At 46.8% G+C, this 883784-nt stretch overlaps 1 protein-coding gene across 1 annotated transcript; it reads left to right on the forward strand.

Moving 5' to 3' along the window:
• The first annotated feature begins 798 nt into the window (after nucleotides 1–798).
• LOC146812815 (alpha-2-macroglobulin-like protein 1) lies at nucleotides 799–821665 on the forward strand. The gene is made up of 36 exons (XM_085615206.1): nucleotides 799–890; nucleotides 63931–64123; nucleotides 79490–79652; nucleotides 125931–125983; nucleotides 149027–149047; nucleotides 150340–150499; nucleotides 163708–163792; nucleotides 193497–193608; nucleotides 200017–200134; nucleotides 201556–201665; nucleotides 217093–217260; nucleotides 222415–222645; nucleotides 251212–251275; nucleotides 257907–258052; nucleotides 262267–262416; nucleotides 302011–302181; nucleotides 310198–310294; nucleotides 411188–411305; nucleotides 469528–469753; nucleotides 472094–472220; nucleotides 472329–472441; nucleotides 475144–475195; nucleotides 488678–488761; nucleotides 519435–519611; nucleotides 520400–520481; nucleotides 569157–569316; nucleotides 628388–628462; nucleotides 652321–652483; nucleotides 657637–657851; nucleotides 658481–658696; nucleotides 721002–721126; nucleotides 737964–738054; nucleotides 747349–747417; nucleotides 797412–797514; nucleotides 818904–818946; nucleotides 820316–821665. Exons 1-36 carry the CDS (start codon nucleotides 799–801, stop codon nucleotides 820323–820325), a joined length of 4383 nt encoding a protein of 1460 aa, XP_085471332.1. The 3' UTR covers nucleotides 820326–821665.
• The last annotated feature ends 62119 nt before the right edge of the window (nucleotides 821666–883784 follow it).

An 883784-nucleotide genomic window follows, 5' to 3' on the forward strand; every position in this document is an offset into this window, starting at 1 on the left:
TTCTCACCCCATTACAGTCAATCGAGTTCCTGGGTTTCTTGGTAAAGTCAGTCGAGGCATCCCTCAGCCTTCCCCTGCGCAAACTGGCCAAGAAACACCATGGGTTACGGAGAACCATCTCCAAATCTCACATATCCCTCCATCATCTGGCGTGGATAGTGGGTCTTCATTCATCCTCCATACAAGCGATTTTTCCTGGCCGCCTCCATTACAGGGCCCTCCAGCGTTTGAAGATCGAACATCTCAGGAAGGGACTCTTGTACTCGCAGACAGTCCCGTTGTCCTCCGAAGCAGTCGAGGAGATGAACTGGTGGCCGGCCCACATTCAGGCATGGAGCGCAAGCGCAATTTTTGGCTCGCAACCCGACTTGGTGATCGAGTCAGTGACTGCGGATGGGGCGCGCGATGTGGAGAGTTCTCCTCTGCTGGAAAATGGCCCTCCACTGAACAGTCTCTGCACATAAATTGTCTGGAGCTTATGGCAGGGTTGTTCGCTATCCGATGCTGGACCAAAGAGAAGGTGAACTGCTAGGTTCTCCTCAAAATGGACAACGTGGCTGCAGTGCGCTACGTCAATCATCTCGGGGGGAAGGCGTTTTCAGATCTGGACCAGACCCAACCAAGTGGCAGATAGGCTGGAATCTCTCCAGTGGCGAGAGTGCAAATGGAAACTAAATCCTCAGGTCTTTTGGCTGATCCAGGACAGGTGGGGCCCTTTTTTCATGGATCTCTGCATCCCGGTTGGATTTCCAGCTTGACAGGTATTGCAGTTGGAAGCCGGACCCTCATGCGACAGCTATGGATGCCTTCCTCCAGGATTGGAGCAAGGAACGGTCCTACGCCTTTCCCTCGTTCGCAATGATCACAAGGCTAACTGCTCAAGTGCACAGGTAGGGCGCAGATGTAGTGGTGATCACACCAATTAGGAGATCTCAAGCTTGGTTTCCAGCGATGATGGAACTTTCTTGGGATTTTCCAATTCCTCTACCCCTGTTTCCCTATCTCCTCAGGGATCACCAGAGCAATCCTCACCCGATGGTTCTAGTGGGATCTCTCCACCTCATGGCCTGGAGGGTTACAGGAGTCGTTGGAAAGTCCTAGGCCTTCCAGCACAGGCTTCCTCCTTACTTGTGAAGGCCTGGGCAGACAATACCAATAAGCGGTATGGCTCCCCCTGGCCCGGATGGCTGGGTTGGTGTCTCCAACTCCAAATTGATCCCTTGGGGGCGGACATTGTCCAGGTGGTGAATTTTCTGGCAGCCCTGACATCCAAGGGTTTCTGGTATCGGTCCATTAACACATACAGGTCAGCGATCTCGGTGGGCCACCTCCCGATGGATGGACATGAAGTAGGGGATCACCCATGGGTCAGAAAACTGATGAAAGGTATCAGGCTCTCAGTTCCTCCAGAACCCAGATACACGTCCCTTTGGGACGTTAACAAGGTTCTTCTCCTCTTCCAATCTTGGCCCTCTAATCAATATATTTCCAGAAAACAACAAATATCGGCAAAGATGGCGATATTGCTGTGTTTGTTATCCTGTCGACGTGTTTCGGATGTCAGATCTCTGGACATAACAGGTAGAATCTTCACCCCGGAGGGGGTAAAATTTCACATTTCTCGTAGAACGAAGACTGGTTCTACACTGGTTTCCTACCCATCGTTGAGGCAGTCCTCTAAATTGTGTGTGGTTCCCACTATTAAGGCATATGAATGAATGACTGACAAACTCTGTCCTCATAGAGAAAATCGTTGATTGCTCTCACAAAGCCCTTTCGTCCCCTATGATTGCCAGATGGGTCAGGTGGTTCATGCAAGAAGCTGGAATTGACACCTCCAAATTTGGAGCCCACTCAGTGAGAGGGGCTATGGCTTCTAAAGCTTTCTGTCTTGGGGCTCGCCTAGAGGATATTCTCAAGGCAGTCGATTGGTCAAATGATTCCACCTTTAAGACCTTCTATTTTAAACCGGTTCCCTCTCTGGCAAGAGTTGTGTTGGGTAAGCTTTGAACTAGCCTAATCCTCACCTCCGTTTCCTGCCGTAGAATGAGATATTTCCTAGCTATCGTAAAGGAAAGTTTCCAATTCTATTAAGGACATAGAGGCGAGGATTAGCCCCCCCCCTCATCCCCCAGGAACTGTTTGCCTCAAAATGTTTTCTTCCCTCCCATTGCAAAGATGTGGTTTTGGTGAGGTTCATAGATACCAATGATTGGTACTCAGATCGGTGTATTTATGCTAAAGTATTCTTATAATACCAATTATGCTCCTTTTACTGTTTTCAATGCTCTGATATTGATTGTTTTGTACTCAATGATACATTGTCCGGTTCAGTGGCAATAACATGTCAATTTTGTCCCCATGGGAGGAATCCAATAAACAGGAATGATCATATTGGAGGACGACAGCAGTCGCAGGAAGAAAAAGGAGGCTAGATAGGCTTCACAGGACATTATACGGCTGGCTGATGCCTGATTGGTGGACTTGTTATTGTTTCTTTTCCCTATGGTTCATGGGAAATTTAGTTTTTTGTTCATAGTTGGCCTTAGGATCTAGCTGCTGGAGCTTAATTATTGTAATAAAAGCGAAGGAAGAAAAGTCTAATTCTCGCCCCTGTGTCCTTCATAGAATTGGAAACTTTCCTTTATGATAGCTAGGAAATGTCTCATTAGTAACAACAGTTCCATGACGTTAGTTAATGTTCCAATCTTTTTGTGAAACCGGTTTGGTTAACAGGTTTTATGGTCTTTGTGGTTGCTCAGTCCATCAGATGTTCCAGTAGTACACCAGCATAGTACTTTGCCTGGTTGTCGCTGAGGGCAACTAGCCTGTTGTTCTCTGGACTGGCTTGGTCTTTGAAGATTGGTGATATAATGGAGCATTTCCAGGGCGATGGAACTCCATTTTCTATAAGGGCATACTTAAATAGGGGGACCATGTGATTTGCCCATTGTGTTGCATCTTCTTTATAGATGACTGGCGAAATGCCGTTTGGGCCCGGGGCCCCTGCGACCATTATTGATCTGCCTTTGGATGGAATTAGCACAGATATTTGGTATATCCTTAAATAAATTATGGGAGTTTTCTACAACTTATTGTGCAATTGTTGTGCTGTCTTCAGGCTTGGCGGAGTTCTCCCTGACTAGGTTGGATAGTCGCTTTGAGTTAGAGTTCTCTGGGATACTGACACAGTCTGTATTGAAGTGAGTGAGTAGAAGGTAGGACCAGGTTTGCTCGGAGAGGTTGGAGACTAGCCAGCATTTCAAGGGTTTATGTTGTTTACCATTCTCCAGAATGAGTTTGAATTGTGATACTTAACATCCCAGATTAGTTTGGCCCAGAAAGCATTTCTGGCTTTGTTTCCTTCCTCCAAGTGTATGTCATTTTTGCTCTCTCTAGGTCTAGTATTAGAAATTAGTTATTAGGGACTTTTCTCACAGCCCTCAGGGCCTTGTTGACTTTAAATGTAAGTTTCTGACTGACCCACTGGGCGACAGTTGCAAGTGTTTGCACCTGCCCAGCATTTCCCCTGAACTACACTTACTCTGCCTCTATCGTGAGACCTTGTCTTAACCTCCTTACTACTCTTCCCTTGACTTGTGGGTGAGCAGTTTGAACTGGCAAATATGAGTTTCCATCTCATGCATCTGATGAAAGACAATCACTTCCGTATGCAATGTAATAGTTCTATGCGCTTTCCTTGGGACTGTAAAAACAAGCTTGCCCAAAATATGTTCTGTCTGTAAAGAAATAAAACGCAATTTATTTGATATTGAGAAATCGTGCAGTCTAAAAATACTGATAAAAAAGAATGCAACTATTACTAATTGATCCTGAAATTTGTGAGCGTGTGAGATAAAAACCAATCATTTCCGCATGCCATGTAGCTGTTGTGTGTGCATGTCAAAACGTCTTTGCAAAACAAAGAAAATGTTGTTGTTTGCAAACAAAAAAACACTATGGGGTATATGTACAAGAACTGCTGCTAACTAACGCTAACGCTAATTAGCGCCAGTTTTCTTAACAAGGCCTATCACCAAAAACTATCGCCCTGTTAGCGATATATTTACAATACGCCACTACATGGCGATAGTAACAGCTAGACACAGTGAAAATAGCCTCTAACACTAGCTCAAGGCGATAAACATTTTGATGTTAGTGAGAGAAAAGTGACGAAAGGCCCAATACCTGGAAAAAAACTCACGTTAGTCAGCCCAACGTAAGTTTTTTTGCCTCTAGAAGCAAAATTTGCCTATAAGTCCACCTCCAATTGAAAATAGAAAATAAAACCAATGGGATGCAGAACGGAGCATCCAGGGCCAAGTGCAGCACAGATCAACAACCCCCCAAAAAACCCCAATAGCCAGGATGACCAGCCAGAGTCCCTAGGGAAGGAGAAATGCAGATTCAGGGCTACAGTTATGAAACAAGGCGCATGTCTTGGAAAAACCAGTAATGCATGAATTGTCATAGCAACCTCCTTGCAACACCATGGCAGCCAAAACCTTGAAAGTGGGGACAGTCCCCGGGGCCCAGAGACCTCACTGGGCCTATGTCAGTGACCCAGAGTGGGAGGCAGACGTGCTGGGGAGTTGCTGGGCCGTGGTGGTAGACATTGAGGCATTGGAGATCACCCTTACCTGGTGGTGAAGTCTGGCAGGTCGCATGGAGAAACGTTGCTGACCTGTGTGAGAAGACCACCTGGCACACCTTGGAGCTGTGAATGGTAGATGCACCAATGTAGGGAGGTCTGCATTGCATACCAGGAGGCCCGGGGGCGAGTCGGGCTCAGGTTTAGCACCTGTGGGTGATGCACACCACGCCCTGAGCAATCCCTGCGGTGCAGCTGACCTACATCACCGAGGGCACCGCATAAGACTGGTGGGGGACCTTACTAACTGGCTCAAGTTGCTGGGATCGGCCATTGTTGACAGTGAGTGCCAGGGGCATCGGCTGGTTCTGGCCCAGGCCCTTGGGTACGTAGCTTAATCTGCCGTTAGTCACTGAGGAACACGGAATCTGTTCGCCACTGTTAGATCGGAAGAGGCAACTGGGTGGTGCTGCCTTTCCTTGCCCTCTGTTAGTATGCCTTTGTGTGCACTAGGGACTAACCCTTAGTGGACTTCCTCTTCCCACAGTGCTGCACCGTCTGGTTGCTGCTGCTGCTGTCCCCATCTGCTGCTGCTGGTTCCTCTGACCCAGAGGTCAAATGTTTGAGAACCCTCTTCCACCCCCCGGCTCCTGCCTTCGCATCATCCCCAGTGGTTCAGTTATAGGGCTTCACTGCTCTGCAGCTTGACTGCCCTCCAGCCCCTCTTTTCTGCTGTTCCTATTAATCTTTCTACTCTTCTTCATTGCTTTTCTACCTTCGTCTTTTTTTATTTTTGCTTTGTTTGGCTTTGTTTTTCCTGTGCTTTTTTTACAGTTACTTTTTCCCTATCATCTCCCTCGTTGCCACAGCATCCCCCACATCCCCGCTCCCTCCAGTGTCCTTTCCCGTGTTTCTCACTTCCCAGCTTCCCAGCCCCCCTACAGCACTACCTAATGGCAGATGTTGTGTGGCCATGCACATCAGGCATGCCACTGGTGCGCCGAAGGCAAGCCTGTTTGCGTCTGTCTGTCCCTGCACCGCGCCCAGCACCAGGGACCCTGACTCTAGGACACTCCACCACTACGACGCCAGCACCCTCCTTGACCTCCACCCTGGACGCCATGCCGTCAGCCTTCTAGCATCACAGAAGAATACCTTTGCACCCAGTGCCTGCCAAAAGTGCAAACGCACCTCCTGCCACATCAGCACACTAGCGCCTCTTGCCGGCCAGCCGACCAACAGCACACCTGACCGGCTCAACTGCATAATCCTCACCGTGCGGTCCCTCCACAAATACACCACAGAAATCTGCAACCTCCTTGACGCCACCTCTTCAGACATCGCCTTCTTCACGTAAACCTGGACCAACCTCTCCTCCGGACAAATATCGTCATCGCCATCCCCGACGGCTACAAAATCACCCACAAGGATCACCCCGACCATCCAGGAGGAAGCATTGCCATCATCTACAAGGGCACACTCTGACTGACCATGCACTCTAATGACCCAACGGCAAGAATGGAACACCTCCACTACCAGATCCGGACCAACACCACCCTCCGCGGCACCCTCGTCTACAGGCACCCTGGTTCATGAACCCCCATTCACTGATGCCATTGTAAACCTCATCGCACCCCAGTCTCCCCCATCCACTGACTACATCCTACTTGGTGACCTCAAGTTCCACCTGGACAACCCCAGTGATCAGAACACCACCCCCCTCCTGGTGAACCTCGCCAACACCACGCCTTCACTACGCCCACCATACACCACTGCCATCATCACCCCCCCTTGCAGCTGGATCAAGGCCACCGAAGAACTTCTCGTCAACTCCACAGTACCACCACTCCGCCAACACTTACAGATGCCAACATCGAGGCGCGCAACCTCCACACATGGATCTCCAACTGCCCCGACACCCTGGTACCCTTCAAGAAAAGATCAGGCAAACAACACTTCAAGAAGGCCAACTGGTTCACTCCTGCCCTCCAATAGTCCAGAAGCACCTGCAGACGTCTCGAGTAGAGAGGGAGCCACAACATCAATCAACTCCGCAACACAGTCACCCTTGCACCATGGTGCAAGGGTGCCTGTGTTGGCACGTGGCAACGTGGCAGCCATTGTGCATCATCGTAGGGAAAAAAAGACAGGTAGGCTTAATCCTGAGCTGATTCTAGAAGTTTAAGTCCACTGGTGCGTTATTTTCTTGAGGTACTTGCAGTGTGAATCTTGCACCACATTGCGCCGTATTTACAAAGTGACGCATCTAAGCACATGCGTGAACTTGTGAAACCCTGCATCTGGTATGATGTACGCAGGGTGGGCGTTTCCACACAACAAAACCTTGTAGGATTGGAGCAGTGAGGTCTCTCAGATTTCACAGGGACAATTATAGGACACCACTGCGTCAAAACCTTGTACCTGCCTCATGGCAGGTGTAAGGGTGAAGCAGTGCCATAGGGATATGCTGGCCCCATGCATTGCTGGAGTTGCATCATGCTTGCAACCCAACTGTAGCAATGGGTGACTTTAGCGCTGCCAGATATATCAGGATTCCAGACGTATCTATCATTGATTGCGACATGGAGCGCCGTACATTGAATACAGTGCATCCATGGTGTTGCAAGGATGGCGCAGTTAAAATTGTCGCAACACTGTTTTGTCGCAGCGATGCAACACTTTTCATGAAGGAGGCCTAGGAATTTGCCTTATCATATTGATAGGGCACATCCCGGACCTTTTGTTTTGGAGCAGGGCAGCGCAGCAATGTTCCTTGCAATGCTGTCCAGCACCCAAACATCTAATATGTGGTCCCAAGTCTTTGCACCACTTTTAAGACCAGCTATTTTCTAGTCTTAAAAAACTGCCTCTAACTGGACTTAGCCGCAGTTTCGGGGGATTATCGCCATATGGGAATTTCATTGTAAATATCGCGAAGTGGGGTTAGCAGCAGTTTTTGCACAGAAACGCCCCCGTGGCATCTCATTTTCGTAAGTCACACTAACAGAAGTGGTGATCTTAAAAATTCACGTTTAAGCCAGAAAAGTGTTGCTAATTGCAGTTAGGGGCAACTTACAGCGATAAAAAAAAGCCACCGTAACGTCAAAGAATTGAGGCTACGGCAGCGTTAAGTTCTTGTACATTTGCCCCAATATATTTTATATTCATAAATCGTGCCAGCAAAAAAAGAAATAAATAAATAAACCAAGCAACTTTAAACACACGCTTGCAAAAAATACGCTCTGTCTGTAAAGATATGAAAAGCAATGCATTTTACATTGAGAAATTGTGCAGGCTAAAAATACAGTTAAATAAAGAATCTAACTGCTAATAAGCAATCTTTAAATTTGCGAGTGTGTGAGGTGAAAATCTATTAAATTTGTATACAATTTAACAGTTACATGCACGCTCCTTGTGACTGTCAAAAAACATCCTTGCACACAAAAAATCAATGGCTGTGTTTTACAAAAGGCAGATGTACAAAATAATCCAATATTAAAGTTTGTATGTTAATAATGCATAAAAGTTAATTTAGAAACAAGGGGACAAATATCCTGAAAGGCAATGTGTTTGTACGTGTTGTTTGCCGGACTGTCAAACCATGTGTGGGAAAATTGAACCTCCATGCGAAAATACTTTTTTCGCCCAAAGTAAACATAGACACAAAGGCAGCAGTTCATAGTGCATGTGAAATTTTCAAATTCACCAAAAGCAGCAATATTAAATGAGTAGTAGTTCATATGTTTTTTTTAAGAAAACATTTCTAATTTATCTATAATCATCTATTAGTTATTATTGTAGAACTTTGAGCAGAGGTCGCCTACCAATTTTTGTAAAATGAGAACTGAGCCAAGCATGTACTTGGCACAAACTATCAGAAAACTGAACCGTGTGCTTTGGACATCAAAGTGAAAATGTCCAAACTGTTGGGACTGTGTTAAAGGCTGAACTGCCTCTTTCCTGTGAAGAAATCTTATCATTTGCGTCAACAAATTCTGGGCAGTAAACAGTGTGAAGTGCCCAAGATGACCGTAAGTTGAGATAACGCTGAGACTCAAATGTGGGTTTTGTACTTAGAAATCTTCCCACTTCAATCAATCAATCAGGCATTTGTAGAGAACGCTACTCACCCGTGAGGGTCTCAAGATGCTGGGGGAGGGAGACGGTGTAGGTTCCGGTCCATCGGGGTGGGGGGGGGTTCGCCGAAGAGCCAGGTCTTGAGGTCAGCGTAGGAGAGCTGGGCTGATCGTAGGGTTATTTTGGGTGCGTGGAAATTGAGTCGGCTCTTCGGTATGATGGTCTGGTATCATGGAGGGACTTGTGTACGTGGGTGAGCATCTTGAAGGTGACTCTTGCCTCGATGGGGAGCCAGTTTAGTGTGCGCAGTGACTTGGAAGGTTGGGGATCAGTCTTGCGGCAGCGTTCTGGATGTTCTGTAGTTTGCAGGTGAAGTTTTTGCTGATTCCGGCGTAGAGTGCGTTGCCATAGTCGAGTCTGCTGGGGATCAGGGCGTGAGTGACAGTTTTTCTGTGTTTGAGGGGGATCCATTTGAAGGTCTTATGTAGGGGGCGGAGGGTGTGGAAGCAGGTGGACGAGACGGCATTGATCTAGCGGTCCATTTTGAGCTCGGAGTCCAGGATGATTCCCAGGTTGTGAGCGTGGTCCGTGGGGGTGGGTGGGTTTCCGTGGGTGGGGGGTCACCAGGTGTCGTTCCAAACATCGGGGTTTGGTCCCATTATGAGTACTTCTGTCTTGTTGGTGTTTAGTTGTAGGCAGCTGTTTTTCATCCATTTGGCGACGGCTTCCATGCCTTCCCGAAAGTTGTGTCTGGCGGTGTTGGGTTCATTGGATAGGGAGAGGATAAGTTGGGTGTTGTGTGCGTATGACACAATGTTGAGTCCAAAGGTTCTGACGATGCGGCGAGTGGAGCCATGTAGATGTTGAAGAGCGTGGGGCTGAGGGAGGACCCCTGAGGGACTCAGCAGGTGGTTGGTTTAGGGTCCGAGAGGAAAGGGGGGGGAGTCTGATCCACTGTGTTCTGCGGGAGAGGAAGGAGCGCATCCAGTCGAGGGCTTTGTTCTGTTGTGTTTCGATTTCGATGCCCGTATATAGGTTTCCCTGAATCATGTCCTTATATAGGTACAATTCACATTGCCCTTATTTAGGCATAGAATCCCAGTCCTTAATTAGGCATTAGCCATGCAATCCAAATACAGGCATGGTCACCTACATCCGTCCATCCCACGTCACAAAGAGTTCTTAGAAACCAGACCCTTAAGCCGTATGGACTTTCCCTAGCTAGGATTATTGATTTCTCCAAGAACTCATCTATTATGCATGAACTACTATTCCTTAGGGGTTCATCCATGATGTTTTCCTCTGCCTGACTTTACATCAATGCTAGCATTCCTAAGCACCTTCCAGGTATAAATATGCCTTCCCTTACCATGGCAAACCACGGCACGGCACGACTTGACTGCATGGTTCGCCACGGCAAGTTTGGAAGAGACCATATCCCGGTCTGACGCACTGACCAGACACTGTCATCCCTGCTCGCAGAGACTCCAGCTTCCGGTTTTCTGACTCCTTTCACGGGGTGTTAGAGTTTGAGACCCGGAAAGAGATTCCCACCTCTCTCATTCTAAAGGTATGGAGATGACTAGAACCTAGGGGGGACTCTTGGCATATAAACTTAGTATATACCATACTATAGAAAACAGCACCTACTTCTTACCTCGCACTACACTTAGATTAGGTACACTGGGGTAGAACAATTTAGAAGCATCAGACGAGTATTCACTTTTTTAGCCTGTGTTATTTATGTATGTATATATAAATATATGTCATAGAAAAAGACAATGCTATTACAGTATTATTTCTTGTTACTGCTTACGCTGTGCACATTATATCTTGCTTACTGTCTAATGATTGTAACAGCTCATATCTCTTACACGAGAAACAAGACTGTTCAATAAATCCTTTTATTGAAACGCCCATCTATCTATTTCTATGTAACTCTGGAGAAATTAAGCATGCACGATTGACTGAGTGAAACTGTTATCTATTGTATCCCCGATTCTGAGACATGTTCCGATTCTAAGGGAAACAAAGTTCTCATGTTTATTCGGTTGTCAGAAACTAAACCCTTCTTGTTTATTCGAGAAGTTTCTAGTGACCTCTGAGTTAGCTTTCACACAAAGTAATTAAGTTTAATGTACTTGATAAGAGCATACTGACCTTAGTCCTATGCAAAAACTATAGTGTATATTATTCCAATGCGCAGAGCCTATAAGGGAAATAGGAACTACACTACAGTCCTGGATCCCTGCTTCGTGGAGTCTGCATATTAGTGTGCGGTGGGAAACTGTATCGAATGCCGCTGAGAGGTCAAGGAGGATGAGGGCTACTGTTTCTTCTTTGTCCAGTAGGGTGCAGATGTCATCTGTTGTGGTGAGGAGGGCAGTTTCCGTGCTATGTTTTTTTCTGAAGCCGGATTGAGAGGAGTCGAGGCTGATGTGCTCTTCGATGAAAGTGGCGTGTTGGCTGTTGACGGCTTTCTCGATGACGTTCGCTGGGAGCAGGGAGAGGGGTCTGTAGTTTTTGAGGTCGGTGGGGTGAGCCGAGGGTTTCTTTAGGAGATGGTTGATCTCAGCGTGTTTCCAGTCATCAGGGAACGAGGCGTTCGCCAGATAGCGGTTAATGGTGTGGTGGAGCATGGGTGCGATAGAGTCGGCGGCTCTGTTGAAGAAGTGGTGGGGGCAGGGATCCGTGGGGTCCCCGGAGTTGATTGACTTCATAGTCTTCAGTGTGTCTTTGGTGGTGAGGGCTGTCCAGTTGTCCATCACTGGTTTCAGTTTGTCTGGGGTGGTTGGTGAGGAGGGTTCCGTGTGTTAGTTATCTTCAACGAAGTTGTCGTAGATGCTTTGGATTTTGTGGTGAAAGAAGGTGCTCAGTCTGTCGCAGAGGTCTTGGGAGGGAGGAATGTCAGTTGCCTCTCTGGTGGGTGGTGCAAACTCCTTCATGATGTTGAAGAGTTCTTTGCTATTGTGTGCGTGCGTGGAGATTCTGTCTTCGATTGCTTTTTATCTAGTTTTTCTGATGAGTTGATGGTGGGCGTTGGTAGCGGCTTTGCAGTTGTCGTGTGTTTCCTTGGATTTGGTGTTCCTCCAGGTCTTTTAGAGGCGGTGACAAGTGCGTCTGGACTCTCGAAGTTCGGTGGTGAACCACCTGGCTTTCTTGTCGTGGGTGTTGTTGTTTTTCTTGAGGGGGGCTATGGTGTTAGCGTTGTCGGAGATCCATCTGTGCAGGGTTTGGGCTCCGGTGTAGGGGTCATTGTTTTTGGCGCTGGTTGAGGTGATGAGTGAAGAGGTGAGCTGGTCGTCGGTGATTCTGGACTAGTTTCTACGTGGGAGCAGGTGCTAGTCTTTGTGGATGGTTGGTGTTCTGATGGTGAAGTGGACACAACCGTGGTCGGTCCATGGGAGTTCGTGGTGTGACTGCAGGTGATGGAGTTTCCTGTTGTGAAGAGGGGATCGAGGGTGTGTCCTGCTGAGTGCGTGGGTTCGGTTATGATTTGGCAGAGTCAAACATTGAGGAGGTTGTCGAGGAGGGGTGTGGTGTTGGGGTCCAGCTGGTTGTCGAGGTGGAAGTTGAGGTCTCCAGGCAGTGTGCACTTGGTGGATGCGATGGCGTGCATGGAGATGATGTCTGTGATGGAGTTGGTGAAAGGTCCGCGTGGTCCAGGGGGTCGGTAAATGAGGGTTCCTCAGAGGGTGGTGAAAGGGCTGGCCTGTATCTTGAAGTGCAGGTGCGCCATCAGGTCTGTGGGTTTGTCAGGGAGCGTGCTCAGGCGGAGGAGAGTGTATTTGTAGATGATGGCAATTCCTCCTCCCGGGCAGGTGTGGCAGGCCTTCCTGGTGATCTTGTACCCTTGTGCAATGGTGATGGCGATGCCCGGGCCCGAGGTGGTGTTGGTCCAGGTTTTGATGAAGAACACTACGTCCGGGGTGGTGCTGTTGAGTATGTCCCAGATTTCGGTGGCGTGGTTGTGGAGGGATCAGACGTTGAGGAGGATGCATTGCAGGGTCTTTGGTTTGGGTGTGTTTTTGCGGGTGGGTTGTACTGGGTCCATATTCCTTGCGGTGCTGTGGGTTTGTCTGCAGCGGGGGCAGCTGAAGGGTCCATGATTGTCGGCCGGAGAAGCTAGCTTGCAGTTGTTGTTGCGGCCCGGGTTGAGTTTGTGGAGTGCTTCTGGGTCGCAACATTGGTGGTGCGGAGGTCCAGGGTCCCTGGCGCTGGTCGCGGTCGGGTCATGGATGGGCAGAGACGGGCTTGCCTTTAGCGCGCCAGTGGTGTGTTTGCTGCACGGCCACGCAGCGGCAGGCATTTTATGGGGGAGGTGGGAGGGAGGTTCAGCTGGGTGACGGTAGCGGGAGACAGGCGGAGGGGAGGGGCTGCAGGGGCAGCAGCAGTGGGTGGCCACTGGAGTGCATGTAATGCATGTGAAAGGAGAAGGTCCAAAATATTTAAACGTGTAATGAGAGAAACATTAGTTGCATATACAAATAAAGGTTTACAATTTCAACAGGCACAGTGCTTAGTTAAATGAGTCAATTTTTTTCTTCTATCGAAAGTCTCCTGCTGGATGCATTGAGACACAGTGGCAGTGGTGGCTGGGAAATGGGTGGGGCGTGTGTAACTGCATTCATTTAACTTCTACTTATTAAATAAAGATTCAATATATACTTAAGCATATTGTATACTTATTCAATAAAGAAAAGAAATAGGCACTTACCTTCCTGCTTCCGCGCTCTGGTTTTCTTCTCTGTTCTGTCTCCAGCTCGGTACCCTCAACAACTCCCCTAACCAATCCTGGCGCTGCTTTCATGCTGTAAACAAGCATGAGAGGAGCATCACAATTGGAGGGAGTGGCCTCTCCCAGGGCTCTCAAGACCACTGGAGGCCTGTGCTTTCTCTTACTTAACTGTCTAAGACAGCTGGGTTAGAGAAGTTTGAAATGCGCATGTCTGGCTGGCTGTCGCAAGACAGCTGGCCAGACATACCCACTTTAAACTATGCACAGACAGGCCACCACTCCTCCCTGCAGGTACTGGGAGACAGCAGACCCTGCCCTGTCCTAACGCTCTGGACGAGTTGACAAAAAAATAAAATAATAATGAATTAGCTTCATTACCATTTTATTTTTTGTCTCTGGGGCATTTTTAGTGGGGCGACACTCCTCTGCTATTTTTGGAGGTTGGTTTAGGGTCCGAGAGGAAAGGGGGGGAGTCTGATCCACTGTGTTCTGCGGGAGAGGAAGGAGCGCATCCAGTCGAGGGCTTTGTTCTGTTGTGTTTCGATTTCGATGCCCGTATATAGGTTTCCCTGAATCATGTCCTTATATAGGTACAATTCACATTGCCCTTATTTAGGCATAGAATCCCAGTCCTTAATTAGGCATTAGCCATGCAATCCAAATACAGGCATGGTCACCTACATCCGTCCATCCCACGTCACAAAGAGTTCTTAGAAACCAGACCCTTAAGCCGTATGGACTTTCCCTAGCTAGGATTATTGATTTCTCCAAGAACTCATCTATTATGCATGAACTACTATTCCTTAGGGGTTCATCCATGATGTTTTCCTCTGCCTGACTTTACATCAATGCTAGCATTCCTAAGCACCTTCCAGGTATAAATATGCCTTCCCTTACCATGGCAAACCACGGCACGGCACGACTTGACTGCATGGTTCGCCACGGCAAGTTTGGAAGAGACCATATCCCGGTCTGACGCACTGACCAGACACTGTCATCCCTGCTCGCAGAGACTCCAGCTTCCGGTTTTCTGACTCCTTTCACGGGGTGTTAGAGTTTGAGACCCGGAAAGAGATTCCCACCTCTCTCATTCTAAAGGTATGGAGATGACTAGAACCTAGGGGGGACTCTTGGCATATAAACTTAGTATATACCATACTATAGAAAACAGCACCTACTTCTTACCTCGCACTACACTTAGATTAGGTACACTGGGGTAGAACAATTTAGAAGCATCAGACGAGTATTCACTTTTTTAGCCTGTGTTATTTATGTATGTATATATAAATATATGTCATAGAAAAAGACAATGCTATTACAGTATTATTTCTTGTTACTGCTTACGCTGTGCACATTATATCTTGCTTACTGTCTAATGATTGTAACAGCTCATATCTCTTACACGAGAAACAAGACTGTTCAATAAATCCTTTTATTGAAACGCCCATCTATCTATTTCTATGTAACTCTGGAGAAATTAAGCATGCACGATTGACTGAGTGAAACTGTTATCTATTGTATCCCCGATTCTGAGACATGTTCCGATTCTAAGGGAAACAAAGTTCTCATGTTTATTCGGTTGTCAGAAACTAAACCCTTCTTGTTTATTCGAGAAGTTTCTAGTGACCTCTGAGTTAGCTTTCACACAAAGTAATTAAGTTTAATGTACTTGATAAGAGCATACTGACCTTAGTCCTATGCAAAAACTATAGTGTATATTATTCCAATGCGCAGAGCCTATAAGGGAAATAGGAACTACACTACAGTCCTGGATCCCTGCTTCGTGGAGTCTGCATATTAGTGTGCGGTGGGAAACTGTATCGAATGCCGCTGAGAGGTCAAGGAGGATGAGGGCTACTGTTTCTTCTTTGTCCAGTAGGGTGCAGATGTCATCTGTTGTGGTGAGGAGGGCAGTTTCCGTGCTATGTTTTTTTCTGAAGCCGGATTGAGAGGAGTCGAGGCTGATGTGCTCTTCGATGAAAGTGGCGTGTTGGCTGTTGACGGCTTTCTCGATGACGTTCGCTGGGAGCAGGGAGAGGGGTCTGTAGTTTTTGAGGTCGGTGGGGTGAGCCGAGGGTTTCTTTAGGAGATGGTTGATCTCAGCGTGTTTCCAGTCATCAGGGAACGAGGCGTTCGCCAGATAGCGGTTAATGGTGTGGTGGAGCATGGGTGCGATAGAGTCGGCGGCTCTGTTGAAGAAGTGGTGGGGGCAGGGATCCGTGGGGTCCCCGGAGTTGATTGACTTCATAGTCTTCAGTGTGTCTTTGGTGGTGAGGGCTGTCCAGTTGTCCATCACTGGTTTCAGTTTGTCTGGGGTGGTTGGTGAGGAGGGTTCCGTGTGTTAGTTATCTTCAACGAAGTTGTCGTAGATGCTTTGGATTTTGTGGTGAAAGAAGGTGCTCAGTCTGTCGCAGAGGTCTTGGGAGGGAGGAATGTCAGTTGCCTCTCTGGTGGGTGGTGCAAACTCCTTCATGATGTTGAAGAGTTCTTTGCTATTGTGTGCGTGCGTGGAGATTCTGTCTTCGATTGCTTTTTATCTAGTTTTTCTGATGAGTTGATGGTGGGCGTTGGTAGCGGCTTTGCAGTTGTCGTGTGTTTCCTTGGATTTGGTGTTCCTCCAGGTCTTTTAGAGGCGGTGACAAGTGCGTCTGGACTCTCGAAGTTCGGTGGTGAACCACCTGGCTTTCTTGGCGTGGGTGTTGTTGTTTTTCTTGAGGGGGGCTATGGTGTTAGCGTTGTCGGAGATCCATCTGTGCAGGGTTTGGGCTCCGGTGTAGGGGTCATTGTTTTTGGCGCTGGTTGAGGTGATGAGTGAAGAGGTGAGCTGGTCGTCGGTGATTCTGGACTAGTTTCTACGTGGGAGCAGGTGCTAGTCTTTGTGGATGGTTGGTGTTCTGATGGTGAAGTGGACACAACCGTGGTCGGTCCATGGGAGTTCGTGGTGTGACTGCAGGTGATGGAGTTTCCTGTTGTGAAGAGGGGATCGAGGGTGTGTCCTGCTGAGTGCGTGGGTTCGGTTATGATTTGGCAGAGTCAAACATTGAGGAGGTTGTCGAGGAGGGGTGTGGTGTTGGGGTCCAGCTGGTTGTCGAGGTGGAAGTTGAGGTCTCCAGGCAGTGTGCACTTGGTGGATGCGATGGCGTGCATGGAGATGATGTCTGTGATGGAGTTGGTGAAAGGTCCGCGTGGTCCAGGGGGTCGGTAAATGAGGGTTCCTCAGAGGGTGGTGAAAGGGCTGGCCTGTATCTTGAAGTGCAGGTGCGCCATCAGGTCTGTGGGTTTGTCAGGGAGCGTGCTCAGGCGGAGGAGAGTGTATTTGTAGATGATGGCAATTCCTCCTCCCGGGCAGGTGTGGCAGGCCTTCCTGGTGATCTTGTACCCTTGTGCAATGGCGATGGCGATGCCCGGGCCCGAGGTGGTGTTGGTCCAGGTTTTGATGAAGAACACTACGTCCGGGGTGGTGCTGTTGAGTATGTCCCAGATTTCGGTGGCGTGGTTGTGGAGGGATCAGACGTTGAGGAGGATGCATTGCAGGGTCTTTGGTTTGGGTGTGTTTTTGCGGGTGGGTTGTACTGGGTCCATATTCCTTGCGGTGCTGTGGGTTTGTCTGCAGCGGTGGCAGCTGAAGGGTCCATGATTGTCGGCCGGAGAAGCTAGCTTGCAGTTGTTGTTGCGGCCCGGGTTGAGTTTGTGGAGTGCTTCTGGGTCGCAACATTGGTGGTGCGGAGGTCCAGGGTCCCTGGCGCTGGTCGCGGTCGGGTCATGGATGGGCAGAGACGGGCTTGCCTTTAGCGCGCCAGTGGTGTGTTTGCTGCACGGCCACGCAGCGGCAGGCATTTTATGGGGGAGGTGGGAGGGAGGTTCAGCTGGGTGACGGTAGCGGGAGACAGGCGGAGGGGAGGGGCTGCAGGGGCAGCAGCAGTGGGTGGCCACTGGAGTGCATGTAATGCATGTGAAAGGAGAAGGTCCAAAATATTTAAACGTGTAATGAGAGAAACATTAGTTGCATATACAAATAAAGGTTTACAATTTCAACAGGCACAGTGCTTAGTTAAATGAGTCAATTTTTTTCTTCTATCGAAAGTCTCCTGCTGGATGCATTGAGACACAGTGGCAGTGGTGGCTGGGAAATGGGTGGGGCGTGTGTAACTGCATTCATTTAACTTCTACTTATTAAATAAAGATTCAATATATACTTAAGCATATTGTATACTTATTCAATAAAGAAAAGAAATAGGCACTTACCTTCCTGCTTCCGCGCTCTGGTTTTCTTCTCTGTTCTGCCTCCAGCTCGGTACCCTCAACAACTCCCCTAACCAATCCTGGCGCTGCTTTCATGCTGTAAACAAGCATGAGAGGAGCATCACAATTGGAGGGAGTGGCCTCTCCCAGGGCTCTCAAGACCACTGGAGGCCTGTGCTTTCTCTTACTTAACTGTCTAAGACAGCTGGGTTAGAGAAGTTTGAAATGCGCATGTCTGGCTGGCTGTCGCAAGACAGCTGGCCAGACATACCCACTTTAAACTATGCACAGACAGGCCACCACTCCTCCCTGCAGGTACTGGGAGACAGCAGACCCTGCCCTGTCCTAACGCTCTGGACGAGTTGACAAAAAAATAAAATAATAATGAATTAGCTTCATTACCATTTTATTTTTTGTCTCTGGGGCATTTTTAGTGGGGCGACACTCCTCTGCTATTTTTGGAGGAGCCGCTCCTACGCAGTAGACAGTGGCAGCAGGTGCAGGTAAGAGCGGTGAGGAGTGGCGGGGTGGTCGACAGATGACAACCAGGGAAAATAATTTTAATTTTTTTTAAAGCCATTTACCTTGCACTCACTGCATCGCTGGTTTGGCGATGCGGTGAGTGCAAGGTAAGTGGTTTCTTTTTTTTACTTTTATTTTCCCTCGTTGTCATCTGTACACTTCCCCGCCCCACAGTTCTTACCTGCATTGGCAGTGACTGGCAGTAGATGTGTAAAATCAATAAATCAACTGTTAGTTATGTTTAAAATGAGTAATACAGAAGACAAATGTCTCAGTTTCAAAATGATTGGCACAACACATTTCCATGTACTCTATTTTAACATGTGAACTTCTGCTTGCAACTTCTGATATAAAGAATACATTTTTTGTTTCACAGATGTGTTTTTTGGATCCAAATGTTTTCATCATTTAGCTCAGAATTGTACTTAATTAGCAACATCACAGTACTTGTTTGTGCTCACGCAAACGCTTTAAACCTAAGTTCATAAATTTAAAGACAATTGATTATGTGTGCTATCTCATACTTAATTTAGTGGCGCACGTTTTAGAATACTCAAATTCAATGCCGTATAAAAGTCAGTTACTACAATGGGGTGCTTGGTTCACAGTAAATAAAAATTTACCACCTGTTTCCGCAGAACTCGCATCCAGTACAAAAACACAAATTTCTTACCTTTATTGCATAAATTACATTAACCTTTACCATTATCCGCAAAACATGTTGTTCAGCAGCATGGGCTGCAATAAAATTTTGCTAAAATCCATTAACAAAGCCAACAACTGTCACATAGGCAAAACCCAGTGTCTCAACTCTGTCCTCAAAGTGGTTTGTGTCTAGCATTTGACCTTTCAAGCTTGTGCAGATTATTGGCTCATTTGTACAACTGTACAATGCCAGCTGCAAAGCAAGCCTGCTTTCACCATGCAATACCTTCATCACCTGTGGCTGGGAAACAGCATTAACAACCAGCGGCGGATGCTCTGCAATGGCGGAGGAGCGTCGTCCCACTGGCTCAGAGCCAGTAGCTGAAAAAATAAAATGATATTTTATTATTGTTTTATTTTTCAGTTGCTGGCTGACCAAGCATGTGTGTGAGGCCTGGCCATGGAAGGAGGAGGGTTAGGTTCACTTTTAAGTGCGCATGTCAGTTTGGCCAGCCATCTTAGGCCGGCCAAACTAACATGTGCACTTAGGTTTCTTCAGTCCGGCTGTATTGCACAGCTGGTTTGGAGAAACAGCACAGACTTCCGGTGCCTGAGCGAGCGTTAATCCAGTCTGCTCAGGCCAATCCCAGCGCTGCTCTCATACTTGAGAGCAGCGCACAGATTGGATGGGGAGTCCGTGATGCCAGGAACTGGAAGCAGAGGAGCATGAGGTAGGCCGACAGCACCAGGTTAGTCTTTTGTATTTTATTATTGAACCCCCTTCGCACCTTCCCCCGTGCCCCCTCCACCCGCCCCACCACTTTTAACTGTTAACAACACATTCTAAACTATGCATGCTGGTACAACGCAAGCGTTACCACGTTTGCCTTTACCGCGCATATACTTTTACCATGCATATTCCTTTACCACGCATGCCTTTACAAAAGTTTTCATTTCAAAGGTGGTAAAGGTGTATGCATGGTAAAGGCCGTCAGCGCTCTCGATTTGGAGCAAATGGGTGTGGAGTGGCAGGTGTTGGGGACTTGGAGGGACTTTCTGCCTGGACAAGAATTGAAGGAACTGCTAAGTGAGTAGATTTCTCTGTTTTTGGGGCTGGGGTCGTGGTACTTTTCAGGGCTGGGCTTTAGTGCTCAGGGCGGGGCATCACGGTAGTTTTTAGGGCTGTGGGCTGGTTTTAGAGCTCAGGGTGGGGGGCTGGGGTGTTTTGAGGGCTGGTGTTGTGTTGTTTGTAGAGCTGGGGGCTGGATAATAGGGCTCAGAGCAGGGGGGTGAGGTAGTTTTTAAGGTCGGGGGTAGTTTTAGGGCCAGGACGGGGGCTGGTGTGTTTTTAGGGCTGCGGTCTGGTAGTTTTTAGGGCTGGGTTTTAGGGCTCAGGGCAGGGTGTCAGCGTAGTTTTTAGGTCTGAGGTGATTGCTGATCTGGGGCCGGGTTTTGGGGCTCAGGGTGGAAGCTGGGGTGTAACCGTCACTACGCATATCCCTTTACCAATCATACCTTTGCAACAAAATTTGTTGTAAAGGCATGCCTGATAAAGACATGCATGGTAAAGACGCTGTTGTGCTAAAGACCGCATTGTTAAGGGATGCGAAGTATGTGTGGTTCCATCATACAACCCCTGTGGCTTAACATCGAGCATTGGCACATTTTATGAGTGTGTATCTACCCTTTTAGGTCGAGTCTAGCACAGTCGAGTCTAGCACAGCGCGCATGCGCTGCTCTAAGAGATTACCTTTAGAAATTGGTCTACACTTTTCAAGCACTCGTGCTTGTGGCGGCATGCACCTTTTTAGAGCGAAAACAGTCGGCGCGCAGGGTCCATCTGTTTTCAATTAGCATGGTCGCGCGCGCTTGTTTACATTTGTCTGCTCACGCTCGCTTTCACTTTCTTGCCGGTTCTTCACTTTTCTTTAGCTTTTTTTCCTTTTTTTCTTGTTTTTTTTAAAGGGTTGGCTTGCACCACACTTTCATTCACTTTACTAACTCCACGATAAGTTTTGCCTTGTCGTTTATTTAATAATTGTATTTCCTTTCAAAGATTTTCGTTGGCCTGTGACCTGCTTGCTAGTAAGGAGGGGTCATTCGCTCCAATGCCGTTATTACTGCTGCTCGCGTTCCACTGCAGTAAGTGGTGAAGCCCTAAGACCCTTCACAGGCTGGAAACTTCTGTCCGAGGGCTGGGACAACGAAGTCTCATTTATGGCAAGTTCCAGCTGATGCCTTCGAATCCATGATCTCGCACTAATTTGGATCGAGCTAATGATTTGGCAGTTGACTGGGAGTCCGAGGCTCGTGAATGTCTGCTTTCAAATGGAACGCTTTCTCGGCTGTGAAGCTTCCTTCTTTGTAGCAGTATGGCGTATGCACAAAGGCATTACTTAGATTGTTTGTTTGCAGACGGTAGAGGAGGCTGCACAAAACAATGGCCACATTCTTATCCAGTAACATTTCATGTTGCCCCGGCCAGGAAGGAAGCTGGTTTTCTTCGAAAAGTTACAAAGAGAATACCAAGCTGGAATATGGAGCTGGGCTGGTCTTCGGTTGATTTCTATGGAAAGGCCCTTTGTGAGGCTCTCACTGAGGTTCAAACCTACTGCTCTCAGAACAGTGTCTATACTTTTGTTTAAAACTTATTTTGATCATAACGCGCTTTCTGAGTGTTTATAGTAACGTGTTCTCGAAAGGTATCTTGCAAAATCACGCTTCAGGCATTTCTTTTTCTCAAATTTTAAGCAACACGTCTGTTTATAACTGCTGATTCTCATTTCCCCCTTTAAAGTTGACTTGATTGAGTCCCACTTCTGTTTTGTCCATATCTCCCAGGCTCCCATATCTCCTGTGTGGCATATTTTAAGAAGGATTTACAGAGAGTGGCTTGTGCGTTTTGTCTGCGTGAACATCCACTGATTCTTAAAGGGTGGCCGCCTTTTCATCATCACTTTGCAGGTCATGTCGTGCACGCAGCAGAATTTGACTCGCTACGAGTCTCTCGGGCCTCTTCAGAGCTTCGGTCTGTAACATGCTCCTTCTAAATCAAACGCGTAGTTATGTCCTCTGCAAGAAAATGCCCATGACCATATAGGAATTTTTATTCCTATAGCATCATTTACAGGAATATTCTTTTTTAGAGTACGAATCTCTGCGCTTCTGAAAGTCCTATTCCAAGAGTGATGCGAAGCTTTCACAAAATCGTAAGCGGATCTCTACAGTTGTTCAACCCTAGTGTATCTTGGTCCATGATCTGCTTTTGTAAAATAATGTACTATTCTTTGCTTTGCGCTTCAGTTTTACTTATAATATTCACGTTGCGCAATCATTTCAGTGATAGGATTATTTTATTTTTTATTTTCAGGTTGTGCAATGAACCAATTCTTACCTCAAAGGCTTTCATCGCCATATAGCGGTGTTCCATTCATTTACTTCCCAAGGGAATAATCCTAATCTACCATCTTGTCTTCAGGGTGGCTTTATGAGGTGCTGGCACGGTGCACAAGTTACGACGCTGGGTCAGCTTCTTAGAAACGGGGTACTCTTGACATAGGAGACAAGCATTGGCATAGCCATTAGGTCTTGCTTTTGGGACCTTATAAGTATTTAGTTACGCAGCACAATATCCTTTTTTTTTTTTTGAAAACCTTTATTAACAGTTCAATAAGAACAAGTATGGGCCTACAACCCCCCAGGGCCGGCCGCTAAGCAATCAGATCAATAGCGACAAGTACAAACACAGGCAGCACTTCGGGGAGCAAAATCGTACTACTAATACTGTGAACAGCGTAGGTAGGGCACCAGGAGAAAAAGGTTTTCATTTTATGATGAGACAAGGCAATAGGATCAGGTGACAATCAATTTTAAAACAACGATCACGGAGCTGCAGAGTAATGAACGTTAGCGATTTACAGCAATCTATTAGGTCGATGGCGCAAACACAAGAGCATCAGGATGGGGAAGAACATAATATACAGTTGCGCCCGCAGTCCCCCGCCAAAACTCCCCAAGAACACCTCGGAAGTTGTGAACACATGGAATGGCAACGAGGCATAGCAAAAGGGAGTGTATCACGCTGATCCCAGAAAAAGAAAGAACAGAAAGAATCAGAGAAGAAAAAGGAGGCCATGGAAAAAGAGATGAAAGAATACAGAATCCCCTCCCCCAACCCCCCACCCTGCACCTCTGCAAATGAGTACGGCCCCCCCCCCCAGCAGTGTGCCTGTCGCCCTGGAACCAGACCCGAAATATAGAAGAGTAGGGAAAAAGAAGTAGGAAAAGACCCCCACCAGGCGGGGGGTAGAGAAAGTATTTATAAACTGGAGGAGGGCCTACATAACCGACCCCCGGCGTTCTCCCTCCCGCACGGTAAGGTTCCCCTAAAGTGAACAAGGAACAGCACAAAGACAATCTTCTCAAACCACGATGGGGAGCATTATGCACCTATTGTGCCAGTAGCCATGTCAGGAGAGCACGCCACCTCTATGCCCGCCCGTCCATTAGGCGACCACCCCCGAGGGGCCAGCCTCATCCCTGACCACTCTTTGGAATTCTGCCCATGCCAACCCCTCGACCCAGCACCATACCCAATGTTCCTAGGCAGAGAAATGTCCAACAACGACAGAGAAGCGACGCACACAAGTGGGGCGGAAATCTCTGAACATCAACACAGTCCGCCGCGTAAGGAAACAGGCTTCCCAGTGCTGCCCTAGGATCTGCACTGCATGCAAGGTTCAGGGAGGCAGAAGCAGCCAAAGCAGACATTAGTTGCTGGAGTTGTCCCTGGGTCGTAGGAGGGCATGTACGGGATGAGGCCACCACATCACACTCAAGTCCAACGCCTCCGGGACAGATCAGGCCCTCAGAAGGTCGAACACACTGTAGCATACTGGCCGGGGCGTCCAGTCGTGCACTAACCTCAGGGGTGGCCGCCACAGCATCCTCCTGCGCGCAGTGTGGGTAGTCTCTGTATCCGTGCGGACAGGCGGGCCGCCACTGCCCCAACTCCGACGCCACACCATCGAGCCTACTCCCCAAGATCACGAAACCATGAACCAAGGAGGAGCGAAGAGTATCAAGAGCCTCGAGGAGGTCGCCGTACCCCAGCTCAGCTCTCTGCGATCTCGCCGCCATACTCCCAGAAGTCGTACGCTCACAGGCCCGCCGCGGCCCAGCGGACAGGATGGTAGGCTTCATCGCCCAAAGATGGCCGCCAAGTATGCCCGACCCTCACCGGGGCCGGGACAAGCGTCGCGATGTCCACGTCGCGGGTGACCGGGTTCCGGGGGCAGGCAAAAAACTATCCGTGGTCACGGGCAACAGTCGTCCCCACCACGGACCAGCCCCCGTGGAAATCCGGGGGCGGCCCGCAGCGATCGGGGCAGGATACGGACGGCGGCCGGGCAGCTCACCAGCAAGGCAGGGGCAGTCACCGGAGGATCTAAGATTTGCACCCCCGGTCATGCACTCGGTCCGCTACGCTGGGCAGTAGAAGTGACCATGCCGAAATGTAGGCCGAGTTTGGCACCGCTCCGGTGGGCCGACTCCACCCAGTCACCACTGGCCGCTGTTGTCGCACTGCCACCCGGCCACGGCGTCCACTCGATGTCCCGGCTCCAGGGCCGCACAGGCCGCAAAGTTCAGATGCAGTTTTCTCCGGTAATACCGCAGCTAGAAACCTCGGAGTCAGACAGTCGGGAGCCCCTCTCCTTCAGAAACACGACCACGTAGCACAGGTTAAGGATCTCAGGCAGGATATCCGTGCGGGATGCAGAGGTTCACGGAGCCGGGAGTCTACGCTGCCATCCCGGTCGCCATCTTGGCTCCTCTCCAGCACAATATCCTTGGTGCAACAACATCAACTGTTGCATGGCTAACACTTATAAGGTCCCAAAGGCGAGACCTACTGGCTATGCCAATGCTTGTTTGCATTGCTGTTAGCGAACACAAATGTGAATCTATCGCACCTCTCTTCGATTCACTCCATTCTTCAGCGCAGCAACAGTTTCCCCAACTCTTCTCACATAGAACACTCTCCTCTAGACATGCACAACAGACTTGAATGCAGGGCTTTAAGTGTGCCGGGTCCTGCCGGTGCTCAGGGCCAGTGGTTCTAAAAAGCAGGTTCTGAGACAGGTCCCTATCAGACTCTCCATTTTTGCCTTCACCCTCAGGTTGAAAAAAATACATTTTAACTCTACAGCTGTTCCCACCCTTCACTGCTCTTGATGTAACTTCAAAGAGACTCGTTATATTTCTTTCACAGTCTCATCATTTTAGAACTGCGGCATTTTCAATATGTTGTTAAGGAAGCCATAGTGGTACTAGTCCTGGCTTGTTTTTAGGTGTAATGTTACATGTTGTATTAGATGTCTGGGTGCAATGACAGAAGCAGCAAAAAACAGCTTCTGCGTTTTTAAGCGCAGCCATTAATTACATCGGCCACACCCGTTTGAGAGACCCCTTCCGTTTTTTTCTCCCACTGAAAGCCCTGCTCTAATATCCAGAAGTGCTTTGAAGCCCGACCAGTGGTATGAGGCGCTTTCACTGAAGCCACATACTCACTTTAAGCATCACATTATATAATAGAGGGAGTCTGACTTCGAGATCTTGCTGATATGTGACGTAGTTGTTCACTGGCACTACAATCCCGCGAGTTTCCACACGTGTCCTATTCTTCTCCTAGTGTACGTAAAGGCCAGGCCCCGGGCCCGGTGGTAAATCGCAGAGGCCGATGTCCAGGTATTGTTTTATGAGTTCCTCTGACTGGGTCACCCTGACACTGCTCGGCCAGGGGAGGAATAGAAGTGGGTGGCGGGGGGTGGCTTACCTTTGTGTTTGGCTGGAGGTGGGAGGGGGCTGCAGAGAGCAGCCATTGTCCAGCGCGCCATCACAGCTGGCAGCCGAAGACACCGTGCCAAGCCAGTGCCGCCATCCCACACCTCAGAGCGGGCTGGGGGCGTGGCTGTGTGCGGGTGTGTGAAGAGTGAAGGTGCGTCGATAAAAGCGCAGCAAGTAGAGACTGATGGACCTTTGAGGGGGCAGTGGCAGGCGAGTAGAAGCGGGTAGTAGGCGACTCGGAGCAACTTCCAGCCCTGCCGCTCCCAGAGACAGCAAGTCCATCGCCAGAGAAGAGGCGCCCTCCGGGCACCATGCGGACACTCTCTGCTGTCGGCGTTCTCCTGCTGGCTTCGGCAGTCTCGGCTACACAGATGTGAGACATAGTACTGGCGCCTTTACTGTATTGGGTACTGCTTCTGCCTAAGGGAAGGAGGGTGTCGTGGGTAGGCATCACCAGAGAGGGCATGGGTTCCATCTGCCTCCTGAGCCAGGGACACTCCCGCCCCTGTGTAGTTGCTGGCATTAATGACCCTGACCCACCCTCAGTCAGAGGGACCCCGCACCTGCGTAGGAGCTGGCATTGCCCAGTGTCCCCTGATGCCGTGGCCTCCCTCACCTGTGTAGGAGCTGGCATGAATGACCCTGTGCCCATGATGCTGCGACAACATCCCCCACCTGTGTAAGAGCTGGCCATAATTACCATGTGACGTCCTGCACCTGTGTGAGGTGGTTACGTCTCGTGCACCCCGGGGCAGTTATATCCCAGGAGATGGCATTGCCCAGTGCCCCCTGATGCTATGGCGTCCCTTACCTGCGTAGGAGCGGTCAGTACGCAGAACCCCCTGAGGATGAGACATTTTGTACAAAGTCTCCTCCTACTGCTATGACCCCCCCAAAAAAATCAAAATCCTTTACTCTCCTATCCCTCCACTATCCTTTTCAATCAAAACAACAGACTAACATGTTCACTTCTCAAATTTCATATTCCACTATACTAATTCACCACTAATCCTGTATGGGTCCCAGAATAGCGTGCTACTCGCCAAAAAAGCGCTTCAACACCTCATCAGAGGTAAGCAAGCATTATTTGAATGCAAACCTTTTCCCCTCTTCTATCCCTCCGCTACCTTTCTCTATCCAACTGAATAACACATCGACAACTCAAACTACTTTCATATTTCACTATACTAATTTTCAACACTAATCCTTTATGGGTTCCGGAGTAGCGTGCTACTCGCCAATAAAACGCTTCAACACCCCATCAGGGTTACAAGCGCTATAGAAATGCAAACCTTTTTCCCTTTCTACCCCTCCCCAACCCTTCTCAACCCAAATAACTGGCATATCCACCACTCAAATTACTTTCATATTTCACTATACTAATTCAACACTAATCCTTATGGGTTCCAGAGTAGCGTGCTACTGACCCAAATAAACAAAAGGGCTTCAAACCACATTAGGGGTAGCAAGCGCTATATAAATAAAAACCTCTTTCCCTCTTCTATCCTGCCGCTACCCATCTCTATCCAAATAACTGAATACCATATCCACCACTCAAATTACTTCATATTTCACTATACTAATTTTCAACACTAACCCTTTTATGGGTTCCGGAGTAGCGTGCTACTCATCAGAAAAGCGTTTCAACTCCCTTTCAGGGGTAACGAGCGCTATATGAATGCAAACCTTTCTCCCCTTCTATCTTTCCGCTATCCTTCTCACTCCAAATAACTGACTAATATCCACCACTCAAATTACTTTCATATTTCACCATACTAATTAACCACTAATCCTTTATGGGTCCCGGAGAAGCGTGCTACTCGCCGAAAAAGCGCTTCGAAACCTCATCAGGGGTAGTACGCGCTATATAAATGCAATTACAATACAATACAATACTTGTTTAGCAGCTGTCTTTGTGCAGTGTCCTCCAGTGACATCCCGTGCATGGGCACGAGCTGACAATTTCTCCTTGTTCTGCCCCCCCGAGGTGAGGTAGCCCGTACCTGTGACCCCCGAGGCAGCATGCATCTGCGCCCGTATAGGACCCGACATTCCCTGTCACTCTTAGTTCCTCTGTCTTCCGGTCTACCCAGAGCACCCCTTCCTCTGTCACCGCCTCCCTGTTAGCCAGTCGCACTCTTTTTATTCCGGTGACAATCCTGTCAGTGGCGTAGCAAGGCTGGCATCGGCCCTAATGCATGGAGGCAAAATGGGCCCCATCGTTGCTTACGCACAGAAATATACCCGTAATAGGAATGTACTGGTTCACTTAGGACACTGGGCCCCAGTGCCACTGCACCTGTTGCACTATTGTTGGCTACCCCCTTGTCTGTCACTGTCACATCATCCTTCACAGTACCCTTTGTCACTCAACTCTTTTTTCTGCCACCCCCTCCTCAGCTCCCCTTCTCAAGACATGTCACTTGTGCCTCCTCTCCTGGTGGGCCCTAAGCTGAATGCCTCAGTGAACCTCTCTTCCCTCTTACAATAAACATCTATATGCGAAGTGACTTCTGGGAGAGAAAATCCTACACCACCTAACCCACCAGTGCTGACAAGCTACTGCCCACCTTTCATGCGCCACATAACTCGCACCATCACCTCACAGAAATTACAAAAAGATATACTTCTTCACAAACATAAAATGGTCCATTAATTTCTACTGCCATTGTGAAGCAAAGACATTTCCCTGTCGCACATTGAATAGCCGCCTCACATAATCCTGTGTGAACAGTCAGTGGCTTAATATGTCGATATGTTGCACTGCATTCTGGTACTTGTAGTTTTGCATTTCCATAGTAAATGCACAGGAAATCTTCTGTGCTTAAAGCACATTAAACATTTAAGGGCATAATTATGAAGCTATTGTCTCATTTGCGTTGCACCACGCAAAGAGGTACATGCGTGACGCAAGCCTCTAAGTCAGATTTATGTAGCCGCTCAAAGCCACTTTGCCTGGCGTTGAATGGCTTTAAAAATTTGGAGTAAGCCAACTCAGCGCAAATTGCTGTGTTACCTTACGCTGCACAAGGGTGGCATTGCGGTGGGTGTTCCCACACAACTCCCATATTTTTTTACGCATTCTCTGGTGTACAAGGACTCTAAACCTGGGAATGCGCCAAAATCTTACGTCTCCCCAGGTGAGGCGTAACAAGGAGAAATATCTTTATTTGTCCTCTTTTTTTCCTCTTTCATCTGCAGCACATATAGAAAGAGAAAAAAGCCTCTCAGGATTGTTTTTGTGCAGGAAGGTTCCCCTTCCTGTGCAAAAGCAATCTTGCATGCAACGGAGGTACCCTTGCAACATGACACAAGGGTGCCTGCGTTGTCGTTATTCACCAGTGTAAGGGGAAAGGGCAGGAATGCACCATATTGGATAAATCTAAATTATTCCTGACCTTTCTCCTTGTTACACCTTACCTGGGGACGCATAAGATTTTGGGACATTCCCAGATCTATAAGTGCTTGTACATTTGGGAATGCATCAAGAGCCATGGAAGTTGAGTGGGGACATCCACTGCATCGCCCATTAAATTAACGCCTCCCTTGCGCAGAGTAAGGCAACGCAGCGATTTGCACTGCATTGCCTTATTCCAGATTTTTTAAAGTCATTCAAAGGCACGTAAAGTGGCTTTTTGCATGGCTTTCTAAATCGCCCTTAGAGGTGAATCAGGTCTCTCCTGAATATGCCCCTTAGTTAGGGGACGTGAAAGTCAGGGTCTGCTCAACCGTAAAATTAGATTTACTGCTGTGCCTCCAGCAGGCGGCGCCAGATTGCACCTTGAAGCTACAAAAGCAATCTTGTTGCAGGGAGGGAGGTGGCATGTAATAGGCAAACCAATATTTTGCCCAATGCCCCTGCTTGAACTGGGATAGGTAAGTGAAGTGAGCCTCAGCGCTATGGCAAACCCTTTACCAATGTTGCAGGGATAATATGGGCAAAGTAAAAAAAATGTGTTTCAAAGGCATAGGACATAAGGAAAGGTATTTCAATTCAGAAACACAAATGCAAAAACAAATATCTGACGTGACAGCTTGAGATTTATGCTGTATTTAAGGGACTAAGGGGGATTTAACAGGCATTGACAAATGCAGCAGGACTGGCTTTTGTACTTTGGGAGATGTGTGAATTATGTAAAATGTTTTTTGCTTTTGTATATGATGTATTTTGTGACACCAATACCCAATTGCAGTAGGAAATGCACAGGTCAAAATACAGATATTGTGGGCATATTTAAAAAAAAAAGTTTTTTGTATTTATTCTTGCTACAGCACCATCTTGTGCCCTGTGGTCTTTTCACCTATATATTTAATCAGCATTACAGTATGCAGACGATATGTAATTCTGGAATACACATCAGCCGGCCTTTCTTGCTCTCCAGTTTGTCTTCATAGTTATATTGACCTAAAGCGAAACACATCAAAAACACAAAATCTTTTTTTTGGAGCACATATACGGTGGCACGGGTGGACAATCGATGGGGATAGAGTTGAAGTCAACACGTGCCAGTACCTAGGAGTCTGGCAAGATGGAAACATGACCCATAGACAGGGACTCTGGAAGTATGCGATTCTGCCACGATCCCCATAATTATGTATTTGCTATGTAATCCATCATGCATAAACTGCAGATTTTAATAATAAAAGATTTTTTTCTAGCTCAAATGTACACCGGAACCCTTATCCCAAAGTTTGACTAGTCATCTTTCAGTTGCTTACTTCTGCATTTGGATGTTAAATTGTTACTAAAAGGGTGACACTATTACCAGGTGTAAAAATGACAAAATATGGAAGTACTACAATCACAAAATGTGCCACATAATGCCGCATAATTTGCTTTTTTGTGTCGCATAATTTTTACAACCCTAACGCAAAATTTGGTCAACCTCTGCCACATAATTCCAGTGGCCCTACCTATAGAATGCGGCATAGAGCCACGCTAAACAGAGCTGTTTTAATTGCCATACCAACTCTGCCAACTCTATGTAGAGCTCAGGCGAGAACAGACTGGAAGTTCTAAAATATAAGTTCTTCTCGGCTGTCTTGAATGTCTCATCCTCTTATGGCAACAAAGTGGACAAAGATCTGGAGATTATATCGTCAAATGTTATCGGATCCATCTTGGGTCTCCCAAACTGAACTCCGGTCTGCCAAAAAAGCCAAGAATTTGGCATCAATTACGAGGGAGGTAGCTTGGTCCGTAAGTTGTGGGGGAGATGGTGGTGGGGCAATCACGCTGACATATGTCAATCATTATATGAGAAGCAGCGCATGAATGGGCTTAAGGGCGAGTGGAAAGGGAAAAAGTGCGGATTGTGAGGGGTTCTTAAAACACAGTGTTTTGTACAGTAACCATGTTGTAAGACCTACAAAACCGAGACAAGCGTGTGTGCGTGTTTTTGTCTGAGTGAGTATTTAAAAATCCCAGGTAAAATCAGAGATTCAACTTACCATACTGGACTGAAAGCTCCTGTACCCAACTATTTATTAAATAGTACATTTATTAGGGGGGTGTAACACCCCCAAAGCTATGCCCCTGTCAATCACTGTGTCAGGCTGAAGGCTGACCTACTTCTTATCTAATTTTGCTTTAGCCTGAAAAGTGCTGCAGCAGGCACTCTTAAAATGACCTTTGCAGAGATCTGGGCCACCAACCAGAACATTTACTCCTCAAAAGGCATTTAGAATCTCATGGGAAATCTGGATGAGTGGAACCTTCAGAAGCTCTGGGACCTCGCTCTGAACAATAACTCTTTCAAGAAACTAGCCCATTCAAAGGATATAATTCATGGAGAACTTGGAAGACAGCTTGCAATTTATTCTGTATTTAAGTGGCAAAGAGACTTTTAACAGGCACTGACAAAGGCAATAGGCCTGTCCTTGTATCTTGGGAGATGTGTGAATGTTGTAAATGATTTTTGCTAGACTGAAGTTGTATTGTCTGAACGTTCTTTAAAGGCGCTGCAGGATTGGCAACAAAAGGATTAATGCATAATGGTAGTCTTCGGTCTTGAAATTAAATCTGCTGCTTTCCTCCCACAACTCACCTAAAGCGCAGAACTATGTAACAATGAATCTGAAAATAGAGCCAAGTACACCACCTATGCAGTTCAGATTCCAACTCGTAGCGCTAGGTGACTTAAGAGTGAATTGGAAAACTGAACGGGGGGTGCTCTGCAAATGCCGCAGAGGGTGTAACTATAAGAGCAAATCCTTTTCTCATATACTGTGTGTGTGCCCCAATAAGGTCCAAGGACTCGTCTCCTTAAGTCTTGTTTTTTGAGACTGATTGTTCTGACAACCAGGGAGGGAACTACTGCCCGGATCATGGGCCACGACGTGCATCCTATTTGCAGAGTATCTACATCTCTCATAGTGGCACGAGAGCCTTGGAAAAAGCTACTGTTCAGTCCCACGGTAAAGACTGCAAGAAAGGCAGATTGAAGGAGCCCGACAACCCGAAGCCCACCAAGATTCTCGAGCGGACCATGGGTCTCAGTGAAGACCTGGTCTCCTAGGGCTGCGCATCAAATATAACAACCGCAGACTAACGTAGCACCTTTGTAGAACCCACACTGGGGGCTGAGTGGACGGAAAATCTTACATACAACCAGAATTATATGCAGTACTTTTGTAGTATATAGAATCTTCCTTTTTGTGGAATTTGTAGCCTACTATATGTTCCCAACTTGCATGAAAAAAATAATTATTTTTAACAATGCAGGGCCCCCAATGCTACAATTGGTTTGTCTCTAGGCGTTAAATCCATGATTCTATACGTTTGTTAGTACTACTTTACACTGTGTTTTTTAATCTGGTCCTCGGTCTTTGTATTGTTGATGATTTTAATTATTCAAGACAATAAACAATGAATTTACTTACTTATTAAGCTCATCTTTGCTGCAGACATTTTTCATAAATTCCCTGCATCATGTGGCAAGACCTCGAGCTCAGCACAGTATGCTGATCCGTATAAAACATGTATTCAGTTGTTAACTGAGGTACAAATACCAATTTTAGAGGGGCCGCAGAAGCAGGCCTTATAACAGATTATAATCAAGGGGGTTGTTTAGAGTTTGGCAGATGCCCTTTACACCCTATTCAGTGGGCATCTAAGCAAAATGCGGAGGCGTTGGATCTAGGTCTTGCAGCATGAATCTTTTCTGGATTCACATGCTGTGCATTATTTAGCTTACTGGACCCCTCTGTTCTTGGTAACTACACTTGAGACAATAATTTCTCTACAACCTTTAGTTAGTCCGACCATCATACAAGGAGATGTGATCGCCTGATGGCCTATGCCTTCTGAGCCTACTGGGGAAATTGCAGAAGGCTCCCAATTTAGGATTTCTACCTCATTCTCCTTGAGATTCTTTCTCAGTAAATATGGCGAAGAATGGGTGTTCTTTTTCTCTGTTTCATCCTGATGAAGACCCTGCTTTAAAAGAAGAGTCGAAACACTTTAGACTTCATAAACAATTAGACAGGAAAATTGTGTCTGGAATAGATTGATTGGGCACCTTTGTAAATCAGTTGTTGTTCTCCATTCCCATGATTTTTCTCTTTTCCTATAGGTGTTTACCACTTTGTTTTTCACTTTTCACCATGTGATCACATTTGAGCGCTCAGCACCATTTTGCTTGTTTATGCTAAATAATCAATGCAAATTAAATATGTTTTTCTTTTGTTCAAAATCTGTTGTCTGGTCCATGTGACATTTAATTGGTGAATTTTTGATCTGGAAAATTCATGAATCACATAATTTTGAAGACTATGACCTTCTGCATAATTATTATTGAAATTATTCCACGGCGGACCATTGTTTTTTTTTTTTTTTTTTTTTTTTTTTTTGAAACCGTTTATTGCAGTTTGAAAAGTTACAGGTATGGGCCTACAACCACACGGCCGGCCGCTAGAGCATCAAAAACATATTACATGCATACAGCAAAAAGTCTCACAGCGGTGCAAAGTAGGAAAACAGGAGTAATCAATGGTGCAGGCCTCACGGCTCCAGGCCCACAGTACGGTTCCATTTTCTTAAAGCAAAACAACATAAACAAACCACAACCGCAAGGCAACCCTCGATCCAAAGTGACAACACGTGCTCCACAAGTGGGGGATCCAAACCAGCAGCAAAACTCTGAAGAGGGGGACGGGAGTAGATCGGGGACTGGGGGACCGCGCGCCCGCGGCCAAGGGAGGGGGGCCATCTAGGGAGACGGAGCCGGCGAGGCAGTCGGTAGCAGCGGCGGCTCACAAATACCCCCGCGGTAGGCGTTCCAGGGGCCCCAGAGTTTCATCCACGCCCCAGGCTTACCCCTCGCCACATACACCACCTTTTCACGAAACATACACCAATCCATATGCTCTTTCCAGGCCGACACCGCAGGGGGCCTCTGGGATCCCCACAATTGAGCAATATCACGCTTAGCTATCATGTATCCCAGAGTCACCCACCGCGTCTGCGGTACCGAGTAGTCATTAGGTTCCCAGACATTCAGCAAGCATCTCCTCGCTTCAGGCAGTAGCGTGACACGCGTAACCACTCGCAGAACCCCATGCACACCACGCCAGAATCGCTCCACCTTCGGGCACTCCCACAGTATATGCATGAAAGTCGCCAACGCGCCACAGCCACGCTTACACATTCCGTCACCGGCAAAACCCATACGAAGAAGCCTTGGCCCCGTCACGTAGACCCGGTGAAGGATCTTGAGCTGGACGAAACGAAGGCGAGCCGGGATGGCCACCTCTTTCGGAGAGGCCACCGCGGAAATCCAATCCTCGTCGTCCAGCTCCAGCCCGTCGGCAACCCAGGCCTCGCGGAGACTAGTCAGCAGGCACGATCTATCGTTAATCAATTTTTTGTATATGAGGGAGATCGTGCTGTCCGGGACATGGCCATCTAGCACTCTGTCCTCCAGGGGGGAAGACTCCGGAATGGATGCAACATCCGGGAAGACGGAGCCCAGCGCATGGCGGACCTGTAGGTACCGAAAGTACTCACTGCCCTGCAGCTGAAACTCCGCCTGCAGCGTCTCAAAAGTTTTGAATCCCCCCCTCGTCCAGAGATCTCCCACCGTGCTGATTCCGATCGTGTCCCACTTCTCGAAGCCCTTCGACGTCCACAGGGAGCCCAACCTCTCAGATGCATACAGCGGAGACGCCCGGGTCAAACGGTCCTTCCACCCCATAGCTGCATTAGCCGCGTGCCAGACACGCACCATGACACGCGTCGGTCCCGTCAGACGGGAGTCGGGCGCGCCAGAGTAGAGCGCGCGATTGTAATCGCCACCGGGTAGGAGCATCTTGTCCATCTCAAATGCCGGATTCAGGGCGGGCCCGTAAAGGCCATGATTAATTGCAGCTAGTTGGGAGGCCCAGTAATACCGTTTAATGTCCGGAAGGGCGACCCCTCCATCGTACCACGGGAGCGTCAGTTTAGCCAGAGCAATACGCGGCCTCCCGTCCCAGAACAGGCGCCGCTGGAGGCCCTCCACCTCATGAAAGTAACGTGCCGGGACCAAGTCCATGGTATTCTGGAGGGCGTAGAGGAAGCGCGGTAGGGACATCATTTTAAATAAGGCCGCTCGGCCGAGCGGCGAGAGCGGCAGACGCCGCCAGCGCACCACGTCCACCCTCAAACGCTGGAGGGGGGGCAGCAAGTTCCGCTCATAGCGGGCCTCCGGTTCAAGAGTAATATATATACCCAGGTACCGGAAACCCTGGGAGGCAATCTGGATCGGACAGTCCCGTGACACGGCGGACCATTGTTGCCGTTCTCAACATTCTAAATTGGGTGTTTCCACTAGTCTTTGGAAATTGAAGGCTTCAATGACTAACAATTCCGCTTTATTTTTTGATTCCTATCTCTTTAGGAGGCTGGTATAAAAAATGTTTTTGCCTTGGCTAGTTGGTGCAATGGTTAATTTCTTTTCATTTGTCCTTCCAAGCTTATGCTAAAAACCAGCAGCAGAGAAATAAACAAAGTATTCCCCCTTCCCCAAAGCTATATGCTTTTAAGAAAGAAGTTTACATGTAAAAATAAAAGAAATATTGCATATAATTTTAATTAAACATTATGGATACGTAGGAGTCCTATACGATCTCTTCGTGATAGATTTCGGGACTCAGACACACAGCCTTGCTAAACCCGAGGATAATGCTATTTGTGTGGCCTTTATTGTAACGCCACAGAGTGATAGTTGGCGAAACCGAAACTCGATTGACCAGGAGTGGGGAGTGGGCGGGCTAGGGAGGGAGGGGATGGTTTAATGAAGTTCGCTTGTTGCTTGGAATGTAATTGTCTCCTACTGTCGATTTATATTGCCAGATCACTTACTTTGATGTTAACGACGCTATTGGGGATCATTGCCTTCGATTTTATCGTTTACGAAATGCCGCACATAGCCACTATAAGCCATATGTGTAATGTTCTCCATACAAAGTAAAAGACTGTCACTGTAAACTGACAGATACATTTCAAATTTGCTAAAGTCAACAATAAAGTTTGTTCAAAAAAAAAAAAAAAAAACATTATAGATACGTCCTAACAAGTTGATTCAGGTTTATTTATTTAACATATATGGTTAAATAAAACCGTTTTTGTAAAAACAAAAATGTCATTAAAATTAATAGTGCGAAAAAGAAGACCTCCAGTGTATGATAAATTACCTATCAGAGTATGTTTAGCAAAAAATATTTCTAGCAATTGTGAAGAATATGATTATATAAAACACTGTTTGAGTAAGGTAATGTTGCTCGCTAACGCTATTAGTAGACTATAAAAAGATTGCGGGAAAAAAAACTTTCACATGTATTGTCAGTCTTTAGAGTAAAAAATCCTCCTTCCCTAAGCTGTTCTTGTGAGGTATTGGATATGAGATATTGGAATTTCTTGATGTAATCGAAAGACATGTTTTCCTTCAGATTTGCAGTCTGAGCTCCAAGGCATCCCGTATGTCTTACGTCTGGAGTTTGGACTCGTGGCAACTTCCCTTACAGCCCTAGCATCCGTTTTGAGGTGGGGGAATTGCCGGCTAAGTGGAGAAGTTGGGTCACTACATGCCGCTTTGCTGCATGAAATCTTTACCTCAAGAAAAGAAAATAGTGTATTAATGTGTTCCTTTCTATAAGCTAGGGAATTTATTGGGTTGAATCACAGTGGTAGGAGAGAAATTTGTTTATAAACGAAAGCTGTCTGTGGAAAAACATGGAACCTTATCTTATGTGGACTACCCCACATGGAGTACAGAGAATGATTTTATTATTGAGATTATTTTGTTGCCTCTGCAGGTAATAATAAGCACTTGGGACACTCTCCTGAGTAGGGAGAGAGTTTGTGATTTATGTAATCTCCATGTACAAGACAAGAGTTTTACCAACTTTGCGCTCCGCTGGGAACGGGAAGTTGTGGCAAAATTCCGACTCCGTGGTGGAGCGGAGTACGTCCCTCAGCCCGAGTCAGCCCCCTTCAAAACAATAACAAAAACACTTACCTTCTCTTCTGCCATCTGCGGGCCGCCGTCCTCCTCGACGCTGTGTCTTTTTTCTTGCCGTCGTCCACTTCCTTGCATCCCCCTACGTATTACGTCTTGTAAGTGGGTATTTTTTAAAAATGTTTTGTGGTGCTGTGTGTGGAGCGGAGTTCCATGGAGGTTTTTTTTAACTCTGTGGAACTACGCGGAGCACCACTGCACCTAGGGTTAATCATTTTTGCATGCCCTATCTTGCACTTTGCACGTCATCACTTTTTAAGACCAGTGTTTTAAAAATATTATGTACAACCAGTAGAAGAAGCATATCAATGTGTGCCCTCCCACCCAATAAAATGGTAGGTGCTAAACTGTTTACAATTTTTCAATGTTTCCTAAATTTGTACTGATGATTGTTTGCAATTGTCTTAGCGTAATTTTCTAGGTTGGATTTAATGACTGCTTTTTGCTCGCCGTCACTTTATTTCTCTACTTTTATTGATACGATGTAGGTTGAATTTATAATAGCTCTTTGCATGATGTCACTTTTTCCCTATCAATGAGTGGGAATGTGTGACAAGTTTTATTTTTTCCAGACACTTTTAAATCTGTATTGATGATTTACTTGCTATTAATCTGCTGATAACATGTATTTTGAATCTATGATAGTTTGCACGACGTTACTATTTCCCTCTGAATGTAAAGGAACTTCTCTAAAGTTTCACCTTTTCAAATCCTGTATGCTGGAATATTTGATTGTTCCTTTGTTATGTCGACCTCCATCGGAGTTCCGTATCATAAAATAAAATTGAGCTGAATTAAATTGGGTACATTTGATGGATTAAGCTTTTATGATAACCTGCAATTAATAGTAAAAGTTACAATTAATAAAACTGTTTTAATATACAGGATTATGATGAAAGTATTACTTAAAACACTTGATACATTGTAATGATTGTGCAAACATGCAACGATCTAAAGTGACAGATTGTGCTTGTAAGAGCTGTTAAAAGGAGGTCTGTGTTCGATGGTTGTGCAAACATGCTGTTCACGACTGAGCCTCTAGTTCACGCTGGTGGAACTCATTGGGGGGTTAGTCAGTCAGTGCTTGCCTCCATGAAGGAGTCCTGGGTTCATCTTCGCACAAAAAGAGCCTCTAGGTACCGGCTCAATAATGCGTGAGTAAAGGGTTGTACAGTTGTGCTAAAAAGAAATGTGGCTGCCCCTGTTGTTAACGTTGTCTGGATTCACGGGAGGCTTGTGCTGTGGTTTTCCTTATTTGCAGTTGATCAGTGCTGGCTTGATACTGTTCTGTTTTAGTGCAACTGATGTGTACTCTCAATTTGTTTTTCGAACGGCGTCAAAAACTTGACAAACCCAATATTTAAAGCATTCAGGTATTCCATGGCTGCCTTCCTGCCTGCGCATAATCCTAGGTGGCTGTCTTCCTGCATGCACGTACCCCCAGGTGGCTGTCTTCCTGCATGTACGTACCCCCAGGTGGCTGCCTTCCTGCCTGTGCGTACCCCCAGGTGGCTGGCTTCATGCATGTACACACCTCCAGGTGGCTGCCTTCTTCATGTACGTACCCCCACGTGGCTTACTTCCTGCATGTACATACCTCGTGGTGGCTGCCTTCCTGCATGCATGTACCCCTAGGTGGTTGTCTCCCTGCATATATGTACCCCAGATTGTTCAGCGGCTTCCTTAGATGGTGTCTGAGTTCAGTTTAAAGTTCTGGGCAGATACATATTACGTGAATTGATGTCTCTTTCATTTTGCCACATAATCTACACATGGCAATATCTGCCGATGTGATCTTTGTGGGTAAAGTGTCTAGAGTGGGCACAGTGTCAGAGTGGTACCCCACGAATTTGCTTTTTAAACTAAGTGAATAGCACAATTTTTAACATTATTGCGGTCTGCAAGAAGTGTTACTGGTTATGGTTTGCCATGAGCGTGCTCGTTTTGGCATTTTTATCCTCCAGCATTGAGAACCTTCTAATGACTTTGAGTGAAAATGTTTTTGAATTCCTTACTTGAGAGTGATAAGACTCACAGGTCTGTTGCTTGGAGTGTGGGTGAGGAGGCTTCTTAATATTTCCTATACAAGGATGCTTGGCTGGTGGTGCCTTTTTCTTGCCAGATAAACTGGTCCAATGTACCTGGATGAGCGGCTTTTAGCCATTAGCATAACCTTAAAAAGGAGACATGCCTGGCCAGGTTTTGTTTTAAAAGGCAGAATATTTTGGGAGGCAGAAGGTTGTTTGATATGTTGATGCTATTAATCGGTCTAAAAGTTCTGACCCTTTCACTCATTATTTCACTCCCGTAGGCTAAGGTGGGACTCAATTTTGTGCCAGAATGGGACGTGTCCTAGAGGTTTATTCCTATCCATGGCCATGGTTCCATGACTTTCACACGTCCACGTTGGCACATCACAGATGAACGCTTGTGGTTTCTGCCCAGGTGCTATAATTCTGTCCGCTGTTGCGCCTAGGTCAGCGTGTCCTAGAACAGCACCCAGGTACAAGCCTGGTCTACAATGGAGCTCCCGCCACGCCCGGCTCCAAGCAATGGGATAACAAAGGGAGCACTCTTGGAACAGTGGTTCTTGGCATCTTAAACAGCGGATCCTCTGGCACTAGATTGATGGAGTTATTTGGCCACAGGTCTGCTGTGTAGGTTGCCTGTTCAGTTCCCTGTCCGGGATGTGAACTCGTCCCTCAACAAGGCCTTCCCTTTCCTAAAGGATATCTTGTATTTCTTTCAGGGACACAGTCAGGAGTCGACTGGCCATTACCTCATCAGACAAATGATCAGTAGTTGTCGAGCTGTATAAGAGTCTCCAGAGCTACTCCCTGCTAGTTATTACAATTTTTATCTATTCTCTTCCAGCAAACAAAAGGGAAAAGTGTTGCTAAGCCCAGTTGGAGATGACGCCTACTGATCACCTGCACCTCTCACCTACAGTTATCCATGACTTCAGGTCTAAACGTAGACTTCATCACTAAGTTTATCTTTGTGAATCAGGGCCTTGGACTTCAGGTCTAAACTTAGAATTCAGGTCTAAACTTAGACTTCAGGTCTAAGGTTACCATTTGAGAATTGGGCCCTCTGTGTTCTGTGATGTTGACATCTTTAGTCTCTTCACCAATACTATTTTGTAGTGTATTCTCCCAAGTACGCAGTCCCCTTCTTGTGCTCTCTAAAGCAAGGCCCCGTTAGAAAGGGTTTGGTGGTGAAATGAAAACATTGCTTTGAAAGGTTGAGAGCTAGGACCTCTTTAAGGGATGAGGAACCTGAGATGAGACCAAAATGGACAGACTTCTTGGTTGCTTGAGAGATAAGAGTGTTCTGAGCTTAGATTTTTATCCAGGGTTTGCAACAGCGTGGACTGGAGAAGGGCCGGTGCCGAAGGTTCTGCCCAGAAGAGAGGTGTTCAGAGATTGTATGAGAAACTGGCAGATGCCATCTAAGATTTTATCTTGTCAGAATTTTTTCAGAATTTCTGTTGATTTCTAGAAGTCCAGACGCCGGTGTGAAGCCATCACTGGGAGGCGGGGAGGGAAGATGTAAATTACACATATATCATGGTTGTATACCAAGGTTGGAACAGGCATACTCAGGATGAGTTAGTTCAAAAGTAGTGACAAATGGCCTATGTGTAAGCACTATACTTTAGTCAAGGTGCTGTCAAACTTAATGCCTAATTTAGAGAGGGTTGTACATTTTTTACAACATTAGGCAAATAGTATAATACTACTTAAAGGTTTCTCAAATATTTATTTATAAATGTCTCCTTTGGAATCCTTCAGATATAATATTCCTTTGAACAATTGCATGCATAAAATAAGTACTGTTGAGACACAATAAACTGCAGATTTCTGTGAAGTTTCAGATTCGTGAATGTGTGGCTCTTTCATATCACAGCAGGAAGCATATGATGCTTGCATGGACTATGTAACTCCATCGCTTTCTCTTTTGTTGTGCTATTGGTTTCACGCGGTCTGGTGCACATTTTTAAATTCTGTTCACCCTGCTCGGTTTGAGCAACACAATTAATTTACTGCTCAGGTCTTCACTGATGTGGTCGTTTGTACCACCCCTGGAGCTTGGATGCCCAATTTTATCTTTCCCAATCAAACCCATACAGGTTTGAATTACAGAAGGAATATCTTGTCATCTCTTTACTTTTTAGGTCTCACCTGATCCAGCGCATGCGCTGGTCTGTCCGAGACATTTACTGTACGAGTTTTGAAAGTGCTGCCACACGGCCTAGCGCTTGCAGTCACACGAGCGTGCACGCGCGGAGCCGGCAGCTTTCAGCGCCCAAGGCGCCATCTGGAGCTTTCACTTTTTCCGCGCGAGGTCAATGCTTGTTTTCCAAGCTATGGCCGCGCGTGCACACAACTCCCGCTTCTCCCCCTCCCCCACCACATATGGCATCTTGCACGCCTCTGTTATTTCAGTCATACAGTCTTATTTGTCCTATTCCCCTTCTCCTGTCTTATCAGGGAATTGTTTTAATTTTTTCTTCCTCTGTTTTGCGTCAGCCACATTGTTCTCCCTTGTAAATCACAGCGTCCTCGGACCAGTCTCTGCAAATGTTAGGGGACAGTAGCACAGGTTTTTGATAGGAAGGTGTTTGGTGTGGGAAACATAAAGCTGACTGAGCACACATGGTTAATCTGTGTGACTACCAACCCTGGGCGTAGTGTGCGTAGTGAGGCTACTTGAAGCATTACGGAGTGGGGGCAAATCTACGCCCACCCGCACACTTCGCGTAGCCCCACTACGCGCCGCCCGCCTCCCTCCCACCCTCATTTTACAATTACTATAATCATTAGATAAAGAAAAAATTACTTACCTGAGCTGCCGCGTCCCGGGGCTCCATCCTGATGTTTCCTGGATAGCTTCTTCCTCACGAATGCGCATGCGCGGACGCCCGCGCATGCGCATTTCTCGGGAGAAATGCGCATGTGCGGGCGTCTGCGCATTCGTGAGGAGGAAGCTATCCAGGAAACATCAGATGGAGCCCCGGGACGCGGCAGCTCAGGTAAGTAATTTTTTCTTTATCTAATGATTATAGTAATTGTAAAATGAGGGCGGGAGGGAGGCGGGTGGCGGGCAACTCTGCTCCACCGCGGGGTGTGCGTAGTCTGCCCCTGCTATGCCTACTTGTGCAGCGTGAAGTGGGCAGTACTACGCACACTCCGTGGACGGAGCGGAGCAATGCGCCCACCCTTAGTGACTACCCAATGTGGTGTTCTTCTGTAAACAAAATCTCTGAGTAATTAAAGGATGTTAGTAGCAAAACTAGGAAAACTAGCCTGACTTGGACATTATCCACATAGGAACTTGTGCAGCAAATAGGGCTTCAGTGTTATAGTGCGGGCTAATAGAATTTTTTCTTCGATGTAGTATTTATAGGCCCCAACACTTTGTAGGGAGTGCATGCAGGGTTCAGGTACAATCTGAATATAACTCTGAAGAGAGAAATATGAAAACTGCCTTTCCCAGACATGGCTTCGAGTGTGGTGACATGCTTCAGGGTGGATCCACGCGACCTCTCAGTGCCAGCTCGAGCCTCGATCTGAAAACTGCTGTTTGCTGGCTCAGCAGCTTCGCACGCGGCTGCTGCCGTTTAAAGCGGGGATGGTAACAGCCACACTTACTCTGTATTCGTATTTCTCATCGCCATCTGCTCCGAAGTGACGCAGGACATTATTTCTCGGAAGTGAGAGGCAAAACTGTCAAACACAGCTGCAGAACGAGTGACTCAAGATGAATTACTGTCAACTTAGCTGCTATGATCTTCAGTAGTTTTCTAGTTTTAATACCTTTTCCAATACTTAACAAGCATTGGCATAGCCAATAGGTCTCGCCTTTGGGACCTTATAAGTGTTTAGCCATGCAATAGTTAGTGCTGTTGCACCAAGGATATTGTGCTGCATAACTAAATACTTATAAGGTCCCAAAAGCGAGACCTATTGGCTATGCCAGTGCTTGTTTTCCATTACATTAGCTTCATGTTTGTGCCTCCAATCTCTGTTTTGTAACACGATTGTTAACAGTACAAGCTAACAGAGCTTTCCTTAAACTAGGGCAGCTTCTTTGTAATGCCAGCCAAGTGTAAAGGCCAGTAATTATACAGAATGCGATTAATACACTTAAAGTGCTGTTTTTAGAAATCAAGCACGATTATATATAATTTTATATATAACTTGACTATAACAGGCTCTCTCTTAAAACAAAATTTAAGATTGAAAGCCCTGGCATTTCAGTACCCACTTTGCCACAGCCGCAAATCAGCTACAGCCAGGTACGCCTCTGCCACATCCTTGCCAAGTCCCTTACCAACTTCAGTGTGGAATAGCAATATAGAAACAGATTAAGTTGGGAAGAAAGGACATGTTGAGTGTGTTATGATACTAAGGGAATTTGAAAAGTAGCATCCACAAGGACTTTGTCAGCCACTTACTTTTTAAAAATAATCTAGCCATCTCATTCAGAAGACAAGCGTATCAGTCTACTGTTAATGAGAGTGATCAGATTTTCATATACAGGTAAGTTTATCTCTCCATGAAAAGTGTAATGATGGTCAGCGAGCCAGGAAAACAAGTGTTTTGCTTCTGAAGTACTACATTTTTCATTTGTTTTCTGGTCATTTGGTGCCACTTATGAGTGCAGTGGACCAGAATCTGCTTCCTTAAACCACTAGCAATTCAATAAGTGTCAATCAATCACGCAGGATATTTAAAGCGCGACTAATGACCCCCAAGGGTACCCAGGCACTGACAGCCAAGCTGCTCGGGTGGCATCAGTTCAATAGTCAGGTCTTGAGTCTCCTGAATTCCTAAAGTGAGGGTGAGGTCCACAGATGGCGGGGGAGGCAGTTCCAGGACTTTGTGGCGAGGTAGGAGAAGGAGCGTCCTCCACTGTTGTACGGCACATGCAGGGGTGTGAGAGAGGGAGAGGGAGGTGGAGCCCAGGAGTCTGGAGGGTAGTTGTAACTTTGCTTGACTCTGTTTTGTGCCACTAGCAGCTGCCCTTAAAATGATTACATTCCACTTTTATAATGTGTTGAATCTGATGATCAAGATTAAAGCCATTCACATTCAGATAAGGTGACAATACCTAGCATTACCTCTGTGTTCAATGACATGAAATAATGTAACAATGCTCAGAATAAAAGCTGCAGAAAAAACAGCACCATAGACACAGTGAGAATGCAAAGCTTAAGTCTCAATCTGGTTCAATTACTATTGCAGACTCTGTCATGACCTTTGCATAACATCTGTTCTGCTTGTTACACACATGGCGGCTGACACATCACAATCTCCCAGAGGGAATGCAGAGCACACAAAAAAAACATATCCGCAGGCGAGAAGATCTTGCAAGTGCCAGTTACCCACCTGCTGCTTTTAAGTTAATTGTATGTGCGTTTCAAGACTTTTAATTTCACATTTAACATTGCATGTGTGACCTTAAATAAATACTAGCGTGCAAGGTGCTTTTGAGGAAAAAAATCAGGACTGGCTGAAGGTGTCACACCGGGATTGTTGCCACTTGCTAGCAGAAATGTGCCTCGTAAAGGTATTTTATGTGTGTGGTTTTGGATTCTAGTCCAATAGATTCTGGACGTCAATGAAAGAATGTAAGATAAAAAAAGAATGAAAGAAGGCCTGATGTCCACCTCCAGAATGCACTTATAAATAATTAATGTGCTCTGGGAGGCCCGGAGACTGCCCCTACTCAGTGGGCCCTTAAATGATCCCAATCAGCCCACAGAGACTGCTGGCATGCCCTAATGAGACCTGAGCCTATCTTCACTCACTCTCAGTTGTTCCTAAAACTCCCCCAGCTAGCCTTTAGACACCACTGTGAATCCTCGGACACCTTCAGCTGCCCAGCAAAAGACCCTTGTTTAACCCACAGAGAACCTCAGTCGAACCTTAGAGCTCACCTCCAAAAACCCAAAAAACAAGCCACCCTTCTGACAGCATCATCTATTTTTCAGAAAACCTCCTGTGGTCCATTTTCAAGAGTTCAGTTGGCCCTCGTCCTCCCCCAGAAATTCAACCATCAACTGGTCAAAATCTTCCTAGTCTTCAGTGATGGAGGTGGGTGGCAGGTTTTTTGCCGTCCTTGCCTGCAGTTACTCCCCCATCAAGATGTTGATAAACCAGTTGTTAATATCTGTCAGTTTGTTGCACGGATTGCAAATAGTTTTAGGGAGGCTTTTAAGGGTGTCCTCTGAGGACGTTAAAAGTTAGATGCCAGTAGATTGGATGCTGGTGGTCAGATAGTGCAGATAGTTGAAGAGTAAATCCACATTTGAAGAATTTAGCATTGTGTGGTAGCTAAGAGATAGTGCTCTTAATGCCCAGAGCTGAGGGATGTAGAGATAGCTTTTTCAATAAAGGGGCCACAGCTGCTTGCCTTAAAGCCTGGGGTATCATGCCAGTGCTGAGTGATACATTAGGCACCTAGAAATCGGGATTTGTATGGCAGACAGACCTGTGAATATGGTTGACAATCTGTTGCTTCAGCCAGAGACTGCTTACACCTGGCTACGTTGGGGAGAGAGCTGGACCGGACTCAAGGTAGCAACCCCAGGTGACAAGGTGAAGGAGAGATATCTCCAGGGGTGCTGGGCTGGAGTGTGTCCCAGCACCCGACTCGCCAATCAGATCAGAGAGCATTAGTGCAGTTAAAACTGTATAATGTGAAGCCTGTATATGTTTATTTCTTCCCTCATTGGCTGCTCTAAGTAAATATGAAAATGTCTTCAGGGTGGGAGATGGTGGATCCAGCCAGGTTGGGTGGGTCGTCTGGAGAGATTGGCTGGACTCAGGGGATGTGAATATAATCTCCACTACAGAGTGAGTGGGCTATAGAAACAGCACGGAGAAAGGGAAGGTATGCAGGAGTGCCATGGCCTTGGCACAGACTGTATAAGGATGAATGTATGTGCAGCAGCAGCTTACTGTTGCAGCTGCCCTGGCATTTCTGCAAGCTGCATGCCCGAGACTTGATATTTTCCAAAAGAAAGAGGGCTAGTGGGCCAGAGAACAGTTGGAGCCTTCTAGTCCTCTTTTTCCTTCTACCCTGACTTCTCCATGGATTAGCTGCAACATGAAACTGGCAGACCCCTTCTTAGTTCGTGAGAGTGAGTGCCTGATAGAGGAAGAACGGATGCCCAAATATCTCAATACGGAGAGCCACTAGTAAAAACAACTCCCGCTAATGCAATGTTCCACCAGTATGGAAAAAAGCAAATACAGATTTTTGAAATAGTGGGTGGCACTCACTATGGAGAGTCCTTTCCAGAGGAAGGTACCTTGGATCTAGAATTCTTAAACAACACAAAGGGTGTAGGAGAGTAGGATCTGCTTCACATGGGTACCCCCACTTTTTGCTGGTGTTTCACTGTTTTTCGACATTAGTCTTGCTGTGGTCCTGCTAATCAGGACCCCAGCCTAGCTACATCTCTGATTGGTTCTGGAGTGCCCTTATAAGTCCCTAGTATATGGTATACTATGTACCAAGGGCATAGGTACCCCAGAGGCCTACCAGGGGCTGATGCATGTATTGTGCCACCCCTGGGAAGCCCTCCAAAATGACACCACACGTCTGCTACTGCAGCCAGGGTAAGGTGGTGCAAGCACCCCTTACTGTGGTATAGGCTACCTATATCACTGCCAAGGCACACACATATAAAACCTATAAGTCACTCCTATGGCAGGCCTTAACAATCCTGAAGGCAGCGTGCTTGGTTTTATGTGAGAGGGTGCCTTGCATGAGCAGGGCCCCTCTGCAGCATTCGGAGATAATCCTCTGATGTGGTGCAGCCTGGCCATATACTCTTAAGTGCATTATAACCTCGCGGTAAATGGTAACTTTAGAATGGCTGCACAGAAACATGTCGTGTTTGGTGTCAAACACCTTGGAATCATACCTCCCCACCTATAACTGTCGGGGGAGGTATGATTCATCCCTTCTAGAGGGAGAGACATGACTTTACCGGTACACCCGGTACCAGCTTGACTGATCCCTGGCATCACAAAATGGATGCTGCTGCCACAGACACGGGTCTGACCTCCTGCTGCTGAACGAAACTCCAGCAGGGGAGGCCTGGACAATAGGTTTCCTGTCACAGGGAGGTGTAACCACCTCCCCAGACAGGATAGTGGGTATTGGGGCTGGGCGGGAGCACTCTCGGGTGCTTTGAAGTCCTGCACTGGGGGCACATTTAGTGTCCCTATGCATAGTCCAGCTCAAACCAGTTGCAGGGGCTACCAGCCCCTGCTCTGGCGCGAAACTGGACAAAGGAAATGGGTGTAACCTCCCCTCTTTCCAAATCCTCCCATAAGTGGGTCCCTAGAGTATGTCCAACCCCCAAACTTAGCATAAGTATGGGAACCCAGTCCTTGAGAATTTAGATTACCCTGGACGAAACTCTGCAACATATATCCTGGACCTTCGACTTTCTATTTCGACTAGAAGACTGAAGAAATCTCCCTTGGGGTCAAGGAGTGACTCCCCTGCTTGGCAGGCACCAAAGAAGCAACTGTCCAGTCTGCAACTCTGAAGCTCCCGCCGGACGCCAAAGAGTTTGCATCACCGAGGTGGATTTCCAGACTTTCCCGAGGCTACCCTGAGTCCACAGCAAAGCTGAGGCCCGTGGGTATCATGGGTGATGTGGAACCTTGACACCTGGACACTGTGAACTTTTGCCGATCCATCATCTTCCTGGTCTTCCTCGAAGTTGTGCTTTGGGCTCCGAGTAGCCCCAGCCTTGAGCACCTCCTGCACTGAAGATCTCTGGCCTCCACTCCACAAGTGACCCGCGGCCAGTTTCAAGTGCGACCGCTTGAGGCTCCTTCGCGATCGCTAGCCCATTAGCTAGTGGGTCCCCACGAAGGCGACTCCTCTTCTGATTGGGATTTCCTGATTGCTCCAGATGTGCCCCGACTTACCCTCGCTGGGTGAGTCTCCCAGACCTTGCTGGTCTGCACTGACGTCTTTCTTCTGTTTCCCCTTGACTTGCCGTTGCCAAGGCTTGTTGGGTCCATCCTGGTTACCGTTACTGCAGCACTTGACAGACTTCATGGGACAGCTCGAATCACGCTCCTGGTTGTCGTCGACGCCTCCTGGACCTCGTGGCTTAAGAGTCAAGACACCAGTCAACTCACCTGAAGCACCTGACATATGTGGGCATTGGACTATCGTGCCCCTGGTCACTGGTAAGTGACCCAGACTCTGTCCCCTCTGCTTTCAGGTTCCTTCCATCCTCGATCTAGGCTTGGATCTCTCCGGACACTTCTCCTCTTCACGGCAGCAGCACTTCTTTGCCAGCTTCCATTGAAAACAGCGATGCGACCCGACACCAAAAGACACCTATGCACCCGGCTTCCCTGGGTGAGGTAACTCGAGTACTCCGGTGCTCCCGTGGGTTTTGGCCCTTGACACCTCTAAGTCCACAAGGGTTCGCTCGTAGTCATCCTCTAAGTGTCCTTAAACTCTTAATTTCCAACCCCGACTTTCCCCATTAAAGTTAACGCCGATTTGCGGCTGTGTTCTCACACTGCACGTGCTCCCTGTGGGTCCCCTGTGTCACTACCTTGGGTGGTTCCTTGTGGTCCAAGCACTTCTACAGGCTCTAGGCCTTGTGTCTCAATCGTGGTTCTTATACCACTTTATTGGTATATGGTTTGGTACGCCCCTAGGGCCCGAACGTGTATTTGTGCTTTTACTGTTGAATCCCGAACGTGTATTTGTGCTTTTACTGTTGAATACTGACTTGTAACTTAAGTACTTCGAACTCCAGCCTCATAAAGAGACTAGAGGGGTGTGTTTTATCTTAAATACATATATTTTAAATATATACCTGGTGTGGTTGTCCTTTAATTTGGTCATTCAAGAGATTATAGACTGGTAAAACAAGCTGCTTTACATTCCTTCAAGACTTCAAGCCTGAAAGCTGCTCTCCATAGCTACCACTAGTATAGCTTTCAATAAAGTTTGTCTTTAACCTATCACCATAAGGGGTTGTTTGGACTGGTACAGGGTGCCCACTTTAATTAGTGGACAGCATATACCAGGCCAACTTCTCACATTGGTGTGCAGTGTGTGGGATTCCAACTTGCTATTGCTTTACCAGATAATCTCAATTGAATTGATTAACTGAAAAACACTAAAGGTACCTTAGGTACATATAATATCAAGCTTAGTATACAGTAAGTTCTACTGAACTTAGAGTTGTGTGTCAAGGGCTTAGCACACCCTTTCTACAACTCAAGAGAGTTTAGTAGGCCACACTAGTGTAGGTAGTGCAAAACACCACACCCCACTAGTAATGTCTAATCAGCCAGGAACCAGTGGGTCCCTGCCAGAAGCCAGTGGGCTTCTCCCCTGTAAATATGAGGATCTCACTTTTGCTCAGCTTAGGGCCTTATGTTCCATTAGGAAGCTGAAGACAGGCAAAAGCCCAACTACCCAGCATCTCTTGCAGATACTCAGGCTGGATGATCTCTCCGGGCCTAGTGGTCCTGAAGGGGTAGGCAGAGTGGGTGGGGCAGCAGTTGAGGGTGGATCTGGGGGTGGAACTCCCCCTGGCCCAAACTCTGCTGCTGACCAGACTGATGACACTCCAGCTCCACTGGATGAGGATGACGAGGATGAGCACAATGCTCCCCTCTCTGTCCCCCCAGGGAGAGTTGAAAGTAGGGTTAGAAGGGATAGATCGCTCTCAAGGGAGTCTGTCCAGTCTACCTCATCTGTAGGGACCTCTGTTTTTTCTCACAGAGGGAGGGAAACTTCCCAGGAGAGGAGAGAGAGACTGCTGAAGTATGAGCAAGCTCAGTGTAACCTCAGAAAGCAGCAGATGACACTAGATAGGGAAGCCCTAGAGCTCCACAGAGCTAGAAAAAATGAGGGACTAGAGTCCCTTGGTGGCAGCAATTTCCCTAGAGATAGGGAGAGGTATTATGACCATAGAAACCTAAGTAAGATTGTCCTTCACCACCAACCAGAGTGGGGATGACATACACAAATGGATAACTGCCTTGGAGAGGGCCTGTAAAATACAGAGGGTCCCCCAAGGGCAGTGGGCAGCAATCTTATGGCTCGCCTTTGCAGACAAAGGTAGAGACAAGCTCCTCACTGTAAGACAAGAGGATGCTGATGATTACCAGGTCTTGAAAAGTGCACTGATAGAAGGGTTTGGCCTAACCACTGAACAATACAGGTTAAAGTTCAGGGACAACCAAAAGGCACAAAATCAAGTCTGGGTGGACTTTGTTGACTGTTCTGCTAAGGCTCTGGAAGGTTGGTTATTGGGCAGTAAAGTGTGTGACTTCATAGGATTGTACAATCTGATATTGAGGGAGCATATTCTTAATAACTGTCAAAATCAGCTGTTGCTCCAGTACCTGGTAGACTCTGATCTGACCTCTCCCCAAGAATTGGGAAAGAAGGCAGACAAATGGGTCAGAACCAGGGTGAGGCAGAAGGTACAGAACCAAGGTGGTGACCCAAAGAAGCAAGATTCTAAGAACTCTGACAAGGGTGGGGAGAAGGGTAAAGACCAGAAGTCTTCACAAGGTCCCCAAAAATCTTCTTCAGTTGGGGATTCACAGTCCAACAAAGGGAAAGGCCAAAAGAAACCATGGTGCAAAGTCTGTAAGCAAAAGACACACTGGACCAGTGATTGCACCAAGTCCAAAGAGAATACTGCAGCTCCACCAATGCCCCTAAGGCACCTGCTCCCCCTAGTGCAGTTACAATTGGTGGTAGGAATACACAAGCCAAGGGTATAGTAGGATTGACCCTGGGTACTGAGTTGGGCTCTGGCCTAGTCAGAGAAACCACTCAGGCTGTTCTTTGCTGTGATGGGGGCATGGATATGACCCCCTCTGTGAGTTCCAGTAACTTGGGCAAGTACCGGCTACAGCCTTTGATCAATGGAGTACAGGCTTTGGCATACAGGGACACAGGAGCAAGTGTCACTATGGTGACAAAAGATCTTGTGGTTCCTGGGCAGATCATACTTGGTGAAATGTACCAAGTGACCAATGCTAGCAATGTCAGAACAGACCATTCTCTTTCAGTTGTTAACTTCTCCTGGGGAGGGGTAACTGGCCTTAAGAAGGTAGTGGTGAGTTTAGACCTACCAGTCGAATGCTTGCTTGGCAATGATGTAGAGACTTCAGCTTGAGCAGTAGAGCTCAGGACTCATGCAGAAATGCTGGGCATCCCTGCAGATGTGTTTGCTGTGACCAGGTCACGGGCCAAAATGTCTGAAACTGAACAGCGATTTGGATTCTGGAATAATGGACCAAGTGCCATCCAAGAGGAGGAGCAGAAGGGTTAAGGCAGAGCCTTCCCCCCTGACTCAGAAAGAGGATATCTCTTGAGGGAGATGATCACAGTCCTGAAGAAGGAACTGTCCCAGAGGAGCTTGAGCCTGATCAGGTGGAGTTCTTGGGGACAGGGGGCCCTTCCAGGGCAGATCTGAGCTAGGAGCAGCAGAGCTGCCCCTCTCTTGAACCCCTCAGACAGCAAGCTGCTGCTGAGGCTGCTGGGAGTGCTAGTGGTACCCCTAAAGTGTATTGGGATGATGGACTCCTGTATTCAGAGTGTAGAGACCCCAAGCCTGGTGCCACCAGGAGGTTGGTCATATCTATGAAGTTCAGGGGCTTCCTATTGACCCTAGCCCATAATATTCCCTTAGCAGGTCACCTGGGCCAGAACAAGACTTGGGACAGGCTTGTCCCTCACTTTCACTGGCCCCACATGTCTGAAGACACAAAGGAGTTGTATCGCTTCTGTGTAACCTGCCAAGCCAGTGGCAAAGCAGGTGGCACCACAAAGGCCCCCCTGATACAACTACCTGTGGTGGGGGTTCCCTTTGAAAGGGTGGGGATTGACATTGTTGGTCCCATGGATCCCCAAACAGCATCTGGGTACAGATTTATCCTGGTGGTAGTGGATCATGCTACCAGGTACCCAGAAGCTATTCCACTTAGGACCACTATAGCACCTGCGGTGGCTAGAGCCCTGTTGGGAATTTTCTGAAGAGTGGGTTTTCCTAAGGAGGTAGTATCAGACAGAGCCCCAAACTTTATGTCTGGTTACTTGAAATCAATGTGGAAGGAGTGTGGAGTGACTTATAAGTTCACCACACCCTATCACCCACAATGCAATAGTTTGGTTGAAAGGTTCAACAAAACCTTAAAGGGCATGATTAAAGGGCTTACAGAAAAGCTTAGGCGAAGATGGGACATACTCTTGCCCTGCCTTTTGTTTGCATACAGGGAAGTGCCACAAAAGGGGGTTGGCTACAGCCCCTTTGAACTTGTATTTGGTCACCCTGTCAGGGGTCCATTGTGTCTGGTGAAGGAACGATGGGAGTTATCGCTCAAGCCCCCAAAGCAGGACATTGTGGACTACGTACTTGGTCTCTGCTCCAGGATGGCTGAGTACATGAAAAAGGCAAAAAAAAAAACTTGAGGCTGGCCAGGAACTGCAAAAAGCCTGGCATGACCAAACGGCTGTACTGACTGTTTACCAGCCAGGACAGAAAGTGTGGGTGTTGGAGCCGGTGGCCCCAGCAGCTCTCCAAGACAAGTGGAGTGGACACCACACTATTGTTGAACAGAAGACAGAGGTCACTTACTTAGTAGACCTAGGAACTCCCAGGAGTCCCCACAGGGTTCTCCATGTCAACAGGCTAAAGCCATATGTAGACAGGGCTGACATGGGCTTGCTCATGGCAACTGATGAGGGACAGGAGGAAGAGAGTGACCCACTCCCTGACCTCCTCTCACAGAACCCTGATGATGGGTCAGTTGATGGTGTGGCCTTGGCAGGCAGCCTAACTGCCCAGCAGCAGACTGATTGCAGACAGGTGCTCAATCAGTTCAGAAACATGTTTTCTCTGACTCCAAGTCAGACTACCTGGTGCACTCATGAAGTGGACACTGGGGACAGTCTGCCTATTAAACATACGATTTACAGGCAACCTGACCATGTCAGGGTCTGTATCAGGACAGAAGTTCAGAAAATGTTGGATGTGGGAGTTATTGAACCCTCAGATAGCTCTTGGGCTAGTCCAGTGGTCCTTGTGCCAATACCTCACACGAGTGGTGGGAAAAGAGAGATGAGGTTTTGTGTGGACTACAGGGGTCTCAATGCAGTCACTAGGACTGATGCCCATTCAATTCCAACGGCAGATGAGCTTAAAGATACTTTGGCTTCAGCCAAGTACCTTAGCACATTTGACTTGACTGCTGGCTACTGGCAGATCAGACTAGCTGACGATGAAAAGCCAAAAACAGCATTTTTGACCCCAAGTGGGCATTACCAATTTGTGGTGATGCCCTTTGGTTTGAAGAATGCACCTGACACTTTCCAAAGGTTGGTGAATACAGTTCTCACAGGTTTGGAAGCCTACAGTGCAGCTTATCTAGATGATATTGCTGTCTTTAGCTCCACCTGGGAGGATCACCTGGTTCACCTAAGGAATGTTTTGGAGGCCCTGCAAAGGGCAGGCCTCACTATCAAGGCCACCAAGTGCCAGATAGGGCAGAGTCAGGTTGTGTACCTGGGCCACCTTGTAGGTCGAGGCCAGGTTCAACCATCACAGAGCAAGATCCAGACCATAATGGACTGGGTTGCTCCAACTACCCAGACTCAGGTGAGAGCCTTCTTAGGCCTGACTTGGTACTATAGGAGATTTGCCAAGGGGTATGGATCAATAGTAACACGCCTGAATGACTTAACTTCTAAGAAAATGCCCAAAAAGGTTCAGTGGACAGCTAGCTGTCAAAATGCATTTGATGACCTGAAGCAGGCCATGTGCACTGCTCCCATTCTACAGAGTCCTGATTACTCCAAAAATTTCATTGTCCAAACAGATGCATCTGAATTGGGGGTAGGGGCTGTACTGTCACAATTGAATGATGAAGGTCAGGATCAGCCAGTAGCTTTCATAAGCAGAAGGCTGACCCCTAGAGAGAAACGTTGGTCAGCCATTGAGAGGGAGGCCTTTGCTGTGGTTTTGGCTCTGAAGAAGTTGAGGCCCTACTTGTTTGGTACTCACTTCCTTGTTCAGACAGACCATAAGCCCCTCTTATTGCTAAAACAAATGAAGGGTGAAAACCCCAAACTGCTTAGGTGGTCCATTTCCCTACAGGGGATTGACTTTACAGTGGAACATAGACCTGGGAGTAACCCTGCCAATGCAGATGGACTCTCTAGGTATTTCCACTTAGAACATGAAGACTCAACTGGTCAAGGTTAGTTTAATGTCCCTTCGTTTGGGGGGGGGGGGTTGTGTAGGAGAGTAGGATCTGCTTTACATGGGTACCCCCACTTTTTGCTGGTGTGTCACTGTTTTTCGACCTTAGTCTGGCTGTGGCCCTGCTAATCAGGACCCCAGCCTAGCTGCTTCCTCTCTAAAATGGTTTGCATGTACATTAGGTACATCTCTGATTGGTTCTGGAGTGCCCTTATAAGTCCCTAGTATATGGTATACTATGTACCAAGGGCATAGGTACCCCAGAGGCCTACCAGGGGCTGAAGCATGTATTGTGCCACCCCTGGGAAGCCCTCCAAAATGACACCACAGGTCTGCTACTGCAGCCTGGGTAAGGTGGTGCAAGCGTGGTATAGGCTACCTATATCACTACCAAGGCACACACATATAAAACCTATAAGTCACTACTATGGCAGGCCTTAACAATCCTGAAGGCAGCGTGCTTGGTTTTTATGTGAGAGGGTGCCCTTGCATGAGCAGGGCCCCTCTGCAGCATTCGGAGATAATCCTCTGGTGCTGTTTGTGGTGCAGCCTGACCATATACTCTTAAGTGCATTATAACCTTGCGGTAAATGCTAACATTAGAATGGCTGCACAGAAACATGTCGTGTTTGGTGTCAAACACCTTGGAATCATACTTCCCGGCCAGCAACTGGCGGGGGAGGTATGATTCCTCCCTTCCAGAGGGAGAGACATGACTTTACCGGTACACCCGGTACCAGCTTGACTGAGCCCTTGCATCACAAAATGGATGCCGCTGCCACAGACACGGGTCTGGCCTCCTGCTGCTGACCGAAACTTCGGCAGGGGAGGCCTGAACAATAGGTTTCCTGTCACAGGGAGGTGTAACGACCTCCCCAGACAGGATAGTGTGTATTGGGGCTGGGCGGGAGCACTCTCGGGTGCTTTGAAGTCCTGCACTGGGGGCACATTTGGTGTCCCTGTGCATAGTCCAGCTCAAACCAGTTACAGGGGCTACCAGCCCCTGCTCTGACATGAAACTGAACAAAGGAAATGGGTGTAACCACCCCTCTTTCCAAACCCTCCCATAGGTGGGTCCCTAGAGTATGTCCAACCTCCAAACTTAGTATAAGTATGGGGACCCAGTCCTTGAGACTTTAGATTACCCTGGAAGAAACTCTGCAACATATATCCTGGACCTTCGACTTTCTATTTCGAGTTGAAGACTGAAGAAATCTCCCTTGGAGTCAAGGAGTGACTGCCCTGCTTGGAAGGCACCAAAGAAGCAACTGTCTTTACATCATCAGAGGTGGATTTCCAGACTTCCCGAGGCTACCCTGAGTCCACAGCAAAGCTGAGGCCCGTGGCTATCATGGGTGACGTGTAACCGTGACCCCTGGACACTGTGAACTTTTGCCGATCCATCATCTTCCTGGTCTTTCTCAAAGTTGTGCTTTGGGCTCCGAGTAGCCCCAGCCTTGAGCACCTCTTGCACCGAAGATCTCTGGCCTCCACTCCACAAGTGAACCGTGGGCCAGTTTCAAGTGCGACCACTCGAGGCTCCTTCGCGATCGCTAGCCCATTGGCTAGTGGGTCCCCATGAAGGTGACTCCTCTTCTGATTGGGCTTTCCTGGTTGCTCCAGATGTGCCCCGACTTACCTTCCCTGGGTGAGTCCCCCAGACCTTGCTGGTCTGCACCGATGTCTTTCTCCTGTTTCCCCTTGACTTGCAGTTGCCAAGGCTTGTTGGGTCCATCCTGGTCCCCATCACCGCAGCACTCAACAGACTTTTGGGGCAGCTTGCATCCAGCTCCTGGTCATCGTCGACACCTCCTGGACCTCATGGCTGAAGAGTCAAGACACCCGTCAACTCACCTGAAGCACCCGACATCTGTGGGCATTGAACTATCGTGCCCCTGGTCACTGGTAAGTGACCCAGACTCTGTCCCCTCTGCTTTCAGGTTCCTTCCATCCTCAATCCAGGCTTGGATCTCTCCGGACACTTCTCCTCTTCAGAGCAACAGCACTTCTTTGCCAGCTTCCATTGAAAACAGCGACGCGGCCCGACACCAAAAGACACCTATGTCCCCGGCTTCCCTGGGTGAGGTAACTCGAGTACTCCGGTGCTCCCATGGGTGTTTGCTCTAGACACCTCTAAGTCCACAAGGGTTCGCTCGTAGTCATCCTCTAAGTGTCCTTAAACTCTTAATTTCCAAAAGCGTCTTTCCCCATAGAAGTTAACGGCGATTCGCGGCTGTGTTCTCACACTGCACGCGTCCCCCGTGGGTCCCCTGTGTCACTACCTTGGGTGGTTCCTTGTGGTCCAAGCACTTCTACAGGCTCTAGGCCTTGTGTCTAGCTCAGTCGTGGTTCTTATACCACTTTATTGGTATAGGGTTTGGTACGCCCCTAGGGCCCAAACGTGTATTTGTGCTGTTACTGTTGAATACTGACTTGTAACTTAAGTACTTCGAATTCCAGCCTCATAAAGAGACTAGAGGGGTGTTTTATCTTAAATACATATAGTTTAAATATATACCTGGTGTGGTTGTCCTTTCATTTGGCCATTCAAGAGATTATAGACTGGTGAAACAAGCTGCTTTACATTCCTTCAAGACTTAGCCTGAAGGCTGCTCTCCAAAACTACCACTAGGATAGATTTCAATAAAGGTTGTCTTTAACCTATCACCATAAGGGGTTGTTTGGACTGATACAAGGTGCCCACTTTAACTACTGGACAGCATATATCAGGCCAACTTCTCACAAAGGGAAAGTTGAAGGATCATAGAAATAAGAAAAAACATCTGTAGAATTAAACAGACCCATGAGGATTCAATTCCCAAATTAGCCACTCTAAGGACAATGTGAGGGCTTGTGCTCCTACTGCCCCACTGCCCTACGTCTTCCTTATTTACTTATTTTCCCCGAATTCCCACTGATCTGGACCTGTAGAAGGAAAGTAAGGGGATGTAGTAGATGCTTAAGTTTGCTCATGCCAGTTGGTAATGCTGGGGGTACTCCAACCGGCGCATCTGCAAATGAGGCAACTCTGACTGCACAGCTGGGACCAAGGGCAAAAGGATGCAATGTACAAGCAGGCGCCGCAGGATCAGTAACTGATAGCACGACTGATGATGAAGATTTAGAGGATGGGGGCGCACTTGATTAGAGACTTAATCGACAACACAATCCCTATCCAGGCTCTGTGTCGAATTAGTCCATGCTAAGCTCCAAGCAAACCAGTCCTGCCATTATCAGGGATAGACTGAGGTGCTCTGTGAACCAACGAGCTAGTGAATCACTACAAATTGCCTATGAGGGTCCACACGCATCATCCTCTAGTGATGTCAATGAAGGTGAACCCTGAGACAAATCCCCCCTTCCTCTAAGAGATCACCCAGGTCTTGGAGAGAGAATGACCATCCATGTCCCCTTGCAGAGATAAACAGTTCTCCAGTATCCATGAATACCCATTCAGATACAGTGAGGTGTTGGAGGCTGTGTTCGAATGTCTTTGTAGGATACAGTGAGCGAGACATCCTCCTCCGTTCTTTACCTGATTCAGAACCAAGCTTCTCATTCTGGTTAAACTCAGGACTCCAGTGTTATCACAATCAAACCAATGAATAGTCCAGTACTATGTCTGAGGAAACTAGCCTATGCCTGGCTGCCAGCGACTGGCCAGGAACATTGTCCCTGTCATGTGACACACTGCAGATAGACTTTGTCATTGTAAAAGACTCCCTGGAGCTATCTCAGGAACTGTCCGGTTTTGTTTTACATCCTGTTCCCGATATATGAGATTGGACTGATCATCTATGAAGTTCAGCCCATCGCTAAGGTTTGGGGGTAGTAGTAAATTCCACTGCTCTTACTTTAAGACTTATATCAGATCAGTTGGAGACCCTGAGGACTATCATATTGCAGACTGGAATGGATCTAGCTTTCGCCTTTGCTGCCAAGGGTGTGGTGTGCGCTAACATTTGTGCAGAGGGTTACGTCTTTATTTGTAATAACTCCCTCAACATCCATGAACAAAGAATCATAGTGGAGACAGTGTGAAGGAACGCTATAAAATAAACAGTGGGTTTTATTTAGATGGCCCTAGTGTCTCTTCTTGGCTGGAAGGTATTTTTGGAGGATGAGCAATAAAGATTCTTGAAATGTACTTGTTGTTTTCATCCTTCCGATTCTTATTTGCATTTTTCTCCAAGCCCGAGCACGCACACAATATCATTCATTAGTTTAGGCAAAGCAATATAACGCACAAGACAGTATACAATTGTTTGTATTTTAATTCTCTTTCTTCCGTTGGTCCAGCCAACACGTAGTTCGTCGCCCGGGAGTAACCCACGACTTCCTCAGGGCTTTGGACTGGTTATAACTCCGTCCCGGCCAAAAAGGCAGGGAAAATAGGTATCTCAGTTCACGTCCAATTATTGTCTCTTCAGTGAATGCTATATCAGCTTGCGTAGCTGTAATAATCGGTCTGAATATTTTCCCTGCTTTCTTGGCCGGGACGGAATTATAACCGGTCCAAAGCCCTGAGGAAGTCGTGGGTTACTCCCGGGTAACGAAACACGTGTTGGCTGGACCAACGGAAGAAAGAAAATACAAACGATTGTTTACCGTCTTGTGCATTACATTGCTTTGCCTAAACTAATGAATGATATTGTGTGTGTGCTCGGGCTTGTAGAAATAGTTGTGTGATCCCCTTGGGTTGCAAATGTTGAGGGGTGGATGACTCCTCTTCCCTTGAGCACCAACAGATAGATACACCAAATAAACTTTATACTGGAATTAGTGAGCGCCACAACCACACGGGGGCATTTCATCCTACATAGTTATTAACCCTATTTGCATTTTTATATACATCTGCTTGTGTGTTATTCATTGTCTCCCCAATAATGAAGGCTCTGCACCTTCTTTTCCCTTGACTATTCCCAAAAATTAGGATAGCCTTGATAGCAATTCCGAATTTAAGATCAAAAGTTGCCATGATGATGAGTTGAATAATGAAGTAAATAGATTGCTGCCCATCAATTTGATATAGGTATTGCACTAGATGGTGCAAAATGGTGGGATTGTGAAATTCCAGGAAATTGCTTTAAAACACGGTAACAGCTGACGCTATGTTGATTCTTTTACAACTATTGTGTTTGGCCATGTTGTATATAGTCTTCGTTGTTTTCTTGCCTTTGACATACTTAGCCTCACTCTTGTGCTTGGCACTGCTAAATGAGAATTCACAAACGACAAGCACAGCATGTGGAAGTTCTTCCCATGAGAAAGGTGTGCACCGGTTAATCTGAGATTCGGGCCAAATTCACAAAGACAAACCGAGATGGGATTCTAACTTTACGACTTTCGGTATTCACAAAGGGCATTTATGAGTATTAAAGGTAGACTTTTGGCTCAGTTTAACTTAAGTTTTGGTCTCAGTTAGACTTAAGACCAAAACGTAAGTTTAACTGAGACAAAAGTCTAACCTTGCAACTCGTAAATGCCCTTTGTGAATGCCGAAAGTCGTAAAATTAGACTTTCATCTCAATTTGCCTTTCTGAATGGTCCCTCAGTGTCTGGTATGTGTACTCTCACTTGAACTATTTATGAAGAAAACCTACACAAATCAGGTAAATAAATTGGGAAGGGTTTAGTATTTGATGCCGACAGATAATTAAGTGGAAATGTTGCCACTTTACATAGCGATATCGCAAGTTGCTTGTTTTACTTAATAAACTTGTGGCGACGCGGCCAGGGCGACTGACGTTGGAATCTGGGGCTCACAGTTCGATCCCCCGTGGCAGGTCATCCCAGCACCATGTGACTCTGAGCAATAGCTTGCTTAATCTTCCCGACGGCCCCCAGCGCCGGGATGCCTTTGGGTAGATGTTCGCGCTTTACAAATACTGAATTTACATTTACATTTTACTTGTTCATACTCCAATTAGGCACACACGTAGTCCCTCTTATCTGTGACACAATGGAGGAAGGTGAAGTTCCATTGTCCTATCGTTACCAGGGGCAAATGAAGAGCCAGCACCAGCAGAATCCCCGGTTGATGAGGGATTCGTGCAAGTGGCCCTGGATGGCAAGAAAGGTCATATTGCAAACTTGGTAATAATGCCACCTCAAGCCTTCCATGTGATGACCAAGACACCCATGACCTTCAAATAGCGGGTACTATTGAGGGTGAACGGGCACACTGCTGAAGGTGGCTGAGTCTTTGATATTGCTCCGAATCTGCCAGTGACTAGGATAGACATGGGGCTGATGAAACTGAAATGGCAAGTAATTGAACTTTGTTTTACGAGGAGACTTCTTTAATTGATTGCAGGTCACTGTTTCTAAGTTAGTTGCGGTGTGTACTTTTAACGCATCTACCCTTCATCGCACCTCAATGGGATTATATCATGGTGATCAAAATATCCCTGAGACCTCTTCTCTGTCAAGGTCATACACTTATATAATAACTAAAAAATATATAATTGATTTCAGCATTAATTAAGTGTTGTTGCTCATTGCCTGAGCCCAGGGGGAGGGTGCATAAAGGAAGAATGACGACAACTAGCATCTCTCTGGAGCTTCATTTTCCCTTTACTCATCTTTTCCAGCCTACCCAGTTCCCCTTGCTGAGACCACACATCTGTCTGTTTCCCCTAATAGTGTCCCCTTCTGAAGGCCTACAAAGTCATGCAAGGATGCACTCTCTCACATCAAGACTAAGGACTAACTGAGCGTCACTGGTTGCCCCTCGGTCAAAATTGCCTTGTCCTCTCTGTGAACTATTGACCATCTCTATCCTTCTGAACAAAAGAAAACTCCTCACTCTATTTGCAGACCAACTCTGGGCTTCACCCTAATGTTCACAGAGACCAACAGACCAAGTCTCAGCTTCACACTGTTGTGCATGGAGAACAACAGACCACCTCTGGGCTTCACCTTGATGTACATGGAGACACACAAACCAACTCTGAGCTTCACCCTAATGTTCACGAAGACCAACAAAAATGGTTGGATGCCAATCTAACCTGAAAAGGAGCAAGGTTCCCTCAAATCCTACCGAGAATTACCTACTACATTGAGCATCTGCACCAGGCCCTCCCACTAAATAGAAATGACTGGAGAGAGACATTAGTTATCTGTTGAAGCAGTACAGTTTCTAGGGCAACTTAATATTTCAGTCTGAGCATGAACCAGTGCTGCTTCCTCTACAGAGCATGCTCAGACATTAACTGTAGAGAAGATAACTCTGCGAGTAGGGAGAGTAGGCACTAACTATGAGCATTTGGTGGATATTTTCTGGGTGTTGGGACAGTCCCTATCAGCTGCAGTCATGCACCCACCACCACTGGTTCTGGTGTTGCAGTACCAACAGACCATCACCTTGGTAAGTGGCAGTTGGTAGGAGGTGCTGGCAGTGAACTTTTGCAAGCTGAAGCCTGGAAGTCTTATTTAGTTTACCTTCATGGTGATGGTGGTTTACATGATAGAGCCATGTGGATACGAGAATGGTAATGATGCTTTATATACTCAAACATATGTGTCTACTGCAATGGGAAGGGTGCTTTATATATCAAAACGTTTATGGATACTTGAATGGCAATAGTGTTTCACATACTGACAGGCCACGTGGATGCTGGGATGGCAGCAGTGCTTATATTCTTGGTCCAATGAAATGACAACAATGCTTTACACACTGGAAGTATTGTTGATAGTAGGTACAATGTTCATGATGCTTTACATACTGCTAAACCATATGGGGCCTTAACTTCTGGGGATTTTGTGGATAGCCGAATGACAATGGAGATTTACAAGCTGGGTCAGTGCTTGTTAATGACATGGCAATTTCACTTTGAAGGCCGAGGACTGTGGGTAGTGCAGAAAATGAGTTGGCAGTTGTTCCTTACATGCAAGACTATTAGGAGCAATGTGAATTACTGACTGGCAACCGTGCTTTACATATTGGGGCAATGCAGATGTCTGTGTTTGCACTGGTACTTAATACTTTAGATCAGCTTCAACTATTGGCATGAGAATGATACTTTATGTGCTTGGGGCAGTGCAAACCCTGGCAACATACTCCACATACTAATGATAATGTAGGCTGTCATCCTGGAAGTATCTATTGCATGATACATAATTCTACTGCAGAGGCCACATTCAGAGGATCAGTGATCTAAGTGCAATAAATAACCATCTGCAGTCTGAACAGTGCCCCATACAACACAAACAGCCCATATCACCATCAGCAATCACTCTTCACAGTCTGGCACACTGAGGGGATTGATAACTTTTGAGCATCAGGCAAGCCTGTCGAATGGTTTAATATTAGCATAACCCTGAATATATGTGTAATACTCACACACATTGGAGGTGCACTGTTGGGTAGGTAGTGCTTCTCCTTTTGCATAAATATTTACTTGCTGTCCATCCAAGAATATTTTCTAGTGTACTGTAAAGGATCTGAAAAGGGGTCTTTAGAAGCTTGCTTACCTGAACAGAAGAAGCTGGCAGCCCACCATAATACTCCACAGGTGCATTGAACTGACAGCCACATAATGCTTGGCAGGTGTTCGGTTTGGCAGGCTTGTTGGTATGTGACTGCACACACAGCTGCCATCTTGCAATGCTTTAAGAAAAAATATTCCAAGACTGCCCCTACACATGTTCGCTTCAGGAATGGACTAAGATCCATATATAGATGGTCGCCTGTGGATACAGTGGTGAGTGGTGGTGACATGTATGGGGGCTGTTAGGCAAGTTGGGGGCTGATAAATGTTAAAGAGAGTGGAGGCTTACATGAGTGTGAAGAGCAGGGAGACGTACAAAATAGTCCCTCATTCAGTGCAATGCACAGTTACGAGCAGTGGAAGGATACAACTCATCCAATCAAAAAGTGTGAGACCAAAATGCTCTTTAGGCGAGATAGGCGCAAGAAAAGCAAACAATTAATAAAATAAAAGAGCACCTAGATTTTGTAAAAGAGAGGTGTTTCCATTGCTAGATATACTGACTATACCAGTGTCACACACACATAGTTTTTAACCGTGGGAGTACTTCAATGTTATAAAAGCTGATAAAAGAGAGTGTTCCAGTGTTTGATAAATTCAATGTGTACAATATGCCACTGTGAAGTATTCAAGTGTTCGGTGTAATGTTTATGGACCATAGTCAAGACTGATTTGCATATGCCTGGGTCCACGCTTAGGCGGCATTGTGGGCCAAAGAATGATGGGTTGGAATGATGGGTTGAAATGATGGGTTGGAATGATGGGTTGGAATGCTGCCTCAATCGTTTGCCAGACAAATTGCAAACATGTGTTTGAGGAACTGTTTTGTGTTAACAGAGAGAATAATAACATATTCCATGTACTATCTTTGCAACAGCGATGGTGGTTGAGTGTTAGATCCATTATGTATCTGCGTGAGAGTGCTTTATGGTTTAGTGTAGTTACTGTTTAATGGTGAATTTGTCTCCATTCAGCCACCTCTTTCTTCTTCACAGACAATACGTGGTTACACTACCAGCCGAGCTCCACTACCCATCCTCAGAGAAAGTTTGCTTCCACCTTGAAGGCAGCTTCGCCTCCTTGCGCTATGTGAAACTTGCCATCTCCCTGGAGTGCCAGGGACCCACCCTCAACCTTTACGATGAGGCTGTGGCGCCAGGTGAACCTTTCAAGTGTGTCCAAATCACGGTGAGTATCCAACACCTCTGTCAGAACCCCAATCAGGGGGTGACGGGCAAGCAGGAGTTACTGGGCCCAACCTTGGGGGTTGAGATCTTCTACTCCTGACCGACCTACTGTGAATCCTGAGCAACTGGGCCAAGCACCCCTTCAGAGCTTGACTCTCAGTGGTAGCGCTGGAGGCACAGTCCGAGGCTCTTGTCAGGGAGGTAGACACGGGGGGATGAAAACAGGCTCACAACTCAAAATACACACAGCAGCAGCAATAAATGATTACCCAGTCAAATACTTTTATGAATAAAGGAGTATTTAAATACGACCACAAAGTAAAATATGACATTCACAAACAATACACAAAGTCCCCGGAGGTCATAACTCTAGTTTTTGACAGGCGGGTCCCAGAGTCCTACTCCCCTTTAGCTAGTTTTAGTGGTTATTTTCCATTCACAATCGTCTACATTCAGGTTAAGCCCCACTAGTATTCCGAGTCTCAGAAGTCCCACTCTGATTCTCGATTAAAGTCAAAAGTGTTCCAGTGCTGCAGCGCTATCTGACAAACAAGTTCCCTGAGTCCGTCTGGCCTGAAAATCAGTCTTATGCATACTAGCAGGATCCAAGCGACCAGACTCTCCGAGTGCGTCGCTTTTGTAGATGTTGAAGCTGCAGCGACTGCCTCGGATACGTCTTTAATACGTGGCCCAGAACAGCTGCTGTCTGGTGTCCTTGGTTTCCTCACACGCGGTCTTTCAGTGGCCGTGGGGGTTCTTGGTGCTCTTCCGATGCCTAGGAAGTTTGCGACGATCCGGGTTCTGGGTCTAATTCTCGGCTAGGGCCCGCTCAGGTCACCACAGTCAACTCCTTCTTCTGCAGACGGTCTCGACCAGACCACGCTTCTTCCTTTGTCCTGGTGCCCCCACCCCAGCATATGGGGTCACCTTTCCTCCTGTGCACACAATTTACAATTTTTGAGGACTCAAGCTCCCCTTCTTATAGTTCATTTCCAGACATCAATGTGGTTTAGTGTCTGAGTCTTTGAAGGTTATGTTGGGAGTCTGCTTGTTTTGAAGTTCCCTTCCCTCTGTTTTCTCTTCCTGCAGAAAACAGTCTGTCAATGTAGGAGCGACTCCAAAGCTGATAGCATCACAACATAGGCCATATGAGTGATTAGAGGCTCACACCTGGATGTCAGCCACAGTGATATGTGTATCAACGATTACCTCAGGGCCTCATTCTTGGTTCTCTTATCAGCCCCATTCCCTTCTGCGATGTGCCCATGCCCCTTCCCAGTCACCTCTCTCTGAATCAAAGAGCACCCTTTGAAGTGTAGAAAGAGCCTGGCTCTCCCTTCTGACAATGTGTCCCACCCAGCTTACAAGAATGCAGCAATACACAAATTTGTCAGGAGGAATTCCTGTACCTGCTCACCTCATGCTCATCCAGTCTGCACTGGTTCTCCCAAAATGGGACCCAGAGACTTCCATGTAGTGTACCATTGACAGGCCCATATCCACCCAGCACATGCATATAGCATACACGCGTTGCACAGTACTACATCCTCTATGTATTGTATCATTGCCAGCCCATGCATATAATATACATCCACTGCACAGCACTGCATTATCCCTGTATTGTACCATTCACAGGCAAATATACACCCAGCCCATGTATATCACACATGCACTGTTCAGCACTACACATCAAACCAATGTAGGCAAAGGGTGAGTTAGGAACACAGTAGTGGAGCTTTAAAAAAGACCTGATCACTCCTACTGATCATTATACAGTGTGCTGCCACCACCGCACTCCTGCTGCTTAACTCTTGGCAAAGGCAATGGTGCTTTGGGTGCCCTGCCCAATAAAACCACAAATCGAGAGACAGACCTATTTTAAGGCGTACACTCATGATTCATGTATGGCTATGACAAAAAAAAACAGCATTAGGGATCCAGACATAAGTACAGTTGGGGCACTCAAAGCAGGAATGCATGCCATCACCATGCAAAGGATTTTTCCTTCCCAACAGACCCCCTTCCTAGATCAGAACACCTGGAACCAAATCTGAACCTGGAGAGGTTGGGAGGTCAAATTGGTTATCTTCCCTAGATACCCCAGGGGTGGGGGGTCAGAAATGTATAAGGTACACCCTTATAAAATACGTTTTTATATTTATTTATTTAAGCAATTTATTGAGCGCGCAAATACCCGGAGGTGTCTCGGCGCTATAGGACTAGCTTAAACGGACAAAAAGGAGAGGAGGGATGTGTTTATTGAAATAGCCATGTTTTTATATTCTTCCGGAAAGATAACAATGTGGGGGAACTTTTGATGTGTAGCGGAAGTTTGTTCCAGAGTTTGGATGTAGCCACAATAAATCTTTTGTCACCCCACGTGACTTTCTTGGTTCTAGGAACCATTAGCAGCTGATCGAAGCTAGATCGCAAGGTCCTGTTAGGTCTGTAAAGGCAAAAGCTTTTCTTAAGGAATTCGGGACCTGAGTTGTGAATTGCTTTACAGGCTATACACAATGCCTTAAATTTAGTCCTGCTTTTGATGGGTAGCCAATGAAGCTGTCGTATGACTCCTGAGATGGGTTTAAATTTGGGAGTGCCTGAGAGGATCCTAGCTGCGGCATTCTGTACCATTTGCAATTTTTGCAGGACTCTTTCTTGTGCATTGATAAGTAGACCATTACAGTAGTCTATTTTAGTCATGACAAGGGTACTAATGAGAGTTTTACCTGCGCTAGGAGAAAGAAAGGGTAGGAGCTTCTTTATCATTCTGATAGTGTAGAATGAGGAAGAGGTGACATAATTGGTGTGTGACATGAATGATAACTTATCATCAAATAAGATTCCAAGGTTTCTAACCTTAGTGACCGGAACCGGGGGGGGGGCCTACTTCTTCTGGCCACCAAGAGGTAGACCAACTGGGGTGTAGCTTTCCAAAAATCATCACCTCCGTTTTGTCAGAGTTTATTTTCAGACAGTTATTTGTCATCCATGTGCTGATAGTGGACATTCCTTTTTTAAAGTTATTTGCGACTGAATTTCCATTCTCGTGTATTTCTATTACAATCTGGGTGTCGTCAGCGTAGGACGTGAGTCGCAAGTCGTAAGCTTTTATGATTTTGGCAAGGTCTGCAACATAAAGATTGAACAATGTGGGGCTTAATGAGGAACCTTGAGGGACACCACATGGTTGGGAAAAGGGGGGGGGGGAGAGAAAACTACCCAACTTTACCTGTTGTGATCGATTGGCCAGAAAGGAAGCTAGTAGGGCCTTGGCTCTGTCTTTGATCCCTATGGCTGAGATACGGTTGATTAGGATAGAGTGGTCCACCGTATCAAATGCTGCTGAGAGATCCAGCAGCACTAAGACTGCGGTGCCACCCTTGTCCATGGTTGTTCGTATTTCATCGACTGTTTTAATGAGAGCTGTCTCTGTCCCATGCCCTTTTCTGAATCCAAATTGGGTGTCATCTAAGCAATTGTTGTTTTCGATGTAGTCGGCCAACTGGGTGTTCATCACTTTTTCTATGATTTTAGCGGGAAGAGGGAGACCTGCTATGGGTCTATAATTGCAACATTCTGAAGGGTTAAGGTTGTGTTTTTTGAGAAGAGGTCTGATTACTGTTTCTTTCCAGATGGAGGGATATATTCCTGTTTCGAACATAGAGTTGCAGATTTTGGCCAATTCTGGAGCTATAATTTCTGGAATAATTTTTATTATGTTAGGTGGGCAAGGGTCATTGGGGGATCCGGATTTGGACTTGGAAATAAGATCGGTTATGTGTTCTATTGTGGTTATTTTAAATTCTGAGAAGGAGGGAAGGGCGTCCTGTTTATTACTTTGTGATGTTGCACAATTGTATAAAGAGGAGTCAGTGTTGAACGTAGTGGATTGTGCAGAGAAACTGGAGTAAATATTCATGACTTTATTTTGAAAAAAGCTGGCAAGATTATCACAGAGGGTTTGTGTCGGTGCTATTGACGGGGAAGTGTCTGGTCCTGATAGTTTGGTAACGACTTTGTATAGTTGTTTCATGGAGTCTTGGGAGGATTCGATTTGATTAATGTAAAATGTACTTTTTTCAGTTATTAATAAGTTTTTGTAATTGGAAAGTGCTTCCTTGTACCGAGTTTTAGTTGTATTGTCGTAATTTCGGTGCCAGTGACGCTCCTGATTTCGGCATTTCTGCCTTTCTAGTCTTAGTTTCTCTGAAAACCAGGGGGCAGATGGAGTTTTTCTGTTTTTGGAAGTATTTTTTATTGGGACAAGTGTGTCGAATGCTAAGCGAAGCCATTGTGTGTAACGCATAGCTGCGTGTTCAGGATTGTCTGGGAGGTCTTGATGAGTAGCTTTCAGATGTGTTTTTATATTTTTGGGGAGAATGCTGTTCCAAGCTTTGAAGTTGGCGGGCGACGGGATAGTGATCTGATTATGTAAGTTATGTTCCGTGTTAATGTTAAAAAGGATTGCGGAATGGTCGGTCCATGTTAAAGGAAGGATATTTCCTAATGAAATGCGTTTATTGTTGGTGAATAATCCGTCGAGAGTATGGCCAGCTATGTGAGTCGGTTTGTTTATGAGTTGAGAGAGTTCTATGGAGTCAAGTTCAGAAAGTAGAGCAGATGTGTTTTCATCGTTATTGGATTCTAGGTGAAAGTTGAAGTCACCTAGAATGGTGAAATTGGCTTCTCCTGCAGAAGGCTCTGCAAGGGAGGATAGAGAAGAGAGAAAGTCTGTCCGAGATCCGGGAGGGCGATATAATAATATACCTTTAAATGTATGTGATTTGGTGAGTGATATGGAAAAAGAGAAAGCTTTGCAGCCTTTGATGAGAATAGGATCTATTTTGACATTGTAATTATCACGGTGAATAAGAGCTAGACCTCCGCCTCTTTTGTTATTTCTGTCCAGTCTTTTCACAGAGAAATCATTTGGAGTTACAACGGCAAAGTCAGGCCCTGATGATGGGTCAGCCCAAGTCTCAGTAAGAAATAAAAGATCAAGATTGTGGTTCTCAAGAAAAGCGAGTATTTCATATTTGTGCTTAGGTAAAGAACGAACATTGATGAGTGCGGCTGTGACAGTGTGATTTTTTTATTGGAATAGTAGAGAGACCTATAAAGGTGGAGGGCGGTTTATTGGAGCTGGGTGTGCAGTTGTTGCATGGCGTTAAAACATGAGGTGGTATAGTAGCACAGCAAGGACATGCTTGTGACTCCTTAGAAATTGTCCTGATATTTAGTAGCTGTCTCCTAGTGTAGATTTGAGAGGTAGGTAGCCGAGCTGGCTTACGTGGGTCAGGGGGGGTGTCCTTGGCACGGTCCAGGCGCGGACGGGCGCAGACGGGCTTGCCTTCGGCGCGCGTTGCGCTTTGCATCTGGCTTTGAGTCTGTTTTGCCAGCAGCTGATTGGATGGCTAACCGGAAGTGCCGGGCCCTTCCTGTTGCACGTGATCCCTCCACTCAAACCGAATAATCGGTGGTGGACCGGGGATTATGTGCTGTTGAATCGGTGAGTGCACGGCGCAAAGTATATTTAAAAAACACAATTGAGTCAGTGCGTGATTTTAAAACTTTCACAATAACAGCGATTTATAGTGAGAAACAGCGTGATTTGGGAGCCCTTTACCAGGCGCTCCTTAAGGTGATCAGAGTAAGCAGATGGGCAGGAACCCTTTTCCAGGCGCTCCTTTAGAATACAATACAATTCTCAGCATCACCTTTCTTAGTTTAAGCGCGACCTGGGTAAAGTGAAATTTCACATTTCACTCCCCACATTGGGGTAAAGTGCTGCTCAAATTCAACTTTGATGCTAGGAGCTTATATATTTTTCACAGTAGGATTATTAGACATTATAAAGATCATAAAAAAGAAAAAACGATTTTAGTGCAATTATTGTTAATAATTTTTTTATGTAGTCCTTTTAAAAAACAATAATGATCACTAACTCTTTAATGTTTCCACATATGGAAAGCAAGCCTCATTCATTTCCTTTTACCTTTAAATGCATGTATTTATAACACTAAGCACCGAAGCTGTACTGAAACATAAAATAGTTTGTGTCACTTTTTAAAGGGCAGTAATTATTTACCGTCAGAACCACAGATGTGCTTATGTAAAAAAGCAACAAGAAAGAAAGTCCCTACTATGAATCATTTCTCTTTTATCCAAAATAATGAAATTGTATTTTTAACTTTTAAAATCAGTAATTGTTAACGCCCGTGCCTTCATACCATGCAGTACTAGTTTAAAACCTAGTTCCCACAGCCTGATCTGTAGCTTGTGGCCGTGCATTGCCATGTGTTGTTTACTCAGCTGCGCTGTACGACCAGCAGGCCTCAACTTCTACATCTTTTTCAGGAGAAAAACCCTTTGCTGTATTGTAATGTCCTGAAAAAGTTTGATCTCAGTCTGTTTTGACAGACAGCTTCCTCTCAGTCAGACAGCGCTAAACAGCTGCTTAAAAGCTCTTTTTCTGGTGCTGAAATTTGAGCACGGTGCAGTCTATTTAAAACACAGGCATTCCAAGCCAGCACAAATCTATTGTCTTGTTATGTGGAAAAAGAAGCTGTTATTTCAGCAGCAACCAATTACTCAAATGATGTGAATGCTCTTTAATATTAATATCTAAGGATAATACTGTAACATTTTGTATTCAGTCCTATTTATGCAAAGCACACACATTAGCTTTTTTTTTCTCTTTCTATGCGGCCTATATATTTTTTTCCCATTGAGTGTTAATTTTTCTTTAGCATTGTGGCAATTGGCACACATCTATAGGTTGTTACTGTTTTACTGCTAATGGTAGCGTGCAGCTATTTAGCATATGTTACATAATTTATTCCTTGTATTTTAAAATGTAGTTCTTTCAATGACATTTGCATAACAGAATGACGACAACAACCCAAATTGAGCTCATTCCAGACATTTTCAAGAAGGGGATCATACGCTCAGAACACACAACACACAACACTGCTTGTTAAAGCAAGCCATTCTCACACAAAAAACATAGTCACTACTTACTGAAACAAATGAACTTTGGGACGCATTTCTTCACCGGGCTTAGCTCCGTGGCTGTAGCTCTCCCTGAGGCCGGGCTTGCTCCGCACTGTCTCCCGCCCACGTGATTTTACCCGGACTGGGACCGGCCGGGCCTGGCTCCGCCGGTCTCCTGTTGTTGAACCACAAGCCCCAGCATTCCAGTGGGCAGGTCGCCCTCACCTCTGCGCGCCAGGAGGCGCATAAAGCTGCACCTGGTCCCTCCTCCCACGAGGAAGCGCGCGGGAAGCACCGGGAGAAGCCCGGGACAAGGGCAGGGCCGTCTGTGGCCGTCAGGGGCCAAAGGAGGCCGGGCTGGGCCACGTCCCTTTCATTGTTACTGGAGTACTGTCATTCTGGAAGGATTCCTGGGCACTCATATGGACATCAAGACTCCTGCGTTCCGTCCCGCTACTCAAGTCATACCATAATAAGTTGCACGTGTGATTCCCATTGCTGAAAGTATTCTTTACTGGGGTTGATGTGACCAAAAGCGGCACGTGTGTGGAAATTTTGACTATCAGGCACCCTAACTCTTCACCCTTGATTTAATATAAAAGGGTGGGGTAGTACCGCACACCCCGATCATGGTTAAGTCAAAGAACTCTCAGCTTAGGGCGGAGGGAGGGGTAAAGGGTACCCTTGATGCCTTTATCATACGAGCTAGCACATGAGATTCAGCTGACGGAGCAGAGACTTTCATTGGACTTCCTAATAGCTAAGAAACGGTCTTCCCTGGGCAATATAGCTCTTTGTCCCACGCCCTGTGGAGGAGCACATTTAACTCAAGCTAATCAAGTCCACTCAATCCAGCCTGACCCTACTGACGTATTCACGTCGGTCGAGACTAGCTCACAGGGGGACCCAGAGGTAGTAGACTTAACCGGGCTGGTCTCTACTAATCAAAATACATCAAAGCGAATGCCCAGTACTGTTGACACCCAGCTGGGTATTCAACATAAAACATCGGAAGGGGAAGACTCGAGGGGGGGGCCTAGTGCTCAACCAGCAGTGATGGACGTAGATCCCACACGGACTCCCATTAGGGAAGTAGTCACACGCTCTAAAAGATCCCTAATGTTGGTGGGGCCTCCAGACCTAGGTGGGTTGCACTCATCAACTTGTGCTAGCAAGCCTAGTCGTAGAGGGCCCACAAAGCCCAAGAAAGGAGCTAGCAAGAACCCCGAAAGTATAGTATGTCCAACCTGCCAAATTGCAAGTGGGGCGGAAGGGCTTCATGAAATCACCTCAGCACTTGAGAAAAAAATGGAACAGCTTTTACTTCATTACTTAGGTCCAGTAATGACTGCAATTTCCAACCTGGAAGGGAAAATAAGTAGTCTGGTAGACCTTGACAGGGGACAGCTACCCGGGAACATCCTACAGAGGAGGGAGGAGGGGTCAGCAGTGGTTGATCACGGGAGAAAGGATGTTATTAATATTGATCCCGAGCCTAGAGAGCACAGAGAGACAATCTTGGACCCAGTAAATACTGGTAACAGGACTCTGCGCAGTAAGGTCCAGGGCAATACGCGGACTCTCTCTGACCCTATGGATAATTACCTGGGACTAAAGGAGCCTGAGAAGGCTTTTAAGAACAATAGCACTGACTGTGCCCAGAGCACCCTAGGTCTTCAGACATTGGATTTACCCCCTGCATCCTGCCCCTACTCGGTAGTGCTAGTAGGCGTGCCTGGCCTTAATAAAGACAGTGAAGAATCGACCAGCACAATGATAAATAAGGCCTCGCATTGGTTACTCAATAACACAACTGCATGGAGACTCCAGCACAGGCACATCCTTATGGCCAGGAGGGTGGCTTGGATTGGGAGAAGTGAGAAAAAATTTGCAGGCGACTGTGTCATTGTAAACTTTAGGCATCCTGAGTTAGTAAGAGACCTGCTTGATAACCGCCATGGGGAGGGCGCAAGTGGGTCCTGCATAAGGATGTTACCCCTGTATTTCTTTTACAGGGATAGTGCCCCAGAGTTCTGGCAGAGATGGCAGGGACCCCGGGTCATTAAGAAATATAGGGAGGATGTTCCTGGCCATGCAATGAATAGATTTGCCCCTCTCTCTAGTATTTCTGCCCTGGACGAACAAGATTGACTGATGAGAATAGGGTGCTGGGCGACTGAGAGAGAACAATATAACCACTGTAAAGCTGGAGATATAAGCCTATTAGAGGCACACGATTTGGAATTAGCAGCCGGCACCTTAGTAGGGCACGTGAGGGATGTGGAAGTTATGTCACCAACAGTAATTTGCTCAAAAACGTGCCCCCCCTCAAGAAAGTTGACCGGAGCGACTAGTGGCCTTGACTTAACCCCCAAGGAGTTGAGGATGACCTCCTGGAACATTGCAGGACTCGCAGCCAAGATTCACAACATAGAATGGCTAGACTTTATTAAAAAAATCCATGTCATTTGCCTCCAGGAAACATGGGAAATTATCAATAGCGTGTCATTTCTGGAGGGATATAAAATGTTTTTTGTCCCGGCCCGGAAATCATCAATGGGCCGTGCTAAGGGTGGCTTAATTATGTATGTGGCATTGACGTTACAGGGGAGTTGGTAAGATCTGGGGTGGGATTCAGGCTGTCTTCAGGGTATAAGATACTCTAAGAAGGGCCTAAAGCTCATTTTTATAAATTTTTACAATGCGGGACAATCCTTGTTAAATTTGGCCGAGCTGGAGGAGAGATTGGCCAGCTTACATGACATAGGGGATTTAGGTACCCAGTTGATTCTTATGGGGGATTTTAACTGCCATCAGTGCCCTTATTTGAAATGGGAAGGAGGTAACTGGGATGCATGTCCCTCCACCAAGGGATGGCACCCTGAGCATTCTAGAGAGGGCATGGCATTAAGTACAATTTTGGGCAAGTTTGCCTTAACCCACACGATGGATCTGATCGATTGTGGGTTGCCCAACACATTAACTCCCTCCTTTAAGGGAAGGGGAAACGACTCAATTATTGATTACATTTTTATATCTAACGTATTAAAAGGCAGGGTTAGCCATTTTAAGATAATGCCCAGTGTGTTTTGTGACCATAATCCCCTGGTACTGCCACTGAGGGATACTAACTTTAGCACTAAAGTGGATAAAAGGAATACTGTGGGCAATTATAAGGCAAAGGACCAGGGTAGGAGAATCAGATGGAGTAACATTGACGGGGTAGAACTCCACAGAGAGCTCCTCACCAATACTGACAACCATACCTGGAGGTGCCTAGACCCCACTGTAGAGGGGAATGATTTGATTGCAGCGTTTGAGGGCACCGCTCAGCATATAGATAGCCTCCTAAGGAGTAAATCAAAGATGCAGGCCGATTTTTGCCTTAGATGGTTTGATAAGGACTGCTCAAGGGCCCATAGGGACCTGAAGTTGGCACTTAAAACAGTCCCAAAGGATAAAGGAAAGATCGTTGCCTGCAGGACTCAGTACAAAAAGGCCACCAAGTCCAGGAAAACTTCCCTACAATTCGAGGCTTGGGAGTCACTGAGAGAGGCTGCAGAGCGTCGCAATATGAATAGCTTCTGGAGGGTAATAAACGACCCGTGCTTCCAACTCCCAAATAAACCTCAAGTGGCGTCTCACATTTTGCCAGAAGCATGGGCGGCGCACTTCATAAGTTTATATAATCGAGGTGAATCAGAGGAGCAGCCAACTCTAGTCACAGGACTCCCTGTCTGTGACTGGACGCTTATCACGGTAGCCGAGGTCAAATTAGGAATAGATGGCCTGGTAATGAGAAAGGCGCCATAGCCTGATGGGATTCCCCCCGATCTTTTCAAAAGCCAGGCAGACCTTTGGGCTCCCATATTGACTAGGGTATTTAATACAGCCATCGAAGTAGGCATGCCCACATCTTGGTCCACGGCCGTTATTGTGCCAATATTCAAAAAGGGTAACAGAAACGAACCACATTGTTATCGCCCAATAACCCTTATAGATGTTACGGCGAAAGTCTTGGGGAGAGTCATTTTAAGCCGTTTAATGGTCTGGGCGGATGAAAACAATATTATCACAGATGTTCAGTATGGGTTCCGAAATGGGCGCTCTACGACTGACCAATGCCTCAACCTCTATCACTTGGTGGCAAAGTATACCATGGCCAGGGAAGGCACTGTTTACCTGGCATTCATGGATCTCTCAGCAGCATTCGACTGTGTTAATGGAAGAAAGCTGTGGGAAATCTTGGGAGCCATGGGTGTGGACCCAGGATTGATCCATGTTTTACGAATGCTCCATCAAAACACCACGGCACGGGTCAGATTTACTGATGAGGGGGACCTCACGGAAGATTTTCGGTGTCGGGGTGGGGTGAGACAAGGTTGTACCTCCCGCCTTTTCTGTTTACGCTTTATATAAACGGGCTAGATAAGGCGGTTGGAGCCTTGGAGGCAGACTGTATCTGCATTGGGAGGAGAAGTATACCCGTCCTCTTATATGCAGATGATGCGGTCCTTCTGGCGCGCACTGGAAGGAGTCTGCAGGCTCTCATTAGTGGATTTGTTAGATTTATGGCCGATTTGGATTTAGTGCCCAACCTCTCAAAGTCATATATCATGGAGGTGGGTAAAACGCCTTCTAATAACTGTAGCTTCACTATAGGAGCACACAAACTCGAACATTTTGTAACTATCTGGGGATTTTATTCGATAAGGATCTCAATTTTAAACCTCTAGTAAGACACAAATGTAGCCAACACCCCAGTACGGTGGGGTCGATTATGAATTATGCGACTAGACTCGGCCGCTGGTCACCTAATGAAATATCACAACTATATAGCTCGGTATGTTGTGCTAAGACTTTGTACGGGAGTGAGGTGTGGGGTTTTATAGATGGAGAAAAAATCCAACTAGAGGAAAATAAGTTTTTAAGAAGACTTTTGCAAGTGCCTCAAAGTACCCCTTCCTTTATTGTCCACGAGGAGTTGGGCATTACCTATTTTAGCTAGAGGGCTTGCCTTAAACCCATTATCTGTTGGATCAATATCTGGACAAATCCAGAGGCAAGTCTAAGCAGACAAATTCTGGAGGAACGTATGAGGGGGATAAGGGGTCTCAAATTCCTTGGCTCAAACACGTAAGGGAAGTCTTGAGTGGATTGGGCCACGTAAACTTTTTTAATGAACCTTTTACATTAGTCAGCAGACACAAGGGTGCTATAAAGGCAGATTTTCTGAGGTATTCAGCCAGGGTCAGAGAGGATAGAGAAGGGCGGAAAAGTACAGTAAGACAATATCAGCTCACAAAATCATGCTTGGGCATGGAATTCTATCTCTCTAATATGTACAAAAGACAGGACAGATTTCTGATGACCAGATTCAGGTGAAACCTCTTGCACCACATCCTGTCAGTCCCAGCTGGTTTTGTAAGTGACGCAAGTATTAAAGGGTGTTGCGGCTGCGATCTAAGATCTCCACAAGATACCCTTCACTTCGTCCTAATTTTCCCCTTCTATGCACATCCAAGGTCTCTGTTTCTAAAAACCATCCTAAAACGCTCCAAAATCAGACAGGCTAAAGTGGCTCTTTTATTTCTTAAACTCTCCCCTGACCCCTTTGTTTTATTTAGCACGGTGCACTTTTTGAGATTGGCTGTAAAACTAAGAAATACTAGAGGAGAGGACTAACTGTGTTGGTCTTATTAAACCCTTGCAGGATTTAAATATTTTTATTTAGATTTGGCTTGTAATCCCTATTGCAAGAAAGGTGTATTATACAGGGTCTCTCCTATGTTATCGGGGAAACCCTATATGGTCGAACGAGCTGAATATTGCACATGATCGTCCCGTTTTAATTTATATGTATTTTTTGGGCTTTTATTATTATTGTATTTATGTGTAATGTGTATATTGATTCAAATTTTTAATGGAAGTAGGACTGTTTTATGATATGTATCTTTTATGGATATTTTTAATACCCGAATAAAGATCATTTGATTGATTATTGAAACAAATACAAGCATCACCACCTGTGTCAGTCCACAACCACATAGACACTCAAAAAACACAAGTAACCCACAAATCACCACTTACGACAAAAACAAGAGACAGCCCAGAGACTGTTCTCAAACCAAACCATTTGTAAATACCAATTGTAAGTCATATTTACAAACTAAAGGACTCTCAAAAAAAGGTACAGAGATTACACCAAGACAAATAGACAGCCGAAAGACTGCCATGTTAAAAAAACAGGCTCAAGCCTCAGACCTTTTTCAAAAGTACACCAAATTACTAGTTGGGCTGACAGAACACTCAAAAGCGCTCCGCATCACCACTTATGAATTTTACTAAGTGCGCAGATCACGATCCTTTTTATATATATATATATTTATTCCATAGTGTACTATACATAATGGAAGAAATACCATTTTTAATATTCCTAAACCTATTTAGGTATCCCCTCTAGGGGAATCAGCTGAGTACTTTCTGAATCCATATTGGTACCACCAAGACAGCAACACTTTCTACGAAGTGTGCTGGAAGCAGGCATGCCAAAAATATTATAGCATGTATAATGTTATATCCAAATGCGACTTAACACAATTTTTGCCGTTCAAGACTTCAAAAATCAGAGAAACATCTCCTCATTACCTGCCTTCATTTGTTGCAGAAAACAAACAAACAAACCAAAATCTTGGCCAAGTCATTCCAAACAAAAATTGTTGCTACAGCAATCTTACCAAACCAAAGTCTCCAGCTTCCAACTGCCAAGTTCTGAGTGACCTAAAGGTCGTTTTGAAATACTCACGCCAAAGAAGATCTCAGTCAGGAGCGGCCAACACCTGGAGGGTCAGATCGGGAAAACCAGAAAACATGTTGGTCTGCAAAGACAAAGAGTCTCCTTGTGCAGGGTACCTCCTCAGTAGATTCCTGTCTTCCGTCAAGACCACTCCCTTGAATAGCCGCGTCTCCGATGAGGTCCATGTTCGGGCGCCAATTTGTAGGAAAAAAAAACCTTTTTAGAGGTTCACTGATGCACCGGTCCTTAAACCAACAAAGAAGAGATTGACACGGAAGCTGGAATATCAAAATAACAAGTTTATTAACCTCACATGAGGGAGACTGCGTCAATACGGTACCCTCAGACCACTGTAATGAGGCAGTCCAAGGAGTACAGAGATCATGGGTCTTTTATACTATATTTACCGCTGAGCATGCAAGGAAACTCAAAAAGAGGCAGTACAAGTTTGCACATGAATAGCTAGTTACATATAAGGATACATAAGAATCGCTTAGTCAACAGAGTGGGAGGGGTTACAATATTGCTGACATTAGTTAAAATAGCCTGACAGTTCTCTAAGAGCAGGTGCATTCTGGCAGCTACAGGTCTTTCTGAGCATGTGCAGTGCTCTGGCTCAGGGCTGAAGGAGTTAACTAACTGATGACACAAGCAGAATACAAGGGCATGCAATAGTGAAGAGAGAGAAAGCACATGGCGAGCACATGGCTAACTAAAATGGCTGCCAAAAACAAAATGGCTTCAGCTGATGCTAACAGCCATTGCAGCTAGTTTCCACAGCACCTTTATTAAATATCAGAGGGTCATGATTACTCATCAGGGCAGCTTGTCGAGAATTCTCTCTCCTGCATCCCCCTTCCAACCTCTTTGCTTGTCATCACTCCACAGCCCTCTCTGGCACCATTACTGCATGAAAGGATGCAGTAGTTCTTTGCAACTGTGATTTACCATAGGGACCTCTGTAGTTACACTACTTGCTCCTGCACTCATTTTCGTGTTTTAGGGTCCATGCTACGCTCATCATTTCCTGTGCGAAGAGCCCAGGGAACGCAACACCCAGCAGCGAAGCCTGTGCCTGGTGCCAGGTGGGGTATAGTGACACAGCCTAAACATCCTGCAGGGCAACTGAGAGATCTCCAAAGACTAAATTAGGTTCATCAGGAGCACCACCGTTAATCATTTCCAAAACCTTCCCTCCAAAAAACTGTGTTTCCCATTATCTCATCTTTACTACCAAACAGATCATTGGAATGGGAGCTGCGCAGAAGCTCCAGGCAATACCAATACACTTGGTGACCAGAATGCTCCATAGCCCTTTTTGGGGCTTTCTGTTCACAAGCATCTTTGTCTGGTACAACGGTAGGTCCACCTGAAGGGATCCATGAGACTTAAATGATTATTTAGGAAAGGCACAGAATGTATCCTGTAGCATGGATTTTCTGGTAATACTATCTGTGCCCTGCTAGTGAAATCTCAGCCTCCTTTTTATGTGTGCTGTTGACTAGACCACATTTTAGGGATGATATTATTCTTGTGGACGTTTCTCATACCACCCTCTGCTTTCTTGCCATACAGGTCCCTGCTCCACAAGGGGGCATCCAGGAAGTGGCCACAATCAAGGTATCTATTCTAGGGCCTGACGTCAACTTCACTGAGAGCAAGAATGTCTTGATCCGGCAAATTAACAATGGGATTTTGGTGCAGACAGACAAACCTATCTACCGACCAGGGCAGAACGGTAAGACTTTAACCCGCTTCCTCCAACATGGACATTGCCCTGAGTATGTTTTTTTACTTACGCTAGAACAGGGATGTTTAAATTTGATGATTACACACATCCATGTTACAGAGTCTTCCATAATAGCCCTGAATAGCCTTAAATTGATTAGACCATCGGAAAAACATTCATTCACTAATAACATTCACTCTATTTGAGAATTTGGCATTAAACCTTTATTAAAAAAATGTCTTAGATGGGATGGCTTCTGTATTATCCTTTTTATTTGCACCTTGGCTAAGAGCATGAAGTTACAAAGATCAGGTGGTTTCAAAAGTCCTATTCAAAATCCAGTAGGATTTTTTTCCTGACCACTAAATTAAAGACAGCTGATAGGATTGACTGAAAACACTTGCCATGAACTTGGGCCAGAATAGATCCTGTTTGTGAGCTTGGTGTAGATCTGTTTAGTGAAAATTAAGGGGCCTATTAGGATTGCGGTCGGTAAATCTCCCCGACCACCATGGTAGCGGGAAAAGACTGCCCGCAAGGACCGCGGCATAACCGCCGGTCCAATTAGGATGCTCCGCAGTCGAAATTCAACCGCGGCGGTCAGATTCTGGCGATTATCATTGCGGTGGTAGCTGCTGCCAGCAGCACCGCTGCGGTGTGAAAAGGAGCATGCCATGCATGTCACTGCACTGCGTGTCAGGCACTGCACAGTGCCTGCCAACTGGTACAGGGACATGTAGGGGGGCACCATGGGTACCCCCCCAGTGGACCCACCCCCCCAACACATTGGGGGCCTGCAATGGGCCCCGGAGATATTCTCCGCATGCCTTTCCATGACGGTTCCACCGCCGTGGATATCATAATCATGCCGGTGGAGCCTGGCCCTGAACCGGCATCGTTGTGGCAGCCCAGTTCTGCCTGCTAGGCATGCGTGCGGACTGGTACCAGAGGAAAAGTGGAGGGCGAAAATTCTCACCGCCGCAGTCGTCACCGCCATGCTAATGCGACAGGCAGTTTTCCGGGTTGAAATCGCTGGCGGATGTCTGCTGCCGGTCTGGCATTTACCACCGCCGGCCCAGCGGCAGCCATCCACCCACCATCCTAATAGACGCCTAAATGTTTACAAATGGCTAAAAGACTTTTATAAGGGTTTGTTTTATTGAAACCTAGACTCTTAAGTTTGCAAACTACATTTAATTTCCAACAAAAACCCAAATGTTATTGGCTTTGAAACTACTTTTCTGATCTGTGTGTTCAGGGTTTGTAAACTGGGCCAAGCAGTTCTTGAAACGCAAAAAGCTGAATCGCTACCAAACTTAAACAACTTTATTCCAGCTGCCAGTACATTATGCAAGTGGTTTGAAAACCGCAAGTCATAAACTTCCAATACAAAAAGTATTATGGGAAGCCTGTGGGTGTAAAACCCTAAACTCGGGAGATGGGAGGAATACGAGGAGAAAAATCAAAGGGATGGAATATTCCCCTAATTAATATGGCTATATCCACCTACTGCAAGGCCAATAATCTAAAGATCAGCGGCACAAAAAAGAAGGTGGTGATTAATATCCGTAGACTCATAAACAGAGGGAAGGAGTTTAACCAGGGGAGTGTGATTAAAGACGTGGACACCTACAAATACCTTCGGGGTTTGGTTGGACAGCAGGGGGCGCACTGCTCCGCATTTTCTTGCCCACCAGGCGGTGGAAAATGTGGATTTTTTAAATAAACATGAAGGAAAGTCCGAATTTTATTAAAGACATGGAGGTGAGTGTGAGAAGGTGGCCTGATATATGCTGTCCACTAGTTCTAGTGGGCACCTTGTATCAGTCCAAACAACCCCTTATGGTGAATGGTTAAAGACAACCTTATGTGAAAGCTATCCTAGTGGTAGCTATGGAGAGCAGCCTTCAGGCTAAGTCTTGAAGGAATGTAAAGCAGCTTGTTTTACCAGTCTATAATCTTTTGAATGATCAAATGAAAAGACAACCACACCAGGTATATATTTAAAATATATGTATTTAGGTTAACACACACCCCTCTAGTCTCTTTATGAGACTGGAGTTTGAAGTACTTAAGTTAAAAGTGTTTAAGCATCAGTAAAAGCACAAATACACGTTTAAGCCCTAGGGCCGTACCAAACCATATACCAAAAAAGTGGCATAAGAACCACGACTGAAATAGGCACTATGCCTATTGCCTCTAGAATCGCTGGGACCCCAAGGTACCACCCAAGGTAGTGACACAGGGGACCGATGGGAGCCGTATGCAGTGTGAAAACACAACCGCAGGTTCCTATTATCTTCTATGGGGAATGTCGCGGTTGGATTTTTAAAGATTAGGGACACTTCTAATCGAGTCAGAACCAAACCCTTTTGGACTTAGGTTGTTCTAGGGCTAGCACCTATGAGAGCACCGGAGTACTCGAGTTACCTCACCCGAGGAAGCCGGGTGCATAGGTGTCTTTTGGTGTCGGGTCGCGTCGTCGATTCCAATGGAAGCCTGCAAAGAACTGCTGCTGCCGAGAAGAAGAGAAGTGTCCGGAGAGATCCAAGCCTGGATCTAGGATGTAAGGAACCTGAAAGCAGAGGGGACAGAGTCTGGGTCACTTGCCAGTGACCTAGGGCAGGATGGACCATTGCCCACAGATGTCGGGTGCTTCAGGTGAGTTGTCGAGTGCCTTGACTCTTCAGCCACGGGGTCCAGGAGCCCTCGACGAAGTCCATGAGCCGGATTTGAGCTGTCCCACGAAGTCTGTCGAGTGCTACGGTGTCGGCGTCCAGAATGGACCCAACAAGCCTTGGCAACGGCAAGTCAGAGAAATGCAGAGAAAGGACTGCGGTGCAGACCAGCAAGGTCTGAGGGACTCACCTAGCGAAGGTAAGTCAGGGCACGTCTGGCGCAACCAGGAACGCCCAATTAGAAAAGGATTACAACAAACAAATGATGGACGGAATGCTGACAATGCATATATTCTCCCCCAGTCAAGAGATCTGGGTTAAATCCATCGTTCTTTTGCCCACTACACCACCCCAGTTCAGACATGGCCATATGCAAATCAGTCTTGACCCTGTGCCTCATGGGAACAGTCCAGCCCGAACTGCCAAGCCATGTCTTCCTTGGACAGGAATCAAGCATCCTAGGACCGGTTTCTGGCTATCAGCCGTCATCAGCCAGGATAGCTTGACTCCAGTGGCGTAGTGAGCACGGGTCCCACGTCTGGGAATACCCATCCCACTTAGGGCGAAAAGCGTTACAACAAACAAATGATGGACGGAATGCTGACAATGCATACATTCTCCCCCAGTCAAGAGATCTGGGTTAAATCCATCGTTCTTTTGCCCACTACACCACCCCAGTTCAGACATGGCCATATGCAAATCAGTCTTGACCCTGTGCCTCATGGGAACAGTCCAGCCCGAACTGCCAAGCCATGTCTTCCTTGGACAGGAATCAAGCATCCTAGGACCGGTTTCTGGCTATCAGCCGTCATCAGCCAGGATAGCTTGACTCCAGTGGCGTAGTGAGCACGGGTCCCACGTCTGGGAATACCCATCCCACTTAGGGCGAAAAGCGTTACAACAAACAAATGATGGACGGAATGCTGACAATGCATACATTCTCCCCCAGTCAAGAGATCTGGGTTAAATCCATCGTTCTTTTGCCCACTACACCACCCCAGTTCAGACATGGCCATATGCAAATCAGTCTTGACCCTGTGCCTCATGGGAACAGTCCAGCCCGAACTGCCAAGCCATGTCTTCCCTGGACAGGAATCAAGCATCCTAGGACCGGTTTCTGGCTATCAGCCGTCATCAGCCAGGATAGCTTGACTCCAGTGGCGTAGTGAGCACGGGTCCCACGTCTGGGAATACCCATCCCACTTAGGGCGAAAAGCGTTACAACAAACAAATGATGGACGGAATGCTGACAATGCATACATTCTCCCCCAGTCAAGAGATCTGGGTTAAATCCATCGTTCTTTTGCCCACTACACCACCCCAGTTCAGACATGGCCATATGCAAATCAGTCTTGACCCTGTGCCTCATGGGAACAGTCCAGCCCGAACTGCCAAGCCATGTCTTCCCTGGACAGGAATCAAGCATCCTAGGACCGGTTTCTGGCTATCAGCCGTCATCAGCCCGGATAGCTTGACTCCAGTGGCGTAGTGAGCACGGGTCCCACGTCTGGGAATACCCATCCCACTTAGGGCGAAAAGCGTTACAACAAACAAATGATGGACGGAATGCTGACAATGCATACATTCTCCCCCAGTCAAGAGATCTGGGTTAAATCCATCGTTCTTTTGCCCACTACACCACCCCAGTTCAGACATAGCCATATGCAAATCAGTCTTGACCCTGTGCCTCATGGGAACAGTCCAGCCTGAACTGCCAAGCCACGTCTTCCCTGGACAGGAATCAAGCATCCTAGGACCGGTTTCTGGCTATCAGCCGTCATCAGCCAGGATAGCTTGACTCCAGTGGCGTAGTGAGCACGGGTCCCACGTCTGGGAATACCCATCCCACTTAGGGCGAAAAGCGTTACAACAAACAAACGATGGACGGAATGCTGACAATGCATACATTCTGCCCCAGTCAAGAGATCTGGGTTAAATCCATCGTTCTTTTGCCCACTACACCACCCCAGTTCAGACATGGCCATATGCAAATCAGTCTTGACCCTGTGCCTCATGGGAACAGTCCAGCCCGAACTGCCAAGCCATGTCTTCCCTGGACAGGAATCAAGCATCCTAGGACCGGTTTCTGGCTATCAGCCGTCATCAGCCAGGATAGCTTGACTCCAGTGGCGTAGTGAGCACGGGTCCCACGTCTGGGAATACCCATCCCACTTAGGGCGAAAAGCGTTACAACAAACAAATGATGGACGGAATGCTGACAATGCATACATTCTCCCCCAGTCAAGAGATCTGGGTTAAATCCATCGTTCTTTTGCCCACTACACCACCCCAGTTCAGACATGGCCATATGCAAATCAGTCTTGACCCTGTGCCTCATGGGAACAGTCCAGCCCGAACTGCCAAGCCATGTCTTCCCTGGACAGGAATCAAGCATCCTAGGACCGGTTTCTGGCTATCAGCCGTCATCAGCCAGGATAGCTTGACTCCAGTGGCGTAGTGAGCACGGGTCCCACGTCTGGGAATACCCATCCCACTTAGGGCGAAAAGCGTTGCAACAAACAAATGATGGACGGAATGCTGACAATGCATACATTCTCCCCCAGTCAAGAGATCTGGGTTAAATCCATCGTTCTTTTGCCCACTACACCACCCCAGTTCAGACATGGCCATATGCAAATCAGTCTTGACCCTGTGCCTCATGGGAACAGTCCAGCCCGAACTGCCAAGCCATGTCTTCCCTGGACAGGAATCAAGCATCCTAGGACCGGTTTCTGGCTATCAGCCGTCATCAGCCAGGATAGCTTGACTCCAGTGACGTAGTGAGCACGGGTCCCACGTCTGGGAATACCCATCCCACTTAGGGCGAAAAGCGTTACAACAAACAAATGATGGACGGAATGCTGACAATGCATACATTCTCCCCCAGTCAAGAGATCTGGTTCCCATGAGGCACAGGGTCAGACTGATTTGCATATGGCCATGTCTGAACTGGGGTGGCAGAGTGGGCTAAAGAACGGTGATGGATCAGACCCAGATCTGTTGACTGGGTGTGAGTGTTTGATTGGTTCTGATGCTCCGCCCATCACCACCCCCTTTTGTACCGCTTTGTTCGCCACAAGTTGGCAGGGTATGCTCAGACGTGAGTCCCTTGCTCACGTTGCCACTGGATTCAAGCAAGCCTGGCTGAAGACGGCTTAAATGCCAGAAACCGGTCCTAGGAAGCTTGTTTCCAGTCCAGGGAAGACATGGCTTGGCAGTTCGGGCTGGACTGTTCCCATGAGGCACAGGGTCAGACTGATTTGTATATGGCCATGTCTGAAATGGGGTGGCAGAGTGGGCTAAAGAACGGTGATGGATCAGACCCAGATCTGTTGACTGGGTGTGAGTGTTTGATTGGTTCTGATGCTCCGTCCATCACCACCCCCTTTTGTACCGCTTTGTTCACCACAAGTTGGCAGGGTATGCTCAGACGTGAGTCCCTTGCTCACTTTGCCACTGGATTCAAGCAAGCCTGGCTGAAGACGGCTGAAATGCCAGAAACCGGTCCTAGGAAGCTTGTTTCCAGTCCAGGGAAGACATGGCTTGGCAGTTCGGGCTGGACTGTTCCCATGAGGCACAGGGTCAGACTGATTTGCATATGGCCATGTCTGAACTGGGGTGGCAGAGTGGGCTAAAGAACGGTGATGGATCAGACTCAGATCTGTTGACTGGGTGTGAGTGTTTGATTGGTTCTGATGCTCCGTCCATCACCACCCCCTTTTGTACCGCTTTGTTCGCCACAAGTTGGCAGGGTATGCTCAGACGTGAGTCCCTTGCTCACTTTGCCACTGGATTCAAGCAAGCCTGGCTGAAGACGGCTGAAAGGCCAGAAACCGGTCCTAGGAAGCTTGTTTCGAGTCCAGGGAAGACATGGCTTGGCAGTTCGGGCTGGACTGTTCCCATGAGGCACAGGGTCAGACTGATTTGCATATGGCCATGTCTGAACTGGGGTGGCAGAGTGGGCTAAAGAACGGTGATGGATCAGACCCAGATCTGTTGACTGGGTGTGAGTGTTTGATTGGTTCTGATGCTCCGTCCATCACCACCCCCTTTTGTACCGCTTTGTTCGCCACAAGTTGGCAGGGTATGCTCAGACGTGAGTCCCTTGCTCACTTTGCCACTGGATTCAAGCAAGCCTGGCTGAAGACGGCTGAAATGCCAGAAACCGGTCCTAGGAAGCTTGTTTCCAGTCCAGGGAAGACATGGCTTGGCAGTTCGGGCTGGACTGTTCCCATGAGGCACAGGGTCAGACTGATTTGCATATGGCCATGTCTGAACTGGGGTGGCAGAGTGGGCTAAAGAACGGTGATGGATCAGACCCAGATCTGTTGACTGGGTGTGAGTGTTTGATTGGTTCTGATGCTCCGTCCATCACCACCCCCTTTTGTACCGGTATGTTCGCCACAAGTTGGCAGGGTATGCTCAGACGTGAGTCCCTTGCTCACTTTGCCACTGGATTCAAGCAAGCCTGGCTGAAGACGGCTGAAATGCCGGAAACCGGTCCTAGGAAGCTTGTTTCCAGTCCAGGGAAGACATGGCTTGGCAGTTCGGGCTGGACTGTTCCCATGAGGCACAGGGTCAGACTGATTTGCATATGGCCATGTCTGAACTGGGGTGGCAGAGTGGGCTAAAGAACGGTGATGGATCAGACCCAGATCTGTTGACTGGGTGTGAGTGTTTGATTGGTTCTGATGCTCCGTCCATCACCACCCCCTTTTGTACCGCTTTGTTCGCCACAAGTTGGCAGGGTATGCTCAGACGTGAGTCCCTTGCTCACTTTGCCACTGGATTCAAGCAAGCCTGGCTGAAGACGGCTGAAATGCCAGAAACCGGTCCTAGGAAGCTTGTTTCCAGTCCAGGGAAGACATGGCTTGGCAGTTCGGGCTGGACTGTTCCCATGAGGCACAGGGTCAGACTGATTTGCATATGGCCATGTCTGAACTGGGGTGGCAGAGTGGGCTAAAGAACGGTGATGGATCAGACCCAGATCTGTTGACTGGGTGTGAGTGTTTGATTGGTTCTGATGCTCCGTCCATCACCACCCCCTTTTGTACCAATTAGAAAAGGAGTCACCTTCGTGGGGACCTGCTAGCCAACAGGCTAGTGATAGCGAAGGAACCACGAGCGGTCGCATTTGAAGTTGGCCCACGGGTCACTCGTGGAGTGGAGGCCAACAATCTATGGTGCAGGAGGTGCTCAAGGCAGGGGCTACTCGGAGCCCAAAGCACAACTTGGAGGATGACCAGGAAGATAGTGTTGCTGCAAAGGTTCATGGTGTCCAGGGGTCTCGGTTCCACATCACCCACGATAGCCACGGGCCTCAGCTTTGCTGTGGACTCAAAGTAGCCTCGGGGAAGTCTGGAAATCCACCTCTGGGGATGCAGAGACTTCAGCGTCCGGCGGGAGCTTCAGAATTGCAGACCGGTCAGTTGCTTCTTTGGTGCCTGCCAAGCAGGGGAGTCACTCCTTGACCCCAAGGGAGATTTCTTCCGTCTTCTAGTCGTGATAGAAAGACAAAGGTCCAGGATATATGTTGCAGAGGTTCGTCCAGGGTAATCTAAAGTCCTAGGGACTGGATTCCTATGCTTATACTAAGTTTAGGGGATGAACTAAATCTAAGGCCCCACCTATGGGTGGACCTGGGATGGGGGTGGTTACACCCCTTCCCCTTTGTTCAGTTTCACGCCCGAGCAGGGGCTGAGTGCCCTTGCAACCGGTTTGAACTGGGCTATGCACAGGGACACCTTGTGTGCCCCAGGAAGTGTCTCAAAAGCATTCTCTGAATGCACCCACCCTGCCCCAATACACATCTGCCTGTCTGGGGAGGTGGTTACACCTCCCTGTGACAGGAAACCTATTGTCCAGGCCTCCCCTGCCAGAGTTTCCCTCAGCAGCAGGAGGCCAGACCCGTGTCTGTGGCTGTGGCATCCATTTTGTGATGCCAGGGCTTTGGAAAGTTTTAACAGGGCTTAGCCAGTGTGAACATGTCTCTCCCTCTAGAAGGGTGGAATGCTACCCTCGCCACCAGGACTGGCGGGGGTAGTATTCCAAAGCGTTTGACACCAAACACGACATGTTTTGATGCAGCCATTCCAAAGTTAGCATTTACGGCGAGGTTATTTGCACTTAAGAGTATATGGTATGGCTGTATCACAGAACAACCATAAGGAAGTATTTCCGAATGCTGCAGAGGGGCTCAGCTCATGCTTGGGCACCCTCTCACATAAAACCAAGCACTCTGCCTTCAGGATTGTCAAGGCCTGCCATAGGAGTGGCTTATAGGTTTATATGTGTCTGTATAGGGTAGTGATATAGGTAGCCTATACCACAGTAAGGGGTGCAAGCACACCCTTACCTAGGCTGCAGTAGCAGACCTGTGGTGTCATTTTGGAGTGCTTCCCAGGGGTGGCATAATATGTGCTGTAGCCCCTGGTAGGCCTCTGAGGTACCTATGCCCTAGGTACATAGTATACCATATACTAGGGGCTTATAAGGCACTTCAGAATCCAATTAGATATGTACCTAATGTACATTGAAACCATTTTAGAGAGGAAGCAGCTAGGCTGTGGTCCTGATTAGCCGGGCTACAGCCAGACTAAGGTCGAAAAACAGTGAAACGCCAGCAAAAAGTGGGGGTACCTATGTGAAAAACACAAAATTGTTGTAGCCATGTTCTTTTTTCATGTAAACAAGTTCAATTGTCATGTGTGAACAATTCACCTATTAATGTAATTATTTCTTGCTGATTCAACAATCAAAGGAATATAAACATTGTTAACTAGCACGAGTTCTGTTGCATTTGGTTTCTATCTCACCTAACAAATGTGTATGTTTATAATAATAATTTTGCTGAGTGCTGTGCATCCAGAACACGGGTGGTAATCCACCTGTCTCTTCTTTTGTATTCCAGGTTGGCTACCTTTTATCTGGTTTGCACGCCATCCTTTGTACAACAAGCTTAAGCAACTGAATCCTTTTGGTCTAATGTTTGATGCTTTTCGTTTAAAAGTTTGAGTGCTGTGACTAGTTCAACATTTATTTGTCTTGTTAGCCTACTTTTTAGTCAGCAGCACCCCTTTTTTTCTATGATTAAATGTCTTTTGAAAGTATTTCAAATCTTACTGATAACAGAGCAGACACCCTCACATATTCATCCACCCAAGTCAATGATATATATGCTCTAATCCAAGATGCACCATCTTTCAATGCCCAGAGTGGTTCAATTTCATAACAGATTCATCAACTTGAATTTATTGCACGCAGGGCTATAAGACAGCGGCTACGCGCTTCCACTTTAATTCAATATCATAAGGTTCAACGTATTCCTTGTGGTTTGCGTCTACCCATCAAACCTCTTTTGTATAAATTTCAACTTAATAAGGCATTTATGGAGAAATGGCAGATGGATTTAAACAAATGCTCACTTGATTTGATTCTTTTACTGATAGAAGAATTGTTGCAAACTATCAGGGAATTAGAGGAAGAAATAGATGCCATTAAATCAGATTTGTCAATTCGTTGCGAGTCTGACTATTGGAAACTCACTTTAGATGATCTCAACAACAAACTTGAAATCTACGGCAAAGAGATTCAGGAAAGAAAACTCCGCAAATTTCGTCATGACACCATAGAATACAAGCTCAATGAAGTGTACACATGGGCAGAGGTCTATGCTCTCAGGCGACCCTACCATAAACCAAACACTTCATCCCAAGAGTCAGTAGTTTCTGATCGTGAATTAGATCCTGCTCGCGTGCCACTTACAACGCAATCAGAATCAGTTAGTTCCACCTTGCAGACAGTGTCAACAGTTACATTTCCTCAGTCTCAACCTCAACCTTTTTTAGCCAGCTGCCTAATCTCAGGCCGACCACCAGAACCAAAACAATCAGGCGGAGCAAAAGAAAATAAATCAGAAGCCCGCAGTCTGAGAAGCAAGGGCAGGGTCTTGTAATTAACATTTCCTCAGTAACATTGTCTCCAGCTCAACAACAGGTTCTCAATAAGGGCACATCTTTTGTACCGGTGTATCACACTAATGCCTTTGAGTTGGAAATTGCTATCTTTAAATTTATGAGGAACTTGCGGTTAAAACACTTTTTTTCTAATGTGGTTCCTGGTCAAGAAACAGAAGTTTCAACACACAGTGATCCTCAGTCTGAATTGAGCAGTTTCAAACCGAAAAGTGTGTTCATGTCACCAGTTTCACACAAAACTTTAGACATTTTTTAAACATTGATACGTAATGATTTGACTAAACTCAAATTACACACATCCACTCATACCAATTTAAAAAAACATGAGGCTGCAATTATTAGGCAACTTGCAAGTGATGACAGGCTCACATTTCAACTAGCTGACAAGGGTGGAGCCCTTGTCATCATGGACAGAACTTTTTTATGAACATAAAGTGTCCTCATATTTACAAGACACTACCACGTACATTAAACTAGAACAGGATCCAACCTCCATGATAACAGTAACACTTCGCAGATTTTGGAGCATGCTGAAGAAATGGCATGGATTACTTCCAAAATTTGCAGCTTTTTACTGGTGTCTCATCCCAGAAGACCCAGATTATATATGCTGCCTAAAGTTCATAAAAATTTGCAAGATCCTCCTTTTCGGCCAATAGTGTCAGGCTGTGACTCTATCTTCACTCCATTAGGTCAATTCACAGATCATTTTCTACAGAAATTTGTATAGACATGGAGGAGTTACGTTAAGGATACTACTAATTTTTTTAATCTTTTGAACAATGCCATTGGCCAATTCTCTTCCTCATGGTTACTTTGCACCATAGATGTCACATCGCTATATACATCTATACTGTTGAAAGAAGGCATAGAGGCATGTGAATGGGCCTTGTTGCAACTATCAGAAATCGGTGTCGATAAAGTGTTTATCTTAGAACTACTGACATTCTGTTTGCAGCATAGTTATTTCCAGTGGCAAGAAGATTTTTACTTACAAATAAGCGGCACCTCCATGTGTTTTTCCAGGACTCGGGTTTATGCTAATACGTTCATGTCCAAGTTTGAGTATGATTACATTTTCACTGACAACCAGTGGAGCACGAATCTGGCATTCTATGTCAGATTCATTGATTTCTCATCTGGAAAAGTTCACAGCCATTACTTGAAACATGCATTAATGAGTTGAATTCCAAAAATGCTTGCATTAAGTTTACACACAATATCAGTGAAGAGTCTTTGTCATTTTTGGATGTACTAATAACTAAAAACCAATCATTCTTTAAAGACTTCTGTGTATTCCAAACCAACTGACAGTAACAATTTATTGCTGTATTCCAGTTTTCATTCTCCATCATTGTTACGAAATTTGCCTTATTCCCAGTTGCTACGGACTAAAAGGATAGTATCAGATCAACAACAGTTAGATAAAGCTTTGTCTGAGCAGTGTGACAAATTCAGGGAGCGTGAATATCCGGAACATGTGTTAGATTCAGCTTTGGCAAAAACAAGCAAAAAAGAACGCACCAAATTACTTTCCCCTCAACTGAAAACTAGTCAAAACCACCAAGTCTTTGTCTCTAAATTTTCCACCACCTCGGTTAATATCAGAAAAATTATTAGATCTAGGTGGGAACTTTTACAACACAAACCTGATTTTAATGGTTGATTTGCTAAGGAACCACTTTTCACGTAGACACGCAGTAAAAACATCAAGGATCTATTGAAACAAACCCATACAGCAAATCAGAAACAATTCACTGGTATGCGTAAATGTTTCAACTGCGTCAATTGCCATAATGCAATATCTGGCAATATAATTAACCATCCCCATTCAGGGAAAGCAATTTCACTTATATACAATGGGGATTGCAATAGCAATAATGTAATTTATACCATCAAATGCCCATGCGGATTATTGTACGTTGGTAAAACATCACGTAAACTTAAGATTAGAATTTCTGAACATAAAAGTTCTATTCGCACAAAGAGTTTCAAGCCACATTTTGTGACGCACAGGTTACAACACCAACACTTCATTGCTCAGCTCAAATTCATGATACTTGAAATAATTACACCACAACCCGGAATGGACATTACTAAGACATTAGCCCAGAGAGTGGTTTGGTGGACGAAATATCTTCATACGCTATTGCCCGCGGGGCTCAATGACAAACTTGAAATGCAATGTTTTCTGTAATTTATTTAGATTGTAAGTATGTCTGTTCCCAGACAATTATTTACATCACGTTCAAATTTTTATTTTATTTTATTCTATTCACAGTCTCTGTCTTCATTAGTAGTATTATTTATTACACATTTAACAGACACTGTTCACTGCTTTCTTTTCACTCCTTATAGAGTTCAAGTGTGCCCCATGTACTGTTAAACAGTATTTGTGTTTTATTTTTCTTTCACTTTTTCAATTCGCGTCAGTTGCAATTGTCCTTCATAGGTTAGTTTGATTTTGGTTCCAACGACACATTCATTTTGAATTTGGCACCTACAGAGTGGAAGTTTACCGTATATTTTATTTAGATGTTGCGCTGGCACGTATTGGCACTGATATTGTTGTTCATTTATTTTCGGTTTCCCATTTTTGTGCTATGTAGAGGCTTTCAGAAGGAATATGATGCACAGGCTCAGTTTCATTAAATTTTTTGGGAGTTTGCATCTTCGAGCATGAATCGTGGCCCTTACTTAAGATGGCGCCCACACTTTATCTCCGATTCAGTCCTTCTTCTTTGTTCAGTGTTGTTCATAATGTTGTCGCGTGTCATACGTAGCAGGCAGCGCTTATAAGCTACCGGTGTTACCTTTAGTTTCTTGCTAGCACATTTTCATAGAGACCGTGTTTTCATGCGCAACGACGTCAATCATCTCTTTGAGCAGAAGTGGTAAGTAGGACTGAATTATTTGCATATCAACTGGGTTCTAACAGGTTTCTTCATGCAGGTCTATCACTGTGTTATTCACTAGCGCGTTGTCTTTCTCTCGTAGGTTTTTGTGTTTTTATTAAACACCATTGTTTGAGTGTTATTACACAATTGTTTGTTCTTAACCTCATCGTTGAACTAAGTCTATCACAAGCGGCTGATTACAACACTCAGGTATTTAATTGATACTTGTCTCTCTTTTTTTTTAGAGTACTTTAACCAATTTGAGTTTTATAATTCCTTCGTTTGCTTTGGCAGTTTGGTTGTTGACGCTACATGTAGTTTCACTTGAAGCTCTCTTGTTCGCAATTCACTGTGAGTATACTAAGAACACAGTGTTGTTTTTCTTTCTCCACCGCAGTAGTCACTTTATAATTTTAGTTTCCTTTAACGTTTCCAGAATTACTGTCGATATACAAGTCTTTGATTTTGTTGTTGAATAATCTCCCATCAGCAACATCACTGAAGATTTTGGTTTATAAGTAAGCGCTGCACCATCAGCACCCAGGAGCATATATTCCTAGGGCACCTTATATTCTCATTTTGGTTTGGGGCAAGTGTTCTTATCTATACAGCATGCTCATTATTTCCTCTGCCTGTTCTATTATACACTTGGTCAGTTAGAGGTTATTATGCACTGATTTCTTTTACATTCTCTTCACTTGGGAAGATAATTGTCTGAGTTACACATGTACAGGAATGATTTCACCATTTTGGCCATGTACGTTGCATCTGCTTTGTTACATTTAACTTACTAAACTACAGCGTGTCAACATAAGTTGTTATTTTTTTTATTTTTTCTACAGACGCCCCTGAAGAAGGGATTCTTGGCAATCCCGAAATTCATTGGGCAGGATTTGTTACAGTGATAATAATTTTCATTATTTATGTTTGTTGCGATGCTTTCTGTGAAAAACACAAAATTGCTGTAGCCATGTTCTTTTTTCATGTAAACAAGTTCAATTCTCATGTTCGAACAATTCACCTATTAATTTCATTATTTCTTGATGATTCAACAATCAAAGAAATATAAACATTGTTAACTAGTACGAGCTCTGTTGCATTTGTTTTCTATCTCACCTAACAAATGTGTATGTTTATAATAATAATTTTGCTGAGTGCTGTGCATCCAGAACACGGGTAGTAATCCACCTGTCTCTTCTTTTGTTCTGTGATACAGCCATACCATATACTCTTAAGTGCATTATAACCTCGCGCTAAATGCTAACTTTGGAATGGCTGCATCAAAACATGTTGTGTTTGGTGTCAAACGCTTTGGAATGCTACCCCCCCCCGCCAGTCCTGGCGGCGGGGGTAGCATTCCACCCTTCTAGAGGGAGAGACATGTTCACACTGGCTAAACCCGGTAAACTTTCCTGAGCCTTGGCATCACAAAATGTATGCCTCTGCCACAGACACAGGTCTGGCCTCCTGCTGCTGACCGAAACTCCAGCAGGGGAGGCCTGGACAATAGGTTTCCTGTCGAAGGGAGGTGTGACCACCTCCCCAGACAGGCTGATGTGTATTGGGGCTGGGCGGGAGAACACTCTAGTGCTTTGAAGTCCTGCACTGGGGGCACACTTGGTGTCCCTGTGCATACTCCAGTTCAAACAGGTTGCAGGGGCACTCAGCCCCTGCTCTGGCGTGAAACTGGACAAAGGGGAAGGGGTGTAACCACCCCCACCCCAGGCCCACCCATAGGTGGGGCCTTACAGCTAGTCCATCCCCTAAACTTAGTATAAGTATAGGAATCCAGTCCCTAGGACTTTAGATTACCCTGGATAAACCTCTGCAACATATATCCTGGACCTTCAACTTTCTATCACGACTAGAAGGCTGAAGAGATCTCCCTTGGGGTCAAGGAGTGACTCCCCTGCTTGGCAGGCACCAAAGAAGCAACTAACCAGTCTGCAATTCTGAAGCTCCCACTAGACGCTGAAGTCTCTGCATCCCCAGAGGTCGATTTCCTGACCTGAGGCCACAGCAAAGCTGAGACCCGTGGCTGTCGTAGGTGACGTGGAACCGTGACCCCTGGACACCGTGAACTTTTGCAGCAACACTACCTTCCTTGTCATCCTCGAAGTTGTGCTTTGGGCTCCGAGTAGCCCCAGCCTAGAGCACATCCTGCACCGAAGATTGTTGGCCTCCACTCCACGAGTGACCCGTGGGCCAGCTTCAAGTGCGACCGCTTGAGGCTCCTTCGTGATCACTTGCCCGTTGGCTAGCAGGTCCCCACGAAGGCAACTCCTCTTCTGCTTGGGCGTTTCTGGTTGCTCCAGATGTGACCTTACTTACCCTTGCTGGGTGAGTCCATCAGACCTTGCTGGTCTGCACCGCAGTCCTTTCTCTGCATTCCTGTGACTTGATGTTGCCAAGGCTTGTTGGGTCCTTTCTGGTCGCCGACACTGAAGCACTCGACAGATTTTGTGGGACAGATCGAATCCGGCTCATGGACTTTGTCGACGCCTCCTGGACCTCATGGCTGAAGAGTCAAGACACCCGTCAACTCACCTGAAGCACCCGACATCTGTGGGCATTGGTCCATCCTGCCCTAGGTCACTGGCAAGTGACCCAGACTCTGTCCCCTCTGCTTTCAGGTTCCTTACATCCTAGATCCAGGCTTGGATCTCTCCAGACACTTCACCTCTTCACGGCAGCAGCAGTTCTTTGCAGGCTTCCATTGAAATTGATGACACGACCTGACACCAAAAGACACCTATGCACCCGGCTTCCCTGGGTGAGGTAACTCGAGTACTCTGGTGCTCTCGTGGGTGCTAGCCCTAGAACTGCCCAAGTCCAAAAGGGTTTGGTCCTGACTCGATTAGAAGTGTCCCTAATCTTTAAAATTCCAACCGCGACATTCCCCATAGAAGATAATAGGAACCTGCGGTTGTGTTTTCACACTGCATACGGCTCCTGTGGGTCCCCTGTGTCACTACCTTGGGTGGTTCCTTGGGGTCCCAGTGATTCTAGAGGCAATAGGTCTAGTGCCTATTACAGTCGTGGTTCTTATACCACTTTTTTAGTATATGGTTTGTTACGCCCCTAGGACCCAAACGTGTATTTGTGCTTTTACTGATGCTTAAACACTTGTAACTAAAGTACTTCGAACTCCAGTCTCATAAAGAGACTAGAGGGGTGTGTGTTAACCTAAATACATATATTTTAAATATATACCTGGTGTGGTTGTCTTTTCATTTGATCATTCAAAAGATTATAGACTGGTAAAACAAGCTGCTTTACATTCCTTCAAGACTTAGCCTGAAGGCTGCTCTCCATAGCTGCCACTAGGATAGCTTTCATATAAGGTTGTCTTTAACCTATCACCATAATGGGTTGTTTGGACTGATACAAGGTGCCCACTAGAACTAGTGCACAGCATATATCAGGCCACCTTCTCACATTGGTGTGCAGCATGTGGGATTCCAGCTTGCTATTGTTTTACCAAATAATCTCAATTGAATTGATCAACTGAAAACCACTAAAGGTACCTGAGGTACATATAATATCAAGTTTAGCTAAAGTAAGTTCTACTGAACTTAGAGTTGTGTGTTAAGGGATAGCACACCCTTTCTACAACTCAAGAGAGTTTAGTAGGCCACACTAGTGTAAGTAGTGCAATACACCACACCACATTAGTAATGTCTAACCAGCCAGGAACCACTGAGTCCCTACCTGGAACCAGTGAGCTCCTTCCCTATAAGTATGAGGATCTCACCTTTGGTCAACTTAGGTCCTTATGTACCCTTAGGAAGCTGAAGACAGGCAAAAACCCATCCACCCAGCATCTCATAAAGATACTGAAACTGGATGATATTACAAGTCCTAGTGGGCCTGTAGATGGAGACATTGTGGGTGGGACAGCACCTGAGGGTGGGTCCAGGGGTGGAAACTCCCCTGACCCTAACTCTAATGCTGACCAAACTGGTGACAATGACCAGACTCTGGTGGACACAGACCATCAGGATGAGGATGAGGATGATGACAATCATGCCACTTCCTTCATTCCTTCTGGTAGGCCTGAACACAGGGCTAGAAGGGATAGATCTCTGTCAAGGGGATCTATTCAGTCTAACTCCTCTATTGGAACCTCTGTTTCTTCTCACAGAGGGAGGGAAACCTCCCAGGAGAGGAGAGAAAGACTGCTGAAGTATGAGCAAGACAAGTTCAACTTCAGAAAGCAGCAAATGGCCTTAGATAGGGAAGCCCTGGAGCTCTACAGAGCTAGTAAAAAGGAGGGACTAGAGTTCCTTGGTGGCAGCAATTTCCCTAGAGATAGGGAGAGGTCTTATGACCATAGAAACCTAAGTAAGATTGTCCCTCGCTACCAGAGTGGGGATGACATCCACAAATGGATAACTGCCTTGGAGAGGGCCTGTAAAGTACAGAAGGTCCCTCAAGGTCAGTGGGCAGCAATCTTATGGCTCTCCTTTGCAGACAAAGGTAGAAGCAAGCTCCTCACTGTAAGAGAAGAGGATGCTGATGATTACAAAGTCTTGAAAGGTGCTCTGATAGATGGGTTTGGCCTAACCACTGAACAATACAGGTTAGAGTTCAGAGATACCCAAAAGGCACAAAATCAGGACTGGGTTGACATTGTTGACTGTGCTGCTAAGGCTCTGGAAGGTTGGTTATTGGGCAGTAAAGTGTGTGACTTCATAGAATTGTACAATCTGATAATGAGGGAGCAGATTCTTAAAACCTGTCAAAATCAGCTGTTGCACCAGTACCTGGTAGACTCTGATCTGACCTCTCCCCAAGAATTGGGAAAGAAGGCAGACAAATGGGTCAGAACCAGGGTGAGGCAGAAAGTACACAACCAAGGTGGTGACCCTAAGAAACAAAATTCTAAAAACTCTGATAAGGGTGGGGACAAGGGTAAAGACCAGAAGTCTTCACAAGGGCCCCAAAAATCTTCTACAGGGGGGATTCCCAGTCAGGAAAGGGTAAAGGCCAAAAGAAGCCCTGGTGCAAAATCTGTAAGCAGAAAACTCACTGGACTAGTGACTGCACCAAGGCCAAAGAAAATACTCCAACCACCACCAATGCCCCTAAGGCACCTGTTCCCCCTAGTACAGTTACAATTGGTGGTGTGAATACACAGAATAAGGGTGTAGTAGGGTCGACCCTGGGTTCTGAGATGGACTCTGGCCTAGTCAGAGTACCAACTCAGTCTGTGCTTGTCAGTGATGGGGGCATGGATATGTCCCCCTTTGTGAGCCCCAGTAACCTCGACAAAAACAGACAGCAGCCTTCAATTAATGGAGTAGAAGCGTGGGCATTCAGGGACACAGGAGCAAGTGTCACAATGGTGACAAAAGATCTTGTAGATCCTGGGCAGATTATACTTGGTGAAATGTACCAAATGACCAATGCTAGCAATGTCAGAACAGATCATTCTCTGGCAGTTGTTAACTTCTCCTGGGGAGGGGTAACTGGCCTTAAGAAGGTTGTGGTAAGTGGTGGACCTTCCAGTACAGTGCTTGCTTGGCAATGATCTGGAAACTTCAGCTTGGGCTGAAGTGGAGCTCAGGACACATGCAGAAATGATAGGGATCCCTGCACATGTCTTTGCTGTGACCAGGTCACAGGCAAACATGTCAAAAGCTGGACAGGCCCTGGATTCTGGAATAATGGACCAGGCGCCTTACAAGAGGAGGAGCAGTAGGGTTAAGGCAGAGCCTTCCCACCTGTCTCAGGATGTTGATCAGTCTCCTCAGGGAGATGATCTTGAGGCTGCAGAAGGAACTGTCCCAGAGGAGCTTGAACCTGACCAGGTTGAGTTCTTGGGGACAGGGGGTCCTTCCAGGTCTGACCAGAGCCAGGAGCAGAACACCTGCCCCTCTCTTGAAACCCTCAGAAAGCAAGCTGCTGATGAGGCTGCTGAGAATGCTAGTGGCACCCATAAAGTTTATTGGGATGATGGACTCCTATACCCAGAGGGTAGATACCCCAAGCCTGGTGCATCCAGGAGGTTGGTTATACCTCTGAAGTTTAGGGGTTTCCTATTGACACTAGCCCATGATATTCCCCTAGCAGGACTCTTAGGCCAGAACAAGACTTGGGACAGAATTGTTCCTCACTTTCACTGCCCACACATGTCTGAAGACACAAAGGAGTTTTGTCGCTCTTGTGTAACCTGCCAAGTCAGAGGCAACGCAGGTGGCACTACAAATAGGCTCCCCTGATACCACTACCTGTGGTGGGGTTCCCTTTGAGAGGGTTGGGATTGACATTGTTGGTCCCATGGATCCTCAAACAGCATCTGGGCACAGGTTTATACGGGTGGTAGTGGATCATGCTACCAGGTATCCAGAAGCTATTCCCCAAAGGACCACTACAGCACCTGTAGTGGCAAGAGCTCTCTTGAGTGTGTTCTCAAGAGTAGGTTTTCCGAAGGAGGTAGTAGCTGACAGAGGCGCAAACTTTATGTCAAGTTACTTAACTGCAATGTGGATGGGGTGTGGAGTGAATTACAAATTCACCACACCCTATCACCCACAATGCAATGGTTTAGTTGAAAGGTTCAACAAAACCTTAAAGGGCATGATCAAAGGACTCCCAGAAAAGCTTAGGCGAAAATGGGACCTTCTCTTGCCCTGCCTTTTATTTGCATACAGGGAGGTGCCTCAGAAGGGGGTTGGCTACAGCCCATTTGAACTTCTGTTTGGTCACCTGGTCAGGGGTCCATTGTGTTTGGTGAAGGAAGGATGGGAGCTACCTCTCAAGCCCCTAAAGCAAGACATAGTGGACTATGTACTTGGTCTCTGCTCCCGGATGGCTGAGTATATGAAAAAGGCAAACAAAAACCTTGAGGCTACCCAGGAACTGTAAAAAGCCTGGCATGACCAAAAGGCTGTACTGACTGTTTGTCAGCCAGGACAGAAAGTGTGGGTGTTGGAGCCAGTAGCCCCAGCAGCTCTCCAGGACAAGTGGAGTGGACCCCACACTATTGTTGAACAGAAATGGGAGGTTACCTACCTGGTAGACCTTGGAACCCCTAGGAGTCCCCATAGGGTTCTCCATGTCAACAGGCTAAAGCCATATCTGGACAGGGCTGACATGGGCTTGCTCATGGCAACTGATGAGGGACAGGAGGAAGAGAGTGACCCACTCAATGACCTCCTCTCACAGAACCCTGATGATGGGTCAGTTGATGGTGTAGCCTTGGCAGGCAGCTTCACTGATTGCCCAGTAGCAAACTGATTGCATACAGGTTCTAAATCAGTTCAGACACATGTTCTCACTGACTCCAAGTCAGACTACCTGGTGCACTCATGAAGTGGACACTGGGGACAGTCTGCCTATTAAAAATAAGATTTATAGGCAACCTGACCATGTCAGGGACTGTATCAGGACAGAAGTCCAGAAAATGTTGGTGTGAGAAGGTGGCCTGATATATGCTGTCCACTAGTTCTCGTGGGCACCTTGTATCAGTCCAAACAACCCCTTATGGTGAATGGTTAAAGACAACCTTATATGAAAGCTGTCCTAGTGGTAGCTATGGAGAGCAGCCTTCAGGCTAAATCTTGAAGGAATGTAAAGCAGCTTGTTTTACCAATCTATCATCTCTTGAATGATCAAATGAAAAGACAACCACACCAGGTATATATTTAAAATATATGTATTTAAGATAACACACCCCCCTCTAGTCTCTTTATGAGACTGGAGTTCGAAGTACTTAAGTTACAAGTGTTTAAGCATCAGTAAAAGCACAAATACACGTTTTGGGCCCTAGGGGCGTACCAAACCATATACCAAAAAAGTGGTATAAGAACCACGACTGAAATAGGCACTATGCCTATTGCCTCTAGAATCGCTGGGACCCCAAGGAAGCACCCAAGATAGTGACAAAGGGGACCCACGGGAGCCGTATGCAGTGTGAAAACACAACCGCGCGTTTCTATTATCTTCTATGGGGAATGTCGCGGTTGGAATTTTAAAGATTAGGGACACTTCTAATCGAGTCAGGACCAAACCCTTTTGGACTTAGGTAGTCCACAAGAGCACTGGAGTACTCAAGTTACCTCACCCAGGGAAGCCGAGTGCATAGGTGTCTTTTGGTGTCGGGTCGCGTCGTCGATTCCAATGGAAGCCTGCAAAGAACTGCTGCTGCCGTGAAGAGGAGAAGTGTCCGAAGAGATCCAAGCCTGGATTTAGGATGTAAGGAACCTGAAAGCAGAGGGGACAGAGTCTGGGTCACTAGCCAGTGACCTAGGGCAGGATGGACCAATGCCCACAGATGTCGGGTGCTTCAGGTGAGTTGATGGGTGTCTTGACTCTTCAGCCACGAGGTCCAGGAGGAATCGACGAAGTCCACGAGCTGGATTCGAGCTGTCCCACGAAGTCTGTCGAGTGCTGCGGTCACATCGACCAGAATGGACCCAACAAGCCTTGGCAACGGCAAGTCACAGGAATGCAGAGAAAGGACTGCGGTGCAGACCAGCAAGGTCTGAGGGACTCACCCAGCGAGGTTAAGTCAGGGCACGTCTGGAGCAACCAGGAACGCCCAATTAAAAAAGGATTCACCTTCGTGGGGACCTGCTAGCGAAGGAGCCTTGAGCGGTCACACTTGAAGCTGGCCCACGGGTCACTCTTGGAGTGGAGGCCAACAATCTTCAGTGCAGGAGGTGCTCAAGACTGGGGCTACTCAAAGCCAAAAGCACAATTTCAAGGATGACCAGGAAGATAGTGTTACTTCAAAAGTTCACCGTGTCCAGGGTTCACGGTTCCACGTCATCCACGATAGCCACGGGCCTCAGCTTTGCTGTGGACTCAGAGTAGCCTTGGTGAAGTCTGGAAATCCACCTCTGGGGATGCAGAGACTTCGGCGTCCGGCGGGAGCTTCAGAATTGCAGACCGGTCAGTTGCTTCTTTGGTGCCTGCCAAGCAGGAGAGTCACTCCTTGACCCCAAGGGAGATTTCTTCTGTCTTCTAGTCGTGATAGAAAGTCGAAAGTCCAGGATATATGTTGCAGAGGTTTGTCCCGGGTAATCTAAAGTACTAGGGACTGGATTCCTATACTTATACTAAGTTTAGGGGATGGACTAACTCTAAGGCCCCACCTATGGGTGGACCTGGGTGGGGGTGGTTACACCCCTTCCCCTTTGTCCAGTTTCGCTCCAGAGCAAGGGCTGAGTGCCCCTGCAACCGGTTTGAACTGGGCTATGCACAGGGACACCTTGTGTGCCCCAGGCAGTGTCTCAAAAGCATTCTCTGAATGCACCCACCCTGCCCCAATACACATCTGCCTGTCTGGGGAGGTGGTTACACCTCCCTGTGACAGGAAACCTATTGTTCAGGCCTCCCCTGCCGGAGTTTCCCTCAGCAGCAGGAGGCCAGACCCGTGTCTGTGGCAGTGGCATCCATTTTGTGATGCCAGGGCTTTGGAAAGTTTTAACCGAGTTTAGCCAGTGTGAACATGTCTTTCCCTCTAGAAGGGTGGAAAGCTACCCCCGCTGCCAGGACTGGCGGGGGGGGGGGGTAGTATTCCAAAGTGTTTGACACCAAACACAACATGTTTTGATGCAGCCATTCCAAAGTTAGCATTTACCGCGAAGTTATAATGCACTTAAGAGTATATGGTATGGCTGTATCACAGAACAGCCATAAGGAAGTATTTCCGAATGCTGCAGAGGGGCTCAGCTCATGCTTGGGCACCCTCTCACATAAAACCAAGCACTCTGCCTTCAGGATTGTCAAGGCCTGCCATAGGAGTGGCTTATAGGTTTTATATGTGTCTGTATATATATGTGGATATAGGTAGCCTATACCATAGTAAGGGGTGCAGGCACACCCTTACCCAGGCTGCAGTAGCAGACCTGTGGTGTCATTTTGGAGTGCTTCCCAGGGGTGGCATAATATATGCTGCAGCCCCTGGTAGGCCTCTGATGTACCTATTCCCTAGGTACATAGTATACCATATACTAGGGGCTTATATAAGGCACTCCAGAATCCAATTAGATATGCACCTAATGTATATGGAAACCATTTTAAAGAGGAAGCAGCTAGGATGTGGTCCTGCTTAGCAGGGCCACAGCCAGACTAAGGTAAAAAACAGTGAAACACCAGAAAAAAGTGGGGGTACCCATGTGAAGCAGATCCTACTCTCCTACAGCGAGTATTATGCTTTTCTTTCTTGCCTTTAATTCAATAGCAGCCAGGTAATTAAATGGTTAACAGAAAGAAAAGAAAAGTATATCATAGTCATATTATTTTTATTTGTTTCAAGGAAAAGAATCATACAAGTATGCAGTACATTAATAGAACAAAAAATATTAATCACAATTTAAAAACAGATACCATAAAAACAGACAGGGATCAACATATTTTAATTAATGTTTTTCTTCTAATAATCACAGCTCTCAGATACCTTGCTCATACAACACATATAAACAGATTTGGGAGAAGTTGTAGAAATAAGTACGCCGGTCTGCACTGTCTAAAATTTTGAGATTTCAATAGGGGCTTAATAAAAGTGATTCTTCATTCAGTGTAAAATTTGCAAAAAAACAAAACATGGATGGTCGATTGGTTGGACATCTTACCACAAGGGCAACTTATTAATTGACGTGACCAATTGCTAAAATTGGGAAAGCTTGTCAAGTGATGAAAGATATCCAGCCTAAAACGCGTCAAAACAAACCTGTGTTGAGCATTTAAAACGTTAATGGTTGCATCGAAAAACTGGTCAAAATAATTTGATTGTGCTGTACAGTTGGCTTGACCAGTTCCACCAACAATCTTGCTTCCTCTAAGTTATTTAAACATTCTTTTTTTAAAACATTCCTCATAATATGCTTCAAGGATTCAGGGTTGTCATAGAATTCTGGGTGGTCAATGTCCATCATAAAGTTCTTAATGTATTTTAGCCACTGTGTTTTCAAAGCATGCTCAGAACCACAACAATCCTGTACAATTGCGCAATTGAAGTTCATAAAGTCCGATGTCCATAACTTCTGCCAGAGAAGAACTGGCTGTACCCCTAACAGATCTGCTACATAGCTTACTCCTAATTCCGCATGGCACACAAAATTAGAACTACTGTTTGGGAGCCCAAGAAGATTTTTTAAAAACCCATTTCCTAACGACTGCAATAAATCCACATTTACATGTCCCCACAGGTCAGAGACATACTTCGCAGTTGACATACATTTGGCATTATAAATGGTCAACATTTCTTTGGGATGTTTACAACCAAGTTTTCTTGAGAAGTTACACAGGCCCGTAATTGATCCATGAAACTGTATCCTTCTCGATTTGACTGCACTTCTCCAATTCCCTTGCCCATCAAATAAAATTCCTAAGTATGAAAAGGTGTCTGTTTGTGGTAAAACCGTGACTCCTATAAAAATCTTGCACCCTTATACGACTTTCGACCTGCATTCAAAACGTACGCTTTGCTTATATTAATTAATAACCCCAAATCCTCCATAAAATGAACAAAATTATCTAAAAGGTGCTGCAGGGCCATGGGAGTGCGGGCCATAAGCACCGCATCATCTGCGTATAGCAGAACTGGTATTGGTTGATGCCCAATTTGAGGCAGATCGATACATTTGTCTACAAGGGTGCTACCCAGGCTATTAATATATAGGATAAATAAAAATGGAGCAAGTACGCATCCTTGTCGTACTCCTTTTTTGATATCAACAGGTTTCAAACATTCACCTCTTGTACCATAACGAATCTTAGCAGAGCTTATTGAGTATAAATATCTTAAAAAATAATAATGGCTCTGTCAACACCCAACAAAGTCATTATAGACCAGAGTTTGTCGTGGACAACACAATCGAATGCGGAGGTCAAATCCACAAACACCAAAAACAAGTTGCCCCCCTTAATGTGTGTATATTTGCTCATCAATAGGTTCAGGTTAATGGCCTGCTCGGTAGTCCCAATTCCCTGGCGAAAACCATATTGAAGGTCAGACAAGATGTTATTACAGTCTGCCCAGTCCTGTAATCTACTTAAAAGAATACGGCCCACCACCTTAACTAGAGAATTCAGCAAAGCGATGGGTCGATAATGTGCTGGACAGTTTCGGTCGCCCTTTTTAAATATTGGCACATTATGGGATTCAGATCAGGAGCTTGAGAATCCAGCACTCCGGCAGGACCTAAAAACCAAAGTCATATGCGGCCCCTAAAGATCAACAATATATTTAACAATGTCAATCGGGATCCCGTCCGGACCTGGTGCTTTACCTCCCTTACTCAAACCCAGAGCCCAGTTGACCTCTTCCAATGTAAAATTAAACTCTAAATATTTCGGCAGGAATGTGGACCCACCAGGGGCATCTTCTGACCCTGGCCCTAAACTTATTTGATAGTTTTCAGTTGTGCCTGTATACAATTTGGCAAAGTGGGCTACCCAGTTATCTTCCGTTATTGCAATCTCAAGTCTGGGCTTATCATCATCGCTAAAAAACTGAGATTTTATAACATGTCAAAATGCTGTGGAGTCTTTAATAAGGCTGGCCTCATGAAGATTGTCCCACGCCTCTTCTGTTAGGCTTTTTTTGCGATTTTTTTATGCTAGCCTGTAGGCCCGCCTGCAGTTTAGTATTTCTATGGTGTTCCTAGCTGTCTCTTTCAATGCCCCCTTTAGTTTTTTATGGGCCTGAGTACAGGTGTAATCAAACCAGCCTTGGGTTTTCTTAACCCCTCTCTTCTGGTTGGTAATCAGCCCTACCTGAATTCCTTTACTAATTTGTTTAAAAGCCTCGATGACCATATCAGGTTCTGCTGACTCATCCAGACAAACCTCGAAAGCCTTTCTCTGCTGACTAACTAATTGTTCGACGAAGCTAGACGGATCAAACATGGACCATCGCAGGCTAAAGCCATTCAAACGGGAGAGACTATGTTCTCCGCAGCCAAAGTGGTATTCCCTACCCTTTGCTTAATTAAGGAGCTGGTATCTAGTATTATACTCAGGGGGAAATGATCGCTCATTGCGGTATTATGTAGTAATTCTTTTTTTACTAAGGTACAATAACGTTTAGGAAAGAGTAGAAAATCGATAACACTCTTACCCATACTACCGTCAAATGTACAAGAAACCTCCACCGAATTTTCTCCAAATTCGTTACAAAACTTACGTCATATTTAAACAGTAAGTCATTAAATTTCTCTCTATACTCTGAATGGAAGAAGTGAGTGACCCCATCACCAGTTGGAGAAATCATGTCACACACTGTCTTAACTAACAGTTGACAGGGTTGGGTGTTAAAATCACCCCACCCCCCCATCAGGATTTTCTCATTTACTCCCTTGTCCATTATTGCTTCCAACTCCTTGTCAAACCGGCATAAGATATCCAATATATCTGATTTGCATGTGTTGTTTGGCTAGGACTATGGGAGAGGAAGCTGGAAAGTCAACCTGAACAATTTGGTAAAAAGGATTAAACGTGTAAGCTGTTACGTTAATGGAGGTTAATTTATTAGACATATATATATAAAGGCCACCCTTAGATCTCCCGTGTATGCATGGAACTTCTGGTGAGTGGAAAGTCTTAAAGTCGTTGCGATGGATTGGCTCAGTGGCCCATGTTTCCTGTAACAACATAAAACTAAAGCCTGTCATAAATTCAAGCCATTCTGGTATATTTTGCTTACTCCGAAGCCCCGTTACATTCCAACATACAATTGTAATATAGTTCCCAGAGGTCATAATAGAGTTCATACTACTCTCAATGCTCAAGGGGGCCTGCTCCACAGGTAATTGCTGGTTCGATAGATCCTCATCCATCTGATGATCTCTATCACTTTCAATTGATGTTATAATTTCCTTCCTTGCCATGGGTACTAGTGGGATGTGCCTCACATCTTGAGAAGAGTTCACTAGTTCTGCTACTTCCACTTGGCAATTGTCAGATGACAAAGATGTAATTACAGTGACAGATTTATCATAATTTGCCCCCAGTCAGTCTATCCCAGTGAGGTCAGAAATACAGTCAAATCTATTAGACAGGGCTATAGGATGCAGATAGGGGCGGGCATAGTCTGCATTACAAACTATCAGTTGAGGAAAAGATTGTAAGTGAGAAAAGGGTTGTATGGAATCAATCGGATGGATATGAGATCAGAAAGATGGTTGGTAAAAGAATCCCAAAGGTAACACTGAATTTGATTTGGGTTCAACCACTCTGGACTAAACTTACTAATTAAGTCTTTTACCAGAAGTGGAGTTTTGAAGGAGAGTACCACACAGTCCCCATTCAGTTTTTTTGGGCCTCTACCGACTCACCCAATTCTTCTGGCCATTTTGAAACCTCCAAAGAGTACCCCGCCCAACCCAACTTTAGTGTTTAGCCAGTGAAGTGATTTATTTCTTAACGAGACCCAGGATTCTTCAGTAGATGGACCTAAGGTCGGAACATTTGCTAAAATTACCACATACAGAGTTGCGGTGGGCAGGAGATCAAGTCTGTTATAATTAATTCTAATAGGAGCAGAACCAGCTATTATATCCTGATTGTTAAGCGGTTTCCTATGAACGGCCCTATTCTCGGGCAACCTATCTTCTATTGTTTTTTGGGAAATAACCTCTGGATTGGATATTACACAAATAGTTGCATTCTGGACCTCTAAAGCAGGATTTTGTAAAGTACGATTGTTTGTTGCCACACTACTTGTGGTTTGACCGTTAGTAGTGTGCATAAATGAATTACCCAAAGTAACAGAACCCAAACGTTCTACACAGTTTAACACAGCAGACTCAATGGCCTTAAGTCTATCCGCTATAGAACAGAAAGTAGAATTCACAAGATGAGTTAGAGCTTGTACAGATTCGACCATAGAAGTATAATTCAAAAGTGAGACTGGCAGAGGAAATTCCCCGGCTTGGGCTGACTTGGTCTGTTTGCCTCCGTGCAGGGACTTTCTTTTTTATCTTATTTGGCCCTTCGGATAAGGTCCCAAAATCATCCGCACTGTGTTTCTTCAGAGTTTTAGCCCGTTTAGGGGTGGGGACGACTCAAGGAGACTAAGATTCTCATCTTTGTTCAATAGCGCCAGATCACTATTTTGTAGATTGCCAGGTTGAACTACCCTAGGTTTCATAGTTACTTGGGCAGAACACAAACCCGATGGACCAGGGCCAGTGCTCACACCTTCCTCCACACATGTAGTTAAGCTTAGGAATTCTTCCACATTTTAGATCTGTTTCTCAATGGTCCCCATGGCCCCTGTGATGTAGTTCATGATTGACTGATGTGATCTTGGAGGGGGCTTAGTTAATGCAGAGCTGGCGTGTTTTCTTTTCCCCATAGTTTATAAGACTCAAACTCCCGAACAATCAAGTAAAAAAGTCAAATCACTTACAGACTCGTCAAACTTTGTTAATCACCAGGAACCAGAGTCAAGGGGGTGGGTCCTGCCCTGCCTCTTCCTGCCGCTGACGGGCACAGACATGCCTGCCCTTGGCCCGGGCTTTGCCCGGGCACGCACGCACACGTCCCACGCTGCGGGAGCCTGGTTCCGCTTTTGAGCGCCACCTGACACGAGTCCTGATGACATGGGCGGGTTCTGCCACCGGGCGATATGGGCTTCAGAGTCCTTGGGCGCAGTAAAGTGCTGTGTGCTTTGCCGGTCAATGAGCAGGGGCTCCGGTGCTGCGGGAACCCGGTTCCGCTTTTGAGTGCTGCCTGGCACGAGTCCTGATGACGTGGGCGGGTCCTGCCGCCGGGCGATATGGGCTTCAGAGTCCTTGGGCACGGTAAAGTGCTGTTTGCTTTGCTGGTTAATGAGCAGGGGCTCCCACGCTGTGGGAGCCCGGTTCCGCTTTTGAGCACCGCCTGGCATGAGTCCTGATGATGTGGGCGGCTCCTGCCGCCAGACGATATGGGCTTCAGAGTCCTTGGGCGCAGTAAAGTGTTGTATACTTTGCCGGTTAATGAGCAGGGGCAGTATATATCCTATCAGGCTTAGGTGATGGTCTACAGATGGCGGCTACATATGTGTTACATTAGATTCTCTATAGGCAGTCCCTTTAATCGGTGTCCTTCTTCTTTCTTGCTGCTAGCAGTCAGTCGTTTAAGTTCTTTACGCTGTCATTACATCCACAAACTCCTCTGGGTCTTGACTAGAAAAAATCCTCCCCACATTATTCAAATTTCTCAATCAGGTTTCAGGAAAATATGCTTTTGATAATATCACACTGTTTGCTCATGTCCATGCAATTGAGCACCTTGCAGCTTTTGGTCACTGATAGAAGCTGAAAGGCTGTACCGTTGCAAGGCTCTTTGGCAATTTGCGAAAAATAAACATTAGAAAGATACATTGATAAAAAAAAAAATCTGTGTTCTTTAAGAAATAGATAGACTATGATTTAAAAAACATTTTGGGATGTTTATGAAAACATATTTTTGTTGTGATTCCATCACCACCTAATTGCCACTTATGTTGGTGATTGTGTCCCCCTTAGTCCACCCACCCCTGTTTGTAGAAATAGAAAGACATCTAAACCTCTAGTCTTTATAAACAGACTCACTACATTATACTTAAGGGTCCCACACTCACTCAATACTCTAACAAGCATTGGCAATGCCAGGAAGTCTGGCTTATGAATGACACAGTCTTTAGTGTCACTGATGGGTGTAGGCACTCAAAAAGTCACCATACACACATTCTGTCACTCAAATTTGCACTTGTGCATCCATGTATCAATCCTCCAACTCATCCATCCATCCAAACTCTGATTCAAACCTCAATAAAACACACTCAAACTCAACAACATGTGCAAGATAAATTAAAAGAAAACAATTGGAAACAAGAGAACATGCCGCCTTCTAAATATGACTGGTATATGTTTAGAATAACAAACCTAAACATAGCAGCAGATGTTTGTCTTGCAAAGGTATTGTAAATAGTCTACTGTTTAAAAGTGCAAGCATGGTTGCCACCATGTTGGCCATCTTGCAATGGCAAAACAGTTATACACTATGGACAACAGCATTCCACAATGATCACCTGCTATAGAGGAAGTGGCCACGTGGAATGAGGTCCCCTGCAGATCAAATGAGTGGCAAACAATCAACCCATTAGCACCGCCTGGAAAGCTATACCATCCTCTTCAGAAGCAATCAAATAAAATAATTTGCTGTCCAACCAGCCATGATACTGAAGCTCATTCATCCTCAGGCGGCTATACATACGTGATCAGAAAATTCATAACTCAAAGGCCAAAGAAGCCAATGACTGCTGCTGAACCATTACCCAATGCAGTTTGCTGTAATGGATGGAAGCAGAGTGTAGATGACACTCATACAGGCCAATGGCAGAACACAGTGACCTAAAGGCCCTCTGCTGTATCTATAAGGTATATATTTATATACATGCATTTATGCATTTTTTATGTTTTTTTGTTACAAGCAAGATCCTGACAGGCATCTAAGAAGAGATTCTACAAGAATGATTACAGTGTAAATCTTCTCCCCCTAGGTTTTGTCAGGGGCTGTAACTAACACCAAAATCATTCCCTACAAAGCAATTTGACATTGTGTGTAACAAAATACAAACCTATGGGCTTTAATACAGATAAATAACATCCACTCTCCAATGCCTATTGATTTTAACATATGAATTTGGCAATCAACATGTCAAGCTTAATGTATTTATCACACATTTTCATAAATAACATGTTAGACCTATGGCAACAGAAAAAGTTTTTCTAGTAAATCAAACATTTAACTGTCATTAATGGATCACCACTGTAAGCAACTGAGACCTTCTAAACTGAACATAAGCTTACCCACAAGGAACCCATCAGGAAAACAGGCAATACAATTACAATAGTGTACGGAATTACAGTTGGCAAAGCAAAATGTTTTCCTTTTTAAGGAGGGCTAACAAGAATTTTAACAGTACATGTCTTCTATACCTTTTTAGAGGAGGTAATCAGCACCAAATTGCTTGCCTACTATGAAAATCTGTGAGAGTCCACGTAACAAAATACCTATCTGTAGGCTTTAATACAAAGTAATAACAATCTACCCTTAAATTCCCACTGACTTTAACATATGCTTTTAACAATCAATATGTCAGGCTTACTTCCTTTATTGTAATGTTTAATTATAAACATTAAGCCTATAACCTTCATTGGCTTGTCACCATAAGCAACTCAGACCTACTGTGTTGGTTCATAAGATTTCCCACCAGGCATCCATCAGGTACACCATATTAAAATTACAAATATATAGAGAAAATACAGTTGGCAAAGCAATACAATAATTCCTGCTAATAGAGCCTTTTGAGGATTATCATACTGCAAATCATTTATTCTCATGGTTTGTTCAGATGGAACACCGGCATCAAAACCCTTGCTTACTACAGTAATCTGCGAGATTCCACCTAACAAAATGTCTGCCTACAGGCTTTAACAAAGTCTACTAACAATCCACTCATAAAAGCTATTTGCCTTTAAGACATACTTTTCACAAAAAGTAAGTAAGGCCTACTTGTTTTGTCCTAACTTTTTATTGTAAATGGACCACACCTAAGGAATGTCACATAACTTTTCCCAGTAATCTGATAAGACCTCTATCCTATACCAATGACTTGACAGTATATATACAACCCAGGCCTACCGAAGTGCACAGAAGCTAGCAACTGTCATGCATACATATAAAAATAAAAAATACGTACAAAGTTACATTTGGCAAAACAATATACAACCCCTCTCAATAAGGCCAAACAAGAATCATCACAGTTACATTCTACTGCCAGGGTTTGTCAGAGTGGGGAACCACATCATTCCTCTAGCCTATGATGGTAATCTGTGACTTTACACATGACCAAATACCTTCCTACGGCCTGTAACATAAAATGTAAAACTTTCCACTGTTTGAGCCCCACCTGCTTTCCCCTATGCTTTTGAATAAATAAGCCAGACCTGCTGCCTTTGTAATAACCTTTCATCATAATAAACAGCCCAGACCTATGGCATCATGAATATCATTTCCCTGCACACCAAGCAATCCTATAGCTGTTATCATTGGCTTGTCACCATAGCCAACTCGGTCCTACTGCACTGTGCATAAGCTTTCCCACAAGGTAACCATCGGGCATACAGTTATAAAATGTCAAAATGTATTTGAAATTACAGTTGGCAAAACAAAAAAGATTATTTTCTGACAGGGCTTGACAAGAACTCTAACAGTGCAAATTCATGGTTTGTCAGGCGGGTAACCAACCCGCAATCCTTGCCTACTAAGGTTATCAATGAGAATCCATATAGCTTTTATAACTGGATTGTCACTGTAACCAACTTAAGCCTTTTATACTGATCGTAAGCTTTCCATCAGGCAACCTTACCGTATACAGTCATAAAAGTACAAATGTATGCAAAATTACAGTTGGCAACGCAAAATACTCGTTCTCCTAAGAGAGCCAAATAAGGATAATTATAGTGCGGATCGTCAATGCGCATGGTTGGTTTAAATAGGCCACCAGCACCAAAACACTTAGCTACGACAGAAATTTGTGAAATTCCATATAACAAAGTATTTGCCTACAGGCTTTAGCACAGAATAATAACCCATCCTTAAAATCCTATTGTCTTTAACCCATGCTTTTCACAATAAGTAAATCAGTCCTACTCGCTTTGTCGTAACATTTCATAATAAACAGACGAAACCTGTGAAATCTGCCGTGCTTTTCCCAATGAACTGGTGAAGCCTTTACTCTTTAACATTGGGTTTACATTTTATCCAACACCGGCCCGTTCAAGTGCACATAGACTGGCAACCATCATACATGCAGTTATAAATGTACAAATGTGTGGAAAAATACAGCTTACAAAGCAATATACAACCCGTTCAACAGGGCCTAACTGGAATCAAGGAGCCAGTATCAAAACCCTCGCCTACTCCCGTAATCTGTGAGATATCTGTCTGCGGCTCCTCCATTTGAGAGGAGGAGCTTCGCCCCACAAACCCAAGAGCTGAAATATAGAATAGTAACTACATTTTATTATTACCATTTTATTTTTCAGCAAACCGTCCAAACTAAGTGTCAGGACATGGTGCGACCAGCGCTACTGAGTGGCAGCAGCAGGGAGCTGTGAGCTTTAAAATGCACATGTCTGTTTGGCCAGCCATCTTGGGACGGCCAGCCAGACATGAACATTTTAAAGTTTTCTGACGTAGCTGTTTTCAGACAGCTGGATTAGAGAAAGTTCAGGCCTCCAGTGTACTTAGGAGCATTGGGAGAGCCCGCTCTATCCAATCCAGGCACTGCTTTCATGCTGTGAACGCAACACCAGGATTGGGTAGTGCAGTTTCCTACATCAGGAGCTTCCTGAAACACACCTGAGGGAGGAGGATGCTGCACTGCGGAGGTAAGTGAATATTTTTCTTTTTTTTACTCCCTGCATCACCGCCCTTGGTACAAGCCATCAGCCACTGCTTATTATGCAGCGAGTTAACATATTGTAGCAAAGTTCTCCTCATATCACAGCTCAGACAATTCAGACTCGGATCCTAACCAGACTTTTACTATGCTAGGGTCCGGATTGTATGTAAAAAAGAGAGAGAGACCCCTTGTTGTAGCCAAGGGAGTAAAACAAATATTCCCTTGGGTTACGAAAGGAACAGGATACAAGGTTCAACTCACAATTAGGTCATACCTCACAAGGCGCACAATAATACAATTTTCAAGGAAAATTTCACCTAATATTTGAATCAATTGCTAAATAGCACTGAAGTTTTACAAAAATCTTTTATTATTAAAAAACTGGTTACAATGTTAAAATTTCAATACACTCCCTATCTATCACAGTTTTATACAAAACAATTGATAAAAACAATTCATAAAAACAATAAATGTAAAATGCTCAATCACAATCAGTTTACACAATATACTATGACATAAAAAGAGAATGGGAAAGGATATCAGAAGTCATTAGAGGGTCCAAGATGGAAGTGGATTTTGCAAAACGAAAAAGAAAAATAAGTACAAGCAGCGATGGCGAGGAGGTCCATAGCGCAATATTGGGGGGCGCAGGCAACCCCCTCGCACGGGAGATGGGCCCGCGACATAGATAGTGCTATGACAGCGGAAAGGGTGGTGTGTGCGAACAGGGGCTGTCCCAGGCGCTGGCAACGAATTTGGGGAAAATGGAACACGTTTAGAGGCAATATCTGTGAACCCCCGGTGGCGGACTCAGAGTCCGAGCTGAGTGACTGAGGCTGAAGTCGTACCATTCTCGCGGCCTGAGGAGGATGTGGGATGGATGGGAGGGCGGGGGGAGACGGGGGGTGGCTATCACAGGTGGGGGGTGCAGGGATACTGATTTTTGTGGATTGTCTGGAAAGGACACTATGTTAAAGGTGATACTGTGTTGGAATATGATGTAATGAGGCAAGGTGCATTTATGTTTTTGTATGTGTTAATAAAGTGTTTTTAAAAAACAAAAAGTAAGTACAAGCCCACATAAAAGGACAGATGACTAGTTTCTGTGACAAGCTCCAGTTGTCAACTCGATGATCAAAAGAGCAATTTTACAGACTTCTAGAAGCTTGAATTGAAAAGGATGCAGACTCACATCACACAAACCCCAGGATCTCAACCCTGCCCTTCCAACTTCCAACTTTCAGCCATCAGCTTGAGTCTTATTAGTGAGACGGTATAGAGAGTTAGAAAGACTGTAAGTGAAGGCGCTACTGGAATAGCCATTCCTGATCCATCCTCATCACTACCAGCAGCTCAAACTAGAACAAGCATGGCCAGGCTGTGGAAATCATAATTACACAAGCCTCTTCAAGTGCTGCATCAAAGTAAATGGAGGAAAGGTGTACAGGAGTTGTAGCGATGATAGACCACCAGGTAAGTTCAAGTGCTTTATTTATGAACTACTTCGAAGGACATAGGTATAAGCATATCCATACAAGTCCTATCCCTGCTCTCCAAGTGATGCAACATTTCAACACCACACTATAAATACAAGAACATACCTAACATTTTACAATCTAAATTCCCATTACACTCTTAACATACCTAAACTAAAACCAATACTACAGAGATCTTTTGAACATAGACAAGAAAGAGTATCTGTGGCTCAGGCATTGGTGTCCCTTGTCCATGAATAAAAGTGGGGTGGGAGAGAGTTGAGATAGGTTACAAACAGATCTACAATCATTCACCCCCACCTCTGGCAAATATAATGAAAAAAGAGGAAAGAAAGACAGAATTTTTGGGAGAAGGGAATCTCTCTGCTCAACCTGTCTGCCTGTATTTTTTAATTCTGCTGAATATATACAGCTCACATGGAGAATATCCTGGATTAAGCATATAGAAAGGTCTGATCCAAGATACCCAAAAGAGAAAGAGCCTTTGTAACCTCGTAATGGTAGACATAGGCCTTTGCTGTCATATTGTCTGTCCTCTTGATTACAACAGCTATCTGCAACAGAATGTGGAAAAATGCCTGAAGAGCCAGCCTGATAGCCTCAATCTCCCTCCAGTTATAGGACCACACCTCTGAGGGAGTGACTACAGACACCTGGATTTGATGTGATCATGCCCATGTTCCCCAACCCTTCTCACATCCATAGTAAGAATTCTGGGAAATCAATGAAACTATTCAGGAGATTTGCTGGATCTAGCCGCCATCCAGTTTCTACCTCTCTCCTCTGACAGAATCCTTATAGACATGTTGTGAGATATAGGAGACCAAGGGAGGAGAATGTATCACATTAGTTTGCTCAAATGGAACCTTGACCAAGTTGCCAGGAACAGAGTTGCTGCCATCTCCCCTGGACTCTCTTCCACTCCGCCATTATGAAATGAGGAGTTTCCATTAGCTCTAAATTTTCAACACCTTCCTCTTTGGTAGAGTAACCAATCCTTGGTCTGTACGGAATGTGGCTCCTATAAAAGACAGATCTTGGTCTTGGACAAACTGAGACTTCTTGTTATTCATGATAAATCTACGACTTGTCAGCATATTCAGAACCTTGGGCACATGCATTAGATGCAGAGATTTTGGTAGGACCAGACAATTGTCTAAATAAGGTTGGACAAATATCCACTGATGGTGAAGTAATGCCATCAACAGTGCCAACATCTTTGTGAACACCTTTGTGATCACACAAGGGGAAAACTTTATCTCAAACTGTAGGAATCTGAAATGGAAGTGTGAGTCTTTTACAGCAAATCCCAGAAATGTTTGTTGAGCCGGATGGGAATGCACATGCAAGTAAGCATCCTGTAAATCGACTGCAGCCAGAAAGTCTTTGTTTGATTACAGAGGACTGATCTCCTGCAAAGTGAGCATTAAAAATGTATAATCCTTACTCAGTAGTTAACCCTCTTCAGATCTAATACTGGTCTGAACTCCCCCGAAACCTTCTTGACCAGAAAGAAAATAGACGATTCACCTTGACTCCTCTCCTCCTAGGGCGGAGGAATGGCTGTCCTTGCTGGTATTTCTGAATTTTTTTTTAACTAAAAGGCCTCCCTCCTGTGTGGATCTTTGGGACAGGAGTAGGGATGCACCCTGTATTGAGAGGCACTAAGTCATACTACATAACATAACTGTTGTTGATCAGATTCCAAGTCCGTCAGATAGAATTCACAGCCATGCTTTATCGTGTGCCTCTTTTATGAATATAAAATCTATTTTGTGAAGCATATTCATAAGTAGCCACAAGGTTGCCCATTCTCTTTTTAGGAGGTCTCTGCTATGCACTTCTAATGGTCCTAAATCCTCTGGCACTGCTTTGTAAATGATAGAAACCTCTGGGGGACTAGAGCTAGACGTTGGTTTGAAGTTGGTTTACTTCTTCAAACCTTTCTCATTGGAAGGATTTGCTTGTAGCCCCGGCACGTCAAAGAAGAAGCATCATCTTATTTTCCTGAAGTAATAGCGTGTATCAGTTCTCAGATGGTAGTGGTCATATCCTTAGCTAATGACGAGTAATCTTGAGTTGCTGTATCATGCTGGAGAGGTAGACAACTAAAGGTCTGATTAAGAGGCTGGCAGAAAGGCATCGCAGTTGCTTTTTCATCGGGCTACCCGCCTGCTGTCTTGGCGGTCCAACTGCCCAATTATGATACTGGCTGGAACTCGGCTACAAGACCGCTGCTGGACTGCCTCCAGTCCAGCTGAGATTCCTGCTACCTCATCAACATTGGTAAAGCCAGAGGTGTGTCTTGGTGGCGATCCCGATAAGCTTCCTGCCTCCCAGATTAAGATCAGCCTTTCCGCTGAGCCGTTCTTGGCAGGGACACCACCATGTGAAAGTCAGCCAAAAGGATGGAAGAGAGGTGAAAAGTCACTTTTTTCGGAGCCCCACTTCAGAATCTGTGTCGCACACCATTGTCCTGGTCCCTCTTGTGCTGTTGCCACCAGAACATGTGTTTCATATATACACATGTCATAGTTACCTATCTTTACAGCAGCGAAACGCCACTCCGTCAGGACACTGCCGCCAAGAGCTCACGAGCCCAGCGGGAACATCGTAATGCAGTGAGCGACAGACAGGAACGGCTTCCCACACCCTTTTGCTTGGCAGGGGTAGAATGTGTGTTCTCTAGGGATGCCACCCCTGCCCTCCTCTCAGGTTTCCCTGGCCAAGGAGCTGTGCGCAGCAATGAAAGGGCTTTTATCGTGTGCATACCTGCCAACGTTTTAGAAAAGGAAAGTGGGAGATTTTGAAACAAAAGGCAGAGAATTGTATTTTCCCTATTGAGTATTGAATTGTATTGAAGCAGATGCAATTTTAGATGGGAGACAGCTAAAATAAAGATATTTTTAGCTTAAAAAATTATGAGTATCTGGTCTGGATCGGGTCTGTTCGCATGTATGCTAGTGCTTAAAACCAGGACAGCCATTTTGAGAGGTGAGCCTTAAAATGAAACTGTTATATGTTGAATTACATAGGACTTCATTAATGTACCCATGTCAATGTAATTAAGCATGGCTGTTTTGTATGGTATTCCATTCATATGACATATTACTTTCCCCATGTGGAATTGCCTTTCCTGTTCCTCCACCCGCCTTCTTGTGTTTGGCCCTTCAAACCTTCTGGCTGGGGATTTCAAATGACACTTGGTATGCTTCTGAGGGGATGCTAATGCCATGAGATGTTTGCTTGGATTATGTCTTAAATTTAACTGCAAATTTATATATTACCAGCATATCTTTGTTATCACAGTGGTGGCGGCTATTACAGGTACACATCATTGTTTCTCACAGTTGTAATCCCACAATCATCAGCGCCTGGATATCCTCACAGGCAGCAAGCAGCACTCTACAGATCCACCTTACATCACATCTGCCGCATCAAGGTGCACTGTGGTATGATTTTATCAGAACTGTGCCATCGCAGTGTTATCATCTACTTATGGGGTTTCCAAATGGCCAGTTTCATAACAGCATGACAGGCAGTTTAATATCTTGTCTGATACAAAAATTAGGAAAATCATTTAAAGCCAGTTTTTTCCCCCTTTTCAGTACATACTTTAAACAGTAAATGTAAGAAGGAAAACACCTAAAATATGTTCTACATCTCCCTTAATGATCCCTGACTGATAATTAAAGTAAACAAAGCCAGAAAGCCCATGTTAAAAATGGATACAGAAAACTTCATATACAGTTCAACTTACGAATCATGTTTGGATCTTTGCAGAATGTTCAAGAGTGAACAGATGGCGAGAATTTTTCTTTAGAAAATTAGACAATCCTATCTTCTAAATATATCATAATAATAATATGATATATACATCTGTTTCCAGGTATTGTAACTCCTTCCTCAAGTATTGGGATTGTAACTACTTTTACCTCGTGATATTATCCTGGTGCCCCGCGTTAGCTCTACCGTTCATCGGGCGTCGTCTTATTCTGTTGAGTTTATCTCGTATTTATCCAGTGAAAACTAAGGGATTGATTACGTGTTTGGTGGTAAAAACCATCAAACTTCTTCATAGGATTAATACCAATTCCACGTGCGAGTCCTATGCGAGTTCTATTGCATTGCAAATGCTTGTTACAGTGGGTGTCAAAGGGCATTGTTCACTGTTCTTCACAGCCGGGTAAACCGTCGGTAAGGGACAATGAAAAAGTTTAAATTACCCCCATACCATAGGAGACAATTCCTATGGTTTGGGGATCAATAGTTTTTGATTTCTCAAAAACAAACTCCTGCTTTGGGAGGTTGTTTTTGTAAAACCAAAATCATTAAAAGTTTGACAAATATCGAGTACCATCTGTCAAACTTTTAACACATTGGCAGGGCTGGAATTGGAGGTTCCTGTCAATGACTAGAGATGTCTGCAGGGCCAGGGATAGCTCTAAATGCAGAGGAGGGACACTCTTTGAAGGCAATGAAGTAGCAACTGCACTACACACTTTAAATCAAGCCCTATGTTTGAGGCACCAAGTTTGTTGGTAGCAAACCCTTATTTGGTATCTTGTCCCCGCTGCCAGAATTGCTTGGTTGAGTTGCAAACTAAAAGAGTACAACTTCAAAATAAAACTTTGTCTCAGGAAAAAGAAATGTCACAGCAGACTGTTTATCTTGCCTTCTTGTGGCAGACAACTCTCCAAGAGGTCAGAACAAAGAAAACATTGGTGTTATCTCTGCCAAACAAGAAGTAGGTGATATCACAGATTTGGGTGTGTCAGAAGCGGAATGGATGGAGGCTGCTCTCAATAACAATGGTCCAAAAATATAATAATAAAAAAGTTAATCTTCCCAAAACTGATTGCTCAGATCCATGAATACCTATGCCCATGTTGCACAAGAGATTTGCCTGGAAAGAAATCTATTAAAGCGGAATGGTAGATATGTTCCCCCAGTGGAAATAAGGCAAACAATTCTGAAGCATGGTCACCTGAGTTTTGATGCATTACAAAAATGTACTGAGGATGCACCTTTGGTGCCCTGGCATGGACTCGGACTCGGAAACTGACAAGTGAGGGAATTCTGCATGAATTCCGACAAGAATCCAAAAACTGTGTTTTTGTCTATGGCACCTGTTGAACAGCCATCTTTTCCATGCCAGAAAGTAGTTCTGCATATTTGAAACTCGTTCTTGACCATGCAATCTTATATGCAATTTGTTTTAGTATTAATTGACTACCATTTTAAATGACTGGAAATTGAACAAGGGATGTTGTCAAACATCCATTCACCGTGTGCCAGGCACCATGTGGTGCCTGGCACACGGTGCATGGATAATTGAGGGGCACCACATGTGCCCCCTTGGCCCCATAACGAAGGCCTACTGGGACAGGATCCTGCTTGGGGCCCCCATGGGTGCTGGAACCACTATGTAAAGGCTGAGAGAAAGAGACATCCTAATCTCTATGGCGGTTCCTCCGCAGGCACCGCCCCCTTTGTAGGGATTAAGCTCCGACCGTTGCTCTGATGGGCTCCTTGAGCCAGTCGAAGATGGCGGGGTTTCCCCCAGACCAAATAACTCCGACTTCCGGCATTATAATCCTCTGAATGTCAGACAGACCGCCACTGATGGCTTGTCGGCCCGACATCCTAATCGGGCACATAGTCACTGGCACATATCCTGTTGCTATGCTCAAGGAAAGGATTTCAGCTTCAGAGGTTTATCCTTGGGGGATAAATAAAGTTAATAACTTGAGGAAGTTCAGAGATCATGTCTATTCGAAACAACTAAGGTCGAAAGAGCTCTAAGGTATCAAGATCAAATTACATCCGGAAACCATGAAAGTAGGAGATTATTGAATTGAATTGAAATGAGATTTGTAGAGCGCGATGGCTACCCGTAGGCCTCCCAGCGCTGAGGACACAGAGCAGAGTAACAGAGGCAGACGAAGGCTAGAACAACCAGGTTTTCAAGAGCCTACGAAAGGATAGGAGGTTGGGTTCTTTACGCAGTTGAAGAGGGAGGGCATTCCATCCCATGGCACCATTATAGGAAAAAGAGCGAACACCGCATCTGGTCTTTCTTATCCTAGGTTTGAGTGCAAGAAAGGAATCGGATGCCTGAAGATCTCTATTTGGGTGGTAGGGGGTGATGAGTGATTGAAGAATGACCGGACCCTTCCTCCAGAAGGCCTTGTGGGAAAGACACATAGCCTTAAACTGGATCCTTTGCTTAATCGGTAACCAGTGCAGGCTTTCTATTGCTTGTTTAGCAGATTTCCAACGCGGAATCTGGAGAAGTCTGCGAGCCGCGCAATTCTGTATTACCTGCAGTCTATTAATGGTATACTGAGGTGCTCCCAAATAAAGTGCATTACCATAGTCCAAGCGGGAAAGTATCAGTGCTTGCACCATAACTGGCGCAGATAAGGCTGATATACACAAACCAGGTGTGGTACCAATCAATCAATCAATCAATCAGTGACACTTATAGAGCGCGCTACATACCCGTAGGGTCTCAAGGCGCTGGGGGGGGGGGGTGCCGCTACTGCTCGAACAGCCAGGTCTTCAGCTTCTTCCTGAAGGAGAGGTGGTCTTGGGTTAGGCGCAGGTCGGTCGGGAGGGAGTTCCAGGTCTTGGCGGCCAGGTAGGAGAAGGACCTTCCTCCTGTAGTCGCTCTTCGGATGCGGGGGACGGCGGCGAGGGCGTGGTTGGCTGATCGGAGGTGGCGTTTGGGAGCGTAGAAGTTGATCCGGCTGTTGAGGTAGCTCGGGCCTTGGTCGTGTAGGGCTTTGTGTGCGTGGGTGAGGAGGCGGAAGGTGATTCTTTTGTTGACGGGGAGCCAGTGAAGGTCTCTCAGGTGTCCGGTGATGTGGCTGGTTCGTGGGATGTCGAGGATGAGTCTGGCCGAGGCGTTCTGGATCCGCTGGAGTCTCTTCTGGAGCTTGGCGGTGGTACCGGCGTAGAGGGCGTTGCCGTAGTCCAGTCGGCTGGTGACGAGGGCCTGGGTGACGGTCTTCCTGGTCTCGGTGGGGATCCACCGGAAGATCTTCCGTAGCATGCGTAGGATGTTGAAGCACGCCGAGGAGACGTTGTTGACTTGCCTGGTCATGGAGAGGGAGGAGTCCAGGATGAAGCCCAGGTTGCGTGCATGGTCTGTTGGTTTGGGTGCGGTGCCCAGGGCTGGAGGCCACCAGGAGTCGTCCCAGGCGGAGGGGGAAGAACCCAGGATGAGGACCTCCGTCTTGTCAGAGTTCAGTTTCAGGCGGCTGGTCGTCATCCACTCGGCTACCTCTTTCATCCCTTCATGCAGGTTGGCTCTGGCGGAGGCGGGGTCGTTGGTCAGGGAGAGGATCAGCTGGGTGTCGTCGGCGTAGGAGATAATGCTGAGGTTGTGTTTGCGTACGATGGCCGCGAGGGGGCTCATGTAGACGTTGAAGAGGGTGGGGCTCAGAGATGATCCTTGAGGGACGCCGCAGATGACTTCGGAGGCTTCTGATTTGTATGGTGGTAGGCGGACTCTCTGTGTCCTTCCGTCAAGGAAGGAGATGATCCATTCCAGCGCCTTGTCCTGGATTCCGATGTTACTGAGGCGCTGTACTAGGGTGCGGTGGCAGACCGTGTCGAATGCCGCGGAGAGGTCTAGGAGGATGAGGGCCGCTGTTTCTCCATTGTCCATCAGGGCTCGGATGTCATCGGTGGCGGCGATGAGGGCGGTCTCGGTGCTGTGATTGGCTCGGAAGCCGGACTGTGAGGGGTCGAGGGATCCGTTCGTCTCGAGGAAGGCGGCCATCTGCTTGTTGACGGTCTTCTCGATGACTTTGGCTGGAAACGGGAGGAGCGAGATGGGGCGGTAGTTCTTGAGTTCGGTGGGGTCCGCTGTTGGTTTCTTGAGTAAGGCGCTGAGTTCGGCGTGTTTCCAGCTCTCAGGGAAGGTGGCGGTGCTGAATGATGTGTTGATGATGTCTCGCAGGTGGGGTGCGATGACAGCGTCGGCCTTGTTGAAAACGTGGTGAGGGCAGGGGTCGGTCGGTGATCCGGAGTGGATGGAGTTCATCGTGCGGATGGTGTCTTCGGTGCTGATCGGGGTCCAGGCGTGGAGGGTGGTGGTGGGGGGTGATTGTTCGGTCATGGTGTGCGTTGGTTGGTTGTTGAAGCTGTTGTGTATGTCCGTGATCTTGTTGTGGAAGTATGAAGCGAGGGAGTTGCAGAGGTCTTGTGATGGGGTGATGTCGTTGTTTCCTGCGCTGGGGTTGGAGAGCTCTTTCACGATGTTGAAGAGTTCCTTGCAGTTGTGTGCGTTGTTGTCCAACCGTTCCTTGAATGCTGTTTTCTTGGCGGCGCGGATAAGCTGGTGGTGCTTCCGGGTGGCAAGCTTGAAGGAGGTCCTGTTGTCCGGTGTAGGTTCCCTTCTCCAGACTTTCTCGAGGGCTCGGCAGTTCTTCTTGGAGCTCTTGAGTTCGTCGGTGAACCATGGGGCTTTCTTGCTTCCGGGTCTGCTGGGCGGGGTCCTCAGCGGGGCGAGCTCGTCCGCGCAGATGCTGATCCACTTCGTGAGGTTGACGGCGGCCTGGCTGGGGTTCGCTGAGCTGGCAGGAGGGTGCTGGCTCAGGGAGGTGGCGAGCTGGTCTGCTGTGATCTTGTTCCAGCTTCTGCGGGCGGCCTGTTGCTGGTGGTGGTGGGTCGTCGTTCTCTTGAAGGTGAAGTGGATGCAGCTGTGGTCCGTCCATTGGAGCTCTGTGGCGTGGCTGAAGTCGATGTCTGTGCTGGAAGAGAAGACTGCGTCGAGAGTGTGTCCGGCGAGGTGGGTGGGGGTGGACACCAGTTGCTTGAGTCCCAGGTTGGCGAGGTTGTCCAGCAGGGTGCTGGTGTTGCGGTCGTTGTTCTTCTCCAGGTGGAAGTTGAGGTCCCCCAGGAGGATGTAGTCAGCGGAGGGGAGGGCATGCGGGCTGACGAAGTCGGCGATGTCCTCGCTGAATTGCGTGCGTGGTCCAGGGGGTCGGTAGATCAGGGTGCCTCTGAGGGTGGTGTTCGGGTTGGTGTGGATCTGGAAATGCAGGTGTTCGGCAGTGGTCAGGGTGTTCTCGGTGCTGGTCGTGAGACGGATGGTGTTCTTGTGGATGATGGCGATGCCTCCTCCCATCTGGTTGGCGTTGCGGTCCCTCCGGACGATCTTGTAGCCCTCTGGGATAGCGATGGCGATGTCGGGAGCTGATGAGGCGTTCATCCAGGTCTCTGTGAGGAAGGCAACGTCAGGGGCTGTGGCGTCTAGGAGGTTCCAGAGTTCGATGGCGTGTCTGTGGACGGAGCGGGTGTTGAGCAGGATGCACTTGAGGTGGGTGCTGCTGCTGTTCGACTTGGCGGGGGCTGGTGTGCGGCAGGTCCGGATGCAGGTGAATTTGCAGGCGTGGCAGCTGAAAGGTCCGTGGGTGCGTCGTGGTGTGGCTTGATGGCATTCTGGGAGTCGGCCAGAGTTGAGAGCGATGAGGGTGGCGGCGGAGTACGTCAGGCGGGTCGGTCGGCGGCATCGGGGGCCAGGGGTCCTGGCGCTGGTCGCGATCCGGTCGCGGACGGGCGCAGACGGGCTTACCTTTGGCGCGCCTTCGGCGCACAATCGGCGCGCCCGCTGCGCGTGACCGCTGCGCGTTCGCACGGTCGCCATATAAAGGCGAAGTGCGCGGGTGGGCGGAGCAGCTGGGAGGCGGGAGCGGGGCGGGAACAGAATGAAAAAAGGGGCGGGGCTTGCGGTGGTGGCGGGAAGCGGGGAGCGGGGAGGGAAGGCGGCGATGTAGGCGGGCTAACAGGAAGGACACAAGCTGGACAGATAAACAGGCAAATATACTTTATTAAGCACAAGTGGCGAACAAAACAAGGAAAAAAGAAACTCAAACACGGGCAGGGAATACAGATGACAAGCACAAATGGCGAGAGAAACAAAGGCAAAACAAACGGCAACGGAGTCAGCCGGCGGCGAGGCAGGCAGCGCGGCAGGGACAAGGCTGAGGGGCACACGCAGCAGCTGGTGGCCGTGCGGCGCGGGGGTGTCCCACAAGTGGGACATTACTAATTTTGTCCGTCTGAGGAAAGTTGTGAAGTCAAAAAGGGTAGCGTAATACCTTCAGATGGAAGCTGTTGAAACATGAGCAGAGTGGGAGAACAATGTGGCAATGAAAATTCCTACATTAAAAATGACAGCACCGAGAAAGGGACTGAGGAGGATCACAGTAACTTCTTGATCAGGTTGAGACAGTTTAAAAGGGCGTGGTTTAACCAATGAATATGTTTATTATTCGCTGTTTCAAGTTATTTCTCCACAAACCTCAGGTATCAGCAGCCCAATTTCCAAAGCATGGACGACGGTGATTCTGTGGCATCCAGGAGCGATAGCCATGCCTGACTTCGCAAACCAAATCCGAGATTTGTCGAAGTTTTTTTTGCATCGGGGGAAAGATGTATTATATATTGAATTCTGTAAGACTATACTAATGTATCTATGTAATTGCTCACAGCTGCTCTGTATTGTACTGCCTTCATATTACATGTAACTTTTTCCATGTGGAATTTCCGTTTCCTGTCCCCCCTCTCCCTTGTAGTGTTGGTGTGCTCCGAACCTTCTGCCCTGGGGATTCCAAATGACAGTTTGTCTGCTCCTGAGGGGGTGCTGATGCCATGAGGTGTTTGCTTGGGCTCTCTCTTACGTTAAACCGCAAATTTAGATATGACCAGTGCAGTATCTTTGGTTATTATAGAAACCCATACCATGAGAATAAGAAATAGTTGAAGGACTCTGTAGCTCAGATAGGAAATGCAGTAGGATTTGACTGATTTCCTTATCTTTTTTGTGTTTTCCAGTGAAGTTCCGAATAGTTGCTCTGAAAGAAGATTTTGTCCCCTCGTATGAGAAGGTAAGTGCCGCAGTCTGGCCAAGTGACAAATTGCAATTATTGGCATTGGAGCACGTGACCCTCGCAGGCTTCAGCCAGACTATGACCCCTGTAAACTTTCTAATCGTCACTGCTTGGGGTAACCAGCTGAGTTCATATGGTATGAATGTATGACAAATCAAATCAAATCAAATTTATTTATTATGTTTTGGCTCTCAAAGAGGGCCACATAAACATGTACAAACAAAACAACACAGTCATCAGAAATACAAAAATTATAAAAACATAGTATTCAAACCGTAATAGGTACACTGCAAACCAACAGTCCCACATGGCCAGGCCGACACAATCTTCCAGAGAATTTAATAAATAGCTAAAAATCCTTTAAAAAAGTTAAAAACATAAGCACAAAACATTTCATTTGGTGGGCAATAAAGTGCATGAAGAAAATCTTGTAAAGTGACAATGCTAAGGCGAAGACAAATTACTTTAAGCCATCTCTTGCGCAAGCTTCGTAACATAGGACAAATCAAAAGTACATGCATACAGTCCTGATTATTTAATTTACATAGATTGCACAACGGTGAAGTGCCATGCCATTTAGACAACAACACGTTAAGAGGGATTAAGTCATAACGTAATAAAAACCAAAACCTACGAATCCCATGTGGCAGGTTCCACTGGGCATACGGTTGGGGCTGTTTCAACCTATAGGAGGAGACCAGCAGCTCCACATTCCTTTTATCTCCAACTGTTTTTTTGTCGGATTGAAAACAGTACTCCCACGAGGCCTCCCTGAGGACCTGCTTTAACTGCGTGGGAGAATAGGAGAAAAGAGCGCTTTCATCCAATCTAAGGATTTTCACAGCCCTTCTAAAATTGGTAACAAGTTTAGAGAACTCCTTAAAATTGCCCAAAAGTTCATTTTTGAGTAAAACTCGCAGGGTTCCTTCTCTCGCTCTGGCTAAGTTGGCTACCCACCTTATTAAGGCGCACAGCCCCTGAACCCAGGCACTCCTGAGTCCGAAATCCAGCCTACAAGCAGCCAGTGAACAGGCATTATTAAAATTCGAGAGGGATCTTAGGAGTTTTCCCTCAGTCTTATGGCAAAAGTCCCAATATTTTATCTCAATTATTTCTATACCGTACAAGATGGTTGCGGGGATTTTAGCTCTAAATACTTCTAGAAGACTAGAGAAATGTCTTTTCCCCGTTGCCAGGTATAGGGACTTTAACCCATTACCTTGGGCAAGAGCTTTGCAGGAGCAATGCTCTATATGAGAATTCTCGCTCATATTGGCTGAGAATATTTTCCCTAAAAACGTATAACAAGTTACGACCTCCAATCTAAGCCCTCCGATGGCCCAACCAAAATTTGTAGAGCGACATTTCTTCCTACCGGCAATACACATCACTTTACTTTTATTAATATTGATCTTCATATAATGCTCCCCAGCAAAGTCCTGAAGAGCCTGAAGCCTATTAGCCAGACCCACGGGAGTTAAATCGAGCAATAACACATCATCGGCATACATCAGACAGGCTATTGGCACCCCTCCTAGCAACGGTGCAATCCCCTCACTACGGGACACAGCTGCCGGGAGGTCAGTTGTGTATAGGGAGAACAACAGGGGCGCCAATAAGCAGCCCTGTTTAAGGCCATTCTGAGATGGTATTTTAGCCGACAGCCCCCTTTCACCCCCCATTAAGACCCTGCACCAGGTCTCAGTGTGCAGAGCCCGTACCAATTCCAGTAGGGGAGTAGGGACACCCATCCCCATCAATTTTCTCCACAGCGTACCCCGATCCACTTTATCGAACGCTGTGGAGAAGTCAATGAAAGCGGCGTATACAACACCCCCTCTAACCTGGACATATTTATCAGTAATAACCTGAAGGGCTGTTAGGTTGTCCAGAGTGCCATGTTCCCTACGGAAGCCAGTCTGTTCCAACGGCAAAATGTTGCGCTCCTCGACCCAATCAGAAAGAGATCTCAGGAGGCATTTCGCAAAGACCTTTCCGATGGAGTCGAGGAGCGCAATCATGCGATAGTTACTGGGACTGTCCCTTACTCCCTTTTTGAAAATAGGGACCAGAATGCTTCCCCTCCACGATGCAGGGACACATTTAGAAAGATGGCATGCCCTAAACAGGGGGTACAAGATTTTACTCCAGGTTGAAGGGTCTTGTTTTAGGACCGTCATCGGAAGCTCATCCGGTCCCATAGCCCCAGAGGATCTCATATTTTTTATAGCCAACTCGATTTCCTTCTCAGAGGGAGAGAAGACCGAGTCCTCATGGGCGACATGCATGAAGTTATCCACACCTATGGTCCCAATCCCTGCATATAATTCTCGGATGTGAGAGGACCATAGATCTTCTGATATAGCTATGGGAATAGGGGAGTGGCGAGTACCACATCCTTTCCCAATTATTGCCCAAAAATCTTTAATGTTGCCATAAGCAGCAGATTCCCTTAATTTAATCCATACTTCATCCTCCCTGTCCCTTTTAATTTTTAGCTTGAGTCTGCTTCTCTTTCTTTTTAACCTAGCGATATCTTTCCCACGTTCCAATACCCTTTCGACGTACTGTGCCCGGATTAGTTTGTTTAATTCCCTATTCAGATTACGGAGAGTGAGAGAAACTACCTCTCCTTTTTTCCTAAGGGGAACAGTTTTTTTAGCATTCAATAAAATCTTTGCCATGAATTCCTCAAAACAAACTATTTCATTTCCGTTCCACTCTTCTAATTCCCTAAGGGTATCGGTCAGTAACTCCTGGACCCCATTAATGGCAGCATTATTCCAGAAGCATCTTCCAGATGTCGAATGGAAGGTAGCCTCCCTGCCATTTAGCGACCAGGATGCCGTATTCATAGAGTTTAATGAAATTAATAGTGACAATATACTATGGTCGCTCAGCGTCGTGGGTATAATCTTTAAGTCAAGAATCTGGGGAAACAGACTATAGCTGGCGATAGCATAGTCCAAAATTGATGACCCAAAGGGGGATTTATGGGTATGACTTGCGGGGGCGTCGGATGGAAATCTACCATTTAAGATAATGCCATCCCCGATCACTAATTCTTTTAACAAAATCTTCCCCCTTTTATTTGTCTTTAAGTTTTCAGGGAAGAGCGTCTGGGGGATGCAGTATGCTTCCTCCTTAGCTTTATCCCTGAAGAGATTTAGACTAGCGTTTGAAACTTTACAATTCAAGTCACCGATAAGCAAAGTTACAGGAAAAGGAGGCAAATTTTTTATCTTATCCATATACTGGAGAACCCGCTGCAAATTATCATTAAAACATTCCTCAGGCGGAATATACACATTAAAAATTACCATGGAATATTTTATATTGTCATGGAACATATTTTCTAATGTTATTGTGTGGAAGAGTCTACTGGGATCAATATAATGTGAAAATCTCCATTGGAACTTATTTGACAGTAAACAGGCGAGCCCCCCCCTAGCATGCCCTTTCTTAGAGGACGCAGCCGGAACTTCCAAAACATAAAAATCTTTTAAAGGCGTTAACCTATCTATGCACCATGTTTCCTGAATGCACAGTATATCCGCCTCCAGAGTGGATAAAAAAGTCATTTTCTCCGGGCTGCTATGGAATCCGGCCGCATTCCAGGAAATTATATTTAAGGCTGGGTTAAAGATGGTGGAACAATTTGGGGTTATCCTTATTTTTTGTTGAGAGTGCACTATGTAGCCAATTCCACCGGTTATTATCATCATTGAGTATAGAATTCTCAATTAGTGGAAGAGGCTTCACGTGCGATACTATACGTTTTCCCCTGGATACCCAAATTTTCAGGTCTCTCAGAGGAGGAGAGGTTACCCCGTTTTGTTCACCACCCCTCAACCCCTGCTTATCGAGATAATTTGGCTTGCCTGGGGTAGAGATAGGTAGTATATCAATACCTAAGCGTTGAAAATTTTCGGCCTGTTCTAGTATCAGATTTGTTATAATGGGGGAGTAAAATTTCACCCGAGTACTCAAAACCCGACTACTACCCAACAAAGTTACCAGTTCAATGTCTCTAGACTGAATGTGATAGAGACATTCAATCTCACTAAAACACTTGAGAAGCCAGGCTCTATTTAATAAGAGGTCAGTATCAAATAATGGGACAAAATCTAATACACGCACATCCACAGGAGCCTTTGACGTACTTACAGGCCGGGCCGGAGGGCGAGTCATTTCAGAGTCAATTGTTACCACAAAGGGGGGGGCCAAAGGGTTTAAAAACCCAGATAAATTAGGAGTTGGACCTCCACAAGCACTCCGAAAAGGAGAGCCTGGGAGAGAGCCCCCAATTAGTGGTAAATCCTCCGGGGGAGGCCGGCTGCCTTGTTCAATTTCCTCCTCCACCAAAGCTGAAGAGGATAAATTCACACCAATGTCCACTTTTAAAGCAGTAGAAAAGGATTCCCCATTCCTTATTTCATTCTCCCTTGTCTCTGTGCTTTTTTGGAAAATGATCCTCCGTTGCTTCTTCTTTCTATACTTTCGAGTGGGTTTCCTCTTACTAGCTTTGGTACTTTTTTGTTTACCATATGTTCTCTTTTCTTTGTTGACCTCGGATTTATCGGCCAAGAAGTCTTTTCCGCCATCCGAGACAAAGATTGGAAATAGTTCCTGAACCGGTTTGGGTCCTGGTAAAACTTCATCCTCCTCCTCTATCTCCAGGACTAGATTCTTGATACAGTTAGAGGCTGCAGTATAAGGCAACTCCTTATGAGGGACCATAGAAGACTCTTCATTATTCCTAGTTAATTCGCTTCTAATGGCTTTAAATTTCCTCTCAGATGCAGCTTGTTCAGACTTGGGGGGAGCGACCTTACTCGCATCCGGCACTTTCTGCAGCAATACCTTTAAAATCTGGGTAACTGATTCAAGGATACAGTCCGAGCTGCCAACAAATTTCCCTAGAAGCAGCAAGATTGAAGCAAGGAGTTGTTCAAGCGCGATCATGGACTCAGAGATCGGCTTTTCTCGTGCTTCTGCAGTACGGATATTATCCAGGAGATTGAGGTCGGGGCTCTTGGAAGAGTTTAACAAGTCAGAAATCTCATGACTATTTAGCAACGGGGTGCTACTATACAACATTAACCCTGATGGGGTGGCTCCCCCCTGAACTTTAAATTGCTCCAGGGATTCCACTTTTGCCGGGCTTACGTAGCGTCCCCAAAGTTCCAAATCAATGGATAGTGCAGACAGGTCATCCCCCGGCCTGTCATTCATTAAGAACTGAGGGGTCGATGGTATGTGCACTGGGTCACTTATATTCATCAACTTCCCATCTGTAGAGTCCCGCACGGGAGACCCTTCTGCCAAAATTTGTGGGGCCCCCTGCTGGACCTGGGGAGATCGAGGCACAGAGGTAGTTGGTACATATGCTTCCAAGACTTTAGTATCAGGATTATGTAGAGTTGCACATTTAGGCTCTTTTATACCAGATGGGATCCAAAGTTCAGATAACAAACATTGTCTTTTTAAAGGTGGGATGGTTACAGCCTTGTCTCTTGTATGGAAGGTAGTTAAAGTCTGGGCAGGATTTTCTCCCACTACCCTTCCTGAACGTAAAGTTTTAGACATTTTCCACAGTAATTGGTAAGAAATGTAACGATATAAAATGAATAAAATCAGGAGTTGAGTCAGTCACTGGCACAGCAGGAAGGGTGCAGTATAGCTATCACAATGTTTGCATCACATTTCCCTACTACTCTAATGGGCACGAATGCAAACAAATACTTACAGTGAAAAGAAAGATAAATATGGAAAATAAGGGACCGGGCCCAGCCCGGCCTACCTCGGTCACTGAGGGCCACAGAGGGCCCGCCCTTTGCCCGGGCTTAGCCCGGCGCCGCCCGCGCGCGTCCCGCGATGCGGAGGGAGCCTCCTTCTCTTAAGCGCCTCCGTGCGCGAAGATTAAATTAAGCTGGTGAGCGCTATGCCCTCTGGGAGCTGTAGTCTCCCCCTGCGATGGCCGTGCGATGGCAGGTAGCGGCAGCAGGGGAGACACACAGCGTCAGGGACCCAAGGGCAAGATATCAGGTAGGAGAAAATGCTTGTGATTCCTTCGATATCAGGACAGCGTCTGAGTATTCACCCGCTCCACCGAGGGAGCCTCCTTCTCTTAAGCGCCTCCGTGCGCGAAGATTCAATTCAGCTGGTGAGCGCTATGCCCTCTGGGAGCTGTAGTCTCCCCCTGCGATGGCCGTGCGATGGCAGGTAGCGGCAGCAGGGGAGACACACAGCGTCAGGGACCCAAGGGCAAGATATCAGGTAGGAGAAAATGCTTGTGATTCCTTCGATATCAGGACAGCGTCTGAGTATTCACCCGCTCCACCGAGGGAGCCTCCTTCTCTTAAGCGCCTCCGTGCGCGAAGATTCAATTCAGCTGGTGAGCGCTATGCCCTCTGGGAGCTGTAGTCTCCCCCTGCGATGGCCGTGCGATGGCAGGTAGCGGCAGCAGGGGAGACACACAGCGTCAGGGACCCAAGGGCAAGATATCAGGTAGGAGAAAATGCTTGTGATTCCTTCGATATCAGGACAGCGTCTGAGTATTCACCCGCTCCACCGAGGGAGCCTCCTTCTCTTAAGCGCCTCCGTGCGCGAAGATTCAATTCAGCTGGTGAGCGCTATGCCCTCTGGGAGCTGTAGTCTCCCCCTGCGATGGCCGTGCGATGGCAGGTAGCGGCAGCAGGGGAGACACACAGCGTCAGGGACCCAAGGGCAAGATATCAGGTAGGAGAAAATGCTTGTGATTCCTTCGATATCAGGACAGCGTCTGAGTATGACAGTACAATGTGTACTAATACCGCGCATGCCATAACAAGGCGGGTATCACTACGCAAATGCCATTACAATGAACTACCATTACAACGCAAACTTTAACCACGCATATGCCTTTATCATGCATGCCATTACAATGCAAATCATGTGTGGTAAAGGCATACATGTGGTAAAAATGTTTATGATAGGTAAAAATAAATATATAGTTGCGTGTGTATATATGTATGTTTATATACACTCACATTTGTATATGTATACATATATATATATTTTTATAAATTTATTTTTTAACCCCCATACCCCCTTAAACCCTAAAACGACCCTTCCCACCCAAAAAACGAAACCCATCCTAAACCCTAAAATCACCCTTCCCACCCAAAAATCCCCATACCCCCTTAAACCCTAAAATGACCCTTCTCACCCAAAAACCCAAACCCACCCTGAACCATAACATACAGGCGCACTTCTATTTCTCCAACCCAGCTGTATTCACATCCCGGTTCGAGAAAAGCCACAAGCCACACAGCAGTGTTTGAGCGGCAGAGCAGGATGCTCAGACCAATCCTGGTGCTGCTCTCCCAGTTATTCTTTAACTTAGGAATGTTATTGATTACCTGAGGCTGACATGACTTACAAAGCTGTCTATACACCAGGTTTAAAAAGAGTAGGAATTGGTCACAGTACAGCAAATCTTTATTAAGATATGGGACTGCCCAAGTTAATGTTCCATTGTAAACAGTGCAGGAGCTGTGAATCTAGACGTGCAGTGGCCTCAGGTGCAGGCGCAGCTAGGCATGATGGGAGCTCACTATGTGAGTGACAGATTGAGTAAATTGATTGTTTTGTAAAAAAAAAATCCAATTCACTGATGTTTTATGTTCTTCTTTTACTTCACAAAGACAGTCACATGTATAGAAATCCAAAACACTGCAGCCGACACGTGTTTCGTCCCCCTGGACTTTTTCAAGGCTGCAAAAGCATATTACATAGGCATTATACATGTTGTTAAGATAGTGAGAGGATACCCACATGGGTATCTATCAAAAACCCTCACATTGTGATAAAGCCAACAGCATACTAGTGGAAATTTGTGAAGGGCAAAGGAACTGATGAGGCTCCACATTTAAGAAATGTAAACTTTGTGAGTGAAAATCCAATGCAGACCAAAAGAGTGCAAGGAGAAGGGAAGAAGACAGTACCCGCATGAGAATGATGACACCATATTTTATATTGTATTTTATATAATCTTCTCACGCATATAAATTATGGTGCCATCAGTCTCACGCTGGTACCGTCTTCTTCGCTTCTCTTCAACAAAAGACAGCATCTATCCCCTGCAACAGAGCCTATGGGCCCTACAACAGAACCTATGGTCCACATCTGGTGTGTTTCTCTTTTTCTGTGTACTTTATTTCATAGAAAAATTCAAACATTTAGATTGAAATGAAGAGACTTAATGGAATTATAATTCAGTTATTCGTTTGACTATTGTTTCAAAATGTTTGACAACAGTGCCACCAAGTGGTGAGATAGGAAAACTGGGCAATTAAAAAAATATTGAGCAAGAAAGACACAGTGGGCGTATCCACTCAATGCGTTTTATTGTAGTTGTACAGACTACAGCACTTCTTTTCATGTACTACAATGTTATTCGCAAACCTACAGATGGGGACCACTGTCCCCGCTCTACCTATCTATTTTGTGGGTAAATCTCCTCCAATGTCTAGGTGTAAATTAGGCATGGGTGAAATTTAAATGATGCTGGCGTAAATCGCATAATGTTGGGAAGTTTCACGTTAGGTGGCGTGAGCGGCTGTTGTTCGTGCCATCTTTGTTTTAATGCATCTTCATGGCAAAAATTGATGCAATGACGCAGTTCGCACTAAAATACAGCACAAAATGACAGATTTGCATTTTGATCAATTATGCATAATTTCGCAAAATGTTGCTGTAATTTTACAACATATGCAAATTTCAAACACCATTAACTTTTAATTAAATTTACCAAATATTAATTGAAAATAAAATGCTAGTGAGGGTGGGATTTCTGTATTTTCTTACAATACACCGTTCTAAATCATGTCATTATTTAATATTTATTTTTCAGAGTTAATGTGCTAAAATATTTTTGATTAGTCTAGTTTAAAAATAATTTTTGTACTTTTTTTATATTAATATTTTACAATAAAATAGGTGCTTTTTTAAATTAATAAACTTAAATACTTTTCCATAAGGAGTTCTCTGGTCCAGTGGCAGAGATCTCCACAACATGTGAAAAGTTATTAGTAGCACCATTACGATACTTAACTCAGTTTTAAATAACTCCACCCCCTGAACTGAAAGGTGGATACATGTAAGTCTACACTTAAGTGCCAATCTACACTTGGAAATGGTGAAGAGCAGGAACGTGTACACTTACACCAAGGTGTAATTGTAAATATACACTTCTATATTTACCTTTGTGAATAGGTTCGATTGTGCTTGGGGAAAGTGCCCTTACTCACACAGAAGGGAGTCAGTAGCTGAGGTTGCTGCCCCACTGCTCCATGCAGTAAGCCGTGGTGGTCAGAACAGAACGTTAATGACATTTAAATAGACCCGTGGATGAAGAGGTCTGACCGAAAGTGGCTGTGTATGTGTATGCATCTTGAAAGATCTTTTTAGGGAGAGCGAAAGGCTTTGGTAAAGCCAAAACAGAAATATGGGACAAAGAGAGGAAACAGGAGGGAAAGGACAGGTTGCAGGATGATGAGGAGAAAGGGAGTTCAAGATAAGGAAGGAGAGCCGGGCACTGGGTGTAGTGGAAGGGCTGGTGGTGAGAAGATGACTGATGGTCAAACAAGAAATGGCAAAGACTATAGGTATGGCATTGGCTGTAAGCAAACAATCTTCTTTACTTGGATATTCTTGTGCAAAACATTGTGCTTAATCAAATATCTTGCTTAGACTTGGTAGCCACATCAAAGGATTGTCTGGCTTTATTTAAGATGAGTTTTAAGTGGAGCTGCACACCTTTTATTGTTGCATGAACAAGGGCCAGAGGGGCTGCTGTGGAAGGCATAGAGTAGCTGTCCAGAACTTCCTGCAAAGCTGGGACCAGGCAATGCTTGTCCCACCTCACTGGGGCAGAGGCAGTAGCTTATGTAGGGGTGTTGAAGTGTTGGGTGGCTGTCGGGCTTAGCTGCACCTCATTGGGGAAGAGCGAGCAGCAGCTCACAGAGGGACTGCAGAACAGGGACAATATGCAATGTGGCTTTGCGTGCCTTCGTAAATCTGACTCAGAACCGTGCTTCATGCATGTTCCACTTTGCCTGGTGCAAATGTGACACAAGGCTCGCAGAAATCTACCCCCAAGTGTGTGTGGTGCTAGCTATCCTTAAATTGGAAATAAGGCTCAGCTCTTCCCCAACACAATCTAGTGCAGCAATGTTCATTGGGCTGTTTCTTTTGTAAATCTGGCCCCTAGTCTCACCTACAATATTTCCTGAGTAAACCACTACTGAAAAGAGCACATCCTACAGAAACCAATATAGAAAAGTAAGGAGTCCCGGAGCCTCCAATCCCTTGCAATCCCAAGTATTTTCTCCCTTGTAGATTCACTACACAATTATGAACTTCTTATCTGCAGCACCAGTGCTTAATTTCTAAACAAATAATTTCCAGGGCCCTGACTTGGAGGCCACTGCAGCTTGTACCACCCATCGCCCCTGTAATCACTGCCAAAACAGCTTCTACCATCTCACCCCTTGCAAGTGCCACAGTCATATTATTCCAGGTCCCCAAAGCTAAATGAATGGCTGGGAAGGCAGGTATTAGTAATTTGTAATATAAATTGTAATCATAATAACCATTTTGCTGCTCATCTCTAAATGTGATGAACAGCGCCACCATGTGGCAGATTGTCATAAATGCGGTGTTTACAATTACGTGCCGGTGCAGAGCACCGGAAACCACCGGCTCAAATTAAGCACTAGCACTTGTCCACCCTTCTAGTGCACCGATGGACTCATTTTAATATGCAGGAGCCATTGGTTATGCTGTAGTCATTGCCTGCCTATGCACTCCTGAAATGTGTAACTTTAAATGCAGAATCACCTCCCAAAGTTTCCCACTTAAGGTAGTTGTCGATGCCCCTTCGAATCCACCCCGAAATGGAAGTTGTTGGGATCTGTCCCTTGCAAAACAGCTCAGGTATCTGGACAGAACTGGTATTATTATTTTTTAACAACTTAATTTTACAAATTGTACAGGTAGTTCGCAGTACTGTGCTAAATCTTGAATATTTCATCGCATGACTTTAATTGTGACTACAATATATTCTGTTGTGTTCTTTTGCCGAGCAACATTGAAAAAATATACAAATATTGAAACTGAAAAACTATGTTTATCATTTCCCAGCAACAGATCATTTATTTTTCACAGGAATAAATTACATTAAAAAAATCCACCCTTCTTAAAACGAGCTCATATTTAGAATTGTGAATAAAATCTGTGAAACCCTCAAAAACTAATTTATGACTATGCATTCTATTAGAAACCTTAATGTGCTCAAGGTGAAGAAATGTCCCAGTCTAATCCTAAAAAAGAAAGCAACAGATTTGTTTTACGTAACCTTCCGCCAATATAGTCCCATGAGAAAACCATTACTTAACAAATAGTTTTGTGAATGGCACCTCAAATATTCAAGTGTCTGGTTTACAATACAAATATCATCCAAGGAGGAGGCCCTTTAGGTAGTTTGAGCAGAGTTGAGAAGGGCCCTCGGCCCCCCCCCAGGCCCTCTGATTTCATCCGGCCAGGCACTAGCTGAGGGCACCCCACCCCTTGGATGATGTTGCTGAAGGAGCATGAAATTAAATGCCAGAGTATCTGATGTTTGAACTAATACTTATTTTCCTTTTTTTTCTTTCTTTCTTTCTTTCTTTCTTTCTTTCTTGCTTTCTTTCTTTCTTTCTATCTTTCTTTCTTTCTTTCTTTCTTTCATTTTTCTTCCATTTAAGTTCTTAATTTATTCTAATTTTTTCCTCCTCCCACCTTATCGCTCTTCTGCCTTTCCTTTCTTGCTTCATATTACACACCCTCACCAGGAAAATAAAGTACTCCTCGTCCATCCACAGAAAGGACACTGTGGGGCATATTTACAAGTGAATGGCAAAGCGTGGTGTTAAGCAAAAATTGCTAACTTCGGCTCCGGCATGCTGAAAACTAAGGGATGTGCCATATTTACAATGATTTGTGCAACCCTGCATTTCCCCTAGTGATGGTGTTACATTAAATTAAGCTGCCTAGTGCCAACGCAGGCATCCTTGCACCATAGTACAAGGGTGTGTTGAGGGAATGATTGCTCCTGTGCAGGAAGGTGTCCCTTCCTGCACATAAACAATCCAGAATGGTGATTTGTAACTCCCTTGTGTGCTGCAGGCACACATAGAAGTTGCAAATCGTCATTTTTTAAATGATTATTTATGTGCAGGAAGGGACACCTTCCTGCACATAAACAATCATTCGTGACAATTTGCTCTTTCTGTGTGTGCTGCACAATGTATCACACATAGAAACAGCAAAAACAAGGATAAATTAATAATTTCTCTTCCTTTTGACATGTTAAGACCAGTTTTTTTTTAGGTCGTAATCAGCCGCGGCCCGTACAGGTAAGAGCAGCGATGCGGTGGTGCCCGGTGAGGGGGGATTTTTACAGACGATGAACGGGGAAAGTTAAATAAATAATTAACCTGCCCTGGTCATTGTCCATCGAAATCCCCCTCACCCGGCCCCACCACCCTTACCTGTATGGGCCTCTGCTGGTATTAATTTTGGCGCTGCCCCATATTTGGCTAAATAGGGGACAGCATCAAAAATCAATGGGTGTTGCGGCGGAATGCCCAACACAACACCCATTGTCCAAACCTTTCATGCTAAGTATAGCATGAAAGAGGGCCTAATTTACAAGGCTGCGTTAAGCCACTTTAAATGGCTTAATGCTGCCTTGTAAATAAGGCAAAGGGATTATCGCCACAGGAACGTTGCAAAAAGTGACGTTCCTGTGCCAATAAGGGATAGTACATATGCTCCTTTTTTTATTGTTCTTACATGAACAAAACGTTCACAGGTGAGTTGATGCACGTAAACAACCAACAGGCGTTGCCATTTTTAACTGCCAGCATCTGCAGAGCGCAGAAAGCATTATGGGGATATGTACGATAGAAGTGGCGGAGTGAGGCGTTAGCCGTCATGGCTTAATAATAATAAGTCCACATTTGTAAAGCGCAAACAATCACCCGTAAGGGTCTCTAGGCACTGGGGGCCGTCAGGAAGATTAAGCAAGCTATTGCCCAGAATCACATGGTGCTAGGCCAATCTGCCGCCGGCGCCGGGGATCGAACCGTGATCCCCAGATTCCGGCGTCAGTCGCCCTGGCCGCGGCGCCACACCTCTTCCTTAGTCCGCCACTTCTGAAATTCAGGGCTGCAACATATTTACAACAATATGGTGCAGCCTTGCGTTTCTCCCTGCAATGGCGCTACACTTAGCTGTGAAGTGCCAACGCAGGCACCCTTGCACAATAGTGCAAGGTGTCTGCTTCCAGGGGAGGATTGTTTATGTGTAGAAAGGTGTCCCTTCCTGCACATAAACAATCCTGAAATTATATTTTGTCACTTTCATGTATGTCGCTTAATGCAGGACACATGAAAGTCACAAAATGGCATTTTTTTAAAGATTGTTTATGTACAGGAAGGGGAACCTTCCTGTACATAAACAATCCATGACATTTTTCTTTTTCCATGTGTGCTGCACAAAGCAGCACACATGGAAAATGCAAAAACGAGGAGAAATAATGCATTTCTTCTCATTTCGCCAACTTAACACCAGATTTTACCTGGTCTTAATTTTGGCATTGCCCCCTATGTACGCTGCCCTTGTACATAGGGTGAAGAGGTAATATGCCAACAAGGGATTTTATTCCAAACAAATTCTATAGTTATTGATTTTGAAAAGCTAATTTAGCGGGTGAGTTCAAGAAAAATACCGACCCATATGTCAATTGACTGAACCAATCATCGAAAATATAGAATACACACACGGGAAATCTTTTTGTGAAATAATCACAAATCTTTTTATATGTCAATTCAATTAAAAAGGAGTACAGGTAGACAATTGAATGAGCAATGAATCATGAAAAAGGAAAACTTAAATCTTATCCACATTTCATGAAAGAACATCTATTCCAATAGAAAACACAGAGATCTATCTCATACTGAGAGAATAATAATCAACTGTACATAATTAATGTTTTGGAAATAGATGATGGAGTCGACGTTTCGGTCTTAGATGGCATCAGTCCGTCAGCCCATCTTCAGGACAGTAGGCATTGCATAAAAAAGGAGGACCCCTATATGAACATAATATAAATTAGTTACATCAATGTGAACATAATTGTTCTCTTTTTATTTAATACAGAGATAATCAAGATAGCCCGTGTGTGAAAAGCACTTATTTTAACTTTTCATCGTGAATAGCTGCCCCATAGCACCAACATTGTGTACAATATTCAACTATTTGGATTTTCGAGGTGAAAGAATAAAGGCATGCTGAAGTGTAAATCAAACGTATATTAAAGCGTCAAGTTGGTTTGCTTACTTTGATGTTTGTGCTTAACACGAAAATATTTATCGTAACCTAGTGGTTCACGCTGTTTCTGTAAATTAATAAAGAATCACAGCATGTAATGGACTGAATAGTCTCAATGTCATCTTTTATTGTGACTTATTTATAGATTAATTTACAAGACCTACCAAATCCTGGTCAAGTTACTGGCTGCAAATTCATGTAGAGGGGATAATCCTTCCTCTTTTATTTTCGGAACAATGTAGCGACACTGCGAGGCAACACCATGAATATGGCACTCTTATATGTCGAAAAGGAGGAGACAATCCTTCCTCGTTTATTTTTCTTTTTTCTGAACTATGCGGCGACACTGCAAGGCAACATCATAGATATGTCATTCATATACGTTGCTGCCTTTTTAAAAAAGGCTGAAAACCATGAGCACACGTTTGTTTTCCTTCGTGTGGACTGACGTTAGCTTTCTTCACTCTCGGCGAAAAATGTAAGTAGGGCCTGGCCTTTTAGAATCAATGTCATACTTTACTTTGTCCAATAGGACTAGTGGCTTTGAGTGATCGTGTGGCATGCTAGCTCCCTGGTAAGAGATACCTTTATTGACATCAAGCTGTGCGTTTGGCCTTATACATGAATTTTTGCATCGTTCATTTTCATTACTTGGAATGATTCATTATTTTTAATGAGTACGTTTTGAGGTTTTGAACCAGATTTCCAAGTATTTCGATCATTAATGAGGCTAAGTAATGTTCTGCTTTTTAAGTAATCACAATAGCAAAACTGGCCATGAGTTGCCTCTATTGATCGTAAACATTTAAATGGTCTCCCATAGTTTAGGACCGTTATAAATACATCTATGTCACAATAAGAAATAACGTGAAATCAGCCATATTCTGACATTATGAGAATAATTTATTACTCCTCCCCCCCCTTTACAACGTATATGAATGACATATCTATGATGTTGCCTTGCAGTGTCGCCGCATAGTTCAGAAAAAGAAAAATAAACGAGGAAGGATTGTCTCCTCCTTTTCGACATATAAGAGTGCCATATTCATGGTGTTGCCTCGCAGTGTCGCTACGTTGTTCCGAAAATAAAAGAGGAAGGATTATCCCCTTTACCTGAATTTGCAGCCAGTAACTTGACCAGGATTTGGTAGGTCTTGTAAATTAATCTATAAATAAGTCACAATAAAAGATGACATTGAGACTATTCAGTCCATTACATGCTGTGATTCTTTATTAATTTACAGAAACAGCGTGAACCACTAGGTTACGATAAATATTTTCGCGTTAAGCACAAACATCAAAGTAAGCAAACCAGGGGGGAGGAGCCTAGCGCGCAACCAAGATGGCCGCGTAGGTGCGAGGCTCCCGAGGACCTCCGCGACCTCCTGAATAAATCCTGGAAATATCCTGTCCTTGTTAAGGGGACTGTGTCGGGGAACCCGAGCTGAGGCACTACCCGTTTTTTGGGCTCGAATCGGACCCCGAACACCGGTGGGAACATCGACTGAAGGTTGCGGCCTTCTCCTCGCCGGCCCCCCGGATTGGAGTAGTGGCGCGATCCGGGGACAAGGTGAATAACAGCGGCGAGCGGGGCTGGGCGACTCGCGCACCCCGCACTTTCACTTTCGCTTTTGCGCCCTCCTTGCTCTCTGGCGAGGTCGGGCTGCGGAGCGGGGTGCGGTGGTGTGGCCTTGTCCAGGTACCCAGCTGGCCCGCCGGCGGTGGGTCGACCCGCGGCTCTGTGGTCGCCCCCTTGACACCCGTGATCTGGTGTGACGGCCCGTTTGGAGATCTTGGCGCGACGGTGGAAGGGCCAGCATGGCCACCAAACAAGATGGCGACCGGGCGAAGGTGAAGACGACCCGCCGTGGCACGGCGCACCAGGCCAATAGTATGGACCGCTACACGCTCCAAAAGGGTTCTCCGGAGACAACGCGGTCATCCCCGGTGGGACCGACGGAGACACCTGCCCATCCAGTGGATCTAACCCTCCGGGACGTCATGGGCGCCATCGCTGAACTGAAGGCCTCAGTGGACCAGCGTTTTGATACCTTGTCGCAAAAAATTGACTCGGTCCTGGTGGATGTGGGCCTTGTGAGGGCGGACTTGTCAAAGACGAACGACCGAGTCGATTCCCTGACCCACACCACAACGAGCCTCACGACTGACGTGGTGGCCCTCCAGAAGGAGGTGCGCCGGCTTGGCCAGGCGAGCGCCCTGATGGACCGGCGACTGGAGGATTCCGAGGGTCGCGCCCGGAGGAATAATATCCGCATTATTGGTGTGCCGGAGGGACGTGAGGCGGAGGCGGCGGATCTCTTCGTGGAAGACTTGATCCTGACCCATCTCCAGCCCCGGGGGCTGAGTAAGTTTTTTGCGGTGGAACGTGCCCACCGGGTCCCCGGGGGCCGCCCTAAGACCGGTGCCCCGCCGCGGCCCCTTATTGCCCGAATCTTTAATTTTCGGGACCGAGATGCCATCCTCCAGACCTCCAGGCAACAGGGACCGGTCAGGTTGGACAACATGGACGTAAACTTCTACCCAGACTTTACCCCGGCAGTCCAGAAGCAGCGGCAGAGCTTTATTGGCATCAAACGTCGTTTAAGGGACCTAAATCTTAAGTACTCAATGCTCTTCCCGGCTAAGCTGCGGGTGGAGGTGGATGGTCGCACGCACTTCTTCGACCGGCCCGAGGCGGCTGGGGACTGGTTGGACACCTTGCCTGGGGATCGGGGCCGGGGGGGTGGGGGGAGCGCAGCTGGCGAGGAGGGCCCGCTGGTTCAGAATTGAGGGGTGACTGTATTGCCTTACTCGGGACATTGTTCCTTCACCACATACTGCTTCTGTAGGTTCCCCTCCCATGGAGGTCATGTGGGGTCTGCTGGGGGCTTCCCTCCTCCTCTGGGGGACTAATTAGTATTTAGCTATGGGGCGACAGGCACACTGCACTTTGGGGGGGCTGTCTGGGCTCATGCAGGGGTGCAGGGAGGGGGGAGTTTTGTTGGGACCGGGGGGTGGGGGGGGTGTGTTGTTTGTTCGTACCGCAAGGCAATCCTGCGACTGTTTTGTTGTCTTTAGACTGCTCGGTGGGGGACGACCGATTGTTTCGACGTATGATGGGGGGTAGGGACTTGACTGTGTTGTCATGGAATGTTAACGGCCTGGGGGATAGGATTAAGCGTGGTGTGGTCCTGCAGTATTTAAAACGTATTTCCCCAGATGTTGTCTTTCTGCAAGAGACGCACCTTATAGGTAACACCTTTCATGCAATGAATCGGAGGGGATATCGTTTGGCGGCCCACTCTGGCTTCACCTCAGGCTCGCGGGGGGTGGGTATTATGGTTAGGAACTCGCTCCCGTTGGAGATTGATGAGGTGCACCACGATGAGAGGGGACGTTACACTGCTCTGGCGGGACGTATGGAGGGTAGAGTGTTCAGTTTTGTGTCGGTGTACGTCCCGCCTGGGCTACAGGCCACTACATTTGCGGACCTGGGGCGCCTCCTTCTGGAACTTCCGAGTGGCCTATTGGTGGTTGGAGGGGACTTTAATGCGGTTGTTTCTGGATCTATGGATCGCCATCCCCCTAGGGACCTCCCCCGGGCACAGGCGTGGCTGCCTGGCCTTTTAGACACACTGGGCCTGGTGGATTGTTGGCGCTTAAAGCATCCCGTATTGCAACAATACACCTTCCACTCGGGGGCCCATGGTAGTCTTTCGCGGCTTGATTACATCCTTGTCCCAGCGGCCCATGCGGGGAGGGTGGGAGAGGTGCGCCATCTGGCACGGGGTATTTCAGACCACTCCCCATTGTTGTTGCATTTCGATGTCTTCCCGAGGGGGGATGGCAGGGTGGCCCCGATTAACGCCTGGTATCTGCGCGACCCCACCATTCGTGCCGACTTGATCACATCCTTGCAGCGCTATTTTGAGGAGAATGTGGGGTCGGTCCCATCTGCCATCTCCCTATGGGAGGCTTTCAAAGTGGTTCTTAGAGGGGAGGCCCTCTCCTTTATTGCCAGTGCCCGGCGGCGTGAGCGGGAGGAGGTGACCCGGGTGGAGGCCGAGATTGCGGAATTGGAGGGTGACCTGGGGAACGGGGTAACAGACGCCAAGTTACATGTTCTGCAGTTAAAGCAGGCGGCCTACCGGGCCCTCGTCACGGAGGCGGCCAGGGGCCTTGGTAGAGAGCAGCAGGGGCGCTTGTATGATGTGGGTGATAAGGCCGGTAAATTGATTGCGTGGTTGGATAAGAGAGAGAGAGCGAGCCGAGTGGTGCCTTTGATTGAGAGTGTGGATGGTGCGTGTGCCACGGAGCCGGAAGCCATTGTCTCCTGTTTCGCGGATTATTTCCGCGGAGTCTACTCCCCTGCTTCTCCCTGTTCGGAGGCGGACTCCCGTGCCCTGCTTCGGGATATTGCACTCCCCTCCCTTACGGCGGAAGACAGAGATTCGCTGGACGTCCCTCCCTCCTCGGACGAAATTGCCTCGGCTATTCGCTCGATTTCATCCGGCAAGGCCATGGGCCCCAATGGCATTCCCATTGAGCTATATAAGTTACGCCCGGATGTGCTGGCACCCCACCTGCGAGCGATGTTCCTCGCGGCCCACTCGCAGGGCTCCCTCCCGCCGGACCAGCGTCTGGCCACAATTGTGGTAATCCACAAGGAGGGGAAGCCCCGTGAACGGGTCACATCCTATCGGCCGATTTCGCTTTTGAACGCGGAGCCCAAAATCCTCGCCAAGGTGTTGGCTAACCGGTTGGTTGGCGTGGTGGGCGATTTGGTCCATCAAGACCAATCGGGCTTTATCCCACACCGCAATACGGCTCTTAATCTACGGCGCTTGCACGGCGTGCTCGCGCGTGTCCCATTTGTGCGGGAGCCAGCCATCTTGGCGTCCTTGGACGCCACCATGGCGTTTGATACGCTCGAATGGCCATATCTCTGGGCGATGCTCGCGAAGTTTGGGTTCGGCCCGGGTTTCATCAGCTGGGTCAAATTACTATATTCGGGCCCGATGGCGCAGGTGGTGGTGAACGGGCGTGTGTCGACCCCGTTCGCGCTGGGGCGGGGCACGCGACAGGGTTGTCCCCTGTCGCCTCTTCTGTTCGCCCTGGCCCTGGAGCCCCTGGCGGAGTGGCTGCGGTGGCACCCTTCCATCCGTGGTCTCCGCTGGACCCCCGAGCACGAGGACCGCGTGTCCCTCTACGCGGACGATATCCTTTTGTATCTCGCCTCCCCGCGCAAGTCCCTGATCGTCCTAGTTGATGTTCTGCGCTCCTTCGGTCGCAACCCAGGCCTAGTCATTAACTGGGCGAAATCCTGCGTCTACGTGCTTTCCGGGGAGGCTCCGGTCCTGCCGCGGGACTGCCCGATCCAGATTGCCTCCCAGGGTTTCCGGTACTTGGGTATATATATCACTCTTGACCCGGAGGCCCGCTATGAGCGGAATCTGCTGCCCCCTCTCCAGCGTTTGAAGGAGGATGTGGTGCGCTGGCGGCGTCTCCCGCTCTCGCCGCTCGGTCGAGCGGCCTTGTTTAAAATGATGTCCTTGCCGCGCTTCCTCTACGCCCTCCAGAACACTATGGATATGGTCCCGGCACGCTACTTTCGTGAGGTGGAGGGCCTTCAGCGGCGCCTGTTCTGGGACGGGAGGCCGCGTATTGCTCTGGCTAAACTGACGCTCCCGTGGTACGATGGAGGGGTCGCCCTCCCGGACATTAAACGGTATTACTGGGCCTCCCAGCTAGCTGCAATTAATCATGGCCTTTACGGGCCCGCCCTGAACCCGGCATTCGAGATGGACAAGATGCTCCTGCCCGGTGGCGATTACAATCGAGCGCTGTACTCTGGTGCGCCTGACTCCCGTCTGACGGGACCGACGCGTGTAATGGTGCGGGTTTGGCACGCGGCTAATGCAGCTATGGGGTGGAAGGACCGTTTGACCCGGGCGTCTCCACTGTATGCCTCTGAGAGACTGGGCTCCCTGTGGACATCGAAGGGCTTCGAGAAGTGGGACACGATCGGAATCAGCACAGTGGGGGATCTTTGGACGAGGGGGGGATTCAAAACTTTTGAGACGCTGCAGGCGGAGTTCCAGCTGCAGGGCAGTGAGTACTTTCGGTACCTGCAGGTCCGCCATGCGCTGGGCTCCGTCTTCCCGGATGTTGCATCCATTCCGGAGTCTTCCCCCCTGGAGGACAGAGTGCTGGATGGCCATGTCCCGGACAGCACGATCTCCCTCATATACAAGAAGCTGATTAATGATAGATCGTGCCTGTTAACTAGTCTACGCGAGGCTTGGGTGGCCGACGGGCTGGAGCTGGACGACGAGGATTGGATGTCCGCGGTGGCCTCTCCGAAAGAGGTGGCCATCCCGGCTCGCCTTCGTTTCGTCCAGCTCAAGATTCTTCACCGGGTCTACGTGACGGGGCCGAGGCTTCTACGTATGGGTTTTGCCATGGACGGACTGTGTAAGCGTGGATGTGGTGCGTTGGCGACTTTTATGCATATACTGTGGGAGTGCCCGAAGGTGGAGCGATTCTGGCGTGGTGTGCATGAGGTCCTGCGTGTGGTCACGCGTGTAGCGCTGCTGCCCGAAGCGAGGAGGTGCTTGTTGAATGTATGGGAACCGAATGACTACTCGGTTCCGCAGACGCGGTGGGTGACTCTGGGATACATGATAGCGAAACGTGATATTGCTCAATTGTGGGGATCCCAGAGGCCCCCTGCGGTGTCGGCCTGGAAAGAGCACATGGATTGGTGTATGTTCCGTGAAAGGGTGGTGTATGTGGCGAGGGGTAAGCCTGGGGCGTGGGTGAAAATCTGGGGCCCCTGGAACGCCTACCGTGGGGGCATTTGTGAGCCACCACAGCTGCCGGCTGCCTCGCCTGCTCCGTCTCCCTAGCTGGACCCTCTTGCTCGGCCGCGGGCACGCGGCCCCCCAGTCCTTGATCTCCTCCCATCCCCCTCTTCAGATCTTTCCTGCCAGTCTGGATCCCCCACTATGGAGCAAGTGTTGTCATCTTGAATCTCGGGTTGCCTTGCGGTTGTGGTTTTTTTGTTGATGTTGTTAGTCCTTAAAATGAAACCGTACTCTGTGGCAGGACGCCGTGAGGCCTGCACCGTTGATTACTCCTGTGTTTCTACTGTACACCGCTGAGAGACCTTTACTGTCTGTATGTACTATATTTGTGATGCTTTAGCGGCCGGCCGTGCGGTTGTAGGCCCATACCTGTAACCTTTTTATGGATGCAATAAACGGTTTCAAAAAAAAAAAAAAAAAAAAAAAAGTAAGCAAACCAACTTGACGCTATAATATATGTTTGATTTACACTTCAGCATGCCTTTATTCTTTCACCTCGAATACACAAATAGTTGAATATTGTACACAATGTTGGTGCTATGGGGCAGCTATTCACGATGAAAAGTTAAAATGAGTGCTCTTCACACACGGGCTATCTTGAATATCTCTGTATTAAATAAAAAGAGAACAATTATCTTCACATTGATGTAACTAATTTATATTATGTTCATATAGGGGTCCTCCTTTTTTATGCAATGCCTACTGTCCTGAAGATGGTCTGACGGACTGATGCCATCTAAGACCGAAACATCGACTCCATCATCTATTTCCAAAACATTAATTATGTACAGTTGATTATTATTCTCTCAGTAAGAGATACATCTCTGTGTTTTCTATTGGAATAGATGTTCTTTCATGAAATGTGGATAAGATTTAAGTTTTCCTTTTTCATGATTCATTGCTCATTCAATTGTCTACCTGTACTCCTTTTTAATTGAATTGACATATAAAAAGATTTGTGAATATTTCACAAAAAGATTTCCCGTGTGTGTATTCTATATTTTCGATGATTGGTTCAGTCAATTGACATATGTGTCGGTATTTTTCTTGAACTCACCCGCTAAATTAGCTTTTCAAAATCAATAACTATAGAATTTGTTTGGAATAAAATCCCTTGTTGACATATTACCTCTTCATTTAATCTGCCCAAGCCCACAAGGGTATATTAGGTTTGTTCCCCTACGGTTATCTTGTACATAGGGGGCAGCATCCAAATCAATGGGTGTTGCGGTGAAACGTCCACCGCAACACCCACTGCACGCCCCTTTCACGCTCACCATAGCGTGAAATGGGGCCTTATTTACAAGGCAGCGTTAAGCCACGTTAATGTATTTTTCATTTTATCTTACTTCACTTAATATCTCTTTTGATATTCTTTCTTTTCTATATTTCCATCGTATATTTTCTTTCATCTCGCTTTTCAGTTTGCTTTTTTTCTGCTTTCAGACTCCTGTATCAACAATCTCCCTTCAGTGCTTTTTTCCGTTCTATATTAATTTCTTTATTCTTCTTACCTCGCCTGTCTTTGTTTGGTTCGTTTCCATTTCTTTGTTTCTCTTTTATTGTCACTTTGCTTAATGTTCTACCTCTCGTCCTGTGCCCACTTTCTTATTACACGTTTTCCCTCCACAGCCGCTTCCTCTTTATTTCCTCTGTCACCTTTTTTTAATTTTCATTTTGTATGCTTTTAAACATGAAAAACAATTCTGCGCCAATCCTTGTTAACATTTTTTCTCTCATTTCTCCCCATGTTAAGTATTCTATCATCGAACTCAAGGTAAGAGTCATTAATGTACGTGTGTGCTGTATTGTTGCCTCCCCTTCCGGTGAGACAGCTAGTTGGATAGAAAGTCAGAGTGAAAATATTTGGTGTCAGTAAGTCAGAAGGTGCAAGGACGGAGGGATACTGGTGTCTCTACCGGGGATACTCTCTCAGGCGAGGAGCACAACTGAAACACATTTAAACATGATCCTTAAAGTCCGATATTGTAGAATTCGAAAGAACCTATCAAGAGGTAAACATCACAAAATTGTTTATCTCTTATGAAACTTTGTTTAAAAAAAATGGATCAGTAATTAAAAAGGAATTCTCTTCAGATAAACTCACGTTGTGACCCTTAGTTCAGATGTTACAAGGGTACTTGTCTTTGCTCTGACGAAATTTGGCTAAGGAAGATTGCAGGGGTTGCGGTGTTTGTCGGAAAACTCACAGTTTCGGCATATGCTGTAACATGAGGCACAACACAGTTTGTAAATTCACAGGCCCTTGGTTCTGAGGGCCACAAAGATAATTTGGCATGTGTTAAAGTTTAGTAGAACATTCCACTGTAAACAGTATTCCAACTATTTTTGAGGCCGGAACGTTGTTTTCGAACAGACAAAAAAATATACAAAAGGATCCGGAGTGGGTCACAATCCGACCTACCTCATTAACAGTTACTGGCTAGGTTGTAAATAGCGAATCACTCTGACAAAAGCACAGGGATGGTGGCCTGGTAGGGTCAGTGGACCACCATGCCTGTGATTGACTTTAAATAAAGTACATTTAAAAAAAATCCAATTTCCTTAAAGGCAGCAATGCTGCTTTAAAAAAACAAAAACAAATTTAAAGTTCCTTTTGAGAGTTGTGAGTGGTCCCATCGAACACTGCCTCCTCACATGGAAAGAATGGGTTATCACCTCCTTTGAGGAGTCAGTAGCTTTTGAGTAGTTTTACAACTGGAGCTAAGGTTGCAAATGATGGATACATATGGTACTAAGTCATTATTTGGTAAGAGACATCCACAACACACCCCTTCCAAACAGCTATTCATTAACCATTTCTAAACTCATTTAAGGAATCTCAAATACTTTTAGTTTCGGTAAAGGGGTTTCGGTAAAACTTTTAAGCGGTTGCAAACCACAACTTTAGCGAATCGCAGGGTTTGTGACTGGTACAAACTTTAGTACATCTGGCCCTTGTACCTTGTTACAGCCCTGTGAGTGTAGTAGGCCTTCACCATTAGCTGAGGAGAGGGGTGCGTGGCATTAACTATTCACTCTTCATGTTCCTTTCCCACCTTGGCACAGGACCCTAACAAAAACCGTCTGGCCCAGTGGCTTCAGGTGACACCCAACCAAGGCATTGTGGATCTCTCGTACCAGCTTTCGGATGAGCCAGCTCTAGGCACCTATGTCATCGAAATCGAGAACGGCAAGGGCGTGAAGACCTTCGATGTGTCGAAGTACGGTAGGTGTTGCTGCAAGAAGAGGCTACAGAAATCTCCTGGGGCTTTGTCCTCCCCAGAGTCCATGGCTGTACACCAGCTGTAACCTTTCATTTATTGGTAGCTACATTTGGAATGGGAAATCACATACATGCGCGCACTCACACGCATGCGCGCACACACACACACACACACACACACACGCACACACACACACATTTTAACATGGACCAAACCAGCCTAAACATCATAGTTGACTCTGACCCAAACAGTGACTGTATTAGATCATGTTAAAATATTAATTTCATATATATAATATGTGACTATGTATTATGGTCTTCTGGGACCATCTTGTGGATCTGGTAGCATTCAGGAAGAAAAGAGTCTCTGATGAGGCACACAAAACGAAACCAGTTACTTTCCTCTAGTTCTTTATCTCATGCAGTCACTGCTGTGACTGAGCAGCTGGTCAATACCCTTTTTAATGTATATACTTAATTTCCTATGCCGGGCCTGGGAGAGCTGCAGCAGATGGCAGCCTGGCCTGATTCCCAAAGATTCTGCATCCTATTTCTAATGTTCCTCTGATTCAGGGATGCAGCTGGGGATTTGATGGAACCCTCTAAAATATATATTTTTTTTCCCCCTGTTTACGGGTTTTATTTGTTGTTAATTCTGGTAGGTGTTTTCAGTGTTTTCTAAATTCAGAAAAATCAATGGGTATCAGTTTTTATATTTTTGTGCCATAATAAATCATGGGAAGTATGTTTTTCCAGTGCTGCCTTTTGCTTTAATAGCCCTCCTTCTCTCCTTCATTGCTATCATCAGTTCTTGCTTCCTTCTTCTTCTCATCCCTTCTTACTACCTTTTCCTGAACTTGAACTTTCAGGAATCTTTTTATTTTTCCCCATATATTTCTGCTAACTTGCTATCCAGCATTCAAACTTCTCTTCCTAGCAGGCCAGTCCCACCACATACCAAAACTTTACATTTCAAGATATGTATCTACTTATATGAAATTCTTATATAGCAGATACAAGGCCCAAGTGCACCCGAGCGCTTCACATAGAACAGGTTTGTGAAAACTAAGACAGGGGCTTTACCTAGAACAAATATGTGTAAGTAGAAATTGATACCCACTGCAAACATTCCAGAGAAGCAATCAGCAAAGAACAATAGTATCAGGGTATTAAAAAGCATGCATGTCTCCTTGTAACCTCCATAAAGGCAAATAGGTACTAATTGACTGGATCCTGATGACAAGAACAGAAAAGATTCCCTTTTCTGGATCCTGACGAACCATCAGGTTGCATAAGGATCCCACAGCACGAGCTAGGCAGAGTGTAGAAGATCCCAACATATCAATCAGCGGCAGCTTCTCCGCTATGGTGGAGGAGCGTTGCCCCACTTGCCAGCACCCAAAAAAATGAAAAATAAAATCATTGTTTATTATCGCTTTATTTTTGCAGAGCCGAAGTTGGGGGGAAGGCGGGGGGATGACAGGCTGGTGGAGGAGTGGTTGCACTGCTATTCAGTGCGCATGGCGGTCTGGCCGGCCATCTCAGGATGGCCAAATCATCCTGCCCACCGAAGCTGTCTCCAACCCAAGCTGCGTTGCTGGGTTGGAGAGAGCAGGCAGAGGCTCCCACTCTAACTGGGAGCACAAATCATCGGCGCTCAGGCCAAGCCAGATGCTGCTTTCAGTAGCATGAAGACAGCTTCAGGATTGGCTGCAATGGACTCTGGGAACCTGTGCTTGCAGTGGAGAGGAGTTTTTTTAATTTTCTATTTGGTTCATCATCTGTCCCTCCTTCCCCCCCCCGCCCGCCACTCTAGCAACAGGCCTGCTGCTGCTGCTAATATCAAGTCCTGTGAATAGGAGCAGTGTGTTGCAGATGACAGTCACTGTTGTTCGAGATCAGACTTTAGACTAGAGTCCAGGAAATGGAAAACAGGGCTTGCGTAGAAAGAGTTTTAGGTTAACTCTATTCTGGCAGGGAGAATGTGGTACAGATGACTGGAGGAAGAGAGTATCAGACCTTTGGTGTTCATTCTGAGAAAGAATGGCTGTAGGTGCATTTGATGTTGACAGGCGATATTTCAAGGAGTAGTGATAACATCCATTCTTATGGCTACCTGACCTTTTTTGATGGCAGCAAACTCTGCTGCTGTATAGAAGAAAAACTACAGTAGTAAAGAAAGTTCATAACCTACAGAGACCTTTGGTCATTTGACTGTTAGGGGCACAATCTGAATGAAGTCAACCAGTGTGATATAGGAGGTAAATCTCTGAAGGCTGGAAGACCACCAAACAAGAACTGCCTAATATTGTGAAGTTTTTCTTTCCTTCTCCTCTTGCTTACTTTTTTGGACCATGCCTACCAGATATTCTGTTCATTGAGATGTTAGCACAAGGACTGCTAAACGTTTATCTTTGCATCCTGTGCAGTTATCAGTGCTTAATTTGAGCAGGTGGCTTCAGGTGCTCTGCACCTGCATCTAATTGTCAACACCAGCACTTATGACAGCGCTGTTTGTGCAATTTAGAGATGAGGAGAACAACGATTGTATATTATTCAAAATGCATTAAAACAACTTATAGCTGCCACCCAAGTCATTCTTATAGCTGTGGGGGCCTCAAACAGTTTAATTTGTCACCCTTGTAGCAGTTGTGTTGGTACCTACTGTCATTGGCAGTGCTGTAAGTGGCAATGGGTGGTGCAAGCTGCAGTGGACTCCTGACAAGGGCCCTGACACTTATGTTTTTTACAAATTAAGCACTGGAAGTACTTGTCCCACATGCACTGTTCTGCTGTTTACCTTCGTATGAGGAAACATCCAGTTGAATCCAGATAAGGTGAGCCAGACTCAAAATGGCAGGGACAAGGAGTTTCAAGCAGGTCCTGGGAGCCCAGGGACACTGGAGATAATCACAAGGACATGCTGGGCGTGGTTGTTATGAGCATCCTTCATAAAGAAGTGCTTTTTGACGCGGGCTAAATCTACAGAAAAAGTTGCAGAGAAGTTTCAGAACAATTCAATGTTTCATGGTTTCCAGTGAAAGGTAAAAACTTGCTTCAGTGGGGTTTTATTGGTTATAACTAAGTTTAACTGAAAACCATAATATGTGCATATAATACTTAAGCCAGTCTCTCCTGAAAGAGACCCCTATCCTTTATTAGTATGGCATAACATTGAGAGCCAAATCTTTTGCATACTTGGCAATTCCATATAAGTGAATGTACAGTTTTAGCACAGGTCAACTTTGTATAGAGGATGTCAACCTATTCTAAACGCAGTTTTGGTGAAACGGAAAAAGCCAAAAATGTGTGATTTCAGGATGCTCATTTTGTAACCTTGTCCTCCAATTTGTGAATATGTAATAAATTAAATAGGGTGTGCACCTTGAATATGGAAACCGGAATATCGATTACACAGAATGTAGAAGACAAAGGGGCCAATTTACAAGCCCCTTGCGCCTCTTTGCACCGCCATTTCGTCACTTTTTTGACGCAACGGCGGTGCAAACAATGCGGCCAAATTACAATGTGGCGCATCTAGGGAGATGCGTCACGTTGTAAAGCCCTGCGTCATATTATACCTGCGCCAGGTATAACGTATGCAGGCTAGGCGTTCCCACGCATAAAGCCATGTAGAACTGACGCAGTGAAATTTACATTTGTTAGAAGTGGGGGTCTCTAGTTAGCAGAGTAGTCCAAGTAGGGACCCTTCTTCCTAATCAGGGTAAGAGGGATACACTTCTAAAATAACCCCTGCTCACCCCCTTGGTAGCTTGGCATGAGCAGACAGGCTTATATCAGAGACAGTGTGTAAAGCATTTGTGAACACATACAGTAATACAATGAAAACACTACAAATGGACACCACACCAGTTTAGAAAAATAAGTCATTTTTATCTAAACCAAAACAAGACCAAACAACAAAAATCCACAATACAGTAATACAAATTTGACTTTCAAATGGTAGAAATAGTTCAGTTCAAAGCAAATTGCAGATGCAACACTTTTCACACAAAGTACCTATGATGCGTCACACAAAAAAATAAAAAGGGCCGCAAGGAAGGTGATGCTTCAATTTCGTGCTCCGGGGGAGGTGATACGTTGGTTCCCTACTGCTGCGCAGGAAGGGTGATGCGTCAGTTCCTTACCAGAGAGGAGGTGATGCGTTTGTTTCTTACTGCGTGGGGAGATGATGCATCGGCTTTTTACTGCGTCTCCACACGAAGTGACAAACTTGGCGCCTCGATCTGATGCGATGATCCAGAACGATGCGTGGATTCTTGCAGCTGCACAGCTGGTCTTACGTCAAAATTGGTGCAGTGATCTCGGACTTCAGAGTTCGATCCACTCGATGCGGCGATTTCTCAAGCTGCGGGCAGGCGCTACAATGATTTCTTCAGTGATGAGTCAGAAACAGGTGCAGATGCGTCTCACTTCTTAAAGTTGCTTTACTTTTCCCAGATCCCAGCGGAAAACTACCTCCAGAGGTCTAAAACAACAACAGGCACCTCTTAGCAGGTCAGAACTTCCAGCAAGGAAGTTTAGGGGAGCTGATGCTGAAGTCTTTGTGTCCCTGAGACTTCAGAACAGGAGGCAAGCTCAATTCAAGCCCTTGGGGATCTTTCTCAAGCAGGTGACACAGCAAACAGCAAAGTCCTTTTTTCCTCTCCTTGGCAGCAAGGAGCCACTGCAGGCCAACCCCAGACAGCACACAGCACATGGCAAAGGTTCTTCTTGATTCCCAGAAGTGATCTGATCTGATTTAAAAGTCTGGGGTCTGGGCCCTTCTTTTTATACAGTAAGCGTCTAAGTCCAAGCATACTAAACTTTATTTTCCTATCTGGTTCTCAGGGGCAGTTATGCTTATAAGATGTTATAAGCAAATTCCCCATTCTATCCTATGAGAAGGATAGCCTTACAATAGTGAAAAACGAAATTGGCAGTATTTCACTATCAGGACATGGCAGACACATCATGGCATGTCCTACCTATCACATACACTGCACCCTGCCCACAGGGGTACCCTAGGCCTACCTTAGGGGTGACTAATATGTAAGAAAAGGGAAGGTTAGGGCCTGGCAGGTGGGTGCGCTTGCCAAGTCAACGTGGCAGCCCTAGACTGCCCACAGGCTCTGCAATGACAGGCCCGAGTTACATTTACAGGCTGCTTATGTGGGTGGCACAGTCAGTGCTGCAAGCCCACTAGCAGCATTTAATTTACAGGCCCTGGGCACACACAGTGCACTGTATAAGGGACTGACTAGTAAATCACATCAGTTGATCATGGAAACACCAATCCATAACAACACTTTATAAAGGGAGCCCTTGCACTGTGGCACTGAACAGCAGTGGCAAAGTGCCCAAAGCATCTAGGCCAGCAAAACGAAATCGGACATACAGCAAAAACACAGGAGGCAAAGGCAAAAAATGCAACGGAGACCCACTCCATTGGTGCCAGGTCAAACAACATTCCACTATATCACTCTAGTCTATGCCTTCACTACATTAAAATCCCTATGCCTGCTCAGACCAGGCAGAAGGAATGATGCAGGGCTTTTTGTATGGGACTCGCCTATCTGTTGTGGTACGTTGCTGGAGTTACATAACGTTCATGAGCAAATCAGGTGATGTGTCACTTTTGTGCCAACAGATGCGTCAGTATTTCTGACCCATCTGTTAATCCTTGCGCCATGGAGCACTGTATTGTAAATACAGCACATCCATGGTGGCACAAGGACATTTGGCACTGGCGCAAGCAAACTGCCACATCTATGCAGATGCGTCAGTTCCTTGTAAATCTGCCCCAGAATATCGAAATTTTGACAGGTGAGTAAATATTTTCTATGCCCAACTCCACATATATGTACCTTGGGGCTATATAAATATCTTCAAAGAATATAGATGTGGAGTAAATTTATACTTCCCAGTATGCACTTACATTTCGATATTTTATTCCTTGATATTCTGTCTTCAATATTCTTGTACCACGAAATGTTATGGGTCGATATTCAAAGTACATCCATTAAAAGGCATACATTACACTCTTCCTAGTACATTTGCTTGTATAATTTGGTTTTGATCGGACCACACACAAACAGCCTGTGGCATAGTGTGGGCGGGCCCACAGGGGAAGTTGCCCCAGGTGCAAAATTCTTAGGGGTGGAAAATTTAAAAAAACTCTTAAAATCTGATAGATGTACTTGAGGGTAAGGGTCTCAGTACTGGACTGGAGGAAGGGACTCAGGAAGTGCTAATTGTTCGCCCCGGGTGCTGGCAACCCACACTATGCCACTACAAACAGCATTCTGTTTATTGGAGTGCACCGTAAAAGTGAGATGTTTGTTCTGCTATGAAATGTTCCACTACTGACTCAAGTTTGGATCAAGGGAGATCAAGGGAGCTACCTTTCCTAATTTAAAGGGCAATGTCACTCTGAAGCACACTTTCGGATGACTTCTGTTTGCCAGGTTTTATGTGCTAGGCTGACAGTTACTGCTATCATAGAATTTATCTGTATGCCACCTCTTAGCTGCTTTATCTTTTATAAAGATTAGACAATGCAAGCCTGCTTTGTTTATGGGATACAGTGAAAATACATCATCTGCATGAATATGGATTTGCTTCACTTCACTCATAGTCTCTAAACTGCTGCATAATTTGCAGATTTTTGCAAAAAACATGTTCTTAGTTCAGTTGGATCACAGGTTATTTGTTATGAATGCTGATCTGGAGAAAAAACAATCAAAACACTATTCGAAGTTAATAGATCAACTTACAGCTGTTGAGTGATCTAGTCATTCATTTGAGCAGTGGCGGCTCTTCCACTAAGGCGAAGGAGCATCGGCCCACTGCTCTGTGAGCAGCAGTTAAAGAAAACTAAAATGATAATGACTGGTGTTATTATCATTTCCGTTTTCCTTTCCTGGTGCAGGGAGGGGCGGGACTGCACTGCCAGAGCAGGGCAGGGGAAGAGTGGGTTGCCCATCCCAAGTGCGCAGTGACGCTTTGACTGGCCCTCTGAGGCTGGCCAAACCGTCATGCGGACTTTGCATGTTCTGCTCCCAGGCTGCATTACAGCCTGGGTCCAGAACAGGCCTCAGGCTCCTATTCCATGCCTGAGCGCCGATCCATGGCATACAGGCCAATCAAAGCACTGCATTGCAGCTCTGTGATTGGCTAGGGGAGTCAGGAGCCTGGGTGCTTCCTGTTCCTGCTTCCAGGAGCGAAAGGCAGAGGCGAGTGGACTGAGAGGCGGCGGAGAGCCGGGTGTCCGGCCTGAAGGTAAGTGTTTTTTTTTTCCTTTAAAACCATCTCCATCCCCCCGCCCTCCACCCACTGTAAATAGAGCCGCCACTGCATTTGAGGAGGTGAAACTTTTGCTGAGATGCTGCGAACAACCCAAGTTCATGGTCTGGCAGAAGGGCTTGTGTCTTCACCAGGAAATTGCTTGCTTAAAATTAGTGTAAACAAGATGGACTGAATGAGCCCTTGTTTGCTACATTCTATAAGCAGCCGGGAGCACATTAACCATCTCCCCCTGGGTTCTTTTTGCCTTTTTACATTCTTCAGTAATACTGAGTAACAGCACAAGGAAAAAAAATAACTCATCTGCTAATAAAGTAACTTCCCTTTATATTATGTGTGGGCTTGTTTTGCAGATATGCAACCACAGTGAGCCGGCTAGGTAAACAACTGCAGGCTTTTTAGTAACCACAAATGTTGAGTTCAGAAATTAAGCACACCAATTGTGCTCCTGGTGGAGTTTGTTAACACAATCCCAGGACTGGTACAGGTAAATAATGACATTCACCCATCTGTGATTGACGGACACCTGATTCTAAGCCTGCCGAGGTCTGATATCCCATCCTTCTGGCAACATTTGAACCTCCTGGAGTACCACAGGGATCCAAAATATAATACATCTTTCTCTTTTAGGAAGAGGTCAATCTGCCGGTGCTTGGGAGCATTGCGTCCCACTTGATTCCTTCTTTACACCCCTCTTCTTCACTTCACTGACTAGTGCAGCTTTGCATCCACCTTGATTTCTCCTTCGTAACTCTTTACCTCGCTGTCTAGTGCAGCATTGCGTCCACCATGAGTCCTCAATTACATCTCTGTTATTTGTCTCACTGTCTAGTGCAGTGCTGCATCCATCTTGATTCCTCCTTCACTTCTCTCTTCTTTGCCTCATTGTCTAGTGCAGCTGTGCGTCTACATTGATTGCTTCTTCACACCTCTCTTCTTTGCACCGTTTAGTGCAGCTTTGCGTCCACCTTGATTCCTCCTTACACCTATCTTCCTTGTCGTGTCATCTAATGTAGCTTGGCGTCCACCTTGATTCCTCCTTAGCATTTATCTTCTTTGCCTTGCTGTCTAGTGCAGAATTACATCCATCTTAATTCCACCCTCCCAACTCTCCGTGCTTCACTGTTGGAACCGGCACTGTTCTAGGGGATGCCTCAGCCAGGCAGAAGGCACTGTTCCCGTCAATCCGTGCTAACCCTTGAGTAGCTTGGCACTGAGCAGTCGAAACAAAAGAGAGACTTCACACTTGACGTTGAGAAATGCTGTTTATATTCAACAAACACATTAAACAATGCGACATAAAGATCATGAAATCTTGGGTATGAATCACACTTGGTAATGTGCTAGCAGTACTAGCCCCAGCTCGTGTTGATCAGATCTCAATAATATGCACAAATGGGAAAAGCCCGATTCCAATCCCTCACACACACAACACCCTTATGTGGTGCAACATGTTGTCAGCCCCAGCCCACCTGCACAAGCCTAATAATGCGATACTACACTGCCGTAGGGTGCACCCTGGGCTACAACAATAGCAGTAATATGTACATTCACAGAATTATAATACTTTTAGCAGCACAGCGGGATGAGGCTATGTGGGTAAACCCAACATTGAGAGGTATAGTGCTTTTTCCACTGATACCAAGCAGGTCAGTAGGTAACACTCCACAGACCCAGGGGCTCCAAACCTCCCGCCACCCTCTCATTCACCCTCACTATACCAGCCCCTCCTTTCTGGACTTAAACCACTCATGGCTGATGTCACACCTCCTCCGGGTCCCCGGAAAGCAGGTGGGGATAGACAGTAAGAGTAAGACATGAACAAATGGGGTTCTTGGCACCTCTCAGGAAGTTCACCACCAAGCTGCGAAGCAGAAACGATCTAAGAGCAACAATTTGTTACAAACAGGGGTCCACCAGGCCCTTCTGGCACCAGCCCAGTTCTGTGAAGCACAGGGGGGTCACACAGTCTCTTGACCTGCTCTCAAACCTTCTCAGAAACATACCTCTGGCCTAGTCAAATCCTCTCAGTCCTAACTGGTGCCACAAAGTCTTCAGAAAGGCCAGGAGGTTGGAGGGCAGTTGGTCCACTGTGACGGGGGCCAGTGAGGGATCAAGTAGTAAATGGGAACAGCATAGAGGGGAGCCTCTTGGCTTGAGGAGGCTCCCCGTTGGGAACACGTTGATCCTTGCTCTACCCCGACAGTCTGGGCACAGGGCCTGGCACAAGAATAAATGAGTTGCACTAGATACTTCAGGTTACACAACGTAGAGCTGCAATTCCATACCTCTCTGGAAATGAGGCGCCAGGTCCGGCACACCTTGATGTCGGTTGCACTAGATGTTTTCGGTAGCACACACAGGCACAAGTTCCTCAATGTCTCACGAGGTAGAAGGAGACTCTGCAATGGTTGCTTCCCCCCTGCTCCTAGGGTTGTAACCAGTGAATCAGATACCGAACGCAATGAGTATGCAGTCGGCATGGCGCACAAGAGAAATGTGGCACAGTCGACGAAGCAGGCCATGTTGGATCCCACAACCCGAGAATCTGCTCTCCACCAACAAGACGCTTATGCATGCTGAAGTCCCTGTAGTAGAGGAACCAATTCGCCGTTGATACAGGCAACTTCTTGAGCTCCGCACTAGACACTCCAGACTCGATTCTGTAGTTCCAAGCACACAGCGCTGTCCAGCTTTCAGCAGGCGATGTGGGCATTTAAACAGCACAACTCTCCAGATGACACCAGTATATGGTGTGGCCCTTCATTGGAGATCTTTGATATATTCCTGAGACTCGGAGAGAACAGGACACCAGCCGACTACTCCTTGGGAGCCCACTTCAGGGTGTCACATGTCAGCAAGTCGTTATCCCAGGTCAGCCACTATTCAGGAGGGCCGGGGACTGTTCCTTTGGCAGGTATCCTCTATGAGCACAACAGAGTCCTCTTGGCAATGTGCACCACTCAGACCAGGTTCTGCGGTCCTGCATCCCGCAAGTGGATCTTTCCTGATGGTTGGGTGGCACTGGGCCTTTGAAGTTGGGGAAAAGTTCAAAGGGTATTTGTTTGAACCACAGAATCACAAGGTCTCGGGAATGTGAGGCTCACGGGGGCATTCACTCCTCCAGTGGTCCACTGAAACCAAAACTCTCAAGTGTTGGCGTGGCCGATCACTTCAATTAATAATCAAAGATGGGTACTGCTCCGTACGGCGGTCTGCTGCATTCACGGTCAGCATCAGTTTTTGATTATTAAATGAAATGATTGAAGCCGATACTTGAAAGTTCAGGTTTCAGTGGACCAGTGGAGGAGTGAATGCCCCCTTGAGCCTCACATTCCTGAGGCCTTGTGATTAGTTCTGTGTCACCACCAGCTACTCAACAGCTGTGATTTCGACCTTGAACACGTTTGTTAAGGATTGAACTACATCAATCACTATAAGCTCTGATTGCAGCCTTTTTAAGGTAATTCAACATATGAATTTACAGCCATGAAGATGGTCTAGTAGATGCCTTCACTATACAGACAGAAACATCTACATTTATGCCTATTTCCTCTGTGCATTTTTGTGTTTTCTGTATAATCGGTCACAATTATCCTTTTGTACATATTGTTTGGAATACGCGACCACATTAGTGACCAAGAGACAACTATACCAACAAAAAATCTTTAAATCTTAATCAGTTTGTTTTGATATATGTTTATATATAGAGAATTTTTGTACCCTTTAATATTGTTGCAATATAAAGTTATGTTATAAGAAGCATACACCCGTTTAAAGTATTTTTTTGCAGATCTGTTCACATTGAAACAAGTAATTCAGCTTTGTAAAAAGCTTTCTGTAAGCTACTCTGTAGAGCTTACCACTGATGATTGCTTAAAACATGACAATAAGTAGAGAAAAAAATCCCTTGTAGGCATGTTTACCTGTTTATACATTATTTGCCCAAGCCTCCAAGGGTCTATTGGGTTTCCCACTTTTTCCTTTACCACTTTCCATAAGTGGCATTCCCACGCAAGATATGCCAAGGCCACGGTTACCACTGGAATGGGTTTGGCCTAGCGAATCCATTGATAGAAAACATCATGAAACCGCGCAGCTGTATTCTCTTATTGCAGCTTGGTATACCAGTGACCCCTTCTCCATGTTAACTTAAGGGAAGAGTCAGTCTCCTTGGTAGGGGAACCCTCCTAGGTCTTCATACCTGGGCAGCGAACCCCGTAGGTGCCTGCCCAACCCTTTACCATCCATCCTCGTGGAGACAAAAGGGCCCCCCTGGATGGACCGTGCTTGCTACGGGCCAACTGGAGTACGCATGCACAGGCGCTCTCACAGGCTTTCTATGGCAGGTCAGACACATGTTTGAAACACACAGTCTGTGCGAGTGCGCGCACTGGCCTGCCTGATCAGGTCAAACTCATAGGTCAACTACACCAGAGATGTAAGTGTGCACCCAGGACGCAATGGCAGGCCTGGCCTACATTTACAAACATCTAGTCCACACCACTTCCTAACATGTGCGGGAAGGCTGCATGCACTTTCACACTACAAGTACAGTAGGAAAGGTCTCAAAGCCTTAAGACTCCACACAAGAACCAATACGCACACCGGCTTGCCATGGCGGTCTGGCGGCCTGGGTCTCGAGGACATCAGTAGGGTCCGTGCACAATCTGGTGGCCAACTAGCAGTCAAGACTAATGCATTGCACTTCTGTGGTGCCACTGCGCACACCTGTCCGTTATGGCAGGCTGGTGTCTAAAAAATGTCCCTAGTGCATGGGCTTAGGCCGGACAAGGGCCCAGCACACGATCCGTCTCACCCCCTCAGCTAAGCACCACTTCCTACAGGGCCTAGGAAGGGTGCGCGTCCTTCCACACTGCAGCCACAGAGGGGAAAGGCTCTGGCACTATGGCCACAAAGGGGTCTCTGCAACCTCGGAAGGTGTCCAATCAAGGGGGACTGACTTCAGGGTAGGGGGACTCCACCTAGGGATTCTCCCTGTTTAAGCAGTGATCCCACTCAGGTCCCCACCTGGCCACTCGTCCACCCCAGGCTACACCCCTGGGGACATGCCCTAGGGCCACTCCAGTGGTAGAGGAGGCCCCTCCGAGTTTGGCTCACTAGTGACAGCACCATTCTGAGTAGGAGACATAATGGGCCAGCGAGTCCCGCAGGGCATGACCAGAGCCATGTCCCCCATCTCGCCCACACAATACCTGCCATGGGTATATGGTTTACCCTTTCATTGGGCACCCAGGGGATGAGACCTAACCCTATTGTGCGAGCACCCCTCTCCTACCCCGTATGGGGAGGGCACTCTTACCTTTCCACTGCAGTACAGTGAGAACAGATTACGGGTTCTAGGGTCATGAACAGAGAGAAGGCGAAAACTAGGAGGTTGAAAGAGCCATGTCCAGCACTCACTGTGTAGAGAAGCTGTGGGTCCACCATGATTCCTCCCTCATAACTCTCTTTGCCTCAATGTTTAGTGCAGCTGTGCATACACCTTGATTGCTCCCTGACACCTTACTTCTTTGCACCATTTAGTTCTGCTTTGTGTCTGCCATGATTCCTCCATTACATCTCTCTTCTTTGTCTTGCTGCCTAGTGCAGGCTTGCGTCCACTTTGATTCCTCCCTATACCTCTCTTCTTCGCCTCATCATCTAGTGCTGCTTTGCCTCGACTATGATCCCACCTTTGCATCTATGTTATTTGTTTCACTGTCTAGTGCAGCTGTGCGTTCACGATGAGTTCTTCCTCATACCTCCCTTACACCTCACCATCAAGTGCAGATTTCCATCTACCTTGATTGCACCCTCACAAATCTCTTGTTTGACCGTTTCCTGCCTCTGTCCGTTCACCTTGATTCCTCTTTCACACTTCTCTTCTTTGTCTCAATGTTTAGTGCTCCCGAAGTTTGAAGTCACTTTTGTGGGACCATTCACGTTCTCTGCCTTGGCGACGACATTTCAGCTAAAGGTCTGTGGCAGGTGAGTGGAAGCATGCCTTTGTCCTTGGGGGGGAGCAATCCAGCAGTTCAGTTTATTGGTTTGCTTCGGTTAATAAAAACCATCACAAATTACAAAATCAATCATTATAAAACCTAATAGAATGAAAAACTTTTATGGGTCAACATATTCAGCTTAAATCATAAAAACAATCAATTAAACATCATTATCATAAGTATATTGTAAAAAAACTTACTGCAGTATAAAAGAGTGTAAAGTATATGCAAATTCTTCCGGATGTCCTCCTCTCATCGACTACCAATATGAAATTGTGTAAAGTGTATGCAAGTTCATCTGTATGTCCACATCATTTATCCCTATGCACTCCAAAATGTATATCTGTGGTTGAGTGATTAGTAAACCTTTTCAGGCGTACAGCGGGGTTTCGCTTTCCGATCAAAAAAGCGTGTGTGAAGTTTTCAAGAAGTAGCGGTCCCCCAGTCCTAGGGGAGCGTCCCCCCGGATTCACTGCTGGATCCCCAGGGGGATAGTACTCAAATGGTGCTAGTTCAAAAACAATGACACTCCAGTTGATTTTTGTTGAATTTTTTTTCACTTGTACATTTCTTAATTTTTTTGTATGATCAATCATGAAATTGTGGCATCCCATATTAAGGTGATCAATAAATCAGCTCATTAGACAATTCCTGTAGTTAGAAAGATCCCAATGCATGGCGGAAGTTGTCCATCAGGGGATATAAATTTGTGTTTAATCCCGTTGGGTCAATAGCACCGCGTCCCCGCCATAACGCTGTCGTAAAATATTAAAAAATGAGGAAACACATAGAATATATGCTTGACCAAATTGTGCACACAAATTCAATGCAGTGGCATCCTAGCAGACATATATTCCAAACATTTAAAAGAATTGCACGCGAGATTGTGGGTGCTTCTCACTTTGGCATTTAATCAAGGCTGCTCTACATGTCCTTATTTGTAATGATTAAAGGGCTTGCGTAAATAGTGGTGGCATGCATCAATCAAATATGGGCGAATTTGGGATCACCAAACTGTGAACATGAATAATTCGATTGACTGTCAATAAAAATTAATGCAGCGCACACATATTCCATGAATTTTACAAAATTACACGAAAGTGGCGGGTGCTTCCCACTTAGAAATTAAGTCAGGGCTGCCCTACATGCTCTTATCTGTAAAGTGTAAAATTGCTTGCGTAAAAAGTGTCTACGTGCATCCATCAAATTCGAGCAAACATATAAAATGTGAATTACAGATTCTTTTTTATATCCACATAAGCGAGAAGATTGTGTTGTTCAAGTGCACTACAAATGTGTAATCAATGCTTTTATGGGACGATCACCAATTCCTTAACCTTAAGCACTTTAACTTCATGTAATAAGAATATGAGGTGCTCAAGTAAGAATGTGGGTGTTTGCAGACATAAGAATTTATAAGAATCCATGCAAGAACTTTCTAAGGGAATTGATCTTTATCCTCAAGCTGTGAAACAACTCTAACTGACCTGTCAATCACTTGCTTAAGCGGAGAACCTGAGTCAGCAGAGTCCCATAGCAAAGCAAGCCCCAAGGAGCTCAATGCAGAGGATAGATACTCTCCCCATGAGGTATTTTTCCCAGTTCCAATGTCTGCCCAGATGAGAGAGGCCAAGGAAGGTTCAGGCGCTCGTTCAATCTTTTGCAGAATTTATTAAATACGCCTGGGCGCAAGAAAGTTTGGCATACTAAGCAAAATTCCAGGCGAATCTGCAAATGAGAAGTATTGGGTTGCAGTCTGAAAAGACGCCAGTTGATATTCACTGTTGATATTCACTTGAAGTGCCTCTAAAATCTTTGGGGCATTTATGGGAATCGTGGATCAGGGCAGCGAAGCATGTTACCTAGCTGCGCTGCCCTGCGTCTCAGGAAAAGGGTAGTAATGCACCGTATTTGTCGAATACGGTGCATTCCTGTCCTTTCCCCTTGTGCTAGCGCCATTTCGGCAGTCTAGCACCAATGCAAGTACCCTTGAACCATGGTGCAAGAGTGTCTGTATCGTAGGCAGGATTGTTTTTAAAACAATCCATAGGGGTGTTGGAATTGGTGAATATGATGTCAATGAATGTCATGATATGTGGAGGCCCGACAATGGCAATTCAGAAAATACAATGTGAACCTATAGCACAGCCTGTGCACACATAACCTTGACAATGCCGATGCAATGTCATTGTATACCGTAACTTGTGCCCGCACAGCAGCTCCAACATCAGCAATAATTATACCAATGCATGTCATGATCCATGCTTGTATGATAATATATATATATATATATATATATATATATATATATATATATATTATCTACTGGCGGTCGCCAGTAGATAGTTATAGTTAGGACCGTGTTTCCATAGGAAATCCGCAACATTCTATTTTGAATAACTTTGGCGCCGGTTGACGAATCCTCGCAAAATTTTCAAAATTAATGGGGCGCTACGCTCCGCTCCTACCCTGAAAGTCTTGGGGGGATTCGTCAAGCGGGGGCTGAGAAAAAGGGGGGGTCCCAAAACGCGTTTTCCCCATGCATTTTCCCATAGGACCTTTAGTCCGAGCTACAGCCCGAACGGCTGAACAGAATTACTTGTAATTTGGCAGAGAGGTAGTCTGCAGGTCAAGGATGTGCCTTTTGTAGGTCTGGTGTAAATCTGTTCAGTAGTTCCTGAGAAAATAGCATTTAAATCAATATATATACCTGTAAGCGCGCTCCGTGCGCTTACGGTAAGCTTACCGTACGCGTACGGTGGCGTGCGCGAGCTCAAATCTGATTGGTTGTCACATGACTGTAAACATTCGAATCGGACGAAATCAGAAAGTGTCGGCCGCCATTTTCTGACTCTCGCACTGAAAAACAAAGGAAGATAACGTAAAAAGGGGGCAACGAAGAGAGTTGCAGACCCCCTAGCGTTTGTCAGGGGGTCCACGAAGGACCAAAAAGTACGAAAAATATATTTAATAAATTTAAAAAAAAATCGCGGAGTGCGCGTATGGTAAGCTTACCGTACGCGCACGAAAAAAAAAAAAAAAAAAAAAAAAAACGAAATAACAATCACATGTATTAAATAAATTGAAGGGAGAAAAAAAAATTGTTACTGTGTACAAAAAGGCGAAGCGCGCACGGCATGAACTGCGCAAGGTGGGCGCTCGGTGCCCACAGCGCGCGCACGGTGTGCGAAGCGCTCCGTGCGCGCAGGGTGTGCGCACGGTGAAAAACCAGAAAAAAAAATTAAAAATAAATACATAACTTAGCATTTAAAAAACCGTACAAATTCACTGAAAAAACCATAGGTTTCACACACGTTATAGTTAGGAATTAGCATTTAAAAAACCTTGCTAATTCACTTAAAAAACCATAGGTTTCACACATGTTATAGTTAGCTGTACATTTCACTCGTAAAAAACTAATGAAATTCCACGTTATAGTTAGATCAGGTAACTATAACTTGCGCGACCGCAATCCACAATGTGTCATTTCAGATGTCATCATTGATGTGATGAGTGATGTCACTGACCATGTCATGAGTGATGTAATATGTGACGTCATCACCAGTTTATTGTGGGCGCGCAAGTTATAGTTACCTGATCTAACTATAACGTGGAATTTCATTGTTTTTTTACGAGTGAAATGTACAGCTAACTATAACATGTGTGAAACCTATGGTTTTTTAAGTGAATTTGCAAGGTTTTTTAAATGCTAATTCCTAACTATAACGTGTGTGAAACCTATGGTTTTTTCAGTGAATATATATATATATATATATTTTTCTTTTATTATTTTTTTTTATTGGCAGTATGCATGTGAGAATCAATGTACAGACATCATATTACAAGCATCAATGCAGTATATTGTTGCCCAGTTGTAAACAGCAGCTTTGCGCCGTTCCAAGCTCATGAAACGCTACCTTTAGGAGGCGTCATAAAGGAGTTTGTTTTACAATGTAACCTAGGCCATAATGCTGGTAACATTTTCTAGGGACCTTTAATATCCCACTATCACAATAGTTAATTTCTAATTGCTTCCTGTAATCACATTACTACTTTTTTGATTTGCGTCTTTCTAAAACGGAGACAAAACAAAACAAACAAACTTCTATCGCTATTTGACAGCTCCTGGCGGAATGGGTGACCCTCCCCGGATTGAAGTAGTGTGTCTTTCTTCAGTATTTAGGCAAGGTTCTAGTGTGGTGCAGTATCTCATGTCTCTGACCTCTATACACAGTAGTGGGTACCTCTGACTGGGGATCGGGGGGGATGTGCGGGGGGGGTACAGTCCTAAGGTGGACTGGCAGTGAGGGCCTAGCTTATGTGTGGGGCCATCCAGGCAGGAGCCCGGGGGCCTATTGGATCAGGGCGTGGGCGTATATGTGTCGCTTGGGTACCGCCCTACGTGGGTGAAGTCCAGGTGCTATTGCCACTATAAGCCTACAGGGAGGGGGGGAGGTGGGGGCCCAAGCAGGGAGTGGGGGGTCTCTAGCACGAAGCCATGTCACGTGGGTGGCCTTGAATCATCCCCAGAGGAGTTAACGCTGGTCCCATATTTGTGATTTGCCCCCTGCCCGAGGTCCATCATGATACTCCAGATCGCCAAGTCCCTGTATGCGTTCACGTTCGAATGAACCGATCTGAGTCGACGCTCCTCTGCTACCCCTCACTCCCGCAAGTCCGCCTTCCATTTCTCCGGGGGAGGGGGTCGTATCTGCCTTCCAATGAATAGCTATGCGGCGTTTCGCTAATACCAGCCCAAGCATAGCAAATTTATGCTGCATACGAGTTGTGGCCTTGGGGGTCAGGAGTACTCCCAAGAGGCATCGCTTAATTGAGGCTTCAATAGAGAGGTTTGTTGCTCTTCACAGAGCTTCCGGCACTATGCTCCAGTAAGAGCCGAGCCTGGGGCAGTCCCAGGTCACAGTAATAAAGTGAGCCGGAGAGAAGCCACACCTTGAGCCCTTTGGTGCATGCGTTGGGTCAAACCTCATCGGGGGTGCAGGAGTCAGGTAAGAGTGGTGCAGATAATTGAGCTGCGTAAGCTTGAACCGGGCATTGCTCAAAACATCTTGAGCTAGCGCCAAAGTGGGTTTCCACTCCCCATCCGTTAAGGGGTTGGGCAGGTCTTCCTCCCACCTCCTCAGTGTCGGGGCCATGTCTAGCCTGCGGTCTGTTTTTAGGGCCTTGTACAGCCTGGATATTAATTCTCGAAAGGAGCCTGGGTCCAAGATTGTGCACAGCGTGCTTGATTCCTCCGGCTCCATTGGGAATGTAGTCCATATTACCTGAAACGTGTGGGTTATCTTTGCATTTTGGAGGAAATGGCCCTCTGGGACCCTGCAGTGCTCCCTGACATCCTGAAAAGACATGAATGAGTCGTTGAGATGTGATTTCTAGCCATTGTGCAGCCTCCTGCATTCCAGCTGGCCACATCCATTACTGATTGTATCTGGTGGTATCCCGGAAGCCATTCCAGTGGGGGAGCGCGCACATAGGGGGCTTTTCGCAGCACCAGAGTCACCGCCCGTTCCCAGGCCCAGGCAACTTGTTTCACTATGAATGGGCACTTCAGGGGAGTCCTGGCTCCCATCATCAGTTACTTAGGTAGCTCTGCTTCCGGACACCAACTGGCATACAGTCTTTTTTCAGTGTTTGAGCCCTCCATGCAAGACTGTACTGCATATTGTAGGAGTCCCACAATGTAATATAAACGCAAGTCAGGGAGCGCCAGGCCACCCTGATCCATGTCCAGCTTGAGGAGGTCAAGTTTAACTCTGCTCCACTTGCCCACCCAAACCAGCAGTACCAGTAGGCTATTCAGAGTGGTGAAGGTATTGTTCGGGATGCTGCTGGACCATCTTTGCCATTGCTACCCGCCCCATGACGGACAGCGGCAACCGGTTCCAAAAAAGTATGGACTCCCTCAGGTTGTTGAGGATTCTCCCTGTGTTCAGGGCATATTAGACTTCGGGGGACTGAGCTATCTGCATCCCCAGATAGCGAAAATGGTCACTCTTCCACGTTAGCACTATCAGTGGGAGTGCAGTCGCTTCAAGCCCCGCCAGAACCGCCAGTGGGAACGCGATCGATTTTGCAGGGTTAATTACCAGTCCGGATACTACACCGAAATCTTCCCGGACGGTTAGTAGGTCCGGGATAGTCTCTGCAGGCTGACGCATGTACACCAGCACGTCATCCGCATATAGGGACACAACACGGGTCTGTCCGTCTATCTCCAGGCCCTAGCACTCCATGTCTCTTCGAGGACGAATGGCGAGTGGCTCCATAGCGATTACAATTAGGAGCAGGGATAGGGAGCTCCCCTGTCTCGTACCTCGTTCGATGGTGATTGATTCAGAGACCAGCCCGCCTGTACGCACCCTAGCAGTGGGTCTCTGTTACATAAGTCGCACCCATGCCACGAATTCCTCACCCAATCCCATTCTAAGCAGAACTTTACACAGATAATCCCATTGCAGGGTGTCGAAGGCTTTTTCGGTATCCAGTGAAATTACTGCTGCTGGTGTCTCTGAAACCGCGACGGAGTGCATCATGTGCGCTAGCCTTCACAGGTTCATGTGGGTGCCTCTGCCTGGCATGTACCCGCACTGGTCCTCGTGGACCAGGTGGGTCACCACCCCATTTATCCTAGAAGCCAGCACCTTAGCTAGAATTTTGATGTCCACTCCGAGCATAGAGAGGGGGCGGTAGGGACCAGGCAAGGTGGGGTCCCTATCTGGTTTAGGGAGCAATACTATTTGAGCTTCTCTCATGGAATTTGGGAGTATCCCTGTCTGCCTAGCTCTCCGCAGTGTCTCCAGCAGTCCCGGAAGGAGTTCATCCGCGTCTTGCTGTAGTACTCTACAGTAAAACCATCCGGTCCTGGGGCTTTCCCCCCTGCCATGTCCCGTATGGCCTCCTGGAGGTCCTCGAGGTTGATCTCTGCCCCCAGCATCTCACATTGCTTGTCAGTGAGCTGCGGCAGGGGTATACTGTCGAGGAATTGCGCTATTGCCGCGTCTCCAGCCCTTAGTATCCTGCCATACAGGTCTACTTAGTGGGCCCGAAGCTGTAGGTTCAATCAATCAATCAATTATTTGTAGAGCGCACTACTCACCCATGAGGGTCTCAAGACGCTGAGGGGGGGTGTTACTGCTCAAACAACCAGGTTTTGAGAAGTCTCCTGAAGGTCAGCAGGTCCTGGGTCTGTCGCAGGTGGATGGGGACGGTGTTCCATGTCTTGGCGGCAAGGTGGGAGAAGGATATGCCGCCGGTGGTTGTTCGGTGGACGCGTGGAATGGTGGCGAGGGCGAGGTTATTCGGTGAATGCGTGGAATGGTGGCGAGGGCAAGGTCAGCGGAGGAAAGCTGGTGGTTGTGAGTGTAGAAGGTGAGTCGTTTGTTGAGGTATGCTGGTCCGGCGTCGTGGAGTGATTTGTGAGCGTGGGTGAGGAGCTTGAAGGTGATCCTCTTGTTGATGAGGAGCCAGTGCAGGTCCCTCGGGTGGGCAGTGATGTAGCGGGGGATGTCGAGGATGAGGCGTGCGGAGGCGTTCTGTATGCGTTGGAGTCTCTTCTGAAGTTTGGCCATGGTTCCAGCGTAGAGGGTGTTGCCGTAGTCCAGCCTGCTGGTAACAAGTGCCTGGGTGACCGTCCTTCTGGTTCCAGTGGGGATCCACCTGTAGATCTTGCGAAGCATGCAGAGGGTGTTGAAGCAGGAGGAGGAGACGTCGTTGACTTGCTGGGTCATTGACAATGATGAGTCCAAGATGAACCCCAGGTTGTGTGCGTGGTTGGTGGGTGTTGGTGCAGCTCTCAGCGAGGCCGGCCACCAGGAGTCATCCCAGGCGGAGGTGGTGGATCCAAGAATGAGGACCTCCGTCTTGTCTGAGTTCAGTTTCAGGCGACTGTTCTTCATCCATTTGGTGACGGCCTTCATTCCTTCGTGGAAGTTGGTTTTGGCGGTGGTGGGGTCTTTGGTGAGGGAGAGGATCAGCTGGGTGTTGTCGGCGTATGAGACGATGTTGAGGTTGTGCGATCGGACGATGTTGGCGAGTGGGCCATGTAGACATTGAAGAGGGTTGGGCTGAGGGATGATCCCTGGGGTACGCCGCAGATGATCTTGGTGGCTTCGGATCGGAATGGAGGGAGGTGGACTCTCTGGGTTCTGTCGGTGAGGAAGGAGGTGATCCAGTCCAGGGCCTTGTCGCGGATCCCTGTGGTGTGGAGGCATGTGCGTAGGGTGTGGTGGCAGATGGTGTCGAAGGTGGCCACGAGGTCTAGGAGGATGAGGGCCGCTGTTTTGCCATTGTCCAGCAGGATCCTGATGTCATCGGTGGTGGCGATGAGGGCGGATTCGGTGCTTCGGTGCTGTGGTTGCTGTGGAATCCAGACTGGGATGAGTCCAGGGTGTTGTTCTTTTGAGGAATCGAGTCAGTTGTCTGTTGACGATCTTCCCAATGACTTTCACTGGGAATGGTGGCAGAGAGATGGGCCGGGCGTTCTTGAGGTCCTTAGGATCTGCTTTGGGTTTCTTGAGTAGGACGTTGATCTCTGAGTGTTACCAGCTTTCCGGGAAGGTGGCGGTCTCGAATGAGCTGTTGAGGACCTTTTGAATTTGGGGTGCGATGATGGAGCTCGCTTTGTTGAAGATGTGGTGGGGGCAGAGGTCTGATGGTGTACATGGTTTTGAGAGTGTCTTCGTCGTTGACGTGGTTCCCGGAGGTCAGGCGGCCGCTAACAAAATGAGGCCAAAAGATGCAAGGAGTGCCTGGGGAGAATCACAAAAGGGGAGAAAACGATAACTGAATGTCCTAAAACACAAGGGATAAAGGGAAAATAGGAGCTCCAATCGCCTACCTTATCGGAGCTTGACACAATGTCAATGTGAGACTTGAAATTGAAAGGGGTAGAATCCCCGAGGGAGTGTGAGACGCTGGAAGGAGGGAGAAGGTATAATTAAACAAATGAAAAGCACGATAAACGGAGAAATGACCCTGCTCCGTGTACAAGGGTCTTACTCTTGGGAGAGGTGTGTGCTTCTAGAAACCAGGTGAAGGAGGAGGCAAATGGGCGGGTGTGCCGTATTGGGTGAGCAAGACGCTGAAAGTAAAAAGGGGGGAAAATATTAGCCGTTGGTCGGGGAAAGTAAGATAGACAGCGGGAGACTGACCATGCACAACTGGATAGTGATCTTACCCAGAAGGGACAGTGTCCAGGAAGTCCAGGGTCTGGAGTGTTAGAGGCCACCCCACACACAGGAATACCAACGTGGACCGCACTTTCTACTGGACCCCCTGGCCGGTTTTTGATCCCCCACCGGCCTCGTGGTGAACTATTCATCCTTGATCTTCTTTGAGTCCACTTCCAGTTGAGGTGGGCCCTTTCACCCCATGCACCCTCATAGTCCTTTCATTCTGTCCTTTTCTCTCTCCCTTTCCTCGATCAATCCACACCGCCACATAGGTATTGTCTCCTACCCTCTCATACCCTTATCATTCCAGCGTCAGCTGTTCCAGTGAACGTTGTTCACAGACTTACTTTTATCAACGGCCACTTGGCTTTCTCCCTCGCTTGTGCCTATTTTGGTTTTGTTTTTCAATTCAGCCCTTGGACTCTTTTCTCACCGTGTCTCACCTGTATGCCAATTTTAGACATCACCCAACATGGCTGGTTAGCAGCCGTGGACAATTCCTGACACACCCACCAGACGTTGATAATGCTTGTACTTAAGATTTGGAGTTATGATGTGTTTAGACTATTGATGAACAGGTTATGTGATTTAGCAAAGTCACAACTTTGAGGCCACAATTAGTCAGGGTGTGCTCTTTCATCAACAGATTATGTAGCCCTTATAAGTGTCCAACCTATTACCTTTTACTCAGCCCTCCAGTGCCTTGACTGAGGAGTCAATAAAGTCTACCCAAGTTTGGTTTTGGCCTTTTTGGGTCTCTCTTATGTCGACTCTGTACTCCTCTTTGATGAGTCCAAACCCTTCCATGACTGTCTCTTTCATGAGAAGATGAGACTCAGGCACATTCTCATTAAGGGTCAGAAGTCTATTTTTGACTTTTACTGAGACTAACTCCCAAAGTAGAGAGCCCCAGTGTTGAAAAACTACTCTTCTCTATTCGCAAGCTCTCTCAAAAGCTGCAAACCATTTATCGATGCCATCTCCATCACTTTTCTTGGGGACAATCCCTTTGGGGATCTTAGGGTACAAATACTCCTCCTTTTCCCTATTTACATTTCTTCCACTAACTTTGGGAACTAGGCCCAACTTAGCCCTTCTTACCTCACTTGCAGGGCTAGTCTCCTCCCCTCTAGTTCAAGTTTTCTCTCCTCCGAGGAGATCTTGGCAAGCCTGTCCCCGAGGTATCCTACCACCGTTCCAGTAGGGGGGATACTAGAGTGACTTCTGTCACTTCCTACAGGTGAGGGGTTCTGGGGAAGGATGCAGAGTTTTGGTCTTCACTTTTTCCCCTATTGTCTGTTTGGGCTGGGAGGTCATTCTATTCTTCTATCTTAACCTCAGAGGTAGGACTCTCCCTGTCCTGCTCTTCATTGAAGGCACTGAATGCCTTCTCGAGGTCCTCCTTTTTGGCAGTAGATCTAACTTTGCAAAGTGCTCTCAGATCATTCATCTTGAGAGTCAAGAAGATGGGAGTGTCCAGATTCTGTCCATCCTCCATTGTGCTTACATTATCTTGAAGTGTATTTTTATACCCATTTAGACACCAGAATGAAGTATGTACAGTTTGTATAACCGGAGTTGTAGAATTTACAGTGTTATAAAATCAATACTTTGCACATCTGTCAAACTTGATCATTGCAGTCAATGGAGAGAACCTTGTGACTCTCGATCAATTGCGGGGTGAGTTCAACTGAACCCACTTGGAGTTAAGGACTTGCAGGTCCACAGAGCAAGCCTCGACAATCAGAACATTTTACCCCGCCCAGGAAGTCCGTGTGCAGAGGTGACTTGGCTGTCCTTTGTGCTGGATGGGGAGTTGTCAAAAACAGTACTTGACAAAACGGGAGACATCCTTTACATCGCATGCAATACATCGCATGCCATTACAATGCAGTCATTACAACGACCGCGTTGTTACATTGAAAACCATTACAATGCAAGTTGTTTCAACGACTTGCTGTAGGGGGCAGAAAGTGTTGGATTTAAAATGCAACACCTTCCCTACTGTTGACTGGAGTTGGAATAGTAAATTATACTATTCCAACATCCAGCGTCCCCTATAGCAAGTAGTTGTAACGACTTGCTTTGTAATGGTATGCGATGTAACAACGCGGTAGTTGTAACAACCACATTGTAATGGCATGCGTTGTATCGCATGCATTGTAACATTGCAGATTCGAAGAAACAATACTTGCTGGTTGTTTTCAGAGTTGCCCCTTATAGGAAAAGCTCGGAGGGGCCCCTGAACCAGGAATCACAGGGTAGAACAGCTCTGCATAGCTCAGGAGTCTCGGGTGCAGACGTGTGCGTGGCTATCCATGGTGCTGAACGAGACTGCATGCACTAGCTTTACCAGGCATGCCAACAAAGCCTTCTTTGGGATGCAAGAATTCGACAACTGTACCACAGAGGTGGAGGGGGGGGGATGATGCAAAAGGTTCCCTCCGTGTTGGGGTGTCAAGTGAATCAGTTTGTAGTCAGCCAGACCACCAGCAAGCCTTGGTCCTGGCAAAGGTCACAGCTGGGTCAATCTTCTTCCAGAGGTCCTGGGAACACTGCAGAAGGCTGGGACGCACTGAGGTTCAGAAATATGATTTGCAAACAGTACCTGGTTGGTTACTTTTGGGTTGGTCCACAACAGAGCCCGGTGGTCAGTCCTTCTTTGGATTGTGGAAGTGCGGTTTGTGCCTGCCGACTGCAGGGGACTAGTATCTCTAGCCCTAGGGAGTCCTGGTGAAGTCTTTGGCTCGCAGATGTGTTCACCTTCCTTTTGGAACCAGTCTTGGTCCTGGACTAGTTGTAGTCCGGCGGGTGGAGAGGGGCTGCCAAAGGCACCGACCTTTGCGCCTTCTCATTGTGGAGTACTGCCTTGTGCTGACACAGGCCTCGTCTTTGTCCTTTATCTTCACCAGAGCAGATCTGGAGTTCTGGTGCCAGGGGTGCCTCCTAAATCCTGGATTTAAGGGGTGTTTAGGGTGTGATGGCTAGTAGCCAATAGGCTACTAGTCCTGCGGCTAATCCACCCCCAGGTGACAACATCCGATGGGTGTACGTCACTAAACTACCCAAAGCCCACTATTTTAGGATCTTTTAGGGCAATCCTCAACTGTACAGACCGACTAGCCGCCCCAGAATTGTGGATAGCCTTTGGGGTGTGTGTACGTCTCCTGAATATCTAATTTACCGCCTGCTTGCAAACATGATGGCCTGATGGGGGAGCCTTTGTCTCCACTGGGAGACAAGTCACTTCTATAACAGAGGCGGTGAATCCTTTGAGGCTCACTGCCCTGATGGGTCTTTCACTAGCAATCCTTATCAGGCGGAGGTGTGACCTCCTTCCTGCCCAGGCCTTTTGCTCATGAACAATCACTAATGGTGATTTGCTCTTTCTATAAAAACAGCAAAAACGAGGAAAAATTCATAATTTTTCCTCGTCGCGCCAGTTTTTGGCGCTGCCCCTTATTCATGCCAGCCTTGAAAATAGGGGAAGGCATCAAAAAGCAATGGGTGTTACGGCGGAAGGCCCATTGCCTGCCTCTTTCACCGTAAGAGCTGCGTGAATAGGGGCATTATTTACAAGGCGGTATTTAAGTGGCTTTAAACAGCCTTGTAAATTAGGCGAAGGGGTTATCGCCACCAAAACATCAAAAAGAGTGACGTTCTGGTGGTGAAAACCCCTTGTAAATATGTCCCAGAATGTGTTTGAATGAGTGTGAAAGGCGAATTTAAATGTGGTAACGCTTGTGTTTGAGTGAGTGTGGGTGTGAACGATGGATGCTGTATTTTGATATATGTGACTGTTTACAGCACACATGTTAACAGTCTATCTCTTCCATTTCCACACCAGCCAAGTTACAGTCTTTAGTTTCTCGACTAAAGTAATGACCTTGGCAGTGTAGATTAGAAATGTGATCCCCAATTTACTAAAAAGTCACATGACGCAGCAAGGGAACATGCCACACCGTGTGACCGGGCGAGAGGAGAAATGAGCCATTGACGCATTTCTGCAGTCTCCCTGCACTGGCAAAATATGTGCTGCCTAGCACCAATTGCACCCACCCTTGAGACATGGTGCAGCGTTGCCTGTGTTACGAGGTATACCTTCCTTCACAAACACAATCTCTAAAGACATATTCTTCTTTCTATGTGTGCTGCAGAATGACAGGAATGAAGAAGTAACAAGGAGAAACAAAAATATTTCCCCTGGTTACGCTTGGTTATGTAATGCGCACCATTTTGGCGCAATCCCAGGTTTGCTGGCGAAAGCAAATATGGGATTGCGTCAAAATCAATGGCTGGATGCATGGGAAACCCCATACTCACCCCATGGAACACCTCCTTAGCGCAGGGCAATGCAAGGCAGCGCTATTTGTTACTCTGGATTTGCTGAACCATGCACAGCCACTCAAGGTGTCTTTGCGTGGCTTAGTAAATCGCAATTAAGGGCTTATGTTGCCTGGCGTCACCTTGCGTGATGCAGCGACAATGCAAACCCTTAGTAAATCTGGGCATAGCTGTTTGCAGAAGCACTTCATATTCCAGAAACCTCAAAGCATGAATTGCTTTTTTTCTTTTCTTGGTGAGAAATTTCAATTGTTTTTTGAGGAATTGTTGAAATTTTATGTAAATTTCATTAACAAAATATCATCAGCTTTGTGAGTGAATTATGGAGCAGCCTTACCTAGATGGAGTCATATGTATTTAAAAAAGAGGCACTTGAGAGGCCATCCCTGTGGGAGAGTAGGATCTGCTTCACATGCTTCCCCCCACTTTATGCTGGTGTTTCACTGTTTTTCGACTTTAGTCTCGCTGAGACTCTGCTAATCAAGGCCCCAGCCTAGCTGCTTCCGCTCTAAAATGATTCCATGTACATTAGGTACAGTTCAGATTGGAACTGAGGTGCTCTTGTAAGACCCTAGTATATGGTATACTATGTACCCAGGGCATAGGTACCCCAGAGGCCTACCAGGGGCTGAAGCATGTATTATGCCACCCCTGGAAAGCCACCCAAAATGACACCACAGGTCTGCTACTGCAGCCTGGGTAACGTAGTGCACGCACCCCTTACTGAGATATAGGTTCACTATATCTCACCATATACACACATATAAACCTATCAGTCACTCCTATGGCAGGCCTTATCAATCCTGAAGGCAGAGTGCTTGGTTCTTATGTGAGAGGGTGCCTGCGGAAAAAGGAAATCAAAGACGTAGACTGCCTCACAGAGCAGAGACGTCAGGGCCTTCTGGGAGGCAGTCAACGCACCCTTTTTTATCAAGAAGGAGGCAGAAAGGTTGGACATCGCTATTGATGAAAAAACTTGGATTGATTTCTTCTCAAAGGTATATAAAAATGTCGAGGGGTCTCCCATGAAAGAGGACAAATTGATAGGGTGTTCAGTGAGAGGGAGTGATTTTTACCCCATTAATATGGGGATTACCCTACAGGAAGTAGAGCTGGCACTACAAGCTAGTAAAAGTAATAAAGCCCCGGGACCGGATGGGATCCCTAATGATATTTATAAATTAAATATAGATTTGTGGGCACCACTTTGTACCCGGGTCCTACAGGCTTGTTGTGCCATAGGTTTTATTGGTACCTGGTCGGAATCGGTTATAATACCGATATACAAAAAGGGGGACAGGGACTGCCCATCTAATTATAGACCTATTTCTTTATTAGACTCCCTCATGAAAATGGCGCGGAGGGTGGTCTTAAATAAATTGCAACTGTGGGCTGAGGAACATGATATTTTGAGCCCTGTACAGTATGGCTTTCGTGAAGGGATGGGCACGGTAGAGCAGGTCCTAAATTTTGTTTTGTTACAAGCCAAATACACTCAGGCTAAGGAAGGACAATTATACGCCATTTTTGTTGACCTCTCTGCCGCCTTTGATTGCGTGATACATGCGAAGATGTGGCAAATTCTTGAGGAAATGGAAGTCGATCCTGCCACTGTACTCTTTCTAAGGCAACTTTATTCAGGGGCAACGGCCAAAGTTAGATTTGGGCTGAGAGGGGAGTGCACTGGGCCCTTCAGGATAGAAAAAGGGGTAAGACAAGGGTGTGTATTGGCCCCCTTTCTTTTTACCCTTTATACGAATAAACTTGAGGAGGAACTGGGCGCTTGTAAAATAGACTCCCCAAAGTACGGCAACAAGTCAATTGTGTCGCTTCTGCACGCGGACGACGCAGTACTAATGGCGAGAACGAAGGTCGGAGCAAAGAAAGCCCTTATAAAATATCTTGAATTTATGGAAGAAAGGGGCCTTATGATAAATGCTAAAAAACCATATGTGATGCAGTGTGGTAAGGCTCGTCCAAGCTGTAAAAATCTTAGAGCGTTGGGGCTTGTAATAGAGCATATTAACACTTTTCCATACCTCGGGGTTATAATTGAGGGTTCCGGCTCCTGGGGCCCTGAGGTCAAGAATAGGACCCTATCTTTTAAATGCACCATAGGAGCATTAAAGAACTTTGCCGCTAAGCTTGGCAAGAGACCCCCTGAGATCATGCTAAAGATTTATAAATCTAAATACAGAAGTGTTGCGTTATATGGGGCAGGGATCTGGGGGTACCAGGATACATCGGCGATACAAGTTGAAGAAAATAACTTTTTCAGATACTTATTGGCTCTACCGAAAGGTACCTCAGTCTTTAATTGCCATCAGGAATTGGGGATGGATTATATATCCGACCTGATTAAATTGCAACCTGTCCTACTCTGGCGCAGAGTATGGGTCTCAGTGGCCCTTGGCCTAAATCAGGAAATAATAAAAGATGTCATGGGCCTAGCTAACGCCAAGAGTATACCCTGGCTTGAGTATATCAGGAAAATATTTACTGATATCCAAAGGCCGGAGTTTTTCAGCATCCCAGCTTCAATTTTGAATATTTCAAAATTAGAATTAAAGAGGTTATGTATGGCTCATTTTTTTTTTTTTTTTTTTTTAAACCGTTTATTGCAGTTTGAAAAAGTTACAGGTATGGGCCTACAACCACTCGGCCGGCCGCTAGAGTGACAAAAGCATATTGCATACATCCAGCAAGAGTCTCTTGGCGGTGCAGATTAGCAAAGCAGGAGAAATCAATGTTGCAGGCCGCATAGCTCCATGCCCACAATACGGTTCCCTTTTATCAAAACAAAACAACACACAGAACCACACCCGCAAGGCAACCCGCGATCCAAAGTGACAGCACGTGCTCCATAAGTGGGGGATCCCAACCAGCAGCAGAACTCTGAAGAGGGGAATGGGAGTAGATCAGGGACTGGGGAACCGCGTGCCCATGGCTGAGGGAGGGGGGCCATCTAGGGAGACGGAGCTGGCGAGGCAGCCGGCAGCAGTGGCGGCTCACAAATACCCCCGCGGTAGGCGTTCCAGGGGCCCCAGATTTTCACCCATGCCCCAGGCTTACCCCTCGCCACATACACCACCTTTTCACGAAACATACACCAATCCATATGTTCTTTCCAGGCCAACACCGCCGGGGGCCTCTGGGATCCCCACAATTGGGCAATGTCACGCTTGGCTATCATGTATCCCAGAGTCACCCACCGCGTCTGCGGGACCGAATAGTCATTTGGTTCCCACACATTCAGCAAGCATCTCCTCGCTTCAGGCAACAGCGCGACACGCGTAACCACACGCAGGACCTCATGCACACCACGCCAGAATCGCTCCACCTTAGGGCACTCCCACAGTATATGCATGAAAGTTGCCAGGGCACCACAGCCACGCTTACACAATCCGTCACCAGCAAAGCCCATACGTAGAAGCCTTGGCCCCGTCACGTAAACCCGGTGAAGGATCTTAAGCTGGACGAAACGAAGGCGAGCCGGGATGGCCACCTCTTTCGGAGAGGCCACCGCGGAAATCCAATCCTCGTCGTCCAGCTCCAGCCCGTCGGCAACCCAGGCCTCGCGGAGACTAGTCAGCAGGCACGATCTGTCGTTGATCAGTTTTTTATATATGAGGGAGATTGTGCTGTCTGGGACATGGCCATCCAGCACTCTGTCCTCCAGGGGGGAAGACTCCGGGATGGACGCGACATCCGGGAAGACGGAGCCCAGCGCATGGCGGACTTGTAGGTACCGAAAGTACTCACTGCCCTGCAGCTGAAACTCCGTCTGCAGCGTCGCAAAAGTCTTGAATCCCCCCCTCGTCCAGAGATCTCCCACAGTGCTGATTCCGATCGTGTCCCACTTCTCAAAGCCCTTCGATGTCCACAGGGAGCCCAACCTCTCAGACGCATATAGCGGTGACGCCCGGGTCAAACGGTCCTTCCACCCCATAGCTGCATTAGCCGCGTGCCAGACACGCACCATGACACGCGTCGGTCCCGTCAGACGGGAGTCGGGCGCGCCAGAGTAGAGCGCTCGATTATAGTCGCCACCGGGCAGGAGCATCTTGTCCATCTCAAATGCCGGGTTCAAGGCGGGCCCGTAAAGGCCATGATTAATTGCAGCTAGTTGGGAGGCCCAGTAATACCGTTTAATGTCCGGGAGGGCGACCCCCCCATCGTACCACGGGAGCGTCAATTTAGCCAGAGCAGAGGAGGAGCCAAGCATGGGCTGAAGATGGCCGCGTTGTGAGGGAGCTCCGCCGTCCATCCTCGCCCGCGACTATCCTGACCACTGATCCGCTTCATCCCTCGACAGATCCCGTGACCGGAATACCGACGGACCCCATCCCGCCGGTTCCGGTGTTCGTAGCTCGCCCAACCGCGGAGAAATCGTCCCCGGAAGCCTCGTCCTTCGCCAGGGCCTGAAGCCGGGACGCACAGTGACGAGCCCAGCCGGGCCGTTGGACACCCGGCGGTGGCGCCGCAACTTGTGGGGCCGGCGAGGGGATCCTTGTCCCGAGCGGCCTGGGCGGCGACTGGGCGGACACACGGCAGCAGCAGCGCTGAGGATTGGGGAGCCGAGACTGGGCTCCGGAGCGGCACCGAAACGCTCTGACCGGGGTGAGGCGGGGCGAGCCGGCCGCGAGGGGGAAGATGGCGGCGGCTCGTCCCTAACAAAGGATTACTCCTGTTGTCCCCGCTTCACCGGGACCACTGCTTGCCCTCAGAATTGCCTGGACCTGCACCGGGGCATCCGATCTACGCCCCCACCTGACTGTGGCCCCTGGTGAGACGCCCTTGGCCGGCTTCCCTTTTTCACGGCGGTGGCGCGATAGCACGGCGCACCGCCGTGCTCTATTGTCGCGGCCGCTTTGGCCGCGGGGACCTTCTTGCGAGCCCGGCTCGAGGGCCATTGACCTGCTGGCGGTGTCCGCTCCCCCCTGCCCCGGCCTTTGTCATCCTGAGCTAACGGAGCGGGGAGACTCGGCAGGTTGGTGCGGCTCAGTGCAGCCTGAAACGCTCGGTCCCATACCGTTAGCAGAGACTGTTGTGCTGCCTGCGCCGACTAACTGAATAGGAGGCCCACTCATTTGGGGGGGAGCTCGGCGGAGGGTGTGGAGCTCGTGCTGGATCCCTTCTGGCTTGTTGGTGTCTGACGGTGCCCGGGAAGAACCGCACAGGTACCTGAGCTCGCCCCATTCCTAACGTGGCCTATAACAACACTGAAATTTGACGCAGTTTGGGGCATAGCTTTACGGCCCCCGCCGCACGAGTCGCCAGGGAGTGGGTGTCTAAAGCGTAGCTGAACGCGTGTGTGCCCGAGGTGGCACTTCAAGACTCTCTGGTGATTTTCGCGGGCCGCTCCCGGATTTTCGCGGGCGCTGGTCCGTGGTGGGGGCGACTGTGGCCCAGGACCACACACCGGACACCCTGTTTGTCTGCCTTCGGAATCTGCCACCAGTGCCATGGAACCCGAGGCGCCTGTGTCTGAGTCCCGGTCCCGATCTGGGATGGACCTACCCTGTGGCTATTTTGGTGCGACAGAGTCCAACATCCTGTACACCGGGTCTCAGCAGGATTGGGAGGGTGCGACTCTGAGGAACGTAGCGGAGCGGGAGCCGGGAGCTGCGTTGGGGTACGGGGACCTCCTCGAGGCTCTCGGTGCCCTACACGCCACCTTGATTCACGGAGCCTGGGTGTTGGGGAGCAAGCTCGATGGAGTGACATCGGCGTCGGAGCAGCTGCCACCTGCCTATCCCCAGGTACGCTGGGACTTCTCATGCCGCGCACGGGGGGACAACGTCGTGATCGCCCCGGTGAATAGTGCACGCCTGGACTCTCCGGACAGAATGTCAACGTGCGATCAGCTGGCGGTGGATCTGGTCGGTACCGATGGTCTTTGGCCTGAGTGGGGGGGGGTGGCCTCGACCCGTGCGTGGCCTCCGATGACCCGGGCAGCCTCCGGGCTATGGTCGCCCGCTCTGGCTGATTCCGCCTTCCTGGGCCTGGTGTGTAGTGTAAACCCTGGATCGGCATTGGGAAAGACGATCTTCCATGGAACTGACTGTATCGATCTTCTGAGCCCTCTACCCTACCGGTGTGTGTTGCTTCCTGAGTTTTATTGGACGCCTCTTTCCCTGGTGACATTGGACAGGGCTCTGGGACGTGGGGTAGGCATGGGTGGGTTTTCAAAGAGTGGCCAAGGATGATGCTGACCCTCCAGAGGTGGTCACCTACTAGGCGGGCGGGCTCGGGAGTTGTGTGTTCACACGGTATAATTGTTGATGTACTAAGTATGCACTGCTCCTTTCTCCTTTCTCGACGGGGTCGATTTGGGGTTCTTTATTGCTTGCTTTATGGGACAACGTATGGTGCAAGAGGGAGAAGTCGGGGGCGTGTTCTGTAGGCCCTCCTCCAGTTTATTAATATTCTCTCAACCCCCCCCGTCTGGTAGGGGCTCTTTTTCTACTCCCTTTCTCTGTTTCTTCTATATTTCGGGTCTGGTTCCGGGGCGACAGGCACGCTGCTGGGGGGAGGGGCCGTACTCATCTGCAGAGGTGCAGGGTGGGGGGTTGGGGGGGGGATTCTTTAGTCTTTCGTCTCCTTTTTCCATGGCCTCTTTTTCTTCTCTTATTCTTTCCTGTCCTTTTCCTGGGATCAGTAGGATAGTACTCCGTTGTTGTCAATCGCTACTGTTTCCGGAGTGCCATAATTTCCGTGGAGTCTCCTGGGTCTTGGGGCAGGGGGTTGCAGACGCAATGGCCGTGTCCTTTCTCTACATCCTTAATTTCCTGTTTCAAGTGCCATTGCTAAGATAGATTGCTGTATATTGTCGACATTTATCGCTCTGCCTGCCATTTTTCGTTATCTGGGAAACTGTTTGGCACCTGATCCTTTCATCCTTTCATCATAAAATGTAAACCTTTATTATCCTGATCTCCTACCTGGGCTGCTCAAGATTGGGAGTCTGCTAGCGACGAGGTTTTGCTCCCCGAGGTACTGACTGTGATAGCCTTGCTTGCTGTGATTTTCGTGTCTAGCGGCCGGCCCCGGGGGTTGTAGGCCCATATGTGTAATTGATTACGATGTCAATAAAGGTTTCAAAAAAAAAAAAAAAAAAAAATTTAGCCAGAGCAATGCGCGGCATCCCGTCCCAGAACAGGCGCCGCTGGAGGCCCTCCACCTCACGGAAGTAGCGTGCCGGAACCAAGTCCATAGTATTCTGGAGGGCGTAGAGGAAGCGCGGCAAGGACATCATTTTAAACAAGGCCGCTCGGCCGAGCGGCGAAAGCGGCAGACGCCGCCAGCGCATCACGTCCTCCTTCAAGCGCTGGAGGGGGGGTTGCAAATTCCGCTCATAGCGGGCCTCCGGGTCAAGAGTGATATATATACCCAGGTACCGAAACCCCTGGGAGGCAATCTGGATCGGACAGTCCCGTGGTAGGACCGGAGCCTCCCCGGAAAGCACATAAACGCAGGATTTCGCCCAGTTGATGACAAGGCCTGAATTGCGACCGAATGAGCGCAAAACATCAACCAGGACGATCAGTGATTTCCGCGGGGAGGCAAGATACAGGAGGATATCGTCAGCATAGAGGGACACGCGGTCCTCATGCTCGGGGGTCCAGCGGAGACCACGGATGGAAGGGTGCCACCGCAGCCACTCCGCCAGGGGCTCCAGGGCCAGTGCAAACAGGAGAGGTGACAGGGGGCAACCCTGTCGCGTGCCCCGCCCCAGCGCAAATGGGGCCGAGACTCGCCCATTCACCACCACCTGCGCCAATGGGCCCGAGTACAACAATTTGACCCAGCTAATAAACCTCGGTCCAAATCCAAATTTCGCCAGCATCGCCCAGATGTATGGCCATTCAAGCGTGTCGAACGCCATGGTGGCGTCCAAGGACGCCAAGATGGCCGGCTCCCGCACAAATGGGACCCGTGCGAGCACCCCGTGCAGGCGCCGCAGATTGAGCGCCGTGTTGCGGTGTGGTATAAAGCCAGACTGGTCTTGGTGGACCAAATCGCCCACCACACCAACCAATCGGTTGGCCAACACCTTGGCGAGGATTTTGGGCTCCGCGTTCAAGAGCGAGATCGGCCTATAGGAAGTGACCCGCTCACGGGGCTTCCCCTCCTTGTGGATCACCACGATTGTGGCCAGACGCTGGTCCGGCGGGAGGGAACCCTGCGAGTGGGCTGCCAGGAACATCGCGCGCAGGTGGGGCGCCAGTACATCCGGGCGTAGCTTGTATAGCTCGATGGGAATACCATTGGGGCCCATGGCCTTGCCGGATGCAACCGAGCGAATAGCCAAGGCAATTTCGTCCGAGGTGGGAGGAGCGTCCAGCGAATCCCTGTCCTCCACCGTAAGGGAGGGCAGTGCGATGTCCCGAAGCAGGGCATGGGAATCTTCCTCCGAGCAGGGGGAAACCGGGGAGTAGACCTCGCGGAAATAATCCGCAAAGCAGGAGACAATGGCTTCCGGCTCGGTGACACACGCACCATCCACACTCTCAATCAAAGGAACCACGCGACTCGCTCTCTCCCTCTTATCCAACCACGCAATCAATTTGCCAGCCTTATCACCCACATCATACAATCGCCCCTGCTGCTCTCTACTGAGGCCCCTGGCCGCCTCCGTGACGAGGGCCCGATAGGCCGCCTGCTTTAGGTGTAGAACATGCAGCTTGGCAGCCGTTACCCCGCTCCCCAGGTCACCCTCCAGTTCCGCAATCTCGGCCTCTACCCGGGTCACCTCCTCCCGCTCGCGCCGCCGGGCATGGGAGATAAAGGAGAGGGCCTCCCCTCTAAGAACCACCTTAAAAGCCTCCCACAGGGAGATGGCCGAAGGGACCGACCCCACATTCTCGTCGAAATATCGCTGTAAGGATTTGATCAAATCGGCACGAATGGTGGGGTCGCGCAAATACCATGCATTGATTGGAGCCACCCTGCCATCCCCCCTCGGGAAGACATCGAAATGTAACAGCAATGAGGAGTGGTCTGAGATACCCCGCGCCAGATGGCACACCTCCCCCACCCTCCCTGCATGGGCCGCCGGGACAAGGATGTAGTCAAGCCGCGAGAGGCTACCATGGGCACCCGAGTGGAAGGTGTATTGCCGCTGCGCGGGATGCTTTAGTCGCCAGCAATCCACCAGGCCCAGCGTGTCTAAAAGGCCGGACAGCCACGCCTGTGCCCGGCGAAGGTCCCTAGGGGGATGGCGATCCATAGACCCAGAAACTACCGCATTAAAGTCCCCTCCAACCACCAGCAGGCCACTCGGAAGGTCCAGAAGGAGGTGCCCCAGGTCCGCAAATGTGGTGGCTTGTAACCCAGGCGGGACGTACACTGAAATAAAAATAAACACTCTACCCTCCATTCTTCCCACCAGGACAGTGTAGCGTCCCCTCTCATCATGGCGCACCTCATCAATCTCCAACGGGAGCGAGTTCTTGATCATAATACCCACCCCCCGCGAGCCCGAGGTGAAGCCAGAATGGGCCGCCAAACGATAGCCCCGCCGATTCATTGCATGAAAGGAGTTACCTATAAGGTGTGTCTCCTGCAGGAAGACAACATCTGGTGAAATACGTTTCAAGTACTGCAGGACCACACCACGCTTAATCCTATCCCCCAGGCCGTTAACATTCCATGACAACACAGTAAAATCCCTACCCCCCATCATACGTCGAAACAATCGGTCGTCCCCCACAGAGCATCTTAAAAGCAACAATACAGTAGCGGGTTTGCCTTGCGGTGCAAACAAACAACACACCCCCCCCACCCCCCCTTCCCAACAGAACTCCCCCCTCCCTGCACCCCTGCATGAGCCCAGATAGCCCACCCAAAGTGCAGTGTGCCTGTCGCCCCATAGCTAAAAACTAACTAGTCCCCCAGAGGAGGAAGGAAGCCCCCAACAGACCCCGCACGACCTCCATAGGAGGGGAACATATGCAATCAATAAATGGTGAAGGAACATCGTCCAGAGCAAGGCCTATTTATTCACCCCTCAGTTCTGATCCGGCGGGCCCTCCTCGCCAGCCGCGCCCCCCCCGCCCCCCCGGCCCCGATCTCCAGGCAGAGTGTCCAACCAGTCCCCAGCCGCCTCGGGCCGGTCAAAGAAGTGCGTGCGACCATCCACCTCCACCCTCAGCTTGGCTGGAAAAAGCATTGAGTACTTAAGGTTCAGGTCCCGTAGGCGACGTTTAACACCAAGAAAACTCTGTCTCTGCTTCTGAACCGCCGGAGTAAAGTCTGGGTAGAAATGCACATCCATGTTATCAAGCTTGACCGGTCCCTGTTGCCTGGAGGTCTGGAGGATAGCGTCTCTGTCCCGAAAGTTAAAAATCCGGGCAATGAGAGGCCGCGGCGGGGCACCGGTCTTAGGTCTGCCCCCAGGGACCCGGTGAGCACGCTCCACCGCAAAAAGCTTACTCAGCCCCCGGGGCTGGAGATGGGTAAGGATCAATTCTTCCACAAAAAGATCTGCCGCCTCCGCCTCTCGTCCCTCCGGCACCCCCACAATACGAACATTATTCCTCCGGGCCCGACCCTCGGAATCCTCCAGTCGCCGGTCCATCAGGGCGCTCGCCTGGCCAAGCCGGCGCACCTCCTTTTGGAGGGCCACCACGTCCGTCGTGAGGCTCGTTGCGGTGTGGGCCAGGGAATCGACCCGGTCGTTCGTTTTGGACAAGTCAGCCCTCACAAGGCTCACATCCACCAGGACCGAGTCTATTTTTTGCGCTAGGGTGTCGAAGCGCTGGTCCACCGAGGCCTTCATCTCTGCGATGGCGCCCATGACGTCCCGGAGGGTCAGATCCACCGGCTGAGCAGATGCCTCCGTCGGGCCCGCCGGGGATGTGCGCGATGTCTCCGGAGAACCCTTCTGGAGAGTGTAGCGGTCCATACTGTTAGATTGGTGCGCCGGGCCACGGCGGGTCGTCTTCACCTTCGCCCGGTCGCCATCTTGTTTGGTGGACATGCTTGCTCTCCCACCGTCGTGCCAATCTCCTCGAACGGGCCGCTATACCAATTCACGGGTTCCGGGGGGGGGGAGGGCGACCACCGAACCGCAGGACAACCCACTGCCGGCGGGCCAGCCGGGCACCCGGACAAGACCACACCAACCCCACCTCGCTTGAGGGCAAGGAGGGCGCAAAAGCGAAAGTGAAAGTGCGGGGTACGCGAGTCGCCCAGCCTTGCCCGCCGCTGTTGTTCACTTTGTCCCCGGATCGCCCCACTACTCCAATCCGGGGGGCCGGCGCGGAGAAGGCCGCAACCTTCAATCGGTGCTCCCACCGGTGTCCGGGGTCCGATTCGAGCCCGAAAAACGGGTGGCGCCTCAGCTCGGGTTCCCCGACACAGTCCCCTCAACAAGGACAGGATGTCGCCAGGATTAATTCAGGAGGTCGCGGAGGTCCTCGGGAGCCTCGCACCTACGCGGCCATCTTGGTTGCGCGCTAGGCTCCTCCTCCGTATGGCTCATTTTGAACTTCTCAGGTGTGTAGGAGAAATAACAAAGAAAACCGTGAGTGAACATCAATTGTCACTGACCAACTACACAATCCAGCCATATCTAAGCATGTGTAATTTGGGCTTCGACCGATTCATTTTGACAAGATTTAGGTTTAACCTATTTCATCGGTTAGTTACATATCCAACCAAAAATGACTGGTCTAGAGCCCTGGCTCCTTGCCCTTGTGATAGTATTTCTGCACAATCCACCTTCCATGTAGTATTGTTTTGTAAATTATATGGGAGTGAGCGTAATAGGTGGATCAAACAGTACTTGAGGCAAGGTGCTTGTCGGCAATGTCGTCCTGCGTTCCTTAGTCTGCAGCAATTTTTTATTTTTTTTTGTTTTTGTTTTTGGAAGACCTTTATTTTGCACAGCTGTGTCATCTTACAGTATACATTCGCCATCCATGGTGGCTAATCAAGGAGACATTAAGCAGATGCTTCCAGACATTATGACACAGCCATTCAGCCGGTAACCCGGGGGTCCGGCGGCGTTGTACATGGTGGTATCGTTACAGTCATTAGGTAAGTACCTTGATAAATTACAGGTCTATGTTTTTTTCCTCATTCTTAGTGTCGGTAACAGAGATGACGCAGTATTCCAGCCTGCATTGTGGCCATTGCGGTCGTCACCCAGGCCCTTATTGAGAATTGCCCTAATTGTCGTGGTTAATCTTAAACGTGGGGGTCCCCGGGCAGCACAGTGTCAGCGTCGTGTTCGCAATGCTGGCCGGAGCATGGCAGTAGTGTTTCGGTATAGCTCACTGAGGCATGAAAGCTAACGCTTAAGTTCAGCGAGTCTAGCCTACAGCTTCGTAGTTAGGGTCCATCCGCGGGGTGTATGGCGCGCATCTGTCCCCCCAGCGCTGCGCCCCTGAGGCCGCTGGGTATCGGGGTTATGTCCAGTATTCAACTCAATGTGCCCTTGTCAAGATCTCACTGAGAGCTCTGGACGTAACCATCCTTGGTGGGGTGCGTATGTCATCGCATCTCTGCTGCCAGAGAGCGGTGTGTGCTTAATAGGGTATCGCTCCGGGGATACCGGACGACGCGTCCATCCTCTGTTATCCGCGATAAGATAGGAATCCGGTCAGGGAACATGACCAGTAAACAAACTGTTCCCTACGCTTGTGTGGCGATAGGGGGAGTAGGGGTTAGGGTTGTAAATTTAGGTGGGGTCAAGGGGAGGGGGGGGGGAGATCATCGTGTGCTGTAGCGGGGGGGTTGGCAGCTGTCCAGTGGGGCACAGCGGGGCTGTGCACTGTGCGCAGGAAGCAGCGGACGGGAGGGGGGGGAGGAGCCCCCAGGCAGGTTGTGAACCCAAAGCTTCGACGCCCACACTTATTTTCTTGGTGCGCAGGGTGCTCTGCTGCGTTGGGGGGAGAAGGGCAAAGTTTGGCGAGGTGGTTATGCCTTCTCGTCTGTGTTCCCAGCCAGGTGTTGTGTGTGCAGCTTCGAATCTTGGTCCTTAGTCTGCAGCAATTGGGAAATGCTACCTGTACTATGGTTATGTCTGTTTTTTTAAAAAGTGTTCTTAGAAAACGGAACTTGGAGATTAGCGAACTCGTTTGAATTGATTTAATACCGTTTTAATTAAATGTTATTTATTGCAATGATTTGTATTGATATGTATATATATGAATTGTCGCTTTTATAATTTTATGTAACAAAAATCGAATAAAGCTAATCTAATCTAATCTAATCTAATGTGAGAGGGTGCCCCTGCATGAGCAGAGCCCCTCTGCAGCATTCAGAGACCCTTCTCTGATGCTGTTTGTAGTGCAGCATGACCATATACTCTTAAGTGCATTATAACCAAACGGTAAATGCTAACTTTGGACTGGCTGCACGGAAACATGTTGTGTTTGCTGTCAAACACCTTGGAATCATACCCCCACACCAGTAACTGGTGTGGGAGTATGATCCCTAGAGGGAGAGACATGACTGTACTGGTCTACCCAGTAGAAACCTAGTAGAGCCCTGGCATCACAAAATGGATGCTGCAGCCACAGACACGGGTCTGGCTTCCTGCTGCTGACCAAAACTCCGGCAGGGGAGGCCTGGACAATAGGTTTCCTGTCACAGGGAGGTGTAACCCCCTCCCAGACAGGATTATGTGTATTGGGGCTGGGTGGGAGCACTCTCTAGGTGCTTTGAAGTCCTGCACTGGGGGCACATTTGGTGTACCTGTGCATAGTCCAGCTCAAACCGTTTCAGGGCCTTCCAGCCCCTGCTCTGGTGCGAAACTCGACGAAGGAAATGGGTGTAGCCACCCCTCTTTCCAAACCCTCCCATAGGTGGGTCCCCAGAGTATGTCCAACCCACTACCTTAGTATAAGTATGGGACCCCTGTCCTTAGGACTTTAGATTACCCTGGATGAAACTCTGAAGCTGAATCCTGGACTTTCGACGCTCTGCTCAAGACCAGAGGACTGAAGAAATCTCCCTTGGGTTCAAGCAGTGACTCCCCTGCTTGGCAGGCACCAACAAAGCAATTTGCCGGTCTGCATCATCGAAGCTCCCGCCGGACTCCAAAGTATTTGCAGCCCAGGAAGAGGATTTCCAGACATCTCAGAGGCCAACGGAGTCCCCAGCAAAGCTGAGACCCGCAGCCCTTGTGAGTAGCGTGGAACCGGAATTCCTGGTCACCGTGCATTTCTGCAAGAGCATTGACTTCCTGACGTCTCTCGAAGTCGTGCTTGGGCTGACTTGTAGCCCCCACCTCGAGCACTGAATCCATTGAAGATTGTTGGCCTGGTCATTCCAAGTGACCCGTGGGTCTCCATTTTGTGTTTTGTCTTGAGGTCCCTTTGCGATCCCTGGTCCGTTGACTGGTGGGGCCCTGAGGGGGTAACTTTACATTTCCTTGGGCTTTTCTGGTTGCTTCAGACGTGCCCTGAGTCCCAACCATGTGGGGAGTCCCACAGACCTTGCTGGTCTGCACCGAAGCATCTTTCTCGTTTCTGCGTGGGTTGCTGTTGCCAAGGCTTGTTGTATCCAATCCGGGCACCAACACTGCAGCACTTGACATCCTTCATGGGACAGCTCGAATCCAGCTCCTGGTTGTCCTCAACACCTCCTGGTCCTCGTAGCTGAAGAGTCAAGCTTCACCTCTTTCACCTGAAATCACCCGACATCGGTGGGCATCTACTCATCGCCTTGCTGGTCACTGGTAAGTGACCCAGACTCTGTCCCCTCTGCTTTCAGGTTCTTCTCCTCCTCGATCCAGGCTTGGATTTCTTCGGACACTTCGCATCTTCACGGCAGCAGCACTTCTTCGCCAGCTCCCATATTTACAAGAAATTGGCACAGGGCAGCACCACAAGGCTTTATGTTGTGCCACCCTACACCAATTTGTAAGTACAGGAATACACTATATTTACAAGATACGGTTCATTCCTGTCCTTATAGCCAATGCCAGTGCACATTTTGTAGCCATGTGCCAAAGCAGGCCCCTTTGCACCATGGTGCAAAGGTGTCTGTGTTGTTGGCAGGATTGTTTTTGTGCAAGAATGGGCACCTTCTTGCACAAAAACAATACTGAGAGGTGTTTTCCTCTTAGTATGCCTGCTGCAGAATGCTGCACTCATAGAAAGGACAAAAGAGGAGAAATGAAAACATTTCTCCCCTTTATGCCTGCTCTGGGGAGGCGTAAGGTGCTGATGCATTCCCAGATTTGTGCCATGTTGTAAATCTGGGAATGCGAACACCCACCGCAACACCCATTAAACACCTGTGACTCAGAATAAGACAAGGGAGCGACTTGAGCTGGTTTGCCTTACTCCATATCTACGAGGAAATGCAAAGCCACGCAGGGTGGCTTTGCTTGACTTTGTAGATATGGGTCTTCATACTGCGCTTCTGGAGCATCATAAATGTGGTGCTCCAGAGGTGCAATTGTGCCGCAAGGGGCTTATAAATATGCCCCTAAGTGTTGACAGCAGAAGGTGGGCAGAGTCATGAAGTGCAGGAGCAGAATCTGTCAGTAAACGTATAAATTCATTTTTTATAAAGCTCTGCTTCAAAAGGACTGACAACAAGGACAAATGAGATATTAAGCATTCATTGGGACCTTGTCATTTATTAATTTGTTAAACATTTGGTGGCTCTCTCAAATTCTAGCAACATTATGTGATTGTCAAATTGCTTTCTGATTGTTTTAGTTAAAGTTGGCAGCCACAAGGACCCCAGATATTGACTTTGTGTGTGTCTGAACACAGGAACATATGGAGTTACCCATATCTTTTGCCTGGTAAAATTGCTAAATTATTCTCTCTTGTCCATTTCTCATCTGACATTCTTGCAATGCATACAAATGTCTTGCATATAAAGCCTGAAAAAGTAAAAAACCTAACCTGTCCCCTGTTCTGTCCTTATCCCAGCCCCAAACCCCACACCTAGGTCACTGCTCCATCTGGTGAGTGCCTGCACTTATGTTTTTTTCTTTTGAAAATATTGCCTTTCAAGTGAGCCAGGGTCATGTAAATATAGGTTGGGGGACCCCAGCACTGCAAATTAATGCTATTTACGACCTCCACTGGAGCTTTTTGTTGTGTTCCCTCTGATAATGGCGGTATATACCACTTACCGTGTGCCTTTCTTAACTGACAGCCTTTTTCTTTTCTTCTTGAACAGATACACATATGGAAAGATGGTGTTCGGACTAATGACAGTTGTTTTAGAACGCAAAAGTTACTTTTTTTATGGACAGGACCAGGAGAGTGTCAGCAAACTCTACACAGGCCAGGTAAGCCCACTATGGGAACAGTATGTAATGGAATTTCTGAGGAGAGTAACAGTGAAGAACAAGAAATAGAAGGACTGTTGCAAGTTGTCCTTCCTAGGAAAGCAAAGGGTTCTGCCAGATGGGTTGCAGGTGACATGAAAAAATAGATTCTCCTGTATAAATTTTGAATAAAACAGGAGTGCTTCTTAGACAGAAATCCTGGCAGGCAAGACACTTTTTTGGAAGTCTCCAATTTCAGCTTTGCCAGAATTTCATGGGTAAATCTGGAATTGTTGTAAACTACCCCCACATCGGAAATAGGCAGATGTGCAGAATTGTTTCTCGAAGAGTGCTATAACCTCAGGCATGTTTTTTAAAATCTGTTTTGAAAACCTCTACATTTTAAGTGTTTGCCACATGTCTGATGGTTATTTAAAAAATACACCCTCTTTTTAGGTCTCACCTGGCGAACGCAGCGCAAAGCGCTACTGTCGCCAGCGAGATCTATTGTTGCTGACTTGCCTCGGAAGTGGGACAGGAGATGGGCACGCGCAAGGCTTTTGGCGGATTTGAGCCGGTGTACGCGCACGTGAACACGCACATCCACACACGCGATGTGCACACCTCCTGTCCCCCTTCCGACCACATGTCAGCCCTGTTGGAGCGGCCCGCTGCAAGACGGGGCCGCTCAGCATGCCAAAAGGACGCTGTGCCTTGGTCAGGCACCAACAATAGCCCACACGGAGCCCCCAGCCCTTCTTCACTCACTGGGCTGCTCTTCTGGGGGGGTTCCTCCTCACGGCGGCAGCACTTCTCTTGCAGGGCTTCCCTGCACTCTTGGGAGCCCCGCGCTGCTGTGGGCAGCCTTGGCCACCGCACTCTTCACCCGGGCCCCCTCCTGGGACCCTGGGCTTCTCTCCACTCCGGCCGCCACCACGGGGCTCTCCCTTCAGCATGGGAGCCCCGCGTTAGCACGGCACGCCGGTTTCTCTTCCTGTCAGAGCAGGCCCCGTCCATGTCCCGGGCAAGGGCGCCTGACTTCCGGCTTGTTCTGAGTATGTTTTTTAATTAGTATTTCATGTGTGCCTCAAGTGGTCGGTGAGCGTGAATATAATTTTTTGTTGTCAATACTATAACAATAGAGCACCTATCGCAAACAATGCATGGGGTGAAAAAGTCATGTGGTACAATATTTAACTCTTTTGCTTTCTTTTTCATCCTCGTTTGCTTCTACTGACACCAACTTCCACAAACTCTTAGCACTGTTACTGGCCTTTGCAATACACTCTACTGAAAGGTGTCTCGGCAGTCTCCTCCCCCACTCCATTGATGTTTAATGAATGGCGCGGAATTCACACAGGCTCTGGTTGCAACATTTCTTGGTCAGAGCGGGGAGTAAAGGGTTAGATGCCTTGAGACCCTCATGGTCGAGTAGTCGTGCTTTATAACAATCCTGATTGATTGAGAAGTCCAGCCACTGCCTGCCATTTCCTGAGCACGCCGACCATAACCCCGCCTCCGTAATAATGTTATAATATGAAGAAAAATTGTGCAAATCCATTTGAATCCTCAGTTCTCAAAAACAGAATGAAGCAAGACATTGCAGTGTTTTAGGGTCTTAAAAAGCAATGACTCGTGTCGCGACAAATATTACTTTTCCGTCTTTTTGACAGCCTAGTACCTTACGTTTTGTTGTGGATAAGATGTGAAAGTTTAATTATTTTAACACAAAACACTGGCATAATTTGCTCATGAAAAAAATAAAAACTGCCGTCGGATCGGCGTCGCAGCTTTGTGCAAAAGACTCGTGGGAAATGTTTAATCCGTGTGCGCATCCCCCTCCCCTTGCAAATCTCACCTCCTGTAAAATCTCACCCTTTGCAATTTTCGCTGTGTGCATCAGAGCGCCGCACCATCTCCCTCATCAGTCTGTCTCTAGGCATCACCTCTGCGTCTTCCCCAGTCTACAGCACACTGAGGACACCCTCCAGATCTTCTCCAAACGCTATTTCTGGTCCCTTAGTTTGACCTCTTTTATCCACCCCTGCATACCCCACCCCTCCTCCACCTCACCCTGAACCCCTGCACGGGTTCACAGTCCACCCTCACAGCCTCTCTCCCTGCAGCACCTCTCGCCTCACCGTAACCTGAGCCTCGCAGTGTGGTCTCTCCCTCTCTCACCTCACATGCAGTCATCCCTCGATCACCTCGCACTCTCACAGTCCCTCCCCTCCGACATCTTGCACCCTCACCCCTCCATCACCTCCACCCCTCCGTCACCGCGCACCCTCACAGCCCCACCCCCTGCATTAAACTACAGCTTTCACTCGGCTTTCACTCTGCGGCGTATCTTCCTCCTCTCTCACTCTCTTACTCTCTCAGCCCACCCTCACAGTGTCACCCCTGCATCACCACGAACCGTCTCGCCCACCAACACTCCCTCCCTGCAGTTCTACAGCCTCACATCCTTACCGTGTGCAGCCTTTCCCCACCTCACAACTCCAACTCCTCCGTCACCCACCTCCGTCACCCACCCTCTGTCTCACACACCAGCTATCTCACCCCTACCTCTCATACCTATCAGTCATATCCCTCACCTGTCACCACCTGCATGCTCTCAACCTCCCTCTCACTTCCTTCCCATTGCATCTCTCACCCCTGCATCACCTCCTCCCCTGCCTCACCCCACCCTCACACCCCTGCCTCACCCCACTCTCATTTCACCACCCTCGCAGTGTCACTCTGCATTTTTCCCCCCGCATATTTATATAGCGCAAACTCGACCCGAAGGTATTGGAGCACTTTGCATGAGCACTGTACTTACATTACACATTCATGCATCCTTCCTGCCCATCCTGTCTCTCCCTTCCTTCATCCCTCCCTGTGTCTCAACCCCCTCACACCCTGCATCACCCCCCCGCACACTCCTAACGCCTGACCCCATTCACGCTGTAAGCTAGCAGTGTTTGCTGCATGTTGTGATTGACCCCTTCGAGCCCTCGCCCTGCCTGTCGGTGCTGCTGGGAGCCATGACTGCCCTCCTTCGGAGCGGATTCCTCACTCTGCCTTAAACATCTACCTTTGGGACTGCCCTTGTACTCAGCACCACTGCCCTCACCTTCCCATGGGGGGCAGGAGCACCCTGATGTCCTCGGAGCCCTCGGGAGGGTAAATTGACCAGAGAGGAACTTTTCATTTGAGGAGGGAGGGGAGTTTAAAGGGCTGAGGATGACGTCCCACGGGAAGTTGCGGAAGGAGCGAGGGATGCTGGCGGAGTACAAGTGCCAAGTCAAAGGTGAGTGCCCCCCCTCACCCTGGGGGTAGGTGTGTGTGTGTGTGTGTTTGAGGCCTGGGGAAGGGGGGGAGCTGTGGTGTCCATGAGCAGGAAGAGGTACAGACATCCCTATGCTGTGAGGTCTACAACAGTCTCTCAGTGCATCTCAACCTCCTGCTGCCAGAGACGGAGGTCTAAACAGCTGTCAGTGCATCTCCTGCACCCTGCTGCAAGAGAGAGAACTGTGGCCTATACAGCTCTGTTAGTGCATCTCAAGCACTCTACGGTCAGAGACTGAGGTCTACACACCTCTCTCAGTGCATCTCACCCCTGCTGCCAGAGACTGAGGCCTTATCATACACCTCTCTGTGCATTACAACCCCCCTGCTGCCAGAGAACTGAGGCCTACACATCTCTCTTAGTGCTTTTCAAGTTGCAACACCTATTCCATTGTAATGCGTGTACTAAGGTGTGCATATTAATGCACATCTTGTAGGTTTTATAAACACATAAAGTTAAAGCATTGTAATACAATGAAAATAGCTCTCAACATCTTGGAAAAGTAAATATCGCATTTACATACGTTTATGCTATTGCATTAGAAATCCATTATATTTATGTTAAACAAAAAAAAAATCACATTAATAAAAGCCATTACCATTTCCAATGCCAATAGCTCACACTCGTGTAAATGCGATGCAGTAGATTTTGCATTTACAAAACTTTTAGCTATTAGCATTTTAAATTACAATGCCTTTTATTGATGTTTTACAAAACAAAAACAAATGTCATTTACAAGGCCATTTACCCAAAACAATGTCACTGCGAGACCTATTGCATTGTAAATGCTTGCTGAGGATACCATTTGAAACAATAATTCATTATGAAACCTTTGCCCAATCCTATTTCAGTGATCCAGTGTGAGACATTGTCAAAAATACAGAATTACATCTGAAACCTTGGTTTACAGTGAATGGTAATGTGGGTAATACCCTTAAATGTGAATGTTTGGTGATCAGGGCTGATGAACAAGAGATCTTTATATCACATGACATTTTATGTGAGGAATTTTGGGTAATTCTGGGAAAAGTGGATTGGTAACTGCTAGGAAATTGTGGGTAATGCATACATTTGATGTATTCATGAATATAGTACATTGTAGGTGATGCCAAACATAATTTTGAGTGCAAAAGGCCTAGCTAGAAGAGTTATGGGTAATGCAGAAACACATGGCCATGAAAAATGTTGGTGATAAAATTGAGTGCCTAAGAATGAAGCATTCTGTGATATATGGTTCCTACAAATATAGCAGGACTGTGCCTTAGGCCATCGCGAACTTCATAGTATAGAAACAAAGGGGCATATCAACAACAACCGGCGATAATTATCGCTCAGCGCTCTTAGCGTGAGGATAATTATCGCCGGCTAGCGTGAATTTTTATCGCTGAGATAGCGTGCTATTAGCAACGCTTATCTCAATAGCGATAAAAATCTACACGCTAACAGGCTAACGTGAGATTATCGCTGGAAACCCAGCGATAATCACACGTTACCTTGTGTTGATAGGGACAGGCAAACTTAGCCATGATATCCTCCTTCCATAGGATATCATGGCTAAGTCTGAAAATTAGCAGACGTAAAAAAGCAGCGTTAACCGCGGTTAGCGCTGCTTTTTTTGTCTCTAACGGGGTTAGCGACATTCTTGATAATAGGAGAAATGTCGCTTAGCGACATTTCTCCTATTACTTTACTCTGGAACGCCCCCTTTGCATCTCATTAGAGATGCAAGGGGAAGCGTAGAGTAAAAGGGTGCTAACATGCAAATTTGCGTGTTAGCACCCTGTTGTTGATAGGGAGCTAGTTTTATCTCTGCTTTTTTGGCTTTTAAAGCCAAAAAAGCAGAGTTAAAGCCCTTGTTGATATGCCCCTTAGTCTACAAAAACCATCCAAGAGTGTTGGTGGGTTTCAGCTAGCTCACAGTACTAAACCCTAAACCAAAGAGGGTAACGGATGTTGATGGCAAACTCAAACATGACACTCTGATTCTCAAGGAATCTGCGGAAACAGATCCAACCCTTTGGTTTGTCACTCTTGCACATCCAAGGTAAACACAAGAAAGATATGACAATGTATTTTCAAATATTTGTTGAAATGATCATGTTCTTGCATAAAAAGCATGAGCTAGTATTATTAGAAAGATGAGACATATTACTTTAATCAGCATTGTTAGAATGGTAAACAGGATTAACAATTCAATCAAGTTAATTGTTGCTAATGTTTGCCTACACCTATCTGTTCCTACACTATACTAAAGAGAGCATAGCAATAGCTTTATTCTGCCAGATCAATTGGACTAGCCTAACAGCCTTACCTTGGTCGTAGGTGTCAGGAAGTTGGTTGCAGTGCACAGGTTATCTTCCTTAGCAGGATGGAGGTCAGAGTCAGTAGTGCTGCAGCGGTTCTGTGATAATCCCCAGCATGGAAATGCTCTTCTCAAAAAGCCGTGGACCAGAAACTATTTATTTAATAAAATCTGTTCTTATCAACTGTGTCAGAGGGGCATAGCAGCTCATTTGGTTTTGTTTAGCTGAAATGAAGTGTCTCCTAATGAACACAGAAAGAAAGAAAACAGTGGCATTGTGTTCATCATGTACGACCCTGGAACAAACTGTACAGACCGCAGGTCATTATTGTCTATTGCAAATACACATTCACGCAATTGCGGAAAAGTTGAAAAATAGAAAAGTCTGTTAAAGGGCACAATGAGAAAGAGATGTCTGCTTAAGGAGTCGAATATAAAATGGAGAATACATGCAAGCCACGCCGTATCTGGGTAACACAGAAAAGCATGGTGGTGGGCGGTAGTGACTTTCGGCCTTGTATAAAGTTTGGGGATAGGGTACTCTGTCAAAACATTATGGCTATCCTGTCCACTGTATTACAAGTGCCAAAGGCTATAATGCACTTGTATTATTGTGGGTGGGACATTTGCCACGTTTTTGATGGAATATCCCATCCGCCAACTTCCAAATAGGGCCCTATGTCTTATCTAATTTGAAAAGGGTAGATTGTGGATCAGATCTCAAAATATGTCTTGTTAAGGACAAAGTTGACAGTCCTGGAGCCCCATTCACATAATGTGTTTTTACCTGCAGACGGATGAGAATGGCTGCTTCACACAACAGGTTGACACTAACGACTTCAACATTACCTCCCCTGGGTACTACAGCAACCAGATAGAAGCAACGGCAGACCTGCTAGAGGATGGCACAGGTATGTGGCAAACAAATTTGAGGATCACTGAAATTCCCATAGCCGACACCTGTTTATGAGAACAGATGTTTGGCTAACTTTCGTGCTCTAACCTATTCAATCCCAGACTCCCTGTTAGTCAACAGCACTATCACCACCTATAGATACTAGGGGTTTATTGACAAAAGGTTTGCACTAGCACTCGGGTGATCCAACACACAGCAAAACATCAGGAGTGGCTCCTACTAAATAGTGGATGGGCCCAGCCACACCACCCTTTTGAAAAGCATGAAAAGTATCTGCCAGGCTGAGCAAAGCTTGGCCTGCCAGAAACATCTCTTGTTAGGGTCAGGCAGCCAGTCGCTGTACATGTGCTAAATGCGCAGGCATCTGGCAGCCTAAGCCAAATTTGTCGGGCTGAAGTTTTCACAGCCCTAAGGGTATGACTTCCTCAGCCCGGCAAATCCCTGTGAGTTTCTCCACCTCATGACTAGGAGGGTGTGTCACCAATAGACTCAGACCTGGGTTATTCAACTTTAAGCCTAGAAGTGCCCAGGGCTGACTATCAATCAGTAATGCCTTGCCACACTCTCACCAGCGAGTGAAGGTCCTCCTCTCATTGTTTGACCTATAGTAAGGTCAGCCAATGGGAGTCGTTGGCAGGATCTTCTCATTTTCCTCCCTGAAGTGTCCAGCTCCTTCTGGTGCCTTCTGCATCCCCTCCCGTTGGACCTACCATCCCCACAGTGGCCCGGTAAGTACCTTTTTTAATGTTTGGATGCTTGCATGCGTGCAGGCATGTATGAATTTATGTATATTTGCGAGCGCGTGTTGTGAATGAGTGCGTACATGTGTATGTGCCTGTGAATGCTGGGTGCATGAGCTTGTGATTTGATGGGTATGAGCGAGAATGCATGTGGATGGGTAAGTGTGAGTTTATGTGGGCATGTGTGGCCCATCTCACTACTTAGCCGCGATACTAGTCATTAAAAAAGACTGCAAGTGCATCACAAAATTGTGTTGTGCTGTGTGATCACCCTCCAAAAGGTTAGTAAATATATTTTGAGGTATCGAGGTTGTGCCAGAGTTGGTCTGATACCTCTAGGATTCAACTAAGGCGATTATCTTACTGGCCACTGAATGTCACTCTTGCACCGATATCTGTCTGCTCCCTTCAGGACATCAACCAATGGTATACGAACACTGTCCACTGGGTGTCCCTTAGGTACCTTTATCAGTGTTCTCACTCAAGGGCTCCAGCCAGCTCCATATTTGGATTGGCAATCAGGTGTTACCGCTGCACCGACCTTTGTCCTCCACCATCCACACAAGGGTTTTGCAGCAACCCCTGTTCCATCTCCAAAGGTTCCTACAGGTGGGGAAGATGAATGTAAATACTTGCCATTACTTGATCTTCACGTTATGCTGTTGTTTCTTTTTAGGGGTCACGCTGTCAGGAACCCAAATATATGATATATCATATGTAGCTTCGAAAGTGACATTCCAGAACGTGATCCCCTACTATCGCACAGGACAACCTTATCGTGGCACGGTGAGTCTAAGCCCAGTGAGAAGCAGCACCTCTCTCTCATTTCAGCCTAACCCTGTCTTTACCTTTATTATGAGTGGCCTGGAGATTGGTGTGATATTTAATGCACCTGGGACCCTATTTATTAGGTGAGAGAAACAGTATCTATTAAAAGGGAATAACATATGGATTTTGGTGTTTACTCAGTTCCGTCTTAACGCATGGGCACGCTGGGGGGCCCCATGAGCATAGGGGCTCCACGCAGACCAGAATTTAACTCTAATTTTCTGTTAAACATGTTTATTCCTGTGAGTGGTTGTGTAGGCAGGGCCCAGTGCACTGCTTTGTCCGGGGGCCTATATTCCAGCAGGCTTTACCTGCTAAAATCGGACTCGCGGATGTTGGACTTTATCACACCTGTTTATCACCTGGTAATTATAATTTGTGACCCCTGCAGCCACTGTCGTGCCAGGCCACTATATCCACTTGCAATGAGGGAGTAAGTGTGAAAGGTCTAGATAGCTCAGACCCTAAGGGCTTTAATGCTTATGGGATGCATGTGGTTGTAACCTGGCAATGGTCCTTCCTACATATCTTCAATTGGCCCCACTCAGGAGCCTCCATCTGCTGCTGATGCCTCTGATAGGGGCAGGCTGGGGTTGAACATATTTGACTTCACTGGGTTTTTAAAATGCAGGATCTATATGGTTGAGCTGCAGAAACCAAGGACCAACTTTTCCAATAGGAGTTTCCTTGGAACACATAGCACATGAAAAGCTTTCTTGAATTTTAAATGCCAATGGAAGTCTCTGCCCAGTTCAGCAGAAGTTCAGGATTCTAAGATGGTTTTTTAATTAAGAATTAGAATGGCAAGCACACAGTTGGCTTGCATTGTTTTGGGCCCTTTTTGACAGATTCAATCCAATGGTCTGGGAGGACAACTGAAGCGTTAGGGGAAATTATTTATTCTGGTCCCAGAAATTGATACAATTGACAAGATTAAAAAGGTACCATTAAAAAATATACCTTTGCTTTTGTTCAATGCAGAGTTATGTTGTCAATAAGATTGTTTTAATACTTCAAATAATCAGGGTCTCGTGTATGTTAGAAAAACAGTAGATCTCACTTAGTGTGATGAAATAGTGACATTAAAGTTCTGCTCTGTTCAACCCTTTAGTACTATATGAAGTCAATGACTTTTAGTTACACGTCACACAAAATACCATAGTTTCGGAAAAAAGGCAGAAAATGCACATTTCTTTGTTTAAAATGCAGAATTAATGTAATACAATATTACAAAGTATAACAGAATACAGTTCAACTAGTAGAATGTCTTGTTTCTGTTGGACATTCTAACTTGCAAGTGATGTATTGGGACCCTTTTCATAGAACCTACATACAGGGAAGTCATCAATTCCAACCCTTTTATAATTTTCAAAGAGTGCATGTGGTTTACAGAGCCCACAACATAAAATGCCAACAAAGTACAAAGCACATCGTTTCTGGATTAAAACGTTTCAATGCTGTAGCTATAGCAAAAATGTCATTTATGTTTAGTTTTTAGGTCTCGCCTGAGCCAGCGCATGCGCTACTCTGCGAGACATTTAGTTAGGGCTTGTAAAAGTGCTGCCACACGGGCTAGCGCTTGCGTTCACGCTAGCGTGCACGCGCGCAGCCGGCAGCTTTCAGTGCCCGAGGCGCCATCTGAAGCTTTTACTTTTGCCGCTGCTGCGCGTGCACCACTCGCGTGTTTGCCGTCGCGCGCGCACCCCAGCTTTCACTTTTGCCGTCTTGTTCCTTTGAGGGGCACTGTTTACACTTATCCCGTTTTTTTCCTTCTGTGGCATGGTCCCATAGCCACTCGCCCAGCCACACCCCCCCATACAAATAGACTCCCAACTCGCTTATCAGTGCGTATAATTTTTTCTAATAATAAGGCGGACCTATTGCCCTTTCTGGTTGTTCGATGTTTTCATGTGCATTTTCAGGTCTCACCTACAGATTGCATTTACCTGGTCGTTGTCTGACCGATCGTGGGCGATACTATGGTTACAGTGGGCTTTGGGCCAGCCTATCGTCTGGCTTCCTTGTCCCTCATTTGCATGTCTCTCATTCTACTCTGTCTTCATCCTTTGATTTTGTCCTTTCCCTGAGCACCGTTTCCTTACCATCATTTTGATTCAGGGACTTGTATTCTTCCAGTGCTCACATTCAGGTAACCACTTTTTATTTTGCCTTTAGCACACGTCATCAACAAAAAGCAGTTTTGTTCCTTTTGCCAATTCTGGCTAGAATTGATAAAAAAGCATTGGCAAAATCAATAAATCTGTATTGACAGCCGAAACGCGACAGCTATGCTTGTATAATCTTTAATTGTTGTGGGCCTGTTTGTGTTTGCACAGGTTGTACTACACAGCTCATTGGTCCAAGTTCCTGTTGCAGATTTCACCCGTGTGCAGCATTTACAACTGACTTCTGAATCTTCGCTGGTCTGCAACATTGTGTTTTACCAAGTTTAACCATGTGATGAGTCCTACCTTTCATTTACAGTTCTTCACAGCCTTTTGCGGTTCACCTCATTGTTAAGAAGGGCAACTAATGCATTTTCTCCTTTGTTGAGCATACGTGCATGCATTGCGAGTCTTTCTTGGCGCTAAGCGGACCTAGGAACAGATGCCATTTTCCCCAAATAACACAGCGCTGGCAGTCCTAGCGCTTTCTTCCTAAAACCAAACAATTTCTCAGTCACACTGTACTGCTGGTTGCTGCTTCTTGCATCAGCACCTCTAACTTGAACCCCGGCATTAAAATGATTCTAGCAACGCATCGAGGGCTCTGCACCTAGCATCAACTCTTGGTTTCGAGAAGATTCCATAACCATTTTGCAGTTTGCTTGCAGCCTGTCAGTCATCAGCATCTGAGGTTTCAGCCTCGTACAAGATCAGCGGTTCGAGTTTGACTTTAAATGCTCTTCAGGGCATATTCTACGGAGCGCACGCGAGATGTGACATCTCAAGCTCTGACTGTTAAAGTACCTTTTGTTCATCCCAGTGAACAGTGTTGCAGGTTTTTAGTGTCCGATTTTGCACGAACCCTTCAGAATATTTTTGTAAACTGATCCCAGAGCTGGGAGGCAAGCCTGCAGCCTCTGCGAAGACCTTTTGCATCAGCATCGATGAGCTGCGTTCATTACCTTGAATTCAAAGCGCTGCTTCACAGGCAGCAAAGTTAGATCGTGCAGTTGGCGAAAAATTGGTCCAACTTCCAGATATCTAATGGCAGCAGCAGCGCTGTGAGCAGCTGTGGCTGGGACTGCAGATGGTGGGATGATTCCAAGTGAAGGTCACTTCCCTAATCTAAGCGAGGTGTGACGGCAGCAGTCACCGCTGGTGCACGTGGCAGCTTAGAAAGGCCATAAAGATTAGCACTGGCAATGACATCGGAGCCGGTTTCATCGCATCTTCGGCAATTAAAACAAGCATTGGCATAGCCAATAGGTCTCGCTTTTGGGACCTTATAAGTATTTAGTTATGCAGCTTGGGACCTTATAAGTGTTTAGCCCTGCAACAGTTGATGGTGTTGCACCAAGGATATGGAGCTGCATAACAAAATACTTATAAGGTCCCAAAAGCGAGACCTATTGGCTATGCCAATGCTTGTTTTAGAGAGTTCCTGTTCCAGTCAAGCAATTCTGGACGTAACCAGAGTATATATCATGTTTTCTACATCAAATTTACATAGTAAACGTTTAATTAATTTCTGCAGTAAATGCAGCCCCCACTCCACCATGCCCAGACCATCATCAGCCAATTCACCATCACAAATACATGTGTAATTACCACATCTCTACTCAAGACTAGGCAAACCCATTACCAGTCACGTTGCTCATCATCTCTCCCCATCATTGTCCAGAAGATCTAAGGAATAGTAGGTAAGCCAAACACCACAAATCTTTTGAAACTTGCAGTGGCAGCCCCTACTGACACAGGGAACCTTTTCCACCACCATATACATGCCCATGCCTCTTTTGCATTCCTGCAGGGTTTGGGCATTCCCTGGCACCCCAATGCCAAGCCATACCCCTTTTTTGCAACATCCATTCCTAGATTACAAAATAAGAGTTTAGATCTAGGAAGATCGACATCATTGGGTATCCCAAGGATAATTAATTTCAGTTTAAGCATTGTGATTTTGGTATTGAGCACTGTGGTTCGGTGCTCAGATAGGGACTGGGAGTCTGTGCATGTTCTCCACCCAGGCTGTACAATACAGCCTGGTGGAGACTGTTTGCCCGGCACCAGACAGCTGGCCAATCTGTCATGCCTGCTTAAGAGAGAGCTCACCACTCCTCCCCCTGCTCCTCTGTGACGGCCCAGCCCCACCCTACCTCAAACCAGCTGAGCTACAGCGGAAAAAACAATAATAACAATGCGTTATTATCATTTTATTTTCCCCTTCTTGACCTGCTCACAGAGGAGTGGGGCGATGCTCCTCCCCCTTAGCGGAGCAGCCACCCCTGTGTTTTATGTCAGGGAGACAGCACCTCTACCAAGCTCCCCCGTGAGGAGTCGACCATCTAATGAGGGGTGTCATCTCCTGGCAGTCCTTCGGCCCGCCAGGCATTCCGGAGCTGCACATTCTTCCAGAATTGATTATTGTGTAACTCGTATTCATGCTGCAGCTCTGAGAATGATTTTATGACCCCCATTACTCAACAGGTCCCCTACCTAGGAGGTACCGATTAGATCCCAGGTCCCAAATCCCTTTAGTTTCTGTAGCTCAGGGAGCCAAGTTTCTCCCATAAAGGTGTTTCCTGAGTAAATCTGTGGTGCCAACGAAAACACCTCATTGCCCTGCCCCAGAGCGCCAGGCCCTCATGAGCGGCAGGGAGGAGGCCTTGCGCTCCTTAGTCTCCATAAAGGTTTTGGTAGCATAATTTTTCTCCCCATTGTATTCATTTCAACCTGAACGTAGAGTAGTCTCATGGGGCAAAGATCCAGTCATTAATTTTAGTTTGATGAGCTGCCCAGTAATAGGCCTTTAAATCGGGGAGGGCCAATCCCCAGTTGTAGGGGTTTTGCTGAAGCATTTTTAGGGCTATTCTAGGGTATTTCCTGTCCCATAGGAAAGTGCACAAGTTGCCCTCCAATCCGGCATATACCTCCACGGGGACCCTATAAAATGAGTTTTGTAGCACATATAACAATTTCAGGAGTGATATCATTTTAAATGAGACTGGGTGACCCATTAATGTGATGGGGAGGCTCCTCTACCGCTCCCAGTCCCCTCGGCAGGCCCTGTCAATCCATCCCAGATTACTCATAAAATAGAGTTCCAGTTTCAAAATGTTATAAACATCCCCAGGTATTGAAAGCCAGCCATCAAGCTCAGTAGTAGACGGGGGAGTAGGATTCAGTCCATCTCACCTCTTTGGAGATAGAGCACTGACTTACTTAAGTTAATCTTATAGCTTTAGTAACTCCTCACAGAGTTGTAAAGCAATGGGAGGGACTGGAATGGCTTTGTGAAATAGAGGAGGATATCATCCGCATAAGGCGAGATTTTGTCCTCGACCACCTCCAGTTTTGTAAGGCAAAGCTGCAAATCTCCAGGTGCGCTCACACCATGCAGGCCAAAGATTCTATGGAAGGGGCAAACAGGAGAGGGGACAAGAGGCATCCCTGGAATGTACCCCTTCCAATGCGAAAGTCTGTAGACAGCGTCCCATTGACCCTGACAGCCACCACTGGGTTGTGATACAGGAGACCTACCCATTTCCGAAACTTGAGACTGATTCCAAAGCGCACCAGACTTTGCTCCAGACGCCTTCTCCATTTCTAATGCTAGAAGGACATGAGTCTCTGACCGGGTCATGGCCTCATTCATTCAGTTGTGTGTTCTCCATAGGTTATACCGAGATGATCTCCCAGGCATAAAACTAGTCTGGTCTCTATGAATCAAGGGGGTAATCACATGCAGGAGCCTGGAGGAAAGTATAGTGGCCAGCATCTTCACTTCGATATTTAAGAGGGAGGTGGGACGCTGTGAGTCACATTTATCTCTGGGTTTGCCTTCTTTATAGATCACAACTAATATCGCCGGGCGGAGGTCCAGCGGAAGAGTGTCCTGCTTTCCTGCCTCTTGGAGCATGCCTAGGATGTGAGTTTCTAGCAGGAGACCATAGCAGTTAAAAGCTTCTGCGGGTGATCCATTGGGCCTTGGGGTCTTATTGTGTTTGGACTTCGCTGTAGCGGCCTGTACTTGCTCCAAAGTAATATCAGTGTCTAGCATTTCACGCACATCACCGTCCAGCACTAGGACAGCAACCAATGCTAAAAATTGGATAAAATGTGTAATGTCTTGGAGCGGCCATGCTCTATAGATACCTTCATAATACCGAGCAAAGGCCTCATCAATGGCATGTTCTGTGTTGTAGTTGTCCCCTTTCAGCCCCACGATCTGATGCACCCACCTGGCCTCCGCCTCCTTCCTACTTTGCCATGCTAGAAGCTTATCGGCTTTATCCCCGGTCTCATATAATCTATGGAGCGTGGCGAGCATTTGTTTCTTAGCTCCTGCACGTGCCCGGGTGCAGTAATCCTCTCTCAGGAATTCTTATTGACGGAGCTCGAGGGAGCCTGGGTTTGGGCCCAGGGCCTCCTCTCTAGTTGCTCGAGAGATCCATACACGCTTCGGTTTTTCTTTGCAACTAGGTTTTGTGCAGAGCCTCGGATGACTGCCTTATAAGTCTCCCAACTTCACCTTTGCGGGAATGGAGCCTTAGTTCTCCTGAAAATATTGTTATATGTTTACCCTTACTCCAAAAACCACCCCACGGTCTTGCAGGTCACATGCATTGAGTCTCCCTTGGGCGTCATCCTTGCGGCCCCTCCCGCCCAATTTTCCTAACAGTCGGGAGTGGCTCGAGAGCCCTTGGGCGAGATATTCCACCTGTTGTATGGTGCCCACTTCACCAGCAGGGGCAAATACATAGTCTAATCGAGAGAATACTCTATGGGCCCCTGAGGATATGCATACCGCCAGGGTTTGAGAGTCCAAGAGCGGACACGAACCGTGAAAGTGGGGTGACTGGTGATGTTGTATAAGCCTGGGCAAAGCACTACACTACGCTGGCTAGTTTGCGAAGTTCGCGCTACTTCGCACTACGCGAATTGCACGTAGCACAGTGCGAACACGCGTAGCGTAGTGTTGCGTAGTGCTGCGGTCATTTTTTGCTTGCCCGCGGTCCTCAACGTCAAGTTGGCGACCGCGAGCAAGCAAAATAACATCCCGGCGAGACCTTTTCCTTGTTCGCGATCAGCAACATCAAGTTGGCGATCGCGAGCATGGAAAATAAACCTCCCGGCGAGATTCCCAACGCGAGGAGGTCAGGTTTCTCATTGCAAGTGGTCGCGTTTGCTCGCAACCGCTCGCGATTAGAAACTACCAGTTCGCGTTGAGAAAGCTGCCGCTCGAGTAAAAATCTACTCGAGCAGCAGAAAACTACAGCTCGCACTGTGCAAGATGCCATTTTCAATGATTGCACAGTGGCGGTTGCTTGTCCGCACTGTGCAATCATTGAAAACGACATCTGGCACAGTGCGAGCAAGGTACTACGCAGTTCGCGAAGTGCTACGCGTAGCTCGCGTAGTGCGAACTGCACTTTGCGTAGCTTCGCGAAGTGCTACTTCGCGAACTACGCCCAGGGTTAATGTTGTACCGCTTGTCCCGGATCAGTAAAGCTCTACTGGCATAACATTGTTAAAGTCCCTCACTAATGTATGCAGTGAGGAGTTAGCCTCCTACTGGATTTCAGAATGTTTTGCTATTGTAGGGGCCTGAAAGCTGGGGGCAAATAGACACAAATAGGGGTAGTGCCTGTTCTACCCAAAAGGACCCTTACTCACACATATTTCCCGGATGGATCTAACCATTGCTGTATCAGCTGAAATGGAGGATTCTTTTTTGCCAATATAGCCACCCCTCTGATTCCTGATTGTGTCCCGCATGTGTGTGTCTCCAGAAGATGTGTTTCTTGTGAAAGAATGACATCAGACTGCAACTATTTGATGTATTGGGTTTCCAGGCCTCTTTTAACTTTGTCCCTCAGGCCATTGACATTCCAGGATACTATGGGCAGGTTTCTGGTGTCTATAGATTAGTTAGGTGCCATAACTCTGTCAGTGGATGTTGAGTATGTGCAAGTCATCTATACCACAGTGCCTCGGCTAAAATGTCTGTGGATCCCCTGTTTAAACCAATGAACTGTTCAATACCTTGTGAACTCAACAATCCTACCACCCCCCACCACACCCCACATGAAGCCCCTCAAGTGAAGGCCCTAATTACACAACCAAAACAACTCATCAGGAAAACATAGAGGTCTGTAGCCACTCACTCTCACCCCCTGTACTCAGTTCCTTAAGTCCAAGAACCTGATCCCGGAACAGCCACCCCTAAGAGCGATGTCCCCAGACAAATTGCGATAGGAGCCAATGGTTAGTGAGGCAGTAATGTGGATGAAGAGTCTTACTCCTGAGACGATTCTGGCTGCTGCTGGCTTTCATAGGAGCTGTTAGACCTGACATCCTTGGCGTGGTATTTCCCCAAATGTTTCGCCTTAACCCTCCCTGTTTTGCTGAACTTGTTTCTGTTGTATTAAGACTCTGTGCTTGTTATCATTGAGAACCAGTGCTAAAGTGCTCTCTCCTTCAAACATGGTAAAATTGTGCTACACCTAATTGGCACATTTAATTTACTTATAAGTCCCTAGTAAATGGTATTCCATGTACGTAGAGCCTGCAGCACTCATTGTGTCAACCATTAAAGTAACACTTCAAAACATGCCTTAGACCTGCCACTGCTGCCTGTAGTGTAATTTAAAACTGGCATTTTGATCTGTCAAAACAAATCATTTGCCAGGCCTAAACCTTCCTTTTTAATACTTATAAGTCACCCCTATGGTAGGCCCTAAAGGCTCACGGGAACAAATGCATTGTATTTAGATAATAGGACATGTATGTTTAAGTTTTATATGTTCCTGACAGTGAAAAACTTCTTAAATAATGTTTTACCGTTTTATGACCTTTCCCTCCCTTTGACTTACACTGTGGTGCCTTATTATATTTAATAGGTGCTAACTTTGAACTGGGAGCAGATGGGGATGTGATGTTTACACTCAAATTAATTGGATATAAAATCCTCTTCAATGGTAAAGTCAAATTTAGGTCACAATTCTGAAGTTGCCACTTTTAGAAAGTTGGCCTTTTCTTGTCTCAGCCATTTGTGTCTTCTGCCAGTGTACTTGGCCACACAATGGCGAAGAGCTCTGTTGTTGGGGTTTGTGAGTTGCTTCCAGATAATAACACAGAGGGGACATAGGTGTGGAGAGGATAGGTCATCTTGGTAGGACACCAGGCCTGCCACACTTTTTGTTACCACCAGACAGTTTGGAGCCTTTACAGGGAAAGGGAAAGAGCTTTCCAGAACCAGATGTGGGGGTAGGACAGAGAGTCCCCCACACAAACAGTGGCACCAGTTATAAACATTGCCTCTCCAGAGCTACTAATCAGAACACTCCTGGACCTGTAGAGCTTACAGAAGGAGGACTGCTCTGCTGCTTCAAGGACTGCTTTGCTGTTTGAGAATGAAGATTGGACCTGCTTTCCTTCATCCAAGGTTACCCAGAGTGACTCCATGAGTCAGTTAGCTGACCTCCTGTGTGAGGTACAGGGACACAACAAGCTTCAGAGGCCTCCCTGAAACTGCCCAGCTGACCTACAACAAATGGACCTACCTGAGCTTTGCTGCTAGCCTCTGCTGGAATGAGTTCCAGAACCCCAAAACGTGTCCACCAGGTCCTGGACTCTTGGAAGAGGGTGTACTCCTCCTAAAGAGAAGGTGAAAATCCTACAATTTGGGCTCTGTTCGACTGCAAACAAGCCCGTTTGCACCAACACTCTGCCGTCCGCAATGTTCTGATGAACCCCGCTATACACGCTGAGGATAGTCTGTGATGACAGACAACATGACCTGAACTTCGCACTCCTGCAACGAGTGCCCGCAATGACCACCAGTTGGAAGCTGGAGCAACAACTGTCCACAAATGCTTGACTGGCTCTTCACAATACAGTGATAACCATCCGCGACTCTCAAACTGCTCATCGTGCTACAGCAATTACCATCCATGATGCTAAGCCTGCTCTGCACGGGCTCCTCCAGTGGGAACGGAACTCTTTGCACGAAACTTGGAAGGTAACTTTTCAGCGGAACTAACCTTGTCCCTGTGTCCGACCCACGCTGCATTGTGGTTGGCCTCAACTGACTTTGCGCTTTTTTTTTTTTTTTTTTTTTTTTAAACCGTTTATTACAAATCTCAAGAATATACAATTATGGGCCCACAACCTTCCGGCCGGCCGCTAGGAATGGCAGAAACATATGGCATACGTTCAGAGAACACTTGGCATTACAAAGGAGCATAAGAAGGAGTCATCAACATCATGGGCCACAGCCATAATACGTCACAGTACGGTTTCATTTTATACTAACAACAAAAAAACGAACACCCACAAGGCTACCCTACAGTCGAAAGTGACAGCACGTGCTCCCCAAAGGGGAACCCCAACTATTAGAGGAGTCCAAAGAGGGGAAGGGAAACAGAGCGAGGACTGGGGGGACCTGTGCCCGGGGCTAGGGGAAGGGGTCAGCTAAGGGGACGGGGCTGGTGAGGCAGCAGGCAGCAACGGTGGCGCGCAAATACTCCCACGGTAGGCGTTCCAGGGGCCCCACACTTTCACCCATGTCGCAGGCTTACCTCTCGCCACATACACCACCTTTTCTCGAAACATGCACCAATCCATGTGCTCTTTCCAGGCCGACACCGTCGGGGGGTTCTGGGATCCCCACAGTTGCGCAATGTCACGCTTGGCAATCATATATCCCAGAGTCACCCACCACGTTTGCGGAGCCGAGTAGTCAGTTGGTTCCCACACATTCAACAGGCATCTCCTCGCTTCCGGCAGCAGCGCAACACGCGTAACCACTCGCAGGACCTCGTGCACACCGCGCCAGAATCGCTCCACCTTCGGGCATTCCCATAAAATGTGCAGGAAGGTCGCCACGGCACCACAACCACGCTTGCACAAACCATCTACAGTGTAGCCCATGCGCTGAAGCCTCGGCCCCGTCATGTAGACCCGGTGGAGTATTTTGAGCTGGACGAAGCGAAGGCGAGCCGGTATAGCCACCTCCTTCGGAGAGGCCACCGCGGAGATCCAGTCCTCATCGTCCAATTCCAGACCGTCGGCAACCCAAGCCTCGCGAAGGCCAATCAGCAAGCCCGATCGATCATTAATCAGTTTTTTATAAATAAGGGAGATCGTACTATCTGGAACGTGGCCATCTAGCACTCTATCCTCCAGGGGGGAAGACTCCGGGATGGAGGCGACGTCTGGGAAGACGGAGCCCAGTGCATGTCGGATCTGCAGGTATCGAAAGTATTCACTACCCTGCAACTGAAACTCCGTCTGCAGCATCTCGAATGTTTTAAATCCTCCCCTCGACCAGAGATCCCCCACTTTACTGATGCCTATCATGTCCCATTTCGCGAAGCCCTTCGAGGTCCAGAGAGAGCCCAGCTTCTCAGACGCATACAGCGGTGACGCCCGGGTCAAACGGTCCTTCCACCCCATAGCTGCATTAGCCGCATGCCATACTCTGACCATGACACGCGTAGGTCCCGTCAAGCGAGCATCGGGCGCGCCAGAGTAGAGCGCTCGATGACTTTGCGCTTTTAAGTGCTATTTTAGTTTGAAACTTTACAATGGAATATTTCTTGTTCTACTTATTGAATTTTTTTTAAATCATTTTATTTATTGCATTTTACTCTATTTTTCCAAAGGGTTTTGGGATTTTCCTTGTGTTGTGTTTTCATTTTATTACTGTTTGTGTGCTGCAGAAATACTTTACATATTGCTTCTAAGCTAAGCCTGACTGCTTTTGTTCCAAGCTACCAGTGGGTTAAGCTTAGGTTATTTTAGTGCCTTTTGTGGTTCAACTTAACAAGGATTCTTGTTGTTGCATGAGTGGGGCTTTCACTAATAACTCACTTTGTTAGAGGAGCCCGGTAGGTTCTCTGAGAGCCAGTGAGAGTTGGGTTTCCATTGTCACGTCTAGATATGCCAAGAGTTTGTGCCACATTTTTGGGGTCATTATTGGGGATGAAAGGTTCAACCTTTTTGAGGAGCTTAAGGTTATGTAAGGCTTTTCTGGCAGTGGCGGTAATATGGATGATCATGTTCAGGATCTTGCCCAGCGTGATTCCAAGCAATTTGGTTCAGTCAACATTTTTGGTAGTGCAGTTAAAGGGCACCAAGGCAGCTGATCGAGTCTTTCATTGAAGGAGAGCTGCATAGGGGTGAGATTAGGAGTAATTCTGTCTCCACTGGTTTGAGCTTTGCATTGGTTTTGAGACAGCCAAGATTGAACGCTTTTAAGGTTTAATTCAAACGAAGAACATTGTTGAGAGAGACTTTTAAGTAGAGTTGAGTGCCATCTGCATATAGTAAGAGATTCCATGTAGAGACTGAAGAGATTTGCAGACAGAATGGAGCCCTTGGGAACTCCTTGGTTGAGATAGTTTGGGTTTGAAAGGCAGTCTTTTAGTTTGATTAGTTGTAAGCGGGTGTTGAGATGTGAAGAGAACCAGTTCAGAACTGTGCACCTAATCCCCATATGTCATCTTAGGGTGTTTAGAAGAATATGGTAAGTTACTGCATTGAAGGTCAAGGAGAAGGTATAGGCATGATCCCACATTGTCCTGCATCATAAAATTCTCATCGATGACATTAAGGATGGCTGTTCTCGTACATCAGCCAGCCCTGAAACCTGACTAAATGAGGTCAAGCAAGTGGTAGTCGTCAATATGTTTTTTTTCCTATTGATTTTTCTCTTCATATATATGTTTTCGTCCCATACCTTTTGACAAAACGATACCGTCTGCATTCCCTTGTTCTTCCCTACCAAGCGCACTCCTCTGTTTCCACTGAGTGTTGCCCCTCCTTACCCCCTCCTTCATTTCCCTAACGAATGTTTTCCTGCCCGTACCTTCTTTATTGTGTTTCTCTGATGTTCTTTCGCTTCTCCTTACTTTTTTTCTCTAAATCTTTTCCCTAAACCTCTTTTCCACCTGTTTTTCCACCTCCCCCCTGTCACTACCACATCATTTTCCATTTCTTTTCACTTTTCGTGTAAAAAGATAATATGAAATTTCCTAAACTACCTCATCCCAGATGAAAACCTTGTCAATTCACACATATGTGATGTTGCAGTTCTGTAATTATGTTTGTATTAATGACACCGCATTACTATGTATGTTGTGTTGAATGTATAGCCTGAGAAAGCCCCAGTCCGATCCGGCCAATGTAGGGGGCGAAACACGATTTGGCTGTTTAATTTTTTTGTCGCTTCTGGATCTATGATCCACCTCTGCTCTGTGTGACTCTGAACCTTAACAGAGTCAAGCATCAAATCTAATATTACGAAAGCAATAAAACTGAAATATTTCCACCTCAAAGAATAATTGTTTTCACTTGTTCCGGCGCTCTCTGAATCTCTGTACCAAAAATGGGGAAGGGGTCTCCCATTGCCAAGGAGAAGTGACCCATAAATGATTTGCTCTATTACCGCTGGATTGCTAAAGATCCAGATCCTTTACCCCCTTCCTTTTGGATCACGTAGTCCTCAATATGTTAAGTTGGGAGAGCACACATTGTTAAGGACTTTGGTCAGGAAATAGAGGATGGTCACCGGTCAGGAGTTGTTCGTGTCCAAAGTGTCCGCTCCTAGTTTCTTAGGGAGCAGGGGGATCTGGCCTAACTTCAGGCAGTCTGGGGCTTCACCTTGTGACAGTGAGGCATTGATTAGTTTGATCCTGAGGAGGGAGATGAGGTGGGTAATTTCCCTGATTAGGGAGGAGGGGAGAGGACTGAAGATGTGGATAGTCAAATCATGTTAGATTTGATTTTGTTGAGTTTGTTTTCTCTGAGTGCCCTGAATTTGTTCCAGGAGGCGCTATTCTTCAGGATCATCGATAGTGGATGGACAGCTGAATCACGGATTTTGGCAAGGGATAGTGTGTGGGGGAGGGACATTGGAGAAAAGTTGACATCAGGAAAGTTAACTAGGGAGTGTTCTATCTTCACAATCTTGTCTGTGAAGAAATTAGAGAATTACTTGCATCTCTTGGATAACCAGATTATGTGGGGGGTAATGTTTGTTGCCTCATGATAGTGACGAGTTTATTTAGGAGGTGTCTAGCCTTGTCTTTTTGAGATCCAAAGTGGAGGAGAGGGTAGTTGATAAACAGTCTATTTCCCTAATTAGTTGTGTAATTTGTTTTTACCATTAAGGAGGATAGGGGAAAGTAGAGAGGGGAGGGGAGGCCGGGGTGAGTGGGTCTTTGAATAGCGCCATGGGGTGGAACAGATATGGAACAGTTAGTGTGGAATAGGTGAAACAGGGTGGTGGAGGACAAGGGGTACATGGTATAGAAGGATGTTGATTGGGCTTAGCAGGTTGAGTTCGGGAGAGCAGTGAGATAGTGGCATGAGTTCAGGGAAGGTTCTCAAAGGGATCAGGGAGTTGGAAAGAAAGCCTAGGTTGTAAATTTGCCTAGGTATCCAGAAGTGTAGAGAAGAGGCAATACAAGATTTTGAAGTTATACTCAGCAGCTTGGGCGAGGATGTTGCCGTGTTTATACATAGATGTACCTCTGAAGTTCAGTGAAGGTGAGATACTGAGCTGCAGGCCTTGTGGTCTTTTGACTGATTATTCCCTGTTGTTCCCTCTCAGCATCCTAAGCCTCCTCTCTGGACCACAACACGGTGGGTGTGGCTGTGGAGGGGACTGCTTTCATGCAGTTGCGTTAGCCTTAACATTGCTTTTTATTGTGGGATATGTACAGTGCATTAAATAAGCATTTCCTGGTTGAAGTATAGGTGAGGGACCCAAAAGGTTACATACTTAATTAAACATGAGTATTTAATTGGCTTTAGTGGTGCAATTCAGCATCTCCATTATCCAGGTGCCGAACTCTGCCTAAGCGGTTTCTCCATGTGCCACAGTCTGCTGCCAAGCATTCGCTGCGGAGTACCTTAGTCCAGAAATTTTTGCACAAACTGCATCATGGACCAATTTATGAAGCCAGGAAAAAAGTAATACTCCTCTAAATATGCTGAGTAGTAAGCAAGTGAGTTTTGTGGGAAAGCTGATAAAGGTTCAAAAGTAAAATTGTGAAGTTGTGAGTTGCTTACTTTTTGCACAACCCTACTTATGACTTTGTATTCCTACAGGAGAAAGGCTCTTAGCAGCAGTCATGGCTCAGTTCACTCTCCCTGCTTTCACACTGATTGTCACCATGTCTTTTCTTCCCCTCTGCCTTGCATGGGCGCAGATGAAAATGGAGGGCCCCAGCGGCGAACCAAGGATGCACTCCACAATCTACTTGGAAATCAAGTATGGTAAAACCAGTATCAACAAAAAGTACACAACAGACAACCTGGGCAGGGTATCCTTCGCGCTTGAAACCTCCCTCTGGAATGACAGCGCAGTAGAATTGTGGGTAAGAAGCATCTCTCTCATACCTCCCACTTCCTTTCCCTTAGTGCTGTTCTCGCCTCCATCTCACTCCTCCCACTGTCTCTCATTCACTCGCCCCCCCCTTTCTTGCCTTCTCTCTTTTACGCTAGTTAAATGTGGTTTATTGTGAATTATGGGATAAACAATTAATGACATGGAGCAACATTAGATGGCAAAAAAAATTAGGTACACATACAATTCAATAGTCGAGATAATAAACAAATTAAGATCCATAGTACATCATACAAAGTTGATTTTAAATTGTTTTTGGAGGAACAAAGGGATATGAAAACATCTATTGAGTTGCCAGTGGCTTTTATGGCAGAGTGCCCCCTGCCTTTGCTCTCTGCTAAGAGACCGGGGGGGATATTTACAAGTGGATATCACCACCTGAACGTCACTTTTAGAGACGCTCTGGTGGCGATATGCCCTACTCCATATTTGCAAAGGGCCGTTAAGCCAATTTCTGTGGCTTAACGCCGCCTTGTAAGTAAGGCCCCATTACATGCATCACTTAGCGCGAAAGGGACGTGCACTGGATGTTGCTGTGGGCATTCCACTGCAACATACATTGCTTTTGACATTGTCCCAGATTTCTAAGGATGTGTAAATCTGACCCTGCGCGAAAGACAAACGCCATGCATTATATTGGCAAAACAAGGAGAAATGCCTTTATTTCTCCTATTTTTTGCTGCAGCACACATAGAAAGAGCAGAATGCAATTAATTATTGTTTATGTGCAGGAAAGTGTCCCTTCCTGCACACGAACAATCATTAAATAATGAAGATTTGCTACTTCTATGTGTGCTGCATTCTGCAGCACACATAGAAGTAACAAATCACCATTAGTGATTGTGTATGTGCAGGATGGGACACCTTCCTGCACATCAACTATCATTCCCTGCAATGCAGGCACCCTTGCACTATGGTGCAAGGGTGCCTGCTTTGGCTCTAAGCAGATAAATTTTGCGCCAGCACTAGGGAAAACACAGGGGTGCACCGTATTCTTGTGAATACGGCACATCCCTGCATTTTGAAAATGGTGGGAGTGCGGGACTGCCAAATTTGGCGCAGCTCCGTGCTCCAACATTTTTCCGTAAATATCCCCCATGGCTTCTTCAAACATTGCGGTTGCCTTTATGTGCTAAGGAAAGTACTATTATAGTCTCCTTTACTAACCGAATGCCCCTTTCTTTCAGTACCTTAACCTCACTTTGAGAGGGCTATAATAACATGTATTGGCAGGACCATATATTTGACTTTTTGTATATCTCAAGTATTAAGAGGCATGTACTGTATGGGCACACACACACATCGCGCATAAACACAGAAGTCATCAACAGCCACCCATTTTTACATAGAGGTCCCTGTAACCCATATCAACAGACATCAATACACAAAATAGTCATACAAAACCTATGTGGTGTATTAGGTGGCAGTGTGATGTGCATAAAGGAGGCACAGGGCGAGGTGCAGAAGAGAAGCACAGGGTGAGGTGCAGAAAAGGAGCTCAGGGTGAAGTGCAGAAGAGGTGCTCAGGGTGATGTACAGAAGAGGAGCTCAGGGAGTTGTGCATAAGAGGAGCTCAGGGTGATGTGCGGAAGAGGATCTCAGGCTGATGTGCGGAAGAGGAGCACAGGGTGACGTGCAGAAGAGGAGCTCAGGGTGAGGTGCAGAAGAGAAGCTCAGGGTCAGGTGCAGAAGAGAAGCTTAGGGCAATGTGCTGAAGAGGAGCACAGGGTGATGTGCAGAAGAGGAGCTCAGGGCGATGTGCAGAAGATGAGCACAGGGCGATGTACAGAAGAAAAGGTCAGGGCGATGTGCAGAAGAGCAGCTCAGGGCGATATGCAGAAGAGTAGCACAGGGCGATGTGCGGAAGAGAAGCTCAGGGTGATGTGCAGAAGAGGAGCACAGGGTGAGGTGCAGAACAGGAGCTCAGAACGAGGTGCAGAAGAGGAGAACAGGGTGAGGTGCAGAAAAGGAGCACAGGGTGAATTGCAGAAGAGGTGCTCAGGGCGATGTACAGAAGAGGAGCTCAGGACGATGTGCAGAAGAGGAGCACAGGCCGAGGTGCAGAAGAGGGGCACAGGGTGATGTGCAGACGAGGAGGACAGGGAGATGTGCAGAAGAGGAGCTCAGGGTGATGTGCAGAAGAGGGGCACAGGGTGATGTGCAGACGAGGAGCACAGGGTGAGGTGCAGAAGAGGAGCTCAGGGCGATGTAAAAAAGAGGAGCTCAGGGCAATGTGCAGAAGAGGAGCACAGGGCGAGGTGCAGAAGAGGAGCACAGGGAGAGGTGCAGAAGAGGAGCACAGGGCGATGTACAGAAGAGGAGCTCAGGGCGATGTGCAGAAGAGGAGCACAGGGCGATGTGCAGAAGAGGAGCTCAGGGTGAGGTGCAGAAGAGGCGCTCAGGGCGATGTGCAGAAGAGGAGCTCAGGGCGATGTGCAGAAGAGAAGCACAGGGTTATGTGCACGAAGGAGCTAAGAGTGATGTACAGAAGAGGAGCACAGGATGAAGTGCACCAGAGGAGCGAAGAGTGATGTATAGAAGAGGAGCACAGGGCGAGGTGCAGAAGAGGAGCACAAGGCGATGTGTAGAAGAGGAGCAAAAGGCGATGTGCAGAAGAGGAGCTCAGGGTGAGGTGCAGAAGAGGAGCACAGGGCGAGATGCAGAAGAGGAGAACAGAGCAAGGTGCAGAAGAGGAGCTCAGGGCGATGTGCACCAGAGGATCCAAGAGTGATGTGCATAAGAGGAGCTCAGGGTGATGTGCACCAGAGGATCCAAGAGTGATGTGCAGAGGAGGAGCTCAGGGTGATGTGCAGAAGAGGAGCACAGGGCGATGTGCAGAAAAGGACCACAGGGCGATCTGCAGAAGAGGAGCTCAGGGTGATGTGCAGAAGATAAGCACAGGTTGGGGTGCAGAAGAGGAGCAGAGGGTGAGGTGCAAAGAGGAGCTCAGGGCGAGGTGTGGAAGAGAAGCAAAGGGTGATATGCGGAAGAGGAGCTGAGGGTGATGTGCAGGAGAGGAGCTCAGGGCGAGGTGCAGAAGAGGAGCTCAGCTTGATGCGTAGAAGAGGCGCACAGGGCGATGTGCCGAAGAGGAGCTCAGGATGATGTGCAGAAGAGGTGCACAGGGTGATGTGCACCAGAGGAGCTAAGAGTGATGTACACTGGGAAGCACACAGCAGGGGAGCACAGGTTTATGCACCTCACAAGAGCACTAGCTGTTGTACAATTTGTCAGAGAAATAATTTGTTGCCCCATGTCAGATGGCAGCTGCTAATTTTGTCATCTTTTTTAGCTTTGCATGTGGGGATCTGTAACATTTTCCCATTATATAAATCCTGGCTTCAAGTACCAAAATGCGAAGAAAAATATATCGGAATCAGTTGCGCTACTTAATGACATTTTGGAAGTCAAATAACATTTTTAGCCTTTCTTGTTGAGCGAGCAGGATGCTATTGTGGAAAGGTGCCATATTCAGAATGGAATTTTTTGTTCAGCTCTTCAGATACTCACATGAGCACACAGGTGGATACAGTTCTATTTAGAAAATAACATACATATACATTTTAGGTTGAAAATGTGACTTGTTTTTACATTGACGCCTTGAAGTGTCCTGTGCTTTTCTGTGTCCCTATTCTGTTTAAAACGTGTATCTTAAGTAACATTTTCATCTATTTGGATCTTCTGTACTCCTCTCCAACTTTTTATAGTATCTCATGCAACAATCCATTGCAATGGGATGTGTGAAAGACATACACACAAAGATTATTCCACCTAGTTGCACTGTAATTTTAGGCACTATTCTCTTTAAAAAGGTGTGTCGTTGTGTCAATTGCATGCTTGGAGGCAATACCTTTTTGTTAGATAACCCTCACACTCTAGAAGTGTCATGCTTCATCATCGGGATCACCCTGACTCCTAAAGGTCAAGGTGGGCTCTACCGTATTTCAGGGAGCATTTAAAAGAATAGGCCAGGGGGTTAAAGATTACAAATCCTCTGGAGACTCCAGGTATCCCTTTATTGTCAGAGTTTCAGGGAATATTAAAAATAAAGCGGATATGGGGTCGCAAAGATTTAATGGTCCTATGACCCTTACACAGTTGATGCCTTGAAGTGTCCCCTGCTTTTTCTGTGTCCATATTCTGTATAAAAAGTGTATCTTAAATAATATTTTCTTCTATTTGGATTTGTTGAACTCCTCTCCAACTCTTTTATAGTGTCTCATGCAACAATCTATTGCAATGGGATGTGTGAAAGACAACAAACTTAGGAAACCTTTTTGCTGCCCGGCAATTCATTGTCGGCTCTCTCTGGGCATATTGAAACACGAACAGCAAGCTTTTCAATTAATTTGTGGTCACATTTCTAACTCTGCGGCTCCTCTGATACCTGAACATCGATGGAGTGAGCCTGGGGATGACCAGCATGGAAGGGTGGTCAGTGGATATCCCTTGCTAGCAAATAAAGTGATCTGCAAGAAAAATGTCCAGGGATACTCTAGACAAGGAACCAGGATTTCTTTTGGCGAGTAGAGAAAGTGCTCAAATGTGCTGAAAAGCATCTGTGGCTGAAAGAGATAGTATTAAAACACTAACTCCTAATGATGTCTGTATGCAGTCAGCTCCAAAATTAAATTTTGCCCTCAAGAATATCTTGTTCTACGAATCGAATAAATGATAACTGCAAAGTCAGGATTTATTTTCTAACACTCTCCCCACTAAAAACATCAGATTCTTTCTTTCTTTCTTTCTTTCTTTCTTTCTTTCTTTCTTTCTTTCTTTCTTTCTTTCTTTCTTTCTTTTTTCTTTCTTTCTTTCTTTCTTTCTTTCTTTCTTTCTTTCTTTCTTTCTTTCTCTTTCTTATTTTCTTTCTTCCTTTCTTTTCTTTCTTTCTTTTGTTCTTTGCTTTCTTTCTTCCTCCCTTCCTCCTTCCTTCCTTTTCTTCTTTCTTTTTTTCCAAGCTGCCCAAGCAATCTATCCCAATCATTCCTCATCTTTCCTTTCTTGCCTCATTTGGGCACCTGCCTAATCCTGGCCTCACCTTTCTCATAGATTCTGTTCCCTTCCCATGATCCCCAGACTGTGTGTTCCATCTTTAATCCCTATCCGTTTTGGTTTCCTTTACTAGGGCAAAACAAATCTTGTGGATCCCGCGTTGGATTATAGCAAAAACAACGTTTACTTCATTAATGATGTGCAAGTCATCCAGCCTTTGCAGTCTAAGGTCCAGAGCTTCCTGCAGATCCAGCCGCTGCAGTCAGTCCAACCTTGCAATGTGCCGCTCAACATCCAGGTGAATTACAAGCTGAATAGGGCAGAGGCCCCGCCCAACGCCAAGAGCATCAACTTCTTCTACATCGTGAGTGACCATAATGGAGACCATAACCGCTATGTGTTATTCTTTGAAACCTTAACTCTCATCTAAGCCTCAACATTACCCTTACCCTAATACTAAATGTTCTCTTTTCTAACTCTCTATCCCTTTACCACAATTCTGGACACACCCCTCAGCTGGATCCCAAATGCTACCCGTACCTCCCTCCTACCCTAACTCCTTCTGTAACCACATGCCCTCATTTGCTCCTCTGTTGCCATAACCACCAGACCCTATCTTCACACTAGCCTCTCCTTTAACTGCAAACATTGACCTATCCTTGACCCCCTCACTAGCTAACCATAACCTTTAATTCTTCATGATACAATAGGTGGTCAAAAAAACAGAACTCTGTGCTCAGACTGATGTGCTCAGACTGATTTTATTTTATAGATCACGTCAGTTGATTTGTTTTTTTCTAAAGCAGTTTCATTAAATCATAACTTTTGAATTGCAAACAGGACATGTGAGGAACTGGGACTATTATATAATATAGCTGTGAGACCTTATCATGGAATACATTCACAAGACCTTTTTTTGAGTCCAGTCACGCTCATTTGTAAACCTTGAGCTCACCCCTGGGTAGCTGCGGCTGCGAGCAGCACGGCTTAGACAAAAGAACTTAGTGTAAAGCATGTAACATCAAACAACGAAATAAGAAAGTCACACAACAAGAAAGAGACACAACACCAATTTATAAAAATAGAGCATATTTGTATGATTTTTTTAGAATCCCTGATCATCAAAACCTATGCGAGGGTTCCATAAATATTGATTTTTAAACCAACAAATAACTTTTAATTTAACCACAAACAAGCACTGGTCAACAAAAACTTTGCAAAGCTTACAAGAGTTTGAAACAGTTAGTCTAGTGACTCCGGCCCGACTTGGGTAACCAAATCTGACAGGACAGCAGTCTAGGAGTCCAGGAGGGTTACTTTAGACAGTTATTTGGCCACCAGAGCCTTTTCTAGTCCAGTTCCAGCCTTTAGAAGAAGACTGCCATAGACGACAATGGAGTGGTCCTGATGCTGGGGATGCAGGATAAAAAGATTTACAAAGATGCTCCTGGAGCTGTGCGATCCACAGGGGTGAGTTGCGGGCTGTTTATCGATAAACAGGTGAGGTGGGGCAACTATGACCACTGCACACAGGGTTCCATGACATCCTGTTTGTGACAGTAGAAGGCCAGCTGCAGCTGGGCTACTGTTCTGGAGACACAGTGGTCACAGCGAATATCCTTGATGGAAGCTAGTGAATCTTGACTGGGATTGCGCCCCCGGGTACAGCAAACTCAGGTGCAACTTTTGGCTAGCTCAGATTCATCTCTAGGTGCGCCCTGTGGCAGTCAGTAGTGATTCCTCAAATGTGGCTACCTCTTTGCCGGTTTGGCATTCTCAGCTTTAATGTCCCTGGTGATGTCCCAAGGGACACTGCTTCGATCTGGGGCCAGGGGATCAACTTTTGCCCAAACCAGGAACCACAGGCACGCCCAATCTTTACTCGCCCAAAGTGCAGCAGGTGCAGTCCTTCCAACAAAGCAGCCTCTCTTCATGCAGTTTCGAGGGCAGCAGGGCCATCCTTCTTCAGTCCTTTCTCCAAATCCAATGTGTACTGAGGTTCAGGGTGTCAGGGGGTGCCCAATTTATCCCACAAAAGTGCACCACGGGGACAATATGGCCACTAGCCAATGGGCCAGTAGGCCCCTTTCTCTTTGGTGACAAAGTTCTTGGCAATCCCAGAGTGCAATATTCTTGCCACTCTCAAGATGTACAACCCTTCCCTCGACTGTAAGGAGCTTGGCATCCCACTCCAGAGGTGTGGCTACCTAAGGGCTACACGCCCACGTGAAAGCCGGTTTGGGGATGGGGTTTCCCTCTCCTGACCTGTCTCCAACTTTTCTACATGAATAAAAGGCAGCCTGCTCGGAAGTGTTAGGAGCACCACAGAATTGTGTATTTAGCAAGAGCATTTGCAGGGAGGCAGTTGAAGGTCCAGTCTTAGCGTCCTAATACCCTACCTTAAATGCCTTAAATGCTCAGGTCACAAGGACAGTCTATGAGAGCCTGCAGTTTTGTTAAGGTCATTCAACTGCTGTAAAGTGCAAATACCTGGCAGTGATTCAGATCACAGTTCACACTGCAAGGAATATGTATTACCTACTGGCGGTCACCAATAGGTAGTCATAGTTAGGACCATGTTTTCATAGGAAAACCGTTTTTTCACTTGCCTGTTTCTTTAGCGCCGTTTGACAAATCTTCCCGAAACCTTCCAAAAATAAGTGCCCCGTTGATCCTTGTTGCCAGCCAGGACTGCTAGACGAAATTACATGATAATTTGGCAGAAAGGTAGCTCTTGGTCCAGAAAGAACCCTTTTTTTATTTGGCGTAAATCTGTTCATTAGTTTTTGTGAAATAAAAAACAAAAACAAATAAGGATATATAAGGACGCAGATCATCCAAGGATCCGACAGTCCCCATGCTGAAATGTGATTGGCTGCCAACACTTCAACCAGGAAGTGTTGGCAGCCATCTTGGGAGACGGCTTCAGCCGATTCCCTCAAAAAATAAATTAAAAAGAGAAGGGGGCAGAAAAAGAATACTCTGACCGCCTTAGCCTCGTGGGGGGTAGGTGGGTGGTCTCTCATAGGAATGCCTCAGGGGAAAAAAATCATTTAATAAAAACATTTTGGCTGGAGCTGCGCTGGATCTACGGCTCCCGCCAAAACATAAAAGAAGCCCATGCTTCTGTAATGTCCCAGAGGCATGAGGAATTATGAAAAGGAGGGGGGCACGTGAGGCCCTCCTTCTAGGGCTCATGAAAGCCCAGGGGACCTCCACCTTCCTGGGGCACTGCTTTTAACGTGTGTGGGGGTACCTGTGTGGCACCCCCACACCCTGTGGTCTGCCACCTCCTCAGGGCAAATCTCTATAAATAAATGCGGGTGGCACGTGTGGCCCCCCACAGCCCTGGGGACCGCCACCTCACTGGGGCATTTCGCATTAAACTAATTTGGGGCCCAGCGCGGCACCCTTCAACCCCGGGAACCACCACCTCCCCAGGGCAAACCATTTACTATAAATGTGGGGGGGCAGTATGGCCTCACCTGCATCCCTGGGGACTGCCACATCCCTTGGGCAATTCACTCAAATTAAGGGGAGGGCGCGTGGCCAACCAGCAGCCCCAGGGTCCACTACCTCCCCGGGCCTAAGCACTAAAAGAGAGGACAGCCTTGCAGCCCCCTCGTGGAGCCAAGGATTGCCCTGGAGACCGCCACCCCCCAGGGTCTACTCTTGCTTCCTCTCGAGGTGCCCACCCTCAGAAGGTAGCTGTTTGCTTTTGCTTGGTGGGAGCTAACAGTAACTGGATGGCTGATAACTGCCTCAAATTAAATTCTACTAAAACCGAAAGTCTTGCTGTTCGGGTCCAGCGATAATTTCTGGTCCCCACGTTGGTGGCCCGAGGAAATGGGCACTCCTCCAGCTCCGCTCCCAAAGGTCAAAAACCTGGGTGTACTTATGGACAACTCTCTGTCCTTTAAGCCCCAAATTAATGCACTCTCCTCAGCAACTCACTTTGTCCTAAAAACCATTCGGAAAGTCTTGACGTTTCTTGCAGATGAGCATAAGAAGACCGTGGTCACAGGGCTGGTGATGTCTCGGCTGGACTATTGTAACAGCCTTCTGCTGAACGCCCAACAGGGGCTCCTCAACAAACTCCAGATTCTGCAGAATGCTGCAGCCCGACTAATCACAGGCACACCTAAATTCGCCTCTGTATCTCGGGACCTGGCCAAGCTACACTGGCTACCAGTTCGCAAAAGAATTATTTTTAAATCACTTTGCGTAACTTTCAAGGCCTTGCATGGCCTAGGCCCCCACTGTATTTCCCAACTCTTTCAGTGGCATAGACCAACAAGACTTCTGAGATCAGCTGAGCAGAGTCTGGTAGTCATCCCCAGAGTTAGGAAAGCCCGCTGGGGAGGCAGGAGCTTCTCTCTAGGGGCAGCAAAGGCATGGAATGCGTTACCGCTAAACCTCAGACAACTACCGGACCTCTTGTCTTTTAGGAAAGCTTTAAAGACCTGGCTTTTCACACAGTAACCCCCTGCTTATACACACTCTCTCAACTAGCGCCAGGACACCTCTGGGTAACAGTGCGCTCTATAAATGTGAAAAATAAATAAATAAATAAATAAATATACACAGGCTAATTTAGGTGGAAGGCAGAGACAGCACAAGCAGCGAAACCAAAGAAGACAAAGTGAAGCGCGGTGGGTTCCACTCCCTCCTCCTCACACGCAGATCACCCGCCTGACTAATCTTCTTTGATATGCCTCCATAGCTCTACATTTCTCGAAAGGCAACGTTTCAGGAAAGCTGTTTGTTGAACCACATGGCGAAAACTGTTAGTTGTATGCATCTTCAGGCAATAATGTTTAATTTGCGCTTAGGCTTTGGAGCACAACTCTGACAGCTCTGCGGGCTTAGCCACTGATGCGGTCCGGCTCAGGGAGCTTTCTGTTGCTGCCACCTCCGTTCATCTCTCGTGTGCTTGCCCTGGCAGCCACAACTCGCCCTCCGTCCGGGACTCAGTTCCCCTCTGAGGCTGTTTTATCGGAAGCTGCGCGCGATTCCGCTCTGTGACAGCCGCTCCACTTCCTTGTACAAATGGAAATGTATGCCCAAGGTGGTCGTGGCTGGCCCCGCCCGGTACCATCATGGCAATTCTGACAGAGAGTAAGTGTCAATCATTGCGCTAACGCAGGTCTCAGGCAGCTGCGTGCTTTCTCCTGCAGCTCCGGAATGTGCTTTTCTCAGTAGGTACTGTACAATGAACAGTTTTAATAATAGTAAACGCGCAAAGTAAGGCTTTTTTTTGTTCTGCATCTAGCTGGTCAGCTTGTGATTTGGAATTACTCTATGAATCTAGCTTGAGATTCTAACCGAGGAAGGAGTAATACACTGTACTCTGCTTACAATCTGCAAAGCGTAATGAAGACAGGCTTCTTTTAATATTCAAATATGCTGGGTCACTCCAGGACTGCTCTCACATATAGTGTTATTTCATAGCTAGGAGCATACAAACATCAGACCCAAGTTTTGCAAATGATGCACCCCGGTTGCCAAGGAGGCATGCGAGATGCAGATGGTAGGTAGAAATCTATGGCGCAGCACTAAGGGCATGACTGCTAGCGGTTGAGGTTGCGCTGACCACTGAGGATTTCGATTTTGCAAAACAGGAGCCCAGGACACCACATATGCCCCATATGCCCCTTACACATCTCGCCCCATATCTGAAATGCAGCATGGAGCTACAAAATGGTGCCGTACTACAGCGGCTATTCGACATAAGACTTCGGGACAAAAAGCAACAAGCATTGGCATAGCCAATAGGTCTCGCTTTTGGAACCTTCTAAGTATTTAGTTTTGCAGCACAACATCCTTGGTGCAACCACATCAACTGATGCGTGGCTAAACACTTATTAGGTCCCAAAGGCGAGACCTATTGGCTATGCCAATGCTTGGCGTGGTTGTGTGTGTGGTTGTGTGTGGTTGTGTGTGTGTGGTTGTGTGTGTGTGTGTGTGCGGTTGTGTGTGTGTGTTTGGGTGTGTGTGTGTGGTTGTGTGTGTGGTTGTGTGTGTGGTTGTGGATGCAGTTGTGGGTGTGTGTGGATGTGTGGTTGTGTGTGGTTATGTGTGTGGTTGTGTGTGTGGTTGTGTGTGTGTGGTTATGTGTGTGTGTGGTTGTGTGTGGTTATGTGTGTGTGTGGTTGTGTATGTGGTTGTGTGTGTGGCTGTGTGTGTGTGTGTGGTTGTGGGTGTAGTTGTGTGTGTGGTTGTATGTGTGGTTGTGGTTGTGTGTGTGGTTGTGTGTGTGGTTGTGGGTGTGGGTATGGTTGTTTGTGTGGTTGTGTGTGTGTGGTTGTGGTTGTATGGTTGTTGTGTGTGTGGTTGTGTGTGTGTGGTTGTGTGTGTGTGTGTGTGTGTGCGTGAGTGTGTGTGTGTGGTTGTGTGTGTGGTTGTATGTGTGGTTGTGTGTATGTGTGGTTGTGTGTGTGGTTGTGTGTGTATTTGTGCGTGTGGTTGTGTATGTGGTTGTGTGTGTGGTTGTATGTGTGGTTGTGGTTGTGTGTGTGACAGTAATACTAAAAGCATCTAAAAATAAAGGAACACAAACATCGAGTTTTTGGAAAGAGAAAGCACGTTGTAAGTCAAACGGGCGCAGCAAAGCATTGACACAACAACGAAACAAGATCACTTAGCGAAGACTGAGTGCTGATAATGAATACACACAGCTCATCATCTTAAGAGTTCGATTGCAGCCAATGTGCACTCAAAACTGCCCCCTCCTTGTGAGTTGCACCCCATATTTCATGAGTTATAACTGCTGCACCCACCACAGTGCTTTGAGATCTAAAGCGCTACATAGGTCTAATCGACTAACCAGTCGCCAACATGCTGTGCTTTTAAAGAGAATGTGCCAAAAGTTTCCATCTTCCTCATCATGTCCTCATGAAAGTACCAACGAAAGGACTCCCTGAATGGTGCAACGGACATGAAGCAGCCGCTGCGATCAGAAATAAACACTGTGAACTTGTTGTCCAGTTTCACTGTAACATTTCCTTAATGTTCCTTAAGTCAAGTCACAAAACAGTAATACTAAAAGCTTCTCAAAATAAAGGAACACAAACATCGAGTTTGTGGAAAGGGAAAGCACATTGTAAGTCAAATGGGTGCAGCACAGCATTAACACAACAACATGTTCTTTGAAGTTTGATGTTCTTTTGAAAGTGTGTGTGGTTGTGTGTGTGTGTGTGTGGTTGTGGGTGTGGTTGTGTGTGTGTGGTCGTGTGTGTGTGTGGTTGTGGTTGTGTGTGTGGTTGTGTGTGTGGTTGTGTGTGTGTGGTTGTGTGTGGTTGTGGTTGTATGTGTGAGTGGTTGCAGGTGTGGTTGTTTGTGTGTTGTTATGTGTGTGTTTGTGGTTGTGTGTGTGGTTGTGTGGTTGGGTGTGTTTGTGTGTGTGTGGTTGTGTGTGTGGTTGTGTGTGGTGTGTGTGCGTGGTTGTGTGTTTGGTTGTATGTGGGGCTCTGTGTGTGGTTGTGTGTGTGTGGTTGTTGTGTGTGTGGTTATGGGTGTGGTTGTGTGTGTGTGGTTGTGTGTGTAGTTGTGTGTGTGGTTGTGTGTGGTTGTGTGTGTGTGGTTGTATGTGTGGTTGTGTGTGTGGTTGTGCATGTGGTTGTGGTGTGTGTGGTTGTGGTTGTGGCTGTGTGTGTGGTTGTGTATATGGTTGTGTGTGTGTGTGTGTGACAGTAATACTAAAAGCATCTCAAAATAAAGGAACACAAACATCGAGTTTGTGGAAAGAGAAAGCACGTTGTAAGTCAAACGGGCGCGGCAAAGCATTAACACAACATGTTCTTTGATGTTTGATGTTCTTTGAACAAGAACATCAAAGGGGCGCCGCGAAAGTGATTGCGGGCGAAAGTGAAAGTGATTGCGGGCGCTTAATGAGCATGACGAGGTTTGCCAGCCTCTGCTCCTAAGCGCGCGCCCGCCCGGCCACATGCACTGTAGCTCTAGGCTGGCCATGGTAGCACTTTTTTGAGCCCTCACAAAAAGTCTCGCCAGGGCAGTGCATGTGCTGGGTCAGGCGAGACCTAAAAAGCACACTGATCTACAGCAGCATTTTCATGTTTAGTATATCTACTCTATTATTTAATTTTGGTATCCTGAATTCAGAGGGCCCGACTAAGAGTTTCATTCAGCATTCCCAGAGCCAACAAAGCTGAAAGAGGCTGTAAGGGAAGTACCATGCTGGCATAATTTATGTTCAAGTTGGTCGCAACCATGCTTTATTACTTACCGTGTATCATGTGTACTTGCGAGCATCATCATCCTCCATCTGTACATGGAACTTGCTCTTAAATGTTCCTCGCGCCGTGTGTGAAGCACGCGGACTCAATGTCTGACCCTGAGCAAATGCTTCATTACACCCCGTGACTGGGCTCCGCGGGGGTTGTCGTGGATGGTGTTTTAGGGTTTCAGACACTTTCTTCTCATGCTTAACTTTGCTCCAGGCGAGGCCCACGGCTGCGGTATTCGGTTAAACGGCACCTGCTGAGCATGACGCAAGTGTTGAAAAGTCCTTTACAGCTGTAAAGACAACCTTACACCTGCGGAGTCTGAGCCTTGAGAGAGTCCGTTTTGCGTCTAACTGAGAAGGGGGTTTGTTTTGTTATTTACGTTTTGCTAAGGTGGCCGGGCCTGACTGAAGGCTGCTGACAGCTTGCACCTGCCAGGGAGCCTCGGGTTCTGTTCTGTGGTGGGCAACAGGTTTGTTTGTTATGTGCATTAAAGATATTCAGTTATATATCGCTTAGAGGGAAAGTACTTTATGGCTACTTGGTAAACCACACCCTCTTTTCTAAGAAAGTGTATTTCATTTGTTAACTTTTATAAAAATTCGAGAAGGACTTTTTGTTTCTTTACCTAACCTCTGGCAGTGAACACTGACTATAATCTGAACTTTGTTCTGTGCACGTAGATATTTGTACTGCCTCAAATTATTTCACCCCTATACCTCTAGAGCTTCTACCTTCCCTACTCTTGTCCCGCTACCCCCACCAGACAGAGTAAGACTCTCAGAGTATTTCCCCACATACACTTACGGCACCTCCCAGGCCACTATGAAGGGGTTACGACGCCAGCACAGTAACATCACCTGCTGTAGTCCTTGATGTAATGTTGGTGCCTCAGATGCCGCCATATTGCCGGTATCTACCTGTACCCTTGACGGGCCCACCGTGCAGGTGTATGCATGCCAACACTTGTAGAAATCTGTAGTTGAATCCCATTACTGTCTACAGTATTTCGTTTTGCTGTGCTATCAAAGGACGTCTCTTTTTTTTAGCCAATAATTTGGCTGGGCAGTACTCTTTTATGCCTGATGCTCGACTGCTGAGTTCTGGATTTGTCATCTATCTCTCTGAGGTGCCGTTGAATCCTCTTCCCCAGTACCCGGAGAGTCGGTTGTGGAAAAGATGCACTTGGCCCTATTGAGCTGCATGAGGGACTACTTTACAATCTCTGAGTCCTAGTGGTTTGTTACAGCATAATTGGTACAAATCTAATTAGTACGAATCTGCTTTATTGTGCGGTTTTCAGGACCAATGTTAATGGCCGGGGGGTAAAGTAAACACCTAACTGCAGAATTACAGAAATAACTGGCTTGGAGAAATAGTGTCCTTTTATTATACCTTGCATTCACGTTTGTTCCCCAGGGTGCTTGTTTACCAGGTGTATTGCTTTCTGATGAGGAACTCTAGATAATCACTTTAGCATTCTCTAGATTCCAATCCATAGAACTTCTCTTCCATAAGCACCCGTAAACAATAATATTTTTTTTAAATCATGTATTTTCAGTGATATAACCACCAAAGTCCCTGATATTATATTAAAAACAGAGCTTTGGACTATACGATTTCCTGCTAAAAGACAATATTTCTCTCCATGTGTTCCCATACCTGGCATCAACAAAAAATATGTGGTCAGATTCTTCATGTGCTGTGTCCAAAATAATCTGGTTTTGGTGAAGTGCATAACTCTATTACATACAAACATTGTCAAACTCATACATTTCAGTGTCCATTTCAGGAATGGGCAATTTGGTTAATTTAAGTTGCACCTTAATGAGACATTCTCAGCAGCTAAAATCCCCTGCTCATTCCAAATGAGGCTACTTGTCATGTATTGAGCCCGGATCATGAGTATTTCAATTGATTGTGGGAACAATGAGGGATGACCCATCACAATGCCTTCACTCTGCTGTATGCTCAAACTAACAGCAATAATGGCTTTCAGGCAGCTGGGAAGCAGGGTGACCATTGGTTCAAGTGTAGCTCAAAAGTGTGCCACCAGCCACTTTACCTCCCTCTGAGTCTGTGCCAACACAGACAGTTTGCGTCCATCATGTTTGTGACAATACAAGGTGAACTCCTTGTTGCATTCTGTCATTCCTAGAGCATGTGCACTGCGAAGTGAATTGCTGGGCTCTAGGAAGGCTAAGAAGCAATCTTTGTCATATGCTACCAGGTCATTGATGTTGTGTGTGAGTATCGGCAGGAGCTTCGCCAAGATGGGAAAAGTTGGAAATCCACTGGTGACAGTAGCCCCATTCCCAAAAACATTCCCACCTCTCTCTGTGTGGAAGGGTGTTTAATTTTTAAGATTGTGGAAATGTGCTCATGCAACACTCTCCTCAATCCCTTTTCAATGTTGTGTCCTAGGTAACCCAACTTCCCTTTGACAGTACTGCAATTTACTGGGGGAATGGGCCCATTCTCAGCAAAATGGTTATGCAGGGCAATTGTGTCTGTTGGCATACCTCCTGGGTCATAGATGCCAGAATAGATCACTGATGTATCGTTCCATTGTGACAACAACTGTGGAATGTCTAGATTTTTCTTCAGTATCTGATTAAATAATTAGACTTTACACCGCACAAGAGTCTTATCTTGGAATCTGAACGTGAAAAGGTATTGGCCGTCCTCATGTGGAGGAATGGAAAAGAATGCCTGGCACAAACCAAAGACTGCAAATCACCCAGCATCTGGGGGAATCAGGAAAAAGATTACAGCAGGGTTCGGTACCACTAGACAGCATGGAACATAAAGTTTCTTAATTTTACTCAGGTCCTACACTATCCTTCACTTTTTATTTGATGTCTCTAGAGCCATTATCGGAGTGTTACATGGACTTCCGATTACCTCCGGTAAAAATGCTCTGTTCTAACATGCTTTCAATGATTGCTGTAATTTAAGCTGCTGCTTCTGGTGAGAGCTTATATTGGGGCGTTTGTGGAAAGACTGTGTCTTGCCTCAATGCAATTTATAAGGGTTTTGCATTTCTGATCAATCCAATTTTTTTCCCTGTAAAATCCAACACTTCTCCCTTCACTGTTTCTTTTAGATCAAGGGGTAGATCTTCCTTTGTGATCACTCGATATAAGTTGACGACTGATTTTTGGGACGTTATTTTAAATTCTACATCAGCTGCCTGAGTTTCCATTTTCCACACCTTCCAGCTTGCAGTAAGTCACACAATTTAGTTTGTCAAGCATATCCTTTCCTAGTAGGTGCACAGGATTTGAATTGCAAATCACAAATCGGTAATTGTCTCTGATTCAACCTATTTTTACCAGGACGAGGGCTGAAACTTTGTGCACTGCTAATTTGTGATACCTACAACTTTGATCTCTTTTCGAAAGAGGGCCAAGTGTGGGGCCTCAATCATTCTAATAGTTGAACAGTCAATTAGGAAAGATTTGGGGTGGCTATTCACCTCTCCATCTACATATGGCCTTCTCTGGTCCACCTCTAGAATTGGGCCAAGCACACAATCCTCCTGTCCGTCTCAGGCACCATCGTAGCGACTGCTCAAGTCTGATGGGACTCCTAAACATCATGGGGACCTGGAAAGTATGATCATTAATCATAAACAAATGTTACCTAACTCTGGGACTGTTCTGGAAATCTGACCCTCCATTCTGCATTTGCAGTTGGACCATGAAGGCTTGTGGTACGTTCGGCCTTATGTATCTCTGATTCTTCAAGTTGTGCATAAGGGCCTTTGATAGCAGTGTTTCTACCTGCATCACCCCCTATTGTGTCAAGACATTCTGTACGTGAGCTTCAAATTGCGATGTGTCAGCATTAAATCACCATTCTTTCTTCCAGTGTGTGACCTTATTGCAGAAGTGGCAAGGGATAACCTTCTTCAAAGTGCTAATATTGGTACCACCACCACTTCCTCTACCTCTTTCCTGGGAGATCACATTCCCTCCTGAAGCCTACTGAATAGTGGCTCTCTGTATATTCACATTCACACCAAAAGCAGGCTCAAGAACCAAATCCATTACCGCAACACCTCTCGGACCACTGTTCAGTGCCAACTTTGTCTGTGTTATCATGAACTTCTCCTTCAATCTCCTTTGCTTAGCATCTTGTGTATCACTACAGTATTTTGCATCCTGAAGGATCACGTCAAGAGAGTTTGTTTGCCAACAAATCACATTTTGCTGTATCTGAGCGCTAATCTTCGGGCACAAACCAAGAACAAAAGTTAAAACAAAACAGCTCAAATTGACCTCAGTTAGGTCCTCAATGTCACTATGCTCCCAGTAAATCTACATTAACCACTCAAAGAAAGCATTTACTGATTCTTTCAGGCTCTGCATCAACCTCAGAATTTTAAGTCAATTCACCTCTTTCTGTGGTGCCTTTATTTTCAAATGTGCAATCACAAGGAAAGTTAGTTCTTAGAAGAACTTTTTTTTTTTTCTATATTTTTGGGGGTTTTTTTTCAACGATTTTGTGATTTCTTTTGTTTGTTTTTTTTAAACAAAAAAAGGGAACATGAAAAACAAAAAAGGGAACTTTAGGAGAAAAGAAAAAAAAATTAATAGTGATGGTTTCTCTGCACCCTGCAGATAAGCTCAACGGACTGCTCACCGTAACACAGCAGTTTGTTGCATTTATTGCAACTAATTTTAAGTTGTCCAAATTCGGGACATATGTCCGGGTAAACAACAGTTGGCGGTGCTGTAGATGTACTTGCCACTGCTGGCGGAGGGTTGTGATGCATTCTTCTGCATTCTTCCCTTGCCAGGTTGATGGGGTGGAGTTTCCTGAGGTGTTTCATCATGCTTGTGGTCCCGCAAGAGTATTTTTTAGTTGGATCTCCTTTTGATAGGACTCTCTGGCAAATTTTGCACGTCACCTTAGTTGCATTTGTCTTTGTTTCTCCATCAGGAAAGGTAAAACATTTCCATACCACTGAACTATATCGTTAAGGGCGACGAGCTTCTGGAAGAAACCCATCATCTGAAGAATGTTCTGAATCAGATGCTGCTTGCTGTCCAGAAGCCATTTTCTTTAGAATGAAAAGAATGGCAGTTGTGGAAATCTCCCCAAAAAAGTTCTTCTCTGCAGAGAGATGCTCCTTCAAAGAAGGTCAAAGAAGAATGATTGAAATGGGTGGGGTCTTGCAATAGTTAGAATATAAAGTGTAGTGAACCAATGAAATCTCTTTTTTTCAGGTCACATGGGATCCGCGCACCGTGCGCATACCCAGCACGTACCCAGCATGCATCCATGAAATTGAATTAAAAAAAATATAGGATTAGAAGAAAAAATATATTACTTTTATGAGTAGTTTAGAGTTTGTCTTCAATTAACATTCACATGAAATACATATATATATGTTTTTTTAAATGTAAAATATTTAGCGGGATTCGCGCACCCACCGCGTCATACACGCATATGACGTATCACGGAAGCGCACAAGCACCGCGTAACGTGCATCGTACGTGTCGCGTATAGGCGTGGAGTCGCGTACCGGTCGCATTGCAATCGCGCACTAAACACGTACCCAACGCATAGCGTACGCGGATGGTTTCGCGCAGGGATCGAGAAAGGTGTGCATATGGTGCGCGAATCCCCAAAAAATGGAGAAAAATAATAATAAAGTATTGAAAATATAGTTTCAAAAATATTTCAAAAATATTTTACTTTTATTTTTTTATTAATTTTTTTTTACAAAAATCATTAAAAACAAATAATATTTTTTAATTTTTAAAAGAATTAATTGTTAAAATAAGTTTAAAAAATGGTGATAAAAAAGTATTTAAAAAAAATTTAATTTAAGGAATTGACACACTGAATTAGAAAAATGTAGAAATCCAATGAAAATCATTAAACATCATAGCTTTAGAGATACGTTATAGATAGGAATTAGCATTTAAAAAACCTTTGAAATTCACTGAAAAAACCATAGGTTTCATGCACCTTATAGTTAGGAATTGGCATTTAAAAAAACCTTAGAAATTCACTGAAAAAACCATAGGTTTCAGGGGCGTTATAGTTATCTGGACATTTCCCTCATACAAAACCCTAGAAATTCCCCCGTTATAGTTAGTTCAGTTAACTATAACTCGCGCCCCTGCAGTACACTGCTGATGACGTCACATATTACATCACTCATGAAATGGTCAGTGACATCACTGATGACATCATTGATGACATCTCAAATGACATCACTGATGACATCACTGATGATGTCATCCATGTGATAAATTAGTGCATCTTCTCATACCCTAATATAACCTTTGATACACCCACTCAAAATTTCAAACGGCCATTCTCAAAACCATAGATACTCCAAGACCAATAACTACATACCCAATCATTGACTCTTAGGTCTACACACACATGCACTCACTCACCTGTACAGTCACTCATACTTACAGTCACTCAGTACAGGACTATCATATGCATGTATACACCTATATAGATATACTCACACACCGCCAATCATCCATAGAGGTACTCACACACCTAGTCAGCCATGCAAATAATGAATGACACTCCCATTTACTCACCTATACAGTTATGCACACACAAGTTCACTTACTCATAAAAATACTACCACATTCTTACGCTCTTATACAATTACTGATACAAGCACACACTCATCCATACAGCCACTGTTACAATCACACACTCTCACATATAGCCAGTTATATACTCTTACACATATATATTCTGCCTTTCACATATGTAGTTACTCACACATGTACCACTGAGATATACATTCAATCACTAACACACCCATACATACACTCACCCAACCATACAGTCCATCACAGATGCACTCTTAAAACCATGCACCCATAGAATCACCCACTCACACATCTATGCACAGAGTCACACGCATCTTACCCACACAAACACTCAGGCAACCATACAGATACTCAGACAACCAATCAATAACCCATATAGACACTCATATAGCTATTCACAAAACCATGCAGCCACTTATACACCAACAGACAGACAGATACAGACATTCACACAGTTTAGTCACTAGTCTGCAGTACAAAATCATCCATTCACACACTTATACACCCACTCAATATTCCATAGGCCGGGGGAGGAGCCTAGCCGGCAACAGAGATGGCCGCCTGAGCCCTCGGCTCCGCCGACTCGTCCGCTTCCCTCCCGTACCGCTTCCTCTCCTGATTGCTGAATCGTGCCTGTTGTGCGGTAACGGGTCGGGGAGGCGACGCTGCATCCGATGGTGGGCTCCCCGTCGTCCCTCCTGCACCGGGGGTGAAGAAACGCCCTGAATTCCCGCAGACGCCTACGGAGTGGGTCCGGTCCTTTGTTCTCGGCGGCGTCCGGCTGGAGGGCAACAACAGCGGCCATTACAGGAGAATCTGAAACCGCCGGCGAGACGCGACAGGCCACCGAGATCCCCAGAAGTAGCGCAACAGTTTCTTTTGGAGTCTCGCCGCTACGCTGCTTTACCACCACCGATGCAACAAATGTATCCCCCCTGTTGGAAGTTCCTCTTTGATCTCTCGCTACGAAGTGTAATGGAAGGGGCCATCTGTATTGAGTGATCGGCGCTTATACACGGCGCCTGGTTGGACCGTCACTGTGCTGTCCCTGTGCGTGGCGCTGGGCTGGAGGTTGCTGCCCTGTCCCTGTGGTTTGGCGCTGCCTCTCTGGGAGCTGACCTACTAAACGACGCCTGGATATGTATGCTAAAGACTGGGCTCGAGGGTCGCCACACGCTTGCGGATTCCGGGGACAGGGAGCTGGCATCTCTTCCTCTCACGCTATGCCCGTGAGTATCGGCGACGTCCTGGAAGCAATGGCTGCTATGCGAGCTGCTTTTTGTTCCAACGCCCGTGACCTGGAGCGCCGGCTGGACGACGCTGTGCCCGTTCTCTCCTTGGCTGACCGGACGGGCGGTTGTGCGCGGAGCGGATCGCCGAGCCCAGGACTCGGCAGTCGTGTGCAGCCTCTCCGGGGAGACGTAGAGGAACTGATTGTGTGCTTTCTTTTTTGTTTTTCCTTTTTGTTCTATGGGCCTTCTATTCTTTGTCCTTTTTCCTTCCCTGGGGTTCAGACGTTCCTTTCTGGGTGCCACGCAGCGACTCTGGTGTTTTCTACTGCTATAAGATTATCTATCCTGATTGTTTAACACCAGTATTGACTTGTTGTGCTACGATATCCTGCTTATGTCTATCCTACAAGGAAAACTTTTAAAACTAGACCTCAGTCCTTCTGTAATGTATCCTCTGTGTTTTCAGTAAGTTGTAATGTACCGTATGTGTGAGCCCCCCCGGGCTCCTTGTTGACTTGTATTTGCCCTTTTTCTATCAATAAAGGTCTTCAAAAAAAAAAAAAAAAAATATTCCATAGGCCTTTCCCTATATATATTAAACATATTTAAACTTTACAGAAACACAGACTCACTGGATGACGTTATCAGTGATGTCATCAGTGATGTCATTAGAGATGTCATCAGTGATGTCATCAGTGATGTCACTGACCATGTCATGAGTGATGTAATATGTGACATCATCAGCAGTGCATTGCAGGGGCGCGAGTTATAGTTAGCTAAGCTAACTAAAACGGGGACATTTCTAGGCTTTTGTACGAGGGAAATGTCCAGCTAACTATAACGCCCCTTAAACCTATGGTTCTTTCAGTGAATTTCTAAGGTTTTTTTCAGTGAATATATATATATATATATATATATATATATATATATATATATATATATATATATATATATATATATATATTTATTTATATTTATATATATATAATCTCTGTGGCCTTGAGCGGGCCCCTACTCCGATCCCTGCCGTCTCCCCGGGGGGGGGGGGGGGGGGGGGGGCTGAAATCCAACATAGGCTTTTCAGGCCCCCTACACCTTCGCACTGCAATCTGTGTGTGGGGGGCTAATAAACCACCGTACAGACCTGGGGTAAGTAGCGAGAGGGCAAGGGTGAAATACAAACCACAAAAATTAAAACTGTGCCACGTGGACACAGTGTGCCTGGGCTGTGGTGGGCAGTGTGCCCACGACTAAAGGAATAAAAAAAAGAGCCGGGAAAGGTGCCATTCAAAAAGCACAACGGTTTATCCAGAGAAACAGAACAGGTACTGGAAGGGGGTGGGGCGGTACAGTGAAATAAAAACACCACATACCGGGCATTTCACAGGGCCTTGGACACCGCTGACCTTCGCTCAGGCCTGTGCCAGCCCCGTCGGACTGCGAGGCGTGGGTGTGTGGAGGGATTCAATAGGGACGCGGGCAGGGTATGAAGGAAGGGTTGGGTAGCAGAAACATAGGTGAAAACATGCAGTATATTTTAAAAGAACGCACTGCCCCTAAAAAGACACGTTCCCCCTACGCACTGTATGTACACTTCCAGTGCCAACTCTGAACAGTGGCAGACAGGGCGTGGGGGTTGTGTGTGGCAAGAAGCATTGCTTTTTTGTTCAATAGAAAATCACACATAGAACCACATATATATTCTGGCGCTGTGGACAAACCAGGCGCTAAAGAACCCACATGGGGAGAGTTTGAGCAGGGTGGAAAGTAACTAGCACATGGCATACTGAAGACAACTTCTCTAAACACGTAGCATCGCTTCCCCCCAAAAAATTAAACACCGAGAAATACTAAAAGAAGAGACGGGGCGGCGTCATATAGTGTGGTGAGTGCGTTTCAGAAGCTTGTGCGGGCATGGCACTTCATACACCTACTTTCTCAAACCACCCCATCCCTTTTACGAAAATATAATATCGGCCCAAACAAGCAAGTGCCATGTGGTACCAGTCTCTCTGCAGGATTCGGTGCCCATAGGCAGAGGGTTACTGTAGACAGAGTGCGCGAGAAAGAAACACCAGCCGCCATACAGGGAGTGGGCACAGTTTCAGCAAATAACCCACTGTGTACCCTCAAACACCCGCACCACCACTTGTGTTAAAGATCAGGTGGCAGCGGTGCCAACTGACTGGCAGAATTCACTGCCAAGGGCACAGTGTGTGACCACAGAGCGACGCCTCAAAAATCGAAACCATCAGCTCCACACAACACCCCGAGGCCTGTTGAATGGCGGACGGAGGTGGGCAGTGCCCAGGAAATAAATAAACTGCGGAGACTGGCAGTGCCCAGAGCGTTATACACTTCACAATGCATAGGAAAGGAGTGCGGGCAACGAGGGCCGCAAAATTTAAAAAAGAAACGCTCCTAAACAACAGTATTCCTAAATAAAAAGCTCAAAATACAAGTGCAGCCACGGTGACAAGGGGCATGGCAGTGTTATGGCCAATGGTCCGAGGGTGAGAACACATAAAACAGAACGCCCTAAATCTGGACTAAACTCCCCCAAAATATATTTTTCTGAAATCAAGTGATTAAAAGGTTTGGTTGGCACTGCCAGGCTGCAGCGGAGGCCGCGAAGGGGAGGGGTGACTAGCCGGCGGGCACAGATGAGCCAGACAGACAGTGCCCGCGTACTGCGCACAAAGTGCGCACGCACATTTCCCAAAATGCCGTGGCACTGCCAACCTGAACGGACCTGCCCTGCAGACCAAAAGAGATGGCTGAAACACGCGTGCCAGACAAGCACCCACATTCTGGAAGTATTACCCCTCAGCAGCATCCCAAATCAGGCAGACACATGTGGAGTCAGTCTGCAAAGGCTGTGCCCACACCACGAGGGACAGTGCGCATTGGCAGTGCCACCCTAAATATGTAGAATGAGGAGGCAAGGGGCAAGCTTTCTAGAGACAAAGGAAAGACAACTTTGAGAAAAAGGGGTCCACCTTGGCAGTAGCGCGTGATGTGCCCACGAACATCACAAAAGTGCCCAAAGAGTGACACCCAGTGTCTCATTCAAAGCCACGCGAAGGAGAGATATGCCAGGCTGGCGCATAAAACAGCAAAAAGCATGTTCTGAAAAGTATAGCTCCCACCCCCGCGATAGACAAGCGATAAGGCGCACTGGCCGTGCCGACCTGTGGTCCCTGAGCAGCGCCCTGGCAGGGAGACTGTGCCATGTTATAAACACGTCTCTGCAGCACCCCGCGTGTGTCAGAGGGCAGTGCCAACCCTGATGGCTTCTGTAGAGCCCATGTGCGGCCAGACGCTTCCCTATCACAACATGTATGTGCACAGTGTTACCTAGCACCTCACTGGCGCACACGTGCCTTCGCAGCGCTCCTACTCAGGGAAGTAGACAAACAGACACATATATATATATTTATTCTACCAGACGCACCACACCGGCAAATTCACCCCTTAGTAAGGGCACTATCACAGGAATCCGGGCACTCCCAATTGCTCCCTTATGCCAGCCCAGGGCAGACGGGTGTACCAGTCTGGCGCGTCATAAAACAGAAAGAAAGACTACTTTTTGACAATAATGCCAGCCATTTATAATCGCATCTGCCCCTTTCACGAACGTACAGAAACACAAGAAAAGTTCCCTGCCACTGCCAACTTTTTGCCCTATTTTTTGATCCCCAAAGGAATCATTTACATCCACATGAAAAACATATAGATGAAATATCGCTCCCGTCTGTCTCCCTGCGCACTATACATTCAATGAAAACGAATGGTGCGCGCGCCACAGCGAGCGATCTGTTATCAATTATCGCGCCCGTGTCTGGGCACGATAATTGAAAACAGATGTGGCCTGTGCGGGTAACCGACACCAATAGGCCGTGGGCGGAGCAAAGGTGGGACATGCACCTGCCTTTGCCCAATTGCGTGCTGTCTTTATTTGAAAGACACACGCAAAGCCCATTAGCATGTAAGAAAGAAAAAAAAACACATGCACGAGCGTGTAGTGAGCTTGGGCAGCTTTCTGAAGCCCCTTACTAAAAGTCGAGCAAGCAGCACATGCGCGCTGCTCTAGGCTCGACCTAAAACACACTTTTCATGGTTCTATACTAAGGATTTCATACATTTAGTACATTTAGTACAGTTATACATGATTCTCACACATTAGGCCAATCAGAATTAAGCAGAGTAAAATAGTTGCAAGAGAAAATATTTAGAAAATCTCTCATAATTCTACAACATGGGGTGTAGCAAATGGACTAGATGGTGGTCACTCAACTCTGAGCTCCGCTCTGAGTCCCGTGCAATCTGTCATGATCTGGCATTCTGGATGACCTGACATCACCTCAGGGGGTTGAGAATGGTGGGGAGCTGTCTGCTGCCTCCCCCGGGTGTAAGCGATTTTCTGAAGGCCCCCAGCTCAAGGAGTTCTGAGTGACTTGTGAGGTTCAGTCCTTTTGCAGGCCCAAGGAGAGAGCAGGAAGCTGTGTCCTGCTAGGAACACCCTGACTGCTTCCAGGGGGCCCCTGCAATGCTGCATCACTGATAGCTTCCCCACACTCTGGCCCCCACTGCCTTTTACCTGGGCCACTGTGAAATGTTTTGCCATGCGGACAGAGACCCATGTGGGCTTCTGGCGAGGAGGGCATGTGGCATTCTTCGCATCATTGGTGCAGAGATCAGATGGCTGGTGGAAAGAATCCGCAACTGGCCTCATAGACTAGTGGAGACCGGGCCGATGCTATTCCTTGGGGCGCCCGAAGGTGAGCTTTCCCCAAGGATACATACAGTGAGAGAGGCGGGCATCCCACACTTGCTATTCTGTCGCTGCCACATTGTGGAGACCAAAGAGTGCAAACCTCATGCCCTTGTCCACCTGAATTGTGGACTCCCTACCTCATCCCTCTGTGTGGTGGTCCTTACCAGTATCGAGGGTTGAGCAGCGGGGGCTCCCAGTGGAGAGACTGCAGCAGCATGATGACACTCTTGGGTCTCCATGTACCATTGTGGCCTCCCAATTTCTTTGAGTCCTGCACACCTTCCCCCCCAGGGCTGGCTGGGCTGGCTTGTGATTGCTGCAGCAAGGTGAGTACCGACTTCGAAAGGAGCTATGGACAAGGAAAGAAAAACCGTTCAGAACCAGGTCAAAGCCAATAAATTGGCTTGGTCTGCCACCACGGTGGAATAACAGGAGGGGAGATACTCCTACAGGTTCCACTGCCTCCATCCTCCAAGCAGTACAGGATGTTACTGTCGGGGAAGATTGGGGAACTGAGCATCAAACTGTCACTGCTCTATCAAGAACTCTGAAACACAGTTGACAGGGTGACCAGGGATTTGGGGCGACTCTCAGAAGTGGTGGACTACACTAGCGCCTTCCAGGCCATAATGACAGCCCTCAAAAGTAGATCGTGACAATTTGAGGCCAGGGCGGGAGATGTTAAGGGAAGGCCGAGGTTGAACATTATCCAAATTGGTAGGGTTCTTGAGGGGAGGGAAGGTCCCACCCACCAGATTTATTACGGAGTGGATTAAGTCTTGGTTCCCTGCAGGGTAGGTATCTTTCTGCTTTGTAATGGAATAGTGGTATAGGTTGCTTGCCTCTAGGCCCCCTCCTGGACCTTCTCTGAGACCAATTATTGTGAGAATCTTGAACTTTCAGGACAGAGATGTCATCCAGCGAGAAGCCCATAAACTGGGTAAATTACACTGTGAGGGAGTCTTTGTTATGCTCTTTCCATCAATCAATCAATCAATCAATCATTGACACTTATAAAGCGCGCTACATACCCGTAGGGTCTCAAGGCGCTGGGGGGGGGGGGGTGCCGCTACTGCTCGAACAGCCAGGTCTTCAGCTTCCTGAAGGAGAGGTGGTCTTGGGTCAGGCGCAGGTCGGTCGGGAGGGAGTTCCAGGTCTTGGCGGCCAGGTAGGAGAAGGACCTTCCTCCTGTAGTCGCTCTTCGGATGCGGGGGACGGTGGCGAGGGCGTGGTTGGCTGATCGGAGGTGGCGTTTGGGAGCGTAGAAGTTGACTCGGCTGTTGAGGTAGCTCGGGCCTTGGTCGTGTAGGGCTTTGTGTGCGTGGGTGAGGAGGCGGAAGGTGATTCTTTTGTTGACGGGGAGCCAGTGAAGGTCTTTCAGATGTCCGGAGATGTGACTGGTTCGTGGGATGTCGAGGATGAGTCTGGCTGAGGCGTTCTGGATCCGCTGGAGTCTCTTCTGGAGCTTGGCGGTGGTACCGGCGTAGAGGGCGTTGCCGTAGTCCAGTCGGCTGGTGACGAGGGCCTGGGTGACGGTCTTCCTGGTCTCGGTGGGGATCCACCAGAAGATCTTCCGTAGCATGCGAAGGATGTTGAAGCACGCCGAGGAGACGTTGTTGACTTGCCTGGTCATGGAGAGGGAGGAGTCCAGGATGACGCCCAGGTTTCGTGCATGGTCTGTCGGTTTGGGTGCGGTGCCCAGGGCGGGAGGCCACCAGGAGTCGTCCCAGGCGGAGGGTGAGGAGCCCAGGATGAGGACCTCCGTCTTGTCCGAGTTCAGTTTCAGGCGGCTGGTCGTCATCCACTCGGCTACCTCTTTCATCCCTTCGTGCAGGTTGGCTCTGGCGGCGGCGGGGTCGTTGGTCAGGGAGAGGATCAGCTGGGTGTCGTCGGCGTAGGAGATTATGCTGAGGTTGTGTTTGCGTACGATGGCCGCGAGGGGGCTCATGTAGACGTTGAAGAGGGTGGGGCTCAGAGATGATCCTTGGGGGACGCCGCAGATGACTTCGGAGGCCTCTGACTTGTACGGTGGTAGGCGGACTCTCTGTGTTCTTCCGTCGAGGAAGGAGATGATCCATTCCAGCGCCTTGTCCTGGATGCCGATGTTGCTGAGGCGCCGTACTAGGGTGCGGTGGCAGACCGTGTCGAATGCCGCGGAGAGGTCTAGGAGGATGAGGGCCGCTGTTTCTCCATTGTCCATCAGGGCTCGGATGTCATCGGTGGCGGCGATGAGGGCGGTCTCGGTGCTGTGGTTGGCTCGGAAGCCGGACTGTGAGGGGTCGAGGGATCCGTTCGTCTCGAGGAAGGCGGCCATCTGCTTGTTGACGGTCTTCTCGATGACTTTGGCTGGAAACGGGAGGAGCGAGATGGGGCGGTAATTCTTGAGTTCGGTGGGGTCCGCTGTGGGTTTCTTGAGAAGAGCGCTGAGTTCGGCGTGCTTCCAGCTCTCGGGGAAGGTGGCGGTGTCGAAGGATGTGTTGATGATGTCTCGCAGGTGGGGTGCGATGACAGCGTCGGCCTTGTTGAAGACGTGGTGAGGGCAGGGGTCGGTCGGTGATCCGGAGTGGATGGAGTTCATCGTGCGGATGGTGTCTTCGGTGCTGATCGGGGTCCAGGCGTGGAGGGTGGTGGTGGGGGGTGGTTGTTCGGTCATGGTGTGCGTTGGTTGGTTGTTGAAGCTGTTGTGTATGTCGGCGATCTTGTTGTGGAAGTATGAAGCGAGGGAGTTGCAGAGGTCTTGCGATGGGGTGATGTCGTTGTTTCCTGCGCTGGGGTTGGAAAGCTCTTTCACGATGTTGAAGAGTTCCTTGCAGTTGTGTGCGTTGTTGTCCAACCGGTCCTTGAAAGCTGTTTTCTTGGCGGCGCGGATCAGCTGGTGGTGTTTCCGGGTGGCAAGTTTGAAGGAGGTCCTGTTGTCCGGTGTCGGTTCCCTTCTCCAGACTTTCTCGAGGGCTCAGCAGTACTTCTTGGAGCTCTTGAGTTCGTCGGTGAACCATGGGGCCTTCTTGCTGCCGGGTCTGCTGGGCGGGGTCCTCAGTGGGGCGAGTTCGTCCGCGCAGTTGTTGATCCACTTCGTGAGGTTGTCTGCGGCCTGGCTGGGGTTCGCTGAGCTGGCAGGAGGGTGCTGGCTCAGGGAGGTGGCGAGCTGGTCTGCTGTGATCTTGTTCCAGCTTCTGCGGGCGGCCTGTTTCTGGTGGTGGTGGGACGTCGTTCTCTTGAAGGTGAAGTGGACGCAGCTGTGGTCCGTCCATTGAAGCTCTGTGGCGTGGCTGAAGTTGATGTCTGTGCTGGAAGAGAAGACTGCGTCGAGTGTGTGTCCGGCGAGGTGGGTGGGGGTGGACACCAGTTGCTTGAGTCCCAGGTTGGCGAGGTTGTCGAGCAGGGTGCTGGTGTTGCGGTCGTTGTTGTTCTCCAGATGGAAGTTGAGGTCTCCCAGGAGGATGTAGTCGGCGGAGGGGAGGGCATGCGGGCTGACGAAGTCGGCGATGTCCTCGCTGAATTGCGTGCGTGGTCCAGGGGGTCGGTAGATCAGGGTGCCTCTGAGGGTGGTGTTCGGGTTGGTGTGGATCTGGAAATGCAGGTGTTCGGCGCTGGTCAGGGTGTTGTCGGTGCTGGTCGTGAGACGGATGGTGCTCCTGTGGACGATGGCGATGCCTCCTCCCATCTGGTTGGCGTTTCGGTCCCTCCGGACGATCTTGTAGCCCTCTGGGATAGCGATGGCGATGTCGGGAGCTGAAGAGACGTTCATCCAGGTCTCCGTGAGGAAGGCAACGTCAGGGGCTGTTGCGTCTAGGAGGTTCCAGAGTTCGATGGCGTGTCTGTGGACGGAGCGGGTGTTGAGCAGGATGCACTTGAGGTGGGTGCTGCTGGTGTTCGTCTTGGCGGGTGCTGGTGTGAGGCTGGTCCGGATGCAGGAGAACTTGCAGGCGTGGCAGCTGAAAGGTCCGTGGGTACCTCGTGGAGCGGCTAGGTGGCATTCTGGGAGTCGGCCGGTGTTGAGTGCGGTGAGGGTGGCGGCGGAGTACGTCAGGCGGGTCGGTCGGGCTCTTCGGGGGCCAGGGGTCCTGGCACTGGGCGCGGTCCAGGCGCGGACGGGCGTAGACGGGCTTACCTTTGGCGCACCTTCGGCGCTCAGGCGGCGCGCCCGCTGTGCGAGACCGCTGCGCGTTCGCACGGTCGCCATTTAAGGCGAAGTGCGCGGGTGGGCGGAGCAGCTGGGAGGCGGGAGCAGGGAGGGTACAGAAGAAAAAGGGGCGGGGCTAATGGCGGTGGCGGGAAGCGGGAGCGGGGAGGGAGAGCGGAGGGCGGCGAGGTAGGCGGGCAAGCAGGAAGGAGACAGGCACAATGGAGGTCAAAAACACGAAGAGAAAACGGCACAGAAAAAACAGGCAACAATTCAGGTCAAAACACGAAGAGAAAAACGGCACAGAAAAAAACAGGCAACAATTCAGGTCAAAACGGGGGAAAAACAGTAGGAAAACGATCTTGGGCACAGAAAGAGAACAAGCACAAATTTCAGACAAAAACGGGCTAAAACCAAAAGGGGAGCGCTCAAGGCGGCAGCGAAGTTGGCGCTGAGGCAGAGGCAGGCACTGGGGGCACACGCAGCAGCTGGTGGCCGTGCGGCGCGGGGGTGTCCCAACAACAGCATTGCTCCTTCCAGGCAGTCAAGGAGAAAGTCAAGGCCATGCAAATTCAATACATGCTGCACTACCTGCTCACATCAACATTATCTACAATGACAAATCAATGTTATGCCACAGACCCGAGAGCGCCTATTCATTGATGGAGGAACACCCTATTCATTGATGGAGGAATGCCCGGTCCTCAAGCGTGGCAAGGCAAAGGGTGGGGGGGGGGCTCTTCACACATTTGTGGCACAACTAGAGAAAAGAAGGGTGAGTTATTGATGAGGAGGTTATCCGTCATGTCCGGGTAGTGTTGACCTCTCCTACACCATTGGCGCTGCAACAGTTTGAGCTGGCCTGACTGGCTCTTAAACAGAAACTCCTCGACACGGTGCACCGGGTTTACTTCCATTCACAGGGGGTAGGGGCATAAAGTGGATCAGTTGATTTATTGGCTCGCGACTGCAGGCCAACCATCTAGTGTGGTGGCGAGCTGTGGACATCAACAGAGGGGACAATTCAGGTGGTGGATCTCATGGTGGCAGAGTTTTCTTTCTACTGCTGTGTACTATATGCCCGCCAGCAGCACCCCTCTCCTCGAGAGGTGAAAACCCATCGTCCAATATTTGCCCTCCTGTAGGTGGAGCAGGATGAACTAGACCTCCCCCTTACCATCGTAGAGATTCAACAGATTATTACATAAATGCCCTCTGGGAAAACCCCGGCCACCAGTGGATTCCTTTTAGAGTCTCTCACATATTGGCCCTGTATGAGGGTGCCTTTGACAAAGGATAGTTGCCCAGCAACGTACGGAGTGCAACTATCACTGTTATCCTCAAACAAGCACAAGACCCTCAAGGAGTATGCCTTTTATCGTCCCATTTCCCCAATCAACCTTAAAGTAAGAAATTCATGCCAAAGTACTGGGCACTCCTCTGGTCAAGGTGGTGTGCTCCATAGTACACGCAGACCAAAATGGATTCATGCTCAGCAGGAACACTAGGCATTGCCTTCGTCATTGAAGCTAAGGGGTCATTATGATGGCGTGCGGATCACCACCGCCCGACCGGTGGTGTAGATCCGCACGCCATAAGTCCCCGCCCGACCGCCAATTGCCCCCTGCCATATTACCATGGCGAGGGGTACCGCGGCGGACATAAAGTCTGTCCGCGACTTTTCTGCTGGCAGGCAATAGTCACGATTGCCTGCCGGGCGGAAAAGGCCCACAATATGATGGCGGTGCCATCCATATAATGATGTGTGCGGTGGGCAGGCCTTTCCATGGAGGAGACTCCGCCATGGAAAGGCATGCGGAGATTGACTTTGGAGGCCCGTTGGGGGCCCTCGGTGGGGGTGGGGGGTGGGTGACTGCACTGGGGGCTACCTGTGGTACCCCCCTTCATCGCCATACAGAAGGTGGCAGGCACAACATGCACCTTTAACATTGCGGCGGGTGCTGTTTACAGCACTGCCCGCCGCAATGTTATAGGCAAGAATGCGCACGCCGCACTGGCGGGCGCATCCTAATTTGCCTCGTGGGACCGCCGCACCTCTGGTGGTCAGTCCCATTTCCCGTTACGGTGGCGGCGGGCATTCGCAATGGTGCCATAAGTGTTAGCTTGCGCGCATGAGCTTTCAGATGACGACGCGCTTCTCGTGGATATCGAGCATGCCTTTGACACGGTACACTGATTTTCCTGCTATGAGTCCTAGGGTGATATGCATTTTGAGCCCTGATTCCTGCATTGGATTTCTACCCTTTACACAGATCTGTGGGCTCTGGGTTGGGTGGTGGGGAACCACCTGGACTTAGACCCCAAGATAGTCATACTGGGAATCAAGGACACTTTAACGGAGACACTCACATCTTGCACACTCATAGCTATAGGCTGCTTGGTAATGAAGAGAGATCTGGTGAGGCACTGTCAGGAGAATGGATCATTATGCAGCAATGGCGAAGCTGGGCTACAAAGCACATGGGGTGTGACAGAAATATGTCAAAATCTGGTCTCCCTGGAGCCAGGGTAATTGGCCCTGGACTATTGGTGGGAAGTACTCTATGACAAGGTACCTGTAGGAGATAGAAGTGCATACTATGCGAGGTGTTTGAGGTTGCAGTGCAGTTGGAAGCAATGATCAGTCGCCTTACAACACATGTAGGAGCGACTCATATCTTACATTTTATTCACTGGCATATGGTTGTACTTTATTTTTAGTTTGCAAAAATAAATAAAAAGAGTTATAAAAACAATTATTCTACAACATGGAGCTTCACATGGATACTACCTGTACTAGAACAAATATTGTTACAATATGTGTGATTCTAATCATACAGCTAGGTGCAACTGTGAACAGGGGGAGTTGTACCAAACCAACAGTTTAATATGAAAGTCGTTGCCTTACCTGTCAAAAGTACATTTGAGCATTATTCTGCAGGGACATGAAAATACAAGTTTAGAGATGTAGATCACTTGGCATTAAATATCACACACAAGATGGAGTATGAAACCTAAAACCCCTATGTTAGCCAGAGTTTGTGTTTCATTAGTACCATGCATTAAAGTTCAGAAAAACAACTATATCAGTTCAAACTGAATCAAAAACTACTTACCTTGCTCTCAGTGCATCGCCGACGTCGCGATGCAGCGAGTGTAAGGTAAGTGGTTTAATTTATTTTTTATTTCAGTTTATCCTGTCGTATGTTGTCTTCCTCCCAGCACGACCCTCCTCTGCCCCGCCTCACCGCTCTTACCTGTGCCGGTCGCTCCTGCAGCTAGTAGAGCATTTGTTGGTTGATAGTATGTCAAGGGCTGCAAACAGATTAAATTAATTCAGGGACCATGAACGCCACTGCCCACTATCATGCACAATTCATCCATTATGGGAGTCACTACTAATTCTGGCTCTGGTTGAAAGCCTTCCTCCCAAGGATCCAAGATAACCTGAAAATCAAAACAATCTGCAGTTATTTCCCTGCTGCCTGCTCAAATAATGTTGAGGGGTATTGTAATGGTGAGATCAGGCAAATGTTAGCCATGTCTGCTGGGTCTATTCATGGTTTCTTTAAAGCGGGGTGAACTGTACCTGTTTTGAGATAGAAAGGCTCTCTTGTTTCATAGTAGAGCACAATGGTCAAAAAAGCAAGACATGCAATGAGTGAAATTTATTTTATAGCATGAGACTCATGCTAAATAGGTGAATTTTACTAAACTACACACAGGCCTGCCCCATCCCACCCTCTTAGACCACCTTTCACTGTATTTTCAATTGCCATCCAGTTCTGCTCTCTGATCTTCTGACCAGCTACTGCAGCTTCTGCATCCGGCAGACTACTGCTTCTGGACACAGGACTTTAGAGCACCAGAAACTGATGCAGTGCCAGAATCTTAACATAAATATGAATGATAATAATTATTTTGATGGTTATATTAACATGTACGCTTTTAATCTACAGATAACAGGCAAAGGTGGGATTGTTCAGAATGGCCAACAAAATATCGATATCACCAGAAACAGTGGTGAGTGTGCAAGTTATTTTTCTTTCTTTCAGTTTTCTTTGGGGGTGGGTTACAAGAAGCAAAGTAATCCCCAAAGGGCAGTGGAGAACTGTACATGCAGTAGGATATGTAACCAACTTATGGGAGTATAGAGATATGCGGATACTTGTAGACTGTGAACTGAGGACAACTAGGCCTACATATTCTAAAGTTCTCCAGTATTGGATTTTTCATATATTCACATGCTAACTCGTTCCCCATTGTCAGGTTGGAAATCATGGCACATGTAGGTCCCAATCTTACAAGGGACCTTTCAATCGGTATGAGGGTCAAGGCTGACCACATTACTCCCCACAACAAAACGGGTTTGATCAGAAATACACATCCTAGTAGAGCCTTAAGCAGGGTTAGGGTAGATTGTCCAGATGAAAGAGGAGCGCTTCTCAAGTGCACTCCTGCGACAAAAAAGAACTTCCAGCAGGTGCTCCTCTGCCCACTGTCCCAATCTGAGCAAATGTGGAGGAGAATTTCCCTTAGGAGTCCATAACATTGACCAGAACCAATGGGTGCTACAGATTTTACACTCAAGATATACTTTGGAGCTTCTGCAGAAACCACATGCTAAAAAAAAACTAATTTTTACTTTCATAGATTGAGGAAAGATGAATTGACATTAAGGAAAGATAAATGTAGGTTTGGTGTATGTGAAGATTATTATTAAGGTCACCACATTTCAGGGAAGGGAGTATCTCCCAAAAAATAGTTTGTTGATACAATTCAAAAACTAAAGACGCTAGACAAAAAGGAATAAATAGGATAATTTCTGGGAATGGTTGAGTACTATTGCAAGTCTATTTCAAAATAGTCTGACAAAACAGAACATCTGCGGATGCTATTAGGAAAAAAGTGTGGGTTTGTCTGGGACGAGAATTGTCAGAAGCTGTTTGAATCTGGAAAAACGGGTCTTGAAAATCTACCATTTTTACAAGGTTTTGTTCCTGGAGAGGAAACATGTGTGGTAACAAATGCTAGCACTAACATGCATGGTGCGGTGCTGATTCAGAAGAGGGGAGAAGAAGAACATTTGTTTGCCTGTGTATCTCGGTGCCTCAAGGATGCAGAGGTAAACAATTCAGTTATTGAAAAACCGACATTGGCCATATTTTGAGCCCTTAACAAATTCAGAAATATTATTTGGGGTATGAAATTCAAAGAGTTGCCCAACCATAAACCTTTGAGAGAAGTGTTTCGGAAGAAGGGATTGGATGTGGTTTGCTCTCGTATAAGGAGGAGCTGGGGGGCATTACACTACAGGAATATGACTTCGCTGTGGGATATATTCCTGGAGTGAACAACGGGTCAGCAGATTATTTATCAAGATTGGTGGAAGTGGAAGACATTGAGGAGAGGTCAGAAACATTTGTGGATGAAGGGGTGAGTGTATGTGAAGTCACTATGGGAACCATAAAAGATGAGGAGTGGAGAACTGAGGTAGATGAAGATCAATCAATTTCCAAAATAATTGAGGAAGTGGTAGCTAGTCACAGCAAATCATTAGGTAAGCCATGGTCCATGATCCCACATGAGTTATGAGTTACAAATGTCATACTTATTTGTGGGACAAAGTGAGTACCACCATTGGGTTTAGGTGCCAGATGTCTGAAATCTGCACAGGAAGGACTAAGATTGCACTTCTGATGGCCAGGGATGGACATGGAAGTAGAGCAGATGGCAGAGTCTTTATGCAGTGCAAAGTAATTGACAAAGCATTGGTGTGTAGATAAATGCCCATGGAATGTAGGAAGCTTCCAAAATGTCCTTGGGATGGAATAGCTATAGACATTATGGGACCTTACCATAGGGGAACATCTCATTCCTTAACTTATATTTGTCATAGATCCATACTCTAGGTAGATAGAGTTTACCTGTGTAAGAGTTGTAACATCTGCTAATGTGATGACATTTTTAGATCAGATTTTTAAAAGAGAATGTTATCCCAATTCTATGCTGTCAGATAACAGTCTTCAATTCTGCTTTAAAGAAATAGAGAAGTATTTAATGAACTGTGCTATAACTCACAAAAGATGTTCTGTGTATCACCCAGAGACAAATGGTGCAATTGAGAGGGTGAATAAGAAATTAAAATAGAGCATACAGTTAGCAATAGCTAATATTTTGAATTGGAAACAAGTACTTAATCAGGTCTTTGGCATCCTAGACAATCAATACTTTAAATTCCTACAGATCAAACATATTCTTATCACACGGAAGCCAAAGATCAAGATGGAGGAGGTTCTGCTCTTAGAAACAGCATCCAGGGAAACGAGTAGAATCAGGGATTACTATAAAATACTTATTGATAAAAGCCCGGACGACTTGGAAAAACCCGAAGCAGCTTGGGCAACTAACCTCAGTAACCCCGATGTGGATATTTATATGACCCTGTCTCTAACAGCTGGAACTTTCTTAACATCAAATCTAAAAGCCCAAATCTATAAAACGGTATTTAATCTTTACTTTACCCCTGCTAAACTACATCAATGGGGTATGAGGGCCGATGATAAATGTCCTAGATGTGGGTCCGGTCCGGCAACCCTGGTCCACATGTTTTATGGTTGTGACAAACTGGCTTTACTCAAAGATGGCCTTTTGGGCTTTTGGGAATTATTGTTTGGTTTTAGACCAGCTGTAACTCCAACCCTGTTGATCCTGGGCCACAAATATGGTATGTTCCTCGGGGCGGCGGTCTATAGGTTACTTTTGGCCACAAGATGAAAAGATCAGGATCCACCAACCTTTCAGATGTGGCTTGCTAGGCTCCTCGGGATATATAAACAAGAGATGTCTATATATGCCTGTAGAGGCAGACTGGCAAGAGCTAGGGGCTTGAAGATCTGGGCGCTCGTCGCCAAATGGAGTAGAGATGTGAGGACGAATTAACATGTCCCTGTACGCAATGTATTTATTACTGTATGTACTACTACATGTTCTTTTTTTTTGTAAAATGTTATCTTCTTGGTGTAAGCTTATGTTTGTACTTGTATTTAAATTTTTCTGGATATGCATTCAAGAAAAAAAAAAAAAAAAAAAAGGAAACAAGTACTTCAAGACAGGATAACAGCTTATCGAATGTTTCAACATGCAACTACTGGTAAAACACCTTCTGAGTTGTTTAAAAGGAGGGCAGTGAATACTAAGTTAAGTCCAAGATGGATGGTTTGGGGCAAAAGTTTGAAGAACAGCAGAATTGGAGAATGGAGAAATAAAGAGCTGCAGCAGCAAGAGCGAAGCAAGAAATACTTTCACCAGAGAAAATGTGTAACAAGTTAAGAATTTGCTTAAGCAGGTATAGTAAATATAAAAGTACCTGTAGGTTGTCAACCAGGGTCAAAATCCACAAGAGAGAAAAAGGTTGTGAAGTTGTTAAAGACAGATGATGGAAGAATTTGGAACAAAAGTCATGCTGCAACTCTTTGGCCTCAGAATAATACAAGAGAAAAGTACAACTATGTAGGGAAGGTGACTACATTCTCTCAATAGTACTTGCATACTGCCGTCTCTCATGAAGACATGCATCCTGATGTTTAGAGAGAAAGTACAAATTATGTTGTCCAGCGATCTATACGGTGAACCAATTTAAGATGTTGTCAGTGATACCTATGTATTAATGGAAAGCTTCACATAAGTCCAGGTGATCAGTAGCATAGACCTTTGTCAAGTGGGTCACCATATTGGTTCACCAATATCAGTGGTTGGTAGATCATCATTTCCTATATGGAAAGTTACATTCTCTGAGCTACAGTTGGGGTGAAACCCTGATTGGTAGAGTTGGACAAGGCTTTGGAGATCAAGGTGCTTTCACAGCTAGATATCTTTTGTTCTCTCAAAAGCTTTCCCTTAGGAAAAGAGTATGTGTGAAGGGACAGTAAATAGACAGCTCCTTTAGGTCAAGGTTGGATTTTTGAAGAGGCAGCTCATTTGACACATTTTCAGGGATGAGAGGAAAATACCCACGAGGAGAGAGGTGTTGATACAGGGTAGGTTTAAGGGCCTCGAGATGCCACAGTTTAATGAAAGATGGTGGAAGGAGACCGCGACTATAGTAGGGTGATATTATAATAGAGTGTTGGATGGTGTTCCAGGATTGCTTTGACAAATGTTTGATGGGATACTAGGTCATGCAGTGCTCCGGGATTGAATGTACATTGCTGTTACATGGGTAGTGGAATTGTCAATGTGACAATGATTGCTTTGGTTTGATTAATAAAACGTTCATTAACGTCCATTGATTTCTGTAGGGCATGACAAGGACCAGTGTCTGAACAATTTGAATAATACTTTATTTTCATTGTTAGACTCATGAAGTAGTTAGCCTTGGTGGTAGCAATGCACTCTTCACTTTGAATTATGTTATTTTGAGTATTGTGATATTTGCAGTGGATTTGGAGTCATGCCATGGCTTTTCAAGTTTGCCAACGCTTCTTTTGTCGCATTTCTGTTCCTTAATATACCATGCGGCAAACAGGTTTGCTTTCAGTTCTTTAGGCACCTCCTTTCTGCAGAGCACTAGTGGGTATTACTCAGCATGGAGAGAATCATGTCTCAATCAGAGGTGGTGGCAGGACTGAGTAGGATCTGTATTTGCCCAACAGTATCTGATGGGTCATTCTTAATCGAATATGTGGTTGTAACAGATGGTTTGGTTGCCAATTTAAAGGGGCCTAAGGTAGGCAATGCAAATAAGAAATGATCAGTTTAAAAGGTTGGGATATTTGCAAGTTTGGGTGGGTAGGACAGAGAATACAAGCTCAAGGGTGTTTCCTTTGGAATGTGTTGAAGCTGTAATATGGGATGTCAGTTGAATGAGGCAATGATGTTGCATTTTCGCATCATTCATTCTGATCCCCTGGAAGATTAAACTCTCCAGGTTCCATGTTGTTTCATTAAAAAACTAAGTTTCAGGAGATGAAATCAAAGAAATAATAAATGAAGTCTTTGCTGTACACAGATGGGTGTTTGATGAGATGTTAAATGGCAGAGATGTTTGGTGTGAGAGTTCGCCTGTCAGGAGGATGTCCAAAAGAGACACAGGGAGAAAAACCTGTTCAAGATGGTGATGCCTCCTACAGGTTTGTTTGTGTGTGGTTAGTGGATGATTGTACGTCTCTCAGAAATGAGGTCCTTCACTGTGACATCTGTTGTGAAAGTGCACCAGGTCAGTGTAATGAAGACAATGTCTAAATATTTATGAATGATCGACTCAGTTGCATAACCATGTACTAAGCAAATGTTTAAAAGAATAAGGTTTTAAAGGCCAAATGTACAACCATTTTGTTTGGTCTCAAACGGGAAATTTGCCCGTTCGCGACTGCAAAATAGGTCTGCCCTATTTACAAACCCTACTTTGCAAGTCGGTAACCTATTACCGACTCGCAAAATAGGGTTTTCAACTTCCTATTAGGAAGGGGCGTGTCAAGGGCGTCCATTCCTAATAGCGACTAGCACTTCAATGTACGATTGTTTTGCTATTGCAATTGCGGCCGCAAAACCCTTGCAGTCTACCAACCATTTCAAATGGCTGGTAAGCTACTCGCAAACAGGATGGGATCCCCAGGGGACCCCTTACCCTTTGTGACTGGCATTGAAAATATTTTTTAAGAGAAGGCAGTGGTCCCCCTACTCTTACAAAATTAAACAGTAACGTTTCATTTTTCTTATTTAAATGCATCCCGTTTTCCTTTAAAGAAAATCTAAAAGGCAGTCACAGACATGGTGGCCTGCTGACCCCAGCAGGCCACCATCCCTGGGAGTGCTAGGTATTAACAATGGAGTCACAAATTGCACCTGCCTCATGAATATTAATGAGGCAGGCAATTTGCGACCCCATAAGGAATTGCAAACAGTGTCTAAAACACTGTTGTAAATTCCAATTTGCAAGTCGCAAAATGATGCAATTTGCAACTCGCAAATTGGAAGAGTCGTACCCTAAGATCATAAGAATGAGCCACGGTGAGTGTGGTGGTTTGATAAGAGGGCTATCTGTGTTTTGTGTGTATGATACTCCAACAAACTACTAGCCTGTTGTTGGGTTAAGGGCAACGTTGGTTTGCATGATGAGGAGAGGATGCATATAGATATTTTGAGGATAGAAAGACATGATGGCTATCTACTTTGTCAAGCAGAGAGAACAGAAGCAAGAACCCACACTCAACCAGTCCCAAAATGAAACAAACAGGGGAGTTGCTACTCGTGCTTACCTATAGATATTTGGACTTTCTCTTGGAAGTTCAGGGTTTATTACTGAAAAAGAGAGGAGAAAAGAGATAGGTTATCCAATGAATCATTTTATATGTGCCAGGGGCCGGTAAGACGTTGCCCACCTACTAGTCACTAGTCATTATCCAGACATAGTCCCTGGAGTCATGTGGAGCTACAGGGGCACTTCAAACGTAGTTGGTTTCAATTGTCTCGCAGGGTGACACTGAATTCAGTGTTGGTAAAATCTCCTTAGAACAGAATAAGGCAAAGCTCAGATGTCTCTGCTCCATCATCGTTAACATCCCATAATGAGGACTCTGACAGTTTTGGAATCATATCTTCTGGGTAGAGATGATTGATGAAACATAGGAATGCTGTTTGTTTTGTCTTGCAGGTTTGTGGAGTGTGTTCCCTCTCCGCGTGACCCTCAACTCTGACTTTTCACCCTTTGCCCGGATTTTGGGGTACATCGTGCTCAACAATGGGCAGATGGTGGCTGATATGACTGGGTTTGAAGTGGCTAAATGCTTCAAAAATAAGGTGAGTTGGTTAGGTGTGGGGACTGTTGTGTCGAAGAAAGAAGCAGTAGTCAAGAGTTGCAGACGGTCAATGGAGTTGTCTTCTTTAATGATACTAGAGGGATGAAAACAGTTATAGTTCATGTATCTTAACATCAGACTGAGGCTTCACTACTCATCTCACCAATGGCAGTAACACACTTTGGAGAGTGAGGCAGTTTGGAAGACTTTTGGCCCCTTTCAATACCTCAACTAGTGGCAAGCTATGTCTGACATCTATGTACCATTACTCATTTGCTGTTTGTCTTCTTATACCAGGACCTCTGTTAATAGCATACTTTCCACAAGAGGTCACAGCTGCATCATAGTCTGTCAGAGCTCTTCCACAGAGACAAAGGACATAATGGCTACACTCAGGTTGCAAAATCAGACCAGAAATTCAATTGTAAGGGAGATTAAACCCCTGTTCCCACTCCTTAGAGGTGTCTTTTTTATGAAGCACATGAAGGCTGAATTCACTTGTCTTCATCCATAAGCTATCCTTTCAGGAAAAGATGGAGGCAAAAGATATAGCCACTTGATTACTCCCTTTTTAGGTCTCGCAAGGCAGCGCGCATGCGCTGTCTCTCCGAGACTTCAAGTAATCTGTATCAGGGGTGAAACTCCGCCTCTTGCCGGGGAATTTCTCCTGCCACTTGCCATTCGTAAATTCTGGCATTGCTTTTCTTAGCGGTCTTATTATTTGCTGTAGATCCGATGTGTCACTTCCGTTATTTACGGAAGCAGCACCGCCCAACTACAGTTTTAGTCCGCTGGCATGGTTGATGTGTTGCTGAGGAGAACTCTTTTATACTATTGTTGGAGCCCAGCATGCTAATTGTTATGCGCGGTTTTGGTGTGAAGCCGCTGGGTCCTTCCGCTGCACCGACCTGATCCAAGCGTGCCATGACTCCGGCTGGAGCCGCAGATTTTCAGCTTTCAGTGATTTAGCTCCAGGCGCTGGGATGCTCGGGGCGAATTTGCATACTGCCAGACAGAGCTGCGTTCGGCGGGGCTAAAGCTACAGTAAATGGCAGCTGGAGGTTTATGCATACACATAGCAGTAGGCTCAATGTTACCCATTCAGAGCTGTCTTTAAAGCTTAGCAATTATTACGTGTTCAGGCGACAGTGTATTTACATGGTGGGGAAATGTACGTAACTGCTCCCTCGCGATGCTGGGCTATGGCTCGGTAGTCATTTAAAAATCAACGTTTTGTTGGAGAAACCGTGACCAGCACCTTCTGGGTTGGGCATCATTAAAAGTAGCAACTTTTGCTGTGCCCTCTCCCATGCGCTTCCCAGCGATGTTTTCGGCGCATTTTCTGCTCCAGTCCCCCCAGCACATTGCGTGCAAACACACACTGTAAGCAGCACTGCCGGCGCTGCTACTTTCCCTGTATTCGAGACTTGTGCTTTCTGTGTGTGAGGCAATATTCCGTCCCAGGCTTGCAGTGCACGAGCAGCTGCCACCCCTCCTCCACTGCTCTCCCACTATGCACGCATTTCTTTCCCACAGATTTAGAGATAACTGCAGCTACCTCACACCTCCCCCTCCCTAGCGAAAGCAACCTTTTTTTAATCTCTCCTCCCCGCCCCCTCCGCTCTTTCCGTGAATTATTTCCGTGTATTATTTTAATTCATTTCAGACGCTTAAGTTGGTTTGCCCTGTATAATATGCTTTCTGCACAGTACTCCACTGAGCAATGATAGTGCTTTAATACTTAATTTAATTGTTTATTTTAGCCCGTCGATGCGCCCTTCCACACAAACACTGCATTTCCTTGTTTGACGAGAGGTCGCTGCGTTCTCCATCGCTTTGGTATCCTGCTCTATTTTGAATAATAACTTCCGCTACATTCTCAGGGAATTCTGGATTGACAAACACGGTCGGAGAGCTTGCCTTTGTTTCTCCAGTGTGAATTCCTCGCACCGTGATGGCAGTATGTTTATGATTTGGCCCATCACTGGTCGTTTTGATTCCCCTTCTGCTTCATTATAAGCCCTCCACCCACCATCCGAGCGCACACAGCCCCTGCAGCAGTGGGTTTTTATTTGATTTATTTTAGCCCTTTGATGCGCCCTTCCACATAAACGCAGCATTTCCCTATTTGCAGAGAGGCCCCCAAACATGCTGCGTCACTTTGGTATCCTGCTCTATTTTGAATACCAGCTTCCACTACGTGCTCAAGGAATTCTTCTCAGCATCGCCAGTGACTGGCGTTGGCGTTTAAAGGATTGTGTTTTCCTCCACGTGTGCTGGCTCGAGATAAACCATGCCCACTACAGCGTGAAATATTTTGAAAGGTGCACAATTTCTTCAAAACATCAGCTGCATGCCTCAGCTTAATCTCCCGCTCCCTCTTTTGTGTGTAAAATGTATTTCCAGTTGATTTAAACTTCCGGTCTGTGGGCCTTTGTCTGTGCTTAAGAGATTGTTGTGCTCCTTGTAATAAAAGTCATGATATTTCCAAGTTCTAATTCAAAAGTAAGCCTGAAATATTATTTGCTTCTCCTTATTAGTTACTTAGATCTCATAATTTAACCCTAGGAATGCAAATGGCACTGATGGGAAAGGTCACACTAAAGATAGGTAAAGCAGAATAAACCATTTCACCCCTGACCTCCATCTTACATTTTTCTGTTTTCCCATATTCATGGCTGCATCACTCAAGACTCTTTCAGTGTTGTTAGTGATGAGCCATAATAAAGCTGTGCAATTATTTAAAAAGTGCTTGCATTCGTCTTCAGCTCCTAATGAGTTACTAGGTGTTAGTTCAAACATTCAAGGAAGAAACTTGCAAAGTCCCTTTTAGTGCAGCCATTAAAATTACCTGTCATCAATCTTGGAATAGACAAGTGGCAGGAAACTGGGCAAATGTGGATATGAAATCAAGAAACACAAATAGTTGTTAACATTTTAAACAGTACACCTGTCTGGAAAGCTTTACAAGCAGTATGCTGAAACTGTCCGCATTCCTATAATGGATCAGATGGTGCATAGTGGAACATTAGGAGGGCAGGCAATTACATCTGACATCCGTGGTCTGGTATTTCCCAAAGTGTTTTGCCTTCATACTGTCAGTTTTGGTGAATTTGTTTTTTGTTGGCTTTAGGACTGTGCACACTTTACCAATGCGAACCACTACTAAAGGCTTATGCTCTTTCCTTCAAACATGGTAACATTGCCTTACACCGAATTAGCAAATGTAATTACTTGTAAGACAGACTGATACTACTTTTACCCATGCCCTGCAGCACTCATTGTACCACCCACAAACGTAGCTATCACCGAGGCCTGCTGCTGCAGCATTTATTGCAGTTTTAAACTGCCATTTCAACCTGACAAACTAAACCTTTTGCCAGCCCTAAACCTATCCTTTTTAATGCAAATTAGTCACCCTAATGCATGCTCTATAGTCACATAAGGCAGGTTGCATAGCATTTAACAAGCATTTTCAATGCAATAGGTCTTTATTTGTGTTTTCAAAACCTGCAAGTGGTGCGCAAACACACACTTTGTACTTAGTCGTTGCTTATGAGAAGCAAAGTTGTCCTTTTTGACTGTTACCCTTGCTTCTCGAAAGCAAGGACTATAAGTACAAAGTGCGTGTTTACGCACCGCTTGCAACTTTTCAAAACATATTAAAAAAGCATTATCATTTACAATGCCAAAAGCTCAAACTCTCGAAAATGCGAGACCTATTGCATTGCAAATGCTTGTTATATTTCCTAGCAATAACCCCAAAGGCCAAATTTAAGGAACAGCTAATTCAGGCACTAAATAATGAAGAAAAGCATGAACTATGCATGTGACTCCATTTACCTTTTTAAGCACCTAATTAACAACATGCAGTAATTGTGGCAAAGCTCTGCTCATGGCCTAAAATCCTATGTATTTATTTATATATTTTATTTTTAGTTTACTTGTAAAGCACAAACGATTACCCCTGAAGTGGTTCCCTAGCGCTGGACTGGGAGCTAACCAATTACACAAAAAGACGTTTTTAGGTCCCAATACAAATTTGCCTGGTTGGCCTTAGATAGGAGGAAGTAGGGGAGCAGGTTGAACAACTTAAGAACTCAGGAATCCTATGACACCAACAGTGAAGTCTGTTTTCTACAATGTGGTTGGAAGTGTCTCTCTGAAAATCACTCTTGGCTTTGTTGTTGATTCAGTTCTCTTGTTTCTCACAAGGTCACTCTTGGGTTCTCAAAGCAGCAGGATCTCCCAGGTGCTAAGATTCAACTCCAGCTTAGCGCAGCTCCTCTCTCCCTTTGTTCTGTGAGGGCCGTTGACCTCAGTGTCCTTCTACTGAAGCCTGAACAGGAGATCACCGCAGATAATGTAAGTAGTAAGCCCCGAAAAGTCTGTCACTAGAAACAAAACCTGGTAGTCTTAATGTCTGGACCATTCCACACTTATGATAACGCATTCATAGAGCTTTAATACATACTCATACTCACGCTAAGGAAGCTAAATGGGTTTCATGATGAGTTTTCATGGAGGTATATTGAAGCCTTGCTTATATGTTGTGCTTCAATAGGGCAAAGATTGCAGCAGTCCAAAATGGACATAGTGTTTTGGTGGGTTTCCATATAGATGTATGGATGACTAGCCTCTATGCTGTAGAAGGTGATGATGGAATGACATAGTTTCCACTGATGTGCAAAGATTGTTCTGCTCTAGATGGAATTGGTCCTGTGGTGTTAGGTGGGTTTCCATGGAGATGTATTGACGCTTACCTTCTATATAAGATTTCTATGAAGTATAAGATTGCATCAGTCAGAATGGACATAGGGCCTGAGTATGAGACAGCTGTTTTTTCAACCCCTGTCCAAACCCCTGTTTGTGCACAGATCGAAATACGAGTTGAGTTATATTTAACACATCGGCTGCATAAAGTACTTACACCTTGGTTACATTTTGGCAGGCCAAACCTGCCGAAAATGTAACAGGGGAAAACCATACAGTAATTACCCTGTCATGCAGGTTTTGGTGTGCTAAACTCTGCATGTTATTCCCCACAAGCTCATAGTAGATGCTATTTATCACACCCGATAAATAACAAACCCAGTGGTATCATTATTTCCCAGTTGTGATATATAGAACCTATACTTGTAATGAGGCCATTAGTTTTTCGTAGCCTTTCCATAAAGATATATGAATGACTAACTTCTATGCTGTAGAAGGTGCTGGAGGAATTACATGGTTTCCATTGAAGTAAAAAGACTGTAACACTCCAAAATGGTAGTGGTACTATGGTGTTAGGATGAATTTTGCTGAAGATATACAATATGTCCATGAGAGGCAGGGTGTGGGTGTTGTACTGGAGCATCTGTGGATATGTGGTATTGATTATTGTGTGTTCTGAAGAAGATCCAGATGTTAATGTCTATAGTAATCACAGGTCTCCAACTCAAGAATGTACTGTAGAAGTAGTGTGGGTCTCATTGGCACTGTAAGAAGGATTTACATCCATTTTGGAGAAGGTGCTGAATAGCTGAGATGAAGAAGACATACAGTTGTATTAAGTAAACCGTTGCACAGGTGCATAGCTTGCTGAGTGGTGGATACTTCACAATGTATTTGTGGTATCAATGCTAAAGAAAAGGATTTCATCCATGCCATGAATAAAAGTTGCCAATGTTATGGGAGATCTTGAAATGGTAAGAAAGGGTTCAGGAACACGTATAGAATTCTAATCATATAGTTTTATTGATAGGTGTCAAGTTAGTGGACAGTCAATCTAATACTTTCTCAAATCTTAAAATAGCAACCATCAGCCATCACATTCTACATGGCAGAACTGAACAAGGTATCGCATTATCTGCTGCATTCTCAATAAAAAATTGGAAACATACTCCTTCGAAATACAACACCCCAGTTTGTTCCAATAGGAAACATCAACCGGATCTCAAACCACTCTTATCTTTCCAACATTCTTTAATTGTCTATAGTAGATCAGTTCTAACAAAAGGACCTGGACAAGTGCTACTGCATTGAAACTACCACTGTGAAGGTTGTCTTTGATTTTTCATTCCTCATATGTGAGGGCACCTTTCAGATTGGGGCACTTGTGGACCCGCTGCATGGTAGAACACATCAAGTTCCGGCCATGTCATGTCATGCTCTGTAGCTGTTAAATCATGATATTGTAGCATTGCAAATAAATACTACAATTATCCTTCTAGTCACCCATCTCATATGGCATGCTTTACATCGCCGTGGTAACAAATCCAGAAGCTTGTGATGCTTGATGAGGATGGCACCCAAATGTATCTGAGTGATGAGCAAAAGGGACTCAGATCCCCATATTAATCACTCAGACACTAATGCAAGAGTTGAAAAAGGTTTCCTTACATTAAAAAGGGCCAGATCCGACCTTTTGTACCATGTGCTTGTTTTGCAATCCAAAGAAACAGTCACTGCTAAATTAGGCGTAGTCTTTTCTAGAAGTGTTGATACCTTTGTTTTATCCATGACAATGTTTTGGTAGATTGACCTAATTTGTACATGAAAACTGCATTTTTGGAAACTAGCCTATAGTCAGTGTTACAGGACCCACCATAGCTGCTCCAACACTTCCTCCAATCAACCCTGATCTAGCTCTTGCTCTGCATAGCTCTACATGGACTACTCCACCCCCTCCATTTATTGCTTTAATAAAAATGCATATGCTCTGATCCTCCATTGCCCTCACTTCTTGCACTATTGCTACCTCTGTTTTGAAGCACACTGTTTGTTCATAGCCCGCTTTGTGCTTTATAAGTCTGCCCACAAAGAACTAGAACTTCTTTAACGTGCTGTTAATGTTCCTCCCCCTTTTTTTTTTTTTTTTTTTTTAAAAACCTTTATTCTTTTAAGTCAGGGACACAGCTATTCAGCCGACAACCCGGAGGTACGGCAGCTTTAGAAACACAACACAAACGAGCGTCCACATTTCACTGATAGGAGAATCAAAAGGTTCTATTTTAAATAAACACAAACCCAAACCCAAACACAAGCAAGGCGATAAGTACTTAAAGCACAGAAAGGGTTCCCATCAGGGGGGGCGAGCCCCATTTCGTCCATCAGACACAGGTCTATAGTAAGGGAAAGGAGGGGAAGGCAGAGACTCAAGAAGGCAAACACATTCCAGCAAAGACTACAAAGCCGGAAAGAGTGCTAAGGGGAGAGCTGCTCCTCAGGCGGGTCCGGGTCTGGGGGCAGGCATATGCCCCCTCTATACTGGTTCCATCGCCCCCATATGGTGTGCCATTTCCGGGGGCGCCCTCGAGCACAATATACTGTCTTCTCCCTAAACATGCTCCAATCCATGTTTTCCATCCACGCTGTCAATGTAGGAGGCCTAGTAGAGCCCCACAGGCGAGCGATGTCGCGCTTAGCTACCATGTTCCCTAGGGTCACCCACTGAGTCTGTGCCGCGTCGTGGTCAGTAGGACCCCAAACATTCAGGAGACAACACCGCGCCTCCGGCTGCATGACGATGCCCGTCACCTCCTCCATCACATCGTGGATTCGCTTCCAGAACTCCATGATCGCACCGCATTCCCAAATAATATGCCCACCATACCACAGCCTCTCTTACATAGGCCCTCCTCAGAGAAACCCATATGGACCAGCCTAGGCCCTGTCACGTAAACTCTATGGAGTATTTTAAGCTGCACCAGCCGCAGGCGCGCAGGGATCGCGACCTCTTTGGGAGAAGAAACTGCATACTGCCAATCCTCATCATCTAATTCGAGGCCATCCCTAGTCCATTGATCGCGCAACCCTAGAAGAAGATCTGCCTGAACATTAATTAATTTCTTATAAATGAGAGAGATCGTACTCTCTGGCATATGGGCATCCAGGATCCGGTCCTCTAACGGAGAGGACTCAGGCACCGTCTCCCCCTCCACAAGGACTGACCGCAAGGCGTGACACACTTGAGCGTATCGGAAGAACTCTGTGTTCCCCAGTTCATATTCCTTCTGTAGCTCCTGAAATGACTTCACCCTACCCTTAACCAAAAGGTCTCCAACCCTGGATATACCGATCAGGTCCCATTTCTCAAACCCTTTTGTATGCCAAAGCTTTCCCAGAATATCGGAGTCAAACAACGGGGTGGCAAGGGTAAGCTTACCCTTCCAGCCCAGTGAATCTGTCGCCACCTTCCACACGTGCACGGCCACCTTGGTGGGCCCCGTAAGGGTTAAGTCCAACGACTTCGAGTACAACGCTCTGTGGTAATTACCCCCGCGCAGCAACCACCGGTCCATGGCGTAGCCGGGGCTCAGCGCCGGACCATAGACACCATGGTTAATCGCGCTCAACTGAGTGGCCCAATAATAACGTCGAATGTCTGGAAGCGCGATACCCCCGTCGTACCACGGAAGCGTCAACTTAGCAATCGCTATGCGCGGTCGCCCTTCCCACAATAGCGCGCGCTGGAAGCTTTCGACCTCTCGGAAATAACTGGCCGGGACCAATTCAAGGGTATTCTGTAAGGCAAAGAGGAAATGGGGAAGAGACATCATTTTAAACAGGGCGGCGCGACCAAGGAGGGAAAGCGGCAACCGCCGCCAGCCCGCCACGTCCCGCCGCAAACGTGCCAAGGGAGGGAGCAAGTTTTTCTCGTATCGTAAAGTGGGGTCAGTGGAAATATAGATCCCTAAGTACAAAAAGCGGGACAGGCGGGACATCACCACACAGGACATACAAGTATGACTTTCCCCAATTAATAACAAGACCAGAGTTCCTACCGAAAGAAGTCAAGACGTCACAAACCACTATGAGAGATTTCTTAGGCGAGGTGAGGTATAACAGAATATCGTCGGCGTAAAGCGAAATACGGTCTTCGTGGTCAGGCGACCATCGAATCCCACGTATATCCGGGTGCCATCGTATCCACGCCGCCAGCGGTTCAAGAGCAAGGGCGAACAACAACAGCGACAGGGGACAGCCCTGCCGGGTGCCCCTCCCGAGCTCGAACGGTGTCGACGCCCGCCCGTTCACCACGACGCTAGCAAGGGGCCCCTCATAAAGCAACCTCACCCAGCCTACAAAGCCAGGCCCGAAGCCGAACTTGGCTAGCACAGCCCACAGGTATGCCCACTCCACCGTGTCGAAAGCCATCGTGGCATCGAGGGCCGCCACAATGGCCGGCTCTCGCATCGTGCCCGTCCTAGCAATCACTCCATGAAGGCGTCTAAGATTCAGTGCAGTGTTACGGTGCGGGATAAAGCCCGACTGGTCCGGGTGGATCAAATCTCCAAGCACCCGGACCAGGCGGTTAGCAAGGATCTTGGCAAGGATTTTCGGCTTGGCGTTAAGAAGTGATATCGGCCGATAGGAACCACACTTATCCCGGGGCTTACCGTCTTTGTGTATTACCACAATCGTCGCCAGTCGTTGATCGAGCGGAAGAAACCCATTCACCCGCGCCTCCACGAACATGGCGCGCAGGTGAGGAGCCAACTTATCCGGACGAAGCTTATACAACTCAATCGGCAAACCATTTGGGCCCGAGGCCTTACCCGAGCGCAACGCACGGATAGCACACGCCACTTCGTCAACAGTTATATCTCCATCGAGGTCATCCCTATCTATGGCAGAAAGGCAGGGCAGAGCAATATCACGCAGAAGGTCGCACGAGTCCTCAGTCGGCCTATCCGAAACCGAGGTGTATGCCGTACGAAAATAGTCCGAGAAACACTGGACTATACCGTCGGGATCAGTGACAACCTCTCCCCCATCCATCGACAACTCCGGCACCACTCGATTAACACGCTCTTTTTTATCCAACCACGCCAACAGTTTCTCGGCCTTATCACCGACATCATACAATCGACCCTGCTGCTCCCTACTGAGGGTCTTGGCAGCGTTCGTCACCAGATCCCTGTATTCCAATTGCTTCAAGCTCAAATTATGCAGTGTGGCCGCCGCAACGACCTCCTCCAAGGCCACGTCTAAAGCCGCAACCTCGTCCTCAACTTGAGTCACCTCGGCGTCTCTCCGCCGCTTGGCTGCCACTACCAAGGAAAGGGCCACCCCTCTCAATACGGTCTTAAACGCTTCCCACAAGGACACCGCAGATTCAACTTAACCCTGATTATCCTGAAAATAGTGATCAACTGCCTTCAGCAACGCACTGCGCAGCTTGGGGTCACGAAAGTACCAGGGGTTAATGGGAGCCACCCTGCCCCCCACTACCCGGCCAATATCCAGACAGGCCCACACCGGCGAGTGATCGGATATACCCCGTGCCATGTGCCTAGCCTCAGATACCAATGAGGCGTGCGCAGCCAGAGTGAGCAAGTAATCAATCCGAGAGAGACTACCGTGGGCCCCGGAGTGAAAGGTATATTGTCTCTGAGTGGGGTGCCGTAGCCTCCAACAGTCTACCAGGCCAAAAGTATCTATAAAGTCAGGAAGCAACTTCTGAGCCCCCCCGGTGTCCCTGGGCGGGTACCTATCGAACAATCCAGATCCAACCGCATTGAAGTCTCCACCCACCACCAGCAGCCCTTCAGGGAGTTCCAACAAGGCCTTGCCCAGATCAGCAAACGTGGAGGCCTGCAAGGCAGGAGGGACATAAACAGAAACCAATACCAACGTTCTGCCCTCCCACCTCCCCGCCACAGCCACAAAGCGCCCCCTATCATCAGCAATGGTGGAATCAACCTCGAATGGTAGGGAAGCTCTAACAAGTATGCCCGCACCCCTGGAGCCCGAGGAGAACCCCGAGTGAGCAATGAATTTATAACCCTTTCTATTAAGTGCATAACACGTATTCCCTATAAGGTGGGTCTCCTGCAAGAGGACCACATCTGGCGAGGTCCGTTTCAAGAATTGTAGGACTATCCCCCATTTAATACGATCCCCTAAGCCATTAACATTCCAGCTAATTATGTTTAAGCCCCTACCCCCCATCCCCGAACACAAAGAGACCTCCACCCCCCCCGGAGAACCACAATCGGACAATACTGACAACAACTACTACGCCTTGCAAGAAAAAAAACCCCAACAACAACCCCAACATCCCAAATCCCCCCCCCTCCCTGCACCCCTGCGTCAGCTTGCAAAGCCCCCCCAACTTGCAGTGTGCCTGTCGCCCTATCAAAAACAAATCTACAAAAAGTACCCCAAGGGAGGAAAGAGCTCCTATCTTCCCCCCGCCGCCCTCCCATTACTGCAGTAGGGTGCTAGTCACTGTCTGGGGCTGAGTCAAAACAGACCGACACCGGAGGTGTCACTCCTGTCCATCCCGGTCGCCTTCCGCTCCAACCACATGGTCCCCGCCGGGCTGTCGTCGAGGGAGCGCATCCAACCAGTCCCCTGCCATGTCCGGCGATTCGAAAAAGAAAGTCCGATCCTCATACACCACACGTAGCCTGGCGGGGAAAAGCATGGCATATTTCAGGTCCATCTCCCTAAGCCGCCTCTTCACCCCCAGGAAACTCTGCCTTTGCTTCTGCACCATCTGGGTGAAGTCAGGATAAAAGCTCACAGAGGCATTCTGAAAAGGCACCGGGCCTTTCACCCTTGATGCTTGCAGGATAGCGTCTCGGTCTCGAAAGTGAAAGATCCGGGCGACAATCGGTCGCGGGGGGGCTCCCACCTTAGGCCTTCCGCCAGGCACTCGGGGAGCCCGCTCAACCGCAAAAAACTTGCCGAGGCCCTTAGGCGCAAGATGGTTCACCACCAAGTCCTTGACGAGTAAATCCACGGAGAGCTCCTCCGAAGTTTCCGGGACCCCAATAAGGCGCACAATGTTGCGCCGGGCCCGACCTTCAAAGTCTTCGAGCCGGCGGGCGGAGAGGTAATTCGCGGTCCGTAACTTGCGAACCTCAACCTGGAGTTCCGAGACATCATCCGCGAGGCCAGTGGTCTTGAGATCCAGGGACTTGACCCGCTCATTGGTTTTGCCCAGGTCTGCGCGAATCAAGTTGACATCAACCAAAATCATGTCCACCTTGTGCGCCAGGGTCTCGAACTGTCGCCCAATCGATGATTGCATCCCCTCAATCGTCCCCTTGATATCCTGCAATGATAACTCCGAGGCTGGGGATGGATCGGCCTTCTGTACTTCCAGCGACTGTCCCGATCCACCAGGCGACCCCTTCTGCTGGGCATAGCGATCCATATTGTTGGATTGGGTATAGCCTCCCCGCCTGGTAGCCTTAGACTTCAGCTTGTTAACCTCCGGTTTGGCCGACATCTCGAACAGCAGGGCGGTCAGTTACAAAAAGACGTCCCTTGCTCAGCCAGAGGAAACAGGGTCAACCAGAACTTCAACAGCTAGCCAGGGTCGAGTGTAGGTCCTCCAGATATCAGGGGATCGGTATGAAGCACTCCCGGGCCAGAGCAAGCAAAGGGCGAGAAAGCGAAAGTGCAGCGGCACCCGTCCGCCAGTTCACACCTCCCAAGGCCGCTGTTGTTCAATTAGTGGCCGGGCATCCTGCCAACGCGAGCCCCTGGCATCCTTTGGGGGTAGGCCGCAATCTTCCGCCATGCACAACTTCGGTTCCCGGTGGGCGTTCTTAGCCCGGACAACGTCAATCGCCCTAGCCGTGACTCATCTGCAGGATTCCGTGCATGAAAAACAGGATTTAGGACAGGATAATTGCAGGAGGGCGCGAGGGTCGCGGGAGCTCAAGGCTCACGTGGCCATCTTGGTCAAGCGCTAGGCTCCTCCCCTCCTCCCCCTTTTTAAACTCTGATAAATGTTTCTTCTGTTGAATCCTGAGGGTTGAAAGGCTAACCAAGACAAGATAAAATGATTCTAAAGTTTATGATATTGATTACGTTAAACTGAATTACTCTTAATGTGAACATCGATTTCCATTTCCTATACACTTGTGTGGTGAGATATTCAAGCCTATGTTAGTTTAGAACTGCAGCTAGTCTCACTCACTACTTCAGCATTTTTTTGCCTACTCATCAATTATTTTACTATTCCAGCTATAGGTCCTCAATGACCCAGAGCCAATACTTTCCAAACTGGAGTTAATTCACTTAGTTGACCTTCAATGAAAGTGTTCACCTGGATTAAGAACACTGAGGGGCACTCTGAGTCAACAAATGACCACACACATTTTATTGTTGATTGTGATGGTGTCGCTTGTGGATTATACATCTGATAATGGTTTTCATCAGTATTATCACGTTGGTCAACAATGCAAATGAAATCAAGGACGTGGAGATAAGCCCCACTTTACCGACTCATAGGGCATTTTGACTTGGACCACACCATAATACTACTTCATTTGGAAGGTCTTGAAAGACTTTTTACCAATGATTAGCAAGCCTGGAAAAGTTCAAAAGGCAATAAGTGGAAACTGGAAACACGTTTCAGCCATGCAGATAAAAGATGCATAAGAAAGTATGATGGCATGGAATCTAATGTGTTGTATGACTGAGTACATTAAAGACACATAAGTAGGCATTAAGTGATGGGATTAGCTGTATAATACACAACCAACAGTCGTGAAACTAAAGAGTGGTGGTTGACATTTAATGCTTCCTCAGTGCATTAGAACTCCTGCGAATGTCCTCACCAGCTGTGTATTTTTCTAAAGTAACACAAGACACATTTTTAGCTTTCTCCAGAGCCTTTAGAAGTGAAAGGGTACTCAATCAACCTAATAGATCACTTTTGTTGAAAACTGTTTAACTGTAACTAAGATATTTTTATCCTGATCACTTAAAATATCATGAAAAAACTGGAATTTAAGAGTCTTCCTACCAGTGCACCTTTGCTATGAATTCCTTAAAGAGTGGCACTAATCAATCACATGTCATATTCCCTATTTCGTTGTAATTGAACTCAGTCTGATAGGAGTAGAGTTTTCTGTATTGATATTGTACTGGTCTTCGTCTTAAAGCCCTCACCATATTGGTCTCTCATTCTGAATAATGAGTGTGACTCAGACTATTGCACCTACACCGAGACTAAAAATATTCTCTCTCAGGGGATCTCCACTGATAACAACAAGCACTGAATAGTCCTACCCATGTGCATGGACCCCGGAGCAGTTCTTTCAAAGTCACATCCACTTTGCCTTACTTTGGAAAACCCAGTAGACATATGCAGCAGACTTGCAACCTTAAAACAGGTTATATATCCAATCTTAAAGAATTACTTTAAAAGTTAGAAGGAAAAACGGGTAATACCCTTAAAAGTCACTTAAGTAAAATGAAAAGTGACCTTTTAAAAAAGGCCTTTACGAACGCTCTTTACTTGTTTTTAAAGTAAGAGATGGGGCAATACATAGTAATGTAGCTGTAAAGGCTGCAGCATTGTGAACAGTGAGCATCAGTGCCCCATCATGCCCAACAGATAGCAGTTTGCTCAATTATTTTTCCAGCTCCTGCTGACAGGATCCTGGAGCAGACCTCTACCTTTTTTTTAAGGTTGTTCACCAAAGTTTTTCCTCTGTAGCTTCTAAGTGTAGCTTGTTAGTGTATTGTGGGTTAACGCAGAGAGCCTGAAGCTCAGTCACTCGCTGCACTGATGTTATGGTGACAAGGAACACCATCCTGAGGCTGAAAAGCCACAAGGGATAGCTGTGAACTGGTTCAAAGGGAGAACACATCAAGTAACTGAGGACCAAGTTAAGGTCCCACTATGACATGACAAAGGGAGATGGAGCAAACATATTTTATCGGCCTTTCAAAGAGGGCATAACAACAGGTGATTTGAATAATGAGAGATGATCAGCAAACCGCAAAAAGCTGAAAGAGACGAAAGGAACCCTGTAACTGTGCCTGGACTATAGCCTTGCTGGGCAGAGAACAAAGCATCATTTACCTTTCCCTGGAGGGGATACCATCTGCTGTGTGCCGCACCGAGTTACAAAGTTGTCCCAACAACAGGCGTATACAGATTTTTTTAAAGGACATATGGTTGCCAAGATGCCATTAACCACCTTTGGAGGGATATTGAAGGTGTTCAGCTGTTGCAGCTCAGTTTCCAAGCATGAAGGACACTGCACTGTTGCTGTGACAGCAGATCCTCCTCGAGGGGCAGCCTGTTTGGAGAACAGATGCTCATGCCCAGGAGTTCTGGCTATCACACTTTCTGTGCCCAGTCCAGGGCTACCAGGATGACTTGGTTCTGTCCTGATCTTCATCAGAAGAGGTATTGGTATTGGTGGAAAGGCATACAGGAGTCTAGAGTTCCACCCTAGTGAAACATGTCTCCTAGTAAGAACCACCTTGAAAACTCCAGTGCACAGAAGTTCTGTCACTGCATGTTCTCAGCAGTGAGAATAGATTGAGAAAAGTTCTCAACATTTGTGGAAGAGACATTGTGCCACTTGCGGATGGAATTGCCATTTGTGATCTGCTGGGCATCCGTGGCTGTGCTCGGGCACCATGCCTTTCAAGGATCTTGCCAGGTGGTTCACCACCAGCAAACTCCTGTGATAGTCCAGCCATTTACAGAGGTGCAGTGTCTATTGGCACAGGCCCCATGATCCCAACCTGCCCTGTTTATTGCAATACCACATGGTGATGGTGTTGTCCATAAGCACCAGTACTAGCCTAACCTTGATGGATAGAAGGAAGGTCTTCAACGACAAGTGAATGGCCCTCAGCTCCTGAAGGTTGATCTGGAGCATGGACTCTGGCAGAGACCAATGACCAGAGACCTCTGATCTCCACCTCTCCCAGGCGGCTTTTCCAACGTAGCTGGGATGCATCAGTCACCAATTTCAGCTTTGGTTGGGGAGGTCTGCTGCTGACCTATTCATGGTCCAGTAACCACCACTGTAGATTAAATGTATATGGGGTTGGCAAGGTCCCCTTGATGTTGGGCCCAATGAGACTTCAAATGCCACTGCAGAACCTGCGTATGCCAACAGGCATGCTGAACAGACAGGATGCCGGAGGTCATCAGTCCCAGCACCTCAAGAGTCCACCTCACTGAGATCCATGGCCGAGGCTGAACGATGGGGATCATAGCCTGAATGTCTTTGACTCTGCTTTCTGGGGGAGAGAATTGAACCGTGTCCAAAACGCTCCAATGAAGGGAATCATCTGAGAAGGAGTTTGGTGCGACTTTGGCATGTTTTTTTTTTTTTTTTGAAAAACCTTTATTCAAGGAGTCAAGGTACACAGCAGAGAGCCTACAACCCTTATGGGCCGGCCGCGGTAAATATCTCACATTTGGCTCGAATCACACAGCCCTATGCCGTCAACCCGGAGGTACGGCGGCGTTGAAGGATGCAGGTGTACCAAGGTAAAACCAGAATGTGGCAGGTCTAGTGTCCTTCAGAACAACCACAGAGATATGGGCAGAGCGCCCCAATTTGCATAATGTGCCAAACAATCAAACTCCCCCTCCCTCCCACCCCTTAACTACGGTCAACACTACGCTCATCTCACGTGTCCAAGGCTGGGGGCTGCAGCCGCCGCCCCCTTCCCTGCACCCTAACCGCATCATCAGGATACTAGACATCTCCAGGGTCTTCCTGCGCGGTGGCAGGGGGTTCGCAAATGCCGCCCCTGAAATCGTTCCACTTGGTCCATACCTCAACCCATTTGCGAGGGCACCCTCTCGCCACATACACAGTTCTTTCTTGCAGCATGCACCAGTCCATATCGTTGGTCCAATCTGATAGTTTTGGTGGAACAGCGCTTCCCCAGAGCCTAGCAATGTTCCGCTTAGCAACCATATGACCAAGCGTGACCCAGAGCCTCCCTTTTGGCGGCAGGTCGGTTGGTTCCCATATATTGAGGATGCACTTTTTAGCCTCCGGGCGAATCTCCACTTCCCACACCTCCTCCATACATCTCACCACTCTTTTCCAATACCTCTGAATCTTCGGGCAGCCCCACAATATGTGAAAAAAGGTTCCCGTGTCCCCACAACCCCTCCTGCAGCGCGCTGTGTCCGCCCTCCCCATCACTTGTAGTCTCGTGCAAGAGATATAGACTCTGTGGAGAATCTTCAGTTGAACGAGCCGCAATCTGGCCGATATCGCGACTTCACGGGGGGAAGCCAGGGCATACAGCCACTCCTCATCATCTATCTCCAACCCTTCCGCGACCCACTTTTCTTTTAGGGGGAGAAGCACATCTGGGGGGTTATTGATCAGTTTTTTGTAGGTGAGGGAGATGGCGTGCTCCGCGAGATGTCCGTCCAGCAGCCTGTCTTCGAGGGGGGAGGCAGGCGGCAGCTTGGCCTCCGGTGGGATGTTGGCCTGCAGGGAGTGACTTATCTGCAAGTACCTAAAGTATTCAGTATCAGCTAGCTCGTAGGTTTCTCGCATTTGGGCGAACGTACGGAGCCCGCCAGACCCCCAGATGTCTTTGATCTGGGAGATGCCAATCAGGTCCCAGTTACGGAACCCCTTGGTGCGTCTGAGATTGCCCAGTGCCTCGGAGGCCCAAAGTGGCGTGGCCATCGTGAGGACGCCCGACCAGCCGAGTTTCTTCTGGGCGATATGCCATATCTGCACCGAGTGGAGCGTCGGACCGGTGAGTCCGCGCGCCCCTCTTTTAGAATAGAGTGCTACTTCATAATTCCCACCGGGAAGCAACCATCTATCCATGCCATATGCTGGGTCGTTCCCGTCCCCGTACGTCCCTTGGTTAATCGCGGACAGGTGGGCCGCCCAGTAGTATTTACGGATGTCGGGGAGAGCAATTCCTCCATCGTACCACCCCAGCGTGAGCTTAGTCAACGAGATACGGGGCATCCCGGCCCAGAGGAGGGCGCGTAGCGCGGTCTCGATCGCCAGGAAATAACTGTTCGGAACCAGGTCAGGGTAGTTTTGCAGCGCGTAGAGGAATCGCGGGAGCGATAACATCTTAAATAGCGCTGCTCGGCCCAGCAAGGACAATGGGAGGTTCTGCCAGGACTTCGCCTCCCTCTGAATCCGGAGCAGCGGCGGTTTGAGGTTGTGCTCGTACATCAGGGCCTTATTAGCGGTGATATACACTCCGAGATACTTAAACCCGTCCTTAGCCACCCGAATAGGACAAGTGGCAGGGAGTCTGGGAGGGTCCCCGTGTAGGACGTAGAGATGCGATTTAGCCCAGTTGACTCGGAACCCAGAGTTGCGCCCAAAACTGGCCAGTATGTCCAGTGCCGCGATCAGGGATCCACGCGGCTTAGAGAGGTAAAGAAGTATGTCATCAGCATACAGCGATACTTTATCCTCCCACCCCTCCGCCCATACTATGCCCTGCACGGTGGCAACCTGTCTTATCCAGGCCGCAAGCGGCTCCAGGGAGAGGGCGAAAAGAAGTGGCGAAAGGGGGCAGCCCTGTCGAGTCCCTCTGGCCAGCGTGAAGACTTCAGACACCTTGTTGTTTAACAGCACCTGCGCCAGGGGTTCTGCGTACATTAAGCGCACCCACTCGATGAAGCGAGGTCCAAAGCCCAACTTGCGTAAGACTGCGAACATATACGGCCATTCCAAGGTGTCGAAGGCCATGGTGGCATCCAATGAGACCTCCACCGCGTCCTCCTGCAGCCTATGGCATTGCCCTAGCACCCCGTGGAGTCTTCTGATATTGAGGGCCGTGTTGCGGTGAGGCATGAACCCCGATTGGTCGGGGTGTATTAATGAGGCTAGCACCGGCTTAAGCCTATTAGCCAACGTTTTCGCCAGTATTTTGGGTTCCGCGTTTAGGAGCGAGATGGGCCTGTAGGAGGCACATAGGTCTTTAGGTTTCCCCTCTTTCGGGAGTGCTACAATGGTGGCTATGCGCTGATCCCGGGGCAGCAGCCCCACCTCCCTGCTACGGTCAAACATAGGTTTAAGGTGTTTACTAGTGACGTCTGGCTGGAGCTTGTAGAGCTCTATGGGAATTCCGTTTGGACCGAGCGCCTTACCCGGGCGGAGGTCCCCAATCGCCCGCTGTAGCTCCGCCTCAGTGAGTGGGCTATCCAAAGCTTCCCGGTCTGTGTCCGAGAGTGTGGGCATGCGTATGTCGGCAAGGAGGTCCGTAGAGTCCTCCTCTGGCCGGTCTGATTCCCGCCTATAGACCTGCTGATAGTGATCCGCAAAGTGCTGTACTATTTCCCGCGGCTCTGTAAGCACTCTCCCGTCTCCAGTGCGCAGCTCTGGCACCACCCGACCGGCACGTTGTTTCCGCTCAAGCCAAGCAATAAGTTTCCCGGCTTTATCACCCTGGTCGTAGATCCTGCCGATTTTGTGGCGCGCCACCTCGTGGGTCGCCAGCGCTCTATATTCCGCAGCCTTAAGCTGCATCCTGTGCCTCACCTCCCGGTCCCCGCTAGCCGTCGCCTCCCTTTCCAGTTCTTCCAGTTGCGCCTCAAGGGTCGTGACCTGCTGGGTTCGGTCACGCCGTCTGGCCGCTATGGCCGACAGTGCCTCACCCCGCACCACGGGTTTGAACGCCTCCCACAGGGTGACCGGGGAGTCCACCGACCCCTCATTCTCGGTAAAGTACCGCGATATGGAGGTGGAAATGTGTTTTCTAGTAACCTCATGTTTCAGTTGCCAGGCCTGTATTGGTGCAGTGCAGCCCTCTCGTCTACTCCCAAATACAATATGTGTAAGGACCGGTGAATGGTCAGAGATGCCGCGAGGGAGGAGTACCGCCTCCAGTACCTCCATATCAAGCTGCAGCGGAGTAAGGATGTGGTCAAGCCGCGAGAAGGAGTGATGTGCCCTGGAGAAGAAACTAAATTGACTGTCGGTGGGGTGGAGCAAGCGCCATAGGTCAGTAAGCCCGAAGGACTCTAGAAAGTTCGCCATCCACCTCTGCCCCTGTGGCAATTCTCTGGGTGGCTGCCTGTCGTGCGATCCCGACACTACTGCATTAAAGTCCCCTCCAAGCACCAGCTGCCCCTCAGGAAGCGAAAGGAGAAAGGAGCCCAGGTCACCAAAGGCCCCGGGCTGGAGGCCCGGGGGGACATAGACTGAGAGTAGATTGAGCGTCCGGCCCTCCCAACGCCCCGATACCGCCGTGAAGCGTCCCTGCGGGTCAGTCTTAGTGAGATCTATGTGAAGAGGCAGCGAGCGACGCAGGAGGACCCCCACTCCCCTCGACCCCGTGGTGAAACCTGAGTGCGCCGCTAGCGTGAAGCCATATCTGTTTAAAGCCTGACAAACATTCCCCAGCAAATGTGTTTCCTGCAATAGCACCACATCTGGCTTGTGCCGTTTGAGAAACTGTAACACTATAATACGTTTTAATCTGTCCCCTAATCCATTGACATTCCAGCTAAGGATCTTCAAACTTTTTTCCCATCTCCTAGCCATTGCATTGTCTCATCAGGGTGCCTAGTCCCACCACCCCGGACTCACATGTGTCGACAAGATTCGTGTGACCGTACCAATTCCCCAACTCCCCCCCCCTCCCTGGGTCCCCCCCCACCATGTCTGGACAGATAGTGCAAAACAAAGCTCATAAACCAGTCAGGCCACCCCCTCCCTCCCGTGTCTAACCCCAACATCCCTACCCCTTCCTGCAAAAACAAACCCCCCCTCCCTGCCCCCTGCTCCGTGGGTTCCAAACTACCCACCACCCCAATTAGCAGAGCGCCTGTCGCCCAACCCTGCCCCGGTGAACCCACCGTGAAACTGTACTTGGGAAGTTCGTGGGCCAGCCCCCTCCTGGCCGCCCGTCCGTGGTGTCCCAATTCGTTCAGACCCCATGCCTGGTGCCAAACGGAGACCAGAGCCAGCCCCCAAAGGACTTGCAACCATGGCGCCCCAGGGCCACCCAGTCACAGAGTAACGGCACTTGTGGTATACATTACTGTTCGATGCCTTCATGGTGTCAGCTCTCGTGGCTTCGGCGCGGTGTTCCGTCTCCCGGCGAGTCCCAACGGGGACTGTTCGACCTGGAGCGCCAGGATCGCTGACTCAGCTCACCCCCCTCTGGGCGTCCTGCCGCCGACTCTCTCTCCGTGGCGGGAGGGCCCGTGCCTCGCCACCGCTCATTGTCCCGCCGGGAACCCTGAGCCGCGTCTCCGGCATCCAGCCACTCCTGAACAGCCTCCGGCGAGTTGAAGAAAAGGGAGCGGCCACCAGCTATAATTTTCAGTTTGGCGGGGAAGAACATCATGTATTTGATCCCACGCTCTCGCAACGCTGCCTTGACCCCCTGGAAGGAGCGCCTTTCCCGCTGGACCTGGAGCGTGAAGTCAGGAAAGAATCGGACCGTCACCCCTTCGTACTGTAGATCACCCTGTTGTCGCGCCGCCTGGAGGATTGCGTCCCGGTCACGAAAGTTCAGGATTTTCGCTATGATCGTCCACGGCATCGCCCCAGGTTTGGGTCGCGGGATGGGGGCTCTATGCACCCTCTCGATCGTGAAGAACTTAGAGAGACGCTTGGGTTTCAGGTGTCTGAGGATCAGGTCCTCTAGAAAGAGCTCCATACAGTCCCCTTCAAGCCCTTCCGCCACACCAACGACGCGGATGTTACTTCTTCGGGCCCTGCCTTCCTGATCGTCCAACCGCAAGGCCATCAGGCGGTGCTGGTGCACTAGCTCGTTCACCCGACCCTCGAGCCGCTTCTCCGAGTCCTGCAGTGCCTTGATATCAACTTCATTGGCTTTGGAGCGGTCCGCTGTTTTCCCGAGGTCGGCTCGGAGCAGGTTCACTTCAATTGTGATTTTGTCCATCTTAGTTTCAAGGGTTGTGCCCAGGGTTTGAATCGCGGCCAGTATGGACTGCAAGGACGGTTCCGCCGGGCCTGCAGCCTCCTTCGCAGCCCCATCTGTCTGGGGCGGCGCCCTGGTCACTGTATATTGGTCGAGCTTATTGGCCTGGGTCGCGGCGCCGCCCTTGGGCCTCATGGTGGTCCGGGTGCCCCGGGGGCCGAGAGCCCCTCCGCCGTCCCTGGCCCTCTCAAGGCCCAATATGGAAGGAGACCTCCGGCGCCCTCAGACTGGCACACGATCTGGCGCGGGCCGCGACGCCCCACTCCCGGCTCCTTGGCGGCAGGCTGTCCCCAGCCGCGGGCGGCGGTCCCCACCTGTCGTCGGTGTTGGGTAGTCCTCGGCTAACAGCCCCGGCCGGACCTCGTCACCTGGCTCCTGCGGCTGAGATGGCGCCCTCTCCCGGCCAGGGAGTCACTCCGCACTTGCCTCGATCGCTGCGTCGCGGCCCTCCCTCGGGGTCAGGTGGTCGCTGGCCTTGGCGACAGGTGCCCGGGTCCAGGGCGATCCAGAGCCGCACTCGTGACCGCGTCCCTCCGGGCCGATGCTCCTCCGCGCAGGCCACAAGCCGGGGCCTCGAGCAGCGCCCGCAGCCGTCTCGGAGCTCCGGGGCCGAGGCGCCCCGCTGCCGCCGCCCGCCGCGTCCTGTCCCCCGGGCGGTGCGGGTCTCCCCGGAGGTCGCCAAGCAGCTCTCTGGGGCACCAGGTCGGGGGGTTCCGGGGGGAAGCTCAGGTCGCTCCCCTCCGTGCGGATTATGGCCGGATTGCAAGGAACACCAACGGCCCCGGCGGAGCTCCGGGATCAAGCGGCCATTTCCCAAGGCGCCTGGCCACGCCCCCGACTTTGGCATATTGATAGTGAACCTCAGAGATGATGGGAAGTTCTCCTTATTCTGGAGGCTGCTGATGACTGCCTTGGGCAAGCCGCTCTCAATAGCCAGTCGTCTACAATGGGAGAGACTGGGACCCCTGACAACTGAATATGTGCTGCTAACATAGCCATCACTTTTGTGAACACCTGAAGGGTGCTGGTGAGACTAAAGGGCATCACAGCAAACTGGAAATGTCTCTGTCCCCTACCACAAGTCTCAGGTACTGCCAATGGGCCTGCAGGATGGGTATATGGAAATAGGCATCCTACAGATCCAACCCCGCAATTCATTCTCCAGGATCAAGGGCAGATTCGACCTGGGCTAGTGTGAGCATCTTGAATGTGTTGAAGTTGTTGAGAGGGCAGAGGTCTAAAATAGGGCAAGGGCCTCTGTCTAGCCTTGCATCAGAAATTAGTGGGAATAAAAACCACAACCTACGTCTGGTGCAGGCACTCTCCCGAAATCCCCTTTGGCCAAAAAGGCTTGACTTACGGCCATAAGAAAGATAGATGTTCCTCTGTCAGTTGTTCCGGGGACAGTGGAAGTTGCAGTGACAGAAAATAAAGGGTAAGGTGTAATCCTTTTGGACTACCTGCAGGACGGACCTGTCTGATGTTATAGTCTGCAATTCCCAGCAAGAATCATTGGATCCTGCCTCTAACCGAGTAGCTGTGCTCCACTAACTTCACAATAAATGGGTTTGGCAGGTGGAGTTACTGGGGGACAGTGGGTTTAGCAGCACGGTGACCCTGTCTGTGGGGTCAGTGGCTGCCACGGGCTTGTCAGTGAAATGGCCGGTCACGTTAGTGAGGCTGAAGAGGCTGGCAATATGGGATACCTCTGCCAAAGCCGTGAAAGGAACAATAGGGCTGCTCCAAAGTGGAACCTGCCTTGTCCCCAAAGAAGCGACTCCTGTAAAAGGCATGTCCATAAGGGACAACTGACCATTGCCTGAGAACCTCGTTGATTGTAGCAGGCCTGGTGATGAATGGCAACACTGGTTCCAGTGGCTCTCTTGATGTATTCAGTGGTATACAAGCCACAATGAATTGTGAACTTGGAAGTGTCACAACAATCCAGTATGGCTTGAGTCAAAACAGGTTGGAGATCTTCCAGAGACACCTTGGAGAACTTCAGCCATCCAGTTTCAAAGAACATGGGAGTAGTGGCCATGGAAGCAACTGTCATTAGAGGACCTGAGGGATAAGCTGGTGGAGGAAGATCGGCTGTTCCTTAACGTCTACACTCATTGTACTCCCTATTGCGGGGAGTAGTCAGAAAGGTATTCTGGTTCATTCAACTGCACCACCAAGCTTTCAGGGGAAGGGTGCAGAGACAAAAATGCAGGGTCTACCAGGGAGGATGGAAGGGTCCCACAATTTGGTGATTGACTGGGGGAGCCAGAGCACCATTTGGCCCAGGCCCCTAAGAGAGCATCAGTAAGTATCTCACTGAATAGTAGTAAGGTAGGAAGCTGGGGGTCGCAAACTTCAGCTGGCCTACATATGGCCATTGTGCATGATACACTCTCCTCAGCGGCAGGCCCTGGTATTGAGAGGGTCTCTACTCAGGGGAAGTGACAAGGCCACTGGCTTCATGGAGATCACCATATCTATTTTGTTCGTAGTATGGTTGGCCTATCTCTTCACCCGCATCATAGGAACAATAGTTACTTACCTGTAATCTGTGGTTCTCCAGTATTGGTATCTGTCATAGATTCACATGCCTGAATCATTCCCCGTCGTTGGAGTGGGAGTCCCACGGTACATAAAAAAGCAATAATTATGCACATGATAACCATAACATAGGTAACCTAGAACCAGGAAGTAAAGTAGGGAGATGGGTGGGTTGCATGTGAATCTATGAAAGATACCAATACTGGAGAACCACAGATTACAGGTAAGTACCTATTGTTCTCCAGTATTGGGGTATCTTTCATAGATTCACATGCCTGAATCAGAATGGAAAGCAGTACGCCAATAATGCTCGTAAGACGCTATTTGTAACATAAACATATGTACAAAAGACATTATGCAATAACATAACTAGAATGCTATACTATGCATAAATACATGTATATATGGTTATACAGGGCAATGCTATGATATATAATAATCATATCTGAAATGCGTCTGAGAAATAGTACAGAGGAGGAGGGAAGAACAGAGGCTCACCTTATTTAAAAAGATTACGGAGAACCGCTTGACCCACGGACGTATCTGCATCACTGGCAGCCTCCAAACAGTAGTGCTTGGTAAAAGTGTGTCTGCTGGACCAAGTTGCAGCTCTGCAAATTTGATGAAGAGGCACACCCGCAAAGAGAGCAGTAGAAGAGGAGATGGCTCTTGTAGAATGTGCTCTCGGAGTTGTTTGCAATGGTCTTCCTGCTTGCTGATGGCAGAGGCAAATTGCGGCAGAAATCCAACGAGCTATAGTCTGCTTTGATACTAATGTCCCTGCCGCATCTTTCCGTAGGCTGCAAATAGCTGGTCAAATTTACGGATTGTAGAAGTCCGTTGTAAATTGGACTTGAGACATCTTCTAATGTCAAGGGAATGCAAAGTTTTTTCCGCATGTGATTGAGGATTGGGAAAGAAAGTTTTTAAAATGATAGGCTCGTTAAGATGGAAGTCCGAAGGCACTTTAGGCAGAAAACTGGGGTTAGTGTGTAGCACTACTGAGTTCGAGGTGAATTGAAGAAAAGGTGGATTAACAGTAAAAGCTTGAATGTCACTAACTCTCCTAGCTGATGTTAAGGCCAATAGCAGAGACACATTCCACGATAGAAACTTCAAATCCACTTTATGAATAGGCTCAAAGGGGTGCCGCATGAGTTGTGCAAGCACCACATTAACATGCCAGGACGGAGGTGGGCGTCGGATAGGAGGAAACATCCGAAACAATCCTTTCACGAACTGCTGAATGATTCTAGATGAATAGAGAGAATTGGAACCATCTTGCCTAAACCTTGAAATAGCTGCCAAAAATACTTTCAGAGTAGAATGGGACAGGCCTGATCTTCCTAAGTGTAAAAAGAACGGTAAAATCTGTTCCGGTTTTGCATGAATTGGGTGAATATTGGCAGATTGACACCATATGCAAAATCTCTTAAATTTAAGCCTGTACGTCTTAACAGTGGCAGGCACTCGAGCATTGGCTAACACTTCCTTACAATCCGTAGGAATGTTCAGATATGCGAATTCAAGGTGTTCAGGCGCCAAGCTGCTAATTTCAGAGAAGCAGGGTCCGGGTGGCAGATCTGTCCATTCTGGATGGATAGAAGGTTCGGTATTGGTTGAAACCGAATGGGATCGCATTCTGATAGAAGGAGAAGCTCGGTAAACCAGTACTGGCGAGGCCATGTGGGAGCGATGAGAATTAGGCGACAAGGTTCTCTCTTCATCTTCCGGAGAACTCTGGGAACCAACGGTATCGGAGGAAAGGCGTAAGCATATATCTGCGACCTATTCATCAAAAACGCATTCTCGCGTGACCCCTTGTAGGGAAGCCAACTTGCAAAGAATGGGAATTTGCAGTTCTGATTGGTCGCAAACAGTTCCAGGTCAGGACGACCCCACTCCTGAAAGACCCGATTCAATGTTGGCTGATGTAACTCCCACTCATGAATGGAAACTGTTGATCTGCTGAGGGAATCCGCTAGGACATTGGAGACCCCTGGAACATGGATCGCTGATAGGCTGATTCTGTGCCGTATTGCCCAGTCCCAGATTTCTTGGGCTTGGAGAGAGAAGGGGAGACCTTGTTCCTCCTTGTTTGTTCAAGTAGTGCATACTTGTAGTGTTGTCTGTCCGAATTAGTACTGAAGATCCCAGGATGATGGTTCGAAAGGATTTTAGGGCTAAAAAGATGGCTCTTAATTCTAGAAGGTTGCTATGGTACGTTCTTTGCTGGACGTTTCACTTGCCGTTGACCGTCATCCCTTGAAGATGTGCTCCCCATCCCTCGAGGGATGCATCTGTGGTGATGGTGAAATTTGGGGCTTCTACCAGGAATGCACACCCTTTTTCCACGTTCTTTATTAGAGTCCACGAGAGTAAGGCTTCTCCCATCCGAGGAGTGATGCAAATGATGTTGTCGAATGACCCCGAAATCTGTAACCATTGGTGGTTGAGCTCCTCTTGCAGGGGCCTCATTCTGAGACGGCAGTTGTGTATCAAAGGGATGCAGGAAGAGATCATCCCTAAAAAAGACTTGAACAGCCGGACTGAAACACACCTTTTTGATCGTAAAAGGTGGGCTAGCTTGCAGATTTTGTGTTGTCTTTCGTTTGAGACAAATGCCTGGGTAAGCTTAGTGTCTAACGTGGCTACCAAGAAGGTCTTTCTTCGTGATGGAACAAGATGAGACTTGTCGAGGTTGATGGATAGACCTAGAGATTGGAAAAGTGACAGACATATTTGAATGTGTGTGTTTGCGGTTGGAAAATAATTCGCCTTGATAAGGCAGTCGTCCAGGTATGGAAAGATTTGAATCCCTTCCAGATGAAGGTGTGCGGCCACTGGTGCCAGAACCTTGGTAAATACACGGGGTGCTGAACGTAGTCCGAAAGGAAGGACTTTGAACTGAAAGTCCCTGCCAGCCACTCTGAACTGCAAGAAGTTTCTGTGTCTGGGTAGAATTGGCACATGAAAGTAGGCGTCTTGGAGGTCGAGGGTGGCCATGTAATCACCTGTCGAGAGGAGCTGAAGGATTTCTTGAAGTGTCAACATTCGGAAGGATAATTTTTTCAGGTATTTGTTGAGGGAGCAAAGATCGAGGATGGGGCGCCATTCTCCTGACTTTTTCATTATCAGGAAAAATCTCGAATAATCGCTCCCTTTCGAATCATCAAATTTATTTGGGAAAAAAGCTCCTTGAGATGAGCAGGAGGTGGGCCTTTGGGAGGAGAATTTAGAGGAATCTTTATGAACTCTAGAACATGGCCTCTGGCCATGATGTCCAGGACCCACTTGTCAGATGTGATAGCGGACCAGTTCGAATAATATTGGGAGATTCTTCCTCCAACTCTTAAAGGGGTGGGCGGTAGAAGTGGTGGCAGGTGGCAGTTTTCATTGCTTTTTAGTTGAATCCCGTCCACGGTAGGAGGGCCTTCTTTTGTTTTGCGAATAGGAGGTATTTCGCTGTCCATATGACTGTTGTCTTTGGGACTGATATATCTGATTGATTTGAAAGGACTGGTATGACCTTTGTTGGTTGTAGCCTCCTCTATTGGAAAAGGCTCCGCGTCCCTTAGCACCCCGAAAGGGCGGCTTGCGAAATTGAAGAGTACCGAGAGATCTTCCTGTCTCTGTATGTTTTTTTTAATGGCCTGAAGGGCCTCTTCGACATGCTGGCCAAATAGTGATTCTCCATCAAACGGCAAATCTTTGCCTGAACCTCCTGGCAAAAAGATGTCGACTTTAGCCAGCCTTGCCTTCGCAGAACTGCGGCACCCGCTAGCTGCCGAAATCCTGTGGATGCAACATCCATGGCCGAATCTATTATCTCAGCAGATATACGCTCCCCTTCTTGCAAGATCTTTAAGGCCTCAGACTTTGATGGCTCTGGCAACATGTTGATGTAGGGAGAGATGTCCGACCACATCTGTCTATCATACCGCCCTAATATGGCCAGTGAATTAGCAGCACGGACAGTCGTCGCTACCATCCCAATAGCATCCAGTCATCTGCCGTCCCTGTCTGGAGGAGCTGTGATTGGAGAGGAGAGGTTTCTAGCTCGTCTTTGTGTCGCTTGGGCAATAACAGAGTCAGCTTTCGGCTGGCCTATGAGGCAAGCAGGTGAGTTATCTGGTGGCTTATACTTCTTGTCTAGCCAAGGCAAGACCATAGGAATAGAAGCAGGCGCTGTCATGACCTTCAGTCCTTCCTTCCAAATGAAATCAATAATGGGAATGGTCCGTATCTGTTTTCTTGGCTGATCCTTAAAATCGTAGAGGAAGCACTCATCCTTCTTTGTCTCCATCGGTAGAAGGAACCTTTGTGTTGCCCTTTCCATAAGGCGATGAAAGTCTCCGATATCGACTGAAGGAGAGTCAATGGGAGCTGGAGTTGAAGGGAACGGAGTTTGAATCTGGTAGTTGTCCCACTCCGTAAGAAGAGATCTATGTTCCACTTCTCCTTCTCCCTATCATCATCAGTGGTGTTAACATCTTGGGAATGGTGAGACTGTACTGGAGAAGGTGGTCTGGGAGACCTTAAAGAAGAGCCACAAGGTTGAGGCATAGGTGTCGATGGAATGGACTCCGCAGATTCAGATGGAGGAAAACGGCAATAATAATCGTCCAACATATATTGTAAATTGTTTAGCAGAGCTAGAGGCATCTGCGCTGTAGGTATCGTCTCCGGAGCTGGAGCTACAGGCTCCGGGAAAGGATCCTCCTCCTGGTCATCCTCTTGATATTTAATAAACAATTCCGGAGGGCTCCTGGCAGTGCGGAATCTGTCATCCTTTTCGGACTCCTCATCATCCTCCCCCGAGTCCAGTAATTGCTCTGGTACCTCAATAGGCACCTTGGTAGGGGAGATATGCAATGGAGAGAAAGCCTCCAATGAAGAACCACATCTCTGTAGCAAAGAAGATGCTGTCGTAGAAGGTGCAGAGGAGGCCGTGGCTGTAGATGCAGACCAAACTTGCAATTCTGTGCAAGAGGACAATTGAAGCATCGACGAGGGGGCCGTTGATGGTATCGTCGTCGATTGTGCTGTCGTCTAGAAAGTAACCGTCGACGAGGCAGTCGTCGACGACGCGGTAACCTTCACCGATGAGGCATTCTTTGCCGACGAGGCAATCTTCGTCGACGAAGCAGTCTTCGACGACGAGGTGACCGTCGACGAGGCAACCGTCGACGAGGCAATCGTCGATGAGCTCATTCTGGCCTTTGCCATCGACGGTGCGTCGGTGGTAGATATAATGTCCTTCGCCGATGAGATGGGCTTCACAGAGACAGAGACCAGAGTTGACGGAGATGAAGCTGATGACATGATCATTTTTGGTCTCGGCGACGAGAAGGTAACAGCCGACGTCGAAGTCGCGTCGATGATGATTTTCGTTGACGGAGGAGCCGTCGACGACAGGATTTTTCTCTGAGGTAAATCCTTCTCAGGAAGTCGTTTTGAAGCCAGAGATTTCACAGTCTTTCTAGGGGGCGTAGTAGGAAGAGGCCTACCCTTAGAAGGTGGAGGAGCCTTTTTTGAGGTGGAAGGCAAATTAGAATCCTTAGAGGGTTGCGTTTTTCTCGACACCTTAGCCCCAGGAGAAGACAGATCCTCCTCAGCCATCCTCTTCCTAGATGACATAGATGAGCCAGAGACAATACTTCCCACCTCAGATAAGGGGTTGTCTTGATCCTTAATCTTCTGTAGCCACAGAAGTAGTCGCCCTTCTCTATCTCTGAGGGTTTTCTGAGGGAAGGTCCTGCATATCTTACAATCTCTCACCTGGTGATCAGGATAAAGGCAATAAATGCACTTCTTGTGGGAATCTTCAGAAAACAGCCGGAGCTACCACAAGAGTCACAAGGTCTAAAGAGAGATTTCTTTGAAGATGACATCTTGAAAGAAGAAATTCCAGAAGAATAGAAGAGTACTGGGCAGAGCTCAGGGAGTTTCCCTTCACACGACATGCGGTAGAAAATCTGAGAGCCTCAACCTCTGAGGAGAGCATTCTAGAGGGTGCTGTCACCTGATTGGCTGCACTTTGGACTATATATAATGACTTGGACAAGTCGTAAATGTGCAATTTATTTCCTTGTAGTTTATGACTACTTTACTTCCTGGTTCTAGGTTACCTATGTTATGGTTATTATGTGCATAATTATTGCTGTTTTATGTACCGTGGGACTCCCACTCCGACGACGGGGAATGATTCAGGCATGTGAATCTATGAAAGATATATATCACACTAAGGGGTACGAATGGTGGAGAAAGATAAAGCATCAGACATCACTGACTCCAAATGAATGTATCTCACAAAAAGTGATGAAATGCTAATGTCCTAAGAAGGAGACATGTGTGTATGAGGAAGGGAGGCCAAGAAAATAATACTTTTAAAGACGAGAACCCTCACTCACCCGAGGGTGACATGCTTCATCATTGGGTCCCCTCTTGCACACTGTAACCGCAAGGTATACAGTGTGGGCTACAACTCTCAAACAAGGGACAAGAGAGGAGCGTGAGGTGTTTTGATGGGGGTATCCAAAGTGACAGGGGGAGTAAGGGGCAGAGTGTGAAATGAAACAGTGTGTAGGTAAGTAAAACTAGCTACAGGGTAACAAAATCAATTTTAATAGTAGTTCCCATCAGCTAGGATTAAAATGAAGTGATCTAGGATTTACAAAATATCCTAGTATTTGGTGGTCGACATGTTTCTGCCAGATGACTTAATTGTTCGCGGCATTCATCAGGACCTCTCAATATATCACTCTGCTCGTGTAATCAAAATAAATGAGTTACAGACCATACTCGTTGGTAGGTTATAAATGACAAAAGGACCAGCAGCAGTCCGGTACAGTGTCTCTAGGGGTAATATTAATTTACCTCTACCTTGCGACGAATGGTGCTAAAGAGCACAGATTGCGTCACATGCAAAAACTGGAATGCCAAGTTTTATAACATTTTGTAGAATTTGAGAGTTCACCGTTCCGGAGAATGAAGTTACAACAAGTAGTTACTTTCCGCTGAAGGACAAAACGGCCTTACTTTGTTCGGCAAATACATTTTGCCATTAGTGCTGTTGCAATAACAACAATCCACCAACTGGGAAAAAACTACGGCTGCTGCTCCAGCAAACTTTTCAGGTCTTGCAGTGGAATACTAATCACGGTACTTCCGGGATTAGTATTCCACTGCAAGACCTGAAAAGTTTGCTGGAGCAGCAGCCGTAGTTTTTTCCCAGTTGGTGGATTGTTGTTATTGCAACAGCACTAATGGCAAAATGTATTTGCCGAACAAAGTAAGGCCGTTTTGTCCTTCAGCGGAAAGTAACTACTTGTTGTAACTTCATTCTCCGGAACGGTGAACTCTCAAATTCTACAAAATGTTATAAAACTTGGCATTCCAGTTTTTGCATGTGACGCAATCTGTGCTCTTTAGCACCATTCGTCGCAAGGTAGAGGTAAATTAATATTACCCCTAGAGACACTGTACCGGACTGCTGCTGGTCCTTTTGTCATTTATAACCTACCAACGAGTATGGTCTGTAACTCATTTATTTTGATTACACGAGCAGAGTGATATATTGAGAGGTCCTGATGAATGCCGCGAACAATTAAGTCATCTGGCAGAAACATGTCGACCACCAAATACTAGGATATTTTGTAAATCCTAGATCACTTCATTTTAATCCTAGCTGATGGGAACTACTATTAAAATTGATTTTGTTACCCTGTAGCTAGTTTTACTTACCTACACACTGTTTCATTTCACACTCTGCCCCTTACTCCCCCTGTCACTTTGGATACCCCCATCAAAACACCTCACGCTCCTCTCTTGTCCCTTGTTTGAGAGTTGTAGCCCACACTGTATACCTTGCGGTTACAGTGTGCAAGAGGGGACCCAATGATGAAGCATGTCACCCTCGGGTGAGTGAGGGTTCTCGTCTTTAAAAGTATTATTTTCTTGGCCTCCCTTCCTCATACACACATGTCTCCTTCTTAGGACATTAGCATTTCATCACTTTTTGTGAGATACAATCTATGAAAGATACCCCAATACTGGAGAATCACTGTTCCAAATAAGGAATGTAATGTGCAGGTTCTTGCTTGTGGAGGTTGAATGTCATGCAGCAGAGGTTGCATGTCGATGGAAATCTAGCTCTGCCTCAGTCAAGGTCGCAGCAGCGCTGACTTGGAGTCAGAGACAACATTTGACACCTTGCCCACAGGCCTCGCTGCAGTTGAAATCAAAATTGAGGCTCCAGGAACTGGCATGGAGAGTGGCTCCAGGGGCAGAGTTGGTGCAGGAGCCTTGGAGTTCCAGTGGTGGATTTGAATTGTACAACTGGGCCGAGGGGGAATCAGCCAGGGGTATCGGAGATGGAGGGCCTTTTGGCTACTTGGGGCATGTAGGAGCACCAGAGGGAGTCGGTAAGGATCTTGAGAGTCAGAGCATGGCCTCGTCGAACTCTTCGATCTGCCTCAGTGTCAAAGATGGCCCTGGAAACTCAGGTTGTGCCAGGGCAAGTTGCGAGATAGGCTCCGATGTCAACCCACTTCGGGAATGAGATCGAGAGTAATGGCAACGACTGTGCGCCTTCTCTGGAGTTTATAAATGGAGGGAAGGGGCCGAGTCCAGCTTGGATGCTTATGTTTTTTCTTCCACTTATCCGAAGACCTAAAGAGTGACAATGACCATCTTTGGGATCAACTTCAGGACCAGGAATGGGACTGGGAATGATCCATTGGTTTGGACCAGTCTTGTTGCAGAGTCTTCCGATGCATGGCGACAAAGTTTCTCCTCGCAGTCTTGTGTGGTCTTTGGGTTCATTGATGCGGAGTCACTGCAGGCCGTAGAGTCATGTTACGACCCCAGGCAGCACAGGCAAATCTGATGAAGATCTGTCACCAACATTTGTTTGCAACCTGTCGTTTTGGGAGGCCACATTTCCCTTACACACAAAAAAATGTGAGGGGGAAGTTGTCTCCTAGAGACGAGAGGAAAATTCAGATCTACGTCTGGTGGCTCGAAAAGAAAGGAAGTGACATCTGCATGCGGGGTGGCACCTACATAAACTCATCTCATCATTTCCAAAGCTGAAGTTCGTCAGTGCAGAGCCGCACTGCACCACCTACTGGCACGCAGAGGTACTGCTGAAAAAGTTTCCGGATCCAGTGGGACGCCTGAGGAATATTCAAAAGGTGAGGATTCTTAGATTAGAAGTTTCTATTAGAAGATGCCATTTTTAAGATCACTGAAGGCAGCAGATGTATACAGAAAATACCAGTGCATCTCTGAAGCACATCAGTAATGTTGAAGGCCTAAACAGGAATGCTCAACAGAAATACATTAGGAAGGCTTGCATGAAATTAGCCAGACCTCCTCAGAGCAATTGACTCTTCCTCCTCGTTCAGTACCCATCATCATTGTTTCACTCTTTTTCTCTTGTCCGAAATACTGATACTGCTTACTATCGATTCTCTTCCATTTTGGTCTATTATGAAGCAATATAAAATCCAAGAGTGACCAATCTACACCAAGAGTCAGGGTACCGTAATCAGTAGAAAAATATAGCTACTCATGGAGAACTATGCATTTATATCAAGGTACTCACAACATACCACTCCACCAGTCTTAAGAGGTATGTTGTGAGTACCTTGGTATATATGTGTAGTTCTCCAAGAGTAGCTATATTTTTCTACTATTATGAAGCAAGCCTTCTCTTCTGTGAAACAGACCCTCGAGCTATGCCCATGAAACCAAGCATTGGCAAACTCAGTAGGTCTGGCACTGGCAAGCATTAATATTTCTGTTATGATGGTTTAAGGTTTTACTTATGTTTCTTTTGGGTTGTCACATGTTTACAATAACATTTTTGTTTAAAAAAAACATAGTGCTTATAAGTGTTAGAAACGGTGGGGTGTATGTACAAGCCCCTATCGCCACAGTTACATCACTTTTTAGGACTACACAAGTTGGGGAGCACAGTACCCTGAAATATAAAAATCCACGACTTGGAATTATATAATGCTCAAGCATATTTCATACATCTTTTATAGACACTTGTTTTATAAGTGAGACAGCAAAACCAGTACTTTCTATTTAAAATGAAAACTTTCCCGTCCTTGTTATTTCATTTTTTGTCTTTATTCAAACGTCTTCAAGTGACTAGACAAGACAGAACGACACATCAAAAAAAACAGCCTACAGGTTTCGTCCCTATTTACACGAAACTTCTTCAGAGCAAAATTGCAAACTGAGGTGATCCATACTACAAAAAACAGATAGGCTTAAATTCCTTAACAAAAGCGCCTACTCATGTATTCTCACTAAGATTTCCTCATATGTTAAAAACCGGCATAACCGTCTATGCTCTCTGCGTTCTCTTCTGAATTTTTCCCTCTCACACTGTTTTCACTATATCTCCATAAGCAGTCAGTCATTGTAATACACGTATTAGTGTCCATCAGGCCTTAAATTTGCAAGGATCCTTGCTGCGCAATTATGCGCTAAAGAAGGCGTACAATGCCCCCCATTCTCCATGAGAATAAGCTGTCTAAAGCGCAGCTGGTACTTTTTAGGAAGTATCTGTGGCGATAGAGGCTTTGCCTTATTTACAAGACAGCGTAAGCCACTTAACGTGGCTTAACTCTGCCTTGTAAATAAGGCCCCCTTTCAAGCTATGCTTAGTGTGAAAGGGGTGGGCAGTGGGTGTTGCAGTGGGTGTTCCACCGCAACACCTATTGATTTTGACGCTGCCCCCTATCTACATGGGTGGCATAAATAGGAGACAGCGCCAAAATTAAGGCCAGGGAAAACCTGGTCTTAACTTGGCAAAACGAGGAGAAAAGCTTTATTTCTCTTCGTTTGTTTATGTGTAGGTAGGTGTCCCTTCCTTCACATAAATAATCTTTAAAACAATTATTTTTTGTAACTTCCATGTGTGCTGCATTACGCAGCACACATAGAAGTGACAAAACAGCATTTAAAGATTGTTTATGTGCAGGAAAGGACACTTTCCTACATATAAACAATCTTCTCCTGCATGCAGACACCCTTGCACTATGAGGCAAGGATGACTTCGTTGTAGAGCCAGCGCAGAAGGAAATGCAGGGCTGCACCATATTCTTGTACATATGGTGCAGCCTTGTGTTTCAGAAGTGGAGGAGAGAGGCTCTAAGCCATGACGCCTAATGCCTCACTCCGCCCCTTCTTTGTACATATGCCCCGGTGTGTGACCAGGTCTACACATTTCCATAGTGATCAATAGTAATTCTCCATTGTCGTTTGTGCGTACTGCTTCCTTCCACCTTCATGCCAACATGCACAACTACCAGTCACTGTACCACCCTCCTTACTCTGAGATACAAAACGTGCTACATTTGTCTAAGCAGCATCTTAACGAAAGGACAGCACTAACTGGCTCCTCATGGCTCTGCCACTGAAACTCAGCATGGCAATCAACACTTTTCTAATGATAAATAACACTTTCCAATTATGGAACACATTGTGGCTAGCTGTGCTCTTGTGGAATCTTTGACTGTCCTGAATAATCGCTTCCTTAAGCAAACCATAACAACCCTTAATTTATTTATCATACTCCTGATCTCTTTCTCACACAGGTGTTGTAGTTTCCTTCATGTGCAGCTTTATTTTGCATCACTGGAAGCGTCAACTCTATTTGAATAAATACATATTTCAGTTTATTTGTTGTAATCAAAGTTTCAATCACAATTCCTTCCTTTCCTTCTATTTTTATCCTGGTATAACCTGCATTGAAGAAGAACTACCTATTTCACAATTGGCTGCTATCCTAAAAGCATCAGTGTGGTCCAAAATATCTCACAATATGGGGTATACCACCAACATCGGTTCAAAATATCACAGATGCCTAATAACACTCCTCAGCTATCCAGTCATATGTTTCCTTCATTAAGGTGAACAGAGGTGTGTGAAAATTAGAAATAATCATTGGAGAATTTTATAATAAAACATATGTGCCTATCTCTGTGGTTTGTTGTATGGGCTTCAAACTTATCTAGAGAGACAGACTCACAAAGCCTTTTGCACACTTACGTGTAAGTGGAACTTCGAGGTGCAAATTGCTTTATTTACACTTTTGATTATGTCATCCTTTCAACGAATGCACGGTTATGTGGACATGGAGAAACAACTCCATAAACATAAAATCGCAGGGTAGCTCTTCCTTCTTCTCAATGTTTACAGCAACGCTCCTGAATGTGGTCAATGCTTGGAAAGAAATATGTTAAGGCTTCCTAATAGCTTTTACAAAACTGAATGGGGCATATTCTCAAGCCCCTATCGCTGCGGGAACGTCACTTTTTTTGACATTCCCGTGGCGATAGGGCCAGCGCTCTATTCTCAAGGCGGCATTAACCCACTTAATGTAGCTTAAAGCCACGTTAAGTGGCCTAACGCTTCCTTGAAAATAGGGCCCCTTTAGCGTGAAAGGGGGCGTGCAGTGGGTGTTGCGGTGGGCGTACCACTGCAACACCCATTGAATTTGACGCTGCCACCTATTATCAAGGGCGGCGATAATAGGTGGCAGCGCCGAACTTAAGACCAGAAAAATCCTGGTCTTAAGGTGGCGAAGTGAGGAGAAATGCTTAATTTCTCCACGTTTTTGCTATTTCCATGTGTGCTGCCTTGTGCAGTACACATGGAAATAGCAAAAATGCCATGGTTTGTTCATGTACAGGAAGGTGTCCCTTCCTGTACATAAACAAACCTTTTAAAAAATGCTGTGCATGAAGCAGCAAATGTGCAAGTTACTAAAGGGCATTTTAGGTTTGTTTATGTGCAGGATAGGGCACCTTCCTGTACATAAACAAACCTCCCTGCTCGCAGACACCCTTGCAGTCTGGTGCAAGGGTGCCTGCGTTGGCGTTAAGTCGTGAAACTTAGCACCGTCGCAGGTGGAAACGCCAGGCTGCACCACATTCTTGAGAATAGTGGGGCATATTATCAAGCCAGGCGATAAAATTATCGCCGCTTTAGCGGCAGAAAACTGCCGCTAAAACGGCGATAATGGGCTTGATAATATGCTCTATGGAATTCCATCCATCCATGTTAGATGTCCTTCACATCTAACATGGGCTTCAATTGGAATTGGGGGCAAATGCCTTACCAATTGCCCCATACTATGTGCAGTGTTGGCGGAACTAAATGTTAATGACACTTGATGGAAAAAGAGTGTGGACCAGGAGCCCATCTAGGTATCTATATATGTATTTGTTTTTTATGAATTGTCTTAAAAACATGAGTCTGTAGAGGTAGCGAAAGCTGTCTCAAGACTGGACATAAAAAAGGCTTAGTATGGTGCACTAGTGACAAGAACAAACTCCAACCTCCATTTTAACAAGTGGAATAAGTGCACCGATGAAATGCACCTGGTTGATTAATATTATGGCATGGAGAAGGAACATTTCCCTTGACATGTTTTCTACTGAGGCATATTTGAAAATATTTCAGCAAGACAGAAAAGGCTTAATGAACCATATTCATATATAAAAGCAACACCGCACAATATGAACATTTAACAAATATAGCAGTACATGGATTGAAAGTTGGAAACAGAAGATGGATTCAAGAATTTAACTTACTATTGTGATTTGTACCTAACACCCACAGCAATTTCAATGTCAGACTAATTCGGTTCTAGGAAATTTCACTGTGGGAAAGTCACCACTCCACGGACTAGACAAGTAACCTTCCTGCAGTTTGTTCCCCACCTACTTGCCCCTGTGCCTCCATATTTTATGCCATTCATATCTGTTTTTAGGTCTCACCTGCCGACATCACAAGGGCTGTAGCTGCCAGGGTTATTGTTTACTGTAAAGGACTCAGACCCTGCCCATCACTTACCATTTATTGGCATCAATGTAACTCTTGTTTAGTTCCTTTCTTTTTGTAGAGCATGGACCAATCACACACTGATTCATAATAATTAGTGTCCGTCCGCTGCTTGTGCTGTACTATTTCTTCTTACCACTCCCACTCCTTCTCTATGGTGCTTCGTCCCCTGACACCCACCACTTCTCTGTGTTGCTTCTTCTCCTCCCACCCCAATGTCTAAGAGAGAGTCATCATAAACCTCCCCACTTTTCAACTCTGAAATATCTTTGGTTTAAATCTGCGGCAATCTGTTCTGTTTGCTTCTTTTCATAACAAAATGGTTGTTAATCTCTATCATTCTCTATCATGATTGAGTACTGAGCATGTCTGTTACTCCTGTTTGGAAAAAGGCTTAAAACATTTGTAGCTCCACAACAACTGCCAACATTTGGCTGCATCTCCTTTGACCCCATCTGGTATGATATATGCTGCTCCCTCGCCCACTAGACCATCCAGGTCTAAAACACATTCATTTGTAACCAAACCAGTTCACACAGAAGCATTGCACTTATTAACAAGCTCCGGCATCGGATCAAAGGCGTCAGATGTTTACGTAGATCATAGGTTGAGATAATTGGTAACATATTATATCATAATTGCATTTATATAGCACAGAGTACTATAGGTCAATTCATGGGCAACTCCGGCAACTTTTCATACCACCCAAAACCACTCCACTCCATCGAATGCCACTCCACACCACACAATGCCACTCCACACCATAACACTCCATTCCACACAATGCCACTTCACTCCACACAATGCCACTGCACACTACACAATGTCACTCCATGCCATTCAATGCCACTCGACTCCACTCAGTACCACTTCACTCTATTTCACCCAAATGCCTCTCCACTCCACTCAATGCCACTCCACTCAATGCACTCGTATTTACTCCATACAGTTCCACATCACTCCATGCCACTCCATTCCATACCACGCCACACAGTGCCACCTCACTACACACCCCACCCCACTCCACCCAGTGTGACTCCACTACATACAATGCCACTCCATGTCACACAGTGCCACCCAATGCAACTCCACTCCATGCCACACAATACCACTCCACCCCCCACCACACAGTGCCACTTCATTCCATGCCACACAATGCCACTGTACTCTACTCCACACAATGTCACTCCATGCCACACAATGCCACTCCATGCCACACAATGCCATTATACTCCGCACCACACAATGGCACACCACTTCATTAACTAATGCCACTCCGGGGGGAGGAGCCAAGATGGCGACCGAGACGGCAGCGTAGATTCCCGGCTCCGTGAGCCTCCGCACCCCGCACGGATATCCTGCAAGAGATCCTTATTCTGCACCACGAGAATGTGTTCGTAAGCGAAAGTGGCAACCGATCGTGTGACCCCGAGGTTTCTGACTGCCATACAACCGGAGAAATCAGCGATCGAACTTTGCGGCCCGTGCGGTCCCGAAGCCGGGACCTCGAGTGGGCACCTTGGCCGGGTGGCAGTTGAACAACAGCGGCCTGTGGTGACTGGGTGGAGTCGGTCCACCGGAGTGGAGCCCCCATCGGCCTGCATTTTGCCGTGGCCGCTCCCCCCTACTGAGCGCTGCGGACTGAGGACATGCCCGGGTGTACGATTTCCGGATTCTGTGGCGTTTGCCCCTGCCTTTGATGGTGAGCTGCCTGGGCGCCGTCCCTGGCCCGCCTTGATCCTTGCGGGCTGCTCCCGGCTTTTTGCGGGAGATGGTCCGTGGCGGAGACGACTGTTGCCTGTGACCGCGCAACGGCTGGATCTGTGCCTGTCCCGGGATCCCTGTCTTCAGCGACGTGGCCCTTGAGGCGTTGTTCCCTTGGTCCTGGCCCCTATACGAGTCGGGCCTTCCCAGCGGCCATTTTGCTATTATGCAGCCAGCCATCCTGTCCGCGGGGACGCAGCGGGACTGGGGGTGTGTGACTTTCGGGAGTGTGGCGGAGCGATCGGAGGGAGCCGCTCTGGGATATGGCGACCTCCTGGAGGCCCTGGGTGCCCTTCATTACTCCTTTGCTCATGGCGCCGGGGTCCTGGGGGGGAAGCTAGATGGTGTGGTAACAGCGTTGGGACAGTGGCGGCATGCTGGTCCACAGGTACGCAGTGGCTTTCCACACTGCACACAAGAGGAAGATGTGGCGGCCCCCCCGCGATTAGTGTACAGCCGGACACTTCGGACAATATGCTACCGTGTGGTCGGCCAACTGTGAACTTAATCTGTTCCGGAGGTATTGGACCTGCGCGGAAGATGGTGGCCTTGTCCCGTGCGCGGTCTCCGGCGGCCCGGGGACACTTCCAGCAACGTGTATCTCATTTGGCTGCTCCAGCCTATCTGGTCCTTGTGGGCAGTGCAGATCCTGGGGCAGCACTGGAAAAGACGCCCCTCCATGAAGCGGTCTGTGCGGATGCCCAGAGACTTCCACCCCACCTGTGTGCGGCGTTTCCCGACGGTTTTTGGACACTCCTGTACTTTGGGACATTGGACATGGTGCTGGGTCAAGGGGCAGGTATGGGTAGAATCGCAAAAAGCGGTCAAGGCTGAGGCTGATCCTTCGAGGGTGGTCACTTCATAGATAGGCGGACTCATGGTTGTGCGCTCCTGGGGTCATTCGAACATTTGGTGTGTAATGCTTCCCATTCCCCCCCCCCCTCCCCTATTTTTGTTGATATGATCGGCTTGGTACCGCTAATTGTTTGTTGGGGGGAGACCTCACCGTGCGGGAGGGCGAAGCCGGGGGTATGTTTTGATGGCCCTCCTCCAATTTATTATATTCTCTCCGCCCACCCGTCTGGGGGGGCCCTTTCTCACTCTCTTTTTCCCTGTCTCTTCTATATTTCGGGTCTAGTTCCAGGGCGACAGGCACACTGCTGGGGGGTGGGGCCATACTCATTCGCAGAGGTGCAGGGTGGGGGGATGGGGGAGGGGACTCTTTCGTCTTTATCTCCTTTTCTATGGCCTCCTTTTTCTCCACTGTTTCTTTTTGCTTTCTTTTTCTGGGATCAGTGCGATACACCACCCTGATTGTGAATCGTTTGCTCTTCATGTGTGCCACAGTCTCTGGGGGGTTCGCTGGGCTTTAGGTACGGGGACCAGTAGGCGCAACTATTTTTGATGTTTCTCCCCATCCGTACTTTCTCGCGCCTGCGCCATCGCCTTACTGTATTGCTGCTTATTGTTTGTCTCTTATCCTGACCCTTCTCGCTGTTGGCAAATTGTCTGGCACCTGATCCTATTCTTTCGTTTTATCATAAAATGAAAAACCCTCTCTCTCCTGGTGCCCTACCTGCGCGGCTTATTGGCCGGACTATATTGGACTGAAGACTTCGCTCTCCGAGGTGCCGCCTGTGTTGACATTTGCTTTTATTATCCTGATTATTTAGCGGCCGGCCCCGGGGGGTTGTAGGCCCATACGTGTAAATGATTGAAACATCAATAAAGGTTTTTCAAAAAAAAAAAAAAAAAAAAAAAAACTAATGCCACTCCACTCCATGCCACTCCACTCCACTCCATGCCACACAATTCTACTCCTCTCCATGCAATCCCACTCCACTCCATGTCACACAGTGGTGCTCCACTCCATGCCACACAATGCCACTCCACTCTCTACATGCCCACAATGCCACTCCACTCCACACAATGCCACTCCATGTCCCAAAATGCAACTCCACTCTATGGCATACAGTGATACTCAAGTCCATGCTGCACAATGCCACTGAGCTCCATGCCATACAAAGCCACTCCACACCAAACAATGCCTCTCGGGGGGTTAGTGTGCTATGGAAATCAACATAACGAAACACTACACTCCAATCCACACCACACAATGCAACTCCACTGAACGTGACTGCAAACAATGCCACCCCACTCCGCACAATTCAACTCCACACCACACAAGACCACTCCACTCCATTCCACTACATTCAATGCCACTCCACTCCCTGCCACACAGAGCCAGTCCACTCAGTATCATTCCTCCCTCTCCACTCAATGCCCCTCCATTACCACAGTGCCACTCCACTCCATTCCACTCCACTACACTTCATACCACACAATGTCACTCCACCACACTACACATAATGCCACTCCACTCCACACATTGCCACCCTTCACCACAAAATACCAATCCACTCCATGACTGCCACTCCACTCCATTCCACATAATGCCATTCCACTCTATGCCACACAAAGTCACTCCACTCCATGCCACACAGAGTCACTCCACCCCATGACACACAATGTCACTCTACTCCACACCACTCCAACACAACCAATAGTTCTCATATAGGCATAACCTATTGACTTTGCCAATCCTTATTTCCTCTCTGGTGTTTGCAGCACACTTCCATACCCTCTCCCTAGGGAAAGTGTAGGCAGGACGTGAGCCGGAGTTGTAGAGAGGCTTGGCTCTTCAAGTTGTTACTATGTTGCTTTGTGCCTAGTTGTATGGTCCTCTATCTGTATGTTTTTTCACTGAAAGACACTCCTAGTGTTTTTCCCCCCACCATCATCTGTAGGTGCAAAAAAGACTAAGTCAATGGTTGAGTGTTAACAAGCCCCCTCATTCAAATGCAGTGAATTGTTGCCACTTCTGTTTTCTTAAAGAAAATCTATAACCGGATCTCATCTGATCAGCAGAGGAACTTGTGAGAGGGAATTTCAGGGTGGCGAACAGTAAGGCATGTTGGGTGCAGAAGTGAGTAAGGAATGCTATAAGGATTAAGGGCCTTATTTATGAGGCCATGCAACAGTTTTGGGTCACCGTTGCATCACATGCCCCCTGTTTTCCCATATTTATAAAGTGACGCATCTAAGCAGATACGTCACTTTGTAAACCCCTGCCCTCCATTATACCTGCTTCAGGTATTTTGTATGCAGGGGGGCGTTCCCATGCAAGTAAGCCTCATAGAAGTGATGCAGTGAAATCTATGAGACTTCACTGTGCCACTTCTAGTACGCAAATGCGTCAAAACCATATGCCTGCCTCATGGCAGGCGTAAAAGTGACACAGTGCTATATTCATAGCCCTTCCCCTGCATTGCTGAAGTTGCATCACGCTTCCGACACAACTCCAGCAATGCGTCATTTTTTGCGCGACAGATATGTCAGTAAAACTGCAGTTTCTGTCATTCCCTGCGACATGATGCGTCATACAGTAAATATGACACCTCCATCATGTCGCAAGGTGGGCACAATGAAAAGTGACGCATCGCTGTCAGCGATGCATAATTTTGTCTTAAATAAGGCCCTAAGTATGGAATGATGTCAGGTTAACGAGGATAGTGCACAATGTCTGATATTTCTAACTTTACCTGCAACTACTTTCAATTTTATATAGTTGGACTACCTGCACATAAAGTCATTTTGATTATGGGTGGGGTACGCTGGTGTGGAGAAAGACAGAATGATCTTTCTTTCCGAAGTCCTTGGGCTCAATGGAAGTGGAGGATGCACTCTGATAAAGGTGATACTAACAACATTAAAGTGGTTTAGATAAAGATGCTGTATAGTGACTGTGTTTCAGATCTGCACTCTCTTCGTGGCTTTAGGTGGTAGTGTAGAGGCAAGGATGGTTTGCCAGGGGCTGAAGGTATGCAGCGGATTGGGCATTGCCAAGTCAATTTCAACATCAGAAAATCGTTGTCTGGTGGGTCAGACTGTAAAACGTTTACTATTACATGGAATGTGTGCAAACAGGCATATAACTGTGGGGACCATTCCCAGAGTCTTTAAGAGCTGAGCATGGCCTACATAAATGTATCTCTGGAACTCTTCCTATGCCCTCTGCCTAATATTCTCAGAGATAACAATGTTGTTTGCCTCCTGGCTGCATTCTAGGTGTACTCCATGTTCTCATTCACCGACCGGACAGGATACCCCAGAGAAGTGGACGAATTTGTGGTGGAAGATCCCTGCTGGACTCCTATTATTGGTCCCCTGCCAAGATCAGCCTTTCAGAACTGGATGCCTTACCGTCCTCCGGATATTGATGTCTTCTATCTCTTCAAGGTGCCTTCATACCACTTTTCATTCCTGCTTTACAGTCCTCATTGTAAATATTTTTGGGATTGGTCATTTCATTGCAGAGCAGGATGGTTTAAGCAGAGCAGTTAGAGGGGTACAGCTTCACTGGATTATAATTCAGTTTGAGTCTCAGTTTGAGAGACAGCAGTTTTACCACTAGGAAGTTAATAAATGTAGGGGATAATAATCACATGATAGGTCTAAACAAGAAGCACATTATACCTGGAGGGGTGTATTACATTGGAGAGAGGTAAAAACAGCTGTTAATGCCCAAACGTATGGGTGGAGTTAGCCTAATTTTTGCAGCTGCAATCTTGTGCAACAAATATAGGCACATACACCTAACGACTAATGTCCCTGTCTACTTTTTGGACCGGCTTCAACCTTTCACTGTACTTAGAATACAAATAAGCAACAATGGTAAATGCCAGAACATGCAGCATTCCTATTGGCTGAGCCAATCTCAGCATGCCATATAGAGTGATAATAAACACAGCTGCACCATAAACAGCAAAGTTAACACCTTGGGTTTTGTCAAAATAAGAACATCTAATAGTAAGCTGACATGGTGGTGCTTCCATAAAACAAAAGGATTCATTTAAGGGAAAGACAAAATGGGTTTTCCACCAAAAAAGCAGATGTTACTTATACATGCCGTTGGATTGACGAGAGACGTTATATTTCTATAACATTTGGATGGGACTTATCATGGTTCTTTTTTGAATTGCTTACGTCTGAAAACAACAAGAAGTTGCTATACAAATACGTCTGCGAGTAACGTAGTGTATGGACTGAAATTGTAGCATTGTTTGGATTTAAACACATCTATACTGATCTAACATTATACAAATATAATACAGGACGTGAATAGAGCCTTGAGGAAGCCCCTGTTGGGGCGAAACGCGCGTCGGCTGTTTGTTTTTGAAAAAGAAAATAATAAATTGGAAAATATCGACAACTTCTCTTGCTGCTCAGTGATGTGGATTCATCTGTGCTTTGTCCCAATACAATAAGAGGATGATAGTAATATGTATATGCTGTGCTCTGGTGTCATTGTTTTGTTTGTAACCTATATTACCTTGTGTATTTAGGATTTGATGTTCTGGGTGGATGAGCATCTGACACCAATGTTGCACCGATTATTTGTCTGATCTAATGGAATTTGAGTCAACCTAATATAATTATAAGGAGACACTATTGATGTGCAGATTGTTTCAAGCATATCCACTACACCTTAACCAATCAAAAAAGCAGATGTTAGAGGGAGGAGCCTAGCGCGCAACCAAGATGGCCGCGTAGGTGCGAGGCTCCCGAGGACCTCCGCGACCTCCTGCATAAATCCTGACCATATCCTGTCCTAGACGAGGGGACTGTGTTCGTGAGACCGAGCTGAGGTGCCACCCGTTTTCCGTTTCCAAATCGGACCTCGGACACCGGCGGGAGCATCGATTGAGGTTTGCGGCCTTCTCCACGCCGGCCCCCCGGATTGGAGTTGTGGGGCGATCCGGAGACAAAGTGAACAACAGCGGCGGGCGAGGCTGGGCGGCTCGCGTACCCCGCACTTTCACTTTCGCGCCCCCCTTGCTGCCAAGCGAGGTAGGGTCGCGGGGCGGCGTGCGGTGGTGTGGCTTCATCGGGGTGCCCTGCCGGCCTGCCAGCTGTGATCCGCCCTTCGGAGCTGTGGTCGCCCCCCCCCGGGGCCCGTGAACTGGTTTGTCAGCCCCTTTCAAGGAGTTTGGCACGATTTGGGGACTGGAGCCATGTCCACGAAGCAAGATGGCGACCGGGCAAAGGTGAAATCGACTCACCGTGGCGCAGCCCATCAATCCAACAGCATGGACCGCTACACCCTCCAGAAGGGATCTCCAGAGGCGCCGCGTAGGTCCCCTGTGGGCCCGACTGATGCTCCTGCTCTGCCCGCGGATCTGACCCTCCGAGACGTCATGGGCGCCATCGCCGAGATGAAGGCCTCGGTGGACCAGCGCTTTGACACTCTGGCGCAGAAGATTGACTCGGTCCTCGTGGATGTGGGCCTGGTGAGGGCCGATCTGTCCAAGACGAATGACCGGGTCGACTCTTTGGCCCACACCACCTCGGGCCTCACAACGGACGTGGCGGCCCTCCAAAAGGAGGTGCGCCGACTTGGCCAGGCGAGCGCCCTGATGGATCGTCGACTGGAGGATTCCGAGGGTCGGGCCCGGAGGAACAATGTCCGCATTGTCGGGGTGCCGGAGGGACGTGAGGAGGAGGCGGCGGATCTGTTTGTGGAGGACCTGGTCCTCACCCGTCTCCAGCCCCGGGGGCTGAGTAAACTCTTTGCGGTGGAACGTGCCCACAGGGTCCCCGGAGGAAGACCTAAGGCCGGAGCCCCTCCGAGGCCTCTCATTGCCCGGATCTTCAACTTTCGGGACAGAGACGCTATCCTGCAGACTTCTAGGCAACAAGGACCGGTCAGACTCGACAATGTGGACGTAAACTTCTATCCTGATTTTACTCCGGCGGTCCAGAAGCAGAGACTGAGTTTTCTCGGAGTCAAACGTCGCCTACGGGACCTGAACCTCAAGTATGCGATGCTTTTTCCAGCGAAGTTGAGGGTAGAGATGGATGGCCGCACGCACTTTTTTGATCGTCCCGAGGCGGCCGGGGACTGGTTGGACACTTTGCCCGGGGATCGGGGCCCGGGGGGTGGGGGGGGCGCGGTTGGTGGGGAGGGCTTGCCGGATCAGGACTGAGGGACTAATAGTAGGCCTTGCTCTGGACAACATTATTGTCATCATTGACTGATTGTGTAAGTTCCCCTCCCGTGGAGGTCGTGCGGGGTCCCTTGGGGGCTTTCCCTCCTCCTCTGGGGGACTAGTTAGTTTTCTCATCTATGGGGCGACAGGCACACTGCACTTTGGGGGGGCTGCTTGGGCTCATGCAGGGGTGCAGGGAGGGGGGAGTTCTGTTGGGACGGGTGGGTTGGGGTGGGGTGTTGTTCGTTTTTACCGCAAGGCAAACCCTTTACTGTATTGGTGTTTTTGAGGTGCTCTCGGGGGGACGAATGATGGCTTCTGTATGTGATGGGGGGTAGGGACTTGACTTTGTTGTCTTGGAACGTTAATGGACTGGGGGATAGGATTAAGCGAGGTGTGGTCCTGCAGTATCTGAAACGAATTTCGCTGTGGTCTTTTTGCAGGAGACACAACTTATTGGTAATTCCTTTTGTGCCATGAATCGGCGTGGCTATCGTTTGGTGGCCCACTCGGGCTTCACGTCTGGCTCGCGGGGGGTGGGCATCATGGTTAAGAACTCGCTCCCGCTGGAAATAGACGAGGTGCGTCATGATGAGAGGGGACGCTACACTGCCTTGGTGGGGAGAATGGAGGGCAAAGTGGTTGTCTTTGTTTCAGTGTACGTCCCACCGGGGCTACAGTCTACCACTTTCGCGGACCTGGGGCGCCTCCTTCTTGACCTTCCGGGGGGGCTTCTAGTGGTTGGGGGGGATTTCAATGCGGTGGTTTCTGGGACTATGGATCGTCACCCCCCTAGGGACCTCCCCCGGGCGCAGGCGTGGCTGTCCGGCCTCTTAGATACATTGGGATTGGTGGACTGCTGGCGCTTAAAACATCCCACGCAGCTGCAATACACCTTCCATTCGGGTGTCCATGGTAGCCTCTCGCGGCTTGATCATATCCTTGTCCCTGCGGCCTATGCTGGGAGGGTGGGAGAGGTGCGCCATCTCGCGCGGGGTATTTCAGATCACTCCCCGCTCCTGTTGCACTTTGGTGTCCTCCCGAGGGGGGAGGGCAGGGTAGCTCCAATCAATGCCTGGTACCTGCGCGACCCCACCATTCGTGCTGACTTGATTAAATCCTTGCAGCGGTATTTTGAGGAGAATGTGGGGTCTGTCCCTTCGGCTATCTCCCTGTGGGAGGCCTTCAATACAGTTCTCAGGGGGGAGGCCCTCTCCTTCATATCCCATGCCCGGAGGCGCGAGCAGGAGGAGGTGACCCGGGTGGAGGCCGAAATTACTGAATTAGAGGGTGATCTGGGGAGTGGGGTGACGGATGCTGCACTGCATGTTCTACACCTTAAGCAAGCGGCCTATAGGGCCCTCGTCACGGAGGCAGCCAGGGGCCTCAGTAGAGAGCAACAGGGGCGACTGTATGATGTGGGTGATAAGGCTGGTAAATTGATTGTGTGGTTGGATAAAAAGGAGAGAGCGAGTCGTGTGGTCCCGCTGATTGAGAGGATGGATGGTGTACGTGTCACCGAGCCAGAAGACATTGTCTCTTGCTTCGCGGATTATTTCCGCGAGGTGTATTCCCCGGTCTCTCCCTGCTCGGAGGCGGATTCCCATGCCCTGCTTCGAGATATCGCGCTGCCCTCCCTTTCGGTGGAGGACAGGGAGTCGTTGGATGCTGCTCCTACCTCGGACGAAATTGCCCTCGCCATACGCTCGGTCGCATCTGGCAAGGCCATGGGCCCGAACGGCATCCCTATCGAGTTGTATAAGCTGCGACCGGATGTACTGGCACCCCACCTCCGCGCGATGTTCCTGGCGGCCCACTCGCGGGGCTCCCTCCCGCCGGACCAACGTCTGGCTACAATCGTGGTGATCCACAAGGAGGGGAGACCCCGAGACCGGGTTACCTCCTATCGGCCTATCTCGCTCTTGAATGCGGAGCCCAAAATCCTTGCCAAGGTGCTCGCCAACCGGCTGGTCGGCGTGGTGGGCGATTTGGTCCACCAGGACCAGTCCGGCTTTATTCCCCATCGCAACACGGCCCTCAATCTGCGGCGCTTGCACGGGGTGCTCGCGCGTGTTCCGTTTGTGCGGGAGCCGGCCATCTTGGCGTCCTTAGACGCCACCATGGCATTTGACACGCTCGAATGGCCATACATTTGGGCGATGCTGGCGAAATTTGGATTTGGACCGGGATTCATCAGCTGGGTCAAATTGTTGTACTCGGGCCCATTAGCGCAGGTGGTAGTGAATGGACGAGTCTCGGCCCCATTCGCGCTGGGACGGGGCACGCGACAGGGTTGCCCCTTGTCGCCGCTCCTGTTTGCATTGGCCTTGGAACCCCTGGCGGAGTGGCTGCGGTGGCACCCTTCCATCCGTGGTCTCCGTTGGACCCCCGAGTATGAGGACCGCGTGTCCCTCTACGCTGACGATATCCTTTTGTACCTAGCCTCCCCGCGCAAATCACTGATTGTCCTGGTTGATGTCCTGCGCTCCTTTGGCCGTAACTCAGGCCTCGTCATCAACTGGGCTAAATCATGTGTCTATGTGCTTTCCGGGGAGGCTCCCGTCCTCCCGCGGGGCTGTCCGATCCAGATTGCCTCGCAGGGGTTTCGGTACCTGGGTGTCTATATCACGCTGGACCCGGAGGCCCGCTACGAGCGGAATTTGCTTCCCCCCCTCCAGCGCTTGAAGGAGGACGTCGCGCGCTGGCGGCGCCTGCCGCTTTCGCCGCTCGGCCGGGCAGCATTGTTTAAGATGATGTAGTTGCCGCGCCTCCTGTACGCTCTCCAGAACACTATGGACCTAGTCCCGGCGCGCTACTTTCGTGAGGTGGAGAGTCTACAGCGCCGCCTGTTCTGGGACGGGAGGCCGCGTATAGCCCTGGCGAAGTTGACGCTCCCGTGGTATGACGGGGGGATCGCCCTCCCGGACATTAAGCGGTATTACTGGGCCTCCCAGCTAGCTGCAATTAATCACGGCCTCTATGGGCCCGCCTTGAACCCGGCATTTGAAATGGACAAGATGCTCCTGCCCGGTGGCGACTACAATCGAGCGCTCTACTCTGGCGCGCCGGATCCCCGCTTGACAGGGCCCACGCGTGTCATGGTGCGGGTGTGGCACGCGGCCAATGCAGCTATGGGGTGGAAGGACCGTTTGACCCGGGCATCGCCGTTGTATGCGCCTCAGCGGTTGGGCTCCCTGTGGACCTCGAAGGGCTTCGAGAAGTGGGACACGATCGGCATCAGTAAAGTGGGGGACCTCTGGACGAGAGGGGGATTTAAAACATTCGAGACGCTGCAGACGGAGTTTCAGCTGCAGGGCAGTGAATACTTTCGGTACTTGCAGGTCCGTCACGCGCTGGGCTCCGTCTTCCCAGACGTCGCCTCCATCCCGGAGTCTTCCCCCCTGGAGGATAGAGTGCTGGATGGCCACGTTCCGGACAGCACGATCTCCCTCATTTACAAAAAATTGATTAATGACCGCTCGGGCCTGCTGACCGGCCTCCGTGAGGCTTGGGTTGCCGACGGGCTGGAGTTGGACGACGAGGACTGGAGTTCCGCGGTGGCCTCTCCGAAGGAGGTGGCCATACCGGCTCGCCTTCGCTTCGTCCAGCTTAAGATACTCCACCGGGTTTACATGACGGGGCCAAGGCTTCTGCGTATGGGTTATGCTGAGGATGGGTTGTGTAAGCGTGGGTGTGGTGCTTTGGCGACTTTTTTGCATATTTTGTGGGAATGCCCGAAGGTGGAGCGATTCTGGCGTGGTGTGCATGAGGTCCTGCGACTGGTTACGCGTGTCGCGCTGTTGCCTGAAGCGAGGAGATGCTTGCTGAATGTGTGGGAACCAACTGATTACTCGGTTCCGCAGACGCGATGGGTGACTCTGGGATATATGATAGCTAAGCGTGACATCGCTCAACTGTGGGGATCCCAGCGGCCCCCGGCGGTGTCGGCCTGGAAAGAACACATGGATTGGTGCATGTTCCGAGAAAAGGTGGTGTATGTGGCGAGGGGTAAGCCTGGGGCGTGGGTGAAAGTGTGGAGCCCCTGGAACGCCTACCGCGGGGGTATCTGCGAGCCACCACTGCTGCCTGCTGCCTCACCGGCCCCGTCCCCCTAGTTGACCCCCTCCCCCAGCCCCGGGCACAGAGTTCCCCCAGTCCTGGATCTGTTTCCCTTCCCCCTCTTTAGATTCCTGTGGATGGTCGGGGTCCCTCATTTGAGGAGCACGTGCGGTTACTTTCGATTGCGGGTTGCCTTGCGGGTGTGGTTTTTCTGTGTTGTTGTGCTTATATAAAATGAAACCGTATTGTGGGCTTAGAGTCATGTGGCCCACGTCATTGATACCTCCTGATTTACTTCTCTGCAACGCCAAGTGCCTTTTTGTACGTTTGTCAAGTGCTCCTGTCACTCTAGCGGCCGGCCGGAAGGTTGTAGGCCCATACTTGTATATACTTGAGATTGCAATAAACGGTTTCAAAAAAAAAAAAGAAAAAAAAAAAAAAAGCAGATGTTCTCTCCTCCCTTCGGTTGCCACTCCACTTAAATGGCCACTGAAGGTGGCATTCCGAATGGCAGAACCTCCTTCACCTTTGGGAACACTCATTTGGCAGACCCGGTGTCGCCGTCAGTGGCATCTGGCAAAGCTACCAATGCAGAGTGGCCCGTTAAACAATGTCCACTAGTGTATCTCCTGTCCAAGATTGGCATTGAAACCATGGTGCTCACATATGTTGGGGGACAACTTCAAGAGTGTGAGTGACACTTAATCTGTGTGTCCTGGAAATAGACACGCACTTTGATGACAGTTCTGCCATGACACCGTGGCTGGAAGGATCTGCAGCTAAGGTCTTTTTTCCCCTTAGGAGGCACCTGCCCTAACGACAGGAGCTGTTTCACAGAAACTATTCCCACAATAGGTGGTGTCCATATACCCAACACTGGTAATTAGCGGGTGGGTTCAGTGCACTGCTACATGGTTCAGTGATGGATTAATAGGTCTGAAATGAGTCATGAGATACTGTGACTGCAGTGAGTGACAGGATAAAGTTTCTTTACTGAACTTGAGGAGATAGGAGAAGATGGAGAGGGAAGTGAGGTTTCAAAGGAATGAGGGGAGGAAAGCAGTTATTTCTAGAATGAAACAGACACGCAGTCCTGTGCTGTTAATCATCAAAGTGAAGAGGAGTATGCTAGAGTGGGTTAGAACATCTTTTGTGGTAATTCTACTTCCTGCCTAATCACTAACTTGCTTATTCTTTTTTGGAACAGCAAAGCGGTCTAAAGATCTTGACAAACTGTGATATTAAGAAGCCTGTTGAGAAACTAACTGGCAAGCCACATCCTTGTCCACTTTTTGCTGAAAGAAGTAAGGAATACACCCCCTTTTTTGCTTTTCTTCCCCCCAAAAGGCTACTTTTCTGCTCTTCTCCTCCAAGCATGCTCTCCCGCTCCACTCTTTCTTTATGGCAAGATTATGTGATAGTAACTTGTTAGAATTTAATGTACATTGTGCTTTGGCAACACTTTGGTAAAATGCATTGCTAACAGCCATAGAGAGCACAGGTTAGACTAAGTCAGGTGCCTCCTTCTACCCACACCAAGGCAAAAATAGAGCCCACAGCAATGCTTATAATTGAAGGGCGCCTTGGTGAAAACACGCTGTAGCAAATCGTTTGATACTTATTTGTGCTCCTTGGTATTTAAGGGGGCATTGTCTCCTCCTGGAGGACCTCACACTCTAGCCTGTGCCTGAGAAATGCTTCAAGAGTGGATGATGCATCCATCAACCTATTTCGTCTAAAGTAGAGTGCTACTCCCTCTTGCACAGTATTCACACTCAGGCACCTGAACAGTGTTTGAGAAAATAATGTTCTCTTTTCAAGGGATCCTCATCAATAGTCATAATATATATTTATATATATATATATATATATATATATATATATATATATATATATATATATATAGATATATATATTTTTTTTTTTTCCCAACAGTCTTGTATTTTTACTTGCTTGCTGAACAGGTACAGACCACAAATTGCCATAAAAGTTTAACGTGCTTAATTTATTTCTCCACGGTCAGCATGACGCATTTTGGCTGTTGACAGTGACACACAGCCTTGATCACATGACCCCCCGGTGAAACACATGATTTATATACAGTGCGTGATTGGATGTTGTCAGTTACAACCGCGTTTTAAATGAAGATAGAGCTAAACAAAATACTTCAATTGCAGAAATACTTGTTAAAATCCATAAATATATAAATAACTTTAAAACCAAATATTTTCATAGTTAAATACATAATCAAAAATTGTATGATAAAATTCATAATATATAAAATAATATCACTGATAAGTAAGCTTAATAATAAAAAAAAAAGCCTACATTACGGGTACCTTTGATGCCATAGTGACACGATATGTTCCCTATTATATGAATTGCGCTCTATAAATACATTTTCAAAAACACGTCGTAGCTTACCATCATAAAGTGCAAGTGCTATAATTGTTGTCCCATATGTAGACATAGTGCAATGGTAATATCTATCACATACATAATGATGATAACTTCATATTACATCCTAAATCACGATAATAATAAGAAATAGTGCTTAAAAAGTGATAAAATGAAAAAATCACACATTTTCTCATGATGCTCTTGACTAACAGTTCCTAATTTGATGTACATGATCTATTCAATGGATTAAAATGATAATATTACATCCACTAAAAACTCTCATGATTACATACTATTTTCAACAAATCCTTATATACAACTAAGATCCCCCAGATCTAAAATTCTTGACATTAATGGGTATTGATGTTCCTATGAGCCTAAATCTAGTTATCCCTACATAGTCTACAGGTAAGTAAAAACATAAAAAGAGTAAAAAATCCTATTATGTACTAAAATACCTTATAAAAATTATTACATAAAAAGTTATGTAAGTCTTCTCCTGTATTTAATCCCTTCGGAATTCTGGTATCTAAGAGAAGAATATACTTAGATTCCAAATGTCTAAGTTGTTTCTCTCTATTGCCGCCTCTTATATTCTTTTTTACAGAGTCAATTACATAATAGCATAAATCATTCAAGTTCTTATTGTGGGCTAATTTGAAATGACGTGCTACTGGATAAGTATCATCAGAGTTGACTATTGCTCTTAAATGTTGCAGGATACGATTGAACACTTGTAACTTGGTGCTGCCCACATATTTCATTTTACAAGTACATTCCAAAACGTATACTGCATAGTCAGTGCGGCAAGTAAATAGACTTTGAATTTTAATAGGATTCTTCTCGAATACGCTTGTATATTCTGTAGTGTTAATGCCAAACTTACACGCCCTACATGAAATACATTTATGAAAACCAGATTTATTAGATAGCCAGTTGGTAGAATTAATCACTTCAGGGTTTGACCTAACTAATGCATCTCTCATTGAGGGCGCTCTTCTAAAAGTAATGAGAGGATTGGTGGGAAGAAGAGGGGCTAAAGTTATATCCGTTTTTAATAGAGGCCAATGTTTTACTATAATACCCCTTATTTTCTTTTCTTCTACATTGTATGTGGTTATAAGTCTAACTCCTCCTTGGCTATTTTGTTGATCCTCATCATTGTTTCTTAGGCTCTTTTTTTTAGATGTAGCAGTAGTGTTTAAACACCCCTCTCTAGTGTGGCTATTTGCCTTGTTCTTGGCCTGTATTAAATCTTTTAAGCAGTAGCCACGAGCCAAAAATCTTCCTAGGGCCTCTTCTTGGCATTTTTCTAAATCTGTATTAGAACTACAGATTCTGCGCATACGTAGAAATTCTCCGTAAGGTATACTCTTAATAAGATGACCTGGGTGAGCACTACTGGCGTGAAGGATTGAGTTCCCTGCCGTTGATTTCCTGTGTAACTTAGTCTGAATTTCATTATCCCTAATGTAGATTTCTACGTCCAAAAATTGGACAGAGGACTTATTGATATCAGCAGTAAACTTCAAATTCAAGTTATTGTGGTTAAGCACATTAATAAATGTTTCCACTGCTTCCGGGGTACCCTTCCATATCATGCAAATGTCGTCAATGAATCGCCAAAATCTAATTACATTGGTGTCATATATTGTTTTGTGGGTGCCTCTGAGGACATGTTCCTCCCACCATCCAACATGTAAGCAGGCATATGATGGGGAAAACCATGCCCCCATGGCAACTCCTCTCTGTTGCTGATAAATCTCTTTGTTAAACAGAAAGTAATTGTTTTCTAAACTGATCTGTATCATACGCAATATCATTCCATTATGCTGACAATAATTCATATTACGCTTGTCCAAAAAATATTTAACAGCATTGAGTCCATTAGCATGATGAATACTCGTATATAGGGTACAAATGTCCATAACCACTAACACATAATCATCTTCCCATTTTACTTCTTTCAATTTAGATAAAAAATGTCCTGTATCTTTTATAAAAGAAGGTAGATTCTCCACTGATTCATGTAAAAAATGATCCACATATTTAGATATAGGTTCCAGGAGACTTTTTTGAGCCGAAATAATCGGTCGTCCTGGTACCAGCACAACTTGTTTGTGAATTTTAGGGATAAAATAAAGAGTAGGTGTGACTGGGAATTCATTTTTGAGATAACCAAATTCCTGTTTGCTCAATAGGCCCTCTCTCTTCCATTGATTAAGTTCTTTGAAAACATTTTCTTTTAGATTTCTGATATCCATAACAGAGCCTTTTCTATAACATGAAATGTCATCCAAATGTCTTTTCGCTTCCTCCATGTAAAGTGTGCACGGCCAAATAACAATATTACCTCCTTTATCGGCCTTATTAATAATTAAATTAGAATTGCTCCTTAACTTTTTCATTAGTTTCGCATATATCCCATCCAACATCCATCCAACTCCTAAGAGAAAGTGGCACGTACTCATAATCGGTATGAATAGGGCTAATTTAATATGTTCGGGTCTCCCACGACCCCACAATGACAGAGAGACGCGTTACGCCTGCGCAGCAGGCTTTATAAATCTCATATATATATATATATTTATATTTATTTTTTCACCGAAAAAAACATAGGTTTCAGGGGCGTTATAGTTAGCTGGGCATGTCACTCGTACAAAACCATTGAAATTCTCCCATTATAGTTAGTTCAGCTAACTATAACTCGCGCGCCCGCAATGCACTGCTGATGACGTCACATATTACATCACTCATGACATGGTCAGTGACATCACTCATGACATCACTGATGACATCTCAAATGACATCACTGATGGCATCACTGATGACATCATCCAGTGAATGTGTGTTTTTCTGAAAATTAAATATGTTTTATATATGTATATCTCAAGGTCGATGGAAGAATAAATGGGTATAGAAGTGTTTAAATGGATGAATTGTTTTTGTAAAATTGATTGTCTAACGGATTGAGTAACTGTATCTTAGTGAATACATGGGTTAGTGAGTAATGTTTAAATATGTAAATATCTGAATCAGTCTCTCACTTTGTGTATAAGTGACTGCATATGTTGGTGAGTAGCTACATGAGTGTCTATATGGGTTATTACTTGGTTTTTAGTATCAGTATGAGTGTCTGTATGGTTCAGCGGGGGTATTACTCAGTGAATAGATGCATGAATGAGTGCGTCACTGTTTGTATGTGTTAAAGACAGTATGGTGCCGATCACGATCCGGTAAAAACCGGGTACGAACCGTCGGACGGAGCAAATTCTCCGTCCGACGCGTACCCGGTCGTCAATTTTTACAAACAAGGAATTACGATTCGCACGGGTACACCATTCCCGTACGAATCGTAAAAAAGCCCGACCGAACAAAAAAAACATACCAATGCGATCCGGGAAAGCGCCGACCTGACGTCGGGACGCTCGCAGCCAGCCATTCACGACCCAGGAATCACGATTCGCACCGACGTCATCCCGCACGGTGAATATTTTCCGGCTGCCAAAAACTGCCGGGAAATCAGGACGACGCGAACAAGGACTACCAGTACGCGACAGACAGACAGGACGACGCAAACAAGGAGGACCAGTACGCGACGGACACACAGGACGACGCGACCAAGGAGGACCAGTACGCGGCGGACACACAGGACGACGCGACCAAGGAGGACCCGTACGCGACAGGACGACGCGATCAAGGAGTACCAGTACGCGACGGACAGACATGGACCCGAACCTACGAGTCATCCCTGCCCTCATAGCAGTCCACCTCCTCTACAGGTTCCGACGCAGACGCCGCAGAAGGTCAGAATAACTAAGGGAGGGGGGAAAGTGGGGTGGGGTGGGGGTGGGGTGGGGGTGGCAGGACCAGGGCAGGCCACAAAACCCCCACCAAAGTCACACAGCACACATGGCCTGGACATACCTGACTCCCATGGCCTGGTCACTACGAGGGGGTGGGGGCGTGTCCAGCTAAGCCAGCGACCGCCACAACGGAAGTCCGTCACGACGCGAACCGGCAACACAACCAGACAGGTACGTCCCGTACCCACGCCTGAAGAGCGTGGGTACGAGACGTACCACGCCCACACACACGTCACCCCAACAATGGCGGGACGGATCGTACCCACGTGGCAAAGGCCTGGGTACGGGCCGCACAAGCATCACATAGCGTGGGGACGCATATGTACGGACCCTACCCCCACCCCGTATGCAAGGAGCGTACCCCCCACCCCAACAGTGTAAGTACGACCCCTACCCCCACCCGCGTATGCAAGGAGCATACCCCCCACCCCAACAGTGTAATATCGACCCGTACCCCCACCCGCGTATGCAAGGAGCGTACCCCCCATGCCAACAGTGTAAGTACGACCCCTACCCCCACCCGCGTATGCAAGGAGCGTACCCCCCATGCCAACAGTGTAAGTACGACCCCTACCCCCACCCGCGTATGCATGGAGCGTACCCCCCATGCCAACAGTGTAAGTACGACCCCTACCCCCACCCGCGCATGCATGGAGCGTACCCCCCACCCCAACAGTGTAAGTTCGACCCGTACCCTCACCCGCGGACGTACGGACCGTACCCCCACCACACCAGTGTGACTAGACTCGTACCCTCACCTCGAATGCATGGAGCGTACCCCCACTGTGTACGTTCCAAGCGTACATATCCAGAAATAGGAGGTGTGTGTGCAGAGTCCACCCAGCAGTGCCCTGAGACAGGAGGGGTGTGTGCCTATCACTAACAGCAGTGCCCAGAGACAGGAGGGGTGGGTGTGGAGTCCTCCCAGCAGTGCCCTGAGACAGGAGGGGTGGGGGCCTATCACTCCCAGCAGTGCCCTGAGACAGGAGGGGTGGGGGCCTATCACTCCCAGCAGTGCCCTGAGACAGGAGGGGTGTAACACATGTGTGTGAGGCTGGAATTACCTACATGCATACTGCCTACAAGGGATCATGTCCCCATGAACTCATGTTAACAGACTCCACACACAAGTACAGTGACCACCAAGGATGCCACGATTGTTGCAGGTGGAGACATGGCCCTGCATGCATGGCCAAAGTAGAAGGGCTCCGTCACACACACAGCTCATGTAGACACAGCTCTGCGCTAAACATTGGGAACACCCTGCAGGGAAGAAATCAGGGTACACAGAGGAAGGAATACACCCTGGGACAATTGCACCATGCAGTAACTGCTTACATGAACAAAGAAAGTTAGCCAACACCTTGTGATGGCACACAGATCCCAGGGCCCCCCAATGAGCAGCAGACTACTACATATCCCACACACCCAAACCCTTAAACACCACCCAAAACCATGTAGCAGCCCCACCAACACCAATACCAGCATAGCAGTAGTGTGAGAATGAAAACAAAATCAAGCTTTATTCAGCATGAGCACAATGTCCGTGGATCGCAGGCAGTTCAATATTCACAAAGCCCATAGGGCAGTCAATGATTCTCAGCTGGATGGGGGACATAGTGGGATGCGTGTCCCCTACCTTGCCTGCACAGTCACATGGCATCGTCTTCCACACTGGTGAGGGCATCATGGGGGGGGGAAGCAACAGGCACCGCAGGGACATCAGGGCAAAGGGGCGGCGTTGTGGGTGCAGGGATGGAGGACTCCACCACAGGGGGTGGGTCAGGGCCAAAGGTGGAGGCCAGGATGGCACTACACACCTTAGCAAGGTCCTCCAGGGAGTCCCCTGCACCCGAAGGATCCACAGGCCCCAAGGAGGGGGGGGTCAGAGGGATGGGTCGCAGCGCCACCGGGGGAGGGTGGAGACAGGGGGGGAGAATCAACCACCCTGACCGAGGACTTCCTTGACCGCTTGCGTGGTGGTGTAACTGTGGGGCTCAGGGACAGAGCGGCCATGAACGAGTCCTTGGGGGAGATGTGGCCAGGAGAGCTGAGGGGAGGGGATTTGGAGGCAGTGGACTGGGTGGAATGCGGACTCTCACTATGGCTGCGTGTCACACGTTTGCCCCCCGACCCAGTGGGTGTGCCTACCTCACCCTGTGTGTGCGTGTCAGGAGGAGTGCGGTGGACCTTCCCTGCTGGTGTGGTGCCTGTGTCTGTTGATGTGTGTGGATGCCGACGTCTGGGTGTACGTGGGACAGGCATGGGAGTGGGAAGTGTGGATGGGGCAGGGGTAGGTGGGGGGAGGTCGCGCTGCAGGAGACCCACTGCTGCAGTCAGTGTGGAGTCTATGGACCTCAGCAAGTTGCGTTGGTCAGCCTGCGATGAATGAATGCCCTCCAAGTATGCCTCGATGTTGGTGAGGGTTTTGCCGTGGGCATGGAGGACATTAAGGATCGCAGCCTGACCAACCTGCAGTTGCCGCTGGATGTCCACAGACTCAGCATTGGCGGCAGCAGTGGAGACAGGGGCAGGGGGTGCGGTGCCTGGCAGGAAGGAGACATGTGGGGACCGGGCACGCTGGGAAGGGACACAAGCACGTGGGAGGCGGCTGATGCCAATGGAGGGGGCGGTGCCAGATGTAGGGCTGCTGTCAGATGGTGGTGCAGCCACCGCCCACTCGGAGTGTTCACCCTCGGACCCGTCAGCTTCATAGTCTGTTGTGCCAGTCGACAGGTCCCCGGGGTCACTCTCCACCGCCTCTGTCCCACTCGAAATGCCAGCACTGATGTCACCGCTGGCACTGGTGCTCTGTCCCTCCGCGCCGTCTGTGTCCATGTCTCCCTCCGTGTCCCCCGACGATGCTGTGGACAGGGTGAAGAAACAGGAAGTTATCATACACCTGTATACATAAGTCACATTAGTCAAATCTACGTAGGTAACAGTGCAGAGCCTGAAACAAAGGAAGAGTTATATCTACATCACAAGGTACATATGTAGGGCATGCAAGACACAGTTTTCTGACCCACCATGCCATTGAAAATCCATGGAGAGCATCACACAATAGCAAATGAGATGATATGGAATTGTGACTGAGGAGCATGGCCCTGGGGACAATCCAGCACTGCATCTGCACCACACAGCGTGGCAGGAAATTGGGATGAGCAAGGACAAAATCCAGGAACTAGAGGCACATGCAGCATAGGTAATACTGAGAACATGGCCACCCTGACTGGCACACTGCACCTTGAGTGTATGTCCATGCAAACATCACACACTGGGCAGTCCTAGCAAGGAGTTATCAGGTCTTGACATGTCGGACATGCCCGCACCACCCACCTCCTACATGAGACAAATCAATGGAGACACAGGAAGCACGTACATCTCTTAGTCTGGGTGAAATACACATGGGATGCTAAACTTGTATATTGCACACAAACTACCCAAGGTGCAGCAGTGCAAATCATCATGTACAAATGGGCAGCATCAGATGATTGCAAGAAGACACAAAGGCAATGGCCACCGTGAGTATGTAATAGGAAAATCAGGTCAGGCTGTACAGTGGACACTTGTAATACATCTCACGTCAATAAACATGGTGCCAGGGGACAATGGCACAGAGCACAACCTATGCTGTAGACACAGAGATTGTCGACATATTAGGATTACACACATGATACCTAGGAAAATATGCCCCTGGGGACAGTAGTGGGCAGACAACTCCATGCTCCTGAATGGGAATGACTGCAACACACGCTAACATCCCTGCTGTCAAGAATTCCTGTCATGCGAGGGGAAGAAAACGGTAACCAGCGAAAACGGACCACATCTCCCAGGATGCTTAGCGGTTGAGAGGTTATGTAAACAGGAGAGCTGTTACATAACTCCAGGAAAACACGCCCTTATGTAAACAGGAGAGCTGTTACATAACTCCAGGAAAACACGCCCTTATGTAAACAGGAGAGCTGTTACATAACTCAAGGAAAACACGCCCTTATGTAAACAGGAGAGCTGTTACATAACTCAAGGAAAGCACGCCCTTATGTAAACAGGAGAGCTGTTACATAACTCAAGGAAAACACGCCCTATAAAGGGAGGAACCGGGAGGTACAACGCTGTCGGATATTGTGTTTACACCGACGTACCTGCTTCGTGAAGAGCAGCGTTCCGGAGTGGTGCTCCAGTAAGGCAAGAACGGAGGTAGGTCGAGTCGTTACTCCCTGGGCCGTGTCTTGCCCCATCGTCACCTGTGAAGGACCCGGAAGTTCTACCGGTCAACCATTGAGCTTCGCTTTTTGACTCGGCTGAGTCAAAGCGCAGTGGCGCTTTTGCTGGTTGGAGTCGTAACTCCCAGCCAGACCAGAGATACAGGGGCTGCCAGCTGTAACGCACACCAGGAGGTGTTTGCCGCGTTACAGACTCGGAAGTCCACAGGATCGATCGAGCGGCTGCTCTCGGTTCAGTCTTCTTGCTATTTGATTGGGGTATCGGTAACGCATCACCAGGAGGTGACTCCGCGTCCCGGTGCAGTCTGAGGAAGAGGTTGAGCGGCTGCTCCCTTCAGGTAGAGACCCCGGCTGGGTGTTTCCCTGACTCCTCGATTCTCCCCAACACTCTTCGTGCCCCTCACAGCCTACCGATTGGCATTGTCGGCCATTTCATTTCTGCCCTCTGTTGGCATACGCCGGGATCGGCGTATATGCAGAGGACGGTTAGGACCATCCGTGCGGTGGGCTGGTAACGTACTTAGCCTGGAGGATTCCAGTGACTATAACTTTTGTTTATCTTTGTATTATTTTTGCCTTCATTAAAATAACTAACCCTTCACAAGTGGTTGCGTCCTCATTATCGTGTCTGTTAAACGATCCTGAGGCGTTCAGGGCGTTACAAAATATCCGACCTTAATACACTAACTGTCTCCTGGTCGATAACAGACATGGCAACACTTGATGATGTGCTGGCTGCTTTAGCGACCGTGCAAGTTGAATTGGCTGCCTCTAGGCAAGAAACAGCCGATGTAAAAGCCAGACTGGATGCTATCCACTTGGACCCGCTCACGCCCAGCACCTCCCTCACGGACCAGACCCCTGCTGTAGTAGTGGAAATGCCGGTAGCCGTCCCCTTGGCAACACCGGAGAGGTACAGTGGGGATCCTAACACAGTGCAGGTATTCCTCACACAAGTGGCGCTACATTTATCGTGCAAACCAAAGGCGTTCCCCACGAGTCAGGCTCGTGTGGCTTTCCTTATTTCCTATTTGGCTGGAAACGCGGCACAATGGGCCGTACCTCTGGTGAGTAGGGACGACCCCATCTTATGTGATTGGGGTGCTTTTCGCGAGGAATTCCTGAAGGTATTCGACAGAAGGGCTGACTCGTACACGGCGGACCGTGAAATGCTTGAGTTGAGACAGGGATCCAATGACCTGGTGCAGTATCTCAACGCGTTCCGACGGCTGGTTGCGGAAACCAAGTGGCCTGTTGCTAAACAGACAGCGCTCTTCCATCACGGGCCGTGCGATGAGCTCAAAGACGCCGTGGCTCATATTGACCCTCAACCCAAGACATGTGAGGGCCTTATCAACCTGGTATTACGGCTGGAACATAGGCTAAGTGAAAGAAAAGGGGATCATGGGAGAAAAGGAAAATCCCTTCCATCCTATGTGACGGTGGGAAGTCCTGAAACTTCCACCGCATCCAAGGGAGAACCCATGGACATCGGCGCAATACGAGCGAGCCTCACAGCCACGGAGAAAGAGTCACGCCGTAAACAAGGATTGTGCCTATATTGTGGCAAAAAAGGCCACTACGTACGGGAATGCCCTGCCAAACCGAAGACGTCACGTTATCGGGCCAACCGGTCGGTAACAGCCGTGGTGGACATACCGGCGGAAAACTAGAGGACTCCCAGACCAAAGAAGGGGCATCTCGGAGTCACTCATCCATCGCTTCACTTTCCAACTCGGTCACTAAGGGACACCGACACCTGTTTCTCACGGTGCACGTGGGAGTGCATGACCAGTGGATACCCATTGTGGCCATGGTGGATTCCGGGGCCACTGGCATGTTTATGGACCACAACGAGGCATGCAGGCTAGGGCTAGTGCTTCTTCCCAAAGCTGTACCCGAAGACGTCTATGCTGTAGACGGAAGGCGATTGGTGACGGGGCCCATCGGGCAGCACACGGGGGTCCTTCCGATGAGATATGGGAGGAACCATTTGGAACAAATCGATTTTAACATCATCCGAGCGCCCCAATATGGCGTCATATTGGGATTGCCGTGGCTACAGAAACACAACCCCTCTGTGGATTGGTCAACACATCGCGTCGAAATGACGTCACCGTATTGCATCCTGCATTGTGGAAAAAGAACGGAATCCCTTGACGCAGATGAGAGCGGGAGTCAGACGGTGGCTACAGCGGCAGAAAAAGATGTGGCTCTCCCCCAGGCTTATCACAGTTTTGAGGATGTATTTGATGAGGTGAAGGCGGAAGTGCTACCACCACATAGACAGTTTGACTGCCAGATCGACCTGGTGCCAGGGGCCAGCGTTCCCAGCGGCAGGCTGTATGCCCTGACGGAGCCTGAAAACGTGCATCTCCGGGGGTACCTGGATAAACTCCTCAAGCTAGGATTCATCCGCCCGTCCAAGTCTCCGGCCGCCTCGCCACTCTTCTTCATCCCCAAAGCTAATGGGGAGCTGAGAGCCTGTGTGGACTTTAGGGCATTGAATGCGATAACCATAAAGAATCGGTACCCCTTGCCTCTCATCGGATGTATGACGTTACAACGCATACTATTACAACGCATACCTTTACAACGCATTTTTTACAACGCACAATCCATTACAACGCATGACATTACAACGCAGTACACTACAACGCATTTTTAAAAACTACCTTTACAACGCATATCCATTACAACGCATACTACCTTTACAACGCATACCATTACAACGCATAATATTAAATTGCATTTAAGGTAAGTATTAGATAGTATAGGGTTAAAAATTACTATTGTAACTCCAGGGGGTGCAACAGTAGGGTAACTGTTGGATAGTATAGGGGTAAAAATTACTATTCTAACTCCAGGGGGTGCAACAGTAGGGTAAGTGTTGGATAGTATAGGGGTAAAAATTACTATTCTAACTCCAGGGGGTGCAACAGTAGGGAAAGTGTTGGATAGTATAGGGGTAAAAATTACTATTCTAACTCCAGGGGGTGCAACAGTAGGGTAAGTGTTGGATAGTATAGGGGTAAAAATTACTATTCTAACTCCAGGGGGTGCAACAGTAGGGTAAGTGTTGGATAGTATAGGGGTAAAAATTACTATTCTAACTCCAGGGGGTGCAACAGTAGGGAAAGTGTTGGATAGTATAGGGGTAAAAATTACTATTCTAACTCCAGGGGGTGCAACAGTAGGGTAAGTGTTGGATAGTATAGGGGTAAAAATTACTATTCTAACTCCAGGGGGTGCAACAGTAGGGTAAGTGTTGGATAGTATAGGGGTAAAAATTACTATTCTAACTCCAGGGGGTGCAACAGTAGGGAAAGTGTTGGATAGTATAGGGGTAAAAATTACTATTCTAACTCCAGGGGGTGCAACAGTAGGGTAAGTGTTGGATAGTATAGGGGTAAAAATTACTATTCTAACTCCAGGGGGTGCAACAGTAGGGAAAGTGTTGGATAGTATAGGGGTAAAAATTACTATTCTAACTCCAGGGGGTGCAACAGTAGGGAAAGTGTTGGATAGTATAGGGGTAAAAATTACTATTCTAACTCCAGGGGGTGCAACAGTAGGGTAAGTGTTGGATAGTATAGGGGTAAAAATTACTATTCTAACTCCAGGGGGTGCAACAGTAGGGTAAGTGTTGGATAGTATATTACTATATTATGCGTTGTAATGGTATGCGTTGTAATGGTAGTATGCGTTGTAATGGAATGCGTTGTAAAGGTAGTATTTAGAAATGCGTTGTAGTGTCCTGCGTTGTAATGTCATGCGTTGTAATGGATTGTGCGTTGTAAAAAATGCGTTGTAAAGGTAGTGCGTTGTAAAAGTTGCGTTGTAAAGGTTGTTCCCCCTCTCATCAGTGTACTTCTGGAACAGGTCAAGAAAGCTCGTATCTACACCAAGTTGGATTTGAAAGGGGCATACCATCTGGTGCGCATGAGGGACGGAGACGAGTGGAAGACCGCCTTTAAGACCAGGTTCGGCCTTTTTGAGTACCTCGTCATGCCGTTCGGTCTGTGCAACGCCCCGGCAGCCTTTCAGTACTTTTTGAATGAGGTATTCAGAGAGGAGTTGGATATCTACGTGGTCGTATATATCGACGACATCCTCATCTACTCGTCCAGTGTGGAGGAGCACATACACCACGTCAAAGCTGTGCTCCAAAAGCTGAGGGAAAACAAGCTGTTTTGTAAACTCAGCAAGTGTGACTTCCACGTCACGTCCGTGGAATTCCTCGGAGTGATGCTGAGTCCAGAGGGACAGGAGATGGCAGAACGAAAGATCAAGGGGGTGAAAGAATGGCCGGTGCCCCAAAGCGTGAAGGACGTCCAAAGTTTCATTGGCTTCGCCAACTTTTACAGGCGGTTTATAGATGGATTTTCAGGATTGGTGGCCCCAATCACACAGCTACTGAGGAAGTCCAAGGAGTTTGTCTGGTCCCCTGAAGCGAACACAGCCTTTGAGGCCCTGAAAAGCGCCTTTGGTAAGGCGCCGGTGTTGGCTCACCCCGATCCGGATCTCCCCTACGTGGTGGAAGCGGACGCTTCGGATGTGGCGCTGGGGGCTATCTTGTCCCAACGCAACCACGACACAGGGGTGCTTCATCCCGTTGCGTACATGTCCCGCAAACTCAACGACGCCGAACGCAACTACCATATTGCGGAGAAGGAGCTTCTTGCAATCAAGGACGCCTTCACCGAATGGAGGCACTGGTTGATGGGGGCAAGACATGTGGTACCGGTGTACACGGACCATCGGAATCTACAGTTCATGACGGCCGCAAGACACCTTTCTCCCCGGCAGCTGCGGTGGATGATCTTCTTTGCGGGGTTCAACTTCCGCATCACATATCGGCCGGGGACGGAAAACCGGAAGGCGGACGCCCTGTCCCGTCAATCTGCAGTTAAGGAACCATTGCCTGCGACCGAGCGTTCCATCATTTCCCCGAGGATGGTATTGGGGGTTATCCAACCGGATACTTTCCTGAGGGGAATAAAGAGAGGGATCAGGTCGTTCGCATGGCGGAGGTGGCTCCTCAGTCACAGAGAATGGCAGCTGAAGGACGGGATACCCCTAACGGGCAGGTGCCTATTGATACCCACGCCTAGGCTAAGGAAACAAGCATTCACCTGGTGCCATGACTCTCCATGCGCAGGTCATTTGGGCTTTGAAAAAACGGTGGCTAGCATGGGACGGCATTTCTGGTGGCCAACCATGAGAGTGGATGTCAGGAGGTGGGGACAGGACTGTCCTACGTGTGCTACCATGAAGGCCGACCATGGCCGAACCCAAGGGCTCTTACATCCACTTCCGACCCCGGATAGACCATGGGATAGCATATCACTGGACTTCGTGGTGGGCCTACCGGTAGACCAGGGGATGACGGCAATACTGGTGGTGGTGGATTACTTGACGAAAATGGGGCACTTCATCCCCTGCAAGAGAGTCCCTACGGCCGGGGAATTGGCGTCACTACTTCTAAAGAACGTGGTACGACTGCATGGATTACCTGGGGTGATCGTGTCGGACCGGGGGTCGCAGTTTACTGCGCAATTCTGGAAGACTTGGTGCACTGCGCTGCATGTTAAGACTGCCCTGTCCACCAGCTACCACCCTCAAACGGACGGCCAAACCGAGCGCCTGAACCAAACGCTCAAACAGTATCTGCGATGTTTTGTGGACCAGGGCAGGGAAGAATGGGTCGACTTGCTATGGGTTGCAGAGATAGCCTATAACAACGCCACTCACAGCTCCACACAGTCATCTCCGTTCTATAGCAACTATGGCCAACATCCCAGGTTCTTGCCATTTCTACATCCGTTCAGAGAGGACAGGATTCCCGCCACAGCGGACAGGGTGGCACACATAAAAGACACGTTGATGCGCTCAAGGGCTGTCCTAATAGAGGCCAAGAGAAAATACAAGGCTGCGGCAGACAGGAAGAGAAGGCCCGGGCCACTGTACCGCACTGGAGACTACGTCTGGATATCCACAAGAAACATGAGGTTTCGAAAGAACAGTGTGTTCCATCCCAAGTACATGGGCCCCTATCGAATTGCCAAGTGTATGGGTCCCGTGAACGTGAAGGTGTGCTTGCCCCAGTCCTTGCGGATACACCCTGTCTTTCATGTATCATTGCTCAAACCTGCACCCTCCAAGCCGTCTGGGACACCTAGGCCGGTATGCGTGGAGTCGGAGGTGGAGTATGAAGTATCGGGCATACGGGCGTCCAAATGGCGCAGGGGGAAGCTGTGGTACCTGGTTGCGTGGAAAGGCTATGGCCCGGAGGAGCAATCATGGGAACCGGCTGAAGGGGTTCATGCTCCGCGCTTGGTCTCCTTGTTCCATCGGCGTTTTCCTGCCAGCGCTGGACCCGTGGGGAGCCGCTGAGAGGGAGGATGTACTGTCAAGAATTCCTGTCATGCGAGGGGAAGAAAACGGTAACCAGCGAAAACGGACCACATCTCCCAGGATGCTTAGCGGTTGAGAGGTTATGTAAACAGGAGAGCTGTTACATAACTCCAGGAAAACACGCCCTTATGTAAACAGGAGAGCTGTTACATAACTCCAGGAAAACACGCCCTTATGTAAACAGGAGAGCTGTTACATAACTCAAGGAAAACACGCCCTTATGTAAACAGGAGAGCTGTTACATAACTCAAGGAAAGCACGCCCTTATGTAAACAGGAGAGCTGTTACATAACTCAAGGAAAACACGCCCTATAAAGGGAGGAACCGGGAGGTACAACGCTGTCGGATATTGTGTTTACACCGACGTACCTGCTTCGTGAAGAGCAGTGTTCCGGAGTGGTGCTCCAGTAAGGCAAGAACGGAGGTAGGTCGAGTCGTTACTCCCTGGGCCGTGTCTTGCCCCATCGTCACCTGTGAAGGACCCGGAAGCTCTACCGGTCAACCATTGAGCTTCGCTTTTTGACTCGGCTGAGTCAAAGCGCAGTGGCGCTTTTGCTGGTTGGAGTCGTAACTCCCAGCCAGACCAGAGATACAGGGGCTGCCAGCTGTAACGCACACCAGGAGGTGTTTGCCGCGTTACAGACTCGGAAGTCCACAGGATCGATCGAGCGGCTGCTCTCGGTTCAGTCTTCTTGCTATTTGATTGGGGTATCGGTAACGCATCACCAGGAGGTGACTCCGCGTCCCGGTGCAGTCTGAGGAAGAGGTTGAGCGGTTGCTCCCTTTAGGTAGAGACCCCGGCTGGGTGTTTCCCTGACTCCTCGATTCTCCCCAACACTCTTCGTGCCCCTCACAGCCTACCGATTGGCATTGTCGGCCATTTCATTTCTGCCCTCTGTTGGCATACGCCGGGATCGGCGTATATGCAGAGGACGGTTAGGACCATCCGTGCGGTGGGCTGGTAACGTACTTAGCCTGGAGGATTCCAGTGACTATAAGTTTTGTTTATCTTTGTATTATTTTTGCCTTCATTAAAATAACTAACCCTTCACAAGTGGTTGCGTCCTCATTATCGTGTCTGTTAAACGATCCTGAGGCGTTCAGGGCGTTACACCTGCACAATGCGTAACGCACAATCATGCACATCATGTCACAGGCCACCACATGGGACATGCCTGCTGGAAGGCCTGCCACTCGAGGGATTAACTCCCATGTCTGGACTCAGCATTAGTGCCAACTGACATGGAACCCACAAGTCCAGAACTGGACAGGGCACATGCAAGGTCACTAAACCTGTTACACACCACCCCCACACATGATACTGCAGGCATTGTACACTTGGAGAAGGTGTCAGGCAACATAACCTTGTGATGGAGTGACTACACACAGACCATGGAACACATTGCAAGGAGGGGAAGGGAGGCAGGAGAACACTGCAATACTGAGGGGGACATGATCTGCACAGCACCATAAACCCTTGAAGTGTATCCATGGAACAGTGCACAGACAAATGCTGGTGAAACACAACAAACACACACATGTACCTACCCCTTTCCGGCTGCTGCATCTCCCGTAGACGCCTGTCCAAATCAGGAAAGACCACCGCCAGCACACGTTTCTGGATGTGGGAGAGACGGCGGCCCCCGCGGTTCTTGTGGCTCTCAGGTGAGTCCCCCAGCAGGAGCCGTGCGATCCTCCGCGTCCAGCACCGGATATCCTGCCAGCGTTTCCTCACCTGGGGCAGGCGCCGCTTCCGACCATCCGCACTCCTCACGGCGCTGACGGCGTCCAGCCATATCTTCTCCTTGGCAGAGGCGTCTACCTGTGAGGATGGACAAGTGACGCTACATCAATACACCTGGCACATGTCACAGGGACACAGATTAGAACACATTCACTGTTTACAACAAGGCCTTGTATGCATCCAACGCATTGCACCTTTGTCATAGGGACATGATCCTCTGGTGGAAGGCCAAAAGCAGTACGTGCCATTGAAAGGACACAGGTGGAATGAGGGCAACTACACAATCAATGATCCAGGCTCACACTGTGCATCACACCCACCCCTCCTGTCTCAGGGCACTGCTGGGAGTGATAGGCCCCCACCCCTCCTGTCTCAGGGCACTGATGGGAGTGATAGGCCCCCACCCCTCCTGTCTCTGGGCACTGCTGGGAGGACTCTGCACCCACCCCTCCTGTCTCTGGGCACTGCTGGGAGGACTCTGCACCCACCCCTCCTGTCTCAGGGCACTGCTGGGAGTGATAGACCCCCACCCCTCCTGTCTCAGGGCACTGCTGGGAGTGATAGGCCCCAACCCCTCCTGTCTCAGGGCACTGTTGGGAGTGATAGGCCCCCACCCCTCCTGTCTCAGGGCACTGCTGGGAGTGATAGGCCCCCACCCCTCCTGTCTCAGGGCACTGCTGGGAGGACTCTGCACCCACCCCTCCTGTCTCTGGGCACTGCTGGGAGGACTCTGCACCCACCCCTCCTGTGTCTGGGCACTGCTGGGAGACATCAGGCATTCCCACCCCTGGGACCCCCCTACAGTACATAGCATGTGGGTCACACCTGGACACAATGCCAGAAGTCACAGTCACGAAAAAGGGGCACAGTCTGTGCCAGTGGACACTGCACTCACCTGATAACCTGGTCGCCCATATAGCATGGGGTACTGTGGGAGGATCACATCCACCAAAGCCATGTTCTCCTCCAGGGAGAATGGCTGTGACCTCTCCATAGCCCTTGACATGGTTCCAGGGAATCAGTAGCAGCAGCTGGGTCGTGGAATACAGAGATGTGCAGGCAAGTGCTCCCTCATGGCCTGGCTGCCTTATATCTGCCTTGCTGGCCCATCTCATGCACAGGGGTACAGAGTGATTGGTCACTCACATTTGCATCCTATGTTTCCTCCAATCCCTTCAAACCTAGCAGTCTGTGGGTTCTCTATCGGTTTCATTCTCCTGCATGATGTCAGCCCCACACACACATTGCAACAAAGTAGAAGAATTCCAACTGACTTCTGCTGTGCACCTTCCAGAACAATTTCGCAATTTGAACTTGGTCTCCATGACAACCAGCATGCATGTAGGCCTTAATACTTGTCCCCTATGTAATTTTCGGCGTCACACACAGGTACGGTGCGTTTCGGGGCCCAAGGGCACCACAAATGCATTGCAACGGCCCCTACACGCGTGCCTACGTTCACTTCCACTATGGATGGCCTCGCGTATGCGTACTTGTCGTGGTACGGGCGGTACCCACGCCTGTACGCTCACTATCACTATGGATGGCCTTGCGTATGCGTACTCGTCGTGGTACGGGCCGTACCCACGCCTGTACGCTCACTATCACTATGGATGGCCTCGCGTATGCGTACTCGTCGTGGTACGGGCCATACCCACGCCTGTACGCTCACTATCACTATGGATGGCCTCGCGTATGCGTACTCGTCGTGGTACGGGCCGTACCCACGCCTGTACGCTCACTATCACCATGGATGGCCTCGCGTATGCGTACTCGTCGTGGTACGGGCCGTACCCACGCCTGTACGCTCACTATCACTATGGATGGCCTCGCGTATGCGTACTCGTCGTGGTACGGGCCGTACCCACGCCTGTACGCTCACTATCACTACGAGTACGCATACGCGAGGCCATCCATAGTGATAGTGAGCGTACAGGCGTGGGTACGGCCCGTACCACGACGAGTACGCATACGCGAGGCCATCCATAGTGATAGTGAGCGTACAGGCGTGGGTACGGCCCGTACCACGACGAGTACGCATACGCGAGGCCATCCATAGTGATAGTGAGCGTACAGGCGTGGGTACGGCCCTATCACTATGGGTGGCCTCGCGTATGCGTAGTCGTAGTGGTACGGGCCGTACACACGTCTGTACGCTCGGCATCACGATGGGTACACATACGGCAGCACTCCCATAGTGATATGGGAACATACACAGGCCCTCTTCGCAGCAGTACAGCGGTTTTCACACATCACAGTGGTGACAGGCGGCACACAGGTAGGGATAGGGCGGACATACTTGTCCATGGATGGACATATTTGTCCATTGATTGACATCAAGGTATCATCTGTGCATTCCTACATGTGTGGGGCACAGGTGTGACGGCCTGTGATGTGGCACATGACTCCAGAGTGGAGAAGGCACCAGATGCATGATGAGATGTGTACAGATGTACCGTGTGATGGTGCAATGTGTGCCAGGCATGGCCTTGACTCCTTTGACATGTGTGCATGTCGTACTGCACACTTGGGGTTAGCGTCACTGGCATGGCACGGACACCAACACACGGCAGTGTCCCCTGATGCCCGGTACAGGGGTTATGACACCTGACTTGTCACTACCCACGGTGCACAATGTGACTATGTCATGTATGTGTGGGGGCTTCCCATCAGGTTGATGTTGGAGCACCCTCAAAAGCTGCAGCTGTTGCAGCAACCAACATGTGTCTGTGTGTAGATTGTCATTGCACACTGTTCCGCACACCATGCCACATGTGGTATCGGATGTGAGGTGCACATGTATGCATGGGACACGGAGTAGCGTGACAAGGACATGTCAGCATCCTCACAAGGAATGTGTGGTGAGTCATTACATGTGCACCTTCATGGCAAGGTGTGTGGGCTGTCCTAGTGTAATGTCATGTGACCTGTGGCTCCAGTGTTCCGCTACCAGTCTCTGCAATCGGCATCCTATTTCTGCTGATGTGTGGGCGTATGTCACTCCAGTCTTGCGTCTGGCTGTTCACTAGCACTGGGACACAGCTATTCCCATGGCGTGGCATGGGGAGGTTCTCAATCTCCGTGTGTAGCTGGGACTTGGAAGGAGTGCCACCTTGCATCCATACGTGTCCTGGCCATGTTGCACATACCTGATTCCCTATGTAGCATGTGTGTATTGCCTGATTAACATGTGCTCAGTACACATGAGTTGTTGTCGTAGTGCACTCACTCTTCCTTGTCACTTCCTAATTACTGCAGAGCGCCGCCTCTTGCCCGGATAATTCCAGGCTTGGCTGCCATGCAGGAGAATGACAGCATCCGGCTCTACCGCTTCACCCAACCGTTGATCCTGGAGTTGACGGCGAGACTGGCACCACACCTGCAACCGCTGCACAGGTATCCCACGGCACTGACACCCCAGCTGAAGGTAATGGCTGCCCTACATTTTCTTGCCACGGGTACCTTTCAATATACCATAGCTCATGTTGGTGGCATATCCCAGAGCATGTTCAGCGGTGTGCTGCATGATTTCTTAGAGGCCATGTTGATTCACCTGGATGACTTCATCAAGTTCCCAACCCCTGAACAGATGACAGAGGTCAAGCGTGGATTCTATGCCCTGGGAGGGATGCCCCATGTCATTGGGTCCATAGATGGGACACATGTAGCTTTGGTACCACCACACGCACGGGAGGTGGCGTACCGCAATCAGAAGCACTACCACTCCATCAATGCCCTTGTGGTGTGTCTGTCCAACATGGTGATTTCACATGTCTGTGCTCGTTTTCCAGGATCAGCACACGATGCCTACATCATGAGGCGTAGCGGGATGCCTGATATGATGATGCAGCTGCGCAACGAACGTGCATGTGTTGTTGGTGGGTACAGTCTGTGTGTCCTGTATTCTGTATAGCCTACCAGCACGACCGCTTCACCACTTCTAACGATGACCATGTGCTTCCCATGTAGGGGACGCTGGCTATCCCAACATGCCTTGGCTGCTGACACCTCTCCGCAACCCCATCACGCCGGCCCAGCTCCGCTACAACACCGCCCATGGCCGGACAAGGCGAGTGATAGAGAGGACGTTTGGCATGCTGAAGAGCCGATTCCGGTGCCTCCACAAGACCGGCGGTGCACTCCCTTATGCCCCGGCGAAGGTCTGCAAGATCTTCATGGTCTGCTGCATGCTGCACAACATGGCAGTTGAAAGAGCTGTGCCACTCATCCTGGATCAACATGACGAGGACCATCCACCCGTGGAGGACGAAGGGCTTGGCAATGGGGCTAGTGATGTGGAGGATGTGGAGCCGCAAGAGGACATCCGGACTCGGCTCATACGCGACTTCTTTGCTTAGTGGTGAGTACCAGTGTCTGAGTGTCCACGCATTGGTCCCCGTGTGGCATGCGTTGTGATCTGTGTCTCCACCTGCATGTATGGCACGTGAGTCAGAGGTGTGTGTGGGTGTGTCACTGGAGTGATGGTGCCAGTGATGGTAGTATTTCCCCAGTCATAATTGTGACCTAGCATGTTGTCATCCATACATGTGTCGAGTAAATGCACATGCAAGTGGCTGTGTTTTTTGTGGCTGACTTCTTGTGTGTCTCTCTTCCCCAGGTACCTGCGCATGCCGTCTGCTGGTTGCATTGTTGTGGCACTGCTATTCCTCATGGACATGACATCGTGGGCTGACTCAGCGTTACAGGCACGGACACGTTTGGAAGTCTCCATGGGGTAAGGGATGCATCTGGGGTGTATTGGTTGTGGCAGTTGTTCACGATGTATGCACACTGCCCCTGTCGATGTGTTGTTCCTCTGCAGCCATGTCGCATCCCCATGGGACACGACATGCAGCTGTGTACACCTGAATAGATGGTCTGCCTGGTTGACAAACATCAGTGATGGGATAGGGGATTGTGATGATGGCATCAATGTGTGTGACACTGCCCTCGGACACATACGGTTAGCATTGGCTTGACATGGTGTGGGACTTCCACATCAGCGGATCTATGGTGTATGGCAGGCTCTCCGTGAGCAGCTGTGGGTGTTTAGCTGTTAGCCGACGCTTGTGTGCCAGTTCCATGGCTAACACGCATTTGTGCTGCAGAAGGGGGGTGCCAGTGTTGGACCCACATGTTACTCCACATGATGTGTTCATGTGTACTTCAAGTTGCCTCTGCAATCCCGAATACATGACTGATAAAGGTGTCCCTATGCCTCCAAGGTGCCTCTTCTCAGTCAATGCTGGTGTGTTGCCACGGTGCATCCTGCTTGTCTGGCATGGTATTCCCTGATTGTGGCTATGTGTCAATGTGTCGAGTGGCAAGATGCAAGCTGTGTGTGTGGGCTGAGACTGTGTATTGGGCATGATGTCCATGACTGTGTGGGTATTGTGACATGTGCCATCCCCATGCATCAAACGTTGGCCAGGCACCCATTCCCTGCATCCACCGGACTCAAGCTTGCAGGACATGTTTCTGTCACCTGTTTACACATACCTGGGTGCCCCCCAGGACACTGGACTGGATCCCTGACCTCTGCGCATGACTGTTGCTGTACTCAATGTGTGTGTCAGCAAGGTTGTTCGGTAACCCCCTCAGCTGGTTGGGCCCATCACGGGTGTGTATGGTGCTCCATGTCTGTCTTGCCTAATACACTGTGACCCATGTGTCCTGTGCCAGACTCAGGCCCCAGGGTGTGGATGGTTGAAGACAATAGATGACTCAGGCATGTTTAGACTTTACAAGACACATGTTAGGTAATTATGCAACCAGCAGGCATCTACTGTTCATAATGTGATTTATTATTGGGGGGGGGGGGGGGGGACAACAAAGTGAGTGTCTTTCCGTGAATTTGGAATCCAAAGTTCAGTAGGGGAGTTGGTGTCCTTGCCATTGGAAATCCTCCATGCCACAGTCTTTGTCAACATTGGTCAGCCAGTGACCAGCAGGGCCATGTGGCAGAGAATGTCTCTTGATGCTGTGATGCTGTTGCTCCAGTGGGCCAGGTGCCAGGCCAGGTGTCCTGGGAGATGGTGATGTAGCGCCGACCCTCACGGTCCTTTCCGTGGACGACCCGGCCTCCTGCGGGGAACCTCAGCAGCAGGCCGTGACGACGTCTGGGATGCTCCGTCGGATGTTTCCTCCTCCTCCTCCTGGACCCTCCCTGTGGGTGGTGATGTTCTCCGCCTTCTGGCACAGGGAGGGTCGGCCATGATGTCGGCCATCCGACGGAGTGTAGCGTGAATCCCCTCGAATGCCGTCACTTGCTCAGCCTGTCTGTCCTCCATCCTCCGTTGGTGTTCCAGTAGACAGGCATGTTGCTGGGCCTGCTGTGCCTTGATCCCCTCGAGGACGGACACAACCTGGGCCATGCCCGTGGTGTCCTCCCGGTATGTGTCCAGGATGTTACGGACATGGGACAATGCCGGATCCCCAGCCAACTGGTCAGGCTCGCGCCTCCGCCGTCCTCCACTCCCACCACCCCTGCCCACTTGCGCCTGGCCTGCCCTTGTGGGCACATGGGGTCTCCGGGACCCCTGAGGGGTGGCATTGGCATTGTCGCCTGCCTCCTCCTGGGTGCCCGGGACACCGTGTCCCTCCTGGCGAGCCTGGCTGCATTGTGGTGTTGGGGCAGGGATCCTGGGTGTCTCCTGGGATGTGGCAGGAGTGGGGGTGGTGGTTGGCACAGTTGTACCTGACGCAGGTGCTGCAGGTGGTTGGACACCAGAGGGGCCAGGTCGGTCGGGGTCGTCCGCAGAGTGGTGAGAGTGGTCGCTGCCGGTGGGATCGGGCTCCTGCAGATCCAGGTCCTGTGAGTGTTCCCCCCCAGTGTTGGGGGGTGCACCACGACGTTGACCTGTGTGTGAGAGAGACAATGTTAATTTTGGTCCATGCAACATCCATGTTTCATCATTTTCAAAGTTGACACATTTCCTCTTGGAATTAGGATCTGTCTTGCATTCCACTCACAGTGCACTTGTGCATGGGTGTGTCCCTTGGCCACCACTTTGGCCCCTTTAACTACGTGTGGCACAGTCTTACTTGCTGCGTCAAGTGTGACTGCAGTCAGCAGTGGAGTGTGCAGGTGTGGCGAGCCATGCATTTGCGCCTTCTGTGTAGCACTGTACATGTGCACATGGAGTGGATCCACACACTTATATGATCCAGGTAGCTGTCCTTGTGCTCGTGTACAGGTTGTGACATGGCCCTGTGTTTTGCCATTGGTAAGAGGGGGGGTTCTGGCACTGGCCACCCTTGTCTACATGCACGCAGTCTACCTGCTGATGAGCAGCCATTCGCACACGCCACATGGCTGATTTGCTCTCCCTGTGTCTCGCTCCCTCTCTGTCCCCCTCTCCCTCCCTCTCTGTCCCCCTCTCCCTCCCTCTGTGTCCCCCTCTCCCTCCCTCCGTGTGTCAGCCTCCTCCCTCTGTCCGTCTCCCTCCCTCTCTGTCCCCCTCTCCCTCCATCTCTGTCCCCCTCTCCCTCCATCTCTGTCCCCCTCTTCCTCCCTCTGTGTCCCCCTCTCCCTCCCTCCGTGTGTCAGCCTCCTCCCTCTGTCCGTCTCCCTCCCTCTCTGTCCCCCTCTCCCTCCATCTCTGTCCCCCTCTCCCTCCATCTCTGTCCCCCTCTCCCTCCCTCTGTGTCCCCCTCTCCCTCCCTCCGTGTGTCAGCCTCCTCCCTCTGTCCGTCTCCCTCCCTCTCTGTCCCCCTCTCCCTCCATCTCTGTCCCCCTCTCCCTCCCTCCGTGTGTCAGCCTCCTCCCTCTGTCCGTCTCCCTCCCTCTCTGTCCCCCTCTCCCTCCATCTCTGTCCCCCTCTCCCTCCCTCCGTATGTCACCCTCTGTCACCTTGGCCCAGCTTCCTGGGCACACACTGTTAGCAGATCTTTGAGTGGCCCTTGGCTTGTTGATGTGAGTTTGTTTCTGATCTCCAGGCACCCATTGGGTGTGATGTGTGTCTGTGCGCTGCTGCTGTGGTGGTGTGTGCTGCCACTCTTTCACAATGTTGGCTGTTCATTAGCTGCTGTCATGTGCAAAACAGTGCCTTCACCCCCATGTGTTGATGCAAGGCGTCCGCCATTTGCTGGCAAGTCATTCCTGTGTTGGGACACACTGTTTGTCTGGCTGTGACCTAGGCCATATGGGCAGAGGGCATTGTTGTCTGCTTTGGAGTCGCACTATGTAATTTTTGGTGCCCAGCCTCCCGCCATCCGGGTTACCGTGTCATGTGTTGTTGTCTTCTGTGGCCTGTGACTTGACATTGTCCAGCTGGGTGCATGGGGCATGGTGGCAGCAGTGGCATGTGCCTGCTCATGGAGTGTGGTTGAGTCATGCGATGGCTTGTGGTGGTTGCGTGCCTGTTAGTGATTTTGGTTGTGGTTGCAGTTCCCCCCATGTGAGGTGCGTTGTTTGTGTACTCACCCGGGTCTCGGAGTCCTTCTAATCCTTCGACTGCCTCCACCGGCAGTATGGCCATCACCCTCTCCTCCCAGGGATGGTACTGTACGGGTCTGCGGGAGGGCCCTCCTCCGGTGGCGTTGGCCTGGTCGTGTTCCTCCTGCCTCTTGGCTCTGACCCTCCTCCGCAGATCGTACCACCTGTTCTGGCATTCCTGCTTGGTCCTCCTGGTGTCCGCAACAGCATTCACAGCATCGACGATGGTCTGCCACATGGCTGTTTTGGCTGCCAGGCTGGTGCTTCTGACCAATGTTCCAAAGATCTGTGGCTCGACTCTGAGGATTTGATCAACAAGGACCTCCAACTCTCGGTTACTGAACTTTGGATTCTTGGTAGTGGGCATGGTGAGGGGTGTGGGTGGGGATGGTGGGGGGGTGTGGATGTTGGGGGGGGGTGTGGATGGTTGTGGGTGTGTGTGAATGTGATGAGAGGGTGTTTGTGAGGGTGGTCGTGTGAAGGTGTGCAAGTGTAAGGTGTGGTGTAGCTTGTTGTATGGTTCTGTGGTGTCTGGCAGCAGTGAGTCTGTTGAAAAGGCTCATGGTTTGTGTGTGTGGGCCCTTTTTATTGGTCCATTGGTGGGTGTGGCTGTGTTTGAAGTTTGGGTGGGTGTGTTATAAGGAGTGGTGGTGTATTGGGCCTCTGTTTGTTTTTGGCAGTTGCAGGTCAGTGAATGTGTTATTTTAGTGGTTGTTGGCCATGTTTAGTGGCTTAGTGCCATTCGAATGGTGTATTCTTGTGTTGTTTTGTTTTGTCCTGGTTGTGTACGTGCGTTTTGAGCGTGTGTACGGTGTGTACATGGGCCATTTGGTTGTACGGTGCTGTCCTTGTGTGTGGCTTGGTACGACTCGTACATGCGGTTGTGATGTTGGGGCATGGGGTGCGCTCCGTACTTAGGAGGTTGTGTTGGGGGTGCGCCTGGAACGTACTGGGGTGTACATAGACGGTGGTACGACACGTACAGGGGTGGGGGGGTGTACATAGACGGTGGTACGACACGTACAGGGGTGGGGGTTCGACTCGAACGTACTGGGGTGTACATTGACGGTGGTACGACACGTACAGGGGTGGGGGTAGGACTCGAACGTACTGGGGTGTACATAGACGGTGGTACGACACGTACAGGGGTGGGGGTTCGACTCGAACGTACTGGGGTGTACATAGACGGTGGTACGACACGTACAGGGGTGGGGGTTCGACTCGAACGTACTGGGGTGTACATAGACGGTGGTACGACACGTACAGGGGTGGGGGTTCGACTCAAACGTACTGGGGTGTACATAGACGGTGGTACGACACGTACAGGGGTGGGGGGGTGTACATAGACGGTGGTACGACACGTACAGGGGTGGGGGTTCGACTCAAACGTACTGGGGTGTACATTGACGGTGGTACGACACGTACAGGGGTGGGGGTACGACTCGAACGTACTGGGGTGTACATAGACGGTGGTGCGACACGTACAGGGGTGGGGGTTCGACTCGAACGTACTGGGGTGTACATAGACGGTGGTACGACACGTACAGGGGTGGGGGTTCGACTCGAACGTACTGGGGTGTACATTGACGGTGGTACGACACGTACAGGGGTGGGGGTACGACTCGAACGTACTGGGGTGTACATAGACGGTGGTGCGACACGTACAGGGGTGGGGGGGTGTACATAGACGGTGGTACGACACGTACAGGGGTGGGGGTAGGACTCGAACGTACTGGGGTGTACATAGACGGTGGTACGACACGTACAGGGGTGGGGGTTCGACTCGAACGTAATGGGGTGTACATAGACGGTGGTACGACACGTACAGGGGTGGGGGTTTGACTCGAACGTAATGGGGTGTACATAGACGGTGGTACGACACGTACAGGGGTGGGGGTGTGACTCGAACGTACTGGGGTGTACATAGACGGTGGTGCGACACGTACTGGGGTGGGGGTACGACTGGAACGTACTGGGGTGTAGGTACACGGGGGTATGACACGTACAGGGGTGGGGGTAGGACTCGAACGTACTGGGGTGTACATACACGGGTGGGGGTTCGACACGTACACAGGTGTACATAGGGGGGGGTGTACATTCACGGGGAGTACGACTCGAACGTATGGGTGCTGGGGGGAGTTTTGGGCGCGTATGCGGGCACATGTCTCCATGGTTGCAATGGGAGTTCGGTGCGGACGGTGTTTTTCCCATACGGTTGTGAGTTCGGACGCACGGGTGGGATCGTGATTCCTCGGTCGGACTTGACTTTTCACGTTTGTACGGTAAATCGTCCGAGGACGTGTCGGACACATTTTCCGACCCGAGGACGTGTGGGGAAATATTCCAAATGCGGTTCGTATGGACTTTTTACCATGCGAATCGTGATTGCCAGTTCGTACGGCACTTGTACGATTCGTACGGTAAAAAGACCGGATACAAGTCGCACGGGGTAATTTTTTACCGGTTCGTGATCGGCACCCAAGTGTGCAGGACTGTATGGGTGGATGAGTGTGTGTATGGGTGTGTTAGTGTGAGTGAAAGACTGTCTCAATAGTGTCTTTATAAGTAACTACATATATTATAAACTAGTATATGTGAGTACTGGTGTATATAAGTGAGTATATGTGAGAGTGAGAGATTGGAAGAGTTCCTGTATGAATAAGTATGTGTTTCTATAAATGATTGTTCAAAAGAGTAAGTATGTGTATGTTTCTGTAGAAGTAAGTGTGGTGATGTGTGTATAACTGTATATGCAAGTAAATGGATGTTTGATTCTTTATTAGCATGAGTGACTATATGTGTGAGTAACTCTATGGATGAGTGGTGGTGTGTAACAGGATGTATAGGTGTGTGAGTACATATGATGAGTGAGTACATGTATGAGTGACTTTATAGGACTGTTGGTGAATGCGTGGATGTGTATGTAGATCTTAGAATTACTGAATAGGTTGTTGTAACTGGTATTGGTATGGCCATTGATTTGAAAATCTTTGTTTCTATTTTTGTATGTGTGTATCAAAGGTTATATTAGGGTGAGAGGAATTCTGCTACTCTATCACAAGGATGATGTCATCAGTGATGTCATTTGAGATGTCATCAGTGATGTCATGAGTGTAGGAGAGTAGGGTCTGCTTTCTATGTTCACCCCCACTTTTTGCTTTTGCTTTACTGGTTTTTGACTTAGATGTGGCTGTGGGCCTGCTAATCAGACCCACAGCCCTGCTGCTCTCTCTCTAAATTGATACTATGTACTTTAGGTGCATAACCCATTTGGATAGGATCACCTTATTGGCCCCTGTACAGTGTACCCTAGGTACCCAGGGCATAGGTGTACCCTAGGCCTACCAGGGGCTGCAGCATGTATTATGCCACCCCTGGCCTGGCCTTCCATTATGACACAACTGGCTGATCACTCAGCTGGGGCAAGGTCGTGTAATCACTCCTTGCTTAGGTGTAGTATTCCTATACCTATCTTACGTATAGACACATGTGTACCTATCAGCCACTCCTATGGCAGGCCTTAACAATCCTGGAGGCAGAGTGCTTGGTAACATGTGAGATGGTGCTCTAGCATGAGCTGAGCCTGTCTGCAGCTTTCGGAACCATGTCCTTATAGCTGTTCTATGATATAGCCTACCATATACTCTTAAAGTGCCTTATAATCTTAAACGGTTATGGTAACTATGGTTTGGCTGTATCAAAACATGTCGTGTAAGGTGTCTAACACTTTGGAATAATACCCCCATCCCATTTCTGGGGATGAGGATATTATCCCTCCCTTCTAGAGGGAGAAGACATGTTGTAACCTACTTACCCGGTTAAAAGTTAACCAGAGCCCCAGCATCACAAAATGGATGCTGCTGCCACGACACAAGTCTGACCTCCTGCTGCTGGGAGTGATCCCGGCAAGGGAGGCTTGGACAATAGGTTTCCTGCCTTGGGAGGTGCGAGCACCACCCCAGACAGGCCTTAGTGTATTGGGGCAGGGAGGGATGAATGAAACGAGACACTGCCTGGGGCACACAAGGTGTCCCATGCATAGTCCAGTTCAAAACGGTGCTGGGGCACACCAGCCCCAGTCCTGGCGCGAAACTGGACAAAGGGAAGGGGGTGTAACCACTGCCCTCCCAGGTCCCACCCATAAGGCGTGACCTAGCAGGTAACCCAGCCCCCCAGATTTGGATAAGAGTGGTAGCTGGGCCCCAGGAGATTAGATTATCCTGAACCTGCAACTTGAACAGAAACTCTGGACCGTCGACATTCGACGAAAGAAGAAGACTGAAGAATCTCCCTTTTGGCCAAGGAGTGGCTACCCTGTGCAAACAGGCACCATCAAGAGACTACCCTTTGCTTTGCTGAAGTTCTACGAGGGACCGACTGCCGAGCCTGACCACAGCCTTGACTTCCAGACTTCTCCGACCCTGATCCACATCCACAGCCGAGCTGAGATCCGTGGAGGTGACGAGAGATGTGGGACCGGCTACCTGGGAAAAGTGGCGAGTATCTTCCAGCGCAGCTTCTGAGGCACCCTCGAAGTTGTGCACCGGGGATTGAGAAGCCCCAACCCCAAGCACCATCTGCACCGAAGATCAGCCCCCCACATTCCACGAGTCCTGCGTGGGGCCCTTCTGCATTTTCCTGCTTGCCGGATCTGTCCGGTTGCTTGCCCGTTGGCTAGCGGCCTCTGTGACGACACACCTTGAAATCTTCACTGCTGGTTTGGCTCCTCCAGACTGGCTCCCGCTTCCTTGCAAAAGAGAAGCACCCCAGACCTTCCTGGTCTGCACCAGAAGCAAGTCCTCCGTTCTTCGTGGGTTCCGCTTGCCAAGGCTTGGTGAGTCCTAGTTCGACCTCGACGCCGCCGACAGCAAGAGCCTTCGGGGGACAGCTCGCCTCCTGGTCGTCCTCGACGTCTCCTGGTACCCGTGACTGCAGCGACAAGCTTCACCCTTCACCTGCAATCTTCACGACATCGCCTGGTTCCTTCCTGGTTCCACGTGGTCACTGGCTAGTGACCTTGACTCTGTCCCTTCTGCTTGCAGGTACCCTTCCTTCTTGATCCCGGCCTTGGGATCCAACGGACACTCTGCACTGACCGCCTGTCAGCAACTTTCCTTCAGGCATCCATAGAAGTCCACAACGAAACCCGACGCAAGTTCACACCTATGCACCCGCATCCTGTGGGCTAGGTAACTTGGGTACTTCGGTGCTCACAAGGGTAGTGACTATCCTAGGATCTAGTTTCTGAGTCTCGACTCTCTAGCTGCTTCAGAAGTGTCCTTAAACTGTTTATTTCAGAACTGTACTATTTCTATCGACTATACGCATTACGCGTGAGTGTTTCCACTCTGCACCTGAATCCCGTGTGCCTCCCACTTCCTAACTGTTGGTAGTGTAGTGTAGCCCCAGCGATTCCCTAGGCCTAGGCCTATTCTATTTCTGTGACAGTGGTCCTTATACCGCTTCCTTAGTATATGGTTTGCGTGGCCCCTAGGGCCTAACTGTATTACTTACCTGTGTGACTTAATGTATGCTTAAATAAGACTGTGTTGTACTTACCTCGAATCTCATAAAGAGTGCTGAGGGTTTGACTAGAATAAATAAACTTTATTTTATATATATATCTGTTGTGGTGTCCTTTCATTTGGTATTCAAGGGATTATATATGGTATCACAGCTGGCTTCACATGCGATTTAGAGTTTAGCCTAAGACTGCTCTTGTCCATGCTACCACTAGGATAGCTGGTCTATAAGGTTGACTTTACAACCAATCACCATAAGGGTTGTTTGGACTGATATAGGGTGTACACTAGAACTAGTGACATCATACATCAGGCCAACTTCTCACATTGGTGGCAGCGGTGGGATCTGAGCTTGCTGTTGTATTACCATTGTAATCTTGAGATACTAAATTGAAAGATCACACAGATATTGTTTAGGTACATATAACATAGATTATAATACTTAAGTCCTACTGGACTTAGTTGTTGTAGGTTGAAGGGAGTAACACACCCTGACTACAACTACTAGAGAGGTTTAGTAGAAACAACTAGTGTAGGTAGGTGCACACACCACACCCTCACTAGATCATGTCTCTGGGAGGAGATCAAGGAGATGCTCTCTTAGGAGGGGCAGGTCTGAAAAAGACCCCCTCTAGATATGATACCCTAACTTTTCAGGAGATGAGACAATTGTGTACCTCCAGAAAGTTAAAACAGGGTGCAAACCCTACCCTCCTTCAGCTAGTGCAACTCCTAGAGGAGTATGATACTCTTAGGGCCTCACAGGCTAGTACCCTAGGTACAAAGGAGGGTCTACCCACCACAGATGAGTCAGATGGGACTTCAGATGAAGAGGTAGACAGCCAGGGCCAGGTAGGAAGACTTAGCCAGGCTAACCTAAGCTTACATGGGAGTTTGCATGGAGTCCCCCCATACAGACCCCCAAGTGGGCTTAACCAGAGAAGCAGGAGAGACAGATCCCCTTCAAGGGAATCCATCCACACCCATGTCTCTAGCATCTCTAATGCCTCTTCTCACAGGGGAATGACTTCCCCCGAGAGAAAGGAGCATGAAGCCAGAATGAGGGAAGCTAATCTGAGGATTGAGAGGGAAGAACTTGCCCTTGCCAAGGAGAAGCTTGCTCTGGCTAGAGAGCAAAAGTTAAGTGGGTCAGAACCCACTGGTGGCAGCAATATCCCTAAGGATAGAGACAGGCACTATGATAATAGAAACCTGAGCAAGATTGTCCCTCCCTACAAGTGTGGGGATGACATCCACAAATGGATAACTGCTTTGGAGAGAGCTTGCAAAGTACAGCAGGTACCCCAAAGTCAGTGGGCAGCTATCTTGTGGCTCTCCTTCTCTGAGAAAGGTAGAGACAAGCTCCTCACAGTTAGTGATGAGGATGCAGACAATTACACTGTCCTGAAGAGTGCTCTAATTGATGGGTTTGGCCTAACCACTGAACAATACAGGTTGTTGTTCAGGGATACCCAGAAGACACAGACTCAGGACTGGACTGACTTTGTAGATTGTGCCACTAAGGCTCTGGAAGGCTGGCTAGTGGGAAGTAAGGTTAAGGACTATACAGGATTGTATAATTTGATCATGAGAGAACAAATCCTTAACAACTTTCAGAACCAGCTACTGCATCAACACCTGATTGATTCTGATCTGACTTCTCCCCAAGAATTGGGAAAGAAGGCAGATAGATGGGTCAGGACTAGAGTTAAGCAGAAAAACCAGAACCAGGGCGGTGATCAGAAAAAGGCAGACCAGAAGGGTAATGATCAGAAACAAAAAGACCAGAAGTCTTCACCAGGCCCCCAAAAGGCTCAGGGGGAGGGTGGTCCCAAAAAGGATAAAAAGAAAGATGGCCAAAAGAAACCATGGTGCAACTATTGTAAGTCCAACTCACATTGGTTTAGTGAGTGCACCAAAAAGGATAAGCCCCCAGCCACCATTGCCCCTAAGGCAACTGTACTCCCTAGTTCAGCTGTAAGTGGTGGTTCCCAGCAAAAGGGTGTAGTAGGGTTAACCCTGGGAACTAAGGAGGATTCTGGCCTAGTCAGGATACCTACTCAGGCTGTTCTGATCTGTGATGGGGACTTAGCTTTGTCCTCTACTGTAGGCCCCAGTAACCTGGGCAAGTACAGACAGACTCCTTTTATTAACCAAAGAATGGCTCAGGCCTACAGGGACACTGGGGCTAGTGTCACAATGGTGACACCTGCCTTTGTGGACCCTGGACAGATCATACTAGGTGAGAATTACCTAGTTATCAACGCTAGCAATGCCACTACCTCCCATAGTGTGACTATTGTTAACTTCTCCTGGGGAGGGGTAACTGGCCTCAAGAAAGTTGTTGTTAGTTCAGACCTCCCTGTAGAGTGTTTACTGGGCAATGATCTTGAAACTTCAGTTTGGTCTGATGTGGAGTATAGGACCCATGCAGAAATGCTGGGGATAGATGCACATGTCCTTGCTGTGACCAGGTCACAGGCCAAAAAGTGCACCACTGAACAGGTGCTGGATCCTGAAACTATGGACCAGTCACAATCCAAGAGAAAGAGCAGTACGGTAAAGGCTGTGCCTTCCCCCCTGCCTCAGGCACTGGATCAGCCCTCACAGGAGGATGATTCTGAGAGCCCTGAAGGAACTTTCCTAGAAGAGCTGGAACCTGATCAGGTTGAGTTTCTTGGGACAGGGGGACCTTCAAGGGCAGATCTGAGGCAGGCTCAATTAGACTGCCCCTCTCTTGAACCCCTCAGACAGCAGGCTGCTGCTGAGGCTGCAGGGAATGCTCAAGGTACCCATAGAGTGTATTGGGATGAAGGGCTGCTGTATTCAGAGGCTAGAGACCCCAAGCCTGGTGCATCCAGGAGGTTGGTCATACCACTGAAGTTCAGAGGCTTCCTTCTTACCTTGGCCCATGATATTACCCTTGCAGGACACTTAGGCCAGAACAAGACTTGGGACAGGCTTGTCCCTCACTTTCACTGGCCCCATATGTCAGAAGATACCAAGGAGTTTTGTCGCTCCTGTGTCACCTGCCAAGCCAGTGGCAAATCAGGTGGCACCACAAAGGCCCCCCTCATACCACTACCTGTGGTGGAGGTCCCCTTTGAAAGAGTGGGCATAGATATTGTAGGACCAATGGACCCACAAACAGCATCTGGGCACAGATTTATACTGGTGATAGTGGACCATGCCACCAGGTATCCAGAAGCTATTCCCCTGAGGACCACAACAGCTTCTGTTGTGGCAAGGGCCCTGCCTGGAGTATTCTCCAGAGTGGGCTTTCCAAAGGAGGTCATTTCTGACAGAGGTGCCAACTTCATGTCAGGATACTTGACTGCAATGTGGAAGGAGTGTGGTGTGAACTACAAGTTCACCACACCCTATCACCCACAGTGCAATGGGCTTGTTGAGAGATTCAACAAGACCCTAAAGGGAATGATAAAAGGGTTACCAGACAAGCTTAGGCGAAGATGGGACATCCTTTTACCCTGCCTTCTGTTTGCTTACAGAGAGGTCCCACAAAAGGGGGTTGGCTACAGCCCTTTTGAGCTTTTGTTTGGGCATCCTGTAAGAGGACGCCTATGTTTAGTAAGGGAAGGATGGGAGATACCTCTCAGACAACCCAAACTTGATATAGTGGATTATGTACTTGGTCTCCGCTCCAGGATGGCAGAGTATATGAAGAAGGCTTCTAAAAACCTTGAGGCAAGCCAAGAACTCCAAAAAGCTTGGCATGACCAAAAGGCTGTGCTGACTGTGTACCAGCCAGGGCAGAAAGTGTGGGTGTTGGAGCCAGTGGCCCCAGCAGCACTCCAAGACAAATGGTCTGGACCCCACACTAGTGTTGAGAAAAAGGGAGAACTCATCTTCTTGGTGGACCTTGGGACTCCCAGAAGCCCCCACAGGGTGCTTCATGTCAACAGATTGAAGGCATATGTTGACAGGGCAGACATGGGGCTACTCAAGGCTACAGATGAGGGGCAGGAGGAAGAGAGTGACCCTCTCCCAGACCTGTTGACTCAGAACCCTGAGGATGGCTCAGTTGATGGTGTGGTCTTTTCTGACAGCCTCACTGTCCATCAGCAACAGGACTGCAGACAAGTTCTGGAATCCTACAGACATATGTTCTCTCTGACCCCAAGTCAGACAAACTGGTGCACCCATGAGGTGGACACTGGTGACAGTCTGCCTGTGAAGAGTAAAATCTACAGGCAACCTGACCATGTCAGGGACTGCATAAAAGTTGAGGTACAAAAGATGTTGGAGCTGGGAGTCATTGAACCTTCAGAGAGCCCTTGGGCTAGTCCTGTAGTCCTTGTGCCAAAGCCTCACACCCAAGATGGTAAGAGAGAGATGAGTTTTTGCGTGGATTACAGAGGTCTCAATGCTGTCACTAGGACAGATGCCCACCCAATACCTAGGGCAGATGAGCTCATTGACAGACTGGCAGCTGCTAAGTTTTTGAGCACATTTGACCTGACAGCAGGCTACTGGCAAATCAGACTAGCTGAGAATGCAAAGGCCAAAACTGCTTTCTCGACCCCAGGAGGACATTATCAATTTGTGGTAATGCCCTTTGGTTTGAAGAATGCACCTGCCACTTTCCAAAGGTTGGTGAATCAAGTCCTTACTGGGTTGGATGATTACTGTGCAGCTTATCTTGATGATATTGCTGTCTTTAGCTCCACCTGGGAGGATCACCTGGTCCACCTGAGGAATGTTTTAGAGGCCCTGCAAAAGGCAGGCCTCACTATCAAGGCCACTAAGTGCCAGATAGGGCAGAGCAAGGTTGTATACCTAGGCCACCTAGTTGGTGGGGGTCAAGTTCAACCACTGGAGAGCAAGATCCAGACCATTAAGGATTGGACTCCCCCAACTACCCAGACTCAGGACAGAGCTTTCTTGGGCCTGACTGGGTACTACAGAAAGTTTGTTAAGAACTATGGGTCCATTGTGACACCACTTAATGACTTGACCTCCAAGAAGATGCCAAAGAAAGTTCAGTGGACAGTAAGCTGTCAAAAAGCATTTGATGACCTGAAGCAGGCCATGTGCAGTGCACCTATTCTGAAAAGTCCAGACTACTCCAAATAGTTAATTGTCCAGACAGATGCTTCTGAGTTGGGTGTGGGAGCTTTTCTTTCACAACTTAATATAGATGGTCAAGACCAGCCCATTGCTTTTATAAGTAGAAGGCTGACCCCTAGAGAGAAACGTTGGTCAGCTATTGAGAGGGAGACCTTTGCTGTGGTTTGGGCCCTGAAGAAGCTGAGGCCATACTTGTTTGGCACTCACTTCAAGATTCAGACAGACCATAAGCCCCTCTTGTGGCTAAATCAGATGAAGGGTGAAAATCCCAAACTTCTTAGGTGGTCCATTTCCCTACAGGGGATGGACTTCACAGTGTAACATAGACCTGGGACTGACCATGCCAATGCAAATGGACTCTCCAGATATTTCCACTTAGAACATGAAGACTCAAGTGGTCAAGGTTAGTTTAATGTCCCTAAGTTTGGGGGGGGGGGGTTGTGTAGGAGAGTAGGGTCTGCTTTCTATGTTCACCCCCACTTTTTGCTTTTGCTTTACTGGTTTTCGACTTAGATGTGGCTGTGGGCCTGCTAATCAGACCCACAGCCCTGCTGCTCTCTCTCTAAATTGATACTATGTACTTTAGGTGCATAACCCATTTGGATAGGATCACCTTATTGGCCCCTGTACAGTGTACCCTAGGTACCCAGGGCATAGGTGTACCCTAGGCCTACCAGGGGCAGCAGCATGTATTATGCCACCCCTGGCCTGGCCTTCCATTATGACACAACTGGCTGATCACTCAGCTGGGGCAAGGTCGTGTAATCACTCCTTGCTTAGGTGTAGTATTCCTATACCTATCTTACATATAGACACATGTGTACCTATCAGCCACTCCTATGGCAGGCCTTAACAATCCTGGAGGCAGAGTGCTTGGTAACATGTGAGATGGTGCTCTAGCATGAGCTGAGCCTGTCTGCAGCTTTCGGAACCATGTCCTTATAGCTGTTCTATGATATAGCCTACCATATACTCTTAAAGTGCCTTATAATCTTAAACGGTTATGGTAACTATGGTTTGGTTGTATCAAAACATGTTGTGTAAGGTGTCTAACACTTTGGAATAATACCCCCATCCCATTTCTGGGGATGAGGATATTATCCCTCCCTTCTAGAGGGAGAAGACATGTTGTAACCTACTTACCCGGTTAAAAGTTAACCAGAGGCCCAGCATCACAAAATGGATGCTGCTGCCACGACACAAGTCTGACCTCCTGCTGCTGGGAGTGATCCTGGCAAGGGAGGTTTCCTGCCTTGGGAGGTGCGAGCACCACCCCAGACAGGCCTTAGTGTATTGGGGCAGGGAGGGATGAATGAAACGAGACACTGCCTGGGGCACACAAGGTGTCCCATGCATAGTCCAGTTGAAACCGGTGCTGGGGCACACCAGCCCCAGTCCTGGCGCGAAACTGGACAAAGGGAAGGGGGTGTAACCACTGCCCTCCCAGGTCCCACCCATAAGGCGTGACCTAGCAGGTAACCCAGCCCCCCAGATTTGGATAAGAGTGGTAGCTGGGCCCCAGGAGATTAGATTATCCTGAACCTGCAACTTGAACAGAAACTCTGGACCTTCGACATTCGACGAAAGAAGAAGACTGAAGAATCTCCCTTTTGGCCAAGGAGTGGCTACCCTGTGCAAACAGGCACCATCAAGAGACTACCCTTTGCTTTGCTGAAGTTCTACGAGGGACCGACTGCAGAGCCTGACCAGAGCCTTGACTTCCAGACTTCTCCGACCCTGATCCACATCCACAGCCGAGCTGAGATCCGTGGAGGCGACGAGAGACGTGGGACCGGCTACCTGGGAAAAGTGGCGAGTATCTTCCAGCGCAGCTTCTGAGGCACCCTCGAAGTTGTGCACCGGGGATTGAGAAGCCCCAACCCCAAGCACCATCTGCACCGAAGATCAGCCCCCCACACTCCACGAGTCCTGCGTGGGGCCCTTCTGCATTTTCCTGCTTGCCGCTTCTGTCCGGTTGCTTGCCCGTTGGCTAGCGGCCTCTGTGACGACACACCTTGAAATCTTCACTGCTGGTTTGGCTCCTCCAGACTGGCTCCCGCTTCCTTGCAAAAGAGAAGCACCCCAGACCTTCCTGGTCTGCACCAGAAGCAAGTCCTCCGTTCTTCGTGGGTTCCGCTTGCCAAGGCTTGGTGAGTCCTAGTTCGACTTCGACGCCGCCGACAGCAAGAGCCTTCGGGGGACAGCTCGCCTCCTGGTCCTGGTCGTCCTCGACGTCTCCTGGTACCCGTGGCTACAGCGACAAGCTTCACCCTTCACCTGCAATCTTCACATCGTCTGCTTCCTTCCTGGTTCCACGTGGTCACTGGCTAGTGACCTTGACTCTGTCCCTTCTGCTTGCAGGTACCCTTCCTTCTTGATCCCGGCCTTGGGATCCACCGGACACTCTGCAGTGACCGCCTGTCAGCAACTTTCCTTCAGGCATCCATAGAAGTCCACGACGAAACCCGACACAAGTTCACACCTATGCACCAGCAGCCTGTGGGCTAGGTAACTTGGGTACTTCGGTGCTCACAAGGGTAGTGACTATCCTAGGGTCTAGTTTCCGAGTCTCGACTCTCTAGCTGCTTCAGAAGTGTCCTTAAACTGTTTATTTCAGAACTGTACTATTTCTATCGACTATACGCATTACGCGTGAGTGTTTCCACTCTGCACCTGAATCCCGTGGGCCTCCCACTTCCTAACTGTTGGTAGTGTAGTGTAGCCCCAGCGATTCCCTAGGCCTAGGCCTATTCTATTTCCGTGACAGTGGTCCTTATACCACTTCCTTAGTATATGGTTTGCGTGGCCCCTAGGGCCTAACTGTATTACTTACCTGTGTGACTTAATGTATGCTTAAATAAGACTGTGTTGTACTTACCTCGAATCTCATAAAGAGTGCTGAGGGTTTGACTAGAATAAATACACTTATTTTATATATATATCTGTTGTGGTGTCCTTTCATTTGGTATTCAAGGGATTATATATGGTATCACAGCTGGCTTCACATGCCATTCAGAGTTTAGCCTAAGACTGCTCTTCTCCATGCTACCACTAGGATAGCTGGTCTATAAGGTTGACTTTACAACCAATCACCATAAGGGTTGTTTGGACTGATATAGGGTGTACACTAGAACTAGTGACATCATACATCAGGCCAACTTCTCACAATGAGTGATGTCACTGACCGTGTCATGAGTGATGTATTATGTGACGTCATCAGCAGTGCATTGCGGGCGCGCGAGTTATAGTTAGCATCGCTGTGAGGCCCCCCTTCTTTTCCTAATTAATTGGCCCTGGGGACCCCATCGCCCAGGGCATGTCCCCTAATTTTTTCTTTTTAAAAAAAAAACTTTGGCAGGGGGGCGCGTGGCCCCCCTCCCTAGGCCATAACCGGCCCCAGGGACCTCATCCCCCAGGGCATGGCCAATAGTTTTTTTATAATAGATTTGGAGGGGGGCTACGTTGCCCCCCTCCTCAGGCCACTTATGGCCCCGGGGACCCCATCCCCCGGGGCCGGCCTTTCCTTTATTTATTTAATTTAAAAAATATATATTTGGGGAGCTGGGCCGCGTGGCCCCCCTCCCAGTCCACTAATAGCCCTGGGGACCCCATCCCCTGGGGCTGGCCCTCTCTGTTGGGGACCGTGGGGGGTCCCAATCCTTCCACAGTCCCGCCGGCTCCCCGCGTCCTTCTGGAGCCGGAATTGCTTTTCCACATGGGGAGCTGCTAAGATGCAGCTCCCCATGTGGAAAAGCAATCGTCTTTGGTTTTTGGAAGAGAGAGCAGGTTTCCTGCTCTCTCTTTTCAAAAACCAAAGCAGTTTGCTATGGCAGGGCGGGAATCGCGAGGCTCCCACCCTGCCATAGCAACAGCAGTGTCCCGGGGGTGACCACCCCGGTACACTGCAGGAGGCAGTCCCCAGGGCCATCACAGGGCTCCAGGAGGGGGACCGTGCGGCCCCCCTCCCATCTTTTTCAAAGCCCCGGGTGGTGGTGGTCCCTGGGGCTTGGTGGTCCGTGACAGACCCCCAAATTTCAATACTTAGTGCCACGGGGAGGTGGCGGTCCCTGGGGCATGTGGGGGGCTCATTCCCCCCAAACAGGTTTATTTTTTTTTAAAAAGCCCCGGGGGTGGCGGTCCCCAGGGCTGAGGGGGCTGTGAGCCCCCCCATATATTTTGAAAAGCCCCGGAGGGTGGCGGTCCCAATTAAAACAATGCCCCCGGGATTTGGCCCACCCGGGGGCTAAATAGCAACGAAGCGCACGCACCCCACACGGATTTTGCCGATTTAAAAAATATATATTTTTGGGGGGGAACCCCCTAAGCAGGCCTAGGGGGTCAGGGTGTTTCTACCCTGCCCCCTTTTTGCGTTTCTTTTTCTGTTTTCTTGTGCCTCAGTTCTACCGAGGCACAAGATGGCTGCCAACACTTCCTGGTTTGGTGTGCTGACAGCCAATTAGCATAAAGCTCATGATCAGGAGGGTTCGTGGATCCTGCGCGGCCATAGATATATCTATGTTTTTAGTTTTGATTTTCTCAGCAACTACTGAACGGATTTACACCATTTAACAAAAGGGGTTCGTTCTGAACCAAGAACTACCTCTTTGCCAAATTTGGGGCCTCTGTTTGTGTGTCTCTGGCTGTCGCGCTAAAATATCACACAAAACCTCGTCACAAGAAAAGGCAGAGGCCACAGTAGGGGAAACCATGGAGGCATCTTTATTCCAAATATGTATCAGGGCGAATGCATTTCGGCTAGATTTAGCCTTCTTCAGAGCCAGGAATAGTCAGGAGGTGTGGACGCCACCGTGAATATAAGTGTCCTGCCTCAGTTCTACCGAGGCTCAAGATGGCTGCCAACACTTCCTGGTTTGGAGTGCTGACAGCCAATTAGCATAAAGCTTATGATCAGGAGGGTTTGCGGATCCTGCGCGGCCATAGATATATCTATGATGTTCTCAGCAACTACTGAACGGATTTACACCATTTAACAAAAGGGGTTCGTTCTGAACCAAGAACTACCTCTTTGCCAAATTTGGTGTCATTCCGTTCAGCAGTTCGGGCTGTAGCCCCGGCTAAAGTTTCCTATGGAAAATTGCATGGGGAAAACACGTTTTGGGACCCCCCTTTTTTCTCGGCCCCGCTTGCCGAATCACCCCGAAACTTTCAAGATAGGAGTGGACCGGAGCGGGCCATAAGTTTTAAAAATTGCACGAAGATTTGTCAATCGGTGGCAAAGTTATTGGGAATAGAATGTTGCAAATTTCCTATGGAGAATAGGTCCTAACTATAACTATCTACTGGCGACTGGCGACTGCTTGGCACGGGGGGAGCTGACTGAATGTTTATGATCTGCTGTCAGGTGGCGTTAGAAAAATTACCTTTCAATTATACTAAAATAGAACCTGTGACTCTAACCACCGGGAATTGCTCCGAGGCTCCGTGGCTCCTGTTGGTTCCTGTTTCCCCTCTGTGGCTGGGCTCTGCTCCGCTTCCTTGTGCTGCCCACGGGATCCTACCTGAACTGCGACCGACCGGGCTTGGCTCCGCCGGTCGCCTGCTGCAGACTACAAGCCCCAGGATTCCATTGGGCAGGTCGCCTCACCACAGCGCGCCAGGGGGCGCATAAAGCTTCGTCTGGGGCCGAGTCCTCTGCTGAACCTGTGACTCTAACCACCGGGAATTGCTCCGAGGCTCCGTGGCTCCTGTTGGTTCCTATTTCCCCTCTGTGGCTGGGCTCTGCTCCGCTTCCTTGTGCTGCCCACGTGATCCTACCTGAACTGCGACCGACCGGGCTTGGCTCCGCTAGTCGCCTGCTGCAGACTACAAGCCCCAGGATTCCATTGGACAGGTCGCCTCACCACAGCGCGCCAGGGGACGCATAAAGCTTCGTCTGGGGCCGAGTCCTCTGCTGAACCTGTGACTCTAACCACCGGGAATCGCTCCGAGGCTCCGTGGCTCCTGTTGGTTCCTGTTTCCCCTCTGTGGCTGGGGTCTGCTCCGCTTCCTTGTGCTGCCCACGTGATCCTACCTGAACTGCGACCGACTGGGCTTGGCTCCGCCGGTTGCCTGCTGCAGACTACAAGCCCCAGGATTCCATAGGGCAGGCCGCCTCACCACAGCGCGCCAGGGGGTGCATAAAGCTTCGTCTGGGGCCAAGTCCTCTGCTGAACCTGTGACTCTAACCACCGGGAATTGCTCCGAGGCTCCGTGGCTCCTGTTGGTTCCTGTTTCCCCTCTGTGGCTGGGCTCTGCTCCGCTTCCTTGTGCTGCCCACGTGATCCTACCTGAACTGCGACCGACCGGGCTTGGCTCCGCCGGTCGCCTGCTGCAGACTACAAGCCCCAGGATTCCATTGGGCAGGTCGCCTCACCATAGCACGCCAGGGGGCGCATAAAGCTTCGTCTGGGGCCGAGTCCTCTGCTGAACCTGTGACTCTAACCACCGGGAATTGCTCCGAGGCTCCGTGGCTCCTGTTGGTTCCTGTTTCCCCTCTGTGGCTGGGCTCTGCTCCGCTTCCTTGTGCTGCCCACGTGATCCTACCTGAACTGCGACCGACCGGGCTTGGCTCCGCCGGTCGCCTGCTGCAGACTACAGGCCCCAGGATTCCATTGGGCAGGTCGCCTCACCACAGCGCGCCAGGGGGCGCATAAAGCTCCGTCTGGGACCGAGTCCTCTGCTGAACCTGTGACTCTAACCACCGGGAATTGCTCCGAGGCTCCGTGGCTTCTGTTGGTTCCTGTTTCCCCTCTGTGGCTGGGCTCTGCTCCGCTTCCTTGTGCTGCCCACGTGATCCTACCTGAACTGCGACCGACCGGGCTTGGCTCCGCCAGTCGCCTGCTGCAGACTACAAGCCCCAGGATTCCATTGGGCAGGTCGCCTCACGACAGCTCGCCAGGGGACGCATAAAGCTTTGTCTGGGGCCGAGTCCTCTGCTGAACCTGTGACTCTAACCACCGGGAATTGCTCCGAGGCTCCGTGGCTCCTGTTGGTTCCTGTTTCCCCTCTGTGGCTGGGCTCTGCTCCGCTTCCTTGTGCTGCCCACGTGATCCTACCTGAACTGCGACCGACCGGGCTTGGCTCCGCCGGTCGCCTGCTGCAGACTACAAGCCCCAGGATTCCATTGGGCAGGTCACCTCACCACAGCGCACCAGGGGGCGCATAAAGCTTCGTCTGGGACCGAGTACTCTGCTGAACCTGTGACTCTAACCACCGGGAATTGCTCCGAGGCTCCGTGGCCCCTGTTGGTTCCTGTTTCCCCTCTGTGGCTGGGCTCTGCTCCGCTTCCTTGTGCTGCCCACGTGATCCTACCTGAACTGCGACCGACCGGGTTTGGCTCCGCCGGTTGCCTGCTGCAGACTACAAGCCCCAGGATTCCATTGGGCAGGTCGCCTCACCACAGCGCGCCAGGGGGCGCATAAAGCTTCGTCTGGGGCCGAGTCCTCTGCTGAACCTGTGACTCTAACCACCGGGAATTGCTCCGAGGCTCCGTGGCTCCTGTTGGTTCCTGTTTCCCCTCTGTGGCTGGGCTCTGCTCCGCTTCCTTGTGCTGCCCACGTGATCCTACCTGAACTGCGACCGACCGGGCTTGGCTTCACCGGTCGCCTGCTGCAGACTACAAGCCCCAGGATTCCATTGGGCAGGTCGCCTCACCACAGCGCGCCAGGGGGCGCATAAAGCTTCGTCTGGTCCCTCGTCCCGCGAGGACGCACGCGGGACGCGCCGGGAGAAGCCCAGGACAAGGGCGGGACCGTCTTTGGCCGTCGGGGGCCGGAGGAGGCTGGGCTGGGCCACCACCTTGAAAATGTGTTCATTCCGTCTCGTGGAACTGCCCACCTGCAAAGGTCTCGCTTGTGTATTTGGGGCAGAAGCATCAAGCTTGGTGTATGTGGGTCTTGTTAATTTAAATTCTGCACTGAGTAATAAGGGCAAAATGTCAAAGCCTGCCTCTTCTTGTCGTATTACCAGGCTCCAGGCTGCTACGGCACAACCTCTCCCAAGCCTTACTGCCTTACCAGCTTTGCCCACTCTTGACCTGCCGACGGAATCTTTACTGTTGGACCCGGCCTCGTGGCGTGGTCCTTAACCCCCTGGATTGTGCCCATTCCCCGCCCCGGCCTTCACGGGCCACCCGTCAGAACTGCACCAAGGCCCTTCACCCGGAGCTGCACGTGGTCGCATACTCCTCGTGGCTCCGCCATCTTGTTGGCATCCACGTCACACCGTGCACCAGCCGGCGCGACCCCGCTCAACCCGGCCTCGACCCCAGCGAAGCCCCGACATCGAGGCACCACGAACTAGCCAGGGGGGTGCCGCAGGAACCATTCATCGCCCCCGGCGGAGGACAGTATCGATGGGACCCCCAACTGTCCTCCCCTCTCGAGGTGTGATCGCCCTGCAACTCCCATGAGCCTGGCGCCTCTCCTGCTGGGCGTCTGGCCACCTCCACCCGGCCACTCCGCCCCCTCGGGCGCATAGGTCCGGACATCAAAGGGCTCCAGACCTATATCTGGGGCGACCCCACCACAGCTCGGCAGTTGTATCCCGGAGTCGAGAGCCCTGCTGATTGAATCGCGGCTGACCCTACGGAGAAGAACTCTTGTCGGAACCATCACGAGCCCTGCTGACTGCGTCGCGGCTCCTTCTTGTGAACCCTTTCTGAACCACCTGGAACATCGGAGCCCTGCTGACGCTGTCGCGGCCCAACCTCGCTGAAACCTTCCTCGGAGCCCTGCTGACGACGTCGCGGCTCGAGCTGAGCAGAAACCATCTTGAGAGCCCTGCTGATTGAATCGCGGCTCTCCACGAACTGTACGCCAGAGCCCTGCTGACGCCGTCGCGGCTCGACCCCTCCGAGATCCGGAGGTCCTCCAGCTTGAGGATAAGAACTGGGCCCCAGGTACCCTCGTACCGCATTCCTGCCAAAGACTGTCCCGCTACCCCGACCCTTCCAAAGAGACACTGAGACTTTTGGTGGATCCCTCGATCCCTTCGTGTAAATATTGACCTCGTAACCTTTTTTATTGCTGATAAAGAATTGCTTGTCACAAGACAACCTCCTTGAGTCCTGTGTGGTGGTGTTACTGTGCTAGTACGTGATAGGAGAAGGATCTCTCAGGAGACTTCTCGGCAGCGCTCGGCTACTTCATGCAGTGAGAGGGCCCCCCCCCTTGGTGGTCTCACCGACTCCTCGGGGTCCGCCTTCCAACATTTGGTGGCCAGCGACGGGATCCGAGCCGAACGCAATACGTACCAGCCAGTACCCACTAGCTACCCATCCAAACGAACGGCATCATGAGCAGCCAGGAAAACAACGCGACAATGGAGTTCCAGCCCGAACGGCTGGAAGAATATGCGCACAAAGAATTAAAACAGTTCTGCAAAGACAAAGGCATTGCAACCACCAGCCTAGGTACCAAAGAGGAGATGCAGAAAGCTCTGAGGGCATGGTTGGAGGCCGGGGCAGGCCCCTCCCAGGAAGAAGGGCCCTTGCCCCTGACTGAGACCACAGCAACCGCACTGACTCCGGCAACCGGAGGAAGAAAGAGCCTAGAAACCGGCCTCTCCGAAGAAGAAATACGAGAGCGGGAAAAGGTCCGGAGCCACGAGCTAGAGCTCGCCCGACTGCGGCTGGACGGCGAACTCCAGCTGGCAGAAAAGAAACTGGCCCTAGAGCAGCTACGCCTTCAAGAAGAGATAGAGGAGAAGAGACGACACCGGGAGTTGGAGGAAAAGAAACTAACTCTTGAGCACGAGCGCAGTCTCAAGGAACTCGAGATCAAGGCCAAGAACGGAGGGACCGACACCCCCGGTACTAGAGACACTCTACCGCCTTCCGAGGCCAAGGTACATATCCCGAAAGAGGTCGTCAAGGAGTATTACAAGAATGACGACATCCAACAATGGTTCAAGGCCTACGAGGTGGCCATGACCTCTCATCGGGTGCCCCGAAAAGACTGGGGCGCGGGCCTGTGGGGGCGGTTCCTGAGTGAAGGGCGGGACACGCTGCTCCAGCTACCGGAGGAGGTGATGACCTCCTACGATCACATGAAGGAGGCCCTGCTCACCCGCTACGGGCTAACAGCGGAAATGTACCGCCAGCGGTTCAGAGACTGCAAGAAAATCCCGGGTACCACATGGGTGGAATATGTGGACTTTTTCAGTCGGGCCCTAGAAGGGTGGATCAAAGGGAGCAAAGTAACCACCTACGGGCAGCTGGTCGACCTCATCGTGTGGGAACACCTTTCCAACAATTGCTTCGTGGAACTGAGACAGCACCTCCTCGACAGCAAAATGACCGACCCGCGAAAACTTGCCATCGAGGCCGATCGATGGGTCAACTCCCGGGTCCCCCGGAACTCAATGGGGGAGTACCAGAGGAACCCCAACGGACCCCCCCGCCAGCGCGGTGGGGGGGAGGGCCGAACAGGAACCGAGACCCTCCCGCCGGGGCCCCCAGGAGCCCCCCTCGAGGGCCACCGCCGCCACATCTCTCCCCGAGCCTAGCCCGAACGGTGGGCCCGGCCCGACCCGGACCACGGCCCCCAGTGACCTGCTACGGCTGCCAACAAACCGGACACTTTGCCAGCGATCCGGCCTGCCCTCTGAACCGAAGAAACGGGGCCGGCGGGCCCCCGCCCCGGCAGCTGACAGCCGCCGCCTTGGGGGGAGGAGAAGAGGAAGAGGAGGCCCTCGACCGAGAGAACACTGAGTGGGAGCCGGCAGCCATGTCCCTGGTCTGCCTGGGTAGCCGAGAGATGGTACCCTGCACCCCCATCCCAACCAACACCCAGAAGTACCGGCAGCAGGTCACGGTCAATGGACAACGGGCCGAAGCCCTTCGTGACACAGGCGCCAGTATCACCGCTGTCCGCTGCCACCTGGTGACCCGTGAACAGATTCTACCGAATGTGCTGTGCCCCGTACGGACGGCCGACAACAGTGAAAGCCTATGCCAGATGGCCCTGGTCCCCTTCGAGTGGGGAGGGGTGACGGGCCTGCTGAAGGTGACAGTGCGCGACGACGCCCCGGTCGACTGCCTCCTGGGGAACGACTTGGAAAGTTCCCCCTGGGCTCAAGTAGAGCGACGAGAGCACCTCCGAATGTTGGGACTGGCTGATTGGGCCTGCGCCATCACCCGGTCCATGACCGCCCAGGCCCCCCGCTTATCCTCGACCTCCGGGACCGCCCAACCCGAGGGGCTCCCACCCCCTCCCACCAGCAGCGAGGAGGAGGCGGACACCGACCCTGGACCCAGCGAATCCTCCCCCGAAGAGATGGCTTCTCCGAGCGCCCTACCAGAGCTGACACAATGGCGACACGAAGGGGGCCCCACCCGAGAGCAGTTCCAGCAAGAACAACAGTCCTGTCCCTCTCTCGAAGGGGTCCGACAACAGGCGACCGCGCAAGCCAACGGTGACCAGACCGGCACCCACTGGATCTACTGGGCCGAGGGCCTGTTGTACAGTGAACAGAAAGTAGCAGAACTCGGGGCCAGCCGCGTGTTGGTGGTCCCCCTCCGCTTCCGGGAGTTCCTTCTCAACCTGGCCCATGATGTGCCCCTCGCCGGACACTTGGGGCAAGACAAAACGTACAGTCGTCTGGTGACCCACTTCTACTGGCCCCGGATGCGGAGAGATGTGGACAACCACTGCCGGTCCTGCCAGACCTGCCAGGCCAGCGGAAAGACGGGGGGTCGGGTCAAGGCCCCCCTCCAGCCCTTTCCAGCCGTCAGCACCCCGTTCGAACGGGTCGGAATCGATATTGTGGGACCCCTGGACCCCCAAACCGCCCTGGGCCACCGCTTCATCCTGGTCCTCGTGGACCACGCCACCAGGTACCCGGAGGCGGTCCCGCTAAGAACTATAACGGCCCCTGTGGTAGGCCGGGCCTTGATGGGGATCTTCTCCCGAGTGGGATTCCCCAGCGAAGTGGTGAGCGACCGCGGCACAAACTTTATCTCCAGGTACATGCGGTCCCTGTGGCAACAGTGCGGGGTCACATACAAGTTCACGACCCCCTATCACCCTCAGGGGAACGGACTGGTTGAGCGGTTCAACCGAACATTAAAAGGGATGATCCGGGGCCTGGAAGAACCCCTCAGGCGGAAATGGGATGTCCTGCTGCCCTGCCTCCTGTTTGCCTATCGGGAGGTCCCGCAGAAGTCCCTGGGGTTCAGCCCGTTTGAACTATTGTATGGACACCCGGTCCGCGGACCGCTCAGCCTGGTCAAGGAGGGCTGGGAGATGAAGCCCCGAGGCGCCCCTCCTGACGTCTACCGATACCTCCTGACCCTCCGAAACCAGACCCGCAAGTTCCGAGCCATGGCCGAAGCCAACCTCGAGGCCAGCCAGGAGGACATGAAGCGGTGGTACGATCGCAACACCTCTACTATAGAATTCGAGCCAGGTCAGAAAGTATGGGTCATGGCCCCGGTCGAACCCGGCGCCCTCCAGGACAAATGGACCGGGCCCTTCAAGGTGGTGGAGAAGAACAGTCCCGTCACCTACCTGGTCGATCTGGAGTCCCCCCGGAACCCCCTCCGGGTCCTACATGCTAACAGGCTAAAACCCCACTTCGCCCGGACCGAACTGAGCCTGCTGCTGGCGACCGACGAGGGGGGCGAGGACGACTCCGAGCCCTTGCCCGACCTCTTGCAATCCGACATTCACGATGGATCGATCGAAGGGGTCCAACTCGCTTCGTCTCTGACCCCGGAACAGCGCAACGACTGCCAGCAATTACTGCGGGACTACGCAGCCCTCTTCTCTCTCACCCCGGGGGTGACCCACTGGTGCGTCCACGACGTCGACACCAGGGAGAGCCCCCCCATATGACACAGAGCCTACCGGGTGCCTGACCGAGTGCGGGCCTGCATCCAGGCCGAAGTAGCGAAGATGCTGGCCCTGGGGGTCATCGAGCCATCCGACAGCCCGTTGGCCAGCCCTGTCGTCCTGGTGCCCAAGGCCGCAGCTCCCGGTCACCCCCCGGAGTTGCGATTCTGCGTGGACTACCGAGCCCTGAATGCAGTAACCAAGACAGACGCACACCCGATACCCCGGGCCGACGAACTCATCGACCGCCTAGGGGCCGCTCGCTACTTGAGCACGTTGGACCTCACCGCCGGGTACTGGCAAATCCAGCTCACCCCCGGCGCCCAAGAAAGATCCGCCTTTTCGACTCCGGATGGGCATTACCACTTTCGGGTGATGCCCTTCGGAATGAAGAACGCCCCGGCCACCTTCCAAAGACTGGTGAACAAGGTTTTGGCCGGGCTTGAGGCCTTCAGCGCGGCCTACTTAGATGACATTGCCGTGTACAGCAACCACTGGGCCGAGCACCTCCTCCACCTGAAGGCCGTCCTGGCCGCCCTCCAGCAGGCCGGGCTCACAATCAAGGCCAGCAAATGTCAAATCGGCCACGGATCCGTGACCTACCTGGGCCATCAAGTGGGGAGCGGGCAGGTGGCCCCCCTCCAAGCGAAGATAGATGCCATCCAGACCTGGGAACCCCCCACTATCCAGACCGCTGTCCGGGCCTTACTGGGCCTCACCGGATACTACCGGCGGTTTATCCGGGACTATGGGAGCATTGTTGGCCCCCTCACAGAGTTAACGTCCAAAAAGCAGCCCAAGAAGGTACACTGGACACCCCGCTGCCAAACAGCCTTCGACACCCTAAAGACAGCCATGTGTACTGCTCCGGTGCTGCAGGCCCCGGACTACCAGAAGGAGTTTGTGGTACAGACGGACGCCTCCGAGTATGGGATCGGGGCCGTCCTATCCCAAGCCGACGAAAAGGGGCTCGACCGACCAGTGGCCTTCATCAGCCGACGACTACTGCCCCGAGAGCAACGCTGGAGCACTATTGAGCGCGAGGCCTTCGCTGTGGTGTGGGCCCTCAAGAAGCTCCGGCCCTACCTCTTTGGCACCCACTTCCGGGTCCAGACCGACCACCGGCCCTTGCAATGGTTAATGCAAATGCGGGGCGAGAACCCCAAGCTGCTGCGGTGGTCCATCTCGCTACAAGGGATGGACTTTGACGTCGAACACCGGCCCGGCAATGACCACGCCAACGCCGACGGCCTGTCCCGCTTCTTCCGCCTTGACGAGGAGAATCCCCAAGGAGATGGGTGACTCTCCATGCCTTCGGCTGGGGGGGACGCCTGTTGGACCCGGCCTCGTGGCGTGGTCCTTAACCCCCTGGATTGTGCCCATTCCCCGCCCCGGCCTTCACGGGCCACCCGTCAGAACTGCACCAAGGCCCTTCACCCGGAGCTGCACGTGGTCGCATACTCCTCGTGGCTCCGCCATCTTGTTGGCATCCACGTCACACCGTGCACCAGCCGGCGCGACCCCGCTCAACCCGGCCTCGACCCCAGCGAAGCCCCGACATCGAGGCACCACGAACTAGCCAGGGGGGTGCCGCAGGAACCATTCATCGCCCCCGGCGGAGGACAGTATCGATGGGACCCCCAACTGTCCTCCCCTCTCGAGGTGTGATCGCCCTGCAACTCCCATGAGCCTGGCGCCTCTCCTGCTGGGCGTCTGGCCACCTCCACCCGGCCACTCCGCCCCCTCGGGCGCATAGGTCCGGACATCAAAGGGCTCCAGACCTATATCTGGGGCGACCCCACCACAGCTCGGCAGTTGTATCCCGGAGTCGAGAGCCCTGCTGATTGAATCGCGGCTGACCCTACGGAGAAGAACTCTTGTCGGAACCATCACGAGCCCTGCTGACTGCGTCGCGGCTCCTTCTTGTGAACCCTTTCTGAACCACCTGGAACATCGGAGCCCTGCTGACGCTGTCGCGGCCCAACCTCGCTGAAACCTTCCTCGGAGCCCTGCTGACGACGTCGCGGCTCGAGCTGAGCAGAAACCATCTTGAGAGCCCTGCTGATTGAATCGCGGCTCTCCACAAACTGTACGCCAGAGCCCTGCTGACGCCGTCGCGGCTCGACCCCTCCGAGATCCGGAGGTCCTCCAGCTTGAGGATAAGAACTGGGCCCCAGGTACCCTCGTACCGCATTCCTGCCAAAGACTGTCCCGCTACCCCGACCCTTCCAAAGAGACACTGAGACTTTTGGTGGATCCCTCGATCCCTTCGTGTAAATATTGACCTCGTAACCTTTTTTATTGCTGATAAAGAATTGCTTGTCACAAGACAACCTCCTTGAGTCCTGTGTGGTGGTGTTACTGTGCTAGTACGTGATAGGAGAAGGATCTCTCAGGAGACTTCTCGGCAGCGCTCGGCTACTTCGTGCAGTGAGAGAGCCCCCCCCTTGGTGGTCTCACCGACTCCTCGGGGTCCGCCTTCCAACATTTACCATATGTTGTGGTCCTTGTGGGGGTTCCCTCTTTAAGTCAGGGGAAGAGTGGGATCACTTTGAATTAAAAAACAAATGTGTACAATGGCTTAATAAGAATAGGCCTCTTCCTCCCAACATTCCTGGTGAAATATTGGGTGTAAGAAGGGTAGATTGGATTGGGATTGGGCCTAAAACCATAATGGGAAACTGTGTAGTAATCAACTTTAGGGATACCAGGGCGGTAGAATACATTTGTAGTAGGTCGCTACCTTGGTCAAATACCCAACTCTTCCCCTTGCACCTATCATATTTCTATCCTACTCCCCACCAGAGTTCTGGGCAGGATTTAGTTAGCCGACAGGAGGAGAGCCAGAATATTTTGCCATTTAAAACCGATTAGGGTATTACACACCGGGAGATTTACCATCCATATTCCCCTTTACTTTCTTACTTTCCACTAAGAAACAGGTATAGCGGGTTGGAGCAGATCGAATGACGCCCGGTGTGGCAGAGCACCTTACCACAAGTAGGTAGTGCATGGAGTATGTCAACAGGGCAATCGGCGGGTATTGGAGGTAGTAACACCCTTCAGAAGCAAACAACGAATAGCTTAGAAAGTATAGAGCTAAACCCTTGTAGGAGGGATGGGATTATGGGAGTTACAACAGATGTTCCGGTATTGACCCAGAAGGAGGTACAACTGCTCTCTTGCAACATTGCTGGCTTACAAAAAAAGGTGAGCTTACCAGATTGGAACATCTTTATTGAGAAATTTGACATCTGTATGTTCCAAGAGACATGGAGTTTGCTCCCTGTATATAAATCAGGGTATTCAACCTTTTACACCCCCGCAATAAGTTCAGGGAAGGGTAGACCAGCAGGGGGACTCCATGTCTGGATCAAGATCGAACTAAATTGGGATATTACTGTCTATAAATCAGGGACCGAGGATATTTTACATCTTTCAATCCAAGGGCAAGATATGAATTGTAAGATAGACCTATACAATGTTTATGCAAGAGGGTCTCCAGGGGATCAAATGTCAAGTACAATAGCAGCCTTAAAGCTAAAAATAGCTGGCAGCTCCCCGTTCTCTAAAACTATCGTAGGAGGTGACTTTAATTGCACCTTTGAACCTTTAACCAGAGACGATTTCCTGGGAATAGAGGAGGAAGATTCCAGATAGTCTATTCCGGCCTTGACATTAGCACCAATCAGAAAATGGTCTCCGAGGGCAATCCAGATCAATGCCCTGACCCTGCAACATAACCTGAGAGCGTTAAATGGTAGAACAAGTTCAGATCCAGACGGGGCAATTACCTTTAATAGGCTTAATGGCCCGTCAAGAATAGACTATATTTTACTTGACGTCAACCTCTGGAGAGAACTAATCAATATGGAGGTAATACCATCCCAGGACAGTGATCATAACACCCTCTGCACAAAGTTAAGGTGGGGATTAAAAAAGGAAAATAGAAACAAAGCCCCACTAATGCAAACTAAGGAGGTTGTCCCGTACAATTCTAATCGCCGGTTGAAATGGGAGAGGGTCTCATCCCAGGAAGGGATCCTAGATAAGATTAGTGAGCAATTAGTAGAGATGACTGCAGACTTAGAGCAACTTGCAGCTGTAAAAGAAAATGTACAGGGCCTTTCATTCCCCCTAGTTTATAAAAACGTGATAGAGAAAGTGGTCCAATATTTTATTATACAGGGAGGTAGTGTTAGACAGAACCATACTCAGGTAAAAACAAGTAATCCCTGGTATACGGCTCAATGTAGGGGCAAAAGGAAGGCGTTAACCGCAGCCCTGCTCAAAAAGAATTCTTCACTAGTTAGAACGGCTAGGAGGGATTATGCGAGGTCACTAGTGATAGCAAAACGGGATTGGGAAGAACAACACTGGCAGAACCTTAAAATCGCTTGCCTGAGTAAGAACTCCCGCACATTCTGGGACTTAATTAACAAAGCCAGGAGAGGGAGATCGGAACCCATCGCTAACCATATAACAGAACAACAATGGTTCACACATTTCTATGACCTGTATTGTGGCGTAGACGAGTTCTCCATCTCTGATAATGGAAAGTGATGATAGTTTTTATGGTTCCCGAGGACCCCATCTCCATTAATGAGGTTAAAACGGCTATTAAACATCTGATCCCGGGAAAGGCGGCAGGTCCTGATGGGATACCTGGGGATCTCCTTCTAAATGACCCAGTAACCTGGGCTAAATTGATCTCCCTAATACTGAACCTGATTTTAAGAGGCCACCCAGTCCCGGACTCATGGAAGGGAGCTGAGGTGGTAACAGTGTTCAAAAAGGGGGCGAGGGATGACCCTGCCAACTACAGACCGATCAGCCTGTTAGACGTGGTCCAGAAGGTGGTTGGCAGGGTCATCATATCCAGGGTGGCGTCGTGAATAGAAGGAAAAAACATCCTCTCCCCCTTTCAAGCGGGTTTTAGGCAGAAGGTGGGAACGGTGGATCAGATCTTCCGTTTTTGTTGCTATTTACTGGAAGGTCGTGACCATTGGGAAGGGCAGCCTGTACTTGGCATTTATAGGTCTTAAAACAGCTTTCGATCTGGTCCCACGTTATAGATTATGGGATGTTCTACAAAAGATGGGCTTTCCTATTACCCTCCTTGAATTAATTAAGAAACTGCATGAGGGGAATTATGCAAGGATTAGATGGGGTACTCAGGGCCAGTTGACAGAGAGAGTGGCCGTGGGGAGAGGAGTCCGCCAGGGATGTGTAATGGCGCCGACTCTTTTCTCCCTTTTTGTGAACGGAGTGGTGGACCACTTGAGGGAGGACCCAGCCGACGCCCCGTCCCTGGCGGGGGAAAAAACACCTACCCTGCTCTTTGCGGATGACACCCTTCTGATCTTCAAAACCCCGACTGGCCTCCAAAAACTGCTGGATCGCTTTAGCTCGTTTTGTGAGGATAGAGGTCTTACTATCAACACTTCCAAAACAAAGCTTATGGCCATCCCGCCAGCAAAGAGATTTAAGAATAATGTCTCCCTTAATGGTACCCCATTGGAGTTGGTAGATTCATTTGACTATTTGGGTGTAAGGGTCAATAGTCGGATGAATTGGAAGGACCACTTGGCCAAAATGCTTTTAAATCATAAACGAGTATCTGGAGCATTTCTGCGGGAACAGCGAGAGTCCATGAGCAAACCTGTAGCCCCGGCTCTTTCTATGTATGAAAGACAAGTATTGCCTTCGGCACTTTATGGATCTGAGCTGTGGGGTTTTGAGGACATAACCAATTTGGTGAGCTCAGAAAACAAGTTTTTGAGAGAATTGGTGTCACTCCCCATCTCCACCCCGGTAAAACCACTATGTCAAGATATGGGTAGGCGTCTATTATTTTTTTTTTTTTTTTTTTTTTTTTAAAAACCTTTATTTCGGTAAATGCACAATACACAGCGTCTGCCTACAACCCCTCGGGGCCGGCCGCTATGACATATCAGAAAGAGATAAAAGAAAAATTAATAAAAACCAATTAGGCAGGGCGCCGTTAAAGCAATCTCTGAGTGAAAAGTATCGTGTAGAACATAGAACACTAATGTCAGGATAAGAAAAGGTTTAATTTTATGATTTTGTCGAGTACAATGTAGTAAACTTCGAAAAGAGTCGAAGCTGATCACTGACCAGGAGAGACATCACCGTTCACGGAGCACCCAGAAGGAGGCGTTATATAGGAAGGCATTTGTAAGGAAACAGATGGCCACCATCCAGGAACTAAGAGCAAACGCTATACCACAGAATGATAGAACACAATAAACTCCCTACTAACACTGAACCCCGACCCCGAAGAAACAAAGAAACATAGAAGAGAAAGAAACCGAAGAAGGAGAGAGAAAGAAAGAGAAAGAGGGCCATAGAGACAAAGAAAAGACATAGAACACATCCCATCCCCCCACCCTGCATACCAGCGGAAGGCCACGGCCCACCCCCCCCCAATAGGCATGCCTGTCGCCCCAAATGAACCCCAAGTGGGAAAGAGAGTCTGGAGAGTGGGAAAGAACATCCCAGTCTCCGACTCCCAGAGAAGGCAGGAGGAGGAAATTTTACATACTCCCGGTCACCACCAGCCCCATAAGCATCCCCCACCCTGAATATCGTCAGCACAACTGAAGTAGCAAGCAAAGCAGCGGGTGGGGAGACTCCATTCCAAATGCGCGAATAAATCAGATAATTAGCAATCCCATCCTAGTCCCCGCCCGCCAATACGTACAGCAAACTAAAGGAAATCGCCCAGCCCTGGCCCGATCCTAAGCGGCCCCACAGATCCACCCCCGCAATCAACAATAGCAAATTACACACATGCGGCACATCAGGTACATAGACAAATATTCTAGTCCGGGTCATGCCAGGCGGTCAGGCAGGATCATCAAGGGAGGCAACATCAGCCCTGGCCAGAACGCTGAAACCCCACCAAGCATGGCCACCGCTGGGAGTGTACCTCAGGCAGAACAAAGGAGCAAGATGGCCGCTCCCGGCATAGAAGACGCAGAGGAAGAGGAAACGAGAGTTCCCAATCATAGACCATCACCACAACGATAGCGACCAACACAGTTTTCCCCACAGAACGGCACACACTCCGGCGATGTTGAGGAAGCCGTGGCAACACTTGCAGAGGCAGAGTCTCAGCTTGTAAAGTGGAAGGGAGCTCTGTATCTGCAACTTTGTCATTAAAAGAACACTCGACACTGTAGCCAGGGAGAGGACTTTCCACAGTATCCCCCTGTCGCCACATTGTATCCGCCTCGAAGGGAATGAGAGGCATTGGGGGGTCAGACAACCGCAGTAGTTCCCTGGATAACATAGCGACATCGATCTTCCGCTCCAGTTCTCGAGTGTTTTGCCACCATGTCGCCCTCAAGTCCTCCAGGGCTAGAAGGATATCACCATAGGTCAGGTCTGCTCCCCGCTTCAGCATGTCGGCAGTATGCAAAGGCGCCACCGGGACACCCTCCAGCTCGTCAGTAGGCAGGGCAGCTTGCGTCAGGGATATGGAGGCTTCCGTCTTTCCGGCGAGGTAGACCGGCACCGCCACCATTTTTGCAGTCAGCCCACATCGGAGGGGTGAGGGCGACTCCATAGGACGGAGGAATAGCATTTAAGGCAAGAAGAGTTACTGCTCGCTATACGGGGCTCACACGATGTGAGAGCCCTCGGCTGTATAGCAATGCGGGTGGTGGGCGCTCTAAAACGGATACCGCCCTGACCGCTGGTAGCATGACAAAGGAAGGTTCGCCAGCCCGGACCCAATCATACAGGAATTCTCTCCGTCGCGAAGAAGGCTCCGCCAAGCCGCCCACTCCACAGCCGGTCACATTTCCCCAGGCGCCGGTCCGGCCCCAGGTCGTCGCACCGTACGTGATAAGCGGTGTCCGGTGGCGGTGGTCGGGCCAGAGTGCGTGGGCAAAGTCCAAAGTCGGCAAACTCTATGAATCCTCGACCAAAAAAGCCGGCGGGGACACCGGAGGAATGCAGAAAGTGTCAGCGCATTCGTGGTTACATTTGCTCGCGCCGTAGGCAGGATTAAAGATCAGGATGTCATGTAAACAGCAGACGGGCTGCGGAGCCGGGAGCTCAGACGTCCTATCCGTCCGCCATCTTGGCTCCTCCGGTAGGCGTCTATTAAAAGATATAGTCTGCCTGCGCCTGTTACTCTTCTGGGTTCGTCTTAGGAGGTCGCCAGAACTCTCAAACTACGCAGCTTTTTTGGATGAACTAATTTTACTCAACTCGGGCAATAAGATTAAGTGGCTAAGTAAACTTAGACAGCTGGTTTTGAAATTAGGGTTGAATGAAATATGGGTTAGCCAATCACCACCCTCCAAGCAAGTCATGAAGAAACTATATTGGGACTGGGTACAGGAGGAGGCTATATGTAGAGGTAAAGGGGGCACCCTTACAGAGTGGTTCTTAGAGTTTAAACCCAAAAGGAAACTCGAACCGTTTCTTGATTTCATACAAAAACCCCTGGAAAGATCACTCTATCTAAAACTAAGGTTCGGGACTCTCCCGGTGAATGAATTTACTGTTGGGTGGAACAATTCAAGCTCTATAGCTAAATCTTGCCCTGGGTGTGTAGCCCCTAAGGAGTCTGTGGCTCACTTCCTCTTTGCTTGTCCAGCTTATAGGGGTGCAAGAATGTTATGGCTTAAACCAATATGTAGGGAGTGGGGTCTAAGGTGTCACAAGATGGCCTTGCGGGCTTTTACTACTGATACGTCTTCCCTAGTCATGGTTTGTGGGGTAGCTACATTTTTGGGCAGCACCTGGCAGACCCGCATGCGTAGGATAAAACAAACTCCTCAATGATGTTTACATGAATTACGACGACGCTGCTTTTACGAGGTTATGCACTCTGTTTTTAATGCATATCTTATTTCAATGAATTTCGTAAATGTAATGTACTTTTTTTACGTATGATTGGATTGGTGTTTTGTTTTTAGTTGTATAAGATGTGTATACTTTTATGTTAAACATTTTTAACGAATAAAGTACTACTTGCTTGCTTGATATATATATATATATATATATATATATATATATTCACTGAAAAAACCAAAGGTTTCAGGGGCGTTATAGTTAGGAATTGGCATTTAAAAAACCTTAGAAATTCACTAAAAAAACTATAGGTTTCAGGGGCGTTATAGTTAGCTGGACATTTCCCTCGTGCAAAACCCTAGAAATTCCCCCGTTATAGTTAGTTCAACTAACTATAACTCGCGCCCCCGCAATGCACTGCTGATGACATCACATATTACATCACTCATGACATGGTCAGTGACATCACTGATGACATCACTGATGATATCTCAAATGACATCACTGATGACATCACTGATGACGTCATCCATGTGATAAATTAGTGTATCTTCTCACACCCTAATATAACCTTTGATACACCGACTCAAAATTTCAGACGGCCATTTTGAAAACCATAGATACTCCAATACCAATAACTACATACCCACTCATTGACTCTTAGGTCTACATACATCTCCACTCACTCACCTGTACAGTCACTCATACTTACAGTCACTCCATACAGGACTATCATATGCATTTATACACCTATATAGACACTCACACACCGCCAATTATCCATTGAGGTACTGACACGCCTAGTCAGTCATGCAAATAATTAATCACAGTCCTATTTTGATGTGACGTCATCAGCAGTGGATTGCGGTCGCGCGAGTTATATTTAGCTGAACTAACTATAACGGGGGAATTTCAATGGTTTTTTACGAGTGAAATGTCCAGCTAACTATAACATGTGTGAAACCTATGTTTTTTTCAGTGAATTTGCAAGGTTTTTTAAATGCTAATTTCTAACTATAACGTGTGTGAAACCTATGTTTTTTTTAGTGAATTTGTAAGGTTTTTAAATGCTAATTTATGTATGTATTAACATATTTTTTATATATTTATTTTACAATAAACTACCTATGTATATAGTTATAGATTGACTGTATCCTGTAATATGGAATGGCTCAGCTCTATTTTTTTTTTATTTGGATAAAGTTGAACAGCATAGTTAATATCTTCTATAAACTTATAAACAGTTAAAAATGTTTTTGTTTTTTTTAAGGGTTTTTCACGGTGCGCGCACCCCGCGATTTTTTGAAAAAAAATAAAATGTTTTTTTCACCCTTCGGGGTCCTTTAGGGACCCCCTGACAAAGGCTAGGGGGTCAGGAACTCTCTACCCTGCCCCCTTTTCACGTTCTCCACCTTTCTTTTTCTCACTGTCACACACAAAACGGCGTCCGACATTTCCTGATTTTGACCGATTGGAATGTTGACTGACATCTAACCACCAATCAGAATTACGCTTGCGGACATTTGGTGCGCGCACCGTGCGCGCACAGTGCGCGCATGTAGATATTTATGTACTTTTAACTGCAATTTTCTCAGGAACTACTGAACAGATTGACACCATATATGCAAAAGGCACATTCCTGACCCGAGGACTACCAAGAATTTCAAGTAATTCTGTTCAGCCGTTCGGACTGTACCTTCGACTAAAGGTCCTATGGGAAAATGCATGGGGAAAACGCGTTTTGGGACCCCCCTTTTTTCTCAGCCCCCGCTTGACGAATCACCCCGAGACTTTAAGGGTAGGAGCTGAGCGGAGCGCCCCATTAGTTTTGAAAATTTCACGAAGATAAGTCAACCGGCGCCAAGTTATTCAAAATAGAATTTTGAGATATCCTATGGGAACTCGGTCCTAACTATAACTATCTACTGGCGACCGCCAGTAGATTATACACATATATATATATATATATATATATATATATATATATATATATATATATATATATATATATATATATATATATATATATATCCACATCTCAAGGTTTCCCATTTAGGAGAGCCACAAACAGGTAGGTATTCATCCGTTTATTTGAACAAAAGTTGCAGCGCAGTAGATGGGAAAACACCAACAGTTCAAAAGCCTGACGCGTTTCATGCGTTCTCGCATTTCTTCAGAGGCTTGGATTCAGAACAGCGCATGTTTGCAAAAGGCACCACTTGATTTAAAGTCTCACCACCTGCCCCAGTGGGCGTTGGCTCTCCCAGAGCCTGCTGGTCTACGTAGTGCCTAAGTGTTACTTCAGTGAGCTGCTTTACATGCGGTGCACAATGTCGAACATAAAAAACCCCAGTGGGTCTGGAAGGAATTCCTCACATTACCAGGCTGCAAATTCCTCTTTTGTAAAAACGACCTCTCTGCCCTTCGCGCTGCGTGCCGGTTGACACCAGCAGGTCCACTTTTCCATGGCAGGGCTCCCCCCCGACCGGGGTCAGCCGTTTACAAATCCACATCTCAAGGTTTCCCATTTAGGAGAGCCACAAACAGGTAGGTATTCATCCGTTTATTTGAACAAAAGTTGCAGCGCAGTAGATGGGAAAACACCAACAGTTCAAAAGCCTGACGCGTTTCATGCGTTCTCGCATTTCTTCAGAGGCTTGGATTCAGAACAGCGCATGTTTGCAAAAGGCACCACTTGATTTAAAGTCTCACCACCTGCCCCAGTGGGCGTTGGCTCTCCCAGAGCCTGCTGGTCTACGTAGTGCCTAAGTGTTACTTCAGTGAGCTGCTTTACATGCGGTGCACAATGTCGAACATAAAAAGCCCCAGTGGGTCTGGAAGGAATTCCTCACATTACCAGGCTGCAAATTCCTCTTTTGTAAAAACGACCTCTCTGCCCTTCGCGCTGCGTGCCGGTTGACACCAGCAGGTCCACTTTTCCATGGCAGGGCTCCCCCCCGACCGGGGTCAGCCGTTTACAAATCCACATCTCAAGGTTTCCCATTTAGGAGAGCCACAAACAGGTAGGTATTCATCCGTTTATTTGAACAAAAGTTGCAGCGCAGTAGATGGGAAAACACCAACAGTTCAAAAGCCTGACGCGTTTCATGCGTTCTCGCATTTCTTCAGAGGCTTGGATTCAGAACAGCGCATGTTTGCAAAAGGCACCACTTGATTTAAAGTCTCACCACCTGCCCCAGTGGGCGTTGGCTCTCCCAGAGCCTGCTGGTCTACGTAGTGCCTAAGTGTTACTTCAGTGAGCTGCTTTACATGCGGTGCACAATGTCGAACATAAAAAGCCCCAGTGGGTCTGTGAAGTACTGGGTATTTTAGACCCAGCGGTGCAGGGGCACACACCCTATGACTTCTGGGTTCACCCTGTTCCGGACCTACAGAAACACAGAGTCTTCTGGGTGAAGTCAAAGAATCGTTTATTGGCTGCAGACCAATGACAGGTATCCTAGAAGTACAACAGCGTGTATGTTCTCAGGAGACTGCTGAAAATCATAGGAACGGACTTCTCCTTAAGTACAAAATATCATGCTCCAGGCACACATTCCTTGGTTTACGATATGGCCATATAAAGGTATACATTACAAACGAAAAAGCGGAGTCATGATGACCATCCCACATTCCAGTTCGGCCAGCCCACAATGATTTACACAGTAAGGTTCAGATCCCACATCGTATGTAAACAGACCCCCCAATAAACATGAGCATCTCCTGTTTTGGGAAACAAGTCATAAAGCGGGAACAAGCAGGTGTGGAAGAGATTAGCCAGGGGACTGTGTAGAATGAAAGGGTTTTATGACGGGTCAAGCCCTGATGCTAATCACAGGTGGACGGAGGAAGGGGAGCTCGTGAGACCGGTTTGACCCGGGGCAGCAGAGCCAGCTGCCCAGGTCACAGAGAAGTCAGAGGGAAAGCCCATGTACTGTGAGGCCCGTATTTACTCCATTATAGCCTATGTGAGGGCAATGACAAGATGGCCACTGCTTCCAAAATGGAACCCGCGTAGTGAAGCTGAATAACGTGTACACAGTGCATTCATAGCTAGAACGATATATAAAGCACTCGTACATGCCGCATTTACCATTTGCGGTTCGTTAATACCAAGATAGACAGGGGTAGGGCCCTGTCCCCTACGCGGTCCCGAATATTAAAGTACGACAGACCCTCCTTTTGCCCTTACATAGGCAATCACTATACTCATCTTAATCCGAGTCTAGGTCAATGTTCACGAAGTCATGGAGATGTTGCTGTAGCATCATCCTATTACTTAGTTCGTCCCTTGATACAGGTTTCCTTACACATAAGGTAGTACAGAGACCACATATCGCGGGAGCACACTGTATACACAGACAGAACAGGAAAAGAATGGCTAAGATCATTCCAATGACCATCAGAACTTTCCAACCCCAGGCAGATATCAATTCCCAGAACCACCCCACCAGTGACCAATCTCCCTTATCCACGTGTATGGATTCAGATATTTTATGGAGTTTGGAGATGGCTTGATACACTGTTGGAGCATTATCTGGTATGAAAATGCAGCAACTGGATTGGATGACCTTGCATACCCCACCGCGGTCTGCAAGAATAACGTCTAGAACCATGCGGTTCTGCAGAGTCATAAGGCGATCCGCTTGGAGCTCAGCTGTCAGATTACTAAGGGCACCAGCCGTTACATTGACAGTGGATTCAACCACACGTGTCAGCTGTCTCAGGTTCCTACTATTGACCATAGGTCCCCAAAACGGCAGGAAACCCAAGAAGAAGTCTCCCGCTTCCTGACCAGCAGTATCCTCCTTACTAATCACACCTCTCACAACTCTGGTCTTGTGATAGTCAGAGGCAGCAGTAAATGTCGGCGGTAGCAAGTTCGCAATATAACATGTGCCCGAGAAATCAGGGGGCAGCCATGTATATGCGCGGTCATGACAGATGAAATATGTGCCCTTGGCAGCCAAAAACGCAGGGGAAAACTGTGACGGGAAGGTGTACGTTTCAGTACAGTCACTTCTTCCCAGTTGAGCTCTAGGATTCTGACCATTACCCTGTAAGCAGAACCGACCCATGTGGGGTACGACCCAGATTGGAGATGAGATTTTTCGCTGTCTTTCACCCAGACTAATACTATACCCCGTCGCGTTCCATCCTACATAAGGTCTCAACTCTTCTTTGGGAATGGATGAGTATGCATCGATATCCCTACTCATATCGGCAACTCCTTTCATCAAAGCCTTATTATTGGTGACAGGTCTGATGGAACGCGGTTGGCGAGGGGAGTATGTATCTAGAGCATAGAGAAACATGGTTTGGAATGCCCATGACGATCCATTGTAACTGTACGGCAGCACCAGGTAGGGAATACCCTTGTTAATGGTATGTGGCATTAACCCACACACCCAGCAATTGGTCGTATTCATTACCAGTTGGTGCTGGTGCAAGAGCTGGATAAACGAGTTATTTACGAACTCTGATCGTCTGGTCTGTTCGTGCTCAGGCAAAGGGTGAAAAGAGTGAGAGGAGGCAGTAGGAAGAGGTATAGGCTGTTCAGTGGGTGCAATGGGCTTTTGAGCGGAGAAGAACACAAATCCTACAATAAACATTATTATACTACACAGTGTAAAAAGGCACAAAAAGACAAAACATTTACTTTTTACAATTCTACACATCCTTGTGTTAAAGTTCATTTCCTCAATTGGTCTCTCCATCTTAAAAAACTCCATCCTCTACTCGGGCCGCTCGCGGTGGATGAGTTTCTTCTGCTAAGGAGTACGCCTGTCAGTCCAGGGAAACGCCCTAGACCAACCAGAACCGTTGACCTAGCGTCTTCGGCCTGTACCCCAAAGTCTTGGCACCGCGACCCTGCGGCAGAACCCGGATGGTGGTTCGAAAAACAAAAATCAAGAAAGTCCTTCAGATGGGAGAGCAGAAATGTCAGAAAGGGGAAATAGTAAGGAAATCTTTATTTGTCCATGGGCCTAGGTCTCAAATTATAGCGGAGACGGCCAGGTGCTGTTTGGTCTTGAAACAAAAGTTCAGGCTCAGTGGTGTCCAGTCGACTTGATGGTGGCACAGCTTCCTGCAGAATATTGTCACTCTCTTGGTCTGAAACTGTGCCTTTTATGCGTGCGTCGCTGAATGGTACAAAATGAGGTACAATGTCTGTCTCTGAGTCGGCGATACCCTCCTTGACCCACTGGTCATATGGCAGAGGCAAGGGGACTACTTTGCAGTGAGTACCATGAATCCAGTGTTTCTTCCCTTTCACTTGCACTGCTGATCTTGTCGAAAGGAGAACAAGATGAGGGCCGATCCAGCGAGGCTCGTCGTTGCTCTTGCGCTGGAAATTTCGGACTAGCACCCACGTACCAGGGTTGATAGGGTGTCCAGGAGGTTCAGAGGCTTGGGGAAGAGTATAATGTACCTGTTGGTGCAAAACACGCAGTTTAACAGTCAAATCATACAGGTAATCGAGCAGTACTGGATGTTCTATCTCACTAAATTTCGCCGGTCTTGGCACGCCCCATACATTAGCCGGGCGGCCAAAGACGACCACATAAGGGCTAAGCCCCACTCGTGAGTGTATGGTCATTCTGGTGGACAGGAGTGCTAAAGGCAGAGCGTCAGGCCATTTAAGACCGGTGCTCGCCTGGATTTTGGCCAGCTTGAGCTTTAAGGCTCCATTGTAGCGTTCTACTAATCCAGCTGATTGGGGGTGATTTGCAGCATGGAATTTCTGTTTTATCCCTAGCCCTTCACATACATTCTTCATCACTTTACCCACAAACTCACTTCCGTTATCACACCACACCATTCTTGGCATCCCAAACCTAGGGAAGAACTCCTTCACAAGGGCTTTAGCTGTGGATAGGGCAGTGTTATCTTTCAGAGGATAAGCCTCTATCCATTTTGAGAAAGCACAAACAACCACCAGTACATATTTCAGGTTGTTGCATCTTTCCATGTGAATAAAGTCCAGCTGCAAAACTTCAAATGGACATGATGGGGGTGCAAAGTGACCAGCCGGAGTTGGGGTTCCCCTACCAGGGTTGTACTTCAAACATACTATGCAATTCTTGACCACATTCTCTGCACACTTGGGAATCCCAGCATTCTGCCATACTGGAGCCAACAACTTGCATATACCTTTCGTACTGATATGTGCCATTCCATGTGCCATAGTAACCACTGGAAGCACATATGCATCAGGCAACAACCATCGCCTATGTTCTGTCAGATCAATCCAACAACCATTCTCATCCAACTTACCCATACTTTCTCTCCACTTGCTTAACTCTTCCTCTGTGGCTTCAGCTTGAAGCGACTTCACACTCTCTATTGTGTTCTCACACATTCCCACATCATTAACCCATCTTGCGGGACCTGCAACATACATTCTAGTCTTCACATTCTGTGCTGTTTCTTTCGCGGTCTCATCAGCAAACGCATTCCCACGTCCAACATCATCTGTGACTTTCCTGTGCGCACTGCATTTCATGATCGCAACTTGCAACGGTAGGGTCAGTGACTCAAGGAGATCATTCACCAACTTGCCATTCTGAATTTTAGCTCCATGCGACGTCAGGAACCCACGCTCTTTCCACAAACGCCCAAAATTATGAGCCACGCCAAAGGCGTACTGGCTATCTGTGTATATATTCACTCTCATTCCTTCAGACAACACACATGCTCTCGTGAGGGCGATTAATTCTGCTGCTTGGGCCGAATTATGTGGCACTCGTGCAGTTTCCACGACCGTGTGCAAAGTCGTGATAGCATATGCAGCAGTCGTGTCACCATTAGGGAACTTGAAACATGACCCATCTACCCATAAAGTGCCATCACACTCAGTCAGGGGAGTATCTTTTAGATCTACTCTCCCTTTCGTCTCTTCTTCTGTTCTGAACAGACAGTCATGTTGCTCAATCTCATCTGAGTCTGCTGGAATTAGCAACAATGTGGCTGGATTCAGCGTATTGCATCTCTTTATGTGTATGTGATTAGCTAACAGTGTAAGTTCATAACCTGATAGCCGCGCACTAGTCAAGTGTTGTGTCTTGGTCCTATTTAATAATGTGTCTACAGCGTGTGGAACCATGACAATCAATGTGTTGTCCATTACCAAACCAGCAGATTGTCGGATAGACATCGCTGCAGCAGCTGTCGCTCTCAGACAGCTTGGCAATGCCCTCGCTACAGGGTCTAAGGTTGATGAAAAATATGCGCATGGGCGCGGTCTGTCGCCAAAAGGCTGTGTTAACACTGACAACGCACATCCATCTTTCTCGTGAACATACAATGTAAAAGGTTTGCTGTAGTCAGGAGTACCCAACACAGGTGCTGAACATAATGCATTACGCAATTCCACAAAACTTTTCTGGCACTCTTCAGACCATGGGATAGGATTCGGTGTGTCTTTGCATGTTAAGGCTAACAAAGGTTTTGCCAATAAAGAAAAACTAGGGATCCAATGCCTACAGTATGAAGTGATGCCCAGGAAAGCACGCACTTCTCTCTGTGTTTTTGGCACACTCAACTGTGCAATGGCTTGAATTCTTTCTGGGGTCAGTTTCCTTCCCTCCTTCGATAAGAGATGACCTAAGTAGGTCACTTCTTGTCGACAATATTGCAGCTTAGAGAGAGACACTTTGTGATGGAAAGCGGATAAATGGCGCAACAATGACAATGTGGCTTCTTTACAAATCTTTTCAGTATCCGCAGCGATCAGTAAATCGTCCACGTACTGAATCAGGATAGCGCCACTAGGTAAAACAAGTGCATCAAGCTGCGCTTTCAAAGCCTGACTGTATATGGATGGACTCTCACAGTAGCCCTGGGGAGCGCGTTTGAAGCGGAAGCTTCGGCCTCCCAGACTAAAACCAAAAATGTCCCTGCTCTCTTCTGCAATTGGGATACTAAAGAAAGCATTCTTTAAATCAATCACTGAAAACCATGCCGCAGAGGCTGGAATCATTGTTAACAAGGCAGTTATATCAGGGACAACCGGAAACTGTGGCACAACAATCTTATTAACATCTCTGAGATCAATCACAAATCTGTAAACAGGTGGCTGTGAAGGATCCGTTCGTTTTAAGACAGGTAAAATCGGACTATTGCAAACGTTGCCTCTTGTCTCTTCAATCACACCCTTATGAATCAAGTCGCTGACAATGTCTAACAATGCTTTCTGCCCTTCATTAGAGATCTTGTACTGGGGAATACGTGGCAGTCTGACATTAGCCTTTAGAGTCACCACATATGGCGGCATCTCCAAGAGGCCCACATCATTGGGACCAGGAGCCCAAAGGGCATCCGGAAGGGATGACAATTCAGGTGGCATCGTATTTTTAGACAAATACATTGGGGAAATCACTTTCTTGCCTAATGTAAGTTGTACTCCTGAAGGAGAACAATACAGTGTAGCGTGCAATCTTTTCAACAAATCTAATCCCAGCAAATTCTCACCACAACCTGTTGTCAGAATCAGGGGTGCTTTCAGCTCACAAGGTCCAACAGAAAGTGACATGGGACTAGAAATCGGGTTCCTAACTGGGGCGCCAGAAAAACCTACTGAAACATTTATATCGCCAGACAAAGGTGCGCCAGGGAGTTTTGAATGCATGATTGAACTCTTTGCAGCACCAGTGTCTAGCAGAAAAGGCTCCGTTACATTTGCTGTAGTCACCTCAACATACGGTCCACTCTGATCCACTGGCACTGAAACAACTCCCTCTCTCTGTCTATGGCTGTCCTAGTAATCATTATTCTCTGCATCACCGTCCTCTGCATAATAATCATTATTATAATACTGGGCCGTATTACTAATCGCGTTAGCTTGCTGATCAAAGCTATTGATGGTATTTTGAGGCGGCAGAGGACGCGCGTTCTGGGGAACACTTCCACGCCCTCTGCCTCTAGGAGCTTGCTGACCACCCCTACCTCTTGCGCTATACATATTGCCGTTACGCTGCATTAATTTAGGGCAACTATATTTAAAATGACCTTCCTCTTTACAGTATGAACATTGGTTGGGACCAATAGGGACACGTGGTTGATAATACCCGTTCATTTGCTGGTTGTTCTGAAACTGTTGGGGTTGGTGATAGACAACTTGGGGTTGCCTATAATTATTCTGACCTCCACGTGGCGGATAGGCCTGCTGTAAAAGAACCTTTGTCTTCAGTTCCTTCGTTTTCTTCTCTGTTCTATCTTTCTCGTCCTTATCTCTGTTTTCATAATACTGTGCAGTAGCCAGTATTTACGCTGAAGAAGAAACAGCCCAAGAACTTTCTGAATCTTTTAACTTTTTACACAGGTCAGGAAGTAAATTCTGCACAAACTTATCCACAAACAGCCGTTGGCCACCCTCAGTACTCATATCCTGCCCACTGTGGTCAATAAATGTTTCTTCAAACCTAGTAAAGAAGTCTGACACTGTCTCATCTTTCTTCTGCTTGCATGCAGATAACTTGTCCCAATTTACGCGCATCGCAGGCATTATTGTCTTCATGTACGTGATGATTCTACCAGGCAGTTCAGCTACTAAAGGTTCTGGTTTCGCACCACCAGTTTGTCTAGCATCAGCAGCAACAATGTTAGCCCATGTATCCCCTAGTTCTGCATTGTGATCTACATTACGAATTGATCCCCATAGAGGCTGTGGAACAACATTACCAAACAACATGTCTATGTCGGCCAGATTCATAATGCATGACCCTGCCGTCTGTGACAACTCTTTATAATAACCTGCTGGGTTTTTACGAGGATCAGGCAAGGATTGCTTAAGCGCTAACACCTCAGAGCGCTTCCATGGAACATGCACCCAAACACGCTGGAAATGCGCTGCCACAGCGGGGTTACCACCGACAGCTGCAACCGCTTCCTTCCATACCGGGGGAACTTCTCTCATAGGGTATTGGCGCGCTTTTGCCTTTTTCCCCACAAGGACCTCTTGTTCAAACAATGATTGTTGGCAATCATCATTCCTGAAGGACAATACAACCGCAACTGCTTTATCTACTTCGCGATCCACAATTATACCAGTTCCAAAATCGAACCTCACTCTACACAACTCCTGCGGGTTCGGATTTTTACCACTATCCTCCAATTCTTCACAGAGAATTTCGCACATTTTCTCGAACACATATCTCTGTTTCGGGGCATCCCATTGATGGAAAACGTTAACAACTGATTCCACATTATACAGTGAAGGAAAAACGATCCATCTACGCGCCATGTTATCTATTACCTTTTTCTCATCGGGGTTAGGCAATTGGCTGCGCAACTGCTTACGCTGTAAACCAGGAGTCGCACCAGATGACTCAAAGAGGGGCGACATTAATGTAGTAACCACATTAGCTAAGCGCTGTCGCGCCGAAGGAGAAGCTGAGGCGAGAACAGGGGGAAAAACAGAGGGAAGAAAAGAGGATGTAGAGACAGGTACTGGAGTGGTGGAAGGAAGAGTGTCAGGGGAGGCAGTTGCTGAATTAGGCAAAGTCGCAGGAAGTGCGGGGGCAGTTGGAAGCACAACTGGCGGTCCTTGAGAGGGCTGCGCTACAGGGATAGGAACTGGCTGCAAAGCAACTGGCGGTTGCGGCAAGGCTTGCAGTATATGCACTGGAGGCGGCATATTTACAAGCTGGGGAGGCGCCGTGGCAGTTTGAGCATACGGGGGTGGCGAACTCAACAAATGTGACATCAGGGGATCTTTCTCCTTTTCTTCGGACTCATTCTGCTTAGAATGTGGTAAAGCCGGGTAACATTTGTCAATCCCTAACTTATGCTGCCTGTGCAATTGCTCATTCATCTGCTCCTCTTCATTGTCTTTAAATTGTACAGCTGCTTGCATTACTGTCATACCTTTCTCTCTCTTATTCTTTTTCGCTAACTTAATTTCCTTTTGTTTGGCTTCCTTTCGCCATAAGTGGAAAGAGTCAAACATCGCCGGCCGGGCTTTCTTCTTAAACAATTTAATTTCTAAATTATCTAAAATATCGGTATCAAAACTACCATTTTGGGGCCATTTTAAAACACCATCTTTCCTGGTGTAGTGGATCCACACTTCGTTATATGCAATGGGGCCTACGCCATGTTTTACATAGAGCTCATAAGTTGGAGTTCCAACCGGAGGAACCGGACATGATTCCTCTAGCTGGAAATCTTTTCCACAACCCAAACAGAATATTCTACCAAATAGTCCAGAACCAGGCATCTTTGCTCACTAGTCTAGATCCAAACGTCAAAGGATTATCGAATACGATATTCTCGTGAATACACGAGTTCTCTGGTTTTGGCGTTTGCAAACTCCAAAGTACCAAATTACCAAATCAAACGATCCCGAAGGATACCAAAAACAAATGGGAGACGCTCCACTTATACTTAACTGAATATTGCTGATCGATGACGTCACCAGAAGACTCTCTCGATTGTTTCGCTCTCTCAAAACTCGTCAAGGGTCCAAAACAGGTCGATTAATCAGGGCAGCAGTCCTTCGTAGCCGTCGGGACGCGGAGAACCTCGCAGAAAAGACTTTCGGACCACGTCGACATGCAGGGGTCGATGAAGTGGCGGCCTTCCTCCGGAATTTCCACACGAAGCTCCTCACGAACCTCTGGCTTGGACTGGTACCGCTGAAATCGTCCCGAGTTGGGCGCCAAACTGAAGTACTGGGTATTTTAGACCCAGCGGTGCAGGGGCACACACCCTATGACTTCTGGGTTCACCCTGTTCCGGACCTACAGAAACACAGAGTCTTCTGGGTGAAGTCAAAGAATCGTTTATTGGCTGCAGACCAATGACAGGTATCCTAGAAGTACAACAGCGTGTATGTTCTCAGGAGACTGCTGAAAATCATAGGAACGGACTTCTCCTTAAGTACAAAATATCATGCTCCAGGCACACATTCCTTGGTTTACGATATGGCCATATAAAGGTATACATTACAAACGAAAAAGCGGAGTCATGATGACCATCCCACATTCCAGTTCGGCCAGCCCACAATGATTTACACAGTAAGGTTCAGATCCCACATCGTATGTAAACAGACCCCCCAATAAACATGAGCATCTCCTGTTTTGGGAAACAAGTCATAAAGCGGGAACAAGCAGGTGTGGAAGAGATTAGCCGGGGGACTGTGTAGAATGAAAGGGTTTTATGACGGGTCAAGCCCTGATGCTAATCACAGGTGGACGGAGGAAGGGGAGCTCGTGAGACCGGTTTGACCCGGGGCAGCAGAGCCAGCTGCCCAGGTCACAGAGAAGTCAGAGGGAAAGCCCATGTACTGTGAGGCCCGTATTTACTCCATTATAGCCTATGTGAGGGCAATGACAAGATGGCCACTGCTTCCAAAATGGAACCCGCGTAGTGAAGCTGAATAACGTGTACACAGTGCATTCATAGCTAGAACGATATATAAAGCACTCGTACATGCCGCATTTACCATTTGCGGTTCGTTAATACCAAGATAGACAGGGGTAGGGCCCTGTCCCCTACGCGGTCCCGAATATTAAAGTACGACATCTGGAAGGAATTCCTCACATTACCAGGCTGCAAATTCCTCTTTTGTAAAAACGACCTCTCTGCCCTTCGCGCTGCGTGCCGGTCGACACCAGCTGGTCCACTTTTCCATGAAACGCGTCAGGCTTTTGAACTGTTGGTGTTTTCCCATCTACTGCGCTGCAACTTTTGTTCAAATAATGAATACCTACCTGTTTGTGGCTCTCCTAAATGGGAAACCTTGAGATGTGGATTTGTAAACGGCTGACCCCGGTCGGGGGGGAGCCCTGCCATGGAAAAGTGGACCAGCTGGTGTCAACCGGCACGCAGCGCGAAGGGCAGAGAGGTCGTTTTTACAAAAGAGGAATTTGCAGCCTGGTAATGTGAGGAATTCCTTCCAGACCCACTGGGGTTTTTTATGTTCGACATTGTGCACCGCATGTAAAGCAGCTCACTGAAGTAACACTTAGGCACTACGTAGACCAGCAGGCTCTGGGAGAGCCAACGCCCACTGGGGCAGGTGGTGAGACTTTAAATCAAGTGGTGCCTTTTGCAAACATGCGCTGTTCTGAATCCAAGCCTCTGAAGAAATGCGAGAACGCATGAAACGCGTCAGGCTTTTGAACTGTTGGTGTTTTCCCATCTACTGCGCTGCAACTTTTGTTCAAATAAACGGATGAATACCTACCTGTTTGTGGCTCTCCTAAATGGGAAACCTTGAGAGGTGGATTTGTAAACGGCTGACCCCGGTCGGGGGGGAGCCCTGCCATGGAAAAGTGGACCAGCTGGTGTCAACCGGCACGCAGCGCGAAGGGCAGAGAGGTCGTTTTTACAAAAGAGGAATTTGCAGCCTGGTAATGTGAGGAATTCCTTCCAGACCCACTGGGGTTTTTTATGTTCGACATTGTGCACCGCATGTAAAGCAGCTCACTGAAGTAACACTTAGGCACTACGTAGACCAGCAGGCTCTGGGAGAGCCAACGCCCACTGGGGCAGGTGGTGAGACTTTAAATCAAGTGGTGCCTTTTGCAAACATGCGCTGTTCTGAATCCAAGCCTCTGAAGAAATGCGAGAACGCATGAAACGCGTCAGGCTTTTGAACTGTTGGTGTTTTCCCATCTACTGCGCTGCAACTTTTGTTCAAATAAATGGATGAATACCTACCTGTTTGTGGCTCTCCTAAATGGGAAACCTTGAGATGTGGATATATATATATTACCTACTGGCGGTCGCCAGTAGGTAGTTATAGTTAGGACCACGTTTCCATAGGAAAACCTCAACATTCTATTTTGAATAACTTTGGCGCCGGTCGACGAATCCTCGCGAATTTCTCAAAATAGGTGGGGCGCTACGCTCCGCTCCTACCCTGAAAGTCTCGGGGGGATCCGTCAAGCGGGGGCTGAGATAAAAGGGGGGTCCCAAAACGCGTTTTTCCCATGCATTTTTCCATAGGACCTTTAGAACGAGCTACAGCCCGAACGGCTGAACAGAATTACTCAAAATTTGGCAGAGAGGTAGTCCCTAGGTCAAGGAAGTGCCTTTTGTAGGTTTGGTGTAAATCTGTTCAGTAGATTCTGAGAAAATAGCCTTTAAATCAATATATATATCTGAGCCCGCTTACGGTACGCTTACCGTACGCTTACGGTAAGCGTACGGTGGCGTGCGCGAGCGCGATTCTGATTGGCTCTTAGATCTTAGTAAACATTCGAATCGGCCGAAACCAGGAAGCGGCGGCCGCCATTTTGTGTATTTCACTCTGAAAAAAAAGAGTGAAAACAAGGAAAGGGGGCAATGAGGAGAGTTACAGACCCCCTAACATTTGTAAGGGGGTCAAAGAAGGACAGAAAAGTACAAAAAAAACATTTATTGATTTTAAAAAAAATCACGGGGTACGCGTACGGTAAGCTTACGGTAAGCGTATGGTAAAAAAAATAAAAATAAATAAATGAAAAGCAGATTTAAGAGTTTAGAAATTAGGGAGCTCTAAAAAGAGCTGTTGTGTTTATGAAGTCATTTTTTTAGTGGTACCTACAAGTAAGTACCGATGCAGAGTCTAAGGTTCAAGAGGAAGACTCTGTTCCCTTCATCATTGAAGTGCACACCATCTCCTCTATAAATGTCTTGCATGTCATAACGCAAGTTGTTGTGGTAAATGGCACCCATACCATAGTCACGGAGGAAAGCAGAAACAGATTTGTTGACGTGCTTTCTTGCTTTGTCAATCTGTGGACAGAAATGATTGGACCAGTTCCATTTTTGCCTTTGGCATATGTTGGAAAACACAAAGGCAGTTTTAGGGAAAAGTGTAAACAGTTGTGCAAAGGTGTCCTTCATAAGCATTTCCAGACCTACCCCAGTCAAAGTGCCTAGGTCATTGCCACCACAGTGCACTATTATGAGGTCAGGGTGTTGGATTTGAATGAAGGATTTCACCAATGGCATCAATTGGTGCCACTTTAACCCTCTCTGACCAATCCATTTAATGTCTACATTTGGCAAAGCAAGGTCTCTCACCATACCTGTTTTCTCTGCAAACTTTTCACTCCAGAAGACATAGCTGTGCCCTACAATCCACACTGTGAACATCTTCAAAGGAGAACTGGATGCACTCAGGAGGTGTCTTTCAGTAGAATGGCAATATGAAAAGAAAGACAGTTTGGAAATGGAGGCATACATATTTTTTTCAAAACAAAAAGAACTGATTGGCTGTTTCATACCATTCTAGAATAAAAACTAGGCTGTATGTGTAAATTAATAGAAGCATGTTTTGTATTGGTAAAAAAAAATGTGTAACCAAAGAACAGTACTATGGATTTGCTGTTAGGTTTGAAAAGTCAAGCACTCTTGCTCTGTGGAATTGAAACATTGTTTGGCGAACTTCTGACCTAACTCAACACAGCAGTGTTCCATGAGCTGTTGCTATGGTAGCAGGCAGAAGTCAAGTTGGGGGAAGGGTACTAGGCAGAAGTCAAGTTGGGGGAAGGGTACTTTTGGAAAAGGGTTGGTTTTCAACCAATAGAAATGTGTGATTACATTTGAAAAAAAGGGGGAAGCACTGAGATTTGAAACTTACAAGTATATGTGTGGAAAAATAGAGGGAAAGTTTGCCATTATCTGGTTCTGCTGAGAGGAGAGAGGTGAACACAACAGAGATCCTAGCTCTGATAATCTGCTGTTTGAGTGTCACATTTCTTTCACAACTAACTAATTTTAAAGGTGAGTTTACAGTTTGAGAGGGGATGTATGTGGTAACTTAAGAAATGAATAATAGAAATGGAAATTGTTTTTGTTGTAGTTACACATGGTGGTTTCATAATGTGTCAGTCTGTAAAAGTGATTTTCACTTGCCCCGAAAAAAAAAAGAGCAGTAAGTGTGCTTTCAAATTGGCAAAGAAATTTCGTTTTGGGACTAATGTGAAAACATGACTCTGTATGCAGAGAGGAATTATAGGCAGAGATTTATTGCGTATTGCTCTGGTGATTTCACAGTTGCATTAGATGGAAAGGGGGAGCGAATTTTTGGGGGAAGAAGCAGAGTCTTAGCACACACCCATGTGCTTGCCATGTATAGTCATGCACAGTATTTACAAGCGAGTGGGGTTTTCAGGTTTCAGTCTGTAATGCAAATACATTCAGCATCACTAAGGCTGGTTGCCCTTGCTGGAGTGTAGGCAGTCACCGAGAATACACATGGTGGTGGTCTGAAAAAACAGTTTGGACATGTGCATTTAAATAAATCAAAAAAAGTGGTTTCATAATGTGTCAGTCTGTAAAAGTGATTTTCACTTGTAAAAAGTGATTTTCACTTGCCCCGAAAAAAAAAAGAGCAGTAAGTGTACTTTCAAATTGGCAAAGAAATTTCGTTTTGGGACTAATGTGAAATCATGACTCTGTGTGCAGAGAGGAATTATAGGCAGAGATTTATTGCGTATTGCTCTGGTGATTTCACAGTTACATTAGATGGAAAGGGGGAGCGAATTTTTGGGGGAAGAAGCAGAGTCTTAGCACACACCCATGTGCTTGCCATGTATAGTCATGCACAGTATTTACAAGCGAGTGGGGTTTTCAGGTTTCAGTCTGTAATGCAAATACATTCAGCATCACTAAGGCTGGTTGCCCTTGCTGGAGTGTAGGCAGTCACCGAGAATACACATGGTGGTGGTCTGAAAAAACAGTTTGGACATGTGCATTTAAATAAATCAAAAAAAGTGGTTTCATAATGTGTCAGTCTGTAAAAGTGATTTTCACTTGTAAAAAGTGATTTTCACTTGCCCCGAAAAAAAAAGAGCAGTAAGTGTGCTTTCAAATTGGCAAAGAAATTTAGTTTTGGGACTAATGTGAAAACATGACTCTGTGTGCAGAGAGGAATTATAGGCAGAGATTTATTGCGTATTGCTCTGGTGATTTCTTTTTTTTTTTTTTTTTTTTTTTAAGTTCCAAAACCTTTATTAGCGTCTGACACAGTCATACATTACACGCCTACAACCTCACGGGCCGGCTCCAGAGGACATTTCTCATTACGTTTCATCACCCTGTACACAGCCATGTGGCCGACAACCCGGAGGTCCGGCGGCAAATCCCTGTTGTTCCAACACACCATTAGTAGTATACAATGTACCATGGACCCTAGGCAAGCTGCGGAGCACCACAGCCGTCTGGCGTACCCCCTAGGTGCGCTACCTGGAAGTCCTAGGTGCAAACGTCCCGGAGCATAACCCCTTAGTGCACTCCACCACCATCACACTCAGTAAGGGCAATCACTCAGACTCCAACTAGGTAACCTCACCAGCTCCAAGTCCACCCTCAGCCGATACCTGGCTCTCTCCCTCCACTGAGGCAGTATACGCCGCCAAATACTCCTTAAACGGGTCCCAAATGTCCCTGGCTCTGCTAGTTAATGGTTGCGTCTCAGCGTAGATAGCACTCTGCTCCTGACAGTATAAAAGATCCCCTATCCATTCCTTAAATTTCGGTGCTCGCCCTCTGCCCCAGCGACATGCAACTCTCCGCTTCGCTAATAATAGAGCAATGTTCCCCAGTTTGCGCGTCAGCTTAGGTATTGATACCGTGTAGCCCAGCAGCATCACAAGCGGATCTAATTCCACCACATCTCCCAACATGACCGTCAGTGCCGAATGCACCTGCAGCCAGTAATCCGCCACTCTCGGACACAGCCATGCCAAGTGCATGAAGTCAGCCCTTTCCGCCTGACACCTCTCACATCTGTCACTGTCTGATAGACGAAATCTAAGCTTCTTAACTGGCGTGTAATACATACGCTGTAAAAACTTGTAATGGATAATGCGCAGTCTGCTACTGGAGGAGATCTGGGAGGTGAGCTCGCAACAATACGTCCATTGCTTCTCTGTGATATCTCTGCCTAGCTCAAGTCTCCATTGCTGGAGTGCCCTACAATCCATGCTGCCACTGTGTGCCCGAATACTGCTGTATAATTGGGAGACCAAATGCCTACCATCCGAAGACGTAAGCAGTATTTGTAAAGGCCTCACTACTTCTGGTTCCCCCGGGAAGCCTGGTAGTATCTTCCGCAGCCCCCGCCGCAGCCGGAGATAGTAAAAAACATCCAACGGGGTAGGCTGATAGCCCCCAAACAATTGTTCTTCCGTCTTGAACCGACCATTAGCGAAGAGGTCACCCCAGTGCCGTATTTTTATTCTGGCGCACAGCCCCTGAAACCCTCCTTCCTGCAATAACGACAAGTCCGGGTGATAAACCAGCGGCAGCGTCGGAGCATACATGAAACTGAGCGCCAAGCGACGTAGTATACGCTGCCACGCATCCACCGTGCACGGCACCGTAGTGAATGGTGTATCAAAGGCACGGCTTGAGCCCTGAAGGACCCCCATCAATGGCAGAGGCCGGGATAGCCAGTCCTCCACCGCCAGCTGCGGTAGGAATGGCGCAGGTGCAAACCAATGGTATGCAAATTGAGCCTGCGCACTCAGATAATACGCTAGAAAATCGGGAACATCAAACCCTCCTGATTCGTACGGCCGAGTGATAACCGACCATGCCAATCTAGGCTGCTTACCAGCCCAGAACAGCCGCAGTAATTCTGTACGCAATGTTCGAAAGAAGTACGCCCCCGGATAATACGGGATATTCTGGAAAAAATATAAAAAACGGGGTAATACCACCATCTTGATAAGCGAGGCCCTGCCCGCCATGGTAAGCGGAAGAGACACCCAGCGAGTCACATCCTCTGTCAGCCTAGTTATGGCTGTACCATAATTCAGCCTCAACGTCTCCTCTCGATCCTTCGAAATCTGGACCCCTAAATATCTGAGATCCGACTCACACCATTCTAGCGGGTAGTCCAGAGGAAAGCGACCCACTGCAGGCGTCAGGGGAAAAAATTGCGACTTCTTCCAGTTTATTTGAATGCCCGACAGACGCCCAAACACCAAAAATTCTCGGAGTAACGGATTAAGGTTAACCTGTGGATCTACCACGTACAACGTTAAGTCGTCAGCATAGAGAGAGACATCAATCTGCCGTTGGTAACATTTGAAAGCACTTTGTTTATGCAATTGCCGGATACGGCATGCCAGAGGCTCAATCGCGATAGCGAAGAGCAATGGGGAGAGCGGGCACCCCTGCCTGGTACCTCTAGTGAGCAGAAACGAATCGGACACTTCACCATTGATGAGCACTCTCGCTTTCGGGTCCGTATAGAGCAATTTGATCCATGCGACGAATATTTTGGGAAAGCCCATCCTGTACAGGATGGCAAACAAGTAATTCCACTCAACCGAATCAAATGCCTTGGTGGCATCAAGAAACACCGCCGCAACAGGCAGTGTCGGCGCTATCGTGTTTATCAAGGAGAAGAGCGTACGCAAGTTACAAGCAGTTGAGCGACCCGGGACAAACCCAGATTGATCTGGGAGTGCAATTTTTGTCATAAGCAGGGAAAGTCTAGTGGCCAGTACCTTCGCCAGTATCTTCGCATCACAATTAATTAGGGAGAGCGGCCTATATGAGTCACACTCTACCGGGTCTTTGCCTGGCTTCAACAGCGAGGTGATCAGTACCTCCCGCATTGTCCCAGGCAGCACACCCACCTCCAGTGACTCCTCATACACCTCCCGTAGCACCGGCGCCATGACATCTATATAGCTTTTATAGAATTCCGCCGGTAGGCCATCTATCCCCGCCGCCTTACCATTACTCAGAGACATAATCGCTTCCCGTATTTCATCAAGTTCAAATGGGGCCCCAAGGAATTCCCGATGGTCATCGCTTAACCAACATAACGCCACATCATCCAGAAAGTCCCCAAAGACCACCTCCCCACCGCTGCGGGCTTCATATAATTCCTCATAATGCGCAGTAAATTGAGCTAATATGCCCTTCGTATCTTGCTGTAAGATCCCACCCTGCCCTCTGATCTCTAAAACGTGCGTGGGTCCCCGGGCATGTCTAGTAATTTCCACTAAGGCGCGCCCTGGTCTTTCTCCTTCACAGTATCGACGGGCCTGCCAATATTTGCCCCTGAATTTGGACTCCCTATCCGCTTCCTGCTCGTACTGAGTAAGCCGTTCTCGGAATTCCTTATGGACCGGACCCATTGGTTCCTGGGCCATCCTAGTTTCCAGCTCCGCTAGTTCAGCCTCTAATTTGGAGAGCGAACCGCGTATTGTTTTCAGGACACCGAAGCTCTTAGATATGTAGTACCCCCGGACCGTCACCTTAAACGACTCCCAAATGGTCTCAACACTGTCCACTGACCCCTTATTGCGGGGAAAAAACTCCGCTATCTCGTCCCCTAATTCCGCCTGAAACACCGGATCCAATAATGCCGTGGGTTGCATACGCCACCTAGGTGCTGACCTACTGAACCCCGGGATCGCCACCTCAACCAGTACCGGACAGTGATCCGAATACGTCCGTGGTAAGTGAGCCACTCGACCTAGATCAACCGCCAAGCCTGTAGACAGAAAGCAGTAATCCAGCCTGGCCCAAGAGTTAGCGTATGTCGTGAAGTGTGTCCCTTCCCGGACCCCAGGATGCACAAACCTCCAACTGTCGATAAGTCTTCCTTCTGCAACTATACCTTCCATGACGTCCCTAGCTCCCTTATGGTATTGCGGGCTGCCACCCGAGCGGTCGAGCCCTGAGGTCATTGTGAGATTGAAATCCCCCCCCCATATGACATGCATGGAACCAGTGTTCAGTATTTTGCCCCAGAGCATGGTAAAGAAGGCAGGCGAATCCACATTTGGCCCATAGCAGTTCACAATTGTGACCGTATCCGTACCAAGTCTGCCCCACAACAGGACAAACCTCCCTTCCTTATCCGTAAGTTCGCCCAGCGTAACAAACGGCACCGCCTTCTTGATCAGTATCGCCGTACCCCTGGCATACCCTGAATACGAGGAGAAGCTCCGGACTGCAGCCCATTTGCTTGCAAAGGTGTAAGTGGCCCGGGGACTAAGATGCGTTTCCTGTAGCAATGCAATTTGCACCTTATGTTGTTCCAAATAAGCCACCATCCTCCTACATTTCCTGGCGTCGTTTAACCCCCGGACATTCCAGGAGGCGACAGTGACATGTGACTTACTCATCCTATCCGCCATGCGTCGTCAACCTCCCAATTACCAAAGCAGTCGTCAAGATCCTTCCGCCAATCACACCCCAGGTATGTGCCACCCAATATCAGCACCCCCTCCACCCCATCAGATCGAATATTCAAAAGTGGCCCGTTCCACAGTGTATCGGATTCCAGCTCATGCACTCCCCCATAAACCACCCACCCCTTCCTGGTCCTACGCGCTCTCACCCGTTTTGGAACTCCCAACATACAAACCATTGCAACACCCCTCGTGCCCACCCCCCTCCCACTGAAGCAAACCCCAACCTGCCAGTCCTGTACCCCCCCCTGCCCACCCACAATTGCCCCAAACAGCAAGGCAAGTACGTTCCCCAAACCCCCAACATATACTAGGGTATTTCCCGTTAGGAAACGAGTCTAGGTGGCACCACCAGTTCCTCCCCCAGAGACGCCAGCCCGACCACACAACGTGCAGTCCAGCGCGACGAAACGAGGAGGTGTCCGGCGCTAGTTCTTATGCCACCCGGGTCTTACAACAAGCAAATCCCTGCCTCCTTTAAAAGCAGCCAGTACTGTGTCACACCTTGTGTAATCTGTGGCGGATTCTCCTGCAGTGTGAGCGCCCCACACCCCAACAACATCCCTCCGTGCTCGCATCCATATGGCCCAACCATCCCCTATCGCATTGTCTCACAGCCAGCTACCCCAGCATCAGTTCACAGGGAACTCCCTCATCCGCTCATGTAGTCCAATATGCCATCTATAGGCACCCCACTCACGGTTCACCGTCCACCAGCTCCTCACGCACAGGGTCCTCGTCGTTCTCAGCTCCATCCTCCGATCTGCGGGAACGCTTGTACTGTTTGATGAAATCCTCCACCATCTGAGGATTCGTGAAGAACTTCTGCCTCCCCTGATACGTGACCCGCAGGCGCGCCGGGTAAAGCAGTGCATAGTCCAGTTGTAAGTCTCGTAATTTCGCTTTGACTGCCACAAATTTTCGACGTTCCTCTTGCACCATTGGTGTGAAGTCTGGATACAGCGTGAAGGAGTTGCCCTCGTAAGATAATGTACGCGTACCGCGTGCGGCTCTCAAAGCGGCGTCGCGGTCGCGATAATTGAGCATCCTGGCGATGATCGGCCTGGGCGCCGCTCCCGGCTTAGGTCTGGGGCCTAGGGCCCGATGTGCCCTCTCCACAATAAACTGGGGGGAAAAAATTTCCGAACCGATCGCCGCCACCAGCATCTTCTCCACGTATTCCTCCATTTTGCCCACATTCGTCGATTCAGGAATACCTACGATGCGTACGTTGTTACGCCTACTCCTCGCTTCCAAATCCTCATTCTTAGCAGCAATGAGGCGCAGCAGATTGTCCATTCTGGATAGCTGTGAGGTGTGCCGTGTCACAGTATCTTCAGTGTCCGATATACGCTGTTCCGCCCCCGTGATCCGTTCTTCTTGGGCGTCCAACTTCTGTACTACCGCATCCATTCGGGACGACATTCTGTCCACTTTGTCAGCAATCGTCGCAAACCCCTGACGCATTTCGCGCAAGACATCTTGTAAATTGGGCGCCGCATCTGCTGACCCTCCTGCTGTTACCGGCGGTCCACGTGTCTCCTCCACTGCCTTGGGCGGCTTCTTACTAGCCTCAAACGAAAGTTTGGGCTGTTTCGCATCCGTCCTGCCCATGCTGGCCTCCGGACCGTCCTACCTGACCGCAGCAGCAGACAACCCCCTCGGGCCAGAAGCAGCGTCAACACTCTCTTCGCACTTCCCAGGAGCTTCTATCTTTCTGCACTCCGCAATCCCAGGCTGACCATATATTCGAGCGCCTTATAGCAGGCCAGCAGACACCAGCTACACCCTCCACTTACTTCGATCAATCTTCACGGCCAGCCGGCAGCATACCAGAGACGCCGACTACGTGGGGACGAGGCCTCCGTCCAGTACTACACCCCCGATCTCCTCTACAGCCCCCGGTGAAGCAATTCGCCCTTCGCAGCTCCTCCTGGGTGCGCGGCTGCACTCAGGGAGCATCCAGGTCCCCCAGTCCCAGTGTCTCAGCCCGGTGCCTGCTCACTCCTTCACTCGCATTCTGGTCCGGATATACGCGTTGTCCCGGGGGGGGGGGGGGGCGCCTCCGCTCCAGTTCGGTCGCTATTCCCAAGGCAGAGGGGGCAGGAGGGGGGGGCAGGGGGGCCAACACCTCTCACCCCGATTGAGCCCCGATGTCACTTGGCTCCCCCGTAGCGCCTCGCCTCCAATCCCCTCCTGGGGACGCCGAAATCAGCGCTCTTCAAAAATTCGGGGGGGGGGGGGAGAGCACCCCCAGCGACGTCTTCAGCTGACAAATCCAACCTGCTCCGTAGCCACTGCCAAGTCTCTGCGTCCCTCAGGTGGTCAGGCCCGGTCCCGGCACCCACGGCCTGCAGCCGTTAATTCAGCCTCGGTGTCTCCTACCAGCGCGATCCGGCTGGGCGTCCCAGCTCCGCTACGCCACTCGCGCGCCGCTGCCAACGGCGCGTCGTTCTCCGGCGCCGGCCGCCCGTTCTCCGTCAGACTCGGCCAGTACTCGCTGGACACCTCGCTGCTGCCCCTCGCTCAGTTGCAGCCCCCGGGTGGGTCAATTAAGGATAATTAGACGGATAAGAAACGCCGTCCAGCGGGAGCCCTACTCGGCAGCCGCCATTCACCAGTGCGCCACCTAGCGTCTCATTGCTCTGGTGATTTCACAGTTGCATTAGATGGAAAGGGGGAGCGAATTTTTGGGGGAAGAAGTAGAGTCTTAGCACACACCCATGTGCTTGCCATGTATAGTCATGCACAGTATTTACAAGCGAGTGGGGTTTTCAGGTTTCAGTCTGTAATGCAAATACATTCAGCATCACTAAGGCTGGTTGCCCTTGCTGGAGTGTAGGCAGTCACCGAGAATACACATGGTGGTGGTCTGAAAAAACAGTTTGGACATGTGCATTTAAATAAATCAAAAAAAGTGGTTTCATAATGTGTCAGTCTGTAAAAGTGATTTTCACTTGCGCCGAAAAAAAAAAGAGCAGTAAGTGTGCTTTCAAATTGGCAAAGAAATTTCGTTTTGGGACTAATGTGAAAACATGACTCTGTGTGCAGAGAGGAATTATAGGCAGAGATTTATTGCGTCTTGCTCTGGTGATTTCACAGTTGCATTAGATGGAAAGGGGGAGCGAATTTTTGGGGGAAGAAGCAGAGTCTTAGCACACACCCATGTGCTTGCCATGTATAGTCATGCACAGTATTTACAAGCGAGTGGGGTTTTCAGGTTTCAGTCTGTAATGCAAATACATTCAGCATCACTAAGGCTGGTTGCCCTTGCTGTAGTGTAGCAGTCTGGACATGGGCTTTTTAAAAAATCTGAAAAGTGGTTTCATAATGTGACAGTTTGTAAAAGTGATTTTCACTTGCCCAAAAAAAAGAGCAGTTAGTGTGCATTCAAATTGGCATAGAAATTTCGTTTTGTGACTATTGTGAAAAGAAATGTAGTAATATATTTAAATACAATAAAGGAATTGTTACAGAGAATCGGTGAGATCTGTACAAATAAAACTTTAGAATTTTATTGGATTACCATTGGAAATTTAATCAAAAAAGAATTTTAAAATTACTATTTGGTCTAAAGGAAATGAAATCAGATGTATTTTGGAGTTATTTGAGATATAATATTGTGATTATACTTCTGAAACAAACATATCAGACGGTATTTTAAAGAAATAAGTATCGGTATTAGATGATATTTTTTTAGAATATTATGCATTTCTATAATGTTAAGTTTAAGTAAAAAAAGAATCAGGGCTTTTTTAATACAATCTTTGTGATTGTTATTTTTTTTTGCCCGCTGTAAAATGATGAATGCAATTGCTTTCACAATTTATAGTGAAATGCAATATATTCTGAAAACAGCAAAAATAAGGCAAAAATATTTTATGGAAAAAAATGTAAATATGTGTACTGTATTATAAAATGTTTTAAAAATATTAATACTTTTTTCTTTTTTTCCAGATAGATATAGAAAATTTTCGAAAACTACAAACATTTTTAAAACTATTTTTAAAAAAAACAAATGAATAAATATTTTTTCAGTGAGTATGGTAAGTCAATAATAATAATTGTAGTCTCTCAAGGACCTTGTAATGTGTTTATTGATTTTTAGTGTTTTTTAAAAAAAAAAAAAAAAAAAGTACGCGCACCGTACGCGTACGGTAAAAAAAAAATAAAAAAAAGTTTTTAAAAACATATGTAAAAAAAAGATGAAAGATAAGGTTGGCTCTTAAAAGAACCGTTGTGTTCATGCAGGGACAGAGGAAAGGAAGCATGGGAAAATTATTCAAAACGACAAATGTGCTGATCTATTTTGTTGTTCACTAGGGAAACACTGGTCTCCCTATAGCAAATTAGATCTTGACAAAATGTGCATCGAATATCAACCTTCCGAAATCGAGGGTTGATTTCCAGAGGGCCAGCAAAAGGAGATTCTCCCCCCACAGATGAAGGGCTCACCTGACCTGCAGAAGAAGGAGTCAGCCCTGCAGATGATGGTTCAGGCTGAGCTGCTGTGGATGTACTGGCTTGTCTTTCTGAAGAGTTACCTCCAAAAAGATGACCATGTGTCCTTCTGTGTACATCCTGGAGGTGTCTCTTCATGGTGTGATTCCCAAAGGAATACTTCCTGTTAGGATTACCTCTAGAAAGTACACGCTTACACAGCTTACAAGTCACTAAGGGTGCATTTACCTTTTGCTGGCCTTCAGGAAAAGTAAAATAATCCCATACATAAGAGGGCTTTTGTTTCCTCGATCTCTGCCTCAAGACAGTGCTGCTAGTGCTAGCCTCACTCTCAGAAGAGCTCTGCTGTTCTGCCATCGTATCCCAAAGACAAACCAGCTCCTTCTCCCAAGGGATCACAAGCAGAAATGAGGGGAATGGGTGTGGTGTAGGAGAGTTCTAGAACTGAAAGTAGTTTCAACCAATCAAAAGTTGTGTTTCATGATCACATGACCTACCGTACGCTTACGGTACGCTTACGGTACGCTTACGGCAAAAGTGCGCATGCGCGTAAAAAAGACACGCGCTTGCGCGCATGCGCATAACAGTCACTCCCGGCACTTCCGCGTAACGTGCGCGTGTAGCGTACACGCGTACGCGTCCCACGCGGAGTACGCGCGGCTACGCAAATTGCGTAACTATACGCAAGCAGCGTAGGAAAATTACGGACGCTGCGTAAACCGTACGCTTACCGTGAGCTTACGGTACGCGTACTAAAAATTTTTTGAAAAAAAGTACTGCAAATAAATTTTACATGTTTATTTTAAAAAATATATAAAAAAAAACATATTAAAGAATTTTAAAAATTTCATCATAGTCTTTATAAAAGGTAAGAAAATTAAAATAAAAATATGTTAGAAAAAATAGAAGAAAAAAAAAATTAGCATTTAAAAAACCTTGCAAATTCACTGAAAAAACCATGGGTTTCACACACGTTATAGTTAGGAATTAGCATTTAAAAAACCTTGCAAATTCACTGAAAAAACCATGGGTTTCACACACGTTATAGTTAGGAATTAGCATTTAAAAAACCTTAGAAATTCAGTGAAAAAACCATAGGTTTCACACACGTTATAGTTAGGAATTAGCATTTAAAAAACCTTAGAAATTCAGTGAAAAAACCATAGGTTTCACACATGTTATAGTTAGCTGGACATTTTACTCGTAAAAAACCAATGAAATTCCCCCGTTATAGTTAGTTCAGCTAACTATAACTCGCGCGCCCGCAATGAACTGCTGATGACGTCACATATTACATCACTCATGACATGGTCAGTGACATCACTCATGACATCACTGATGACATCTCAAATGACATCACTGATGACCTCACTGATTACATCATCCTTGTGATAGAGTGGCAGACCTCCTCTTCCCCTAATAAAACCTTTGATACACACATTCAAAAATAGAGACTAAAATTTACAAAACAATGGACATACCAATAACAGTTACAACCACCTCTTCAGTAATTCTAAGATCCACATACACATCCACTCATTCACCAACAGTCCAATACAGTCACTCATACATGTACTCACTTATCATATGTACTCATACACCTATACATCCTGTTACACAATGCCACTCATCCATAGAGCTACTCACACACATAGTCACTCATGCTAATAAAGAATCAAACATACATTTACTTGCATATACAGTTATACACACACCACCACACTTACTTCTACGGAAACTTACACATACTTAGTCTTTTAAACAATCACTTATAGAAATACATACTTATTCATACAGGAACTCTTTCAATCTCTCACTCTCACATATACTCACATATATAAACCAATAGTCACATATACTAGTTTTAAACATATGTAGTTACTCATAAAGACACTATTGAGACAGTCATTCACTCACTAACACACCCATACACACACTCATCCACCCATGCAGTCCTGCACACATGCTCTGTTCAACACATACAAACAGTGAGTCACTCATTCATGCACCTATGCACTACGTCATACCCCCACCGAACCATGCAGACACTCAGACTGATACTCAAAAAACCAACTAATAACCTATAGACACCCATGTAGCTACTCACCAACCCATGCAGCCACTTATACACAAAGTGAAAAAATGATACAGATATTTATATATTTAAACATTACTCACTAAGCCATGTATTCACTATGATACACTTAATCAGTCAGTTACATAATCAATTTTTCAAAAAGAAATCATCCATTTAGACAGTAATATACCCATTTATTCTTCCATCAACCTTGAGATATACATATATAAAACATATTTAATTTTCAGAAAAACACACATTCACTGGATGATGTCATCAGTGAGGTCATCAGTGATGTCATTTGAGATGTCATCAGTGATGTCATGAGTGATGTCACTGACCATGTCATGAGTGATGTAATATGTGACGTCATCAGCAGTTCATTGCGGGCGCGCGAGTTATAGTTAGCTGAACTAACTATAACGGGGGAATTTCATTGGTTTTTTACGAGTAAAATGTCCAGCTAACTATAACATGTGTGAAACCTATGGTTTTTTCACTGAATTTCTAAGGTTTTTTAAATGCTAATTCCTAACTATAACGTGTGTGAAACCTATGGTTTTTTCACTGAATATATATATATATATATATATATATATATATATATATATATATATATATATATATATGGCGTCTCTACAAGGGCAACCTTTTCGTGTTTGGAATCTTAACAGCGGCGCGCCTCGTCGCGGAGACGCCCCGCTGCTTTAACAAAGCGAACCTCGGCACTCGGACTCTTGGGTGCCTGCAAGATGATGGTAAATCCGGCATTTCTGGTGTGAAAGCAGCAGGTACTTTGGACAATTCTCCTCGTAACCCACTTGGGGAGTACAGACTTTAATTTTTCAGGCACACTAGCAGCAATCACTGTGAAGTATGAACGGACTTCCATACCCAGAAATCAATGTTAAATACGAAGTCCTAAATGGGCGGGGCGTATGGTTTATAGTCCACATGGCTGCCGTGAATGTTGTGGAAAACGCCAGTGAACAAGGACATGGAGCCCGAAATGCATATGGCAGTTCTTGGGGGAGAGTACGATGTGCCTGCAACCATGAATAAAGCAATGGAGTTACTTACCATCAGTGTTGGCATCTCTACAAGGGCAACCTTTTCGTGTTTGGAATCTTAATAGCAGCGCGCCTCGTCGCGGAGACGCCCCGCTGCTTTAACAAAGCGGTCCTCGGCACTCGGACTCTTGGGTGCCTGCAAGGTGATGGTAAATCCGGCATTTCTGGTGTGAAAGCAGCAGGTACTTTGGACAATTCTCCTCGTAACCCACTTGGGGAGTACAGACTTTAATTTTTCAGGCACACTAGCAGCAATCACTGTGAAGTATGAACGGACTTCCATACCCAGAAATCAATGTTAAATACGAAGTCCTAAATGGGCGGGGCGTATGGTTTATAGTCCACATGGCTGCCGTGAATGTTGTGGAAAACGCCAGTGAACAAGGGCATGGAGCCCGAAATGCATATGGCAGTTCTTGGGGGAGAGTACGATGTGCCTGCAACCATGAATAAAGCAATGGAGTTACTTACCATCAGTGTTGGCGTCTCTACAAGGGCAACCTTTTCGTGTTTGGAATCTTAATAGCGGCGCGCCTCGTCGCGGAGACGCCCCGCTGCTTTAACAAAGCGGACCTCGGCACTCAGACTCTTGGGTGCCTGCAAGGTGATGGTAAATCCGGCATTTCTGGTGTGAAAGCAGCAGGTACTTTGGACAATTCTCCTCGTAACCCACTTGGGGAGTACAGACTTTAATTTTTCAGGCACACTAGCAGCAATCCCTGTGAAGTATGAATGGACTTCCATACCCAGAAATCAATGTTAAATACGAAGTCCTAAATGGGCGGGGCGTATGGTTTATAGTCCACATGGCTGCCGTGAATGTTGTGGAAAACGCCAGTGAACAAGGGCATGGAGCCCGAAATGCATATGACAGTTCTTGGGGGAGAGTACGATGTGCCTGCAGCCATGAATAAAGCAATGGAGTTACTTACCATCAGTGTTGGCGACTCTACAAGGGCAACCTTTTTGTGTTTAGAATATATATATATATATATATATATATTATCGCTCCAAATTCTTTCAAATACAAAGAATGCAAGCACTCACGGGTGGCGTGGCAACAGGTCTTTATTTCCGGAACAGACGCGTTTCGGCGGTCTGCCTTCCTCGGTGTTAACGGCACACTGGGAAACGCCATATTTTTATACATAGTTATCTCCACGTGTCACAACATAGTAGACCTAGACAGAGGACAGCGTGCAGTGTCAGTGGAATTACTGGCGCCATCTTGTAATGTACCTATGTACATACATACAGTGTAATTTATACAATATATACAATATATACACACATTTATACAGTCAAATGCGGGCGGTCCCAGATTCGAATAATTAATCCTATCGCTTCAATATTTACTGGGAAAATTGCTACACCAATTTAGTGTATCACTAAAAGATGTCCGCCACACCACCACTGTTAATGATTAAGCCGTGTATCGGCGTTGCTCTTGATAATGCCGTGTATCGGCTTGCATTTGCTGTCAAAACTGATTAATTTCATGTACAATACAATGCATCTAGTCTCAACACAAATAGCAATGGGATAATCGAAGAAGCTTACAACAGCAGGTTGCTACAATCAGAAGACAAAGTTCATAAAGTCTCAATTGAGTATCCAGACAAGAAAATTAATTTCCCAAATGTACTGATAACTCTTCATTACTGTTTAAACCAGACGGAAACTTAGACTGAAGGTCGATAATGTAACGTGATTCTAACCTCCGCAATTTCTTTAGGCGGTCGCCGCCTCTAATACTCTCTGGGACAAAGTCTAGACCAAAAAACTGTAGAACATTCTTACAATTTGGATGCTTTTCTTCATAATGTCTCGCTACAGGGTATGAAGGATCCCCTTTCAATATCGCCCTCCTGTGTTCTAATATTCTGATTTTCAAGGAGTGAATCGTGCTGCCTATGTACAATAGGCCACACGGGCAAACGAGACAGTAGACTGCATAGGGGGTACTGCAGGTTAAAAACTTTTTAATGGGTTTGTTCAGATTCACATTGGGTATAGTGTAATTGAGAACTCTATGGCTGTTAGAACAAGCCTTACACTTACCGCACGGAAAGAAACCTTGCATGTGTTTCAAAGTGCCCTGCTGTGGTGATGGTTTCATCAAATGACTATTGACCAACCTATCCTTTAATGACCTCGCCTTTTTAAAGGTTATCATTGGATAATCTGGAATATCCTCCCCTATGATAGCATCACTTTTCAAAATATGCCAATTTTTATTAAGCATCTTTTTCAAAAAATTGGACTCTGCAGAGTATGTCGTGATCATTCTAAATTGACCTTCATGTGAATCGACGGAGTCTTTTCTTATGACCGTCTTCTCTTCTAGCAAGTGTTTTCTAGGTATACCCCTGACTTTATTGAGTGTTTTCTCCAATAATGCCTGTCCATATCCTCTGATACGAAATCTATTTACACATTCCCTAGCTGCCAATTCAAAATCACAAGTTCTGGAGCTATTGCGTTTTAATCGCAGAAGCTCCCCATATGGTATACTCTGTATTAGTTTTGGGGGATGATTGCTGGTAGCGAAAAGGATCGAATTCCCCGCTGTAGCCTTACGATACAAGGCTGTTTCTATTTTACCTTCAGAAATGAACACCTTTAGGTCCAGATAGTCCACTGCCACTGGACTAACTGTACCCGAAAAGTGTAGATTGAGGTTGTTTGTATTAAGATCCTCAATGTATCCTTCCGCTGATTCGGTAGTTCCCTCCCAAACAATGAACAGATCATCGATGTACCGATACCATGCTTTTACCTGTCCTGTCACTTCACCTCTTACATAGGTTCTGGACACCTGCTCCTCCCACCAGCCCACCAACAAGTTGGCGTAGCTAGGGGCGAAGCAGGTGCCCATCGCAGTCCCTGAAATTTGTTTGTAATATTGATCACCAAATACAAAAATATTATTGGAAAGGCAAAAGCTTGTAAATTCAATCAACATAGAGTTGTGTTCCGCATATCTCAATTGTCGTCTGTTGAGGAAAAATTGGACGGCTTTGATCCCATCCTCATGTTTTATACATGTATATAGGCTGGTGATGTCCAATACCATTAATACATAGTTGGAGTCCGAAATTAGGCTGTTCAATTTGCTCAAAAAGTCTTTCGTGTCTCTCACATATGATTTCAATTGTAGCACGAATGGGAATAAAAAATGGTCGATGAACATAGACATATGTTCTGTTAAACTCCCTTGCGAGGAGACTATGGGTCTGCCAGGTGGCTTTTCCTTATCCTTATGGATTTTAGGGATATGATAAAATGTTGCCACCAGAGGGGTGGTATTCCTCAAAAATAAATGTTCATCAGTCCCCAGCATGGATTTATCGTACCATTTTTTGATTAGCAACTCATAGCTCTGAACACTTGCTTGATAGAGTTCACGAGAGGATTTGGTGTAATTGTTATTGTCCGATAGTTGTCTCAGGGCTTCACCACAGTATTGCTCCCTAGTTTGTAGCACTACATTGCCGCCTTTATCTGAAGGCTTGATTATAATTGACGTGTCTTGCAATAAGCCATCTAGCGCTTGCTTCTCCTCTTTGGTCAAATTTTCACAAAAATTTCGTTTATGAGTTCTGCATCTGAATTTTAATAGATCCTTAACCATTATATCTGAGAATGTATCTATGGTGTCAAAAGGCATTTGTGGTACAAAAGTGGATTTTAATTTGAAAGGACTTACTTCCAATTCTTGTTCAATGCCCACCACTCTTGCCCTTTCAGCCATGTCTTCCGATGTACTTGGTTGAATGGGTGTACCAATTTGCAGATTCTGCAGAAGTTCCACACCAGATAGGTCATTGCAAGTCAATATGTCAGTAGCAGTGATCCTTACTCCTGCTGATGTAGATTTGGTCAGGTTTGGTCTCAATTTAAAGTACTTGTGTAACTTCAATTTGCGAACAAAAGTATACAGGTCAATCCTGGATTGCGTGAACTCCAATTTACTGCTGGGGCAAAAGGTCAATCCTAAGGTCAGCACCTTAATCTCACTGGCTGTTAGTTCCTTCAAAGTGAGATTGACCACTGTTAAGTTAGATTCTTCTATTGGCGTTTGTAGTTCCTCTTCTTGCGCGTCCAAGTGGGTTTTCCTCTTCCTCTGGCGGCCCCACCCTGATCGACGTGTTCTCCTGATTGATATTCGGGTGGTTTGTTCTTCCCGCCTCTCAGCCACGATTGCCTGATTATTTGGAACTCGTCGTTTATATATATATAAATGTATATATATAATCCAACAAACAAAGTTACCCTCATATGGAAGGAGCCACAACAAGGTAAATCATTGTCCCGTATTTATTCACAAAGGTTTGCAGACAGCATAACAAGGCAGCATCCTCAGTATCGCCAAACGCGTCTCAAGTCTTCACGACCATTCATCAATGGCAGTTGAAAGCACACTCGCAGACTGCCCATGAATGACTTATTACATACAAACACCTCCCAAGTGAGCGTGGCCTCTCATTTGGCCTTCAGGTATTTGAAGTCGCCAGTTGATTTTTTACTCAAGTGAGTCTGTCTGCAGCGCCTCATTTACTCAAACATAACGTCCCAGTGGAGTGTTGGCATGCAATAAGTCATTCGTGGCCAGTCTGCAAGTGTGCTTTCAACTGCCATTGATGAAGGGTCGTGAAGATTGAAACAAGCAAAAGCAACCCCTGACACAGTGTTTCGCTCTAATTAGAGGTCTTCAGTGAGGTATAGCTTTGTCCAGACACAAGGGAGCACAGGAATATTACTTTGCGGCAGTGGGGCATCTAGGGATTTGCACCCCGATATCATCTCATGTTTAAACACAAATCCGAAGAGATATATAGGGGTTTACTTCTCACCATTGATTTCGGAATTATATGATTTAAATTTTGTTTCATTATTACGAAAAGTTCAAGATCTGTTTACCCGATGCCATTCTCTCCCATTATCCATTCTAGGCAGGGTGGCTTTGATCAAAATGTCAGTGCTTCCACTTTTTAACTTTCTCTTTTCAGCAATTCTATGTGTTTTAGTTAATTCCTTTTTTATGAAGCTGGCCGGGCCCCGGGGATAGGGTCCAGGAGACCAAAATCGGCACAGGGAGGGGTGCTGCACAGCCTCCCTCTCCTTTACAAATAGAAATATATGAGCAGAAAGAGGCAAAATAAAACCATCTACGAGGAGAAAGAGGCAGAATACAAATAGAAATCAGAAATGAGCAGAAAGAGGCTGAATAAAGATCAGAAATGAGCAGAAAGAGGCAGAATAAAGGCAACAATGAGCAGAAAGAGGAAAAACAAAGGTGAGAAACAAGCAGAAAGAGGCAGAAAGAGGTTAGAAACAACCAGAAAGAGGCAAAATAAAGGTTGGAAACGAGCAGCAAGAGATAGAATAGAGGTCAAAAACAAGTAGAAAGAGGCAGAATAGAGGGCAGAAATGAGCAGAAGGAGGAAAAATGCAGAAAGAGGCAACATTGAGATAAGAAACTAGCAGAAAAGTCCAAATAAAGCTCAGAAACTAACAGAAAGATGCAAAATAACGCTCAGAAACAGGCAGAAAGAGGCAAAAATAAAGTCATAAACTAGAAGAAAGTGCCAAAAAAGGTCTGAACCGAGCAGAAAGAGGTAAAATAGAGGTCAGAAAGAGGCACAAATACAGGAGAGAAATTAGCAGAAAGTGGAAAAATAGAGACCAGATACAAGCAGAAAGAAGCAAAATAGAGATCAGAAACTAGCAGAAAAAGGCAAAATAAAAGTCAGAAATGAGCAGTATGAGGCAAAATAGAGGTCAGGAATGAGCAGAAAGAGGCAAAAAGAAGGTAAAAAATTAGCTGAAAGGCAAAATACAGGTGAGACACAAGCAGAAGGAGGAAAAATGAAGGTCAGAAGTGAACAGAAAGAGGAAAAATAAAGGTCAGAAGTGAGCAGAAAAGGCAGAAAACAAGGTGAAAATAATCAGAATACATTTAGGCACTCATGCACCCACTCACGGAACAATTCAGATACTCTTACAGCAATTCACATACCCATTCACTAATGCACCCACTCACAGACGAAATCAGACACCTACACCCTCTCACAGACTCAGTCAGGCACTCATGCACCTACTTACAGAATCACTCATACTCTCTCACCCACTCACAGATCTGCTCAGAGACTCATGCACTGGCTCACAGACCATCTCAGAGACTCACACACCCACTCACATTCCCACTCAGACACGCATATACCTACTTACAGCCCCAATCATACTCTTACACCCACTTACAAAGCTACCCAGACACTCATACACCCATTGAGAAACTCTTGCACTCACTCACAAACTCAGTGTCAAAGGTTAGTGGTTAATAACATTTAAAAAACCTTGGAAATTCACTGAAAAAAACAAAGGTTACAGGGACGTTATAGTTAGGCTCTAATTTCACTCATACAAACCTGTGAAATTCAGCAATTATAGTTATCTGAGCTAACTGTAGCTTATGCCCCGCAATGCACTGCTTATGACCTCACATATTACATCAGTCATGCCATGGTCTGGTACATCACTGATGACATCACTGATGACATCTCAAATGGCAGAACTGATAAAATCATCCAGTGATGGTGCATGTTTTCTAAAAGTTACTGAGAGTTAAACGTGTATACTAACATAAGTGGCTGTGGGAGTGCCTGTATGGGCTAGTGGGTGAGTGTGTAAGTGGGTAAAGAAGAGTGAGTAGGTATGTGAGAGACTGTGTACATGAGCATGTGAGTGTGAGTTTTTGCATGGGTGAGTGTGTAGGTGTGAAGGTGAGTGTAATGATGAATGAGATATTGAATGAGTAACTGTATGGGTGAATGTACAAGTGTGTCAGTGGCTGTAAATGGTGAATGAGAGGGTACATGAGTAGGTGTATGGGTGACTGAGCAGATACATAAGTGTCAGTATGGGTGAGTTAAAGTGTTCCTGACTGGCTGTACAGGTGCATGAATGGGTGTGCAAGGGAGTATAAGAGTAAGTAGGTGTGTCAGTGGCTGTATGGGTGAGTAAATGGATGTGTGCGTGGTTGTATGGTTGAGTGTGAGAGAGGTTCTATGGGAGAGTATGTGCTTGTCCCAGTGATTGTATAGGTGAGTGCATACATGTGCTACTATATGTACGAGTAAGTGAATGAGTACATGAGTTACATGATCGACTATAGGTGATCCATATGATAATACAAGGCAAAATATGTAACTATATGGACTGTGCTTGTTCGAAGCTTTATAGTGTATTCAGTTAGGTTTGTGACAATGACATTGAGTCCGTGTAGCTCCTAAGCCCATTGGAGGGTATGATAGTCTAAGAATTTGGAAAAATTGCAAATTGATTGTTCAAAAGGGATATTGTGATTCCAAGAACGTAAACATGATTGTTGAAATTTATAACCTACTAAGAGATAATTGTAAATCAAATGAGCATTTATAGATTATGTTTAATCAGAATCTTACAAGGATCATGTGAGCACCTAGGAACGTCAATATGGCCGACAGATCACCCGGTATAATTCTTGAATTATAATTGTAGTCCACTTTCGACGATTATGCTGCCTCAAGAAACCAATGTGATACTGTTTTGTTAAAAGATGAAATGTGAACATTGACAAACTGACAATGACAAAGCTGAGGAAGACGAAATGTATTTGTCAGTACTTTTTGTTGGTGAAAGCGATTAAATTATATTTGAAAAGCCCAGTGAGCGCATGGAATTCCTTTGTGTAGATTGGAGCATATTGATGCGTGAGTCCCTCGTCCTCCTGAGCTTTTTGCACCTAATTCCCAAACCATAAAGCTTTGGTGGGGAAGAACGAGTCACTCCAATTGCTGCAGTAAATTAATCCAAACATTTAATGGCAAAACACAGACGCGTTTCGACCTCTCGGGGTCTTGGTCACACACACACACACACACACACACACATATATATATATTCACTGAAAAAACCATAGGTTTCACACATGTTATAGTTAGCGGAAATTTTACTGATAAAAAACCAATGAAATTCCCCCGTTATAGTTAGTGCAGGCAACTATAACTCACGCGACCGCAATCCTCTGCTGATGCTAATACTGTATTTAGACACTTATTTGCCCATGTCTTCTTCCATACATTTTTAGCTATACATATATTACAAATATTTTTTTTTCATAAAGACACATATGTCATCAGCAGAAGATTGCGGTCGCGTGAGTTATAGTTGCCTGCACTAACTATAACGGGGAATTTCATTGTTTTTTTATCAGTAAAATTTCCGCTAACTATAACATGTGTGAAACCTATGGTTTTTTCAGTGAATTTGCAAGGTTTTTTAAATGCTATTTCCTAACTATAACGTGTGTGAAACCTATGGTTTTTTCAGTGAATTTGTACGGTTTTTTAAATGCTAAGTTACTTTACGCCATTCGTGGCGTGCGCGCCCACTTAACGCAGTTCGTTCCGCACATGGAGGACATATTATGCGCTTCCTTGTGATAGGTAATCTGTTGAAATTTTTTGGGGAAATGGAAGAGCTCCCTAATATCTAAACTCTTAAATCTGCATTTCATTTCTTTTTTAATTTATTTTTTCTTCCGTACGCTTACCGTAAGCTTACCGTACGCGTACCCCGTGATTTTTTTAAAAATCAATAAATGTTTTCTTTGTACTTTACAGTCCTTCTTTGACCCCCTCACAAATGTAAGGGGGTCTGTAACTCTCCTCCTTGCCCCCTTTTCTTGTTTTCACTCTTTTTTTTTCTGAGTGAAACACACAAAATGGCGGCCGCCGTTTCCTGGTTTCGGCCGATTCCAATGTTTACTAAGATCTAACAGCCAATCAGAATCGCGCTCGCGCACGCCATTTTTCTTTCGTACGCTTACCGTAAGCTTACCGTACGCGTACCCCGTGATTTTTTTAAAAATCAATAAATGTTTTCTTTGTACTTTACAGTCCTTCTTTGACCCCCTCACAAATGTAAGGGGGTCTGTAACTCTCCTCCTTGCCCCCTTTTCTTGTTTTCACTCTTTTTTTTCTGAGTGAAACACACGAAATGGCGGCCGCCGCTTCCTGGTTTCGGCCGATTCGAATGTTTACTAAGATCTAACAGCCAATCAGAATCGCGCTCGCGCACGCCACCGTACGCGTACGGTAAGCTTACGGTAAGCGTACCGTAAGCTGGCTCAGATATATATATTGATTTAAAGGCTATTTTCTCAGAATCTACTGAACAGATTTACACCAAACCTACAAAAGGCACTTCCTTGACCTAGGGACTACCTCTCTGCCAAATTTCTAGTAATTCTGTTCAGCCGTTCGGGCTGTAGCCCTGTCTAAAGGTCCTATGGAAAAATGCATGGGAAAAACGCGTTTTGGGACCCCCCTTTTATCTCAGCCCCCGCTTGACGAATCCCCCCGAGACTTTCAGGGTAGGAGCGGAGCGTAGCGCCCCACCTATTTTGAGAAATTCGCGAGGATTCATCGACCGGCGCCAAAGTTATTCAAAATAGAATGTTGCGGATTTCCTATGGAAAAGGGGTCCTAACTATAACTACCTACTGGCGACCGCCAGTAGGTAATATATATATATATATATATATACGTTTGCGAACTCCCCACAAGGGCCGCCGAACTCGTGATGGGTGCATCCATAGGGCCGGGGTAGGACCCGCCAGTTACACAACTACTACAAGAACGGTTGGAGCACTCACGGGGTAAAATAATCAGTTTTAATGGCCGCAGACGCATTTCAGCATTATTCCTTCTTCAGTGCGGTAAAGCAAATGTCAGATACACACGGTGCTGAATTCATTTAAATAATCCAGCTTTGTGATAGGTTGATCTCTGGCCAAACAGAGGTAAGCAGTCACTTCTGGCACGACGATGACGCGTCAGCATCCTCATCTCATTGCAAATCAATAATAGACATCAATGTCCAAATAACTTTCACATTTGATGTTCTTCATTGGATGCCTGCCCCCATTGTTCACACCAGTCTTCCTGATGGTAAGGTAATGTAAGTTAATGTACATTTTAGCTTAAAAATACTTTCAAACTGTAGAAATATAAACGGGATAAAGTGATTAGAAATATCTCTCCCAGACCTCTTTTTTTTTTTTTATGCAAAAAGCAGGAAATTCAGGTCAATTCTAACACATAGACTATGCATTTAGAGCATTAAATTGACATTCTGCGTTTAAGGTGTCACCCTTGGTCCAGTGTCACATCATGCACCAGGGGTGACAGGTGAGTTCATGTTTATGGTTTCTGCCATCAGGATCCTGGAGCTCCGGACACAGCCTTTTTGGCTTAATTTTTCAAAAATCTTAACCAGCCTCACTCAACATCCTTTTCGACTATGGAAGTTTTCCAACATTTCTGAAAGGAACTTGTCATGACAGAATGATTTCACTCTTTCTGAAGTGCCCTAATTGTGGCATGAAGCTGCATAGTATGTCTTCCAGAAGACCATTGTCCAGGACTTTGAAAACTGCTCATAGAAATGTCAAGGTGAACCCTGAGGGACAGGCTGAGCATCAGACTGCTTGGGCTACAAAAGAACCATCATGAGTCAGGGTTAGGAAGTAATTTACCACATACCTTAGTGCACTCTTCATGCTCTACTGACTACCCATGATGGATAGAAAGAGTGCAGAAAACCACACAGAAAACGTTATTGCTAAACAGCGCCGAAACCTATGAAATCAAATACAGGTACTGCAGCAACTTGCTGACATCGAGACAATGTTGTTCCCCATCAAGTACATCACTGGCACCATTGAGACAGCTACTATTGATGTTGAGACCACCATCATTGCCGTCACCCCTAAGAATATCGTCTCAATCTACCTTAAAAGCTCTATCTTCTGCTTCACCATCACAAGACACATCACAGACTGGCTCTGTCTCCTAAAGGAAGACCAGTATCGCATTCATGAGATTCTAAATATTCTTGAACGTATTGACCCACAAGGGATGTTACACAAGTAGTCAATTTATCTGCTACTGCTTCGCCAAGAAGATATGAGTCTCTGCAGTTTTCTCCAACTGACTCAGCTGCCCTCCTCGCACTCAGTCCAGGGAGGAACAACAACTGCCAGCTGTCCACTCCAAACACCACCCACGGCCAGTTCTCCTGCATCCACTGCCGCCTGAGCTTTGTGGTGTGGACACTTACACATGTAAAACAGGAGTTAGCAAAATCGCAGTTAGGAGTAAAACTAATGATGATAGGAATTTTGGCATACAGGATTGAGACGAGAGATTGAACTGTCTCTCTAGAGACTATCTACGGAACAAGGCTTGAGCTGAGGATAACAGGGGTCAGAAAACATACTTAGCTTTTTTTTAAATGACCTCTGTAAAAGGATATAGGGGCTTATTACGATGGTAGTCGGACGAGCGTCGAACCGCCATCGAAGCGGGACGGAGACCGGCCGACAAGGAGTTGGCAGTCCCACCCGCCATATTTTGATCAGACTGCCATGCATTGTCCCATTTGTGTTCCAATTAGGGTTTGCTGAAGGGACATCAAGTAGTTTTATGTTAGAGTGCAGATGAGACATGAGATGTGGCTGGTGCTAATGTGTGACTTTTGATGTATTTACTTTGCTGACACAATCACATTTTAATCAGTTCTTAATTTGTAAAAAAAATAAGTGGCAAGGCCCTAATCAGGAGGCTGCTTTAGCTTGCACCACCCATTGCGCCTGCCAGCACTACCAATGACTGTACCAACACAAACACTAACTATCACAGTACCTTCAAGCAGGACAATTCGGACTATTTCAGGTCCCCAAAGTTATAACAATGGCTTTGGTGACAGGAATTAATTATTTTTTGTGAATAATAAGGTAATAAACAACTTATGTTGTGCTAATTTGTAAATGAAACAAACAGTGCCACCTTGTGGCAGACTGTCATAAGTGCCGGTGTTGAAAATTAAGTGACGGTGCTCAGCACCGGAAACCACTGGCTCAAATTAAGCACTGATTTTAATTGCTGATTTATGGCTCTTTTTTTATTAAGAAAGTGCAAAATGTTTGGTTGCCTTTATTTGTCACAAAGATACTGTTTTATTTACCTATCACTTCTGCACATTCATTTCTTTTATTTTGTTTTAATGATAGCATGTTACATTTATGTTTTTTTATGAACAAAGTAAAGTGTGCAAGCACTTATGCTGTCTTTCAAAATACAGTCCCTTTGTCGGAAGTATCTACTATAGTATTCTTTTACTGTATATACTCTTCTTTGAGGGTACAGATTAACTCTGCCAATGCAGTTTGTTCAAAAAAGAGGCCCTGTTCCTGGCTCCATTCCTAAAATGTTGTTTCATTATTGGATTTCTTTGCAGAAGACAGCAGGTGACCTATTGTCTTTGCCATTGCTTGCTCTTGAATGGCATAGAAGACACTGCCGACAACTTATGTAATCATGCTTGGTACTGAGGAGTAAGCAGTGGCTGGCAAGAGACTAAGGGACAGTATAACCTATCCTGTATTCAAAAGAAAATAATGAAAAATGATCAGTGCTTAGGTGTCTATACTCTTTATGCCCCACTGCAAATCAAGATACCAAGTAGTATGCAAAGACTTGAAATTAATTTGAACTATTAGTGTATAGTGTGGTATCTCTCATGTTTCTGAGATCAAATTTTTTTCTAGCTTCAAGTTGTGTGCCATGATTTTACTGTACCTATTTATAATGTTTTTTTCCCTATATTCTATTGTAATTTTACTGATGTTTCGTTAGAATCTAAATAAATGTGTTAAACCCTCAGAAAAGTATAAATCTGCTCAAAATATCCTTGGGATTGCACCATGTCACTGTCAGGTTAGTTGTGTGCCTGTGCTGGATATGCGAATAAACAGATGAAGTCTGACCTCTTCCCCCACCCAGCCTTTGAAAATTATTAATGCTATAAAATGAATACCCTTAAACTGGGTAATAATATTTTTTATTAATCATCTCTCTGTCATTTTGTCAATATTAAGCACTTGTGGTCGTTGTAACGGTTTAGCGTAATTATTATATAAGGATCCTTGACAAGTGGGTTTGTTTTCTATATCTCCATTTTAGTCAAGGGTTTAAATGCCCCAGGTGGACCCGTGGAAATCGTGATGGACAGTGGCGCAGCTCCACAAAGTGTCCGCTCATTCTTCCCAGAGACATGGCTCTGGAGTTTGGTGCCAGTGGGGTAAGACCTAGCTTTCTGATCTTTTGCTATTTAATTTCTCACTGGCATGAAAACAGTGGTGTTGGCACACTTTTCTAAGTAGGGGTGCTGCAATCAATGCTACATTTTCCATTGGAATTCACCACTATATCTGCACAGATGTTCAGTGTTACTGATAAATCTATATAGAGCACAAACAATAATTAGAGGAAATTGGGTTTTGATGAATATTTGTCATTTGGACATCATCAAGGAAAGTGTCTTGATTTTATTTGATCCTACTAAAATGTTTGTTTCCATCATCCCACTTCAGAATTACAAAAAACCACTTCATTTGTGCTTTCCTGCTTTGTTGCGTGTTAGAAAATGCAACATCCTACAGTCTTTCTTTTCACGCCAGCAAGATTGCCTTAGAGATCAGTTTAAAAAATCTTCTCACTTTGCAGTCAGAGAAGGAAAGGTAAGCACCAATCCCTTTTGTAAAAGAATAAGCAGCAATATGTCAGAAGACTACCCTAACATTGGACACCTGTGCGACATGTGACCGGAAAAAAACAAGATTTTGAACCATCTTTAATGCTCATTCACGTTAGGAACTGCAGCATGGTTATTTTGAGGGTGCTGCAGCACACCATGGAGCCCTATATCCAGCCGGTATGCAAGAACAGTTATGTCAGGGCATCTCTAACTTTCCACTTATTTGGCCTAATTTTCCTTTCAAAAATACTGTTGGGCAGTGTTGGGACCCAGTTTCCTCCTCTATCCTAACATTAATACATTGGGCATGACTTATATTGGATGATCTCAGTCCATCAGGGGATCTCCTTCTACCGACATTACCAGACCTCAAAACATATACTCAGTAGGGCCTCAATCCTTGAGGGACAAGGAATAATTAAGATTGTTCCCAGGGGTCACAGACAGAGATGGACAGGGAATTCAAACTGGCTCTGGCAATTGAGTTGGACCAGCCGCGGGGGTGGGGAGGGGAGGGGCCTGAGAAACACTGCAGCTGCTTTTGGTACAGGGGGCTGGTATTCCAGCACTGCTGCAAAACCGCCCCCCTGTACCAAAAATGGCTCCCACTGGTTCCAAACCAGCCCCCACCCTCCCGGCCCACCAGGAAAACACCTGGTGCCCGCTACAGCTAGTCCTGCCCTCGTTACAGAATATTATTCAGAATTTGTGGACCACTTTTAGGAGCGTATGCAAGTAATGTGGACACAGAAGTTGGGTGAATATTTTGAGTAGACTCAGGAGTGTGATCATGGGTTTGGTGACATCAAACATGCTATTGTGAGAACCATGGCACTGAAGCCATTTCATCTAGAATACTCAGAGATGCAAAAATAAATTATTTACTCAATGAGAATGAGGCATGTGTGTTAGTCGAGGCAGGGTTGACACTTCTGCACTTATTTATGGGGAACAGCATTTGAAATTCATACTGACCACAAGCCATCATTTGGATTTTATCAACTGAAGAAGCTAGTAAAGCGACTCCATGCTTAGCGAAGTGAATTTATCATTTACAAGGGAAAAAACCTGAGAGTCCGGTATGTACCTGGGTTCCGACAACATTAATGCTAATTACTTATCTAGATTGCTAATCCAGGACACACAGGAGTCAATGGAGGATAAATGGGATGTGGCTAGTATGAAATTGAGTTGTGGAGAAGTGCTGAGCAATGAGAAATGGTTGATGAAAGCAGATGAAGATGAGGAACTACAGTAAATGAGAAAGTACATTTCAAAAGGATGGCTGAAGACTGCAGACAAATGTAGTAGCATCAGGAATTACAATTCAGCATGGTTGCAGTTGTCAGATTCTTGGGTATTGCGAAAAGATCACATAAACCGGTGGTCTCAGCTTCATTCAGAAGGAAGTTAGTACTGTTGTTGCATAAAGGTCACAGATGCAGGTCTGGGATGAATATAAGGGCTAAATTGAATTTTTGGTGACCAGGGATGGATAGAGACAGTCAAATGTTTGTGAGTGTGCATTACGTGTACTATGAGTGACGAAGCGCCAGTTGTTAGTGAAACTCCAGTTGTTCAACAATCATGGCAAATAATTTGTGTGGATATTATCGGCCTATATACCTGTCTGCGTGTAAGAGGAATATGCACACTCGTGTCAGTCTGTTGCTATTCAACTAGTGATCGAGGTGCAAGCAACAGAAGAGACTACATTTCTCGTAGAAGTGTTCATGAGGGTAGAAATATCCTGAGGAATTAGTGTCTGAAAATGGACCACAAGTCATGCCTAATGAGATTGAAGAATTTTTTTAAGATCATTGTATCAAACATCAAGCACTGTCTTTTATCATCAAGGAATAATGGGTTGATTGAAACATAAAACGAATGAAATGCTACAGCTAGTAGTACACTCATTTTGATGGAATGAAGCAACTCATTACTTTATTGTAGAGCAACAGGCATATGCCATATTCTTCTACAGTGAAATGCCCTTTTTGTTTGTTGAGAGATCATATGCCATGCTCTTAGATTTGTCCACTGTGGATGGGTAAGAGAAGGGTATCAACTGAGAAGGGCAGCAAAATCTTGTTACTTCAAAACTGGTGAATGGGTTTGAGGAAAAGATTTTTTCCATCCAGAAGAGAGTAGTTTGAGTGTATGGCAATTCGGTAGTCGTAGGTGGAGCAAAAGTATTGAATGTGAAAAGAGCATTCATGTGTAAGTTGAAAGAGGAGTTGTAGGATGCAAGAAAGAAGAGAAGGAGACATGAGCAATGGAGGCTCTGTCAGAGGAATGACCTGCATGGGCCAAAGACAAAGAAATATACCCAGAAGATATGTGGTTGATGCACAATTCTATGTGATAGTTGCTTATGCTGCAAAAATGTCTTGCTAATCATATGTATTTTTGTAAACAATGATTTTTGTTTTGTAATGGAGGATGATGTATTACATTCTGTTATTAGCATAACATGGCTAATGTATTCTACTAGGTTTTTGCATGGCTGTGGGAATGTAGGCGTCTAGAGGTTCTATTGGATTGTTCTAACGAAAAGGTCAGATATAGTGTTCTACGGGGAGTAAGTTGTCGCTCTGCCGTGGCTGTCCTGGATGTGTCTTGTAATGTTGGGTTTAAAAAACTTTTAATAACTTTGGATTCCACTGCTGCTCTTTTCATGATTTCGAGTTGATATCACCACAACCACCTTTCATTATAAAGATTCGTTCTCCCATCCTGTTCCACTATCTTCTAACTTGCCCTTTTCCTTGCTGGATTATCTGCTATGCTCCTTAACTACTACTCTGGTGGACCTGTGTTTGCTTCTGTTCACTTTCGGTCTCTCTCCTGACTACTCTTATCTATCCTGCAATGTCCTTTGCTCCTGGGCTAATTATTCTTTCCAAGAACTATTCATCTCACTTCTGGACTGTAACTATTACTTCTGGATTGCATATTCAAAAGAAAATGAAATGAAATCATGGATAGCCGTCTCCCCAAGACCCCATCATCTTGGATCCTGAATCATTCATCTTTCTCCTTGACCTACCTTCATCAATAATGGGCCATCTTGCTTTGACCTTACCTCCTTTTCCTCTACTGAACAGTCCACCTCACTGATCAGCTGTTCATCTCTCTTTTCTTGTCCTTCCACTTTTGAACTTTTCTTCTGTATCTTGTACCGTTCTTCTATCTCCAGAGCTAATCTTCTCACTACTGCACTGTCCTTCTCTCTCCGCAACCATTCTTCTCTTCGGATCGGTCTATGTCAGATCCCCAGTGCCCCTGAACTATCAATTGAATCTTAGTATACTATATATTGGTGGCTTTGAAGCCCTTCGGGACAAAAGGTCAATGCATAGCTGGAGTCAAAAAACCCAACACTGCTATTGGAGCTCTAAATAATAAATGATCTCTGTGCTCTCTAATGTTTACTCAATTATCTTAGTGACTGATGAATAACTGTTCCCATTGTGTGATTTTTATTAGTCATGCAGTGAGTTCTTTCAGTTTTGTACACTTTCCACCCAAGATGTCAGTGAACAATGTAATTGGTAATTTGTGTGCCACACAGAGGCAATCACAAAATGTGTAGACCCTGGGACTGATTTGGATTCGCCTGAGCCAAATATCTAAGAATAAACTTTAGAGTCTTGAACTGCTTTTTTAAAATATTGTATTTGTTTTTAATATAATATAATAGCAAGCATGATATCTAAAAATATGCTGGTAGTAATACTGATAAACTGGTATCAATGGTTTAAGGAGTACCATTGTATTAATGTTTCTACTACTTTTTCTTACACTACAAATCTCCCATATTAGTTGCGTCTGCGGCTTTTTTCTGTGCCCCGTTGTGAGTTTGGTGAACTGACGCTTGAAAATATCTCAAATTCTTTTCTGCAAATTCCCAAGTCAGGACCTTGTTCACTATTTCAGCTACTTGCTTTGCTCTGGAATTCCTTCAAGACCAAGAAAGAAAACCAAAGATCTATCCTATTTGGAAATACTTTGTCACATAGCTATGGATAAAAGCGTAATGCAGGTATCTGCAGACCAAATTTCACGTGCAAAACCAATTTATGCTGAAAGTTGACGATCAAGCTAAGTCCAAACCCCTTTACACCATCCCACAGTTATTGTATGTAAGGGAGTATGTGTAGAGCGGGCCAGCGTACAAAAAACATGGGTTTTGCCTCAAGTCAGATCTGCTCACTATTTAGCTTTGCTCCAAATCTTAACGTCAAGTGAAAGCAAGTGTACGCAAGAGGTCAAGCTTTATATTGGCTTATATACCTACATGTAGATGTGTGCTTTACTCCAAAGCACACTTCATACATGTCTGTCCTCTTTGCAGGGGTGTATCTCCAGTGCAAATCTTAAGCAAGATACTGTTGGCTCACCTAGCGCAAGGCACTGCATCGCTGATCACATCTAGATTTAGGGCCTCCTTACAATGAGGCTCGGAAAGCCTCTGAACGCATTGCGGTTTCAAAACCAGCAGCCTCATTACAATGGAAGCTGTCAGTTTTAAAACCAGACGGACATTCCGTGTGGCTTCTGACGGTCTTAAGGATCCTTTCTGCCAGTCAGAACTGGCACGTAATCCATATGCAACGCCGTGCAGGTATGAACACAAACTACTTTTTTGTGTATGGGAGCTTGTGCTGTGGCTGGTTTCCAACTGCAACACAAGCTCCCATACATAAAAGGGAGCCTGAGACCACAGCATGTTCAGTCGCATCACAATTCAGTCCTGTATCCACAACGGTGTTGGGCATACAAAAGTCCGCCCAACATCAAAATAAGGCTCATTGTGCAGGCACCACCAATAATTTTATGCGCAGGTGACTCTTACTAATTCTGGTGTCGCAGTATTTTCTGCCTCTCATGCAACACAGAAGCAACATTTATCACAAAGCACTTTATTGTGTGAAAGACAGCATGTTTGGGCCCAAAGTGTGCATGATAAGCCTTATTGTAAGAAGACCCACTAAAGCGTCACATTTATAATTTAGCCCTAATATAAGCCCTAATCTACATTTCGCATTCTAGATAGACAGCTAAGAAACAACAAAAAAACTCAAAGTGATGATCTGAGATTATGAATCAAGAAATGTGTGTAGTCTCACAACGTCTATGGAAAGACATCAACTAAAGAGTTCACTGTGAGCATTCCATTCACAGATAATAATACATTATCAATTTTAGCTATGAAATCTACTATCTTTATTTCAAAAGTGGAGTTTTGCAGAATGATTTTCTTCATGAATACACTTCAGAGGTTATGGCATATTATTTACCAGCATGTTTGATGCATGTGTGATATTTGCTACATCATATCAGTGGGAGATTCTGGCTACATCTCACTCAGAAAGAGAATACCAATCTTACACCACTATTCATAATAGCAATCTTTAAAAATTCTTTCATTTTTAAAGACCATATGTGTTGTTTGCCCACTAAAAGTATCTCTTTCCTAAGCAGTGGGTTTTAGTGACTTAATAAGGCTCTATTGAGTAAAACCTGAAAATACTCTAAAAGAATTGTCCAGTAAGGCATGGTGACAAAATTATCCAAATTATTTGCAGTTGGAAATGGATATCGAACATCTGTTAGAGCAAACTGGGCAAATGGTGCTGAAATTGGATCTTTACTAAGTCAAAAAAGGAGAGAAACATACTGGCCTGACTACGTCCACCAAAGCCAATGAAGACTTCTAATGAAGAGCCTAGAGAAAAGACAGAGAGTATTCAGACAGCTACTTTGCACAAAACAAGATTCAAATCATTTTACACCCCCACTGTCTCAAAAACATATTTTATCAAAAATGTATGACAATGAAAGAGGGATAGTTGAAACAGAAAAATATGCAAGTAAAAGCGGCACTTAGCGTTAATTTTTTAGTGCCCGCTATCGCTGGATAATATCACCTGGTTTTCTCGTTATTAACTACGCTAACCGCCTAGGCAATAAAAAATCCAGCGATAGCGGCATTTTGGGAGGTTATCGCTGGTAATGCAGCGATAAAACTACAAGGATAGGGATATCCTTGTTGATAGCCCATGGTGGATTTAGCCATGTAATCCACCTTCCATTGGATTACATGGCTAAATCTGAAAATAGCAGATGTAAAAAAGCAGCGTTAACCGTGGTTAGCGTTGCTTTTTTTGTCTCGAACAGGGTTAGCGTGAAGCTTGATAATAGGAGAAATGTCGCTTAGCGACATTTCTCCTATTATTTTGCTCTGTAGTGCCCACTTTGCATCTCATTAGAGATGCAAAGGGAAGCGTAGTGAAAAAGGGTGCTAACATGCGATTTTGCATGTTAGCACCCTGTTTTTGCCAAGGCGATATTTTTATCTCCGCTTCTTTGGCCTTCAAAGCCAAAAAAGTGGAGATAAAGCCCTTGTTAATATGCCCCAAAGTGAACAGTATTAAGTTGAGTGAAAACACTAAAGCACAGATTGGACTAGAATTGGACAGGATCAAATTGTCTGAGCCTGTCCACTTTTGCTCCAATCCTGGCTATCGGGATTGAAAATATGGTTAAATTAGCAGCTAAATGCTCAAAATACTATAGGTGCTTGGTCATTTGCATGATGTCTCTGGAATAGGGAATCTTGATAATGACCTGAGAAGGGGGGGTCACAACTTCTCCTGTGATTTATTGTATAAAAGTGGAATACTTGACTTTTAAACTTAAGATTGTTTATTGAAAGTGAACTAAAACCATTAATTTTAGAAAAACATAGGCGGACCTCAGCCACATAATCCAAAAGAAAGTTAGTGCTGGGCTTTTTCACACGATTATCAAGTTTTTACAGCTTTAGTTATCATTTTCTTTGTGCTTGCTTCTAAATCAGTTCTACAAATGCAACCATTCTCATGAACAAAATCCTTTATAAACATGACCATATAATAGCATTTCAGCAAACACAGTTTGGTGAACAATAATTCATGGCTTCATATTTTTGCTACAAAATCAGTTTTAAAAATCAGCTTCCACTGGCTTTGATTTTCTATGCAGTCAGCATTATGAATTTAACAATACTGCCTAAAAGAGGTCATCAGTACTATTAAAACGGGTGTTACTTTTCTGGTGTTCTGACAAAATAAAGTCAAAAAAATATTGTGAGACACAAATGATGTGCCTTAAATATCATGATGTGAAACAATATCATGGTTCAGCATATCATAGGTAAGATTATAATTTTTTAATATTGTGGTTAAATATGTTATTGTGTTTATTGTTGTAATGTAAGTTACTTTTTTAGTGTATTTTTTGTTTTAATATATTGTGTTTGCTTTTAAATTGTTTGTATTTTGGTGCAATATTTTGAAAAGGGAGATGTGTTCGTAGGGCAGGGAGTAAATAAAAAATAGTAATTTCCAAAGTTGGTTATGTTTCAAATTCTTGTGTTGATTTGTTTTTAATTTATAAACTGTTAATAAAAATGTTAATGAATTTATTTATATTTGTTATACTTTTTTAGTTATACTTTTTTTATTTATTTATAATTGAAAATGTTATTTGTTGTATGTATAAAGTATTAAAATAATTAATATTATTTAATTTTGTTTAGTATCGCAATATTTTCTAAGATTTTTTTTTTTTTTCAAGAAGAAACCTTTATTACACATTAAAGAGTTACAAACAAGGGCCTACAACCACAAGGGCCGGCCGCTAGAAAGCTCGGGAGCCAGCAAGGCAACTCCATACATTCAAATGAATCAGAAGCAAGAGCTCCCGAAAGTTCGAAAGCACATATAACAGGCCGCGGCCATAGTCCAAGAGCAATCGAAAAGGACGGTTTCATATTTTCTAAAAAAAAAAGGAAAAAAAACCAACAATAACACACAAACAAGGCAATGAGAGTCCGAAATAGCAGCGTGCGCTCCCCAGGACGGGGGAAGATCCACATTATCTAGAATAACTCTTGACAGGAGGTGGTAGTGGGGGGCGGCGGAGAAGAGGACAAAGCATGCACAATTACGTAGAATGTGATTTTCTAAGATTTCTAATCTAATTTTTGGTTTGTAATTAGATCAAACTGTTTTTGTTTTTTGCAATTTATCCTATATTTTTATTAAATATTTTGAATGTAATTAATCTTCATAGAAGGATTGCTTTTCAGTTTTTTAATTTCTTTATATTTAATTTAATATTTAACTTTTTTATTCAAAAATGTTTAACGTACTGTGGTTATTAATCTTATGTATGTAGTAAATCTTTGGTATCTATTTTGGTAGTTAGCCAAATGTCATTTTGTTTAGTGTGTTATTATTTGGAATAACTCAAATATATGTATTTCTTCTTTTTTTTAAAGTAGTGTCCATTAGAAATTTGTGGTTTTAGGGAATTTTTAAATTAAGTAGAGCATTTTCCTTAATGTCTTTATGTTTGGAGAGGGAATAGTAAATTGAAGCTGCTGAAGTCCAACACTTTCCCCAGTGTGGTTAAGTTTGGAGTGGGAATGGTAGATTCTGACCTCCCTCATCCCTACCCCTCTCCAAAGTTCAGCACTTTTCCTAATGTGGTTAGGTTTGGAGTCAGACTAGTAATTTTGAGCATCCTGAGCCAAACATATTCTTCAATATGGTTACATTTGGAGTTGCAATAATTAATTGGAACCACCCAAAGCCCAACACTTTCCCCACAGGAGTTAAGTGTGGAGTGGGAGTAGTAAATCTGGGACCCCCAACAACCAATACTTTCTCTAATATGTTTAGTTTAGATTTAGTGCCAGAATAGTAAATTGTATCTCCCCAAATCAAACATTTTCTACAATGTGGTTCAGTTTGGAGTGGGAATCGTAAATCTTAATTCACCAAAGTTCAACATTTTCCACAATGTGGTTAACTTTGTGGTGCAAATATTAACTCGTATCTCCAACACTTTCCCCAGTGTGGCGCAGACTGGAGTGGAGATAGAAAATCTGCACTCCCTAAGGTCCAACACTTTCCCCAAAGTGGTTAATTTCGGAGTGGCAATAGTAACTCTGAACTCCTCCAAAAGTTCAATAATTTCCTTAATGCAATTGTAATATCATTGATGTGGTGCTTATGCCAAGCAGGATGCTGCTCTGGGACTTAAGATAGTGATTAGGCCACTGCTATTAGTTATTTTTCGTTATTGGGATTAGGCTTGTGCACTCAAGCAAACCATTTCATGCATTCACTGCAATTTCTTTGAGGTAGATTAAAGTAATAGGAGTTAGGCATGAATATTAGTAGGTAAAGTAGGTTATCTGAGTTCATACAGATGTTTGGTGGGGCTAATACATGAGCTAGAGGAGGTTAGGTCATGTTAGGTTGCCAGAGTATCGCTTTCCCAAAAAAAAGAGAGGTTATGATGTTTGAAATGATTTGTTGGCAATTTGTAGAAATACATTAATCAAGATCAAGGCAAACATGCATGTCACTTCGAGAAGGGTTTCTAAACAGACGATGGAAATGAAGGCGAGAGACATCTATAGGGAAAGAGGAGAGGTGATCATCCTACGTTTTAAGTGGATATCAGTTTTTCATTTTGGATTTGAGGAAAATAGAGGACATTTATTGAGATAGCATGCAATCTGAGGATGCATGACAGTAGAAACAACATTATTTGCATGTGAAGATAGTGGTTATATTTGGAGTGTGAATAGTCAATCCGAAGCCCTTAATGTCCAACACTTTCCTCAATATGGTTAGGTTTTAAGTGAGAAAAGCCCATCTGAACTACTCAAAGTCCAACACTTTCCCCAATGTGGTTACATTTATAGTGAGAGTAGTACATTTGAATAACTCAAAGGCCAACACTTTTCCCAATATGATTAATTTTGGTGTGCGCATAGTAAATTTGACCCCCCTGCAAATTCCAACATTGTGGTTACATTTGGAGTGGGAATAGTAAATCTGAAACCATCCAAAGTCCAACACTTCCCCCCATGGTTAGGTTTGTAGTGTGGTAAAGTTTGGGAATAGTAAATCTGATCCTCACAAAGTCCCTCAGTGTGGTTAAACCTGGAGTAGGGATATTACATCTGAACCCCACCCCCAAAGGTCTAGAGGTAGAATAGTAAATTGTATTTCCCCAAAGTCAAACATTTTTCCCAATGTGGTTAAATTTTGGAGTCAGTTCAGTAAATCTGAACCCATCAAAATCCAACATGTTCCCTAATCAGGTTAACATTACAGTGTTATATACATTTTTGAAACACCTCTTTTGATATATTCCATTTTAATAACTACCACAAGTTGTTTGGATGTACATTTTACATAAAACAGTTTTGTTAGTTTTTTTAAACATAGGAAATGTTATGACATATTTAAATGCTATTCAGTAATATATAAACATTAATAAATAAAAACTAAGATTATTTTGCTTCGACAGTAAAATATTTATATTTTTATTTTTTCACCATTTTATTTACACTTCCTTTGAATTAGGGCCTGATTTAGATCTTGGCGGATGGGTTACTCTGTCACTACGGTGACGGATATCCTGTCCACCAAAATATAAATCCCACAGGATATAATGGAATTTATATTTTGGCGGACAGGATATCAGTTGCCATTGTGACCGAGAAACCCATTCACCAAGATCTAAATCAGGCCCTAAGGGACCGAGTACGAGTTTGACGGTGCGGCAGCGGGACAACAGCACCGCAAAACCTGCGTAAAAACCACCTGCCAAATAATGACTTTCCTTGTCATTGGCAGGCAATTCCTTTGGCGTTCCCACTGTGGTGCCTATAAAATAGGCACTACAATGGGAACGTCAAAAAACAGTTCCACCACGGCATAGACTTAAAAGTTCATGCTGTGTTGGAACTTCTGTGCATGCACACAGGGGGGCACTTGTTGTGACCCCCTGTGTGCGTCCTCAGGGTGTGAGGCACAAGGGTGCACTGTAGGCCCCCCTTTGTTTCTTCTCTGCCAGGGTTTTCATGGAGGAAGAAACGCCATGAAAAACCTGGCAGAGAGGAAACTCATAATATGCTTGGCAGTCCTGCCAAGCATATGGATGCCTCTGGACCACCACGCCACCGCCAAGGAACGGCGGTTCCCTGGCGGAGTCAGCACTCCCAATGTGGCCTCACCACTAGGGTCATAATGTGGCCGCCACCCCACCACGAGCCTGGTGGTCTGAGGACCACCAGACTCGTAGTTAGGACTCTGGTGGTCGTGGTTTCCTATTGCTGGTGTTTAATTCCAGTTAGACTATTTTAAACTCATTTTCTAAGAATTTAGTGGCAGTGGGAGTTGTTCAGAGTTAGTTTGGCTAGTATTTGTGATTGGATGTCATTTTAATGTATTTTTATTTACTAAACGTGTGTTTGTTTACGCTACTGCTATACACCTTATAGTATAAAATAATGTTTATTTGTATTCAGTATATGTGTTCTATGTGTTACGATTGATTTAATTATTTCTTTACTGTGCTTTGGTTTGTCCTGGGTATGTAAGTGTTTTTGGGTGGGTTTATTTTGTTTTTCCCTACAGTGTTTATTTTTTAACCTGGATGTGTTATAATTATCTGTTCAAGGAAAAAGACTTGATTATTACCCAAAGTTGTTTTTTACTTTTTCCATAATTTCTTGGGTTGTTAGTAAAGAGTCTTACTTTGAATGGTAGGAGTTCACGCATTAGTTTAGTTTGTTTCTTCTTGTTAACTTGGCTGACCAGTACTTTCTTTTTTAGAAAGCATGTTTTTGCTCAATTGAAGCTATCCTTGTAGTGAAGATTAAGGTGCCGATCACGATCCGGTAAAAAATGTCCCCGTACGACTCGTATCGGGTCTTTTTACCGTACGAATCGTACAAGTGCCGTACGAACTGGCAATCACGATTCGCATGGTAAAAAGTCCATACGAACCGCACTGGGAATATTTCCCCATACGTCCCCGGGTCGGAAAACGTGTCCGACACGTCCTCGGACGATTCACCGTACAAACGTGAAAGGTGAACTCCGACCGGGGAATCACGATCCATCCCGGGCGTCCGAATGTACAACCATATGGTGAAAAGACCGTCCGCACCGAACTCCCATAACAACCATGGAGACGTCCAAACAGGTGCCCGGTACGTGCCGTACCCCCCCAGCCCCCGTAGGTACGCGCCGACCCCCCCCCCCCAGCCCCCGTAGGTACGCGCCGACCCCCCCCCAGCCCCCGTAGGTACGCGCAGACCCCCCCCAGCCCCCGTAGGTACGCGCCGACCCCCCCCCAGCCCCCGTAGGTACGCGCAGACCCCCCCCCAGCCCCCGTAGGTACGCGCCGACCCCCCCCCAGCCCCCGTAGGTACGCGCCGACCCCCCCCCAGCCCCCGTAGGTACGCGCCGACCCCCCCTGTGTGTACACCCGTGTACGGTGCGTACCCCCCCGTGTACGCTCGAGTCGTACCCCCCCGTGTACGCTCGAGTCGAACCCCCCCGTGTACGCTCGAGTCGAACCCCCCCGTGTACGCTCGAGTCGAACCCCCCCCGTGTATGTACGGTGCGTACCCCCCCGTGTACGCTCGAGTCGTACCCCCACCCGTGTATGTACGGTGCGTACCCCCAGCGCGTAGCGCTGGGGGTACGCACCGTACATACACGGGTGGGGGTACGACTCGAGCGTACACGGGGGGGTTCGACTCGAGCGTACACGGGGGGTACGCACCGTACATACACGGGGGGGTTCGACTCGAGCGTACACGGGGGGGTACGCACCGTACATACACGGGGGGGGTTCGACTCGAGCGTACACGGGGGGTTCGACTCGAGCGTACACGGGGGGGTACGACTCGAGCGTACACGGGGGGGGTTCGACTCGAGCGTACACGGGGGGGTACGACTCGAGCGTACACGGGGGGGTTCGACTCGAGCGTACACGGGGGGGTTCGACTCGAGCGTACACGGGGGGGTTCGACTCGAGCGTACACGGGGGGGTTCGACTCGAGCGTACACGGGGGGGTACGACTCGAGCGTACACGGGGGGGGTTCGACTCGAGCGTACACGGGGGGGTACGACTCGAGCGTACACGGGGGGGGTTCGACTCGAGCGTACACGGGGGGGGTTCGACTCGAGCGTACACGGGGGGTATGCACCGTACACGGGTGTACACACAGGGGGGGTCGGCGCAAACCTACGGGGGCTGGGGGGGGGTCTGCGCGTACCTACGGGGGCTGGGGGGGGTCGGCGCGTACCTATGGGGGCTGGGGGGGGGGGGCGGCGCGTACCGGGCCACCTACTCTGGTCGATTCGCGCCGTACTTCGCTTTTGCGGCACTTTTTGGGTGCCGTGAAAATATTGCCGTCCGGACTGCTGTCGGTTCGAATCGTAATTCCTGGTTCGTGAAACGCTGCCTGAAAGCGTCCCGAGGTCACGTCGCAGCATTCCCGGATCACATTCGTATGTATATTTTCGTCGGTCGGTGTTTTTTACGATTCGTACGGAAATGGTGTTTCCGTGCGAATCGTAATTCCATGTTTGTAAAGTTTTACAACCGGGTACGAGTCGGACGGGGAATTCGCTCCGACCGACGGTTCGTACGCGGTTTTTAACGGATCGTGATCGGCACCTAATTATTTTAAAGGAGCAAAAAAATTAATACGGCACATATGTACAGTATTAATTTTTTTGCTCCTTTAAAATCATTAATCTTCAGCTCTCTAACCATAAGTGCTCTCCTTAGGATCACTTTATTATTGGACCTTTTGGCCACACCCGAACCATTGTTTTTTTACCGCATATTTCACCCCAGGTTCACGTATTGGGGTACCCTTGTTTTTCTTAAAACTTTGGGTTTCTAGGGCAGACACTATGGTGCCGATTCAGATCCGTGAAAAATATTCCCCGTACGACTCATATCCGGATTTTTTACCGTACGAATCGTACAAGTCCCGTACAAACTGGCAAGTACGATTCGTATGTCAAAAATCCATTTGAATCGCATTGGGAAAATTCCCCAACACGTCCTCGGGTCGGAAACAGTGTCCGACGCGTCCCCGGACGGTTTTACGAACGAATCGGGAAACTGAAGTCGAGCGCGCAAGTACGATCCGTCCTGTCCGTCCGAATTCACAACCGTATGGAAAAAACACCGTACGGACCGAACTCCCATACCAACCATGGAGACGTCCAAACATGTGCCCGCATATGCGCCGAACACTCCCCAGCCCACCCCCCCATGTCCGCACCGTACCCCCATGCCCCCCATGTCCGCACCGTACCCCCACCCCACCCCTGTAGGCACGGAGCGTACCCCCACCCCGTGTAGGTACGGAGCGTACCCACACCCCCGTAGGTACAGAGCGTACCCCCACCCCACCCCGGAGGTACAGAGCGTACCCACACCCCCGTAGGTACGGAGCGTGCCCCCACCCCACCCCGTAGGTACGGAGCGAACCCCCACCCCGTGTAGGTATGGAGCGTCCCCCACCCCACCCCGTAGGTACGGAGCGTACCCCCACTCCACCCCGTAAGTACGGAGCATACCCCCACCCCACCCCGTAGGTACGGAGCGTACCCCCACCCCATAGGTACGGTGCGGACCCCCACCCCGTTGGTGTGGAGCGTACCCCCACCCCCGTAGGTACGGTGCGGACCCCCAGCGCTACGGGCTTGGGTTTCGCACCGTACATACGGGGTGTGGGTACGCTCCGTACCTACGGGGTGGAGTGGGGGTACGCTCCATACCTACGGGGTGGGGTGGGGGTATGCTCCGTACCTACGGGGGTGTTGGTACGCTGCGCCGTACCCTCGTTTCCTGTATGTACGGCATGTACCCCCAGGCCCCTACACCCTGCCCATGCCTGTACGCACCCTACCCCAGGCCCCTACACCAGCACCCTCACCCAGCATTGCGCATGTACGAGTCGTACCAAGCCATAGCAAATGTGAGCACTGTACAACAACATGGCCGATGTACGCACCTTACAGACGCGACAAACACACGTACTGAACCAGGACACTGCAAAACACCACAAGGAGAGTCCATTCGAATCGCACAACACCACAAAACACATCCGTCAAGCCTAAAGACATCCAATACACTGACCTGCAACAGCCAAAAAGGTAAACAGAGGCCCAAACACAACCACTCCTTATAACACACCCACCCAAAGTTCAAACACAGCCACAACCACAAATGGACCAAAAAAAAGGGCCCACACACACAAACCATGAGCCTTTGCAACAGACCCACTGCTGCCAGACCCCACAGACAACCCACAGCACCATACTTGACCCTGACTACACCTTACACTTGCACACCTTCACACAACCACCTTCACAAACACCCCCTCATCACATTCACACACACACCTTCACAACCACACACCCACACCCACACCCCACACCATGCCCACAGACAAGAATCCAAAGTTCACAACAGTGGAGCTGACGATCCTTGTCGACAAAATCATCAGAGTCGAGCCACAGCTCTTTGGAACATTGGTCAGACAGACCAGCGTATCAGCAAAATCAGCCATGTGGCAGAGGATCGTCGAGAGGGTGAATGCTGTTGCGCCCATCAGAAGGACCAGGCATGAATGCCAAGCCAGGTGGTACGATCTGCAGAGGACGGTCAAGAGAAAAATGACAGATGAACATAACCAGGGGAACATCACTGGAGGTGGTCCGCCCCGCAGACCGGTACACTACCATCCCTGGGAGGAGAAGGTGATGCGCACGCTGCCGCCGGTGGGAGTACACGGAGTAGTAGGAGTCGCCGAGCCTGGTGAGTACACAAACAACTCACCTCACATGGGGGAACCGCATCAACAACCCAACTGCCAATAATGCACACAACTACCCCAAAGCCATCACCGGACACAACCATACTCCAAAAACATGCACATGCCACTAGCGGCTCCATGCCCCATGCACCAAGCAAGGCCATGCCAAGTCACAGGCCACACAAAACATCAACACAAGACAGGATGTACGTGATGCCGGGAGGGTGGGCCTCCAAAAATACATTGTGCAACTCAGGAGCAGACACCAATGCCCTCAGCCCATATGGCCTAGGGCACAGCTATACAAACAGTGTGTCCCGACACTGTACAGTGTCGCCTGAACATGGTGGCCGCGTCGCAGGATGACATGGGAATGAAGGCCCAATTTGCACATAACAGCAGCTAATGAAGAGGCATCACTGTGAAAGAGTGTCAGCACACACCGCCGCACCAGCGCCAGACTCAGAGACACTGTGCCCAATGGGGGCCGGGAGATACTAAACAAAGCCACATGAACAAGCCAATGGTCTTTGAAAGACCTGCAAAGTGTGTGTGCCCAGGAAGCTGGGCTGAGGTGACAGAGGGTGACAGACAGACGGAGGGAGAGGGAGAGAGAGGGAGAGCGACAGAGGGAGACAGACAGAGGGAGGAGGGTGACAGAGGGAGGGACAGAGGGAGACAGACAGAGGGAGGATGGTGACAGAGGGAGGGAGAGAGGGAGACAGAGGGAGACAAAATCACCCTTGGGTGGTGTGGCCATGTCCGCTCATCAGCAGGTGGACTGTGTGCATGTTGACAAGGTCTGGCAGTGCGTGAAACACCCCTTTTACTTTTGGAAATCACTGGGCCATGTGTCAAACTGTGCACGAGTAGATCCTTGCTGCAGGCACAAACCTAACCCTACACCCAGTATACCTACTCACTGTGTTTGTTAGAACCCAGTCACAAATGCATAACTTACCTACCTGCATTCTCCAATAGAAATAAAAAAGCACCATTTGGCCACGTACAGTGCAACACGTAAGCCTGTTCTGCATCGCTCGCTACGCACGCTCGCTACACTGCTCACTGCGTTAAAAAATGATGCAACAACAAAGAGTGTGTCACACAAAGGAAAAGTGTTGATAGCTGTGGCCAAGGGACATACCCATGCACCATGCACAATGCACAGGGACTTGCCAAGTACAGACAAGGTACATGACACTTGGCCCTGCTGTAGACAGCACAAGGCAATCCTGTGACCACTGTACACTCAAACACCCACTCCACATGCCACCTACCTACCACAGTAACTCACATTCACTGTCATGCCAGCATGCACCAGGAGGGGATAGACACATCACCTGGTAGGCGCAATGACAAATCACACCACACCCAACAGCATGCCCGGTCACCCCCCCTCCTCACACAAGCACACACGCCCGGGGCAGCCAACCCAAATTGGCACTCCCACAATGGATATGTGACACAACAAGACCAATCCATTGCCAAATAAGCATCCCAACACTCATTAGACAGGCCAAATAACCAGGAGTACATATCAATCTGTCCCCCGCAACATACCCATCCACAAGTGCACTGTGAGAGGAATGCTAGACATATCCAACTACCCAGAGGAACTGTGCCAACTTGAATATGTATGAAACATGGATGTCGCATGAAACATCATTAACATTGTCTCTCTCTCTCACACACAGGGCAACGTTGTCGATCTCCCCCCAACACTGCGGGGGAAGAGTCAAAGGACCAGGCTCGGCGTGACGATGATCCCACCGGCAGCGACGACTCTCACCACCCCGTGGACAACCCCGACCAACCTGGCCCCTCTGGTGCCCAAGAACCTCCAGCACCTGCGTCAGGTACAACTGTGCCAACCACCACCCCCATTCCTGCCACATCCCAGGAAACACACAGGAGCCCTGCTGGCACACAACGCAGCCAGTCTGCCCAGGAGGGACAAGGTACTCCAGGCACCCAGGAGGAGGCAGGCTTCCCCGCAAATGCCATCCCTCAGGGGTCCCGGAGACCCGATGTGCCCACAACGGCAGGCCAGGCTCAAGTGGGCAGTGGTGGCGGGAGTGGAGGGCGGCGGAGGCGTGAACCTGACCAGACAGCTGAGGAACCGGTTATGACACAGGTCCGCAACATCCTGGACACATACCGGCGTGACACCAGGGGCATCAGCCAGGTAGTGGAGACCCTCAATGAGATCAAGAACATGCAGGCCGAGCAATATGCCAGTCAACAGCAACACCAAGGACGGATGGAGGCAAGACAGGCTGAGCTCGTGGCGGTGCTAACGGACCTGAACCGTTCACTCCGTCGGATTGCCGACAACATGGGCAACCCTCCCTGTGACACCAGGCGAAGATCAGCAGCAGCCACAGGGAGGGATCAGGAGGAGGAGAATTCGTCCGACGGAGCATCACAGACATCGTCACGGCCTGCTTCTAAGGGTCCCCAGAGGAAGGTGGGTCGTCCACGCAAAAGACCGTGAGAGTCAGCGGACCATCACCATCTCCCAGGTCACCTGGCCTGGCACCTGGCCCTCTGGCGCAACAGCAGTACCTCGGACAATGACATTGTCTGCCACATGGAGTTGCTGGTCACAGTCTGACCAATGTTGACAAAGACTGTGGCATGGACTCTGATGACTTCCAATGGCAAGGATCCCATCTCCCCCTGTGAGCTTTGGATTCTATTCCCCCGGTAGAGCACCTAATTTCACCTACCAAGACACGTACCCCACCGCAAATAAATATATCTTTTTTGGTCATGAGACGTTGCTGTCATTTTGCATTATTCAACAACATATGTGTGTGGAAATGTCAAACTATGCCTGAGTGTTGAACTAACTCCAGCCATCCATACCCTGGGATCAGAGTATGGTACAGGACACACATGGGTCACAAGGTATCATCCAATACAGACATGGCGCACCATACTCACCCATGATGGGCCCAACCAGTTGAGGGGGTGCCTGCACAACTGTGCGGACAGACCTATTTCGAAGAGCAACAGTCATGCGCAGAGGTCAGGGATCATGTGGAGTGTCCTGGGGTGGGAGTCCCAGGTATGTGTAGCCAGGTGGGAGAACTATGTCCTGCAATCTGGATTCAGGTGGATGTGGAGAATGGTGGCCAGGCCAAGGTTGGATGCATGGAGATGGCACAATGGGGTCTTGGATGACAGTGCCACAAGGTTGTGTTGGGGTCGTGGTGGCGGCCTGCATCCTGAGTGTGGGCGTGGATTGTGAAGGTCATCCTGCAGCTGACAGTGATCCATTGCAGCTATCTCTGTTGGACGGCGATGTGGCTGGGTCGGCGGATGTTGAAGCAGAGCTGTGCAGATGCACCCTGGATGTGGAAAAGTATCATGGGAGTTGTAACGTACTTCTCCGTAGAGTGCAGGGTAGGGTTAGACACGGATGTTGTAGTTGACCTTGGGGATGGTCTGTCTTGCCTTGAGGTGGATCGAACTGTGGATCTTGTGCATGATGCAGAGTGTGCTGAAGCCTGAGGTACAGATGCTGGAGATCAGCATAGCACATGTGAGCAAGCAATCCATGATGCACACCAGCTTGTGTGCGTGGACACTGTCTGCCTGTGCAGGGCCCTTGCGGGTGGGACACAAGCAGTTGACCCAGCTGTAAGGGGACAATCCGCAGATGAACACCTCAGTCGTGTACAAGTCCAGCATCAGGTGGCCGATGTTCAGCCATCTGCCAATGGATACCATGCATTATTCAATATGAGAACTGGCAAGGACTGCGTCTTTGGGGAGGGTGAGGAGCACCTGGCTGGCAATGGGACACCAGATGATGATGAGATGCAGTGCGCATGTCATGGTGTAGAGGGGGATCCTGGACACATTGTAGACTGACACGCTGAGACATGATACCTGTGCCATGTGTCCCACAACGACACCACTCCCATGGCCTTGTTGGGGCACAGAGCCGGTGGGGAGTAGGAGGGACATGACCTGGTTGGTGTGACAGGGCCTGGAAGGCGTGCCAGCGATGTGTAGGCAGTTGGAGTTGCACACTCATTATGCAAAGGGGTTGTGTGGGCGATGAGTGCATGCCTGAGTGCATGCAACAGATGTATTGGATGGACATTGCTTGGTGGGTGGCCTCAACATCATGGTGTAGTGTGATGTGGCACATGCAAGGACATGAGGCACGTGCAATGTGCACGTAGCATGTGCAGACAGTCCAGCCTTTGCCACCGCATACTGTGTCACACACAAGCAGATTACACCAAAATGAATGGGTGGAGGGAGGAAGGGGGGTGCATCGTAGAGGCGTGTGTGTGAGGGCAAATATAGAAACTCTGTGTGCCCTTGCTGCAGGGCCTGCAGCAGCATGCGCCATGTCCTGAAAACCATGCCACAAGTTGCACACAAGCATGTCAGAAAGGACCACTGCAAAAGGTGTATGATAAGGAAGGAGTGTCTGGTTCAACATGGCACACACACAGACAATGGATGCACATGCAGAAAAGTGGCTGTTGTGGGGACTGAGATGCCAAACTACCTACACAACTATGTACATCATGCACAATACCTATCATAATCCCTGACAAACAGCTTGCATCTTGCTACTCTACACATAGACTCATATGCACAATCTGTGATAACTATGCCAGACATGCAGCATGCACAGTGGCAAGAGACCTGCATTGACAGAGACGAGGCACCTTGGAGGCTGAGGGACACCTTTATTAGTCATGCTTGCCGGAAGGCAAATGCATCTATATTAACAGATGCACAGGTCATGTGGATGAACATGTGGGACCTACACTGGCACCCCCCTTTGCACCACAGATGCAGGAAATCCATTGAACTGGCACACAAGTAATGGGTTTGAGGCAAACACCCCGTGCTGCTCACGGAGAGGCTGCTATTCACCATTGAGCCTCTAATGGGGATGTCCCACACTATGTCAACCCGGTGCATCCCGTATGTTTCCGAGGTCAGTGTTACACACATTGATGCCTTCATCACAATCCACAATCACATTACAGATGACTGTCACCAAGTGTGACTATCACTTCAGGTGAATCAAGCTCAATGTCATGTGCCCCATGGTGATTCTACATGTATGCAAAGTAACCAAACATGAACAGGAGCAGTGCACACACATTCCAAACAAATAGCACACCCAAAAAGCCTTGCTGCATCCCTTACCCTAAGGCGATTTTTCAACATGTCCGTGCATGTTACACTGCTTCAGCACACGTTGCTGTATTCATGAGGAATAGCAGGAGCACAAGAATGCCACCAGCAGACAGCATGCACAAATACCTGTGGATGAGAGACACACAAGAAGTGAGCCAAAAGAAGCACAACCGCATGCATGGCCATGTACTCGACACGTATAAGGTTGTCAACATGCTAGGTGAAAATAGTGTCTCATGAAAGACATTCTTTCATTACACCATCACTCGAGTGACACATCCAAACACACCTCTGACTCACTTGCCATACATGCAGATGGACCCACACATTGCAACACATGCCACACAAGGCTCAATGCGTGCACACTCAGACACTGCAACTCACCACTAAGCAAAGAAGTTGCGTATGAGCCGACTCCAGATGTCCTCTTCCTCCTCCTCCACAACATCACTAGCCTCGTGACCAAGCCCCTCATCCTCCACGGGTGGATCTTCCTGCTCATCCAGATCCAGGATGAGTGGCACAGCTTTCTCCACTGCCATGTTGTGCAGCATGCAGCACACGAGGACGATTTTGCAGACCTTCACCGGTGCATATGGGAGTGCACTGCCGGTCTTGTGGAGGCACCGGAATCGGCTCTTCAGGAGGCCAAAGGTCCTCTCTATCACTCGCCTGGTCTGCCCATGGGCGTTGTTGTACCGGTTCTGGGGTTGCGGAGAGGCGTGATCAGCCATGGCATGTTGGGATAGCCAGAGTACCCTACATGGAAACATCATGGACAGAAGTGGGTCAGGAGAAGCAGTAAGACAGAAAGATGACGCTAAATACAGGAGTAACAGAGTATACCCACCAACAAGACATGCTCGTTTGTTGCGCAGCTGCAGCATCATTTCAGGCACCCTGCTACGCCTCATGATGTAGGCATTGTGTGCTGATCCTGGAAAACGAGCACAGACATGGGAAATCACCATGTTAGCAAGACACACCACAAGGGCATTAATGGAGTGGTAATGTTTCTGGTTGCGAAAGGCTACCTCCTGTGCCTGTGGAGGTACCAAAGCCACATGTGTCCCATCAATAGACCCAATGACATGGGGCGTCCCTCCCAGGGCATAGAAGTCACCCTTGACAACTGTCAACTGCTCAGGAGTTGGGAAATGAATAAACTAATCCAGGTGAACCAACATGGCCTCTATAAAATCATGCAGGACACAGCTGAAGATGGTCTGGGACATGCCACCAACATGAGCTATGGTATGTTGAAACGTACCCGTGGCAAAGAAATGTAGGGCTGCCATCACCTTCATCATGGGTGTTAGTGCAGTAGGATACCTGTGTCGCGGTTGGAGGTGTGGTTCCAGCCGGGCGGTCAAGTTCTCAATCAACCGTTGGGTGAAGCGGTAGCGGCGTATACAGTCACGTTCCCTCAGGGCAGCCAAGTCTGGCATTGGTCGGGGGAGAGGCGGAGCCCTGCAGTAATTTGGAAGGGACAACGAAGAGTGAGAACAGTACAACAACAATGTCAATGTACTGAGCACATGTTAAACAGCCAATAGACATATGCTACATACAGAGTCAGGTCTGTGCAACATATCCTGGACACGTATGCCAGGCAGGTGACACTCCTACCAAGAGCCAGCTACAAACGTGGATTCACAAGCTCAACATGACATGGCATGAAACTAGCTGTGGGCCAGTGTAAGGCCAGTGTAAGTGAACAGGCAGACGCATTACAGGAGTGACAGACATCCGCATATGTGCAGAATAAGTATGTTCATCATACAGACAGGTTGCAGAACACTAGAGGCACAGGTTACTTGTCCGTGAAAAAAGGACAGAACACACACCTTGCCATGACGGGGTACATGTCAAGACAGATCACACATACATTGAGACTACGCAGATATGCCCTTGTCTCGCAAGTCCATGTTGGATGTATACATACACACGTTACGTCCACATGTGTCCTGGTGTGCATAATGGTGTGCCATGCCCATCTACACACAGACACATCTTGGATGCAGCAACTGCAGATGCATTTGACGGAACACCAACAGCAAGCTTATGGGAACACATGACACACACATGACATAGTCACATCGTGCCACGCCGGTAGTTACATGTCAGGTGTAATTATCCGTGTACATGGCATCAGGGGACAGTTGCGGGTGTTGTTGACTGTGCCATGCCAGTGATGCGTTGCTCAACAAGTCTGTACTACATGCACGCATGTCAAAGGTGTGAAGGGGATGTGTGGCACATAGTGCACCATCACACATGACATGTGTACACAGCTCATCACACATCTATTGGGTTCAAACATGAGGCGATATGTGACACATCACAGCCTGACACACCTAGTCCCGAGACATGTAGGACTGCACTGACAATGACTTGATGTCCAGCCTTGGCCAAGTATGACAGCTCAATTCCTTTCTGTGTGCCGCCTGTCACCAGTGTAAGCTGTGAAACGCAATGTACACACGCTCTGTGGGCGTGTGTAGGGTCCGTACCACTATGGTACTGTAGCCGTACGCGTACGCCACAGTGCTACGGTCCGAACACGCGTGTGTAGGGTCCGTACCACTGTGGTAGTGTAGCCGTACGCGTACGCCACAGTGATACGGTCCGTACACGCGTGTGTAGGGTCCGTACCACTATGGTAGTGTAGCCGTACGCGTACGCCACAGTGATACGGTCCGTACACGTGTGTGTAGGGTCCGTACCACTATGGTATTGTAGCCGTACACGTACGCCACAGTGATACGGTCCGTACACGCGTGTGTAGGGTCCGTACCACTGTGGTAGTGTAGCCATACGCATACGCCACAGTGATACGGTCCGTACACGTGTGTGTAGGGTCCGTATCACTGTGGCGTACATGTACCCATCTGATGTGAGCAGGGAGTAGTGCTGTGTGTCTGACGGGCTGGGCTAGCCCAACACCTGTGACACCCCCCAGTCAAGTGGCACATGTGCAGAGTGCGGTTTGTACCCGCAGTTGCCAATGGCAGGTGATTGTCCTGTGCCTGTGTGTGTCTGTGTACTCTGTTGATGTTGCGTCAGTGGCCTGGGGCATGTGACTGCTTTGAGGTGAGGCACATTATCCTGGTGTAGCTTGTGATGCACAGGGTGAGCCAGGATGATTGATTGTGTGGCACCCCTCATTCCACCTGTGTACTTTCAATGCCACGTAGTGCATTTGGCCTTCCCCAGAGGATAATGTCCCTATGACAAAGGTGCAATGAGTTGGCTGCATACTATGCCCTGTTCACAGCAGCAAAATTGTTCTAATGTGTGTCTCTGTGACATGTAGCAGGTGTATTGATGTTGTCTCACTTTGTCATCCTCACAGGTAGGCGCCTATGCCAAGGGGGAGATCTGGCAGGATGCCGTCAGGGCCGTGAGGTCGGTGGAGGGGCGAAAGCGGAGCCTGGCCCAGGTGAGGAAACGCTGGCAGGATATCCGGTGCTGGACCAGAAGGATCGCCCGGGTCCTGCTGGGGGACTCACCAGAGGGCCATAAGAACCATGGGCGCCGCCGCCTCACCCACATCATGAAGCGTGTCCTGGCGGTGGTCTTCCCAGAGATGGATAGGCGCTTACTAGAGAAGCAGCAGCAGGAAGGGGGTAGGTACATGTGTGTTTGTTGTGTGTCCCCAGCTATTGTAAGTGCCCAGTCGTATGGATACACTGCCAGGGTTTCTATGTGCAGTGCATATCCTGTTCCCCCAAGTCAACCCGTGCTGTTCATCCTCCCTTCCCCTCCTTGACATGTGTACCCTGGTCTGTGTGTAGTCACTCTTGCACAAGGTTATCTAGGCTGCCAGTTCATCCAAGTGCCCAATGCTTGTAGCATCATGTGTGGGGGTGGTGTGTAACATGTGTGGGGACCTTGCCTGTGCCCTGGCCAGTTCAGTCATTGTGGGGTCCATGTTAGTTGCCACTGATGCTGAGTCCCGACATGGGAGTGTGTCTTACATGTGTACTGCCTTACAGCATGCATGACCAATGTTGTGCCCTCAGACATGATGTGCATGAGTGGGAGATGTGCATAGTGCAGGGACGGTCACTTCTGTTGCAGTCATATCCATACAGGACCATGGAGGAGTGTGGCAACTACAGTCCCCTGGGGCACCTTTTCCTAGGTATCATGTGTGTCATCCAACAATGTGGACATTCTCTGTGTCTTCAGCATAGGTTGGGCTCTGTGGCATTGTACCCTGGCCTAATTTGTATTTACGTAAAGTGTGCTACATGTGTCCACTGTACAGGGTGACCCAATTTGGCTTGTGCATACTCACAGTGGCCAGTGCCTGTGTGTCTTGGTACAACTATCTGGTGATGGTTGCTCGTCAATTATATGTGTGGACAGGCGCACGAGGGGTACTTTGTGTACACTCAGGATTCATTGAAGGGCATGTTTGTAATCCCCGATTACGAGGTGTAAGTACTTGCTCTGTCTCAATCACATTGTCTCAGGTAGGGAGGGGTTTGTGCGGGAAAGGCCTACAGTCCAAACCTTATGTCTCCTTGCCAGGTCTGGCCTGTGTGTGATGATTGTCTGAACATACACTCAACATGCAGTGACCCAGTCATGTTGGGCATGGTTTAATGTATTTGCTAAGCAGCATGTGCCAAAAGTTAGGAGACATGGTTCCTGCTCATCCTTTTTTTTGCTACGGTGTGCTGTCCAGATGCTGTGCTCGACTGTCCCCAGGGACTGGCTCCTCTGTCTAATTTGATATCAAGTTATTTGCTGTTGTGTCATGCTCTCCATTGTTTCCCAGTGGCATGGTGGGTCAACCAACTGTGTGGTGCAGGGCCCACATATGTGCGTAGTATTGTAGATGTCACTAATGTTGTTTTTCATGCTATGCACTGTGACCTATGTAGATTTGAATCATGTGTCATATGTGATTTTTCCTGTCTCTTCACCTTGCCCACAGCATCGTCGGGGGAAACCGAGGGAGACACGGGCACGGACCTTGAGGAGGTATCCAGCACCGGTGCCACCAGTGCTGCCGAGTCTGGCGCAGCGAGTGGCACGGAGGCCGAGGGGAGTGAGGCGGAGGACCTGTCCGGTCACACCACCGACTATGACGCTGACTGGTCCGAGGCGGAGCTCCCAGAGGGGGCGGAGGCTGCTCCCAGAGCTGAAAGCAGCACTCCATCTCTCGCCGCCCCCTCCATTGACATCACCGGCCTCCCACTTGCTCGGGTCCCTTCCGTTCGTGCTAGGTGCCCACATGTCTCCTAAGTGCCAGGCACCGCACCCCCTGCCCCTGTCTCCCCTGCTGCCGTCAATGCCGAGTCTGTGGACATTCTGCGGCAGTTGCAGGTTGGTCAGAGATCGCAGCTGAATATCCTCCATGGCCACACAAAACAGCTGACACAGATGGTGTCGTTCATGGAGGGCATGTCAGCAGCGATGTCTGACCAATGGAGGTTGCTGAGGTCCATAGACTCGTCACTGACTGCAGCGGTGGGTCTCCTGCAGCGCTCTGTCCCCCCCTACCCCTGCACCATCCATACTTCCCACTCCCATGCCTGTCCCAAGCACACCCAGACGTCCCCATGCACGCACCCCACCAGACACAGGCAGCACACCACCAGGGAAGGGCAAGCGCACACCTCCTGTCACGCACACACAGGGGGAAGTAGGCACACCCACTGGGTCGGGGGGCAGACGGAAGACACACAGCCACAGTGGGAGTCCGCAGTCCTCACGACCCACTTCCTCCAAACCCACTCCCCTTAGCTCTCCTGCCCAACAGTCAGAGAAGGAATCCGTCACTGCCAGTGTGTCCCTCAGCCCCAGGGTGACACCACCCCGCAAGCGGTGGAGGCAGTACCCGGCCAGGGTAGTTGGGTCCCCCCCCTGTCCACACCCTCCCCAGTAGCGCTGCAACCCATCCCTCCGACCCCCCCCCCCCCGCTTGGAGCCTGTGGTTCCTTCTGGTGCAGGGGAGACGCTGGGAGAGCTTGCGTCCATGTGCAGCGCCATCCTGACCACCACCTTTGGAGCTGCCCCACCCCCTGTGGTGAAGTCGTCCGTCCCTGCACCCACAACACCTACCCTTGCCCCTCCTGTCCCTGCGGTGCCTGGTCCTTCCCCCCCACATGATGCCCCCCGCGTCCCAGTGTCCCCCCCCCCCCCGGAATTCAAATATGGACTGGCCTATGGGCCTTGTACATAGTGGACATTTCTAATCCAATCTTTTTTTATGCTGAATAAAGCATTTTGTTTTTCATTTGCACACAAATGCTTTTCTGGTATTGATGTTGGTGCTGCTGCTCCCTGAGTTGGGGTAGTGATGATGTGTTAGGTGTCTGGGAAATGTTGTAGTGTGCTGATCATGGGGTGGACCCTGCTATCTGCGTGCCATCACAAGGTCTCTGCAAATAGTCTTTGGTCATGTAAGGTCTTACTGTATGGTGACATTGTCCCAAGGTGTGTTCCTAACTCTGTGGACCCTGGCATCTTCCCTGCAGGGTGTTTCCCAATTGTTGTGCTGAGCTGTGTCTACATTTCCTGGGTGTGTGAGGGATCCCTTCTACTTTGGCCATGCAGGCTCAGCAATGTCTCCACCTGCATCATTTTTGGCATCCTTGGTGGTCACTGTACTTGTGTATGGAGTACATTGTCCTATGTCTGGGCACTGCTGGGAGTGTTAGGCACCCACCCCTCCTATGTCTGGCAACTGCTGGGAGGACTCTGCACCCACCCCTCATATGTCTGGGCACTGCTGGGAGTGTTAGGCACCCACCCCTCCTATGTCTGGGCACTGCTGGGAGGACTCTGCACCCACCCCTCATATGTCTGGGCACTGCTGGGAGTGTTAGGCACCCACCCCTCCTATGTCTGGGCACTGCTGGGTGGACTCTGCACCCACCCCTCATATGTCTGGGCACTTCTGGGAGTGTTAGGCACCCACCCCTCCTATGTCTGGGCACTGCTGGGAGGACTCTGCACCCACCCCTCCTATGTCTGGGGACTGCTGGGAGGACTCTGCACCCACTCCTCATATGTCTGGGCACTGCTGGGAGTGTTAGGCACCCACCCCTCCTATGTCTGGGCACTGCTGGGAGGACTCTGCACCCACTCCTCATATGTCTGGGCACTGCTGGGAGTGTTAGGCACCCACCCCTCATGTGTCTGGGCACTGCTGGGAGGACTCTGCACCCACCCCTCCTATGTCTGGGCACTGCTGGGAGGACTCTGCACCCACCCCTCCTAGGTCTGGGCACTGCTGGGAGTGTTAGGCACCCACCCCTCCTATGTCTGGGCACTGCTGGGAGTGATAGGCACCCACCCCTCCTATGTCTGGGCACTGCTGGGAGGACTCTGCACCCATCCCTCCTATGTCTGGGCACTGCTGGGAGGACTCTGCACCCACCCCTCATATGTCTGGGCACTGCTGGGAGTGATAGGCACCCACCCATCCTATGTCTTGGCACTGCTGGGGCTGATGGCCACACACCCCTATGTGTCTGTCCACTGGCGTGGTACGACCCGTACCCACGTCCTAATGGCATGGGTACGGTACATACCCCTACGGCACCCCAACAATGGCGGTACGGCCCGTACCCAGGCCTTTGGGACGTGGGTACAGGACATACCGCCATGGTAGTGGTGACTTAGGGGTACGTACCGTACCCATGCCATTAGGACGTGGGTACGGGTCGTACCACGCCTACCCCTATGGCACCCCAACAATGGCGGTACGGCCCGTACCCAGGCCTTTGGGACGTGGGTACGGGCCATACCGCCATTGTTGTGGTGACATAGGGGTACGTACCGTACCCATGCCATTAGGACGTGGGTACGGGTCGTACCACGCCCACCCCTACGTCACCCCAACAATGGCGGTACGGCCCGTACCCACGTCCCAAAGGCCTGGGTACGGGCCGTACCGCCATTGTTGGGGTGCCGTGGGGGTACATACCGTACCCATGCCATTAGGACGTGGGTACGGGCCGTATCGCCATTGTTGGGGTGCCGTAGGGGTACGTACTGTACCCATGCCATTAGGACGTGGGTACGGGTCGTACCACGCCTACCCCTACGGCACCCCAACAATGGCGGTACAACCCGTACCCACGTCCTAATGGCATGGGTACGGGCCGTACCGCCATTGTTGGGGTGACGTAGGGGTGGGCGTGGTACGACCCGTACCCACGCTCTTAAGGCGTGGGTACGGTGCGTACCACAATTTTTGTGTTGCCGGTTCGCGTCCATGTCGACTTCCGTTGTGGCGGACGCAGGCCTTGGTGGACACGCCCCCACCCCCGAGGTGACCAGGCCCTGGGGGTCAGGTATGTACAGGGCATGTATGATTTTGAACTAGGGTGGGGGTTATTTTTCCTGGCCCTGCCCCCCCCCTTGCCCCTGGGTGTTGTTCTGACCTTCTGCGGCGTCTGCGTCGGTTCCTGTACACCAGGTGGACTGCTATGAGGGCCGGGATGACACGTAGGTTGGGGTCCATGGCTGTCCGTCGCGTCCAGGTGCTCCTTCTGCGCGTCGTCCTGATTTCCCGGCAGTTTTTGGCTGCCGTAAAATATTGTCCGTGCGGAGTGACGTGGACACGAATCGTACTTGCTGGTTCGTGGAACGCTGCATGACTCCGTCCGGACGTCACGTCCGCGGTGTCCCAGATCAGAATTGTGGGTATTTTTTAGACGGTCGGTGGTTTTCACGAATCGTACTTGCTGGTTCGTGGAACGCTGCATGACTCCGTCCAGACGTCACGTCCGCGGTGTCCCAGATCAGAATTGTGGGTATTTTTTAGACGGTCGGTGGTTTTTACGAATCGTACGAAAATGGTGTTTCCGTACGAATCGTACCTGCATGTTTGTATGGTGTTTTTCAAGGGTTCGAGTCGGACGGAGAAAACGCTCCATCCGACGATTCGGACCCGGGTTTTCCAGGATCGGAATCGGCACCTATGTCTTCAATTTAGAGGTCAAACAACAGGGATGTAAGCATACATCCCTGTTTCAAGCCTCTACTTTGCATATCATTTTTGACAGGCATGTTGTACTCAGTTTTAATTTGCATCTTGACCTTTAAATAGGGCCTAGATTATAATAGAGTCAAAAGCAAACCACAGTTTTCATTCAGCCCCGTTCTCAATTCATCCAGCAGACGGGAAGCCGAAAATTATATTTCCACATGTATGAATCTGTAATTATTGAGGCTATCTTTGTGACTTACCATTGACGAGAGAATGTCCTGCGGAGATAGCTGATCTATTAGAATTGATCGATCTATAGCTAAGACCCCTTTCGAATTGTTCTACAAGGAAATTAACTATGTCAACGATAGGTGCCTCCACGGAATCCATCTTCCTTTCCAAGCACCAACGCACCCATCATTTCCAAAATGTTGTTATATCGGTAGTGTGTACCTGGAGCCCAAGATTCTCTGAGGAGAGTTGAAGCTGTTGACGAAAGGCCTGCGAGATCATTGGATCTCCTGACACTCTCCAGGCAAGAAGGTTCAAATTCCCTGAATGAAGTAGGGGGTGAATTTGTCCGTCTACGTCTGTAAGAAAATCTACTAGGGAAGGAATCAGGAAGGGGAGGTCATAAGCCAGTTCTAGGGTGGTGGGGAATCAAGCCTGAGATGGCCAGAAGGAAGTGACTAGGACAATTGAGCAACGTTGATGTCTCACTTTCTGAAGAACCCTCTGAATCATTGCAAAGGGGGCAGGGAGGCATAAGCGTTGCTCCCCATCGAGCACTGAAGAAAGGCGTTTACTGCTAGAGCACCCGGGTCTGGCATCCATCTGTAATAATTTTAGAGTTGGAAAGTTAGTCTGCTGGCAAAGAGATCTATTTCCAGGGGACCCCAAACATTTTGAGAGAATTGAAGACAGATACGTTGAGCTTCCAATCGCTGTGGTCCAAGAGGAACCTTGAGTTCCAATCGGCTGAAATGTTTGTTTTCCCTGGAAGATATTTGGCTTTTAGGGATATCTTGTGTTCCAGACAGAACATCCAAAGTTTTCTGGCTGGATTCGAGAGGTCTGCAGATTTTGTTCCACCCAGCCGATTTATATAGGCAACTGCGGACATATTGTCCATTTTCAGAATGACAGATCTGCTTTGAAGGGAGTGTTTGAAGCTCATCAGAGCATACAGCCTGGCGGTCAGTTCTAAGAAGTTTATGTGGTGTGAGGACTCCTCTTGAGACCAAACACCACCTGTGTTCTGATCTAGGAGACAGGCTCCCCATCCATGAAGGCTCGCATCGGATTCTAACACAAACTCTGGTGCTGAACCAAAAATTGCTTTTCCGTTCCAAGCATCTAAATTCTCCAACCACCAGGTCAGTTCTAGTCTTGCCTCCGGGTCCAGGGAAATGCGATCCCCGTTCCAAAGGCCCGAACAAAGGGCTCTTGCTTTTATTCTCTTAAGAGCACGATAATTTAGGTGGCCCGAAAAGATAGCTTGGATGGAGGAAGAAAGTAGGCCTAGTAACCTTGCTAGTTCCCTCAAGGATAAGTTCTCTTGTTTCAAGACGTGTCTTATCTCTTTCCTGATTTTGGATATTTTCTATTGAGGGAGCAGAAGAAGACATTTCGTCGTATCTACGGTAAATCCCAATAATTTCATGGTTCTGGAGGGGGATAGTATGGACTTCTCTCTGTTTATGATGAAGCCTAGTTTCTCTAGGAAGTTTATTACAGTCTCCAGGTCTTGGATGATCTGAGAGTGGTCTTGTAATAGAATAAGGATGTCGTCTAGATAAATGATCATGCGGATACCTTTTTCCCCTCAGGGAAGATGCGACTGATCTCATTAGTTTGGTGAAACACCATGGTGCTGAGGAGAGGCCGAAGGGGAAAGCTTGGAATTGGAAAAGGTGATTTTTCCACATAAATTGAGGAAAGGGTTGGTGAGCTTTGGCCATAGGGATGGTAAAATAGGCGTCCTTTAGGTCTAGTTTGACTAGCCAGTCTCTTTCTAGTAGTAAATCTCTCAGAAGATGGATGCCCTCCATCTTGAAGTGCCTCTAAACAAGATATTTGTTGAGATCCCTTAACTCCATGATGGGTCTCCAACCTTTGTCTTTTTTCTCGACGAGGAAGAGCGTGCTTATAAACCTTAGAGTCTCCATGGGAACCTGTATAATTGCCCCTTTCTGAAGCATGGAGGATCTCTCTTCCTCTATTATTAGTGAGAGGAATATCTGTGGGGAAAGAAGTTTGAGAAGGGGTGTCTATAAAGCCTTTCATAAATCCCCTTACTGTGTTCAGAACCCAAGGGTCTTGAGTAATCAATTTCCAATTGTGAAAAAATTATTTGAGTCTGCCTCCTACTTTCGAGGAAAAAGAAAGGGGGGGACAAGGTGAAATTGTACTCACTTTGAGGGATGGTGACATTGGATGCTCCACGTGATCTGAAGCTTCGTGAGCGAAATACTCTTCCTCTTTGGGGGTAGAACTCAGGGGTATTAGAGGGTTGGTAACCTCTTCCGCCGTATCGTCTGGACCTGGAGTAGGGCCTGTGATTGAAGCGGCCGGAAGAAAGGCCCCTTCTTCCGGCCCTACCAAAAAGATTCTTTGTGTTGAAAACCCTTTTCATGTTTTGATGGGCTTTGTCCAAAGCAGTAAAAGTAGACATATATTTGCCAAGTGTCTTGATAAGATCCTCACCAAAGAGGAGTCCTTTGGCGTTGAAAGAGGGCTCTTTGTCAGCAAAATCGCTCAATTTTGGAGTGATTTTAGTAAGAACTACTCTTCTCCTTTCCCAATTGAGGCTTGCATTGGCATGGCCCAAAAGAATCAAGGCTCTCTGACTGAGACTCCTAATACCTTCAGTGTTGAGGGGTGTTCCTCTTATATAGCTATGCTCGGCTGTATCAATGATCCTGGCCAGTGGGTCCAGGATATCAAGGACCCGGACTTGGCAGCTCTTAAGTGACTTCTCAATCCCTTTTCTCGGGTCTCTCCTGAGTTTAAAGAGAGATTTAATAAGTTCAGGGTTGTGGTTTGGAGTTTGGCAGACCTTCTCATCTATAGAAGGTCTGGAGCATTCAGCTCTTAGTAGGTTTCGAGTATCTCTCTCCAGAGGGTAGCTTATCCATTTTTTATGAATTTGCTGATGTGTTTGTGTGGAAACCACTCTGAACTCCAAGGATGTTTTATATTGAGGGGTGAAAACATCTCCTCACCTAGGGGATCTACGATATTATCTTTAGAAGAAGAAGGGAGCTCACTTTCATAAGGTTGAGAATAAAACTCCTGGTCATCTTCGTCCAGATCAGGATATATTCATCTGGAAGATCAGAGGCACTATCATCTTGAAAATCGTCTTCTCCAAACTGGAGATCAAAATCATGAGCACTTCGATATTTTGTGCCGCAAGGGATACCCTGATAGTTTGTGCCGCTGAGGACACCATTAAGAGTCGTGCCGCCAAGGACACCCAGTGTGTTTGAGGTGCAATGACCTCCCATAAAAGTTGAGGTGCTAGGACTTCTCGTGCTCTTGGGGGTTGTTTTAACAATATTCTTTTTTTTTTAAAAGTCTTTTCCCCCTTATTTCAATGAGATCGTCATTATCTGGGTTATGTTGGTTTTCAATAACCTCATCCTGTTCAGAGGAAAGTGATCTTTTAGAAGCAGCAACTTTGGACAATGTCTCCAACATACAGGATCTCATTTCTTTATGTATCAAACCTTTAAATGCCTCGTTATCCATATTAGGTATAGGGGCGCTAGCCTCATCAGAATCAATGTCAGACATAGTGAAATGTCTGTCAGACTTTATTATTATTTCTTTTATTTTTTTATTTTTTTATTTATATTTTAGGAAATATTTAAGTAGAAATGTTATGCTCCTCTTTTTTTAAAAAGTTTTAAGGATTGTAAAAAGAAGGGCTTAATGGGTGGGGTGGGCTTTAGCTTTAGACAGCCGGTAAAATATATATATAGCCACAGTCAATAAAAATTGTTATGGGGTACAACCTACTGTGTGTTTTGAGATCTTATAGAGGGCTATCAAAGCGCTTTAAAATTTGGCGAAGAACAGGCGAAATCAGCTGATCGGCGGTCGAGCAACTGTCAAAGTGATCGAGTGCCCGATTCAGCTAGATCTCGCCGTAGAAGAAGAGAGGAAAGCACCTTGGCAATGCGGGGACGCTACGACCGCGTTGCTTAGGTGTGCTCCTCTAAAGCGGCGCTCTCCGAAAGGACGGAGGTGTTGGGAAGCCTGCGTGAATCAGGGAGGAAGCGGAAAAGAATACCACATCAAAAATATACCAGACCCTAAATCCGATACAGGAGAGGGGGCGGGTGAGTGAAGCCGCGTAGGGGCGGAGGGGAGGGGGAGAGCTGCCGATCGGAGGCAGGGCTCTCCCCCCTAGTTTTAATATTGAGGAAAACGCGAAGGGAGAATGAGTAACGGGGGAGAGAGGCAATCTCCAGAAATTGGAGATTGTGTGAAACGATAGGAGAAAGGCAGAGGGGGGTGAAGGCCCAAATGGAGAAAAATAAAAGTGGGGATAAAGAAGAGCAGTAAAGTACAATACCAATAACAGATAAATGGAATAAAAAGCGGTAGGATACAGTTTTAGGCAATAAATAAGCAATATTACAGAATGACAGTAGGAGTAATATAAATGAACTTATCAGCTTGGAGCCGCATTTAATAATTTGCGATTCCTTAACATTACCCAATAGCGATTCAGAAATTGTGAATAGCTATTAGGTAATGTGACTCTATTCCTTCAGGCCCATAGGTATGAATGGTAATGTATTCACAAATGCGAATGCAATTCCAAGGGTGCCCGGGGTCCTACGGCCACCCTGAAGCACCACCCCAAAAATGTGCATTTTTGTGCATTTTTCAAAGCATGCTCAAATTACCATCAACTTGAAATTGATGGTAATTATCGTTTCCTAAATGCACAGTTTGCATTTAGGAAAGGCTACATGCATCGTCATTAGGGAATCGCAAATTGTGATGCCCTAAATGCATTCGCAACTTGGGTAATCTAAAAAAAGTGCGATTACCTACATTGAGAATGACAAAATGTACTGGCATTGGAAAATGCCTTATTCCATTCGCAAACGGGAGATTCTGCAAATTGGCCCGTTTGCAGCAGGAAAAAGGCTTGATGCATGTGCCCCATTGTGTTCTACATATTCTCTAACAGAACATTGCTCCAATGCAGTTAATAAAAGAAATTCTTCACTCAATAGGAACATATTTTATAAATTATATTTAATACACAATATTTCTGTCAGACATTATTTTTTTATAACGATATACTGACATACAATCAATACTTTGTCCACTTATTTTACTTAATGCCACAAATTTTGGGGGTATTTCCATCCTACTCACAGACGTTTGCCCTTGAACTGCACAGAAGTAACTCCTTGAACGAATCCATAGTTAGCATGTGCTTTTAGAAGGTTTGTCAATACCCAGAGATTTGTACATTTTGGAGTGGTCACTAACTTGGGCAGGCAACCTCGACCTCAACCTAAAACACCCACAAGCAGTCCTGCTCGCATATGTGTTCACACCTCTTATTACACCTTGCTGGTGAAATATGTCTGGTGAGTTAATTCATTTTTGAGAGTCCATGCTAGGTCACAAATAACCTTTAAAGGTCTGTTCTTGGGTGAGCACGGTATTGTGGAGGGCTGATTATAGGAAGGGCCCCCACCTTCATCAATAAATACTAAGGGAGTGTGAAATTGCCATAATTTGTAATTATGTCAAAATTATTCATAAATATCCGAAATGCAAGTCCATCATTTTGTGCTATACTTTAACACGAAATGCATGGTTGCTGTTGGACTTGGCCCTTTTTGCAGGGTCATCCCTAAACTTTTTGCCTTCCTCCTGTATTTTTTCTGACCTGGTGTTGGCTGTTTTATGACTCTGGGCACCTTACCACTGCTGACCAGTGCTAAGGTGCATATGCTCTCCCTATGGTAAAATGTATACATTGATTGGTGTCCATGTTTGGCTTATTTGGTTTACTATCAGCCCCTAGTAAAGTGCACCAGGAGTGCCAGAGCTTGTAAATACAAATGCTGCTGGTGGGCTTGCAGCACTGGTTGTGCCACCCACAGAAGCGGCCTAGTAAAATGTGTCTAGGGTCTGCCACTGCAGAACCTGCGCACGGTCTGGTACTGTCGCGCTGATTGCGCAAGTGCACCCACTTGCCAGTCCCTAAACCTTCCCTTATCTACATATTAGTCACCCCTCTGGTAGGCCCAAGGGCAGGGTGCATTGTAGGCATAAGGTAGGACAAGCCCTGAGTGTGTGGCATGTCCTAATAGTGAATTACAGCCATTTTCGTTTTTCACTATTGAAGGCTACCTGCTCTCCATAGGCCAGAATGGGCTGCTGGAATTACTACACCCTGTAATCCCAGTGGACTCATAGAGCATGGTAGAAAGTCATGTTTAGTATGCCTGAACTCAGAATAATAAAATACTTCTTTTAGTAAAGTTTATTTTAATATCCTGCGTTTGTAAATACTACTTTTAGAAAGCTAGTATTTACTGATCTGGCCATTCAGTCCGCCTCTGCGCTGTGTGTGTGTGTTCTGCCTAGCAACAGTAAGGAGCAGGGCTGGGGAATTCCAAGAGACAGGCTGGCTGCCAGGTGGTGGGTAGAGAGATTACACCAGAATGGGTGGGAGGAGTACACCTTGATTCTTGAATAGACCTGTGCTCTGCCACCACAAAGCCGGCTCCGCCCCCTGTGGAGCGGCTGATGTCTCTGCCCTGCTGCTGAAAGGAAAGAGCAGAGTCACCATAACAAAGTGCTCCAGAACTGGACTGAGCCAGGCCCAGGCCCCCTGGCGCTAAAGAACAAAAGAATCACTGTATAAAAGTAGGAGTCTGGCTCCTATGAAATTAGATCCTGTTTGCGCCAAGAAGAAACTCTGCCTGAAGGAGAAGGACCTGGAGAAGCTGAAGGAGGAATACTGTCTCTCTGCCTGAGAGACTGGCCTGCAGTGGGTGCCTGTCTGCTGGAAGGAGAGGGAAAGCCTGAAGAAAAAGACTTGAATTCAACTTGTGCTTTTACAAACAATCTCCAAGGGCTTGCGTGTGAACTTGCCCCCTGACCTGCGCCCCAGGAACAGTGGGCGCTACCACCCTGAAAGAAGAGGAGAAGTGCCGTGGATAATTCCGCAAGCTGACCCCTGTGAACCTGTGCATCCCCTGACCTCACTGAGCAACGCGACTTCTGCTGCTGGCGTGGCTGCAAACAAAGTAAAGGCCTGATAGCCCGAGCACCGTGAACAGCTGCCCCCTCGAGCCGTAGCTCGCAAAGTAAGGAGGAGAGTCCTGCGTCTGAGCGCCAAGCCCCTGTGACCCCGCCGGGTTGTGGAGGCTTTTGTGAGGACCTGAAACGTGCCCTGGTTCGCCGTACCGGGAAGCTGACAGCGCGCTGCGCTTGGAAATCACCCCCCGAGGCTGCTCTTCTGCTTCTGACCCCCCTTCGTGGCCACCTGCATCCTGCCCGAGCGCCCCACGAAGCTGCGCCGTCCCCTGGACACTTGGGACGCCAGCGCGACGTGGGACACCCCTGGACTGGACCGTGAGGCCGCCACGAACCTTCCCCGTGAAATCTGCAAGGTATTGTGCCAGCCCGTGAAAAGTACGGCCCGTACTTGCCTTCGTACGGACCGTACCTATAGTTACAGTGTTGAGATCTGGTTCGTTAGTTTGAAGCGTACTGCCTTGCCAGTTTGAACCGTACTTTCCTTTGGCTAAGTTCGAACCCTACTAAGCCTTGGTTTGAACTGTACTGCCAGCTGAAGTCATTGTGCTTTGAAGCGTACGTCCTTTTGGCTGAGTTCGAACCGTAACAGCCTTGGTTCGAACCGTACTTACACTGGGAGCAACCAGGTTCGAACCGTACCTACGTTTAGCCAAACCTCATTGAAACCTATTGCCGGTGCTCACGCGGGAAGCGTGAGACTCGGCAAGCGTAGTCGGGCTCACGCGAGAAGCGTGAGAAACGGTAAGGCACTTTAAAAACCTTGCCCAGAGCATGACAAAGGCGCTACGAAGTGCGCAGAAACCCTAAGAAACTGATTTTAACTAAAACTGTGCCATTTTAAAACCTGTGGACTACCCTTAAGTATTTGAAAGTAACTGGAACTTGAATTTACCAAGAGAACTGTATTTGTGCAACCTACCTGCAAGAGAGCTTATATATAAAGACTTATATTTTTGATAAATACAGCCTTGTGTCTTTGTGTGATGGGGAGGTGATTATTGTGTGGGACAACTTGAACGCTTAACCTATATGCCCTCTGGAAATTTAGCCTGACTGCTCGCGCCACGTTACCTAGAGGGTGAGCAGGGGTTATTTTTAAAGAGGTGATCCTTTGCCCTGACTTAGATGAAAAGGGTCCCTGCTTGTCGCAAGTGCATAGCTGCGCCAACCAGAGACCCCGGATTCTAACAGTTGCGTCAATTTTTGGCATGACGATTCATTTAGACAAGACCACCTCGAAGAACAGCTGCTTTCGTTTTGTTGTTCCCGTGCGTTCACTGTAAATGTTTATTGGAAACCGTGGCATTCGCTGTAAATTTTACAGCGAGTGACATGAAATTACGCAAAGGTGCATGATGTCATAAATATGGGAATTTCACGTAACAAGTGTAATGCAAAATTCTTGAAATTATGCCGGTTTAATTGAGATCTCGGCCAGGCCTAATAAATGTCTACTGCAGAAAAGCCTAATATGTTTATAATCCTATATTTGGAGATATTTTAGCAAGTTGACATGTATGTGCCAATGTATTTGGAGTAGATTTATCACCCCAAATGTTCCTTAAAATTAGTATGCCTTATGTAAAGTTATAAAAAAACAGCAAAAGCAGGAGTGAGATAAAATGATGGACTCAAAGTTTTCCGAGTGATCATCATTGGCTGACTTTATTTCAGGCATTCCTTTTATCACTTTGCTCTTTTTTTTCAGCGATTCCCTAAGTGCAACAAGTATGCCCAGAAGTAGGTCTTGTAGGTGCTGTGCCACAGAATAACAGCTGCATCTCACTGATGAGGCCCTCACTGATAGACGGATACCAGTCCAGGGTTGTTTGTTCACCTGTCTCAAGGTCACATGGCCTGGTTCATCAGATGGGACTATTTCTGTTGGAGCAGAACCAAGACTGATTTGCAAAAGGATATCCTCTGTCCAGAGTGGTCGGAAAGTAATGGACTGGAACGTGGCCCAAGCGATCACCAATGGTTGCAATTGATTCAGGCATTCTTTCTATCACTTTCTTGTTCATTGCAATAACAGTAATAATTCCATTAGTTTTCCCTGTCAATTCCATATTACAAACACTTTCGTACCACACTTCTGAAAGAGGCTGCAGCGGATCATGTTCAGATTCAAATTGAAACCTCTAGTCTGGTTTGCCCTAAGGGGTTAAACAAGCCATGAAATACAGTACATGTGATTTTTGTATTTATTTATTTAGTGAGTTTTTAATAGCACAATCATGAACCTTATGGGTATCAGAGCGCTGTATATCGAGAAGGCAAATAGAAAGCAAACTGAGAGTAGCTAGTGTGAGTGGGTTGATGTTTTCTTCAGTGGTAACTATCCTTTCAGATATGTGGAAGATAATGCAGTTGTGGTCTGTCCAGTCACAAGGTAGGATAGATTCACCAGAGGGTCGTTTGTGGCGTTCCAGTGGATATTGAAGTCACTTAGAAAAATCTGTATGATGTGTGAGCTGTTGGTAGATATAATCTCCATGATTTGTTCTAAAAATGTGTGTTTATTACCAGGGGGTGGTAGAACATGTGCAGCATATACAGTGTGTTGTCATTGGTTGAAATATTGATCCCCAGATATTCGCATGAGGACAAAGCTTGAGTGTGAGTTTGTTTTATCAGGAGATTGTTCCAGTGAATTCAGGCAGTACCCCTGCCCATATGGCCTGAATTATCCATACGGATAATGTCATAGCTGGTTGGGACTAGCAGGTCCAAAATGGGGCATGAGGAGTCATTAAGCCATGTTTAGGTGAGAAGTAGGAGATCCAGGTCATGAGTAATGATAAGGTCAGAAATGACGGCAGATATGTTGATATGGAGAAGGAAAGGAAGCTACCTATAGTAAAAACCAGAATTATTTTACCTTTATTAGATCAGGCAGAAAAACTCCTTCTTGCACATACCTGCTCCTTCCTATCCCCAGAGCCTCAGTTCAGGATGCAGTATTAAAAAGTCTTAAGACTCAGTCTTTTACCCCCCACATTCCCTCCCATCAAGTTTCAATACTTCCTCTTAATGCACTTTAATGATACGAGTATTATTATTGCAACATGGTAAAGCATTTTAAACATTGACGCATAATTAGGGTACTCTAGTGATAGAACCTGATTGATGGTCAGTCACAGTTAGTAGTGAACTTGTAATTGATTTTAAAACCCCATTCAGTAAAGATGATGTGAGAACTGTCTTCTGGGTGCCAGGGCAATCAGGGGTTACTGGGCTCCCATTATGACACTTAGAGCTGTTTAACTCTGGCACCCTGAGACAACAGTACCATTGGATTCAAATCAGGTTGGCCAAGAACCTCTCTTTAGCCATGTCAGGGAAAGGAAGGTAGTGTAGGGTTAGACACCCACGGGCTATTTGCAAAGGTAACTTACACTTGGGAGTAAATTACATGTGTTCACATTTTTAATAACTTTACTACTTTGGGCTACTATCAAAATCTGACTGTAAAGTTACTCAAAAGTGCAGACTTGTATGTCTCCACCCCCTAAATGACAGTGGAGCAAAATTTACGAGTCCAGCAACACAAATGTCCAACCACTGATACTGCGATGATCTCCCATGAAAACATAATGGAGGTAGGAACCTAAAGTTAAACTCCATAGCAAATAATGTTGAATTAAAATATTTAAAATAGTCAAAATTATAAATACATATAATTTTTAATGTTGAGAAATATATCAAATAAAACATTTATTATTTAATTATAAAATATTCTAACAAACCTTTTTAAATTTAAAGATTAAAGTAACATTACGTTTTAATGAAATATAATTACATTACTTTTAATTAATTCTGTACACCACTTTTATTAACTATTGATGCATAATAAAAAATATCTTTTGTACTTTAGCTCGGAATTTATTTTTTAATATAAAATTCAGAAAAATAATTGTATTTTAATTTTATATACTCATAATAATTAAAGGCTTCACTCAAAAGTACATTAATACTGTCAAATGACTTTTTCAGCCTCAATGACGAGTCAAGAAAGCAAGCAACAGCATATGTTGAACGTACGCCCGGAGGTAACTGTAAAACCATTAAGGCGAGCTTAACCTGGGCAAATGCAAGGATTTCAACAATGGCAATAAAAACAATCCTCAAGGGGTCTTATAAAAACTACAGAAGAAAATAATATGCAGGAGATCCCGCAGAGAAAAATTATCACAAGTGCAGGGACATAATTTCATGCTCCATGTGCCAGGTTTAGGGAATGCCAACAACATGTGATACTGATTGAATCTTATTCTGGTGAGGAGGAAACAATGGTGGACATTAAAAGTGCTAAGCAGATAAGGATCGATCGCGCACCCTGTTACAGTTGATGCATGTCCTTAGACCAGGGGTTTCTCCAACTCAATTGCCTCCTGTTTTCCTTCATAATAAGAAGTTATCCTGGGTCCATGCAATATCAGCTGTTATTATATATTAGGGCAACTCAAACAAAGAAGGCCTATCTAGTTTGACAAAGGTGTTCCTGATATACGTCAGCCATCAAAGTGACCTCCACCCAGAAAGCTCCAGGCAATTTTTGCTTATCTCTCTACCTAGGTGGTTTTCCGATTGCTCCCACATAGTAAGCCACCTATCAAGGGGTGGAGGGTGATGAGATCCGACAGATACGACAACCCTAATTCCTCATGAACCAAAGAAGCAGGGCCCGCTAATAAGCGCCTACAGAATCCATTTCAAACACTTGGAGCTCCCTTATGTTGACATAACTCCAGACGTCACTACCATAGGTTGCTACTGAGGCAGATTTGGCCTGGTAAATCTCAATCAGGGCACCAAGTGGCTTGCTACTGATTCTAGTAGAAAAAGAAAAGAGTGCTCCTATAGTTCTTGAAAGAGCTAATCTCTTTTATCTGGAGGCCCCATGTAGACCGGTCATTAAAAACAACCCCGAAATAGGTATAAATCTGGACAGCCTGTTGCTCTGAACATAAAAAGATCTCAGCTTGTTTTTTTTGGGACCCAGCCCCATTACCTGTGTTTACTGTTATTGATAAAGAGATCTAAACTATTCAAAGCCATCAAGTAATGTCATGTCTGAGACCCAGGGTTGTTCTTGCCAATAAAACAGTATCATCTGCATATAGCAATGCAGGGATTTGGCAGGAGGCAATTCGCGGGCAGATCATCGGCTTATCAAGCAACCTAGCCCCCAAGTCATTCACATACAATGTGAACAACAAAGGATCCATTTTACATCCCTGTCTAACTCTACTCCTCTCACTAAAGAAGCTAGTGCAAGACCTATCCGTATTATATTGAAAAACCACCCTCATGTCTCTATGTAATCCACTGAGAAAACCGATGATGGCTGTGTCCAAGTTCATGTCCTGCAACCTCTGCCACAGTTTAGATCTATTCACCTTATCAAAGGCGGAGGGTAAATCTACATATGCAATGAATAATGATACTGATTTTGCCACTGTGTTCTTGCTGATGAGCATGTAAAAATGTAAACACTGGTCACAGGTGTCCAAGCCCGGTCGGAAGCCATACTGCAAATCAGATAAAACGGACCTTCCTCAGCCCATAACATGGCCCTTCCTAGGATCACCCTGCCCATTATCTTAACAACCGAGTCTATCAGGGAAATGGGCCTGTATAAATAGGGAAGATCCTTAGGGCCCTTTTTATAGATTGTAATATTAATAGACTGGCACTCTGAATGTAGTAACCCTGTATGTATGCCCAGATAAAATAATTGGGTTAATATCTTGGATCTCATGGTAGGCATTAACAGAAAAGCAACCTCATCAAATGTGTCCCCCAAGCAGGAGTCAAATTCCTTACCCTTAGCAACTACTAGGCTCTTCAAGAAATCTTCAGGGATAATTTAAGACCATTTTAATCTTCTTACCTAATCAGTCACATCCAGCTGGGATATGTACTTTGTATGGGGACTTGAACGGACAATCTACTAATGTCGACAAAAAAGCAATAATGATGGCTAAAACCAGTGATGCTTGCATCAAAGGGACCAAACAAGTTGCGTAACGGCTCAGAAACAAACATAAAATCTAATGTTGAATTCACTCCATGCCCAATGGAAAGTAGAGGAAAAACTACCATCCAAATTTTGAAATGATTTAGTGATGACACATTCCAAATTGATCTCCACCAAACTATTATTCAAGCAGGCTCCCGCTTGACTTTGCTCAAGATGTCTTTACTATACCTATCATCACATGAGGTAAAAGAACATGGGCCTGGAAGTATTTTAAAGACTCCCGCTAAAATAAGACCTCCTCTTCAATCATCATTTAGCCAAAAATGTGTCACAAAAAGTGGGACCATTAGTTGAATTATAAAAATTCAGCAACATAAAACCACCATACCACTGTTGAGGAAAACTACATTGATTTGCAAATTAGGGGAAATTGTGACCACATTCTCCATCATCCAGTCTAATGAGAGAGAGACTAAGGTTAACAAACCGTCTTAAGGGCGTCCCCTCAGTGAGGGCATGCAGGGTTGAAAAACGGCTTATCTCCATCCAGGAAAAAGGATCCCTCTGTCTCCCAATTCTCCCGGAGACAGATTATGGTGAACATTTTGAGGTATGCGAGCCAGCCTAGATGGAATCTTTTACCATTTACTCCAGCCACATTCCAAGGTGCCAATCTGAGATCACTAGAAACAGTACTATTATTCAATGGTATATGGCTTCCTGTAATGGCAGTGGGAAAAATGATCTCATTCCCTCCAAGGGCATCCAACCCAACAGAAATATCATTGGGCATCATATTGGACCCAGATTCTGGGGTACCAGACAACAAAACCCCAGAATTTGACAGCTCAGATAACATACCATTTGAAAACAAACTCTGACCATGCCATGCTTGGGTTCATCACATCTGTGGGGCAAGGGAGTCAGTCCTATGCATCCGCACCCAGGGCTTCAAACCTATTTGATGTTTTCATAGTGAATGTATTAGCCTCAGGCTGCCTTATATTCCTATTATAATGATGTTTGGAACATACTCTAGACCATGATCATATTGGGCAAGGGGCAACATAATAAAAATAGACCAAGGGTAGGGACTGTATGATAGATGCACTGGCTATCAAGCTAGCAATGTTCAAAGCTGTGAGGACAGCACTCTGAAGGTCAAAGTTGATAACAACACAATACCCAACAGAAGTTTTAGGAGAGAACCCCACCTCATTCGACCCTCCTAGCCATAATGAGCCTATTAGCCAGGTTGTGGCCTTCAGTGTCCCAGAGGGACACACAGTGGGTCACTCTGTTCCTTAGGGTATAATAATCTTTCCAAGTACCGTGTTTTAATACGGGGACCGTTGTGAGTACCAAAACATAGAGAGCTGAGGCAGGTGGAAGATTAAGGGAAACATACAGGGTAAGTGGGCCATTGTTACTGTTTACCAGGCCCCCCTCTTGGAAGGGGACTCTCAGCATTCATACCTCTGGGGCCCTTCTGGAGAGCCGATATCTCAGAGTACCTGTGACTGCCACAGCTCGTGGTTTGATTAACTAAGGGATCCCGACAGCCCGCCCAGTTAGTAGAAAGCATTAAGGGGCTGCCTTTAGGTGGACTGTGTGTGAAAATGGGGCGTATTAGAAGCTCCCTTTCATTCTTTGAGTCTTTGGGACAGAACTCACAGTGTTCACAGTATGCCACAATGAAGACAAATTGCTTTTTACAAAACTGTATTAAACTTTTTAAAATAGTCTCAATTGATGAAAGTTACCCCAAGCATTCATCTAAACATTTAATAACCACAGCCTCAATCATACTCTGCAGCATGGGAGCAAACTCCTCACTAACATTAAAGTTAGTAATGCAGTCACTAGATGGTCTCTGGCTGTTACCCATCACAGGGGTCTGCAGTACCACTCTGCCCTTTGTTTTAGTCCCAGACCGTTCAATCTCTGTTTCTTCCTTTTTGCCTTTTTTGCATTTTGATGCTGGGGGACCACAGTCCACAGGGAATTTCCTGGACTAGACAGTTGCCACTGGTTGACGAACATCTGCAGTAGCAATCAAAGTAGCAGTTGTTTCAAATGTGTTGAAACCTCCTGCTACATCCTGGCTCACTGTGTTATGGCCCAACATAGGAATATCAGCAGGAGTAGCTATAAGGGTTGCTCTTAGATCAGTGGGTGCAGGATGAACACCAAACCTCTCCTCACAAGTACTGATTTCATCGTTGATTGCCCCGCCACCTAGGTAAGAAAGCATTGATGATTTAGAAAATCCATATGTGGCAGGATCCTTTAAAGCTTCCCCTGATTGTAAATTCCCTGCATCTGTGGGGATAGTTTTCAATTTGCCCAACTTGTCACAAAGATGAAAAAAGTAAGACCCAGAGAGAATGACTTGAATTGGGGCCTCCACCAGCTCTTCGTGTGGCAAATACACACCATCAAAGGCACCGCAAAGTGAGTGTTAAACACAAAGTCAGAAGATCTTGCCAGAGAACAAAGTACTGAGTCCAGTCTGTGAGATCAATAGCAGTGGCCCAGCCCAGCCTCTGCCGGCCATAGACAGGCCCGCACCCAGGCCCGCCCTTGGCCCGGGCTTTTCCCAGGTACGGCCTGGGCACTCCCTCACACATTCCATGGTGCAAGACTTGAGAGGCACTTTTGTGGCACTTAAGGGCCCATTAGCTGCAGGTGATCGACATTGCAGGGCTCCTCCTCCTGCCTTGATGCTGCCAAGGACAGGACTCCCCAGGAATGCGTGGATGAAGCAATTACTTGTCATGATACAGAGTCACCAGCTTAAGTGATGCAACAGAAGATGTCAAAGCCTCCTCTTCCTCTTTCATACTACTCTTTCTGAAATGTAACTTCTGACTGTGCCATGTATTTAAGTGCTTCATTATGCCAGAAGTGCCAAGGACAAAGTCTGAGCACCTCATCTATTCTGGCTGTTATTGTGTGCTGTCACCTGCTCCCCTTTGTCCCTGCCATGAGGCATCCCAAGGGCACTGTTTGAGCAGCTGTTCTACCCAGGTTACTCTTTTCTCTGGGTCTCTTTCTGTGCTGCCTCTGCTTCGCCCTTTTCCACTGTATTTACAGCTGCGACAACCGTACTCCTTTGGTGTGGGTGGGTGGATTTCAAGGCGATGAGGTGATGGTCAGCTGTGACCAAGAGGGGGCTCCTGCCCTTTTTTGGCCTCCTTGGCCTCCACGCCCTCCTTCCTCTGTTGGGCAGTTTATGATTTCAAAAGGAGCGCCCAATCATCGCGCATCTCTTTTAGCAGGCTTTTACCCGCAGTGCTTCTGGTGTTCCGGCTGCCGGTAGGAGTTTCCTGCGGGCCCCTATTAGGTCTGGCTTTGACTCCCTCACCCACGTCTTGCATAGAAGGTGAAGGATTCTGGTGCAGTCCTCAGATGTGCCTCCTGCACCAGAGGCTCACCAGCTGCCCTCTCCTCTCCTCCAGATGCCATGTTTTAATTTTGACGAGTATTCCATGGGAATGAGTGGGATGTGGAAACATCGGACAGCTGTGCATCCAAACAACATAGCTCATAATAAGGTGGAGAGGAGTCAAGAGGCAGAAGGAGAACAGACTACGCAAGTGGAAGTGCGACGTCAACAGCAAGAGAAGGATGATGACAAGATGCAGCATCTCGATACACTTTCCCGGCACTGCCTTAAAGGTATGCCCTCTGGAGCAGGATTCACGAGAGCACAACTTCAAGTAGTGACGCTCCTCTGCTCAGTGGCGTAACATTAGCCCCTGTGGTGTAGGGGGTGGTGCCCTACCTCCAGGGGAGCCCCTCAGGCACTGTGGGCCGCTGGCCTGAGAGCTCCTAACTGGGTCTGGAGAATGGGGGAGCGTCTCCATGTACTTTGCAGGAGGACCCCCTCAAGGTTCGTTACACCACTCCCTCTGCTCCCTCAACAATGGTAATAATATGAGCTTTTTTTATGTGTATTTGTTTTAACGAAAAATGTTTAGCCCAAAGCAGGATGCAAGAAGTTTGTGTAGTAAAATAAAACCACATGACTACTAGGAGAGTAGTTTTCCAGTGTAAAGTAATTGCTGCATGCAATCTGTGTGACAGAGAAGGTGTTTTTTTCATGTCAATGTTGTAATAAATTTGTGAATGTGCGTTTATTAGTAGAATTGTTATATATAACCTATGTTATTGTACACATTTATTTTCACTACATAAGTATACATCTCCAAGGTTCCTTAGATGTGGAATAGAGCACCCTGACAAGGTTGTGGGAATGCCTGACTGAATGTTACTGATTCTCTAACTAAGGAGTCTATGACATGGCAAAGCCAGAACCTTTTCCAGCATAATTTCATGTTCCAAAACATGAGGCATTCATCTGGTTAAAGCATTCATTTTATTATTTACCCTTCCAGAAAGGAAAGCAAGGAGAATAATATGGACACTGAAAATCAATGGGCCACTCAGTTGTGGGTTGTGAGAGGCTTTGCGGACTTTAAAAACTGAAATTGTCTTTACTCAGGTTAGATCACAACCACGTGCTCTGCAGCAGCAATGGGAATTTGTCTACTATTGGCTCCTATAACTTAATATTGTTTGCCTTATACATTTTTAGGTCTATATACCATGTGATCAGTTTCTGTGTGACACAGTGACAAGACCTATGCAAGACTGCTTTAAGAGTGGAAGTGGCAAAATAGGATATGAAAGACATATTTTCAGATCATATTAAAGTTTCTCTCCAAATTGCTTCCATTCCAAGCTGTTTACCGGGGTTAACGCTTTTTGAGAAGTTCAAAGAAGTGCTATATAGAATCACAAACAATCTAGACTTTGCATACAAAAATGTGCCTTGCCAGTCTGATTGTTCTGGCCTTGATTACTATTTTGGTTGAAAGAAATGCCACACGTGCACAATCGGCTAATACCGATTCCGAGGGGTTCAATAAATGCTACGGGCCTCATTTACAAGCCCCTTGCGCCACCCGTACGTCACTTTTCCTATGTTACTAATGATGCAAAAGCGGAGCAAGGGGCTTGTAAATTAGCCCCTACATGTATTAATTACCACAGATTACAAGGTTTTACCATGTACCACAGAACCTGTATTTACTGCATTTGTTAAATTCTGATGTGCACTACTTACCGCATGTGGTAAATACCACACCCAATAAATACCACATGCACAAAGTGTCAGGAAGTGCCCATTTTCAGGCACTGGAAGTTCGTGGAATGAGAATATGAATCCAGAGAGCGAAGAAGCAACCAGAGCAACACACAGAGGACCTCAGGACACCCCCAAATTACACTAACAACTCTTTCCCGTGAGGGAATCTGAAGGCATTCATTATGCATGCGCGTAGCACTTTAAAACAAGACAAACGAAGGGGCATATTAACAAGGAGTAAATGCCTTCAGAGAATCACTTTTTCTGACGTTCTGGTGGTGTTAAGTCTTTCGCCTTATTTACATGGTGACATTAAGCGACTTAATGTGGCTTAACAACGCCTTGTAAATAATGCCCCTATTTACGCAGCACTTAACTGGAAAGGGGTGTGCAATGTGTTGGTGTTCAGCTGCAACACCCATTGCTTTTTGATGCTGCCCCATATTTACAAGGTATGTGGCAGTGCCAAAAATATCATCTGGGAATATCTGGTCTTAAGCAGGAGTGCAAGAAGAAATTTTTCATTGCTCCTCATGTTTTTCTCTTTCCATGTGCTTCATTCTTCAGCACACATAGAAACAGCAAGCCGCCTAAAAAGATTGTTTATGTGCAGGAAGGAACATTGCAATATGGTGTAAAGGGCCTGCCCTGGCACTAGGCAGCTTCTTTAGTGCCAGCGCCAAGGGAATCACAGGGGTGAGCCTCATTCTTGTAAATATGGAGCATCCCTGCGTTTTGAAACTGGCGAAGCGTGGCATTACCAATTTTGGCTTAACACAGCGCCCGCCAGTTTTGAGTAAATATGCCCCAAAAGCTATTGTCATACTCTGATATCACTGAGCCATTACAACCAGAAACTTTTCACATCTTCAATCATGGGCCCAACAGGGAGAAGCAGTAGACTTTTGCAGAGCCAGAGCTGAGATCCTGGCAAAGGAGGTGGTAAGACCTCATGACCATCTAATGTGCCATCTCATGCTGCAGATACCAACAAAAAGGCACAAAGACATGCCTGTGGAAGGAGAAAATGGACAAAACCAATACAGTATCAACACATCCACATGATGTTAAGAACATTAAAATCAGGTTCCAAACCTTCAAATGCTAGGTACCTATATGAGTTTCCAAGCACAAACACCAAAGCATGGCAACTGATGGTAGCTCCCCACTTGAGCTGTACCTCAAGCCGTAGGAAGAAATAATTATGACCATTCTCAATATGTCTGGAGTAGAAGACATGATAGAAGGTATTGAGGTCAGAGGAAACCAAGGTAAGTACCATACGAGTTGTAATGGAAGTGTACATGGTTGTTAAAAAAACTTGATTTGGCCGAGAATCAATGTTATTGTGAAGAGTGACATCTTCACATTGATCCATTTATATGCTGCCACAGGGGCTAACGTCTCTCTAATGACCCTGCTGACATATATTGAGTTTGGATTACAACAATTATAATGCATTGTACTCTTGATAAGGAAGGGTTGATATGTCTTACCAGTACTTTGAAGGTGTTGTGCCACCAGTGGCATCATGAAATCTCCGCTTTAGCAGTTTAAGTGGGGGATACCACTAAAAGTCTCATTAAAAGTTGTTCATTTATACATTTGTTTCTTCAGTCTGCATGGCTGCAGACAAAAATGATCTCTTGGAATAGTAGGGCAGGACTGATAGTTCCGGATCAGGAGCTGGAATGTGGGCTAAGTTCATTAAAGCAGAAACAGAAAGAATTTATGCAAATGTGGACAAAACAGATAGAAGGAGCAGCAAATAGTGGGAGAAAGGCAAGCAGGAAATACGAAAAAATGGCAACAAATATATAATTGTAGTAGAAACGAGATCGGGGCAAGAGTTGGAGGAGGAAAAGGTGAAAGTAAGGAAAGATGGGAGGAAGGCAAAATGAAAAGAAGGAAGGAAAGGAGAAGGGTGAAATGGAAAGAAGGGTGGGTGAAAAGAAAAAACAAAGGAGGATGAATGCAAGGACTGATGGTTGAAAGGATGGAAAGATGGAAGGGTGAAAGGATCAATTGGTTAAAGGAAGGGGTAAAGAATTGATGGAGTAATGTAAAGACAGATGGAAGGATGGACAGAAAAGTGAAAGGATTAGGGGTTAGAAGAGTGAAAATATGAATCCATCTATGTGTGAAGAAAATTGTCAATATATGAACGGCTGGTGGATAGACAGATAGAAACATGGAAAGGTGAATGATGGAATAATGTGTGAACAGATGGACCAATGGAATCCCAATAGATGGTTATAATAACAAAAGGATGGAAAGACAAAAAGGATGATGAAAGGGTGAAAGGGTAGCAGGATGAATGGATAGATGTGTGAATTTAAGGGTGATGAGAAGTATTCTTGAAAGGGCTCACTTGCTTGGCAGCACTTGCAGGTTTGGTTCAAAGTGGGGGCTATTTTAGTTTTATGGCTACGCCCTTGTGTGTCACCACAGCACAACTAATGTTGATTCAGTAACACAGCAGTTCAGTATACATGTCTATATCACCCAGCATTTGCTGTTCTTGACTTTACGGTTGCAGCATACGTGCTCCTGTCTATGTGAGGCCACCAAGTGTATATTAGAGCAGTTCATTGACCCTAGGGTGTCAGGAAATTGTGCTGTGTAGCATAGATGTTTGTTTTGTTGGCACTGGCTATGTGGGTGTCCAAGGGGAACCATGCTGCCTACTCATTCTCTGCAAAGCATCCAATACTTAGCAGAGTATTTTGCTGAAGGTTGACTCAGAAATGCCTTGCACCAATCCTACTGTCTGCTATGTGGTGCCCGTTGGAAAGAATTCTAGTGCTGCTAACATTTTCAGGAAGGGGGCGTCTGGCAGTTCATCCCTACTTTGGGCTTCAGGGTATCCATAATGATGAAAATATGCTTTGTATGTTTCCCAAATCAAGCGTGTATGTCCTCTGGATCTCGAGCCGACTCAAGTGTATAGCTTCCAGCCTTATTCTGACACTCCTGGTGGCCTAGTTTCGATCCTCGTGCTGAATGATTCATTGTAGCAGGATTGAGCTGGCACAGAATGATAGAGTGGCCTAGCAGTGCTGCTTTCATGGTGGTGTCCTGTGGAGTGGAAGTGTGAGATGCTGCTGTTACCTCTGTGAGCTTCACATATCTAGGGCTGTTTATGTAGGTCTGGCCCTTTGTTCAGGGTATGTGTAGGGTGTTTTTGATTTGCATTATTGCGCAGGTTATATTTTTCTATATTGTTTTACAGCTTCTCTTTCATTCCTGACACTTTCTGCTTTTTTTTTGGGGGGGGGGGGGGGTTATTGAATATTGATACACATCGACAGATTTACAATTCAATAAAGGATATTCAGTGGCATACATTAGTAATAATCCAGGTACGGTTAGACATGGCATAGTTACACTATGATTCTGTCAACCCCATTCCTGACACTTTCAAGATTTTTTACCACCTCCTTTTGGCTGGTGATATTTTAAGGTGATATTTTCACTGGTTTTCAATGGCTTCTCATATTTGTAATTGGGTGTTATTACAACATGCATTATTTTTCACATGTGGCAAATATCACATGCAGTAAATAGCACTTGCGTTAAATAGCACATGTGGACCACATACCTGCGGTTTTTAACACGTGATAAATATCACATGCCGTCTTTAACTCATGATCAGACAAGTCGATAAATTCATGCACTAATTACCCGGCATGCAGTAATTACCACTATACCTCATTGATAATCAAGGCCATAGTGAGTTATTTTATATTGTGTCGGAGAGGATGATGCCTTGTTTCAGGTTTAAATCTGGTCTGTGCATGTGTTGCGCCCACCACTGTAGCTTTGCTGTGGTTACAGTTTAATTACTTTTCTGCATCGTAAGATTCTCATAAACGCAGAAGTAGTTCAGCCACCTCAGTGTTGATCAGTCCGGTGAAACCTCCATATGTCTGTGACAGGTCAGCTGTAACTGCATTTTTTTTCTGTTGATAAAAATGCAGATGTATAATTATAATATATTACCAGCTATATTGTAGAAATGTGGTATTTAATAAAATAGCCTAGATTATACCCCCACTATAACTGTGGTAAAAAAAAATTAAGCGATGGGATCTATCAGGTCAAAAGTGTATCAGCTGGACATTGCATACACTGTACCTTTAAGAGAGCCAGCAGCTTCCATTACCCTGCATGCACTGTACTGGCAATTCGCCTCACTGGCTCAATTCATTTTGAAAGGGAGACTATGACATCCCAAAGGTCATATTTGTACAGAATTGGATTATATTCACAGCCAGGCAGGAGGCTGGGCTGGTCATGATTTCAGTAAGAAGGATTAGAAGTAAGTAATACTGCATTCTGCATCATAGGATTATCACTGATAGTCATGAACATAAAGTATATCCCTACTAAGCAGCAGTTAAATTATATACAGATAAGACTTGCGAAAAGACAAGAGTATTGAGTGGGTTAATTGAATACATCGGAGTATTGCCTGACCCACCAGAGTATCGGCTTGAGACTCTTCATCTAGACAATAACGGCTAGAGATAGTATGAACTAATTTTGAAGTAGCTGCTTTACATATTTTTGCAACAGGGGCCTTTGTTGATCCATGTGGCTGATGTCACTTTTACTCTAGCGGCTTGTGCTCCTGGCTTACAATTAAAAATGTATTTGCCAACTGATAGCAACAGGTAAGGCAGGTTACTATCCAAAGCATCCTCCATGCTTATCCTGTTCAGAGAGTAGCACATAACAAATAGATGTGTTGTCTTTATAATGGATTGAGTTTTGTCTAAATAAAAGTTTAGGACTCCATATGTAGAGAATTAAGAGATCTCTCTGCTGCGGGAGGATGATTAGAAAAGAAGAGATGGAGAGAAATAGCTTGATTTACATGTTATGTTATCAGATTCGTAAAGCGCATGGCTGCCCCAGCAACAGGGCGTTCCAGTGCCGGTTCCGAATTTACCAGACAATGGAGGAGATCAGGACAGGTGGATTATTCAGGAAAGAGCCAGGTCTTTACTGCCTTCCGGACTGCCCCATGATTCTGAATGCTCCTAATAGTACCTGGAAGGGCGTTCCAGAGGGAAGAAGCTAAGACATGGAATGACAGACCTCCCCCTGTTCTTTTCAGACACGGGGAACAGGTGCCAGATGTTGTTCAGAGGAGCGCATGGCTAGGAACGTAAGGGATAAGAAGATTGGCTAGAATGGGGGTGGCTTGAGCATAAAGAATTTTGTGAGAAATACACAATGTTTTAAAACAGATTCTCTTCTCTACCAGAACCCAATGCAGCTTACGTTTATAGTTAGAGACTGAGCAGAATTTAGGGAGGGTGAATAAAGTGCAGGCCATGGCATTCTGCTCCCTCTGAAGATAACTAATCCTGGCTTTATTGGCACCAAGTACAGGGAATTACAATTAATCCAGTCTGGAGAGTATGGTAGACTAGATGATGGTCTGGTGTGTTTGAGCATCAAAGAACCCAAGTAGTGGCTTAAGTATGAGCACGAAACATACACCAGCCACTGATGTCGTCTCTGCCTGAAAGGTTAGAGTGCAGTCAACCCAGAAACCCAGATTTTTTTACATTCTCCTTAGACGGTGGGACTCCCAACGCAGCGGGCCACCAGCGATCCTTTCGTAAATGTGTGTCTCTTCCCAGAAGAATGTTGGATTTGTTAGCATTCAACTGCAAGCAGTTGTCCACCATCCAGTCTACGATGGCCATCATATCATCCTGGAACTTAACCATGTTTTGGTCCGAGTTGTTAGACTAAGAGATCACAAGCTTAGTATCATCAGCAAAATTAACCAGGAGAGGCCTCTACTTTTTGCAACCCCCCGCTAGGGGTTGTATGTATATATTAAATAGCATAGGGTTCAAAGCTAAACCCTACAGGATCCCAAAATGTATGGTGTGTACCTGAGAGCCATAGGGAGGGGAGATAGCTTGAAAGGATCTTTTTGATAGAAATGATGCGAACCAATTTAGAGCAGCACCTCCAGTGCCTATCTCCTGTAGGCGTCGCAGCAAAATCTTATGCGATACAGTGTTGAATGCCGCGCTAAGGTCGATAAGGATCAGAGCCAAGGTATTGCCCTCATCCAAGGAGCTCCGCAGGTGTTCGTTATCTGCCTGCAGGGCGGATTCGGTGCTGTGACTGGGTCTAAAGCCAATCTGCAAGTGGTCCAAAATTTCATTGGATTCAACAAATTCAGTTGCAGTAGTGTTGATGTAAGACTCGGTGAGTTTAGCCACAAAGGGAAGTAATGACATAGGGCGGAAATTTTCTGGCTTAGAGTCATCAAGGGTCAACTTTTTTAACTATGGAATGACCTTTGCGTGTTTCCATGAAGCAGTACGCTCTGAGACGCAGCTGGAGACGCTGTTGGATTTACGAGAAAAATAGATTGCCCATAAAAGAGGAGGACATGGCCTATGAACACATATAGAGATTCAACCCCCCATTTCTCATCTATAAATCCGAATAAGGGGCAGAATATCGGACTGCATGTACGTTGACTCACATTACATCTAAATAATCAATGCACAGATGGACAGATAACCGCCATCTTTCTTGAAACTAGTGCCATAGAAGTGAACTCAAGCTTTTTTACATACTAGAATTTGTATCCGCACCTTCATATAACGGAAACAGTGTGCTCAAAAGGCTTTGTTGATACCTGGCTAATGAGCATTGTATTCGACGCCAAATAGTACCCCTACTCTGTACAAATCTGATGACACTATACCCTAGCTGGGCGAGGTCCTGATGAAGGTGGTCCATGTTTTGTGTTAATCCACCGAAACGCACGTAGACCACGTGCGCCCTGACCTACTTAGCTCGTTGTCATCTATAACCAAATATTGGAGATGCCGTTATGTTCTGATGCTCCCTGTACCCATTAAGTATATGTGTTATGTATCAATGAGAGTGAGCCAGAGTTACAAGTGTGTCTGGGATTAGATTGTGTTGTGTTGAGTAGGGTGTTGTTTTATGTATAGATTTGCCCAAAATTGTTTTAAAAAAAATGTGTTTTCAAATAGCAAATGATTTGTATTGTCTTAGAAAATAATGTAGACTGATGCATAATGGTCATACAAGAATTACAGTTGAAAAATTGTTCAACAAAATAAAAGGAAGATTTTTATAAAAAATACAATGACTATGCATTATAAGGAGTGATCAACCCATGCTTAGATTAATTCTGGGGTAAAAGAAATATAGGTCTACGAGGAGATTTTCTTTATTGTGGTTGTTGTGTTCCCCTCTTACTCCTAGACCTTACATACTCTTAGAGGGGGTCCCTTTATTTACAAGGGTACTTCTGCTGATGCCAGAGACAGATTTATCAGCTCACAGAAAATAGGTAGAAGCTGGGGTAGAAAGTTCTGGAACTGATCCTGTTTAAGTGGGTCTGCTGGTGATCCTGATTTAATTTTGTTACAAAGGATACTCAATACTTTATGGGATAGTGCCGGGAAGGCAAGAAAGATGGTGCCAGAGAGGCTAAACAAGTCCTCCGGGCCTTCATTACTGGTAGTGGGGGGGGGGGGAGGGGATGGAGGTTTTTTAGATGTCCTCAACCTTCTTGACGAAAAAGGTGTCTAGAGCCTCGCACATGGAAGTCTGACACAACTTTAGGCAGTAAAAAGGTTGCGTCCCTCCCCATTTATAGTGTTTACCGCTGTATACACTCCCCCATAAAGAGGGTGGACAGGACAGTCACCAGTTTTTAGAGGATATCCTGCATCTGTCAGTAATAATAATTCCCTGACTCACCCATATGCCTCATCATGTAAATTCAATACCTCTGTGTTTTATGAAAAAAGTAATTTCAAAATATAGTATCCAAAATGGATAATTACTGTTGGTGTTTCACTACTAGTTGCCTTCACAGGTTCTCTATATCACTGCCTCCTATATGCAACCTCATTTTGCAGTGAAATATAATTCCTCTCAAGTCTTTCAGCATTAGAAGCAGAATACACTCTTTTTACCTTCTTCACTGCCATCTTTGTTCATATAAATCTTTCTTCTCGGCACTCACCATCTCAGCTGGCTTACTCAAATTGTCTATCCGTCCCTCTCCTTGTATTTCTTTCTCTCTTTTAGGCCTTCTTCTCTCTCCTTTACACTCTCTTCTCTCTGTGGGCACTGATTATTACTCTTGTACACAGATCCTCCCTTTCCTGGATCATTGTTTCTGCTGAACTTTGCTCTCTTGCAATAACCATTACTCTTCTGTACAATTCTTCTCTGTCCAGTATATTTCTCTCACCTGGAACATCTTCCTCTACCTCAACCCATCCTTCTCTTCCTTTTGTCATTTTCCTTTTGTCCTACATAAACATTTTCATTCTTAATCCATTCTTCTCTGTCCTGTACTCTCATCTTTCTTGATCCTTCCATCTCTCCTGGCTTGTATTCTCTCCTGAACTTGCCTTTACTAACTTTCACTGCCTTTCTTTGGTGTGCCATCATTCACTCACATGGGCTTTGATTCTTTCCTGGAAAGTCCTGCTAGTTTCTGTCTCTCCTGGGGCTTTCTTCTATACTAATGTATGGTCTCTGTAACCTGGGCCTTTTTTCTGTCTATTAGACTGTCCTTTCACTATGGCCATCCCTATTTCTTATGTATGACCTCCTCTATCCTGAGCTGTTCTCCTTTCTCTCCCTTCTGTACTGCATTTCTATAATAGTCTATGGCTTTCTGTTTTTAGTACTGTCTTTCACTCTGGTGGACAATCTTGCACCCCTGTTTCCTAATGAGTATCCTAGGACCTTTCTTCACTTTCCTGGCCAGTTTTCCTAACCTGAGCCCTACTTTTCTCTTCCCAACCATCCTTCTCTCTTACATATGACTATCCTCTTACTTGTATAACTGTCCTGGCTGGATAGCACGTGAAAAGCCTGCAGAAATATAAAATTGGTAAAAACAAACATTTTGTGCACAAAAGTCCAAACTGATAAAAGATTGGATGTAGATAAGACTAAATTTAGATCAGATTTCAAGGGATCATCTACTTTGATTGAATATAACATTCCAAGGGTCTCCCCTGGATGGATGCTTAAAAGATATAGAGTAAGGCTCTCTGCAGCTCCCTTGTCTCCAGAACAAATGATGCTTACTAAAATAGAACATGAACAAAGCTGGAAAGGAACAGAGAAAACCAGCTGTTCATGGTCACAGAAAGGGGGTGTCCCAGTGCAAGTAACTCAAACACATTTGGGCAATTCAGTAAAGACATTATTGCTGGGGTGAATTACCATGACATTCTCATGCTGAATAAACTTAAAACCTTTCAAAAAATGTCAGAGAGCAATCAAAGCATTTTTTAATAGTTCTGTCTTACCTCTACCAGTTTTAACTCTTACGATATGCAAAAAAACATTGTCTTATCTAAAGAAGTCTTATTTGACTCTCTAGTGCTTCTCCTTTGCTTCATGGTCTTTTTTTCTAATTGTGTGCCTCTGCTGATTTCATCCAGCCAATCAGGAATGACGAGCGTGGCGGTAACGCTGCCTGACACCATTACCCGGTGGGACTCCATGACATTCTGCACTGCCAGCATTGGTTTTGGCCTCTCCACTACAGTCTCAGTCACTGGCTTTAAGCCTTTCTTTGTGGACCTCACGCTACCCTACTCTGTGGTACGAGGGGAGAGCTTTACCCTCAAGGCCACAGTTTTCAACTACCTGAAGCAATGCATTACGGTATGGGGATTTTGTTCTATTTTTGCACACCATTTTATAGAATAACAATATATAAGATTTAAAATTTCTACATCATTTTTCATTTTCATTTATTTTCAGCTATTAAATATTCTCCATGTTTTCATATACTAATATGGCACATGAATTGGTTTGTAAACTTTCTGTAAATAATCTTTCTTAAGATTTGTTTTACTCATTTACGTATTTTGAATAATCTATTACATTTTTGTAAATAATGCTTAAATGGACTTTGCTATGGTTTGTATGTAACTTTTTTCAGTTAGTTTGATAACTTTATGTGCAAGTTTTGTAATTTGTGTTCTTTTTATTTTTTATAGCTGTTGATCATTGTTTCCAAATCTTTATTGTTTTAGTATATTTGCTTTGATCATCGATGCATATATCTTTCTCTAGTCTCAAGTCTGCATTGTCTATAATTTTCTATGACTTCAATATTTTGTAATAATTAATGGTCTGCATATATTTACTATATAATTACTATCTTGCAGTATTTGCATTACTAATGTATATTTCTATTTATTTTCCACGTTCAATATTGCACTTTTTATTGTTGAGATAATCTTATATTTTTAATGGTTTCCCTATGTTTTTTATTTCACTATGTATGTTGCATATTGTTAATCGCATTTAGCTATTTTTATATTCTTATGCTTGGCTCGGGGTTGTGTTATTCTTCTCATCTTGTTTATCATCCTAAAATATTTATAATTTTCAATTATTCTTGGATATGTGTTATTTGAAGACATTTTGTCACTTTAAGAATACTTTTAACTGTTTTCAAACAATTTGCTTTTTCAACTAGTTCTGGTCTTCTACTGTAACATTCCATTCTTATCCAACGGGTAATAAACTGATGCCTAAATTTGCTTGGTCTGTGGTTGACAATAACTATAAATAAATAAACCATTTGCTCTCCAACAACATCCATCTATGTTGAGGCAAGAGTTGTGAAGCACACGTCAGAGGCAGAATCACAAAATGTGAGTGTTCTTGCAACAATGCGATGGAGTAAAGTGAAGACAATGCAGCATCATTTGTAAAAGTAGACTGACTTACACTTGCAACTAAAAGACCAAGTTGAGTCAAACACTACTGTGGGTGATTGAGGTTTTGGCTTATGTCCCCTCAGACTAATGGAGACCAAACTAACTGATGCTCAAAATACCATTTTTTGATACTTCGTGACCTTCCAACAGCTTTCAACACCTTTGACCATTTTAAGTTGTTGGATCATTGGGAGATGGGGGGGGGGTGATCAGGTGCAATAATTTTGTATGAATTCTTTTGTAGCTGGTAGGAACATCAGAGTGGTAATTTGCAAAGACCATTGTGTGTGCTTTTCCTTTTCATTATTAATATCTGGCCTCTTCGCTAGCTTTTAGTCAATCTTTATGTTAATTTTCAAAATTATGCTGATGATACTAAGGTAGCATTTCTGTTACATAATTTTTTTCTCCCTGAAAGAGAGAACTGGATCAAGAACGAAGTCACTTACTCTTGATGTTTTTAAGTGGGGGAATTAGATATCCAGATTAAGGGTAAAGTGAAGATATTTGCCACTTTCCTTGAATAGAGAGTTGAGATGGGGCCTCGTGTGGATCAATGGCGCACTGACTTTTTGCAAATGGAATGAAATTTTGCAAATCATCTTAAGTACTAGTGGTTGGTTCATAAAATTCTAAATTGTATTGGGACATAATCCAAGATTCATGAGGTAGGTCACAAATTGTGACACACTCAAGTTGAATGTCATCAAGGGATGGTGGCCTGCTGGGGTCATATCTGTGATTGTGTTTTAAATAAAGTCAACTTTTTAAAAATACATCCTGTACATCCTGAAAACGGGGCTGCATTTAAACAGAAAGTGGTCCAACGGACCACTGCATACTTCCCAACAAACCTTTTTATTAACCTTTACCAAAGCAAAGAGGTCCCAATGGGACCCCTTCCTCTTTGTCAATGGGTTACTACCTCCTTTGAGCTATTGGTCAAATGTAAATGTTTTGCAATTTCAATTTAAGAATGTCAGACATTGATACATATATTAATTAATCCATGTTTAGAGGGACACCCTAAACATGCCCCTTCCAAATAGTGATTCAGTAATAGTGGATGCATCTATCACCATAGCAACTTTAGGAGCTTTAAGAATAAATATAACGTGGTCTCTTCTTCACTTGCAAATTGAAGTGCAGTAGGTTTTGCCTTCTCTTTTATGATAACAAAGAATATGTAGGGTTATTGTATAATGCAGGAATACAATCCCTTTTCATTATTCCTTCAAATCTGATATCCTATTTGTTTTTTATTCACCTCTAGGTCCAAATTACACTGGCGCCATCCACTGATTTTCAGATAAGCCAATGCAGCAACTGTAAGTACAGCAGCTGTATCTGCACCAACGTGGCCTTCACCTTCACCTGGAGTATCACCGCTACAACACTCGGTAAGGGTATGATGGTTGAACAGGCAGGGGTTGGTGATTGTTCAGAAGGTTTTAGAGACACAGAAATACTGGGTCTTAATCTTATACACCACTGTGCTTTTTCATCAGGTTTGGTGAATTTTCTAGTGACTACCACTGCTGACAAGATATGTGGTGGCGCAAACACTCCTCTACCTACGACAGGAATGACCGACTCCCTAAAAAAGCCACTTCTTGTCCAGGTTAGTACACTGGTCTCTGATCTTAGGCATTTCTTTCTTGGGCATGCTTTGCTGGTTCCTTGCCTGAAAACCCTTATCTATCTAATTTGTGAGATTCAATTACTGGGATATCTGCTGCAATCTAAGTTGAAATTTCAAATTGAAAAGTTTGAAATGTCAAAAAAGCAAGTGAAAAACACATAGTTTGAAAGTGAATGCAGTTTGTGAGATAGTTTTATGTCCTAAATATTTTTTTGACTATTTTTTTAATAATACATTATTTTGTTTTGGTACTTATCAGTGCTGTACAGTCATCCTAACCTCACCCCCTAACATAAATGCTAACCCTATAACTGTAAAAGGCTCTTTCCTTTGCAAACATCTGTAGATGTAACGCTAACCCAATCACCTATCACCAAATCTTACTATTGCCCTTAGTGACACACTAATCCATGTCCTAAATCTAACTCTGATTTTTACACTTATCCTTACGCATTGGTTACCCCTTTTTATATTTTCAAGCTTTTGTGAAAACATTTTGCAGAACATTTACTTTCCAACTATTGTTTTTTCAAATGTTACATCTCAAACCTTTGCATTTTAAAGTATAATTTGAAAGTTTACCTGATATCATATACCTTTATCAGCAACTCTCTAAACTCCTCTCTCCAGAGTTACTGTGTTGTCTCCAAAGTTCTGAGTTCTCAGAATATGGCCCTTAGGCCCTCATTACAAGTTTGGGGAATAGGGTGGAATATACCTGCAATTCTGAATTTGTAAAGGAGGCAAATGAGGCATAACATGCAGAACTGTTTTTTGACACAACAAATTCTGCATGTGTTGACCTTTTCTGGACTTTTCACACCAATTAATGTGATTAGGTTTGATCAAGGTTGTAATAGTTATCATGCCTCTTGTAATTCTGATCCTTGTGCAAATAAGAGTTTGCGCAAGGATTGGAATTTAGCTCTTTACTTGTTATGAGGGTCATAGCCTCAGGATATACTGTGTTAATCCCACATGAATGAACTATCAGGGCCTGTCCCATTGTTTCAGAAATTAATGTGCTTTCTCGAAGTCAATGAACTTTGTGGTTTGTTCCCTGTCTCAGGATTTTCTCTGCTAACCTGATACCCATAGATTTTTGCTATGCTATTTTCACACTGATGGAGGCTGAGGATTTGACTATACATTGCTGTGCTGTTGCTATATTCAGCAGAATTTTACCTCCATTCTTAGATGTTTCTATATTATCTGACCATAAGCCAAACCCCTTAAGGTTGTAAATATTGATCTGATAGTGACCAATTACAGAAAAACAGATTAATGTAGGCTGGGAGATTGTCAATTACTCACACACATTGCTGTGCACAATTATATCACTGTTGTGCACAAAAAGGTATTACATTGTTTTCTCCAAGAAAATCTCATAGCATGCATTTGTCACAGTTCAGGAACTTTGTAAACCATTTAGGAAGAGTAGCTAAATGTTCTACATCATACTTTTCTAATTAAGGTACGGCAATTTCCTTTTGCGACTCACAATTTCAGCGAATTGCAATTTGCAAGTCGCAAAAGGGAATGCACTAATGTGTTTCAGACACATTAGCGATTCCCAATTGGGTCGCAAATTATCTGCCTCATCAATATTCATGAGGCAGATTGCAATTTGCGACCCATTGGGAATGGGCAATAACGCAGGGATGGTGGCCTGCTGGGGACAGCAGACCCCATGTATGTGTTTGCTTTTTCAATAAAGCAACTTTTATTTTTTTTAATGCAGCCTTACACAGGGCCGTACTAGCCGTAGCGGGCACCGGGCAATCCCCGGATAGGGGTCGGTTTTGGGCCCATGGGGGCCGTTTTCGGTTCCCAGTCCGGCCCTGGCCTTACAGGAAAATGGGATGCATTTCAAAAATAAAAATGAAATGTTTCAGTTTCATTTTTTAAGAGAGGCAGTGACTACTGCCTGCTCTTAAAAAAACATTTTGCTTCTAATCACAAAGTTGAAGGGGTCCCATCGAGACCCCTTTCCGTTTGCCACTGACTTACCACCAGTTTGAAACTGGTGGTAAATGCGATTGTTTTACAACTGCACTTGTGGTTGCAAATCAATCTTACATCCCTCTGCAACTCGCTATTTAGAAAGGGACGTCCTTGGCATTCCTCTTCCTAAAGCAACTCGTAAAACCTATTTTATGAGCCAGTAATAGGATACAGACTCGCAAAATAGGTTTCGTTCATGCTACAATCCTTTTTAGTGGTCGCAAACAGCCCAATTTTCCGTTTGCGACCACAAAAATGGTCGAACATGTGGCCCAGAATCTGTATTTGTAACATTTCTTTACAAACTTAATTTGCTGCATAAAAGATTACAAAAACAATTATTTACATTACAAATAAGTACTTCTTATCACAGGCTATTAAAACAGGGTGATTTCTTGATGGTAGAGGAGAAGTTGGGCAGGAAAAGTGGAAAATATGCCTGTTTTTTATTTTACTGCATCTTCCAGCTTCTAAATGTCATCTTTTCCTGATATTGTGAAGAGGACGTTCACTGAGTTATACCTGCAGATACACATTCCAATGGTAATTAAAAGCAAAATATTGGATTTCACCTTACTCAATGAAATCTTAAGCTCAGCAGAAATGAATTATTGGTGTTACATTTTCTGTAGTATACATTTGTCTTTCCTATAATTTGACTATCTCCTTCTCCACAGCCTGAGGGCATCCCTGTGGAAAAGACACAGAGCACTCTTCTCTGCCCAAAAGGTAAGGCTTGCAAATGTCACAGAGAATCAGTCATGGACTGCTTAATGGAATTGTAAGGCTACATCTGATGGAGACTTCTAGCAGCAGTTTCCTTACCTTAGAATATATCCCCGGGGTCAGACTGGATGGAGAAACTTTTGAGCAATCCCCTTGTGTGCTGGTAGGTGGCATCTTGTGGTGGTGTGTGGCATCATTGGCATCCTCAGTGCCGGAAGTGACAACCAGCACCACCCCAGCGCGCTCCGTTCCCTTTTATCCGTGCCATTAGCATCTATCCGAATGAGCTCCCCCCAGTCACTTTTTAACTGGATTCTTTCGACTAGTGTGCCTTTTTTCCATTTTCTTGAGGCAAGGATGTCCCATAAAAAATCTTCTGGGTTCAATCCTTCTGCAGCCTCACCCAGCACCCCACCCCTGTAGGCCTGCTAGTCCAGATCTCAACCCACCCAGATCAATCCCGGGGTATTTTCTACCACATCAATGAATAGGGAATCCAAGAGGCTGGATACCTTTGGTAAGAGGATTTTCTCTTCAACCAGCCTGGCACTGCGGTCCATGAACACTGTGTGCTTATTAGGCCGTTATTCCCATACTGTGAGGAATACAGTTGCACAAGTGTTGGCTATGGTTCCAGATGAGGCCTGACCATACGCTCCCAAGCTACTGTTAGTGGACAGGATGCAGCGAAGTTCACAATCAGATCCAGGTTGAGCAGTCCAACTTCCTTGGTAGAACTATTGCTTCTTTGGTGGCACTCCAACTTCACACCTGGTTGAGAATTTCAGGGAATATCCAGGCATCCCTTATGGACATGCCCTTTGATGGGATGCACCTGTGACAAAACAGATTCTGAGATTCTGAGATTCAAGGACAGCAAGACCACCACTAGGTAGTCTGTGGCTCTACAACAGATGCATTCTGCCCCTTCTGTGGTTACGGTAGGGGCTATCAACTGCATCAATTTCCCCTTAGCCAGCTCGGCCAGCAGTCTCAGTCCATTGCTGGGGTGATGGCTCCCACAAGTCTCATGGGGCCCAAAGCCAGAGGTCCACCCAATGTTCCCCCCCCCCCCTTCCCCGGCGGCCACACAGTCAAAGCCTCTTTAGTTTTCCCTTGATCCAGACCAGCATAGGCATCCACTAGGTGGCAGGGTGTGACACCATCTCCCCAATGGTGGAAGATCACTACAGACAAATGGTTGCCCCAGATTGTGCAACATGGTTATGCCCTCCCCTTTAAATAGACCCTAATGCTACTACCCCGTCTCCCGAGTGGCTGATGGAGAATCACCTTGCGCTCTTGCGGCAGGAAGAATTGGCCTTTTTTTGCCAAAGGAGCCATCGAGAGGCTGCCAGCATTAAGTTGTGGTTGCTATTCCTGCTACTTTTTGGTGCCAAAGGAGAATTGAGTACTCCGCTCTATCCTAAACCTGCCCCTTCTTTATTACTTAAAAAAAAAAGAAAATTTCAGTATGCTCATCCTGGCTCAGGTTTTCTCTGCCCTCGGCCTAGAGACTGGGTGGTAGTGTTGGACTTGCAGGACATCTATTTTCACATTCCCATTCTGCCTGTCCACAGGCATTACCTGTGGTTCAGTGTGGGCCACTAGCATTAACAGTTTGCTGTGCTCCCTGTTGGCCTTACCAGTGCCCCACAGGTGTTTACTTCCTTGTGGAAATAACATCTGTTTGGAGTGTTAGTAAATGACAAGCACTTTCAGTCTTCCCAGGCAAGTTGATTCGTAGAGCAGAGCATCCTTTTCTCCAAAGATAGTCACACCTTTCCACATCTGGCAGAACGCCACCCTGCCTACCTTTCTCCCCTTACCAATTTAAATAAAGAAGAGGAGAGACTCCATTGCCTGGATCCAAAAAGAGTATTATTGTTCTACATTGATCGTACCAAAGATTTACCGGTGGACAATCAACTCTTTGTTGGCTTTGCACGGGCAAAGAAAAGGAAGGCAAATCAGAAGAAAATCCTCTCTTGATGGATCATCCTCTGCATTCAAATCTGCTATGCAGTGGCCAAGAAACAGCCACCTGAGGGCGTGAGAGGTCATTCCACCTGAGCTGAAGCTGCGACCACTGCATTAGCTAGAGGGGTCCTAGTCTGGGACATCTGCCAGGATGGTACATGGGCATAACTGCACACATTCATGAAACCCTACAGCCTCCATTGTCAGATCCAGTGAGATGGGCATTTTGCCAGTTTGGTTCTCTAGGACTTCTTAGTTTAAAACAGTTCACAGACCCACCTCCAGGGACAGATTGCTTTGCGATTTGGTCTCTAGAAGATGAATTAGTTACTTACCTTCAGTAACGCCTTATTTGGTAGAGATTTTAACTAACTATAGATTCCTTACTGACCCTCCCATTCTCCCCAATTTGCCCCTTGTCTTGACATATGAAAGAGATTATTCAGGACCCTACTTTGCCACACTAGTCATTCCTTCTCAGCTTGGCTCTGTGGTGCTGGTGTAGAAAAACAGTTAAGAACTGAGTTGACACCTATATTGGATGCCACTCGTGCCACTTCTGGCATGGACAACGCCAATGAGGCCAGGAGGAGCTGAACGGCGCCAGCTATCGGCACGCAAGAGGATTGTTAAAAAATCTCCAGATGCAGTCTGGTGCCTGGGGAATATTCTAAGGTAAGAAATCTGTGGTGAGATAGAGTCTCAAGCAATAAGGCATTACCAAAGGTAAGTAACTTGCTCAACAGTAAAATACTTCATGCCGTGCTGTTTTTATTCAGAAATGAGGGCTGCAGAATATGCAATCATAGATATACTCCATGTCCTATTGTTGTGATTCTTTGAGTTTAGGATTTGCACCTGTTGTGAGCATAGTACATATAATATATGCCTACTTTTAATTCTCAATTCACCACCAGCAATAAGCTGGTAATAAAGCACAGAGACAAATGGGTGCTGAAATGGGCACAGAATCATTTATAATTATTTCCCTCAAAACGTAAAAAGAAATGCAAGCTTGAGGACTCTTTTCCTATCATCGGCACAAGAAATGGCATCATTGGATTTCCTTCCTTTTATCTGCACAGGAAGGCACATCAGTGGATGTCCCATTAACCATCTGCACAGGAAGTGATATCACTGAATTCCAACCCAAACTATCTTCAAAAGAGGAAGCCAAGCAGGACAACTCACTTGCCATTATCCATCTGACAGGACGTGACATAGCTGGATTTTCCATCATCCATCAGCACAGAAAGCAACTCAACACACACCTGACCATCACTACACCACCACACTTCCTGTCTTGCATACTTCTCTACAGTAGCTCTCTCAGTAAACATGCCACTGATATTTGAGATTTGCTACATGACCGCTCGACGGACCAGCTTTTCCTGACTGAAAGCTGGCCAACTCCTTCGTCGGCCCCAGTCATCACAACAGCCACTCGTCCCAGATATAAGATCTCAAAGCAGGTCGGGACCAACCGACCCTGCCAGTGGAATCACTATGATTCATCTGGTGCTCCACACCTAGGACAGCACCACCTACAACATGAAACATGACCTTTTAGATCATCACCCCCAACTACACCCTTAGCAGTACCTTTGTCTTCCGCTTTCCGGGACCACGAACCAACTTCAGCTTCATCATCTCAGACTTTGTCACCCCTCCTAATCCTCATCTACAGCACCTTTATGCTCCTCAGTGACCTTTACTACCATCTGAGGACCTCACTGACCAGCCTGATGAATCTCCTCAAGGACCTGTCCAACCTCGGACTAAACTGGCAAGTGGAAGGCCGCACACAAGCCACAGTACTGCTACTGAAACCCATCTTCAACGGCTTCAGCAACATCATAGTAAACCATACCCACACCAATCACCTAGTCCGACCACATCCCCATCAATTTCAGCATGCCCATTGCACATCACTGCTTAAACACCATACACAAATCTTCACCACAGGACTAGAACAAGAAATCAGAATCATACTTGTCCTCCCAACTCCTATACCACCAGCCTCAAGAAAACAACAACCTCCACAAATCCATCCCACCTTCAGCACCTGGATCACTGCCTGCACGGATACCCTGGCTCCTCTCAAAGTAAATAAAGCAATGAGAAACAGACTGCAAGCAATCCGGTACACAAATGAGCTCGGTCTCACCAAATTTTACTGCAAGTACTTGAAAGCAGATAGAGACAAAGTCAGAATGACATCAACAAGAACACCTACAAATCTGCTCTCAGACTCTACCATCAGCAAATTAGAGGCATCAAATGCTCTACGCTCATTGACGGCATCTAAAGCACTGCATTGAAAGAAGCACCAACAACACCACGGAACTCTTCTCCATAGTGAAAGATTTCACCTCTCTGGCAGCCAGCTCCACCAGCGTAACCTCTTCTAGGACCTCTGCAACCAGCTGTCCCTATTCTTCAGCAACATGACCAACAAAATCTATGTCAACTTCTAGCCCAACGAGAACCTTCGACCCTTGCAGCTCTCGTGCTTATCTCAATCAACAACCAGGGACCACCCTGACCACCTGTCCCACCATCATCACAAGAAACTGCAACAACCATGAAGTCCATACACTCTGGAGCACCCTTGGACCCCTGTCCTCACTACATCTTCATTAAAGGACTGGAAATCATCAGCACAGCCCTCACCTCAATCTTGAATGATTCAATCATTACAGCCACCTACCCAGATGCCTAGAAACACACCACAGAACTCCCTCCTCAAGAAACCCTAAGCAGACCCAAAGATATTAGCTAACTAATGACCTATTTCCCTGCCACCCTATTGTGGAAAACATAACAAACAAATGCATAACCACCCACCTCAATGACAACCACCACCTCGACACCACTCAACGCTGATTCGGGCCCAAGACTTTGGCCGGCATTCTCAGGAAACCCTGGGCGAGTTATTACATTGCGGAACTTCACACATCCGAAAATGTGACGGTTGCAGGTCAGGAAGCAGTACAGGCCGAAATGATCTCATTCCTCTCTGTATGAGGACAAACAACTGCTGGCCCCTCCTGATCGTGATACTTTTTTGATTCAATATAGCTGCTCTGTCTTGGGGATTGGCACCGACGTGCTCTAGATGCGTCGTTTATGGAGGAGGATGTGATCCAGGCTATCAGACCTCTTCCGGGAGATAAAGCTCCCAGCCTGGATGAGCTTTTGGCTGCATTCTTTAAAAAACTTTGCGGCACTACTAAGCCTGCATCTCATAAATATGTATAGGAAGTCACTGGAAAGGGGGGAGCTGCCCCCATCATTTAGAGAAGTGCTCATCATCATGGTCCTAAAACCTGATAAGGATCCACAGAGCTGTGAATCCTACAGACTGCTGTCCATGATCAATCTGGACAACAACATTCTGGCCAAACTTATTGCCTCGTGACTCCTCCCTTTGCTGCCTCTCATAATGCAGCCAGATCAGTTGGGCTTTGTTCCGGGTAGGGTTGAATGTATAACTTACGCACCTTCTTTGCCACAAAGCAAGAGATTGATCAAATGCTGCAAGTGGCTGCTATCTTCTTAGACGCCACCGAGGCGTTTGACTCCCTTGAATGGCCGCATCTATTTGCGCTCTTGGCCTGCCTGGGGATCAGACCTAAATTCATTCAGATGGTTGCCCTCCTATATTCAAGACCCACCGCAAGGCTTTGGATTAATGGGGTGATAACTCCCCCGTTCCGGGTCTCTCAGGGGATGAGGCAGGGGTGCCCGCTCTCCCCAATCCACTTCGCCATGGAACATTTGCCGGCCCGCCTCAGATAGCACCATGCACACCGAGGTCTAGCTTTCATACCCCAAGTGATAATTGTCTCCTTGTGTGCGGATGATGTTACTCTATATGTGAAACGTCCGGCTGAGACCCTTGATCGTTTGATTAGAGAATTCATTAGATTCAGAGGGTTATCAGGCATATTCATTAACTGGGCAAAGTTGGTTATTTTCTAGTTAACAGAGACCACTGTGCAGTTTCGATCCGAGTTCCCCCTTTGCTATGGGGGGGATCCAGTGAAATACCTGGGAATATGGCTAAACCGAGATGTTGAGTTACTATGGTAATCCAACTATGGCTGGCTGATAGACTGGCTGGAGAGTCATCTGAAGCAGTGGACAGGAATACCACTGTCCTTGGTGGGCTGTCTGGCCATTGCTAAAATTATTATTCTTCTCAAATGTTTTTATCTATTCATTAATCTCCCACACCCTCTTAACAGCAATTTCAGGCATAGACTACCCTCGGACATGATCACATTGACATAGACGGGGAAACAACCCAGGGCCTCTTGGGAGACATTGACGTTTCCCTTCAAGCAGGGTGGACTCGGCGCGCTAGATATGGATATTTATTATAGCTGCACACAGTCCCAATTTAGATTCCACCGGGTGTACCCCACGCAATTCATGGCACACACTGCACCAGAACATGACCAAGTGGCACCATATCCATTACATACGGTCCTTTACAGGGCCCAATCTAGGCGGCGGACCAGTGTGGACACGGTCGGCTGCACTGTATGCGCCTGGTGTGAACTGTGCTGGAAAGCAGAGTTGAAGGTTTTATTCGCCCCCTCTGTACCTCTAATTAGACATTCTTTTTCTCGGGATGCAGGAGCCTGTGATAGATTGAGGAGACTTCAGCTTCCCACAATGGGAGATGAATTCCCAGAGGGAATATTTATTGCACCCCAACAAGCTCTGGAGAGAACAGAACTCAGTGTGTTGGGCAGATTTATCCATTATCAGCTCTGGGCTACCCTGAGTGCCGGCTTTGCTTCATATCCAATAGCGCCACCCAGACTTCGGGTACTGGGAAGATTCTTAAAGAATTCCTCTCCTAGCAAATTGATAATTACTACTGCTATATACTGAAATGTAACGTACAGTGCCGGTGTGTGTTCCTAGGGCGTGACAGGAATGGGAGATCCAGCTGGGTTCAACTGTATCGGAGGAACAGTGGTGATTCTGGTTTGCTCAGGCTAAAGAACTGTTCCCTAACTACAAGCTGCGCTTGATTCATTTAACATTTTTGCATAGATTATATAGGATGCCGGAATGGCTGCACAAGGTTGGTCTAACTGAGGATGCGCGATGCATCAGGTACATGGCTCCCTGCGTGACCTTCCTGTACCTTTCTTGGGACTGCCCCGACATTAGCTGTTACTCGGGGACTATCGTTGATGCTATAGAAGAAATGGTAGATTTGCATTTGGAGCACTTCCCTTTGACTGCACTGCTGGCATAAGTGGGAGCTTCCCTGTAGACAAAAGGAAATTCATTTCACTGCTCCTGCTGCTTGGTAAACAACGCATAGCGATGTGCTAGGGTTGGCCTCAAGCTCCTCGGTTAGAGGTTTGGCTTTGGGATGCAGTGTTCTGCCAGGGCCAACTGACAGCTTACTGGGACATTAGGCTTGCCCAGGCATGACCCTGAGATATTTGATGCCCTTTGCAGACCTACCTGCGGCTGCGAACGCAGGATGATAGCTGGTCTCCTCCCCAGTTCCCCCGCTGGCAAGCAGACCTGATGACAATGGAGCAGACTGATGGAAGTTGGCAATGCATTGCTTGCACAGAGTAAACTGAGGAGCTCAGTCCACTCCCCCCTCTTGCCCTTTTTGGCTGTTTTCTTTGTTATGAACCCTAAGTTTGACTTATACACGAGTGACATGGTGATATTGTGCTCTTATACTAGAAGATGCTGTTTGAAGGCTGTATGGAGCTCAGACTCTTCTCATAATACTAAAATGATGATGCTTTGCTGTATTTTCCTGATTGTACTGACTGATATCTTCAATAAACATAAGTTAAAAAAAAACACAAGGCACTCACAACATTCATCCGACATGAAGATAGAAAAGGGGGAAAAACCTTCTCAATTTAAGCCCCAATTTCAGAAAAAGAAGGTTGGGGCTATAACCACACAATATCCCACAAACACTGAGAACTCTCCTGCTGAACAGGAGGTGGGCGGTGACTCTCCTCGACAGCACGGTAGAGGTCACTATAGTGTACCGGAATCTACAGGAGTTTCTGGAAGCAATAGCAACTGACCAATCAATCAATCAGGAATTTATAAAGCGCGCTACTTACCCATGAGGGTCTCTAGGCGCTGGGGGAGAGGGGGGGCTGCAGCTCCGGTTCAGTCAAAAAGCCAGGTCTTGAGGTTCTTCCTGAAGGTGTGCAGGGTGGGGGCGCGTCTGATGCTGATTGGGAGCTCGTTCCGGCTTTGGCTGCAACGTAGGAGAAGGCTCTTCCGCCTGCTCTGGTTCTGCGAATGCATGGGTCTCTGCCAAGGTGAGGTCGGAGCGGAGGTTCCTTGTGGGTACGTGGAAGGAGACTGTCGTTGAGGTATTTGGGTCCGATGTTGGATGGTTTTGTAGGCGTGGGTGAGCAGCTTGAAGGTAACTTTCTTCTCAATGGGGAGCCAGTGGAGATTGCGTAGGTGTTGGGTCATGTGTTCGTGCCATGTGGTGCCGAGGACGAGCCTGACTGCGGTGTTCTGGATGGTCTGGAGCTGGTGTAGGAGAGTTCTGTTGATTCCGGCATAGACGGCGTTGCCGTAGTCCAGTCTACTGGTTACGAGTGCGTGGGTGACGGTTTTTCTGCATTCAGGGGTATCCATTTCAAGGTCTTACGGAGGATGCAAAGGCAGTTGAAACTGGTGGAGGCGATGAAGTTGATCTCGCGGGTCATGCTGAGGGAGGAGTCAAGGATGATGCCGAGGTTCCGTGCATGGTTTGTAGGTGTGGGTGAACTCCCGAGGGCGGAGGGCCACCAGGTATTGTCCCAAGAGGAGGTGGGTGGTCCGAGGATGAGGACCTCAGTCTTCTCCGAGTTGAGTTTCAGGCAGCTGTTTTTCATTCAGGTTGCAACGTCCTTCATTCCTTCCTGGAAACAGAGTCTGGTGTCTTTGGGGTTCTTGGTGAGGGAGAGGATGAGCTGGGTGTTGTCGGCGTAAGATACTATGCTGAGCCCATGCTGTCTGACGATAGTGGCGAGGGGGGCCATGTAGATGTTGAAGAGAGTGGGGCTGAGAGACGATCCCTGGGGTACTCCGCAGTTGATCTCTGTAGGTTCGGAGAGGAAGGGAGGGAGTCTGATCCTCTGGGTTCTTCCGGCAAGAAAGTATCAATCAATCAATCAATCAATCATTTGTAGAATGCGCTACTCACCCGTGAGGGTCTCAAGGCGCTGGGGGGGTGCTGCTACTGCTCGAATAGCCAGGTCTTGAGAAGTCTCCTGAAGGTCAGCAGGTCCTGATTCTGTCGCAGGCAGGTGGGGAGGGTGTTCCAAGTCTTGGCGGCGAGGTGGGAGAATAATCTGCTGCCGGCAGTCGTATGCCGGATCGGATCCAGTTGAGGGCGGATCCTTGTATCCCAGCGTCGTGAAGTCTGGCTGTGAGGGTGCGATGTGAGAAGTGTCAAAAGCTGCGGAGAGGTCTAGTAGGAACAGGGCCGCAGTGTGGCCCAGGTCGAGTAGCATGCAGATGTCATCGGTCGCGGCGAGGAGTGCGGTCTCAGTGCTTGGTTGCTGCGGAATCCAGACTGGGAGGAGTCTAGAATGGGGTTCTCTCTGATGAAGGTGGTCAGCTGAGCGTTTACGAGTCTTTCGTTGACTTTGGCAGCGAAGGGGAGGAGAGAGATCGAGCGGAAGTTTTTCAGGTCCGTCGGGTCGGCTTCTTGAGGATTGGCTTGACTTCGGCCTGCTTCCACACATCTGAGAAGATGCCAGATTCGAAGGAGGTGTTGATTGTCCGTCCTAGTTCAGATGCAATGGCGGCGGCAGCCCTGTTGTAGATGTGCGGCGGGCAGGGATCCGTGGGGGCTCCTGAGTGGGTGTTCTTCATGGTCGCGGTGGTGTGTTTGACCGTGGCAAGGTTCCAGGTTGTGATGGTCGACTCTTCGGTGGAAGGGGGGGGGGGGTTGTGTCTGGTGTTTCTTCGCTGAAGTTGTCGTAGAGGGCCTTGATTTTCATATGGAAGTAGGAGCTGAGCTTGTTGCAGAGTTCCTGGGATGGTGTGACGTCCGTGGCCTCGCTGGGGGGTTTGTTGAATTGCTGTATGACGTTGAAGAGGCGTTGGTTGCATTGGTGTGGATTTTGTTCTTGATGAAAGTCCGCTTGGTGTCTCTTATGAGCTGGTGGTATTCATCAAGGGCGTTCCTGTAGCTGTTCAGATCTTCTGTGGTTTTCTGGTTTCGCCCGGTTTTCTCGAGTCGTCTGCAGGAGCGCTTGGCTTCTTGGAGTTCGGTGGTGGACCAGGCGGCCTTTAGGGGGCGTTGTTTGGTGGGGTGTCGAAGGGGTGCGATCTTGTCGGCGCAACTGGAGATCCAGCGGTGCAGTTCCTTGGCTGCCGATTTGGCGTCGGTCTTGGCGCAAGGGGGGTCTAGGAGGAGGGTGGTGTTGAGGTGTTCTTCTTTGATCTTGCTCCAGTTCCTTCGAGGTAGGCACAGGGCGAGTTTTGGTGCAACGGTGGTGTTAAGGGCTTTGTTACATTTGAAATCCCAGACAGGTATGTAGTCCCTCCACACAGATGATATCATTTGGATATATAAATTCCTGTTTGAGCTACAGGCGACAACAAGCTTCCAGAGGCCTTTTATGGTTTCCAACTAACTGGTCACACCTAGACCTGACCTGGTTCCATCTGCTGGCCTCTAAGGGAGTGAGGCCTGACCCTGAAGTACTGTTCCCAAGGTCCTGGACCCTTGGCTTTGGTCAGAGTGTACTCCTCCCTGCCTAACTGAAAGCATGACAAGACTCAAAGCTGAGTATCAATGCCAACAACCGTTGTTGACAGCTTCACTAGATTTTACACTGGGCACCACCTGATAGACAGCTTCAATGGGCTCAGTGCCAAGCAGCCTCCAAACAACTTGAGACTTTGCTTAGTGTCATGTAATTTCCACCCTATGGTTGCAATGGCGCGTTTGTGGACAGCATAACTGTTGTGATGGTACCATACAGATTCTATGCACCCCTCAGGATATGTTGTCCGATAGCCGAGCTAGCTCACAGCGCCACGAGTACCCCTAAACCACTAAAGTCTGAAACCCCAGAGATCGTGGTAACAGGTTTAGAACCCATTTGCCCAGTCACTTGTGCCCTCTTCTTCTTTTCAGAGAAATATACAAGGAATACACAGTGGGACATTTTCAATGTTTATTGAACGAAAGTGATTCTTGCATAAAATATATATGCTGCAATGAGCAATAGACAGAAGCAAATGAAAGTGATTAGAAGTACCAAGACAGTGAACAGAATAAAAGGTTCCGCCATCATGCTAAGTAAATGTATATATGCAGGCATTATAACACAATATAGAAATCTGGCATTCTTCTACTATGCAGTCTCTAACCTAGGTGTCTAGGGAATGTATATGTGTTCTGCCAAGAATCGCGATTCTGGATGATCCAACCCTGGTTACCTGAAAGAAAGAATGTAAGTCCTCATCGTGGTCACAAGCTGGACACCCTTCACAAAGATATCAGCAAGCTACTGGGCCAAAGCTTCAGCGTGTAGAGACCTCGCCAATGTCAGAAGAGCAGTCCTCTGACTAACCCCGGAAATACTTGTCAAGTCAGCATTGTTATGATCTATAGATAGCCATGTTGCCTCGTTGATAAAAAATAGAACGACATTTGCACAGTGCGTGTTGAGACCTTGAACATAGTGTCCAAGGAGTCGCAAAAAGGCCTCTCGAAGTGGAATCTGTAAGTGATGCAGTTTCAGAGAAACTAATCCAGTGTTGTCACAAATGCAAATGTGTGTAAAAGGTTATTGTGTGAAATGAAAAAGCAATGTAAGAAATGTGCACATGGTGAAAAATGGCAGCGTTCCTTCATGGGTCTAACTAATATACAAGACTGGAGCAGCTTCCCGTCATCGTTGTGCCCTTCCTCAGATCCATTACAACAAACAAATGATGGACGGAATGCTGACAATGCATACATTCTCCCCCAGTCAAGAGATCTGGGTTAAATCCATCTTTCTTTTGCCCACTACACCACCCCAGTTTAGACATGGCCATATGCAAATCAGTCTTGACCCTGTGCCTCATGGGAACAGTCCAGCCCGAACTGCCAAGCCATGTCTTCCCTGGACCGGAATCAAGCATCCTAGGACCGGTTTCTGGCTATCAGCCGTCATCAGCCAGGATAGCTTGACTCCAGTGGCTCACTACGCCACTGGAGTCAAGCTATCCTGGCTGATGACGGCTGATAGCCAGAAACCGGTCCTAGGATGCTTGATTCCGGTCCAGGGAAGACATGGCTTGGCAGTTCGGGCTGGACTGTTCCCATGAGGCACAGGGTCAAGACTGATTTGCATATGGCCATGTCTAAACTGGGGTGGTGTAGTGGGCAAAAGAACGATGGATTTAACCCAGATCTCTTGACTGGGGGAGAATGTCTGCATTGTCAGCATTCCGTCCATCATTTGTTTGTTGTAAGGCTTTTCGCCCTAAGTGGGATGGGTATTCCCAGACGTGGGACCCGTGCTCACTACGCCACTGGAGTCAAGCTATCCTGGCTGATGACGGCTGATAGCCAGAAACCGGTCCTAGGATGCTTGATTCCGGTCCAGGGAAGACATGGCTTGGCAGTTCGGGCTGGACTGTTCCCATGAGGCACAGGGTCAAGACTGATTTGCATATGGCCATGTCTAAACTGGGGTGGTGTAGTGGGCAAAAGAACGATGGATTTAACCCAGATCTCTTGACTGGGGGAGAATGTCTGCATTGTCAGCATTCCGTCCATCATTTGTTTGTTGTAAGGCTTCCTCAGATCCAGTCGGCTTCATGGCCCCACTGAAGACTTTCTAATGCCATAAAAGTTTCTAGGATTAAAGGTAACTTTGTGACTAGGATGAATCTTGTCCTTCTATCTGTCCCAAGCTCCCTCTCAGTCTGCCTTAAACCTTACCCTTGTCCCCAACCTGCAAGACCAGTTGCCTGTGGTTGGCGCTTTGTGCTTTTTGGAGCTACTTTTAAATACACACTTTAAAAATTCATACATGTGATTTTACCCTTCGGATATTTGTTGTTTTGCTGGCATTTTATTTATTCAAATATTCAATGTTTATCTAAATTGGTTTGTTTTACTTCATTACTATTTGAGTACTGCATAAATACTTTACTTATTGCCACTAACTTAAGCCTGGCTTTTCTGTACCATCATTACCAGGGGGTCTAGCACGGGTTTATTTAGTGACTTTTGTGATTCACCCTGACAAAGATTGTGATTACCAATTGAGGTGGGCTCTCCACCCGCCCCTAATCCTCTAATTTCTTATAGATCCTCTGTAGGTTTTGAATAGACAACACATGCACTCAGGAACTGAATGAATGTTCTCCCTTCTTAGTGTTGGTTAAACCTCAATTGCACCCACATATATCCACAAACGCTTAATCTTTTGCCATTACAATGTGATTAAGTCCGATGATTTCTTCTTTTATCTTTTTTCTGTTTTTCAGGTTCTTCTGTTTCTTCTGGTTTCCCTCTCTTGCTCCCTCTAAACGTGATCGCGGGTTCTGCCCGAGCTGAGGTGGCAGTGCTGGGTAAGCACTTCTATGATAATTTTGGAAATTACACACCAACAATTTGCCGTTTAGAGGCAGTGGCAGCTTCAGTTTTAGAATGTCATTTATTTATATATCTTCCATGTCTATTTTCACTGCTGAATACAAATTGTCCCAATAGCATTCTTCCTGGAGGGCTCAGTTGTAGGGCAGAAAGTGTAGTGTTCCTACATGTCTATTGAGTCCTTGACATGGGTATGATTTGACTACCGACCATATTTGAAAAGCACACATTGCCATCTTGACACTTGCGTCACTCTGGTGTGGCTTTCCCTACAGAGGACCTCATTCTAAATCCTGTTTTAATCCTAACTGGGCTCAAAGTGGGGTTTTCAACAAAATTGAAATACTAGTTCTGCTTCAGGGAATCCTCATTGATAACCATACGTGAATAGTCCCACTCACGTGCGGGAATCCCAGAGCACTTTTTCCAAAGTCACAATTTGTGTAGTATCTTTGCCTTACTTTGGAAAGACCAAGATATACATGTGATACAAAATTATAATTTTGGAAACTAAATACAGGCTATATTGTCAATTTCATTAATTTGCTATAAGAAATGTCAGAAAAACATAAAACGGTCACTGAAAGAAAAGTGAGATTTAAAAAAAAATCTTCACAAAGCATTTTAGTTTTCTTGGAAAGTGAATGATAGGGAAAGATATGGCAATGTGACTGTATAGGCTGCTGCAATGTAAAAAAGACACTAGAACATTGTGCTTAGAGGGCAGTTGGCTTAGCTCTTTTTTCCATTTCCCGCTGACAGGATCTTGGAGCACTGAGCTTGCCCTTTTTAAGCCTTTTTAGGGCTATTTTCCTCTTAAAATCACTTTAGAACCTTTTTAAAAGTGGTTCACGGAACACTCTACATCTTTTATGGCATAGAGTATTTTTCTGCAATTTCTTGAGTGGAAATATTTTTTTGTTTGCTCAAAATGCCATCTCTTTTAACAAACTGCCAAGATTTTGGCAGAAAATGGCCAAAGAGTCAGCACAATTGCTTCCACGTTGACCTCTTATTAGCCAGAAAGTAATCGTTTGACTAGGCCACTGCGATAACCTCTCTATCTACAGTCGGGCTTTCTGCTTATCACGAGACAACAATTCAGTGCGTGTGCGCAGCACATATGACACACGTTTTACATCAGGGGACAGACCTCGTATTTTGATTACGTATATGCCTTAAATCTATGGACTTGCCATAACTCGACTCCCTAAATATATCCCCAAGATGGACATTCAATGCAACCCGCCATTTCCTTGACCCCAGATTCTACAATGGTCCACAGGAGATACCATTAACCCTTGACATTACTTTGATTAATCCTGTGGCTTCCTGATGAAGGCAACAGGCCGAAACGTGAATAGAACATCATAACATTTTCTATTTCTGTCCACAATAATGTACGCTATTTGTAATTATCAATATATTGTATACTTTCTGTTCCATTGCGTACTAAGGACAATTAAATATTGTGCATTTTCACTATATATTATTAATTAGAAGGGTGGGGAATGGATGCATGTACGTCTGAACATGAGTATGTCTGTTGATTGCAATGTAGGTCATTTATATTATTTTTATATTTGTATTGTTAATTATTGAGCTTATAAACACAGCGATACTGTTTTTCATTGATTAAATAGATTTCTTAATTTTTGCTATCAATAGATATTTTTGCTGTGTCATTTTTTGTGCCCTCAATTAGGATTTTTAAATGTATTTGCTTAAGTTACCTTTTGAAACTCATTGTTATTATCCCTGCTCTAAGCAAGTGATTTTGTTGCAGGGGCACCCTTCTTTTCTCAATTCAGAATATGTCCAAAACACATCCTCACCTGATCTCCAGCCTATGTTACCAGATTCTTATGACCCCCAGAAGATGTAGTCACTGCTACTCCTTCAGGTACACCCTGAGAGAGCGTGAGAAGATTAGCTGACACGGTCAATAAGAAATTAGAAAAAGCCATAAATCCCTGGCTGGAAAGACATCCAAAGGGCAAGGAGAGTCAAGTCCCTCTCTCAGTGCTCCCACCTTACCTCGGGGAACTCCCGTACTTTGAGATCTAAAACGACAAGGCAAAATGAGAAATGGCATCCCAGTTCAACATTGGGAACATCAATGTTGAGAATAGGTATAGCAGCACAAACTTTCTTGCCATCGAGAGCAGAGTTGACGTCCAGGGCGTCCTGGAGAAAGAGACCATCAATGTCAAGGGGTTTGTCAACTTCAAGACATGGTTTGATGAGGAGATGTTCTTTTTTTTACTGCTCTCTATTAACATTTTCCTGTTTCAGTATGCATTATATGACAGGAGCACATGAAGAAGATCTAAAGACAAATTTGACACATCGAACAGATGTAGCAGTTTGCCACTACCGGCTGTGATCAAAGTTGTCAAGACATTCCAATGCTGCAGAAAAGAGACAGCAGAGTATCTTTCGAGGATGAAGTGCACAGGTTCCATCTGAATCTGACTCAGAGTATTCCAGGCGTTACTCACTTTCCAATAGTCACTATAACGAACTCCTCCACCTCATCAGCCACCTGCACAGTTTCCTTCTCTGCCTCCACTGGTAATTCCTGTGAAATTTCCTCCAGCCATGCCTAATGGACCTGTGCTCCAATGACTCCACTGACACATCTACTAAGATGTGAGAAACCAGGGCTTTTTGCAGTGTCTCCCCACTTGTTGCCCCCATTTTGACTACTAAAAGCTGGTTTTCTGAATCTCATTGTACTCTGCGCTAAGTTAACCAGACCCAGTGCCCTGGGTAAAAGGAATATGGTAATTAGTTGTAATTACAATTGGTATGGCAACCTAGCAGTAAACCCCTAGTATATGGTAGGGCATGTAGGTTTAGAGACCCGACAGACTTAATGCACTGAAGTACGCACTGCTGTGCTACCTGCTGTCATTTTAAAGGCAGTCCTGCTTTGCATGCCAGCTTTTAAAATTACATTATATGCAAAATTGACTTTGGAATTAAAGGGACTTCCAAAGTCTTTAACTATTTTACTTGTACATATATGTCAACCCTAAGGACTCCCCTAGGTGCCCCAGGGATAAGGTGCCATGTAACTATAAGCAGGGACATTATAAAATATATTTTATATGCCGTAGTGATAGAAAAACTACATATTTCGCTTTTTACCGTTGTAGAACATTGGCTGTATAGGCTAACATAGGAATACTTACATAAAGTATAACTATTGATAGGAGTGAGCTTAAAGTATACTTCAAAATATTAAAAAGATAGATTAAATCCAACAACTTGCCAAGGTTAGATTTATTATAACTATCACAGAAAAGAAGGTATAGAACTTGCTTTTCAGATGAAACCAAACCCAGCCTTCCAGCAGCTGCTCCCGATTGGCCAGCCTTTGACAGGTTGAGCCAAACTGCTTTGATGAGGTGTGAAGTGACCTGCATAGAGACAAAGGACATCTGGTGAAAGGAGATCTGCAGCTGCAGAGCAAAAGGGATGCTGGGGGTGTGGTAGCCACACTAGTCTTCAAAGAGGGAATAACAGTTAAGACAGGACACAGGCTCACCCCTACATCCTGCACCCCCAGTCAGGCAGGATCCCCAGTAATTGACAGAGGGGCTGGAAGGAGAATGTTAGGGTAACTTAGCCATGCCAGTGGGTTGTCTTTGCCAGATATTAACCTCCAGAAGAAGGTTTCTCCATGTTGGTATTTAAAAGAACAGTGTTTTCTGGGACAAGAATATGCCACACTTTGGAGGAAGATGGCATACTTCAAGGTGGCACCCTGTACCCCATTTGTCAGGGGTGCCCCCTGCTCATCACCCAAGAACACTGGAAACATATTGGAGAGCTGTCCAGCAACTCAGATCACTGCCTGAAACTACAAAAAGGACTGTCCTGCTGTAACCTTCACCAGCACCAAGAGGATTGCACTCTGAATGACTTCTCTTGCTGCACACAGTGGAATTACAGCCCTAAGGACTTTGCCTGGCTTTGAAAAGTGAAGGAGTGGACTCCATAAAAGCAACAGGTTAAAACTCCACCTGCATTATCTCCAGCAAGAAGAAACCAAATAACCACCTTCAATTGGACTTTAAAGGATTTGGTCAGATGCATTGTGGATGACATTGTCCCAGAATCCCAAGGAGGACACTTTGAAACCCCAAAAGGACCTTTTGAAAAAAAGATCCACAATTTTGAGAGGGTCCGGAGAATTTTTGTCAAAAAACTCTATAAGGTGACTAGGGGTGGGCGGTGAACTCTGTTCCACTGACAGAGTTTGCAGAGTTTTGCTACTTTGCGCTCTGTTTGGAGTGCAGTAAAAACTCCGCCCTCCACAGCGTGGTAGGGTTTACTGTCGCCAACCCCTGGGATGGGTTGTGAGACAGTTACACAAGCATGCGTTACAAGCCTAGTTTCACACCCTGAGGAAATGTCCCGCCTCTTAAGTCTCTTATTGAAATCAGCCAAAGAGAGGGGTCACAGCATGGAAGTGAAGTTATAGAGGCTGGGTGAAAGAGTGTTTTGGAAGAGGTGAGTTAAAGGGCCCTGTCTGTGTCACCGTTGGGCTTATGATGTCCCAGCTTCCGGGGAATGCTGGGTCTCTTAAAAGGAAAGTGTGCCCTTGGACTACCCTACTGTCACTGTGTGTCATGCAAAAAATACTCCTCCTCACCCAAGACATCATCTGTGCAGCACAATATAGACACCCCCATCGTGCGACGTCGAGAGAAAAAGCTTTAAAAAAGTGACTAAATCAGAAAGTAAAAACTTGACCATGGGTCAAATTTGGGGTATCACTGTCACCAATACCATTCCAGGGGGAGACATCGTTTACATTGAATGCACTACAATGCATTCTATTACAAAGCGGTTGTTACAACGACCGTGTTGTTACAACATCAACCATTACATTGCAAGTCTTTACACCGACTTGCTGTAGGGGCAGAAGGTGTTGGATTCAAAATCCAATATCTTCCCTGCTGTTGCACAAACTGAAGTAGGAATAGTAAATTATACTATTCCTATGTCCTGCGCACCCCCTACAGCAAGTCGTTGTAACAACTTGCGATGTAACGACCGCATTGTTACAACATGAACCATTACATTGCAAGTCTTTACACCGACTTGCTGTAGGTGCAGAAGGTGTTGGATTTAAAATCCAATACCTTCCCTGCTGTTGCACAAACTGAAGTAGGAATAGTAAATTATACTATTCCTAAGTCCTGCGCACCCCCTACAGCAAGTCGTTGTAACAACTTGCGATGTAACAACCGCGTTGTGATGGAATGCGTTGTAGCGCATTCGATGTAAAGGGAAACATTCCATTCCAGGTCTCCCATGTGGTCTTCACAATACCACATCCACTGGCCATTACTCACCTACACATGCAGGTTCTTCTCCAGTGAGGATATCTGCTATGGATGACATCAATACCTTCCAGGAGGTCCTTATAAGAGATGCCAAGAAGTTGTCTTCATCTGTAATGTTTGAGACAATAAACAAACATACCGTCTCTAGGTCATGACTTCCTCTGGTCCCAGGCCTCATTGAATTGGCCATGGATCTTTTCTTGACACTGGGCTCTGTCAAGGTGGCTTCTTCTTGTCTACAGAAGTAATACAGACCACCTGAGCAGCATCCTTTGTTTGATCCTCAACCTGACTCTGTGATAGTGTTAGTTGCTCTCAAGCATCACCCCCACAGCACCATCAGACAATGAGAGTAAAAACCTGGTTCAGTAGGAAGGGAAGAATATGGCACATCTGCCGCTACTATGAAAGCAGTGAGCACTTCAGCACTTCTAGAGAGATGTGATAGGTCACTCTGGACTTACCACAATTCTTCATAGATGACATTCCAAGAGACAGACATGAAGGCTTCAAAGAGATCATAAATAAAGCAATGATAGTTTCCAACCAAGTCAGAAGTGCTGCAGCTGATACATCCCTTATAGCAGCCCATGGATACTGTCACGGTTTGGCTTTTAGTCATTACACTTCTTTCAGACTCACAGGACTTAAACCAGAGACAAAACACAGGTTTTGGATCTCCCCTTTTTGGAGAACACATTATTTGCATTACATTGTGACTACATGATGTCTCACATAAAAACAGAACTAGACACTTTATGTGCAGTTGGATTGGTAAAGAGAAAGAAATGCAGGACCCATTTCTTAAAACCCTACAACCACCGATATTAACCCCAGAGGGTTCAAACCTTTAAATGGCCTGAAATTCAACACCAACAATATCAGAGGCATCAACAGCATAGACATCAATCTCGAAGCAGAATAGGTCACCAACAGTCTGCCACTGAACCGGCCACAGGGGGCAAACAATGAGCTCCGATTTCCCCCTCTGCCATTGCCCCCTGCTGTGGGGGGAAGCATTACATCTTATCTGGTAGAGTGGAAAACCATAACCAGCGACAAATAGGCTCTGAATATTCAGCAAAATTGATACTGTCTTATATTCAAGCACCTTCCACCAACAGGTACACCAAAGAAATCATTACCTTTTCATTGGGAGCAACTTCAGCATGATGTCTTCATCCTCTTTCAAAAACAGGCTGTGAAAAAGATCCCAATTCCTAATGAATGAATAGAACTTGTTAGACCTGGCTTGTCCAGCGGGTTTATCCCTAGACTTTTTGGCCTCCTTTTTTTGACCCTGTTTTTGTTGGTTTTATGACTTCAGGTACTTTACCAATGCTGATCATTGCTAAAGTGCATATGCTTTCAGTGTTAATTGTTATATCAGATTGGAATGTCCACAATTGGCTTATTTGATTTACTGCAAAGCCCCTAGTACAGTGCACCATGGGTGCCTAAGGCCTGTAAACCAAATGCTGCTAGTGGGCTTGCAGCACAGATTGTGCCACCCACACAAGCAACCTTCCAAAAGGGTCTCAGGTCTGCCAGTGCATTGCCTGTGTGCAGTTCTTAGTGGCATGCCGACCTTGCAAGGTCACCTACTTGCCAGGCCCTATACTTCCCTTTTCTGACATGTGAGTCACCCTTAAGGTAGTCACAAGGTACCCCTGTTGGCAGGGTGCAGTGTTTGTGAAAGGCAGGACATGCCCTGATGTGTGTGGCATGTCCTGATTGTGAAATGCTGCCAAGTTCATTTTTCACTATTAAAAGGCTATCTGTCCCATAGGATAGAATGGGGAGTTTACTTATAACATCTTAGAAGTATAACCGCCCAGAGGAACAAGATGGGAAAATTGAGTTTAGAATGCCGTAACTCAGAATCTAAAGATGCACCTTTTAGTAAGGCTGATTTTTACATTCTGGGTTTGAAAATATCACTTTTAGAAAGTAGGTATTTTCTTGCTTAGCCATCCAGTGTGCCTCTGCTAGGTTTGTGTATTGACTGTCTAGCATTGGAGTGACAGCGGCTGGGGGTGTGCCTTCTGTTCAGACAGCCACTTGGGGGGTGAGGTGTGTCCTGCCTTTACAGGGTGAGTCAGGGCTGTGCTGAATAGACCTGGGCTGCATTCAGAGTAGTGGGAGGACATTTCATTCACACCTTAATTGGCCTGGTGTAACGCCCTGAACGTCTCAGGATCGTTTAACAGACACGATAATGAGGACGCAACCACTTGTGAAGGGTTAGTTATTTTAATGAAGGCAAAAATAATACAAAGAATAAACAAAAGTTATAGTCACTGGAATCCTCCAGGCTAAGTACGTTACCAGCCCACCGCACGGATGATCCTAACCGTCCTCTGCATATACGCCGATCCGGCGTATGCCAACAGAGGGCAGAAATGAAATGGCCGACAATGCCAATCGGTAGGCTGTGAGGGGCACGAAGAGTGTTGGGGAGAATCGAGGAGTCAGGGAAACACCCAGCCGGGGTCTCTACCTGGAGGGAGCAGCCGCTCAACCTCTTCCTCAGACTGCACCGGGACGCGGAGTCACCTCCTGGTGATGCGTCACCGATACCCCAATCAAAAGCAAGAAGCTTGACAGGAATTCTTGACACCTGGTCTGCCTCAATGCTGTATCCACCTCCTGCCAGGAAGCTGGGCCAACTGGTTTTGCTGAGCACAGACCCTCTCTGCCTCCAGAGAACAAAGGATTTTGTACTATAAAAAGGGGGTCCAGACCCCTGAATTTTAGATCACTTTTGGACTTCAAGAGGAACCTCTGACAAGGAGAAGAGCTGGAAGAAGCTGGAGGAGAAGTACTGCCCCTTTGCTGTGTGCTGTCTGGGGTTGGGCTGCAAAGACGTCACCATCCTTCTGGGCACCGTCTCTGGAACCTCTGATTTCAGTCACCGCTGAAGAAAAGACCAGCCGACTCTGCCATTAAGTCAGTCACTGGTTCCATGTCCTGAAGGCACCGCCACACGTCGCACCGCATCTTGGGTTTCACCTATGCCGCTGGGCGGCCGTCACCAAGCTGTTGCTTGCACTGCATCCTGTGGGCACCGCATGCCACACCGCCTCGCTTGACTCTGCCCGGATGTCACCGACATCGTAGCTGCCTGACCCGAACATTGACCGGCACCGTTGCCAGCACCGTGACCTGCCAGCACCACATCGAGCACCACTACACTCCGCATCGTAAGCATTGGTCTCACCAACGCCGTTGGATGACTGTCACGGAGCTGCTGCCAGCACCACGCCGTGAGGGCCCCACACGCTGCACCCTTCCACTTCACATCGCAACCATGACGGTCGCCCTGACTGACTCATACCAACAGGATCTACCACAACAAGAAAGGTACTGTCTACGAGTCTGACAACGCTTTAGCTGACCTGCACCAATGGGGTCGGCTGGAACTGTTAGACTTTGTTGTTTTCAGCATTGCAGTAGCCCAGGACGGAGCTACCAAAGCGGAAGAACTGTGTTTTCAAGTTAGGTTTGCAATTTGAAGGTTATCTTGCAAAGTACCTATTTTTACAGTATTGTATGTTGGATTTATGTCGTATTTGGTCTTGTTGGTTTAGAATAAGTTTTGCTTATTTTTTTTCTAAGCTGATGTGGTGTCTATTTGTAGTGTTTTCACTGTGTTACTGTATGCATGCACAAATGCTTTACACACTGCCTCTGAGATAAACCTGTCTGCTCGTGCCATGCTACCAAGGGGGTGAGCAGGGGTTACTTTAGAAGTGTATCCCCCTTACCCTGACTAGGAAGAAGGGTCCCTACTTGGACAAAGGTGCAAACCATTGCCAACTAGAGACCCCCTTTTCTAACAGAACTGTATTCCCAAACAACCAAAAACCAAGTTCAAACCCATTCTAGATCTGAAAAAATCGACCAAGTGAATTTGCAAAGAAAAGTTCTGAATGTTGGTGCTGCATCAGTTCTACCCCCAAATCCATCTGGGGGATTGGCTATGCTCTACAGAACTGCAACATGCCTCTTTCCATATACCGTTAGCCCAAAAACATAACTAGTTCCTGAGGTACAGTGGGAAGTGAGCATTACGAATACAATTCCTTCATTTCCATCTCAGGTCTGCGTATAAACCCTCTTCAAAATGCATGGTGGTCATTTTTTAAATGTATTTTTTATTGGAATTTCATTAACATACATTATTTACAAGGTCAGAACATATGAAAATGGTATATTAAGATACTTGCATCAAAGAACCTCATCATTCTGAATATTCAGCTTGTGTAACAGAATGAGGTAACATTACTTGTGTACAATCAGTATAGAGCAGTAGGATCCTTATTCAAAGTATAAAGATTCCATTGGGTCATTAGTAATGCAACAGTAAGAAAATGCCATATTTAAATCTATGAACAACAAGTCAATAACAAAAAGAATAATCCTCCATTGGCTCAAGCTGAAAGGAGGGCACAGCCTTTACAATCTAAAAGAAGAATTAGGGCTCCGATGAGGTGAGGCATAAGCGCGGAAGAGATATGGTGTGCAATTTACTATTCCAGCCCATTATTTTAGGATCAGTACCCAAGGGTTGTTGGCAAACCATACCACTTCTCAAGAAGGGGGCGGGTGTATCATTTTTTCTAGTCTCTGATACCTCTATACCCAATTCATTCCATTCCCTGGCAATAAGGTATTTACGGATGCCTTGGGGTTCTTCTCTATGTTAGGCTATACTTTCACTGGCTGTGAATGCATGGTAGTCATTGGAGCACATCTCATGAGTCTTAAGGTATTAGTCTACCTCTATGTGAATGATTGGCTATTCAAAGCTTCAACATATCAGCAAGTGTACCAATATTACCAGATAGCTGTTGTCATCCTCAGCCGATTGGGACTGCATGTAATTCATGAAAAATCCTCTTCCATCCCAGTGCAATCCCTTTCATTACCTGGAAGCTGTACAGGATACAATAAGCAAAAAAGTGTTTCTTTGGGAAGAGAGACGTTTATCAAGATACGGCAGGAAACGTTTATTTTGAATTGTAGTAATCTGAAGAGAACAGCCCAGCCAACAGAGAGGCAGATATTGTCTCTCCTTGGATCAGTGTCATCCTTCATTGTTCTGGTACCAGATGCATGCCTGAACATCAGACCTCTGCAGCAATGGCTGGGGAATCAGTGAGACCAGCTCTCAAAAAAATGGGATGAAGACAAACTTACCCTAAAGATGCACAGAGAGAAATCTCTCAGCTGGGGTGTCTTCCAGCAAATCTCTTCCGGGGTATGAGCTATCATCAAGAGATTTCAATACAGATTATAGTAATGGATGTATGCCTCCCTATCCAGTTGGGCTGCTCACATGGATCTCCTTCAGATGAAAAGCCCTTGATCTCCATAGGATCCGACATACCACTTCAACCTCATGGAGTTGAAAGTGGTCTAGCTCCGTAGGCTTTCCTTCCATCCTTCAAGACAAGCTCTCTCCTTGTTCAGACAGTCAAGAGAACAACCATGCATTATATGAATAGGCGGGGAGGGGTGTAATCCAGAATGCTGTCCCTGGAAGCTCAAACATTCTGGAAATGGCTAGTGTTCAGGAATCTCAGGATTACAGCTGTCCATCTGCCAGGCATCCAGAATGTGTAAGTGGACACTCTGAGCGGAACCATTCAACGTTTTCAAGCCATATTTTGCAATTGGGGTTTCCCTCAAATAGACTTCTTCCCAAAAGGAGTAAACAAAAAATGCCTAGACTTTGCCTCAAGTTTTTACCAGCTAAGCACTTTGGGAAATGCCCTATTGATTACATGGTAAGGCAAATTTTCTTTATGCCTTTCCTCTCATTTCCCTGCTCATCATCACACTAACTAATTTGAAGGCAAGAACAATTCTCATTGCCCGTAAGTGTCTGCACCAATAGTGGTTCACAAATCATCTCCACATCTCAGAACAGCCACACAGGAGGCTACCCTGTAGACTGAACCTTCTGTACAAGTTCAGAGGCCAGGTCTAGCACCCCAACATTTAGTCTTTGAACTTGGCAGCTTGGCTCCTGACTCATACAATATGACCATTTGAATCTTCCTCAGGAGTAGAAGGATACGTTGAGAGAAGCCTAAAGACCATCTATAAGGTTGTCCTAATCCTTTAATTGGAAGATATAATGCATCTGGTACAGAATAATTTTGATCCTATCACCTGCCAAGAAAAATCAGTACTTCCATAACTTTCTCATTTAGCCAAATCGAAGCTCCAATTCTCTTCAATTAAAGTCTACCATGCCTTTCTCACAGCCTACAAAAAATGTCCTTCATAAATTTCCTTTTCAAAATTCCCCTAGTTAAGGATTTCTTTGAAGGCATTACAAATGTTATCCTCCTATTGAGAGACTGTAACCTCTGCAGGAGTTGAATAGAGTCCTTTGATGTACCATCAGTTCTCCATTTGAGCCTAGACATAAGCCTTCCCTAAAACACTTATCATGGGAAGTTTCATTCCTAGTCGCTATATTCTTTGTATGCATGGATAGCAAAATCCAGGTTCTTTGTTCTCACAAACCTTAATCACTTTTTCACAGTAATACGGTAGTGATGAGAATTCCCCCCAAATTCCTCACTAAAGATGTATCCAACTTTCATGTCAACCAAGATACAACTTTATCTAAATTATTTCAGATTCCATCTTCTTAAGCAGTGAGATATCTCTACATTCTTGATGTGAGAACTGTGTTAAAGATTTATCTCTACCAAACAAAGGATTTGAGAAAGTTCGAACAATTGTTTGTAAACTATGGTCTATTGCAGAGTCAGGCATGGTTTGCCACACTGAAACAATATTTATCTAGATGGATAGTCTCTTGCATACTTCTGTGCTACCAGAAAGCTAATAAAAACTTACATGGAAAGAAAAGCCCATTCAACCAGAGGTAAAGTGGCTACTGCTGCTTTCCTGTGAAATATTCCAATCTTGGAATCTGCAAAACTGTAACCTGGTGATCTTGTTCACACCTTTACAAGAAACTATTGTCTTGATTCGGACTCTAGTCCAGATGCCCAAATAGGGCAAGCCTCTTTGAGAAATCTTTGTCTAGTTTTTTTTGCTATTGATATCTTCCTTCATAGCTTAGGTTATGTGCTAGTCAGTCTATTCAGTGCGTATGAATATCAATAGAGATCTGAAGGTGAAGGACGTTTTTTTACCTGTATTCCTAGATTTCCATCAGTGGAATATCTCTTTAAATTATAAGCAACCCTCCCCGTTGGAGGAGATAAATTTGGTTTATACTTCCATGTTAATTACTGCATCAAAAACAACTGTATAAACTACTATCTACAGAGCTTGATGGGGCACTGGAGGTCTGGGTGCCCATAAAGGCACAATGCTCTTTTGTCTTTCTCACATTGTCCTATATTTTCCTACAATTCACTTTAAACGAAAACATAAAGACTTTGTGAAGAATGTTTTCAAAATGTCACTCTTCTTTCATTTAGTGACATTTTTTAAAGCTTATGTATTATCATCCATCTTCCAAAGTAAATTAATGTAATTGGCAATAGAGCCTGTTTTAAGGCTGCTAATTTATTAATTTTGTCCTCATAGACTTCATGGCATTTCTGAAGTAAGGTGAGGATAATACACAAAATGCGGCTGTAGAAAAAGTGCTCCGGGATGCCCACACGTGACAAGGCTTTTCAGTGTTTATGATTTCAATACAGATTTGCCTGAAGGAGAACTAGGATTACAAGTATCAAACCATTCCTTGTGCCGGCCAAAATGCACATGTACACATTTTCGCAATTCAGGTTTCTTCTTCCCAAAAAATTGGCAATGGGGAAGACTGTACAAAAAGAGGCAAATATGTGGTAAGCAGTTCACAAAACTTTAAATCTAGTGTTCTGAGCTGGGAATTTTGGATGTTCGAGGGAATACAACACCCAGTAAATAATACAATCCTACAACTCTGCACTGTTTCCTGGATGTGGTATTGCCTCACCAATAAACATGAGGCTCATGATAACCCCTGTATGTTAGCAGCATTCACGAGGAAAAAACCCCATCACAGCTATAGTTTCCAAGCTTTTACATGTAAGATATGACATGTTGACTATTATAGCTTCCCATTGCAACTGCAAAGGGGTGTAACACAGGCTCCTGCAGCCCCTGCGGTGCATGGGTGACCCAAACCCGTTAGGGAGCCACCATCCAACCCAAGGCCAATGTATATCAAGGAAATGTGGGAGATTCTGGAGCCATTAGTCACATTCTGCATGGCGATCCTACCACCTTGCGTTATGCCTCTGCAACTGCATCTACTCCCAGTACAAGCTCAATGTGTTTAATCTACATTGAAACCTTCCAAGAAAGTGTAGAATTTGAAGGACAGGATTAATTTATGTTGAATAGGAGGAATGTCTAGAAAACAGAAAGACATCTTTGTAAATGTCACATGCCCTTCCAACTGCTGTGTAGTTCCCAACCTGCCCATTTCTGATAGAGACTTCTAGCCACAGTTTCCTCACCTTTTGAGTATTCCTCAGCCATCAGGCTGGATCCGGAAACTTTTCAGCAGTACCTCTGCACGCTGGAAGGTGCCACACTGATGTCATTCCGCTCCGGACGTTACTTGCGGGACCTATATAGGCGCCACTCTTGCACGCTGATGTCAGTTCCTTTCTTTCTACTTCTCAAGATGTGGATCGAGAGCTTCTCTCATTTTTCAGAGACTGCTTTTACGATCATTCTCACAAATTGTCAACTCTGTGCAAGGGATATCTCCCTCTACGATTACAGGTTTTAAGCCCTGTAAGGACTGTTGCAAACAGATATGTGTGACAGATCCCCACCAGGTTTGCATGTGATAACCGGGTTCAAGCAACGATTTCAAGACCGGCGGAGACTGTGCATCAGTGAACCCAAAGGCCATCAAGGAATGAAAGGCAAACCTTTATGTCATGAAGCTCAAGAAGATGCAGCACTGGGACGCTCCAAGTCCCATTCCAAGTCCAAAGCAGGTCCACGGTCCTGCTTTCATATTTGATGGAACCACTCTCGAGGCTGGTCTTCATTGTGCTCCAAATCCCCAGACAAGCACAAGAAACACAAGAGGTCGAAGTAGAGTTCCGCTCCTTTGCCCTCTCCAGATGAAGAGTGTGGGTGGTGCCAATGGTCCTGCTCCCACTTTCCAAATCGGCCCACTTCAGAAGCGATTATGCGGCTGATTCTGGCACAACTCAAGTTTCTGGGGCCTTCACCCATGCTGCGCCATATTTAAGAGTTTTGCAGAGATATGCTTTGGCTTTTTCGAAGTCTACCTACTCCCTCTGGCAGGTCTTTGGGCCCAAAGGAGCGGAGGGGGATAGAACCTGGATTAGTGCTGGCGTGTTCACTGTCTGCACCAGCTGGACCCTATGAGCCACTTCCACCCTTGACTCCTTACCAACACTGCCCCCGGAGCCCATACCCACTCTGGGCATGTCAACACCAATAACGGCTTCCCTGCCCAAAGAAAGGGCCCCAATTGTCCTTTATGATGCTGGCTCAACCCTGTTCCGAATTCCACCTAAGGGGTCTTTACCACCAGGCAAGGCAACAATCTTTACATTCCCTTTTTGGAACAGACTCTGATGATGCCATATGGTATGAGGACTTGCAAGATGATAGTGAGCTGGACGCTTCCCTAGAGTCAGCCCTTTTCTCCAATTCTGGCTTAGCCATGGAAGAATCTGCATCCTACTCCATGGTTATGTGTAGGGCGGCCAAAGTCCTTGACCTCCACCTCTCCACTATAGAGGGAAAAACAAATGGCCTGACAGAAGTCCTGCAGCCTGGCCAGACTGCTTCTGAGTGTCTCTGACTTTTTAATGTGACACTGAGAGAGACCCTGCTAGGGCAATATCGTTAAGCCTTGCACCGCCCCTCCTTTTAACTGGCAAATTGCCAGACGCCATCGCCCTGCTCCAGGTGACCCAGCCTTTTTGTCGCAGGCCCCACCCCAGACCACCCCCAACAATATTCCTACCATTTTCCCTGACAGGATATTGAAGCAAATAGAGACATTCAGAAAATGCCTCTTCTCATCTGCCAGTTTGGCCCGGCAGTCAGTTAACACATCCTGTTTGATGGGCCGCTATACTCATGCCCTTTGGGAGTCAGTGGTGCAAGTCCTCCAAGGTGTTCCAAAAGACCTTCGCCATGTGCTGTCAGGATGGTTGTGATGCGACCAAGTTCACAATTTCTTGTGGATTGGACACCACTGACTGAGTTAAATGAGTTATTGTCACCAGTGTTACCATTTCTGCCATGCGTGGCTACAATCAACTGGACATACCGTTTGATGTGACTCACTTGTTTAGGGACAAGGCTTATTCTGCTCTTGAACATTTCAAGAAGACTAGGGCCACCACTTGCTCTCTGGGCCTTTCTACCCAGCTTCACCAGCAGCACATTTAGCATTACTTTTGTAACTTTGGATGAGGCATTCCTTCGTGCAGCCTGCCCCTCCCCAGCAAAGAGCCCAATAGTTTTGCCAGGGAAACTGTGCTGCCGACCATCCCCACAACCAAGGTCAGCATGTCGCTCGTCCACACCCCGCCAAACCTATTTGGTGTACTGTGTCACAGCCAACCAGATGGAAGCAGAATCCACCAATTCTATGTGGGTTGGCAAGAGATCACATTGGACAGTGGGTACTGCACATTGTCCGTAAAAATTATGCCTTACCTTTACTTTCTTTCTCGCTGCGACTCCCACAATCATCACAGCAACTGACGGAGGACCATCTCTCCATATTGAGACAGAAAGTGCAAGCCTTTTTAGCCAAAGGGGCCATAGAGAGGGTGCTGATGCCAGAAGTAGGATACGGTGCTATTCCCCCTGCTTTCTGGTGCACAAGAAGGATGAAGCACAAGAAGGACGGAAACCTGAGCACTCTCAACACCTCCCTCTGTAAGAACTTTAAAATGTTCACCCTGGACCAGGTCTTATTTGCCCTCAACCCTGGTGACTGGATGGTGGTGTTGGTCATGCAGGACGCCTATTATGATATTTCGATCCTGCCAGCAAATCAGCACTTTGTGGTTGGACAGGAGCCTTTCCAGTTTGCTGTGCTCCCCTTTGGTCTCATCAGTGCCTCTCAGGTGTTCACAAAAGTGATGGCTGTGATGGTAGCTCATCTTCAAAGGTCTGGGGTTCTAGTTTTCTACTGCGTTGCCAAGTGGCTGTTGAAGGCAGGCTCACCCCAGGCAGTCATCAGGTGTCTCCAGACTATGACTAACCTCCTGTCATCTTTAGTAATCACCATCAACTTCCCGCGGGCACACCTAACTCCTTCTCGGAGGCTCCCCTTCATCAGAGTCATTCTCGACATGGTTAGATTTCGTGCCTTTCCCCCAGGAAACAAAGTCAAGGACACTCAGACTATCATCCTGATCTCTCAGCCTTGGCCCTAGATTACAGTGAATTTGACTCTGAGGCTGCTAGGACTGATGGCTGCCTGCATCCTCCTGGCCGAGCACACCAGTTGGCATATGCGGGTTGTGCAATGGGATCAAAAGATATGTGGGGTCCAACATCAAGAGGATCTCTTTGACCACACTCAGATTTGGGAGGAGACTGCAAAAGATCTGCCGTGGTGGTTGCAGGACCAAGATTAGGTCAGCGGTAGCCCCTCTCTCCTCTATACTCAGAGCTGATTCATGCATTGCTTCTAGGATGGGGTGGCTTTCTGGTATAGGTGGAGATCAGAAGCCTCTGGTCTCCGGTGGAGTAACAGCTTTACATTAACATTCTGCAGTTTAATAATTTTCCTGGTGGTGACCTACCTGGCAGGATCATCAAATGCCAGGCAAACAACTTCAGTCTTCGGCACATAGCGGATCACAAGTGTTGCACCGGAAGTGGTGCAAGGTCTCTTCCGCAAATGGGGAGAACCTTGGCTCGATCGGTTTGTCACTGCTGAGAATGAGCAATGTCAGCACTTCTAAACATTAGAGTTTCCAAAGCGTGACTTGCTCTAGGACGCGTTCTACCTCGAGTGGAGCTTGGACTCCTGCCTGCCTTTCTGTTGATAATAACTCCTGCCCTGAGTTCTCAAGAAGATCAAGACAGACCAGGCTCAAGTCATCCAAGTAGCTTCGGATTCAAGGTGGAGAGTATGGTTTCAGGAAATCCTGGGCTTGAGCTTATGTCCCCCTATCAGGCTGCCTCTTCTGGAGGACCTGCTGTCGCAGCAACAGGGAAGGGATCTGCACCCGGGCCTTTGCAATCTCCACCTTTGTGCGTGGAGACTGATGGGTGACAGCTGAAACTTTCCACCTTCCTCCAAGGGATGTTGATGTTATCCTGGCAGTCAGACGTCCCTTGATGAAAATTATATATGTCTGTCGGTGGTACAAATTTGTATTTTGGTGGGCCACATGCCAAATTGACCCACTTCGGTCCACAAATATTATGGTTTGCAGTTTGTTCTCTCTTCGCTCGGCTAGTCCTTGCTTTATGTACAGTTAAGGGTTACATTTTGACCCTTTTGGCCTTCCTGCGGTTCATAGATTAGCCCTCTCCATTTAAATCACCATTGTGAGCATTTTCTATTCAAGGACAACAACATATGTTTCCCCTTCTCCCCTTGTGACGCCGCAATTGGACCTTAATCCAGTCCTCACTTACCCAATGTGCAGTCTGTTCGATCTGCTTCACAGCTGCCCATTACTCCTTCTTACCATCAAAACTGTGTTCCTCCTCGCCATTACTTCAGCATAGCAAGTGATGGTTCTCTGTGTTATTCCACCTCACACTACCTTATTTCAAGAAAATTGGTGCTGCGGACTCATGCATCTTTGCAGGCAAACCATCATCCTGCCAGCATTCTATGCTCCGCCTCATCTCTCTAAGAAGGTGAAGAGACTTCCTCACTTGCGCTCCAGAGAGTGCTGAACTTTTGCATTTATCGTTACAAAGACCACCAGGACGACGATCAGCTCTTTGTGGGGTTCTCTGCAGCAAAAAAGGCACAGCTGCACAAATGACAAATATCTCCCCCACTGGATCATCTTTCAGAAGGTCTTCACACAGGGACAAAGCTGCTACCACTGCATTAGCATGCAGAGTCCGTGTCCTAGACATCTGCCATGTGATACGTGAGTGTCGCTCTGCACTATTGGCTGGACAGTAAGGTTCGCCAAGAGGGACATTTTGCCTGCTCAGTCCTGCAGGTCTATTTGGTTTCAGTCCTGTCACAGACCCACCCCCAAATAGGTAATACTTTGGTATCTATTCAAAAGGTGAGGACTTTGAGACTTGAAGAACAAGTTACTTACCTTCGGTAACGATGTATCTGTAAGAAACATTAGTTAGTTAGATTCCTCACCTTAGAATATCCCCAGGCGTCAGACTGGATCCGGAAGATTTTTCGTCAGCAATACCCCTTGCGCGTCGCTAGGCGTCGTCTGCGGCTCGGCGTCCGTCGTCGGCGTCGTGCGCCGGGATGACGTCGTCGGAGTACTTAGACGCCGCCCTCGCGCGCTGACGTCAGTTCTTGTACATAGCCTTCCGCGCCAGGAACGCAGAGCCATGCAAAGACCGACACTGGTGCCAAAAATAAAATCTAGGGGCCTGAAAGGACAACCTTAACCCTAGATGTCAGTTCGCAGAACGGGGAGGATGGGTGGGTCGGTGAGGAATCTAACTAACTAATGTTTCTTACAGATACATCGTTACCGAAGGTAAGTAACTTGTTCATCTGAAAGAAACACGTTAGTTAGATTCCTCACCTTAGAATAGATACCCAAGCAATACCATCCCCGGTGGTGGGTCTGCGAACCAAGATCACACCAGAAAGTCCTGGAGGACAGAACGGCCAAAGAAGCCATCCCTCCGGACTTGGCTGTCAAGGCAATAATGCCTGGCAAACGTGTGTAGCGAAGCCCACGTCGCCGCCTGACAGATGTCCTGCAATGGGACTCCCCGTCCCAAGGCAGTAGTAGCCGCCGTGGCCCGAGTAGAATGGGCGCGCAGCCCAGCAGGAGGGTCCTTTTTAGCCAAGGAATAGCAAATTTTGATGCACAAAACGACCCACCGAGAGATGGTCCGTTTGTGCACAGCTTTCCCCTTCTTAGCGCCCACGTACCCAACAAAAAGCTGGTCGTCCACCCGGAACTGTTTTGTGCGGTCCAGATAAAAGGAGAGCGCACGTTTTGGGTCCAGACGGTGGAGCCTCTCTTCCTCTTTGGAAGGATGCGGAGGCGGAAAGAAGGTGGGCAAGGTGACAGACTGCCCAAGGTGAAATGGAGTCACCACTTTAGGAAGAAAGGAGGGACGAGGCCGAAGGACAACCTTGTCCGGATGAACAGACAGAAAAGGAGGCTTTGAAGATAAAGCCTGGAGCTCACTCACCCGTCTAGCCGAGGTGATGGCTACCAGAAAAGCAGTCTTAAGAGTCAGAAGACGAAGAGGACAATTGTGAAGAGGCTCGAAGGGAGCGCACATCAAGAATGTCAAGACCAGATTCAAGTCCCACTGAGGCATTACAAAAGGGACCGGAGGGAACGTGTGTGTAATGCCTTTGAGAAAGCGTGTAACCACAGGGGACTTGAAAAGAGAAGGCTGATCAGGAAGCCGCAAGAAGGCGGAGATGGCAGCAAGATAACCTTTCAGGGTGCCCAGGGCAGACCCCTGCCGGGCCAGAGAAAGAAGGAAGAGGAGAACCTCAGAAAGAGGGGCGGAAAGGGGATCCACAGCCTTTGCTGTGCACCATGCCACAAATTTGTTCCACCGGCAGGCGTATACCGACTTTGTGGAGGGACGCCTGGCTGCCAGAATGATATCACAGACTTCAGGAGGCAAGTCAAATGGCATCAACTGCCGCCGCTCAATCTCCACGCATGGAGGTGGAGGCTGGACAGGTTCGGGTGGAGGACCGTCCCCTGCTGCTGCGACAGAAGATCCTCCCGAAGGGGCAGACGAATCGGGGGATCGGTCAACATACTGAGTAGCTCGGGATACCAGTATCTTCGTGCCCAATCCGGAGCCACCAAGATGACTCGGGCCCGGTCGTGCCTGATCTTCTTCAGCACTCTGGGCAGAAGTGGTATAGGCGGAAAGGCGTACAACAGACCGCAACTCCACTCGTGACGAAAAGCGTCGCCGAGCGAGTGCCGCCTTGGAAATTCCAACGCGCAGAACTGCTGACATTGCGCGTTCTCTTCGGTGGCGAATAGATCTAACCAAGGCTCTCCCCACTGCTGAAAGAGACCTTGCGCCACTTCGGAGTTCAGACGCCATTCGTGATCCATCATGCACCGGCGGCTGAGTTCGTCTGCTCTGGCGTTCAGAGAGCCCGCCAGATGTTGAACCACCAGGGTGACGCCCTGGTGTTCCAGCCATGTCCAGAGGCGCAGAGCCTCCTGACAAAGGGTCCACGACCCCACCCCGCCCTGTTTGTTGCAATACCACATGGCGGTGGTGTTGTCCGTGAACACCTGCACGACACTTCCCCTGACAGAGGGAAGGAAGGCTTTCAGTGCAAGCCGGATCGCTCTCAACTCCAACAGGTTGATGTGGAGACGAGACTCCGCCGGAGACCAGAGGCCTCTGATCTCCGCCTCTCCCATATGGCCACCCCATCCCAGGAGGGACGCATCCGTCACTACGACATGCTCCGGTTGGGGAAGGGAGAGGCTCTTGCCCTTGACCCACTCGCGGTCCGTGAGCCACCACTGCAACTGTTGTGCAGTGCCCTCCGAGATCAAGACATGGTCGGACAGGTTGCCGTGATGCTGGGCCCACTGAAACTTCAGGTCCCACTGCAGAGCCCGCATGCGCCGCCTGGCGTGATGCACTAGTAGGATGCAGGAGGCCATCAGCCCCAGAAGCCGCAACACTAGCCTGACCGAAACCCGGGATAGAGGCCGAAAGATGGGAATCAGGGCCTGTATATCCCGGACCCGCTGTTCCGGTGGATGGACCCGGAACTGCGCCGAATCGAGAACCGCTCCGATGAAGAGGAGCTTCTGAGAGAGACTCAGGTGTGACTTCGGCACGTTGATGGAAAACCCCAGCAAATGCAGGAGATCCGCCGTAGTCTGGAGGTGGGAGACGACTGCCTGGGGCGAGCCCGCCTTCAACAACCAGTCGTCGAGATAGGGGAAGACTGGAACCCCTGATCTGCGCAGATGAGCTGCGACCACCGCCATCACTTTCGTGAACACCCGAGGGGCACTGGTGAGGCCGAAGGGGAGCACGGTAAACTGAAAGTGCTCTTGGCCCACCGTGAACCGCAGGTAACGCCGGTGGGCCGGCAGGACGGGGATATGGAAATATGCGTCCTGCAAGTCCAACGCTACCATCCAGTCTCCAGGGTCTAGGGCAGCTAAAACCTGAGCCAACGTTAGCATCTTGAACCTTTCCTTTCGGAGGAAGGCATTGACGTTCCGGAGGTCCAAGATAGGGCGTAGGCCCCCCTTGCCCTTCTTGGGAACCAGAAAGTAGTGGGAATAACAACCACGACCTACTTCTGGACTCGGAACGCGCTTGACGGCCCCCTTGGCCAAGAGAGCCGAAACTACCTCGCGGAGAAGATTCAAATGATCCCCCGAGATACGGTGGTGCTGCGGTGGCATGGCTGGAGGGGTCGTCTCGAAGGGGAGGGAGTAGCCCCTTCGGACGATTTGCAGCACCCACCTGTCCGATGTCATGGACCGCCAGTGGAGCAGGTGATGGCGAACTCTGCCGCCCACTGGCGTGGTATGGGCCTGAAAGCTCGGACTAGGAGGGCTTTGAGGCGGATGCTGCCGGGGTGAAAGTGGGCTGACCACGTCGGCCTCCATTTCCGCCACGGCGGAAACCACGTCTGCGACCGCGCGCAGGTTGGTTCTGCGGCTGGTGGCTTTGCGGACGTGAGGAGGCGCCCCTTCCTTGGCCACGAAAGGGGCGAAAAGCGGAGGTGTGCGCCCGCGGAGCCGAGAGGCCCAAGGACTTGGCCGTAGCCCGGGAGTCCTTAAAGCGGTTCAGCGCACTGTCCGCCTTCTCACCAAACAGGCGAGTGCCATCAAAGGGCATGTCCATGAGGGTGTTCTGGACATCCCCGGAAAATGACGTGGACCGCATCCAGGCGTGGCGGCGGAGCGCCACCGTGGTGGAAATTGCCCTACCCAGCGAGTCCGTGGTGTCAAGCCCACATCGTATGGCGTGCCGTGCTGCATCCCTCCCATCGGCCAAAGCCTGGTTAAGACGCGTCCGGACCTCCTCCGGACACAGGGGCAGCACGTCCTCCACCGTATCCCACAGGGAATGGGAATAACGGTCCAAGAGACAGGCGGTATTCAAGGACCGCAGGCCCAAACTAAGGGACGAGAACAGTTTCTTGCCAAACTGCTCGAGTCTCTTGGAATCCCGGTCCGGCGGAGCGGTCGGGAAGGAGGATTGGGGGGTAGAGGCCTGGATAACCAGACTCTCGGGGGTGGGGTGTTGGGACAGGAAACTAGGGTCGCCCGGAGCAGGGCGGTGGCGCCTGGCAACGTTCCTATCCACAGGAGGAACTGTGGAGGGCTTGGACCAGGTGCCCTGCAGAACGTCAGTGAGGGCCTCATTGAACGGCAGCAGAGGCTCAGTGGAGCTTGCTGAGGTTTGAAGCACCTCAGTGAGGATGTTAGTCCTCACAGCCACGGCAGGCAACTCGAGCCCAAGGGCCTCGGCCGCCTTGCGCAGCACCACAGAAAATGCTGCACCCTCCTCCGAAGCCACGGTCGGAGGAGAAGTGAATCCAGTGTCTGGCGAGGTGTCCAGCCCACTGGCCTCCCCCAGTTCATCTGCCCAGTCCTGAGAAAGCTGTGACTGAACAGCCATAGGGTCCTCGAACCCCTCCCAGTCGCCCCCTTCTTCCGATTCCTGATAAACAGGAGAAACGATCGGAACCGGACTGTAGAGATGGTAGGACTCAAGCGGCGTCGGATGCGGCGTCGGTCGACGCCGGTGCGGCGCCGGGTCCGGAGGAGGGCTAAACTGGGGCGGTGTCGGCGCCAAAGGCGTCAGCGGCGCCGGAGGTGTAGGCGTGTGCGCCGGCGGCGCCGGTGGCGGCGTCGGTGGTTCATTCGCCGGCGCCGGTGGAGGAGTGACTAGGTCAACCGGCGTCGACTGGGGCCCAGGCATGGGCCCCGCGGGGACCTGCGGCGTCGAGACCGGAGTCGTCGATGGCGCCGGGGCCGGAGCCGCCGGCAGGCAAGGTCGCCCAGTCGAGTCCGCGGGGCCCGAAGGCGCGCCAGCGGGCGTCGACGGCGGGGCCAGGCTCCTCATGGCCGAGAGGAAGGCACTGATCTCCGCCGGCGCCGCGTCAGTCCCAGGGACCGAAAGGTATGGGGGCGGACGCGGCGCCTGCGGCTCCGCCGGAGCCGCGGGGGTGGAACCACCCTGACCCTCGGCCGAGTCGCGCGACCGGCGAGGGGAGTCCGAAGAGCGGTGTCGCCTCTTGGACTTCTTTGAGCGCTTGGACTTACCCGACGACTTGGAGCCGGACGATCGATGGCGTCGGCTAGGGCTCCGCGAGCGATCCTTGGACCTCCTCCTGGACCGCGATCGCGCACGACGCGGAGCCGAGTGGCGAAGCTCGAGAAGCTTGCGGGACCGCTCCCGCCTAGCCTTCGAAGTCAGGGCCTGGCAGTCGTTGCATGACTCCGCGTCGTGGTCGGGGCCTAAACAGTAGAGGCACCGGCGGTGGTGATCGGTCACCGACATCAGTCGATGGCAATCCTCGCAAGCAATAGGTCTCGCATTTGCGCGAGTTTAAGCTATTGGCATTGTAAATGACAATGCCTTTTATTTGTTTTAGAAACGAAAACAAAAACAAAAATAAAAGGCATTGTTATTTGCAATGTCAATAGCGGATACTCGCGTAATGCGAGACCTATTGCATTGCAAATGCTTGTTTTTCCCATTGCAGGTACCGGGGTGTATCGTTACGCATTGTATTATTTCTCCTTTGCCCAGCACAGGATTAAATTGTTACACAGTGCACTATTGTTTGTCTATTGCAACGTGTGTGATTCTATCATTGTAACCAGCCTAGCATGTTGAAAGCGGTGGTTGAGATTTGAACCTACCAGTCAGCCAGAAGAAATATTACCCTTTATTCTATTTTGGCTTATGTATCATGTGGTCTGGACGTATATATTTTTGTATAAAGTTTATACTTGTTTTTATCAAACTTGTGTGGAGTTCATTTGTGGTGTCACCAGGGGGCTGCTGTGGGCGTGGTTGCACATACTGAACACTATTGCCTTGGAGATAGGCCTGGCTGCTCTTGCCAAGCTACTAAGGGGGTGAGCAGGGCTATCTCAAACGGTGTCCTTACTTGGCCTAACGTTGAGTGGGGAGCCCCAGATCGCGCACTTAGTGACAGTAGTGCGGGACTGGGACTACGGCTTCCAACACACAGTGAATGGTGCATCTTCATAGGATGAAGAAAAGTGGAATCGCAACCTGTGGTAAGTTAATGTGGTAGAATGTGGGCTCTGTAATGGTCCTACATTTTTATCTCTTACATCATTGTATTTTTACCTGGTTTTCTCCCTTGGCTAAGATTGTTGATGTTTGTATTACATTCCATATTCTAAACGTTGTGTTGGGCAGTTGTAATCCTGCTGCAGAGGTGTTTGGATGCTCCAATAAATGAACACAACTTTTATCATAAATTTGTGTGCACAGCTTCTTTTGATCCATGACACTACCTCGACATAGGGATGGGCATTATAAGGAAAGGTGCCAAACCAATTGCTCCCATGCTCAATTTACAGGATAGGCAAGCCTGCTTTCCCAACGGCAGCATGTTCACGGTTTTATGAGTGAGCACCTCGGAAGATGATGGCAGACCAATTACCCAATTTAGGGTTACAAATTCACCAAAATTTCAATGATACATCCTCTTTGACAGGCCTCTGTGTAAACTATCGTAGTTCCTGTCAAGGAACTGCGCGGAAGTGTCTCTGTGCGGGTCTGTGGCTGACCACCCTCACCACATAAGGCAGACTGCTAATGTGGGTCTGTGAAAAACATATTAGTTCTGGAAACCTAAGATGGTGGTGGAGTGGCACAGCAACAGGAAGTGGACGGAGTGAAGAGGGTGCAGAGCAGTGATCGCTCCTCCGCTATGGCAGAGGAGTGTCGCCCCACTGCTTTTAAGCAGTGCATAGTTGAAACATAAAATGATAATAACTTTGCATCATTATCATTTTATGCTTTGTGCTGCTTTGCAGGCGGGTGAGTGGGCGGGGCTGCCCTGCTCTCGGAGCAGGGTGGGGTTGGAGTGGTTTGCCTACTCCTAAGTACGCAATGACTGTTTGGTCGGCTCTCTCGGGCCGCCAAACAAGTCATGCGCACTTTCCCCGTTCTCCACGCATGCTGCATTACAGACTGTGTGGAGGACATGCCCACCCTTCGAGCCCCTGGCTGAGCTCCATGTCACAAGCGCTCAAACCACTCACAATTCTGCATTGCAGCGTTGTGATTGGCTTAGGGAAAGCAGCCTGGCTGCCTGAGTCCTGTTCCTGGAGTCGGAGGGAGTAGAGCAGGAGCAGAGATGCAGGACACGGGACCCGGTGGCAAGGAAAGTTTATTTTTTTTATTCACCCCCATGTGACACCCCCACTGCACCCACCCCCGTGACCTCTACTGCGACACCCACCCCGTGACACCCCACAACCCCCCTCGCCGGCCGCCACTGGTGCAGAGGGGAGGAGTCATGGGAAAGAGTTGGAAGTGGTCAGGGCTAGGAGGCAGGAGAGAAACCTGAGTTTGGAGACAGGGTGTAACATGATGGGAAGGGAAGTGCCGACACAGATGTTTCATTGGCGGCGGCTCCCGCCATAAAGTAGGGTGAGACGTTGGTGGTGTTTCTTCCACCACACCATCATTTTGTTGGTGTATCCGTCAAACTCTAAATCAGCTCCCAAGTGTAGCTTTATCATGAATTGATGGAAAAAACACGATAATTTGTTGAACCAAATATGTTCATCCTTGAGGATTAAAAGTATAACTTGGGCTTTTAATGGTTTCATTACTTGGCAGGGCAGCCACTTGTCACCTCCACAATTTCATGTTCAAGTGAGGGGTCGTTTTATCCTTTCGTGTTTTCACTTTTTCTTTCATTTCAGTTAAGTTTTATGCAAAATGAGGCTTAGGAGATGAAAGCAAATTTGCTGCTCCTTCTGACACTTGAAAGCTCACAGCATGTGCTCATGGCAAACGAAGAAATAAACTAGCGATGAAAACAGAGCACTGGAATGCGTGTTTGTTCGAGTGTGATTGCCAGTGGTATGACCCTCGCAGGCTTTGAAGTAGATACTGGGTACTTTGTCATGAATTGCAGATAACTAGCAGACTCGGTAACGTCGTCCATGTTACTGTGGAGAGAAACTGTTTGCACTGGGAGTGCGCGCGCAGTAAAACTCCTTCTTTTCCCATGAAACTCACAGCGGCAACATTTCAGCAAAAGGGCAGTTAATGTTACATCAAATGCCCTTTGATCTTCATGACCCCACACGAGTGGCATCACACAACTTTTTTTCGGAGGTGAATATTGTACAATGCTCCTTGAAACGTCGATGACATTACATGTTAATAGCAGCGAGTGATTGATCCGGAGCTGTCAAACACGGTGACTAAAATAGATAAATGTTAGAGCACTTACAACATGCCTGGACTAGGTCACACAATTATTTTCTTTTTTAAACACGAGGAGATGGGAGTGATCTGACCAGAATCACAGGATGTTGAGCCTAAGCCCAGATTCAAAACCGGTGGCCAGAAGTACGACCGTTTTTTTGTGGCTACAAACAAGAAATCGGCCGGTTTGCAACCGCAACAAGCTTTCGCCACGCGGCCACGAAAGTGAAAGTGATCGCGATTGCGATCGCGTGCTGCCGAGGAAAGACACATGGCGCTGCGCGCGTGCACGTTCACGTGCACTGAAGCTTTAGGCCACGGCAGCACTTTGAAAATTCCAACTATAAAATGTCTCTCCGAGCCAGCGCAAGCGCTGGGGCTCAGCGAGACCTAAAAATGATCAAAAAGATGTAGTCAAAAAAGACTAAAAGGGGTAGCTCTCCCGGATCTGCGCTTACTGGCGCGGAAAAAAGAAGAACTGACGTCAGCGCGCGAGGGCGGCGTCTAAGTACTCCGACGACGTCATCCCGGCGCACGACGCCGACGACGGACGCGGAGCCGCAGACGACGCCTAGCGACGCGCAAGGGGTATTGCTGACGAAAAATCTTCCGGATCCAGTCTGACGCCTGGGGATATTCTAAGGTGAGGAATCTAACTAACGTGTTTCTTTCAGATGTCTATATCAGAAGATCAAGTTACTTACCTTTGGTAATACTCTTTCTAGTACACTCTAGCTAGCAGCAAATTCCTCACTGACCCTCCTATTCTGCTCCATCTGTGATTGGATTCTATCCATTAATAAGATCCCAAGTCCAGAATCTACCAGCTTGCTAGGAATTCTTAAAAGCAACTGACATCAGCTTCCAGGAGTGGTGTCTATATAGGCCCTGCATGTCATTCCCGGAGCGGAACGGCATCAGTGCGGAGCCGAAAGGCACCACCTTTTAACGCGCAGAGATACTGCTGAAAAGTTTCCAGATCTAGTCTGACACCTGGGAAATGTTCAAAAGGTGAAGAATCTGTGCCTAGAATGAGTCTGTACCAGAATAAGTGTTACTGAAGGTAAGTAACTTGTTCAGCTAGTCCAAACTAGTTAGGAGGAAGAAATTTCACAGCTGTTGAATTTCATCCGTTAAGCCTCTTTGGCAGATGATTGGTTAGACTTTTTACTTTTCTTCAGTGATTTTATAAAGTGCTTTGAGGGGATGGATAAGCAAAGGAAGAGGAGTAACAGTTAAACCATTATGGACTAAATGCTTAAAATAAAAGAGGTTTGGAAAACAGTGATGGGCGGTGCAGCACTATGTTGTGCTTCACTACCCAGAGCCGCTGAGCATGGGCCTAAAAAACAGCTACTCGGTTCAGTTTTTGACAGTCAGAGAGGGGCAGCAAGGGGCCTCTCTGCAGCTTTTTTTTAGCTCTTGACCAGCAGCTCTCTCATAAGCTGCAATGCCAGGGACAGACTCCTTTGCCAATCACCACTGCAAAATGTAAACATCCACAAAATGCCTTGGGCTCATCCAGAAGATGAAAGGCACTTTTTTCAAGCAATGGCTGAATTGGGCCAGACTCAAGGAACCTCATTGTGTATTTTTTGTTGTACGGGTGACAGTTGTTTTGCAATTTCTTTTCACCCCTTTTGAAGTGAAGAGGCATGGAAAATGATACCCAAAGGTAGGTGTTTTTTTTTTTTTTTTTTTTTTTTTTTTTACAAAAGTAGAGGCCTTGCCCCAAATTCTTTGTATCTCAGTGGTAGCAATGTGAGGCACACCTGCTAGGTGAAATGTATATAACTAAGCAGTAAACAATTTGGAATGTTCCTCCTTAATACTGCTATGTTGGCCGCGTGGACTAGGCAAATAATTTACATTCTACCCTGTATTTAATTGGCAGCCATTCAGGAGACTTCAAGACTGGTGTGATGTGCAAAATGTTGCACCTTTAATGGAGGATAATGATTCAGACTCCTATCAGACTCCCAGATTCCATAGCTTACTTGTGGGAGTGAGAAGTATACCCTTGGCTTGATGCCTCTCCAAAAGATGCTCCCTGGACCTCCGGTTCCGAGAGGCAAGATTTATTTTTAATGTCCATAAGTGCAGAGGCCACTTTGGACCACACGCTGATGTACTTGGGCAAGTCAGTCACTGACTGATCAGGGCCGGTTTGTTGGATGATAAAACCCACTTAGCTCGACAAAAGTCTGCGTTGAACATCTCGAAGACAACACTAATCTGCTAAAGCCTTTTTGGCCAAGATGTCAAAATCTTGTATCCTGTGATCGAGTTCTTGCCCTTCAACTTACATGTTGACAAATATATAGAAATGAAATAAACAAAAATAGGCAGTCATACTCCTTAAGGTATTCTGAAATCTCAAAGAGTTTATCTAGGTATTGGGTGCTGATGGGTATCTTCTCCTGGGCATGAGACGTTGAATCAATATCTTCTTTAAATGCGTTTTCCCATCAAGGTAGAAACGTCCCCACTCTGCACTCTCTTGGTGTTTTGGAAAAATATATAAAATCATAACCCTTCAGGCTACCAACTCAAATTTACAACATACTCAACGGACAGCTTCTTATGAGTGCCGCTGTATTTGGCTCAACAAGAAAATGATACCCTACAACTTGTAGGTATCTGTTTACAAAGGGGAACTCAAACCCACTATTCTGAGACCTAAAGTGGCTGAAGACAGTCCCAGAAGTAGACATTATATGTAGGGTTAGTATAATTAAAAGAGATGCTGCATACAATTCACATCCAAGACAAAAAATTCATGTCTTTAAAGTAGTACCTGGATGAGTAGTCTGTGTGTGCTTGACCAGCTTAAAATAGAAAATGTAGGCCATTTAAATAAAGTAGCTTTAAGCAGTGAACCTTTTCAGTGTTGGCACCTCAACAGTCATAGATAAGGGATATTGCTCCTAACAATACTTCGTGCCCCATTTGCTGCTAGTTGTGACTGAAGTCTCGGGATGGCTTTTGATTGCCTGGCTCTTCAAGAGGCTTCTTAATTGTCCTGTAAAATTGCAGTCAATTAAGTGAATTTCCAGTGCAATGTGAAACATAGCTGGGAAGAACATCTGAGGAGATGGGGATAAGGGCCACCAGTAGCTGGAACTGGCATCTGAGGTGTGATGACTCTCTACAGGATCACCACCCACATTGATTTGTGTCACTGTCAGAAGGACAAAGAGAAGGCTAGAGGTTCTACTGCATCTATGCCACAGACGCTGATGAAAAGAGGTACCAACTGTGAACTTCCTGGAGTCTCTTGGTGACTTCCCGTGCTGAGTCATGTGTGCCTTGACTGCTCTGTGTATGGAGCCTTTGGATTGTCCAAAGAGTAGGAAAATCTAGGGTGCAGTGTGTTGGTCTCTCTGAAGTCTACAAGTATATTTGTAAGAGGAACCTTGTCCAGTTGGCTCTCACGTGGAAACCCCAGAGAATAGGTATGTGTAGCAGGATTACAAGAGCAGAGTCGCTGGTTTGTACCCCTTTCAGTCTGAAGTAAGTGTTGCTTTGCTGTCATTGCACCATCCTCTTAAAAGTGAAAGACAAAAGATTTTGATTAATAGCTTTTTAATGCTGTTGATGAACCAATGACAGGTCTTTTGGGTGTTGCCACCTGACTCAGGATTCTTTTTCTCTAAAGGTGATATCATGGGGTCGACGTTGCAGAACCTTGGCAATCTGATTCAGATGCCATACGGCTGCGGGGAGCAGAACATGCTGACGTTTGCCCCCATTATCTACGTCTTGCAGTATCTGGAGAAAACGGGACAGCTGACGACAGCGATCAAGACCACGGCTGTGGGATACATGAGCAGCGGTAGGTGGATCATATGGAGCAAGGTACTTCAGAAGCAAATTAGCTCCAGGGAAAGTTAAAGCAGTAACCATGAGGGATAGATAGATCTACTGTGGGACAGAAGTCACCAAGAGTCAATGACATTCCAAGGAAATCAAATGAATGTTTTGTAAGTTGAAGGGCTCACCAGACTATGATCCAGCCATGAAAAGTGGTCAGGGTGAGCTGTGAGTGCTGCTTGGAAGACTTTAACTATGGCCAAACTGTTCATTTGTGCCTAATTTACTGGGGCTGTTGGTGGCAGGTCATCCAAAATGAGTGAAATTTTAAGATAGAGTTCTTAGGAATGTTAACATCAATGACTATAAACGGTTGTCAGTGTGGCTTCAAATATACTTGAGGAATATGGTATTTTCTGTCCCAGGAGTACCTCAGGATTATACGCCAATGTACATGTTGGCAATTGTCAATGTATATATTGTATAGCAACATAGATCTATTTGCTACCTATTCCCCCTGTTAAGATAGGGATTTTTGCTATGAAGAGATTGAGGTGCTCAGTCAGCTCTGGGGGTGAACAGACAATGTCTTTTTTTGCAGGTGGTAACCAAGTATGTCTTGTAGCAGTGTAGGAATTGAGCTGCACACCCTGTTTGAGTTGAAGAGCTGACCTCTCTGCAGTTAGTTAGAAACTAGTTTCTGACAAAATGATGGCCTTCTCTCCTGGCGGAGAAGCGCCTTGATGTGAAACCTCACAACACTGATCTTGCATCCGTCAACTACATTTCGGTTTTGTTTTATTTTTTCAGGGTATCAAAGACAACTCAACTACAAACACCAAGATGGTTCCTACAGTGCCTTTGGGGAGAGTGACGGAGATGGTAACACATGGTGAGTCTCAAGCAATAACGAACCCTGTGGAGTCACTGGCTACCTACACGGTTTTTAAAATAAGGGAACCCCAAATTAATTGACATTGTCTGATCTAAGAAGTAGGATTCAAGATGATGACATAAGTCAAAATGAAATTAATGACCCTGGTCTCAATGATGGAATCACAAGTAATCATATTACATGACATTGGATGCTGCTCATGTGAATATAAAAGGGAGGCTTAAAACACAAGTGACATCATGAGAAATAAATGATATGGCATGAATGAATAACTTTGGAGCACTATAGCTAGGGGAGTAACTTGGTCAATAAGATTGGGGGGGGTGAACTTCAGATTTTCTGACTATCATGCTGGCAAATAATGTTAAAATGCATACTTGTCATATCTAGGGTGTCTGAGAGGGACTAAAGGGGCAGTGGAAAGGAAAAGGAATGCAGATTTGTAGATGTAGTAAGTGAGAGAAATGCAATATTTTGTAAAATAACCAACATTTTGAGGACTTTCAAAAAAGAGATGAGACAGAATGTTCGGTTGATTTTGTCAGTGTGTGCATGCAAAAACCCCAGGTGAAATCTGACAGACTCCTCACCATCCCAGACTGAAAGCACCTGTACCCAACTATTCATGAGAAAGTACAATTACTAGGGGGGTGTAACGCCCCAAACACGCCCCTGAAGCTACGCTCCTGACTATAGCCAACCTTAACCTCACTACTCCATATTTGGGCAGCACACATCAGTTCATTGCAGTGTTGTCAGTCAGTTAATCTAACAGGTGCTGCAGGCATGTATTTTCAAGGTGCTGTCAGGGCCGGACAGGCCTTTTATTCCACCGGGCATTTCCCTCGCTCACATAATAAATAAATAAAGCGTCCTCTGCCACAATCTGTGTGAACAAGCCTATGAATAAGATGTGCATACATCGAAACGAGTCAGGCAACGATCATTACTTGTCGAGATGCCGAGGGGAGTGATGAGTGAAGGCCGGATGATTGGCTGGCAGCTGTGTGCTCTTCCAAAGCTTCAGGCATTTGTTGGATTATCTGTTTGCACGGCGGCCCGCGTCGTGAGGAAGGAGCACCATCTCGTGTAAAGTAAGAGAGGCTGTGGTTGGAAACAATTCCAGGACCGTATGGCACTGTCAGCCTTGTACAAATGGACTCTCCAAATCGTCTTGCTTCCTACAAAGGATGTGAAATGCTCTAAATATTGAATAGTGCGCTGAGACCCACTTAGGGAGGATTGTTGCTCGAGAAGGGACTACAGGTCCCATCATACCATTGAACATTCAAGCACTAAGTGAAAGTCTACATAGACTAATTAATGTAATTGAGCATGCGTGAACATAATAAATAAAGCGTCCTCTGCCACAATCTGTGTGAACAAGCCTATGAATAAGATGTGCATACATCGAAACGCGTCAGGCAACGATCATTACTTGTCGAGATGCCGAGGGGAGTGATGAGTGAAGGCCGGATGGTTGGCTGGCAGCTGTGTGCCCTTCCAAAGCTTCGGGCATCTGTTGGATTATATATATATATATTCGGGCATTTGATGGAAAATATATATATATATATATTGCAGCTCCCAATCTCCTGTAAATTTGAGCATTCTCACTGCAAGGGCAACCTTTTCTTTTCAAATTAAGCGGCCGGCCCCGGTCGCGAGAACGCTCTGCCGCGAGCAACAGTGGATCTGGTGCGTCTCGCGTGAGGCGCGATCGGAATGGGTAAGCCCGGATTGAAGGTCATAGTATGGTGAATGGAGCAGCAAACTGGGACTTTGAATCAACCCACTGGGGTATGTGATGTTTCAATTGATGTTCAAAGTTACGGACTTTGCAGAACTGCTGGTACCATAATGCACTTGCTTTACAAGCCCATGTGGGGCGGGACTGTCCAAGATCAAAAGCAGGTGTGCTGCAAGGTAGCTGTTACTTGATTGTGCCTGTGAACAAGGACGGGGAGTCCGAAACCGGTAAGGCTTTGATGAATTTTGATGCAAAGTTGAGTGCTGTTCCGTTTTTCTGACCTCAATAAAGAGAGGATTACATACCTATTTGAGCGTTCTCACTGCAAGGGCAACCTTTTCTTTTCAAATTAAGCGGCCGGCCCCGGTCGCGAGGATGCTCTGCCGCGAGCAACAGCGGATCTGGTGCGTCTCGTGTGAGGCGCGATCGGAATGGGTAAGCCCGGATTGAAGGTCATAGTATGGTGAATGGAGCAGCAAACTGGGACTTTGAATCAACCCACTGGGGTATGTGATGTTTCAATTGATGTTTAAAGTTACGGACTTTGCAGAACTGCTGGTACCATAATGCACTTGCTTTACAAGCCCATGTGGGGCGGGACTAATCAAGATCAAAAGCAGGTGTGCTGCAAGGTAGCTGTTACTTGATTGTGCCTGTGAACAAGGATGGGGAGTCCGAAACCGGTCAGGCTTTGATGAATTTTGATGCAAAGTCGAGTGCTGTTCCGTTTTTCTGACCTCTATAAAGAGAGGATTACTTACCTATTTGAGCGTTGTCACTGCAAGGGCAACCTTTTCTTTTCAAATTAAGCGGCCGGCCCCGGTCGCGAGTACGCTCTGCCGCGAGCAACAGCGGATCTGGTGCGTCTCGTGTGAGGCGCAATCGGAATGGGTAAGCCCGGATTGAAGGTCATAGTATGGTGAATGGAGCAGCAAACTGGGACTTTGAATCAACCCACTGGGGAATGTGATGTTTCAATTGATGTTTAAAGTTACGGACTTTGCAAAACTGCTGGTACCATAATGCACTTGCTTTACAAGCCCATGTGGGGCAGGACTGTTCAAGATCAAAAGCAGGTGTGCTGCAAGGTAGCTGTTACCTGATTGTGCCTGTGAACAAGGACGGGGAGTCCGAAACCGGTCAGGCTTTGATGAATTTTGATGCAAAGTCGAGTGCTGTTCCGTTTTTCTGACCTCAATAAAGAGAGGATTACTTACCTATTTGAGCGTTCTCACTGCAAGGGCAACCTTTTCTTTTTATATATATATATATATATATATATATATATATATATATATATATATATATATATATATATATATATAAATTCACTGAAAAAACCATAGGTTTCACACACGTTATAGTTAGGAATTAGCATTTAAAAAACCTTGCAGATTCACTTAAAAAACCATAGGTTTCACACATGTTATAGTTAGCTGTACATTTCACTCGTAAAAAACCAATGAAATTCCACGTTATAGTTAGATCAGGTAACTATAACTTGCGCGCCCACAATAAACTGCTGATGACGTCACATATTACATCACTCATGACATGGTCAGTGACATCACTCTTCACATCAATGATGACATCTGAAATGACACATTGTGGAATGCGGTCGCGCAAGTTATAGTTACCTGATCTAACTATAACGTGGAATTTCATTGTTTTTTTACGAGTGAAATGTACAGCTAACTATAACATGTGTGAAACCTATGGTTTTTTAAGTGAATATATATATATATATATATATATATATATATATATATCAGCTCCCAATCTCCTGTAAATTGCCAAGAAAATAGCATATCACTTGCAGGGGCAGACGCGTTTCGGCAACAGCCTTTATCGATATGTGCCGGTTCGCGCCATTATCACCATTTAAACACACGTTTACATTTCAATGACAAAATCAACAAGCATTTGCAATGCATTAGGTCTCGCATTTACGCGAGTTTGAGCTATTGACATTGCAAATAACAATGCCTATTGGCATTTACAATGCCAATAGCTTTAACTCGTGTAACTGCGAGACCTATTGCATTGCAAATGCTTGTTTTCTTAGCTGCTGGTTTCAAACGAGGTGGATATTGGAAAACCTTTTTTCCCCACAATTTTGAAGGGGGGACCATCAGGCTTCATTTTCAAGTAAAAAATCCACTTGTTAAGAACTTTGCACACTCCTACAAGAGAGGAGGTATTGTAATTATTCTTTAATTTGCACGATTTTCTAATCTTCTGTAAAGATTACCAGGTTGGTTTGCAAAAATGATGTACACAAAACTATACAGATATGCAAAGTGGTGTAGTCATAATCTAATGTTTGCTTTATGCTAAACACATCCTCTAAGTGGTACATTTGGCAAAATGCAAACATCAAATTACGCTTTAGATAACAGATAGCTATTACAATTAGTACATTTTTGGTGATACAAACTTAGGCTCACTACAAATCAGTGTAAAAATTACAGAAGGAGACATATACACTGCGATATATTGAATTTAATGCGGCCACCTGTTTATTTCAGGCAATGAGTCTACTCAAATTGGCAGTACCATCAGCAGTACCATCAGCACCAGTAACACTTAACCACAGATTATTAGAGCAAGATCACTGCTCAAAGTAGCTTCAGAAAAAAACAAGCAGCAGCACAGCAAACAGGCAGTCAGAATCAACAGCATGTGAAGCATCTTCAAAAATGGAACATGTGGAGGTTTCACGCCAAAAGTGTGAAAAGTCGACGCAGCGTGGGCAAAGAACACTAACACGTTTGCATATTTTCTGTCTAAGGAGTCAACCTGCAGAAGCCATCAGAGGGAGAGACAAGGACAATGGACACCTGGGCGGGAGATTTTATTTTGATTCTTATGTGGAGCCGAACGTGAAACAAGGAAATGTAATGCTCTTTTTAGGTCGAGGACTACCGGTCTGCCGAAGGCAGAACCGGAAGTTGGAGATTTAATGTTTTCTAGAGTGGCTATTTAGCCCGCCTCTCTTTTAGCTTCTCCTCCATTGGCTGGCTTCCTAAACGGAGGCCAGCCGTTGGAGGAGAGAGCCGTCCCTCCAAATAGGCTCCGTCTTTTTCAGATTCGGGGGCGTGTTCCTTGCTGTTCTTTCCACTTTTTAGCCACGCCCCCGAATCTGAAACCGCCGCTGCGTTTCTCCGAGGCATTTCTGCTTCGCCTCGGAGAAAGGCAGTGGTGTGCTAGGCAGTGGTGTGCTTGTTTAATGATTCAATCTCAGGGTAAAATGCAGACGCGAAGAGTTGACTTTTACTAGGCACTGTAACTTATCTTGGTCGTAAACCCGGCTGCTCGATCGCTGCTGAAATATAGCATATAGGAAAAGCTTCGATTCCGCACTGCCGGAGGGTTTTGCTAATAGCACGCGTCAGCAATTTCCTACTGAAACAGAAAAAAATGTACACCTTGTATTCAATTTCTTATCCAGCTGTGAAGGTTTGCTCTTAGGTTTGCTCTTAAGAGCCCCCGGCCTCTTTCACGGGGTGGAGGTCTCCTCCTTCTGCCCAGCCCAGCCCCCATCCACTCTCTTGTTTGCCCAGAGCGGAAGAAGCGGTGTGTGGTGCTGACTGGCCCGACCCCCGCCGGATCTCGGCTCCTCTCCCCTCAGCAGATCGGAGGCGCCGGCGGGAGATGTCTGCTCGGGGTTCGGATGAGGTAGGGTCACGTTCGTCACCTGTTTTTGTTTTCCCCGGGCACTGGAGGCAAGATAAACATGCGAAATGCGCTTATATATTAAATGCGGCGATACATTGCTGGGCCGGGAGTCTCCAGTCCCCGGAAGTTGTTGTATCTGAGAGCAGACTTTCCTTAGCAAAACTTAATTTTTCAACTCTATCAAAACTGCACCGATGGTGTCATATAAACATGCTGGTCATGGTTGTGCTCCGGTTTATACTGTGAAACGGCCTGGGCCAGTTATATGTTCGTTTTGACATGGGTAGAAAATGTCCAGTTTTACGGTAGAAAACCTGGCTAAAACGAGAAAGAAACGTGAGTTTTTGCATGCGGTGGCTCGGTGTCCTTTGTTTTGCATGGAGGAAGCTGCTGATTTTGCAAATGACCCGAGGCGCCCGGGCCCTCGGCATTGTCTAGTCCGCCCATGTTGCAGCCGATGGTTGCCTTCCTCAGTCACCACACCCCTTTCTGTCCTTTAGGTGTTTGTGCTCTGCGGGCTGCGGCCCCTGCCCACAAGTAACACCTGCAGGGCCGTATATCTTTGCAGGCGGGAAGCTGCTACCAATTAGGATCCTGCAAAACCAGCAGCGACTTCCCGACCTGCCCCCAAGAGTGTGCTGACCTGCCCTGGGGTTTCTGTGACCCAATCGTGGGTCAGATTATTTACTAGGTGCTGTGGTGGGCGCGTGACGCGTCAGGTACAGTACTGCCCCGCCCCATACCTTTGCCCTTTATCGTTGGGATCCCCCACCCCTCCTTTTCCACTTCCGAGCTGAGCCTGCGACTACGAGGGAGAGTGACCAGTACCACTGACCGGCCATCTTGATTACGACGGCGAGGCCTCTGCGTGGCTCCTCGTCTTCCGCCTTCGATTTGAAGCAGCCTCAGCCTGCCCTGCAGTCAGCTGTTCCTCCCGGCTCCAGCCCCTCCTCTCCTGTGAACTCTGCAGATTGCACCGGCGGCCGTCCCCAGCAAGTTTAAAGGTGAGGCAGGTGTATAATTTGAAATGCATGCGTGCCAGTGGTCGAAGTGGGCGGGATCAGGGCCGGCTTTAGGGCGGTGCGACCGGTGCCACCACACCGGGTGCTGGCTTCATGGCGGTGCCGTGTTTGCAAGTTTATTAAACTTTTGAAGCACCTGCTGCAGCGTTTCTTTCCGCCGGCATTTACCAGGCCTCACATAAATGTCGAAAAAACTTGTGTGATTAATTATCTTCTGGGAGAGCGAGCAGCATTTTGTATAGTTGAGGTTTTGACTCATATGAAGTTAGTGCAGAGGGTTAATAGAACGTGTACTAAGTAGATTACAGGGTGCATATGATGTAAACAGATTACTGCTTTCAAAAGAGACATCCTTCTGTTACTTACCATTTATAACTTAAACTTAAAGTCCTAATATAGAATGGTGAGCTATTATCTTTCATCCCAGAACTGCATATACACTGCAAAGTATACATTATTAGAACATTGATTAATGTTGCAAAAAGGGTTAATTTGGCTAGAAATCAATTCGTATTATTAAAGAGAACTCCCAACTATGCTGTTTCTTTTTCGACTCTGAGTTTGTGCTTCTCCACACCAAGCACTCCTAAACTATACTGCCTACCAGAATGGATGACATGTGACTCCTACACTTTCAGTCCTTTGGCTTAAGTAACATTTCCTATACACTGATTTACACACGTATGATTGATTGTCTCTGTGTAATGTGTGTGTGATGCAAAGTGCTCGGACACCCTACACTGGTATGAGTGGCGCTATATAACTAATTCAATGCATCTGAGAGTGTGGTTATGGTGACTCGGTGACTGTTAAAGGGTGCTAGTGAGGGAATCCGTGGCAGAGGTGGTCATTGGGGGGCGTCAACAAACATTGTCGCACAGGGCACCACCACTCTCTCACTACCTCACTCTCTCTCTGCTAATGCAATAGGTATCACATATGCAAAAAAAAAAGCTAATGCCAATAGAAATGACATTGCCATTTATTTAGGGATACAATAATGATAAAAAAAAAAATGAGCAATACCAATAGCTCTACCTATAATATTGCCGAGACCATTGCATTGTAAATGCTTGTTCACACTGTAAGTCGGTCTGTAAACACTCCCAACTTTGACAAGTGAGGAATCTAAGGAACAAAGCTGTGCAGATATTTTTCACGCGACCATAGAGTTTGATCTCGTTTCATGTTAACATGCGATTACAAGCCACGAGGGTGGGACACCAAATTCTAGCCAGAATATCCTTTGTTACAGCATTGTAATACCGACATTTGGTCCACTTGGTTCAATCAAGGTGACCTAATAAAACTCCCAGAATGCATTTTATTGCTAAATTGAAGTATAGGATTGAAACATGATGTTTTTAATGCAACATGTTATGCAGTAGTCTTAGCCGCATTAGGAAGTCACAATAATAGATCGGATGTAGTGGCTGTATCATCCACAACATTGAATATTAGTCCAACTAGATATAAAGAGTTATGCACAGAAGGAAGAGTACCATTATTCCACATTATTCGTTATGCTATGTAATAAATACTTCATTTTGTCCTTGAGTTATTAAAATTTCAAGAAGTGGCAAAGTGCCATATTTTTCTCTTACAGGATCATTCAGCTCCCCTAAATGCAAGTCATCAGTTTTGAAAGGAGGCAGAATATGCTTTCCGGCCCTGTGCTAATTAAATTGATAAGAGTTATGACAGTATCTAGTATCGTTAAATGGATTTTAAGGCCCACAATAAAATCCCTTTAAAGCGGTTTCCCCCACCAGCCACGCCATATGTCTTGATGGCATGAACACCTTTCAAGACACGCCTTGCAAGCTTTCATATGTATTCCTCGCGCGCCATCTTGAAAAGGCACGACGTCCAGAGTGAAGCAATGGCTGTGCTTGTGAGCTCAGCACACATCACTCAGCAGCAACTTGTTTCCAAACATTGCTAACTGAAGCGTTCGTTTTCTTTTTTTATCATCATCAATAACACCATTTATATAGCGAGAGGTGGGTGGGATCTACGAACAATACCCTGGAGCAGCAATGTCAAACCAGATGTGCATTCCTTCAGTGAAGCTGTTCCAGACAATACCTTGAGCTTAATGTTCCTGCTCACAAGATGCTTGGCAGTTCCACATGGGTTAAAAATACAAGCATTTGCAATGCAATAGGTCTCGCATTTACTAGAGTTTGAGCTATTGGCATTGTAAATGACAATGCCTTTTATTTACTTGTTGATTTTTAAAACATAAATAAAATGCATTGTTATTTACATTGCCAATAGCTTAAACTCTCACAAATGCGAGACCTATTGCATTGCAAATGCTTGTTTTTTACTGGTACCAAAAAATAGGGCAGTACCATTTTCAGCATTGTTGAGGCCTCTGCATTACAGAATGGAACACACCGTTTTTTTCCTCCACAGGGGAATTTATGTACCAGGCACCAGTGAAACAAGTAAACTGAACAAGCAGAGACTTTAAAACCAAGAAAAGAGTTGCAAAATACATTATATGCCATTCTCAAGAGAAACAAAAAAAGTTAGAAATTGAAAAATAAATAGCTACTGAAACTGGCTGTCGGTACGACCAGGAACGGATGAGAGTGTAAATAAGGAGACTGTATTGATTTGTCATGGAATAGCACCGGCGAAGCTGTCAGTGGCAGGAATCACACTGATTTAATGTACTAAATCCACTTTCCCACTACTTTGCGGCACTGAAGCTCAAAGCCAATGTAATACACAGCCTTGATTGCCTTTCTGAACTGCAGTCCAAGGTGTGAAAGGGATGCTGCCCAAGAAAACACACCCTTCCCTGCTTACTGCATGTGTTCACAGAAACAAGGCACATGGATGTGGATGGTTTGACACCGGGGGCACCAGAGAGTGCACAAAGAGCACGGGAGCCCTCAAGGCGGTCCCGGCTTGTGCCCTGAGGAAACGCGTGCACGCTCATTGTGTGCCTGCTTATATCAGTCTAATCTTGTATTTATAGTAGGATACGGTTTGAGGGCGCGGGAAAAGGACTATATATCATGCATAGCTGCCAAGGTTTGAGATTGCTATGTGTGATATTTGCATCATTTGAGTGTAATTATGAGTGGCATTTCAGCACCTATGAGTGACACTTTCTTCAGAGCAAAATCAAGCAATGAAGACGAGGGAAACCTATAAAAAATTAACACAAATTACACCCATTCGTGCAACGTGCGCCAGGAAAATCACATTTTAACCTAGCATAAGAGTCAGTGGAACAGTACGAGAGCTTGACTTACACCATGGCTGCCACGTTTACAGATTGGTTATGTTTATATTTCCATTGTTTCAATGCACTTCTGAGTGGCATTTAACTGCAAATGAGTGAAACTGAGAGTGACATCGAAAAAGCTAAATTAAGAAGAAACTGCAAACTATTGAGCAGTGAGAAGGGTTAAAAATTACTTGAAACTAATGCAAAACTCCTCAAAACCGCTTTCTAAGATGACCATTATATAAAGCAGTCGAAGCTCCATTGTTCATCTCGATTAAAACAGTAAGTAACTCGGCTGCATCAGCTAGTATAGACTTGCTGTGAAAACCGCACCACAGCGCTGAAGAAGACATTTTTGCATATGTCACACTGCCCAATTAAGCTTGCTGCAGGAATTATTTTTTAGCGGAAAAAAACATCAGTTTAACCTAGCACACCCACCTAGACCGACAGGCCCATAAACAGACACAAATAATTATCCCATATACTGACCTGCTATCTCGGACCGGGTGGCGGCAGAACAGCAACTGAAAGGAATGCTGCAACATCAGTGCCTCAGGGGTCAAATCACCAGGGTCTCAGATGTCTGCTGTACCCAGTGCGCGCCAACAATACCACGTGACACAAGGGCAGTAGTTTCAGCTTCATGGATGCTCCGGGCCGGCCCGCCCGTCCAGCGCCAAATTATCTCCTGACTCACTCACGGACCGGACATTAACGCTACCCACTGTCCAGGGCACAGGCTTCTCTACTGTGCAGTTCTGGGGTCAGGAGGGGTGAGCTGCAGCTCTCGGTACTTCAGCACCTCATGCAAGTCTGTACACAGAAGTACTGCACACACGGTAACCGCCCTGATGCACTGTATTATCTCACTGCACAGGAGTGACCCGTGCAGTGCAATTCAGTCATTTTCCTCTGTTACTATGTGTAGCCAATGTTATTCGCTAAAGGGCATCCGACTGTTAACGAACAAGAAAATATTTGGGAATTCGCGGATATTCACGGCCTAGACTACTTGACAAAAGTAACGTTGTGAATAAACGCAGAAATACATGCATGGCAATTTACTGTTATCACGGAAGCATGCAAAGATGACAGGGTGTACTCAAGGGAAAGTGAATGAGCGCCAGGCGCGCGTTGTATGCATGCCGTGAGCGTGCACATCGGCGTGGTCTGCGGCTCGTGCCCAGTGGCAGCGCCTGCGGACTTCGCCGTACTTACTTGAATAAGTGCTGCGCGGCTCAGGGAGGTAGACAGTAGAGAAAGTCCGGCGGGAGCCCACCTCGCCTTCGTGAATGCCGCATGGTGCTGCCAAAGCAGGAATTCAGACGGGCTCCTGAGAGCAAGAGGGAGCACCGCGTGTTGCTGCAGTGACCGGCTGAAGACGGAGACCAGCCGAGGAGCAGCGCAGAGTCCCCACAAGAGCCGGTAAGTGGCGTGAGGCATGCTGTACATGTAAAGCGCGCCGCGCTTGGAGCAATACAGAGGAGGTATATTGCAACAGCCCATAGCTAAAGCGAGCATGCATTTCTCGTGTGTTTGTTAATTAAAGAAGCACACATGGGGGTAATTAACGCGGCGCCAGCCGTACACGTGCAGATCTTATACATTTGATGCTAGCGCGTCTTCACAAGCGCGTTCACAACCTCCAATCGCCCTGCGCGTGCCAGCAGGTCTTCCGGAGAGGAGCACTCAACGCGCAAATGCTGTTCATGTGAAGCGCGTTCACAGACAACAATCACAACACTGACACTGCGCGTGCCCCAGTCTGTCTCCCTTGAGAGGCATCTCGACGACAATAGGTCTCGAAAGCGAGACCTAAAAAAGGACAATCCATATTAAAAGTCGCGTACTGCCGCCATCTTGGAACTATTTCCGGGTCCCATCAAACCCAGTAAGCGTTTACAAAAAGTATTACAACTTATACCGAGCTTGCACACATAAATGTTATATACAATTCATCAAAACCTGGATGGATAATATGTGCGAAAGCGGGCTGGTTCAAGCTACTTCATATGAAAATATATAAAAATTCATAATACATGAAATCATGTGAACCTACACCCGACTCTCGGGAAACGCTAACCATGGGATGGCCACCTCCTTAGTCACAATCGCGCCCTGGATGGGCAATATCACATAGACAGAGAGTCCCAGATGGAAAATATCTAGCCCTGAATGGGCACTTACATATTGAAATGTCTGACTAGGTCTCTATGACTAATAAATATAGTGATATGGTGGTTATAAGCAGCAAAATAAATCAAATTCAAAATTCATCAGTTGACTCTTCACCGCCGTGAAGAGCTCAGCATGCAAATCTCTTTACAGTTCATTCGGAGACGATACCCAATGCACCCATATGTCAAACATAAACATAAACACCTCTTATCATGTATCAAGATTGAAGAAGGAGGATCTAATCACCTAATTGTATGGCTAATTCCTCACTGCTATTGAGTCCCAGGGGGGCCTTTGTCTAAAGGTTAATAATATAACGGGATTCCAGCCGTTTAAGGATGCGAACCCTGTCTCCACCCTGTGGGTTGACCGGCACTTGATTCAAACAGTAATAGCTAAGAAGATCTCTATTACGTTGATGTTTCAGATTAAAATGGAGTGCCACCGGATATGTTTCATCCCCATTATTGATCGCCCGCATGTGTTCCAAAATCCTAATTTTGGTAGGATGGATAGTACTGCCTATATATTTTAGGCCGCAGGGACATGTTAGGCAGTACACAGTGTGGGGAGTCATGCAGGTGAGAAATTTCCTTATCTTTTTGGGACCATCCATAGCCGGTGTTTCATATGTAAGAACCCTCTTGCTGACTTTACAGGCCTTGCATTTTCCACAAGGAAAAAACACCCATTGAGTGGGCCTAGGATAGGTTTATTAGTCCTTTTCTTCTGATGGCTATGTACTAAGGTGTTCCTCAAAGACCTGCCCCTGCAAGTGCTATTTTCTTGGCGCATTTTACAGGAGATTGGGAGCAACAATATTATATATATATATATATATATATATATATATATATATATATATATATATATATATATTACCTACTGGCAGTCGCCAGTAGGTAGTTATAGTTAGGACCCCTTTTCCATAGGAAAACCTCAACATTCTATTTTGAATAACTTTGGCGCCGGTCGACGAATCCTCGCGAATTTTTCAAAATAGGTGGGGCGCTACGCTCCGCTCCTACCTTGAAAGTCTCGGGGGGATTCGTCAAGCGGGGGCTGAGATAAAAGGGGGGTCCCAAAACGCGTTTTTCCCATGCATTTTTCCATAGGACCTTTAGACACAGCTACAGCCCGAACGGCTGAACAGAATTACTTGAAATTTGGCAGAGAGGTAGTCCTCAGGTCAAGGAAGTGCCTTTTGTAGGTTTGGTGTAAATCTGTTCAGTAGATTCTGAGAAAATAGCATTTAAATCAATATATATATCTGTGGCAGCTTACCGTGCGCTTCCGGTGCGCTTACGGTAAGCTTACCGTACGCGTACGGTGCCGTGCGCGAGCGCGATTCTGATTGGCTGTTAGATCATAGTAAACATTCGAATCGGTCGAAACCAGGAAGCGGCGGCCGCCATTTTCTCACTCGCACTGTCAGGGGGGTGAATAAAAAAGGTGGATAATGTGAAAAGGGGGCAGGCTCGACAGTTCCTGACCCCCTAGCCTTGGTCAGGGGGTCCCAGAAGGACCCTCAAGGGCAAAAATGAATTTTTTTTTTTTTTCGAAAAATCGCCGTATGCGCGTAGCGTACGCGCACGGTGTAATCTGCGAAATTCCGCGAAATTCGCGGAATTACGCGTACCGTGCGCGCACGGCAAAAAAAAATTTGCAAAAAGGAAAGCTTAAAAAAAAATTAAAAAAATTGTGAGGTAAGGTTGGCTCTTATAAGAGCCGTTGGGTTCATACAGGGATAGAGGAAAGAAAGAATGGGAATATTATAAGCGTCTACAAACATGCTGGTCTATCTTACTGTTAATAAGGGGAAGACTGACCTCCCCAAAAACAATAAGACCACCACATTTTGTACACCCCATTTCAACACTCCCAAATCGAGGGTTGATGTCCAAAGGAAAAGAAGAAGGTGATGCTCCAACAACAGAGGAAGGGCTCAGCTGAGCTGCCGATGATGTACTCGGCTGAGCATCTGAGGCTGGGCTCTGGTGACTTACTGAAGAGTTTTCTCCAGTATATCGAGCAAAGGTCCTTGGGTGTCTGTCCTGGAGGTGTCTCTTCATAGAGTGATTTCCAAAGGAATATTTCCTCCTTGGATTTCCTCTTGATAAAACACGACCACAAAGTGTGCAAGTGACCAATTGAGCATTCACCTTTTTCTCCCCCTCTGGAAAAGTGAAATACTCCCATACAAAAGAAGTCTTTTGTTTCCTCCTTCTCTGGATCATGGTGGTGCTGCTGGCCTCACTCTCGGAAGAGGTCTGCTGTTCTGCCATTGTATCCCAATGTCAATCCAGCTCCTGCTCCTAGAGAATCACAAGCAGAAATGAGGGGAATGGGTGTGGTGTGGGAAGAATCTGGAACTGAAAGTAGTTTCAACCAATGAAAAGTGTTCTTTCAAGCAGTAATGAGGGGAATGGGTGTGGTGTGGGAAGTTTCTGGAAGTGAAAGTAATTTCAACCAATAAAAAGTGATCTTTGTAAGTCACATGACCTGCCGTGCGCGCACGTGACGCTTACGGTGCGCTTACGCAGCGCTTACGTCACTTTCGCGCATGCGCATTACACGCCCCTGCGTATCCGCGACGTTGCTTCCGGGTATACGCGTACGGCACGCACGTATCACGTATCGCGCATGCGCATTACACGCCCCTGCGTAACCGCGACGTTGCTTCCGGGTATACGCGTACGGCACGCACGTATCACGTATGGCGCATGCGCATTACACGCCCCTGCGTAACCGCGACGTTGCTTCCGGGTATACGCGTACGGCACGCACGTATCACGTAGGCGCGCTGCACTAATGACGTCCAGAGCGCGTAGCGTCAGCTTACCGTACGCGTATCCTACAAGCGCGTAGCGTCAGCTTACCGTACGCGCACGGAAAAAAATGCATAAAAAAAAAAACCTTTCCATAATGCAGGATATAGTACATAAATTATTATATAAAAAGGCTTACAAAAAATGACATTAAAAAAATTTGCATTTAAAAAACCATAAAAATTCACTGAATTTGGGAATCACACACATTATAGTTAGAAATTACCATTTTAAAAATCTTGCAAAGACACTGGAAAAACCATAGGTATCAAACATATTATAGTTAGGAATTAGCATTTAAAAAACCTTGCAAATTCACTGAAAAAACCATAGGTTTCACACACGTTATAGTTAGGAATTAGCATTTAAAAAACCTTGCAAATTCACTGAAAAAACCATAGGTTTCACACATGTTATAGTTAGCGGAAATTTTACTGATAAAAAACCAGTGAAATTGCCCCGTTATAGTTAGTGCTGGCAACTATAACTCACGCGACCGCAATCTTCTGCTGATGACATATGTGTCTTTATGAAAAAAAAATATTTGTAATATATGTATAGCTAAAAATGTATGGAAGAAGACATGGGCAAATAAGTGTCTAAATAAACTATTAGCATCGGCAGAGGATTGCGGTCGCGTGAGTTATAGTTGCCAGCACTAACTATAACGGGGCAATTTCACTGGTTTTTTATCAGTAAAATTTCCGCTAACTATAACATGTGTGAAACCTATGGTTTTTTCAGTGAATATATATATAGATATATATATATATATATATATATATATATATACACATTATCTACTGGCGGTCGCCAGTAGATAGTTATAGTTAGGACCGTGTTTCCATAGGAAATCCGCAACATTCTATTTCGAATAACTTTGGCGCCGGTTGACGAATCCTCGCGAAATTTTCAAAATAGGTGGGGCGCTCCGCTCCGCTCCTACCCTGAAAGTCTCGGGGGGATTCGTCAAGCGGGGGCTGAGAAAAAAGGGGGTCCCAAAACGTGTTTTCCCCATGCAATTTTCCATAGGGACCTTTAGTCCAAGGTACAGCCCGAACGGCTGAACAGAATTACTTGAAATTTGGCAGAGAGGTAGTCCTCAGGTCAGGGATGTGCCTTTTGCAGGTCTGGTGTCAATCTGTTCAGTAGTTCCTGAGAAAATCAAAAGTAAAATCATATATATATGTGGGCGGAGCCTAACCACACATCTCATCCTGAGATCTGATTGGCTGTCAGCACTTCATCCAAGAAGTGTTGGCAGCCATCTTGGGACCAATATACATGATAGCACCTCATTAAAAAGCATTGCAGTTAATAGAAGGTTTTAAGACTTTAGTTACATTATAAATCATTTGTTGATGGTACCATACTCATTTTAGGAATGGTGGTATGTTCTAAGGTGATTTCACCATGTGAAAAAGCCTTCTGCTTGGATATCATGATTGAGAGAAAAATATTTTCTCATGCTTTTCCCACAGAGGTTTGGAAGGTGATCTATAAGCTAAACTGAGAGCTTTTTTTCTGTAAATTCACATTATCTTTTTCAGTCATGTGAGAATGAAGTCTGACATTCTCAGTAAAACATGTACATCCAACAAGGGCAGAGACTGTCAGTTGATTCCTTTGTGTTCTACTGCATCTTCCCAGAGTGTTCCAAAGAACAACTAGAGCGCTAACAGTCCTACTTATGATAAACGTATGGCACACCTGAAGCCATCTTGCTTGGATTAAAGTGGTAACTCTTAAAACATTTAATTTAAAAAGGAACAAAATGAGGGGGTTCATTTTTCCATAAAAAGTATGATAAGTGCTGCAGAAAGAAAAATTAGGGCACATTTTGAGTGACTTCTCAAATCCTCTTCTATTTCATTAAAAAATTCTGACATGCAGACTGAAACATGCACTTTCAATACCAGCAGCAGTTTTCCCTGGTGAGCAGTAGCTTTACTACAGTGATCTAATGAGCAAAAAGAGTGCTAACATTCTGAATTTATGGCAAATGTGTGACACATCTGAATGCCTTTGGAATCAAAGTAAAAAACTGAAAGTATTTCCTACTGAGGAGACTGCAGTAAATGAGGAAATTAGGAAACTTCATAACAAATAAGTCTGCCAAGATGGCCACCAGAGACAAAAGAGCCCAAATGTAGCCCAAATATCACCCAGATGTAGCCCAAGTATAGCCCAATGACAGAATGTCCCAGAGTGTTGTTAAAAACAACTAGAGCGCTTACTGTCTTCATTATGACAAAAGTATGGCACACCTGAAGCCATCTTGATTGGAATAAACTGGTAACACTTAAAACATTTAATTTAAAAAGGAACACAATGAGGGGGTTCATTTTGCCATAGAAATTATGATTAATGCTGAAGAAAGCTGAAGAAAAAAAATGAGGGCACATTTTGAGTGACTTCTCAAATCCTCTTCTATTTCATTAAAAAATTCTGACATGCAGACTGAAACATGCACTTTTAATACCAGGAGCAGACTTCCATGGTGAACAGTAGTTTTACTACAGTGATCTAATGAGCAACTAGAGTGCTAACATTCAGAATTTATGGCAAATGTGTGACATATCTGAATACCTTCATTATGGAATCAAAGTAAAAAACTGAAAGTTTTTCCTACTGAGGAGACTGCAGTACATGAGGAAATTAGGAAACTTCATAACAAATAAATCTCCCAAGATGGCCACCGGAGACAAAAGAGCCCAAATGTAGCCCAAAATCACCCAGATGTAGCCCAGATATAGTCCAATGACAGAAGTGTGCAAAACACTTATTATTTTGTGTTTTTTCAGTGTTATATAGTGCAGACTTGTCAGGTATTGGAGTGCTTTACATGAGCATTGGTTACATCACACAAGAACAAATTCATTTTGGTTGTAGACATGGGGAGACAGTGATTTGACCAGAATCACAGAATGTCGAGCTGAAGCAGAAACTCCAACCTGGTTCCCCAGTTGCAAAGTCTGCAGTTCTGGAAGTAACACCACATCCTCTCCCCTAAGTGCAACATTTAATCAAGTGGTCAACTGGATAAAAAACATAAAGGTAACAAATAATTTAAAAGTGCTTTGTCGCTATTTGAAAACTCAGAACATATGTCCTTATTTTAGTCTTTTAGAGCACTAACCATAATTTTGATGCCAATAAGACCCTCTCATATATGTAATTTCTAAAGGAAATGCTCTAGGTATTACAATTTTGATTACATCAAGATGACGTCAGGCGTTCCACACTTTTGTAATAAATATAGAATGTTAGCAATCTAGTTGTTCATTAGGATACTGTTGAGAGGCAGAGGCCAGGGGCACGGACTCTGAAAATTGAAGGCAGGTAGGAGGGTGCAAAGGCAACAATTTAACCACACTGAGCAGGCAGGAAGGGCCGTTGCAGCACAACAGACTATGGAGGGCAGTGGAAAGGGGGCAGGGGCAACAAACCAACAATACAGGACTTGCAAGAGAGGCTGTGGCAATGTAATAGACCATTGTGGGCAGAAGGAAGAGGCAATGGTAGTACAACCATACATGCCAACAGAACCGATTCAGCCAGGAAACGTCCAATGTTTTTAAGCTCAAATGGGCTTTATTTTATCTGTCTCCTGTCTACAATCTCCTCTTTTTCAATGTAACTCAAAGGGGAAAATCAATACCCCAGTTTTTTTTCAAAATCTCCCTCTTACCAAGTTCAAAATGTTCGCAAGTATGGTACATTGGATCATGGAAGGAAATGGGGTAGGGACATGGACTTGGATAACAGAGGACAGGAGGGACACGGAGGAAAGGTGCACCAAACAGACCCTGCAGGGCAGGCATCAGGGTTTGCAGCAGCACAATACACCACACAGGGCATGCGGGACGGGAGTGCAGCACAACAATCCATAGAAAGCAAGAGGGAGGGGACAGGACCATGCACATGGACAAAAGAGAACAGAGGGGCAAGAGGCAGGACCATAATGGACAGACAGGAGAGAAAGCTGCAGCATAACAGACCATAAAGGGCAGGAGGGATGGATCAGGGGCATTACAATAGAACAGACAAGCCAGGAGGGAGGGAGTAGGGGTCTGCACATGTAAACAGAGGGCTGGGGGCAAGGGGGCAGGGCAGGAGCAGCAAGATAGCCATGGAGGTCAGGCAGGATGGGCACTAGAAGCAAGACACACCATGAAGAGCAACAGTGAGACTGTGATGGCATACACACAGACCATGGAGGGAAGGTGGGAGGGGTTCAGGGGCAGCTAACTGACCACACAGGGAAGGTGGGAGGGGCCATGGCAGCACAGAAGACCATGCATGGCAAGTGGGAGGGTTAGTGGTAGCACAATGGCTATGATGGGCAAGAAGGAGGGTGCAGGGGCATGCACAAAGGACGATGGAGGATAGAAGGGAGGGTCAGGACCTGTGCACAGACAAGAAAGTTCAGGGGAAGGGGCCTCACAACAGACCGCACGGGGCAGGCAGGAGGAGCAGTTGCAGCACAACAGACCAGGGAGGGCAGAAGGGTGTGGCAGTACAATGGACCATGTAGGACAGGAGGAAGAGGATAGGGGCATGGCATGTGGACAGGCAGGGTGGAGGTGGCAGGGACAGGTTACAGTCATCTGACAATGCTAGGCAGGTGGGAGGGGAGTGGCAGCTCAACAGAACACTCAGAGTAGATAGGAGTGGCAGGTCCATGGAACATGGTGGGCAAAAAGGATGGAGCAGGGGCATGCACAAAGACATCGGAGGGCAGGGGGAAGGAGAATAGGGGCAGCAAGCTAAGCACAGAGTTTAAGCAGGATGTCAATGATGGGGCATAGAATTGGGCAATGGAGGGCAGGAGGAGTGGACTGGTACATCATACTAAATTGAGGGCAGTGGCAGCACATCAGACCATGCATGGCAGGAGGGAGGAGGCTAGTCCATGGATTCACACAACAGAGGATAGGGAACAGGGGGATGGGGCAGCAAGCTAACTGTTCAGAGAAGGCGGGTATTAGGAACTTTATTGTTTTTAAAACGTGTGTCTGTGCGAACTACTTAAAATATGAACAAGTATGCAGCATAATCTCACTTTTATTCAGGAAGAAGAGGACGTTTGTGACTGTGACTCGGGGCTCACTTGGCAGAAACACCCCCTGACCCTCCACCCCCTATCGCAAAATGTAATGCCCGTGAAAAGGGTAGGTGAACACAGTGTTATATAGAACATAGTCCTGAGAGCACGATTGAAAATGAAAACTAGATATAGTGTATGGTATAAACTATGCACCAAAAAGTGTGATATAAGATGAACCGGGCGTGAAATATAATATGCAATACATTGTGCGCAATGACAGATTCATTGGAGAGCGCGAGATAGCACAGGCACTAGCGCGTGCTATGCGATATGCGCCTTGGAGTGTAATATGCACAGGGCAGTGTTGTGTAACCTAAATAGTCTCTAAAGTTGTAATATAAAATATGTGCTGGGGAGTATAACGTTGCATATGCACTGTGACAAAGATATGGATCCCAGATTGTAATATGTATGGCATAGCACTGTGCGTTATAACATAGGCATCGAGGAAGGCACGTAAGATGGGGCAATATAACCCGTGCGAAGACAAGTGTGGCATGACATATTCACGGGGTGGTGTTACAGTGCACATGGGCTAGAGAGTGTCATAGCATATGCACTAGCTAGTGGAATACAACACAGAGGTGTGTGGCACTCAGCAGGCAATGGTGGGTGTAACACAGCATTGGGCTCTGCCAGGAGCACGCTGTGACTCTCAAGTGATGTTCGTCCCCTTTTCAGAGAGTAAAATAAAAAGTATTACACATCCGGCAGTGGATGTGTGTTTTATTAACCGTGAGGGGGGTTTCTTGCATAGTTTTGGTCGAATTTTTGTCGAATCCCCTTTGAATGGCTTGGTGTGCATGTGTATTAAATGTGCCCGTCAATAGCTACCCATGTTTGTATAAATAAACGACAAGGGTGTCTACCGGGATTAGGCACGGTAGGGCATCAGACATGTCAGAGCTTCACTAGTGGTGTAAATACATTCCACGTGGATTCATTGTATGCATAGTCGCCTTTTAATGAATATCACGCAAATCGTCATGGTGATAGGTACGTACGGTTTGTCCAGCATGCCCTAGGTGTGTCTATAAATATATATTTTTTTAAAATAATAAGAAACAGTGGCCGGCCCTGGGGATTGGGGTAAAAAAAATATAATTAGGAGACAGGCCCTGGGGGATGGGGTCATCAGGGCCAATAAATTAGAATAAGAAGGGGAACCACACAGCCCCCATTCTTAAAAAATTAAAATAAATAAAAGACTGGCATCGTGCCGGAGGCCACGCCCCCTCCTTGCAGCATTCTGCAAACGCGCCCCCTGGCGAGTTGTAAGTTGGGGAATTAATTCCTCTTCAATACTGAGGGTCCCTGAGGGCCAACTAGCCCAACAGGCATCTCTAGTATGCACCAGGGAGCTGCGCTGCAGACAGGTGTTCTGAGGCCAAGCCCCTTTTTACACCTCTCTGCAACGCAGCTCTGTGGCGCTTACTGGAGGTACCTAGTGGTCTAGTTTGACCCTAGGGACCCTTAGGATTCAAGGGGACTTAATCTCTCAACTTAGAACAGCCACAGGGCTCGTTTACACAGTGGTGAAGGGAGGGGACGGGGCCTGAGGTGACGTGTGCAAACACGCACTATGGCACGTTTTAAATTGGGGATATAATTTTCCTTCAATACTGAGGGCCCCTGGGGGCTAACTAGCCCAAAAAGTGCTTCCAGTAAGCGCCACTGAGCTGCATTGCAGAGAGGTGGTCCAGGCCGTGCCACTTTTTACACCTCTCTGCAACGCAGCTCTGTGGCACTTACTGGAGGTACCTAGTGGGCTAGTTGGACCCTAGGGACCCTCAGGATTCAAATGAACTTAATCTCCCAACTAAAAACGGACACAGGGTGTGTTTACACAGTGGTGAAGGGAGGGGACGGGGCCTGAGTTAACGTGTGCAAAAACGCCCTGTGGCCTGTTTTAAGAGGTAGTTTTAATCCCCCTGCCCTATTATATACTAGGGGCTTACAGAGGAGGTCATGCTAATCACAGGGGGACCCCAACGCATAATGTTCCCTAGTGTATGTAGGTGTTTTCACTGTATTCTAAGTGTCTTTTAACATAGCACTGGCTTTAGGACTGGTTAGTCAGACTCAGTTACCACCAGTATCCGTCTGAAAAAGTTGAGGGTACAGGATGATTTTGCAACAAGGCTTCTTTCTGCTCTTCTTTTTGTTCTTTCTGCACGTTATCCTTCTTCCTGCACTTTTCTTCGTCTTTGAGGACTTCTGTTGCTTCTTTCTGCACTTCTTTTTTTTCTTTCTGTGCATTTTTTCTTCTTTCTTCACATGTCCTATCTCTGTAGGCATAGTTAGAAATTAGCATTTAAAAAACCTTTGAAATTCACAGAAAAAACCATACGTTTCAGGCACATTATAGTTAGGAATTAGCATTTAAAAAACCTCAGAAATTCACTGAAAAAACCATAGGTTTCAAGGGTGTTATAGTTAGCTGGACTTTTCACTTCTACAAAACCATTGAAATTCCCCCGTTATAGTTAGTTCAGCTAACTATAACTCGCGCGCCCGCAATGCACTGCTGATGACGTCACATATTACATCACTCATGACATGGTCAGTGACATCACTCATGACATCACTGATGACATCTCAAAAGACATCACTGATGACATCACTGATGACATCATCCTTGTGATAGAGTGGCAGACCTCCTCTCACCCTAATATAACCTTTGATACACACATTCAAAAATAGAGACTAAACTTTTCAAAACAATGGACATACCAATACCAGTTACAACAACCTCTTCAGTAATTCTAAGATCCACATACACATCCACTCATTCACCAACAGTCCTATACAGTCACTCATACATGTACTCACTCATCATATGTACTCATACACCTATACATCCTGTTACACAATGCCACTCATCCATAGAGTTACTCACACACATAGTCACTCATGCTAATAAAGAATCAAACATACATTTATTTGCATATACAGTTATACACACACCACCACACTTACTTCTACGGAAACTTACACATACTTAGTCTTTTAAACAATCACTTATAGAAACACATACTTATTCATACAGGAACTCTTTCAATCTCTCACCCTCACATATACTCACTTATATACACCAATAGTCACATATACTAGTTTAAAACATATGTAGTTACTCATAAAGACACTATTGAGACAGTCATTCACTCACTAACACACCCATACACACACTCATCCACCCATACAGTCCTGCACACATGCTGTCTTCAACACATACAAAGAGTGAGTCACTCATTCATGCACCTATGCACTACGTAATACCCCCCACCGAACCATGCAGACACTCAGACTGATACTCAAAAAACCAACTAATAACCTATATAGACACCCATGTAGCTACTCACCAACCCATGCAGCCACTTATACACAAAGTGAGAGACTGATACAGATATTTACATATTTAAACATTACTCACTAAGCCATGTATTCACTATGATACACTTAATCAGTCAGTTACACAATCAATTTTTCAAAAACAAATCATCCATTTAGACACTTATATACCCATTTATTCTTCCATCGACCTTGAGATATACATATATAAAACATATTTAATTTTCAGAAAAACACACATTCACTGGATGATGTCATCAGTGATGTCATTTGAGATGTCATCAGTGATGTCATGAGTGATGTCACTGACCATGTCATGAGTGATGTAATATGTGACGTCATCAGCAGTGCATTACGGGCGCGCGAGTTATAGTTAGCTGAACTAACTATAACGGGGGAATTTCAATGGTTTTGTAGAAGTGAAAAGTCCAGCTAACTATAACACCCCTGAAACCTATGGTTTTTTCAGTGAATTTCTGAAGTTTTTTAAATGCTAATTCCTAACTATAACGTGCCTGAAACCTATGGTTTTTTCTGTGAATATATATATATATATACATTTTCCACGAAGCTCCTTCTGGAATACTGGGACCCCAAGGAAGGTGGCGTACACTCCGGCGGAGCGTGCCGGTAATTAATATCCAACCAAAGCAAAAAGTTCGTATTTGTACGCTCTCAGGAAGAACCAGGCAACAATCCAGTATGGTGATCCAAATTTAATACTACACAACGCGTTTCGGCGACAGCCTTGTTCACGTGTAGAATTACAAAATGAAAGCAGGTACTGATAAAGTTTTAACAGATCCAAACATAGAGATAAAGATAGGACTACGTTTGCAGTTTTGCTATTGAACATGGCATCCATCTTGGAATGGTAAATTCCGACTTATGGATTCTCACTTTCAATTCTGAATCACAGAAGGTTAAGCACATATTGGCCAAAAATTGGGACATTTTGAAAGCAGATAATGTTCTAGGTACCAGTATCATGCAAAGACCCAGTACCTGCTTTCATTTTGTAATTCTACACGTGAACAAGGCTGTCGCCGAAACGCGTTGTGTAGTATTAAATGTGGATCACCATACTGAAATGTTGCCTGGTTCTTCCTGAGAGCATACAAATACGAACTTTTTGCTTTGGTTGGATATATATATATATATTGCACACAAATGACCCAGATTCCTGAAATCCGTGTCCCGTAGGCAGGTGGCGAGTTAATGCCGAGCAGGTCCCCTGGCAGTCAATATGCACACAGAAACTTCTAATAGAAGGACTCGCACTCGGAAAGATAAACTCAAAGTTTAATTAACACTCGTAACGCGTTTCGTCAGTGAAACTGACTTGATCACATATATATATATATATATATATATATATATATATATTGTCACTCCCCCAACTCCGGTAGAACTCAGGGCTGTCACGGGCGGTCCGAGTCAGGATACCGGAACTCCTCTTATACACTCCACATTGTACGATCAATTTTGTATTTAAACATGGCGTAGAGTTAACCATACGAGCGTGATAAAGCCGTATTGGTGAAACGCGTTGTTCTGCTTGCTGATTAAAGTATTCACCTTCTATGGAGTGTCCGAGTGTTTCCTTGGCGTGAAAAGGAACAGTGTGGAGTATATATATATATATATATATATATATATATATATATATATATATATATATATATATATATATATATATATATATATATATTCGCTCACTCCTTTTCACCATCCGGATTAAGGAAAGCACTCGCAGGGGTTATCTTTCGTATTCTTTATTTGGACCGCTTTAGAACATGACGCGTTTCGGCTTGCGCCTTAATCTGATGTTTTTAGATTTCGCGCCGAGAAACGAACAACTTTTTTAACAAAACGTAAAAGGTCACGTGATACATCCACGTATGGAGAGCAAAAAGGACCACCATAAGTCCATAAACAAGCGCCATATTGGAGTAGATCGACCCCCATTGGAACATCATAAAGCAACAATACCGCTGAATAATTAACAGCATACAGTATATATGTTTACCACAAATGTGTGCACCATATTATGTATAAAATAACATCAACTGTAACTTGTTGCTAATTAACATAATCATGCCGTGTATCGGCATAAATCCGAGGTGGTATTCTTATTACGCCGTGTATCGGCTTACATCGAATTCTCTCCACACATAATTCTGGACCAAACAACATTTAAAAAAAAGGAAGAAAGTTTACCTTACGGAGTACATAAAGCTGAATTCAACATGATTTTACAGAAACACAATAGTACCTAAAAGACTTCAAGAATGAGAAAAACTAATCTCCTAGATGCACTGCTAATTCTTCCCCTACATTCATCCCTTGGGGTATCTTCGTGCCTAGGTCTATAATGTATCTCGATTCCAGTCTGCGTAGCTGTTTAATCCTGTCCCCTCCCCTGATGTTTAAGGGGATCTGATCTAGCCCATAAAAACGCAGCAGCTCCCTGTTGCTTTCATGTTTATCAGTGAAATGTCTTGCCACAGAATAGGTGGCATCATTTTTCGCTATTGCTCTCATGTGCTCCAAGATTCGTACTTTAACTGGATGGATAGTGCTGCCGATATAACGCAGACCACATGGGCATTCCAGGCAATACACTACATAGGCGCTGCTACATGTCAGAAACTTAGTTATAACTTTAGGCTTCTTAAGGCCAATGACCCTATACGTGAGTGTTCTTCTACTATTCACACAAGCCTTACATTTCCCGCAAGGGAAAAAACCCCTAAGTTCCCTTAAGGTCCCCCCCCTTGGGAAGTTTCGGACAAAATTGGCTTTGGACAAGGCTGTCTTTTAAAGATCTAGCCTTTCTGAAAGTTAGTAAAGGGTTAGGTGGGATATCTGAGCCAATGACACTATCGGTTTTTAAAATGTGCCAATTTTTTCTCATGATTGTTCTTAATTCATTGGCATCCCTTGAAAAAGTAGTGATCATTCTGAATTTATTCAATCCTACTCCTTCCTTGCTAACTTTCTCTTTGGTAAAAAGGTCTTCTCTAGATACATGTCTAACCTTGTTAAGGGTTATATCCAGAAGATCCCTATTGTAACCTCTAATCAGGAATCTGGAGACACTGGCTTGTGCGGCTTTTTCAAAGTCCACTTCCCTAGTGCTATTCCGTTTCAGTCTTAAAAATTCCCCATAGGGGATACTCTTGACTAGTCCTGGTGGGTGGTTACTTGCCGCATGTAATAGGGAGTTCCCGGCCGTAGGTTTGCGATACAATGACATATTTATGTTGTTATTGTCAATGCTTACTTTAAGATCCAAAAAATTTATGGTTTTAGAGCTGATTTCCCCACTAAACTCCAAATTCACTGTGTTCCTATTTAAATCATCAATGAAGTCTTTGGCAGACTGCTCTGATCCATTCCAGATTATACAAAGATCGTCTATATAACGGTGCCAGGAGATCACCCTTTCCATATTGGTACCGTTGGGTCCTTTGGGCACCTGCTCCTCCCACCAGCCCACGAATAAATTCGCGTAGCTGGGAGCGAAGCAGGTGCCCATCGCCGTACCTGAGATCTGACGGTAGAAGTCCTCACCAAAGACAAAAATGTTATTTTTCAGACAAAACTCTGTGAATTGAAGAATCATTTCATTATGTGCTGTAAATTTTAATGGCTTCTTTTTCAAAAAGTGAGCTACTGCTTCAAGGCCATGTTCATGCTGGATCCGAGTATATAAGCTTGTTATATCTAATACAATTAATTTGTATTGTGGGTCCCATTGTTGTTTTTCCATGTGCATGAGGAATTCCTGTGAGTCTTTAATGTATGCAGGTAGTGTCTTTACCAAAGGAAAAAGGAAAAAATCAATAAAAGTTGACAAATGTTCCGTAAGTCCACCTTGTGAAGAAACGATAGGTCTTCCTGGTGGTTGTGTACTGTTTTTGTGTATCTTGGGGATGTGATAGAAGGTGGGTACCACTGGATTCAGACATCGGAGAAATAGGTATTCCTCCATGTCGAGCATAGATTTATCCAACCACATCTTGATCATATCGTGGTATCTTTGTATGCTGTCCAAGTATATTTCTTTGGAGACTTTCTGATAGCAGCTTAAATCAGATAGTTGCCTTACTGCTTCCATTTGATAGTTTTCTCTGGTTTGTAGGACTATATTGCCCCCTTTGTCCGAGGGTTTGCAGATGATCGTGCTATCCTCACTCAGACTCATAATAGCTTCTCGTTGTTCCTTGGTTACATTTTGAATGTTTTTCAAACCAGGTTGTTTGTTGCGTAACCGTATAAGGTCTTTGTTACCTGCCTCAGCGAAAACATCAATTGCATCCGGGGGTAGTTGTGGTAAAAATTGTGAGGTCGGTTTGAAGCCACTTGTGTCTTTTTCTTGGTCGAATCCTAGTTGTAATGTTCTCTGTAATTGATCACCTTTACCCAGAGTATTGTCGACTTGATTTTCTTCTCTCAGTGATTCCATAACCTCTAGAGCCGCTAAATCCTCCCCAGTCAATGCATCCGTTGTTCGTATTTTGGTTTGATGTCTTCTTTGTTTGAGAAAGTTCGGTTTGGATTTAAAGTATTTGTGAAGTTTCAACTTGCGAGTTAATTTAAATAGGTCTATACGGGTTTGGGCATATTCCCATCTACTGGTGGGGCAAAAGGTAAGACCCAATTTCAATACCTGTTGTTCCGTGTCCGTTAGGGTTTTGGGAGTCAAATTGATGATCGTTAAATTGTCTACATCCACTTCTTCCCCTTCCTGTTGCGGGTTGATCTGGTTGCAGCGTTTGAGCCTCCTGCTCCAGCCGCCCCTCCTTGTTTTTCTTTTTCGGCCTCTGGTGGCCTGCTTTTGCCCCCTCTCAGCCATGTTTGCCTCATAATTCGGAATTCCTCCTGAAAAGGAGTCTTCGCCATCATAGGATTATTTCCACCATCATCGGAGGATTCACCTCCAGTAACCTCAGACTCTGATGTGTCGATTCTTACTGTCGCGGGTGTGTTAGCATTTGCTCTCAATTCCTTGCGTGGGCCTTCAAATTTCTTTGCAAACGTGAGTACTCTTCCCTGGGCATAATCACGTTCGTCCCGTTCAAACTTCTCCAGCTTTCTTTGTTTGATTTTTGCTTCATACTTCACAAGTCTTTTCTTCATCTGTTCTTTTAGTTCTTCAATTTTCTTTTTATCCTCCTCTTTCTCAATTTCTGTCTCCATCTTCTCTATCTCCAGTAGTGTTTTGTCTCTGTCACTCCAGGCAAATTTAACTAGTATGAGCAACATCCCTTTACTCGACTCCGCTGTGTGAGCTGCCCATTCGTCCAGGAGTTTGGGGTCGGGGTTCTCATAGGCTGGGATGGTGTAAATGCGCAAACCTCTTGGTATCCTATTTACATCGATGTAACTTTGTAATGAGGTCGCTTCCCACCACTTTCTTTGTTCTCGCTCATACAGTCTCTCTAGTGCCAAGAATCTTGATGTTAAGTTCGTATTTGCCGGTGTTCCTTTACTACCCCCTTGTTGTGGGTCAGTCAATGTACTCCTCCTAAACATGCCTTCCGCCGCCTCGCGGCGCTCCGATACATTAAACATGGTTTAAAAGCGGGTCAACATTGAATCTTCATACAACCCCTTCGTCCTGCATCAATTGCGTTGTGAAACTGCGAGTTAAGTATTTGAACCCGCTTACCAGTCCTCGTCGCTCCGTCTCGGGCGTCCTCCGACACTCCGAATCCGCCGCTACTCCGGATCTGGCGTTTCCACAGGCGGTGCTGCTGGTAATAATGATAATAGCTCCAACTGCACCTGAGACCAGCGCACTCACGGACGGGTGCTTTGTAGCGCCGAGGTGCAACCGCGCTGAAATATTCGCTCACTCCTTTTCACCATCCGGATTAAGGAAAGCACTCGCAGGGGTTATCTTTCGTATTCTTTATTTGGACCGCTTTAGAACATGACGCGTTTCGGCTTGCGCCTTAATCTGATGTTTTTAGATTTCGCGCCGAGAAACGAACAACTTTTTTAACAAAACGTAAAAGGTCACGTGATACATCCACGTATGGAGAGCAAAAAAGGACCACCATAAGTCCATAAACAAGCGCCATATTGGAGTAGATCGACCCCCATTGGAACATCATAAAGCAACAATACCGCTGAATAATTAACAGCATACAGTATATATGTTTACCACAAATGTGTGCACCATATTATGTATAAAATAACATCAACTGTAACTTGTTGCTAATTAACATAATCATGCCGTGTATTTGCTCTCCATACGTGGATGTATCACGTGACCTTTTACGTTTTGTTAAAAAAGTTGTTCGTTTCTCGGCGCGAAATCTAAAAACATCAGATTAAGGCGCAAGCCGAAACGCGTCATGTTCTAAAGCGGTCCAAATAAAGAATACGAAAGATAACCCCTGCGAGTGCTTTCCTTAATCCGGATGGTGAAAAGGAGTGAGCGAATATTTCAGCGCGGTTGCACCTCGGCGCTACAAAGCACCCGTCCGTGAGTGCGCTGGTCTCAGGTGCAGTTGGAGCTATTATCATTATTACCAGCAGCACCGCCTGTGGAAACGCCAGATCCGGAGTAGCGGCGGATTCGGAGTGTCGGAGGACGCCCGAGACGGAGCGACGAGGACTGGTAAGCGGGTTCAAATACTTAACTCGCAGTTTCACAACGCAATTGATGCAGGACGAAGGGGTTGTATGAAGATTCAATGTTGACCCGCTTTTAAACCATGTTTAATGTATCGGAGCGCCGCGAGGCGGCGGAAGGCATGTTTAGGAGGAGTACATTGACTGACCCACAACAAGGGGGTAATAAAGGAACACCGGCAAATACGAACTTAACATCAAGATTCTTGGCACTAGAGAGACTGTATGAGCGAGAACAAAGAAAGTGGTGGGAAGCGACCTCATTACAAAGTTACATCGATGTAAATAGGATACCAAGAGGTTTGCGCATTTACACCATCCCAGCCTATGAGAACCCCGACCCCAAACTCCTGGACGAATGGGCAGCTCACACAGCGGAGTCGAGTAAAGGGATGTTGCTCATACTAGTTAAATTTGCCTGGAGTGACAGAGACAAAACACTACTGGAGATAGAGAAGATGGAGACAGAAATTGAGAAAGAGGAGGATAAAAAGAAAATTGAAGAACTAAAAGAACAGATGAAGAAAAGACTTGTGAAGTATAAAGCAAAAATCAAACAAAGAAAGCAGGAGAAGTTTGAACGGGACGAACGTGATTATGCCCAGGGAAGAGTACTCACGTTTGCAAAGAAATTTGAAGGCCCACGCAAGGAATTAAGAGCAAATGCTAACACACCCGCGACAGTAAGAATCGACACATCAGAGTCTGAGGTTACTGGAGGTGAATCCTCCGATGATGGTGGAAATAATCCTATGATGGCGAAGACTCCTTTTCAGGAGGAATTCCGAATTATGAGGCAAACGTGGCTGAGAGGGGGCAAAAGCAGGCCACCAGAGGCCGAAAAAGAAAAACAAGGAGGGGCGGCTGGAGCAGGAGGCTCAAACGCTGCAACCAGATCAACCCGCAACAGGAAGGGGAAGAAGTGGATGTAGACAATTTAACGATCATCAATTTGACTCCCAAAACCCTAACGGACACGGAACAACAGGTATTGAAATTGGGTCTTACCTTTTGCCCCACCAGTAGATGGGAATATGCCCAAACCCGTATAGACCTATTTAAATTAACTCGCAAGTTGAAACTTCACAAATACTTTAAATCCAAACCGAACTTTCTCAAACAAAGAAGACATCAAACCAAAATACGAACAACGGATGCATTGACTGGGGAGGATTTAGCGGCTCTAGAGGTTATGGAATCACTGAGAGAAGAAAATCAAGTCGACAATACTCTGGGTAAAGGTGATCAATTACAGAGAACATTACAACTAGGATTCGACCAAGAAAAAGACACAAGTGGCTTCAAACCGACCTCACAATTTTTACCACAACTACCCCCGGATGCAATTGATGTTTTCGCTGAGGCAGTTAACAAAGACCTTATACGGTTACGCAACAAACAACCTGGTTTGAAAAACATTCAAAATGTAACCAAGGAACAACGAGAAGCTATTATGAGTCTGAGTGAGGATAGCACGATCATCTGCAAACCCTCGGACAAAGGGGGCAATATAGTCCTACAAACCAGAGAAAACTATCAAATGGAAGCAGTAAGGCAACTATCTGATTTAAGCTGCTATCAGAAAGTCTCCAAAGAAATATACTTGGACAGCATACAAAGATACCACGATATGATCAAGATGTGGTTGGATAAATCTATGCTCGACATGGAGGAATACCTATTTCTCCGATGTCTGAATCCAGTGGTACCCACCTTCTATCACATCCCCAAGATACACAAAAACAGTACACAACCACCAGGAAGACCTATCGTTTCTTCACAAGGTGGACTTACGGAACATTTGTCAACTTTTATTGATTTTTTCCTTTTTCCTTTGGTAAAGACACTACCTGCATACATTAAAGACTCACAGGAATTCCTCATGCACATGGAAAAACAACAATGGGACCCACAATACAAATTAATTGTATTAGATATAACAAGCTTATATACTCGGATCCAGCATGAACATGGCCTTGAAGCAGTAGCTCACTTTTTGAAAAAGAAGCCATTAAAATTTACAGCACATAATGAAATGATTCTTCAATTCACAGAGTTTTGTCTGAAAAATAACATTTTTGTCTTTGGTGAGGACTTCTACCGTCAGATCTCAGGTACGGCGATGGGCACCTGCTTCGCTCCCAGCTACGCGAATTTATTCGTGGGCTGGTGGGAGGAGCAGGTGCCCAAAGGACCCAACGGTACCAATATGGAAAGGGTGATCTCCTGGCACCGTTATATAGACGATCTTTGTATAATCTGGAATGGATCAGAGCAGTCTGCCAAAGACTTCATTGATGATTTAAATAGGAACACAGTGAATTTGGAGTTTAGTGGGGAAATCAGCTCTAAAACCATAAATTTTTTGGATCTTAAAGTAAGCATTGACAATAACAACATAAATATGTCATTGTATCGCAAACCTACGGCCGGGAACTCCCTATTACATGCTGCAAGTAACCACCCACCAGGACTAGTCAAGAGTATCCCTTATGGGGAATTTTTAAGACTGAAACGGAATAGCACTAGGGAAGTGGACTTTGAAAAAGCCGCACAAGCCAGTGTCTCCAGATTCCTGATTAGAGGTTACAATAGGGATCTTCTGGATATAACCCTTAACAAGGTTAGACATGTATCTAGAGAAGACCTTTTTACCAAAGAGAAAGTTAGCAAGGAAGGAGTAGGATTGAATAAATTCAGAATGATCACTACTTTTTCAAGTGATGCCAATGAATTAAGAACAATCATGAGAAAAAATTGGCACATTTTAAAAACCGATAGTGTCATTGGCTCAGATATCCCACCTAACCCTTTACTAACTTTCAGAAAGGCTAGATCTTTAAAAGACAGCCTTGTCCAAAGCCAATTTTGTCCGAAACTTCCCAAGGGGGGGACCTTAAGGGAACTTAGGGGTTTTTTCCCTTGCGGGAAATGTAAGGCTTGTGTGAATAGTAGAAGAACACTCACGTATAGGGTCATTGGCCTTAAGAAGCCTAAAGTTATAACTAAGTTTCTGACATGTAGCAGCGCCTATGTAGTGTATTGCCTGGAATGCCCATGTGGTCTGCGTTATATCGGCAGCACTATCCATCCAGTTAAAGTACGAATCTTGGAGCACATGAGAGCAATAGCGAAAAATGATGCCACCTATTCTGTGGCAAGACATTTCACTGATAAACATGAAAGCAACAGGGAGCTGCTGCGTTTTTATGGGCTAGATCAGATCCCCTTAAACATAAGGGGAGGGGACAGGATTAAACAGCTACGCAGACTGGAATCGAGATACATTATAGACCTAGGCACGAAGATACCCCAAGGGATGAATGTAGGGGAAGAATTAGCAGTGCATCTAGGAGATTAGTTTTTCTCATTCTTGAAGTCTTTTAGGTACTATTGTGTTTCTGTAAAATCATGTTGAATTCAGCTTTATGTACTCCGTAAGGTAAACTTTCTTCCTTTTTTTTAAATGTTGTTTGGTCCAGAATTATGTGTGGAGAGAATTCGATGTAAGCCGATACACGGCGTAATAAGAATACCACCTCGGATTTATGCCGATACACGGCATGATTATGTTAATTAGCAACAAGTTACAGTTGATGTTATTTTATACATAATATGGTGCACACATTTGTGGTAAACATATATACTGTATGCTGTTAATTATTCAGCGGTATTGTTGCTTTATGATGTTCCAATGGGGGTCGATCTACTCCAATATGGCGCTTGTTTATGGACTTATGGTGGTCCTTTTTTGCTCTCCATACGTGGATGTATCACGTGACCTTTTACGTTTTGTTAAAAAAGTTGTTCGTTTCTCGGCGCGAAATCTAAAAACATCAGATTAAGGCGCAAGCCGAAACGCGTCATGTTCTAAAGCGGTCCAAATAAAGAATACGAAAGATAACCCCTGCGAGTGCTTTCCTTAATCCGGATGGTGAAAAGGAGTGAGCGAATATTTCAGCGCGGTTGCACCTCGGCGCTACAAAGCACCCGTCCGTGAGTGCGCTGGTCTCAGGTGCAGTTGGAGCTCTTATATATATATATATATATATATATACAAACGATTCAAAAAAGCATCAACTACGCTCTCAGGCAAACAGGACAATCTCTCCGTTACTATTCACAAAGGTTTATTCACAACGCGTTTCGCTTCCGCAAAACCTTGATCACGTGAATAATACAACAAATCAGGGCAGTGAAATAGGCAGCAAGTCAGTAAAAATGGAAACAGGACTGACGAATGTGAATGAACTGTACAAGGTTACGTTGTTCGCACGTTAATGTATGCACTAAAATAGATGTCCGAGCACAAAAATAATGCAGAGTCAAAGTAAACTTGCAAAGCAAGAAAAATTGGTGTACAATGGCGTAAGTACGATGGCCTAGTGAAATACAGAGTCACGTCGCTGTGTGCGCCAGCTCGGAAGCAAAGTCAAAACACTGCAGTAATGAACGTAAATTGATCCAAATAGCATGCACATTCATAATATCAATGAAAACAATTGTCATCACAGCATTCAAATAAAGTTGTGGGCAAAAGTAAAAAAACCACAGTCGTCAAGGGAACCAAAATGGCCTCTGACACACACCTAGCGCGCGTCGTGTTGCTAGGGAACCTGTCATACATTCCTTCGTGCTGTTTCCAAACATAGGAAATACGGACAACTTCAATTCACTTGATGCCAAATTTCAGCGTTTTATTTCATACTATTGTGCAGTCGGTCATGACGCGTTTCAGCCAACACAGTGGCCTTGGTCACATGATCGCGTTACGTGCCGGTAGATACTTATAAGGTGATTCAAATAAACATGTGACACCAATCACCGCATTTAAATAAACATAGAAAAAATACCATATGCACAAATACAAAAAATGAATGAACACTTATTTCAAATGTTCGTAAAAAAAACAAAAGTTTTGCTGATTACAATGATGATCACTCATATACATAGTCACGCAGAATAAAATCTACAAAACACCACTAAATAAATAATTAATATTGACTAAAATGCACCAATGCAAATATTCAAAATTGTCATAAAGTGGTGGATTGATGGACTACCAAAAACCTACATTTAGGGAAAAACAATATATGTATATGTATTTTTTTATGAGCATCCATCTAATCATTGTCAATGTCAATTGGTTTTAGGTGTAGAACAAAAGACAAATTTGTGCATAATATTGCTATAACATCAATTTTGCTTGGTTATGCAAATCAAATACCTACAGTTGAATATACATTCAATCATTGTAGCGTCACCTTGTGTTATAAATGCAGTGCTGGATTTATAAAGTGCAATACTTAGTGCAAATATGAAGGGTGTCTAAAGTGCATGTATAAAAATCATATATATATAAGGCTAGCAGTGGACTAAATTAATTTCAAGTATATAGAATCTCCATCTAGAATCAAATAGGAAATAGAAAGAGAAACTCTTTATATACAGTTTTAAATTGAATTAAATGTACTTAATTCCATATCTGACTCTAGAGATTTCTCATAATGAACCGCATGAACAATATCGGATCATGACATTGGAGTTCAGAGTAAAATGCCACGATTATAGCACCACACTTGGCTATGTTGGAAATGTTGCACATTTTTATACCTACAATTAGTTATGAAAATCCTTACATAAATTTAGACCCATCGGGGACTTAGTATCGAGCTCAACAATATATTTTTATAATTGTCTGAATTTCTTTTCTTGATAACCTCCCCGTTTGTTTGCTGGTACTGTATCAATTACAAAGTATTAGATACAATTAAGGTTGTTATTATGTTCCATCTTTATGTGTCGGGCCACAGGGTATGTAGGGTCCGAGTTTATGATGGCTCGGAGATGTTGTAATATGCGTGCATAAACTTGTAGCTTAGTGCTACCAACATGGTGTAGCCCGCAGTTACATTGTAACACATAAACCGCAAAATCAGATCAGCATGTGTAATGGCTCTTTAGTTGGACTGGCACATCTAAAAAGGCCGTGGAATATGTGGTCGTATTGATTCCAAATTTACAAGCATGACACGTGCTGCACTTGTAATAGCCTTTTTTAGGCGACAGCCACTTGGTAGCTTTATTACATTCCGGGCTGGTTTTAACGAAATCGTCACTCATGGAGTAGGCCTTCCGGAAAGTTAAGTTGGGTCTTTTGGGTAAGATATATTTGAGAGTGACATCTGTTAATACGATAGGCCATTGCGAATTTATAATGGCTTTGATAGCATTAGCTTGTTTGCTATATGTGGTGATAAGCCTACATTGGCAGTTTTCTGGTTCATTAATAATATCAACAAATGATGAACTACTTAATTCAGGAATTTCTGCAGTAGTCTCACAGTGCTTGGTGACCAGAAGTGTCTGCCTGTCTTTGGTGTTAACTTTAGTCAGAGCTCTTTCTAAGTCAATATGATTGTACCCTCTTTCCTGAAATCTCTGCTTGGCGGCCTCTTGATGAAAATCTAAGGCCTCTTGTGTACTGCATGCTCGTCGAATAGGTAGGAACTCACCACAGGGTATGCTAGTTATCGTATGCTTAGGATGGAAACTACTTGCATGCAATATAGTATTGCCTGCAGTAGGTTTTCTATATAATGATGTCTCTACCTTACCCTCTTTAATAGATACAGTGATATCAAGGAAATTGGCCGTACATGAGTCTATATGTGCAGTGAACTTCAAATTCATTTGATTACAATTGATGTCATCTACAAAGCTTTCAGCCCGAGTTTCAGATCCTTTCCAAATTATAAAAACATCGTCTATGTACCTCCACATATGAACTATGTTGTTTGTCCAAGCATCATGATGTTGTGATTTCAGGACATGCTCCTCCCACCAGCCAACGTGTAAACACGCGTAGCTGGGAAAGAAGCATGCCCCCAACGCAACTCCCTGTAATTGTTTGAAAAATTTACCATCAAATGTAAATACATTATTACATAAACACCACCTGATCATTTTTAAAAGCATAATGTTATGATTATATATCAGCTCCAACCTCGTCTCTGCAAGAAACAAGTACGACTGCACACAACTTTGGGGGAGATTCAGTTACCTTATTCCAACTGAGAACTCATAAAGGGGGACAGGACGCGTTTCGCCGTTGTGCCTTTTTCCACTTTAGATATATAAATACCCAATACATGCACAATTAAAAGAATTAATAATTTAATTAAAAATGAAAAAAAATAAACGACATAAAAAATGAAGATTTTTCTAAAAATATATTAGATATTAAAACATTAATAATTATAATTTTAAATACACAGAATCAGACTATGTGACGTTACAACGCATGAAATTATATCGCATGCCGTTGCAACGCAAAACTTTACCCCAACTTTCTGTCGGGGAGCGCTGGAAGTTAGAGTAGATTAATTTTCTATTCCAACTCCAGTGTGTGCAACAGTAGGGAAGGTGTTGGAGTTAAATCAACACCTTCGTCCCACTGCTGCACACCTTTTAAGTTGTAACGGCATGCATTGTAACGGTTGCCTGGAAAAGGCTGTTTCCCACAGAAACATAACAATAACAATATAAACAATAGAAACTAAACTATAAAATTCTACAAATAATACATATACTTTTCCCACTCCAATTTATACAAAAGTAGGGAAAGTGCTGGATTGTGGTGGGGTAAAATGTACAATTCCCACTCCAGTCAGTAGAACAGTAGTAAAAGTTTTGAATTGCGGAGGGCGAAAATGTACTATGTCAGTGGCAACAGTAGGGAAAGTGTTGTATTACGGAGGGGTAACATTTACTTTTCCCACTCCAATAAATTCAACAGTATGGAAAATGTTGGATTGCGGAGGGGTAAAATTACTATTCTCACTCCAGTCACTGCAGCAGTAGTGACAGTCTTAGATTGCGGAGGGGTAAAATGTACAATTCCCACTCCAGTCAGTGCAACAGTAGGGAAAGTGAAGGATCGCGGAGGGGTAACATTTACTATTCCGACTCCAGTCAGTGCAATAGTAGGGTAAGTATTGGATTATGAAGGGGTAAAATGTACTATTCCCACACCAGTCAGTGCAACAGTAGGTAAAGTGTTGGATTGCGGAGCGGTAAACTTTACTATTCCCACTCAGTCAGTGCAAGAGAAGGGAAAGTGTTAGATTGCAAAGGGGTAAAGTGTACTACTACTACACTCAGTGCAACATCAGAAACAGACACTTCAAGGAAATAAAATATTTTCAAAACTATACTAAATAACGAAAATCTAAATGTTTAAATATAAAATAGCTATATATAATATTTTTAAAAAAAACAAATTACATATTTATTACAATGTTTAAAAAATATAAATTAATAGAAATATTATTTCAATTGAAGTACCAAACTATAGTCTCAAAATAAGAACAACCAATAAATACATTGTTATTTACAATTAAAAAGCACAACACAATTAACACATACAATAATAAATAACATAATTATAAAAAGAATTACTATTTTTAAATGTGTTATTACTTAAATAACTTTCCACCCATATTATATCTCTAGAAAGTAGAAAACACACATCTAAAATGTATTCCTAAAATAATATTTACACATTCTACATAATTAAATATCTATAAAATATGATTAATAATTAAATACAAATATGTAATTACCTTCCAACACTTTAGCCATAGAAAACAAACAACCCATACCTAATATATAAATTTGAAAAATCTTACCAGCATAATATACATAAATATCGATTAAACATTTAATATGAATAATTAACTGAAAATAAATTAATTGTATTTAGTTAACTTACCAACCTTTACCCCTACAAATGAAATAACTCACACCTAATACATAACTTAAACAATATCTTATTCATATATTTTACATAATTAATAATCATTAAAATAATTATTAGAAATGTACATTATTTATTAATTATTGTAAATTCCTACACCCCCTTTACCCATACAACGCAAACACACTCCAAACAAATATATCACACAATTATCAATTAAGTTATTATTATTAATCAAAGAATAATTAATTTACTTCCCACCCTATACCCTTACAAAAACAACAACTCACACCTAAAACTTAACAAAAAGAATTATACAATTAACATAAATAATTATCAATTAAATAAATAATATTAATTAAAATTAAATATTAATTAATTATCATTTATTTACTTCCCACCCTATGCCCCTGCAAAACCCACAACCCACACCTGAAATGTAGCTATTAAAAAAATTAATGATATGATTAACATAACTAATAATCAATTAAATGATTAATATTAATTTAAACACAAATAATTAATTATTTAAAATGAATTTACTTCCCACCCTGTAACACTATAAACCCCACAACCCGCTACGGTACTAAAAAGCACAAAATATTATTACATTACATTTCAAAACTACTTAAACTTTTAAAACTATAATAAAAAAATTAATAATTACATAAACAATTTATAATGTATATAATTAAAATATATACTAAGATTCATAAAAATTGTTAAAAAACTATATTATTAACAACTATGGGCCCCTTTATGATGCCTGATTGACAAGGAGGCGGTGGTGCCTCTTCCCTAATTAGGATGCGACCGCCTTCACGGCAGTCAGAAACTGCATCTTTCCTATTGTGGCTTGTGCTGTGGGCTACGGCACATGCTGCAATATGAAATATGAACGTTTTAAACTTCTCTGCACCATGTGGCAGGCTCCATGCTCTACATGCCACACAATGCAGGGATGTTTGGGGGGAACCAGGGGTGTCCCCCAGACCCCATAGCAGAGGGCCAGGAAAGGGGGGGCCTAATGGGGGTACCAGAAATCACTTTCCACCTGCCTTTTCATGGCAGTCGGACCACCATGAAAGGGCAAGCTTAAAGAGAAATTGTAATCCCAATGGTGGAGCTGAGGCTAGCTCCGCTGCCATTTTGGTATTACTTTTCCGACTGTCGCCCCGATGGGCTCCGTGAGCCCGTCAGAAGCAGTGCGGAATTCCCCCGCGGGTTTCCCTCCGACAGCGTGTACGGCAACAAGGTGGTCGGACGGAAACCTGAGATGTCGGGCGGAAAGCCTCAGACGAGCTATCGGATGGCTTTCCGCCCGATATCATAATGAGGCCCTATATTTATGTAAATGATAAAAATGATTTAGATATTGTTAAAATCAATAATACTTAACTTAAAATCGATATTCTTGACAACAATTTTCTTGCCCACAATATTTCTGTATGACAATATTTCAAACTCAATATTTATGTCTGGGAAGGCGTGGCTTGCTAAGCCAAGATGGTGGACGCACTTTAAGAGTGCTCCGGGACCCCTCCGCCATCTGCCCGATATCCTTACCTGAATCGAGCCATCCAGCGGTGTAGTTTGCTGTGCACGCTGCGGACCAGCCCTGCCTGCATCCCTGGGACTTCCGAACCTTCGCTGAGCCGTCCCGCTGCCGACATTCGGGGCATCGTGCCTCGCTCGCAAAATGGCGGCATCCCTGCGGTGACTGCGGCGCTGGACGCCCCTGAGGTGCCCTCCCTGGATCCGAGAGTGCTGCTGTGGTGGGGAGTGCACCCTGACCGCGTGTCCTGCGGTGAAGCGGCTGCCGGCCCGACGGACCCTTTCCATCGCCGCCTGGTGTTTCTTGGTCGCTGCTGGCGGGGACGGACCTGCGGGGGAGGAGCCTCAGCGGCCCGGCTCTGACTTGCGGCTGGGGGCCCTCCCGGCTGCGCTGTGGCGGCATCGGCTGCCATATCGGGCGGCGCGGGGGCGAGTGTGAGGCCACGCTCCGACTCTGGCAGGGAGATCAGCGGAGGACTCCGGGGCTGCAGTTCCGGTGCCTGAGGAGCGGATTGCTCGCTCGCAGAATGGCGGGCCTTTGCGGCGCTGGATGCTCCTGAACGTGCTGCTGCGGTGAGGGGCACACCTTGGCTGCGTGTTCTGCGGAGAGGTGGCGGCTGGCCTGACGGGCTTTTCCCCTCACCGCCTGGTGCTCTATGGTCATTGATGGTGGGACTGGCCCTGTGAAGGAGCAGCCTCGGCGGCCTGGTTCTGAATCGCGACCGGAGGCCCTCCCGGCGGCGCTGCGGCGGACTCAGCTGCCATACGGGACAGCGTGGGCGCGAGAGAGAGAGGTTGCACTCCCACTTTGGCAGGGAGAACGGAGGAAGATTCCGGGGCCGCAGTTCCGGTGCCTGTTGAGTGGGTGAGCCCTAACGGGGGTTTGGGACGGCTCTTGGCGGCTGCATGCTGTGCCCACGGGACTCCTGAGCCCTGCAGAGACCCCGAGACAACGCCGATCCGAGGAGGGAGGCGCGCACCTGAGTGAGCGGCCCCGTGGGGCCGGGCCTGGATTCCTTCCCTGTGGTGGCCGAGAACTGGCGCAGACAACGTGTAGCACCCACAACAGGTACTGGCGTCGGCGGTTGGCGGCGGGGGCTCATCGCCACACGAGGGTCCGTGTGCTCCCCTCCCCCGTCGCCGCCTGGGCAGAGAAGGGACCCCTTTTTCCTCCCCCCTCCTTGGGGGGGGCTCAGTTGCAGATCGCAGCGGGGAGCGCCGCCGGTGGGTGCCCGGGAGGCCGCTGTGGGGGCTTAATTGGTCACGGGCCCTGTGCCTTTGATACCGGTGGGACTAGACCACGCTGGGTCACCTTTACGCGGGGCTGCGGCACCCCCGGTGGTCTCTTGGCCCATCGCAGCGGGAGGAGGGCACCGCTCCTGCCCCTCGAATCCGTACCAGCTGGCTGTTGGGACACTGGGACGGCGAGCCACACAGCGCCTGGGCACCGGTGCACGTGCCCCGAGGGCAGTCATGGGCAAGGAAAGGGGTGCCAAGTCCGCGGCCGCGCCCCACCAGACCAAGATTGATCGCTTCACGACCTCCGACCCCCCGGGTGTTGGGGGGGAGGCGGCGCCGACTCCCGGCACGGACCTTGCCGCCATTCTGCAGGCCATCACCGCCTCCCGCACGTCCTTGGAGGGGATGGTCGGGGAGGTGAAGGTGGACGTGGCGCTCCTTCGACAAAATCTCCGCAATGCCACGGCCCGCATCACCGAGACGGAGTCCCGAATTTCGACCGCGGAGGACGACATCCGGCAGCTCCAAGATCAGGTCCGGGAGCTCACGACCCATTCCAAGGAACTGCACCGGCGGGCGGAGGATGCCGAAAACCGGGCCCGCCGCAACAACCTCCGCCTGGTGGGCTTTCCGGAGGGGGTCGAATCTGGCCGCACCGACGACTTTCTAGAGAAGTGGTTTAAGTCCTGGATGCCGGCGGCCAGCTTGTCCACCTGGTTTGTAGTGGAAAGAGCGCACCGGTCGTTGGCCACCAAACCTCCGGTGGGGGCCCCACCGCGCCCCTTCATCCTGCGGATCCTCAATTTCAGAGACAGAGACGCTATTCTGAAGGAGGCGCGAGTGCAGTCTCCCCTGTCCTTCAATAACCACACCATCATGGTTTTCCCCGACTACACCCGGGAGGTTCAAGAGCAACGCCGCTCATACCTGGAGGTGAAACATAAGATGCGCTCCTTGGGTCTTCGATACCAACTTCAATTCCCGGCCCGCCTCCGCGTGGTCTTTCAGGATAAGACCCTGTTTTTCGACACTCCCCGGGCGGCCTGGACTTGGCTCACTGAGGAGCGACCCCTGCGCCAATCTGGGCGGGCGTCCCCGGCTCGGAGGCCTTCGGACCTGGATACAACCAGACCTCCTCGCCCAAGCCGCAGGAGACGCACACAGTCCCGGCGGCCCCGGGGGGGGGTTGGCAGCTGGGCCTCGCTCCACGAGCGTGTCAGGCAGGAGGCCGAGGGACTCGTCGGCCTCATCCGGGACATCCTCTCAGGCGGCTGGGGGCCTCCGGAGCCGGTCGCCGCGCCCGCCGGACCCGTCCCTGACCCCCCTCATCGCGCCTGTGGACCTTTCTGATCTCTCCCGCAGCCCGGCCATTTGACTCTGGGTGGTCTTCTGTCTTGGCAGCAGCTCTGGCGGCCCGGCCCCGCGGCTGAGGCCTCCGCCACGGTCCTGGACTCAGCGGATCTCCGCTCATGGGTAGTAGTCTAGGCCGGAACACTTGCATCCGTACTTCTGGAGGGGTCCACCACGCTCTTGACACCCGAGCGTTTCGCTTGGGGCTTTTGTAATAGTTGTTGGAGTTAGGGCGACAGATGCTTCAGTTCTCGAAGTGTAGGGTGGGGGGTTGGGGGTTGGGGGGTGGGTTTTTGTTGGATGTTTGTTGGATGTTCCTCCTAGGGAGGGTGGTCCTCTTCGTTTGTGTCTGGTTTTTCCTGGGTGCGCCGCATCGCTGCTTCCTGCGAACGTTACTGCAAAGCTCCGCGCTTGCTCACACACACGGCCTGCTGCTGCCCGCTCCCGTCTAGGCGCCCCTTGGCTTCCTCCCGCGGGCGTCATTGCAGCGCTCCGCGCTGGCTCACACACACGGTCTGCTGCCACCCGCTCCCAGCCTGGCACCCCTGGCCCCCTATTGCCTGTCCCCTGCTTTCCCCATGGGTCCTGGTCCCTGCGCGCCGGTGCGGCATGATGTCCTCCTGGCTCCCGTGGGGTGGCTCTGACCCTGCGGCGTCCCAGTGCGCCCGTTGTATCTATGGCTGACGTAGCCCCCAGGGCACAGCTGCGTATCCTGTCCTGGAATGTGAACGGCCTGCTGGATAGGCTTAAGCGCACGGCGGTCCTTAAGTATGCTCAGCGCGTTGGGGCCGACGTCCTCCTCCTTCAGGAGACCCATCTCCTTGGGGAAAAATGCCCTTTCTTGGCGCGTTACGGGTACGACCGGGTGTGGCACTCGGGGTTTTCCCGTGGTTCCCGCGGGGTGGCGGTCCTGCTGCGTCGTTCCTTCCCCTTCGTCCTTCAGAGGGTGGCCCGTGCGCCCCATGGAATCGGGATTGCTATTTGTGGTACAATGGAGGGTCGCCCGGTCAGCTTCCTTTCGCTCTATGTGCCCCCCTCGGGATTGTCGCAGGCTTTATCCCACGCTGCCTCGTTGCTGGACTCTCTCCCCGTGGGCGCTACCGTCCTTGGGGGCGACGTTAACGCGGTCCTGGCCCCACAGCTGGATTCGTCGGGACCGATTTCGGATTCCCGCGCCGCGCGGGCGAGACAGCTGGCGGGATGGGCGGAGGCCCAGGGCCTCTGCGACGCCTGGAGGCTCTGGCATCCTCACGATCGTCAATACACCCACACTTCAGCCGCTCACCACTCTCACGCCCGTATTGATGTGATTTTTGTCCCTCCCACCGAGTGCGGAAGCGTCCAGGATGCCCGCATCCTTCCCAGGGGCATTTCGGATCACTCACCAGTCCTCCTGAGTCTGAGCCCCCCGCCTCACGCGGCTAGGCCGGTGTGGAGGTTCAGCGCCTGGTTCCTCCAGGATAAGACATTGCATGAGGCGGTTGGCACTGAGCTTACTCATTATTACGGTGCCAATGAGGGCTCCGTTTCGTCGGCGGGCACCCTCTGGGAGGCTTGCAAGGCAACCATCAGGGGGGCGGCCAAGGCACATGTGTTGCGGCACCGCCAGACACAGCTGCGGCAGCTCACTGCTTGCGAAGCCCGGGCGCTGCGGCTGGAGCAGTCGCTCTCCGAGCACGACGACCCGGCGGTGGACCGTCAGTTGCGGCTCCTTCGTCAGGAGATTTGTCAGCGGTCCCTCGAGGCGGCCAAGCTTCTTTGGCAGTCCTCGGTAGCGAGGGTGTATGGCTGGGGGGACAAGAACGGCGCACTGTTGCACCGCCTGGCCACTTACCCCAGGGCGTCGCGCATCATTCCGGTGATTACCGACTCGTCGGGGGTGCTCCAGTCTTCCTCCGTGGCGATGGCAACGGCATTTGCCCAGTTCTATTCTCAGCTCTACCGAGCGCGTGCGCCGGACCTTTCTCTGGACGCCCTGCTCGCGCCCGGGACCGCCTGCCTGGCCCGGCTTCGGCCGGACGAAATGGAGAGCCTGGAGGCCCCCATCTCTGTCGAAGAAATCGGGGAAGCAATCGGGCGTATGTCAGCGGGGAAGACACCAGGCCCGGACGGCTTTCCTCAGGAATTCTTTGCGGCCTATAGGGACACCCTGGTCCCGCGGCTGAGAGCTCACTATGCGGAGGCGCTTGAGAGGGGTTCCTTCCCCCCGGAGTCTGACCTGGCCACGATTGTGGTTTTGCCCAAATCCACGCCGCCGTCCACCGATAGAGCTGCCTACCGCCCAATTTCGCTCATCAACACCGATGTGAAGCTCTATGCGGCGGTCTTGGCCCAGCGGCTTAGGCCCCTGTTGTCTACCTTGGTCCACCCAGATCAATGTGGCTTCATGCCCGCTCGGGGCACGCGCCACTGTCTGCGCCGTCTCCACGTGGCCTTGGCCCACCGCCATCGTCTGACCCCGTACCTCGCTCTACTCCTCGTCGACTTCGAAAAGGCTTTCGATTCGGTGGGGTGGGCCTACCTCTTCGACGTCCTGTCCCGCATGGGCTTTGGCCCTCGGTTCGTGGGGATGGTGCGAGTCCTCTATGCCCGGCCCCGTGCCAGAGTATTGGTTAATGGTGTGTTGTCAAGGCCCTTTCGGATCGGCCGGGGGACGAGGCAGGGTTGCCCACTGTCGCCCCTTCTCTTCGCTCTGGCGATGGAACCTCTGGCCGCCCTGATTAGATCTGACCCCCTCCTTCGGGGGTGGGAATGGCCTGGCCTGGAACCCGACAAAATCGCCCTCTATGCGGATGATGTCCTACTGTACCTTGGGGACCCAGCGCGCTCCGGACCGCGCGCACTATCCATTCTGAGCCGTTTCGGCCGGGCATCGGGTCTCTCCCTCAACCCGCGGAAGTCGATCCTGGTTCCGTTGCACCCCTCCAGGGAATGCTTTGACTGGCAGGAGACCATCCCTCTGCGCCGCCTATCATTTCAGTACCTGGGCATCTGGGTCTCCCTCCTCCCGGAGCTGAGCTGGGCGCTCAATGTCGCCCCCCTGGTCAAGAGAGCCAAGGTCGACCTGGCGCGATGGCAACAGCTGCCCCTTAACCCGCTAGGGAGGGTCGCCCTCTACAAAATGATGATCCTTCCCCGGTTTCTGTACGTATTGCAAAACGCCCCCCTCTCCTTTCCGCGACCGTGGTTCCGCGAACTAGACGGGATGGCGACGAGATTTCTCTGGGGCGAGGGGAGGCGGCGGCTGGTTCTGTCGACGTGCCGCATACCCACCTTTGACGGGGGCCTGGGCATGTCTGATCTTTACCTCTACTACATGGCCACCCGCCTCCTGGTCATTCACGACTGGTTTGGAGGGGGTTGGTCCGACCCGGCCTACAGGGTGGAACTTAACGGCTTGGGTTTCGCCGATATCCAAGATCGCCTTTACGGCGCCCCCATCCCTGCTTCTTGCCCGGACATCACCAGGGCTGTATTCCTGTCCTGGCGAGCGGTGCTCCGCCTCACCCGATGGACGGGACGGTTGACCCGGGTCACCCCCCTGTGGCACGGGACGTGGTTGCGGGAGGTCACAAAGCTGGAAGGCTTCAAATCATGGGACCTCATCGGCATTTCCCAACTGGGGGACGTCTGGCGGGGAGGGCGGATGTGTTCCTTTTCAGAGCTGCAGGCGCGTTTTTCCCTTCACTCCTCTCAATTTTATAGATACCTCCAGCTGCGCCACGCCATACGCACCTACACCCCACTGGACGTCCGGCTGCCAGACCACAGCCCCCCGGAGGCTCAGGTCCTGCTGGGCAACCTGGGGAGGGGGGGCATTTCCAGGATTTACCGCTCCCTCGTCAATTGCACCCCTACATCCCTTGCGGGTCTTAAGGAGCGCTGGGAGGGGTGGGTGGGTCCCCTGGATGAGGCCGACTGGCGGGACGCCCTTATGGCCCCCCGCTTGGTGACGGCCTCCGCTAAGCTACGACTCATCCAAATTTATTATCTCCATGTGGCATACCTCACACCGGCTCGCCTTCACCGTGCGGGCCTCTCCGGGGACGCGGCCTGCCCCCGCTGTGGTTCCGAGCCGGCGGACTTCCTGCATATGGTGTGGTCCTGCCCGGCCCTGGAGGGGTTCTGGAGAGGCATTGAAACCGAGCTTACGGAGGTCCTGGGGTGGGAGGTGCCACACGACCCCCGACACTCGCTGCTGGGCATCACAGATGGCTTAGATGGCACACGTTCAGAGCAGCTGTTTCTCATGACGGCCTTGATGGTGGCCAAGCGCGACATTGCAGCGGCATGGAAGCAGCCGTTGCCGCCAAGTGTGGCTAAATGGGGAGCTGGGGTGGACTGGTGCGCGGCGCAGGAGCGGACTCTCTATCGGGCACGAGGATGCCCCAAGAAATACCGGAAAGTTTGGGGGAAATGGCTAGGCAATATACTTTAGTAGGGCGGTTCGGGGGGTGGAGGGGGGCTTATGGGGGCGGGGGGGAACGGGGGGTGCTTCCTAATGTATTGCTGTGTGGTACTGCTTCGGAATACCAGACTGTTTCTGTTGTTGTACCGTTTAAAACAATAAAAACTTGTTTATCAAAAAAAAATATTTATGTCTGACGATATTTTAATTTCGATATTTTGTTTGAATACCCTCAGCAATTACTGCTCTTAGCAGGAACTGTCCTCTTGACCTATTGTGACGTCTTATGATGGCAGTTGATACCGCTGAGCTGAACACCTTGCGATGGTGTCTTCTGACAGTTTAGGCCACTAAGCAAATTAAGGCTTTTTGCTTAGTGGTGACTGACTCCATTCTTACTACGTTGGAAGTGGCAAGACAAGGTTCTTTGCCAAATGCCAAAAGTAATTGTTCAGTTACTATCTTAAATAAAGCTTACCTGGAAACTGTGTAGAGCAACTGTGGAAACTCTACACAACACTGGTCACCTCTGATTTTGCCCTCTGGGGGAAGTCAGCTTTCTCTTGATGACTATCAACCTGGAAACACAGTGATGTGCAAAATCGCTGTTCCTGGCTGGCATCAGTTTTTGGGAAAGAGTAATCAGAAACAGACAAGAGAGCAGGCCCTGGCTAGAAAGTTCCTAATCTTGAACAAAAGAAATCTAAGTCCCAATCCCCTCCCCTACCATCAACTCATTGGCAGTGCTCAGGAAGAATAATTAGCAGTTCTCTGCAAATGAAGACCTCATGAAATTTCTAAAGGTAGCCCTATCTCCATCCCCCTCACCTTAGTGTCTAAGTCTCCACCCTCCAGCCACACCAACGTAGGCACTCCCACTGTCTGGGTTAGCATATCATATCCTCCATCTTGTACCATGCTAAACCAGGGGCATCCATAAAAGGATTCCACTAGCCTCAGTACTCAGACTCACACACAGAGTCTTAACTACCATACATGCGCACTCAAGGTACACACGGAATTTGTTGGGTTTCACATAACAGCTGAACTTTACACACATGAGTCCAGTAGATCACGCTCTTCCTGACACAGAGAAAATGGTCTGGTCACACTATGGAGCCGCAAAGCAAAGTATGTAGCCACTATTGCTTTACATTATGTAGCCAGGGCATGGACAGTAATTCACTGCCTAATATAAGGGCATGTTTGCTGTGCCACTCCAGTCACAGTACAAGTCCTGGACCTCACTTTAAAAAGGACAGACCTAGACTCCTGTACAACTGCTAGGTTACCACGATGCCATGGACAACGTGAAACTCCAGTTTCACATACACTCAGGCATTCAGGGCAGAGGAGCACAACTGTTTAGCAAGCAGCGACATTCATTCACAATATAGATCTCTTCACTTTGATCTCACCTTTTATGACACTCAATAACTATTTCTCTTGAACTCTTTCACCTATCTATATCCCCTGATAGTTAGGTGTTTTGTTCTCCTGCCTTTTCTCAGTGATCATCTAATTATTAATCCTCTTTCTGCATTCTAGGCTAACAGCTTTTGTGGCTAAGTGCTTCAGCCAGGTCAAGGAGTACATCTTTGTCGATGACACAGTAATTAACGATGCTGTGAACTGGCTGCGCCTCCACCAGAACATAACAACAGGCTGCTTCCAGAGTGTGGGAAAGCTCTTCCATTCGTCCATGAAGGTATGGCACCATTACATTCAACCCATTCGTAGCAGGGGCGGCTCCTCCATTATGGCGGAGGAGAGTTGCCTCAAACTATTTTTTTATCATTTTCTTTCCTTACTGAGCCAATTGCCAGCCTTAGGGCGGGGGCACAGCCATCCTGATGGAGCGTCAATCAGCTGCAGAAAAGAGGAGTGATCGGGGGACTGTATGTGTGCATGTCGGTTTGGCCCGCCATCTTAGGACAGCCAAACCGACATGTGCACTTACATTTCTCCAACCCAGCTGTATTGTACAGTCGGGTGGAGAAATGGCCCAAGCTCACTGTGCCTGAGCAAGCGTCAAGTCAGCTCGCTTAGGACAATCATGGCGCTGCTCTCCTGCTGGTATTACCAGCAGAAGAGCAACGCCATGACTTGCTCCTGGAAGACTGTGCAGTGTGCCCAGCATCACTGAGAGGAGCACTAAGGTGGCGGCCGCAGCGGCAGGTAAGTTCTTTATTAATCCCCCCTCACCCAGCATTCATGTTGCCCACCACTTTGACATTAAAACAGCTGCCACTAATTCATTGTCTAATATCTCTTTATGATGAATCAGAATCAATTTCGGTAGGCTTCTGTGATGTTAGATTTTGGGAGTATTTTTCATTTCTCGCACTTGATGTCGAATGGCCTTGTAAGCTGAAGTGGAGGAAAGGGCTTAGGAGCTCCATTAGAGTGAGGCAGAACCAGGAACATTGGTGGATTCCCTGGTTGGCTCATTCTCATTTACCCTTCCTCATTATGAGTTTGTGAAATCCTCTGTTGCCAGGGGTGGAATCTCAGCTAGCTACGCCAGTAGGCTGGGCAGTAGTAATACGATAGCCCCATTTCAATGCCTTTTTAGGTCGAGCCTGCGAGAGCGCATGCGTTCTCGCTTGCAAGACGTATTGTTTACAATAAAGGCCTTGGGGGCCCACCCACTGCTTCCCATTTGTTGGCTTTATTGTCACTCTTCCTCCCTGACTCCTACTTAGCCATCCCATGCCAAACCTCACTTCTTTTCCTTTCTGTATAGTATGGATCAAGCGCAGATTGATTAAACTTTAACTAGTGCCCATCCGCTGCTTGTGCTGTGATTTGGTACTGTTTCTTTTTCCCACCCCCCTGCTTGAGCGTGGTGCTTCTTTCCCATCCCACCCTCACCTTCTCCGTGTTGCTGCACCTGTCTAGTGCTCTCTCCTCCGCACCTCCCTTGTGTTGTTTTTCTACCCCTCCCGTTGTTTCTGCTCCCGTCCTCCTCCCCAACATCTACCTGGTGTGGCTTTCTCCCTCTGCTGTTGATATGCTCTTATTCTCCACCACACCTCCCTGGTGTGGCTTGCCCCCAATATCACTTTTTATAAACATATTTCACAGCAGCGCGGTCTGGTGTGCAACATGGCTTAAAAACGAAAGGTGCTATGATGCAGTTAACACTGGCCACGTATCATGGTCCTTTTTTTTTCTTGACATTAAGCCATGTTGCAGAGCAGTACAAAAACATTGAGAATGCCAATAGATTTTTCATATAGGAGACCAATTGACTGCCATTACTTGTTTTCCTCTAGTGACTGCTTTGCAAGGCATGGTGGTCCTGAGCAGCAGTATATTGCAATGTCCCTGCTGGGCTGGGAGAAAATGCCCTGCAGGTTAGGGCCAATGCTTATTTGATTTTCAGAACCAACCAGGGGTAAGGGTTTGTTTCTAAAAGAGAGAAAAAGTCCCAACTGGCCAGCATGACATTAGGGGATGGTTGTCATTGCGTTTTTGCGGAACGTTCTCCTACTATGTTGGCTGGAGCACTGAAATGGTGTCACATAATCCAGCGTGTTTGAAGTAATGTGGTTCATTTAAGATGCAGGACTTCACCTTAGCCACCACTTGCCTATCCTACCAACGTTCCCACTCTCCGACCAACATGCCAACCATCACAGTCAACTCCCTGGAAAAAGATCCACAGAGGTGCCATCCAAGCAGTATACGGGTAGAGGCAAGTAGCATTCCACATTACATCACTTAGGAAATGCCGCAAGCACTTTCAGTGAAAAGTCCTTCGCAACATGGCAGAGTACTCTCACTCACCCAGGCGCCATAAGGTAGCATTAAGATCTTTCACAGCAGTTAAACACAGACACTTTGCCACTGCAATGACTCAGCTGTGGGTCCTTGTTGTAATCACAGTTACTGCCGCGTGCCATGACTGTGGCATGCGACAATAACCAAACTAGCTTTACGTAGTCATTCATACCTTCCCTCCCCATTGGTTTCCCCAACATTCCACATTCCATTGTACACCGTTAATGCAGTTATGTTAACGTTCACACTGACTGTTACATTAAAGCTTCATTCTACGAACCTCATCGGACTTACCTCGTTATTACAAGTGACAACGAGCGGACAGCCCCTCATGTCAACCACCAAGAATTCAATCTAGATTTATATGGAAGCAACAAACTCATCGGTCCGATGTGTGCAGCTCTGAAAAGGTGAACTTCACTTTATACTGGGAAGGCTGTAAGGGAGTATCGCACTCGTCGTCTCCTGTCAGCGGCAACCTGGGGAATTTCAACCCACGATCTGCTTGCCTTTCTACAGCACTTTGCGGTGAGATTTATGCTTGCCGGTTACCTGGGGAGACATGTGGAGACTTTACCAGCACGCATTGAAATTATGACGTATGGCAACATGCATCATCAGTGACGCGCTAAGAGGTGTAGCGCCACACAACGGGCTCCACTTTGCAAAGAAACCACGACGTAAACCAGCGTGAGGCGGTAATTTTATTCACACGGCTTGCGCTCACATTTTGTCTCTAGGCAAATGCTGTGTGTGCCCTTCTGGTGACACACACACCCCTTTAAGTTAGTAGCGAAAGATCATCAGTCTCAAAACCCTGTATGTTTCACCACATGCGATCTTCCAGTAGAGCGCACTCCTTTCATAGTGAAAGTTATGAAATCAATTTCATTTAAAGCTGCACCTGCCTTGTGCACATCTCTTACTGCGTGCACCATCCACTGATACGCACACCTTCTACAACGTTAAAGATACATTTTAACATCACTAAATAAATTAAACTTACTTTTCAGCTAAATTACAATCTTCACTTCTAAAAGCCTTAAGTATTTGAACAGATCCCTTGCACTTGGTATAACCAATTTCTCTTCAGTCTACAGTGCACATCTCATGGTGATGTGCACGCCTTGCTAGTAACTCGAATTTCACACAGTGATTGACAAATTTGCATATTTATTGCGTTGTTAAATACTTGGACAAACTTTTCATGAGTGAAGGGTTACCCAAGTGCATCCAGACCGACAACAGACCCCCAATTCTCATCTGAAGCATTCAAATGGTTCCTTGAGAGGAATTGCATAACTCACAATACCAGCTCGCTCTATCATCCTGAAGGGAATGGCCTTGTTGAATGCTTAAACAGGGTCATAAAAGGCAACATGCAATTGTCCAGAAACAGTAATCTTAATTGGGAAGAAGACATTTTTAAGCTCATATGGGCTTACAGAATTACACCCAGTACCTGTACTAATGAATCCCCTGTTGTTCTCATGAGGAGTAGACAACCGATCAACAGGGGTCTATTATGATGTAGGGCAGATCGCCACCGCCATGCCACATTCCATTGTACACTGTTAATGCCGTTATGTTAATGTTCACACTGACAGTTGCTTCCCAGCTGCGGTGCCACCCAGACGTGTATAGGGCTGTTACATCAAAGCTTCATTCTACAAACCTCATCGGATTTGCCTCGTTATTACAGTCCTGCATTGGACACACGTGGGGACATTTCGGAAGTTCAGTGAAGTCATTGCCCTGCACCTTGGATTCTGCTCAAAATGACGTGAATCATGCTTACCAAACACCATGGACAGGGGTACTTCCTACACCAAAGAGATGGTGACAAATTAAGGTCTATTTGTAAGGTTTATGACATCAATGGAGGGAGCTAGCCCTCTGGGTCATCTGTGGTTAGTAGTACGTATGTGCCCATCTCATGCAGTATGTTTTATAGATGTGTCTGCTTCGTAGTTGTGAGACAAGTGAATGTGTATTGTAGCCCGTTCACAGGGTCACTGCTGAAGACACAGAGGCCTTTCTGCAGGGACAGACAGAGGATATCTCATCGTGGTATGAAGAGATGCTAGAGTAGGACTGCCTCAGTATCCTCTGCCACAAAATGAGATTGCAGCCAATCATCTTGTGGCCGGACCAATGAGATAGAGGCATGAGATGAAAGCATGATTACACCCTTCAGTCCACCTTCCTCCACTCTCTATGTTGGAGTATATTTGGGAGACTTGGAAGAATTAGCCCTGCCCTTCTATTGATTTAAAGGGCTCGAGATAGGCGGGGTTTTAGGAGGATCCAATAGGTAACAGTTTCTCATTCCAGTCTGCTTCGGGAGAGTCACAGCTTCGGATTGGCTGAAAGGGGCCTGCAAACAAGGTGAGCTGGACAGGATTTACAGCTTGAATCTATTCCAGATTCTCATGGTGTGTGTTATTCAGAAATCGGTGATGTGATCCTGAATTGTTAGACATAAAGGATGTTTTTGCATGCATGATAAGAGGAGTCAGTGTGACTCGTAACGCCATCCATCTGCACACATAAAACCATCTTTAGCGTCTTTCTTGCCGCCATTGCTTTGGATGGTGATAAGTACTTTTTGATTGAGTCGAGAGACGAATACCATTACCCGAGAAAACTATTAGTTTGCTCTCTTTCAGGCATGGCTGGCTCCACATCTGTCCAACATGAGGGTACCCTTACTTTTATGCACATCCATTCTTTGTTGTTCATTGTCCTCATAGTCAGCATGTTATGACAGATATATTAAGATCACATTATGAATAAATGAAAGTTTTTTGTAATGAATAGGAGGTTGATACAGTATATTAATTAGGTGCTAATGATTTTGTACCATTCTTTGCATTTATTTTATCTTGTTAAGCGGGTATGTATGTAATGTTAAGAAGATATACATTGCTTAATAAAATATGGAGTAAGTTAACATATTGTTTATAATAACAGATTGAGCAATTTCTAGGGACTGATGGTGTCTAAATACTTTCTCATTGTTTTTTTTTCACTCTTTCACCATTTTCATATTACCACTCCATAGTCAGAACCTGCCATGAGGTGCTCATGTGCTCCCGAAAGTGCTGTTGACTGATTAATGATTGCTCTATTGTCATAAACTGCTACGCAGTATGTTTTCGTTTAGTCAATCAATCAAACAGCATTTATAAAGCTCAACACTGTCACCTCTAGGGGTATCTGGGCGATATGTCTCCTTCGAAGAGCAGGCCTTGAGTCACTTTCTGAAGTCTGCCACCGAGGGGGCTGTACAGAGCTGGAGGGGAAGGTCGTTCCAGGTCTTGGCAGCAATGTAGGAGAAGAAGCGGCCACTGCTGAGGCTGAGACGGATGCGAGGTGTGTGTGCGAGGGCGAGGGAAGAGGAGAAGAGAAGCACCGGTGTCTGGAGGGTTGGTGGAATTTTAGACGATGGTTGATGTAGGTAGGTCCGAGATCAGAGCCAAAGTTTCTCCCCAGTCGAGGGGTGTTCTGATGTCATCTGTGGCAGCAATCAGCATGGTCTCAGTTCCATGGTTGACACAGAATCTTGATTGTGAGGCGTCCAGTAGAGGGTTTTGTTCCAGGAATTCGGTGAGCTGCTGTTTGATGACTTTCTTGAATACTTTGGCCTGGTAGGGGCACAGGGAGATCGGCCGATATCTTATGTGATCGCTGGGGGTGGCCGAGGTTTTTAAGGAGGGGTCTGATGGCTACATGTTTGATTTGATTTGTGGATTAGGATAGCACTTGAATCACCCCCAGAGGGGTATCTCCGTGCTTGCGGACTCACAAAAGGAAGCTGTCACATAGAGGCAAGTCTAGAATAGGGCACTGTTCAGAGCCTTCCTAAACTTCAGATGGTCTGGGCACTGCCTTAATGCTTTGGGAAGTTGGCTTCAGAAGAAGGGCGCCAGATATCAGAAGGCTTTTCCCCCTGTCCTTGTTTTCTTGACCGTGGCTATCTTAAGAAGGGATTTTGAGCTGGGGGATATATTGATGAAGCCTCTCCATCAAATAGGTAGGTCCATTACCACACACTGCCTTGTGTGACAAACAGCAGATCTTAAATTTCACTCGTTTGCGCACAGGTAGCCAGTGGAGCTGTTGGAGAAGGGGAAGTGAGGATGTTCTGTATCTGGCATTTAGGGTTAAACGAGCTGCCGTGTTCTGTACTACCTGAAGGCGGTTCAGAGAGGACTCATTAGCCGCAATCAACAGGGCATTGCAGTAGTCCAGTCTGCTCAACACCAGAGTTTGAATGAAAGTCTTTCATAAGGAATCGCCATGAAAGGGAAAAACTATTTTCAGTAGGCCAAGCACATGGAAGCATGAGCCAACGGTATGTGTCACATGCTCTTTTATGTTTAAGGTCTGCTCAAGGCGCACCCCTAAGTTTTTTGCCGTTGTCTTCGGTGTTGAAGCCGTTCCAAGCTCTTTAGGCCACCATTCTGGTGTCCACAATAGTGGAGCCTCTCCAAAAAGCATGATTTCAGTCTTTCCGGCATTCAGCTGTAAAAAGTTGTTTCTCATCCAGTGTGAGATTGCCAGCATGCCGGAAAAGAAGGAGGTTTGGGCTGCCTGAGAGGCCTTATTGAAGGAAAAGGTGAGTTGGGTGTCATCTGCACAGAATATTGGGATGAACCCGTAGTTCCATAGTAGTGCGGCCGAGGGAGCAATGTAGATGTTAAACAAGGTGGAACTTAAACAGGAGCCTTGAGGCACTCCCTTGGTCAGTTATTTCGTTTTGGAACGGTATGGCCCCAGATTAACGGTCTGGGTATGGTTAGTAAGAAACTAGTCATCCACTGCAGTGCCACTCCACCAGTCCTGGATTCCTTCAGTCTCATGAGCAAAATCTGGTGGTCGACCGTATTGAATGTGGCGAGGGGGTCTAATAACACCAGGAGAGTAGATTTACCATTGTCTAGTGCTAACCTGATGTTATCAGTGACAGCCACGAGGGCTGTTTCCGTGCTACGTTTTGGCCGGAAGCCTGATTGGGATGTATCAAGGCAGCCGGACGATTCGATATGGTCCGACAGATGTTTATTAACGTGCTTTTCCAGCAATTTGCTCAGGAAAGGCAGGAGGGAGGTGTGGTGCAGATTTGAGAGATCTTCCATGGAGGCTTTAATGTTTTTCCAGATCGGAATGATCTGTGCCGCCTTCCATGCCAATGGTAGGTGGCCTTCCTTCAGTGATACATTCAGTAAAGAGCAGATTGAATGAGACAGCTGTTTAACAAGAGAGGCCGAGATTCTTGCAGGTAAAACGTCGCGCGGCGAGCCTGATTTTACCTTGCACATTAAGGTTTCTGCCTCTTCCTGGAATATAGGGGGGAAACTCAACAGTGAGTATGTCCTTGGGCTTGGTGAGGATACCCTTGCAGTGTCTGCCAACTGTGGACAGCTTGCAGCGGTAATTTTATTATAGATAGTGTCGATTTTCTGTATGAGAAAGTCAGCTGTTTTAACGCAAAGGGACTGAGAGAAGGCTTCCTCCAGATCACAAGCTTTGGGGTCAGTAAAGGCTTTCAGGATCTGGTACAGAGCTTTGGGAGTGTTCTCTACTTGGCTTATCTGTTGAGCAATATGGGTTTTTCGGGTCTTCTTTATGTTTTGGTGATAATGGGTAAGGGCTAACCTATATTTCTCTTTGTCCTCAGTAAGATGGGTCCGACGCCATCTTCTTTCCAAATTTTTGCATAGACTTTTCTCCTTATGAATCTCAGGTGTAAACCAGGCCACCTGTATTTGCCTGGATTTATTTGATCGTGTTCTGAGAGGGGCAATCTGTTCAATGGCGGCTAGGGCTGCGTCATTTAAATGGGCGAGGTTCCCCTCAATATTCTTCGGCGCGGTGACCATTTGGGTGAGGCCAATGTTGTTTAGATTCACCAGGAGGGTGGTGGATTTGGTGTTGTTTGGTGTCATAGATGTGGAAGTTGTGGTCGCCAAGTAGGACTTAGTGGTGAGAGTCGATTGCTAGGGGGACGTTGAGGTTGAAGATGGCATCTCAGAAGGTTGCTCGGGTCCCGGGAGTCTTTCGGTGAGGGTGCCTCTTATCGTGGTCTTCACGTCAGTTTGTAGTAGGAAGTTGAGGTGTTCCAAGAGACATTTGGGTTCGTCTTTGATGATGGTGCATCTGATGGTTTCCTTGAAGATGATGGCGATGCGTCCACCTTGTTTGTTGCCGCGATCTCGGTGTATCATCTTGTAGCCTTGGTGTATCATCTTGTAGCCTTTGAGGTTCGAGGAACGGTTGAGCCATGTTTTGGTGATGAAGGCAACGTCGTTGGTGAGGTTGGTGATGGAGTCCCTGATTTACTTGGTATGTTTGCAGAGTGAGCGGGCAATGAGCAAGATGCAATGGAGTGGTTTCATGGTGTTCTTGGTCTTGTGGGCAGGAGTGATGCAGGATCTTTCGATGGTTGTGTTACAGGAGTAGTGGCAGTTCTGGCAGGTGAAGGGTCCTTTGGTGGATCGTGGGGAGGAAACACAGCTCTTGCTTTGGAACTGGGATCCAGTTCCAGGAGTTCCTTGGCAGTGTACTGACGGGTGGCAGGAGGGCCAGGGATACTGGTACTCGGCGCATTTGTGGTGAGCGTCCGCTGCGTGGCCGTGCGGTGGCCTGCATTAAAGATCCTCGTAGGTGGTCCTGAGAGCTGGGCAAGGACCTGGACCGGGCAGTGAGGGACCGTGACAGCAGGCAGCTCAGTGACTGAGCGGGCGTAGCAGCAGGGTAGGGACAGCAGGCAGCGCAGGGGCAGCAGCAACAGCAGGCAGTGTAGGGACAACAGGCAGCACAGGGGCAGGGACAGCAGCAGCCCAGGGGCTTAGACAGCAGCCCATGCAGGGACAGGGACAGCAGGTGGTGCAGGTACAGCATGAAGTGCAGGGGCAGCGCAGGGGCAGGGACAGAAGGCACATTACCTTAGCTGGGGTCCAGCGAATGAGGGGTGGCCGAGCCCACCCTCTTCCAGGCCTTGACAGGCACGGATGGGCCCACCCTTGGCCTGGGCGCCATCCGTGTGCGTCCCGCGATGCAAGAGATGGCATGCGAATTTGAAGCCAGAACAGAACCAGCAGGAACCAGTCCGGGCTCTCCTTCCAACAGATGAGGCTCCTGGGAGCTGTAGTCAGGCAGTGGGTCTAGCTGGAAGTCCCGCGATGTGGGAGACGGCATGCAAATATGAAGCCGGAGGGGCAGGGGCAGAACTAGCAGCAACCAGTCCGGTCTCTCCTTCAGGCAGGGGAAGAGGAAGTGTGTACTCTTCTGATAGTCCTTCTTCTCTGTTCCTGGATTGGTTATTGTTGCCAGTATGTTGTGTACCTGATGCAGGTCAACAAAGTGTTCACTGGAGCAGGAAGACTTCTTTGCATTCACCTTACTGGATCCTAGCATTTCATCTAGGTCAGCCCCCTGTGTCCTGAGAACAAACACCGTGGCCAGCTTAAGGTCATTGCTATCAAATGGAAGAAAATGTGAAGACTATCTATCCCAGGTCCCATTGATCAGCTCTGCCAGAAGCCAACTTAGGCCTGGCAAGAGCCATTATCTGGCTGGCTAAGTCTCTGTCTGGAAACTATATACACATCTCACATAATAGGATTGCACTCTACCTAAAGGAATATATGTTAACATTGATTGGTTTCCTCCACAATTTCAAGTGCTGCCTAGATTATGGTTAGCTAGTTGGCCTGGATATAAGTTGACCTTTGAGCCAGAATATCTGTTCAGCTTTAGCTTCAAGCAGCATCCCTCTGCACCCTCCCAGATAAAGGACTGGAAGAGAAGAAGCTTGGCCAGGATCACACTCCACAACTGCAAAAGCAAGCCTGCTGTAGAAGGTGGATTGCCTTCCATTCTCAGAAGATACATGACTTCCCCCCAATAGCTCAGCTGATGTGAACCCCACCATGAGATCAGAGAGTTACAAAGCTGCTCCACACCGAGCCCAGAAGCCCTTCAACATTGGCGAGATTAACATCCTACCCTCCTCTGTTGCTTCCCCTACATCCTTGAAGCTGGATCACAAGACGAGAGGGGAGATCTCAAAAAGCTGAAGAGTGAACTGCTGAAATTAGCAGTTTGCCAGGGTGCTATCCACCCTTTAACATGTACTGCTTTGTCCATGTGTGCACAAGGCCTGTGGGATCCTCTTCACTTTTCTACACCTGGTTACCTGTCCGGACCACAGAGGTACTATCCTTTAGCTTGCCGCTGCCAATTCTGGTACCACCTGTGTGAGCATGTGCTCCTAGGATGCTAAGGGAACTTGCTAGCATCACCTCAAGCTCTCTTGGTACTGAGCCCAAACCTGTGTTGATCACTCCCCAAGGTAAGTGCCTGAATTGGAAAAAGTGCCACCGAGTGCCCCTAAAAAAAAATATAACACTCAAAGCAAACTACATTTAGAACAATCTGAGATATTTGGGAAAATAGACCCATGCAATTATTCCTCACCTTTGCACTTCCTCCTTCGATGAATCCATCCAGATTAATTCCCAACCAACTAGAATCGGTTAGAGCATTCCTGAATTTGGGTAGAACCATGAGTAGCTTTGCATCTAGTGCATATCATTAAGCTATTGAATATAATGGTGAAGTCTTAAAAACTGTTGTTAGTTGCACTGACAACACAATAACATTTGTGTACTTTTTTCCTGTTCTGAGTTTAAATCTTTAAACACTAATATACTCCACAGAAAGGTAAGCTGTCATTATCAGTTTAGAAAGATAACACCAAAAACACTCACAGAACTGAACTGAGAGAAAATGTCATTGTTGACTTAAGGCAGAGGCCAACTCAACACAAGGTTCACGTGCCAGTAAAAGTGGTCTAGTGTTAGACTGCGTTTTGGTGTTTAGGAATGTGCTTGCTTGGTTGGGGGGTTTATTGTTTACAAGCTTGTTTTGACATTTCTCCTAATTATTTTATTTCATGGTGGGGAATGATAAGAGATTCATGTTTGACCTCCTGGCAGTGTTTTTATTCTGACACTGATTGAACGAGCTCACACCTATCCTTGCTCAGACGTCAGTACCCACAGTAGAACCTGTACCACATGGCCCATGATTTAATGAGAGCATTGGAAAGACGTACATGTGGGGAGTATGTTGGCACAATATTCTTTGGAGAGTTTTGAAAGTATGGCACAGCACTTTCCACATTCTCCCATCCAGGCAATCCAGTTTCAGGTACAACACCCTCTGCCACATCAGACACAACTGCAGCACACTTCCTTGAAGGCATGTTCTGGGAGAAAATGTTCCTGCAGTTTAAACATATGTGTATCCATTCCATTAGTGCCTGACTGGATGTAAACCCAGTATCCTGACTTTTTGTTTTGGCCTGCAATCACGTTAATCCAGTGTGTGTGCAGAACCCTAGGCCACTCCATGGTACTGCGAAGTCCAGAACCTGTGGTGTGGCCTAGAGGGGAGCCCCTACTGTCCAGGCCTATGTGATGCCCTGAGGAAAACCAAAAAGTGGTGTATTAATTGCTTGAATTAATCTCAGCCACTGGTAATTATTCTGCACCACAATACAGTTGATTGTTTTTTTTCGACTGTGCAAACTCAGAAAGGAACCAGACATAGGCAGATCAGTCATGATATGGCCCGAAAGGAACAGTTCAGCCCAAACTGCCAGGCCAGGTCTCCTTTAAATCAACCCCGAACCCGTGTCATCTCATTTTGGCCTCTTAAGTAGGCTGCATATTGAGTTGCATGTCACAGTGAGCATGGGACCCATGTCTGGGTATACACATCACACAGAAAAACAAAAAAAGTGATGGGTGGATTGTATCAATCAATCACAGAGACTTGTTGTTAGACCTGTCAGCCCTTTGGGTGGTCCCTCCTCATCATTATTTATTTTGTCCCCCTTTTGCCTCAAACCCTGTTAGTATTTTTCCTTTTTGGGAACCACCAGACTTTTTAGTATTGATGCAGATTCAGGGAGCCATTTTATCTACCCCTGGAACTTCTGTCAGAGGGCCTGGAGCACAAAATAGTGGCCACCTGTGACATCATCGGAACCCACTGGAACCTACTAGAACCTTCTGCAACATTCTGGAACCCTGTGACAGTTGGAGGCGGTTTAGAATGTTGGGAAGCTAAGTCAGAGAGTTGGCAGTTGGAGCTGGCAGTTGGCACCTGACTGGTGAAGAGAGAGCAGCAGAAACCTGAAGGAGGAAGGAGTGAGGCAGCAGGGGTGGAAACTTGTGCCTGGAGTGGGGTCCATAAACCCACCCTTGATACTAGTCCCTACTGACTGAGCCCAGCCTGGAGCCCTGTGTGGGAGAAAGCAAGAAAAACCATCTTAAGGACATGCACAGCAGGAACAGGCCTTAAAAGCAAAGAACAGCAAGTTCCTGACCTGATTACTGGTAACTACCTGAAGTCCGACGTCGAGAAGCCTGGAGACCTGGAGCCCGAGGTGGAGAAGCGGCGCTGACTGGAAAGCAGACGTCGTACCCGGAGCCGCCAGAGGTCGAGAGAGGGCGCCGACGGAGGTCGTAGAGAGTACCAGAGGTCGAGGAGGAAGTCACCAGAGGTCGAGTGTGCGGCGTCGACGGGGGAGTGAAGTCCGCCCTCCGGAGTCGCCGGAGACCGAGGTGAAGCGTGCCGGAGGTCGGGAGTGGAGATCGCACTCCGGAGTCGCCGGAACCTGAAGAGAATCGTGCCGGAGGTCGGGAGTGGAGGTCGCACTCCGGAGTCGCCGGAACCTGAGGAAAGGAGCACCGGAGGTCGGGAGTGGAGATCGCACTCCGGAGCCGCCGGAAGTCGACATCGAGCCAAGGCCGGCCGACGTCATCGAACCTGAGGTCGACATCGAACCGGAACCGCCCGAAGTCGACATCGAGCCAAGACTGCCCGACGTCATCGAACCGGAGGTCGAGATCGAGCCGAGGCCGCCGACATCGAACCGGAACCGCCTACCGGCGTCGTCAAGAACTGACATTGCGCTGAGGCCGCCGACATCGAACCGGAACCGCCTCACGGCGTCGACACGACTCCAGCGGCGTCGGAGCTTCATAAAAAGGGCAGTAAGTGGAATAGAGGGCGCCTAAGGCCCTGTGGAGCCCTAAGAGACCATCCTAGGGGATAAAGAGGTGTTAGGACCAGCCTGGGAGTGCCAGGGGTGGACTGAGACTGATACAGTGACCTGTGTTAGGGGCTGTGTAGTTTGGGAGAGCCAGATTCCTAGATTACCCTTGATCTACCTCAGTTTTAGCCTCAGCCTTACCCAAGCTAGGTGAGACACCCTCAGGCCATCCACCTAACCACAAGCTGTGACTGGGCCAAATCAGCCCATAGTCTTTCAAATGTGATCTGATTTTAAAAGTGTCACTGTTGGCTTTTAATTATTTATTGAGAGCACTGTATCTATTGTATTTATCCTATTTATTGCTTCACCGTATTTATTGTTCCACAGTATTTATTGTCGCACAATATTTATTGTCTCGCAGTATTTATTGCCTCATAATATTTAATTGCCTGTTATGTAATGCACTTATATTTATGCCTTGATTATTTATGATCTACCTTATTTATTGAATCGTTAAGACAGTATTTATTTGACGTACCCTTCCACAGGAAAAGCCTTGTATACTGTGATTGTATTATTATTTATTTAATCAGCAACTAAGAGAAAAGAAGATAAAGAGATATATTTTCAGTATAATTTTTACGGTGTAGTGTCGTTGTTGGAACGGATGCACGCATGGTTATTATGTGGGTATAGAGTATGCTTAACACGGTGCCTTCCTTACCGCTCGAGCCAAGCTACCACAGCGTGTCTGGGAGAACACCACCACCACCCTGCCGGTGTGGGAGTGTGTTTTTCTAACATGATTGGTGTTCAGCGGTGGGATTGAGCTGTGCCTACGTATACTCGACAATAACTGTGGGTAGTCCATAGGCCTACACCGGGAGTTTTCTCAAAGCGGCCTTCCTAATTGTGAGTTTTTGTTTTTCCAAATTTACTCTGGTGGTGGGAGGAGGTATTATATAAGGTACCCCCCTGCATAGCTACTGCAAATAACTGTCCTCTGACCTGAGTGGGCAAGATGGAGTTTGTACTGGAGAATTTAGAAACGTACACTGTGGCCCAACTCAGGGAGTTTTGTCAGCGGGAGGGGGTGTATTGTCCCCCAGGAGCAAAGAAGGGTGCACTCCAAACCAGCTTAAGGGCTTGGGGGGAGGCACGACGTGAAAGCAAGGCTGAGGAGGAGGACAGGGATAGAGAGCCCGACAGTGAGGGAGCTGGTTTGTACCAACCTGAGGTGGGGAACCTGTCAGCGGGGCCCAGGACACTTTCCAGGAAGGGCAGCAGTGCCTCTAGCGGTGGCTTGTCTGAAGTGGAGTTAACAGACCGGAGGGAGAAAAGACAGCTCACATGGGACTTAGCAAGGCTGGAGAAAGAGAAGGAGGAACAGAGGATGGCTCATGAGTTAAGGCTGAAAGAGATAGATCTTCAGATCCTAAGAATCGGGGCACACCCTGTACCTAATGGTGGCAGCGAAGAAAGAGAGTTCACTAGGGAACCCAAACCCTACTTGCCGAAGGACATAGTAGCTAGCTATGGGGCGGGTGACGATATCGCCAAGTGGCTAGCGGCCTATGAGGTCTCGTTAAGGGCCCATGGGGTTCCAGAGAAGTACTGGGGAGGGGGATTGTACAAGTACATGCCTCCAGCTGGTAGGGATGCTTTATTGGCCCTAGAAGAGGATGAGCAGACCTACTACCCCACCATGAAAGTGGCGCTCAGAAGAAAGTTTGGACTAACACCCGAAAAGTACAGACAGAAGTTCCGGGGTAGTCACAAACTGGGCACGCAGAACTGGGTGGACTTCCTGGACTATGCAAAGAAGGCACTAGAGGGTTGGATTCAGGGCAGTGAAGTGAGGGACTACGAGGGGTTGTTTGATCTAGTACTGAAGGAACACCTGCTCGAGAAATGTTTCCCTGAACTGCGTCAACACCTGGTGGATAGCAAGCTGACCAGTCCCCGGAAGCTTGCTGAGGAGGCGGACATCTGGGCTAGTACCCGGGTGTCCACAAGGGGGACTGGAGGGGATACTCAAAAGGCCGGACAGGGCGCCCCCCAGAAGAAAGAGGGAGGGGAAAAGAAAAAGGAGTTCTCCAAAGGCCCCCAAAATAATTTCCAAGGAAATGGAACAGGATTCACCCCTAGGGCTAACCCACCCAGAAACCCTAATCCTGGCCAGAGTCAGCAGCCAAGGGTTGTCCATTGCTTCGAGTGCGGTGGCGTTGGACACTATAAGGGAGATCCGAAGTGCCCGAAACGACCACCCCATCCCATTGGAGGAAAGACCCCCGGAGTAGCTAGTGCAGTGCTCGGGGAGGAGATGCCCTTAATTAAGGGAAGGGAGTGGGCGGGTGTCACTTTAGTGTCCCTGGGAGAACGGGAGATGGTTCCTAAGATCCAGGTGCCCGCAAATACCGTAAAGTATGGGCAGTGGGTCACCATCAACGGCCAAAGAGGGGAGGCTCTGAGAGACACAGGAGCCAGTATGACTATGGTACGTAGCCAACTGGTGTCTCCAGAGCAGGTAATTCCCGATGTACTCCACCCAGCCGCGATGGCTGACAGCAGAACAGGCCACTATCCAGTGGCCGAGGTTCCCTTTGAATGGGAGGGGGTTGCAGGTTCACTTCGAGTTGCCGTAAGCCCTGCCGTGCCAGTCGATTGTCTACTGGGGAATGACATGGAGCACAATGCTTGGAAGGAGGTGGAATACCGGACTCATACTGAGATGCTGGGTACACCTGATTGGGCCTGTGTTAGCACAGGGTCCGCGACTACCCGGAGAGGGAGTTCGTTTCGGCTGGAGCCTGGAACAAAGGCCCAGCCAGCTGCCAATCAAGGGAAGAACCGAGGACAGGAGGAGCCTGCCTCGGCGTCCACACCCCGTAGGACGGATAGGCCACCGGAGGTGGTGGACCAGGAGTCTGCGGTGGGGGATGTTACCAAACTGGAGGACCTACCCATCCCGGCCGAGTGGCACGTGGAGGGAGGCCCGTCCAGGGAGGAATTCTGCCAGGGCCAGAGGGAGTGCCCTACCCTTGAGGGACTGAGGCGACAGGCCGCAGCCCAGGCAGCAGGGAACGTTGAAGGGAACTACAGTGTTTACTGGGAGGATGGCCTCCTCTACAGTGAACCCAAGGCACCCCTACATGGATCGTCACGAGCCTTGGTAGTCCCTCAACGTTATCGAGCCTTCCTTCTGGAGTTGGCTCACGAGATCCCATTGGCAGGACACCTGGGGCAAGACAAGACCTTCGCCCGTCTTGTCCCACACTTTTATTGGCCTCAAATGAAAGTGTCGTCCGATACCTACTGCCGGACATGTGTGTCTTGCCAAGCCAGTGGGAAAACAGGGGTGAAGCTGAAAGCTCACCTGGAACCACTTCCTGTCGTTAGCACCCCCTTTGAAAGGGTGGGCATCGACATTGTGGGTCCGTTAGATCCGCCAACGTCAGCTGGTCACAGGTTTATCCTGGTTCTGGTGGATCATGCCACACGGTACCCAGAGGCAATACCTCTGAGGACCATAACAGCACCTGTTGTGGCTAGGGCCCTGATGGGAATCTTTACCCGAGTGGGTTTTCCCAAGGAAGTTGTGTCCGACAGGGGGACCAACTTCATGTCAGCGTACATGCGGGCGATGTGGAAGGAGTGTGGAGTGACATACCGGTTCACCACTCCTTACCACCCCCAGACCAATGGTCTGGTGGAGAGGTTTAACAAAACCTTGAAAGGCATGATCAGAAGTCTGCCTGAAAGCCTGCGGAGGAAATGGGACGTCCTCCTACCCTGTCTATTGTTCTCCTACAGGGAAGTGCCACAGAAGGGAGTGGGCTTCAGCCCCTTCGAGCTTTTGTATGGGCACCCTGTACGTGGACCTCTCAACCTGGTGAGAGACGGATGGGAAAGAACTCCCAGGAAGCTTCCCCAGGATGTGGTGAACTACATGCTAGCCTTCCGGAGCCAAATGGCTAAGTTGTGGAAGCAAGCTTCTGACAACTTGGAAGCCAGCCAAGCAGTAATGAAGGCGTGGTATGACCACAACGCTCACCCGGTGGAGTTGGAGCCTGGCCAGAAGGTGTGGGTGATCGAACCGGGAGAGCTTAGCGCCCTCCAGGATCGCTGGTCAGGACCCTTTGAGGTGTTGGAGAAGAAGGGTACGGCTACCTACTTGGTGGACCTGAAGACCCCTCGTCAGCCCCTACGGGTGCTGCATGCCAACCGCCTCAAACCCCACCACGAGAGGCCCGAAGTCATCTTGATGATGGTGACTGACGGAGGAGAGGACGTGGAAAGCGAGCCTCTCCCCGATTTGTTTGCGTCTCAAGAGAAGGATGGGTCGGTGGAGGGAGTGATTCTCTCCCCATCTCTAACTCCTGAACAGCGGGAGGACTGCCGCCAGGTCCTGGGGCAGTACTCTTCGTTGTTCTCCCTTGTCCCGGGTAGGACTCACCTGTGCGTCCATGACGTGGACACAGGAGACAGCCCACCTGTGAAGTCCAAGATCTACCGGATGTGGGACAAGGTGAAGGCCAGCATTCACAGTGAAGTCACAAAGATGCTGGAGCTAGGAGTGATCGAACCTTCTAGCAGCCCCTGGTCCAGTCCGGTGGTGTTAGTACCAAAAGCCGCACCACCGGGTGGCCAACCAGAACTGAGGTTCTGTGTGGACTACCGGGGACTGAATTCAGTAACCAAAACTGATGCTCATCCGATCCCTAGGGCGGATGAATTGATTGACCGGCTGGGAGCTGCCCAATATCTAAGTACCTTTGACCTTACTTCTGGGTACTGGCAGATCTCTTTGACTGATGGAGCAAGGGAAAGGTCAGCCTTCTCCACGCCCAATGGCAACTACCAGTTCTGTGTGATGCCCTTTGGGCTCAAGAACGCACCTGCCACGTTTCAGCGCCTGGTAAACCAGATCCTCACTGGAATGGAGAGTTTCTCTGCTGCTTATCTGGATGACATAGCCGTCTTCAGTAACAGCTGGGAGGATCACTTGCGTCACCTGCAAGCTGTTCTCCAGGCCCTGAGACAAGCTGGATTGACGATCAAGGCCAGCAAGTGCCAGATCGGGCAGGGGTCGGTAGTGTACCTTGGACACTTGGTGGGTAGGGGAGCGGTGCAACCCCTCCAGGCGAAGATCGAGGCCATCATGGCCTGGGAACCCCCCAAGACACAGACTGAGGTCCGAGCTTTTCTGGGCCTCACGGGATATTACCGTCGCTTCGTGAAGGGGTACGGTACCATTGTAGCCCCCCTCACGCAGCTCACGTCCAAGAAACAACCTCGACGGGTAGTCTTGACGGAGGCTTGTCAGCAAGCCTTTGTGAGACTGAAGAAAGCCATGTGCGAGGCCCCGGTCCTAAGGGCCCCAGACTTTTCCAAGGAGTTCATTGTCCAGACGGATGCATCAGAACATGGCATTGGGGCAGTGTTATCGCAACTCAATGAAGAGGGTCTGGATCAACCCGTGGTCTTCCTATCCCGGAGACTACTTCCCAGGGAACAGAAGTGGAGTGCAATAGAGCGTGAAGCCTTTGCAGTGGTATGGGCTCTGAAGAAGTTGCGGCCATACCTGTTTGGCTCGCACTTCCTAGTTCAGACCGACCACAGACCCCTTCGTTGGCTGATGCAGATGAAGGGGGAGAATCCCAAGTTGTTGAGGTGGTCTATCTCCCTACAGGGAATGGACTTTCAGGTGGAACATCGGCCTGGAGTGGACCACGCCAATGCAGACGGTCTCTCAAGGTATTTCCGCCTTAGTGATGAGAACTCCCAAGGGGTTGGGTAGCTCTCCCCACTTTCAGCTGGGGGGGACGCGTGTTAGACCTGTCAGCCCTTTGGGTGGTCCCTCCTCATCATTATTTATTTTGTCCCCCTTTTGCCTCAAACCCTGTTAGTATTTTTCCTTTTTGGGAACCACCAGACTTTTTAGTATTGATGCAGATTCAGGGAGCCATTTTATCTACCCCTGGAACTTCTGTCAGAGGGCCTGGAGCACAAAATGGTGGCCACCTGTGACATCATCGGAACCCACTGGAACCTACTAGAACCTTCTGCAACATTCTGGAACCCTGTGACAGTTGGAGGCGGTTTAGAATGTTGGGAAGCTAAATCAGAGAGTTGGCAGTTGGAGCTGGCAGTTGGCACCTGACTGGTGAAGAGAGAGCAGCAGAAACCTGAAGGAGGAAGGAGTGAGGCAGCAGGGGTGGAAACTTGTGCCTGGAGTGGGGTCCATAAACCCACCCTTGATACTAGTCCCTACTGACTGAGCCCAGCCTGGAGCCCTGTGTGGGAGAAAGCAAGAAAAACCATCTTAAGGACCTGGACAGCAGGAACAGGCCTTAAAAGCAAAGAACAGCAAGTTCCTGACCTGATTACTGGTAACTACCTGAAGTCCGACGTCGAGAAGCCTGGAGACCTGGAGCCCGAGGTGGAGAAGCGGCGCTGACTGGAAAGCAGACGTCGTACCCGGAGCCGCCAGAGGTCGAGAGAGGGCGCCGACGGAGGTCGTAGAGAGTACCAGAGGTCGAGGAGGAAGTCACCAGAGGTCGAGTGTGCGGCGTCGACGGGGGAGTGAAGTCCGCCCTCCGGAGTCGCCGGAGACCGAGGTGAAGCGTGCCGGAGGTCGGGAGTGGAGATCGCACTCCGGAGTCGCCGGAACCTGAAGAGAATCGTGCCGGAGGTCGGGAGTGGAGGTCGCACTCCGGAGTCGCCGGAACCTGAGGAAAGGAGCACCGGAGGTCGGGAGTGGAGATCGCACTCCGGAGCCGCCGGAAGTCGACATCGAGCCAAGGCCGGCCGACGTCATCGAACCTGAGGTCGACATCGAACCGGAGCCGCCCGAAGTCGACATCGAGCCAAGACTGCCCGACGTCATCGAACCGGAGGTCGAGATCGAGCCGAGGCCGCCGACATCGAACCGGAACCGCCTACCGGCGTCGTCAAGAACTGACATTGCGCCGAGGCCGCCGACATCGAACCGGAACCGCCTCACGGCGTCGACACGACTCCAGCGGCGTCGGAGCTTCATAAAAAGGGCAGTAAGTGAAATAGAGGGCGCCTAAGGCCCTGTGGAGCCCTAAGAGACCATCCTAGGGGATAAAGAGGTGTTAGGACCAGCCTGGGAGTGCCAGGGGTGGACTGAGACTGATACAGTGACCTGTGTTAGGGGCTGTGTAGTTTGGGAGAGCCAGATTCCTAGATTACCCTTGATCTACCTCAGTTTTAGCCTCAGCCTTACCCAAGCTAGGTGAGACACCCTCAGGCCATCCACCTAACCACAAGCTGTGACTGGGCCAAATCAGCCCATAGTCTTTCAAATGTGATCTGATTTTATAAGTGTCACTGTTGGCTTTTAATTATTTATTGAGAGCACTGTATCTATTGTATTTATCCTATTTATTGCTTCACCGTATTTATTGTTCCACAGTATTTATTGTCGCACAATATTTATTGTCTCGCAGTATTTATTGCCTCATAATATTTAATTGCCTGTTATGTAATGCACTTATATTTATGCCTTGATTATTTATGATCTACCTTATTTATTGAATCGTTAAGACAGTATTTATTTGACGTACCCTTCCACAGGAAAAGCCTTGTGTACTGTGATTGTATTATTATTTATTTAATCAGCAACTAAGAGAAAAGAAGATAAAGAGATATATTTTCAGTATAATTTTTACGGTGTAGTGTCGTTTTTGGAACGGATGCACGCATGGTTATTGTGTGGGTATAGAGTATGCTTAACACGGTGCCTTCCTTACCGCTCGAGCCAAGCTACCACAGCGTGTCTGGGAGAACACCACCACCACCCTGCCGGTGTGGGAGTGTGTTTTTCTAACACTTGTAATTACTCTGAGGCTCAATCCAGTCAATCATGTTTTTGCTCACCATGACACCTTTGATAGGAATTAGCCATATGCAAATCACCCTGTTCCAATAGAAATAGTCCAGTACGAAATGCCAGCAGCGGCGGCTCCTCTGCTATGGCGGATGAGCGTTGCCTCACTGCTGAAATGCAGCAGGCGGCAGAAACAATGGCAATAAAACTATTTTATTTTTGACTTCCAATCCCTGAGTCCAGGATGGGATGTGTCCATGTTGCACAAGCAGCAAGGGGAGTAGGAGTGATAGGCACTGAAAGTGTGCATGTCGGTTTGGCCGGCTGTTCACAACATGTGCAATTGGATATCTCCAGGCTGCACCTTGGAGATATCTACAGTGCTCAGGGCACAGGCTCCCAGCCCCTGCTGGAGCGTGAAACCGGCCTGCTCCGCCCAATCCAAGATGGCCGGCTGATTTTATTTTATAATATGGATGCCAGGTCCCTAAGTGTCACTTTCTATCTCTTTAAAGAGGAGTCCACGCTGCCAGAACCTCCCCGCTTGGACCGCTTGGCCGCTCGGTATCAGCACGAGTTCACCATTGCGTGGTTTCTGCCTTATCAAAAACACTCATAGCAGTTCTTCTGTCCTTTGTTTAAGGTACAGAGGTCCCGTACGCAGATTGAACCCTTTTCCCACTTACTTTCAATCCTTCCTTGGCAAACTCACTTATGGTCCTCCCTCCAACTGAGCCCACCATTTCTTACCCTGGATTCTTGTGAACTGACTCTTAATCCTTGGAGATCTCTCTTGGTAAGCCCCCTTGGAGTACTCTATTTTTCTTTCCGAACTGGGCCTTCTTTTAATCTGCTTATCTGACATTACACTTTCGTTATTTATTTTTTTAATTTGTAGATTCACCTGCCTCCTTCAATTAGTGGATATTGTACATAAGACATGTGGTTGTGAGTAACAGAATGGCTATGTTGTTATGCCATCCTTTGTTATTTTATCTTATAGTTATGTTTTTTTTTCTCTGTGTATGTTCCTTTTAAGGTTTTACCCGCATAGCGCTTGCACTGTGCTTGTGAAATCCACTGTTTTTAATATAAACTTAAAAGGGCCTTACATTCCACCCCTCTCTTTCCTGGCTTTTCATTGGTTCCTGTGCTTGCCACTTACATTTCCCCTATTTCTATTGGCTGTAGCATATTTTCCTGCAGTTACCAATGCTTGTTCCTTATGAGCTTCTCTTATCAGTTTCCCGTAGCCAAAATACTGTTAACATCGGTGGAACTATTTTTTCATGAAGTTTTGCCTCTTTCTGCTTTTTTGTCTTGCAGCAGATTTATATAGAACAACATTTCACTGGGAGTGATTAAGTGATTTGCCCAGAATATTGCACAGCCGAGACTCAAACTGGGATCCCTAGCTCTTGAGTCAGCAGCTCTGGCCACTGCGCCTCATTCTCCCCACTCCTGTGACAGTTGTAAGGGAGCTGGTGCCTTCGTCCCAGACGGTGATTGATAAAAAACACCACTGGTTTTAGTTATGAAATTAAAGTTCAATCGCTTTCAATTCCATGGAGGCTGTGCACAGACCTGTTTTATTTTTGTATTGTCATACACACAAAAGTAAGCACCTGTGGTAGCAACAATAGTCCTTGTGTGTCTTCCTTTTTTCTGTTCCGGTATTTGTTGCAGAAGAATATTTGCAATGAAACTGTGATCTTTGGAACTTCCACTCTAGCCCGTCTTCTGTGTCTATCAGCGAGGGCACTGTCTTTCTAGCTACTGTGTTGACTCTGGCAACCAAACAGCAGCTTGTATGTGTACAGCCTCAGCAGCAGTCAGGAGTAGTCTCAGGGCGCGGGGCTGCACACAGTGGAAACGTGCATGCAACTCGAGCCCTCAACACTGCAGCAATATCTGAACAGAACTGCAAAAGGTAGGAGGCCTGCCGAACGTTCTTGCATTTTCCAGGTCATCCTTGGAGCTGCGGCTTGCAACCCGATAATCTTCTCCATCACAAGACTGTACACCTATTTAACAGCACAGCAAGGTAGGTGTCAGAGACCGTGCTCTGGCAGCTAAGCCATATCCTCTCCACTCCCGTGACATTCATCACATAGGCGAAACCGATGCACTACCAATGCTTATTAGTTTATTTGTCACTATCTCAGGCTAACTGTAACTCAAGTCCTGATGATGATCATGCATTAGTTGTGGATCGAAATGTCGCCAACTCAAGTGCACAGACCTGTTAAGATATGATTAATTGTGAAATAGAGGCTATAAATTGTGGTACATATATCACACAGTTCTTATCACTTTCATATGAGCACCGAGCATGTTTTGTACCCCACTATCACTTACCGTACATACACATTGTTCTGTAATTTCTTGATTATTAAAACATTGTTTTACAACAGATTTTCTCTCCATTAGTGATTGAATTCCTATGTTCTTAGGGTCCCTTGTTGATTTAAAATGTCCTCGGGGCACCAGGATGAATGACCTCAACCACCACAGTTGTGCCCAGTAGCCCATGCTCCCCCCAAATAGGGAGAAACTGGAGGAGAAGACTGAGGTTGGTACATTCGCTGACACTCACGGCCCATTCATCAAAACGGAAGATCTCGGATAGCTGTCTGGGATGCCACAGCCACCGCCCACGTAGATTTTAGATCCAAGTGGTAGTATTCATGCATTCCTGCTGATTGGAAATAGTGAACTCACTAAAGGCCTCGTCTGAACAATTAGTGGTACCCTGGGTAAAGGAGTTACTGTCCATTATATGTCCATCAAAACACACAAGATGATGGACGGAATGTTGCACATTGGCAAAACATTCACCCCCAGTCACAGATCTGGGTTTAATCCATCGTTATTTTGCTCATCACGACACCCCAGTTCAGACATGGCCATATGCAAATCAGTCTTGACCTTGTGCCTCATGGGAACAGTCCAGCCCGAACTGCCAAGCCATGTCTTCCCTGGACAGGAATCAAGGATCCTAGGACCGGTTTCGGGATTTCACCCCTCTTCAGCCAGGATAGTTTGACTCCAGTGGCGTAGTGAACACCGGACCCACGTCCATTACATGCCTCCACCCCCCAAAACAGTAGAGGAGATTGCTGAAAGCATACACAATTTCCAAGATAATTCAAATCTCTTTATTGAATCCACCACAGGGTCAGTATAGTCAGTCCAGCCATAACTCTCCTGTCTTCCTGTTGCCAAATGACCATCACATTCCATACTTGGTGATGTACCCAAAGCTCCATGGCATTTCATCAACTTAACGTGCCAGCTCCCACAGGTGAAAGCAGGCCATAACAGAGATCAGGCTCCTCTGGAAGAGAGAAGTAAGTGAATCAGACATGCATGTGCTTTTCTTATGTCTTCCCAAGAACCTCAGGACTGGTTGAGTAGAGGGTCCCCTCATTCCATCCTCAAGAATGAGAAGAAGAGGGAAGATGCTTCCTCCAGGAATCACCCACCAGCAGCTTGGGATGGGCAAGTACCTACTCCTCCAATGTTTGGCATTCTCTTTCAATCTTGTACCGCCATAGAGGGTTGTCCCAGACAGGGTCTTCCTCAGGGGGTCACCTGACGAAAGGTATTCTCTCACATTGTCTCTCTGAACCAGCATCCCTCAGTCTCCTAGAACATTTTGGGGCAGATAGGCTTTAGACACTTCCACTAAGCCATCTGGTGAATCACATGCTATAATATATCAGCCTGAAGACTGTACCGAACAAAGTCCATAAGAAATAGTTTATTCAACTTCTGTTTAACTGAGAAGTCTTGAGAAAGCCCTGGTCCTACTGACCACATAGGGCGAAACACATGTCGGTTGTTGTACCACTCACAGTAAATTGATTCGCTGGAATAAAAGGATGTAACCAATAAAGAACCTTCTTAAGACAACCTAAGACAACTGTCTTCCTAGAAAAATACTTCAGAATTACAAAGGATATCTTCAGAAATATCTCAATACTAGCAGTAACTCAGGAGGAGTACTTGCTCAATCTGTTGTTGTTTTGTCAAATAAGAAGGCTGGAAAGGTCCAGTGCCTCGAGCCAATCTCCTCCACCCACATTAAGTAGATAGAGGCAATACCATCCAGGACCAGGGTCCCTGGACCTTCAGTGTATTCATGGACACTGTTGCTAGGGGATACCTGGTGATTATTTCCACCTAGACTAGGCATTGCAAAAACTACCACCTAGAATGGTCTTTGGAAGAAAGATGCACCCAGTTGCATTCATCCTTTGATTACTACATAGATAAATGTGATCTGGTCACTGCTTCAGTTATTCATAATTCTGTAGGGAGAAACCCTATACTGGGTGGACATGAAAGGGAGTAGATCTGACACAGTGGTAAACAGAATATGACTACAGGGAGTTTTACAGGCCGTTTAAATCTGTGGGGCAGCAGGACTGGATTCTACAAGGACTTGAGATCTACAAATCGTAAGCGGCTACTTCTATTCCTGCATGGGCAGGGGCGTAACACAGTCCCCTGCAGCCCCTGCAGTGCAGGGGAGCCCCAACACCATCATCACATTCTGTGGGGTGGGAGCATCATCTTCGTTGTATGCCACTGTGGGGTTTTTACAATTGATTCCCCTTGATCTTTGTGATATCTTCCTATCTACGTGTTTTAAATCTCTTCCCTCCCCCCACCCTTCCCTACTAGTTAGTGATTTTGCCAGGGAACCTATTGTCATAGGGCTCTGATGATGTATTTGGAATGTTAGTGCCAGAGCATTCTAAATCAAGCTCCCCTGAGGCACTGAAGGGTGACAGCTGATGAACAGTGAGCTGTGGCTAAGGTGTATCCTGAAGTACCAGTGTGAAGCTGTTTACTTCATCCCTTTGGCTCCTGTGTACCTCAATACATTGATTTAACACTGGCGACAGAAAATGGGATCCTGAGCATACTAGAGGGAGACTAACAGAAGAGGAACACCTCAACACGTGCCCTGAAGTGTCTACTGAAAACACATGACTTCTGTGAGAAGTTGGCCTGATATGTAGTGCTCACTAATCTAGTGATCACTGTGTATCATTCCAAACGACCCTTATTGATGATTGGTTGTAAGTCAACCTTATAGACCAGCTATCCTAGTAGCATGGACACGAGCAGTCTTAGGCTAAACTCTAGAGGGCGTGTTAAGCCAGCTGTTTTACCACCACATTTACCCCTTGAACACCACGTGAAAGGACACCACACAAGTTGTTATGAAAATAAAGGATATTTATTTATAACAAGACTACCCTGGCTCTTTATGAGTCAGGGAGCTAAGCACACTACAAAACTCTTACGAAAATACTTCAAGTTGCACAATTCACACAAATGCCCGAGGGGCACGAGAAACCATCTACACTAACAGTGAAATGCGAATGGTTAGAGTCTGGAGTTACTGATTCCGGAGTGATCCGATCAGTGGGACTAAACGAAAAAAAAGGAGCTGGACACTTGTAGAGCGAACCTGCGATGGAGCACCGAAATGCTCGAGTTACCTAGCCCAGAGGCTGCGGCTGCGGGAGGTTCGGCAAGATGTCGGGAGTCCTCGTTGTATTCTCGGGAGCCTGAAAGAAGAAGTTGCTGGCAGGCGACCAGTGTCGATGTTCAGCGAGATCCAAGCCTGGATCGGTGATGAAGGAAACCTGAAAGCAGAGGGGACTCAGTTCTCAAACGCTAGCCAGCGATCGTGTGGGCACCAGGAGGGTACCGGCTGAAGTCACCTCGACCAGGTGAGTGGATGACGTCGGACTCGGCTGTTCCTCGGACCAGGAGGCGCGGCGGCGACCAGGATGGAGGGCGAGCTGTCCCACGAAGGTGTCTGCTATCGATGATGCTGGGCCCAGGAATGGGGCAGCAGGTCTTGGCAGTGGCAAGCCTACGCGGTGGAGTCAAGATGGCGTCTGGAGTGGACCAGGAGGGTCCGGGGTACTCCTCTGTCGAAGGGGAGCAAGAGCCAGTCTGGAGCAACCAGACCAGTGAGGAAATTATCGTGGTGCGTCATGAAGAGGGCCACAAGCCGGTCGGCGAGTGGCCGGACAACGCGGTGAACAGCAAGGAGCGGAAGGGCCCCCACGCAGATCTCATGGATGCTGGGGAGGCAGACTTCGGTGCTGGAGCTGCTCAGGGTTAGGGCTTCTCAAACCCTAGGTGCACTCACTCGAGGGTCCCTCGGTGGGCGTGCTAGATAAGCGTCGTGCAGGTTCTGAAGATAGCCGGTCCCGCAGGTCTCGTCACACCTACGACTCTCAGCTGGGCTGATGATGTAGGTAGAGGTCAGAGATGGCAGGGAACTCGGGTCTCGTCGAGCTGGGCAGTCTTGATCCGTAGGAGAGACGTACAGCAAACCGCAAGCGCTTAGGTGGTGCCTGCTGGTGCAGGGTGGCTACTCCTTAGCCACAAGGGAGAGTCTTCAGAAAAAGTTCCTTTCGTGGAAAGTAGTTCAAGATTCAGAATTATCCAATTTGGGAAGGGGACTCGCTCCTACCTTTATTCTAAGAAAAGGGGCTGGCCCGTGACTAGGTCCTACCTATGGGTGGGGCCAGGAGGGGGGTGGTTACACCCCTATCCTTTGTCCGGTTTCGCCCCAGCTCAGGGGCAGGGTTGCCCCCGGAACTGGTTTGAGCCGGGCTATGCACAGTGAGCACCGGGGTGCCACTTGCAATCACCTTCCTTTCAGCCCTGCCTACCTGGGATACACAAACCCTGTCTGGGATGGTGCTAACACCGCCCTCGACAGGAAACCCTTTGTCCAAGCTCCCTCCGCTGGAAGGTTTCCCAGCAGCAGGAGGTCAGACTTGTGTCTGGTGGCAGCATCCATTTTGTGATGCTGAGGCTTGAGTCAACTTTTAACCGGGGTTCAAGGTTACTTCCATGTCGTGCCCCTCTAAAAGGGGGGAATGCTAACCCCGTCGCCAGAATTGGCGAGGGGTTCGTATTCCAACTCGTATGACACCTTACTCGACATGTGTGGGTGATGCGATGCCAAAGTTAGCAAATAACCGCAAGGATTATAATGCATTTAAAAGTAGTTGGCCCGCCTCACCTTGGAACGGCTATTAGGACTTGGTTCCGCCAGCCGTCGACGGGCTCAGCTCGCGCCAGAGCACCGTCCCACATGATTCCCTGCACTCTGCCTTCAGGATTGATAAGGCCTGCCATAGGAGTGACTGATAGGAATCCATGTGTCCATTTTAGGGTTAGGGGTAGGAATACTACACCTACAGCAACGGGTGATTACACCACTTTGCCCCAGCTGTCGTGCAGCCAGTTGTGTCAGATTTGGGCGGCCATCCAGGGGTGGCATAATACATGCTGCAGCCCCTGGTAGGCCCTGGGTACACCGATGCCCTGGATACCTGTGGTATGCTGAGACAGGGACTGACAAGGCGGCCCCGTTCCAATTAGTGGATGCACCTAATGTGCATGTGTGTTAATTTCGAGAGAGAACAGCTAGGCTGTGGGTCTGATTGGCAGGCCCACAGCCAGGGAAAGTCGTAAACCAATGAAGCAAAAGCAAAAAAATCTGGGTGATCATAGGATTGCAGACCCTACTCTCCTACATGACCCCCCCCCCCAAAACTTTGGGACAATAAGCTAACCTTGACCAGGTGAGTCTTCTTGCTCTAAGTGGAAATACCTGGAGAGCCCATCTGCATTGCCATGATCAGTGCCAGGTCTATGCTCCACTGTGAAGTCCATCCCCTGTAGGGAAATGGACCACCTAAGTAGTTTGGGGTTTTCACCCTTCATTTGATTTAGCCACAAGAGGGGCTTATGGTCGGTCTGAATCTTGAAGTGAGTGCCAAACAAGTATGGCCTCAAATTCTTCAGGGCCCAAACCACAGCAAAGGCCTCCCTCTCAATAGCTGACCAATTCTTCTCTCTGGGGGTCAGCCTCCTGCTAATAAAAGCTATGGGCTGGTCATGACCATCAAAATTCAGTTGAGATAGATGAGGCTCCCACACCCAACTCCGAAGCGTCTGTTTGGACAATGAATGGTTTGGAGTAGTCTGGACTCTTTAGGATAGGTACTGTGCACATGGCCTGCTTTAGGTCATTGAATGCCTTCTGACAGCTTGCTGTCCACTGAACTTTTTTTGGCATCTTTTTACTTGTCAGGTCGTTTAGCGGGGTCACAATGGATCCATAATTTCTGACAAATTTCCGGTAATAACCAGGCAGGCCCAAGAAAGCTCGAACCTGAGTCTGGGTGGTTGGAGGAGCCCAGTCCTGGATGGCCTGTATTTTGCTCTCCAATGGCTGAACCTGGCCTCCACCTACAAGGTGGCCCATGTATACAACCTGTGTCTGCCCTATCTGGCACTTAGTGGCCTTGATAGTGAGGCCTGCCTTTTGCAGGGCCTCTAACACTTTCCTCAGGTGGACCAGGTGATCTTCCCAGGTGGCGCTAAAGACAGCGATATCGTCCAGATACGCCGCACAGAAGTCGTCCAACCCAGTGAGAACTCGATTCACCAGCCTTTGGAAGGTGGCAGGTGCATTTTTCAAACCAAAAGGCATTACCACAAACTGATAATGCCCACCCGGGGTAGAAAATGCTGTTTTGGGCTTGGCCTCCTCAGCTAACCTGATTTGCCAATATCCAGCTGTCAGGTCAAACGTACTTAAGTAGTTGGCCGAAGCCAACCGGTCGATAAGTTCGTCTGCTCTTGGTATCGGGTGGGCGTCAGTCTTAGTGACTGCATTGAGACCTCTGTAGTCCACGCAAAACCTCATCTCTTTCTTACCGCCCTGGGTGTGAGGTTTCGGCACGAGAACTACGGGACTAGCCCAGGGGCTGTCCGAGGGTTCAATGACCCCCAGCTCCAACATTTTCTGCACCTCTGTCTTGATGCAGTCTCTGACATGATCAGGCTGCCGATAGATTTTACTCTTTACGGGCAGACTGTCCCCAGTGTCGACCTCATGGGTACACCAATTGGTCTGACTGGGCGTCAGAGAGAACATATGTCGAAAGGATTGAAGAACCTGTTTACAATCCTTTTGTTGATGTCCAGAGAGGCTGCCACAAAAGACAACACCATCTACTGACCCATCGTCAGGGTTCTGAGAGAGTAGGTCCGGGAGAGGGTCACTCTCCTCCTCCTGTCCCTCATCTGTGGCCATGAGCAAGCCCATGCCCTCCCTGTCGACATATGCCTTGAGCCTGTTTACATGGAGCACCCTGTGGGGGCTCCGGGGAGTTCCCAGGTCTACCAGGTAGGTGACCTCTCCCTTTTGCTCAATGATCGTGTGGGGCCCAGACCATTTGTCTTTGAGTGCTGCTGGGGCCACTGGCTCCAGCACCCACACCTTCTGTCCAGGCTGGTACACAGTCAGGACAGCCTTTTGGTCGTGCCAAGCTTTTTGTAATTCTTGGCTCGCCTCAAGGTTTTTAGATGCCTTTTCCATGTACTCCGCCATCCGCGAGCGGAGACCGAGCACATAGTCCACAATGTTTGATGCCGGCTTTCTGAGAGGTCTCTCCCATCCTTCCTTTACCAAACAAAGGGGTCCCCTTACAGGATGTCCGAACAGAAGCTCAAAAGGGCTGTAGCCAACCCCCTTCTGCGGGACCTCTCTGTAGGCGAACAAGAGGCAGGGTATCAGGACATCCCATCTCCGCCGAAGCTTTTCAGGTTAGTCCGTGAATCATCCCTTTTAGGGTCCTGTTGAATCTCTCAACAAGCCCATTGCATTGTGGGTGATAGGGTGTGGTGAACTTGTAGTTGACACCACACTCCTTCCACATTGCAGTCAGATATCCCGACATAAAGTTTGCACCTCTGTCTGAGACAACCTCCTTAGGGAAGCCCACTCTGGAGAACACTCCAACTAGGGCCCGTGCCACCACAGGTGCTGTAGTGGTCCTAAGGGGAATAGCTTCAGGATACCTGGTGGCGTGGTCCACCACCACCAGTATAAACTTGTGCCCTGATGCTGTCTGGGGTTCCATTGGTCCGACAATGTCGATCCCCACTCGTTCAAAGGGTACCCCCACCACCGGTAGTGGTATGAGGGGGGCCTTTGTCGTGCCACCTGACTTACCACTGGCTTGGCAAGGGACACAGGAGCGGCAAAACTCCTTCGTATCTTCGGACATGTGGGGCCAGTGAAAGTGTGGAACAATTCTGTCCCAAGTCTTATTCTGGCCTAAGTGACCTGCAAGGGGAATCTCGTGGGCCATGGTAAGAAGGAAACCTCTCAGAGACAAGGGGATGACCAGCCTCCTGGTCGCGCCAGGTTTGGGGTCTCTTGCCTCGGAGTACAGGAGTCCATCGTCCCAGTACACTTTGTGGGTACCTGTGGCGTTCCCTGCAGCCTCAGCAGCAGCCTGCTGTCTGAGGGGTTCAAGTGAGGGGCAGTCTAACTGTGCCTTCCCCAGGTCTTCCCTGGAGGGTCCCCCTGAGCCCAGAAACTCAACCTGACCAGGTTCAAGCTCTTGCGGCTCAGTTTCCCTCAGTTCTTTAAGGTCAGCCTCCTCAGAGACTTGATCCACGACCTGGGGCAAGGGGGAAGGCAAAGCCTTACCCTTACTGCTCCTTTTCTTGGAAGGTGTCTGGTCCGTTCTTCCAGGATCCAGCACCTGTTCAGTGGGGCATCTTTTGGCCTGTGACCTGGTCACAGCAAGGACATGTGCTGGCAAGCCTAACATTTCTATGTGAGTCCTCTGCTCCACTTCTGACCATTGTGACGTTTCCAAATCATTGCCCAACAGACATTCTACGGGGAGGTCTGAACTAACCACAACCTTTTTCGGGCCACTTACCCCTCCCCAGGAGAAATCAACAACTGCCATACTGTGATTGGTAGTGACGTTGCTGGCATTGGTCACTAGGTAATCGGTACCTAGCATGATCTGTCCAGGGTCCACAAAGTTAGGCGTCACCATGGTGACACTGGCACAAGTGTCCCTGTAGGCCTGAGCCACTTTTCCATTGATCAAAGGTGTCTGTCTGTATTTGCCCAAAGTATTGGGACTGGCATCAGGGGACATATCCATATCCCCTGTACAGATAAGGACGGCCTGAGTGAGCGTGCTGACTACGTCGTCACTCCCCTCGGTTCCCAAGGTTAACCCAACTAATGCCTTGGGAGGCGCACTACCACTGCTGACTGTACTAGGGGGTGCAGGTGCCTTAGGGGCTGCAGTGGCAGGAGTTTGCCCTCCTTTCTTGGTGCACTCATTAAACCAGTGAGTCTTACTTTTACAGTATTGGCACCACCTTTTTGACTGGCCTTCCTGAGTCTTCTTCTTCTGTGAAGCCTGACCCCCACCCTCTTTGGTTTGTTGGGGACCTGTCGAAGACTTCTGGTCATTTTGTTCGTTCTTGTTACTACCCTTTTGGTCTGCTTTCTTCTGACCACCCTGGTTCTGGTTCTGGTTCTGCTTGACCCTTGTTCTGACCCATCTGTCTGCCTTCTTTCCCAATTCTTGGGGAGAGGTCAGATCCGAGTCGACAAGGTGCTGATGCAACAATTGGTTCTGACAGTTGTTTAAAATCTGTTCTCGCATGATAAGATTGTACAATCCTGTGTAATCAGTAACCTTGCTACCCAGCAACCAGCCTTCCAAAGCCTTAGTGGCACAATCGACAAAGTCAGTCCAATCCTGAGACTGAATTTTCTGGGTGTCCCTGAACAGCAACCTGTACTGTTCCGTGGTTAAGCCAAACCCATCAATCAGTGTGTTCTTCAGGACTTGGTAGTTGTTTGCATCCTCAGCTCTAGTAGTGAGGAGCTTGTCTCGCCCTTTACCTTCAAAGGAGAGCCACAGTATAGCTGCCCACTGACTTGGGGGGACGCACTGGACAGTGCAGGCCCTCTCCAAAGCAGTTATCCACTTGTGGATGTCGTCCCCTTGTTTAAAGGGGGGCACTATTTTACTCAGGTGTCTAGTGTCTATACCCCTGTCTTTCTCTCTAATGAGAATGCTGCCACCAGTGGGATCTAACCCACTTAATTTCTGCTCTCGGGCCAAGGCAAGTCTTTCTTTGGCGAGGGCAAGTTCTTCCCGCTCGATCCTCAGATTGACTTCCCTCATCTTCGCTTCATGCTCCCTTCTCTGAGGGGACGTCATTCCTCTCTGAGAAGATGCCTGAGAGACATGTGTATGAACAGATCTGTTAGAGCCTCTGGAGAGAGACCTAGCTCGTCCGTTCCCAAGGTTAGGCCTGCTTGAGCGTGGGCCCGGGTCTCCCCCAGTTCCATTCTCATGCCTGCTTAAGTTGGTCCTTGTAAGCCTGCTGACTACCACTGGACCTTTGTTTGCCTCGTCTCCTGATAACTCCTCCTTGTCCTCCTCCTCTGTATGGAGGTCGAGGTCTGGGTCACCGAGGGTTCCCTCTAAGGGAGGCATGTTCCCATCAGCATTGGGGGGACCTGTGTTAGAGGACCTCCTAGCATCGTAAGTCTCTAAGAGACCTATCAGAAATGTGATGGTAGGGTTAGAACCCTGGTTTAGCTTCCTGGAGGCACACAGTTGTCTCATCTCCTTGAAGCTAAGAGCTGCATATCGTGACACGACCTGTGGAGGGTCACTGACCACTAAGGGAGTCTCCGCAGACTCTCCGTGGACCGACATGCTTCTAGTGAGGTGTAAGTGATGCACCTACCTACACTATGTGTTTACCTACTGATCCCTTGCTAAGAGTTGTAGTCAGGGTGTGCTAAGCCCTGTTACACTACAACAGCTGGTTCAGTAGAACTCAGAGTATTCTAAGTTAAGTTATATGTACCTGGGTACTTATGTGATCTTTCACTTCGATATTCTTAGGATATGTGTGTGGTAAAACAACAGCAAGCTCAAATCCCAACCGCTGCTCACCAATGTGAGAAGTTGGCCTGATATGTAGTGCTCACTATTCTAGTGATCACTGTGTATCATTCCAAACGACCCTTATTGATGATTGGTTGTAAGTCAACCTTATAGACCAGCTATCCTAGTAGCATGGACACGAGCAGTCTTAGGCTAAACTCTAGAGGGCGTGTTAAGCCAGCTGTTTTACCACCACATTTACCCCTTGAACACCACGTGAAAGGACACCACACAAGTTGTTATGAAAATAAAGGATATTTATTTATAACAAGACTACCCTGGCTCTTTATGAGTCAGGGAGCTAAGCACACTACAAAACTCTTACGAAAATACTTCAAGTTGCACAATTCACACAAATGCCCGAGGGGCACGAGAAACCATCTACACTAACAGTGAAATGCGAATGGTTAGAGTCTGGAGTTACTGATTCCGGAGTGATCCGATCAGTGGGACTAAACGAAAAAAAAGGAGCTGGACACTTGTAGAGAGAACCTGCGATGGAGCACCGAAATGCTCGAGTTACCTAGCCCAGAGGCTGCGGGAGGTTCGGCAAGATGTCGGGAGTCCTCGTTGTAGTCTCGGGAGCCTGAAAGAAGAAGTTGCTGGCAGGCGACCAGTGTCGATGTTCAGCGAGATCCAAGCCTGGATCGGTGATGAAGGAAACCTGAAAGCAGAGGGGACTCAGTTCTCAAACGCTAGCCAGCGATCGTGTGGGCACCAGGAGGGTACCGGCTGAAGTCACCTCGACCAGGTGAGTGGATGACGTCGGACTCGGCTGTTCCTCGGACCAGGAGGCGCGGCGGCGACCAGGATGGAGGGCGAGCTGTCCCACGAAGGTGTCTGCTATCGATGATGCTGGGCCCAGGAATGGGGCAGCAGGTCTTGGCAGTGGCAAGCCTACGCGGTGGAGTCAAGATGGCGTCTGGAGTGGACCAGGAGGGTCCGGGGTACCCCTCTGTCGAAGGGGAGCAAGAGCCAGTCTGGAGCAACCAGACCAGTGAGGAAATTATCGTGGTGCGTCGTGAAGAGGGCCACAAGCCGGTCGGCGAGTGGCCGGACAACGCGGTGAACAGCAAGGAGCGGAAGGGCCCCCACGCAGATCTCGTGGATGCTGGGGAGGCAGACTTCGGTGCTGGAGCTGCTCAGGGTTAGGGCTTCTCAAACCCTAGGTGCACTCACTCGAGGGTCCCTCGGTGGGCATGCTAGATAAGCGTCGTGCAGGTTCTGAAGATAGCCGGTCCCGCAGGTCTCGTCACACCTACGACTCTCAGCTGGGCTGATGATGTAGGTAGAGGTCAGAGATGGCAGGGAACTCGGGTCTCGTCGAGCTGGGCAGTCTTGATCCGTAGGAGAGACGTACAGCAAACCGCAAGCGCTTAGGTGGTGCCTGCTGGTGCAGGGTGGCTACTCCTTAGCCACAAGGGAGAGTCTTCAGAAAAAGTCAAGAGTTCCTTTCGTGGAAAGTAGTTCAAGATTCAGAATTATCCAATTTGGGAAGGGGACTCGCTCCTACCTTTATTCTAAGAAAAGGGGCTGGCCCGTGACTAGGTCCTACCTATGGGTGGGGCCAGGAGGGGGGTGGTTACACCCCTATCCTTTGTCCGGTTTCGCCCCAGCTCAGGGGCAGGGTTGCCCCCGGAACTGGTTTGAGCCGGGCTATGCACAGTGAGCACCGGGGTGCCACTTGCAATCACCTTCCTTTCAGCCCTGCCTACCTGGGATACACAAACCCTGTCTGGGATGGTGCTAACACCGCCCTCGACAGGAAACCCTTTGTCCAAGCTCCCTCCGCTGGAAGGTCTCCCAGCAGCAGGAGGTCAGACTTGTGTCTGGTGGCAGCATCCATTTTGTGATGCTGAGGCTTGAGTCAACTTTTAACCGGGGTTCAAGGTTACTTCCATGTCGTGCCCCTCTAAAAGGGGGGAATGCTAACCCCGTCGCCAGAATTGGCGAGGGGTTCATATTCCAACTCGTATGACACCTTACTCGACATGTGTGGGTGATGCGATGCCAAAGTTAGCAAATAACCGCAAGGATTATAATGCATTTAAAAGTAGTTGGCCCGCGTCACCATGGACCGGCTATTAGGACTTGGTTCCGCCAGCCGTCGACGGGCTCAGCTCGCGCCAGAGCACCGTCCCACATGATTCCCTGCACTCTGCCTTCAGGATTGATAAGGCCTGCCATAGGAGTGACTGATAGGAATCCATGTGTCCATTTTAGGGTTAGGGGTAGGAATACTACACCTACAGCAACGGGTGATTACACCACTTTGCCCCAGCTGTCGTGCAGCCAGTTGTGTCAGATTTGGGCGGCCATCCAGGGGTGGCATAATACATGCTGCAGCCCCTGGTAGGCCCTGGGTACACCGATGCCCTGGATACCTGTGGTATGCTGAGACAGGGACTGACAAGGCGGCCCGTTCCAATTAGTGAATGCACCTAATGTACATGTGTGTTAATTTCGAGAGAGAACAGCTAGGCTGTGGGTCTGATTGGCAGGCGCACAGCCAGGGAAAGTCGTAAACCAATGAAGCAAAAGCAAAAAAATCTGGGTGATCATAGGATTGCAGACCCTACTCTCCTACAACTTCCACAGTTGTGGTCTACAAGAAGAAGGGAAACTATAGTGATCTTTCAAGAGGAACAATTACCCTGCCAAGCTTAGACAGCATTATTGTACTTTCAGAAGCCTAAATGTTTTTTGTCACTGTCAGTTGTTTCATCCTTCACTCCAGATCTAGTGCAGAGTAGAGAAGAAGAGTGTAGGGTGGGGGAAGGTACTGCTGTACCTGCTCCTGGTGTGCATTTGGTGGTAGTGGGAGTAAAATATTAGCCCTTACTAGTACCTCTTTCAGAGCACACGTGCTAGGAAGTAGAGCATCATAATCTTTTTCGATCATGTGCCTTTTTTGATCATGTGCACAGAAGGGTTTCCTCAGTTTCTCATCAAGAAGAGAAGGGGGTATTGTCCAACAGCTTGTGCCAAGCATCACATTAAACAAAAATAGAAACTGGCGTATTGTCCACGTATTTCAAAGTTCATACTAGATGCCCTACTTCAGGGCATTGTGGCAAATTACTGAGAGGAATGCCAGGCTGCAGCGCGTCCCCACTCTGATCTGAGGTGGGAAAGTCCTAATGCTCGTGATGTCCTCACCTGGCCAGCTCTCGGTGTGAGGCGCGACTACGTGCAAAGTAGTTCAAAATTAGACAAGGGTGTCTTACCAGAGCACTGGCAAGCAACTTCTTTTTTGCCTATCAGAGCAGTGTGTGGAGATCTTGAGTAGCAATTGGACTCTCGTGCAGCCTCCTCAGAAAGGTTCCTGCTGCGAAGACAAAGTAATCAGCCTGACACAATTTCCAAGAGATCGTCCCGGCAGCAATAGAGCACATTGCCTGTGGTGCAGCGCCACCTATTTAACCTCTTCATTATACTATTTTCTTACATGTTTAAAGATAACAAAATATCAGAATATTCTAACTATACTAACCTACTTTTCATTGCAGGTTGCGGACAGTAATTGTACTTCATTCAAATAAGTTTATATTCTTAAGTTTAAGGGTATTGAAGCCATTAGAAGTTATATAAAGTAGAACTTATATTGAAAAAAAAAAAGATTTGCACTCACTATGCAGAATACACCCCCATCCTTCATGCTGTCTTCCGGTGAACCACCATTAAAATGGAACAAGTGGAAGAAAGTGTTCCAAATCCATGCAGAAGTATGTGATCCAAATTTAGGGTTAGAAAGGAAGGCAGCTTTTCTACAGCACTATCTAGGAGCAGAGGGACAAGAGATATTGGAAAACGTACCTGGCCTGGTTGTTAATGAGGCAAGAGGTCTCAATGAATATGAAATTAGTGTGAAAAAAATTGGACACATATTTTTTACCCAAAATCAGCACCATAATGGAACGTTATCACTTTGGGAAGAGGGATCAGAAAGAAGGGGAGACAGTGGAAGAATGTGCATTAGATCTTAGAAAGTTGGCTGCTACATGCTAGAGCGCCTGGATACCCGTAGGGTTACAGTTTCTCCGCGCTATATAAATCTTTATACAATACAATACAATACATGCGCGTTTGGGGCAACATGTGAAGAGCGCATTAGAGATACATTTTTACTCACATACAAAATTGAGAAAATAAGAGAAGAATTGTGGTTAAAAGATGATCCACCACTAGGGGAGGTGTTAATAGTAGCCAAACAGGTTGAGCATATGATACATTGTGTGAAAGAAATAAAGAAGATAGTGAGGAAAAGACGAAAGTGAGTGAAATCCCAGAAAATGTGAATGAGGTACTTGCTACAGGTATGGAAAGGTAGGGCACATGGCCAACAACAAGGATTTTCCAGCATTAAAAGTAATGTGCACTAAGTGTTTGAAAAAATGCCATTTCAGGATTTGCTGCAGAAGTGATCAATATAGCAGAAAATATCCCAAAGATGGTGTAACACAAGTGTGTGATTAGATCATTCTACAGATTAAGAGAGGGGTTCCAAGTAATCCTAAATATATGATAAACATTGAGGGGCAAACTGTTGAATCTATGTTTGATTCATGTTCAAAGTTGACAATAATTGCTGAGAGTATGTTTTGTGAAAATGTTTACTGTTTCTTTCACATAAAGGGGACAATATCCTGGGATGGCCGGCACAAAAGGAGTATGGGATATACCTTGACCCAAACAAAGATCCCCAAATACTAATCCAGAGTAGAGACAAAACACTTTTGAGTGTAGAAAATGAATTCCCTGAGGTTTTTACAGTGCAGCTAGGATGTTTAAGACAATATGTTCATGAGATTAGGCTGAGGGAAACCGCTCGACCTGTATCAGCCAAGGTGAGAAGTTTACCCTTATCCATGCAGGAAGGAGTTAGAAAAGAATTGGAGAGACTGTGAAGCCTATGCATAAAACGTAGAGCATTGAACAAGAAGGTGGTGGTAGATAAGTTCCCATTACCCAACATCACAGTGATGATGACCAAGGTAGCAGGAACAAAGGTATTTTCAACGTTGGACCTAACATTGGCATACTACCAGGTCAGACTGCATACTGAGTCCCAAGAACTTACAGTGTTTGTAACTCCCATGGGGGTCTACAAGTTCAAATGAATGCCATTTAGACTTGTGTTGGTGGCCGCTGTGTTCCAAAGAATAATAAGCAGCATGCTCCAAGGGATGACAGGGGTATTCTGCTACCAGCACAATGAGTTAATATTTAGGAACAACAAGAGACAACATGACAACGGAATCAAACAAGTATTGAAGAGGTTCAGTAAACAGGGCCTTACCGTAAGAAGTGAGAAATGCAAAATTGGTTGCCAGGCAATAGACTGCTTGGGACACAAGATAACAGCGGGAGGAATAGTGCCCAAGGCTGAACTTAGCGACTTTATTGTGAAGCTAGCAACCCCTAAGACTGAAGAAGAAGTTAAGTCCGTTCTAGGAATGCTAGAATTATACAGCAAGTTTGTTCACAATTTTGCAAGACTGACACACCACATCTGTGCCTTATTAAAAAATGGGGTATAATTTGATTGGTGTGAGAAGTCTTAGGTAGACTTTGAGGACACCAAGGCCGCGTTTGCTTCAGCTTCCAATCTTTTTTTTGTTTTTGTTTTTTTTTTTTGAAACCGTTTATTACAAATCTCAAGAATATACAGGTATGGGCCTACAACCTTCCGGCCGGCCGCTAGGATGACAGGAGCATATGACATACGTTCATAAAACACTTGGTGTGCAGAGGAGCATAATCAGGAGGTATCAATGCCGTGGGCCATATCAGTCAGACCCCACAATACGGTTTCATTTTATACAAACAACAAGAAAAAACCACACCCACAAGGCAACCCGCAATCGACAGTAGCAGCACGTGCTCCCCGAATGGGGGACCCCAAGTAGACACAGGAGTCTAAAGAGGGGAAGGGGAACAGAGCAAGGACTGGGGGAACCCTGTGCCCGGGGCTGGGGGAAGGAGTCAGCTAAGGGGACGAGGCTGGTGAGGCAGCAGGCAGCAGTGGTGGCGCGCAGATACCCCCACGATAGGCGTTCCAGGGGCCCCATACTTTCACCCATGTCCCAGGCTTACCCCTCGCCACATACACCACCTTTTCTCGAAACATGCACCAGTCCATGTGTTCTTTCCAGGCCGACACCGCCGGGGGCTTCTGGGATCCCCACAGTTGAGCAATATCACGCTTAGCTACCATATATCCCAGAGTCACCCACCACATCTGCGGAGCCAAGTAGTCAGTTGGTTCCCACACATTCAACAGGCACCTCCTCGCTTCAGGCAGCAGCGCGACACGCGTAACCACTCGCCGGACCTCATGCACACCACGCCAAAATCGCTCCACCTTCGGACATTCCCACAAAATATGCAGAAAGGTCGCCAAAGCACCACACCCACGCTTACACAGCCCATCCTCAGCATAGCCCATACGCAGAAGCCTTGGCCCCGTCATGTAGACCCGGTGGAGTATCTTAAGCTGGACGAAGCGAAGGCGAGCCGGTATGGCCACCTCCTTGGGAGAGGCCACCGCGGAGGTCCAGTCCTCGTCGTCCAACTCCAGCCCATCGGCAACCCAGGCCTCTCGGAGGCCAGTTAGCAAGCCCGAGCGGTCATTGATCAGCTTTTTGTAAATAAGGGAGATCGTGCTGTCTGGGACATGGCCATCTAGCACTCTGTCCTCCAGGGGGGAAGACTCCGGGATGGAGGCAACGTCTGGGAAGACGGAGCCCAGTGCATGACGGACCTGCAGGTACCGAAAGTATTCACTGTCCTGCAGCTGAAACTCCGTCTGCAGCATCTCGAATGTTTTAAATCCCCCCCTCGTCCAGAGATCCCCGACTTTACTGATGCCTATCATGTCCCACTTCTCGAAGCCCTTCGAGGTCCACAGGGAGCCCAACCTCTCAGATGCGTACAGCGGTGACGCCCGGGTCAAACGGTCCTTCCACCCCATAGCTGCATTAGCCGCGTGCCATACTCGCACCATGACACGCGTAGGTCCCGTCAGGCGAGCGTCGGGCGCGCCAGAGTAGAGCGCTCGATTGTAGTCGCCACCGGGCAGTAGCATCTTGTCCATTTCAAATGCCGGGTGAAAGGCGGGCCCGTAGAGGCCATGGTTGATTGCAGCTAACTGGGAGGCCCAGTAATACCGTTTAATATCCGGGAGGGCAATCCCCCCGTCGTACCATGGGAGCGTCAACTTCGCCAGGGCAATACGCGGCCTCCCGTCCCAGAACAGGCGGCGCTGTAGACTCTCCACCTCACGGAAGTAGCGCGCCGGGACTAAGTCCATAGTGTTCTGGAGAGCGTACAGGAAGCGTGGCAACGACATCATTTTAAACAGCGCCGCCCGGCCGAGCGGCGAAAGCGGCAGGCGCCGCCAGCGCGCGACGTCCTCCCTCAAGCGCTGGAGGGGGGGAAGCAAGTTCCGCTCGTAGCGGGCCTCCGGGTCCAGAGTAATGTAGACACCCAGGTACCTAAACCCCTGAGCGGCAATCTGGATCGGACAGCCCCGCGGGAGGACGGGAGCCTCCCCGGAGAGCACATACACACATGATTTAGCCCAGTTGATGACAAGGCCTGAGTTGCGGCCAAATGAACGTAAAACATCAACCAGGACTATTAGTGATTTACGTGGGGAGGCTAGGTACAAAAGGATGTCGTCAGCGTATAGGGACACGCGGTCCTCGTACTCGGGGGTCCAACGGAGACCACGGATGGAAGGCTCCCACCGCAGCCACTCTGCCAGGGGCTCCAAGGCCAGCGCAAACAGGAGCGGCGACAAGGGACAGCCCTGCCGCGTGCCCCGGCCCAGCTCGAATGGGGCCGATACTCTTCCGTTTACCACCACCTGCGCCAATGGGCCCGAATACAACAATTTGACCCAACTGATGAAACCCGGGCCAAATCCAAACTTCGCCAGCATCGCCCAAATGTATGGCCACTCAAGCGTGTCAAACGCCATGGTGGCGTCTAAGGACGCCAGTATGGCCGGCTCCCGCACGAATGGAACACGTGCGAGCACCCCGTGCAAGCGCCGCAGATTAAGGGCTGTGTTGCGATGGGGAATAAAGCCGGACTGGTCTTGATGGACCAGATCGCCCACCACGCCGACCAGCCGATTGGCCAGCACCTTGGCAAGAATTTTGGGCTCCGCATTTAAGAGCGAGATAGGCCGATAGGATGTAACCCGGTCCCGAGGTCTCCCTTCCTTGTGGATCACCACGATTGTAGCCAGACGCTGGTCCAGCGGGAGGGAGCCCAGCGAGTGGGCCGCCAGGAACATCGCGCGAAGGTGGGGTGCCAATGCATCCGGTCGCAACTTATACAACTCGATAGGGATGCCATTCGGGCCCATGGCCTTGCCAGAGGCGACCGAGCGTATGGCGAGGGCAATTTCGTCGGAGGTGGGAGCGGCATCCAACGACACCCTGTCCTCCTCCGAAAGGGAAGGGAGCGCGATATCCCTAAGCAGGGCATGGGAATCCTCCTCCGAGCAGGGAGAAACCGGGGAATACATTTCACGGAAATAATCCGCGAAACAGGAGACAATTTCTTCTGGTTCGGTTACACTCACACCATCCATCCTCTCAATCAGCGGGACCACACGATTCGCTCTCTCCTTTTTATCCAACCACGCGAGCAGTTTACCAGCCTTATCACCCACATCATACAGTCGCCCCTGTTGCTCCCTACTGAGGCCCCTGGCCGCCTCCGTGACGAGGGCCCTGTAGGCCGCCTGCTTAAGCTGTAGGACATGTAGCGCAGCATCTGTCACCCCACCCTCTAGATCACCCTCCAATTCGACAATTTCGGCCTCCACCCGGGTCACCTCCTCCCACTCGCGCCTCCGGGCATGAGAAATAAGGGATAGGGCCTCCCCTCTGAGAACTGTCTTGAAGGCTTCCCACAGGGATATAGCTGAAGGGACGGACCCCACATTCTCATCGAAGTATCGCTGTAAGGATTTAATCAAGTCAGCGCGAATGATGGGGTCGCGCAAGTACCAAGCATTGATTGGAACTACCCTGCCCTCACCCCTCGGGCAGACATCAATGTGTAACAGGAGCGGGGAGTGATCTGAAATACCCCGCGCCAAATGGCGCACCTCTCCTACCCTCCCAACATAGGCCGCCGGGACAAGGACATAATCAAGCCGTGAGAGGCTACCATGGGCCCCCGAGTGGAAAGTGTACTGCAGCTGCGTGGGATGTTTTAAGCGCCAGCAGTCCACCAATCCCAGTGTATCCAAGAGGCCGGACAGCCACGCCTGTGCCCGGGGGAGGTCCCTAGGAGGGTGACGATCCACAGTCCCAGAAACCACCGCATTGAAGTCCCCCCCAACCACCAGAAGCCCCCCCGGAAGGCCAAGGAGGAGGCGCCCCAGGTCTGCAAAAGTGGTCGACTGTAGCCCCGGTGGGACGTATACTGATACAAAGACAACTACTTTGCCCTCTATTCTTCCCACCAAGACAGTGTAGCGTCCCCTATCATCATGGAGCACCTCATCAATTTCCAACGGGAGCGAGTTCTTCACCATGATGCCCACACCCCGTGAGCCCGACGTGAAGCCCGAGTGGGCCACTAAACGGTAGCCACGCCGATTCATGGCACAAAAAGAATTACCAATAAGGTGTGTCTCCTGCAGAAAGACTACATCGGGTGAGATTCGTTTCAAATATCAGCTTCCAATCTTAACGCGTTTGTATCAGGCAGACAATCTATAACAACAACAGATGCCAGTTCAAAGGGCCTTGGGGCGGTAATAGTACAAATAGGTCAGAAAGGTGAGGAGACTATTGCTTTTACATCTTTATCACTGAAACAAGCTGAAAATAACTGTTCAGTGATCAAGAAGGAGCCACTTGCTGTATACTGGGCAGTCAATAAATTCAGAAATCTCCTTTGGGGACAAGATTCTCTGTGAGGACTGACCACAGCCTCCCTCAGAAATATTTACTAATAAAGGGTTAGATTCCATCTCAAGTAGAATCAGGATGTGGGACTTCGCAAGGTCCCTCTTGCCACAGATTGGGGGGCTATGGTGTTAGAATTGCAGAAATCAGCTACACCCGCAGCAGACACGCAAGAGGAGGCAGAGGGTGCTTCAACGCTCTCCACAACCGCTAATGCGTATTTATAATGGAGACTGCCTTACACAATCCTTGCACGCCCCGTAGAAATACTGTATCTTCATGCGCTCCACAAGCAGTTATTTAGCCGTAGCTACATTTTCGGACCTTGGGTCACTGGTAGTTACCCCTTTCCCCTATTCAGGTTATTTTGTCCTCATTATGATGCATCCTCCACCCATCGTTCATTACTACTCATCATAATGCGTAGTATGGCATCACAATACACAGAGCTGTGGTTATACATTCAATCACACTTCTTCTCAAGGGTTCTGGCATTGTGGACAACCCAACTACACCACATCTGACACAGTGCACCCACGCTACTGCGGCTAATACCATGCCTTTGTTTTGCTGCAGTATTCTTACCGGGCAATTGTGGCCATTTGACTATTGTTGTGCTGTACTGTTAAAAGTATAAATATCAATAAAAAAATGTAAACAAAAAAAAGTATAATCAGGAGGTGGGTGATTAGCCTTTCAAATTATACGTTTGGGAGACGAGGAGCCAAGATGGCGGAGTGAGCAGACGTACTGCTCTCGAGCTCCCGCCGACGATCGACAAAGCACTGGCCTGCGGGCCGTTACAGGCACAAGCAGTGCATTCCAGGAAGCGGGAGAGGTCCCGGTGTCGGCAGAGACCATCTGGGGCGGAGGCGATGCCGGCGCATGCCGCTGCTTGATTGCGGACCTTGCGGCAAACGGCCGGTGCGCTGAGGTGACAGGGCCGCGCTGGGGTGCCGGAGCGCCGAGCGAAGCAGCGAGACCCTGAACTGCCAAAAGACGGGACCCTGTAATTCCCGAGACGGACGGCAGCCATGACGGAGCAGCCGGCACAGCGACAGCTGATGAAGCGGTGAGCGGATGGCTACAGGAATCCGACGCAGAGCCATGGGAGGAGGCGATCTGCCATTTTAGGAGAGCGCTGGGGCCTGTGAAATGGCGGCCGCGGGTCTGGTGAGTGGGCCTCGCACCCCCTTTCTTCTCCTCCCCCCCTCCTCACCGGGACATTCGTTGAAGAACCGGCGTTGCCCTCGGGGGGGTCTGGCTGTCTGGTGTGCGGGGAGACAGCAGCTGGACGCCCGACACAGCGGAGATTGGATTGGGACTCGCCTCCACCGGCACCGGTCAGAGCTTGCAGGGCAGCGGGGGCCCGGAGGGGACTGAGCTTCACCGTACCCAGGCGCAGGGAGACCATTAGCATGCGAGACCTGTTGCTGCCTCTGTTGGAGGTGAGGCTGCCGGCTGGTTGTCTGCAATGATTGGTGGGGAGGCCTGATCCCTGAACGGCTGCGGGACGGTGCAGGGGGCCAACACGGTGGTCCCCGTAGGGACACAACGACGGGGCTGGCTGTTAGCCCGGATTTCGAGACGCCAGTTTGAACAATGCCAGAGGCAGCCCCCGCCTGAGAGGGCAGAATTGATGCGCCGGCAGTGTCCTCGGGTAGATTACACGGCATGAAGAGCCGAGCCTAACACTTTGGGGGACGAAGTGGCTGGCACTGGACCTGCGCGTCGGGCGACTGTTCTGGCGGAGTAGCTGACGCCCTCTGGTGGTGGGACACTTGCGGGGGCCCCTTGGCGCGCCTGGTTTGGCAGGAGCCACGGCAGGAGTGCACAGGACTGTCGAGCTGCGGTGCAGTGGAGATAGGGGAGCAGCCACTAGACTCCTTTTCGCTGCCCCACCCTCGGGTCTGGTCGGGACAGCTGTTGCCCATGGGTGCCGTGGAGGAGCTCACCGCAGGAGGAGATATCTGAGGCCGTCGGAGACGGTGCTGGGTTGACACGGACCACATTCGCAGTGGTGGCACTCCCCCGAGGTGGAGACGGAAGTGTTGAAGAACTGCACAGGGAAAGGTGTTTCGGCATCGGCACAGAGGAACTGGCATTGTCATTGTCAGCGTAGTAAACCCCGGGAGGCACTAGCGGTACTGAGTTGCACAGTACAAAAACAACCTTCAGGCTCCCTCGGATGCCCTGCGTCCCTTGCCCTGAGCTGGTGGCACCGGTTGGCACTATCCTCTGACGAAGAGTTAGAGACGGCAACACTAAGACCCACGCACAGTTCCTTGGGCCCATTTGGGGAGGGCTATGTCCACCTCCAGGAAACGACAAGACAGGACCCTTTAGTACCTATTTGCCAAGGCGCTGGCTGGACAAATGGCTTCCGGTGCAGATGCAGGTGCCTCTGGGGGGGCGTTGGCGGGAGACGGGGATGCGGAGCCCATCACCAAGGCATTCCTCAAATCTATGTTTGTTGCGCTGAGGGAAGACATCCACACACTCAAGAAGGAGTTCAGCTCGGAGATAAAAGAGGTCCGGCGCGACATGGACTGCATTGGAGAACGGGTCGCTGATCTGGAGGGCAAGAGTGACGGGAGGGACATGGAGATTTTGGTGCTACAGCAAGAGATCCTCTGGCTCCATGATCAGCAAGTTGACCTTCAAACCCACCTTGAAGACTTGGAAAACCGCTCCCGTCACCATAATATCAGGATCAGAGGTGTAAAAGTGGATGACGCCTTGAAAGACCTTATCACCTACACAAGGGAGCTCTTTAATCACATTCTGGGCAGGCCACCGGAGGCAGAGTTACGTGTGGATCGTGTGCAGAGAGTGGGGGCCTCCTAGAGCGCTAACAGCTCCTCCATCGGACATTTTAGTTTGTGCCCAGGACTATCGCACCAAAGAAGCTATTCTCCAAAAAGCGCGTCAAATACATCCTCTGAAGTTTCGTGACCAGACGCCGGTGCTGTATCAGGACTTATCCGCTTTCACGCTGCAAAAAAGACAAATCTTCAAGCCTATCACTGTGCACCTCCAGCAGCACAATAGCCCCTACAGCTGGGGCCATCCATTTAGGTTGGTGTTTCGCAAAGATCACAAACTGTACCAACTATGCTCTTTGTCCAAAGCTTGCAAACTACTGGGTGTGGACCTCCAGGAGGAGGAGAGTGGAGGGGAAGATCCCAAGGCAGAGACTGATGACTCCAGGCCCCTCTGGCGCCAACAGTGCTGCAGGCGTCGCCCCAGGAAGCCCCCGGCTGCCGAAATCACGACAGGCCAGAGGTCGGCTCTGGAGGCTGTCTCCGCAGAACTACCTAGCTCCAACCCTGGTTGACTTTAGATGCTATTTGTAACCGATTGACTGTTTTACTAATGTCCAGATCGTTGGCGGGAGGGGGGCTTCTTTTTCACCGTTGGTGGACATACCCCAATGCCTTCTCACCGATCACTGACGAGTGATGGACTATGGGTTCTTAGTTATTGTTGTAGACTGTTCTTTATACTGTTTTTTTGGGGGGATGTTTTGGGGGGGAATTCGGTGCTCCACGTCCACTTTTCCTCTAGGATTAGAATAAACCCTTTCGCCCGCGCAAACCTTGGTCAGCTGACCACCATGCACGCTGGCGACGCCACACATGGCACCTCCTTGACGCACCAGATCCTACCAGATCACAAACATGCCTCCCACCACACTTAGAATCCTAACCCTTAACGTACGGGGTCTTAATAACCCAGTGATGCGCAGGGCAGTTTTGTCATGTCTAGAAAACTCACAAGCAGACCTCTGTGTTCTACAAGAAACCCACCTTCTGGCGAGAGATTGCCACCGTCTTCGGTCCCGAAAATTTCCCACTGAATTCTTCTCTTCTGGCCCCACTAAAACAGCTGGGGTGGCGATCTTGGTGGCTCAGAAGTTTCGGGGAGAGGTCCTGCAAATGGCTGAGATTAAGGGGAGGCTCTTAACATACCACTTCGCCTTGGGAGGACTGACATTCACTATTGGTTCCCTGTACGCCCTGAATGAAGGCCAGGAACGGTTCTTACACTCTGCTCTCGCCGAAGCCACTGTCACAACAGATCGCAATATCATTCTAGGGGGCGACCTGAACCTGGTCTTTGATAACAGTAAGGACAGATCCAGCCAACGCACTCACCAATCAGGGGCACTCTCAGTCGAGGGGCTTACGCGTTTACATGACCTGGGGCTGTGTGACCTCTGGCGTAGCTTTCATCCTCTTGACAGGGAATACTCATTTTACTCTAATGCACACAAGACTTACGCAAGACTGGACTATTTCTTAGCATCTGCTTCAGTGCGTGTACTCACGACAGCCTCACTGTCGAATCACGCTCCAGTACTCGCCACCCTCACCCTTCCACTCATATCGCGGCCGGCTAGGGTATGGCATCTTAGGGACACTCTTCTACACCGAGAGGACGTTGTTAAGCGCATACACCACTCCATTGGTGACTACCTTTCACATAACACAAACCTGGACACCACACTTGCTATGTAATGGGTGGTATTGAAAGCAGTCATTAGGGGGGAGTTCATTGCGGTCTCAGTGGCTGACAATAGGGAACGCGGGTGCAAAAGGGATGAGCACACACAACAGACCCGAGAGCTGGAGCAGATGCACCAGAGGACGGGAGCTCCGAGGGTGTGGCAACAGCTTAAAGCCGTGCGCCACCAACTAGTGGCGCTTGATCAAGATAGGGCGGAATTTGCGACGCTGCGACTGAAGCATGCATACTATTCCGGGGGGGACAGATGCAGGCGCCTCCTCGCTCATAAATTGAGGGAGGTCCGTCAACGACACGGGCTCAAGGAGCTCACCCGAGCGGATGGCACATGCGTGTCTGAAGATGGCGCTATAGTGGAAACATTTTGCGACAGAGACATTCAGACGGAGGAGGTCATAGCTGCTACTTCTGATGGATACATCTGCCAGTGGATTCCTCACCTTGTGAATATCCCCTGCGCCAGCAACATTCGGAAACTTTTGTAGCAGTCCACGCCGATGAGGTCGAAGACAACGTCACAAAGGCACGGCTCCGCTCGCGACTCTGCTGACGTCACCGGCTCCATAAGAAGACCTCGTCGGCGTGATGACGTCAGTTCCCTTTTTTCCGCGCCGTCGACGCCAACGGATTTCGGGAATCTCTACCTGTAGCTTCACTGTTACTTTGTGTTTCTACTGGATTTCTCTGTCCTTTTTTCGTGAAAATGTCGACAAAGAAATCGGGGTTCAAGCCCTGTCGTGAATGTGGAAAACATATGTCGATCACGGATCCACATGACGACTGTGTATGGTGTTTATCTTCAGACCATGATGTGGATGGATGCTCTTGCTGTCGCAAGATGAGCTCCAAAGCTCTCAAGGATCGCGAGGATGAAAAAAGAGAAGAGAGGAAGGAGGAAGTCGAGAACGAGGTCGAGGTCACGATCGAGGTCGAAGTCAGCGTCGAAGTCGACTTCGGGGCATGCTTCAAGATCTAAGAAGCACAAAAAGAAGAGGAGACATTCTTCTCGACGTCACTCTGACAAGAGTTCGGCTCCGAAGTCGAAGTCACCTACTCGACGCCGTAAGGAGTCTGTGTCTCCCTCACCCGTTCCGGATTCGCCTGCTGGTCCTTCTTCTCCAGTGACTTCACCGGCTCCGGCTACATCTCGGCTCCGGTTCCATCTCCGACGCCGGTTCCATTCCCGGCTCCGGCTTCGTCTCCGGCTCTGTCTCCGGTTGAGGAGCTTCAAGCACCGGGTGAGCCTTTGACGTCGCAAATTCCACCGTCGGCGCCGGTTGGCCGAGTCTGGTGATGCCAGATCAGTACCCTGCGTTCCCTCGACCAGGTCAGGACCCCACGCATTATTTAAATGCTATGTACGGGGTATTTTCAAGAGCCATGTACTCCACTGGTGCACCTTCGGGTCCGATGGGTCCTATGGCCTTCAGTTTGGGAGTGCCTCAGGCATATCCGCAGGCCCCCTTCATGCCATTTTACACGGCGGCGCCGTCTTGGCATTTGCCGGTGCCGAGGACATCGACGCCGCTTCCTTCTTCACCGGCGCCGACTCGACCTCGTTCGACGCCGGCTGCTCCTGTAGATCCACATTCGACACCGGCACCGGCGCCGTCGGATTCGATCACGGTGCCGCCGACGCCGGTTGTACAAATCCGGTCTAGGAGGGAAGCTCAAAGGGTGCTTGATGAGCGAAGGTACCTTTTGGAAGAGGCAGAAGAAGGAGAGCTTGTGGAGTCTGATGAAGTTTTTGAAGAACTTAAGTAGGCTAGTGGCTTGGATTTGTCTCCTGAGTGGGAAATTGCTCCACCTTCCGATGAACCCTCAAAGGATGTGGCTCCATATCATGCAGTCATTAGGAAGGCAGCTGAGCTGTTAGATCTTCAGTTGCCTACTACTGAATTCAAATCAAACATTCTAACAGAGGTACTGCATTCTCCTACTACGGTTTCAGAAACATTGTTGCCTTTTAAAGAGGACATTATAGATCCTGTGATGGAGGTGTGGCGTAAGCCTTTTCCTGCTCCCGCAGTTTCTAAGACAGTTGCCAGGAGGTATAGGCCAGCTCCAGGGGACCCTGAGTTTTTAACTTCACATCCATCGCCTGAGAGCCTGGTGGTTCAGGCTGCTTGTTCAGGGAAATCTAAAGGTGCTTTTCCCCAGGTTTCAAGTGACAGAGAGGCTAAAAAACTAGATCAGTCGGCCAAAAAGGTCTTTTCATCGGCCAGCATGGCCCTTAAATCGCCAAATGCCACTTGCCTTTTGGGACGCTACATTCATGCGCTCATGGATTCTGCGAAGAAACTGTCACCAAAACTATCTGAGGAGGATAGGGTTGGCTTTAATGAGGTCTTGAAGGATGAATAGGCAGCTGCACGTCAGGTGATACAAAGTGGACTGGACACGGCGGATTCAGTGGCAAGAGTCATGGGGTCTTCTGTTGCCACTAGGAGGGGTGCGTGGCTTAAGTCTTCAGAGTTTTCCCCTGATGTGACGTTGTTGGACTTGCCATTTGATGGCTCTGGACTATTTGGCAAAAAGGCAGATGCTGCTCTTGAACGTTTTAAGGAAAGCAAGGCTACGGCTAAGTCTTTGGGTCTTCAATCCTAGTCAAGGGGATCGTTTAAAAGATACAGGGGTTTCGGAAGGGCAACCTTTCGTTACTACAGGCAGACCCAACAGCAACAGCAGCAACAGCAGCAGAGCTCTCTGTAGAAGGGGTACAGAGGTAGAATCAGGGGTCGCTCATGTGGCCGTCAACTCTCCTCCTCCTCCTCCTCTTCCTCCTCCTCAGCCCCTCCTTCCACCGCAAAACAGCCCTAGATCCGCGATTCTGGATCATGTTGGTCCTGTGGGGGGCCGGCTTACCCATTTTCTACAAGATTGGGAATCTGTAACTACAGATCTTTGGGTTCTAGATCTTGTAGAAAATGGGTACGCCCTTCCCTTTCGGGAATTCCCTCCAAATTACCCTCCTTGTCAAGGGGCTTGCTCAGAGAACCACCGTCTTCTCCTTCAGGAGGAAGTCCTGAAGTTACTGCAGAAAGGTGCGATAGAGGTGTTTCCGGAGCAGGAGAGGGGTCAGGGATGCTACTCCCGGTATTTCTTGATTCCGAAAAAGGACGGCAGATTGCGTCCGATATTGGACCTCAGAATCTTGAATCTTTTTCTGAAGCAAGAGAAGTTCAAGATGCTCACCCTTGCACAGGTTCTTCAAGCGCTGAATCAGGAGGACTGGATGATGTTGATCGACTTGCAGGATGCGTACTTCCACATCCCCATCCTGAAGTCGCACAGGAAGTATCTCCGGTTTACGGTAGGGTCGCAACATTATCAGTTTGCGGTCCTTCCGTTTGGTCTTACTACTGCACCCTGAGTCTTCACGAAGGTGATGACAGTGGTGGCAGCACATCTCAGAAGGTCGGGGATCTCAGTTTTCCCCTATCTAGACGACTGGCTGATCAAAGCGGAGTCACCAGAGAAGGTGCTACATCATCTGCAGGATACAACTCAGCTGTTGTTCAAATTGGGTTTGTCGATAAATGTGCCCAAATCTCACCTGGTGCCCTCTCAGCGCAAACTGTTCATAGGTGCGGTACTGGACACTACTGTGTGTCGAGCATCCCCTCCTCCTCAAAGGATTCTCGACATACAGGAAATGATTCCTTTATTTTGCAATGGAGCGGTCGTTCCAGTTCTAAAGGTCCTTCGCCTGCTCGGTCTGTTTGCTTCCTGCATTCTGTTGGTCAACCATGCACGCTGGCACATGAGGGCGCTCCAGTGGTGTCTCCACAGGCAGTGGTATCAGCACAAAAGAGATCTCAGGGAGTCTGTGAGGATCTCCAGAGAAGCTGCAGCGGATCTGTCTTGGTGGAGCGTGGAGGGCAATCTGTCTCAAGGAAAGCCCTTCCATCTTCCTCCATCGGTGGCCACAGTGATAACGGATACATCCACTTTAGGGTGGGGTGCACATCTGGGGGATCTGGAGATCAAAGGTCTTTGGTCACCAGAAGAAAGGTTTCTTCACCTCAACCTTCTGGAATTGCGGGCGATACGTTTGGCGCTCAAGGCCTTTCTCCCTTCCCTTCGCGGTCAGTCTGTTCAAGTTCTGACGCACAACACTACCGCGATGTGGTATGTCAACAAGCAGGGAGGAGTGGGGTCTCTTTGTCTCTGCAGAGAGGCCTTGCGTCTCTGGTCCTGGGCTCAGGACCATCAGATTTGTCTGATGTCAAATCATCTGGCTGGGGTTCTGAACGTACGTGCAGACAGTCTCAGTCGGCAGTTCTCCGCCGACCACGAGTGGAGGCTTCATCCGGAGGTAGTTCGTCACGTCTTTCGAGCGTGGGGAACTCCTCGGGTGGACCTGTTTGCCACTCACGAGAACGCTCACTGCCCGTCATTCTGCAGTCTCCAGTATTCGATGCAGGGAGCGTTGGGGGACGCGTTTCAGTTGAGTTGGGGCTCACAACTCCTTTATGCGTTTCCTCCCATACCCTTGATTCCTCTGGTTCTGAGGAAGATTCGCCAAGACCGGGCCCAAGTCATATTGATCACCCCGGATTGTCCAAGAAGGGTGTGGTATACAGATCTTCTCCACCTCTCCTCGTGCCCTCCGCTCCGTCTCCCTCTGAGGGCAGACCTCCTCTCGCAGTCGGAGGGGCAGGTTCTACACCCCCACCTCCAGAGCTTACACCTTCATGCCTGGAGATTGAACGGGGCAACCTGAATTCTTTTTCTCTCCCGCCTGATGTGGTAGATGTAATTTTGTCTGCCAGACGTCATTCCACCAAATCTATCTATTCCTATAGGTAGTCTAAATTTGTACTCTGGTGTGGAGAGAAGTCAGTTGATCCTTTGAAGGCTCGCTTATCTGATATTCTGCAGTTTGCCCTTTCTCTTGCTCAGCAAGGATTTGCTGTGGCTACTGTTAAAGGATATTTATCGGCTTTGTCGGCTTTCCTTTGCTTGCCAGATCAGCTGTCATTGTTCAAATCACCTATTGTACTTCGATTTCTCAAGGGCCTCACAAACAGGTTTCCTCCTACTCCCTTTATTGTGCCTCAATGGGACTTAAACATGTTGTCTTGACTTATCTTATGGGTTCTCCCTTCGAGCCCTTACACAAGTGTCCTTTAAGACTGTTGTTCTTTAAGACGGTTTTTCTCATTGCAATTACCTCGGCAAGGAGGGTAAGTGAGCTTCAAGCTCTAAGTTCAAAACCCCCATTTTTGACCATTCATGCTGAAAGAATGGCACTCAGGACCAGGGCTGCTATTCTGCCTAAGGTGGTAACTCCCTTCCATCTGGGGCAGTCTATTACCCTTCCTACCTTCTATCCTCCCCCTCACACTTCCAAGGAGGAGGAGAGACTTCACCGCTTGGACCCTAAGAGGGCGGTGAGCTTCTATCTTGACAGGACAAAAGACTTCAGGGTTGATGACCAGCTCTTCGTGGGCTTTGTTGGCTGCAGGAAAGGCAGAGTGGTGCACAAGCGCACCCTTTCCAGATGGATTGTCTTGTGCATCAAGATATGCTACTCTTTGGCCGGTAAGGAACCTCCAGAGCGTTTAAGGGCACATTCCACTAGAGCTAAGTCTTCCACTTCTGCTTTGTCTGGATGTGTTCCTGTGGAGGACATTTGTAGGGCGGCAACTTGGGCCTCCCTCCACACTTTCACAAAATATTATTGCTTAGACACTGAGGTGAGGAGGGACAGATATTTTACTCGTTCCGTCCTTCAGGACTTTCTGGTATAAAAGGGTGGACACCCTCCTCCGGGAGTGGGACTGCTGTGGGAATCTATCCACAAGGTGAGGAATCCACTGGCAGATGTATCCATCAGAAGAACAAGTTACTTACCTTCGGTAACGCTTTTTCTGGTGGATACAGTATCTGCCTGTGGATTCCTCACTGACCCACCCGCCTCCCCGTTGTCCACCCTTGTATACCTTCAGTATATGATGGTTTTTCAATATGTAATTGGTACTGTCAAAGGCAGTGTGTTTTTTCTTTTGCCTTTCTATTTATTCTCCACACTGTGTGTGTTGCTTTGTATATTATGTACTGTGTATACTGTGTATATATTGCTGTCAGTCCGTCCGTGTGCCTCGAAGGCAAGGAAAAAAGGGCGGAACTGACGTCATCACGCCGACGAGGTCTTCTTATGGAGCCGGTGACGTCAGCGGAGTCGCGAGCGGAGCCGTGCCTCTGTGACGTCGTCTTCGACCTCATCGTAGTGGACTGCTACAAAAGTTTCCGAATGTTGCTGGCGCAGGGGATATTCACAAGGTGAGGAATCCACAGGCAGATACTGTATCCACCAGAAAAAGCATTACCGAAGGTAAGTAACTTGTTCATCTCGTCTCAAGCTGGGAAAAGCCCCCGGTCCGGACGGCTTTTCCGCTATTTTTTACAAGAAGTTTTGCACCTTGCTCACCCCGATTCTCACCCGTTTGTTTAACTCTTTTGCCGACCAGGGGGTGATACCAAGTGATCTCTTAGAGGCCTCTATAGTGGTGATCGCCAAACCCGGGAAGGATAGATCTCGCTGCGGAGCATATCGCCCAATATCCCTCATTAATATAGATTTTAAATTGTACACGGGGATTCTTGCCGCTCGTCTTGGCCCCCATATGCCCGGCCTCATTGACCCGGACCAAGCAGGGTTTATCCCTGAACGGCAAACATCGGATAATACCAAACGGATTTTACACCTTATCGAGAAGGCTACCTGAGTCCCGGGGGAATACATGATGCTAGCCATCGATGCTGAAAAAGCATTCGACCGCGTGCACTGGCCCTATTTAGAGCAGGTGTTAGAAAGAGTGGGGATGGGAGAACAAATTTGAACGTATGTACTTAATTGCTATACGTTTCCCACAGCTACGGTCCGAGTGAATGGCTACACATCCTCCTGATTCCATATTAAAAGAGGCAAGAGACAGGGGTGCCCGCTGTCGCCCCTCCTCTTTGCCTTCTATATGGAGTCTCTAGCTCAGAGAATGCGGCAGACTCCGGAAGTCAGGGGGATCAAATTTGGGGGCTATGTCCACACGATTAGCTTATATGCAGATGATGTGTTAATATCACTTGCTGAGCCGAGGAACGCACTGCTGGCTTGCTTAGCAGAGCTGGACGCCTTTGCCCGAGCTGCTGGATTTAAGGTGAATGCTGATAAATCCATGGCCCTAGACCTATCTTTGTCACGTCTCACCCGGGAATATTTGCAAACCCTGCTTCCCATCCAATGGGCGACTGACACAATCCCATACCTGGGGATTCAGCCTGCTCCCTCTCTCCCTGCAGTGATTGATACTAATTATGCGATGTTGCGCCAGAAGATCCGCCGAGAGCTTGGCCGGTGGGAACACTACCCCTTATCATGGGTAGGCAAAATTGCAGCGGTCAAGATGACCATTCTACCACAGATCCTCTATCTTTTTCACACCATACCTCTACGGCCGCCTGCCGGATGGATTCAACAGATGCAATCCGACTTAGCCCAGTTTATCTGGAGCGGTCGGAAACCGCGAATGCGACGGTCACTAGTGATGCTTGCTCCGGAAGACGGAGGGTCGGAGTCCCAGATCTGCAGCTCTACTTCCAGGCGACTCAGTTGCGGTGCCTGGTGGAATGGAGCAGATGAGAATCTGAGAAACTGGTTGTTTCAGGACCAGGCGGTGACGGCGCGACCCTTGCAGTAAATTCCCTTCCTGCGCAAGCCCCATAGGCCTCCTAATCTATACGCCTCGTATATCACACGGGTCCCCCAGGAAGTGTGGGATGCCACTAACATCAAGCACGAACTTACAACCTTCCCGTCTCCGCTCACCCCGTTGGCCGACAACCCTGGTTTCAACCCTGGGATGGATAAGACAGCTTTTGCAGGTTGGAGGTCGGCTGGTTGCCGATTTCTGTACCACATCGATGGTGCTGAGGGGGTCAACTCGTTCGCTCAGTTGAGGTAGGAATTTGGGCTCCCGGAGACAGAGAGACTAAGATATCTACAAGTAAGGCATTGGGCGCTTCAACCACAGGTCCGCTCCGAGGCAGACAGGTGCTTTTCCCCGGAGACACTTACGAAGATTGTGACATATTGGTACTATACTCCAGAACACTTGCATGCAATGGACAATGGACCGCACCCGAGAGGCGACGTGCTGGAGGGGCTGCGGCCAAGTGGGCAACCTAGTACATTTACTATGGGAGTGCGAACACCTTCAACTTTACTGGACCCAGGTGCTGGATGAAGTGGACAAGCACTTTGAGACTGAGATACTACGCTTCCCAGCCTATGTACTACTATGTCTCCCCAATTCTGTGAGCTACCCATTAAAATCTCGCAGAGGTAGACAGATGGCTATTGCACTAGGGTCGGCGACGCAAAACATACTTACACACTGGCGCACCCCAACACCCCAACTTTTACAGGCTTGCTGCACTGTCTGTGGCATGTCGTTGGTATGGAGAAATTGGCACTCACCATGGCGGGGGAGGGAACCAAATATGACGAGCTGTGGCAACCATTTCTGTCACTATTAGCTACCGAATTCCGAGAGGTCACATGCCCCCGATATCTCCAGTTGTTGTGCCTTACAGAGGCAGGACGGGCGGACTGCTGAGAGGTTAGGTGGGGGTTTAGCATAGTTTGGTGATGGACGTGGAGCACGAAAAAGGGGGGGTGGAGGGAAGAGGAGGGGGGATCCCGGGGTTTTTCCTTGTTTCTTTCTCATTCTCTTCACTTAATTGTTAGTTCATTTACGTGCTACTTACCAACTAAGCACACACTGTTGGGGTTGCGCTCTACATTCACTTGGACCAGTGGTAACACCACAGCACTATATGATGATAGCTATATGTACGTGGTTCTGTTTTTGAATTGCAAATCAATAAAAACACTTAAACAATAAAAATATACGTTTGGGGTGGAATATGTCCCAGGAGTGAGAAGCCGTGTGGCAGATTGCCTCTCTCACCTAGTTGAGAACCAGGAAGAAGAGGAAGTGAATGCTACTTCATAGGAAGAAGAAGATCTTGACTCTCAACTGGAAGGAGTATGTGTAGTCACTCAAGAGGCAGTAGAGAAGACACAGTGGAAGGAAGAATTGGTTTTAGACATATGCTACAGAGAGTATGCAGTAACACAAAAGAGGGGAGGACAGGCCAGGAAAGACATGATAAGCAACTAAAACCATATTGGATGGTAAGAGAGGATCTGTTCATAGTGGATGGGTGTCTCTTCAGGGGCACTAAGTTAATCCCTCTTAAATCTTTGAAAGACAAACTGGTCGATCTGGCCCTTGAATGCCATTTGGGGATCACCAAGACAAAGCAGAGACTACGTTTAGACTTTTGGTGGACTAACATGGAATTTGACATAGAAAGGAAGATACAGGAGTGCTTACCGTGCACTTCCAGCGACAAAGTACTCAAACTCCACACGCCTCCCCTGTATTGTAGAGTCCACCTGGTGGCCTCTGGATAAATATAGCCTTAGACACAATAGGTCCATTCTAAGGAGGAAAACAATCACCTTACGTCCTGGTACTAGTAGACCTGTTCTCCTGTTGGCCTGAACTGAAGTTCGTCTTGGAGATAAACACCAAAAATGGTGATAAAAGTTCAAGTAGAGGTGTTCCTGAGGGACGGTTTACCCAGCTCCATACTAATGGATAACGGGGTCCAATTCTGCTCACAAGAAATGAAATAATTCCTACATTGCAATGGGATATGATGTAAGCTGAGTGCCCACTATTACCCTGAAGTTAATGGGATTATAGAGAGGTTAAACAGAACCATCAAGGAGAGCATTCAACTAGCCAAAGCCAGTGGGCTCAGTTGGAGAGAATAGGTCCTCGAATGGCTAAAAGCCTATAGCCTGACACCACACCAAATGACCAATGAAACACCTTTTGAGCTGATGAAAGCGAAGAAGCCCAAATCCAGATTGGTACCAGGGTGGCTGGAGTGGCATAAGGGGTGGATAGACTTTAGCAGAAATACTAAACAGAGAGAAAGAGAACATAAGTTACAAGCTGAAAGTAAAGCATGATATGAAAGAATACATCAAGCTAAGTAGGTTATCTGGTCAAGGTCACAGGGAAGGCAAAATGGTTAGTGGTCACTGAACCAATGAGAAAAAAAATGCAGTGAGAACTCAAGATGGGAGAATTTGGAACATGTGGAGGGTTGCAAGATGCATCGCTTCCAGAGGGAGAACGACCACAGAGGAGGTTAACAGAAAAGGGCACCCCAAAAGAGTCAGTGCAACTTCAACACCTTACAGAGAATGGGTCCAATATCTTGTTAGTGGGAGGAGAATGTGCCGCCTGAACTTTCTTAATGACTTTGTAGTTACTACTACATTAAAGTTATGGTTTACGGTCTTCCCATGAGGGCCGTCTCGCATATTGTTTTCTCACCGCCTATTCATTTCTACTTCTTTTCCCCTTTTCAGTACTCTTCTAGGAGGGGAACCTGAAGTTATAAAGAAGGGGGATGTGTGGTATCTTCCTATCTACGTGTTTTCTATCTCTTTCCTCTCCCCCCCCCTTCCCTACCAGCTAATGGTTTTGCCAGAGCACCTATTGTCATATGGTTCTGATTTATGTATTTGGAATGTTGATCTTCTTCAGAGGTACTTCCTCTTTGGTTATGGTGAAAGATGGCTCATTCTGACTAGGGACACACCGGCGTTACGTGTTACCCTAGGGATTAGTTTGAAGGTGTTACCTTTTCTCTCTTTTCCCTCCTCCATGTTGCAGGGCGGAGTGAATGACGAGATCTCGCTGTCGGCTTACATCACAGCGGCCCTGCTGCAGATGGGAAAGACAACAAGTGTGAGTACCAGTGGCCTAGCGGTGATGCCATGGTGGGCCCTAGTGGAAGCTACCACAATAAGGACTGCGTGTGCACACTATGTGCACCTTCAATGAAGTCCATAGCCTTAATGCACACTTCCTTCACTGTCTCTGAAATCCATGTCCCTAATGCACAAATTCTGCGCTGTCCCTGTAATCCATGTCGTCACTGCATACATCCTGCACTGTCCCTGAAATCCTTGTCCCAACTGCACAACCTCTGCAGTTCATATCCTGTCTGCACCCTCCATGAGATCCATTGCCACACTGCACACTCCCTGCACTGTCTCTGAAATTCATGTCTCCAGTGCACACTCCTTGCACTGTCCCTGAAATGCATGTCTCCACTACACACTCCCGGCACTGTCTCTGAAATCCATGTTACCACTGCACACTTCCTTCTGTGACCCTGAAATCCATGTCCCCACTGCACACTCCATGCACTGTCCCTGAAATCCATGTCTCTACTGCACACATCCTGCGGTTTATATACTCTTTACGCAGTCCCAGAAATACATGTTTCCACTGCACACACCTGGCACTGTCCCTTAAATCCATTATCCCGCTCCCACTCCCTTCTGTGACCTTGAAATCCATGTCCCCACTTAACACTCCTACACTGTCCCTAAAATCTTTGTCTCCACTACACACATCCTGTGATCTATATGCTCTTTCTACTGTCCTTGAAATGCATGTTTCCTCCGCACAGTCCCAGCACTGTCCCTGTAATAGTCATGTTCCCACTGACCACTTGATGCACTATCCCTAAAATCCTTGTGTCCACTGCAGACATCCTGCACTGCCCATGAAATCCATATCCCCAACACACATCCTCCTCAACTGATATCCTTTATGAACTCTCCCTGAAAATCTATGTCCCCACTGCACACTCCTGCACTGTCCCTATAACCCATGCACCCACTGCACACATCCTGTCCTGTCCCTGAAATCCATGTCTACATTACACACACGCTGTCCCTGCTTGGACTGAACCACCTCTGTGCTCCTAATTAAAGGGAGTGTTGGTTCAATAGCAGTCAGCCCACTCCTTTTACACATCGAGTTCTCCTTTCACCTCAAGAAAAGGCACTGACGTGTTTCAGCTGTATTCACAGCCTAGTTTACACAACACAGCACCATCTTGAACAGGGTATTTAAAGTGCACATGTGCATATCGATTCATAAACTTAGAAAACAGACTTACAACTATATTTAAGCACTGTTTTACTTCTACCAATGTGCAAAAATGTGCAAATAAATTCCTTATTGAACTGTTTCATGCTGCTGTAATTCTAGTAAATATTTCCATACTTTACTTAACCCTACATAGCTAAATAAACGTATTATCAGCAAGGCAATTTTTATCTTATTTGAGTGCCAACCCTATTAAGTTTGAAGTTTTTTTTCAATGTTAAGCCCATCACTTATATTAGGACAAATGTACCACCTCTCATTATTCAAATCTGTGGATTTTTGGCACAATATAATGGCAATTAATTGTTATACTTTCCAACTCTGAAACATTTTGTATGCATTTGCAGCTCCCTTTTTATATGGATATATTACATAAGCAAGTGTTGGAAAAGTGTCCCTACCTAATATCTGTTGAACATCATTACTGCTAGTATGTTATTATGTGTACCTAACAGTAAACTATGCCTTACTGGTTACACATATAACTATTATTGTACTTGGTGGTGTGTGTGTATAAAATAGTCATATTATCACTAACAAAGGCTCCTTATACGAAGGGTAAGCTGCTAGATGTGCTACAGGTGAGTGTGTAGCTCTTCTTCTGTATTGAAACCAAATAAAATGTTTGTGCTAAGTTAAATTTAAAACTAGATTCTAATCTCCTTAGCTGTTTTTTTGCTATCTCCTCCTCTGATGTTCTTGGCGACCGAGTCAAACACATATATTGTCTCTGCCATTATGTATTTCCTCAAAGTGGCTGACAATGGGTTAAGTTTTGTGTTTGTTTGTGATGGCTCTCATGAGTTGTAACACCCACTTATGTACTTGTAGGATAGTACTAAGCACTAACTCACAAAGGCATGTTAAAACATAAATGAGAAATCCACTATTGTAATGGAAAGGATCTCTAATCTTTCTCTGCCTCTTTTCAATGAGAGAGAGGAAATCTTTCTTAATAGTTCCATATTTGCAGGATTTCTATTAGCTGCACTTTTCATTTACATGACATCTCTAGGCCACTTTTAATAAGAATATCCTCAATTGATTTTACTTTCATGAAAGTAATGCCCAGTTTCTTAGGGATTAGTTTGCCTAAACCCTGATCATTCTTGACCAAATGCCAGTATTTCTGAAGTATTTTCCTGATAATGCCTTCCTGCTTTTTGAAGGTAGTAATCAGCATACATTGGGACATCTTCCAAACATTATCATTTCTTTTATTATTAAAGAGCATGCTCGTCCAATTCATCCGATTTGTCCTAAGCCTTGGCTGGGTAATTATTTGGGCTGGTTACCCCCTTTCCCTGAAGCTCTCTGCCAAGCTGTCTTGGACTATATTAACTTGTTCTACTTCACTGCACTTCCTCATAACCCTCAAGTTCCCCCCTTTACAACTTGCAAGAGCCATAAAGACAAGGCCAACCCTTATCCTGTGGCCTGCCACTAGAGAACGTAAATAACAAAGTTATGAAACTATGTGATTGATTGGATTCCCAAGAACATCAGAGGGATACATAGGGGAAAGGATTGAGTACAAGTACTCCAGCTAAGAGTTACAGAAAGTCCAGCACCATAAATGGGCAAACACTGGTACTTCCACACCCTTCCATAATAGGTAATGGAGGTAGGGGCTTAAACCAAAATGCCATAGTAAATAATGTTAAATTAAATTACTCAAACTAGTTAAAAATATGAATACATTTAATTTAATTATAAAACATGATCTTAAAATAAAACATATTTATCAATTTATTCTAAAATATTTGAATTACCTATTCTATTTAAAAAAGTAATGTAATATTAATTTCTATTAAAATATAATTTAAATTGCTTCCAATTAATTATTTAGTCACATTCAATAGGTTTTATTACGTAGTAAAAATTTAATTTATTACATTAGATGGGAAACTTCAGAAAAATAATTCTAATTTAATATATTCTAAATTATTACATTTATTTCCTCCTACCGTTAAAATAAATCAAATGCTCTTTTTTGCACAGAGAAACAAAATATGCCCATCATCTCCCTGGGTTCATCAATTTATTTGCGGCACAAAATGTGGCACTGCACGCAACACGTAGATCGTCTGTGTGGAATAGTCTGTTGGTAGTTCTCCGACCTAAATACAATTTAAAATGAAGTGTAAAGACATAGAAGACAGACAATTAAGTAAGAATTACAGGTATGCGCTACTGAACTTGCCTTGAAACCAGAAATAATAAAAATGTGTGGAGATTATAAGTGTATCCAGTCACAAAAAATGTATACTACCAAAGAATGTCCTGTGAATGAAAGGCTCAAATTATGCAGAACTATAATTATACGTATGCATGTGCTACATTTAATTAATATATGACAAAATAAACACAATGATAAACCTGGCTTCACCTACTACTTTTAGCCACATAAACAAAATACAAAAGATGTAGTTTAAGTTGTGACATAGATTACATCCAAAATAGTAATGTATATAATTACGAAACTGTTTTCAGATCATACGCCCCTATTTTTCAATGTTGAACTGGCATTAATACAAAATCAAATACTTAGATGGACATTTGAAAGGGGACTATGAAAGGACAGAGTAATGTAAAGATATATGAGCAAAAGTAATAGGTTTGTTTGAGAAAGGGTCAACAAATATTTGTATTGTATGGGTTACCAGCAATGCATTTATCAAAGGCGAAACAATTAGATATATATCATAGAAATCAAAACAAAAAACTCAATAAATGAAAAAATAAATGAAAAACTGTTCTTTACTTAGAGAATAATCATGATGTTGCTGTGTGAAAATTGTGTTAAGAAGGGAAATGGGATATGTATGTTACTTACAAAAGCTAAAATATGTCTATGCCAAAACAACAGCCACATATGAAACAAAGAGGCAAGAGGCATATGATTAGTGAATCTTTTGATGAAATTTTAGCACATAAAAGTGACAAAAAATATACAGATGAGATATCAGTCATGTTTGACGAGCAGAACTAAGTAATCAGACCACAGAATTCATTAAGTTGTTCCAGACAAATTATGCCCAATTATATAAAGAAGAGTCTGTTGAGGAAATTATCCCATATTGTAACATTGCATAATTATAACAAAACTGACATTAGAAGAAGGGAATGAGTTTAGAATACCCATTGTCTTAAATGAAATAATTGAAGACAGATAATGTATTAGCTAATAATGGGAAAGCCACTGGAGAAGGCCTTTTACCTGCTGAATTTTATAAAACATTTAATTTATTAGCAGCAAATTTGTTAGAATTATGCAGAAGGTTAATGAATGGAGAGGTAGTTCCCATCTTATGGGAATAAATAAATGTAATAATATTCTTAAAAAAGGAAAATCCAAACTAGAGAAAGCATCATAGCAACCCATGTAGTCTCTGCACATTCTTTGCATATCTTCTCTGTTCACTCCTTTCAACCCATATTGTCTTTGGTCTCGCCTTCCAGACCCCAGGCCCTCAGACTCTCATCAGTATTCTCCATGAGCAATTCTTGCTAATTGCATGATTTTTACGCATTTTTACTTCTCTCTCATGGGATCTCCACTGAAATCATAAGCCCTGAATAGCCCCGCACACGTGCGGAGATATATTTTTAAGTGCATGTGTTCACCTTGCTTTAGGAAGGGCAGGATTAACAGTTAATGTATTTAATTGTTTTGCAACCTATAAATGAAGCTATATTGGCCAGTAGCTTTAATTTACCTAAAAAAGGGTTAATATATAATTTTAAAAAACAGGAAAAATACCAAGAGTTGAATAATGAATCTCATTTACAAACCTTTTTTTTAAAGGAAAATGGCAAAGAAGGAAGAAGACAATGTAGAGTTATTGGCTGCAGTTCTGCACATATGAAAAGTGACTCTGCTCATGTAAGGGCTTACAGCCCACCAATATCCCATCATGCTTAGCAGATGGCAGTTACCTCAGTTTGTTTTTACAGAGCAAATGCTGGTATAACTAAGGAAGCAGACTATTAATCTTTTTTTCCACCGGGGAGGATGGTGAGTTGATTGTATATATTTGTTGCAGGGATTCTGCTTAGAAACAGAACTATGCCTTGGACTACAGAACATCAGTACGCAGGAACTGAGTAACCATACCTCACCACTACCTTACTAACCCTTCCATAGAGCCAAGTAATTTGTCACCCAGAAACAACACTCTAGACCCTCTCAGGGATAACGGTTGCAGGCCATCACCTTTCGTTCTCCCACTTGTGCGTGTAACAGTGACTGCTGTTCCGCAGGAGCGCCAGAAACCTGAAGCGAGTCCTCAGCCTTCCCCAGCTGTCTTCCGACTCTATCAGACACTAGAGACTCAGAAGACTAACCAGGGAAAACAGGGAAACAAAACAAGGGAAGGAGGGTTGTACTTCAATGGGTCATCGACGTCTGGTTCCACAGAGGAGAATAGATACACTTGTCTTACACCCTGTAAAAATAATTATTATGTAAACACTGTCACACATACCCAGCTCCCTACGTGTACTTTGTCCCTTGACCGCACCTACCCCTGTGTTGCTCTTGATACTCTTGTACTGTGAAGGCGTCAAGGGTTCGCTGTAGGATTCTGTATAAGGAGAGCACACTGTTAAAGGAGAATAGACTCAGCCCCACGCTATACTCTATTTCCGCTAATAACTCACCCCTAGTAATGACGTAGATGAACTACCAACTCCCTGGATTCTTTTCGACTGACCACTGTAGAAGATATGCTACAGAAATAGAGAATACACTACTTCAGAACATACAGAAATACCCACTGAGAACTATTCCTCTATATAGCAAACTGTATGTTTTATAATGTTGCGCAATGCGCCTTTACCGTGTTTCTGTCGCGCAGAGTATCCACACAGTGATTCACGCAAACCCCAGGGAGTGACAGGACACAACTGGCGAGGAATAAGGACTGGCAAACACAGTATAGAAGTGGGTACGCGATGAAACACTACCAAGGTACTATGTGTCTAACTCCTAACTATAGTCTCTGGACGAAGGCGTGACAACCGTTGGAGTACTTGTCAATAGGGCCAACATAAAGGAGGGAAAGCATACGAAGGGAAAAGAATATGGAAAGCAATACTCGTGCAAGAAAGGCTTAGGCAATCCTAACTAGTAGAAGGACATCGGGAACTGCCTGGCAGGAAAAGACACTTAGAACGTTATACAACAGCACCGTAATGAAAGGGAAACTCCTGCAAGGGAAACTCCCGCAACACATACACCCAAGACCTCTCACTTGGAATACTGAGGGAAAGCGGGGCAAGTCCGGTCTGCAAGCAAGGGTGACGAAGCAGGCAGGACCAAGGTGCTCGAGGAGAACAGAACGCGTATACCGCAACCCGGCTTTGTTCCACAGAGTGAAGCCGGAAACAGGAAGAACCTAACCCGGAAGTCAGGCAGCTGAGCGTCAGGACGGAAATGGATCTCGAGGCAAGAACGTTAACCGCGTCTCTGTGCTTCGAGATTCCTTAAATACTGCAGCTTCGGGCGTCGCGGACCGTGGAGCATGACAGTGCGTATCTACAATAAACAAAAAAAGAGACCCCAGAAAAGCTTACAATATTTATTGAAGCTATCGTGCTCTATTTTGCAATAGCTACAGTGCAATTAAAAGGCATATGCAAGTCAAAAATGTGGTTATCATAATCAGCAGACTATAAACAAGAAAAAGCCCTGTCATATTGCGAGACACATCTGCCTATGCCTCCCCTAATAATAGAAACACAGTTTTGTATTATATATCTCTGGGATTAATGGGAGACCCTCTACCTGGCATATATAAATGGTTGTTCTGCATCTCAGGCCACGGAGCTCTCTCTTGTCTCGGGACCTTGGCTCTGCGTGAAGGTGTCCTCTTTGTTTTCAAAAGGACAAATTCTAGTTTACATGATAGGAGTTGAATATTCAAAACAGCAGATGGATTAGTCTATTATTTCGGTGTTAGTGTCCGAACAAGGAGAAAACAGAGCACTGTATTTTTTACATTGCACGAAATGTTCCATCTGTATCCCAGCAAAACAACAAAATAGCAAAAACATGTGCAGCCTACTTGTCGAATAAATGTGTAGCACAAAAACAAGCGTGCTTCTGGAAGGCAAAATCAGCCTACAACGTAGAGCTGGGCGAACATAAGGGAGGAAACACAGTGGGCCTAAAGCAGATATACAACATATCATAAAGAAGTGCTCCAGGATCACCGCATGTGAGCGGGAACATTCAGAGCTTATAATTTCTTTTTTTTTTTTTTTTTTTTTTTTTATAAAACCTTTATTTAACAGTATGTGCAGACAAATACGGGCCTACATCCCTCAGGCCGGCCTCGACAATAAAAGGCACATCAGCAAGCAATTATACAACTCAGCAGCATATCAGTACCGGCACGAATAGCCCAGGTTACGTTATACACAATTGTGCCGCCGAGCGCCAGGATGATGAGGTTTAATTTTATAAAGTTTTGAAATAAGTCCATCGCAACCGGTCTGGAAGGATCCGAATCAGAGCAATGCAATTAGGACTATAGTGGGCAACGGTCATCAGAAGAGTCAGCAGGCATTATCCGTAAGGTAAGCAATCGCACTCAATGAAACCAGGATAGGAAAGAAGCATATCACATGACGATCCCCAAGCACTACCCACAAATTCCCAATCCTCCCATCGACCCAAGAACTAAGCAAGGAAAGAACAAGCGAGAAAGGTAAAGAATAGAGAGGGAGAAAAGAAAAAGAGAAAAGAAAGAAAGAAAAAGGAGGCCCATAGAAAAAAAAAAAACCAACAAGGAAATATACCCCCCACCCTACACGCATGCAGAGGCTACGGCCTACCCCCCCTAGCAGTGTGTCTGTCGCCCCAAAAGAGTACCCGAAATGTAGGAGAAGAGAAAGAAAAGAAAAGAAAAAGAATGTCACGGTTGACCGGAGGAGGGCCAAGGATCTATTCAATGCAGGCAAAATCGTTACCCGCGGTCACCCAACCCCAGGCCCCGACCTAACACCCATGCTACATGTACCTCCAACAGTCACAAGTCCCAGTCCCAGCCATATACGTATCAATGTGCAACAAGAAAAACCCCCTTCCTCAGCCTTGGCCCCTTCGAATCTGCAGTCCAACAGAATCCAATTGCAGTACAGCCAACCTGGACGGGATGGGCCACCATGAAGTCCGTTGCAGGAGTCGCGATGTAAGGGACAAGTCAAACTGGAGTGAAGCTCGATAGTAAAGGACCACAGAATGCGCCACTGCTATGCCGTGGCTAGTACAACAGGGAGCAGGACGATGCATAAGTTCCAGAGTAGCGGCCGGCCGATGTACAGAAAGCAAGTCCAGGAGGACGCACAGAAACGTGGCACCAAAGGACAAATGAGATGGGCAAAACGGCGTCTGAGACACAAGCTCCGGCCATATCAAGGGAGCAGTATTGTCAGACTCCTCTAGGGCAGAGCCGAAGGGTACCGCAGCGGGCACTGGGACACGTCCCCCCGTCACTGCCACACACCGCAACTCGGGTGATCCACCGACAGTCGACTGAGGATGTGGCGTAACACGCCGCACTGGAGAATCATCATGGCCAGCTGAAAAAATACAATCAAGCCGGTCCTCCAAACCAGCGGCAGAGTAGTGGAAGGCCAACCGCAGGTCCTCCAGTGCTGCCAGGATGTCGCGAAGCCCCAGCGGTGGATCAAGGATGGAGGGTGCTGCTGCGTCCGCCATCTTAGGCAAGCAACCACCGAGCGCCCCGGGAAGCGAGCCCCCTTCACCAGCCATCGGTATCTGGAAAGTGATGAGCTCTCTGCGGGGTACTGGTGGTGCAGGAAACGTGGAGGCAGCCGGTCGTGGAGAGGCTTCAAGGACAGGGGAATCTGTGGTGCAGGGAAACCCACCGGCAAGACCAGGGCTTCCGATGCGGAAGATGGCGTCCGCTGCCGTAGGCTGCAACAAAGAAGCGATCCCGGCCCTCTCCCAGCTGGGCCGGGATACAGTATACGGGAGCCGGATACAATGTTGCGAGCGGGGCGCGCTGGGCAGCCGAGCCTGGAAAAGGCTGCTGTGAGAATCCCAGCGCCGCGCTCCAGGTCCGGTGCACCGGCTCCTCCCTCTCCACAGCGGCCGCTACTGTCGTTGTCGCCGCCGGCCGTCCCCACTAAACAATGGCCCGGCCGCGACCTCTTGGAAGGCCGGAATGGAAACCTGGGCTCAACTCCGCCGGGGCAGCTCCGTTCTCGACCGGAGTCACAGCAACGTGGTCAGGAACGTGGCGCAGGTAAACGTAGGGCTCGGAGGCACAGGATTCTTGCCAGGATATCGACGAAGGGCGCAAGGGTCGGCGGAGCCGAAGAGCTAGGCGGCCATCTCGGCTGCAGGCTAGGCTCCTCCCCTCTCTCTTATCAGAGCTTATAATTTCAATGGAGATTCTCCTGAGAGAGAACTAGGCTTACAGGTAAGAAACCATTCCTTCTTTTTGCCGCTACTTGCAAGATATGTCCTGACCGCACTTTCCCAGCTACTTGTAAATTTCTTGAGATTTTATCCTTCAAGCCCACATCGTGCCCCACATCGTGCAAACAGTACCTGAAAACAAAATGGAGTGTATTTTGATACTAAAATGACAAAAATCCAATCAGTAGGATCAGAGTAATTAATTTTTTATATTTTTAGTGAAAACAAATGCCTAAAAAATCAAAGCAAAACCAAAGGAAATGATGGACGGAGTGTTGAACATTGCAAGCACTCACCCCCAGTCACCAGATCTGGGTTTAATGCATCACCGTTCTTTAGCCCACTCTGCCACCCCAGTTCAGACATGGCCATATGCAAATCAGTCTGACCCTGTGCCTCATGGGAACAGTCCAGCACGAACTGCCAAGCCATGTCTTCCCTGGACCGGAAACAAGCTTCCTAGGACCGGATTCTGGCATTTCAGCTGTCTTCAGCCAGGCTTGCTTGAATCCAGTGGCAAAGTGAGCAAGGGACTCACGTCTGAGCATACCCTGCCAACTTATGGCGAACAAAGCAAACCCAAAGGAAATGATGGACGGAGTGTTGAACATTGCAAACACTCACCCCCAGTCACCAGATCTGGGTTTAATCCATCACCGTTCTTTAGCCCACTCTGCCACCCCAGTTCAGACATGGCCATATGCAAATCAGTCTGACCCTGTGCCTCATGGGAACAGTCCAGCCTGAACTGCCAAGCCATGTCTTCCCTGGACCGGAAACAAGCTTCCAAGGACCGGTTTCTGGCATTTCAGCCGTCTTCAGCCAGGCTTGCTTGAATCCAGTGGCAAAGTGAGCAAGGGGCTCACGTCTGAGCATACCCTGCCAACTTATGGCGAACAAAGTAAAACCAAAGGAAATAATGGACGGAGTGTTGAACATTGCAAGCACTCACCCCCAGTCACCAGATCTGGGTTTAATCCATCACCGTTCTTTAGCCCACTCTGCCACCCCAGTTCAGACATGGCCATATGCAAATCAGTCTGACCCTGTGCCTCATGGGAACAGTCCAGCCCGAACTGCCAAGCCATGTCTTCCCTGGACCGGAAACAAGCTTCCTAGGACCGGTTTCTGGCATTTCAGCCGTCTTCAGCCAGGCTTGCTTGAATCCAGTGGCAAAGTGAGCAAGGGACTCACGTCTGAGCATACCCTGCCAACTTATGGCGAACAAAGCAAAACCAAAGGAAATGATGGACGGAGTGTTGAACATTGCAAGCACTCACCCCCAGTCACCAGATCTGGGTTTAATCCATCACCGTTCTTTAGCCCACTCTGCCACCCCAGTTCAGACATGACCATATGCAAATCAGTCTGGCCCTGTGCCTCATGGGAACAGTCCAGCCCGAACTGCCAAGCCATGTCTTCCCTGGACCGGAAACAAGCTTCCTAGGACCGGTTTCTGGCATTTCAGCGGTCTTCAGCCAGGCTTGCTTGAATCCAGTGGCAAAGTGAGCAAGGGATGCTTGGTTCCAGTCCAGGGAGGACCTGGCTTGGCAGTTCGGGCTGGACTGTTCCCATGAGGCACAGGGTCAAGACTGATTTGCATATGGCTGGGTTCAAACTGGAATGGCATGGTGAGCAAAAAAACGATGGATTTAGGCCCAGATCTATGTACTGGGGTGAATGTATGACATTGTTCTGCATTCTGTCCATCAACTGTTGTTTTTTCATTTGTCGCCCCGAATGGGACGGGTATGCTCAGACGTGAGTCCCGTGCTCTCCATGCCACTGTAATAAAGCTATCCTGGCTGAAGAGGGGTGAAACCCCGAAACCGGTCCTAGGATGCTTGGTTCCAGTCCAGGGAGGACCTGGCTTTGCAGTTCGGGCTGGACTGTTCCCATGAGGCACAGGGTCAAGACTGATTTGCATATGGCTGGGTTCAAACTGGAATGGCATGGTGAGCAAAAAACGATGGATTTAGGCCCAGATCTCTGTACTGGGGTGAATGTATGACATTGTTCTGCATTCTGTCCATCAACTGTTGTTTTTGCATTTGTCACCCCGAGTGGGACGGGTATGCTCAGACGTGAGTCCCGTGCTCTCCATGCCACTGGAATAAAGCTATCCTGGCTGAAGAGGGGTGAAACCCCGAAACCGGTCCTAGGATGCTTGGTTCCAGTCCAGGGAGGAACTGGCTTGGCAGTTCGGGCTGGACTGTTCCCATGAGGCACAGGGTCAAGACTGATTTGCATATGGCTGGGTTCAAACTGGAATGGCATGGTGAGCAAAAAAACGATGGATTTAGGCCCAGATCTCTGTACTGGGGTGAATGTATGACATTGTTCTGCATTCTGTCCATCAACTGTTGTTTTTGCATTTGTCACCCCGAGTGGGACGGGTATGCTCAGACGTGAGTCCCGTGCTCTCCATGCCACTGGAATAAAGCTATCCTGGCTGAAGAGGGGTGAAACCCCGAAACCGGTCCTAGGATGCTTGGTTCCAGTCCAGGGAGGACCTGGCTTGGCAGTTCGGTCTGGACTGTTCCCATGAGGCACAGGGTCAAGACTGATTTGCATATGGCTGGGTTCAAACTGGAATGGCATGGTGAGCAAAAAAACGATGCATTTAGGCCCAGATCTCTGTACTGGGGTGAATGTATGACATTGTTCTGCATTCTGTCCATCAACTGTTGTTTTTGCATAAAAATCAAAGCGACATGTTATTTTAACACTATTACCCTTCTGCGGAACATGTTAATTTCCACACATTAAGAATGGGATGAATGGCACCAATACGCTATGCCACCTACCATTTCAGTGCCAACAAGTGTCTGGAGCACGCTTGGCTCCACTTCAGCAAAATACAACTACCTAACCCCTTGCGCCAGTTCTAGTATGTCACATGCGCTATCATTATGCTCCTGTTACACCCCTTTCACCTTGTGTTCCCTTAATAACATAATTTTTGGGGGTAAGGAAAAGTTGATTCACTGGAACTTCAGAATGCTATTACATTTGTGGGTAGATTACCACACTCAAGCTTTGTCCATGTAACGTATGTTAATAAAACTCCCTACCCCAATGGCCAACGCAGTTGAAGGTTTAGTTACTTGGCGCATGCACGTATTAGCACAATTACAACAAATACCACGTCCCCAGAAGTACTCCTCATGGGGACCAGAGCAAGGGTAGAATTAGAGCTAGTTGCTGCGCCTCCAAGTTGTGAGTGTACCTTCCTCTTTCCTGAAATCATCACTGGCTTGGAAGCAACTATGCCGGTAAGATATACGCTGTGCCGCGTTTACTGATCATACGCACGGTGTATTTATTCTGTTACAGGTCAGAGCAACGAAGTGCTCTGTCACACGCCCCCATCAGCTCAGGCCTATTTCTGTATTGGTGAGTCTATTATTCGATCCTGCGCGCTGGCTCAGGTCATGATTACGTGCGCTTGGCCATATTTGTTTTTGTCCATGATCACCACGATGAATAAAGTTAGTACCATGCCCCCACTTGGGATGCTCGTATAGGAATAGCCTAAGGAACTGTTTATTGCACATGGTTAAATGCCTATACCTGGTCACACAGAGATAATATCTCAACTCTGGGCGATTTACAACAAACTTATGTTGTTTGTCAGTTATGTCGGTCGGTTGATTATTTACACAATCCCCACCACTACCTCAACACAATGCCACCTACAATGGGTAGCACCTACGAAAGGGATAGTCCACCGACTTCTGAGTGCCCCTCTCGTTTATGATAACACCAGATGTCTTAAGCACCCTTATGGTCGTATTCCCTGCTGGTGTGACTTTCCTAACTACGTGGACTCACCATTCCTCATTATGACAATCTGTCAATCACTAAAATAAGCATGATATGTGTGTTTCACGCACCACAGACACCGTAATAATCAGGTGCTCCTGGTATAGCTTACCCTCGGATATAATTACACCGTCATAACCTTGTTGTTAAATAATCTCCTAATCCAGGTCTACTGTGGTCCTTGTTTTTATTTCCTATCTATGTCCCTTCCCCTCTTTTTTCAGGTCTCAGATCTCCAGGCCAACTAGGACCTGGATCTTCACTTCAAGGCTGGTTACCATCACATCACATGAATTTTGAACCAGCATTGCGGTAGTGCTAGAGTTGAATAATTTTCCTAAATATGGCCCTGATGAAGCGCCACTAGACCCGCTAGGGGCTACCACTGGCATGGAAGATGTCGACCATATATATCACACGGGCCCTGTAGGATCATCCCATCCATTCAGGGTCACTCTCTTTTAATTAGGCTAGTGCCCCCTAGGAATAAAATATTAGAAAGGGTTGTCCTAGACCTATTTTAAAATCACTCATACACTCACTGCACTACCTAGCCCACACACCCGCACACACCATACGGCTTCATCAAAACAGGATCTCTGAAAAAAAAAACCTTTGCGGGTGCCCGTCGTACATTGCAGCTCCGGCGCGACGAGTAGCAGGCCCACTATTGAAGCATGACATCCTTCGGGGTGTGTTCAGAAAGACCTGAATTTTCCCTCACTTCAAGGAACCGCATACCCCCTTATTTACATGTATCATTTAGGAGCCTAAATCGCTCCTGATTCCTTTTGTTTGAAAAGAAGAATAAAAAATCAAAGCACCAACAGTGGACATATAGTGCAGCAAGAATGAGTCAAAGTCGAAAGTTAAGGCCAACCATACTGGAGTGTGTTTCGGATACAAGAAATGGATTGGTCCTAGTCAGTGCTTACCTTCGGATGTAAACAAATTCTTGAAGAAATTGTTCTGAGAAGGTAAAGTTCAGCGTGGCAAAGTTGCTGGTGTTGTCCAAGGAGGGAGCTTTGTCATGGACGGCCTGGGTTGAAGCCATGGTGAAGATTTCTATGTTCGGACTTAGTCGCCGAAATGGAAGTCAAAAATCTCCAGCGGGACTGAGCAAAGGCCTGTAGCCGAAGACAGTTGGATACCGCTTTGGCAAAGGACTGATGAAACAGATTTGCTGTGGAGAAGAACATAGCAGGATAAGCTGCAAAGTCAATCACACCGGTGATGCACATCGGGCATATAGGCGAGCAGAGTATTTCGGGTCTTCTCCTGGTTCTCAGAACACTTCTGAGTCAAAATTTGTCAAAAGTTCTCAGTTTTGGAAATTGGCCATCTGGGCACATATGGTACCACACACTATGGTCCAGGACTAGTGGGACACCTCTTGGGGGTTCAGGACTAATTCTTGCTGGGCCCATGTGTGGGTTCAAGATGGTGGGAGCCTTCCTATGTTCCTGTGGCGGCTCTGAACAGGAGGCCAGCAAACTGACCCTGGGAGTAATTTCTGGCAGTCCTGGGTGCAGATGAACTTGCAGGGCTCAGCAGCAGTGCTGGTCTCTGAGGGTTCAAGGCAGGCTCCAGGCAGCAAAAAGTCCTTCAAGGTACAGCAGTAGTCTGGCATCGTGCACAGCATGTTACAGCAGCAGGTAGTCCTCTGAGAGTCCTTCCGCAGGTCCATTAGTGAACTGAAGAGTGGATTTGAAAGTCCTATTTTATACCCTAGTGCCCTTTTTTTGGAAGGTGGGAGAATCTTCTAGAAAGGTTTCATAAGTGCATGGAATTTCCCTACTCTCTTGTCCTGGCCCCAACCTGGCTGTAGCGACAATACAAGGTCTTTAGGCTCTTTGTGTGATGGCAGAGCACAGGCTATTCAGGTGTAAGTGTGGCTGTACACAGCTCCACCCCCATCCTGCCAGCAGATGGCTCATTGAGGCACACCTAATCCTTCTATTGTGTGACAGTCTGAGAGGGATTCACAAAGTATTACTGTCAATTACACCCAATCATGTTACCTAAGACAGACTGCAGGCACAAAGGGCTGAGTGAAGGTAAATACCAAGTTTATAAAAATGGCATTTTCAAAATTGTAATGAAAAGTCTGTCTTTACCATTTAAGAGGGTCTCTCATAACAATTTCATAAGTGCCAAACATGATATATCTTCCTGCTCCCAATTATGAATTACAGTTTATTAAATGTATTAAGGAAACCCTAATGTTATACCATGAGAGTGTTAGGTCTCACAGTAGTGGAAAACAAATTTAGGAGTTTTCTCTACCAGTACATGTAAAATTTAAAAGTACATGCCCAACCTTTCAATTACACAGCACCCTGCCAAATGGGCTACCAGGGCCTACCTTATGACTAAGGAAGATCAACTTAAAAATGCATTTGAGAAACTCAAAGACCTGGAAAATTGTCCAAGGCAAGAAAATCTCCACATCCGAGGCCTCAGCGGGGAGATTCTGGACACTAATCTGGAACCCTTTGGGGTGGGAATGCTTTCCTTGCTATTAGGGGATAACCAACCTGAGATAAAGGCAGACAGGATACATCGTGTAGGCCCCAGGAAATCCTCCCAACAGCAATGCCCCAGAGACATGCTGATCAAGTTCCACTATTTAGTAGAGAAATCGAAGGCCCTCCAGTAAGCTAGAAAAGCAGGAGAAGTGAGCTTTCAAAATGACTTTTGCACAATATTCTAAGATGTATCAGAACTAACTCTGCACCAACCTGCGGCCTTTCAGCCTATTACCTTGAAACTAAGAGAGGACAGGATTTGATATAGATGGACGTATCCCTTTGGCCTCTTATTTGAGCTAGGAGCAAATGCTGTACTGTATCAAACCCAAAGAGTGCGCACACCCTGCTGGGCATCACACTCATTACCTCATCTGAAGTACCGCGCATTGGGGACACCGTACTAGGACCCTCATGTGACTCAAGGGAAGAGTGTTGTCGAGCATAACCATGATAGGGGATATTCCATCCAAAGAACAGACACAATGCATGGCACACATGACTTTGAGGATTGGGGTGGGGGCCACAGGAGACCCGAGGCCACCCAAGGAAGGGCAGTTGGACACCGCCACAACATGCTGTAGAGGATCAAGAATGGCTCCGGGGTCACTGACGCAAGGCTGAGTTGGAAATGTAGTAAGATACTGTGCTACCGCTTGGGGCACGTCAGCAGATCTTCATAGTAGCAGGCCTCACAAAGACCCAGCCTAAGCATATGCCACAGCCACGAGTAAAAGCTGGACTCCATTGACAGTGATGGCCTTATTTATCTAATATATTGCATGCAAGGAATACTGAGGTGCACCCAGGGGACGTCAGCAGATCTTCATAGTAGCAGGCCTCACAAAGACCCAGCCTAAGCATGTGCCACAGCCACGAGTAAAAGCTGGACTCCATTGACAGTGATGGCCTTATTTATCTAATGCATTGCATGCAAGGAATACTGAGGTGCACCCAGGGAACCCGAGATGACCCCTAGTAGGAATCCCCCCTGAGCAAAGTAATAATCAATGGATGGGAGTCTGGGGGTGATGGACCCCTCTAGGCTGGACAGGGATGCAACAATTATCATCCAGGTTACGGCTGTACTCGCAGGATGGATGCCGATGTAACATAAACACATTTATCATTTGCGCCTGGTGGAATGGCTCTATTGGAGTGTATTAGTCCGCCTCCGGGTTGGGCCGGTCCGGCTGTGGAGATAGGCCTCTTGCCCACATACTTAGAGATACAGGGGATGGACATAACCCTCTCCTACCACGCTATTCAAACAATTCGACACTACACCAGGCCTCATGCAATGCATGATGATTTGTTATTAGTTAATTATTGTTTCTTGATTTGTTGTAGAATGTTTTGGGAGAATTGGGGGCTTAAAATGGTGGGGAAGGACCGTTGCATCCACCTTGCCCATTCTTTCTTTAGTTTCTTTACCTGACCTGTATTTGCGTACCACCTATTCAGACACATCCATGATCCAACTCGTCTCACTAAATACAAGGGGACTCAACTTGCTGAATAGACGTGGGCGTTCTGGCCCTCCAAGAATCTGCTGACAAGAGACCCATCTCCTCCACATGGATTAGGGGGAAGTGAAGCATACAACATACTCAACAAGCTACCACTCCTCAGCCAATACCAAGCAGAGAGGGATGGCAATATATTTTAAGTGTAATCTCCCAGTTTCAGTCATGCATGCCTACATAGAGGAAAGGTATCTCAATCTCGTGGAGACACTCCACGGGACACCTCTCACTGGAGCTACTTTATATGCCCCAAAAGCGGCTCAGGACATGGTCATGATAGACTTCCTAGGGCAGGTAGCAGAGCTGGCCGGTGGGGACATCATGCTGGCCGGAAATCTGAATATGGTTTGGAATCTATACATAGACAAGGAGGCGGTGGAATGATAAACATGCTGGAGCCTCCTCCAAAAGGCTGAGAAAATCCAATGAGGATTAACTCCAACACAATGCCTGGGGAGACTTCAATCCTGTGACCAAGGCCTACACTTTCTACTCTTAAGTACAACGCACCCACTCCAGAATTGATTATATCTTACTTAACAACTCTCTTGTGGGACATATCCAAACGTGGAGATTGGCCCCATATCGGTCTCTGCTCACTTTCTAATCAGGATCCACCTAGAAATGTGGAATGCAAGACATCTGGGCACATGGAGCTTACACCCCTCCATACTTAGGGACCCAGTCACTAAAAGCAAGATGGGACAACAAATAGAGGAATATTTTGAAAATAACGAAGGTGGAGAGGTGCTGATCCCAGGTACATGGGATGCATTTAAACAGTGGTTCGGGGTCACTTTATAGCAGTGGCCAACAAATGAACGTGTCTACATAAATTTGAAGTACGGAAACTTGAGAATGAGATTTGGGAGATTGAGCAGCAGTGGCAGTAGCGGTCCTCCCATTGCATAATGCAAACCCTGACGACAGTGAAGGGTCAATTGGGAAGCACTACGCTAACCAAGCGGAGCTCCACATGGTCCACCTTAAAAAATGAGCCTATATAGCAGGAGATAAAGTGGGCGCCCCTCGGCCTGACTCTTGCGAGGCAAGCAGGAAAAAGAGTACATGAAAGAAATAACAACCTTTTCTGTAGCCCAGGTATTATATGATGAAGGGAAAGTCTACGAATTTTGCACATTCTACAAAAAACTCTATAAGGGAGCTTCCCAACCTTCAAGAGAAAGGGATGCTTTATTGGAGCCAGTTCAACTGACAAAGCTCATGAATGACCAAAGGGATTCGCTGTAGGGCTCTATCTTCCTAGAGGAGGTGCGCTTAGCTATCAAGACCCTAAAAGCTAACAAGACTACCAGCACCATATGACCTTACAGCCACATTTTATAAAACGCACTCTTCCCAAAACTTATGAACCTGTGCTTCCGCGGGGACCATCACACAGGCAATGGGAGAGGCGGTGGTGATGGTCATCCCAAAACCAAATAAGGATGTTAAGCAGTGCACCTTGTAGAAGACCTATAGTCCTACTGACCATTGACACTAAGCTATACACCAAAATCCTTGCGACCCAACTCGGCATGTTGCTAACCATCCTGGTAGACCCAGACAAGAGAGGCTTTGTTCAGAAGTGCCTATCACATGAAAACATCAGAGCAGCCATCCACCTGATAGAAAATGTACCGCCATCTTGTTGTCCCTTGACTCCGAGAAGGGCTTTAATCGGGTGGACTGGAACTTCCTGCGGCTCACACTTCAGAAAATGGGTTTGCGCCCTAGATTCCTACAGATGATTTTCTCCAATTATGTCAACGCTGTCACTAGAGTCACCCTCAACAGGTATCTCTCAAGACCATTTAGGCTTACCAGGGGCACCGGACAGGGATGTCCCCTTTTCACCGCTCATGTTTGACCTATTTATCGAATCCCTGTCCTGTATAATCAGGCTGACCAGCGCAGTCAGGGGTATCAAATTCAGCCAGAGGGAATTAAAAAACTCCCTCTATGCGGATGACGTGCTTTTGAAACTGGATGCACCAACTACTTAGATTCTCGCAGTAGTAAACCTCCTAGTAGCCTTTGATAGTGTATCTGGATACATGACTGACTACTATAAATCAGAGATTCTCAACTTGATTCTTGCAGCAAACAAGGCAGTGTTGCCACCATCTCACTTCCAGTTTTGGTGGGCTAAAACTTTCATCCATTATCTGGTAATCTGCCTTATGTGGTCTGTGAAGGATCTCTTCACTTCCAACTACCCCACACCCATACTCACTTCTGCAACTGAAGAACTCTATAACTAGGGCACACTGATGCTCTCATGGTTTGGTTGCATTAATGTGATCAAAAGAGGTGTGGCGCAGCAGCCAGGGTGACTGACTCCGGAATCAGGGGGCTCACGGTTCGATCGCTGGTAGCAGATCAGCCCAGCACCATGTGACTCTGGCCAAAAGCTTGCCTAATCTTCCTGACGGCCCCCAGCGCCTTGACACCTTCGGGTAATTGTTCGCGCTTTACAAATACTGAAAATACTGGAGAAAATGAACGTGCTCCCATGACTTCCCTAAGTCTGTCAAGCCCTTCCCCTTTTGGCTAGATCCCATCTAACTGAAACATGTCCTACAAAAATCTATGACACTCATATGGAAAGGTAAGGCTACTAGACTCCAGCAGACATTGATGAGCCAACTGAGGGCGTTGGGCCTGTGGTGGCTCCTAGCATCCCGCATTACTATGCAGCCCCATAACTGAGACCTTTGGCAGACTGGTCCAAAATACTATGTAAGACAATTGGCTGCAGATGGAGCATTCTGTAGTCCGCCCGCCCCAGTGAGACCTGGTATGGCTGGAGAAGCGCTACAGGCCACCCAAAGCATATATTAGCACACTGGTATCCACAACTCTAAAGACTCCAAAGACATGAGCGAAATATTTGGGTGTGAGAGGGCTGGTGTCTTATCTGTCCCCATATACACTACAATCCAGTGCTTTTACCCACCCTAGATAGCCACGCCTTCCTTAACTGGATGGAGGGAGGATGCAGAATGATTGCAGATATGTACAAGGCCCAGACTCCGAAGTCCTTTCAGCAGTGGTGATACACTTATGGGCTTCCGGAAACTGAAAGATTACAATATGCCCAGATTCAACACTGGGCGACCCAGAGGAAAAAACCCTATTCAAACTACAGTTCTCTAAATTGACATGCACACAGGGTACAATTTCAATGTTGTACAAACGACTCCTAAATCATGTCACCACACCCTCTGGCATCACTACAGAGAATGGGAATGTACTCTAGGTATGCAGGTGACCCCAAAAAGATGGGAAAGACTGCACAAGGGCATACACTCCTCACCCCCCTCATCCTTGGGGTGAGAGATACACTACAAAGTATGGTTCGGATGCCATTAATCCCCTCCGTAAGCTACACAGCATGTACCACAACGCCTCTACTAGGTTCTGGAGGGGAGGCAGAGCACTTGGCTATGCCCTTTACATATGGTGGGACTGTCCTGTAATTCGCCCAATCTTGGGAGAGGTATTTCAAGTACTCCAACAAGTTCTAACTGTCCTGATACCTACAACACCAGATGTAATTCTTTTGAGTCTGAAACCCCTCAGATATCAAGGGGCATATGTGCTTATAGTGAATTAGTGCAGCAAGATTAACCATGACCCATCACTGGAAGAAACCACACTGCCCACCATACATACAGTAACACCAGAAACTGTGGGCCATATTAGCAATGGAGCGACTAACCAGAAAAATACAGGGCTCACATTTGGCTTTCAAAGCAAAATGGTGATGGCTTTCAGAGCAAAAGGGTACAACACTTAATCGGGGGAACACCCAGCCTAGCCCTTACCACACAATGGAAAGTACCAGATCTCTTTCACTGACAGGTGCAGGGAGCACCCCCCGACCCTTTCCTTTGATGAGTTCGTGGATGGGACCAGATAGGATTCTTAGAAACCGATTTATCACACTTACATGTTTAGTGATGGGTGCATCGGGTACCTTTAAGTTCTGCAGTTGGGGGGAGCAGAAGCGGGAGGGGGGAGGTGGGTGTTTACTACCATGAATAATGGGAGTGATCTGGACTAACGGTGTTTTCTATGTGGTACGTCATATAGGGGCACATGCATCAAGCTAATTACCGGTCGCAAACGGGCCGATTCACAGAATCGGCCACTTTGAGACTGGGAATTAGCCTTTTGGGATGCATCAAGCCCAAAGCCATTCGCAAAATAGGTAATTGCAAAATTCGAGATTACCTATTTTTGATAATGGAGTTAGGGAATCACAATTTGCGACTCCCTAAATGCAATGCAAGAAGCATTCTCAGAATGCGACTGTGCATTAAGGAATCGCAAATTACCATCAACTCCAAGTTGATGGTAATTTGCAATTCTTTTGAAAAAAAATATTTTTCTAAGTACCATGTGGCGCACACACAGGCCCTTGGGGCATGTGTGTGTGCCACATGTGCACACATGCCAATTTTGGGGGTGCATCAGTCTGTCCTTTTTGGCCCCTAGTACCCTGAAACTGCATGTGCAATTTGCGATTATCTTTTTGGTAATCGCAAATTGCAAATGGTTTCCCATTCATTCCTATGGGCCTCAAGGCAATTTGCGATTCTCTGATAGGGAATGTGTAGGAATCACAATTTATTTAGCGATTCCTACATGCATAAGGAATTGCGACTCCTAAATAGCGGTTCCTTAATAATCGCTAATAAGGAATCGCAATTCCTTATCAATCAATCAAAAAATACATTTATAGAGCGCGCTACTCACCCATAAGGGTCTCAAGGGAGGGGGGGGGGGGTGCTGCTACTGCTCGAAGAGCCAGTTCTTGAGGTGTTTCCTGAAGGTGGTCCTGGGTCAGTCGTAGGTGGGCGGGGAGGGAGTTCCACGTCTTGGCCGCCAGATAGGAGAATGATCTTCCTCCGGTGGTGGTTCTGCGGATCCGTGGGATGGTGGCGAGGGCGAGGCTGGCGGAACAGTATATAAAAAATTGATTATTTTATTAAAAACGAAAACATATTAATATCAACTAATATGCAAATTATTCAAATCAATTAAATAATTACAAAGAGTAGTCTAATTAACCAATTAACAAATACAACTGCCATTCTGTTTATAAGTATCTAGTAAATAATTTACAATTAAAATTATTTATGACTAATATTCAACTTAACAGATACAAATTTTGAAAAAGTATTAATAAGCAATTAAAAATAAATATTAAAATGTCCACCCTATTTCCCTACAGACTGAACAATCCAACAATAAATAAAAAAATTCAAATAAAATAAAACATCTTTACACTTATTACCAAATCAAAAAATATATAAACTATAATAAAAAATAATTTCACACTGTTAACATTAAAATAAAAATGACAAGCAACACAAAAACGAATAAAATGCAACAAAATAATTTCAAAATGATATTATAAATAACTATATTTAAAAAACAATAGAAAGCACCTCAAAATGATAGTCTTACCTGCAATTTTCTGCCCTGGAATATTTTTAACATCACAATAATTTTTACATAACATTTGTGTCAGTTGATATTTTTGAAACTACACTATATTAAAATCACACACCAGACAATTGCTTGCAGGGAATTTGCAAAGTAGATATTGTTTGCAAGGACCAGCGTGTAAAGTATGGGCTGCAGAAATTGTGGTGTAATCTCTTGAATTTGAAAAGCAGGTAAAATCTTGTTGTGCAAGGCTAAATGAATAGGAGGTATTGTGGTAATACAGTACGTACTGTGGGGTGTGTGTGGTGTCAAGGACATATGCTTTGCTGAATGTATGCAGATAGGCTATGGCTTACTGGAAAAGATATAGCCTGCTGACATATCTTCCTTCACACTGTCTTGCAACTGCATCCTCTCTTCATATTCCTTACCATGCACATCTTCTTAACACTCCCTGGAAGCCATATCCTCTCTGCAAACTTTCTCATTCTCTCTCGTCCATATTCCCTGACATTTTCCCTGCAATTGATATCTCCTTTGTACATTTCCCTTAGCCCTTTTTCCTCTGCAGATGCTCTGTAACTCCTGTCTTCTCATAAAACTTCCCTGCTATACACATCCTGGTTGCTCACTTCCTGCAGCACAGGCCCCTTTGCCTACTTCTTCTAAAACAAATGCTTGCTCAGCAGACTGCTTGTATTCTGCCCTCGCACACTTGATCCCATGTGCATCAGTCCTTCACACTACCTGTTGGTCCTGTCCACCACTCCTCGTGTTTCGCTCACATGCCTTGACACCAGAGGAGCCCACCCCTCAGAGAAGGGTAATAACATGTCTTTCTCCACCTCATAGGACCCCATTGTAAGCAAGGGCTTGACCTGCCTGAAAAATACTCTGTCTGGTGTCACGAGTGTCTACACCAAGGCGCTGCTGGCTTACGTCTTTACGCTGTCGGGTGACTCCGCCCAGAGGGCAACCCTGATGTCTGGGCTCAACAATGTGGTCATCATCTCAGGTATGCTGTCACTGTCTAGAAGCTGCTTCATTTCATAACTTTTTTAATGGATTTACATTTCACTACGAGGGTGCTCTAGTTCACATTTATCAGTGTTTTGGAAACCAGTAATCCGAGGTCCTACTAATATTTGAAGACCTGCACAGCCCATCTTGTGGTTTATTGTCCCTGGAATCCCTTATTACTATTGTGGGGCTATATCACACAATTTGCTGTTATTTATTCTCTGTATAATGGAAGTTTTTCTCTATGACTTCGGCTGGAGTGGGAGGTAATCTAAGATATCCTCTTTACTTAAAATACAATACATTAAAAAATCTATTTAAATGGATCGTGGTGGCACATGGCAGTCTGCAAAACATCATAAACAAATAAATGTCTTTATACATATGCATGTCATTTAAGTTTTGTCAATCACAGCAACTAAGCATTTATTACCAGTTGTCTAAACCTGGGATGAACCAAATCACCAATAAACTCTCCCCAGGTATTCTCCCAAAAATGGCAATTAAATTTGAATCCACTCCTCAATCACATGTTCACTCAATTAAAAAAATTAACCACGTGCAAACATCATAATATTAGCATGTGTATCAAAAAACATAAATTTAATATATTGCTATAAATGTATCATCAATAGAAAAAGCCTATACATGCATCTTAAATGTCACACAATATAATGAAGCTAAAGGAAAAATTTAAATTAACAGACAAATTAGTTAGTTATTTTAAACATTCACATCTGCCACCATACGTCACTGCACAATTATGAATGTATTCATCAGGTACAATTGTTCAGTGCATGCAGATTGTGAAGGAAAGATAGTTGACGCGTTTCGGTGGGTTAAATTTAAATTATCCACCTCCTTCAGGCTATCGTCTTTTTTATTCGTTTTAACACAAATTGTCACATATCATATGAAGACAATCTAAAGCCAACAACACATTAGAAAAGTAATTATACATGAAGATATATATACACCTTATTGCTGAACATTTTCAAACATTTCATATAAATAAAAAATGTCATTATATTTAAATCAATGGTACCTGTAGGTATTCACATACAGATTTGCTAAACCTGGGATGTCAAATGTTGGTTCAGTTTCAGTTCTACCGAAATGCATCAAACTTTGTGCCAACTTTTTTTACACAGCTTGCGCAGTCGCAGCCTACCATAAAGCAAAGCCACAGCTTTAAAACCCTTCATCTGGTGGAGTGCCAAAACCAATCATCACACCATCATTTCCTTATATGCTTTATCCTGTTATTAACATCAATCTATTAATTTAAAGTTTTTCATTTATTTCTCTAGATTATCTTTCTATTGAACATATTCATGTATGTGTTTATTTGCAGGATGTGCTTGTAATATTTGAAACAGAAAGACTTCATAGAGGACCAAGCAGCAGTATTGTGTTGCTATTCTGAAAGCTATGTGCAGATACCTTAGTCTCTGCCTCTCCTATGTTTTATTTGTGGAGGTCTCTGTCCCGGTTTCTGAGGTCTCTGCACAAATAGGTGTACATTTTAGTGCTAAATGTCTGAGGAACCTGAGGGAGAGGCTGGAAAATTGGAAATTCAATTAGATGGGGGTAGATAGGGGGTGTAGGGAAAGGTTAGGAAGGGATGGGCTAACACACCAGCTCACAAAAGAGTAAGCCCATTGATCTACACTAACCTCAGGAAACAATGTTAAAAAAATATAATATATTCCAATGTTATATAAATGTGTGTGTGTGCGTGTGTGTGTGTGTGTGTGTGTGTGTGTGTGTGTGTGTGTGTGTGTGTGTGCATATGTATATATCTATATATAGTGTTAAAAGTTACAGTAGTCAATTTAACTTTTTCTTTCAAATTATATACTGATACTTATTTTTTTTAAATCATTGTGCTGAAACGTTTAAATACAAATTGAAATTAAATAAATATTGCAAAAAAATATTTCTTTACTAATAATTAAATATAAACTGATAGGAAGGTTTTTTCATATAATTCTAAGTAATATTAATTATGAATTACATTTATATATATTTATTTAAATATATATAATACATTTAATGTACTAATGTTTATTATTAGTTTTCGATTAGCAGTAATTATTTTGAGTTCATTTGCATTTTTAATGTACATTAAAATAGTGTTTTTTTAAACAAGTATTAAATATTACATTTCCCTATACTCTACCATAGGGAAGCCTCTGCCCTGGTGGTGGATGCCTCCACCTACGTGTTAAAAGTAAATTGTAGTAACGTTACATTTGTAAATCCCATTGTAGCAGGTTCCACTTGCTATTTTGTGGTTGGGGAGGCATGGTCATCTGCACCTAGTAGTAAAGTTTCTGTCGGAAATTATAAATAGCAAAACAGTGTAGAGTTACTACTAGGTAAGTTTACGCATGTTTAAATCTACACATATACATTCTCCTTTGTGAATAGGGCCCAATACATTTAGCCCTTCAGAACACTACTGGTAGTTTATCTGTTTTTCACCTGGTCTTCTTCATCGCTCACCCCAAAAGTGCTGTAAAGCAGCAAGAAGAGTTTACGGAAGAATAATCAGCAGTGCTTCATTTGAGCCGGTGATTTCCAGTGCTCAGCACTTGAACTTAATTGTCAACACGGGCACCTATGACAGCTGCCACATGGTGGCACTGTTTGTGAAGTATGGAGATGAGCACAACATCAGTTGTTTATCAGTTCAATATACATTACAAATGACTAATACATGCTGCCCAAGCCAATCTCCCAGCTTTTGGGGCCTCGAATAGTCACACTTGTAAGAGTGTGATGGTTAATAGTTGTGTTGTTACAGGCACTGGCTGCACTGACGGGTGAAATTGGTGGTGCAAGCTGTAGTCCTGACCTCCTGACAAGGGTCCTGGTACTTATTTATTTATTTTGTTTACAAGTAAAGTAGTGCTACTAAGTATATGTCTCAGAGGAGGATTGAAAAATGGGTGATCCTGGTTTTACACCAAAAGCGGCTCTGGGAGGAGAAAAGGTTTCTTGAACAAACATAACAAGTTATAGATACAGAGCTAATAAGTGATTCAAACTAATCGGATATAGGTGTTTGAATTAGGCAAAAAGACTGCAGAAATTTGAAAATGTATGTTTAAGAAAATTAAAGATAAGAAGAACTACATTTTATTCCTGCAGTAGGAGACATTTCCCACTTGGTAAAGAGTGAAATGTACACCAGTTAGAAACTCATTAAATCGTCCTGCATTATTCAAAAAGATAGCTATCTTTTCACTGAAAGCTCTGTAAGAGGAACGAAAACATTTACACATGAGCAGCTGTATCCAACAGCATTGTTACTGCAACACACAGACTGGGTTTGAAGTTGTAATTTATACTATTCCAAAGTCCAGCGCCCAATAAAAGCAAGTCGTTGTAACGACTTGCGTGGTAAAGTAACACATGGTAACATCGGGGAAGTGACTGCGTTGTAAAGGCATGTGGGCTAAATGCATGCTGGCTTCCATCATACAACCCTCTATGGTCATGTCCTTGCTTGAACAAGGAAAGTGCTAGGGTGTCATGGTTGACTTTAAGCACTGTCTAAACTCTGAATTGATGATGTAATACTGAAACGCCCTGTTCCTAAAGTGTACCTAATCGATGTTTAAACCACATTCCCAATGTGGGGGAAAAATTATATCACATTTCCACATTGTTTTCTTTTTTTTTTTTAAATAAAATATTCACTTGCCTTTTATCCATCACTGCATTTAATAGTGACCAGAAAGTATGAACAATCCCCAGTGACTTTCCCATTGCTTTCTCTAGTAGAGCTTCCTGTTTCATCACGACTTGGTAAGAGCTGCGCGGTTCTTGTAGCCACAAAGTTGATATTTTCATTTTTTTTCTTTGTCCCTCCTGAGATTCCGTAAACGTAATGCTAGTGGACAAAAACTATTCTCGTTTTCTCTATCTAATTTTTTGTTTTATTTGGCAAGTAATGGTGTTTGAGGAAAATGCTGTCGATAGGAAGTCTACATATTTAATTTTCAACATATCTTTATTTATTTTTCTTTTTTGGCGGATCATGTATTGTATAGAATAAAGTATCCCAAATGTAATAAAGATTGTAGAGGCTCCTTTGGTTGTTATTCATAATTCCTAAGTGGCACTCAGACTAAAATAAACATATATTTTTTCTTCTATACATCACTCCTGTTCAGTTTCTATTGCTGACAGGGCAGGGCTTCATGAGTGTCAGATGCAATAGGAATTAATGCCAGACACACAGGAGGGTATTATTTTATTGGAAGGTTGAAAACTTCAAGTCCTTTTCACAAGACATGTATTCAGATTAAATAGTTGAATAGGTTGGATGTACATTCTTCCCAGAAATATTCACTGTAGAATCGACTCACATTCCAATGCAAGTCCATCGGGGTGTAGGCGGAACTCTTGTTCCTGTCAGAATACCAAAATTTAAACAAACTGCAGGCATTTTTCTGAGAAGATGGCAACCCTAAGGGGATGGGTGTTTTAAATGAACCCAGCATTGGTGCTGTGCATGCTCCAGCTGTTAGGAGACAGCCACTGATGTCCCTTTCGAAGAATGTCCAGAAAGACCTATCCATTATCCGCTCTCCGATAGGATAAAAATAGCCTCACAAGCCTCCCCATCTTCAGCCTTTGTCTGTCCTGTTAGCCATCGCCTCTGGCAGTGGTCACACGCAGTAATTAATTTGAGCAGGTGGTTTCCGGTGCTTGGCACTGGCATTTAATTGTCAACACCACCAGTAATGACGGCTGCCACATGGCGGTGCTTTTGGTATAATTTAAAGATGAGTAGAACAACAGTTGTTTATTCATTCAATATACATTGAAAACAACTACTACCTGCCACGCAAGCCATTCTCATGGCTTTGGGGCCTCAAACAGTCTGAATTGTGACACTTGTAGCAGTGGGATGATTAGTATTTGTGTTGGTACTGTCATTGGAAGTGCTGGCGGGGGCAATGGGTGATACAAGCTGTGGTGACCTGATGAGAGCCCTGGCCCCTATTTACTTTTTACAAATTAAGCACTGGTCACGCCTCTTGAGTTCTTCTCCCTCCAGCCTTTGCTGGCTCATGCTCCCTCCCCTGTCCATCTCTGCCCACCCTAACACACCTGTTTCTTATTTTCCTCTAGATGGTCAGATGCACTGGGCATATAGCAGTGCGCCCCCAGCATCTTCTGACTTCTGGGAAGGGCCCCTGTCTGTAGATGTTGAGACCACTGCTTACGTGCTCCTGGCTCTGATCTCAGTGCCCAGCGTGCCCAGTGCTGACATCGGCAAGGCCGCCCAGATCGTGATGTGGCTTTCTCGGCAGCAGAATGCCTACGGGGGATTTGCCTCTACCCAGGTAAACTTTGTACCGTTCTCAGCATCTAGAAAATGTCAAAAATCTAATTGTTGTCTCTCTTCAGAGTGTTTCATCTTCTATTAGAACAGTAGAATGTTGAGCACTCCATTGCAGACAATGGAGTGCTCCGGGCTTCTACGGGCCGGTAGAAGCCCGCAGAGCAACATTCTAATGTTTTTTCCTCATTCACAGCTGCTGCTGTGAACAAAGGCCTCTCAGAGCCCAAGGGGATATAAATCCCCTCGGGCTCGAGAGGCCTTTGTTTTATTTGTTAGAATATTCAGCCCTTTTGTGGCAGGATGTTCTAATAGCCTTATAGCCCTCCATAGCTGGGCTATACCGGCCAGTATAGTCCTGCTCCATTGTTAAAGGCCCGAGCCGAGCTGAAGCGGGCCTGTAATGGCCGGTACAGCCCGCTATGGCGGGCTATAAGGCTATAGTGAATGCTCTGTCCACAGGCTGAGTCTTGTGCCAGGGCAGAAAACAATGCATTCAGGGTCTAATTTACAAGCCCCCTGTGCCACCGGTACGTCACTTTGTCTCATATCATAAGTGACGTTACAGCGGCACAAGAGTCTTGTAAATAAACACCATACACTTGTGTGTAATTTCTCTCTCTGTTTCCACAGGACACCGTGGTGGCACTTCAAGCCCTTGCAAAGTACGCATCCATAACATACAGTGTCCAAGGAGTGGCTTCCGTGTTGGTTACAACCCCAAAAGGCTTCAGAGCTAGCTTCACGGTGAATAACGCTAATCGGTTACTGCTGCAGAAAGCCACGCTGACACAGATTCCTGGAGCATACACTGTCTTTGCATCTGGGCAAGGTTGTGTTTATGTAGGGGTAAGTGAAGCCACCTGGAGGGGTGGGTGGAAACGCGTGACCATCTCAGCAGCAGTAATCATCTACACATGTCTGGGTTTACCACATAACCTCTTATTATGAATTGCAGTGCACTGGAATTATTTTATTATTTCATGCTGTAAAATCGTTCCTAAACATCAGGGAAAGGAGAATTAACTGTCAGACACTTCAAATCGACCTCCTCAGGAGCAGAAGATTTCTTCCCCAATTCCCTTTATAAGTGCTCTCGACCAATGCATACTAATTCACATATCTCAGCCTAAAGCACTAATCAAAGGGGAAAGGGGATAAAAGAGAGACTCCTCCCGTCAAGTTCTTCTGGAATTCACCTTCCTACACGGCTCTCGGGTGTGTTTTGAGGGAACACCTGTAACAGATTAGCACAACAATTGTTAGGGACAAACCAACTTCTACTAATTCTCGAGTGCTACTCTCTCACAGTTCTTTCAGTCTTTTTCTTTTTACCTGTTTTAACTCGAGGTTAGCTGCTCTCTGTTAAACCTTTCTTTTGATGTGGTAGGTTAATCTGTTGTATATTGAGTCTTTTATCTGCTGCTTTTTCTCAATAAGAATGCTTGTAAAAACAGCTCACGTTGTTCAGTTGCTAGATACATATATATATATATATATATATATATATATGCAAATTCAGTGAAAAAACCATAGGTTTCACACATGTTATAGTTAGCTGGACATTTTACTGATAAAAAACCAATGAAATTCCCCCGTTATAGTTAGTGCAGGCAACTATAACTCACGCGACCGCAATCCTCTGCTGATGCTAATACTGTATTTAGACAATTATTAGCCCATGTCTTCTTCCATTAAATTTTAGCTATACATATATTACAAATATATTTTTTTCATAAAGACACATATGTCATCAGCAGAGGATTGCGGTCGCGTGAGTTATAGTTGCCTGCACTAACTATAACGGGGGAATTTCATAGTTTTTTTATCAGTAAAATGTCCAGCTAACTATAACATGTGTGGAACCTATGGTTTTTTCACTGAATTTGCAAGGTTTTTTAAATGCTAATTCCTAACTATAACGTGTGTGAAACCTATGGTTTTTTCAGTGAATTTGTACGTTTTTTTAAATGCTAAGTTTCTTTACGCCATTCGTGGCGTGCGCGCCCACTTAACGCAGTTCGTTCCGTGCGCGCACGGTGCGCTTCGCGCACCGCGCGCCCACTTTATGCAGTTAGTGCCATGGATGGGCCATGTACGCACGATGCGCTTCGCGCACCGTGCGCACATGGAGGAGATATTATGCGCTTCGTTGTGAAAGGTAAGCTTTTACATTTTCCTCATTAGTGGATAAGCCATGCACAAATGGTGCCCTGCAGGCACAATTTGCACACGGGGTGGGGAAATTTTGTATAATTTTTTTTTTTATCAGTTTTTTTACCGTACGCGTACGGTAAGCGTAATCGGCGATTTTTCGTAAAAAAATAAAAATGCATTTTTGGCCTTGGGGGTTCTTTGGGGACACATTCATCAAGGCTAGGTGGTTAGGAGCTGTCTAAACAGTCCCTTTACACGTTTTTGGCCTTTGTTTTTCCTCCCCCCCTCAGAGTGCGAGAGAGAAAATGGCGGCCGCCGCTTCCTGGTTTCGAACGATTCGAATGTTTACTAAGATCTAACAGCCAATCAGAATCGCGCTCGCGCACGTCACCGTACGCGTACGGTAAGCTTACCGTAAGCGCACGGTGAGCGCACCGTAAGCTGCCACAGATATATATATTGATTTAAATGCTATTTTCTCAGGAACTACTGAACAGATTTACACCAGACCTACAAAAGGAACTTCCTTGACCTGAGGACTACCTCTCTGCCAAATTTCAAGTAACTCTGTTCAGCCGTTCGGGCTGTAGCTGTGTCTAAAGGTCCTATGGAAAAATGCATGGGAAAAACGCGTTTTGGGACCCCCCTTTTATCTCAGCCCCCGCTTGACGAATCCCCCCGAGACTTTCAGGGTAGGAGCAGAGCGTAGCGCCCCACCTATTTTGAAAATTTCGCGAGGATTCGTCGACCGGCGCCAAAGTTATTCCAAATAGAATGTTGCGGATTTCCTATGGAAACAGGGTCCTAACTATAACTATCTACTGGCGACCGCCAGTAGATAATATATATATATATTTAGATTTTATTTCTTGGAAAGATTCCTTTCTGATTGACAGCTGACGGTTCTCAAACTAAATATTCATGAGGAAAATTCCTTGAGCTGGAATTTAAAATATGCCAGTCTTTTCTCTTGACTTTCTTTTAATGAATAAGGACTGATTTATTTTCAGCACAGTTCCTTTTATCCTGTTCAAATCTCGAGTCACACAAGAAAGAATTTCTTACTACACAAAAAAACGCTTCAAACTAATAATTAAATTATTTCAGTCTTTATAAGTTCACCTTTTCCACTTTAGACGACTGAAGGCTGAATAAAAGTTAATCTCAGAGCTTGGACATTTTGACCAACGAAGATTTTACTCAAATAATACTTTGGATTTTCTTTAAACACCAAAGACACTACTCACAGGGTTCTTGAATTTCTTCAGAGACACTTACTTGACTCTTCCTTAAAAGTGTCTCAAATCCAAATACCTCAGATCTGACAGACGCAGAAAGGAGACGCTGCTGCCGCCATAGGAAATTCAGTTGAAGTGCGAGGAGCGCTAATCACTTGCGTGCACTGGTCTTCCATCTGCTTGGGAATACTAGACCGCTCATTTTCCACATCCAGTGCATCGGTGGCCATCTTGAAAAGTCCACGATGACGAGTTTGAAGGGTCTTGAGGATTACTCGGTCCAGTAATCTCCGCAGTGGAAATAGCCTTCTCCACCGAGGATAACAGCTTAACCTACGGTATTTTGCTCCTCTATTTCTACTCAAAGAGATGGTCGCTAAACAGATTGGTGGATTCCTGACATTAACCCGTGGTTCCTATTTTTCTGTCAGTAACCACACAGATTCAAACAGAATAACACGGGGAACCTATATTCACATGCTGTGGACATGCCCGAGTCATGTGGAGTACATTGCAAAGTTTGCTTTTCCATTGGTTGTTTCACTTCGATGCACAAAGTGAGTGTTTGTGGAGCTTGTAAACAAACTGCCTCTGGGCCATACATAACTCTGGAATCCTTCAGTGCAGCAGCTCTCTCAAGTGAGGAGGTGATTTGGACATGTTGCTATGCGACTGCTTGTCGTCTGTGCTTGGACTGCCTGTGTGCTGCAAGGAGGCCACTGTAGGACCACAGATGAGCCCCTGCCTATTTGCTTGTAGAACATTTTGGGGCAGGTGGGTCATGGTTAATGCATTCTCAAAAATGGACCATGGAATCTGTGGGTCACTGGTGCTGAATGTATCCAGCCTGAGCAAGGTGGGAAACAGCATTAATAACACGGTCAGAACCACACGTCCCATCACAACGCAAGCGTTATCCAGTATTGGGGTATCTTTCATATATGCACATGCCTGAATCATTCCCCGCCGCCGAGGCAGGAGTCCCACGGTAAATACAAAAGTAGTGCCAAGAGTAAATAATAGTAGTAGGCTAAAAGAAAAAGCCTAAGGCCTAAGTCTTAGTAGCCTATCTACATCATTATAGTAAAAAGAACCAAAGATTGGTCCCAGCCAATCAGCTGCTAGCACCCTCTAGAACCTTCCCAGCAGAGGCAGTTCTCAGATTTTCACCGCACGTCGTGTGTGAAGGGAGTCTCCCTGAGCTCTGCTCAGTTTCTTCAGCTATTACTACTTTTTGGATCATCCAAGATCATACTTCATTTCTCTGACCCTATTAAGGCAGTAATATGGCAGAGTGGCAGAAAACAAGGTAATAGACTACGAAATTTGTCTAACCTTTTCCTCAATAACTCTCACGTTCTGAGAGATGAGGCTATTATTGGGACTACAGAGACTTTAATCTGTCACTTCTGATGAGAACAACGAGGATTCCTTCACCTCATAGGAGAGGTCAAAGGGAGAGGTCGCGCCAGGAGCCTCCAGAGGGCGAGCAAAAAAGCCATAAAGACTTACCTTGAGTCTTGATAAGGCACTTCTCACAGAGAGAGGCAATTGGGAAAAACCTCCTCAGAGGCTGATCCTACAACTCCCTTTTCATCCCTGACTCTATATCAGGGAAATCCTTTTAACCTGGCATTAAGGAGTCTATTACAAAACTCCATGTCTACTATTACTGCCTCACCAATATTGACCTCATCTACGATGGCCTCGTCTATGATGGCCTCCTATGATGGTCGTCTATGATGGTCGTCTACGACTGCCTCATCTACGACGGTCGTCTACGACGGCCTCATCTACGACGGCCTCATCTACGATGGTCGTCGAGGACGGCCTCATCTACGACGGTCGTCGAGGACGGCCTCATCTACGACGGTCGTCGACGACGGCCTCATCTACGACGGTCGTCTACGACGGCCTCATCTACGACGGTCGTCGACGACGGCCTCATCTACGACGGTCGTCTACGACGGCCTCATCTACGACGGTAGTCGACGACGGCCTCATCTACGACGGTCGTCGACGACGGCCTCATCTACGACGGCCGTCTACGACGGCCTCATCTACGACGGTCGTCTACGACGGTCTCATCTACGACGGTCGTCTACGACGGCTTCATCTACGGCGGTCGTCGACGACTGCCTCATCTACGACGGTCGTCGACGACGGCCTCATCTACGACGGTCATCGACGACGGCCTCATCTACGATGGTCGTCGACGACGGCCTCATTTACGACGGCCTCATCTACGACGGTCGTCGACGATGGCCTCATCTACGACGGTCGTCTACGACAGCCTCATCTACGACGGTCGTCTACGACGGCCTCATCTACGACGGTCGTCTACGATGGTCTCATCTATGACAGTCGTCTACGACGGCTTCATCTACGGCGGTCGTCGACGACTGCCTCATCTACGACGGTCGTCGTCGACGGCCTCATCTACGACGGTCGCCGACGACGGCCTCATCTACGACGGTCGTCGACGACGGCCTCATCTACGACGGTCGTCGACGACGGCCTCATCTACGACGGTCGTCGACGACAGCCTCATCTACGACGGTCGTCGACGACGGCCTCATCTACGGCGGTCGCCGACGACGGCCTCATCTACGACGGTCGTCGACGACGGCCTCATCTACGACGGTCGTCGACGATGGCCTCATCTACGACGGTCGTCGACGACGGCCTCATCTATGATGGTCTCACCCACGAATGCCCTCATCTACGCTGGCCTCCTCTACAATGAGATTGCCTAGGACAGCCTCATCTCGAAGAAAACCTCATCATACGATTGCCTCATCTATGACTGCCTCATCTACGGATGGCCTCACCTATGATTGCATCATCTATGATGGTATTGTCTATGACGGTCGTCTACGACAGCCTCATCATTTATGGATGGCCTCATCTACGAATGGCCTCATCCACGAATGGTCTCATCCACGAATGGCCTCATCCACAAATGGCCATCATAGGACTGCCTCATCTATGATTGCCTCATATACGGATGGCCTCACCTATGATTGCCTCATCTATGATGGCATTGTCTATGACGGTCGTCTACGACAGCCTCATCTATGATGGTTGTTCAGGACGGTCATCTATGACGACGGCCTCGTCTGCAATAACCTCGTCTACATACCCATGTCTACGACAGCAAAGTCTACGATGAGATCGTCTACGATGGCCTCATCTATGACTGCATCCGGTACATAATTTAATGAAGCGGGCAAGAGCTAGACTTCTACTGCCAGTTAGTCGAACAGGCAGAATGTTTCCTTCATGATTTCAAGGAAGAGTCCAGGAAGATCTCGAGAGTGGTACCTATAATAGACTACATCTATTCCAGTAGTGCTTCCGCGCATAGAAAAGAAATACTGTGCACCTGCTAAAAGCCCATACTGTCTGATGGGTCACCCTCGGCCAGCTTCAGTAATTTTACAGGCCGCCCAACAGCGAACTAAAAATCCCGCAACGCCTATCGCCACACTGCCTGACAAGGAAGGACGTTGTCTGGACCTTATAGGCAAAAAATTCTCTACCATGGCAGCGGCCTCTATTAGAGCTGGCAATCCTCTAGCCATAATCGGCTGTTATGACCGTCAAATGTGGTCAGACATGGCGCGTCTCATTGACCTCATTCCTGAGGACCAAAGGCAGGAAGCAAGAAAGATTATGTTGGAAGGAGAACGTGCTACATCGGAAACTATAGATTGCGCCTTGGACATAGTGAACACCAACTTCCGTCAGCTAGCAGGGGCTGCAGTGCTTAGACGCCAGGGATGGCTTAAAGCCACTACTTTCAAACCTGAGGGGCAAACAAAGATTCTAGACATGGCCTTGGATGGAGAGTTTTTGGTTTGGTAAACATATTGATGAGGCCCTCTTAGCTATAAAAACTAACACGGATACTGCAAGATCATTAGGCACCCTTCAATACGGGCGCAGATCTTTCAGAAGAGCGAGAGGACGTGGTTTTTCATCAAGAGGAGGATACCAAAACCAACAGAATAGGCAGTATCAATCCCAGTACAGCCTTACAGACAGACATCATACTGTCAATAGTCTACGACTAGTTTCTCCCGTCAGGGTGGTCGAAAGAGATCACAGTATCAAGGCCAAGACGCTAACAGGAAGCAGTGATCTCCACAGGGCGCAAACCATTTTACCCTCCTTACCCGTGGGCCAGAAGATATCAGCTTTTGTTCACAAGTGGCAGGGAATTACATCAGACCAATGGGTTCCAGACCTAGTAACCAACGGCCACACCCTGGAATTCATCAAACAGCCACCTACTACTCTGCCCAGGGGTCCCCCTTCCCCTTGTCTTCACGAGATTTTGAGTTGTTTAAACAAAGGAGATTTTATGGCTTCTCTGGATATGGAAGAAGCGTATTTCCACATACCTATCCACCCCAAACATCCCAAATATCTTCGCTTTCAAGTGGCTGGCGCCCATTATCAGTTCAAAGTGCTCCTGTTTGGGCTGAAATTGGCACCAACAACCTTCACGAAGTGCTTGGCACCAGTGGCAGCAGCATTGAGATCTCGAGGAATACAAGTATTCCCTTATCTAGATGATTGGTGTGAGAAGTTGGCCTGATGTATGATGTCACTAGTTATAGTGTACACCTTATATCAGTCCAAATACCCTTATGGTGATTGGTTGTAAAGTCAACCTTATAGACCAGCTATCCTAGTGGTAGCATGGACAAGAGCAGTCTTAGGCTAAACTCTGAATGGCATGTGAAGCCAGCTGTGATACCATATATAATCCCTTGAATACCAAATGAAAGGACACCACAACAGATATATATATAAAATAAAGTGTATTTATTCTAAGCAAACCCTCAGCACTCTTTATGAGTTTAGAGGTAAGTACAACACAGTCTTATTAATGCATACAGTAAGTCACACAGGTAAGTAATACAGTTAGGCCCTAGGGGCCACGCAAACCATATACTAAAGAAGTGGTATAAGAACCACTGTCACGGAAATAGAATAGGCCTAGGCCTAGGGAATCGCTGGGGCTACACTACACTAGCGTTAGTTAGGAAGTGGGAGGCCCACGGGATTCGTGTGCAGAGTGGAAACACTCACGCGTAATGCGTAAAAGTCAATAGCAATGTTACAGTTTAGAAATAGATAGATTTAGGACACTTCCGGAGTAGCTAGGAAGTTGAGACTTGAAAACTAGACACTAGGATAGTCACTATCCTGATGAGCACCGGAGTACCCAAGTTACCTAGCCCACAGGCTGCGGGTGCATAGGGGTGAAGATGCGTCGTTTTCGTCGTCGACTCCTATGGATGCCTGAAGAAAGATGCTGACAGGCAGTCAGGAGAGAGTGTCCGGTGGATCCCAAGCCTGGGATCAAGAAGAGAAGAAACCTGCAAGCAGAGGGGACAGAGTCAAGGTCACTAGCCAGTGACCACGTGGAACCAGGAAGGAACCAGGCGATGTCGTGAAGAGTTGCAGGAGAAGGTGAAGCTTGTCGCTGCAGCCAGGAGGACCAGGAAGCGTCGAGGACGACCAGGACCAGGAGGCGAGCTGTCCCACGAAGGCTCTTGCTGTCGGCGGCGTCGAAGTTGGACTAGGACTCACCAAGCCTTGGCAAGCGGAACCCACGAAGAACAAAGGACTTGCTTCTGGTGCAGACCAGGAAGGTCTGGGGTGCTTCTTCTTTGCAGAGAAGCGGGAGTCAGTCTGGAGGAGCCAAACCAGCACAGCAGATTTCAGGGAGCGTCGTCACAAAGGCCACTAGCCAGCGGGCAAGCAACCGGACAGACGCGGCAAGCAGGAAAATGCTGAAGGGCCCCACGCAGGACTCGTGGAGTGTGGGGGGCTGGTCTTCGGTGCAGATGGTGCTTGGGGTTGGGGCTTCTCAATCCCCGGTGCACAACTTCGAGGGTACCTCAGAAGCTGCGCTGTAAGTTACTAGCCACTTTTCCCAGGTAGCCGGTCCCACGTCGCTCGTCGCCTCCACGGATCTCAGCTCTGCTGCAGATGTGGATGAGGGTCGGAGAAGTCTGGAAATCAAGGCTCTGGTCGGGCTCTGCAATCGGTTCCTCGTCGAACGTTTCACAAAGCAAAGGGTAGTCACTTGATGGTGCCTGTTTGCACAGGGTAGCCACTCCTTGGCTACAAGGGAGATTCTTCAGTCTTCTTCTTTCGTCGAATGTCGAAGGTCCAGAGTTTCTGTTCAGTTTTGCAGGTTCAGGATAATCTAAAGTCTTGAGGCCCAACTCCCACTCTTATACTAATCTGGGGGGCTGGGATACCTGCTAGGTCACGCCTTATGGGTGGGACCTGGGAGGGGGTGGTTACACCCACTTCCCTTTGTCCAGTTTCGCGCCAGAGCTGGGGCTGGAGTGCCCCAGCGCCGGTTTGAACTGGACTATGCAAGGAACACCTTGTGTGCCCCAGGCATGTCTCATTCCTTTCAGCCCACCCTGCCCCAATACACTAAAGGCTGTCTGGGGAGGTGCTAGCACCTCCCCAAGCAGGAAACCTATTGTCCAGGCCTCCCTGGCTGGGATCACTCCCAGCTGCAGGAGGTCAGACTTGTGTCGTGGCAGCAGCATCCATTTTGTGATGCTGAGGCTTTGGTCAGAGGCTAACAGTTGAAGTATGATTTTAACATGTCTTTCCCTCTAGAAGGGGGGAATAATATTCTCATGTCCAGAAATGGCATGGGGGTATTATTCCCGAGTGTTAGACACCTTACACGACATGTTTTGATAAAGCCAAACCATAGTTACCATAACCGTCTAAGATTATAAGGTACTTTAAGAGTATATGGTAGGCTATATCATAGAACAGCTATAAGGACTTGGTTCCGAAAGCTGCAGACAGGCTCAGCTCATGCTAGAGCACCATCTCACATGTTACCAAGCACTCTGCCTCCAGGATTGTCAAGGCCTGCCATAGGAGTGACTGATAGGTACACATGTGTCTATATGTAAGTTAGGTATAGGAATACTACACCTAAGCAAGGGGTGATTACACGACCTTGCCCCAGCTGAGTGATCAGCCAGTTGTGTCAAAATGGAAGGCCAGGCCAGGGGTGGCACAATACATGCTGCAGCCCCTGGTAGGCCTAGGGTACACCTATGCCCTGGGTACCTAGGGTACACTGTACAGGGCCCAATAAGGTGATCCTATCCAAATGGGTTATGCACCTAAAGTACATAGTAGTAATTTAGAGAGAGAACAGCAGGGCTGTGGGTCTGATTAGCAGGCCCACAGCCACATCTAAGTCGAAAACCAGTAAAGCAAAAGCAAAAAGTGGGGGTGAACATAGAAAGCAGACCCTACTCTCCTACACAACCCCCCCCAAACTTAGGGACATTAAACTAACCTTGACCAGTTGAGTCTTCATGTTCTAAGTGGAAATATCTGGAGAGTCCATCTGCATTGGCATGGTCAGTCCCAGGTCTATGTTCCACTGTGAAGTCCATCCCCTGTAGGGAAATGGACCACCTAAGAAGTTTGGGATTTTCACCCTTCATCTGATTTAGCCACAAGAGGGGCTTATGGTCTGTCTGAATCTTGAAGTGAGTGCCAAACAAGTATGGCCTCAGCTTCTTCAGGGCCCAAACCACAGCAAAGGCCTCCCTCTCAATAGCTGACCAACGTTTCTCTCTAGGGGTCAGCCTTCTACTTATAAAAGCAATTGGCTGGTCTTGACCATCTACATTCAGTTGTGAAAGAACAGCTCCCACACCTAACTCAGAAGCATCTGTCTGGACAATGAACTCTTTGGAGTAGTCTGGACTTTTCAGAATAGGTGCACTGCACATGGCCTGCTTCAGGTCATCAAATGCTTTTTGACAGCTTGCTGTCCACTGAACTTTCTTTGGCATCTTCTTGGAGGTCAAGTCATTAAGTGGTGTCACTATGGACCCATAGTTCTTAACAAACTTTCTGTAGTACCCAGACAGGCCCAAGAAAGCTCTGACCTGAGTCTGGGTAGTTGGAGGAGCCCAGTCCTTTATGGTCTGGATCTTGCTCTCCAGTGGTTGAACCTGACCCCCACCAACTAGGTGGCCCAGGTATACAACCTTGCTCTGCCCTATCTGGCACTTAGTGGCCTTGATAGTGAGGCCTGCCTTTTGCAGGGCCTCTAAAACATTCCTCAGGTGGACCAGGTGATCCTCCCAGGTGGAGCTAAAGACAGCAATATCATCAAGATAAGCTGCACAATAATCATCCAACCCAGTAAGGACTTGATTCACCAGCCTTTGGAAAGTGGCAGGTGCATTCTTCAAACCAAAGGGCATTACCACAAATTGATAATGTCCTCCTGGGGTCGAGAAAGCAGTTTTGGCCTTTGCACTCTCAGCTAGTCTGATTTGCCAGTAGCCTGCTGTTAGGTCAAATGTGCTCAAAAACTTAGCAGCTGCCAGTCTGTCAATGAGCTCATCTGCCCTAGGTATTGGGTGGGCATCTGTCCTAGTGACAGCATTGAGACCTCTGTAATCCACGCAAAACCTCATCTCTCTCTTACCATCTTGGGTGTGAGGTTTTGGCACAAGGACTACAGGACTAGCCCAAGGGCTCTCTGAAGGTTCAATGACTCCCAGCTCCAACATCTTTTGTACCTCAACTTTTATGCAGTCCCTGACATGGTCAGGTTGCCTGTAGATTTTACTCTTCACAGGCAGACTGTCACCAGTGTCCACCTCATGGGTGCACCAGTTTGTCTGACTTGGGGTCAGAGAGAACATATGTCTGTAGGCCTGCAGAACTTGTCTGCAGTCCTGTTGCTGATGGACAGTGAGGCTGTCAGAAAAGACCACACCATCAACTGAGCCATCATCAGGGTTCTGAGTCAACAGGTCTGGGAGAGGGTCACTCTCTTCCTCCTGCCCCTCATCTGTAGCCATGAGTAGCCCCATGTCTGCCCTGTCAACACATGCCTTCAATCTGTTGACATGAAGCACCCTGTGGGGGCTTCTGGGAGTCCCAAGGTCCACCAAGTAGGTGACTTCTCCCTTTTTCTCAACAATAGTGTGGGGTCCAGACCATTTGTCTTGGAGTGCTGCTGGGGCCACTGGCTCCAACACCCACACTTTCTGCCCTGGCTGGTAAACAGTCAGTACAGCCTTTTGGTCATGCCAAGCTTTTTGGAGTTCTTGGCTTGCCTCAAGGTTTTTAGAAGCCTTCTTCATATACTCTGCCATCCTGGAGCGGAGACCAAGTACATAATCCACTATGTCTAGTTTGGGTTGTCTGAGAGGTCTCTCCCATCCTTCCTTCACCAAACACAGGGGTCCTCTTACAGGATGTCCAAACAAAAGCTCAAAAGGGCTGTAGCCAACCCCCTTTTGTGGGACCTCTCTGTAAGCAAACAGAAGGCAGGGTAAAAGGATGTCCCATCTTCGCCTAAGCTTGTCTGGTAATCCTTTTATCATTCCCTTTAGGGTCTTGTTGAATCTCTCAACAAGCCCATTGCACTGTGGGTGATAGGGTGTGGTGAACTTATAGTTAACACCACACTCCTTCCACATTGCAGTCAAGTATCCTGACATAAAGTTGGCACCTCTGTCAGAAATGACCTCCTTTGGAAAGCCCACTCTGGAGAATACTCCAAGCAGGGCCCTTGCCACAACAGGAGCTGTTGTGGTCCTCAGGGGAATTGCTTCTGGGTACCTGGTGGCATGGTCCACTATCACCAGTATGAATCTGTGCCCAGATGCTGTTTGTGGGTCCATTGGTCCTACAATATCTATGCCCACTCTTTCAAAGGGGACCCCCACCACAGGTAGTGGTATGAGGGGGGCCTTTGTGGTGCCACCTGATTTGCCACTGGCTTGGCAGGTGACACAGGAGCGACAAAACTCCTTAGTATCTTCTGACATATGGGGCCAGTGAAAGTGAGGGACAAGCCTGTCCCAAGTCTTGTTCTGGCCTAAATGTCCTGCAAGGGGAATATCATGGGCCAAGGTTAGAAGGAAGCCTCTGAACTTCAGTGGTATGACCAACCTCCTGGATGCACCAGGCTTGGGGTCTCTAGCCTCTGAGTACAGTAGCCCTTCATCCCAATACACTCTATGGGTACCTTGAGCATTCCCTGCAGCCTCAGCAGCAGCCAGCTGTCTGAGGGGTTCAAGAGAGGGGCAGTCTAATTGAGCCTGCCTCAGATCTGCCCTGGAAGGTCCCCCTGTCCCAAGAAACTCAACCTGATCAGGTTCAAGTTCTTCTAGGACAGTTCCTTCAGGGCTCTCAGAATCATCCTCCTGGGAGGGCTGATCCACCACCTGAGGCAGGGGGGAAGGCACAGCCTTAACCCTACTGCTCTTTCTCTTGGATTGTGACTGGTCCATAATTTCAGGATCCAGCACTTGCTCAGTGTTGCACTTTTTGGCCTGTGACCTGGTCACAGCAAGGACATGTGCATCTATCCCCAGCATTTCTGCATGGGTCCTATACTCCACTTCAGACCAAACTGAAGTTTCAAGATCATTGCCCAGTAAACACTCTACAGGAAGGTCTGAACTAACAACAACTTTCTTGAGGCCAGTTACCCCTCCCCAGGAGAAGTTAACAATAGCCACACTATGGGAGGTAGTGGCATTGCTAGCGTTGGTCACTAGGTAATTCTCACCTAGTATGATCTGTCCAGGGTCCACAAAAGCAGGTGTCACCATTGTGACACTAGCCCCAGTGTCCCTGTAGGCCTGAGCCATTCTTTGGTTGATAAAAGGTGTCTGTCTGTACTTGCCCAGGTTACTGGGGCCTACAGTAGAGGACAAAGCTAAGTCCCCATCACAGATCAGGACAGCCTGAGTAGGTACTCTGACTAGGCCAGAATCCTCCTCAGTTCCCAGGGTTAACCCTACTACACCCTTTTGCTGGGAACCACCACTTACAGCTGAACTAGGGGGTACAGTTGCCTTAGGGGCAATGGTGGCTGGGGGCTTATCCTTTTTGGTGCACTCACTAAACCAATGTGAGGTAGACTTACAATAGTTGCACCATGGTTTCTTTTGGCCTTCTTTCTTCTTATCCTTTTTGGAACCACCCTCCCCCTGAGTCTTTTGGGGGCCTGGTGAAGACTTCTGGTCTTTTTGTTTCTGATCATTACCCTTCTGGTCTGCCTTTTTCTGATCACCGCCCTGGTTCTGGTTTTTCTGCTTAACTCTAGTCCTGACCCATCTATCTGCCTTCTTTCCCAATTCTTGGGGAGAAGTCAGATCAGAATCAATCAGGTGTTGATGCAATAGCTGGTTTTGACAGTTGTTAAGTATTTGTTCTCTCATGATCAAATTATACAATCCTGTATAGTCCTTAACCTTACTTCCCAATAGCCAGCCTTCCAGAGCCTTAGTGGCACAATCTACAAAGTCAGTCCAGTCCTGAGTCTGTGTCTTCTGGGTATCCCTGAACAACAACCTGTATTGTTCAGTGGTTAGGCCAAACCCATCAATCAGAGCACTCTTCAGGACAGTGTAATTATCTGCATCCTCATCACTAACTGTGAGGAGCTTGTCTCTTCCTTTCTCAGAGAAGGAGAGCCACAAGATAGCTGCCCACTGACTTTGGGGTACCTGCTGTACTTTGCAAGCTCTCTCCAAAGCAGTTATCCATTTGTGGATGTCATCCCCACACTTGTAGGGAGGGACAATCTTGCTCAGGTTTCTATTATCATAGTGCCTGTCTCTATCTCTAGGAATGTTGCTGCCACCAGTGGGTTCTAACCCACTTAACTTTTGTTCTCTAGCCAGAGCAAGCTTCTCTTTGGCAAGGGCAAGTTCTTCCCTCTGAATCCTCAGATTAGCCTCCCTCATTCTGGCTGCATGCTCCTTTCTCTCAGGTGAAGTCATTCCCCTGTGAGAGGAAGCATTAGAGATGTTAGAGACATGGGAGTGGATGGATTCCCCTGAAGGGGATCTGTCCTTCCTGTTTCTCTGTGAATGTCTACTTGTGGGTCTGTATGGGGGGACCCCATGCAAACTCCCATGTAAACTTAAGTTAGCCTGGCTAAGTCTCCTTACTTGGCTCTGGCTATCTACCTCCCCATCTGAAGCCCCATCTGACTCCTCTGTGGTGGGTAGACCCTCCTCTGTGCCTAGGGCACCTTCCTGAGATGCCCTCTGAGCATCATACTCCTCTAGGAGTTGTCTTAACTGAAGGATGGTAGGGTTTGCACCCTGTTTTATTCCTCTGGAGGTACACAATTGTCTCATCTCCTGGAATGTTAAGGTATCATACCTAGAGGGGGTCTTCTGCAGACCTGCCCCTCCTGAGAGAGCATCTACTTGATCTCCTCCCAGAGGCATGATCTAGTGAGGGTGTGGTGTGTGCACCTACCTACACTAGTTGTATCTACTAAACCTTTCTAGTAGTTGTAGTCAGGGTGTGTTATTCCCTTCAACCTACAACTACAAAGTCCAGTAGGACTTAAGTATAATAATCTATGTTATATGTACCTAGACAATATCTGTGTGATCTTTCAATTTAGTATCTCAAGATTACAATGGTATTACAACAGCAAGCTCAGATCCCAACCGCTGCTCACCAATGTGAGAAGTTGGCCTGATGTATGATGTCACTAGTTATAGTGTACACCTTATATCAGTCCAAATACCCTTATGGTGATTGGTTGTAAAGTCAACCTTATAGACCAGCTATCCTAGTGGTAGCATGGACAAGAGCAGTCTTAGGCTAAACTCTGAATGGCATGTGAAGCCAGCTGTGATACCATATATAATCCCTTGAATACCAAATGAAAGGACACCACAACAGATATATATATAAAATAAAGTGTATTTATTCTAAGCAAACCCTCAGCACTCTTTATGAGTTTAGAGGTAAGTACAACACAGTCTTATTAATGCATACAGTAAGTCACACAGGTAAGTAATACAGTTAGGCCCTAGGGGCCACGCAAACCATATACTAAAGAAGTGGTATAAGAACCACTGTCACGGAAATAGAATAGGCCTAGGCCTAGGGAATCGCTGGGGCTACACTACACTAGCGTTAGTTAGGAAGTGGGAGGCCCACGGGATTCGTGTGCAGAGTGGAAACACTCACGCGTAATGCGTAAAAGTCAATAGCAATGTTACAGTTTAGAAATAGATAGATTTAGGACACTTCCGGAGTAGCTAGGAAGTTGAGACTTGAAAACTAGACACTAGGATAGTCACTATCCTGATGAGCACCGGAGTACCCAAGTTACCTAGCCCACAGGCTGCGGGTGCATAGGGGTGAAGATGCGTCGTTTTCGTCGTCGACTCCTATGGATGCCTGAAGAAAGATGCTGACAGGCAGTCAGGAGAGAGTGTCCGGTGGATCCCAAGCCTGGGATCAAGAAGAGAAGAAACCTGCAAGCAGAGGGGACAGAGTCAAGGTCACTAGCCAGTGACCACGTGGAACCAGGAAGGAACCAGGCGATGTCGTGAAGAGTTGCAGGAGAAGGTGAAGCTTGTCGCTGCAGCCAGGAGGACCAGGAAGCGTCGAGGACGACCAGGACCAGGAGGCGAGCTGTCCCACGAAGGCTCTTGCTGTCGGCGGCGTCGAAGTTGGACTAGGACTCACCAAGCCTTGGCAAGCGGAACCCACGAAGAACAAAGGACTTGCTTCTGGTGCAGACCAGGAAGGTCTGGGGTGCTTCTTCTTTGCAGAGAAGCGGGAGCCAGTCTGGAGGAGCCAAACCAGCGCAGCAGATTTCAGGGAGCGTCGTCACAAAGGCCACTAGCCAGCGGGCAAGCAACCGGACAGACGCGGCAAGCAGGAAAATGCTGAAGGGCCCCACGCAGGACTCGTGGAGTGTGGGGGGCTGGTCTTCGGTGCAGATGGTGCTTGGGGTTGGGGCTTCTCAATCCCCGGTGCACAACTTCGAGGGTACCTCAGAAGCTGCGCTGTAAGTTACTAGCCACTTTTCCCAGGTAGCCGGTCCCACGTCGCTCGTCGCCTCCACGGATCTCAGCTCTGCTGCAGATGTGGATGAGGGTCGGAGAAGTCTGGAAATCAAGGCTCTGGTCGGGCTCTGCAATCGGTTCCTCGTCGGACGTTTCACAAAGCAAAGGGTAGTCACTTGATGGTGCCTGTTTGCACAGGGTAGCCACTCCTTGGCTACAAGGGAGATTCTTCAGTCTTCTTCTTTCGTCGAATGTCGAAGGTCCAGAGTTTCTGTTCAGTTTTGCAGGTTCAGGATAATCTAAAGTCTTGAGGCCCAACTCCCACTCTTATACTAATCTGGGGGGCTGGGATACCTGCTAGGTCACGCCTTATGGGTGGGACCTGGGAGGGGGTGGTTACACCCACTTCCCTTTGTCCAGTTTCGCGCCAGAGCTGGGGCTGGAGTGCCCCAGCGCCGGTTTGAACTGGACTATGCAAGGAACACCTTGTGTGCCCCAGGCATGTCTCATTCCTTTCAGCCCACCCTGCCCCAATACACTAAAGGCTGTCTGGGGAGGTGCTAGCACCTCCCCAAGCAGGAAACCTATTGTCCAGGCCTCCCTGGCTGGGATCACTCCCAGCTGCAGGAGGTCAGACTTGTGTCGTGGCAGCAGCATCCATTTTGTGATGCTGAGGCTTTGGTCAGAGGCTAACAGTTGAAGTATGATTTTAACATGTCTTTCCCTCTAGAAGGGGGGAATAATATTCTCATGTCCAGAAATGGCATGGGGGTATTATTCCCGAGTGTTAGACACCTTACACGACATGTTTTGATAAAGCCAAACCATAGTTACCATAACCGTCTAAGATTATAAGGTACTTTAAGAGTATATGGTAGGCTATATCATAGAACAGCTATAAGGACTTGGTTCCGAAAGCTGCAGACAGGCTCAGCTCATGCTAGAGCACCATCTCACATGTTACCAAGCACTCTGCCTCCAGGATTGTCAAGGCCTGCCATAGGAGTGACTGATAGGTACACATGTGTCTATATGTAAGTTAGGTATAGGAATACTACACCTAAGCAAGGGGTGATTACACGACCTTGCCCCAGCTGAGTGATCAGCCAGTTGTGTCAAAATGGAAGGCCAGGCCAGGGGTGGCACAATACATGCTGCAGCCCCTGGTAGGCCTAGGGTACACCTATGCCCTGGGTACCTAGGGTACACTGTACAGGGCCCAATAAGGTGATCCTATCCAAATGGGTTATGCACCTAAAGTACATAGTAGTAATTTAGAGAGAGAACAGCAGGGCTGTGGGTCTGATTAGCAGGCCCACAGCCACATCTAAGTCGAAAACCAGTAAAGCAAAAGCAAAAAGTGGGGGTGAACATAGAAAGCAGACCCTACTCTCCTACAATTGGCTGCTCAAAGATCCTTCAGAACATGAAACCAAGATTGCCACAGCAGAATGTATCCATCCCTTCTCTTCTCTGAGGCTGATTCTCAACGACAGCAAATCAGTTACGTCCTCTCCAAGTCATGTTTTTTCTCGGAGCAAGGTTACACATGGTCCAGTGCAACGCATTCTTGTCACTCAATGGCAACAAGCCATGGGTTTGTTTGACGATACCATCAAGGTCACGCCGCGCATGATAAATTCTCTACATTGGTGGTCGTAGACAGAGAATCTAACCCAGGGTCTCACATTCCTACAGACTGTGAGAAGTTGGCCTGATGTATGATGTCACTAGTTCTAGTGTACACCTTATATCAGTCCAAACAACCCTTATGGTGATTGGTTGTAAAGTCAACCTTCTAGACCAGCTATCCTAGTGGTAGCATGGACAAGAGCAGTCTTAGGCTAAACTCTGTATGGCATGTGAAGCCAGCTGTTATACCATTTGTAATCCCTTGAATACCAAATGAAAGGACACCACAACAGATATATATATATAAAAATAGAATGTATTTATTCTAGTCAAAATACCCTCAGCACTCTTTATGAGATTCGAGGTAAGTACAACACAGTCTTATTTAAGCATACATTAAGTCACACAGGTAAGTAATACAGTTAGGCCCTAGGGGCCACGCAAACCATATACTAAGTAAGTGGTATAAGAACCACTGTCACGAACACAGGATAGGCCTAGGCATAGGGAATCGCTGGGGCTACACTATACTACCAAAGGTTAGGAAGTGGGAGGCCCAGGGGATTCAGGTGCAGAGTGGAAACACTCACGCGTAATGCGTAAAAGTCAATAGAAATAGTATTTATTAGAAATTAAGAGTTTTAGGACACTTCTGGAATAGCTAGGAGTTCGAGACTTGGAAACTAGACCCTAGGATAGTCAATACCCTTGTGAGCACTGGAGTACTCAAGTTACCTAGCCCACGGGCTGCGGGTGCATAGGTGGGAACTTGCGTCGGGTTTCGTCGTTGACTCCTATGGATGCCTGAAGGAAAGTTGCTGACAGGCGGTCAGTGAAGAGTGTCCGGTGGATCCCAAGGATGGAATCAAGAAGGAAGGATACCTGCAAGCAGAAGGGACAGAGTCTAGGTCACCAGCCAGGAGCCAGGAAGGAACCAGGCGATGTCGTTCAGATGCAGGTGGAGAGGTGAAGCTTGTCGCAGCAGCCACGGGTACCAGGAGACGTCGAGGATGACCAGGACCAGGAGGCGAGCTGTCCCACGAAGGCTCTTGCTGTCGGCGCCGGCGATGTCGAGTTAGGATCCAACAAGCCTTGGCAAGCGGAACCCACGCAGAATGGAGGACTTGCTTCTGGTGCAGACCAGGAAGGTCTGGGGTGCTTCTCTTTCACAGAGGAGCGAGTGCCAGTCTGGAGGAGCCGGACCAGCAAGGTGAAATCAAAGGTTCGTCGTCAAAAAGGTCACTAGCCAACGGGCCAGCAACCGGACAACACGTCGAGCAACTCAGGTGCAGAAGGGCCCCACGCAGAACATGTGAAGTGTGGGGAGCTGGTCTTCTTTGCAGATGGTGCTCGGGATGGGGGCTTCTCAATTCCCCAAGCACAGCCTCGAGGAAGCCTCAGAAGTTGCGCTAGTCAGTTACTAGCCACTTTTCCCAAGTCGCTGGTCCCACGTCCCTCGTCGCTTTCACGGGTCTCAGCTTTGCTGTAGATGTGGATCTGGTTCAGAGGTGTCTGGAAGTCTCGGCGCTGGTCAGTCTCTGCAGCCGTCCCTCGTAGGATCAGTCGCAAAGCAAGCAGCGGTCGCTGGATGGTGCCTGGTTGCCCAGGGTGGTCACTCCTTGGCCACAAGGAAGATTCTTCAGTCTTCTTCCTGAGGTCGAATGTCGAAGGTCCAGAGTTTCTGTTCAAGTTGCAGATTCAGGATAATCTAATTCTGCAGGGCTCAGCTACCTACTGATATACTGGGCTAGTGGGCTTGGCTACCTGCAAGGTCCCTCCTATGGGTGGAACCAGGAAGGGGAGTGGTTACACCCCCTTTCCTTTGTCCAGTTTTGCGCCAGAGCTGGGGCTGGAGTGCCCCAGCGCCGGTTTGAACTGGAGTATGCATGGGACACCTTGTGTGCCCCAGGCAGTGTCTAGTTTCTTTCATCCCTCCCTGCCCCAATACACTAAGGCCTGTCTGGGGTGGTGCTCGCACCTCCCAAGGCAGGAAACCTATTGTCCAAGCCTCCCTCGCTGGAAGGACTCCCAGCAGCAGGAGGTCAGACTTGTGTCTGTGCAAGGAGCATCCATTTTGTGATGCTGGGGCTCTGGTTAACTTTAACCGGGTAAGTAGGTTTCCACATGTCTTCTCCCTCTAGAAGGGAGGAATAATATCCTCATTGCCAGAAATGGTATGGGGGTATTATTCCAAAGTGTTAGACACCTTACATGACATGTTTTGATAAAGCCAAACCATAGTTACCATAACCGTTTAAGATTATAAGGTACTTTAAGAGTATATGGTAGGCTATATCATAGAATAGCTATAAGGACATGGTTCCGAAAGCTGCAGACAGGCTCAGCTCATGCTAGAGCACCATCTGACATGTTACCAAGCACTCTGCCTCCAGGATTGTTAAGGCCTGCCATAGGAGTGGCTGATAGGTACACATGTGTCTATATATAAGGTAGGTATAGGAATACTACACCTAAGCAAGGGGTGATTACACGACCTTGCCCCAGCTGAGTGATCAGCCAGTTGTGTCATAATGGAAGGCCAGGCCAGGGGTGGCATAATACATGCTGCAGCCCCTGGTAGGCCTAGGGTACACCTATGCCCTGGGTACCTAAGGTACACTATACAGGGCCAATCGGTGATCCTTACCAATTGGGTTATGCACCTAAAGTACATAGAATGAATTTAGAGAGAGAACAGCTGGGCTGTGGGTCTGATTGGCAGGCCCACAGCCACATCTAAGTCGAAAACCAGTGAAGCAAAAGCAAAAAGTGGGGGTGAACATAGAAAGCAGACCCTACTCTCCTACAAAGACCATTCCAGATTTAGTTTTAACGACCGATACCTCCATGGAAGGATGGGGAGGTCATCTGCAGGATTTGGTCTCAAAGACAAAAACAGCAGCAGATCAACAGGCTGAGCTCCGCACCGTTTTTCTGTCTCTCCAAGCATTCCTCCAGAGGATTAAGGGTTCCTCTGTGATAGTCCGGACCGACAATACCATCAGCATGTATTATATCAACAAACAAGGAGGAACAAAATCAGCAATGCTCTCGCAAGAAGCTCAGGAATTGTGGGAATAGGTCACTTTCCACAAGATGCCCTGAGAGCCAAACACATCAGGCCTCAATACCCTGGCGGACACGCGGAGCACGTCTCAGTCAGACTGTTAAGAGTGGAAGCTGGAAAAGGAACAGGCGAACACAGTGTTCCAAGCTTGGGGCAAACCAGCACTGCATCTATTCGCAACGACAGAGAACAAAGAATGTCAATATTATGCCAGCAGGTTCCCTCAACAGGGATCAGGGATTGGTGCGTACGCTTTTCCCCCAATACCATTGATTCGGAAGGTGCTCTGCAAGATGAAGCTGGAAGGTTGCCGTCTAATTCTGATTGCACCCCGTTGGCCAAGACAATATTGGTTCCAGGAACTTCTACTATTGTCTCAAGACAAGTCCATTTGCCTACTGCCGACGCCTACGATGTTGTCAAGGGACGGAGGCCAAGTGGTTCATCCGGACCCACAGTCACTGCACTTGCATGCATGGCTCCTGATTTCTTAGAGTTCAAGGTCCTCAACATTTCACAAGACTGTCGTGAAATTTTGGCCAAATCTCGTGCCCAAAGCAGAATCAAAACTTATCGCCTCAAATGGAAGCGATTTTGCTGTTGGTGTGAGGCAAATAATATTCACTCAATTCAAGCTCCTGCTGAACAAGTTCTCCATTATCTGCTTTCTCTAGCCAAGTCTGGGCTTACTTTTTCTCCGGTCAAAGTACATCTTGCTGCACTTTCTAGATTCAGGAAATGCTCAAAATTCCCTTTTCTCTGCTCTCCTTCACTTATCAAACAATTTATGAAAGGACTTTTCCGAGCCTTCCCTCCAGTGCGAGCACCCCTCCAGAGTGGGAATTCAACACTGTGCTAGCGCAGTTAATGAAGCATCCATTTGAGCCTATCCACAAAGCTGATCTCAAATTCCTCACTTGAAAGGTTGCCCATTTACTGGCTCTTACCTCGGCAAGAAGGGTTAGTGAAATCCAAGCTTTCACTATAAAGGAACCCTTTTTACATTTTGCTCGGGACTACGTAACCCTTCAAACAAATCCCTGGTTCATTCCTAAGGTACCATCAAAATTTCACTTGAACGAACCGGTAAGATTAAAAACATTCTTTCCGGATCCATCCACTCCAGCTGAAAGAGCATTACACTCGCTGGATGTTAAACACTGTCTTAAATCCTAACTAAGGATATCAGACGATCCAACCAGCTGTTCGTGGCGTATGGTCAAGCAACTCTTGGAAATGCTGTAACAAAGGGAACAATAGCCAGATGGATGGCATCTGCTATTCATTTCTGCCATGACAAGGCTAACAAACCTTTGCAGAGGAAAGTCAAAGCTCATTCAACAAGAACAATATCGACGTCGACAGCTTTGTTTGCTGGAGTAACTCCGGAAAATATATGTCGTGCTGCGACATGTAAAAATGTCCACACGTTCACGAAGCATTACTGTCTTCAATATTCGCATCAAGAAGATGCAGCGGTTGGACAGGCTGTTCTGTGCCATCTCTTTCATTAAGATCAGACTCAGGTACTTTTGCCCTTTTATGTATTATTCCATTCTTTAATATTAATGCAAATGTACAGATTTATATGTCTGCAAGAATTTAAATATTTGTATATAAATATATATATATATATATATATTATCTACTGGCGGTCGCCAGTAGATAGTTATAGTTAGGACCGTGTTTCCATAGGAAATCCGCAACATTCTATTTGGAATAACTTTGGCGCTGGTTGACGAATCCTCGCAAAATTTTCAAAATAGGTGGGGCGCTCAGCTCCGCTCCTACCCTGAAAGTCTCGGGGGGATTCGTCAAGTGGGGGCTGAGAAAAAGGGGGGTCCCAAAACGCGTTTTCGCCATGCAATTTTCCATAGGGACCTTTAGTCGAAGGTACAGCCCGAACGGCTGAACAGAATTACTTGAAATTTGGCAAAGAGGTAGTCCTCAGGTCAGGGATGTGCCTTTTGGATATATGGAGTCAATCTGTTTAGTAGTTCCTGAGAAAATTGCAGTTAAAAGTACATCAATATCTATAGGCGCGCACCGTGCGCGCACCGTGCGTGCAGCCTAACGTGCGCGAGCGTAATTCTGATTGGTGGTTACATGTCAGTCAACATTCGAATCGGTCGAAATCAGGAAGTGTCGCCCGCCATTTTGTTTGTTTTCAGTGCGAGAGTGAAAAAGGAAGGTGGCGAACGTGAAAAGGGGGCAGGGTAGAGAGTTCCTCACCCCCTAGCCTTTGTCAAGGGGTCCCTGAAGGACCCCGAAGGCAGAAAAAAAATTGAATTTTTTTTTTTTAAATCGCGGAGTGTGCGCACCGTACGCGCATGGTGCGCGCACGGTGCACATACGGTGAAAAATCATTTAAAAAAAAATTTGTACAAAAAATTTATAAAAAATATAATAATACATACATAACTTAGCATTTAAAAAACCGTACAAATTCACTGAAAAAACCATAAGTTTCACACATGTTATAGTTAGCTGTACATTTCACTCGTAAAAAACCAATGAAATTCCACGTTATAGTTAGATCAGGAAACTATAACTTGCGCGACCGCAATCCACAATGTGTCATTTCAGATGTCATCATTGATGTCATGAGTGATGTCACTGACCATGTCATGAGTGATGTAATATGTGACATCATCAGCAGTGCATTGTGGGCGCGCAAGTTATAGTTTCCTGATCTAACTATAACGTGGAATTTCATTGGTTTTTTACGAGTGAAATGTACAGCTAACTATAACGTGTGAAACCTATGGTTTTTTAAGTGAATATATATATATATATATATATATATATATATATATATATATAATAGCTAATACTTGGATATAGCTTTGCTTCCTTTAAGACTACTCTTTTTAAGAAAAAAAAAAAAAAAGAGAAAGATGTTTTTTCAAACACTGAGGATGCTATTTGGGAGTTTATGAACCAGTGTCTCCCACCATCCGCAAACGACAGTATATGGTTATACTGCTTGCTACTCTGATTCAAGCATGTGAATCTATGAAAGATACCCCAATACTGGATAAGAAAACAAGTTACTTACCTGTAACTACAGTTATCCAGTATTGGTATCTTTCATAGATTCACATGCACCCACCCTCCTCCCCGGCTAGTTAGTTCTCTATATCTGGGATACTTACTTCTCACTTGTGCTAGGAAAATCTGAGGAGAACTGCCTCTGCTGGGAAGGTTCTAGAGGGAGCTAGCAGCTGATTGGCTGGGACCAATCTTTGGTTCTTTTTACTATAATGATGTAGATAGGCTACTACAACTAAGGCCTTAGGCTTTTTCTTTTAGCCTACTACTATTATTTACTCTTGCCACTACTTTTGTATTTACCGTGGGACTCCCGCCTCGGCGACAGGGAATGATTCAGGCATGTGAATCTATGAAAGATACCAATACTGGATAACTGTAGTTACAGGTAAGTAACTTGTTTTCTTACCACACATATTCATTTACCACGCATGCGTTTACAATGATGTTTGTTGTAAAGGTAGTAAAGGCGTATGTGTGGTAAAGGCAGTCAACGCTCTAGACTTTAAGCAAAGGGGTTGGTGATGGGATGTGTTGGGAACTTCCTGCCCAGACTTTCTACTTCCTTTCTTCCTGCCTGCGGCTTAGTGAGTAGTTTTTTGGGCAGGGTTGAGGTCAGGGCAGTTTTTAGGTCTGAGGTCGGTTTTAGGGCTCAGGGTGGGTAACTGGGGTTTTTTTAGGGCTGGGGTCGGGCCGTTTTTAGGGCTGGGGGCTTGTTTAAGGACTCAGGGTGGGGTTGTTTTTAGGGCTGGGGGCCCATTTTGGAGTTCAGGACAGGGGGCTGGGGTGTTTTAAGGGCTGAGGTCGGGGTAGTTTTCAGGGCTGGGGGCCAGGTTTTAGGACTAGGGGCCGGGGTGTAAATTTTACCATGCATATGCCTTTACCAATCATGCCTTTACAACCAAATTCATTGTAAAGGCATGCGTGGTAAGGCCATGTGTGGCAAAGACGTGGTCATAGTGAAAACAGCGATGCTAAGGCATGCAAAGTAATTGCATGCATGGTACTTGTATTAATGTGTTAGTCATTTAAAGAACTTTGGTACATGTACATTCTGTTTGTCTTCTGTTATGTCATTGCATGACGTATAGAATGTGGGTTCGTTAGATGCGTTTAGCCTCTGCAGCAGGTTGTGTTGCATATGTCTCACCTGCTTGGTTCATGGGGCTGATATTAAAGGAGTGTGAATCCTCTTCAAGTATGGACCTCATCTTTACACAGTTCCTTCATACAACCGAGCAAGGGATCTGGGATCCTTCAGCGTGAATACTATGGTTTGTAAGGTAGCCAGTGATGGGTTCTGAACAATTGCTGTGGGGGCTATGGGTAGACATGGTGTAGCAATACAACAAGGAATCTGTCAGTCTGAAAACAGGGGCACAGTCGCTGAGAAAGTTAGAATAAGCGAAGAGTTTGAAAAGGGAGCCTCAGAGTGCTGTAGTATTCATTAGGATTTCCATCAAAAACCAGTGATTGGTGAATATCATCATCTGGATATCCACTCCTTCCCACCACTGTGATTCACTCCATCTTGGAGTTTCATTCGTGGTTAGTTAATAACCGGAGCACGTTTTCGAGGCCCATGGAAGGTGAAGGAGAGAAGGACAGCCAAGCCGCTAGTAAGGGCAAGATATGAGATATATACCAAAAATGATATATAAGTGGTGCAGTGCAGTAAGGTGAAATGTTAAAAAAGGATAAGGAGGAAAAAAGAAAGTTTATTGAGAAATATTCCTACCAATCCTTATCTAAAAATGGTGCAGAAACAGCTTCTAACAAATAGGCTGTTTGATAATAGGGTCGACATGTTTCAGCCTGCTTGCCTGGAGGGTCAAATGGCTTTCGTCAGGACCTGCATTTGATTATCGCTACTGCAGCAAAAGTGAGTGAGAAAATTATAAATTGTGAGACAATGTTAAAAAATACAACCTTGTTATGGTGTATAACTTCTTCGTATTGTCAGTGTGTATATGAACATCTGTGGAAATACGAAAAGAGAATCACAAAGCAACAAAGTGAGTGAAACCATCTGACAAATACTCCCTTAAAACGCTATGCCTTAGTCTCAAGTGCTTACCTGATCAGCACGAGAAGTGAGCCTCACCTCACCCGGTAATGACTCAGGTTAGAAGGAGGCCCCGCCCTACAAAATTGAATAAGATGTGGGGAAAATGAGTACGATGAACCATGAGGTACGATGGTTCAAATCTATAATTAAAGACATTCGTCTGAATGTCCATTGTATGCTCAGCTTTGAACGCTGAAGTGACTTCACTCAAGGAAACAAAACAACTCTTAGATGATAAACTCTGCAGACGCGACAATACTAAGACACCGGTGAAACACGCAGTGTTCAATTGCGCCGCAACTGTTACCAAGTTTAAGAGTTTCAAAGTGTTGAGCTGTAGAGCGCTTACCTCTCCGTCGGTACCTCGATGTGGAATCTGAGCCGTTTGGGAGGTAACCGGCAGCGCAGGTGAGATGTGTTAAAAAGCATGTCCTTTGGTTATGCGACGACCTGATTCGTCAACGCGGGGCCAATGGGTAGCTGTGTTTGTTTTGTTATGGTCTCTGATTGGGCCATGGAAAGCCCGAGGTCACGCGGGATTTAGAGAATGACTACAGGATGATGTCAGCGTGTCAGGAAGGTGTAGTTCCAAAGGGGTCATGGAGAAAAACGAGCTCACGCGGGACTAGAGAATGACTACTGAATGACGTCACCGTGTAAGGAAGTTGTAGTTCCGTATATTTGATAAAGCTTTATCAATCAGTGTGGCGCAAACATACTGTCATATGATAGATACATTAGATCTAGCAATGGTGCACATATAGATGAGGTGAATAGTAATCGCCATTTCATGGGATTCCGCAGACGACTGTGATCGGGTTTAACCCATGAATATAGCAAAACTGTGGATGTATCCTGTGTTTATTGGTAGATAGTCCTAATCTTTAAACACTATCTCTGGATGAACCTTAGTGGAGAGTTATAATGAACTCCACGGAATATCATCGTTCAATCCTGTTTGAAAAGTACCAATTTTGAACACCCAGCGTTGTTCCTTTGAAAACAAGAAGCGAGATGTGTCGCTTACATGTGATGGAATAAAGGGTTTCTCTAGGACTGTCCACCAAAAATCGTTGGCTTGGTGCTTCATTTCATGGAAGTGACTTGTCAGTCTCGTATTAGTCTTGTTACAGCGAAAGGTGCTTTTGTGTTCTAGCATTCGCTGTCTGACTTTCCGTGTGGTCATCCCTATATACCGGAGTTTACAGGGGCATTCAATCATATAGATTAGATTTTCACTGTTGCAGTTTGTGAAAGATCTCTGTTCCCATGGTTTATTCGTGCCTATGTCTAGTGTTGTGGAATGGCTAGTCTGCGGGCATATTGAGCACGTCCCACATGGGTGGTGTCCTTGTACTGCAGGTAGGTCCCATAAAGTACCAATGGGACGCGGTCTTGCTTCACGGGGTCGTGTATGAACCAATTTGTCTCTAAGGTTGCTTCCTCGTTTGAGAGAGAACAAAGGCAGAGGTATCTTATCTTTGCATGAGTTCAAAAGGCGCCAATGCTTCTTCACACTCTTTTGAATTCCATTGGTAAGAGTGCTGAAGGTGTGGACGAACGTGAGCCGCTCCAGTGGTGGTTTTACAAAAGGTGGCTCTATCAATGCTTCTCTGTGATTATTGGAAGCGCGTTTGAACGCCTTCTTGATCAGAGATCTCGGATATTGTTTAACAATAAGTTGTTCAGTGAGATTCTTTGCATGCATCTGATATTTTTCAGATGTGGAACAGTTGCGTCTTACACGCAAAAACTGTCCGTAAGGAAGATTATCTCGCAATGATTTTGGATGTTGACTGTCATATCTCAAGAGAGAGTTACGGGACATTGGTTTCTTATACAGTTCACTTTCAAGGCCGGTTGTAGTACTGAAGATGGAGAGATCAAGAAAGGCTAATCTCTCTTTATGAGCTTCCACTGTGAACCTTAAGAAGTTGTTTCTGGTGTTCAACCAATCTAAAAAGGGTTTTACTGATGACAAATCACCGCGCCAGATTACCAGGATGTCGTCAATATAGCGCTTCCACAGTCGGATCGAGTCACTGAAGGGGTTATCATCATTTAGCACATGTGTTTGTTCGAATGAATGCACATAGAGATTGGCTAAGCTAGGAGCAAAAATGCTCCCCATGCTGGTCCCGGAGACCTGCAGGTATATGGTGTCTTCAAATTTGAAAATTTTTTCTTTCATAGCCAAATGTGCAAGGGTCATGATGAAATGAACGGGAGTGATGGTATCTAGGTGTGTATTGTTCAGGATGGAAAAGATGGTTTCAAGGGTCTCATCTTGCGGAATAGAGGTATATAATGATTCCACATCAAATGATACTAGAATGACTCTATCGGGATCAAAATCAACTGTAGGCAGGAGACGTAGAATATCTTTTGTGTCCTGCAGGTAAGTAGGCATCTCTTTGACTAGAGGCCTCAAGAAGTGATCAACAAAGGTGGATAGAGGTTCTAGTAGTGATCCTTGTCCTGATATAATGGGTCTCCCTGGTGGGGGCCGTTGGACTTTATGGACTTTGGGAAGAGTGTAAAAGTAAGGCATCACAGGATGAGGGGTATTGAGGAACGATGCTTCCTGTGAAGTGATCCATCCATTAGATGATGCTTCATCTACTGCTTCAATGATAATTTTCTGAATCCTTTTGGTGGGATCTTGTTGAAGAGGTTTATAAAATCTTCGATCCGCCAGTTGTCTGAGGCATTCTTGGCGATATATTTCAATATCTTGGATGACCACTGCTCCGCCTTTGTCGGCTGGCTTTATTATGATGGTTCTGTCTTCCATAAGTGTTTTCAAGGCCAAGCGTTCTTTCTTTGGTAGATTGCAGAAGTGATCTGATCTTGTTTTGTTCTTACATAAGGTAGTGATTTCTTCGGTTACCGCTTGTTCAAAGGATAACACCTGTGGTGGTACCTCATGTAAAGGTGGATTAAAGGTGGATTTGTTTTTTAGGCCGGTGTTGAGTTCACTCGGTGTACCTTTAGTCGTCTCTTTATTCTTAAAGAAATAGTGTAGTATAGGAGGAGCCAAGATGGCGACCGGAGCAGACGCTTGAGCGCCCGGCTCCGTCGGCCCTTGGCCTCGGACTATCATCCTGATCCCTATCCTCGCCGATTTTCGAGGTGCACCGTGTGCGACGACGCGCTGACCGCGCCGCCGCTTTCTCGGAGTCTTAGCCCGCCCGGATGCCGGAGTTCTTGGTGCCTTTGTACTTCGCACTGGACCCCTGCTCTATTGTGGCCTTGGCCGGCCCCCTGGAAGCTCCGCAGTCACCGGACCCGCTGGCGCAAACCTGAGCCCCGCGGTCCCGATCCCGCCTCACACCACGGACTGTCGCCAGATGAGCCGGGGGAGAGAAGCCCGGACACCTCCTGCGCCCTGCACCTGACGGGCTGGAGCTATAGGGTAAGCCCCGGTGTGGCGGGTCTTCTGGCCCGCTCTGTGGACCGCGCTGTGGGAGGCTGCAGACCCCCTTCTTCTATCGCCTAGTCGGCGGCACAGAGAGCTCGAGGGAGGGGAAGCGACTGTTGGCTTTCACCTGTTGCGGCGCAGACCTGATGGGAATTGCCTCCTTGTAACGACCCCCCCCTGGCCACTGCACCGTTCAGCGGTAAAACATGGCGTTGATTGCCTGCCTGCTGCTGGGGGGGGATGCTCCGGTCTGGCCCGCTACCCGCCTCGCCCTCCCTCTACCAGATTCTAGCTCCACAGTGCCATCCCGGATTGCTGCCGATGTGGGGGCGCAGCTTCCGCTGACATGCGGCTCCGTTCTGGCTGCCCTGCGGGACTTTCGTCTGCAATTGTGTGCTGGCTTGCAAACACTGAGTGAGCGGTTCGACTCCATACTGTCGGCTGCGGGTCGTGAGCGCCCCGTTTGTTATCAACAAGACATGGGTCGGCCGGTGCTTCTGTCCTCTTGCGGGGCCGCAATGACTGTGTATAACCGTGCTACGCTGGTGTCTGCAACTGGCTTTCCCGGTATCCAGGATCAATCGCTCTCCTGCTCAATTGCGGATACTTTGTTTCCCCGTTCATCGCTGCCTGCTTTGTTGTTGCCTGCCCCACCGCGCCCGCAAGAGTATCCAGCTGAGCGACACCTGACGTCCTCGAGGAATCGTTCACGGTGGCCTACGGCTTCTTTTATGTGGAACTCGTGTACTTTACAGGCCAGGTCTGGATTTTATATGGTGCACAAGGGGACCTCAATAGCCGATCGGCGGCCATTTTGTGACTCTACTTCTCCATCTTCTCCCCAGCGGCCATATTGTCTTTGTCTGCACGGGATGCGGGGCCTTCATGTGGGGGCTGGTCTAATCTTAAGTCCGCGATCGGGCCAGGGCTAGGTTGAGTTATATCACCATGGTTTCACGGCTGGACTGGACTCGGACTGGAACTGTTTGCATATGTTGTGCGCACTCGTCGCGAATTGTCTGCCTTCATTTAAATTGCTGTGACACGTTATCTTCACACGATCGCTTTTGGGTATAGTGGGTTTTCAGTGTGTGGAGGCGTGGCTGGCCGGTGGTCCCGGGCGCTCCGAGGTTACGTGGGGCTCCTCCCCGCTTTCTTTCTTTCTTGTTTTCTTATTTTCTTCATTCTATTCCTACTTTCTCTCTTGTCTATATTTCGGGTTCATTGGGCGACAGGCACTATGCTGGGGGGGGGGGCAGGCCGTAGCCTCCGCATTGGTGTAGGGTGGGGGGGTAATTCACTTTTTTTTAGTTCTATGGGCCTTTTTCTTCTATGTCTCTGCGCTATACTTGTTTCGATTCGGGGTCCGGGTGTGGGGTGGATTGAGTGGGGGCGGCTTTGGAGGGGTGCGTATTTACTCACGTGACTATCCTGTTATCTAACTGCACCGCCTCACTGTCTGAGAATTTCTATGGTCGTTTTAATGATGCTGCTGCTCTCCTGTGTGGTGAAGCCATCTTGCGGACTCGAATCTCCTTGGTTCTATCCTTTACTGACTTTTTCTCGAAAAATTATTTTAAAAACCTTAAAATTAACCTTCACTTCTCCTTCCCCTGGTGTCAAGGATCTCTCCAGTGTATACCTCGTGAATCGTAGCTAAGCTTGATCATCAATGCACAAGGGATGTAATGTTTGACTAAGTGCTTAACCGTATTGTGGCCGGCCGGATGGTTGTAGGCCCGTATTTGTTCTTTTACTATGCACAAATAAAGGTTTTTAAAAAAAAAAAAAAAAAAAAAAAAAAGAAATAGTGTAGCCTTATTTTGCGGAAAAATTTCGCCAGATCACAACGTACTTCAAAGTCATCTCCATGACTGGTGGTCACAAAACCAAGGCCTTTATTGAGTATCGATGTCTCATCAGGTGTCAAGATCTTGTTACTCAGGTTCAGTACTAGATTGTCTCGGTACTCGTTCCTGGTTGTGGTTGTCCTCTCTTGGTTTGGCTGCGGGTGTTCATTTGTTGGGGCATTTGTGGGGGCAGGTTCCAATGCACATGTGGTTGCTGTCCTCTTCTTTTTGCCCTGGGCCTCCCTCGGCCCGACCCTAAAAAAGGCTGGAAATTAGGGTCCTGCTGGTGTACTGAAAATTGGTTTGGTTGAAAGGGCTGGAAAGCCTGGGGTGGTGGGGGGTATCCCCACGGTGTCGGAGGCCACCATTGTTGGAAATTAGGAGTATATTGTCCTCTCCAGTTCCTTCTGTTACCTCGACCCCTGTGTTGTGGTCTGTTGGGTTGTGGACCCCCATTCTCATTCTCGTAATTGTCATCATCCGAACTACTCCCTGAGTAATTGGACCCATATCTGCGCCCTTTGTTGTTGAACTCGGGTGCTACGTAGGAATCGCTGGTGTAGGGATATATCACCTCGTGTTTGAATTTAGCAAGGTCTTTTTTGAATTTCTAGGGTGGGGTTGTTTTTAGGGCTGGGGGCCCATTTTGGAGTTCAGGACAGGGGGCTGGGGTGTTTTAAGGGCTGAGGTCGGGGTAGTTTTCAGGGCTGGGGGCCAGGTTTTAGGACTAGGGGCCGGGGTGTAAATTTTACCATGCATATGCCTTTACCAATCATGCCTTTACAACCAAATTCATTGTAAAGGCATGCGTGGTAAGGCCATGTGTGGCAAAGACGTGGTCATAGTGAAAACAGCGATGCTAAGGCATGCAAAGTAATTGCATGCATGGTACTTGTATTAATGTGTTAGTCATTTAAAGAACTTTGGTACATGTACATTCTGTTTGTCTTCTGTTATGTCATTGCATGACGTATAGAATGTGGGTTCGTTAGATGCGTTTAGCCTCTGCAGCAGGTTGTGTTGCATATGTCTCACCTGCTTGGTTCATGGGGCTGATATTAAAGGAGTGTGAATCCTCTTCAAGTATGGACCTCATCTTTACACAGTTCCTTCATACAACCGAGCAAGGGATCTGGGATCCTTCAGCGTGAATACTATGGTTTGTAAGGTAGCCAGTGATGGGTTCTGAACAATTGCTGTGGGGGCTATGGGTAGACATGGTGTAGTGCATGCATGCGGCTAATTCCTGGTTCTCCATAAGGCCTCCAAATTCTGATTGCTCTTGAGTCTATTACATGGTAATCCTTAGGTGTGATCCAGCCTGGTCAGATGCCCTGTTAGGACTCTTCCCTTCTCTTTTTCTGTAGAGGAGTGGTGTTTTGCTTCTTTAGTATGGACCCTCGGGCCACTAACTCCTCAACTTTCTTCTCAGTGGTCTTTGCAGTCAGACCAATGGGGCTTCTGTGCTAGAGTGAAGGAAGGCACCATTTGGGCAGACATTGACCGTCCTCTACTTCAGTGGGTGGCAAGATAATCTGGCGTGGCATCATGCACGTGGTCTCCGCCATAGAGGTGAGCAGCTGCAGACTAGTGCTGTGAGCATGACGCAGCCGCTTTGTGGTTTTGATGACGAATAATGCATCTGCAAAGGGGCCTCCTGTGCGATTGGAGCTTGTGCTGCACCGACCCTATATCCCACTTCTGGAGACAGTGAACTTTCTTTCTGTAACCCCTCTGTCAATATCTCTACATTCTCCAGTATTCAATCTTTCATAGATTCACATGCTTGTATCTTCCCCGTCGTCATGGTGGGAGTCTCACGGTAACAGAATGATCACAGCAGTATAAGAAAAAACTGCATAGCAAAAACCCCATAGGGAATCATCTTATTTGGTAACCAAACCTCATCATTATTTGGTCCAAGACTCAGCCAATCGGCTGCCAGCCCTGACATCACACTCCCCAGCATATCCTTCCTGCCTCAGATTTCCAACCGCCTTCGTGTGAGGAGGAGTCTCCCTGAGCCTTGCTCAGTTTTGTTCCTGTGTGAACTTTTGACCTCTTGTTCATCTGGAAGTTCATTCTCTTTACTGGATTTGAGGTACTGTGCTTCATATTTTTGCTTACTATGGCTGAAAGCTCTAAAAAGAGGCTCGTCAGGCCCTGCAGATCCTGTGGAAAACCTAGATTGTTTTCTGAAGACCCCCACAAGGACTGCTTATATTGTCTGAACCCAAAACATGTGCCTACAGACTGTAAGCATTGCAGAACCTTTTCTGCGAAAACCCTGTGTGACAGGGAGGTACGGCTTCTGTTGTGGCTTCAAAAGAAGAAGGTCACTTCAGAATCTGACTCTGAAGAGGAACCTAGAACATCAAAAAAGAGGAAATCTTCTGCTTCTGAAGATAACACAGAGCTTAAAAAGCCAAAGACAAAAGGCAAAGATGCTTCTTCGTCTTCACTTCCTCATACTGCTCTTAAAAAATCAACAGAGTCTAGAGAAGTCTCCTCAGCTCCGTCGATGAAAATTGGGGCGTCGCCGGCTTTGATTTCAATAAAACCATCGACGGCTCCGTCGATGACGACTCCGTCGACGACTACCATTTCGACGACAACAGCTGCGTCGCCGGCGAAGACCAAGACATCGTCGACAACGAGATCGAAACCGGCCTCCCCGTCGACGGGATCGTCGACGGGGAGGCCGGTTTCGACCTCGTCGACGACTCCATCGTCAGCGACAGTGTCGACGACTTCGTCGACGATGACTTCGTCGACGACCACTTCGTCGACAATAATTCAGTTTTCCACATCGACGAGATCTCCGTCGACGGGTGCTCCGTCGACGGCATCCTTTAAGTCTCCCAAGGCAAAGACAATATCTTCAAAATCTACTCCATCGTCGACGGGCTCGTCGACGAAGAAGACGAAATCATCAGATTTTACGGCCTGGACAAAGATTTCTCCGCTTCCTCCATCTAATCTGCTGGAATTGCAATCAGAAGATGAAGAGTCTTCAGGAGTGGCATATAGTCCGTCTCAACTTCAGATTAAAAGCCAGGAGACTGACGATGAAGAATATCAGGAGGTTCAGGAAGTCTTCTCTTTCCAAGATCGTCCTGCTCAGGGTTCAAGGAGATATGAGTCATTTCAGCAGTCATATGACTACGAAGAGGAGGAAGAATCTCAGCCTGATTTTAGAGAGGACACTATCTCAATGCCGATTTTCTTAGTAACTGACTTGCGGCTTATGATTATGATTACTATCGCCGTTTTCCTGAAGCTAACACTCAAGTGTCAAAAACTTCAGATAAGCCTGCACAAGTTCAACCACCTCATTCCTCTCCCAAGACTACAACTCAGAAAATTAAATCTCCTCCTATTGTGACAATTTGAGATGATTTAGAGGAAAGTGACGCGGATCAACCGGAAGAAGGAGAACTCCTTCAAGATGCTCAGGTTGGGGATGAATGGGACCAATATATTCTTCCAACTACTCCGTCTCCATCTCCGTCACCGGCAAATTCTCCGCCACAAGACATAGGAGGTTTCCATGATATCATGGAGAAAGCGTCGAAAAGATTTGATCTTCCGCTTCCAGTACAAGAAGCCGAATGTTTCCTCTATGACTTCAAGGAGGATTCACGGAAATCCATTAGGTCTATCCCAATAATCGTGCACATTTGGGAGGAAGGATTAAAAATAATGAGGAAACCGGCTTCAGTAGCTGCTTCAGTTCTTCGGATAGAAAAGAAATATAGAGCCCCAGAATCTTCTCCGGCCTGTTTAATTGGACATCCGCGACCGGAATCTGTGGTGATGCAGGCCGCCCAAAGGCACTCCAAAAATCCGGTTTCTTCATCAGCAGTTCCCCCGGATAAAGAAGGGAGGTGAATGGATGGTGCAGGGAAGCGTTTTGCTGTGATGGCAGCATCTTCCATAAAGGCCTCGAATGCGTTAGCCCTCATCAGCAGATACAATAGGCAGATGTGGTCTGATATATCACCTTTACTAGCTCATCTGCCAGAGGATAAGAAAGAAGAAGCGGCTGCTATTTTGCAAGATGGGGCTCGGGCGGCCTCGGAATCCATAGACATCGCTATGGATTTGTCCTCAGTGGCGTTCAGACAAATGGCAGGTGCAGTGGCCCTGCGAAGACAAGGATGGCTTAAAGCCACATCTTTTAGACCAGAAGTGCAAGCGAAAATAGTGGACATGCCATTTGACAGAGAGAACCTATTTGGAAAGCATGTGGATGATGCCCTCCAAAGTATTAAAACTAACACGGATACAGCGCGTGCGTTAGGATCTCTTCAACAGGGCAGGTTCCAGTCCTTTCGGAGGAGAGGATCCAGAGGACAATTCATGCAAAGATCTTCTTTTCAATCAAATAGATATCAGCCATACAATCAGCAGGGATATCGCCAATACTCAAATAATCAGCAATTTCGTTCAGCAAACACTTATCAGCAACAGTCCAGAGGGAGATCATCTGCGAGAGGCAAATCGCAACAATCCAATCGACGACAATGACTTTGTCGAGGCTCCCGCCACTTGTTCGAGAGGCAGCGATCATTACCTGTCCTCATTTTATCCAGCTTGGCTGTCGATAACAACAGACAGATGGGTTTTGGATGTGATTCAACATGGCCACACCATAGAGTTTGTACAAAAGCCTCCAAATCAGCCTCCTCTACACAGGAGACAAGAACATCTATTAGCCCTCAAGGGAGAAGTTTTATCTCTACTACAAAAGGATGCAATAGAAGACGTTCCGCAACTTCAACGAGGGAAAGGCATTTATTCGCATTTCTTTCTAATAAAGAAAAAAGACACATCAAAATGAAGGCAGGTAAAGGACCTGAGAGGTCTGAACAAATTCATCCAAAAGAAATCATTTTGAATGCTATCGCTGCAAGAAATACTCCTTTTGATTGGCAAAGGAGATTATTTGGCATCCCTGGACCTCTTAGATGCTTATTTTCATGTCCCAATCCATATAAATCACAGAAAATTTCTGCGCTTCATGGTGGCGGGGCGCCATTATCAATTCAAAGTATTGCCTTTCGGCCTAAAGTCGGCGCCGAGAATCTTTACAAAGTGTATGGCGCCAGTAGCAGCACATCTAAGACTTCAAGGTCAACAAATTTTCCCTTATCTAGACGATTGGCTCATAAAAGGTGGTTCGTTCAGGGAAACCCAACATTCTCTACAAGTTTGCATGAACCTTTTCAATCGCCTAGGTCTCAGAGTCAACCTAGAAAAATCACATCTCATACCATCGCAGTCCCTTCACTTTCTGGGAGCTCTAATTTACACGAAGGAGGCGAAGGCTTATCCTTCAGAGGAACGTATTCAAAAGATCATAAAGCTGACGACGCATTTGCAAATAAAAAAGTCAGTTTCAGTAAGAACCTACAAATCGTTGTTGGGGATGATGTCCTCTTGTATCCCCCTACTTCCCAATTGCAGACTCCACATGAGACCTATTCAAGAACTGCTAGACAAGCAATGGATTCAGTCTCAGAGATCCTTCGAAGATCGAATAATTATCACTCCTCAGATCCTAAAAGCCCTGTCATGGTGGAAGATCAGAGATCATTTAGCGGAAGGACTGACTTTCGAACCACAGAGCTACAGTTTCGTAATGATGACAGATGCTTCACTTCAAGGTTGGGGAGCGCATCTGCAGGAGCTCGAAATTCAGGGTCACTGGTCAAAGTGCGAAACGCAGCTCCACATCAGCTTGCTGGAACTAAGGGCTGTTTTCTTGGGCCTAAAAGCATTTCTTCCCAGGATTTGCGGTTCAACAGTACTTGTGAAGACAGACAGGTCAACATCCATGTGTTACCTTCTAAAACAAGGGGGTACAAAATCAAAAATATTGTCGAAGCAAGCACAAGAAATTTGGAAGTGGCTTCTGAATCACAACATTTCACTTCAAGTACAACACGTTGCAGGGGTAGACAACACAAGGGCAGATATTCTGAGCAGATCGTCCAAGATTTCTCACGAGTGGGAACTGAACCAAAAGCAACTTCTCAAAGTATTCAAAAGATGGGGCACTCCAAAGTTAGACCTGTTCGCGGATCGCCACAATTCAAAATGAAAAAACTTTGCAAGCAGGTTTGCACAGAAAGGGTCGTGGGGCAATGCGCTACAGATGTGTTGGACGGGGATGTGTGCGTATGCATTTCCCCCCTTTCCTCTAATATCGAAGGTCTTGAGAAAGATGAAATCAGAGCCGTGCCATCTGATTCTGGTTGCCCCAGCATGGCCGAGACAAGCGTGGTTCTCAGAACTTCTCAGACTCTCAGTAACACCCAGGATACAGTTTCCATTAGTGCAGGATCTAATAACTATGAACGGCGGTCAGATACTGCATCCAAATTTGAAATCGCTAAACTTGTCAGCATGGAACCTCACGAACATGAGTTCCAACTGTTAAATATCCCTCAAGAGTGCAGAGAGATTCTGTCACGATCTCGAGCAATCTCTACAAACAAAACATATTCGGCTAAATGGAAAAGATTTTGTCATTGGTGTACATCTAACTAGTTAGCTGTACATTTCACTCGTAAAAAACCAATGAAATTCCACGTTATAGTTAGATCAGGAAACTATAACTTGCGCGACCGCAATCCACAATGTGTCATTTCAGATGTCATCATTGATGTCATGAGTGATGTCACTGACCAGGTCATGAGTGATGTAATATGTGACGTCATCAGCAGTGCATTGTGGGCGCGCAAGTTATAGTTTCCTGATCTAACTATAACGTGGAATTTCATTGGTTTTTTACGAGTGAAATGTACAGCTAACTATAACGTGTGAAACCTATGGTTTTTTAAGTGAATATATATATATATATATATATATATATATATATATATATAATAGCTAATACTTGGATATAGCTTTGCTTCCTTTAAGACTACTCTTTTTAAGAAAAAAAAAAAAAATAGAGAAAGATGTTTTTTCAAACACTGAGGATGCTATTTGGGAGTTTATGAACCAGTGTCTCCCACCATCCGCAAACGACAGTATATGGTTATACTGCTTGCTACTCTGATTCAAGCATGTGAATCTATGAAAGATACCCCAATACTGGATAAGAAAACAAGTTACTTACCTGTAACTACAGTTATCCGGTATTGGTATCTTTCATAGATTCACATGCACCCACCCTCCTCCCCGGCTAGTTAGTTCTCTATATCTGGGATACTTACATCTCACTTGTGCTAGGAAAATCTGAGGAGAACTGCCTCTGCTGGGAAGGTTCTAGAGGGTGCTACCAGCTGATTGGCTGGGACCAATCTTTGGTTCTTTTTACTATAATGATGTAGATAGGCTACTACGACAAAGGCCTTAGGCTTTTTCTTTTAGCCTACTACTATTATTTACTCTTGCCACTACTTTTGTATTTACCGTGGGACTCCCGCCTCGGCGACAGGGAATGATTCAGGCATGTGAATCTATGAAAGATACCAATACTGGATAACTGTAGTTACAGGTAAGTAACTTGTTTTCTTACCACACATATTCCTTTACCACGCATGCGTTTACAATGATGTTTGTTGTAAAGGTAGTAAAGGCGTATGTGTGGTAAAGGCAGTCAACGCTCTAGACTTTAAGCAAAGGGGTTGGGGATGGGATGTGTTGGGAACTTCCTGCCCAGACTTTCTACTTCCTTTCTTCCTGTCTGCGGCTTAGTGAGTAGTTTTTTGGGCAGGGTTGAGGTCAGGGCAGTTTTTAGGTCTGAGGTCGGTTTTAGGGCTCAGGGTGGGTAACTGGGGGGTTTTTAGGGCTGGGGTCGGGCCATTTTTAGGGCTGGGGGCTTGTTTAAGGACTCAGGGTGGTGTTGTTTTTAGGGCTGGGGGCCCATTTTGGAGTTCAGGGCAGGGGGCTGGGGTGTTTTAAGGGCTGAGGTCGGGGTAGTTTTCAGGGCTGGGGGCCAGGTTTTAGGACTAGGGGCCGGGGTGTAAATTTTACCATGCATATGCCTTTACCAATCATGCCTTTACAACCAAATTCATTGTAAAGGCATGCGTGGTAAGGCCATGTGTGGCAAAGACGTGGTCATAGTGAAGACAGCGATGCTAAGGCATGCAAAGTAATTGCATGCATGGTACTTGTATTAATGTGTTAGTCATTTAAAGAACTTTGGTACATGTACATTCTGTTTGTCTTCTGTTATGTCATTGCATGACGTATAGAATGTGGGTTCGTTAGATGCGTTTAGCCTCTGCAGCAGGTTGTGTTGCATATGTCTCACCTGCTTGGTTCATGGGGCTGATATTAAAGGAGTGTGAATCCTCTTCAAGTATGGACCTCATCTTTACACAGTTCCTTCGTACAACCGAGCAAGGGATCTGGGATCCTTCAGCGTGAATACTATGGTTTGTAAGGTAGCCAGTGATGGGTTCTGAACAATTGCTGTGGGGGCTATGGGTAGACATGGTGTAGTGCATGCATGCGGCTAATTCCTGGTTCCCCATAAGGCCTCCAAATTCTGATTGCTCTTGAGTCTATTACATGGTAATCCTTAGGTGTGATCCAGCCTGGTCAGATGCCCTGTTAGGACTTTTCCCTTCTCTTTTTCTGTGGAGGAGTGGTGTTTTGCTTCTTTAGTATGGACCCTCGGGCCACTAACTCCTCAACTTTCTTCTCAGTGGTCTTTGCAGTCAGACCAATGGGGCTTCTGTGCTAGAGTGAAGGAAGGCACCATTTGGGCAGACATTGACCGTCATCTACTTCAGTGGGTGGCAAGATAATCTGGCGTGGCATCATGCACGTGGTCTCCATCATAGAGGTGAGCAGCAGCAAAAGGAGCTGCAGACTAGTGCTGTGGGCATGACGCAGCCGCTTTGTGGTTTTGATGACGAATAATGCATCTGCAAAGGGGCCTCCTGTGAGATTGGAGCTTGTGCTGCACCGACCCTATATCCCACTTCTGGAGACAGTGAACTTTCTTTCTGTAACCCCTCTGTCAATATCTCTACATTCTCCAGTATTCAATCTTTCATAGATTCACATGCTTGTATCTTCCCCGTCGTCATGGTGGGAGTCTCACGGTAACAGAATGACCACAGCAGTATAAGAAAAAACTGCATAGCAAAAACCCCATAGGGAATCATCTTATTTGGTAACCAAACCTCATCATTATTTGGTCCAAGACTCAGCCAATCAGCTGCCAGCCCTGACATCACACTCCCCAGCATATCCTTCCTGCCTCAGATTTCCAACCGCCTTCGTGTGAGGAGGAGTCTCCCTGAGCCTTGCTCAGTTTTGTTCCTGTGTGAACTTTTGACCTCTTGTTCATCTGGAAGTTCATTCTCTTTACTGGATTTGAGGTACTGTGCTTCATATTTTTGCTTACTATGGCTGAAAGCTCTAAAAAGAGGCTCGTCAGGCCCTGCAGATCCTGTGGAAAACCTAGATTGTTTTCTGAAGACCCCCACAAGGACTGCTTATATTGTCTGAACCCAAAACATGTGCCTACAGACTGTAAGCATTGCAGAACCTTTTCTGCGAAAACCCTGCGTGACAGGGAGGTACGGCTTCTGTTGTGGCTTCAAAAGAAGAAGGTCACTTCAGAATCTGACTCTGAAGAGGAACCTAGAACATCAAAAAAGAGGAAATCTTCTGCTTCTGAAGATAACACAGAGCTTAAAAAGCCAAAGACAAAAGGCAAAGAGGCTTCTTCGTCTTCACTTCCTCATACTGCTCTTAACAAATCAACAGAGTCTAGAGAAGTCTCCTCAGCTCCGTCGATGAAAATTGGGGCGTCGCCGGCTTTGATTTCAATAAAACCATCGATGGCTCCGTCGATGACGACTCCGTAGACGACTACCATTTCGACGACAACAGCTGCGTCGCCGGCGAAGACTAAGACATCGTCGACAACGAGATCGAAACCGGCCTCCCCGTCGACGGGATCGTCGACGGGGAGGCCAGTTTCGACCTCGTCGACGACTCCATCGTCAGCGACAGTGTCGACGACTTCGTCGACGATGACTTCGTCGACGACCACTTTGTCGACGATAATTCAGTTTTCCACATCGACGAGATCTCCGTCGATGGGAGCTCTGTCGACGGCATCCTTTAAGTCTCCCAAGGCAAAGACAATATCTTCAAAATCTACTCCATCGTCGACGGGCTCGTCGACAAAGAAGACGAAATCATCAGATTTTATGGCCTGGACAAAGATTTCTCCGCTTCCTCCATCTAATCTGCTGGAATTGCAATCAGAAGATGAAGAGTCTTCAGGAGTGGCATATAGTCCGTCTCAACTTCAGATTAAAAGCCAGGAGACTATGGGGCCCCTGGAACGTCTACCGCGGGGGTATCTGCGCGCCACCATTGCTGCCTGCTGCCTCACCAGCTCCGTCCCCTTAGCTGACTCCTCTCCCCAGCCCCGGGCACAGGGTTCCCCCAGTCCTCGATCTGTTCCCCTTCCCCTCTTTAGACTCCTGTGGATGGCTGGGATCCCCCATTCGGGGAGCACGTGCTGTTACTTTCGATTGCGGGTTGCCTTGCGGGTGTGGTTTTTCGTGTTGTTTGTATAAAATGAAACCGTATTGTAGGGTCAGAGTGATGTGGCCCACGACGTTGATACCTCCTGATTTTGCTTCTCTGCAACGCTAAGTGTTTTTGAACGTATGTCATATTCTCCTGTCATTCTAGCGGCCGGCCGGAAGGTTGTAGGCCCATACTTGTATATTCTTGAGATTGCAATAAACGGTTTCAACAAAAAAAAAAAAAGCCAGGAGACTGACGATGAAGAATATCAGGAGGTTAAGGAAGTCTTCTCTTTCCAAGATCGTCCTGCTTTCCAAGATCGGGCGGCCTCGGAATCCATAGACATCGCTATGGATTTGTCCTCAGTGGCGTTGAGACAAATGGCAGGTGCAGTGGCCCTGCGAAGACAAGGATGGCTTAAAGCCACATCTTTTAGACCAGAAGTGCAAGCGAAAATAGTGGACATGCCATTTGACAGAGAGAACCTATTTGGAAAGCATGTGGATGATGCCCTCCAAAGTATTAAAACTAACACGGATACAGCGCGTGCGTTAGGATCTCTTCAACAGGGCAGGTTCCAGTCCTTTCGGAGGAGAGGATCCAGAGGACAATTCATGCAAAGATCTTCTTTTCAATCAAATAGATATCAGCCATACAATCAGCAGGGATATCGCCAAAACTCAAATAATCAGCAATTTCGTTCAGCAAACACTTATCAGCAACAGTCCAGAGGGAGATCATCTGCGAGAGGCAAATCGCAACAATCCAATCGAAGACAATGACTTTGTCGAGGCTCCCGCCACTTGTTCGAGAGGCAGCGATCATTACCTGTCCTCATTTTATCCAGCTTGGCTGTCGATAACAACAGACAGATGGGTTTTGGATGTGATTCAACATGGCCACACCATAGAGTTTGTACAAAAGCCTCCAAATCAGCCTCCTCTACACAGGAGACAAGAACATCTTTTAGCCCTCAAGGGAGAAGTTTTATCTCTACTACAAAAGGATGCAATAGAAGACGTTCCGCAACTTCAACGAGGGAAAGGCTTTTATTCGCATTTCTTCAATACTCCTTTTGATTGGCAAAGGAGATTATTTGGCATCCCTGGACCTCTTAGATGCTTATTTTCATGTCCCAATCCATATAAATCACAGAAATTTTCTGCGCTTCATGGTGGCGGGGCGCCATTATCAATTCAAAGTATTGCCTTTCGGCCTAAAGTCGGCGCCGAGAATCTTTACAAAGTGTATGGCGCCAGTAGCAGCACATCTAAGACTTCAAGGTCAACAAATTTTCCCTTATCTAGACGATTGGCTCATAAAAGGTGGTTCGTTCAGGGAAACCCGACATTCTCTACAAGTTTGCATGAACCTTTTCAATCGCCTAGGTCTCAGAGTCAACCTAGAAAAATCACATCTCATACCATCGCAGTCCCTTCACTTTCTGGGAGCTCTAATTTACACGAAGGAGGCGAAGGCTTATCCTTCAGAGGAACGTATTCAAAAGATCATAAAGCTGACGACGCATTTGCAAATAAAAAAGTCAGTTTCAGTAAGAACCTACAAATCGTTGTTGGGGATGATGTCCTCTTGTATCCCCCTACTTCCCAATTGCAGACTCCACATGAGACCTATTCAAGAACTGCTAGACAAGCAATGGATTCAGTCTCAGAGATCCTTCGAAGATCGAATAATTATCACTCCTCAGATCCTAAAAGCCCTGTCATGGTGGAAGATCAGAGATCATTTAGCGGAAGGACTGACTTTCGAACCACAGAGCTACAGTTTCGTAACGATGACAGATGCTTCACTTCAAGGTTGGGGAGCGCATCTGCAGGAGCTCGAAATTCAGGGTCACTGGTCAAAGTGCGAAACGCAGCTCCACATCAGCTTGCTGGAACTAAGGGCTGTTTTCTTGGGCCTAAAAGCATTTCTTCCCAGGATTTGCGGTTCAACAGTACTTGTGAAGACAGACAGCTCAACATCCATGTTTTACCTTCTAAAACAAGGGGGTACAAAATCAAAAATAGTGTCGAAGCAAGCACAAGAAATTTGGAAGTGGCTTCTGAATCACAACATTTCACTTCAAGTACAACACGTTGCAGGGGTAGACAACACAAGGGCAGATATTCTGAGCAGATCGTCCAAGATTTCTTACGAGTGGGAACTGAACCAAAAGCAACTTCTCAAAGTATTCAAAAGATGGGGCACTCCAAAGTTAGACCTGTTCGCGGATCGCCACAATTCAAAATGAAAAAACTTTGCAAGCAGGTTTGCACAGAAAGGGTCGTGGGGCAATGCGCTACAGATGTGTTGGACGGGGATGTGTGCGTATGCATTTCCCCCCTTTCCTCTAATATCGAAGGTCTTGAGAAAGATGAAATCAGAGCCGTGCCATCTGATTCTGGTTGCCCCAGCATGGCCGAGACAAGCGTGGTTCTCAGAACTTCTCAGACTCTCAGTAACACCCAGGATACAGTTTCCATTAGTGCAGGATCTAATAACTATGAACGGCGGCCAGATACTGCATCCAAATTTGAAATCGCTAAACTTGTCAGCATGGAACCTCACGAACATGAGTTCCAACTGTTAAATATCCCTCAAGAGTGCAGAGAGATTCTGTCACGATCTCGAGCAATCTCTACAAACAAAACATATTCGGCTAAATGGAAAATATTTTGTCATTGGTGTACATCTAAGGATCTACATCCGTTTCAAGTCTCTTCGGATCAAATTCTTCCATATCTGTTAATGTTGGCCAAATCTGGACCCTCTCATATGTCTATAAAAGTACACTTGGCCGCTATTTCAAGGTACACAAGAGTTCCTGACCGACCATCTCTTTGGTCCCAAACAGTTATTAAAGAATTTCTCAAAGGGCTTTTCAGAATGTTCCCTCCAGTTCAAAGACCAGTGGTTCCTTGGCAGCTTAATACAGTTCTTGCACAGCTAATGAAACCGCCATTTGAGCCAAAACATAAGGCGGATTTGCAATTTATCTCATGGAAGACAGCGTTGCTATTAGCGCTCACGTCAGCAAGAAGAGTCAGCGAGATCCAAGCTTTCTCAATTGCAGAACCATTCCTACAATTCAGGCAAGACAGAGTTATTCTGAAAACGAACCCGAAGTTTATTCCTAAGGTCCCCTCCAACTTTCATCTGAATGAACCAGTGGTTTTACCTACGTTTTTAAAGACCCTTCATCATCTGCAGAAAGAGCTCTACACTCTTTGGACATTAAACGATGTCTGAAATTTTACATTGATAAGACGAAACCGTTCAGAAAGACAAATCAACTCTTTGTAGCCTTTTCTGGCCCCAGGAAAGGTTTGGCACTCTCCAGATCTAGTATTTCAAGGTGGATAACTTCGGCGATCTCCTTGTGTCATGTTAAAGCTGGAAAACCTTTACAAGCCAAGGTACGTGCGCACTCCACAAGGAAGATGGCAACTTCTACGGCTCTATTCGCAGGGGTGTCATTGCCGGATATTTGTAGAGCTGCGACATGGAGAAATGCGCACACCTTCACTAGACACTATTGTCTGGACACAGCATGGAAAAAGGATGCAGCAGTGGGACAGGCGGTTCTACGGCATCTATTTCATTAAGGTATTTATCATGGTATAATTGGATGTGTATATATAGAAATATATTTATATGTATATTTAGACAAATATTTTCATTTACATAGTACAAACATTTATATGTCTTCTCAACTATTGATTTTCGGATATATTTTGAAAACTGTAATGTATGTTAACATTCTATACAAAGAAGCATAGCCCACTGTCTATTGGGGGTTCTATCCTGGAAATGCAATTTGGGATAAGTACTGCTTGCTAGTCTGATACAAGCATGTGAATCTATGAAAGATTGAATACTGGAGAAAAAACTAGTTACTTACCTGTACACTATGGTTCTCCAGTATTATCTTTCATAGATTCACATGCGGCCCGCCCACCTCCCCATTTCTCAGGCAGAACCTCATTGTCTCTAGATGTATTTTAGTCTCGCACTCGGGGCTGGAAATCTGAGGCAGGAAGGCTCTGCTGGGGAGTGTGATGACAGCCGATTGGCTGAGTCTTGGACCAAATAATGATGAGGTTTGGTTACCAAATAAGATGATTCCCTATGCGATTTTTGCTATGCAGTTTTTTCTTATACTTCTGTGGTCATTCTGTTACCGTGAGACTCCCACCATGACGACGGGAAAGATACAAGCATGTGAATCTATGAAAGATAATACTGGAGAACCATAGTGTACAGGTAAGTAACTAGTTTTTTTCTAAGGATGCCAGTGTGTGGTTCTAGAGCATCTGGCTGAAAGCAAAGATGGCACAAAGGTGCAGGGGCTTTGAAAGTCCTCTACTTGTATACATTCTTTTGCTTGACCCCATTGGCTGTAGTTGAATCAGGCAGCAGTGCTTGAGCTTCTCAGGTCTTATGTGGTTGATGCACTCTAAGTCGTGGTCAGCCTCATAGTGATGGGGCATGTGCTGAGCTGACACACTGCTGACTTCAGATGATGACGGGCCTTCTTACAGCCGCCCCTCATTGTGCTAGAAGGCTCATGGGGGCTGCTTAATACCCAATTCGGTGGGGCATTCTTAGTCATATGTTGAACCTCCTCACCTTTTGTGGTCACTTTGAGACTGACATGAAAACAGGTGGTTAGGTGTGTCAGTCATTGAGGCTTGGATTTGCAGGTGGTTCAGTGTCTATATGTTAAGTTTTTTTCTTTTTGTGACCTGCCACTTTATACCATTCTTGGGACTGCAGGCCAAGGATGCTGCTCATTGCCTGCTGGAGCAATTGTCAGCTTCATGAGCTGGCAGCCCCAGAAACACAAGCCGTATGGCAGCAGGAGAGACCTGAGGGGTAGGTGGGTTGCTTTGACGTGCAGAACAGGTTGGGCTTATTCACTTGGAGGAAATGGGGCGTAATGTGAAGCGTGCCCATCATGTGGTGGCAGAGCATGTAATGCCCCAGTGCAGCAGGCATGGGAGGCGGAAACAAGCTGACAGGCATTACTGTCCGTAGTGGCACCTTGTCTCCAGGCCTGGATAAGCATCAGGCGCCCACATGGCATGGTGAGCAGCCAAGGTTGAAGTAGCGCAAGTGGTGGGGATTGCCTTCAGTGGGCAACTCGATTTGGCCATGCTTGGCTGACCATACTGGGGCAGGGGACTCATCTCTAGAGACAGCTCTTTTTCTCCACAGGGATCAGGTTCCCAATTGCCTTCGGGTTCTAATTGTGTCTGTCTTCGATGAGTGGTAGCTTGAAGGTCTCTGAAAAAGGAGGTCTCCTCTTTGCCTAGCATTGAAACAATGGCCAGAGGTCTCAGTCCCAGCATACCCCTTGTTGGATGGTGTGGAGGGCGTCCCTCATTTTCTGGGGAGAGCGATTCTTCACTGCAGGGTGCATGGATGTGGGAGATATTGCATCCATTCACATGAACTCGTCAGGGTGGGAGATGACCCATCCATTCACAGGTCCTCGTCAGGGTGGGAGATGACCCATCCATTCACAGGTCCTCGTCAGGGTGGGAGATGATCCATCCATTCACAGATCCTCGTCAGGGTGGGTGATGACCCATCCATTCACAGGTCTTCGTCAGGGTGGGAGATGAGCCATCCATTCACAGGTCCTCGTCAGGGTGGGAGATGACCCATCCATTCACAGGTCCTCGTCAGGGTAGGAGAGGACCCATCCATTCACAGGTCCTCATCAGGGTGGGAGATGACCCATCCATTCACAGGTCCTCGTCAGGGCCAGAGATAGGCTTTGTGTTTATGCAGGTGGCATCAAAGGTACAAGATCACCCTGGGGGACAGGTGCATTGCTTCAGTGTCCAGGATCACTGGCGGCCCTCGCAGGGCTGCAGCTCGTGCTGCACCTATTCAAGGCATGCCGCATCACAACGGTGACGCAAACACTCCACCTAAAACTGAACAAACTGGTGTGGGGAGAAGGGGCGCCAGCATATAGTTTGACATTCGTGTCTCCCCAGACATGTCCAGCTGCAGGCCCTCACAGTGGTCTAGTAAATTATAATCTTTTAACACATGCCCATTTTCCAATGAGAGTTACTGTTGGCCCATTAGCAGAATATACTCCTGTTTCTATTTGAAATGCTGACGCTGACCTCTTACTCACTGAATTCTTTAACCAGTAATTGCCTACAAAAACGAAAGACACTAAATGTTTTTGTAAGTCTGCAAAGTGACATTATGGCATGGTGCCATCAGCCATTCCTGTCTTTCCTGCCAATAGTATGTTGCATTGTGGGGCTTGTAGTTTTGCTTTTTAACACATTCCTTATGGCCTCAAAATTACAGCAAGTAAAATTATGTTGGCTAAAATGCCAGGATTGACAGACAGTAATAAACATAACATGGAATAACTTTTCATGTATTTATAACATTCTTATAAACTTGTTTAGACCGCTTCAAAAAGGATAAGTTACTTATCTATATTCCTAGTTCTCTTCCAGGGGTATACTCATCAAAGTCATAAGCAGTGAATTATCCCCGCTCACGTGCGGGATCCCGGAGCATATAGCAATATATATATATATATATATATTACCTACTGGCGGTCGCCAGTAGGTAGTTATAGTTAGGACCCTCTTACCATAGGAAATCCGCAACATTCTATTTTGAATAACTTTGACGCCGGTCGACGAATCCTCGCGAAATTTTCAAAACAGGTGGGGCGCTACGCTCCGCTCCTACCCTGAAAGTCTCGGGGGGATTCGTCAAGCGGGGGCTGAGATAAAAGGGGGGTCCCAAAACGCGTTTTTCCCATGCATTTTTCCATAGGACCTTTAGACACAGCTACAGCCCGAACGGCTGAACAGAATTACTTGAAATTTGGCAGAGAGGTAGTCCTCAGGTCAAGGAAGTGCCTTTTGTAGGTTTGGTGTAAATCTGTTCAGTAGATTCTGAGAAAATAGCCTTTAAATCAATATATATATCTGAGCCAGCTTACGGTGCGCTTACGGTGCGCTTACCGTACGCGTACGGTGACGTGCGCGAGCGCGATTCTGATTGGCTGTTAGCTCTTAGGAAACATTCGAATCAGTCGAAACCAGGAAGCGGCGGCCGCCATTTTCTCTCTCGGACTCTGGGGGGGGATGAAAAACAAAGACAATAAACATGTAAAGGGACTGTTTAGACAGCTCCCAACCACCTAGGCTTGCTAACAGAGTCACCAAAGAACCCCCAAGGCCAAAAATTCAATTTTTTTTTTTTTACGAAAAATCGCCGATTACGCGTACGGTAAAAATTAAAAAAAAAAAAAAAAAATTATCCAAACTCTCCCCACCCCGTGTGCAAATGGTCCCCGAAGGGCACCATTTGTGCATGGCATATATGTTACAGATATAAACTAAATATAAATGTTTATCTTTCACAACGAAGCGAATAATATGTCCTCCACGTGCGCACGGTGCGCGAAGCGCATCGAGCGTACATGGCCCAACCACGGCACTAACTGCGTAAAGTGGGCGCGCGGTGCGCGAAGCGCACCGCTTACTCACCGTGCGCGCACGGAACGAACTGCGTTAAGTGGGCACGCACGCCACGAATGGCGTAAAGTAACTTAGCATTTAAAAAACCGTACAAATTCACTGAAAAAACCATAGGTTTCACACACGTTATAGTTAGGAATTAGCATTTAAAAAACCTTGCAAATTCAGTGAAAAAACCATAGGTTTCACACAAGTTATAGTTAGCTGTACATTTCACTCGTAAAAAACCACTGAAATTCCACGTTATAGTTAGTGCAGGCAACTATAACTCACGCGACCGCAATCCTCTGCTGATGACATATGTGTCTTTATGAAAAAAAAATATTTGTAATATATGTATAGCTAAAATTTAATGGAAGAAGACATGGGCAAATAAGTGTCTAAATACAGTATTAGCATCAGCAGAGGATTACGGTCGCGTGAGTTATAGTTGCCTGCACTAACTATAACGTGGAATTTCATTGGTTTTTTACGGGTGAAATGTACAGCTAACTATAACTTGTGTGAAACCTATGGTTTTTTCACTGAATATATATATATATATATAGCAATATATATATACATACATATATATACATATATATACATACATATATATACATACATATATATACATATATATACATACATATATATATACATATATATATATATATACAGGTGTATGCCCAGATAATAAAGTATAAAATACTTTCAACCCCATACACCTAAATATATATGCATACATACATATCCAACAAATCACCCCTCTGTTATCGAGAAGCAAGAAGCCACACGGGGGAAATCTTTGGAAGCCTTTAATGCGGACACTGGGCATGATGCATTTCGGCGACCATTTGCCTTCCTCAGATGCCTTGACAAAACTGAGCATTTCACCATCCCCACCTTTAAAGTCTCCTGACTCTCTCCCATTGGTTGGAGAGCTCCACCCCACGATCGTCGCTAGGCTCACCTCCTGTAGTTTCAAGATGTTACCTACAGTTCCCAGAGTTCACCTTAATGGGGGAGGCAGTGCATGGGGGGACCGACTTGATTGTCCAAATATCCTGGGAAAGGTGAGTACTATTATGATGGGAAGCACTGTTTTGAAAATGCTGTCCTCTTGGCTTCCTCGGATCCCCACTGACGTTCCAGCCTAATATGCAGAAAATCGGGCGGGCCGCGAGTCGGGATATATGATTCCCAGCTCCACGTACAATGACGAGCTGCTCATACATACATATATGTACATATGCAACTCTAACCAACGGTCTAAAACAAACAGGGCAAACAACCAAGATTACATCAGTTTTACTTGTATGACAATAAGTCTCTCAAGACTGCTTAGAGACCATACACTGTAATGGTTTCATACAAGAATCCTTTATTTTCCAAAACAAGGAAGAACAGGTAATTGAAGGTCGTTTTGCCCATAGGCTGCATAAGAACAACTGTCTCAGTACAGAAAAGAAAACTGGCACCTTGCCTTTGAGGCTTACAAGATTCTAAACACTTTGCCTTTAAGACCTCTAGGGAACACTCTGATCCCATCATGCCCCACAGGTGACAGTTAGGTCAGTTCTTTTGTAAAGGCATATTAAACTACCTTAAACCTTGTACTAACATTGCTCGTCCGGGGAGGCGGAAGGGGTGCTTATGACTTTGATGAGTATACCCCTGGAAGAGAACTAGGATTACAGGTAAGTAACTTATTCTTCTCTTCCAGGGGATGCTCATCAATAGTCATAAGCAGTGAATAGAATAGCAAGCCCATACCCCACACTTCACGGACGAGCAAAACCAGCACTAGGAACAGCACTGATACAGTTTCAATAGAAAAATCAACCAAACATATTTCTCAGAGATGCCTGTCGAACTTGAGCATCTGCCTGAGCATCTGAATCCAAACAGTAATGGCGAGAAAAAGTATGAACAGAACGCCATGTAGCTGCTTTGCAGATTTCTGCTATGGGAATGTTCCTGAGGAGAGCCGTAGTAGAGGCCTTTCCTTTGGTTGAATGTGCTTTAGGCCGTCCCTGAAGAGATTTATTAGCTAACTGATAGGCCAAAGAAATGCAGGAGACTATCCATCTTGAAATAGACCTTTTAGAAGCTGCCATACCTGTATTAATAAGACCGTAGTTGACAAACAAACGCTCAGTCTTTCTTATACTTTTGGTCTTGTCCAGATAAAACTTCAACACCCTCTTAAGGTCTAACGAATGTAAAGCCCTTTCAGGAGGGGTAGAGGGATTCGGGAAGAAGGTAGGTAAGGTGATCCCCTGATTAATGTGGAAATCTGAGACCTCTTTCGGCAGAAAACTAGGATGAGTTCTGAGAACTACCCTATTTGAATGAAAGATAGGCGTAGGGTTCCTTACAACACAACACTTGTAACTCGCTGACTCTACGAGCAGACGTGATGGCCAACAAAAAGGCCACTTTCCAGGACAAGTGCTGCAGGGAGGACTTATGTATAGGTTCAAAAGGTGCGCCCATCAGTTTGGTAAGAACCACGTTGAGCTCCCACGGAGGAGAAGGGGCTCGTACTGGTGGATACACCTTTTTTAAACCTTCAAGAAAATCTTTCACCACTGGCATCTTGAAAAAAGACCCTTGCGTAGGAGACTTTCTATAAGCCGTAATTGCTGCTAAGTGTACCTTAATAGATGTACACTGCAGGCCCGACTTAGTCAGGTGTAATAGATACGGCAAAATGACCTGTTCTTGACCTCTAACAGGGTCATGACCATTATTCAAGCACCATATGTTAAAACGCTTCCACTTAAAAGCGTAGGAAGCCCTAGTAGAAGGTCTCTTTGCTTCCTTAATAATGTTCATACAGTCAGCTGGCAAGTCTAAGTGTCCATACTGCAAGACTTCAGGAGCGATGCTGTCAGCCTGAGTGAAGGGAGGTTGGGGTGAAACACCCTCCCCTGGTTCTTGGACAGCTGGTCCGGACGGCAAGGCAACCTCCTGTGTGGGACTTCGGAGAGTTGTAGAAGGTCCGAGTACCACCACTGGCGAGGCCACTCCGGAGCGATCAGAATCATCCTGGATTTGGCCTTGTAGAACTTGGTGATCACTGCCGGAATGAGAGGCAGCGGAGGAAAAGCGTAGAGTAAGCTCTGAGACCATCTTATCAACGGAGCATTCCCGCTTGAACCTGGTTGGTGAAACCTGGACGCGTAGACGGGGCATTTGGCGTTTGTTGCATCTGCAAACAAGTCTATATCGGCACACCCCATCTTTGAAAGATATCCAGAGGGACTTCGTTGTTTAGCACCCAGTTGTGCGCTTCTACGAACTCTCTGCTTAGGAAGTCTGCCTGGACGTTTAGGACGCCCGGCACATGGACAGCCGTGATGGTGAGGCGTCTTGCCAGTAACCAGTTCCAAATGGCTTGTGCCTCCTGGGACAGAATTCTGGATCTGGTGCCTCCCTGCTTGTTCAGATAAAACATTGTAGTGGTGTTGTCTGTCTGAATCAAGAGGGGGCTGGACTAAAGAGACGGGAAGAAAGACTTGATGGCTAGCTGGACGGCCCTCAACTCCAGCAAGTTGATATGATATCCCCTCTCTATGTCTGACCATAGCCCTTGTACTTGAAGGTGATCCATATGAGCACCCCAACCTTGCAGGGAGGCGTCTGTAACTATGGTCTGAGTCGGAGTCTCTTGATGGAAGGGAACACCTTTCATTAGATGTGACCGCTTTGTCCACCACCTGATGGGGTCCCTGGCAGGTTGTGGAAGAGTAATCTGATCCTCCCAACTGCCTGAATCCTGCAACCACTGGTCTTCCAGAGCCTGTTGCAGGGGACGCATGTGCAATCTGGCATTGGGGACTATGAAGATGCAGGAAGCCATGGACCCCAGAAGAGAGGACACTTGTCTGACCGTCGGGTGCTGTGACTGCAGGAGTTCTTGACATTTCATCCTGATTGATGAAAACCTCTCTGCCGAAGGACACACGCTTTCCACCACGGTGTCCAGTGACGACCCTAGGTAATGAATGTTCTGAGTCGGGTTGAGAACCGATTTTTTGAAATTGACTCATAGACCCAACTTGTTCAGTAATCGGAGACTGTAGGAGAGATGCGCCTGAAGCAGGGATGGAGTGGAACTCTTCAGGAGCCAGTCATCCAGGTATGGATAAATGAATATTCTTCATTTGTGGAGAAAAGCCGCCACCACCGCCATGCACTTTGAAAAAGTCCGTGGGGCTGACTTGATACCGAATGGGAGGACTCTGAACTGAAAATGGCGTAGAGCAACTCGAAACCTGAGAAATTTTCGATGCTTTCTGAATACTCGAATATGGAAATTGGCGTCCTGCAGATCTATGGAGCACATCCAGTCTCCTTCATGTTAATGAGGGAAGATCTGGTGCAGGGCAAGCATCCGAAACTTTTCTTTTCAGATATATTTGTTCAAGATGCGTAGGTCCAGAATTGGTCTATACTCCACTGATGGGCCTCTTTTTTCGACCAGGAAATATCGAGAATATATACCCTGGCGCCTCTGATGAACAAGAACGTTTTCTATGGCTTTCTTTTACAGAAGAGTGTTTACTTCCTCGAGCAAGATGCGATGACACAAATGAAGTCCTCCGCTCGGAGGAATCGATGGTGGAGGAGTCTTGAACCGTAGCAGATATCCATTCTCTACAATATTCAACACCCATTTGTCGTTGGTTATACATCTCCACTCCTCCAGATGACATGCGATACTTCCTCCTACCGGAGTGGCCAACGTGTTTAGAGGAAGCAGTCTCATTGTTTTGGTGGCTGCTTTGAGGTAGAGGTCTGTTGCTTATTGTTCCCTCTTCCTCTACCTGGTCTCCGCTATTAAAAGTGAGACCTCTGCTGCTGTTGGTGACCCTGAGACGACCACTGAGAGGTTTGCCCCCTCTGCTGGAATGGGCGTTTATCGTAGGAGCGAAAATGCCTACGAAATTCTTTCCGTTTCTCAAGCCCCACAGCTTTCACCGTGTCTAATTCTGCTTTCATCTTCGCCATTTCTTCGTCCGCATGCGGACCGAAGAGAGAAGAGCCATTAAGAGGTAGATGGGTGATCTTCCGTTGAACTTCTGGTCTAAGACCAATCAAACGCAACCAAGCAGAACCCCTTGAACAGATACCATGGGAGTACCCGTGAGCAGCCAGATCCGCTGAATCAGTGGAAGCACTAATAACTTGATTCGCCACTAGACCTCCCTCTTGTAGTATTTCCCGAAAATCTTGCTGATCTTCTTTTGGGAGTTTATCCGCAAAACGGGTCAGAGAATCCCACAAGGCTCTGTCATACCGCCCCAGCAGAGCGGAGGCACTGATGACTTTCATGAAAGATGCTGAAGTGTTGCACATCCCTCTACTTTAAGAGTCCATCAATTTGCTATCCCTATCAAGGGGGGGCTGAGGAGGAAGACATAGATGAGTGCATCTTCCTAGCCGCCGCCACAATGATGGAATCCAGAGGAGGATCAGATCGAAGAATTAACGGATCTTGGTCAGGAGCCTTGTATTTCTTCGCTATCCGGGAGGGCACAGAACCCACCGATGCTGGTGTCAAAAAAGTCTGTGTGGCAAGTTCAATAAGGCCAGGGACAAGAGGAAGCAAGGGCCAGACGGAAGTCTCGAAAATCACTGAGGTGGAAACCGTCGGTACTGACATAGTAATGTTCAATTTATTTGCTCCTCTACAGAGAACCTCATTGAATGTGCAGAGATCATCAATGGGCGAAACTCTGGATGAAGGTGTTGCCGTAAATGTAGGAGAATAGTCTCTAATCGAGGACCTGGTGGAAGAAGACCAGATAGGAGACCTCTGTTGACTTCTCTTCGGGGAAGAATGATAGGAACGAGATCTGTCCCTTGAACGAACATGGCGGGTATGTGGAGAGTGCAATCTGCGCAGACTCCTCTTTCTGGAAGAGATCACAGTCGGTGATCTTGGTCTTCCCGGTTTACTTCTTGGCGCCTTGTTATGGGATGGATAATCTCTTGACAGACGAGAAGGAGAATATGTACGGGAATACTGCGACCCTGGACTACTAAGGGCTTTAGACTTCCTACGCCGCGTATCCTCACCAACCACCGGATAGCCCTCCAGGGAGATCTGGACTATATGTAGACCTGGAGACGATCCAGACTTTGAGGGCGAATGAGATGCAGCTCCAACCTCCTCTGAGGCAACAGCAGGATCTTAATCTCTCAACGTCGAGGGCCTCGACGTCGACCTGCACTCCCCCCTCGACGTCAACCTGTGCTTCTCCCCTGACGTGGAGGAATGAATTGCTGACCTCAACGGCGACCTCGTCTTCCTCAAAGGGGACTTTGACGACGATCGTCTATGGCGTACTGGTGACTTCGACGACGAGTGTTCTAGTCTCCTTGACGTCGACCGCCCTTGGCGTTGTGGTGACTTCGACGGCGAGCGCTCTCGCCTCCTCGACGTGGACTCCAATGCTCTCGACGTCGACTGGTCTCGAGACCTCTTCGCCATCAGCAAACTTCTCGACGTCGACCTACGGTGAGGCGACGAAGAGTGTCTCGACGTCAATGGGTGCTTAGACGTCGATGGATGCTTAGACGTCGAGCGACCCATATCTTGACCATAATTCGAGCCCGAGGTAGCACACTTCGACGTCAAGGACTTTCTCGACGACGGAGACTCACGCCGACTCGACGTCAGAGACTGTGTAGGCCGTTTCTTCGACGTTGAAGAGGGAGAATGATGCTGGCGTCGATGTTCCTGATGAGAGGAGGGCTCCTGACCCTCAGGGCCACTTTCCAACCGAGCTGTTAATCTCTCAACTACAGCTTGGAGGCGAATCCTCTCTCTGTCGCGAAGAGTCCTCGCAGAAAACTTCTTACAATGATAACAAGAGTCTATCTTGTGGCTGGAAGGAAGACAGGCGATACACACCGAGTGTGGATCAGAGATGGACATCTTCTTTCCACAGGCTGGACATTTGCGGAAGAGACAGGAAAAAATGAAGAAGTTCTGTCAGAAAATGATGAGAAACCTCTGCCAGCACAGGAAGAACCGCAAAAAAACAAGAGAACAATTCCTGACAGAAAAGTCAGAAAACTGTCGAGCTCAAGCTCCAGGATCCTCACAGAAGGAGCTGGAAAAAAGAACTGACCTAACTGTCACCTGTGGGGCATGATGGGAGCAGAGTGTTCCCTGGAGGCCTTAAAGGCAAAGTGCTTAGAATCTTGTAAGCCTTAAAGGCAAGGTGCCAGTTTTCTTTTCTGTACTGAGACAGTTATTCTTATGCAGCCTATGGGCAAAACTGCCTTCAATTACCTGTTCTTCCTTGTTTTGGAAAATAAAGGATTCTTGTATGAAACCATTACAGTGTATGGTCTCTATTACGAGCAGTCTTGAGAGACTTATTGTTATACAAGTAAAACTGATGTAATTTTGGCTGTTTGCCCTGTTTGTTTTAGACCGTTGGTTAGGGCTGCATATTTACATATATGTATGTATGCATACATATTTAGGTGTATGGGGTTGAAAGTATTTATACTTTATTATCTGGGCATACACCTGTATATGTATGTACATATATGTATGTACATATATGTATGTATATACATATATATATATATATATATATATATATATATATATATATATATATATATATATATTGCTATATGCTCCGGGATCCCGCACGTGGGCGGGGATAATTCACTGCTTATGACTATTGTTGAGTATCCCCTGGAAGAGAACTGCTTATTTCCCGCGCAAAACCAAAAGGAAACTGTACGAACAAATTATGTTAGAGTTCATTCACAACATGCATTAAAGCAAGCATTGACAAAGCAAAGCTTCTTGCCTTTTGTGTAGTGGGAAATGTTATACAGAGCTTCACAACATAATAAAGGTGCCGCCCAACCATCCCTAACGCAATGAACAAATATAGGACAGGTGGCAGCAGCAGAGGGACATCACAAGTCACTCACCTACACAGGACAGGCACAACCCAGATAGGTAACAAACAAAGGAGGGAACATGAGGCGTTGAGACTGTTGTATGATTTCTGTAAACAAACATAAAAGAAGTAGAAAAAGAAGGAAAAGCCAAACCTCTTGTGGAATTACCATACATTCATGTACTCACATTGGATGATGAACCCTCACCTACCTAGTGTTCAGTGTGGAATGCTCAATCATTTGGTTGCACATCTATTACTGGGAAGCATCCGAGTATTGTATTTCATTGATTGTACAGTCTCTTAGTTATGGTATCCTTAGTTTGGGTAAGGTTATGTCCCTTAATTCAATAATATCCCTTTGTTAAACTGTCAGAACTATATTAAAAGTATATGTGGTTGAGCTAAACATGGTTTTTACTGGTGTCTCACAACCACAAGACTAAAAACAGAAGGGTCATGAAACAGACCCTATTTCTCTTTTCTGTCACCATTTTTCAGAGCTCAAACTTTTTCCCTCTGGGTCAGGTGTTTTGCCCAAAAACTATAGATATGTCACATGAAATATTGTGAAAGACCAAAAGAGGGGTTAGTTGGGGCATATCTGCATTGGCCCCACTCCTTGAAGAGGCCTCACAGTGTGCTGTTGTTGATGCTGTGGCATGTTTCCCAGGGTGAGTCAGTGTAGTGAACTTAGTGCCATGAAACAAGCCATGCCCAGTTGCTACCTCACACTCTTTTATCTCGGTGAGGTACAAAATTTTAAATTATAGTGTGGTTTGGATTTACTCACTAAAGCACATTATAATATATTACAGCACTGAGGGGCCTTTATCAGAATTAGCAAACCACATCCATTTTGCCCTGATAAGTAAAAAAATGACTCAAGAAGCAAGTCAGTTGTTTTGTTTCCTCTATATAGGCCTATGGGGCAACATGATAGTGTATTAAAACATATACAAGAGAGATTTGTGACAGTGCCCCTCCGAACTGGAGTATATCAAGGTGTTCTCATGCGTGATGATCACAGAAAAGTAGATGCAGAGAAGAAAAGTAATTGCCTAATGTCACAAAGTAAGGTCTAGCTGAGAAGCTGGGATTGAAACCAGGTTTCCTGATTAAACAGTGTGCAATTCAGATCCTGGATAGTTATCGCTTTCTTTCCCCCTTTGACTTGTTGCCAATTTTATTAGTGATCACAGAGGCAAGTCGGTTGTCTTGTGTTTCCTAACAAGGCCTTTATTGATATTATAGGTGGAGCAACATTATTTTCTATGAAACCATAAACAAGAGAGGTTGTTGCGCCGTGTGCATCCTGGCCTGAATTAATTAAAGGTGCTGTGAAATGTGACATTATACGTGATGCTCACAGAAATGGAGGCAGAGCGAAGAAGAGTAATTGCCCAGAGTTGCACAGTTTGGTCAAGCTGGGAAGCCGGGGTTGAACCCAAGGTCTCTGGGTCAGGACCCTGCAAGTAGTTCAGTTTTTGGCCCTGGTTCCACTAAAGCTTCTGACTGGCCTTTCATACACATGCATTTAATATATCCTTTGTTTTTTCCATAAGATGGGACAAAATCAGTGGAAACACCCTCCCTTTTTCTATAGCACAGGTAAGCTTTGGGCACGTGCAAGCTTCCGACCATCACAGGAGAGTTGAAACTTGGGGAGAAAAAACACAAGCTTTCGCCATTGCAGGATAGGTACAAACTGGGCAGCAGCAGTGCAAGCTTTGCTTCCCCAAAGAATGGATACATTATGGCAGCAGCAAAGCAGGCTTCTCTGTCTCACTGAAGGCAGCAAGCGCAATCTTCCATTTGCTGCAGACTAAATTTAGTTGCCCAGAGTAAGTACAAGCTTTCAGCGCTTTCAGAACATGCACCATTAGGCTAAGTGACATGTAGGCTACCAACATATCTCTGGAGTGAGTGCTTAAATCGTTGAGAGGAATGTATAGGTAGAAGTGTGAATGAATATGTGAGTTCTGACATCATTCGCACTTATGTGATATCTCCATCGGAATCCTGATGGGCCTGTTGCGGTCACTCAGAGACTACGGTCTGCCTTGATTCTTTGGTTTCTCATGTATTGAGCTGCAGCTATATGCTAGTAGGCCATTGTTATTTGGAGCAGCCCAGCCATACACAAGTAACTCTGTCGTAGACAGGCACACCGGTGACAACCAATTTGAAAAGGTTTTGAATGTGTGCATCAAACTCTGTGCATTTACTGCCTTGCTGCTGCACCTGTTGAATGTTCAGGGCCACCAGTGTACCGGATAGAGATACAGAGCACGTGCACAATTATGCCCTTCTGAGTCAAGTCCAGGGCTTCAAGGCACACAAGTGTATCGAAACCTTCCCCACCATCATGTCAGGTTCATGGGGGGAAGAAGGGATGTCATGGGGCCATAGCGTCTGCGCCACCGGCCCAAGCAGGCATCATTTGAGTCATTTGAAATTCAGGTAATTGTCGCCATTGTAATGTCACAGACACAGGACTGCTTTGGGGAAATCAATCATCGGGTCTTGTAGAGCATGGCTTGCCACCCCATGGGGGGGGAGGTGGGGGGGTTCCTTCATGTGTGGATATGACAGTGCAACTGAGTTTTGGCAGTAAATGAAATGAGGACACAAGTAGCCACCTCCTTTTAATTAGCAGGGTCGCCTGTGAGGCATGGGTGTGGGCGACTGTAGGACTGCCCTCAAAGCAGCACCCCCTCACTAACTATTACCAACTAACTACTAATTTACATGAGCTGAGGTGGCAGATCATCGCGATCATCTCCGTGACACGCAGGACACAGCATATGTAGACAAGAAAATACTGGAAAGCTTAAACTGATATCCTTCCAGATATAGTAGTATTCCTTAGGGGAAAAGATTTCATTTTCTTAAAATAACCCTCACCCACCAAATGGTCCCTTGGTGGCAAGCTTCATCATCAGGTTCTTCCCACCCCGCTGCGGGACGGGTCGTGCTGAAACCAACGGAGAAGTGGGAGCACTTTCTGGAAGGTGTGGGCTATATTACTAAAAGATAGGAGTGGAAGGGTCTGTGAGATAGTGAACATAAATTATAAAAAATACCTAGCCACTAGGGACCTAAACTTTATTGAATCCTGTGACTGGTATTGTTAAAAAAGGTGGGAGTTGGTGGTGCACAATAGAATGTATGTGTTACTCCTGGTCAAGGGTGATGAATATTATGGACATTCTAGAATACCCAATCCATTTCACCATGCTTTCCACCCTTCTTGGGAAGTGGCACACCTAGAGAGAGCTAAATCCACTCTCTCTATACTACTTTTTCTTTTTTTTAGGTCTCACTGAAGGGAGTTTTAGCAGTTTTGGAGAACTCATGTTAGCGATATTTTAAAAAAAGTAGAAGTAGGAAATAATACAGTGAGAGCGGGCCTTTGGTCAGTCTTCTCCAGCCATTGGCTTTCATTGGTTTCCATTGCTTGGATGGGCTGTCCATCAGTGCCACGGCATTTTGAGCTGACGTGTACACATTGCTGACTTTAGATGATGAAGGGCCTTCTTTCAGCAGCCCCTCATTGTGCTAGCAGGCACAATGGTTACAGTCACTCATTTGTTTTCCCATTGGGTGATGGTGCCCAATTAGTCCTTTTGCTAGGCTACAGAAGCAACTTGACATGTAGTTTGTCATTCGGAGTCTGTGTGTGTTCAGTGATACATTTACTGACAGGATGACGATGAATGTCCTGGTTGGCCAGGGCCGGACTGGGAACCAAAACCGGCCCTGACAAAGTGCTCGGCTGCCCCCTCCCCCCCGGGGGGGTTGGGGGTGCCGCCGAGCTCTTTGCCAGGGCCGGTTTTCGGTCGATTTTGTTACAGGGCTGATTTTGCAGCTATGCTTCAAAAAAGGCTCTGTAACAAAAGCGGCCCCCAGGGGCCCAAAACCGGCCCCCACCCGTGCGGCGCACCAGGGGATTGCCCGGTGCCCGCTACGGCAAGTCCGGCCCTGTGGTTGGCTTTATGTCAGGCTTAGGCATTGGCTATTTACTAATGAGCCTTGCAAGTTAATTTCTTTTACTTAACTGGCATTATACAATGTTGTCGAATTTACAATTTGTTTGTTCACAAAGTAAAATCGTGCACACATGTAAGCTTCATACAGCTTCATTGAAAGTACTGTACTGGCCCCTTGTCAAAAGTATCCACTAAGAAATATATATTTTTCAGTTTATGCCTTTTAAGTTCACCAACTCAAACGCCATCTTCGAACTCATTTTTATAACACTCTTGTTTGATGGTACAACTTAACTCTGCTAATAAAGTCTGATCAACTATGTGGCCTTTCTGCCAGTTTACATATAGCTGTAGCCCAAACGTTTCATTGTTTTGGTATTTTCTTTCCAGGACAGCTGGCAACATCACACAAAAAATCATTCAATCTTCACCATGCACTACTCTTCACTAAAAAAAACTGACCTATTACTTTTGCCATTGCATGTTTGAGAAAAGTGAGACCTGTTGGCTTTGCCAATGCTGGTTTTATGACATTAGCTTTAATAATCAGCTAAAGCTGTCTCTAGCCACACCTAATGACCATTCTCAAAATTGGCTGCTTTTGCAAACCTGTTGTCCAGACTAGACACAGTGTTTACATTCATAGACTTCTGAAAAATGTATCTCCTTTCGAAAAAGAAACCTAAAGTTGATCATCACAGTCAGATAGAGATGTAAACTTTGTGCCTAGAGTTGCAATATCTGTAGATCTCTCTGTTTACAGGAGTGTGCCTTGACTGTTTGTGACCTCCACACGTGAACTTTGGATTTCTCTGTTGCTTTTTCCTTTGCTCTGCAGCTAACTCTGCGCTACAACAAACCACCCATCCTTAGCGAGGATTCCTTTTCTCTTGAGGTGGTGACCACGCCAGCAGATTGCATTGACCAGAACCCTAGTAGCATGGAACTGGCCATTTCTGTCATGTAAGTAGTGGGGATGGAAGGTGAGTGCTGTAAATTGCTGAACCTTTGCCACTGCACTTACCTGCCATGGAAGTCTACACTCTCAAGCAGACTGTAAAGTCCTGAGACAATGTACATCTAAAGAAAGCTGCACATTCACCAGTCACAAACCTTGATCTACCTAAAATTCCCTATCCTTATCACCAAACCTAGTAACAGTGTACATTCTGTAAACATATCCATAGCGCAGCACCTAACATAATCTACTATCATATGCTGGGTAACCTGCTCCCACACATGCTCATAGGCCCCAGCCATACTGTGTGGTCATTCACCTAATTTGTTGCAATAGTTTATTATGTAGAGTTTAGCTCTTCACAGCTATGGTGTTAACTGTGCCGCTGGTGTGTCAACACTGTACTCTTAGTGACCTGGTGCAAATCACTCTTGCATGAGTGGGTAACAAAAGAAAGAAGGCTTATGGCATTGCCTGCCCTTGGACAGGCATAATCTAAGAGACAGGGAAATGGCACAGATCATTTCCTACACATTAGACTCATTGTCATGCACTCTCTATTTTGTGATTTATGGATAGCAGTTGAATCCCTGTGAGCTGGCAAACAGAGAGCATGGGCTCATGTGCAAAAAGTAGATTTTCTGTTGCCAACACTCCGATTAGGAGTTTGCGATCAAATAATTTCTTGTAGCAAAGTACTATACCCATTTTAGGAGTATGTTTTTACTGACTGCTAAAATGGGCCTAGAAATAGATAAGGAATTGCTATTTGGAAGCTTCCCAAAATAGCAATTCCTATCCCTGCAATTCAATGGTTTAGGACTGAAGTAGTGGTCGAAAACCATTTAAAGAGTTGACCCCCAACATGGGGTGGTAACCCATTCACAAATGGAAAGGGATCCTCATATTTGTGTTTGTTATAAAAAGTGCAAAATGCAAACTCTAAAACAAAGGTACACTTTTCACTTTAAAGTTTAAGGAAAACAGGCTGCATTTTAAAAAAAAGTTTACTTTTTTTAAATTCAGTCACAAACATGGTTGTTTGTGGGCCCCAGGAGGGAACCATCCCTGTGATGGTATCAAATCTTAGATAGTCACAATTTGTTTGTGGCTTGCCTCATCAATATTCATGAGGTCAGACAGATCCTGACTCAGATTTTTAAGGACAGACTTATTTGTACATGGACTGCTTGAATTAATCTCAGCTGCTGGAAATTACTCGGGACCGCATCCCAGTCCATCGTTATTTTTCACATCATGCTACCTTAGATTGGACCCAACATATGCAAACCATCCTTGACCCTGAAACTGAGGTTGCACGATGTGTAAATTAACGATGGACTGAGATGCGGTCCCGAGTAATTTCCAGCAGCTGAGATTAATTCAAGCATTCCATCCATCACTTTTTTGTATACTCTAATATGAATAATATTTAACAATCATAACATTAATTAAGCACTACTCAATGGAATATATTATCATCTGGTGTAATAGGAATGTTCAAAATATTGTTGAAGATTTTCCATGGCTTTTTCAAGTGAGAGTAGTCAATGGAGCTCGTTGAATAATATAATTTATTTTTAGAAATGTGATACTTGTATAATACATGCCAACATTTTAAAAGAGGAAAGTGGAGATTTAAAAAATAATATTAGGGAGAATGTAGTATCTCCTCCATTGACTTTTTTTTGAAGCAGAGGCAATTTTAGACAAGAGACTTCCAAAATAAAGCCAATTTCTTGCTTCAAAATCGGGATTCTCCTACCTGAATCGGGTCTATTGGCATGTATGAAGTATGAGCCTCGTGTGTTTTAGATTTTATGATGCACTTAAGATGCCCTTTAGCACTTTACAATTCTACATTAATTCATATTCTAGAATGCACTCTAATAACTCTTTAATAGGATGCACTTGAAGTCTATCATGGTTTTTAGATAACAAGTGAACTATGTGCATTAACCATCGGAATATGCACTAGGTCTTCGTACTTCTTATGGATAAGATCCAAAATCCCATTTGTAATGGATATTTTTAGATCTCTTCATTATCTTTCATATATTTAATGCATTTACCATGTCCTACAGTACCCCAACATGATTCAATTTACATAAATGCAGGTATTAATATCAATATTGTGATATGTGCAATCACTACTATATTATGCAATGGGTTTTAAAATGAGCAGAATTGAAATTATGCACTACCCTTGAAATCTTTTAGAGCACTTTAAGTAAATATAGAGATACATAACACATATTGTGCATTACGTGCAAATGTTGTTAATCTCATTTTTGTTAGTGTGCATTCCAGTTGTAAGGGCAGGGATAATTACTATGATGAACAAAAAATAATGTGGCACAGGACATAGTTTGATGAAATTCTAGAGAAAAAACACAAATAGACATGATCTACATACTTTTTTGATGTCTGAGAATGTCCTTCCTAATTATATTCCAGTAAAGTGCAAATTATGTGGCTGCTTAAAACTGTATGATATTGCACACAATGGTTTTTCTTTGCTACTTTAATTCAAGCACAGAAACTTTTAACCCATTGAAGCTGAATTGTCAAATAATGACACACCAACATGTAAATTTAGAGAAATTCCAACTTGATTTTTTGGAATTACATTGAAAAGAAAAGTGATCAAAACAAGAAGGAGAAAGTGAAAATGCTGACCTAATAAAGACTTTTGTGAAGACACGGGGTTGCAGTCTATCTGTTAACTGAGATAGAGAATTGACTCTTTTTAATCAAAGAAACACTGGTGCATGCTGGTTTGGTGGAAGGCTTGGTGCCAAAATACATTGGCCGCATTAGCTTAGGTTTTTGCAATAAAAAGCGCTGACTTGTTTTGGAAGGGAACCCATGCCACTGCCCTTGCAGCTTGCATGCCCCTGTGAGGGAGAATATGACAAAGTTAACATGGTACCATGCCTGGGTGCCATGCTAACCAGCACTACCTGAAGGCATAGGTACGTTACCCCTCTAGCAGGCTTCAAAAACCTAAGGCAGGGTGCATTATACCACAGGTGAGGAGCAGATATGCCCCTACAATATTGGGGTCCATTATTAGTATGGTAAGTGCCAGGAAAGCCAAAGAGAGTACATGGGCTGGAACCTCAACAACTCGAGTTCCACAGCATCATGATGGCTTCACTGAACACAGGAGTGTTTGGTACCAAACTACTCCTCTCAATAAATCCACACTGATGCCTGTATCGTACCATCTACCCGGAGGGTACCGCAGAGGTGCCCTCTGAAAAACTACTAAACCTGGTGTGGTCTGAGACCAGCTGTAGGCAGCCAGCCACCACCAGACATGTTTCTGAACTCCTGGGTAGAGAGCCCCTTCTCTCTGGGGCCAGAAACAATGCACATCTTGGGCAGAGGTGTCACATCTCCTCCCTCAGGATGAGCCAGTGCTCAAAGAGGGAAAGCTTCAACAGCCTGCTGCCTCTGTAATGTGATCCCCAGCTCTGCTGCTAGCAGCAGAGTGCAGCTCCTGGTTTGCACCCCCACTTCGGGTGGGAACACGGTGGGAAAACTCAGAAGAATAGGAGATGTGCCCACCTCTGCAACTCCACCTCTAAGATGGAGGAGGCTAGGTGCAGCACATCTTTCAGTCCCGGCCATCTTGAAGACGGGAGACCCTTCCAATCAGGGATTGGTCTGTGCCCCTCTCCCAGCAGGGTGGCATAATAGAGGGAGTAGTCACCCCAGGTAAGGTTACCGTTGGCCCTACCTTCTACTTTCCTAAAATCCCCCATAAACTTAGTGTTTAGGTGGCTTCCCCAGACCTGGAAATTAGATCAGTGATGACCTAATAAGGAAGAAGGCGACCCTGCCGAGAAGACTGAAGATGATGACTATCTTGGCCCCAGCCCTACCGCTTGACTCCAGCTTCTGCAAACCTGCAACCAGTCTTGCAGCCAGCGACCTCTGAAAACCCTGGGAGGACTGCTGCCTTTGAAAAAGACTCAATCTTCCATGGATAGCGGGCCCATCTGCGTCTCCTGCCCACTCTGCACCCAACGCACACGGCCCGACTCTGAGTGGCTCACCTGTGGAGTGAGGTCTCGACCGCAATCCTGACCTTGTATTCAGCGTTGGCTGACCTCTCCTGATCTCCATGGCAGCTCCTGCAGTGCGTATAAAGAGGATACCCCCGATAGCTACAGGCTCCGGTAAGAAGACTGTGACATTGAAAGGCACTCCTGCACTCAAAACCCCTAGACCTTGGTGAGCTGAACCGGCAATGCCCCTATGGCCCCCACACCTCTAATTACCTCTGCTGTCATTAGTCTCCCTCCTGCAACCTCCAGTGCCATGCGTGCAGCCTGTTTGTCTAAAAAAGAATCCCCTTTGAAAAGTATAGAACGCCAATGTCGAAATTGCACCCTGTGACTCGGAGCTGGTTGGGGCCTATCTGGAACACAGGAACTGAGATCAATGTTGGGATGCCTGTATCAGTGTACTATGCTGTGCCTAGTACATTTTCATCTTGCCATGCTTTATCTATATTAATACTCATGTATGTATTTTAATGATACACAATTTGTGTCTCTTATGTTATTTATTTTCATGAAACCAGCAAATAAAAAAGAACATCAAATGCCACTTGTGTACTGCAGCACCTATTGTGGCATCCAATATAATGGCAGTGGAAACTTCATTCAGGCCTCCCAGGATCACACAAAAGGCTGAGCTGAATGGACAGAGATGACTCCTTGGAACTGAATAGAATATGCAGGGTGGGGGCTGTAGACATTCTATTGGCACCATATTGTCAAATTCTGCCTGACAGTTCTGTTGAGCAACATGTAACACTTTGTACACTTGAAAGTGTAAGAACTAAATGGCAGAACAACTCGTGTATTTCCTGACTGGTTGCTGAAGGGCACTGATTTTGCCCTGCCAGACATCTGCCTCTGGGTTTGTTGTGGGCACAGTACCTGCTTCAAACTGGATTTTAGTGTTAGATATGAGAGGACACCGGTGATTACCATAGTGCATTCCTCAATGCATCCAGAACCATTAGATCCCTAGTTTAATGCGGCTGAAGACTTTTGTCATCCTCAAAATTCTCTGATGCATGGCATTTTGAGACTGCTTGCAGTAATATAAATAGAACTACTGAAAACATGGGTAGGGATGCCCATGAAAACTTTAACTCAGTTGGTTAAGGAGTGCCTAGGAGTTACCCCCACCCAATAACTGATGCCAGGCATAAATGTGGTATCCCAAGACACCTGGACGGAACACTTTTTGGACCTGTGCAAAAATGGAAGAGGACCAAACTTTCTGATACCTGAGAAGTCCTGAAGGGCTAGACCTGCTACCCATTGTTCCCAGGACAAAGAAGTGGGCACTAGGGGTCAGTTGGTTAACCTCCTCTGTGGCTCCAGGGACACAAGAAGCTGCAAGTGTCCTTTTCCCTGGAGTGCCCAGCTGACCAGGAGCAATTGTACCTCACTTGTGGCCTCTGCGGAAGCGAGTCCTGGCCCCCAAGTGCTGCCCCTGAGTTTCTGGGAGCCTTAGAAGGGACCCAGAGAAGCAGACCCAGAAGCCCTGAAAAGTTGAGACCTAAAAAATAAAGCCCTGTAATGGCAGCCGCAACATTTCTCTTCTTATTGTGAGTAGCCAGTTACAGCCCTTGGTCCCGTGGGACTGGTCTTGTTCTTGCAAATCCAGTCAAGCAGAATGCTTCATTTGCTATTCTGTCTTGCGGGCCTCTCACAGAACTTCTTTGGAAGACCCGCAGCACTAGATAGCTCTAATTTGAACCTTAATTGCTTTAAAATAGCTGAAAAGGTTTACATCAAAATTCAAAAAGCATATTTTCTCAGCAAAGATCTAGCTTTCTGCGAATTTGATGTAATCCTGTATGGGTAAATTGCATTTTGGGACACTCCCTCCCCCTTTGTCTCAGCCCCTGCTCGATAGATCACCTTGAAACTTTACAGGAAGGAGCAGAGGTGGATGAACATTTTTATTTGCAAGTTTTGTTAAGATTTGCCAATTGTAGCCAAGGCTATTCGCAAAACTCTGACCTAACTATAAGTACATAGTGGCAACCGCCACTGTGTAATATATAAATATATATAATATGTGTGTATGCTAAGCACAAATAGGGAGCCCTAGGTAGTTCTCAGTATTAGGTGTTAAGCAGCCACAACATCGGACGTTCTATTTTTGCTTACTTCAAAGGTCTGTTTTTCTAGCAAAGCATATAGCATCCAATATTGCTTTTACTTATTCTAGGTTGGCTTGGGTTGTATTTTACTGATCCACAGCCGTAACACTGTGCCTGGAATGGTAAAGTGCATTTGCGATATTTTAATTCAGTGTGGATGGCATTTATTCATTCTAGGCTTCAAATGTTTTGTAAAGAATGGAAAAAGGCACTATATATGCTCCCCAAAGCTCTCCAGCTCCACACTGAGGACTCTTAGGGACTTGATACTCTCTCTTGCAACTGGCAGGTTTATCATGGGGGGGGTTACTGGGTCCCCTAAACTCCCTTAAGGCCCCCGGGGCTGAGCCCAGGGAGGGAAGGGGCCTTGTTGTCTGGGCCTCAAGTCATGGGCTCTGTGACTCCTGGTGGGTCTGGAATCCTACTACACGTGGATACACATTCCACAGCAGCATACAGCTCCCACTTTTGCCTAAACCTCTTTTTGCAGCCTGCCACTGACCACCCTTACACACGAGGATCTCACATCCTCGTCAGGGACCTCTCATCATGCACCAGTTGTCCTTCAGATGGGGAACACCAATGGGAAGGGAGAGAGACAAATCTTGTGCCTTAACACCTGGTTCCTTACTGACCAACAGACTGTCTGGGCGCTGAAGACTGACCTGGAGGTCTTTCTGTATACTAATCACAGGACTGTTGACTCACATCGGGTGCTCTGGGGCAGCATGCAAAGCCTTTATGCGTACTTGGCTGCCTGGTCCACCCGGACCAATGCAACTTTATCCCCCACTATTTAACTCTATGCCAAACTGCTGGCTAGGCGCCTGCTGCACATACTTAGCCACCTGGACCACCTGGATCAATGTGGCTTTATCCCCACCGTAGAACCTGACACTCTGTACGTAGAGTCCACCTGGCTCTGGCCCGATTTAAGGAGTTACAGTGCGCTACAGCATTGATGCTTCTCAACATTGAAAAGTCGTTTGATTTCCTGGATTTGGACTCTCTTCGGGAAGTGCTGGCCATGCTTGGTCTGAGATCCCGGTATCGCACCTATGCCTCAGACTTGAATGCTTAGCCACAGGTGCAAGTAAATGACATGATATTCCTCAGATTCCCCATTTGTTGGGTCACTAGACATGGGTGCCCCCATCCCCGCTCCTCTTCGCCCAGGCTATCAAATCCCTTGCCTCATGGATATGCTGTGACACCCATGAAAAGGGATTTGACTGGCGTATTGCACTGGAAGATAGGATAGCTTTGTATGCAGACGATGCCCTCCTGTTCATGGCTCACTCAGCCAAAACTGGGCCCCTCCTTGTCTTCATCCTTGACTTACATGTGGAGGAATCGGTACTGAAGTAAATTACCCAAATCACTCTTGAATCCCCTAAGAGGGGACAGGAATGACAAGGCTTGGCATACTACCATGTCAATCTGGCGCCAAAGCTTTCGGTTCGTGGGATTTCAGAAGACCTGGGAGCCGGACCTCGTCTGAAGCCTAAGTCTCAAACCCTCACCCGCACAATTCAAGCAGACCTCTAAAGCTGGGCTAAATTGCCTCTCAATGTGCTGGGCAGGGTGGCCCTCAATAAAATGATGGTCCTCCCATGGCTCTTTACGTCCTGCAGAGCAATTTAATCTCCCCCTCCAACCACTGGTTTGCTGCCTTAACCTCCCAGGCACGGAAATTTCTCTGGACTGACAAGCCCCCCATGGATCTCCTATGATAAACGTGTTAATTCTGACTATGATAGGCGTTTAGCCATGGCTGACATCTGTATGCACTACTGGGCAGGGCACATTCTAGTACTAAAACTCTGGGGTTGGAAGGATTTGGCCTTTAGGATGGAGCTATCACTGATCGGCCTCTATAGTCTTGTAGGTATGCTATATGGCTCACTGGTCTGTAGCTCGCTGCAAGAGATCACCAAAACTGTTTCACTGACTTGGAGAGCGGGGCTGCCCAGGACTGGGTGGGACCAATGGGTGACCCTGGAAACCCCCTTAAGGGTGGGCAGATAGCTGGATTGGGTGGCTCGCCTCGAGGACTTCAGAGGGTGGGACAACATTGACATCTCCGAGCTGGGGTGGGTGACCACATGAAAGGCTTGCAGGCCCTCCAAACAGAATGAGGTCTCCCTCGACAACTCACAATTCTTCTGATACCTCCAACTCTGACATGCACTCTCAGGATACCAGGAGTCGCTGGCGGATCCCCTGGATTTGAACCCCCTGGAAGCTTGGATACTCATGGGTCCACTGACCACGGGAGGCATCTCCCAGACATACAAAGGACTGGTTATTTACTCAACATGTTAAGTGGCACCAGTGAGAGTACTGTGGGAGTGGTGGCTGGCCCTTTTGGAAGAGGTGGAGAAGAGAGAGACATGTATGGTGCATCGCACTCAAGCTATCTCTGCCCAACTATGCGCTTTCAATTGAATTATCTGCATGCAGCTACTACACGCCCAAGCGTATGTGGAGAAACTGTAAACTCCTGATTCTTGCTTGCATTAGATGTCGGGGAATGTTGGCAATTTCTATCAAATGGTTTGGAAGTGCCCCATTATACAACGATACTGGCTATCCATATTTACAATCCTGACAGTGGTTCTGGGCATGAACCTGGAGGCTCCCTCAAAGTAGAGCTGCCAGGACTTGTGACCAAAGAGAGACGCACTCTGGTAGGGGTGGGGCTTGGTATATTACTAGCAAAAAGTGATGTGGCCAAATACTGGAAATCAACATAGGATCCACCATTGAAGGAATGGATGGTGGGCATGGACCAATCAGCAAAGCTGGAAGAACCCTTTTAATTAGCCAAAGAATGCCCCATAAGCATCACAACATATGGGAGCAATGGTGGGCATACTAGGGACTGGGTACTGCACACAAATGCTCTTCAAGGAACTGAATGGGCTGAGTGTGGGCAACTGCTGATGAAGCAACTGGAACCCTCTGCGTGGGTCTGCAATTTTCTGTGTTTTAATCAAAACGAATAAAGTGTTGTTATCAAAAAGGCTTTTCACTTTTTTTTTTTAGATCAGCGTGGATGGTATCGGGCTTATCATATGGTTAAATTATTTGCTAGAAAAACAACAGCATTTGAGATGGGCAGTTTTCACTCGGTGGATCAGTTTCATACAACTAAGAATCCCAAAGGGGCCTTTGGAGCAGTAGTAATATGCAACTCTGCTGTAGTACAGTCCTTATTATCATGTTACCCATTACCAGTGCAGTACTGGTGAGATAATCTGATAGGGGTGTGAGGGGAGAGGAAGACTGGTGGAAAATGTAAATCTTCCAAGTGGAACTATGACAAGAGATAATGAGAGATGACAGAGGAAAAATGAGACAGGTATTGAGTGACTTAGTAGTGTGAGAGTATTTCAGGTTGATAGCTAGACAGAGAGAACACGGATGACATCGAGAGAAACAGGCAGCGAGGGTTCTAGAGACAGGGAAAAAGACTAAGAGTGTTGGTAAATGAGATGTAGGGCTAGGTGTTGAGGAAGGAATAGGAATACAGTAATTGGGAGTAAGGGAGAGGTCATAAGAAAGAGGCAGTGAGAAGTGAGGGAGGAGTGAGCAAAAAAGAGATATCAGGAAAAAGCAATTGCCAGCGAGGGACAGGGCGATAGTGACAGTGACGGAGAGAGCAAGAGAATGTAAGGGGGGATGAATAGCAACAAGGGGATATTGACATTAGAGATAATGCTTAATGATGTTGTACAACATGTATCATGTTTGTGGTTAAGTAATCAATAATATATTCACAGTACAAATGTTGATATCGTATGAGCTTTGTGATTAAACTATAATGAAATAAACACAAAAATGCCTAGTGTCCAATTTCAGAATATTTACCCATTCTTGCAATTTTCTGTGGTTGAAAATAATCAAAACAATATAGTGACAAAAGAACACAATATGGGAGGGGGAGGCAAGATGGCGGCCGCCGGTGTGGCCAAGTGAGAGGCTGTGAGTTCGCCCCCGCTGGAAACCGCCCAAGAACCAGCAATTGACATACCTGCTGTAGCGGCAGCCTTTTCTTTGTATGGCATAGTATCGCAGAAGTGGTGTTCATATGTGGGCTCGTAGTGGCGCTCCATGTAGCTACAGGAGTGAGCATCCGGAGTAGTGGAGTGGGGCTGCTGTGTGCCGGCGTCTGTGCTAGAGCCTCAGGCATCAAGACCCGTCGAGACCCGTAACTGCCGTGGCGCTGTGGCGTCTCGCTTGCGGCAGAAGAGAGAGGAGGCGAGGCTGTCGGTGGGAGCAGGCACCGAAGAAGTCGGAAAAGCTTTTTTAAATTGTTCTTGAAGCCTGCTGAGTCTGGCGGTCTAATGGCCCCGAAGGGAAAGGGTGCAAGGGCAAAAGGCGCGGCCAATGTGGCCAATACAGCGGCTACAACGAGGATGGAGGGGGCAGGAGGAGGAGTGCTGGAGGCACCCCCGGAGGTGATTGCCGGTAATACCGGTGGTCAAACTTACTTCGAACAACCGAGAGGAGTATCGGTAAACGGGGCTGAAGGAGTGCAGCCTAGTCGAGGACGCCAACAACAGGCAATCACTATGAAGGATCGTATAGTACCAGAAATATTTTTTTTAAAAAGCTGTCCCTCGTTCCATTCCTGAGGATTTATCTTATACGCAGCCCCCGAAGCAAACCATGCCTGTCTCCACAAACAACAATGTAACCGCTGTAAGTATTGCAACAGTTGCTCCAGTTTCTCAAGTGCCACTTACTGACAGTTCTGAGCATTGTTTGGATATAGCTGAGCGTGTTGAGCTGGATGGAGTGGAGGGAGTGGAAGTAATGTCACCTGGACTGAGGCTACGGCCAAATGTATCGTTATCCCAGCACTGTGAAAACCAAGATACGGAGTTAGTAGTAGACTTAATGAATGATGGGGAGTCTGCTGGTTCAGGGGGGCAGTTCTACTCTATGTCCGATGTCTCTATGACCTCAAAGAATGCTAATGGCAGTGAAAAACGGAGCAACATCGATGACTGGGCCGATGATGGTAGTTTGCAATCAGAAGAAGATGTCCTAATTACAGATTCTATGATGAATCAAGAATTGCATGAAACTGTCCGAAAAATGTATGAGTCTGTGAACCTACCAATAAAAGATAAATCGAGTGTTGCTAATCAGTCCTTATATTTCACCTAGTCTTCAACCTGATCAAGTAACCCCTAGTGAAAATGTGTATTCAGAGCCAGAGGACGAGATTACCTTAGCGACTATCTATAAGGTAATAATGGTCCATAGGGAAGAAACTAAAGCTGAAGGGCTCCGGACTCAGGGGGCGGGGCGCAAGCCACAAAACTCTGTGCGTCGTATTGCTAAATCCTGCACGGAGGTAGCAACTAGGGTACATGAAGCAGAGGAGCGGATATCTGTTGTTGAGGATCAATTGCTCCAGCAAAAATCCTCGATTACTATTCTTCAGAAGACAAGGGAAGACATTGACTGGAAGTTGACAGATTTGGAAAACCGAGCACGAAGAAATAATCTCCGCGTTTTAGGGGTTGCGGAAGGCAAAGAGGGGACAGACACTCGACGATTTGTGGTTGAATTACTCACTGAGGCCTTCCCGCACTTAAAAGATTGGAATTGGGATGTTAAAATTATGAGGGCACACAGATTTCCTTTTGTGCAGAAACGGAAGCCAGGGGGAGCTATGGAAAAGCCTAGAGCAATTCTGATATGTCTGAACAATTATCTGTTGCGTGAAGCATTATATGATTTGGCTAGGCCAGATAGGCCACGAAAAGGGAAGGGTTGTGATATCTTTGTGCACCCTGATTTTTGCTACGTGACTGTACAACAGAGGTGGCAATTACGGCAAATAATCGCACCTTTTCAAGTCAAGGGGAAGCAAGCTTTTCTTTTAAACCCTGCCAAGCTGAAAGTGATTTATAAAGGAAAGACATTGTATTTTTTGTCAGAGATTAAAGCGCAGGAGTTTTCGGCAACAATTTGAAACTGCGGATGATCAAATAAGACTGAGTTTTTTGGCTCTTAGAACCCTCTTTGCCTCTTTTTTTCTTTTTTGTAAAACAGGTGTGCTCAAACCAAGAGGGCAGTGAATAAGGGGCGTGGTAGCTATGTCTAGATAAAAGTGAGTTACAGGGAATGATCTTGTAAGTTGGTTACTTTTAGGATCAAGGTTTAGGAGGCCCTCTCTTTCCTTGTTGGTTTTTTTTGTTTTTTTCTCTTTCTCTTTTTTTGTTTTGTGAACTTGCTATGATTATTTAAGACTATTATTTAAGACTGAGCCCCAGTAACCAGTTGGTGTGTATATTAACAGGGCAGTGGAAGGGGGCTGTGGCAGTTCTTGGGTGGGCCATGGCGGGATGCACTCACAATCACTCCCCATCACTGAGGACATGGTCCTTACCCCTCTAGTGGGATGGAGGGTGGGATGGATGGTGGAGGGAGGGGGGTGCTGCAGGGGTTGGGTGGAGGAGGGTTGGGGTGGAGAGGCTAAAAAAAAGAAAATAATGGTCCATAATCGTGCAGGGAACGGGTGTAGGATATTTGATTGTCTGCTCAGTACAGCGTGTAAAACTATAGATTTTGGGGAAATTGATGATGGGTAGTGGATTGGTTAATGGTATTCGCTGCTGTTCGCTGAATGTCAGTGGGTTGAATAATTACAATAAAAGGCAACAGGTGGCAAGGGAATTGGCAATGCTTCAGTGTGATCTTATGTGTCTTCAGGAAACCCACATTCCTTGGGCTAAGAGAAAGTTGCTTTTGGAGCTTGGTTTTAAAGTCTTGATATGTACACAGCAGTCTACTACTATAAGAGGTGTGGCAATCTTAGCTAGAAATCATATTCAAGAGACTGGTAGGGTATTAGCAGACAAGCAAGGGAGATGGGCTATTGCCGAATGTATAATTGGGAAGATGAAACAGAAGTGCACTGTCTGCTCTATTTATGGGTCAAATTTTGATGAGGCGTTAATAATAGAGGGGCTTAATGTTGAGCTTGCCCAGTGGCCCTCCCCACTATTAATTTGTGGCGATTTGAATATACATCTGGAGCCATCGGATTTAAGGGATAATAATTGTCGCTATAATGGGAGGAAAACAAACGTTTTCAAGGCACTTCAATCACTAGTAGAAGATCACGGTTTGGCGGATGCCTGGGATATTTTGAGAAGAGGTGAACCAGGATACACCTTTTATTCCTGCCCTCATTGAAAATTAGTGAGGTTGGATTACTTTTTGGTTTCACGTCTAATGTTGATTGAGGCTGGGTTTCAGGTGTTTCCACAAGTTACCTCTGATCATAGCCCTCTTGTATTAAGTCTAAATGTCGGTAGGGTCGGCACTAGACCACGTGCTTTCTCATTCGATAGGAAACTGCTATGTGGTACACCTTTTGTAAATAAGATAAAAATCTGGATCAGGCATTTTTTTTAAATCAACCGGAATACTGCAGGGACTGGATGTGTCTGGGATTCTTTCAAAGCCGCTTTTAGGGGGGAAGTGCTTAGCTATGGTTTATATAAGCAGAAGCAACAACGCACTTTATTGCAGGGATTATAAGCGGCGCTAACGTGTGCTGAAGAAAAACTTGTCATAGATATACAACGGGGTTTTGATGTTACTGAAACTTTGACGGCAGTAGCCTGCTGCAAAGCTAAGATTAATTTGCATTGGAGCACAGAAATGGCTAAACAATATGTGACAAAAAAACACTTGAATTATGAGTACGGTGAGGCTAGTGGACGGTGCCTTGCTCAGAAATTAAGATCTAAAGAGACGGCCCAGCAGATCAAAGCAATTAGAAATGCACGTGGGGATCTGGTAGAAACAGAGGCGGGGATTTTGGATGTATTTCATGAGTTTTATGAGACTTTATATAAAAGTGAAGAGTATGATATACAAGCTGGGGAGGCTCTTGCCCTGCGTTTTTGTGATAACTTAAATAAACAAGAGTCTGATCTCCTCGAAACTCCTATAACCGTGGAGGAGATAGAGCGGGCTATTAATAGCTTGGCTGCGGGAAAGGCTGCTGGGCCGGATAAGCTCCCACTGGAAATATATAAAACTTTCTTTGACTCTTTGAAATATGATATGCTGGCTACGTTCAGACAGGCACAGACGGGCTCCCCCCCCCCCCCAGTCATGGGATGAGGCGAGTATTATTGTCTTTAAAAAAAAAGATAAACCGGAGGAAAAATCCGGCCTCTTATCGTCCTATATCTTTATTAAATACAGATAGTAAGATCTATTCGAAAATCCTCGCAACCCGGTTAGCAAAAGTTATAACCCCGTTGGTATCTATTAGACAACATGGCTTTATCCCTCAGCGAGGGACGACTAACCATATCAACAGGGTGGTGACATTAATGGATATCGTTAATACCACGGTAGATGCCTTCAGTCTTACATTACTTGATGCTGAAAAGGCTTTTGACCGGGTTGCTTGGGGATTTTTGTGGGCAGTATTACAACGACGGGGGTTCCAGCCTAGTTTTATTCAAGCCATGCAAGCGCTTTATTCCCAACCTATAGCAAGAATCTGTACCATGGGTTTAGAGTCTAGCTGGGTGCATATCACTCGTGGAACAAGGCAGGGATGTCTCTGCTCCCCTTTGTTGTTTTCGCTATACATTGATCCATTTATAAAAATGCTGGAAGCCAGTAGCAGGATTGAACCGGTGATACTACAGCAAGAACATTATCGGGTACTGGCTTATGCAGACGACTTGGCCATTGTAAGTCCTAATCCTTTTACAGCCTTGCCAGAAATAGAGTTTTTGGCGTCACAATTCGGAGGAGTCTCTGGTTATAAACTTAACGCCGCTAAGACTCAAATACTATACGTTAATATAACAACAAGCACGGATCAAAGGGTAATGAACGAAGCGACTTATTTAGGGATTAAATTATGTGCCTGTCTAAATTCATTGGTTGAGGCTAATTGGTCATGTCTTTTAAGTGAAGTAAAGAAACAGTTAGATAGATGTGAATATCTATGGTTGGGCGCTGTAATGTCCTTAAAATGTTAATCCTACCTAAAATACTCTACTTTTTGAGAGCTGTTCCATTGGAGATACCTCGGGCCAATCTTGCACGGTTACAATCTCTGTGTACCAGATTTGTATGGGCACAGGGGAAAGCGCGCAGAGCTCTGCGATTTATGATTTTACCGCGCGAACAAGGGGGTTGGGCTGTCCCTGATTTTACTATATATTATTTGGTATGTACCCTACAGCGCATGAATATTCTACTGACAGGGATAGAAGTGAGAAACCCAGCAGAAGCTCCTTCTATTTTTCAAACGTTGTTGGGCAGTGAAGCTAAAAATCGCCTATTTCTCAATGTAGATATGAATTATTACAAGAGGAATCGGTTTAAGGTATTGATAGCAGCTTTCAAGGTATGGAGGTCTGTCAAAAAATATTATAATATGGGGAAGATATCTGGATATACTCCCTTGTCTGCGTTAGAACTTCTCTCCCTGATATTTGGGGATCGAATAGTAGATAAGTGGCGAGATAAAGGCGTTCAAAGAATTGGAGATTTATACTCTAATGGGGATTTGTTTTCTTTTGAAATGTTAGTGCAGAAATTTCAAATTCGTCGCTCTGATTTTTTAAAATATCTTCAAATTCAGGACTATTTGTTTAAACATCACTGGAATATAGACCCAAATCCAGTAATCGAAGCCGTGGGGAAGAATTCTCGTATTGGATATCTGTATTCGTTATTAATAAAAACTATGGGTAATGATTTAGAGATTCATAATTCAAAATGGGACTGTCGGCTGGGCCGGGCTGGGACCCGGATCGAAACCTCTATTGAAATGGCTGGAAGATTATTTATGGCCGCTAATTTACGTGCACAACATTATAAAACCATTTCCAATTTATATTATACACCAGTAAAAATGCTTAAATGGGGGGGTAAGGATGGGAAATGTTTTCGTTGTGGGTCTGATGAGGCTGATATACTTCATATTTTTTATTCATGCACGTACTTAAACAGTTTTTTTGGCCATATTGAGAAATTCTTGGAGGAGATATTGGGTGGAACGGTACGACTGTCCAATGCGTATGTATTATTGGGGATAGATGAAGAAAAAGGGAGGGATTCAGTGATGTATAGACATAGGTATTTTATATTCATGGCCACTTCCGTTATAAGATTATGTATAGCCTCAATGTGGTTACAGAGGGATGCACCATCTTTTGAACTATGGCGAGCTATATTTTTGGCATCCTTCAACATTGAGTACAGCTTATATGCGTTGAAAGGTACGCGGAAAAAGAAACTAGGCCAGGAAATATGGGGACCAGTGGTGATTTATATGAGTTTGTAAATTTCAACCTTATGTGTAAAAGTCTCTTGTTTTATCTTGTTAATATTGGTGTTGCTGCTCTGTATTAATTGGGAAACCTTGTCCTTTTCTTTTTGTGTGGTTTTTTTTTTACCGCTGAAGTGTATACCTTGCTTTCATATGCGTGCTCTCCTTATGTTTTAATTTCTTTTCTCTTCTCTGTACGTTCATGGATTAACAATAAAATCATTGAAAAAGCAGAACACAATATGGTTTTATAAGCTAGAGTAGGGATTTGTATGATACTTGAAAATTGGCCTTGACACCTCTTATGTTACAGGTATGCCGGAAGCCGCAACATATCCAACATGGTGCTCATCGAGGTGAAGATGCTGTCAGGATATATACCTGATACTCACACTGAGACAAAGGTAATGGACCACCCCCCCACTTTCCTCTCAAACCTCTGTGGGATTTCCTCCCCTGACCAACATCACTGTAAGAATTGTGGGAGGGGAGTGAATCTGTATTTGTGAGAATTAAGAAGCCACAAAATTAGCTCATGGAGAGAACGCCTGGTACAATAGGAAGCTTCTTGGAAAAGGCAAAATCAAGGTGGCACTGGTAAAAATGCAGTACCTTTATAACAGGCAGGCAACAAAGGTGCCTCGTTTCAAAAAGTCTGGGATTCAGAGTAAAATATAAATCAATAAATATTTAAAGATGCAGGCTATGCCTGGGCACAAGGTGTTGCACGAGGTATGGGAAAAGATTGACCAGATGAGTGGTAACTTTTTCTGTCTTGCTTGATTTCCATTAGCATATGTAGTTAAAAGACGAGAGCCGAAAGGACATTACTCTCTTGGTCTGCTTTCTTTGGGTATAGGATTCTGATGTACTGTCCACCCCACTCCTTTTCCCAGAAGCAAGGTGACTGAAGGAACAACAGACTTTGTTCCCAGGAGTCCATCTTATATGCTCGATACCCACCAAATGCATTCCAAAGCAGTTGCAGAGATGATGGAGTAGTGTAAGATAGACATACATGCGTGGCTCAAAGGAAGAGTTCACTAATTCGTGTATGCCAGGAAATACATTAGTCCTCTTCCTCTCCCATTCCTGCCAGCACTAACTAACTGTTCTAGAATGATATTGAATGACGAACTTGAAGGAGGCCTGGATACCCGCTCCAGCAACATAAACACCCAAAGATCTTCTTTAGAGATAGCCACTGTTGATGCGGAGAAGGTAGAAGATATGAACTCACAAATGAGTTCCAGAAAATCAAGTACTGTCACAACGAAGACTTGAAGAGTTCCCTCTATAACACCTTGAAAAAATCCCAAGAAGAATGGAAAACACAACAAAGTGAGGTGGAGGACAATGACTGATAAGACTATGAGAAGTAGAACCCTACAATGATCTCATGATGTCGGCCTTCCTTCTCTATCTGCCTCACTACACTTCCACAACCGCGTTATGATGTTCGCCTTGTTTCCCCTCCGTTCACTTCCCAGTAAAGAACTTAGCAATATCTATCTATTCAATGATACCGGGGTTAAAAGAAGGCTACAGGAGATATGCTGAATGGAAGACTCAGACCAGGTGGGGTGTTTGCTGAAAAGGTGCTGGCTCCCACGACTTCTCCAAAGCTTCATATCCTATCCATGCAATGAGACATTGCAATTGGCCGCTACATAACCTGGATTCTAAAACCACATTGACCTCATGTTGTAGTTGACCCTTAACTATGACCATGGGGGGAGGAGCCAAGATGGCGACCGGAGCAGACGCTTGAGCGCCCGGCTCCGTCGGCCCTTGGCCTCGGATTATCATCCTGATTCCTATCCTCGCCGATTTTCGAGGTGCACCGTGTGCGACGACGCGCTGACCGCGCCGCCGCTTTCCCGGAGTCTTAGCCCGCCCGGATGCCGGAGTTCTTGGTGCCTTTGTTCTTCGCACTGGACCCCTGCTCTATTGTGGCCTTGGCCGGCCCCCTGGAAGCTCCGCAGTCACCGGACCCGCTGGCGCAAACCTGAGCCCCGCGGTCCCGATCCCGCCTCACACCACGGACTGTCGCCAGATGAGCCGGGGGAGAGAAGCCCGGACACCTCCTGCACCCTGCACCTGACGGGCTGGAGCTATAGGGTAAGCCCCGGTGTGGCGGGTCTTCTGGCCCGCTCTGTGGACCGCGCTGTGGGAGGCTGCAGACCCCCTTCTTCTATCGCCTAGTTGGCGGCACAGAGAGCCCGAGGGAGGGGAAGCGACTGTTGGCTTTCACCTGTTGCGGCGCAGACCTGATGGGAATTGCCTCCTTGTAACGACCCCCCCCTGGCCACAGCACCGTTCAGCGGTAAAACATGGCGTTGATTGCCTGCCTTCTGCTGGGGGGGGATGCTCCGGTCTCGCCCGCTACCCGCCTCGCCCTCCCTCTACCAGACTCTAGCTCCACAGTGCCGTCCCGGATTGCTGCCGATGTGGGGGCGCAGCTTCCGCTGACATGCGGCTCCGTTCTGGCTGCCCTGCGGGACTTTCGTCTGCAATTGTGTGCTGGCTTGCAAACGCTGAGTGAGCGGTTCGACTCCATACTGTCGGCTGCGGGTCGTGAGCGCCCCGTTTGTTATCAACAAGACATGGGTCGGCCGGTGCTTCTGTCCTCTTGCGGGGCCGCAATGACTGTGTATAACCGTGCTACGCTGGTGTCTGCAACTGGCTTTCCCGGCATCCAGGATCAATCGCTCTCCTGCTCAATTGCGGATACTTTGTTTCCCCGTTCATCGCTGCCTGCCTTGTTGTTGCCTGCCCCACCGCGCCCGCAAGAGTATCCAGCTGAGCGACACCTGACGTCCTCGAGGAATCGTTCACGGTGGCCTATGGCTTCTTTTATGTGGAACTCGTGTACTTTACAGGCCAGGTCTGGATTTTATATGGTGCACAAGGGGACCTCAATAGCCGATCGGCGGCCATTTTGTGACTCTACTTCTCCATCTTCTCCCCAGCGGCCATATTGTCTTTGTCTGCACGGGATGCGGGGCCTTCATGTGGGGGCTGGTCTAATCTTAAGCCCGCGATCGGGCCAGGGCTAGGTTGAGTTATATCACCATGGTTTCACGGCTGGACTGGACTCGGACTGGAACTGTTTGCATATGTTGTGCGCACTCGTCGCGAATTGTCTGCCTTCATTTAAATTGCTGTGACACGTTATCTTCACACGATCGCTTTTGGGTATAGTGGGTTTTCAGTGTGTGGAGGCGTGGCTGGCCGGTGGTCCCGGGCGCTCCGAGGTTACGTGGGGCTCCTCCCCGCTTTCTTTCTTCTTTGTTTTCTTATTTTCTTCATTCTATTCCTACTTTCTCTCTTGTCTATATTTCGGGTTCATTGGGCGACAGGCACTATGCTGGGGGGGGGCAGGCCGTAGCCTCCGCATTGGTGTAGGGTGGGGGGGTAATTCACTGTTTTTTTTTAGTTCTATGGGCCTTTTTCTTCTATGTCTCTGCGCTATACTTGTTTCGATTCGGGGTCCGGGTGTGGGGTGGATTGAGTGGGGGCGGCTTTGGAGGGGTGCGTATTTACTCACGTGACTATCCTGTTATCTAACTGCACCGCCTCACTGTCTGAGATTTTCTATGGTCGTTTTAATGATGCTGCTGCTCTCCTGTGTGGTGAAGCCATCTTGCGGACTCGAATCTCCTTGGTCCTATCCTTTACTGACTTTTTTTTTTTTTTCTCTCGAAAAAATTATTTTAAAAACCTCAAAATTAACCTTCACTTCTCCTTCCACTGGTGTCAAGGATCTCTCCAGTGTATACCCCGTCAATCGTAGCTAAGCTTGATCATCAATGCACAAGGGATGTAATGTTTGCCTCAGTGCTTAACCGTATTGTGGCCGGCCGGATGGTTGTAGGCCCGTATTTGTTCTTTTACTATGCACAAATAAAGGTTTTTAAAAAAAAAAAAAAAAAAAAAAAAACTATGACCATGGGAGGAGGGTACCTTCATGCCTGTAGGTTTCACTCTGAATAAGTTTAAAATAGGGTAAATGAATCAGCAAGCCAGCAGTACAAGTTTAACTGTCACCTTACCTGTAGCTGTATTCACAAAGAGGAACACAAAATAGGTTTTCAAGTTAGGGAAGACTTCAGAAAGTACAAATGCGCAGTTGATAGTCAACTCTTATTCCCAACTGAAAAGGATAGAGGCTGGTAATCATTTACTGCCTGCAAATCTATGTTACTGTGACATAACCAACATATGGTTACAAATTCATGAACTACTTACATTCTGCAAGGTGGTGAGCCATCTCAGCACAGAAGACACAGAGGCAGACATGAACTGGGAGGGTCAAATGAAAGGATTCAACTCAAATGTTTCAAGGACAGTCGAATACCCGGTAAGTGTATGCAGAAAAACTCTGCAAGTGGCATCCTCTGCACTCAAAACGCCAAGGGCCATAATATTCAAAGTGCCCCGGGGGCAAAAAAGACATGTTTACCTGTTTCTTCCCCCTTAGGGGCACTTTGATATTGCGGAAGAAGCTGCAGACACTTGTACTTTCACTTCTGTAATTTAGATTGTGCCGGCACTACATGTGCGCCAGTATGACCTCTTAGGGCATTCCCTCTGTTGCATAGAGGCTTGGCCCAATAGAAATGAAGGAGCACTTTGCCTATTTTTCAGTACTTTATTATTGACATGGGTACAGGGGCAAAGGAGCTGCGAGGATGCACTCTGACTATGTGCCACAAAGAGGCTGCACAAAGTCAGAGCGTCCCCCGAGGACTTCGTTCAGACTCTCCATCTGCCCATCTCCTTGCAGATGGTAACTTTTCGATTTAAAGTTAATGGTAACAAGGTGGCCACGAATTGTGCAATATGATTTGTCGCTACAATTTCAGGCAGACCATGAAGTCGCACAATGTTCTTGAGGAAATGTTGTGCCCATTCAGGGTAGGTTGGTGATTTTCTTAAGGAATAAAATGTGTCAATTTGGCATAGTAATACACTACCACAAATAAGATGGTACTATTACTTGAAGGAGGCAGATCCTAAATGAAATATTTAGATATGTGGGACCAAGGTTGTTTGAGAGTCGAAATTAGATGTAAAAATCCCATGGTATAAGCATGATATGCCATAGCCTAAATATAGGTGCAAAAAGAACAATTGGTGGACCAAATGCTCAACAATGCCAAACACTCACCCCAGTCAGAGATCTGGGCCTACATCCATTGTTTTTTGCACGCCAAGCCATTCCAGTTTAGTCCCAGCCATATGCAAATCGGTCTTGATTCTGCTCCCCATGGAAATAGTCCAGCCGAACTGCCAGGCCAGGTCCTCCCTGGCGCAGAAACAAGCATCCTAGGATCAGTTTTGGGGTATCACCGTCATCAGCCAGGATAGCTTGAATCCAGCGAGCATGGCAAGCACAGGACCCACGTCTGGACATACCCATCCCTCTTAGGGTGACAAATGCAAAAAGGATACTTGAATGGCAGAATGCTGAACACTCACCCCCAGTCAGGGATCTGGGCCTAAAGCAATTGTTTTTTTGCTCACCACTCCATTCCAGTTTCTATAGGTGACACATTAATTTACATACACAATATTCCAGAAAAGGATGTCTTGCGTTCTTCTATATCCAGCATGCCCTAATATTGGAGGGGGTGACTCCACACTAACACCTGCTCATTTAAGGGCTTTGTAGGCACATCCTGATCTACTGTCTCCTGTTGTCATCACAAACCTTCATCCACTTCTTTCTCAAATTTAGACTGTAGGAGTTAGATGATAGGAAGACCTTTTCTTTCGACCTCTTCCCAAATCCAGTGCCTGAATAAAGCGCTTGTCTTCCTATGTCTCTTCCCTGGTCTATTATTGATTTAAAAGGAAAATTGGGAAAAGAAGATACTGTCTGGAATGCCTATCATTTGAATACTTAGGGCCTGATTATGAGGCAGGCGGTATTGAATTATCTCATGAAATTCTGCTCCACCTGACTCCAAGTGGTTAGATTTTTCCACACCTCTTTTTTTCCAGGTGTAGGAGAACCTGACTCAATTTTTTCTGACTGGTAAAACCAATTGGAAATATCCTGAGACTTTCGCTTCTGTTGTAGCCAGGTCTTATTCAGTTTTCTTTCTGACTTGGGGAACCTACAATGCTCCCCTGCCATAAAATACTCTTCATCCCCTAATCTTCTCATACCACCCTCCCTCCCCCCCCAACCCCACCCACGGGGTGAACATACATTTGTGCTTGAAGCATGCCTTAAATCCCCATGGAATGAAAATTCTAAATGGTTTTATGGCCGGAAAAATCAGTCCCACATGGTAATTCCCCATTCCTTAAGACTTTACTCATAATTGCATGGTACTGGTGCGATATTACCACTCAGCCATTACCCCAGTATTGTGCAACTTATAATCGGGGCCTTAGTGAAAAATCAGAGGCTGAGGTTTTTATGGTCTGCCAATTCCATGATCATACATGGGGGCCCTTTCAAGTAATGTATCTAGTGCCCAAATGTCACCTTCCTGACCAACAACTCTCTGTCAAGTGTAGAATTATTGTGCTCTGTCCATGTCAAGGTATAGGAGTAGTAAATCACCAGGTGACAAGTGTGAGTTGGAAGGTGAAATTGTTATAAAATAACCCCAAGAAACTGTGGATGCCTGCATTTTCACTATAAATTCTTGTTGACAATCAGGTGGTCATAATACAGGACTGGTAGTGAACACTCATTTCAAATAAAATCATTCTGTTGTTCTGAGCTCCCGCACATCAATACATGGTCAGAAGTCTGCATCAGGTTTCAGTATAAAGAAAATGGGAGTCACGGCTGGAGATACTGAATGCCTGATAAAACCCTTCTCCAGATAGATTTTCAGCAAAGTAACACCTAAGTACATCATCCTATTTTGGTGTTAAAGGTAAGATCTGCCTTAGGCATCATGGACGACATCAATGAAATGGTTATAATCACTACTAGACAGGAGAGAGACAGCTTTTTTTTTTAACTAAATGCACCTGCATATTCTTTGCATGTAGGTGGGACAGTCACTTCTGGACTTTCAGTAGTGTAAGCTATACGCGTTAAATCTTGAGTTAATCATATTCCCTTCTGGGGTATACAATGCTGAGCGCAATGAAGCAATTAGCACTTGATAGCTCCATTCAAATACATCACAGTATTATGGGGCCCCAACTAAGAAGTTCCCAAGACTTCAGAAAAAGTGATGTGTCACTAACCTATAATGCTGAAGTGTTTCTTTGGCATGCTGAGTGACCATCACCAGTACTTTTGGCGCACAATTCACATCACCAGAGAATAGAGGTCTCCTATGCACCACTCAAACTTCTTATGAAGGACACTCGCCATCGATTGACTGAACTTTGTGTCCATAAATAATCATAGCTGCCAATGAGGCCCATGTTGGTAACAGGTCTCTGCCTGATGGCAGTATCATAGACAAGGAATAATGGTCCATTCTGTTGGGAAATACGTTCTGAAAGATATTCCCACCTCAGATTTGCCCATCTGTAATGAGCTTCCTAGTTCTCTTGCAAGTACGGGCAATTTTTAACAAAGTTCCCCCTTCTTGCCAAAGTAAAGGCATAACCCCTCTCGTTGTCTCCGATATTTTCTCCTCTTGAGAGTGGCATTTTTAAGAGACCCAACTGCACAGACTCTTTGAGACATTAAACACCCTACAGGACAGTGCATTTTATGTATCTCTATTTGTTGTTGCGCTTCTGTCTGCAAAGTCACATTAATACAAGAGTTGCAGATAGTGGGCCTATTTATTGCTAAGGAGAGAGCATCTCATCTTTGGGTTCCTCTTAAAGGCTTTGATAGAATGCCGCAGCCACAGCTTTGCCAGTCCAGCATACTTTACTCTCAAAAGCTGTAAATAGCTGGCTAACTCACAATAGCCTTGGAGCCTTGCCCAAAGGTTAATAACCACATGTGTGGTACCTAGTTGGCTTGGTGTCTATCCAAAATACGTGTGAAGGGCTTTATGAACTTGGTATAATATCCTATTATAGGACTGTCTCAGTTGATTAAAGCATAGCTAAAACGAGTGCTTCATCGGTTAAATGAGAGAGAGAGACTAAACAACACTTTTGCTGTCACCTGAGTAAGTGGGTCATTGACAAAAAATGCAAACGGCAACGATCCATGAAATCTTGGACAGTCTGTCATTCCCCTGAATATTTTTTAGGCAGTGCTTATGGTTCTGACCTTAAAAGGTGATGAACCAATAGACCGCAAACTGCACTGGAACAATTGCTGTACTGAGCTGTGTCAAAGCGCTCCCTGCTGCTGATTTTGTTTGCCTGTCGCTAGAAAGGGGTGCTTGCCCTTATCTACTGAAAAGTGTTGATTCTCAAAACCCTTTTTTAACAAAAAGGTGCTCTCCAAGGTCCTCTTGGATTTTGGTAATGGCGTGGGCCATAGCTTGTAAAGGATTGACATCGGAATCCATGGTAGGTTGGTCTAAGCCCCGTCCACTGACACACCAACAGCCAATGGTCTAGCTCGCACCACTTCCAAGCCTTGAATCCTTTCATACTCCTTCTAGGCCACCTCATTGATCTAATAATTATAAGAGTAGACTGCATAAGAACAAGGAAAGAACAGAGGGTTGTACGAGTTCTTGAGAGGAAGGAAGGCGAAACAGTGAGGCATGCATAGAATCAGCGAGTGAGGGTAGAGATTCAGGGAGAAAGAATCATTTTGTTACAGATAATGTACTGATGAAAGAATGGATAAGAAAAGAGCAGTGTAGGGAGAGGGAGACATTGAAGGAATGAGAGCAGGAGCAACAAAGTGCATAGGAAGGCATACAGGGAATGAATAGGCAACATTGGAGGTAGGCAGGAGGAGTTAGAAAGAGATGGGCAGGCATGGAAACTGAAGAAGGACTGAGGGGGGAAATGATGAGAAAGACAGGTGATGAAGATGAGGGTGAGAAACAGTGGAAATAAAGCATGGAGGAAATGCTGAGGTGAAATAAACTGAATGGTATTGGAAGCTGGTGAGGGGAAAGAGTGACAGAGAGAGAAAGACAGAGAGATGACTAGACAAATATAGTGAAGGAAGCATTGACCACTTAATGAAAGAAAAGCAAAAACACTGGTGATACAGAGAAAGTGTCTAGCTATTGTGTAGCTCAATCCAAGTTTGTTAAGACAGACGTTCTCCAGTAACAGTAATGACAAAATCAGGTACACCAGCGACCATAACAATCTCCACCCAACGGACTCCCACTCAGTCACGTTCCTCATTTCACACAAGTATTCTGTCTCACCCTCCTGCATCATCAGACATGCCCACATATTCTACAGGCCTCCTAAACTATGAAGAGCACCATACCACAACAAGGAATGAGTGAAGAGTGAAAAAGGGAGGTGGGGAGAAAGATGCAACAGAGGCAAGAAAGCCAGCATAAATGACATCCAGCAGAAGATAATCAGGAGTTTCTTCTGTACCTAGTTTAAGGTTGATTGGGACCTGACTACACAATGTTTGTCTCACAGTGGCACAGCCCCTACGTCTGACAAGATGTAGGGCTGCAGAAGAGCCAGTTCCTAATACAATGATTCGATCACAGGCTACTCTCTGTCCATTGGATGTGGTTTTTGACTCCGAATAAGCTGTGCACCCACATGGCAGAACCCCTGTAATTGAAAGTGATGTACTCTTGTGTTCTCTCTTTCTGCAGCTCCTGAAATTCCCACTTGTGAAGAGAGTAGATGTTAAACCGGACTCTGTCTCCATCTACCTGGAAGAGGTGAGATCACGGGGACATGCTTTATTGTTTTGTGATAGTGTGTAGGAAATTTTAGTATTGTATCTATACACCTCAAGTAAAAATCACAATCCTTGCCAGGGTGAACCACTTAAGCCACTAAATAAACTTGAGTCCAACCCCTAGTATCTAGGGTGCAGAGGAGACAGGCTTAACTTAGAGGTACTGTATAAAGTATTTATGCAGTATCAAAACAGTAAAAAGTCAAAACACAACGCAAGGAAAATACCAAACCAATTTAGAAAAATCGACTACATTTTAATAAATAAAATTACACCAAAACAACAAAAATCCAGTAATGAGAAGAAGAGATATGAATTTTTAAAGCTTTAAATCAAAATAACACCAAAAAGCACTACAGGTCAACTGGTCGTGGTAGACTGGGAACTAGGTACGAATTGAGTCCGACAGTGATTTAGCATGGTTCGGCTTCAGAAACCAAGTTTGGGTCAGTTGGACGTTTTAACTTCAGGCTTAGTTTCTAAAATCAAAGTCCAAAATCTTCAACAGGACAAGACAGCAGGCTATGGCCAAGAAGGGCTCCACAAGGTCAGCTAGCCATTGGAAGAGGTCTGTGTGGAGCCACTTACTTTTGGCGGTAAAGCTCTGAGTGGGGCAAATTTGAATTTGATGCCCAAGAATTGTCATTGCCTGCTGGATACTTTTTGCACCAGGTGAAGATTTCTTTTGTGCATTGAGTCCCTTTTTCAGGGCTTGGATTCCTACAATGGGGCCAGGCTGTAAACTGTAGCAGAAGAGGACTCCACAAAGCCGGATCGCTTCTCTGTGAGGTCCCGCTGAATCGTAATTGCTGCTGTGGAAATGTTTCAAGCGAGGGAAACCTGAATCTTCAGCCCAGAGAGGATGCACTTTCATCAGATCGGCTTCGTAGGTTTATCCCAGTCCTCTGGAGCTCCTTGGAGCAAAGCAGATTTTAAGTCCAAGGTTTCTCATAATGTTTGAAGTAATACACTTTGATATAGCCCAGGATTACAGGACCTCGGGAAAAGCACTTGGGGTCAAGACTCCAGGTGAAGGCTCCAGCAGAGTCAAGGGCAGATACAGTTGGAAAGGGTCAGTTGAACACTAACAGGAAAGGCCTCTTAGCTTGTTGATACCCTCTAGCTTAAACAGGTGGTCAACTTTATGACCCTTTGGCCTCGGTACAAGAGGGAGAGAAGGTCTACTCCTTCAGGGTTCTTCTCAGGACTCAGACAGCAGGTTCAATCAGCTTGTGATCGTCCACAGGTCCAGTAGTGTTCTGAGGAGGGTACTGGGGATGCTACATTTATGCCTGGCACCAGTTTGTGGGTATGGGTGACTCCTGGCTCCTCCCTAACCAATTTTATAAAAGTTCCTATGTGTAACCCTACCCACTTGCGTTGCATTCCATGTATGCCCTAAAGCAACTATCCCACAATGCCCCTCCCTGCTTAAATCTGAGATGGTGAAACCCTTCCCCTTGTGCATAACCTGTGTGTCCACCTCAGAGGATTGCCAAGGCAAATGAGCAATGTCTCCTCTATGGTCACTTCAAGCTAGTTCTGGTGGCAACTCAATCCCCACTGAGAGTGGAGCCTGGCTGACTAGGAGAACAAAGTAGGGGCTTGTGAAGGTGCCATCTGACATCTACCTGTGAAAGGGGAGGCCCCTTTGAAGTTAATTAAGTTTCTGGGACCTGTCCAAATGGTCATCCTGCCAGAGGAACAGAAACACATCCCCACACCCAAGATTTTGTCTCCTGCCCTTTGGCACCTGTATGCTAATGCAAATTACTTCCTTAAGGTTAAGCCAGGGAAAAGGTAAGTTTATAAAAGTACCTTTTCCGTAACATTCTTAAAAATCAAACATCACCTGTGAATTGGGCCCGTAATAAAAAGTTCAAGCCAAATAATTAATTTACAGTGGGACTTTGGGACTTTTCCACTGCAATGGAATGTTTAAAATTACATTTCTACCTGTCTTAATTTTAATTACCATGCATCCGGCCTTATGGGCAGTAAGGCCTACTTAAGAGTGAATTATTAATATTCAAAAGGAAGATGTAGGGTTGTCAAAACGTTCATTTTGACGGGTTAAATTGTAGTTCTAAAGCTGCTTTAGTCAGGCTTACAAAGTGAATCCATGTTTTACACTGTCACTGTAGTGGATAGCACAATAGGTGCTGCTGTCATCTAGTAAAAGAAACAATTGATGGACGGCATGCCGGACAATGGAAACATTCACCCCCAGTCACAAGAATCTGGGTTTAATCCATCATTCTTTTGCTCACCACACCACCCCAGTTTGGACCCAGCCATATGCAAATCAGTCTTGATCCTGTTCCTTGTGGGAACAGGGTCAAGACTGCTCACTACACCACTGGATTCAAGCTAGCCTGGCTGATAAAGGGTAATGCCCTGAAACCGGTCCCAGGATGCTTGTTTACGGTCCAGGGAGGACCTGGCATGGCAGTTCGGGCTGAACTGTTCCCATGGGGCACAGGGTCAAGACTGATTTGCATATGACTGGGTCCAAACTAGGGTAGCGTAGTGGCTAAAATAACAATGGATTTAACCCAGATCTTTTGACTGGGGGAGAATGATTGCATTGTCAGCATTCCGTCCATCATTTGTTTGCTGTAACACTTTTTGCCCTAAGTTGGATGGGTATGCCCAGACGTGGGTCCCTTGCTCACTGTGCCACTAGATTCAAGCTAGCCTGGCTGAAGAAGGGTGACATACCCTGAAACCGGTCCCAGGATGCTTGTTTCCGGTCCAGGGAGGACCTGGCCTGGCAGTTTGGTCTGGACTGTTCCCATGGGGCACAGGGTCAAGACTGATTTGCATTTGGCTGGGTCCAAACTGGGGTGGCGTAGTTGGCAAAAGAACAGTGGATTTAACCCAGATCTTTTGACTGGGGGAGAATATTTGCATAGTCAGCATTCCGTCCATCATTTGTTTGCTGTAATGCTGTCACCTAGTAACATTTAATTTAGAGGCCCTAGGTACACTTTGTACCCTATACTAGGGGCTTATAAGTGGATCATATATGCCAATTGGGAGCACATCTGTTTCATCATGTTGACAAGGAGAAGCGCAGGCACTTTACTACTGGGTAGCAGGGGTAAGGTACACAGAGTTCTAAAGACAGCAAAAACAGTTAAGGCAAAAATCTAGACATACACCACACAAAAGATGGTAATTTTCTATAGAATTATATTGGGGCAGACATGGGTCAAGTTGAGGAACCTGATGAGCCTAAAGCTAAGCTAAATGTCTGTGCTGGTTCTGTTGAGTTATAACATCAGTGTTTTGGTCATCTTTTATCCTTGCATATTTTATTATCTCTGTTGATGTGTGTTGTTGCATCAAGTCTATCCATACATGACTTACTTTCTGTTCCAAATGTCCATATTGTCTTGACACATATATCTTATTCATTTCCCACTGAATCCATCAAACCTTCTTTATTTGTGCTATTTTCATAACTTATTACGACCATCACTGTTCACCATTCTTCTTTACTTCGTTTCCTAGCCCATTCCAAATTAACTATTTCCCTTCCCAGTTGTCCATCTTGCACTATGTTCTTATAACCTCAATCTTCTTCCAATTAATAGTTCCATCTTCTTTCTGGTGTTGTCATGTCCGCTGTAATTCCTGTTCCACGTGTCATTTCTCTTTTCTTTGAATGACATCATCTTCCTATTTTTTTTTTGTCAAATCTGTTTTATTAAGTTTTTAGATCATAGTACATAAGCATATCATACGGCATCACATTGCATAGACATCAAGTCAGAAATTTAGACATACTGGTGAATCATGCCAACTGTCGGGGGGATGGGAGGGAGCAGTCAGGTGCCTGCTAGCGCGCCCACCACCGCCCTCCCGAGGCCCAGTCTCTTCATCCTTAGGAGTTCAGATGTCATCTCGTTAGAGGGGGCCAGCCCCACCACCCACCAGCCATGGAGCCGTTCAGGAAAACTAGACTCGCCAGTGCAACTGAGGCGTCGATATAATCAAAAAGGTGACATGCAACACAAAGGAGAGAACCCATAACAAAGGCAGCGCGTGTATGAACGTGTTTGGTGTGCTCCCACCCCCCAGTCCGCCCCGACCCCCCCCCCCCTTTTCTATCAGCCCCAGGGGCACCCCTCCAAGCTCTAATAGGCGCAGGTGTCCCCAATCGCTCCCTACCACCTCACCAGTGGACCTGCGACATTGGGGGGGGCCCGCACTGGTTCGCCAGCGAGGCTGCCTACACTACGCCGCCGCTTGCGCCATTGCCGTCCTGCCCGGCCCCATCCCTGCTGCCTGTGGCGCCCTCCCCCATCGAGCGCCGGAACTCGGCAAGCAACTGTTCCCAGCGGTCCGCCATGGGCTCCCTCCGCAGCCCCAGTGTGTCCTCCCTGCGGATGGCCGTCCCCTCCGCTCTGGCCCACGCCTGAAACGATGAACTCCAGGCCCTCGCGTGCGGCGGGTCAGGCGCCTTCCATCTCCTGGTGATGAGGCGCTTCGCCACCACGAGCCCCAGGTCTAGAAATCTGGACACTACCTTGTCTTTGGGCGATCTGGTGAATTGGTGTAAGATATGTTCGGGCCAGTCAAAGGGAACGCTGCGCCCCACACTCCCTTGCAGCTGCTCACTAACCGCCCTCCAATAGGCGTGCAGCGCAGGGCAGCCCCACAGCATGTGTAGCAACCCCGCCCCCAGCTCGCGGCACCTGGGGCAAAACGCATCCACGCGGTGAAAATACCTGTTAATCAGCTCTGGTGTGAGGTAGGCCCTGTGGACGATGAACAACTGAATTTGGCGAAACCGCAGGTTGCGGGGGATACGCACTGGGCTCCTGAGCACCCTCTCCCACTCCCTGTCTGTCAGCGGCCGTCCCAGGTCCAGCTCCCACTTGCCACGAAGTGGGCCCAGATCAACCGCCGTGTGCTCTCGCAACGAGGCGGCAAACCAGCGGACCAAGTGCCCGCCCCGTCCCATGACATGCAGATATTGCATGGTCAGATGTTGGGCAGGCTCTGCGGCCATGTTCCCCCATTTGGCGGTCAGGCTCGCCAGTAGTGAGCGGTGCAATAAGAATCCACCAGGTGGGAGCCCGTCCTCCGACACCAAGGTCTCGTACGGGATCAGCACACCATCCCTGTATAGGTCTCCCAGCGTGTGCACGTCCGCCGCCCACCAGTCCGTCAGCACGGGGGCCGCGAGCACCCCCCCACCTCCAGGTGAACCCTCTAAGGGTATCGCCGGCGCATATGGCACCACCGCGCGTGTGAGGTACAAGGCCCTCTTAAAGCACCTGTGCGCCACTGCCAGGAGGAGTGGCATCGGCCCCGCCGCCGCTGCCAGGGGGTGGAAAAGCCCGGTCACGCGCTCTAATGAGTATGACATCATCTTCCTATTGGTTGTAATTGGAACAGTTATTTCTTGCATGTCTTGATTCATCTCTTTACTTGCACCCTTTCCTTATACATCTGTCTGTAAAAACTGGCTAGAAAGCTTGGTAATTTAATATGCTTTCTGGTGACCTCTGTATGTGACATGAAAATCACAAGTTAAAACCTCCACAGAGTCAACTTAACTGTTTATTCTTCAATGGACCCACAATTTGAGTGCCCTTACCTTTGGTTATTGTAACCCTTGCTGTTAAAATTGCTATGAACTGGCAAAAATGACGTAGCAAGTGCTATATGCGAAACAAGTAATCTTCCTTTCTGTTCAGTCATGTTTCTTTCTGTGCCAATGTGCCATCTCCTTCCAACTCCTGATCCATCTTCTACAAAAGACCTTTCGGTGGTAATGGGTTCATCTTCCTTCTTTAGCTGCTGTCTTCATCTTTCTTCTTATTTGCATTTGTCAAGCTTACAGCTCTTTCCATTGCACCAAACTCAATCTTTTCAAATGTGTCTATCTTTACTATTGTTCCACTTATCATTTTAATGTACCTTTTTCCTGCCTTCAACTTCTTTGTTTGATAACTTGTTGATTTTTATTCCAGTTCCGGTTGTCACACCTTTATTATTTTTCCATTGTAGCAGCTTCTTCATTTACTAAGGAGCTAATCTGTTTTTTTCTCTCCTACACCTTCTATTCAATTCAATGTATTTTCTTCATTTGTTTTCATGTTTACACAGTCCCTCTTTCTCCCTTTCCTGGCAGTTACTTTTTCTTTTCTTGCCCAAACATCCCATCATGGACTATGGAAGCACATGTGTCTGTAACTTGCCCTATTGTAGATTCACATGCTGTGCATAATCCTGGCATCCAGTGTTCGGTTCTGAAAATTGCAAGGGGTTTCTGTGTCATTATCTCTATGAGTGAACAGAGTGAGACATTTACAGGTCAGCCCAAAGCTGACAATGCACTGGGCACAAATTCCTCTTTTCCACCAATGGACTTGGACACCAGACTGTGTTACTTCGGTGGAGAACACCGAAAACTCAGCATTATGAGCAGTGCAGAAATACTTGGACAGATGAGAAACAAGAGGAAGTACAGAGAAATTCAGATCATATGAGAATGAAGCCAGGTAAATTTAGACGCAATAATTATGGAAAACACTTTTTTAAGGTATGTTCACTGTGCTACACACATTTTCCCTCGAAAGACAAGCGTAGGTTCTGCAAACCTTGTTCACCCAGTGAGCACGACCAAACCGAGTGTGCTTCAAAAACAGAGACACTTTGGCTCACTGTGCCATTTCAATAGTGGAATTAGATTCTTCGACAGAATTACCCAAGGAGCGTTTGAGAATAAATATGGTACTTGTGAGCTCCTCTGCAGTTATTGCTGTAGAAGAAGACCATTGTCATTTAACAAAGAGACCTGAGTATATGGTCAGAAGGATACTTACACTGAGGGGCATCCATCACAATTACCAATTTAGTGATTACCAATTAGTCTGTTCCATAAATACTGCAGGGCCAGAAACATAAAATGAAAGTAGACAAACTTCCATGGAAGCCACACTAACAGAAGTCATATTAATAATATCAACCTCAAGGGATTCCCTGAATCTGCCCCAAAAATCCCATCAAAACCTCAAATAGAGGAGCAGCCCGTATCAAAGTCTGGCTTTGTGCTGAAAGTGACGATTAGACAGTCTTGGTCTCAAAGTTCTCCGAGAAAGATCACCTTGAGTCAAAACAGACCTTCTGCCCAAAGATCAGCCTTAAGCCAAGCCATGACACTGAAATGGAGAAACTCAATCCAATGAATGAACCTCAGCCAAATTTAACTAATGCACCATCCACATAGATGCATAAATAAAGTCACATGGTCCCGATTATGAGAATACCAAATTTTTAGGGCTCTCAGTAGACATGATCCAGGTTTTACGAGTTTATTCCTTTTAAAGATGCTCCTAAAAGGACACTGAGAGGTGGCATGCTTTAGCATCAGGATTGCTCCTGGCTTAGCAGTAGATGTTGCTAGTGGGTTTACCATCAGCTCCTTGTCCTTACTGTTTTTAGGTATTTTTTAATTGATGTATTTATGGAAGGTTGAAAAAGAGTTATCCCTCCACATAACACTATTGCACCAATACATAACTTGTTATACTGGGTTTATGAAATCACCATTACCACCCATGTAACCAAGCAACGATTAAGAATAATGTAGAGCTACCATGCAAGGTATAGTCTTTATTGGACTTTAAGGATTTCTTTCATAAAGAACTGGTGTGTTGTCAATAAGGCCACAGGAGAGAAGCAGTAGTAAAATTGTTTCAGACTTTCCCTTGTTACTTATTTGTTCCAGTCCTCTACTCCACACACTGACAGAGTGAAAACAATGGTCTTGAAGTGGATGCACATTATGCAAATATACAACACATACATTATCTTCAGTAGACTATTTGATGCCTGTATTCCAATGTAGATTTATATTAGACCCGCCCTCTTTTCTACAAAATGGAGAACAAACATGTAATCGGTACACATATTTGACAGGATACAGATATGTTAAACAGTGAGGCAAAATGTTGGAGTCTGTTGCCTCATGTAAGCCTCCTCTTACACCTTGTGTTATTTGTTCACTGCCCGGTCACTCTTTTTCCCCCGATTTGAGCGGCAAGACCCTTGCTGCTATAAACATTAAACTAGTTGTGCAAAGGATTGCTCAACTAACGAATTTCAGTCTTTGAACTCCGCACTAGGTCTACTGACTACTTACTGACACTACCACCACTTTTTTGTCTTCTTGTATGTTATTCACTGACATCATCACAACCTGGTTGTTATATCACTGGGGCTTTCTCAACATGATTCTGTGCCCTCCACCTTTCAATATGTCTATGCCTAGTTTTCTTATTGGCACAGTTTCAAGATCCTTCAGAACACACCATACTCTGCATAACTTCAACTGAATCCCTGCCTGTAACCAGCCACTTACCTAAATAAACTCATTTGAGATCATTTATATGCCTGGATTCTTGAAATATGCAACATAAATTTTCAAACACATACTAATCAGAGAATACCTGGAAACGATAATTACTGAGCAATCCTGCCACTCCACAGGTAGTATTATAACAGACCTTTCATGCACATGTCACTCTAGTCCATGCTTTTAAAGAATAACCTGAACATCAGTCGTAACTCCAAAATTGCATGTGGATGGAAACTAACCTCCATACCCTCTCCTTCCTTTTATGTTAATCTAACAATCTCCACCTTCAGTAATAGCAAAATCAAGATCCAAGGCATGGATGAAAAGCTTACAAAATTGGAGAGACACTTCCAAACTCTCCTGTGGTGTCTAGAAAGCCTGTCACCATTGGCACCCCAACCTCTATATCCCTTCTCACCCCAATGCTAACACAACTTACTTCTTCACTTCGCCCACCGAATTATTAACTCTTCTCCAGTTCATATTACAGTGTTATCAATACCCTCCCATTCCATGCATGCCAGCTAATTCTCCACCACCACAAGATCTTCAAACTCCAACAAAGAGACCATATCTTCTTGCCAACCTGGCTCCCACATGGCCTCCTCAATCACACCAGCAGACCGCTACACTACTGTGAAATCTCTGAATCCCTACCATATTAATTCCTCAGCCCCCATTCAAAGGTCCGCTAATAACACTACCCACCTTGTTGTCACTCCCGAAACCAGCCAGTTTACACCAAGCATTTCTTCCAATTCCAAAGACTTCTCCTCTCAGAACCTGAAATTCCCAAGGACCAACAGAGCTCCCACTCTTCTCCCCTTCTATTTTACAACACAGCTACAAACATCCACTTGCTGCCTCCACCCTAAACCGTTACCTCTCCATGTTCATCTTCCCACCTCAACACTGCTGAATCTGAAAATTACACAATGATATCACCAACTGTGGCACACTCTCACCAACCTCAAGATGAGCTAAGAAAATCTAGGCTAGATACATTTTATGACAAAATGTTGATCACCAATTCTAGCACTTCCACTAATGTTAACAGCCTATCAAATTTGACTCACTACAAAAGAAAGCAAAGCTAGTCCTTAACATCCTAAAATGCACAAACACCAGTTGGAAACCCAAATTCAACACCATCATTAATCAACTCACCCTTCTTCAAACAGCCATCCGACCAAACTCACAGTAGATTTGTTTTAAAACTTCCAGGAATAGGGAACAATGACTCAAAAGAACCAGATCACCATCTCTTTAAGAGTGACATTGAGTATCTATGTTAAGAATATGAATCCAGCTCAGTGTCAAATATCACACACGATACTCACAACATTACAGTCATTGCTAGGTCTAAAAAAGGAACATCAGCCCCTAAGGGCAAAGACATCCACCATGAAAACCAGATTGACATAATATCTCTCACTGACTTATTCAGCAGATTTACACGTTACCATCAAGTGCCTTCTCCATAATTGCAGATCAGAAGTAAAACACAAAGGGGCAGATTTAGAAGCCCCTTGCGACACATTTACGCTGCCGTTGCGTCACTTCTGTGATGCAGCGGCGGCGTAAATCATGCGCGATGTTGCGCCTTATTTACAAGGTGATGCATCTATGGAGATGCGTCACGTTGTAAAGCCCTGCACCACATTAAACCTGCGTCAGGTTTAATGTATGCAGGGTGGACGTTCGGTCGGAAAAAGCCTGGGAAAAGTCACATTTCCGACGCCGCTGCGTCAAAACCCTGCGCCTGCTTGAAGCAGGCGTAAGGCTTGACGCAGCATGTTAGGTATGGGCAACCCCTGAGCATTGCTGGAGTTGCGTCGCGCTTGCAACACGACTCCAGCAATGCGCCGCCCTTACGCCATCAGATGCGTCACGCATCTGTTTATCCTTGCGCCACGATGCGCCACATTGTAAATGCGGCGCATCTGTGGTGGCGCAAGGGTAAACTTGCATGACGCATCTTACCTGGAGCATCCCTGCTGATATGCAGGGATGCGCCAGTCCTTGTAAATCTGCCCCAAAGTGGAGATTGCAGAGCTTATTCACTCTAACTACCTTGATCTGAATTTCTTGATTGAGACTTGACTTAATCTCAACAGCTGATGAACATCCTGGTGCCCCACTCCATCATCCGTCTTGATACAAAAGAAGAAATAGGCTGTAGAAGAACCCTCATACACAAAAAGAGCACTAACTGTAAAAGCATCGAAATGAATAACCAATTCTCTAGTTTCCAATGCCTTGGGTTAATTAACACAAAGCCTGTTTAGTCTCTCATCATTTCTTACCTACTAGGAGACAATAAGCTATTTGTAGAACAGCTGTTCAAGCTCATCACCAAGTCTTCTTTGAACTCCAATTTCATGTCATCTTTCAGTGTGTGAAGAAAAAGAATTTACCACTTCTCTGGGGATATCTTTTTTTAGCAGCAAGGGTAGGCTATCACTTGTTTTACATTTCATGGGTATATCCCTCACTGAAATTAGGCATTCATAGTTTTAGAAATGTTATCTGCTTGTGTGATGATGAAAGATTTGATAAGATGGTGGGGTGAAGCTTATAACTTGCGTCTAAGGGGAGAAGATTTCTGGTGAGAGCAATGACATTATGGTGGAGCTTTAATGTGCTCTTGTTAATAAGCTTTCTTAGCGGATCACAGCCGCGGCCACTGCAGGAAAGAGCGGCGGGTGGGGGGGCCAGGTGAGGGGGGATTTCGAGAGACGACCACAATTTTGACAATTTAGAATTTATTGTTCAGTTAATTAAAACTCACAATATAAAATACTTTAAAAGTTGAAATTAAAATTATGTTCTGCATTATATTTGTATAATTACATTTAAAAAATATTCTCTTGAATAAAAAAACATATCGATCTCAATTTCATTATCTGTGAAGTTCATTTCAAGGGTAATAAAGTGCATGTGCTTCAGAGTACGGGTCTTAATTTTCACAAGTCTATTTCTAGACAGACTGCCTCTGTGATTAATAAAATGTTATAACTGCATGCTATTCTTCCTGCACCTTTTAATAAGTCTTAAGTCTGCTAGCCACTATGTCGAAATACTTTGTTAGTCGCAGTTTAATTGAGTTTCCTCTGGATTAAAACACAGCTTCACAGCCTGCCTGCAGTTTCTTATGCCCTTTTCGTTCCATATTACTGGGAGTAAGTCGCGCCTTATGTCCATCAGGTTTGGGCCAATGCAAATTATGTGTGTTAAGTCCTCTTTTCCTGCTCCACAGAAGCGGCAGGACTGTTCTTCATCTCTCCTTTTCCAGGGTGTCAAGTGAGGAAGGATTGGTAGAACGCCGTTTTAAGAAGTTTTCTTTTGGCTTCTGTGCAAGTCCTGTTTTCAGATATGCTTGCGGCTTAAGAGCTTTATAATCATTCAACACTGTCCATCTATGTGCCCTCTTGGCCAAAATTTCCTTATCTTCTATTATTGATATCATTTTTGTTACTTTTTAGGTCTCGCGAGCCAAAGGCTCGAAAGAGACATTTTATAACTGGGCTTTTCAAAGTGCTGCCGTGGCCTAAAGCTACAGTGCACGTGAACGTGCACACGCGCAGCCGCCAATCACTGCTGCGCGCGCACCACTCGCGTGCTTGCCACACAGCGCTCCCGTCCAAGCGATCGCGATCACTTTCGCTTTGATCGCGATCGCTATTACTTTCGTTTTCGGCCGCGCGGCCGAATGCTTGTTTTTCTTTTGCTTCTGCTTGTTTTGTATTTTCCTGTTTCACTTTGCTTCCGCCCCCTCCCTTTGTTCGTGTTCACTTTGTTCTTACCACCTTCCCGCTGTAGTTTGTGTTGTCTTTCTTCCTGCCCCTTCCGTTGTCTGTATTACCTTTGTTGTCACCGCCTCCCATTGTCCGCGTTGTCTTTGTTCACGTCCTCCTCCTGCCATACTTTCTGTTGTCTTTTGTCCCGCCCCCTCATGTTGTCTGTTTGGTTTTTATCCGCCCCCTCCCGTTGTCCGGTATGCCTTTCTGCCCGCTCCTCTCCCTTTGTCCGTGTTGTCTTTCTTCCTGCCTCCCTCCTGGGCTCACCCGTGACCTGCACAGCTGTAACTACCTGGGGAAGTGGTGCAACATCTGCACTGGACAGGTGCGGGGTGAGTCGTGCTTTTACAGAGGTTATCACATAGGGCTACTAGTCTACTCTATATGGACCAGCGGTGCCTTATTTTGACAATTTCCTATTAAAATGCATTACTTCGAAGTAAGTGTATCTCCCACAGTCTTACTCACAGTTAAAGTCTGAAAGGGGTTATTTTCTTTAAAAACGCTCAGTTCTGCAGGTGAACTTTGCAATACTTGTGCCGCACATGCCTCTGTGTAAGAACCATACTCCACTCTACACAGCAAAGAGAGCGTGCTGGTCAGCTCGGCTCTCATCTGTGAGCATTGCGCGCACTATGCTTTTTGTATCTCCCACATACTTTGGTTTGTCTCCTTGTGACCATCTCATGGTCTTCCATGTTGTGATCCTCAGCGGGGTACTCATTTGTATGCTTTTCGCACACAGTACCCTCTGCCACGTCATGGAAGCAGCTGTTTGCGCCACGTGTTTTTTTGTAGGCATGGATAGAGCTAACACCGAGACTAGAACCCGGTTCGCCAGTTCCAAGGCCAGCAGCTCTGGATGCTATGCTGCATGTTTGTGTTTCCCTGTCTAAATGACCCGAGATCCCAGAACACAGACCAAATTCCAGATCCTGGATAAGCTACTCTGTCATGGCACCCTGTGGGCTCCGAGTATGGTGAGTAATGGTGGAGCTCACATCATGCACAACTGTCTGCATATTTATTTGTTTGCGGTTTTTACACAGCAAGTTCGTACCAACAATGCAGTTTTGCCCATCTTTGCTCATGTCTTTTTTGTTGTTTTTCTTTCGAGGGTACACAGGCAGCCATCATCCACCAGTCCAAAGAGGAGTGTGTCCCCTTTATGGAGGGGCTGAATTAATCTGTTCATTAGGGCTGGGCAGTACAGTAGGGAAGCTGGTCCCAGTAGAACAATTCTAAATAGCACACACAGTTTAAAATGAATATGCATTAATACGATAATATTCCTTAACTTTAGGTTCAACGTTATTTAATCACATTGAACGGATGCTCTTATATCAACAAAAAATATAAAAATGTGTACCAAACAAGTTCCCCATGCAAAAAGGGGGAGAAAGGGAGAAGGTAATGTGAATCAAGTAAGGGTTGAAGGAGTGAAAAAGGAAGGGTAGTGACACTAAATCCATCCCACCATTATTTACAGTAAAACTGGCTTATCTCAGCCTCACAGTTTAACAAATAACGAATACATAGCCAATTGTTTGTAATCGCACAGCCGAAAATCACCGTTGATCCACATTACCTTCTCCCTTTCTCCCCCTTTTTGCGTGGGGCACTTGTTTAGTACAAATTTGTATAATTTCTGTTGATATATGAGCATCAGTTCAATGCGATTAAATAATGTTGAACCTAAGGTTATGGAGTATTATCGTATTAATGCTTGTTCATTTTTAAGTGTGTGTGCTATTTAGAATTGTTCTACTGGGACCAGCTTCCTTACTGTACTGCGTTATACACAGGTCCCAGTGACTTATTTGGGTCTACCCTTTCTCTATAACTACATTGGTCCTGGGTGGCAGCTATTGTGGATGTGGACGCTTCCTGTGAATACACTAGCATTGTTGAGGTGAGGAGTCTACCTCAAATCTTAAACTGCCCCCTGGTAGTTTAGCACAGTTCACCTACTCCATAGTCTGTATTTAATTCTAGTTCTCTTAGTTAAATCAGGGGACTTTGTGTCATCAAGGAAGCAGTGCTCTTCTTCAGGGCTTTTGTTTAACACCCGAAAGTATTCTGGAACTTGTAGTCTAGCTGCACTCCCCTTACTACTGTTGAACTTGGGCACCAGAAAAAAAAAACGTTACTGGAGCATTGATTCCCTAGTGGCATGGAGTGATAAGGAGCTCCATATCAACGCCTTGTCAGGGGTAGTAAGCGCTATATACATTTAACACTTTCTAACAGTTTATTATGAAAGTTATTAACTTTAGCCAAATTAAAATAGTGAAATGATGCTTCAAAGAAATTGTACCTAAAATTTCACTGTAGTTTAGCAAAACCTTTTTTTTTTCCTAGTTGCATTTATTTATGAAAATTTTATTTTTAAAGCAAAGAATCCCCAATCTTCCTTCCAAGCTTTTGCATACATTTGCATCTAAACGGAGCATCCTGGAAGCATTATTTTCATATTTAACTTTGCAAACGTGTGCACACTTTTTTTTATACTGGAACGACTGTCTGTAGTGCAGTCTGAATTTACAACACTTCCTTGGAGCCCTCACCCTAATAATGAAGGATGTGTATTAAGGCCCTAAAAGTTCGAACAGCATTAACCTATGGGCACAAATATTACCTTAACTACTGATCCATATTGTGGTACTATAATCTGGCAGCCAAAGGGTTTGTGCTGCAGGTGGTTGGGCCTACTTGTCTCGAGGACAAAATAAACATGAAAACTTGTCCTTGACCCTGAACAATGTCCTGGGCGTCAGGTTCAAGTAATTCCACACCCCTGCATCATGTATTCATGTATCAGACTGCACCACCCAGTGTGCAGTAATTATATAGCTCTTCAATTTATGGTGGCACAGCACCAAGGATAATGTACTGCACAGCTAAACACTTATAAGGTCCCAAAGGCGAGACCTATTGGCTATGCCAATGCTAGTGTTACTATCTTTTTAAAGCTCTTATCTGTGGATGTCTCCCAGAGGTCTGTCAATTCGAGATACTCCAGTGATTCCAGCAGGTACTTCTTGGCCGGTGATTTTTCTCGGGTTGACAGCTCTGTCCAAAGGTGGGCATTTAGGGATCCTTGCTCTGCGCCTCTGATTTTACGCCAACTTTTTATGTAAGCACCTCTTCTCTCCACTGTTTGTCTCTGAAGGCCAAATTCAAGGCATATTTGGGCAGGCGACACGTAGTTGGGCAGCTGGAAAATTGCTCTGTATGTTCTACTGATTATTTTGTCTAAAACTAACGCATCTTTTCCTAGCATTGGTTCACTCCCATATGTGAGCATTGGCTTTAGTCATGCTCTGATCACTTGTAAGAGAGGGTCCAATGTTCGGTCAGGGAGGACTTTCTTCAGGGGCTTGATTGAAAAGTAGACTGTGGTGCCCTTTCGACGCATTACCTCTAGTTGAGGTTTAAACAAACCTCTGCTGTCCAATAGTACCCCAAGATACTTGTAGTTGGTTACCCGGTCTAGCCTCTGCCCGTCCAGGAACCATGAGAGTTTCTTTGTCTTATTATAATTCACTGTCATTACTTATGATTTGTTTAAGTTCATCTTTAATGAGTTATGTTGTGAAACTGTGCTGGTGGTGTCTAAAAGGTGTTGGAGTCCAATTGGAGACTGGCTTATTAAAACCAAGTTGTCCTGCATATAAGAGAATTGATAACAAGATGTTTCCCAACCGTGGGGCTTGAGATTTGGTTTTATCCAGTTCCCCAGGCAGGTCTGCTTGAAAAAGGTTAAACAGCATGGGGGCTAGAACGCACCCTTGTTTTAGGCCTTTGGTGGTGTTAATTTGCCTTGAGAGGTGCGTCCCTGATCCCAGCGTGATCTTGACCTAAGTGTTGGTATGCAATTGAATCAGCAGTTTCAGGAGAGGTCTTGGTATTCCCCACTTTTCCAGTTTCTGCCACAGTTTGGCGCGATCTATATGATCGAACGCTGCACTAAAATTTATGAAGCATAGGAATAGCGAGCTCTTTGCAATTTTCGCCACATCTATCAATAGAGTTAGCGCCATGATGTTCGTTGTTGTACCCTGTCCTCTGCAGAAACCTGTTTGGTTTGCGGGAATGATACGTTTTAAGGTTGCCCAAGATTTTAATTCCTCCAGGAGTAGCCCCGCGTAGTACTTTGCCTCTGTGTCAATTAGTGCGATAAGTCGATAATTACTAGGATTACTCCTATCGCCTTGCTTATAAATTGGTCTTATTATTGAACCGGTCCAGGACAATGGACAAATCGCTGATTCCTTGATTCCCTTGAAGACTGGTACCAATATGTTGCTCCAAAAGTCAACATCATGTTTGAACATTATTGGAGGTATTCCGTTGGGGCCGGGAGCTCCTTCCAATGTTCCTTTTGATATTTTTAGCTTTATCCTAGCTGCTGTTATTTCATTTTTCTTTTCTGTCCTGCTTGATGTTGATTTTGAGCTCGTTGTTCCTTCCTCCCCCTGGTTAGCTTGTTCTCCCGGGGTCTCAACCTGGTTGGTGCCTTCACAATTTACATATTTGTTTTTTCCTGTGTTGTTATCACATGAAGTCTTCTCGATTATCTTTATTTTTCCTCTAACTGAGTACCACTCTGGGTTTTTATCGTTAAAATGATTAGATAAATATATGCCCAATCAGATTCTGATATGTTTGAGTTTACTCTGTTATTGCCAGGCCGTTAAAGGCTATGCATTGTCTTCCAGAACTTGGCGCTGTTCCTCATTTTTTAATCATACATTATTTTCACCCAGAGTTCTTCATTCATTTGCCTTTTCTTTTCCCAGGTCTTCTATTTTTTGCAGTGCCTTTAAATTTCGTAACTCTTCTTGCAGGACTTCTTCATGTGCTCATTTACGAAGCTGTCTTAAGGTTCGGTTTATTTTCCATTTCAGATTTTTTATCTCAGGTGAGGTTACCTTTCCATGTAGGTAGCCTGGTCTGTTCCCTTTTAGGATTTTTGGCAATATACCGTATGTTGTTCCGAGGTCCTTTACAAATCCTTCCCAAGCCTCTGGTGGGTTCTTTATCAAGCTCGTTTTTTGATGAATAATTAGCTTTGCGTTGGTTGATAATTCTTCAATATTATTGACGTTACACTTTAACCATCTAAAGTTCGCCGTGTACTCTGTACCAGCGCTTTCCCTTGTTTCCATGTCTTTTCCACTGGTTACACTTAGCGTCATTTCATGTGGTAGGTGGTCGCCTTGGCTATTTTCACCATTCTAATTGAACCTATGATGTCAAACAATGGAAGAGTTACCAGGGTAAAATCGAGGTAAGAAGAAGTGGTTGAAGAGAAGTATGTTAGTGCTGGCGGGATGTCCTCTTTAAATCGGCCATTCAATACCCTCAGAATTAACTGCTCTAGATCTTTCAATAATTGAATTGAGCATTTTATTTCTTTGTTTGGGAATGCAGGGGCTTGATTTGGTATTCCCCACGCTGTATTAAGTTCCTGTGCTATTTCATCTTCTGATGTTGTTCCAAAAAGGTAAAGACTGAAGTCGCCCGCCAGGATAAGGTTCTCCACTTCCCTCTCTTCCATAAGTCTTACCAGTTCGCTGACAAGTTCTTTTACCCCTTTAAGTCTATGCTTTGGATGTAGATATGTGTTTTTTATGAGTAATGATTGATCCACCTGTTGAATTTTGATTGTTATGATTATTGCCTGTATGGCACTTGGGGGAGTTTTTTTTAACTTGATCTCTTCTGTTTTTCCTATGGTTAATATTGAGACGAATGTCATCAGGCCACCTGAACAATGTCCAAATTGTGAGCCTCTGGTAGCTGGGTGGTTTTGGGCTGTATATCTTACTAAGGCTATCTCATTCTCTTCCCAGGTTTCTTGGAGTAAAATCAGGTCGAATGATTTTAAGTAATTTGATGTGTCTGGATCTTCCAGCTTGCTTGTCAGACCGTTAATATTCCAGATGCGTATTCTGATAATTGTGGAGTCAGCTTTTGCTGAAGTCTGGCCGAGTGCCCTTTGTCACTGCATACCCCTATTGTTATTGTTCGCCGTGTATTTACCCAGCTAGAATCCGATTGTTGCATTGTTAAGTTTTGTGTATGTGAAAGTCTGCTATTGGACCGTGGAGAGTGACTAAGCGCTCCTTTTAAGATTGATTTAGCTGTTTCTAAGCTATCTTTGTTGCTTTCTTCTAGGAGGGGAGTGGGGTAAGCTGGTCTTTTTCCTGGTTTCAGCTTTATCCCCCACTGAGTGAATTTGTTCGTTTCCTCCAAAATTTGACCTGCGAGGTCATTTGTCTTCCATGTTGTCTTTGTCACTTCAGGGCCTTGTTGATTTGATGAGGATTGAAATTCAATTGTAAGCAAATCTGTTGTATTGAGGTGTTTCAGTTCTTCAATTGTGTGGATCAGTCTTAGTATGTTACCCCTATTTAGGGTGTCCACTCTTCTTCGCGATTTATATTCTGGGATGAATAGAATGATATCTGTCTCCTTGGATGCAGTGATCCGGTTTGACTGGCGTGTGTTTACCTCACATTGTTTGATCTCGTGTGGGGTTTGATTATTGTTTGTGGCTTCAAGGATTACTGTGCTGGCTCCATAGTGCTCCTCTATCACCTGCTCTTTGGCCAGCTTGTTCCTACTATGTACTTTTACCATCGGCTGCTTTTCCTGAAACGTAGTTACCATGTGATGTCTAACTCTGCTTGGTGGTTGGTTGTTGTTTATGACTTCTGTGGTGATTCCGTAAGACTCCTCTGAGGGCTCTTCTGTAGCCTGCGTTTCTCTACTTCTGGTGTTTTCCATTGGCAGATTTTCTGGCAATCTCCTTCCTCTGCTCTGTGCGCTACTTTCCAACTCAGTTAGTTTATGTTGCTGCTTGTTTATCACTGAGCTACTATCCTTCAGCACTGTCTGTTCAATTGTTAACTTCATCGATGCAGTGGACGTTGCTTTTTCCAGTATTTTGAAGTTCCTTATAGCTTTTTGTCTATTGTCTAAGGGTGGTGTCTTTTTGACTTGGATGTTCATCAAGATTTCCCTTGTTTGCTCTTTTTCACCACTGGCTACCGCTGATTCGTTTTCGTCAATATGGGTTGCTTCTACTGTTTTCCTGTTCCTACCCTTCCTTTTTTGTTTGCGGCGGGCTCGTACATTCATAAATGTCTCTGCACCAGCCCTGTCTTCGGTTGAGTTGTTTAAAAGGGGGTCTCCTGGAGTATGTTTAAGATTTGGAGACGAGTACCCATCTTTGATCGGCATGGGCTGCGTGTTACCAGCTCCTATTGTTTTTTCACTAGAGCCTGTTTTTCCAGACCTAGCCTCCATTGTGGGGTGCGACGTATTTGATTTTAGGTCAGCCAGGAGGTTACCCAGCATTGTTGGTAGTGTGGCTAGCTTATCGATTATTGGGGTACAGATGCAATCAGTTCTTACTATTTGTGACAGTTTTGCTGCTTCTTGACCAATTCTTATGAGGCCATTAAGGTCCGCAAGTTTCCTTTCTATTCCAGAAGTGAATTCAGCTAGCCTGTGAAGAACGGTTAACTGCATATCTAGTTTGTCAGATTGATACTGCAGTGCTGTTGCAGATAGCAGGATAGTGTTTAGTAAAGTTACCCAAAAAACGTCTGAAGGCCCTCTGCTCCCCTCACTATGCAAGTTGATCAGTTCTTCTGTGGAGTTATTGATGGTGGGTTTTACGTTGTATGATGCTACTAAATCCTCCCATTCTTGTGACGCTAGGAAGGTCATGTCATTCTCCATGGTGCACAAATTCTCTTGTAGACGATTCAGGGAGAAATTGACTTGGTCTGTTACCCCCTGCTGTTTCTCGACTGTCAGAGTGTCTAGTTGTGCACTCATTAGAGTTTTGCCCATCTTTGCTCATGTCTTTTTTGTTGTTTTTCTTTCGAGGGTACACAGGCAGCCATCATCCACCAGTCCAAAGAGGAGTGTGTCCCCTTTATGGAGGGGCTGAATTAATCTGTTCATTAGGGCTGGGCAGTACAGTAGGGAAGCTGGTCCCAGTAGAACAATTCTAAATAGCACACACACTTTAAAATGAATATGCATTAATACGATAATATTCCTTAACTTTAGGTTCAACGTTATTTAATCACATTGAACGGATGCTCTTATATCAACAAAAAATATAAAAATGTGTACCAAACAAGTTCCCCATGCAAAAAGGGGGAGAAAGGGAGAAGGTAATGTGAATCAAGTAAGGGTTGAAGGAGTGAAAAAGGAAGGGTAGTGACACTAAATCCATCCCACCATTATTTACAGTAAAACTGGCTTTTCTCAGCCTCACAGTTTAACAAATAACGAATACATAGCCAATTGTTTGTAATCGCACAGCCGAAAATCACCGTTGATCCACATTACCTTCTCCCTTTCTCCCCCTTTTTGCGTGGGGCACTTGTTTAGTACAAATTTGTATAATTTCTGTTGATATATGAGCATCAGTTCAATGCGATTAAATAATGTTGAACCTAAGGTTATGGAGTATTATCGTATTAATGCTTGTTCATTTTTAAGTGTGTGTGCTATTTAGAATTGTTCTACTGGGACCAGCTTCCTTACTGTACTGCGTTATACACAGGTCCCAGTGACTTATTTGGGTCTACCCTTTCTCTATAACTACATTGGTCCTGGGTGGCAGCTATTGTGGATGTGGACGCTTCCTGTGAATACACTAGCATTGTTGAGGTGAGGAGTCTACCTCAAATCTTAAACTGCCCCCTGGTAGTTTAGCACAGTTCACCTACTCCATAGTCTGTATTTAATTCTAGTTCTCTTAGTTAAATCAGGGGACTTTGTGTCATCAAGGAAGCAGTGCTCTTCTTCAGGGCTTTTGTTTAACACCCGAAAGTATTCTGGAACTTGTAGTCTAGCTGCACTCCCCTTACTACTGTTGAACTTGGGCACCAGAAAAAAAAAACGTTACTGGAGCATTGATTCCCTAGTGGCATGGAGTGATAAGGAGCTCCATATCAACGCCTTGTCAGGGGTAGTAAGCGCTATATACATTTAACACTTTCTAACAGTTTATTATGAAAGTTATTAACTTTAGCCAAATTAAAATAGTGAAATGATGCTTCAAAGAAATTGTACCTAAAATTTCACTGTAGTTTAGCAAAACCTTTTTTTTTTCCTAGTTGCATTTATTTATGAAAATTTTATTTTTAAAGCAAAGAATCCCCAATCTTCCTTCCAAGCTTTTGCATACATTTGCATCTAAACGGAGCATCCTGGAAGCATTATTTTCATATTTAACTTTGCAAACGTGTGCACACTTTTTTTTTATACTGGAACGACTGTCTGTAGTGCAGTCTGAATTTACAACACTTCCTTGGAGCCCTCACCCTAATAATGAAGGATGTGTATTAAGGCCCTAAAAGTTCGAACAGCATTAACCTATGGGCACAAATATTACCTTAACTACTGATCCATATTGTGGTACTATAATCTGGCAGCCAAAGGGTTTGTGCTGCAGGTGGTTGGGCCTACTTGTCTCGAGGACAAAATAAACATGAAAACTTGTCCTTGACCCTGAACAATGTCCTGGGCGTCAGGTTCAAGTAATTCCACACCCCTGCATCATGTATTCATGTATCAGACTGCACCACCCAGTGTGCAGTAATTATATAGCTCTTCAATTTATGGTGGCACAGCACCAAGGATAATGTACTGCACAGCTAAACACTTATAAGGTCCCAAAGGCGAGACCTATTGGCTATGCCAATGCTTGTGTTACTATCTTTTTAAAGCTCTTATCTGTGGATGTCTCCCAGAGGTCTGTCAATTCGAGATACTCCAGTGAATCCAGCAGGTACTTCTTGGCAGGTGATTTTTCTCGGGTTGACAGCTCTGTCCAAAGGTGGGCATTTAGGGATCCTTGCTCTGCGCCTCTGATTTTACGCCAACTTTTTATGTAAGCACCTCTTCTCTCCACTGTTTGTCTCTGAAGGCCAAATTCAAGGCATATTTGGGCAGGCGACACGTAGTTGGGCAGCTGGAAAATTGCTCTGTATGTTCTACTGATTATTTTGTCTAAAACTAACGCATCTTTTCCTAGCATTGGTTCACTCCCATATGTGAGCATTGGCTTTAGTCATGCTCTGATCACTTGTAAGAGAGGGTCCAATGTTCGGTCAGGGAGGACTTTCTTCAGGGGCTTGATTGAAAAGTAGACTGTGGTGCCCTTTCGACGCATTACCTCTAGTTGAGGTTTAAACAAACCTCTGCTGTCCAATAGTACCCCAAGATACTTGTAGTTGGTTACCCGGTCTAGCCTCTGCCCGTCCAGGAACCATGAGAGTTTCTTTGTCTTATTATAATTCACTGTCATTACTTATGATTTGTTTAAGTTCATCTTTAATGCGTTATGTTGTGAAACTGTGCTGGTGGTGTCTAAAAGGTGTTGGAGTCCAATTGGAGACCGGCTTATTAAAACCAAGTTGTCCTGCATATAAGAGAATTGATAACAAGATGTTTCCCAACCGTGGGGCTTGAGATTTGGTTTTATCCAGTTCCCCAGGCAGGTCTGCTTGAAAAAGGTTAAACAGCATGGGGGCTAGAACGCACCCTTGTTTTAGGCCTTTGGTGGTGTTAATTTGCCTTGAGAGGTGCGTCCCTGATCCCAGCGTGATCTTGACCTAAGTGTTGGTATGCAATTGAATCAGCAGTTTCAGGAGAGGTCTTGGTATTCCCCACTTTTCCAGTTTCTGCCACAGTTTGGCGCGATCTACATGATCGAACGCTGCGCTAAAATTTATGAAGCATAGGAATAGCGAGCTCTTTGCAATTTTCGCCACATCTATCAATAGAGTTAGCGCCATGATGTTCGTTGTTGTACCCTGTCCTCTGCAGAAACCTGTTTGGTTTGCGGGAATGATACGTTTTAAGGTTGCCCAAGATTTTAATTCCTCCAGGAGTAGCCCCGCGTAGTACTTTGCCTCTGTGTCAATTAGTGCGATAAGTCGATAATTACTAGGATTACTCCTATCGCCTTGCTTATAAATTGGTCTTATTATTGAACCGGTCCAGGACAATGGACAAATCGCTGATTCCTTGATTCCCTTGAAGACTGGTACCAATATGTTGCTCCAAAAGTCAACATCATGTTTGAACATTATTGGAGGTATTCCGTTGGGGCCGGGAGCTCCTTCCAATGTTCCTTTTGATATTTTTAGCTTTATCCTAGCTGCTGTTATTTCATTTTTCTTTTCTGTCCTGCTTGATGTTGATTTTGAGCTCGTTGTTCCTTCCTCCCCCTGGTTAGCTTGTTCTCCCGGGGTCTCAACCTGGTTGGTGCCTTCACAATTTACATATTTGTTTTTTCCTGTGTTGTTATCACATGAAGTCTTCTCGATTATCTTTATTTTTCCTCTAACTGAGTACCACTCTGGGTTTTTATCGTTAAAATGATTAGATAAATATATGCCCAATCAGATTCTGATATGTTTGAGTTTACTCTGTTATTGCCAGGCCGTTAAAGGCTATGCATTGTCTTCCAGAACTTGGCGCTGTTCCTCATTTTTTAATCATACATTATTTTCAACCAGAGTTCTTCATTCATTTGCCTTTTCTTTTCCCAGGTCTTCTATTTTTTGCAGTGCCTTTAAATTTCGTAACTCTTCTTGCAGGACTTCTTCATGTGCTCATTTACGAAGCTGTCTTAAGGTTCGGTTTATTTTCCATTTCAGATTTTTTATCTCAGGTGAGGTTACCTTTCCATGTAGGTAGCCTGGTCTGTTCCCTTTTAGGATTTTTGGCAATATACCGTATGTTGTTCCGAGGTCCTTTACAAATCCTTCCCAAGCCTCTGGTGGGTTCTTTATCAAGCTCGTTTTTTGATGAATAATTAGCTTTGCGTTGGTTGATAATTCTTCAATATTATTGACGTTACACTTTAACCATCTAAAGTTCGCCGTGTACTCTGTACCAGCGCTTTCCCTTGTTTCCATGTCTTTTCCACTGGTTACACTTAGCGTCATTTCATGTGGTAGGTGGTCGCCTTGGCTATTTTCACCATTCTAATTGAACCTATGATGTCAAACAATGGAAGAGTTACCAGGGTAAAATCGAGGTAAGAAGAAGTGGTTGAAGAGAAGTATGTTAGTGCTGGCGGGATGTCCTCTTTAAATCGGCCATTCAATACCCTCAGAATTAACTGCTCTAGATCTTTCAATAATTGAATTGAGCATTTTATTTCTTTGTTTGGGAATGCAGGGGCTTGATTTGGTATTCCCCACGCTGTATTAAGTTCCTGTGCTATTTCATCTTCTGATGTTGTTCCAAAAAGGTAAAGACTGAAGTCGCCCGCCAGGATAAGGTTCTCCACTTCCCTCTCTTCCATAAGTCTTACCAGTTCGCTGACAAGTTCTTTTACCCCTTTAAGTCTATGCTTTGGATGTAGATATGTGTTTTTTATGAGTAATGATTGATCCACCTGTTGAATTTTGATTGTTATGATTATTGCCTGTATGGCACTTGGGGGAGTTTTTTTTAACTTGATCTCTTCTGTTTTTCCTATGGTTAATATTGAGACGAATGTCATCAGGCCACCTGAACAATGTCCAAATTGTGAGCCTCTGGTAGCTGGGTGGTTTTGGGCTGTATATCTTACTAAGGCTATCTCATTCTCTTCCCAGGTTTCTTGGAGTAAAATCAGGTCGAATGATTTTAAGTAATTTGATGTGTCTGGATCTTCCAGCTTGCTTGTCAGACCGTTAATATTCCAGATGCGTATTCTGATAATTGTGGAGTCAGCTTTTGCTGAAGTCTGGCCGAGTGCCCTTTGTCACTGCATACCCCTATTGTTATTGTTCGCCGTGTATTTACCCAGCTAGAATCCGATTGTTGCATTGTTAAGTTTTGTGTATGTGAAAGTCTGCTATTGGACCGTGGAGAGTGACTAAGCGCTCCTTTTAAGATTGATTTAGCTGTTTCTAAGCTATCTTTGTTGCTTTCTTCTAGGAGGGGAGTGGGGTAAGCTGGTCTTTTTCCTGGTTTCAGCTTTATCCCCCACTGAGTGAATTTGTTCGTTTCCTCCAAAATTTGACCTGCGAGGTCATTTGTCTTCCATGTTGTCTTTGTCACTTCAGGGCCTTGTTGATTTGATGAGGATTGAAATTCAATTGTAAGCAAATCTGTTGTATTGAGGTGTTTCAGTTCTTCAATTGTGTGGATCAGTCTTAGTATGTTACCCCTATTTAGGGTGTCCACTCTTCTTCGCGATTTATATTCTGGGATGAATAGAATGATATCTGTCTCCTTGGATGCAGTGATCCGGTTTGACTGGCGTGTGTTTACCTCACATTGTTTGATCTCGTGTGGGGTTTGATTATTGTTTGTGGCTTCAAGGATTACTGTGCTGGCTCCATAGTGCTCCTCTATCACCTGCTCTTTGGCCAGCTTGTTCCTACTATGTACTTTTACCATCGGCTGCTTTTCCTGAAACGTAGTTACCATGTGATGTCTAACTCTGCTTGGTGGTTGGTTGTTGTTTATGACTTCTGTGGTGATTCCGTAAGACTCCTCTGAGGGCTCTTCTGTAGCCTGCGTTTCTCTACTTCTGGTGTTTTCCATTGGCAGATTTTCTGGCAATCTCCTTCCTCTGCTCTGTGCGCTACTTTCCAACTCAGTTAGTTTATGTTGCTGCTTGTTTATCACTGAGCTACTATCCTTCAGCACTGTCTGTTCAATTGTTAACTTCATCGATGCAGTCGACGTTGCTTTTTCCAGTATTTTGAAGTTCCTTATAGCTTTTTGTCTATTGTCTAAGGGTGGTGTCTTTTTGACTTGGATGTTCATCAAGATTTCCCTTGTTTGCTCTTTTTCACCACTGGCTACCGCTGATTCGTTTTCGTCAATATGGGTTGCTTCTACTGTTTTCCTGTTCCTACCCTTCCTTTTTTGTTTGCGGCGAGCTCGTACATTCATAAATGTCTCTGCACCAGCCCTGTCTTCGGTTGAGTTGTTTAAAAGGGGGTCTCCTGGAGTATGTTTAAGATTTGGAGACGAGTACCCATCTTTGATCGGCATGGGCTGCGTGTTACCAGCTCCTATTGTTTTTTCACTAGAGCCTGTTTTTCCAGACCTAGCCTCCATTGTGGGGTGCGACGTATTTGATTTTAGGTCAGCCAGGAGGTTACCCAGCATTGTTGGTAGTGTGGCTAGCTTATCGATTATTGGGGTACAGATGCAATCAGTTCTTACTATTTGTGACAGTTTTGCTGCTTCTTGACCAATTCTTATGAGGCCATTAAGGTCCGCAAGTTTCCTTTCTATTCCAGAAGTGAATTCAGCTAGCCTGTGAAGAACGGTTAACTGCATATCTAGTTTGTCAGATTGATACTGCAGTGCTGTTGCAGATAGCAGGATAGTGTTTAGTAAAGTTACCCAAAAAACGTCTGAAGGCCCTCTGCTCCCCTCACTATGCAAGTTGATCAGTTCTTCTGTGGAGTTATTGATGGTGGGTTTTACGTTGTATGATGCTACTAAATCCTCCCATTCTTGTGACGCTAGGAAGGTCATGTCATTCTCCATGGTGCACAAATTCTCTTGTAGACGATTCAGGGAGAAATTGACTTGGTCTGTTACCCCCTGCTGTTTCTCGACTGTCAGAGTGTCTAGTTGTGCACTCATTAGAGTTTTGCCCATCTTTGCTCATGTCTTTTTTGTTGTTTTTCTTTCGAGGGTACACAGGCAGCCATCATCCACCAGTCCAAAGAGGAGTGTGTCCCCTTTATGGAGGGGCTGAATTAATCTGTTCATTAGGGCTGGGCAGTACAGTAGGGAAGCTGGTCCCAGTAGAACAATTCTAAATAGCACACACACTTTAAAATGAATATGCATTAATACGATAATATTCCTTAACTTTAGGTTCAACGTTATTTAATCACATTGAACGGATGCTCTTATATCAACAAAAAATATAAAAATGTGTACCAAACAAGTTCCCCATGCAAAAAGGGGGAGAAAGGGAGAAGGTAATGTGAATCAAGTAAGGGTTGAAGGAGTGAAAAAGGAAGGGTAGTGACACTAAATCCATCCCACCATTATTTACAGTAAAACTGGCTTTTCTCAGCCTCACAGTTTAACAAATAACGAATACATAGCCAATTGTTTGTAATCGCACAGCCGAAAATCACCGTTGATCCACATTACCTTCTCCCTTTCTCCCCCTTTTTGCGTGGGGCACTTGTTTAGTACAAATTTGTATAATTTCTGTTGATATATGAGCATCAGTTCAATGCGATTAAATAATGTTGAACCTAAGGTTATGGAGTATTATCGTATTAATGCTTGTTCATTTTTAAGTGTGTGTGCTATTTAGAATTGTTCTACTGGGACCAGCTTCCTTACTGTACTGCGTTATACACAGGTCCCAGTGACTTATTTGGGTCTACCCTTTCTCTATAACTACATTGGTCCTGGGTGGCAGCTATTGTGGATGTGGACGCTTCCTGTGAATACACTAGCATTGTTGAGGTGAGGAGTCTACCTCAAATCTTAAACTGCCCCCTGGTAGTTTAGCACAGTTCACCTACTCCATAGTCTGTATTTAATTCTAGTTCTCTTAGTTAAATCAGGGGACTTTGTGTCATCAAGGAAGCAGTGCTCTTCTTCAGGGCTTTTGTTTAACACCCGAAAGTATTCTGGAACTTGTAGTCTAGCTGCACTCCCCTTACTACTGTTGAACTTGGGCACCAGAAAAAAAAAACGTTACTGGAGCATTGATTCCCTAGTGGCATGGAGTGATAAGGAGCTCCATATCAACGCCTTGTCAGGGGTAGTAAGCGCTATATACATTTAACACTTTCTAACAGTTTATTATGAAAGTTATTAACTTCAGCCAAATTAAAATAGTGAAATGATGCTTCAAAGAAATTGTACCTAAAATTTCACTGTAGTTTAGCAAAACCTTTTTTTTTTCCTAGTTGCATTTATTTATGAAAATTTTATTTTTAAAGCAAAGAATCCCCAATCTTCCTTCCAAGCTTTTGCATACATTTGCATCTAAACGGAGCATCCTGGAAGCATTATTTTCATATTTAACTTTGCAAACGTGTGCACACTTTTTTTTTATACTGGAACGACTGTCTGTAGTGCAGTCTGAATTTACAACACTTCCTTGGAGCCCTCACCCTAATAATGAAGGATGTGTATTAAGGCCCTAAAAGTTCGAACAGCATTAACCTATGGGCACAAATATTACCTTAACTACTGATCCATATTGTGGTACTATAATCTGGCAGCCAAAGGGTTTGTGCTGCAGGTGGTTGGGCCTACTTGTCTCGAGGACAAAATAAACATGAAAACTTGTCCTTGACCCTGAACAATGTCCTGGGCGTCAGGTTCAAGTAATTCCACACCCCTGCATCATGTATTCATGTATCAGACTGCACCACCCAGTGTGCAGTAATTATATAGCTCTTCAATTTATGGTGGCACAGCACCAAGGATAATGTACTGCACAGCTAAACACTTATAAGGTCCCAAAGGCGAGACCTATTGGCTATGCCAATGCTTGTGTTACTATCTTTTTAAAGCTCTTATCTGTGGATGTCTCCCAGAGGTCTGTCAATTCGAGATACTCCAGTGATTCCAGCAGGTACTTCTTGGCAGGTGATTTTTCTCGGGTTGACAGCTCTGTCCAAAGGTGGGCATTTAGGGATCCTTGCTCTGCGCCTCTGATTTTACGCCAACTTTTTATGTAAGCACCTCTTCTCTCCACTGTTTGTCTCTGAACGCCAAATTCAAGGCATATTTGGGCAGGCGACACGTAGTTGGGCAGCTGGAAAATTGCTCTGTATGTTCTACTGATTATTTTGTCTAAAACTAACGCATCTTTTCCTAGCATTGGTTCACTCCCATATGTGAGCATTGGCTTTAGTCATGCTCTGATCACTTGTAAGAGAGGGTCCAATGTTCGGTCAGGGAGGACTTTCTTCAGGGGCTTGATTGAAAAGTAGACTGTGGTGCCCTTTCGACGCATTACCTCTAGTTGAGGTTTAAACAAACCTCTGCTGTCCAATAGTACCCCAAGATACTTGTAGTTGGTTACCCGGTCTAGCCTCTGCCCGTCCAGGAACCATGAGAGTTTCTTTGTCTTATTATAATTCACTGTCATTACTTATGATTTGTTTAAGTTCATCTTTAATGCGTTATGTTGTGAAACTGTGCTGGTGGTGTCTAAAAGGTGTTGGAGTCCAATTGGAGACCGGCTTATTAAAACCAAGTTGTCCTGCATATAAGAGAATTGATAACAAGATGTTTCCCAACCGTGGGGCTTGAGATTTGGTTTTATCCAGTTCCCCAGGCAGGTCTGCTTGAAAAAGGTTAAACAGCATGGGGGCTAGAACGCACCCTTGTTTTAGGCCTTTGGTGGTGTTAATTTGCCTTGAGAGGTGCGTCCCTGATCCCAGCGTGATCTTGACCTAAGTGTTGGTATGCAATTGAATCAGCAGTTTCAGGAGAGGTCTTGGTATTCCCCACTTTTCCAGTTTCTGCCACAGTTTGGCGCGATCTACATGATCGAACGCTGCGCTAAAATTTATGAAGCATAGGAATAGCGAGCTCTTTGCAATTTTCGCCACATCTATCAATAGAGTTAGCGCCATGATGTTCGTTGTTGTACCCTGTCCTCTGCAGAAACCTGTTTGGTTTGCGGGAATGATACGTTTTAAGGTTGCCCAAGATTTTAATTCCTCCAGGAGTAGCCCCGCGTAGTACTTTGCCTCTGTGTCAATTAGTGCGATAAGTCGATAATTACTAGGATTACTCCTATCGCCTTGCTTATAAATTGGTCTTATTATTGAACCGGTCCAGGACAATGGACAAATCGCTGATTCCTTGATTCCCTTGAAGACTGGTACCAATATGTTGCTCCAAAAGTCAACATCATGTTTGAACATTATTGGAGGTATTCCGTTGGGGCCGGGAGCTCCTTCCAATGTTCCTTTTGATATTTTTAGCTTTATCCTAGCTGCTGTTATTTCATTTTTCTTTTCTGTCCTGCTTGATGTTGATTTTGAGCTCGTTGTTCCTTCCTCCCCCTGGTTAGCTTGTTCTCCCGGGGTCTCAACCTGGTTGGTGCCTTCACAATTTACATATTTGTTTTTTCCTGTGTTGTTATCACATGAAGTCTTCTCGATTATCTTTATTTTTCCTCTAACTGAGTACCACTCTGGGTTTTTATCGTTAAAATGATTAGATAAATATATGCCCAATCAGATTCTGATATGTTTGAGTTTACTCTGTTATTGCCAGGCCGTTAAAGGCTATGCATTGTCTTCCAGAACTTGGCGCTGTTCCTCATTTTTTAATCATACATTATTTTCACCCAGAGTTCTTCATTCATTTGCCTTTTCTTTTCCCAGGTCTTCTATTTTTTGCAGTGCCTTTAAATTTCGTAACTCTTCTTGCAGGACTTCTTCATGTGCTCATTTACGAAGCTGTCTTAAGGTTCGGTTTATTTTCCATTTCAGATTTTTTATCTCAGGTGAGGTTACCTTTCCATGTAGGTAGCCTGGTCTGTTCCCTTTTAGGATTTTTGGCAATATACCGTATGTTGTTCCGAGGTCCTTTACAAATCCTTCCCAAGCCTCTGGTGGGTTCTTTATCAAGCTCGTTTTTTGATGAATAATTAGCTTTGCGTTGGTTGATAATTCTTCAATATTATTGACGTTACACTTTAACCATCTAAAGTTCGCCGTGTACTCTGTACCAGCGCTTTCCCTTGTTTCCATGTCTTTTCCACTGGTTACACTTAGCGTCATTTCATGTGGTAGGTGGTCGCCTTGGCTATTTTCACCATTCTAATTGAACCTATGATGTCAAACAATGGAAGAGTTACCAGGGTAAAATCGAGGTAAGAAGAAGTGGTTGAAGAGAAGTATGTTAGTGCTGGCGGGATGTCCTCTTTAAATCGGCCATTCAATACCCTCAGAATTAACTGCTCTAGATCTTTCAATAATTGAATTGAGCATTTTATTTCTTTGTTTGGGAATGCAGGGGCTTGATTTGGTATTCCCCACGCTGTATTAAGTTCCTGTGCTATTTCATCTTCTGATGTTGTTCCAAAAAGGTAAAGACTGAAGTCGCCCGCCAGGATAAGGTTCTCCACTTCCCTCTCTTCCATAAGTCTTACCAGTTCGCTGACAAGTTCTTTTACCCCTTTAAGTCTATGCTTTGGATGTAGATATGTGTTTTTTATGAGTAATGATTGATCCACCTGTTGAATTTTGATTGTTATGATTATTGCCTGTATGGCACTTGGGGGAGTTTTTTTTAACTTGATCTCTTCTGTTTTTCCTATGGTTAATATTGAGACGAATGTCATCAGGCCACCTGAACAATGTCCAAATTGTGAGCCTCTGGTAGCTGGGTGGTTTTGGGCTGTATATCTTACTAAGGCTATCTCATTCTCTTCCCAGGTTTCTTGGAGTAAAATCAGGTCGAATGATTTTAAGTAATTTGATGTGTCTGGATCTTCCAGCTTGCTTGTCAGACCGTTAATATTCCAGATGCGTATTCTGATAATTGTGGAGTCAGCTTTTGCTGAAGTCTGGCCGAGTGCCCTTTGTCACTGCATACCCCTATTGTTATTGTTCGCCGTGTATTTACCCAGCTAGAATCCGATTGTTGCATTGTTAAGTTTTGTGTATGTGAAAGTCTGCTATTGGACCGTGGAGAGTGACTAAGCGCTCCTTTTAAGATTGATTTAGCTGTTTCTAAGCTATCTTTGTTGCTTTCTTCTAGGAGGGGAGTGGGGTAAGCTGGTCTTTTTCCTGGTTTCAGCTTTATCCCCCACTGAGTGAATTTGTTCGTTTCCTCCAAAATTTGACCTGCGAGGTCATTTGTCTTCCATGTTGTCTTTGTCACTTCAGGGCCTTGTTGATTTGATGAGGATTGAAATTCAATTGTAAGCAAATCTGTTGTATTGAGGTGTTTCAGTTCTTCAATTGTGTGGATCAGTCTTAGTATGTTACCCCTATTTAGGGTGTCCACTCTTCTTCGCGATTTATATTCTGGGATGAATAGAATGATATCTGTCTCCTTGGATGCAGTGATCCGGTTTGACTGGCGTGTGTTTACCTCACATTGTTTGATCTCGTGTGGGGTTTGATTATTGTTTGTGGCTTCAAGGATTACTGTGCTGGCTCCATAGTGCTCCTCTATCACCTGCTCTTTGGCCAGCTTGTTCCTACTATGTACTTTTACCATCGGCTGCTTTTCCTGAAACGTAGTTACCATGTGATGTCTAACTCTGCTTGGTGGTTGGTTGTTGTTTATGACTTCTGTGGTGATTCCGTAAGACTCCTCTGAGGGCTCTTCTGTAGCCTGCGTTTCTCTACTTCTGGTGTTTTCCATTGGCAGATTTTCTGGCAATCTCCTTCCTCTGCTCTGTGCGCTACTTTCCAACTCAGTTAGTTTATGTTGCTGCTTGTTTATCACTGAGCTACTATCCTTCAGCACTGTCTGTTCAATTGTTAACTTCATCGATGCAGTCGACGTTGCTTTTTCCAGTATTTTGAAGTTCCTTATAGCTTTTTGTCTATTGTCTAAGGGTGGTGTCTTTTTGACTTGGATGTTCATCAAGATTTCCCTTGTTTGCTCTTTTTCACCACTGGCTACCGCTGATTCGTTTTCGTCAATATGGGTTGCTTCTACTGTTTTCCTGTTCCTACCCTTCCTTTTTTGTTTGCGGCGGGCTCGTACATTCATAAATGTCTCTGCACCAGCCCTGTCTTCGGTTGAGTTGTTTAAAAGGGGGTCTCCTGGAGTATGTTTAAGATTTGGAGACGAGTACCCATCTTTGATCGGCATGGGCTGCGTGTTACCAGCTCCTATTGTTTTTTCACTAGAGCCTGTTTTTCCAGACCTAGCCTCCATTGTGGGGTGCGACGTATTTGATTTTAGGTCAGCCAGGAGGTTACCCAGCATTGTTGGTAGTGTGGCTAGCTTATCGATTATTGGGGTACAGATGCAATCAGTTCTTACTATTTGTGACAGTTTTGCTGCTTCTTGACCAATTCTTATGAGGCCATTAAGGTCCGCAAGTTTCCTTTCTATTCCAGAAGTGAATTCAGCTAGCCTGTGAAGAACGGTTAACTGCATATCTAGTTTGTCAGATTGATACTGCAGTGCTGTTGCAGATAGCAGGATAGTGTTTAGTAAAGTTACCCAAAAAACGTCTGAAGGCCCTCTGCTCCCCTCACTATGCAAGTTGATCAGTTCTTCTGTGGAGTTATTGATGGTGGGTTTTACGTTGTATGATGCTACTAAATCCTCCCATTCTTGTGACGCTAGGAAGGTCATGTCATTCTCCATGGTGCACAAATTCTCTTGTAGACGATTCAGGGAGAAATTGACTTGGTCTGTTACCCCCTGCTGTTTCTCGACTGTCAGAGTGTCTAGTTGTGCACTCATTAGAGTTTTGCCCATCTTTGCTCATGTCTTTTTTGTTGTTTTTCTTTCGAGGGTACACAGGCAGCCATCATCCACCAGTCCAAAGAGGAGTGTGTCCCCTTTATGGAGGGGCTGAATTAATCTGTTCATTAGGGCTGGGCAGTACAGTAGGGAAGCTGGTCCCAGTAGAACAATTCTAAATAGCACACACACTTTAAAATGAATATGCATTAATACGATAATATTCCTTAACTTTAGGTTCAACGTTATTTAATCACATTGAACGGATGCTCTTATATCAACAAAAAATATAAAAATGTGTACCAAACAAGTTCCCCATGCAAAAAGGGGGAGAAAGGGAGAAGGTAATGTGAATCAAGTAAGGGTTGAAGGAGTGAAAAAGGAAGGGTAGTGACACTAAATCCATCCCACCATTATTTACAGTAAAACTGGCTTTTCTCAGCCTCACAGTTTAACAAATAACGAATACATAGCCAATTGTTTGTAATCGCACAGCCGAAAATCACCGTTGATCCACATTACCTTCTCCCTTTCTCCCCCTTTTTGCGTGGGGCACTTGTTTAGTACAAATTTGTATAATTTCTGTTGATATATGAGCATCAGTTCAATGCGATTAAATAATGTTGAACCTAAGGTTATGGAGTATTATCGTATTAATGCTTGTTCATTTTTAAGTGTGTGTGCTATTTAGAATTGTTCTACTGGGACCAGCTTCCTTACTGTACTGCGTTATACACAGGTCCCAGTGACTTATTTGGGTCTACCCTTTCTCTATAACTACATTGGTCCTGGGTGGCAGCTATTGTGGATGTGGACGCTTCCTGTGAATACACTAGCATTGTTGAGGTGAGGAGTCTACCTCAAATCTTAAACTGCCCCCTGGTAGTTTAGCACAGTTCACCTACTCCATAGTCTGTATTTAATTCTAGTTCTCTTAGTTAAATCAGGGGACTTTGTGTCATCAAGGAAGCAGTGCTCTTCTTCAGGGCTTTTGTTTAACACCCGAAAGTATTCTGGAACTTGTAGTCTAGCTGCACTCCCCTTACTACTGTTGAACTTGGGCACCAGAAAAAAAAAACGTTACTGGAGCATTGATTCCCTAGTGGCATGGAGTGATAAGGAGCTCCATATCAACGCCTTGTCAGGGGTAGTAAGCGCTATATACATTTAACACTTTCTAACAGTTTATTATGAAAGTTATTAACTTTAGCCAAATTAAAATAGTGAAATGATGCTTCAAAGAAATTGTACCTAAAATTTCACTGTAGTTTAGCAAAACCTTTTTTTTTTCCTAGTTGCATTTATTTATGAAAATTTTATTTTTAAAGCAAAGAATCCCCAATCTTCCTTCCAAGCTTTTGCATACATTTGCATCTAAACGGAGCATCCTGGAAGCATTATTTTCATATTTAACTTTGCAAACGTGTGCACACTTTTTTTTTATACTGGAACGACTGTCTGTAGTGCAGTCTGAATTTACAACACTTCCTTGGAGCCCTCACCCTAATAATGAAGGATGTGTATTAAGGCCCTAAAAGTTCGAACAGCATTAACCTATGGGCACAAATATTACCTTAACTACTGATCCATATTGTGGTACTATAATCTGGCAGCCAAAGGGTTTGTGCTGCAGGTGGTTGGGCCTACTTGTCTCGAGGACAAAATAAACATGAAAACTTGTCCTTGACCCTGAACAATGTCCTGGGCGTCAGGTTCAAGTAATTCCACACCCCTGCATCATGTATTCATGTATCAGACTGCACCACCCAGTGTGCAGTAATTATATAGCTCTTCAATTTATGGTGGCACAGCACCAAGGATAATGTACTGCACAGCTAAACACTTATAAGGTCCCAAAGGCGAGACCTATTGGCTATGCCAATGCTTGTGTTACTATCTTTTTAAAGCTCTTATCTGTGGATGTCTCCCAGAGGTCTGTCAATTCGAGATACTCCAGTGATTCCAGCAGGTACTTCTTGGCAGGTGATTTTTCTCGGGTTGACAGCTCTGTCCAAAGGTGGGCATTTAGGGATCCTTGCTCTGCGCCTCTGATTTTACGCCAACTTTTTATGTAAGCACCTCTTCTCTCCACTGTTTGTCTCTGAAGGCCAAATTCAAGGCATATTTGGGCAGGCGACACGTAGTTGGGCAGCTGGAAAATTGCTCTGTATGTTCTACTGATTATTTTGTCTAAAACTAACGCATCTTTTCCTAGCATTGGTTCACTCCCATATGTGAGCATTGGCTTTAGTCATGCTCTGATCACTTGTAAGAGAGGGTCCAATGTTCGGTCAGGGAGGACTTTCTTCAGGGGCTTGATTGAAAAGTAGACTGTGGTGCCCTTTCGACGCATTACCTCTAGTTGAGGTTTAAACAAACCTCTGCTGTCCAATAGTACCCCAAGATACTTGTAGTTGGTTACCCGGTCTAGCCTCTGCCCGTCCAGGAACCATGAGAGTTTCTTTGTCTTATTATAATTCACTGTCATTACTTATGATTTGTTTAAGTTCATCTTTAATGCGTTATGTTGTGAAACTGTGCTGGTGGTGTCTAAAAGGTGTTGGAGTCCAATTGGAGACCGGCTTATTAAAACCAAGTTGTCCTGCATATAAGAGAATTGATAACAAGATGTTTCCCAACCGTGGGGCTTGAGATTTGGTTTTATCCAGTTCCCCAGGCAGGTCTGCTTGAAAAAGGTTAAACAGCATGGGGGCTAGAACGCACCCTTGTTTTAGGCCTTTGGTGGTGTTAATTTGCCTTGAGAGGTGCGTCCCTGATCCCAGCGTGATCTTGACCTAAGTGTTGGTATGCAATTGAATCAGCAGTTTCAGGAGAGGTCTTGGTATTCCCCACTTTTCCAGTTTCTGCCACAGTTTGGCGCGATCTACATGATCGAACGCTGCGCTAAAATTTATGAAGCATAGGAATAGCGAGCTCTTTGCAATTTTCGCCACATCTATCAATAGAGTTAGCGCCATAATGTTCGTTGTTGTACCCTGTCCTCTGCAGAAACCTGTTTGGTTTGCGGGAATGATACGTTTTAAGGTTGCCCAAGATTTTAATTCCTCCAGGAGTAGCCCCGCGTAGTACTTTGCCTCTGTGTCAATTAGTGCGATAAGTCGATAATTACTAGGATTACTCCTTTCGCCTTGCTTATAAATTGGTCTTATTATTGAACCGGTCCAGGACAATGGACAAATCGCTGATTCCTTGATTCCCTTGAAGACTGGTACCAATATGTTGCTCCAAAAGTCAACATCATGTTTGAACATTATTGGAGGTATTCCGTTGGGGCCGGGAGCTCCTTCCAATGTTCCTTTTGATATTTTTAGCTTTATCCTAGCTGCTGTTATTTCATTTTTCTTTTCTGTCCTGCTTGATGCTGATTTTGAGCTCGTTGTTCCTTCCTCCCCCTGGTTAGCTTGTTCTCCCGGGGTCTCAACCTGGTTGGTGCCTTCACAATTTACATGTTTGTTTTTTCCTGTGTTGTTATCACATGAAGTCTTCTCGATTATCTTTATTTTTCCTCTAACTGAGTACCACTCTGGGTTTTTATCGTTAAAATGATTAGATAAATATATGCCCAATCAGATTCTGATATGTTTGAGTTTACTCTGTTATTGCCAGGCCGTTAAAGGCTATGCATTGTCTTCCAGAACTTGGCGCTGTTCCTCATTTTTTAATCATACATTATTTTCACCCAGAGTTCTTCATTCATTTGCCTTTTCTTTTCCCAGGTCTTCTATTTTTTGCAGTGCCTTTAAATTTCGTAACTCTTCTTGCAGGACTTCTTCATGTGCTCATTTACGAAGCTGTCTTAAGGTTCGGTTTATTTTCCATTTCAGATTTTTTATCTCAGGTGAGGTTACCTTTCCATGTAGGTAGCCTGGTCTGTTCCCTTTTAGGATTTTTGGCAATATACCGTATGTTGTTCCGAGGTCCTTTACAAATCCTTCCCAAGCCTCTGGTGGGTTCTTTATCAAGCTCGTTTTTTGATGAATAATTAGCTTTGCGTTGGTTGATAATTCTTCAATATTATTGACGTTACACTTTAACCATCTAAAGTTCGCCGTGTACTCTGTACCAGCGCTTTCCCTTGTTTCCATGTCTTTTCCACTGGTTACACTTAGCGTCATTTCATGTGGTAGGTGGTCGCCTTGGCTATTTTCACCATTCTAATTGAACCTATGATGTCAAACAATGGAAGAGTTACCAGGGTAAAATCGAGGTAAGAAGAAGTGGTTGAAGAGAAGTATGTTAGTGCTGGCGGGATGTCCTCTTTAAATCGGCCATTCAATACCCTCAGAATTAACTGCTCTAGATCTTTCAATAATTGAATTGAGCATTTTATTTCTTTGTTTGGGAATGCAGGGGCTTGATTTGGTATTCCCCACGCTGTATTAAGTTCCTGTGCTATTTCATCTTCTGATGTTGTTCCAAAAAGGTAAAGACTGAAGTCGCCCGCCAGGATAAGGTTCTCCACTTCCCTCTCTTCCATAAGTCTTACCAGTTCGCTGACAAGTTCTTTTACCCCTTTAAGTCTATGCTTTGGACGTAGATATGTGTTTATTATGAGTAATGATTGATCCACCTGTTGAATTTTGATTGTTATGATTATTGCCTGTATGGCACTTGGGGGAGGTTTTTTTAACTTGATCTCTTCTGTTTTTCCTATGGTTAATATTGAGGCGAATGTCATCAGGCCACCTGAACGATGTCCAAATTGTGAGCCTCTGGTAGCTGGGTGGTTTTGGGCTGTATATCTTACTAAGGCTATCTCATTCTCTTCCCAGGTTTCTTGGAGTAAAATCAGGTCGAATGATTTTAAGTAATTTGATGTGTCTGGATCTTCCAGCTTGCTTGTCAGACCGTTAATATTCCAGATGCGTATTCTGATAATTGTGGAGTCAGCTTTTGCTGAAGTCTGGCCGAGTGCCCTTTGTCACTGCATACCCCTATTGTTATTGTTCGCCGTGTATTTACCCAGCTAGAATCCGATTGTTGCATTGTTAAGTTTTGTGTATGTGAAAGTCTGCTATTGGACCGTGGAGAGTGACTCAGCGCTCCTTTTAAGATTGATTTAGCTGTTTCTAAGCTATCTTTGTTGCTTTCTTCTAGGAGGGGAGTGGGGTAAGCTGGTCTTTTTCCTGGTTTCAGCTTTATCCCCCACTGAGTGAATTTGTTCGTTTCCTCTAAAATTTGACCTGCGAGGTCATTTGTCTTCCATGTTGTCTTTGTCACTTCAGGGCCTTGTTGATTTGATGAGGATTGAAATTCAATTGTAAGCAAATCTGTTGTATTGAGGTGTTTCAGTTCTTCAATTGTGTGGATCAGTCTTAGTATGTTACCCCTATTTAGGGTGTCCACTCTTCTTCGCGATTTATATTCTGGGATGAATAGAATGATATCTGTCTCCTTGGATGCAGTGATCTGGTTTGACTGGCGTGTGTTTACCTCACATTGTTTGATCTCGTGTGGGGTTTGATTATTGTTTGTGGCTTCAAGGATTACTGTGCTGGCTCCATAGTGCTCCTCTATCACCTGCTCTTTGGCCAGCTTGTTCCTACTATGTACTTTTACCATTGGCTGCTTTTCCTGAAACGTAGTTACCATGTGATGTCTAACTCTGCTTGGTGGTTGGTTGTTGTTTATGACTTCTGTGGTGATTCCGTAAGACTCCTCTGAGGGCTCTTCTGTAGCCTGCGTTTCTCTACTTCTGTTGTTTTCCATTGGCAGATTTTCTGCCAATTTCCTTCCTCTGCTCTGTGCGCTACTTTCCAACTCAGTTAGTTTATGTTGCTGCTTGTTTATCACTGAGCTACTATCCTTCAGCACTGTCTGTTCAATTGTTAACTTCATCGATGCAGTCGACGTTGCTTTTTCCAGTATTTTGAAGTTCCTTATAGCTTTTTGTCTATTGTCTAAGGGTGGTGTCTTTTTGACTTGGATGTTCATCAAGATTTCCCTTGTTTGCTCTTTTTCCCCACTGGCTACCGCTGATTCGTTTTCGTCAATATGGCTTGCTTCTACTGTTTTCCTGTTCCTACCCTTCCTTTTTTGTTTGCGGCGGGCTCGTACATTCATAAATGTCTCTGCACCAGCCCTGTCTTCGGTTGAGTTGTTTAAAAGGGGGTCTCCTGGAGTATGTTTAAGATTTGGAGACGAGTACCCATCTTTGATCGGCATGGGCTGCGTGTTACCAGCTCCTATTGTTTTTTCACTAGAGCCTGTTTTTCCAGACTTAGCCTCCATTGTGGGGTGCGACGTATTTGATTTTAGGTCAGCCAGGAGGTTACCTAGCATTGTTGGTAGTGTGGCTAGCTTATCGATTATTGGGGTACAGATGCAATCAGTTCTTACTATTTGTGACAGTTTTGCTGCTTCTTGACCAATTCTTATGAGGCCATTAAGGTCCGCAAGTTTCCTTTCTATTCCAGAAGTGAATTCAGCTAGCCTGTGAAGAACGGTTAACTGCATATCTAGTTTGTCAGATTGATACTGCAGTGCTGTTGCAGATAGCTGGATAGTGTTTAGTAAAGTTACCCAAAAGAAGTTTCTGCTCCCCCAGGTTGCAGTGGGGGTTGTAGACCCTAAACGGTTTCGTTGTTAGAATAAATTGCTTTGCCGGGGTCTTTTAAAAAGGTGAATTTCGTGTATATGTTTGGCTGCTAGGTACTTAAGATCTTCCTTGGGGGCTGTCCTTCTATATTTATAATTTAGTTTATTCTGTCTCTCTTGTCCCTCCTGGATGTTGTGTTAGGCTGATTTGCGTTTTTTGGCTTATTTACGTCTGCTGGACTGATTTCATTACTAACTTTTGAGGCAACGAATAAACAGATGTTGACGTCTTTGCAGTTTCTTTTGCTGGTTCTTTCTGTACCCTTGGTGTAGGTTTTTCCGTTGAGATCATTTTCTAGGGCTGCCATAATTCCGTGATCTTCTCGTGCAGCTTCCATTCTTTTCCGTTTAGGTGGCGGCTTTGTAATGGGCCTTCTAACCCTACCTGACCTCATAACAGTCCAGGTGTGAGGGTGATTAATACAAGTGCAAGTGTTAAGTTGATTTTTTGGGTTCGCCCGCCGGCCTTGCTTTTCCAGGTACATTCCAAATGGGTGGGGGTGGGTTCTATCTGGCAAGGCTAGGCAGGGCTCGGCAGATATTGACGGTTGGCAGCGGTTAGTAACTGGTTGCTGCTGGTAGCGGCTAGCTGTTAGCAGATTTTTAGGCAGAGCGCACCTTTCCTCCTTGCTCCGCGTCCCCACCGGAACCACAACGCGGCTCCTAGGGGGCTGCACGGAGACACGGAGATCCAGAGACCTGAGACCTGGAACAGTTTGTCCCAGCACGATAGACATGAACTGGAAGTGGTGTTAGTTAGGCAGGCAGAGCAGGGCATAACAGGGCGAAGATACAGACCTGGCTCCCGATCTGGCTCCCGACCTCCTGGGCTCACGCGGAGTTCCCACGGCACCTGCGATTCCAGCGGGTCCAGATTCGGAGCCAGATTCAGGTTTCAGGTTCGTTCTCGTGCGGTGCTCACGGCACTCGCCCCAGCTCCCGCAGATCTCTCGCGGCTGTCACAGCTCTCGCAGCTCTCTCAGCTGCCGCTATTCCTGGCTTCCTGCGGCTTTCCGCGGCTCCTGGCTTCCTGCGGCTTTCCGCGGCTGCTGGCTCCCACGTCTCTCACTCGCGGCTCTTTCAGCTGCCACGATTCCTGACTTCCTGCGGCTCCTGGATCCCGCGTCTCTCACTCGCGGCTCTTTCAGCTGCCACGATTCCTGACTTCCTGCGGCTCCTGGCTCCTGCGTCTCTCACTCGCGGCTCTCTCGTTCAGTGCACTTCAGAATTATTCATTTGATGCAGAGCTGCTTTGTCTAATTTGAAACCATCATTTTGTAATTCTGGCTCCATGAATAACGACCACAAGGGAAAATTAACTATTTTTTAGGTCTCGCTGAGCCCCAGCGCTTGCGCTGGCTCGAAGAGACATTTTGTATGTGGGCTCCAAAAAGTGCTACCAGGCCAGCCTAGAGGTACAGTGCATGTGCGCGGGCGCGCGCGCCGCGCTTACTTTCACTTTTGCGACCGCACGGCCGCTTTGATCGCGATCACGGCCAACGCTTGTTTTTCATTACTACAAGCTTCCTGCGTCCCGCGGCCAATACTTGTTTGGACTTGGACTGCCGAATTCCAGACTTAAGCTCATGTGCGCAGAGGTGCCAACATGTCGGAAGAAAATCGCTCTAGAAACTCGTCCCAGTGATCCGGTTACATTCTCTGCAGACCCGCAGGGCTGTGCCAAGCGATCTCCGTGCCCTCCTCACCGCCTCGCTCTGCCCAGCATTGACTTGTAATGTATTCTGGTAAGACTCCCCGGGCCCTTTTAGAAGCATTGTGCGCGTTCAGTTGTGTCTCGCGCCGACTTGTGTGGATTTAATCCTGCGTTTTCGAGAGAGCGCTGTGTGAATCGGATTTCCGCTCTCTACTAAATTGCTGACCTTAAAGACCTGGGTTTGAACCCGAGGTTAGGCACTTGGCAACGATAATGACAGACTTTAAACATCACTTTATATCCTTGTGTTTCAAAATGTAAATAATGCCTATCGTTATAAATCATCTATAAAGTGAAACGCCCCAATGACACAATTGCACATTTTCTTATCCTAATTTCTGCAACTCTTTCTGAAATATACCCCACACTCAAAACTTGTTTATGAACAGCACTTCAAGTCAGAAGTGCCCCTGCTATAGTGGAAATGCCATTTGTAAAGTGCACGGATGGTATCCTTACAGCCAGGTCTGCAGATCTAGCCAGTACCCACCAATAACAAAATAATCCCCGATGCAACACAATCGGGTCCTTCGATTCAAGAACATTATTCTGACGTGTAATCCTAAAAAGGCCCCCAGATGGATTCTCTTTTATATATATCGCGAGCTTTGAAGTATTAACATTACGTCTCATGCTCTCCAGGTTGTAGTACGCAATGTATAGTGCAGTTGCATTTGCAAATCATCATTGTACATCTACTATGTAATAAGATTTATATTTGTTACATTATTTTTTAAATGGTCAGTTTTTCATCTGTAATGCCTTGTGGTTATCTGCTAATGGAATTTATGGCCTTTCCAGGTGCTGCCGCCCTGGATTAAACTAGTATCCTGTTACTAATTGATTTCCGCCCGGATTTTCTTTGAAATGCTTGTTGTAATTGAAAGCAGTCCCCAAAGAACCTTTTTCGTCACTTTTTTTGTCCTAGTTTATTAAATAATAATACACAGCAGAGCCGTGTGCCATGTTTTACAACAGCAGTAATGAAAATGTTGTCCTGAGCACAAAAATCAACTTGAAGAATGCCTGAAACTTCCCTCTCGCAGTTGTTTCAACACAAGGTACTCGCGGTATGCTATATGGCAGTTGTGCAATACGCCGCGCTCTCCATACAGGGGCTTAATTTCACCCGGTGTTTCACGGTATGCACCAAAACATATTAAAACATAAAAAAATATGGCTAATATGTATGATATGCTATAGGGCATTTATGCAGCGCGCCACTCTCTCCATACAGGGGGCTTAATAGCTGCATTCCACGTGTGATGTTAAGCACCGGCTTCTTGCTGCGCAGCGTTTTGCCTGCTTTTAAGAGATGACGCATTATATTGGCCAGGGTGATGTAGTAAGCGCTATATAAAACGCAACGTCATGGTGTTATATAACATTATGTAAGTCAGTCGTCACAGTCCCATTCATTCCCACCCAATGGCTTAGTAACCAGGACGCAGCGTGTGATGTTAACCACCGGCTTCTTGCTGCGCAGTGTTTCTGGTGCAAATAGTCCTTTTTGAATTGTTTACATTTAAAGGTTTGAAAGCGCTGCACAGGTTTCAACCCTATGAGTTATATGGGGTGCTGGAAACTCCCGGGAGACTCAGTGAGTGCTGTGGATGAGTCGCACAGTCAGTCCTCGGCTAGTGTTTTTGTTGCAAGAGACAATACCTGTGCCGTCCATTAGGGTGCAACAATGAGACGGGAAGCATCTCTACTCTTTTCTGCAAGGAGAGAACTCCTTCAGTAGGAGGGAAGTTATAGTACATCTCAGCAAACCTACAGTGGATGCTTTCAGCCGGAGAGTAGAGCAGACCTGCAATACTCACTGAAAGAGTAACTGCACTTCTGAGCAGAGCTGCAATACTGTCAGTGGAGAAGTGTGGCTCAATGGTTAGAGTGGCAGACCTCGATGCAGAGCACTGGTCCGGGACCAGGGTTCGATTCCCGTCGCGGCAGGGTCTCGGGCTATAAATTCCGCGGACTGGATATTCTCGCCTCAGTGCCTATTCTAATCATGGGTCCCACGCTGCAACTCTGGGCAATAGCTTGCTTAATCTCCACAACGGCCCCCCGCGGCGGGATGCCTGGCTTTCACCTTGGGGATGCCCAGTACGGGTTATCTCACAGGGAAAAACCAGGACGGGTTCCCAAGGCAAGCGCCAAGATGCCCAAGGGTAGTTGAGCGCTATATAAGAACATATAATAATAATAATAATAATAATAACTGGACCCCTCAGCAGACCTACAATACGCTCAGTGGGAGAGTACCTGCACTTCACAGCAAATGTGCAATTCTCTCAGTGGGTGGGTAACGGCACTTATAAACAGACCTGCAAAGTTTTCAGTGGGAGGGTACTGGCACTTCTCAGCAGCCCTACCATGCTTTCTGTTGGAGTGTAACTGCACTTCTCAGCAGACCTGCAATGCTTCCAGCACAAAAGCACTTCTCAGCAGATCTTCGGTGCTTTCAGTGGGAGGACGCCTTCATTTCTCGGAAGAGACACTCATTTCACCAGGGAGCACTGCTTGGCAAAGGCAATAGGTCTGGATTTAATGTGCTACCGCAAATAAAGGCATGCACCACCGTGCCCCAGGGGTGTAACACAGGCCCCCGCATCCCCCGTGGTGCGGGGGGGGCCTGAGCTGAAAGGGGCCCCCTCAGCACAGTACTAAGGCCTTAGAGCTCCGGGTTAAATCCAGAGCGGGGCCCCTCTGTGTACCTTGCAGGGGGGCCACCTCTGCTTTTGTTACATCACTGCTGTGCCCAGATGACTCTTGTTGTGTCTCTGAGTAACCTGTCTCTTCCTGTGCATCCCATCTGTGCCTTTTGCAATGCAATAGTTCCGCATTTGCGAGAGTTTAAGCTATTGGCATTGTAAATGACAATGCCTTTTATTTATGTTTTAAAAACCAACACGTAAATAAAAGGCATTGTCATTTACAATGCCAATAGCTCAAACTCTCACAATTGCGAGACCTATTGCATTGCAAATGCTTGTTTTTTTCCCCTCGTGGTCGTTTCTCGAAATCCCCCCTCACCTGGTCCCAGCGTTCATACCTGCAGCAGCCGCGGCTAGCGAGTCATATCTCTTTTATATTGACTTTGCATGGTTGGTTATCATCGGTGATTTAGTGAATGCCCTTTTTAGGTCTCGGGACCATCCGGTCGGCAGACCGGAAGTCCGGAGATTTAATGTCTTTGAGAAGAGGGGCTTGCACCCGCCCCTCTTCTACCCTGTTCTCCATTGGCTGGCCTAGTAAATGCTGGCCAGCCATTGGAGAAGAGGTCCCGTCACTCCAATCATGCCCCGTCCTTTTCGGATCGGGGGGCGTGTTTTTTGCGAAAAGTCTCAGGGAGGAGACAACAGCAAAACACGCCCCCGAATCCGAAAAGGATGCTGCGTTTCTCCGAGGCAGTTCTTCTCTGCCTCGGAGAAAGGCGGTGGTGTCCCGGCGTTGCTCCCTCACCTGATCTCCTTGTTCGTAAAAAGACCGACTCTCTCCAGCGAATATTCTTAACTCCACTTCTAGGTATTTTGAAAATACACACGGTACACACATGCCACGTTAAGTAATGTAAACCCATATCCAGTAAACTTACCATCTTGATTTTCGGGCAGTCGATATTCCGATCGCGATATTTTTGCATGTCGATGTGAGAAGCTCGATATTCTGGCAACAAACCTTCCAGGTGTGCTTGGCCCCTCATTTGACCCACTGGACAGCGAACATCTACACGGCACCGGTCTCTTCATCGCCGCGTCCCTGCACCTCTGCACAATGGAGATTTCCTCGGCGCCCGCATTCCAGACCAAAAAAAAACCTCGCGAAATAGCTCAACCACTTCCTTTACTCTGCTCCCTAAACGTCATCATATATTTATCTTTTTTTTTTTTTAAGTTAAAAGGGTCTCTTTGTATGGACTGTGTCAGGGGCAGGGCCGCCCCCTTCCCGCATGACGTCATGCCGCTGTGAAGGAGGCAGGGAGGGGATTTTTGATTTGAGGGACGCTTGAGAGAGCTGGCTTTATGGCGAATGGACACTTTGTTGCTGCTGGACAAGCTACCAGAGAAAGCAGGGGAGGAAACCTAGAAGGTAAACTTTATTGTGCCAATGTTTGTTTCACAGACCGAGATAATCCTCTGACAGGCCATGTGCTGCGTGTGTGTGTATTTTTCTGCCAGGTAGTCTGTGAGCATTCGCAAATAACTGTTGTACGTACGGTGGCTCCATCGCGCCTACTTGGGAGCCTGGGTGGGTGGGCCGTCGTGAGCGTGGCAGTAAACATTTTACAGGAGTAAAGTGTTCAGTTAAGGATGCTCGCTTTACACGTGACGTCGACCCTGAGGTTTAACAATTAGGGGTTAAAAAGGGGGTATTAAGGGAATCTACACTGTACGTTGTGTCGTAGTCTGCGGACGCTGTGGAGATGGGGTTTGGTCCAGCAGTGAGATGCGCCCGTGGGGCCGTGGGCACGTTACAATGGGCTTTGCTACTCCCAGACCGTGCTCTCTGGTGTTGTGATCCCTCTCCCAGGAGTGATCCCTCTCCCAGGATTCATGACGATTGCTCATCTTGGCGGCTGACCGTTCACAGGCGCCCTCACCCGAAGCGTCTACCACCATGAAGTCTTCTGTGATGTATACCCGCTCCCTACTACGCTCACACACAAAACCTACGTCAATATTTTTGTACCCAATGAGCTTGCTTCATGCGAGGCACAAATAGAGAGGCGGGAACATTCTCATTTTTAACTTGAGAGCTTACTATGTATATTGTGTTCCACGCGGTTTGCCCTAGAATCTGTGCTCCCATCAGCCACGCGTAACCTTCCAGATGCGTTCGAAGGCATTGGGCATTGCAGCTGCACTTCAGCGACATGTAGGCACTATGGAAACACTGAAACACGTTTTGATAATATGACCGAAATTAGCTTACATGTTTTAGACCAGGCAGTACAAGCAAGCAGCATCTATTCTAGACCACATGTGTCTCCCATTAACCCTTACTAATCCAGTCAAACCGTGAGGGGGCGGGGCAGGGGGGTTGGGCTGGAAGTGTTGAAGAGCTGAAACCTGATGTTCCCTCCCTGAAGGCAGTAAGAATCGTAATGCTTTTGTGCACCTCCGGTGATTTGCGGTCTTGTATTTCTTCAACAACTATGTTGCCAGTGCCCAACCACCCACGGCTGGGCTTGCCAGGAGCCTCCATGTCCCCATGAATATCACGTTGTTTCAGCCCGATCGAGGAGACTTTCTGACTACATCTTCCAGAATGCATTGTGCTAAATGAAAACCCAGGCCTAGAAACAGGGTTTCTGTTTCACTCGAACAGTTGTCTGGTACCAAATCTTTCAAACACACCAAGTGGGGAGACATCTGTTATGTATGTTATACTCACCTCTGGAATGTGTGTGAAGCCTGCATGTTACAGGTTTGATGCCAGGCTCGGTGGATTCAGCCTTTCAGCTTTCGGGGTTAATAAAGTGAGTGGTATTGTGTACACGTGGTATGTACAGTGACTCGAAATGTGGTAAAAAGCGCTATGTAAAACATTTTATCGGTATTAATAGAAATCGAGGCACAAAGGTGTGAGGGTATTGAACTTGTGGTGTACAGATTCAGTAGACTCCCACCACAGGCACCCAACCTGCTGAACTATCTCCCCTGCTTTACGATGATACTCCAACCTACTTGGAATACAGAAAGTTAATGGGTACAACCCGCATCATGGTTTACCAGCATTTTATGCCCCCCAGCGGCGCATAATAATATTGCAAGCCCCAAAGTCTTGTGTAGGAGGCCACATGTAATAATATCCTTTTAATATGCAAGCGGGGGCATTTCATCCCACTTAATAAGTGGTTTCCGTATCTGTCGAAAGAGTGTTCAAGTTGCCCCATGTCAGGATTGAGTGGTTTATTCAGTCCTTCTTTTCTTTCCATTCTGAGACTTTTTAGGTCTCGGCTAGCGATGGCTGCGCTTGCGCAGTCTCGCTCGCGAGAGATAATGACTTGGGAGAAGAGGGGCTTGAACCCGCCCCTCTTCTCCCCTGTTCTCCATTGGCTGGCCTAGTAAATGCTGGCCAGCCATTGGAGAAGAGGTCCCGTCACTCCAATCATGCCCCGTCCTTTTCGGATCGGGGGGCGTGTTTTTTGCGAAAAGTCTCAGGGAGGAGACAACATCAAAACACGCCCCCGAATCCGAAAAGGACACTCCCTTTCTCCGAGACATTTCTGCTCTGCCTCGGAGAAAGGCGGTGGTGTCCCGGCGTTGCTCCCACACCTGATCTCCTTGTTTTTCTTTGTTAAAGGAGGCATCACTTTCCTGTCACAGACGCCGCACCTCTGGCCCTCTCCCCCATCAAGTTACAGGCATACTTAATACGCGCAGTGTCGGATATTGTGGGATGGCCCAAGACCTCATGAGTCATATTTTAACTCGGCACGAGATATTAAGGAAAAGCTTTGAAACCACGGAAATGTCACACAAAAGCACACATGCTTGTCTGAACTTTGCAGCTATGGGCCCCCGGCCATGGCCTTCTTAATTGACTCCGCCACATCATTGAACGATTTTATCTACATTTCATGAAGTCAATTAAACAAAGGAACGTAAAATGTATCAACGCCTCTAAGCCTTTACTCGTATCTCCTCGCCCTCCTTTCATCGGAGAGCTTTCCCATTCCAAGATGGCCGCGGTCTCCGTCAGGTCGGATGCTTTATTTGTTCTGTATTGTTTAATCCATTTTATTTAAAAGGAAAATGTGAGTAACCCCGTCTTATTTCCGTCGGTAAACAGGTATGTAACCCCTACCAAACGTGCGGCATCATAAACAAGCTCTGGATTTTTATCGCACTGTCCTTTGCTGACTGCGCTGTTTAAGCCCAAACCTACTATGATACAAGCATTTACAATGCAACGGTCTCGGCATTGTTAAAGTTAGAGCTATTGGCATTGCTCATGACAATGCCGTTTCTTTAAATGTTTTAGAAACATAAACAAAAATAATGTCATGAGCAATGCCAATAGCTCTAACTTTACCAATGCCGAGACCATTGCATTGTAAATGCTTGTTATGTTTTGCTACACATAGCTTTATCTGTTGTAGTGAGAGCTCTTGCCATCAATACATCAAAAATGATATGGAGAGGAGGGGCTTTCGCCAGTGCTCCATCACCATTGGCTCTCCTGTGTTTTCCACAGTTTGCCGCTGCTTAGATGGACTATCCATTAAAGTCATGAACATTTGACGATGGTTGCATCAAGTAGTCATGTTAAATCTGCAGATGGAACATGTGTATAGCTTTGTCTAATCTGTGTTTTCTTATGTTTTTACTTTTCTGGTACAGCCGCATTTTAATTATTGACTTATGGCTTTGTTGATTGCTGTTTGGATGCCTCCAGCTGGCATGAAGTGAAGTCACAGCGCCAGTCACTAATAGTTTGTGCATGTCCTTTCTCAGGAATTGCAGTAGCCTCCCTTGAAAGCACCAAAAGCAAACCCAACCTTACTGTTTCAACGTCCCGTCCACACTTGAAAGACCACTCTTAGCACTCCAAAATCTTTTAAAAATAATGCGTTCTAAGTTATCACCTATTATGGTTGTATAAATTGGGTCTGCTTTTCCCTTCCTTCCTGCCTTGCAATATAGTGGTTGGAACTTGTAAAGCACTCTCTAGGTCCTCAGTCCTTTTCTGTGCTACATAAAAGCCACAATAAATACATAAATGCATTGTGAACTTGAGTGTTTTGCATGGATGAATCATTGAGACGATGGCCAACAAAAAACATTTGAACAAAAGCAGCTTGCAATTTTGTGAGGCCAACACTAAATGGTGGGAATGTTTATAGTATGTGAATCTAAAACATGATACAAACTGCAAACCAGTGGTGGTTCGGGTAAGTGGCATTTTTTGTATGTGCCAAGGTGGGGGTGAGTGTTACAAGATCATAACGCCATCCTCATTCATCCATTCTTTTCTTCATTTATCTTCCTGTAGTTATCTTGTGTTCTTTTCATCTGTTCATCTAGCTAACACATAAGGTCCAAACATACAGCTTCTCAGTGATCCAAGACGTGGTCGTCCAGAACATAAAGCCAGCCTCAGTGACTGTGATGGACTACTATCAGCCAGGTGAGCGCAGGTCTTTCTTTCACGGTGTACTTAGCCATACATCTCAGGAACCATTTTGTAAAGCCATGTATTCTCATTGCCCGCAATGAACCAGAAAATTGAATGTTAAGCAAGGCCAGATCCAGGCTTTCTAGCATATTGAATGGCAGGACACCCACTTCCACTTCCTGGAAGACTGTCTATCTCACATCATTGGTTGTGTTACTGCAAAATAGCAATGCAGGGAAGGGCTCGCTGCAGGATTTTAAGGTGTGTCTTGCAAAAAGTCATTGTGTAGATTCAAGGACAAAGAGTGTTCACCGCTGAGAAAATGATATTTATACGTAACAAGACACTCAAAAAACATCTTTGAAAGCCATGTTGCCTTAAGATCTAGGGATGACAACTTCACAGGGCACTTCAATATTTTACTTTTCAGATCTCAGCTACGGACAGCTTCAGCTGTCTGTAAGCAACGCTGTTGTTTCCAATTCGTAATATATAGTTAGAATGGGCTTTGGGTCAGCCCCTTGCTTTTGACTTAGTCTTTCCCCTTGACTTTGTTGTTTATTTCAGTTGCCTGCTATTGATTCAATGTCTTTCCTTCCTATTCTTTTGTTTGTCCCGCTCAGTAGCATTTCTGTATAACGAGGTTCTGATTGGATGAGTTTTATCCTTCCAGTCCATACTTGAGGGAACTCTTTCTATTTATGCCTTTGGAGACAACTGTAGCAATCTAACAGACCTTATGTCACCACTACACACTATACACTACATACAACATAAACACAATTCACAACAAATGCAAATGGAAAGACATTTGGAAGATGTTTACATTGTTATATTGTAGCAAAACAGTCTGCTGTTCTGCCCTCCTCCTCCCCCTCACAGCCCACTCAGCACGAGAAACTACCACTTTCAGCACCAAACTCCTCTCCCATGAACTCCACAAGGCAACAGCAGCTGCGTGCACTCCACACTATATACTGTCAGATTAGCTATCGTTGAGATTCACAAGGGAGAATGCTGAGCTCTAAAAACATTGTTTCCTTGTAAAAATTTAGACTCGTATGAAAATGCCCATTGGGAATACCGTTAAAGGAATACTTTTAAAAAGACTGTCCAAGGAATGTTCTGCTTCTCTAAATTAATGCCGAAAATATAGAATAGTTTGAAAGTAGTAAACACATCACTCACACTAACACCAATCACACTGCTCATGTCCTACACACCACGCACACAGTTTATACTACTTATATCACACATATTAACATCACTCTTACTGCTCACACCACTCACTATTTATACTCTTCACTCACACAAGCTAACACCAGTCACACCATTCACATCATGCATGCCACTTACAGAGCTTGTACACTCACATCACACATTAACATCAATCACAACATTCACAACTCGCACACCACTCATACCACTAATATGACTCACATCACTCACTCTACCAATCAATCACATCACTCATGTTATGAACAGACCATACCACTCATATCACTCACATTAACACTAATAATACCAATAGAATACATTTTAATAAATTATTTGACACCCAAACAACATAAATCCAATTAGTAGGACCGGAGTGTTGAAGCCCCAACCACGGATAGCTAGTCACGCGAGACCGGGTCAAAATCGAAAAATATGGCAGACTGCGATGGATTGTGAGTCGGATACAAAAAATGAAATCAGCCTAATCGACACTTAGTGTCGTCATCATGGAGCCACTGGAGGAAGTCGAGGTGAAGATTTCTAAGTTCGGACTTAGGGCTTTATTACGATGTCGGTCGGAAAGGTTCCGAACGGCATTGGGATTTTCCTAACCAGTGTCGGACCCCATGTTTCTGACCGACTCAGAAACATTTCCGACCGACCGATTTAAAGGTAACCATTGGGTCTTTCTGACTCGGTTCCGACAGGCATTCGGAGACTCGAAGTCTCTCTGAGCCAAATCGTACAAGTCTATGGACCATGTTTCCGACCAATGTATTACAATGTCGGATACGGACAGCCTTTCCGAATCGGTCTGTCACACACGTAACGGCTGTCGGAAACTGACTGTGGGGGTCCATAGCAGGCCCCCCTTCACCCAGAGGTCATTTTGGGGCCCATTGGGGAACCCATGGAACCCCTTTTTCCAACCATGCACAGTGTGGCAGACACCATGAGGTGACTACGACAGGGTGCAAGGTTTTCCGCAACCACCCCTATTTTCAATGTGAGCCTGTGTTGTCGTTCGGAACACAGGCTCCCATTGAAGTCAATTGGAGTCCGACCGAACAGTGTTCGGAAACGTCGTAGTCGGTCGGTCGGAACACCGAACTAGAGTAGGTCGGAACCGATTCCGACAAGGAGTCAGTCGGAATGCTTTCCGACCGACGTTTAACAAGGCCCTTAGTCTCTTTTTTTTTCAAAGAAAAAAATCTACAGCAGGATGAAGCCGAAGGCTGTACCTGACAACAGTACCACAAGGATGGATACCCTTTTGCTGAAGGACCTCTGAACAGGATTTGTTACTGCGGAGAAGAATGCAGCAGGAGATGTCGTAAAGTCAGGCCGACTTGCAATGCACCTTGGGTGGAGAGATGAGCAAGTTGGTTTCATTCTGATCTCGGGTCTCAGAGCAGTTTTTAGCCAAACATTTTGTAAGTCCCAACATTTGGATTTTGACCATCTGGGCAAGTTTAGCACCACCACCATTTGTCCAGGACTCAAGAAGTTCAGGTGTATGTTCAGAATGGTTGGAGCCTTCTCTGTCTCTGAGGCTTTGATCAGTTGGCTGGCCTCCATAGTGACCCTTGAAGTCACTATGGTAGTCCTGGGTCAAGCAGTAGAACAGGGCACAAACAGCAAGGCGAGCCTCTGATGGTTCAGGTAGCAAAGTAGTCCTTCTAGGTGCATGTGAGGAGCTGGCCTGGCTCATGATGTCCACTAATGTAAGTGGGCACATTGCACCAGTCAAGACAACCCTTATGGTGATTAAAGATGTCTTAGACAACCTTAGAAAGGTCTCTAAGTGGTAGCTGTGGAGAGCAGCCTTCAGGCTTCGTCCAGAAGGAGTGTAAATCAGCTTGTTTTACCAGAATGCAATCTTATAGTATAGATTGAGTGAAAAAGAACCACACCAAGTATTTATAAAAATATGTATTTATTATAGAATACTCTGTAGGAAGTTCAAGTATCTTCCACACGGAGATTAACACAATGCACCCAATATTTTAGCAAGAAATACAGAAAATAGCACAAAATAGAAAGAGGGCCCCAGGGGGGACCAAACCATAAATAAAGATAGTGGTATAAGAACCACGACTCATGTCAGGACCATGTTGAGAGGATGTAGAATTGCTGGGGACCCTCAGAACCAACCAAGGTAAGTAGAATAGGGACCCCATGGAGAGCATGTTCAGTGAGTAAACATGACCGCTTGCTCTGTACAAGTCTATGTGCAAGTCGCGGCTGGATTTTTAAAGATTAAGGACCCTTCCTAGTGGACCCTGGAAGAACCCCTTGTAAGACAGAAGGATGGAGAGCTACCTCACTGGTGGATACCCTAGTACCGTTGTTACCTACACCAGGGAAGCCGGGTGCATATGTGTGAAGTGGTGTCGGAAACCGCCGTCAAACCCAATGAAGGACTTCTGGAAAGTGCCACTGCTGGAAGAGGAGAAAGTGTCTGTGGGAATCCAAACGTGGATTCTTGAAGAGGAGTACCTGAAAGCAGAGGGGACAGCATCTATGTCACTCTAGGGTGACCAGGAGACTTGGAAGATGAATGACCTCCAATGTCAGGTGCTTCAGGGAAGATGACGAGGACCTTGACTCTGCAGCTGTGAGGACCAGGCAATGCTGAGGAATACCAGGAGTCAAGTACGAGCTGTCCGAAGAAGGAGGTCGTATGCTGAGGGGTCGCTGTCTGGCGGAAGCACCAACAAGCCTTGGCAAATGCAACCAATGCAGGAATCCAAGAAGGAGCAACGTTGGGACCAGCAAGGTCCAGGGGACTCACTGAAAGCAGGGGAGTCAGGGTAGGCCCTGAGCAATCAGGGGAGCCCAAAAGAAAAAAGTGTGACCCTCAATTGGACCCACAGGCCGGAGGCACTGGAGTCACGAGAGGACCTCAAGCAGCTCACTAAAATATGTAGGCCACGTTGCACATGATGCGGTGTGGCTGAAGATTCTCGTCACTGGAGGTGCTCAAGGTTGAGGGTACATGGAGCCCAAAGATCTTCTTGCAAAGAAACCAAAAAGCCTTTGCAACTGCAAGTTGGACGTAATGCACAGGGGTTTGGTTATTGCAACCCCCACAAAGGATACTGGCCTCAAACTTGGTGAGAGGGTAGAGTAGGCCTGGGAGCTGTGGAAAATCACAACCCGTGTTGCAGAGCCCACAGAGTCCGGAGGAGCTCAGGATCTGCAGACCGGTCAACTTAGTTGCAGGTCCTGCAAAATGCAGGGGAGTGACTCCTTCACTCCAAGGGAGGTTACTTTGGTTGTCTTTGATGCTTCACAGGCCTTGGAAGGTTCCTGTATGATGCACTGGCAGAGACAACGCAGCAGACTGGAAGGGAGACAAAGTCAGGCCCAAACAAAGTCAGAGTACCCAGACGGTAGAAGTGCAGTGGTGTCTGATCTGAATCTTATTCCACGACAAATCTAGCAACCTACACCCAGGTAAGCCCTTAAGTACCCTAGGGAAAGGGTTAGGAAGATTCAGGGGACCCTCCCAGGGGAGCGTCTGGACAGGGGGAGGTTACTCCCAAGTCCGTTGTCCAGTTTCACGCCAGAGCGGGAGCCAACGGCTCACAGGACTGGTTTGAACTGGACTATGCACAGGGACACCAAATGTGCCCCTCATACAGACTTTCTGGTGCTGGCAAGCGCACTCACCCATCCCTAATACACTAAATCCTGTCTGGAAGGTGGTCACACCTTCCTGTGACAGGATGCCTATTGTTCTACCTTCCTCTGCATAAACTTGGCTCAGCAGCAGGAGGGCAGAAATGTGTCTCTGGTTGGCAGCAACCATTTTGTGCTGTCCAGGTGAAGCAGGTTGGTACTAGGAACACTGAGAGCCTAACGGAGGGCTCTTCCAGTGCTTGGAATCATACCATCCACAACGTTTATGGTGTTGGGGTATGATTCCAACATGTTTGATACCAAACATGATAGGATTTGTTGCAGCCGTTTTCGAGATGGTCATTCCGGTATTACGCAGTGCCTCTCTATATAGTATATAGCTGCTTCACTGCCAACCCGGGAGAATGGACTCCGTAGGCTGCAAGGGTGTTCTGCTCATGCAGGGGCACCCTCTCACTTAGAACCAAACACCCTGCCCGCAGGATTGTAAAGGCCAACTATAGGGGTGACTTATAGTTTTTAAGTGCAGTGACCCTTAGATATAGTTAACCTATATCTTTAGTAAGTGGTGCATGCACCAACTTACACAGGTTGCAATGGCAGGCCTGTAGTTCCATATTGAATGGTCTCTCATGGGTGGAAAAATGCATGCTTCAGCCCATGGGAGACCTCTGAGGTACCTATGCCCTGGGTACCATATACTAGGGACTGACAAGGGTACCCCAGTATCCAATCTGAGATTATACCTAGATACTTACACAACAGTTTAGGGAGAAAGCAGAAAGACTGGGGTCCTGATTAGCAGAATCCCAGTCAGACTAGTAAAAAACAGCATCACATCAAGCAAAAAGTTGGGGTAACCAGATCCTACTTTCCTACAGTGCATCAAAGTTGTCTTCTGAAGTACACAGCAGGCCACAGCAGCAGGCAATCCTCTGAGAGTTCTTCCACAGGTCCAGAAAGTGAACTGAAGGGTGGGTCTGAGGGTCCTATTTTTACACCTGATGCATTCTTTGAAGCAGAAGTTCCTAGAGAATTCCCTTTAAACTGCTTGAAATGGCCTACCTCCCCTGCCCTGGCTCCAAGCTGGCTGCATGAACAATGCAGTGGTGACAAGTCCTTTGCGTGAAGGCAGGGCACAGCCTAGTCAGTCGCAAGTGGAGCTGTGCCCAGCTCCACCCCCCACCCTGCCAGTGATGGCCCATCCAGGCACAAATTATCCCTCTAATGTGTGGCTGAATACACCCAGTCATGTGACCCAGGAATAGGCTGCAGTCATCAAATAACTAGGGCAGGAAAATGTCAAATTTCTATAAGTGTCAGTTACGAAATCTTAACTGAGAATCTGACTTTACCATCAAAGAGGGTTTTAAGTTACAATTTATCAGACACCAAACATGAAATGTTTAACTGTTCTCATTCGAATGTTAGCAACGTATTACATTTAATAAGGCAACCCAATGTTATCCTATGGGAGACGTAGGCCTCACAATAGTGAAAAACAAATTTTGGAGTTTTTACAAGCAGGACATGTAAAACTTAAACAGACATGTCCAACCTTTTAGTTACAATGCACCCTGCCCTATGGGCAACCTAGGACCTACTTGAGGGTTGACATGTATGCAAAAATGGAAGTTTAATGCTTAGCAAAGGGGGTTTTATAGTCGGGTCAAATGGCAGTGCAAAATGGCATCCAGGGTTATATAGCATACATGGGGTATGTTTTCAGGAGCTACTTAAGTGGATGGCACAGTAAGTGCTGCACTATTCACATTTATTTTACAGGCCCTGGATATATGATTTCCACTTTACTATGGACTTATATTTAAATTAAATATGCAAATCATTTGTAAGTCAATTTGACCATGTTTTAGGGAGTTAGCACAAGCACTTTAGCACTGGTTAGCAGTGGTAAAGTGTGCAAAGTCTTAAGGCCAGCAAAAACGAATTCAGCAAAAATAGGAGGGTTGAAGGCAAAAGGTTTGTGGGTGACGATCAAGTCCAATAGTACCCCACTCACAAAGGTTATTCCACTGACAAGAAACGCTAATTCTGTCTACATTATCCACCCTACTTACATCATTCTCACCATTAACACAGCATATATCACTCTCATCACTCACATTAACACCAATTACACCACTCACATTGCACACATATCACACAGTATATACCAATTACATCATTTGCATTACCACCAGTCACACCACTTGTCACTCACACCACTAACACAGCTTATACCACTCACATCATGCATACCACGCACAGTTTATATCAATCACACTAACACCAATCACAACACTCAGTTTGCACAACTACTCAAAGAGCTTAAACCAATCATCACTTGCACAAACAACAGTCACAAAACTCATGTCACCCACACACATTTCACAGCTTATACCATTCACATCAGTTGCATCAGTCACTTCTTAAACACCACTGACCTCACACAACACTGATGCAGCTTTCACCACTCACACAACCCATATCACTCACATCATGCACAGTCTATACCAGTCATATCACTCATGGTAACACAAATCACACTGGTCACATTCTGCACTTCACTCACACAGTTATATCACTGATAACACACACACACACACACACACCACTCTCACTAACCCATTGCCTACTCTGCTTTTATGATCCAGACCACTGACACTAAAACCACAGTTATGTGGCATACACCACTCACACAGCAGCTTAAACCACTCACAATAACACCACTCACACAGATTATCCCACTCATATCTCTGCCACTTGCTTCCTGCACTGGAATAGAAATGGTCCCAGAACATACATAAAATTGAGAAAGGTCAACAAAATAACTATTGCAACGAGTAAGGCAGAACCATAGTGTTATTTAATCACACTTGGAACAGGCACATAAATGCATATGATAAATCACACTATTTACAAAAGTGCAGGGTGCCACGGGGAAGGGGAGGGAGTGACGAGTTAGGTAGGGTAGTAGGGTAAGTGACATATAAAAGTTCATAACAATGGTACAAATCAATTGCTGGGCACCTTACTGTCGTGCCAAATAATCAAGATAAGAGTCATTCATTGACAAAATTGAATGTTTTGCCAAATAACCATATACAAGTGAAAGTACACAGTGCTCAACGCACTATTGAAGGTACTGGCATGGTGAGATGTCGACGTTTCGACCCCTCTTCAAAGGTAGGTTGATTAATTCCTTACGGGTGGGGTCTTCCTCAGGACAAAGAGGATGGTGGAACGGGGAAGGTAGGCACCTATAAAAAGATTGGGTGGGAATTAAAAAGTGATAATGCCAAGCGGAAATTCAACTGCGGGGCTGGATATGGATAAAACTGCCATAATTACCAGTTTAAAGAACGAACATCTAATCAGTGACAGCTTGGCATCAGGGCAAAAAGGCTCCACAGTCGGGTGGGAGTGAAAATCACCTAAAATGAATTTAAAAGTGACAATGAAGTCAACAATTAAGTTGACTAAAAAAAGGGGGGGGGGGGTTATGACTCCATATAAATGTAAACTCACGTGTATTACTTAGCACAAAAGGGAGGATTAGATTACTCCGTCAAATCACACCGCAGCGTAGATCGGTATGTTGGGTGAAGTGAATCACCGGGAGAATAGCCTCTATAAACCAAATGGAGAGAGCGCTCTTTAAATGAGAAACCTGGTAGGTAGTCCAGACCTAGAGAAATACAATGCCAACAGGACCTGGTCCCCCAGCCTATCATCCGTATACTAAGATGGAAAAACGGGAGCGGGAGACTGGACGGGACTGGCAATTCAATATGTGGAAAAACTAAACAGACATTGAATAAAAGGGAAATTTAGAAAAGTCAATAAAGCGAAAATCGCTTTCACACTATGCATGGAAAGGGCAGAATCATCAGTATACATGCGGACGGACTAATCGTGTAAAACATGAGATCCTATTGACGGGACTGGCAATTAAAAAAACATCAAAATGGGAAGAGTCAATACAGGAAAAAAATTGGCGTAATACGCATGGAAATGGCAAAATAAACTGTTAGTATGGGGACGGACTGATCGTATGAAACAAGGGTATACTAATCGGTCGAATTGGCCAAATAAAGCGGAGTATAATTCAGGCGGTTCCCCTACCTTGAAACGGCGAACGTGGCTGAAACTGCTCAAATCAGACAGCTTACTGACAACGCGGAGCGGCTCCCTGATATGGAGAACGCTGAGACCGCGTGACGTTACACCGGGTGCAGCCGCTAGATGCTGCCCTTAACGGGAGAATGGAAGAAAGACCATTCGAGTAGTTCGTGAGTGTAACGAAACCGAGGCTTGATGAATTAGTATTGGTAAATTAAATGAGTGATCCAGAAATAAATAAACAATAAGAATAAGTGTGTCAGTGAAAATACGTGTGTTATTAATGAATAGGTGGGTGGAATGCATCACTCAAGGAGCGTCATCGAGGGCCGGTAGGTGGGCATAATCAGCCGGGCTAAGGTTTGGAGAGGAGAATCTCTATGTGAACATGTACACACGTAGGAAATCCTAAAAAGGAGCGATTGTATTTTGAAGGTGCATGGTTGATTAACAAGTATATGAGCACATTTAGATTGCACTGTTGTACAGACTAAAGGAAGTGCAGCCAAAGCTAATGATCTGTTCTTAGGTAAACAAACAGTCAAATTAACTTCTTCACATTAGGTACATTAATTGAAGGTGTCTAAACGTTAAGATGACAAATTGAGCCAGAAAAAAATGATTCAATTGTAGAAAATACAAAACATGAAAAAACATTAAAAAAAAAAGGGATGAAAGAACATTGGTTGTTTGAAAGCAAGCATGTGAGCTTATGTCAATTAACATTTTCTAATGAAGATACAAGAGAACCAGATGATAATTACATTGGGAAAAAAACGTCAGATAGTCATGTGGAAACATGTAAATAGATATTAGCTTGCTGGATAATGAAAATATGGCAAAAGACAGATGATAGTTCCAATGGGAAAGAAACAGTCGAAAAAGTCATGTGCACCATGGGTACATTCATCATAAGTGTCTCATGGTCAACATCATAAAGTGTCTCAGGAATAACGTTGACAATAGGTTAGATTACGGGCTGGGGGAAACAGAACAAAATGAACCTTGTTCACTAGTTATTGAGAATAGCTAATTGAGCATTACTAGGGTCTTGTTCATTCAAACCCGTTAGAATAGTATCAAAGCGTATCATCATTTTTGACTCTCTAATGAGCAGGATAGAGGATATATTACCTCCCCGAGGTCCCAGTTCTGTCTTTTCCAAGACAATCCATTTCATTTCATCAGGGCGGTGTCCCAGTTGGTGATAGTGTTCAACTAGAGGTGCACCTGTCACATTGCATCTTATCCTGCTTTGGTGTTGAAGAATTCTTGCCTTGACTTTCTGCTGTGTCTGGCCAATATATAGTTGGTCACATGGACATAGGATCCCATAGATGACGTTGCTGGAATTGCAGTTTGTATGTGATTGCAATGTAATGGTCTGATGTTTATATTCAAAGTTCTTTGATTGCATAGTTGTGGGGCATGCTTTACACGACCCACACTTGAAATGACCTATGATTGGTGGTAAATTCCAGAGTGACCGAATGGTCGGTTCAACTGGGTCCTCAAGGAAGGAATGCACCACATGGTCCTTGATGCTCATTGCTTTCTTGAAAGAATGCATCGGTAAGTTAGGTTGGTCAATCTCCGTAGATATAATGTTCCAATGTTTATTGATGATCTTTTTCACTGCATTACTGCGAGTGGAGAATGTTGTGACACATATCATCTTATTATTTTGGCGTGATGTATTGGGATGTTTGGGTGAGAGCAGAGTGTCCCGTGGGTTGTACCAGGCCCTCTTCCGGGCCCTCTTTACCAGGCGTTTTGGGTAACCTCTTGAGATTAACCTGGCCGTTAGGTTCTCAGACTCTGTTGTGTAGTCTGTACGTTTTGTGCAGTTCCTGCGGATCCGCAGGAACTGTCCCACTGGGAGATTGTCGCGCAAACCGCGCGGGTGGTGGCTGCTGTACCTCAGTAGGGAATTTCTTTCCGTTGGCTTCCTATATAGGGTAGTAAGAAGTTTCTCATCTTCATAAAAGATTTTCAGATCAAGGAAGGGTATCTCCTGTGTGCTGGACTGAATAGTGAACTGGATATCTTGGTCGCACTGGTTTAGCCATTGGTGGAACAGATTGAGTTGGGTAGTCTCACCATTCCAAATTATCAATATATCGTCAATATATCTCTTCCACATATTGACATGTGCCGAAAATGGGTTGTTGTTGAGGACGAAACGCTTTTCAAAGTTATCCATATACAGGATCGCTAGATCTGGAGCGAAGGCAGCCCCCATCGCGACTCCTTTCGTCTGTACATAGTACTTTCCTTGGAAATAAAAGAAATTCTTTTTCATAGCGATGGTCAAAAGAGCTATGATAAAATCCGTAGGTACCCTTGTTGGTGCTGGTCTTAGATCCAAAACTTCCCGCATGACCGCCAATGCAGGTTCCTGCGGAATGCTGGTGTATAGTGAGACAATATCACAGGTGACAAGTATCTGCTCACTCGAGTTGAATGGTTGTTGGTCAATCATTGCAATAACTTGCATGGTGTCTCGAAGGTATGTTTCTGTTTCTTCTGCTAATGGTTTTAGGAAAAAGTCTATGTACTTACATAGAGGTTCCAATAGTGAACCGCAGCCGGATACTATAGGGCGCCTGGTGGATGTAGGATGTCCTTATGTATCTTTGGTAGGGTATAGATGGTGGGTAGTCGTGGATGTTGTTGATTAAGATAGTCATATTCCAATTTACTTAGAAAACCACAGTTCAAAGCGTCCAGAGTTATTTGATGGATTTCCCCCATCAGGTCCTTCGTGGGATCAGACTTCAGTAAAGAATAACTGACACCGTCTTGTAACTGCCTTAAAATCTCCGATTTATATGCAGTCGTATCTTGCACCACTATAGCTCCGCCCTTATCGGCAGACTTGATCACAATGTCTTTGTTATTTTTAAGGGTTAGGAGAGCCGCTTTCTCAGACTTGCTGGTGTTAGGTATGGTGTGTTTGTATGTTGAAAGTAAAGTGTTGACATCGTTCAGAACCATGCTCTCGTAAGCCAAAATCCTGCTACTCATAGCATTAGCAGGCGGAACAAACTTGGATGGAGGCCTTAATCCGGTGACCGACTTGGGTGGACTATCTTCCGTGTTCCTGAAAAAATACCTCAGACGGATCTTACGAAAAAAACCATGGAGTTCAGTTTTAAGGTTGAATGAGTTCGGATGGGCAGTTGGGACGAAAGACAGGCCCTTGCAGAGTACAGCCTGTTCGTCAGCGTTAAGATTATATGCAGAGATGTTGACCACTGGATTATCACTGGACTCTACCATCTGTAGACTTTGCGCCTCGTCGATATCTCTCCGTGGTTCTCTTGTTGGAATCGGACTTGTTTCGGGGTTGTACCTCGGCCTCTGTCCCAATTGGCGCTCGGTGGATTCTGCTGGCCTCTCGGGGGTCCTCTTGGCCAGTTGCCACCTCGTCCTCGCGGTGGTCTCCATTGGCCTTCCCCTAAAAAAGGGAAATAACCTTGGGGGGGTACCAGTTATTCCGGTAGTTGTAGTCGTAACTAGGGCCAGGGGCCTCTGGATCACTGTCTGAACTCACCGTGGAATCGGAAAACGTAGTATAATTCCTTCTCCCTCTGAAGGCCCCTCTTCCTCTGCCCGTGAAACGACCAGAATTATCCTGTTTGTAATAATCTTCGTTGAGATAAGGATATGTATTCTTTTTCTCATAAAACCTGATATCCTTGGAGAGTTTATCTAGTTTTTTATTCTGCGTAGTGGTTTCAAAGTCTTTTAGTGATTTTGTAAGATTTTCCAGAGCACTTTTGGCATTGATCAAGGTTGAATCACCTGCAATTTCTTGTTTAAGGGCGGCTATTTCTCTGGTCAAGACCTGAACCTGTTCAGCCGCAGTTTCTACTCCGAGAACCATCCAATGTCGCGACGCGTTGTTAGCAATGAAACTGAAACCTTCCTTGAATTTTGGTAGATCCACGAAAATGGCAGGTTCATTTTTTATCTGTAGCCCAACTGGTATTATATTCGCCTGTAGATATTTAGTGAGTAAATGACCATGGAGTTTTGTACGAATTAGGTTCTTTTCCAAACGTTCGAGTTTTGCTATCTTATCATTAAGGGTGAAGTCAATATTGGGTGTATCGGATGACAGAAAGAGATTCCTGGGGTCCTGTAGCAGCTGGTTGATGTATTCCTCAGTATAGGAGAGGGTTTCACTCTCCACCATTTTATAGAAGAAAGGAAAATTCACAAAGAATACCTCGCAGGTGTGCACCTGCTCATTTAAGCGTTAGAACTAAGGGCAAACCCAATAGTCACTGGGACCTGGGTAACAAACAGTGGAATAGAAATGGTCCCAGAACATACATAAAATTGAGAAAGGTCAACAAAATAACTATTGCAACGAGTAAGGCAGAACCATAGTGTTATTTAATCACACTTGGAACAGGCACATAAATGCATATGATAAATCACACTATTTACAAAAGTGCAGGGTGCCACGGGGAAGGGGAGGGAGTGACGAGTTAGGTAGGGTAGTAGGGTAAGTGACATATAAAAGTTCATAACAATGGTACAAATCAATTGCTGGGCACCTTACTGTCGTGCCAAATAATCAAGATAAGAGTCATTCATTGACAAAATTGAATGTTTTGCCAAATAACCATATACAAGTGAAAGTACACAGTGCTCAACGCACTATTGAAGGTACTGGCATGGTGAGATGTCGACGTTTCGACCCCTCTTCCAAGGTAGGTTGATTAATTCCTTACGGGTGGGGTCTTCCTCAGGACAAAGAGGATGGTGGAACGGGGAAGGTAGGCACCTATAAAAAGATTGGGTGGGAATTAAAAAGTGATAATGCCAAGCGGAAATTCAACTGCGGGGCTGGATATGGATAAAACTGCCATAATTACCAGTTTAAAGAACGAACATCTAATCAGTGACAGCTTGGCATCAGGGCAAAAAGGCTCCACAGTCGGGTGGGAGTGAAAATCACCTAAAATGAATTTAAAAGTGACAATGAAGTCAACAATTAAGTTGACTAAAAAAAGGGGGGGGGGTTATGACTCCATATAAATGTAAACTCACGTGTATTACTTAGCACAAAAGGGAGGATTAGATTACTCCGTCAAATCACACCGCAGCGTAGATCGGTATGTTGGGTGAAGTGAATCACCGGGAGAATAGCCTCTATAAACCAAATGGAGAGAGCGCTCTTTAAATGAGAAACCTGGTAGGTAGTCCAGACCTAGAGAAATACAATGCCAACAGGACCTGGTCCCCCAGCCTATCATCCGTATACTAAGATGGAAAAACGGGAGCGGGAGACTGGACGGGACTGGCAATTCAATATGTGAAAAAACTAAACAGACATCGAATAAAAGGGAAATTTAGAAAAGTCAATAAAGCGAAAATCGCTTTCACACTATGCATGGAAAGGGCAGAATCATCAGTATACATGCGGACGGACTAATCGTGTAAAACATGAGATCCTATTGACGGGACTGGCAAAAACATCAAAATGGGAAGAGTCAATACAGGAAAAAAACCCTTGGCGTAATACGCATGGAAATGGCAAAATAAACTGTTAGTATGGGGACGGACTGATCGTGTGAAACAAGGGTATACTAATCGGTCGAATTGGCCAAATAAAGCGGAGTATAATTCAGGCGGTTCCCCTACCTTGAAACGGCGAACGTGGCTGAAACTGCTCAAATCAGACAGCTTACTGACAACGCGGAGCGGCTCCCTGATATGGAGAACGCTGAGACCGTGTGACGTTACACCGGGTGCAGCCGCTAGATGCTGCCCTTAACGGGAGAATGGAAGAAAGACCATTCGAGTAGTTCGTGAGTGTAACGAAACCGAGGCTTGATGAATTAGTATTGGTAAATTAAATGAGTGATCCAGAAATAAATAAACAATAAGAATAAGTGTGTCAGTGAAAATACGTGTGTTATTAATGAATAGGTGGGTGGAATGCATCACTCAAGGAGCGTCATCGAGGGCCGGGCTTCCTGCACAACAACCAGAAAAATCATAAATATAAAACATACATTAAGAGGCTTTGAGTCAGCCCTCTTCATCGACTGGTTTGTTATCTTGTCATTCATATTTTGCTTCCACCCACTACCGCATACAGCATGGGGCAATGGTCAGCCCACTTTAGCCACTGACTCTATTGCACTGTTCGAGATGTCATTTTACCCTATTTACATGTGCACATCCACCCAAAAAGTAGTTCACTGCAGTGCCAGGGATTCTTAGCCAATCTCTCCTTTATAACTATGTTTTTCCTCTAAGCTTTTCATTTCTGTTCCATACAATACAAAAACAGTGCATGCTTGCCAAGGCCAGAGATCTTAACTCTTCCAAAGATTGTTTATCTAACCTATTGTATAGGACTCACATTACACCACCTATAGGGCTTCTCTAAACCTGGCAATCTGAGAGGACTCGACCACTGGAGGATGGGTTAATATACTTAATTGCCAGAACAGAAACAGCTGTAAAGGGCCTGTCCACTGCTTTCTTTTCTTTCTCTTTTCTTTCCATGTTGGGATATGTAATGCATGCCATGCCACTTTTATTTATTGTGGCCAGCTGTATGGCTTTATTTTGATTCTTGGCAATGCTTTATTATAGCTTTAGCATGAAAAAGAGGGATTTTTTCCCAAGACACGTTGGGAGGGGGGGCAGGGTCAAGACATTAGAACAAAAGAAGAGTAGAAGGGAGGAAGGACAAAAGGAAAGGGGTCATGCAAAGAGAGGCAAGAAGATAGCAAATAAAATAATACATTTCTGGCCAGGCATAGAAAAAATGAAATGGTGAATAGGCACAGTAGACAGGGGAAAACGAGAAAGTGTGGATTGCGAAACGACATTTACTGAAGTAGAACGAGATTCTGCTAATATGTACTCTAACAAATTGGCGTTTACAGAACCCTCTGAGCTACAATAGCGCCAGCAGGGTGAGCCAAGGTGTGTTGCATTATACGCCACCTACTGTACAGAAGCGGAGGAAAGGCCCTGCGCTGAGTTGGTGAATGTACATTAAATACATTTAAGCATTCATTACTCACCAGTCACCAGTGCAATTTAATGACCAGCTTCACAATCTGCATTAACAATCCTTCACATCCTGACTCCTAAAGTTGCTGAGGACTTTTACACATTTTAGCGCTTATTTAATCTAAGTGAAGTTTGTGTTTCATATCGGTTGATGAAGATGAAGGAGGCTGCCATTAGGGTGACCACCTCACCCCAGGTCTCCAGTCCTTAATTTGTCACGTACGAATCATTAATTTCAGGTGTGTTTTTCTGATTAGTTCTTTGGACGCAAAGCAAGACCACAACACCCAGAATGCATTAGGTTATCACAAAAGGTGAAGGACTGGGAGCAGTGTCCCTAAAGACCTGGAGGGACGTGGTCATCCTAGCTGCCATAGCACAGAACTGTTGAAAAGGTTTACGAATCACAAGCATACTAACGCTATCTCCAGCAACCTTAGTGTGATCAAAGGAAAAAAAAAAACGTTTCTCCCTATTCACTGCAGGCATAGCAAGGCTCTCCCAATCACTGCAAGGTCACTGCGTTGCGGCCAACCACTTCTCCTCAAATCCCTACACACCAGGTGTGTCTCTTCCAATCACTGCACATCTAGCATATGTCGGGTCAGATGCACAACCCTTCCATTTTGCGAGTCGCAAATTGCAACGATTTGCGAGTCGCAAATTGCATTTCGCAAAATGGAATGTACAAAAGTGTCTGAGACACTGTGTGCGATTCCTAATTGGGTCACAAATGACCTGCCTTATTAATATTCATGAAGCAGGTCGCAATTAGTGACCCATTGGGAGTTTTTTTTGGGAGTTTTTTTTTAATGCTGCCCATTTTCTTAAAGGAAAACGGGATGCATTTACAAAAGAAAAATCAAACGTTTCTGTTTAATTTTTTAAGAGTAAAGACCTCTGCCAGCTCGTAAAAAATATTCTCGAAATCCATTCACAAAGGAGAAGGGGTCCCCTAAGGACCCCTTCCCATTTGCGAGTGGCTTACCACCTACTTGAGGTAGGTGGTAAACTGCAAATGTTTTGCAAACGCGGTCCCAAAACAATGGTACATACCATTCTGACTCACTATTAGGAAGGGACGCCCTTGGCACGCCCCTTCCTAATAGTGACTCACAAACGCTATTTTGTGAGTCACTGACTCGCAAAATAGTGTTTGTACATACCAACACTCTTTTTTTGCAGTAGCGAATGGGCTGATTTTCCGTTTGCGACGGCAAAAAACGGTCATATAACTGGCCTCTCCTCGCTTCACTGCAGCCAAATGCATCTCTCTCTCTCTCACTTCCCATTAACTATAGTGACACTGGAGCTCTATACAAACTTATTTTAACATGTCATAACATGATGAATGGAGCAGGCCTATCCTTCTTGCGTGGTATGAGACAGAAAAGGCTAATCCAAGGTCACTGTATTCTTTTGACGATAAGAGGAATGGCATGGTTTGAACAGCAGGTGCATATTCGGCTATCTCGTCAGGTTATCGATCTTACAATATGAAACAGCTGTCCAGGGCAGAAGGATGTAACAGGGCGAGGGAAGGATGGTGGAGTTTACATGCTTAGTTTGCCACATTTAGTGACCTCAGCAATGGCCAGCCGGTCCTGGATTAAAATCCCCTCCTCGTTTGTCTTCCTTTTGCATTCCTTATGCATGAGCAGTTCACCTGCTTCTTCCAATATGGCTCTGCCTTCCCAGAATGCTTAATGGGGAAAGCACATCACTAGGACTGCCTGAGAATACCAAATACACTGATGAGAAAGAAAACACAACACAATCACCAGAAGCAGAAAAAAACAATGAGTGGGGACGGGCTCGGGAATGGAACGGGAAGACCTGGACTTGGAGTAATGGAGATTACCGGTGAGTAACCGGGCATTAACAGATAGCCACCTCAGATCCAACTAGTTCTACTTACCGAGCACACACTGTGGGTCTACCAGGAAAGCCAGGCTGAGGTAGCCTGGTCTGAGGCTTCAAAGCAGGTTGACATGAAGGAATCATGGGGAGCTCCCAGAGGGAGCTGGGCCCACACCTTCCAGGTGAAGCCATAGGTGCAATAGCTAGAAGCTCACTACTTATTTGTTCAGCAAGGTGTCCTTGGCTCATCCCTAGGTAGACGATACCTTGATCAAAGGCTTACCGTTGTAGAAGTGCTTGGTAAAAAGAAATGTGTACGCCCAATTTCTATACAGTTGGGACATAGACAAAAAAGTATCTTCCTGATTAGAGTACTTTTTTTAAAACAGTGAAAATAACTATTTGCAATGCATTGAAATAATCACTAGAGAAAACTAGAAAAAGCATTCAAAATAAGTGTGAACCTTTTTAATTATTAAGAAAGGAATTTCAGCTTCGGTTTCCCCAGCCATCTCCTCAATGGGCCTGAATCCTCCTGTGTTCCCTGAGTGACTGGACAGTCGGATATCAGGCTCTGTTGGTGGCTGCCCTGCCGGTAAGATACAAACAGTAAGGCAAGCTCAGGTCCTGTGTCAACATCAGCTGTGGCGCCGCGGCCCGGGCGACTGACTCCGGAATCTGGGGATCACGGTTCGGTCGCCGGCGGCAGATTGGCCCAGCACTATGTGACTCTGGGCAATAGCTTGCTTAATCTTCCCGACGGCCCCCATCACCTAGAGACCCTTACGGGTGATTGTTTGCGCTTTACAAATGTGGATTATTATTATTATTCCCATCGCCATCTGGACATTAATGTGGCTGTATTCCCCAGCCCTAGTAAACAAACTTCAGTCAACCCCATATCTAGTCAAAAGAGAACAGCTGCTTCTTCTGAAAACAGACAATACATCTCCAGATGATAGGGTGTGAGTACCACATCATGTGCCATTAAATAGTCGAAACTGTTGACCTGAATGGTGTAGGTTTTACATCCCTCAAATGACCAGCTGCAGCCAGCCCTATCTTGTGTGCCTGCTCACCGTTTATGTCAAAGACATGGTTGACTGCAGGTGTTCCTTCCTGCACATAAACAGTCAATAATGGAGATTTGCTACTTCTAAGAGGGCTGCATTTTGCTGCACACAGAGAAGTAGCAAGTTGTCATTATTTAATTATTGTCTTTGTGCTGGAAGGGACACCTTCCTCCACATAATCAATCCTTAATGGCATTTCACTCTTTCTATGTGCGCTGCGGAATGCATCACACATAGAAAAATAGAAAACAAGGAGAAATAAAAGTATTTCTCATTGCACCAACCAAACGCCTGCTATTCAGTGGTGTTAGTTTTTGGCGTTGCCTCAGATTTACAGATCCTTGTAAAATGGAGCCAGTGTCAAAAAGCGATGGGTGTTGCAGTGGAACACCCATTGCACGCCCCTTTGCCGCAGAAAACTGCAGCGAGGAGGCCCATATTTACAAGCAGCATTAAGCCACGGAAAGAGGCTTATTGCCGCTTTGAAAATATGATGCAGGGCATTGACCCACTGGAGGGTCGGAAAAAGTGATGTTCCACTGGTGCAATTGCCCTGTAAATATGCCCCTAAGAGTATGTCCATAGACACTGCCAGACAACAGCAACAGAAAAACATCCCTACTGAGCACATCGTAATTATATGGCCACCCATCCGTGGTGCAGTGGAACTCCTTTAAAGCGTGCCGCTCTAGGTGAGACAACAATGTCAACTTGTGCCCACCAATCCTGGGTGCAACTTAGCAGCAAAATGGCATGTCCACAAAAAAGGTGCAACCAGTCCAACATAAGCATATTCAAAGTGGCTGTTGCTTACATTTTTTCCAGCATGATAGTGGTGAGCTTACCAGTTTTTGTACAGCAGTGACCTAACAGTAGAGCTCACAGGTTTGTTTGCCTACTTCATTGTGCCTGGCTGGGCGCATCTCTCATGCCTGCCCTTCTTACTGAACTCTTGTCCAGCAGCCCATGGCTGATTCCCACGTGAAGGTGGAATTGAGGACAGATGCCCAAAACTGCACCCTTCCAGCCACAAGAATGACTTCTGACATGGGGACAACTTCTTCCTTCCCTGGCTCCACCCAAGACTTGCCGTATTGCTTTGCTTCCTTTAGCTAATTAGACTTACATATTTGATAACCCAGGAATGAAAACAATAGGCCTCATTCACGAGGCCCTAGCGGCACTTTTGAGCCACAGTAGCGTCAGTTTTTTGACGCTCCGTGGCGCAATTTTCTGCAGCATATTTACAAGGTTACCCAAAGCCACATTACAGTGATTTTCATGGCCTTGCAAATATGTTCTCCTTTCACGCAGAACACTGCGTGAAAGCGGCGTCCCACGGGTGTTGTTTTGGGCGTTCCCACGCAATACCCATGGAATCTGAAGGATTCCTAGATTTGAGAGGTACTGTAAACCTGGGAATGCGTCAGATTTCTACGCCTCCACAGGCGAGGCGTAGGAGTGGCGCAATGATGGGAAATACTTTAATTTCTCCTCGTTTTTCCTCTTTCTATGCGTGCTGCATTCTGCAGCACGTACAGAAAGAGGAAAATGCCTTCAGTGATTGTTTTTGTGCAGGAAGGTGTTCCTTCCTGCACAAAAACAATCATCCCCTCGGCACAGAAACCCTTGCAAAATGACACAAAGGTGTCTGCGCTGGAGCACGTTCTGCTGTTTGTGCACCGGCGCAGGGGAGGAGGACAAGAATGCACCTTATCTGTAGATACAGCGCATTCCTGACCTTTTCTTTTGATGCACGGCAGCGCAGCCGGAAGGCATGCTGGGTGCCATTCATCAGAAGTTTGTAAATGAGGCCCATTGTCCGTATTGACATGTAGTGAGAGGCTCCCTCTGTTTACCACCTTCATTACCACTACGTTTGGCATCATCACCATTTCTACCACCATCACTGCCACAGCATTTGTGCAAACCTGTGTTTGTGTTTTTTATTCTTTAGCCCCTAAAAGCCAGACCTATTGGCTTTGCTATGGCTTGTTTATTTTTTAATGCTCCTTTTGTACTTAAATGATATCTTCGCGTTACAATTCAAAGCCAATAGTATCTTTCCTGTGTTCGAATTAGAATCATATTTTCCTCTGATGTGGGGTAAAGTTGAAAAGGGTTTCCGTACACCTGTTCAAAGAACACCTGCCTGCTAGGAAGCACCCGCACTGTTGTATTATATATTTCACAGTTTTTATTGCAAGAATATGTCTGCCAGGTTTTCAAAGTATGATGTTTTCTTTTTATTGTGAAATAGGACTATCGCACAACCTTGCCAAGGCGAGGCCTATTGACTTTGGCAACGCGTGGTTAAATAGGCATAAGTTTCTTTTGGAGAGTGAAATAGTTATTAGAGAGAGAGATCAGTGACCGAACAGGCACGTATGCACTTGTCCTATCATAATCATTATATTTTGTTTGTTTTTGATGCAGAGGAAAACGCTGTCGTGGAATACTCAGCCCCCTGCTCCAAAATGTAAGTTTCCACTTCCCGCCTGATACCCGGAGCCAAAGAAAGGCACTCAGTTGGAGGAGGAAAATAGACGAGAGGAGACAGAGGGATGATGATGAGGGGAAGGAAGAAAGGAATGGTAGTAGGAAGGCAGGAGACGAGGGGGCATGGGAGAGAGAAAGGAGGAGGTGCGAGATCAGAGAAAGCAAGGGGAAGAGATGTAAGGATGATAGAAGGAACAGAAGAAAATGGATGAAAATGGAAGGGGAAGGAAGGAAGACGCGAGGTTGGAGAAAGGGTAGGCAGGCGAGAGAAAGGAAGTAATGAGCAAAGGATATTGGGATCAGAAGTGCAAAAGTAGTATAGGAAAATAATAAGAAACATAAAATAAAACCAAAAATACATCGAAAGAAAGAAATCAGTGCGGAATAAAGAAACAAAGGGGGGGAGGGAAAGTTAGACCTGAAGGAGAGAAATAGTACGAAAGCCATAGCAAGCTAATAGAGTGTTAAAACAATAAAGAAATGACAAAGAGAAAGAAAGATATATAAGCTAAATCAGAATAGGATATAAAAGAGAAGGGCATACTGGTAGAAGAGGAAAAAAATAAATAAAGAAAGACACATAAGGAGAGGAAAAAAAGAAAAAAGGATGAGGAGAAATATGAAGATCAAAAAGGAAGAGGAACAGTGAGGAAAAACTAATGATATTCGGAAAATAAGAAAGTAAGAAGGTGGGTTAGTTCTATGGTGGACACTTTGGGAGACAAGTAAGGTCAAGTTTGCTCTTTCTTGTTGTGCCTTTCGCTCTCTTTGCCTCTTATGGCTTTATTTTTTCTCATGTGCTTATATTGTCTTTTTTGTAATATTTTTCCAATGTTTCACTTTCACTCTTCTATTGCTTCTAATTTGTCTTCTTTCCTTTCTTTAGCTTTCTTTTTTATTCTTTATCTGTCTCCTCATTCTATTCTTAACTTTCTTCTTTGTGATAATCTTTTTCCCATATTTCTTCCTTTGATTCTTAGCTCTCTCCTCTGTCTTTTGTTCATTTATATTCTTTTTCCTTAGTCTTTCTGTCATTTTTCCTGAAATGGTTTGTATTTTGTTCTTTCCATCTAAATATTTTTCCTTTTTTGGTCTACTTTCTTCCTCTCATTCACTCGTCTTGCGGATTCTCACATCTCTTTCCTTTATCCTTTCTTTTCTTTTTCATTTGTCTTTTTTCTTCCTTTTTCTCTTATGTTCTCTTGTTCACACTTTCGATCTTTCTTTTTATGATTAACGTCTTTTCTGCCTTGCTCATTCACTCATTTTTATTTTTACTTCATTACTTTCTCTCCTTCTTCATAAATATTCACCACAGTATATTTCTTATATACTCTGCTTTCTTCCAGTTCGCCATAAAGAAGAATAGACGGAACCTAAAAGAACCACCCTCTTAGCGCCTTTTTGTCTTTGGATGGCGGTTCTATCGGCGGCGTTCCAGGCAGACAACCTGTCACCAGTCTCTGCATCTCTTTGCCAGCTTCTGCTATAACTGCAAGGGCCTTCTGGTCACCAGGATCAACAGCACGTGGACCTGCTTCTACAAGTGGACTATTTCAGTACAGGATTTGTAAACAGGGAGTTGGGAGATTTGCTAGTGACCAGAGGCTTGAGGGTCATGGGAGATAGAGCAATAGGATGAGAAAACATCTGTCTTCATAATCTCTGCTCACGAAAGGTCAACAGCTACACCATGGCTACTCTATTTGCCTAACCTCTTTCCTTACCATTACCTCTCTGCTGATTGTGAACCCTTACATCCCTCCATGACAAAGTGGCAGTCTCTAACTTTCCTATCTCTGTCAAGAAGTGGATCCTTGCTTCTCTGCTGAGCCCACTCTAATCTCCTTAGTTAGAAGATACCTTTGCCCAATGATGAATGCAGCTTCTACTGCTATTTGGCCATCAGAATTATTTCTGACTGTCCTCCCCTTCTGGCCTGACAATATATATTCCTTAAGACTCTCCAATGTAGGCCCCAGAACCTGGCTCAACACTCTAGATTGGGCTCTGGAAGAGTCTGTTGTGGCATCTATGACTGGGCGCAATGCTCTCAATGAGGCCTCCAGACTTGAACTTAAAACTCCAGCTGAGGACCCAGCAAGATCAGATATATGCCTTCATACACTGATTTTGCCTCCCCCGTGCATTGTCTTTCCTCCCCCACCACCAGTTTCCACACTAGACTGTCACTAGCATCCAGTTTGCCAGTCTCCTTGAGGAAATCTCACCTCAGAACAAGCCACCAAACAGTTCTCCTGTTAACTGTATTTAAAAACATACTGTTCATAGTGACTTGCTCCACTGAAGATCTGCACTCCAGATGAATGACGTTGTATCAACTGCCAAGACTAAATGAACAAAAAGTAAAAATTAGGAGGACCGGCCATCATGACAGATCCACATGGAAGCAGCACCTTATATGAAGAAACTGATATGTAGTTTTTGAGAGTGGTTAATACGTTTAAGGGATGTCAAAAGGAGAGATAAAGAAATGGATGGCACGAAAAGGAGATTGACTAGATGGACTTGAGGCAGTGTATGGGATAGGCATACCCACAGGACATGGGAGCTCAGCTGCAAATAAAAATCAGTTAAATAAATTGCATATTTTTTCTTTGTAGCAGGTTATGGATTGAAAATATTTATAATTGGGACTTTGAGATTTCTGCTGCTTTGCTAAATAAATGAGATGCTGCAAAAACTTCTTTGTGAGTTTGATTTGAGTCTCTAGGACTAAAATGTTAGATATGGAAGAGTCATTGCTAGAGATGAGGGTCTCTAGGTGAGCTGCATGTGTTTGTCAGGATGGGTTTGCATGCATGATACGCTGTGCAGGAGATAAACTAGAAACACTGAAAAAACCCACAAAGAGACTAAAATCATCTTCACCTACAGGGAAATACAATTACACATTTTTCCACAGAAGTGTATAGGAAAGCACACCAGGAAAATAATCCAACTTTACATATTTGACATGCACAGTTCAATTGAAGACAACTGCCAAAATCAAGCTCACTGAACAGTCCTTAAATTTCATATGTTTGCTTTTAACCCTGGTGATTATTGGTCGACCCTGAGATCATTTGGATATTTCTCAGCATTCTCTCGGTCAAACATCAATTTTCCTTCCACATTCTCGTCATTTCTCTCCCGATCTTCCTCTATCAAAGAAGGCATTCTCCACCCCTACTCATTCTCTAAAACATTCCTTCTCAGACTCAGTTCTAGAATTCTCAAAAGTTTACAAAACTTCTTCTCACCCATGGACACAGACACAATTTGACCCTAAGCCAATTACTTCTGTTCCAAACATAAGCCACCACGCTATTCTTCTTGGGGTTCGTATTTTTATATTTCACTTGGTTACAGCAAATTCAATTTGCAATTTAGTTCTTACAAACCTCTTCCCTTCTTTTGATACCACACAGCCAAAACTGAGAACATTGATACCTGCACCCCTTTAGCAACTCAAGAGAGCTACTCCAGTTGATGTGTTAGATTCAGTTCAGCAGGCACACTGCATTTATCTCAAAGCTGTTGACAGCCACCATCTTGATCAAATGCATTTGAACACCCACCTGGATCGACCTGCTCATCCCTTCCACCACATCTTATTCTTGTGAGGATACAAAACAGATGTTCAGTGAATCACGTAATGTCAGCAAGAAAAATCCTAGTCTCTTTTGATGCAAGCGGCACCTCATCATCCATCGTACTCACTAAAAGGAATAAAGTCGTACACAAACTCTTTATGGAACCACTGTCTTAGTACCCATCACTCTCACACCTTCTACCTCTACCTCCTGGGGTACAACACAAAAAACTATAGTTCTAACGCAAGCAATGTCTTAAAAGGCACCATTAAATCAAGTCCCAGTTTCACCCATGGCTGATCTGGAGATTCATTCAACAACAAAGGAAGTTTTTTTATTGATTTAGTCTGGTCTCTTCTAGCATATTGTTGCCCCTCTGTAACCCATTTCCATGTGTCTTTCATGAGCCAAGGCAAATACCTTTACTTTTACATCTTCCAGAGGTATAATTCTACTGTCATTCCACAATTTACTCTTCACCATCACTCATCTCATCTTCAATATCCAGCTCTTTGGCGGATAAACTCTGCTTATCAGGCCAATTCAAAACAACAATAATCCCTTTAACCATATCACCCTCGTCGAGTGCCACATAACACTGCTCATTAACAATGGCTGTATCTTCTACCCATATCACCTGCTCTTTCATGTTGTACTGTTATCCTCTTCTCTTTCCTTTAACACAAACAACAAACAAGTTATCTCTAATGCCAACCGTCCATTGCAGCATTCAGTGTGGTTTTGTCATTGTTTCTACATGAACATAAAGCTTCGCAGGGTGGCTTTACGTGTGCTTGTAAATAGCAGGCTGCAGGTTGCACCAGTGGTGCAAGGGGCTTGTAAATAAACCCCTACGTTTTTTGTTCTATTTTCCTGTCACTTCCCACTCTCTACTTCCTGGAAATTCTACAGTCTGCCCTTGACACAACAAGAGCTTTACGGATTAAATCTCAGACTTTATCACCTCTTTCTCCATTCAGCACAATCATCCCACATACCTCACAAATGTCAATGTCCACAGTGATTCAAGCACAACAACAATGAAATAATCACGTCTTTATTAAAATAAATTGTTACTAGAAGTAATGCATAGTATCTTTAATTAACCTGCATCACACCCATCCTATTCCCTCTCTATAATACTATGTGATCAGTTTGTAGAACTTAGGTGCTTCTTCAAAGGCAAAATCAATCAAATAACTGCAGGCAAGCATAGGCAAAATATGGTGGTATTTCCTTCCTGTGCCACATCCCTTGTCATTTCTGATGCACAAGTGCTTATATGTGGATGACCTCTTCAGGTGTCTCTGCAGTGAGAAGCAGACATGTGTCCTTGAAAACCCCTTCACGTCTTTCCGGAGTGAGAGGCATGCTAAAGTCCTGGATGGCCTCTTAAGGCGGTTCTGGAGTGAAAGGCAGACCTACGTTCTGGATGGTCTGTACGGGTGCCCCTGGAGTGGAAGGCAGTCTTATGGTATAAACTATGTACATGTGCCTTGGATGACGGTGGATGTTTATGCTTTTCTGACAAATTTTCCTAAATTGGAAGAGGAACCATAGAGGTGGTACAAATATGTTCATAGCGTGACAACGATTTAAAAAAAATGGTTTAGACTTATTTGAATGCGCTGTTTTGAGATTGTTGTTCCTAGTGATTTATGGTTCAAGTGTAAGGCTGTTGTCTGGCCATCTGAGGAACTAGGGTTACACCTAATAATGCTTCTTCTGAAGTTGTTGCTGACAAATATAGAGAAGTGATAGAACATTTGAAAAAGGAGGTGCTGGAGAGGGAAATTAACAGTCAAAGATTTTGAGATCCACGCAAGAGCTGGAAGTGTCAGTTCCTACCTATTATGAGAGGCTGGGGCAGATTTTTGAGAAACACAGTGGAGTGGAAGATCCCAAGAAAGAAGATGCTTGTGGTCTTGTATCTGTTTTTGTCAAAGGTTTGCACCCGGATCTCAGTTCACATATACAACAGAGCCTGTTGTACTGGTTAAGCAAGAATATAGGTAACATTCTAAAATATGCTAAGTACAGTAGTGATTGGTTTCTGGGATCAATGAAAATATCAATATGCTAAAGAAGAGTTCTGCTGGTCATTTCTGCAATAAATGTGGGCACTGGTAGCAGGAATGTAGACAAAATCGTCTGACAATATAGGAATAAGCCTTACTGGCAGGTGAGAATATCTCAATCAAAAGATGTAATTTCCTAATTCTGCAACACTGCTTCCTGTTCCAACCATTAATTAAGACAAAAATAGGAGTGATGATGATGAGTCTGAAAACAATTGCATCAGCGTCTCAAAGTTATGTAACAAGTCAAGATTGACATTAAATAAATACCTCTTGAAATGGCTGATCTGATTCTGTTTGTTGATGATGCTTGTTTAAGAGACCATGGTGGAACACTGAAAACTGCCTATTCAGTAGGTTCTATTTCTGAAATTCTTGAAGCATCATATCAACCATATGAAATTTCAGCACAAGTCGCAGAAATGATCACACCGACAAGAGCTTGTTGCCTGTCAGAAGATGTGAATGTGATGATTTATACAGGCAGCCAATATGGTTTTGGAGTGGTCCATGACTTTGATAATTGTGGTCACAAAGGTGTATTATGACATCCTCTGGAACTCCCAACAGGAACAGTGCTTATATACCTGATTTGCTGAAAGCAATACAGAAGCCAAAAGAAAATGGTATAGTCAAGTGTGCATTCCCTAAAACTGGAAAACATATGGTCACGCTTGAAAACAAAAATGCAGACCAGGTGGCCAGATAATGTACACTTGAAAAAAGAAACTGTGAGATCAAATTATGATTAGAGGAACTGAGCAAATTAAATTGTTATGAAAGGTACAGGAAACGTATGTTTTTACTTTTGAATCCAATTCAGACTTCTATGAATGAATTAGGGGACCTCCAGGAGAAAGCTCTAGAGAATGATAAGCGAAAATGGGAAATATTGGGTTACAAAAATAGCTATTAAGACATTTACATTAGTTCTGAGTATCAATAGGTATCGCCTGACACAATGTGGAATTGTATGGCTAGGTATTTACATAATCAGTCACATGAAGGGAGAGATGCCATTACACAATTTTAATAAATATTGGTCAAATTCAAGTATTGCGGATGATTTGTGCCAGTGATGCTTAATTTGTTGGAGAAGTAATCTAGGTAAGATGACTACTGTCCTCATGAATCATACTGGCAAATCTGAAGGCTCATTTTCAAAACTTCAAACAGATTTCATAGATATGCCAGTTTACAATGGTCTGGAGTACATTCTCATGGTTGTCTGCTTATTCTCTAAAAGAATTGAGGCCTACCCTACTCAGAGATCGGACAGCCTGATAGTTGCCAAACTCTTGTTATGGGAATTAATACAATGTTTGGCTTGCTGACCTCTATTGAGACATATTATGTCTCCCATTTTAAAAATGAAATTTTGAAATTGATTTGTACAACGCTCCATTTTGATCAAAGGTCCCATGGTAGCTATCGTCCTCAATCATCTGGTGTGGAGAAGGAAATAAATAGCACCGTAAAAAACAAGTTGGCCAAATTATAAGTATGTACATCTACCACACTGAGGTGGTCTGATGCACTTCCTCTTGTTCTAATGAGTATTAGCAATGGGGGCTACCGGCTCTACAGTTCATTCTGTGGAGGTTCCAAACCTTCTCGGGAAGAGAAGTCCAAGTTGTAGGTATTACTAATATACATATTGTTAAGCAGGTTATAGTGGAAGTTCCTGTTTATCTAGGATCAATGGAGAATAAACATCACTTCATGTGCTGTCAATCGACCCCAGTCAGTTTGTTAAGCTGTGTGATTTATTGTACATCGTATGTGCTGCAATTGTAAACCTAAATCAAGATTCTGTATTTAAAATTAAATCAGATGATTCAGGAGTACAGCCGACAAAGATACAAAAAGATTGGTCTCTCGTCCCATGAAGTGCCAATGGGCATAGCAATGAGATTGGCTTATACTCCTTCAGCTACACTTCTTTAAATAACTGATGATATTGTTTGAGATTACTGCAAAGGTCTGGCTGATATGGTGAAATCTGTATCGCATCAGGTGAATTTGGCAACTGCACCGACCAAAGAAATTCAGTGCTATCCCTTAAACCCAGGCAATTGGGTGGGCATCAAGAAACATATCTGTAAAAATTGTTTAGAAAAATGATGGAGCGGCCTGTTGCAGGGATTCTGCTCATGCACAGAACTATGCGCAGGAAACCAGGACCTCAGTGAATTGCGGTGTACCAAAAACACACCTCAGTACCCAGAGACACCGAGTTCGACAGGCACAAATCCAGAGCCCATTCGAATGGACAATCTAGGCAATGAAAAACAGGTTGCACGCAAGTAAAGTAGGAAAATCAAAAGGGTAAACCATAGGCTACGCTTAAAGTGGCCAATGGCAATGTTCCATAGTATTCCAGCATCCGCTTACGCAGTTGAAGCAGCCGGGGCAGGCTGTTGTGTGATACAAATCGTGCAGCCATTGCTCAGCAAGCAGACCAACAGAAGCACACCAGCCGTGAGGGCGAGAATCAATGGAAGACCGCCGAAGACGCTGGTAAAAATAGAATGAAAAAATGCCGGTATCACACCAAAGATTGGAAGGAGGTCACGAGGCCGGAGCCCACAACTTTGAAAAAATGTGCCAAGCCAGTTATTGATGAGGCATTAAATAAAGTGTGAATCAGAGCACCGAAATGAAGGGGGAGATCAGCATTTTAAAGCGCATGCACCTCGGTGCGGGTGTTAGCTATGTGAAGGACAAACGTTTCACGGGAGAAAGTCAGAGTGACTTCTTTTTGAGACAATAGAGCCCTTAGTCTGCACATCTTGTTTAACTCTGCTTTCAAGGTTGGAATGGAAGGCCAGATAGATATATCCAGCCTCCCATGCGGGGTGGGAAAAGGAAATTTTTACAGCAGACTACTCTTTGTGAGACAGTCACAATGTAGGGAATTCCCACTAGCATCCCGCAGCAAGCCTCATTATTTAAAAGCAAATAACTACCGTTAGCTAACAACGTAAAAGAGGGCGTAATAGCTGTCACTGGAATCCCTTTCAGAACGCAAGCTAAATTCGGTGCCTGAACGTTACATGCACCATGCAATTGGATGTGCCTACAGACAACTGAGTGATCAGGTGTGGAAGTGCATTCCTCACCTTTTAAATAAACTTCTTTATCTTCTCTCATGCATCTGTATGCATAGGGGAGTGACCAAACTTCATGCAGAAAAGCAGTACCCAATGGTTCATATCTGCCTAGGGCATAATGCTTCATACAGGAACTGGATTTAAACAAAGGAAATGGCAAGGTGATTAACCAGTGGATAAGCCACACAGCGGAGTTCAATTCGGCCACATAGAAAGGCAAAGGTTCTAACTTTTCAATATGCAGTAATGAATATGTTGCATCTTTCATGGACATGAACTGTTGTTTCATAGTCAGATTAAACGGCAGGAATAAAGACTATGTATTCATGTAGCCCCAGGGAACTTTCCCAGCCTTCAATGTCTGCAGAGTCCATGCAAACTGCATTATAGAACGCAATTGATTTTGACCATGATATAAAACAGACATATCATCCTGCACAATATCCACAACAGATGAAACAATATTATCTAATGTGTAAATTCTGGAAGAAAGGGTGTTAATGCTATTATCGATGACAGCAAGCATATTTTCTAAATTTGCTTGATCAATATATCTCAATCTTGATGCAGCTTCAATTTGTGATAGTTTCCATACTTCTTTATAAATAGCATACACCCACCTTTTGGACCTGCCACCTACAGGACCCTTAACAAAATCATTCAAATCTATTTTGTCATGTATCTTTGATAAATGCAGCTTAACAGATGCCAATGTGGAATGTTGCAGCCAGTTCTGACATAACTTCCCTACAGAGTAGGTAGTAACTGAATGGGAAGATTCAAAACGGAGGTCCACACTGACCTGTGTATATCCAGGGTGTATACCCAAAAAACGATATTGACAGGAATCTGAGCTCTTCTGCTATATCAACCATCCTTCACGAACTAAATCGGAAATGTTGAAGTATGTATTAGTAATATACGACTGCAACGCATCAAGGGATAGATCTGTGTGATTATCCCAATTAGGATAAGCACCCAGATCAGGAATAGAGGGGGAATTCATCTTTTTAGAAGTAGCCAATCCAAAGCAGGTGGATTGAAAAATGGTAGAATTAAAAAATAACGTGGTTTGGGACAAGGCAAGCACGATGCAGAGCTTCAGTCCCCCGCACCTGCCATGTCTTAGAACCCCAAACAGATTTAAGATCAATAGTATCTTCCCACAGCTCATAACCCCCGATAGCCAATTCATCCATAAAGGACTTGGAATACAATAATTTAGTATGGGTCAGTCTAACTTTGGAAGCTGACTCCGCCGTCACTTTAAAACAAAAGGCTTCAGGTTCAGAAACGCTGAAATCAGTAAAATATGTTAATTTGTTCACTAAGGTTTTGGAGCTGCCTTCAATCGGTGCCGGACAATGTTCCCATTGTGTATAATTAACAACATTTCTAAATGTATTTGCCTTATGTAGGAAATGATTGCCATAGTGTTGATAGCAAAACAACTCCCCGTAATTAAAGGTGTCTAAATACAAATCTTCAGCATCAAAAGCAGCATAATATTTCAAATCAGAAAAGAGTGCCTCAATGGCCTGGACGTCCCAATCATCAGAGCGGATGTTCTGTTTCACAACATCTCCCATAGAAACACGTAGTATATTGGGGACATTAATCACCTCTGTGGGACCATGAATTTGAAATTTAACAGCATCCCACACAATCCCATCCAACACAGGCCAGGCAGTAATATTAACAAAAGTCTGGTCCCTTTTCATGATGTGCGATGAGGAGTGGGGGGCAAAGTTCCATCAATTAGTCTAATTGCAGATCTTTCGGTGAGATAGTGTCCATTTACAAGACGAAAAAATACAGCCACAAATCCAATGAACATAAACAAAAAAATACTTATGAGCATCAGCCAAATGTAAGTCCAAGGGGCAATTAAAAGGTGTCTCTTAAACCAAGTAGCAAAAATAGAAACTTTCGATGGGGGATTGGAAGTCATAGAGTTAGTGTCAAAAGAAAAACGTGACTGGTCAACTGCAGCAGATTGTAAACCAGGCAACGACACATCCGTGGGATAAGCATACTCTGTATCTTCAGATTGACCACCAGACGGTGGAGGTAACAAAGGATTAGTAACTGTATGCATCTCAATGGCAATGTCTGGCCTGGTTGTAGATGCCAGAGCCAAAACAGAATTTCTCAGCATCACGGGGCAAGAGACCGCTGGAGTCATACTAAGAAGAATCGTCCACTCGCTGTAGGTTGACATTGTCAATGGAGATGTACCTGTTATCCTTGCGACCAGGAAGTGGAGGTAAAATGACTGTTCTTGTACTCTGCACGCCAAGCACTGGTACTGGTGCACGATAAGAGGGGCAAAACTCCTTCTTGTTCTCCACCTTCTCACGGACCAGGTCACCAACTCGAGGTAGCCAGCCGACTACCGGTATCTGAAGCGCAGCATCAGTCATGGAGGGCAAGTGTTCCTTTGCAAGACTGTCTCTGGTCTCTTGTAGATTCTGTAATACAGCACAGTGATCATCTACGTCAAAGGGTGCGGCTGACGCCGCCATGTATAGACCATCAAGGTCTGGGACAAAAAATGTTATGCCAAAGAGCATTTTGTATGGGGTCCGCCCACCTAGAGACCTTCTAGGGAGATTATTAAGTGCACGTTGAACATTATACAGATGGGCTAACCAGTTCCTGCCATTGCCTAAAACTCTAGCTGTCAGGGATTGCTTTAAGTCACGGTTCATTCGCTCCACAACACTATTGCCCTCAGGCCTGTATGGAGACGAAAATTTGACTTGGACCCCCAAAGATCTCATGGCTTCTTTGTACGCCTTAGAGGTGAACGCAGGGCCTTGGTCAGAATGAAGGGTACCACATGCAAAAATTCCCACAAAGACACGCAAATCCCTGATGACAGTTCGAGCATCAGCACTCCTTTGTGGCCATACCCAAAGAAAACGTGTGCACGAATCCACTGCAACTAAGATGTACTTATATGCAGTATCAGAGGAGAAAGGACCGCAGTGATCTAGATAAACACACCCAAGTGGTTTATTAGATATGTACAACTGAGTTTGTGGTGGACGCGCAGCAGTCGAAGGTTTAATCTGCTGGCAAATGTCACAATCAAGAACATAAGTACGAGTCTGTTTATACAACCCGTGCCACCAGTAACGTTGTAAGAGAGTAACAGTCGCTGAAATGCCGGCATGGGCAGAGGCCATACCTTCGTGAGCCGCTGTTATCAAGGAAAGTCTGCAGTCTGCGTTGGGAATCAATCTGTCACCAACATCGTTAATTCTCACATAGGGAACTTTATCAGGACTTAAATGATAAGACTACAGAGAAGGGAAACCTCTAGGCTAATTACCTCCCTTCTCTGTTGCAGCAATAGCTGCCAAGATGTCATCATCAATCTTACTTTTGGATCTTGTAACCGCTGCTACTAGAATATGTTGCCACTGCTGTTTTCGCTGCTTCATCAGCTAAGGTGTTCCTGACAGCGGAGACACCAACTCGCTGGTGCCCAAGAGTGTGAATTACATTCACGAGAGGCAGATTCTGTTTAAGTTCTGCCACCAGAAACCAAAGCATTTTATGCTTGATTGTGCTACCTTTGGAATCGCGATATTCATTCTGATACCAAAAGAATAAATTGTTGTTAAATGACTGAACACAGTAAAACGAGTCACTCACTATAAGAGTAGTAACACGAGAATCAGCAAACTCCAGTGCAAGCACCAGAGCATGTAGCTCTGCCAACTGTGCGGTACAATCACCCAATGACTGCGTATGCACGACATCAGACTTGAATTCACCATTCCCGTAAGTACCTGCCACAATTGCGCAGGCGGCTGAATAAGCATGCTTCGATCCAGTCGCCGGTTGCGCCTACCGTCAGTATAAATGACACAATGGTAATCTTCAAGCGGGCGCAAAGACAGAGGAGCTGGATGAACAAATTCATACTGCAAGTACTCCTGACTCTGCAATGAGGCATCAAAGATATAGGTGACATCCGGTGATGTCAAGGAAGTGGCCCATTGTATCCAACGTGGATGCAAAGCTTTAGAATTAGGTACACTGGCTTTCGTCACTGCCTCTAGAGCAGGATACGGTCTAACAACCAACATGCGTTTCCCTTGCGACAGTGCTCGCTCTTTAACCCCTTCGCTGCGGCGCGAATTCCGCCGCAGCGCTGGGGGGTGCGGGGTGAGCGCGGCGCCGCCATGCTCATGACGGAACCACGCCGTCATGAGTCACGGGCGAGCTGTGCTCATGACGGCATGGTTCCGTCACGACTCCGCCCACTTGCATTGTTCGCCCGCACAGGTGGGGAATCAGTGGTGCGTGGGCGGAGCGGCCGCAACGGCCGCAGTTATGACGGAACCACGCCGTCATGAGCACACGCCGCCCGTGGCTCATGACGGCGTGGTTCCGTCATGAGCACGCAAGGGGTTAAGAATCGCCATCTGGGGGGAGGAGCCAAGATGGCGACCGGAGCAGACGCTTGAGCGCCCGGCTCCGTCGGTCCGTGGCCTCGGACTACTATCCTGATGCCCATCCTCGCCGATTTTCGAGGTGAAACGTGTGCGAAGACGCGCTGACCGTGCTGCCGCTTTCCCGGAGTCTCAGCCCGCCCGGATGCCCGAGTTCTGGGTGCTTTTGTCTTCGGCACTGAAATCCTGCGCCATTACGGCCTTTGCTGGCCCCCTGGAAGCTCCGCAGTTACCGGACCAGCGAGCGCTAACCTGAGCCCCGCGGTCCCGATCTCCCCTCGCACCACGGATCGCTGCCAGATGAGCCCGGAGAGGGATGGCCGGACACCTTCTGCATCCTGTGCCGGCCGGGCTGGAGCTGTGGGGTGGGCCCCGGTGCGGCGTGTCTCCTGCCCCGCTCTGATGACCGCGCTGTGGGATGCTGCTGCCCCCTTCACCTATTGCCTAGCCAGCGGCGAAGGGAACCTGCGAGAAGAGAAGCGACTGTCGGCCGTTCCCGTTGCGGCGTAGACCTGAGGGGAATTGACTCCTTGCCACGACTCCCCCCCCCCCTCGGCCATTGCAACGTATAGCGGCAAAACATGGCGCTGAGTGCCTGCTCGAGGCTGGGGGGTGCTACTCCGGTCTCGCCCGCTGCCCACTTCGCCCTCCCTCTTACGGACACCAGCTCCACGGTGCCGTCCCGGATTGCTGCCGCTGTGGGGGCCCAGCCTCCGCCGACATGCGGCTCCGTTCTGGCTGCCCTGCGGGACTTCCGACTACAGATGTGCGCTGGCCTGCAAGCGCTGAGTGAGCAGCTTGACCCCATACTGTCGGCTGCGGGTCGTGAGCGCACAGTTTGTCATCTACAGGGCGTGGGTCTCCCGGTGCTTTTTTCCACTTGCGGGGACGCAACGGCGGTGTATGACTGTGCTACACTGATGCCTTCACCTGGCGCTCCCGGCGCTCAGGGTACACCGCTCTACACCTCAACTGCGGACACTTTGTCCCCCTGGTCATGGCTGCCTGCTTCATTGTTGCCTGCCTCGCCGCGTCCGCTGGACTATCCTGTTGAGCGATACCTAACTGCGTCGAGGAACCGTCCGCGGTGGACCACGGCTTATTTTTTGTGGAACTCCGGTACCTTAATTGCCAGGTTTGGATTTTATGTGGTGCAAAGAGGGACCTCAACCGATGGTCGGCGGCCATTTCGTGATCCTACTTCACCATCCTTTCACGAGCGGCCATCTTGTCTTTGTCTGCTCGGGACACGGGGCCTTCATGCAGGGGCTGGTTTAATCCCACGCCCGCGATCGGGCTAGGGCTAGACTGACTTCTATTGACAGGGTTTATGGACGGGCTGGCCTGGGACTGGAACTGTATGTCTGTTTTGCGCGCACTCATCGCTTACACTGTGGTGCCATGGTATCTTCGCATGCCGTTTTTTGGAGTAGTGGGCTCTCAGTGTGTGGGGGCCATGACTGGCTGATGGTTCGGGCGCTCTGGTGTCCCGTGGGCTCCTCCCCACCTTCTTTTCTGTTTTCTTATTTTCTTTACTCTATTCCCACTTTCTCTCTTTTCTATATTTCGGGTTCATTGGGCGACAGGCACTATGTCGGGGGGGGGGTAGGCCGTAGCCTCCGCATTGGTGTAGGGTGGGGGGATAATACTCTGTTCTTAATTAGTTCTATGGGCCTTTTTTCTTCTATGTCTCTGCGCTCTACTTTCTTCGATTCGGGGTCCGGGTGTGGGGTGGATCAAGTGGGGGCGGCTCCGGAGGGGTGCGTACTTGCTCATGTGACTATCCTGTTATATTTCTGCACCGCCTCACTGTTTGAGTTTTTAACTTCCATTGTTGTTCTTACTGATGTTGCTGCTCTCCCGTGTGGTGAGGCTATCTTGCGGACTCGAATCTCCTTTGTTCTTATCCTTCATGGACTCTTTTCTCTGATAAAATAATCTAAAAACTTAAAATTAACCTTCATTTCTCCTTCCCCGGGTGTCAAAGATATCTCCAGTATGTGACTCATAACTCGTTGTTAATCCTGACCATTGACGCACGGGGGATGTAATGTGGATATCAGTGCTTCACTGTATCGTGGCCGGCCTGACGGTTGTAGGCCCGTATTTGTTCTTTTAAGATGCACAAATAAAGGTTTTTTAAAAAAAAAAAAAAAAAAAAAAATAGTGGTCTTAAGCCCGGTAGCATAACAAAGACCGCTAACAAAAGGGCCAGAAATCAAAACCGAGAGGGTCTTCTCACAACGTACCCTAAGGAACCCACCCCTCCCCCACTCACATGTGTCACCACGTACAACACAGTGTCCAACAAGGTGGCGCAGATCGTTAAAAAGAACTGGAAGATCCTCCACACAGGCCACCCAAATTGGGATCCTCCCCTTCTCTCTACCAAAAGGGCAAGATCCATCAAGGACACCATTGTGTCTACCAGACCATTGGCCCCAACCAGACCTCCAAACACGGTACTCAATACCTGGGGCCTCCCCAATATCAAAGGGCACTACCCCTGTGGCAACTGCAGTGTATGCCACATCACAGAGACAACCAAGCAGCTGAATTTGGAACCTGGGAAGACATGGGAGCTACGTAAACACACCAACTGCAACACAGAGAATGTTGTATACCGCATCACATGTCCGTGTGATCTGACCTACATTGGAATGACCACACGCAAAGTCAAAACCCGTATCTGTGAACACCGCAGCACCATCCGCTGCAAGAAAAACACCACCAGAATGACAAACCACTTCCTGGAAAAAGGCCACACGACTAACGACATGAGATGGGTGATAATTGAAGCTTTGGACAACAACATCCCTAACATCCAGTCCCGCTTCCTAGAACAGGAACAAAGATGGATCTATCGTCTTTCGAGCCACATCACTGGCTTGAACGATAACATCCCTTGGAACTGCCTAAGAAAGCCCTGACCACCTGGGACGATGCCACCATGCCTTTATCCATAGGCTTCGCCATAATGTATTCCCACCCTGGCTCACCTGGCCATCTCAGATCCCCATTGAAGCACTGACACCTGGCTCACTCTACTCTGCTGTCCAGGGCTACATGCACCGCCTCCCGCGCAACCATTCTCCCGCCACCCCCCCCCCTCCCCCCAGGCACTGTACAGACATGCCTCCTCTCTGAACGCTCCCTCTGTGGGATTACCTAGCCACACCTGGTTTCACGAACAATACTTGCGTCTCCTAACAGTCACTGTAATGCATGACATCCTCGATCACCCCTGGCAACCATCCGCGCATCGCGCTACTTCTACACGCATGCGCGCTTCACCTTGTGAAGCACTAGCATGCGTTTACTTCCGCGCATGCGCGCCATCACGACGCTGCTCCAAGACGCATGCGCATCACAGCCAGTAACGCCCTAGCCAGCCAGCACGAACGCACGTACACAATGGCGCTCCTCCCTACTTAACCTCCTCCCTCCCCGGGGTCCGTCAGCATCCGGGACTTCGGGAGGCCACAGTAGGTGCAAGGCGATGGCAGCTTCACAATCAAGTAAGGTGTCTCCTATTTGCTCTAGCAGGATACCAGCCCATTCCTGCCAGCCTCGCTCTCTAAACTTGTTTCTTTTACCCACAGTTCTGTTGTAAGAAGCGCCCCCCTCCCGCTTCCTGCACAGCGCCTTCACTCAGCCATAGTGTAATTACCTTTCCACTTGCTACTTTTGCGCATTGTCTTATTGAGTCTGTGCCCAGCAATCTTCTACAGCGCTTGGAGGCTCCATGCAGCCCCTCACTTTTAGCGCACCCTGGGCCCCTCACTGTGTACATACCTCATTCTGAGGTTCCGCAATCATTGCCAGCAATATCACTTGGCGGCTGTTCGTATGACTTTCACATATAGCCCCACATAGTGCCGCGGTATTTACCACTTGGCACCCTTAGTCCACAGAACGTTTTTACGCATCATCTAGCATTCCTAATGGTCTTGCCTCCGCTCCTTTGCATAGCAGCATGATACACTTCATAGGTATGTGTGTCACTCACGGTACGCTCATTGAAGACAGGTTTGATATTTCACGGCACATTAAAACTATCTGTATGTCGCCTGCCATCCAGTGCACCAATGTTAAATGTGTATTGTGTGCTGTCTTGTTTTTTCTTCCACAGGTTTGCGCCAAGTGTCCGCTAATGTGTTGACACCGCGTTCCACACACCTTAGCGAGTGTGTAGGTAACCCAATTTTTATTTTTTTCACCACGTGGCACTACACCTTTTGCCACTCACTTCTCACTGGTCCTGATGAAAGCTCCTCATTACTTTTACTAGAGAGCTGAAACATGTAGACCCACCACATAGTCAACTAATAGATAATTACTTCTCCATTTAGTTGCACCACATATCCTTTTAACCAATACCCTGAGCCGCCAATAATAAATTTTTCTATGGTAAGGATTCTCAGCGGTATTTTTTAAATTATCACCACATCACACTTTTGCACTACACCAGCTCCGCTGTAGTCAGGCGTCGCAGCACAACCGGGAGGCATTCGGCCACCCGGTTGGGGCCCCGATGATGAAGCATGACACCAACCAGGTTGGTGTGTGAGGGGTCTTTTAACCCACCTGGTGGGTTCCCAAACATTTGCTTCATTTGACCGTACCATACCACACTGGGCGTGTCCTCTTTTGACAAAGCTTATCTAATTCCAGGGGATATGGACACAACCCCCCCTTGTTGTCCCTAGCTCTCCCTTTGTTCTTGATATGTGCATAGTCCTACAATATGTCACCGGCTGGTGGCAGAGCATTTGGCTGAGGTACCGGTTCATTCCCAAATTCAGATATGTCATTATATTGATGATGTTTTGATCCAAGGCGATACACAGGAGGAAGTTCAGACCCAATTGGACAGGATCATTGAGTGCCTGCGTGCGAAAGGTTGGGAAATCAACCCAGATAAATTGCAAGGTCCGTCCCAGTCTGTAAAATTTTTGGGTATTAGGGTATTAATTGGCATGAAGGGCACCGTGAAGTGATCCCTCAGGTTAAACAGAAGATTCTTGATTTTGCAGTTCCGAGGAATAGGAAAGAAGCCCAGAGCTTCATTGGCCTGTTTGGTTTTTGGCGCCAGCATATTCCTCATTTGAGTCAAATATTGGCCCCCTTGTACCGGGTCACGCGTAAAAAGAATGCATTTGAATGGGATAAATCACAGCAAGATGCGTTTAGTCTGGCAAAAGAAGCAATTCAACTTGCTCTGGATTTATGGCCAGTACGTGATGGTGATGTGGATTTGAATGTGTCTGTACAGGGCCCTTATGCAAATTGGAGTTTGTGGCAGAAACAAGGCAGGAGTAGAGTACCGTTAGGTTTTTGGACCAAAAAGTTACCTGATGCTGGTGAGCGTTATACACCCTTTGAGAAACAGTTACTTGCTTGTTATTGGGCTCTGGTGGATACCGAGCAATTGACTTTGGGACATGATATAGTTTTGCGCCCTGAAATTCCCATCATGCAGTGGGTTCTGAGTTCGCCGAAAACTCACCGAATTGGACATGCTCAAGAGGCGAGTGTGATTAAATGGAAATGGTATATACAAGTTAGGGCACGTGTGGGCCCGAAAGGAGTTGCTTCTTTACATGAGCAGGTGGCGCAAGCGCCGTCGACTGAGACTGAGAGTGAATGTTCCGTACCTTTAGCACAGGAGTCTCCTGTCAAGTGGGTTAAGCCTTTTGATGGTTTGTCCGCAGCGGACAGAAACCATATTTGGTTCACGGATGGTTCAGCGAGGTTTATAGGGACGACACGGCACTGGAAGGCGGTGTCCTATAATCCGGTCACACAGAAATTGTTGAGCACAACTGGTGAAGGTAAAAGCAGCCAATTTGCCGAGCTGTACGCTGTTTATCAAGTTTTGAAACAAGAGTTACCTGGTACATGTCATATTTTCACTGATTCTTGGTCTACTGCCAATGGACTGGCTGTTTGGTTGCCGACTTGGCATTCCCATAATTGGAAGTTACATTCCAAGGAATTGTGGGGAAAAGAGTTATGGCAAGAGATTTGGGAGATGCTCCCACAGAGTACTGTTACAATCTTCCATGTGGATGCTCACACCCCGATAGATTCTCTTGACAAATTTTTTCATAACATTGCAGATGAGAAATCTAAAATTGCTGAGGCAGTGGTGGACAGGCAAGATTCTGCCATTGCGGGATTGGCGAAATGGGCACACCAGAAGGCAGGACATTTTGGAGAGAAGGCCACTAGCAGGTGGGCTGCTGATCGAGGAATTTATATTCCCCTAGATTTAATTAAAAATGTTATCTTACACTGTCCCGTTTGTCAACATATCAGACAGCGTAAAGTGCCCCAAATTGTTAAAGGTCATTTACATCGCGGAAAACTGCCCGCTCAAATTTGGCAGATTGATTACATTGGTCCACTTCCTATGAGTAGGAATTGTCAATATGTTTGCACTATTGTTGATACATACAGTGGCCTGCTGGTAGCCCTTCCCTGTAAGCAAGCTACCCAATTGAATACCATTAAAACATTAGAATTGATTATGATGTATTATGGTGTGCCATTCCAAATTCAATCTGATAATGCATCCCATTTTCGTGGAAGATTGGTACAGGAATTCTGTGCGGAAAACAATATTGAATGGATATTCCATATACCCTACTATCCACAGGCCTCGGGCCTGGTGGAGAGATTGAATGGCCTGCTAAAGGACCAGCTGCGTAAGTTAACAAATGACAAGTATAAGAATTGGCGAGACTTTTTGCCTCAAGCGTTATTGATTTTGAATAACCGTCCTTTCCTAAATGCTGAATCCCCACTTATGCGTTTGTTTCCTCCGAATGCTGATGCTAAGCCCAATGAAATAAGAGAGACTGTGATGTACTGGGAAATTACTCCTGGAGCTTTGGCTCCATGTAGAGCGACCCCAGGGTCGGCAGGTTTAGACTTGCATGCCATGGATGACACCGTTTTAAAAAGTAAGGATCGGGTCATCATTGCTACCGGTGTTGGTATTCATATACCACCTGGGAATTTCGGATTAATCGCCCCTAGATTGGGGCTGGCTGTAAAAGGCATTCAGGTGCTTGGAGGAATAATTGACAGTGATTATCAGGGAGAGATTAAGGTGCTCCTGCTGAATAGCAGTGAGGTTGACTTACTGATACACCGCACTGACCGAGTGGCTCAATTACTCATTATGCCTGTTTTCAGTGGTACATTAATGAAAGGCACTGCCCCAACTTTGCTAACTGTACGAGGCCAGAAAGGTTTTGGCTCTACGGATAACCCTGGGGCTAGGGTTTGGGTGCAGTCGCCTAAAAATCCCCCTGAACAAGCAGAGGTTATTGCCACTGGTCAGGACAATACCATTTTGGTTATGAGACCAGGGAAAGATAGCTGGGAGGCGGTCCCGGCTGACAAATGTTATTTACGAGAATGATTAATGCCTGTATTTGATTCTCTTTCAGATCATTCTTTGGACTGTTGCTGCAGGATGTGTCGGTACTGGACTCCTTTTGGGATGGTACGACGAGAAAGGAGGGATCCCGTCAACACGGGATGAACTGAGAACCCGAGTGTTGCGTTCCTTCGCTGCGTGGGATTCATCATCGAACTTTTGGACATCATTAGCCAAGAGGGTGACTGATGCCCCTCACTTCTGTTTGACACCAATGAGATCTGTACATGATATTCTGGTGACCTGTCTGGTTGCTGTCCCTGCCTCGTTGGAAACCCTAATTCACATTTTTAATGTTTCAAAGGCTCGTCCCAATGTTCTCCTGGGTGATTTTGCTACCCATGTATATTGCCCTTTATGTACTGAACTGCCGAACGAGCCACCCCCCATCCAGTCCCAAATAGTTACCTATAATATCACACAAGGTGATTAATGCTTCTTTCTTACGTGTAATCCTAGTGCGATCTCTGAATGTCTACGCCTCAAACTAAAAGGCGCCACTTCATTTACCGCTCATGACAGACTTTGTGCTTTCAAAGGACACCGACCACATGTGTTTCAGTTCAGAACAATATGACTTGCAATAGTTTGGTAGTTACCCCCAGTCATTATCGCACGATGTTACTACCTGCCGGATGGCTTTTCTCATGTGGTAATACTTCCTGGCCATATGTCCCTGCAAACATTTCCGGAGGCCCTTGTGCTATTACGAGACTCAGTTTGTTAATGTTTTCATCACATCCGAATGCCAACTCTCGTGTGATTCGAGATACTGTGATGTTACAGGAGGATTGTGACTCATCTTTGCATTTATATTCCAAGTCTGAATACCTTAGCCTAGCTATTTCAATTATTGGTGTTCCTGCTCTGGCAGTTTATAATGCCAAATCCATTGGGAAAATGGCCTGTTGGATGGTGAAATCCATTAATCATACTTCTACAGTCCTGTCCGACATGTTACTAGATGCCCAGGGTGAACGTAGGGCCATTTTGCAAAACAGAGCGGCCATTGATTATCTTTTGCTTAAACATGGACATGATTGCTCCGATTTTGAAGGTCTCTGTTGTTTTAACTTGTCCGATCATACACAATCCATTCGTGCACACATTGACAAGTTGCGTGATTTAACGGAAGAAGTTAGAAAACACGTTGACCAGGGCTGGTTTGACTGGCTCTTTAATTGGTTGCCTGACGTACACATGCTACGTCAAACATTAGGTGGTATTCTGATTGCTGTTGCTGTTTTGATTTCTATCTGTTGCTTTATTCAGTGTATTCCTTCACTGCTTCAATTCTGTACACTCGGTACTAGACATAGATCAGTTAGCTTTGTTTCATATTATTCTTCCACAGATGTTAGCTCCATTTAATGAATGTATAATAGACTGAAGTCAAGGGTGAAATGTACTGCTCGATTTTCCCGGCTCTCTTGTGATTAAGGGGACTAATGTGACTTCAGTCTCTTTCCATCCAAGTCTAAGGGTTAGAGTAGTGTATAGAGCCTATTTATTAGGCACTTCGACATGATCCTGTGTTCTTCCCCATAGATTAGGGTTTGCACATATATCCTAGAGGATAGATCCGTTAAGTATTAGGGGTAATCTGTTCTATAGTGAGGGTATTTCATGGAGTCGTGCTGAATCCAGGCCTGGTAGGCCTTAAACGGGAGGGACTCCATCTTTCTTTCCTCTCCGGCAGCTTGGAAAGTTTCTAGGTCGAGGGTGATGTTTTAGTTATGAGGTGTTATTCGCTTGGAGAGAACCGGTTCAGGCCGGCCCTTATCGAAGGATTGTATTTTTCTTCATGCCGAAGACACTACATCAGGCCGGCCGGCTGGGAACGTGTCCTTGGTACGGGGAGGTACAAGAATTTGGTGGGCGGCAGGTTACGGGCTGGAATTTTCCATGGGAAAATGCACCTCTATATTAGTGAAAGTCTGAGGCAGATACTGGCACTTGCTTTTTAGTCCGTAGGCGGCACCTGGCCGTTAAGCAGTAAAGCTACTACTTATTCCAGGGAAGACAGATGACAAACTCGAAGGTGGAGAAAAACCGAGAGATAGATATTCTTCTAACAGAATAGCCAAAGAAAAGAGAGTAGCCGATGAGGAAGAGGTCCCAGTGACTCGGAGAGGGAGAAGGGAGTAGATCCGTGACTGCGGAGGTGTGACTTCCAGGCGAAGCCGAGGCACAGACGAGAAGGGGACCTAGATGACCATTGAGTGCAGGCTACATACGACCAAGGTGATGTCAACCCCTTTATTATTAGAGTGTACAACTTAATCTATCACTTTTCTTTGCAGGTCATATGTAATATGTATTATGTTCTGTGAGCGTGTATATAGTGACTAAATAAAGTATCCAGTTTGTAGTGAATCAACATGTGCTGCGTGTTCTTGTATAAGAGGGTAGCCTATTCTTCTAGTCAGCTGTGACTTGATATGAAAAGATGTTAATCCTGATCAGGTAAGTGGTAGCTGAATGAGGGAGAAAGGAGCCCCTCGAACTGGGGAAACAGGTTGTGCTCAACTAGCAGTCTTTGTGTGATCTGATACATAGTAACACTGGTTCCCTTGTTGTATGTCGTGGTAATTATAGGATGAACTTGTGCTAAGGCTGCCGTCTGGGCAGGAAGTCCTGGGTCCGTTTGGGACCGCGAGGCTGAGGCTGCCGTCTGGGTAGGAAGTCCTGGGTCCGTTTGGGACCGCGAGGCTTAGGCTGCCGTCTGGGTAGGAAGTCCTGGGTCCGTTTGGGACCGCGAGGCTGAGGCTGCCGTCTGGGCAAGAAGTCCTGGGTCCGTTTGGGACCGCGAGGCTGAGGCTGCCGTCTGGGCAGGAAGTCCTGGGTCCGTTTGGGACCGCGAGGCTGAGGCTGCCGTCTGGGCAGGAAGTCCTGGGTCCATTTGGGACCGCGAGGCTGAGGCTGCCGTCTGGGTAGGAAGCCCTGGGTCCGTTTGGGACCGCGAGGCTGAGGCTGCCGTCTGGGTAGGAAGCCCTGGGTCCGTTTGGGACCGCGAGGCTGAGGCTGCCGTCTGGGCAGGAAGTCCTGGGTCCATTTGGGACCGCGAGGCCGCCACTTGTATTATAAGAGGTCTTGATATATATATATATATATATATATATATATATAGTAGGAATTCCCTGTCCTTAGGTGGTATATATATATATATGTGGTTTCTTAGGTGTGGATAGGCCCTAGGGAGAGGGTAAAGTTCTGGCTGGGTTAGAGAGGCTCTGTTGAGCGGGTTCTATCTGATCCGAAAACCCAAGCAGAACAAACACGTAAATGTGCATGTTTCACTTTCTAATACTATGTACACTGCCTTAGAACTCGATACGCCTGCTTTAGGGGTGACATATATATTAGAAAGAGAGGTTTGTGATCTGCCATTTTTTTAAACGGTAAGGTTGAGTTAGAAGTTTAAAACTGCCCTTCCGGGGGAGGAGCCAAGATGGCGACCGGGACGGCAGCGTAGATTCCCGGCTCCGTGAACCTCCGCATCCCGCATGGATATCCTGCACGAGATCCTCAGTCTGCGCTATGAGATCGTGTTTGTGAATGAGAGTGGCAACCGATCGTGTGACTCCGAGGTTTCTGGCTGCCGTACCGCCGGAGAAATCTGCAGTTGAACTTTGCGGCCCGTGCAGCCCCGGAGCCGGGACCTCGAGTGGACGCCTTGGCCGGGTGGCAGTTTAACAACAGCGGCCTGTGGTGACTGGGTGGAGTCGGTCCACCGGAGCGGTGCTGCCCTCGGCCTGCATTTTGCCGTAGTCGCTCCCACTGCTAAGCGTAGCGGACCGAGGACATGCCCGGGGGTGCAATTCTCAGATTCTTCGGTGCTTGCCCCTGCCTTTGACGGTGAGCTGCCCGGACGCCGCCCCTAGCTCGCCCTGATCCTTGCGGGCTGCTCCCGGCTTTTCGCGGGAGCTGGTCCGTGGCGGGGACGACTGTTGCCCGTGACCACGCAACGGCTGAGTTTGTGCCTGCCCCCGGACCCCTGTCTTCAGCGACGTGGACCCCGAGGCGCTTGTCCCTGGGTCCCGGCCCCAATACGAGTCGGGCCTTCCCGGCGGCCATCTTGTTGCTATGCAGCCTACCATCCTGTCCACTGGGTCGCAGCAGGATTGGGAGTGTGTGACGTTTGGGAGTGTGGCGGAGCGATCGCAGAGAGCTGTGCTGGGGTACGGCGACCTCCTAGAGGCCCTTGGTGCCCTTCATTTCTCCTTGGCTCGTGGCGCCGGGGTCTTGGGGAGTAAGCTCGATGGTGTGGCATCAGCGTTGGGACAGTGGCGGCATGCTGGTCCACAGGTACACAGGGGCTTCCCGCACTGCACACAGGAGGATAATGTCGCGGCCACCCCTGCGATTAGTGCACAGCCGGACACTCCGGACAGTATGCTACCGTGTGATCGGCTAACTGAGGGTTTGATCTGTTCCGGAGGTATTGGACCTGAGTGGAAGGTGGTGGCCTTGTCCCGTGCACGGCCTCCGGCGACCCAGGGACAATTCCAGCAACGTTTGTCTACTTTGGCTGATTCAGCCTTCCTGGACCTTGTGTGCAGTGCAGATCCTGGGGCAGCACTGGGAAAGACGTCCCTCCATGATGCGGACTGTGTTGGTACTCAGAGACTTCCACCCCACCTGTGTGCGTCGCTTCCCGGTTGTTTTTGGACACTCCTTCACCTTGGAACATCGGACATGGTGCTGGGTCGAGGGGTAGGCATGGGCAGAATTGCAAAGAGTGGTCAAGGATGAGGCTGATCCTTCGGGGGTGGTCATCTAGTAGACGGGCGGACTCATGGCTGCGTACTCTCATGGTTGTTAGCATAGTTGGTGCATAATGCTCCCCATTCCCCTTTTTTGATATGGTCGATTTGGTGCTGCTTATTGTTTGCTGTGGGGAGACTTCACCGTGCGGGAGGGAGAAGCCGGGGGTATGTTTTGAAGGCCCTCCTCCAGTGTATTATACTTTCTGCACCCCCCCATCTGGTGGGGTTCTTTCTTACTCCTTTTTCCCTGTTTCTTCTATATTTCGGGTCTAGTTCCAGGGCGACAGGCACACTGCTGGGGGGGGGGGCCATACTCATTTGCAGAGGTGCAGGGTGGGGGGTTGGGGGAGGGGACTCTTTAGTCTTTATCACTTTTTCCATGGCCTCCTTTTTCTTCTCCGCTTCTTCTTGTTTTTTCTTTTCTGGGATCAGCGCGGTATACCTCCTTTGTTGTGAATCGTTGCCTCTTCATGTGTGCCACAGTTTCCGGGGTGTTCTCTGGGTGTTAGGTACCGGGGCCTGCAGGCGCAACTGTTTTTGATATTCCTCCCCATCCGGAATTTCCCGTGTCTGCGCCATTGATCCAATAGATTGCTGCTTATTGCTTACGTCTATTATTCTTGCCCCTTATCGCTGTTGGGAACTTGTTTGGCACCTGATCCTACTGTCTTGTTTCATTATAATATGAAAAACCCTTTTTCTCCTGGTGTCCTACCTGCGCGGCTCACTGGCCGGACTATATTGGAATGAAGATTCTGCTCTCCGAGGTGCCGCCTGTGTTTACATTTGCTCTTATTGCTCTGATTGCTTAGCGGCCGGCCCAGGGGGGTTGTAGGCCCATACTTGTTAATGATTGAAATGTCAATAAAGGTTTTTCAACAACAAAAAAAAAAAAAAAAAAAAAAAAACTGCCCTTCCAGTCTGCAGTGGCAGACTGGGAGCCACGTTTTACCTTTGTCACAACCAGGGTGGCACAACCAGTGCTGCAGTCCCAGGGGTGACCCTCTAATGTTCGGGCCCTGAGTACCATATACTAGCTTATGCCAATTGGGTATAATCCAATCCAACATACATTTTTAAAGGTCAGTGCACTGCCACTAAGGTCTGGTTAGCAGGCTTCAGTGCACTCTCGTAGTAGTAAAACCAACAGAATCAGTCGAAAACCTTGGGGGTGACAAAACAAAAAGAGACATTTAATTATAAGGTTGTTATAACAAGAATGACTGCAATCACAGTCTAAAAAACCTTAATTCCGCTCGCTCACCAATAGCACAACCAAGACAAGATGCCGCTCAATTTGAAATCAAATCAATTTTGAATCTTGAGTAATGTCTTCACACCATCCTTATTGTGATCCATCTGCTCGAGTATGCGAAGTGAAATGTTGGGAATGTGTGTACAAAACTCGGAACCTACTATCACACAGACCTCTTTGGCTAAGACAAGGTAATCTAATGCTCTTCCATTCTTTAAGAGCAAGGTTTTCTAGGCATCTAACTGATCTGTCATCAAACCAAGGCAAATGACCGTGGCATTGGCTACTTCAAGAATTTGAGGATTGTATCTAGTATCTCAGATGACCTGTCCTACACCATAGAGTACAGAGCAGAATGCCTGAAAGAGGAGATGACGTAGCGAGAGAAATAGACAGCCCCCAGCGTACTATTGAAGCAGCAAGGGGTAGGCTTTCTTTCCGCAGAAAGAATGAAAGTATCCTTCTTGGTGTCAACACTTGTGAAACATCAAACTAGTGAAGAGGCTGTGTTTGAAGAGCATTGGATCAAAATGTGTAGACTCTACAACTTTACATTCATTTTGGCCCCCAAAAATACTTTGGTTATCTGCTTCACGGTGTTCACAGAACAGCCCTTCAGAAAAGGCAAGATGAGTACTGGACTCCATAATGGCCAAGGGGATTGTTATATTGTTCAAGGCCTTGAAAAGACTGAGGGGAGATGCTGGGGCATTCAGGCAGTCAGTGGGCATGAGAGAACAGCTCAAGGCAAGTTTTGTTATTGCTAAGGAACTCTATCAAAGGCACTACCCCTCTTGCCATCAACAGTCATATCCAGCAATATGAAATATTAATCGTTTGGTGATATTTCTCTAGTCACAGCACTAAGGACTTATTTTCGTGCACTGAGCAGCAGCCCCGTTGAAGGACAGGCTCCAGACAGGTGATTTAATACCGTCCCAATCCACAGCAGTGATGTATCTAACCATAAGCCAGAGGCTTAGGGCTGCGGTAAACATAACAGGTCAGACACACAGATGGATTCAGTTGGGCGCAGCATTGGGGGGCCGTGGAGGTGCATATGGGTGAGCACGAGAGGGCAGCTCTAGCAGAGGGCCAGGATGAGGGTTAAATCAGTTGTCTTGGTGACGGGCAGTACGATTGCATTGGGAGGAGGGGATCCACGTTGTCATACCACAACACTTATCGGCTATGTTAGTGATGAGCAACAGCGGTGCTAGACAGAGATCTTTCTCTGATGAACCCGGGCGAGGAGCCAATAACCAAGCTGGAGGGTATAGTAGTGTTGCAGGGATTCTGCTCATGCACAGAACTATGCGCAGGAAACCAGGACCTCAGTGAATTGTGGTGTACCAAAAAACTCAACTCCATACCCAGAACCCCTATCCGACTAGCATCAGTGTCTCATTCGTTCTCCGTATCATCTCGAAGCTACCAATCATTAGACTACCCAGAACAAGCGACTTAGAGTACTCTCAGGAATGGTGGGAATCAGAAACACCTTTTCGTTATTATTCTCATATCAGTCCACAACAAGAGTAATCAGAGACACGGTAAAGTTTAAAATGTTTATTTTTAACTACGTGCTCTATGGTGCAGTACTTTGGCTAATATAATCAGACAAATGATTAAAAACAAAACCATCAGCATTGTTACAATACCATAGAAAATGAAGGAAGAAATCATATTACAAATGATAGTGGAAAACAACCAACCTCCCTACACTAGTAAACTAGCTTTATGAAACTAATAGAAGGTCTCTAGGCTTGAATGGGGAACTTCATACCGTAAATATCAGCTTGGGTGAATCACATCACAGGATCAGCTCTGCTCTCTGTGTCTGGAAAGGTTTTCTCCAAGTGTCTGAATCATGCATGCAAATGCAATATTGAAGGCACCCAAGTTTCAGATGTTTGCAGCTGTGTGCGTTATGGCTAGAGCATGGGCCGATCAACCTGAATTCAAAAGCATACATTGTTATTTGACCTTGACGGCTTCTGCACACAGTGTTCAGACTAAGGTCGCGGTGCACGTCTAAGGCTGTGAACAACAGACCGTTCTCATGTGAAGAAAAAGCAAGCAAGCAGTTTTTCTTGTGATAACAGCTACCTGCAGTGTCGTGTGCAAAAGCAGCAAAGTGGCAAGATGGCGTTTTACATCTAAAGCCCTTATGCTAAACTAGCAATGTGTGCACATTGAACCCCGTCCTCACTACAGTAGACCTTGGTTCGGTACTCAGATAATGCAGTTCAAACTTCAGTGCAGAAACTGTAGGGACAGTGCATACGTTTTATGCAATATTGAAGGACTGCAACATAATTCTATTGTAAGTCTAACTTGGCAGCAGAGATAGGACTGTTTGAGGGTAACACCAAGGGGCATCTCAGAACTCTCTCATATGGGCTAAGCTTGGTTTTCCTGTGTTAGTTCAGTCCTAATTGACAACAAAGCATCAGGCCTTTTCAAGTGGGCCTCAGAACATATCTTTGCTACCTTATTATTGAGGGTAGCAAAACTAAAGGGGATGAAGGACGGAGTGTTGAACATTGCAAGCACTCACCCCCAGTCAACTGATCTGGGTTTAATCCATCAGTATTCTTTTGCTCACTCCGCCACCCCAGTTCAGACATGGCCATATACTAATCAGTCTGACCCTGTGCCTCATGGGAACAGTCCAATCCGAACTGCCAAGCAATGTCTTCCCTGGACCGGAAACAAGCATCCTGGGACCGGTTTCGGGTTCATAACCCTCATCAGCCAGGCTATCTTGAATCCAGTGGCAAAGTGAGCAAGGGACCCACGTCTGGGCATACCCTGGCAACTTGGGGCAAACTTAGCAAGTTCGCCCTAAGTGCTAAGGGGGTGAGTGCTTGCAATGTTCAATACTCCGTCCATCATCCCCTTTGGCTTTGCTTTGTTGGCCCTAAGTCGGCAGGGTATGCCCAGACGTGGGTCCCTTGCTCACTTTGCCACTGGACTCAAGCTAGCCTGGCTGATGACGGCTGATTAGCCAGAAACCGGTCCCAGGATGATTCTTTCCGGTCCAGGGAAGGCATGGCTTGGCAGTTTGGGCTGAACTGTTCCCATGAGGCACAGGGTCAGACTGATTTGCATATGGCCATGTCTGAACTGAGGCGGCGGAGTGAGCTAAAGAATGATGATGGATTAAACTCAGATCAGTTGACTGGGGGTGAGTGCTTGCAATGTTCAACACTCCGTCCATCATCCCCTTTGTTTTTGCTTTATTATTGAGGGTGACATTGTTAATCTCTACTCTCTGCTGTTATAGCAATGGAAGTGTCTGTCTACTACAGATGAGATGGAGTGTGCACCCTGGTCACTCAATAAGCAACTCAGGATTCCAAAACACAGAATAATGTCCCTAACAAAACACCCTACAACTGTAATAGCTTCTGCACTTGTGCAGGGATAAGTTCCCAGCCATCCAGAAAACCTAGAGACTATAACCAACACATATGAGTATGAAGCACATCCAGGCAGCTGGTTAAATGCACAGCACTTGAAATGCAGCTATTTCCCTAACCTGTGACCTGTGTTGATGCCAATAGCTACCACTGCTTTAGTTTTATCAAACCTGTAACTGCCATGTTCAGAAACACCTGCGATCTTTGTAGGTATTTCCGCAGCTCAAAACATTATTGCAATAGCATATATGGAAGTAGAGCTGCTATTGCCTGAACCCTTCATGGGAAGTTCCTCACTGATCTTAGAAGAAGATGCCAGCACTTAATACATGAGCTACTAGTGTGGCAATTGTTTCCTGGAAATATACAAGGATTTCTTCGTAATTCGCGTGCTCCATTGAAGTTGTGCAATATAGGCTGCTGGCTAAATGTTTGTAAGTCAACAAATCAATGGTGTTCTTACCACCAAGATCATCACGTTGATGGGGTTCATCTTTAAAAGATAAACATCTGTCCAGCAAACAGTGGCCATAAGGAATGTTGACTACATAGGTCAACAAACCTCTGATCCCAAATGGCTTGACCGGTGAGATTCCGCGGCTCATTATGACCAGTTGAATTGCTGAAATTCATGGAAATCATGAGCGGCTGCTTGCTGATCCCTGGCAAGCCACAGAAGTTTGTTCCTTCTGGAGGTCTCTCTTTTTCTTGGATTCGTCACCTTTATCCTTCCTTGTTCCCGACTGAGAACCAACGTTCCTCACTCCACCCCTTCTCCTCTGGTTGCAGTGCTTGTTGATAATTGCGGTCGTGGTAGGTGGGAATGAGGCGATCTTGTGTTTACATCAGGAGGTGATAACCGACCGGTATGAAAATACCACTAATGCCTAAAAGAAGCTGATTGCCCACCTGGCTCAGTCTGGACTATTGATGCCCTTTGAGAATTCCCTGGTACACCCAGTTCTAAACACAGCATACGTATTCCTGAATCTGAAGGCAGCCAGTGCACTTTGAGGCCATCATGCAATAAAAGATCTTCACAGGAATTGGTGGAACCAACTGTGGTCCCTGCGCAGGTGAGAATATGGATGAGTGAAAAGAAAGCATAATTTGGCACCCTGACTAAGGGCAATGTAGTGGACTTGAGAGGGAGGTGGCTTCTAATGGGACTTGAGGCAAATCTTGAATGATTGTAAGGGAGGACTGAGAGGTAGCGAGGTAAGTCCCTCTGTGCCTTCCAGGTCAGCATTGCAATTGCTTGTCCTCCTTTCTTACTGAAAGTGATATGCATGCCCGCCGAGCCCATCTCACATGGAACATAGTTTCCCTAAAATTTATAGGCATTTTGGGTTTTGTAGTCCTACTATGAGACCAAGAAGACTCATTATGGTCCTCTCATCATATCACTTTGAGTGGGTTTAGGGTGACTAGAGGTCAAGTACAGTTGGCTTTGCATACCTCTGTTCCCCATGGCTTACGGCCTACAACAGATGGTGACCTTATCACTTGGCAGGGATTTTAGGAAGAAACAAGGTGGTCAGGCTAATGTCGGGGAAGAACAGGCAATAGACAGGTCACCCACATCAACTATATGGATGGTCTTCACTGGGCATATCTAGGATGGGATATTAAGTGTGGTTAAACAATGAAACTTCTTTTTATGGCCCATTCTCTGTCACTTGCTAGGGCCTGCATTACCTCTCCTTTTGAATTCACTTTTGGTGGATCTTTGTGTATACAGCATCGGGTTCTTGCTGACACTACTAACCGGACGTCCCAAACCATACTTTATTCACAATGAGTGTTGTTCTGGGCAGTCTCTGATGCTTCTAGAACTGCAATATTGTACTTTGTCTGGCCTGCTTCTCTCCTGCACAAATGACTCCTCACTCACCAGGACGTGGCTTTAAGCATCACACATACATGTAAGGCAGGTCTGCTTTATAGCACAGCTATTTTTGTAGCCACCCACCACAGAAACCTGAGACTCAATAAAAATCGTCTCAAGCAGTACATTATGGACAGCTCATACCACAGAATCCAAAACAACTCATATCTATCCTACATGGGCTTATCAGAAAGACATCCAGTAGCATTCTATATCCAACAACAGTACACACCATCGTCCCATCCTCACCTACAACTCCTCATATTCCTACAGCACAGGCTAGAAAGAACCCTCACCATCATGCAAATAACTCTGCTCCAAAAACATTCAAAACAAAGTGGGCCACATCAACAGGACTCTCAAGCACCATACCAACCTACACTTAGAAATACAGAAATAAAACTAACATAAAAACCTAATGCAACTTCATTCGGAAAAGCATTGTATCATACGACCTTGAGAGAGGGAATTGGTAAAAAAGAGTACACAGCCAAAAGGAGTGCAACAGTATTTTCTTCCCAGTGGTATACAATATTACCGGTTACAGTTGATGCCCATAATCTGATTCCCATAGGATCTCAATAAAATCTCTAATGAAGCACTGACCTGGACTGTGAGGCATACATGGAAAACACCACAATCAAGTCTACCAATGGATAGCTTACCACAACTGAGAAAAAAAACTGAGAAATCTTTCGGCCCACCCACCAAGATAAAGGAAGGAACACAAATGATCTTCCAAGATCAAACTGACTTTATTCTTAAAATAACTCACGCAAACAATTGACAAAAACTTAACACTGATCTCACACACCAATAGAAACACAAACAACAACAAAACAAAATGTGCTATCAAATGATGGTCCTCCAGTCCTAATTATGGATTTCCCAGACCCTCGTGAGATGGGCACTCTAATATTGAATGTGCTTCAATGCCATAACAAAGGTTGTTAATGCTAATCAAATACAAATAACACATTTTCTGGTAGAGACTATCTAGCCGCAGATTCCTCACATTTTGAATATTCCCCAAGCGTCAGACTGGATACAGAAACTTTTACTTAGTACCTCTGCGTGCCTGAAGGTGGTGCCATGCGCCTCCGCACTGACGCTGTTCTGTTCTGGAAATGATGAGCGGGCCATACAACCACCACTCCTGTGTGCTGTCAGTTGCTTTCACGACTGTTCGCACCAGTAGACATTGAGGCCCAAAAGCAAATTAGTACATCAGTGAGCAGGTTCCTAGACTTGGGATCTTATTAATGGGTATAGTTCAATCACAGAATGAGGAGGCTGGGCGGGTTGGTGAGGAATCGGCAGCTAGACAAAGTCTTGCAGGAAAGAGCATAATGGAAGGTAAGTGACTTGTTCTTTTGAGAGACTACTAGCTGTAGTTTCCTTGCCTTTTGAATAGATACCCAAGCAGTACGCAACTGGAGGTGGGTCTGTGGATCGACTCAAAACAGCAAGTATTGCTGGACAGAGCGGGAAAAGTGCCCCTTTTGACGAACCTTGCTGTCCAAATGATAGTACTTTGAGAAAGTATGAAGGGATGCCCACGACGTGGCCTGGGAATCGCCTAGGACAGGGACTCAGCATGAAAATGCAGTGGTAGCAGCTTTGGCCCTTTTAGAATGAGACCGCAGTCATTCTGGAAGCTGTTTCTTTGCCAATGTGGAGCAGATCTTAATACCAAGCACAATCCAGAGGGAGATGGTGTGCTTGTGAACAGCTTTGGCCTTTTTCACGCCAGCAAACCCAAAAAATAGCTGGTTGTCTACTCAGTGTTCTTTGGTATGATCTATGTAAAAGCTCAGAGTGGTGGAGCCTCTCCTGCTCCTTAAATGGGTTAGGTAGAGCTTAGAACACCAGCAGGGTGATAGTTTGACCAAACAGCAACATAACCTTCTGCAGAAAGAATGCCCTAGTGCGCATGACCAGCTTGTTTGGGAAAAAGGTGGAGTATGGTGGATTAACACACCGAACCTGAAGCTCACTCACATGCCGTACTGAGGTGATGCCATAGAGACAGTTCTTATTGACAAGGATCTGCATGGAACAGCTCGAATGGAGAGCACATCAGATAAGTGAGGATGACATAGAGGTCCCACTGGGGTATCACAAAAGGAGAAGGGGGTAAACGTGCTGTACCCCTTTAAAAACCGATGACTTACACAAAGAAATCTGATCAGGAAACTGTAGGAAGGCCGAAAGATAACCTTTAACAGTCACAAAAGTAAGACTTTACTGGTAAAGTGATAAAACAAGTGAGTGGTGGCGAAAAGATCAAGCCAAGGTACACCTCAGTTGTGTAAGATACCTTACACCAACTCCGTATTTAACTTCCAATCATGATCCGCTAGACACCGAAGGTTGAGTTCCCCCACCCTGGTTTTCAAGGAGCGTGGAAGGAGGTTCACCATATGGAATATTCCTTTTCAGTTCAGTTATAGAGCACAATTTTGCTCTTCCAAATGTACAGGTGCATTATAATCACAAATAGTTTGCATCCACATATAATCTGTTGTCATAATAACATTAGGTCATTAGATCATGTATTGTAATAACGTGTCAGTGAAGTGATGTTGTATTTTCTTTAAGTGGGCCAAAGAATTAATGTTATAATTGTAAGTGTTTAGAAGAAATCATAATTGTGTAAAAGTATATTCATAACTAATGAATGTTTTGATACTAATGTTCATATAACGTATGGATATTAATGACCCATATATATATGTACTCTAAACGTGTGTATTGTTCTTATGTTAGCCGAACTTGGTAGGCATAACTTTCGTTTCTACCTGTTCGCTCTCACGTAGAAGGTTGCTAATAGAATTCATGTGGAATTCTCCTCTCCACATTTCTGTTGCAGGTGCAAGAATTCGACCTCATGAGTTAGAATAACTTCTTTATTTCAGGAGCTAGACAGACATAGGGAGGAGAGAATGCCTTTGAACTGTGCTGCTGATAATGTAGGAGGTATTTCTCGTTAGAGAAGGCCTGAGAACCAAGGTCATCGAGCAAGTCTGGAAGCACCATTGCCTCATGAAAAGTTACCTGCAAGGAGGGGTTTGAATGGATGAGGCGGTTTCGTGATGTGTTTGGGGAGCGATTTTTGACTTTTGTATTGGGGTTAGGGACATAGTTCAGGGGACTTCTGCCTTACCTGGAGAGAGGAGAGCTTCTTAAAACGAGCTCCGTAGCTTTATGCTATTCGACCCATTCAACGTGAGGGTGCTTCTTAGGGAGACTTCACGTGCTGACAACTTTCTGTGGACTTGCCTGGGGAAATGTTAAGTAGGGATGTCATGCTAGCAGTAGTGTAGGGGCAGACTAATGCTTTTGTATACGTATTGACAATGAAGGGAATTCTTGATGTTGATGCAATAATTATCTCTGTGTTGGTATTTGAATTGGCCACTCTGTGCATTTTGCACCGCCTAAATGTCACTTGTAGGTTTGGTTTTGTATTGGTGCCCATGTACCTTTACACTCTCGTCTTAAGGTGTTTGTATGTCCAACTTTTCTTGGCTTTATAATATATGCACTACATTTGGATCAGGAGTCTGAGTTCTTTTAGCATCATGGGCAACAGTAATGAATAATTGGCTAATTATTTTTTCTCCCCTCCACGCTTACAAGCAGGCAACAAAGAGCCATCAACCAAAGGTTAGAGAGTAAGTCTAGAATATGGAACCCAAAAACAACAGTTGATGGACAGAATGCAGAACAATGTCATACATTCTCCCCAGTACAGAGATCTGGGCCTAAATCCATCGTTTTTTTGCTCACCATGCCATTGCAGTTTGAACCCAGCCATATGCAAATCAGTGTTGACCCTGTGCCTTATGGGAACAGTCCAGCCCGAACTGCCAAGTAAGGTCTTCCCTGGACTGGAAACAAGTATCCTAGGACCGGTTTCGGGGTTTCACCCCTCTTCAGCCAGGATAGCTTGATTCCAGTGACATGGAGAGCACGGGACCCACGTCTGGGCATACCCGTCCCACTCGGGGTGACAAATGCAAAAACAACAGTTGATGGACAGAATACAGAACAATGTCATACATTCACCCCAGTACAGAGATCTGGGCCTAAATCCATCGTTTTTTTGCTCACCATGCCATTCCAGTTTGAACCCAGCCATATGCAAATCAGTCTTGACCCTGTGCTGGACTGTTCCCATGAGGCACAGGGTCAGACTTATTTGCATATGGCCATGTCTGAACTGGGGTGGCGGAGTGAGCTAAAGACTGATGATGGATTAAACCCAGATCAGTTGACTGGGGGTGAGTGCTTGCAATGTTCAACACTCCGTCCATCATTCCCTTTGGTTTTACTTTGTTCGCCCTAAGTTGGCAGGGTATGCCCAGACATGGGTACCTTGCTCATTTTGCCACTGGATTCAAGCTAGCCTGGCTGATGACAGACGCTTAGACAGAAACCGGTCCCAGGATGCTTGTTTCCAGTCCAGGAAGACGTGGCTTGGCAGTTCGGACTGGACTGTTGTAAGATGTGAGTCCAGCCACTCACCTGAGAAGCCCTGGCAGGTGCCCAAAGAGGGAAGGGCATTTGGGATGAGAGACAAAGTGAGAGAGACTGCTACGCTTCGTGCTTCACCAAAAGGAGGATGTGCCGTCTGGGCCAGCAAGGTTCTAAAAGGTTACTCGGCAAGCTACTTGAGATCTATCCTAAAAAATACACAAAACGCATAAGCATTGCATTCCCCAATTTCGTTGGACTACATGTAAAACATACACGTGGTTTAATGTTCACATTACCTTACTTTGTGTGATGCCTTGTCAACTAGTTCGTCTCTCAGTAAGGACTACAGTTTGCTTCTATAACATAAACAGGCATTGTATTAGGTTAAGTAATCTATAACATAACATGAGATTTTGTGCATTAGATTCATACCTTCCTATGATCTCACCTTAATGTGTGCAAGAAGTTTCCTAATGTCAATCATATAATGCTTTGGCCAAAGTGTCCTTAATACGCTGCCAGCATTCTCCAACAACTTTGGGATGGCGCACCTTTAGAGGGAATTACTTGCACCTTTAAATAAAGTCACTTTTAAAACAAACAAAAAACAGGTATGCCAAAATCAGGCGACCTGTACAAGATCTGTTCTCTGCGCACACGCTGCCAAATACGTGTACAAACAGGGTTACACACTTTACAAGAATAAGAATGATTATTGCCTATTCGCAGCTCAGAAACATGTGTAATTACATTAGGCAATGTCATACAAACGAAATAATTATTGTCCTCATAAAGGATAGTATTAACAAGATCAATATTGTCCAAAAATGTCCACTCATCAAAAATGCATGTAAAGTCCCAAGCAATTTACACAGAGATAACTGAAGCAGAAAGGAGAATAAGTTAAAATAGACTAGGTTAAAATAAACAATGATTGAAAACGTAGCTCTTCCAAGTGCTTCACGGGCTCTGCAATGTCTTTGAACTCTGTCTGAACTTGAAGATGGGAGAAATGCCTGCAGGCTGAGGACACAGTGCTTGCTGAAGAGGAGAAGGCTCTGGGGAATTCTTCCTTGAAGGCTTGAATGATGCAGGGCTCTGTGGAATCCTTGAACTACGTGCAGGAATCAAAAAGCCAAGCAACCAGTGCTTTGAAGAGCAAGGCTATTTATAGCCTGGATCCTGGGCTTTGTCTGGGCATGTTCTGGCAAAGTGTCAATTCAGTTACCAAGCACATGTTTAAGCTGCAAAGAGCAGCTGTGTCATTTAAATGCACGTGCTCTCCGGTCTCCTTACTTCCAACAAGCACTGGCAAAAACAAATGTTAAAAAGGAAAACAATTTACAAATAAGCATTGGTCACAGAAAACAGCAACAAATGAATAAAGAAAGAAACTACTGGTCACAGTTAATTCATTGTTGAATTACTGCAATATGATTAATCTTTTGACCACATGTATGTTGGCAAATAACACATGGCAAGCCAAGGATAGTGTGACAGGAATTCCTGGCAACTGTTCCCATGAGGCACAGCCATATGTAAATCAGTCTTGACCCTGTGCTGGACTGTTCCCATGAGGCACAGGGTCAGACTTATTTGCATATGGCCATGTCCGAACTGGGGTGGCAGAGTGGGCTAAAGAACGGTGATGGATTAAATCCAGATCAGTTGACTGGGGGTTAGTGCTTGCAATGTTCAACACTCCGTCCATCATTCCCTTTGGCTTTGCTTTGTTCACCCTAAGTTGGCAGGGTATGCCCAGACATGGGTCCCTTGCTATCTTTGCCACTGGATTCAAGCTAGCCGATAGGTGACGGCTGATTAGCCAGAAACCAGTCCCAGGATGCTTGTTTCCGGTCCAGGAAGACATAGCTTGGCAGTTCGGGCTGGACTGTTCCCATGAGGCACAGGGTCAGACTGATTTGCATATGGCCATGTCTGAACTGGGGTGGCGGAGTGAGCTAAAGAATGATGATGGATTAAACCCATAGCAGTTGACTGGGGGTGAGTGCTTGCAATGTTCAACACTCCGTGCATCATTCCCTTTGGTTTTGCTTAGAACATGGAGTTGGTAGCAGAGTAAGATGGTTGCCTCTTGAAGTGAGGGTAGAATCCAGAAAAATCTAGAATAGATTTAGACCCATAGAGCCCAAAATAGAGTCCAATGATTGGGAGGGAGAACAACGGACTTTGGCACAGACAAGCAAAGATTGACGGTGTGGCAAGGACAGCAGTGAATGGTGGCATTAACAACTTAACCGCGGTTCGAATTCCGCCACGGTGCGGCGGTTTTAATGAGTGGGTGGGGCCGCGTCGGCCAACGGACGTGCGCAGCACTACGGAGGTAGTGCTTGCGACGGCCGTTGGCCGACAGGAGCACTTAAGGGGTTAATATGAATAGGGATGTGTGTGTTAGATTGCGGTGATGATTTGATTGAGCGATTTCTTGTGGAATTGGGATGACATTTGAGCGAATGTGGTTTATTGGGCCGAACGTGCACGGTTCAAGAGGTTTTGATTAGTTTATCGGGCTCAAGAGTAGCCTAAGATCCCGGGATATATTTGTAGTGTAGGAAACACAGATTTGTTGTAATTGTCTGGCTGTTGATTTATTGGGAAGTCATGGAGCACTATCGATGACCTGCTTGATAAAGGGAACTTTGTGTAAGTGGATTTGTTAGAATCAAGTGTGGAAAGCCTCGTGCGCAGGGATAGACTACAGCGATTCAAGTGGCCAGCGCAGGTCAAGGGTCATGGTGTGCGAATGTTCTTGAGTGATTGAAACCTATCGATCTTTTAGTAAAACAGACGGCTACTGGTTTTTGGCTTATTGCAACTGTCTGATCATTTGGAAGGTAGACAGTTACTTGGTTCTATGAGATTGAGAGTGAATGCTTATGGTGTGATTGCGAAGAAGGGTGAACCGAAAAGTGATGTCAGAGTGAGCCTCATTGCGATAGGTTTGTTGGTGTGATGCCGCGCTGGGATTAGTTGGTTGTCATCAGGAAGTCGAACCAAGGAAATTTGTTAGTGAAAAGAATTTTGGCTTAATCATGCGATGCTATAGGATACTTCGGAATTTGTGCAGAGGAGACACAGGTGAGGTAACTAGAGTAGGTGAGGAAGCACTGACCGAGGATACTCCGGCACATTCCATGTCAGTGAATGTAGGTCTCCACACTATAGTCTAGCTTAAAACTGGCACAAGATTACTGAGAAGGAGGGAAATTTGGATTTTCCTCATTATAGGTCAATCCAATTGGACATATTATACCAGTTGAGGGGAGAGATATCTTCGTTACGACCCCCACCTAGACCAACACAGAGGCATTAAAGGCTTGGATGCAAGCAGCTCTTGCAAAGAACAGGGGAAAATGTCAGGGAAGGGTGAAAAAAGCAATTAAGGCATATCAGGATGCACAATGAGATGCACACTTGAAGAGGTGGAGAGTAGACACCATTGAGGGCAAAGGTTGCACCCATTATTAGTGAAGGAGACATTCTGAATAGGAATGGGGATGATGGACATGGCACTGATGACAGCCTGCCAGACTAACTATTAGCAGAGCGTCCTCCACCCTACAGTCTGCATTCAGAGGAGGAAAGGCGAGAACTGACATTTGCAGCAACCATGTAAAGAATGGAAGTGCGAAAGACAGGCCCTAGTGCGAGAGTAATGGGAAAGATTTCGACGGGGGCAGATAGAACAGGGATGTCTGTGTTTGAAGGGACTGAGACTTGTGGAGTCAACACTGCCATACAGTTGCTGGAAGCCCTTATAGTGCCGGTCAATATTGGACCTGTACTCTCTGTGTACAATTTGAATTTAGGGGAAAGCAGTAGTTAGCAGCAGACAGGACTGGGAGAAAGAATCAACTCGGGGAAATGTCACAATGGATGGGAAAGGTCAATTTATGGTTCCTGCAGAAGCTAGTATTCCATTTCCATCAACCGCAGACCCTTCAAGGGTGCATGTTGGGTCAAATTTGGTGCAGTCAGGCTCATTGGCAAAGTCGGAGTCAGATTAGAGAATGTGGGAAGCTCCAGTTAGAGGACCCCTGGGGGGCCCCCTGGAGAGAATATCGGAGGTGGGAATTAGTCAGGGAGCATATGGAGAGCAGCATGTCTTACAGAATACAGTGTCCAAAGATCGATGGAGGAATCAGAGGAGTGAAAGGGAAGGATAGACTAGTGTGTTGAGTCAGGGAACGATTAAGGCTACACCAAAGGCAAAATAGTTAGATGTAGTGAGGTTGAAAGCAGAAGTAGATGAGATGATTGATGGGAACCTGCCATTGGAAGGACAGAACTGTATGAGCAGCATGAGTTGTTGTTTCTGGCGAAGGATATTACTCATAAGGCAAGGCGAGCAGATGAGAAGTTGACTGAATTGGCCCAGAAGTATGATGTGGACCTGTCCAAAACTAAAATATTACAGGGGAGTCATAGGTTAAATTATAGTGATCAGGAATTGGAAGAGAAAAGGATAATGGGTTTGAAAACACACATTCCAGAGTTGGTCACAGGAATGCGCGTATGGAGCATGCTTGACAAGTGAGAAGACAGGTGGTCCAAGAAGAAGAGTGTCAAGAAAGGGATAGAGGCTACGTCACCTTCCGGAGTGGGGACCACGGGAGTGGAGGTTTACACATTGTGAGAGGTACTGAGCGAAGGGTATGTGCATGTGCCTTGGAGCAGGGGTGATTTGACCTCATTTACAAAAGATTTTCCTCAGCTGAGGGAGAAATCTGCTGAATGGTACAGACAAGTCGACCGTTTTACAAAATATTTCAAAAGTGCTGTGGATTGATTTGAATACATTGTTTGATATTGTGGTCCCAAATGATCTATGGGTTGCGTGTAAAAATGATGTTGATTGGCCATCTGCTGAACCAGACAGAGATCCTGTAATGCATGTCCCTTTGCCTGTGGTTATGAAAAAGTTTGAGCAGGTAATCACATGACTGCAGTCAAACGTCACCCCACAGGATATTGATTGAGTCAAGATAGATCGAACCACCCAAGACCCTAAAGAATCAATGCATGCCAACTATGAGAGGCTTTTGCAAGCCTTTAAGCAGTACAGTGGGCTGGATACTCTAGACCCTAAGGACATGGGACAGTTTGTTTACAAGTTTGTGCTAGGATTGAGACCAGAGACTAGCTTTATGACCCAACAGCATTTGATCTGCTGGCAAAAAAAGTCTGTGGATGAAATCCTAAGGAAAGCCAGCTACTGTAGTGATGAAGTAGAGTCCAACCACAGGAAGATAAAGGACAAGCTAATGCTGGTACAGAACAGAACTGCAGGGAAAGGGTAGAGCAGGTACTGATAAATGGAGGAACTTTCGGTCAGAAACAGAGGAATAGTCAAGGAAGGACCCAGAATGTGTTGGCCCCTATTGGACAGGGAAGAGGAAAATGAACGGTTCCTAAGCGAGAAGTACACTTGGGTACCCTAAGGAGGACCACTGCCTGTCATTATTTTCACAAAATCGGGCTTGGAAGCGCCATTGCCGAGCAAATACAGCAAATCAGGTCCAAGATGAAGAGGTTGCACGGGTGCCTGATGTCATGAATACTGTGACAAGACCTAGATCCACAAATTGGGGTGGGGGGATTTGACTCAGCAGGTGCAGGTACCTCAACCTCTGAGAATTCCACTGGGTAACCGAGTGTACCAGCAAATACCTTTCATTGAGGCTTTTGACGTGTTTGATTTGGACCCGTTACAATACAGTGCCCGAAAGGGGAGGGAAGACTGTGCTCTTGTAGCAGTCATAGAGGTAGACCAGAGTGGACCGTTTGTGGAGGCAGATGTTGTTGTTCATCCCATTACATTCTTGAGCAATACTGGTGCTACCCATTCTACTGTGAGGTCTGCAGTAGTCCCAAACATACCCCTCTCGGGACAATCGATCCAAGTTGTAGGAGTCGCCAACAAGAGAATGACAAATCCTTTGACAGATGAGTTACCTGTAAGAATCGGAACCTTTCAGTATCAACACCAGTTTGTGGTGTGCGATTCGAGTCAGTCTGTTAATTGGGACGTGACCTTTTGTGTAAAATGAACTGTACCATCTACTGCATGCCCAGGGGAGTAGAATTACAGAAGGATGATGATGATATTGCCTTTAAACTGGCAAACCAAAACCTCTGTGCAGAAATGTTTCCCATGCTAACGGTGGATGAGCTGCCGTACAACTTGAGAGACTCTGTCTCTTCTGTGGTGTGGGATTTTACAGGAGAGGAGATAGGGCTGATTCGAGGAGTTGAGCCAGTTAAGATACAGATTAAGCCAAATGTTGAATTTCCGAGAACGCCACACTACAACCTGACCCCGGAAACGGTGGCGGGAATAACACATATGATTGAGTCCATGATCACACAAAGCATTCTAAAGGAGATTAGGGGAAGTCTATGCAATTCGCCCATCATGGGATTGCAGAAGCCGAATGGCAAGTATAGGATTGTTCAGGACCTGCCACAGGTCAACGCGCTTGCGATTCCATGTTGTTCTGTGGTACCGAATCCAGCAGTGATCCTATTTCAAATCACTTGCGAAGCAGAATGGTTTACTGTCACTGACTTGTGTCAAACATTCTTTTCAATACCCTTGCACGAGGAAAGCTGATTTTTGTTTGCGTTCAAGCTGGAGAACTGTGTGTTAACGTGGTGTTGTATCCCACAAGGGTATACTGAGAGTCCTATCTTTAACCAGTTCTTGAAAAGGGTTGATACTGTTGCTCACATAGCAGAAAATGGGCACAAGAGGTCCCGAGCAAACTTCACTACAGTTTACCTGAGGTCCAGTATTTGGTTCATCGTATCGAGAAAGGTGTCACCAGATTGTATTGAGGCGATCATGCAGATGAATCTGCCTACTACTCAAAAGGAAGTCCGGATGTTTTGGGGAATAGTCGGCTATTGTCGATAGTGGATTCCCAATTTTTCACTGACACTCAAGGATGCGAGTGATCCGGTACCATGGGAGAACAACTGTTTGGTTGCCTTCCTGGAGCTTAGAGATAGCCTGTGTTGTGCTCAGGCTCTGGGAATGCCCGATTACAACAAAGCATTTTTACTCTTTCGCTGCGAACGGGAGGCCTGTGCACTAGCTGTACTCACCCAGACACATGGGGTGTTCGTAGACCAGTGGCCTACTTCTCAGCTACATTAGATCCTGTAGCTTCAGCATTGCCCCGATGTCTCAGATCTGTTGCAGCACTGTTGTCAGCATTGAAAGATGGGGAAAGCACTGTGATGGGTCACCCACTTAATGTTTGTGTTCCACAGTAGGTGAACCTTCTGATGACAAGCATCAAAAACAGCATCTGACTAACAATATGCTTACCCGTTATGAGCAAGTTATCTTGGCCTCAGAAAATGTCACCTTGAAAAGATGCTCTATGTTAAATCCTGCTACCTTAATGCCTATTCCGAACCTTGAAGGGGAAGATTGTGAGGACCATGACTGCCTGGATATGACTGAACTTTGTACCAAACCGAGACCCGACATTGTTGATGAACCACTGCCTGAATCAGATCAAGTCCATTTTGTAGATGGTTCATGTTCAAGAGAAAATGAGGGTCATCTGAGAGCAGCGTTTGCTGTTTGTACTATTTCTAGAGTTGTGGAAGCCAAAGGGAGTACAGTCTGCACAAGTAGCTGAAATCATTGCTTTGACCCGTGCCTGTCTTGTCTCTGATCAAATTCAAGTCACCATCTATACCGATAGCCAGAATGGATTCGCTGTGGTTCATGACTTCAGACAGCTATGGTCACAGAGGGGATTGTTAACGTCATCAGGATTTCCGATCAGGAATGGGCAATATGCGAAACAACTGTTGGAAGCTTTACAGCGGCCAAAGGAAGTGGCAGTAGTACAATGTGCTGCCCATGGGAAGGGGGAAGATTTTGTTACTAAGAGTAACCATTATGCTGATGAAGTAGCAAGTTCCTGTGCTGTACATGCTTGCATTTTCAATGGGGATTACTCAGGAGAGAGCACATAAAAGACCGAGCTCAGCATGATAGTACCCATAGCAGGATGAGGTCAAGCGTCTGCAGGGAGGAGTGTCAGACTAATAAGAAGCTGGTTGTGAGAAAAGAGATGATGGCATTTGGGTTTCAGTAGATGGTAGAGCAGTGTTACCAGATTGTTTGTTGAGTCCTATGGCAAGGCAGATACATGAAGCATGTCACATTGGGAGAGATGCCATGGTGCGAGTGTTTAAACAAACATGGTTCAATCCGAAGATTTGTGTGGTTGAAGAAGCAGTGTGCCACAAATGTGTTACATGTCAACAAATCAATGTTGGAAAGAAAACTGTGGTTGCTTTGAATCACGTTTGGAGGTCGGGAGGTCCTTTCACTAGGATCCAGCTAGACTTCATAGAGATGCCCAGGTGCAATGGACTGAGGTACATCGTGGAGGTGGTGTGTCTTTTTACAGTAGGTTGAGGCATACCCAACTAGGAGGTGTGATAAGTCTCACAGTAGTAAAGTTATTGCTTAGATAGTTGATACCGCAGTTCGATTTCCACCCTCATTGGAGTCGGATACAGGAACACACAATTCCACAGTGAGATCATGAAATTGTTGTGTACTGCCTTACAAGTTGATCAGAGATTGCACTGTAGTTATAGGCCGGAGGGGTCTGTGATGGTGGATCAGATTAACAGGACTCTCAACATGAGGATGGCGAAAGTGTGCTCTTTGACATCTTTGAATTGGCCTGATGCTTTGCCCTTGATGCTGATGGGTTTGAGTAGCACTCCAGATAGGAGAACATGACTATCGCCTCGTGAAATATTAATGGCGATGCGCTTGCCTGCGGTGCCAGCCACAGCACTGATAAACATCACCGATGATTTGATCCTTGATTATCGCAAAGGACTGGCTTATGTGGTTCATTCTGTGTCTCACCAGGTTGAAGCTACGACTGCACCGACCTCGAGGGATCTCTTGCACGACCTTTGTCTGGGGGACTGGCTCGTGGTTGCAAACATATGAGGAAGAATTGTCTTGATGCACAGTGGCGTGGTCTGTATCAGGTGATCTTGGTGATGAATACTGTCGTGAAGTGCGGAGGCTTGCCTAACTGGATTCATGCCTCCCATACCCGCAGAGTTCCAGGACCCTGGGAAGAAACAGCTCCTCTCCCTGAAGAAAATCCAGATGTGGCCGCAAGATCGTTGGAGAGGGCAAGCCAGTGAGACAAGGAAGGCTTAACTTGAGACCTGCATCTGTGAGAGATCTTGCTCCCATGTCTGAAACATCTGATTCAGAGAAAAATCAAGGGAGTTTGAGAAGATCAAGAAGAGCAAGAGTACCGTGCCAGAGATACACTGCCCCAGAGGGAAGAGTGAGGTCCGGGAGACTGAGATCCGGACAAGTGAGGCGTGGAACCTCAGCGTTGATAATGGATATTGAACTGTTGATACCTGGAGTAGAAGCTAATGGAGTTCTGATGCGGACTGTACCAGATCCTCCGGGACTGAGTGGCTTGCGGAATTTGATTCTAAGCAAACTTTCATTTCCAACCTTTGGGAGTCAGTCTTTAGCTCAGGGGGTGGCAGCATTTCGTATGGAAATCTTACAGCGTGTCTTTGAGGAACTTGCTCTGATCTCAAAAATGAGATCAATTGAACTGTAAATGAAAAGAAAAACAGTGTTACTCAAAGAAGATAACCCAGGCCTGAGTGGAAGAAGAATTAAATTAGGGACTTTTTGTACAAGAAGAGGGCTAGGGAAGTCTTAAATAACTGTATCATAACCAGAGTATGAACGAATTCCAGGACTTCGAGGCATCGTGTATGAACTTTGCTGTGCAACAAGTGCGAGGCAGAGAAGAGAAATTATTTTGATTCTCTTGCAAGTAACAATCCGAATCCGATCCAAAATGGAGTCTGAAAATTTGAACCGTAGAAAGAAGTGTGAAATAGGCACACTCATAATAGGAGTAATCAGTTATAGTCATTACTAGATCTATTATAGAGTCACATGAAACAGAAGCTGAGGAAGTGGGAGTATGAGGGACATCCACACCTTCGACTTCTAGCACAAAGGAGGGTACATTAGGATCTGACAGAGCTATGATAGAACAAACTAGTCACTTATTGCATGTAGATTTGTCGAAAGGTGATTACACGTTAAATGCGTATGCAAAGTTGCTATAAGTATGTGAACACAATGGATATGAGAGATTGTTATGTGTGCATGCAGTTGCCAGCATGAGTAGAGGAGGGTATCAGGTACCACCACTTACCTCTGATGTATGGTATCACTTGTAGTATATTGCTTAGCATGTTTTATGGTGAGGGAAATTAGGAGTACTATTTCTCAAACTACGATGTAGTGCTTTCAGAAGTTCCAGCTTACAAGCTCCTGAATAAGTATGACTATTGCAAACAAGAGCGAATGGGAAAATATTTTGTACCTACTCTCACATTAGATACAGCTTATACGCATAGACATAACTTGACGTGCATGCTAACTGACACACAGAAGAAATTTGTAGATCAGATAGACGATAGGCATAGGCAATCACTATTTAGACCTAACAGTAGAGCCACACAATTGAGTGGACTAAGGAGGAGTTAGCCCATAAGGCAAAGGGGTGTTATGGTCTAATAGGTTTAGATTTACAGCAAAGAGGCAAGCTTTGAATCAGAAAGGTACAGACATATTATGATAAGATATTCGTGGGGCAGAGTGTATGCAATAACATTTTCCTGAATGAAGACTCTAAAGAAATCATTGCATTATATGATATAAGTGGTGCCGAATGTGTATTTTGTATGTGGGAAGAATGCAAATGTTCGATTGCCACAAAATAAGTATGGTACATGTTATGTGGCTGTTGTATTTCCCAAGATATACAAAGTGGAGGATTTGTGGCCATAAGCTGTCTGATCGAGGGAAGCGTGATGCAAGTGCAGGAGAGATTGTGGGAGATGTGTTTGGAGCAATGATACAGAGTTTAGGAGTGGTTTTGAATGATGTGCAGTTTAGAAAGTTATCAACTATAGTGGATAAGTTGTCAGTGAATACAGCTCAGTATTTATTTCTTGTGGATGGAAAGATGGTTTTGATAAGGGCTATGGTGATGCAAAACCATCTTGCTTTAGTTGTATTATTAGAAAAAGAAGGCGGAGTCTGTAAAATGCTGAGGGTTCAACAGTGCTGTACTTATATCCCAGACCACAGTAAGGATCTGAGGAAATCTATAAGTAGCATCACTGAGATAAACCATGAGATACATGATTTGGCCACAGAGGTAATCTGGGAAAAAGTTGGCAAAGGATTTGGAAAGGGTGGAAGCTGCAAATCTGGGGAAGGGTTTCCTTGGTTAGATTTTGAAGCTGTTATAGTATAGTAGTTGTGATCTGTGTCATCCTTTAATTGGAAGCCGTTAAGAGGTTGTAAGTGGCATAGAGCATCTGAGAACAGCAGGAAAGGAGAACGGCGAGACTGCAGGACAGTCACTATGAAAACCTCAAGAACTTAAAAAAAATTAGACAGGGAAAATTGGCTACAACATAAGTTTAGGTCAGTCTTTTTTGCAGAGAGTCCTTCCTACAGGGAAATGGTACTGATTGTGATGACACTAGTCATCAGAGGAGGGGGACTGATAGAGCGCACTTTTGCTCTTCCAATTGTAGGGGTGAATTATAATCACAAATAGTTTGCATCCACATATAATCTGTTGTCATATTAACATTAGGTCGTTAGATCGTGTATTGTAATAACGTGTAAGTGAAGTGATGTAGTATTTTCTACATGGGCCAAAGAATTAATGTTATAATTGTCATGTTTAGAAGAAATCATAATTGTGTAAAAGTATACTCATGACTAATGAATGCTTTGATACTAATGTTCATATATCGTGTCGATATTAATGACCCATATATACATGGATTCTAAACTCGTGTATTGTTCCTATGTTAGCCAAACTTGGTAGGCCTAACTTTCATTTCTCCCTGTTCCCTCTCACGTTGAAGGTTGCTAATAGAATTAATGTTCATGTGGAATTTTCCTCTCCTCACGTCCCTGTTGCAGGTGCAAGAATTCAACCTTGTTAGTTAGAATAACGGCTTTGTTTCAGGAGCTAAACAGACATAGGAAGGAAAGGATGCATTTGAACAGCGTCACTGAAAATGTAGGTGTTCTTTCTCGTCGGAGATGGCCTTGGAATAATATGTATGATACATAAAGCCAGCCTCGTGCCCAGCGAAAACCCTGAGAGTGAAAAGAATGATATCAATAAAGTGCAATTATAGCAAGACCAATCACCCGAAGAAAGTAAACGACAAAGATGTTAAGGGAACGCTCTTCTAAGTGATATTGAAGAGACAAAGCTTATACATCAAATGCTGGGGGTCGCGTAACTAGTTCCGATAACGAACGAGACTACTCCATGCTAACTAGTTACACGACCCCCAGCATTTGATGTACAAGCTTTGTCTCTTCAATATCACTTAGAAGAGTGTTCCCTTAATAGCATCCTGCATTGATAGGTATTGTTGTTGTTTTTTTGTATGCTTATTTTGTGCGTATCATTCTGTTCTTATTATCTTTGTCATTTACTTTCTTCGGGTAATTGGTCTTGCTATAATTGCACTTTCTTGATATCATTCTTTTCACTCTTAGGGTTTTCGTCTATTTTTTAGTTGACATTTTTAATATTATTTTTTTCTTCTCTTTATCTCTTGGGTGCACTATGGCTCTATCTACCTCAAGCTGGGCACGAGGCTGGCTTTATGTATCATACATATTATTCCCTCTAAACTGGGCCTTCCTGACTCGTACTATGAATACTATTTTTCAATTTTCATGTGACCCTAGTGACTTTCTTCATCTATGAGAGCACTGAAGGCGGCACTATGATGTAAACACTTTGTGAACAGAATGTCTTTTCTAAAATTTTGACACTTTGATATATGTTTTATGATTCTACGATCGGTTTCGCCTGTGTTGTCCCACACGTCTTTTATCACCGTTGCCCTGATGAAGGTGTAGCCCTACATGGGCAAACACCGAAACGTGTGTTGGCTCTTACCTTCTCGTACCCACCAGAAGATTCCACATGCCCCTATGAACTGGGAATGCACAAGCTTGTTTCTTGTCCAATTCACATATTGCGGATGTTAATTTGAAACCTAACTGGAAATTAATATGTATTATTGATGCATATATGTTTGTCTTGTCTTATTTATGAGTATGATGTTTGATTGAGTCGTCCATGTGTGTCCTTTGTGTGGGATTTTCTGTCCAGGTGTAAAAATTGGATTGTATGTCATATTGTCTATTTCTTATGCAAACATTATCATCTTGACTATTGTCACTGAAATAAATTCTGATTTATTATATCTCTTTGTCCTTTTTTCTTCCCGAGTACTTGTTGGCCCAGCGTTCTCTCTTATAAATCTGACCCATCTGTGGGCGTAGTGTAAATCAATTTAGTGTAGACAGTGGGTTCCGTTCTCTCCGTTTGACCTCTGTTGTTCCCCATTTCCCCTGTCTACCCATCCTGCAATTAGGAACCCCCCTTCTTTTGAATAGTTTTGCCTACGTATTGCCAATGAAGGGGGCACTTGATGTTGGTGCGATGAATATCTGTATGCTGGTACTTGAATTGGCAACTGTGCATGTTGCACTGCCTAGGTTTCTCTCGTAGGTTTGGTTTTGTATTAGTGCCCATGTACCTTTACACTCTCGTCTCGAGGTGTTTGTATGTCCAACTTTTCTTGACTTTATAATAAATGTACTAAATTTGTATCAGGAGTCTGTGTTCCTTTAGCATTATGGGAAAGAGGAATGTATAATTGGCTAATGATTTTCTCTCCCCTCCACACTTACAAGCAGGCAACAAAGAGCCATCGACCAGAAGTTCCAGAGTAAGTCTAGTGGAAACCAGCTCCCTCACCAGCAGGTTTTAGAGGTGCGAGCTGCAGGGGACTGGGCCCAAGATCCCACCCTGCTTTTGTTTGTTGCAGTACCACTTGCTGGTGGTCTTTTCCATAAACACCTCTTCTAGCCTTAGCTTGATGGAGTGCTGGAAGGCTTTTAGCGCCAAATGGATGGCCCTCAGCTCCAGAAGGTTGATATTGAGCCAAGACTCTCCCAGAGGCCAGTAGCTTCCGATCTTGGCCTCTGCCAGGTGGCTGCACCAGCCCAGAAATAATGCATTGGTCACCACTGTCAGTTCTGTGTAGGGAAGGAAGAGGGGTAGGCACTGACCCAATCACGGCTTGATAACCACGAATGCAGATCTTACGCAGTCCCCCCCCCCCCCCCCCCCCCACAAAATCTGCACCAGGTTGGAGAGGGTCTCTTGATGTTGGGCCACTGGGAATTCATATCCTACTCCAGAGCCTGCATAGGCCACCTGTCATGCTCGGTCAGCAGGATGCTGGAGGCCATCAGTCCTAGCAGCCTGAGTCGACCTCACTGAAATCCAAGACAGAGGCTGAACCTTCGGGATAAAAGGCTGGACACTTTTCCAGGTGAAATGCACACACCTGAATCGTGCCCAGAATGGCTCAGATGAAAGGGAGAGTCTGAGAAGGAGTCAAGTGTGACGTTCATAGTGAACCCAATGGATGACAGGAGGTTTGCTGTGGCTTGGAGGTGGTTGATGACTGCCTCGGGCCAACTCACCTTCAACAGCCAGTCGTGGCAGGAAGAAAAGACTGACACCCATGACCTCCAAAGGTGTGCTGCCACCGCCACCACACTTTTCTGAGCACCTATGAGGTGCTGGTGACATGAAAAGGGAGCCCGGCAAATCGAAAATGCTCCTTTCACACTTGAACAGAAGATAGTGTCTGTGGAGTGGCAAAACAGGAATATGGAAATAGGCGCCCTGCAGATCCAACACCACTATCCAGTCTCTAGGGTCAAGAGTAGACAAGACCTCGGCTATGGTGAGCATATTGAAGTACTTCTTATGGAGGAGGGCATTGAGAGGATGCAGTTCTAATAGTCCTTCTTGGGCACCAGAAAGTAAAAGTAATAGCAACCACATCCTACTTCTGGCGCAGGCACCCTCACAATAGACCCTTTGGCTAAATGGGCTTGCACTTTTTGCTACAAAATGTAGAGCTGGTCTTCCATCACTAGTTGGGCAGACAGTGGAAGGTGCGGCAGGGAAGAAAGGAAAGGTAAAGCATATCCTTTGCAAACAATTTGTAGAACCCATCAGTCCGTGAGATTGCTTGCCAAACCAGACAGAACAGGTGAATTCCGGCCGCCACCAGGTTTCTGTGGCCTTGTAAGGGTACACTAAAGAGGTTTGGCAGGTTGACCTTGGCCGCGGCGGCCTCCTTGGCCTCTCACGCACAACTGCTGGGTTCCCTGTGGGGGCTAGACAGGCTGGCAGCAATAGATGACTCTGCCACAACCACAAAAGGACCAGTGGAGTTGGGGTAGCTGGCAAGGTGGGGTGAAAATGCCTAGAGCCCAGCGAGTGAGCAGTGGCCCAACTCCCTACGAAATGTGTGAGGGCAGAGCCACCCTTGTCCCTGAACAGGGTAGGCCCATCAAAGGGCATGTCCATCAGGAGGATTTGACATTGCCAGAGAACCCAGTCAAACACAGCCACGTATGGCGACGAATGGCAGCGCTGGTGCTTATGGTCTGCCAGATGGAGTTGGTGGTGTCCAAGTCACAACAAATTGGGAACTTGGCCGCATCACGACCATCTTGAATTGCTTGAGACAGTACAGGGTGAATGTCTTCTGACACAACATGGAGGAATTGTGCCACTGAATCCCAAAGGGTGTGAGTGTAATGGCAAAACAAACAGGAAGAGTGAGCATAACACAGGGGCTAACCGGCGGATAAAAATAGGTGTTTTATCAAAGTTTCCACTTGCTCCAACTCCTTATCGGGGGGATTGGTAGGAAAACTGTCTGGATTGGGATGGCTGGTTTAGCCTGCACCACAAAACGTTCTAGTGAAGTGTATTGGGACAGGAAAGCCAGGTCACCAGAGGCAGGGCGATGGTGCATGGTGACCTGCCTATAGACTAGTTAACCAGAGCAAGGCTTGGCCCAAGTACTCATATTGGTGTCTGTCAGGGGCTCATTGAATGGTCGGAGGGGTTTAGAGGAAGTCTGGCCTAGCTGCAGGGCCTCAGTAAGAACATTAGTTTACCTCAAGGGTGGAAACTGGAGGTCAAAGGCTTCGGCCGACCGACTCATAGTCACAGTATAGGAGGCAGAATCTTAAGTGCCTGGAGTAGGAGGAGAGAAAAGGGCCGTCTCTGAGGAGGTGTCTAGTCCTCTAGCTTCCTGCAAGTCCTAAAAAACCCCAGGGCTGAGCGTACTCATCACCCGGGTCAAAATCATTATCGGAGTTGGTCCCAAAAAGTAAATGCCTTGTGGTAAGCGGTTTAGATGCCTCCGTTGGATTTGGGCGCAAAGTTGTATCAGTATCGAATCAGCATCAGCGCCAACATTTGGGGCCACATCTTTGGGCGGCGAGGTCGGAATCGGCATAGATCTTCCTGGGCCTGACGTGGGCTTTAATCGTCGGGCGGCATCGGACCAGTTGTCGGAAGCAAAATGTGATCTGCAGGACTAGTTGGTGGCAACTGTGATCCCGCAGTGGTATCCTAGGTGAAAGGCGTCTCGGCTTCCTGGGGCCCAAAGTTGCAGTAGAGGGAATCAGAAGAGCCAAAGCATAGCTGCACAGAACTCTGCGACCTGGCGCTACATGGCTAAAGGCCCCAGAAACTTGGCTGTGCCAGAGCCAGCTGCGGAATTGTCTCTATAGTCGGCTAATGCCACCCCCACGCTTGCTCATGGAGTGCAAGTGAAACAAAGGAGCAGAACCCCACTTAGATATTTTGTGTTACTTATGCTTACTGGAGGACTTGGAATGCAATGAGTAGCGGCCTCTAGAGTGGCTCCGTCAACTCTGGAAATGGGAGCAGGACTGAGATCAAATCTTGGACACAAAGCAGGACTTGGAGCAATCCGAGAGCTGGCTTTTCCTATGCCTGGCAACAAAGTTTCAACTCACATTCCATGATGGCCTTCGGGGGTTCAGTGACGTGCAATCATTGCTCGACCCCGACACCACAGATATACCTGATGGGGAACCGTCACAGACATCTGTTTGGACAGCTCCTACAGGGTTTGAAATTTGTTGTTTAGGGGGCGATATCCCTTGAACACAGTAGAACTTTTTGGAAAACAAGGTAAAAGAGTCTCTGAGAGACGAGAGGAAGCTCCAGATCTTCGTCTGGTGGTGCACAAAGAAAGAATTGACAACAGGTGGGAGCGGCGCATTTATGAGTCCTGCACACCAGTTCCAGAGCAGAAGAGCGTCCGTGCGGAGCTGCTTGGCACCACCTTTCCGGCGCACAGAGGTACATAGAATAAGCTTCTGGACCCAGTCTGATTCCTGGGGAACATTCAACAGTGGAGGAACCTGCAGAAGTCTCCATCAGCATGAAGGTCTATTTCTGTCATATGTCCTCTATTCCCTTAACTTGCAAGGGAATAAGTTTATAAATGGAGCACCAAATTGTATGGATTTTACCATTATACGCTACAAAGGACCGAGGACAAAGCGCTGGTCTGTAAAAATGGTAACTGCCTTGCTTATTTTGAACACATGCTGGCTATTTTGACTTTAAATGCATGACCGTACTTTAACGCAGCCTATTTGTTTAAAGCTGTTTTGTTGCACCATTTTTTAATCTATGGATTAGTTGGAATACCCTGAATAAACATTCTCTTCTTCCTCTAAATCCTTTTTATCTCACCTTTTTGCACTGCACCCTTCTATATCATTTAGTGATATACATCTTGGTCAGGACAAGAACCCTTGTTGCTCTCCGGTTCCTTCCCTCTTACACCATTGGTCATCTGGTTGACACCCAACCGAAACAAACACCTCATGTTGGAGAGGTTGGCAGTGGTGGTAAGGTTGGATATCCAGATGATGAAACTGACCAATCACTGGTTATTGATGGAAATCCTTCGAGCGATAGAGCACTTAAAGGGTCTTTGTTCCTTGCATTTCTCTTTTCATTTCTCTCTCCTGTATATCTAGACCTCCAGACTCTTTGGGTTTATGAATCATTGGATAGGGGATTTAGTCTGGTCGTGGTCTTTAAACTGTCCCTCGGACCCCCTTCACTTTATATATGTCCTCTATTCCCTTAACTTGCAAGGGAATAAGTTTATAAATAGAGCACCAAATTGTATGGATTATACCATTATACGCTACAAAGGACCGAGGACAAAGCGCTGGTCTGTAAAAATGGTAACTGCCTTGCTTATTTTGAACACATGCTGGCTATTTTGACTTTAAATGCATGTTAAATGTTTAAGAGTTATCCCGAGTGTTTGTATTTTCTTTTACACATCTAATGCAGCTTGCTTCCTTATACCCTTCCTGCAAAGAAGCGCTGTTCCTGTGCTGTTGCTGTCTGGCCACTTCGCCACGCCTCGCGGCCCCCGCTTCGCGGGAGCCGCTCGTAGGCTTAGACTCTCTCTGGGGCACATCCTTTCTGCCTCCCTTCACGTGCTTTGAGCACCAACGCGCCCCTTGCAAGCTGTCATCTGGTCAACAGGGGTAGAGGCGGGACTGCGAGGACCAGCATTCCTAGCGGCGTGGATCGGCCGCAGCTGGTCCTCTTCCCGCCCCCTCCTCCTCCTCTTTAAAATCTGTGTGGAGTGAGTGAGCCTTGGGACCCTTCCTGCAAAGAAGCGCTGTTCCTGTGCTGTTGCTGTCTGGCCACTTCGCCATGCCTCGCGGCCCCCGCTTCGCGGGTGCCACTCGTAGGCTTAGACTCTCTCTGGGGAACATCCTTTCTGCCTCCCTTCACGTGCTTTAAGCACCAACGCGCCCCTTGCAAGCTGTCATCTGGTCAACAGGGGTAGAGGCGGGACTGCGAGGACCAGCATTCCTAGCGGCGTGGATCGGCCGCAGCTGGTCCTCTTCCCGCCCCCTCCTCCTCCTCTTTAAAATCTGTGTGGAGTGAGTGAGCCTTGGGACCCTTCCTGCAAAGAAGCGCTGTTCCTGTGCTGTTGCTGTCTAGCCACTTCGCCACGCCTCGCGGCCCCCGCTTCGCGGGAGCCGCTCGTAGGCTTAGACTCTCTCTGGGGAACATCCTTTCTGCCTCCCTTCACGTGCTTTGAGCACCAACGCGCCCCTTGCAAGCTGTCATCTGGTCAACAGGGGTAGAGGCGGGACTGCGAGGACCAGCATTCCTAGCGGCGTGGATCGGCCGCAGCTGGTCCTCTTCCCGCCCCCTCCTCCTCCTCTTTAAAATCTGTGTGGAGTGAGTGAGCCTTGGGACCCTTCCTGCAAAGAAGCGCTGTTCCTGTGCTGTTGCTGTCTGGCCACTTCGCCACGCCTCGCGGCCCCCGCTTCGCGGGGGCCGCTCGTAGGCTTAGACTCTCTCTGGGGAACATCCTTTCTGCCTCCCTTCACGTGCTTTGAGCACCAACGCGCCCCTTGCAAGCTGTCATCTGGTCAACAGGGGTAGAGGCGGGACTGCGAGGACCAGCATTCCTAGCGGCGTGGATCGGCCGCAGCTGGTCCTCTTCCCGCCCCCTCCTCCTCCTCTTTAAAATCTGTGTGGAGTGAGTGAGCCTTGGGACCCTTCCTGCAAAGAAGCGCTGTTCCTGTGCTGTTGCTGTCTGGCCACTTCGCCACGCCTCGCGGCCCCCGCTTCGCGGGAGCCGCTCGTAGGCTTAGACTCTCTCTGGGGAACATCCTTTCTGCCTCCCTTCACGTGCTTTGAGCACCAACGCGCCCCTTGCAAGCTGTCATCTGGTCAACAGGGGTAGAGGCGGGACTGCGAGGACCAGCATTCCTAGCGGCGTGGATCGGCCGCAGCTGGTCCTCTTCCCGCCCCCTCCTCCTCCTCTTTAAAATCTGTGTGGAGTGAGTGAGCCTTGGGACCCTTCCTGCAAAGAAGCGCTGTTCCTGTGCTGTTGCTGTCTGGCCACTTCGCCACGCCTCGCGGCCCCCGCTTCGCGGGGGCCGCTCGTAGGCTTAGACTCTCTCTGGGGAACATCCTTTCTGCCTCCCTTCACGTGCTTTGAGCACCAACGCGCCCCTTGCAAGCTGTCATCTGGTCAACAGGGGTAGAGGCGGGACTGCGAGGACCAGCATTCCTAGCGGCGTGGATCGGCCGCAGCTGGTCCTCTTCCCGCCCCCTCCTCCTCCTCTTTAAAATCTGTGTGGAGTGAGTGAGCCTTGGGACCCTTCCTGCAAAGAAGCGCTGTTCCTGTCTGGCCACTTCGCCACGCCTCGCGGCCCCCGCTTCGCGGGAGCCGCTCGTAGGCTTAGACTCTCTCTGGGGAACATCCTTTCTGCCTACCTTCACGTGCTTTGAGCACCAACGCGCCCCTTGCAAGCTGTCATCTGGTCAACAGGGGTAGAGGCGGGACTGCGAGGACCAGCATTCCTAGCGGCGTGGATCGGCCGCAGCTGGTCCTCTTCCCGCCCCTTCCTCTTGTTTTTCCTTCATAGCTTGTGTGGACAACGCGCACGCGGGACGCGCGCGGGGCAACGGCCGGGGCGAAGACCGGGCTAAGAGCGGGCCGTTTGAGGACGGCAGAGGACGGCCCTGGCCCACTCCCCTTATTGCTCCTAACCTGCTTGTTATTGTATCATCGTGCTGAGACAGGTTAGCTTAAACTGAAGCTCCCTAGTTAGTAAGTCGAGTGACGACCCTGATCTCATCGTAAGCACCATGAGTACTAGGATGACACGTAGCAAAGCCTCCAAAGGTGGTTCACAAATCTGTGGCCCTATGGACGACTTCATCACCCGCACAAATATAGCCATCGATGAAGAAATATCTAAACTTCAAACCCGGGTATCCCTAGAATTGGTAGCTGCACGTAGGCTGTCCGAGGTAATTGCCCTCTCGAAAAAATCATCCCTAGGACATATAGTCTCTGCTGTCACTCCAGCACGCCCTGCCCGCCCAAATAGTATTAACACCCAGGTTGATTTACACCAGCCCCCGATTACTTCCACCCTCACTCCGCCCTTAGAACAATCACGCATTACAGAAGAGCTAAGTTTCGCTGCACCTTCTCACGCCCAGACCCCCACCCTTAATCCCCTTTCCCAAGTATTCCCAACTACTTCCCGTGTTAGTGGTGCACAACCCAAAAGAAAACGCCAATCACGCTCAGCCTACTCTCGTATAAAGGCAAAGGTCGCAGTCTCCCGCCAGCTCACAATGACCAACACTCAGGCATGTAATGCTTTACCTGAGGGTTCCTCGAGCACACAGTCAGTATGCCAAAGTATGGGAGAGGGTCCAGCCAACACCACCCCAGTAGACGAGGGGGCGCAGGTACAAGACCAGGGAAGGAATGATAAGGAATTTATAGATCAAGTCTGGGAAACATTAAAAAAACTTCTCTCACCACTCGACTTAAGATTGTCTAGGATAGAAAACAATCTACTCGAGATGGAGAAGAGCATTATTGCTCTGGCCACTCTTGGCCTGAGAAGCCTCGAAAACCAGGGCGTGTCCTTATCTGACCCACTTTCGCCAGCCCCTGTTTTGCAAGCTGAGCAGCACCCCCCTCCAGTACCTGTTGCTGTAAGGCCTGTTCCTAAGCCGAGGACTGTGGCTGTGGATCAAGTTTCCATAACCGCTAAACCTCAGGCTACCAAACCGCAGATTCCCACACGGAACTCTAAGCCTGGAAAAGTAAATCCAAACCTGGTAGCATCCGCCAGACCCCAGCCTGCCGAAACCCAGGGTCCTCGTCCAAAAGAAAATTTTAGAGGAGGCTATATAGACCTTCCACCAGAGGCCAATGACTATGTGGTCGTGTTGACAGGCGTCCCTGTGATTGGCACTGACCAACACGAAAACCACTGGTCATTGAAAAATAAAACTATGCACTGGCTTAACGTCAACAGACCGATTCCCAATGGCAAAAGAAGCCGAGTAATGATGGTCCGTAGAATACCCTGGGTGGGCCCAACCAAGAAATCTAAGCAAGGGGACTGTGTAGTTGTAACTTTTGAAGACCCACATACGGCGCACCATATCTGTTCCTGGCCAACTAGTGAAGATTCTTTAGTCATACCAAGGCCGCTATCCTATTTTTACCCCCCACGCCAATTGCATACCCAAGCGGATAACTGGTCCTTGGTGCAGCACCACCCATGGAACACCCATCCCATGAGGCAAAAGAATACTCTTTTACACTGGAATGGCCTTTCAACCTACAATAGATTTGGAGGCCTGGAGGAGGTCGATTGACTTTCTATGTTCCCAGCATGCCCACAACTAGAAAAAGCATTGTCTCCACATGTTATAGACATAATTGGAAATCCAACCAACGGCCCTCCAACTAGCCAAGCCGGGCTTCTGACTCTCTTGCCCCGGGCCATGGAACCGATCAAAATGGCCATTTTAGATTGCAAAAGAGTGGAAACGAGGCCAGACAGCCCCTGTTCGATCCCCCCTCCTCCAGTACAATTTAATCCAATGGAGCTCGACCTGCCTGTTAGAGTTGCCTCCCCAGGCGATTCTTCACTGAGGGTCTTAAGCTGGAATGTGGCTGGCCTTGCACGTAACTTTGATAACCCGGAATGGAACACCTTCCTGGCACCCTACGACATTTGCTTGCTACAGGAAACATGGTGCCAGGAACCTAGACATAGAGTGGGGTTTTCGACCTTCTATGTTCCGGCTGTATGTCACCAAGGCTCTAAAGGACGCCCATCCGGTGGTCTTCTTATCTGGATCAACATAGCACTAGACCTCAGTGTTTCTCAAAGGACCACCGAAACACCTGACCTTCAATGGCTAACAGTGCACTACAAAGGGGGAAGTAAACTATAACTATTTAATCTCTACTTAAGGGGCAATAGGAACGGAGGATCTCTAAACTCTTTAGGCTTAAGTAACTACCTGTCTGCCTGTGACGCCGACTCTCTCGTCCTGCTGGCAGGCGATTTTAATTGCTGTTTTGAGCCTTTAGTCAAAGAAGATATTCTGGATACCAACGAGGAGGATAACAGGAGGGGCATCCCTATTTTGAACCTCGAACCGATCCCTAAATGGACACAAAAGGCGATCGATATAAATGCTCTTTGCATGGAGCATAACTTGAGAGCAACGAATGGGCGTTCTAAATCAGATCCCATGGGTGCCCATACATACAATAGGACGGGCCACTCATCCAGAATTGACTTTGTTATGCTCAACTATAACCTCTGGCCATATCATCAAGACATGGAGGTTATAGAGACCTGTGACAGCGACCACAACCCTCTCGCTTTAACCATTTCTGTCCCCTGGCAAACTGGGTCTCAAGAAACCACTAATCAGTTATGGAAAGCTTCACATGAGATTCTTCCCTCAAACTGTGGCAGACGTCTTAAATGGGCAAGAGTCTCAGCGGATGAGGCTAGGATGTCACAAGCTGAAACCATCTTACTAGAGGCTGAATCTAGGCTTGATAGCACGAATAGCGATAGCAAGATGTTTTTATCGTTATTTACGGAGACTGTAACGGCACTAAGTGGGCTGTTCACCATTCCCAAACCCAGCTCCAGAACTGCTTCAAAGGGGGCCCTGAGAACAAGTGAAAAGTGGTTCACAGCCAAGTGTCGACTTGCTAAGGGTGATCTTGTTGCTGCAGTAAAAGGAAAAGACCAAGCTACCATCAGGTCTGCAAGGAAACTTTATAGGAAAACTGTGACTGAGGCCAAGCGGACATATGATTTCAACTTTTGGCGTGACCTAACGGAGGCGAGCACAAGGAAAGATGCTAAGGGGTTCTGGGACTTGCTAAGATCAAGAGACAAGCCCATTGATCAACAACTGACTTGTAATATCCCTGGTGTTGCCTGGTTTGCCCACTTTTCGAAATTGTATTCGGCTCAGACAGGGCCTCCGCAACCAGTCCCGCTCCCAAGGCTCAGTTCCACAGATCTCCCACCAAATGAAGTCCTATTTACCACCTTGGAAGTAGAGAAGGCAATCAGGTGTATTGTTTCTAACAAAGCGGCAGGACCTGATGGGATCCCGGGCGACTTGATAAAAAATAATCCCCCATTTTGGAGCAGATTAATTGCTGCTCTTCTTAATGAGGTTATGTTGGGGGGGTCTTTCCCTGACTCTTGGAGGGGCGCTGAAGTAGTCCCCATTTTCAAGAAGGGTAGCAGGGAAGACCCAGCCAATTACCGCCCCATCAGTTTGCTGGATTCGACGCAAAAGGTAGCGGGGAAAGTGGTATTGGGCAGGATTCTGGAGTGGGTGGATGAAAATCAGATATTGTCTGATTTCCAAGCGGGTTTTAGATCAGGGACAGGCACCGTCGAGCAGACATTCCGCCTTTTAATGCTCTATTGGAAGGTAGTGGTGCTAGGAGGGGGCAGCTTATACTTAGTCTTCATAGACTTAAAAACAGCCTTCGACCTGGTTCCAAGAGCATTATTGTGGAAGGTCCTTGACGAGTTAGGTCTACCTCCCTATTTGTTGGCCTTGCTGATAAAATTCCATGAAAACAACTTTGCCCAAATCAGATGGGGTGCCCAGGGAGAAAAAACCCCGTGTATTCCAGTAGACAGGGGCGTCCGCCAGGGGTGTGTGCTTGCCCCCACTCTGTTTTCGCTTTACGTCAATGGAGTGGTGGAGCACCTTCTTCAACATCCTGCAGATGCACCATCCCTGGCTGGAAGGAAAATCCCGACGCTCCTGTTTGCGGACGACACCCTCCTGATTTCGAAATCACCTGCAGGCATACAGTTATTACTTTCCAGCTTCAAGGCCTTCTGTGACACCAAGGGACTGGCCATAAATATTGGCAAGACTAAATTTCTTGTCCTCAACCCCCCTAAGAAATCTGTTAAACCCCCCACTCTAGACTCTGTCACATTAGAACGGGTCAAAGAATTTGACTATCTAGGCATACGTCTTTGTGATAGTATGAGCTGGAAGGCCCATCACCAAAAAGTGTTTCTAACCCATAAGAGGGTTGTTGGTGCTTTACTTAAAGAGCAGCGTGCTTCCTCCATAAAACCTATTGGGGCACTTCTTGATATTTATAGGGGTAGGGTTGTGAGTGCAGCACTGTATGGCGCAGAACTTTGGGGTACCCAGAGAGTGGATACTTTGGCCCACCTAGAAAATAAATTTCACAAAGATCTGATGAGGCTACCCCAGAGCACCCCCACAATCCCCCTCTTGATGGACGCAGGTACTCGTCCAATCTGCGAGCAAGCTAAATTACGCCCCTTACTACTATGGTCTAGAATTTGGAACGTCCCCGAACTCCACAGCTATGCAGACGCCCTAAAAGATGTACTGTCCTTACCCGGCTGGCACAAGATCGCCTGGCTCAGAGAGGTCAAGAGGGCATTACACAAGCTCGGTCTGGGAGCTGCGTGGGAAAATAAAACAGCACCTCCTAAACAAGAACTGAAGAAGGCTTACTGGTCTTGGGTGGATAACGAGAGACTTGGTAAATCAAATCACCCAAGCCCAAGATCTGTTGCCAACTTCTTGATGGTTAAAGATATCCCCTCCAGAGAACCATATTTGGACTTGATTCACAGTTCACATGATAGGGCATTATATTTTAAATTCAGGGTTGGGGTCTTACCTTTATGTCAGTTTACCTCTACCTGGAAACCACCACTGCAAACTGTACCCTATTGCCCATTCTGCGAGCTAAAAATCGAATCTGTCGCACACTTTCTATTTGAGTGTCGAGTCTATATGGTCCCTAGACGGAGGTGGTTGAAGCCTCTTTTTAGGAGCCTGGGAACTCGCTCACATCTGGAAGCTATAAGAATACTGCTCTCAGATACAAGACCCTTTTTTGCCATTTGTTTGGCCAAATTCCTAGGCTGGGCTTGGCGCATAAGATCTGCTAAACAACTGACGATACAGTAAAGTGTCCCTTTTTCATTTCTCATAAATTTTAAGATTATCTCGTGTAAATATGAAATGTTTTTAATGGTAATACGAATTGTAAATTGCTTTGTTTCGACCATTGTTTTTATGCTGTCATGTTTTTCTTTTATGATATGTTTCTATATCGAAATAAAGCTTTACTACTACCTTATACCTTGATAGGTGTTTTTAGATCGCGGGAATGGATCAGAAAACATTACTGACTGGCAATATTTAGTGTCATAGTGTTAAGGCAGTGCTTGCTCAAAACACCTTTTAGCACTGTATTATGAAACCAGGATTCGTTGTGGTGATACATTCTGTTGTTCTCTGTGCTGCTGTGCTTTTAAGCTGCATTACTGAAGATTGATTATGTTGTCTTTGTACTACGGTTGTTGTGTGTTTGATTGTGTAGTGCCTGGTTTGGTTTTAATTGTGCTATTGTATTGCTTTGAATATGTTATTATGTCACATTCAGTTGTTTACTTGTCAGCAAATGCTGCTATATTTCCAGCCAAAAGCAGCACAAGACTTGGAAGGCCCTGCGACAAGCATCCATTTTCCACACTCTTAGGTGATTAATGTTGCTGCATTTTACAAACCAGTCACGTAGAAACTGTAACAAAGGCTCTGTCTGACATTATCGTCCCCCATTGCTGACTTACGTGATACGGCCCACAAGGTTGCGACCATGAGAGACTCTTGTTACCTGGCCAACCAGTCAGTATGGTAGGATAAACAGGGATGGGCATATAGAGAAGCCCTCAGTGTGCGTTATTTGCGATTATGATCTACTATGAAGTGTACATGTTATGGTCTACCACCCAGTGGTGGCTCCTCATGGGAGTGCTGCGGGGCGGGGGAGGGCAGGATGGAGGGTAGTAAACTCCAGCATAAGGCTGAACAGAGTTCAGTTAATAAATAAAGAAAACAAATTTCATTGCGCGCGCTGCAATGCAGAGATGCAATTGAGCGCGTGCAATGAAATGTGTTTTATTTATGAACTGAACTCCGGCCTTATGCCGGAGTTTACTATCCCCCACCTTGCCCAGCCCCCGCCCCACTGCCCGGCAGCACTCCCACGAGGAGCCACCACTGCTACCACCATCCACACATATAAGTACCTCCAGTTTCTTTACAACATACTAACAATTATAGGATACATGGTCAAAACAATTAACTGAATTCCATTCCTATCCTTCTTGATTTTCTGCTGCCTCCGACATGGTGGATCACTCTTTTCTTATTCACTCTTTTTCTTAACTTGGGATTTTGGTGTTGCTGTTTTTAAATGGTTCTGATCTCATGTTACTAACGGCTCCTGTGTCCTGGAAAGGGGCACTATCCTTATCCTATAGGGTGCTCCATCATGTGCCCCACGACTTGGTGCTTGGCCCATTTCTGTTCTCCATTTACAGTCTTGTTTTATCTTCCATTTTCTCTTTTAATTTGCACTTCTATATTTAATATTGTCCAATATATTTATCATTTTACTGCCCTCTAAATAACTACCCTTCCCCCTCCATTTCCTCGATTCTGATCCTATTTTTTTCTGTCAGCTCGAAACTTTGGAATCATCTTTGGCTCGTCGTTGAGTTTTTCATAGCAACTCTGTGGTGAAGAACTGTTGCTTTCATTTATCGAATATCCGTAAAATCAAATCCTTTCTTCTTTTAAATTGCTTATTCATTGTTTTATTCCACTTGCAACAACTCCTGCACGTCACTTTTAGTCTTTCTAAATGTCTTCTTACTTTGTTTCAGTTTATTTAAAATTCCTGTACCTGCCTTCTTTTCTCTTTCGTGTACTGTGCTTATATTTCTTATCACTGGCCACACCTCCAGTGGTTTCCTTGCTAGTCAGCTCTGATTCTATTATCTTGGTATTGTATTTAAATGTCAAAAACTCACTTGCTCTATCCTAACCAGGCTCATTGATTTCTTGGTACTCACTTTCTCAGTATCTTAGGTCTCAGTTCCATTGTTCTTTCTCTTCTTCACTCTTTAGTTCTTTCAGACTCATTGGACCAAACCTCTGGAATAATCTGATCTCTAATAATTTGGTTCCTACTCTGTCAACTTTCAGAATGTTGTAAAGGAACACTTGCTGATCATGGCTGAGTGAGGGTATATTATCCCTCTTGAGCCATTTTTCAATATAGTGTATTGCACCATATAATGTTAATTGTATCTAAAGTGCATTGGATAAAGGTGCTAAAATAAATGAATATGGAAACAAATGAAGGACGACCTTAAATCATTTGTCAATGTAGAATGGGGGTTAGGAGCACACTGCCTCACATCCCAGCGCAGTTCTCCCCTTTGCATACTGGAAAATGCAGTACACAGTTCATGCTTACTTGAAAATTAGCTGGAGTTTTAGAGAG

This window comes from Triturus cristatus, chromosome 7, assembly GCF_964204655.1.
Source record: "Triturus cristatus chromosome 7, aTriCri1.1, whole genome shotgun sequence".
NCBI lineage: Eukaryota > Metazoa > Chordata > Amphibia > Caudata > Salamandridae > Triturus > Triturus cristatus.

Excerpts from the sequence above, each read along its gene's own strand:
- LOC146812815 (XM_085615206.1), top strand. The coding sequence starts at position 799 with ATGGATGCCTTCCTCCAGGATTGGAGCAAGGAACGGTCCTACGCCTTT. Across the intron at positions 201,666-217,092 it reads GACAACCTTATCGTGGCACG|ATGAAAATGGAGGGCCCCAG; the intron begins GTGAGTCTAAGC and ends GCATGGGCGCAG. Across the intron at positions 472,442-475,143 it reads AAAAGCCACTTCTTGTCCAG|CCTGAGGGCATCCCTGTGGA; the intron begins GTTAGTACACTG and ends CCTTCTCCACAG.